Raw genomic sequence first — 1153433 nt, forward strand, 5'->3', positions numbered from 1 at the left:
GGTTAGGTCATTGGATTTGTCATGGAGCCAAAAATTGCTTAATTCTCTCAGAAACAAATGTCAGCCAAAAAAAATCTTGCCAGTAGGAAATCCTAAAGTGCAGAAGTCTAGTACCCTCTACCACATCCCCTTCCCCTAAACCTCATTTAGTAGAAGAAAAGAAAAGATTCAAGCAGGCCAAGAATATAAAATGAAGCTATCTTCCCTTACTTTGTAAGATTTTCCTCACAAATGTCCCACCCTTCATGTAATCAAGCATTTTTATGGGCATCAAAGATGGAGGTGACCCTGAGATCTTGAGGACAACCATTAGGGCCTCAGCTCTGGCCAGTCCTACCCATGCTGGAGCGGATTCAGATGTAGGCCCAGCTATAGATTATGTGTCTGTTAACTGCTAATGAACCTAGCTAAGGTTCAGGGAAGTCCATTCCCCAGAAGGCTGGCCATTAGTGTTTTCAATCACAAAAATTCAGCAAAAATGGCTGAAATATCCTAAATATAATAATCCTAAAATATCCTAAATAAGTTCTTGAAGTACCTTATCTCCCTCTCTCTCTCTCTCTCTCTCTCTCTCTCTCTCTCTCTCTCTCTCTCTCTCTCTCTCACACACACACACACACACACACACACACACACACACATATTGTGAACCTGGATTTATTTATTCTAAGAAAGAGACAAGTGAAATGAGGGTGTCTGTGTCCATGGTTTAATTTCTCTCAAGATGGCTTGATGTGCATTGCATGGGAATTCAGTCCAAAACTGAGCCCCTCAAAGGGGGTCAGTTCAGAACTGGCTCTGAAGGGATTTTGGGGGGCACAGTGTTATATACTCTTTCAACAGGGGCTCATATCAACCTGCCATCATTCCAGACTACTCCCAGCCTCTGTCTGTCTAGGCAGCAGTATCTGTCTCCATCTGAGCCTGAGTAGGTTAAGATCAATTCAGGTTTAGGTCTGGTTTGACCAGGATAAGAAGATTCAATGCAACCTCATTATCAGTGAGGTCCTTCTGAAGAACTTTGAAGCAGAAGGCTGGGAGCTGGAGCTCTGAGTCTTCAAGACACAGACAACCTATCATTTTTCACAGTATATATAATTTAATTTGATGCTTACAACATCCCTATGAGGTAGGTGCTATTATTATCCACATTTTGCAGATGAGAAAACTGATTCTGAGAGAAGTTAATTGATTTGCTCAGGGCTGCACTGCTAGGAAGTGCCTGAGGTAGGATTCAAACTCAAGTCTCTGACTTAATGTTCAGCATTCTATTGACTGCTACACTTTGGGGTCTTTCTAAGGGTGGGAACTGTGTTGTTGGAGAGAGTCTATACTGACAAAGAACCAAAGAAAGCTGTTCCCAGGCGCCCATATGTGACTGCCCTGAGGGCATCCTTAGGGGACTCAGTGCAGTCTTTGATCTTCCGGGATTGCCATATGCCTCCAAGACAGCAAAATGTCACCCTCATGATGATCCTCTAAAAACACCTGCTCTGATTTTCTGTCATTCCCACTTCCTAAAATATCAGCTATTTCTCAATTTCTCCTTACCTTTCTACCTCTTTTACTTCCCCCTAACACATGGATTAATTATCACCCTCTCCACCCTTTCACTCCTGTGCTCCCATACATGTTCCACCGTTCCCTTTAAACTGTTAGGAATGAGGAACAGCTCTTTTGGCTCAAGAAGGGAGGAGAGCAGAAAGCACCTAATGCCTTTGTAATAGTTAGCATTTCGAGAAAGCTTTAATATTTGTAAAGTGCTTTTTATGTTTTATCACATTGGGTCCTCCCAACAACTCTGGCAGGGAGGTGCTATTATTCCAACCCCCCTCCATTTTACAGATGAAGAAACTGAGACTTGTAGAGGTTAAGTGATTTGCCCAGAGTCACACAGCTCCTAAGCATCTGAGGCAGGAATATAGAATTAATCTCCAAGGGATCTGGAGTAGAATGGAAGAGATCTAAGGGTTATAATGGATATTCATCAATTCTTCAACTCTTTATAAGCCAGGAAAAGAAAATTAAAGAAAACCCCTCCTGTGAGCTTCTGAAAAAAAAGAAAGAAAGAAAGGGAAGGAAGGAGGAAAAGAAATAAAGAGAAAAGAAGAATAAAGAGGGAAAGGGGAAAAATCTAAATAAAAGCAAGGTCTTTGAAATACTTCAAAGAACCATTTCTCCTATTCAGAAGTCAGGAGCACATCTGGCTGGCAGTGAAAATAGAAGTGGTGTCATCTGGGCAGAAACATTTTCTTCAAATATGTCCTTTAAGGAAGGTTAAAAAACGAGAGACAGAGAGAAAGAAAGCAGACGGGAAGATAAGTTAAAGGGGAAAAGGGGGAAGAAAGGAAGAAAAAAACCTTCAATCTTGTAATGTTTTAGGAGGGCTTATTAGAGGGAAAATTAAGTGTCATACAGGGCTCTGCTTGAGTATTGATGTCTTTTATTCAAAGAGCCATCACCCCGTAAACTTGCTTTAACAACTCCCTTCAGATGAAATATAAAAATTAAAGACATTTACAACACAGCTTAGTAGCAGATGTAGTCTTATTGTTGGGGTTTAGATCAAATAATGATGTAAACCCCGACAGGATAACAGGCCTTATGAAAAACCCTTAACAACAACGAAAAGAAAAAAAAATCTTGGAAAACTTACAAAACATGTTTCTCATTCTCTCTCACCTTCCCATGAGCCCCTCCCCCTCTCCCCCCTACCCTTACTCCTCCTGGGGTCTGCAAATCTCCCTTTGCATCATCATCCAGGTCTGGATTCTGGCTAATCACCCTGTGAATTGTTGCTGGGGTGGGAATGGGAGTGGGAAATCCAGCTTGGTTTCTGTTTATCATCTTTACCAGTCATCTTCCTCCATTACTCAGAGAAAGCCAACTCCAGAGCTGGGAGTTTTTGAACAAACTGAAGGTGGTGGCTGTAAGCGACATAATCCCAACTTACATTTGTATGGAGCCTTTCCTGCTTGCCATAATTGTTAGCATTCTGTCACTGGGAATAATTTTATATTACTTCACGTATGCTTTTTTAATTCCTTAAGTGTATTTAGGTTGTAGAGTGTAAGCTCCTTGTGGTCAGGGACTCTAAGGAATTTTGGTCTACTTATTCTGAGGCACCCTGGTCTCAGTCAGAATGGTCATGATGACCCAACCCTGTAGTTATTAGGATCTTTCCCAGTCACTTTAGGGTTGCCTAATTAGTAGATAAGAAGTGGAACCCAGCTTCCTTTTCTTCTCCCCTTTATTGCTCTCTCTTCTTCAACTAACAGTACCCCCTGTATCTGGAAACCACTCCTGCGTCAGTGGGACTGACTCCACATCAGGCTGTAACCATGAGTAACTCCCTGACTGAAGATAAGCCATTACTGAAACAAAACAATGTTTTATACTTTGCTAATTGATTGACTATTCCGCTGTCCACAGTGGCCTTTCCAAACTTTTGCATCCTCCTCAAACCTCTGATGGGTTTCTCTCATCCCGTTCTTTCAAACAAGTATGTTTTAGCCCCTATTTAAATTCCTTATATCTGTTTCAGGATGGCCTGGAGACCACTGTCCACTCTATTAAGACTAACCTCAGTTCCCAGGTGTTTGTTCTTCTGTCCAGGCCCTTCCTGATCACAAGAATAGGCTGAATAAACCTGCTTGCCTCACCTGCAATCACCCAGCCTCAGTGATTTTTGCAGCACTGGCCCCAGAGTATTCTCCCTAGACCATCTTTTCATCCCTCCTCAAACCTCCTGTGAAGCCCTCCCCCATTCCTCATTCTCTCAGCTGAGAACCTTGCTTCATACTTTACAGGAAAAATGAGGCCATTTGCTGTGAGCCCCCTCTTCTCCCCTCTTCCTCATCTCCTATCACTCAGATGCCTTCTGCCACTCTTGCGATCTTCACCCTGACTGACATGATGAAGTGGCCTTACTCCTTTCCAAGGCCAACCCCTCTACCTGTTCAAGTGATCCCATTCCAACCATTTCCTCCAACAGATTGCTCTGCTGTCATTCCCCCTCTTTCACTTATTTTCAATCTCTCCTTGTCTTACTAGCTCCTTCCCTACTGAACCCAAGTCTCCCATATCCTGGAGAAAATCTCACTTGATCCTTCCATCTCTGATGACTATTGCCCTCTATCTCTTTTCCCCTATTTGACTAAATTCTGCAAAAAGGCAGTCTCCCATAGGTGCCTCCACTTTCTTTCCTCTTATTCTCTTAAGCCCTTACAATGTGGCTTCCAACCTTATCATTCCACTGAAACTGCTCTCTCCAAAGTTACCAATGATCTCTTGGTTGCCAGATTCAATCTCGATCCTTATTCTCCTCCATCTCTCGGCAGCCTCTGACACTGGCTTCCTTGGTTCTCTCTAGGTTCTCAGGACACACTCTGTGTCCTGGTTCTCCTCCCACCTACCTGACTGCTCCTTTTCTTTCTCCTCTGCTGGATCTTCTTCCAGACCGTGCCCTCTAACCATAGATGTCCCTCAGGGCTCTGTCCTGGGCCCTCTTCTCTTTTCACTCGGTGACCTCATCAGCTCCCATGGATTTAATGACCATCTCTATGTTGATGATTCTCAAATCTACGTTTCCTGACTTCCCATCACATATCTCCAATTGCCTTTTAGACGTCTTGAATTGGATGTCCACTAGGCATCTTAAACTCAATATGTCCAAAACAGAACTCATCCTTCTCTTAAACTCTCCCCCTCTTCTTAGTTTTCCTATTATCACAGAGGGCAACACCATCCTTCTAGTCCCTCACCTTGGAATCATCCTGGATTCCTCATTGTCTCTAACCCCTCCACACCCACCACACATCCAATCTGTTGCCAAGGCCTAGTGATGTCACCTTTGCAACATCTCTCAACTACATCCACTTTTTCCTTCTGACACCGCCACTGTTGCAGGCCCTTATCACCTCACACCTGGATGATTGCAATAGCTACTTGTGGCTGCCTCAAGTCTCTCCACACTCCGATCCATCCTCCACGAAGCCACGAAAATGATTTTCCAAAAGTTCAGGTCTGATCATGTCACTACTTACTTAATAAACTCTAGTGACTCCCTATTGCCTCCAGGAGCAAATACAAAATGCTCTGTCATCCAAAACCCTTCATAACCTAGCTCCTCCTACCTTTCCAGTATTCTTGTCCCTTGCTCCCTGATCCAGTGACACTAGCCTTATGGCTGTTCCAGGAATAAGATATTCCAATCTCTCAGGTCCAGACATTCTCTCTGGTTGTCCCTGATACCTGGAATGCTTTCTCTTCTGCTCCGGCTACTGATATCCCTGGCTTTCTTTAAGGCCCAGCTAAAATCTCACCTTCTACACAGCCCCTTCCTCCTCATCCCCTCTTAATTCTAGTGCTTTCCCTGCTTTTAATTACTTCCTATTTATCTTGTATGTATCTTGCTTTGTACATATTTGTTTTCATGGTGTTTCCTCCATTAAATTATATATCTTCCTCCACTATCTTTGGCCTCTTTTGATATCCCCAGTGCTTAGCACAGTGCCTGGTCCAATAAACACTTTATGAATGTTAATTGATTGATTTATTGATCCAATAGGAGAGATTGCCTGTTTCGCTAGTCACTGCCAGTACTGGGCTTGTTCTGAACTCCAAGCCTTCAATTACTCTTCCTCATTGACCTCATAAGCAGAGCCAGTAAGAGCAGGATACTTTAAAAAAAAAGCATCCCCAGTACCTACCAGTGACGTGCATACACTAGGTGTTTAATTAATGTGGAACTTAAGGGAAGTACTTCAAGTATTAATTTTGTAGTTGAGAGAACTGAGATGTAAGAAGTGAGGTAACTGTTTCAAGGTTACAGTTTTTTCCCCCCACCTCACCATACTGTTTCCCATATCTGTCTCCTCAATCCTTTCCCATGAACTTCCTATCTTCCTAGCAGAGTGGCTTGATATGATTGACCAGATTCAACTGTACCCTATTCCAAGCCTTGAATAGTAAATATGGTGGAAACAGTAATAGAAATTAAAACTCCCCTCTTTTTAAAAAAAATTGTCAGAAATTAAGGGGTCTTGTCATATGGACACTAGTACCTTCCCTTGACTATTGTTCCCCAAAGCTTATTGGCTAACTTTGGAAAAGGGCAGAGATATCTGGGAGTCTGGAGATCTGATTTCTGGTCTAGATAGCAGGAGATGGAGGAATCAATGCTCAAATGTAAAAAGGCAAACCATTTAAATTCCTGCTACAAGGTACAAAATGAGAATCTCTGTCTAATGTCACATTCTTTTGTGTTATGACAGGACTCAAAGGGCTCTGGTTAAAGGGCCGATAACAACTTGAAGGGAAGTCTCTAAGTAGAGTGCCCCAAGGATCTGTCCTTGGCCCTGTACCATTCAACATTTTTGTCCGTGACTTGAATAAAGTTACAGATGTCAGGCTTGCCAAATTGGCAGCAGGTCTGAAATAGAGAGGGAAAGCTAAGGATGAATGGGAAAGGTAGAATGCAAACAGATTTCAATAGACTAGAATGGTGGACTAAAGCAGAGGCATAACTAGGGGCCAAAAGAATAAGTTTGCAATCCCTTTTTCATATGACACCCAAACAGGTACTTGAAGACTGCTATCACATCCTTGTTAAGACTTCTCAAGGCAAAACACACCTGATTTCTTCAGCTCAAGTTGATAGGGCATAGACTTCAGACTGTTCATCCTCCTGGCTGCCCTCTGCTGCATATTCTGAAGCTTCTCAGTGTCCTTTCTAAAGAGCTGTGTTTAGAATTGAACTTAGTATTCCGGATGCTGTCACTGGCAGAGCACAGTGTGACCACCTCCACTTATTTCTGAAGCTGTCCTCAGATCATGTTAGTTTTGCCAGTAGACATACTGTGCTATGACTCTATTAAAAATCCCCAGATCTTTTTCAGGCAAACTGTAGTCTAGCCATGTGGCTACCATCTTGTCCTTCTGAAGTTGATTTTTTTGAACTCAAGTGTAAGACTTTATATTTAAGTATGGTAACTTTCATCTTACTACATTGGGCCCAGGGTTCTAGCCTGTTGAAATCTTTTTTTCTGGATCCTGACTCAGTCCTTCAGTATATTAGCTATCCCTTCCAACTTTAGATTATCTGTAAATTTGTTTAAGCCATTGATAAAAAAGAAAATACTTAAATAGCACAAAGCTAAGCACAGACCTCTGGAGCACTGCCCTTGAGACCTCCTTGCACACTGATATTGAAGTATTAGTGATTCCTTTTTGATTCTAGCTCTTCATATAATTTTGCATGCAGCTAATTACACTATCTTCTTTTCCCACATCTCTCTGTCTTTTCCACAAGAACAGCACGACAGACCTCATCAATTGTATAAACACAGCACGCGGGAGATGTGGCCCATCAATAGTTAATGTGAAAAGAATGGAGGGGTGCTAATTAATTGTCATTAATAGAAATACAGTGTTCAGAATGAGGGAAGTGAGAGTCTCGCTGTCTATACTCATAGAGTTAGTTCTATAAGAGACCATTGAGGTCCCAATCCAACCTTCACTTTACTTATAGGTGAGGAAAGTGAGCCCCATAGGTTAGGAGACTTTCCCAAGGTCACACGGATAAGGTACAATAGGCAGATACTCTGATTTCAAATCTAGTGCTACCCTGGTTTGGTCATACCGAATCTAGAGTTTTGCCTTCGGATCTGAGCACCAGATTCTTGGAAGAATATTAAAAAATTGGAGCACGGCCATATGAGCATCTGTTGAAGGTTATGCTTAGTCAGAAAGAGACAAGTCTTTGTGTGTTTTTATGTATGTGTGTGTAAACACATATTAGCTACTTGAAGAGCTTTCATGTGAAAGATAGATTAATCTTATTCTGCTTGGCCGCAGAGGGAAGAACTATGACCAATGGTCTGAAGAGCTGGGTTCAAATCCTGACTTTGCCAGTTGGTATCTATGAGACCATGGGCTCATCACTTAATCTCCTTGAGTCTCAGTTTCCTGAACTGAATCGGAGAGTTAGACTAAATGACCTGAGTCCCCTTCTAGCTCTGAATATATAATGCAAGTGGCAGAGAGGCTCATTTGTGTTCAATAGTGGGGGGAAAATTAATTAGCACTATCCCAAAGTGGAAGAGGTTGCCTCAAGAGGCAGTGGCTTTCCCCTTCATGAGAGATCTAAAAGCAGAGGCTGAATAGCCGCTTGATAGAAATTTTGGACAAAGGATTCTGGGTCAAGTACAGGTTGGATCATTTCACCTCTGAGATGCCTTTTGTCTCTGAAATTCTGATAATATCAGTGGAAATTCATTCATGCATTCATTCATTCTGTTATCCTAGCCTGAGTCATAGAGTTACTGATTAGTTTAGGCTACTTCTCCCTACAAATCATGATTCCTAGTCACTAGCCCATGTTTCCATGGACAGCAGAGTACTTTCAAATGAGGGTCTAGGCAAGCAAAGCTCTCCACAATCTGGCCCTACCCTCTTTCTAGACATATTCTATATGACTCTCATTTATATATTCTAGCCAAACCTCTACCCTGAAACAACATGTGCTTTTCTTCCTGCAAGCTGTTGTGCCCTATGCCTGGAATACCTTTCCTTCCTTTCTTTAACTGTTGGATTCCTTCCCAATATTTCAAGCACAGCTCGACTGTCACCTGATCCAGGAAGCCCTCCCTAATCCCCCTTAAATCTCCCAAAGCACATAGTATCATACCTCTCTAATGCCCTTATGTATTATTACACATTATAGTGGCCTATGTATGTATTACTCCCATTAGATTGTAAGCTCCTTGAGGGCAAAAACCATCTTTTGCCTCTTTTTGTGTCTCCAGTGCTTAGCATAGAGCTTGGTACATAGTAACTGCTTAATAAATGTTTCTTGATTGATAGATTGTAAACTTCAGGCTGACAGGGCCCATAACTTACTTAAACTTTGTACATTCCCCAGCCCCTACACAGGGGTGGGGAACCTGCGGCCCCAAGGCCACATGTGGCCCTCTAGGTCCTCAAGTGTGACCCTTTGACTGAATCCAAACTTCACAGAACAAATCCCCTTAATAAAAGAATTTGTTCTGTAAAACTTGGACTCAGTCAAAAGGCCCCACTTGAGGACCTAGAAAGTCACATGTAACCTCGGGGCTGCAGGTTTCCCACCCCTGCTAGAATGCTATCTATGTGGCTAGGGCTTAATAAGTATTTGTTGAATTAGACTGAATTGCATAGGGCACCAAGCAAATCCTCAGCTGTTTTCTGGTTTATTTAAACCCTTATTTTTTCATCTGCTTGGGCTTGGCATGTGATTCTTCATACCCCATAGCTAGGGGGTAGTGGTGCCTCCTTCTTATTGGGTAGCTAGCCATCTGAAGGAGAGGTATTGATGAGGGCCTTAGAAATGATAAGGATAACCCATATAGAGGATAGCAATAGCCCTTTATGGATAGATAGATGAGTTTATTCCTAGCTTTATTTGTAGGATTTAGAGTTGGATAAGCTTTATAGAAAATCTATTCTGACCACCTCACTTTATAGAAAAGGAAAATGACTTGCTCCAGGTTACACAGATGAGAAGTGTGTTACTTAGTGGATAGAGTACTGGACTAGGAGTCAGAAAAAAAAACAGGCTTCAAAGCCTACTATTGATACATACTAGCTGTGACCCTTAGCAAGTCACTTAGAGTCATTTTCCTCATCTGTAAAATGGGCATGGTAACACCTCTGGTGGCTGCCTCACATGGGCTTCTCAAAGACCAAATGGAATAACAAACGTAAAGTGCTTTGCCAATGTTAAAGACCTTTGGAAATGTCAGTGTGGTGTAAAGGAGAAAGGGCAGAACACAAAGCTGAGGAGACTAGGGTTCAAGTTCTTCCCCCAACATACTATGACTGTGCTCAAGGCAATTTCCCAAGATTCTAAGTTGCAGAGAAGGTGCCAACCTGCCCAAATAGAGAGAGTTTCCACACCTGGGATTTCTTTATACCAATAAAATTCCAGGCCCAGTCCAGTCCCTATCCTAAACAGACATGCCTGTGTGTAGGAACATTTTCTACATATAGTCCTTCAAATCCTCAAAGACATCTCTCACATTGCCCCCTAAATCTCTTTCAGGTGAAACACCTCTAATTTCTGCAACAGCTTCACATGATTGGGTTCTCATTCATTAATATCTTCCTGTATCTCAATCCCTAGAACTGAACGGAACTCTCCAGATGTTGTCTATTCAGTGGAGAGGACAATTGGGCTATTACCTTCCTCCTTCTGGGGACATATGTACACCCCCCCCACATATACACACACATACACATGTGCTTGTGTGCACACAAGCATACACACACACACACACACACACACACACACACACACACACACACACACACACACCCCTGCACATTTCTTTCCCACCCCTGCACACATTTTCCCTAACCTAAATGACACTCCCTCAAGAAGATCACATCTGTAAATTCTGGTCAATTTAACCAAGAAGAAAATGGAGTTCAACTCTGCTAGTGCAAGGTATAATCTGGGAAGAATATGTCTGTTTATGTAGAGAATTAAAGAAGATAATAGTTCCAGCCTATGTCACAGGCGGAGACTAATCTTCGATTAAATAATGATATTCAGATGACATTTCTTGGCAACTGGTAGACCAGCTGGAAAAATAAATCAGAATTTCCACAGAGAATAGACTCTTTTGCCATCCAAAGCTGGCCCAGTGCAAACAACAAAGGTTATATATACATATTAATAGAGCATTGCATGGCTCAGCTTTGCAAAGGGCCTCCCATTTTTGCACACACAAAAACTGTGCGCGCGCACACACACACACACACCTGTTTGAAGAACCAAGCAAATGCTTATTTGTGTCTAAGTGTGCCTCCCAGACATATTAGAACTGTCAAGCACCTTAGAAATCATGTAGTCCAATCTTCTCCATACAATTCAGTTTAATTCAGTACCCATTCAATAATTAAGTACTTTCTGGTACAAAGTACCTTTCTAGAAGCTAAGGGTGATACAAAGTTTAGGCAGAATCCTTTCCTTCATTGAGTTTACAGTTTTGCAGGGGAAGAAGACACAAAAATAGACAATTATACATACTACTTCTTGATAAGTACATTAGATAGGTACAAAACCAAGTGATATATATGAGATGCAAGGAGGGAGGTGGCAACTGCTAGGACAGAATCAGGGGAGACTTCATGGAGGAGGTGGCATTTAAGTGGGGCTTTAAACAACAGGTAGAAGGGGAAGAGCATCCCAGGCATCAGGATTACCCTGAGCAAAGGCATATAATATAGCAAGAGAGTGTAGAGTGTGTTTAAAGTACAGGGAAGAATCCAGTTTAGCTGTGACAAAGAATTCATGGAGGGAAATTATATGGGATGAGAATGGAAGGGTCAGATTGTGGAGTGTGGACTCTGAGTGCCAGGCAAAGGAGTTAGAATTTTACTTAGTAGGCTATAGTGGGCATGACCGTGGAGAGAAGTCCCAAGGACTTAATTTCCCTGAAAGTATTTTTCAATAGGAGAAATTCCTTGGACTACATTTCCCACCAGGCTGTATATCTGGAAAAAGTTCAGAGCTTCAGGAGCTACTGGGGCAAGTCAAGACAGAGAGGCAAGCCGTACACTGGACTTGGAGCAAGAAACACAGAAGAAGAGCTCCTTGGAACAATCCTGCCCAAACGTCCCTGGACCCTGAAATCCCAACAGGATCCTAGCATTCCAAAGCCAAAGCTAGCAGCTTCACAAATCTCTAGCTTGTCTTAAGCATTCTGCAATTCTCCAGCTTGTCCCAAGACAGTCCCACAGAACTCCATGAGGCTAACAGAACTGAATCCAGTGCTCTTAGCATGGGGCTCATGAGTTCTGAAGTGACTCTCTCCCTCTCTTAATATACTAGGGAGATTAATAGAGATTTGGGGAGAGATTGTAATGCCCCTAGATCCTGTAAAGGAGTTAGGTCCATTTATCTATAGGGTACAGAAAATGATTTTGTCACTTTCTTTCTTTTATCATTTACATTGTTTCTATGTCCTAGTTACATATGTTTACCATTGGATTGGTGAAGCTAGCATGTTCCAGTAACAGACAAGGCTGTGTTGATAAAGCCTCAGTTAAGAGCTGCATAACTGATTTTGCAAAAACATCCACCCTGATCCTGGGAAACTAGTAGAGTTTTCAGGGACCTGTTCTTAAAGACCACAGAACAATACTATAAATTCTGGGGCAGAGAGATAGTATGATCAGCTCTATGTACAAGAAAAGATCAGGCTTGAATTGGTATAGAGGAAACGGGGGAAAAAAGAGAATTAAAGTCACTTGCTTAAGGCTACATAGCTAGTGGGAAAGGTGGGATTAGGCTCTCTCGACTCCCAGGCCAGGGCTCTTTTCTATTGGCCATGTTACCTCCTCTACTTCCACGTTGAGGTTGAGTTTGAGTGGATGCCAAGTGGTTATGTCTTTGTATGCGGACAAGTGATTGTGGCTAGCATGCCTGAACAGCCCTTCTTGCCCAACGAGGTCCAAATTGGACTGGAGAGAATCTGAGATGTTTTGTCTCATGGAGGCTGAAGAGGCACAGCCTTAGAAAAGATCTGCTTTTTGTGAACATTCCCTCAAGCTCAAGCTGGCAGTTCAAAGTCTTTGACGGCTTCTCTTGATTTTCCTCTTAGCCTGCTGCACCATATGCAGCAGAGAAGTGAAAATAAGCTAGCTGTGTGACCTTAGGCAAATTGTTTCCCTCCTCTGGGCCTCAGTTTCTGTATCTGTAAAATGATAGCATTGGATCAGATCACCCTCAAGGTCCTTTCAAACTCAAACATTGTGTGATTCTCAGTTTTTATTCTCTTCTTAAAATTCTGCAACTCATACCAACCTAAAAAAAAAATCCGCTGCAGATCTGGAAAATACTGAAACCTTAATCCAGGGCGGTATTTCTGTTCTTTTCTTTCTCCTTGTTTTATTTTTTGGACAAATGTTGTTTCTAGTGGAGAAGCCAGTCCTCCCTTCCGGTGTCAAGAAGCCCAGCTATTGCCTGGGGCCCTGGAGAAAATCCATGCAATTGTACTTACTGTGTGCCCTTCTTAACAACAGCTGTGCTTTCTCTAGGGAACAGGGAGGAGTTTGTGGTTGAAGAAATGGTGGTGTTTAGCTAATGACAGAGCCTTTGGCCTCTCTGGGCTAGGAGGAGAGAGTGTGTATCATGCTCTGAATGCTTTCCAGCCCTTTTAACACGAAAGGCCTCCTGGAGGTCTGGAAGGTGGAAGGCCCAGCATGAAAATAGAGAAAATTTGAATCCCCCTGCTTTGCATTCGTGGAATCATTTCCTTCTAGTCAAAGATTTTTTTTCCTCTCAAGAAGGAGACCCAAATCGCTTCCAGGGTGTCGTACAGCCAAAAAGAGCCCACTTAATCAATCCTCTTCTTTTTCTGGCCCTGCTCCATGCCTAGAGTCATAGGTGCTGAGAAATCACTGTGCAATTGAAAAAGATGATCATATCTCCACTTACTATAGGCAGATAGGGCCAAACACGGTGGTGACTAAGGGTGATTAATAAATGTCCAAGGGCGAACTCTTCTTGGGCTTCTACATATTTGTACGGGGTATCCCCCCAAATCTGCAATTCAATTCAGCAGTCCAGCAAACGTTTTCTGAACACTTACTCTCTCCTTTTTTTCTTGGAGGATGGGCAGAGGTAGCACCTTCTCCAAGAAGCCTCCCTATCTAACCTACCCATGTCTTCTCCATCCTAAAAAAGGAAAATCCCTTAATCAATCTGACCATTTCCATTAGCTGTCAGCAGATATTTCTCCCTGGTTCTCAGCTAAGTCTTTTGAGAAAGTCATCTATATGAGATGTTTCCACTTCCTCGCCACTAATTTCTATACTTTCTGCAATCTGGCTTCCAATCTCATCATTCAACTCATCATTCACCATCATCATACTTTCCAAAAATACCAATTGCCAAATCCAGTGGTCATATCTCAATCTTAATCCTTCTTGATCTCTTGGGAGCCTTTCACACTTTTGATCACTATCTCTGCCTTGATAGTCTCTTCTTCCTAGATTTTCATGGTCCTCTCATTTCCCATTCTCTCCCTAACTCTATACCCTCCTTTTTAGTCTCTTTTTAGCTGACTCTTTGTCTATGTCTTATCCATGGGTGCTCTACTAAGGCTCTCTCTTGGATTCTCTCTTCTTCTCCTTCTATATTATCTCACTTGGTTGATCTCATCGTTAGTTCAATGATCATTTCTATGCAGGTGATTCAGATAATATATATTCAGCTCCAGTCTCTCTCCTGAGCAACAGTCCTGTATCACCAACTGCCTTTTGGATATCTTGAACTAGATGGGCCACAGCCAGCTCAAAATCATCATATATAAGATAGAAATCATCTTTCCCCTTCCCCTAGCAACTCTTTCCTCTTCTTAACCTTCCTATTACTATGGAGGGTACTATTATATTTGCTTATAACCTCAGTGTCATCTTTGACTTCTCATTTATCCTGAACATCTAATCTGTTGTTGTCTTCTTGTTTTTACCTTCACAAAATTTCTCACATATGCCTCTTTCTCTTCATTCACACAGATATCACCTTAGTGTAGGTTCTTATTACTTCTTGCCTAGGTTATTGCAATATCCTTCTATTTGGTTTCCTCACCCAGGGAGAAAGGAGAGGCTCACCTAAAGTGAAGCCATGGACAATTGTAGCAAACAGAATTGAGACGAGGAGGTAGGCAAATGAGGAGGAGTGGTATCATTGTGGGATCCACCTGGGTTTCCAAGTGCCTAATGTGGCCATGGACATCTCTTCTGTTTCCCTGAGCTCCTGAATTTGAAGCTTCTCTGCCCACAGTGGAGATGACTGCCTGCCCTGGGCAAAATTTGCAGACGAGAAGAGAAGCCCATTTTATTAATTTCTAATCTGTGCTACCCTGGGTGAGGGACTTCAGCTCTCTCGGCATCACTTTCCTCATCTGTAAAATGAAGACGATACCAGCATTTACTTCACAGAGCTGTTGTGAAGGTCAAATGAAATTAAATACCTACAATGTTTTTCAAAGATAGGTATTATAATTATATAAAAATGTATGTATATTTTATATAGTATACATTAATATAAATATGTCATATATTAATATAAATAAATATGAATATATACATATATTATAAGTGTAGATATTGGCTGTTATTAATAATACTTTATAATTATACTAATATAATAAAACATACTCTATATTATATTAACATAAATATAAGTATACAAATACAATATTATAATATAGATATTAGCTATTATTATTACTAATCATGTTATATTATACCTTAGTAAATGAGCTCAGTGGAAAGACAGCAGCCATGGGAGGAGGGACGTGGGATTTCTAAGATGGCATGGACATTATGAACAGAGAATTCGACTGGGTAAATAAATCCATGTTAGTCTTTTAGACTAGGAGATGGAGTCTAGACCACCACCTGTGAGGGATGGAGACAAAGAGGGGAAAACTGGCAGCCTTTGTTGAGAATGAGAGAGGCCTGAGGTCTATGGCTGATACCTCAGAATGTCCTCTGGTGCTGAGTGGTATGTCATATGAGGAGTGCAGTGAAAGCTGGCTTGACAGCACATATATTCTGGTCCTTTCTGCCGAATGGTCAATAACAATCTTTCTTTGCCCTCACATTCCTAAATAAGCACCATAGAATTTTAGAGGTCATTGATACCTGGAAAGGTCAACCAGTTGATCCTCTTGCTACCTGACCCATAAACCAACACAGAATTATAGGCAGTATACTCCATTGGACCTGTGATTTCATTAGTGGAGGTATTTTTGCCGATGATACAGACCCCCACCCGTCCTAGACTTCCTACTGCCTTATCCTGTGTAACTTCTGAACCTGTCTTCCTGTAAATTAGGTAAATTCGATACAGGGAATCCATGCAAACACTCCAAGGGTCTTTATTAGGTTCTCTTGACATTATGTGGATACCAAAGGAGCCATGTGGGCAATCTATTCTTTGCTCTCACCTTGTCACTGGCCCATCTTTCTTTCTGTTCATACTTTTTCCTGGTGATGTCCTTTATACCCTTCCTTCTTTGTAATTCCTCATTTGTAATACTCTATAGCCCACCATTCACCTTTTCATTACCCTCTGGGTGAGTCTCATTGTCAATTTGCTAAAGATTGTAGCTTATCATCCTATATTAAAATGTATACACCTATACACCGTATACCTGAGACCTCTCAAGTCAGGCTTCCTTTCATTTGACAGCTCTTGCCAAGTCTAATAGGAAAGTCTTTCTCTTACAATGTCTAACTTAAAACCTCCATGCTACTGTCTAAGGCAACTTCATCTCATCCTGGCTAGACTGGAGGTAAAGACTGCCTGATTCCACTATGCTTTACATAATAACCATTCTTAAGTGTATAGACTTCTTTTGGTATTTTGTGGCAAATTGGAGGGGAGAAAAGTACTTCTCCAAAGCGCTCTGGGTTTTAAAATTGAATGGCTTGGGAAGGAATGAATTTATATGTGCCACACAAAGTTGTTTTTGTTAGAATATTCTTGGAGAAGTAGGCACTTGGAGAAGTAGGTTAATTAATGCTGAGTGAATGGTGCTGTCTAAACAAATATTGTTTGTCCTTCCTTCTCAAAGAGGACTATGACATTTGGAAGGTAATGTCATGACTCGCAAGTGAATTAGATTTAAGTGAGGCAGGTCTGTGCAAAGTCACCAGCCTCACTCTCTTCTCCTGAGTCATCTAAGTCCAGTGGCAAGATGTAGATCAGGACAACTGGAGATGGCCCCCGATGCAGTGGGAGACCTTGTCCCTTTTAAGCTAAGAGATCTTTCCCAGGTCTCAGTTTGTCTGAGGCAAGGCCCATTCAGTGATTAAGGCTAGGTAAGAAATGAGGGAAAAAACAAAAACGAAAACAATCAATCTGGGAGGGGAAGACCGTCAGGATTTCTGCCCCAAATAGAAACAATTGCTATTTACATTCACTCTGAGCCATCAGAGTTCAAAAAGTGACCAAGTGAGGCTTGGGCTGGGACCCATTGTTGGCCAATCAACAAGAGCCAGAGTGATTTGGGTTTAAGGAATGGTCCTTAGAAAAGGAATCTAGACTGTAAACCCCGCGATATCTTATGAGGTTTCAGTGCTCAAAATGTATATTCCTTTGGGCAGAACACCCACAGGTAAGGGTATGATTCCCTATGTGGACAGTGGGAGAGTAGGGAAGGAGGGAAGAAAGGAAGGAAGGAGCAAGGGAGGGAGCTGTGTTGCCTAACTGGAACTGGTCCCCAGTGGGGCGGCTACTATTACTTATAGATTGTTTTTTGTCCTTCATTCTCAAAGAGGACCAGGACATCAGGAAGGTGATGTCATGACTTGCAAGTGAATTGGATTTAAGTGAGGGAGGGCTGCGTAAAGCCACCAACCTCACTCCTCCCATGTCCTGAGAAACCAACCATGGTCTGCTAGGACAGGGAAGAACATAAGAGTTTTCCAGCCTGATGTAAATCTTATAACTCACATTTCAGGAAGCATGGTAAAGTGTGTAGAATATCAGACAGAAATCAGCAAAATCTGGATTTTGATCTTACCTGTGATACATACTAGCTATGTAACTATGGGAAAGTTGTGAACTTTCTGAACCTCAGTTTCCTCATCTATAAAATGGATTTAATAATACCTGTGGTACCTACTTCCCAGGGCCAAAATAAGGTATTCAAAGTCTTTTGCTACTCTTAAAGAGTTATATAAATGCCAACTAATATTATTATTACCTATGGCCCCACAATTAGTGGAAGGCAGTCATGGTGTAATGGTAAAAAATTTGGCTTTGGAGTCAGAGGACTTGGATTAAAACCTTGGCACTACTATATGTTTACCGTGTGACCTTATGAAAGTCAATTAGACTAAGGGCTTAGCCCTTAGATGAAGAGCTACTTGTTGCTATAATTCTTCCCAATTCTAAACCCTACAATTAGTGTCAGTTCTGGGATTTGAACCTAAATCCCTCCTGACTCCAACTTGCATCCTTTCTACTACTACACCAAGCTGCCTTTCAAAGTCTGCCCTTAGTTTCAAGGTCATCTTGTCTCTGGGACACCAGTTCACCTTTTGTGACCATGAATGCTGGTTTAGCTTCTACTACTGAGTTGTCTTGACCTCATCTCTTTTTTCACCCTGACTTTTGATAACTTGCCAGGCTGTGACTCATTGCCTCTCTTGACCTCCTTGCACCTTGGGTGTAGTCCATCCCTTCAAATTGTTCCTAAACCTTTTTCTATGCCTTTTCCTTGGTTCTCCAAATTCTGGCTTCAAGTCCTCAGCATTCAGCTATCACTGCTGATAGACTGTAAGAGCAGAGGTCTTAACTTGTGGTGCATGGCCCCCTTTGGATAGATTTCATGGGGTCTGGGAACTTAGAACTTTCAATATTTCAATGACTATATGAGTCAAACAATAGAATTTACTTTCCTTTGCAATCCCATATATCACATTTTAAATTTAAATGTTATTCTGAGAAGGGGTTTATAGGTCTCACTAGACTACCAAAGGAGTCCTTGAGCCCCTCAAAATGGTCTGATCTAAAGTCACATTGAGAAAGATAAGCTCCTTTTAAATGGAAATAAAAATACCTGTTCTACTGGCTTTCCAGTGTTGCTGAGATCAAATGGGGTAATCTACACAAAATATTCTTTGAACCATAAAGTACTATGATTGTGATTCCAAAACTCTTGAGGAAGAGATGGAGCAGACTGAATAAACAAGGGGAAGGGAAGCATGGGAGCACATGTATAATCTACATCTGATTGTTTATCATCTCAGGGAGGAGGGAGGGGAGGGAGACAAGGAGGGATGGAATTTGGAACTCAAAACTTTAAATAAGAATGTTAAAAAATCAAGAAAGGGAGGAAAGGAAAGAAAGAAAGGAAGGAAGGAAAGGAAGGAAGGAAGGAAGAAAGGAAGGAAGGAAGGAAGGAAGGAAGGAAGGAAGGAAGGAAGGAAGGAAGGAAGGAAGGAAGGAAAGAAGGAAAGAAGGAAGGAAGAAAGGAAGGAGGGAAGGAAGAAAAAAAAAGTCATGGGTTTGAATCTTGCCTTGGACACTTACTAGCTGTATGACCCTTGGCAACTCAGTTTCTCTGGGCCCCAACTTCCACATTTGAGGGGGGCTGGCCCAAATGACCTGTAAGCTCTATGGGATGTCATCTTTGCTGAGTCACATTATTGCAAGCAGGTGCCAGGTAAAGTAAATGAACAAGAGCATTTATCGGCAGCCCAGGCTGGCCTTGTGCATAAGCAGAATAGGTAATGACCATGATTTACAGGTCAAATGATTTACAAAATCTCCACTGGTCTCTGAAACTTCACTATAAACAAGGCATCCTTTTGTGTGATAAATCTTCCTTTTCAGACAATTATTTCGTGAAGCAAAAGCTGCCAGGGAAGTTGAGGCTCTTACCCCTTAGGATGTGTTTCTGGGAACAGTGTTCTCTGTAGCAGCAGGAGATCTAAGGCAGTTGGTGTGCCCCGGGGTCTAGGGCAGCAACTAGAAAAGCCCAGAAATGAGAAAAGGTGCCATACTAAGCATTCTGGGGGATAAAAAATGAATCAAAGCTATAGAGCTCAGACTCGGAGGACTTCCTGTTGAGCGTAACAGTTTAGCATGGCAGAGAGAGAGCTGGAGCTGGCATCAGGGAAATCAGAGAATAAACTTTGCCTCAGACATGGACTGCTGGCATGACCCAGAGCTATCTTTAACCTCCTGAGCCTCAGTTTCCTCAGCATCATCGCCCTTCCGCTCTGCTCAGGCCTCAGAGGTTGAAGCGGTCCTTCCCCTTGCCAATGCTGAATGAGCACAGAACTTGTGCTTCTGATGTCATCCCTTCCCATCTCCTCCAGGAAAGTCACCCTTTGAGAGTCCCCTCCCCCTCCCTGATTTTCAACATCTTCTTAATCGTTGATTTTGGCCTCCTACAAACAGACCAAGATTCCCCTTCCACTGTCAAAACCAAACCAAACCAAAAGAAAAACTTCCTATCCTCTCAAGCTATCAATCTATTTCTCTCTTCCTATTTGCAGCCCAACTTCTAGAAACAAAAACTATCTTCTTTGTTCTCCTTCCTCACTTCCTGCTCACGTCTCCACCTCTTGCCTCAGTTTCCTGAGTGGGAAAGACAGTAGGCGTGGTCACCGTTGTATTGCTTTACTCACTGGGCTATTGTAAGAGAAATGCTTTATGATAATAACAATAATAACAGCTAGCATTTAAATAGAGCTTTAAGATTGGCAATGCAGGGTGTCCCTGGTGTTCCAGGGTATAAGATATAGAGTGTCTTAGTACTGTGTTAGGCTATTAAAGCTTAAAACAGCCCCAAGACTTTTGGGGCACTCTGGATTGTCTTAGTAAAAAAAAGGTATGAAGTAGGTACTACATTATCCCCATTTTACAGATGAAGAAACTGAGGCTGAGAGAGGTTAAGGGACTTTCCCAGGATCATAAAACATGTAAGTATGTGAGGCAAGATTTGAACTCAGGCCTTCCTGGCTCCAAGTCCAGTGTGCCTCTAAACATTATAAATATTAAGACATTATAGCAGTATGCATTGCTAATATTATAAAGCAACGTATAGGGAATTCACAAGGTCATAAGATCATACATTTAGAGCTGGAAGAGACCTGAGGAGCTTTTTTCTTCTTCATTTTACAGACAAAGATAGTGCAACCCTGGTAGTGGCCCAAGTCTCATGGGTAGCTTCAGTTGATATTGAAACCTGAACTAGAGTCCTCCTCTGATGCTTTCTTGTGGTATGGATGTGACTTAGGGCTCTCCTGGACTGTACTAGCAGATCAGCTGATCCTGCCAATCTGGAAAGATTCCAAGTCCGTGAGTCTGTTTTCTGAGGACCAGCCTAACAAGGTGGCTCCATCACCAGAAGATTGGCTATCAAGCAATTAATTGTTTTTAGGCTAGAATACATAAAGGCTTGGGGAGAGGGAATGGCAGGACTACTCCCTTTACCTGGGTCTAAGCCATCTGTGACTTGCTAAACAAGTCTTCATGGTTGCCTGAGACACGTGGTGGTTCAATGACTCATCCATAGCAGGTAAGTGACAAAAGCAGAATTTGAACCCACTTCTTGAGTCCAGCATCCTATGATTGCTTTCTCCCTCTACTAACTCCCTTTCTCTCCCTCCAGTTATCCACACAGCTAATTATGACTGATGTTCAGCCATTTTTTCAATTGTGTCTGACTCTTCATGACCCCATTTGGGGTTTTCTTGGCCATGATACTGGAGTAGGTTGCCATTTCCTTCTCCAGTCCGTTTTGTAGGTGAGGAAACTGAGGCAAACAGGGTTAAATGACTTGCCCAGGGTCATACAGCTAGTAAGTGTCTGAGGCCAGACTTGAACTTGGGAAGATGAGTCTTCCTGACTCCAGGCCTGGCACTCTACCCGCTGCTCCACATAGCTGCTCCAAATTTATGACTGTCTTCTCCTAAGGTTTGGAAAGGATCAGAGGTCAGAGGTAGGAGGGTATCGACGATGATGAAGCCATGGGGACATCGGACTATTGGCGTATAGAACAGATAACTTCAAGAAGATGTGCTGCCCAAAGGATTGAATTAAGTGGGAGTGGGAAAAATATGGAAGGGTTTACTGGAAACAGAGATTCTTGAACCAGGGGTAGAAGGAACGGACAGTCTCCAAGACCAAGCAGAGAAGAATGGATTTGACATGATAAAGATTCACTGTGGGTTCCTGAGAAGTGTTTGAGGAAGATTATTCTAGCAGCTGTGTGTGGGATGAACTAGGGGAGAAAGGGGTTGGCACCCTTTCCGTTGGAAATTAGGCCTGGCCCACAAGTATCATAACATGTGTCTTTTATTTATGACTGCTACATGGGGTGGGTGTGCTTTTGGTACTCATGCCCTGGCCAGAGATGAGTATGGATGTGTTTTTCCCTCCCACAGTCTGTGTCCCTTCTTTTCTCCCTTCATTGAAGAGCTAGGAGAAAACCAACTTCTCCTCCCCCCTCACCCCCCGGTTCTTATGTACACATTTCTGTCACCTACTTTATGGTCTGCATCATTATCATGTGTACAGTATGTAAAGGGAGAGATGTAAAGGGACCGAGTCTGTGGCAGGGAACTGCTAGGTGTGGAAACTCCTTCTGCCTTGCTTTTATTATTATCCCCATTTTACAGATGAGGCAACAGAGGCTGAGGGGGTCTAGTGACTTTCCTAGGGTCTCACAGCTAGTAAGTGCCTGAGGCAGGGTTCAGACTCAAGTCTTCCTGACTCAAAGTCCAAAACTTTATTAGCTAGGTGGTGAAGTAGATAGAGTGCCAGACCTGAAGTCAGGAAGACTCTTCTTCCTGAGTTCAAATCCAGCCTCAGATACTTACTAGCTGTGTGACCCTAGGCAAGTCACTTCACCCTGTTTGCTTCTATTTCCTCATCTGTAAAATGAGTTGGAGAAGGAAATGTCAAACCACTCCAGCATCTTTGCCAAGAAAACCCCAAATGGAGTCATGAAGAGTGAGACACAACTGGAAAACAACTGAAGAATAAAAACTGCCTTCTCAAGCTACCTTTCATCTCCACATATAATCTACTCAGTTAATAATCATTTATTAAGGGACTTTTATGTGCCAAGCACCATGCTAAGTTCTGAGTATGCAATGAAAGGCAAATAAAAGCCTCTATTTTCAAGGATCTTATTTGTAATGGAGGAGACAATGCGCAAGCAACCATGTACAAACAAGCCAGATAAAGAGTGAATTAGAGGCAATAGAAGAGAGGGATCAGGAAAGGCTTCTATCTCCTGGAAGATGAGAAGCCAGGTAACTGGCAGGCAGAGATGATGGGGGAGAGAATTCTTGGTATGGGGGACAGCCAGTGAAAATGCCCGAGCCTGGAGGTGAATGATTTATTCAAGGAACGTCAAAGACACCAGTGTCATTAGATTGTCCAGTCCTTGGTGGTGGGTGTGGATGGGTATAGAGTATAAAGGGAGGGGCAGGTCATGAAAAGCTTTGAACACTAACAAGGAAGTGACTCAAAAAGTTGCTATTCTAAATGCTGCTCTTTAAGAATGAGAATCATCTTAGATTTTAAGCTAGAAGGGACTTTAGTGATCCATGTCCCCCTTTTAGAGATAATGAACTAAAGATAAGAAGTGACTTGTCCAAGGTCACAGAAGTACAGTAGGTAGCAGAACAAGAAATCAAGCCCACTAATCAATCAATTGATCACCAAGCATTTATTAAACACCTACTATATGCCAGGTACTGGGGAGTACAAAACATGCAACAACAATCTTACATTTTACGGGAGAATACATAAATGGTCGCATATAAAATATATAGAGTAGATGGCAGATAATCTAAGTGGGGGGAGGCACTAGCAGATGGAGAAGAGCAGGTAAATCCTGCTACCTAAGGTGCTGAGTCTTAAAGGAAGCCAGGGGTTCTAAGAGGCAGAGGGGAGGAGTGAGGGCATTCCAGGCATGCAGAATACACGTCCTCTGACATGTCCTCTGTTCAAACCTATCCCTCTGCTCACTCAACCCCACTGACTGACTTAGTGGAAAAGATGGCCAGTCTCTTCATCCATCAGACCCTCTTTAGTGAAGGACATACAGGCACCATAGCTTTGGTAGTGGTGGTAATAGCATGAGGCAAAGACCATTGGCAGCTGGTAGTTATTTCAGGCCTTAAAAGGGACTACAGACAACTAGGTGGTGCAGTGGATAGAGCTCTGGACCTGGAGTCAAGAAGACCTGGGTTCAAATCCTGCCCTAAATACTAGCTTTGTGACCCTGGGCAAGCCATTTAACCACTCAGCCTCAGTTTTTTCATCTGTAAAATGGGGGTAACAACAGTAAATTATCTCATTTCATCCTCACAATAACCTACTTCACTGGGCTGTTGTGAGGATGAAATGAGATAATATTTATAAAGCTCTATAGAAATGCTAGCTATTATTATTATTACTACTATTATTATTTATCAGCCTTATATCTAAAGGGGGGCAGCTAGGTGGCACAGTAGATAGAGTGCTTGGCCTAGATCAGGAAGACTCATCTTCCTGAGTTCAAATTCAGCCTCAGACACTTGCTAGCTATATGACCCTGGGCAAGTCACTTTACCCTGTTTGCCTCAGTTTCCTCATCTGTAAAAGGAGCTGGAGAAGGAAATGGCAAAACATTCCAGTATCTTTGCCAAGAAAACCCCAAATGGGGTCAATAAGAATCAGACAGAACTGAACAGCACAATTATTATTATTATTATTATTATTATTATTATTATTATTATTATTATTATTATTATTTAGAATTCAAACCTCTAGATGTTATTCAGGAGGACCAGCCATTCTTATTCTCAGCTGATAGTTCAGTTTTTAGACAAGTAGCTCTAGACTGATCTGGTTTCTGGTTAATGGTTTCTGGCCCTGTATTATGCCCTCTGGATATGATCTTAAGGAGAGAATTAAGGCTCTTCTCAGAAAGCTAAGAACCACAAAAGAAACTCCAAGGGGTATGGCAATTAGAAGAACAGGAGGGTTCCAGATGCCTCTGCTGGACCCGAAGGGGCACCTGTGGGTGCTCTCACTCATGCAGCTCTTCTTTCCTCCCCAGGTACCAGCTCTTTAATGCCTAGAAGTGAAATGGCTCCCTGGGGCAAAGGAAGGGCTCCTGTGAACTTTAAAACCTGAAGTCTCAAAATCCTATGAAACCCATGGGACTAGGAGCAAACTTAAAAGATGGGCCAGACGCAAGGAACATATGAAGAAGAAGGCCAAGGCAGGGCTGACAGATCATAGTGAATCACTCCCCTCTCCCATTTTACAGATGAGGGCACTGAGACCCCAGGAAGGGAAATGACTTGCTCCAGGTGGCAGAGGCAGGGAGTGGATGAGCCAGGACTGGAACACAGATTTTTAAAGTCTAAATCCCCTGCTCATTCCATTGTAGCAGGCTGGGGAAAAGACAGGCAGGTCCCAGCTTACGCGTGATGTAGAATGGGGGTAGGCACTGTACTGTGGTGGGCTAGAAGCTCTGTCCCTTTAAGAATGAGCCAGTTGGGGAGTGTTGAGTGACTCATCCCCCACCCCCAAACTGGGCCTCACTGGGAAAAGGGGAAAACCTCCAGACAAGAGGCCAACAGGGTGGCTGGGGAGGCAGCTGGAGGCCTGCTCTGTAGGAGATCCTACAGGGGATTTTTTCCAAAGAGAATCCTGGAACTAGGCTTGCCCGGAAAATGGAGGGGGTGTGAGAAAGGAAGAGAAAGCCTGAAAAGCTGAGGTTCTGAGGGAGCATCAGGCAGCCCTGTCCCCAACTCCTGGCCAGTGGGGGCAGCCTGGTAACCTAGAATCACGGAGCTGGAAAAGCTGCTCACACCTTCACGTGAAGGAGGAAGAGATGGGGTCCAGAGAGGGGGAGTCACTAAGATAAAATCACACAGCTAAATAGTGACAGAGCTGGGCCTGTCAGGAGTGTCTGGGCCCCCAAAGATGCCCTGCCAGGAGAGCATCTGGAGATACTGGGCTTAGTGGGAAAAGCCTGGGTTCTGGAGTCAGAGGGCTCTGTCACCTACTATTAAAATGGAAGATCCTTGAGGGCAGGGGCTGTCTTTTGTCTTTCTTTGTATCCCCAGCATGGATGGGGCATTCAGGGAGGACTTGCATCTCTGGTGTGAGGGCTTGCCAAGTGCTTTTCAGGGCTGCTTATCCACCTGTCGCACAGCTCTCACCCGTGGCTTCAAGAAGCTGTAGCGTGGGCAACGGCCGCATCTTGGTAAACTGTCTCAGCAGACAGGCTAAACCAGATTGAGGGTGACCAACTGCTCTCAAACCCATCAGTGAATTAGGGGGACGTCGTCCCCAGGCATGTGAAGACTTCCCCTGGCAGAATGGGCAGACGACAATTTGTTCCAACTCCATGGAGGTGGTGGAATCAGGTGCTGTGGAGTGCTCAGAGCTAGGCCTGATATTGAAGCTGCCAAGATCATCCATTCAGGCCATTGGCAGTCATCCAAACTTTTGCCTTGCCACTGCACTTCAATGACTGTGGGAGAGAGAGTGAGGCTGACCACTTTGTGCCGCTCTGCCTCACTTAAATCAATTCACGAGCAAGTCAAGACATCACCCATCACATCATGATGTCATTGGCCCTCTTTGGATGAACAATATCCCCAGCACTTAAGCATAGTGCCTGGCACGTGGTAGATGCTGAATAAATGTGTATTGACTGACTTAGTACCTGGGTGACCTTGGGCAAGTCAGTATCTGGGATTCAGTTCCCCTCATCCTGTCAAATGAGGGGGGTGAGACTGATGAACTTTAAGGTGCCTTCCAATATTAAATCCTAAGATCTGTGAAGATGGGGCTCATGGACTTTTCCTAGATCCCATATCTGGTTTGTAGCTATGACACTGAGGCCCTTTATCCCAAGTGTCACCTACAAACATCTCACCCTCCTTGCCCCAACAGAAAGTTGGATCCTGGCAGAGCAAGCCTCCACTGAGGCCTAAAGACACATGCCAAGAATTCTTCCTTTCAGTCTGGAGCAAGTATGAGTAGCATACAGGCCCAAGATTAAGGGTTCAGAAGAGAACTAAAGGTATAGGTTCCCCAAGGCATGGGGGACAGCAGTGCTATCTCCTGCAGGAAGGTGCCTCAGAGCCCAGGCCTCCAGGCCTTTGGGTTAGTATCAGTTCTCATTTAACATGCATTCATTTTTCACCTACCACACAGGTAGGCGGGCAGTATGACATTATGAAAAAGAATATTGGATTAGTAGTCAGAAGACATGGATGCTCAAAACCCAGCTCCACATTCCATCAGCCAAGTGACCTCAGTCAAATCATTTTCTTTCTCTTGGCCTTGGTTTCTCCATTTATAAAATGAAGGGATCAGAGTAGATGAATTCTAGGGTCCTTTCTAGCTCTAGAGCAGAGGTTCTTGAACTGGGGTCCATGGATAGATGTCAAAGAGTCCATGAACATGGGGAAAATATACATCTTTATTTTCTCTAAGTTCCCAATGAGATTTAGCTTTTCTTTCCAATTATGAATATTGACAACAAATATTCTGAGAAGATAGTCCAGATTGCTAAAGGGAGCCGTGGCACAAGAAAGGTTAAGAACTCCTTGCTTTGGATTCTACAATTGTATCAATATGTAGTCTCTAGAACTTTGCCTTCCTAGCAATGGTCAATAAATATGTGTTGATTGACTAACTGTTCTCTAGTTGGGTTTGCTGTCCAGGAGAAGAAGCCTCATGGAAGCCTTTCCGGAGCCTAACTGCTCATTTCCTTTCCTGCCCTGATCAAACTCAACGCAAGTTATACTGAGTGGTTCAGTCAATGTTCTCTCTCCCACTGGTTCATTCTCTCTGGCTGCCACTTTATTTTTCCAGATTTGGCTTTCTTCAGATAGCCCCATGGCTCTTCATCTTGTATTCCCCCCAACTTAATCCATGCAGAAATCTTTTGGTCTGGCCCTAATGTCCTCAAGTACTACCGCACAAGGAAGATAACAGGTATTTGTTTCTTTTCAGGGATGGGAGAGTTTTCAGGCAGGTTTCCCACCCCTGGTTTACAGGATGATGAAGGAGAGAAAAGGCGAAAGATCCCTCTGACTCTGTCTTGGAAGCTCATTTTCTTAAATGACTAATTTTCCTATTCGATTCTGGTTCCCCAAGATTTGTTAACACTGCTCTGTGTAAGACTAGTGGGGAAAAAAGGGTGAGAGAGAAAAAGAAAGAGAGACAGAGAAGAAATGAAAAGGAGATGAGGAGAGAGGGGGGAGTAGAGAGAGGGGGAAAGAGGGAGAGAGAGAGAGAGAAAGAGAGAGAGAGAGAGAGAGAGAGAGAGAGAGAGAGAGAGAGAGAGAGAGAGAGAGAGAGAGAGAGAGAGAGAGAGAGAGAGAAAGGAAATGTCATGTCCCAGTCTCCTAAGGGAAAATCTTTGTCCTCAGTTCCCAAACTCTCTGAGTCAGGAAGGTCACCCTGGGTACATCTGTCTGCCTCTCTGAACCACAAGGGATAAGCAACAGCTGCAGATAAAGGTTCAGGATGAGTTGTATCCTGTTTGCTGTAGAGGCTGCACCAGGTGAACTCCCTTCCCTCCACCACTTAATCCTCCACCCCCATCCTCTAGGGTGTCTCCTAGAGTGGAGAGTATTTTCCAGGTCTGCACAATAACCTATTCACTACCATTCCAGAGACATTGCTTAGGGCACAGGATGAGTTTGGTCTAGCAAAAGCCCATGCCAAAGTGCCTTGGGTACAAGGCAACAGCTGGGGAGGCTATATAATAACTCCTAGCTATAGTAATGCTTTCAGGTTCAACAGCATGACGCATGTATTTCCTTCCTCCCTAAGGCTTGGGAAAACCATGGCTCCTCTCACTGCTTTGGGCCAAGGGAGGCTTTGACTGTGGCAAACCAACAGTGGCACCTTGGTGGGAAATGGATGTACTGGGGCAAAGTGATTAGAAGCAAGGTATTGTGAAAAACTCCGCTGTGCACTTCTCAAGGCATATTGTTTTCTGGAGCTGTAACTAGGACAGAACAACTAGACCTTAGTCTCAGGGCACTGAAATTAAGGGGATATTTATAATTTCTTTGGGGCAGCTAGGTGGTTCAGTGGATAGAGTAAGGGGGTCCTGGAGTCAGGAAGACCTGAATTCAAATACAGCCTCAGACACATAGCTGTGTGACCTGGGCAAGTCACTTCACTCTGCCTCAGTTTCCTCATCTGTAAAATGAGCTAGAGGAGGAAATGGCAAACCACTTCCATATCTTTGCCAAGAAAACCCCAGATGGGGTCATAAAGTGTCAAACACGACTGAAAAATTTCTCAACTATAATTTCTTCTTTCTCCTTCCTTCCTTTTTTCTCCTTCCTTCCTTCCTTCCTTCCTTCCTTCCTTCCTTCCTTCCTTCCTTCCTTCCTTCCTTCCTTCCTTCCTTCCTTCCTTCCTTCCTTCCTTCCTTCCCTATCCTGATAGTAGGAGTTTGGGATTTGTAACTTATTTCCTTTGTCAGGGATTTGACACCTATATTTAAACATCTGTTTCCTGCATGGTTGAGGGTATACCATGTAAAAATGATCAAAATTGCTAAGTGACTTCTCATCTTCCCAAGGACTCTAGTCACTGGAATAGATACATGGTTGACCTCTATGTGCGTGTGTATATGCATGTACACATATGTGAGCACCCATGTTCATGTGCCTGTGGGCTCTTGTGTAAAGACAGGGATGAAATAGAGTGAGGAGGGAAGGCTGCCAGCAGAGTGAAGTTTTCCACCTGCAAAATGAGTGCAGGTGGGTTTCTGGAGCCCAAGCTGGATGTGGTAAAGGCTCACACCTGCACGGGGAGCCCCCATATCCCCTCCTGTGGCTTTCGACAGCCATTGCTGATTATTTGTGGGTGGGCGCCTGTGATATTGGCCCCAACTTGGCCATTTCCATAACCAACCAGGCCCACATATGCCATTGAGTCAGCTGCTGGGGCTCTTTGAGTCTCCCTCATGGGCACAGCTGCTGGAGCAGCTTAGGAGGAGGAAGAACAAGGAAGAAGGAAGCTGCACTTGATAGAAGAACAGAACGACATTGCCTTGATGCCTCTTGAAAAATGAGACAGAGCTGATGGATGGGAAAGGCATAACAGAGGAGAAAACTGAGGCTAAGGAAATTGAGACCTACCCAGGACACAAGTAGCCACATTGGGATTTAAATTCAGGTCCTTGGCTTCCAAATCCATTGTTCTTTCTACTACAGTGCGCTATTAGATCATAGGATCATAGGTACCTGAGAGGACGCCACATTCACCTCCCCTTATTTTACGGATGAGGAAAATGATGCCCAGAAAAGTTAAGTGACTTGCACAGAGTCATACAGCTAGTCTGTGCTGAGGCAGAATTTGAATACAGGTCTTTCTAACTCCAGATCTGGCAACTTATCCATTATGTCACTATGTCTCTCCTATTTATTAGTCTTTCCTGTTTATCGGCTAAATCATTAGACAGACATTTCATTAGACAAGTCCTCAATGGGGTCAATAATAGGGGTGCCTGAGGTATAGAATCAAGGTCCCAAAAGTATTTTCCTATAATAGTAGGGAACCTTACTTGTAGCAAGAAGGATCCTCACAGTGCCTCAGTCTCAGCTGACCCATTACCTTAAGTACCAGGCTTAGATAAGACAACTACTTAACCTTTCTAAATTTTAACCTTAGGCAGCTAGATGGCACAGTGGATATAGGACTGGGTCTAGAATCTGGACTACTTGAGTTCAAATCCAGCTTCAGACACTTACCAGCTGTGTGACCCTGAGCAAGTCATTTTACTCTGTTTGCCTCAATTTCCTCATCTGGAAACTGAGCTGGAGAAGGAAGTGGCAAACCGCTCCAGTACCTTGCCAAGAAAACCCCAAATGGGGTCGGAAAGAGACAGACACAATTGAAATGACTGAACAACACCAAACCAAAATCAGCCTTAGTACCCAGATTCTTCCTGGGTCACTGCCACCACCAGGCCTCTTTGATCCTTCTCTCTCCCGGTCGATGTGTGGAAAACACAAATTCTCTCTTTCAGATGAGGAAAAAGTAGGACTTTTCTCAAAAGCTGGAGTTTGAAAGCTTCCTTCTGTTTTCCTAGTAAAGACACAGAAACAGAAATGATTTTTCCTTTTCAGTGTTTCACGAAGTTCTAGCTCTCCCTTTATCCCTTCTAGAAATCTCTATGATGTTGCCTTTGGAAGGCCTGTCTTTGCCCCTGACCCATTTCTCTATATCTGGATCATTTTGCCAGAAGCACAGCTGATGCGGTCAAGGCTGGACCTCTCTTCTGGGCTGTTTAATTTCTTTGCCTCTTTTTCTAGGCTAGTTCTCAGGCCTGGCCTGAATCGAAGGGGATGTGTGGTCAACCAGTGGGAGGGTAGGAAGACAAGCATCGTCTCATCCTCATCCTCTAGCCACTCCTTGGGCTTATATCTGACACAACCACATCTACCCTTATCTTCCAACACTCCACGTCTGTCTTTGATTGTCCAAGTTCCCAAACTCTGTCCTTCTGAGCCTGCTGTGGGCCTATCAAGAGAGTTAAGACTGAAACCAACTGCAACAGAAGTGCCCAGGTGCCATCACAAGAATCCGTCTTCTCTCCAGCCCTCCCTCTTATCTCCTCCCTCCCTCCTCTCCCCTCTCCTAGCTCTTAGCCTAGGGGCAGTGACTTCTGAGTAAGAGCCGGCATCCCCATGGCTAGGGCAGAGTGATTCACACACGATGAGTAGGTAGGGATATATGTGTTAGTGTCTGGACCACAGATGTTACGTTATCTCCCCCCATCACCACCAAGCTCCCCAATCTTCCAAACTTCTCTATTACTATTGAGGGCATCACAAGTCCTTCAGTCACCCAGATTTTCATGACCTCGGTCTCTTTGATTCTTCACCTTCCCTCATCCCACACCCACATATGCAATCAGATTCCAAATTCTTTCACCTCCCCACATCTCTCCCTTTTGCCCCCCTCTGTCTATGGATACAGATACCACCCTAGTTCAGGACCTAATCACTTCTTGGCTGGGATGCTGCAATAGCTACTTTCTGCCTTGTCTCTCCCCTTTCCAATCCAGCCTCCACACAGCTGCCAAAGCCATTTTCCCAAAGCATTTCTGACCACACCACTGCTACTCCATAAACTTCAGTGGCTCTGTACTGATTCCGGAACTAAATAGAACTCCAGCTTTATCTCATCCTTTTTAAGTTTTATGATATACATGATTATTAGAATAATAGTGCACATATATTAAATAAATAAGTAAATATATACTCGTGTTGGGGTTATGGACTCAAATATTTTTTACTGATGATGTACATTATCAAAAAATTTGGAGACCATTATTCTAAGCTTTTGGATCTTAGGTGGATCAAAGAATAGAGCAGTGGGGCTTGGAGTCAGGAAGATTCATCTTCCTGAGTTCAAACTTGACCTCAGATGCTTACTAGCTGTGTGACCCTGGGCAAGTCACTTAACCCTGTTTGCCTCAGTTTCCTCATCTGTAAAATGAACTGGAGAAGGAAATGTCAAACCACTCCAATATCTTTGCCGAGAAAACCCCAAATGGGGTCATGAGGAATCAGACACAACTGAAATGACTGAACAACAACAAATTCTAAGCCATGACATAGGCCTCATTTCCTTAGTGGCTTCCACGGCAGGTGATGTTGGCTTGGTCTAGTGGAACCCTAGTCCGGATTTGGGGTCACAAAGACTTGGGTTAGAATTCTGCCTCTCAAATTTGCTAGCTGTGTGACCATGGGCAAATTAGTTCGTTCTTCTGAGCTTCAGTTTCCTTATTTGTGAAGTGAGGATAGTGATATTTCTACTACCTTCCTCATAGGGTTGTTGAAACTCAAATGATATGATGCATGTGGAACCCTGGCTTAGAGCCTGGAGAATTCACTCTCCTCACTGCTGGAGAGAATGTTGTCTCAGAACTTATTGCCAGAAAGGAGGGGCTTTCTTCTTTCTTCCTGGTTCTAGAGAAGATGTGACATTACAGACCCTCCTGTCTCTGGGGAGAGAGAGAGGAGGCTTTGGAAGGCAGACCTGTAGAGGGAATCTGGTTCCTCAAAATGGCCCTGATTTCTAGTTAGGCTTCTTAGAGACTTTAAGGAATTTTGCCTTGGGTGAGCTGAGAGATTCCTCACTTCTAGTGGGAGAGCTTTTTCACATTGTGTATTGTCTGATATGTTCTAATTTATATAACTTCTCTGAATTCTGTTATTAAAAGATTGGAAAATGATGGTAACTTGAAATCCATTTGAACATTGCTGGCCACATTCCCAATTTTTACCATCACCTCTGCACAAGGTCCTCTGACTGTAGGTAGAATGGTCTCCCTAAGAAATTGACAATGAAGTCAGAGTGACTGTCTTGGGGATCCATGATGACCTCCTTTCCTGGACTCTCCTTGATTTTCTGAAGTTGGAAAAGAAGACACCAACTTTTTTACAACCAACTCAGCATTTCTGGCACTAGTACAGTTGGCTTGGATGGCCCCAGAGCCACAATTATAACAGATGATGGGTCCGTTACTCTGGTGATTACCTAGTAGAGGTATTCTTCTACCAAGAATCCCATGCCACACACAACACACACACCCCTTCCCCTGGTCCTCTACCTCTCCAAGAAGAATAGGTTTGTGCCCTGCTCCATTATATACAGCACTTTGCAAATGCTAATAGGTTCGATAAAAGTTGGTTGTGACTATGAACCTTGTGTCCTGTTGGCCTAAGGAGCAGGAATATCTGGCATGATTTTCTGATTTTGACAGAACCAAAGCTGGCTTTAGGATCTCTTTTGAGTAGGGTTTTCTCATGCCCGAGTCTTTTCAAAGAAAGAATTGAGCTTCTTGGATTCCATTGTAAGTGATTTCGATTTGATTTAACAAACATCTATGGAATATCAGGTTTGTTGTGGAGCAACCTTGGTTCAGTTTTGGGTTGAACCAGATGGCCTCTGATCTTCTTTTCAGCTCAGATTCTGCCATTCAATCCAATTCCAATTAAATTTGACAAGGCATTTATTAAACACTTACTGTGTCTCAGATTGCTCTATTTTCTTTTGGGGGAAAGACAAGGTTTACATAAGACATGGCCCCTAATCTCTGTGAGCTTTCAACCCACAAAAGAAATACAACACAAATGTAGATAACTGTAAACCATTGCATGATAAGTATGTTGATTTTTTCTTTTTTCTTTTCTTTTTTAATATTCTAATAGTATTTTATTTTTTCTCCACTTACATGTCAAGAAAATTTTTAGCATTTATTTTTACAAGACTTTGGGTTCCAAATTTTTCTCCTTCCCTCCCTCCTCCCTTCCCCCCTTCTGAAAATGGTAGGCAGTTTGTTATAGTTTATACATGTGCTATCATGTAAAAATATTCCCCTATTAGTCACAGTTGTGAAAGAAGAGACAGATAAAAAAACACAAGAAAGAATAAAGTAAGTGAAAAAAATATGCTTTGATCTGCATTCAGAGTCCATTGGTTCTTTACATGATAAGTATGTTAGAGAAATATGAAACAAAATGCTATGTGAGATACAAAGGGGGAAAAAGTCTTTGGCAACTGGGGTAATCAGAGAAGGCTTCATGGTGGATGTAAGCCCTCAGTTTGAGTCTGGCCTTATGGCATGTGAAGGGTAACGGAAGGAGAGCATTGCAGGCATAGAAAATACAAGAACAAAGACACAGAAGTAAAAAAAAAATCAGTATATATTCAGAGGGCAAAGAACAATCCAGTTGGGCTACAAAATGGAGCAGTAGTCTCAGGGGATAAGGCAGGAAATGTAAGTCAGTGCTAGGTTGTGAATGGACTTAGTACCGGTTTGAACTTTACTCAGGAGGCAATAGGGAGTCATTGAAGATTTTTGAGCAGAGGAATGACATGACTAGATGTAAGAAAGACCATTTTGGCAGTGACAGGTAGGAGAGATTAGAGAGAGGGAAAGAGGGAGACTGTACTGTGATGGTAACAATGGGAATAGGAGGAAGGGAAAGATGTTGCAGAAATGGCATCTAAAAGACATAGTAAGGACTTGGATATGAGAGAGGAGGGAAAAGGAAGGATCAAAGATAGTGCCAAGGCTTCAAGACATATTTCAAGGCTCATGTCCTTGGGTGGACCTCCCAAAAGTTTCTGTTTCTGGGCTGAGTTTTCTAGTCCTTACTGTATTCAGAGATGACAGACACAGCCTGAGCTCAGTAAGTAATTGTACCTTTCCTGGTTCACGTTATCAGCTCTGCCAACTTCCCCAATTTGATGACAGCCTCCAAAGGAGTGCCTTGCTACCAGCACTTGAAAGAGGTACAGGGGGCTAGACAGGGACCATGACATGTCCTTTCGAAAGCTGGACTTGGAGTCAGGTGAGCTGGATGCAATTTCCAGTTACTTCATTTCTCTATTTCCTGTAGAGGAGGTTTTGGACCAGCTGACCATTAAGTTTTCTTCTGGCTAAGTGGAAGTAGTAGGCAGAGTGATGGCTATTGGGGAGAGAAAGAGTTTGAGACTGGAATTCAAATTCTGCCTATGACATTTACTATCTGTGTGATCCTGGACAAGTCATTTAATTTCTTTCAGCCTCAGTTTCCTCATTTGTAAAATGGGGATAATAATAACATTTACATCACAAGGTTATTGGATAAGGGACTGAGTGTATGATTTCATTGGTATAGGGAGCTCCCAGATGACAAGCTCCCTCTGCAGGTACAGGTCGGCAGACCTTATAGTCTTAAACGGTAGCCTAGAACACCAAGAGGTTACATGACTTGCTAAAGACACAGGGTCAATATGTGTTAGAGGTATGACTTGAACCCAGATCTTCCTCATTTGGTGTCCATCATTCTACTCACTGTATCATGTGGTGTCAATAGCTCTGGGCTGTTGTGAGGATCAAGTGAAGTATTTTTTTATTTTGTTATTGTTACTGTATTTTGCTATTGTTTAGTCATTTTAGTCATGTCTGACTCTTTGTGATCCCATTTGGGATTTTTTGGCAAAGATATTGGAGTGGTTTGACATTTCCTTCTCTAGCTCATTTTACAGATGAAGAAACTGAGGCAAACAGGGTTAAGTGACTTGCCCAGGGTCACACAGCTAAGTAAGTGTCTGAGGCCAGATCTGAACTCAGGAAGAGAAGTCCCAGCACTCTATCCACTGCACCAACTAGCTGCCCTTTTGCACTATATAGATGTTAGTTATTATTATGACTCCAGTTCTAATATTCTACGATTTAAAGAAAACATGGCAGGAATTAGCAGTTCCAGGACAGTGTGGAAATAAGTTAGTGCATATTTAGTAGCCAAGGGGAATGCTGTCTGGGGTCAGGGTCAAGCTTATGCATAGAGTGATTAGATACTTGACTATTTGATGACATGAAAGGTATCTGCATTTAAATATTTGTCACACCAGCTTCCATAGTACCAGGAATTCCACTGTTAGAAACTCACTGTGTGTTCAAGAATATCCTTTTAAAATAAAAATACTTTCAAAAGACTAAATACTTGAAGCTCTTATTAGTTATCAACATCTAATGAGATTGTTTTACTCTAGGTAAATAGATGCAAGTCCCAAAGGGAGAGGGACACAGGAAAAGCAGGTTTTAATAGAAGGGGATGAAGGAGATGAGAAGACGTAGGGAAAAATCCAACTTAGAGCATGTTGTCAGAAAATCACAGAAGTACTAGTTGCAAATGAACTTAAAGACTGTTTGTTCCAACTGCCACATTTTGTTTTTGTGAAGCAATTGGGTTAAGTGACTTACCCAAGGTCTCATAGCTAGTAAGTTTCATGTGTCAGAGGCTAGGTTTGAACTCAGGTCCTCTTGCTTCTAGGGCTGTATCCATCATGCCACCTAACTGCCTCTCAAATTTCTTTTAAAAAAAATCACTATCTTTCTGTTTACATTACCTCCATTTCCAAGAATATTTTTCACGTCCCCTATCCAGAGAGTCATACCTTGTAGAAGAATAAAAAAAAAGAAAAGCAGGTCCACAAAACTGACCAACACATCAGTGTTGTGCACTGTTCTGTTCTAGTTACCCCCCTTGGCACAGGAGGAGAGAAGAGGCATTCTCTCATTTTTAATTCTGCTCCAAGCATATGCATTATAGTTACATAACTTTCCTCTTCATTTTTATGATGGAGAGGTAAAGTTCTTCCTATTTACATTGTTATTATTGTACATATTGTCTTCGTGGTTCTGCTCACTTCATTCCTCATCAGTTTATATGAATTTTCCCATGCTGCTCTGAATTCTGTCCTGGCGTATTTATTTATAAAGTGTCCAAGTATGTTGACTACCTGCCTTTGCTTCCTAAACTCGGAAGTTTTGGTCAGAGACTTCCTTTCTGATGTTTGCCCTTCACATTCATCTTTTCTTACAATGAAATAATTTTTCCTCAATCAATACCACATTGGCCCTTTGCAAATTCTTCTGGTCAGAGTGAGGTCTTTGGCAGTTTTCCAAGCTGAAGGTAGTCAGTGTTCTGGTCAGTGAAAAGCATTAATGAGAACTGGACATATTTCATGTCTCAGCACTCTCACCATAACACTGATAGTGTGTGGTGGGAGGGGGAGGGAAGGTAGGGTTAAGTAAGGGAAGAGCATCAAGCCTCTAAAAAAGGATTAGAAGATAAGGTCAAAATGGGTAAATGATTTACACATAAAGGGTGATATCATACACAAATTAAGAGAGCATGGAAGAGTTTATCTGTCAGAAAATGGAAAAGTGGGGCAGCTAGGTGGTGCAGCGGATAGAACACTGGACCTGAAGTCAGGAGGACCTGAGTTCAAATGCGACCTCAGACCAAACACTTGACACCTACTAGTTGTGTGATTCTGGGCAAGTCACTTAACCCCAACTGCCCAAAAAAAAGAAAAGAAAATGGAAAAGGGAAGAATCTAAGACCAAAGAAGATATGGAGAGCATTACAAAATGTAAAATAGATAATTTTGATTATATAAAATGAAAAAGTTTTTGCGCAAACATAACCAGTGCAACCAAGATTAGGAGGAAAGCAGAAAACTGGGAAAAATGTTTTGCAACAAGTAGCTCTGATAAAGGATTCATTTCTCAGATAAATAGAGAATTCAATCAAATTTATAAAAATACAAGTCATTCCCCAATTGCTAAATGGTCAAAGGATATGAACAGGCAGTTTTCAGACAAAGAAATCAAAGCTATCTATAATCATATGAAAAAACAATCTAAATCATTATTAATTAGAGAAGTGCAACTTAAAACAATTCTGAGGTACCACCTCATTCTTATCAGACTGGTTAATATGATAAAAAAAAAAAGGAAAATGTTGGATATTGGAGGAGATGTGGGAAAACTGGGACACTAAGGGATTGTTGGTGGAGTTGTGAACTCATCCAACCATTCTGGAGAGCAGTTCGGAACTATGTTCAAAGGGCTATAAAACTGTGCCTCCCGTTTGATCTAGCAGTACCACTGTTAGGTCTATATTCCAAAGACATCCAAAAAAAAGGAAAACATAATATTTGGGCAAAAATATTTATAGCAGTTCTTTTTGTGGTGGCTAAGAATTAGATATCAAAGGAATGCCCATCAACTGGGGAATGGCCAAACAAGTTGTGGTATATGGTTGTAATGGAATATTACTGTGCTATAAGAAATGAAGAGCAGGATAATTTCAGAAAAACCTGGAAAGGCTTACATGAACTGATGAATAGTGAAGTAAACAGAACCAGGAGAATGTTGTACACAGTAACAGCAATATTGTTTGATGAATTGTGAATGACTTAGCTATTCTCAGCAATACAATGATCCAAGATAATCCCAAAGGACTAATGATGGATGATATTATCTACCTCCAGAGAAAGAACTGATATTGATTGAATACAGACTGAAGCATGCTATTTTTTACTTTCTTTCTTTTTTTCTGTTGTTTGAAACTTCTTGTATAAAATGACTAACATGGAAATGTTTTACCTAACTGCGCATGTATAACCTAAATCTGATTGCTTACAATTTCAGGAAGGGGAGGAAAGGATGGATAGAATTTTTACGTAAGAATGTTTAAATTTTACATAATTTTACATAAGAATGTTTAAAAATTGGGAAAAAAAAGGATTGGGTCCCCAGTAATGAAGGATGCCCTTCTGACTCAGAGACAATGGCGCAATTGCCTAAAAAAATTTGCCAGAAATGAAGAGGAAAGTTATATAATTATAATGCATAAGCTTGGAGCAGAATTAAAAATGAGAGAATGCCTCTTCTCTCTTCCTTTGCCAAGGTGGGTAACTAGAACGGAACAGTGCACACACTGTCTGAAAACATTGATGTGTTGGTCAGTTTTGTGGACCTGCTTTTCTTTTTTTATTCTTCTACAAGGTATGACTCTCTGGGTAGGGGACATGAAAGATATTCTTGGAAATGAAGGTAATGTAAACATAAAGATAGTGATTTTTTTAAAAAAGAAATTTGAGAGGCAGTTAGGTGACATGATGGATAGAGCCCTAGAACAGGACTACAGGATGAGACGCATTTTTGGACATGGCAAACATAGGAATTTGTTTTGCTTGACTATGTATATTTGACAGAAGCGTTTTGTTTTTCTTTTTCTTTTAAATCCCAGCTGGAGGGAGGTAGATGGGAGAAAAAAATACTTGATAATTGAAAAAAAATTAATTACAAATTTAAAAAATAGGAGTTACAAGAGTCTTTCCCCAAAAGTAGGGCTTCTGGAGAAAAATGAAAAATTCGGTCAGTCAGCTGAATGCTTGATGTTGCTCCCACATGGAACAGTGAAAAGATTGTTGGACTTAAAATCGGAGCTGTAGCCCTTAAAAAAAATTTCATTTTACTTTTCTGAGCCTTGGTTTCCTGATTTCTAGCATGGACATGATTATGCTTGCACTGCCAACCTCACAGGATTCTTGTGGGGAGATATTTTTATAAATCTATGTGTGTGACCTCAGGCAAGTCATTCAACCTCTCTGGGATTCAGTTTCCTTCTTGGTAAAATGAGGAGGTTGAATTAGATCAGTGGTGTCAAACTCAAACAGAAATAGATCTCTATGGGCACACATTGACTTGGAAAACCACACGTGAACATTACCTGTTGTATTGTATTTTTCTTCATTTTATTAAACTTTCCTAATTGCATTTTAATCTGGTTCCTAGGCCCTTGGGAGTTTGGCACCTTTGTATTTGGTGAGCTTCAAAATTCTTTCCAGCTCTAAAGCTATGATTCTGGGATCGACTGGAGCATTTATACCTTGGAAAGAAGGCAAACTCTATACATTAGGGCTTGATTTATTATTTTGTTGATGGTCGAGATATAAGAAAGTGATAGAGGAAATTTTAATAATGCAGATTAAACTTAAAAGAGTGTTGCAGAAAGCTGGTTGTTAAACATTTACAAGAATGCCCATGGACTTGATGCTTATCAGTTTCCTTCCAGGTCTGTATCTATGGTACTATGTTTCTATCTTAGAATTTCGGGAGCCAGATGTTTTCCTGCCTGTTAAGTTGGGGTCTCTCTGAACATCAATGCTCAATACTAGTAACAGGCAAATATTTGGACACCAAAGCTATTGGTGTCATTTAGGGGCTCCTCTGTGTGTGTATACATATATATATATATATATATATAATATATATATATATATTAACACATATACACATATGTGTGTATGTGTGTACATGGCACATTCCATGTTTATGGTCTAGCTCAGGGGTTCTTAATCTGGAGTTCATATACTTGTTTGTTCTTAGTATTTTGATAACTGAATTTCAATATAATCAATTTCCCTGGTAATACTTCACATTGTATTTTATGCATTGGAAATATTATTCTGAAAAGAGGTCCATAGGTTTCACCATGTTCTCAAAGGGGTCCATGACAGAAAAAAGGTTGGTCTTGTTGGAGAGTCAAAACTCACACGTGTTGGAAGGTGGATGGGTGATCTCTTGGTCAGTGGGCTGGAATTCACACATTGGTACTTCAGGGTTCTAAATTTTATTGGTGTGGGTCTCCCTTCATGATGCAGCCTCTTTCATACCTTATTAGATGGTCTTTGTGAGTTTCTGTGGCTGAAAGATTCATGATCCTGTAAGGAACCTCTCTGAACATAGAGACACTGGTCTGTAGATGATTGCTAAATAGTCTCTTTACTGACCTATGCTCGAACCCTTCTCAGCTCAGTAGGACCTTCTCAAGCCGGTGTCCCCTGGCATTGCCTTCAAAAAGGCAAGGTCACCTCTGCACTGCAATGAAGCATTGGCAGAGAGAGAATGAGCAGTGAGATACTGAAGGGCCCAGGCAGAGGCGGGGAGGTCTGGAGTCAGAGGTCACAGCCTCAGTAGCTTTCCCCAAAGAAATCCTGATTTATTTTTTCTTCTGCTGTACCCCTTTGTTTCCCTCAGGCATGTTTCTATGTGCCAGGAATCTTTCCACCTGGAAAGGACTATTTGGCTGTGGTCAGAGACTTGCTGGGCAGCAAGAAAAAAGCCGATATATTCACTATTGGAGAAACATGTATTATTATTAAAACTCATACATCACAAGCTGAAGCAAATGCCTTGCATGGGGGAATTGGAATCCTTCACCGTGAGCTCGATCCATCACCTTCTAAATCAGGACCATCAGCTAGTGAATCAAATGCATCACCTTTGAATTAGATAGGCTCCCGGTTGAATTAGATGCATCACCTATTGAATCAAGCACATCAGCTATTGAATCCAAAACTGCACGTCACCTAGTAAATCATCTAAATATTACCCACATTACAAGTTCGGAATGGCTGCATCACCAATAAGTTTAACAGACGACATGTTAAAGCCCCTACAACATTTAAACAATTACCTGCAGAAATGAACTCAATTCATCCATCACCAGTCCTGAAAGATCAACTTTTAGAACCAGTGCGATTGCCTCCCAGATACAGGAGCTTTTCATTTTTCTCTGTCCCTGACCACCTTTCCTCCACCCCAGTGTTATTTTTCCTACAAATAGATACTGAGATTAGGCTGAGGTAGAAGGGAGAGGCCTAATGTCTCTTGCTCTGTCTGCTCTAGAGGCTAGAGGGCAGGACAATGTGTGTCCCTGATTAGGAAAAATCCCCAGATAGTTGGGGGTGAGGGGAGAGGTTGTAGGGGAGTTGACAATTCTCATCTGGTGCATATGAGGCAGGGTTCAAGTTGGGAGGAATGGAGGGGAGAAGAGGTGGGTTAGCAAGGTATCTGCAGAATACTGAGATGCCCAGGGCTGAGATGAACCAGTTACGACCCAGAGAATTTGAGCCAAAGGAGAGTAGAGGGGATCAGGAAACTGAAATGCAAAGACTATCGGGGATTTATGGAGATGAGAAAGCCAAAATGGAGGGGTGCCAAGAGGTGACACTTTGTCTGACTCAACTTCATTTTCCAATGCTTTGTTCCTGTCATGGTGGCTTTCATGATGTACCATCACTGTAGCTTTCGCCTTAGCCACCCACACAGAGCCGTGGGCCCACACACCAGTTATTGATGCAGACTCCAGCTTTCATCTTTTGGCCTGGTGCTTTGAGTAATAGGCTTCATGCCCTGCATTTTCTCTATTGGCTCATCGCTTACTATGACTCTTATGGTGCATACATCCTGATCTTCATTTGTGAGCAAGCTTTAAAGTAAGTGAACCATCTTATTTATATTCAAATGAAGAAGCCCTATGTCGTCAACATTTTACAAAAAGGAGAGGAGGAGGTACCAATCCACAAACCCCATGGACATCTCATTTGTCCTCTGAAAGTCTGGGCTTCCAGGATCCACACCAGGAAGAAGGACACCCAATGGGCTCACAAGTTGTTGCAAGATGGATACTGGGAGAGCTTGTCAAATTTGATTCGGTCAAGATTTTTGAAAGAAAGCACCCTTGGACCAGTCTCCAAAGGGACAGTCAAGATGACACCAGCTTTACATAAGATTGGAGGGACCAGCATGTTTACCCGAAGAAAGGTTACAAAAAGGCACAAAGAGGCTAATGGAAAGAAAGAAGCACTTCAGGAAATGGAACCAAAATTACTCTTGACACATTGGAATTAAGGCCCTTCAGGTTAAAACGTAATAAAAACAGGGAATGGTATTTGCAAATACACTATAAGAGCTAACTAGCATTGGCTGAGGTTAGGTTAGTAGAAAGATGTTTTCTTTAACAATGAACTGAGACAGCTATCAATTCAACCACAACAATAAGATATATATGCGTATATGTACATGTGTATGTGTATGTATGTGTGTATATATATACACACAGATATATACATATATGTTTATGTATATCTATAACTATCTATCTGCCTACCTATATATCTATCTATCTATCTCATGGTGCTGAGTATACAAAGATGAAAAGTAACATAATGTTTGTCCTCAGGGAGCTTATAATCTAGCAGCAGAAGGGCAAGTAATAAATAGAATACAAAGGGGAAAGAGATAAGTGCATGCAAAAAGTTTAGGGAAAACACTATGGTAAATTTAAATTTAATTCCTTCTTTGGAAGATGTTGGCCAAACTGGATCCAGTCACAATTTTTGAAAGAAAGGACATGAATCAGTATTATTCAGATGCTCAGGACTACATTAGATTTACCTTAAGATTGGAGCAGCCAGCATATCTATTCAAAGAAGGGAGAGGGGAAATTACAAAGAAACTGAGAAGGAATTATGTTTGTGGAGAAAAAGATATAGAAGGGAAGAAATCACTTTCACCTGGCCATCAGGATGGATCAGAGGCAGTTTCATGGAAGAAGTGATGTCATATCTGCGTCTTGAAAAAAAGACAAAAGACTTCAATAAATGCAGAATTGTAGAAAGGGAGTCTGTTCCAGGCATGTTGTCAGCAAGAAGAAAAAGCTGTTTTCTGAGATGGAAATGTTGGGACGAAGTAATCATGTCCTCTTAGAATTTTTGATAGAGGAGAGCTGGACATAGTAGATACATGCAGCCTAGGGAGAATGGATTTCAAAGGGTTCAGAGAATAGATAGGTAAGATCCTATAATCCAAAATTCTATAAGGGAAGTCATCCCAGGACAAATAAGATATTCTCAAAATTTGAATGCTGAAGACATAAAATGAAACACTTCCAATTAGTAGGAAAAGGGGCAATTGTCTGAAGAGATCAGTATGGATATACAGGGAATTCACTAATTCAGATTTTTCAAAAAGAAATGCACAGAAGATAGGATGCAAAAGCATCACGTGCTTCTATAAAAATAGTGTCAGGATGCTAAAACTCTGAATGAACAGAGGCAGGCAAATCAGGATAATCAGGAGGTGGTTTCTAAAAATCAATATTGGGAAAAAAAGAGGAAGAGCAAATAAGGGATAGGACTATAGCTCAGGGTGGATGAGATGATGAAATTTTATAATAGGGAGAAGACAGAGCTTTCCTCCTCCTTGTCTTTCTCTTCCTCCTTTTCTTCTTGTTCTTGTTCTCCTTCTCCTTCTTCTTCTTCTTCTTCTTCTTCTTCTTCTTCTTCTTCTTCTTCTTCTTCTTCTCCTCCTCCTCCTCCTGCTCCTTCTCTTCTTGCCTCTTCCCTCCTCTCTCTCTCTCTCTCTCTCTCTCTCTCTCTCTCTCTCTCTCTCTCTCTCTCTCTCTCTCTCTCTCTGTCTCTGTTGGTCTCTCTCTCTTCCTCTTCAAGGAGAATACTATTGGCAATGAGAAGAACAAAACAAAAATGGCTAACAGTGAGTTAATAGCCAAGGTAAGTAAGTAGATAATAAGAGAGAACCTATCTTCCTTTGATGAGTCAAAGTACCCTAGCCCAGGGTACCAAGAAACCTGGAAGATATGATTTCTAAACCATGGTCAGTAATCTTAGTATTGCAGAAATCCTGCAGCATTGGAGACCCCTTGTTAGAAATATAAAGCATGATGAGAACAAGGGATGGCAGGTGGTCCAGTGTGGCTGGAATGATGCTGGACCACCTTCCATTATTTTGTACTCATCTTACTGCCTCCTATTTCTATTTATCAGATGATGGGGAGTAGAATGAATGTACTTCAGCACAAAATGCATATACTTATGCCATTAGCACCTCAGTGTAGCCCACTAGGATGTGTATCCACAGTGATATTTTTCTTTAGACTACAATTTCTTTTTTTTCCCCTTTTTTGTGTGTGTGTGTGAGGCAATCAAGGTTAAGTGACTTGCCCAGGGTCACACAACTAGTAAGTGACCCTGCTACAATTTCAAGATCTATCTCTGTAACTTGTCTTTTTCCCCTGCAATATTTTATCTGAATGAATGGTGAATTAGACAAAAACTGTTCTCCTTCAGATATTTATCCCTTATCCCCTTAGTATTTTTCTGATTTTTTTCCTTCTTACTATCTATTCTTTTCACCAACTTCAGTTAGAGAAGAAAATATAAACTCATTCACACTCAGGTGTTAAGCACATATTGTGTTATTTGAATTACATTTTAAGAGAAGACATTTAGAGAGGGCACTTAACACATACCACTTGGTGCCACCACCCTACTTTTTCTTATGCATATTATTATAAATAACTAATTTATATAACACAAAGGTTTACAGAGTGCTTTCCTCACACAAACCTGGCAAAGATTGTAGTGTAAGCATTATTAGTAGCTCTACTTTATAGATAAGGAAACTGAGACACAAGAGAGGTTGTCCCTTTTTTACGGTCATATCCAACTAGTAAGGGTCATAAGCAAGATTATTTTATACTATAGGTATTTGTGCACCATCATTGTCTTCCTTCAGGATTGCAAATTCCATGATCAGTCAATCCTCAAATAATTGTTAAGCACTTATGTTTCAGGTGCAGGGACTATGTCTTTTCTAAACTTTGCATCTTCCCCAGTGCCTAGCACAATGCTTTCCCCAGAGTTGATATTTACTATATAGTTGGGTGGATCTCAATTGAATTAAACAAAGAAGCAGATTTCAAATAGTGACGAATAGGGACGTGTCAATAGTAGAAAGACCACCGCACAGGAAGAACATTGATTTAGAGTCAGAAGATTTGGGTTCAAATCTTAGCTCTGACACTCAGTGCGTGACCTTTGGCAAATGATTTTTCCTGTCTGAGCCGGTTCTCTCATCTGTAAAATTCAATTCAATTAGTGGACTAGCCGATCTCTAAGGACCCCTCTAGTTTTAAAATCCTATGATCCTCTGAGATGATTTGAGGGTAGGAGGGACAGGACATGTCAAGATGCCCCCCAAGGGTTCTTATTAAACTTGACCGGCAGTGTTTGCCCCCCAGCTCCCCATCAGTCTTAGAAGCCAGGATGCTCTCACTGCCCTCTCCCCAGGGTGAGCTTTACCTGAGTGGGAATTCTAAAACCTTAGCCCCGCATAACCTGGAAAGAGTTGACAGCAGGGACCACTCTCTCATTCCTGCTGTCAACCCTTTCCAGGATCTAACACAGGAGAGGCCATCGGAGCATCTGGTCTCTGCTGGGATCCCCTTTCCTTGCCTGGGGCGCCAAATAAACGCCTTTGGATGCTGGAGGTAAAATAAAATAAAAGGCAAAAGTGAATCAACCCCGACAAGCCCGTAGTTTTGCTGTCCAAGCCGGTCCCATGATGATTGTGAGAAAGCGCTGGAAACAAGACATCCGAGTTTTCAAAGCCCAGCAGCCTGTGAGAAGCAGCCCCGTCAGTACACGCTGTACTATTTAACCTTTGAAATATTCCGGCTCTCGGCAGGCCATTGCCCCTTCTCCCTCGCAGGTTGCTGGAGCCCTGAGCAGGAGCCCGGCCCGGTCAGTCGGGCAGCCCAATTACAGCTGGTTGCAGCAGGGGGCCGCTGCCTTGCACCAGTGGGCCGAGCTGCGGAAGGGAGAGGCTCGTTTGCGCGACAAAGGTTACAGGGAGAGAGCGAGAAGCGAGCGCAGCACGGGGCGAGGCGAGCAAGAGAAACAGAGTTGCAGCAAGGCGCTCGCTTTGCTCGGCCTCGCCTCCGGTGCTGCCACCCCTGCTGGGGCTTCGGCCGCTCTCTGCCAAGCCTGCTGTGTTTCTCCGAGTGCCCTCACTGTGTTGACATGCTAGGTGTCTGTAAACAGAGGCGGTCAGACAGCTTGGGAGTGTGCAGGAATCGGGCATCCTTCGCATTTCAGTACTGAGTGAGAGCCTGAGCCTAGGAATGATAGAACTAGCTGCTGCTCCAATGTCTACTACACTTGACCCTTTGAGCTTTCTGCAAGGGGGAGGTGAGTGCAGCATTTCTTTGTGAAGCTTACTGTACCCCACGTCTGGGCACTTATTCATAGTTCTCCTAAGAATCTAGGCTTTAGAACTAGGGAATCATCCCTTCCAATCCTCCTTCAGGGGGAATACTGCGATGAATCTGGGATCACTTTGGTATAAGTAATCCCTGCACTCACTGGTGTCCATTGCAACCCTTCCAAGTCTTTTCACCCAGTGCAATCCTGTGGGTGGATGGGCAGAATTAAGCTAGAGAAGGAGGGCTGGGTGTGGAGTCAGAGGAAACAATGATCCACGTTTCAGATGCTATCTGAGGTCAGAGAACCTAGGTTTGAATCTGAGTTCTGTCACTTACCTTTGTTGACCTTGGGTAAGTGCTTTCTTCACTCTAAGCCTCAGTTTCATCTATAGGTAAAAGATTGGCAAAAATTATTTTGACATGTTTTGCTCCATCAAGAAGCAAGTCACCATCACACTTAATCCTTAATATCACAATCTTGAAAATGTTTACAGAGGTGCTAAAAGGATCAAAGATGGGAAATACAGTTGGATTGGATTAGGTATACATAGGGGTGACACAACTGTGAGGGTATTGAAGGACCAATATAGAAGGTATATGAAGAATGGGAAAATAACAAAAGTGTGAAAAATCTAAGACCTATTAATACCAAAAAGGGGGGGGACTAAGAGAATTATCAGTATTTATTGATGTATATGCCTAGTTTTCCATCCATATAGAATCTTTAGCAGTTATCTAGTCATGAGTTGAGGGCATGTGCAGTGAGTTTATTAGCAGGGAACCATCGGAATTTCACAAGCAAGATTCAACAATGAACTATATTTTTATTATTTCAAAATTAACTGAAAGATACACAGAATGTTAGATCCTATTTTGTTTATTATTTGCTAGTTACCAAAAAGCATTTGCTATGATAGAACAAAATTCTGTTTACCAGGCTCTTTTACAATGAGGTGTCTCCTATGCATACATCAAATTCAATCAAGATTCCTTGGAAAATACGGCAGAAATAACCCTCTTAATGACCCTTTGATAATAAATATTAGGGATATGTAAGCTTCGCAAAGGAGTTTGCCACCTTATAGAGGCAATCCAATACAGTATCCAGATTGAAGAGGGATTCCCTGCACAGGATGAGGGCCTTCAGCTGCTCCTGTTTGCAGGTGGCATAATGATTGCATCAGTCCCTGGAACACCACAGAACCTCCCGGAAGAGATCTATAATCACTCAAAGGAATTTGGCCTTACCATACACACACGGATGACCAAGGGGATGAAATGTTCATTCATTGCTCAGATTTCAACCCATATTTGAATGGGCACTCTTTAGAGTGTGTTCATCAGTATTTGTATTTGGGACAGACAGTGCAGTAGAACAGGAGGACAGAGGGCCGGGTGGCTTTTAGGAAAGCACAAAGGATCTTCATAGATCTCAAACTTTACATGAAACCAAGGACCCTTCTTTTCAATACTAATATCCCACTGGTACTGTTACGCGGCAGCAAGACAGAATACAATTACCTCTGAATACCTAAAAATGGGTATCACACAGGGTAATGCAGAGAGGCATATTGTAGGTCTGAGCAGGCTGCAAAATATAATTAATAGGGAACTCTGAAGAAAAAGAATAAAAGATGGCATCATAGAATTATATGATAAAAAGAGAAGATGGGTTGGTCATGTGGCAAGAATGGGAGATAAACTATACTATCTACTAGAGAGAGGTGATGGATTTAGATGTGAAATGAGATATTTACATTTTTGTATGCTGCTTTTGGGGAAATTTGTTTTGCTAGGATATGTATATTTATTACAAGAAATATGTCTTTTTTCTATTTTTTCCCCAATGGGGTGGAGGGTGGGAAGGGCAATTAGGTGGCAAAGTGGATGGAGTGCCAGCCTATACTCAGGAAGTGTCTGAGGCCAGATTTGAACTCAGGAAGATGAGCCTTCTTGACTCCAGGTCTGGTATTCTAACCCTGTGTCACCCAGCTGCCCAGACTCAGGAAGACTTCAGTTCAAATGTTGTGTATACTTTCAGATGAGATAACAGTATTATTAGTTTTACTTACTCGTTTTACTTTATTACAAGAGAACTCTAACAAAATGAGAGTAATCTGTAAATGTATATAATGTACAAACAAAACACATCAACAAAACTGAAAGTGACCAAACAAGTTTTAAAAAAAATAGTGGGTAACAGATATTAGCTTTCATGCTTTGATGGTATTCTTTCAATGGTAGGAGGAATTGAGGAAGGCCTCCAGAACACTGGATGGATACCCTGTAGCCAGCTTTTGGGAGGACTTGGGTAAGAGTCATGTAAGATGGACAAGTATGGATAGGTTGTCATCTGCATCATTGAAGGGATCTCAGAAATCAGTAAGATTGCAGATCCATTGTGTACATGCATTTCACTGTGCTAGGCACTAGAGATACAAAGAAAAAGAAGACCCATTGCCTGTTCTCAAGGGGCTTACTAAAAGTTCTACCAGAAATATAGGCTTGGAAAAGATGGGCTGGTTGGTTGTGAGCCTGGATTGGATAGCCTGCATGCTATCCTAGTTCCTAAGACCGGTAAAAAGAACATGAAGGAAGGCCTTGAACATACTGAGTAAATCCTTTGTGAAGGATCGATGGGGGAACATGGACAAGAATTAGCCAGGATAAGAGCTCCTTTAAAGAAGCGGCAGTAACAAAGCATTTTGCAGACATCATATGATTTGATCTTCACCACAACCCTACATGATGGTGCAGAAGCACAGATATTTTTTGGATAGATATTTTTAGAGATCATCAGTAAGCTCATAAAGGTCAAGTGATTTGTTCAAGGTCACAAGGTTAGAAAGGGGGAAGAGGAGATCAATTAATCAAATAATCAAATAATCAACAAGCATTTATTAATTATCTGCTCTATGCCAGACAGTGCATAGAGGGCCAGGACTGCAGTCAGGAAGACCTGAATTCAAATCCAGTCTCAGACACTTACTAGCTCTGTGACCCTGGGCAAGTCACTTCACCCTGTTTGCCTCAGTTTCCTCATCTGCAAAATGAGCTGGGGAAGGAAATGGCAAACCACTCCAGTATCTTTACTAAGAAAACCCCAAACAGGGTTATGAAGATTTGAGCCCAACTGAAACAACGGAACAACTGTGCCAGGCACTGTGGAGACAGAAATAAAATAGTTCTTACTCCCAAGGAGGTTACATTCTATCCAGAGAGACAACAGGTACATGTGTAAGTATACACAAAATAAATGCAAGGCATTTCTGAGAGGGTGTGGGGAGCAAGTGTTGTTTTTTTTTTTGGGGGGGGGAGGGAAATCAGGAAAGTTTTCATGTACTTAATGCTTAAAAAATAGACAGATGTTTAGGGCTATAATAGGGCTAGATATCATCTAGCCCAGAGGTTCCCAAACTTACTTGACCCACCGCACCCTTTTCAAAAAAAAATTACTCAGCACCCCTCTGGAAATCTACCTTTTTAAAACTCTTTAATGGTTTTTTCTTTTTGAAATTTGTGTCAGTTCGAAAATTATAAAATTTTTTAAAAAATGATGCATCTTAAATTTAATAATTTATTGTAAATTTGTGGGTTTTTTTCCTGCATTGAAATTTTGATGATGCAATATTGCACCATGTAACTGTATAGTATTGTATTGTTAACAAGTCATTACAGGCGCATATTCTTGCAGATGCATGCTGGACTTCCCAACAATGAGCTATACCCTTGCCTGCCAATATTTGCTTATTAAGACCTATAGGGAGGGGTAGCTAAGTGGTACGGTGGTTAGAGCACTGGCCCTGGATTCAGGAGGACCTGAGTTCAAATCTGCCCTCAGATACATAACACTTACTAGCTGTGTGACCCTGGGCAAGTCACTTAACCCCATTGCCTAGCCAAAAAAAAAAAAGACCTAGAGGGGGACTTGATCACTGATGGATTATAACTTATATTTTGTGTGTTTATTTGGAAAATAATGTGATCATTACGACCTCAACTCTGTTACACAACAGATGAAATATAAACAAATGTTTTTTCAAAATCTTCTTATCTTCTCTTCTTTCCTTATGCTTCCATCTCCCCCCAATTTTTATTCAGTGCCCCCCAATTGCACCCGAGACTACTATCACTCCGCTGGATCTATCCAGCGCCACCCAACCCCAGTGTTACCAACTTTGGGAACCTATGATAGCTGGATCCTCTTATGTCATCAGTAAGGAAATAGAGGCCTGGAAAAGTTAAGTCTGATTACACATTTCTCCCTCTCCTGTCCTCCATGCCCCAGACAAACTGGCCTATTTTCTATTCCCTATTCATGACGTTCTATCTCCCACCATGGCATAGGCAGTCCCCTATGGCTGGAATGCACACTGCAATCTCTGGCTAAGTTTGAATGTACTCTTTTTTCCCCCAGTTAATTTAATTTTTTTCCCAAAGCACATAAATCTATGTTCTTCCTCTCTCCCCTCCCCCTTCCCCACATGTTGAGAAAGAAAGAAAAGCAAAACTATTCTAACAAATACATATAGTCAAGCAAAACAAATTCCTGAATTGGTCATGTCCAAAAATATGTTGCCTTCCATACCCTGGATCCATACCTCTCTGTCAGGAAGTGGGCTAGCTTGCTTCCTCACCAGCCCGCTGGAATGATAGTTGATCAGTGTGTTGATCAGAATTCATAAGTCCTTCACAAATGTTTGTCCTTGCACTATTGTTCTTATTGTATAACTTGTTCTCTCTGTATAACTTGTGCTCCTTTCATTTAGATCATCAGTTCACATAAGTCTTTCCCAGGTTTCTCGGAAACTGTCATAATTTCTTATAATACAATAGTATTCCATTATATCCATACATAGTAGTTTTTTAGGCATTTCCCAGTTGCTAGGCACTCCTTTTTCAGTTCTTTGTCATTATAAAAAAAAAGCAACTATAAATATTTTGTACATATAGAGCCTTTTCCATTCCTTGCTCCCTTTAGGGTTTAGGCCTAGAAGTGGTATCACTGGGTCAAAGGGTAAGCAGTCTCCTTTAAAAAAAAAGACCTTTCCTGATGTACCCAGTTGTTAGGGCATTCCTCCTCCATCCCCCCCTCATCACTATGTGCTTATTTTGTATATATATTATAAATAATTATCTGTGAACAAATGGTATCCTCACTCCCTCAGTAGAATGTAAGCTTCTTGAGGGCAGGGACTGTCTCAGTTTTATATTTGTATCCCCAATGCTTAACACAGTGTGTACCCCACAGAAAGCACTTATTAAATGTTATTATTTGATTAATTGATTGGTTAAGTGACTTGCCCAAGGTCGTAGGACCATAGATTTAGAGCTGGAAGGGAACTTGGAGGTCATCTAGTCAATTAACCCTTTCATTTTACAACTGAGGAAAATGGTATCCAGAGAAATGAGGGGCCATATGGGGAGTGAGCAGCAAAGCTAAGGATCAAACCTAGGTGTCAGAACTTCAAATCCATTGGTTTTTCCACTGCTGCTGCTTCTATGCCCCATTGCCTGAATGTGGTACCAGATGTGCCCCTGGGCACCCCTTGGATTTGAAATGTCTTTCACTCCACTTCCAGGGTGAGCAGGGAGGGGTGGGGATTCTAGAGACAAGGGTGAGTGGACAGGGAGGGAGGCTCACCAGGCCACACACTTTCCACACACTGTTCCTTCATACCCTGTACGGCAGCGTATTAACAATCCCCCTTCTCTCTTGGAAGTTGCTTCTTGCAGTCCCTCGAGAGTCCTGTGAAGTGATTAGGCCCCTTGGGTCTCTTCAAGTGAACTGTGCCTAATGAAACTTAGTCACTGGATCCAGAAAGCAGCGGCACCAAGGAAGAGAAGGTGCTGTTTTACTTTGATCCTTTTTTGCCCCCAATCAGCCTCTTTAGGTAAGGGGTTAAAAGTTTCTTTAAAAGCCCTACGGAGCCTTGGAAATCAGCTAAATGGCCTTTCGAGCGGCTCCTAATATCCTGTGTGTTCCACCTGTCTTTCCAATGAGACATAAACCTGTGGTTTTTATGGAAGGCGGCATGGGCCAGTGGGCTAAGGACAGGCCGGGGAGTCAGGAATGCTGAGTTCTGGTCTCTACTTGCCCACTTGACTTGAGATGTGACCTTGGACAAGTTGCTTAACCTGTGTATACCTTGGTTTTCTTGGCTAAAAAATGGGAGTCATGATACCACCCTGCCTCACAGGGGGGTTGTGAGGATGAACTAATTGATGGCTAGAAAGCACTTTGAAAGCATCAAGTGCCAGTAAACTGCTAAATAATTACAAGGAGCCTCTGAGCGCTGGCAGCCGAGAGCTCAGGGCACTTTCCTCAAGTATAGGGGCGCCCGGGTACTCCCTGCTGTCGAATGTCTAACTCAGCTAAACGCAGACCACTCACCTGTGTTCTTCTCCACTACCAAGGTCATTCTCCATAGCTTAGCAGAGCCTCCTCATTCTTTGGGGCCTGGCCAGAGTCTCTGTTGCTGATATCCATTGCTCCCTTCCCTGAAATCCTTTTTTCAGATTTACTGTCTTGACTGCACAATTAGCAACAATTAATGAATGAGACATCTTCTTTCATTCTTTAGCCCATGTAATTTTAGTCTATTATTATTTGGGGGAGGGAGTGGGAGAGAGAGTCTGGGTCTGGTGTGGGGGAAACTCCCTCTGCCAGTGAAGAGCAGCAATTGGTCAGTAATTTGTGATCTTAATTTTTTTTTTGGTGGGGGAAGGAAACTAAGAATAACAATAATAATACTAGTTAACATTTGTATAGCATTTTGAAGGATTACAAGGTGCTTTACCAATATTATCTCATTTGAGCTTCACAACAGCACTAGGAGATGGGTGCTATTATCCCCATTTTACAGATGAGGAAACTGAGGTAGAAGGAAGTGAGAAGTGACTTGCCCAGGGTCACATAGGTAGTAAGTATCTGAGGCGGGATTTGAATTCCTGGTCCAGCATGCCATCAGTTGAAGCACTGAGCTGCCCAATAGTTGGAATTTGTATAGCACTTTAAGGTTTGTAAAGTGCTTTATATGTGTTATCTCATTTGATCTTCACAAATCCCCTGTGAAGTAAGTGCTGTTATTATGCCCATTTTACTGATGAGGAAAGTGAGGCTCAGAGAGTGACTTGCCCAGAGTCATACAAATTAGTGAGTGTCTGAAGCAGGATCTGAATTCAAGTCTTCCTGACTCCATTTATAGCACTCTTTGCCCTGTGCCGCCCGGGAGTAAGTTAAGTGATTTTCCAGTGGTCATACAGGTCATCTGTATCAGAGACTGGACTTCAACCCAGCCAGCCCTGTATCTACTATGCTGTGCTGCCAATTTAGCATGTTAGTATACTAGTGCTATGTTGGGTAGCAGCTGTGATGTAGTAGGACTGATGGGCTTGGAGTCAGAAGACCTGAGTTCTAATACTGACAGAGACTTACCACAACAAGCATTTATTGAGTTCCAGTTACGTGTCAGGCTGGGTGAGAGGTACTAGATACATACTATTTGTGTGACCTTGGTCAAGTTACTTATAGTTGACATGTGCTAATTGCAGAGATAAGGAAACAGGAAGGCTCTAATAAATACTGATTGGCTGATTGATTGATCTTGAGTTCAGCCAACATCATCAAGTGTCTCTATCTTTCCACTCTGATTTTCCATTATTTCTTATGCTCCAGGCCAAACTGCCCAGCTTACCATTACCTATTTATCTCTAGCCTCCATTCCTTTGTCCAGGTAGTCCTTGTGCCTGGAATGCCCTCCCTCTTTACTTTCATCTCCTGGCATCCCTGCCTCCCTTCAAGGCTCAGTTTAGGCGCCTCCTCCTACAAGGGGCAATTATATATGACTTTAAGGTCTACAAAATAATTTAATTTCTTTCTGTAAAACCTATGAGGTAGTTAGGGCAAAGAAAATTACCCCCATTTTACTGATGAAGCAACCGAGACTCAAAGAGATCTAGAGGCTTGAACCATAGTCCCAAAGCCAGTGAATGACAGAACCAATGGAACCGGATCTTCTGATTCTGTTAGGATATGCTGTCTACTATACCACGCAGCCTTCTTCCCTTCTTTCTCTGCCTTGTCTGTGTGGTTCCCCAGCAGTGCCTGAGCCTTGAGCAATCAAATGATTTCTACTTGTTGCATTTGTCGGCGGAGAAAAAAAAGTGCTTTGGGATCCCTCAGGACAAAAGACTCTGGCTCATTTCTGTTGGTGAGAATTGAGTCTGTGGGGTGCATTAACAGAGAAACCTTGAGACAAGGCTTCCTCCAACTGGCCCCTTGGGATCCCAGTGTAGCCCTTGCCTGGTGGCGTCTCCTTTTCCTGGAATGTACAACATCGCTGAACCCCCACAGCAGCTACTGTCGACGTGCGGATGTTTAATGAGAAGAGACGAATGACACCCCCCTTCCCCACCCCCCTGCAATGGGAGCCTGGAGATGGAGAGGGCCGACCATTTACTTTAATGCGCAGTAAGAGCTCTGGTGGTGGGGCCGGGCTGAGAACGCTGCAGCATGTGGTTTGGGCGCTGTTGGCTCCCAGCCTTAACCACCACACCATTGCACACAGTGGAAAATAACAGATTGTTTTGTTTGTGCTTCTCCTCCAACCTGGAAACCCACTCATAGAGGATAGCAGCTGAGAGTCACTTTCTCTCTGTCTTCTGCCCACCTCTGGCCAAGTTCTCCGTTCAGCCCTCTTGGAATTCTCCTCCCTTCTCCCTCCTCCCTAGTGTTTGCCAAGGCTTTTCCTGCCGTGTGTGTGTGTGTGTGTGTGTGTGTGTGTGTGTGTGTGTGTGTGTGTGTGTGTGTGTGTTGGGGGGAAGGGTTGCTAGGGCTGGAAGGGACCTTAGAAATCATCTCATTCAACCTCTTCCATTATATAGATACAGACGCTGCCTAAGGAAAGTGAGTTATTGTTCACACAGCAAGTAAATAACACAGTGGAAGTTTGAATAGTGTTATCCAGTGGAAGGAGGACCCGGATTTCAATTTTGCTCATTTCCCACCGTATGTCTTTGGGCAAGTCTCTTCCTTTCTCATGGCTTCAGTTTTCTTAGCTGTAAAATGAGAATATTATATAGCAGAAAGCCCATTGGACTTGGAGTCAGGTGATACCTTAGTTCAAATCCAACCTGACACATCCTAGCTATAAGAACCTGGGCCAAATTCCTAACTTTTCTGAGCCTCAGTGTCTTAATCTGTAAAATGGGGATAATAATGCCTCTAGTCCCTCTCTCTCACGATTGTTGTGGGAATCAAATGAGACCATGCTTGTAAGAGTCCTTTGTGTACCTTAAAATGCTATGTGTGTGTATGTATGTATGTATATGTATATGTGTGTGCATGTATACATATACCTCTATCAATAAATATGAATCACCATAATCATCATTTTCATCATTCCCCGAGGTCCTTTCCAGCTCCAAATTGCATGAATGATGGCTCCAAATTCAGGGCTTTTCCCCCTAAACCAAACTGAGGAAGATAAAAAGGATTTCTACAATGACAATATCCTTTACCCACCTAGCTGGATGAGACACCCCTTCATCTCCCCTAAGGAAAAGTCATTGCTGCCTTTCGGTCCACATTTCCTGGCCTCCCTCTCCCCGAGAGCTCCCAGGAGAAAGGATGTAGGAATCGAAACCCCTTGAAATCCTGCCTTCCCTGACTGTTTCCAAGTAAATGGGATCAGCCATCACTTCCTATTAGTACAACTTGGCCTTTGGAGCAGTGACGTGAGACAATGGGCAGCTCTGTGGATCACTTAGAGTCATAAAAAGCGCTCTTGTGGGTAACCCTCTGCATCAGGAAGGGCTCAGGGGACTTGCAGGAGATAAGCAGGAGGGAGGGAAGCTGGAACAAAGACAATGGTTTGAAATCTTTGAGTAAATGCCAGCTGCTATGGGGCTGTTCACTGAGCCTCCTTCACTCCCCTCCTCCCTCCACCTTGGCCTTGGCCCCCATCTGGAGGGTCTGGGCAACGTGGATCCCTTCTTCAGTGAGTTCCAAACTCAAATAAAGGTGTGACAATGGATACTAATGACTTGGTTATTCGGGGGACGGGGTAATGCTATGCAGAAACAAGACCCAGGTGCAGAAGTATCTAGGTTCGGCCCTGGTGAGATGAGTAGGGATGGGGATGGAGATGGGGGTGGGGAAGAAATGACGGGGTCCTCCCCAAAAGAATTGCTTTAAGTGCAGAAATATCCAGGCTCATTCTGACTGGACCCAAATTTGGTACAGTGTTATCAGGTGGGGAGGGGGGCACGTTCCCCAGGAGAACAAGTGGATTCCTACATGAGTTTTTCAGAATTGTCTAGGGGTGGGAAATAGTTGAAAAATGAAAAAGTAAAGGATTTTCCATCATCACACTTCATACTTTTACACTGACTATCCCCCATGCCTGGCATCCTTCAGTTCTCAGACAAAATCCCACCATTTACAAGAAGCCTTCTCTGTCCTCACTTTCAACCCCCGATGCTAGTGCCTTTCCTTTTGGGATAATCTCCGATTTACTCTGTGTATATCTTGTTTGTACATAATTGTTTGCGTGTTTCCTCCCCCATTAGAATATGAGCTCTTTGAGGACATGGACTATTTTTGCCTTTCTTTGTATTCCGAGTACCCACTTGGCACAGTAGGTGATTAATAAATGCACATTGACTTGACTTGACTGGACTCTGCCTGCCTAACAATAGCAATCATATTAGAGAGATTTTGTTCTGGAGTCAGGTCTGAGCTCTGTGACTATGGGCGTGGCACTTGAAAACCTCTCTGTGCCTCAGTTTATTCATCTACAAAATGGGAACAAGGATATATTACCCAATTTACAGGGTCTTTATAAGAAATATACTTTGTAAGCCTAAATTTAGTTTTTAATTCAGAAACATATTAAGATTCTACTAGGTACAAGCCACTAAATGATCTCTGAAGTGCTATGTACATTATGATTTTATGATCTTATAATCTGATCATTATTTCTTGACCTCTTTGCCTTGTATCCTGTCTCCTTTCCACCAACCCCTCCCCACCCCTAAATAAATATCCTAGAGTTGAGAGTGAGGCAGAATTTCCTTTGGGTCATGAAGCATCTCTGCCTCCCCTGCAGGTTGCTTGCTGTAATAAGGCAGGCTGAGGTTTTGTTGCCTTTAAAAAAATACAATAAAGTAAACCCCAATGTGTAGCTAGCTGCGATCTTGCTATAAAAACAAGCACATGAGAAAATGGATGTGAAGATCAGTCCCCTCACAGGGTCTGTGTAAAACCTTTGTCATAAATGTTTCACCAGTTAGCAGGGAGGTGTGCTCCCTTCAGCAGAAGTGGGGCTGGCACAGATGAGCAGGCCAAGCAAAGAGGCAGGCTATTCCCAGCAGTCTCTGCCTCTGTCCTTTCCAAGAATGACCCTTCACTTCTTCATTCTTTTGGTATAAGTTCCTGCTTAAAGAAAACAAATAGAGAAAGGAAAACCAGAACTGGGTTTAGGTCAGGCTAGGAGATTAAAAAAAACAAATCCAGAGGATGTCAATAGGTACGTCCTGGAGAGAAAACTTAAAATAAAAGATTGAAGCTTTAAAAAAAATTGCATGACATTAAGAAAGAAAAGAAAAGCCTCAGGAAACTCTGCTTTTATTCAAATTTTCATTTTCTATGAAACAGTCCTAGAAAACGGTAAGGATCTTATTAAAGAGCAATTCAAAAATATTCCCTATGAACCTTTTGCTGGTTTTAGTGTTTCATCTAGATGAAACATTTTACTCAATTTACTCTATCAATGAACATTTACTCAATCAATCAATCAATCAATATTTATTAAGAACCTATTATGTCAAATGCTATGCTAGGTGCTTCTTTCATTCACGTGTTTCATAAGCATTTATTAAGCACCTACTGTATATAGAGCCTTGTGCTGGGAAGTTAGATAATTTAGCTAATAATACAATGTTCTTACCCTCCTGGAGCTTATAGTCACAAATCCAGATAACAGTAATATAGAATACGGAATGAAAAATGCATTAGGAATCTATCAACAAAGTGCTGTGTGAGGACTGAGAAGGGAAATCATATTTTTTTAAATTCTGAGAGTATCTCTCTGGGGCTCTCTGGATCAAAATGGTAAAGTAGCCAAAATCTGCTTTTGTTGTCCTTGGCTCCCCTTTTCTAGCCCTTTCCCCAATTCCTTTACTTTCCACATCAGGTTCCCAAAGGCTCCTTCAGCCTGGCAGTCACCTTAGAGATCATTCAGTCCAGGGGCTCTTAGCCATTTTTTTTTGTCATGGACCCCTTTGGTAATCTAGTGTATCCTTTCTCAGGATAATATAAAAAATTATTTAATGCATAAAATAAAATACATGGGATTACAAAGAAAACCAGTCCTATTGAAATACAATTATTAAAGTTAAAAAAAAATTTCACAGATTCCCTGGGTTAAGAATCCCTGATTTAGTTAATCACATTTGCCAGTAAGAAAACTGGGGCTCTCAGAGAGGAATTGGCTTGCATGAGATGAAACAGTTAATTAATGACCAAGCCACAAGAAGACCAGCAGTTAGCCTCATGCTTTTCCCGTGCAACCTGGATGTTCTCAGGCTTCTTTCTTCTCTCCTGCCCCAGTCCTTCCAAACTGGTTCTTTGGAAAGCTCCTAAAATCCTTTCACCCTAAGGTATAAATGCCTGAAAGACTTAATGGATGTCTCCTCTTAGGATATTTATATTCTGAATGTACAATTTACTGTTGTCTACTTTCCCTAGTTATAAAGATTCCCTCTGTTCTAACACATAAACTCCCTGAGCCAATTCTTTATCTTGGTAATGTGAGAGTCTAAAATAGCATAAGTATCACTACCATAAGACAGCATGGGGTCCTGGAAAGAATTTTTGATTCAGAAAATGGGTTCAAATCCAGAAAACTAGCTCCAGAAATTGCTAGACAGGTATCTCCCATTTTATATCTAAGCTTCAGATATTCTGATTTGTTAAATGGGGATAATATTTTCATTACCTCCACCTCCTGGGTTATTGTGAGGAAATAGTTTTAAAAACCGTAAAACTTGATAAGGCTTAAGAAATTATTTGGAAAGACAGTATCACTCTGTGGAAGGAATGCTGGATTTAGAGTCACAGAACCTGATTTTGAATTTTGGCTCTGCCTCTTACTGGGGACTTGTTTTTAACCTCTCTGGCCTCTGTTTCCTCATCTGTAAAATGTATGAGTTGGATTGGATGACCTCTCAGGTTCCTTCTAGCTTTAAGATCTATGGTCTTGTCATTTATTTACTTAACCATGTTTTCTCCCTAAATGAAATAAGGTTGGCTCCCAAAAGGATGAACACACTACACACTGCAAAGGGTGTCTGTATGGCTCACACTGGTAGGTAAAGAGCTTTGCCTTTTGAGGGATTGCTGGGGAGAAGCTAGTATCTGGTGGGAATAGGAAGAGATATTTCATTTGACACATCAGGGAAGCTGCTTTTGACAGGAGGGAAAAAGTGAATGTGAGATGCCCAAGATGGTGGCAGGCAGAAGATAAACCTGTTCTTTCTTCTCACGAGTGCATATTAGGCCAGTAAAGTCAGAGCTATTAGCTCCACAAAGATCTTTGTGGAAGAATCATGGAAACATAGATTTAGAGCTGGAAGGGACCTTAGAGGCCATCTACTTCAGTCCCCTCATTTTGCTGATGGGGAAACTGAGACCCAGGAAGGTCAAGTCACTTGTCCAAGTTCAAACAGCCATTGTATGTCATATGGAGGACTAGAATCCTAGGCTTCCTGCCCTGACTGAGGCACCATAGCCACTGGGCTGTAGAAGCTATGCCAGTAAAGTACAAACTTGGCAATTCAATTCAACCAGCATTTATTAAGTGCCTGCTCTGAGCCAGAATCTGTGTTTGGCACCGGGGATAACAAAACAAACATGAAACAGTCCCTGTCCTCAAGGAACTTCCATTCTATTGGGGAAAATGATACATAGACAGATAAGTCAATACAGCTAATAAGCGTCTGAGGTTAGATTTGAACACAAGATCTTCCTGACACAAACTCTCTATGCACTTGCACCACCTACTTAAACTTCCTGTTTGATCTTTCTATGACAGGAACCCAAAGCTCTCTACCATCTTCATTACTGTCCTCTGGATACTCACCAGGTTATCAACATCTGTCTTAAACTATGGTACCCAGAGCTGAGCACAAGATTCAATGTGGGTTTGGACCAGGACAGAGGGATTCTCAATTTCTTATTCTTGCAATGCCACATCTCTCCTAATGTAGCCCAAGACTGCATTCGTTTTTTGTTGTTTTTTTTTTTAACATTCACTTCCATAAGCTTTTGAGTTTTAAATTTTCTTCCCTTCCGTTCTTGCCTCCCTCCTCAAGACAGTGTGCAATATGATATAGGCTCTACATATACATTCCTATTAAACCTATTTTCACTTTAGTCATATTGTAAAGAAGAATTAGAACCAATAGGAGGAACCACAAGAAAGAAGAAACAAAACAAAACAGAAGAAAAAAGAACAAATAGTATGCTTCCATCTGCATTCAAACTCCATAGTCCTTTCTCTGGATGTGGATGGCATTTTCCATCATGAGACTTTTGGAGATGTCTTAGATCCTTGCATTACTGAGAAGAGCTAATTCTATCAAAGTTAGTCATTGCACAATGTGGCTGTTACTGTGTACAATGTTCTCCTGGTTCTGCTCACTTCACTCAGCATCAGTGTATACAAGTGTTTCCAGGTTTTTCTGAAGTCTGCTTGCTCATCATTTCTTACAGCACAATGGTATTCCATTACATTCATGTACCACAACTTGTTCAGCCATTCCCCAATTGGTGGGCATCCTCTCAATTTCCAATTCTTTGCCACCACAGAAAGAACTGCTATAAATATTTTTGTACGTGTGTGTCCTTTTCCCATTTTTATGATTTCTTTGGAATACAGCCCTGGAAGTGCTATTGCTGGGTCAAAGGGTATGCACATTTTTATAGCCCTTTGGGCATAGTTCCAAATTGCTCTCCAAAATGGTTGGATCAGTTCACAACTCCATCAGCAATGCATTCATGTCCCCAATTTTCCCACATCTTCTCCATTTTCTTGTTTTATCAGGTTAGCCAACCTGATAGGTGTGATGTGGTACCTCAGAGTTGTTTTGATTTGCATTTCTCTAATCAATAGTGATTTAGAGCATTTTTTTTTCATATGACTATAGATGGCTTTAATTTCTTCATCTGAGAACTGCCTGTTCATATCCTTTGACCATTTATCAATTGAGGAATGAGTTGTATTCTTATAAATTTGACTTCTTTCTCTATATATTTTAGAAATGAGAGACTGGTTGTAAAAATTCTTTCCCAGTTTTCTGCTTCCTTTCTAATCTTGGTTGCATGAGCTTTGTTTGTGCAAAAACTTTTCAATTTAATGTAATCAAAATAATCCATTTTGCATTTCATAATGTTCTCTGTCTCTTGTTTGGTCATACATTCTTCTGTTCTCCATAAATCTGACAGGTAAACTATTCTTTGCTTTCTCTGTTTACTTACAGTATCAGCCTTTATATCTAAATCGTGTACCTATTTTGTATTTATTTTTTGGCTACCACATCAGACTATGAACACACACAGAACTTATAATCTATTAAAAGTCCCAGGCAATTCTTCAGACAAATGTCTGTCTACCCATACACTGCCTTCTGCCATGTTGTGAGCTGAATTTTTTTAAAGATGTAAGACTTTCCATTTGTCCCTGTTCACTTTCATCCATTTAGATTTCCCAATGCTCCAGCCTTTTTAGGGTCTTTTTGGATCTTGACTCTGTCATTCAGGGGCTAGCTACATTTCTCAGCTTTGTATTATCTTCAGATGTGACGAATGGCATGTTCCATCTATGCCTTTCTTCAAGTCATTGTAGAAATGTTAAACAACATAGGCCTTAGCACAATTTTCTGGTGCTATACCCTGGAGACCTCCTGCCATATTGACATTGAACCATTAATGACTGATCTTTAGAACTAGCCATTCAAATAATTCTGAGTACACTTATTTATATTATGCCATAGTCCATCTTTCCTCATATTTTCCATAAGAACAGTATGAGATGCTTTATCAAATGCATTGAGGAAATCTAAGTGAACTATTGTCTACAATATTTGTGATCCTTCTAGTTTAGTAACCCTGACAAATAGGAAATAAAGGCAGGCTGTTTGACTTGTTTTTGAGGAAGCCATGCCAGTTCTTCAAGGTTTTCACTAACCATCTCTTTAATGATTTGTTCTAGAATTTCTCTAGGAATTGAAGTCAAGACACTGGCCCAGAGTTAATAAAGAGCATTCTCTTTCCTTTTATAAAACATGAAGACAACATTTGTCCTTCTCCAGTTCTGGATGATTCCTTTCTCAGACACCAGTTCTCTCCGGAATTGAGCAAATAGTTTATTTGGGGGAGGTGCCTTAAGGCAGCAAGATGGCGCAGTGGATGGTGCTCTGGATCTGGAGTCAGAAAGACTTGGGTTCAAATCTAGCCTTTGGCATTTTTCTAGCTATGTGACCCCAGGAAAGTCACTTAACTTCTAATTGCCTCAGTTTCTTCATCTACATAATGGGGATAAGAATAGCACCTATCTTACAGGGTTATTATGAGGATCACATGAGGTAATATTTGTTTTTTGTTTTTTGTATTTTTTTAGGCAATTGGGGTTAAGGGACTTGCCCAGGGTCACACAGCTAATGAGGTAATATTTGTAAGGTAGTATGCAAGCTATTATTATTATTATTGGATCTATCTAGGGTAGCTAAGTGACTTCTTACTATCTTCTTACTTATCTTAAGTATCAAGTCCCCTTTAGCCATTTTTGTTCTGTCATTTTTAATGCAAGATCATACTTCTTGCCAGAATATGCAGAAACAAATACCAAACACATGAGCAGAACTCATCTTTCCTATGAGCAAAGCTGGATAAAGGTGGAGAGGCAGTGAGGTATTATGAAAAGACCTACTAGGGTGGGAGTCAGAAAACCTGAGTTTGGCAGCTAAGTGGTTCAGTGGATAGTGTGCTGGGCTGGGACTCAACAAGATTTGAATTCAAATCTCCTTTCAGACACTTAACTAGCTTTGTGTTCCTGGACAAGTCACTTAATTTCTTTCAGCCTCAATTTCCTCATTGGTAAAATGAGGATAATAATAGGACCTACCTCCCAAGGTTGTTGTGAGGATAAGATGAGACAATATTTTTAAAGAACTTTGCCAACTTACAGCACTATGTAAGTGCTAGCTATTATTATTATTATTATTAAAACACTTTGTGAACCTTGAGGAACTATATAAATACTATTATTGTTATTATTATTAGGCAGGTAGGTGCTATAGGAATGACAATCATGGAGGCAGGAAGACTTGAGTTCAAATTCGGCCTCAGACACTTACCAGCTGTGTGACCCTGGGCAAGTCACTTCACTCTGTTTACCTCAATTTCTTCATCTGAAAACTGTGCTGGAGAAAGAAGTGGCAAACCACTCCAGTATCTTTGCCAAGAAAACCCTAAATGTGGTCATGGAAAGTCAGATATGACTGAAACAACTAAACAACAACAAATTATTATTATTATTATTATCATCATACTGGTTCAGCCACTTTTCTGAACCTCAGTTTCCTCATCTATGAAATGAGGATAATAATAGTCCCACTCTCAACATCACTTGGCTATTGTGAGCAAAGTTCCATAGAACTGGGAGCTACTATAATTACTAATATGAAGAACTGAACCTGAGTGTTATTAATTCCGAATCTTCCTTCATCTACAACCATAGGATATACTTTCCTTCAATTCACCCCCAAACTGTCATGGATTTTCAAGAGTTTGCTATTAACCTGGAAAGATCATTTATAGAGCATTCCCCCAAATGCTGTGTAACAGAGGTCAGGGAGCAGGAAGGGATCTAAGATTATCTGGTTGAATTCCTCCATTTTGTTGATGAGGACTCAGAAGTCCAAACAGGGGAAGTATCTTCCCCAAGGTCAGAGGTGGTCAGTGACAGAGCCTGGATTTGAACCTTGGCTCTGACTCCAGTCCAAAGCTCTTTCCACTACACAGAACTGCTCTACCAAGCTAAGGGCTGCTCCCATCTGGCTGCAAGCTGACCCTCATTAGCATGCAGATTCTGCCTTTCTAATAGTGCCTCCTGAAATTCCTTTGTATTTACTTTTCTGTGGACGTGTTTTCTAAATTCCTTGAGATGAGAGACTATTTTCTTTTTGTCTTTGTACATCTCCAGTTCAGAGCACAAAGCCGGGTACACAGTAGGTATTTAATAAATGCTTGTTGGCTTGAATTGATACCAGGAAATGCACTCCCTCGAAAGGATCTCTGTTCCAAGTCCAACTCAAGGTTTTTCTTTCCAGGAGCCCTACTCAAACACATGCCTCTCTCCCTCAACTTTTAAGGAAGAGTTTACTTGCTCTGTCACCATAAGCAAGCCATTCTTTCTGAGTCTCAATTTCCTCATCTTTAAAATGGGAATAATCTTTGCACTATTGTTTTTCAGTTCTTACATCATGTCTAACTCTTTGTAACTCTGTGGACCATACTGTCCATCAGGTTTTCTTGGTCAATTTTACTGGAGTGATTTGCCATTTTCTTCACCAGTGGATTAAGGCAAACAGAGGCTGAGTGACTTACCCAGAGTCACACCGCTGGTAAGTATCTGAGGCCAAATTTGAACTCAGGTTTTCCTGACTCTAAGCCCAATACTCTATTCACGGAGCCACCTAGTTGCCTCCAATATCTGCACTCCCTACCTTAAAGGGCTGTTGTGAGAAAGGTAACTGTGAAAACCTTGAAACATGGTAGAAATGAGGGCTAACATGGTTTTCCTATCTCCCAGGGTGTATTCTGTGCCCTGCCCGTGTCCTGTGTGGAGACAGTAGAAAGAACTCTGCTTCTGGAGTTTGAGGATGTGAGTTTAAATCCACACTCAGATTCTCATTACCTGTGTGATCATAGGGAAGTCACGCCACATTACTGAGCCTCAAATTTCTTCGGGATGAAGGTGTGGGACTACATCACGCCTAAGGTCCCTCACCTCGCTAAAGGTGTTTTAAGATTCCCTCCTCCCACCATTGACCATGTTGCTTGGCAGACAGATCCTAGCCCACAACACTGGTTGTGTTTGAAGGCTGAAACCAACTATAAGATTGTTGTCATTGGTATAGTAGCAACACCTAAATTAATTCAGTTGCCTGGCAATTGTGGCCTTTAATAGTAATAGTTAGTAATAGTAATAGTAATAGTAATAGTAATAGTAATAGTAATAGTAATAGTAATAGTAATAGTAATAGTAATAGTAATAATAATAATAATAATAATAATAATAATAATAATAATAATAAAACAGAAACAAAAAACCCAATAGGGACTTCTCCATGACCTACGCTCCCATTGAAATTTTTTGTAAATTCTCTTCCTGTGAACTGTGACTGTGACCACATCAATGTTGGGATCTTGTGAGCCTCCTCCTTCTCCTGCTCTTGTGAGCTGGCTCAGAACATTATGTGGTACCCAGGGGAACAGACTCGGAGATGGGGGAAGGAGGTTGGGGGTTTCCTCCTCAGTCCTGCCAAGATCTGCAGGCTGAGTTTTGAGTACATGACTGAGAATCAATGCCGGGCGCTGATCAAAGGGTCCATACCCAGGGAAAGAAACCCCTTGCCTTGGGGAGGCAGATGTGGAGGGAAGGAAAGCAAAGTGTGGGGATGGGAGGCCCGAGGGGAGCGGTGAGGGGGGAGACCGGTCCACAGGAGAGGCAAGGGCAAGATAATGGAATCAATCACGCTACTGAAACCTTGTCATCTTCCTACCAGGGAAAGCCTTTGAATAAGCTAAATCCTTAATCAGTGTAGCCTAAGACTCCAATGGCTACGTGGAGAAGTGTTAGTCCAGATAAATCCTTGCAGGTTTCAAAGATTTGAAGAGGCCTTGGCACTTCTTTGTGAATTGTCTGCCCTTTGTCCTTCCCTCTATGATGTCATTATTGAAGTTCCACACTCACTATGCATGGTGTAAGTTGACATTGACAGTTTTCAGCGCTCACACGCCGACTCCAGAGGATTATTAGCTTTGAAGTTATTTGGCCTTGAGCGGTGAATGCTTTTTTTGAGCTCACACTGGCTTATAATATCTGAGAAGGCTTGCTCTGCTATAGCCCCAGCTTGAATTATGATAGGGGGCTGCTTTCCAACTTGGAACTGATACTAGCAGGATCAGAATAGGGAATATTATACCATTTCTGATGGTCCAGAGAGTTAGTGTTCTCCAATCCTCCTGAGGACTTTGCATGGAGTTTCCATTTTAACATCAGAGTTAAAGCAACTGCCTCGGCCTGTCTTCCCTTCTAATCACAACTCGAGCCTCGCAGTTGGACCGAAGAGAGGACTGTATGAACACATGCTCCTGGCCTATAATCTGTTTATTATTAAGCTGTTGGAAAATCCCTGAGTGGGGCTGGAAGCTTATGTCAGAAGAGTATATTTCAAGTGTGTGGATTTTTTTTAATTGGAAGGGGGGAAAAAAGGCCCTCAGTGACAATTGGCCTGGTTTGTATTTGTGTTTCTAAAGGGACTAATTAGCAGAATAAAGTATGCAATCAGGTCAGGAATGGACTGCCAAGTATGAGGGCAAGAAAAATGCCCCGAGGACTTTCTGACCAACTTTTACTTTCCCCAGAGGATTTAAGGAAATGTCTCCCAAAGCTTTGCTAAGGAGAATGGGGAAGCCCAGAAAGCCTCATCAAACTGGATCCAAGAGGGTGTTTTTTTTTTTATTTCCCCCGTCAAAAAGAGGGCTTGGTATTGGGCAGCACCTCCCCCCCCATTCAGTTCTCAAGAACTAGCTATACTTATTCGCGAAATGAACTTGGGAAATGGGTAATGTCGGGTCCAGTTTCACAAGGGACCATCAACTGCGTTAAATTGTGGGTTTAATGGGAAATTCTGGCAAGCTCTGTATCTTAGCAAAAAAAAAAATCAAGTTGTTGGTTTAGGAAGAAGAAAAGTTTTCCTGGGATTATCACTTATTTATCTCTATGCTCTTATTTATCTGTCCTGTTATCACTTATTTATCTGTCTAGGTGAAGGTCAATCTTCCCAAATACTATTCACGTCTATAATTCATGGGATGCATCCCTCTTGATCAACTGATTTTCTGAAAGTGTAAGCCTTGTAGCTTAAAGAAAGCTATATTATACACCTTCATATTATAGACGGAGAAGGCTGATTATCTGCCTAGACTAAACTCAGAGGCACTGCTGAACATCAAAGGGAAAGGTACTCCCTGTCTCTGGGAGTAAATATGCCCAGGGGAAGAGGCTAACAGGGGTGGTAACACAATGTTTCTGAGACCAGGAATGTATGTGTGGGGGATGGGGTGGGAGAGGGACAGGGCACAGAGCTGTGGATAAATTAAGTCACCTGAACACCAAAATATCATATCTGGGACAAATCTTTCACCCTCCCCCCAACCTATTTATCTTTCAGGTTGTAAATCCTTTTATTTTGTTGCCCTGATATTCAGAAGATTAAATAGGATAGTAAGGATTTTGCATTTCTTACAAATGTTAAAAAAAATCCCTGTAATAATTTGCATAAAAGAGCGGCTCTGACATAGAAAACATACATTTGAAAAAAGCATATGCACATTCAGATTTCATGGCTAATGTCTTTGAACTGGCTAATGTCCATCACCAATTAGTCAATTTGTGGATTATGCTTATATTGACATTGCTGTTCTCTACCTCTAATGGTTTATTTATGCAATAAATGGCTGCTGGCCTCATCAGGTTTTAGCTAGCCTAGCAAAGTGATGAATTGAGTTTGTATTTGCCTTTTTTGTCCCAAGGTAAATTGTCCTGTTGTTGATTAGATGTATGTGTGTGTACATGCATGTTGGAATATCTCGTAGGAAATTCCGTGCTGTTTTATTTTTCTACAAAAGGAAACCTACATACCATTTTATGCATGTAACCTCTGGGTCAGGTGGACCCCAGGTGCTGACATTGTGGACCTGGGTAAATCTTTGTGGAGTGAGAAGTCTCTCGAAAATTCATTGGCTTACTCCCCTCCCACTTGGTTCAGTTTAGAAAGACTTGTCACAAGAAGGTTTGACATCAGGTGATAGCCATAGCAATTTATGAACACCGTCTCCCAAGGCATAAAAGGAATCCAGTCTTCACTGGAACACCCACACAAATAAAGCAGAGAATCTTTGACATGTTGAAACACAAGGGAAGTTGATCAAGGGAGCCCTTGATCAGTTTGATGAGTTCCCCATTTAACATAATGAAAGTATAGGAAATGAACTTTTGTTTGGAGGCATCTAAAGGGCACCTCCCATTAAAGTATTTATGTAAACCGGACCCTTGGTAAGAGGACAGAGTGAACTCCTTTGGTTGGTTCCCAGTGAATGGGGTTACCTTCAAAATAACTGGCAAGTGAGATTCAGTAGGACAGACTCTTGTTGGGAAAGCTATTCCTATCTTGTGGGCTATAAAAGTGGGTGGGTCAATTGGGGGAAAAATAAAATATTACATATTAAAAAATCATGAGTGGGTGATACTTTTCCCTCCTGCTCATTGACTTTCAGACCAGAGAGCAGCAACAGAGAGGGCCTTCATCTGAGGGTGGTGATGGAGTGAAGGGATTTCTCTCTAGCTTCCTGGGATGGTGACTTGAAGAAGCACATGGGGGATATGCTAAGGTTGGTAAAAGTCTTAGAAGGGAGTTCGATGATATTGTTCCTGGACCATAACCTCCTGGGCCTGAATGTGGTGGAGGAGGAGGTGGAGCAGTGGTGGTGTGGACAGATTGTGAATTCCCAAGCAACATGATCCCAGAATGTAGCCTCCTAGGTAGATGAGGGAAATGTCTTGGGCAACATTAGCTTTGGGAACTTGTTTGATGGCCTCAGTTTTAGAGTTCAGGCAAAGGTCTCCTAGAGAGTTCCTTAAATGGTGAGCTTCTTGGATAAAGAAAAGGATTGCCAATAGAATATCACTCCAGCTGAAGGACCAAAGAAGAGGCAAAAACTGTCTGGATCTTATCTACCCTGCTATTGCCGGAAGTCATTTGGACCATAATTAAAATGAAATAAAATAAAATAAAAAGTTATTTGGCCAATGGTAAGGGGAATATTTATCTGGCAGCCCTCTAAAGTGTGTTTACTTTCTGGGGGTGTCTAATGGACTACTTGAGTGCTTTATGTAGTGTCCCATCAGTCACTCAATAAACACTCAATCCATAAACATTTATTAAGCACCTACTATGTACCAAAAGGCAAAAGATAGTCCCAGCCCTCGAGGTGCTTATAATCTATTGGGGAAGACAACACAGAAGGAAATGAGGAGGCAGAGTATTCCGTTAGGGACATGATAAAGTCCATAGGAGTGAAGGTGGATGGAAAATGATGAGATAGATGTCCTGGTTACTCTCCTGAAATGGAGGATCTGGGAGGAGCTCTCCAATGTCTGCCCTCTACTCATTGAACAGATGGAAGGGGGCCCTGGGAGTAGGGAGGTACTGATGGAGAGAGGTGAGTTTCAAGCTCAATGTGATCTTGTAGGATGAAGAGGATCTGGAGACCAGGATGAAGTCCAGAGAAGTGTGGTGGAGTGGGAAATGATGATATTTTGGATTTCTGTGTGCCCTTTGTATCATACCTTTTCCATAAGTATGAAATAAGTGTCATCTCATACCTGATACCTATGTGGTACATTGAGTGCTCATGAAGGAGTTAAGGATCACATTTGGGAAACCCTAGATACCAGCTATACCCTCAATATTTTAGATTTAGATTGGGTGGAATAGTACCCAAAGGCAGGGACATAAAGATGTACTGAACCTCTTGAGGTCAGGCCCTCAGAATTGGACCAAGACCATAGGATCATAGGTAATGGCTAGCATGAAGTCTAACCTCCTCATTTTATACATGAGAAAACCAAATCCCAGAGATAACTAGTGACTTGTCCAAGGTCACAGAGATAGCTAGTAAGAGAGATGGGATTCGGACCCAAATCCCCTGACTCCAAATCCCGTGTTTTCCTCCTTTACCACACATGTCATATTGGCATGAACCCAGAATACTAAGGTTAGCCATGGCCCGTGAGTTGCAGAATATTAAATATTAATATATTAAATATTAATATAATTAATTATATTATATATAATTAATTATATACAATTATATATAATATATAATTAATTAATCAATATAATATAAATTAATATAAATATATAAATATAAATTAAAAATTAATATAAATATTAAAAAATGTTGGCTAATTATCAATGCCCAATCTCAACTAAAATGCAGGAATTCATCCCTCTTAATTAAACTGGGCTGCTCATGAAAGATACTGTGTGAGATCAAAGATGCACTCATACCTATTCCCATCTAATTCCCTGTCTAATACCTTGCTGTTGAATATAAGCTAGAGCAGGGGTCTTAAATGTAAATTGATTGCATTGCTATTACAAGAGTTAGAGTGAAGGGCACTGGATTGGAAGCCAGAGGACCTACATTTAAATCCTAGCTTCCTTATATGACCCTGGGCAAATCACTTTCTTCTGTCTCAGAGCCTCAGTCTCCTCATCTATAAAATGAGGGAGTTGGGTTAGAAAGGTCCTTTGCAACTATAAATCTTAAGATCCCAAATCTTTGTTTTTCTAAAAAATATATCCATCGATCTGATTGCATATTCTTCTGAATCTCAGCTAAAATCTCAACTTCCCTCGCTTTTCCTCTTGAGATCACCCCCAATTTTCCTGTATGTTTTTCTTGTTTGTGTATTGTTGACACTGTCTCTTTCACTGGAATGTGAGCTCTGAGGGCAGGTTCTGTCTTTTGCCTTTCTTTGAATCCCTGGTGCTTAGCACAGAGCCTGGCACTTTATGACTCTTTTTGACTCCATATGGTGTTTTCTGAGCAAAGGTACTGGAAAGGGTTGCCATTTCCTTCTCCTGTGGATTAAGGCTAACAGAGGTTAAATGACTTGCCCAGGGTCTTATAGCTAGTGAGTATCTGAGGCTACATTTGTACTTGGGTCTTCCTGACTCCAGGCCCAGGATAGAGTTATCCACGTGCCTGGCTGGCACATAGTACGCACTTAATAAATGCCTGTTGCCTGCCAGGCTATACGATAGGACCGGGGGGGGGAGTTAGTCCACAAACCCAGGGTTTGAGATCTCTGAACCTTTGCTATAGCTCTTTCTTTTCTGAAGATTAGGCCAAGTTTCTTCATGGGCCTAGTTGTCCACTTGGCATAGATGAGATTTTAACCTATGTCCTCCAACTACCTCTGTCTTATTTAGCCATGAAATTACTACCTGAATAGGAATTCTACTTCTGATATTTAATAGCTGTGTGACCATGGAGAAATTCATTGGCTCTCCTAAGCTTTCTTTTCCTTATCTGTAAACTGGGATATTGTAAGGATTTCAGCAGCCGCTCAGCTCCACTGGGGTAGCCTCAAATCCCTAGAATCACCCCCACCAAAATAAGACCTGCAGTAATGGTTCCGAAAGCCCCATTTCCCATTGCTGGGGAAGTTTAGAACAAAGTAAGCACATATCAACTAGCCACCATTTTCCTAGGGGTTCCCTCTCTAGCATGAACTAGGAACAGTCTATATGCCAGGTCTAGGCTCTCTGCTCCATTCTCAAAAGAACTGCTTCTGCTTGAGCCAGACAAGACTGGTTTGGAGCATTCCCTTCCACCAGACTCCCTGAGGACCTGGCCTGTTTCCATCCTCTCTGACTGCCCCCTCTGAATGTGTCCCTCCCCCAAAATGCTGACCTGCTTTACTTTTCTCTCTGCTAACTCGTATGTTATACTGCGTTCTGTCTGAAGGTGGTCTTCCCTTCCTCTACTGCACCTTGGAATCCTGAACCTCACTCAGGCTACATTAAGGCAGTAGTAGCTATTGATTAATTCACAGGGTTGTTTGTGACAATCAAATGAGACAATGGTTTTCTACAAATCTTAAATCTATAAAATGTCTTCCCCTCTGTCTCCTCCCTCTGTTATCTCCTTGTCTTCCTTCTCATCTTCATCAGAAATCCAAACCCTAGAACACACGGGTTCATGACCTTTTGGCAGGCCTATTCAGAACTGGGCCCATTCTTGACCAGGGTTAGTTTTTATCACTATTCTCTTTTACAAAGTGGGCCTACAATCACCAGGCCATACGTAAACAGAAGGGAGAGGTGACTGGAAGGAAGGGGAGCTTAAGCTTGTGACTTTGTAGTCTGGGTTCCTCATTTTTCTCTCCCACTCTTATACTTGATAGATTTCTGTCCCTCTCCATAATGCTGACCTTCACTATAATGTAAAGTCATGTAAGACATATTTGGAGCAAAAAAGACTGTTCTCAGCTGCTTTGATTGTGATTCAATGGATATAAAAATCCAGACCCCTCAAGGGGACTTTGGAGACTTCCAATCCCTCTTTTTTTTTTTTTTCTGGATGGTAGGCCAAGCTTTTGGGACCCCTTAGCCGCCTATGGGACACTCAGACACAGAGCTCACTTTGACACAAAGGAAGATTATACTAACCCTTCAAACAGGATGGTAGGAGCAGTGGGGAACAGCAATCCAGGCCTTAGCTTGTTGGGAAACACAGTGAAAGCCTTTTAGGAATTTCTCACTTATGTAATTTTCCTGTATGATGCATCCACATGCCTAATTTTCCACTTCCTAAAATGTTTTCCCTGTAGTAGCTGGCACCTTAGAGAAAAAAAAAATTAGAGCAGTTTTTATTGGAGAGCCAGCATGGTGTAGCAAGAGCATTGAACAGGTCAGGAAAGGTCTGAGTTTGAATGCTACCCCTTCTACTTACCAGCTCTCTATGGACAAATCACTTAATTTCTTTGAGACTCAGTTTCCTGATCTGTAAGATGTAGATAATAATAAGCTGTTCTATGTGGTTGATGCAGCAATGTCACTGTGAAGGGCTGCCTCACTTGTTCCCTTTTTAAGACACAATGCTCACTTTGTTCTCATCAGAAAAGAATAATTCCTGGTTCTGCTTTGAATTTTATCTCTTCTGGAATGGCAGTGACCCCAAGGAGGAACGGACTCAGTGTGGTTGGCAGTTTTCACTGAAAGGAGTACGTTTTCATTATGCCTGTCAAAGCATGTCAGTGTTCCCTGATGAAATGTGGTACAAAGCTACTAATGCAATTATAGAGTGCCTTCTTTTTCCAGGGAAGTGCATTTACAAATGACAGCATGGCTTGTGGTCATGAGAGCTGGGAAGAACTTTTGTTATGGAACCCGAAACCTGGATTGATTGCATGTTTTTGCCACAAAACCCCTGAAGTTCACATGAACTTTTCAACTGGTGAGTTTGGCAAGGGCTCAGAGGTCTCCCAACTGGCTTGGGGTTTTAGTTCAATATAGGCTGTGCTAAACCGAGTTGCTAGTTGTAGTAGGTGCCACTCCCCCAAACCAAAATGAGTAGCTTTCAAGAAGTTCATTCATCCCCATCCATTACTTGGGTGTTATAGGAGTCAACTTTCCATCCCCAACAGCTTTGCAAATGTAGTGCTTTCTACGGGGTGGCAAACATTAAGTACACAGCATCTGTTCTCTATGTAATTAAGAAACCAGCCCTTGGTTGTTAGCTCCTTATGTTGACTTGTTCATCTCCAGGCAAAACAAACAAACAAACAAACAAAAACAGCCCCAACTTTTGTCTTAAGTCCATTTGTATTTAATACTTTTCTCATTATAATGAGACAGGCTAGGGACCGCTTGGCTGGAACCTGTCTTGGAGACAAGGACACATGGGTTTAGGTCTTCCTGTAATTTGCAGCTATGCACTGATGGGTGGGGTCACCAGGAAACTCTCTAAAGTTATATGTCGTAAGAGGGTTGCTGATATACCTCAACAGCACATTGTCCACAACAGGATTTCCCATCGTAGGTGAAATTATCTGTACTGGAAGAAGAAGGAGAAGGAAGGGAGAGAGACAAGGACAGAGATGGGGAAAGACAGAAAGAGAAAAAGGGAGAGACAGTTATAGAAATAGAGTGGTACATACACATAAACACAGAAGGAGATTGAGAACGTGGACCTGGGATATCTTGTTCAATATTTACCGAGAGTCCACAGGACGTGAGACATGCACAGGTAAGTGTGGTGTAGCAGAAAGAAAGCTAAACTTGGGAGTTTGGGGACCTGGGTTTGAATCCTGGGAAAAATCACTTAACCTCTCTAGACCTCAGTTTCCTTATCTGTAAAATGAGACGTTTGGACTCAATGACCCCTAAGGTTCTTTCCAGCTCTAGATTTATGATCTCATTATCTTTTTAAAGCTCTATACCAAACATGCTTAAAAAGGCATGGTCTTTGCCCTGTACAAGCTCTTATTTTAGGAAACAGGACAGATGGCAGGCAAATGGAGGGGGCTGTATTTGGTGCTGTAGGTAGTGCAGTCTGGTAGAGGGAAAAAATATAGGCGTGGGACATGTGGGATTACTAGGTGGCAGTTTTAAGAGAAGTGACAGTTGAAGCAATGAGAGTCAACAAAGGCGCTTGGCACATTTGTTTCAGGGGCTAATGAAAGTAGATAAGATAGTAGCTAGTAGTAGGTAAAGCCGGCGTGGTGGAAGGGAAATAGCAGTGGATTTGGAATCAGAGGACCTGAGTTAAGATCCCAATTCTGCTTCTCCCCAGGTAACTTTGGGCAAACCATTTATCTTTGCTGGACACAGGCTTGTCTTTTATAAAATGACAGGGCAGGATGAGATCTCTAATTTTCTCTCCAGCTCTAAAATATGTGATTCCATTGATATTTTTTAAGCATTAAGGCTTTCCTACCAAAGCTAGGAATAGATAGATAGAGAACTATTGTTATTTTCATCTTACAGAGGGGGAGACTGAGGCTCAGAGAGATGAAATAACTTGCCTGAGATCACATGGCTAGTAAACATCAGAACTGGGGGATTCAAATCCAGGTTTCCTGATTCCAGATCTAGAGCTCTTTCCACCATGCTATATGATAGGTTTTCAACAAGGCCTGGAGTGATTTGTGTGCTGCTCTGTATATGGAAAGAGATATAACTCCAGATTGCTGCGTATCTATGTGAAGGGAGGAGTTGTCCATAATTGGTAGTTGATAAATATTTATTAAGCACCTACTATGTGCCAGGGATTGTGCTAATGCTGGGGTTACAAGTACAACAATGAAAGGGAGACCCTGCTGTTAAGCAGTTTACACCTAATAGGTGAAAACTATACAAAAGCGGTTTGTGAAGCGGGGTGGCACAAAGTGGGGCATGGAGAAATAATGGAGAAGCCACAGAAATCCAAAATGAGCACAGCTGGGAGGGAGATAAGGCGATGTCTGAGGAGACGTCAGACTCTTCCCTCTCCTTAAAGTGAAGGGGTTTGTGGTTTTACCCTCCAATCAGAGGGGCACAGGGTACTGATGAGGCGTGCGTACCGGGGCTTATTGAATCTTGCAAGATGATGAAACTTCCCAATGATGAGTTTACTCTCATGATGGGCATGGTGGGAAAGCCAAGGAAATCCAAAACGAGTTGTAGCCATGTGGGAAATGAGACATCTGAGCTGGCGTTAGAGCTTCTTGGGTGAAACACATGTGTGGTGCCAGACAGTCTTCAGGAGAGAAACTTGGGAAGACTTTGGAAACCACAGACATGTAGGGGAGGACAGCTCTTCTTCATTTTCCAAATTTCCAGCTTGCCTCCTGGGAGACCTTGGAAAGAGAACTTCTCTTTGAGTGAGATCAGCACCTTTCTCTTGGTTAAGCTAAGATTTGATCTTGCTCCCATCTAAATAACCCTTTCACTCTTGTGTATTTTCTGGTGTGATCTGTATAACTTCTCTAACTTCCATTTGCTGGTTAATTGGATAAATGGGTTTATTTGCTATTTTTGATACTGTTTTGTATAACCAGCATTTGGCAAGAGAGGGTCAACCTGTCAGGCGTAAGATTGAGGCTACCATATCTCTTACAAATTACCAGAAAAACAGCTTTATTTTTGAAGCCCCAAAATTATAACCCTCCACCACAAATATTTGAGGGGGAAGATAGAAATAGTGGTAGTCCATTACCCTTCTTGGAAATAGGTGAACAAATGCCTAGGCATGCCTCTTCTGCTCCCCACTAAGCAGAAATCAGTCTCCTATGAAGAGTGGTCAGCCGTATTTTGGAGATATCTATCTATCTATGCCTCCCCCCATAACCTTTGTCCACCTGTAAATAAGTATCTTACATGGGTACACATTTCTCACAACAATATGTGGCATATTCATTAAACAATTAAGAAACAGCTAATATAAATATGGAAAGTTGTAAAGGGAAATTAGTTTGCTTCTCATTCCTGAGTTTCCACTTTGCTTTTATCCTTCATTTTGCGTGTGTGTGTGTGTGTGTGTGTGTGTGCGTGTGTGTGTGCATGCACGCGCTAACAGGTCCCAAGGTATGCAAGTAGCATCCAGCAGAATTTCTTGGATGGAATGACCAACGAGGCTCTCTCCCTGACATCACTGCTCGTGAGGGAGTCAATTATCCCTGCTCTCTGTCATGTAGTAGCTAAAATTCCATCTAGTTGAATGGACTGTGGAAGCGGAGGCTTTTTATACTTCGCTGGTTTCCGGTGACAGTCCCTGAAGCTTTAGCAGAGTGATTTAAGTGGGTGCCAAAAGTACCGTGTGATTATCCCTCCAACAACTGAGAGTGCTAAAAGAAAATAGCTTTGCAGGAGAATGGGATAAACACAGAACTAAAATGGACCCATCTGCTCTATTCCTCTGCTTTGAGGAAAGTGTTCCCTAAACCATATAGACAGTAAGCCACCTAAGTCAAGACTCAGAGACTGCCAGAAAACCCAATCCTGAAATGTCCAGCTGTAACAGTCATAGTGTGGAACACTGAATGTTCTACCTAGAGGCAGAATAACTGGGTTCAAACCCGAGCGATAACAATTATTATCTGTGTGACCATGAGCAAGTCATTTCACTGTTTAGAGTCTTAGTTTTCTCATCTGTAAAATGGAGATAGTAACACTTGGACTTCCTAATGTAAAGCTTGTGAAGAAATTGTGTGGAAAAATTTAAAGTGCCATAGAAATGTGAGTTGTTGTTAAACATATGCTTAGCTAATCAAGAGAGATGCAGAGGTGTGCCTTGCTTTGAGAAAACACTCATGGAATTTAAAAGCTGGATAAGAAACTGAGTCTCAGAGTGGGCCTAAATTCATAAAACTGGTTAGTAGCAAAGCTGGAACTAGAATTCAGGAACAGATCACTTAGTCAATAAGTTTTATTAAGCATGTATTATATGCCAGTCACTATACTAAGTGCTAAGGATACAAAAAAAAAAAACAGACAGTACCTACCCTCAAGGAATTTCCACTCTATAGAGTTAGACAACATATACAATTCAGACATATACATATACATATACAACATATACAATCCAGTTTAGACCGTCTTTCACCTTAGCTGATGCGATAGGAAAAGTCTTACCAGCCTCCCTCCTCAGTCTCCCAGTGCTATTCAATATGAGTATATTGGATATTATCTTGGGCACTTTTCATGTTAAAACAATGAAGAAGTGGGACTGATCGGTGTATCTCTTTTTTCCTTGTCATCTAGGTTTTCAAAGGGACTGTTTGCTGGGCTTTGGTGGGCAAGGTCAGGACTTTTCTCAGGATCATCCCAGATTTTGGAAAATTGGAGGTTCTATTTACACTCGCCCATCAATTCTTAGAAATACTGAAGAATAAGTGCATAAGTGCATGAGGCCAGAAAACACACACACACACACACACACACACAAGCAAAGTAATTTTTGTGGGGTGGTAGGGTTGGGGAGAAGACCCTAGTGGGTGGGGGAATCATAACATTTGAGCTGCTCCTTGAAGGAAAATAGGGATTCTAAGAAACACAGATGAGGAGGAAATACATGCCAAGCATGGATCACTGCCAGTGCAATGGCATGGAGGTGAGAGATGGAATGTTAAGTGTGAAGAACTGTAAGAATGCCAGTAACATGTAATAAGGCTGGAAAGGGAGAATGGAACCAGGTTGTAAAGGGGTTTTAAATGCCAAACAATGGCATTTAGATTTGATACTAAAAGCAATAAAGAGCTGCTATAGTTGACCAAGACGGGGAAGTGGTTTGGGAAGAACCCTGGATTTGAAATCAGAAAAAAATCTGTTCCAATCTGTGTTTGGACACTATCTATTTAACTTCTGGTAGTCCATCTAATTGCTATGGCCCTCAATTTCTTCTTCTCTGAAAGAGTAGAGTTGGACTAGGTCAGGGGTAGGGGGAACCCATGACCTCGAGGCAGCTTCACAGAGCAAATCCCCTTAATAAAAGGATTTGTTCAGTAAAACTTGGATTCAGTCAAAAGACTGCACCCAAGGACCTAGAAGGCCACATGTGGCCTTGAAGCTGTAGGTCCCCCATCCCTGGACTACGTAATCTTTTTTTTTTTTCCTGTGAGGCGATTGGGATTAAGTGACTTGCCCAGAGTCACACAGCTAATGAGTATTATGTATCTGAGGTCGAATTTGAACTCAGGTCCTCCTAACTCTAGGGCCGATCTTCTATCCACTGTGCCACCTAGCTGCCCATGGATATGATTTTTTTTCAAGGCAGTCAAGATTAAGTGACTTGCTCAGGGTCACATAGCAAGTAAGGGTCAGGGGTCAGATTTTTTTTTTTTGATTAGGGGTCAGATTTGAACTTAAGTCTTCCTGATTCCAGGGCTGGTGTTCTATCTAGCTCCCCCTGGACTAGGTAATCTCAAAGGTCCCTTCTAGCTTTTAATCCTATGATTTCTGATTCTAGTTCTCTTCTATTGCATCAATTTAATATGTCAACATTGAGATAAATTGAGGGGGGGAGATGTGACATTTGTTCCATAAAAAATGATTTGCAGTAGGCTTCATTTAAATAACAAATTTCTTTAAAATATTTAAAACATAATTAGATTTGCATGAATGTCTATGCTATAAACTGAGGTACACCAGGATACTGGACTGTGCTATGCCTATGTTCTTGTGATTCTGACAATCAGACTTTATTCTCCTTTGAGAAAACACCTGGCAATGAAGAGAAGTGTCTTGCAATCATGAAATTAGGGTAGACAGAAGATGTTACTTTAACAAAGCACATTAGATAATTTTCCTCCATGAAATCCTGAAGACTTTGGTCCAGGTGAGGAAAGAGACTGAGTTTGGAAAGGAGGTGCTTGGAAACTAAACACTGAGAGTACATGGGATGATAAGGATGCAAAGATTAGGCTCCTAAGTAGTGTGACTCAGAGTTGGAAGGGAAGATAATTTTAAAGGCAACCTAAACAAGAGACAGTTAGGTGATACAGTGGATGACAGTGTTGACCTAGGAATCAGGAAGACCCGAGTTCAAATCCCTCCTTGGACTCATACTAGCCATGTGACTCTGGACAAGTCACTTAACCTATAATTTTTTTTGTTCATATTCAGCATAATAATTTAATAACTATGTTATTTCATATTTATTTGGGAATGGGAGAGGTCTGCCTCAGTTTCCTCATCTGTAAAATGGGGATAATAATAGCATTTAATTCCTGGGCTTGCTGTGGGAATCAATTAAATAATCTACATCAAGTGCCTTGCAAACCTTAAGTAAAATGCCATTATTAAACAGTCAAAACCACTTCATTTTGCAGATGAGCAAACAGGGGCTAAGAGGGATAAAAATGATCTTCCCGGTCAAGTAACTCACAGAACTAGACGCTGAACCCAGTTAGTCTAACTCCAAGGTGACTCCATGTTGCCTCTTATATTTCCGTTAAGATGAAGGACAACTCTAAGTTAACCTGTGCTGTGACCTGTGTGTATGCTATCTGATCTTCAGACAGTGGTAACAGCCCATCATCTGCTAGGGCCTGACCTGCTTGCGCCAGGAACGGGAGGCTGAGAGATACCATAACTCTTCCACTATCAGTCTTTGCATTGCAGTGTGGGAGTGTTAGCTGAGTGTCTGCTTAATGTAACTTGAGTCAATACCTGCCACCACCCCCACCTTCATCCTACCCCTTGATCCCCTTAGAGGTATCCAATCCCCCCTGCTTTACCCAGGCAGGCTCTTTGCTTGCAGAGCTATAAAAGACTATCTCTCTCAGGAGCCCCAGTATTTGGCTTGATTAAAATTAGACTGTTTTGAAACTTCCATAATGAAACCCTAAACCAGGCAAAGACCTGGAACTTGGGCCAGGCCTTCTTGAGAGGTTGGCCAAGGTTCATGAACCCTAGGCTGGATTTTGAGTGAGTCCTGCCTGGCTGGGTTTCCATGAAACCTGGGCAGTGTTTCAGCAGACTCTGGCCTGGGCTGTGTGTGAACAGGGCCTGATTGATTGGGTTGAGGTGGAAAACAGGCAAAGCTCAGGGACTTCAGGTGGGTTTCACTTGGGGCTTCTGGCAGAGAGGATTATGGGAGCCTGACTCTTCCTGGGGAGATGAAAGCTAAAAGAAGGTCGATCCCAATGAGGAGATTTAGACCTTGTGTTCCTCCAACTCTAACATGCTGAAAGTTCTAGATAGGGACGTCACACGCTCCCTCCTAAGCAATATTAGTAGCTCCAAATTCTTAAGGCAGTCTAAGAAATGTGAAATTAAGAAATTAGAGGGATTTAGGTTGTTCTGTTTGACTCCGGAGGGCAGAAACAGAAGCAATGGATAGATATTGCAAAGAAGCTTCATATCAGGGAAAACAAAATAAAACAAAAAAATTAAACAAAACTTCCTAATAATTAAAGCTGTCTAAAAATAGAATGTGTTACCTGGAGAGGTAGAAGGTTCCCCCTTCCTTAGAGGTTATCAAGTGGAGGCAAGAAGAATAATTTTTTAGTATTTTGCCCTGGGGATTCCTTTTCACGTATGGAAAGGTTGGACTTGATGTTCTGGCTCTAAAATTCTGCAATTCTGGTTTGTAAAACACTGACCTTATGAGATCCAAGTGAGATAGATAGATGAGTTTACAAAATACTTTACAGGTTGGCCATTGAGTCATTTTAGTTGTGTTGGACTTTTCATGACCCCATTTGGGTTTTTTTTGGCAAGTGTACTAGAGTGGTTTGCCATTTTCATCTCCTGCTCACTTTACAGATGAGGAAATTGGGGTAAACAGGGTTAAATGACTTGCCCAGTGTCACACAATCAGTTAAGTGTCTGCGGCTGGATTTGAATTCAGGAAGAATAGTCTTCCTGACTCCAGGTCCTATCCACTGGGCCACCTAGCTACACATGGCAAGCTCAAGAAGGACTGGTGGAACCCAAGCTGGTTTCTCTCTGCTTTGCCATTACCTGCTTCCTTATATCATGGGCTGGAGGCTCCAAAAGCATTCTGCAGGGATACACTTTCTCCTTGAGCAGTAACCTAGCATAGTGGGTCTAAAGTTCCAGAGTCAGAAGACCTGAATATGAATACCAGTCATGCCTTGACTGAGTAGCCTGAGAAAAGTAATTCTTTTCTGGCCTCAGTTTCTTTATATACAAAATGGGAATCATGATGGTTTTACAACCTGCCTCACAGAGTTGTTGTAGAAAAAGTGTTTTGGAAACCTTAGGGGTACATTAGAAAAGTAGGCTATTATCATTCCTTTCACAAATTCAAAAAAAATTGTTAAGAAAGGCAGATTGGGACAATGAAAAGAGCTCTGGTCTCAGAGTTAGGATGAAATGGCTACAAGTTTTGCCTCTGACAAATACTGGCCATGTGACCCTGGGCAAGTCACTTAAATTTTCAGTGCCACAGACAATTCAAGAAGACAAGAAATTGCAAAGCAGAAGCCAATCTTCCCAACTTCCTGATATCAATGAAATCACAGGTCTGGACCAAAACAAGCAAAAAAGAAAAGGCAGAAAGAAAGGAAGGAAGGAAGGAAGGAAGGAAGGAAGGAAGGAAGGAAGGAAGGAAGGAAGGAAGGAAGGAAGGAAGGAAAGAAAGAAAGAAAGAAAGAAAGAAAGAAAGAAAGAAAGAAAGAGAAAGAAAGACAGAGAAAGAAAGAGAAAGAAAGAAAGAGAAAGGAAGGAAGGAAAGAAAAGAAAGAAAGAAAGAAAGAAAGAAAGAAAGAAAGAAAGAAAGAAAGAAAGAAAGAAAGAAAGAAAGAAAGAAAGAAAGAAAGAAAGAAAGAAGAAAGAAAGAAACATTGATTGTTCCCAGGGTATTAGAGACAGCTATGGTAGAATGGATAATATGCTGGAGATGAAATCAGAAAGAACTGAGTTTGAATTTTGCCTCTGACAATTAGCTAGGTGACCCTGGGCAAGTCATTTAACTCCTCTGAGCCTCAGACAACTCTCTAAGACTTCAAGTCATGGTCTTTATGGTCTTTATTCAAAGGAATTCCCACATGGATGGCCCACAGGCCCTTGGTCTGTATGCTGGGTGCTATCTGAGCCATTGGGTATACAAAAGCAAAAATTCAATAATTCCTGCCTTCAGGAATCTCAACATATTATGTTGTGTACCTCGTGACAAATTAGATTTGGGTCACAGTGGTCAATTAGGCCTCCCCATAATGCTGTCCATAGTGTTTATGCTTTGGCACCATTTTGTTAGGCAAACAGATATAATGAGAGACAGTACTGAAAAATCTGCTGAATTTGCAGCTAGAAGACTTGGGTTAGAATCCTGAATCTTCTGCTTAGTGGCTGTCTGACTTTGGGCTAGCCTTTTGACCTCATCTCTGAAATAAAGGAATTTGACTCTCTAAGGATCTCTAAGGCCTCATTCACCTGTGATTCCTTACCAAGTCTTCTAAGTCTTTCAGTAATTAAACTTCCTTGGATGGACCCAAGATGGACCCACCTCATACTGAGTTCCAGTTTTTTTGGAATTTTGTTAGGAATTGAGTTATATCAAAGTTCTAATATTTCAGTGTTATCATAGGGGCTGAAGATCCAGGGCCCAAGCTGCATACTTAGCCTTGGGCTCACACACAATCCAGCTTTGTGGTATCATTGTGAAGTGGCCAACTCTAAAGATCTGTTCCATCATTCATGAGAGTTGAGTCAAGGTCCCATCTATTCCTGGGAAAAATTATAGATACAATCTTATGACACCAAAATTGGAACAAGATGGAAACATCTTTGAGTGATCACATGTGACTTCCTTTCTGATCTTCAGTGTGCAAAATGATTTGATAAAATCTGGATCTTTATTCTTCTAATACAAACCAAAAGTATGCAGTATATTTAGCAACTTCCTCTGAATTTCCCCTAGAATATTTGTTTGTTGTTGTTGCTGTTTAATTGTTTCAATCATGTCAGACTCCTCGTGACCCCATTTAGGGTTTTCTTGGTAAAGATACTGGAGTGGTTTGCTATTTCCTTCTCTCGCTCTTTTTACATATGAGGAAAATGAGGCAAGCAGGGTTAAGTGACTTACCCAGGATCACACAGGTAGAAAGTGTCTGAACCTGGCACTCTATCCACTGTGCCACCTAGCTGCTATGAGGAAGAGCATTAATATTCCTATTTTACAGATGAGGAAACTGAGACTCAGAGAAACTCAAAAGGTATATCCATCGTCATACAGATTTTAAATACCAGACCTGGGATTCAAACTCTGGTCTTCAGACTCTGAAATCCAGTACATTTTGTTACATCACATCGCATCTCCTCCCTGAGTTTGTCTTACCTCTGACATATACTGGCTCTATGACCCTGGGAAGGTAATTTAATCTCTCAGTCCTCTGAGCAACTCTTTAATGCTTTAAATTGAAGAGAAGTGCTCACCTGCATTGGTAGAGGGAATTGTCTCTCCTGAAAGCTCTCTATGAAATCACAGGCCCAGTCATGTCTATCTCTATCTATAAAACATTTTAAGATGGGTGAGAGGTTCAGAGTGTTATTATAGAAAACTGTAAGGATGCTGATTCCAGCAGAGTCAGAAGGTCTAGTGGCTAGAAGACTGGTCCTGGGATAAGAAAGATCCGAGCCCAAGTCCTGACTCTGATACATATGAGCTATGTGATTATATGAAAGCCGTTGGTGTTCCAGGCAACTCTTAGTCATTGGTGGAGGGTCTTTCCACACCTGGAATTCTGGCACACCAGTAAAAATCACTGGTCCATAGACAAAACAAAACGAGGAAAGATGAAGAGAATTAGGACTGCTTAGCTTGGGAGAAGATACAATTTAAGGGAGAAAGGTCATAATTATAAAACATTATTAAAAAGCATAGTACTTGGCATGTAAGTATTTAATAAATGCTTATTGAACTGAATTATTAAATTGAACAGAAGATGCTTAGGGCATAAGATGGGGGAAGAAAGGAAACAAGAACTTGCAACAAGAGGAATTTAGATGAGTAAAATATTTTGGTAGTGAGATGTATTAAACACTGGAATAGTCTGTGGAATTCTCCTTTAGTTCTAAAATTGGATGAATAATCATTCTTTCCCTGCCAGCATACTGTAGATCAATCAGTCAATCAACAAGTATCTATTAAATGCCTACTATGTGCCAGGTCCTAGAGACATCAGTACAAAGAACGAAGAAAGGACCTTCCATTCTAATGGGGAAGACCAATTAGGGTATGAAAAAATGTACGTAGCATAAACAAAGATAGTAAATACAAAGTAGGTAAATATAATGTAGCTTGATAGGAAGGATATTAGCAGATTGGGGGGAGCTTTATACAGAAGATGGTGCTTGAAGAGAGGGACTCTATGAGGCTGAGGGAAGGAAGGAGGGTGTGGAAGAGGGCCAGTGCATAGGCCTGGGGATAGAGCATCATGTGAAGAAGGCCAGTTAGACTGCATTGCAGAATATGGTAGGAGAGCCCGATGTCCAATGAGGCTGGAAAGAGTTGGGGGGTCAGTTTGTGTAGAGTTTTAACCAGAATTTGTATTCTATTTTGGAGGCAATAGGAAGCCACCATAGTAGAGGAACCACATAGATTGGTGTTAAGGAAAATTGCTTCGAAAAGAAGGCCTGGAAATCTAATGAACTGGGTTCTAGTTCCAGCTTTGCCAAACTAAGCTTTGTGGCCTTGGACCTGTCCCTTTCCTTTTCTGGGCCTCAGTTTCCTGGTCTATAAAAGAAGGAGATTGAATCAGAGAGTCTCAAAGGCCCTTCCCAGTTCTGACATGTGAGAAAGGAGTAGACTGTTCCTGCCTGTCATTTTGTTTGTTTTTGGTTTTGCTTTTTTTGGTTAGGCAATAGGGTTAAGTGACTTGCCCAGGGTCACACAGCTTATAAGTGTTATGTGTTTGAGGCCGGATTTGAACTCAGGCCCTCTTGACTCCAGGGCCGGTGCTCTATCTGCTGTACCACCTAGCTGCCCCTTTTTTTCATTTGTTTTTGTTTTTGTGTTTTTGGTTTTTTTCTCCCCTCCCTGTCATTTTGAAGGCAGAGCAATACACTCTGTGACCTCTCAAAGTATTGTCTGGTCCTCCAATATTCCAAGCTACCCTCATGTATCACATTCCATCTCTTGTGTTTGTGCCTTTGTATAGTCTCTTGTCTCCTTTGAATGCAATGCTTTCCCTCCACTACTCCCACTGTTGGAATTCCTAGCCTTGACACACACTGCAACGAGTTGGCATGAAGGATAGACTGTGGGACTTGGCATCCAGAAGACCTGATTTCAAATCCTGCCTCAGATTCTCACCGGGTATATGACCTCAGGCAAGTCATTTAACCTCTCTGTGCCTCAGTTTCCTTGTCTGTAAAATGACGGTAATAATAGTGCCTACCTCACAGAGTTGTGAGAATCAAATGAGTTTACACATATTGAGCACATTGTAAGCCTTAAAGCCTATATAAATGCTAGCTATTATTGGTTATGTGACCTTAGGCAAGTTAGTTACCATCTCAATGCCCTAGGCAAATTATTATAAAGATGACATTATTATATTGTTATAAATGATTATGCATATTATAAGTTGCTAGGAAAGTTTATTGGTCAAAGAAGTTCCCCACCAAGAAATCCCTATGCTCATTAAATCACATGTCCAGTCAAAAAAAAATTATATATGCTTATGTTTCCTCCAATGGAAAGCTGCTTAAGGGAAAAATTGTTTTTGTCTTTTTATTTTGTCTTTATGTCCTCAGTGCCTAGCCCATTGCCTGGCATTTGATACTTGGTAATTGATTAATACCCTGAAAAAACTCTGTCCAAAGTCACTTCCAAGTGGCTACAGAGGACGGGAGATCTGGATTCTAACCTTGCCCTCCAATGTCAATTTGTTTTGTGAGCTTGTGCTAGGGACTTCATCTCTCTAAGCTCTGATTTCCTGATTTATAAACTAAGAGTTTGGAGTAAACGATTCCTAAGGTTCCTTCCCAGTTGGAAATTCTCCGAAAGTTCAATAGAACCCCTCCCTGACATTTCCAATTATCCTGGGCATTTTGAAGGTTGCTCCTCCCTCCATGTGGTGACCACCTTGCTGGCACATCTTCTAAAATCTGAGATTGGGCTTTGAAGATGAAGAGGCCTCATTGACTGGCCAGTCTAAAACCTGTCATGCCAGTGTTTCCAAATGACTCTAGACACTTTTTTGGATACAAAACGACTTCATCTTACTCATTCATTTCCTATGCCTGACCACTTTGGGGAGATGAAGGTGGGGCAGCAAGAGCTGAGCAGGAGACTCAAACTCAGTTTGGGGGCATGTTGTAAAGCAGAGAAATCTAAGGCGTTGCCCTCCCCCATTCATCTGGACGTGAACCACATTAGCAAGGCTCGGTCATTGCAAATGTGAGATTTTTATCTGAAATATTTACAGGTGGAAAGGATTAAAGGGAGTGATGTACAATTGAAGGTTAATGCCATCTTTTAATATGGAAAGACTACTCTCTCCATAAGATATATACTTGTGGGATAATGTTGAGATATGTATGTGTGTGCTCAAAATGTCAGGCAGAGTTTCATTAATTTCAGCCTCCCCCTAGAACACTACTTTATGATTCTGAGGCTGCGCATGGAGCGCTGACACAGGCAGGACCCAAAGCATGCGGCCCTTGGGGGTAAATTTATAGTGTGGGGTGTGAAGAATCCATCATGTAATTTGGCCCATGCCCCTAGCTCCTTCATCAGCCATGGGAGACATGAGACAAATGCTGCCCATCTAGCTGTGGGTGCTTTTCTGGAATCTGGCTGTGGTCCTTAGCTTCCTTAGCTTCCATAGCTATGGCTTCTATTGCAACATCTGTACGTGCCTGTGCTAAACAATGCAGTAAACAAAGTGGCTCAGGAAAAAAGTGCATCAAAACAGAACCCTGAGGAATATTTCACTCTGCAGACATCTTTTCAGCTATTTTTCTACTCTGTCAATTCACATGGCTCTTTAAGAGATTTGAGAAGAGAGTTTTTAATGCAAGTAAAAGGCTTAGTGAAGGTATGTAAGATGTAACCATATTTGTTTGGGTCTGGTCAGTAGCCCTCTGACACATAGCTAGCCACTATCAAGGGTAGGGAACCTTTGGCCTCCAAGTCACATGTGGCCCTCTAGGTCCTCAAGTGCAGCCCTTTGACTGAATCCAAACCTCACAGAACAAATCCCCTTAATAAAAGGATTTGGTCTGTAAAACTTGGACTCAGTCTAAAGGCCACACCCAAGGATTTAGGAGGCCACAGGCTCCCCACCCATCCCAATAATTCCATCACTGATATTTATTTTATTCTTTTAGCTTCCTTCAAGGGTCAGCTTATATACTATCTCCTTTAGGAAGCCTTTACTGAGCCCCTTAGTTTTTAGTACATCCCCCTTCCTGGAATAATCATATATACACTTAGTTTGCTGTATCCCAAAGTAGAATGGAAACTCTGTGAGAGCAGGGCCTACTTTTATTTTTGTCTTTATATTTCCAGAAGAGGTATGTGACATAATGGAGGCTTCCCTGTTTTCTTCCTGGCCTCAGCTAAAATCCCACCTTCTACAAGAAGCCTTTTCCAGTCCCCCTTAACTCTAGTGTCTTCCCTCTCAGATTATCTCCCATTTATCCTTAATGTACCTTCTTTATGCATAATTATCTTCACATAGTCTCCCAAATTAGAATGTAAGTTGCTTGAGGGCAAGGACTGTTTTTATCTTTGAGTCCTCAGTGATCAGCATAGTGCCTTAATAAATGCTTGCTGACTTCACTTGAGTTGGATAAAGTGCAGTCTTGGAGCCAGGGAGATCTGGGTTCAAGTCCCTCCTCTGACACAAATTGTGTGACTCTAAACAAGTCAGTTAACATTGTCCCAAATATTTAACAAAATAAATAAAAATATGACAAAGCATAGATAATAAAATTTAAAACTAAGTCAATATGCATCCTGCAGATATCTTTCTGTAGAGTTTAGTGGCCTGAGTTTCTATTTGAGTTTGACCTCATTGATCTAGACAACTCTCTAAAACTGTAAATTTCAGAAAGGGTGCCAACCTGCATGGGAAGAGGGAGTTTCCTCATCTGGGAATTCCCTCTACCAATGAAACCAAGGTCCAGTCCTTGTCTTATCTCTTCAGTGCCTTGCGCATAGTCATGCTTTTCTTTTGGGACTGGATATGTCCAACCTTCAAGTCTTGATTTCAAGTTTATTGAATTGAAGTGTTTTGGATCTTGGAAAGCCATTCATTTAAACGACTAAAGAAACCAACCTAAAAACAACAAACAAAACCAAAACTGGCTCCACCTATCAATGCGCTCTGACCTTGGTGCCAACTATGGCTACTTCAAGAGTCATTGGGGAAATAATCTGGGATACAGCAGGAATGTAAGTGCCTTGAGGTAGGAACTGTTTCATTTTTAACTTTCACCTCTAGTATTGAATGCAGTGCCTTACACATAGTAGGTGCTTAATAAATGCTTGTTGAATCTAATTGAATATTTGCTCTAGGTTTCACTTGAAGGGAGCTGGTTGTCTGACCTTCCATTTTCTGTTTCCATGTCTTTGCACGAGCTGTCCCCTTTTCTTGGAATGTACTGCTTCTTCACCTCTTTTCCTACCTTGGAATCCCTAGACTTACACTAAAGCTCAACTCAAACACAACCACCCACTTGACGCCTTTACTTATAGTCTCAGGTCTGCATGGCTTCCCCCTACTCTAATGTTACTTTGTATATGTGCAAATATTCTGTATTTTCGTACCTGTAAATATCCTTGTCCCTATGTATGGGGGCTATTTTGGTCTTGTCTTTTTATCTCCGTGCCTAGCACAATGCTTGACGTATAGGAGTACTTAATAAATGTTTGCTGGTTGATTGGTTAGAAAAGTGTCCTACCATTTCAGGGTACCCATACCCACCATTCTGCTTACATACACCCATGGGTGTTCAGGTGAAAATATAGGCAATAAAACCCATTTAGAACCAGTCTCCCAAACCTTCAGATACTGGTTACAAATATTAGAGAAGTTTTGGAGTGGTGGTGGCAGTGAGGGAAGTATATATTAGTGACTTCCAGAGTAGACGGATGTCCCTTTAGCTGTCATTCAGATGGCCACTGTGGTTGGCATGACAGAGAGAAAGAGATAGACTAAGTGAGTTAGTTCCCCAGTAAAAAAAAATAATGGAGGGCAAATTTCTACATGATGCCTGGAAAAGCTAGCCTGGGACCTGGGATTACATATTTCTCACCATAAAGCAAACAACACAACTGGCAGAACACTGTAGGGAAAATGACATCACTGCAGATTTTTAGGGCTAATCATTTAACTGGATTAGCCCCAAAGTGCTGTGTCTAAAATCAGCATCCCTGCTTCTTTATGTACTCCAGATGAAACACATTAGCAGAAATATGGCAAGGGACACTCACAACGCACTGTTCTACGCTCTCAGCATTTTTTGCAAATCTGCAATTAGTCTAAAGGGCCTGGGTAAATTAGGCCTCTTGATAAATGAAGCACCTAGACAGGTCTCAGATTTATTGGATCTCGCTGTCCTGCTGTCCAGAGCCTGTGTCTGCTACATTGTGGAGCAAGGATGGTACAGTGGGAAAGACAATGAAGCCAATAGACCCTGAATTGCTCCCAAAAAACTTGAAGAAACCCTGCTTGAGGCTACCAGCTGATTGGCCTTAAAAGCTTCTGCCAGGAATATGGTAGGTAAACTAGATAGTATTTGCCAGGAAATTAATGGGGAAATGAAAGGAGTACATCCTTATACTATGTATGAGGAAGTAACTAGAGTCGGGGAAGAGTATGTGTGTGTGTGTGTGTGTGTGTGTGTGTGTGTGTGTGTGTGTGTTTGACTGTCTTCTGTGCTGTACCCTTCAAGAAGGGGCAGAGGCATATGAATTTCCATAACTCCCCTCCCCAGTTCCTTAGTGATTTTCAGCATCAGTCTTTATACTTCTGGCCTTTTAGAACTTGTTTTCAATATTCCAGGGCTTAACCTATTACCTACCACAACAAGTTTTCCCATACAATTGATCGAATTAGGTGCAAATAGATTTACTACATAATAATACTAAGTGCTCATCCCCAAAGCATCTTCAGAAGAGGACAAGGGCAGATGGGCAGATACTGGGCAGAACCAAATGCCTAATAATCAGGTGATTGACAGGGGGAAGTTACTAGGATGTGGGATGAGGAAAGGAGTTCTGGGAAAGCTGGCGTAAATGTCCAGTGCAAAGTCTTATTCTGAACCATGCATGGGCTGTAGTGGTTCCCGGTCATAACAGAGTGACACCTGCTATCTGCTGCTGCTGCTGCTGAAATAAGCTGAACAAGCTGGTCAGGATTTTCCAGCAGATGTTCATATATTTCTGGAGATTGTATTCTCTTGCTCTCTCTCTCTTGCTTAAATTTTTTTTTTTTTAATTTTTACCAAGCCTGACACTGGACTATTTTAACTTCTCTGGGAAATCCTAGTAGCTAAGTGCCTTATGCTCATTCCTTGGAAATGACAGGGACCAAGTCATCTAAGCTAATGGGGGGCCCGGAGGAGCCCCAAGATCAAAAATATCCAAATGAATTCAGTCCCACAGGCCCAGCCTGGAACTCACTGGCTGATGCTCTTGTCCGCCTCTGACATGATTCAGTGTCTCTGGGCTCCCAGATCAGTTTGGTGATTCTCCCGTAAACCCACATTGATTTTCCTGTAGATTACATTACCTCCAATCACAAAAGGAATTGTACTTCTCTCCTGAAGTGTCAGCACAAAATGGATAGCAAACATTTTCCTGGGGGCAGCTCAGCTCTCCTGTCAAAGGCCCTATAGACTAGAGAGCCTCCCACCTACTGGGCTCACTCCTCTCACACCTCCCCAAAAGCTATCCTGAGGGGTAGGGAAGGTGGGAAAAGTTCCTAGGCTTTATTGGGGATCAAATCCAACCCTTGGCAGGCACGGGATGGCCAATTATACTGCAGTTTGATCCTTCCACTTCTCGAGGCCTTCTAAATTATGGAATTAAGATGGTTTAGTGGAAAAAAGGGCGGGTGACACTCAAAGTGTTAAGAATTTAGAACATGTCTTCTCATATTAAAAAGGCCCTTTGAATATCATCAAAGAGATTGAAGAATTTTTATTCCTTTTTAAAGCTAGTTTAGGAACTGATTGGATTCTTTAGAATGGTCTCTAACAGTTTGTGTGTGTGTGTGTGTGTGTGTGTGTGTGTGTGTGTGCATGCACATATATATTGGGTGAAAGGTGGGTGCTTTGTAGATCTGTCTCCAGCTGGTTCATAAAGCTTGCCTTTCTAAGTGCCAGGGTATACCTTCCAAAACTCTTTCATGCAGGGAAGAGTCCAAAATGGCTAGCCTGGCACTGAATACTGGCATTGCATGCAGGCAGGTCTCTGTGGATGGAAAGATGCAAGGGAGTCAGCACTTTGAAAACTACTCACTTATAGCAAAAGTAAAGCACAAGTCCCCAGTGTCTGTCTTCCAGGAGACTGGCAGGCCCAGAGGCAGTCAGCCCTGGGAAACAAAATGGGGAGAGGGAGAGGGAGAAATTGAGTTAGGGGGAAAGAGCAGACCGCTCCTGGAAAAGAGAGAAGGACCATTCCCCCAAGCCCTGATGTGGGCCTGAAAGCAACACCCTCGGTGCATGGGATGGTGATTCTTCTGTGTGAGGAAATGTAGAGGTCATGTTGAAGATTGCTTAATAAAGTCATATCCCACCTTGACAGGGCTAGGTCGAAGAAGTTGACTAGGTCTTCACTCTCTTGGGAATGGTGAATTGGGGGCTGGTATCAACCTCTTGTCTTGTGTCCTTTGACTTGAGAGATACGGGAAAAGGCTATTTAGAAAGGATGGCCTGGGAGCTGGGGTGGTAATGCATGGCTGGAAAGGCATTTGTCTGTGAAATTAAGTGTGTGGGGATGAGTGGTTTGGGTGACCAGGTCTCATGGGTACATGTCTTTTTTTTTTTTCCAGGTGAGAGGATAGGAGAAGGATCCTAGTTCTCTATAGGAGTAAATGGTAAGTGACAGTTTTATACCAGGGACAACTTAGGCACTTGGAAACCAAAGCATATTAAATATTAGGGGGCAAATTCTGTTAGCCATATCCCTTGGGTAAAGTGTTATCACAAGTTAGACAAACTATTTCAGACATAACTGGAGGTTTCTGTCTTCCAACAAAAATCTAAAGCCCCATCATTTACAGATATTGAAATTTACTGTTGCCTTTGTTAGGAGAATGGATCCTTTTCTCATAAATAACAAAAATGAGACACCACCACAAATGGCTGAAATTCCCTCTCCAGTCTGATCTGTCAGACAGAAAGCAGTGCCAAAAGTTCTCTCCCTAAACAGAAAATGTGATCCCCAGGGATATCTCAGCACAAATGGACCAGAAACCCTTATGGTGGGAGGTAGAATGATTGAAGCCTTTCTACTAACATTAAGAAGAAGGATCGTTCAAGGCCCGAGACAGCACGAGTCATAGTAGCACTGCTATGGGAACCCCAATTCACTGTCTCTGGGGCATTCTATAGGAAGAGAGTATATAATGTCTGGAGGACCTAGGCTCTGATAAAAGTCTCGCCTCTTTTTTTTCCAGTCCTGAATGGATCTGGAGGATAAAAGGAATGGTGAAGAAATCCCACATTTAAAGCCTATTCTAAGGGGTGGAAAAAGAAGTGTAAGATAGTGGATAGAGCAGTTGACTTGAGGGCAGACAGCCTGAATTTGGGTGAAGGCTCTGCCCCCATTAGATGAATACGAGCAAGGATCTATGACTTTGTCAGCTTGGGGAATTGCTGGTGTGTGAACTCCCTCCAACAAGGAAGATCATAATCTGCCTATGACTTAATAGCTAAGGTCTGGGGAGCAGCTTCACACATCTGTCAGTCAGGTGACTTGCTCAAGGTCACTGAACTACCAAATGTCAGAGGTAGAGTTTGAATCCAGGCATCCTGATGCCAAACCTAGCCAAACTTTGCGATACTGCTTTCTTGTTTTTAATTATCTATAGTACATTCCATTAGGCCATCTGTTTCTCCTTTCTGATCCTGTTTCCTCATCCATAAAACACACTTCAAAATTCGTGTCCTTTCTGTATCAACAGAGATGGTTACTTATCCTGTGTTCCATTTGTGTTCTGTTAATTGGTAAACTAATAATAATTATGGCATTTGCTGAACGTGTTTATGGTATAACCATTTCCAGGGGTACCTGTGTTTTAATGGGAGACTGTTAAAGATTATTATTATTCATGATAATGCACATTTTCACAACAACCCTGTGAGGTGGGGTGGTATATTACCATCCCCATTTTGTGGATGAAGAAACTGAGACAAGGAGGTTAAGCCATTTGCCCAAGGCCCCAAGACCCATAGGAATGGAGCTGCTTTTGTAGAGTAGCAGGTGATGGGGCTGATATGTTTGGACAGGTGGGGGTTTTCTGGGCACTCTCCTACAGGTGGCTGCCTATTTCACCTGTGCATAATAAGGCATGCTCCACCCACAAAGGATCAGGAACTCTGGCTCCTTCTATGCAATATGTGGCCCTAATTCATGCAGACTGAGCAATCTTCTTGAAGTTCCTAAAACTTTTCAGTAGTAATTACATCTCTCTGCTGCTTTCAAGGGTCTTATAATCCTTCATGATTTTTGAGAGCCTCAATGAAGCTAAACGAGCTGGAAGGACTCTTGTTTATTAGACTAGGGAGTGGGGAGGGAAGGATATTTTAAATTTTATGGTGAAGACTTTGTGACAGTTTTAAAAATATCATTTGCTGTATGTAGCTGTCAGTGCCTCATTTTGGGGTCGATGTTGGCCTTCAGACTACTATGTACCTCATAAGCTAAGGACGTAATGTCAAGCCTTTTAATTTTTTATGGTTTTGTCAATATTGCTTGTTTTTGCATCGTCTGTATTTCCCAATATATTCCTCTTTCCCCTCCTCCCCCCCTTAAAATAAAAAATAAAAGAGAGAAAAAGAGCCAGTTCAGCAAAATTCATCAACACATCGAGTCCTACACTATAGTGTTTTCCTAGCCATAGTTCCTTGCTTTTGCAAAGCAAAAAAACCTTCTCATATCTCATATCTCTTCTTTGGGACCAGACTTGGTTATCATAATGTCACATCATTCAGGTACAATTGTGTTGTTGATATTATTATTTCATTTACGTTGTTGCAGTCATTGTGTATACTGCTTCTCTGGTTCAATTTACTTCACTTTGCATCAGTTCATATAAGTCTTCTCATGCTTCTCTGGAGTCATCATGTTCATAATTTCTTACATTGCAGTAATATTCTATTATATTATATATAAAATTTGTTTAGCTATTACCCACTTGTTTCTACTTTGTTTCTAGTCCTCTGTTTACTACAAAAACTTTGTCTTAAAAAAAGATTTACTGAAGTCTTTTTTTTATAAAAAATCAGTTTTTCCAGAAATATCTCCTTCTACCTGCCTCTACACTCCCTCCCCCCACAATGAACACTCTCTTGTAACAAAAATAAACATTTAAGCAAAGATTCCTGATAAAGTAACTACTTCTGACAATCTATACAACATTCTATTCTGAGTCCGTTTCTTCTCTGCCAAGAAAAAAGAAGGAATGTTTCATTATCTGTTCTCCATAACCATGATTGTTTTTCTCAATTGGTCAGATTCCAGTTTATTTGTGTATTGTTGTAATTGTCATGTGCATTCTCCTTTTGGTTCTACTTATTTCACTCTGCGTTGGCAGAGTGATCTTCCTCTCTTTCTCTGAATTCTTCGTACCTTAATATGCAACAATATTTCAGGATATTCGTGGATGCCACAGTTTTTTCACTCATTCCACAACTGATGGCTACCCACTTTGATTCCAGTTTTGCTTCTAGTACAAGCAATACTGGTATCTAATCCTTTCCATTCGAATAAATATTTATTAAATGCTTCTGATATGCCAGCCACTGTGCTAAATTCTGGGAATACAGTGAATAAAAAGAAAAGACAGTTCCTGTTCTCAACAAGCTTATAATTTTAAGGACTGATATGAAGTTTGGAATACATCCAACATTTGCCTTTAACTTTCTTAGACTTTATGCCTAGTAGTAGAATTGCTGTGTCCTAGGGAATATAGTTTAGTGATTTTTTTTCTTGCATGGTTCTAAATTAATGTTCAGAATGGTTGAACCAATTCATAGCTCTATCAGTAGAGTATTAATGTTCCTATGAGGCCTTTTCTAAGGAAGAAAGGAAACTAACATTTATTAAGCACCTACTATATTTTGAGTGCTTACCAAATATTATCTCATTTGATCCTTAAAATAGCTGTTATCATCCCCATTTTACAGTTGAGAAAACTGAGGAAGAAAGAGGTTAAGTGACTTGCCCAGGGTCATACAATCTGAGGGCAGATTTGAATTCAAGTCTTCCTGACTACAGGCCCAGTATTCTATCTGCTACACCATCTTGCTCCCTGTAAAAGAATAGGACACACTATAGTAGAGTGCTGCACAGTAGAATCTCAGAGTCAACTCTCCCTACTCCATACAGAAATTTCTATAGCATCCCTACATATGTGGCCATCCACATTCTGCCTTAATGTGCCGGGGAGAGGAGTATACAGTGTTAGGAGACAGCCCTGTCCTTTTTTTATAGCTCCAATTTTTGAAAATTTCTTACTTATATTGTACTAAAATCTTTCTGGGCAACTAGGTGGTGCAGTGGATAGAGTGCCAAGTCTGAAGTCAGGAAGACTCATCTTCCCGAATTCAAATCTGGTCTCAGACTAGTTGCATGACCTTGGGAAAGTCACTTAATTCTGTTTGCCTCCATTTCCTCATCTGTAAAATGGTCTGGAGAAGGAAATGGCAAACCATTGCAGTATCTTTGCAAGAAAACCATAAAGAGTTGGACACTACTGAAAAACGACTTAACAACAATGAAATCTTCCTCCCTATAACTTTTATCCTTTAGTCTAGAACCAATCATAGTAGGTATCTTTCCCCCTCTCACATAATAGCTCTTGAAGACAGTGATTGTAACATGCCTTAGCCTCTTCTTCTTCTGGCTAGACACCCTCAGATCTTTCAACTGTCAACATGATGTCAGGCTTCTCACTTTTCCTGCTCCTCCACCTGTAGTTTGTCAATTTTCTTGTGAAGGAGTGATGCTCAGAACTGAATATAATAATCCGGTTGTAATGTGACCAGTACAAAGCACACATCACACCAATTACTCATACTGCAAGTAAAATCTTCCCCCCCCACCCCCATACCTTTTTTTTACATAAATTGCTGTCACACTTTTTCCATCCAGGATTTGCCCAGTTGATTTTTTTTTAAACTTAAGCAAAGGACTGTACATTTATTCCTATTCAATTTCATCTTGTTAGATTTGCCTCATGGTTTCAGCTGTCAAGAACTTAGTGGTTAGTGATTCTGTCATTCTTCATATCCGTTATCCCTCTCTGACTTATGTCATCTGAAAGTTGGATGAGCAGGGACATCTACGACTTCATCCCAGTCACTGATATAAATGTTGACGAGAGCAGTGACACCAGACACTTTTCTCCAGGTTGAAATCAATCCTTTGATCAAGGTTCTTTGGTTAAGGCAGCACAAATCATAAGAAAGGGAGTTATAGATTTTGTGTTAGAAGGGACCTTAGAAATCTAATTCTATATTCTCATTTTACAGATGAGGAAACTAGTCCCAAGGAAAGAACCAAGGCAAATTGAGACCTGATGTCAGGAAACATTTCCTTACAATTAGAGCTTTCCAAAATTGGAACCGGCCATTTATTAGAATTTAAACTTTCTGAAGGCAGGGGTTGTTTTTGCCTTTCTTTGTTTGCCAGTGTCTGGCTCATTGTTAGAACTTAAGTGTTGTTAACTGATTATTGCCTTGGAAGGTGATGGGTCCTCATTGGAGGACTTTGAGCAGACATGGGTTGATGACTCGTCAAGGATATTGCAGGGCATTCCTTGGTGAGGTAGGGGTTGGATTAAGATGACTTGTGGGGTTTCTTTCAACTCTAATGATCTGGTGGTTCTGTGAAACTGAGGTTTAAAGAAGATAAATGATTTACTCAATATCTTCTTCTTCTGAATCCATTACCTTGTCCATGTTCAGTCCATATTTCTCTATCTTGCCTGTAAGGATATCAGACTTTGGTAAATAAAGGAAATGTAGATACCATGTTGCCCTACACACACACACGCACACACACACACACACACACACACACACACACACACACACACAGAGTCCTCTTCAATAATCTCTTCTATGATTTTGATGGTAATTGACATCAAGCTCCCAGGGATATAATTTCTGGAATCCATCTTTCCTTCACTTTCTGTATGTAATTGTATTTCAGGACACAGGGGGATTTTAGAGCTGGAGGAGCCCTTAGAGACCATCTCATCAGCACCTTCATTGGACAGACAATGCCTATGGGCCTCAGTTTCTCAAAGTGATTTCCCCAAAGTTGCACAGTTATCTATTGGCAGAACCAAGAATAGAATCTAGCTCACCCAAGTCCCACAATCCAGTGTTATTTTTATCATACCTTACTGCTTTTCTACCACACATATTAGGGAGAAGGGAACAAATATTGATATAGTACCTACTATGTGCCAGGCACTGTGCTAAGTGAGAAATAATTTCTTAAAGCCACTTTATATTTGTGATGCTACCAATATAATGAACACCATCACCACAAGCATTTATATAGCTTTTAAGGTTTGGAAAGTGCTTTATAGACATTATGATTTGATCCTCACAGCCCTGGGAAGTAGCTGCTATTGTTAGCCCTATTTTATTAGATGAGGGAACTGGTACTTGGAGATTAAGTTACTTTCTTAGTGACTTGTTCAGGGTCACACAGCTAAGAAGTGTCTGAGGCAGGACTTGAACTCAGGTCTTCCTGACTACAAATCCAATACTCTACGCACTGTATGACATAGCTGCCTATAACTAGGGGGGTTTTTTCTGTATAAATTAGGAAAATAGATTATTACTTTGAGAATTTTTAATTTGTTAGGAGCCTGCCTACTTTTAAAAGGGTAGTATAACAGAAAGAATGCAAGATTTTGGAGTCAGATAACCCAGGTTCAAATTCAGCTCTTTCCCTTCCTACCTACCAGGCTTTGGGCTGGCAAATAACCTCTTTAGCTGTGTTTCTTCATCTATAAAATGAGGAGGGCAGGTCAGATAATCTCCAAAGCTTCTTCCAGGTAGAGGTGTGCTGGTAAATGTTTAACAATGAATTCTTCAAAATTCACAACATACTTTTAAATTTAATCTGCATTGCTAACATTTTCTCCATCATTTTCATAAGTCCAGACAATCAGTGAAACGGTAAATCCAATCCTGATTTGTAGTGTTCCCAAGATGTAAATGCTCATGCTGAAAATTTAACAATTGGCTTTGGGAATCTGTACAGCAGGATCCAGGGGCAGCTAGGTGAGACAGTGGACAGAGCTCCCAGACTAGAGTCAGGAAGACTCATCTTCCCAAGTTCAAATCTGGCCTCAGACTCTTATAGCTGTGTGACCCTAGGTTAGTCACTTAACCCTGTTTTTCTCATTTCCTCATCTGTCAAATGAGTGGAGAAGGAAATTACAAACCAGTCCACATTATCTTTACCAAGAAAACCCCAAATAGGGTCATGAAGAGTTGGAAACGATGGAACAACACCACACCCCTGCTTCCAGCTCTACAGCTATGATCTTACGCTTTTCAAAACTGGGAATTCATAAAGCTTATAACCTAATTCTCTTTCAATTCATTAGTGTGAAATTCAAAACCACATAATTTTGACCCATTTTATAAATGGGATAATATTATAATAACGATAAGAGTTGCACCGAACGGGCAGGCATGTGTGGCTTGTGATCTGTACTATTGGAGGGGTCTATGTAGTCTCATCAACAAGATCACAGAGCCAGAGATCTGGGTCAATGTGTTCATGAACTTGAGATTTATTTTTGGCTTTTCTACCGACTCACTGAACACTCCGACTCAGTTTCTCCTTTGGCAGATCTAAGGGTGATAGACAGTAAGTGCCATTCCACTCCAGGTAGATACTAAGCAGTTTAATATGTGGTAAAGAGAAAGGCTTTGAATACCTTTGAAGAAGACTTTTCCCTTTGTTTGGCTGTATGGCTTCCCCCACTCAACAGCCTTGAAATTATTTTTAGGGTTTGTTTTATGGTGAAACCTGACCAGAGTCAAGAATAAAGAGGATTATCACCTGACTTCAGCACACTTCATTAATGAGTGGTACTTTCAGCAGAAAGGAGAACGTGGAATAAGTAGATAAGAACTGGCAGGTCTTTGGTGATGGGTTAAATGCGCTTCAGCCCAACATCACCACTTTTTTTTTTTTTGCTAGGATTGGAGGGACATCTCCTTCCAGGCACCCCCAGCCCCTCTGCTCTTGTGATCACCCCAATCCTCACCTCATCATTACTCCTTCCACTCCCAGCCTTGTCCTGCTGGAGCACCCTAGCTCCACTCTGTCCTCATATTCCAATACTGGCAAAGATTTTATATCTCCCTAACAATATACTGCCCATTTAAAGTACTGTAAAACATGACTGAATAGGGAATAGTGGAGGCTGTTTAGCCTGCTTTAAAATTCTTTAATTTGCTGTACCACAATAACTTGGCCTTTAATAAAAGCAATCTCTGGTCTTAATAGCCACACAATAAAGTGTTATTTATACGAGTCAGTGTGCAGGCCTGTTACCTTGCAGGTGTGCCCCAGATTTTGACTGCGTCAAGTGATCTACAGGGATGGAGCTGCCTGATGGAGCCCAAACAAGGCTTATAAACAAGACCTGTTTTGCAGAGTCACCCTGACCAGGGCACAAGCCTGCTTTCGGCCCTTTGGCAAAGCCTCGCACTTGCAGGGGGCTGATTTATTTCGGTATTACGTTTAATTGTTTCCTTCTTGTTGAAGCCTTAACATGCGATGCTTGTAAATAAGACCCGAATCCTCCATATGGCACCCTGGTTTTCCATTTTCAAATGCAATTGCCCTGGAATAACGGCTGTGGTATAACTCAATTCGAGTTCTGCTGCTAGGGACTTTATTACATAATGCTTTCTAATTGACCCTCATAGTTTAATAAGACAGAACATTTCACCAGAACATTGACAAAAGTTATTAATTTTCACTTCAGCAGAGACCAGTGTCCCAATTAAATCCCATGATAATGCCTGCCTGACTGACTGACCTCATTACAGTTAATGCTTATTAGTCCTGCAGAGAGGATAACATCACACACTGCTAAAATGCCTAAATGTGCACATACAACTATTCAACGTGATTATAATTTACATACATGACTAATTTTACTCCCCTAATCCTTGTCTGGTGCAATGAATGTGGTAAACTCCTGTCACATGGAGAGATCAGCCATTGAGGGTGTTAAAGGTGTCATAAAAATGCCCAAAGAGTGCTCTAAGCTACACCCAGTTAAATTATATCTGCCTTTCTAGGCATCCACGACAAGTGTGTGGGCGTCCTTAAATTGGTAGGTCTGTTTGTGCAGGTTTCTTCCTTATTCAGAAATGAGTTGTAATCTCTCTCTCTCTCTCTCTCTCTCTCTCTCTCTCTCTCTCTCTCTCTCTCTCTCTCTCTCTCTCTCTCTCTCTTTTAATAAGTGACAAGCCTGAGACCATTGTCGGGCTGGCATAGTTCAGGCGCCCAGCTGCGTATTCACCTTTTCTTCCCCAGGCTGAGCTATATTTTCACATTTGCTTTGTATTTTTAGTTTTTCATGGACGGTAGGTGGGAGTCTTTATGACCATCCCATCTGCCTCCTTTAATTGTCCCTCCCAATGAAAACATTTCAGCCCCAGCCCTGGTATCAGCAATGACAGTAACCACCTGCTTAAGCTGTCCCTTGCCATGGTACAGCTCTCTAAAAGGTCAGACCAAACAAGTGCGTTTGCCAATACTTCTCACTGAAGACATGGGGGCAGGGGTGGGGAGAGAATGAGAGGAAACAGGTTTTATAGTATTTTGAGTCTCAGATTGCTTATTTCTTGTCTTGTAGTCTCCAAAATGATTTTAATGGTCTCTAATCCTATTTTAGTAATCTCTCATTCAGGCTCAAAGTTCAAGATTAGATCTGAGGAGCATTGACTGGCCTTGGCAATCCCAACCTCCCACAACCCCATCTGCTATTTGACCTAATAGCTTAGCAGTGGGAATCAAACCAGCTCGGACTCATTGGGTGTAACAAGTCCTGTGTATGTTGGCACAGGAAAATAGGCTGTAGAAAAACAAGTAGATACATGGACACCTTTCCACACTCCATTCAAGTTCAATTAACCAGACCCTATTCCCTAGAATTTAGGGGAGCACTCGGCTTATTAGAAGAAAGAAGCAAATTATAATATAATATATAAAAAGCCTTGTCTTTCTCTTGTCTATAAAAGCTTAATGAAAATGGTCTATGCACACACGGAGGCTCTCCTTGATGAAAACATGAAAAAGGAACAGGCGGCTTTTGCATGTGATTTTACATAGCAGACCACATCTTCATAGTTACACAAATGATAGAGAAGTATGGTGAACATTTGATCCTTCTCTGCCTATTTGCTGATATAAAAAAAAAATCGAGACAACAGAACAAGATGCAGACTGAAAGGCTTTCCTCAAGCAAGGTAACTCCCACATGTACATTAAAATTGCATGAGATCCCTTAACAGATGTGACTAATGAGATAACATTGATGATCATCTAAGAGTCAACATCAAGTGGGGTATTAGACAAGCAGATATATACTTAGATAATGCATTTATTACTGTCATGGAAGGTGTCTCGAACAGAGTCGAAACAGAAGAATTTTTTATTAATGGAAAGATCCTCCAAATTCTTGCATTTACATAAGATGTGTACTAATTACACTGAGCCCTGGAACACTGTAAAGCTTCCTTTTTAAATTTAAAGCATAGCCATCCACACTAATAAAACAAAGCAGGGTGAGCAGTCCCCTGAATCTATTCATCCATCCTTCTATCCATCCACCTATCCATCCATCCATCCACCTGTCTATATATTCATCTATGACTGTCTATTTACCTGCTTATGTGTCTGTCTACCTGTCTGCCTACCTGGTTTTTTGTCGGTCTGTCTGTCATCTACCTGAGGGCTATGGCTGATTGACAATGAGATGACCCTAGAATTGAGTAGGAGAAAGAGCTTAAACTGAATTGTATTTGGGAATCAATATAGTCTTTTCAAAGACCCCAGGCTGCTACTTTCTGCCTCAAAAGTCCATCTCTTTAATACACACTTTTTCCCAGTGATGCCATTTGGTTGAGAAACATGGAATATAATGAATTCAAAAGGATAAGTTACAAGTAAGCCAAAGGTTAATGGAAAGACCTGTTATATGGAGGTTGTAGCATGTTGTTAATGAGGATTTACGTACATGTGAGAAATGCCATGGAAAACTTGATCAGGAAAGGAAGTGGGCCAATTATGTAGAACAAATGAAAGGTGGTAGATGGTTAGGCAAAGCATTCTTATTATTACTGTTGATAACTAGCCTTTAAGTTCTCAAAGGTGCTCTCAAGTCATACATACCTCCCAGGATTGTTGTGAGCATAGAATGTGACAACATTTGTAAACAATAACAACAACTGCAGCAAATTTGCAGATGAGCAGGCAGAGGTTAAGTGACTTGTTCAGGATCACACAGCTAGTGAGTGTCCAAGGCTGGATTTGAACTTAGTTCTTCCTGACTCTAGGTCCAATATTCATTGAAACAATCAGAGGCAGCATGGCACAAAAGAAATAGCATTGGCTCTGAAGTCATAGGACTTGGGCTCAAATCTCACCTCTGATACCTGTTCTCTGTGTCACCTTGGGCAAATACTTAATTTCCCTGGACCTCAGTTTTCTCATCCATAAAATGAGCCCTCTAAGGCCCCTTCCATCTCTATATCTATGATTCTAAGAATGCATTAGATTATAAACTCCTTGAGGTCAGGGGCTATCTTTGTTTTTATTTGTATTTTGTAGAGTTTAGCACAGTGCCTGGCATATAGTAGGGACTTAAAAAATGATTTTTGACCATTGACTATCCTGTGTGGATAAGAGTCCTGTAGATGAGTGTGAAGGGATTGGTGTCTACTCCTGAGGGTCGTGGAGCCATCCCAGGATGTTGCTATCAGAGATTTAGAGAGGAAGAAATCCTTCTAAGGCACCGGCCTTTGCTCGGTGGAGATTCAGATCAATCTTCCGTACCATTTGTATTTACAATCCTTGGTAATTATGACTAATGATTGATTATTCAAATCCATAATCACCAAAGAAAGAGTCAATTACAATCAATATAATGTATTTAAATTACAGAATAAAAATGAACTAATTCATTTGAGGAAAATTTTTGACAATATGGATTCAAGTTTTAAAAATATCCTGCTTAGCCTTCTGTTAAATCCATCATTAAATTAACCAGATCAACCTACCAGGTGAACATTTTGTTTGACTGAAATTTTGTAGTGTTCTGCTTAATCCCTGAAGTGGCCTCCATGCATAAGAGGGTCTTCTTTCCCACAGGCTATATAGCATATACAGAAAGGACATGTGGTCCCAAGTCCTTGCTCTGGCTTTCTTTTGATGTTTGACCTTTTCCCCGTCTTGCCAACCAAGCTGATAAGAACTAGGAGCCAGATGAACATTGTGCGGCTTGGGGAGGGATTGGATCCGTCAGATTAAGAGTTGTTTCCTCTCTGATCCTTTCTTTCTTTCCTCAACTCCTGATTCCTAGCATGTGATTTCTTAACATATATAAAATTACCTCTCCTCACCCTCTTCACAAGCAAGAAGGGTGACTAATGGGGTGGGTGAAAGGCCTCAATTTCAGGCTGAGGATGTTTAGCTTGGAGAGGAGCCTACTTAGAGGGGACTCTATAGCTGTCTTTAGAAAGTGTGAAGGATTATCATATAGAAAGAGATAATATTTGTTCTTCTTAGTTCTGGAGGGAAAAACTAAGCACAATACCTATCTATTGCAGAAGGGCAGATGTAGACTTATTGTGAAGAAAAACTTCTTAACAAACAATTGATACTGCTGGAAATGGAATGGGCTGCCTTGAGAGGTCACAATTCACATCTTGATAGAAGTCTTCAAACACAGATTACATGGTCACTTGTCAGGGATGCTGTAAAAAGGATTTTTGTTCAGGTCTGGGTTGCACTTGCTCACCTCCAAGGTCAACCAACACTGAGATTCTGTAATTCCATGAAACAGCTACACATAGGCCCTCTGACTTTTCCGCGAGTCAGAAATGAGCCCTTGAATGCCCACGGAAATACTTTGTTCTTCATGATAATAGTTTATGTTTGTATGATGCTTTTGAAAGCATCCTCACATACATATTATCTCACTTGATCCTCACAAGAATCATGTGAGAGAAATAGGGCAAAAGGCAGTAGGATGGAGTGCTGGTATTCAGCCAGACTTGGGTTCAAATCCCTCATGAGCTGCTAGCTAACTTTGTGACCCTGGCAAGTGACTTAACCTCTCTTATCCTCAGTTTCCTCATCTGAAAAATGGGAATAATGACAGCACCTACTTCACAGTGTTGTTGTAAAGGTCAAATAAGATAGTAAATGTGAAGTCTTTAAAGCCCTTTAAAAATATGTGTTATAATTATTATTATTTAGGATAAACTCAAGCTCTGACAATTACTGGCTGTTTCACCTTAGGTAAATCATTGCTCTGAGTCTCAGCTTCCTGCTCTGTGAAATGAAGTCAACAATCTCTCCATTATCTGTTTTATAGTGTTGTTGTAAGGGAAGTCTTTTGTAAATTTTAAAGTGCTGAAAAGTTCAAATGGTTATTAGCATACTCATTTTAGTGATGAGGAATACTGAGTCTCAGAAAGGTCAAGAAGCTAGCTCAAGGTCACACAATTATGAAGCAAGAAAACCAGGATTCAAACCAAGAGGGTAGGTGTGCTCAAGCATGCATTTTATGTCTTTATTGTGGTTTATTTCTAACAACAACCTAATGTCTATCAACAACCAATAATTTAGTAAATTATAATTTTATGCTCATCATTTATTTTATAGAAGATACTTTAGAAAACATTCCTGCCTTCCTGTATAGGCAACTGTCTCCATAGCTAATTATTGAGTTATCCTAAACACTATTTTCATGTGCTAAGATCCCCTAACGAGTAAATGAAGAAACCATTAAATTAAGTGACAACACAAGAACGATATAGTAATTTGCTGATCACTGATGGATGTCAGCCATGGCATTTCATTAAAGCAGCCCTGCTCCCCAGCTGCAGCCCATAGCAGGGTTTGGTTGGATTAACTGGTGTGCCAATACTATCCCTTAAAGAAGGGCTCCCCGGAAACTGGCCCATCTCACGGTCGATGCTTATCTGGTGGCAGTAGGAGACAAAAAATAGAAGACAGAGATCAGGAGGGACTCCCAAAGCAGTTTTAGCCAAATGCTTTGACCTTATCCACAAGCAGAATCACTAACAAGTAGCAAAAGCAGCTTGGTTTGCATTTCAGCCCATTTCCATGTGTCTTCTCACTAAGTATGATATTAGATGTTGGAGATACAAAGGCAAAAGTTAAATGGCCCCTGCCCTCAAGGAGTTTATATTCTACTAGAGTTATGTAGATGAGCAAAAATAGAAATGTAATTATATTAAATCACATTAAATATTATATCATTCATATCAACATTAAATTATATTAATTACAAAATACACAAAGTTATTTCAAGAAGGAAAGAGTACTAATGATTAAAGGAATTGAGCACTGGGCTAAGAATTGGAAGACTTGGGTTGATGTTTCAGCTCCACCACTTCACTTTGTGGCCTTGGTCAAGTCATCCAACTTCTTTTGCATTTCAGTTTCTTCATCTATAAAACAGAGACGATAAAAGTATTTGTGCTCCCTTGTTCACATGACTCTCGTAAGGAAATGGGCTTGGAAATCACTATAGAAAGGTGATCTATTGTCAGGATCACAAGCCATCTATAAAGTAACGTCTGTCTCTAATGAACGATGGGAGCATTTCCTGTCTGGACCACTGGTAGGCACTTAATTACTTCTTTGTTGTTTTGGCTAGAGAGGCAGCATAGTATGGCGGATGAATGCAAGTACTGACCATTGAGGCAGGAAGACCTGGGCTCAAGTCCTGCCTCTGATACTAACTAGTTGTCAGTCACTTAGTCCTTGCTCCCTGGGCACCTCTTATTTCCTATACAGAAGAAATCACAGATTCTTGATGAATATTGGTGATTGCTAGCTGGGGCGCAGAGTTGAATGAGAGAAGAGCAAGCTAAACTGCAGTACTTTACAATGATGCTAGTCTGCTCTCTGTCACTAAGACCCATCTTTTCAACACCGATTTTCTTCTAGCAATGCCATATGGCTGTGAATCATAGAATGCCACAATTGCTAAAGAGCCAAAATTAGAAATGACCTGAGGGAGAGATGCATAAAAGCCTGCAACATATTACCCAAAAGACTTCTATTTTTGCATACGGTGATTGATAGCTCTTAATCTTATATTTGTGCCAATTCGCTACCTTGGATATCAGACTTTTTGTCAGCGATATTTGATGTAGTTTTCTTCTAGGTTCTTATTCTAGATACATTTATTTTGTTCATGGAACAATAGTTTAAATCACTAATAATATGAGAGTACAAATTAAAACAGCTCTGAAGTTTCATTTCAAAACCAGAAAACTAATAAAGTTGACCAAAAAATGAGAACTGGTGATGTTAAGGGTCTATGGGAAGACTAATACACTGTTAGTAGAATTATGAATTGGATTAACTACTCTGAAAAGCAATTTTAAATTATTCAAGAAAAGTCACTAAACTGTATGTATCTTTTGACCCAGCAATCCCACTAATGAGCATATACCATATTACATTACAAATAGACATAGTAGCATATTTTTTGTGCGGTGGCCAAGAACTGAGAACGAAAGAGGTGCCAATTAATTGGGAAATGTCTGAATGACCCATGGTGTAAGGATATAAGGAAATATTATTGTGTGATAAGAAATGACAAGAGAGGAAGTGCGGCACAGTGGATGGAGGGCTAGCCTTGGAGTCCAGAACACCTTGACTCAAGTCTACATACTGGCTATGTGACCTAGGGCAAGTCGTTTAACCTGTCAATCCCATGACACCTATCTAAGACTATAAGGTTCAGAGAAAGCATCAGACTGCATTAACCCTCACAAAGAACTTTACACTGATGAAATCATAGATTTCTACCTTCCCCATCAATTCTCCCCCCTCAAAAAAAATAGTAAATAGAATAATTTAGAGGCATATGGAAAGATTTGTATGAACTGATGCAGAATAAAGTAAATAGAACCAAGAAAAGATAATCAATCACCCAGCACAAAGCACAGTGTAAGATACTTGGGATGGATTAATGATCTCACTGATTGAGTACTCCTTCCCATTATAAAAATCTCCATCCATCCCCACTTTCTCCTTGTGTACAATTCTTTTATCCTTTATGCATTTTCATTGACTTGACCCCATGCCAAAGAACTCGCTCCCTTCCTTTATCTACCTTTTGACTTCCTGCACATCTCAGATGAAGTCCTACCTTCCGAAAGAAGCCTTTCCAGGGCCTCCTTAATCTTAGTGCCTTCCCTCTGAGATGACCTCCAATAGATTCTGTATCTATCTGGTTTGTAGGTCTTTGCATGCTGTCTCCTGCATTGGTCTATGAGTTGTCGGGACCTTTCTTTTGCCTTTCTTCATATACTCAGTCCTTAAGAGGTGCTTAATAAAAGCTTGTTGACTTGATTTGATTATTCTCTAGTCTGAAAATTAGCATTTCTTTCCATTATGAATATGGGCAACGAAACCATTCATTTGAGAAGGGACCCGTAGACTTCATCAGACTGCAGAAGGGACCCATGCCACAAAAATGGTTAAGAAATACTGACCTAGAAGGAAATAGGAAGTCACTAAGGATTTCTGAAAAAAGGAGTTCTACAATCTGATCTGTGTTTGAGCATTAGCAATATGGCAGCATCATAGAAGATGTATTGGAGAGGAGAGCCTGTACGCAGGGACACTAATTAGGAGGTTGATGGGGCCTGAGTAATTAATAACAGTAATAACTGACGCATATAAAATGCTAAAGCACTTTAAGATTTGCACAGCATTTCACATATCTTAACTCGTTTGAACTTCACAGCAACCCTGAGATGTAAGTAACATCATTATCCTCATTTTATAAATAAGGAAACCAAGTCAGACATGTGAAATCACCTGCTCAGGGTCACATACCTATCAAGTGTCTGAGGCAAGATTCAAACTCAGCTCTTTCTGACTCGGGTCCAGCCTTCTATCTACTTTACCCTCTATCTGCTTTTACTATGTGAGTGGAGAGAGGAAGATGAGAAGAAGAGGTGTTTTAGAGACCGTCAGTGAGTCAACAAGCATTCATTAAGAACCTACGTTGCAAGCCTTGATCCACACTCGGGACAGAATTGAAGAAAACTTGGCAGTTTATTGGATATGGAGGGTGAGGGAGGGGGAAGAGTCAAGAATGACTCGAAGGTTATAAACTTGGGTGACTGGAAGGAGGGATGGTGGTGCCTTCAATAGAAACCAGCTGTTAATGTGACAATTGCTGGCTGAGCCACCAAAATGCCAATATCGTTGGACTAGGGTATAAGAGGGGGTAGGGTTTAGTATCACACTATATAGCCCTGGAGCCCTCTCTTAAAGTCTCCCCTTTTTGGATAATCCCATCCTTTATTTAAATTCATAGTTCATGAATTCCAATTGATGTTTCTTTTACTAGGCCAGATTACAAATCCAAAGCAAAGACATTTAGTGAAACAGAATGATGAGTAATAACATGGAATTAAAATCAAGTATTAAATACTCTAGACACCCATTCCCAAATGGCTTCCATCCATCCCTTCACATGTGTCTCCCAAGGAATACTAATGCTACTCCTGACTAATTTTCTTGGCCTCCCTAATGCAGTGGGAGGTATCAGACATTCACATCAGGTTCTAAAGAAGCTTGTTGCCCGCTGCTAGTGGGGGCTGTCAGTCGCAGAACTTTGGGCCTGGCTCCAGGAAGCTGCTCTTGTCAGCGGGCTCTTCGTAGCTACAAGTCCTGCTCTCTTGTTCCTGTTGTGACTGTTCCCCTAGGTCCTTTTGTAGGCTTGCTCTCCTGTTAACCAGTGTGGTGTCTGGCTGTATATTTCTTACAGTTGCTTCTACTCCTGTCTCTGGGTATATGCATTTTTATCGTCTGGATCTCTGCTGCTTCCACAAGGGCTATATACCCTGCCACGCAACCCCAGTACTTTGGAAAATTTCTATGCTGGAGAGTCAGTCAGAGGTGTCCAACATGAGGCCATCCCAAGCTGCTGGCAAAGCTCAGAGTGCAGCCTGAAGCAGATTAAAATGTAATTGAGAAATGTTTAACCAAATAAAATACAGTACAACACAGATAATATTATTTTGTGGTTTTCTAAGTCAGGCAAAGATCATTTCTACTTAGGTTTGCTACCATTGCTGGGAACACTCATCACCTAACACCTAGGAGATATTTCCAGTTTGTGGAACAGTCATACAGGCTTCTGAGGGATGAAGTTCAAAGCTTCTTTCCTGATTGGCCAGGTCCTCTACATTTATTTGTGAAAATGCCATATTCCCCATCTGCCTCCTTCCTTGAGAAGTGTATCTTTTTTTTTTTCATTTTTGCAAGATGCATACTGTACAAAGATACATGGACAGATTCATGTCATTGATGTGGGACTCTTTCCCGTGATATAAATTTCAATCCACTCCCACTTTCTCCTTGTGTACAATTATATATACATATATATATATATATATATATACATATATATATATATGTACGTATGTATGTGTGTGTGTGTGTGTGTGTGTGTATTTTAAAATGAGTCCTCTGCAAAGGATTAATATACTCAAAGTCTTCCTCTTGTGCTTTTTGCATTGTATTGATACCAGTGAAGAGCTCAGGCTCTCCATCTGTCTGTCATGCCTTGGTCTCACTACATGACTGGCCCACCAACTTTTCTGGTCATATCTTTCCTCAGTGGTACTTCTTATGTCACTTTTTGTCTACAGGCCTTTGTTGGGAAGATGCTTTAATAAATGTTGGTTGAGTTGAAACGTGGTCCAACTGAGCTCAGTGTGTGCTCCCTTCAGAACAAGGGAGAAATGAGAGCCTGATGTATTTCCAGTAGCAGCCCCTTGCAAAACCCTGTGTTTATAAGAACTGAAAACAAAAAGCAAACCTCCCAAAGCTATGTAATTCTACTGATGCCACCCCCCTGTCCCAGGCCTGCTGTGCTGTGGATTAGGAACATGACTGTGTGGTTGGAATGTTGGCAGAAGGGGAATGTGGATTTGCTAGGGGGCATTGGGACTGAATGGAGTCAGCTTCGTTGTCTGCAAAAGGTAAAAGGCCTCTTTCTAAGCAAAACCGTGCTGATGGGACTTGACTGTGTGAGGAGGCTGAACAGAGCTGCTGTGGGTCTGGAGACAATTTTTTAGTGATGGACAAAGCAAGGGTGGGGGAGGCTCTTGACAGGCTAACGGAAGTATCTCCTATTCCCCATCACACAGAACAGGGGGTAAAAGAGCAAGATTCAGCCAAAATAAACAGATGGTAGGGTGGAGGGGTTGGGGTTGGGTGGGGAGGGAAGGAAAGCAGTCACACAGGTAGCCTGGGGCCTAGGGCAGCACAACAAAGAGCATTAGGAGGAATGAAGACTGAGCGAAGGATCCAAGAACCCTGGGAAACAGCCTGTGTACTGCCAGGGGGGGACAGGGCTAGCATCAGGACTGTCACCGAGCCAAAAGGCAGAAAGCATTTTGTCAGGTTGGGACCCTGCAAGAGAGCAAGCCCAGAGACCAGCGAGGTCTCAGGAAAAAAAGAAACTTGGGAGAGAAGGGAGGCTCTGGCAATGTTAGCACAAAACAATAAACCCCATGTGTCTGGGGGTAGTAAACAGCAGTTAGGAGAGCTATTTCCACACCTGAAACTGGAAGTGGAGCTGGTAGCTGGGTCTGAGCATGAAGAGAGACTGGCTAAACACAGCTCTGGAAGGGTACAAGCAAAGACTATCGTCCTTTCCTGTCCTGTCCTGTCTTATATTCCTGGCCATCCCTTCTTATCTGCACCTTCCAAATTCTGTTAAAGAAACATCAGTGGCTCCCTATTACCTCCACGATTAAAAAACAAAAAGCAAACAAACTCTTCTGTTTGGCTTTTAAAGCCCTTCACCATCTGACTCCAGGCTACCTTTTCAACTTAGCTCAAGATCACTTCCCAGCATGCACTTGACAGTTCAGGAAACCTGGCCTGTTTCCTATTCTCCTAACTCATTTTTCAGTTCTCCACTTTTGTACCTTTGTACAGGCAGTCCCCTGTTCTTGGAATGCCTTCCTTCCCCCATCTAAACCTTTTAGAATCCTGTGCTTCCTTCAAGGCTCACTTTGGGTGTGATCTCCTACTTGAAATCTTCCTTAATCCCACTCCTTGTTAGTATTTCTCCTCTCAGATTATCCTGTATTTCCTGATCTGTTGCCTGTTATATTCTTTAGTGTGATATAATCTCCTTGAGGACAGGGTCGATTTCGTTTTTGTCTTGGTATGCCGGGTACCTAGCAAATACCTTAAACGTAGTTGATGTTTAATAAATGTTTGTTGAATAAATTAACAAATTATTGGGGAAAGCAGACACCTCAAATGTTACATATCTAATACTGAGCTTATTATCTTTCTTCTGAAACATTTCCTTTCTTTTGGCTTCACTATTTCTGTCCATGGCACTGTCATTCACCTAGTTTCTCAAAACCTTGATGTTTCTTGTGCCTCTTTCTTCTATCTCACTTCTCATACATAATATCAGCTGGTACATCTGGTTGACACTCTCCCTGGGACCTGCCCTTTGCTCTGTATTCCTATTTCCTTTACCCGAGGAACAAGCCTTTGTACCCCCCTAGAGCAGCCTACTGACAATTCTTCCTGCCTTGACTGTCTCCAATGTATCTTTTAAAATTATTTTTTCAATTATTTCATTTCTTGTCCCTCCCACCATTCTCTCTGGAGAAAAAAAAGTCAAACAGAAAGGAAAGAAGGGAGGAGAAGAAAAAAGAATGAAGGAAAGTAGGGAAGCAGGGGAGGGAAGGAAGGAAGAAAAGCAGGAGGTAGGGAAATATAGAATTCCTGCATCACATAAGCACATCCAAGGAAAACAAATTCCACATTGGTCATGTCCAAAAGTGCATTTCTTATCCTATATATTAGTTCAACATTTCTCCGTCATGAGGTGGGGAGTCTTCTTTATCAGCCCTCAGGAATCATGGTTAATCATTTAGTTGATAACAGTTCCTAAGTCTTTGAGAAATGTCTTTATAAGTTGATGTTATAGTATAAATTGATCTTTTGGAAACTATACTCTGTTCACCAATCATCCTCCACCCTACAGCCAGACTAATCTTCCTCATGTATTGGATTTACTCCTTGTGTGTAGACCTGGCCGTGTCCTCTGCTCAGAACTCTTTGGTGGCTACCTATTGATCTTTGTGTAGAGCTTACATTCCTCATCCCAGCTTTCGAGGTTGACCACAATCTAGTGCCGTCCCCACTGTTTCAATCTGAATTTCCTGCTCCTTGCTCCCTATGTCATAGAATCACAGTCACAGAATTTCAGAGGTGGGAAAGACTTCTGTAGCCATGTAATCTAACCCATACCGGAAAAAGAACCCACATCACAGTGTAGTGGACAAATGATCATCTGGCCTCTGCTCGAAGAGGGAGCTCACAAGCTCCTGAGTAGTCCACTGCTCATTCTACTTTTGGATAGCCTTACTAATTGTTAAACTTTGTCTGACATTGGGCCTAAATTAGAGATAGCTAGGTAGTACGGTGAATAGAGTGCTGAACTTGAATTCAAATCCTGCCTCATGGGCAAGTGACAATCTGTGTCTGACTCAGTTTCCTCATCTGTAAAATAGGAATAATAATAGAACCTACCTCCCAGGATTGTTGTTAGGAACAAATAAGATAATGCATATTAAGTTCCTTGAAAACTGAAAGTGCTAAGTAAATGTTAGCTACTGAATTTGTTTTGTTTGACCACACATATTTGTTACAATTTCTTGTACTTTTTATTTAGTGGGGGAAAAGAAGGTGAGAGGGAGAAAAGCTAAATGCTTGATCATTGAAAAAAATCAAATTTAATTAAAAATAAATGTCAGCTATCACTATTATTATTTGCCCCTTGGCAACTTCTACTCATTACTTATAATTCTGTACTCTAGGACTAGACAAAGTGCGTTTGACCCTACTTCCATATGACAGTCTTTTAAGGACTGGAAGATGGTTTTTATGTACTTCCTGAGTCATCTCTTCTTCTGGCTAAATATTCCCATTTCCTCCAAGCGATCCCTGTGAGGCATTAATGTAAGGCCTTTCACCATTCTGGCTGTCTTCCTCTGCATATTCTCCAGCTTGTCAGCGTCCTCCTTAAAGCATGGTGTCCAAAACGGAACACAGCGTTCCAGGTGTGATCTGAGCAGGGCAGAGTCCAACGGGACAGTCAGTTTCTTAATCCTGAAAGTCATGTCTTTCAGTGGAGTCCAAAACCTACATCAGCTTTTCTGGCTGTCATTTCACACTGTTGACTCATGCTGAGTTGGTAGCCCACTGAAATCCCCAGATATGTTTCAGACAAACCCTGTGTCGATCCCATTCTGTACTAGTGAAGCTTATTTTTTTTTGAACCCAATTCTAAACCTGATTTATATTTATCCCTATTAAATTGTCTTATTAGATTCAGACCATACTTAGGCCTGTCAAGATTGTTTGGATTCTGATTCCATCATCCATTGTGTTAGCTATTCCTTCACAATTTGTGTCAATTGCAAATTCAATATGGATGCCATTTATGGCATTATCTAAGTCATTGATAAAAATGTTAATAGCGCAGGGCCCACCGTATATCTCTGAGACTCTCCATTGGAAGCCTCCTTCCAAGCTGAAATTGAAAGACTCTTTGAATATGCACCTTCAACTAGTTCCAAATCCACTTAAATATACTAGTGGACCACATTTATCTGTCACAAGAATGGCACGAGATACTTTATCAAACTCTATCATAGAGACTAGAGGCAATCTCTGCTGGGACTCAGAGGGGCTGAGGATCTCTGTCCCTTCCCTGCTCAGCAACTAGGGGTATGTTGGAGCCAGCTCTAACTAACTTAAAATTGTTCAATTTTCAATGTGAGCATTTGTACCTCAGATTCCATCATCCACTGTATTAGCTTTTTCTTCGTATTCAGAAATTGGCAATCACTACAACTCAGGGCTCAATTTATTGTCTCGCTGATTATCTCTAGACTTAAAGCATTAAAAATGTAGCTTAAACTTAAAAAAAATATGCATACGTTCCCCCACCCCCTCCCCAGCAGCTTGGCTGTTAAACATTTACTAGTACATCCCTGACTGTAACCTAGCTCTGTGGTTTTGTATGTTCATTGCTACCCAATACTGACAACTCCTTAGAGTATGGATCTCCACTCATGTTCAATGGTTCATCACCATCACCCCAGCTATTCCAAGGACAATTCAGGAAAATAAGAAGAGGTACTCAAAGAACAATTTTGGATTGGGTATAGGACAGTTACTTTATTCCTATTTGAAGAAAGCCATGATAATCATAAGAGAACTGTAGGGTACATTATGGAATGATCAGAACAGAATTCAGTAGCTCGATTTTACCAGTAGCATGGTCAACTGGAAAATAAAATTGTTTTTGCAATTTTGCTAAGTGGCCATTTTACATTTCACTTCTACTGGACGAGTCCCATCAAACTCCAACTTTGATTTTTTTTTCTTGTAGTCTCTTTCTCTTTACTGCTAACTCTTCCCTCGGTGACATTCCCCACTCTTGGTGCTACTTGGGCATTCTCTCCGCATTGGTACTCAGGTACCGGGGAAGGGAAAGATGCCAGTCGCTCCTCCTGTAATCTCTCCTCTCTCTAGATATTCACAAGGTTGGTGCTAAAGGAAGGACACACATAAGGGAAGAAAAGGCATGAGGGACTGGGTTTAAGTCCAACTTCTTCTCCACCTTTTCCAGCAGCCCATGTTCCATCTCCCTGCTCCCTGAAATCGCATCTAATGCCCAGAGAGAGAGTCAATTAGAATCCATTTCCTCTTTTAAAATAACCACTGGATACTTAGCTCTTCTGGCTCATAAGCCAGAGGACTCTCAGTGGATGAATCATACATGGCCAGAAACAAGTAGGAAAAAATATCTGTGCATACTATAAAGGAGAAAGGAGTCAGCAGTGAATCATACCTAGACAGATGCAATTCTATCTTCCTCCACCCACCATCTCTAGTTTCCAAGTGTTCACTAAAAATAGCGTCTGAGGAGTTAGGAGGACCTCAGTTCAAATCCAGTCTCAGACCAGGCATTTGACTGGCTATGTGATCCTGGGTACGTTACTTAACCCCAACTACCTTGCGAAAGAAAGAAAGAAAGAAGAAAGAAAGAAAGAAAGAAAGAAAGAAAGAAAGAAAGAAAGAAAGAAAGAAAGAAAGAGAAAAAGAAGGAAGGAAAGAAAGAAGGAAAGAAAGAAGAAAGAAAGAAAGAAAGAAAGAAAGAAAAAAAGAAAGAAAGAAGGAAGAAAGAAAGGAAGAAAGAAAGAAAGAAAGAAAGGAAGAAAGAAAGAAAGAAAGAAAGAAAATGGTGTCTGAGAATACTCAAAAAGTGGGAGGAAAGGGCATTTACTGCAAAATACTTTGTTAAAATCTAAGTAAATGATATCTACACCATTCCCCTCACTTACTAGTTTAGCAAACTTGTCAAAAAATAAAATTAAGGTTAGTTTTTCATAACCTGTTTATGATGAACCCATGTAGGGTTTTTTTGATTACTGCTTCTTTTTTCTAGATGTTCATGAACCGACTCTTTAGTAGCACGTTATAGTTTTTTTGTTTTTTGTTTGTTTGTTTGTTTGTTTGTTTTTTAACAGCAATTGATTACATTCTTTTCTCCTTTTTGAAAACTGGGACATTTGTTTTTCTCCGCAATGCTGAGCTTTCTCCCTGATTCTCCATAGTCTTTCCACTCTCTCTGGCAATGGCTTCACAATTATATTTATCCATTTTTTTCAGTACCTGAGGATGTAGTTCATTTGGATCAAGTGACTTGAATTCATCAAGGTCATTTAGGTGCCTTCTCACTGTTCCCCTCTCCTCTTTTCTATTAATCTCTGGGATCTCCTCACTCCTAGCCACCTTTGGTTCATTCTTTTTAGTCTGAAGATCATTTTCTTTGCCGAAGAAAAAGAAAACAGAAGAATTCAGCAGTTTTGTCTTCCCTCTTGTTAGTATTACATCATCAGCCCTAAGCAGCAAGGTCCTTTCCTTTTCTGCATCCACATTGATCTTCTTCAGACAACTCCTGTTGTTTTTTTTTTTTTTGTCTCTTGACTTTTTGGTTAAAATGAAATGCATACTCACGGTATCTTGTACATATCTCATGCTTTTTCACCTCCATGTTTTTGGGGTTTTTTTGTTCACATTCTTTCCTCTGGTAGGAATGTTATCCTTCAGCCTCTAACTATTGCATTGCTACCAGGCTCGGCTCAAACATTTCTCCTGCTTGATGGCTTTGCTGATCTCCATTATAAATAATGATTTGCAGTTCTCACACAGCAATTTTCTCCATGTAGAACTTCACAGGACTCAAAATGTTATGGCTCCTTTTTGGACAGCAGGAGGAGCTTCCAGACCTGAGATTTCATTAGGATAGGGAACTCCCTTGTGTGGAAACTCCCTTCACTGATGCGGACTGGCAGCTCAGCAACCAATAGATTAACAAGCATTTATTAAGTGCTTACTTTGAGCTTAGAACTTTGACAGGAGATGGGAATACAAAGGCAAGAATGAACAAGGTCTGCTATCAGGAAACTTACATTCTAATGGGGAAGAAAACAATGACACTTTTAAGTATATGTATATGTAAGTGTATATATATATATATATATATATATATATATATATATATATATAGAGAGAGAGAGAGAGAGAGAGAGAGAGAGAGAGAGAGAGAGAGAGAGAGAGAGAGAGAGAGAGAATAAATACAAAATAGTTAAATACAAGGTAGTTTGAGAAGGAGGGCACTGGAGTAGGAAAGGCTTCAAGTAGAAAGTGGAACCTGAGCTGCATCTCAAAGAAAATGAGGGATTCTATGAGGTAGAGGTGAGGAGTGAGTGAATTCTAGGCCTGAAGGGACAGCCAGTATAAAGTCGTGGAGAAGGGAGGTGGAGAGTCTTGTGTGGGGAAGGAGAGAAGAGCAGTTTAGCCAGGTAGCAGAGTGTGGAAAGAAGAATAATGAATGACGGAGTTGGAAAGAAATGTTGGGGCTATGTGGTTTAAAAGCTAAACAGAGAAGTTGATATTTGATTCTAGAGGAATAGGAAGCCAGTACAATTTGCTGAGTAGGGCAGAGAAATGGTCACATCTGGGCTTAAGGAAAAATTATGTTGACATCAGTACAGAGGATGGACTAAAGTGGGGAGAGGCTTGAGGCAGTGAAATCAACCAGGAGGCCATTGTAATAAACTAGGCAAGAGCAGATGGGGCTTGAATTAAGTAAAGAGTATTCTAATTTGAGTAAAGAGAAGGGGTGGGATTCAAAAGAGGTAGCAGAGATAGAAGTGGCAAGATTTGGCCCTTAATTGGATATAAGAGGTGAGGGACTTAGAGTCATAGGTGAAAAAAAATTTTTTTTTTTAAAGTCTTAAGACCTCAGTCTCTAAGTGGTTTAGACAGTATGAGTGAGTGGCAGGACTCATTTTAGGTCTTCCTAACTCCAAGTATGGCCCTCAATCTCCTCTATTCTGCTAATATTGTACATTCCTCAGGGGCAAGATCTATTTCATTTTTTTTGTCTTTGCATCCCTAACACTTAGTACAATGTCTGGCACATAATCAGAACCTGAGTATTTTCTGGAAGCCCACTGTGGACTATACGTTCCATAAAGGTGAAAATCTCATATAAATTCGGTACCTACTAAACGTACAATAGTTAATCAATGTTTGTCGAATTAAAACCGGTAAATCAGATTATGCAAAGGAGTGAAGCAAAGATGGACAGTTCCCACCAAGCCAAATACGTGCAACAGAGGACTGGAAGGAACACCCCAGGGTGAAGGCAGAAAGTATGCAGAGATAAGTTAATAAAAACTGTCTGGGGAAAATGCCTGCTACCCAGCAACAAATACCAGGAGAGCAGAAAACAGGCCAACGAATAAACTCTGAAAGGGGGTGGGGGTGGTGGGGAGGAGGGAAGATTAGGGGAAAGTAATCAAAGCAAGAAAGTATAAGAAAAAAAATCAAATACAGACCCAGCTAGCGAAATTAGAGCACAAAGTTAAGAAAGTGCAAAAACACGATAAGGAAAGCAAAAGGTGAAGAATGAAAAGAAGATTGCAAGAGAGGTTAAGATAAATAATAAGGCTTTTTTCCAGTACACGAGGAACAAGAGGTCAGTGCGGGAGCTGATAGGGCCTCTACATGCTGGCAGGGGTAATTTATTGACAGGAGATTCAGACATCACTAAAAAATATTAAAAGCTTTTTTTTGTTGGGCGTTCTCTCTCTCTCTCTTTCTCTCTCTCTTTTTTGCTTCTCTGTTCACAAAGGAAGATGGGGACAGATGCTACAACAGACATATATTTCCCAGGGGTAGAAAAAGACATATTGAAAGAAATTGGGATTGTGTCAGAAGAGGTGATCAAAGAATTAGAATGTTCTGCAATTGCCTGAAGTCTTCAGCCAGGTCAGAGCTTTCTGGCATATTGGACCAGGGCTGAAAGTAATTGGTGACTGGGAAAAAGGAGGAATCCAGACGTGGATGGGGGAGTAAGGTCTGAAGAGAGCAGCCTAACTCTAATCATAGAAATGGGATGAAGTGGTTCAAAAAATGAGGCATGGCCCTGTACCTTGAATCTATTTGTAGATGGTGTAGTAAGTAGATACAATGCTAGATTTGGGAGTCAGAAAGACTTAGGTTCAAATCTTGCCTCTGATATTGCTAGCTATGTAACCACGGACAAGCCATTAAGCCCTCTGGGTCCAGTTTCCTTATCTATAAATGGGAACCATCCCTCAATGCCGAGGGCCTCCTCTCTGGGACATCCCTCTGGCCAGCCTGGCTCATCTTCCACTTGTAAGTTCCTCCTGGGGCCTCTATTTTGTGGAGGGACTCAACCTTCATTCCCTTCCTGGCTCTTCTCCTGACTTTCCAGACTTAAAAACTATGTGTCGGGCCAGATGTTCTCATCCTTCTCCCTCTTTCCACCTTTTCAACTTCCTTGTTTCCTATCATCACAGATCATAGATTTAGAGCCCAGGTCCAGACAGACGGTGACTTGCCCAAGGGCACACATGTACCACATTTGACCCCATGAACTCAGAGTCAAATCCAGGGCTCTTTCCACTGAAAAACTCTGCCTCCTCATAATCTTGTAGTGTTATTAGGAAGATCAAATGGGATAACTTGAACCCAGGTCCAGCTGGGTTAGGCTAACTTTCTCTTGACTACCTGTCAATTACCAGCCTGTGATGCCTTGCATACTTGAAGTAAGTCTCTAATAATGCATGTTGGTTGAGTCATAACTAGAGCAGGGCAATTGGAGTTTTGTCTCAGGATTCCAATTTTAGAGGGTGCTGAAGTTGGTTTAGCAAATGAAATGACCATAAGGCCAATCCTACTTTAGCTTCCTCGAGGGTCTATGTCCAAGCCATTATTTACTGTCCTGGGTCCAAATTTTCTTTGCTAATTGAATTGAATTTCAAAGTGATATAAGAGAAGAGCATTACATTGAGCCAGTAAATATGGGTTGTACTCCTGATTCTGTCACTAACATTAAAAACAGTAGTTAACATTTATATAGCATTAACTATGTGTCAGGCACGATGATAAGAGCTTTACAAATATTTCATTTGTTCCTCACAACAACCCTAGGAGGTTAGGTGCTATTATTATCCCTATTTTACAGATAAGGAAACTGAAGCAAACAGGAGTTATGTGATTTATCCAGGGTCACACAGCTAGCAGGTGTGGATTTGAATTTCAATCTTCCTGATGCCAGATCCAGTGCTTGACACACTGTACCACCTAGCTCCCCCATGACTTTACCTATGTGACATGATCACACTCTTTTTACTCTATTTATTCTCTTGTAAAATATTGGCCTGGGTTGCTTTCAGCTCTGACATTCTATGAATTCACCTGGAGTCAGGCAGAAGACTCTATTATCCCTGTTTTGTTTTTTTTTATTTTTTATTTCTAGGCAATTGAGGTTAAGTGACTTGCCCAGCTTTGTAGCTAGTAAGTGTCAAGTGTTTGGTCTGAGGCCAGATTTGAACTCAGGTCCTCCTGACTTCAGGGCTGGTGCTCTATCCACTGTTCCACCTAGCTGCCCCTATTGTCCCTATTTTACAGAAGAAACAGACCCAGCAAAATTAAGTATCTTGGCAAAATTCACCGGATGGTGAGTAGCAAAAGCAGAATTTGAATCCAGATCTCAAATCAAAATCCAATGCACTTTCCATTTTGGTAGGTTGTCTTCTTAATCTCAGGAGTCCAAACACAGAGAAAAGTCAAATGCTTCCTCTCAAAACGCGTGATACACACTGAGCCAAGTGAAAGGATGGTATTATCTTTGCAAAAAATTAAAGCTGAGATAACAATAATTACTGAGGAAATATTCCCATAAAACTGACTAGAATCTGTCAAATGCATCTCCCTTCAAATATCTGTCTGTCTGTACATGTAAAATATTACAGTTATAGAAATAGCAAGTAAGTGTTTGTCATCTTAAACCGTCAGTTCTTGGTGTCTTCCCTTACAAAAAGGGAATGAATGAATATCTGTCTTCTCTTTTGGAGACTGGTTCCAAATCAGAGCGATTTGATTCAATTCAACAAATATTTATTGAAGGCCTACTATGCACAAAGGTTCAGTGATTGGGGAGGGGACAATCTACAAGGTTTTAAAAAGTGTGTCCTTGCCCCCTGGGTGCTTGCATTCTCCTGGGTGGTAGGATTTCTCCTAATCTCTATAGCTCTTACAATGTAATGAGAGACTATTTTGTGGGCATATAAAGGCAGGGTGGGGGAACTTCCACATAGCAAGCCCAGCAGATTTCTAAGACACCAATCCAACAGGACTCACAATAGTTTCTCCTTACCCCTATAGGGAAAAGCCTAACAAGAGAAGGCACAGGGTCCCAAGATTTACCACTACCAGACCTTAAAGATAGAGTTTACCTTCTCCCTTCCCCTGTCATTTGGCAGAGGAAGAAACTGAGGCCTAGAGAAGGAAGTAAGTGACTTGCCCAAGGTCATACAAGTCATAACTAGCAGAACTGGGCTTCACATTCCACTGGACAAATTCCCAGTTACCTTCTAAGGGAGTCATCCTTCTACTTTGGACATTTTTATAGGCCACCATCAATCACTATGATAGGAAATGCACAGAGGCCATAATTAAAAGTTTGTCCTGCTATACATACCAAGGCAGAGAGATTAGAGTTACTGAGGAAATTAACATAAATATTCCTTTTTTTCCATGACCTTTCTCCTTCGAGTCAGACCTCACCCCGGTTACCAAATGCCCTTGGGCAAAACTACATCATTAGAATATACTACCCTGTGTTTTGGGGAATGGGGGAAGGGAAAAGGAGAGGGAGAGGGGGGAAAAGGATCACCCAGAATGCAGACAGAGATGTTGCCCCAGCTTGCCTTGTAGTGCCTGGGGACTCACCATTGGGGTGACCAAGGTAAATGGGAGAAGGGTTTAAGAATGCAGCCTGGTTAAGGCCTTAGCTACTCAGAACACCACCCCACAACCTGACAGGCTGGACTCTTTTGTGTACCAGGACTCTGTGCACTTTCCAACCCAGGGGAAACAACTTTGTCCACAGAGGTACCTCACCTGATTCCTGGCTACTCCAGGTCCTTGCTCTCCTAGGAATGCATCCTTTTTGGATCCCCTTAGCCTCCTCCTCCCTCTCCCCTATCCTGCTGCAGAAGGATCCCAAAGTGTTCTTATTCTAAGGGCCTGCTTTTAGGAGGGTATCTGTAGGGGAGAACCCTCTGGAATGCAGTCCTGCAGTGGTTTGGCAGGCAAGGCCTTTGGACTGTGGGGCTCTGACCCATCTGTTTGTTGGGCCTATGGCCTGAATGGCAGCCAGGAAAATTGGAAGTAATAATACAGTGCCACCTGAAATGATCTTGATTAGTTAGTAGTCCAAATGAAAATGAGCTATAGGTTTATTATTCCTATAATAAGATAAATGATCAGCTTGCAGAAACAAGGCCACCCTTAATAAAATCAGAGGTGTCCCTGTTTCATTCCCAGTGTGCTCACACACAGAGAACCTGGCTCTCAGAGAGTAACAGCCTGCAAATAAAGTGTTTTACATATGATGATAAGTAAGACACACATATACAAAATTAGAACAATATTTTGTGGTTTGTTTTGTGTGTGTATATGAAGATGTGTGCTTGCATCTTCCCCCTCAAAAGTAAAAATGTCCATGGAATTGAACACAGGGATTAATTTGGATTTTTTTTTGTTGCTTTTTATTTGTTTTTGTTTTTCAAAATATGGACTGGAAGAGAAGTGGTGTTCGTTTCTTATGGAGAAATTATATTTTTAATGGAGTTACTGTGACTTTTATTTCAGTATAAGGTGAACAGTCAAAAATATGATGATTTAAGGTTTCCAAGTGAGTGTGGTTATAGCAGCAGACCCTTAAATTTGCCAGAATGCCCTAGGCTCTGCTCCTGAATAACTAATGTCTCCCTCACCAGTGCAGAAGGCCTTTTGACTCCAATGGAAGTTATGCATGGATAAGGAGAGTGTTAGGAATGCAGGATTAGGCCCTGTAATTGAGGCTGTCATTAGCTGGAGATGCAGACAGGGTTGTAAGCCCTTCCAAGTTTTGCATTTATTATGGGATGAAGACGGGGTTCCTTTTGGTGAAAAGATGGTAGAGGGGATTTCTACAATGCTGCCCCCTCTTTACAAAGGCTCCCTAACATCCATTAGCTCCCAGAAATGTTTCCTTCCCAGGAAGTATTCACTTGGACCACAAAAGGTTAGAGAGACATAAAAAATGTGGGGTTTGCTCTACCTTTTGAGTGAGGCCAGCTGGAAGCTTCCTGGCGTTATTTTCCTTCAGCTGTTCATCCATGAATGGCAAAGTGACATGAACCTTTAAATAACAAAATATTTGTCAAGTTTTCTAACCTAGGTATGGCCAAATTACATAAATCCATAAGATTATATGGGATCTAGAACTGGAAAAGATCATGCCCCCTTCCATTCCATCCTCCGGTCAGCTGCCAAAGTGATTTTCTGAAAGCCAGGGTCTGACCTTGTCACGCTACACACACACACACACACACACACACACACACACACACACACACACCCCTTAATAAACTCCAGTGGCTCCTTATTACCTCTAAGACCAAATGTAAACGCTGTGTGGTATTTAAAGCTCTTTAAAAATCTCGCCCCTTCTTACCTTTCCAGGTTTCTTAAACAGTACCATACACACACACACACACACACACACACACACACACACACACTTCCTATATTATATACATCTCCTGTATTATATATGTATATATATATGTATATATATATATATATATATATATATATATATATACACATACATATATACTTATATATATAGGATCCTATATATATCCTACAGTCTAGACATATTGGCCTACTTGGTGCTCCTCATACATATACAGAGTCTATCACTGGTACTTATTCAAAAACGTGTTAGTTTGGTCCCTTTTTCTGACTTGCCCAAAATAAACCCCAACCCCCTCCCCTTCCCCAGCCCACTTTCCAAACACAAATACACACCCTCTCCCCTTGAATTTGCATTGTTCTGTACCCAGGCTTGGAGTGTTGTATCTCTTCACCTCTCTCTTAGAATCTCTAACCACTTTATGCAGGCGGCCTTTGCAGAAGGAGCTGGTCTCCCAAGCTGCTAGTGCCTTCCTCTTTGTTCACCTTTGATGAATTCTGGATATATCTTGTATATCCATTTATGTAAATGTTATCTGCTTCATTAGAATGTAAGTTCCTTGAAGATAGGGGCTGCTTTGGTCTTTTCTTTATATTTATAGCACTCAGCACAGTGCCTAACACAGTACAGATATGCATTACTTCATGTAGAATATGTATATGTCCACATGGGTTGTCTAAATGGGGCTTGAGTACCCTTCACCAAGGGAGGGAGAGACTGTTTCTTGCTTGGAGGGAAGCAAAAGAAAGAGCTGTAAGTCTAGCTGTATTGTTCTCTTCACAGCAAGGGTGTGGGACTAGAATCAAATTTATCTGCCCCACTAAAAATACTTCTTCCTGGGAGAATGATGGTTTTAACGTTCAAGTCACTTTCTTGGTTATCTTGTGAAGGGGAAGGGGTACCCCAAACTTATACCTCCAGGCTTGACCTCTTCCCATCAGATGCTAGTTTCATAAAAAACCATCACAAATCAAGTGAATAGCAAACGGACCTGTTTATTCAAGCAGATAGCAATGAGACATCAGAGAGCTTATAGAGATTAGAATAAACTAGACAATAGAGTGAATGCCACTGGGAGTGAGATATCTGAGAGAGAGAGAAGGAGGGAGGGAGAGAGGGAGGGAGAGAAAGAGAGGGAGAGGGAGAGAGAGAGAGAGAGAGAGAGAGAGAGAGAGAGAGAGAGAGAGAGAGAGAGTAGAGTGAGAGAGAGAGTGAGAGAGAGAGAGAGAGAGAGAGAGAGAGAGAGAGAGAGAGAGAAGGAGGGAGGGAGAGAGGGAGGGAGGGAGAAAAAGAGAGGGGGAGAGAGAGAGAGAGAGCGAGAGCTGAGTCTCACCCATGGGGAAGTTCCCCTAAGTCTCTATGGAGACAAGCTGGAAATCAGGGACCTATTGAGGAGCTGGGTTTCTCCTCCATATCTTTCTTCCACAATATGTCTTCTCTTTATACATTGGTCTCTTCCTGAAGAGGGTCTGGAAAAAGGTGTGTTTTCTCTTGAAGCATGAAGAAAAAACAAAGTTTCTCCTCTCCCAAGCTCCCACACCAACTCTCTCCCTCCTATAGGTAACCATCATTGAGTTAACATGTTTTCCACCAATAAGGAGAATCTTAGGCAAACATTTCAGGTTCAAAACCTGGATCACATAAGAACTTAATAAATGTTGATTGATTAATGGAGGGATTGATCAGATGACTTAACAGATAAGAAAGCTGAGGCTAGAGAGCAGACAGGATTTCAACTCAGGTTGCCTGTCTCCAAATACACCATACTAGCTTATTTATAATTCATAATATTTCATAAATGTGGTGGGACTGAAATTTACTTGGCTCTCCTTTCTCCCAGGCATATTTTTTCTTCTCTCATAATTTCTTGCTTGGGGAGTTTATTCTTTATCAATTTATTCTCTTTTTCCTATATGCAGATGACTCCCAAACCCATAACTGACCTCTATGCTAGATTCCAACCTATATAACCAATAAATACACCCATTTGGATACTCCACTAGTATCACATTCAAATTATCTAAAACTGAGCTCATCTTCTCGTCTCTTAAACTATTTCTGTGATCTAACTTATTTTTCCTGGGAGAAATCAGCATTTTCCCAATCACCTAGGCTTGAAATGCCCAAGTCCATTTGATTTGAGTTGAGTCAAATCGACAAGCATTTATTGAACACCTCATATGTGCCAGATAGGAGCAGCTGGGTGGCACAGGGAATAGAGCACTAGACTTGGTCTCGGATACTTACTAGCTTTGTGCCCCTGGGCAAGTCACTTAACCCTGTTTGCCTCAGTTCCTCATCTGTAAAATGAGCTGGAGAAGGTTTAGGCCTCATAAAATAATCCTAGAATTTAAGAGTCAGAAGGGACCAGAATTGGGCTGTCTAGCCCAGACTGAAAAAAAACCAACCCTATTCTCACATCTTGCCTGGACTGTTAAAGTAACTTATAATGCTAATATCCCAGGGGTCAGCTGCTCTCTACTCCAATTCTTACTATACACCACTGTCACCTTCCAAAAACATAGGTCTGATCTGGTCATTTGTCTCTTCGAAAATTTTCTTTGTCAGCCAAGTAAAGTCTACGTTCCTTAGATACACATTCCGTGATCTAGTCCCACAACCTCCCTAATAATATGTATCAATTGCCGAACAGGGAGACACTGTGACACAGTGGCCAGATTGTTAGATTTGAAATCAGATAGTTCAGATTTGGATCCTGGGCTCTGCTAATTACTGTCTGTGTAACCCCAGGCAGTCACTTCACCTGATTGGTTAACCTGAGGTCTCTTTATCTGTAACATAATAATGAAAATTCAGATTTAAAGTCACAAAGTGCTTTACAAATACTATTTCACTTGATCCTTACTGCAGTACTATGAGGAAGATTAGGTGCTATTATCATTACCATTTTATGGATTTGGAAACTGAGGCTCAAGGAGGTTGTCATTTGTCCAGAGTCATAAAGAAGCACAGGTACTATTAAAATATAGGTGCTCCTGATTCCAAACCTAAGTCCTCTGACTTCAGGCCTTTTACTCACAAATTTGGCTTTTTTCTCAATGTATTTGAATGAATAAATTAGGGTTAGGTTTTTTGGTTTTTTGGGGGTTTTTTTGGCAAGGCTGAAAAAGAGACGAAACTGATAAGCTTTGAGAAAATCCCAGCTTCAGACTCTGTTTCCATTGTCTGAGGACTCAGCCTAAGTAAGTCTGGAGAGGTTCATCACCCAGTTGGCTACAGGATGACAAACTGTTTTGGCCATAGCGATTCAGGAGGACCATCATCTAAATTGTTTGAGGAGTTGAGATTTCTGTCAGTGCTTGGAGTACCCAAACTGATGAAATCATAGATCCTTGAAGTTTGGAAGTAGGATGCTATTCTCTGTGCAAGAGCAAAGACCACTTCATAGCAAGGGATATTAGCAAGTCCAGATAGACAGGAAGATGAAGTAACGCTTCACAAAGAAAAAGCTGGCATTTCATTATAATTTCCATATTCTGTATGTTTCCTTAAGCATTTCCCTCTTTGCTTTTTCCTGTTCTCAATGCTGTGATATTACTAGAGCCATCCTATTTCCCCATGGTATTGGTTTGGCTACATTACATTCCAATATATGCCTGATCTAAATTCTTCCTCTGGCTGGACTTCCATGTAAGGATGTGTTAATGATGTGACTAGGACATGATGCGGTCTCAAGAGGCTTTGACTGAGACTAATCTGGCTAGCTGAAGTAGCTCCAGCACATGGCAATCCACAATCATAATGATAATAATAACGATGACCCAATGTTAACTGGGTCAGAGCCCAGGGGACCAGAACAGTTCTCTAAAGTACTTGAATTCTTTATGCTTTGGTTCTTCCACATTAGAATTAACTGGGTTGAAAGCTGCTTAGAGGTATGAACCAAGAAAAGTAGGAAGGGAAAAAAGTACCTACTATGTGCCAGGCAGCTGTGCTAAGCATTTTACAAGTATTATCTCATTTAATCCTCAAAATAACCCTGAGAAGTAGGTCTGATTGTCATCCCCATTTTACTGTAGAGGAAACTGAGGCAGAGAGATTATGTCTTGCCCAGGGTCACACAGTTAATGAGTTTGAGGCTGGGTTGTGAATTTGGGTCTTCTTGACTCCAGGTCCAATGCTTTATCTACTGGGCCCCCTAACTACCTCTCAAGGAAATAGTACAGTGAAAGGAGAAATGCACTATAAGATTGGATAGTCAAAGTTCTCTACTAAGTCACTTTGTGGCCTTGGTCAAGTCACTTAACTCCTCTGTTTTCTCATCTGTAAGATGAAAAGGGTCAATGTGATTCAAAAACATATTAAACACAGCCATGTATAGAGTACTAGGTGTTAGAAGCGATATCGACACATAGATATAGCACAGTTCTTGGCCTCATGGAGTTTAAAGTATGGTAGGGATGTAAGGACCTTCCAATCAGATTAGATTATCTGTATGGTGCTTGCTAGCTGTAATAATCTATGAAGATCTATATGCCTCATAGTTCTTTTGCACCTTGCAGTGCTGAGGACCTAGGAGTATTTACATAATGTAATGAGCAACAGTTGTACATGGGGCTCTTGAGTCAATTAAATAAAAAACAAACAAATTCAGTTGAGTGAGAGAGGGGGTAAAGGATGACTCTGGGATGTTACCCCATGGAAAGGAAACAGAGGCCCTCAGGTATCCTAGGACCCAAACTGGAGAGATTACCACCAGAAGAAGGGTAACAGGTTGGGTAACAGGCTGGGGACAGATGAGAGAAGACTCATCTGGGGTGTGGTCAGCTAGTTAAGGAAACATGCTATCTGGCAGATTACTTTTTAAACTAATTATTCTTGCTAATTAGGAGCTAAGTTCAAGTTGTTTCTATGTTGCTGAAGGACTGCAACAGCTGTCAGCACCCTCTAACTTTTGGCTCTTTGAGACCAAGCCCCTCTTGGCCAAGCTTGGTTATAGTTCCAGGTTCTTAATGAACATTTGTGGAATGAATGATCAGATTCCCATCAGCTGGACAAAGAAGTGACACTATATGTTAAGAAAGCCAAGAAGGAAAATCACTTTCTTGCCCAGTCCAAAAATAAGCTAATAAGTAAACTATTGTGTTAATTTAGGGGACGATTGTGTTAACACTTTACAGAAATACAAATCTGTATTTTGAATTCTCATCTGACTTGTGCTTTAGTTCTCTAGCTATAGGACGGTATACCTTCCCTCTATCTGCCTTCATCTCCAGTCAGCTCACTAGGAGAGAACATTACTCCTTAGTTAACAGTTTCACACAATGCTATCATTTGGTCTTTTCCAAAAACTGCAGGCAAGGAAGAATGCTATGGAGGTAGGGTGGAAGCTACAGGGGACTATAGGAAAATATAAGCACAGGAGGCAACCAGGATGTCAGTTGGAGGCCCTGTAGTAAAGTAAAGAAATATGGTTCCTGGTAACCCTACTATTATCAGCTAAAGGAAAGGCAAGGGTGAATTCCTTGGGTGGAAGGGAAAAGTTTAGGAAGTGACTTCACTGTAGTATTGCACATAGAATGTAGATCTGAATGTAGGGAATATATGATGACAAGGCTATTTGGGGGAAAGCCAGAGAAAAGAATTAATGGACAAATACACAGGCTAGGAAACTTCCACACCCAATATCATTAGAGCCAGACCTGGAAAAAACGAACTGGCATTCAGTAAGATTCCCAAGTACTTATCCATAAATTTGACTGGTTATGAAGCCCTTTAGGAGAATCAAAAACTGACCTTCATTATGACTTTCATTGTGAATCCCAAACAGTGTGTCTGGGTTCTGCTCAGCCTGGAAGTCTATAAGCAAATCAGTAATCTCTGGTAACTCTCTATCCAAGAACCTCAATGAACATTACATATGCTATCTCTTTAACTTCTTTGATATCTCTGGACATTGCAGAATTACAGAATCCTAGGATTTCAGAGTTGGAAGGGACCTGAGTTGGGCTGGCTATCCCAACCTGAAAAATAAGCTTCATTCTAACATGGCTGGTAACTGGTCAACCCGTTTCTGCTCAGAGATCTCCAGTGAATGCAAACACAATACCTCTCAAGTTCTAATTGTTAGGAAGGTTTTCCTGACATCAGTTTTAAGTTTGCCCCTTGGAAACTTTCACATTGCTGCTGTTTCTACCCTCTGGCACCCACGGAACAAATTTAACCCCTCATTTGATGCAACATATCTTTAAATGCTTGAGGACAATTATCATACCCCCCTTGAACTTTCTCTTCTCCAGACTAAATGTGCCCTGTGCCCTTACCCCTATTTTATGGATGCAAGAATCGAGGAAACAAAAATGTAAAGACTTCCTCAGGGTAAGGAGAATTAACATGTCTCAGAACTGAGAAATCATATCCAAGGTCCTTGGCTTTCATTTCCCTGTTCTGGCAATGAGACTATACACTCTTTTCTTCTTCTCATGGGAACAATGACTGAGGAATTTATGTTACCGAATTTTACTCTACAAATTGGAATGGAAAAAAAAATCATGATTTACTGAACCCAAGTGAAAGGTTCAGTTCAAGGCACCCTAGATGTGACAATTTCATTGAATATCCTTTAATGGTCTGAGGTAGGGTAATGCACAAGCAGCTTAATCATTTTGACTGGAATAATCACTCATTTGGGTTCTCCAAAATCAACGAAACCAGTGGTTACTGTGGTTCTTCTGGTAATTTGGCTGTCTTGACTTCTCTTTAAATTGTGCATTGGATTTAGTAGTCAATTCATTCAAAACGGCTGGACTAGTTCAGTATATGGATTCATCCTCCAAACTAGGTATAGTAGAAAATAATCTACTAGTATCGTCTCCTTGTGGGATGAGATAGTTCTTAAAAGGCATTGAATTTGTCCTTGAGCCTTGCCTCACTGAATATCCTCGTCAAATATCTTTTCCTTGACACAACTAGGTAAATTAGCCTTTTGTTAACTGCTAAATGTTCTAAAGAGCACCTAGGCAGCACAGTGGATCGAGTTCTGGGCTTGGAATCAGGAAGATGACTATTCCTGAGGTCAAATTTGGCCTCAGACACTTAGTAGTTGTGTAACCCTGGGCAAGTCATTTAACCCTGTTTGCCTCAGTTTCCTCAAGAAAACACCAAAATTGTGTCACGAAGAGTGAGACATGAGTGAATAACAACAACCATGTGTTCTACAAGTGTCATTTCCATCTAATCTAAAGCCTAAACCTACACAATATCCCTTGGACTTTTAATTTGGAAAATTCTAGAGATTCACATAAAGGGCTATGAGGGATTAGATGCCAAATTATGTCACTGTAATGTTGTAGACCATTGGTGTCCAACTTAAATGGGAACACAGGTGACCAAACTATACATGAGGATCCCTACAGGCCTCATATTATCTTTAAAAACCACATATTAACATTACATTATATGTAACATTATTATTAACATTATAATAATATTATATTATTATAACATTTCTGCTCCATTGTATTTTTATTTTATTTAGTTAAATATTTCTCAATTACACTTTAATCTGATTTGGGCAGCACTAAGGAGTGTTGTAGGCTATAATGAATGTTTAACCCCTCTGTTGTAGACTCTACATCTTTAGAGCTGGAAGAGATCTCAGAAATCATCAGAGACGGTAAGTGATTTGGTCAAGTTCAAACGGGTAGTAAATGATGATGCCTGGACTAAAACTTAGAACTCATCTTCCAGGCCAGAGTTCTTCTATCTCATCACACTGATGTGCCCTTAATTAAACAGTTGAAGAAGTGAAATCAATGGGAAAAATAGTGTAGGTGGAGGGAAAGTTGACCAATGAAGTTGAAAAGTTTTTCTAGTTTTGAGATTTTATTAGGCAAAGCAGGGAAATTGGCTTAGTTTATGTTGAACTGACAAGCAGTTGTAGCCCTTATTAGATTATTTGTAAGTCCTTTGTCACCTCCCCCTCTTGCTGGAAATTTGGATTCCAAGAGTAAATCTCTCCCTCAAAGTTCTAGGGATACCCTTGAGGAGTTAGGGGTGTCTCATACTAATGCTATTGACTCAAGTCCCTGTGTCTTCTCCATAGCATCAATCAATAGTAATCAGTGCCTTTGTTTCATTCAACCAATTAATTTCAATTAGCTGTTACAAAGGGATATTTACTGAGGAGCTACAGTAAAAAGAGAACTACTAATATTTTCCCCCAACACATGGGATCATACTCTTCCCTATATTACCTCAGAGTTTGGGGAGAGAGAGGTCAAATTAAAGCAGGTGCTACAAGGAGTTCACCAGAATTTCACTTCTGAATGCATGGCTCATAGATGGATTTGATCCCTTGCTTATAGGACCAGGCATCTTGAGATCCTTATCATTCCTGGGGTCTTAATGGACCAGACTCAGCTAATAATAATAGCTAGGATTTCTATAGTGCTTTAAGGCTCACATAGCACTTTATGTATATTACCTCATTTAATCCTCACATCAGGCCCAGAGGTAAGCATTATTATTATCCCCATTTTGCACATGAAGAAACTGAGACAGAAAGGTTAGATGAAATGACCAGGGTCATAAGCTAGTATGAATTTGAGGAAGAATGTTAACTTAAGTCTTCCAGTCTCCAAGTCCCATATATTATCCACTTAGCTGCCCCACAAACCCTAGTTCATGGACCCCTGGAGGCTCTCTTGACTTTTCAAAGTGCACAAAGTCTAGTCTAGTCTCTTCTATTTCCAGTACCCTTTCAGAAGGAAAGAATAGACCTAACAGGGATAGAAGCAAGAGCAAGGCCATGTGCTTCATGTCTATTGGGGTGGGGGTGCTGGTGCTATCTCTCTCAGCAACAGCAGGACCTAGTACTCTGAGGCTTCATGAGGGCTACAGATGAGAAGCCCACAGGCTCCTCCCTGTGCCTAGGTCCACAGCAGTTTCTCCTCCTCAATGGATGTTAGAGGTGAAAAAAAGCCCAGTTGCCCCCAGGATCTCTTGTATGTACTCTCAATTTCAACTCAGCAGCCAATCAAAAGTCTGTCAGGCAGGGAAGTAAGTGAACTAAGCAGGCAATTAATTAGCTTAGCAATCAAATGATACAGAGCTATGGCCTTTTTCTCAATGTTTATTGAGTAGATTAAAATCAAAATCAAGTCACGTGTTTATTGGGTGTCTATTATGTGCAGGGCCTTAGGTAGGCTTTTAGAATGATGAGACTCAACCAGCTTGGCCCAAAAAGATGCCAACCTTGGCTCTCCTATTATTAGGATTATCATGAAAAGTAGTGGGTTTACGAATCATGAAAATTTAATCACTAATGATAAAGCTGGATGGATATACTATTGCTGATGGCAGAGGGGAATGAGTGAATCTTTGAGGTACTTTGGAAAAAAAGAGGGCCTGGATATTGGCAACAAAAAAAGTTGAATGATTTGGAGTCTGGAGGGAAGATAGAGTTATCACAGTAGAAACAGGAAGAAGAAGAAAAGGCAGAAAAGGCTTGAGGCAAAGACAATAAAAGCCTGCTTTAGTTTGACATGATGGCAACTCACCTTAAAAGAGAAAGGAGGAACCCAAAAAGATGTGGTAGTGGGGGTGGAGGAGAGGGTTGCTCAGGTTGTTTTTTTTTAAGTCCTTCTTTGTAGGAGCAGAGGAGGTCATTTCAGAGGGAAGTGCAGAGGGAAAAGGGAAGGGAGCTCCAAGAACAGATGAAAGATCATTGGAGAGGTAAGAAGAAAGCCAGAGGTACTACAAAGCCCCAGGGAAGAAAGGGTGGTGAGAGAGGAGGAGAAGGAGGGGGAAGGCAGTTTCATCACAGTGCCTAAGGCAGCAGTTAAATAAAGGATGCTGGCTGGAGCAGTGGAAAGGTGAGGGTTGAAACATTTCAGTGACAGCTATTTGGGTGCCTTGGGACAAAACCGGTCTGTGGAAAGCTGAGGCCACAAAGGGAAGAGGGCATGCAGGGAAATCGTCAAGTCATAGAGATTGAGGGTAAATTCTTCAGGGGGAAGGGGCACGTAGAGTAGAAGAAGCTGGCTGTTAACTCAACAATAAAAGAAGGGAAAGAAAAATTAAGGTTAGGAAGGACATGAATAAATTTCCCGAAGGAAGTATGTAAAAATCTCCCTAGACTCCCAAAACTATTGTTCACATTATTTGCAAAATATGCCTGAATCCGTTGTGACACAAATTTAATTGGCCAATTAAATTCAATTATGTTAGTGACTGACTATGAAGCCATTTGATTCTGCTATTAAAGTAGTAGAAAAATTATTAAGATGAATTGTGATGGTGGTGGTAGTAATAGTAGCAATAGTTGTTCATCCTTCTTTTCCAAGAGGACCAATGACATTACTTCTGAGTGAATTTGATTTAAGTGAGGCAGAGCTATACAAGGTCATCAGCCTTACTCTCTCTTCCAGTCACCAAAGTCCTTCAGCAAGACAAAAGCCAGGATGTCTAACAGTGGATGACTTTGGCATCTTAGATGTCTAACCAAGCTCTAATCACTCTCTAGTAACTGCTCCCACTCCCCTCATGGCCATTGGAACAAATTGTTTTCATCTACCCGTTCTGCCTAGGGAAGTCTTCACATGCTTGGAGTAGACACACCTCTAATTCACCAATGGGTTGAGGCCTTCCATTACTTTCAACCTGGTTTAGCTTGTCTGCCGAATTTGCTTATTTGAGGTGTGGCTGCTGTGTGCAAGCTACAACTTCTTGGAGTTGCAGGTGAGATTTGGATGGCAGATGGATACCAAAGGTGTAAAGCAGCTCATAAAAATGGGCTCAGCAGCCCTTATACCAGAGGTACCAGTCTTCTCTGAACACCTGTACATCAAAGCAGTAGTGGTTGCAGTAAGTTGTCTTTGTTGTTGTCTGAAGCTGTGATTTCATCTACGTGGAGGATATCCTAGTGTGTAAACTCCCTCTACTGATGCAAATTAGCAACATATCTGCAACCTGAAATTTTTTAGAGTGCCTAGAGCACTGAGGTTAAATGCCTTGCTCATGGTCACATAGCTACTATGTGTGAAAAGGAAGATTAACAAATCCAGGTCTTTGTGATTTCAAGACATGCCCATCTCTTTCTCCTCCAACATCATCATCATCATCATCATCATCATCATCATCATCATCATCATCATCATCATCGTCATCTTCAGCAGCCTCAGCTCATAGGAGCTCAAAGGGGCCCCAAAAGATATCTAGTCCATATTCCTTATTTTACAAATGAGGAAACTGAGGTCTGGAGAAATTAATTGACTTGCTTAGAGTCACATAGGTAGTATGGCCCAATTCTTCTGACACTATAAGCAGTCTTCTTTCTTTTTTAAAAATTAAATATTTTTTTCAATGAACAAAAATCTATTTTTCTCCCTCCCACCCTCCATCTCTCTTCTTTCTACAGTACCATGAAGATGTTAGTAATTGTCATCATCATCACATTCTTCATCTTCCCCCTTATCATTTTATTATTAATGATGACTGATGACAAAATACCAGCTTGTCAATGCCACAATTTAATTTGAGTTTTAGGGTTTTTTTTTGTGGGGAGAGCAATTAGGATGGAGAAAGTAGTATATAGCCATGGTTATTCTTCTGTGAAATTATTCTGTAGAAGGAGCAACATCTCAGTGCAGTTAAGGGAGATGCTCCCCACTGGACAACAAGAAAGGAACAATAACAGGGCCTACAGAAAACAGGCTTTTGGAAACTAGATCAGTCTACAAATCTAAAGTTAAAAAAAAAAAGAACACACTGAAAAATTCAATACTTCAAAATTCAGACTAGATGGAAGATATGTTACATACCAATTCTACTCTCAGCCAATTTATTCATTCCCTCACTCCATCCATTCATTCATTCACCACTCTTTCATTTTTTTCAATTATGGCTAGACCCAGGTGATAAAAAAAAAAAGGAAAATAATACTTCTTTTCAAGTAGTTTTATATTCTACTTGGGGGGAGAAGAGGGGGCAGAAGGGGTGGAGATACACAGCATGTATGCAGGTATATAGTCAACGTGTTATTTGATAGTATATTATATATTTTGTAAATCTAATTATACAGAGACTGTGCCATAAGGACTATATTTTTTTCTCTTTCTGAGCAGGCTTGTGATGGTCTGTTTATTAATTATTACATTATACATACGGCTAGAGACACAAAATGGGGGTGGGGAAATGCAGATCCTCAGTTTTAATTATACAAAGTTGAGCTTACAAATGTGAAGAAAGTCAATTTCATACCTGCTTTCAATACAGCATGCTGTGACTATGAATGCCACCTTTCTAAAAGCCTTTTAGGTAAATATTTGAAATATTCTAAAACTGACATTCTGAATAATATTCTGATACTGCTTCAATAACATTTTATAAAATATGTAGGAAACATAGAATTAAGTAAATTTGAACTTTCCCTTTTCCAAGAGAGCTAAAGGCCATACTATTTGCATATTATAATATGGGGATCACTTTAGCTCACTTCTCTTGTCTTCAAAAGAAACACTCCAAAACAGGACAACACAAAGCATGTGATTTTGACCTTTCACCTGTCCTCTGTGTTAGTCAGAGATCAAAGTTTCCTCCTTTCAAAGCAGTTTACATACAGCCTGATCAACATAACCCTCTATTTTCAGGAATGCCTTTGGAAGTGCAATTAGAAGGCTTAAAAGTCAGAAACACAGGATCTACCCTATTTACACATTTAAAGTAAAGGTCATTCTCAGTTGCTGGGCTTCCCAGATTTCTCTCCCTGAAATCCCTTAAGATATGTAATACCAACATAAAGGGAATCACAAATCCAGTTTTCAGAAAATGGCATTAAATATAGATTTAAACTTTGACCTTCAGTCCCAAGCGGGAGGACAAAAAATTCTCTTTACAGTGAAGGGCATGTAGCTACTAAGCTTCAGTGAGTAGAAGAAAACTTGACTGGTAGGCTCTAGGATTAAGAAACACCAATCGATTTACCTCCAATGCAGGTGTGCTGTAAATCCACTGGGTATGGATATAGTATGTGATTGGACCAAGCTCATCTATATTCTAGATTTCGTAGGAGCTTCTGGGAGATGGGGGTCTTCTTGGCTTGGGGAATTGACGTTTCCACTGCAATAGTTGAAATGCATTAGAAGTGAGCTGAAATAGGATATGGAACACACGTGGTCTCCCACAACACATTAGGGTCATGAGCTATGGCAAATTATCCACTGGCATTGTAGAGATGAATTGGTCAAACAGGGAAATCACAGACATACAGAGCATTCATATTTTTAAATTCTGTAGTATCCTTATTGCTGCTGATAATGCCAACCAGGATTCCAGACTTATGCTCTGCTCTGCTCTCCAGCAAGTTGCTCCATTTTTACTTTCCATCAGCAGCATGTTACAAAGCTTAGAGGGCCAGCTTTGGACTCAGGAAGACCTTAGTTCAAGTCTGGCCTCTGATGCATATTAACTGAGACACCAGGATCAAATTGCTTAACCTTTTAGTGCTCCAGATGACTCTAAATCTCTACATTATAGGGGAGCTGTTGTTCCACATTAGTAGATGGAAGGATGGTATTTGCACATAGGGTGTTCCCCCATACCAATAAAATCACCTTTGTCCCTCCACCCAAATAATGATATAGAGTGGAGGGGAAGGAGAAGAATGATAGGATGGCTATTAATCATAGCACTAACATTTCAAATTCCTTGGTAGCCACATATTTTTCTTCTGCTTAAAGCCAACTCTAATTTGGATGCAACTATAAGAAAACATGTAGTCCTTTAATGATGAATATTCTGTTATTTTCTCCAAGGTACAAGGGATTCTTACTTTCCCGGCTGCTAGGAGCTTTGAAACATATGACTGTTCTTTCTGGAAGCCTGTAGGTTCCTATCTGGAATGTTTTTCAAACTACCATCTGCGCCACTAAGTGATAAAGTTATTCAAGTTGTCATTACGCCCTTGAAATGCTAGCATTGTGATTCTGCCATTGCACAGAATTAAAGATTGGAAGGTACTTTGACCACGGGCAAGTCATTTAGAATCTCAGGGCCCCAGGCTGATTTCATCAATGTAAGGATTCCCATTATGGAAACTCATTCCACTGATGCACATCAGCAACTTGTCAATAATTTAAAGTCTTAGATTGCCTGGAGTACTGATAATTTAAGTGACTTGTCCTTGGTCAAGTACCTAGTATACTTCAGAAGTAGGATCTGAAGCCGGGTCTTCCTGACTCCAAGGCTAATTCTATATTTCCTATGCCCATTACCTTTTGGAGCTGGAGTATTTGTGCTCAAATCTGATGCAGAAATTGACTGTCTTTTCATGGTCCTGGGAACAACTTTGCCATTCTCACATAGACAAACCTTCTCCTCGGTTTCTAGCAGTTGGCTTCCTAATTCCTCTGAGATGGGGCAGGAGAATAACAATTGGGAGGCATGATAGGCAAATGCAGCCCGTGGTTCTTTGGGAAATTGCCAACTAGCCACACAGATGGAAAATCTAGTCCTGCAATGGCAGTAGACCATGGACCTGTTGAGAGAGACAACTGGTACAATTTCCATCTCTTGAAACATTTAAAATGTGCCTGATCAAAGCAGGAGAAAATTAACTACAGTAGAGGAAGCTGGCAAGGGGACAGAGAAAATGACCTAATTTGCCTTTCCCATTACTTGTTTGAGCTGCTCTGGGAATTCCTCTGTGTGAAATTCCAGTGCAAACCCTTGTCCGATGGGATTTCCAGAGCTGCAGTGAATGAAAATCAGGCCCTACAATTTTAGAAAGCTCTACTCCTCTTCCTTTAGTTTGTAAGAGGGCACTAAATTCTTCTTTGAAGCACCATAGGCCCCATTCTTATCTGTGTAACTATAGAATAATTCTCCCTTAAGATTAGGGAGATGTGAATTTGGTGACCAGCACTAGTGTTTTGCAGTGAGTTCATTACTTATTGAAACAAAAATTGACACAAATATGTGTTTGCCTTCCTTAAATATATGGTTTTTAAAAACATCACTTAGTTGCTTTACCAGTTTCTGGATTCAATTAATTTTTAACATTGAAGTAAAGTTCTTTTTTTTTCTTTCAAGCCAGACATTTATTTTTAACAAGGGATGAAATCATCTGAGAACAAAACGGGACATCTGTTACTTTATATCTGTTTATTTTAAGTACTTAAATCTGAGTTTGATTTCACACAGTTTTGACATTGTTGCTTCATTAATAATCCTTACGTAATTGCAAACTCAAAATGAGCTCTGTGATTGCATCGTTCATTTCTCATTAGTAAAGATTCCAACAAAAACCTCACAGTCATCCTGGGAGGGTGGAGGGTTCCATGTTTAAAGCAGATAGGGATACAAGTCTTTGCAAGCAGAATTTTACAAGCAAATCCAAACTGCAAAAGAATATAAGAATGGACATTTTTATTTTTTAATTTTTACCCCCAGTGCCTAACAAGGTGCTTTGCATTCAATAAATGTTTGTTGAATTGAATGATAACTCTTCTTTTTAGGGCACAGTCACCATAGGTCAAAGAACATAAGCTTTACATCTTCTAAGGGCCTTAGAAATCAATTGGTTCAGTCCTTTCACTTCACAAATGAAAACAATGAGATGTATAGAGGTGAAATGACTTAAGGTCACATAGATCCAGAGCTATTACTAGGGTGAGGTGACTGTGATTTTTTTTCCCCAGAGAGATGAAAGGTAAAGGGTGCCTCCAACAGGCATAAGCAACTGAGCTCAGCATCTAGCTAGGAAGGTTACTTAGTTAAAACAGGAAGCTACTAGATGGTATTTCTTTGTCCCATTCCTAATCCATCCTTTGTACCCCAGGTCAGTTATTCCTCTTCTGGTCCTGCTCTTCTCCCTCCCATAGCATCAGCCTCTTCAGCAGCAGCTTCATGGTATCACACCCATAGGACTGATTTCTTGGGATCTCTGTCTGCCTCCTACAAAGGCTTAGTTCCTTCCCAAGATATGAGGCTTTTCCTTGAAATCTCTCCACCCCATCCTCATCCCCACTCCAACCTCCAACTGTTTACCCTAACCACTAGCATTGCTAAATTATGGCTCTATACAAGTCATTCAAGTAGAAAGATGGAATTCAAATCCAAGTCTTTTGCCTCCTGAGCTGCTCTTTCCACTCAGCCATTATTAGGAAAAGGTGATCATTCCTTTATTCAGCATGGAATCATTCCATTATACAGTTAATTGTGTAGATAGTCTAGAGCTAGCATCTAGCCAAATAAAATTATAAACTTTTGTATATATGCCCTGCTTCATGGCCATCTTTTCACCAGATGTCTTGCTGCCTGACTAGAAGATCTGTCCTGAAATACAGCTCTAGATGTCCTTGCATACCACTGTCGTGATTGGTGAGTGATTTCTGTGGCCCACTTTATCTGGGCTGGCTAGCCTACTGCCCAGTTATCAGCTGCCCAGCCACCTAGACTACAGATCATGCCTGGTTGGAGTGATACTCTCAGCTCTGAACCCTTTTCAGTTTAGGATTTGCACAAGTGGGGCATGAGAAGGAGGTCAATTCCAACTTTCAAATTCTATGATAACACTTGCCCCAAGGTACCCCACCGTTCTGATTAATGAGTGCTTTATGTGGCCCATTAACTCTTGGCTGGTTTCAGCCATGCTTTACCTTAATTCCTAGCCGTTCTCACCAGCCATCTCGCCAAAGCATGGATATCATTTGTTGCGCCCTTTTTTCCCCCTGTGATCTCATCATTTAGGGCATTCTTTCCAATAATGCAAAAGATAAGTCATCTATTCCTTCCCACCCTGTTCAACACCAACCATAGCTTTCTGTAAATGTGTCACAGGAGAGCTATCCCAGTATGCTGGGAGCCTTCTTCAAATTCTCTTGGCAAGGATACCAATGCAACATGTAGGCTAGCCTATGGTTATATCTTGCTTGCTCTTCTAATACGACCCGATCATCTTGTTAAGCATACATTTCCCAGGTGGCATCCTTTACCCCACTTCTCCATGTTTTAATACAATTAATTCATTCAAAACAATGAACATTAACATTATTATTAATAATTACACATAACAAAACAGGACCTACTGGCTTGAATTATACATACAAGGCTCACTATCTTTCATTAACTAACATAAGACAAATCTCCATAGTATAAATACAGATCTCAAAATATCCTTGAGAGTTATAATAAATAAATTATCCTGGAAGTAGGCTATCACCACACATAAAGTCACTGGCCACTGTCATACTGATGTAACGTTGATCTATACTAATTGAAGGACAATGTTTTTAATAGATATTTCCATCCTCAAGTCATGTAGTCTTCAAGCCACCTTGAATGGAAAACTTTCAAAAGCAGAAGAAACAAAAACTATCTAGGAAAAAGATGACGTGCATCTCATCTTATCCTATTTGCCAGTGAATTTGTCCTAAATACTTTCAGTGAGCCACCAAAAGATTAATTTACCTTCTGATTATTTTATTCAATTAGAGAAAAGCATTTATTTTAATTCCCCTGTGCAACAATGTACCAAACACTAAATATAAAATAATAGCAGGCTAGTGACTCATGCCAGGACCATTTCCATGTGAATTCCCATTGAAACAGATGAGAAGAATGAGATGAGTGCTAATAATAATAATCATAGCCTTCATTCATACAAGGGTAGCTTTCTGAGGTCAAGGACTACATTTTCTTTTTGGTCTGTGTATCCCAAGAGACTGGCATTTGGTTAATTGAATCGGATCGTGACTTAAGGTCTACATGTTTTAAGGTTTACAAAACCCTTTCCCTACAACAACCCTGTAAGATAATTAGTGAAAGTAGGATTATCCTCAAAGTTACAGATACAAAAATTAGGCTCACAGAGGGCAGGGCAACTGGGTTGCCCAAGGGTAGTCAGTGAGTAAATAGCAGAGCCTGGACTCAACCCCAGCTTTAGTGCTCTTGGAAGTGTAATGGGGAAAGGGGAGGGAGCATAGTGAGGGGTTACCCCGTGCAAAGACCCCATCAGAATGCTTGGCTGATGTAATCTCTTTGGGTGGAGAAGTTGCTTGCAAGAGAATTGTGACCCTGTGTAAGGGAAGTGTCCTGGAGAGACTGTGGAGCAGGGGTAGGGGTGGGGTTGGAGTGGCGCCCTGTAACTGATTCTGATTGGCTGGTCACGTGTTGGGAGGGGTGACACCTTTTGGGATTGGCTGTATAGCCAAATCTGTCAGTTTCTTCAAAAAGTCCCAAGTCAGTTTCAGCTGTTTCTGATTCATTAGTTTCTGGGGGAGCTTGGTGACTCTCTCACAGTGTTCAGTGGGAGACCAAGTGCTATTATATCATAATAGCATTCTGATATATCATCATGATCATGATAACTCCCATTTATATGGTACTTTGAAGCTTACAAAGCATTTTCTTCACAATAACCCCATGAGGAAGGTAGCACAACTATTACCATCAAGGGATGGAAGCCAAAAAAGAGAAAGGCAGATTCACAGAGCTACTGTGTCAGAGCTTGCAACAGAACCCATGTATTTCGCCTCTAAAAAACTAACTATGATATACAAATCACGATGTTAAGTGCTGGGGGCACTGTCTGATTTAAGGTCCTCTGCCTCTCCTGCTCTGGCAAATGCCCAGAAACATAGAATAAATACAGCAGGTCAGGCTAGCATAAGATGCTACTGCATTTTCTTCAATCGCATTAAGCCAATCCTTGGTGTCATTCTGCAGGCAAAAGTTTCCATAAAAGCCTGTTGGTGTTTTATCTTAGTAAAGACTTTAGGATCTCATCTTGAGAGCTCAGAAACTTTGTAACAGGGTCTTTTTTTATTCCTAGGATCAAAAATGTGAATGCATGTGGGGTGTGGCTGTGATTTTTGTTCTTTATATGTGTAGAAGAAAGAAGGGGGAGAGAAGGGAAGGGAAAGAAGGGAAATGATAAGAGGGAAGGGGAGAGGTAAAGACAGAGTTGGAGGTTGAGAGGAAAGGAGAGGGTGAAAAGGAAGGGGGGAAGGGCAGAGGGAAAGAAAAGAGGAGGAGAAGGAAAAGGGGAAATGAAAAGGGGAGAAGGGAAGGGAAAAGGAAAAGGAAGAAGAAGAGGGAAAAGACTGGGGAAAGGGATAGGAAAAAGGAAGAAGAGAGTAGGGTAAAAGGAGAGAGAAGGGGAGGAAGTAAATAAAGGAAAAAGGAAAGAAAAAGTCAAGAAAGAGCAAGGGGATAGGGAAGGGGAAGAGAAGGGGGGGGAATGGAGGGGGAATGAAAGTAGAGAGCACATAATGTTTGTTCTTTATCACATGGTCCTGAATAGCACACACACATTCCACATCTGAATCTATCATTTGTATAACACCTAAGACCTTATTGGCAGAGTATTGAGTTTAGCCTTCTCATTTGAACAGAAGTGAGTGCTAGACACACAAGACCAGATGTGCAGTAATGCCTCGTTAGGCATTAGTAAGGACAGTCCTAGAACCAGTGCGCCACCATTTTTCATTTTGTATAGACCAAGATTAGAACAATTTATGGTGCTGTGGAAAGAACTCGAGTTTGGAGTCAGAGTTCCTGGGTTCAAATTGTACCTTGGCCTTGGGCAAATTACTTAACTTCCCTGAATCTGTTTCTTAATTTGTGAAATGAGGGCATAAGACTAAATGGCCTCTGAGATCCCTTTCAGCTTTAAGACTGAGATGTTCTGACCTTATGGGCACAGATAGAATGGCCAAGGGCAAACCTGACCTGCCTGAGCATGTGGAAATGTGCAGTCCTGTTCAATATGTGATTCTATTAGTCACTTTTCTCAGCTCAATGCTTTTCATGCTTCCCTTATCCCTTCTTTCTTTTCCCTTTCTCTTCTTTTTTCCCTTCCCCTGTCTTCGGCTTCTGTACATATAATTAGAGGGAAATCACAGCCACACATCACATGCATTCATACTGATACCAATAGTATAATGCCTTGTGTCCCACACTGCAGTGCCCACAGTGCCAAGATTTGGGTTGTTATGATTTTCTGTGATTGTGTGGCTCATATAAGGAAATAAACAAAAACTGCTAGTCATCTGTCAGGTTTCAGGCTTTGATGCTCCATAATGTTGGGGAATATGCTTTGAATTCAATGAATTTCTATCAACATTTATGAAATGCCTATCGTTTGCAGAACATGGAGCTCCTTACTTAGGCAGAAACAAAGTTTGGACAAAAGGCATCTTTGGCTTAATGGACCTTATTGTCTATTAGGATGTAACAGGTAACAAATCACTATAATATAAAATAATGCATAATGTGTAATTATTGCATTAGTGAGATCCATAAAAAAATGCTATGTGATCTGAGCAGATGAAGGTAATGGATAACTGGGTCATTCAGGAAAAGCTCTCCCAGGCCGTTACTCCTTTCTGTGGCCATCACTCTGGTATACATGTTTGTCTTTTCCTTTAGAACATCCCTGCTTCTTGTGGGAATTGACTGCCTTACTTTTGAATTTTTATTACCAGTGCCTAGAACATAAAAAGAGTTAATATGTATGTTTGTTCATTCATGAAGAAAACAACTCTGAGATAGGCCTGAAAGAATGGTTTCAATAGGTGGGAGTGGGGGCATTCAGGTCTAGGTAATGGTGTGAGCAGAGGAATAGAGGCTGGAGAGTTCAAGAAGTGTTGAGGGAATGGAGGAGAATAGTCCGATTTGGTTAGAGCACAAAGTGCGTGATGGGCAACAATAGTAGCCAAACCAGGAAAAGCAGGGAAGTTGTAGACATCGACAGAAAAGCTAATTTTATTTAGTAAGATAATAGGGAGCTAGTGCAGCTTTTTGAGTAGAGGAGTGTCAGACTTACATCACTGAATAGAAAATGAGTCCGGAAGCAGCTGAAGAATATACTGAAGAGGGGAAAGAGTGGTGGCAGAAAGTCTATTGTAATGGCCCAGGCAGGAGGTCTGAGGACCTGTATTAAGTAAATCGGGCAGCTAGGTGGCCCAGCGGATAGAGTGCCAGGCCTGGAATCAGGAAAACCTGAGTTCAAATGTGGCCTCAGACACTTACTAGCTTTGTGACCCTGGGCAAGTCACTTAACCTTGTTTTCCTCAGTGTCTTCATGTACAAAATGAGCTGGAAAAGGAAATGGCAAATCATTCCAATATCTTTACCAAGAAAACCCCAAAGGAGTCATAAAGAGTGGGACACAATTGAAATGACTGAACAAGAACAATTAGGTAAATCGGCAGTATCTGGCTATAGTCTAGCATCTCCATCAACCCAAGCTTTATAATCTATCCTTGCATTAGTTCTAGTGCATCTCAACTAAGGGGAGAGATACAAGGTAATTCATGGGCTCATCAGAGACTTGGAAGAAACGCTGGAGATTATCTAGTTCTATCTCTGTATTCTCTAGAGAAGGAAACTGAGGCACATGTGAAGGCAAGTGACTTAGCCAAGGTCAGAGAGGTAGCCTGGCGGCACGTTCAGGGCTTCTGACTCCAAACCCTGTGCCTATCCAGAACCATTGGGAAGGAGGCTTAAAGGAGGTAGAGGGGATGCACGGACATGGGAAATGGGAATCACAGCCCAACTTTTCCTTTTGAATATAAATCAGCAGCAATATTGGACGTCTCTTGCTTAGTCTCTATCTTACTTAGAATTGAATCTGGGGGATAAGAAAGGGAACATGCTACCAGTACTCCTACCACGGGAAGAGGGCAGAGTCAGTTGTACAAATACCCTAGGAAACAATAGCTGGGAGATTGGTCAACTCTGTTTGTCCAGGTCTTAGAAGGAATAACTTTCTCCCGGAAAGTCTCAAGTTTTCAGTTCCCTTCCTATTCACACTAATGGTGGGCACAGTTGTGGGAGAAGTGTGAGAGAAATGGTGGTAAGGATCTGATCCCAGAAATGTATCTCCAGAAAAAAAGATGGGCCAGTCACATAGCAAGAGAGAGAGATGACAAGTAGGCAGCTTGTGTATGCCACTGGTGTACATAATGTCTTGACACGATGCCAAGAGATCTAGAGAAAGGTCCCCAGTGCATGATGGCCACTCAAGGGTTGTGCAGGGTGGGCAAATGGCAATGGATTGCAATCCATACCACCGGAGGGAGTTCTAACATCTACTGTAAGAGATCACAGATGCATTGAATTATCAAAGTTTTAAGATACTGTGCTTCAGTGGGGTATTTCTTTCCAGTCTGAGAAGTGTTGAGTTCTTACTGCTATGCTCCTAAGTGCAACACCAGGAAATGTCTTGCATCACACTGAGTCACACTCATCAGAACACAAAACCAAGCAGATGTGGAGCATTCCCTAAAGGACTTCTCGCCTCCTCCTCAAACCCCAACTCCCTTACTCCAAAACAAACAAACAAACAACAAAGTGAATTGAATGCTATCCCAAACCAATGAGCCAGGGCAAATAATATTCCAAACACTGCATAGACCACAGGTTTCAAACAGAGGCATCTGGAGCTGGACACATCTGCAGAAGGGCTGGTCAACCCCAGTGCTAGCCAAACCAAGGTGCCCCAAGGTTAAATCCACAACACATTCCATTCTGGCTTTGAGGCCGAGGGAGACCAGGTGGGGCTGTCCAAAAGAGAGCGATAATCAAGAGAAAGAGGGAGTCTTAAATTGAGGATGGAGAGCAATTTACTCAGGCTAATGGAAACCCATGCAATATTAAATGAAATTGTACTACACCTTCTTCATAAGGGGGCACTGGGGAGCCAACTCCTCGCATACTGCCAAGCCTGTTCCTGAGGTTGAGCAGGGAGGGGTGTGCAATTGGGGAATCAGCCAGGCACCAACCATTATGGTTAATGGGAGCCCTGCTCTTAATCCCGCTGTGCCCCAAGCATATTTACCTGGGCCCATAGAGGAGCAAGGCAAATTCAGGTATAATTTCCAGGGAGTCTGGAGTCAGGGGAGCCTCTGCTTTATTCCAATTAAATGAAGCCATATCGGGTCGAGGGTAATTCATAGTACTCCCCGTTACAGGGAGTTCTGTGTTTAAGCACCTCAATGGACTTTCTTTTAATGAAGAACTAAACTGCATGGTGGGTAGGAGCAAAAGAGGGATTGCTCTAACTCACAACATCAGATCTCTCCCAATGGAAGGCAGAAAACCAGCGAGCAGAGTTTCCCCACTGTGTGAATCATCTCTCTCACTGAGGCCCTCACCCTGGGCCCCTGGACAGATCTGGGGTCACGGCGCTTCCGCTTTCTTTTAGTAATGAGAAAACTTGGCCCGGCTGGGGAGGTGGGGAGAGAGAGCATTGAAATGAACAGGCACTGACCAGAGTTCACCTGAATCTTTGGAGATTTTCTTCCTGCCTCCCCATCCCCCTACCCCCAGCCCCGTGTCTTCAGAGGCAGCCAAAACCAAATGAGTTGTTACTTCACAGCTGTAGAGAAGAAAGAAAAAGTCTTTTAAAACTTTGCCAGCATAAAGCAAATATAGGAGTGATGTCTAGAAACAAAGAGAGAGGATCTAAGTCCATTCAGACAGACTTTCAGCTACAAGAAAAAATGATAGGATCCCAGATTTATGGGAAAAAGACGTGGAGGGGACTTCTAGGTTGGCCACCCTCATCTTACAGATGAAGATGATACTGTGAAAAGTGACTGGTCCAAGATCCCACAGGCTGTGACCACTATCCAGCAAGGCAACTAGGTGGTGCAGTGAACAGAATATTGGACCTGGATTCAGGAAGACCTGAGTTCAAATTCTTTATTAAGTCCCTAGCTGTATAACCCTAGGCAAGTCCTCTGAATTCTTTTAGCCTCAGTTTCCTTATCTGTAAAGTGGAGGTGATAATAATAGAACATACCTTTTAGCGTTGTTGTGAGGATCACACGAGAATACTTGTAAAGTGCTTTGCAAACCTTTTATACATGTTACCTCTTTGTATTTCTAGGTTAAGTAGGAGAGGTGAGATGCAAGCATAGAGGTTCTTTAGAATCCAATCTGGTGGGTGATTGATTGTTGTCCTTTGTTCTTGAAGAGGACCAAAATGACATCACTATGCTGGAGTCAAGGTACCATGTATCTGACTGTGGCTGATCAACCCAGGCTCAGAAGGTTCTGCCACAGGGCGGGCACAAATAGTTCACATGAACATTTGGAGTGGAGGTGTCTCTAAATTTGCACATCTCACATTTCTTTTGAGCTACTGCAGTCCTACTTTCCTCTTTCATGGGGTCATGCCATGCTGGGCAGTCCTCTGCCATGTCCAAATCTGATACACTTTCCGTGATGTCATATTGCTTAGATAATACATTCATCTTAAGAACGAGAAGTTGAGTGACTTGGCCAAAGTCACCCAGGAAGCAAATAGAGCAAGAATTGAAATCAGATTTCCTGGTTCCAGATTGAGTGATTTCTCAGCCAATAAATGAAAACGACAACTCACGTGTCTACAGCACTTACATGTTCCCAGAGGGGCTTTGCTCACAACTATCCTCTGAGATAGGTATGGCAAAAATTCTTCTCCCCATTTTTACAGATGAGGAAACAGAAGCTTGCAGAGATAAAATGATTTTAAGCCAGGGTCACACAGCTAGACCTAGAACAGAACACATCGCCTCCCTCCCCCTGCCATTGCAGGTCCAGGGCTCCTTCTACTCTCTCAACACAGCCTGGTAATGCCTTGTGCTAGGCACCATGAATTTAAAAAGGGGAGGGAGGGCAAATGTTTGTAAAGATCACATCAAACCCTTCACTCAAAAGTTACAACTTTAAAATAAATAAACAAAAAACAAAGATCATAGAACTATAGTAATAGCCTAGCATATGGTTTTAAAATTATCTTCTTATGGGCTACAAGTTTTCAGAGTCTGCCAGCATCTGTGCCTGCCTCACCCTCATCTTTCAATGCTGTGTCCACACCCTCCTAATCATGCTTCCCTCCCCCCGCATATGGCTTAGTTGAGAGAACGTAACACTCGTTCATCCAAAGAACAGTTAGATGCCTCTTTTTGCAAAGCACCAGTAGGTATACAGTGATAAATGAAATACAGCTCCTGTCCTCGAGGAGTTTATTATCTAATGCTCAGATTTAGAATTTCATCAATTTGAGAGCTCTCTCTGACAATTCAGATCAAAATCCATCCACGCTTGCAAATCCTGTGGGACTCTTGTCTATGTCTCTCATAAGTGGGAGCCCAAAGGGTCTACCCCAATGCTTATTTTTTTTTCCATTAGGGTACCCAGGCTATCTACTTATTATAGCTAGTTCTTACCATATGACCAGCTCACCTTTTTGCCATGTAACCAGCCCATCTTCTCTTCCTGTCATATAATTCTTTGAAGATATCTCTTACTCTTGTTTTCTTCAAAAGCTCCTCATTGGTTGTTTGTTATAGACAGCTCACAGCCACCATATACTTTTCATTTCCCTCTGTTTGATACTCATCTCTAATTCTTCAGAGGCAGATTGCATACCATGTCTCACTGTCATGGTAACTTGCATAGAATATTAGTATTAAAAAGTTGAGTCTCTGCTTTCATGAGAAGGGAGGAAAGGTCCACAAAAGACCTAAATAATTTCCCCAAGAATTAACCCTGTGATTAGAAATATCAGATGAGGCATACAACAGGGCAATGTGTGCTTATGAAAGGTATTTGTGACCATGATGGATGGATAAGTTTCAGAACACCAGTCAAAGAGGGATTGCCAATGGATTATGAGGTCCTCTGGATGCTCCTATTTGTGGAAGAAATTGTGCTGATTTCATTAAACACCAGAATATTTCAAAGCCTCTTCGAAAAGATCTGTAATTACTCAAAAGAGTCTTACCTGTTCATCCACACTAGAAAGACCAAGCGGATGAAGAATGTTTGTTGCTCAAACTTCAACACAGTCTTAAGTGCAAAGTGTCAGCAAACTATCATTATACTAATATAAGCAAAATATGTAGAAGTGAAAAAGGTATATGCTGTAGTGGATAGGAAATTGAAGTCAGTTTTTAGGAGTATGGGGATTCAAATCAGACTTCTGCCATTTATTAGCTGCGTCACCATAGCCAAAGGTGAGACACTTAACCTGTATGGACCTATTGAAGAATTATCTAGCTAATTATAGACTAGTTGCCAGGGAATGAAATCCCCAATACTTCATGTATAAGTGGAATTATCCTGTTAAGAAATGGAGGTTCAATGGACTAGTTAGTGCCAAAAATAATATTTAGGGATTGGAAAACATAACCTGTCCTCCAGACAAATCCGGTGCCTCATAGTGATGTGGAGTTGACACTGAGTTCCAAAGGCTCACACCAGCAGGGAAAGGCTGGAAAGGCTTTCTAGAAACATACTATGTCTGCTTTCCAAGGATTAACCCTACTGAGTAGAGGAGAGATTATCATGAGTCCACTTGGTGATGAATTGTTTGGCCATAGTACCCCATGGAACAAAATGGCTCCTAGTCCTGAGTGCCATGATAGCACAAGAGGGACAAAAAAAAAGAAAGAGAGGGCGATATTGATCACACTGTTTTTAGAGCTTCTGTAAACATTTACTTAGCTGCTGGTCCTATAAATGTGAGGTCCTTGTTCAATGGTGGGTGGATATAGTACTGGAGAAATAAAATTATATCTATCTTAATATTCTCCCTAAAATCAGTAGAGAGAAGAAATTTGCAGGTAAAGGGCACAATGCCTCACAGGTTCTCCATGAGATAAAAAATGGAGGAATTGGCTGCGTTGCTTCTACCAGGCACCCAAATACAAAAGACATATAATTTATTAAGCATTTACAAAAAAAATTTTAAAAATCCACCATTTAAACAATGGTATTTTATGTAGCAACAGCTGTTGCTAGGGATTAGGACAAAGAGAAATTCTGCAAATGACTCACAAAGACCCTCCAAATTAAATCAGCATAAAATATTGGTTACTCAGTGACTTCAGTGAAGAAGTGGGAATAGGTAAGGACGTTGAGAAAATATGAATCAGTAATAAGGAATAAGAGAGGTCAAAGACATACAGACTATATGAAAGCCTCACACAGAAAGAGGCAAAAACATTTCATACACCATTACAATTTTCCATACTCTATGAATACTTTCTTTGAGAAAAGAATTAGAAGACTAGACATGACAAGCACAAAATAACATTACAAAAGATGAAATTGACTATATTTAATAGACAGGAAATTACTCATTATGGCTGAGGGAATTGTTCTTGCCTCAGCTACTTATGTATAGTTAGACCATTGGCTTATTAGTATGAATATCAAAGTTAGGACAAAACTAAAAGAAAGGATAAAATCGAAGAAAAATTGCTGGCAAAAAAATAGAAAATGGTTGCAAGGAAGAACATTGATACCAACTAAAATAATTTCATACAGAAGTTTGATTAATATAAATTAATCACTATAACAAGAAGGATAAAGCTGCTTCTTTTTTTTAATGTCTCTTTTTTTTTTTTATTTATATATACATATTTTTATCTTTTTTGCTTTTAGGCAGTTGGGGTTAAGTGACTTGCCCAGGGTCACACAGCTAGTAAGTGTCAAGTGTTTGGTCTGAGGCCGGATTTGAACTCAGCTCCTCCTAACTTCAGGGCTGGTGCTCTATCCACTGTGCCACCCAGCTGCCCCAAGGTGCTTCTTTATGAAGGAGAAAATAAGAGCTGAAAAAGCACCTTCATCAGGAGACACTTGACTTCATTGCCAAGCAAAGAGAGAGAGAAACTAAGGACAGTACTGGTAGAGTATATTAATTCATTTGTACAATCTTAAGCAAAAAGATGCTTAAAAATTATGGGCAATTAACACTTATGAATCAGCAAGAAGTATGAAGCTTTAATTAGTTGTTTTTTTAAAGCTTGACAAGGGATTCAAGTCATTTAAAGATGAATATAGAAGGAATACAACAAATAGAAGAAAAATGGAAAAGATCAGCAATGGTTGTTGTAGCTAACTGTTTTGACTATCAAAGACGGTGGTAGTACCACACTTGAACTCAAACGTCATAGTCCTGGACATGCTTACAGTGGAGGTAGAAATGGTGCTAAAGGAAAGACAATAAAAGCAGCTGAATTTAGGTCAAGTGTACATAGAGGAGATTCATGAGGGAGGTGACATAATTGTAAGGGCACTGAGGGATTTATTTACAAAGTACTGTAAGGAGGAGAAGATACTAAAGGCATAGATAACATCTCAGCCCTTAGCAGCAAAAAGAGTGACCAACAGAATGTTAACAATTGCTTCCTTATCTGACTATTTTCCCATCTATATTAGATTTTGATTAGAATAATCTCCATACACATTGAAGAAATTAATATTAGTAGGGAATAGACAGTCCTTCACAAGTGATATTGATACTACAACTTTGTTATCACATAATTGACTAAAAATGTAGAGAATATAAGATCCCACTCTGCTTATTTGTTGACTTAAAAAAAGCGTTTGGTTTGCTGGAATAAAATGCCACCTTCAAAACTCTCTTCCAACATTTCTCTTGTGCATTAATCAAAAGTAATTCAAGGTTCCTCTAAAGATAAACAACAAAGATGATTTTTTTCAAGGACCACTAATACCAGGTAAGGTATAAAATTGGGAGACATATAATGCCTGTGGGGGGGGATGGAGATTGATACTGTTATGGAGATTCAGGCTGAACAGGGATTCTCTTTGAATAGATGGGTCCTTCAGATTCTCCTGTTTGTGGATAACATTGTACCATTTATGCTGAACTCCAGAACATCATAGAGACTCCTGGATGAGATACATGACCATTCATTAGACTTTGACCTAACCATTCACATAGGAAAAAAACAAGTAGATCATCCAGATTATGACTGACTTCCTTCAAGATAGCCCAAATCCTATCCTCTACAAGTAGTCTGAGATTACCTTCCATTTCTTCCATAGCTCTGATAAAGACATAGTTATTTAAATGTTGTCTTCCTATCAGTGAACAGATATATATATATATATATATATATATATATATATATATATATATATATATATAGTAAGCACTTAATAAATGCTGACTGACTGGAGAGAATATCTACATTGATGAAGTCACAGAGTCAAATAAGTATCTGAGTTAAGACAAAAAAAAAAAAAGTTCCTGCCCCCAAAGACCTTATATTCAACTGGAAGGGAAGCAACATGTCTATAGATGACTAAATGAAAACAAATATACAAAGAAGAGAGTTAATACCAGATAGGCAAGAATTATATTTTAAAGCAATTTTTGATTAGACATCCCAGAAAATGCCAATAATTGACTTTTTTTTTGGTGAATTGTGGGGCTTTGTAACAATATTTCCTAATAACTGTGATCACTGCCTGTGTGTCAGTGTGTGCTGTGTCATTGAGGATGCTATGGAGTGGGGCAGGCCCCAAGAAAATATTGGAGGTCAAGTGAAAAATCTTTGAATTTCCCTAAGCCAATGAAGTATGATCTAATATACACCAAAGCTGGGTCCTAAGGTATAAATAGCAAGAGAGGTAAGGAGTTCTTCTTCCTGAGAGAGCAGACCAAAATGAGAAATAATGGCATGAAATTAGGGTAGATGAGGCTTTAAGGGAAGGAAAAACTTCCCTTCAATAAGATCTTTTAGGTAATGAAGTGGTCTCCAAGGGCACTTGAGGAGGTTCCACACAAGATGAAACACTAAAATATATGCACCTCTTATCATCATATTAGGGATGTGTGTACTCTCATTTCAATCTGTTCAGCCTTTCTCTCTTCTTCCCATTTAAACTCCCCCCCCCAAGTGTCCTCCATATTCTGTCATCTCTACTTATTTGAGGTATAAGGTGGGGAGAGAGACATTCCTTATAAAGTTTTAAAAGATCATAGGATAATAGATTTGGAACTGAAAGGACTTAAAGGAACTTAAAGACCATCTAGTCCAACTCCCCTACCCCCATTTTACAGATGAGAAACTGAGTCTCAGTGAAGTTAAGTGACTTGCCCAAAACCATGCAGCTAGAAAAAGAGATAAGATTTGAATCCCAGTATTCTTAAATCCAGGACCAACATGCTGTCATTATACCTTGATGTCTGTCAAAGGTTGCTATATGAAGCATCTATGTAATGCAGTATGGTGCAGTGGAAAGAGAATGTGGAATCAATAGACAAGTAGATCTAAGTTGAAAGTCTGCTTCTGTAACTCACTAGCTATATGACCATGAGTAAGTCATTTTTTTCTCTTTGAGTTTCAATTTCCTCATCCAAAAAATGGGAACAAAGATGTGCTAGTGGTAGGAAGTTGATCAGAATACCTTTGATCAATTGATTTTTCCCTCAGTTGATAAAAAATCATCAAGGATAAGAGGTAAGTAATAGAGATAAAGAGCTGGTAAGGTCTTGAATGAAGTATAAAGAAGGGTTTAGACATCATTACTCCTTTATGAGGTATGAATAAGTCCCCATCCCATTCAAAATTAGAAATGGAATTAGAGGGAAGCAAAAGAGTGGTCATTCCCGGGGCGAAGCTTGAAAAAGTGAGATACAATGTCTAAAGAGTCAGTTGAGAGCTAAGATATAAGACAACTCTGAGGAATGTGGTGTCTGTCTGGTATGGAGAGATCTAGCCCTAACTATTGGAAATTGGGCTTAGAAAGAGGGACAAGGGGGCCCAGCTGAGTGACCTGCTCAGCAGAGATTCTGTGCCCTCTGTGATAGCATGAAGACATTGAGGGAAGGGACAAGACTTTTGAGCTCTATAATGCTGGAGATGTAAGTTGCCTGGGCCATGTTTGTTTCCTATTTGTATGTCTGTCTAATGGGTACTTGTGGGCCTGTTCTTCACACTGGTGCTGTATGTATTTGTGGGGAACTCCCCGTCAGGTTTATAGAGTGAGTGATGGCACAATGGAAGAGCAAATAGATGCAATTCAAACCCAGCCTCTGACACTTCCTAGCTATGTGAATGTGGGCAAGTCACGTAAGCTCTGTCTGCCTCAGTTTCTGTAAAATGGGGATAATAATAGCACCTACCTCATAAGGTGGTGAGGGTCAAATGAGATAATATTTGTAAAGCACTTTGCACAGTGCCTGGCACATAGTAAGTGCTATATAAATGTTAGTTATTGTTATTATTACTATTGATTGTGCTATGCCGTCTCAGTGATGACTTTTACTTTGACCTAATTGTTCCACTATCTGTCCATTAAAGGCAAATGCACTGGTAGGGCCTTTTCAGCTGTAGTTTTAGGAATGAAGATCCTAGGGAAGTCAACTATGGGAGATCCACCCTGTAAATGGGAGTTGACAATGATAACGATGCCTTAAGGTGCAAGCCTCTAGAAGACAGGACAATAGTGTATGCACACTCCACATGCTTTGAGCACATTATGAGTGTTTTAAAACAAAATGAGGAAAAAAAGCCTTCTTCCCAAGCTGGACTTTCTCTCTCTCTCTCTCTCTCTCTCTCTCTCTCTCTCTCTCTCTCTCTCTCTCTCTCTCTCTCTCTCTCTCTCCCTCTCTCTCTGCCCCTCCTTGCCATGAAGTTCACTGCAGGGCCTCAGAAGTCTGGCACTCTCTTCCGGGTCAATTGCTGCTTTTTCATTCGCTATGCTCTGGAGCTTCCTCATGTCAGAACAATGCCGGCGTGTGTCAGAATGCCGTGCATATGCTGGGCCCTGGGGAAGATCCATATACCATATGAAATATGAAAGCAACAGCGAGCCCACCAGAGGCCCACAGACTTGTCGACTCCCTATGATGAATTTAGTGGGATATCAGTAAAGGTGGCTATTAGGGGGCCTATGAGTGGTCGGGGAATGAAAGCAGGAGCACATCTCCTCACATTCTAAAAGGGTTAGTTTGGGAGGCTGCCATTTTTTATTTCTTCTCCTGGCCACTCAACAACCACCCCTGCTGATAGAAGCTTTCCCCTTAAGACTGTCACGTGTTGGGGCAGCTAGATGGCGCAGTAGATAGAGCACCGGCCCTGGATTCAGGAGGACCTGAGTTCAAATCCGGCCTCAGACACATAACACTTGCTAGCTGTGTGACCCTGGGCAAGTCACTTAATCCACATTGCCCAACCAAAAAAAAAAAAACAAACCAAAAAAGACTGTCACATATAGATGATTACAATGATGCTCCTGGTAATGAATGAATGAATAAAAAGGAATTTATTAATCACTTGATAAATGCAAGGCAATGTGTTAAGCACCAGTAATACAAATAGAAAAGCCAAAGAATCCTTCCCCTCAAGGAGCTCATATTTTAATTGGGAAAGACAACACATATTAGAAAGTTTCAGCTGCAAGTCAGAAAGAAGGGGTTAATAATAACTGACATTTATATAGCATTTTAAAGTTCATGAGTGCTTTACACAAATTATCCCATTGGGGCCTCTCAACAACTATGTGAAGTGGGTGTTAGTTTCTCCATTTTAGAGGTGAGGACATAGACTCAACTATGGTTGCATAGCTGGTAAGTGTCAAAGCAAGAATTTGAACCTGGGTCTTCTTGACACTGGATTCAGCATACCATCCACTACTACTCCATGCTCCTTTTTTGCCTTTTCTCTATTTACATCATCACAGATAAATCCCCCATAGCAAAGGCTAGTGCCATAGTTACTAAGTTTCTGATTGAAAGTCTATGAAATCACATATGCATAATAGTAACAAGGAATTTTCTCCAAAGTCATTGTCATCATCACCATCACCACAACCATTTATTTAGTGCCTACTGTGTACCAGGCACTGTGCTAAGTGATTTTCAAATATTATCTCATTTGATCTTCACAACATACCTGGGATGCTATTATCCCCATTTTATAGATGAGGAAACCGAGTCAAACAGAGGTTAAAGTGACTTGCCCAAGATCATACAGCTAGCATTATAGGCTGGATTTGAACTCAGTGGTTGAAATCTAACACTCAATGGATAGCAAATTAATGAAAAGTGGAAAACCCAGTTCATTTTGGTTCCATCTGGGCAAGGTCAGAAGTTCTGGGTCTGGCTAGAATTAGTATAAACATGGACACATGACCATTCCTGTCACAAAATGGAAACATATTGGGGCAGCTAGGTGGTGCAGTGGACAGAGCACTGGCCCTGAAGTCAGGAGTACCTGAGTTCAAATCTGGCCTCAGATCAAACACTTGACCTGTACTAGCTGTGTGACCTTGGGCAAGTCACTTAACTCCGATTGCCTCACTAAAAAAAAAAATGAAAACATATCAAAATTATTACTTGTCCAAAGTAATTCATACATTACTGGATGTTCACTGATGGAGGGAATTGCTAACATATGTGAAATCACAGGTCAAAACAAAAACAAATATAATCTTGTTTTCCAGCCACACTGGTAGCTTTTTGCATAACACTTTTTTAATTTTTAAAGATAATGATGACTCAATTCTTTGTGCCTGCATGAAGGGTAGAGTTGACAGGAGAGTTTTGGGGACAAGAGACACTCTTCCTTCTTTGAGAGAGACATTCATTGCTCCAGACTCTTTTTTGGAAACAACTCCAGGGAGTAGAAAGAAATGTAAGGGGAATATAGCTTCTCAAAATGTCCCTGATTTCCAGTTTTTCTCTCTGTAGATTTTGGGAAATGTCCCCTTGGATGAGATCAAAGCATCTCTGTTGATTGATTAATACCTCAGCTTACTTTTACATGAAGAGCTCATTCACTCTCATGTCTTTTCTGGTATATTCTAGTCTAAAGAAATTTTGGTTTTTGTTTTCTGTCTCTTTGCATAAATGGGTTTATTCACTTTTCACTATTTGTGATGGTTTTTTGTGTAACTAGCACTGGTATTACTCTCCCCATTAAGAGATAATGACTAGGAAATCAACTTTAACTTAAAAATTGTCCCCCTGCAATATTTATGGGAGTACACAGACATAATTCTTGTATGGGACCTCCCTCTCTCAGAGTAAAATGGAGTGGCCAGCCTCATGTCCCTTCTCTTGCTCTCCTAAAGGCAAGAATCACAGCTTCCCTTGGAGAGAGATGGACAACATTCCAGAGATCTCTATGCATGTCTCCCCTCAAGCTTCTTGCTTTTTAGACATCCCATGGGGATGCACAGTTTCACCCAAAATTCACCTTATCTCCCAAAGGGCTTATGTAATAGAATTTAATTGAAAGGGTGGGAATGGAAGAGATGTATTTCATTTCACATTTTTAGTCAATGATCCAAAATCTTAAGTCAGTGTTATAGGACCATAGGATTAAAGACTGGACAAGAAGTTGCTGATTATTTAGTCCAAACTCCCTATTCCACAGAAGAAAAAACTGAGGTTCAGAGAAATCATATAACTTGCTTAAGGTCACGTAGGAAATAAGTAACTGAGCTGGGATTGGAATCCAGGCCCTTTGAGGATAAATGCAAGTGTTCTTTCTTTTCATCAGAGAACGTGTGTGTGCACCTTATGTATATATGTGATAAATATAGTTCCTTCTTATCCCAGGTGCTTCTGAAAAGTAATTAACAGCTCAGTATAATCTGCATTGTTCTTATCTGAGGAAGCCTTCTGCAGCTTGGATAACCAGGGCACACTCTAAAGGTTGCAGAGTTATCATGAAGACCCCCAAGCAAAGGCCAAGTGTGCATACAATGAAAACAGCTCATACTCTGTCTGCATGCCAGATGAAGACAAACAGTTTTTGAAGAGTTTCCCTTTAAATATCAAAGCCACATCTGTTTGGAATGGGGAAAGAGACATCATGCACTGTCTGTGCCCTGCCACATAAGAGGACACAGCAGATATAATTGAATTTGGTCACTAGCTAATAACACTGTGAAGAAGTCAGCTGCTTGGTGGCCTAAGCTGCTTCTGTACTCCCCCTTTGGTTCCTAAGGAAGACACCAAGCGAGATAACAACCATTCATCTTGAGAAGTTAGGTTTCAGCTTATGTCTTTTTGTCACATTTACTTTTACTTTTTCCATTCGCTTTTTTAGGGCTGTTGATTTCTACCCTCTGATGGATCTGTGACCTCATTAATGTTGGTTCTCCATCTACAGATCACAACTCATCCACAATTCTCATCCTGGATGACTCTTGTTCATGTCATCCTATCATTTCTCCATTGGCAGTTGCTCCAGATGCTGGGGTCCATCTTCTAGATCTCTTGACATTGTGTGGATATTGATGGAGAACATGAGTTGCCTTCCTCTTGCCTGACTAACCCCTCTTCTTTTCCAATCATATGTTTGTATTCCTTTGCTTTATTTTAGAGCAAGTGCTATTAACCCTTTATTGTGTCATGGATACATTTAGGCAAGCTGGCAAAACCTCAGAATAACATTTTTAAATGCATAAAATAAAATGCAATACATAGGAAGCCAATACAGAGGAAATACAAAGGAAACCAACTTTATTGAAATAGTTATCAGATTAAAAAACCCAGTTTGTAGACCCCAAGTTAAGAATCTCTATTTTAGAGCAACAATTTCAAGATTGACATGGTTTACACATGTACAAAAATATTCATAGCAGCTCTTTTTGTGGTGGCAAAGAATTGGCAATTGAGAGGATGCCCATCAATTGGGGAATGGCTGAGCAAGTTGTGGTATATGAGCGTAATGGAATACTATTGTGCTATAAGAAATGATAAATAGGCTGACTTCAGAAAAACCTGGAAAGACTTGTATGGTCTGATGCTGAGTGAAGTGAGCAGAACCAAGAGAATGTTGTACACAATAACAGCTACATTGTGCAACGACTAATATTGATAAACTTAACCCTTCCCAGCAATACAAGGATCTAAGACTTCTCCAGAGGCCTTGTGTTGGAAAATGCTATTCACATCCAAAGAAAGAATTGTGGAAGTTGAATTGCTATTTTTTTCCTCTTCTGTTGAGTTTTGTTTCCTCTTTCTGATGGTTCCAACTATTGGTTTTAATTTCTACTTACAACACCACTAATGTGAAAATATGTTTAATAGGAAGGTAAATATATAGACTACATCAGATTGTGTGCCATCTTGGGGAAGGTGGTGGGGAGGAAGGGGGAGAAAAATTTTAAACTCAAAAGCATATGGAAGTGATTGTGATAAATCAAAATAAATGAATAAAATTTTTTAAAAAGGTTGACATAGTTTAGTAGTATGTCCCTACACAAAGACCTCACATGTAGAGTACCAACAGCTAAGTTCATGTTTACCGGTAACCCTCAAATAGTGTCATTCTTAGCACTCTCTTCCATCTTTACCATCATTCTATCCCCATGCTGCCCATTTTGTATTTTTCTTCATCTCATTGGTTATAATGACCAAAAAATTTATCAAAATATGATATGCTCCTGCTCATCCTCTCATACTTAACTAGTCTGATTCTTGGGAAGTAGACATAAATCACTGCCAGGCCCATAATCCAAGGCTTTACAGAAAAGTAGAATTCGCCAGAATGTATGTTCCTCTGACATAGTACTCAAAGAAATAAGGTCATAGGGTAGTTAGGCGGTGTAGTGGATAGGGCAATGGCGCTGGAGTCAGGAGGGCTTGAGTTCTGAGTTCAGATCTAACCTCAGACACTTACTAGCTATGTGGCCCTGGGTAAGTCAATTAACCCTGATTGACTCAAAAAAAAAAAGAAAGCAGCAGAAGAAAGTAAGGTCATTTCCACATTACAAAAGGCATTGGAGTAGGACTTTCTTCAGGGGGCTCATTCAAATGACTTTCAGAGTTGGAAGGTAAGATAAATAGCATCTAAGCCACTCATTTTACAGGCTAGAAAACTGAGAATCAAAAAAGTGAAGTCACTGCCCAAGGTCACACAGCTTGATCACAGGTAGCAAAACCACATTCAAGCCCAGGACTTTTGACTCCAAATTTAGTACGCTTGCTACTGTACTGAACTGTCTTCTCTATAAAAACAGAGCAACAGAATCATACCTTTCTGTTGTGCCAATGCAAAATTTGCTCATTCTGGATTAATAATAATAGCTAGCATTTATATAGTACTAACTATATAAGGGGCATCTGGTTGGCCCAGTCATTTCATCCTGTTTGCTTCAGTTTCCTCATCTGTAAAATGAGCTGGAGAAGGAAATACACTCCAGTATCTTTTCCAAGAAAACCCCAAATGGGGTCATGAATGGGGACATGACTGGAACGACTGAATGACAACTATATGTCAGGCACCGTGATAAACACTTTACAACAACCCTGGGTGGTAGGTAGTATTATTATGTCCATATTACAGTTGAGAAAAGTGAGGCAAACAGAAATTAAGAGACTTGTCCAAAGTCATACAGCTAATAAGTGTCTTGAAGCTTTATTGGAATCAGGTCTATCCTGACTCCAGACCCAGTGCTCTATCCACTGGGCCATCTAACTGCCTCTATGAACTCTTTCCTACAAATACTTGGTGTGGTTTCTACTGTAAAATTTTGTAGAAACAGAAAGGACTTCAGCCTTGTCCATCCCTCAATCTCAGGGCATAACTGCTTTTAAACTTTCCATTGTAGACACAATTTTATATTATTCGTGAAGGTCTGTGGACATGTATTTCTCATACTGTCTTGGTCACCAATACCAGTATTTAACAGCAACTGCTGAAATAAAATTCATGCAGTAGGCAATCTATATCTTTCCTACTGCAAATTAGACAAGTTGGTATTGTACGGTTTGGGGATAAAAGCACACACAGTGACTGGACTATCTCCACCTCTTGTTATAGTCTAAGAGTCATTTCTATTCTTCAAAGGTCATAGAAATTCACTTTTTCATTCACATTTCAAGTGCTGGGAAAATGCACTTATGGCCTTGGGGAAACCTAAGGATATAACAGTAGAATTCCAGGCTATCCTATTTTTAAAAAGTGACAGTGATTCTGGCTACATGTGCTAATTTGCATTGTATTCACATATGGATTTACATATGAACTTCAATATTCCATGTCACATATATGAAATAAAATCAAGCAAAATGGTTAGCCTCCTGTAATTATCTGAAGTCTCACTCTCTCGCCCTCCAACCCTCACTTCTTTCTAACTGCTGGTCTAAAAATCAAGGCATTTTGAACAAGGAAAAAACCGGGGCAGAGCTTAAGAAGGACACTCATTTAGGGATGATTGCCATAAAATGCTTGTGGGAATGAGGCAGGTAGCTTCAGGACTGAAAGAATTCTAGATCAGAGATCCAGAAGGGACCACAAGAGACCATTTGTTCTATTGGCTTGCCTCCTGCCAGGACCATACTACAACTGTTCACAGAAATTGGCACTGGTTCATATGGAGCTATAACTAGGGTGAAGCAATAGGAGCTTTGTCCTAGGGGCCATAATTTATAGGGCACTGGAAGAGCTTGTACTTTTTTAGCAGGTTAAAGTAACTGATTTCACACCTACTTAACAGAAATAATTAATTCAACAGGAAACTACCAGATGCAGAGAAGGCCTTTCTCCTTGCAAACTCCAGCTCCTTTACTTAGGCCCTTGATACCACCTCTCCTGTCTCCTTTAGGAAGGCACCATTATCCTTCCAGTGACTCAGGTTGGCAGCCTTGGTGTTAACCTTGACTCTTCACTGCCCCACATCTCAGTAGCCAATATGTTGTCAACTCTTGCCAATTTTGCCTGCAAAATAGATTACACTCCCAATCCCTCATCCCTCCTCACCTGGATTATTACAGTGGCCTCCTAACTGAATTTCCTGAGCCCAGACTCTTACCCCTCTCTAATCCATTCACTATACAGTTGCCAAATTGATTTTTCCTATGGTATAGGGCTGGCCATACCGCTCACCTGCTCCAAAAAGCCTCCATGGATCTTTCTTACTTCTCAAATAAAATGTAAACATCTCTGTTTGATTTAAACCCCTTCTCAATCTGGCTCTAGTTCATCTCTTCTGGTTTATTATTGCTCATTACTCTTCTTCGTGTATTTTATGTTCCAGCCAAACGGACCTGCTTCCTCTTCCCTGTTCATGGTATTAGTTCTTTCATCTGTCTGCCTCACCCATGCTAGGAATGCACTCCTTCCTCACATCCACCTCATAAACCCCCCTAGCTTCTTCCAAAACTCAGTTCTAGTGCCACCCTCCTTGTGAAGATTATCTTGATCCCTGCAGAAATTCCTCTGTAGCTATTTGGAGCTTATTTTCTTTGAACACTCTGTAGAATGGAAGCTTCTTGAGGACAAAGACTGTTTTGCTTTGATCTTTGAATTCCTAAGGCCTGATGTAGTGCCTGGAGTATAGAGCACACAATAAATATTTATTAAAATGTACATGGAAAGAACAATAACAATGGGAAAAAAAAAAACACCCCTGAAACTGAATGCTATGTAATTAAAATGACTAAGCTTGGCTCTAAAGAGGAGATGAAAAAATTTACCTTCCTTCCTTCCTTGCAGAGCAATATGGGTATATTGCATTGCATAGCCTGCCAGTCTCAGTTGGTAGGTTAGTTTTGCTGAATTGCTTTTTTTCTTTCCTTTTTCTTCTGAGTTACAAATGACAGAAGGAGGGACACATTTGGAAAATGTCAGTGACCTGATAACAAAAGATATTAAGAAATCTTTTTTAAGAAATTTTTTCCAAAGTTTGTTGAATGAATGAATGACATATTTGGAATGAGGGTTCCCCCAAATGATTGGCAAATTGCTCTACTGGAACCACCTACCTCCAACTTGGAGCAAACCGTAGCTCTTTCAATCAATCAATTCAAAACTATGTATCCAGTACTTACTACATCCCTAGAATATCTGGTAATGGAATTCTTAAAACATCTTTATCTGTCAACTATTTATGTGGTCATTGTGGTGGAGTATAGTACTTTATTAAGGGACAGTTGTCTCTCACCAATAAATTAGACTGCTGAACTTTGTGGGGCAGATGTTTCTGCCTGGAGAAGAAAAGAGCTGGCCCAAGAGAGATGCGCAAAAACAAAGATGTTCCGAAGTGCCGCTGCTTCTTGTAGAGGCCCCACCCTGAAGCTGAATGTGGCCTCTGGAGAGCCATAGCTGTCCAGGGAGTGTAGTTTGTTCTTTTGTGGGAAGGGATGCTTCTGGGTTACTGCCACTGACTCGCCTCATTCTTCTCTTGCAGGTGCTGGAAAGGAGACCCAGTGACCACTGATTCCCTCAAATTAGAGATGAATGGAAACAAATTTGAGTTGTGTGCATGCAAACGTGCACATTTGTGTGTGTGGTCCTAAAAGCAGGGAGCAGGCAGGGACCAGGCTGAAAAGTAAAGCATTTTAAAATAACACATTTTTTCCCCACTGAGAAATAGAGTTACCACCCCTGGAATTCTTACCCAGGCTAAAAGAAAAGAGCCCCACCTCTTTGGGGACCAAACAAAGAAAATATTCAAATGGACATTTTCATGGTGGGTGAGTAGGGAGAATGAATCTAATTCTCTGTGCTTTGGGGAATGGGAATAACAAAACCTGGAAAACATGTATCTCTATGGACATGCAGCTGCAAAGGGTATTGGCAGCCACCCTGACGGGTGGGTTTGCTGACCTGGTCAAGCACCACCCACAGAATTATGGAATCACCAAATCTCACAGTTGGAAGAGACCATGGTGATTGTCTACTCTAGCCCAACTCAGATATGAACAATAATTATCCCAGTGACATCCTGGACAAGCAAGTGGTCACTTGGCTTTCGTATGAAGTCCTTCAATAAAAAGTAGGAATACCCTTTTTCCTTAAGCAGCCATCTTTAGACAACTCTTTTTTTTTTTAAAGCAGTTAGGGTTAAGTGACTTGCCCAGGGTCACACAGCTAGTAAGTATCAAGTGTTTGGTCTGAGGCCGAATTTGAACTCAGGTCCTCCTGACTCCAACACCAGTGCTCTATCCACTGCACCACCTAGCTGCCCCTGGACAGCTCTTAAGGGTAAGGAAACTTTTCCTACCAAGTCAGCCCAAGCTTTCCCCTTAGGAATTTCTACCTGTTGCTTCAATTCCTGTCTTTATGGGTTAAAAAGGGAATGAGTCTATTAATCTCTCCTCCATGTAATTGTTCTTCAAATATTTGAAGATGATATCACCTCCAAGGATTCCCCTCCCTACCCTAAGGCTTTAAAATTTTTAAATTATATATTCAATTAACAACAATTAATCAGCAATTTCTCTCTCTCCCGTCTGCCCCTGCCCATTGAAAAAAGAAAAAACAAACAAACCTTGTTACAAATAAGCATGTTCTTCTGGTTACAATCTAGGCTTTCCTAAATGTGGTATGTAGGATTGAAGACAATATCACAGATGCAGTCTGACTGCAACAAGCACATAACGGTCTTTGTTCTAGACTAGACTAATAATTCTACTAATGCTAAACACTATTCCAGAGCTTCACTGTGGCACAGAGGTGACCCTAGGTTCATTAAAAATATATGGTTGAAGCCTTTTGTTTTTCATACCAGTCATTTCCTGGTATGCTCTAACTACCCCTTCTTTGAACCCTACCTCATAACAAAGAAAAACAGCTAAAAAATAGTATCTGCCGGTTTATACTGAATCCTTTATCCGTGGTCCCTCTATCTCTCTACTGCTTAGGAAGTATGCTTCATCATCTGTTCCCCAGGATGAAGATTTGACCTGGGTTCTTAAAGACTATGCCAACAGAAGAAGGAAGGAAGGAAGGAAGGAAGGAAGGAAGGAAGGAAGGAAGGAAGGAAGGAAGGAAGGAAGGAAGGAAGGAAGGAGGGAGGGACGGAGGAAAGGAGGGAAGGAGGGAGGGGAGGAGGGAAGGGAGGGAGGGAGGGAAGGAGGGAAGGAAGGAAGGGAGGAAGGAAGGAAGGGAGGAAGGAAGGAAGGAAGGAAGGAAGGAAGGAAGGAAGGAAAAGGAAGGAGGGAGGGAGAGAGAGAAGGAAGGGAGGAGGGAGAAAGGAAGGAAGGAAGGAAGGAAGGAAGGAAGGAAGGAAGGAAGGAAGGAAGGAAGGAAGGAAGGAGGCAAGGGAGAGAAGTAGGGAGGGAGGGAAGGATGGAGGAAGAGAGAAAGAGAAGGAAGAAAAGAAGGAAAGGAACAGGGAAGGAAGGGAGAGAAATAAGGGAAGGAAGGAGAGAGACAAGGAAGGGAGGGAGGAAGAGAAAGAAGAAAGGGAAGAAGGGAGAGAAGAAAAGGAGGGAAAGGGATAGAAGGAAGGAAGGGAAGGAGAGAGAAGAGAAGGGAGGGAAGGAAGGAAGGAAGGAAGGAAGGAAGGAAGGAAGGAAGGAAGGAAGGAAAGAAGGAAGGAAGGGAGGGAGGGAGAGAGAGAAGGAAGGGAGGAGGGAGAAAGGAAGGAAGGAAGGAAGGAAGGAAGGAAGGAAGGAAGGAAGGAAGAAGAAGGAAGGAGCAAGGGAGAGAAGTAGGGAGGGAGGGAAGGATGGAGGAAGAGAGAAAGAGAAGGAAGAAAAGAAGGAAAGGAACAGGGAAGGAAGGGAGAGAAATAAGGGAAGGAAGGAGAGAGACAAGGAAGGGAGGGAGGGAGAGAAAGAAGAAAGGGAAGAAGGGAGAGAAGAAAAGGAGGGAAAGGGATAGAAGGAAGGGAAGGAGGGAGAAGAGAAGGGAGGAAGGAAGGAAGGAAGGAAGGAAGGAAGGAAGGAAGGAAGGGAGGGAGGGAGGGAGGGAGGGAGAGAGAAGGAAGGGAGGAGGGAGAAAGGAAGGAAGGAAGAACTTATTAAGCACTTACCGTATCTTGTGCTAAGTGCTTTATAAATATTATCTCATTTAATCCTCACAACAACCCTGGGAGATAGATGGTATTATTATTCAAAGTTGAAGAAATTGAGATAGACAGAAATTAAGTGATGTGCCCATGTAGCTAGTAAGTGTCTGAGGTAGGATTTGAACTCTAAGGAGTGCTGTATCCATTGAATCACTTAGCTCCTAATAGTTCTGTTTTTGTTTTCGTTTTTTGTTTTTTTGTTTTTTGCTAGGCAATGGGATTAAGTGACTTGCCCAGGGTCACACAGCTAGTAAGTGTTATGTGTCTGAGGCTGGATTTGAACTCAAGTCCTCCTGAATCCAGGGCCGGTACTCTATCCACTGCGCCACCTAGCTACCCCACTCGTAATAGTTCTGACAGAGCACAAACTCTGTCGGGTCTTACCATACTGAATGGGTTACACTACAGGTGTGGTTTGACCTGGGCAGAATACAGTAGGCCTATCACCTTGCCAGACCTAGACACTATGTCTCTCTTAATGTAGCACATGAAACTGGTGACAAGCTGCGTCTGTGATCCAAGAATCAGGCTAACTAAAAGAGGATCATAATCGGCCAATTGACTACTAGGCGATAAATTCTTCTTTGGTTATGGAAAGATCACATGAGTTTTTTGGTTCCATATCATACTGTTGACTCACATGGAGCTTTCAATCCACTAAAACCTCTAGGTCTTTTCTCACAAGTTTATGTCAAACCACATCTCCCCCATCCTGCATTTGTACAGTTAATTTTTTTGAACCCAAGGATATGACCCAAATGTAAGGCTTTCCAAGAGTGGGGCCACCAGTAGTCTGTATTCCTGAGCTGTAGAAAAACAGAATAGCCAGATGCTTCAGAGCCTTTGGAATGAATTGACATCATGATGTTAGCTATCCCTTTTTTGTTGTTGTTAAACTTCAAGAGAATGAGGGTTCAACCCTTACTCCCCAAGACAACAAAACACCCAACCCCAAAAGCGTCTCTTCAAATCGGAGTTCCTTCTGAAATCAGTACATGAACTCTTTCAGGGAGTGCACTGTTTAACTTGGCTCACTTCAGTGTTGCCGTGAATAATATGTTGAACTTACTTTCAAGCTGCACAAATGCATGGTCCAAGATTACTGCCTACATAAGCTTTTCTGATCTGAGTTGATACAGCTGCTTTGCCCCCATCAAATGACTGCTTTGCCTGCTCGGGCTTCAATGGACCTCGTAAAACTTCTGTGGGCAGTAGAACCAGGTCAAGCTGCATGGGCCAGGAAAGGATGCCCAAGCTATCCACTAAGAGAGCTCCACTGAAACAAGAGTATTGGTGTGAGCAGGGAACAATACTTCCCTTCTGAGGCAACAGCCCTCTACAGTAACCAGAATTGTTGGGGTTAGGGGCAGCTAGATGGTGCAATGGATAAAGCACTGGGTTTGGAATCAGGAAGACTAATTTTCCGGAATGCAAATGTGGCCTCAGACACTTAATAGCTGTGTGACCCAGGGCAAGTCACTTAATCCTGTTTGCCTCAGTTACCTCATGTGTAAAATGAGCTGGAGAAGGAAATGGCAAACCACTCTGCTATCTTTGCCAAGAATACCCCAAATGTTGTCACAAAGAGTCAGACATAACTGAAAAATGACTAGACCACAGCAATGTTGTTGGGATTCCCTCTTTAAGAAAATTCAAAAAGTAAAAATTAGAATTAAAGAACAGCCTAATCAGGAATGATTTTTTGATTTGTTACAGTCTCCCCTTAAACAAAAAGTTCTCCTAGTTCATTTCAAATTGAATTCAATTTATAAGAATTTGATTTGGATGTCTTTTATTTTCTGGGATTCTCCTATGCCATAAGGCAAAGTACGTTGGGGTTCTTTGTATACTATGAAACAGAATGATTTTCACAAGCAAGTACAATTATGTTAATTGACTTAATTTTATTACCAGTGTGACCTTTGTGACAGGACAGGCTGATAAACAAATTGTGTGATCTGACAAATATTGAATATTTCTTTTCAAGGCTTCCATGTCAATTGTGAGTGAGTAGGGGCTCAGTTGGCAAATATCTCCTGGTTTACAGAGGAACCCACCCTTTTATCTTGGCTTAACTGTCTGGGTCTAATAACACCTCCCCCGCAAGTCTACTGGGAAACCAGAGTATTTCCAAAGTGAAAGACGATGAAGATGTTCTAGAAGGGAAGTGATTATGATTATAAATTATAAATGATAATTACAATTAATCATATCAGACCCTCACAGCCTCCTGACATCATAACCTAATTCTGGGAGATTTATCTCTTTCATGCTCCTTTGAGCTTAGAAAGAAGTCTTACCTTCACAGAATCCTAGAATCAAAGAATCACCGAATTTCAGAGTTGGAAGGGACGTCAGATGCCATTTAGTCCAGCCCGTATTGATAAAGGATCCCATTAACAATATTTGTTGCTACTGCCGAGTCGTTTCAATCAAGTCTGACTCTCCATAATGCCATTCGGGGTTTTCTTAGCAAAGATACTGGAGTAGTTTCCCATTTCATTTTCCAGTTCATTTTACAGATGAGGAAACTAAGGCAAACAAGGTTAAGTGACTTGCCCAGGGTCATGTAGCTTAACATCTGAAGTAAAATTTGAACTCAGGTCCTCCTGACTCTAGGGCTCGTGCCCATTTATCGTGCCACCTAGCTGCTGTATTTATAGCATACATGCTAAATAATCATCCAGCCTTTGTATGAAGACCTCTAATAAGGAGGAACCTAGTACCTCCAAAAGCAATCCAATCTACTCTAACAATTAGAGCTATTCCAAATCTCTAATTGTTAGAAAGTTCTTGACCTCAAGCCAAAATTTAACTGTTTGTAATTTCCACCCATTGCTCAGTTAAAAATAACTAGCACTTATATAGTGCTTTATAGCTTACAAAGCACTTTAAATATTTTAAGTCATTTGATCCTTATGTCAACCCTGTGACATAAGGTATTTATTATTAGACCCACTTTACAGATGCAGAAACTGAGGCTCAGAAGCATTATGTGATCTGTTATACTCCCACAAAGTACACTCAATGCACACTATGGCTATCAGGCATGAGAAAGCCTTCATTTCATAAAAACTGCATAAGATGCCAAAACTTAGACACATATCAGCAAATGTATACAGCAAACACAAAACATTCAATTCACTATTTTCATTATACAGTTATCCCTTCCCCATCTTCACTTTCCCATTGCAGTTTTGATATATCACAGGCAGCATTAGAAATTAAATGGGAATTTTTTGAGTTTTATAGACGCCACAGACAATTTGCAAACCAGCAGACAATACAGAAGTTTAGAAACTCAGAAATGCATAAAATATGTGTATAATATTGTATGATATTAACGTATTTTATTGTTTAATACCATAATAATTTAGACTTCTCTGATAGGGAGGGCCAAAAACTTTAATGGGGATTTTCCAGATCATGGGAGTGCTGAGCCCCTAACACCCCTCCTCCCCACCTTGCCTGTAATATGGAAAGGATAGAAGGTAAAGATGACTTTGTGGAACTGCTAACCAGATACTTGGAATTCATCTTCAATTTGCACTAAGTAATTCGCCAAAATTATCACGGAGAGTTGACAGGGTCCAGACCTCTGCCCAGCCAGGAAGTGGCTTTCCTTAGTTCTCCAAGATCAGGGTGATCCTGGCAGTTTGCCTCTTCTCCTGGAAATTTTCTTCTTCTGAGCAATTGTCATTCAACTTGGAGACTCGGGAACTCTCAACCCACGGGTAAGTGCTAGGTTGGCAGTCTACTTCTAAGGATCACCAGTTGTTAACCTGTATTCATAAAAGGAAACAGAAAAGTTGGAGTCATCCCGGGGCTCAAATTTCAGTCAGTGCTTGTCTCCTGTTCCGCCACGTGCTATGGCTACAAGCTGCCCCCAGGCTCCATACCCCCCTCCCTAAACACTCCCCAGAGAGAACTCCAAAGTATACAAAACCCTGAAAAAAAGTACCCAGGCTGAAGGGCAGATTCTCATTCTTGTAGACTACAAAGAGGGGAATGACAAGTGCATTCCCTCCTTCCCCCGCCCTCATCGAGGGGACATTAGAAGAGGCCACTCTGTTTTCTTAGCAACACCCCCTCCTCCCCAGCAAGGCGCCAGATACATGTCCGGTGCCAGGGTTGGTATCCCTTTCTGACGATCCCAACAAGTTGATTGGGGGAGTTATTAAACCTTCTGATAGCCCCTGCTATATGTATTTCGTGCCTTGGTAAACATCTTTTCCCCTGGATCCTCTTATATACATTGTCTCCATCTCTTTAATGTACATTTCTTTCTTCTCTTTACCATGTGATCTTAAAATACCCATTTCATTTTTCTTTTAGGATTTTTTTTTCTGAAGTAGTTTCTCAAGCCTGCCTTACTTTTCTTTCTCCATCTATGAATGTCCTATTTTTTCCTTTTGGTATTTGTGCTAATATCCTAAAGATATAAAAAGAACAAGGAAGGGAAAGGTTTCCAGTAAGTTGGGTAGATCGTCTCTGGGGAGTTTATGGTAAAACATCAGTGAGAGTTGCACAGGATAAGAAAGTATCTGGATGCTGCGATCTGAATCATAAGATTTAAAGCTCTAAGGGACCTTGGAGAACCTCAAGTGATGCAGGGGTATGCTGGTATAACAACCAGCTATCAAAAAGTCTACCTATGATGCACTTTTCAGTTTTATCTTCATTATTAGTATTTTCCCCATCACTTTCTTAATTCTAGACAATCAACAAAACAATAAAACTCAAGCCCTGATTTGCAGCCTCTGTGGATTTCTGAGGTATAAACCCTCACTCTGGAAATTCAATCATTGACTCTGCAGAGCCAGTCCAAGCTGGTTCCAGTACACTTCTGAATCTAGTCCAACCATCTCATTTTACAGAGGCGGAAACTGAGATCTAGAGATGTGAAATGACTTGTCCAGGGTCACAAGATAGGAAGGAAAATCAGCAAGGGACAATGGGGGAAAATTGGCATTAAAGGACCTGTGTTTGAATTCTAGCTCTTACCTGTGTGACTTTGGGCAAATTATTTCCTCATTAAATTAAATTAAAAAGTAAATTAAAAGTAAAAAAGTAAAGTAAAATTAAGGGGTCGAACCTGATCAAGGAGTCTTAATCAGGAGTCTCTGCCTTTGCTCATATATATATATATATATATAAAATTGGCTTCCTTTTTATTCCTTTGTATTTCATTTTATAAATTTAAAAACATCATTTTGAGGAGTCCATAGGCTTCAATAGACTGCCAGAGGAATCCATAATACAAAAAGGACTAAGAACCCCTGGATTAAATGATCTCTAAGGTCCCTTCAAAGTCGAAATCTATGACCTCCAAGTAGAAGTGAGATCTGAACCCAGGTCTTCTGACTCTGAATGTAGTACTCTGAATTTAGTGGGATTTGAACCCAGGTCTTCTGACTCTGATTCTGCTACACCAGACTCCATCAGGTGAGGATGAGAGTCTCCCTAGATGGCAGAGATTGAGGATGATTCCAAATGTTCTAAGGCCTTACACAAATGCCCTTTGTTTGACTTTATTGCTTACTCTTTTATTCATTATTTGAGCTTTTCTGGTTTTGTCCCAGTTATCTTCTCGACCTACTCTTGTATGATTTTGTAGTTACTCTTAGGATCCCCACTTTTCCATCGGATTATTTATTTATTTTGGATCCCACCAGGTTTTTCATCTCTCTAGCTCTGCATTTCTGTGCCACCGATGCAGAGAAGGGAAAATGGTTCTCTCCCTTCCACTCTGTGCCCGGGAGCTCCTAGCTGTACCTAGCCAGGTGACCTGGTATCCAATAAGAATGGGGAAAAAAATACTATGTTAGGAGAAAGAACGAAAAGCAAGTGCCTCCCAGTTGCCCAGGGTGGTTTCACAGAATACTTGCCTCATGGTGATTTAGCTAAAAACTATCTGACCTGTGTCAGTTTATAGAACTATTTGAGCCTTTCGCCTCCCCCTCCCCCTTTTCAGAAATAAATCCTCAAGTCCTCAATTGGAGCTACTCGAGAGCCAAGGGAGATTTTTTAAAAATCCATATGAAGTTTTCGGTCAGGAATTTTTTCAAACACTGGAATAAATTTTTAATTTGGACTTTGATATCCAGACAGGCCCAGCTCAGGCCCTCTTGGGTCTCCTTCCTGAGGACTGGACTTCAAACAGACACTACTCATCGCCATAGCTGAGGCAGCAGCAGCCACACACAGCCCACAAAGGTACTGCCATTACCAGTCCTGGCCACTTCTGCCCATGCTGCAGGCTTAGGCTAAGCTCCTGCTCCCTACAATGTACTGGAGATCAGCAATCACCTTCTATCCCATGGAACTGGAGGGAAGCTTCTCAAAGGGGAATGAATAAAAAGGTAGTATACCAAGACAGGGAAGGCTGGTACAGTTGTGTTTCCATCTGGGACCCCTTTTTGGAACATTCTCAATAACACTGGATTAGCACCTTGAAGGGAGTAAAGCAAATATAGGCCATTCCACTTGGATTTATTATTCAGCTCTTTCTCATTCTTTCAGTTTCTGACTTTGCCTTTTGGAGTGTGGATTGTGTGGGAAATGGATGTGTTTCTTACAGATGTGACCCCAGAGAACCCTTGGTTTAACTTTAGTTTAACTTCTTGAAAACTGACTGACAAAATAGTGAGCAAGAAAAGGGGGGGGGGGAAGAGCTTGATTTTCTGTGACCAGCACAATATAAACCCCATGTCCCTCTGGGGACAAGGACTGGGGAACTACAGGTGATTGATACCTCCCACACAGAGTCCCTCTGAAAAGTGACTGCCGAGGGCCAATTTCCTAGTCTTACCATGCATTGGTCTTTGAAGAAGCCAGTGGTGTAAATGACAGGAGTTAAAGTAAGGCAGAGCAATTAAACTTAAGTGACTTCCAGGTTCACTAGTGTGCGGGTGTGTCTTATAGTACATCAGTTATTTCATTCTAGTTTTTTCAGGGTTCCCAGAATGAATCATTTCCATTTCCACACCTGGAAACAATGACATGGACATCAAGTAAAAACATGGGGAGACGAGCTATTGGTTAGATAGCTTTTTGGACGATTCTCCAGAGAGCCCACAAGGATAAATGTTTACTGATTTTCCTAGGGGCAAGGGATACTAACTTTTGTTTTCTTGAGTTCCTGGGAAACAGAAGTTAGAGATGGAGAGAAGAGTAAAAATTTCTGTTCCATGTTCAGTCTTTCCCTTGGCCAGCTCTGCCTCTCCTGGCCTGATCACAGAACTATCAAACCACAGAATATCAGAAGTTCATCCACGCCTACCTGTTCAAGAATTGCCTCTACAGCATCTCCCCAAACTGGATATCCTGCCCTAGATTAAAGACCTCTATTGAAGGGAAACCTACTATTGTCTGAAGCAGCTCAGTCTTTTTGCCAAGATGGCCAGCATGACGTAAGTATTTCCATAATATTAATTAGGGTCATTCAGACCCGTAAGGAACCACTAAATTCTAATAATTCAACTTAACCTTTGTTTTCATTTCAGCATCCCTCACCCTATTCCAGGCCCTTGTAACCTCATCCTTGGATAACTGGCCTTCTAGACAGTTTCCTGGCTCTAGTTTTCCCATGTTCCAGTCAATTCTTCACATAGCTGCCAAAATAATCACTCTCAAATATTGTTATTATCTTGTCATTTTCCAAGCAAGAACATATAGCCTCTTTTCTAAGAGAACAAATCAAAACTCAACCAAACTATCTTCCCTGCCTACCTCTCATTTATCATTTCTCAACAGTCTTTCTAGCTCTGACAGTGTCTGGCTCGTTCTTACATCATGCCTTGTCTTCACCTGGAATGTTCTCCCAACTCTTCCATGACATCTTATATCTCCCTCTTCCTTTAAGATTCAGATCAAGACTTCCTCCAAGAAGCCTTCCTTCCCTAAATGACCCAGCCTAATCACTCCTGGACTCTCCATCCCTTCAATACTTACCTCTACTATTTGTATGGCAATAAGCCATCATACATGCTTGAGTTTGTAATTATTCTTTAGTTTTATAATGTATATTTTATTTATCCACTAAGCAGATAAGAGTCTTGAAGGTAAGCGCCATATTTTCGATTTTTGCATAACCCTTTCCTAGCACTTAAGGTAATGTGATTATGAACTTATAGTCATCACTGAATAAATGCTTATTGAACAAATAAGATATTTGCCTAGTTAGCTCCTGCTGGGATGGGAATCTTACTGAAACTCTATATTTTGTGGTATCTGCTTGTTTCTTGAGAAGAGTGTTGAAGTCCTGACATATTTCAGAAACTCAAACAACTCTGGAGTTGGAAGGGACCTCAGAGATCATACAAGCCAAATTCCTCACTTTACACATTAGAAAACAATCCCAGAATGATTATGTGAATTGGCCAAGTTTCCTCAGTGAGCTAGAATTAGAACTCAGATCTTCTGATTATCAGTTCAGGTGTCTTTCCAATATAACATGTTGCCTCCCTGGTCATTTCTGTGTTTGGAGTCCTCCTTTGATAACTCTGCGGTCTGGAGTTTGCTTTAGGTTCTTGGAGCTGGTGCCTGGAGAGTACAAGTTCTGGGACAGTCCTAAAGCTTAAAAGACTTTAGGAACAAACCTAGTACTGCTAAGATCAGTACTGCTAAAAGCAAGCCTCACTGCAGTGTAGGGTACCAAGTTATGATGTAGAAGAAAAAATAGCAACACATTAAACTGTCTACTTAAGAGTAGAGGATTTTGGAGCTGCACCAGTGGAAAAAGCACCCATGAAGAGAAATTATGGATCTTTGAAGTATGGACCTTAGACATCAGAGCTGTCCTGTGAAAGAGCCGTGGATTGGGCACTGAAGGATTTGTGATCAAGTCCTACCTCTGTCATTTATTCCCTGTGTGATCTCAGGCAAATAATTTCTCCTTTCTGGGTTCTTCAGTCGTAAAATAAGTCAATGGGGAAAAATAGAAAAGAGGGCAAGATAAAGGTGTCTATAGATAGACTAAAGGAATAAAGACTGGCTGGGTCACTGGGTTTCACTGTAGACATGGAGGCAGCAGATGATTGCTAAGGAACCCCAGCTCAAAACTTCATGATTCTATGAACTCTACCAAAATGAACAAAAGAAATCCTCCCTACTTCCTGGGAGTTTACAAGTGAATTCAAAATCAAAATAGGTGTAACCAAATATAAAGGGTGACATTTTACTAAATAAAATGGACAAAAAAGAGGAGAATGTCACGTTCGATTGTCTGCAATGCCTTCTGTAAAAGTAGTAGGTAGGAGAATGAGTTTATATTATAATAACCACCCACATTTCAAGGTTTTAGCTTAAAAGTTTACAAAGTGCTTTCCTTACAACAAGCCTGTGAGACATTTAGCACAAATTCAGTACAAATCCCTATTTTACAGGTGAGGAAACTAAAGCTCTCAGAGTTTTATGACTTGACTGCAATAACGCAGCAAGTAAATGCCTACAGTGGGCTTTGTACTCAGATCTCTCCACTGTGACCTCAGGGCTCCATCCGTTGTGCTACTACATAAATGTGCACTGGTCGAGCTGGCATTTATATATTCCACTGGAAGGTGGAGAGTGGGGAATCAGCACTCTATCGTTCCGATTACTCCAAAGCTTCATTGCTTCATGGCGAAGACTCTGATTTAGTTTCCTCATCTGTAAGATGGGGATAATATGTACTACCTACCTCACAAGATTCCTTAAAATAAAAACAATAGTAGCAGCAGCAGTAACAACAGCAACTTTACTGATGCCTTCTGGTTTTTATACCAATCATTTCCAAGGATAGCTCCTTCTCCCTCATACACCCCCTCGTCCCAACATACACACATTGAGTCTGACCTTTTATCCTTGGTTTTTGAAGGCTTATGTCAGGAGAGCATAAACACAAAGACTTAAAGGTTTTGCCAAACTGGCACTGGTGGCCTCTATTACATCAGGGACAGAAAAATCTACGAGTTGTTCTGTGGCCATTGCTGGTTCTTTAACTCCAGTTTCTTGACACTATTGGGGAAAATGTTTTGAGCAAGCTGTTTTATTGGTAGGCATTGGGAAATTTTTTTTTTAATTGTATTGATATATTTTTTTCAGAGGTAGCAAGATGGCTCACTGGACAGAGTGCTGGATCTGGAGTCAGGAATACCTGAGTTCAAATCCAGCCTCAAACACTTACTAGATATTCAACCCTGGGGAAGTCACTTCCTGTCTTTCTTCCTTGGTTTGTTTATTTATAAATGGGTTAATAATAGCATTTGCCTCCCAAAATTTATTATAAGGATAAAATAAGATAGTATTTATAAAATGTTTTTAAACCTTAAAGCATTATAAAAATGTTAGCTGTTATCATTTTATATCTCCCATATTTTCTAGCATATCTCTCTTCCATCCCAGAAAGCCATCTTTACAACAAAGAAGAAAAACAAAAGATAAAAATAGTTCAGTGAAACTGATCAACAAATGAAAATGTCTGCCATTACATGTGATGTTCCATACCCATTGTCCCTTACTTCTCCCAAGAAGCAAAAAGTGCTTGCTCATATCTCTTCTTTTGGACGAAATTTGGTCATTATAATTTCAAAGTATGAAATCATTTTTTTTTATCATTTTATTATTGTTCTTTCCATTTACATTGCTGTAGTCATGGAATGGGGGTGGTTACAGGGATGGGGGAATGGGGCGAGAGATTTTTGCTCCTCAGTCATAAGCCCGATTTGGACAAGAGGTCATGGAAATGATATAGTAGAAAGGGCACTAGATTTGGAAGAAGGCCTGTGGAACCTTGGACAAATCATTTCCCCTCTCTGAAGTGCCCATCTGTAGAATGAGGAGGGTTTTTCCTACGATGTCTCCATTTGTAGAATGAGGCAGGTTGAACTAGGAAGTGATTTCTAAAGCTACTTTCAGTTCTAAATCATACTTTCCTATGAAAGGGAGAGGAGCAAAAACACTTCTCCTCATGCAAGAGAACATTATTGGTGCTTTTGGACACCTTCACACGGACACCAAAGGGAGAATCTATCTGTAGTGGTGCTCCGGAATAGTTGAAGAGATAACATCAGATAACTAGCAAAGGGAGGGGGAGCCAATGGGGAAAAAAAGAGAAAACAGGACAAGATAAAGGTGCCTAGAGATGAAATAAAGGAATAAAGACTGGCTAGATCGGTGGGTTTGACTTTAGACATGGAGGAGGAGCAGAGTTATTAGTGTGGTCCATGGCCCTTGGCAGTGGCTTTGTGGAGAAGGAGTCTTTGGACTTGGGCCTGAAGTATTGATTACATTCATAGTGGGTGACAAAAGGAGATGGTTATTTATCTTATGTTAATGATCTCAATAAGATTCCAAACACTATGGATGCTGTCCTTGTGCCATGCTGCTGGCCTTTCTCCAGCTACAAGAGGATTTACCCCATTTAGTGAGATTCATTTATTTTTTAAACTGGGATGTTTATTTTCTCTTCTTTGAATGTTATGATTTTTTTCCCCCAGTTTCATGAGGAGGATACATAATGTACAAGAGTATCTGAAATCTACTATTTTGTCAGCTGTTCACGTTGATTAAAACTTCAATAAAGATCCTGTGATAAAACAGAGACATGTTCAAAGGATATTATTATATTCTTAAAAGGCTGAGCTATGCAGAAAAGATGCAGATTATGAGTTTGCTACCTTGATTTCCCCCCCCTTTTTTTTACCCTTTCAAGGTTACAAAGGGAGTGGATTAAGGAAAGAAAAAAAAAGCATGTCTCATGGTACCTGTGGGATAAGTGAGATAGTTTGTTATTTAATCAAAACCCAGATAATAAGCAAGGTCAGTTTTAATGATACTCAGCCTGTCTATCAAACATATGTGTTATGTCTGTGACCCAAAACTACCTCTCTGTTAGGTGTGACTGACAGTCTATTTCTCCAGCAGGCCCTGACCTGGAGCCGGGGTGAGAAGGGAGAATCATGGAGAGGGTGTCTGCCTGGTCGTCCCACTTGGGCCACGACTGTCAGTTCTACCAGGATCCTGTGTGACTTGACCACAAGATCTGCTAAACTCATTGCCTTAAACCCATGGGATGACCTATGAGTGAAGGGGTAATTGGGAAAGGATGACATCAGAGCCTACCTGCTAGCTTCCTTCATACCAGCTAATCCATCCCAGGCATGCAGTAAACACTCTTCCACTTTTTATTCTGAAACGGGCCAGGAAATGGCCTTGAGTGAAAATCAGGCTGCCCAAAGTCGCTGACTTTATGCAAAGCAGGCAAGTGCAGTCAAAACACTTACAGCAATCAATTGGAGTTGTTGGGTAAAGTTTTTTCCATGTCCCATAAATTATTGAACAGTTAATTTCGTCTTTGTGCCTGCAAGACATTCCAGCTTTAGGATGACAGCTTTATCCATTAAAGCAAGCGTGGTGACAGCCGTATAGTGAATGCTGAGCCGTGCCGGGAGAAGAACCCCATCCTCAGCTGCATTACCACTGAGAAATACTGGGACACAACAACATCTTAATCAATATGCGAGAGTCAATTACCGGGGAAGCTGAAGCTTAAGCAGGATCTGATTATTAGGTTCATGAGCAGTCTACCAAATGGGCTTAATCAATAAGGAGCTGAATTTCACGTAGCATATTCATAATGCTCTCTCTCCCAAATCTCCCTCTTTCGCTTCCCCCCCAACCACTCTTCTTGAGTCCCTGCCTTAACACAATCTGCTGCTCTTGCCCCACCCCCATCTCCCGTTTTACATATGCTTCTCTCATTCATCCCCTTGATGGATGAAGAGAATGGAAAGTCGATCTCTGGGAATTCTAGAAGCCCGTGGAAATGAAAAGCCAAGTTCTGTCCTTAGATGAATCAACTCCACTCTTCCTGATGTGATACTTGAAGTCAAGAATAGTCCCACAGGCACTACCAGGGCACAATTAAGCCTATGCCAGGAAGGGACCCTCCTGGGAAGAACAACCTCACGTCCACTGCCTCCTCTACCCCCTGCCAGTCATCATCACCATTCTTATTTTTTTATTCTACTATAGGGAGTATGGTGATTTTGGTTGCGAATGGAAAGTTGGGCAAAGGTCAACAGACCACCAGTCACACCTGACTCCTTTTAATCTTGCTCCAAAGTTGATTTTCACAGTGACCAGGGGTATTATGGGGGTTTTAAGGAATCCCTTCACCTCAGTTCCAATTTTGCTAAGTGAAGTCTCCAGGGTCATTTGAACGGGACCCAGGCTAGTGACCCTGGGATATGATAAGAGATGAAAGGAATTTCAGATCAAAACTCAGATAAGAGTATAGACTAAGAGAGACCCAAGAGACAGTCAGAACTTAAAAGAGAGACTTAAAATGATTAAAAAGCTAACAAGCCAGCAGATCTCTCTCCATATTGGGAAATAGCTGCATTGCAGGTGAAGACCTGTAGATGGCAAGAGAAAGTAGCAACTCAGTGAAGTAACCACATTTCAGTGGACAACATAAGAGTCCAGCAGCAGCTCAGCAGAGATGCCCAGAAGAAAGCAACAGAGTATGACTCAGTGGATATGTCCAGCCAAGAGTAACATTGTTGACATCACCAACTGTACTGTACTGTTAGAGGTATAAGTTGCCTCAGCCATGCGCATCACCTTGCCACACATATTTCCTACACGTAAGACAACTTATGTATGTTTCCTAGCCCCATGTACATATCCATGTGCTTTATTTTCCACCACTGGTAGGTAGTGTGGTAACCAAAAGAAGTGGAACCCTGTGGGTATGGAGGAATATTTCCTATTACCTATTTTGTTATGTTGTTTGATTAAATGTCTTTGCTTTGGACCCAATGTGAGTTCTAGTTGGTTTAATAAAAAAAACACATACACATCAGCAGGGGCTCACATATGAATGCCGTGTTGTGGAAGTAACCTTGGGTACTAAGAGGCAGTGCCAGTGGAATGCAAGCGCAGGCAGGCCCTACCAAATTTTTAAAAAGCTCTTAATACAGATCCAGGGATGGAATATGTGTTTGCCATTACAGAGCAAGAGGCTAGCTACGTATAGTCCATCATCAGATGGCTAGCCAGTAGGTAATACATTTTTTTCTGGCCATGGCAACTCAAGAAGACTGCCTAATCTGTGTCAATGGAGAGAATCCCACACCAACAAAATCATGCTTCCCCCCAACGTGCTTGTGCTGTTGTTGCCTTTCTTTTTGTCAGGGTTTGCAATCCCAGAAGCAACCTGGGCCCTAGGACTGCCAAAGAGCTTGGGCAGTTGGGGAGCAAGAATTAAATCCCAGTAAAGTGAATGTGCCAGACCTCCATTATGCTGTCCAACTACATAACTAAGGCAAAGGTGGAGGAAGGGAGTAAATGTTTCCCTATGGTCCAAGAGTACTCTGCCTTGGACAGATCACAACTTGAGGATTATACCCATTGTCACATTTTAGGAAAGACACAGACAAACCAAGGCATACGTCCACAGGGGAAAACCAAAATGGTGGAGAGGGTTAGAAATTACTAAAGAAAATTTAATCAAAGAAGATGAGGACATGTAGCTGGGAGAAAAGAAGCCTTAGGAAGCACCACGCGCTGTTTTCAAGTATTTGAAGAGGCGTCATGCAAGAAGGACGACACTTGTTTAAATGACTTTCTCAGTGTCATACAGGCAGCGTGTGAGCATTTCTACCTCAGAAATCACCATATGCTACAGACGGGGCTTGATTTATCATTTTGTTGATTTCTAGACTTTAAAAACGATGAAAAATCTTAATAATGCAGATTAAACTTTAAAATGTGTCTTGGTGAACTTGGGGTTTTTTTTCCCCCTTGGAGAGCCGGCTGTTAACCACTTTGCCAGTACAGTACTTGGTACAACATATCTGACCGGTGTTCATCCAGATTTTTCGGGAAGGTGTTCCATGAATTAGAACCAGTAACCTTTCAGAGCAGTCCAATTCGCTTTTGAAGAACTCTGTATCCAGGCGCTATGGATCGATCCAGCCATCCACTGCGTCTTGTGCTGCCTCGGGGAGGTAATGAGTTTCCCATGACTAGAGGTCTTTTAACACAGCCTGGGTGACTACTCCTACGGAATGTGGCAGAAAGGATGGCATTCTTTCTCATGGAGGAGTCGAACTAAAGGGCCTCTGACGTTTCTTTCAATTCCTAGATTCCATGACTGCCACCTGGGAAGAGCTTCTGGGTCCGTGGGCACCCACCATAAAGAGTTCTTGTGGGTGGATAGGGTACATTATTCTCTTTACGTAAAAGAAGCATGATCTGAGAAGAGAACTCAATGAAATCCAAAGAACATAGGGTTTTAGCGTTTTGCTTAATTTACATTCTATGGGAGGAAAACCGTGTTTTCACAGGTAGCTCTCTATCAAATGGAAAGAGTGATTCTGCTCCCCCTCACCACATTTCAGCCATCTTTCTATTTGTTCATCTGTTGAAATGAGAGTCAAATGTTTCACCCAAAATGGTATAGTGGAAAATGGTAGAGTAGGGTGGCCTTGGAATCAGGATGGAGCTTCACTCCAGTCCTGCCTCTAGGACTCAAGTCACAAATCCTCTGAATCTCAATTTCTTCATCTATAAAATGGGGATTATAAATAAAAGAAAAAGATCGTTGTGAGGATCAAAATTAGCTAATGGACATAAAGCATTTTGGAAACCTTAATGTAGGAAAGACATAAGCATTTATATAGCACTAACTCTACACCATGCACTGTACTAAGCACTTTACAATTATCACCTCATTTAATCCTCACAAAACCCCTGCAAGGTAGGTGCTATTTTACAGGTGAGAAATCTGAGGCAAACAGAAGTTAAGCGACTTGCCCAGGGTTATGTAGCTACAAAGTGTATGAGACTAGATTTGAACTCAGGTCTTCCTGACTCCAGGCCTAACACTTTATCTACTGTGTCACTCAGCTGCTACATATGCTATATGATATGTGAATGTAAAGTAATATCATAATAATGATAACCAAATCACCCAGACATGGTGCTCCTAAATTTGAATCTATCCTTTGGCCCTCACACTGCCACCACCACTAACTCCTCCCCCAAAAACTCTCATAGTGGATTCTTTGTCCATCAGGAACCTGAAGGACCAAATAGACAATTATTCATACTAGGCAGCTGAAAAGAATTTGAAACAAAGTGGATGCCTGCTGATTGAGGATTAACATTATTGCGGTATATATACATATATGTGTGTATATATATATATATATATATATATATATATACATATATACACACACACATATATATGCATAAATTGTAGTATATTAATGCAATGACATATTTTTGCTCTGTAAGACATAGCAAATCAAATAATTCAGAGAAACATAGGAAGACTTTATGAACTGATGCAGAATGAAGGAAGCAAAACCAGGAAAACAATAAACATAAAGACTATACCATGACTACAATGACTCTAATATTGTAGTCACAGGAAAGGACAATGAAACAAAACCAAATGCTGTATAATAACAATATTGAGTCTTAATTGCAAAGAAGAGATGAGGAAATGTATTTCCTTTCATTCTAGAGATGGGGGAGGGGAAGAATAACGGGCATAGAACATCGTATGTACTACCAGGCGCGAGCGCTGTGGTGTTTAACTATTGCTTTGTTTGGTTGCTTTCGTTTCAAAGGAAGTTTTGCGGGCAGGGGCAAGGGTTTGGAGGTTACAAGAGTACATCTAGAAATGACTGTGACGTAAAACCCAAAGACACTGACAAAATATTAAGAATACGGGATGTCCCCAAAGGCTTAGTGTGATTTTGAACTTTAATAGCTTAAAAGTATATTTACGGATAGATAGATAGATAGATACATTAGATGAAAAGTGCTAAAGTCTAAAAAAAAAACAATGCAGAAAACAAACAAACAAAAAATAATACCCTTACAGCTCATCAGACAACTGTCAGGTTATGCAATATATGCTGTTGCATCTGCAAAGGGACAGGCCTACACTGATATCACAAGAAAGGAAATAGGATAAAAGCAGGAATTTGGCAGGCACATGAAATGAGCAATGAAAAGCCCACAGTCCAATATAGAAATACCAATGAAATTCAGTCACTTTGATTCAATTAATCTGAACTGTGGGAGATATGAAAGACCTTTTAAGCCATAGACCCTGTCCTTGAGAAGCTTATAATCTCATAGGAGATAGAAAACATACGCACATAAAATACACTAGAGAAAAAACGAGGAGGAAGACTGTGAGGCATGGACAGTGAGCATTAAAGGAATTCAAAGAATGAAGGATTAGTGTGGGTTGGAGTTGCCTCCATTGCAGAAAAGGGACCTGAGATGGATTTTTAAAAATTGGGTAAGGTTTGCTGTATGGTAAGATAGAAAAGACAAAGATTCTCCAGGAGGGAGGATTTAGGTGGAAGGCTTGGTAGCTACTTAATGGTACGTCTGTTGTTGTCATTTACTAGTTTTTCAATCGTATTGGACTTTTCATGACCCCATTTGGAATTTTCTTGGCAGAGATACTGGGGTGGTTTGCCATTTCCTTCTCCAGCTCATTTTACAGATGAGGAAACTGAGGCAAACAGTTAAGTGACTTGCCCAGAGTCACATAGCTAGTAAGTTCCTGAAGCCAGATTTGAACCTAGGAAGATAAATCTTTCTGACTCCAGTCTGGCACTCTCTCCACTGTACCACCTCTCTGCCCCACAGGGGCTACATAGGGCTCTGGATTTGGAGTCAGGAAGACGAGTTCAAATCCTGCCTCAGACACTTGCTAAACTGTGTGACCCTGGGCAAGTCATTTAACCATTGTCTGACTCAATGCCCTCATCTGTAAAATGTGGATAATAATAGCACCCACCTCCCAGGGTTGTTGGTCAGAACAAATGAGAAAACATATGTAAAGCAAACCTTAAAACCCTATGCAAGTGCTATTATTATTATTATTACTAGTAAGGAGGGGGAAGTAACTGCGATTTTGTCAAACCTATATACATCAATGGCCAAGGCAAAAACTCACCTATTTCCTATATCCATATGTGGTTCAGAGACCAAAATACTTCACTCATGTTGGAGAACTAGGGGTCAGAATGTACTTTGAGTACTCAGGTTCATGGCAGTGGTGGGGAACTGGTGGCCTCGAGGCCACATGTGGCCCTCTAGGTTCTCAGACTTCACAGAATCTGAGTTTGGATTTGGTCAAAGGGCCACACTCGAGGACTTAGAGGGCCACGGGTTTCCCCCGCTGGAGTAGAGACGAGACTCTGTCAGAGACAAGGAGAAAGACTCAAAAGACATCCTGAAGGCAAATGGACTGGAATTGAAGGCTACTTGTAATGGAGAGAAAGAATAGGAGAAGAACAGAAAACACTGAGTGGAGAGGGCTACACATAAAAACCAAAATGGGGTCTAAAAATATGTCAACTTGCTCACTGGGCAGAGAAACCTGAAAATTAGATGCGAAATGGATTTGCTGGCAGAAAAATATTGGTGACTATTGCGCTCCCCAACCCTCCCAGGTGATAGTAATCCACCCACTAAGCACAAAGGAAATTTAAGGGGATCACGGGATGGCTGTTAATGAGCTACAACTCCCTCTTGCTCGGTGTTTCCAGAGGGCTGTGTACTGACTTCTTTGTTACACATATGGCCTGACGTAATTAAGCAGCGTTGGGGAAACAGGGTTTCCCGGGCACCAAAAGAGCATCCCCAGTAACTTTTGAAAACCTACCATACTGGTCTGTCAGCTGCCATTCTTGGATTTTTCAGGCTTCATTTTTATCAGGGTGAGGAACATGTGAGAAAAAATTGGCTTTCTGAAGGGATCTTGAAAGAATGACATATTTGTCTGTTAAGTATAAATATGAACAGCCACGGAGATCTGGTGCGATGGTGCTAGGTTTAAACTCCAACGACATTCATCTCTTGCCAGGAAACACTAGATTTAGTACCTGAGGGATTGGAGTCTCAAATACCTTATGCTTTTTTTTTTAATACACTGCCAAGAATTTAAATTGGTAAAAGCTGGGGACTGACAAAAACTTGATCCCCAAGAGCTTTTCTGGCACTGGTTTATCAGGGAATATGGTGCCATTATTTTTATTATAATTATTTTTTTTTGGTGGGGGGGCATAGGGTGGGGAGAGCTCATTTATAACTCAATGACTTCTATTCCCAGATGCGTTTTTTTTTGCTTAAATAAACAGAGGGTTTGGCTTTTTTTGGTGGCTTTCAAAGCTGCCATTCATTTTATGTGTAGTCTGTTTGGGGAGGGGGTACTACAACCGTTCTGTACAAGCTTAGATGGATTGGGCATCAGCACCCAGAGAAAAGCTGATTTTCAGATGCATTTTCCCAGTTCTCGATGAGTCTTCTGTACACACCCAAGCGGCTCCAGACACCTGACCAAACACCCCAGTTCTGGGCTAGCATCTGAACTGCACCCCCCCTCAGCTATGGACAAGGCATAAATACACCCTGGGGAAAGGAAAAAGATGGATCACCAACAGTTTTGAAGGGAGTGTGATGGGTGGACAGCCTACAAACTCCCTTCAAAACATCAGTGGTGGGGCGAGGGGTACAGAGGGGAGAGAGAGAATATTATAGAACAGTGCTGTGGATTTCTTTCCAAGGTTAGACTTTTGACATAGACATTCTAGCTGGAAAAACAACCGTGACCACCGAGACACATAAAACAAGAAGATACTATTTACAGTACAACAGCTTTACAGTCCCTCATTGCTCCCAGCAGCCATATTCCTAACTCCCTTTAGGCCTTCTTCTGATTCTACCCACAAGCAATTTCCAGGGTCAGCTCACAGCTCCCTTGTCTAGAGAAGAAGTAGTGACTGCTCCTCCCCTCACAGATACTGCTTGTCCTGGTCTGCTGGAAATGATTTGAATTTTATTATACAATTAGATCCTGTCTCTTAGGTGCAGTAGTCTTCCTCATACTTAGAAGAATAGATTAGCCATTAGGTCTTTGTACATTTTTCCCAGTAATTGACACCACATCCTATTTCCATCACCAAAGGGAAAAAGAAATGTGGAGAACGATTGGGATTTAGGAGCTTAGAGGCAGGGAAATGGGGTGGGGCACTACACAGTAACCCCCATGTCCAGTCACAACCCACTGACTTTGTTCATCCTCTACTATTCCCAACAAGCTAAGTAACCTAACACTTAACTTCTCTGGGTCTCAGTTTCCTTATTTGTAAAATGAGAGGGTTGGATTTGATAGTAGTAGTAATAATAATAAAAACTAGCATTTATGTAATACTTTCAAGGTTTGCACAGCATTTTGCCTACCTGATCGTCACTGTGCTAGAGACCCTTGAGGCTTACTTGACCAGGATCAAGCTGAGCATTACATCTCCTGAACAGTCACTACCAGAAGAGGACTTGTTTGTGGAGTCCAAGATCCAAATAAGAATCCAAATCGACATTTTGTTTTGATGGCCTGAGTCCACCTGGACACTTTTTAGTGCCCTGAAAGCAATCTACCCATTCTCAGTCTGGCATTTTAGACCCTCTGAAATTTTACAGCAACTTACTTTCCTACTATGCTCCTTCAAACACACTAATATAAACCATTAGCTGTTCTCTGATCTCGTAGTATGGTGGAAAGAGTCATGGCCTGGAGTCAGAGCACCTGGGTTTGAATCTTACCTGTGACTCATTTTATGACCAGAGGAAAGGGACTTAGCTGCTTTGTACCTCAGTTTCCACATCTGAAAAATGAACCTCATTGAAGACAGGGATTGTTTCTTATTTCCTCTTTGTATTCCCTGGTCTCCAGCCCAGTGCCTTGAATATAGTAGGTGCTAAAGAAATGTTAACAGAGTCTTTTCCCTTCTCTTTTCCTTTTCTACACGGCAATGTAGGGGGGAATAGTGGACAGGTATTTAAGATAATTTTAGTTCAAGGGGATGACAGCATTCTAGTTTTCCTAGTCAGGGAAAAAAAATGGGCAAAATGGTTCAAGATAAGCCCAACATGTAATTCTTGCCTAGCCCTTCTTCCTCCCTCCTTTCCTCCCTCCCTCTGAAGCTCCACACTTCAAACACTGAATGTTAGTCCTTTAGTTCCAGGGGAGAAAGAGAAAAAGAAAACTATAATGAGCTGAAACTCATGCTGGAGGGTTGAAACAGGCAAAATGTAATTACCCAACTTGGAATTTGGCTGCCTTGCTCCTGTTAGAGGCAGGATATGCCTTGACCATATTTGGGACGGACCTCCATTCCACATCTCCGCCAAAAGCAGACACCTCAGGCCAGAAAGGTTGCATCCACACAAGCAAAATAAAACAGATGTTTTCAGATGTTTTGTCAAACATTTGTTTCCTTTGGTCATGTCCAAACAGCTCAGGCAGAGATTCCAATCGTGAACGTTGGTTTCACCAGCAGACATTCCCATTGCTCTGTTCTTATAAACACACATCTGTTAGCTATAGGGTCCTACCGACTGCAGCAACCTTTGGTCTAAAGCTCCTGGTGATCTTCAGATGCTTCAAGCCAATTAGTAGAGGCAGCGTGGTATAGCAAAAGGAATGCTGATTTTGGAGTCTGGAATCCTGGGGACAGATCCTGGTCCTATAACTTCTTACCTGTGTGAATTAAGACCCAGAACCTCTCTGGGTCACAACTTCTTCACTTGTAAAAGGATTCTGTACTAAATTAGCTCTAAGGTCCCTCGCAGCTCTAAATTCTATGAACTTATGGTACAAATGCTTATAGACATTTCCTTGAGATGGAGAAGGAAGTGGGACGGTAACAAAGATGGCAGCAGTGAGGAAAAAAACCAATTTTAATGGCCATGCTTTAATTAGAGTTATTCCAAGTAACTCTTCTGACAAGCCCCAAGTGACTCCAGAAAGAAAAGTTGAAATACTCCAGAGACAAATGGTTTTGTGTAACTATTCATCATAGAAACACTGGGTTTTCTATAGGTATTTTCTGACAATATTGGATCAAGTGCTGGCCTTAGAATCAGGAAGAGCTGGGTTCGAATCTTGCTGTAGACACTTACTGGCTCTGTGACTCTGGGCAAATCACTTACCCTCTCCTGACCTCAGTTTTCTCATTTGTTAAAAAGAGGGTTGGACTTGATTGTAATAATAATAGCTAGTCTTTATATAGCCCTTTAATGTTTGCAAAGTGCTTTACATACTTCTATCTCATCTGGCCCTCACAACACCCCTATGAGGTAGGAGTTATTATTATCCACATTATGCTCATGAGGAAACTGAGCCTGAGAGAATCACTTTGATGGTGACCTGCTCACAGTCACATAGCTAAGTGTCTGAGGAAGGACTTGAACCCTTTCCAGTTTTAAATGTATCATTCTACAAGCTCAACTGTTCAGAATGATATAGTAACAGGGTTTGTCACCTAAAACTTGTTTCATGTAAGAGTTTGGTTTTGAAAATCGCAAAATTTTCCAGTTCTCCTTTTTGACCACTGGGACTGGTGGGTGAACCTTGAGATACTGTAGTCCTGGCTACAACTGGTGATGATTTGAGAACATGTATATTTTGCCCAGCTTGGCTCCACCTGAAGCCTATTCTTTCAAATAAAATTAGGGCTTCTGTCCTATCACCAACCCCCATGCCAGGCATCCAAGGAAACTCACCCCCTCCTTCCACCTCCCTACTCTCCCCCACACTGCCTTTTTTTTTTTCCTAACGAGGTATACAAAATGAAATTGTTATTTTAACCTTTCATTCTGGTTCTGGAAACATGCAGATTTAATTTTTCTTCCATTTCCCAACATGTGCACACTCCTTCATTATTTTTTAAAATTTCTCTCACTGCCCCCAACAGCGTTAATAGCTGACGGCCAGGTCCAGCAGAATGTTTCCCCAAACAGTAAGAAGCAAACACCTGAGGCCAGCGCATTGGAGGAAGTCCCTCTTGCTTCCTCATCTCTCCCCTGTTGCCAGAAGAAACCCAGCTGGGTCCCTCAAAGGACACAGGCCCCTAATTTAACTTTAATAGTGCAGGATTAAAAAAAAAAAACTTTTTTTTTTTACTGCTTTTGGCTGGGGAAGTTTTGAGAAAGGTTAAAATATGTGAAAAATACACACTCAAAATCTGTTTAGAAAATAATTCCAATGTAAGTACTTTGCACTATCAGCTCCTGGCCTCATTTCCAGGAAGGCAGCTTTAGCAACCACACAATTTAGCTTCATTTTGGGGGGGGGGTTTCCATTTCCTTCCTATGGGATTTTTTTATTAGTTTTTTTTTAACTGTTTTTCTTTCCCTCTGCTGGTTTACTGCCTTGTATCTATCTACCCCCAAGGAGTTTAAAAGCCTCAAGTAAGTATTATTAGATTTTTTTAGTGTATTTTCTGATTTTTTCTCCAGTGAAAGAGCATATGTGTGTCAGAATCTGTGTGTTTGTGTGTCAGTGTGTGGTATGGAGGGCTGTGCATCAATAAATGACACTTCAAAAGTCTTAGGATGCTGCTTAGGAGGAAAAACAATGATGTGTTTTCCCATGGTCATTCGACTTAATTCGACAAATGTTTATTAAGAGCCTACTGCTTGCAGAGCATTATGCCTGGCCCTGGAAGAGATGCAAAGTCCAGATAGCACATTATCTCACACACAGTAGGCCTCAATACAGTATAATGCTAAGGGAATCAATGAATGAACGAAAGTCCTTATCAAAGGGATTCCTAGCCTGGGATCCATGCCCCATCCTGTCCTTCCCTCCCAATAGATTTCAGTGGATCCATGAGCTTGGAAGGGGGGGGGGCATCTTTATTTTCACTACCCTCTGTCTGAAAACCATTATTCTGCAAAGGGGGCCCATAGATTTCACTAGACTGCCAAAGGGGTCCCCAACACAAAAAAAGGTTAAGAAACCCTATCCTAGAGCATCACTTGAAGCACAAAACTTTAGAGATTTCTCTAGAATAAAGAGCAAAAATTAACAATGGAACTTGAAATCCAAGATAAACCAGAAGAGGTGAGGCCCTGTAGTTAAAAGGTTGGTACCAGGGAGCTGAAGTTTGACAAGATGGATTCCAAAGAATCGTTGCCTCTCAGAGCTGGAAGAGATCTCTAAGTCCATCCAGTTCAACTTGTACCTGACCAAGAATCCCCTTACAGCGTTCCGATAACATATGGCCGTTAACTTCTGCTTGCAAGTTTCTAGTGAGAGGGAAACATATCACTATCTCACCCCCTCCCTTTCCCCCATTCCCAGCAACCCATTCCACTTAGTCATTTGGGTAAATGGGCAGATTTCTCCATGTTTCACTTTCTCTATTTGTAAATCGGACATGTTGGTCTCAGTCTCTGAAATGGACTCAAAGACTTGTTAAAAATGATTTGGACTGCCTCCCACTGTGTGCACTATACATAGTAGGAAAAGTCTGCATGTGTTTTTGAGAAGGAAATTTGGATTTTTGAGTAAATGTATGCACCCTTAGAAAAAAGCTCTCCAGGGCAGAATTATGCACTTTACCTGCTTACAATTGCTATGCCATTGCTCCTCCTTACTGAAGAATCATGAACCCTGACAGGCTTGGTAAGAGTTCTGAGTGTCTTGGACCGAAGTGAGGCAAGCCCAATATGGGCTGCTATGATTTTATGGCACATGTTTACCTGGGAGGAACTCTTTCTCTGTGCTATTTCAGATGGCTTCTCTGAGGAGCAAAGCATTATCATTATATATTAGGTGGCTTTGGCAATAGTGGCTTTAGTAATTAGACATATCTCATAATTAGGGAGTCACTTTATTTTTATAATAACTGTGGATCCCTTGGGCTGCCGGGGCCTCTACACCACTTGATAATGAGAGCTGAGTTTCTTGACTGCTTTGTTCCTGTAATTTTTTCTAATTTTTCTTTCTTTCTTTTTTTTTTTTTCTGAGGGACGGGGAAGGGGAAAATAGAACCATGAACCCAGTCCTTCCAAGCTATGGATTAAAACAGGGACTGCAGAACAGGAACTCTCCCTGTGATTAGCTGGGTAGATTTACCAGAGAGGAAATTTCAGAAGGCCTGTGAGGCAACACTTTTACCGCAAACACAGGAGATTATGGACCAGAGAGATCACCTATTGTATCCGTGTGGTCAGTTTTGATTCAAAGGAGTACTGCTCTACTGGGGCAGATGCCTGATATTTAGGAGCTCCCTTCCAACCTCCCACCCCCCAGCCCACCCCTCCCCATTGGTACATAAAAAGTGAATCATGGTGTGGTAAGACATCAGCTCCTTCTCAAGTTTATTTTGCAAAGGCGCTCTCTCTCTCTCTCTCTCTCTCTCTCTCTCTCTCTCTCTCTCTCTCTCTCACACACACACACACACACACACACACACACACTCACACACACGGGAATAACAAGCAACAGGGAAGGGTTTTTCCAAAAGTTGCTTTTCTGCCTTGTATAGGGTACCAACGTGAAGTTTGGGATTTGCTCAAGAGGTTCATAAGATCATAGATTTACAGCTAGAAGGGACTTTTTGGAGGCTATCTGGTACAACCCCCACCCCCCTCATTTGACAGATGTGGAAACTGAGGTACAAAGAGAGGTGAAACAATTTGCCCAATGGAGAGTGAGCTGCGGGGCTGGGGTGTGACCCAAGGTCCTTGGACTCCTAATTCAATCCTCTTTCTACTGCCGCGTGAATTGCAAAGGATTTGAAAAGAAGCCAGCTCTTTTGGGTTAATGCTGGAATTTACTTTCAAGTAAAAAAAAAGTGTTATCTACCCCCCTCACCCCACCCCTATATTTTATTCTCCTTGGAGCTCAGTACAGCTGTCACCAGGATAAGGGAGCCCTTGGAAATGACTGTGTGAAGGGATCTGTTGTCTGAGTGAGATGATGACTGTAACACTGCCCCCCACCCCCATCATTTTATTAAGAACTCCAGGACGGCTCCAAATAAGAGTCAGGAAGCAAAACTACCCTTGGAATGCAAAGGACTCACACAAATGGCAGGGGGAGGAGAGGTGATTGTAAGAAAAACAAAATGGTTTAAAAGACAAGCCTCCATGTTGCCTGGACTTTTGCTTTCATTGAGGAAGGTACAGATTATGTTTCGAACTAAATGTCCAAACAATGCTGAATTATTGGGGAACACACAATCACCTCATCCTCTGACAAGGAACAGCCATATACTGTGTGTGTGTGTGTGTGTGTGTGTGTGTGTGTGTGTGTGTGTGTGGGTACTGGGCAATTAAAAAAGTAAGAACTGAGACCCAACAAATCAATGTCTACAGATTTATAATGTTTCTTTCCAGATATTTATTTATTTTCTCTTTAGCCACGAAAGAAGCAGCAGCAAACTTGCAAGGAGCAGTTGTTGCCAGAGGGTGAATCATAGCTATATTGATTTGATTATGTAAAAGCTCAGAGGAACCTAAAGCCAGATACAGAAATATCTCATAGCCCCGAACCCTATGGGACACACACTAGTAAAAAAGCAATCTTTATATTGTTCCTGATAAAAGCATCATTAGTTTCCTCATAGTGAAACCATTTCTTTGCTGATACAGTATGTGCTTTTCTTTTTCTCTAGAATCCACTCAGACATAATTAACACTCAGTTACTAGACTTTGGCTTCCCTAGAGTGAGCTGCTCTAGTGGTTTTTTTTGGGGGGGGTGGGGAGTGTTGGAATGGGAGGTAGAAGGAAGAGAAGGATTGACTAAAAGAAGAATGGGGGGGCAAGAAAGAGAAGAAGAAAAATGGAGAAAAGAGAAAGGAGAGAGAATCTAGGAGAGGCAAAAGAAGAGAGTGCCGTTGAATCAATCAAACATTTGCCTTATAGGGGATCAAGCTGTACAGTAACCATGTTGTTTGATATGAGTCAGATTCAGAGCGGTGGCACCCTCTTCTGGGCCCTCAGTTCATTCAGACTTCAGTTTCCTGAGTAAGCCATAAACCAAACAATCCCTGACTCTTACTCATTCTCCTGTTCTCTCTCCCCCCCCCTCACACACACACACACACACACACACACACACACACACACACACACACACACATCTCCTTTCTTGCTTCTCCAGGAAAACCACTCTAGCCAGCCAGGGCTTCACAACAAAGTCACAGAAAGGACACCCCTGCAGACACACAGGTGCCTACAGACAGGCCAGCTCATGGCTTGTCATAAACAACAGTTCTGTACTGTTTCCTTTTTCGTTTCGGCTCACAGGCGGCCCTCTTGAAAAACCCTTGTCTAAACAGTTGTGTGTTTCCAAGGGCAAAGTATGCCTGTGTTTGCTTCTTCCAAATGTAAGGGGCCTTGGAACTGAAAACTGGACAGCCTTCTCTGAGCGTCGTTTCCCAGCCAAGAGATGAATTCTTGGGTAGCCTGAAATCTCTATAGACAAATGCACTGGACTCCCCCAGTGCCACAGATCTCGGGTGGGGTCTTTCAGTGTACACAAGAGGGGAGAAAGAATTTATTTCATCTGAGGACGGTGCTGCAATAGAAAGATGGAGTAAAAATCAGAGATCCTGGATTCCACGCCTGGCTCTGCCATTGACAACCTGTGCAACCTTGGGCAAGTTATTAAAAAAAATTTTCTAGCCTCAGTTTTTTTCATTTGCAAAATGGGGGAGTATGACTAGATGGATTTTGGCTCTAAGTCTATCCTGTGACTTCAGAAAATAAATAGGATAAATTCTGAGTGTCTATAACCCGTATCATCTTATTCTGATCCATTAAGTCCTTTCCCTTCCCTTCTCTTCCCTTCCCATGCTATTTTTAGTTCCCATGAATTCAATTGTCATTTCAATGGAGATGATTCTCAGATGTATACAGCCAACCTTATTCTTTCTCCTGGATTCTGGTCACCAGTCACTAACTTCCTTGCCCGATATCTATACCCAGATGTTCCACTGATACCTCAAACTCAACCTGTCCAAAAAACAGAATTAATCATCCTTCCCCCAAACTCTTTCTTCCTCCAAATATCCCTATTTACACAAAGGACATTGTCATTCTCCTGGTCATATAGCTCATGACCTTAGAGTCCTCCTTGACTCTTCCCTCTCTGTTGCCCTTCTCCCACATCCAATCAGTTGCCAAGTCTTTTCTGATCTAGCTCCACAATGCTTCTCAAATCCTTTCCCTTTTTTATCCTTATACGGTGACCTTTCCAGTAGAGATCCATATTACCTCTTGCCTGGACCATTGTAGTTGTCTCCTATTTTGTCTCTCTACTTCCAGTTTCTTTTCTTACTAATCCATCTCTCACATAGCTGCCTAAATTATCCTCCTAAGGCAAAGGACCATGTTCTTCCCCTGCTTTAGTGTCTATCCATTCCCTAAAACAAAACATAACTGCCTCAGACAAGAATTTAAGACCTTTTAATGCTCCTTTTCCATTCTCTTTCATCGTTCTACATTTTAGTCAATCTGGACTACTAGCTATTACCTGAACCTGACATTCCATCTACTTCCATTGTCCCTTAGCACAAGCCATCTCCTATACTTTACATTAGTGTGAGAATAAGTTGGTTGCCTTGACATAACTGACTCTTTTTTTTTTTAATTAGGCCACCATTTTGTGGCAAAGTGTTTTGATGTTTGTTTTTCACAACTTGTTTTTCAGTGTTAATATAAGCATACGTATAATACAAGTTGATAAACAACTTCTGTTTGTTCATAAGCAAATGACAAACTTATAGGACCCCAGGACAGGACAGATCTCCGGTGGGAAATTTTGGTAAACAACCTCATCATTAGTTTGTCTTCAGATACTAATCAAATGAATTGGTAAACAAATCAGGTCATTGGTATCCAGTCAGAAGCTAGATTAATCAGCTAATGTCCATAGCTAAAACTGTAAGAAACCTGATGGAGGCTCTAGTCATCAGCCCACTCCTGATATTTAGAAGTTCCCTCCCAGCCTCCCACCCCCCAGCCCGCCCCTCCCCATTGGTACATAAAAAGTAAATCACGGTGTGGTAAGACATCAGCTCCTCCTCAAGTTTATGACTAGGATTGACTTGTGCCCTCACCCAAGACACGAACAACACCAATGTGCACTCAAAGGTGATGCTGATTGATTTGAAGATCCAACTTGCCAGGCAACCATCTTTGAGGGAGACACATGGCCTTCCACTAGACAGAGAAGGAACCTTGTTGTGTACTTACATGAGACATGATTACTGGAAATCTGGTCGATGGTTTGCTTCCAGGGGAACTGATGTTTGTATTGTCTAGTAGATAATATTAGCTGGTTTGTGTTTGCTTGATTAATAAAGTTTGGTTGTATGCATTGAGAAGTATAAGTCTAATTGCTGTTTTCTGTTACATTAGTTAGCAAACATAAGACATGGCCTAGCAGATAGCCTTGATTATAGTACTGTGTCTAATAAATGCTCATGTTAAGCAGAAGGTCCCTTCTGGCTCTCAAAGTGCATGATTCTATTGTTGCCCCTTCTTGCTTTCCATTACACTTTCATTTTCTTTTTGAGAAATAACAGCAAGCAAATCAGAGTTTACAGATAGAGAGGATAGGAAAGGATGATACAATATAATGCAATATAGCAAAATATGTAGAAGTAGACAAGAATAATCTCTTAAACCTCAATAGGTTCAGTTTTATTATTCAGAGTCTTCACAGGAAGGGACATGGACAAGGAAGGGGACTCAGATTCATCTAAATAATAAATAATAATAAGATGAAAATAGGCTTGTGCCTGCATGTGCATACACGTATGAACATACATATACACCCATCAATTATGTTGATATACATAATATGTATCACCCATCAATTATGTTGATATACATAATATGTATATATATGTGTGTGTGTGTGTGTGTGTCCAATTGTTTTTCAGTCACGCCCAAGTCTTTGCGATCCCATTTGGGTTTTCTCAGTAGAGATACTGATGTGCCATTTCCTTCTCCAGCTCATTTTACAAATGAGGAAATTGAGGTAAATGAGGTTAAATGATTTGCCCAGTGTCCCATAGCCAGTGAGTATCTGAGGCCAGATTTGAACTCAAGAAAATAAGTCTTCCTGACTCTAGGCCCAGCTCTCTAGCCACTCTCTATCCATTATACTACCTAGCTGGCCTACATATACATACACATACATATATGCATATATATATATGAGATATATATATATATAAAATATATATAAAATATATATAAATATATATATAAATATATATACATAAAAATATATATATAAATATATATATCATATATATATGTGCACACACATACACACACACACACACACACACACATATATATACATATGAAAGACAGAGATAGAGAGACAGAGACAGACATAAAGACAGAGGGACAGACAGGGGCAGAGACAGAGAGACAAAAGAGGGATGAGTGTGTTTTTGTGTATCTCCATATGCCATATAGCAGGGTACACACATAAGACATAATCACATATGTATAATTCCCTAAGTACAAGGTCATTTTAACCAGTAAATTAGGAAACCATGCAATTTTGCAAACAGCATAGTGAGAGGCTGTTTGAGAATGAGCTAAAGGGATTAGGTCCATTTAACTTGGAGAGGAGATGACATGGCAGGTATGATCACTCTCAGTATTTAAAGGGCTGTCATGGGGAAGAGAAATAAGATTTGTACGATGTGGGCCTTAGACGGGGAAGCAAGGAGCAATGGGAGGGAGGTGAGGAAAGGCCCATTTCAGCCTGCATGTCAGGAAGAGGTTCCTGACAATTAGCACTGCCCCAAAGTGGAAGAGGCTGCCTTGACGGGCATTGGGCTCCCCCTCTCTGGCGGTCTTCAAGCAGAGCTGGATGGCCACTCGTCAGGAACATCATAAAGGGGATTGTTGTTCAGGTGTGGGTTGTCTTCATTGGCCTTTGAGGTCTCGCAGCTCTGAGATGCTGTGATTCTGTGATTCCTCCTGTGTGGCCTTCATCATTAACCACTGAGTATCATTCCAGGGGTTGCATCCCTGCCAGCAAAGGCACTCACTATCAGTGTGTTGGCTAACTCAGCCTAGCTGGCAAGTTTATAAAAATCAGACCTGCTGAGAAACCCCAAAGTCAGACAGCCCCAGAGTTAAGGAAGTCAAGTCAACATAAATAATGTAGATGTTCCAGGCACTGTGGTGATGTTTTCATCACCTGCATACATAAGTGACCCTAGCAACTATTTCACTTTCCTTCATCCTCCTTGTATAAGAAAAGGGGACACTTCTAGGCAGAGGGACATAATCTGCAGACCTAGTTAAGTCCAGATATCCTAACTCTGTCTGGTCCCGTCAATTCTCAACTCTCTGTCATACTGTGGATCAGGGACAGCATGAATATTTTAAAATGCAGACAGAGACAGTAGTAGCCTAACAGAAGAAGTGCTGGATTGGAAGGAAGAATGTCCCAGAGAAAAGAGCCCTGGCCCTGGCATCACAAGACTTGAGTTCAGATCTGCATCTGGTTGCTTACTACTGTGAGATTCTGGGCAAGTAACTTCCCCTCCATGACCTCGGTTTTCTCATCTGCAAAGTAAGGGGCCTCTGATCTATGATCCTTGCTAGGTATGTCAATCTGAATAAGATACTGCCCCATTTTGAGCCCACTCAGTTTTCTCACTATAAAATGGGCATAATAATAGATATATTCACTACTTACCTCCCAGGGCCTCTGTGAGGAATGATGATAGCTCCACTTTCTACAAGAAGCATTTCTTCATCCTCTCAGCTGCTAGTACCCTCCCCTCCCGTGTATCTATTGTATATCTAGTGACATTTGTGCATGTTTCCCTGATAAAATTTAAGTTCTTTAAGGGAAAGAAACCATTTAACTTGTCTCTGGCACACAGCTGAGGCTTAGTAAATTCATGCCAAATTGACTGATTGACTCATTCATTTATAGTATAATTAAAATTCTATATATATTTGAGCTGTTAATGTAGATAAGCCTCATATCTCATTTTAATATTTCAATCACTTTTCTCTCCTTCCTTCCTTTTTTTCTTTCCTCCCTCCTTCCCTTCCTTCCTTCTTTCCTTCCTTCCCTTTTAAATCAGAATAGTTAACACATAGCTAAACAGGTCGGTCTGAACCTCCTTTTTAGCTGTATCCTTCTTCTTAGGGAAAGGTGCTAATGGAAAGTGAAATGGCCACAAGGTGGACTGTGCATATTGAATAATGAGTCCTGAGTAAATGAGATGTGCTTAAAACTCTTGACCTCCTTAGTAAGAGAGTACTATTCAACCCTGGTTGCTTCTGCTTCAGCTAAAGATATGAGGAACCTAGGTAGCAGGTTCCCCAGAGGAGAAAGGGGAAAGTTCAGGACCTGAACTTTTCCTGTGCTGCCACCCTAAGTCCACCTCCTAGTGATATTATATAGACTGCACCCAATCCCATGCTTAGAAGAAATGTCACATTAGGTACTGTACAGTGGCTACACATAATGAGAATTTCCTTGACTTACTGGGTGAAGGATTTCTGCCCCTGCCTTCATTTCCTAATTCCATAGCCCTAAGTAGCAGCAGAATAAGCCCTTCTTGAAAACAATGTATACATCATACAATTATGAAGAAAGCTCAAATACCAAGAATAGGGCATACCTTCTCACTTTTTTATTAGGGAGAAATAAATGATAAATATGATCTCAAGGATATATTCAAAAGACATCCCCAGAGTCAATATGGGTCACTCAAAATTCAACATTTAGCATGAACCTGCTAGAGGCCACGTACTGTGCAAGGTGTTGGTTCATTCCTTCTAGGATTTTCCAAGATGGTAGCTGCGTGCACAAATGGTTAGAATGCGAATTAGAGCAACATGGCCTGCTAGAAAGGTCACTAGATTTGGAGTAAGAATATATAGCCAAGAGGTCAAAGAGAATGAAGACTGAGAAAAGGCATTGAATTTAGTAATAAGGATATCATTAATAGCCTTATAGAGAGCAGTTTCCATGGGAATAGGAGCTAGATTGTGAAGCGTTAAGAAAGAATGAGTCAATGACAAGACAGTAGAGGATTCAGAAATCTACTACTCCTTCCGTAGTTTTTTTTTAACTACACCTATACAGTATTATATAATGAAAAAATTATTCATATAACTCTCTTTTCTGGGCCACATATTGCACTGAGAATCTGATTTTTTTAAACTGATTTTTTTGAATGAATGAGTGAGGTTTGGGTCATATTTCAAAGTAGTTTCTTTTAGGACTCCAACTACTTAAGGTTACCTAACAGGGAATTATTGCTCTTTTCCTAAGTAGAATAAGCTCCAAGCTCTGACCTGTCTGATGTAAATAAGAAAGTGATGTGGTGCATTGGAAAGAATACTGGCATTAGATCCATAAAAGCCTAAGTTCAAATACTAGCTCTGCTACTAACCAGCTGTGTGACCTTCAAGCAAGGCAATATACCTCCCCGAACACTAATTTCCTCATCTGTAAAAAGACAGAGGGAAGGGATAGCATTGAACTAAATTAACTCTAAGGTCTTTTTGCATGCCAATATTTTGTGATGAGAGTTGAAATATTTCCTTTTTCTTTGTGGTGAAATTAGGCACAAGGCTCTAGGTAGGTAACATGGAAATTGGATAAAGACTTCCTCTCACCAAAAAGCTTTCCCTTGTGTCTTCTTCTTACCTCTGTAGAGTTTTAATGGCCTGGATCCACATCTATTTCCAACGTCCCCATCTCTCATCTGTTCCCAAAGAGCCTCTGGAATCTCTCTTCAACACTTGCAGCTCCTAGGTCTGTGGGTTATTGTATAGCTCAGTGCATTCGTCTTCCAGCATCATTTCTCTGGGCACAGCAGTGTCCTTAATGAGCTAAGCAAGATGTCAGCTAAGGTGTTCCATGATTCTTTCAAGAAACAGAGTTTTTTTTGCAGAATTTTTAGATTTATTTTCCTTTTTTTTTTAATCCCTCAAGTTGCATTAGGGAAGCAAACCTTTGTAATAGCACACAGTGTCACATTTGTGGCTGCCTCTGCTACCTCCCCCACCCACACACACAGAGACACTTCTGTTCTGCTGTGTTCCACAGAAGAAGGACCACTGGCTCTTCCTTTGTCCACCATGACCTTTCCTGCTCCTTATAGGGGTACTCCCAGGATGTTGCAATGTATACGTGGGAACAACATATCTCTGAAAGACTGAGGGACCATAAGGGTGTGTCACAAACAGGAGGTCTTTAGAGGGCTCTACACCGTCTCTTGCCCTTCTTTAAAAAAAAAAAAGTTTTAGCATCCCCAAAAGTCTCATGAAGAAAAATGCTATCCACATCCAGAGAAAGAACTATGGAGTTTGAATGCAGATTGAAGCATACTACTCGCTCTTTTTTTTTCCTTCTGCTTTGTTTCTTCTTTCTTATGGTTCCTCCTATTAGTTCTAATTCTTTACAACATGACTAATCTTTCCTTTCCTTCCTTCTTTCTTTTTTTTCTCTTTCTTTCTCTCTGTCTGTCTCTCCTCTTTCCTCCTGCTCTTCCACCTTATTTGGGAACTTTTGTGAGCTTATGGCCCACAGCATCCCTGGAACCCTTAGATCTTCTTAGCTGGCATCTAAATAGTCTGTCATAATTCTGGAATCTTATAACACCATTTTCATCTGTATGTAAGTGTGCATAAATACATTTTTGGGGGGATTTTTTACAAGAATAAAACTTTCCAAGTAAAGAAATTATTTGGTAAGCTGGCAAATTTGTTTTAGCGCTAACATTCCCCAAAGTTGCTAATTTATATGTTAGACCCATGTATTTGGCAAATATATACCTCTGTTTTTTAGGAGAGAAGTATATGTATGTATACAAGCGTGTGACTTACTTGGTATAATCTTCTAAAACACAATTTCACCAATGTCTCAGGTCCAATATTTTAGAAAACTAGTTCTGTAAAATTGGGGGTGTAGTATAGTTTATAGGTCTGGTAGACACTGAGGAGAATGGGAAGAAGGTAAGTAATACAAAAGATAATATTTAATCCAAAGGAAAGACTGTTTAATTGTCACTCTGTTCCATCTGGGGAGAGGAGGGAACCTAGGGATATTTGGCTTAAAGAACAAAAAATGTAGGGGACATATGATAGCTGTCTTCAGATAATAATAACTTATGACCTTAACGCTAGTGCCTTCTTTTTAAGATTAATCCAGTCTATTTTGTATGTATCTTGTTTGTACATATTGCTTGCATGCTGTTGCCATATTAAACTAGGAGTTCCTTGTGAATCAACACCATTTTTTCCTTTCTTTGAATCCCTAGCACTTGGCACACTATCTGGTGCATAGCAGGCACTCAATGCTAGCATTTATGTAGTGCTCTATGGTTTTCAAGGCACTTTACATGTACTATCTTATTTGATTCTCCCAACAACCCTATGAGGTAGATGGTATCATCATCCCCATTTTATAAGTAAGGAAACTGAGACGTAAATAGGTTAAATGACTTGCCCTTGTCTGAGGCAGGATTCAGGGCCTCTTGACTCCAAGTCTAGCAATTTATCCACTGTACAATCTAGCTTCCTTGAGTATAGGAAGTATACTTGGCCCTAGGCAACAGAAATGGAAATTAAATTAGGGGTAGTGGCTTTCCCCTCATTGGCAACTATTTTGGATCAAAGAGTAGATAACCACTTGTCAGGTATGTTGTTTGTGCGGAGAGGAGATTGCAGTTGAGTTTTGGATTAGACGGGTGATAAGGCCCATGCCAGTTCCCGAGATTCTGTGATGTGCAAGGTCAGACTACAACAGGAGTTTAGTAAGTGACCTGCCAAGAGTACCAAAGAAGAAGAGACAAGAGGCCTTTTGTTCCACAGAAATATGGATTAAAAGAGCCGGAGAACCACAAATGTCCTGAGGGATGACGTTAGCCGAAATTCTTATTAGGAGGCAACCAATGATATATGAGAGGGGTGTAGCCTAAATAAGGGTCCAAGAGAGAAGTGTAACAATGACTGACATTTACAGATTAAAATCAACAGTGTCTTTCAGTCACTTGATCTCATTTGAGCCTTGCTATAGCCTTGTGAGGGTTGCACACAGTGGGTATCACCGTCTCCTCACGACAAACCGTGCTGCCTGTCAATAGCAAAGAATTAAAAAGGAGAAATTGCTGAGTTCCTTAGGTTTAGGCATTATCTTTCACACATTTTCATACCCAAGCTGCAGCCCTTTAGAACTAGCTGTTCTGATGATAATCACACTTCTCTATCCCACTTGGGGTCATGGATAGAAGGGACCTCACTGGCCAGCAAGTGCAGAGGTATCAGACTCTTAGCTGGCAAAATTCTCTCTGGAAGCAGATTAAAGTATAACTGAGAAATGTTTAACAAAATAAATAAAAATAGAATAAAATGTAGATAATGTTAATTTGTGGTTTTCTAAGTCAATATGGCACCCATAGGAAACTGTTTCTATTTGAATTTGATACCCTTGATCTAATCCAATCCCTTCATTTTATAGATGAGGAAACTGAAGATGCTAAGTGACTTGACCAAGGTCCTCTGACACCCAACTCATGCTCTTGCTGCCGCACCACACTGTCTTCTTACTTAATGAGTCACTACTAATATTGTAGGCAGCAGGAGTCAATTCTGAAAATTCAGGCACCCTTAAAAACATGCCATTCATGAGGTTAGTTGGCCCTGCTTGACCCCAGGGGACATGAGGAAGATAGGAAAAGAGGTAATACCAAATATGATTGGTTGCCTCTCCACCCCTGGAGCATTTTAGAAATAGTCAATAAACATTTATTAAGCACCTACTGTGTCCCAGGCACCACGTTAAGCCCTGGAGATACAAAGAAAGGCATAAGATAGTCCACCCTCTCTGGGAACTCACAATTTAATGGAGAAGTCAACATGCAAATAACTATGTACAAAGGAGCTACATAGAGGATAAACAGAAACAACCAGCAGAGGGAAGGCACTAGAATTAAGGATTGGGAAACGCTTCCTGTGGAAGGTAAACTTGAAGAAGCCAGGTAATCCAGGAGGTAGAGATAAGAAGGGATAGTATTTCATGCATAGAGGGACAACCAGTGACAATGCCTCAAGTCTAGAAACAGAATGTCTTTTGAGGAATGTCAAGATGGCTGGGGTCAGTGAAGAATATGTGAGTGAGCAGAGTGTAAGTTGTAATAAGACTAGAAAGGTCAGTGGATGGTGCAAGAGGGGATAGGTTATGAAGGGCTATGAATGCCAAACAGTGGAGACATGCCTAATTGTTTTTTAGGAGATGTTCTACCTGGAGGCAGAAGGCTGTATCAAATACTATTTTAAGGTCTCTTCCACTGCTATGATTTCATCCCATCATCTTCTCACCACTCCCACACCACCTCCCTTTCCCCTCCAATGCTGTTGCTTTAACAGATGAGACTCGGAAATATTGAAATGTGGTTTGAATGTCAAAGGAGCCAGGAAGTTGAGGGAACCCGTTAAAACTCTTTTCTTAACTCAATGCTTCTTTCCAGGAAACATAATACTTATGATATATAGATAAATAGCTATAGAGCCATTTAGATAATTTCACTTATCCTTCCCCACTTGTCAAAGCATTTAGCTACTAGGGTGATGAGTCCTATTTAAATGAACAGATACCTTCCTTAGCCGTAAACACAAGCTACTCACTGGGCCCTTGTTTGAAGGATTAGATTACATACAATCCAGAGAACTGCCCGCCATGTCAATTCTGTGTTTCCCCTTATACATCTAAAAACTCAATGGACCAAATTTTCTGAAACAGACACCCTCCCTATGCAGGACACAAATTAGTCCCTTCATGTGCCTGCTAGTGTTTAGTATAAAATGGCTTCAATACCAGGATGTATTTAACGTAGCTTTTTTCATTTAGAGCTTTTAAAGCAACCCAAGATTAAATCCCAGACTTCTAAGACAATTTTTGCAAAAAGGATACTGCCCCAGAGACCAGGCAACTGGGGGGGAAAATGCCTCATTCATTCAACCAACAGTTATTGAGGGAGTTTTATTTAGGCACATCAGGAGGATAAAAAGTAGTAAAGTATAATCTTGTAGGAGAGATAAGACACAAATATGATATAATACAATAGTGCAATGATAAAAGCACAAAGCTATATAAATACGGTACAGTGAAAAGAGCACCAGATTTTCCATCAGAAGATCTGGGTTGGAAGCCTGGCTTTAATGCTTAGTTGCCATGTTATTATAGGGAAGTCAGTTCGCTACTCTGGGCCAGTTTCCAGGTAGGTGATGAGGTTGGCCAGCATAGTTCCCTACAGCACTGCTGTCCGGTGATTCTGGAGTGATGGCTTTTGTCTGTGAATTTCTGATGGGGCTGTGGCTCCTAGTCATGGCAATCCTCTTCCTGGTAAAAGGAAAGCGTAGTAAGGATCTTTGGGTCCAGAAGAAAGAGAAGAACAATGATTCCTTCTCACATCGCTTGTGTTTACATTGTACATCCTACAGCCAAGAGAACCAAAGGACTTGAACTGCAATGGCTCAGGAATAACAAACTTCAATCTCTGGACCTTTGAATAAGCTGACCTTGGTCTGGGGTGGAATATCTCTTCACTTCTACCTCTTAGAAGCCCCAGCTTCCTTGAAGGTTTCACTCAGGGCCCACCCCTCGCATGCAGCAAGCCTTTCCTGAGGCAGTTAGGTGGTATAGTAGTTAGAGTGCTGGACTTGAAGTAGAGTCAGGAAGACCTCAGTTCAAATCCTGCCCAAGCACTGGTTTGTTTTATTTTTTTTTTCAGGTGATGAGTCTCTCTATTTTTTAAAAGTTTAATATTATTTTATTTTTCCCCAGTTACATTTCAAAAACTATTTTTGCATTCATTTTTACAAAATTTTGAGTTTCAAATTTTTCTCCCTCCCCTCCCCTCTTCTGAAAATGGTAGGCAGTTTGATAGTGCTATCACATAAAAACATTTCCATATTAGTCACAGTTGTGAAAGAAGAAAGAAATCAAAAGAAAATAAAACCATGAGAAAGAATAAAGTAAGTGAAAAAAATATGCTTCAATCTGCATTCGGAGTCCATCAGTTCTTTATTTGGATACGGATAGCATTTCCTTTCATGAGTTCTTTGTACTTTTCTCGAATCATTGCGTTGCTAAGAAGGGCTGAGTTATTCACACTTGATCATCACACAATGTTGCTGATACTGTGCACAATGTTTTCCTGATTCTGCTCATTTCACTTTGCATCAGTTTATACAAACCTCACCAGGTCTTTCTGAAATCTGCCTGTTCATTTCTTATTGCACGATAGTATTTAGGCACTAGCTTTTGAGACCTCAAGCTTAAATCACTTAATCTTTCTGATTCCTTATCTGTAAAGTAGGGATGTAGTAGCAACTGTCATCCGTGATTGTTGCGAGGGTCAAAATGAGAAAGCATATGCATATAAATGAATACACATATAGGCATCCATACCTGTGTATCTATATGTGTGCCTGTGTATATATGTATATGTACATACACGTGTGTGTGTGTGTATATATATATATAGTGATACATGAACATACCTATATGTGTACCTATATATACACATACATGTGTATTATATGTGTATATGTATGTCTGTGTGTATGTATGCATGTATAGTTGTTCAGTTGTTTCAGTCATGCCTGACTCTTTATGACCCCATTTTAGAGTTTTCTTATCAAAGATACTAGAGTGGTTCGCCATTTTCTTCTCATTTTAAAGATGAGGAAACAGAGGCAAACAGGGTTAAGTGACTTTCCTAGGGTCATACAGCTAATAAGTGTCTGAGGCCGAATTTGAACTCAGGTCTTCCTGACTCCAGGGTGGGTGCCCTATTCACTGCAATATGTATGCATGTGTATATGTATATACATACATGTCATACATATGTACATATACATGTGTATACATACAGAGGAGGGAGAAGGGGGAGGGAGGGAGAGAGAGAGAGAGAGAGAGAGAGAGAGAGAGAGAGAGAGAGAGAGAGAGAGACCGAGAGCGCTATTGTTATTACCTCCCTGATTCTTGCCACTTTCTCCCTCCTCAACTGTCTTGGATTTATACACTTGACAGCAAAGACTATCTCCCTTTCCTACTTGTATTCCCAGATCTTAGCATGGTACTTAGCAAGGACTTAATCAATGCTTCATTCATCCACTTGTTATAACAGATATCTGTGACTGTTAGAAGTGTGTTGTATATATTCTGCTTCTCCAAAATATTAACTCCTTGAGTTTCTTTCAGTCTGCATTTGCACACCAAACACTAACAGGGTCCCTTATCCATCCTAGGCACTTCATAAGTGTTCCTTGAATGAAAGCAAATGAGGGTTGGCTTTGGCAGTAAAGTGCACTGGTCAGGAAACTAAGAAATGGAGATTTTTCCAAATTTACTCCACTGTAGACCGACCAATGGATTGATTAAAACCAAACCTCATTGTTTTGTTACTCCAGTCCTCCAAACCCCAGTGATTTTGTACGTATAGCTGCTTGCTCTACCAATGAAGCTCACAATGTTTCTCTGAGGTAGTAGACCACCTTCAAGAGTTGCCCTGGCCAAAAAAATCGAATTGTCTTGCAGCTGTCCTGGTGATGAGCCTTGCTGAACTTAGCTAGGCTAGTCCTAGGACATTGAACATTCAGGACCTGTTCATTGCTATCATGCTAAATAGCAAATGCAGCTAGGGCCCAATAGTGAGAATGGTTGCATTATTTAAATTCATGTTCCATATTCCATTGGACTAGGACCAATGACCATAGTTTAGATAATTATAACTTCAAATAGTGCAAGTTCAAATAGATGTGACCCCTTCAGAGGATTTATTATTCATACTTATGACTCAGTTGCATGGCATGCCATACTGCCCTAGGGGAACCAACCTTCAACCATAGTGTACCATTAGCAGCCCTTCAGTGTTGTTGCACCTTGTTCAACCTCTAAGCCCAGCACATCACATTACTTACTCACTTGAAAACATCATCAACAACAACTATTTATTAGTATCTATTGTGTCTTTGCTGGGTTTTTTTTTTTGACAGAGGAGAGAACCAAACTCTAGTTCTATGATTCAAAAATCGCCCATTTACTAGAGTCCTGATGGGAATAATCCTGGATACTGGATAAGCCTCCATGTGTACTGAAAACATGAATTTAAATTATTAACTCCTCTGTCAGGGTTAATACAGACCTCTGTGAGGTCTGTAAACTTGTCTGTTGTTGTTTTAAAATAATTTGATAACTGTACTATAACTGGTTTCCTTTGTAATCCAATATATTTTATTTTATGTATTTACAAAAAATAGTCTAAGAAGGGTTTTACCATAGGTGTCACAAGACTGCCAAAGTGTCCATGAAACAAACAAACAAAAGCTAAAGCATCCTTGTCCTAAGAAGCTATCAGTTGGGAAAGAGCTGAAGAAATTATAGTATATGAATGTAATGAAATACTGCTGTGCTAGATACTACTGTGTTAGAAATAACTAAAAGGAAGGTTTCAGAGAAATCTGCAAAGACATATGAACTGCTAGAGAGAGAAGTGAGAAGAACCATGAGAATGATTTATATTAAAAAGAACAGTTTTACAAAAGTGAACGGCATCATAAAAAATAAGAACATTGTAAAAAGGAACAATTCTGAAAGACTTAAGGACTCGATATTCAATGACCAACCATGATTCCAGATGATGAACAATAAAGCATGTGACTTATCTCCTGACTGAGAGGTGATGGATTTAATGTGTAGAATGAGACAAATTTTTGGACATGGACAATATATGATTTTTTTTTGTTTGTCTATGAATATGTGTTACAAGGATTTAATTTTTCTTTTTTTCTATTTTTTTCCTTTTGTTTTTCTTCTGAGGAGCAGATAAAGGGGGGTGATTTATCAATTGAAAAACAATAAAATTGAATTTAAAAATTAGTTCTATTGAGAATTAATAATAGGATATATTTTTAATGTTTTTGTTAAAATCTAGTATAGCTGGGGTATATGGACTGTTTAATAAATAAATTCTCTACTTAATGATTAATAAAGAAGAAGAAATATGTTTCATGGTTTTGTCATTTTTGTGACATTTTTAGGTTTATAGATTTAATTGTAAAGAGATTTATCAAAGAAATGGGTCTGAAATTAGCATAAATTGTCACTGAGTGGTCTTGGTTCTCCGGTTTGCAGGTTAAACCATAAGCGTGGTTAACTAGGAAAGAAATTAGCATACTTTTTCTTCCTATTACTTGTAACAAAATGAAATTATTAAAGCATTAAATATAACAACCTATAATGATAAAGTAGATTATCTTATGAAACAAATTTTAAAGAATGAATGGTTAGATAACAATTTATTGCCTTTCTTAATAATCTTTAATATTATCAAACCACAGACTCAATTAGAATCTTCTTATCCAATTTTCTCTCAGCCTGCTTCACTTCCCTTTGCAACTTGAGGTAAGCTTGGCACCAAAATCCCCTCTAGCTCCTCATAGCTGCCAATAGCCTTTATCAGCCTCATCCATGGGTGGTCTATTTACCTGTTTAAACTAATTAAAGAGACAAACTTTATTTGCGCTTCCTATCGGTATGACCTTGGGCAAGTCATCTGACTCCCTTGGGCCTTGCTTCCCTCAAGTGTAAAATAAGGAAAGTTTCCTCACAGCTCTAGATACTATGACCTCCTGATCTACTAAGAAGCTCTGTCTTTCCCTTTGACTCCCCAGTGATCTGTCTTTCCATCCTTTGAAGAAGAGATTACAGCAGAGATGATATGGGATCACAGAATTTCAGAGCTAGAAATAACATCAGCAGGCATCTAGTCTAATCCATACTCACAAAGAATCCCACTCTCACATAAACAACAAGTAGTCATCTGGCCTCTACTTGGAGACCTCCAAGAAGGAGAAACCCATTAGTTCCTGAGGAAGCCCATTCCACTTTTGGACAGCTCTGATAGAAAGATTTTCCTGCTGTTGTCTCAATTTTCCTATTTGCATTTCTCCCTATTGCTTCTCGTTCTACCTTCTAGAACCAAAAAGAATGGTCCTAATCCTTCTTTCACACTGTAATCCTTCAAATACTTGAAAATAGTGATCTTGAAGTCTCTGAATCTTTTCTTCACATTAAACATTTCCCATTTTATCAGCTGATCCTCCAAAGTCATGAACTGAAGGTGTTCTATCATCTTGATTCTCCTCCACTGGATTCTCTCCAATCTATCAATGTCCTTCTTAAACTGTGGTGCGGGGAGAAACCCAGTTTTCCTTGTTGTGTTCTGACCAGGGCACAGTAGAGAGGGACTGTCACTTCTTTTTTTCCTGGAAGCTATGTCTCTGTTCATGCAGCCCAAGAATAAATGAGTATTTTGGCCACAAGATCATAGTTTTCTGCCTCGTACTGAGTTTGTGGTCCACTAAAACCCCCAGATTTTTTTTGACAGATTGCTATCTAAATATGTCTTCTTCATTCTGTACTTGTGATGTTTGCTTTTTTGAATGTAAATGTGAGACTTTGCATTAAATTCCTATTACATTTCACTTTATTTCATTCAGTCCAATGTTCAGTCTAACCCATCAAGATCTTTTTGTACCCTCTAATGTATTGGCTATACGTCCCAGCTTCATGTCCTCAGCAAATTTAATGAGCGTACCAAACCAAATGCCTCTAACTGAATCATTACTAAAAATGTTAAACAGCACAAGGTCAAGCCCAATACCTCACAAGAACTATGTGCTCCTCTTTTCCCCAGTCAGAGGGGAGTAGCTTTCCATTTCTCCTTAAAGAAGAAGCACACATTCCTCCTTCCAATAGAGATCTCTAGTAATAACTGATGACTTAAGCATTGGTTGATATTCTCAGTGCTCTTAGCATGGGAGCTTCTAGAGAAAGAAGGGACTAACTAATCAATCCAACTCCTTCATTTTTCAAATAAGGAAACTGAGGCACAGAGAGACGAAATGACTCGCCTAAGCTCACACACATAATAAGCCTGGATTTTAACCCGCCTCTTCAGATTCCAAATGCAATAACCTTTCCATTATACCATTTTTGTCTCTAGGCAGCTAGGTGACACAGCGCAGAGTCAGAGTCAGGAGAGTTCAAATCCAGCCTCAGACACTTACAAGCCATGTGACCCTGGAGAAGTCACTTTAACCTCTGTCTGCTTCAGTTTGGGGGATAACAAAAACAGCACTCATCTCACAGGATTGCTGTGAAGATCAAATGCGATAATATTTGTAAAGCACTTAGCACATAGTAGGTGCTTAATAAATGCTTGTTTCTTTCCCTAGCACATTTCAAATGGTCTCAGACACAGGCTGTTTTAGTGTTAGTATTCCTCAGAGCCAATTTCTAAAAGTGCTCACATCCCTGCCTCAGCAAGACTTTTAAGACAACATTTAAGCAGACTGCAACAAAGTCCAAAAACAGAGTGTTAAAGTGTTCCCTTCGCACATGTTCACACAACTCAGTTTTAAGTGGTATCTGTCTTCTCTAGGGTTTCAAGGTTTTCAACCCTGATGACAAGGAACTTACGCCTTCAGCATAAACATCAGGAGTGACCTCAAAGGAGATAAAATGAAATGGCTGTAGTGAGATCCCTTAGAGCTATCATCAAATATTTGGCTTATGCTGCATATATACATTTTTAAAGCTCTTTTTTAAAAAAAAAAAAAGTATTCTTTGCATTCAACCATTTTCAGTTCACTGGCTCAGACTTTTTAAGAATTAATAAACCTTTACAAATTTGCTCTTGTCAACCTCTTTAATAGACCTGTCCTGCAGCTCTCCTGTACCCACCCCCTCAAAAATAAAACAACCCCAAACCATAAATCAGGATCACTGAAATGCAATCCAGTCTCACATCACAGAGCAATGGTTTTATGAGTGAAACGTGTGCTTGCTAATTTCAAGAACAAATTATTTTGCTTTATTTAATGCTATTCAATTTACACTCTTTTAGCTACAGGAAATTAAAAAAAAACCCACTACCCCAAAACTAATTTGAATGCATTGTGTTTGGGGTTTTTCTCTCCCTTTCATAAGTATCCCATGGCATGAGAGAAATTGACAACACGCCAGGAAATCCCTTTTTACTCTCTTTCCTTTGCGTAAACACAGAAAATCAGTCGCGTTGTGAAGTTATTTCACTTAGAGTATCAATGATCTTTAATAGAGTTGCCTTATTAGCAGAATAACATTTCTGCCTGACAAGCCTGGAGTCAATATTTAACAGATTTAGGTCATATTTAGCAACAGGATTTTGGAAGAACCTGGCAAAATTAAACTGTGGATGTGAACTAATAGAGGAGATTCAAAGATTACCAAATGAGCATTTTCATAAATATGCATTGCTCATAAATATTTGAAGCCAAGAATGAAACGAGCTCCGTATCCTTTGACCATTGTCTAATTAATATGCTTTAGATAGGACAATCCCGAATAAATATTGGATCTTTCTTAAACCATTCTGTTTAAATCAAAACACACAACTAAGTGGTCTATTCCTAGGAAATCCTAAGAAAGAAATAAGGCCAGAAAGCTCTTGTGTAGGTTCAGGTTTAAAGATCACAACCCCAAATCTTCCTTTGAATCAATATTGTACCGAAATGCTCACATGTATGGCCTAATACCTGTGAAAAACAGCATTTTGATTTCTTCCTCCATTGTACAATGGGAAATGCGATACTTGTGAGAGGGAGGTTGAAAATATTTCTGATCACATCCTGTCTGATGGGGCAAAGAGAGAGAACAAAGGGAACGAGATCCAGGCCTGTTGGACCTCGGTGTAATGCCATTTGAGTAGCATTGACTATATGCCCTGTTGAGGAGAGAATGCAGGCAGTGCCTTGTCCATAGTGGGTATGGAATAAATATATGTTGAACTGAATTGGAATGGACATCAATGAGACCTGGTTAAGCTATCTCAAAAACTCAGGATCAGTATTAATGATCACTTGCCATGGGATAAAACTTAGGATAGCTATGTTAGGAGGAATAATAGAAGCAAGTGAATTGGGCATATTTAATATTTCAGAAGGAAGGAAAATAAAAAGAATAATATCGATCCATTTTTGACACTACAACAACATCTTGAGTATCTACTGTGTTTCAAATAAGACATGGTCCCTGTCTTAATGGAGCTTACAAAGTAAAGGGAATGAGATGCAGACAGGAAACTACGATTCACAATAATACATATTAAGTTTTGTAGAAAGGTACAAAACAAAATCTTATGCAAAGTGTGAAGGCAAGCTCATTTTTAACCATGCAGATCAGAAGGCCTCTTGGAGGAGGTGACATTTGAGTTTGAATTTTAAAAGTGAGTAGAAATATATAGGTTAGGCAGGGGAGAGAATACATTTTTAGCATGAGCAAAGGTACCAAGGAGGATAGCGTAGGACTTATGCTATAGGAGCACAGAGAACAATGAAGGAGTCAATGTGAGATACAACTGGAAAGGTGGAGTGATACCAGTCTGAGAAGGGACTTGAATGTCACACAGAAGATTTTGAACTTTTTTTTGATAAGTGATAAGGTTTTTTTGATCAGACAATTGATATGATCACATCTATGTACATGAAAGATTATTCTGATGGTGATATGAAAAATGACTTGAAGGTTAGAGAGAGTTGGGGCCATTACTAGACTATTGTAATAGTGTGGGTGGGGTATGATGAAGACCCGTCCTAGCATGATAACATAGTACTAGGTTCAAAAGGTGCCTCAAGATGGTATGTAGTTAAATATCAGTATGAATAATGAGAATGTGTTGAACAAATAGTAATATTGTACAAATTCTATTTCTAAGATAGGTTTATTTTCTAGAGATGTTACCTGAGTGACGATCTTCTAAATCTCTATCTCCAATGTTTTCCATAAATCTGAGAGTGATAGGTTTGGAAACAAGTCTGCCATTTTATATTTCAAACATGGGTGTTAACAATGTCACCTCTTCTGATGGTGCAGAATTTCAATAAAAGATCAAGAAAAGGTGAGGGAGAGATTCTGGGGACAACCAACAGCCAGAATAGTCTAGGTCAGATGTGTCAAACACATGAAGTGGGCCACATGCAACTAGCAACATTCCTGAGGGTGGCCAGAACCAGATTAAAATGTAATTGGCAAATAGGTAATAAAAGAAATAAAAACATGATATGGCATAGATAATGTTAGTACGTAGTTTTCTAAATCAATAGGCCACCACCGGAATCCTTATGTGTGGTTGCGTTGCTACCTTTTGTATTTGAGTTTAACACCACTGCTTTTGGTTGGGGGTTCTTGACCTTTTGTTCTGTCATGAACCCTTTTGGCAGTCTGGTGAAGCCTATGGATCCCTCAGAATCATTTAAAATTTATAAATACATAGGATTACAAAAGAAAATGATTAAATTGGAATAGCTATTAAAACATTTGAAAACAAGTTCATGAACCCCAGGTTAAGAACCCCTGAGAGTCTAAGGCCATCTCTCCACCTTTGATCCCATATTGCCAGGTTCACCCCAGATTTGCAAGTGTTTGGTGCTTCTAACTCATCTGATGGCACTTCTAATGAAATACACTAAGTAGTCTCCTTTTTACTCCTTCTCCACTCTCACTCTTCCTGGTTCTCCAACTCTCTGGGTGAGTGATATTCTTGTTTCCTAACAGAAGATAACTAATGGAAATCCAAAAGAACCTAAAGATCTGATCAGTGCTTTATGCAGTTATACTTGAAGGTTTTTTCTGATGTGATTTATCTTCTGATTTCTTCATAGTTCGTGGTGAACTCGATGGAGTTCAAACTGTATCAGCCACTATGAGGCATAAAAGGGAGGCAAGACTTGGAAGGAAAGTATAGAAGTGAAAGAACCTGAAGACTAAGTTCACTTTACTAAAATTTATGCTTCTAAGTGATTTTTCATTCTCTCTTTTTTTTCTTCATGTCTCTTTTTGTTATGCTTCCTTTTTGTCTTTTTTTCTCCTTTTTCCCCCTCCTTCTCCCCCTCCTCCTCCTCCTCCTCCTCCTCCTTCTCCTTCTTTTCCCTCTCTCTTTCACTGTCTCCATCTCTATGCCTCTTTCTGTTTCTGTGTGTGTCTCCTCCTTCTACCAAAAGAATGAGCCCCAGGAATAGATTAGAAAGATCCCTGAGTTATCATGTTGGTCCAAACAGGTTGTAATTTTTCTTACAAAATATAACTAATACAAAACCTTAGTGCAGTCTCAGAAAGAGATTGGTGAGGGAAATTATAAAGAAAACAAAGATGATAAAATAAAATAACAAAACTTTAAATTTGAAATAAAAAAATAAAATAAATATAAAATAAAATAAAAATAAAGCTCTATAATGAATATTTTGACACTAATTTTCATTATTATTTTTCAGTGCATGCCTATATGGCCATTCCTTCCAAAGAGATTGCATTTTAGGGGTACAGCCTATCTTTGGGGCCGCAGACCAGTGTGGTGCATTCCTATTTTGTGGATAAAATAGTGGAAGTTGGGCTCTCAGACAGCTGATCTGGTACTTCTCACCCACACGACACCACACTACACTAAATTAAAATTGGATCATTCTATATATGGTATACATGCATGCTGTATTCCAGGCTGAAGAACCCATTTTCCAGCCACCTCCCGGTGCTTAGTCACTCTGCTCCCGTAGGAGTATGTCTCTTGACTGGCTGTTAAGTCCCAGGCTACTTCCCCACAGGAAATTAACCAGAAGCAACATTAAATTGTTGAAAGATACCAAGGAATGCATGGAGGGATGTCAAGTCTCTTCAGGACAAACTATCTTAACATTTACCAGTGTCAGCTCTTCGGAAGGAAATTATCAGGAACCTTTCTGCACAGTTCACAAAAAGGAACCAAACCATCCATGCAAAGGTCCCTCCCTTTTTACTTCCTCTTAGTTCAGCCCCAACCAAGCATCCTTCGAGAGTGGTTCCTTAGAACTCCTCTGGGCATTGCCTCCCTCACCAGGATGACGATGGGTCACTGATGTTTGCGTAGTGCTTTGAGATTTGCCAAATGCTTCACATATATTATTTCATTCAAGTCTCAGAACAACTCTGTGAGGTAGGCACCATTGCTATCATGTCCCCGCATTTTACAAATGAGGAAACTGAGGCTCAGACAGGCTAAGGAACTTGCTATTGGTTACTCAGCCAGTAAGAATCAGAAACAGGATTTCAACCCAGGTCACCCTGACGTTAAGCCTATCCACTATTCCATCCCAAAATGTTATGATGATTTAATTTTCTGGATGAGATTTAGCTGCTGAAGAACTAGAATCAGATTCATTAGGCTATAGAACAAAAGTTCCTCTCCCAACTCTAAAATTTACTTGCTACGTGACCATAGGTCACCCTCCTGAGCCTTTGCTGCCCTGAGTCTCAGTTTTGTCATCTATAAAATAATTTCTTGCAATAACTACTTCACACAGTTTCATGTGCAATCTCTATTTTATTATATTATGTTAAAGAAATGCTTGTTTTATTCCATAAATTAAAAATGAATTAAAAAAATTAAAAACTGCTATAGAAATATAATTGACATGATTATTCCTACATTTGGGCATTAGAAAAGACTATTCCCCTTTTGTAATATTGCTGGTCTACTTTTCGGGGGTGGTGTGAAGTACAACAAATGAATATCTACCCATGAATAAAAAAGGGTGTTACAGAGTATGTTGCAATAAGTATTATTGTTGTTAATAATATATTAAATGGATGCACAAGGGCCTGTGTATAAAAACAATCATAAAAAACTCCAAACCAAATGAAAATTAACTTTGAACCTTTGTACTCTCCCATAGATCACATTCATACAACCAATTAAAAAGGCATGTCATCTTGTTTGGAAAATATCTATTGATTTCCTTGTTCATCAGATCAGGTTGAAGTGTCTTTCAATGCCTCCTATGACATCATCAATATTTTTCTATTTAGAATAATGACTTATTTTATATGCCAACAGCTATAAAAAGAACCCACCTACATATATTTCTACCGACCCACGCTTAAGAGCCATCTAGGTCTCCCTCTTAACATATGATATTGGTAATCCAACACAGAAGAAATGTTTTGGCCTTGTCATGAGACTCATTTATACACCACAGTAAATTTGTTTCATTTACAAACCAACTACTAAATCATATTTTCTCTATTAGAGGCTGATACTCTCTGCTGCATTTGATGGCCAAATTACATTCATTTTTCTTTTACAGTATGGAATCCACATTTTAGAAACTACCCCTGCTCCCTTTCTGTTCTTTCACGCTTTTTCTTTTTGTACTTCCTTGCCTATAGCACTGTCCTCCAGGTCTCTATCTTGGAAAATAGCCATCTGTTAGTACATGTCAATCCTGGTTGGTGCTGAACATGGATGTCAGAGGATGGGAGTTCAGATCTCAGCTCTGGACTACTACCTGTGCGACCTTGGGACACTCAGTTTTGTTGCCTGCAAAATGAGGGTGTTGGACTACGTGACCTCTAATGTCCCTTCCAGCTGTATATCTATGATTCTATGACTTACATATCAAGTGCCCAACTGTCATTAAAACATTGAGACAAACTGAGAGAATTTGCTTTACCCCGTTATGCGACGTATCACTGTAATCTAAGAAACCAGAAAGGGACTCTTGGGTTGGTTTCTCCTAATAGACATTTTCCAAATTGCAAACACTTAGCTATAGAGCCATCTCAAAGTAAAATTGGGCAGCCTTCTCTTCATTTTCCTTCACATCCTTTGGACATCCTAAGAGTACTCCAGGTTCACCAACCATGATAACTCATTAAAGCCTGCCTATTCAACAGGCCCATCATGCTCTGGACCCTTCCATGTCATCCAACACCAACCCAAATTCACTAGTTCTGTCTCATTCTCTTGAATTCTAGACCTCTGGGTTGAGCTTGAAGACACCTTTGGGATCATCTAGTCCAGCCCTGGCATTTTTCAGATGAAGAAACTGAGGCCCAGGGAGTTAAAGGATTTGCCCAAGGTCACACAAATAGAAAATAGAAGAGCAAGGACATGAACCTAGCTCTTTGGATTTCAAATCCTGTACTTAGGTTAATTCTTCTGAAAATGATGATGCTTTAATCCTAAAGCAAGGGTTCTTAACCTTGGGCAGTCTAGTGAAGCCTATTGACCTGGAGTCAGGAAACTTAAGTTCAAATCCAGCTTCAGACACTTACCTGACGCATGATCCCGAGTAAGTCATTTGAACTCTGCCTCAGTTTCCTCATCTGTAAAATGAGAATGATAACAGCACCTACTTCCCAGAGCTGTTGTAAGGATAAAATGAGATATAGTTACAAAGCACTTTGCAAACTTTAAAGTGCTATAAATGCTAGCTGTTACAATTAAATGCATAAAATAAAATACATTAGATTATAAAAGGAAACCAATTATATTGAAATAGAGTTATCAAAAAACATTTAAGGTCATAGGCTGTATGTTAAGAACCCTTGCCCTAACTCTGTCTTAGCAAGGTATTGGCATGTGCACTTTCTTTTAAATCAGATAAGATCTGTGTTTGCATCTTGAGGGTGCTACTTAAATCTGTGTGACCTTGGGCCAGTCACTTCACTTGTTTAAGCTTCTGTAAAATGAGTGGCTTGGCTTAGCACAGGGATACTCAGCCTTTTTCTTGTGTGTCATAGACTCCTTTGGAAATCTGGTGAAGCTTGTGAACTCCTTCTAAAAATAGTATTTTAATAATTGACAGAAATGTGAAATTTCAGTTAAAGCTCAGTGAAAATAATGATGTAATTTTTTCCCATCTAAACTCAAAGACCCACCTGAAATCTGTCTTCATGCCTCTTGCAGAGGAAAGGGGATTCATGGACCACAGGTTAAGAACTTTTGGATTAGGTGATCTTCAAGGCCCCATGAAGCTCAATATCCTGAGAAGGGAGATATGATGCTGCTAGACATACATCCCCATGATAATGCTGAGATTTGTGAGCATGGTAGTGCTTGGGAGGATATTTGGATGGCAGATAGCCTTCAGATCCCCACAGGAGGAAGCTACTCACCCACTTACAGATAGGGCTAGTGTACCAGTTCTGGAGTCAGGAAGACTAATTTTTGTGAATTCATATCTGGCCTCAGATATTTACCAGTTGCAAGTACTTGGGCAAGTCACTTAACCTTGTTTGCCTCAGTTTCCACATCTGTAAAATGACTCAGAGAGGGAAATGGCAAACCACTCCAGTATCTCTGCCAAGAAAACCCCAAATGGGGTCATGCAGAGTCAGTCACAACTGAAACAATTGAACATTTACTCTTAAAACCATAACTATGGCTATAATCTGAGCACCAGTCCTAGTTTGAGGAATGGAACAAACTATTAACATGCCCTAGAAATATAGCAGATGAGTTATTAATCACAGTTCCCTAAGGGATTAACTGGAATCTGGCATTGAGTGGGACCTCCTCCAGGAGCTGGCAATTAAGCAGGTTTGATGACAGACCTGATGTACTTTTCCACAGATTCTCTTTTCCTTTTGCCAGTTTCTCCACCCATTTTTTTCCTCCTCTCTCCAAAACTCGGTAGAGCCACCAATTTCATACTTCCCCTATAAAACAAGCCCAGGCTGGAGGTTTTCTTTTTTGTTAATGAAGGTGAGCAAATGAACCTGAGGTCCTGAGACCTAGAAAAAAACATCATAGTTGTACTTGCTTTCTTCTATCAGTCCTGTTCCTTTGCCGTTGCAGCTGACCCAAATTAGGGGAGCCTCAAGTTCATAAACACCATCCATGACATCACTTGAATGGCCCATAAAAGTCACTTGCAGCTGAACTAATAGGAGAAAAAGACACAGACCTCAGCTCCCTCCAGCCCATGCCAAGGAAGCACAAGGCCTACACAAAGACAAACTCCACCTCTGCAACATGTCTGGCCTTTGCGTTCTCCTTTCCATTCCCCGTGCTACCACACTAGTACAAGCCTTCATTGCCACCCACCAGGATTATTGATGTGCATCAACACGCTGCCAAAATAATTCTTCTTCTGCATTGGTCTTGTGATATCTTCTCTTGTAATATCCTTCTGTGCTCAAAAATTGCTGGTGGCTCCTTGTCTACCAAGTCAAGATCAGACTCCTCTGCCAGGATATTCAAGCCTTTCACAACCTGGCAACATCCTACCTAGGTGTGTGTTGTTAAATGTTTAACAACCAGCCTCTCAAAGGGAAAAAAAAAGTTTTAAGTTTAATCCACATTATTAACATTTTCTTCAGTCTATATAAGCAGTGAAACAATAAATCAAGCTCTGATTTTTAGTGATCTCTGATTTCTGAAGGGTAAATACTCACAATGAAATTTTGACAATCTGCTCCACCCTGGTTAGAGATGGTTCCAGCATACCCCTGGGTTGGTTCAAGTTACTTCCCTCCACAAACTCTACACTCCAGTCAAATTGGACTTCTCTTTGTCCCTTGGACACCTGCTGCACTCTACTGCTTCCTTGACCTTTTCAACATTTAGAATACCTCCTTCCTCCTTCTGGAGAGGGAAATGGCAAACTACTCCAGTATCTTTGGTAAGAAAACGCCACACAGGGTCATGAAGAGTCAGACACAACTGAAAGAGTAAATAACAATAATTCCTCCTTTTAGGCTAATGAATTGTTAGCCATCTTTTAAAGTCCATTTCAGTTGTTATCTCTTCCACGAACTTTTCCTGGCAGTAACAGCCTTCCCCCTCCAATTTCAAATACTACTTTGCACTCCATCTATGAACTTAGCATATGCTCTTATCACAAGCAGTTCGAATCACTTCACCTTCCCACCCCTATTCAATAAACTCAATGGCTCCCTATTACTTCCAGGATCAAACAAAAATCCTCTGGTTTTTAAAGGCTTTCACAATCTTGGCCCCTTCCTGCCTTTCCAGTCTTCTTACAATTTACTCCCCTCTATGTACAATCCAGTGACATAGGCATACTTATCCTTCCTTACACATAATCTCCTGGTTTTGTCTTTTCATTGTCTGTCTCCATGCCTGGAATGCGTCTCCAAGGGGGTTGTTTCCTCGGACGATGTCTGTGAGGGCTTGAGTGGAAGCAGAATGGTTCGTCTGGGAGTGTGTGTGGGGGGGGGGGGGTAAGTGCTACCACTTCTGGGTTTCTTGGGAATCCAGTTGTGAAGAGTTTAAAATGTCAAACAGAGTTTATATTTGATCACAGAGGTAACAGGAAGCCACTGGGATTTATAGCATAGGGGAGTTTTGTAGCCAGCAAGACAGAAACCAGTAGATAGGGAGATATCAAAGATTACAGAGGACTAGGTCCACTCTTATAGGTTGCTTAGAGGTTGTAAGGTGAAGTATGGAAAGAGCCTTAATAGCAAATGGCCATGATGCCATTTTTGGTTTAGTGAGTTAATTAGCAATGGGACAATGAGTAAAGATATTGATGAAGAACATTTTTAACTGTATTAATTAAATAATATCACCAACCTAACCTTTCCTCTTTTCTTGTATTTCCTTGTGGCTATTAAACTAATCCAGGTTTACCTACAATAATGGGAGAATTCAGCCTAAATCCAATGCATTTGCCAAGTACCTACTACATGCAAGGTGTTAGGCCAAATGTTAGGGATTAAAGAATAAACTAGTCCCTGTCTTTTTTTTTTTTTTGGTTAAGCAATGGGGTTAAGTGACTTGCCCAGGGTCACACAGCTAGTAAGTGGTATGTGTCTGAGGCTGGATTTGAACTCAGGTCCTCCTGAATCCAGGGCCAGTACTCTTTCCACTGTGCCACTTAGCTGCCCCAACTAGTCCCTGTCTTCAAGGAGCTTATATTCTACTGAAAAAAGTACAGGATCACAGAGCTGGGAAGGAATACAGGTGCCATATTACATAATGGACCCAGGCAGGCTGACACTCTATCTACCCTCATACCCTTAAAGGGATCAATCAGTCTTTGCTTGAAAACATCCAGTGAGAAGGAGCTCTCTAGGGGCAGCTAAGTGGTGCAGTGGATAGAGCACTGGCCCTGAAGTCAGGAGGATCTGAGTTCAAATCTGACCTCAGACCAAACACTTGATGCTTACTAATGGTGTAACCCTGGGCAAGTCACTTAAACCCAATTGCCTTTAAAAAACAAAAAAAGAAATGAGGTAGAGAAGGAGCTTTCTACTACCAGAGATTATGCATTATACTTTTGGTCAGTCCTTATTGTTGGAAAGTATATGCTTTCTTGGAGCCAAAACCTATCTGTCTACAACATGTCCTGCCCTCTCACCCCATAACATCCCCGTTTTAACCTCGACAAAGCGAATCAAGTCTAATCTTTCTTCTACACAAGAGCCATTCAAATATATAAATATATCTATCATGTTCTCCTTAAATCTTTTCTTCCATTTTTTTAGTCCCTTCAGCCTTCCTGTGTATGGCACGGGCTCCAGTTCCTGCATCATATTGCTTGCTCATCTCCAGTTGCCCCACTCTCCAGCTTCCTAAAATATGGAACCCAAAGCTAAACACATATCCTTCAGGCATGTTCAGACCAGGGTAGAGGGTAGTATAACTATTGCCTCCCTAGTTCTGGACACTATACCTCCAGTAAAACAGATGATCCTTAAGGGCAGGAACTGGTTTTATGTTTGCCTTTGTATCTCCAACACCCGGCATAATACCTGACACGGAATTAATGAAGATTAACGTGATTTCGCTCTTTTGGTGGCAATGTCACATTGTTAACTCCCATTGAGCTTGACGACCTTTAAACAAGATCCAGGGAAATTATGGATAAACGAAATCCACAGATAACACCCCCCACACCAAATCCACTTTCAACCTCTTTCCCACATGAAATGTTTGGCTTGTTGTTGTTCTCATTGTTGCTGAGTCGTTTCAGTTGTGTCTGACTCCTTGTGACTCCATTTCTTGACAAAGAAACTGGAGTGGTTTGCCATTTCCTTCTCCAGTCCATTTTACAGATGAGAAACTGAGTCAAAAGCAGTAAACATGGAATGATCAGTTGTACCCCTTTTCTCTTAAAAGAACAATCCTTTGCTGTTAAAATGTTGGCTAAAGAGCAACAACGTTTTAAAAAAATGTATAGCTATTAAGAGAAGGTCTGCAAAGGCAATAGAAAAAGCAGGATAATTTAGCCCTGGATGATGGAAAGTTGTCTCTGGCAGCATCCTATCTTCCTCATAATGACAATCATAGAGCAAAATGTTTTGGTCAATGTATAGATATCTCTTTCCTTTCCCATGCTCCATATGTAGTAATATTTCTCCTTTGGTTCATTACCTCTGCAAGCTCCTTTACGTCTGTCTACATTAGCCTTCGTTATCCATTTATTGGCTCCATCATTGATCCAAACAATTCAGATTCTGGCAACCTTGTTTTTCGTCATTTGATGTGAACACGTAGAAGCCACATGGAAATCTTAAAAATAAGAAAAGTCTCCCCAGATTCTCCTATCCCCCAGGATGACCCCACTCACAATCTCTTTCCCTTTGATTCAGAAGAAGTATGTTGTTTCTTATGCTTTCCTAACCTGAAAATAACTATGCTGACTTAGCATAAGCTTCCCATAAAACTTGCCCTTCTGGGATCAGCCTCCAAACTTGGAAGGTTTCAGCCTCAAAGGAGAATTTATCAGAAGATTATGAGTAACTGAAATAGGAGGGGTGGGAGTTTGTTAGGAGTAGGGTACAATCGAGGTTGTTTTACAGCCCTTGTGATCACATTCCTGTCCATGAATGCTCAACTATTCCCCCAAGTACCACCCTTCCCCATGACCCTTGGCAAAAAGTATCAGTGCTGCGTACACCCGTTGAAAATGAAAATTAGAAGCATTACAAACAAAGCTACTTCCCATGGTAAAAAGAGTCTCTTGGATCAAGTTTTCTCTCTAAGGTCACTGAAAATGACAACTCATTTCTTCTCCACTAGCCAAATTTTGTCCTCAGTTGTACACATGTGGATCCCATTGAAGTCAGGGAGGTCCCAAAAACCCCTGGGTCCCTCCTCGGTGGCATGTTATTCAGACTGAACATTAAAGAGCTACCTGCAGGAAAGTTGGAGGCTCTCCCTGAAATAGATCCATTAGCTAATTCCCATGTCACAGTTCAAAGACAGTCAGCCTGGTTTTGCTGGGTGGGAAACCTCTCCTGTCTGTGCTTGGGAGTCAAAGTAATCATGTAGAGAAAGAAAGAGAATCCTGGCCTAGGACTTAGTAATGAACACAAGACAAATGCTGCTAGAAAAAAAAATTCTGTGACTGCAGAATTGTATCTTCTGTAGTTTATTAGAGCCTTGGTAATAAGGAATCAGAAAACATGAATTCAAGTCTACCCCAGCTATTTTCTGACCTTTCACCCTGCCTGCTGGTGTGCTCTCAAAAACTAGGGAGTGTGACCTGGGGACTTAACCCTCTCATGTCTGAACTTAACCTTCTCGCATATGGAATTCCCATACTGGGCTCCTTGCTGTCCTGGTTGGTAAGTGTGTTACACACCTAGTATATGCAGCAGACCTTGGTCAAGCTTCATAATCCACCCTGACCATCTTCTTTCCAACCTTTTTGCCACAGAGAGAACACATATCCTGCTCCCTTCTTTCCCTTTCCAGCTCTGGAAACATAATCAAACCAATCCTACTATGGCTACTGGATAAGATCATGTCAAATCACCCCCACACCCACTCCAATATGGATCTAATCACCACCCCTGTGATTCCCCAAACAAAACATCCTTTCCTGGCCCCAAACTCCCTCTATGTATATTGTCTCCCCTTCAGAATATAAACTCCTCCTGGGAAGGGGCTCTCTCATCTTGTGCTTCTCTCCCAATGCTTAGCATGTGCTTGGCACACAGTATACACATAATGAATGCTTTTTCATCCATCCACTCAGTCATTCATTCCAATTCTTTCTGTATGAGCTTAGGCTAGTCATCTAATCTTGTAGTCTTCTTTTATTTTTTTTTTACATGTAAAATGAAGGGATAGATCTAAATGACCTCTGAGACATCTCCCAACTTTAACTCAGTTCAACAATCAAAAAGCATTTATTAAGAACCTCTTATGTTGGGTATCATATTGCTTGCCTTCTTAATGAGTGAAAGAGGGACTAGGGGGAAGGACAGTATTTGGCACTCAAAAAAAAGAATGTTAAAAAAAATCTAATTAAGAAAAAAAGACAAGCTGGGTTTGACTGAACCAGGTGACTCCAGGTTAGATTCTGGACCAATCTACTCTGGGATGGATACCTAATACGTAATACACATTTGTTTGTTTATTTTATTTTCAATTCAGGGAACAAAACAAGCATTTCTATAACATGGCACAATAAAAAAAAATGATTGCAAATAAACTACAAATCTACCATGTACAACTTGCTATTACCTCCAAATATACAACAAAATTATCATGTAAATTTATTTTTTTCATTTTTTTTCCCTCCCTACCCCACCTAGAGATGGCCACCATTAGACACAAGTAGATACATACATACACACACATACACACACATATACATATTATATGTATAAAACTATTCTATACATACTTCTATTTATCAGTTCTTTGTCTGGATGCAGATAGTGCCTCTCTTCATATGTCCTTTATTTTTAATTTGTGTATTTATAGTAGTCAAAGTGACTTAGTTACTCAAAATTGTTCTTAAAACGATGTTGCTTATTACTGCACACAATGTTCTCTTGGTTCTGTTCACTTTGCTCTTCATCATTTCATGCAAGTCTTTCCATGCCTCTCTAAGCTCAACGAGCTCCTCATTTCTTATATCACAGCGGTATTCCATCACAACCATACACCACGACTTGTTCAGCCATTCCCCAGCTGGCGGGGATCCCTGAAAGTTCCAGTTCTTTGCCACTGCAAAGAGAGCTGCTATAAACATCCCATTCACATTCGAAGTTATAATGACTTTTTGTGAATTTCCCTCCATCTTTATTATTATTTTCTTTCTCAGTCTCTCTTTTTACCCTGTTCCTTTTATCTTATCTCCTCCCTCCCCCTCCTACTCCCCACTTCACTCACCCCTCAAAAAAATACACATTTAATAAAAGTTGAATGAAAGAATGAGGGAAAAAATGGTGTTTTGATTTTTTTTGAAAATCGTTATGTTCAAAGCACCACAACAGGTGCTTAAGAAAACAATCTATGTCTCCACAGTCTTTACATTCTATTGGGCAGGAAAAAAAATGTATACACAGTAATTAGGGGGAAGTAGGAACAACTGTGCAGACTAGGAAAGACTTCATGTAGATGACTTCACTCGAGCTAGGTCTGGAAGGAAGGCTGGTATTCCAAGAGACGAAAGTAACTTAGAGAAGGATTCTAGTTGTGGGGGGAGGGGGATAGTCAGGGCAAAGAAATAAAGGCAAGAGATGGAATTCTGTGGATGCGGCAACAACAATTAGGCCATTCTGTCTGGGATAGGGAGAAAATGAGGCAGAGCAATGTTCTTAAATTCTGTTGCCCAAAGACATGGATCTCTCGTAATACCTCAGGAGACCTACATCTTGTCCCCTGCTAACCCTCCACCATTTTCTTCCTACCCCCAAGCCCAGGTCTCAGTTTAGTGGTGCTGAGAAAGTCCACAAATGCCTCATGCCATAGTGGAATTGTTGGACTCAGCTTCATGTCTCCCAAGGTGATAACTGGCTTTGCTGGTGGCTTAGTCCATAGACTATTAGGGATAGAAGAGCTCCATCTTCTCATTTTATAATTGAGGAAACTGTGGCCCAGAGATGTGAAGCAATTTGTCAAAGGTCGCACAGCTAAAAGTGGCAGAACTAGGATTTGAACCCAAATCCTCCGACTCCCAGTCTAGAAATCTTTCTATGATACCATATGTGTTATTCCTTCTTTACCATAAGATATGCTGGGGGCAGGGCAGACACTCCTTGTCCAGCATAAATCCACATCTCTAGTGCCTGAGATTGATTGCCAGTCAAAGTGTCTAGCCTAATTTGGGAATTTGTTTTCTTCTCCTTTTCCAATGGGATCAGGGGGAAGTAGCAAGACGGGACATAGAAAAGAAATAGAAAGAAAAGGAAAAAAAGGGAAGGGGAGGGAAGGGAAGGGAAGGGAAGGAAGGAAGAAGGAAGGGAAGGGAAGGGAAGGGAAGGAAGGAAGGGAAGGAAGGGAAGGGAAGGAAGGGAAGGGAAGGAAGGGAAGGAAGGGAAGGAAGGGAAGGGAAGGGAAGGGAAGGGAAGGGAAGGCAAGGGAAGGGAAGGGAAGGGAAGGGAAGGGAAGGAAGGAAGGGAAGGGAAGGGAAGGGAAGGGAAGGGAAGGGAAGGGATCATCAAAGCATCTTTTAAAAAATACAGGGAAGATAACAGAAGGAAGAACAGAAAGAAGCACAGACATGCAGGATAGCTATGAAAGCTATAGGCGGAACTAATATAGATACATAAAAAGAAAAATAAACTATGCAGTTTCATGTACAATCTTTTTTTCTGTTTTACTACATATCTGGAAATGCCTATTTTGTCTGGAGTTTAAGTTCTGGATAAAAAATAAAAATGGAAAAAAAAGACACCCAAAGTGTCTGTTCCATTATTTCTTGCTCCATTTACTTTCCCTGAAATAATAGGACCCTATCTGGGCTGTGGAATGCATTCTTTTGATATGGCCTTTGGTTAAGTGACCAGTCTTTACTATTCACCAGACAAAGCCTCTGCCTGCTTCATGGACTAGTTTTGGTCTTCTCCTCCGATTAAGACGCTTTTGCTAATTGGTCATCTTGCCCTGGCCTACGGTGAAACCACTGCAGTGCAGCAAAGATAGACATGGCCAGCACGTCATTGCCAAGAAGAAACGTTCCATGAGAAAAATTATAATTTGCCAATGCCTGATGTTTCATCTTCAATCAGTGGTTTCCTTAATCTTATTCCCTATAACTCTCCCGCTATGCTTTGAACTTGTTTCTTTCTAATGACCTCATGCATTTTTTTGGCTTTGACCTCAGCATTCTGTTTATTCTTTTGGATCAAAGTGCAGACCATACCCCTTTTTCCTCCCACAAAGGAGCTACGTTCTCTCTCTCTCTCTCTCTCTCTCTCTCTCTCTCTCTCTCTCTCTCTCTCTCTCTCTCAATTGCCCCAAATCAGTAGCACGAGTGGGCTCCATTCCCAAAGTGGGTGGGATCTGAAACATCTGATATAATACCAGCATGCCTCTGACTCTGCATTAGACCTGTAACTCCATGGTAGCCTCCATGATAGGCTAAACTGCTGTCATGGGTTGTTCTCCCAAACATCCTGCCCATCAACCCACTTCCAGGAATGCACTTGGCCTCATAGACTTGCCATGGCAAGCTAGGACAAGACAATGAATGCTCTTAAGAATGATGCTCAATTAGATAGATGTAAAAGCTCTGGCGTGTGTGTGTGTGTGTGTGTGTGTGTGTGTCTGTGTGTGTCTGTGTGTGTGTGTGTGTGACAGACAAATGGACAAAGACAGAGAGAGACACAGACTGAGAGACAGAGACAAGTGGAGAGAATGAGTGATGAGAGACAGACAGAGACAGAGAGAGACAGATGGAGAGAGACAGACAGACAAATAGATGACAGAGACAGATACAGATGAGGGGGGAGAGGTTGTTAAAAGTCGTTGCTTTAAAATCATACCTTAAATTTAGTCATTCAAAGGGAAAAAGCTCTGCTGTTTGTGAATGATATTTGTGAGTCACTATTTTATGGCAGTAAGTGGAATTTGTGACTGAGCCCCTGTCAAAGAGGTGGGCTTCTTTACCACTTTTGTGTTCCTGGTCCCCGCTGGCAGTCTGGTGAAGTCTGTGTACCCTTTCTCTGAATGATTTTCTTCAATGCACATAGTAAAATACATAGGATTTCAAAGGAAACCCAATTATACTGAAATATAGTTCTCAAAATATTTCTTAAAATAACAGTTTCAGAGATCTCAGATTAAGAACTGCTGTTATAGAAAGGCTTTTGATTTTGTGGATTCAGAATCAAATTCAGCGCCTTTGAGTCTGGCCACCATCCAAACCAAAGCTTTGAGGTCTTTTGACAGTAGAAACTAATGATTTAATGTAAGAGTTGATTTATGTACCTTTAAGATAAGTCTTCCTCCAGTCCCTCTTACCCTAATGCTTCATCTTAGTGTGGGATGAGCCTAGGTTCTTGAAGGCCGTTCCAGTGGAGCCTAAGTTCTGCCAAACTGGAAAGGCCGCCATGTAGGGCCCAACTATGTGCCAGGCATCTGAGGACCAGTCTCATTAAGTTCAGTTTCACTATCAGAAGGCTACCAGGTGAATTTTTTTCTGCCTCAGCTCCTCATGAAGATGGTTTGCCAATGCATGCGGGGGTTGTAATTTTTGTTGCTAAAAGGAATATGCACATTAGTGAAATCATGGATCTTTGACCTAAATAACTTCTCACATCCCCTCTAGCTTTAAATCCATGAAGGTCTGATGATTCCATGATCCTACTGAAGTAATTAGGGCTTGTATGACATCCGAGTGGAAGGTCAAAGTATAAGTGCTAATGAGATGGTGTCTTAAGAAAGCAGAAAATTAGGGGCAGCTAGGTGGCGCAGTGAATAGAGCACCAGCCCTGGAGTCAGGAGGACCTGAATTCATATCCGACCTCAGACACATAACACTTACTAGCTGTGTGACCATGGCAAGTCACTTAACCCCATTGACTAGCCAAAAAAAAAAAAAGCAGAAAATTGCATTTGGAATTAAGGAGATTCAGCACAAGTGGATGAAGAGGGGGACTGGTTTAACTCTGACACTACCAAAATGGCCACTCATGGAACCAGGCACCTCAAATATGGGAAGAAGGAAATTCTCCTCGGACCAGGGTATGGGGGGGTGGCAGGTTCAACTCAGGGGAAGGCAGGGATGGGAAATAAAATGGAAAGGGGCAGGTTTTATATATGTAGATTAACTTAATTTAAATAAAGGCCGTCATTTAGAGGAGAAACAAGAAATGAAGTTGCAAGTTAGGGGTTTTACCACTTTCTCACTTACAAGAAGAGAGTGAAAGAAGTCCTCAGCAATATTGCCCTTACCAATCTACAAAAGTCAAAGTAACAACAGAGGGACCTGCCTTGGGTTGTCACAGCAAATGGCTTCTCAGATGGATAAAGTGATATATTTCGTCCTTTCCAGGGTGCACAAATAGACTTTGGCTCAGAGCAGGTGACATTGTTAAAGATAACATTATTTTCCCCAAAAGCCAAACCAAGTTGATATGAAAGGCCCCCGCATTCGCTCTGAATGCTTTGCAATCTGGGGATTTAAATAGCTTTCTAAGCTGGGACAATGACCCAACATACACACAACACAGGCTGCTGTGAATAAAGTTGGTCTGCCTGGCCCCATTGGCTTGAAAAGTGCTGTTGCCGTGTGTTTTCATTTGAAAATTCTTTTTTTTTTTTAATTTTTAAAGGGTTCTTTTTATAAATAAAAAAATTATTATTCAAGTGCATGCTGAAACTGAATCATGCCATTCTTACATAATTTTTCACTGGATTGTTGCAACCCATAAAGAAATCCAATTAAATTTCCCTCGCAGGCACAGGCCTCCATTCAGGGGGCCTTGAAAAAGCCGGGTTTGTTGTATTGTATGGCAGGTCGATGAATTGAGAAGCACAGATGCCCTGTCCTGTTTCTTGTCCTGTGTGACATGATGTAAAGAGAGAGAGAGTCTGCCAGCAGTGTTTCAAAGGGCTGCATTATCAGACAACATAAAGGCCATCGTTTCTGAGGATGGAGTTTGCAATATGCACACTGCTAGACATCCCCTTTTGGAGCCTAGCATGGTTAACATTTTGCCCTCTGGAGTTCTGCCTTTTCACCTTCATTGTTATCCAAGGAAAATCTGATTCAGGGTTAAAGTCACAGGAGGCCAAAGATAAGATAACCTCCAGGAAGATGCTTTTTAGGAGAATGCACCATAAGCACTGATAGGGAAAAAAAAAAAAAGAAAGGTTTTCATTACACAACAGAGGCCAAATTATATCATTTTATATCATTGTCCTCAGTTGCTCTCTGAATTATTTAAGCATTTTTTTCCCTTGTTGATTTATCCTATGGGGTCTCAATTACTACCAGACGCATGATATGATTATTTTTTTTCCTAATGTACAAGAGATAAAGACAACTACATATTAAATCCCTACCATGTGTAAAGCAGAGGTGTAAAACTCACAACTACATGTGTAAGCCGAGTCAGATTAAAATATAACTGGGAAACACTGAACGAAATAAGCAAAATACAATAGAACATAGATAATATTAATTTGTGGTTTTCTAAATCAATATGAAGCCAGCAGAGATCTGTTTCACTTTAATTGGATACCATTGGGGTAAAAGCACTGAGCTAGGAAAGATACAAAATTTAAAGAAGACACCAGTTCTTGCTCTCATGGAGGTTATAATCCAGCACTTTCTTTGACATCATCACTCCTGCATACAGGCTTCATTCCCAGAGAGGGCAGGCCCAGACACATCTGATACATATGATCCTTTCCTTTCTTTTTCTTGACTCTCCCTTTGACCTGCACATCTATGAAGGAGAGGGAGGTAGGGGAGAGAAAGAGAGAGACACAGAAAGAGACAGAGAGACAGAAAGAAAGCAGAGACAGAGACAGAAAGAGCCAGAGAGAGCCAGAGAGGGAGGGAGAGAGAGACAGAGACAGAGGGAGAGAGAGAGAGAGAGAGAGAGAGAGAGAGAGAGAGAGAGAGAGTGAGAGAGAGATCCCACATATTAACATATATAGTAGTTATGTATATATACTTGTCTGCACACATATATACGTGTATATATATATACACGTATATATATGTATATACGTGTATATATGTATTTCATATTTATAAACAGAATTGGAATTGGGCTCTAGGTTCTTTGACCCCAAATTCAGGGCCTGTCCGAGCTTAACACAAATATACATTCCACAGCACATTATAAAGGGCACAAATTTGGGAACCAGTAGACCTGTGTTGGTCTCTTATATCTGCTGCTTGCTATGTGGTCTTAGATAAGTCTCTCACAAGGCTCTCTGGGCCTCAGTTTCTTCAATGGTAAAAATAGGGGATTGGATTAGACCACCTCTAAGAATCATCACTGCTCCAACTCTACAATCTTTCCTTTCCCCATCACAACTCTGGGAAGAAAGGCAGTGAAAGCATTATTTGTTGTTCCGTCATCTCAGCCACGTCTGACCTTTGTGACTCCACTTGGGGTTTTCTTGGCAAAGTTACTGGAGTAGCTTGCCATTTCCTTCTCCAGTTCATTTTACAGTTAAGGAAACTGAGGCAAACAGAGTAAAGTGACTCGCCCATAGTCACACAACTAGTAAGTGTCTGAAGCCAGATTTGAACTCAGGAAGATGAGTATTCCTGACTCTAGGCCTGGCACTCTATCCATTACTTTCACCTAGTTGCCCATGGAAAGTATTCTTATCTCCATCTTAAGGAAGCTGAAATTCAGACAGGCCACAGTTATGCAGTTAATGAGAGTCAAATGTAAGATTTGAACCCAGGTTCTCTGAATCCTGCTTTAGAATCTTTCTACTACACCACACCATTGTGATTTCCTCTCACCTACCTTCATGTAAGGACAGATTCAGCATGGTAATCTCTACCATACTCTGCACCTTTCCTCCAAGGTGTTAATAGCCAGGTAATAGCCTGTCCTCTTGCTCTCTTATCAGCTACTGTCTTCACCTCCCTCAGTTACCTGGGAAGCTAATTCCACCACTGGCAGAGCTAAACTCTCACCCTAAACTTGGGAGGACACACTGTCCCTATGCCCCTGCTCTTTCAGACATGGCTCTATTTCTTCAAAATGAGTTTTGTTATTTGAAATGGAATCATCTCTTTTAATTGCAAAGATGAATCATTTACCACCTTGTCCATAAGCAAGAAATGAGTGTTCCTTGTCCTAGAATACTAACAGTGGTATTCACAGGATCATAAATTTACAACTTATTGGTGAAGAGATCAATATTTTGTTTGTTTGGCCCAAACCTGTGATTTAGGAGGGGGGAGGAACTCCCAGTATGAAAACTCTTTCTACTAATATAGATATAAAACTCCCCTATAATTTATAGTCTCTGAGAGTTGTCCAGGGCACCAAGGGGTTAATCGAGTTATCCATCCCTCTGCACATAGCCTATATCAGAAGAAGCCCTAGAACTCAGGTCCTCCTTACTCCCTAACTGGCTCTCCATCCACTATGTCACACTGCCATTCTAAAGAGAGAGAGCCAAAGACATGCACATGATTTGGGCATAAATATTGCTGTAGAAGTTAAGGCTCTTTGAGCAGCCATCTCTGTGCCTGATAATCAAGCAGATTCACTGCATCGGGATTTCTTTCAATCTGGCCCTTTCCAACTACTTGCACCTCAGAAATACTTCAACAAAATTAAAATTCAATAAGGGTTCCATTTCCACTGAATCATAGAATGTCAGAGCTGGAAGGCCCCATAGAGATCATAGAATCGTAGCTCTAGAACTAAAAGGCATCTGTCAGCTGTTAGTCCAACCCCCATATTTTACAGATAAATAAACCAAGGCCCAGGAGGAATAAATAACCTGCCCAAGGGCATGCAATTTGAACTCAGGTCCTCTGACTCTAGTCAATATTCTTTCCTCTGTACCACTAGTTCAACCTTTTTCACTTTACAGGTGGGGAAACTGAGGCTCAGAAGGGTTTGCAGCATCATAGGATTTAGAATTGGAACTTCAAGATCTTCTAGTATAGAGTTTCTTACCTTGAGAGCTATCTCATTACAACTGGTTTCCTTTCTTATTCTATTTTATTTGATGCATTTAAAAACATTATTCTGGGAAGGGGTCTATAGGCTTCATCATTTTGCCAAAGGGGTCCAAAACACAAAATAGGTTATGAAGCCCTCATTTTACAGATGAAGAAAAGAAGGCCTGGAGAGAGAGATTAATTCCAGGGGTGGGGAACCTGACCTCCTAGGTAATTGGGTGCAGCCTTTTGACTGAGTCCGAGTTTTACAGAACAAATCCTTTTATTAAGGGGATTTGTTCTGTGAAGTTTGGATTCAGTCAAAGGGCGGCACCTGAGGACCTGGAGGCCACATGTGTCCTCGAGGCTGCAGGTTCTCCACTCCTGGATTGGATCAAAGTCACACTGGCAATTAATAGAAGATCCACGATTTACAGACACACTCAGGATGCAGAAGTCACACCTAGATTTTCTGACTCCGAGTCACTAGTTCCCTTCTTCTCAGAGGGTCCTAGTTAGCCTCCCAAAGTTCTCGGTGGGAGGAGGATCTCCTTTGTTTCATGGTTTGAATTTCCTATCCCAGAAGTTTCCCTGTGACTTGTCAGCACAGAACTGCCAAAGAGAAGCCCAGTCAGCGCAACCTTAAGGCTGTCCAAACCTTGTAAAACTTGTCAAAGCTTTTTGTGGTTTTCACTTCGAAGAACCCTAAATGGAACTGGATTCATTAGACCAGGAGTGAACCCTCCTTCCCAGACAAAACCGTAATTGGAGCCAGACTAGCCCCCACAAAGTGACCCAGGTTCTTTATTCCCTCCCAGCCCAAGTCCAGGCTCAGGCCTCAAGGTTCACAACCACAAGCCAACCTTTTTGCTGAATCTGGCCCAAGTTTGGGGTTTTGAATGAAACCTGAACCCGTGTGCATTTCTCCTGACTTCAGGTTTTGCTGTGAACTTTTCCTACTGAGATGGTCACAGTTGTCCCTCCTCCCTCCCCTTTCGGCTTCACCACCCCAATCCTCCCACACCCAACTCAAAGCCCTTGTCTTGGTCAAATTTTCCATTTAAAAGAGAAGTTTAAAACTCAGCAGCTCCTGTCTCACCCTGGGACTAAAACTATACCTGACAACCAGCTAAATCACTTCCTACTGAAAACCTGCCACATTCTCTAGTACTGTGAAATGTCAATGGATATGTGATCTCCTCTGTGTGAGGAGTCCTTTCATCAGAGACAATTGGTGGTACAGTTGATAGAGTGCTAGGCCTGGAGTCGGAAAGACCTGAGTTCAAATCCAGCTTCAGATAGATCCTGGGCAAGACATTTGACCTTAGTTTTCCCAATTGTAAAATGGGGATAATAACAGCATTTACTTTCTAGAATTGTTGTGAGGATTAAACGAAATAATATTTGTACAAAGCAGTTGTGACTGATGAGCTCATGGTATATCTACCATGATTCTTATTGGAAGAGTTTCACCAAGGAGAAGATGTCTATGGTTTCTCCGTGATTTACAATTTTGTTGGTAACTACTGCCATGCACCCAGATCATAAGTTACCTCTAACTTAATAGCCAATTCCCTGGGAATTCTCCAAGGCTTAGAGAGGTCAAGGTGCTTGTCCGTGATGACGAAAGGATTTGAACCTGGGTCTTCCTATCTCTAAATCCAACTCCCCATCCACTACTCAGACTGTGTCTCTCACCAGGAGAATTAAAAAAAAAAAGCCAACAACACTAAGCCTGTGATTTCTTCAGGATAGGGGGCTCCCTCTATTAATACTGATTAGTACCTTCTGCAATTTACAGTCTTAGAACCAACTGGGTGATGAGAGGTTGAATAACTTGCCCTGAGTCAAATAGCTAACCCATTAAACGTCAAAGATAAAACTTTAACTTAGGTTTTCCACAGAAGGCAGCTAAGTGACACAGTAGAGAGAGTAATTAACTTAGAGTCAGAAGACCTGAGTTCAAATTCAGATGCAGATGCTTAACCTCTATCTGCCCTACCTTTCACATCTGTAAAATGGGGATCATAATAGCATCCACCTCCTCATCTGATGAAGGAGGAAAACAGGTCACAGAGAAGCAAAGTGACTTGCCCAGGGTCACATCAATAGTCAGTGTCTGAAGCTTGGAGGATTCAACCCAATGGTCCTTGGCCAGCCGCTCCATGGTTTCCTGCTCCAATTACTGACCTCTCTGGCTCCCTATAAGACCCCACTAAAATTCCACCTTTTATTGGGAGTTTTCTCCAACACCCTCCCTCCCTTAATCCCAGTGCCTTCCTTCTGTTAATTGTTCATTCTTGTTTTGGGGGTTTTCTTGGCAAGATACTGGAGTGGTTTGCTATTTCCATCTACAGCTCATTTTACAGATGAAGAAACTGAATCAAATAGGATTGAGTGACTTGCTCAGGGTCACACAGCTAGTAAGTATCAGAGGCCAAGTTTGAACTCAGGTCTTCCAGACTCTGGCCCTGGCCCTCTATCTACTGTGCTACCTTGCTGTATATAGCTAGCTTTATTTGCATGTTTTCTCTTCTCATTAGGTTGTAAACTCTTTGAGGGCAGGGACTGTCTTTCATCTCTTTTTGTATCCCTAGAAATTAGCACAGTTCCTGGTACATAGCTTAATAAATGTTGATTGATTGCTTGAAGCCAGGACTTGAATTTTGGCCAACCTAACACCAGTGTTCTTTCTCCTATGCTTCCTCTACCCCCTTTGCTAAGTTGTGGTGAGGAAAAACCCTTTGGAAACCTTAAGCACTCTGTCATCTTAAAGGAGACACAAGGCAGTATTAAGAAGACTTACTGGCCCTGGAGTCAGAGAACCTGGGATCAAATCCCCATTTTACTTGTTTACTAGCTACATGCTCTTGGATTCATTGTTCATCTTGTTCAGGCTCTGGTTTTCTCATCTCTCAAACAGGGAGGGGAGAGAGTGGACTAGGTGACTCCTAGGGTCCCTTCAAGCCTTCAGTTCTGTCCTGGGGAAAAGACAATGAGATCTCTTCAAGGTCCCTGGTGAAGAGCCTTGAGGCTGAGGGTGGGGAGCTCAGTGCTGGCTTTAGGGCCTTGGCCAGGCCCAGCTGTGTTTTAAGAAAAGACAAGCACCTGACACCTGCATGCATGAAGAGATTGCAAAGTCCTGCTGGGACTATGGAAGACAAAGTCCACATGAAACAGAAAAATATCCAAGGGCAACTAGCCTTTAACAAGGAACAAAAGACAAACAAAAAATGAAGGACAAGCCAGCAGCTGGACTTTTTCCATCTGTTTTCATAAAGAATATCTTAACACTAACCTTGAAACACTGTCTCTCAGGGTGGCTGGAGCCAAGCTATCATTCAGTCAACCAAGATGCATTTATTAAGCACTTCCTATGTTCTCTGGCACTGTGCTAGGCACCGGGGATACTAAAACAAAATGAAACAGGGCCTGCCATCAAGGAGCTTATATTCTATTGGGACAAATAACATGCATCTAAATAAGTATATATAGAATACAGATGAGATCATTTTTACAGGGAAGATATGAGAAGTTCAGGGGTTCAGAAAGTATTCATGTAGAAAGTGGTGACCGAGCTAAACTTTGAAGGAAACTAGAGATTCCATGAGAAGGAGAAGGTGTGTAGGGAATGTTTTCCAGGCATAGTAAACAGGATGTGGGGAGGTACAGAGATGAGAGATGGATTGTCGTATGTGAAGGACAGCAAGAAAGCCAGACTGGCTGGACCAGAGAATCCAGGAAGGGGATCAATATGCAATAAAGTTAAAAAAGCAGGCTGGTATTAGACTGTGGCCCTAGGATGAGCCCAGCTAAATTCAAGTTGGCTCACATCTATATAGGCTCATCCCCAGGTTAGCCAAAAGATGATGATTTTTTTTTCATCCATAACTTTTGAAGACCTTCAAAGTTGTAGGAGCAGTTGTGACCTATGACATAGAGGACTTAGCCACACTGTATTAAATTACAAATCCTTGGCTTAAGCTTCTCTCCCTTCCCCTCCCATCCCCTCTCCTCACCTCTTCTCTTCTCCCCTCATCTCTCCTCTCCTCTCCTCCTCTCCCTTTCCCTCCCTTTTCTGGTCTCCTCTCCCCTCCCTTCTCTCTTATCTTTCCTCTCCCCCCTCCTTCCTTCTCTTCCTCTCCCTTCCCTTTCTCTGCTTTCTTTTTTGTTTCTTTCTTCTTCTTTCTCCTACCTTCCCTTCTCTGTTTCTTCTCTCTTGTCTCTTCTCAATTCAGTTTAATTCATTATCCATTTAGCACCTACTGTCTGTACAGAACAGGCACTGGAGATGTAAAGTAACAACAAAATAACGTCTGCCCTTAGAAGCTTGCATTCTACTGGGGGGGATACATTGAGCATCAGAGAAGGCTTCTTGGAAGAGGTGAAAGCTCTTGAGCAGATAAGGGTTAGATGAGAAGTAGCTACAAGATGCAGAGCATAGGGAAGGGAGAAGTGTAAAGCCAGAAGCCAGATTATGGAGAATCTTCAATGTCAAGGGTTAAGGCATCTGATCTTTAAGTCACTCCTTTCCCTCTGACCCAGCTGAAGGAAAGAGGGCCCAAAGGAGAGACCCAAGAAGAAGGTACCACTTCTCGGTTAGTCCCCAGGGGTGGAGAACCTGCAGCCTTGAGGCCACTTGTGGCCCTCTAAGTCTTCAAGTGTGGTCCTTTGACTGAATCCAAACCTCTCAGAACAAATCCTTTTATTAAGGGGACCTAGAGGATCTAGAGGGCCCCTGGTCTAGTTGGAAAAAGACATGACTTGTGAGGATCATAATCCCAGCCCTTTCCCTGAAAGAGAATTGGATTGAGGGGGAAAGAAAAGGGAATCAGTCAGCCTCCATCCTTTTCCGCTCAAGAATGGTGGTTACACAGAAATGATAGGGAGTCACTAAGAGTTTTGGGAAGAACATAACTTGTTCAGTCCTACGCCTTAGCAAGATTATTTTGGGAGCTGTGTAAAGGATGGATTAGAAAGGGAGAGACTGGAAACCAGAAAATCATAAGGTTATGGCAACAACCTAAGCAATAGATGATTGTGGTTGTAGGAGTAGAAAGAAGGGAATGGATTTCAGAGATGTTTTGATGTCAGCATCAACACAACCTGATAATTGAGTGAAGGAATAAGTGATACTCAGTGGTGATTGAGTGTCTGAGTGACCAGAAGGATGGTTGCTTGCCTCTCCCTCCACCAGACACACTGGTCCCCTAAATCCCAAAGACAGCAGTCAGGGCTGGATATTCCTCTATGCAAAGCACCGGTGGCTCATCTGGAAGTGCAGGTGTGGGAGTGAACTGCTGAATACAGGAAAACGTGCCTGCCAGAAGCAGAGGATGGTTCACTGTCTCCCTGTGGAAAACCAGTGAACTCTGCTTGGCAAGAAGGACACTCGGGACCAAATAGTTTGGTGAAAAGGGGAACTGGGGTAGGAAAGAGCCAAAAGAAAGAGGAGGTGGAGATCTAAGGTCTCACCAGAAGAAGCCATATTCCAGCAGGGCCTGGGAATGAAGCCATTAGCAGGTGGTAGCAACCATTCAAAAAAGTAAAATAAAATCAGACCAATATAGCCAAATCAACCCAAATAAATACCCACCTGAGGGACAGCTGGGCCTGCCAAGGAGTGACCAAACATTATAAGCAAAATTAGCCAATTAGTGGGCTCTCCTGTCCGGTGGCTGGATTCGCTGTGCTGGCTGCTACAGAGACAGCATGGCAGCTGAGCTGCAAACCTGCACCCCACTGTCCTCAAGCAGGCGCTGAACCAGGTGAGCTAACAGAAGGGAGGGAGGGAGGGAGGAAGGAAGGAGAGGGGGCCGCCAGATGGCTGAGCTGTTAGGAGCTGTGCTGAGCTTTTTCTTTGGTAGAAGTTACTCTTAAAAGCTTGCCTGGGCACCACAACCTTCCGGAAGAAATTCAAGCCTTTCCATGCATACAAATGCTGTGCAGGATGAATTGGTCTAAAGCAATGTTTGTTTGTTTGTTTGTTTTTTCACAAATGCCATTGTTGTTGTTGTTGTTGAATCTCTGTGACCCCATTTTGGGGATTTTCTAGGCAAAGACACTGCAGTGGTTTGCCATTTCCTTCTCCAGCTCATTTTACAGATGAGGAAACTGAGGCCAACAGGGTTAAGTGACACACAGCTACACAGCTAGTAAGTGTCTGAGACTATATGCGAATTCAGAAAGACTAGTCTTCCTGACTCCAGGCCCTGAACTCTATTCACTGTATCGCATAGCTGCCCTATTACAGAATAATGTAATTTGCACTTAATTAACCAAATAGCTGAGGGGGATGGGATGGCAGTGGAAGGTGGGCAGTTCCTTGTACAAGGATGCCTAGAGTGTCTAACTAGGTGCTCTGGCTCTTATCAAACGATTTTCTGAGTATGCCATGACAAGACAAAAGTCAGGCCATCTAATATTAAGCTTGTTCTTTCATCCTGCAGAAGTCTAGCATTTCAGTATCTTTTCTGAATGAACCATTGAGAGCAAAAATCCTCTGATCATAGTGCCACTGATAAGGAGGTAGATACACCCGATAGACACAAAACTATTGGTAGTCTGCAGTGGTCTTTTCTCCATCTTCATTCAACTTGACCTTTCTACAGCTTTTTGACATAGTCAGCCACCCCCTCCTCAGGAGCAGTCTTCTCTCCCTTGGCGTTTGTGACAACTGCTTAATCTTGTCTTGCCCCCCTGACAAACCTTTCCTCTCTCTCATTTGTTGGACTATCATCTATCTCATGCTCAGTAAGTACAAGTGTCCTTCTGAAGCCTCTTTCCAGGGGCCTTCTTTTCTTCTCTCTATAGTCTCTATTGCTTATGTTCCCATGCGTTCATTTCTCATCTCTATACAGATGACTCCCAAATCTCTCTATATAATTCTATTCTCTCTTAACCCTCAGGACTATGTTACCAGCTACTTGCTGGACATCTCTACCTCTTCAGCACTTCAGTTCAACGTGTCCAAAAGAGAACTCGTTACGTTTTCCTCCAAACTCACAGATTGTCTGAATTTCCCCATCCCTGTTGAGGGAACCACTTACCTTTTAGTCATCCAGGTTAGAAACCTCTAAGACTCACCTTTGACTCTTCCCTGTCCCTCATCCCCATTTCTAGTCAGTTGCCAAATCTTGCTAGTTCTACTGACATGACTTCTCTGTGTCTATCTTCTCCTCTCCATTCTCATAGTCACCATTCCAGTTCAGACTTTCATCCCTTTTCACCCAAACTACTGCAACAGTCTCCTCATTTATCATCATGTTTCTAGTCTCTCCTCTCTCCAATTAATTTTCCTCTATTATCAAATGGATATTCTTACAACAGGTCTGACCAAAGCAATCCCTTTCTTAAAAATCTCCATTGAGTCTAGGATAAAACAGAAACTCCTCTGCCTGGCGTTTTAAAGCCCTTTGCAATCTGGTTCCAACCTACCTCTCCAGATGTTTCATTTCACTTCCCTCTAGGAGCACACCCAGCACCTGCCTCCTTCCCTTTGCATAGGCTGTCTCTCATACCTGGAAGGGGCTCCATCCTTACCTTTGCCTCTTAGAATCTCTAGCTCCCTTCAAGGCCTGTCACAGGTGCCACCTTCTATTGGATGCCTTCCCCTGAGCCTGCCAACTGTTATTTCTCTCTTCCCCCACATTACTTCATATTTATTTATTTGTATAAGTGTCATGTCCTCCTTAGAATCTAAGCTCCTTGCAGACAGGTCTATTTTGTTTGTGTACATGTTTCACCATTACCTAATGCAATGCTTATTGAATAGAATTGAATTTCCTTGTTGAATCAATGCCATCTCTTAACAATGTCATAGCTGGGATCAAACATACTTGTTCTGTTTGGTCTCAAGGCAAGGAATTAAGAACAATTGATAGATGTTGGAAGCCAAATTTGGCTTCCAAATTTCCAATTAGAAAAACCTTCTTAATAATTAGAGCTATCCCAATGTGGTATGAGTTACCTTAGGAGGTAGTTGGAAACTCCCCAGTGGAAGTCAAGTGGAAGGTGCTTGGACACATTTTGGGGGTCCTGTGTAGAGAGGTATCTTTGATAAATCTTGGGTTAGATGAACGGCCTGTGAGGTCCCTTCTAACTCAGAGATTCTGTGATTCTATGAAATATTTTCTAGAGATTAAGGGTTATGAAATCTCAAATAAAATGAAGAATAGCAAGAACAGGAGCAATGATGTACCTGCCTATAGTACATTTCTAAAATGTTATTTCATTTAAAAGCATTTTCATATGTATCATCTCCAGTTGTTCACTTCTCCTTCAAACCTCACCAAATCCTTTGCTCTTTTCCATGCAATGTGCTTATAAAATGTTAAATATCACAGCATTCTGTGTTTTATTCTTCTGCTAGACTTAAGCTCCCATGTCCACTAAATCTGATATTTCTCTTGGTACCTAACACAGGGCTTTATACACAATAGGTACTTAATAAATTTTATCAATGAGGAAAATGAGGCTCAGAAAAGTTAAGTATCCCACCCAGAATCATAATATTAGGAAGCATCAGAGCTAGAATTGGAACCTAGATCTTCTGTCTCCAGGACCAAAACTCAGAGCCATTAATAGCATTTTCTATACTTGAGACAAGGTATGTGGAATATATGGTGGAGGAAGGAAACCACCAGAATACCTGAGTTGGCTAAAGGAGAAACTTACTACCTCTAATGTGGCCAACAGGATCTTTCTATTTTAACTAATTATTCTTGCTATATGCTTTAAATTCAGTTGTTCCTCTGCCATTAAAGGACTACACCATGTTCCAGTATTGTGGGACAAAGACCTCATTGCTATAACCTAATCATGGCTCAGCCAATATTCTTAGCACTATGGTGGTGAATCTTTTTTACTTTTCTGAAAATGGAAAACAAAGAACCTGGATCTTGAGTCAGATTTTACTATGCAATATTGTTGGGAGTAAAGTGCTTTGTGGACAGTCAAGTATTATACATATGAATTATCATTGTAATAACAATTATTATTATTATTGTGATTATTGCTATCAAAGTCATCATCCCCATGGCTCCCAGGTATGATAGTCAGATAGGTTTGTGTTTATTTCCTTTTGAGACATGGCCCCACTTACATGCCAGGCTCTTTGTTGATTACATATGCCATCCCAGACGTGTTACCAGTGTAGCAGTGATTTGGCCATGGGTGTCTTCAGAGATCACACTGGTCATGTTCATAAGCAATTGCTTTTCAGCCAGATCCATCAGTTGCTCAAGGCAGCCCCTTTCAAGCATGGCGCCAGCCTTTCAGACCACTGACAAGACTTTTCCTCTGTTGCCGAGGACAAACACTATAGTTGTCCTTTCCGAAGCATGTAATTTATCTCCTGCTGAGAGCAAGCTACCCATGACCCCATAGATCCAGCCACCTGTCTTTTCTATTGCAGCAATTGATATTAATAGACCGCTGCAGACACTGGAGAATGACAAAAAGTTTCAATTGGTTGAAATGCAGCATCATGTATTGAGCTGGAATAAAAATGAGACAAGTTGATGATGCCCACTGCACCCAGGGACCATGACATTCCTTATATTCCTACCTAGGAGACTAGGTAGGATCTTAGGACTGAAAGGGGGTGCTTGAGGCTCCATCCACTGTTTTCTTATACTACCACTCTAGCACCATCCCAAGTGAGAACCTTAAAAGTTCTAGCCAAAGAAAATTCCAGGTCCTCTCCTAGTGACCATTCCAAAATTTAAAAACATTTATTAATCCTGTTCTGCTGGCTTTGGAGCCTCAATGGTTACATTTCCTCACACGCCTAAAATATGATTCTAGGAGGCCACAGAAGGCAAGAAATAGGAGGTAGTTACCCTCAGGCAATTGCTAGGGCCATCCTCAGTGCTAAAAGTTGTAACCCACAGCTGGAAACTTGCTACAGGTATACTCACCCTTGTTTACTGTATTTTTCATTATAAAGATGGTGTAGCTGTTAAGAAATCTTTCTAGCAGTTCTATTATCGACTTCACTGTTCCTATTACTCAGGACAATTGGCAAGCAGATCTCTGCCCGTCGGCCGACCCAGTCCTCGCCTGCTCATGTGACTATCTGGCTGTGCTAAGATGACAAATGAAATTACTGTAGGCCTGGGAGACACAGTCCCTGGAAACCATCAACATGATGACAGCTCCCTCCATTCTGCATGTAACAAGCCCTCCCAGTCAACTAATCATCAGTGAGGGTCTCCCACACAGAATGCAGAGTTTCTTAATCTTGTTTTGAGAAACGGATTGTGTGCCATCAGCCCCTGGATTATTCCTAATCGAGGAATTTCAAACTTGCAATCAGGCACATGAGTTAATTCAGAAAAAAAGGAGCTTGGGGAGGGGAAGGATGAAGAAAAGCATAAAGAAAAGGCATGTTTCAAAAATCAGATGAATCACTAGAGCTTCCATGAACACCAAACGCACAATTTTCCAAAGATATTTATGATCTTATTGTAAGACGCCACTAAAACTGAAGTTACATTTAGGTCAGGAATCAACAGGTATCAATCAAGTTTTTAGTTAAACAGCTAGCATGTGCCAGGCCCAGTGCTAAGGGGTGGGGGACTCAGAATACAAGGACAAAAAGAAGCACTTTGTGCCCTCCAGGAGCTTCCATCCTATCAGCAGAGATAGCATGTACATGTATCACTATGGGATATTTATGCACGCACATGCAGTTGATGCATAAATACAAGATCATTTAAGGGGGAGGCACTAGCTGGTAGCAGGGAAGGAATTGATGTAGAAGGTGACATGAGCTATTGATTAGGGTAACCCAATATAGATTGTAAACTCCATGAGAGCACAACACATCTAATCTATATTGTGTCTCCCAACTTTAGCTAAGTGCTTGAAAAGGAGCCATTGTATTTAGCAGCTCAGAGATGGTTAGTAACCTTGGAGGAAGCAGTTTCTGTAAAGTAACAAGCAGGAAGACAAAGGACTCTCCAGTTTGGCTGATGCAAAGTGTGCATATGAGGCACTCTAAACTCAACGTGAGGAAAGAATCAGGAGGTGATCCTTGGTGCAAAATTGGAAGAAAATTGGTCTAAGCATAGTTATCAGTGATAGGTGGAATGAAGAGCAGATAGTCTCTTTCCAAAAGGGTGTAACACAAGTCTTAAAGACCATTGACATGAGACTCTCTCCTGATTGGTGGAGATCAATGCTCTGTGCCTTATAATTGTGTCTATTTCTTCCCAGAGACTTTTCCTTTAGTAACCTGAAATGGGGTTGGCATTGTCCATCTTCTCCATCAAAGCTGGAAACCAGAATCTCCTGATGGCAGAGCCCAAAGACTAGAATCTAGTTCAAAGATTTGACAAGAGTCTGCAGCTCTAAGAGTATAAACATCTCCTCTCTCCCTCTCCTACCAACTCCGCTCCATTCCTTACACCAGAACAGGGAGGGCATTGATTGGTAACAGTGGTATTTCCATTTTGATGTTCCTTCACCCTCTTCCATAGCTAGCTGATCAAGGCCTGAGCTCAAATTCAACTCCAGAAAAAAAGAATGTCCTGAGAAATTCTACTTTGTTCCCTTCTTCTCTTCTCACTTGCTAAGTGAAGTGGACATAAGTATATATCCATCCCATTGTCCAAAGGAGAAAGATGGGAAGGGAAGTCAGGGAAGGCGCATTAGAGGATAAAGGTAACAAAAATATAGGACAAATTTTCAATGGCAATAAAGATCCCCCAAAGATTCCCCCAATAAAGATTCCCCCAATAGCAATAAAGATTCCCCCAAAAAACGAAGGTGATGAGGCAGAGTATTATAAAATGACCTTATCAGAAATGAGGCCTAAACTGCAAGTGAATTGTTTCCTTCATTAGAAATTTAGCCCTTACCTGAAAATGGACTCCCTCTCATTAAGGAAAATATTAAATGCTGCCCAAGGAGTCAAAGATTGGGAAAAGGAAAACAGATATAATTCACTGTTCCCTTAACTGATACATATAGCAGTGGAAAATTTACTGTTGTGCCCATGTCAGAGAAACTTTGTAAGACCTACAGACAATAGAGCTCAGCCTCAGAGGTTTACCTGGTCCAGAGCAATAACTGGCATGGGACAGGTAGGACTTGGCCCCAGGATGCCAACATCTGGGAGAGCAGGCTTCCTCCATAAGGAGTGGGTGTTTCCTACTCTTGGTGATTTGCTAAGTCTCCACCTCGCCTCACTGTTTTCTACCAGCCTGTGTTGCCATGTTGTTTGACCACCCTTGGGCCTCCAGGGTCTTGATACAGTGGCAGCCCTGATCTGAAGTTCACTTTTCCCCCAAATCCCACAGTAGCACAGGCCAGAGTTTTAGGGGAGTGTGTCACCCCATTCTCCTGATATGACTGTATCTGTGCTTGTACAGTCCTCTGCTCCGCCACTGTGCTGCCCTTGAGCCCTAAATGAATTTGTTGCAGGCATGAGAAACCCTAGCCTAGTTACTACCCAGCCTGGGTGTGACTCTCTTGTCTCTGTCCCTCTGTTTCTGTCTCTATCTTTTTGTCTCTGTCTCCACATCCCTGTCTCTGTCTATTTCTCCTTCCCTATCTCTGTCTCTATGCGAACCCTCTAAATCACCAAAAGTCACCCCAGTTATTCATTTATTACCCACCAGCAAAAGTGAAGAGCCTCCCTGCTCCTTAACATGAATGCTGCCTCTGCAACAATACAATTGCTCACAGTGTATTTCACCTGGTCCCAGCATCTCAGCAGGGTTTCTCCAATTACTGTGTTAACATCTGGGCAGAAGTGCATCCTTGCTCTCTAGCCCTGGAAACACAGACCATTCTTGAGTGACTCTAGCGAGAGAGCTGGACGAGTGATGGGAGGGAACCCAGTCTGGCCTTGTGCCCTCTCTGCCCAGTGTCCAGGGTAGTCCACAATTTTTAAAGGCACTCCAGAGGAGGCCTGGCATTGAAATGGCTCAGTCCTGAGGGCTATGGAGTATCTCAGGGAAGCCTTCCCAGTGTCCTAATGTGTTTTGGCCTCTACACCCATAGCCCAAAGTGCAGGACTACACATTGAGATTTTTATCATTGGTGTCCCATCAATAAGATCTTAAGAACAAAGATCCATCAGAGCTGGAAGGATCCTTAGAGATCGTAGAATCCAAACTCATTATTTGACAGAAGAATTGGAAAATGACTTACCTCCAGAGTCACACAGGTAATAAATTCAGGATTTAAACTCAGGGCTTCTGACTCCAAATACGCAGGTCTTTCTAATACACCATGCTATCATCCCTAGTATAAGGAAAATTAAAACGTAAGTAAATGGGAAGAGGTAGCAGCAATTTCCTTCTGGGATTTGGGTGTTCCTAAAAGGTGCACTGTCCAAATACCTCAGTGAGTGATGGGCCTCTGACTGAATTTTAAAAAAAAGTTAAAAGATTCATATTTTTGGTTTTTTGAAGTGGCTATCTCTGCCAATGCAGATGACAATCTCTCTGCAGTCAGCAGAGTACTTTAAAATCTCAAGAGTGACTCTAGAGGAAATGTGACATATATTAGGACCATTAGCAGAGTTTTGGGGGCTAAAAGCTCCTTTATCCTATGACCCAGCTAGTGAGGAGGCCCCATCCCCTTGAAATCTAGACAGGCTGCTTCTCAGACAACAGACATAAGGTCCATCTCCAGGCTCATATGTTGCATCTTTACTGCACTGTGCTGGCTTTGAGAAGCCAGGGCCTGCACACCTGCATACCATCAAGAGGCAGGAGAGTAGGACCTTGGTAAAGTGAGTGGCATTAGCAGGGTGAATAAGATTATTTAGTGTTTTTCAAAGCATTTTCCTCCCTCTGCTCTGTGTAGCAGATAACATAAGTGTTATTATCCCTATTTTATAGAAGGTCTGAGCTAGGATTCACTCATTCCCCTGCCCCCCATCTTCATGTTTTCCGCACTACAGGCAGGTTCACATAGTTAGTAAAACTTGAGCCCAAGCCTTCTAATTCGCACTTATCACTGTATCCCCAGACCCATTGTTGCTTTTCCCCTTAGTGCTAGCCCTATGACAGCCAAGTATTTCCATCATCCTGGGTCTTGTGATAAAGAAGGATACAAGCATTTATTAAGCACCTACTATGTGCCAAGCACATTAAAATATCTCATTTGATGCTCACACCAAACCCAGGAGGTAGGTGCTATTATCATCCCCATTTTACAGTGGAAGAAACTAAGGCAGACAGAGGGTTAAGTGACTTGCTGCCTAGGATCACAATCTAGTAAAATACCTGTAGCCAAATCTGAACTCTGGTCTCCCTGATTCTGGGCTTAGTTTTCTCCACTATACCACCTACCTGCCTTATAACTGCAAGGTTCTACGGCAAAGATATAGAGGCAAAAGTGAAAGAAACTACAGTCTCTATCCCTAATTAATCAGTTAATCAATCAATTAATTAATCAATTAATTAATATTTCAGAGTTGATGGCATGCAGCAGTCACCAGGGCCAGTGACCCCAAGCCTTCCTTTTCCTGTTCCCCTTCCCCTAAAAGCAGGAGGACAGCACGGTACAACACCATGGAAAGACTGTGAAGTGGAGGAAGTTTGTCTCTCTGGCCATCAGACTCCTTTCCTTTAAATCATTGATTCCCCTCCCCTTACAGTGTTCCCAGTCCTGGTGCACTCATGGCTCCCCATGGAACTCATGGTTCTCCACTGTGCTGCCCCCATCCCCTTCCAGCCCCATATCTCTTTATCCTATTCCAGCAATCCCCAATGACAACCACATTCATCTCCTCCCTACTCTCCCTAGACAACCATCAAAAACTACCTATTCTCTATCTATTTTCACAGGGTTCTTCTAGGTAGAGATGGAATGGATCCATACCTGTGACTTCTTAGAATACAAAATGAGAAAACGAATCCTACCAATCAATAAATATTTATTAAGTGCCTGCAATGTGCTAGGCACTGTGCTAAGCAAATGTAAATGGGCATCTTCTCTATGTCCAAGAGAGTCACCTAGAGCACTGAGATCAAGTGACCTGCCCAGGGCCACATGAGCAGTATGTGTAAAGTCAAGACTTGAATCCAGCTCCTACTGTCTGAGAGATTGGCATTATAGCCACCTCACCATGCTGATTCTCTTTGTCTCTCCTAGGTGGTTGAAAATAATTTAATAAAAGATTTCACACAAAGGAGTTGGTGACTAGTTGTGACTTAAAGCAGTTACTGTTTCCCAGAAATATTTATGTTTTGAGAACTATTTCAAGTTCTCTTCTAACACCATTGGGAGTAGAGGTAGCCCTGAATTCTGGAAGACTATGCCAACTGAACACATATTCTGTCAAGTCTTACAGTGTTGAAAAGGTTTCCAGTACAAACCTGGCAACCATCTATGTATCCTTCATCCAAGGACCAGCCCAACTATACTTGGAGAGGCCCATCAGAGCAATGACTACAAGGGAAACTTTTTTGGCTATGGCAACCCACAAAGACCAGTCTATCATGGCATAAAAGGGGCTGTAATAAGCATCAGAGGGCAGCTAGGTGGTACAGTGGATACAGCACCAGCCCTGGAGTCAGGAAGACCTGAGTTCAAATCTGACCTCAGACATTTACTAGTTGTGTGACCCTTGGTAAGTTACAACCCTATTTGCCTCAGTTCTCTCATCTGTAAAATGAGCAGGAGAAGGAAATGGAAGACCGCTCCAGCATCTTTGCCAAGAAAACCCCAAATGGGGTCATGATGCATCAGACACAACTGAAAAAATGGCTGAACAACAACAATTCAGCATTAGTGAATCAAATGCATATGCTGATGAAACCACATATCTTCAAGTTCAAGTATGGACCTAGAACAAATAAATGTGCAGCATCTTGTAAACCTTGATGTGCTATATAAATGTCAGTCATTATTATCATTAATCATCATCGCCATCAGCAGCAGCAGCAGCAGCATCACCATCATCAGCATCATCATTATTACCTTAATCTGGAGGAATAAAAAGTTCTCAGGCATATTACAGATATAATATGTGAGACCCAGAGAGCTGAGGAACTTGTCCAAGGCTACTTGAGTGGCCTCACCAATTTCAGAATAACAGAACTGGGATTCCTGCATGAGTACTGGCTCAGGACTTAGGAGACCAGGCTTCTCATCCCAGCTCTTCCTCTCTCTTGGCCTTGCTTTTCTAGGATCGTGCAATTGAAAGCTAAAACCTGATCTGCATAGGGGAAACTCCAATTCCAAATCCAGAACTCTTTCTATTACCAGCTTTCTGCCTACCAGCTGCATGATTCTGGGTAAGTCATATACCCTCTCTCAGACTCAAGTTTCCTCATCTGTGTAAGGGGGAATAATACTAACACCTACCTTTCAGGTTGTTGTGAAGTTAAAATGAAATACTATTTGTTATGCGCTTTGGTTAAAGTTCTCTATAAATGGAGTTATTGATATCATTACAACGATTACTACTACTACAACAACAATAGCACAGGACTGGTTCCTCACTACAGTCCTAAATGAAAGGGTTAGATTGGGTGAGCTTTAAGGTCCTTTCCTATTCTAATAATCTATACAATTCTCTGTATAAAACAGAGAGGTTGTACTCTTAGGTCTTGTCCAGCTCTGCAATTAAGGAACTCTAATGGTGGAATTTCAGGCGTTGTGGCATGCCAATGAAAGAGATATTTGAGCTGGACCCTCTAACTGATGCCCCTCAGCCCGCAGAAGTCACCAAACCCACAGCAGATCTTATGAGGTCTGCCCTGACCCTGATTTTTTTTTTTTACTTTCCAAGGGGGCTTTTAGGAAGAGTGACCCTGGAGACTCTTGGTCTCTTCCAGCCCTCCCCTTTGCAGCCTCGGAACCATCCGCAGACTACAGCGGCTGGACTATGACTAGGACTCTGCATTGCTACCCCCTTGGCAGCCCTCTGCAGTCCTCTGCCTCCCCAGCCCAGCATGCAGATGTTTTTTCTTGGCTTTTCTTCCCTGAGCCCTGATTTCCCTCTCTGACCCAAACTCCCAGGGAGAATTTTTTAAAAGCTATGCTTCGCCTCCAGAATCTCTTTGACTCTGTTATCCACACTAAATCATCTGAGTCATCAGCTTAGTATGGAACAGCTGACACAGGACAGAGACTTTCGAGGGTCGGCCCCTTCTTTCTCCCCCTTGTCCTCCCTGGGGCCATGATTACAGCTCTGAGAACTGGGAAGGGAAACCCTCCACTCCAGCTAGCCAACATCAGCAACCTACCCTGGTATATCCCTAGGGTGCAGCAACTTGTAACCCACTACATTTATCAGTTCTCCCTATTATCTGCGTGTTCCTAACATCTAGCTGTAATTCTATCATTAAATTCACCTCCACCCCATAAACCTTCATGATCCTGGCCCTCCGGGACTCTTCCCCTTTGACCTCTTCTTGTGGCAACAAGAACAGGACAGTCTAGGAGACCATCAATGACATCTCTATCATCTTCATTCCTCTCAGCAGTGTAGAATGGAAAGAGCATGGGATATGAAGTCTGGAGAGACTAGAGTATAGAATTCCTCCTCTGAAATTTACCAGCTATGGTAAGTTTCTGATCCTTAGTTTCTTCATCTGTAAAATGGGAATCATAACATCTGTATCTACCTCACATGGCTGTTTTGAGAATCAGGTGTGAAGAAGTATGTAAAAGGCTTTGTTAAACTTACAGTGTTAGATAAACGTCAGAAATTTAGTATATATCAGGATATATATACTTCAAATTCCACCTTCAACACTCAAAAGCTTTGTGACTTTCAGCAAGTCACTTCACCATTTCTTCACTTGTAAGATTACATGGCACCAGGTCATGTGACTAACAGATGGAGGATTTGACATGTTCTCTGATCCTCACAGCCTCTCAAATTTCTCCAAAATAATAATTTTGCAAAAGCGATAAAACAATTTCAAATGTCTTCATATTCTAGGACACCAAGAACCCTAATGAGGCAAAAACACGAGTTAAAAGTTGAGAAGGTTGATCCTTAACCCCTAATGTAGTTATTCACTAGCCCACCGCTCACTACTCACCGTGTTCTGTCAAGACTGCACAAGTTGTCATTGGGCTTGCAACAAACACAAATTCTACCAGCCTCTCCTCTTGGTGTCATTGAAAATCATAAGGCAGAAGCTTCCTCTATCCAGGATAGCAGCATGGCAGCACTTTGTGCAGCAACAGAGCCAAGTCAGAGAACTGAGGAACAGAGGAAACTGCAGTAGGACACCAGCTGATGTGGCATGCTTGTAGTGGTCCACTAATCCTGAGGAGAAAAGTCCAATATCCAGTTCTGTCCCCCAAGAAATCAACTGGGGCAGAGACTGAGACTACTAAAATATGAATTGCCCAGTGTGGGAAAAGACTGATATTGCTTTAAGGTCCAGTCCCTAGGGAAGCTGCAATCAAAGAGGGAAGAGCCAGGTAGTGAGCAAAAGGGGAATATAAGGGGAAAAGGCTGAAATGACCAAATGTCTCAGAAGGAAGACAATTCAAAGACCTTGAGCATAAGCAGATAAATCAGTAGAGAAGATATGGATAACAGAAGGGGATATGGCCTCTAGATCAACTAAAAGAGTCCAGACATTTATGAATAAATATTGAAGGACAAAGGAAATTGAATCGACAGCTCTTGAGGCAGAAGACTCTATGGAATCCCAAGGTAACATGGAACAACAGCAGGATGTTCTTGAATGGTTTAAAAGAGAAATAAAAATTGTGAAAGCAGAATTTGTGAACTGCATAGCAGAAATAATTAGCAAGATAGAAACACTTGAATCCATTGTAGAGGTCTCACAAAAGAGAAATCAGAGAATAATTGATTGGGAATAAAAATATATAGAAGTATGGGGCAGGTAGGTGGCACAGTGGTTAGAGCACTGGCCCTGAAGTAAGGAGGACCTGAGTTCAAATCCAGCCTCAGACCAAACACTTGGCACTTAATAGCTGTGTGACCTTAACCCCATTTAACCCCAATTGCCTAAAAAGAAGAAAAAATATGTTAAAAAATACAGAAGTGAAGGACAACCTATAAGAATAAAAGTGAAAAGCAATAATGTTAAAAGAACACATGATCTCAATATAAGCAAAACATTGATCTTGAAGATAGGATGCATAGCGACAACTTAAGGATTGTAGGTCTCCCAAGGGAACATGAGAAGTCAAACAAAACCTGAACATCATAAGATAATTAATAGTACAAGAAAAATTCCCAGAACCTGTGAACACAGAAAACAAAGTGCCAATCAAAAGAATCCACAGATCTCCTCCAGGAAAGACACAATCCTAGGCTGCAAACTCCATGACATACAGTGATTAAATTTAATAATTCTAGTGATAAACAACAAATTCTGCAAGTGATCACAAGAAAACTCTTCAAATACATAGGAAAGGAAATTCAAATATACAAGACAATTCTGCACCCACCAGAAACTGCAGGAAGTGATGGAATAATGTGTTCCAAAGAGCAAAGATGCTCAAGAAACAACCTAAGGTGACATACCTTGCAAATCTAAAACTAACCATCAATGAAAAAAAGATGGACATTCAATAAAAAGAGGTAATTTAAGCATTCTTAGAAAGAAAACCAGACCTGAACAAATTGTTTGCTTTTAATATACCACAGAAAAGAGATATTTAAGATAGGTCAACAAATATAGCAACTAGACACAACCAAATAACAAAGAGAAACCATTAAGAGGTTTATTTCTACAAGTACATAAGGAGACAAAGGTAAAAGCAGAAATTAAATAACAGTAATGGTAAAGAAATATCATGAACTGAACACTCCTACAAGTGAATTAATGTTTTTGTGGGATAAAATTATGGAATGAGAGGGTACATAAAAGGAGAGAGGGGAAGAAGAAGAAGATAGAGTGGGATGTATAATATACCTTAATTTAGTTAAAGGTTAACAGTGAAGAGAAAAACACTTCTGTAGTTTCTCAGAAAGAGAGCCTACAGGAGGATATGCAGGAGGCAAAAGGGGGGATTGAAAGAGGGGAGGGAGAAGGGAGAGAATCTTATTTCAGTGATGGGAAGGGGTATAACTTAACGAATGCTTCAATGGAAGAAGCAAGATATTCCATAAAGGAAGATGGAGACCTTATACCAGGTGTAATCTGCAGGAATTTAATGATTAAAGAAACCACTCATCCTGCCTCAGGAGAAGGAGAAGCAGAGCTCTTGTGGGCCACTGACACTCAGAAGAGTGGGAGAGCATGGATCCAGGGAAGGGATTTCATGGCAAATGAGAAATAATGAGCAAGTGGAAAGCAAAGGTTAATAATGACATACACAGCAAGCAAACTCCTTCCATGGTGCAATATCCTCTTTATCACCTGCAAGAATTGATATTTGTAAAAGTGAGGCACAACAGAAAGAAGGAAGTGAAAGAAGGCTCTGTAATGCAATAATATAGAAAATATTTAAAAGAGGGAACCCAAAATAAGTACCTTGGAAACTTTAATTCTTTAGGAATACAGAAACTAAAGGCAACCTGCTAAATATAAGGGCCATAAATCAAAGATTAAAAATCTCGAATACACAGAAAGGGAAGATAAATAATGAAGAGAATGAGGGAAAGAAATCCTTTTTAGAAAAAGATGCAGAACGTGACATTTAAAAAAAACTAACAAAAAAACCAAGTTGAAGAAGAGGAAAGAAAAGGGGATTTTACTTACCTAATAAACTGAGAGGAAAAAATTAAATAGCTAAGTAAAAGGAAGAAAGCAACAGGAACTAATAAGTTAGGCAAAATTCCAAAACTAGAGAGGGGTAATAAATAAGAGGGAGAGGGGCTTAAGAATGAGGAGAAGAGATCCAGTGGGAATGGGACTGCTTTAAAGTAGATTAAGCTAAAATAACTGAAGAGATAAAATATCGTGTTTGCAGAGGAAGAGAGGAAAATCTTAATTTGGGAAAAAAACAATATTTGAAACAAATGGAGGAAAATATCAATCTAACTCTCATCACTTTAAATGTTAATGGATTATACAACCCAATAAAACAAAAAAGAGTGACAGATTGGATAAGAAAGCAAATCCCCACGACATATTGCTTAAAAGAAATACTACTAAAAAACAAAGAATAAAAATGAGGAACTAGAAAAGATTTACTATGTATCAGATAAAGTTGTTTTTTTTTTTAAAGAGCAAGAGTTGCAATCATGCTGTTAGGCAAAGAAAAGAAAATGAGGCTAACTTACCTCACAAAATTATTGTGAGAAAGTACTTTGCAAATTTTAAAATACTATAAATATAGCAATTATAAACATTATTCTCCATATCTCCATACCACAGGTCACATTTACCTTAGGGTTTTGTGCTATTGCTTAATAAACTGACAGGACTGGAGAAAATTTAACTATTGGCTCAAGGACTTTGTAAGTTCAGTTTCTATAGTGATTTCAACATAGTCCAATTACGTAATCCCCACTTTCAAAGCCACTTTGCCACTGCCAGATTTTCACAGGACATTTCAAACGTCCAATCTCCCACCCACTTTGGGCAGTACAGGTCTCAGGACTGCTGGAGATAAAATGAGATGCTCCTCATGTCTGGGTCTTCACCAAGCTATCCCAAATCATGGGGGCTTGAAATCTCTAATTGGCTACTGGAGGAAATGAGGGTGGGAGAAAAGAATAGCAATAGCTTCCATTGGGCTAGTGAGGAATGAGGTTTATGGTAAACCCCAGGGTTCTCAGGAAGAATTGGAGGACCAGCAATTGTTTTCTACTAGTTATCTAGGCATCTACAATGCTACAAAATTTTTATTTTGCTTTATCTAACTGAGCTTCATCACAGTTTTGGAAACAGAGTACGATCAGCCCAACACTTTAAGGATGTAGGGCAAAATAGAGCTATTGCTGCAAGTAATCAGGAAAACAATCAAAGGTATCCTAAGAAATGTTCTTTGTCTCTAATGAGCTCCATCAATGTCAAGGGGAATGACCTTTGGGCTTGCTTCTCAAGGAAGAATGGTAAGTAGCCTTTGTTTTAAGCAGTTTTAGCTTTTCCCAATGGATTCTATATATGAATGCTGACCTAGATATGGGTAGAAGTTTAGAACTTTTACAATGGTTCTAAGAATAAAGAGAAAAAGGCTTCAGTTTACCAGTGCATGTATGTGTTCTCTAGAAAGCTACTGTATTTTTTTAATGCTCACAGAGAAAAGTTGGCACTTGCAATTGAAAAAAAATAGCAAATGCATCCACTCTATTAACAAGGATACAGATGGAGTGTGCTGATAAATGTTTCAAAACTGTCTCTCCAGGAAAAATAATGTACAAAGGACATACTTTTAAGCTTAATATACATTATTAACATTTTCCCTACCACTTTCTTAAGTCTAGAAAATCAACAAAACAATAAATCAAGCCCTGATTTGTAGTGTTTGCTCATTTCTAAGGCATAAATGCTGACACTGGACATTTAACAATCAGCTCTCTGCAGCCAATCCTCATCTAGCATACACCTAGATACAGAGCTAAAGAGACCAGACCACATGGAAAACACCGAGACCATTAAAACTTTGTTGGCCTGCCACAGGGGGTTCTAAGTTTCTGCTCCTATGATGCTGTAATTCTAGTCAATAGTGAATAAACATTCACTAAGCACCTAGTATGTGCTGGGCACTAGGTTTAGTAAGGATACAAACATGAAAAAGAAAGAAGTCCTGCCCTCAATAAGCTTACAATCTAAAGGAGGAAGACAACACACAAGGCAGTAGAAAGCATGGAGGAAGCAGGGACAGGGTATACCTGGCATACAGGAAGGGGGCATGGTGGAAAAAAACAAAGAAGTCCAAATTGAGTACAGCCAGTTGGGAAATAAGCTGATGTCTGAAAGTCCTGTGGTCCTCTGCTTCTGTCAGAAATGATAAGGCAGAACAGCTGGAAAGCTCATGGAAATGTCCAAGAAAAGGAGAGGAAAGGCCAAATTAGTACCACATTCATCTTCCACCCCATCCATATGTTATGTGTTTAATGATTATGGGAAAATTAGAAATTCTATTTAGTGGATGAGATGCAAGCATCGCTACAAACTGAAATGTAAGGACTCCAAGAAAGAGCACCAAGGATGGACAACGTTTCACTAATCAAAAGTGACGCTCAGACATGCCTCCCCTTTCAGTGGTGGGGAGAGGGGATCCCTAGTCTGCTGCCCTGTTGCTGGAGCCAAGAAGAGACGTCACCTTAGTCGAATGAGAAGGTGAAACCCTTAGGATCAATCTGGAGTACCTAGAAAAAAAAGAAGCAGTGGGTCCCAATAGCCCCCAACAGCTGATCATGAGTGGATGCCTGCCTGTGAGAGAATGCCAGTGAACAAAGACCAGAGATGTCCCAAGAGGGTATTTTGAGAGGAAGCTTTGAGAAACCATTTTATTTGGAGAAACCAAAGAGCTGCAGCTGGGTCACTGAAGGGAAGGGAGCAGTGATCCTCCTCAAGGGACAGACCGAGAGGGACACACTATCAAATTGCCAAATAAGTCTGACATATGCTTATGATTAGGGCAACCAGTGGGCCTGAGAGAAAGTCCCTTCTGGGGAAAGAAGGGCTGCGTTCAAGTTTCAATTCACAAGAAGAATAAACCAGAACCTGATTCAGGAATCTGAATTTCCTGAGTTCACCAAAGTCCAAAGGACTGAGATGAAGATGAGAGCCAGAGTTGAAAGGGAAGTTTTGAGCCATGGAAATCTGTATGAAATAAGGAAGCTCATGTTACAGGGGCTGTTGACAAAATGATGCTTTGATGCAATCTTTCTTCCCAAGGCTTTTTCCCTTTTATGGTGGCAAGGGGCCTCCACTGGGCCTGCTCACAGAATGACACATATGCCATGTAAGTGATATTGCAGCATCAGCAGCATCACACTAGAATGATAAACATGACGGGACAATACTCAGTAAGGGGCTTGGGTTAGAATAATTCACTTGAAGAATGTTCAGTATTTGCGGATTCTTCTTTCCTTATTAATAAGATTTCTTTTTTTCCGTATTATGATCTCATAAAGAGATCTCTGACTACATTTGGGAGGATGAGGCTTTGCTTGAAGATGTCAACATCTGAGGTTTTGAGCTTGCTCCACAAGGCAGCCTCACCACCTGTGCCTCACCTCCTGGCTGTGCCTTCACCCCACCATCAGGTGAAGTTGTTACTGCTTCCCCACCCCACCAGGGTCCTTTCGCTGTGGTATCCCTCTCCTGTCCCACCCCAGCCACTGCAGGGACAAGGGCCAGACCATATGGCAGCAGCATTGCATCAAAGAAAGAACACCAGCTCTAGAGTCGAGGGACCTGGATTCAAATCCTGCTTCTGATTCTTACTACCTATGTGACTTTGGGTGACCTCCATGGGCTAGCTAGCCTCTGAGACATCTCTAGCTTTATGATTCTATGATCTCCTCTTCCAGAGCAACTAAACCCAAGTGGAATTCTCCTCTGCTAATTGTTTTTGCCCCCTAGATAAAAATATTTCTAGTTACAACCCTCCTTGCAATGTGGGATGGGTGACAGTTAATTGGGCCAATTAAAATTTTTCCTTTTTTTTTTTTCTCCCCACAGAGGACTGAGTCAAGTGAAATTAAAATGGGCCCAGAGTGAGGCAAACTTAACTTTGTAGATTTTCCTCACCCCAGTGTAAGTGGGGAGTTGAGGGAAATGCATTCAATTCTAGGGTAGGTAGCATCTTCGAGGCAGCACCCAGATGTCCAAGCACACACCATCACCAACCAAAATTGTTCAGAAACTGCGGGAGGAACATAGAAGAGGCAAGTGTCCAAAGTGGACCGTGGCCAAGCCAAGTTCACTGTCTTGCTTCTCAGAAAATGTCAGAGCCTCTTTAAAGATACACAAATGGTGGGTGCTCAGACAAAAGAGGAGGGAAACAATAGAAATTATTAGAGCAGAGCCTGCAGGCCCTTGGAGTCCTGGGGGCCCTTCCCTAATATCTATTTCTGCTCTGGTCTATTAAAAAAAATCAAGAGTGAGGAGTGCTGATTCGGGGAAGGGGGTTGATGCTACAGCTAAATCTCAGGCCTGACCTGGCAAAAATGGTCTGGCTCCCTGGCTCTGTAAGTCAGCTTTTCACATTCCTCAGAAGACAGAGCCCCCCCTGTCTCCTTCCCCATGGGACTGATGAATCAGAAGAGGGGATGCCACTCGCTGACTCAATGGCCTCACTTTCTCTGAGCACCTAGGTGTCCTTGGGAGGACTCCCAAGTAGGGGTTGATCTGGCCTGGCCCTGCTTAGCTTAGGAAAACCCAAGGTGGTATGGCTGCTGTCCAGGGGAGAGCTCTTCTTTTTCCAAAGTATGTTTACTGTCTAAACACAACCGTAAAATTAAAAGCAAAGTGTCAGGGATAGTGCTGTCAGAGCAGAGGATGGGAGGGAAAGGGTGGGAGGAGTTAGGAGGGAACAGGGTGGAGGAGGAGGAGGACATAGCAGGAGAGGGATGCAGCTTTTCTGGCGTACCTAGTCTTGTACTGACAAGTCATTTATCTCTGCAGTCGGAGAACCTCCAGATCAGATCAGATTGTCAAGCAGATCGGACCATCCCATCGGTCACCTGCACATAGCTATTCAGAGAAGATTAAGAAAAAAAGAGGAAAGGGCCGCGTTAACCATCAGCTCTCTGGAGTTAACAAACTTGCTCATAAAAATAATATGGCTTCTACCTATTTGTCACTGGATACATGCGTATATTCAGAAATGTGCTGGCAAATGTTTAACAACCAGCTTTCTGAAAAGCAAGATACACTTTTATGTCCCAAATGCATTAAGCTTTTCTCCATCACTTTCTTCAGCCTCGATGATGAACAAAACCCTAAATTAAGCTCTGACGTATAGTTTCCTGATTTCCAAGGTGTAAGTGCCCATCCTGAAAATTTAACAATAAGCTCTCATGAACTAGTACCAGCTGACTCCAGCATACGGCTGGGGTGCTCAAAGTATTCCACCAAAGGCCCATGTTTGTGGGATTCAAAACTAGACTTAATGATCATAGTGGAATTCCCATCATTCAGGAAACTAAGTGGCTTTCAACCGTGTGACCAAATGACCTGGATGTTAGACACCTCCTGATTAGACGTCTGCAAGTAAAACCAAGTGGCAAAATGAAACAATCATTTCTATGACTTAAGCGCCTTGCTATCTCATAGATTTAAATCAGAAAGGGACTTTAGAGGCCATTTAGTCTGATGTCATTTTATAAGCGAGGAAACTGAGGCCCAGAGAGATTAAGTGACTTGTTCAAAATCAGACAGGAAGTGATAGATGTAGGATTAGAAGCCAGGTCCTTTAGTACCAGTGCTTCTTCTACTGTACCATATTGCTTGGAGCTCTAAGTTCAGATCCTGCCTTTGACACTCACTAGCTTTTCGACCACAGACAAGTCACTTAAGTTCTATGAACCTCAAGAACACTTTCTAAAATACATGAACTAAGGGTTCTGTGCCTCATCCTTTCCAGCTGAATGATTCAAAGGAAAGTGAACTCATAGCATCATAGATTTAGAGCTGAACTTTGAGATTTTTTTCATCCCAAACTCTTGTTTTATTGAGGATACTGAACCCAAGGAGGGACAATGACTTCTCCAAGGTCACAGTTACTCCGGCTATGACGGCAGGACTCACTCCAAATCCAGGGTACTTTAGATTATACTGCCTTGTTTTTTGTCTTGTCCTAAATGATCCAAGTAGCTCCCTGCACTCTTAAGGTCATGGTAGCCTGATGAACATCTGGATCTTAGGCTAAGGACAAAGGTCTCACAACTAGCCCAGGGAAGTACCACTTGTCCCCAGGTAGGACATTTGCAAAACCTTAGTTCTCAAAGAGAAGTGAGAGTAGGAAAAGTAGGCCTACAAAGGGTATGCTAAGTTCAGGCCCTAAGTCAGATGCACTGTACTGTGTCTCTTCAGAAAGAAAACTTATTACTCACAGCTGCGTTACAACAAATTCAGGGATGAAGCCATCGAGGGCCCCCCCGCCCCGTATTTTCTTTGGCCTCAGCACAAGTTGTTGACATCATTTCAGTCTTCACCATTCATCCACTGCTGTTTAGAGCTTGTGGCTGTGTGAGGTTGCATTTCAGTCTGGGTAAGGTCTGTCTGGTTGAAGACTCGGGGGCAGGGTGTGGGAAGGGTGACTAGGATGGGATAGACTGAAATTTTGGAAATTAAAAAGCTATGTATTTAACCATACATTCCTCACTGGTATGATGAGTAGAGATGGGCTGAAACTCAAACATTGTCTTCCCACACATCCAGCCCCTGCCCCTGTCCAAATGCATAGAAGCAATGCAGCACAAGGAGAGGACTGGCTGGTCCCGGCTCTTCGTAAAGCTGGCAGACTCCTGTTTCTCTTGCAGCGTGTTCCTGGGAATGAGGTTGGGTGTTCACTTTAGGTAAGCACAAGCAGTGATTCCAGTAGCAAATTCTGTTACATCCTTCCAGACTCCATGCAGGCCACTCTGGGCCAATCTGCATCTCACACAAATCCCTTGTATCAGGAAAGCCCTTTTAATGGTTCCCAAAGGTCTCAGAAAAGAAAATGGCATAAGGAGGAAATGTTCATGCTGGGAAATGTGGCATGTGTGTGGGTACATGAAGTGCATGATGGAAAGTAGAAAAGACAGCACTTTTCCAAGGTAGAAGTGGGACTGTGAGGACTCCAGAAACTAAACCATACAATGATCATTTGAAGGAATGAGGAAGGTATATTCCTGAGTGTTTTGACTGGAGAAGAGAAGACTTAAGAGGAACATGATGGGCATCTCCAAATATTTGAAGAGCTGCTATATGGAAGAAGGCCTAGACATATTTTCTTGCTCCCAGAGTGAATGACTAGAGTGATGAGAAGTTCTAGAGAGGCAAAATTTTCCTCTATGAAGAGACAAATTTCCTAATGGTCCAAGTTATCCCAAAGTAGAAAGGGCTTCCTTGAAAGACAGAGAATTCCCCATTATTGGAGATGTTCAAACAGAGACTAGATGGGTGAATAAATTAAAAACAAATCATTAACCATTTACTATGTGCCAGGCACTGTATTAAACATTGGGGATTTGAATAAAAAAGTGAGATAGCCAGGGAGAGGTGTTATTGTCTATAAAGTCACAGGGATAAGGGGAGATGTTATAGACAATCAACTGGGATTTATTTTGTCATTTCCAGACCAGAGGGTAGAGGTAGAAAGTGGTAGGGAATGGGGTGGGATGTGTGTGTGTGTGTGCGTGTGTGTGATGGCCTTACAGAAAGATGATCAGAGAGCAATATGGTGGACCTGACTTGGAATACACATGACAGACTCTCACCAATCAGGAATCCAGAGTCCCAGCTTAGGTGTTAAGCTACAGTCAGGATTCCTGTTCAGGTACAGCTTTGATCTCTGAGATCCACCCCACAACCCACCCTAATTTCTATGATTCTATATGTCTGTGAAAGGGTTATACTGGCAGAGCCAGAGAAGGCATCGAGCACTGGACTTGGACTCAAGGTTTAAGTCTCAGCTCTCTTTCCTTCTTTGGCAAATCATTTCTTCTCTCTGGAGTTCAGTTTTCTCCTTTGGGAAAGACTGGACTAGATTGGGATTCTTCACCTGGAGTCTATGGATAGATTTCAGAGGATCCATTTGTTTGTTTTTCTCATTATTTGTATATTTCAATATGATTGGATTACTTTATAAACCTATGGATTTGATTTTATGGAATTAAAACATTACTCTAAAAAGGGGTACACAGGCTTCAACAGACTTCCATAGGGGTCAATGGCATTAAAAAGATGAAGAACCCACAGCCTAGATCAGGGCTTCCTAAACTTTTTTCCACTTAAGACCTCTTTTCGGGTATAGTCAGCCTTCGTTGGTGTTGTGTGGCCTGGGCATGTGCAGTGCAAAGTGTGCAGTGCTTTGTGTTCAGAACCAAGGCTACTGTGAGGTTGCCCCATGAAACACTGGCAAGTGCTGCCAGAAACACCTTGGATGTATTATGCATTTGATTTTTAATTAATTTTTGGTCATTGTGTATTCAGGAACCTTTTACCATTGCTAAATTTTTTGCAACCCCACATGGGGTCATGACCTATAGTTTAAGAAGCCCTGGCCTAGATGGTCTCTAAGATCCCTCCCAGCTGGACATCGCATGATCCTTAATGAATAGGCAGCTATTAGGAATCAACATTAGTGAGAATAGGCTACTGGTGCCTTTAACCTAATGTAGGTTGATGTTGATGGTGTAATCATTAGACTACTTTGAGCGTGTAAGCTCTTCCATGACAGAGATCACTCTTGACATTGTACTTTATGAAAGCCAGGATCTACCACTCTGTGAGTTTTAAAAGTAAATATAACTTCTTACCTCAAATTGTACCACATATAAAGAATTCTAGCTAGATAAGCCGTTTCTCATTCTGGCTAGTATTAGGCTTTACCTAAACCATTGAGTACCAGACCTAAAGTCAAGGGATCTAGGTTCAAGTCCAGTAACCCATCTTTCCTTCTCCAGACAAAGCATCCTGAAACATAAGTCTACAGGCTCTTTCATTGACCCTAGGGTAGCTTAGTTTCCAGAGTTTCCCCAGCTTAAGCAGTATCTTTCTTCTTTTCCCATTCTAGGCTGACTTTCATAATCCTCAACTTCATCTTCCACTCATTTTCTCTCCATAACAGCCATCATAAGCCTTAGATTAAAAAAAAAAATACTCAGGTGAGCTGGTGTCCCTGGCATAGCCACTGGGCCTCCCCAGGACAATTGCCTGTGTAAACGGCCAGGGCCCCTCAGTCTGAAAGATCTCCTCTACCAGAGGAAGCAGGCTTAACTAGCCAGAGTGAGGCAGTTATCCCCAGTAATCAGCTCTGTCCCCAAGGACCTCAAAGGAAGCTTGACCATCTGCAGCTTCTGAGAAGATTGATAAATCGCCTTCAGGCTGCTGCTGTTTGGGGGTCTGGTGAGAATCATCTGCAGGACTTTAAAAAAATACGCCATGGGTATTAGGTAGTGCGGGACAGCTGGTGGACTAAATGAGGCCTCCAGCTGCCACCAAGACACCCTCTCACTCCCACCCCCAACCCCCACCCCCACCCCACCCCTGCTAGGGGAGGGAAAGCATAGTGACAAGACAGAGCTAACAGTTGTGACCAAGAAGTCAGTGAAAATCCTTAGCCTAGAAGCAGACTAAAGTTGCAATTTATTTCAGAAACAAGACAAGGAGAATACTAAGAAATAGATGCTGACTTTAATCCTGCCTCACTCTCAGCTTAGGCTGGGTAACTTTGATAGATGGTTATGCATTGATTTAGTACCTTTGGGATGCAGAGCTCTATACCAGCTATTGGAGAGAGACAAAAATTATCTCACATTTATGAAATGTATGGTGTAGTAGATAGAGAGCTGGCCTTAGCATCAAGAAGCCATGGGTTAGGGCAGCTAGGTAGTGCAGAGCACAGGCCCTGGAGTAAGGAGGATTTGAGTTCGAATCTGGCCTGAGACACTTACCAGCTGTGTGACCATGGACAAGTCACTTTACCCCAATTGCCTTAAAAAAAAAAAAGGCATACATAGGTTATAGTCCTGCCTTTGACACATGTTGAATGTGTGACCCGGACTTGCAGTACTTAATCTCATTTGACCCTCACAACCAGCCTAGAAAGTAAGTGCTATTATTATTTGTATTTTACAGTTGAGATGACCGATGCAAATGAAGGTTAAGTGACTTGCCCAGGATCACCTGGCCAGTTATGGTGAGGCTGGATTTGAACTAAGATCTTCCCAATGCCAGTTCTGGTGCTCTATCCACCCAGCTGCCAATAACTCTTCTTGCTACTCGTGTTAATAACCCTTGCCCCACTAATGTCAAAGGTTTCTCTGAGGAAAGTGTTTTGTAAAGCTTCCTAAGCACCATAGGAATGGGAGCTGTTATTAGTATGCCTCTGGTCACCACCGCTACTGCTTTTCCTGGAAGGACCAAGAGGCCACAGTTTTCCACACTCCTGCTCTCCTTCCCACGTGTGCCAGACCTTGACCACCCCTGCCAGCAGCTACTTCCAGCTTCCTGGTGTTTCTGGCATGGAAGGAGGAAGACAGTTTGAGGTGCAAGTGGATGAACATAAAATGAGGATTTGCAAGGCTGAATGAATATCTGGTGAATTCTTGGAAATGCAGAATTCACATGCCTTTCCCTGTGTTCTGACCAGCTTCTAGAACAGAGCTGGCATTCTACATTCAAAGGGCTAACTTCCAACATGCCTTACCCCTTTACAACAAACCTGGTCCCAGGATACTGGCCCCAGGCTGGATCATCTAATCCAGTGGTCTCTAATTTTGTTTGTTTGTTTTTTTGATAGTAACATTCCTATCAGTATGAAATTTTGAGTATGTACTCTCAATACATGTATGTTAACTTATTGTTTCATACATATACTACCGTAGTATTATATACATTCTAAAACTTACACAAAAGCAGAATTTTTTAAAGTAAAAGAAAAATATGAAATAATACTTTGAAAATTATGTCATATTTGTTGGGAGGCACCTGAGTGGCACAGTGAATAGAGCATCAGCTCTGGATTCAGGTGGACCTGAGTTCAAATTCAGCCTCAGACATTTACTAGCTATGTGACCCTGGGAAAGTCACTTAAAACTCCAATTGCCTCAAAAAAATTATATTGTATTTGTTAAAAGTACAAAACCTTTTGGCTCTCACTAAAATATTACTAGCAGTAATGATATTTTAGTGAGAAAAATGTGATTGAATATGCTCGCTTCATTATTTTTTTGAAAATCTAAGTCTAACATTTTGGGATGCTGTGATTAGTAGGTCTGGTTCTAAGCTCAGCAGCTAGGTGGCACAGTGAGTAGACTCTAGGCACTGTGCCTGGAGTCGGGAAAACCCAAATTCAAATCTAATCTCAGACTATTACCAGCTGTGTGACCCTGGGCAAGTCACTTGACCTCTTTTTGCCTCAGTTTCCACATCTATAAAATGGAGATAGTAGTATTACCTACCTCCCAGGGTTGGTGAGGATCAAACAAGATAATAATTATAAAGCAATTAGTACAGCGCCTGACATTTAGTAAGTACTGTATAAATGTTAGCCATCATCATCACTATTATTTCAGTACATATTATTATTTCAATACAATAGTGGCATAACTGAAATTGATGCCTTGCAAAGAATTAGATGCAAATGGAAGAAGAACTATGTTTCTTGCACTTACTACACATTTTTCTGTCCTAGCTAACAATTATGCAAAGGTTTTTCTTGAAATTCAATTAGGAAATTTCCATACTCTCTGACGTCAAATAGTTATTCTTACAAACCAATCAGAAGATGATGAATTTTTACATTTTTAACAAATATGTTTAAAAATCTCTTCATTTGGAAGATTTTAAACAGGTTTGAAAATTCTTTTCAAGTGTTTTCAGTACTCAGATATGCAAATTTTAATAGGTGACATACTTCATTTTTAGCAGTCCAGAGAGGAAAGAGCTCCAGGAAGAGAGGGTAACGGTCAGCAGTGCCAAAGGCTGCAGAGATGTCAAGAAGGATGAGGATTGAGAAAATTTCATTAGATTTGGCAATTAAGAGATCATTAGTAGCTTTGGAAAGAGAAGTTTCAGTTGAGTGAGGAATCAAGGACAATGGGAAGGGTGAGAAGCAGGGAGCCTTAAAGGATGGTGTTATATTTCAGTAGAGGGGAAAATGGGAGGGTGGATGATAAGCATCGTTTGAATATTACTTTCATCAGTATTGGCTCAAAGAGGGAATAATATACACAATCAGTTGAATATAGAAATCTATCTTACCTGATACGGAAGTAGGAGGGGAGAAGATCAAGTAAGGGGGTAGAGGGGACTGACAGAAGGGAAAGCAGATCAGGGGAAGTGGTAGACAGAAGCAAACATTAGTGAGGATAGAAAAGGTGAATGGAGAGAGAGGACAAACAGAAGGATGAATGGGTTGGAGGGAAATACACAGTAATCACACCTGTGAATTGAATGGGATGAACTCTCCCATAAAATAGAAGTGGATAGCAGAGTGGATCAAAAACCAGGAAAAAATCCCCAGGGCCAGACAGGTTCACAAGTGAATTCAATCAAACATTTAAAGAACAACTAATTTAATACTATGTAAACTATTTGGAAAAATAGGCAAAGGAGTCCTATCAAACTCCTTTCATGACATAAATATGGTGCTTATACCTAAACCAGGAAGAGCTAAAACAGAGAAAGAAAATTATAGACCAATATCCCTAATGAATATTGCTGCAAAAAATTTTAATAAAATACTAGCAAGGGGATTACAGCAATATATCACAAGGATTATACACTATGATCAGGTGGGATTTATACCAGGAATATAGGGTTGGTTCAATCTTAGGAAAACTATCAACGTAATTGGCCATATCCATAACAAAACCAATAGAAATCATATGATTATCTCAATAGATGCTGAAAGAAAACCTTTGATAAAATACATCACCCATTCCTATTAAAATACTGGAAAGCATAGGAATAAAAGGGGGCATTCCTTAAAATTACAAACAATATCTATCTAAAACCATCAGCAAGCATTACATGTAATGGGGATAAGCTAGAAGCCTTCCCAATAAAATCAGGGGTGAAGCAAGTCTGCTCATTAGCACCTCTATTATTCAATATTGTACTAGAAACGTTAGAGCAATAAGAGAAGAAAAAGAAATTGAAAGAATTAGAATAGGAAGGAAATAGAATAAGGAAACCAAACTATCACTCTTTGCAGATGATATTATGATATACTTAGAGAACCCTAGAGAATCAACTAAAAATTACTTGAAATAATTAACAACTTTAGCAAAGTTGCAGGCTATACGATAAGCTCACATAAATCATCAGCATTTCTTTACATGGACGAATAAAGCAAGAGATAGAAAGAGAAATTCCATTTAAAATAACTGTAAGCCATATAAAATTCTTGGAAGTCTACCTGCCAAGACAAACCCAGGAACTATATGAACACAATTACAAAACACTTTTTTCACACAAATAAAGTCAGATCTAAACAACTGGAAAACTATCAATCGCTCATGGATAGGCCAAACCAATATAATAAAAATGACAATTCTGCTTAAATTAATTTACTTCTTCAGTGACATATTAATCAAAACACCAACAATTATTTCATAGAGCTAGAAAAAAATAATAACAAAATTCATCTGGAAGAACAAAAGGTCAGAAATATCAAGGGAATTAATGGGGAAAAATACAAAGGAAAGTGGCCTAGCAATACCAGACCTCAAACTATATTATAAAGCAGTAATCATCAAAGCTATCTGATATTAGCTAAAAAATAGAGTGGTGGATCAGTGGAATACATTAGGTACGCAAGAACCAGTAGTCAATGACCATAGTAACTTAGTATTTGATAAACCCAAAGACCCTAGCTTTGGGGATAAGAATTCACTATTTGACCAAAACTGCTGGAAAAACTGGAAAACAATAGGACACAAACTAGGTATAGATCAACATCTCACACCATGTACCAAGATAAGGTCAAAATGGGTGCATGATTTAGACATAAAGGATGACACCATAAGCAAATTAGAAGAGCAAGGAATAGTCTACCTGTAAGATCTATGGGGAGGAGAAGAATTCATGACCAAGTACAAGAGAGAGAGTGTTACAAAATGTAAAAAAATAATTTTGATAGCATTAAATTAAAAGGCTTTTGTAAAAACAAAACCAATGTAACCTAGCTTAGAAGGAAAGCAGAAAGCTGGAAAACTATTTTCACAACACATGTCTCTGATAAAGGCCTTATTTCTAAAATATATAGAGAACTGAGTCAAATTTATAAGAATACAAGCCATTCCCCAACTGATAAATGGTCAAAGGACATGAATAGGCAGTTTTCAGATGAAGAAATCAAAGCTATCTATAGACATATGAAGAGGTGCTCTAAATCACTTTTGATTAGAGAAATGCAAATTAAAACAACTTTGAGATACCACCTCACACCTATCAGATTGGCTAATATGAAAAAAAGGAAAATGATGAATGTTGGAGAGGTTGGGAAAATTGGGACACTGATGCACTATTGGTGGAGTTGTAAACTGATCCAACCACTCTGGAGAGCAATTTGGAACTCTGCCCAAAGGGTAACCAAACTGTGCATACCTTTGATCCAGTAATACCCCTATTAGCTTTGTGTCACAAAGAGATCACAAAAAATGTAAAAGGACTACATGTGTAAAAATGTTTATAGCAGCCCTTTTCGTGGTGGCAAAATATTAGAAATTAAATGGATGCCCATCAATTGGGGAATGACTGAACAAACTGTGGTATATGAATATAATGGAATATTATTGCACAATGAGAAATGATGAACAGGCAGATTTCAGAAAAACCTGGAAAGACTTGTATGAACTGATGCAAAGTGAAATGCACAGAACCGGGGAAACATTGTACAGTATCAGCAACATTGTATGATGATCATCTATGAATGACTCAACTCTTCTCAGCAACACAATGATCCAAGACAAGTACAAAGCACTCAAGAAAGAAAATGCTATCCACATCCAGATAAAGAACTGATGGACTCTGAATGCAGTGAATCATATTTTTTTCATTTACTTCATTCTTTCTCATGTTTTTTTCTCTTGATCTGTTTCTTCTTTCACAACTGTGACTAATATGAAAATATTTTTACATGATAACATATGTATAAACTATATCAAACTGCCTACCATTTTCAGAAGGGGGGGAGAAAGAAAAATCTGGAACTCAGAATCTTATAAAAATGAATACTTAAAAACTTTCTTGACATATAACTGGGGAAAATACTATTAAACTTAAAAAAAAGAAAGAAAATCTATCCATGTCTGCTCATCCTGTTCTATTCACTCTTTCCCACTAAAAAATGAGAGGGGGAGTGGGAGGGGTGAGAGAGGCACAACCACTCTCCCAGAGTGCAGAGCCCACCTGCTGAGGGGGTCAAAAAAAATGTGATCTTGAAATCAAGGTGTAAAGAAGCTGGGGGAGAGGGCAGGGAATTTTGCCTGCATAGCTCCTATGTGATCACAAGTGAGGGTTAAGTTATAATGTCCTGGACAAGTGCAACAGACAGGAGGCTAGAAGTGAGAGGGGGTGGAGTAGGCGTATGTTAAGCCATGTAACGGAATAAGGGGATGCTGTAGTTGTTTTGAAGACAAGCCCTAAATTGGCAACTGTGGAGAGGGTTGAGTAAGAGTTACCCTTCACACCCTTGTTATCGATCACAGTCTCCCTGGAGACATATCATGGTCCTTGAGGAGATCGCCAGGTCCTACTTTGAAGACCAACTGCTCTAACCAAACCTCGTGTTGTAAGGATGAAGAAACTGAGCCCAGAGAGGTGAAATAAATGATCTGTCCAAAGTCATCCAGCCTTTTAGTAGCAAAGCAAGGTATTCTACCTCCAAAGCCATATTTTCACTACATCATACTGCCTTCATCTACAGAAAAGATTTCTGATAATGATAACGACAGCAATTATAATCCAAAAAAGAATCATTTTGGAGGAAGGGAGGAGTGTCTAGGGACTCCAGGTCATCTATCTGAACTGCGAAGTCTTGGTGTCAAGATTCCTTTCCCCAGTGCAGACCTAAAACTGAGAGTCTTAATGAGTTACTTCCAGACAATGAAAAAGTAAGTATCTTTTCCATGGTCACACAGTTAAGACACGCTACTTCTCAAATACAATTGTAAGGACTAACCTGATACCATCTGAAAGAAATTATCTATCCCAAATTCACCATTTCTAGCCAACACGCCTCTTTTCTCTGGTCATTTTCTTGTCCTATCACCCCCCACCCCACCCCACCCAACCTCTGGCTTGCCCTCTTCCCTACCAACATTTTCCCTTATCCAGCATGTGCTTAGAGAATCAGGCGGATGGAAGGTGTGCGCTTGCAGTAATTACAGAACGTATTGTCCTTTTCATTTATGTCTCCACAATCCAGTTTGACATCGTGTCATAAAAGTTTATGTACTGTGTTCTCTCAGCTCCTTACTAATATTCCCTGGCATTCTCCCTGGCCATCTAGAATCAATACCATCACTCCTCTCTCAATAAAGGAGTGAGCACTGAACAAGGTCCAAATGCACACACTGCCTATTTGCAGCAATTAGCCGTCATGCTAACAAATAGCATCTCCAAAGGAGTGTGGAAGAGGCCCAAGGACCAGGAGGATCACTTATGTCACTCACAGGAGGGAGAGGATGGGTGTGTGTGTGTGTATGTGTGAAGGTGGCTCTGGAAATAGTGATACTAAAAAGTAATCTCTCTTCTCTTTCCTTCTCTCTCTCTCTCTCATACACACACACACACACACACACACACACACACACAGAGCACTGATATCAAGAAGAGGGATGCATTCAAATTAGCAATCGATTTTTACTTGCAGTTGGTGGACTATAATCAATGTTAATTAACCAGGCTCTTTTTTTTCCTCCAGAAAAGGTTGGGCTTAGAGAGTAACTACACAATAATTTTGATGATGACATTTGACTACAATTCAATTCTATTCAATTCAATTCAACAAACATTTATTACGTAAATGCTGGGTAGAAGGCCCTGTGTTCACATTTGGGGATACAATCCCTGCCTTCCAAGGAGCTAGGCGCTGTGGTATAATCTAATCTTGGGGAATTATTCAAATCTCTGATTTTGGCTCTCAAGGTCCTTCACAACATGGTGACAAACAAGCTGCCCAACCTTGTCTCATACTACCTTCTTTTACAAATAATTTCAGTTTTAATGGACTATCCTCTATGCCCCATATTCATTCTATAAATTCACTGAGGACAGATTATTTTTCCTTTGAGGCCATCAAATCTACTCAAACCTTACTTTCTTCTTTTAATAATCTCAACCCAATAGTTAACTAGATCAACTCCCCACTGTCTTCTACTTTCACATTCCTTGGCCTCTACCCCATCATGGCTCACACCTTGCCAAAACTCCACCCTAGATTCATCTCACCATTTCTTTTCTTCACTTCTGTTCACAATCTGCTGAACAAAGCTAGAAGAAATTGTCAGCTGGACCAAACCAGCCTCTAACTTGTGGATGGCCAGAGCCAAACAGAGCAGGCTAAAGATAGGAGAGTCAGCAACCAAACAGAAGTTTTATTTCAAAGTGAAGCAAATGGCTTGCAAGCAAGGACACGTGTGCAGGGACCCTGCCCCTACCGGGGGGACCCAAAGCAGTGGGAGGAGATCTCAATACTTATACCAATGGCTACACGGTGAGCCGTAGCCCTTGTCTACCTTGTTGTAGACAATGAGGGGTAACAGAAACAGTGAGACAAGCTAGATTCACAGCAGGGCTTCATGATCGGATCATGGGTGTTTGTCCAATCTTGTCTGAGCTCAGAGAATACCCAGTGCCGGTCAAAGCAATACAAAAATTGTGAGATTTTGCCAGAGGGTGAGCACAAAGGATCGTTGTTATGCCAAACTTGGGGCACAGCCTGTTTTCTGGGCTTTAGCTTTGACAAATACCTTTTGTCAAGGTATTAGCTCTCCTAATACCTTGACAAAATCATTCAACTGATGTCATTGGTCCCACCTGTTATCTACCTTTTCTGCACTCCTCAATATCTCAAAAGCCCTACATATTATCCTTCTTTCTTGCTTGCTTTAATCCAGTCTCTGTTGAGGAAATGACCATTCTTGTCATCCAGACCAACCTTTCTACATGTTCCCCATTCTTTAGCAGATTTCCCCCCCCAATCATTCCATCTCTGTCTCCCTGATAGTTCCTTCTTTTCTTCCTACAAACACACTCAGGTATCCTGAAAAAGACCTCATTAGACCCTACTATCCCCCAAAGCTCTTATCCCATATTTCACCTCTCCTTTATAGCCAAACTCTAGAAAAACTCTATCTCATTGCCTCTACTTCTTTTCCTCGCACTCTCTTCTCAATCATCTGCAAACTGGCTTCTGACTTCTTTACTCAACTGAAACTGCTCTCTCCAGAGTTACCAGTGATGTCTTAGTTGGCAAATCTGAGGGCCTTTTCTTAATCTTCATCCTTCTTGGCCTCTGTGCAGCATTTGACACTAGTGACTACCTTCCTCCAAGGTACTTTCTCCTCTGTGTGTTTTCATGACACTCATCTCTCTTAGTACTCTTTCTATCTGTCTGATGGTCCATTCTCAAAATCTCCTTAGCTGGTTCATCAGCCATGCCATGCCCCCTAATTTCAGATGTTCTTCAAGGATAGGTCCTGGGCCCTCTTCTGTTCTGTTCTCTCTCTATACATTCTCACCCAGTAAGCACATTTGTTTCTATGGGTTTAGTTATTTGTATCTATCAGATGACTCCCAGATCAATTGCTACAGACCTAGTCTCTCTTCTAAGGGCCAATCATGTGTCCCTGACTGCCTACTTGACATTTCAGACTGTATTCCCATAGGCATCTCAGACTCAGGATGTCCAAAACAAAATTCATTATATTTCTCAAGGCAGCTACGCAGTATAGTAGAGTGCTAGACTAAGTCAGCAATTTAATAAAAGGTAGCATTTACATGGTAATTTAAGGTTTGCAAAATACTTTATACATGTTAACTAATATGATCCTCACAATAATCCTGGAAGGTAGATGCTATTATTATTTGTCTCATTTTAGAAATGAAGAAACTGAAGTTGAGAGATTGAGTGATGTGTCATAACCGATGGCAAGATTTGAACTCAGTTCTCCTTGACCTCAAAACCAAACCGCTGTACCACTTAGCTGCTTACTATCTTTTGTGACATTGGAAAAGTCACAGCCTCTTTCAGTCTGTAAAATGGGGATAATCATGGCAACCTATTTCACAGCGGTATTGTAAGGCTCAAATGAGAATGCATATAAAAGCTCTTTGCAAACCTATACAAGCACTAGTTATTAATATTATTATTATTATTATTATTATTATTATTATTATTCCTTCCCAAGTCCATCCTTCTCCTGTACTTCCCTATTCCTCTCAAAGGCATTCCTATAATTCTTCTAATCACTCAAATTTGTGACTTTTATATTATCCTTCCCCAAAATTTACCTTGTACTTAGCTTGCATATATACTTATTTAGGCATATGTTGGGGCAGCTATGTGGTATAGTGGGTAAAGCTCTGGGCCTGGAGTCAGAAAGACCTGAGTTCAAATTTGACCTCAGACACTTACTAGCTGTGTGACCCTGGGCAAGTCACTTAATACTGTTTGCCTCAGTTTCCTTATCTGTAAAATGAGCTGGAGAAGGAAATGGCAAACTACTCCAATATCTTTGCCAAGAAAACCCTAAATGGGGTCATAAAGATTTGGACAGGACTGAAACAACTGAACAACAACAACAAAGGTGCATGTTATCTCCATGATAGAATTTAAGTTCCTTAAGGACAACGACTGCTTTTCATTTTGTCTTTGTATCTAGAAGGCCTAGCACATTTCCTGGCACATAGTAGGTGCTTAAGTAAGTGTTTGTTGGATGGGATGTTAGACTAGGAAGCAGAAATGATTTGTATGAGACGAGGCCCTGGAAAGCAGAAGGGACCTTATGGTTCTATTTATTCTGGGAACACATTCAGACACAGGAGTTCTTAAAAGGAGAGAAGATAGAGGTTTCCAGGGTTCTGGATCTAAATGGGCAACTATTCTGGCTAGGTATGATGTCCCCTCCCACCTGCCATTACTTAGTAGGCTTTCTTTGCAGATGCCCATACCACAGCATTTATTTAGAGAGAATAATATTTTATTGTTCTCTTAGAGTAAGGCTCTCAAAGTCCTCATACCAATGAGGGATTGGAAGGAACATTTTTCACCTTTTGCCAAGAAGATGACATCCTACCTGGGGTCAGAAGGTACCTAATCCCCTGCTAGTCATTATTCCCCTCCTTCTCAAACTGACCGCCCTCTTGATCTCAGCCAGCCTTCTTCAGAAATGCCTGGACAGTTTTCAAAGGAAGAAATCCAAGCTATCAACAATCTTGAAAAAATTGCTTCAACCCACTAATACAGAAATGGGAATTAAAGTAAGCTATACAGTTCCCCTTCAAACTGATCAGATTGAGGGGAGGGAGAGCAGTGAGAGGGAGAGATAAATGTATACGTATGCATATATGGATGCATTCAAGTATATAGACAGATGGATGGATGGATATAAAAAAAGAACTGCCTAGAATGGGCTTCTTTGGTAACAGATACTAGGCACCCCTTTCTTACTAACTTAAGCAAGGACTCTGTCCCTGAGTGGCTATTCATTACTGAGCAAACCAGCTTACTCTTGATAAAGAATAACTAATGAACATGGCCCAAATATCCATCCTCAAAAGTCCCCCAAAAGGACCTGGCTGCCAGAGTCACAGCCAAAGAATCCTCTGGCTTCTGGATAAGCTAAACAAATGCTGTCTATGCTATCATAGAACTAAAACCAGGTCTCTTTCCTCTATTCCCAGGAGCTCAGCAAGTTTTAGGGAAGGTTGGGGATAGACTAGATTTGACCTCTGGGAATCATTCTTAGTTCTTGCAAGCCATTCTAGTTTCTCTTCTGCTTTTATTGACTCCTTATCTCATTCCACTCAACCACAGTGTCAGCGTTTTTCCTTTGTTTCCAGTCTCTACCCCAATGGATATAGGACTGTATTTATAGTAATTACTCCCCCCAAATGCACGAGATACAAAGGATTTCACAGGAGCCCATGACTTGAGACAGAAACATAAACTCAGATAACCCACCAGTGTTCCCACTCGCACCCCAAGGAGGGAACTGAACTTGTGGTTGGTATTTGGGTTTGTCATTTTAGGAGTGTATCTTTAGAAAATCCATCTTTCCCATGGAATCATCTCCAAGATTTGTAGTACAATTCTGTGGTTTAGATAAAAGAAGGGAAATATACTTTTTTGTGGGGGGTGGGGTTGCTGAACAAATAGTCTTCTTCCACCAGATTTGCATTGTTTGAATAACTCACTGGCTTTGCTCTCCAAGTAGAACATGGTGCAGGAATTAAGTATATTATCCCCTTATTTCTTCAAGAAGAATGTTGCACCAGGAAATCCCCAGAGATGCTAGAATTTATGAACATTGTTCATGAACTACCCTCTCAGGCTACATACAAGCACATGTCCACCACTACCATGTGCTTCTGCTGTAAATCAACATCACTGCTTCTGGGGAGGGGAGAGGAAGAAATTATGAGGAAGTGTCCTTCAGTAACCATTGAAAAATGACACAAACCCTCTAATTTCAACAGGTCTACTGGGGAATTCCTCAGATAAATTCATGATTTCCCTGGTCACCTTCCTTTTACTAGTAATAACTCCTCACACTTGCATAGTACTTTAAAGTTTATAAAATTATTTCTTCATGATAACCTTGTGAGATGTAGATAAGTATTATTCTTGCTTTATAGGCAATGAAATTAAAATGGAGATGGGAGGATAGTATGAGTTAGAGTCACACATTTAGTATTTGTCAGAGCTAAGATTCAAACCCAAGTCATCTCCTAGCCTAATATCTTTTCTTCAATATGGCAATACCTCTATTAAATCTATCCCCAGTCCTGACCTTTGTGCCAAATTTTAAACATGTATCTCAACTGCCATACAGGACATCTCTACCTTGACCTTAAACTCAAATTTTCTAAAAATAAGTATATTATCTTCCCCTCTAAATCTACTCTTTCCAATCCAACCTACTTAATCCAATCCAAGATGTGTTGTTAATCATTATGTGCAAGGCACTATGCTAGAAATGGGGATACAAAAACAAAACAAAAAGCAGCCTCTGACCTCAAAGTGCTTATCGTCTACTAGAAATGGAATAGAATACAATATGTAAACATGTGTGTGTATCATCATTTGATAAGAAGAAAGCAGGCATTAACAGTTAATGAGAGCAGGAAGGGCTACATCCAAGAGATGACACATGAGCTGGATGACTTCACAATTTCTTTCAGTGGTGCCCTGATTTATCTTGTCTTCTAAATCTGAAAACTTGGTCTTTGTCCATTTTATAAATGAAGAAGCTCATGCTCACACAAGTACTGTAAAATGTCCCAGATCACACAGCAATGACAAAGCCAGGATCCAAGCCCAGATCTCCAGATTCCAAATCCAGTGTTACTTCTTCTATGCTATTTTCCATCACTGGAATAGTTTAGACTCACAATGTACATCTTCAAGAGGTTGAGGGTTTTCCCCCCTAAGATTTTATGCCTATCATGCTTGGAGCTGCCACCTGGAGGCAGTGGTATTGATCAAGGTATATAGAAGTGCACAAGGTCTCCTTCCAAGGAGATAGGCTAGGGGCAGCTAGGTGGCGCAGTGGATAGAGCACTGGCCCTGAAGTCAGGAGGACCTGAGTTCAAATCTGGCCTCAGACCAAACACTTGACACATAGTAGCTGTGTGACCCTGGGCAAGTCACTTAATCCCAATTGCCTAAAAATATATATAAAAAAATGAAAATAAAAAATAAAAGAACCCCAAGGAGATAGGATAAAGTTCTTGGTCCAGTCAGTCATATTTTTCCCTATGGCATCATTAAAGGACCAGAAAATATACTGACTAAACAATGATTATGTTTACATACTAATATTAAGATGAAATAGCTTTTGAAGCAAGATTTAAAGGCATGGTACCACCTAAGCATGAATAAACAAACTTTCTAATCAATGCTTAACTTATTCTAACTCTATTATTCTCTCAGGGTAATTGGACCTCAAAGTGAAGCTTTTAGATATTCAAAAGCATTTCTGGATTGATTGGTTTGTTTTGTTTTATTTTCCCCCTGCATAGTTCCTGAAAGTCTCTTGCCCGTTTCTATTGCTCTGATGATTCGGGATTTGGCATGAAATTCTCTACTTCAGGAGTTGAAAACATTTCTTCCCATAACTAGTTAAAATAACTTGAATATCATTTCACCTTTCTTAGTGTATTTGTGTGTAAAATGAGGTTGAATTGATGATATCTAAGTCCCTTTTAGTACTAAGACTCTATGGTTCTACTGACTTTAGACGTTTTAATGGTAATGGCTCTTAGTGAGAATTTTATTTATCATGTCTTCCCAGATGTTGTCTCTTAGCTTAAGCCTCACTATTTCACTTAATAGTAGTTCCATTTACACCCAATCTCCAAGTGTTTTGAGAATGGAACTAATACTGAAAAGATAATATGGCAGCCATGTGCAAGCATTATCATTGCCACCTAGTGGCTGCTACTAGAACTTCAGTGATAAAGTCTCAGGACAAAATAACCAGTTTTTAAAGTGGTATACCTTGTAAATTCTACCTCTCTTATTGTTTTAAGGAAAAAAGTCACAAAGAGAGAAAGGATGAAAGAAAGACATAAAAAAATAAAAAGTATATATAGTTTTAAGAATTCCAATACTATCAGAAAGTACATCGCAATAATTTTAACAACTCATACTTCTTTAGCATTTTTAGGTTTACAAATACTTCTTGGCATTTGCTTTGTGGAGTAAGTAGTACAAGTATTACTCTCCTCATTTTACATATAAGCAAACAAACTTAGACAGGGTTAGTGACTTGCTAGTAGCAGCCCAGCTAAGGTGTTAGGACTGAGATTCAAGCCCAGTATTCATGACTTTGAGAAAAAAAAAAATTAGGAAAAAAAGCCATGTTACCTCTCATTACTTAATGGCACCAGTGCTGTGTTTCCTGCCTCTTCTGGAAATTTTCTCCGCTAAACCAGAAGACATCTAAAGAAGTTGTGTCTAACTGTCAAAGAGGACAAAAATTGTAGAAAGACAGGCACCCAAGTACACAATCTATCTTGTCTTCTCAGATGGGCTGGATAAGCTTTCTTTCAGCCATTGGTGGTTCTGATTTGAAGCTACATCATATCTGGTTCTCTTGGCTTAAGCCTCAGTGTTTCATTTACTGACAATTTATTTATTTATTTATTTTTGGTTTTGGTTGGGCAATGGGATTAAGTGACTTGCCCAGGGTCACACAGCTAGTAAGTGTTATGTGTCTGAGGCTGGATTTGAACTCAGGTCCTCCTGAATCCAGGGCTGTTGCTCTATCCACTGCGCCACCTAGCTGCCCCTTATTGACAATTTATATCTGAACTCTATGTTGTTTTGAAAACTGACAAATTGTTTTGAAAATTATTCCTCAAAAGACAATATGGCAGCCATGTGCAAACATTATTACTGCCACCTGGTGGTAGCTGCTAGAATTTTAGTCAGAGCATCAAGACAATATGACCATTTTTTGCGTGGTTGGGCTTTTTTCATTTGTTTGTTTGTTTTGTTTTGTTTTTTCCTGGTGGTGCAGTGAATTGCCACAACCATTCAGGAAAGCAATTTGGAATTAGGCTAAGAAAGTGACTACAAATCCCACTCCTACATATATACTTGAAAGAAATCAGAGGGAAAAAAGAAAAGTCTCCTATACATCCAAGTGTTTATGGAAGCAATTTTTGTAGTAGCAAAGAACTAGACACAAAGTAGATACCCAGAGGCTGGAGAATGGCTAAGCAAACTGTGGTCCAAGAACGCAATGGAATATTACTTTGCTATATGAAATGAGGAATAGGATAAATATAGAGAAGTATGGGAAAACCATTGTTAAAATAAAGTTTTTAACTGCATAAAATAAAACACAAAGTATTTCAATGGGAACCAATTATATTGAAATATGGTTATCAAAATATTTTTAAAAAACAAGTTCATGGACCCTAGGTTAGTAACCCCTGCCCTATGGCAAATAATCATTCTTCCATGTCATGCCACACCCTTTTCCCACTCTACTCTGCCCTCCATTTCCAGAAGAGGCAGGAAACAGCACTGGTGCCATTAAGTAATGAGAAGCAGCATGGCTTTTTTTCCTAAAAAAAATTCTTATCAACGTCTTTTGTTTATCCATCACCTTTATTTTCCAATTTTTCCCTCCCCACTCCCCATCCAGAGATCCAGCCTGCGATCACCAGGGCTCCAGTCTGGTGATGATTTCATTTTCTGAGCCTTTTACTACACTCCTGCTGAGCTCAAGCACCTTTTATAGAGCAATACATCGATATGCTGGTAAATGTTTAACAACTGGGCTTTCCAGGTATTCACACACAGTTTAAGCATTTTCTCAAGTCTAGACAATCAACAAAACAATAAATAAAGCCCCAATTTGTAGCTATCGAGGATTTCTGAGGTATATGTAAATGTTCACATTGAAAATTTAACCACTGAAAATTTGGAGCTGGTTTCAGTACACTTCAGTTTGTACTTTATTTGAAAGAAAAAGAACAGGGACAGAGGGCCAGTGTGGGGCAACAAAGTTAGTATTGTGGACAAAGAGCAGGAGGTGGGAAATGTTAGAGGAAGGGAGCAATTATCTCAGAGAGAGAATTAGATTTGATTGTCCTCTCATATAGACATCCCTTGTGTCTAGCCAGTCTTCTTACAATGAAATTTGCATATCCTTTGTCATAACTGGAAACCAGATTGGGTCCAGCTTATATGAGGTGACAGGATAATACTGGGTTCCCTTGAGTTAGAGATGGGGCAAACAGCTTAGAAATTCTCTACATCTTTAGAGGAGGAAGCTAGAAGTGATGGAGTCTGGCCTATTCCTTAATAGTGAAAGAAGTTGAAACAGAAAGTGGAGAGGGGAAAGCAGGGAAAGGGAATATCCTGTCTTAAATCATACAGTTCACTAGTGAAATAACCTCATAGCCATATCTTTTGCATATGTAAATATAATGTCTAATATGAGATTGAAGATATAGCTATATATAATACATATTTCTGTGTATACATAGATATATGTATTCATACAAGGTATATATGCGCATGTATATATGGGCAGTTAGGTGGTGCAGTGATTACAGTGCAGGACCTGGAGTCAGGAAGACTCGTCTTCCTGAGTTCAAATCTGGCCTCAGACACTTACTAGCTGTGTGACCCTGGACAAGTCACTTAACCCTGTTTGCCTCAGTTCCTCATCTGTAAAATGAGCTGGAGAAGGAAATGGCAAACCACTCTAGTACCCTTGTCAAGAAAACCCTAGTTTGACATGACTGAAAATGACTCAATAACAGTGTCAAAAGTACCTGTATATATGTGCATATGTATACACATACTACACATGCAGATAAATATACAGATACATACAAATTTAGTAAGTTTTAATAGCTTAGTGCTGAGCTAAGACTTTTGGGATACCTTATATGGAAAATACATTAAACATATGTATATATGTATATGCATATTTGATTTGGACTTGTGATTTCATTTGGCATAGGGAATTCCTAATGAAGACTACCCCTACCAAAGCAATATGGCAGCTTAGAGTCTTAGATAGCTTTTAAGGGCTGTGGTTTTCCACCTAGTACAGTGCCTGGCACATAGGGCTTATCAATGTTATATCTATCTATGTATCTAAAATGTGACCTGAGGCACTGAGAGGTTAAGTGATTTTCCACTGGTCACATAGCCAATATGTGTCAGAAATAGGATTTGAACCCATATCTTCTTGACTCCCTTTATAGAAAGCTCAAAATCCCAGCCATCTTTTCATTTACCTACCAACTGCTCTGCTTGGTTTTGACCCTACTATCTTCATCATTATGCTCCTTTGCTGGCTACCCTCTGTCACCTCCTCTACATACTTCCTTTCCTGTATTGTCTTCCCCCATTAAACTGTAAGGTCCTTGAGGGCAGGGACTGTCTTTCTATTTCTTATTTGTATTCCTTGAATTTAGTACAAGCCCTGCACATAATAAGCACTTAATAAATGTTTATTGTATCATGTCAACATTCATCATATCTCTATCCACTACACCGGTCTGTTTTTCAAAATTAGAAAGGGATTGGATATGAGAAAGGAGATAAATATATTAGAAAGCTTTGAGGTCATATCTAAAAAGGAGGTATTTTAGGTAATAAGCCAAAGGCTAGTTAAAAAGGCTAAATAGGAAACAGAAATCTCAGAGCAGACCTCTTCCTCAACCCTAGCAAAGGGAAGCTAAGATTCAAAATCTCAGAGATGTCTAAATTGTAGTGACATGATTAGGAAGTTTGGAAATTGTTAGGGTTTATTGCTAATAAAAGTAGTGGCTTAACTACCCATGCTGGTGGTAATGGGGCAAATTGTAAGTCACTTAACTTCTACCTGTTTCCTCATTTCTGAAAAGGATATTATAATAATAGCATCTCCTCATAGGGTTGTTGTGAGGGTCAAATTAGATAATGCATGTAGGGGCTTTGTGAACCTTAAAAAGTGTTATATAAATGTGAGCTATTATTAGGAGAGTTGGAAAGTAAACAGTAAATTAACTCAATTCTTTAATTTCACAGATGGGGAAACTGAGGTTCAGAAAGATTGAATAACTTGATCCAGTTCTAGCTGAGTTGTAATTCAATTCCAAGTTCTCCGAGACTAATATACCCTGTTGCTTTATGCCGTATCTTCTTTATTAAACTGAAAGCTTATTGAGAGAAAGGTCTATGCCATTTTTCATCTTTGCATCCCAAGGCATTCAATACAGCATCATGCCTAAGTAGGTGCTAAACAAATATTTGTTGACTTATTGAATTGGCGAGATTGGTGAGATAGGAAGGCTCGTGATAGTGCACGAGAGAATGGGAGAGGTGCAGAAACACAGAAAAAATGGAGATATTAAGATAGCAAGAGATTGGACTATAGAGTATGTGTATAAAGCTGGAAAGAAAATATGTGGAGAAATTTTAGGAAACCTTGAATGCCAGGCTAGGTATTTCGGACTTCATCTTGTAGTCAGTGGGGAGCCATAAAAGATTTTTGAGAGAGGAAACCTTCCTTTCACTTCCTAGCACCCTGTTCTTTCCAGGTTTTTAAAGCAGAATTTCCAGATTTTTTCCTTACATGCTTAGACTGAAAAGGCTGAATGCAGGTTACCCCCACAGGAAATGCCTGAATCCCTTTGGGATGAATTTAACCCTGAAGCCACATAGATTCAGTAAATTGGGGGACTTATCCCAGAGTCCCTAGGACAATCAGTCCAAAGTTAGTTTCCAGAGTGGAGAGGGTAACTAGCAAGGAACAGCTCCAACAGCTGCTCTGAAATAAATTTGAAAAGGGCATTTGTATAGAAAGGTAGCTATCTGGCTTCTTTCTTGTCCTTCAAAGGAAATCTCAAATAGAATGATCTGAGATGAGAGTCTGGTGTAAATTCTGAGGTGCATTTTCTAAACCCATTTTTAATGGGTTAGACTTTCCTACTTATCTACAGTTTTCCCCTGAAATTACCGGTGATCTGTTTTTTGGATGGGGGTGGGGTAGAGTGGGTACAAATGAGGGCGAGAGAGAGACACACTCTGAATATCAGGTTTCCAAAGCACATGTTTTTTAAAGCATCTTGAAGCACTTGGCTCCCTGAAATGAGAAACTCTATCACCACCTTCTGTTTTTTATTTGTGCTCTGTTTGGCAGGCACACTACCTAATAATATTTCTTTCTATTTGCATTGCATTTAATTTTTCTAGAAGAAAGAGCACTGCATTGAAAGCCAGGAGACCTGGGTTCTAGTCCCTGTTCTTGCCATCAAATAGCTGTGTGACTATGGACCACATGCTTGGTTTCTCCAGGCTTCATCTATAAAATCAGGGTGTTGGATAATCTCTAAATTCCTTTTTAGTCCCAAAATTTTATGATGCTTTAGAGGTAACATGGCATAATAGAAAGAATACTGGCTCTTGGGACCCAGACAGCTTGCTTCAATTCGTGACTCTGCTACTTCTTTACCTGAATGACCTTGGGTAAGTCATTCTCTTCTCTGGGCATCAAGGTTTCTTAATTGTAAAAAGAGGGTTGGACTTTTTGGCTTCTAAGATCCCTTACAGTTTCAAATCTATGATCTATCACTCCCTGTATGAATCATTTTATTTGGACCTCCCAAACCACCTGTGAGGTCATGAGGGTAGGTATTATCACCTCTCCTTGATATATCTGAAAATTGAAGACCAAAGAGGCTAAAGTGATTTGCCCAAAGTTACAGAATGAGTTAGCAGCAAGAACTGGAACTGGGTCTCCTGAATGGTCCCCTGGAACTCTGCTAGTTAAACCTCAGATGTCAAACTCCTTGCCTGCTGCCCACAAAATTACCCAAGAGGGGCCCAAACCAGATTAAAATGAAATGGGAAATGCTTAACAAAATGAATAAAAATATAATACAACATAGATAATGTTGATTTGTGGTTTTCTAAGTCAATATGCAACTCCACGGATCCTTTTCTACTCAAGTTTGACAAATCTCTGGGCTAAACTGTAGTCTACTTGCTATTCTGCCTTCTAAATATTGCCACTATTACAAGATTTTTTGGATCACAATATAATTTTTCATTTAATTTTTTTATTCTGAACTTAAACTCAAGAATTTGAGCATTTATATACAGCAGAACATGAAAAGAGAGCTATGTATAAAACCATGAATGTCCATTTCAAACTGCTTGCTTTTGAAAAAGTATTTTAAAAATTCCACACGTGACTTTCACAACCCTCTTGCCTATTTGCACATCCTTCTGAATTTCCTTTGTTCTCCTTTGTACATTTTTTAAAAATGTTTGCTTATATTCATGTGCTGCTGAATTGCTCTGGAGAAATCACCAAACTGTGGTGACTGGGTCCACTACAGATTTATGCTGGATAACCTTACCTGAGTCTGCAGAAGGCTATCCTTTTATATTTCCCTAATAGATTTGCTCTCTCACCACAACATCTATTCCAAATCTCTTCCTTCCTTCTTAAGTGTCCCAAGGCATCCCTTTCCCTTACTTCTTGGTTGAATACCTCAGCTCCTGCCTCACTGAATTTCACCCTAGAAGAAAAAGGAGGGCAGAAGAGGGAAAAGAAGAGGCAAGAAAGAAGAAGACAGAGGAAATCATTTTAGTTTCTTGAGCAGGGCAATAGCATATATGGGAATAACAATTTTTCAGATGTGAAGGAATGATTAGAGAGGAGTAAGCTATGCACGCTCCCATTTATCACAATGGTATTCTAAACCTTCTCTTTCCTCCTCAAATCTTCCACACCATCCCCTCCTTTAATCCTTTCAACTAAGAACCTCGCCTCCTCATATACCACTGAAAAAATTGAGGTCATTCCATGACAGCGTCCTCTTCTTTCCTCCTTCTCATCTCATATCAGTTAGATATCTTCTCCCTCTATTGTCTCCTCCCCATTACTCATGAAAAAGTGGGACTTCTCTTTGCCAAAACATGCCCCTCTACATTCATTCTTGATCAGATCCCTTTTTGTCTCCTTCAGCAGGTTGCCCTCTTTGTGATATCTACTCTAATCTCCAATCATCAATATCTCCCCATCTACTGGATTAAAATGAAATGGGAAATGTTTAACAAAATGAATAAAAACATAATGCCACATAGATAATGTTGATTTGTGGTTTTCTAAGTCAATATGTGACTCCTGGGGAAGACGGGAGCTACCTCAATGGACTGATAGGCCAACACAGAGTGTCCATACCTGTGCCAATCCTGTTTCCTAAAAGCTGTCCCTGGCATTTCCCACATCAGTGCCTCCATCATAGGTGATCTGGGCATACGCCAAATCCCTGTTACAGTAGAACATGTACACAGATTATAGAATCATGGATTTAGGACTTCCCAGTCACCATTTACAAATTAAACTACCTGCACTCCAGATTCTTGAGCACCTGGACTCTCTGATTTTGTCTTTGGATCTCTAGTTTCTGGTTGAGTGCTTGGCCCACAGTGGAAGTTTAGCAAATGCATATGAAGTCAAATTCTTGAACCGAATTGCCCAAACTATACTGCAGACTCCTAGGGGGCATGGGCCATGTCTTTTTCATCTTTGCATTCCTAGTGCCAAGCACAGAGCCTGGCCCCAGTACCACTGAGTAAATATTTGTTGAATATTGAATGAAGTACTTGAACAGGAATATTTTCATTGGCTGCTGAGGACAGGACAAGAGAGATCACATTAGAAAACATTGCTCTTGTATATAGTTTGTGTGCTTTTTACATATAAACACATATGCATAGCTGAAAACTTAAGGGTAGAAGGACATATCGGCTTTCTTCAAAGGGGGGAAAAGTTGCTAATCAGATTTGGCAACTGGAAGTAGAATGTTTAGACAAATAAAATAAGGAGGAAAAAATGAGGACAGATTTGTTGGCTCCAACCCAGTCACTGTTTTCTCTTGGTTTTAAACTTTAAAATGCTGTCTCAGGGAGGGTACTGGATTAGAGGCAACCTCAAAATTCATCACCAAGATGGTAGGAAGGCAGTTTAAAGTGACAGTCAGGGAATGGGAAGGTGCGGGCTCCTCTATTTACTTCTCCCTGGTTGATTGTTGGGGATTTGTGTAAATAATTTAAACTGCTGAATTGTATTCCTGGAAATCAGTCCTGTTGAAGGGTGTGAGACACAGGAAGCTGCAACAGCCTGTCAGAGGACTTCTTAAGGCTTGAAGCTGTGCACCCAGTGAACTTGCAGCCAGTAACTATTTAAGCTAGTTACACAGGAGGGCAATTCCTCCACCACCGAGGAATAAAACGAGCAGGTAGCTTTGCAAAGGACAGTTTCCAAGACGTCCAATGCACTGGAGGGCTAAACAAGGCCCTCTCGCTATGCACGGTTTACAGTCAGGGTGCCAAGGTCATCAGTGAGGAATGATCCTACAAAAGATAAGCTGGTGCGTGCATGCATGTGTGAGTGTGTGTGTGTGTGTGTGTGTGTGTGTGTGTGTAGGGACTCTTATGTTTTTGTCTTTGTTGCCCCAGGGCCCAGAAAATAGTAGGTGCTTAATAATTGCTTTCATTCATTGAATATATATTTTTTAAGCATCCACTATGTGTCAGGTGTTGTTGTAGATAAAAACAAAATCAAAATAGTCCCTGCCCTCAAGGATTTCTCCCTATCTCCTCCCTCTCCCCACCCCAAGATGACATGCATTCTGAATACCCCTTCCCCTAATCTGCCCCCCCTTCTAACTCCCCACCCCTTTCTCTTATCCCCTTCCCCTTCAATTTTCCTGCAGGGCAGGACAGATTTCTATACCACATTGCCTGTATACAGGAGGGAAATAATATGCATGTAGATTATGGGATTGCGGACTTAGAGCTCCCAGCCACCATTTCCAAATTGTGCCCTCTGTACTTGGGCCATCTTCATTCCCCTGGACCTCAGTCCCAGGCCCCCAATCTTGGTCTCAATCACTGGGATACTGGTCTCTGATAGGTGAGCTTTTGTCTTATCTTTCAGCAAACCAGGCTTCCATATCACTTTCTAGACATTTCTAAACCATAGGCTGCTTCTCTCTTCCCCTATGAGAAAGTACACTCCTTGAGGGCAGGAATTGTCAGCACTTGTTTGTATTTGCCTAGCACTTAGTAAACCCTTAATAAATAAGTTGTCAATCTATCTGGAAGAGACTTTAGACAACGTCAAGTTCAGTCTCCATATTTTAACAGGCAGGGAAACTGATGCCCATAGAGACCAAGTGATTTGTCCAAGGTCACACAGGGTAATGGCAGAGATGGCATTTGAACTCAGGTCCTCAGATGCCTAATCCATTATTCTTTCCATTGCACCATATTGATAATTTGATTCCATTAGTAATAGGTCTATTGAATGCCAACTATATGCTTGGTACCATGTGGAATTCAATTTTTCCTGCCCTCAAGGAGCTTATAATATCCTATCGTGGAGACAATGCATAAACACTAGAAAGAGCAGAAAACAAAATAAGACAGTATGTATAATTAAGCAGTCAATAGTCAGGGACTTAGAATCTGAAGATCTAGGCTCAGATCCTGGTAGCACCTCTTACTAACTACATGGGGCCTTGGTCATGTCACCCTCTGGTACCCTGTTAATTAAGGTTCATTTAGGGGATGAACAAGGCATTTGTAAGTCAAACAGTTTTGACAAAAGGAGGCTTATTTAGCCCTAATATAGCAAGAATATTCAACAAGATACAGCAATAATGACTTCAACAGCTGTGCCCCCTCCCCTCACCCTCTGATATTGTCTTCGTAAGGAAGCTGTTCTGGTTAGCAGGGTAAAGTGTGCCACCACTCATGATCTTCGAACATACTTCAAGTTAGAGGCCTTGACTCCTCATGGGTGAACTTTAGGTGACCAGGAAGCTTCATCAAGGAAGACTGGGGGGGTCCATCAGGTCCTGGGAACAGCTTTGTCATCTTTTAGGGAAAAGTAATCCCTCATGTAGGGGAAAGAGGGAGCTCTGGTAGATACTGGTTCTACCACAAAGATTTTACATTTATTCCTTATAGCAAGTTGAATCCTGATGAAGCTTACATTACAGGGTTGAAGTTACAGACTTACACACAGCAAGTCGAAGACAATTAAAGGCAGGATGTTGTTCAATCGTGTCCATCTCTTCATGACCCCATTTGGAGTCTTCTTGGCAAAGATATTCGAGTGGTTTGCCATTTCCTTCTCTGGCTTATTTTACAGATAAGGAAACTGAGGCAAGCAAGGTTAAGAGACTTGCCCAGGGGGTCACACAACTAGTAAGTGTCTGAGGCCAGATTTGAACTCAGATCTTCCCGACTCCAGGCCTGGCCCTCTATCCACTGTGTCACCTGGCTGCCCAAAGGCAAGAGGATAGAAGCACTGATTTTTGTAGCTGAGACTCCAAGTGCAGTAGGAATTCAGAAAGGAAAAAGATTAAGATGGTCAGAATAGTGGAGAAAATCACTCCCAGGTTCACCTTAGTATGTTTCTTTCTAGCAGCAGTTATATTCCATGTAGAATTTGGTGTAGTTTATCTTGGGTACTTGTTAAATATTCAAAAGTAATACTGCAACCTTGTCTCAGTGTCAAGGTCAAGTTGTAAAAATGACAAACTCTCACACATGGTTGATGGTCTCCAGAGGTTAGAAAGTTGAGTGGCCCACTGTCATTTAAGCTCAGAGTGCTTGCTGGAGGCTGCATCTCTGACGGGAACACTACTAGACAGTAACAGAGTGACGTAGGAGTTAGAAATGGCCAGATGACCCACTCTGACTGATGTCTGATAGAAATGTCCCAGGTTCATAGATTGTTAGAGTTGTAAAGAAACTTGAAAGATCACTGCGCCCAACTCCTTCGCTTTGCAGATGAAGAAAACGAGGCTCAGTTAGTACAAAGCCAGCCTTCCTCACCTGGAAAATGAGAATGAAGATCTTGCTTGCTGCTTCTGAGGCGGCTGCATGCTTTGAGCTATTACAAGGTACAAAAAGGAAGGCATTTTCTCCTCAAAAGTTCTCTGCTTATTCAACTTTACAATAAAAAATAAGTTTATAAATAATAAATGAGAACAAATGCACAAAGAAGTCTGATACGAATTTATAGAGAACTAAAAAAGTGTTGATCTCTCTCTCTGCTTTTGTGTGTGTGTGTGTCTCTCTCTCTGTCTTTCTCTCTCTTTCTTCTCTCCTTTCCTCCTTTTCCTTCCCCCCGCTCTCTCTCCCTGTCTCTATCCTTCTTTGTCTCTCTTCTCTCTCTCTCTCTCTCTCTCTCTCCTTCTTTGTCTCTCTGTCTCTCTCTCTGTCTCTCTCTCTCTCTCTCTCTCTCTCTCTCTCTCTCTCTCTCCTTCCTCTCCCTCTCTCTTCCTTCCCTCGTCCCCCTTTCTCTCTCCCTCTCCCTTTCCCTCTTTCTCTTTCTCTTTCTCTACCTCTTCTTTATTTGTCTGTGTGTCTCTGTTTCTTTCTCTGTCTCTCTGCCTTTCTCCCCCACTCCCTCCCGCTCCCTACCCCTTCCTCTTGTCTTCTATTTTCTCTGTCTCTCTCATTCTCAGAAGCAGCTGGTGGTTCAGTGAATGGAGTGCTGGATTTGTGCCTATACCTGTGTTTGAATGAACCTATTTACATACATGCTGTCTTCCCTGTTAGTCAGATAGCCAATAAACATTTATTAAGTGCTCACTAATAGGGATACAAAGAAAGGCAGAAATAGTACTTGCCCACAAAGTGCTCACATTCAGAAGGGGGAGAACAAACATGAAAGTCCTCATACCAAACTGAGTCTCAAAGGAAAAATGTAAGCTTCATGATGACAAGAAGGAAGGAAAGGAAACAAGCTTTTATTAAGCATCTACTATGTGCCAGGCACTGCGCTAAATACTTCACAAATAATATATCATCTACTTCTCACAACCACCCCAGGAGGTAGGTATTATCGTTATCTTTATTGTATAGTTAAGGAAACTGAGGCAAACAGAGGTTAAGTGACTTGACCAGGGTCACACAGCTTGGTAAGATTTGAACTCAGGTCTTCTTGACTCCAGGTCCAATGTTCTAGCTACTGAATCATCTAGCTGCCTTAGATAGGGGATATTTTACTTTGCCTTTGTGGCTCCACTCACCCAATGCCTAGCCTGGAAAGTATTGGGGAGTTAATAAATACTTGATAAATGGACATAAGGAGAAATTTCCTAATGCTTAAAGCAATTCAGAAGTGGAACAGGCTGCTTCAGGAGGTGGTAAGTTCCTGGACCGGGAGGTCTTCAAGCAAAGGTTGAATGACTACCTATCAGATATGCTGCACTAGAGGGTCCTTTTCTGGTATGAGTTGGCCAGGTTGGCCCCTGATGTTCCTTCCAGCTCTAAAATTCAGTGATTCTGTGGTTCAGATCCAGGCTCTACCATTACCTCCCTTTGCCACCTTTAATAAGCCACTTAACATCTCTATGCCTCAGTTTCCTCATCTGCAAAATGAGAGGAGTGGATTAGATGATCTCCAAGGTCCTTTACAGTACTAAGTATGTGAGTCCATGATAATATAGGTAAAGAAATGCCCATCATAATGGCCAACAACCTTTACTGCTGAGACTTCTTTTTGGCATTTATTTTGTATAGACTTTTCCACCTTGATATATGTTCTTCATGTTTGCCATTCTTTGCACAACACTTCAAGGCTCTGCTAAGTACTTTCCCTACATTGGAGCATTTTATCCTTTCAACAGCACTGAGAGGTAAGTACTATGGATACTTGCTACCATTTTACAGATGAAGCACTGAGGCTCAGAAAAGTGATGGCAATAACCCAAGAAATAGTTAACTGGACTATAGAATATTAATACAATCACAATAATTACATTGTAATTAATTGCAACTAATTAATTACGATCACATTAGTTTACTATAGTCCATTTAGCCATTTCCCAAGTGAACACTAAGGTTGTTTCTAGTTCAAAACAGTCTTTTGCCTCTCTCCTCTGCTCTAAGAAACAGAGGAAGGGAGAGCTGTAGCTCCCATCCCTTCTTCCCACACACTCCCCAAGCCAAGCCAAAACTTGGCTCTAGAGAGGACCAAATCACCTGTAGAGCGATAGATCAACCCCAAAAGGATCCCTGAGAAAACCGTAGTAGCAGGTGTGTGGTGGTCTTCTTAGAGGTCCTGGGAGACCCCACATGGCATGTGGTCAGCTGTGGACCCCAGAAGAACTAGGAGTAAAGGGGCTAATCCTGATTCCTACTCTGCTCAATGACGGGCTGAGACATCCTTCATGTTGACAGTCTCCTCTTTCCCTATGAGGAGGGCTGCTCCATGTAAGTTCATGTGAACCTTATTACTGACCCATGAGTCAGAGAATGGGACTTAATGACTAATAGAATTTCAATCAGAGCAATAATTGGTACTTTTATACAGCATGCATGTTGGCCTGTATTTCAGTTTCCCTACAGTCAACACCTGAATAGGATTAGAAGATTAGAGAAAACAAAATATTACATCTCCCTGGATAGTACTTTCCCCTCTTCTCTACCATTACTTGAACTTACTGGTGAAAAAACAAAAAACAAGGCAATTGCTGTTGCTGCTGCTTGGGAGAAAAGCTCTATCACTTGAAGAGCCCCACCAGGAAGGATACTGTGTCACTGGGGCCCTTGCTCACTCCTAGCTGCATCCCTGTGATTTGGGCAAGCTCCTAATTGTTTTTTTGATAAAGGACTCCAAGGATTTTGACTAGTATTTATGCACACAACAAGTAACTTTCATTTTCCAGAAAGGATTCAAGTAGCAAAAAATAGCCCATTTTGTCTTGGGGTGAAGATTATTGGCTGATGCATGTCCTTGCAGGGAATGTGTGTTGTGTCTAGTGTCATCCCAGACATAGAACAAAAACCAAAATGGCCCTCGATGCTGTTCTGATTAGGGGACTTTTGGTTAGGGGCTGGAGGGGTGGAGATGACTCATATCCCCCATCCCTCCCCCTGTCTTCCTGCTTAGACAGAGGAATTTGGCATGCTGTTTTGGGGAGCTTCACTGTAATCATTTGGGGTATTTCCCAGTTTGTTGCTTTTCCAGGACAACTGTTGGAGCAGATTGGTGAGAAAGCCTTGATGAGACATTTGATATCGTGTCCTTGTTGCTTGAAAAATACAAGTGCCCCAGTGAGGGAAGGTCATGTACTTCTTTTTGGCACAAATTCCCTATGTGGTGTTTTCTTTGTCTTGGAGAATCGTTTAGGTTTAATGGGTGTTGCATACAAAGAATGACAGGAATCTGGTAATCATTTCTTTAAAAAAAGAGCAGAGAAATCAAGCAAAAACCTATTCAGTCCTCCAGGCCACTGCATCATGAGCAGAGGCCGGTTGCTATTCACCAAGGGAGTTTTCCCACCCTTTCAAGATTAGGCTCATAGACTAGTATAGCTGGATGAGACTTTGGAGTTTGTCTAATGCATCCCCTTTGTTTTACAGAGGAGGAAAAGAGGCCCAGAGACTAGTTTAAGGTCACACAGCTAGTATGGCAGAGCTAAGAGTTCAACCCAGGTCTTCTGTGCTTCATGTGATCTGCCCACCATACCATGGCTACAGGTTGGTACACTGAGAACCAAAGATATCAAGTGACTTGACCAAGACCACACAGTTGTTAAGTGGGAGAGTCAAGACTCAAGCTCCTGCCTCCTGATATCTGGGTCATTGTTCTTTCCATCCTACCAGCTGCCTCTTCTGGTACCATGAGATTCAGAGAATCACAGAATTTAAAATTCTAAAGTGACCTCAGTGGTCATCTAACCCAACCTATACCCCAAAAGGAATTCCCACTAAAACATATATGACAGATAGTCATCCTACCTTTGCTTGTAGACATCCAATGAGGTGACACTCACCACCCCTCAAAGCTACCCATTCCATTTTTTGGACAATGCTAGCTGTTAAGAAGTTTTTCTTTATACCGAGCCTGAACTGACTTCTTTTTAACGTCTATTCATTGCCCCTAATTCTGTTTTCTGGGACCAATCAGAACATGTTTAGTCCGTCTTCCATGAGACAGTTTTTCCAAGATTTGAAGACAGTCATCATGTCCCCCGAATCTTCTCCTAGCTAAATACTCCAATTCCTTCAACCAAACCCTGTGTGATATTGGGTCCTTTGTTATCCTGTATGGTCTCCGACTGACCAGTGCTTGTGATGCCTAGACCTGAATCCTTTAGATGTGATCCAGTAAGGGCCGGTATAGTCAGACTATTCTCCCTTGGAGTCTGGCCGGGGACTCCATCCATTCCTTCAATGTTTTCAATGGCTCTATACCTCCTAGACCTAGATGAGAGCACCAGCTTGGGACCCGAGTCCCCTCAAGAAGATTGGGGTAGATGCTGTCTAAGTTCCCTTCTGCCTCTAAAATGTAATGAAATGTAATTAGACTGTCAGCAGCCAGTAACAAATGTGGCAAGTTTTTTAATGAACAGGAAAACTAAACACACCTTGTCCCCAGACTTTTGTGACATTAAAGCTTACAGCTACACTACGACTTTTTAGAATATTTTGTGTTGTATGGTCTATCGGACTACTTCAATTCATTTGTTAGTCCAATTCAGACAGCTGAGATAGAGTGCCCTAGAACTCGAGTCAGAGGCAACATAGTATACTGGAAAGATCACTGGATTTGCAGCAAAGACCCTGAATTTAAATCCCTATTCTGCCTCTAACTGCCTGTGTGATCTTGAGCAAGTCTAGGGATCTTATCATTTTACTTATCTGTTGACTGAAGGAATAGGAACAGATGTTCTCAAAGGTCCAATTCATCTGGAAATTACAGAATCTGATGACTTCCAAATCCTACCAAACAAACAAACAAACTCACTAGAAACTGAAACAAATTCACTACAGGAACTTTTGGAGATGTTAACTGGATTTAAGGAATGGTGTTATCTGAGAGAAACAACATTTACCATTTAACATGGTAGAATGGATCCATTTATTTAATGACCCCATTTGATCCCATGAACACCTGGCAGAGGGAGGAACTAGGACACAGGACTGCTAACCGTGACGGAGTGACCCTTTTGGGGGGAAGGTCAAGTACATGAGGGATTGCCTGGGGTGTCACAGTCGTAGTTGCCGGGAAAAGAATGAAGAATAGCAACAGGTTATGTAAAAGAAAGATATTAAAAGAGGTGAGGTGAAAGTAGAGACAAATTTAGCTCAAGTCAGACTTTTGCTTCTGATGGTCTTATATTTACAAAAAAAAAAAAGTGGTTTACTTGAGAATCTGGCAATTGCCTGGGTCAGGAGATCTCAGGTCCAAAACCTAACAAAGTGTTCTCATAGCATAGGCATTTAATGTTTTTGATGAATTGAACTGAATTTTCCTAACTCTGATTTACTGAGTGATCCGGGAGCTATCACAGCAGTTTCACCAACTCTTAGTTTTAGAGTCGGAAGGAACCTTAGAGATTTTCTAATCTAACTCTTTTATGTTACAGGTGAAGAAACAACAAGGAAGTGACTTGAACTAAGGTATTCAGCTGGCAAGTGGCAAAACCCAGGTCCTTTAACCCTCCTTTCTGCTGCTGTAAAAGGAGAAAAAAAGCAAGAACACATTTTCTTTGCTACTACTTCCCAGGTTTGAGGTGAGATCTAATTGGAGGTCTCTTCAAATGCTTTGATCCTCTAGAAGTATGCTGTATGAAGTATTCAAATGTATGCAACCTGTTTCTTTTGAAGAACCGTAAACAACATTCTCATTTCACAAATCTTTTCAATTTAGCGCTGAGGCTGCAAGGCAAAGCTTCTCCTGTTCAAAGGTAGAGTCTCTGAGGCTCAGATTAGTAAAGTTGGCTTCTTCCCGAGACCACACAGGGATTCACCCCATAGGATTAGACCCCATAGCTCCTGCCTCCACAGTTTGAAGGTGTGAATAGTTTCTGATGTGCATTTGCTGCTAATGAATGAAAGAGAAAGTAAGCACCAAACCGTGGGGGGGAAATTCATGTAAAGATGCACACATTCATGCACAACTGCCTACCTACCCATCATTCCACTCCTCTACCCCAACCCCAAACAGCTAGCTCTAGGCAAGATGGTTTGACTTTGGAGCCTCTGCCTGGTCACTGCATCCCTCCTCCTCTCTCCCCAGTGTACCCCACGCTCTCATAATACTACAGGCTGTTCAGGGCTTGCCCCACACATACCTGCAATTCCTATTTATACCAACCCTCTCTTAGCAACAACCCTATGATCCAAATTCCGATAATCCCTTTTTCCCTTTACCCAGCCCTGTACCTCCAAGAAGCTGTAGCATGTGCAGTGGCTACACCTGGCAAAACCATCTTGGCAGATGGGCTAAACCAGGTTGAGGGTAATCAGGCTTCAAACTTATCATCTGGTGAGTTAGTGGGATTTCTACCCTAAACATGTGAAGACTTTCCCCAGTGGAACGGGTAGATGAGGACAATTTGTTCCAATGGCAGTGAAGACAGCTGAAGCAAGTGCTGTGGAGTGCTTATTAAGGTCAGGCATCGTAGATGTCAGGGTCATCCGCTACATCCCAGCCATCACCAGCCGTCTTGACTTCTGTTTTGCCACTGGACTTCGATGACTCAGGAAGAGAGAGTGAGGCTGGTGACTTTGTGCAAGTCTGGCTCACTTAAATTAAATTCACACACTAGTCAAGACATCACCCCGACCACTACATTACTGCTTTAGGGTTCTAGGGATATCACTGGGTGGTTCAGGATGCTTCATAAGCCCCGACTAGTGTGCTTCTCATTATGATTATAAATTAATATCAATTATAATTGATATATATATAATTGATACATATTGATATATAATATATTGATTATATATAATATATCAATATATATAATATCAATTATAATAAGCCAAACTTAATTAGCCTTTAGAAAGGGGTATTTATTGGTACAAAACATCCCCCTAAAAGTCTGTGACATACTTTCCCAAAAGTATATATGAAGTTCACTGGAAGAAGAGTGCAAGTTGTGACAGCTCATGAAGGGATGAGTAACACAGAGCTTCTGGAAATCCTTTTCTGGAGTCTTCGAGATATTCCCCTTAGGTATCTTCTGACTTTTCTACTGAGCTTTGGAAGAGCCTTAAATTTGAGTCTACTATTGACTCCCAATTTGGCTTTTGTCTCTCAATGCAGTCACTGCTATTCCAGGGACACTGAAGGGATGTGGTTGGGACAATGATGGGAAGATGGGAAATCCAAAATAGTCTGGACCCTTCTAAGTTTACCAGGCTCTTCTGGCCAAGAAAAGGGAGAGGAAAAGGAGATAGATGGAGGCTGAGGCCTGGGGCTCTGCTTTCCCTCCACATTCAATTCCTTCTTGAGGGTTTAGCTGGAATTCTCTAACCTCCCAGAGACCTAGTTGTTAAATATTTACCAGCACACTCTTACGTTACCTTCTGAGATAGACCCTTTCAATAATAACTAACATTTATGTAGTGCTTTAAAGTTTATAAAGCACTTCATATATAATGTGTGCGTTCTTTATAACGCTTTAAGATTTGTAAAGCCTTTTTCTAGCAACAATCCTGCAGGGTGTGTAGGGACTTAATATATTGAATGAAATAACAGATAATTGGTACATTTAGCTGAAAACTAATAAATGCTGGTTGAATTGTTTTTAAAAGTGTCCATTGACACTTTAACCTTTGTTTTCAACCAGCCCCATGGTTTTTACAGGCTTCAGGGGGTGTCACCAAGTCCCTCAGCCAATCCAGACTTCCTATTGCTCCTAGGGATATGTCCCAGTCTTGTTCACACCTAGTCAACAATCAGGTTGTGTTCTCACCTGACATCTACATCAGGGCAGCATCTTATCAATTCCTTTAGGTGCCATAGGGTGATTTGATTGATTTACTCAATGACTCCACCCTTACACTTCTCTCAGGTAATGCATTTTAATAGAGACTTTAGATAGCTTAACCTTAAGAAGTGACAATAGAGGGAATTTCCGGGGCAGTTAGGTGGCACAGTGGATAGAGCACCAGCCCTGGATTCAAGAGGACCTGAGTTCAAATCTGGCCTCAGATACATAACACTAGCTGTGTGACCCTGGGCAAGTCACTTAACCCCATTGCCTAGCCAAAAATAAAAAAGAGGGAATTTCAGACACCTTAAGAGACTTAGGGAGAGGCAGCATTTATTTATTTATTCATTCATTCATTTAGGTAAGGCAATTGGGGTTAAGTGACTTGGTCAGGTATCTGAGGCAGGATTTGAACTCAGGTCCTCCTGATGAAGTCTTTCAGTTAACCAAAAAAAAAAAAACGCCACCTTAGAATGGACATCCATTCACAGAGGATTTTTGCAGACTGTTTTTTCAGCAAAGTCCCAAGATTCATTCTGAAATTATATTCCTGGGTACCTGGAAAGATGGTCATACTATCAATAGAAAGAGAGGAGCAATGCCTCTCCTTCTTGAACTCTTATAATAGATATTATCCACATAATAATATCTGTTATATAGTAGTGGTGTTCAAGAACAGGTTCAGTCAGTCAATAAACATATATTAAATGTCTACTGTGTGCCAGGCATTGTAATAAGCTCATATGGGTTCATTAGAGCCAATTGTTAAATTTTTAGCGTGAGTACTTAAATCTCAGAAATCAGCAAATGCTACAAATCAGGCCTTGATTTATTGTTTTGTTGATTTCTCAACTTAAGAAAGTGATGAAAAAATGTTAATGATACAGATTCAACTTAAAAGTAGGTCACGTGTGCATTTTTTCCCCCAGAGACCTAGTTGTTAAATATTTACCAGCACACTCTTACGTTACCTTCTGAGATAGACCCTTTCAATAATAACTAACATTTATGTAGTGCTTTAAAGTTTATAAAGCACTTCATATATAATGTGTGCATTCTTTATAATGCTTTAAGATTTGTAAAGCCTTTTTCTAGCAACAATCCTGCAGGGTGTCTAGGGACTTAATATATTGAATGAAATAACAGATAATTGGTACATTTAGCTGAAAACTAATAAATGCTGGTTGAATTGTTTTTAAAAGGCATGAGATCCAAATCCTGACCATATTTTCTATTGGGCAGTAATATTCCTGGAAAGCCTGCCCTCCATCTGTTCAGCTCCCCATCTCTGAAGCACCTGTCATGGCCCACCTGGGCCTCTCACCTTTGTGTTCCACACACCTCACTTTTGCACAGCTCCTCCTAATCATTTTAACTGATTACTTACACCTCAGTACAGCCCTGCAGGAGAGCAATATTCTCAGACCCATTTTGCAACTGAGAAAACAAAGGGGAGGGCAGGGGAAGGAGGGAAGGGAAGAGGAGAGGAGGGGAGGGAAGAGGCTTGGCCACTGTTGTACAGGAAATCAGCAAGATGGTTTAGGTGTGCATAACTACATCACACTGTCTTTAACAGAACAATATAACCCCCAAATCTGAAACAGAATCATAGGATTTTATAGGTGGAAGGGACCATAGATGTGAACTAGGCCTACTCACTCATTTTAATTGATTTTATTTTAATTCATTGAAGACTCTCTTCATCTCGCCTAGTATGAAAGTATAAGTATAAAGGCAATTGGCATGGCACCTTTGATCTGCTTCGTTTCCAACCTCGGCCATTTCACCCTTTCTTAGGCAACCTGGTGCCTCTCACCCCAACCCCAACTCAAGGGCTTACCATATTGATACCAAATTTATTCAGACACCTGATCTGTATAACCCCACCGTGGCAGAGAACTCTCACAGCTTCCCTGGTAGCTGGGATTACAATTGTGCACCATCATATCCCCAGCTTCACTTGTTTTATGATGAGGAAACTGAGGCCTGGGAGGAAGGCAATTACTTACAGAAGGTTGGAAGCCAGGTCTCTTGACTTGCAGAGCAATGTTCTCTTCATTCTACCACACTGCCTCTAAGGATGACAAATCTCCATTATGTAGTATATAAATGATTTTTTGTTGTTGTTGTTCAGTTGTTTCAGTCACATCCGACTCTCTGTGACCCCATTTGGGGTTTTCGTGGCAAAAATACTGTAGTGGTTTGTCATTTCCTTCTCCAGCTCATTTTGCAGATGAAGAAACCGAGGCAAATCAGGTCAAGTGACTTGCCGAGGATTGCACAGCTAGTAAGTGCCTGAGGCCAGATTTGAACTCAGGAAGACTAGTGTTGCTGACTCCAGGCCTGGCACTCTGTCCACTGCACCACCTAGCTGACTTATATGAATTTTTAGAAAACAGACAGCAACATAGCAGTAAATGATAAGAAAAGAGGATCAAATATGGAGTAACAGAACCACACTTCATTATCTGCCCCCCACCCTTCGCCCCAGCTGCTCATGTCATAATTATATGTGACCTTGGGCAAATGACTTCAATTCTCTGGATCTCCTTTCCCTCAGATGCAGAATGTTGGGGCGGATGGACGTTCTCTAAAGGCCTTTTCAGCTACAAATCAAAGCTTCTATGAACTGAGCAGTCATAAGGGATTGTGGTTTTTTAAGGGATACCTAGCATATTGCTGTGTTGACACAGATTAAGGACAATTTATTATGCCTTCTGCATAGAACCACAGAATCTCAAGGACCTCAGAGGATATCTCCTTCAATCCATATCTGAGAGATAATTTCCAGATCATGCAATAAGGATAAACATTTAGGATGGAGACCTTTCCTGATGTGCCTTCTGAATCCTCAGGGGGAAAAAACGCATCAAAATCTAGTTAGTATAGTTATAGTGTTTAATGTTTTGTCAATTAGTTGTATGTGACTCTTCATAACCGCATTTGGGGTTTTCTTGGCAAAGATACTGGAGTGGTTTGTCATTTCCTTCTCCAGCGCATTTGACAGATGAGGAACTGTAACAAACAGGGTTAAGTGGCTTGGTCAAGGTCACACAGCTAATAAGTGTCCTAGGCTAGATTTGAACTCAGGTCTTCCTGACTCTAGGCTTGGCACTCCATCCACTGCACCAGTTAGCTGCTTATTGTATTTTACTGCATTTATAACTAAAAGATGCAATGGTGTATGTCAGAGAGTCAGAGGAGCTGGGTTTGAATCCTAATTGTGTCAGTAATTAGCACATAGCTGGTGACCTTGGACTAGTCTCTTCAGTTCTTTGGCTTCCATTTCCCTATCTGTTAAAAAAAGGAATTGGACTAGGTCGTGATTTCTAAGTTCTCTTCCAGCTCAAATGAACTGTGAGCCTCAGTCCTTGAAGAATTGATAAGTAGATACAAGATTGGTATTCCATATGAGTACAAATTAGAGTCCTCTACCTTCTTATCTTCTGCTAGTCATGTTCATGACTTGTCCATAGAATCTCATCTTAGAAGCTTAGAGACCCTCAAGTCCAATATAAATCCTCGATAGAATCTCCATGTATCCAAGAGATTAGAGGCCTTCCTCTGGTTTACTTAATATTTTGTGGACATCAGCTCAGGCCCATAATCACAAATCTTACTGACTCTTGTGCAACCCATACATTTTAGAGATGGGAAAGCTGAGATCTGGAAAAGAGAAGTGACTCACATAGTCAGTCAGTTAACAGGCACTGGGGTGAGTGCTGAGGAAGTAAAGAAAGGCAAAAGAATTCTCCTGCCCTGGAGGAGCTGATGATGTAATTCAGGAGACAACATGCAAACAATTATGTCCAAACAAGCTATCTACAGGATAAATAGGAATTTAATCAGCAGAGAGAAGACACTGGCATTGAGGGAAATCAGGGAAGGCTTCCTGCAGAAATTAAGATTTTAGCCAGAGAAGCCAGGAGGGAGAGAAGAGGGAGAGTATTCCCTACATAAAGGACAGCCAGTGAAAATTCCCAGAGTCAAGAGATGGAGGGTATTATTCAAGGAAGAACAAGGAAGCCAGGGTCTCTGGATAGTACAGTGCCCCAGGCGGAGTAAGGTATAAGAAGACTGGAAAGGCAGGAGAGGGTCCAGGTTACGAAGGGGTTCAAAGGCCTACCAGGTGATTTTATATTTGATCCTGGAGGTGTTAGGAAGACACTGGAGTTTATTTAGTACAGGGCTAGTATGGTCTGACTGTGCTTTAGGAAAATCACTTTGCTGGCTGAGTGGAGAATGGAATGGAGTAAAGAGAGACTTGTGGCAGGCAGACCTACTAGCAGGATATTGCCATAATCAAGGCACGAGGTGATGAGAGCCTACACCAAAGTGGTGGTAGTGTCAGAGAAGAGGGAGTATTGGCAACAGATTGGGTATAGGAGGTGAGAGAAGTCAAAGAGTCAAGAATATTACCTGAGTTTTGAGCCTGAGGGACTGAGAGGATGGTGGTGACCTCAATAGGAAAAGGGAAGTTTGGAAGAGGGGAGATGTGAACTAAGACTAGGTCTTAGACAAGTCCATTGTTATAGTAAGCAACCATCAGTCAACGAGCATTTATTAACCATGTCAAGAGATTCTCCCAAACCAGGAGTGGGGAACCTTTTGGCCTTGAGGCCACATGCAGCCTACTAGATCCTTCGGTCCAGCCTTTTGACTGAGTCCAAGTTTTACAGAACAAATCCTTTTATTAAGGGGATTTGTTCCATGAAGTTTGGATTCAGTCAAAGGGCTGCACATGAGGACCTAGAGGGCCACGAGTAGCCTTAGGGCAGCAGGTTCCCCACCCCTTGTCCAACACTACCAATTGCAGAACAAATGCTGCTCTGTATTGGTAGACGGAGTTTCCTCATTGGTAGGTCCCCAACACCAGCAATGAAATCATAGGTTTGACCAGAGAGAGAGAGAGACAGAGACAGAGACAGAGACAGACAGACAGGCAGGCAGGCAGAGAGAGACAGAGAGAGACTGGGGGGGGAGAGAGAGATTTGTTAAGCAAAGATGGGATAGTGTCTACCCTCAAAACACTTATGTTCTAGCAAGGGAATGCATCACATATAATGGAGTGATATCCAGGGAAGGGAATTTTCGTCTCAATAGGCACAGCAAGATGGTGAACAGAGTCATGAGGCAATAGATTGTCGTGCCTTTCTAATAGCAATGATTGAATTGATTATACTGAAAGTATTGAATTGATAATTTTTCCCAGAACATGAGCAAGAAATGTGTGTGGTAGGGGGTCAGATGCTGGGGAAGGAGGATGGAAAAGATTTTGGGGTACATTATGTGCATGGAGTGGTGCAGGGAAGATGGCAAAATACTCTGATGTCCTGAGGGATGGGGAGGTGAGTAGTGACTATAGATGAAGCACAGTGGAGGGGTGAGGAGGTGAGTAGTGATGATGGATGAAGCATGGGTCTGGCCAGCTGAGATTTAGTGAGTTTTCACTTACCTACTTATCAGGAAAGAGAGAGAGCTCATAGCCAGGATAGAGTGTCAAAGCTTAATTAACTCCCCCAGGCAAGTGTGGGCAGGGTCTCTGGAGGTATAATCCAGAGCATTGCTCTTTCTGTTGGACAACAGCAGGGCAGATGGCATGATACCTGTTCTGTGTGGGCCCTGGAGTCCTGGTGGCTAACTGGAAAGTGAAGCATTAGCTGAATGCCCATCTGCCATCTATCACTCTCTCTTGACACACGATGGGCCAGAGCAGTTAAACCATAATATTCAATTAGCCAGAAGACTCCACTCCCAAGTCATTCTGGACAAATGGGAGTTTACTTGGCTTGACTAATTTCCTACCCTCTCAGAGTCACTTTTTACTCCAAACTTGTAGAGAAGAAGATGGTTCTAATACGTGGTTTATAGCCTTGGAAAGCACTGGAAGGTGGAAAGTGACATCCCATTAATTTTGCTATTAACCAAAGTGTTTCACTGGGTTGGTCAGGGTGCCCCAAGGGCAGATGGAGCTCTCTCTCTTCAGCCTAGGCTACAAAAGTAGCTGTTCCCTATGGCCCTGAGCTGGACACTGAAAGCCAGGTAAGACTACATAGGAAAAGAGTGAGGACATTTTTTCCTTCGCATAAGATCCCAAGATTTAGAACTAGAATGAACCTCAAAAATCCTTTTTACAAAGGAGGTAAACTGAGGCCCAGAGAAGTCAATTTGCCCAAGGTGACATGGGCAGTAATTAGCAAAGCCCAGATTGGAACCAAGGTTCTCTGACTCTAAGTCCATTGAACCCTGCTGCCCCTGACATTTCCATGACAGAATCTCACAGAATCATGGAACAGAGATTTTTGCAGACCATCTAGTCTAATTCCCTCTTCTTACAGGGGAGGAAACTGATGTCCAGGGAAATGGTGACTTTCCTAAGATCTCAAATGCAGGAAATCACAGAGTTGGAATTTGACCCCGGCACCTCTGATTTCTCACTAGGTCAGTTTACTTGAAAATAGAAGGAACTCTATGGAAACAAAAGAAAATGCCCTTCTTCATCTCCCTGCTACCTGGCTCCCATCCTCAGGGCAAATTCACATCCTAAAAGAGAATGATTATGGACTTAACTAGAGATACACAAACATATATAGACTCAGTAAATGGGGATCAGACCTATACCTTTCAGAGCTAACCCCAAACCACCCTGATGAGGGAGACATCACCAGGGTTTAAGATTATAGTATTACAGGATTTACACTGGAAGAAACCTTAGAAATCATCTAATCCAACTCTCTTCCTTTTGTAGATGAGTGTGGGAGGCCCAAAGAGGGAATGATTTGCCCAAGGTCACACAGGTAGGAAGTAGCTGAGCTAGGACCCAGCCTAGGTCCTTTGATTCCAGTGCTACTCCCAAGCGCAACTTGGTCCAATTTGACGGGCCAAAAACCTGATTCCGAAGTAGCAAAATACATCTCAGTCACAAAAAGGGGGGGGGAGAAAAGGGGGGGAGGGAGGGGACAGCAAGCACAGTGGAAAAAATGGCAGTTTTCTCTCCCCATGAAAGCTGTCTTTTGTTTTTGCAAAACACTTTGAAGGAAGAACAAAAACGCAATTCAGTTTGGTGCCAAGCCACAAAAACATGCCGCTGCCCTCCTTCCACGGGAGGAGTGTTTCTGTCACATGTTCTCCTGATGATCTGCCCTCTGGTCCTGGGGGAAGGGGTTGGGGGTGGGGGGGGTGGGGAGTCGCTGGGGAGGAGGGGGAAGAGGTTGGTAACACTGGAAGCCCTAGATGCCTGCCCAGAGATGCTACTTCTCCATCACACTCCATCCAACTCACTTCCAACAGGGTGGAATATGGGCATGGGGGCTGGCCTGGTGAGGTCATCCCCTAGGTCAGGGCGAACAAATCTGAAGACTGGCTTGGAGAGGGCCAGGGTGGGGCCCATGGACACAGGGCTTACAGGGAACGGCCCTCGGGCCACAAATTCCTTGAGCCTCGGCAAGCTAGTCTCCTGTTTCCTTGGCCCTGAACAGCTGTAAAAAGAGCATGAAACATTGTTTCCACCTCTTAGCCCATACAGTATTCACACACACACACACACACACACACACACACACACACACACACACACACACACACACACACACACACACATCCTCGAGCTCCCAAAAACACACAAATTGCTTGTGATGCCTCCTCGAGGTGCCAACATAAACAGGATTCTGGCGGGAAATTGTGTGAGTTAGCAATGGGCCAATGATTCGTTTGGAGCAGGAGTCCAGAAAATAGACCCAGCCTTTATAACTCCACCCCCACACACACACAAAAACTAGAAGTCACCAGTCTGTATTTCTCTTTTTGTTTGTACCAGAGACTTCTAATACCTTCTCTCTGGAAAATTCTGTTCTCCAAAAAGGCCCAAGGCAAGTTTACCATGGGGTGAGTTCATCACCATAAATCCATCCAAAGCCAGTTTCAGTTCCAGTAACAATCTGGAGGCCTCCAAGTAGCGAGCCCAATGACAGGTCTGAATTTGACCCAAGGGAGCCTGAGACAAGAGGGAGGATCTGCACCTCCAGGGAGGCTATCCAACTGGCATCGGCTGGTTGCTACGGGCAGCACAAGCTTGGTGGAGGTACAGACGGAGGGGAGTTCTACTTGCCCAGGGCTCAGAAGCAAAATCCCAAAGGGCCCAAGTTTGCATCCCTCTTCTCTGCCCCCTTTTGCCCTTTCCCGGGGCCTCCCAACTTTGATGCTCACTTTAATAAAATTTACTTCTAGAACTTGCTTGATAGCAGGCATTTTCACATTAGTGGGAATATGTTCGTGTCCCTGCTGTAGGGGTATTTGCTTTTTTGAATTCTTTCCTCTGTAGGCAGAACACGGGTGGCTTTTGTCTCTTGTTATGGAATTTTAGGCATCAGCAACCTTGGAGAAGGGGGAAAGTGAAGAGGCCTTTCTTCGTCCCAGAAATAGGAGGTCATCTACTCCACCCACCGGGATGGTGGCATTGCCTGCTTTTCTCTGCTTCCTCTTTACTCTCTCCCTGCCCACCCCCCCGCCCCCCACCCAGCAGTAAAACTGCAGAAAAGCCCAGTCAATAGGTGATGGTGTCACTGGCCAGTCAGGATGAATGATAGCAATGGCAACTGAGGAAAGGCCAAGAGAGAAACCAAACGGAAGGGTCGGGAGGATGAAAGACAGAGAGAGAGAAATAGCCAGGTCAAAGGCAGGCTGAAAAATAGCCCCTGGACAGCCAGAGGAGAGATGCAGACACCTTTGGGGCCTAGCACAGAGTGAAAAGGGAGGTGGAGGTTTGAAGTAGAAGTGAGCATGTGCCCTTGCAACCAAGAAAGGAAGAGGAGGAGAGAAGGAGCCCTGAAAAGGAATTTTGTATTAGCAGAAAGAATAAAAAAAAAGTCAAGGGCCTCTCTAATAGTATATGAGGCTGGGGGAGATGAGAGGAGAAATTCAGAAAAAATGAAAAGAGAACTTTTCAAAAAGGAAGGAAGGGGGGGAGAGAGAGAGAGAGAGAGAGAGAGAGAGAGAGAGAGAGAGAGAGAGAGAGAGAGAGAGAGAGAGAGAGAGAATATATGAGTCTTAGAAAGCCAAAAAGGGGTACCCAGTGCAGAAAAGCCAAATCCACAGGACCATTGCCAAGGGAGGTAACCTTAGGAGATGCCCCCAGCCAGAATCTGGAAGTCTGGGATTCTTTTTCCACCTTATGAGCCATAAATTGATCTATTCAGTCAGAGAAACCTGGTTTTTATTGAGTAATTTCCTCTGAAAGACCAACAGTTTTGAAAATGTCCCCAAACCTCTTTTGGACTTCCCTACTCTGTCCCCAGTTCTCAACACCAGTATTTTGTAAATCATTTCAAGGCAGGCTCACCTTGAAAGCTCATCAGGTTCACCGGATAAGAGATAGGGCAATGATTGCCCCTTCATTTGGCTTCCCCCCACACACACACAGCTATCAATCACTGAGCCCCTCCTTCCTCTCCTCCCTCCCCCACTCCCCTTCTCATGTGGCTAGCTGTGTTCCCAGAGCCCAGCCAGAAGGGGGATTTATATCAAGGAAATCTCTCTGTTTTCCTTCTATCCCTGAAATCTGGCCCCTTGCAATTCCAAAACAAGGGACTCTTTATGGGAAAAGTTTGCAATCATTTGCTCTTACATTAAATCTTTTATACCAGGATCTCTCAAAGCACTCTAGCAGACAAGTCACATTGTCTCCCTTTTACAGATGTCTCAGGAGGAAAAACATAGAAAGGTTGAGCATTTCGCCCAGGGTCAAGTCAGTGGCAGGGATGGGAAGAGACTGCAGAACCCCTTCCAAGTCCCTTCCAAGAGAACAGGCATCTGATCCAAAGGGGCCTCATTTGTCCTTACCTCCCCCCTACTCCCCTGCCTTCTCTTTGCTTCTTGAATCTGGGAACAGAAATTCTCAGTCCCCCTTCCCCTTGTTTGCTGACTTATGTGGACCATAACACAAGAGACCTCAGAGACCATTTATCTATTCCAATCCCTTCAGTTTTCAGATGAGAAAACTGAAGCTCACAGGTAGGAGCTGATCTCCATCCAAGGATCCTTCAATATTGGAGCTGGAAGGGACCTTAGAGTTCAACTAATCCAACTCCCCATTTTACAGATGAGGAAACTGACACCTAGAGAAGTAGAGAGAAGCTCAAGGTTTGGAGTCAAGACTTGAATCTTGCTATAACTGTAACCTTAGACCAGTTACTTTACTTAATCCTGTGGCAACTAGTTAGATAGAAGGTTGGAACTGGAGTCAGAAGGTCCTGAGTTCAAATCCAGCCTTAGGCATTTACTAATCCTACGCAAGCCACTTAACTTCTTTAAAATCTGTTTTCTCATCTGTAAAATGGGGATAATAATAGGACCTACCTCCCAGGGTTGCTGTGAGAATCAAATTATATATGTGTGTGTGTGTGTATGTGTGTGGTATATGTGTTTATATGTATTATTATATATATTATAATATACAATATTGTGTATAATATTTTAAATTACATATTACATATATAGACACATATTTATATACATATATGAGTGCTTTGCAAACGTTAAAGCACTATATATGTGTATGTGTGTATATTTATTTTACTATTCAATTTTTCCTTTGTAAAATAAGGGGATTGGAGTAGATCACCTTTAGGGTCCCTTTGGTCTCCAAATCCTATGATCTAAGCAGTTTGCCAAGGGTAACTCAGCTAGTAAGTGAGAGAGGCAGGACTGAGCGTCAGTTCTTTTGAGGCAGGGTCCAGAGCTGTTTCCACTATCCCAGGCTTCCTCTGGGAGACTTCTTTGTGAAATGAAGTAATGTCTGATCAGCTTGCTGTGCCTAACAATGGGGAGCCCTCGCAGGTCCTTCTTAGGAAAAGGGATGTAAGCAAGGCCCTGGAGAAGCGATCCCATTACCTGTGTGGCTGATGTTTTACTGCCTGCTCAATATAAAAGTTAGCAAAGGAGCAATCAATGGAAAGGAAATATAACTGAGAAGATTAAAAGCTGAGCGCAGATATGAACCAGAGGGAAGTGATTGCTAAAGAGGTCCATTTGTATAATTCAAAGGTCGATGCCTATTCTCATCTCCAGCCACCTTGGGGGATGGAGGAGATAGTCATTGATTGACACCTAAGAATTTCCACATGCCTCCTAGAGATGGGGAGGTCAGGAGAAAGATGATGCCAGTTTGGAGAGATTTTAGAAGAAGGCTAAGACAAGAGTCAGAGACAAAGGGCCATTAGGGGAGTCTGGTTTCTGGTACTTTTAGACCCTTTGTGATTCCTTAAGGTTCTGGGGTGTCAGAAAGAGAAAAGTCACAGATTCCAAACCATAGACTTCAGAATAAAAAAATAATAATTGTTCAGTTGTGTCGGACTCTTTGTGACCCCTTTTGGGGAGTTTTCTTTGCAGAGAGATCCTGGGGTGGTTTGCCATTTCCTTCTCCAGCTCATTTTACAGATGAAGAAACTGAAACAAACAGGTGACTTGCCGAAGGTCACACAGCCAGTAAGTGTCTGAGACCACATTTGAACTCAGGAAGAAGAGTCTTGCCGACTCCAGGACCAGTGCTCTATCCACTGCTCCATCTAATACTTCACAGAGATTTGCAAAGCACTTTACATATATTATACCATTTGATCCTCACAACAACACTCCTGTGAGGTGAGTGTTAATATGGTCCCCATTTTACAGATGAGGAAACCGGAACTGAGAAAGTTTGTGACTTGCCCATGTCATAGTGAAACAGGATTTGAACACACATCTTCCAGACTCCAAATCCAGGACTCTGTCCACGGCACTACCCCGATGGCCAGTCAATCAATCAACAAGCATTTTTTCCATTTCTTTAAACCTGGGTTTGGATTCTAGGCCCATATTATTACTCATGTGACCTTAAACAATTTTTTTTTTGCTGAGCCTCAGTTTCTACATCTGTAACAGGAGGATTAGACTAGATGGTTTCGAAGCCCTCCCACCACACCTCTAAATTGTTTCTCTGGCTCTCTCAGAAAGGTCACCAAGTTACAGCTGCAGGTCTTCTGGCTAGTAATTTTGTCCCCTGGTTTATGACTGCATTCATCCATCCTCTTCATGTTTCTCCTTAGATGAAAAGGCATATGTTTCCATGGCATCACACCAGCAACGGGCTCTGCCTGAGATCACATGCTGACTTGCTGAACCAGCAACTGCATCTGTCTCTGAGACAAACTTATCCTACAAACTCCTCACTTTAGTGGGAAAAAAAGTGTGTATTGGGCAAGAGACTAGGGTAGGTAAAAGGGAGGAAGCTGGTCTAAACCTGAGGACTCCGAGTGACAGCATGGAGCTTGGACTATCTCCCACAGAAAATGCAAGCGGGTAGATGAGTATAGACATAGGAAGGGCCAAGGAAAAGGGTAGGCAAGTCTGAGGCGGTCTCCTTCCACTGACCTGAGTGACCTCGTCTTTTCATATTTGGTTTGCTGACTTTTTCTATTAGTCTATCCTGTTGGGCTCTCTCCTGTGTCTCCTTAAGCTAGGAATCTCTAAGCACCTTCTAGACTAAGGAATTCAAAGTTGTTTCTCTCCATATTTAATACCTGGCTGAACCTAACCTGTACAATGACCTCCCTTCTGGCTCCAACCTTTTATATCTTTAAGCCCCTTCTGGCTCTGATGTTTTATTACAGCAACATCTGGGCTACCCTTCCACCTCCACCTACTCAAATTTGCAGGTTGGGTTCCCCAGAGGATAATGGCCATAGGTTCGAAATACATTGTACACTTACACACCTAAAACTACAACTCATGAGCCTCCTTTTACTTTCCAATAGTCAGGCAGCTTCGCAGGAAGACAAGTTCAAGTCTGGCCTCAGGCACAAACTGCATGACCCTGGGCAAGTCACTTAGCCTGTTTGCTTCAGTTTCCTCATTTGTAAAATGCGTTAGAGAAAGAAATGGTAAATCACTCCAGTATCTTCTCCAAGAAAATCCCAAATGGGGTCACAAAGAGTCAGACACGACTGAAACAACTGAACAATGACAAAAATAAGCATTTATTAAGTGTCTGCTATGTGCTAGGCACTGTGCTAAGCACTGAGGAAACACAGAAAGACAAAAGACAGTCCCTGCCCTTGGCATTTACTAGAATACCAGAGTAAGAGTCACAGAATCACAGGATCATGAACATAGAGCCAGAAGAGACTTCTGACGCCATCTAGTCCAAACCCATCATTTAACAGATGGGGAAACTAAGGCCCAAGGAGACTAAATGACTTGCCTTAGTTCAAACAGATAAGATTTGAACCCAGGTTCTCCGATTCCTATGTCAGTGCTCTTGCTACTGTAATTCTGTTTAATAAATATTTGAATTGTGGTTTTATCAAATGGTTATATGTTTTAATAATAGAATTTTATTTATTTTTTTTTTGCTAGGCAATGGGGTTAAGTGACTTGCCCAGGGTCACACAGCTAGTTAAGTGTTATGTCTCTGAGGCTGGATTTGAACTCAGGTCCTCTTGAATCCAGGGCCGATGCTTTATCCACTGCGCCACCTAGCTGCCCCATTCAAATAGTTATATGTTATAGAAAGTGCACAGCAAATAAGGATTAAGGGGAGAATTAAATGTTTAAGTTGCTATTCTATCCTATAGAAGAACCACTCCTCCCCCATGCTGGCAGCTATCTGAGAACATTGGACAGAGAGTCACACCGACCAGGTGACCTTGGGCAAGTCACATAGCGACTCCAGGGCTACTTCCCCTCTTCCTGATTAGATTCCCCCACACCCCCACGTTGCCATCCCCCTCCTCCCACACCTTGTTTAATGCCTTCTTATCTTTCTAGATTTAGCCCGTGGCACATCTTCCATGATGCCTCCTGTGAGCTGCTTAGTTATAAGGAACTCTTCTTCCCTTGTCTCTCCGGCCACACTGTTTGACCTTTCCTGCATGCGTAATTACATTCTAACATGCATTTTAGTTATTTCCGTACATGTCTCATCCCCTCATAAATCAAGGCCTTGGAAAAGCTGCCAGAGCTCCCAGCCTAACTCACATCCTCGGAGCACCATAGACCTCCCCCAAACCTGCCTTGGCCAGCTGCAGACAGCTGTGTGTTCCCTCCAGGAAATAAGGTGGATCATGACTTCAGAAGTCTGATATTCTTCTCATAATCTCAGGGCCCACCCTCTCCCAAACAGACACACCATCAGTAAGCAAATACAAAGACGTCACAGAACAGACTCACATAAAAGGAGAATGGATGGATCCTGCGCAGCGGGGTCCCTGACGTCCTCTCACAACATCCCTGTGCTACTTCATAACAGATAATATGTCTTAGCTGGAGCAGCTAAGTGACACAGTGGACAGAGTGCCAGGCCTGAAGTCAAGAAGGCTCATCTTCCTGAGTTCAAATACGGCTTCAGACACTTACTAGCTGTGTGACCCTGGGCAAGTCACTTAATCCTGTTTGCCTCAGTTTCCCCATCTGTACAATTAGCTAGAGAAGGAAATGGAAAACCACTCCAGTATCTTTGCAAAAAACAAACAAACAAACAAAACCTCAAATGGAGACACAAAGAGTCAGACACTACTGAAACAACTAAACAAGAACAACAACAACAAAAATATGTCCTGTCTAGGCATGTTGCTGTGCTGAGCTCACTGGGTCTCTCTTTGGCATACATCACTCTGACAGTTGGCCATGGTCTCTGCAACCTACAGCTTCTAAGTTGAAATCTTTGGCTAAGGCACTACTAGAGTCTTTCAAAAAGAACTACTCCTTACCCTGAACCAATGAGAAACCTCCTCAGGAGGCTTACCATCTCCCCAGCCTGAGGTCCCTTTCTCTTTTACCGTTTCATGTTCAACGTTCGCGGGTCCTTTCCATTATTAACTTTCTACATTCAGTGTTCTAGTCTTTTTCGCTCTGACATTCTGTGACTCTGCTCCATTAAGCAAGAAAGCTTTTTTCTTGGTAGAGCAGAGTCTTATGCCCTTTACAAGCTAACTAGGGGTCACTAAAGGCCTCACTCTCTTGCTCTATGTTCTATATTCCATGAACTCCAACTCTGAAATTGTATTCTATGTTCTTGTCATCTTTGTTTACTTTTAAGATTCAGTTCAAGGATCACCTTCTGCAACAATGAATTTCTTCGTCCCCCATCTTCCAGTGCCTCCCCACCTTTCCCGCATCTTAAGGTTGCCCTCTATTTACTTGGTACATGTTTTGTATGTGCATAATGTCTCACCTGTTAGGAGATAAGCCTCTTCAAGACAGGCACAGCTTTTATAAGTGTTTAATAAATGCTTATTGGTTGATTCCCAAGCCCCTTCCAACTCTGCCAATCTGTGTTCTTCATTCTAAGATCTCTTTTATCACTCTGTGTCCTAATGCCCCTTCAAGACTGTGCTCGAACCAGTTCAATTGTTAAATTGCTAAATTTTGTTAAATTATTGAATTTTCGGGGGAGGGGGCACTTATATCTCGAAAATCAATAAACATCACAAACCAGGACTTGGTTTGTTATTTTCTTTATGGTCTAGACTTAAGAAACAATGGAGAATAAAAAAAAAAATAATAAAGATTATATTTAAAAGTGTGCTGTGGTTACATATACATTTTTTTTCAGAGAACCAGTTGTTAAACATTCACACCCTTGCTCTTCTATCACTTACATTGTATGTTCTGAGGTCCTTTTCTCTTTTACCATTTCATGTTCAATGTTCACAGTTCCTTTCTGGTTTTAACTTTCTATGTTCAGCGTTCTAATCTTCTTTTTAGCTTTGACATTCTGGGGCTCTGGTCCATTAAGCAAGAAGGCTTTTTCCCTAGTAGAGCAAGGAGAGTTGCTTCAGTATTCAGCCCTTTGGTGACATGAAAGAACCTGACCTTATTGAAAATAATAGTGCGTCACAGCTAGAAGGAGCTGGAGAGATCCCCTAGGCCAACTCCCTTTTATAGGTGAGGCAAATAAATAAAGCCCAGAGAGGAGAAGTGATCGTAGATTTAAAGTTAGAAAGGACCTGAGGGGCCATTTAATCCAACCCCTCTTTTCAAAGACAAGGAAACTAAATCATGGCAAGGTTAAATGATTTGAGGGACCTAGGTGACACAGCCCTGGACCTGGAGTCAAACTGGGCCTCAGACACCCTAAACAACTGTCACTGAATCTGTCTGCCTCAGTTTCTTCAACTATAAAATGGGGACAATAATAGCACTTACCTCCCACAATTGTTATGAGAATCAAATGACATAATTATAAAGTGCCTTGCAAACTTTAAGACACTTCATTAAGTGCTAGCTATTTATTATCATCATTGTTATTGTCCAGAGTCACACTTACTAAATGCTAGCTGTTATTATTATCACCAGTAATCACACAGCTAAGAAGTGCCCGAGGTGAGATTTGAACCTGGGTCTTCCCAACCCCAACTTCACTACACCAGGTTCACACAGGGAGTTAGAAGAGGCAGTTTGTAATAAGGAAGGAGTCAAAAGGTCCGACAGGAGTCCAAGCAGCCACACATCCTTCTGTAGCTATGTGATGAGCCTCAGTGTCCTCATCTATAATAAGACTTGAATTATTCCATCTCAGGGTGGTTCTGACATAAACTTTGAAATTCTATTTAAATGTGACTTACCATAATTATCATTTTTTATTTATAGAAATAACTTATTCCTATAAATCATTTCAATATTTATATTTATAGGGATTATTATATTGTTGTTTATGGGTGGTAAAGCTAGAATCCAGCCGCCAGCACTAATTTCTGCTACGTCCCTTTCCATGGCTCTCTAGGTTCAGCCCCTGTCAACACCATGAAAGTTCATTGAGAGGAATGTTGGTTCCCAAGCCCCAGTGCAGAAAGTGAAACCTGGGGGTTAATTTACAGAGACTTGCCTAGTATTTAACAGCTTAGTGAATGTGTGTATTGGGGTGGGGAGGAAAGAAAGGAGGGTAAGAGAGAGAGAGGGAGCTAGTTAGGATGGGGGGGGATAAAATCCAAGCGTTTCTCTCTCCAGTCAGCCCCCCTACCTCCAGGCTCCAGCCCTAGCAGGCACTATTCCCTCCGAGGTAGGTCAGGCAGGATACTCAAACCATGAAAACCTCTTCTGAACTGGCAGGAGAGGGTTCCTTGTGAGCAATGCTTGGCTCTCTTTGCTTCTCCAAACCCTTTGCCAGCAACACTTTCAGGCCTGGCCAGCCCAGTGTTCCATTCTCACTGGCCAGACCCCATTAGCCTGTTTCTGGGATGGGCTCTCTTTTCCAGTTTTCACTAACAAAAATCCCCTTTTTTGACTTGGACACTCGAGTGGCCTCTAGGAACTAGGCTTTCATTCAGTGCCAAAAATGTTCTGATGCGGCAACATTTGTGTGTGTGGCCAATTATGTCTATACCTCTGGGCCTGATCCCACAGGCCTTTCTCAGGCTAAACTTCTACGGATTTCCAAGAGACCCCCCACCTGCTTTCCTGAGTTCAAGCTACAGAATGAGGCCCCTTGTGACTGCCCCCACCACTGGAGACTGTGTCTGATACATGAAGCTTTGATTTAAAAACATGAATCTGAATGGGGAAAATGATTTATTAGCATGCTATTAAAATGCACTATTAGTATTAATATTTTGATTAAGTTCCCGCCCCTCCCCCTCTTTTTAGGTTTTCCCTCTCATAAATCAATTGCATTTGATAAGACAGGGCTCAACTGAAGGTTTGGTATATGGACACTGTCCTGTTTCACAGTATGGGAGTCCCTTTGTGGGCCCTGACAAAGTCTCCATTGTTTCTTGATTTATTGAAAGCTCAGGTCTTGTAAGCAGTAGAAGCTGCTGTTGCATTTTCGAGGCTGGGATTAGGCATAGGCTTCACCTTGAAGGAATTTCCCACTGCTCTGGTTCCAAATGAGTATCTAGTCTATCATAAGCTGTCTTTTTTTTCATCAAAGTATTTCTCCTGGTAGTTTAGCTGGTTATAGGCTGGGTAGGAGTTTTTCCTCATCATTTTTGCTTTCACTCCAGTCATTTTCTTTTTTATCACATTCACTCTGCTTATGGAAAAGGCTCTATTCAAAGCTTTTAGCTTGGTTGAGTGTTTTTTTGGGGGGGGTTATATAATTTTATCTATATAATGTACACTCACTGCTTCCATTGACTGATTTGAGCTAGAAGGAACTTGAAAGGTCATCTAGTTCATCTGTCTCCCATTTTACAGATGACTAAACTGAAGCACAAGGTGAAAGTTGTCTGAAGCTGCAAGAAATAAGCAGAAAAACCATAATTTGAACCCAGCTCTGCCACTTCCACCCTTTCCCCTGCACAAGGAGTCATTCTCATCACCTACTCATTTCTTCACCTCTCATAAGCTGGCTTCTGATGCCATCAGTTTCCTGAGATTGTTGTCTCTCAGAGAACTAACAACCTCTTAAGTGCTAAATCCAGGGGCCATGTCTTAGGCCTCATCTTCCTTGACTCCCCTGTATCTTTTGATACTTAACTATCCTTTCTTCCTAGACACTCTTTCCTCCCTGGGTTTTCTTGACACTCTGTTTTCTGGTTCTCTGCTTAATGGTCTCATTGTTCCTTTTTATCCTCTTTTCTTTGTTCACCATCACTCTCTCATCCTTTAAGCATCCCTGTTCACTAATGTTCTGTTTTGGGACCCTTTCTCTTTCTTTTCTCTATGGTCTCTCCCTTGGGAATCATAATGTCTCACAAGGGGTCAATTATCACCTCTGCATAGTTCACTCCTAAAGCTATAAATCTAGTGCCATTTCCACATAGTCAGTTTCTAGCTGGACGTCTCCACCTGGATATCCCATTGGCAACTCAAAATGTCCACAATGTTTCCCTCCTTCCCCTCCTCCCCAACTTCTGGCCCTAAACCAGAGGTTCTGAACTTTTTCCTATGTCATAGACTCCTTTAGTAAATCTGATGAAGCCTATAGACATCTTTTCAAAATGTTTTTTTAAACAGCACAAATAAAATTATGTTGAAAATTAGCAAAATATTTTTACAAAACAAACTCATGGATCCCCTAAAATTTATCCACTGATCCCTTGGGTATCCATAGATTCCCCAGATTAAGAACACTTATCCTAATCTCATTTGGTCTCCAACTTTTCCTGCTTCTGTTGAGGGTACTAATATCTACCCAATTGCTCAGATTCATAACCTTAGAGTCATCCATGAAGTTCCTCTTTCTTTTCTCCTTATTCAGTTTATTGCTGAATCATGTTGGTTCTAACTCCAAAACATCTCTCAAATCCCTCCTTTCTCTCAATTCGTAGGACTACCACCCTGATTTAGGCCCTCATTGATCTCTTGCCTAGACTACTGTAATAGTTGGACTCCTCACTCCTCATTTTTCTTATTTCCAATCTAGCTGCCATTCAGCTATCAGAATAATCCTTCCAAGACACAGGCCTAATCACAATCTGATCCTCTGCAATCTCCATTCAACCTACCTTTCCAACCTTATTTTATATGATTCCCTTCACATATACTATGTTCAAATAAAAATACACTATCAGCTATTCTTCGAACTCAACATTTCATATCCCACTTTCATGCATTTTCTGGTGTTTACTACCTCCTCAGAATCCTTTTCTTTTTACCTTCCAAGGCTCAGCTTAGGTGTCACTTCTTCCATTTCATTTAATTCAACAGACAATTATTTAGCGCCTTCTATATACAAGGCTCTGTGGTAGGCACTGGGGATGCAAAGACCAAAATGAAGTGTCTGCCCTCAAGAAACTTACATTCTAATGGTAATTCGATTCTGAAAGGATTTCCCCCCCTCCATGCCCAGCTGTTAATGCTCTCTCAGTCCCTGAATTACATTGTATTTACTTATTTATGTACTTACTGTTATCAACGACTCACTCACCACCTACCTTTGAGAATATTTCACTAAGGGCAAGCATTGTTCCGGGTTTTTTTCCTTATATTTCTAGGTCCTAACACATAGTAGGTGTATAACAGGTAGGTGATAAATACACAGACTGATAATGAATATGGTGAGCAATTTGATAAAAAGATATTGGACTAAATCCTTTCTTCACAGCCCCCAATACATGCATACTTCAATAGCCAGGCAATACTCTCCATCTTTGGGAAAACCAAAAAGCTTTATGGCAGGTGTGTGTACTTGCAACTTTTTAACTACTAAAGCAAAGCCTGTTCAAGTTTCCCCAAAGGGAAAGAGCCTTCTTGGCCATTGAAGTCTTAGGGATAGGGTGTTTTACCTCTGACCACCCTGCCCTCCTTCCACCTCTCCTAGTGGCCTTCCTTCAAATAACCATTGGTATATCTGTTGTCATCTACATGGGCATGCGCTTTCCCCCAATAAAGGTGCTTTTTAATTACTCTTTTGAATTGAATTGTCATGTCTTCAAAGAACCGTAGAATTTTGTAGCTGAAATAGCCCTTTGTAGCCGAACTAGAGATCATCTATGACTCATAAGATTATAGGAATGGAAAGGACTTTAAAGAAAGAGCTAGTGCAATGCCTTCATTTTACACATGGAGAAACTGAAGCTTAGAGAGCGAATTGATTTACCTGTCCTACATCACACAACAGCAAAGCGAGGGTCGAAGAATCACAGAGTTGGAATGGAACTCTAACCCATACGATCTCTGAAAATGAATCTAATAATCAACCTCATTTTGATTTTGGATCCTGATGTTAGCTTTTTATCGTCTAGACTTTGAATCTTGATGTTACCTTTTTATTGTCTACTCCATCAATCTCACCTGCCACCAATCCCTTTTACATGTAGTTCAGCTGCTTGTTTCAGAGGTCCCCAGGCTTCACAAGATGGCCTTGACACTTGTTATATCACACCTTTCACCACTGTTCTCTATAGTCAGAGAATTACGTTTTTAAAAAAAAAATCCCCCTACCCAAAAAAGGTAAGAAAGAAGGTTGGGGTCATCTTGTCCATTGGGTAGAGAGCCTTTCCTGCCAGCCTCCTTCTAGGAGCGCAGGACTGATATTTGATGAAATCTTTTCTCTTTATTTTCCATCTGCTGTTCTACCTTCATGAGCCAAGGAATGCAATCTTAATTCCTCTTCCAAAAGACAACCTTTCAAATACTTGATTATAGCTATCATGACTCCCTTAATTTTTCTCTTGAGTAGGACTAGGTCTACATAACTTCATGATGTGTGTCTAGACATGACTAAAAAAATATCCACGTGCAAATGGCAAGTTTTTGCTCTCTCTAGACAAAAAGAGGTATGGAATTCCCAGTACATTGTTTATACAAGCTAGATGCTTAATAATTGTTTGTTGATTTCAATTCAACAAATATCTAGTATCTACTTTGTGCCAAATGTTAGTGATATAAAGGAAACAAGGAAAACAATCCCTGTTCTTGAGGAACTCACACTGTACTGGGAGTAAGGGAGTTGGCGGAAGCAACATGTGGACAGATGTGTAAATATATACACATAAATATACGTAGTAGTTTTAGGGGATGATAACAACTGGGGAGAGGGCTAGAAAAGCCTTATGTAAGAGGTGAGGCAGGTAGGTGACTCAGTGGTTAGAGTGCTAAGCCTGGTGTCAGGAAGACCTGAGTTCAAATGTGGCTTCAGACGCTTACTAGCTATGCGACCCTCAGCAAGTCACTTATAACCTCTGTTTGCCTTAATCGACTGGTGAAGGAAATGACAAATCATTCCATTGTCTTTGCCAAGAAAACCCTATGGAAAGTATTGGCATGCTATGGTCCACAGGGTCACAGAGTCAGACACAACTGAAGAAGAAGAGATGAGCTGAAACCGGAATTGAATTAGGGATTCAGAGAGATGGGCAGGAAGGAAAGAGAACATTCCATGGGGATGTCCTGCACAAAAAAGATGGAGGCAGGATCTGATCTGGGTTTGAGTTTCCTGTTCTCAGAGAAGTCATTGAAAAAATACCAAATCTCCCCAAATTAAAACTATATGCCCTTCTTAAATATAATTATGTGCCTCACAAGGAAGCCAGGAGTTCCTAAAACAGTTCCAATCTGACCATCATGCCATGTGCTTACGTTGGTACGGCACTATTACTTCTCCCTGTTTCCAATTGACACATCCTCTTTGGCTTATCCCTTTATGTGTCTGTCTCTTTTAGGAGGGGCATCCCAAAGAATGTGATCCAGGAAATTAACCTTGAAAATACTGGCTTGGGGAACCAACTCTCTCAAGTTGAAAATCAAAAGTGTGAAGAAATTCACCAGCTGTGTTAAAATTCAGCACTGTAATTAATAAGCAGTTATTAACATCCACTGTGTGCCAAGCACTGTGATAAATATGCAAAGAATGCTGAATCAATTGATTCATTAATTAGCTAATTAACTAATTAATAGGTGGGGGCAGGTGTCTCTAGGCCAATTTTATAGATGAGAAAATTGTGGCACAAAGAAGTTGCCTATATGTCTGGATACAGTCAAAGTCGGGAAACTGCTCTAGTCTTCTATTCTCTGTTCAGGGCCCTAATTATTAGACATGCCTAACTATACTGATATAACCAATACTGTAGGATGAAGTATCATATTTCTTTGTCAATTTTCTTAAATGAGGATTATTCGTCTGCTTGCATTTGATTTTGCTTAGATAGTGAGGGTAGACCGATTGGTTGCCTGTCAGCTTCACATTAAAGCTCAGGTTTTTCGTCCTCATTTCTCATACTAGGCAACTTCCAGCTGTCAGCCCCAGATAATGTTTCCTAGTGTGAAACTGACTGGGGCTAACGCACAGCTGACCATCTGGAGCACAATGCAAGGGATTGCAGAAAGGGAGAAAAATGCAAGCTTCTTTTTTTTTTTCATTTTTGCCTAAACAGCTACATTTTGAGTTCCATCCTACTCTTCACCTGCTTGTGGAGCTCTTACTAACGATACATAGATAAGGAGAAGTTGTCAGAGGTTGATTTATTTAATTCTTAAATGGACCCAATGGTCTTTTAATTTTTTTTGCCCAGGCCCTCTTCTATTTCAGTCTTCAGAGGACTTATCTAGTAAACATTGGCCAAAACTAGAAAAGAATAGAGTACTGACACCTCAGGTACATGGAACCACCAAGGAATAAGATGGTGCAGATAAATGGTGTTTCTAGAGAAGTGAGGGTTAATCCTTTTGGTACAAGAGCTTTTAATCTAGTTATGCGAACTTGGGTGAGTCACTTCCTCTCTGGGCCCTATTTCCTATGATTTTCAAGGTCTCCTTCAGTTCTAACATTCTACAATTCTATGATCATATATATATAATATTATATTGTATTATATTATAAATTATATATGTAATTATATTATATATAATACATATATTATATATATATATAAATCTTTCTGAAAGGTACGTAAAACTTCCATGCCTTAGCAAATAGAGTGTGCTGAACATAAATTAATCTTTTATTAACAACAGAGCCATTATTATGGGTATCAATTCTTACACAGTGATCTTCTCAAAAGTTATTCAGCTAGCAGCTGTGTAGTGGATAGAGCACTGGGCCTGGAGTCAGGAAGAGTTCCAACGTAGCCCTTGGTAGTTAATTAAGTTACTTAATGCTTACCTCAATTTCCTAACTGCTAATAATAGCAACTACCTCCCAGGGTTGTTGTCTCCTACTTTTCAAGTCTTCTTGCACCTTTTTCCCTGCCATGTACTCTTCTATTCAGTGACTCTGGCCTCCTGGCTGCTTCATGAACAAGACACTCCATCTCTAAGCATTTTCTCTTCCTGTCCTCTATTCCTGGAATGCTCTCCCACCTCCCCTCCACTTACTGACTTCACTTCCTTTAAGTCTCAACTAGAATCCCATCTTTTACTGGAAGCCTTCTCCTATCCGTTTAATTTCTAGTACCTTCCCTTTGTTATTTATCATTATCGTATTTACAACTCGCTTTGTCTATATTTGTTTCCTCCATTAGATTGTAAGCTCCTTGAGGGCATTTGTATCTTTAGAGTTTAGCACAGTGCCTGGCACATAATAGGTACTTAATAAATGGTTATTGCTTGATTGAACAGTCCTTGAGAGGATCAAATGAGACAATATTTGTAAAGTACTTAGCATGATAGGTGCTTAATAACTGCTTCTTTTGATGCATCTTTAGAATAGCATGAACGACAATAAGGTCAGAGATTATTAAGGCAGAAAGAGGTTACAGAGGTACAAATAATGATGCCGTCAGAAGTTACTGTCAGAGCTCTGACAGGCTGCCTACTCTTAGTTCGAGTGGCTCCAGACAGTTACGCTACCCTTTCAGATTGAAGTTATCTCTGCCTTCCATCATTACTGCTTCTTCCTCTCTTTGTCCCTATCTACTTCTTGCATCTCCACTCCCTGCACTACTTCCAAACTAGTCCTGTCCCCACTTCCACTCTCTCCCACCCTTCTTCCCTCTTATAGAATGTCAGAGCCTTAGGAATCACCTGGTCTAGGACCTTCATTTTACAGGAGAGGAAACTGAGGAGCAGAAAAGTCAAGTGACTGCAGGCTTCCATAGCCAGTAAGTAGCAGAACTGGGACTTGGGTCTTTTGGCACTTAATACAAGCCTCTTTCCACACTGCTTTTATTCTTTTTCCTTTCCTTTTGGTTTCATCTGACTCTCTGAGCTCTGGCATCTATGGGACTTTGCTTTTATAGTCCTCACCAGTCAGTTGAAGTTTTCCTCCTTCTAGCAATTGAAATTCTTGATCATATAGTGCCTTTCTAAAAATCTTTGCATTGTCATCTCTCATTGGTTCTCTTTTAGCAGTGCTCACAATCTTATTCAAGGGCATGTTTAAGCACTCTGAAAACTGTGAAACACTCTACAGATGTGAGAAAAGATCATTGTTAGTTACTATTTCTATTTCAGACAGTCGAATGAATGGATATACTCCAGATAATTGGAATATTACTGTTATTTTATTTCCGTCTCTCAAGGATGTGTTATTTTTCATTTTGTTGACATGTTTACTCCTTTTTATTTACAATCATTTGTTCATTTGCTCATCTGGCAAACATTTATTAAATGCCTACTGTAAGCAGGACATGGGGTTAGGCATTGTTTTGGTCTATTCTGCTTTGATGTCCCCATTTCAAGAGTTCGTGGGTTATTTCCTTGCCATATACTGGAAACAATGAATGCTTCATTTTAATAATTTATTCCTTCATTTAATGCCCTGTGTAATTGAATAAAATATAAATAAATGTTATATTGATATTTGCTAAAGTTTTGTTTCTAGTTAATGATGTCTGGTAGAGGGCTAGAGGAATTGACTAGCAATGAAATACAAAAAACAAAACAAAACAATCCTTGACCACCTTGAACAACACCAAAATCTTTAGGGTGAAAAAACAGATCTGGAGTAGATTAATATCAAGAAAAGGACACTTCCCCCCCCCTTTTCACAAAAAAAGTAGAGTGTCTAACTAATGTCAAAGCAGCTTGTCAAGGAACTGTGTATGTATGGGGGTGGGGGCACAGACAGAGATAGAAGCACAGAGATAGACACTGAGAGACAGAGAAAGGGAATGAGAGAGGAGAAGAAGAAGAAGAAGAAGAAGAAGAAGAAGAAGAAGAAGAAGAAGAAGAAGAAGAAGAAGAAGAAGAAGAAGAAGAAGAAGAAGAAGAAGAAGAAGGAGGAGGAGGAGGAGGAGGAGGAGGAGGAGGAGGAGGAGGAGGAGGAGGAGGAAGAAGAAGAAGAGGAGGAGGAGGAAGAAGAAGAGGAGGAGGAAGAAGAAGAAGAAGAGGAAGAAGAAGAAGAAGAAGAAGAAGTAGAAGAAGAAGAAAAAATTCACTTGTTTAGAGTTGTACAGGCAAACTGACTGAATTGTCTCTTTTAATTGTCTGGTCAGTTTGGGGTAGACACAGAATGTCATCACCATTAAGAAAAGACTAGCATGGAATAGTGGAAAGGGTACTGGACTGGGAGTCAGAGGAGCTGGGTTTAAATCCTGGTTCTCACTCTTACTAGCTATGTGATCATGAGTAAATTATTTCCCCTCTCTGAGCCATTTTGTCTATAAAATGGGGACAATAATGCTTGTTCTACAGTGCGATACTACTCCTCTATGGCCTTACTAAGAAGAAAACATTGCAAATGTTTTCACATGCAACTGGGAAATAAGAAATACAGGAAATGGGGTACAGAAGTCTATCCTGCTCTATAGGAAAATAGAAGGGGAAGGGGATAAGAGAAGGGAGGAGGGAGAGATAGAAGAGAAGGCAGACATGGGGAAGGGGTATTCAGAATGCATGCCATCTTGGGGTGGGGAGAGGGGTGAGAAATTTGGAACTCAAAAACTTGTGGAAGTGAATGTTGAAAACTAAAAATAAATAAATTTATATTAAAAAAAAGAAGAAGAAGAAAACATTGTGTAAACCATGTAAACATGAGCAGTTATTTATAGGGGTTTGATGCCGCTGAAATATTCTCTAAGATCTGGCCCTAAGACAACGAAGGGCAAAAAGGAAGACAATAGGTGTGGTGTTCTAACATGCTGAGATTTACAAAGGTGAAAGCTTCCAACTAGCTCATAGCCACCGATAAGTATGGATGTGGAAGAATAGAAAAATGCAAAATATTTGCCTCAAATATTATAGAGCTAAGTTGCCACAAAAAGGCACTGGTATTTAGGTCTGCTGTGAGACCCTAAGAATCATGAACATGCCCAAAGAGAATTTTAAACTGTGCATTGTGATAAGTCTTATCATAAGGTACACAGGTAAGAGCAGCAGAGTTGGGATGTGAACTAAGGTCTACTTTCTACCGCACCTTGTACCCTCCTTTACTTTGCTTTCTTGCCAAGATATAAGCAAACTGTTAGCAACCACTTTCTTCCCTGGAGGAAGCAGAGGAAAGTGGATGCTATGACTTTATGATTTAAGTATTGAGTCTAGCCTTTTTTGTCATTCTCTGTGTGGTCTACCAAGGGAATAGGTTACTGGGTGACCAGGGTCTCCAAGTCTAATGGAATTTTGTTGGTAGTCCTGGGAATGTTATATAGGTATAGGTTAGTTACCTGCCACAAATATACCCTCTCCATGCATACTCTTTCCTCTTCCCAACACCTATTCCTCCCTCATTAGGTAATATTTTTCTTTTGAGCATGTATAATTAGGCATTAGCATACGTACCAACTTCTGAGCATAGAAATCTCTCCCATTGGGAGCTCCTAAAATTTCTTGCTCCATTTATTGTATTTACACAGTCATCTTCCATTTTCTCTCTCTCTCTCATCTACTTTGTCCCAGTTAGCACCTAGTTAGGTCAAATTCCTTATACCATGTCAAATTCCTTTGTAAAAGTGGGGTTTCTAATTAATCAGTGAGTATTCTAGTACCATAATGCATCTGATATTTCATCAATGTGTGTTCAACGTCCAGTGTTGCAGAAAACAACTTAGCCATGTCTGCTCATCCTGTATGTCTTTTGTCCATAACTTTGACATGAAGAGTGGTATAACCCTCTTTGCTTTATCTTGATATTGCAAGGCTGGCTGTCCATTGAATATTCCTTCTGCTCATTTTTCTCTTTCAATCACATATCCAAAAGGATAATTGGGACTATGATGATAGAGTCCTAGAGTAATGGCACCATTTTCCTTGATGGTGGAGAGACCTTACTTATGGGGTTGGATGTAATAGCACATGCATGTAATCTTAACCTCTGGGGAGTCTGAGGCTGGTGGATCAACTGAGTTCAAGAATTCTGAGCTGCAGGGGGCAGCTAGGTGGCACAGTGGATAGAGCACTGGCCTTGGATTCAGGAGGACCTGAGTTCAAATCTGGCCTCAGACACATAACACTTACTAGCTGTGTGACCCTGGGCAAGTCACTAAACCCCATTGCCTAGCCAAAAAAAAAAAAAAGAATTCTGAGCTGCAGTGCTCTTCAGCTTGGTGTCTACAATTAGTCTGGCACTGAAAAGGTGATCCCCTTCCCTAGAAAAAGGGGACTGCCAGCTTCCTAAGGAGGGGAAAACAAACCCAGTTCAGAAATGGAGCAGTTCAAAGCTCTTTTACTGACGGATGCTTAAATTATGCCTAAGAGAGTTCAGTGCACTTGCTTATTGAGCATTGTAGGAAGACTCAATCTCAAAAAAAAAAAGAAAGAGTTGCTATAAAAATCTTTGCAGATCTTTTGCATTTTATCCTTTTTTTGTTGTTCTCCCTCTAGTTTCATCCTTAAAAGCCTTCAAGATGATTTAGATTATTAATTGGGTTTTTCACCCAAAGTTTCTTTTGTTAAATTTTTAATATATTTTATTTTTCCCAATTACATGCTAAAACCATTTTAAAACATTTTTTAAAGTTTTGCATTCCAGATTCTGTCCCTCCCTCCCCTCTCTCTTCACTGAAAGGATAAACAAGCTGATATAGTTTATATATGTGCGTTCATGTAAAACATTTCCATATTAGTCATTTTGTAAACAGATTTTCCCTTGAATCATTTCTCACTGTTTTATAAGGTTATAGTGTCCTTAATCTTCTTGCATCCTTCTATAGGATTTCACAAACAAAATTATATTCTGAACTGGTATCATCCTTTGCAGTCATATCAGTTGTTTTGACAAAGAGTTAAAGTATTTGCAAATCAAAACAGTTTTTAGGGTACTTTTGTCCCTCTGTCATGGAAAGTGGTTTACTCTAGTTAATGTGTATGATATTATTGTAAATGGTGATGATGTCTTTTCCTCTATTTCTTCTTTTTCAGCATCAATAACTTGTGCAAATAGATCAGGTTAGAGTTGTTTTAATTACAGATTATATCTTTTAAAATCTTTTTATTCTTTCTTCTAGCTTTATATTAATTTAATTTTTGTTCTAACAAGTTGGCAATATGAATGTGTGTGTGTGTGTGTGTGTGTGTGTGTGTGTGTGTGTGTGTGTGACAGAGAGAGACAGAGACACACAAAGACAGACAGATATGCAGATAAAGAGAGACAGAGATAGAGACAGGGATAGAGAGAGAGATAGAGACAGAGACAGAGGCAGAGAGATAGAGTACTCATTCAAAAATTACTCCTATACCAGTTAGTTCTTGTCTATCGAAACGGAATTGTAACGTTCCATTATTCTGTGAGCTGAAGAGACAACATCTATATTGTTGTTTGTGGGAACCGCAATTTTAAAAAGATATCACCAAGCCTGAGAACATTCAGAGGATGCTCATAACGGTGAAAGGCCTTGAATTCATGCCATATAGGGAATAATTGAAAGAACCAGGGATACTTACCTGGAGGGGAGAAGACTCAGGGAGGAAATGGTTTTATAATTGTCTTCAAGTACCTGAAAGGCTGACAGGCAAAAGGCCTTCCCTAGAGGGAAGAGCCAGGGGCAATAGGTGAGAACTGCAGAGAGGCAAATTTAATTCTGACTTAAGGACAAAGGACCCAACAATTAGAGCTATGTACAAATACAATGTGCTGCCTAAAGACTCCTTACCAAGACGGCTTCAAGCAAAGGCTGGATAACCACTTATTAGATATGTTGTAGACATGATTCTCTTTCAAAGGTAGGTTAGACCAGCTGGCCTCTGGTAAAGGACAAAAAGGAAGAAGAGGGGAAAGTAAATAGGGAAGGAGAGAGAGATAAGGAAAGAAAGTAGAGAAGAGAAGTTGAACTTAATTTCTTTTGAAAATAATTGTTCTTTCTCTATGCCTTTCTTCAACAGATGCACTAATAATGATAATGGAAGGAGAGCAGAATAGGCCAAGCACTGTGGTGATCAGTATGCACAAACTAGCATTTTGAAGTGGCTGAGAGTTGCCTGAGTCGGGTGAAGAAGAATCATAAAAGGGAAGAAGATTCTATTTTAGCCTGCAATTGAATATACATTATTTGTTTTGTATAAAATAATTCCTACAAAGCTGCTTCTTTTTGGATATCTCAGTAGAGCGCATATTCAAGGCAAAATGGTCATATCATTTGTGGCCTCTATGCTGTGCCTGGTTTTTGTGGTTTGTTTTCCTGCTTTAAAAGCAAAACCATTCCCTTTTCAGAGACAGAAAGCAGACCACATTTTGTCAGCTGGACCATTTGTCATGGTCCACCAAAGGGGGAAAATGGACTACTGTATCCCTAGTACTTTACCAGTATGCAGACCACACAAGCTGCCGCAACAGCCAGATGGAAAGATCAATGTGAGATAAATCCCACAGGGCTAGCTCCTGATAAACACTCTCAAATATCAAGCCCTGGATGACCATCCAGTTCAAATTCCACCCTGAGCATTACAGGTCTGAACCATAGTAGGAACAAGAGGGTCTCCCTAGATCTAAATTGACCAGGAGCTCTCTGACATAGTAGGAAGCAGATCAATTCTAAATCAACAAATTCAATAAATATTTAGTAAATGCCTCCTATGTGCAAGGCTGAACGTAACAATGAGACATGAAACACAATGGCCTCTGAAGAACTGAAAATGAGTATCACCCAAAGGACAATGGATAGTCTCATGGTTGGTATGAACAGGCCATAATTTATAACCCAAAAGGAACTTCACTGAAGGACAATGCAGCACTAATTGACTCAGATTTACTCACCCAACCCACCACCAACTAGCATATTCAGTTCCCAGAACTGAGCTACATTTCTCTTCAGGGTTCTAGGGCTAACTCCTAAAGGGTTGGGTGTCTCTCTACCACTACCACTCTTTGGCCTCCACCCAGTGAATTCTTCCCAATATCAACTGACCAATTATCTCTTCAATATCATCTAGACAATGATTAGTGCCTTAATATCAATTCAACTAGATATTGTTGATTACTTGTTAACATCAGTAACCTTTCACAAATAGATACTTACTAAAATGATATAGCAATAAGACAAGTACAAAAATATGCCCCCCCCAACTAGGGCACACTCATCTACCTACACCCTGATCTTTGGGAGAGTGGGTCCAAACTTAAAGTAGTAACTACAACGCATTCCTGACCCTAAGTTCATTTCTGGATGTAGCATAGCCGATATATGAGTTGCTCCCTTACTTCTAATATGTGATACCCAGGAGCCTCAGCTCCTGGGTAACTCATTACAGGCATGGGTGAAGTAGATCAAGGAATCTCAAAAAAGATCTGCCAACATCTTGGGGATCACAAGGTTGTATCCTAGTCTGTTTTATTTCTAGATACTCATTCACTTAACATCAATCAATCAACATTTACTAAGCACCTACTATGTGCCAAGCACTGTTCTAAGTGTTGGGGATACAAACAGAGGCTAAAGATGGTGCCTGTTTTCCAGGAGCTTACATTCAGGAAAGAATGGAACACAACAAAGACAGAATAAACAGGAATAGCACCACGGGTTCATGGTTACATGAACAGAGTGTAGAAATAAGGCAAGTGGTCCCAGAGCTTGCTGCTATTCTCCCTACCCAGTTCTTACCTTGCTTGAAAGTAGAGAAAAGAGAAAGATTTCACCTGCTTATGGCATTTTTCTATGTGTATAAACTCTCTTCTGGTTCATAGCCAATGAAAAGATTTTTCTTGACCATGTAGTAAGCAGACAGGAAAAAGTCACAGAACACCTTGTATATGCTGTGAGGAGGTGACCAGAGATCTTAATAACACACTATCATGAATTTGTGGTTGCTGGATTCACAATTCTTCACTATAAAGCGAGAAGGTTTTATTAGGTGATCTCTAAAGTCCTTTCTGGCTAGGTCATATCCCTTCTCTGATTTATAATCAGGTTCTGAAAATTTTTAGTTTCAGGGTTTCTATATACTCTTCAAATTATTGGGGACCCTCCCCCCAAAAGATATGGGTTTTATGTGGGTTATATTTGCTGATATTTATTATATTATAAATGAAAACATCTTAGTATTATTATGAAAATAGTTTTGACCTCATAGGCCTTGAAAGGATCTTGGAGATCTCCAGGGGTCCCTGGACCATACTTTGAGAACCACTGAGATATAGATAGATAGATAGATAGATAGATAGATAGATAGATAGATAGATATGATCTATGACCCCTCCAATTGCTATCTTTATTATTTATGATGTTTTGTGTCTTACATGAATGTTTTTGCTATCAAAATTATGTTTCTTGCATAATCTGTCAATAGAAAGTATGTGGGTTTGGAACTCCAGCCATTACAAAATTGGCTCTGTGGTCTAGCCCTGCTGAATCTGAAGGTGGTGAGGGGTTCCGGAGTTGTGAGTCCAAAACCCACCTTGAGCTTGAGTCCTTATTCCAGGCTGCTTGGCTGTACCCTTTCTCCCACAATCTTGGTTCCAAGATCATCGTGGCTTAAACTCCAGGGTCCATAAGTATCACCTGCAGTACAGGAAGACAGATGAACCCATTGGTTCGTCTTTTGGGTCCATTTCTTGAAGCTGGGGTAAAAGAGAAGGAGAGAACAGGGGAAGGAGGTCCTTCCCACTTGCCAGTTCAGGTCTCAGTTCCTGCACTGTGATGAACTATGATCTTTACCCTCTGGATGCAGCAACCAAAACTGACCAAAAAGAAAGAGAACCGCAGAAAAAGAAGGTAGAGGAAAGGAAAAAAGTGACCAGCTCAGTCTCACCTGTTTTACAGATAGAGGCAGCCTATCAAAGGAGGCTCCATATGAGTTAGGACACTCCATGTTAGGCAATCTGGATGTGCTCCAAAGACCTATCAAGGGTCTCTCAGTGTTAGAACTAGGCATGTCCAGAGAAGACCATGTTATATTCATTTATTTTTATGTTTTGTGGTGACACTGTGGACAGAGTTCTGGGTCTGGAGTCAGAAAACCTCAGACACTTGCCAGCTACGTAACCCTGGACAAGTCCCTTAACCACTGTTTGCCTTGGTTTCCTCGATTGTAAAATGGGAATAATAACACCTATCTCATCTATCTCTCAGGGTTATTGTGTGGATCAGTACAATACAATATAATAATAAACATTTATTAAGTGCCTACTATGTGCCAAACATTGTGCCAAGGGCTAGGCACCGGATAAAATGAGATAATATTCATAAAGTGCTTAGCACAGCACCTGACACACATATAACACACGTATGAATGCTTACTACCTTCGCCCCTGCCCCACACTCAGCAATTCACTGCCAAGGATGATAACAACTGTATGCAATATCTGAGCACGTCTACCTGTTCTTGTGGAGAACCAATTCCACTATGCCAACTGAGATGTTACTAGATTCATTACAGTAGATTGAATGTAAGAAACAGGAAGGGCTTGACAAGAAGACAAGGGTTCAGCACTAAGTTCTAATTGAGAAAGTCCATCCTTACTGATAACAAGTTGGCCCTGTGCCATAGGGACAGGAAGAGCTGAGGGATAGACAGTCTAGACGAGCAGTCTTTCTGCATCAAGCCAATTCAGCATTTTTGCAGTCAGTGGTGGTATGTGCAAACCACCAGAATGACTATGGCATTCTCAAGGATCCAAACCTCTTCGGCCAAACAGCATGGAGCAAGTGGCTATTAACACCATCTTGTATGGGTGATTCATAACCATTTTTTTAAAATATAAATTTATTTATTTTTAGTTTTCAACAATCACTTCCACAAGTTTTTAAGTTCCAAATTTTTGCCCCATCTCACCCCTTCTCCCACAACAAGATGGCATGCGTTCTGAATATCCCTTCCCCTAGTCTGTCTTCTCTTCTATCTCTCCCCACTTCTCTTATCCCCTTCCCCTTCTATTTTCCTGTAGGGCAGGATAGACTTCTGTACCCCATTTCCTATATTTCTTATTTCCCAGTTGCATGTGAAAACATTTTTTTAAACATGTTTTTAAAACTTTAGGTTTCAAATTTTCTCTCTTCCTCCCTCCCCACCCACCCTCACTGAAAAGGCAAGCAACTCAATATAGATTGTACATGTGCAATTATGCAAAACACTTCCATAGTAGACATGTTGTGACAAACTAACTCTATTTCCCTTAATCCTATCCTGGCCCTCCCATTTATTCTATTCTTTCTTTTGACCCTGTCCCTCCTCAGAAGTATTTACTTCTGATTACCACCTTTCCCAATCTGCCCTCCTCTCTATCATCCCCCTGCTCTCTTGTCCCCTTCTCCCCCTATTTTCCTGTAGGGTAAGACAGATTTCCACACCCAGTTGAATGTGTATGTTATTCCCTCCTTAAGCCAAATCCTATGAGAATAAGATTCACTGATTCCCTCTTACCTTCCCTGCTTCCCCTCCACTGTAAGAGACTTTTCTTTTCTGTTTTTTTCTGAGATAATTTACCCCATTCTACCTTTCCCTTTCTTCTTATCCGAGTATCATCCTCTCTCATCCCTTAATTTTATTCTACAGATATGACCCCTTAATCTTCAACTCACCCTGTGCCTTCTATCTATCTACCTATCTATCTATCTATCTATATATACATACATAAAATTTTTTTTCCTCCAACTATCCTAATATTGACAAAGGTCTCATGAGTTATAAATATCATCTTTCCATGCAGGAATGTAAACAGTTCAATCTTAATAAGTCTCTTATGACTTCTCTTTCCTGTTTACCTCTTCATGTTCCACTGGAGTCCTGTATTTGAAAGTCAAATTTTCTATTCAGCTCTGGTCTTTTCATCGGGAATGCTTGAAAGTCCTCTATTTCACTAAATAACCATTTTTTCCCCTGAAGGATTATACTCAGTTTTTCTGGGTAGGTGATTCTTGGTTGTAATCCTATCTCCTTTGCCCTCTGGAATATTATATTCCATGTCCTGTGGTCCTTTAATGTAGAAACTGCTAGATCTTGTGTTACCTTGATTGTGTTTCCACAGTACTTGAATTGTTTCTTCTGGCAGCTTGTAATATTTTCTCCTTGACCTGGGAACTCTGGAATTTGGCTATATATTCCTAGGAGTTTTCCTTTGGGGATCTCTTTCAGGAGGAGATCTGTGGATTCTTTCAATTTCTATTTTGCCCTCTGGTTCTCTAATATCAGGGCAGTTTTCCTTGATAATTTCTTGAAAGATGATGTCTAGGCTCTTTTTTTGATCATGGCTTTCAGATAGTCCAATAATTTTTAAATTCTCTCTCCTGGATCTATTTTCCAGGTCAGTTGTTTTTCCAATGAGATATTTCACATTGTTTTCTAATTTTTCATTCTTTTGGATTTGTTTTACAGTGTCTTGATTTCTCATAGAGTCACTAGCTTCCAATTGCTCTATTCTAATTTTTAAGGAAGTATTTTCTTCAGTAATCTTTTGGACTTCTTTTTCCATTTGGCCAATTTTTCTTTTTAGGGCATTCTCCTCATTGGCTTTTTGGACCTCTTTTGCCATTTGGGTTAGGCTATTTTTTAAGGTGTTATTTTCTTCAGTATTTTTTTTGGGGTCTCCTTTAGCAAGCTGTTGACTTGTTTTCATGATTTTCTTGCATCACTCTCATTTCTCTTCCCAGTTTTTCCTCTACTTCCCTTACTTGCTTCTCAAAATCCCTTTTGAGCTCTTCCAAGGCCTGGGACTGATTCCTATTTTTCTTGGAGGCTTTGGATGTAGGAGCTTTGACTTTGTTGTCTTCTTCTGGTTGTATATTTTGATCTTCTTTTTCACCGAAGTAAGATAGTACAGTCTGACTCTTTTTGCGCTGCTTGCTCATGATCCTGGCCAATTACTTGAATTTTAAACTCTTTGTTAAGGTAAGAGTCTGCTTCCAATGTGAGAATGTACTGTCCCAAGCTTCAGGGGTTTGTACAGCTGTTTTCAGAGATACTTGTAGGGACTGTAAATTTTCAGTTCTTCCAAGGTGGTATGATAAGGGGCAAGGTGTTTACTCCTTTCCTAGCCTGTGACCACAAGTACTCCTTTCTATCTAGTACCTGTGAGGAGGGGTTTCTATCCACAGCCACTATAAGCTCCACCATGCTAGCGCTCCTCCTCACCCCAGCACTGCAGCCCAGAACTGTGACCCAGATCCAATGGGCAAGCAAGAGATTCCTGCCTCAGCACTGGCAAAGGGATCCCTGCAATCCCTCTCTGATCAGCCACTGGATTCCCCCTCAGTCTATGGCCTGGAAGCTCAGGAAGCAGCTGCCCCCAACCAGGGCCACGCTCTTGGGGAATGGAACTGAGACCCCGGCTTCCTGTCTCAGCACTGCAGAAACAGACTTTTCCCACTGACCTTCTAAGTTGTCTTTGGCATTTGTGGATTGAGGAGTCTGGAAACCTCCACAGCTGCCTGAGATTCAATCCTCTGAGGCCTGCTCCAGGTTTGCTGAGGCCTGTGCGCTGCGCTCCCAGCCCGGCACAATATACCTTTCTGATCAACCATCTAGGTTGTCTTGGGCTGGAAATTTGTTTCACTCTGTCTTTTTGTGGGTTCTGCTGCTTCAGAATTTGTTTAGAGCCATTTTTTATGAGTATTTGGAAGGGTCTAGGGGAGAGCTCAAGCAAGTCACTGCTGTCACTCCCCATCTTGGCTCCTCCTGACCCATAACCATTTGTTGAATAGGAATTTTGAATTCTCAGGGCTACTTAACACTTATGCAGTAATGGTGAGATACCTTTGTTCAACTATTTTTGTCTATTGCATTCAAATTGGTTTTCAAAGGAATAATCTGCTGAATTTGAATTAGCAGAAGAGAATAGGGTCATGCCTTAAAGCAAAAAACAGAGAGCCTTGAAGGAGAATCTTGATATTTTAATGCTAAGACTACAGAGCTGGAGAAGTCTTCATGATATGGCAAGAACCTACTGGGAGAGTGAAGGCAGAGAAGTTTATGACATACAGGAGTACTGCAAAAAGCACCCTTGAGTGAAAAACTGTTGTGTTGAACTCAAATAGAAATGGGGGTACTAAACCATAGATAGATATACATATAGATATAGATACATATAAATGGATGCATATTGACTTAGAAAACCACATATTAACATACTTTGCTTGTTGTCTGTTCCATTCACCTGCAAACACCTTGAGGGACCGTCTTTTGCCTCATTTTATGTCCCCAGTGCTTACCATAGTGCCTGGCACATAGTAGGTTCTTAATAAATGTTTATTGCCTGACTGACTTGCCACCTCCACCAGTCATCCATATATAGGGAGGCAGGCACCAACACCAATTTCTAAAACCAAGTAGGGAAATGATGCTTTTTTTTTCCTAATAAAGGCAAGAAGCTAGTTAGAGGTTCACCTGTAGTAGCCTTTTGAATTAGGGATGGGTCATGACCTTGAGAATTCTGAGCACAGCCTTGGGAGCTTCTTTTCAGGGTAATTTTCTAGCTGAGATATGGGGAAATGTCAGAGTTAGATCAAGCAGTGATTGATAATTCTGGAGGTTTATTTAAGCTGAGCAAGACAGTGATATTTATCTGGTTCTAACATATGGTATCTCTTTGCATATCCATCTCTTGTAGTGCTGTATATTATCAATAAATATCTAATAAAGAATTATATTTTTATGAAAAAAAGTACAGCTGAATGTAGAAACATGCACTGTAGTTAGCACCTCTTGTCTATACCAAGGGAAATACTAACATACTTGGCTTATGCAACAAAATTCAATGTATTGAATTGCAGGCCTGATAGCAACAACCTACGTTTTTGTAACAGATTACATTTTACAAAATACTTTCCTAACAAACCCTGCAAGGTAGGGAGTGTCAGCATTATTATTCCAATTTCACAAAGAGGAAATTGAGGGTCAGAGTGGTTAGATGGCTTATGTTAAGGTCACCGAGCTAGCAAATGTCAGAGCTGTGACTCATGCCAAGGTCACCTGACTGGAGGTCAAACTTTTTTCCACTCTTTCTCACTGCTGATTGGGAAGGACAGACAGAGTTTCATAAGATCATAGGATTTAGAGCTGGGAGAGACCTTGAGATAATCTAATCCAATCCATTCAGATAGTAAGCAACAAAGCCAGGATTAAAGCACAGGTCCTTTTTGAACTCACTTTACAAATCCACGTTTTGCAACCTTGGGAAGTAAAACCTTGGATTTCATGGTGACAACAGAACTGATCTGGACCCCAGATCATATATGTTCCCAGAGACAAATCAAGCATTGCTGGGTTAATTGAGAAAAGGAACTGATTCAAATTTATAAGAATAAGAGTCATTTCCCCAATTGATAAATGATCAAAGGATTTGAACAAACATTTTTTTTTGCTGAACAAACATTTTCAAAGAAAGAAATACAAGCTATCAACAGTCATATGAAAAACATTAGCCAAATAACTAACAATTAGAAAAATTCAAATTAAAGCAATTCTGAGGTTCCAGTTCACATCCTTCAAATTGTCCAAGATGACAAAAAAGGAAATGACAAATATTAGAGTCATGGTATCTCCACAGGAACATTGAGACACTGTTAGTAGAGCTATGAATTGGTCCAGTCATTTTGAAAAGCTATTTGGAACTATGCCCCAAAAGTCATATGTATACTTGTTGACCCAATGATGTCATTACTAGACCTATGTCTCCAAACAATTCAGAGAAGGAGAAATGGGGCCCCTTGTACAAAAGTATTTATGATAGCATCTCTTTTTGTAGTGACAAAGAACTGTAAACTAAGAGGGTGCTTATCAATTGACGAATGGCTGAATGAATTATGGCATATGAACATAATAGAAAATTACTATATGGAAAGAAATGGCAAAAGAGCCAGTTTCCAAGAAACCTAGAAACACATCTGCATCTACCAGCAAAGAGTGAAATGAACAGAACCATGAGAACAATTTATACAATAAAAGAAATCTTATAAAGATGAACAACTTCGAAAGACTGCTCAATGGAATCACCAACCACAATTCCAAAGGGCTAAAGATGAAGCAGTAAGTCTATTTACCTTCTGAAAGAGAAGTGATGGAGTCCAGATGAAGAATAGGACATAGATTTTTAAACATGGTTAATAAGGGATTTTTTTTTTTGCTTGACTATGCTTATTTGTTTCAAGGATTTGGTAATTTGGGGTTTTTCTGTGAGAGAGAGGAAGTAATAAGGAAAGAAAATAAGTACTTCTTAACTGAAAAATAAATAAGATAAAAGTTAAGAAAAGAAAAGACTAATGCCTAGACCGATTTTGGTCCAAACCATTGTGCCAATGACTAACTCGGAAGAGCAGTAGGATTCAAGGCTTAGTGATGAGTTTTTATTGAACTGACAACATTTATCCTCTGTCAGCTCACACACTGGATGGTTGCCCCAAGTCCATTTTCCTGACTTCATTATTTCAGCATGCCTGGACAAAAGGTTAGCTGTTGTGCTAGGTACATCTGGCTCATTCTTTCTCTTAGCCCTCATCTTCCAATTTTCCTTAGTAGAAAACTAATTTATAATTGCTTTCCCTTTTATCTTTTATTATGTGGTGGAGAAGAAGGGGAGGAAGGTAGAATGAATGGAAAGTTAGAAATTTCTAGTCCTGAGGTTCCTTCCAATTCTATTTCTCTGATTATGTGGTATCTGAATAAAAGAAATGCCTAATATCTCTCCCTCTGCATTATCTCTATTTTAAATCCAGTGGTGAAGATGTGTGCCAGAGACTGGGGTGTAGTGGAGGGATAAGGAGACGTGGGGGAGCTTTAGGAGGTGGATGCATTCCAAGACCTATTGGCCCTACCAGTGGGCTAATCATTTAGTATACACAGATGATTTAATATTAATACAGTCAGGGTTCCCAGAAAAAAAATACCAACACTGTTTATCACTCTGTCTTGTTGGTGGAAAAACAAAGAAACCAAAGCACAGATGGCAAGATTGGGCAGGGGGGCCAGAGGGAGAGACAGAGACAGAAAGGAAATACAAGATCAGAGATGGAAACCAGGACACTCTTCTCTACTTTGCAAGAATATAATTTTTCTTTTCTCTTATTCAGGGATATCATCTTTTTATTTTTAAAAACAAAAGTATTTGCCTTCATCACATCAATCATGTGTAACTATCTTGGCTGGCCAAGTACATTTTCTGTGTCACTAATTTAGAACAGTTTCTCTTTGTATGGGACTAGGGCTCAGGTTCTTAGCTGATATCTGGAACACATGTCAGTTATGGTAAAAGCACAGCATGTCTCTGCTTCACTGTGTGTCTGGAATGTCAAACATGAGTTTAAAAGACTATATGTCCGTTGGTAAGAGATTAAAACAGGGGGATTAAAATGAGAACCACCATTGACGCCATTCTTTTCCATCTATTTCATTTTATGTCCTTGTAGAACTAAACAGCTGCAACTAATGTGTGTGTATGTGTGTGTGGTGTGTGTGTGTGTGTGTGTGGTGTGTGTGTGTATGTGTGTGTGTGTGTTTTAATTGTTGGTTATCACTTTGCTGGAAAAAAATTTAGAGTTGCCTAGTCTAGACTCCAGACTACCATGTTCAGTCATTTCCAAACATTGTAAAGACTTAACTGTTGGTGCCTTTTCTTATAGAAAGATCAGTTGCTTATCATAGACTTATAGACACTTAGAGTTGGAAGAAACCTTAAAGATGATGTAATCATACTCCTTCCCTTCACATAGTAGAAAGGAAGTGATTTAAGTAAAGTCATAAAAGGAGAAACCAAAACCCAGTTCTCCTAAAGATCAGCCTATGACACCATGATTGGATCATTAGAAATTCTTTTCTTTTCTTTTGAGATATTGTTTTCAGAATCCCACTCCCTATTAAAATGAAAATACCTCTACATGATGCATTCATCTATAATCACCAATTAAATACCTAGTTAATAACATTAAATAATAATTAATGCCATTAAAGAATACCTTACTATGAATTGAGAATTAAATGTTTTCCACACAACATCTGTTAAAAGCAGTGTCATCATCACCAACATTACAATTGGATACAATAGAAAGAACACTGACTTTGGAGCCAGGGAATAGGGGTTCAAAAACTGTCTCTTCTGTTTATTACCTGAGTGATGTTGGACAAGTCATTTAACTTCCACGGGCCTCAGTTTCTTCATCCAAAAATTGAGGATGTCAAATAAGATGGTCTTTAAGGTCCCTCCTAGTTCCAGATCAATGATTCAATGAAAATCATTTTTTGAGGGCTTGCACATAACCATTTACATGCTATACTAAGGCACCCTTTAAGGTTATTTATACTGACCAATAAAGATATCACCTAAGTTCAACATTTTGTTATTGTTGTTCAGTAGTATCCAACTCTTAATGATCCCATTTGGAGTTTTCTTGGCAAAGATATTAGATGGGTTTGCCATTTCCTTTTTGCAGTTTATTTTACAGATGAGGAAACTGAGGTAATCAGGTTAAGTGACTTGCCCAGGGTCATACAGCTAGTGTCTAAGGTCAAATCTGAACTCAGGAAGATGAGTCTTTCCAACTGGAGACCTGTGCTCTGGCCAATGTGCTACCTAGCTGCCCATAAATTCAACATAGATATATAGAAAAGGACCTACTGTGTAAATAGAAATGAAACTAAAAATACCCAGTAACTACATTTATGTAGCACCTGGGGCAGAAAAGTGACCTTAGATGTGAGATACTCTATGCCAGCATCTATTCAAGAATCCCCACCAACATAACCAGAAAAACAGAACATAGAAAGGTGGTGTAGAGGAATGGATTGCCTTCTTTAGAATTAGGAAGATCTGGATTCAGATCCTACCTCTGACAATAACTGTGTGATCTTGGGCAAATCCCTCTCCTGTAAAATGATTGGGTTGGACTTTATGGCCTCTAAGATATCTTTTAGTTTTAAATCTATGATTCTATGAATCTGTGATTAATCCTAAGCAAAAAGCATTTAATCAAAAGGCATTGCAGGTAAATTGTCAGCAAAAGATTCCCTCCCCTCCCCTCCATCCGTGTATGGGGTGCATTCTCCCATGGACACCACATTATCAGTTAGGAAAGGCACCCATATAGATGACATATGTGACCAGGGAACACATATGAAGGGCACACACATAGGGAGAATGCATGGTCAGGAAACATACCACAAAGAGACATACTCAAAGCCCATGTGACTAAGGCATACAAGTGAAGGGCGCACACATCCAATCATATTGGAGTCATTCACACACACAAACACAGTTACCAAAACAAAATGTAAAGTAAAAACAGGTAGGAGCCTCAGCCTCTGCTACCATTTTGCATTTCTGCCTTTTTCATCCTTAGCTACTATTAACAAGAGTACTGGTATTCTGTGCAGCATTCTGGCTAAGACAAATCTTGCTGGCCCTCCTACATTTACAAAGATGTGTGATCTCATTGGTATTTCTACTAATATTAGCTACAGTTCCTCTGCATCTTTCAATCCTGTGATTGATTCTTTCGTGTCCTCCTGTCTATACTCCGGTGGTTTCCAAATGATACATAACAATATCATTTTTTTAAATAAAAAAATACATTGTGCCCACATATACATATACACCTTTGGAGACAATATAATACAGTGTTTAAAAGAATCAAATTTAAATTTAATTGTTCCATATTTCAAATGACTATAACTATTTTTGGCTTATTTAATTTTTTTAAAAAATTGCAGGCCTTTATTAAAATGAATGATGTTGAGAAATGTAAAAGATGTTACAGTACTCTTAACGTCTAAACAAAGATTAACTTTGTACTTGCACACTTTACTTTCAAGTGTAGCAGGTAGCACAACATAACTTCTGTTTCATGAGTTTAAACCAACTGATGGTGATGAGGGTGGAGATGGTAGAAGGGCAAAATTCAGCATGTACCAACTTAACTTTTACCTCAGTTGTGTACACAATGTTAAATAATCACAGCTCTGCATTCACTCAGTTGGATCAAATTTGCCATGAAAGCCTCTTTTTTACTGACTTTGATTTGAACTTTGTTTTCAGGCAACAAGAGGGTAGATGTGGCAGTGAGACTCCAACACACTCAATGATTTCGAACATTGCTTCATTCCTTCCCCTACCTGTTAATCTTCCCCCACTCCAGAACCTGTCTCTCTGCCTGGGGGGATTTCCCGCAGTTTATAAATCTCTACCATATAGGATTCATTCTGTCTAATGGAGAGCTCCTTCTGGTCCTCTGAATAGCTTGAAGGTACCAATGAGGCACTTCATTCTTTGTCTCATTCTTATTAATTGATGAACATGATTCCTTTTCTGGAATATAAACCCCTTGAGGGCAAGGTCTGTTTCAACTTTATATCTGTATACTCAGGGCTTAGCACAATTCTGGCACAAAGTTGGCATTTAATAAATGATTGTGGATTGATGGACTTCCTAGTCATGCATATCCTTGATCATATCTGTAATAACAATAATAATAATAATAATAGCTAATATTTATATTAGCCTTTAAGGTTTACAAAATACTTTACATACATTATGATACATAGTGCATGTGCATATGTGTGTATATATACATACACATTATATATATATGTGTGTGTATATATATATATATATATATTTAATACTCATAAGGACACTATGAGGTAGCTGATACCATCATCACTCACATTTTACATATGAACAAACTGAGGCTTAGAGAAGTTAGGTGACTTGCCCAGAGTCACATAGCTAATTACTGTCTAAATCAGAATTTGAACTCAGGTCTTCCTGACTTCAAGTTGAGCACTCGATCCACTGTACCATCTAGCTGCTTTTTATACCACTTATTACATTTGAGTACTTGTCAGTAACATAATTCAGGCTGATAATATCCAAAGTGCCCTTTTCTACTGCCTAACTGAAATTTTGATTCTTTTGAGACTACGATGTTTCATGGTTCACAGCTATAAAACAATACCAACAGAACACTGGTGCTTAAGAGTTCGGTACCATTGGAAATATTGCACAATTTCTCCAATGTAGGGCAGCCCCATCTTCTCCTCCTGCATCACCCTGGGCCAGACCATTATTTATTTGTATTATCTGTCTAAGACAGACAGACAGATAGAGAGACAGATGGACAGGGACGTGGACAGACATAGATCCTTGATAGAGAGATAGATAGAAAGATAGATGGGCATATAGGTATACAGACAGATGGATGGATAGATAGATAGATAGATAGATAGATAGAAAGATAGGTAGGTAGATAGGTGGGTAGGTGAGTAGGTAGATATACAGATGGATGGGTAGATAGACAGACAGACAGACTGATAGACAGACATAGATATTGGTGTTCTAAATTAATGTACTAATTAATTACTTTAAGTCAGAGTGCCTAGCATGTAGTAAATGCTTAATAAATGCTTGTTGGTTAATTGAGCCCACCAAATTAAATGAAGTAAAACATAAGTATACTAGCTGCATAATTCATTAAAACACATTTTTTTGGTATGATGAAAATCAGGTTTGAAAATGTGGTGAGTGAAATCAGCACCTTTATCCCTGTGAGTTGTGGAATACAGCTTAGATGAGATGGGATTTGAGGAGTTCAGATTAAATGACTAAACAAAAAGTGCTTGTGAAGTTAAAAGGGGGGCTTTGAATATTAACAAGTTTCTTAATCATCTAGAGGAATGGATTGGTAATGGTGGGATTTCAGGCATAGGATACCCCAAATTGTAGCTTACAGATTAATGCCTACTTTGCCTCCGAATGCCTCGCCTGGCAGAGTAGCCCAGCATGCCTCTTTCTGGCAGTGTATAGAGGCCAGCTCCTTCTTTTACAAGCAAGGTCAATGCTAGGGATGGGGAGAACAACACGGGCATGTCATCCCGGCACCACCTGCTCTCTCCAGCCCATAAAATATTTAATAATACACGAATGATTTAGCAGGCTTGCTAGCCAGGATCCCCAAGTAAGTCATTCCTATTTCCCACTGCGGGGGCTGTCTAAAATCTCCCGGAGGTAGCTTAAAACTACCAGTGTCAGGAATAGCTGTGGCAGCAGTATAGTTGTGATCTCCACATTGCATTTCAAACATTGGTTATTGTTGGGAAGGATGGTGCTTCCAGCTAATGACTGGAATCTAACTATTCAGCTTATGAATCTCAATTCTTTGTATTCAATAAAAGTTTCAGATCTATGAAAGGATCTAGAGAGGTGGGGGACTAGGGATGTGAAATGTTGCATATCCTGTCTCGAAATCTCTTTTTTATTTGGCTTTGTTTAATGGTTTTTCTTTGTTACAAGGGATGGTTCAAAGACAGAGGAGCAATGTTCAGATACTGTGAAATGACTGTGCTTTTGAAACAAAGGTATCAATAAAACTTGTTTTGTTAAACCAATCTATGCAAAGTAGTTTCTCAGGGAGGAAAAAGGGCAGTAATTTTGGTCCATTTATACCATTTGATTTTTCTGCTAGTCAAACTCTCTAACCAATGAGATGTACACAAATGTGGGCCATTCATAGCAAAACTGGTATGGCAACAGCTGGACAGTGTGTGTCTGATCTGCGTGGACCGTGTCCTAACTAATAAATGTCAGCTTGATGTGAATTCCTTGGTAAAACATAGCCTAGATAGAGCCAAGAGGGAAAACAAAATCTTTTCTCAATGAAATGGAATCCCAAGGCCTCAATAAAAGATCCTACCTGGAAATAATGATTTATTACCTCTCACTCAAGAGGATGATGTATGCAATTTACCCAGTGATAACCATATCGTAAAAGCTGTTGTTCATTTAGAAGAATGTAAATACATGTGTGTATGCACGCACACATGCGCCCATATCTAAATACAGATTCACAAGGAGTTCTGTTAAAACTCAAAGCTGAAACTCATAGTTTTGTCCCTGAAGTGAAACTAGAAAAATTAGATACTTTCTTAAATTGACACTCCTCTCCCCTCCATCAACAAAATTCATTTTATTCATGGGTCAGATTTAACTGGAGAATAGTTAGATTCATGAGTTGAAGATCACTCCAGATTCAGGGTCATAAGTTTAGTTCTTTTCTAGAATATAAATGGTGTCATTGCAGTAAAAAGAGGCTGAGTGTCCATAACTCAACAACTCATTGTAGCTAGCTAAAGATGAATATATAAATACCTCATACGAACTCAGACGAATGGTGTGCTGAGGCCAGCTCAAACTGATTTGTGAGAGTTCATTGTTAAATTTTCATTATGAGCATTTATATCTTTGAAATTGTCAAATGCTACAAATCAGGAGTTGATTTATTGTTTCATTGATTGTCTAGACTTAATAAAATGATGGAGAAAATGTTAATAATGACAACTAAACTGATAAATGTGTTGTGTATACATTTTTTCCATGGAGAATAGGTTATTGAACATTTACCAGCACACCTCTGGCTCAGACCATATGTAATTAACAGCAAGCTAAAATGGAGAGTGATCCAGATTCAAAATCAGAATAGCTGGGTCAAAGTTCAAGACCTGATATTTATATCTTTGTGGCCTTGAGCAAACCACCTTGCATCTCTGGGCCTCAGTTTTTCCATCTGTAAAATGAAGGGATTGGCCCTTCATAATCTCTCTCTAAAGTCTCTTCCAGATCTCAAAGTTAATCTTTCATTTCTTTGTATATTACTTGGTTAGAAACCCTGGAACAATGGTATTCTTTTATACATATAATTATTATAAATTATATATAAATCATAATAAACTACATATTTATATAGCCAATGCTTAATGTAGGAGGAATAATTGTATACTTTTATAACAGAATTATAGTTAGTGCTTAAGGTAGATGTATGCAACAAAGGATGCAAATTACCCAGTGATAACCATATCATGGAGGTTGTTGTTCATTTAGAAGAATTGCAAACACATGTGTGTGTGTGCACACATGCACACACATCTAAATACAAATTCACAAGGAGTTCTGTTAAAACTCAAAGCTTAAACTCACAGTTTTGTCCCTAAAGTGAAATTGGAAAAATTAGATACTTTCTTAAATTGACACTCCTCTCCCCTCAACAACAACCACAACAAAATCCATTTTATTCACAGGTCAGATTTACCTGGAGATAAACTAGAATAATTCTCTCAGCTTCCTTCCAGAAGAGGGAACCCATCCAGAGATAGGCTTGCACAGTACCACAGTCATTAGGTTATAGCACCGACTGGAATTTAGGTCTTTTGATTCTTAGCTCATTTTTTTTCCAATTTGCCTCTTTTAAAGGATCCAACCAAAACCCAAACTCCTGTTTTCACCAAAAGTATAATCAGTCAGTCAGTAAACAAGCAATTATTAACATATTTTATGTACCAGGCTAAGTTGCTGTGCTAAATTCTGGAAACAAAACGAATACACTAAGGAATAAAAGATGAAGATGGAGGTGAAATCAACTATTTTAAATAATTACAATCTACTTTAAGATCTGCATATTCCTATGTGGAAAATAACAGGATCCTTGTTGATTACACGCCAACTGTCAGACTTGATTGGCTACAATTCCTCATTTTTGTTATCTGTAATTCAATATCTACCTTTCTTCTCTCTGTCCAGGTCTCTAAAATAAACCCCATTTATCCATTCCTTGGACAATTGAGCTTTTTTGGACATTGAAATAGTCCCATAACAACTGAACAAATCATCATGTGATCAGTCCTACTTTAGCAGCAAAGGTGCTGAACTCATTAGGACAGAATAAGTTTGATGCTAATGTCTTAGCTGTCACTGTCACTGAATTGGATTGACAGGGGAGTGATCCACTTGATGGCTCAGTAATCAGCTATTTCTGCAGTTGACAAAAATTCATCAACTAAGGAAAGGTCACATCAATTGCATTGTATAAGCTTGGTCTACATTATTATTACTCCTTAAGATTTCTTTAATGGGCTGTATTGATATATACAAAGTAAATTCAAGACTTTGTGTGTGGGGGGGGAGGAGAGTGTCTTGCCTCATGTTATTAATTAGTTACACAAAAACATGACCTAATTCAATCTAATTCTATCCAAATGGCATTTATTAATCACCTATCATATGCAAGGCATTGTACTAGATTCTAGGGACACAAAAACAAAACAAAAAATAACCCCTGCCCTCAAGAAGCTTACACTCTATTGAGAGGACTACAGCAGGTAAACAAATATATTTGAAAATCTGAGGAGAGAGATAAACTAGAAAGATAAAGCAAAGTTACAGGGGGCAGGAACTTAGTTCCAAAGGAGTACTATCTGTGCCCTTGGCATAAGCAAAATGGTCTCAAGTCAACAGATGCTCAGGGGAGTTAATGCCATTGACATTCAGTGATAGCTTGAATTTTCTCTATCAGCTGAATACCAATTAATGTAGTTAGGAGACTTGTCTTAAAGGCTAGTTAAAACACAAATTATTTATTCCCCCAGTTCAGGTAGCAGAGTGAATAAGATCAGAAAGACCTAGTTCCTACACATATTCCAGAAAATATAAACCAAAGAAGAATCAGACCAAATATTGATTAAGAAATAGAGAAACGCAGTTATTTAAAATCTACACCTTCCTATGTGGAAAACATCAGGACCCTTCTTGATTATATGCCAACTGTCCAACTTCATCCTGCCTAGGTTGACAAAAGGGGACAGCTAGAAGCCTACTGAGGGCAGCTAGGTGACACAGCAGGTAGAGTGCTGGGCTTAAAATCAGGAAGACTCATCTTCCTGAATTCAAATCTGGCCTCAGATACTTACTAGCTATGTGACCCTGGGCAAATCATTTAACCTGATTGCCTCAGTTTTCTCAACTAATCTTCGTTGTATCACAGATCCCTTTGGCAGTCTGGTAAAGCCTATGGATTGTGGAAGGTACCACCATCTTCTGTGTTCCTCAGGTTCCACCTAGGAATCATCCTTGACTCTTTACTATATCCCACCCCTCACATCCCATTTGTTACCAAAGACTGTCAATTTTACCTCTGCCCTATCTCTCCACTACTCCCCCTTCTCTCCTCTGACACTGCCACCACCCTGGTCCAGTCCCTCATCACCTTGCAATTAGATTGTTGCAATAGCCTGCTGTTGGGTCTGCCTGTCTCAAGTCTCTCCCCATTCCAATCCATCCTCCATTCATGCACCAAAGAGCTCTTCTTAAAGTGCAGGTCTGACCATGTTAACCCCAATTCCCACCCCTTTGCAAAACTCCTGTCACTCTCTATCACTTCCAGGATCAAACACAAAATTGTCTGGTGCTAAAAGCCTTTCATAACCTAGCTCTCTGCTTCCTCTCCAGTCTTCTTACACTTTGCTCTTTGCCATGTACATTTGGATCCAGTGACGCTGACCTCCTAGCTGTTCCATGAACAAGAAACTTCATCCCTTGGTTCCTGCCATTTTCTCTAGTTGTCTTCCATTCTTGGAATGTTCTCCCTTCTAACTTCTCTACCTGTTGCCTTCCCTAGCTAATTTTAAGTCACAATTAAAATCTCATCTTCTGTAGGAAGCCTTATCCAACCATCTTAATACTAGTGCCTCCCCTCTCTTATTTATTTCTTATTTATCCAAAACTAGCTTGCTTTGTATACATTTGTTTGCTCATTTTCTCCCCTATTTCTGCAAGTACCTTGACAGCAGGTTCTGTCTCCTGCCTCTTTTTGTATCCCCAGTGTTTAGCGTAGTGCCTGGCACATAATAGGCACTTAATAGATGTTTATTGACTGACTGACTGGAACTCTTCTTGGAATAATGTTTTTTGCTTTGTTTGTTTTGTGTTTTGTTTGGTTTTTTTGGTTTGTTTTGGTGAGGGCAATTGGGGTTAAGTGACTTGCCCAGGGTCACACAGTGAGTGTTGTGTGTCTGAGGCCAGATTTGAACTCAGGTCTTCCTGACTCCAGGGCTGGTGCTCTATGCACTGTACCACCTAGCTGCCCCTGAATAATGTTTTTTAATAGGTAAGATAAAATACTTAGGTTTACAAAATATTTTTTTAAAAGTTCATAGACTGCAGGTTAAAAATTCCTAGTGCAATATATAGAGTACTGCATTTAGAGTCAGGAAGACCTGGGTTTGAATCCCATATCAAAAGTCACATAATCTCTTTAGGTCTGTCTCCTTATCTATAAAATTAGGGGGTCCAATTCAATGACCTCTAAGGTAGGATCCTTTCCAGCTCAATATGCATGATGTTGTGATCCTATGAGCCTATAACACTCCCTTGGTCTACCATTATGGTAACCTGGTCAGAAAAGGACATGACTTCTCACTCTATCATTGACCAATCATTGATGAAACTGGTTCTTTGTCACCACTGCTTCCATTTCTAGATAATCATTAACCATCCTTTAAATAATATGTTGTAGAATTTTATCAGCATTCAAATTCAGTCTCATTGATCTATAGTTGAACAATTCCATTCCTTTCTTTCTTTTAAAAATGGAGGCATTTGCCCTTCTTCAGATCTCCCACATTCCTCTACATTCCCACTATCTTTCAATATATATGCCAGTTATTTTAATACCCTGGGGTAATTCTTTGGGGCTTGGTGTCTTGAACTCATCAAGGAAATCTAGGTCTTCTTTTGTTACTTGTCTTGGGTATCAGCAGCAGCTTGGAGAGACCTTTTTGTTCTTTCTTTTCTAGTCCAAAGATCATTTTTCCTAGCAGAGAAAACAGAAACAGAATGAGTTGAGCTTCTCCACCTTTTCTTTATCACCCTTTAACATCATCCCATTTACCCTGAGCAGTGGTTCTATCTCTTCTCTGATCTTGCTCTTTGTTCCAACATAGCCTTTTTTTTTCAAAAGCTTATTATCCTTAGCTTTCCTCCACAGCATCAAGTTATACAGAGCTTTAGCATTACTTTCCCTGTGCTTCCCAGTTTCATTTATTCCTATTACCTGCCCTTGTTTCCACTTCCAAGTACAGTCCTAAGTTTATCTTTGACCACTGCCCTGTTGCTGGACTCAGCTTGCCTCCCCACATTCACGGACACCACCTCTCTAAAGGCTTTTCTTCCTTGTATGGTTTTATTAAAACACTTCTGCTAGTCTAAGAATTTTGGGAATCCCACCTGCGTCTAATGTACTATAATTTACTAATGTAATCCAGCACTGTTTGCTTTTTCTCTTGGCCTGTTGCATTTTTATTGGCTGGCCTCCAAAAAGCATAATTGAAAAGAACAAAAAAACTATTTTGAAGATGGTTATCCAAGTATCCAAACCATTCTCCAACTAATGAGTCCATATCAAGCATAGATAACCATTTGTGGCACTGATATCTTCAGAGGAAGACAAATGAAAAAATATCAAAGTAAACAAGCCATCAAAACAGTCTTTGCAGGGCCACAATAAAGGCCTTGGTTTTGTTGTTGTGCAGTCATGTCCAACTCTTTGTGACCCCACTTGGAGTTTTCTTGGCAAAAATACTGGATTGGTTTGCCATTTCCTTCTCCAACTCATTTTACAGATGGGAAACTGAAGTAAACAGGTTTAAGTGACTTGCCTAAGGTCACACAGCTAGTAAGTGTCTGAGGCTGGATTTGAACTCAGGTCTTCCTGACTCCAGGCCTGGTACTCTTATCTACTGCACCACCTAGTTGCCCAAAAGGCTGTAAGAGGTTTAGTTATTCATACTAGGCCCATATATTTACTATATGTCCAAAGCCCTCACCTGAGGCAAATTCATCAGTTTCAATGTAATTACTTCGCTATAAACTTTCCTGTTTGTATTGCCCTCAGTTTCCCTACAACATCAAGCAAGAGGAACAGAAGACAGATGTTAAATTAGGTCACGGAAAGAATGAGAGAAAATACATAGGAGGCTGTTCTGAGATGGGGCAAGAAGGGAAGGCTAATGGGAAATATTAGAACCCACATATGATATGGGATTATTGTAGATGATAGATAGATAGATAGATAGATAGATAGATAGATAGATAGATAGATAGATAGACAGACAGACAAATTTGACTCTTACTTTGTGCCAAAGGAATTATAGTCACTAAAATGTTTATACCCTTTAACCCAGAATTATCAGTAATATATTCCAGAATGTGAAAAACATTCACTTGCTCAACAAACATCTATTAAGTGATTATTTACATGCAAGGCACTGTTTTCGACTCTAAGGATACAAAGAAAAAATGAAGCACTTTGTGCCTTTAAATATCTTACATTCAATTTGGGAAAATATCACGTATGTAGACAATGATATGTAAAATATATACAAAGCAAGCAAAATTTTGTCTGGGAGAGGGGGTCACCCTTGCTAGGATGAGAATAAATTTCGTATAGGAGATGCCACTTGAACTGGGGGAAGTTAGGGAGTGAAAGACAAAAAGAATGATGTATTCCAAAATGTCTATAATAGGATTTTTTTGTGATGGCAAAAAAGGAAACAAAACGAATACACATTGATGGAAAATGGATGAGAAAATTGTAATATAACCATATAATTGAATATTATGGCACTGTAAGAAACAATGAATATGAGTTCAGAGAAATTTAGCAAGGCTTGTGTAAGAGTGGGGGGTCCATTGAGTAAACCAATCAAACCATCCCACCCTGTTTAAAATAAGTGTAAAGATGCCACACTCTGATACATTTATGAAGTGAGAACACATCTGGATTATTAACTAAGTGTGAACAAAGTCTGGACATTTCTTTAAATCAAAGACATTTCAATTAGGTATGACAAGATCAGGAGAGGGATTTGGTCTTGCTTTGATTTATAAAAGGAAGAGTTACTTCATGACCAGAGAAAGATTTTAGGGGGCCTGGTAGTAGAGAGAAAGGAAGGGGGATGTCAAGACCTGAGATGGAAAAAATTAGAAGCATAGCAACAACCAATAAAAGAAGAAAGAGAAAGTAGGACTGAGCGATGGTAAATGAGGTAAAGACTGGAGATATCTCTTGGACCAGCAGGCACTTGGAGCAGAAGATGTAGGCTGACCCTAACATTTATACCAAAGTACAAAGGGATGCTCCAACAAGAAAAGGTCTGTTCTTCCCCCAATTTCTTCTCCCAGTGCCTACAGATTAACAGACACTATGATATATTCTGCTGTTTCTTTTCCCAAACATTTCTGATAATTTAATTTGCCTCAGCCACAAAGAATCCAGGGGTTAGCAAAAGATAAATATAAATGTTGATTAAGGCAGAGAGCTAAACATCTGCCTAAATGTTACAAATTTTCCTAACTGAGGACTCTGAGCGATTGTGTGAGAATCCTATCTCTTTGTTTGAAATAAACTTCCTAAAAGAGTTCCTTAAGAGGGGACCAAATAGACATGAGGGGCCATTATATTGCCCCTAGGCTTAAAATGAGCTAGTTATTATTATAGGTATTACACTCACATGAACTGATGCATAATAAAGAAGTAAAACCAAGAGAGTAATATATATATAAAATGACCACAATAAGGTAAGAGAATATAACACAGGTTGATTTGATAACCTGTCTTGATACCAGAATACTGATAATGAAATACTTTCTTCTTCTCAATAGAGGGGCAATAGACCACAGATGCAGAACATTATATATGCTATGACAGATGAGTTAGTTTTGTATAAATTTGTTTTGCTTACCTGTTTTTCTTTGTTATAAGGTTTTATGGAGAGGTACTACTGAGATTTTGGAGAAGTGATAGTGATATTAAAAAACAAACCAACCAAAAATCATCAATAAAACATTTTTTAAGAAAATAAGTTGAGTTTGAGCCATCTAGGCAGAATAAGCCATCATAGAGCATTGTACTTGGAGTCAGGAAGACCTGTATTCGCATCCAGCCTTAGACACATTCTGGTTGTTTGATCCTGGGCAAGTCACCAAACCTCTGTCTGTATCAGTTTGCCTCATTTATAAAATGGAGATAATAATAGCACCCATGTCCTAGAGTTACTGTACCGATCAAATGAGCTAATTATTGTAAAGCATTTTTGCACAGTGTCTGGCATGTAAAAAGCACTACATAAAATTAGCTATTATTATTATTATTAAGGAATGAAGAGTATTTATCAAGATGGTTATGTGTCAAAGGCAGTGCTTGTAAATTAAAACAAGACAAAGATAATCATAGATTTAGAGCTAAAACATACTTTCGAGATCATACAACCCAACCCTCTCACTTTACAGATGAGGAAACTGGGGCATAGAGAGGTAAAGTAATTTACCCAAGGTCACACAATAAATGCAACAGAACGCCCAGTTTTCAACAGAGTCTGAAACCACTTCATTGCCTTTATACAACTACATTGGGAGGCAGGGAGCCTTGGTTCTATAGTCAGTGGACATAAGTTCAAATCCTACCCAAAACACTTAGTATCCGTTTGGCTTTGGGCAAGTTATTTAATCTCCCCGAGCCTCAGTTAACACATCTATAAAATGAGGGCATTAGATTTATGTGGTCTCCAGGGTCTTTTCCAGCTCAGATCTATGATCTGTGAACTGGTGCTTAGGACACCCTGTATTTCTTATTTCTTTACCTGAAGTAACACATAAATGATCCCACTTCCTTTTTTCTCTCCCTTAAAGCCCTGATTATTGGTATTTGGAAAAATCACAAAACTTAGCCATCTTTATGGTGCTACTTGAGTTCATGGCAAGCAGCATAGTGAAGAGAGCATGACTTTTAGAGCCAAGAGATCTGATTTCAAATCCCAGCTCATATACTTACCAGCCCTGTGATGGGATAGGTCTCTGAGGAGTAGTTTACCCATCTGTAAAATATGGATAACAATACTTGTGCTCTCTGCCTCACACAATTGTAGCAAGTAAAGTTTTTTGTACAGAAATGTGAGTTGTTATGATTATTATTCCCTTGAAGGATATTATTCCCTTGAAGACCTTGGAGACCATATTGAAGGATATTGACCCTGATAGTAAAGGCAAAGGCTCAGGGACTGAGCCTGAGGGAAAGCCTATAGTTCTCACATGGGAGGAGGAGGAGGAGCCCATGAAGGGAACAGAAGGAATGATTTAAAAAATATAGGGAATGGAAATTCCCTATAGACCCTTGGCAAGTCATTTAACCCTGTTTGCCTCAGTTTCCTCATCTGTAAAATGAGCTGGAGAAGAAAATGGCAAACTGCTCCAGTATCTTTGTCAAGAAAATCCCAAATGGAGACATGAAGAGTCGGATACAACTTAAACTACTGAACAACAAAAGGGAGTGAAAATTGTGCAGCCAATGGAAGAGAAAGTCTCAATAAGGAGAGGTGGATGACTACCAAACTCAATTCAACACTCACTAAATAAATGCAAGGTATTATGTTAGCTACCAGAGCTATAATTAGGGTAAAGGAATAGAGGTTTTCCCCCAGAACACCAAATTTAGAGGCCATTACCTTCACAGAAACAACAGAGCTAACTTCTCTGTAGCAAGGCAAATTAGTTAACATGGGAAGCTATCTGATGGCAGGCTTGAATGACATCCTCTCTCACCTCACCTTGCTCTTCCCCACCTCCCACTACTGCTGCCTCATGCCAGAATCTTATGTCTGTCCCCCTACCCCCACCAAATTAAGAGAACACTTTGTATAATTTTCCCTGGGTTTGTGACATTTGTCCCAGAGACAAAAAAATACTAGTTATCGCTCTGCTAGCTGCTGAGAGTGACCCAAGAAATCAAAGTTTTGGGTAATGATGGTGGCAGGGGAGTTCCCTTTCTTTTCCCTCTGATCTGCCTTCACACACAGCCAGTGAACTCTTCACTCCCTCATGGTTTGATGCCATAACCACCTCTGTCCACCCCTTTTCTCATAGCTGGTACCTTATAATAGTGATCCCCTTCTGATTTCCAAAAGCAGCCCTGTAATGTGAGAGCCATGTCCTTCCTGCCAGGATTTTCTTTACCACACACATCATATGGTTCCCTCTTTCCCAGCAGGCAGTTTTTCTAGTAAAAGACTAACTCCCTCCTCCCATCCTTTGCCTCTGACCCGCCAATTGTTTGCCAAGTCAGGACCAGTAACTCTTTTTGGCTGGACTTCAGAGTTCTAGTTCATCTGGGGGTGCTACCCGGCGCTTTCACCAACGACCCCAAGGGCATTGTCCTATATGAATCATCTCCCCAGCACTACAAGACATCAAACCAAAACCTCACTCCACAATCTTTCTTCCTTAGTCGCTTCAGCTCATTGGAGTTGAAAGCCACATCCCTGGCAATAGCTTATCTGGAACATCCTGGTGAGTGCTTCTCTTTCTATAGTAGCTAATACTCTTTACCTTTGAGAGACAGAGACAAAGACAGAGAGAGAGAAAGAGAGAGAGAGAGAGAGAGAGAGAGAGAGAGAGAGGAGAGACAGACAGACAGAGAGACAGACAGAGAGACAGACAGAGATGAGCCAGACAGAGAGTTAAAGACAGAATCAGAAAGAAACAGACAGAAATAGAGACAGACAGAGGAGCTAGCCAAAGACAGACAGACAGACAGACAATTAGATAGACATGCAGAATTAATATGAATTTCACTGTTGGAAAAGAAGAGGAACAAGAGAAAATATTGCTGGAGATTGAGTCAACAGTAACCGTCCTCCCCCTTGGAAATCTGAGCAGGTTATTTTTTGTAGTTTTTGAAACATGTCAGCATTCCTAGGCTGTGTCAGGCATCTTTGAAGGACCAAATCTGGGGGAATGTAGATCCAATTCTCACGGCCTGGGGCAGTTCAGAGGAAAAGTCTGGGAAGAGTGTTCCCAATGGTTTCTTTTCTCTGTGAAAATCATAAAGGAAGACATGCCTGATCTCCAGCTCACCCAAATACCCTCAAAGATCAAGGAATAGATAGGCTAATCTATTATACATCCTAATGAAACACACACAGTTCCCTGACTGGGGCATCCTCTCCATCTGTGCCTTAAGCATTAGCTGATATATCAAAATCAGCTCACCAAACACACGCTGACCCCTCTTTGGGGCCATGAACCCCACAACACTCATAGGTACATACTTATAAAGACTATTTTGGGGGATCTTTCCCACAACCAGGCATACATGTACACATATGTATACATACATACACACAGAGTGGCATTAAAAAAAAAAAAGCTCTGAACTCAGTGTCAGAAGACCCGAGTTTGAGTAGAGTTGTATATTTCCTGGCTACAGAACTGTGGGTTAAATCACGTAATCTGTGAGGGCCTCAGTTTCCTCATCTGTAAACTGGTACAATAATCTGTGTACTATTTGGTTATGTTAAGTGGAAGGTGCTTTGACATTCTTAAGGCAGTATGTAAATGTGAGCTGTTATGATTATACACACACACACACACACACACACACACACACACACACACATCCGTGAATGGCCCTTGATTTTATCAGGATGGGTATTCCCTCACAGAGCCAAAATGCCCTGAGAGTTAGAACATGGCCTGGGAGAGTGGCTACGGCCAAGGGGGGAAAAAGGCATCTTGTAGCCTCCTGGGCTGTGTATTCATTCCATAACCAGGTCTATTCTGAAAACTTTTGCAGTTTGATAAGTCTTGTTAGAGCATGGGCTTCCTTGACATGGGCTCCAAGGACCTAGGGTCAGCTCCAACCATCCCATGAAGAGGCAAGACACATAAACACACAAATACACATATGCCAACATGTACAGAAAGCTGAACCCTGACCATTTTTCTGGCCTAGACCAACTAGAAATGCTTGTTTTTCATAATGAGTATATATGTATGACCATATGAACGTCTAGCCCGCATTTCTCTGGTCCTCAGTTTCCTTCTGTAAAATGAGGAGTTTGGATTAGAAGACTTCTATGATGCCCCCACCCCAACTCCAAATGTTTGACCCAATGATCTTACGTGAAACTCGCAGAAGAAAGCTCAAGAGCTGAAACCATGAGATTCCCAAAGAATTCATCAATTCATCAACAAACATTTATTTAGTACTTACTAGATGCTGGGCACTCTACTAGGTGCTAGAGAAACAAAGACAAAGATGAAACAGTTCTTGTCCTCAAAGAGCTTACAGTCTATCATAAGAAAGATAAAAAATTGTTTTAAGCCAGGAAATGCTTGTGTTTGAGAGCGTTGTTTTAAATTTCCACTTAGCTTTCAGACTTACTCTTTGCTCATACTAAGCATAAAACACAATTTAAAAGAAGGCATCATAGCATAATATAACCAGGCTGGCTATGGCTAGTACTTCCATTCTTTTAGTAAGTAGGAAATTCTCTGGTTCTCTCTACTTTTGTTGTTATTCAGTCATTTTTCAGTCATATCTGATTCTTTGTGACCCCATGTGGGGTTTTCTTGGCAAAGATACTAAAGCAGACCTTTGCACTGACTCCTGGGCATTATCACTTCAATTCAAGGAAGTCTGGTCTGTTATCTTTATACCACTAACTGGCCTTGCAGGTAGACTGAACCAATCAGAATTTACTAGTGAAAGGTGTTGCTAGCGCCACATTTCCCATTTCCAGCCAATCATATTGTCCCTGACGCCTATGATGCTTCCAATCGAGAGTATTGTCTCACCCATCTGTGTGCCCCATCTCAGGGCAGTTTGGCTCTGTGAGGGAATACCCATTTCTGATAAAATCAAGGGCCATTCACTGATGTGTGTGTGTGTGTGTGTGTGTGTGTGTGTGTGTGTGTGTGTGTACAATCATAACAGCTCACATTTACGTACTGCCTTAAGAATGGCAAAGCACCTTTCACTTAACATAAAAATAGTGCACAGATTATTGTACCAGTTTACAGATGAGGAAACTGAGGCCCTCACAGATTACGTGATATAACCCAAGGTTCTGCAGCCAGGAACTGGGATGCCTTTTATGTTTTTTTGGGATGTGTTTCCTTTTTGACTATAAAAACGATCTGTCAGCCTTTATTCAGCGTCTTAGCTTGCCCAGGAAGCTGAGAACCTATTTACTGGCAAATTCATACTTTGCTAATAAATTGGTCATGTTCAGAACTTGTGTCTCAGTTTTTCTTAATTTTAATCATAACAATTACTTACCTCCCTGGGTTGTTCTAAGTGTAATTTGGCTTGTGTCTATGAGACAGATGTGTCAATTAGGGCCCATATTCATAATAATTCTGCATTTAGAAGGGTAGTTAAGAAATGGCTTGTGCTTCTCTCTAACAGTAGGGCATGGGGTGGAGCTCCCATCCCTGTGCTAGGAAAGCTCCCTCTCAGGACACCTAGTAACATAAGGACACGGTTGACCACAGTTGTTTATGAGAAATAATATTAAATCCAACAAATATATTCTTTAATAGAATACAAAATACCAATGGAATAGGTTCAGCTCTGGCAGGCTGGTTTCTTGCCATGTACATCCCAGCTAGTCCATTTAAATGGAAGTCATCTCCCATGGAGCTGTGACAGGTACCATTGTACTGCTGCTGTAGGACAATCACCATCTTTCCCTGCTTCTCTCCTCTTCTCCTCGAGAGTCCCTCCAACTCTTCAATAACTATGTGTGTAGGGAAAAATCTCCACCCCAATTTTGTCCAAGGGCTCATCTCAGTTTCCTCTCTTCCTAAACTGGAAAGAGCTACAAATCCCAGGGGAGTATGTGACCAGCCAACCCCTTGCCCAGGCTGTATTTAACAAATCTTCCTCACAGACACAAGGCAAATTACATTTCTAATAACCCTGAGAGGTAGATACTATATGATTATTATCCCCATTTTACAGAAGAGGAAATTGGAGTCTAGAGAAGTGAGGTGATTTGTCCATTAACATATAGCTAGTAAGTATCAGTATAAAGAAAGCCCTTTGCAAATCTCAAAGTGCTATCTAGCTATGGGTTCTCATTATTTTATGGAGAACAAGGGAAAAACCAGTAGAGTCCCATGGTATTTGCTATGTATTTGCTATCTCTAACTCTAGGATTTCTTTGAACTTTTAAACAATGGTGATGAGCAAGGAATGTTTTGCATAAGACTTTGCTGCTTTAAATGGTCCTATAAGCCTAATTCCTGAAACAAATTTGAATGATCTAAAAAGAATTAGCCTCTGCAGGTAAAATAACACTAAGAGCTGAAAAGATGTCCCATACCATAGCCCTTGGGTCCTATTATGGATGCATCAGCATTGAGGCACTGGCAAGTGAGGAACAGTTACTAGTGGATAAACAGTGGGGGAGTGGGGAGAGGGCAGAATGGACACTGGACTAAGAGCCACTTCTGCCATAACTAGGTGACCTTGTGAAAATGACTTAACCTCTCAGGCCCTCAGTATCCCCATTTGAAAGATGACAGAGTTTAACCAAATTTAATTCATCAGACATTTATTAAGCATCTACTCTGTGTGTGTAAGGCACTGTGCAAGCCTCTGGGGAGATAATACCTAAGTAATTCCTGCCCTCAAGGAGCTTACATTCTACTGAGGGATAGAACGGGTACACAGATAGGAATACAATGCAATCTAAGGAGGAAAGAGCAGTCACAAGGGAAGGAAAGGAGGGGATCATGGAAAACTACATAGAAGAGGTAAACTGAAGAAGAAGATAAGGATTATAAAGGGAAGAGATGAGAATGTATTATAGGCTTTGGAAGACAGATTGCTCAAATGTGTTGAGAGGGGTGTTGGAATGTAGAATTTAGGGAATAGCTAGTAGACCTGTTTGGTTTGGACTGCAGAGGGCTCTTATTTCAAGAGAAATAAAGCTCTAAAATCAGATTGGCCTAAAGTGCCAGGCTGAGGAATTTGTATTTTATCCTATGGGCCATTGAAAGGGGGCCACTGAAAGTTTTTTGAGCAGGAGAATGGTGTTATCAAACCCATGCCTTAAAAAGATTATTTTGGTAGCTGTGTGGGGAACTGGTTAGAGAGCCAAGAGATGAGTTTGGAGAATATGATAATATGCTATATTTTTGAATTTGGAGAATATTACAATAATGTAGAGGAAAGGTGATAAGGACATTAACTAAAATGGTAGCCTATGAGTGGAGTGAAAAGGATACATGCAAGAGATGTCTTGGAGGTAGAATCAACAAGACCTGGCAACTTGGATTTGGGGAAGCAGGGGGAAGTGAGAGAGAGAAAAGAGTCAAAGAATACTCTGTGATTAGGAACCTGGGTGACTTGGAGGCTGGTAGTACCATCGATAGAAATAGGAACAAATGGAGGAGGGGCAAGTTTGGGGTGTGGCGGTGATTAATTCTGCTTTGGACAGAGTCTCTAAGCGCTTACCAGCCCTATCTTCTGTGATCATTCTTGAATCTAATTTATAAGGCTAATCTAACTTCTCATGGGACTTTTGCTGCCATATTCCAAGTCCAGAATTCCCCCCATAAAAAGCAGTCTCTTACATACTCTTAACCCAATACACTGCTTTCTTTGGTGTTCATTTTACATAAAGTCCCTGCCTTCAACTCCCCTGCTCTTCTCCTCCCTAAGTCTTCTGGGTACCCCTTGAGCATCCTGCATCTATCTCTTCATCCTTCAAAGGTAAAAGGTTGCTGGTAGATTAGGAATTCAGTCCCCATCCACTATTCTGTGCATAAGGCAGACACACAGAGAATCTGCCAGGTTCTTCCTTTGTCAGCTCTTCCCAGAACCCTCCAAGAGGGGGCTCCCACTGTGCCCCATCAGCCAGCTACGTGCAGGCAGCAATAATGGAGGAGAATGCAGTAAGCTGTCACTTGAAGACAGACTTGATGCCCTGAGCCTTAATGGGAGAATAGCACAATAGGGTCAGACTAAAAAGGTTTCCTTATGAAAATTTTATCAGCAGCTTTGGTAAATTGCTAAGGGAAAGGTGCCTTGCTCTCAGGCAAACCTGGGACCTGTTTTTACAAGGTGCAGCCGGCCTGCATTGCATCACCCCCCACAAGATATTAAGGGCACTCAAATTGAATTAACACCAAATCAGTCCGGTGCACTTAACAATACAAATGCACTTAAGGGATGCCTCAGAATGATTTGTGACTAAAGAAAGCAAAGAAGAAAACGGCCTTCAAGACCACAAGGGTGGTGTTGTGTGTCATCTACAGGAAAAGCCATAAGTAGAACTTAGAATACCGGAAAACCATGAACTTCAGGGGCTCTCAAATACCTTAGACCCAGCCATAAAGTAGATGGCCGCTTTTGTGGTATGCAGAAACAATTGATAAATAAATTACAGCCAATTTTCTTAGTGGCACGGTCTCCATTACCTCTGACAGCAGTGTAACTGCTCGGCTAAAATGAGACGAAGCGAATAATGGCATATCGCATAGCACAGGGCGGAAATTCTTTGCCAGTTGCCAGGCCTCCTCATGACAGTGATGACACCAAGATCCCCTGTAAGAGCAAACTGATGGGACATGACAGCTTATGGGGTGAACCATGATATGTCCTAAAAGGAATCAGCTGAAAACTTCCCTGTCAGAGATCAGATTAGTAATTGCTACTTTGAGGGACTTCCACTCACATTTTCTACTATTGACATATGCTACTTCCTATCCTTTTTTCTTTCCTCATCCCTTCTTCCTCTTTCTTTCTCCTTCTTTCTTTCCCTCCCTTTTTCCCTCCTCTCCCCCTCTCCTCCCTTTCTCTTTCTTCTCTTCTATCTCTCTCCCTCCTCTTCTCCCTTCCTCCCTTTCTCTTTTTCTCTCTCTCTGTTTCTCTGCCTCTCTGTTTCTCTCTCTCCCTCCTCTTCTCCCTTTCTCCCTTTTTCTTTCTTTTTCTCTCTCCTCTCCTCTCTTTCTGTCTCTCTGCCTCTCTCTCTGTCTCCCTCTCTCCCTCTCTCCTTCCTTTCCTCCCTCTTTTCCCTGCCTCCTCTTTCTTCTCTTTCCCTATTTCCCATCTCTCAATTTCTCTCTCCCCTCTTTCTTCTGTCTCTCTCCGATTCTTCTATCTTCTTTCTCTCCTCTCTGTTTCCCTCTTTATCTCTCTCTCCCCCCTTCCCTTTCCCCCTCCTCTATCTGCTCCTTTTCCCTTCTCTCTTCTTTCTCACTCTATTCCCCTCTTCTACCTCCTCCCTCTCATCCTCTTCCCAGCTTCCCCTACCCCATTTCTCACCCCCCTCTCCATCATTCTTTTCCATAGCCCACATGTGCCCAGCTGGAAGAAAGTTAAGCCATATTCTTCCATGAATGAACTTGGAGATGATCTTGGAAATTTAAATTCCCTTCTGGACATGGGAAACTTCAGGAGGAGAAATAAAACTCCCTGGGGTTTTCTTTCAATTCCGTGAAACACACACATGGAGAAAAGGCATGCTTTTAGGAAAGAGCTGACTCCACAGGAGTATCTTATTCTAAACAGGAAATCCACTTTAAATTGGAAGTGCCCTAATTTTGACAGAGATTGCTAGGAAAAACTGGGGCAGGTAGAGCTTGATTTTAAACTACCTCTCTAAAAAACAAGAAAGGCCAACAAGATGCTTTTAAATAAGAAAGTCCTTTTTCCAGATGCTAGTGAAGCAGAAAGAAGAGCTGCTGAGTCACCATCATCATCACCATCAGGGAGATAAAGTGTTTCACTGATGGCAGGCCATACAACTTAGCTCTCAAAGCCCTCTCTGAGATCATCTAGCTCAACCTCCTCATTTTACAGATGAGGAAACTGAGGCCCAGAGGAGTTAAATGACTTGCTTAAGATCTTGACTCACTGGGGAAATGACTTGAAATAGACATCAAGTCCTCAGAGCAGCAGTCACTAGCCTCAAAGTGTTGAAAACACATAAGAGATCTTAGAAGCCCTTAAGTCCAACCTCTCATTTTAGAGAAAAGAAAACTTCAACTCATGGAGGTTGTGACTTATGTAGGCTCGCACAGCTAGCAGATGTCTGAGATAGGATTTCAGACCAGGTCTTGCTGACAAGCAAGCACTCTATCCACTGCAGTATCTAGTGGCTTCTATGATTCTGTATTACAACTACATCTTAGTCATGTGGAAGAAAAAATGAAGGACCAAAGAGCTGTGGTCCCCATGAGTACCCCAACATCATTTAACCTAGTACTTTTCAACCTTCTACAGCAAAATTTAAGCAGGATTAAGTGGGTGGCAGAAGACATCCATTTACAGAGGATATGCTGTCAGGAACCATAGCTGTGTTTCTGTGTTGGTCAGTTTTGCATAAGGGCTTTTCTTTGTCTCAGAGAAGGGTTCAATATTGGGCTGGGAAATGAGATATTGAGGGAAAATGATTGTGTTATAAAGACAAAGGGCAACGATGATTTTTAAATTAAAAGCAAAAATATCCAGTTACTACAATAGAACCTAAAAATGCCTTGCATATAAAAGGCACTTAGTAACTGTTTGTTGAACTAGTTTTAAAAAGCCTCATAGACAGTCCCCCAGAAGAAAGCTGAGTGGCTCAGTGGATAGAACATCGATGCTGGAGTCAGGAAAACCTGAGTTCAAATCTGGACTTAGACACTTACAAGCTGTGTGAGCCTGGGCAAAGTCACTTAACCTCTGTTCGCCTTAATCCACTAGAGAAGGAAATGGCAAACCACTCCAGTAAGTTTGCCAAGAAAACCCCATGGTTAGTAATGGTTGTGCCGTGGTTCATGGGGTTACGAAGAGTTGGACATGACTAAATAAAGCATCACCCCAACTTATTTCTTTGTACAAGTGGAGAACTTTGGGTTTGGAGTATTGCTTATGATATCAGAATTTTTTGATAACTATTTTTTCTTTTTATTTTTTATTCTTTGTTATAAGGAATTGCTGTCTGGGTTAGGATGGGGGAAGAGACACATTGATACAAAACCAAAACATATCAACAAATTACTTCAGCAATCTCTGCTTCTTCTGTTTGATGAAGTAAAGCTGAATTTGCATCTCAGAGGCCCCAGGTTCAAATCTTGAGTCTACCTATCACCATCTAAAGTCTTTGTGCTTATTTACTCATTTCTAAAATGAGGAAGTTGGAGTAAATAACATCTACGGCACTTCCCAGCTTTAAGTACTATGATACTCTTGAAGTTTCAGATCATGCATGAAAGGGACTCTCCTGTCTTTCTTGTTTGCCTCATTATCTAAATCAGGGGTGGGAAACCTGTGGCCTGGAGGCCACATGTGGTCCTCTAGGTCCTTAAATGCTGTCCTTTGTGTTTGGATTCAGTCAAAGGGCTGCACTTGAGGACCTAGAAGGCCACATGTGGCCTCAAGGAGACAGGTTCCCCACCCTTGAATTCTAAATCATTCCTCTCATAGTATGTCAATCTGAGTGACTCTCCTCTCCTAATATTGTGACCTTAGTAGAGAATCACTGGTCACTGTCCTTAATATTTATTATGACCTACATTGCCATATGGCTTCAAAGTTTACAGAGCACTTTCCTCAAAACAACTTTGTAAGGAAAACTTGAAAGAAATGTTTATCTCATTTTAGATGAAGAAACTGAGGGTTGTTCAAAGCAATGAAATAATTTGCTGAAAGTCACACAGCTAGTCACAGTTGGAGAAAGGGTTTGAATCCTGGTCTCCTAGGAGCCCTTGCCATCAAAGTGTTGGACTAAATCTGTGAGGTCTGTCCATCCCTGCTCAAAAGACAGCAATTCTGTGATCCCTGTCAACATATTATCTGAAAATGGCTGAAAGTGTTACCCATTCAAGGGATATTTACGTTTTCAATAAGGAACTAGTGAAAATACCAAAGTAACTTGGTGATCCAAACAATTTAATTGGGTCAGTTAGGTGGCGCAAGGGATAGAGTACCGGCCCTGGATTCGAGGACCTGAGTTCAAATCCGGCCTCGGACACATAACACTTGTTAGTTGTGTAACCGTGGGCAAGCCATTGCCTAACCACATTAAAACAAAAGAAGATGCCAAATAACTTAATTTCTAATGGTGGCATTCCAAGTATCATAACAGACAGTGAGGAATTATTTTATGATAGAACTTTGCCAGAGTTTCTCAAATCATAACATAATTTGATTATAATCCAGCAAAGACATAACAAACACTAGTTATAACACCAATTACTGCAGCTCCTGTGCTCTTCTGTTCAGACATTATTCAGTCATGTCGGATTCTTTGTGACCCCATTTGGGGTTTTCTTGACAAAGACAATGCAATAGTTTTCCATTTTCTTCTCCAGCTCATTATACAGATGAGGAAATTGAAACCAACAGGGTTAAGTGAGTTGTCCAAGATCACACAGCTAAGTAAGTATCTGAGGCCAGATCTGAACTCAGGAAGATGAGTATTCCTGACTCTAAGCCTGGCATTCCATCCACTATACTACTTATCTACCCATAGCTCTTGTATACCATCCACTCATTTCATGTCAATTTTTCAAAAGAAAATTACTTTGCTAAATAATTTTGGACAAATTTGCTCTTTAAGTAGATAAATTTGCAGTCAAGAAACTTGAATTTGAATCCCAGCTCAACACTTACTAGTTGCATGATGTCAGTAAACATTTATTAAGCATCTGCTATGTGCCAGGCACTTTGATAAGTGCTGGGTACATACAAAGAAAGGTAAAAGATAGTTTCCTGCTCTTGAGGAGGGCAGGAGCAGGGAATCATATGCAAACTGCTTATAAACAAGGTATATATAGGATAAAGGGAGATTGAGAGAGGCTTCTTGTAGAAGATTGATTTTAGCTGGGGATTTAAAGGAAGCCAGATGGCAGAGGTAAGGAGGGAGAGAATTCCAGATGTGGGAGAAAGCTAGTGAAAACACCCAGATTAGAGAGAGGGAATATCTTGTTTGAGGAACAGAAGGGAGACCAATGTCACTTGGTCATAGAGTATAGCGGGTGGCAGTAGAGGGTGTAAAGTGTGGCAATTGGGGTTAAGTGACTTGCCCAATGTCACACAGCTAGTGAGTCTTATGTGTCTGAGGCCAGACTTGGACTCGGGTCCTCCTGACTCTAGGGCTGGTGCTTTACCCACTGCGCCACCTAGCTGCCCCTAGAGGGTGTAAAGTGGAAGTAGACTGGAGAGATGAGGATGGGGCAGGTTATGAATGGCTTTGAACACCACAAAGAAGATTTATATTTGATCCTGTAGGTGATAGGGAGCTACTGGAGTTTATTGAGTAGACAATGAACAAATCACACGCCCCCTCCTCTGATTCTCAGTTTCCTCACCTTTAAAATGGGAATAATAATACTTGTGCTACCTTCCTCATGGAGTTGTCATAAGAAAGGTACCACAACACCTAAAGTACTTAAAATATGTCATCTGATATTATTAAGAAATCTTGATTCTGGTCCTATCTCCACTACTTACCATGTGACTTTGGACAAGTCACCTCACTTTTCAAGACCTTCCTTGTAATATGAGAGGGTTGAATTAAGAATAATAATCACCCAGGAAACTATAAAATTCTGAGTTTAGAATATTCATTTTGTGATCCCCTTTAATTTGTACATCTTTTCTACCATATGTGGGCCCAGGCAATGTTCTTTCAACTTTAACTAGTACAGGGGTAGGGAACCTGTGGCCTCCAGGCCACATGTGGCCCTCAGTCCTCAAGTGTGGCCCTTTGACTACAAACCTCAGTCAAAGGCCACACATTGGAGGACCTAGAGGGCCACACGTGGCCTCAAGGCTGCAGGTTCCCCATCCCTGAACTAGTAGTTTCAACTTCTCTTCTACCAGATCCTTTCTAGACTCACCTTTAATGTTTTTTTTTTCTGCTTCCCTTTTATCCAATGGAGGTGGTAAAAAGCTAGAAGATATCTGAGAAGTAAGCAATGGAAACATAAAATGAGAAGATGAAGGGTTGAATCATTCTGAAACATAATAATTAACTTGGGAAAACTTGAAAATTGCCTACATTATCCCAAGTAGTTGGTTAAGTAGAAGTTCACAGAATTACAGCACTTCAGAGCTAAAACGGACATCAGTGGCTGTCTGGTTCAACCAATACCCAGTAAAGAATCCCCGCTACAAAACACCTGGAGAATGGCTATTCAACCTTCATTGAAGACCTTCAGTGAGGGGGAATCCACCAAGCCTGCCAAGGCAGCCTTCCACTTTTGGATTCCTCTGATTGTAAGGGAGTTTTTCCTTATATCAAGTCACTCTTTACAACCTCTATTACTTGCCCCTAGTTCTACCCTCTGGAAGCCAAACAGAACAAGTATAATCCCTAGATTGTAAGGTCCTTAAGGGCAAGAAATGTGTCTGAGCCAAAGTTGGTATCTTTTCCCAACTCCCAGCACAGTACTCTGCATACTATAGGCCACTGATAAATATGTGCCACTGATAAATATGTGCTACGTTTGCAGTATCTATGGGAAGACCAGATCTGGCAACAGTGGGTGGACCATTATTTTGCTATTATTCCACCCCCTCTCAGCTGCAGGGCTATCCCATCATATGAATATATCACACAGTCCCTGCTTTCATTCCCAGATGATTTAAGGTTGCTGCCTTTAGCTGCCATCTCTGCCATCATTCCGCTTTTGAACTACATGCAGATACACTTCTTGAGAGCCAAAAGTCAATGATAATCTGACTCTCTCTGACCGTTTTTTCAAACCTTTCTGTAAAATGTTTCTACCAGTGTCATGGATTTTATTAGGATTTCCATTTTCTTCTATGACTGGATAATAAAGTGAGAAATGTTTTATCATTAAAGAAGGAAGAGAATAATACACATTTGTGCAGAGTTTTACAGTTTGGAGAACATTTTCCTCATAACTGACCTATACGGTAAGGGCAGTTAGGTGGCATAGTAGATAGAGTGCCAGGTCTGGAGTTTAAATTTGGCCTCAGACATTTATTAGCTGTGTGACCTTGGGCAAGTCACTTAATTCTGTTTGCCTCAGTTTCCTCATCTGTAAAATGAGATGGAGAAGGCAAGGGCAAACAACTCTAGTATCTTTGCCAAGAAAATCCCAAATGGGATCACAAAGAGAGACATGACCAAAAAAATGACTGAACAATGGTAAGTGATACAAACATTTTTATTTGTACTTCACAAAAGAAACTGAAGTCTAAAAAAAGACAACTTGGGATAGTATAATGGGCACTAGATTTAGTGTTAAGGGATATGAATTCAAATCTTGGCTTTGCAATTTACTGTCTATGTGACCTTGGGAAAATAATTTTACCTCTTTGAGCCTCAGTGTCTTCTTCTGTAAAAATGATGATGGTGAAAGCTGGGTGAGGTGGATTAGATAACCTGCAAGGTCCCTTCCAGCCTTAGACACTGGTAGTATCTATCGTTATTTTTTGGTGAAGACCTGTTTTTCATTATTCCATGGCATGGAAACTTCCTCCACCAATGTTGATGGCAATTAGCCTGTGATTTATATTGTTAGAAAGCTGACTTGGCACTAAGAAGTTAAGCACTTGCTCAGAGCCCCACAGATGTTATGTGACAGGGGCAAGACCTGAACCCGTATCTTTTCAATGCCAAAGCTGCACCTCTTTCAACTATTCCACGATGTCTCTATTTTTCTAATAGGAATAAGGAAAATAATTTCTCCAATTGGGATAACACTAATTATGTTTTGAAGACATCTGCCAATAGCTGATCTAATTTTAGCTGTTTTATTCACATGTCCTTCCCTCAAGCTTTACCTGAAGTCTTCCAAGGAAAAATACTAAGAGGATTACATATTTTTGATACGTGTAACAAGCCATCTTGGCCTTCTGTTTTCCAAGTCTCTTAAACTTGAGCAATACAACTTAGTATTATTGAGACAGAGCCTCTGTGACAAAATGTCACCAAAATTCTTTATCTCCTCAAAAAATAATAAAATTAGTCCAGTAAAATATACCAACATAATCAGCTTTCTTTGTAGTAGCAAAGAACTGGAAACAAGCTAGGTGTCCATCAACTGGTATAAGGGAATATGTCTTGTGCCAAATTATGTTACATGGATATAATGGAAAATGTTAGTCAGGTGAATATTCTTCATCTGTGTCCCAAATTAGGAATATTAATAATTCAAAGGAAAGCATAATGTAAGAGTGGGTTGATTTAGTAAATCAATAGTCACCCCAGCCCACTTAAAATAAGTGGTAAGTTATCCAATCAATCAATCTCAGTCATTGACTTTGTATTACATGTGAAAAGTCTTTGAAAATCATCGAATGAAGTGAAATAACAACAGACAGGAACTCTGTTCCATTGGTTACGGGATTTTGACCCATCCTCTGGGTCTTATCTAAAAGCTTAGAGTTAGCTTGGGAAGTTCCAACAAGTGGAAAGGCAGGAGAAAGGAGTCATTTGAGAAGTTGGAGCAATTCTGGTTTTCCAGGAAAACCCCTACATAGAAACACTTGGTGTGGAAGGAGAAGCCTGGGTTTCAACTTTAGCTGGCCCTTCTTCAGCCCCCACTTTGGCCAGAAGACCTTGCAAGCTTTCTAAGGGGTCTTTGAACTTTCCATCTACCCCTCAGTATTCTAGTGACATCTTCAGATCAGCTGATGGCAGCATCTGCATTGGAAGCTAACGACAAAATAGATGAAGTTTTGTGGGTCTACAAGAAGCCCAGCAGAACCCAAGGTGAACTTCTTGAACACCCCACAAATGGGAAAAAGGGACTTTTGGCAACCAGGAACTATAAATTACCCCTTTGTCACATGCTGTCTAGGCTTCAGCTTATTTTTCCCTATATTCTGTATCTACCTGTGGGAGAGTGTCTCACAGAGTTTTGGAGGAATGTTTTGTAACAAATATTTTTACTGGATCACCTTAGTCAATACCCTTTTCTAAAAGCTACTTAAGACTTGTTGACTAGAATGATTCTCAGTTCATAATCTTGGAAGGGGAAGCACACTAGTGGGGGCTTGAGACACTGGTAATAGAGACTCAGGATACCCCTAAAACCTTGAGAGGGAAATTAGCCTTGTTTTGGGACTCAAGACTCATTTGTGAGGGTGGGAATTGGGATAAGGATCCTCAGAACTTATATGGACTACAATTGGAGGTCTAAAATTAACTGATGCAGAAAGAAGGAAAATAATTAATGAATCAATTTACATTTATTAAGTGCCTACTGATTGCCATGCATTGTTCTAGTTACTGGGGAAACAAAGATAAAAATTAAATACTCCCTGCCCTCAAGGACCTTATATTCTAATGGGGGAGACAACATATATATAAATACAAAATTAAATTTTGGGGGGGAGGGAAGGCACTTTTTGCTGGAATCAGACTTCTTATAGAAGGTGGTACTTGAGCAATGCTTTGAATTAAACAAGGGATCTAACAGGTAAAATCAAGGCAAAAGTAGATATCATGTGTGAGGGACATCCAATATAAAGTCATGGCGAAGGAATATGAGTGAATATAACAATGTAAATGGAAAGAATAATAAAAAAATGACACTGAGTGCTATATGATAATAATTGAGCTTGTCCTCAAAAGAGATAAGAAAATGCACCTCCCTCCTTTCTCTGTAGAAGCGAGAGACTATAGATGTGGAACATTACTTTCACTGTGAGATACAGGCTCTAGTTCTGAAGCCAGAAGACACATCAAAGTCTATTTTACAGATGAGGGAATGGAGGCCAAGGGAAATTAAATGACTTGTTCAAGGTCACACAGGTAGTAAGCATCTGAAGCTGGACCTGAACCCAGATGCTCTGATTTCATTTCCTGTGCTCTTTCTCTGTTGGCATGTCTGTTGGCTTTGTTCAACTGCTCCCTTCCTTCCCGCCCCGTGCCCATTTCTTTTTTATTCTTTGCTACAAGGGATAACTGTCTGGTTAGGGCAGGTGAGAGAGATATTCTTGGAAATGAAAGTGACTGTAAAAAAAAAGACATAAAAGTTTAAAACTTTTAAATTATTTGCCTCCTCGGAGAATGAGAAAAAAAGAGAGGGGGAGGATCCACATGAAGAAATGGCCTGATGCTATGTACCACAGGGCACAGTGACTCACAGCCTTGTCGAAAGTGGAAACTGACATGTCAAGGTGTTGCAAAGGAACAGGAAAAAGCTGAAAAATGAAGAGCTGTAAAGAGTCAGTCCAGTGTTCTCACACGGTCTATGGTGAGGGGAGAATGGAAGGATGTGGTCATGGGGAGAGGGAAAAGAAAGATGAATGGGGTCTGAGTCAGTCATAGGCTAAGGCAAACAGGAAGGTTTTAAAGTGAGATTTGAAGAGAGGAAGTGGTTCCGAGCAAGGGAGGGAGAGTGTTCCAGAGATCTGTCTTGGGGAAAAAAAGCTACTCTTCATTTTTTTGGATGGCCCTACATGTGTGAATGGTTTGGGGTGGTGCAGAAGGATGGGGGGGGGAGATCCATTTATTTCTTTTTTTCTAATTAGCACTGGCTCAAACCTTTACCTCAAACTTAAATGGGAAATAAGTCAGTCCTTCAGGTTTGAAAACATTCCTTGAGTCCATTTTAATTACCTGTTTACTCGATTTTTCAAATTGCCCGTGCACACTACCCAGCCGATGGCTTCAGCTCATAGTATCCACCCAAGCCCACCCAGAATCAGAGCAGAGTGCCAGGGCCATAGCAGCTGCGTGCTCCATCCTGTGATTCTGTGGCTATCTCTTTAATGCTGTGTGCATTGGGGCAGAGCAGGCTGGGGAATGGAATCCAGAGAGAAGGATTGTTACCTTTAAAAACTACCAGATGTGGGATTAAGGTTGGGTAATTCCCCACCTCAGTGGGGAGACCCTCCTGGTGATGGTCTTAACCAACTCTTGGCTATGGACAGCCAGTCGCTGCCTGCGGCCACTGGAAATATGAATGAGCATAGCCAGAAAACAGAGGGCTTTCTGCTTTCTGCTTTCTGCTTGGTCTGGCAGTCACATTGAAAAAAAATGAGCACATGTAACTGAAAAATGACAAAGAAGATGCCTGTCAGAGCGATAACATACTGTCTTCAGAGAAAGACATCTTCAGACCTTCCTGCAAGTCACCAGTCCTTATTAATGTAAAATAGTCTCATATGAATGATTCCAAAATAGAACAGACAGGTCTTAAAAGCTCCTTGGGGAAATCTCTTTTTCAGAAACCAGTGCCTCAGTTTCCCCCTCTCTCAGGTCTGCAGAATGCAATAAATATTTTGGCAACTGAGGACTTGAGTTTTTGCTTGTTGCTACATGACTGGGAACTGAACCTCTTGAAGTCTTATTTTTTCTCATCTATGAAATGGAAATAATAAGCCTTGCTGGTTCTTCAAAAGCTGTTAGTTAAGTAGTTTGAATTTCTTGTGTGAAAGTCAAAAACTGCAGACAAGGCAAATGTTATTCATAGCAATAATTAGCAACCGTTGTTGCAGGACAACTGCTAATAAAAGGATACTCAGAAAATTAACTGAGGTGATTATTTGTCTTTACATCTAAGACTACACAGGAAAATGGTGGGGCTTTAATTCTCTATTTTTCATATTCTGAGGAAAATACACATTTGACCAAAAGAATCACCCAATGCTTTCTTCTATTACACACATTTCCCATTGTGGAGAAGGTACAGAGTCCAGAATACCGACTCTGTCTACTACTAATACAACTTCAAAATCAACTACTTAAGATTAACTGTTTTTAAAAAAATCTTTAGTGAAATTCAAGATTTGCTAGCATTTGACAGTTCATGATGTCAGAAAAAGTGTTTTCAAATTTAACTGAGTAACTTTTCTTAGGCACTTAAGCACTGGGACAGGATATGTGGGGTAGTGTAAAGAATGAAAGGATAAATAACTCATGGCCCCTGCCCTCAAGGAACTTACAGTCTTGTAGAAAAGACACAGTGGAGAGGTTGAACTGGGTGTCCACTAAGGAAACTTTCAACTCTATGTCTATGATTCTACCTATGCAAATAACTAAAAGAGATCATAAATACAGAAGTGAGGTGTGCAGACAAAGAGGCCATTAGAAGAAGAGATTACCTCTGGCTATGGAGTTCAGGATGCTACCAATTTAGTCTGTCACCTGGTGACAAATTTAAAATATGGACCTTCATAGCCCAAACAAAATTTCACAAAACAATCCCTCACCTATAGTTTACTGTCTCCCCAAGTGAAAATTGCATTTTTAATGAGAACTCCTAAGTACGAAGGGGGCTTGGTGGGTAGTACCTATACCTCCATTACCAGCCCAACACATTGACAGAGTTATTTAGAAAATTAGGTGTGTAACTACAAACTATACAACTTTCAGTATACAATCTACAGAACTTAAATACAAAGTAGTAGCAACATAATACAAAATATTGATAATCATAAAAAGAGAATTAGGGAAGTCCCAAATGAGAAAGCTTCATCTTCTAGTGTGATTGGCACCTTCTCTGTAACTGAGTCTGAAAATGTTGCTTATAGCACTAAGAGGTTAAGTGAATTGTCCCATGTCACATAACTTGTCCGAGGTGGGACTTGAATCTGTCTTTTTGCATCTGAGTCCAGCTTTCTGCCATCGTGCTGTCATTCTAATCATAATAATATTACAAGTTAATCTGCAGGCAGCAGAAACAAGATTATGTTGGTGTCAGATATTGCCTTTGCAATACTCTGATTTTTCCTGAAAGATTTTTCCATTATGATAGATGTGATCATAGAGATAACTTTGTTCAATGATCCTTTGAGTATCAACATGGAGCAAAGCACATAACAAGGAAACATATGCTCATCTAAGATGCTTGCCAATGTCTTGGAGGATGTCCTGCAAAGGAGTTAAAAAAATAGGGATTTCCTGATAATGAATGGACGAATGTGTAACAAGCATTCAGCAGATGCACGAAGTGCTTCTGAATAGCATCTCCTCACATGGATAGGCTAAAGGAGCCTGCTTCTGGGAGAGTTGTGATGGTATGTAATGGAAGAGCTTTGGAGAAACATTGGAGCATGAGCAGATATTCTGAAAATGGTTCTGGTCAGCTAACTACCTGGTAAATAAAAGACTCTTTGAATGGCTGTGGTATATTAAAAAAAAAAAAAGCCTGACTTGGCCTCACCATTTGTTCTTGATTTTATCCCTTCACTGATGGTGTCCAATGAGAGATGGGGCCCTATGAGCCTTTCTGCCTTCTCTCCCCACCTCTAGCCCTAGGCAAATTCAGGTCAGGGTTCTTTGCCTGCCACCGTATTCTTTTCTTTCTTTTCCACCTCAGGAGAAGGAAGAGAATTATCTAGGTGTCCTGTTATTTCAGTCTGAGGCCTTGCAGCCAGTTCAGCAATGAGGCATTGAAAGAAGTGACCTTCAGAACCCAGAATCAGTGCTGCCTTTGAATTTAGTAGGACCAATGTTACGTAGAAATTGATCTAAGAGTTAACTTATTCTCCACAGAGACTAAAGTAGGATAGGGAAGAGTATGTCCCCAAGATATTGGAGAGGATGAGGGAAGGAGGATGTTTGTACTTTTGTTATTGTTACATTTTTAAAGTATGTTTACCTTTAAAATTTCCCTTTTGTAAAATTCCCTGTGTAAAAGCTAATCGATTTTAAGTAGTTAAAAGGAACTGGATGCTATAATTGGCACCCAGGTGAGGGGGTAGTACCACACCCAATGGGAGTTCAATCCAAGAGGCAGCCGAATGGAAATACAACCTCTTTGGGTGTACTCTAGCATCTTGATGGGCAGATGTAGCCCTCTTGGTGGGCTCTGAAAGACTGAATTAAAGCATACTTGCTACAAATGAAAAAAGTTCTCCCAACATTCTTATTCAAAGATAACACTGTACTAATTTCAGGAACTCTAAAGCCCAGGAACAATAAAATGAAATTTATAGCAATGCAAATAGATGAATTTCACCTCCTACATTGGAAAAAGAACAGACAGGAACTGCAGATGGATAATGACCTGGGTCCAAAAGTGAATAGGAGCAGATCTGCCCACATTGTGTTCAGGAAATACAGTGCTTCCAATGATCCCAAGTTACTTACTACTGGAAAAAAGGAGAGAGAAGGAAAGAAAAAGAAAGAAAGAAAGGAAGGTAGGTAGTAAGGAAAGAAGAAAGGAAGGAAGAAAGGAAGGAAAGAAGAGGGAGGGAGGAAAAGAGGGAGGAAAAGAAAGAGAAAGAAAAAAGAAGGGAAAAAGTAGGTAGGGAGAAAGGAGAGAAGAGAAGAGAAATCATTTTAACACCAATTCAGTGATGCTATATGTCTACAAGTCAACACTAAGTTCCCAGGACAATAGTGATTGACAAGGGCCCAAAGGGCAATAAAAATATTCATAATACCCTGATGCCTGCTTATACCCACCATTCATCTTTCCATTTCCCTCTGAGTCATTGGCAATTTTGATTGTTCTCAGACGGTTGTGCTCGGGTGGGATGATATGTATGAAACAGCACAGTAGTTAAGAAATTGAAATTGAGGATTACCAAAAGTTTATGGAGAGGCTCATGGTGAGTTTGAGTATGGCGCAACACATTACAAAGAATTATAAAGAAGAAGTGGTGTAAAGGTGGCAAAAAAAGACGCACTGGGTATTCAGAAAGGGTGAGGTATGTCTTCTGGGTAGTCGAGGTGCTCCATTGGTATCTGCCTAGTGTCAAGAGAAAGGAAAGTCCTCTCCTCATGATGGGTAGACCCCATAGCAAACTTATGGAAGGACATGGATAAGAATTGATCTAAACGGGCAAACATGGATGGGCTATGATCTTCATTGCTAAAGGGAATACCCATATCAATGAGACCACAGATTCATTGGAATATTGGAGTGTCTGGTGGAAGGTAAGACACCATCAAAGATATGAATGTATATCCAGAAAATGAAGAGACCCATTTTGTTGATAGGCTGAGGTATAACAGATAGCCCAAGTGCTGTATAGGTATCCCTGAAACGTTAAAAGACAGACCTCAGAATGTTGTGTATCTCTCCTATGGAGGATTTATGGAATATGGAAATGATTTGCATGAGACGAGATCTGGATGAATTGCTATCTGCACCAGTAGAGGGAGTGTCCACACTGATGAGATCATGGCTCCACTAAAATAGAAAAAAAATATATCTGCCATTATAAAACATGAAACAATGCTAAATCAGAGACAACATTGCAGTTCCTTTGGAAATATGAAGTAAAGTGTTTCTACGGATGGTCAGCTAGAAGAGGAGAGTAGGCAGAGCCAAAATGGTGGAGTAGCAGGAAAATATGCAAACAAATTTCCCCAAAAAAATTCCTCCACAGAGATCTAGAAAACATACTAAATCAAACCTTGATAAGGAAATCCAAGAAAATATCATAGTGAGTCATTTTTCTAGCCCAGGTTGGCATAGGTAACACAGGGAAACAGAGAAGTCTGCAGGCAGTGGAGACAAAGTCTAGCCATGGAACATTCTAATGCAGGAACTAAAAGAGGTCCGAGGCTGTACACCAAGAAAAGAAGTCCCAGAGGGGGCCCAACTTTGTGCAGACTACAGGAACAGGTGCCAATTATAAGCTATCACTCACTGCCCAATTCCAGGTCGGTAATCCAGGGAGGATTGAGGAGGGGACCTGTGCCTACAGGGTGGAGTTCTATAGAGGGCAAAAAACAGTTATGAGCCCCAGACTGTGATTTGACCAAGAAGCAAGTTCAGAAGCAAGCAGCTGCTACACGGTTCTGATCCCAGGAGTAGAGTAGTGTCTCATTTTCCAGTCCCTAGTCCAATCATAAGCTTGCAAGGGAATAACCAGGACAGGAATCCCATCACAAGGCAAAGCCTAAAATTCTGTCACTATGAACCTACAGGGCCTCCTAGTCATCCGATAGTGGCTGATCCCAGTAGTAATCCACTGTAACTCCAACTAGGGGCAAGTCCATAAGTATGTTGCTGAGACCCAAACCCAACCCAGGAATTTGCAGAGCTCAGACCAGGAGGGAAGTGATCAGACTGCTCTGAATTAGACCACTTTGGGTGCAAAATCTTGCAAGTCCCCTGCCTGAGCTGTCTCCGAGATCCTGGAATAACACAACACTCAACACTCCAAGAAGTAGCAGGAGGACACAAGAGGATGAAAGCTTAACCCAGACATTCCCTTAAAAAGTTTACAGAGTTTAGCTCTAACATAAACTTTAAATCCATGAAGAAGACTTAAAGAATGAGCAAAAAAAAAAAAAATCCCACTGTAAAGGTCTTGATGGGTGCTCAAGATATAATCCAGGAATGTGCTGGAGCCAGTTCTAACTGGCTTGTAAGAGCCAATTATTAAATTTTCATTATGAGCATTTATACCTCAGAAATCAGCAATCATGACAAACTAGATCTTGATTTGTTATCCTGCTGATTGTCTAGACTTAAGATGGTATTAATAATGCAGATTAAACTTAAGTGTGTACATACATTTTTTATTCTGGAGAGGCTGGTTGTTAAACACTTACCAGCACACCCGTGTATTATTCTGTAATCATTGTCTGAGCTCAGCAGAAGGACATGAGAAGGCATAGGGAATGAAGTCATCACCAGACTAGAGGACTGGTGACTGTAAATTAATAATTATAATTATAATAATAACTGGGATTTATATAGAGCTTTAAGGTTTGCAAAGTTTTTTACATTCATCATCTCATTTCAGCCTTATGTAACAACCTGACACAATCCTAAAAGAAAAGAATGATTCCAAAATGTCTACAAGCAAGGCCTCAAAAAGCAAAATACAACTTAGGCACAAGTTCAACTAGAATTCCTGGAAGAAATAAAGTAAAAAGTTTAAAAAAAGATTTTTAATGATTTCTAAGAGAATAAGTGGGAAAATGGAAAAAAAAGAAACAAAAACTAGGGAAGAAAGAATTGGAAACAGAATTAACAGCTTGGAATAAGAGTTACCAAACCTACCCAAAGGAAAGAAAACCCAAAATTATAGTGGTTTGAAAAGAAGCTAGTGACTTCATGAGACAACAAGAAACATTAAAATAAAGTCAAACAATTAAAAAATTATTGAAAATAAAAGTTATCTCATAGCAAAAACAACTGACCTAGAAAACAGATTAAGGAGAGATACTTTAAAAATTATTGGACTACGTTGTAAACCATGACCAAAAAAAAACTTAGGCATCATGTTTCAAAAGATAATAAAACTGTCCAGAACTCTTAGAACCAGAAGGCAAAGTGGAAATAGAAAAAAATCCACTGGTCACTTCCTGAAAGAAACTCCAAAATGAAAACTCCCAAGAACATTATACTCTAAATCCAGAGCTTCGAGGTCAAAGAAAAAAATTACTGTAAGAAAAAAAATTTTTAATAAATTTAAAAATTTCTGTAAGAAACCTGAAAGAACTCAAATACTGAAGAGCCATCATTGAAATCACATACAGTTTAGCAGCCACCACTTTAAAAGAGTAAAAAGCTTGGAATATGATATATCAGAAAGCAAAAAATATAGGCTAACAACCACGGATAATGTACCCAACAAAACTGAGTATAATACTTTTACAGGGGGAAAAATGGACTTTTAAGAGAACTTCCAAGCTTTCCTGATGAAAAAAGACAGAAATTTTAAAATAAAAACACAGGAATCAAGAGAAACATAAACATAAGTAAGCAAGCATAAGGTTTAAACAAAGGTAATCTGTTTACATTCTGATATGGGAAGAGGATGCATTTCTCCAGTTAGATCCCTATTATGATCAAGGGTCATAGAAGATGCAGTAGATGGAGAGCTGGGCCTGGAGTCAAGGATGACTCATCTTTCTGACTTCAAATCTAGTCTCAGACACTTACCAGCCGTATGACCCTGGGCAAGCCACTTAGCCCTGCTTGCCTCAGTTTCCTCATTTCTAAAAAATGAGCTGGAAAAGGAAATGGCAAACCACTCCAATATCTTTGCCAAGAAAACCCCTAATAGGGTCACAAAGAGTCAGACGTGACTGAAAAACTAAACAGCAAAAAAGACAAAGGGATTGGGAACATTACATTTTGATGATTTTAAAAGAATAGAGAGGGAGGGGGGAAGAGTACACTAGGAAGGAAAAAGGGAAGTGAAGGATGGAGAAAGTTAGCTATAAATAGGAGACCCATTTATAAGGCTGTATGTCAGCAGTTCATATAAATAAAATCACTTTTTAAATGTCATTATGCATAATGTAAAAGGAGATGATGACCATGCCTTGATTTCTTCCTATACTTCACTTCAAAGAATACTTGTTTTGTCAGTATGGAAACTCCCTCCCACAATAAAGATTATAACTCTTCTATAAATTAGTAATGCTCTTTGAGAGTTGTGTGAATGAATGAATCAAGGCACCAGAGTACAAGATTAGGCTCCAGTTTGGCCAGAATGCAATGTGAATGAAGGGAGTTATTATGGCACAAGGTTGGAAAGATAAATTGCAGCCTGAGCTAAAGAACGTATACTTCATTTTATCTGCAACGGGGAGTCACTGAAGATTTTTGAATGGGACAGTGATATGCCTTAAAAAGAATTCTGTCAGCTGTATGGAAGAAAGATTGACTAGGAGAGAGACTGGAGGAAAGGAAATCAGCAGACTCTTACATTGGGTCCATGTAAGAAGTGTTAAAGAACTGAACTAACGGTATTGGCTCTGGGAATGGAGAGGAGGGGACATATGCAAGACATGGTGTGGAGGTAGAATCAATAGGACTTAGAAACTGGTTGAATGTGAACAGGTAAGGAAAAGAGAAGGGTCCAAGATAACCCCCAAATTTTGAATAAGGAAGACTGAGCAAATGGTGGTGTCACTGAGAGAAATAATGAAGTCAGAGGAAGGAGTGGGCTTAGGGGGAAAGACAATTAGTGAGAGATAGGTAAGGTTTCTGGGGAGGGTGACCAAATCCAAAAGACTAGCTAGGAAGCTGACAAGGAGAACTGTAATAAGTTTGTTAAGAAATAGAAAGTTCTCACTTAACATAACATAACCTAGTTATAATTTTTACTGTATCCAGCAAAGAAATGCAGCAAAGAAGGGTAATTCATGGCCCATCAGCTTTCCAGGATCAGGGCTGGCCTTGCACATAGATGAAGGTCATCTATTATATGGTTTGACATCTGTGCTACCCAGAAGGCACTGCTAGCCTCCAAACAATATTTCTCCAAACTACTCCCATGAAATAAATGGGAGGAAGAAAACGGAAATTAAGATGTAGTCTTTTGAGCCTCAATTAGGAAACAGGATGAAAACGATGCTAATGCCCATGGGAGAATAACATAACATTTATTAAGCACTTACTATGTTATGTGCTAGGCACTGAATTAAGTGCTGGTGGTACAGAGAAAAAATAAAAACACTCCTTCCCTTTAAAGTGCTTATATTCTAAAGGGGGATAAAATTTGTAAATATCTAAGGACATACAAGATATAAGAAGAATAGATGAAAGGTAGCCTTAGAGGAGAAGTCATTAGCGGCTGGAGGGATCAAGAAAGGCCTTCTGGAGAAAATGTCACTTTAACTGAGTCTTAAGGGAAGTCGAGGATTCTAAGAGGTAGATAGATGCCAGGAGGAGGAGTGTTCCAGGCATGAGAGAAAGACATGGTGATGGGAAATGGAGAATCATGAGTGAGGATCAGCATGTAGACCAGTATGGCTGAACTGTGTGTAGAACAGAATGATGTATAAGAAAACTGGAAAGGGAGAGAGGTACCAGGTTGGGAAGAACTTTAAACGTCACATAGAAGAGTTCATATTTTATCCTACAGGTAATAGCCATTATAGCTTAGGGTGAGAAGGGTGATAGGGTCTGACTTAAGCTTTAGGAAAAAAAATCTCTTCAGCAGTGGTGAGCAGGAAGAATTGTAAATGGAGAAGACCTGAAGCAGAGAGTCTATTATTTTTTAAATTTAATTTATTTATTTTTAGTTTTCAATATTCACTTCTATAAGATTTTGAGTTTTAAATTTTTTCCCCTCCCACTTCTCCCTGCCCCCGACAGTGGCATACAATCCAATATAGACTCTACATATACATTCATATTAAGCATATTTTCCCATTAGTCATGATGTAAAGAACAATTAGAACTAATGGGAGGAACCACGAGAATGAAAACAAAACAACAAAGGAAAAGCAGAACAAATAGTATACTTCTACCTGCATTTAGACTCCATATTTCTTTCTCTGGATGTGGATAGAAATTTCCATCATGAATCTTTTGGAGTTGTCTTAGATTCTCACGTTGCTGTGAAGAGCCAAGTCTATCAAAGTCAGTCATGCCATAATGCAGTTGTCACTGTGTATACTGTTCTCCTGGTTCTGCCCATTTCACCCTGCATCAGTCCATGTAAGTCTTTACATATTTTTTTGTCTGCCTGCTCATCATTTCTTATAGCACAATAGTATTCCATTACATTCATATACCACATCTTGTTCAGCCATTCCCCAATTAATGAGCATCCCCTCAATTTCCAATTCTTTGCCACCACAAAAAGAGCAGCTATAAATATTTTTGTACATGTGGGCCCTTTTCCTATTTTTATGATTTCTTTGGGATACAGACCTAGAAGTAGTATTGCTGGGTCAAAGGGTATGCACAATTTTATAGCCCTTTGGGCATAGTTCCAAATTGCTCTCCAAAATGGTTGGATCATTTCACAACTCCACCAACAATGTATTAGTGTTTCAATTTTCCCACATCTCCAGCATTTATCATTGTCCTGTTTTGTGATGTCAGCCAATCTGATAGGTGTGATGTGGTAGCAAAGAGTCTATTAGAAGGCCATTGCAACAGTCCAGGAAAGAAATTTTGAGGGCCTGAACAGAAGTGCAGGTTTTGGTGGGAAAGAAGATGAGGAGAAAAGGGCATGATGCTCATGGGGCCGAAACCAAGCAGAGCAGCTGGTGGGAAATTAAGAGTTGGCTAGAAATTCTGAGCCCTCTATAAAGGGACATTTTCGAAGGAGTTTATTGTCCCATGCTCCAGCCCTCCTATCGAAGTGGAGAGTGCTGAGTATCAAAGCTGAATCAATCACCATGATGATGAGATGTTAGGTTATTATTGGGTTTATCCTGAGGTGGATGTGATGTTCTAAACAAGCAGAGCAGGTGATGGAAAATGGAGGAGGCTAGAACACTCAATAGCTCTGTCTTGTTGGGTCTCTCTATGACTTACGGTAGCTTAGTCAGTTGTCTAAATAAACAATAAGAAATTTAAAGGTTGTGCCATTCTAGAAGCTCGAGTCACTTTGGAAAGTAACCCTAGGCCCAGTCTGGAGGTGGATGGGGTGCTCAATGAGGACTAGTGCTTCTGGTGTGAAGGCTTGCCAAGTCCTTTTCAGGGTTTCTCATCCACCTTTGGTATCTGCCTCTTACCCAATTCTCACCTGTGGCTCCAAGAAGCTGTAGCATGCACAGTGGCCACACCCCCGTAAAACTGTCTAGGAGGACAGGCTAAATCAGGTTGAAGGTAACCGAAAGGCTTCAAACGAATCAATGAATTAGGGGGAAGTCTACTCCAAGCATGTGAAGACTGCCCCCAGCAGAATGAATGGATGAGAACAATTTGTTCCAATGACTATGAAAGTAGCTGAAGCAGGCATTGTGGAGCACTTAGAGCTTGGTCAGACATTGAAGACACCAAGCTCATCCACTATTATCCTGGGATATCACCAGTCATCTTGACTTTCATTTTGCTACTGGATTTAGGTGACTCTAGAAGAGAGAGTGAGGCTGATGACTTTGTACAACTTAAATCAATTCACATTGCAAGTCAAGTCACCACCCCATGATGTCACTGGCTCTCATTGAAAATGAAGGAAGAGTAACAATAGGCCCAGTCTATTCCAGGACACATAGATCTGCCAGGAACCAAACAGAAATGTTATAATTTCATTATATCAAGTGAAGTTATACATTCACAGCCAAGGAATAAACCAACCAACTAACTGGGGGGTGGGGGAAAGAAGAATGAGGGTAGTGGTGGAAAGTTAGTATACAATAATAGCAGAAACAAGAAATTGTGGAGAATGGAGACAAGGTAGGAGTGTGTCAATGTGATGTGGAAAGAACTCTGGACTTGGACATCAGAAACGTGGTGTTAGCAATGAATGTATGTGATAAAGAACATGGAGGAAAAGAGTTGGGGCCAACCACTAGAGATGAAGTCTAGAGGCTCTGCTCACTCCCAGGTCAGAGAAGGAAAACTATTCAATACTGTCTGCTCTGGAATTATACTAGGTATATCAGTGTCAAGGTAGCCCATCTTTTCTGAGGTTTCTGAAGCAGTGTGTGGGAGAATGCAGGAATGAACAGCCAGAAACTTTAAAGAAGCTACAGCATAGTGAGTAGAAGTTCTTTTCTGCTTTCTTTAGTCTTCTGAGGGTCCTAGCTGCTGACCGTCTCTGGGAAAGATCAACAAGGAAAGCAGTACAGGAAAGAACATGGAGTTTGGGAGTCAAAGGACCTGGCTTTGAATCCCAGCTCTACTACCTGTATGACCATGGGTCATATACTTCTTCTCTCTTGGACTCAGTTTCCTCATTTGTAAAATGAGGGGTTAGACTGGATGAGCTCTGACATCACTTCCATCTTTCCATCTATGCCTCTGTATTCAAGGAGCTCATATGGCTTATTTATGTTTCCCCAGGTGGATACTAACCTGCGTGAGATCCTGAGCTGATCTAAGACAAGATGTAGGAATCTGAGCAATGATGACGTGTCCTGCAGATTGGACCCAAAGCCACAGATCTAACCCTCTATACCTCAGTTCATTCCCTATCCCTTGGAAGGAATGCCTAGCCATGGGTCTCATAAAATGACACTTGGGTTATATTTCTGGCTCTCCTCCAAACTAGCTAGCTCTGTGACCTTGAACAAGCCCAATAACATGTCTAGGTCTCAGTAAAATGCAGGGATTGAGCTAGGAGATTTCTAAAAAAAACCCTTCAAGCTCCTCTTTTGAACTTGTATCCCATGAGTTTCAAATGGTTCAATTTTAACTCTAGATAGAATTCTCTCCACAGACATGAGAGTGTGTGAATATAAAACTTTGCAATGGTTACAGTTCAAGCAATGAGATACGTCTATAATATTCTTGGCTGGTGAGAGAATTATTTGGGGAAAAGCGGAAGTCTGTCTGTCAGCAGAAGGCTTAAACTTAGCTGAATGGTGTGCTAGGGTGATTGGAGGAGTGATTCTGGAAAGGATCACAGACTGTTTGAAAAGGAGAAGGATTTTAACGGGATACAATCACTCACTGAGGACTTTTAACCCTTAGGTCCAAGCCAACGAAAGGGGTTATAAAAGGATAGTTTGTGAGAGGAAGAGAAAAGACCCATTAGGGTCAGTGCTGAGTGGGTAAAAGGGGATCTAGGCAAAAAGAAAACTTACAAAAGAAGTGAAGGGAATACTGAGAAGGGGAGAGAATGAGAGGGGCAAAGTCAATGTGGGGAAAAGAGAAGGAAACGTTGAGAAGTAAAGATCTGCCACATATACATGGCAGGCGTGGCAGAAAGAGTAGCTGAAAAATGAAATTTGTTATCAGAAGCTGTCATTATCAATCAGGCAGTTTGCCTCAGTGTAACTAGCTCATCTTCTGTGGAGCCTAGACATTTCATTGTGTTGCTCTCCTGCTCAAGGGTCTGCATTGCCCCTAGGATAAAATATGAACTCATCTTGGCATAAAAAAACCTCTTATATTCTGACTAAAGCATACATCCTCAGGTTTATTGTACATTAATCCTCTGCATATCTAGGTCCAAGACTCTAGGAGTGTGTTTCCTCAAGACTTTTTTTATACATGCATACATACCTATACACACACACACACACACACACACACACACACACACACACACACACGTATGTATAATACATCCACACTTTACTTTCTAGCCATATTGGTCTAGCTGAATGGAATTCAGCACTGTCTTCTGACTTTACACCTTTACACAGGCCATCCACCACTCCTGGAATATACTCCCTCTTCCACCTCTACCTCCTAGTGTCCTTAACATCCTTCAGTGCTCAACTCACATGCCACATTCTAGTGGGAGCCCTTCCTGATTCCATTAGTTGTTAGTTCTTAGCTCCTCTCCCTCATCCTCAAATTACCATATATATGTATAGGTCTAGATGTATTTCACACGTGTGTATGTATGTATGTGTGTGTATATATGTCATGAGGAAACAGGCTGAGGGAGTTTAAGGGGCTTATCCTGGATCACTCAGCTAATAAATGTCTGAGGCGGAACTTAAACTTGATCTTCCCACCCCCAAGTCTAGCACTCTATCCTTTCCACCAAATTGCTTTTCTCCCCGTAATTTCCTTAAGAGCAAAGCCCATTTTCTGTTTGGTCTTTGCATCCCCAGTACTTAACGTAGTACTGTGCACACAGCAGGCACTTAATGAATACTTTTTGGATTTCCTTCAGTCCTCCATACTCTCCTTTGGGTCAGTCACCATTCTGAGCTGACGTTTCCTTTGCAAGCATGCTTTGTCTGTGGGGCTATGGAGCTCAGATCACAATGTTTAGCATGTTGCTGAAAATGGTGAAGAAGCTGACTTATGGTCTGGAGCCTGATCAGATAGATAATTCCCACTTCTTTGGCTGAGTTTTCAGCTCTCCTCTCAACCATTTGTAGCACCATCTGTATACAATCAGGTCTTCACATGTTTGCCTTTGTCCCTCAGGGTCAATTAATCAAGCTAACTGTTCCTTAATTGTCCTATAAAGGAGACTACAGTACAAAACAAAATGTTTTTGGACAGGAGGTAGCAGTAGCTTAGCAGCCAAATGTCAAAACTTGATAAGTCAGTTGGTACCCTGCCTTACTAACAGCTTACCACTGGGGGAAAAAGAGTCCAACACAAGCTCAGATTGTGTTGTTTTTTATAAGACCTGCCTGTCCTTTTCCATGGAAAAGTAGAAAGAATGTTAAACTTAGAATGAAGAAGGCCTGACGTCAGGATGACCTGTTCAAATCAGGCCTCAGACGCTTCCTAGCTGTGTGACCTTGGACAAGTGCTTTAACCTCTGTTTACCTCAGTTTCCTTATTTATAAAGTAAAGATACCAATACCTATAATAATATCATTAGATTTTAAATTCCCTGAGGGCAAAGATCCTCTTCTGCCTCTTTTTGTATTCCTAGCATTTATCATAGTGCCGGGAACATAATAAATTTAATAAATGTTTATTGATTGGTTGACTGTAATACCTACCACATAAGGCTATTGTGAGGCATGAGATAATATGCACAAAGGCACCTTGCAAACTTTAAACCTGATTCAATTTATTTCCTCCAGTACTGTGTCCACTCATTGGACAAAGAACTGACAGAGTACCAAGTACAAAGTTGAGAGATTGTCTGAAAGCCATGTGATCCTCCCCTCTCTCCATGTTTCCCACCATTTTGTTACCATCATTGCCAAAATGCCATGGCATTACAGAGGACTGTGCACCATGCACACTGGTGTCCCTGAGATCCTTGGTGGTGGGAGAACAAGGAAGGCTATCAGTATGTTGGGTGGACTCCGTGTGGAGAACTTGTGAGAAGTCATGGACAAGAGACAGAATGGGTAAGCATGAAGGAGTTGTACTGCAAACCATTGGAGGAAACATTCACATCAATGACATCAAACACTCATAGTTCCTTCCCTCTTTTCTATAAAAAAAATTAAGATTTCATGCTTCTGTAAAATACTGCAACTCTTCTAAAAATCTTTTGAAATTCTGTTTAACCTTCTGAAGTCAGCGATCGAGAGCTGGAAGGATCTAGGAGGTCATCTAGTCCAACCCCTTCATTTCACACATGAGGAAACAGAGGGCCTAAGAGGTTAGGTGTCACCCCCATCATGGTCACACAGGCAATCAGTGGCAGAACAGGTGACTGCACTCAAGTTCCATGCATGTATCCAAGTTCATCATTCCCTGGTCTTTCCCAGGCCTTTCTCCTGCACCACCTTCCCAGGTCAATTTGGCCAAATTTTTTCATGTCTATTGGCTTCCTTTACCTTCCACTAAGCAAAAGCTTATTCTGTTCTTTATACTTAGTGTGCCCACATTGGTTAACCATTCTTTCCAGCACTCCCAGCTACTAATTCCAGTTTAAAGGGAAAAGAAGCCTTGAAAAAAAAAAGGAAGCCTTGAAGACTAATGAGCCTGGATAGAGGCATCCAAACAAGTCAGGAGCTGAACAGAGAGTGAAGGATGAGGCTGGTTCTCCAAGGAGCCTCTATGTCAGTGCCTATCACAGTGCTTTGCACAAAACAGAAACTTAATGAATGTTTATTGAATGAATAAATGTATACGTGGCCACTTCTCTCTGGGATCTGAGTAATTTTTTCATTCTTCACCCTAAACATCCCATTATGGGAGATAGAACAAGAAGACCCTAGTAATACTTATGGGGGAAGGAGGAATGGGTAGGGAAGTGGCATCACCAAGTGGCAGACAGGGTCTGTTAGAATCACCCATTTCAGGCTGGTCCTATTCATATGACACATCATTAGGCCATCACATGTATTGAGCATATGCTTAATAAAAGAGCTCTCTACTGGAATCTGTAGGAAAATACACCAGAATTCTTGGCTAATGCTTCAAGCAGCTCACAACCCCTCTGTGCAGGCAGCAGACACACAGGAAATGACTGAGGACACGTTGGCAGAGAAACATAGTAAAAGGTGGCAATCTGCCTAGAGAAGGCTAGAAGAGCATGAAACTGGGTAGGATCAATCATGAGGGGTTTCTAAGAGCAGGTGACTTACGAAGTCACATCTCGAAGGATCTGAGAGATGTGAATAGTTAATGTTGGGAATATCTCAAAGGTCTGCCATCTTCTATGGAGGTTTGTGAATGAAGTAGTACTGTGAGGACATTTCTGAGAGGGAATTATGAAAAGAAACACCCGGGGGGGAAACATCATGGAAAGAAACATGCTGCATTGTTTGGTGAGCCTTGGAGATATTTCCCCTGCTGAAATCAGAGAAATGGGTATTGAAGCAGTAACAGCAACGTAGCTGTCAGAGGTTTAATCATTCCTGCAGATGCCTTGGCTTAGGATTCAATGACTCTGCCAGTCCTGGGAGATTGCACCTGTGTTAGGACTAGTGTTTTCCTTCCCAGGATTTTCAAAGCACTTTCCATACATTATTTCAATTAAGTCATAACAATAGCTAGCATTTATATAGTACTTTAAGGTGTGGGAATTGAACCCAGATCTTTCTAATCTGAAACTTAGGCTTTATCTAGAGCACCACCTGGTTGCCCAGGAGCAACAATGTTGCCTAGTATTACAACAACCATCTGAGGTAGATTCCATAAGTACCATTAACCCCTTTTGATCCAAACAGAGGCTACTGAGGTCCAGATATGTCAGAGGGAGGATCTGAACCCAGTTATTTCTGACTCTAAGTCCAGCACTCTATCCACTACGCCACAGTGGTTCTCAATGTAACTGAGATGGCCCCTCGATGCTATAGTAGTAGAACATCTCCCAGGCAGAAGGTATACAGCTAGGTGAGAGTATTTCAGCCCCTGGTTCTCCAATGGTTTACATTTCCCTTCAAATAGGGTGGCTCTTGCCGAGCAAGGGTTCCACAGTTTCAATCCGGGCTGGAAAAATAATGAATGCAATTAGTAACGCACACACTTCCCAGATGCTTCTCTGCCACATCAGCTTACAGTATGTGGCAAGGAACAAAATGGTGGCCAATTCCTTCAATGTGAATAGGAGTAAAAGGGAAGCCTTTTTTAATGTCATGGCCAGAGGATTAGATCTGCCTACAGCCACAGGATGTATCACTTATAGAAAGTTTCTTTTACAGCATACGCAAAGAAGAAAAACACATGCAAAAAAGAAGTATTAAATATCTGGACATATTTGATCTACATTTTTCATTCTGCTTTTATTCTCTTGTGGTTTTTTACCCTAGCCCACTTGGTCATGCCATTAAAAGAAAACCCTATATATATGAGCAATAGACTTTTTTAAGCTAAAATATTGAACAACCCAACACCAATGATTTGGAAGAAGTAACTGGATCTGTTGCTCTGGCAGGCTGTAAACGGGGAGATGGAGGGAGGGAGGGGACAATGTTTTTCTTCTGGCCATTCTGCCAAGTTACAGAGGAAGTTGGAGATTAGAACAAAATATTTAAATCAAAAATGAATCCTTCAATGAAAGTTGCTTGATCCCCTACCATCTCCCTTCCCCTCCTCCCTTATTGGAAGCATATTTCTTTTTCAGAAGAAACACTGTATTATTGCTGAATAGATGGGGGACAGCCATTGGGGAAATACAGATAGTTCATAATTTTAAAAGTTTACAGTAAGTGATTTAAGCACGCATCCCCAAATTAAAATTGTATTTCTAGACATTTCTAGGGGTAGGGGGGAAGGGAGAGAAAACACGCTAGATTTACATAGGTGGAAAGGGTCTTAGAGGTCATCTAAACTATACCTGAACAGGAATCATCACAATATTTTCCTCTTCAAGTTATCATAAAGTCTTTGCTTGAAGGCCTCCAGATATGGGTAACTCACCAGGGCAATTCATTTGCGTTGTGTATTGAGTCAAAATCTATCTCTTTGTAGCTTCTGACTCTGTCCTTTAAAGCCAAGTAGAATATATCCAATCATCCTTCATAGTAGCCTTTCAAACACTTGGAGAGAGCTGTTATACTCTCCTCCCACCTCCAAGTCTCGCCTTTTCCTTGGTAAACATCTTCAATTTCTTCAGTCCATCTTTCAGTGACATGGTTTTCATTCTGGTCTCACTCCTGTGGATGCATTCCTGTTTGCCAATGCTAACAGGAGAGCAGATGACATGGCTTTTTGGTCTAGCTCTCTCTCCTATGCAGGCCAAGCATTCGATCTCTGGGACAAAGGTGTGGTGTAAGTAAAAAATGGAAGGCTGCATTCCAAATACAAAGCATGGCATTAATGCTTCAAAAATACAAATAATATGGGGCAGCTAGGTGGTGCAGTGGATGGAGCACCGGTCCTGGAGTCAGGAGGATCTGAGTTCAAATCTGGCCTCAAACACATAACACTTACTATGTGACTCTGGGAAAGTCACTTAACCCCAACTGCCTCAAAAAAATACAAATAATATTTTGCCTTTTTCCTAATGATAGCTGAGAATGATTGCCCTGCATTTAGATTTTTACATACTCATAGATTTAGTCTCTCCCATAAAGAATACTATATAGAAAGCAATATATAACTTTTTGTTCCATCTGTGTTATTATAGAAAAGGCTAAGGAAGCATTAAATGACAAATGGCACAATGTTGGGGACCTCAGAGCTCCCAGGAGGTTGAGACTCATCCTGCTGGCCTCTCCCAAGGATTGATTTTCATCTTGAATGTAAAAGTGAGGTCTCATTGGCACTTTGCCCACTTAATAAATGCTCAACAACAATAATAAAAGGGAGATAATGCAGTAGAACAAGATGATACATTACCCATCTAAAGCAGCACTTACTAGAAATGTCACACAAAACCTATGTGGGAAGAAAAACAAAAATCATGTGGTTCTGCCAGCATAAGGGTAAAAGTGGAGTCTGAGGAGCATTATACACACAGGCATAGGCAGGACAGCTCACTGCACTGGCGACCTATCATTGCTTCATACTAAAATGATAGGATTTTAGAGCTGGAAGAGATCTTAGAGTTTATTTAGTACAAGCCCCTACCACACAGATGAGGAAACAGACCCAGAGAGAGGAAGAGGCCAACCCAAAACCCCCCTGAGAGTTAGTGGTAGACTGAGGAGGAAGCATGAAAAGAATACCAGATTTGGAAACAGAGGACATGGGTGTGATGTAAGGGTTGTTGTAAGGATCAAATGAGAAAATATATGTAAAGCTCTTTGCAAGTTATAAAGTAATTTATTAATGCTAGCTCTTCTTCTTAAGGTCCCTTCCATCATTATGATCCTATAAGTTCCAGAAAAAAAAAGTGTACTTAACACTGGAGTGGTCAGGAAAGATTTCATGGAAAGGTCTTGAAAGATGGGTAAGATTTTGAAATGTGGGGTCCTTCATAAGGGATTAGGCAAATTGAGGTGGGGTAAATGGTATGAGCAGAAGTATGGAGGGGGTTTCAGTGTACTTTCGTGGAAGTCATGTTTCAGGGATTATGAGTAGATCTGTCTGATTAAGAATTTGTAAATAGTAGTAGTGGGAAACAAGGCTAGAAAGACCCTGTGGAGGACATTACATGCCAGACAAAGGAGTTTGCACTTTATCCTGTAGACCAGAGATGTCACCTCAATCAGATTAAAATGTAATTGGGAACTATTTAACAAAATATGAATAGAACTTAGAGAATGTAAATATGTGGTTTTCTAAGTCAATATTCAGCCAGCAAGGATCCTTATACATGGTTTCTATTTGAGTTGGACACCACTGCAGTAGACAGTGGTACCACCAAGTGAAGCCACAAAAGATTTTTGAGCAGAGAAACATGATCAAAGCGGTATTTAAATTTTAAAAATGAATTTAATAACCCTCAACAAACACAAATGTTCAAACATAAGAGCATCAACAAACGGAATTATACTTGGAACTATAAATCATTTAAAACAGTATTTGAGGAAAATCAAACTAGAGCTCGTGATGGACAGGATAGATTTCTTTTACCACATGGGGAATTCCTTCACCATGAAATCACAAGTTGGATTGTAAGATGTAGCCTTTCCTTCTTTGGAGATATATTACAACAGGACATCAAGGGGATGGCCAAGATGATTATTGCCTGGGAATAATTCCTGCCCTGATTTTCTCATTGGGTTATTGTAAATGCTTCCTTTCTTCTGTTCAGACCTGTAATTTCACCAGTATCAGAAATTAAATATGTAATTTACAACTAATCTGCAACCTACAGTCTTAGTGAGTTGACTAGGGGCATTGAGAGTTTAAATAACTTACCTAAGGTCACATGATTAGTATGTTTCAGACACATACAAATAGCATGCTTTTTGGTATATTTCAGATGACATATAAATATAAAGTATTAGCATCAATATTTCTGTCAATATTATTGGTGTCTGAACTAGGGTGGTAGCAATGAGAAAGGTTTTGGAAGGAACAGATATGAAAAACATTGAAAAGAAAGAATACACAGAGCTTGATGACTGATTAGATTAAGAAGCAAGGGACAAAGAGATCAATCATGGCTGAAGTTTCAAGCCTGAGTCATTGGGATGCTCTCTGAGTGAATATTTAAGGACATGACTCCCCAGTTTGGGAAGTAAAATGAGTTCAGCTTTTGACATGTTGAGTTTAAGGTGGTGTTTGGACTTCTAGAGGACATCAGAAATGCAGGGCTGGAGCTTGGGAGATGTCAGGGCAGTTACTACTTAGAGTTACTAGTGAGAGCCATAGGAGCAAATTATATTACCAAGGGAGAGAAAATAGAGAGAGAAAAGTTGAGGCATGAGGACTAATATGGAATGTATATTTAGGAGGTAGACAGAAGAACTAATCATGAGGAAAATGGAAGGAATAGTCAGAGAAGACAGGAAGAGAATTGGGATGGCATATTTTCCGTTATTACTTTTTGCTACCATCACAGCTATCATACACAAATATTTATTGCCAGCCTAGTATAATACCACACAATTTCAGGCTTCCAACATATTATGCGTATTCCCCACATTGCATGGCCTGACCATACTGTCCTCCCTGTTGCACCTGATCCATCCATCCCCTGTGCCTGTGTGGCACAGAAGCTTACCAGGTACCAGTAGGCAGAGGCCCAAGTTTTGGCAACTGGCAACCTAATCTTCACCTCCCTTTGCATTTTGCACAGATTTAGCTCATGGAGCCTGACCCCTCCATAGGGGCAGAAGGCTGTCCGTCTCACAGTTACTGGCTCTTCACCTCCACCCTCACTCCTCTGAGGAAAATTGTTATTTATTAAATATGCTAATTATAAAAATAGTTATGGAAGTCTTCCCAGAAAGGGAAGGAAAGTAAAAATACCCGGAGTACAAATAGGAATCAGGAATAGGACAGGTAGTTGTTTTTTTTTTTTAATATGAATCAGGAGTAGGACAGGTAGCTGCCCCAGAGGCAGCTAGGTGGTTCAGTGGATAGAGTGCTGGACCTAGAATCAGTAAGACCTGGGTTCAAATCCAGCCTCAGACACTTCCTAGTGTGACTCTAGGCAAGTCACAGATTTTGTCTGCTTTGGTTTCTTCATCTGTAAAATGGGGACATATAACATCTGCCTCCCAGGGTTGTTGTGAGGATAAAATGAGATATTTATAAAGTGCTTTGCAAACCTTAAAAAGCTATTTATTATTATTGCTATCATTCTCACATAAAAAGAGAATGCTAAGGAATAAAGAATCATAAGATGGTTACAACAGAATTAAGTTTTATCATTACTATCAGTTGAAAAGCTAATATTTAAGTCTCATTAATTCATTTGCAAAATATTTCTTTGTGAGGGCTGCTAATTATTCATCTCCTCTGTGTACAGTCCACACAAAGAAAGTGGGTACTTTCTTTATAGTGGGTGCCCTTCTTTACCTTTGGGCCAGTCCCCTCTGCTGCTGTGGCTGCCACAACAAAGGAGTTATGTTAAGAGCACCAAGAGAGAGAGAGAAGGCCACTAAGGCCTACTAATGCCTTTGGAAGGCACCAGCCTCATTTCCTCAACTACAGCCAATCTAAGAGGCTCTGTCTGCTGCACAGTTAGCAAACAGAAGAATATTTTCCTATGCTCCAAAGTCTTTCCAAGGGACTTCCATTACTTGTCATCACAACTCTCTCGAAAGCAGGCTCCCTGGCCTTTTCTGTGCATTCGTCCATCCCCATTACACTTATGTATATATATGCTATCTCCTGAGTTACAATATAAGCCCTTTGAATGCAATTTTTATTTTCATTTTTTATCCCCAGGGCTTATCACAGTGCTTGAAACACAGTAGGTACTTGATAAATATTTGTTGATTGATTGATTGAATCATGAATCAAATACATAATAACTTTTTTGTGTAATAGAAATCTCCTTGGTAATATGGAAATCATCTAGAAATATTTCCTTTTCAATTGAATGGTAGCACGATGGGGTGGAAATAGGCCTCTGGTGGGAGCTGGATCATACAGTTTAGAAACAGAAGAGACCTTAGTTACCATTGTAAGGCAGCATGAGAAGAGTACATAATTGCATTTATGGAACAGATGAAATCACCAAAGGATGAAATGAGGAGAGAAGAGAAAGGAGAGTGAGGCTGGAACCTTGAGAGACATTCACCCTTGGTGGATTGGTCATTGGAGGCAAGTGTGGCCTGATGGATAGAGTGCTAGTCTTAGAGTCAGAAGAGACTTGACTTAAAATCCTGCCCCTTGCATTGACAAGTTTTGGGGCTGTGAACAAGCCACTTAACTCTCTGGGTCTTAGTTTCTTGCAAAATGAGATGGTATCTTGCTTACAGTTTTTGTGAGGATCAAATGAGATAGTGTAGGTAATTTGCTGTTGTTGTTCAGTCATTTTAGTCACGTCTGACTCCATGACACCATCTGGGGTTTTCTTGGCAAACATACTGGAGTGGTTTGCCATTTCCTTCCCTGACTCCTTTTACAGATGAAGAAACTGAGGCAAACAGGGCTAAGTGGCTTGCCCAGAGTCACACAGCCAGTAAGCACTTGAGGCAAGATTTGAACTCAGGAAGATGAGTCTTCCTGACTCTAGGCCTGGCACTCTATCCATTGTACCATCTTTAGAAACTTTGAAGTGTGAAATATAGGCCATTATCATTATGACTCAAGCATCACTTTTCTACGTGAAACTTTTCCTGATCCCCTTCATTGCTAACCTCTCCCTCAACGATCTTACATTTATTTTGCACTTCCTCTCTCTGTCTATCTCTGTACACATATGCATTCACAATGTATGTTCACATAGATGTGTATGTATATATATAATATATACATATCTGTATGTGCATTTATGATGTATTTGCGTGTTGTCTCTGCAGACAGAATGTAAGTTCCTTGAGAACAGACATTATTTAGTTTTTGTCTTTGTATACCTAGCATAACATAATGCATCACACATAGCTGGCCCCTAATAAATGATTGATTATTTATGCCTGAGTGGTTGAGTAAGGTTAGCTAGCTCTGCAAGAAATTCACCAAAGAAAAACAAAGTGAAAAACAACAATGAAAAAGGAAAGAAAAGAAAAGCATTCTTCATAGAGAAAACCTTGCAGGAAAATAATAGAAAGACAAATGAAATGAATAAGCAAAAAAGTTCTAATAATGAAAACTATGGAATAAATAAAATGGGTATACTAAATATTAATATTTATTGTATTATAATTATAATTATAAATTATTATTCTTAAGTAAAATAAATGGGTAAAATAAAGTGAGGTGAATTTTCCAGAGTAAAGGAACAGTCCCTTGATCACAACTGGGCCCCCAGAAATGAGAATGGAATAGCTCCTAGCCCCTCCAGAGTGCTGAGAAATTCAATAAAGGAATTAAAAGAATTTATAAAAATGGAAATTAGAGCTCAATTTGTTTTAAAGACTGAGTCTCCCTGTGTTGCCTGGACTAGAAGTGCTGAGGCTACTCACAGGCCTTTCTGATCGCTATGGGACCTTTGGCCTTCTCTATTTCTGACCAGGGCTGGTTCTCAGAGGTGAGGGATGACTTGGGCAAGCAGCAGACCAGAGAATCACACCCATGTCCTCTGTTTCCAAATCTGGTATTCTTTTCATGCTTCCTCCTCAGTCTACCACTAACTCTCTGGGTAGCCTTGGGCTAGCCTCTTCCTCTCTCTGGGTCTCAGTTTCCTCATCTGCATAATGAGGGGCTTGTACCAAATAAATTCTAAGATCCCTTCCAGCTCTAAAATCCTATCATTTTTATGTGAAGGAATGATAGGTCACCAGTACTATTATTATCTCCATTTCACAGATGAGGAAACTGATGCTAAAGACATTAAAACACTTGCCCAAATTCATGCAACTAATAAGTATTTAAGCAAAAATTTGAGTTGTATTCTGCCTAAACTCCAACCCCTTCATTCTAGCCACTGTGACACCTACATCATCTAGTCCAATCCCCTCATTTGAAAGATGAGAAAAACGAAGCCCAGGGAAAATTACTTGTCCAAGGTCATACAAGTAGTAAGTGGCAGAAGTCGGAATTTAGCCCAGGGCCATAGTACTTCTTATTAATACCATTTGTTTGAAAATAAATGCTCTGCTTCTTTGTGATATCTCTTGAATTGTTATATGTCCCATAAGATTTATGGCTGGAATGAACATTAAATATCATTGAGTCCAACCTCCCTACCCACTGCCATTAAATATCATATTGCTATTTAACCTCTCACATGCTTAGGTCTTCAGTCTCCATTTAGACTCTAGTGCCAAGCACAGTATAAAAACATTCCACAATAAATACTTGTTGATATGAATCGATCAATGGTCATCTTAATCCATGCTCATTAGAAGTGTGACTTTCTAATGCACTGGGATTGATGAAATGCATGGTTTAGAAACAACATCACAAAATAGAAAGGATTGTTTTCCTGGATTTACTTGTAGAAATTTATATGAGCACGCACATATACATGTGTGTCTGTTGTGTGTATGTGAGACTGAGAGAATATGTGTATGTGCATGTGTGTGAGTATGTGTGTGTGTGTTCTGGGTGAAGATTAGTTGGAAGCTCATTAATTTTAAAGCCACATACCATATTTTACTAAGGATGTGACTCTATTTGTGCATTTCACCCACGTAAAATACTCCCTGGGATTCTGGACTGAAAAAACTGGCCATATAAGGAAAAAGCCAGGCATTCCCTAAAGCGCACTTGTAAAACATGCTGTGATTTAACCCTCTACTTGAGGCAGATGGGAGAACTTGCATTTTACAGCTGCAGATTTCCATATTCCTGAAAGAAACACAGTGTGTTGTCTGTGCCAGTGGTCGTGAGGGATCACAACACAAACCTGAACTCATTCCCTAAGAACAGAATGACCAAAGCTCTGTAGTCTCCTGCCTGGCCCCCCTCCTCGAACTGGGGACCATCAAAGAACAGCAGAAACAGGCACTAAAGATCATATTAAATCTAACAAAAGTGACTTTCTCTAGCACTGTCAAAGTTTATTTACAAAACACCTTCCTCAAAATAAAACTAAACCCTGTGAAGCAGGCAGTGTAAGGATTGTTTTATCTTATTTTTTTTTTTGTCCTGTGATTTCCTTGGTAAAGGGAGTTAGTGTCAGATCAGCATGTCTTTTGAAGCTTGGAGTCCTGAGAGGTGACTGCCCCAGGGGGAGGAACTCGAATCTAAGTCCTTTTTTACTCCAAGGCCAATTTCCTCTCCACTATTCCTGGGTGCCTCTCTGTGCAAAAAATTATTATCTCTGTTTTACAGAGGGGTCCAGAAAGATTAAATGCTTTACTTCTCCTAGCCTCAAGTTCCTCATCAGTGAAATGAGGAGGTTGGAATACTCTCTGAGGTGATTTCCAGCTCATCTCTTTGAAGTAGGTTGTCCACAGTGATGTAGCTGGTATACAGCAGGGAGGCTGATTGACTCCAGTCTTTCAAAGCAGTAAGAACTCAGAGACACAAAATCAGAGACTATAGTGCACCATTTAGGGCATCAGTTGAGGGGAAGATCAGTCCAATATTTTTGGCCCATGGCCATTAATGGAGCAAGTCTCTCTAGTGACAGTATTTAGGGTTAGCTCCTATGCTCCATCATGGGTGGTTCAGCACTATACAAAGAAGGAAATGATTACCTCAGTGCTTCCAAATTACACTTACTGCCTGGGGTATGGGGATAACCATAAACGAGCAGGGAAATGAAAGAGATAGGCAGGTAACAGGGTACTTGAAAAGACTACCAGGTAAGTGTAATTGGGATATAGGCTGCATGACAAAAAGGAAAAAAAAATAAGGCCCTAAGAAAACTGTTTGAAAACAGCTATAAGAAAAGGAACTTGGAACAAAGGGAAGTAATAAGATGTTGTTTCAAAAGGCCTGGACTTGGAATCAGATGGTCTGGCTATTCCACTTACTAGCTGTGTGACTTTGGGCAACAAAAAAAAAATAACAATAGCAGCAATAATAAAACCCTTTAAAGTTTAAAAAGCAGATGACAACTAAGAGGAATAACAACAGGAGTGGATTTGGGAACACAGGTACACTAAGGCACTATTGGGGAGCCATTGATCGAGCCATTCTGGAAAGCAGTTTGGAACTGCACCCAAGAAGTCACTCAACTGTGCATAATCATTGATCCAACAATACCACTACTAGGTATATAACCTAAAGAAATCAAAGTGAGAGGGGAAAGACCCATATTGACAAAAATATTTGTAGCAGCACTTTTCTCATAAAAAAGAACTAACAATAAAGCATCTAACTGGTGCAGTGGATAGAGGGCCAAGCCTAGAGTCAGGAAAGCCTGAGTTCAAATCCAGCTTTAGACACTTACTACCTGTGTGACCCTGGGCAAGTCACTGAACCCTGTTTGCCTCAGTTTCTTCATCTATAAAATGAGCCACAGGAGGAAATGGAAAACCACTCCAATATCTTTGCCAAGAAAACCCCAAATGGAGTCACAAAGAGTTGGACATGACTAAAACAACTCAACAACAAAAACAACATGGGAGCCCCCAACTTGGAGGATGGCTGAACAAAGCAGAGTAAATGAAGGTAATGGAATATTATTGCACTAGAATGACAGAAGGGATAGATTCAGAGAAACTTGGAAAGACTTGCATGAACTGATACAGGATGAAGTGACTCAAGTCAGAATACTTATGAATACAATGACTAAAAATAACTAGAAAACAACAGTGAAAGACTTAAGAATTCTATTTTTTTTTATTTTCAAGCTTCTCTTTTTTATCCATTTATTATTTTATTTTTCCAATTATATGTAAAGATAGTTTTCAACATTCATTTTTATAAGATTTTGAGTTCCAAATTTTTTCTCCCTCCCCTATCCCCTTCCCAAAATGGCATGCAATCTGATATAGACTAATCCTATGAGACATATTTCCACATTAGTCATGTGATGAAGGAAGAATCAGAACAAAAGGGAAAAACTACGAGAAATTTAAAAAAACCAGAAAACACTATGTGTCAATCTGCATTTTCCATCAAGCGTCTTTTGGAATTGTCTTAGATCATTGCATTGCTGAGAAGAGCTAGGTCTGTCAAAGTTGGTCATCGCACAGTGTTGCTGTTACTGTGTACAGTGTTCTCTTGGTTCTGCTCCCTTCACTAAGCATCAGTGCACGTAAGTCTTTCCATGTTTTTCTGAGATCTGACTGCTCCTCATTTCTTCCTTCTTTTTTTATTCTTTTCTTCTGGCTAGGCAATGAGGTTAAGTGACTTGCCCAGGGTCACATAGCTAGTAAGTGTCAAGTGTCTGAGGCTGGATTTGAACTCAGATCCTTCTGACTCCAGGGCCAGTGCTGTACCCACTGCACCACCTAGCTGCCCCTGTTCATCATTTCTTATAGAACAATAGTATTCCATTACATTCATATACCACAACTTGTTCAGCCATTCCCCAATTGATGGATATCCCCTCAATTTCTAATTCTTGGCCACCACAAAAAGCGCTGCTATAAATATTTTTGTACATGTGGGTCCTTTTCCTGTTTTTATGATCTCTTTGAAATATAGATCTAATAGTGGCATTGCTGGATCAAAGGGTATGCACAGTTTTATAGCCCTTTGGGCATAGTTCCAAATTGCTCTCCAGAATGGTTGGATCAGGTCACAACTCTACCAACAATGTATTAGTGTTCCAATTTTCCCACATCTTCTCCAACATGCATCATTTTCCTGTTTTGTCACGTTGGCTAATCTGATAGGTATGATGTGGTACCTTAAAGTTGTTTAATTTGTATTTACCTAATCAATAGTGATTTAGAGCACTTCATATGCCTATAGATAGCTTTAATTTCTTCATCTGAAAATTGACTGCTCATATCCTTTGACCATTTATCAATTGTGGAATGACTTGTATTCTTTGTATAAGAATAAAGCCTTTTGAGTCAGTTCTCTATATATTTTGGAAATGAGGCCTTTCTCAGAGACACTGGCTGTAAAAATTGTTTCCCAGCTTTCTGCTTCCCTTCTAATCTTGGTTGCATTGGCTTGGTTTGTGCAAAACCTTTTTAATTTAATGTAATCAAAATTATCCATTTTGTATTTCATAATATTCTCTATCTCTTGTTAGGTCATAAATTCTTCCCTTCTCCATAGATCTGATAGGTAAATTCTTCCTTGCTCTGCTAATTTGCTTATGGTATCACCCTTTAAGACTTAAGAATTCTAATCAATTGCAGATGTATAATCTATATCAGATTGCTTACTCTCTCAGGGAATGGAGGAGAGAAGGATAGAATTTAGAACTCAAAACTTTTTAAAAAATGTTAAAATTGTTTTTACATGTAATTTGGGGAAATTAAAATTTTATTTAAAAAAAGAATTCTAATTAACACAATGACTAATTATGGCTCTAGAAAGCTAATGATGAAGTATGCCTCTCACTTCTTGGTGGACAGGTAATGGATTATAGGTACAGAATGACACTTATATTTCTAACACAACCACCGTGACACAAATTTATTTTGCTTGGATATACCTTTTTTACAAGATAGAGCTTTGGTGGTAGTGGGGAGAGAGAGGAGGACGTAGGGATAATAATTTTTTTAAAAAGAAGAAAGAAAAGAATATTAATGCAGTCATTAAAAAGAATGTTAAGGAGCAGCTAGGTGGCACAGTGGCACACTGGGTCTGGAGTCAGAAGGACCTGAGTTCAAATCTGGCCTCATACACTTACTAGCTGTATAACCCTGGGCAAGTCGCTTAACCCCAAATGCCTCAAAAAAAGAAAAAAAGAAGAATGTTAACATTTTTAAAAATACAGAGATGACCAGAAAGGAGTTTAGGTGAGTAAATTCTCTGTACCAATGCAGATAAACAATTGTTCTACTTCTTAAAATCCTAGAGAGCTGACAGACACTGGGGCAGGGCAGGGCAGAGGAAGGGGCATCCAGGTGGTACATGACTTGCTCAGGTTACACAATCAGTATCAGTCAGAGGCAGGATTTAACCCAGGCTGAGCCAGACCATTTTGACTCTGAAGGTGGCCTTCTATTCCCTACCTCACTCTGACTATCATACCATCAGCTCAATCCCTCCAACGCCGCATCGTGACACATCATGGCAGTGATGGGTCCTTGAAGGCTAAGCTGGTGGAATACAAACCTGGGCAGGTCCTCCCAAGCTGGAAAGCCTTCAGTGACTGTCCTTAGAGAACCAGCCTCATAGAGACTCATTACCAGAAGGTTGCCTATGAGTTAATAATTTGTTCTAGACATAGCAACCTAGAAAATCTGTCTCCTAAGGCCTGGAATGATTTCTACCTGCCCCTGTGAAGGTCATATCCACACAAATGTAATCATGGATGCCTGAATTGCTGAAACATACAATAATGATACAAATTTAAGTGAAATTATTTTTGGCATTGGTGACTGGGCACATATATGTGCTGCCCTCCACCTACACAGATGACTTATTTTGAGTTGATTTATTTTTATCTATCCATATTATTTTATCAGTTGTCTAGCAGCACACTCTTGGAAGGAGGGTGGCCAGGGTGAAGGCTGTGTTGAATAGCCCAGAACAGAACAGGTCCAAGAGGATACTGATCCCAGAGTCATTGCTTCATTAATGTCGCCAATAAGGCTGACCCTCCACAAAAATACAAATTGAGGCTATTCAAGATGTAGCCTCCACTCCCACTAAATGAAGTTCTACATAATTAACTTTCGAAGACAAAATCACTCTCCTATTTTGCAGCCACAATCATTGGAATATAAATTTAGGGCTGGAAAGGGAGCCAAGAGGTCATGTAGTCCAAGCTCCTCCTTTGGCAGATGAGAACTCCATAGTAATGTGCCCATGCTTACATGGGTGGTACTAAGCAGCAGAAATGGAATTTCTTTCAACAGAACTCTGCCTACAGTGTACTCTTAACAAATGTTTGTTGAATGAATGAAAAAAAATCATTCTTTGGCAATATACTCATTCTTGTGCGTCTGACTTGAATTGTGGTACCTCCATCTCTCTGGTTTCCCATTTTGTTACCTTCCTTTAATCTTAAGACAAAAATAAGGCTTAGTCATGGACAGGTTGAAATCTCTTCCATGTGGACTTCTTGGAATACCCTTCCTAGGCCCTGTGATTGAATCCATATAACAATGATGTACTTATAGAAAACAAAGGCCTTGGAACTCCCGTCTGCTTTACTTGGCTCTCATTTATTTAGTGCTACTGGGTTTTTACATGCTGGGAGCCTAAAACAGTGAGGGGACTCTGGTGGAGGTTCCTCCTGGGCCATACTCTCCATGTCTGACCACACAGGAAAATCCCTGGTTATATTTCATGCATATTGACACAAGGGCTAAGAGAAGTTAGCAACACCCTGTTTCCAGGCAATGGATCATGGTCCTGTATGTCCTCTGCCAAAACAAGTTCCACCTAATTGGACTTCATCAAAAATGGCCCTGTGTTGGCAGGAGAAGGTTTCACCCACCTTGGCAGGAAGTGTTAATACAGTGGAATTCAGGATACCTCTCGCAGCTGGAAAACTCATTCAGCCAGATTTTCTCAGGAGGCCCATAAGGAATTCACACCTGTGATTAACCTACCTGGCCAGTGGATTTCCCCGCAGTCCCATACAGACACAGTTGAAAGAGTAGCTCTCTGGCACTGAATAGCTTGATTTCTTAAGGAGGAAAATTTGGGTACAACATCTTCATGTAAGTTAGCATATCATTATAAATACTGTGAATTTCTCCAGGCCAGACATTTTTTTCCTCTCCACTCCTGCTCTCTCTTTCCCTCTCCTTCCCTCTTTTTCTCTCTTCCCTTCTCTCTCTTCCTTCCCCTTATTCTTTCCTCTTCTCTCTACCCTTACCCCTTCTTCTGCTTCTCTCTCCTCCCCTCCCCATTACCGTTTTCTCTCTTTTCTTCTCTCTCTCTCTCTCTCTCTCTGTCTCTTTCTTCCCCCCTCCTCCCCTCCGCACACACGGCATGGATAGTAGCATACATGTATTTTTAAATTAATTCTTCCTGACTTGAAATTCATCTAAAATCAAGTCAATAAAAGAGCATCCTGAGAAAAGTCAATATGACCATTTGCATACTCCTACTTAGCCTGATGAGTTCTAAGAGATGAACCGTTACTAGCCAACTGTGTGACCTTGGGAAACTCAGTCTTCCTCTCTAGATCTGTTTCCTCATCCATAAAATGATGGGGTTGGGCTAGCTTAGCTCCGAGATTTCTTCCAGCTCTTGACATCTAAAAATTCTTAAAAATCTAGATGCAAGCTTCAAAACATGATTGTCACTGATCTGAGAGACGTCAGAATCTACTCTTGCAATGTTAGCAGAGCTAACCAGTCAGCCAGCCTAAGACAGAGAGAGAGAGAGACTATAGTTTGTTCTTCTTTAGTAGTCTGAAGGCCAAGCACATTTAATGTTCTCTTTCCTCCTCTACCTCACACTAAAAAATATCTGCATCTCCCATGATTTAAAGTCCATAGTTGTCACTGATAGTCAAGGGAAGCATTCAAGGAAAGTAAGAATGGCAAAAGGCATGTTTTTCACTACGTGTAATTAGCTATCACTACAAACTGGGCTATGCAATTTGGGGATAGTTCAGGTCTTTTGCATCCAATGGTAATCAGCTCCAATGTCTCAGAAATGTCTAGCTATCACCATCCACATCCTCATGACTCCGTAGGTGTCTGCTTAGAACATAGGTCAATGCAACATATTGGTTGGAGTGCTGGCCTTAGGCTCAGGATAATCTGAGGTCAACTAACACTAGCTGTGAGACAACAGGCAAGTCTAGTTGAGGTTATCACCACCTCTTGCCTAGCCTATTGCAATGGCTTTTTTTATTGGTCTCCCAATGTCATTTCCCCTCCCTTCAATCCTTCACACGGCTGCCAGTTGATAATCCCAAAGCACTTTTCTTTTTCAGAACTGTTGCTTGTGTATACCTTCTCCATCTTACACTTGTGAAGCTGACTTTTTGGTACCCCAGTATAATATTTGACATTTATCCCTGTGGTCCAGAAACCCAAATCTCATTCTCGGATATTTGCTTTCTGAATTAATTTTTCTCTTCTGCATCCTTTGTTTCAATGGACAGCAACAAGAGAAATACAGTGTGTGTATCTATTGTCTTCAGTTTCTTGTCTAAAACTTCATAATCTCAGTCTCCTTTGGCAGGCCATCATTCATAACTCACCCTCTTACCCACAACACTCTGTCCCAAGCTCTCTTATCTTCTCTTTATAAACTCTCACCTGGTAAACTCTCTTACTCATTCCCATGGATTTATTTATCATTGTAATATGACTCACAGATCTATCTATCCGTCTCCAATTTCTCTCTGAAGTCCTTAATATGCCTATCAGACAATTTAGACAAACTCAACAGACCCAAAACAGAATTCTTTGTGTTTATCTCCAAACCCACCTCTCTGTTGAGGGGATCACCATTCCTCTTCTCTCACAGGTTTAAACTTCAAAATGTTACTGACTCCGCACTCTTGCTCACCACATATAGCCAAACTTCCACGACATCTCTTTTAAGTAATTTCTTTCTCACTTCTCACACGGCCGCCATTTTAGTTCAGGTCTTTCTTAACTTGTATAACTATTGCATAACTATTGCAATGACCTCCTAATTGGTCACCCGGCCTCAATTCTCTTCTTAGTCAAATCTATCCTCTACCCAGCTGCCAAACTGATTTTCCTCCAGCACATATCTGACTATAACACTCCCCTACTCAATAAACTCCAGGGGCTAATTATTTCTTCTACAATGAGATACAAACTCCAGTTTTTAAATCCTTCACAATCCAGCCTATCTACCTCTCAAATTTCAGATGAGATAATTTTCATAAAGCACTTAACATGTTGCCTGGCCTGTGGTAGTCACTTAATAAATTCTTGCCCCCACTCCCCTTCCCTGCCTCATTACTACCCTTCCTACACTGTAAGGTCCAACTACACTGGCCTTGAATATCCTCACACAGAGAACTGCATCCCCCATCTCTAGGCCTTTACACTGCTGTCTTCCTGACCTGGAATGCACTGGTTCTTCACACCTTACTTGAAGTCTCAGTTCAAGCATCCCCTTTTACAGGAAACCTTTCCTGATCCTTTAGCCTCCAGAGCCCTCCCTCATTAAACTACTTTATTTATTTTGCATTTCTTCCATATATAATTATAAAAGCATATGCAGTCTTCCACAATAGAATGTAAACTCCTCAAGATCAGGGATTATTTCTCTTTTCATTTTTATTTCCCCAGTAACTAGCTCAGTATCTGACAAATAATAGGTGTTTAATAATGCTTGCTAATTTATTAAGCTTTTAAAATGCTATAGAAATGAGTTAGTTGTTTATTTCTAGGGGACAAGACTAGACAGAGACTATATGTGTGTACATCAAGAATAATCATTATTGTGCATCCATTCATGGCTCCTTCTTTATTCATTCAATTCAATGAACAATTTCATCAATCATTTATTAGGGACTTAAAGAGGAGCATTTACTGTTCTAGAGCCTGTAGAAGATGCAAAATTTGGATAAGGCTCAATCCCCATTCTCATAGAGTTTAGAGTCTAGCCATTTACTCATGTGACCTTAAGCAAATGACTTTACTTCTCTTTGGGATACAGTTTCTTCATCTGTATAATGAGGAATAGTTAGACAAATAGTTAGACAAGAGTCCCTTCCAATGCTAAATCTATGATCTTATGATTCATTCATTCAATTAAATTCCTAATAACATAATCCATTGTGTGCCATTGTTATAAATATGCACATATGTGTGTTGTTGATGATGTTATTGTTGAGTTATTTTCAGTTGCGTCCAACTCTCCATGACTCCATTTGGGGTTTTCTTGGAAAAGATACTGGAATAGTTTGCCATTTCCTTCTCCAGCTCATTTTATAGATGATAAGGAAAATGAGGCAAAGAGTTAAGTCCAGGGTCACACAGTTAGTAAGTGTCTGAGACCAGATTTAAACTCAGGAAAATGAGTCTTCCTGACTCCAGACTTAGCACTCTATCCACTGTGCCACCTAGCTCCTCCACATATGTACATATGAGTATAAAAATATGCAAAAAATATGTAACATAAATATGGCATGCATGTAAATGAATTAGTTAGTCTAATACATCTCTGCATGAAAAAATTAAATAGTTGCTATAGGAAGATACAAAAGCAGTTGGGAAAAATACAGTTTCTATCTTCAAGAAGTTTCCAGTTTGATTCAGATTTTACGCCTACAGATATAGGTACATACCACCACAATACTCTTTTGTCATTGACGTGATTATTCCTTCCAAATTTTATCCACTCCATGTCTTCCCACCCTGTGTGATTATTTTCCATGTTCCCCCATAAAAAATTCCATAGATGATCTATGTGCAGATGGCTCTAGGTCTTTGTGGAGAGCAATGCAACAATGGGGCTATATATCTATTATCCCTTGCTGTGTAATCTATACACTTGCTTTTTCAGTTATATATGTCACTGAGTTATTTACTCTACTTCCTGAATGCCAGTTATAAACAGGAATATACTGCTGCTTTGTTACATCCACCATATACCTTCTTAGGGCAAGTAGGAATCTTTGTGGACAGAACATTGGACTTGAAATCAGGAAGACTTGAGTTCAAGTCTTAGTCTCAGACCCTTATTTAGCTGTGTGACCTTGAACAAATCACTTACTCTTGATCTCAATTTCTTCATCTATAAAATGGAGATAATAATGGTACTTAAACCTACATCACAGGGCTGTTTTAAGGATCAAACTAGGTAAAATGCTTCACAAACCTTAAATTGCTATACACATGTCAGTTATTATTATTTTCATTGGTCTTTGGTTTATCTGCAAGTTTGATGGCTTTGAAATCATGGTCTTCCATGATTAGTAGCCATATAGCATCACTAAGAGACTACTGCCATAAAAGAGACAAGCTTTTGCTGCAAGGAACAGTTTGAGTTCCATTTGCCAATATGATCCAGAATATTCCATTGCTTATTATCTCTGGGTCTGGCTCATTGTCCTCTGTTAAAAAACACATGTGTTGATGGGTTAACTCAGTGGGTATCCACCCAACTCCATGTCACAACCTCATCAAATTGGTTTCTGTAAAGTGGAGGTGCCCTCACACCAATGAAGTCATGCATTGTTAAAATAAGAAGTACAAAATATCAAAGCAGTACATTATAAGTAAAGTTTACAAAAGAGAAAGAGAAGGAAGCTCTAATGAGCGTTTGTAATCCTGTTTTGGGAGGTTTTTTTATGGTTTGTTTTAAAGGGACTATGAGGGGAGAAATGAGATAATTATGTAGTCACCTCACTTTTAAGGTTGCTTTCCCAATTTGTTTGTTCAAGCAGATTCAAGAAGCAAGAAGGCAGGTCAGGTTGAGAATGGGAAAACTGGAAGTCTAACCTAGAAATTTGGCTTAATAGGAGAGGACAAGTAAGCTAGTGGTCAAGCCCAGGGAGATCTGAGAGAAACAGCCAGGTACTGAGGGTTCAGGCAGGTGCAAATATAATTGCTCCAAGTCTAAAGGGGACAAATCCTTAAAATTTCATTATCCCTGTCACCTGCCCCTTACATGGTATAGTCTCATCAAGTGGGCTGGGGGGGGCTCAATTGATTGGGAAACCTAACCTATCCCTTTCCCCCACAAAAACAGAGAGACACAGAGAGACAGAGAGAGAGAGAGAGAGAGAGAGAGAGAGAGAGAGAGAGAGAGAGAGAGAGAGAGAGAGAGAGAGAGGTAATAACTGAGAGGATCAAGAAATGTCTCAGGTAGGATGTATTATACCTAATCATAATAGTTAATAAAAGATATAGCACTTACCATGTTCCAGGCACTGTGCAAGGTGCTTTACAAATATCTCATTCAATCACCTGAGCTGTATTTTAAAGAAAGCTATAGAGTCTATGAGATAGGAATGAGGAAGGAGTGCATTCCAGATTTAGAAGACAACTTGTACAAAGGTTCATAGACAGGAAATGGAATGCTTTATGAAAATAATAAAAATAATAATAGTTAACATTCACACAGACCTTTAAGTTTTGCAATGTGCTTTATATATATGAGTTCATATGGTTTTTCCAAACACCACTTGAGGTAGGTACTATCATAATTTCCATTATACGGATAAGAATGTTGAGTCTGAGAGAGGTTAAATAACTTTTTCAGGGTCATACAACTAACAAGTGCTTAAGCTAGGACTCAAATTCTGGTATTCCTGACTCAAAAATCCAGGACTCTAGTGTCTGTGCTAAGCTGCATCTTAGCAGCTAATAGGACAGTTTGATTGGGATAGGGAATGTCAGGCCAGACTTTCCATCAAGAAAGGATTTGGCCAATGGTAATTCTCAACTTCAACCTGTGGCACTAATATCTATAAGCGTTGTAAAACCATCTGAGTAAATACGTTTTATTTTGAGCACTGGTGCACATGTTTAATTAATCAGGCCTGCCATCTTTTACCCTTGACTGGATTTCACTGATGATTGCCCACTGGAAAATTAAGTCCTTTAAGGCAAACCATATCCTGATTAATGTTTTCATGCTGTGCTCTAGGTTGGGGGGTGTGTGTGTGTGTGTGTGTGTGTGTGTGTGTGAAAGAGTGGGTAGTAGCTCCCTTGTTAGTGAATTGGGCCTGGGCTCTATTATTGTTCATTTCTGAAAATTCAAACTTAATTCCCAACACATCTACATTCCTCTATTCCTGTATACCAAGCTTTTTTCTTTTCCTTCCTTGTTCCATTCTCCCAACTTTGATTTTCGGAAAATAAATGGGCATGATATAAAGTATAAAGTTCAAGTCATATCAAATTTTAGGTTATTCTGACTTAAGTATAGTTATGAGACTGAAAATGAAAAGGATTAAGTGATTTATTCAACAAACACTTATTAAGCACCCACTGTGTACAAAGTACTGTGTTAGGAGATAAGGAAAGACACACATTTTAGATGTCATAATCCCTGCCCTTGTATATCTCACAGTCTACTAGGCAAATAAGATTCATACACACAACTAATTAATACACCCCTAACTGTGGGTGTAATTCACAGCTCTGTTCTCGGTTCTCTTCTTCCACACTCTTTCTTTTGGTGATTTCATCAGTTCCTGTTGGTTCAACTGTCATCTCTATGCAAATAACTCCCTGATCTACACATCTAGTCATGGCCTCTCTCCTGAACTCCAGTTCTACACCTCTAACTACCTATCAGACATTTTGCATTGGGAGATTCTATAGAAATCTCAAACTCAACGTTCCAAAACAAAACTCACTATCTTTCTCCAAAAACTTCAGTCTTCTTCCAAAATTCCCTAATTCTGTCCAGAGAACCTCCAAACTTCTAGTTACTTAAGTTCACAACATCGGAGTGATCCTTAACTCCTTACTTGCTGACACCCCACATAACCAATGAGCTGCCAAATCTTCTTGACTCTACCACTAAAACATCTCTCAGCTTCGTCCCTCCTTTTCCAGCCACCTTCACCCCAGCATCCTCCCATGGCCACGATCTTAGTTCAGGCGCTCGCTGCCACTCTCCTGGACAATTACAGTAGCCACCTAATTGCCTCAGTTCTCTCCAATCCATAGCAACACAGCTGCCAGCCAAGTAGAATCTCTGAAATCTCTGCCTCTGTCATTTCCCTGACTGATATGGCTCCCTCTTCACTCTGGGGTAAAGACCATTAAGGGCTCTGAACGCCAACAAAGGGGTTTGTATATACACCCTTTCGCAATTCTGTGGCTAAATTAAATTGTCCTTCTTGCTCTTCCTTACTGATGGAATTGCACCTCCCATCTCTGTGCCTTTGCGTAGACTGTTATCTATGCCTCGAACCCCTCCCTGCTGCACCTCCTCAACACCATCTGTTTTTTTGAATGCCTAGCTTCACTTAAAGCTTAGCTCAAACACTACATGAGGAGGTATCTCCTTTGTTCCCAAGTAGATAGTGCATGATGCCTTCCTTAGTTACCTTCAATTCATTTTGCATAGAACTATATGTGTACAAGTTGGTTTTTTGTTTATTTGTTTGTTTGCTTGTTTGGTGAGGCAATTGGGGTTAAGTGACTTGCCCAGGGTCACACAGCTAGTAAGTGTCAAGTGTCTGAGGCCAGATTTGAACTCAGGTCCTCCTGACTCCAAGGCAGGTGCCAAGTTTTTTCTCTTTATAGACTGTCAGTTCTTTGAGGGTAAGGACTGTTTCATTTTTTTGTCTTTGTATCGCTAGAAACTATCAGTGTCCGGCACACAGTAGGCGATTTATAAATGCTTGCTGATTGAGTCATTGATACACGATATCATAAGTACACGCGAAGGATATAAAATAAGGTGCTACGTAAGATACAGGGAGAAAGGTTATTACCTACTGGAGTGGCCATGGAAATGTTTCCTTCATATAGGAGGTAGAATTTGTGTTGGGCTTTAGAAGATGGGTAGGAAAAGAACAGGAAGGACATTCCACATGTAGCAGACAGAATGAACAAAGGTTTATTGAACAAAAATTTGTTCATTGAACAAAGCCTTGAAAAGAAGAAAGTAGTCCAGTTTGGCTGAAGTATAGAGTACATGGAAGGAAGTAATATAAGATAAGGTAGGAGAGGTAGGGGGGGAGCAGGTTGCAGAAGGCCCTGAATGCCAAGTAGAGTACCAATTTTACTCATTAGGCAACAGGGAGGTACTAATGATTTTTATGAGAACATTGAAATTACTATACACATACATATATGTATATGTAATATGTGTGTATGCGTGTGTGTATATATCTCTACATATGCACATGTGTATATATGTACGCAAGAAAGATTATTAAACCATGACATTTTTATTCTTTCCTACCCTATGGAAACATTGCACAAACACATTTTTTGGTTGGTCACAAGGATTTTCTTTTTTTTTTCTGTCAGTCAATGAAAGAAATCAATCAAATGATGAAATGACCCACTCTCAATAAAATATCATCCATACAAAACAGAAGAATTTTCCTCTGGGTCGTCACCAGCAAAACCCAGAGACGGGATAATAAGGACAAGAGGCCTGATTAATGACACATTTTCGTTCTTCATACACAATTATGCTTGGATGAATCAACTCGGACATCTGTTTACTCAATTACCAGACTAACCCTAACTTGGATCTCAAGCAGAATGAAAGGTTTACAATAGAAGACACCATGTTCCCAAGCATTGTTTCCTCAACATTTTTTTCATATCATGATCCCAGGATCACACTGTATAAGTAACAATTTATATGAACAATATATATAATCTATAATTTGTGCTTTTGATTAACCGGTTTGGCTACATTCCAGTCAACAGTTAGCACTTGCCTTCCTTTGTGTATATATTGCATTGTCTCTTTTCCTTGCCATTGAATGCACTTTTTTTCCTATGGCCTTGATGACCTTTTCCTCTGCCTCTCCACTTGTTACAATACTACCTGTCATTTAAAACCCCAATGTTATTTCCTCCTGGAATTCCATAATCCTCTCAGACAGAAGCAAATCTTTCTTAAACCACAGCCCCTCCTAACCCTAACCCTGGACTCAGCTTGCACCTTTTTATGCCTTTAAACACGGAATTCAACATTCAATTATAGCCCAGGGCTCATAAGCCCCCAAATAATTTTGGGCTCCTTTGATACCCTCCAGATGGGTGTATGGCTGAGTGCATGATTTGGGGCCATCATCTCTCTAAAACACAGCCTCAGCTCTGACCTTCCGGGCTTATAAAAAGCACATGCATCCAAAGGTAAAAAGGCTATGACTGAACAAAAAGGTAGACAACAAAGAAATGAATTAGGTAATCAAGTATTCTCTGTGCCAATGCACAGGCTTGTAGGGGAATTATAATCAATTTCTCCTCTAATTCCTCTGCTGGTTTGCCTTGGTAAGAGAGACAGTTTATAGTTGAGGCAGTCTTAGGGTCTGAGGCTGTCTACCTCAAACATGTTCCATCACTTCATGGCACTTAGAATCTAGCAAAATTATAATTATTTATGTATATTTCGAGTACCCCTGCTAGAAGCTGAGCCCTAAGTGTAGTCTCGTATGAGTCTCAAAACTGTACTTTTAACTTTTCTGGGAATAGTAAGTGACTTGAATTCATTGAGGGCAGCAAAATGTGACTTGACTGTGTTCTGATTTACCTTGCATTTCCAATTTCTCTTTCCCAGTTTAAAGGTCATTCTCCTCAGAAGAGAAAGCCTAAGTGAAATAAGAATTAACATAGAATTAATCGTAGTTAATGATTCTCATTATTATGCATCACCACGATCCCATCTCTTCTGTTGCATCTTCAGAATTTCATCCTTGAAATTTGAGAGTTTGAGCCCTGCCTAGCTATCTCTGAGGCCACCGCCCTCTTCAAATTCCTCCTGATCCCTTATTTGATACCTTTGTTGCTTTGTCTCCCTAAATCTAGGAGGCATGTCAGATGATGCAGAACTTTCCTTTCTTTCTACATCAACTTTATGTTGGCATCATCACTTGCCCCGTGGATTCTGCCATTTCTACATCAGTAACCAATTCCTCTTTATTGGTTAGAATCAGGTAAAAAAAATAGTGATTCCCCTTCTTACTTTCTCTACCTATTGTAGAATGAAATTATTATTAAGACAAGTCACAAATTTATCAGCTGCTCTGCTTTTGGAAGACTGGACATACAATAACAGCTAATAATAGTAATAATGGTTAGCATTCATATAGCACTTTAAGGTTTACAATGAGTTTTGCATTATCTCATTTGATGCAAGCAAATGTTCCCCTGGTTTAGGACTCCATTACTACAATATCATGCTTTCATGACGACTCTTACCCATATTCCTCAACTAATTCCTTCTCTATTTTTGAGGGATATGTAATTGCTTTACTGATACCAGCAACACAGTTTCTTTTTTAAAAATTAATTAATTTTTTACTTTTCAACATTCACTTCTATAAGCTTTTGAGTTTTAAATTTTCTCCGCCTTCCTCTCTGTCTCCCTCCCCATGATGGCATGCAGTCTGATACAGGCTCTACATATACATTCCTAGTAAACATATTTTCACAACTAATTCCTTCTTTTGTCCCACTGGTCTGCAGTGTGCTTCAGATGCAGTTAGGTAGCACCGTGAATAGATCACTGGGCAGAATCATAAGACCCACATTCAACTCTGGCCTCAGACGCTTATTAACTGGGTGACCTGAGGCAAGTCATTCAACTTCTGTCTGCCTCGATTTCCTCAACTGTAAAATGGGAATGATGATAATAACACCTACCTCACGTGGTTGTTGTGAGGATCTGATGAGATAATACATGTAAAACACTTAGCACAGTGCCTAGCACACCGTAGGTGCTTACTAAATTCTTGTTTCCTTCCTTCCAAATGATGAGTTGGTGGACTTATTGCTTCTGTTTCTACTTCAGCTGATCCTCCTCATGTGCTTCCCATCGTGTTTTTGCCATCAAGTGCCTGGATTTTCTCAGAAAGGGGGTACAGATCCTTAATGTGTATTAGCAGTTATTTCACCTAAAAACACCTTATTTTATCTTTTCTCTTCACTTTGAAAAAAGTATACTCCTCCTGAGTCAAATCCTAGTCATGAGTCCTATCCCCAAGATTCAACAATACCTATGAGGTCCAATTTGCCCTCTTGTAATTGGATCTCTAGTTCACTCTGCATATTCCCTATACAACTGAAGCTATGGGCTTTTTGGTTAGCTCTCTTCCTGGATGTTGTCTGCTATGAATAAGTGGTCTTCTCTGCTGTTCTCCCTCCTAGGTTGTACCTGTCACACCAACATGTGCAGTTTTCTCCCTTGCTCTCTCTCTTTTCAGCTTAAATATTTCTTAATTAAGCTATTTTGTGCAATAGTTTGACAAATTTTGGCATTGTTTTTAATTTTCAGTTGTACCTTCCTTTGTGCTTTGGTGTGATTGATTCTAGTTCATTGTGAGTTTGAATGAGAATGAATGAGCATTTATTAAACACTTAATATGTTTCATGATGATTCATGCAATGATAAATTATGCCACTAGAAGAAAGCTAGAAAGTCTCATTATAAATATTATATATATGTATATATATACATGTATATATGTGTGTGTATGTATATATATATATATGTATATATACATATATATGTATGTATTTGTGGGACCTTTCCCTCTGTCTTTGACCTACTTGAGGTATGTTTTAATTGTGGTACCACTAGGTTAAAGGGTTTGTACAGTTTACTGATCTTTTTAAAAATTATATAATTCCAATTTTTTTTCCCCAGAATGACTAGACCAATTCAAAGCTCTAAATGTGCCAGTATTCCTGTCAAATTTATAATTTTTGTCAATCTGGATATAAAGTAAAACTTCAGCTTTGTTTTAATTTTCATATCTCTTGTTATTAATGATTACGATAATTCTTTCATATGGTTATTGATAGCTTGCATCCTCTTTTGAAAACTACCTATTCCTGTGGTATAGGAAATGATGAGTTGGTGGACTTAGAAAAATACGGAAAGATTTGGACTTATGATGCTATCCACCTTCAGAGAAACAGCACAAACAAGTATGGTATGGTCTTACATAGACACATATGAATGTATGTGTATAAATGTTATGATTATAGATATCTATGTATACATATTATGTCTATATGTATACGTGTGTGTGTGTGTGTGTGTGTGTGTGTGTGTGTGTATCCATGCTTAATTGTAGCCTTTTGGGGGGAGTAGCCAAGGAAAGGGGGGAAAAGAACAAAGTAAAAAGTGCACAGCAGAGAACAAAATAAAACCTACAAGGAAGTGAAGAAAAGATGGACAGCTCTGAACACAATGTGTAGTATTTATTATATAGGCTTTCTTGAAATGGAAATTTCTTGCTTTATATTTTGAATCCTCTTTCATGTTCTACTGTGCACACGGTAAGTTTTTCCTTTTCTTATTTTGTAATTAAGTTTTAATATTTAAGTTAGTTTCTTTTTTCTTTTCTTATTTTGTATTAAACTTTAAAATAAAAAATTTACCGAAGAAAAAAGAAAACTACCTGTTCATAAGCTTTAATTGCTTTTCTACTAGGGAATGACTCTTATTCTTATATATTTACATCAGTTCTCTATATATCTTGGATATCAGACCTTTATAAGGGATATTTGTTGCAAAGATTTTTTTAGTTAAATGTTTCTTTTCTACTAGATAAATATTATTTATTATATTATACAAAGGTCAGTACTTTTCAGAATTTTTTACATAAATGAGTTTTATTTTGCTATAGTCTTTCATTTGCTGATATAAACATGATCTTTATCACTTTTGTTAGTAATATAGTCTTTGTGATTATAGGTTCCTGACATTGAGTCATTTCTATATTCCTAACATAAATCCATCCTGGTCATATGAATACTGTTTTAAATACATTATTATAGTCCCTTGTTCATATTTTTGCATCACAATTCATTAGTGTTAATGGTCTGTAGATTTATTTCTCTGACTTATCTATCCCTGGTTTTGGTTTGGGACCATATTTGTTTCATAAAAAAGAGAGTGGAAATGCATCTTCCAGCTCTATTTTTGTATGTATTTTATGAAATATAGGAATGAACTGTCCTTTGAATCTTTGATAGAGCTCACTTGTAAGTTTATTGGGGCCAGAAGAAGGGAGATTTTGGGGGGGAGTTTTTTTGTGGTTTGTTTAATTTTTGATGCTGAGATTGAATTGCTTAAATTATCTATTTCTTGTTTGTTCATCTGGGTAATTCATATTTTTGTAAAGATAAATGCATTTTATTCCAGTTTTCAATTTTGTTGCCATATAATTAAATATCATAATTTCTGACCACTTCCTTTATTTTCCGTTCATCTATTGCGAATTTTCTTTTTTCATATTTGATGTTGGTAATTCAGTTTTCTTTGTTTTTGATCAATTTAACCAATGGCTTGTCTTTTTTTCAGTCATTTTTTCATTTGTGTTCAACTCTTCATAGACCCATTTGGGTTTTTCTTGGCAAAGATATTGGAATAGTTTGCCATTTCTTTCCCCAGCTCATTTTATAGATGAGGAAACTGAGGCAAATAGGGCTAAGTCACTTGCCCAGGGCCACACAGCTAGTAAATATCTGAGGGCAAATTTGAACTCAGAAAGATGAGTCTTCCCAATTCTAGACCCAGCACTCTATTTACTGAGCCACCTAACTGCCCTGTTTTTGTTTTGTTTTTTAGTTTCTTATAAACAAACAAACAACTTCTGGTTTTATTTATGAACACAAAAGGTTCTTTAAAAACTTATTTCCAATTTAGCTCTTCTTTGATTTTCAAGGTTTTTATTTTTGTGCATATTTAGTAGATTTCAATTTTGTGGTTTTCTAGGATTTCAACTGAATTAACAATTCATTGATATTATCTTTTTTTCTTTTTTGTTGCTGAAAATATTTAGAGACATAATTTTTTCCCTTAGGGACTACTACATTTTCAAAGTTCTGATATGTTGTCTTATTTTCACTTTATTTGATCAAATTATTTATTGTTCCTGTGATTTATTCTTTAACCCAATCATTTTTCAGGATTACATTATTTAGTCTCCATTTCAGCCTTAATCCTTTCTTCACATTTTTCTTGTCTATCAGAATTTTTATTTTGCTGTCCTTAAAGGATGTGTTAAATAATTTTGGTGGTTTTTTTGGTAATTACTTATGAATTCTTTCTATACATGGTTACTTTTTTCCAAAGCGTGTATGTGTATGTATGTATGTATACATACACACTGTACAATTTCTATTTAGTAATCATTAGAGTTTTATCCTATTTTTTTCTATGATTCTATTCAGGTCTTTAATTTACTTCTCATCTATCTTTCAACATTTTTGTCTAGACTGAAAGGGGGGGACACTGGATTTCCCAACAATTATTTTTGTACTGTCTATTTCTCCCTGTAGTCCAAGCTGATTTTAAGTATTTAGATGCCATAATAATAAGTGCATATGTCTTTAGTATTATTATTGAGTGTTCATCTCTGGTACCTTTAAATCTTATTTGGTTCCTTGTTCATCTCTTTTAATCACATCTTTTTTTAATCATACTATTGATAATAAGTCTGAGATAATGAATTTTTTTAACTTAGCTGAAGCATAATAGATTCTACTCCAATGATTCATTTTACTATGTGTAACTTTATGTTTTAGTGGTGTTCCTTATAAGCAATACGCTGTTAAATTTTGCTTTCTGATCTATTCTGCCACCTTTCTTTGTTTTATGGGCAAGTTCATCCATTTACATTAATATTTTTGTTATGTTTATTTTTCCCTTCAGTATATCCTATTATAATATTTCATCTCTTTGCCTTGCATGACCCTCTTTATAAGAAAAAGAAAGTAGAGAAAGGGAGTGAAATCACCATTACTCTTCTGTAGTTTGAACTGCCTCATCCCAATCTTATCCATTTCCCATGTTCCACCAACTCAGACCCAAGTCACTGGGACTTGTCCTCTCTCTCTCTCTCTCTCTCTCTCTCTCTCTCTCTCTCTCTCTCTCTCTCTCTCTCTCTCTCTCTCTCTCTCTCTCTCTCTCTCTCTCTCCTTTTAATCCCTGCTTCACAACCAGCCTTCCATAATTTAACTTGTTTTGTTTGTGACTATTCCCTCCCCACCTCTCTTCCTTAGATCTCTTCTCTCTCTCTCCCTGCCCAGCTCCCTGTTTTCTTTGTAACAGGAGACTAGAAAATGAGGACTCACTTATGGTAAGCCTATTTATGAATGATCCTGATGACATGGACTAGGGGGACCTAGCTATCTACTTTCAGAGTATATGCAAATATTCTTTAGCTGACTCCTGTCTATTTACTGTACAGTGAAGAAAAGGCCTTTTGGTTGGCTACTGAGCTGGAACTGAGTGAACATAAAAAGACATTAATCATGCAAAATGGTTATCTTTCTTTTCTGGTGATGACTAATGTAAGTCCTGCTGTAAGCCTATGGGTAGGATAAGGAAGCACAAAGGAGGGGCATAAGCCCACCCAGAGCCCTGTTATGGAAAACTCAGGGGGAATACAGAGATCATATAGAATTCTGATCAAGGAGGCTTCAGGGTAGACAAAAACTACCTAGTGCTTTGATCAAAAAAGCACAAGGAGAGAAACAAAATCACCAGTCCCTAGATCAAGGAAGCCACCACAAAGTGGAGGAGGGTAGTAAAATGGATTAGAAAGGACAATACAACAATATGTTGTTTATAAGACACATACAAAGACAAAGAGATGCAAATAGTTAAAAGAAGAGGCTGGAAGCTTTTTTTTTTCTAGTTGAAGGTGGTGAAACAGCATTGTAGCATTATGGTCCCCAAAGCTAGCCTTGATGTTTTCTTCTGTATGTATGATCATAGAATAAAGGTTCTTCACTAAAATAAAATAAAAGGCTGGAGCAAAATCTACTCAAAAAAGCAAGTATGGCAACATAACAGCAAAAATAGATTTCATTAAAAGAGAAAAAAAGGGGTTGTCCATAGACAACGAATTAATAGCAATACTGATCCTAGTCTATCCTGTCTTCTACAGGAGACTTCCCCTTCTATCATCCCAACTCTCTCACTAATCATCAATCTCTCCCTGTCTATAGGCTGCTTCTCTACCACCTACAAATATTCTCATGTTTTCCCCATCCTGAAACCCTGACTTGATTCATCCATCCCTCTTCTCCCCATCAGGGTTAGAGAAGCCTTCTACAACTGGTTCCTTTACTTCCTCTCCTCTCATTCTCTTCCTAACTCTCACAATCTGGTTCTAATCCCATTATTTAACTGAAATTACTCTTCCCCATTACCAATGATCACTTAATCACCAAACCTAATTGCCTTTTCTCAGTCCTCATCCTTCTTGACCTCTCTGCACCTTTTGACATCATTGATCACCCTCTTCTCTGTGATACTTCCTCTCTTTATAGTTTTGTGACACAGCAGTGTCACAGACTCTCCTACTTCTTTGCTTATCTGAGAAACCATCCCTTCTCAGTCTTTTTTACTGCATCTTCATTCAGATTATACCTGGTGTCCCCCAAGGCTCAGTCCTGGGCCATCTCTTCTTTCTCTATGCTATTTTGCTTAGTGAGCAATTCTTTTCCCATGGATTCAATTATTATGTCTATGAAGATGATTCTCAGATCTATTTACCCAGCCCTAACCTCTCTGCTAACCATTAGTCTTGCATCTCCAATTATCTATTGGACATATTAAACTAAATGACTCAGACATCTTAAACTCAAACAAAACTGAACTCCTTGTCTTTGCTCTAAAGCCCTTCCCTCTTCCCAACTTTTTTATTATTGTCAAGGGTAGTACCATCCTCACAATCACCCATGCTTGCAACCTAGGTATTATCCTTTCTCTTCACCTTCTCTCCCCCTATATCCAATTTGTTGCCAGATACTGGTGATTTTACCTTCCTAACATCTCTTGTACAGATTCCCTTCTCTCCTCTGATGCTGCCACCACCCTAGTGCAGGTCCTCATCACCTCATTGCTAGACAACTGCAATAGCCTTCTGGCTGGTCTTCCTGCCTCAAGTCTCTCTCCATACCAGTCCAACCTCCATTCTGCTCTCAAATTGATCTTCCTAAAGTGCAGGTCTGATTATGTCACTCTACCATTCAATAAAATTCCATATTTTCTCCAGAACAAAATATAAAATCCTCTGCTTGGCTTTTAAAGTCCTTCATAACCTGGTCCCTTCCTACTTTTCCATTTTTCTTACACCATATTCCACGTACTGTACCATTTAGTAACACTGCCCTCCTTGCTGTTACAAGACCTTCAGTCCCCCTACTTATGTGCATTTTCACTGGCCATCATACCAGGAATTCTCTCCCTCCTTATCTGTATCTCCCCTGGCTTCTGTGGCTTCCTTCAAGTCTCAGCTAAAATCCTGCCCTTTATAAGAAACCCATCTTGATTCGCCTTATAGCTGTTCCTTTCTCTCAGATGTTATCTCTAATTGATCATACATACAATGTACATACACATATCTATAGATATATAGACAGACATATTGTTTGTACATAGTTGTTTGCACGTTGTAGCAAATCGACTATGAGCTCCTTGAGATCAGAGACTGCTTATTGTTGTTTTTGTTGTTGTTTGGCTGTTTATTTGGTTCTTGCCTTTCTTTGCCATCCTTGCACTTAGCACAGTGCCTGGCACAGAGTTAGTACTTAATGCTTTTTTCATTGACTTGATCTGCAATGAATGGTGTAAATTTAAATATTCAGAGGAAAATTCATTAACTTACAGGAAGATTTAGACAATAAATTATAATGACTGGAGATCTCAATATATCCCTCAGACCTAGACAAATGTAACCAAAAGATGAAACAATAAAGACGCCAAGGACCTAAATTGACCTTCAGAAAAGTTAGAGATGATGAAGCTATGTTACTTCTGAAAGGGAATAAAAAGGGGGTATACATATTTCTCAACTGTCTATGCCACTTCAAAAACTGACCATATTTTAAAGCCTCACAAACAAATACAGAAAAGCATAAATATTAAACTGACATCATTTACTGACAACACAATAAAATTGCATTCATAAAGGGCTTTTTGAAGAAAGGATTAAAATTAATTGTAGACTAAATAATACTAAAAAAATCACAGGTCACGAGAACAAAATCCCAAGAACAAATTATGGAAATCATAGAAATGATAGAAAATTTCATTAAAGAAAATGGTAACAATGAGACAATATGACAAAAGCTTTGGGTGTAATCAAAATAGTCCTGAGGAGAAAAATTATGTCTCTAAACACTTCTGTCAACAAAAAGTAGAAAGAAAAAAATTATTAATGAATTTAACATGAAATTTAAAAACTAGAAAATCAATAAATTAAAAGACCCTAGTTAAAAAAAATGGAAATTCTGAAAATCAAAGAGATTAAAATTAAAAGCAAAAAAAAAAATCAACTGGTATAAAACTAGATGCGAAAATGGATCATGAATAAAGCTGATGACCTATACATAGACCCTTTAAGGGCAGGGGAAGGATGTGGATAGAGGATACGAATCCCAAGAATTCTTGTCATTGCAGAAGATGCATTAATCTGAAATCTTTCACTTTGTCATCTTTGACAAACCTCCCCATTTATTTCTGTAAAAATCATTTTGTAATTGTATTTTTGTAGATTCCCTGTATCGTGGTAGTTTGATGCTCAGTCATTTACTTGGGAAAGGAAACACAAAGTAGAAAAGATAGCTAGGGACTAAGGCACAAGCTTGTCTAGTGGAGTTCCTTTTTCCTAGCTCTCATATGAGAATGGTTGCCATGATCCTTGGTTGGGAAGGGTTAGTCTTCTCCCCAACTGTCACTGGAAGTTTCAAAGTTACATGATCCTACCTGAAAGGTCAAAGGAAGAGAGTGCCAGATGTTTCTCCATTAACTAACATAGCACCCCACTTCCACCACCTCACACACCCCTTACTGCTGTCAGGGAGATTGAGAAGATGAAAGAACCAGGGCTTTCTACATTATACCAAGTTCATGCAGTACAGGGCCACCACAGGGCTGGATGCAGCCAGGAATTTCGTCATCTATAAAAGGTTTGTGATGAATCACATGTCATTGGAGTCCCCAGAAGTTTCCAGAAGAACTGCTAGCATCATTGATCCCTGGAACATCTCCTATAGACCAATTCAACTTCTGTTACATATGCATACTTTTTTCTCCATAAAATTATAGTGCTTTGGTTTTTATGAATTTGTTAGAAAATTGCTATGGATACAAAAAATTGTCTGCATGTGCATCACTCTACACTTCAAAGAAAACCAAAGAAGGTAAGAGTTGGCAGGTGGGGAGAGGCAGTAACAATGATTTTTATTCCTGGATGGTTTAGTAATTTGCTAAATTTCCTTGTAATTCCTGCTAATGATTCATTACATTAGAGCGAAGGGTGGGAAGCTATAAATTGTGAATGGAAGCTAAATTTGAAGACAATGAATCTACAATGTCTCGGCTGACAAACTGTGACATGCTTCTGATATTAGAGAAATGGTATAGATACCAGCAGCCTGGAAGAGTTCCGAATGTGACAGAAGAGAATGAGTAAAAGAGAAAGGGAAGAAAATTATGATGAGTGGATTTTGTGAGGTTTACTGAGGCTAGAACAACCTTTCCTAACCCCACTCACAATCACACGTTTTTGTCACTCATATTTTCATGGTGGAAAATTTGTCTTCCAGTCCCTCTGCTATCATTTGGTGGTGGCAGTTTATCACAAACCCCACTAACTCCTCTATTTATGTAACATCCACATTTCCTGGTAACTACGCAAGCGAAACACTAAAGCGTTTGCTAAAGGTAAATGTTTTTCTAAAGGTAAACACAATGGTGTACAAGCTGCATTATGAAAGATGCTGGGAAGATCCTTATGGTCTAAAGTCTCTCTCACATTCCAGAATTTTCACCATGAGACATTCATTTCTTTATATTTCTAAAAGGCTTTTCTGTCTTCAAGAGTCCCCCTGACATAATGCAAATGACCTTGAGAGGGTTAAGACTCATCAGTCAATACCTTAGGGAATCAAGGTCTTAGAGCAAAGATTCTTCACTTTTTTTTTTTAGTGTGTCCATTCTATGGACCCCCGGACTATGGACCTCTTCTCAGAATAATGTTTTTAAATGCACAAAATGCATAGCATTACAAAAAAACCCCAATTATATTAAAATGCAGTTATCAAAATATTTCTTAAAAAAACAAATTCACACATCATAGGTTAAAAACCACTATTGTAGAGGAAGAGGTCACAGGGCAGAGCCTGGCTGAGAGAGGATCCCAAAGATAAACCTTCTAATGGTGTTATTTTACCCCGACTCTTATAGGTGTTTCACTGACTGTTGGACGACCCATTTCAGGTTATCTATCTTCCTCCAAACCTTATTGTGGTGTAGTGAAAAGAGAGCTGGGTTTGGGCTAAGGAAACCTGAATTCAAATCCTAACTCTCATACTTACTGTGACCATAGGTGAATGACTTCACTCCCCTGTGCCTTGGTTTCTTTCTCTGTAAAAACAGAGATAATAATACTTCCCCACTCTTTCTTTTACACAGTGATTGTAAGAAATACTTCTTTGTAAACCTTAAATTGCTATAGAAATGTGAGATATGTTTATATTATGTCTGCTTTCTAATTAGTTTATGCTCCTTGAGGCAAATGGCATGATGTATTATTTTTCATCCCATTAAAGAAAAATCTGTTAAATGAATGTCATGATGAAACAGGTCAATGGAGCTTAATGGAAGGAGTGCTGAACTTGGAACCAGAAAGACCTGGATTCAAAGTTTGACTCAAGCCCTAACTGTGTGACCTTGGGCAAGTCACTTAACCTCAATTTCTTTATCTGTAAAATTGGGATAATAATACTTGCAGATTGCTAGACTTGCAATCAGGAAGCCTTGAGTCAAAAATCCTGGCTCAGATACTTTGGAGCTATGTGACTCAAGTCAAGTCACTTAACGCTGTCTGCTTCAGTTTCCCTATATGTGAAATGGGGACAATAACAGCACCTCTCTCTCAGGGTTGTTGTGAGAAGTAAATGAGATGGCACATTTAAATCACTTGGCAACCTTCAAAGTCCCCTATAAGTATTACCACTATTAGCATCATCATTATTATTATTGCCTATAGAACCTACCTCCAGAGTTGTTATGAGGCTCATGGGACATATGTATGCTTACAAAGTGCTTTGTAAAACTTAATGTACTATGTAAATGGAAGTAATGAGGGGTTGAAATCTATACCATGGGAAAAATTACCCACATCAAGGAGATCACAAATCCATTGATATATCAAAGTGTTTTTATTTCTTTCTTATTATTATTACAAGAACTAATAGGTGATCAAATTAAAAACAAAGAGAAACCAAAATATAAGGACATTACTTATCCCAAAAACCTCCCTGGTTCCTTCTCTATTAGTATTGCGGCTGAATCAGGAGTTGGCTGACATGGGTTTCCACCCAAGAGGCTTTCAGACCCTCCAATATACTGTGTTATAGCCAGCCTGAGAATTCCCAGAATAACCTTACCTTGAAGAGATTCTCATGGTATAGTGTTTAGTCTTCAGCAAAAACTTTTGTTTTCTGAGTGTATGTTTTAACCTGTACTTAGAGGAAAAGCAAGATTAAAGCAGAGATATGGCTCCAGGTTGGGGTGAATGGGATGATGATAACTGGCACAAGATAGAAGGCAAACCTGACCAATTCTTACTTTACTTCTGTTTTCTCTTCCAAGGAGAATGACCCTTTACCTGGGAATAACAGAACAAAATGACCGACAAATAGTTGGTACCCAAGGAAAGTAAGGAAATAGAGAACCTCTGGAGTCTTTGATGAATTGACCTGAATTCAAGGGACCTGGCCCAGATGAACTACAACCTCATCTTCTGGAGAGCTTACCCAGATGCAAAGAGACAAACTTAGGCTGGATGTGAGGAAAAATCTGACAATTAGAGTGATCCAAGAGTAAAATGGGCTGATGGGAGAGGGGTTGGAGTTCCCTGCCATTGGAGGTCGTCAGTCAGTGATTACTACTAGTTATGTGTAGTATAGGAGAGATATCTTTCAGGTATGGGTTGAAATAGGCAGTCACTAAAATTCCTTCAAAATCTCAGATTCAGTGATTCTGTGATTCAACTCTGTAGGTTCAGAAATTCTGTTACCAGTTTGTCTATGTGTGATCAGGTTCCAGGAAATTTTTTCATTCAAACAATTCATGAGACACTGACTTATAAACCAGAGTTGTAATGTATTGATTTTATCATGGGATAATATACTTTTCCATAAATTGAATTACTTGCATCTCTTTTCCAGGATAGTTTTTTCTTCCAGGTACCTGAGAATGGACTTACTGATCAGAAATTTGCTTCAATGAGTCTAGACTCAGAAGACAGGGAGTTGGATGGCCATGAGGAAAGTTGTATCTAGGCTAGGGCAGGCACTGACCAATTATCCCTACCTAACTCCAGAGAAAACCTTTCCAAAGACTAGAATACTTATGTCTGTCAGATACAGAATCTCTCTCTCTCTCTCTCTCTCTCTCTCTCTCTCTCTCTCTCTCTCTCTCTCTCTCTCTCTCTCTCTCTCTCTCTCTCCTCTCTCTCTCCTCCTTCCCTCTTTCTCCTTCCTCTCCTCTCTCTTTCTCCCTCCCTCTTCCCTCTGTCTCCCTCCTCTCTTCCTCCTTCTCCCCTCTCCCTCTCTTCCTTATCTTCCCCTTCTTCCCCCTTCTCACTCCCTCCTCTCTTCTTCTTTCTCTCATTCCCCCTTTCTCCCTCATCTCTCTCTCTCCTCCTTTCTCCTTCCTCTACTCTCTTGCCCTTTATCATCGCCCCCTCCCTCTTCTCTCCCTCTCCCTCCTCTCTCCCTCCTTCTCCCCTCTCCCTCCCTTTCTCATCTTCCCTTCCCCCTTCTCTCTCACTCCCTTCTCTCTCCTTCCCTCTCTCCTCTCTCTCCTTCCTTCTCATCTTATCTCTTTTCCTCCCTTCCCCTCTCTCCCCCTCCTTCCTCCTTCTTTCCCTCTTCTCTCACTCCCTCTCCCCTATCTCTCTCCTCCCTATCTTTTTCCGTTTCTTTCTCTCCCATGTTTTTCTCTCTCTCCCTCCCTCCTTCTCTCTTTTTCTTCCTCTATCCTCCCCTTTTTCTCCTCTTTGAACAGTGCTATAGTCACAATGACGGGTCACATAGTCTCCAATGTACTCCCTCTCCAATCCAAACTTCAACCACCACTGCTGATCCAATCTTCCTGGTGAACTGCTCTGATCATAGGATTCTTTGGTGTTGAGTATTAGGGATACAAGGATGAAAAAAAAAACCCAACACTGTAGTCTCTTGCTAAGGAGGCCTAGGCAAAGTAGAAACACAAGGGAGAGATCACTTTCATCTGGGCAGTTAGTGAATGGCTTCATGACACCAATGTATGCCCTTTACTGTTTAATAGGTTTTCATGCTGTTATCCATAGGGATTTCATGTTTATTGGTTGATGTAGCCTGTCTTGGATTATTACTTGTTAAAAACAGGTATTATGCCTTTGTAAATCTTTATGTAAGCTATATAACACTGTGCTAATTAGCTATTTAATCAATACAGTTTGATGACAGCAATGGTGACACTTCACTTAGAGCTAATTATAATACAGTTAATGCATCCTGTGAGATAAATTAGTAGGTGCCATTATAATTTATGAATAATAATCACTTGAAGTTCTTTAGTGCTTTACATACATTACATTATTTGATCTTCATAAAAGCCCTATGGGGAAGCTGAGGCTGAAAGAGGTGAATTGAATTTTTAGAAGTTCACATGACCAGGAAGAGGCTGAGATGCGATTTGAACTCAGATCTCTTGATTCTGAATCTAGTGTACTTTTACCGACACCACACTGGCTCTTAGAGGGAAACAGCGATTCCAGTGACTAAAATAAAAGTTAGCCAAATAGCATGCTTTGTGGGTGAGAATGATATTCTCAAATGTCAGAATCCTGGGTTCTATTTTCTGCCTTTTCCACTGACTACATGTCTGAATTTAGGTAACTGTTTCAGCTCTTTATGCGTAAAACCCAGACAGAGAGTACTGACCTACCTGACACAGTGTCAAGGGGACTTAATTAATATCTGTAAAAGGCTTTGAAATGCTTGGATGAAATGTACTATGTAAGTACCAAGTACTCTAATAGGGCTTTTTCTATCTGATTATCCTACAGTGAAACTAATCCTCCTAATCTCTGAATAATGGCTGAATTTGGAAATAAAGTTCCACACACAGGAAAAGCCTAGCATTCACCCACTAATTGTCATTTAGTGGGCCTAGAGGGAGGAAAATTAGCTATTTTTATTTTTCTGTCATTCTTGGAGCATAAACCAGAGGTGTCCCTTTGAAGATTTATCAACAAATGCAATTTAGCTAAAGAGATCATTGCCTGTGCCTGGCACACAAGGAGTAGCAGGGCTGAGTGTTGTGTGAAAATAATCCATGGGGAATCCTAAAGGGCTGATGGTAAGAACTGCAGCCCACTGGGGAGTGTGTCCTTTCACCTTGGACAGGGAGATGCTGATAGTGCTTAGGTGATGCAGCAGCAGAAACCAATGGAATGACCTAATGAGGGTTTCACCTAGGGCACAAGACAAATGAGCCATCTTTTACAGCACTGTTGTCTGGAAAAGAGATGAAGGTGAAAGACATACCAGCCACGGGGGTTGATTCCATTTGGCCTTCACCATCGACATGGGCAAAACTTCAGGAAGGCAAGTCAGCGGTTCAGCTCCAAACTGGAGGTCAAATACATTCAGATGCTATTAGTTGAAATGGGTACTTTGGCCTAACCTCACAGCTTCCTATAGTAAGGCTCAAGGAAAGGATGAAAACAGAACCATTGAAGACAATACTTGAATACTTCAAGGGTCCATGATTCCAACGGTGTGGGTTCTCTCTGCTGACACAGAGCCCAGATCTTCCATGCTTTGGTCCCCTTGTGAGTTACTGTGGTGGCCACACATGTGAATCACTTATTTATTATATAAATAATTGTCATAACAATAATGCACATAAACAACAAGCCAACCCTCTGGAGATGATTGGGACTTTAGCCAGGGTGGTTCTCCAGCAGCAGATACAGAGTTCATCACCTAGCCCATACTCAAAGACTTTCCACTGTCTGTGCTTCTGGCACAGGGTCACCACCAGGCGCCAATGATGCAGTACAGGAGGAGAATTCTAACTGAGAAAAAATGAGAAACAAGAGCAAAGTAGAACATTTCATGGTTCACCACCGCCCCTCCTTCCCAATAACATGTCAACTTTGGAAAGTTATCAAGATCAGTGGGGCAAGAAGGATAAACTACTCCATGTGGTGTCTCACAATAAATAATGGCTATCATCACACACCAGATATTATGTCTCTGTTTAAACTATCATCAGTCCATAACGAGGATAGTTAATGGTGGGTGGATTAGGAGAAAGAAGTATCTACATGTGAAAATTAAAATTTCTTAGTGAAAGTGGTTAAAATGGAAAATGTTATAAATGAAGATGGTACAATCTCCTTTTCCCTGGAAGTACTTAATACGAAAACAGATTTTTATCTGCATAGAACTGGCTGCATTTTTTATCTGAAGGTGAAAGGTAAACTAGATGATGACTCTTCATGGCCCTCTCTCATCCTGCCAGTCTTTCAATGAAGATGACCACATTTCCTCATCTTAGATTCTATTCTAAAGTCATCATTTGGGCAAAGTTCCCACTAAGAATGATTTAATTCTAGGAGTTTTATCTATGCTTTCTAATCATTTTCCCTTATGATCCTTCCTGCTAAATGAATAGGAGTTGCTTAAATATCTTTTGAATTGCTATACCAATATATAAGTGCTATCACATACATTAATTGTACAAATGCTGGAAAATAAAGAAGGCCCATATGTCTTTGAAGAGAATAAATGTACATATGAGTGACATGCACTCATTTAAGGAAAAACATTCTGATAAATTCCAGAGTTATTATGTCCATGATTATTTTAGAAGGAAATTGAATTAATTCTTAACAAAACATATTTTACTGAGATGCTCTATAAGTAAATTTGAAAAAAGAATAAATCTTGTAAAAAGACAGATGGTAGTAATAATCTCTTAGACTTGAAATTGCATTACAGAAGACCTGAACGCTGCAACTATGTTAAAAATAAATGATACTCATTTTATTTCACAACAAAAAAAAATGGGCCTTCTCAATAATTTATTATTAAAATTCTGGAAACAAATGTAGAAATATTTGATCTGCAGAGTAATTTTACATCCTCTCTCTGGTTTGCAGAAAGTTGAATATTCCAAAGTGTATGTGTTGGCTTGGCAGGGATTGGCAGAAGCGAGCAGAGCAGGTAGAGGAAGGTACAAGGAAATATATCAGTACATATGTTCATCAAGGGCAGAGATTTTATTTTATATGATTTTTTTTCTGCATCCCTCACAACACCTAGCACAGTATTTCATAAACAAAGGTAATTTAAGGAATATTTGTTTTTGAGTGGAAAGGATCTCATTATACAGATTTCACTTATTTTCTCCATTTTAGGTAAAAGAACATCCAACTTTGCTACATGAAACAATTTCAATCACCCAGTTACTTGTATTATATACTTGTATTATGTGTGTGTGTGTGTGTGTGTGTGTGTGTGTGTGTATACATACTATATATACACAATCCAAGAAAGTATCTGTTACAATAAATAAATCATGAAACTAGGAAGTGCCTGATGGTCGGCGAGAACTCCTATAGACCCCTCTCCTTGGCTTCTTCCCTGTGGCACTAGGGGAGAAGTTGGGACCATGGTAGCTCAAAAGTCAAATGCTGATTACACTGTTGGTGACCTATAGGCCTAGAAGTAATCAGCTAGACCTAGATGCTTAGGATGGATTATCATCCAGATCATCAGTGGCCTTCTAATAACCACATCAATGACTTTTTGCTAGTCCGCATATCCTTTGACCTCTACGCAACACTTGATACTGATGACTGACTTTCTTCTTGAAACTCTTAACTCAACTTTTGTGATGCTCTTCACTCCCTTCTAGTTCTCCTATGATTCTAGCTCTCTCATTTTTGTTTCTCCTTCTCTCAGAGTTCTCCAAATGAGGGAATTATCCAAGATATTTTCATCCTTATTCCCTTCTCTCACCATATCTTCACCCCATGTGTTCTCATTAGTTCATTTCCATAATTTCAACTATTGCCTCTAAGCAGATGACCTATCTAGATTGGATTTATAATCCAAACTTCTCTGCCTAGTCCCAAATGTTGAATTTTCTGTTATCTTGCTGAACTTCACGTGGACAGTCCACAAACATCTCAAACTCAAAAATGTCTAAAACCAACTTTATCACCTTTCATGAATCCAAATATCTTTCCCCTGTTTTTTATCCCTGTTATTACTCTATACCATCCTTCCAATCACTAAGGCTTAAAACCTCATGGCAATCTTTTACTTGTCCATTTCTCTTTTTTCACCCTTCCTTTCCCCAGCTGAATCAGCCATCAAGATCTGTTAGAAGATTTTTCATTTTCAGAATCTTGATCTGTCCCTTCCTTTCCACTCCTACTTCTCATCTGGACCAATGAAATAGACTCCTCCAACATCTTTCCCCTCCAACCCATCTTGTATAAAGTACTAGATTAATCTCCCCAAAGGATTGCTCTGATCACCCCACTCCCCTATTCAAAAATCTTGAGTGGTTCCCCATTAATTCCAGACTACCTTTTTAGTGTTTTCTCTTGCTAGTGCCCTACATATAAAATGAATTGAAGGCACCAAACGGTAGTATTTGATAGATGAAAAGGACTTTAGAAGATTTCTAGTCCAACTCATTACTGAAAAAAATAATCTACAATATCAAAACTTGGCTAGAAGACCACAAATGAGAAGGAATCCTCTACCTCCTTATGAAGCTAGTCCCATTTTGTGAAAGCTCTTGTTATCGGGAGGTTTTTTTTTCCTTTCTATACATCAAACCTTAATCTTGTCCTCTGCAATTTCTACTCCTTACTCCTACTTTTGACCTCTGAGGTCAGGCAGAACCAATTTAGTGTTTCTTTCTCGTGACAACCCTTCAAACACTTGGAAATAGCTATCATTTCCCTTACAAATTTTCTCTTCTTAAAGCTAAACATCCACAGTTCCTTAAATGGACCCTCATATGGCACAACTCTGCTCATCACCTTCCTCTGGATACTTTCTAACTTTTTAATGTCCTTCCTAAAATGAACCAAACTAAACAAAATTCTACAGATGTGGACTAGAGAGAGTCAGGAATACCAAAGTTTTATGAATCGACAAAGGAGTTAGCCTTGTATTTTATCTCCCCCTGATCTCAACTCAGAGATTGACCTGATTACAATCCAGGCATGAGAGTGTAAGTCTGTTTCCTGCCTAGTAGCAAATCTTTTCCGGGCCAGAGGCTTCCCAAAGGCTAAATACACTTTAGCCTTTAACCTGGAGTTTCTTCAGGTCCATTGTTAGATAAGCTGTAATGGATCAATCAGCATTTAGTAAGCCCTTGCTATGTGCCATGTAATACCTGGCACTGAGGACACAAACATAAAAGATGAAACAACTCCTTTTTATGACTTCTTCTCCTCTCATTTCTCCCTCCCTCTCCCTTCCCTCTCCTCTGTCTCTGCCTCTTTCTCTTCTCTCCCTCCCTTCTTCATCTTGAAGTAATGTGACTCATGAGGCTATATTTTGTAACTTTTAGGAGACTGTTACTCCAATTGGAAAGAAACCTACAAGTACATCTCAAAAGTTTGTTAAAGTTTCAAGATACTGATAAATTTATGTTTCATGCATAACACCAGTCTGTGGGGTATGTCCATCTGTATAACTACTAAACAGATGGGGTTAGGTAAGCTCAACTATATTAACCAGTAATAGGGCTTAAATCAATCCTAAATAAACAGATAATAAATGATTTTTAATAAATTTTAGACCTTTAATAAATGTTTTGGAAAGTATTTTTGACCACACAGGCTCATATGGGGACTGGGCAGGAGGTAGGGTAAGATGGAAAAAGGGCTCAATTTGTACTCAAAGGACCTGGTTTCAAAACCCTGACTCTGGCACTTACAACCCATGCAACCTTGAGCAAGCTTCTTAACCTCTTTGCACCTCTGTATCCTCATCTGTACAAAAAACAGTTGTTAGACTAAATGACCTCTAAAGTCCCTTCTATCCCTAAATCTATGGTCCTATGAAAAGATTTCTGAAGCTTTCCCATCATTTCAAAACTGGCCGCCGGCCGAGTTTTCCACCAGCACTCCCAACAGGGCTGGACCTCTTGGGAGGGAAAACCAAGAGTCTGAAGTGCTTCCTTTTCACATTTTTTCATTATCAAAATTCTCACTTTGGGGCAGATTTCTTGTGCAAATTTGCATTACTTTAAGTAAGAGGGGAAAAGCAAAATACCAAAGAAGAGGCAGATGTTTAAGGGAATGTAAGCATTTGTCCAAGTACAAAAAACGGGGTACAAGTCTCTTCACTATCAGCTTTCCTCGTACAGTGTGTGGTCTCTGACGGTGAGTAAACGGTCCGCATATCTCCAGCACACGCAAGGGTTTGAGGAGAGGAGCTGTGTCAGCCTGGGTTGTTGTTACCCTTCTGCTAATGAAGGACTCCTCCATCCCAGTCTGCAGCTTCTGGAAGGGTAAGAGAAGGGTGGGGGTGTGTTTTAATGAGCGTCGCTTTAGCAAATCTTTGCACTTCAAAGTCTGTTACTCTTCTAGCCTTTGCAGAAATAAGGTAAGTAAGCAGATCAGCTGCACCCTCAAACTTCAAGTGTCTCATGTCCCTTAGCAGCACAAAAAGAGGCCTTTCTGAAGGTGATTTCTGACATCCGTGGCATCAGATCTTTGAAGTATACTCAATCCAGAATCAATTCAGGAACTACAGATACTTGTTATTAGCTTGTGTTGATTCACTTCCCAGAGAAGGATTTAATTAATGTAATACATATTGGTCAATTCTTTGCTTTTAAACTTTACGTTTGGCCCACTCACCGATCAATAGATATTTTAATCTTCTTCACATTTTAGACCTGGTTTTAAGACTCACAGAACAGAGGCCCAGATTTCACAATCATTAATTGCTATTATCAGCCCTTTCATTTTCTGAACATCAGCAGTTTCTAAAAATTCTGCTTTTATTCGTGTGTTTGAATTATCCCTTCTTGTTCACCAGTCACTTGCACAGCGTCTTTCAAACAAGCACAAGGTTTACATTAAGCCAATAATGCGAAGGTGAAAAACTCAGAAAAAGAACTCCCTGAAATTCTCCATAGACTAAAATTTCACTTTCCAAAAACTGAGCAAGAAACAGCATGCATACACCATGCAAGTGGACCATGAATGAGGGAGAAATGATGTACATTTCCAAGGACTAAGGCTGAAGTAAAGGTTTCATATAACTTCTTCCTTTTGCATCAAGGCATTAATTGTCTGGATAGATTGAGTCACCTGCAAAGTGGCCAATTACTAGACATATCAGTTTAGTATCGTGCTTTAGTATCTTTCATTTTTGTTTTGGATTTAAGTGAGGACCAAGTCTAGGGCCTGGCGCAAGGAAGATGTGAGTTTAAATCCAGCCTTAAACACTTCCAAGCAGTGTGGCCCTGAGCACTTAACTTCTGCCTGCCTCAGTTTCCTCAACTTTAAAATGGGCATACCAATAGCACTTACTTCGTTGGGTTGTCAGGAGGATTAAATGTGATCATATTTGTAAATCATTTAGGTCAATGCCTGGCACACAGTCAGTACTTAATACATACTGATTCCCTCCCTTTTCCTCACCTAGTCAGAGCATGGTGCTAATTAGGCTGCACACATTACGGCTGGATATCTGTTTAACAGTATCCCAACAGAGCATCCCTCTGTCATATGTGGGGAAATCTCACAATCAGATACCTCACAAATATGTTCCATTTTTCACAAGGGAGGATAAAATAAAAGTAAAAAACATGGGGAGAACAACAGAAATCTATCAACTCCAGGAGGAAGGTAACTAAAGGCATTCACACTATTATTGGGTCTGTGGCATTCTCATGAACAAAAGATTCACAAATGTAGGAAAATCACTTCACTTTCAGAAAGTTCTAGAAGGCAATGGCCTCTCATCTACTTGCTTTTTCTTTCTTTCTTTTTTTGGTCTGGATCTGTGATTTCATTGATTTAGGGTACTCCTGGCATGGAAACTACCTTCACTGATTCCGACTGGCAACTTGTCTTTAAGTTGTGGTTGTTCAGTCATGTCTGACTCCATGACCCCATTCGGAGTTTTCTTGGCAAAGATACTGGAGTGGTTTGCCATTTCCTTCACCAGTTCATTTTGTTGTTGCTATTGTTGGGTCATTTTTTAGTCATGTCCAACTCTTCATGACCCCATTTATGTTTTTCTTGGCAAAGATATGAGGGGTCTGACATTCCCTTCTCCAATTCATTTTACAAATGATGATACTGAGGCAAACAGGGTTGAGTGACTTGCCCATCTAGCAAATATCTAAGGCCAGATCTGAACTCACAAAGATGAGTCTTCCTGACTCTAGGCCTAGAACTCTATCCACTTGGCCACCTAGCTGCCCTCTTTAAGTCATAGTCTTAGATAATTGCCTAGGGGCATTGAAAACGGAAGTGACTTGCCTAAGGTCACACGCCCGGTATTTGGAGGAAGCCAGACTTGAACACAGGTCTTCCTAATACCAGGGTTTCCTGACTCTATCTAATGTGCTACACTGCTTCTCTACCTCCCTATACACCCTCTTACCTTAAAGCAGTATGTACAAAGAATAAAAAGGCTGAGAAAACGACCTATAATTAGAGTGAATTCTTTTGCAAGAAGTGGGTTGTTCTAGAATAGGAGTTTTGCTCAATTTCCCACAGTTCACAACTTAATAAAGAAAAAGAGCTCACACTTAGGTCCATCAATTTCACTTCTCCAAAAACTGAGTGTTGTCTCAGTCTTATTTTTATAAATGCTTATGTTGCTTATTCAGTATTAAGAGAACCTTAGGACGATCAAATACAGAGGCTCTGTCACTGTAGTCAAACAGACAAAGGGTCATGGCCTTAGTCATATATTTTAAGCAACTAACTCTTTAGTTTAGAACTAATTTTAGTTTTTAAAAGCTACGTCCCAACTTGCTATTTAGTCCCGTCCCATTTTTGTTTGCTACCACACTGGAGATATAAAGTAAGAGCTAAAAGGCTAATATGGAAGTAACTAGGTGGCACAGTAGGTAGAATGCTCCATCTATAGACAGGACGAGCTGAATTCAAACCCAGCCTCTGATACTTCCTAACTTTGTGACCCTGAGCAAGTCATTTAACCTCTTCATCTGCCTTCATTTCCTCATCTGTAAAATAGAGGGAGGGGGATAATAATGGCACTTCCCTCCCAGGGTGGTTGAGTGGATCAGATGAGATAATGTCTGTAACACACGGCTTTGCAAACTTTGAAGCATGACGTAAATGCCAGCTAGCTAATTTTCCTAAACTTCTAGGTTCCTACATAGGCTCGCCATATAAAATATCCGATCTGTTCTTTTAGTTTCTCTTTTCCTTTTGAAGAGAAGGAGGAAAATTAGAAAAAGAAGGAAAGCAGGAACATAAAGGAAAGCAAAGAAGTGTTAGGCAATGCAAAGGTGTAAAAATAACCCAAGTGGGAATTAAAGAATATTAATAAGGTTAGACTAAACACTACTTATCTTATTTAATAACAAAAAAAGAATTTTGCAAGCATGAACAAAAGTGATAGTTATTAACTTTCCTTCTCCTAGGCAATCAACAGATGCTTTTCAATGCACAAATTACTGTAGTTCTGTGCACAGTTTTAGTTTGGGCAATAGCTCAGGGGTAGCCGTAAAAAAATATTAAGCACTTGATAACACCTCATAAGGGGACAAGTGCCTGCAGTGCTGCTCTGGGGCCATATGTGTCTCTAAAGTTTATCCTAAGCACCCATTAGTCACTTTGCCTGAAACTCATGTCTGCTCTTCCAGACTTGTTTCATAGTGGGGGAAAAGTCCCAAAAAAGCCCAAGATAAAAAACAAAACCAGAAACAACCCCTAAACTCCAAGAAATGATAGCAAACTGTTGGAAGCACCATATAAAAACTGCTAAAACTCTGCATCTTAGCTAGAGAATGTTTTCCAATGGTGCTGGTGTAAACCATAATTTCCTGGCCAAAGATAAGATATATTTCACTAAGAAAAATTGAGGTATAAGGAAAAGTAAGGAAATATGCTACAAATCCAATTACTACTGACTACGGTGTTACCTGTTACCTTATATTGAACTACAAAGTTATAGTTTAGTTCTCATTACTTATCTATCACCATAAACGTAAAGCAAAATGTTGTAGCGGAAAGAAAACAACACTGGACTTAGAACCAGGATACTTTGGCTCAGGCGCTTGATAGCTGTGTGTAAATGGACAGCCATATAACATCTAAGAGTCACAGTTTTCTCATCTGTAAAATGGGATTAATAACACACACACTACCTACTTCATAGGGTTGTTGTGAGGAAGCAAAATAACATACATGCAGACCTCTGTAAGAGGAGTACTATTTCAAGGAGAATCTGATGGAATATAAAAGTTTTGGTTGCATGAGTTCATGAAATTAGCTCCAAATACAATATGAAATTTATGAGCAGTTCTTATATGCTCTGACAGAAGTATATGCTTTTTTAGATATTAAAAGAATTGAACTCTTTTTTGTTGAGCATGAAAAAGAGGAACTTCTCTCTTTCAAATTATTCAACTTTATAGTACAGTTTTTTTTTCTGGAGAACAACTTCAGATACTTTTCAAATAACCCCAAACATTTAATCTGTACCCCTTGGAAGTCACGCTGTGAGCATGTATACGAAAAGGAGAGAAAGGGGGTAGGGGTCGGGTGGGGAATTGGATAGAAGAAAAAGTGAGAGAGCTGTTGGTGAAATACTAATACTCTCCCTTTTCCCGGGTCTACTTTAAAACAAAATATAGATCTCTCTGTCACTCATAAACCTTTCTGTCACCCAGTTTGGTCAGGACTTTCTCCATAAGAATTCAAATGGCACATATAAAAGACTGCTTAAACTGCACAGATATTTATTTTGGAAATAAGCATTCTTTATCCACTCAGAGCAAACCAAGTTCTCTAATACGCTCATGAAAAAACGCCAATGTTCAATGGCGCTTTTCATTTAAAACATGGTGCTTTGGAATGGATCACACAAAAACTGCATGCAGGTGATAGGCATTCAACATTTACAAAGAGAAACTGAGACTTGAGTAGTGAACTGGCAGGTCGAAGACACAAAGTGACTCTGCGTATCTATGCACAGTCAATGAGCTGGCCAGCAGCATGATGCCGATCTCATCATGTTTGTCTTTGTGAGCAGTACTGATCACGACAGTAGAACTGCCTGTGCTTTGAAATGGCATCACTTGTTGTCAGTTCACCGACATCAACAAATTGGCCAAACTGCAGGGGATCTGTTCAATCTGCATGCAGAGAGGCTGCCAGGGAGTCCAGGGCTGGCCTGCGAATGAGCCTGCAGTCCTCTGGCTCACAGTGAAGTGGTCTCATGGCTAAATCATCCTGTCTCTTGAAATTTCATACAATCCTTATTTGTGTCATTATTAATTTGCCATTAGAAGCTCTCTGAGACCAAATGTTCATTCACGTTCAAGCTTTATTTACTTGGAACATGAGCAAATAAATTGAATGGGAAAGTATAGAGATTTCACTAATTTCTCTAATATTTTAAGTCACTAAATGATCATGAAAGAGACAACAAAGAGAAAGCATATCCTTGTACTTGCCCTTAGAAATAAAAATGATGCTCAATGTATCTTCATTATCAAAGGAAAAGATTTGTAATAAATATCTCTATCAAATTCAAGTTGGACAGTATTTTCTGAAACATGTGCTCTCAGATTAAGTACTGATAATAGTTCTAGTATTTTGTTTTCTTCTAAAGGCACAGTTTCCTATTTTAGGGAAATTATATAGTTCTCAGGATATTTGAAGGAAAAAATGATTAGAGAATATTTTTCAGATTTCTTGGTTGCTGAGTCCCTTCCTCTTCTCTCACCTTTATGTTTCTGCCCTTGTCTAAGACAGTCTTTCCTTTTCCCAGATAATAGTAATGAAGACCTAGAATGCTGTCACCATCCCTACCAAGCAAAGATTGAGAAGAAATGGAAGAACCTTTATTACAGCTTCCTTAAGCCGACTGTGTATATGAATGGACTTTATGCCCTCGAACATGAGCCAATTTTAACTCAGACCTACTTTGTTTAGTCCAGCTCTCAGTTAGTTTAACCTTCTTTGCCACTATAGCAAGAGTGGTCTCCAAAAGAAAAGATTTCGAGTGATGTGGTGTACTTCAGGGAAAGCCAGGTTTCACTTAATGGTATGAGGCTGAAGGAATATTGGTTGAGAAGTTGGAAGATGTAAAGGATTTTGTTGGAAGTACAGCAGGAGTTTTGAAGGGTACAGTGGGAATGAAGAAGAGATGGGTAATGAGGGTAAGAGGGAGGAGCAAGGTTGATCAGAAGTATGATAACTGGGGGTAAGATAGCATGAGCATGTCATTTTTATCTAAGGGCAAAGAGAGCATTTTGGTAGTGCTGGGCCTGATATCAGGATAACCTGACTTCAAATCCACACATATACACTTACTAGCTATATGAAGCAAGTCATTTAACTGCTGTCTGCCTCAGTTTCCTCAAATGTAGAATGGAGATCACAATAGCTAGGAGGATCAAAGGGCTAGGAGGATCAAAAGAAATAATATTTTTAAAGTGCTTTGCAGTGCCTGGCATATAGTAGATAATACATAAATGCTTGTTCCCTCTCTCCCTTCCCCACCCATCTATTGACCAAGATTGGATGAGTAGAATTGGGTAATCAATACAGTGGGGGATGAGAGGGATGGAGATTTTCTTTTAGAGACTTGCTACATCAATCATTTCCTCTCACTCATCTTCAGTGTATTCAAATTCACCGGTTTCTTCTCTGCCACCTACAAACATACACGAGTCTCTCCTATTAAAAGAAAACAAAAGAAACCCTTTCACTAACACTGACATTCCCACAAGCTGTCATCTTTATCTCTTCTCCCTTTTAAAGCCAAATTCCTTGAAAGGTTTCCTATAGTTGTTGCTTCAATTTCCTTACCTCCCACTCCTCAGCCTCATGCAATTCCTTGGCAGTGTTGCCCATCATTTCTTAACTAGTAAATCTCAGGCCTCATTCTGATGGACTTTGCTTATGCTTTAGACATTATCAGTTACCCCATTTGCTTGGATACTCTCTCTGTTCCCTTGTCTTCTGGGGCACGACTCTCTTGGGTCTCCTCCTACCTATCTGACAATTCCTTCTGAGTCTTGATGAATCATCATCCTGCAGCTGGCCCCTTACTTGGCCAGTTCCCAAGGCTTTGTCCTGGGCTGTTTTCTTTTCCTTTTTTTTTCTTTCTTTGTCCCAGAGGTTCTTAGCCTGGAATTTTTGAAATTTAAAAATATATATATATTTTGATAACTGTATTTCAATATAATTGTTTCTCTTTATAGTCTGATATATTTTATTTTATTTATTTAAAAATATTGTTCTGAGAAGTCCATAAGCTTCATTAGACTGACAGTGGGCTCCATGATACCAAAAAAGGTTAAGAGCCCTTGTTATACCTTCTCTTGATAACATCAACGCCCTTTGATTCAATTATTGTTTTTATATATCCAACTCTATATATCTAATCCAAATCCCTCTCCTTAATTCCACCTCTCATTTCTAACTGAATGATAAACATCTTAACCTGAGTGTTCTATAGGTATCTCAAACTCAAGCTGCCCAAAATGGAACTCATCATGTTTTCTCCAAAACCTATCTCTCCAAATTTTTCTATCTCTTTGGGGATGCTGCCATCCTTATGGTCACCTAAGTTTGCAACTTTAAATCATCTTTGACCCTGTTTCCTCCCTCACTGCTCCCTATACGCAGTATCTTGTATTTTTGTCAATTCTACAATACCTCATATATTTGTGTCCCCCTCTCCACTCATTCAACCACCACCCTACTATTCTCTTTGCTTCTTGTCTCTTCTCTCTCTCTGTCTCTGTCTCTCTCTGTCTCTGTCTCTCTCTGTCTCTGTCTCTCTCTCTCTCTCTCTCTCTCTCTCTTCCATCCTCCACATGGCTGCCAGACTTATATTCCTAAAACATAGACCTAAACATTTCACTTCCATAGTCAAAGCTCTTCGGTGACTCTTTTACCTTTGGGACAAAATGTGAAATTCTCAGGCTAGCATTTAAGGTCCACTACAAATGACCCTTGCTTCCCTTTCTACTCTTATTTCACAATACCCTTCACACACTCTGCTACAGTCATCCTGGTGTGCTAGCTGCTTTTCACATATGACATTCACTTTCCTACCTATGTGACTGTATACAGCCTGTCAACAGGCCTGGTATGATTTCTTTCCTTTGCTCTGCCTCATTGATGCTCTAACTTCCTTCAAAGTGTAGCTCCAGGGCCATGAAGCCTTTACTGATTTCTTCAGTCCTCTCTTTTCCTCTTGACATCCCTTTATATTACTCTGTATATTCCTCCTGGTAACATACAAAAACCTTGAGGGTAAGGAGTTTCATTTTTTGTACCTGTATACCTAGTGCCAAGCATAGTAAGTGCTTTGAACATAGTAGGCATTTAAAGAACTTAAACAGAGAGCAGCAACTTGACAAGATGCCCTATCCCAAAGTCTGAAATGGAAAGTGGAATAGTGATATTTTTCTGGCCCTTCTTGGCAGAGGGGGAAGAGAATGGCAATTGATTTGAAAGCTTCACAGCATTTTAACTTTGGTCATATTTTTCCAAATAAAGCCTCCAAAAACTTTGTAAAAATCTGTAAAACCTAGGGTAAGATGAGTCAACTCTTTCCCTTCTATTCTCCTCCCAAACCAAAACTTTTATGGGACTTGTTTGTTATATAGTGGATTCTTCATAGCCTTAGAGAATTTGTGGCATTCCCTATGAAGTATTCACAACTCTGGAGAAAGAGCAAAGGGAGCCCACCAAATCCCAAGCTTCATAGACCCAACTGGGTCAGACTCTTAGGTGGGAGGCTGTTAAAGTCAACACCAAATTATCAGGATAGATCCAAAATCACTAAAAAGCAGAAACTGGACTCTCACAGTTCATTTTCCCTACATCCCTCCTGCCCCATGCTGCTTTTATACCCTCCATAGACCTGGATGCCTAAGAACTCCTTTTTAATACTCAATGGCATGCGATAGTGCCAATGTAGCAGGAATGGGCTAACTCTTTTAATGCTTTAGCAGCCTCTCAAGGATTTCAAGTAAAGACTCTTGGTCCCATCCTGGTTAATTGTAAATAAGGTATACTGACCTGGAGAAGAGAAGAAAAAGTAGAAATAAGCTGATAAAGGAAGATTATAGTTCTAACTTAAAAATAAAGGGAAGGTGGAATGCAGAGTAAGACTGGCTTCAAAATCTACTATAGTAAACTTAAGGTTTAATATGAATGCATGGTCAAGGGAATTGCCACAACTGTCTCAAGCTCCAAAAACATGCCTGCTCTCCTTATGGCTGATAGCTTAGTTGTCTCTTTCATATAGAAGACTGAAGAAATCTCATGGGAGGTCCCTCAACTCTCATTCAGTCTTCAAAATTTTTCATCATAATCATCTACTCTCTTCTCTTGCTTTACTTACTATTCCTCACTAAAACTAATCCCTTTTCTCTTGCCCTCCTTGGAAATTTTAAAACAGAAAGTGAAATTATAAGTCCTCGTTCCAACAATAATACCCTTTCTACCATGCAGCTTCAATCTCTACCCATAGTTCCACCGTTTCCTTCTACAAACATTCTTATATCTCTCCAATTCTTTTTTTAAAATGCTTTTTTTCTCCTCAATCCAATTCAACAGACACTTATTAAGCACCTACTTGGTGCAGGGCATTGTGTTCCACACTAGGGATACAAAAACAAAAAAGTCCCTTTTCTTAAGGAGCTTACATTCTAATGAAAATACATGTTAACAGATAATGCAATACAAAATAATTTGAGAGGGAAGGAAAATTAACAACTAGGGAAATTGGGGAAAACTCTGCAGAGACACAACTACCTAACCTAAACCTTGAAGAAAGCTATCCTCTACTGCACTATTTCTATCTTCTCTTTTACTGCTGAACTTCATGAAAAGTTATCTACATTTAACATTACCTCCATTACCTATTCTCTTGAACCCTTACAATCTGGCTTCTCCTACCTCCATCAATTTACTGTAACTGCTCTATCAAAGATTACCAATTGGTACCTATCTGCCAGATACCTGCCTTTTTTTCTCAATCTTGTTTGACCTTTCTGTAGTAATTAACACCCTCTCCCTCTTCTTTGGCTTCAGAGGACTGTTTCACTAGTTCTTCTTCTTTTAATCCTTCTCTCTCTCCTACGCTGGCTCTAATTCACTTTCATAGCATCAACTATCACCTCTATACGTCTCTAAGTCTATTATCTCTAGCCTTGGACTCTCTTTTGAGCTTCAGACCTGCCTTTCCAGCTTTTCCACCTGGCACTTCAAAATAAGCATGCTTTAAATTGAGTTTCCTTTTCTTCTAAACCTGTTTCTCATTCTAACTTTGCTCTTCTTGTCATTGGTGCTATTATACACCCAGGTTTCTATGTTTGAAACCTTAAAATAGTCCTTGATTCTTTGCTCTCTCACATCTAATCTGTCAGCAAGTCTTGTCAATATTTTATATCCATCTTCTCATCCCTGTTTCCACTGCTATCACTCTAATATAGGCCTTTATTACCCTAGTACTAGGCAGCTAGGTGGCACAGTGGGTAAAGTGCCAGGCCTGAAGTCAGGAAGACCTGAAATCAAACCCACCCTCAGACACTTACTAGCTGTGTGACCCTGGGCAAGTCATTTAACCCTGTTTGCCTTAGTTTCTCCATCTGTGAAATGAACTGGAGGAAGAAGTGGCAAACCATTCTAGGATCTTTGCCAAGAAAACCCCAAATGGGGTCATGAAGAGTTGGACAGGACTGAAATGACACAATAATACTGAGACTACTGTAACAAATTCTAAACAAGTCATCCTACCATTGCATTTTCTTCCCTCCAATTCATCTATTCCATAACTATGAAACTGTAATCTTCTGTAGGAAGAGATATGGTCATTTCACTTCTCTGTTCAAAAATAGTCAGAAGCTCCCTACTGAATAAAGTTCAGACTCCCAGCATTCAAGGTTTTCCACAATCTTACTCTCAACCTTTTGAGCCTTTCTTCATGTTATTCCCCTCCCCCCACTCACTACATTCCAACCAAACTGTAATATGTCCTAAGGCTTTTATGTCCTGTGCTTTCCTGCCACTGAATCATTATTTCTGAAACATGTTCCCCTTCCTTTTCATTTGTTGTCTCAGCCTTTAAAGTCCAAATAAAATGTACCTCCTTCATACTTTCCTCAATCCCTCAACCCACATCCCTTTCCCCTCTAGGATGCAGAACATCTTCCTTTGTACCTCTCTAATGCACTTATATGTATTACTACGCATTGTAGTTTTCTGCATGTTCCATATTTTCCTAATATTTTATACCATATAAGGGCAAGGATCATGTTTTATTTAAACTTTGCATCTCTCCCATTGAGCCTAGCAGTATTCTGCACATAACAGCTGATTAATGAATAATAACAATAATAAAAATGACAATATATTGTTATGGCACCATATACCTAGAAGACTGGCTACCAAGGGCCTCTGGCTTGCCAGAATTGCTGTCACAAAGTCTGAGAACTAAAGCACATGAAATTTGCTCTCTAGGAGAGGATTTCATGCACTGACATTAACTCTTACCACAACAAATTTCATTATATGTTTTCCCAGTTCACAACCGATTAAAAGTAGTAGGTTAAAAGGATACTAAAGGAGTTTCTGGAGGTTACTACACTGAAAACAGTGAGAAGTGAAAGCCGGTAGTCTGCCCTTGAGGGAGCAACAGAAAAACCAAAGCAGACATAGAACTAGGAAAGGAACTCTGAGCCTTAAAACAGAGACTTTAATTCAGCATGTTCTTTTTAATAAGGCAGGAAAGTAGATAGGTGCCAATCAAAATGGCTTTAGAAAATTTTAAGTATCCTACTACACTTCTGTTACCTGGAAATCACTTGTGTGAAATGAGGTAATCCCTCCAGATGCCAGATAAATGAGCTGTGACTGTACAAAGGTGGTGGCTTCATTCTAAAGAATGACCCAACAACAGTAGCAGCCTTCTTGGTTTCTCAACCAGCTGGTGTGGGGTATGCAATGCTGAACATTAATTATGTTCTCAGCGTCAGGAATCAGGAATATCAGGCCCAAGTTATAATGCTATATCGGAACTGCTCTACAGCAAAGGCTAAATTCTGCTCTTCTTATTTACAGCAACTATAGGATCTTTATTCCTAAATGTCAAATGTCTAATTGTCAAAGTGACCTAGCATCCTAGGTGGTGCTGCTGATACTTCATAGTATCTGCTTCTCAGGAAAGATCTTGGACTTCTATCAGAACCTTCTGGGATCCTTGGGATCTTCTTGAGATCCTTCTTAGAACAAACATTACATACTCCAAGGTCTTAATAAAGTTAACAGATTTTTTTTAAGTGGCCTTAAAACTGGGGAATTTCTTCATAAAAAGGACAAAGCATTGGTCTGCAAAGATATTCCTGGAACCAGGAAAGATTTAAAAAACATAAATTTTAATAGGAGCAGTGCTCCTAATTTTCTAAATTAAAAGATAAAGTCTGCAAATGTTTTAATTGTGGTTTTGAATGTGAACTTGACTTCAGAGGAATCTCGCTCCAGAGCCCTTAGAGCAATCATTAGGAGTGTCTCTCCTCTCCCTTGAGGAAAATTCAAGTATATTCACAGATGGTGCTTCATGTAATCATAGAAGCATTTACAATAGGTTCAATAGCTGGCTGTACACGCTGCACACTATAGCGAACCTCTGGAATCCTAGTTCCTAAATTATTTGTCAGGGAGTGTCCAAGTTTTGGCACTTCTCAAGCACAGACTGCCACTGGCGCCTCTGTTATTCCTACCATAAGGGGTCTTAGAAGGAGTCAGAGGAAACACATTTTACTTATTATTTGAAGAAACAGGGCAACAGTGAGACCTTCTTTTTACCCATTAAGAAGAATCCATCACAGTTAACCTTCCTGTGTGTATTTATTTCATGAAGCATTTCACTGAGGTATGCAAGTGCTAAGGAAGAAGTTACCACATTTACAAGAAGTGGTTCCATTCATTTTGGATCCTGAGACTTACATTTCTCAGACAGATGCCTAAATCACAGAAGGCAAGACCTACAGAGGACAGAGAGCCTACCTTAAAATCTTGCCTCTAGTGAATATTTATAAGCATCTGATAGGTTGTCAGATAATTCATCTTCAGATCTGAATAAGTCTTTTTCTTCTACAGTATTTTCCTAGAGCAGTGTAACATTTCTAGGGATGCTTCGCTGGGAGGACTCTGTCAACAATCAGCTTTTCACTGGCATTAATGTGCTATAAAAGACAATGAAGCATGACTCAATTAAACCACAAAAAAAAAGAAAGAAAGAAAGAAAGAAACCGCTGCCTTCAAATAACACTAACCCAGTAAGTTTTCAAAGCTTTGTGTGGGTTGTCTGCTGCATGACTAACATTAAGGTCAATTCTTTGAAAACATACCCCAAAGAATCTGACAAACCCACACAAATAAGAGATTTTGGAGTAAAGGCCAAAACCTTGGGTTGATTTCTCTACCTCCCAAATCATACTTTGATATTACAGTTTGTTAGTATATAAGATCATTTAAGATCACGGAATCTTAGATTTAGAGCTGGCAGGGGCCTTAGAGGCCACCTTGTCTGGCTCCCTCCCTTTCTGCAGATGAGAAAACTGAGGCTCAAGGTTGCGAGGTGACTTGCCCAAGGTCACACAGATAGTAAGCATCCAAGCAATATATGAATCCAAGTCTCTTTCCACTATACAATTTAATCTTTAGCAACTGCGGGGAAATGACAATATTTCCCTTTGGATAGCGAATAAGAGCTTTATCACCTCCAGTGGAAGAATACCTCCTGCCTTCCTGAATCAACCCATTTCACATTAGGATGACTTAAGTAATTAAGGAGTTTTTCTCTATGTCACATAGAAATAAGACTCCCTGAAATGTTCAACAGTGCAACATTACTCCAAGTTTGGCCTCTGCAGCCAAGCAAAACAAGATGAATTCCTCTTTCACACAACAGACACTCAAATACTTGGAGCTGGCATTCATACCCTCTCCCTTAAATTTTCTCTCCTCTACACATCCCCAGTTCCTTCAACCGATCTGTGAGGCACAGTCATAAATCTATTCTGCTCATCTTTCTCTGGATGTGCTCCAGTTTTCTAACGTCCATCTCAAGATGTGGATCCCAGAATCAAACATAAAATTACAGATGTGAGTCAACCAGGGCAGAATACAGCATCATCATTCTGGATGCCATGTTCTCTTTAATATAGGATTAAATTGTGGCCACTAATTTTAAGTAAGACGTAATTTTAAAATATATTGCTTGTTTCCTTTAACATATTAAAGCCAGCGTGTGACCACTTGTAACGAGCCATGACTTTGTCAGAAATCCCCCATTAAAGACTTATAAATTGAATTGCCTTTTATTTTTAAGAAATTGTTCCATCTTAGTTGTTCTGCCTCCTCCCTCCCAACTATCTGATTACAAAGAATAATTCTAAGGTCCTGGTTTCCTGTAGTAAAGTGATTTAAATATTTCCTATTACATATTGTGAAAAACATTTACTTACTTGGAGTAGTATTAATCTTCACTCACAAGTGAAATTCTAGGTATGGATGAGTAATCAAGGATCTAATATTGCATTCATAGTAAAAGAAAATGGTATACAGAGGTTTCATAGATTTATAGAGTTGGAAGGCAGATTTGGCATCATCTAGTACAACTCATTTTATAGATGAAGAAACTGAGGCTCAGAAAGGTAAATGACATTCCCAAAAGCACACATGAATGGGACCTAAACCCAGGTCTCTCCACCCCTAATCTAGTACTACCGTATTATCTACTCTCCATCTCTAGTATGAATTACAAGTCCCAATTAATATTTTTCATTTCAATATATAAAACTGGCAACTAGTCAAAGATTAAGACAAATTTGAAGTCATTTGAAGTTGGTTTTTAAAAATCATCACTTATCGTGTTTTCTTTAAAAAAAATGCCTTTTTTCTACTGCAGAAAATAGTTACAGAATTAAAAAAAGTACTAAATCTGAAAAACATGTATTCTAGAGTATGATGATATGACCAACCGCTAGCCAAACGCATACAAAAGGATTGTAGCTCATATTTTTGGAAGCAAGGAACAAAAAGTGTCCATTATCCAGGAAATTTGAATTATGCTGGAATCTAATTGGGATAATTCAAGATAAGAATTCCACTTCTCAAAAATCATAAGCATCTTATAAATGAAGACAAAAAGTTTCCCAGTCCAGGATATGTTTTTAAAGGCCTTCATTAGCATTTGTTAATTATGTTCACTCTACATAAATCTTTACTTTGGGAAAGTGGCAAATGACCCCATAGGTCCAGATTAGGAGGAATAATGAATTCCATGAAGGGGTGCATTACTCTAATTCACACTGCATATTTCCATGGAGCTGGAACCAATTACACTATTTTAAATGATTAAAATTTCCAATAGTGCAAATTCAAATACACGCTACTCCTTCTAGGACCCAGACCCATTATTTCCCCTAATGATGACTTAGATGCATTTGCAAGGCTGGATGAATTACTAGTAGTCCAGTATCAGATTGGGGGGAGGGAGGTGGGAGAGAACCTACTGTGAGTTTTGGTTCCTTTGCAAGAAGTTTTCCAACTAAATGTGACAGCACTGGATTTACACTGAAAGTCCTGGATTCAAATCCCATTTCTGCAATCTACTAGCTAAGTGACCTTAGGTCTCTTAAACTCTTGGAGCCCAAAGTTCCCTTTATCTGTAAAATTTGGATGACAATGCTTTTACCACCTACCTCAAGCAGTTGCTGACCTTTTGCAAACCTTATGATACTATATAAGTTATGAGTTATTATTGTGTAATGCTAAAGCACTTTGCAAATTATAAAATGCTTTATACTATAACTCTTATCCTGACTGGTCATACTGAGTTCTTTTTTTTCCTGTGGAGAAGACTTGGGTTTCATATAAGACGCTTTAATAAACACAACTTTTTCTGATAACATCAATCCATATAACTGACGACAAAAAAATCTATAAAATTTGGGGGTTTTCTTCACATTTTTTACATTTAATGTTTCCATTATTTCTAGATTACAGAATTGACTAATATAAAGTTAGTGGGGAAATCTGAATAATTTTCTAAACCTGTAACATAATGCAGAGAATTCAGTGCTAAGCACCAGGAACACAAAGACAAACCCCAAGAGTTCCTGCCCTCAATGAGCTTACATTATACTGGGATGGGGAGAGGGGGAGAGAAATACATGCACAATAGAATTCTTAGTCAATAAACATTTATTAAAGGCCTGCTTTGTGCCAATCACTAACTGCACCAGAGATACAAAGAAAGGCAAAAGACTTTCTCTGTCCTTAAGGGGTTCACAACCTAATACTTAAAAGCAGAGAGAAAGAGGGATTGCATCCTAGGTATGGGAGAAGGCTCGTGGAAATGCACAGAGGTGAGAGTAGGGACACTGAGTTTAGTAAAATTTGGTAATCTAGTTTGAGTGGCATACTGAAGGAATGAAGAGTAATAATGTGAAGTAAGACTGTGAAGCTGCCAGAAGCCAGACTATAGAGGTCAAGTCAGATTGTGGATTTTATGGGTTGAATGAATCTGAATGTTATAGGTTAAGAAATTAACCTGGAAATAGCTTTGATTTTATTATATGTCATTATAACATGTTTTGCAAAAAAAATAATAATAATAATCAAAATGATTGCTAATGATGGCCAATCCAACTTAAAGTGATCATTCCTGTACTAAAAAAAAAAGCAATTAACTGAGCTTATAATTAAATCATCTTTAAGTGTCCATTTTTGCAGATCATGAATGTGTTAGAATTTGTAATATGTCCTTCCAAAATAAGAGTTTATAATAAAAATCCTGGAAGATACTTCTGTAAAGAGGTATGACTCAGGTATTAGAAGTTTCCTTGTGGTCCCTTTCATGTTGATGGTAGATGCAGAATATTTTTCTAGATCACAGAAGGTCAGTAACAAATCCACATGTTGATATGGAAAGTAAAACTTCCTTCCCTCTACAAAAATATTTGAGCTTATCCCCTTGAGAAAAGGCTACTCTATAGATCATTCTTAAGGATGTTAGGAAGCTGATATAGCTGTAGTTCTTGCCAATGCAATACAGATCTCAAATATGCAGCAACTGGTCACTAAGGTGCTCAGAAGCAGTCTAGAGTTTCTCAGATCTCTATAGGATATGCCATTAAATCTTTTCCTCCTGCTGGGTCTGACTTTTGGGGAAAAAAGCATATGGTATAAATATAACAGTAAATTTGGTAGTAAATGCAGTGGTATAATGATGGTTCAAGTCCATTTCTATGGCCTTTTAGTAATAGCTGCATGGTAAATGTGGACATGTTTACTAGTGAATTAGAAATCGTTCTGGAATTTTTCTCTCCTAAGATATTGTGTAGAATATTAAAATGAAGAAAGGTATGTCAGAGATAAAGTTTACAAAAGTCCAGCAATTCCTGTAGATAAACAGTATCTATCTATCACCTATATACTAGAATATAATTTCTTGCTAAAGTATAAGGCTGTTGATAATACAAGGACCAAAATAATAAACCAACATCAGCATCCTTAGCATTCAAAATGTCCTGATCACTGAATGGAAATGGAAAAGGAAATTTTTAAGGTGAGGAAAATATAGTCTATTATTTACATGAAATAGATAAAATAAATGATTTTATCTGAGTTGTAATTAATTTGAAAGTTGAAATTGTATACATGCAAAAATGCAGGATGATGATGATGATGATACTAAAAGACATTTATATAAGTATATCAAAATTTACACCATATTTTCCTGGAGAGGTAAGTAGCATAAATCTCATCTTACAGGAAGGAAACTGGCCCTAAGAGATGAAGTGACTTTCCCCAAAATCACACAGGGATGAACTATCAATGGAAAGATTTGAATCCAGGTCTTTGGATTTGAGTCTAATGTTCTTTCCACTCTGCCATACTACCTCTCAAAATATACAGATAAAAAAAAACAGAAATGGAGGTATAGGGGAAACTCAAATGTAAAGAAATTGTGAACTATTTGATAGAAGATCCAGTTTAACAAAAAAGCATTAAAAAAACACGAATATACAAAACTTCCTATTATATAAAATGCCCTTACAGAGAAAGTGCATTTACTATTATGGAAAATATTTGCTTTGTTACCTAAGGTGAGATAAACATCACTTGGTTAATTTTGCTAATATACATATTTGTGCATCAATTTTATTTGCCATTAGTAATAAGACAATTTTCAGTCATCAGGCACATTAGAATCAAATGCCACATTGAATGAAGCATAAGACATCACACATTCCATAAGACATAATGTCATTTTCTAATGTATCACTGCTTCATAATGAAAAACAATCTAATATATGGATTTTGTAACAGAACACTATTGAAAACAATAGTACCCATCAAAAGTTAATAGCACTGGGGAGTACAATGATTAATACAAAACCAAATTACATATTACAAGTTTTTCTTTTGTTCTTCACTTACCATGATGCAAACTGTGAGGATTTAACCTTTAAGGGTTAAAGAGTTTAATCAATGTCAATGTCTGATCTTCTGAAGGAGATAAAGAACAGTCTGTCTAGCGATACCCAACAGAACATCACTTTGTCAAGCCACAAAGCACCCAAAAGCTTGTCAAGTAAGTTACCAGAAACCTCTTTGTGGTTAGAACTCAGCTCCTTCCTGCTTGACCTATTATTTGATATTTGACCACTTGGTTGCAAGACACTTGCTCTTTCCAGCTGAAATGTCACTGGGGCATCTTGTCAGCTCCCCGACATCTCGGCCTGACATACAATTTTACTTTTGTGTGCTACAAGGCAGAAAATGCAGGGCAATGGCCTTGTTTGAAATTCTGTCAGCATCAAAGATGGGCGTCACTCTTGGGTCCTACCAACAACAACAAAAAAGGAGTCTATTTTGAAGGTCAAGGCAGCCATTACCTTAAAGTCTTGCAGCTTATACTAAACATATTACCTGCAACACTGGTTTGGGAACTGTCCTTATAAAGTACATAAACATACCATCAAAATTCTCCCTGCACAGTTGTTCGAGTTTCTTATCAAATGCAGTTGATAAAAGGATGAGTTTTCAACGCCTGCAGGGACCAGATTCAGCAGTTAACTTAACTTGTTCAAATGGGCAAATGGTATCATGTAGCTTTACAAGGAGCACCTTGACCTTCTCACATTGACCAGGAGTGACATTATTGTGCAGGAGGAGAAGCAGTCACATCATTTCTGTTTTGCACAACCTGCTTAAAGTTTGCAACTAAATGCTTGTCTTCAGTTGAGCTGACAAGAGAGAAGAGGGGGCTCAGTGAACCATGGCAGGGCTGCCATGAAATGACAGGAATCATTGGCATACATTTCAAATAGCTCTCTCGATCCTATTAAAGTATTGCAGCCCTGCTTTAAAATAGACAAGTATGAAACAACTTTGATAGATAGAGACTAAAATGGCTTATTGATTTTTTTAAGTCTGAGGAAAATTACCCAAAATGTGTCATTCTTTAACATTTAAAAATATGTTACATAAAAATGAGCAACTACAATAATAAATAAAACTTTAAAAAACCCAAGTTGGTTATTTCATTATGCAAGGAGACATACACATACATACACACACACACAGAGGCAGATATTGAGGAATCACACAAATTAATAATAAAAAAGACAAATCATTGTCACATATACTGAAACAAAATTTAAATGATAAGAAAATCCTTCACACAGCATTTTAATTCTTAAATATAACTTCCATGTTATTTTCATAAAAATCAGAATCCATTTTGTATTGTTCTTTTGGAATTAGCAGATATATTCACAGCAGGGGAATGGGAAGCCTGAGAACGGGGTAAACTATTTACAAATGCTTCCTTTAAGAAAGTATAAGTTGTGTCGAGTTCAGCTTTCAGTGGCAAGAAATTCCCATTCACGTTTCGGTCAGCATGAAGAGTATTTCTTGAAGAAATAGGGAGATTTGAATGGTCTAGTGATCCCTAAAATGGTACATATAAAATAGAAAGAAAGAAAAAGAAGTCAAATATAATGACTAAAATATCAAATAAGTTTGTAGTGGCTCTACTTTAATGTAAATGAGACTAATATTAACATGATATACATAAACATGTGAAAATTAAAATAAATTCAATTGAATTCATGTACATCTATGTAATAACTGTTTGCTGCTAGCTAGCAAAAAACATTTCTAATAAAACATTTCATGCAGGACTGGAATTTGAAAAGATATATTTATATCAAATAATAAATAGAATCTTGCAAACAATAACCTTTGTGAATACTTACGGTAGGCCAGCACTGAGGAATATTATCTTGCTTATTTTAGAATCTATAGAGTCTGTTTCATCTCCTAAGAAGGAAGGAAGGTAGGAAGTAAAGAAGGACGGTAGGAAGGTAGGAAGGAAGGGAGGGAGGGAGGGGGAGAGGGAGGGGGAGAGCAGAGGAGAAGAGGGAAGAGGACAAAAAAGAAAAAAAGAAGCACAAATCTATGTTTTTTAAATTACTAACCAGAATTTTTGTTGTTCAGTCATTTCAGTCATGTCTTGCCCCTCATGACCCCATCTGGGGTTTTCTTGGCAGAGATATTGGAGTGGTTTGACATTTCCTTCTTCAGCTCTTTTTAGAGATGAGAAACTGAGGCAAACAAGAAGTGACTTGCCTAGGGTCACACAGCTAGTAAGGGTCTGAGGTGAGATTTGAACTTAGGAAGATGAGTCTTCTTGACTTTAGGCCTCGCTCTCTATCTACCGCACCATCTAGCTGCCCTAACTAGAATTACTTAATGGCTAAAGGTAGTAGCAAGAAAATAAATCAACCCTTGTGTTCACTTTAAGATATTATTCTAAAACATAAATTACAATTTGGAGCAATTTTGCTTTTTGTTACAATCATCTGAGATTTTGCCTTTGCCTTTAAAACTAATGTCACTATTCTATGTCACAAAAGCTGCAGTTGAACAAACTTTAATATATGTGATTACAACACAGAAATATCAATTTGTTGGATATTTTAAAACACTATCTGAATCAGAAAGCTATTAAAGATCAAACATGTTCCATGCTATACACCCTTGAAGTACTGAAAGTTTGATTTACACTTTGAAAAAGCTCCCTGTTTAACTTCTAATTCTCAGCAGTAATCACTGATATATATTTGGCACAGAGGGAATCTGAACATCAAAAGTTGGGCATTATTTCTAGAAAATGTAGAGATGAGAAATAGTAACGAATTGTATGCTGTAGTTATTCCAGATTGACACAAACTAACATGCCTAAGATTATAGGCATAATGAGACTTCAAATTGAGATACAAATTCTTAAGTGTAGTAGTTTCTTTTTTCTATTAGATTCTCTAACAGCTTTGACCACAATATAGTGTGATACAAAAACAGCTTTAACATATTCTAGAAGATGCCTTAATATGTTTAAGTGTAATACAAAGCTATGTTTTCTACATGTAAAAAAATGAAAGGAAGCCACGATGACTTTAAGGGAGTATTAGGAATTCCACTGTAGTATACCTCACAGTTTTTTGGAGGTTTTTTCTAACATACAACTGGAGAAAAATCAATGACTGCATCTAACACCTAGTTCAGCAATTTTCTTTGATGTTGGCTCTTTTGATTTCTTGATACTCTACTGCAAGCTTATAGCTGACAAAAATCATCCCTTTTTATGCTGGGCCTTAAAAAGACAAGTAAAATGGCAGCATATTTGAGTGGATAGATGAAGAAGCTATTTAAACCCACCCCCAAGGAAGGAAAAGAACTCTAATGATTATGAAGTAAGTTACTTAGCAGATTAATCAATGGTGGTTTGTGGAATCTCAAAAACTCCAATCTGGGAACTATGGTTGCTATCTATTCACTTATCCCAGATGGGTCAGGCCTGAATATCTCTAACTGTGGACATATCTCATACATCTAAGGACTAGGAAAGAGTGTTTTACTACTTTTATTGATACTGAACCTATATTTTCAGATGTTTCAGGTTGACGATGAGATTATCTACGAAAGCATAAGCTCCTTGAGGCCCATAACAAACTTCATTAATATTTTATCCCATATTGTAAGCATTTAACATGCATTTGTCAAATGAACCATACCCTCATTTCTGCTTGTTCTAGAATTGCAAGTAGGGTATTAGGTATACTGGGGTAACAGGACAGAGTATACCAAGAGAGCTTTCATTTATTCCCTTCTCTTTTTTCCTTTTCTCCTTCCCTCATAGCTTTTATAAGGAGTGTTCAGTATAGCTGCTGCCAACACAGCAGCCTGATCTATACAAACTGTGTATAAGAATCAGACTTAGAAAGGATCAGTTAGAAGGTATCTTAAAGGTCATTGTACCCAACTCTCCTTAAACATTCCTGACAGGATGTGCTTAAAGACCATGAATGACAAAGAATTCACTGTATTCTGACTAATGGGTCCATTCCATTTCCGAAATTTCTAATTTTTAATATTTTTTCTTATATTCAGTCAAAATTTGCCTATTTGTGGCTTCTACTCCTTAATCCTAATTCTGCCAAGCAGAAAGGGCCTGTCCATCTCTTTCCCTTCCTCCTTCCCACATGACAACCTTTCAAGCATTTCAAGTCTATTATCATTTTCCTCCCTGCTTTCTCTTCTAAACTAAACATCCTCAGGTATTTCAACAAATACTTCTATGGCACAGTTTTGAGTCCTCTCACTATCCTGTTTCACCTCTCCCCAAATATACTCCAACTTCCTAAAATGTGATACCCAACACTGGATATAATACTTCAAAATGTGGACTGATACAAAGGAGTTATCACTTCACTTACTTTGGATACCATTCATCTATCTATTAACATAGCTCACATCTATTAAAATCAGATTGGTTTTTTTGGTTATCTCACAACAGTATAGGCTTTGTAGTTCACTACAAACCTTCAGGTCACAGAATCAGAAATTTAGATTATGATTTTTCTCAAGGGGTCTTTAGGTCAAATTTATATCAGAAAAAGAATTCCTACCAAAACATAGCAGAAAAATGGTCACTCTGCCATTGCTTCCCTTCCAATGAAGGGAAACCCACAATTTCTCAAAGCAATCCACTCCACTTAAGGATAGCTCTAATTGTTAGGGAGATTTTCCTAACATAAAGCCAAGTTATTCTTGTTATCGGACTCCTTCCAAAAGAACGTCAGGATCTCACAGAGAGTGTAATATGCCTTAAGTTCACATTTAGTGAAATAAAGAACTAAATTTGTTTTCTAGAGTACTCTCTGCACTCTATACAAAGTATATTAAAAATATTCTATATCAGAATGAGCATCTATATAACATCAAACCAATATTCTTCCTGATTGGGTACAATGCCTGTCATAAGACCTGTATATTGGGGGCAGCTAGGTGGCGCAGTGGATAGAGCACCGGCCCTGGAGTCAGGAGGACCTGAGTTCAAATCCTGCCTCAGACCAAAAACTTGACACTTACTAGCTGTGTGACCCTGGGCAAGTCACTTAACCCCAACTGCCCAAAAAATAAATAAATGAATGAATAAATAAAATAAGCAAATAAAATGTAAGTTCCTTGAAGGGACTAAAAATAAAAAATTTAAAAAATAAGACCTGTATATTGCATTGTCTTATTAGTCTCTGAAACTTCAGTCAACTGCATAAACTGAATTTGTATATTTGTAACTTGCAGTCATTAATCCTAGACTTTCACTCTGTGCAACTCTTGTCTAAGTCCTCCCAAAAGTTTATTGAAGTTGAAGGCAAAGGGTAAAGAAATAAGCATTTATATAACACCTATTTTGTGCCGGGCACTGTGCTAAGTACTTTACAAATATTCTCTCATTTGATCGTCATCAGGGGATCCATCCAACATGTTGTAAGCCTTCCTTGATTTCTCTTGACATAGAAAGGACACCAATGTTGCACTCTGTCTTATAAACTTGTTATTTTTCCTTCCTGTCACATAACCATACACATCTCTTTACCCCTCTTCTTCTTCAGAATTCCCCATTGCAGCCATTTTGGGCCTCTCTACTACCTCTATGGGATATTTATTTTTAGTACTTCTGAGGCAGTTTGTGTTCCATATTTTTCTGTCATAGAGCAACATTGGCAGGATGTTACTACTGAAAAGATGGGCCTTTGCTTTCATGAGCAGCTTTGTGTCAGTAAAGGAGCTCTGTAATTTCCTAAAAGCAATCCAGTCTACTCCTTTCCTTCTATTCAACTCTGGGACACACTCCCAACATAGGCTGGACAAGTTGTATAGCATGTCCATCCAGAAATATATATATGTGTGTGTGTGTGTGTGTGTGTGTGTGTGTGTGTGTGTATGTGTGTGTGTGTGTGTGTGTGTGTGAGAGAGAGAGAGAGAGAGAGAGAGAGAGAGAGAGAGAAATAGAGAGAGAGAGAGAGAGAGAGAGAGAGAGAGAGAGAGAGAGAGAGAGAGAGAGAGAGAGAGAGAGAGATCTGGACAATAGACATTCTTCATCCACTTGATCTTTCCTACGTGGATGGACAAACTCCTTTGAGTGATTACAGGTTTTTCCAGGAGTCTCTGCAATGTTCTGATGCCTAATGTAATCAGCACAATGTCATTCCCAAACAGGAGCATCTGGAGGACTTCATTATTCATGGGGAGGCTTTCTTCAATCTGGACTGTGAAATGTATTTCCTCTATCACAGCAGTAGACACTTTTGTTAAGCGTATACTTTCCTATGTTATGCCTCACCCAATGTTTGCTATCAGAGGGTTATTGAACAGGATTATTTCTGTTTTGTTATCTTCCAAGGGATCTTGAATGATGTTGACATATGGATGGAAGATATCTTGCAAAAGAGACTTTAAGAGGGTGTTTTGTTTTACCATATCAAATGGGGTTTTTTGGTAATAAACAATGAGGAGGAGATCTTATATTTTTCATATCTTTTAGCTAACTGTGAAATGCTAACAATATGCCTCCCTGTTCCAAATCACTTGTGAATGCCTACTTGTTCCCTAATGATAACCTTACCAATAATGCCTGCGTACAAAAGACTCATAAAGATTTTGTATAGATGTTTAATAGATACTGATGTTCTCTTGCTTGCCTTGGGGCAGTGGCATTAATAAGGTCTGAACTGTTTTTTTTTCTTTTCCATTCCTTTGTTATTTTCCCCTCCTCCAGATACTTTGCTTATTGGGCCCACGATGCTCTAACAATGGTGTCACCTCCAATATGGACATCCTCTACATACATTTGGTCCAATCTAACTGTTTTTGTTATCTTTGTTCTCTTTAGTGCCATTTCTCTCTTCTCCAAAAGCATATTTGTGACTGTGATATTAGGTCCAAGTATGGTAGTTCCACTATTCTTGACGAGGACAATAATTTCTTAAATTTTTTTCAAATATTTTAAATTTTTTTCTCTTTGTAGTCCTCCTACATTTATCCTTGAATGATCTTGGGATGAGTTTGTGCAGCTGGATATTTGCTGAGCACTTAGGCTGGTCTTTGGAAAATAGGCTTAGTCTATTATTATTGCCCTATGTGAAGCTTTTCAGCATCACTGAATGGCCCAGAGCTTACGCTCTGTTGTCACAGTCTTCGAGAACACAGGGTCTCTTATACCATGAAAGATACCAGAGCAGAACTTTTACACATGCTCACTGTTCTGACTGTTCACAATTTTCTAAATTCTATTATGCCATCTGGAGTGCTAGGTAACTCCCTACCAGCATGACATCACACTTTTTTCAAATTTGATAAGTATTCCATCCATGTCTTTGCCCAATTCATTGATAAAAATGTTAAATAGCAGAGTCAAGTACAGATCCATGAGGGACTCCAATGGTTACTTTCTTCCACGGCAACTTTGAACCACTAATGACTACTCTTTGGATATGGCTATTTAAACAACTCGGAATCCACCTATTTATGCCATTGTCTAATCCACAGCTCTCCATATTTTCTACATGAATAGCATTAGAAATTTTATTAAATGTCTTGCTAAAAGTCCTTTACACTTGAATTATTGTACTATTGTTTCTGTCATCCTATAATTTTCTAGTTAGTTTATAAAGCCAAGTAAAGTACTGTATATTTATCATTATTAATTTATAGCTTACTAGATTTTGTCTTTCTCATCAGTCTGAAAACAATGGGGAAGGGACCTTTTATTTGAGAAGAATTGTTAGGCAACCTGATGAAAAATAGGATTATATCAGCATCTTATGCCACATTCCACAATACATTCCAAATGAGTAAATGACTAGATATAAAAAGTCAAACCATAAAGAAAGTAGAAGAGATATTGCTTTTGAAACTACAAATAGTGTAAAATCTGTTATCAGGAACAGATAACATCATAAAAGACAATATATAATCTCTATTACATAAATTTTAAAGCTTTCATAATTCAACTCAATTTGACAAGCATATATTAAGTGCTTAATGTGTGCCAGGCACTGTACTAGGGACAAGAGATGCAAAGAAAAAATAATAAAACAATCCCTGGGGCCCAAGAAGCTTACATTCTACTGGAGAAAAGTATATTGGCCAATGAGCCCATACAGTGGAAGGTGGAATCAATAGATAAGAGTGATTTGGCCAGTGAAGTCCTGTTCTTATAGAAAGGAGTCTCAGAAGATAAAAAAGCTACCCTCTCTGAGCCCAATCCCAATGCTGCTGGAAAGGCACTTCTAGACAGAATACTATATTTGTGCTCTGCTGAAAGTAAACAAAGATGATGTAATGGCTTCTTAGAATTTAGCTAAGCTGGTCCTTAGGTAACAGATTTAGCCTGACCTTGGTGCCTTTATAGCTTTAGACCTGCATGAAATTTTGTTCATGAAGAGGGACTTCGTGAACCTGGAGTCACCTTCAAAACACAAAGACACATAAGACTTACATAGAAACAATAGGAAAATTCTACAATGAGAGAAATATTCTGATGTAATATGTCCCACCAACTTTGTTAATATGTGAACCTTTAAAAGCTACTATTCACCAACTGGCCAGAAAGACTCTTTTAAGCCATTAAAATTCATTTTTATTTAAGGCACTTCCAAAATGAGAGAAGGTCTTGTGGGGGGGTCTATCCTGTAAGTCTGAATTTATGCAATTTTTAAAAAAGGAAATTATTTACCTGAAATAAAGACTGGGTGTCATGTGAATCTTTATGGAAGTACTTGCATTTACTCTGCAAGCTGTAAATGGTTCTATTTGAACTGTTACAGTCCATCAGCTAAATACATATTCAGGACACAGAATGTGTCTCATAAAAATTTTGCATTTAAAAAATCTTATGAAATATAGTAATTGGAAATACCCAAGTCATAAACTTTTTCAAAGTTCAATGTCTAAATCCTCTGAGTGTGTTTTTCCAAGGAAAAATAAATAAATAAAAGATTAGTCCTATATATAATGATCACTCAATAAACTGTACATAAATTAAAACCACATTTGTGGAAATATCTGAAACAATGACACTAAGCCATCTGTCTTACACATTGCACATGTGATCAAGTTAAATCCTCCAGAGTTTACTATTATCTTAAAAAAAGGAAGATTATTTCATACACCCAAGTAACATTCCATGAAAATGATACCACAGAGTGTAGTGGAAAAAGCGCTAGACCAGGGAAGTTGAAGTCTAGTATCAGTTCTGGTACTACCTACTGGGTAACCTTAAATAAATCATCTCATTTCTCTAGGCCCACAGATTCTTCATCTGTAAAATGATAGGGATGGACTTAAACTGGTCAGAATTTCTGGGACTAATACTCATATGCAATGTCAGTCAAAAAATTTTTTTTTTATTTTGGAGGCAATAAAGATAGGCGAGTTGCTGTCTTTTTTCTGTACCTTTCTGTATCTGTTTCATCAACTTGAAAATAAGAGAATGGACTGGATGGATTCTAGGTTCCTTCTAACTTTAAAAACTAAAATGCTAGTCAAATCAAGAAAGAATGGCCATTCCAACTGAAAATAAAGTTGGTTTTGTTTGTTTGTCAAGAATGATAACTGGAATGAGAAGAGGAGAAGAAAAAAGGGTTAATGGAAGGGAAAATCCAATATAAGTAGAGAGATGGTAAGAGAATACTTTTCAGTGCTCAATGAGTTCAATTCATTTGGCCTCAATGAAATTTGAGCCACTGAGTAGCTAACAGTGATCTGCTAAAAATTATAGAAAATGAGAGAGACAACAAAGGCCTGGAAGGACAAATGTACAAATTTTTTAAATTTTTTTTTCATACAAATTTATTTATTTTTAGTTTTCAACAATCACTTCCACAAGTTTTTGAGTTCCAAATTTTTGCCCCATCTCACCCCTCCCTCCACCCCAAGATGGCATGCATTCTGAATATCCCTTCCCCTAGTCTGTCCTCTCTTCTATCTCTTCCCCCTTCTCTTATCCCCTTCCCCTTCTATTTTCCTGTAGGGCAGGATAGACTTCTATACCCCATCTCCTGTATGTCTTATTTCCCAGTAGCATGTGAAAATATTTTTTTAAACACGTTTTAAAAACTTTAGGTTTCAAATTTTCTCCCTTCCTCCCTCCCCATCCACACTCACTGAAAAGGCAAACAACTCAATATAGGTTATACATGTACAGTTATGCAACATACTTCCATAGTAGACATTTGGTGAAAAACTAACTCTATTTCCCTTAATACTATCCTGCCCTCCCATTTATTCTATTCTTTCTTTTGACCCTGTCCCTCCTCAGAAGTATTTCCTTCTGATTACCCCCTTTCCCAATCTGCCCTCCTATCAACCCCCCTACTCTCTTGTCCTCTTCTCCCCCTATTTTCCTGTAAGGTAAGACAGATTTCCATACCCAATTGAATGTGTATGTTATTCCCTCCTTAAGCCAAATCCTATGAGAATAAGATTCACTCATTCCATCTCACCTTCTCCTGCTTCCTCTCCACTGTAAGAGACTTTTCTGGTGTTTTTTTTTTGTGAGATAATTTACCCCATTCTACCTCTCCCTTTCTCCTTCTCCCAGTACAATCCTCCCTCATCCCTTAATTTTATTCTCCAGATATGACCCCTTAATCTTCAACTTACCCTGTGCCCTCTATCTACCTATCTATCTACCTATCTAGGCATACATATAATTTTTTTCCTTCAACTATCCTAATATTGACAAAGGTCTCATGAGTTTTAAATATCATCTTTCCATGCAGGAATGTAAACAGTTCAATCTTAATAAGTCTCTTATGATTTCTCTTTCCTGTTTACCTCTTCATGTCCCAACTGAGTCCTGTATTTGAAAGTCAAATTTTCTATTCAGCTCTGGTCTTTTCATCAGGAATGCTTGAAAGTCCTCTATTTCACTGAATGACCATTTTTTCCCCTGAAGGATTATACTCAGTTTTGCTGGGTAGGTGATTCTTGGTTGTAATCCTATCTCCTTTGCCCTCCGGAATATTATATTCCACGCCCTGCAGTCCTTTAATGTAGAAGCTACCAATTCTTGTGTTATCCTGATTGTGTTTCCACAGTACTTGAACTGTTTCCTTCTGGCAGCTTGTAATATTTTCTCCTTGACCTGGGAACTCTGGAATTTGGCTATAATATTCCTAGGAGTTTTCCTTTGGGGATCTCTTTCAGGAGGAGATCTGTGGATTCTTTCAATTTCTATTTTGCCCTCTGGTTCTAAAATATAAGGGCAGTTTTCCTTGATAATTTCTTGAAAGATGATGTCTAGGCTCTTTTTTTGATCATGGCTTTCAGATAGTCCAATAATTTTTAAATTCTCTCTCCTGGATCTATTTTCCAGTTCAGTTTTTTCCAATGAGATATTTCACATTGTTTTCTTTTTTCATTCTTTTGATTTGTTTTACAGTGTCTTGATTTCTCATAAAGTCACTAGCTTCCAATTGCTCATTCTAATTTTTAAGGAAGTATTTTCTTCAGTAATTTTTGGACTTCCTTTTCCATTTGGCCAATTTTCTTTTTAGGGCATTTTTCTCCTCATTGGCTTTTTGGACCTCTTTTGCCATTTGGGTTAGGCTATTTTTAAGGTGTTATTTTCTTCAGTATTTTTTCGGGTCTCCTTTAGCAAGCTGTTGACTTGTTTTTCATGATTTTCTTGCATCACTCTCATTTCTCTTCCCAGTTTTTCCTGTACTTCCCTTACTTGCTTCTCAAAATCCCTTTTGAGCTCTTCCAAGGCCTGAGGCTGATTCAGATTTTTCTTGGAGGCTTTGGATGTAGGAGCTTTGATTTTGTTGTCTTCTTCTGGTTGTATATTTTGATCTTCTTTTTCACCAAAGTAAGATAATATAGTCTGACTCTTTTTGTGCTGCTTGCTCATGATCCCGGCCAATTACTCAAGTTTTAAACTCTGTGTTCTGCTTCCAATGTGGAAAGTGTACTGTCCCACGCTTCAGGGGTTTGGGTAGCTGTTTTCAGAGATACTTGCAGGGACCTGTAAATTTTCAGTTCTTGCAAGGTGGTATGATAAGGGGCGAGGTGTTTACTCCTTTCCTGGCCTGTGACAAGTACTCCTTTGTGTCCTGTACCTGTGCGGAGGGGTTCCTCTCCACATCCACTACAAGCTCCTCCATGCCAGCGCTCGTCCTCACCCCACACCACCACTGCCCAGAACTGTGACCCAGATCTAAACACAGGCAAAGCAAGAGATTCCTCCTTCAGTACTGGCAAAGAGATCCCTGCAATCCTTCTCTGATCAGCCACTGGATTTCCCCTTAGTCTGTGGGCCAGAAGCTTGGGAAGCAGCTGCCCTCCCCCGCCAGGGCCATGCTCCTGGGGAATAGAGCTGAAACCCCGCCTTCCTCTCTGAGCACCACAGAAACAGACTTTTCCCACTGACCTTCTAAGTTGTCTTTGGCATTAGTGGATTGAGGAGTCTGGAAACCACCACAGCTGACTGCAATTCAGTCGTCTGAGGCCTGCTCCAGGTTTGCTGTGGCCTGCATGCCCACGCTGCGCTGCACTCCCAGCCCGGCACGATACACCTTTCTGATCAATCTTCCAGGTTGTCTTGGGCTGGAAATTTGTTTCACTCTGTCTTTTTGTGGCTTCTGCTGCTTCAGAATTTGTTTAGAGCCATTTTTTATGAGTATTTGGAGGGGTTTTGGGGAGAGCTCAAGCAAGTCACTGCTTTCACTCTGCCATCTTGGCTCCACTCCCTCTCCAAATTTTCAAAAAAAGAAAGAGTACAGAATTTGTATCCTAGAGGTCAATGGACATGACTTACATGACTGATAAAATTCTAGAACATAAAAGTGAAGAAACAGGCTTTGAATACCTAGAAAGTGAAGTAGTAATCATTAAGAGCCTACACGATTTCATTAAAAACAGAACATGCCACAGTAATCACTACTCCTTTTATGATCAGCTTAGTCAACTGGCCACTCATATTTCATATGGTACACTCATATTTCAACAAAGCGTTGTATAAAGTCTCTTTTCTCATGGACAAGACAGAGAACAACAGGCTAGATTGTACTGCAGTTTGATTCTGAAGTAGTGGAACAATAAAATCTAAAAAGTCAGTCATGGAAAAATTTCAAATTAGGAGACAGTCTTTACTAGAGTATACCAAGAATTTGTCCTTGGCACTATGTTTAACATTGTTATCACTGACTCGGACATAGGTATATAAGGAATGATTGCCAGATATGCTTCTGACATAATGCTAGAAGTAACAGTAAACACATTGGGAAATAGAATTAAGATCTGAAAATTTCTTAATGAACTAAAAAAAACTAAAGTGAAATTTAAGAGACAAATGAAAATTACAAAATTTAGGCTCAAAAAATTAATTTCACAACTATACAATAATGGAAACATGTCTGGATAAGAATACATTTGAAAAACATCTGTGGATTTTTTTAACTGTAGATTCAGTAGGTCGGCCCCACAAAAGCTAATGAAATCTTAGGCTACATTAACAGAAACTTAATGTTTAGACTATGGAAGGTGAAAGTTACATTATACTTTGCATTTATTACACCACAGTGGGATTATTATATTTGGTTCTGAGAACAATATTTTAGGACCTTTCATTTAGGCTTTTTGAGAATAGGGATTCAAAATGCAAAGAATGATCTTTGAGAACAGTATTGGTAGAGCACCTGCATGAGGGGGCAAACCGTAAAGGGTTAAAGAGAGAGTTAAAAAGTCAGGAATTGGAGATAGTTGCCAGTTGGTTTCTTGTGTGTAATATCTGGCAATGAAGGGGAAGGGAATGATTAGATGGTAACTGATTCCTTCTCTGCTGCCTACAAGTATATCTAAGTGTCTTTCCCCCTCATCCTTAAAAACCCTCCCTAGATAGTACCATGACCCTAGCTATAATCCTATGCCTCTTCTCACTTTCTCTGCCAAATTCCATTAGAACACCTCCCCACATGCTCTATTTTTAGTCTCTTCTTAACCTTCTGCAATATGGCTTCCAAACTTTGTCACTCACTAAAATGTTCTCTCCAAAGTCACCAGAGAGCTCTTAATTGCCAAATCTATCAGCTTTTTCTCAGTCTTTTATCATACAGCATTTGACCCTGTTGACCACCCTATCTTCCTAAATGCTCTCTTCTCTCTGGATTTTTTGCTGCTACTGCTCTCTCTTAATTCTCCTTCTATACTCCTTTACTAGATTCTCTCTTACTTCTGAGGAGACCCATCAACCTTCTAGTCATATATATTCTTAAGCTTAGTGTCACCTCAATTCCTCACCTCACTCACCACACATAACCGGCACCTCTTAATTCACACAACCACCACCCTAGTTAAGTACCTCACTGTTCTTCCCAGGACTATTAAAATCACTTCCTAATTGTTGTTCATGCCTCAAGTTTCTCTCCACTCCAATCTATCAGCTGCACAGATACCAAAGTGATTCTCCTAAGTGTAGTCTTGATCATGCCACCACACCTATTCAATGAACTCCAGTGGATCTTTGTTACTTCTAAGATGAAATTGGCAAAAGTGTTATCAGTTCAATGAAATCACAAGTCTGGTCCCCAAAAAACGCATTAAATCATTATAAATTCTAAGTTCCCATGACATTTGAGGCATTTTTTGTCAGTCTTCTCTGTAACAAAGAAGCTTAAATTTAACAACTGATATTTACACAAAAATTCTAGGTCTTAAAGTCCTAAGCTGTATTAATAATTAAGGGTAGGGAAAAGTTGTGTATGCCAGAGCAAGCTTGTATGGGCACAAGACAGTTCATTAAATTTTCAGTATGAGCATTTACACCTCATAAATAGGCAAAAACTACACATCAGGGCTTGATTTATTGTTTTGTTGACTGTTGAGACTTGAGAAGGTGATAGAGAAAATGTTAATAATGAAGATTAAACTTAAAATTGAATCAATTACAGTTTTTTTTCCTCTTCAGAGAGCTGGTTGCTAAACATTTACTAGTACACCACTGGCAGGGCCTATTTCATTTTTGTCTTTGTATCTCTAGAACCTAGCAAAAGTAGCTACTTAATGTCTGTTGAATAAAAGTGAATTATATCTGACAGCTATGTAGCCTAGCAATTTCTTCCCTCTTTTAGGTCTGTAGGAATTTCTGCAAAGAATCTTTATTTGCTCCTTCTGGTCTATCATTTCTATCCTCTCTGCTTTCCTGACCCCTTTTACCAAGCATGCTAGCAGAATCAGGCACTAGAGATAAACACAAATGAAGTTTCTTTCCTTTTCTTCCCTTGGATATGAAAACTCCCTGGCAAATGAAGGAAAATTAGATATGTACATATGGATGACCACTTGTTAAGAATGTCATAGAGGATTTGAGCATTGGATGGGGGGATGGATAACCTCTAAAGTTATTCTAAACTCTAAGACAATGTATTTCTGTTAAGTATGTATGTGTACATAACCAATTCATTTTGGGTGAACAAAGGATTATGCAACTCTTTTTTTCTTTGTGGTTTTAAATTTCCAAATGTTCCTTTAAAGAATGTTCACCTTCTAAACTTAATTTTATCTACAATGGCATTATTAATTTTTATGTTTAGCTATGACTTTACATATAACAGCCTCTTCTTTTTCCTCCCCCAAATTTTAAAGAGAAAATATAACTGGATAGTTAAAAGTCAGGAAGCCTTTAAAGTTGGTCAGAAAATCTTGAGGTTTTGATTAACAAAAGAACAGTTTCTAACATCAAATTTTACAATTACATACCTCAAAGGGAACAAATTGATAACCAGTAAACTCATACAAGATGACCATATAGAAAAAAATTAAATGCAACACTATGATACAAATCATTTTCCCTAGTAGCTATATAAAACATTTTTGAAGATTCTATAGACACCATCAACAGCTGCTAAATTACTACCTACATGGTCAAAAGGTACATATGTCCTACTCTCTCTGGGAACTATTAGGCAAGCTCGCTAACCACTTTTTCATTACTAAAGAATTTCCTCTTAAAGTTATAAAACCTTTTAGGTTATGTAGAAAATTCAGTAATAATCTGGAAACTATAAATATTACTCTGTCCCTAGTCTGTTCAATATTTTTCCCTCTGAGTAGAATTACTAAACATTGGCTCTGGTCAAATGTAATGGGGATGGGGAAGAAAGATTTCAAATTGCATGCTGTAGGAAATGTTTTACTTAAGTACCTAAAACTTCTTGAAAGACATTTTCTTTTTTTTAAATTAGTGCCATATTTTGCTTTTACATGATCCTGATTTCTCAATATATTTCTCTCCCTACCATCTAACAGGCCATCCCTACTTAACAAAGTACAAAAATTTAAAAGGAAGAAATTATGTCCGCAAAACCAACCAACATACCAACTGAGTCTGAAAGTATATGCATATATTCTAAGAACTTCACTACAAATTGATATTTTGTATGACTCTTAAAATTTTAAATAGAAGATGTATTATGAGTCACAATCCCTCATTACTTTATAATGTCTAAACTATCTACCTACTATTTATGAGAAATAAACTTCAATAGAATTTTCCATACATCCCGTTTCTCTTTTGAACCTCTCAAAAACAGTGTCTCTCAAGTTCTCTTCAAATTCCACAGGGTCCTCTGTCTCATCAAGTGTTGGATCATTTTTCTTTGTTTTGCAGTATTTATTCATTGATGCCTGAACTTGTTTACTAGCTCTAGAAACCATTTTTCCTTCTGTTGTTATTGATTGTCCTATTGATTTATCTGTTCATGTTTAAAGTCTGATTTTCTTCTTGAAATCTTTGGTAATTTCAGTAAATCCCCCCACCCAGTTTTATTTTCCCTATAACTCACTTTCTGACACCTTCCCTTCTGGTTGTGGTTTCCTTGGGGGCTGGATATAAAGCATCTCAGCCTCTTCCCATACTGTGCAATTAATAGTTCATCAACCTTGGTCTTTGACCCAAATGACTTTTCAGTGGTTAGAACTGGCCCCAGTTAGATGCTGTGCTTTTCCCTCAGCTTAATGGAGCACTGTGCAGCCTCTGGACTCTATTCCTTTATTCATTGCCTTTTAAAGCTACGGAAACTTGGAGCTTTGCAGCACTAGTGCTACAGGTTTATTCATGCCTGCTCCAGGTTCTGTTGGTGTGATGAAATCTGCTCTGGCACTAGAGGTTCAGAGCTTTGCAATGCTGGTGCTACAAGGTTGTGGCCCCCAACAAGCTTTTGTTCCTGAGAGGCTGGGCCATCTGGCTCTCTATCACAGCCAGGACAAATTTCCACAGCCCAGAGCCAAGATGCACATGGCACTAGAAAGAAGGATGAGGAAATATGTTTGGTGGCATTGTAAGACTGTGTCATGTCTTTTGGTCTGCTAGGACAGCCTCACCGCTATTAGTATAAGAGGTATGGGAAGGATTCTGAGTGAGCTCAGGATCAGTAAGTATCAGTTCATGGGTCTGGATTTTTCTTTTAACTTTCTTTTGGCTTCTGGGTATACTAGACCCAGAAACAGATAAAGTTGATTTCTCTTTGGTACACCATTTCTGTTTTGGAGAGTTCTGAGAGGTTGTGAGGATAAGATAAAATGTCTAATCTCCAATCTTGCAGCTCAAGTCAGAATCTTCCTTTGAAGAGCATATGCTTCCAGAATTTGGGGGATTCCTTCTGTACTCTAATTGACTAAATGAGCTCCACTTAAAATTAAGGCAGTAGAGCATGGAATGAAGTTTGATATAGTTTCTATTCTGAAGAGTACAAAAAGTGATCTCTCTACTTCTCAGTCAAAGATGGGCATTCAAGCTGCAAGCTAAATAATATGATTTGGAGTGTACAAGAAAGTTAGTAACCTAGGATCATAGGCTACTGAGCAGTAGCCTGGCAAAATAGAAAGAGTACTAGACTTGGAATTAGGAAAAGAGATTCAAACTTAGTCAATGACTTTTACTATCTAGGTGAACAAGAGCAAATCACTTGACTTCCCTGAGCCTCAGTGTACTCACCTGCATAATGGGGATGATAATAATAATTGGATAATTTACCTCACAGGGTTATTATGAGGCTCAAATAAGACAAACTATGGGAAAAGCATTGCAAATTTTTAAGCTCCTTATAAATGTTATCTTTATGGCAACTTATGAAACAAAGAGAAATACAAAATGGCCCTGTGTCAGGTGGAGTCAGTTCTACCACTTCTACAATGGTAGTGGTAATGTGGAAGGAAAGGAAGTAAAGTGGGCTAAAAGTCACATAATTTTTAGACAGTCTAAAACATTAGCTCAAATGATGGTACTCTAAATATTATATCTTTGTCTAGGACCAACAACTACTAGAGGACACTGAACATATTTACTAGGAGAACTGAAACAAATCAGTATTGCTTTTTATTTTTAAATTTATTTTAGAGGCAGAGCAAAAATGGCAGAGTAAAGGCAGGGACTTACCTGAGCTATCCCCCAAACCCTTCCAAAAACCTTTAAATAATGACTCTAAACCAGGGTGGGAAACCTGCAGCCTCGAGGCCACATATGGTCCTTTAAGTCCTTAAGTGTGGCCCTTTGACTGAATCCAAACTTCACAGAATAAATCATTCTGTTGCTTTGCCCATACTCGGATCTGGGTTGCAGTCATGAATGGCAATCCCAAAGCCAGGAGAAGCACTGGCACAACAGAGCTTGCAGCCACAGTGAAGGGGGGATCATTCCTCACAGTTCCAGGGCAGAAAACAGTGCTTGTGGTCACTCACAGATCAGAGCACAGTCCAGGAGAGTAGTAAACACCTCTTCTTAGATCATACCATCTTGGAACAACTGAAAACTTATAGGTCCCCTAGAAGTATCTCTCAAAACAGCTGCACAAAACCCCTGAAGTTTGGGACAGTGTGCCCTCCACCCTGGAAGCAGATCCCTACTTTTAACAAAGAATTAAAAATCAAGTAATAGGCTGGGAAAATGAGCAAACAATAGAAAAAATTCTGACCACAGAAAGTTACTATAGTGATAAGGAAAATTAAAACACACACTAAGAAGAAAATAACAAAGTCAAAGCTCCTACATCCAAAGCCTCCAAGAAAAATATGAATTGGTCTCAGGCCACGGAAGAGCTCAGTAAAGATTTTAAAAATCAACTAAGAGAGGTAGAGGAAAAATTGGGAAAAGAAATGAGAGTGATATAAGAAAATCATGAATAATGAGTCAACCACTTGGTAAAGAAGACACACAAAAAATAATGAGGAAAATAACACCTTAAAAAGCAGACTAGGTCAAATGGTAGAAGAGGTCCAAAAAGCCAATGAGAAGAATTCCTTAAAAAGTAGAATTGGCCAAATGGAAAAGGAGGTACAAAAGCTCACTGAAGAAAATAATTCCTTAAAAATTACAATGGAGCAAATGGAAGCTTTATGAGAAATCAAGAAACAATAAAACAAAACCAACAGAATGAAAAAAAAAAGAAGCAATGTGAAATATCTTACTGTAAAAACAACTGACCTGGAAAATAGATCCAGGAAAGATCATTTACAAATTATTGGAGCACCTGAAAACCATGATAAAAAAAAAAAGGCTAGACATCATCTTTCAAGATATTATCAAGGAAAACTGTCCTGATATTCTGGAAGCAGAGAGTAAAAAAGAAATTGAAATAATCCACCAATCACCTCCTGAAAGAGATCCTAAAATGAAAACTCCCAGGATTATTGTAGCCAAATTACAGAGCTCCTAGGTTAAGGAGAAAATATTGCAAGCAATCAGAAATAATTCAAGTATGGTAGAGCCACAGTCAGGATAACACAAAATTTAGCAGCTTCTACATTAAAGGATCAGATGACTTAGAATATGATATTCTGGAGGGCAGAAGAGTTAGAATTACAACCATGAATCACCAACCCAGCAAAACTGAATGTAATACTTCAGGGGGGAAAATGGAAATTCAATGAAATAGAGGACTTTCAAACATTACTAATGAAAAGACCAGAGCTGGACAGAAAATTTGACTTTCAAATACAAGACTCGAGAAGTATGAAAAGATAAACAGGAAAGGGAAATCATAGGGGACTTAATGAGGTTAAACTGTTTACATTCCTACATGGAAAGATGATACTTGTAACTCATGAGAACTTTCTCATTACTAGGACAGTTAGGAGTATAGATAGACAGAGGTCACAGGTGAGTTGAATATGAAGGGATGACAGGATGACAATCTAAAAAAAAATTAAGGGGGGAAGAGAGGAATGCACTAGGAGAAAGGGAAAGGGAGAGTGGCATTAGAATGGTGTAAATCATCTCACATAAAAGAGGCAAGAAAAAACTTTTACAGTGGAGGGGAAGAGGAGGGAGGTGAAGGGGAATGAGTGAACCTTACTCTCATCAGAATTGGCTCGAAGAGGGAATAACATACTCACATAATTGGGTATAGAAATCTATCTTACCCTTCATGAAAGAAGGAGGGGAAGGGGATAAGAGAAAGGAGGAAGGGGGTGATAGAAGGGAGGGCGTATTGGGGGACAGAAAAAAGCAAAACACTTTAGAAGAGGGACAGGGTAAAAGGAGAGAGAGAATAAACAGGAGGGGAAGAGAATACAGTTAGTAACTGTGGAAAAAAATTTTGAAGTAAGTTTCTCTGATAAAAGTCCCATTTCTCAAACATTTAGAAAACTGAGTCAAATTTATAAAAATACAATCCATTCCCCACTTGATAAATGATAAAAAGATGTGAACAGTTTTCAGATAAAGTAATCAAAGCTATCAATAGCCATATGAAAAAATCACTACTGATTGGAGAAATGCAAATTAAAACAATTCTGAGGTACTACCTTATACCTATTAGATTGGCTAATAGGACAGAAAAAGAAAATGAAAAATGATGGAGGGGATGTGAGAAAAATGAGACATTAATGCTCTGTTGGTGGAGTTATGAACGAGTTCAACCATTCTGAGGGGCAATTCGGAACTACGACCAAAGATCAATAAAACCATGCATACCCTTTGGCTAACAATACCACTAATAGGTATGCATCCCAAAAGAGATTAAAAAAAAAAAGGAAAAGGGCCTATATGTACAAAAATATTTTTAGCAGCTCTTTCACAGTGGGAAAGAATTGGAAATAATCAAAATTAGTACAAAATTAGGAGAACTTAAAAAGAGAAGAAGTAACTAATACAACTCCAACTTGAACTAGTTTTAAGTTACTGATGCCAAAAATAGGACATATATGGAGGGAAAGTGTATTGACACCAATTAAAATAATTTCATATAGAAATTTAACTTACACAAATCAATGACCATAACAAGGAGACCAAAAGCACCTTAAATGTACCTATCAGTAAATATCTGACTTACTTAACAGGTGCAGAAATGTAGTACCCAAGGACAATAATAGTTGCAAACAAATTCCTTTGTAAAATCTTACAGAGGAGGAAAATTCTGAGTAATATCACTTCATAAAACACAGAAGCAGTGGAAGGCAAAACCAGTAAAAAGGAGAAAGAGATGGAGAGAGATGAGAGAGAAAGATATATAGATATAGATATAGATACCTACATATCTATATCTATACATCTACATCTGTGTGTGTGTGTGTGTGTGTATAGACAGACAGACAGACAGACAGAGGGAGAGAGAAAGAGAGAGAGAGAGAGAGAGAGAGAGAGAGAGAGAGAGAGAGAGAGAGAGAGAGATCCAACTAAACAAAGTCATTTTGAGTGCATTTAAGGATGTTCCTGTACAGAGGACAACAAACCAGCGAAATATGAAAGAGATCTACAAATGTGTTATGACAATCTTTTTATCATAAAGGAAAGGAAGTCAAGACATTCTGGATTTGCTTTTAAAGGAGACAGAAATGGTATTTAAAGGAACAAAGATGGGAAAATCTGGACTAGGCCTAGTGTACACAAGGGAGGTGTGCCCTGGTGGAGGCATAATTTTGAAGTCACTGAAGGACTGATTCTTAAGGTTTCTAAAGCATGAAAAAAAAAATCCCAGATACAATTACTAACCCAAAAAGGGAGACCAAAAGTACATCAATAAATACTGAATGATATGCCTACTTTCTCTACTACAAAAGAAAAAAAATATGTGAATAACTTTACATGCACCATGGGCTTCCTTAAGGAGAGCATTAGAGGGGAATAGACAAGCATTCAGGAGATATTCCACAGCAGACTACACAGGATCATAGCTTTAGAGCTACAAGAGATCTTAGAGACCATTGGGTCCAATCCCCTCATTTTACAGATGGGGAAATCAGATCACAAAGAGTGATACAATTGAGAAAGCACTACTGAGTAACAACTTTTTTGAGGTTCAGTTTCCACATCTGCAAAAAGCAAGAGGTTTGTACTTGATGGCCTTTCAGTTTCATTGTTGTTGTTCAGTCATTCAGCTGTGTCTGATCATCATGACCTTGTGGACCATAGCATGCCAGGCCCTTCTATCCTACACAGTCTCTCAAAGTCAGTACAAGTTCATGTTCATTGTTTCTATGACATTATCCACCCATTTCATCCTCTACCATCCATTCCCTTTTCCTTTTGCCTTCAATCTTTCCCAACATCAGGGTTTTTTTCAAACAAATCCCATCTTCTCGTTATGTGGCCAAAGTATTTCAGCTTCAGCTTCAATATTTGACCTTCTAGTGAACAGCCTGAATTAAACTGACTAATTTGATCTCTTTGCTTTCCAAGAGACTCTCAAAAATCTTCTCTAGTATCACAATTTGAAAGCATCGATTCTGTGGCACTCAGCCTCCCTTATAGTCCAACTCTCAGAGCTATACATTGCTACTGGAAAACCATAGCTTTGACTCTACAGGCCTTTGTTGGCAAGATGATGCCTCTGTTTTTTAGTATACTATCCAGCTTTGCCACATATTTATACATAATAGTACTAAGGTCTTTATCCCCTTGACAGGGTCTTTGTGCTTTAGTCTATTCTATCCCCCATATGGAATATGAGTTAGCATTCACATTTGAGAATCCTAAGAAAGAAAGTTATAAATACCTCCCTATGGCCTTTGATTCCTCACTTGAGGAATTATTTTGATTCCTCACCAAAGTCATTTTTCTCAGACATCTCCTGAACTCCCTAGTCAGATTTCTGCCCATACCAATGAGCTTTTTTCTTGCAAGTGTTCACTGTTTCTTCCTTTTGTTTTCACCTCTAAAACCAGCTGAAACTTTTAACCAATAATAATTCAAAAAATAAGTATGCATCAGAGTCTCAAAATGGCCCTAGATGACATCTAGCTGGCATCATAGATGACCTTCAAATCCCCCTTGCTGAGTAACCTTTCATAAACCAGGAAATATTTCCATCTCATACTCTCATCCTCATCAACCAATTACTGTGCTTAAAGATACCAAAGGGGATCCCAGGTGTGGAGAAAACAGTTAACATCTTGTTCCCAACAATTACCACCCTGGAACTTCTGAAAAGGAGGGAACAGATGAGACTTTTCCTATGCAAAAAGGAAAAGTTAGGACACCATCTTTGGAGGGGCCATTTAATCACAGTAAAGATAATTGCCATTCATTGCCCCAAACTGGATGCAGATTTGGAAACCTGCAGTTAAGTATAGAGAATATTCTTTAAAAAAAAAAACTTTTGGACCCACAGGACTTACATATGGACCTCCTTTTCCCTCCCCTTGTGCAGTTGGTAGGTTACCATATATTCACTTATTTCGAGAAGCATTTGCTACCAAATGAAGAAATGAAAATGAGAGGGAGAAACTGACTGAACCATCACTTTAAACTTGAACTCATGCTAATTGTTCCTTTTAAGTGGCTTTAACTTAACTGGGCAGTTGATTAGATGTTCAACATATTATGAGGTAGCTAGATGGTGCAGTGGATAGAAGGCTTCACCTGGAATAAGGAATACTTAAGTTCAAAGCTGGCCTCAGACACTTACTAGCAACTTACTGAATGTCTGTCTTCCTTGGTTTCCTCATTTGTAGAAATGAATCCTACTTTCCAGGGTTGTTGTGAGGATAAAATGAGATAATATTTTTAAAATGCTTTACAAACTTTAAATCACCTTATAGCTAGTTATTGTTGTTGTGATTGTTGTTAAGTTCATCCACCAGTATATCTTGGGCAGACACTGTATGAATTGGGCTCTGAATTCAATAGGAGGAGAGAAGACTAGATTGCCTTTCTGAAATTATGCTAAGTTCTATAAGTGATTCCAAACTTCTTCCTGAAACTAAAGCTGATCCTTTTCACACCAATATTCTGATGTTGTAAGGCTGTGAGACATGAAACACTAGAGTTTCCAAACAAAATAAGTACTACCCAGAAGGCAAAGGGAATGCACATAGATATAAGGCCACATTATGTTACAAACAGGGAATTACAAAGGAGAAGCTGAGTAAAGGATGACATCAAAGAAAGGTATGAGTTAAAAAAAAAAAAGGATGCACATGGGGAAAGAAAGCCTCTGTCTTCCACTGGCAATGTCAAGAGAACAGGAGTAAGACCTGTGGTGAATGAATAGGAACCAACAGGTACAATAATTCCAAAAAATGGACAAGTATGAATGGATTAGAATCTGCATCATAGGACAGAACAGCCACATCAATGAAATCAAGGAAAAATTTAGTATTTTTATTATGTTCCTAACTGACTTTAATTGAATACTCTGTAGGAAAAATGCTTAGCTTGCAAATAAAATGTCCTTGTGATTAAAAGCAGATACATCATTTCTATTGTTTCAAAAATGAATGAAGACATTTCAAATTATCCTGACTTTTTCTTTCTTTTTTTTTTAACCACTTGAACCCAGAAAGCAGGATTAAACCAGCAGAAGAGGTTAAACCTAACTCCACCCTGACAGACATTTTACTTTTTAGGACTCTGGATTCTGCTAAACCATGACAGTTTAATATATGAAATTTTAATCTTTTCAACTGAAAGATCAGAGACCATAAATGTTAGAACAATTGATCAACAGGCTTCCTATCACAAATTTGAACTCTACTTCATCAATTCATTAGAGAAAAGTAGGTGTTGTAGTGGATAAGACACTGGATTTAGAATCAGGAAGACCTGAATTAAAATCCTGCCTCCAACACTAGCTGTCTGCCTGTGTGACCCTGGGCAAAGTTACTTAGCCTCTGTCTGCCTCAGTTTCCTCAATGGTAAAAATGGTTATAATAATAGCACCTACCTCCCAGAGTTGTTGTGAGGATAGAATGAGATATTTGCAATGTGTTTCTCAAACCTAAAAGCACTATATAAATACTATTATTATTATTATTAATGTTGTTGTTATTTCTCTTGAGAATGAGATCCACTAAACTGGAGAATACCTGTATAAGAGAAACCTAAAAAAAAACACTACCAAAAATGAGCTTAAAATTATTATAATCTACATGCTTTTTTAGTATTTCTCAACTCTGAGTCAGTTTTCTTTAAAATACCTACAATGCATTGAGACATCAGACAACCACTGCAGGTGTTCTTTTCATATTGTAATACTCAGCTTGCATTGATTTCAACCTAAGTTTCCAAAATCTTTACTAATGGAACACACTCTCCTTGTCCAGAGGGAGAAAGACTTTTCGCCTAAGTTATTTATTTAACAGTGTCCTTCCACTTCTGTTTTAAACTGCAGTCTTTATTTTTATCTGATGAGTCAACATGCATCATTATTGATTTATTGTGAACCATGTTATGATACCTACAATATAAGACACATTTTATTATTAAGCTGTTTTTCTATTCCTTGCAAAAAGGTTTTTTTCTTTAAATTTCACAGGGTTTCTTGTGTTTTGTTGGCATTTTTTTCAATTCCAGATACATGCTCCTTTCTAGGCTATTTCTCTACACAACTTCACATGGAGAGTTAATATTCCCTTCTATGTCTATCTTTCTCATTTTTCTGGTGGCTGTCATTATCGGAGTTTTACCTAAGGCCAGTGGGAGAGAAGGTTGTGACTAGAGACAACAGGAATGTGACCTCTGCAATGTGCTTAATCTCAAGCAGTCCACAGAACTCTAAGTCCTAAAGCCAAGATTTTTTTATATATAGGAAAGAAAACTCATTGCATATTCCCATGTTTTAATTGTCAATTTTCATTATCTTTTAAGAAATCTATTCTATTATCAGTTAAACTCGGAGGCAGTCTAATTGTTTGATGTAAACCTTCAAAGTTTCCTTTGAGTTTAATGTCTATCTGGGCTGCAATAGTAAAGGAGAAAACAATATTTTTACATTCACTTTGCCAAACATTAGAATCTTTTGTTCAATCATTTGAATGCAGGAGGGTGAGGGGAAAACAGCTGAGAGAACAAGGGCTGACACATACAATGTAAAATCCTTTAAGGTGCTTGAACACAATGAAGGAGAAAGTGAGACTGAACTTCATTTCAGCTCCCTAACTGGGCCAGAGTCCACATGAACTTTGTGACAGGCCTCTGTCTCTCAGCCACACTTGACTAGCTTTTGCTGACATTCAGCTGTCAGATAGCAACCCTTTCCCATGCCCCTAACATGCTCTACAGCTTCACCCAATTAACTCGCTTTCACTTGACACCACAGCAAAAAGCTTCATAATAGGTGGTCAAGGTGCATGGTGTCTGCCTGCCCTCTAACTGCTCACACACAGCACGATGCTTAACTACTTTCTGTCCTGTCTGTTTGCTCCGAGACAGTGTGACTACAATTTAGTCATTTCATTCCTGGACCAGGACAGGAAATGCTGAAATTCTCAAGTGATGCAATAAGCCACTTAAAAACAAAACAAAATAAAAATCCAGGCAGAAGTTTAATTTCAAACTAGATCTCTAGCCTCTTCTCCATACTGGCAGCAAGACTGGAATTTTCGATTACTAAGATCTAATAGAGTTTCAATCACATTGTAATTAGTATGTGTGTGTGTGTGCATATGTGCGTGTGTGTGTATGCACACACATATACATGTATGTATACAAATACATACACACACACACACATACACAAACAGTGAAGTATAACAGGACTTGGAATGGAGTCATTATCTGTGGCACTAATGATTTGTCATGTGAGAGCTGAAAGGCGTAGGCACAGTTAATCTCTATTTCAGAAAAACTCAACTTCAAACAATTTGAATGTCATTTTCACGGAATATTTTATGTAAAATATACAACATTCGGAAATGCATATCTATCGATTAATGATTTTTTTTAAGTTGGCACTGATCTGTTTTTCTCTTGCGGCCCAAATTGTATGACCTGAGCAGATCATGTACATGCACCACCATCATGGACTCTAGAATTGGGGCAGAGAGGAAGGGGCACATGAACATGACAGGATATGATGCAACTTCTTGATGAGCTTTATTCACTAACAGTTATTGAAACAAATGTCATTATGAGAGATTTATGGTCTCAGTTCCATGATTCCCTTCAGAAATCAACTGCGACAAGCCAATTATAGGGCGGAATTCTTAGAGTGTCAACTCACTTGAACCAATCCAAGGCGCAGGTTTAGTAGTTCTTCAAATTAGGCTAGGCACATTTTGACAAAGCTACACTATCTGGGAAAATTTTAAGAGAGTAAAGATTCCAGGAATTACACTTCCTAAATAGCAACAGTTCTATCCTATGTCTTCAAAGTGGCTTATTCTAATGTATAAAATTAAAATCTGCTTTGGAGTACATTACCGATTTACAAACAATGACAATGATAGATCTTGGGTGAATTACTTGAGACATATGGGGGGCCAAATAAAATAGCTACTGTGACTCAAAAGGCTCTATTGTAAAATTAAATTAAATTAAATTCAACAAATTATTGTCAACTGCCAACTACAGGCAAGGCACTGTTTGGTGCTGGGTATAAAAAAGATAAAAATGAAATACTCCCTGTCTCTATCCATGCAGGTGCTTAACAAACTGCAGATAATGAACACAATGGTCATTGGGATGAAGAAAAATGACATTTTCCATGGTGAAATCTGGCTTCTTTGACTTTTATTTAGATTGTGGATGGAGTGAGAAAATAAAGGTAGTCAATGCATTATGCACTGGGGCCCTTTGTTGCTAAGAGCACTATTTTTAGATATAAACAAATGAGAGGAGTTGAAAACACCATATTCTTGAGAATCAGATGCTAGGAAGTTCCTTGGCTAGATGCATTTTTAAAAGTCAAGTAAAAGGTAAATAAATTGAGAAAAAATATCAAATGCTTTTATATTTAAGTAGGATGTATGTATGTATGTATGTATGTATGTATGTATGTATGTACATACGTACGTGTGTGTGTGTGTGTGTGTGTGTGTGTGTGTGTGTGTGTACACCACCTCTGCTTTAAAGTTGTACTGGTTTGCCTAAACTAACTTCAAAAACATTTTATTTCTGTTCAGAACTTAATGAAATAGGAGTTAGCAGTCTATTTGCAGTGAAAGTCCTCATTGTACACTTTGTTACCTTTTTTAAAAGGTTTGTATTTTTTCCCCTTGGAAATGACTTGAAATTTCCTTTCCTGGTGCTCTTGCAATGTCTTGAACAAAATGAAGGGGCTAACAGCTGTGTTTGCTAGGGCAAGATGCACCACAAATGGCAAGTCATATTAATTTATTACCATGTGTATTATCCTTTAAATAAAGTCAATCAGAGTACAAAACTGTCCTCCTGAGCCAACCTTCAAAAATTATAAGTTGATATTTAAAGCAATGGTAAAATGAAAATCTGTCAAACATTTTAGGCTCAATTTCAGTTATCTCTAGCATGTATGCCTTTTGTAAATTCAAACTCCCAATTATACTAACTGGGCAAAGAATCAAGCTTATCAGCTATAAACAACTTGAGTGTGGGTGAGCTAGGGTTACTATTTCTATTGTTTTTGGCCCAAAATACATCTACACAAGACCTGCTTCAGAGTGTTTTCAAACAACAGCTAAATAATTAGTTCAACAAAACCTAGCACACTTTTTAGATTCATGAGCCCAATTAACCTCTAAAGATCATTGTTAGTTCAGTACTAGAACATAATTTCCAGGGAAGCTAAATATGTAATCTTTAAATACCACTTAATAAATGGAACTAATATTTTCTGCATACCAATCCCATCTTAAGTGAATCAACTTTCTTTCATTTTTATTCACTGAATATTGCACTTTGGTACAAAAGCCAAACATGTGTTCTGAAAGCCCAGTAGAGTTTTTTTTAAGTATAACATTAAACAATGTCATTAGGAATGCATAATTTTATCCAAAAACCTATGAAAGAGCTTTTAAGTGCTCATGACTTTCAAAGTCTCTAAGAACTATAATAAAATGTGAACCACTATGATATTCTAATAAATATACCCCTATTTTATAAAAGCTGATAAACATAATTTACTTTTCTTATATTCAAGAACATAATGGCAGATATTTGTCATCTCTTTCATATCCCATTATGCTTAGTCTCTTTTTCTTAATCTTTGCAAATGCAAACACTTTAATGTCATATAGGATTTTATGCAAAAGATAGGATCAATGAACATGCCATTTTAACTACCAAAATAATGAGTATATTCTACTTCCTCAACATTCAGCAAGTCATACATTAGGTCCCAATCTGGAAATCTGGGAAATTATGTACATTACCCCAAAAATGCCAGGAAGAAAAAATGCCAAGAAGAGTGATAATAAAAGTATCAATTATAACAACTGTATGTGGGGAGCCAAGATGACGGAGTAAAAGCAGTGACTTGCTTGAGCTCTCCCCCTAAACCCCTCCAAATACCTGTAAAAAATGGCTCTAAACAAATTCTAAATGAGCAGAACCCACAAAAAGACAGAGTGAAGCAAATTTACAGCCCAAGGCAACCTGGATGGGTGATTAGAAAGGTATATCACCCTGGGCTGGGAGAAGAACGCAGTTTGGAGTGGGTGTGCAGGCCTAGCAAACCTGGAGCAGGCCTCAGAGGACTGAATTATGGGCAGCTGTGGCGGTTTCTAGACTTCTCACCCCACGAACACCAAAGACAACTTAGAAGGTCAGTAGAAAAAGTCTGTGTCTATGGTGAGAGAGAAGAGAGGGGTAGAGGTGGGGGTGGGGGTGGGGTGTCTCCTGGCCCCAGTCCTTGAGCTCGGCCCCAGGGCAGTGGCTACCTCCAGAGCTTCTGGCCCACAGACTGTGGGGAAATCGAGTGGCCGATCAGAGGGGGATTATAGGGATCTCTTTGCTGGTGCTGAGGCAGGATTCTCTTGCTTTGGCCATGCGGGTGGCAGTCCTGGGGTGAGGAGAAGCCCTGGCGTGGTGGAGTTGTAGTGGCTGTGAAGAGAGAATCCTCCTCACAGTTCCAAGGCAGAAAAGATTGCTTGTGGTCACTCATAGACCAGAGCACAGGCCAGGAAAGGAGTAAACACCTCGCCTTTGATCATAGCACCTTGGAAGAACTGAAAATTTTGAGGTCTCTGGAAGTATCTCTGAAAACAGCTGCACAAAATCCCCCAAGCTTGGGACAGTAAATTCTCCACACTGGAAGCAGACACTTACCTTAACAAAGAGTTTATAACTCAAGTAATTGGCTGGGATCATGCGCAAGCAGTGCAAAAAGAGCCAGACCACAGAATCTTACTTTGGTGACAAAGAAGATCAAAACATACAACAAGAAGAAGACAGCACAGTCAAAGCTCCTAAATCCAAAGCCTCCAAGAAAAACATGAATTGGTCCCAAGCCATGGAAGAGCTCAAAAGGGATTTTGAGAGCAAGTAAGAGAAGGAGAGGAAAACCTGAGAGTGATACAAGAAAATCATGAAAAACAGTCAACAGCTTGCTAAAGGAGATCCAAAAAAATACTGAAGGAAATAACACTTTAAAAAATAGCCTAATCCAAATGGCAAAAGAGGTCCAAAAGGCCAATGAGGAGAAGAATGCCCTAAAAAGCAAAACTGGCCAAATGGAAAAGGAATCCAGAAGCTTACTGAAGAAAATACTTCCTTAAAAATTAGAATGGAGCGACTGGAAGCTAGCAACTTTATGAGAAATCAAGACACTGTAAAAACAAATTCAAAAGAATGAAAAATTAGAAAACAATGTGAAATATCTCATTGGAAAAATAACTGACGTGGAAAATAGATCCAGGAGAGAGAATTTAAAAATTACCGGACTATCCAAAAGCCATGATCAAAAAAAGAGCCTAGACATCATCTTTCAAGAAATCAAGGAAAACTGCCCTGATATTTTAGAACCAGAGGGCAAAACAGAAATTGAAAGAATCTACCAATCACCTCCTGAAAGAGATCCCCAAAGGAAAACTCCTAAGAATACTGTAGCCAAATTCCAAAGCTCCCAGGTCAAGGAGAAAACATTGCAAGCAGCCAGAAAGAAACAATTCAAGTATTGTGGAAACACAATCAGGATAAAGCAAGATTTAGCAGCTTCTACATTAAGGGACCACAGGGCTTGGACTACAAAATTCCAAAGGGCAAAGGAGATAGGATTGCAACTCAGAATCACCTACCCAGCAAAACTGAGTATAATCCTTCAGGGGAAGGACTTTCAAGCATTCTTGATGAAAAGATGAGAGCTGAATAGAAAATCTGACTTTCAGACACAAGATTCAAGAGAAACATAAAGAGGTAAACAAGAAAGAGAAATCAAAAGAGACTTATTAAGGTTCAACTGTTTACATTCTGCATGGAAAGATGATATTTGTAACTCCTGAGTCCTTTGTCAGTATTAGAGTAGTTGGAGGGAAAAAATTATATGTAGATATAGATAGATAGATAGATAGATAGATAGATAGATAGATAGATAGATAGATGGCACAGGGTGAGTTGAAGATGAAGGGGTAATATCTGGAGAATAAAATTAAGGGGTGAGAGAGGATTATATGGAGAGAAGGAGAAAGGGAGGGGTAGAATGGGGTAAATTACCTCACACAAAACAGACAAGAAAAGGCTTTTACAGTGGAGGGGAAATGAGGGAAGGTGAGAGGGAATGAGGGAATCTTATTTTCATCAGATTTGGCTTAAGGAGAGAATAACATACACACTCAATTGGGTATGGAAATCTATCTTACCCTTCAGGAGAATGGGGGGGGGGGACAAGAGAGCAGAAGGATGATAGAGGGGAGGGCAGATTGGAGAAAGGGGTAATCAGAAGCAAAAACTTCTAAGGAGGGACAGGGTCAAAAGAGACAATAGAATAAATGGGGAGTGGGATAGGATTAAGGGAAATATATTTAGTTTTTCACAACATGACTACTTTGGAAGTTTTGTGCATGACTACACATGTTTAACCTGTATTGATTTGCTTGCCTTCTCAACGAGGGTGGGTGAGGAGGGAGGAAGGGAAAAAATCTGGAACTCAACGTTTTAAAAACAAAAGTTAAAAAAAATTGTTTTCACATGGAACTGAGAAATAAGATATACAGGAAATGGGGTATAGAAATCTAACCTGCCCTCTAGGAAAACTGAAGGGGAAGAGGATTAGAGAAGGGAAGGAGAGACAGAAGGGAGGGCAGATTAGAAGGAGTATTCAGAATGCATGACATCTTGGGGTGGGGGGAGGGATGAGGTGGGGAGAAAATTTGGACTCAAAATCTTGCACAAGTGAATGTTGAAAATTAAAAATAATTAATTTAAAGGAAAAAACCTATGTCACTGGTAGGCTAAGAAAATTGAACAAAATGCTAGTGCCACCAATATCATGGCTATCATTCTCATGGCATGTAAATCATCTTTTGTGGACCAATGTACTTCTCTCTTTTTCTTCATCTTTTAACATACATTTTATATATATATATATACACATATACACACACACATATATATACACATATACACACACACATATATATACACATACACACACATACATATATATGTATATATATATATACACACACATATATATATACACATACACACACATACATATATATGTGTATATATATATACATATATATGTATATATATGTGTATATATATATATATATATGTATATATATATATATATATATATATATATATATATATATATATATATATATATATATATATATATATATATATATATATATAAACCACTATTCTACCATGTAGGATTTTATTCATGTAAATTGGCTTTGTAGTGTTCAATTTACCAATGCCTTGAACCCATTCCTTACTCATCTTTGGTTATCTATTGCCCAAAAGATAAAACACAAACTCCTTAACTTGGCATTTAAGGTCTGCTACAATCAGATTCCAAAGTATCTCTCTCACACAGTATCATTCTATTCACCACAAATTTCACATTCCAGTCAGACTGGACTATGCATTAGCTGTTCCTCAATTTTGCTCTGCTCTCTTTGTATTTGTGCAGATCAAGATCCACAACTGAAACACATTTCTTCTTCATCTCTCCTTAGTAAGTCAATACCAAGCACTGTGCTAAGTACTGAGGATACAAAGAAAACAAAAATAGTCCATGCCAACACTCGAAGACAACATGTAAATAACTATGTACATAAAAGATGTTATAAATGTATGTGTGTTTGGAGAGAGAAAGAGAGAGAGAGAGGGAGAGACAGAGAGAGAGAAAATGGAAAGCAATCTCAGAAGGAAGGAGGCAGCAGCAATAAGAGGGACCAGTAAAGACCTCCTGCAGAAGGTGAGAACTGAATTGAGCCTTGAGTAAAGTCAAAGAAGCCAAGACATTGAGGTGAAGAGGGCAACCATTCTAGGGGCACATTGAGTATAAAGGCCTTAAGATGAAAGATGAAGCATCATTGATGAAGAGCAGCAAGTATGCCAGTATACCTGAATCATAGAGCATGTAGAAGGGAGTAAAGTGTAATAACCCTGGAAAAGTAGGAAGGGGCCAGGTTGTGAAGCTTTACATGCCAATCATAAGATTTCATATTTGATCCTGCAGGCAACAATCAATGGAGTTTTTTGAGGGGGGCAGGAAGACGTGGATCTACACCTTAGGAGAATCATTTTGGTAGTTCAGTGGAAAGTGGATTAGAATGGAGAGAGACTTGAGACAGGAAAATCAATTAGAAAGTCACTCCAATAGTTACTAGGTAAGAGGTAATTAAAGCCTAAACCAGAGTGATGGCTATTGAGAAGGGGACATATATGAGACATGTTGTGAAGACAGACACAACAAGATTGGTCAATTAATTGGATAAGTGAGATGAGAGTGACGAGTGAAGAATGATGCCAAGATTGTTAGCCCAGGGTGACTGAAAACATGGTGATGATCTAGACAGTAAGAAGGAATCTAATAAGGAGGCAGGATTTGGAGAAAAGATTAGTTTTGTTTTGAACATTTTAAGATGCTAGTTGGAACATTCAGTACAAGATGCCTGAAAGGCAATTGGTGATACGAAGAGAGAGTAGTCATTTACTTCTGGTTCAAGTGCCATCACTTCCATGAAAAAGTCACTGCTCTGATCCCCTCAGCCTGCCCTGGTTGCAAGTGATCTCTTCCACCACACATTTTCCTAGAGTATTTGATCTAGATCTCACCAAAACTCCTTTCCCCTAATGCCTCTTATCATACTTCGTTCTGTACATATTATGTCACTTTTGTTACACCGTAAATTCTCTGAAAGCAGGAAAGTCTCTGGCACTTTTAATCTATGTTGTTCTTTGTATCCTTCTCCTCTATTAATGTATGGCAAATGGTAGGTGCTTCCCAAAGGGTCATCAAATTTAATTGAATTCGATGGTCACAGACCCTTAGATTTGGTCTAGAACTATATCTTCTGCCTCTATATGCCAAGTGTATAGAACAGTGCCTTGCTGACTGACTGCATATAAAAGACTACATTAATATTAAAATCAACTGTATTGGACAGGTGTTCAGATGTGGTTATTTTGTCCTTTGAATTTAACAGGGAAACTATCTTCTCTAAATAAAGATAAGTGTGAAAAGAACTCAAAAGTTTTTTGGGACTGCTTTAGAGGAGTCAGAACACTTCAGCAAACCCAGACAGTTTACTCATCTGTAAAATTATTAAACTAGATGAACTAGATGGCCTTTAAGGTTCCTTTTAGCTTGAGATATATGCTTCTATGATATACTTTGGTTTCTGATCTCTAAATTAACAGAGCACTAACTGTTTCTAAAGATAACTTAAAGGTTTAGATTTAGTCTGCATAGGTAACAGTGAACTAGTGGAGCCAGTAGGAAGATATCATTTCAGAAGGAAATGATTCGGTCAGAAGATCATGTTCAAATCTTGGTGTCCTATGCAACTATGGGCAAGTAACTTAATTTTCTATGAGCCTCAGTTTCTTCACTTATAAAATGGGGGGGGGCTGAACTAAATGATCTCTAAGGTATCTTCCAACTATAAATCCTGTAGTCTTTCATCAAAAAACTTCAGAGGAAATTCTCTCATGAAACATTTAGTTTACCAGTTACTTCTGGGCTATATACTACCACCTCCTGAAGTACCTCCAATATACAGTGAGTATCCAATAACTAATCCAGTGGGAAGAGGGCAAAGAGACAGGGTCCAACAACCTTAGAACCAATTAGTATCCCAGGAGTTTAACACATTTTTCTTCGAAATTTTAATTCAGACACATAGGTTTTTGTACCTTCAGATAAGAATTTAAAATCAGCACTTGGAACTTTTTTAGGAATGATTCAAATAGCTTTAAGTAGCTTTTCTAACTTATAGAGTTCTTAATGTATTGTGACTAACAGAAGTAATCATTTTCTAGCATCTTCAATATGGTGGACCCCACATATATACATAGAAGTTTTGAAAATATAGTTAAGTGTTTACTTATTCTAACATTATTAATATATTTAGTTTTCTTACCAAGGTGTCTGGCTTCAGAAGCAATGTGAATTTGTGTTCTTAAACTGTTTTTTTTAATTTATTCAGTTATTTTCAGCTGTATGTGACTCTGTGACCCCTTTCGGGGCTTTCTTGACAAAGATACTAGAGTGGTTTACCATTTCCTTCTCCAGCTCATTTTATAGATGAGGAAACTAAGGCAAACGGGGCTAAGTGACTTTGCTCGGGGTCACACAGTAAGTGTCTATGCCAGATTTGAACTTAGGAAGATGAACCTTCTTAACTCCAGGCCCAGCAATCTATCTACTGCACCACCTAGCAGCTGCCTTATACTGCTAGTGTGATAAAATTGACCTTGGTTTCATAAAAGAGATACGGAAGCTTTTAGGTAAAAGTTGGTGGTTGAATAATAACACCAAGGGCAAAAGTGTTACAATGCAGAACACCCCACCTCTCCCACTACAATACTTGAAAATTATTATGCTGCTATATTTTGATGTAAAACAGGATATCTTCCCTGGAAAACTTACTATTAAGTAGAAATTAGCACAGCAACCAGTGGTTTGTTTTATATTTAATTTCCCCACCCAGTCCGGTTCTGGTTCAATGGCTAACCCTCACAAGGTTCAGTCCTACTCTCAGGGAAGGCCAACCTACTTGGCATGAATTTCTGATTCATCAGGTTCACCTTTTGTTGTCATCCTTTTATTTAAACATTTATTAAGTGCCTGCTGTTTATAAAACATTGTGTTAGGGGTTAGGGATAAAGAGACAAAAAGGAAAACTCTTTGTTCTCAAAGAGCTTACATGCTCTTCCAGTGAAGCAACATGCAAACAAAAATAGCAACACAAGGTTATTTGAGGAAAGAAAGAGTGCTGACAATTAGGAGGACCACATCTTGAAAGAAGTTAGGGAAAACATTGGAAATAGTACCTGTAGTTTGAAATATTTACCCCAAAACTTATGGAAGGGAGGAGATATTAACGAAAGGGAAAATACTCATTTTTTTTTAATTAGGGAATGAAAATGTGACAACTCAATAAAGAAACTTCTTTTTTCCCAGGTAACCTCAAGAAGCATCCCAACACCCTTTCTACAAATGAACCTAGGATTTAAAAGTATTTCCTCTTAGCCATTCTTTGTATTACCTTTTAAAATATACATATGCTATAGTATTATAAGGTCCATCATCACGATTATTATTTATTTAATGAACACTAATAGTGTGCTTGGTACTGAATGAGATATAGTCAGTTTCTGAGCTCAGACTGACAACCTAAGATAAATGAATCAGACATAACCACATAAGCTGATTAGATGCACCAGTCATTCATTTCTGCGTTTCCATTCTTCATCTCATTTTTTTAATGGAAAAGATTTTAGAGGCAATGAGTGATCTGTCAGAGTTTGAAACAGATGACCAAAAGATAAAGAATATATGGGAATATATGACAGACAGAGAGAGAAAGAGTGTGAGAGAGAGAGAGAGAGAGAGAAGCCTAATTCCTGTTTTAAACTTTTTAGTCCCATGTTGGCATACGGAAATCAATATGGGAAAGAAGGAAAAATTCTGGCTGCATTGGAGATATTGTGACAGAAATCATGTACACTAATTAATTTAGACCCCATTAATTTGGAATCTGTCTTACCTCACAAGGCATTCATAATTTCTACTGAATAAGAACTTAATAAGAAGATTGAAATAAGTGATATAACTCAGAACTTTCACACTTATTTTGAAACACAATTATGCAATTATCATTTTAACATTAATTTATGGCACTAATATCCTGTTACAACTATCAATTAGTGATGCTGTTAACAGTATCCCCTTATGTCACAAGATCTTCAGTTACAACTAAAATCAAACATTTATAAAATGTGCAAGGCACCGATAGGCAAAAAAGAATATAAAGAAAAATCAAGAGAGTCCTTGCCTCTAAGGAATTCTACAAGGAGGCATATGAACTACACACAGGTAAATTATTTTGTCATAATTTGATGCAGGAAAAAGCACTGATAATCTGCCTTGTTCAAATCCCACTGCCAAAACATACCAGATGTGTGATCCTGGTTAAATCATTTAACTTCTCAGTCACCAGGCTAACTCTCTAATAAGACTATAAGTTGCAGAGAAGATGACAACCTACATTGGTGGAGGGAATTTTCTCTTTTGGGAGTTCCTTATGCCAATGAAATCATAGGTCAAATTCCTCTTCTGATCCTCTAACAGCCAGTTTGTGCTTCTCCCCTCCCCAATTTCAACCCAGGCTGGGAGAGGTAACCTACTCGACATTAGGGTGAGAAGTAAGGAAGAGACAAGCCATCTGAGGATTTTCTGGTGTGACCGGGATGAGGATCCAGCAAAAGAGACAGAGAAGGAGCAGTCAGACAGATAGGAGGATGACCATGAGAGAGCAGCATTATAAAACCTAGAGAGAAGAGAATATCAAGCAAAAGAGGGTGATCAACAGTGTCAAAAAGCACAGAGAGGTCAAAACACAATGAGGACTGGGAAAAGGCCATTAGAGTTGGTGATTAAGAGATCATTTATAACTTTGGAGAGAGCAGTTTCCACTGAATAATGAGATCAGGAGCCAGACTGTAGTTAAGAAGAGAATGAGAGGAAAGGAAGTGGAGGCACCACTTGTAGATAACTTATGAAGAAGTTTAGCCATAAAAAGGAAAAGAGACATGGGGTGATAGCTAAGAGGGATGGATGAATCAAGTAAAAGGTTTTTTGTTTTGTTTTGGTTTGGTTTTTGTTGTTTCTTTTAAGGATGAGGGAAACATGGGCAAGTTTGTAGGAATTAAGGAAGCAGCCAGTAGACAGTAAGAGACTGAAGACAACCCAAACCCCTCTAAATTCTAGTGTCTTTCCTTTTAATTATTTTCTATTTATCCTATTCCTAGCTGTTTGTACATATTTGTACAGATTTGTTTGCTTGTTGTTTCCTCCAGCAGACTCTGAGCCCCTTGAGGACAGGAACTATCTTTCTTTTGCCTCTTTTTGTATCCCCAGTGCTTAGCACAGTACCTGCCACACAGTAAGCACTTGACTAACTCATAAATGAGAGAATGGCGATGATAAAGGAGACAATCTGCTGGAGAAGAGAAGAAGGAATCAGATCACTTATACATGAAGAAGGGTTAGCCTTGGCAAGGTGAAAGGCCACCTCATTATGTGAGACAGGGATGAAGAGAAAGAGAGAGTGGCAGGGGGCATGTGAGCAAGAGTGAAGGCAGCAGATGATGGGACTAACCCAGAGGTGAGATTTGTCTGGGAAGCTCAGCAAGAGGATAAGGGCACACAAAATTCAAGAGAGAAGCTCAGTGTACAGATAAACCAGTTCATTAAAAGGTCAAGCTGTGGAAGGGAAGAGAGTATAGCCAGCGCAGGGGAGATGGCCTGGGCAAGAAGTAAGGGGACTGGAGGTCATGGGGAAAGTGAAGAACCGGTTCTGAGGTTTCAAGGGGAAGGTGGAATAACAACAACAACAAACTGAGTTTCAGAGTTCATAAACGTGGCAGAGGAGCATTTCTCTTCCCCATTAACCAAGCTCAACCAAGTTGGAGGGAATAAGAAGCACAGCAGCAAGTGCCTGAAGATCAGTCAGGTAAGACTGTGATATCGACTGATTGGCAAATCCTGCCCCACTGCATTCAGCAAGGCATAGAATGGAATTTCTTAAAGCTCCTTAATATTGGTAAATTTTAAAAAACTATAAACATTTTAATTCTAAATCATTAATATTTTATATATGATACAATGTACTAGGGTTCTCCTCATATGGGGTGTGTGTGTGTGTGTGTGTGTGTGTGTGTGTGTGTGTGTGTGTATGTAGAAACAGAGAGAGAGAGAATATGATTACATTTTTTAAAAAGTTACTTACTAGCATTTACCAAAAATGTACTCATCACTATTTTCTCAAATGTTTTAAAGTAATTTATTCATTGTCAAAAATCAATGCAAACAGTCAAACTTTTGTGAAACATATGTGCTTAATGAAGGAAGGAAATAGTGACTGGAGAAAGATTTCACTTTTAAGCTTTATAAGGAGTCATGAAAATTGTAAAAAAAAAAAGGGGGGGTTGCAAATTAGATGAATTATTTTGACAACATCCTTTTGCCTCTCAGTCTAAAATTGTCTGTTCTATTGGATACATAACCCATATTTTTTTAGACTGTTTTAAATGCCTACTTGTTCAATAGATACAATTGTTCTGGAGAACCTTTATGATCTATGGGGTAAATAATGTTTTACCAAACTGACTAGAACAGATGTCTTTTTGTTCAATAATAGGTGCTTTATGGTTTTTCATTAAATTTTTATATTTCATAAAATGGCAGACTTAAACATACAAAATTATGCTTTCTTAATGTTAAACTGTGACAAACATAAAAAACATTAAATCACTGCTAAGATGTTGCTGTAGACTCCATACACTTTATTAACAGCACTGTTAAAAAGAGTAACAATGTGAGGCAGGAAAGCAGAATTTTACTTTAATGACCTAACCAGTCACCCAAAGGGCAACGTAAAGATACATGGCAGGAATAAGTAGGCTGCAACATTTTACCAACATTGACTTGCACTTGAGGGTAATTAAGGATGAAACTGGAAGGACAACAAATAGAAAATGGAAAAGTTTTGTAAAGATTTTTATAACACCTATTTTTTTTCCAATTAATGATGAAGAAGCCACCATAATTAGACTCTGTTAGGATGCATGAAGAAATAGAAATGGTACTAAGGAAACCAAAAATGAGATGAGCAATTGGCCTAGAACTAGGATATGAAAAGGAAGTCCAGCCTGGAAAAGCTTGGTTTTGAGGGCACTCAAGGTATCTGAAGGAGGGAAAGATACCAAGTGATTGGAGGTATCCATAGACTTTATTACTAAAAACAAAGTTGACAGAAAATATTAATTACTAGTAATTACTAACCCATCCAAATGTGTACTTTGTCATCACCATGTTTTTTGTGAGGATAATCTACACACAAGTAATATCATTCTTGATTAAGTTATAAGAAGAAAATAGATTTTTGTAAACAAAATTCTCACAGCAGGCCACATCTTTACAATCACAACTGACTTGATGGTACAGCTTTTACAAGAACCCATGGTGCTTACTGTTTGAGCATAAAAAGCATTTTACTCGGTAGGGCAAAATGCTGCTTTAAGAGCTTTCCTCCAACAAACTATTAGAAGAGGTCTTTTTCATGCTGGCAACACTTCCACCTGCAATGTCTCCTCCTTAATCATGAGTTCATCCCTGAATCTCCATTTGAAGAAGAACCCACATCAACCATTCTCATACCAGACCTGGTTCAGCCCATGACTTCCCGACTCCTTTTGAACTTTGGTTATCCCTCACTATCTGCCCCACCTTGTCTTTTACTATGTTGTCTTCCCTTCTCATTAGAATGAAATCTCCCTGAGGACAGGGACTGTCTTTCTTTTTTATTGTATTTGTATCCCTAACAAAGTGCACAGCACATAGTAGATGCTTAATAAATGTTAACATTATCTATCTGTCTGTCTATCTATCCTATTATTCTCATGGAAAAGATGGAGATATTTGGACTTGTGAATTTGGAAATGGTTAAATGGCTAGACTCAAAGAATAGTGGTTAATATCTCAGGCAGGAAGTCTCCATTGGAGTGATGCCAGGGATCTGTACTTGGTGCTGTATTATTTAACACTCAGCGTCTTGGATAAAGGTAAGAATGGCATGCTTATGAAATTTCCACATAAAATAAAGCTGGGAGAAATGTAGATAACAGACAAAACCCCAAAAGACCTTGACAGCTACAACATTTGGACTGAATCTATAAGATGAAATTCAATAGGGATAAATGTAAAGTTTTATATACTTGGCTTAAAAAAATCATCTATCCAAGTACTAGACTGGGGAAGCATGGTTAGACAGCAGTTTGAAAAACATCTGGGGGTCTTAGTGTATGCTTTCGTATATATCTTGTACAGGCTGTGCATAGATAATAATCTGGCCCAGACGTGCACAGAAGAAAATGAAATGGCTTAAATGGGAAACTGAATGGTGCTTTTAACAATGACAATCTTCACCCTGAAACAATGATCTTTTAAACAATAATCTTCCAATGACAGACTATGGCTAGGAGTAATGGAATACTACAATCTTTGAAGAATTAAAATTGAAGGTTACAAAAAGGGCAAGTGAGCGGGTATAAATGAGTAGGCTGAAACTCATTACCAATCAAGAATTGGGTAATCCAAGTAGTACAAAAATATTGTCAGAGATATAAAGGTCCAGGGCAGAGATTGCACCCATCATGTAGTAAAACTGAAAGATAACTGAAGGACAGCCTGTATATATTCCACTGGTGTTCCCACAATGTCAAAAGTACAGGAGAGGCCACTGTATATTGGATGAATGTCCTATGGAGAATTTATAGGAGGCCACATTTTTTTTCTTTTTGGTGAAGCAGTTGGGGTTAAGTGCCTTGCCCTGGGTCACACAGCTAGTAAGTGTATGAGGCCAGATTTGAATTCAGGTCCTCCTGACTCCAAGGCAAGAGCTCTATCCACTGTGCCACCTAGCTTCCCCTGTATAGGATGCCATCTTACAGGATAAGAAGTTATGGGTGGATTACAATCTGTGTTCTTAGAGGGAATAACCACATCTATGAAATAAAAAAGTCTGCTAACATTGAAGACTTGCACTTCTGGAGTGGTATAAAAGATACCACGAAGAACATGTAGGCACTCATGTAGGGATAACAGACAGATAGATGACCTTGATGTCACAAGGATATTCATAAAACTTTAAAAGAACCAGAAGACTACACTAAATATGTTAAGTAGATCTGTAAGATTTACAGAGAGATATGGACAAGAAAGACACAAGGGAAGATATGAATGGGATGCGATCTGCACCAGTAAAAGAAGTGCCATACCCACATCAATGAGAACAAGATTCATCAAAATAGTGAATTACAGACCTAAATTGGAGCTTTCTATTTCAATTCTATGATAAAAAGATACATTCAATATGTTAAAAAAAAAAAAAAGGAAAAGACACCATCTTAGCAATCAAACTCATCAAATGGAGAAGAATTGCCATCAAGGACAACAATGATTTAGGGGAAAAAAATCCACTTGCAAAGGTCAACAGAGGATGTCAGAATATCATCAGCAGTTTCATTTCTCCAGAACACTGAAAAGTACTAGACACAATAACTAGTGAACAGAAAATGTAATGTAAGACCTAAAGAAAGTTTGGTGTGAGACCCAACTAAGTATTTAAAGATGAAAGTAACAGTAGGAGACCAAATAGAAATTGATGACAGTGGACTCTTAAGATCTTTGTTGGCTATGCCTTGTACAAGAAAGTTGAAATAACACTTAAGAAAATTAAATCAATAAGAGAAACTGGATCAAGTACACCCTAAGGAAGTCTATGCTGGAGATGACAACATTTTAAAAGCACTGATAGATTAGTTTACAAGATATTTCCACAGGAGGAAGAAAACAAATAATGAGAAAAGGGATGGATAACAATTTGGTTTTATTAGTAGTAGTAATAAGATCTAACACCAATATAGCACTTCAAGGTTTGCAAAAACAAAAAAAAAAGGGTTATCTCACTTGATCTTCCTAACAATGATGTGAGGTAGGGTGATCTTATTTCTACCATTTTACAAATGAACAAACTGAGGCTCACAGAGATTAAATGACTTACCCAAGTTAGCAAGTGTCTGAGGTGGGATTTGACTTCAAGTTTAGTGTCTTGACCATTTTGTTTAATGCCTTTGTTTAGTCATTTTTCGGTCATGTCTGACTCTTTGTGACCCCTTTTTGGGGTTTTCTTGGCAAAGAACCTGGAATGATTTACCATTTCCTTCTCCAGCTCATTTTACAGATGAAGAAACTGAGGAAAACGGAGCTAAGTGATTTGCCCAGCTAGTAAGTATTTGAGACTGGATTTGAACTCAAGTCTTCCTGACTCCAGGCCCAGCACTCTATCCACTGTGCCATCTTGCCTGTACCATCTAGCTGCCTCTAAAACACAATTAAGATGACATTACTAACTACTCACCCATATTCCTGTTTTCTTCTAAATAGCTGAAAAACTTATTTTTAGAAATTTCTTTAGCATAGCACATTTCTGCTAAGAGAACTTTCTCTAGTAATACAGACTGCAGTTGATTTATTACATGACTTTATAGATTAGTCCTAGAGACTTCTCTGAGATACATCACAATTAAGTGACTTGCCCAGGGTCACAGAACTAGCAAATGTCAATGTTGGAATTTGAATCCAGGTCTTCCTGATTCTAAGCCCAATACTCTTGTCTTCCATACCACATTGCCTCTGCCTCCTTTCTTATCCATATAAATTAGGAGAACTACATAAAAATGTATCAAATATATCCTTTATGAAAATGTGAGAAGGGAACAAACAGGATTTCTCAAGCAGTCATCAACAGCAAAATGATTTACAGTGGACTGAAAGGTATAGAAAAGCCAGCATCAGCTAGGTTAATTGCTTGTTGATTACAAATAGCACAGTCAGTCAGTCAACCAACAAATTTTTATTACGTACTCACTATTTGGCAGGCACTGTGCTTTGCATCCCTGGGGATACAAAGAAAGGCAAAAATACTGGTCCGCCTTCAAGAGTTCCCATTCTAATAAAGGGAGATAACACACAAAAAAACTCTGTACACACAAGTTATACACAGAGAGATGGAAGGTAACCTCAGAAGGAAGGCACCAACAGCAGGGGGAGCAAAGAAAAGCCTCCTGCAAAAAAAAAAAAGTGATATTTGGGTGAATCTTGAAGAACACCAGGGAAGCTAAGAAGCTGAGGTCTGGAGAAGAGGATTCCAGGCTGGGGGACAGCCAAGGCCAAGGCCAAGCTGGAAGGTTCTTTATCTGACAGAGCTTCTCTTGCATATGTTATGATCACACAAGATTTCTTGATAGTTGTAAGCACAGAGCTAACGCTGCCCAACGACCTTCACGTGTTCACCAATAGATCAAAATAGAAAAGCAATTTCTTATAGATGATGAAGTCCTGCACGTGTTCTTGTTGGCAGATGATATCTTGCTTACTGCAACAGACCCAAATTATTACAGGGCATCTTTGATGGGATCCATAATTACTAAATGATATTGCCTTAATAATCCACACAGGAAAACTAAGTGAATGAAAAATATTCTATTGCTCAGACTATGAAATGCAGTTTGCTGGCCAGTTTATTGAGCTGGTATATTAGTGTGCGTATGCGTATGTGTGTGTTTATCTATTAGCTATCCATCTATTTATCTATCTAAACGAAAGGAAGTACAGATGTATAATGAGTTGGAACCAGAAATTAGGAAAGTATGTTGACTTGCATTTGGGAAATTATGCAATGCTTTCAATAATGTCATCCTGATCTCAGTTATATATGCCCATTTTAAAAAATAAAAATATTCTCCCAGTGATGTTTTATAGTTGTGAATTTTTCAGCTCCACAATCTCCAAAGACTCAGAGTTGTAGATGACACAAAGGTCGGTTCAGGGTCATTTGGTGGGGACAAGTATACTTTAACATCCTTTCAACAATATCCTAGGTTAAAAAAATTGCATAAGTGAAATGCTTAAGGAAATGTGAGCCAGTTGTGTAATAAGGGCAAAAGCATTACATGAGCATGCTATGTGCTACAACGGTATCTAGAAATGTAAAACATCTAGAAAAAGGCTTAATATGTAGGTAGATTGCACCAACAAGCACCAACACAATGAAACTTAGATTCTTCCTCAGGATCCTCTGGGTCTGATAGAGGAGCTTTCACCTTCTCTTGACCATGTGGCCAGCCTCTATGCCACTTCTTGGCTTTATACTCAGCATTCCTCAATATTGGCACCTTTCTCCTCTCTTCCTCAGTTTTTGAAACTCCTCTGCATGTTGCCTTCCCCCACTAGAATTTAAGCTCTTTGAGAGAAAGGATATTATTTTGCTTCCTTGTAATTTACATCCTTAATGCTTAATACCATATCTGGCACATAGTAAGTGCTCAATAAATAGCTTAATCTGTCTATCTGTGGAAAAACATGAGCAAGAATTTTAGAGGATGAAGAGGTATGGACAGATTGCTAACTGATGGAAGGAATACTGACATTCGTGAAATCCCAGATCCACTGAAGTTTTGACATATATAAAGTATATTCTAGAATTTCTTTTATAGAAAAAAATTAATTTTACATTTTAAATACAAAATGGAAATGAGGAAATAGAACATGATAATATATTCCTACCTAAGATTATGCCATAAGAAAGATATCATAACACATGGAAAAATTCAATATAGCTATATAATATTCATCAGTATTACATATTCATCAATACTATATATAAATATATATATATATATATATATACATAGTGTGTGTGTGTGTGACAGTAGCTTATATTTCTGAATGAATTTTTATGATACCAAGAAGATGAACAAATTTTCATCATAAAAAAAGATTTTAACAGCAGCACAATGTCATCTTAATTTTCCATGTGTAAATTAAGTTATTTAAAAGATGATAACTATTTGAATATTAAATCAAGTCCATAAACATTCAGGAGTGAATGATGAAATGATGTATCAAAAGTCCCATTATATCATTCAGAAATCAAGTAAAGTCTAAGCTATAAAGAAAGCAGTCTATTTTATCAAACATGTTCATATTTTTAGCCAGAACTCATCAGAAATAAGCAATCAAGTAAAGGCAAGAAAAATAATGTCCTTTAACCTAAGTTTCCCACTTGTGCTCTAAAAGGCCATCTTTCCTTTTGGTCTCTAGCAAACATAAGGAACAAAAAGAACATAAGAAAGGATAGGTTGAATATAGCTTCTATCAAGATATGACTCCAAACTAAAAATATTTTAGCCAGCTAAGACTTCTATTCTCCTCTTTCCTCATAAAGGTTTCTCAAGTAATAGATAGTCTAAGAATAAGCACACTTTCCCCTAACTTTCAAACCACAGTTTAACATGGAATGATATAGACTTTCAATCCTCTCTAGCATGAAATAAGTTCTTCAAAAGGTATGGGGAAGCTCCTTTGGCCTAAGTTTAAAAAAAAAAGACATAATCATGGAAATAATGAATGTCAGACCTTCTATATAATTTTTAACTGAAAGATGGAAAAATATTTCTTCTTATCTTATTTTTGTTTTTTGTAAAACTTTTTTAAGGTTAAATGCCTTTATCTCTAAATTCATAATTTTAAGTATAAAAGAGTGCCTAACACTCACTTTACTTTTATTCCTACCTCTCAATAATTGGAAGGCACTTTCAATAGAAACTGGGTCATCCTTAATGTTAACTTATTATATAACTCTGAGATCCATTTTTCAGGAAAAGGGTTTGTTTGTTTTCCTTCTAGAAGATTAACATTATGCACAGTGCTGCTTATTTACTTTTATATCATTTTAAATTAGTTTCTATCCATTCTCTTTTCATCAATTAGATGCTATGGGATGAACAAATCTTTCTTTGAAAACCCCTACACTTTATTCTCAAACACATCAACCCTTCTATCCAACCATCTATCCCATATATCTACTCATCTACCCACCCAATCCATCTATCTATCCATCCATCCATTCAACACAATTAATTATCTACCTATTAATTCTTGACGCAACTTGGATAAAAATATCCTTGCACGTGTGTAACTGTTGCTTGACCAGTAAGAAAAGATGTGCCTTGGCCACCCACACTGTTGGATTTCATGTCTTGGGTGTGGGAGATTTCATTTTAAAGAAATCATTTAGTCCACTCTGGGGTATTCCATTTTGGCACAAGTGAAGCAGTTTTAAGCAAATGACTTTCCCAAAGATTATTATGAGAATCATGACCCACAATGCTTGTTGTTCTGCCACCCACCTTAAATAATTGCTTCATATTTAATGTCTGCTTTCTCAAGTATCGACAAGTGAAAAACCACTTACAGTATAAGAAGGAGATTAAAATGGCCTAAAATGAAATGGAACAGGAATGCTTAGTAAATGTACCAACAATGTTTATAATAGTAACTGCAATTGTATTGAAAAGTCAAGTATTGGAACCATCTAATTATTCAAACTTTTACTTCCCTGCAGGTGTAAATACATGAGCCTAATAAGCTTTCCCACTGTGAAGGAGCTTACTTAAATTATATTAAAATATTAAAAACTATTTAATGAGCTTTTTCCCTCCAAAAGTAAATTGAGTGTGTGCCTGAACCTGCTTGAGGCAAAGGAAGTTTCAAACATATCGTTTTTTAAACTAGCCATTATTTCCCATGTCGGAAAAAAAAATGGCAATTTTATTTCTCGACAGCAAATGAAACTGTCAGGAAAATTTAGGTGCAATAAAATTGGGTGGTTAAACCAACATACTGGATTTGGAATAAAACTGAATTAAAGGAATTAAAATTAATTCTTATGTCAGTCAAAATTTAAGAAAAACTATTACAAAGCTTAGTTTCTTTCCAAACAGAAATTCCTTGTTTTGGGTTAAGTGCAGATTTATCAGTCTTCTTAATGGTGTCACATTTGAAATTTGTACACTAAAAAATATTTTGCATAAGATGTGTTGCTTCTGGCAACTTCTCTGCCTAAATAAAAAGTTGTCAAGCAGTGTGACTTTAGTGGTACAGAGTTTTAAAATGGTGGCTTCAGTCCAAGGTTAGCTAATAACGGCTGACATGCCCTGGAATCTCGAGGCCTAAATCAACATTGTTTTCACAGCTGTAATTAAGCCACCTAATCAGAAGCACATTTTGACGGGACAGTTTCTGGAAGCCAGACATTACAATTTCTTATGCCTGGAGCGCAGTGGCTCATGAGAGGTCCTCATTTAATTTCAGGCTTTTTTTTAAAGCAGTAAAATGAAAAGACTATTTTAAAAAAAAAAGCCGTGTGCAACTGTTGAAATGAAGCAGACCTATGTGTTCATGCCTTGACCAACCTTGTATCCCACCCTTTCAGGCTCTCTGCCGAGTCCCCATCTCTCAAGTGGCAGCTGCACACAGTGAGATTAAGGGCTTCTGCCAAAATCAACAGATGAGCTGGTCTGAACTGGCTCTCTGTGTGTTCTGATTGTAAATTGTGCTGGTGATGATTAGAGAACTCTAACACAGGATGTCGACTCTTAAAACTGTCCAGAGAAAATAATTTTTTTTTTACTTCAGGAAATTTTTTTAAACTTTTTTGTGGCTTGGTACATAGTGTTTTGTCTATAACTTTCAGATGATTCAATTGAATTCACCCAAATTAACTAACTATGTTATTTAAAAAAAAAAGCCACTCACTGCCTGTTCCCAGCAGGATCCTTCATCTCAGGCTGTTTCTGAAATGGTGCTGCTGAAGGAAGCTCTTCTACCAGCCCACAAGTTGTGTGCTTTTACCACCTGCCAAAAGGCCAGAATTCTAAAATAGAGACAATTGAGGGTAGCTATTCACATTCTTATCTATTAACTATGCTGACCGATAGAAAAGTGACATTGTACACTTGCTGTTTTCCTTCTTCTCCATGCCCTTATATTCAGTAACTTTAAAATAAACTTTCAACCCCAGAGGCCATTGTAAAACTATCAATATGAGGGCACCAGTCACTGGGGTCTGATTACATTTAGTTCTGCATTTTAATTACATATGGATTCTATTAACTGAACCTTTTGCCTTATAGGCAACATTTTAATCAAATTACTATAATTTTCAAATATGTTACAATAGTTTGACAAGTTAAAAGTTCACATACCTAACATACTGAGTATCAAAAAACCCCTTTATATTAAAAGGAAATATTCTTTACAAATAGACTAATACATTCTGAGGTTACTCTGGGTTTTTTGGAACACCTAGCTCCATGTTATGTTACTTGATTTTTAAAACTATGTTAGTTTATCTTATTAAGCTTGCTGTATCACAAACAAATTCTATAATTTTCATTATGCTATTAGCCTAAAGGGAGATGTGTATACCATTCTCTTAATACCATGAACTTAATAGATAACAAGACAAAGTACATAAATACACATAGTATGAAACTTTCTGCTGCAATTCAGTTGCTCACAAACATTTAACAATTCAGGCAAATTAAACCAAAAAACTTCACTTTCACAAAGAGGCTATTTCTTTGCATAGGATTTACCTTAATTTTTTCTCACTGATGAAATGAACCAAAAAAAGGAATACATTTTGCCAGGAATTCAGCATCATTGTTGCCATCATCCTCCTCTTACTGTATCACCTCCTGTCCAGAAGGCAGTATGCCCAGTGATAGGGAAGATACTACATTGCACAACAAACAGTTAAAATTCATGGCCAACAGATGGGAGCAAATTACTGATCACTGAGGTGCTATGCTGCAAAGATGTGCTTTTATCTCTTAAGTTATATACACATCTATTTTAAGGGACTGCTTGTTTTATTATGTATGAGCTAGTTTGCAGCACCAGGTATGGAGTCAATGGATAGACTGGGTTTTTAAACCGAAGGCTAAGCTCTGCAGCCTACATGTGCAAGCATTGTCAAAGTGTTTGTATGCTTTTTGGGCCCCATCTAGGGTGGTTTGAAAATCTGCTAAGACAGCTTTCATTTGTTCTATATAGTAGCTGAAAAGGAAGAAGCAAAGGTAAAAACATTTTTTTAAATGGTTTTGAGTTGGAAGAATGAATAATATTGTTGAGGAAGATTTCAGCAGTAGTTAGAAATACAGGTGAATGATCTTGATGGTGATTAATGAAGTTAGTGGAATTACTGTTTAAATATATAACTGTTTTTTGAGGCCAGGCTCTACGTCTGGAGGTAGTATTGGTACAACAGAAAGACAGACCTTAATGATCATGGTGGAGAAGGATGTTGACTAGAAGTGGGAAACAACTTATGGAATATGCTGCAGGATAGGAAAGAGTAGATTGTGAATCCAGAATATTACCCTATAGAATGATTGTGCTGCCTCCATATTAGTGAAAGGGCCAATACAGGACCCTTATAGCCCAGCTATCTATGATCACTATAAGGATATTCTCAATCTATGAAGTAAGTTTATAATGAAGTTCAAAGCAGCATGGAGAGAGATTGTAGCAACCCTTCAACCTTCCCTAGAGTGTTATTACCTAAGATCACAAGAGATAGGAAGTAGCAGTATATATTATATCAGACAAGGGCCACCAAAAACTCCCTGGCATTAAATGGAAAGACTGCCTTATTGCTATATGATCAGCCACATGATAAGTCATGTTAAATTCACATAGTCTTCTTCCGATTTGGTAGAAAACATACACGTGGGAACATATGTTCAGGAGCCCATGTCAGATGCATTCACCTTCTGGAAAACTGAAAAGTCTGTATGGAAGTATCCTGATGCCTCTGTTGTCATTGGATATATTTATAGAATCACAAAATTTCAGATGTGGAAGAATCCTCAGATGTAATTTAGTTCAACTTACACCTGAAAAAGGATCTCATCTACAATATACCTGAAAGGAATTCTTCAGCCTCTGTTTAAAGAACACAAATGGGGGTATCTCCTACCTCCAAAAACAACCCAGTCTACCTTTGGATAACTCTACTTATTAGAAAGAATTTCCTTATATCAAGCCTAAATTTGCCCCACTGTAACTTGTATCTACCTAGAACAAGTCTAACCCCTCTACCACATGAGAGATAATTCAGAACGTGAATTAGCTATCATGTCCCCCAAAGTCTTCTCCAAACTGCAATTTATTTAACTGCTCCTTACATGGTATGAAAATTGAGGTTCTTCGTCATCTTGGTTGCTCTCCTCAAGATATTCTCCAGATTATGAATATCCTTCCTAAAATATGGTGCCTCTGAAATGTACACAATACTGAGATGTGATTTGACCAGGACAGAGTAAAGCAGGACTATTAATCTGCTTAGGCCTGGAAACTATGTCTCTATTAATACTGCCTAAGGCTGCACGAACTTTCTTGCCTGTCACATCACACAGTAGACCCTTATCCACCTTGCAAAGTGCTAAAACTGCCATTTTTTTCAAACTGCTGCTTACCTACACCTCCCTAGTCTTTTACTTTTGAAATTAATTTCATTGAAGTGAGCTACAATTTATCCCCAATATGTTAGTCTCTCTGGATCATGTTGTTGGTGATCCAACCTAGATATTCATTCCAGATTTGTGTTAATTACAATTTTATAAACATGCCATCAATGCCTTTATCTAAATCAGTGCCACAAATGTCAAACAGCACAAAGCTATACTCCACTGAGGTACTCCATTGGACACCTCATTTAAGCTGATTAACCAGTTTGGAATTCACATAAATACTATCATCTAGCCCTCTATTGTCCACAACAATAATGTGGAGATACTTTATTAAATGCTTTGCTAAAATTTAGGTTAAATATATCTATAGATTCCCTTGATTTGTCATTCTAATAACCCTATAAAATGGAAGTCTGGTATTGATGAATCCATGTTGGCTTTATATCATCACTTTTACGTTCTAGATTTTTCACTAACAATATCTCAATGCATCCTAGAACTTTTCTAGAGGTCAAAGTCAATCTCACTGACTTATACTTGATTCAATTCATTCTTTTCCAAATATTCTCTACCAAGTTTCTATCCTCTGATTCCTAGATCTTACATCAATCAATCAATAAACAATTATTAAAAATAAGATAAAAATAAACAAAAAAACCCCACTAACATTTGATAAGGGAGAGATGACTATCATAAGATATCATTAAGAAGGTAAAATTTAAATTGAGCTCTGAAGAAAATTAGGGATTTTAAGAGATGGAAGTGAGGAGATCTTGGGTTGTAAGTACAGTGGAAGGCCTGCACAAAGGCACAAAAGAGGAGATGGAAGTGAGAAGATCTTGGGTTGTAGTACAGTGGAAGGCCTGCACAAAGGCACAGAAAGAGGAGATGGAAGTGAGATCTTGGATTGTAAGTACAGTGGAAGGCCTGCACAACAGTACAGAAAGAGGAGATTGATGTGAGAAGATCTTGGGTTGTAGGTACAGTGGAAGGCCTGCACAACAGCACAGAAAGAGGAGATGGAAGTGAGATCTTGGATTATAAGTACAGTGGAAGGCCTGCACAAAGGCACAGAAAGAGGAGATGGAAGTGAGATCTTGGATTGTAAGTACAGTGGAAGGCCTGCACAAAGGCACAGAAAGAGGAGATGGAGGTGAGATCTTGGATTGTAGGTACAGTGGAAGGCCTGCACAAAGGCACAGAAAGAGGAGATGGAAGTGAGATCTTGGATTGTAAGTACAGTGGAAGGCCTGCACAAAGGCACAGAAAGAGGAGATGAAAGTGAGAAGATCTTGGATTGTAAGTACAGTGGAAGGCCTGCACAAAGGCACAGAAAGAGGAGACAGAGGATCCTGCCTAAAGATCAGCAAGAAGGACAAGTTGGCTGGATTGTAGAATGAGTGAAGAGGAGTAATGTATAATAAACCTGGAAAGGCAGATTAGTGTCAGAGTATCTTTGTTTTATTCTTTAACATGATTTGTTTTCAATTAACAAGCATTTATGGGGCAGGTAGGTGGCACAGTAGATAGAGCACCAGCTCTGGAGTCAGAAGGACCTGAGTTCAAATATGACTTCAGACAACTGACACTAGCTGTGTGACCCTAGGCAAGTCACTTAACTCCAACTGCCTCACCAAAAAACAACAACAAAAAAAACCCCCAAGTATTTATTCTCCTTCCACTTTCATTACAAAACTAGAGAAAAAAACTCATAACAAATATGAAAAGTCAAGCAAAATAAATACACAGGTCCAAAGTTTTATGTCTTATCTTGTACCTGGAGACCATAGTTTCTCTTTTAGGAGGTGGGTAGCACCTAGTTTCTAGATATTCTTAACTACAAAAAGAGCTGCTAAAAATATTTCTGTATTTTTTTTTCTCTCTTTGGTATATTGGCCTAGCAGTCATATCACTGGGTCAAAGGGTATGCAAAGTTTAGTAACTTTGGGGTCACTGTCCAAATTGCTTTGCAGAATGGACCAGTTCACAACTCCACCAGCACTGCTGAATGTGCCTGTTTTTCCTGCAGTCATTCTAACATTTGTCATTTTTCCTATTTGTCAACTTTGTTGAGTTATTATAATTTGAGTTTTTCTCACTGTTAGTGATTTGGAACTTTTAAAAAAGTTTGGTTGCTGAGAGCTTGGATTTCTTCCTTTAAAATTGCTAATTCATATCCTTTGACCATCTATGAATTAGATAATGGCTCTTATTCTTATAAATTTGAATCCATTTCTTATATATTTTATTTTATTTATTTTTTTGCTTTTTGGTGAGGCAATGGGGATTAAGTGAGTTGCCCAGGGTCACACAGCTAGTAAATGTCAATTGTCTGGATTTGAAGAGGCTGGATTTGAACTCAGGTCCTCCTGACTCCAACACCAGAGCTCTATCCACTATGCCACCCAGCTGCCCCCTCATTTCTTATATATTTTAGATTTGAAATAGTTATCAGAGAAACTTATTGTAGAAAATTTTTCCCGTTACCTTCTTCTCTTCTATTGTAGCTGTATTGATTTTGTTTATGCAAAAAAATTATTTTATGAAATCAGAATTGTCTATTTTAACTTCTGTGATCTTCTCTATCCCTTGTTATGGACCTGCACTGAGGAATATCTGAATTCAAATCCCTCCTCAAAATTTGCTATAACCCTGTATAACCCTGGGCAAACCACTTAAACTTTGCCTGTCTCCGTTTCCTCTTCCATAAGATGATCATAATACCTCTCGGGTGTTATGAGGATAAAATGCAATAATATTTGTAGAACATTTTGTAAACTTTAAAGCACTATATAGACACTGTCATGCTTGATGATGATGATAATGATGATGATAAACTTTCCCCCATCCACATATCTGAAAGGCAATTTCTTTTGTGCTCCTTTATTTTGTTAATTAGGTGACCTTTCTAGATCCAAGTCATGAATCCACTTGGAGATCATCTTGGCATATGACATGAGGTATTGGCTCAGACTAAATTTCTGCTAGTCTGCTTTCTTGTTTTCTGAGCAGTTTTTGTAAAACAGTGAATCTATACCCCTGTAATAGGAGACCTTAGTTTTATCAAACACTAGGCTATTTGATTCGTATTTTTTTGTATGCTGTGTACTTAATCTATTCCACTGATCAACTTCTCTCTATTTCGACCAATATCAAATCGTTTTCATGATTACTTTTTTAGAGTGTGGTTTGAAATCTGCTTCCTTCCTAATTTTTTTTTTACTATTTCCCTTGAGAATCTTGAACTTTTGTTTCTCTGAATCAGAGCTTCCCAAACTTATTGGGCATACCACTCCCTTTTCAAAATAAATTATTCAGCATCCTCCTGGAGTTAGGTTAGGTTAACCCATCATTTTATTTAACATCCCCCAATTACACCCAATGCTACTACCATCCCCATGGAGCATTACATAGCTCCCCATGGGGCAGAATCGCCCATTTTGGGAACCAAATTAATTTTATTATTTTTCTAGCACAGTAAAGAAATATATTTTAATTAACTGATACTCTCTATTAATTAATAGTCCTCCAATTAATTAAGCCTGTCTTTATTGCAATAAAGGATATTTTGTAGCAGTATTTACATAGGTCCTCAGTGTCTGGGTAGGAACACCCCCATCACCACTGCCATGTGGTGGACTTGAATGTGTTTTATTATTCTGTTGTTTTTTAAATGACATTTCCCTTTCTATCTCTTCCTGACAGGTTTTTGGTAATACGTAGAAATGCTGATAATTTATGTAGATTTACTTTATGTCCAATTACTTTATTGAAATTCTTAAATGGTTCAATAAACTTTAGTTGATGTTTTAGCATTCTATAAGTAAACCATCACAGACTTGGCTTTAATATTTATTCCTGTGAATAGAGCTCTGGCCTTGGAGTCAAGAGGACCTGAATTCAAATCTGGCCTCAGACACTTGATACTAGCTGCGTGACCTTGGCCAAGTCACTTAACCCCGATTGCCTAAGCAAAAAAAAAAAATCTATATCTATATCTATCTATCTATCTATCTATCTATCTATCTATCTATCTATCTATCTATCTATGTTCCTGGCATATGGAGTCATTGATTTCTATTTGATACATTCTAGAGTCTACTATTTATACTTTTTGAACTAATTTTTTTTTCTTTTCTCTTAAACTCTCATTTCATTTCTAAGTCTTTCTTCCAGTACTCTCATTTCATTCATAGTTATCATTTTAATTCTTTTTTTAAAAAATTATGTTTCATTTCTTCCAGGATTCTAGTTGACCTTGTGGCCACATTATAGTTTTTTGGTTTGTTTATTTGGTGTTTTTTAGTGGTGGGGGGGTAGTCATTTATTTGTAGATGGTTTGGAGTTAGTTTTTTTCTTCTGGATTTGTGCACTAAAATAGCTCTTTATCGTGGCAGTCATTTTTTGTTAAATCATTGTTCTAGTCTTACTTTTTCTTTTCCCCCCCTTTTTTGATGTTTTATTTAAAGCATTTTATTTTTCCCTAGTTACATGTAAAAACAATTTTTAACATTCATTTTTAAAGCTTTGAGTTCCAAATTCTCTCCCTTCCTCCCTCTCCAGCCTGTCACCCCCCATTGAGAAGGCAAACAATTCGGTATAGGTTATACATGTGTAGCCGTGCAAAACACATCTATAATAGTCATGTTGTGAAAGAAAACATAAACAAAAAAAAACTCATGAAAAATAAAAAAATTTTTTAAAGTATCCTTCCATCTGCATTCAGACACCATCAGTTCTTTGTCTGGGGATGGATAGTATTTTTCATCATAAGTCCTTCAGAGTTGTCATAGATCACTGTATTGCTGAGAATAGCTAAGTCATTCACACCTGATCATCTTACAATAATGCTTTCACTTTGTACACAGTACATTTCACTTTGCATCAGCCTATGCAAGTCTTTCCAGGTTTTTCTCAGAGCACCCTGCTCATCATTTCTTATAATGCAATAGTATTCCATCACAATCACATACCACAACTGTTCAGCCATTCCCCAACTGAGGGGTATCCCCTCTATTTTTAATTCTTTGCCCCCAGAAAAGACCTGCTATAAATATTTTTGTACATATAGGTCATTTTTTGTTTTTTTACCTCTTTTTGGATACAGACCTAGTAGTGGTATTAGTAGCTCAGAGTGTATCATGGTTTTATAGCTCTTTGAGCGTAGTTCCAAACTGCGCTACTGAATGGTTGAATCAGTTCACAACTCCACCAACAGTGTATTAAAGTCTCATTTTTCCCACATTCCCTCCACATTTGTCATTTACTTTTTCTGTGCTATTAGCCAGTCTAATAGGTATGAGGTAGTACCTCAGAATTGTTTTATTTTGCATTCAATAGTGAGAGTATTTTTTTCATATGGCTACAGATAGCTTCGATTCTTTCATCTGAAAACTGATCATATCTTTTGATCGTTTATCAATTTGGGAATGGCTCTTATTTTTTATAAATTTTTTATAAATTATAAATTTTATAAATTTTTGAGAAATGAGGCTTTATTAGAGAAACTTGCTTCAAATTTTTTTTTCACAATTACTGTTGCTAACAGTATTTCTCTCCATCCTACTGCCCCGCCCTGTTTATTCTATTCTTTCTGTTGCTCTGTTCCTCCTCAAAAGTGTTTCGCTTCTGACTACCCCTCCCCCAATCTGCCCTATCTTCTGTCATCCCCCTTTTCTCTTATTCCCTTCCTCTCATACTTTCCTGAAGAGTAAGATAGATTTCTATATCCAGTTGTGTATGTTATTCCCTCTTTGAGACAATTCTGATGAGAGTAAGGTTTACTCATCCTCCCTCATTTCCCCTTTCTTCCCCCTCCACTTTAAAAGTTTTTTCTTGCCTCTTTTGTGTGAGATAATTTACCCCATTCTACCTCTCCCTTTCTCTTTCTCCCAGTACATTCCTCTCTTAATTTTAATTTATATGTGTGTGTGTGTGTGTGTGTGTGTGTAGTACACACACACACACACACATCCTTCTAACTACCGTAATAATGAAAAAGGTCTTATGAGTTACAAATATCATCTTCCCATGTAGGAATGTAAACAGTTTAACCTTATTAAGTCCCTTATGATTTCACTTTCCTGTTTACCTTTTTATGTTTCTTTTGAGTCTTGTATCTAAAAGTAAAATTTTCTATTCAGCTCTTTTCATCAAGAATGCTTCAAAGTCCTCTATCTCAGTGAATATCTATTTTTTTCCCGAAGGATTATACTCAGTTTTGCTGGGTAGATGATTCTTGGTTGTAATCCTAGCTCCTTTAGCCTACAGAATAACATATTAAAAGCCCTCTGATCCTTTAATAGAGAAGCTGATAAATCTTGTGTTATCCTGACTATTGCTCCATCATAACTGAATTGTTTCTTTCTTGGTACTATTTTCTACAGAAAAGTGGCCATTATTGAATGGAGCCACCCTTAGAGAGAAGAGATTCTCCATCTCTTTCACCTCCACTATAAACAAACTGACACCTAGAGATTCCAGAACAGCAGAGTCCTTACTATGATCCCTGCTTTCGACCCAGCCCCTAGAGTCATCTTAGAAGAGAGTGATCTTTGTAGGTATGTGACTGGGAAACTACTTGCAGGTGCTGCAGGCCCTACTTCCTCAGTAGCTACTGTAACTGAAGACTCCCAAAATAAAGTTTTCCTGGGGCAGCTAGCTGGCACAGTGGATAGAGCACCAGCCCTGGATTCAGGAGGACCTGAGTTAACAAATCCGGCCTCAGACACATAACACTTACTAGTTGGGTGACCCTGGGCAAGTCACTTAACCCCACTGCCTAGCAAAAAAAAAAAAAGTTTTCACCACCAAAGTCCTCAACACCATCAAGTAGATAAGACATCAGTTTCTATCAATAGAAATGGTGCTAAACTGGGAAAGCAAGGAATAGTTTACCTATCAGATCTATGGAAAACAGAAGAATTCATGACCAAACAAGAGATAGAGAACATTACGAAAAGCAAAATGGATAATTTTGATTACATTAAATTGAAAAGTTTTTGCACAAACAAAACCAATGCAACTAAAATTAGAAAGAAGGTAGAAAATTGGGAAAGAATTTTTACAACCAGTCTCTCTGATAAGGGCCTCATTTCTAAAATATATAGAGAAATAAGTCAAATTTATAAGAATACAAGCCATTCCCCAAATAATAAATGGTCAAAGGATATGAACAGACAGTTCTCAGATGAAGAAATTAAAGCCATCTATAGTCATATGAAAAAATGCTCTAAATCATTATTGATTGGAGAAATGCAAATCAAAACAACTCTGAGGTACCACATCACACCTATCAGATTGGCCAACATGACAAAACAGGAAAATGATAAACGTTGGAGAAGATGTGGGAAAATTGGAACACTAATGCATTGTTCGTGGAGTTGTGAAATGATTCAACCATTTTGGAGAACAATTTGGAACTTTGCCCAAAGGGCTATAAAAATGTGTATACCCTTTGACCCAGCAATAGCACTTCTAGAGCTATATCCCAAAGAGATCATACAAATGGGAAAAGGACCCACATGTACAAAAATATTCATAGCAGCTCTTTTTGTGGTGGCAAAGAATTGGAAATTGAGAGGATGCCCATCAATTGGGGAATGGCTGAGCAAGTTGTGGTATATGAATGTAATGGAATACTATTGTGCTATAAGAAATGATGAACAGGCTGACTTCAGAAAAACCTGGAAATATTTGTATGCTGCTAAGCATGAAATGAATATATAACAAAAATAAGGAATCAAACATTAAATGATTTTTAGTTCTACAATATGAAAGCACAGTATAATGGGAAGTGTCCTGGATGAAGAGTCAGGGAAGGTACCGAATCCAAATCTTGTCTCTGTCACTTGTTGCAGGTGTGCACGTCACTTAAAATTCTCTGGGTCTCAGTCTATATCAGCTATAAATGATGGGTTAGGGTAGATAACTTTTCAGGCTCTAAATCTATAAAAATCTGTCCCTTTAGGTAAATGCAGATACAGTAGAGCATAGTTACAATTAATGATGAACTTGTATAATGAACTCTTATAGAATGAAATTACTTTCATTAGTCATTACTTAGCATTTGCTGAGTATACACAATGTGTTAGACAATGGTATAAAACATATCAAAACTCAAGGCTAATGGTTGATTTTTTGCAAATTCTTTTGATGTGCTAAGAACCTGTAATGAGGACAGTAACAATTATGTTGAGAAAAGTGTCAACATAGGCACAATCTACAAATTCACTAATTACTAAGGAACATTTTTAAAAGCTTTTTATTGAGGCTATGTATGAACGAAAATGAGATGAGCTGGCCATTGAGTGTAACTGAAAGATAAAAAAAATGGATGAAAAAAGTGGTGGATTGGTATTTTAAAAATTTATAAAGAAGCAGAAGACCTTAGTGTACTTTTGGGGTTTGTATTATAAAATATACGTAGGAGACATGAAGCACGTGAAAGTGAGGAAAATTTGCCATGTGCATGGATGGAGAACATGCCTGCACTCATGAAATCAGGAAGCCTTCAAAAATTTTAAATTTCAAAGTAAGAAACATAAGCCTGGCAATGGAATTTAACTATGGTCAGCAATCATAAGGGAGTGTAGATAAGTCAAAACAACCAACTATCCCCACTACTTAAGCAAAAATTAAAGGACAACATCAAGCTGTCATAACTTCACCAAGGATCTTTGAAATGCTAAAGTAGAGAAAGGGTAAGAATATAACTCATTTAAAAACTCAAGATTAAATTAGCAGTTGGGGATGGAGGGAACCAGAGTGAATCTATTTTAAAAGGGAGCTCAAAAGTTCAGGTGAGGAGACTTGCTCCAAAGAGAAAACCGGAGTGGAGAGGATGCTGGAGAATGAAGAGCTTTTACTCTCATCAAGAAGGGAGGATTGCTTCAGGCTATTCCAAAGGGAAGTTGTTCCAAGAAGATCAAAGAAGAAACTAACTTTTCTCTGAACCAAGAAAGAAACAAACCAACTGAATCAGGACATTGTGGTGCTTAATAATTGAGAAGCAAAATGTGTTAACCCAATAATGAAATCTAAGATTTTGCTTAAAACAGTTGAGAATAGACTGAGCAGAGAAAGCCAAGTAAAGCTATCTCTGTCCAATTATAAACAAAGTATGTCTTTTTGTACTTAGGAGTCTCTTATGCTCCCAAAGTTTCACTCCCATGTTAACACATTTTTCTACTCAATTATTAAAAACCACAATGCCATGAATTCGCTTGGTCTATTTCTTTCTTGGTTCTCAGAATACCTGGTTTCTTCTTTGGGCTTAGTAGACCTACTCTTAAAAAGCTGAACCAATCTTTTTCTTTATTTAGCATTCTTCTGATTTATATACTTTTGTTTTGAAAGTGTCATGGATTGTTCGCTGAGTCATAAAATTTCTGACCTGGAAAGGACCTTGGAGATCACTTAATACAATTATCTCCTGTTAGAGAAGAGGGAATTGAGGTACAGAGAGGTAGAATGAGTTAAGTAATTCATGTTCCATTTTAGAGAAAGCATACATAGTCTGATGGACACAGGGCTACCCTTGGGGTCAGAACGACCTGGTTTCAAGTCCTGCCTCAGACTCTACTAGCCATACGACCATGAGAAAGTCACTTAGCCTCTAAATGCCTCCAAGCAACTTTCTAAGACTGTAAATTACAAAAGAATTGCCAATTCACATCAAGGTAGAAGGCAGTCCACACTAGGAATTACCCACGTGGATGAAATTACATTTACAGATACAAAATGTTTCCTTTAATAAATAATTATTAATGTAAATTACCAATATAGTATTTTCCTTTACATTACAAATACTGCACATGCCACTTCGTCTCTATGGACCTTGGTATCTCCATCTATAAGTCACAGTTTACAACCATTACTTGTAAGCTACCATCTAACTCTAGCATTCTATTTATTATTCTAAAGAAAATAAACAAAAGTTGTCAAGTGTTTACTATGGATTGAACATCATGAAAAATTAAAAAGAATATAATTCAGTTTCTGTTCAAAAGTCTATAATCTGGTTGGTAAGACAAATCATAAATATGTGAAATACATTAATAAGTTGAAACTCATAAGTTGAAAAACAATTAAAAACTGCAAAAGATGACATGTAATAAAGCTACTTCAATTCCAAATGAATGGCTTGAACAATGGCTGTTGATGTAGAGAAGGGAGAAATAATTGTAGACAAAAATGGTCAGGGAAGAAACAGAAAACATGTAGGATTTGAATAAGTTAAGAAGAGAGGTGACTGGGAAGCAGGGGAAGGTATTCAGGTAAATAACACAGCATGAGCAAAAGTGGAGAAGTGCCAAGAATATCCTGAGTATGATAGATAAACCAGGCTGTTTACGTAGGCCTGGAGATGGCGAGAAAGCTGTGGCTAGCCAATTCAGACTCTTAGTTGCCAGTGTTAAGATTCTGAACTCTATCTAGCCAGTAACGGGGAGTCACTGGAGGTTTCTGAGCAGCTGTGCCATGGTAAGAGCTGTGTCTTAGGAAGATTGTTTTGGCTACTATGTGTTAAAGTTAGAGAGGGGAAAGACAAGAATCAGGGAGGGAGTTACAGAAGCCCACGTAAGAAGTGATGCATTGTGGTTGTGTTTGTGGACAGAAGAAGACAGGCATGAAAAATGTGGTGAAGAAAGGAGTGATAAAAGTTGGTCACTGACTGGATATGAGAATAGGAGCAAAGCATGAATCACCCAGTGGAGGCCCTGGGATAGATGACTGCAAAGACAGTGGTACCTTCAACAGAAAGTGAGAAGCCAGGAGAAGGAAGAGGGTTAGAGGGAGGGAGTGTGAGTTTTGTTTTGGACATGTTGAGTTTGAGCTTCCTACAAAACATCCAGAAGGTGATACAGAAAAAGAGGTTAGCAGTATGTAACTGGAAAAGAACCCTCATCTGCAAGGCACTAATCAGTCAATCATTTCATGTGTATCTGTTTATAATATGCCTGTATATGCTGTTAGCATACATTTACATTGAATAAAATTAGTTCACTATAAAAAAGAAAAAGGGGAAAAAAGAACTTTCGGGGTTCCCTATTGCAAACAATACAAATCTCTCTGTTGGGCAATTACAATTTACAAACTGACTCTAGTCTCTCTTTCCAGACTGATCCTTCATGTACAGACCAGCCTACTTATTATTTCTCAACCATGATAATCCATTGGCCTCTCTGTGCCTCTTGTACAGGCTGCTAAGAAGTCATTCTTATGTCAGTGAGGTAGACAGAATACCAATCTGCTGGCACATTGACTCTTAAAGTTGGAAAGGAGTTCAGAGATAATTGAGTCCATCATCTCATTTTGAAGACGTAGAAACTGAACAGTAGAGAAATGAAGTCACTTCCCTAAGGTTGGATGAATATCAAAATCAGGATTCAACCCAGCTTCTGTAATTATTTTTAAAAAATTATTCTGGACTTAACATCAAATAAAATGAATATTTTCCAATACAAAGTAGAATACAGTCAATAGTCAATAACCATTTATTAAGCATTTACTATGTTACCAGGTATTGTGCTAAGTGCTGGTTATACAAATACAAACAAAGACAGTCCCTGTCCTCAAGGAGCTAACAACTTCATGGAGAAAGGTAGCTGATGTGAGGGCATGATGAAGACTTCCAAAGAAACCAAAAGTAGTGAGTGCTGGGAAGTATAAAAAAAATGTTCCTCAAACATACGTTCTGGGGCTTGTGGCCCTGCCCTCTAGTCAGAAGGTCTAATCAGAAAGGTAGAGGCTACTGATGAGATGTGTTCTGCTTGTCTGTTTTTTCCTTCTAACTCTCCTTCTGTTTGGTTTTGTTTTTTTTTTTTTTTGGCTAGGCCATGGAGCTAATTGACTTGCCCAGGCTCATACAGTGAGTAAGTGTTATGTGTCTGAGGCCACATTTGAACTCTGGTCCTCCTGACTCCAGGGACGGTGCTCTATCCACTGTACCACCTCGCTGCCCCCTCTCCTTCTGTTCTGTGCATTTTAAAAAATGCTTCAATAATAGTGTTTTCTTTTTGAGGGGGTAAATGGGGAAACCTATTGTTAGCTCGTCTTTCCTTCACACCTTTCCAACCAAAAAAACTGAGGGAAAAAATGATTGAAATAAATATGCACAGTCAAGCAAAACCAATTCCAACACTGACTGTCTAAAAATACCCATCTCATTGAACACCTTGAGTCCAACACTTCTATGTCAGGAGACAGGTAGCATGCTTCATCATTGGTCCTCTGTAAGAGCTGGTCATTATACACTGATCAGAGTTATTAAGTCTTTTATTTTATTTTCAATGTTGTATAAATTATTACCCTGGTTCTACTCACTTCAAACAGGCAACAATTTCACATTTCTCCAAAACTGTCCCTTTCCTCATTTTTTATGACCCAATAAGGTTCCATTACAGTCATATACCAAGATATGTTCAGGCATTTCCAAATTGATAAGTATCTCTCTAATTTTCAGTTCTTAACTAAAACAAAAAGAACTGCTCTGTTTTTGTACACATGGGTCCTTTTCCTCTTTCTTTGATCTTTTTGAGGTAAAGGCATAGTAGTGGTATCATTGGTTTAGTGACTTTGGGGATATAATCCAAATGCTTTGCTGAATGGCTAACTCAATTCACATACACACTAATTGTGCTTCAGTGGACCTCTTTCCACATGTTTTGGTTACTTTGCCTATCTGGAAAGTATAAGATGGATCCTTAATAGATCATATAATTCTGGGTTCTGTGAGCTCTCCCCTTTTAGACATTACCTTTGATTTAAATGATAAAAACAACAATAAACTCAGGAAAAAGGAGCAATCCAACAAAGCTGACACAAAACAGCTTTAATCAGATAAAGGAAAAGAAGAGAATAAATTCTTAACATTTAATAGAAAGGCCATATAGAGTGACACATGTTTAACTTCAAATATTGATGCGAAAGTTTTCTTCTTACTTTGGTTTCTTGTGATAATGATGATTTTCAGTAGTTTCTCAACCAGAAATGAATATGAATGTATAACAGGCTCACAAACAAATGTAAAGCTTAGTTACCAAACACCTACATTCTTATATATTTATTTTATTTACTTTAATGCTGACTCTCTTCCTCACATAAACACATTTAAAATGGGTCAATAAATGAATGTCAAAAGGAAACCCTTCCCCCCTTATAAGCCACATATGTCTTTTCTGCAATGAAATTTTTTAAAAAGAAGAAAATAGAACAAGTAATTCCCCCACACACATACACATAAATAGCCAAACTATAAATCTCATTATGGACATATCTGTCATCAGAGAAATAAAAGGTTTCAACCTTTACCTTTTTTCAACTGGGCATAAATACATATATGTTCAAGAATTCCCCAAATATATCCTGAAAACCTGAAGAATTATTTTGCTAGTCTTAAGTAATCACAAAATTTATCATGGGTTAAAATTTTAAACATAAAATGATTCCTGAAACTGAATTTTAATCATATAGATGAATCACAACATGCATCTTTAGCTAGGCATGTATTATGGATAAGTCTAGTTTCCTACCGAGAATAATCACATGTTCTAATTACCATTTTGGTTATACACATAATTAATAATATTCTGTCTTAATGGGACACATTGAAACTTCAGACAGTTTCATGTTTTAACTATGCATATTACCAAATCCTAATATCAGTTCTGCTGCCAAACACAAAGAAATCATGATGCTATATTTTAGAACTAATAATAATACTCATATCTTTATACAAAAATGCAATAAAAAAACCACTTGATTCTCTCTTGAAAGGTTGCTTCATGCTAATAATTTTATTTTACTGGGTTATCCATTTACCCTAAATTATTCATTTTGACCATTGATCTTACCAAAAATAAAAACACAAAAGTAAATGAGACAATGATTCACATACAAAAAGGATATTATGATGAATAGAACACAGACTTACTGAGTGTAAACTTTCATTTTCACGTAGACAAGCTGTTTGGAGCTCTGATTTCAGAGCTGAAATGTGGTTTCGATGAGATGTCATTTCCTTCTCTAATGTAGCAATTCTAGAGCTTGCAAGTTGGTAGACATCCATGAAACTTTTAATCATAGCCTAAAGAAATAAAAACAGTGTCACATACAATTCAAATAAAACTGTCCCCAAAGGAGAATCTACATAATTTGAAAGAGGAGTCATTAAAATTTGAAAACAAACAAGTTTTCATCTTTCTTGAAAGTAATAAAGCAAAACATTAACTTTTAGATTGAGAGCACTTGTATCTATTTTCAGAAAGTTTGGACTGCAATCATTGAAACTTTTTTCTAAAGTAAGTATTTTAATAAGATGTACTTTGATGTATTGTTTTCAAATTTGGAATGCAGTATTAAAAGTTGACATACTTTTTTTTTTTACTAGAGTTAACTGCAAATTACAATTTAACCTAAATTTTTATCTTAAGAGACATACAGTAGATAGATATTAACATGAATATATTAAAATGAGCTGAGTTGGTAAAAAAAATTTAGTTTACCTTGAAAAGTATGTTTTATAACAAAAAGAACACATATTTAGTAGAAATAACTTTATTACAATATAGTTAGGAAAATGTAATTATGTTCATGCTTATCAGAGAGTAATGTTTCTGCTATGTAATATTGATCAGGCTGATAATAAAGCTAATAGCACAGAGAACTTAAATGATCCCACATTTTCTGGTAACTTCATATGAAACCTAACAGTATAAAACTATTGGTATTACTGGACTTTATTACAACAGACTAATTAATTTTTTTTAGTTTTTCCTTATGAAGCAAGCTGAAGTGGGTTTTAGGTAAAAATACATCATCCACAACAACAACAACAACAAAACATATTATTATCACCATAACTAGCATTTGTTGTAGCAGTTTAAGTAAGATTTGCAAACCACTTTATTAATATTATTTCATTTCACAACAACCCTAAGAGGTAGATGCCATTATTATTATCCCCATGTTAAAGACGAGGAAACTTTGGCAGATAGTTTAAGTGACTTGCCTGAGATCACACAGCCAATAAGTGTATGAGGCTATGCTTAAATTCAGGTTTTCCTGACTATAGGCCCAATGATCTATCCACTGTATCACATAATATAAAACTTGCCTTTCAAAATATCTAATACAGGTTCAAATAAGTCCACCACCATTAAACATGTATCATTTCATATCATTTGTAACAGTTTATATAAAACAGAAGATGACCACAACAGCCAGACAATATATATTGTGACAGAGGAGCTCTGGTAATTTCTCCAGTAATTGGCATCTGATATAGTCAGCCTGGGAAAGTTTTTTTGAGAAAATGAGTATAAGCAATGTTTTGAGGGATTGAGAAGACTGGTTTTGGTGAGGACAAGAAAAAAAGGTGACAAGGTCTCCCAAAAAAAGGAAGGCTCATTGCAAAAGCTTTAAAACAGAAGCAGAAGCATGATTTATGGTTAAATATTGAGAAGATGTGCCATTTGGAAGACCAAGTCAAAGCATGTAGGGTTAGATAAAAAAAGATGTAAGGAATAGGAGAAACAATCTTAAATATTAATCTAATGAATAAATTAACATATGTGAAAAAAACAATATGACTAGTTGAAAGCCATAGTGGATAGGGGAATTAATCTCTTCATTGTCATTCTCGGACCTTAATAACCTGGTACTATCATATCTTTTCAGATTTGAATCTCCAGAGCCTAGCACAGTGTCTGTCACATAGTAGATGATTCACAAACATTTGTTCATTGACAAATTAATACATTTGTAACTTAGTGCTTTGTAAATCAAAGAACAGAAACGAATGCGGAAAGGAGTAACTATTCAACAAGAACTTTGGGAGAAAATGAGAAAAATTTAAAATCATTGTTTAACAGAAAATAATTTTAGAGCAAGATCTTATACCATATACCACACTAACCTTGAAGCGGATAGATGATCTCAATATAGAAGGGCATATTGTTACAAAAAATTAGAGAACTGAAGGAGGTATTTTCCACAGCAATGGTTAGGGAAAGGATTTACAACAAGAAAAAGGGGTAAAGGAGATTTTTTTTTTACCAGATATGTGATTTTTACTGATGTACAGAACTCCTAGTGAGGAAACATCTTTTCTTGATGTAGACTAGCATCGGTTCTGCAACTTACAATCTTAGGGAGATACCATTGAACATTACAAAAGATAATATAGAAAATTAGAACATGATTGCCTATAATTGAGATGATTTTGCAAGAACAAAATCAATATAGTTAAAATACAAAGAGAAATTACCGACTAGGAAAAATTGGAATCAATTTTAAATTAACACCATTACTCTGAAAAAGTCTGACATCAAAGATATAGAGAGAATTGACAACAAAAATTTTAGATTGAGTCATTTTCCTCGTAAATAAATGAACAAGAAAAGAGTTTCAAAAATAAATATAATCTATCAACAAGGAGAGAAGCAGTATGATATAGCAGACAGAGGGTTAGTCTTGTAGTTGGAGAGACCAGAGTTCAAATACTGCCTCTGACAAATGCTAACTACGTGAATCTGGGAAAGTCACAATCTCTCAATGACCTAGGCAACATGAAAAGACTTCAATTCCAGACAATCTGTCTAATTGCACCACTTGGGTGGGTGGGTGGGGGATAGGAAGAGGAGGAAGGTTTACAGACCATGAATTCCCCACGTCAATGACATCACAGACACTTCAAAACAAACCTTTAGTAAAAACACTTATGAAAAAACATTCCCAAACAAAAATAAAACAACTTCAAATTTACACCCACCTAGATCATAAAAGATCTTAAAGATAAAAAATACTTAATGTCAGAGATGTCATGTCACACTAACACAATGCTAGTAGGACTAGGGGTTGGTCCAACCATTCTGGAAATTGATTGGTATGAAAAGCTACCAAAATGGCTCATATTCTTTGATATAGGAACACGACTGCTGTGCACATGCATCAGAGGACCCAATGGCAGTAAAACAAATAAAACAAAATCTCTTAGCAGCATGACCTTGGAAAAGCCATGTCTTTAACTGAAAAAACTGTGAAAGCTGAAAAAGATGCCTTTGGAGGTACCTTCCAGCTTGCAGGTTATTATGCTATGATCCTTTATATACCACAAAACTCAAAACAGCACTTTCTATAGTAGCGGCCATGAGAAAGAAAGCAGGTACTCATCAACTGGGGAACAAATTGTATTATAGGAATATAATAAAAATTATTCCATAAGGAATGATGAATATGAAGAATCCTGAAAATTGTGAGAAGTCTTGCATAAAGTTATACAAAGCAAAGAAAGCAGAACCAGGAGAATAATATACACAAATAATAAGTAATATAAAAGAAAACAACAAGAAAAGATGACAGAACTTAGATTGACGACTGATAATGGTCCCAGATGACTTAGATAGCAGAGAGGAAAAAGACCAAGAGTATACAAAGTTTCTTATTTTCTTTTTGTTAGTTAAAATCACTGTATAAGAAGAATGCACCAAACTGGTTGTTGTTACTGTTATTATAAGGTAAGATACTACGGGAAATGGGGAAGATTAGTGCGAAGTGATGATGATGTGAAAACCAAAATGAATTAAATTTTAAAAACTCTGACCTACACTTGATCTAATGTGCCTTTGTAATGTGCCACTCCCAATCTGCCTTCCCTTCTGTCACTTCTCCTCTTTCCCCCTGCCCCACTTAATCTCCTCCCCTCCTACCTTCCTGTTGGGTAAGATATATTTCTATTACCCAACTGTGTATATTACTCCCTCTTTGAGCCAATACTGATGAGAGTAAGGTTCAAGCAATGCCCATCGCCTACCCTCCCATCTTCACCTCTACTATGATAGATCTTGTGCACCTCTTCATGGGAAATAATTTACCCCATTCTTACCTCTCCCTTTCTTCTGCACCCAGTGTACTTTTCTTTCTCATCTCTTAATTATTTTTTGTCATTTCCTCAAATTCGCCTTATACCCATGCCCTCTGTCCATGTATATTCCTTCTAGCTGTACTATTAGTGACATAATTTTTTTAAGATTTACAAGTATCATCTTCCCATGCAGTAATATAACCAGTTTAACTCTATTGAATCCCTTATGTTTTCTTCTCCTTTTTCCTCTTTTTCCCATTTTAGGCTTCTCTTGGTCTTGGTATTGGAGACAAATATTTTTGTTAAATTCTGATCTTCTCCTTATGATAGCTTAAAATGACCATTTCCCCCTTCAATCTATTATGCTTAGATTCACCAGGCAAGTAATTCTTGGTTGTAGTCCTACCTCCTTTGCCTTCTGGAATTTCCTTGACCTCTGACCTTTTAATGTTGCAGCTGCTAAGTCCTGTGTAAACCTGATTGTGGCTCCCTAATATCTGAATTGTTTCTTGGGGAGAGGGAAGAGAGCCAAGATGGTGGAGTAAAAGCAGTAATTTGCTTGAGTTCTCACCCAAGCCCCTCCAAATACCTGTAAAAAATGTCTCTAAATAAATTATATAGCAGCAGAACCTACAAAAAGACAGAGTGAAACAAATTTCCAGCCCAAGATAACTTGGATGGTTGATTAGAGAGGTCAATTGTGCCAGGTTGGGAGAGGAACACAGTTCAGCGTGGGCGTGCAGGCAAAGACCAGGCCTCAGCAAATCTGGAACAAGTCTCAGGGGACTGAATCACAGGCAGTTTTGGGGATTTCCAGACTTCTCAACCCACAAACGCCAAAGACAACTTAGAAGGTCAGTAGGAAAGGTCTGTTGGACCTCGGTGAGAGAGAAGCTTGCTCCTAGCCCTAGTGCCAGTGCTGCCCTGGGGTGGCAGCTGCTTCCAGAGCTCTTGGTCCACAGAAGGAAGGGGAATCCAGTGGCTGATCAGAGGGGATTTCAGGGATCTCTTTGCTGGTGCTGAGGCAGGATTCTCTTCCTTTACCCGTGCTTAGATCCGGGTCACAGTTTATGTTGGTGGTGGTCCTGGGGTGAAAAGGAGCGCTGCTGTGGTGGAGCTTGTGGTGGCAATAGAGAGGGAATCCTCCTCACAGTACCAAGGCAGAAAAGAGTGCTTGTGCTCACTCACAGACCAGAACCTAGGCCAGGAAAGGAGTACACACTTCACCCTTGATCATATCACCTTTAAAACTGAAAATGTACAGGTCCTACAAGTATCTCTGAAAACAGCTGCACAAAACCCTCCACGCTTGGGACAGTACATTCTCCACACTGGAAGCAGACACCTTAACAAAGATTAAAAAATTCAAATAACTGGCTGGGATCATGAGCAACAGCACAAAAAGGTCAGACCACAGAATCTTTCTTTGGTGACAAAGAAGATCAAAACATAAAACCAGAAGAAGACAACAAAGTCAAAGCTGCTATACCCACAGCCTCCAAGAAAAATAGGAATCAGTCCCAGGCCATGGAAGAGCTCAAAAAGGATTTTGAGAAGCAAGTAAGAGAAGTAGAAGAAAAACTGGGAAGAGAAATGAGAGTGAAGAGAAATGAGAGTGATACAAGAAAATCATAAAAAACAAGTCAACAGCTTGCTAAAGGAGACCCAAAAAATACTGAAGAAAATAACACCTTAAAAAATAGATTAACCCAAATGGCAAAGGAGGTCCAAAAAGCCAATGAGAAGAATGACTTAAAAAGCAGAACTGGCCAAATGGAAAAGGAAATCCAAAAGCTCAATGAAGAAAATACTTCCTCAAAAATTAGAATGGAGCAAATGGAAGCTAGTGATTTTTGGAGAAATCAAGAAATTGTAAAACAAAACCAAAAGAATGAAAAAATAGAAGACAATGTGAAATATCTCACTAGAAAAACAACTGACCTGGAAAATAGATCCACAAGAGAGAATTTAAAAATTATTGGAATATCTGAAAACCATGATCACAAAAAAAGAGCCTAGACATCATCTTTCAAGAAATTATCAAGGAAAACTGCCCTGATATTCTAGAACCAGAGGGTAAAATAGAAATTGAAAGAATCCACCAATCACCTCCTGAAAGAGATCCCCAAAAGAAAACTTCTAGGAATATTGTAGCCAAATTCCAGAGTTCCCAGGTCAAGGAGAAAATATTGCAAGCAGTCAGAAAGTGGAAGCACAATCAGGATAATACAAGATTTAGCAGCTTCTACATTAAGGGATCATTAATTATGATATTCCAGAGGTCAAAGGAGATAGGATTACAACCAACAATCACTTACCCAGCAAAACTGAGTATAATCCTTCAGGGGAAAAAAATGGATATTCAGTGAAATGGAGAACTTTCAAGCATTCCTGGTGAAAAGACCAGAGCTGAATAGAAAATTTGACTTTCAAATACAAGATTCAAGAGAAGTATGAAGAGGCAAACAGGAAAGAGAAATCATAAGGGACTTATAAAGTTGAACAGTTTACATTCCTGCATGGAAAGATGATATTTATAACTCATGAGACCTTTGTCAGTATTAGGGAGTTGGAGGAGAAAAAATTATATGTAGATAGATAGGTAGATAGATAGATAGATAGATAGATAGATAGATAGATAGATGGATGGATGGATGGATGGATGGCACAGGGTGAGTTGAACATGAAGGGGTGATACCTAAAAAATAAAATTAAAGGGTGAGAAAGGATTATACTGGGAGAAGGAGAAAGGGAGAGGTAAAATGGGTTAAATTATCTCACATAAAACAGAGAAGAAAAAGCTTTTACAGCAGAGGGGAAGTGGGGGAAGGTATGAGGTGAGTGAATCTTATTCTCATTGGATTTGGCTTAAGGAGGGAATAACATACACACTCAATTGAGTGTATGGAAATCTATTTTACCCTACCAGAAAATAAGGGGCAAAGGGATAAGAAAGCAGTAGGGGGGATGACAGAAGGGAAGGCAGATTGGGGGAGGGGGTAATCAAAAGCAAACACTTTTGAGGAGGGACAAGATCAAAGGAGAGAATAGAATAAACGGGATGGGATAGGATGAAGGGAAATATAGTTAGTTTTTCACATGACCATTATGGGAGTGTTTTGCATGACTACACGTGCATAACCTGTATCAAGTTGCTTGCCTTCTTAATGAGGGTGGGTGGGGAGGGAGGAAGGGAGAAAATTTGGAACCCAAAGTTTTAAAAACAAATGTTAAAAATTGTTTTCACATGCAACTGGGAAATGAGGTATACAGGCAATGGGGTATACAAATCTATCCTGCCCTACAGAAAAATAGAAGGGGAAGGGAGGTGATAGAAGGAAGGGCAGATTAGGGGAAGGGGTATTCAGAATGCATGCTGTGTTGGGGTGGGGAGAGGAGCAAGATGGGAGAATATCTGGAACTAAAAATCTTGTGGAAGTGAATGTGGAAAACTAAAAATAAATTAAAATTCAAAAAATGTTATAACATATGAAATGTTAATTTTTAAGTTTTCTAAGTCAATATGTGGTCAGAAGAGCTATTTCTATTTGAGTTTAACACCAATGCTTTAGAACTCCATTAACATGATAGCTTCATTCATGGAACCTTTCCTCTTGAATCCCCAAAACATTAATTACCTTTTCCCACCTTGGTCTTCACTAGTACTTTATACTTTATCATTTTTATTATGGTGTGTGTGTGTGTTATAGTCATTTGTATATCATATAACTCTACAAGACTCCATGAGGGCAGGCACAAACTTGATTTAAACTTTTAATTTCCCAGCACCTAATGGAGTAGACAGTAGGTACTTAATAAATGTTTATTAAATTGAACATAACATAAAATAATTTTACAAATTATGAAAATGCTACTATACTGAGTTTGTATCTTTCAAGCAATTCATAGCTAATCTTCCAAAACATCCCTTGACATTTAAAATTAATGTCTAAGTGAGAGACCACTAAAAGCAGATCTACTTTTCTATTCTAAGTCTTTCCAATATTGGAACTTTTCTAATCTGCACTGGCATTGATGAACAAAAGCACTGAAATAGGTTCTAGTCCCAGTCCTGATACTTACTGGGGATCAAAACTCATGCAAGTCATTTAATCAGTTCAAGTAGTTGATTTCTGTAAAATGGAGGGGATAATACCTAGCCTTGTAAGGTTGTATGAAAATCAAATGAGATGGTATACACAGAAATAATTTAAAAATTATAAAAAGCAATACATGTGTCAGTAAATAATTATTATTAGTTATCTTGGTTAGTTGGTTAATAATCATTATATTTACAAATTGATAACAAAATATTTTTTTCTCTTTTTTTTAAAATTTATTTTTGGTTTTCAACATTCACTTCCATAAAATTTTGAGTTCCAAATTTTCTCCCCATCTCTCTCCTCCCCCCATCCCAAGACAGTGTGTAATTTGACATAGGGTCTACATATACATTCATATTGAACCTATTTTCATATTAGTCATGTTGTAAAGAGAATTAGAACCAATGGGAACCATGAGAAAGAAACAAAAAAAAAGAAAGAAAGAAAGAAAAAAAAGAGAGAGCAAGCAAATAATATGTTTCAATCTACATTCAGACCCCATAGTTCTTTTTCTGGATGTGGACTGCCTTTTCCATCATGAGTCCTTTGGAGTTATCTTGAATTCTTCCACTGATAAGAAGAGATGAGTCTATCAAAGTCAGTCATCACACATTGTGGCTGTTACTGTTTACAATGTTCTCCTGGTTCTGCTCACTTCACCCAGCATCATGTAAGTCTTTCCAGGTTTTTCTGAAGTCTGTCTGCTCATAGCAAAATAGTATTCTGTTACATTCATATACTACAACTTGTTCAGGCATTCCCCAACTGATGGGCAACTCCTCAATTTCCAATTCTTTGCCACCACAAAAAGAGTTGCTATAAATAGTTTTGTATGTGTGGGTCCTTTTCCCATTTGTATGATTTCTTTGGGATACAGACCTAGACGTGGTATTGCTGGGTACAAAATCTTTTTGACTCATTTGTTTTTTAGGATTAGATTATTTAGTTTCCAATTATTTTTTAGTCTATCTTTCCACGGCCCTTTATTACATATAATTTTTATTGCATCATGATCTGAAAAGGATGCATTTAGTATTTCTGCCTTTCTGTACTGGATTGTGAGTTTTTTATGCCCTAGTACATGCTCAATTATTGTGTATATGCCATGTACCACTAAGAAAAAAGTATATTCCTTTCTATCCCCATTCAGTTTTCTCCAGAGGTCTACCATACCTAACTTTTCTAAAATTCTATTCACCTCCTTAACTTCTTTCTTATTTATTTTATGATTAGATTTATCTAGTTCAGAGAGGGGGAGGTTGAGGTCCCCCACTAGTATAGTTTTGCTGTCTATTTCTTCCTGTAACTCCCTGAACTTCTCTAAGAATTTGGATGTAACACCATTTGGTGCATATATGTTTAGTAATGACATTACTTCTATGGTGCCTTTTAGCAAGATCTATTTTTCTTCCTTACTTCTTTTCATAAGATCTATTTTTGCTTTTGGTTTGTCTGAGATCAGTATTGCTACCTCTGCTTTTTTGTTTTTTTTTCTTCAGCTGAAGCATAATATATTCTACTCCAACCTTTTACCTTTACCCTGTGTGTGTCCTTCTGCTTCAAATGTGTTTCCTGTAAACAACATATTGTAGAATTATGGTTTTTAATCTATTTTGCTATCCGCTTCTGTTTTATGGGAGACTTCAGCCTATTCACATTCACAGTTATGATTAGTATCTGTCTTTCTCTCCATCCTATTTACCGCATTTATGTTTTTCTTTCTCCTTTTTTCCCTTTCCCTCCTCACTAATGTCTTGCTTTTGAACAACACCTCCCTCAGTCCCACCTCCCTTCTATTAGCCCCCTCACTTTTTTCTCCTTTACCCTTACTGCTTCTGCCCTCCTTTCTATCTACCCTCCCTTTTCTCTCCCCTTTTACCTCCTACTTCAAGTTAAATTTCTATACCTGATTATGTTATTCACTCCTTGAGACAAATCTGATGAGAGTAAGGTTCAAACAATGCTATCTCTGTCCCTTCTTTCGCTCTACTGTATTGCGTTTTTGTGCCTTTTCCTGTAACATAATTTACCCTTGTCTGCCTCCTCGTTTCCTTTTCCCCCCAGTACATTCCCTTAGTTAAATCAAATTAATCCACGTATTTACATTCATTTAATCCACTTGATTAGTTTTTTTTTTATCATTACATCAAAATCAACTTATACCTACCCCCTCTATGTATATTCCTTTAAAGTGGTGTAATAACAATACAGTTCTCAAGAGTTACATCCCTTATAGGGATGGAAACAGTTTGTCTTATTAATAACATGTTGGTTTTTTTCTGTCCTGTTTACCTTTTCATGTCTCTCTTGAGTCTTATATTTGAAGATAAAATTTTCTGTTGAGCTCTGGCCTTTTCATCACGAAGGTTTGGAAGTACCTTATTTTGTTGAATGTCTATCTCCTCCCCAGAAATATTCTTATCTTCACTGGGTAGTTGATCTTTGGTTGTAATCCAAGATCTTCTGCCTTACAAAATATCTCATTCCGTGCCCTATAATCTTTTAATGTAGAAGCTGTAAGGTATTGTGTAATCCTGACTGTGGTTCCATGATATTTAAATTATTTCTTTCTGGCTACTTGCAGTATTTTCTCTCTGATCTAGTAATTTTGAAATTTGGCTACAATATTCCTTGGTGCTTTCAATTTGGGATCTCTTTCAGGAGGTGATTGGTAGAATCTTTCGATGACTATTTTACCCTCTGGTTCTAGGACTTCAGGGCTGTTTTCCTTGATGATTTCCTGAAAGATGCTGTCCAGGTTCTTTCTTTCATCATGGTTTTCAGGTAGACTAATAATTTTTAAATTGTCTCTCCTGGATCTATTTTTCAGGTCAGTTGTTTTAGCAATGAAGTATTTTACATTTTCATCTTTTTTTCATTATTTTGTTTCTGTTTGATTGATTCTTGCTCTCTCATAGAGTCATTAGCTTCCACTTGCCCAATTCTAATTTTTAATGAATTGTTTTCTTCTATTAGATTTTGAACCTCCTTCTACATTTGGCCAATTATGCTTTTTAAGGAGTTGCTTTCTTCAGTGTACTTTTTTCCCAGTTGGCTAATTGTATTTCTTAAGGATTTGTTTTCTACTGCTAATTTTTGTCCCTCCTTTTCCAAGCTATTGACTCTCTCCTGCATACCTCTTTTCTCAATTTGTCTTCTACTTCTCATATTTGACTTTTAAAATCCTTCTTGAACTCTTCCAAGAAGGCTTTTTGGGCTTCAGAACAGTTCATATTTCCTTTTGAGGTTCCAGATGTGGGTTAGTTGACAATGTTGTCCTCTTTGGAATTTCTGCCTTGATCGTCACTGTTCCCATAATAAGAATCTATAATACATTTCTTTTTGTTCATGGAGTTTGCTTATTTCTTGGCCTTTAAAAAGACTGAGTCTCCTGCTGGAGAGCAGGGGGCACTGACCCAAGCTTCTTGTGTTGGGAGCCTGGGGCCTGGTCACTGGCTTTGTGTGCTGGGGCTTCCCATGCTGACAGTTGGAGGCTGTCAGGTTCTGGCAGGTTACCTGGAGTTGGGCTGGAATCAGCAACACTGGACTTCTAGTGGTAGGATTGCATAATCTGGCCCCTGGAGGTTACCTGCTCACCCAGGCCTTTCCTTCCTTTTGCTTTCTTTGGCTCCTTTCAGATGGATATTTCACTGCTGTGGGATGTTTCTTCCCCTGAGGGGAACACTTGGAGCACTTCCCAGAGTTTTTCTGAGGCACTTGAAGACTTGGTTGTTGTAGAAGGCTGAAGCATATAGTGGTTTTTTGAGCCATTTTCTACTGGTTTCTCTGACTTTACAGAGGCACTCGGGGGTCCTGGTGTTGGTATTTGACTGCTCCACCACTTGGAGTTCAGGATCTCCCCTTGGTATGCTGAGGTGGGGCTTTTCTGCTAGCTTGCTGGGACGCCTCCCATTCTGTACTGCTCCCCTTCCCCCATGGCAAGAGGGGCCTTTCCCTTTAATACCTCAAGCTACCTGGGCTACTGGACTGCTACACCCTGTCTTTCTGCTGGTTCAGCTGTTCCAGGGTTTTTCCTGGGGCAATATTTTCTGGGCTTTCAGAAGTTAATAAGGGATGGTGAGAGTGACTTCTTACTCTACCATCTTGGCTCTCGCAATTAACTCACAAAATCTTTTTAATAAGACAGTTCGCCTTCTGATAGAAAAATACTCCTTCTGATAAGTGTGTTTTTAATACAAGTTCTTATAGTTTAGCATATGAAATATGAAATAGGAATCAGGAAAATACTGAATACTTACTGAATTAATGAATGGATGAGTAATGTGCCCTCTAGATATGATCACTTATATTGGTTTTCATTGTGACAACACAAAATATTTGTTTTGCATTTAAGAATATTGGGATTTTAAATGAAACATCTCATTATTTCAGAATGTTTTAAAAAACAGATTTCTTGAATTTTTGTAGTGCTTTTTATGCACTTTTTATGCAGAGAGGTTATATGTCCAAGGTCATACATAGTGGGAGAGTTGGCATTCCAACCCAAATCTAACTCCAAGTCTATCATTCTTTGCGTTATTATCATTCTGCTTCTAAGGAGTCTGCATAAAAAGCTGCTGATTTTTTGTATAAGCACCTAAATTAGTTTTAAATCCCTATCTAATACTATCATAACTATAATAATGATAATAATAATACTACCATCTAAATACTCATCTGTTTCAGAGTCAGGAATGAACACACATACATATACATACATATATATATACATACACACACACATATATGACTTTTTGTGTGTTTAATTTGGGAGAGGGAAGTAATTTATGTATTCTATGTATGTATATGTAGATTTTTTTTTTTGAGAGAAGGTACAGAAAACAATTTCCATGGTACTAATATGTGTAAAACATGGTACATTTTCCTTTAAAATGAAGTTTTCTTTCAGAGCTGGAGAACTTGAAAGAATATGCATGAGGCAACAGAGTTAGGCAAGGAAGCCACAGTTCATTTGAGGAATGAAGAATGTTAACTTTATACATTAAAAAGTCATTTGTAGTATGTAATAGAGGATGCTGGTGGGGGAAAAAAAACAACCCAACAACTTTTTATATAAAAAGAGTGCCAAGTTGGCAGGGGAAATGGAAATGACAACATGAATCAAATGAGAAAAGAAACAGTAAACATCTAAGAGTTTTCCCAGTGACCTCTGCCACACCCTTGTGAAAAAGACTATATTTCACAATAGTTAACTCTTTTATAAAAATCTTGAGAATTATCACTGCAGAAAATGGTGAGAGCATGATCTTATGCCAAACTCAAATTCAGCATTTGAAAATCAATTCTTGTTCCCATGTCATCTCTGCTTTCAGGCATTAGATAAATATTACACAATGGCTTACATTACTAGTGGAAGTCTGATTCAATGACTACTGAAAAAATATTAAAGTAACATTTTATATGACAGATAAATTATAGTGTTTATAAGTTAATAAAAGGACAAGAAAATAAAATATAGAAGAAATTTCAATTAACATGTGCCTTTTAACTTAAATATAAGTTTATTTTTTTTACTTTGTAGAAAGAATTTTTGCAAATAGAAAAACATGGAAGTAACTTAATGACTAGATGTGGTTTTTTTGTTAAATAATATGGACTCCTAATTTTTTTCAAGATCCCAAAATGACTTTAACTTTATTTCCCTTGCTTAAGTCAAATCATTAAATCTCACAGTGATTTGGGGTGGGGTGGGGGCAGGGAAAAGGCTGTGGATTAGATCATGGCTGAGTGGGGTAGGAGCAGTGGGCCTCAGGCCTCACTGGGGAAGCTGGAGGAGGAATGACTGTCCGGCAGGCAGGTAGGTGATGTTCTGAGAGCAGGAAAGCTGGTACACGACGTCCTCTGCAGCTTCCAGCTTATGAAGGCCATCTCCTGTGGTGGCCAGCAAATTGGCAATCAGCTTGGCTGATCTGGAGTCACCCTCTGCTGAGATGATGGCTGCTTTCTTCTGTTGCTCAGCCTTTTCCACTACAAATCTGGCCCTCTCTGCTTCCTGGTGAGCCACCTGTGAACTCCTTCCCAAAAGGTCAGTTGTGTCAAAGAAACATCCTCCAAGATGAGCCGAAAGGTTTCTGCTCACTCTGTGAGGTCATCGCTTACTTGCCTGGAGACTAGTTCTCTCTCGGTGATCAATTCTCCAGCATCAAATAGAGCTCCCACTGACTTGAGAATCTCAGCAGTTATGGATGGCAACACCCACTCATCGTACTCCCTGCCAGTGCTGGTGAGGATTCAGGGCAGTTGATCGGCAACAGGTCGGAAGAGAATACAAAGAGTGATACTGACATTCTGTAAATCCTGGCTACCAATGATGACTGAGACATTCTGTAGCCAGAAATGGCAGTCAAAAATAACTGGTTTCTGTACCCATGGGATGAGAAAAAGAGTCTCTTCTCCTACAACAATGTCTTGGACTCCATGGAACCTATCAAAGATGCAGCTCTGTGGCCAGCATCCACATTACATAAGGCAGAGTTGACAACTCCTCCTACAACAGCTAAGCCCAGGCCAAACTTGCCAACAGCTTCAAACAGTTCAGCATCCATGTCTCCTGCAGATGGTCTTGGTCTTCTGCCTCTCATTCCAGACACAACTCTGACCTCCACATGAATTCTATATTTTTTTCTTAAGGAGGTCATAGAGATGTATATAGAGGTCCCAGGTGCTAAAAGTGTAATGAAATCATATTCATAGTCAACTAGCATTCTATATACAAGCTAAGCACTGGGGACACAAGGAAAGGTGGGAGGAGGGGGAAATAGTCCCTGCTCTCTATAAGAGCTTATCATAAAATGGGAACAACAATGTGCAAACAAGATATATACAGAATAAATTAGGGATAGTATCAGAGGGAAAAGATTAAGGTGGAACTTTAGCTGAGACTTGAAGAAAGTCAGGGAAGTCAGACGACAGAGATAAGGAGTGAGGGAATTCCAGGAATTGAGGACATTGAGTTAAAATGATAAGAATCAGGGGACGGAGTGTTGTGTGCAAGGAACAGCAAAGAGGCCAGTGTCACTGGATCAGAGTACATGAAGGGGAGTAACGTGTAAAAAGACTAGAAAAGCAAGAAGGGGAAGGTTATGAAGGCCTTTAAAAACCAAACAGAGTATTTTATATTTGATCTTGAAGATAATAAAGAGTCACTGGATATTAATGAGTGGGAGGATTGTGACATGATCAGCTGAGTGGAGGATGGATGGGACTGGGGAGAGACAAGGCACAAAAACAGCAAGATATTGCAATAGCCTAGGTGTAATGCAATGAAGGCCAACAACAGGGTGGTGACAAGGTCAGAGGACTGAAAAGAATATATAACAGATATTTCAAAGGTAGAAAAAATAGAACTTGACAACTAATTTGGATATAATTGGATGAAAGAGAATGATGAGTCAAGGCAGACTCAGGACAGAGACTGAAAAATATATGAAATAAATCTTTGAAATGTACTCTGACTCCTAAAGAGTATGGATGAGTAAATTAGATACAGAGGCTCAAGAATATAAGAAAAATTTTCCATTATTAAAAAGTAACTATAAAAGAAAATTTACTTTTTTATGAAAATGTTTCCTATGTAGGAGGGAATGAGCCTCTGGGAAGCTTCATTGTTAATATTCTGCAACAAATACTGTGCTGTAGCTCTAGACCTTGTGTTCAAGGCGTAAGTGAAAGTATTCAGATAAGAATGAATGAATGAAAAGCATTTGTTGAGTGCTTACCGTATGCAAAGTATTATATTAAGCTGATGAGAGTAGTGGTGGTAGGACAATACAAATACAAAATAACAGTATTTGCACTCAAAGAACTTACATTCTAATTAAGGAAACAAACACAGAGGGGAGTGGTACCTAGAGAAAGATGTTTTGGTTTGGAAAGTGACAGGGATGGTGAATGGGGCACAGGGGAGTTGATTGGCATACTTTTGTAATAACAGCAGTACTGGGACAGCTAGGTGGCACAGTGGATAGAGCACCAGCCCTGAAGTTAGGAGGACTTGAGTTCAAATCTGGCCTCAGACCAAAAACTTGACACTTACTAGCTGTGTGACCATGGGCAAGTCACTTAAGTCCAATTGCCTAAAAAAGAAAAAAATAGCAGTATTGATTTAATTATGGTTCCAGAGCCAGAAAGGGAAGGCAATTGTGTGGTGTGTGTGTGTGTGTGTGTGTGTGTGTGTGTGTATCAGGTTGGATCTGATGAACCATATGGTGGTGCAAAGTGGTAAGAAATCTGCAACATATTTACCTCCTAAAAATCTGGTAGATTACACGAAAGGACTACACACACACACACACACACACACACACACACACACACACACACACACACACATGTGTAAACAGACACATATTCCAATGACCCATTATCACATTAGAGCTGGAATGTACCTTGCAGATAATTTAATCCAATCCTCTCATTTTCCAGATAAGGAAACTGAAGCCCAGAGAGGTAAGTGAATTGCCTAAGGTCATACATTTAGTAAATTGTAGAACCAGGATTCAAACTGAAGTCCTCTGCCACCAATTCTGTACTCATTCTACTACCTACAATTGACTATTTTATATTGGTTCCTTTTTTTTACTAAATGAAGTAACTGTTAGATAAATATAAACATAAATATAAATGTCAAACTACATCTATATTCCATTCCAGACACTACATTTAAGGAAAGGTTATAGGCATTCTAGAGAGGAGGAAGAGGAGGAGAAACAGTAGCAGTGGTGATGGTGGTGGTAGTATGAGAAGGAGGAGGAGGAGGAGAAAAATGAGGAGGGGGACACTGTTAATTACTACTCCTTCTCCTCCTAACATTTACATATCATTTTAAGATTTGCAAAGCATTATGTATGTGCATATGTATATATAATAATAGTAGCTAACATTTATATAGCACTTTGTTGTTGTTAGTTGTTTGGTCATGTCCAACTCATTGTGATCCCATGGACCATATCATGTCAGTACTATCCTTGAGGTTTTCTTGGCAAAGATATTGGAGTGGTTTGCCATTTCCTTTTCCAGTGGATTAAGTGACTTGTTCAGGGTCACACAGCTAAGTGTCTGAGGCCAGATCTAAACTCAGATCTTTCTGACTCCAGACTCAGCACTCTATCCTCTGAGCCACCCAGTTGCCTCCTATGTGCCAAGAACTGTGCTAAGTACTTTACAATTATTATTTCATTTGATCCTCATAACAACCCTGTAAGGTAGGTGCTATTATTAATGCCATTTTACAGATGAAAAAAAGACTGAGGTAAAAGAGGGTAATTGCCTTGTCCAGCGTCACCTAACTACTAAGTGTCTTAGGCAGGATTTGACTCAGGTCTTCCTGACTCCGGGTCTAGGATCTTATCCAATACACCACACAGATTACCAAGATGATGAAAGGGTCTGGAAACCATGACATACGAAGAATGACTAAAGGAATTAGAGCTATTTACCCTGACAAAGAAAGTCATGAGCAGTACAATCAAATATTTGGAAGCCTGTCATTTTGGAAGAGCAATTTGACTTAATCTTTATAGACCTGGAAGTAAAAACTAGGAGCAGTGGTGGCTAAGAAGTTTCACGGAGGCAGGTTTGAGCTCAAAATAATTTGATTTAATATTTGTTAAATGACCACTGTGTGCAAGACACTCTGTCAGGTTCTGGGATGCAAAAACAAAGTGAGACACCAACTCCATTCTCAAAGATAAATACAATATTGGCTTTTTAATAATATAAACTGTGCAACAATGTTTTGTGAGGTATTGAACACATCCCTCATTACTACCATTGGATGTATGAGGCTGGATGACCACCTATTAAAGGATGCCACAGAATGAATTTCTGCAGTGGGTTAGAAATTGGACCACAGTATTAATAAGATCCTTTTCCACAATAATATTTTGTGATTCTGTTATAGATCGAAAACAGGATAGAGATTGACTTAGTTTAGAATGCATAAACCTGGAACAACAGGGTTCTCTCTGTGTGTAGGAGTTTTATAGTCTTCTCCCCAAAGTGTAGAAACCTCCTTCCAAAATTTTAAATATAGAAAGAAGAAAATGGTATCAGACATTGGGGGAGGCGGGTGGCAGTGCTTAGGTTTTATTATTTTTCATGATTTCTTCTACAACTGCATCAAACTAAAGTTTTTTTATATTTTAGTGAGGTTTTCCATTCACATTTTCATGAAACTTAAAGGTTTCTTGGTTATAAAGAGAAAAGTTGTGAACCACTATTTTAAACTATGTAATAGGATAACTGCCAGTATTACAACTTGTAAATAAAAATGCTAAAAAAACCTGCTATTATTGAGAAAAGAGTAGTTATTTTATGTCACATAAACATCAGCAATACTTTTTTCTTACACCTATAGCAGTACAGAATATTAATAGCAGAATACTCCTCTTAATGGCAGAGAAGGAACAACTCCCTCATATATTTCAAGATTTTAATGGATTCTGCTATTCATTATTCAAAGTTCTTTTACTGAAATAAAGATGTATTAGTCTATGTCTTTTCAAGTTCAATACAATTATGGAAACCAAACAGGTTTTTGATACATTAATATATCATTAGTTTATCCATTCTCTCTCTCTCTCTCTCTCTCTCTCTCTCTCTCTCTCTCTCTCTCTCTCTCTCTCACACACACACACATCACTGATGCCTCTTTCCTCTCTACCACTCTAGAGCTAGAGCAGCAAATTCCTAAATTTTGCTACAGATCATGCTTGCCAATGACTTTTTTTGTTGTTCACTATCTTTCAATCATCTCCAACTCTTTTGTGTCCCCATTGTGGTTTTCTTGGCAAAGATACCAGAGTGGTTTGCCATTTCCTTCTTCAGTTCACTTTATAGATAAGGAAACTGAGGCAAACAGGGTTAAGTGACTTGCCCAGGGTCACACAGCTAGTAAGTGTTTGAGACTGAATTTGAACTCAAGTCTTCCTGATTCCAGACCTGGTGCTCTATTCACCATACCACCTTGCTGCCCTTTGCTAATGACTACACTATTTTTCAAATGTGAATTACAAATTTTCTCACTTAAATATATATTTATCATAACTAAAATAATTTTTGAAAAAGGTCTTTGAATATCCATATTCGAACTAAAAACAAAATGCTCTACTACAACCCCACTCTATCTATTAATTATGGAATAGGTAGATAATAAAAAACTGGGAACAAAGTTGTCGTCCATCAATGAAAGAAAGATGAACCAATTGTATAATACTAATATAAGAGAATACAAATTTAGCATAAGAAACAATGAATTTAAGGAATTCAGAGAAACCTATACAGACTTGTATAATCTGATGCAAAGAAACCAGAATCAGCAGAACAATATAAACTACTATAGATACAATACAAACTACTATAAATAACTATAAGAATATGAATGCAAATAACCTTAAAAGCTAGCTAAACTCAAGATTAATTGCAATGAAAAATCTTAATCCTAAGAGAATAGATGATTAAATACAGTTTTCTGCTCTCAGTAGAAGTGGGGACCTATGAATGTCTGATATTGCATATGCTATGTATAGCAGTCATTTCATTGTTTTTGTTTTTATCTGACAATGGTATGTTTTGTTTTGTTTTTAGAAGGGAGGATTTAAGTGAGGAGAGAACTTATATCAGGAAAAGATTGTGATATGGAGAAAAAACAAAAGGTATCAAAAATTTTTAAAACAAAATGCATTTTAAGATATTTTAAAAGAGAAGATATGGCCTCAGACACATGATACTCACTAGCTGTGTGATCCTGGACAAGTCATTTATCTCTAATTGCCTCACAAAAAAAAACCCCAAAAAACATAAAAAGAGAGAAGATACCATTTTAAAAATAGAACCATAGCAAATAATAATTATTGCACTCTGCAATTTTTTTTACAATAAAAAAATTTGGTAAAGAAATTTTAGTACTCCTGATTGGATTAAATAAGGAAAAATAATACAACATCAGTGATCTAAGTAGCTCTGTCATAGGAAGTAAAATAATTTATGTGAGGAACTTTGCAAAACTTAAAGTACTACAGAAATGCTAGCTGTTGTTATTATGATTGTTGTTGCCATTCAATGCATTATCGCTGCCTGTGCTTTTTGAAGCACAATATTGAAAAAATGATGTCCAAAACCCTATCCAACTTACAAATCAGCAACATGTTGTTAAGAGATGGATATATGACTTATGATGGAAAATAAGTGATAATATAGGAAGAAAATTTATCTTTATATTCAGATTTTCACAAATTCCTTTTTGGTTGTCTATTTCTCTCCATGGAAGAAGGTTATCTACATGATTATCTAGCAGCTAAGACTACAGCAAAGAAAAAGACTTTCTATAAAACAAAAATACAATGTAGAGAAATGAGTATTCTCATGAATTAACATGTTTGTTGAATGAATGAACAAATGAATGAGTGAATGATTCTCTCTTTCCTACCTTCATCATATAGTTCAGAGTAAAAACTCAATAAATATTAATAGAATGAATAAGAGATATAGATAGCTTTCTGGCTTTGTCCTTCCCTGTCTTTGGTTAGTAAGTCCTAGCTTTGGCACCATATTGCAAGGATTATGTAAATAAGCAATTCAATGGTATCTTTTAGTGGTTTATGTGTCCAGTGTTAATTGCTCCTAAACAGTGGTTTAGAAGTATACTAAAAGTCCATGTGTTTATTTATTTGCTGATAAAAATGATCACAAAGAAACCAGTTTAATGATTCAGGCTATCAAGAATATAATTGTGTTATTTTTTTAAAATACTGTTTTTGTATTTCTTTTTCTGTTACATTTTGAGTTTCAAGTTGTCCCCCTGCCTCCCTCCCAAGCCCACACCAGAGAAGGCCAGAATCTGGTATAGATATATATACAGACATATAGGTGGAACCATACAATATATACTTCCATATAATAGTTTTTTCTCTGGTGGTAGATAGCATTTTCCTTCATAAGTCCTTAGTAGTTGATTTGAATGTTCATGTTACTCAGAATAGCTTAGTCATTTAGTTACTCTTCAAAAAATATTGTTGTTACTATATACTGTGTTCTGCTCATTTCACTCTGCATTATTTCATGCAAGTCTTTCCATGCTTTTCTTTTTTTTTTTATTTTTAGGCAACTGGGGTTAAGTGACTTGCCCAGGGTCACACAACTAGTAAGTGTCAAGTGTTTGGTCTGAGGCCAGTGTTGAACTCAGGTCCTCCTGACTTCAGGGCTGGTGCTCTATCCACTGCGTCACTTAGCTGCCCCAATGCTTTTCTAAAATCAATCTGCTCATTATTTCTAACAGCCCAGTAGTATTCTATCACAATCATATATCACTCACAACTTATTCAGCCAATTCCCACTAGATAAGCATTATGTTAGTTTCTACTTATTTGCCACCACAAGGAGAGATGCTATAAATATTTTAAAACATATACATTCTTTTTTTCCCTTGATCATCTTGGGAAACAGACATAATAGAGATATTACTGGGTCAAAGGATATGACAGTTTTATAACAGTTTGGGTATACTTCCAGATCAGTTCACAGTTGGATCAGTTCACAGTTCCACCAACAGTGTATTAGTGTCTCAGTTTTTCCACATCTCTTTCAACATTTGTCATTTCCCCCTTCTATCATTTTAGCCAATCTGAAGGTGAGGTAGTACCTCAAGGTTGTTTTAATTTGTATTTGTCTAATCAATAATGGTTTAGAATCTTTTTTCATGTGACTATAAACAGCTTTGATTTATTTCTTCTTCAAAAATTGCCTGTTCATATCCTTGGGCCATTTATCAATTGGAGAATGGTTCTTTGCTTTTCAGTTGTTCAGCCGTATCCAACTCTTTGTGACCTCACAGACCAAAGCATGGTAGCCCTTCTAATGACTATCTCTCAAAGTCTCTCCAAGTTCATGTTCATTGTTTCCATGATGTTATCTATCCATCTCATGCTCTGCCATACCCTTTTCCTTTTGCCTTCAATCTTTCCCACCATCAGGGTCATTTACAATGAGTCCCATCTTTTCACTACGTGGCTAAAGTATTTAAGCTTCAGCTTCAATATTTGACCTTCTAATGAATAGCCTGAATTATTTTCTTTAAGTACTGAGTTATTTGATCTCCTTGCTTTGCAAGGGACTCTCAAAAGTCTCCTCCAATGCCACAATTTGAAAGTGTCAATTCTGTGGTGCTCAGCTTTCCTTATAGTTCAACACTGACAGCCATATATTGCTACTGGAAAAACCATAGCTCTGACTATATGGGCCTTTTGTTGGCAAGATAGTGGATTTCCATTTCTGCCTTATTTTTTTCTACTATGCTGTCCAGAGTTGCCATATCTTTTCTTCCAAGGAACAAGTGTCTTTTAATTTCATGGTTTTTATACTCTCTTCTTTCACCCTCATCAACAGACCTCTCAATTCCTCTTGACTTTCTGTCATCAGAGTGGTATCATCTGCATATCTGAGATTGTTGTTATTTCTCCTGACAACCTTAATTCCGGCTTTTGATTCATCCAGCCTAGCATTTTTGCATGTTGTACTTTGCATTTAAGTTAAGATAAATAAATAAATATATAAGGAGACAATATGCAGCCTTGTTGTGCTCCTTTTCCAATCTTAAATCAGTTGTTCCATATTCAGTTCTAACTGTTGCTTCTTGGCCCACATACAGGTTCCTCAGTTGTGATCTACAACTTACCATAGTCAATGAAACAGATATAGATTTCTCTGGAACTCCCTTGCTTTCTCCATAATCCAGCGAATGTGAGTAATTTGGTCTCTAGCTTCTTTGCCTTTTCAAAAACCAGCATATTCTGATAATTCTCAGTTCACATATGAGTGATGTCTAGCTTGCAGAATCTCAAGCATAAACTTTCTGGTGTGTAAAATGAGCGCAACTGTTTGATAATTTGAATATTCCTTGGCACTGATCTTTTTTAGGACTGGGACATAAATTGATAGGAGAATGTAGGGACTCTTAGAAGGGTATATAGATTAGGGAGGCAGTGGTCAGAAGTGAATTAGACTTCTGAGGAGGGATAGGGTAAAAAGAGAGAGGGAAGAAGAAATAGGATGGAGGGAAATACATAACTAGTAATTATGACTTTGAATGTAAATAGGATGAATTCACCCATAAAACAGAAATGGATAACAAAATGTATTAAAAAAAAACCAGAAACTGACAATACATCATTGACAAGAAACACATTTAAAAATGAGAGACACACATAGAGTAAAAATAAAGGGCTAGAGTAGAATTTATTATGCTTCAGTTGATGTGAAAAAAAAAGCAGGGGCAGCAATCACGATCTCAGAAGTCAAAGCTAAAACAGATTTAATTAAAAGGAATAAACAGGGAAAATACACTGTTAAAAGGTACAGTAGACAATGAGGTAGTATCAATTAAATATATATGCACCAAATGCTATAGCATCAAAATTTATAAAGGAATAGGTAAATGAATTACAAGTGGAAATAGACAGCAAAATTATAATAGTGGAGGACTTCAATGTTCCCTTCTCAGAACTAGAAAAATCTGACCAAAAAATGAATAAGAAAGAAGCCAACTTGATGAATAGAATCTTAAATAAGCTAGAAATGAAAGACATCTAGAAAGCACTGAATGGGAATAGAAAAAAGATGTGTTTTTCTCATCAGTACATGGCACCTTAAAAAAAGCGACCATATATTGGGGAAGAAAAAAAAAGTGGAAATATTAAATTCATCCTTTTAAGATAATGCAATAAAAAATTACATTAAATAAAAGACCATGGAAAGATAGATTAAAAATTAATTGGAGACTAAATAACCTAATCTTAAAGAATGAGGGGGGCTCATAGAGGCTCACCAGACCTCTCCCCCAAACTCCTGAAAATACCTTTAAAAATGACTCTAAACAAGTTCTAGCACAGCAGAACCCACAAAAAGACAGAGTGAAACAAATTTCCAACCCAAGACAACTTGGAAGGTCAGCAGGAAAGGTCTGCTGCACCAGGGTGAATGAGGAGCACAGTCCAGTACCATGGAAGACCTAGCCCCGGCAAACCTGGAGCAGGCCTCAGAACAACTGGATTACAGGCAGGTGGGCTTCTAGACCTCTCAGCCCACAGACACCAAAGAACTTAGAAGGTTAGCAGGTAGGGTCTGTTGCACCTGAGTGAGACTGGAGTGCAGCCCAGTGCAGGCCCCACTAGCACAGCTCCAGTCCCACCAAATCAGGAGTAGGCCTTGAGAATCACTGAATCAGCAGTGGAAGCAGTAGCAGCTTCTGGAGCTCTCAGCCCACAGACAGTAAGGGAGTCAAGCAACTAGTCAGAAGGAGAAAGGTTTGTTGAAGGAAGTATTTGATTAGATCATTCAAAGTCTTCCCCTTAAGGTAAAATCTCATAACAGGAGGTGATGTATCTGTGATGCACTGGGAGAAGAGTATGGAAACTGAGGCAGGAGGCAGGGGCACTTAATCTTTATCAAGGAAGGTCCTTGTTTTGGCCTTGATATGGAAAAGATTCTGGTGGATAATGATGACAATCTGATCTCAGGGTAGTTAAAAATGTTAACAAATTCATTTAGAGGAATAAAAGGCCTGGAGCATTAAAAACAATATGTAATGAAAAAATAGTAATGAAGACAGAAGTACTTCCAGACTTCAAACTATATTATAAACTGGTCTTCATCAAAAGTATTTAGTATTAGTTTAAAAAAAATAGAAAAGTAGATAAATGCAAGAGACTAAAAAAAGAAACAGGAAAAAAATGTAATACAATAATCTTTAAGTAGTTAAATTCAATAAATTCCAAAATGCAAATTACCTAGGATAAAATTATTTTTTGACAAGAATTGATGGGAAAATTGGAAAGCAGTCCAACAGAAAATATATCTTATCTTACACAGCGTAATAAATTCAAAATACATACGTGACCTGAATATTAATCATCATACAAAAATATTAGAAAAGAAGTAGATAATTATGGACTTTGGGAAATGGAACTGACACAATTCTGAATGTGCTAATGTATAATTCTGTTGACATAAGGTGAATCTACTTTAACTTCTTGTAAGATTTAAAATTCCAAAAAACAAAAAGAAAAGAGGTAGACCATATGCCTTTCATAAAAATGGGTAGGAGGTGTATTTTTTAACCAAATAATGGGTAGAAGTAATTACAAAGGACAAAATGATTTTGATTATATGAAATTAAAAAGGTTTTGCCCAAGCAAAATTAGTGCATCTAGAATAAGGAAGAAATCAACTGGGGGGGGGTTATTATTTTAAATTTCCCAGATAAATAGAAATATATAAAAATGAAAGCCATATCCCAATAAAAGAACGGTATAAGAAAGCATAAGAATAGCTTAGGCTTCACCTCACACCAAGAATGTTGCCATATATAATAAAAGATGGGAATTGTCCATATCAGAGAAGTTGTGGAAAGAATAGCACACTATCCATTTCTGGTGGTTGCTGTGAACTGGTTCACTCATTCTCAAAATCAATTTGGAATTATGTGATGAAAGTGACTAAAATGTCTATACTCTTTGACCCAGAGATTTCATTTCTAATCATAAATGTTAAGGTCAATGAAAAAAAGAAATGTCTAATATAAAACAATATTTATAGCATCACTTTTTGTAGTAGATGAGAATTAGAAACAAAATACAAGTAGTTTTACATGAATTTAATGGAATATTACCAGGCTAAAAGAAAGAATGAATACAAAAAATACAGAGAAATAGATAAAGTCTTCTATGAACTGATGCAAAGTTGAGTAAACATAATAACAAAAAACAGAAATGGAAAGAATAATTTTAAGAAATGAAAGCAAATGAGGTGAAATTGTAATTACTCAGCTTAGTCCCACCCCCCAAAAAACATATGAGAAGACATCCCCCCCCTCATTTCTTACCAAAGGTATAGAATTACAGAAGTGGTACATTGTAGATAATGTCAGTCTTTTTTTTTTTTGGACATTAGTTAGTTTTGATGAACTGCTTTCTTTTCTCTTTTTTTATACTTTGTTATAACATGGACCTCTGGGAGGGAAAGGCAGAAGGAATACATTGGGAAATGTAGTTGATAAAAAAATTTATCTAGAATATTTGTTTTTTAAAAAACTCATCACATTTATTGATGATAAGTAATATTAAATCTAGGGAAAATGTCTGATATTTTATAGGAGAAAAAAATTAAAACCATTTTCCTCTTCTTGACGTTTGGAATGGCACCGAACTTGACTTGTTCCATCACTCAAAAAATTTTACTGGCACCATCTTTGAAGGATGTAAATATAGCAGCTTTTCAGGTATGAGAAAGAGCCTCATGGGAAACTGTATTCGACAGAGCTGTTTCTGCAGCAGACTTTATAAAAATATTGTTTATTTTATTTCTTGTTTAGATTCTAAAACTTTTTTCTAGACTCCATTCAACCACGGCAAATACAACTTAAATCTGCCAAGAACTAAAATCAGTTTTCTTAAATGTTCTGCCCTCTTGTCCCATAAGAAACTACTTAATACCATGATTAGGATCATAATTGCATTTTCTAGATTGGTGGTGATCACTAATAATCTTATAACAAACAAACAAACAAACAAATAAATAAATAAATGAATGAATGAATAAATAAAAAATAAATAATAAATAAATAAATAAATAAATAAATAAATGAGTGAGTGAATGGATAAATAAATAGATAAATAGATAAATAAATACATTGTGGTTCTTCTAATACAATCAAAGTGGTATGCACATGGTAGGCACTAAATGAAAATGTGTAAAATAATGACTACACCTAAGTTTAAATATCGTAGATTCTGAGGAATTGTTACTAATAGATAATTCAACCCAACAAATATTTATTAAGAACCTACTAAAGGTGCTATATGAACAGCTAGGTGGCACAGTGTGTATACCAGACCTGAAGTCAGGAAGACTGTTCTTCCTGAGTTCAAATCTGGTCTCAGACACTTACTAGCTGTGACCCTGGCCAAGTAACTTAACCTTTTAGCCTCAGTTTTTCATCTAGAAAATGAGGTGGAGAAGGAAACAACAAACCACTACAATATCTTTGCCAAGAAAACCCCAAAAGAGGTCACAAAGAGTCAGATATGGCTGAAATGTCTGAAAAATAACAACAACAATGACAACAACAATAATAAAGGCGCTATGCGCTGGGAATACAAGACAAAAAAAAAAGTCCCTGCCATCAAGAAACAATGAAAATGGAAACCAAGCTAAACAGAATAATAAACGTAAGCTTCTTCTGAAACAAAAATCCATCTTTTTTTATACTAATATTGTTCCAGTGATGCTCTATCCTCTATGACTAATCATACAATAATATCATCTCCTTAAAATCAAAATCGTGAGTCACCCAAAACAATGGAAAGGCACAAGGTACCTTGGCTGCAGCATATTACCAATGCCAAACTGCATTCACAAAATGATATAAATGATATTAGAGATATATGACCAGAAAATGAGGTAGGCTGGTTATGTAGTTAGGAGTAAAGGATGATGGATGAACAGTGTGTGTTTTTGCTATATTAGCAAACATTTTTGGAAATAAGTTTTATTGATGTTTCTTAAATAATCATAGTTATCCCAAGGATCCTTTCCCCTCCCCAATAAGACAGTCATTCTACGTAATAAATACTATTTTTTAAAAGGAAAAAAAGACACAGCAGACCTGATCAATACACTGAAAAAGTCAAAAAACATGCATAATGCATAACACCTGTGGATCTTCCACCTCCACAAAAGGGTGGAGTTCATTCAAGTTTTGCTTGATCTTTACAATTTTGGTACATTGACTTTTGAATTTTTTCTGTGTGATCTTTCCAATTTACATTGGTGTAGTTATTGAATATATTGTTTTCTTGGCTCTGCTTTCTTCACTCTTTATCAGCTCATATAGATCTTTCCATGCTTCTCTGTATTCATCACATATAGCATTTCTTAAAGCATAGTAATATTCCATTACATTCATGTACCATAATCTGTTCAGCCATTCTGCAGTCATTAAGCATCTACTTTGTTTCTAATTCTTTGATATTACAAAAAGTATTTCCACAAATATTTTGGTGTATATGGAGATTTTCTTCATATCAAAAGGTTCTTTGAGAAATTATTACTGATAAAAACAAACCTAGTAATATGGTCTCCAGTTCAAATGGTATGGATATTTTAATCACTTTATTTGCATGATTCAAAATTGCTTTTCAAAATGGTTTTGGAAAGTGTTGTCATTTTTTGTCATCGTTGCTAATTTGTAGGCTACAGGAAGCATTCTTTCTTGTAGTCGTAAATACTTTGCAATTTCTCTTTTGAGGACTATTTGAACACATCCTTTGACTACTTATCTATTAGAAAAAGCTGTAGAGCTACAGAAAGTGTATGTGTGTCTGGGGTGTGTGTGTGTGTGTGTGTGTGTGTGTGTGTGTGTGTGTGAATTGTTTATATATTTTGGATAACAAATCCTTATCAGAGAAATTTAATAGGTTTTTTTCCCCATTGACCACTCCCCTTCTCATTCTAGGTGCATTAATTTTGTCTGTGAAGAAGCTTTTTGGTTGCACAAAATCAAAGTTTCCTTTTATAATTGCCTTTATCTATTCTTTGCTTAAAAATACATAGCTGAAAAGGAACCTCCCAGTGCCTCAGTAGATCTAAGGGAGGTAGCACTGCAAGAGGCCCAAAGCAGATAAACACCCTGTAGCATCCATCTAAAAGGAGCTGAAGAAAGCTAAAAGAAAGGGAAAGCAGACAACCTGGAATTGCCTGAAAGTTCCAGCCTTGATGATTCCAGCCAAACACCGGGTAAGTTGCCAGAACCCTACAGCCTACAATTGCCAATATAAGAGGCCCCAGCACACAAAGCCAGCGACCAAGAACTAGGCTCCCAGCAAAAGAAGCTTGGGTTAGTGGCATCTGCTCCCCAGCAGGAGAGCTCAATCTCTTTAAAGGCCAATGTATAAAGAAACACTATTGAGTAAAAATAAACACACCATAGATTCATATTATGAGAAGAGTGAAGAACAAGCCAGAAATTCTGAAGAGGACAACATTGTCAATGAACCCACATCTGCAACCACAAAAGGGAATATGAACGGGTCTTGAAGCCTAAAAAGTCTTCTTAGAAGAGCTCAAGAAGGATTTTAAAAGTCAAATGAGAGAGATAGAAGAGTCCTTCAAAAATACAGTTGGCCAGTTGGAAAAAAAGTACACTGAAGACAACAAATCCCTCAAAAATACAATTGGCCAATTGGAGAAGGAAGTAAGAAACTAACAGAAGAAAACAATCTGTTAAAAATTAGAATTGGAGAAATGGAAACTAATGCCTCTATGAGAGAGCAAGAATTAGTCAAACAGACACAAAAAAAAATGAAAAAATTGATGAAAATGTAAAATACACCTCATTGGTAAAACAACTGATCTGGAAAATCGATCTAGGAGAGACAACTTAAAAATTATTGGACTACCTGAAAACATGATGAAAAAAAGAGTCTGGACAGTATCTTTCAGGAAATCATAAAGGAAAATTGCCCTGAAGTCCTGGAACAAGAAGGTAAAATAACTATAGAAAGAATACACTGTTCACCACCTGAAAGAGATCCCAAATTGAAAACAAAAATATAATAGCTAAATTCCAAAATTACCAGATGAAAGAGAAAATAAGGCAAGCAGCCAGAAAAAAAGCAATTTAAATAGCATGGAACCACAGTCAGGATTACACAGGACATTGCAGCTTCTACATTAAAAGACCATAGGGCATGGAACGTGATATTCCATAAGGCAAAGGAGGTTGAATTACAGCCAAGGATCAACTACCCAGCAAAAATGAGCATGATATTTCAAGGGAGGAGATGGATATTCAATGAAATAGGGGACTTCGAAACCTTCCTGATAAAAAGACCAGAGCTTAACAAAAAATTTGATTTTCAAGTACAAGATTCAAGAGAGACATAAAAAGGTAAATGGGACAGAAAGATACAATGCCCTTATTAATAAGGGCAAACTGTCTACATCCCTACAAGGGAAGATGACACTTGCAACTCTTGAGAACTGCATTGTTATTACACCCTGTTAAAGGAGTATACATAAAGGGGGTGGATATTAATTAACTTTGATGTAATGATAAAAAAAAATCTAATCAAGTGGGTTAAATTGATCCAAGTAAGTGGATTAGTCTGATCTAAGAAAATGTACTGAGAAAGGAGGAGGCAGACAAGGGTAAATTACATTACAGGAAAAGACACAAAATCCTATTACAGCAGAGGGAAAGAAGGGAGGAGGGTGAGCATTGTTTGAACCTTACCCTCATCAGATTTGGCTCAAGAAGGGAATAACATGATCAGTTAGGTATAGAAATCTAACTTGCCCTATAGGCAGTAGGAGGGAAAAGAGGAAAGAAAATGGAGGGGGGAAAAAAGAGAGGGAAGAAGCAGTAAGAGTAAAGGGGAAGAAAAGGGAAAGGGATAATAGGAGGAGGGACTGAAGGAGGCAGTGGTCAAAAGCAAAACACTAGTGGGGGAAAGGAAAAGGAGAAAAAAAGCATAAAGGGGGAAAAGGATGGAGAAAAAGACACAGATAGTAATCATAACTGTGAATGTGAATGGGATGAACTCTCCCATAAAATGGAAAAGATGCAGAATGGATTAAAAACCATAATCCTACAATATGTTGTTTACAGGAAACACATTTGAAAAAGAGTGACACACAGGGTAAAGGTAAAAGGCTGGAGCAGAATATATTATGCTTCAGCTGAAGTAAAAAAAGCAGGGGTAGCAATCCTGATCTCAGACAAAGCAAAAGCAAAAATAGATCTAATCAAAAGAGATAAGGAAGGAAACTACATCCTGCTAAAAGGCACCATAGACAATGAAGTAATAATCATTACTAAACATATATGCACCAAATGGTATAGCATCCAAATTCTTAGAGGAGAAATTCAGGGAGTTACAGGAAGAAATAGACAGCAAAAACTACTAGTGGGGGACCTCAACCTCCCCCATCTCTCTGCTAGATAAATCTAACCACAAAATAAACAAGAAAGAAGTTAAGGAGGTGAATAGAACATTAGAAAAGTTAGGTATGATAGACCTCTGGAGAAAACTGAATGGGGATAGAAAGGAATATACTTTTTTCTCAGCAGTACATGGCACATACACAAAAATTGACCATGTACTAGGGCATAAAAACCTCACAATCCAATGCAGAAAGGCAGAAATATTAAATGCATCCTTTTCAGATCATGATGCAATAAAAATTATATGTAATAAAGGGCCATGGAAAGATAGACTAAAAAATAATTGGAAACTAAATAATCTAATCCTAAAAAATGATTGGGTCAAACAACAAATCATAGAAACAATCAATAATTTCATTCAAGAGAATGACAATAATGAGACAACATACCAAAACTTATGGGATGCAGTGAAAGCAGTTCTTAGGGGAAGTTTTATATCTCTAAATGCTTACATAAATAAAATAGAAAAAGAGGAGATAATGAATTGGGCATACAACTAAAAAAACTAGAAAAAGAACAAATTAAAAATCCTATAAACACCAAATTAGAAATATTGAAAACCAAAGGAAAAATTAAAAAATTGAAATTAAGAAAACTATTGAACTAATAAATAAAACTAAGAGCTGGTTTTATGAAAAAACCAATAAAATAGATCCTTTGGTTAATTTAATTAAAAAAAAAAGAAGCAAATTACTAGTATCAAGAATGAAAAGGTGAAGCTACCACCAAGGAAGAGGAAATTAAAACAATAATTAGGAAGTATTTTGCCCAACTATATGCCAACAAATTTGACAATCTTAGTGAAATGGATACATATTTACAAAAATATAAATTGCCCAGATTAACAGAAGAGGAAGTAAAATACTTAAATAACCCCATCTCAGAAAAAGAAATTGAACAAGCCATTGATGAACTCCCTAGGAAAAAATCTCCAGGGCCAGATGGATTTACATGCAAATTCTATCAAACATTTAAAGAACAATTAATTCCAATACTATATAGACTATTTGGGAAAATAGGTGAAGAAAGAGTCTTACCAAATTCTTTTTATGATACAAATATGGTGATACCTAAACCAGGAAGAGTCAAAACAGAGAAAGAAAATTATAGACCAATTTCTCTAATGAATATAGATGCAAAAATTTTAAACAAAATACTAGCAAATAGATTACAGCAACTTATCACAAGAATAATACACTATGACCAGGTAGGATTTATACCAGGAATGCAGGGTTGGTTCAATATTAGGAAAACTATCAGCATAATTGAGCATATCAACACCAAAACCAACAGAAACCACATGATCATCTCAATAGATGCAGAAAAAGCTTTTGATAAAATACAAACCCATTCCTATTAAAAACACTAGAAAGCACAGGTATAAATGGAGTCTTCCTTAAAATAATAAATAGCATCTATCTAAAACCTTCAGCAAGCATTATATGTAATAGGGACAGGCTAGAAGCATTTCCAATAAGATCAAGGGTGAAACAAGGATGTCCATTATCACCACTGCTATTTGATATTGTACTGGAAACCTTAGCTTTAGCAATAAGAAAAGAAAAAGAAATGGAAGGCATTAGAAACTCTATGAACACAATTACAAAACACTTTTCACACAAATAAAATCAGATCTAAATAATTGGAAAAACATCAGTTGCTCATGGGTAGGCCGAGCTAATATAATAAAAATGACAATCCTACCTAAGCTAATTTACTTATTTAGTGCCATACCAATCAAACTACCAAAAAATTATTTTATGGAGTTAGAAAAAATAATAACAAGATTCATTTGGAAGAACAAAAGGTCCAGAATATCAAGGGAACTAATGAAAAGAAATGAAAGGGAAGGTGGCCTAGGAATTCCAGATCTTAAATTGTATCATAAAGCAGCAATCATCAAAACTACTTGGTACTGTCTAAGAAATAGAGTGGTGGATCAGTGGAATAAGTTAAATATGCAAGACACAGTAGTCAATGACTATAGTAATCTATTATTTGATAAACCCAAAGACCCAAGCTTCTGGGATAAGAACCCACTCTTTGAAAAAAAAACTGCAGGGAAAACTAGAAAAGAGTATGGCAGAAACTAGGCACAGACCAAAATCTCATACCATATACCAAAATAAAGTCAAAATGGGTTCATGATTTAGGTATAAAGACTGATACTATAAGCAAACTGGGAGAGCAAGGAATAGTTTACTTATCAGATCTACAGAGAACACATGAATTCATGACCAAACAAGAGACAGAGAACATTACAAAATGGCCTCATGATGGAAAATGCTATCCACATCCAAAGAAAGAACTATGAAAATTGAATTGCTATTTTTTTTCTCTTCTGTTGAGTTTTGTTTCTTCTTTCTGATGGTTCCTCCTATTGGTTTTAATTTTTACTTACAACACCACTAATGTGAAAATATGTTTAATAGGAACGTAAATGTATAGCCTACATCAGATCAAGCGCCGTGTTGGGGAGAGTGGTGAGGAGGAAGGGGGAGAAAAATTTTAAACTCAAAAGCATATGGAAGTGATTATTGACAAATCAAAATAAATAAATAAAATTTTAAAAAAGAAAAAAAGAAAAATATATAGCTGAGAAAAGTATAAGGTCTGTTTTTCTTCTAATTTTATACTATGATTTTTAATATTAAAGCCATATAACTATTTTAAAAGTATTGTGGAATATTGTTTAAAGTGTTAGATAAAGCCTAATTTGTGCCAGACTGCTTTCCAGTATTCATAGCAGTTTTTATCAAATGAGGAGTTTTTTCCAAGGTAATTTATATTTTCCACTTTATCAAATGCTAAGTTATTAAGTTCCATTGTTTCTAATTCTCCCTTTCCTAATCAGTTATATTGATCCATATATCTATATTTTAACAAATACCATTTCACTTTGATGACTGCTGCTTTATAATATAGTTTAAGGTCTTGAAGTACCATTTCCCTTTCATTCTTATTTCTTTCCATCATTTCTCTTGATATTCTAGATCTTTCATTTTTCCAAATGAAGTCTGTTTTTATTTTACAAAGTTCTATAAAGTATCCCTTTGGTAATTTGATATAGCATTAAAATATAAATTAACTTTACAAGTATTGGCATTTTTATTATATTGGCATGGCCTGACACTGAATAACACTCCAGCTATTTAAGTTATTTATTTCTTCAAGAAGATTTTTGCAATTGTATCTATACAAGTTTTTTTATGTGCTTTGGTAGGTTGACTGTCAGATATTTTATGCATTTTGTAGTTACTTGGAATGAGATTTCCATTTCTATTTTTGTTTCTTGGGTTTTGTTATTATACAGAAATGATGTTGATTTTTTAAAGTATATTTTGTAGCCTGTAAAACTGCTGAAGCAATTAATTATCTCAATTATTATCTTTGCTTATTCCCTAGAATTTTCCAAGTATATCATCACATCAGGAAACATAATTTCATCTCTTCTTAATCTGTCTTTTTCTAGTCTTATTGCTGTTTCTAGCATCTGCAGAATGACAAAGTAATAGTAGGGATAGTGAGCACCCTTGCTTTACTTCCATGTTTAAGGGAAAGATTCTAGTGTATCCATTACACATAATGCTTACATTTGATTTTAGATAGATGCTTTTTTGATTGATATTTTTTAAAGGTTTCCTCTATGTCCATAGGGTTTTTAGTATTAAAAAGTACTGTACTTTGTCAAAGTACATCTACTGAGATGATTACACTTATGACCAAGTATAACTCACACTTGTTCACGGTGAAGGCTTCTTGGATAAATCACTGTAGTCTAAGAATATTTCATTAAAAATTTTTGAGCCAATGTTCATTAATGATATTGGCCTACAGTTTTCCTCCTGTGCTTAATCTTTCCCTAGTTTAGGCATTAGGACTATATTTGCCTCATAAAAGGATTCTGGTAGGGTGTTTTCTTTCTTAATTTTTGAGAACAATTTATGAAGATTTGGAGCTAATTGTTCTTTAAAAGTTTGACATATGGATAGGGGAAGAATGTGTCACCAAACAATATATTGAGAGAGCATTTAGAAGATGTAAAATGGATAATTTTGATTGTGTTAAATTAAAAAGGTCTTCCACAAACAAAACAAATGCAACCAAAATTAGAAGGAAAACAGAAAACTGGGGGGAAGGGGAATTTACAGCAAGTATCTCTGATAAAGACTTTATTTCTCAAATATATAGAGAACTGGGTCAGATTTATAAGAATGCAAGTCATTACCCAATTAATAAATGGTCAAAGAATATCAACAGGCAGTTTTCATACAAAGGAACCAAAGTTATCTACAGTTATGTGAAAAAATGCTCTAAATCACTATTGATTAGAGAAATGCAAAATTTAAAACTCTGAGGTACCACCTCACACCTATCAGAGTGGCTAATATAACAGAAAATGAAAATAATAAATGTTGAAGGGTATGTGGGAAAACTGGGACACTAATGCACTATTGGTAGAGTTGTGAACTGATCCAGCCATTCTGAAGAGCAATTTGGAGCTATGCCCAAAGGGCTATAAAACTGTGCATACTCTTTCATCCAACAATGCTATCTCAAAAAGATTTTTTTTAATAGGAAAAAGAAATATTTGTACAAAAATATTTATAGCAGCTCTTTTTGTGTCAGCTAAGAATTGGAAATCGAGGGGATGCTCATCAATTGGGGAAAGGCTGGACAAATTGTGGTATGTGGCTGTGATGACACATTATTGTGCTATAATAAATGACAAAGGATGCTTTCAGAAAGACCTGCAAAGACTTACATGAACTGATGCAGAATGAAGCGAGCAGAACCAGAAGAGCACTGTATACAATAACATTAATATTGTATAAGGAACAACTGTGAATGAGTTAGCTATTCTCAGCAAACAGTGACCCAAGACAATCCCAAAACACTCATGATGACCACCTCCAGAGAAAGGACTGATGGAGTTTGAATACAGACTGGAGCATACTATTTTTCACTTTCTTCCTTTTGTTCAAGTTTTCTTCCACAAAATGTGTAATATGGACATATGTTTCACATGATTGCACATGTATAACCTATATCATATTGTTTACTGTCTCAGGGAGAGGGGAAAAGAGAGAAGGATGGATAGAATTTAGAACTTAAAACTTTTAAAAATGTTAAAATTATGTTTACATGTAATTGGGGAAAATAAAATACTATTTTTTAAAAGTATGAAACAACTCTCTTGTGAATCCATCAAGGCCAGGCGTGGTTTTTTTTCTTGGTAGTTCCTTTACAGCTAGATATTATTATTGTTATTTGTCCTTTGTTTTCAAAGAGGACCAGTGACATCACTGGGCAAAGTCTTGACTTGCACATGAACTAGATTCAAGTGAGGCAAAGCTGCATAAAGTCATCAGCCTCGCTCCCTCTTCCAGAGTCACTGAAATCTAATGGCAAGAAAAAACAATTAGGATGACTAGCGATGGCCCAGGATGCAGTGGATGACCTTAGCATCTTCAGTATCTGACCAGGCTCTAAGTACTCCACAACTCCTGCTTCAGCTGCCTTCATGGTCATTGGAACAAACTGTTCTCATCTGCCCATTCCACCAGGGTAAGTCTTTACATGCTTGGGATATATATTCCCTTAACTCACTGATGGATTTGAGGCCTACCAGTTACTCTCAATCTGAGATGGTTTTACCACGGTGTGGCTGCTACTTATGCTACAGCTTCTTGGAGCTACAGGTGAGAGCTGGGTGACCAGAGAGACACCAAAGGTGGATAAGCAGCACTGACAAGGGCTCAACAAGCCCTCACACCAGAGGTGTTAGTCCTCCCTTAAAACTCCATACACCCCACAGCTAGATTTATTTCCTTTAATGAGAGACTGAATTATTTAAGACAGCCCTTGGGCCACTCGCCACCAGCCAAAGGATTTTGTGTAGCCCACGAAAAATGTAGGGTTGCCACTGCATATGTTCCTATTTGTCATGTGACCCACAGAAACCAACCATCATCAGTCTGTCTCTAGTCTAACATATCTGTAGCCTGAAAAAGTTTACAAGTTGTGCAGGTCTGGTTTAAGACCTATCTGGCCTTCTGATAGTTTGGGTACTTTTTTTTTTTGGTGAGGCAATTGGGGTTAAGTGACTTGCCCAGGATCACACAGTTACTAAGTGTCAAGTGTTTGAGGTCAGATTTTAGTTCAGGTCCTCCTGATTCCAGAGCCGGTGCTCTATCCATTGTGCCATCTAGCTCCCCCTGGCTATTTTATATTTTTGAAAGTACTCCTCTATTTCTTTTGTGTTCTCAGTTTTGTTACCATATAACTACACATAATATGTTCTGATTATTCTTTTTCATTTCTTCTGGTTTTGATGTTATTTCACCTATACATTTGCTAATTTACTGATTTGATTTTCTGCCTTCTTTTTAATCAGATAAGGTAAAGGTTTTCCAATTTTATTAATCTTTTCAAGGAACCAGCTCTAAATTTTATTTTTCATTTCTATGGCCTCTTTTGTTTCTCATTTATCTATTTTCCCTCTTACTTTTATTATTTCCTCTTTTGTGCTTATTTAAGTTTATTTATTGGCTTCAAAATTTTTAAATGAATATTAAACTCATTAATTCTCTTTTTCTATTTTGTTGATGTATTTTTATAGAGATATGATCTTTCACATTTGCTTTAGCTGCATCCCAAATATTTTGATGTGTTGTTTCATCATCATTATCTTTCATGTAACTATTTTTCTATGATTTGTTCTTTGACCCACTTGTTATTTAGGACTTATTATTAAATATTTATTATTTATAAATCTTTATTGTATTTTATTTATTCCCCTGGTGGAATGGGCAGATGAGAACAATTTGTTCCAATGACCATGAAGGCAGCTGAAGCAGGAGTTGTGGAGTACTTAGAGCTTGGTCAGATACTGAAGATGCTAAGGTCATCCACTGCATATATTTATTTATATTTATATATAAATATTCATTATTTATATATTAAATCCTTATTAAATTTCTATTCTCTTTTGTTTGTGGGCCCTGAACCAATAACTATTTTTATTGCATTACAGTCTATAAAGGGCATTTGTTTCCAATATCGCTGCTCCCTAATACATGATTAATTTTTGTAAAAGTTCCATGCAGTACAGAAAAATATGTATATTCTTTTGTCAACTCATTTAGAAGATGTCAGAAGTCTTGTAACTAGTTTCTCCAACAATTTGTTCAGTTCAATATTTTCCCTTTTGTTTAATTCTGTCAGACTTTTCCAAAAATGAGAGGGGGATAGTGAAGTCTCCTGACAATATTTGATGTTGTTGTTTATGTCTTTTTATACCTCAGTTAATGTTTCCTTTACTATTGTTTATGCTAATACATTTGGAACATTCGAGTTTATTATTGATATTGGTGTGTTGTCTACATTTCATTTCACCACAAGGGGGTTTCCTTGATTATCTCTTTATTTTTTGAATACTTGTTTTTGCTTTGTCAGATAGTATGACTGAATCTGGTTTTTTTTTAATTCATCTGATGCATAGTAATTTTTCCATCTGTTTTATTTTGTTTGTCTTTGTTTTCAAATATATTTCTGATGAGCAACAGATAAGATTTTTGTCACTTTTTTCCATTTTATTGGATTATTTAATCCATTCACATCTAAAATTATGGGACTTATGTTTATGTTTTCCTCCATTTGTCTCTAGTATCATTTTTTTTTCACTGTTGTGAATTTTCCCCTCTTCTGCTATGTTCCTTTAGTTACTTTAGTGTATTCTTTTTTAAGGTGGCACTATTCTCAGTAGCTCTTCCCCTTGCATCCTCCCCCATCTCTTCCTGCTGTTAATTATACTTTTCCCTCTGGGGTTGTTTATTAGTTCTTCATTCTTTCCTGCTTTTATCTGGTTATTTAATCTCACCTCCCTTTTCCATTTCAGTCAAGTAGATTCTCCCTTCCTTTCCTACCCTTCAACTAGACCTACTCATTAGTTTTTTTAAAAAATTTTCATTTTTTACACTTTTGCATTATGGTGTTAAGCATCCTCTATTCTCTATCTTCAAGATCAGAATATTCTGCTTGCATAGTGAGCAATTTTTTTTAATATTACTGCTCTTTACTTCTCTTCTTCTAAAATGTTCTCCACATCTTTTTACTTGCATTCTCAATTGATTGTTCTCTCTTTTGTTTCTTTGATGAGATCTGCCATTCCAGATTCCAGTTTTTCTATTCTGCTCGTTATTTTTGCTGTTCAGGCCATAAATTCTGCTCTCATAATTCTCATTTTTCTCTTAAACTACTTAAAACAATGTGTTGTGGTTCCATGTCAAATTCCATAGGGTCCTCTGTCTCATTATATTGGATTATTTTCCTTAGTTTTGTAGTACTTATTCACAAATGCCTGAATTTGTTTATTAGATCCAGGGATCTATTTCCTTCTGCTATTAGTGTTTCCCTTTTCATTTGCTTATTTCTGATATCTTTGGCAATTTCAGATTTCTTCCCTCCTTTTTTTTCCCCCTATCACTCACTTTCTGACTGTGACTTCTTTGGGGGCTAGATATAGAGCCTCTTCTCATGTTGAGCAATTCATGGTCCACCCCATGTGACTTTTGGTGGGACAGAATTGGTCCCCAGATGCTGAGCTGTATCCTTCAAGTTTGATGGAGTGCACATAGCACCATAACGCACATGCATACATGTGTCTGTGCTCATGCATACACACACACACACACACACACAACACACCTGTTCCTGCATCCTATGTCACTCCTTCTGTTCCTCAGCTCTGTAGTTTGGGTCTCTGAGGCTCTAGGAGGAGGGGGAAGTGAAGTGTTGAACTCTATTTTCAAGCTGAGACATGTATTCTACCCCTTTCCCTCTGTTCCTGGCTCTCCTACAGAAATCTTTTTGCAGCACAAACTGCTGCTTCCCAGTAAGCTTATGCCCCTGAAGTGCTGCTACAGCACTGGCTGTCTGGGGGTGGGGTAGGATTTGGGAGGCCAGAAGGCTTCCACACCTAGACCACATGCTGGCTGGCTAGCCAGAAGCTAGGATCTTCATGTTACTGGGAGAGGAGAGGGAGAGGGAGAGGGAGAGGGACCCACATGTGGGGCTGTAGATTTCTATGAGCCCATGAGCCAGGTCCTTTGGGTCTGCTAAGCTCAGACTTGCTGCTGATAGAATGTAGGTATGAAAGGTGTGCTTAGTGAGTTCAGTGTAGAGGTCAGTTCATGGGTTTGTTCTTGGTTTTGTTCTTTTTAACCTTCTTTATGATTATGGGTATCTTAATTCATGGATACAACTTAAGTTGCTTAATCTTAATCTAATTTCTTTTGAGGAGAGTTTTGAGAGGTCAAGGGGGATCAGAGAAAATGTCTAGTTCTCTATCTTGATCACATATCCTAGAAGACCTATTGATCCACTTCTAATATTAAGAAACCTAAAATAATGAAATCAGGCATTTTGGTGAAGCCTCTGTAGAGAATTTATGGCAAATCACTGAAAAGATTTGTATGTGGTAAGAAAACAAAGATAAACTGTGATGTATATCACTGGAAAGAATATCCACATTCATGAGATCAAAAGTTCAGTCACATATGTAAATATTAATATTATTTTTGTCATTACTATTAATACTAGTGTTAGAGACTCATGCATTGATGCAATACAACAGAGTGCTTATGACATTATAAAATCACAATCTTGCCAATGGCCTTGGTCACATATTGAAAAATATCATTAAAGCTCAATTCTTGGTCCTATTGTTGACAATGAAGAAAGTACCAAACCTCAGTTATCAAATATGGAAAACAATGAATATAGCCACAGTTGAGGAAGTTGTATTGCAGTCTTCAATTTCATGTTATATTTGATGGGTACTGCAGGTGATATTCAGATTAAACATAGGGATAGTGTGGATGTGTTCATGTGTATACCCTCACTGATCTTGGATCACAGGATCATGGATCCTGGAACCTTGGGAGGTTACCTAATCCAAAATCTTCATTTTAAATATGAGGAAACTGAACCCCAGAGAGGGAAGATGAGTTACTAAGGTCACACATGTAGTAAATGGTAGAGCCAGGATTCAAACACAGAATCTCTAACACCAAATTCAATGTTCTTTCCACAAGTCAATACATTACATGGTTCTCTCTTTGGACAAAATGAAGTGAGGGCTTCATTTGAAAAAAGATAGTTGACATTTCATGTTGGTCTCTTTAACGGTTCTATGTGCTTGCATAATTTCAAAGAAAATTATTTACTCTTACCAAATCAGACACTCTATTCTACTAAAAGATATCAAGATTCTGTGCATTTAAACATTAAGTGTCTACCACTAAGTCACTTCCAGGATTGATCTCTTCTGTGTACACAGCATCATACAACAATTTTCTCAATTTTGGTTCTTTAGTACTATTTAATACCATTTCTACCTTTTCTATATGCAAATCTACATCTATGACATTAGAGTACAAGTGTAGTTGCATCATTGTACTTGATGGTGAAAAATGAAATTGGGAAAAAGTATTTTCAGATCTTTTACATTTTTCTTCTTTTTGTTCTCATCCTTTCATTTTCAACTTCAAATGCCCTTAGGATGATGTTGTTTAGTGGGATATTTCATCAAGTTCTCTTTAAATAGTTTTACCAATTCACTGCTTCTCACTGATTTATAAGGCAATAACTGCTCATAACCTTCCATCATGTCTTTTTTGTAAGATTATACAAATTTATATTCTAAAGTAACATTACCTTCAGCTGCCACATCTCTCTGCTTGGTAAGGAAGTGTTTATAGACAAAGATATTCTTTTAGTGTTCCCTGTTAGGACACAATTATTTACATCAATTAAATACAATTGTAAGAAATTACTACTGTATAAATTATTAGGATAACCAAGATGGCAGAGTATTTACCTTATTCAACCTAAAGCATCCCAGAGACCTCAGAAAAAGGAGATAAATGATTTCACACACACACACACAAACACACACACACACATATACACACTGCTGTCCTGATTGTTGATTTCCTTAGTTATTGATTGCATGTAAGCCATGATCTGGGTCACACTTTTATTCCCTATTTTCTCCTAGATAAATCATTGGTAGATCCACAAAAGGTCAAAAACCATATGAAATACAAACAGATAACTTAAATATTTGGCCCTTCCATGCAGCATCCCCACACCCAAGTCCTCACATCCAGGCCAGTTAGCATAAGCAAATTCATAGGCTTATGACTCATGGTCTGATTGTACTAATTTCCCCATAGCAATGCCTCAGTTTGAACATCTAATTCTAAGACCTCAGACATGGATTCTGAAACAATCAAAGGAAAAGGAAAGTGATCAAAGGCTGGTTGGCAACAAATACCGGTTCTTGATTATGTAGTTATAAAGCCACAGTCAAGACAGAAATGAGCTCAGGTGCCCAAGGGAAATAAGACAAATTCAGTCCTCTCTTCTAGAGTTTGCTTAGTATAGGGCCCAGCACCATAAATCCATATTTTCCAACAAAATAAGGATGAGGATACTCAACAGTTGAGGTCCAGGAGGTCTGTAGGAGGCAAAGGGAACAAGTATTTATGTAGCACCTACTATGTACTAAGAGCTTTACAAATATTATCTCATGTAGCAGTAGGGGCAGATAAAAGACTGAGGAAGGAGACTGAAGGGGAATAACAAGGAATATGAAAGGCCAAAAGGCCAAAGGTTCAGAAAAGAGCCTGAATAAAAAGCTAAGTCACAACTGGATAAATAAACAGAGAAGGGAAAATGAATGAAGTCTCAAAGAAAAGCCAGAGCTAAAAACGAACTAGAATTACCCACTGAAAGAAAGAATCCTGTGAACTTTCCAGAGATGATTAAGCAATAACAAGAAACTCCAGAATGGAGGAAAAAAACTTTAAAGAAATGAAATGAGGAATATAATTCAGTCAGACATAAAAGTTCTCAAGGGAGATTTTTTTTAAACCAAAGGGTAGAGCATTAAAAACTTTAGATCCTGTCATTCCTTTATAAAACTCAATAAATTCCGGGAGTTCCCAATGTGCCTCTAAGATCAAAACCAAACTTCTTTGTTTGGCATTTAAAGCTCTTCAAAGCTTGAATCCATCCTGCCTTTTCAACCTTATCACGTACTAGTTCCCCTCCTGAAGTATACACAATCTTTGGTCCAGTCAACCTGGATTTCTTGTTTCTCCTTACTGTTGATGCTTGATCTCCTATACCAATGACTTTGCAGTGGCAGTCTCTCTTCACATCTGCTTCTTAGAGTCCTTAGATTCCTTCAAGACTCATCTCAGATGCTACCCTCTATTTTAAACTCCATGGCATGGAGTGGTAAGATTTACTAATTCCAATAATAATCATGATAAGATATTACAAATACCCAGGAGAAAAACTTTGAAATATAAAGGAAAGGCAATATGAACACAGGATCATTGTATATTCATGAGAAATCAGAAAGAAGGGGAAAAGTATATTCAAAAAAGCAAAAGGAGCTCAAGCTGCAAGCCTGGGCCAAATCATCAATGAACAAAGATGGACATTTGAAAAAGGAGAGAAATCTGAGGCAGTCTTGAAAGGAATAAAAGGGAACACAGTATTAGCTTGCAAATATTCTAACCCACAGAACCACAAGAAAAGTAAATAAATAACTATCAAGAAATGACAAAGTAATAAAATCAATTCTCATATTTGTGCACTATTATAAAAAAGGAGAGAGATTGATCTCTGTGGTAAAATTAAAAAAAAAAAAAACAACAGGGATTAAGTGACAAAAAAAACCAAAACAAAACAGGAAACAGGAGGCCAAAGACTTAAAGCATTAGAGGAAGGGAATATAAAACTCTATGCGCTGAAGCCCTGGACTCTCTCTTAATTGATCAATATATTTTGGGGAAGGAAATAGGAATGGAGAAACTGGGAATGGAGAGAAGGGAGATGTGTCCAAGGGAAGCAGGTGATACACACTTATCAGATCAATAATCAAGCACTGAAGAGATAATAATTCCTTGAGTTTCTCAAAAAGGGCGAAGACTATGGAAGAACACGACAAAACAACAGGAAAGGGTAGTAGAATGGGAGGCTTTCTCATAAGAGGGAAAAAGAAAAAAGCAATGAAAACCATTCCCACGAAAGAGTAAGATTATGTCTGCAATAAGAAACAGGGAGCTTGTAATGTGTTTCACCTGGGGAATCTGCATAGTAGGAAACTACCTTTTCTAAGAAAGGAGTACATATGCTAGGATAACATTCTTCCCCCAGGAGAAGGGAGGTTACAGATGCCAGGTGCACCAGCACCCAAATTTCATGGGGAACACTGAACCAGAAATGGGACAACACAGGCTTAGGAACAGTGATTATGGCAAGGGCTTTGTGATCTAGGACATAGTGATCCCTATCAATGTTGTGTTCTTCCAACACTGCTTCATTCATGAATTAATACTTCTTTTTAAAAATGGATTTTTATTAATATTGTTTGTTACTACACTACCTGAAAATCCTGCTAAAAATCTCCCTTTCCTCCCTCCAAGAGAGCCATTCTTTATAACAAAAAAACTTTTTAAAAAGAAGATAATATTTTACTTAAAATTTCTGCATCTATATTCATTAGGGAAACTGGTTGGTCTATAATTTTCTTGCTCTGTTTTGACTCTTCCCGGTTTAGATATCAGCACCATTTTTGTATCATAAAAAGAATTTAGTAGGACTCCTTCTTAGCTATTTTCCCAAAGAGTCTATATAGTATTGGAATTAATTGTTCCTTCAATGTTTGATAGAATTCGCTAGTAAATCCATCTGGCCCTGGAGATTTTTTCTTAGGCAGTTCTTCAATGGCTTCTTCAATTTCTTTTTTGAGATGGAGTTATTTAAGTATTTCATCTCCTCTTCTGTTAATCTGGGCAATTTATATTTTTATAAATATTTATCCATTTCACTAAGATTGTCAAATTTATTGGCAGAGAAAGAAAATCACAGAACAATTTCCTAATGAATATAGATGCAAAAATTTTAAATAAAATATTAGCAAATAGATTACAGCAACTTATCACAAGAATAATACACTAATATCAGGTAGGATTTATATGAGGAATGCAGGGCTGGTTCAATATGAGGAAAACTATCAGCATAACTGATCATGTCAACAACAAAACTAACAGAAACCAGATGATTATCTCAATAGATGCAGAAAAAGCTTTTGACAAACTACAACACCCATTCCTATTAAAAACACTAGAGAGCACAGGAATAAATGGAGTCTTCCTTAAAATAATAAGTAGCATCTATCCAAAACTTTCAGCAAGCAGCATATGTAATAAGGACAAGCTAGAAGAATTTCCAATAAGATCAAGGGTGAAACAAGGATGTCCATTATCACCACTGTTGTTCAATATCTACTGGAAACATTAGCTTTATCAATAAGAGAAGAAAAAGAAATTGAAGGTATTAGAATGGGAAAAGAAGAAACAAAGTTATCATTCTTTGAAGATGATATGATGATGTACTTAGAGAATCCCAAAGAATCAAGTAAAAGACTACTTGAAATAATAAACAAGTTTAGCAAAGTTTCAGACTATAAAATAAACCCACATAAATCACTGGCAGTTCTATATATTACCAATGAGGCCCAACAGCAAGAGATAGAGAAATTCCATTTAAAGTTCCTGTAGACATTATAAAATATTTAGGAGTCTACCTACCAAAACAAACCCAGGAATGATATGAACACAATTAAAAAACACTTTCCACACAAATAAAGTCAGATCTAAATAACTGGAAAACATCAGTTGCTCATGGGTAGGCCAAGCTAAAAGAAATGCAGGGGAAGGTGGCCTAGCTGTTCCAGATCTTAAATTGTATTATAAAGCAGTAATCATCAAAAACTACTTGATACTGGCTAAGAAATACAGTGGTAGATCAATGGAATAGATTAAGTATGCAAGACAGTAGTCAATCACTATAGTAATCTACTATTTGATAAACCTAAAGACCCCAGCTTCTGGGATAAGAACTCACTACTTGACAAAAACTGCTGGGAAAACTGGAAAAGAGTATGGCAGAAACTAGGCATAGACCAACATCTTACACTGTATACCAAGATAAAGTCAAAATGGGTTCATGATTTAGATATAAAGGTTGATACTTATAAGCAAATTGAGAGAGCAAGGAATAGTTCACCTGTCAGATTTGTGGAGAACAGAAGAATTCATGACCAAACAAGAGATACAGAATATTACGAAATGCAAAATGGATAATTTTGATCACATTAAATTGAAAAGTTTTTGCACAAACAAAGCCAATGCAACCAACATTAGAAGGAAAGTAGAAAATTGGGAAAGAATTTTTACAACCAGTGTCTCTGATAAGGGCCTCATTTCTAAAATATATAGAGAATTAAGTCAAATTTATAAGAATACAAGCCATTCCCCAATTGATAAATGGTCAAAGGATATGAGTAGGCAGTTTTCAGATGAAGAAATTAAAGTCATCTATAGTCACATGAAAAAATGCTCTAAATCACTATTGATTAGAGAAATACAAATCAAAACAATTTTGAGGTTCCACATCATACCTATCAGATTGGCCAATATGACAAAACTAGAAAATGATAAATGTTGGGGAAGATGTGGGAAAATTAGAACACTAATGAATTGTTTGCTGAGTTGTGAAATGATCCAACATTTTGGAGAGCAATTTGGAAACGTGCCCAAAGGGCTACAAAAATGTGCATACCCTTTAACCCAGCAATAGCACTTCTAGGGCTGCATCCCAAAAAGATCATACAAATGGGAAAAGGACCCATATGTACAAAAATATTTATAGCATCTCCTTTTGTGGTGGCAAAGAATTTTAAATTGAGGGGATGCCCAACAATTGGGGAATGGCTGAACAAGTTGTGGTATATGAATGTAATGGAAGACTACTGTGCTATAAGAAATAATATGCAGGCAGGCTTCAGAACAACCTGGAAAGACTTGTATGGACTGATGCTGAGTGAAATGAGCAGAACCAGGAGAATGTTGTACACAGTAACAGCCATGTTGTACAATGACTAATGTTGATAAACTCAGCCCTTCTCAGCAATGCAAGGATCAAAGACATCTCCAAAAGTCTCATGATGGAAAATGCTATCCACATCCAAAGAAAGAACTATGGAGTTTGAATGCAAATCAAAGCATACTATTTGCTATTATTTTCTTCTGTTTTGTTTTGTTTCCTCTTTCTGGTGGTTCCTCCTATTGGTTCTAATTCTTCCTTAACAACATGTTTAATATGAAAATATGTTTAATAGGAGTGTGTGTATGTGTGTATGTGCATGTATATGTACATACACACACACACATATCAGATTACATGCCATCTTGGGGAGGGAGGGGGAGAAAATTTTAAAACTCAAAAGCTCATGGAAGTGATTGTTGATAAATCAAAATAAATTAATAAAAAAAGATAAAAATTCAGCAAAACTGATCAATTCATAGGAAAAAATCAAGCATTATGTAGTATTCTATTTTCATTGATACGTCTCCCACCTCTGAAGAGTTGGGGGAGTTATCTTCTTCTCTTTCTTCTTTGGGGCTAAGCTAGTTCTCTATCGTTTCACAACATTCATTTGTATGTTTTTTCATGGTTGTTCTTTCCTTTACATTATTACAGTCATTGGGTATATATTATTTGTCTAGGTCTGTTTATTTTACTTTGCATCAATTCATGCAGGTCTTTCCCTGCATCTCTGTATTCATCATGGTTGCTGTCTCACAGTATAGTAATATATCCCATTGTAGTCATATATCACAATTTGTTCAGCCATTCCTCAACTGATGAGCACCTACTTCATCTTCCTTTCCTTGTTACTAAAAAAAAAAAACCCCTGCTGTAAGGATCTGTCAGTAATCTCCTTGATAAATATTTCAAAAGCAAGTCACAGCTAAAAAAATTAGGGGCAATTTGGTAAGACATACAAAGGTAATACCAGAGAAATAGTATTTAAAAGGGAGCTCAAACCTTGTACTTTAGAAATTTTTAAAAAAAGACAAATGAATAAATAAGGTAAAATTTAAAAACTTGAGATAAAGCAAGTAAACAGGAAAAGGGTGGAGTAGGAGAAAAATGCCAACAAGACTAGATAGCATCAAAGTAAAACTAATGACAGCGATAAAATACTGACTTAAAGGAAAAAAAAGAAAAGAAAAGAAATAGAAGAAAACACAAACCCAACAATTAGAGTCTTAAATGTGAATGGATAAAATAATCTAATAAAAAAGAAGAGACTGGCAGAACAGATAAGAAAACGAAACCTATATTTGTACAAAGAATGACATCTAAAAATAAAGAAAAAGGCAGACTGAATATCTGAAGCTGGAATAGAATTTATTGTACATTGTGTAATTCCACAAAAGCAAAATTTGCAATTAAACTATTAGACAAAGCAAATATAAAAAAATTCATAACTCAAAAGAGATAAACAAGGAAACATCATTAAAGGAACACAGACAATGAATCAGTATGAAAATTAAATATATGCACTAAATGGCACATCTAAATCAATAAATGAAAAGTTAACTAAATTGAAAAAAGGCACAGATAATAACATACAATTGTAAGGGATCTTAATATGCCTCATTCAGAGACAGACAAATCTAACACAAAGATTTTTTTTTAAAAGGGAAAATACAGAGTTGACACAGAATTTAGAACTGTTAGACTTAAGGCACCTTCTTTGACAAACCCCACACTCTGCTGAGGGGAGGGGGGAGAGGGAGAGAGAAGATAGAGGAGAAGAAGAAGAAAGAGGAGGAGAAGGAAAAGAAGGAGGAGGAGGAGAAGAAGGAAAAGAAGAAGAAGAAGGAGGAGGAGAATGAGGAGGAGAATGAGGAGGAGGAGGAGGAAGAGGAGGAGGAGGAAGACGAGCAGGAGGAGTGGAAGAAGAAGGAGGAGGAGAATGAGGAGGAGGAGAAGGAAGAGGAAGAGGAGGAGGAGAGGAGAAGGAGGGAAGGCGGGAAGGAAGGAACGAACGAACGAACGAAGGAAAAGAAGAAAATAAAGAGTCAACAATAGCTCTTTCTTCTTCCACCCCTCCATCTCACACTCTTCTTCAATCTCAATCTTCCCAACCTCTGGAATGGTCCTTTTGTTTGCCAAAGCCAACCCCTCTGTACTCAGCCTTAATCTCATATCCTCCCCCCCTTTTTTTTTAGCAGATTGCCCCCACTCTCTCATATCTGCTCGATGTTTCCCCCTCTACTGGCTCTTCCCAGATGCCTACAAACATGGCTATGTTGCCTCCATCTTTAAAAAAAAGCATCACTAGATCCTACCATGCATGCAGTCCTATCATTCTCAACTAAACTCCTTGAGAATGTCATTTATATTAGGTGACTCCACTCCCCCTTTTCTTACTCTGATAAACCCTCAGCAATCTGACTTCTGACATCTTTGTTCAAGTAAAACTGTTTTCGCCAAAGTTACCAATGTTGTGGTTTTCTTTTTTAACTGCCAAATCTAATGGCCTCCTCTTGATTTTCAACCTTCTCAACTTCTCTATGGTATCTAACACTGCTGACCACTTTCTCCTCCTGGACATCCTCTCCCTTCTTGGTTTTCATTATTCTCCTCTCTTCTGGTTCTCCTCCTACCAATGTGACAGCTGCTTTTCAATCTATTTTGCTGATTCTTCATCTGTGTCAGACACATTTCTTCCAAGGTTTTGTCCTGGGACCTCTTTCCTATTTTCTATAGTACTTCACTTGGATATCTCATCAGTTAACATGGGTGCAATTACTGTCTCTATGTACATGATGCCAAGATCTATACATCCTGCCCTAGATCCAGTCCTTCCCTTCTCCTGAGCTCCATTTTCACTGACCAACTGACTTATGCATATCTCACACTGGATCTACAATAGGTATCTAAAATTCAATATATTCGAAACCAAACTCATTATCTTTTCTCCAAAATCCTCCCCATTCTTCTAAGTGCCCCTAGCACTACCAAGGGCATAATCATTCTTCTAGTCATCCAGGTTCACAACCTCAATGTCATTCTTGACTCTTCTCTCCCACTGAACCTACTTATCTAATCAATTACTAAATTTTGTTGTTTATAACTCTACAATATCTCTGATTGCATTCTCTTTTTTCCACCATAGTTCAAGCACTTCTCATCTTTTGCCTGAATTACTGCAATAACTTCCTATCTGGTTTCATTACCTCAACTCTCTCCCATTCCATACCTCACTTAGCTGCCAAAGTAATTTTCCTAATGCACAGATCTAACCACGTCATTCTTCTATACAATAAACTCCAGTGACTCTCAGTTATTTCTAGGATTAAATCTAATATCTTCTTTTCAGGATTTAAAGCTCTTTGTAACTTGCCCTTCTTCCTACCCCTCCCATCTTCTTACACTTTACTACACTAGAAACAATCTCCAATTGAAACATATTGAGCTAGTTGGTGTTCCTCAGACAATAAACCTGTGCTTTTACACTGGCTATCCTCCCAAACCTGGGAAGGTCTGCCTACTAACTCAGATTCTTAGTCTCCCTGGCTTCCTTTAAGCCTTAGTTTAAATCCCATCTTCTACAGAAGGCCTATTACATTCTCCCTGATTCAGCTCCCCTGAGCTGCTAGTGCCATCTCCTTTAAAGTTACTTTCCATCTACTCTATTTATTTTGCATGTAATGAGTTATCTTTCATTACTGGAATGTGAATTCCCTGAAAGCGGAGATTGTTTTTGCACTTCTTTGTATCCCCAGGGCTTAGTATAAAGATTGGCAATGCAGTAAGCATGCTTAATGACTGATTGATAAACATGTTTCTTAGCATCCATGGTACCTTTGCAAAAATAGACCATAGGACACAGAAAAATTATAAACAAATGTTTAAATCATAAACAGTAAATATATGATTCATATACCATAATACAAAAATAATAATTTTTTAAAACATGGAAAATAAGCAAAATATAGACCTAAATAGATATTTAATAATGATATCTCAAATAATAAGACAGTCAAAGAACAAATCATGGGCATACTTAATTGTGTAAAAAGAATTCTAGCAATGCAACAAAATACCAAAATCTCTTATATGCAATTGCAGCATTTTTCCAGCTAAATCAGAAAAAAAAATTATCTCTGAGAACACAAAACAAAATAAAGTATTAATGAACTAAGTATGAAATTTTAAAAATTAGAAAATAAAAAATAAATACCCCAAAAGAAGCACAAAAGAAATCTTGAAGATTAGACAAGAGATAAACTGCATATCAAAAAGGCTAGAGAAATCATAAACAAAGCTAAAAGAAGACCATTAGAACCTACTATCCATTAGCAGTCCTAATAATAATTATCATTTACTTAGGGCTTTAAAGTATGCAAAGCAATTCAAATATGTTATCTCATTTGAACCTAACAATTATGAAATAGGTGCTACTAGTACCCCCACTTTACAGATGAGGAAACTGAGGCTGACAGGTTAAGTGACTTGCCCAGGGTCACACAGCTAGTAAGTGTCTGAGGAGGATTTGAACACAGGTCTTCCTGATGTCAAGTCCAGCAACCTATCCACTGTGCCAAGATGCCTCACAATACCTAAACCAGGGAAAGGTAAAGCAAAGAGAGAACTAAAGACCAATGTCACTAATTAATATTGATACATAAAATTCAATAAAATCCTAGCAAAAAGAGTTTGTCAATATATTATTGAAATTAGTCATTACGACTTCATATACTCCAGGCATGAAGGAATATAATCCATGCAAAGGCACAGAATTTGTAAAAGAAGGAATAGAATATAAGTAGATGTGAAGGAGTGGGTGGGGGTGGGATAAAAGCAGGCCAATTTGAGTAGGATGGAGAGTGCTTAAATGGAGTAATATTAAATAATAGGTAAGTGTACTAGATTATAGATGGTTTTAAATTCAAAGCTGAGTTGTTTGTATTTTATTGAGGCAATAGGAAGCCATTGAGGCTCTTTATTTACTTTTTAAACTACCTACCAAATCTATGTTTTATCCAACTGTGTCTAGTACTTACTTGAAAACCCTTATGATTACAATAGGAAAGGAAATGCTTAGATGATGTAAAAGTGATTGTTGTTAAGCAGATCTATGTCATTTCTCTAATGAATACACTCCAAAGGCTCTCTATTGCCTCCAGGATTAAAAAATAAATTCCTCTTTTTAGCCTCTAAAAACCTTTACAGCCTTGGCCACACTATCTTTCATACCACACTCTACATTTTTGCCCCTTCCTGTACTCCTGTACTTCCTGTAACTTGGCCAAAATTAAAGTCTCTCTGTTCCTCAAACAGCACTCCATCTCTTCAGTTCTTGTATTTGTTCTGTCTATAGTCCATGCAGGAACATACAGCTACTTTATTTCAGTTTCATAAAATTCCTCTCATCCTTGAAGATTCTTGATCTCCTCCTAACCTACAATACCTCAGTAATCTATCCATTCCGGACTACCTTATATTTAACTACCATATGTTCATTTGTATTTATTCTTTATATATTTACTCTCTATATGTTTATATGTATATTTGTTTCTCTGTCAAAATGTAAACCCCTAGAAACAGTTTTGTTCTTTGAGTATTTCCAGCACCTAGCAGAGTATCTATAGGTACTTAATAAATGCTAATTGATTATTTGATTGATATCAGAGATTCAAGTGTGGTTATACATTAGGAAAACATAAAACATAATCAGACATAAAAACATCCAAAATGGCACAATTACATCAGAAATCTTTAAAAAAAAAAAGCTCTTTGACAAAAAATAAGACTCATTAAAGCATAGGTATAAAGGACATTTTAATATGACAAAAAGTTTATATTTAAAAACAAAAGTTGGCATTGTTTGCAGTGGGAGAACACTGAAAGCCTTCCCCATAAATACAGAAAGAAATCAATGATTATATTTTCCCACTGTAATGTGACACAGGTCTAGAAATATTAGTAGTAGCAAAAAAAAAAAAGAAAAGAAAAGAAAAGAAGGCATGCAATTGACAAAGAGGAGATAAAATGAGCCCACCTTGCTGATGACCAGATAGTTTACTTAGAAAACTCTAAGACATTAACAAAAAATTGCTTTAATAAACTAATAGGATACAAAATAAATTCACACAATCAAAAGGCTTTCAACATAGCAATGATCAAATCAAATAAGAAATAACCAAAAAGAAGTCCCATTCAAAATAATTACTATAAAACACATTAAAATATATGAGTACTGACCTACCAAAGCATGGTCAAGACATAAAAACAATAATAAACAATAAAAACTCTTTAAAGGAAAAAAAGAATGAATTGAATAATTGGAGCAATGTTAGACTATGTCTATCTAACAAAAATTATGAATCCACCTAAACTGATTTAAATATTTAATGCTATATAAATCATGCTACCAAGTATGAATACTCTATAGAGGTAGAAAGAATAATACATTTTATTTAGAGGAATAAAATATCTAGAATCTCAAGGTAAATAATAAAAGAAGTATGAATTAAAAAGGGAATAGTACTTCAATACTTCAAGTTACACTCTAAAGCAATATAATAATTATTAAAACTATTAGGTTCTGGTTAAAAAATAGAAAAGAACAATTAAGTATGTTATAGCATAAATTCATTTCATAAGTAGATTATGTGGTAAAGAACTCCCTCTTTTTTGGTGAGGCAATCAGGGTGAAGTGACTTGCCCAGGGTCACACAGCTAGTTAAGTGTCAAGGGTCTGAGACCAGATTGGAACTCAGGTCCTTCTGACTGGCTGGAGCTCTATGCACTGCACCACCTAGGTGCCCCTAAACAACTCCTTTCTTGGCAAGAATTTCTAAGAAAACTATCAAGCAGTTTGGCAGAAATTAGGTTTATACGAGTATGTTACCCTAAATACCACAATAAATTTTAAATGGATATACAATCTGAATATTAAATATCACATGCAGACCCTCCCCTCTCTCTTGATCAAATACTTTTCTCTAGGGGAATTCTTAACCAAACCAGGAATAAAGTCAACACAAAAGACAAAACTGATAATTTTTCATGGCAAGAAATTGAAAACCTTTTACACAAACAAAATCATGCAGCTAGGATAGAAAAGGCGACTATCAAATAGGAAGAAAAATCTTTCCATTGTATACTTCCAATAACAGTCATATCTAAGATGCATAGGAAATTATCATAATTATATACGATCAAGAGTTATTTGCCAATGGAAATCAGGTTAATGAATATGAACAAACAGATCTCAAAAGAAGAACAGCAAATTATTATCCACCAGAAGACTCTTACAGGAGAAGATACAGAAAAAAAAAACCTAGACCTTATTAATAATTTAGAAATTACACATAATTGGCATTTTTTAAAACTTACTTTTCTTTCTATGTATTTTTTCAGAATCTGCCATACATACACTGACAGCATGCTTGAAGAAGACAGCAACAGAAAATGGCCAGGCTTTCATAAGCAATAACTCTACAGTACAACCTATGTTTACTACCACAAATTCACTAAAAATGTAGAGAATATAAGATCTTACTTAGCAAGTTATATATATATATATATATATATAATTGCTATTCTGCATATAAAATATATATAATATATATAAGCATATATAAAAAAATAAAACTTTCTTCAAAATTATGTCTTAGCCATACATCAAAATGATTTAAGGCTTCTTTTTTTAAAAAAATTTTTTTAATATGAATTTATTTATTTGTAGTTTTCAACGTTCAATTCCACAAATTTTTGAGTTCCAAATTTTCACCCCGTCTCACCCTCCCCACCCCAGATGGCATGCATTCTGAATATCCCTTCCCCTAGTCTTCCTCTTTTCTTTCTCTCCCCCTTCTCTTATCCCTTCCCCTTCTATTTTCCTGTAGGGCAGGATAGACTTCTGTACCCATTTCCTGTATTTCTTATTTCCAGCAGCATGTGAAAACATTTTTTTTAAACATATGTTTTTAAAATTTAGGTTTCAAATTTTCTCTCTTCCTCCCTCCCCACCCACCCTCATTGAAAAGGCAAGCAACTCAATATAGGTTGTACATGTGCAGTTATGCAAAAACTTCCATAGTAGACATGTTGTGAAAAACTAACTCTATTTCCCTTAATCCTATCTGCCCTCCCATTTATTCTATTCTTTCTTTTGACCCTGTCCCTCCTCAGAAGTATTTACTTCTGATTACCCTTTCCCAATCTGCCCTCCTCTCTATCATCCCCCTGCTCTCTTGTCCCTTCTCCCCCTATTTTCCTGTAGGGTAAGACAGATTTCCATACCCAATTGAATGTGTATGTTATTCCCTCCTTAAGCCAAATCCTATGAGAATAAGATTCCTCATTCCCTCTCACCTTCCCCTGTTTCCCCTCCACTGTAAGAGACTTTTCTGTTTTTTTTTGTGAGATAATTTACCCCATTCTACCTCTCCCTTTCTTCTTCTCTGAGTATAATCCTCCTCATCCCTTAATTTTATTCTCCAGATATGACCCCTTAATCTTCAACTCACCCTGTGCCCTCTATCTATCTATCATACATATAATAATTTTTTTCTTCTCAACTACCCTAATACTGACAAAGGTCTCATGAGTTATAAATATCATCTTTCCATGCAGGAATGTAAACAGTTCAATCTTAATAAGTCTCTTATGATTTCTCTTTCCTGTTTACCTCTTCATGTTCCACTGAGTCCTGTATTTGAAAGTCAAATTTTCTATTCAGCTCTGGTCTTTTCATCAAATGCTTGAAAGTCCTCTATTTCACTGAATGACCATTTTTTCCCCTGAAGGATTATACTCAGTTTTGCTGGGTAGGTGATTCTTGGTTGTAATCCTATCTCCTTTGCCCTCCGAATATTATATTCCATGCCCTGCGGTCCTTTAATGTAGAAGCTGCTAAATCTTGTGTTATCTTGATTGTGTTTCCACAGTGCTTGAATTGTTTCTTTCTGGCTGCTTGTAATGTTTTCTCCTTGACCTGGGAACTCTGGAATTTGGCTATAATATTCCTAGGAGTTTTCCTTTGGGGATCTCTTTCAGGAGGAGATCTGTGGATTCTTTCAATTTCTATTTTGCCCTCTGGTTCTAATATATCAGGGCAGTTTTCCTTGATAATTTCTTGAAAGATGATGTCTAGGCTCTTTTTTTGATCATGGCTTTCAGATAGTCCAATAATTTTTAAATTCTCTCTCCTGGATCTATTTTCCAGGTCAGTTGTTTTTCCAATGAGATATTTCACATTGTTTTCTAATTTTTCATTCTTTTGGATTTGTTTTACAATGTCTTGATTTCTCATAAAGTCACTGTCTTCCAATTGCTCTATTCTGATTTTTAAGGAAGTATTTTCTTCACTAGTCTTTTGGACTTCCTTTTGGCCAATTTTTCTTTTTAGGGCATTTTTCTATTCATTGGCTTTTTGGACCTCTTTTGCCATTTGGGTTAGGCTATTTTTTAAGGTGTTATTTTCTTCAGTATTTTTTGGGGTCTCCTTTAGCAAGCTGTTGACTTGTTTTTCATGATTTTCTTGCATCACTCTCATTTCTCTTCCCAGTTTTTCCTCTACTTCCCTTACTTGCTTCTCAAAATCCCTTTTGAGCTCTTCCAAGGCCTGGGACTGATTCATATTTTTCTTGGAGGCTTTGGATGTAGGAGCTTTGACTTTGTTGTCTTCTTCTGGTTGTATATTTTGATCTTCTTTTTCACCAAAGTAAGATAATATAGTCTGACTCTTTTTGCGCTGCTTGCTCATGATCCCAGCCAATTATTTGAGTTTTTAACTCTTTGTTAAGGTAAGAGTCTGCTTCCAATGTGGAGAATGTACTGTCCCAAGCTTCAGGGGTTTGTAGCTGTTTTCAGAGATACTTGTAGGGACCTGTAAATTTTCAGTTCTTCCAAGGTGGTATGATAAGGGGCAGGTGTTTACTCCTTTCCTGGCCTGTGACCACAAGTATTCCTTTCTGTCCTGTAACTGTGAGGAGGGGTTTCTCTCCACAGCCACTACAAGCTCCTCCACACCAGCCCTCCTCCTCACCCCAGCACTGCCACCCAGAACTGTGACCCAGATCCACATGGGCAAAGCAAGAGATTCCTGCCTCAGCACTGGCAAAGAGATCCTGCAATCCCCCTCTGATCAACCACTGGATTCCCCCTCAGTCTGTGGGCTGAAGCTCGGGAAGCAGCTGCCCCCCCCAGGCCCTCTTGGGGAATGGAGCTGAACCCGCCTTCCTTTCTCAGCACCGACAGAAACAGACTTTTCCCACTGACCTTCTAAGTTGTCTTTGGCATTAGTGGGTTGAGGAGTCTGGAAACCTCCACAGCTGCCCGAGATTCACTCCTCTGAGGCCTGCTCCAGGTTCCCTGTGGCCTGCGCTCCCACGGTGAGGTCTGCGTTCCCACCCTGCGGCCTGCAGGCCCACGCCACGCTCACGCCGTGCTGCGCTCCCAGCCTGGCGCGATACACCTTTCTGATCAATCATCCAGGTTGTCTTGGGCTGGAAATTTGTTTCACTCTGTATTTTTGTGGGTTCTGCTGCTTCAGAATTTGTTTAGAGCCATTTTTTATGAGTATTTGGAGGGGTTTGGGGGAGAGCTTAAGCAAGTTACTGCTTTCACTCCGCCATCTTGGCTCTGCCCCCCCTCCAAGGCTTCTTTTAACAGATAACCTTGACAACCCTTTGACCACAAACATCAATTGTTGCATAAAACTTGGAGACAAATACCCCTCAATGGTTTTTGCAATTGTCATGGAAATCCTATATAGATTTCAGGTTGAAGAGGGATTCTCTTATGGATGATGAGGTCTTCAAAGTGGCTCCTACTTACAGTGAACAGAAAACTGTTTTGCGTCAAGTCCTAGAATATCACAGAACCCACCTGAAGAGTATACCTTAACCATCCAAACAGGAAAAATCAAGAAGAAATGTCACATTAGTAGTCAAAGAGTAATTTCTTGAATGAAGAAATGTAATCTATCAAAAAACATGAAAAGATGCTCAAAATTTCAAATAACAAGAGAATGGGTGAGGGAATAGACTTCTGATTTCACTGGTTTGGAGAACTCTGATTTGGAGAAATTTCCTTATCCAGTGCAGGTTGGCATCTTCTCTATAACTTAGAGTCTCAAGAGTTGCCTAATGCATCGAGAGATTAATACATTTATTAAGAATCACAAAGCTAGTATTTCACAGGCAACTATGGTGGGATCACTTGAAGTGAAAATTAAAGAGAAATGCAAAATAAAACAATTTTGAGGCTCTACCTCAGACTCATCATACTGGCAAAGATGACAAATGCAGGAAAAAAGCAATTATTGGAAGAACTGTGGAAAGGCAGGCATACTGACACACTATTGGATGAACTGTGAATTATTCCGATCATTCCGGAAAGAAATTTAGAATATGTCCAAAAAGTCATTAGCCTGTATATATGCATCCTGGTCCATCTCCAGTCATCCTGATTGATATCTGGCCACTGGATCCAGATGGATCTAGAGGAGAAAGTGAGGATGGTGATTTTGCACAGCACTCCCTCACTCAAATCAAATTAAATTGCAAGTCATGTCATCATCTCCCTGATGTCATGGTCCTCTTAGAGAACGAAGGACAAACCACAAGAATGTATATATACTTTAACCCAATCAAGCAATGAGCATTTATTAAGAACCTAATATATGCTGAGCACCAGGCTAGGGGCTAGAATGCAAAGAAACAGCACTTCCTTTCAAGGTGCTTACATTCTAATGGGGAGACAGCCTACATATAGATATACATAGACAGGGTTTTTATACACACACACACACACACACACACACACACACACACACACACACACACATACATATAGGTTCCTAGGGTCATAATTAGGGACCTAAGAGACCAGATAATCAAATTCCAGAGAGATTAAACAACTTGCCCAAGGCCACAGAGATAGTAAGAGATAGGTTTTGTACCTACGTCCTCTGACTTCAGAGCTAGACCTCTTTCCACTGTATCATGTTACCTTTTTACAGTATACTCAAAGTAGGTACAAGATAATCTTAGAGGGGACAGCACTGGCTACTGTAAATCAATCAGCAATGCTACAAGTTGGCATACATCCCAACAAGGTCAAAGACTAAGAAGAAGAAATATCTCTCTCTCTCTATCTCTATCTCTATCTCCTTTTAGCAACATTTTTTATTACGTCAAAGAACTGGAAACAAAATAGATGCTCATCAGCTGTAGCATATGAATATATTTCAAAATTAATGCACCAAGAAAAGATATATGTTTTAGAGTCAAAGGGTCGGGGCAGAGCCAAGATGGCAGAGTGAAAGCAGTGACTTGCTTGAGCTCTCCCCCAAACCCCTCCAAATACCTATAAAAAACTGACTCTAAATAAATTCTAAAGCAGCAGAACCCACAAAAAGCCAGAGTGAAACAAATCTCCAGCCCAAGAATATCCCACCAGGCAGGCACAGGACCACAGTTTGGTGTGGGCGCACAGGCCGCAGTGAACCTGGAGCAGGCCTCAGAGGACTGAATCACTGGCAGCTGTGGTGGATTCCAGACTTCTCAACCCACAAACACCAAAGACAACTTAGAAAGTCAGTGGGAAAATTCTGTTTCTTCAGTGAGAGAGGAGCTAGGTCTCAGCCTCAGTTCCCCAGCGAACACAGCCCCGGAGCGTTGGCTGTGTCCTGAGGTTCCAGCCCACAGACTGAGGGGGAATTGAGTGGCTGATCAGAGGGGGACTACAGGGATCTGTTTGCCAGTGCTGAGGCAGGAATCTCTTGCTTTGCCCATGCTTGGATCTGGGTCACAGTTCTGGGTGGCAATCCTGGGGCAATGAGTAGCGCTGGTGTGGTGGAGCTTTTGTGGCTGGGGAAAGGAAATTCTCCTCACACTTCCAAGACAGGAAAGACTGCTTGTGGTCACTCACAGACCAGAGCACAGGCCAGGAAAGGAGTAAACACCTCGCCCCTTATCATACCACCTTGCAAGAACTGAAAATTTGCAGGTCCCTAGAAGTATCTCTGAAAACAGCTGTACAAATCCCCGAAGCTTGGGATAGCACATTTTCCACATTGGAAGCACACTCTTACCTTAACAAAGAGTTTAAAACTCAAGTAATTGGCTGGGATCATGAGCAAGCAGCACAAAAAGAGTCAGACCATATTATCTTACTTTGGTGACAAAGAAGATCAAAACATACAACCAGAAGAAGACAACAAGTCAAAGCTCCTACATCCAAAGCCTCCAAGAAAAAAGGGATTTTGAGAAGCAAGTAAGAGAAGTAGAGGAAAAACTGGGAAGAGAAATGAGAGTGATGCAAGAAAATCATGAAAAACAAGTCAACAGCTTGCTAAAGGAGACCCAAAAAAATACTGAAGAAAATAACACCTTTAAAAATAGCCTAACCCAAATGGCAAAAGAGGTCCAAAAAGCCAATGAGGAGAAAAATGTCCTAAAAAAGCAAAATTGGCCAAATGGAAAAGGAAGTCCAAAAACTTACTGAAGGAAATACTTCCTTAAAAATTAGAATAGAGCAATTGGAAGCTAGCAATTTAATGAGAAATCAAGACACTGTAAAACAAATCCAAAAGAATGAAAAATTAGAAGACAATGTAAAATATCTCATTGGAAAAACAACTGACCTGGAAAACAGATCCAGGAGAGAGAATTTAAAAATTATTGCACTATCTAAAAACCATGATAAAAAAAAAGAGCTTAGACATCATCTTTCAAGAGATTGTCAAAAGAAAACTGCCCTGATATTTTAGAACCAGAGGGCAAAATAGAAATTGAAAGAATCCACCGATCTCTTCCTGAAAGAGATCCCCATAGGAAAACTCCTAGGAATATTGTAGCCAAATTCCAGAGTTCACAGGTCAAGGAGAAAATATTACAAGCAGCCAGAAAGGAACAATTCAAGTATTGTGGAAACACAATCAGGATAACACAAGATTTAGCAGCTTCTACATTAAAGGACCGCAGGGCATGGAATATAATGCTCCGGAGGGCAAAGGAGATAGGATCACAACCAAGAATCACCTACCCAGCAAAACTGAGTATAATCCTTCATGGGAAAAAATGGTTATTCAGTGAAATAGAGGACTTTCAAGCATTTTTGATGAAAAGACCAGAGCAGAATAGAAAATTTGACTTTCAAAAAAAAGACTCAAGTGGAACATGAAGAGGTAAACAGGAAAGAGAAATTGTAAGAGACTTATGAAGGCTGAACTGTTTACATCCCTGCATGCAAAAATGATATTTATAACTCATGAGACCTTTGTCAGTATTAGGATAGTTAGAGGGAAAAAATTATATGTATGTATGTAAATAGAAGATAGATAGACAGACAGATAGATAGATAGATAGATAGAGATAGAGGGCACAGGGTGAGTTGAAGATGAAGGGGTCATATCTGGAGAATAAAATTAAGGGATGAGAGAGGATTATACTGGGAGAAGGAGAAAGGAAGAGGTAGAATGGGGTAAATTATCTCATGAAAAAAACAAACAGGAAAGTCTCTTACAGTGGAGTTTGGGAAGCAGGGGAAGGTGAGAGGGAATGAGTAAATCTTATTCTCATAGAATTCAGCTTAAGGAGGGAATGACATACACATTCAGTTGGGTATGGAAATTTGTTTTACCCTACAAGAAATTAGGGGGAGAAGGGAACAAGGGAGCAGGGGGATGACAGAGAGGAGGGTAGATTGGAAAAGGGTATAATCAGAAGTAAATAGTTCTGAGGAGGGACAGGGTCAAAAGAAAGAATAGAATAAATGGGAGGGCAGAATAGGATTAAGGGAAATAGAGTTAGTATTTCACAACATGTCTACCATGAAAGTGTTTTGCATAACTACACATGTATAACCTATATTGAATTTCTTGCCTTTTCAATGAGGGTGGATGGGGAAGGAGGAAGGGAGAAAATTTGGAACCCAAAGTTTTGAAAACACATGTTTAAAAAAAAATGTTTTCACATGCTATCAGGAAATAAGAAATACAGGAAATGGGGTACAGAACTCTATCCTGCCCTACAGGAAAATAGAAGGGGAAGGGGATACCAGAAGAGGGGAGGGATAGAAGACAGGGCAGACTAGGGGGAAGAGGTATTCAGAATGCATGCCATCTTGAGGTGGGGGAGGGGCAAGATGGGGTGAAAATTTGGAACTCAAATCTTGTGGAAGTAAATGTTGAAAACTTTTAAAAATAAATCAAGTTATAGAAAAAATAATTTTAAATTAAAAAAAATAAAATTTAAAAAATAGAGTCAAAGGTTCTCAGACTGTAGGTCAGGACCTAGAGGGCCACATGTGACTTCCATTTAGACAGACAGTAAGCCCAGAATTAATCAGGCAGAGGATAACAGGCTAAAGTGCCTTCAGGGTATTACAAGGTTCTTTTAATGACACCAAACATCCCCCAGAACCAGAAGGTTATCTTTTTAATATCATTATTCTTCCATTATTGCATGACTGCATGTCTCTAAAGAAAAAAAGAATATCATACAAAAAGCAATAAACAGGTACATGGTAGATGTCATCAGGCTACATGGTTTGATAAATAAGGAACTTCAAAGAATTAGAACAAAGGATGATGTCAAGAAAAAATTATGATTAACAAAGAAAATGGGTTGATCACTTGGCAAAGGCTAAGAATGATAGGTAGACACCTCAAGTATTTCACTTGATCCATTTGATAATAGGGGAAAGTAATAAAGTCTCCTTATATGGGGTAGACTCCCTATGGCAAATTCTTGTGAGAACACATAACAAGAGCTACATAGTATGGGCAGGCATGGAAATATTGTGACCTCTTTGGAGAGAATATCCACATTGTTCATATGCATTATAGTATTTTTGAGTACCATGGACAAGATTCAGAGCTATTGCTGGGAATACCAAAAAAAAGATTCATACAGGCATTTAAAGAACTCACAGTCTCCTTGGGGATGGGAGGAGTGGGGTGAGGGGTAATAAGATATGCATTCAAATAAATATAAAACATAGTAGGACATAATGAGAACAAGTGATAAGTCTAATATAAAAAATTTCAGGACCAAGTGCTTTAGGGTGAAGAATTAGCATGCTTCAAGAGAAAACAGATTAGAGTTGGACACTGAAGGAAGAATATTTCAACAAGTGAAGACGTGAAAGATGAAAATTCTAGGCACGGGTACAGAAGATGTGGGAGACTATGATAAAATAGGTGAACAGCTAGGAATTCATGCTGTTAGCACTTGTAAATAAAACCACTTGATCTTTACCTCTTTGCTATCATCTCATCTCATTACCTCTCTCCTGAGCTCCACTCCCACATTACCACCAGCCTTCTAAGACATCTCTCCCTGAAGGTCCCATAGGCATCTCAAGTCCCACATGTCCAAATCAGAACTCACTACCCTCTTCTTAAGCCTGTTCATCCAGACTTACTCATTCCTGTTGAGACCACCAGGCTCCTAATCACTTAAGTTTACAACTTCACAGACATCTTCAACACTTCTTCATGCCCACTCCCATTTGTGATCAGTTACTAAGTCTCATCAAATCTTTCATAACATCTCCTGTATCCCTTTGCTTCTCTTGACTCAAAAAGTTACTAGCCTAGTTTAGCTTCTCATCATCCTTCAGCTGGATTACTACAATATAAACTCTTAATTGGTCTCTCTGGTCCTAGTCTCTCACATCTCCAATATAACCTCCACAAAGCTGCAAAAATAATTTAGCAGGTATAGACTATCTCCCATTCTCAAGAATCTCCAGTGGCTCCCTACTGAGAAGAGAAAATACTAACCCAACGGTGGGCAACCTGCAGCCTCGAGGCCACATTTGGCCCCCTAGGTCCTCAAGTACAGCCATTTGACTGAATCCAGATTTCACGGAACAAATCCCCTTATGAAGTTCGGATTCAATCAAAGGGCTGTACTAGAGAACCAAGAGGGCCACATGTGGCCTCAAGGCAGCAGGTTCCCCACCCCTGTACCCTTCAGCTTGGCATTTACAGCTCCTAACAGTCTGGCTTCCAGGACACCTCTCCAGATATTTTACATTATTGTTCTTCACATATTCTATTATCCATACAAATTGATCCCACAAAGTAAACATTTCATTTTCCAGTTCCTTGTCTAGAATGTACCCACTCTTCACCCTCATCTCTTAGACTATTACCTCAGTTACTATCTTCTACAACAGGGATTCTTAATCCACAGTTCATGGAGTCCATGGGTAATAGTTGCCATTTATATGGTACTTTAAGTTTTGCAAATCACTTTATACAAATTATCTCATTTAGTTCTCAGAACAACTCTGACAGGCACTATTATTATATTCATTTTATAGGTGAGAAAACTGAGGCAGGAACAGGTTGAGTGCATTGCAGAGAGTTACACAGCTGGTAAATACCTGAGGCCAGATTTGAACTCAGGTTTTCCTAACTTCCAGCACTCTATTCACTACTGATCCTATTTAGTTATGAATTTAGACAACAATCCTCAGTAGCATTCACAATACTTATAACTTTGTCAAAAATAGAAATCACATTTATATATAACAGGACAGTTGTTGCAGGTATCTCACAATATTATTTATACTATTACTTATAAGTTATTATAAATTACTTATAAATTATTATAAATTACTTATAAGCTATTAGGTCCATTACTGTATCTATTACTATATTACAAATTTTTTAAATGTTTTGATAACTATTTCAAAATAATTGATTTTCTCTATAATCCTACATATTTTATGCATTTAAAAACATTAATGCTAGTGTTTTACTTCTAAGATTACCTCCAATTAACCTTGTCTATACCTTGTTTATACAGAGTTGCTTGCATATTGTCTCCCCAATAGAATGTTAACCTCTCCACCACCACCCACCCCCACTCCAGTAATTAGCACACTAACACAAAGTAAATAGTTGATATGTGCTTGGCAACCATGTTATTTTGTTTTTTCTAAGAAGGGGTCTACAGTCTTCATCAGACTGGGGTCTATAACACACACAAAAAAGATTAAGAACCTCTGTACTACAGGAAGCATTTTATGATCCAACTAATTGTTAGTTTCATCTTCCCCCTCAAATTATACTGCACTTACTTATTCCTTTAAATGTATTCCCCAGTAGAATATAGCCTCCTTCAAGAGCTTATGCTTGGTCATTTAATTTTTTTTTCCATTTCATTTTAACAAACTTAAAAAACATCAACAAGTATGAAAATCTGTCCATACAAAGAACAGTAAAAGAGGGCTATATATGAAATTCTGACTACTGCATATCACTTGATTTTTAAAGTAACATTTCAAATTTAACATATTAGTACCAAAACTGTCCTGCTTATTCTCATCGTCTTCTGAATATCCATGCATGTTTTCAATTATTCATTGATGCTACTTTCTTTTTTCTTCCTTTGTTTGGGATGGGGGAAGAAGGGAGGGCCTTCTTCCCACTTTTTTCATTATTTCCCTTGAGATTTTGGCCATTTGTTACTCCATATAAAATTTATTATGTTGTTCTAGCTCTATAAAGCAATCCTTTGGTAGTTTAATTGGTATGGCAAACTAGACTATGTGTGTGAGTTTCTCAAGAAAAACATTCTAGAAAATGTTTTTTCCCCTTTCTTTGTATCTCCAATGCTTAGTCGTGCCTAGCACATGGCAGACACCTATTAAATGTTAACAGACTAAGGGAATTAATTTAGGTAGTATTGTCATTTTTATTTTATTGGCATAGTTCAACCATAAGCAATTAATATCTTTTCCATTATTTAAATTTATTTAAGAAATGCTTTGTAGTTGTATTCATAAAATTCTTGCATGCCTTGGTAGCTAGACTACTAGTTGCACATTCTGCAGTTATTCTGAATGGAATTTCTTTTCTTTTTCTTCTTTTTTAAATTTTATTAATTTATTTTGATTTATCAATAATTACTTCCATATGCTTTTGAGTTTAAAATTTTTCTCTCCCTTCCTTCCCACTACCCTCCCCAAGATGGTGCACAATCTGATATAGGCTATACATTTACATTCCTATTAAACATATTTTCACATTTGGGATGTTTAAGTAAAAATTAAAACCAATAGGAGGAACCATCAGAAAGAGGAAGCAAAACTCAACAGAAGAGAAAAAAAATATCAATTCAACTTTCATAGTACTTTCTTTGGATGTGGATAGCATTTTCAATCATGATGCCTCTGGAGATGTCTTAGTTCCTTGTATTGTTGGGAAGGGTTGAGTTTATCAATATTAATCATCGCACAATGTGGCTGTTATTGTGTACAACGTTCTCTTGGCTCTGCTCATTTCACTCAGTATCAGACCATACAAGTTTTTCCTGGAATTTGTTTTCTATCCCTCCTTCTGGGTTTGTAGGCAAGAGAGGCAGTAAAATGATGCAGTAGATATAGGGCTAGATCTGAAATCAAGATGACTTGAAGTCAAACACTGCTCCTAGCTATGGGTTCCTGGGAAAGGCTCAGTTTCCTCATCTGCAAGGCAGTGGGGGATGATAACATCTACTTCCAGGGTAGTTGTAAAGATAAAATGAAATAATATTTATAAAGGGATTTGCAAACCTTGAAGCACCATATAAATGCTTTAATTAATATAAATATTTCTTTGTATGTATTTCTTTAATATTCTATTATTTTTTTGAATTTTATTGTTACAACTAATTTTGACTATCATACTACCTGCAAAAATTGTTATTGTTTCCTTTTTGTTTATGCTTGTTTCCTCAATTTCTTTTTCTTCTCTTATTTATATAACTGGCATTTCCAAATTATATCAAATATAATGATATAGACACTCTTCCTTTATTTTTTATCTTACTGGAAAGTGACCTGGCACTTCTGCATTTAAAAAAAAAAGCTACATTTTTATTTTAGATATACACTTGGACCATATTTATAAATAGTTGATTTAATCTATAGCCTTAGGCTGCATCATCTTTACTGTAGTTTCTTGGTATTTTCTGATGTCTTCTAGCGTTTTCTTCTTTATCTTGGAAGCTCTAGATTTTGTTTACAATACCTACGGGCGTTTTCAGTTTGGAATCTCTTTCAGGAGGTAACTGACATATTCTTTCTATTTTCATTTTGCCTTCTGGTTCTACTAGATATGGACAGGTTTTTTATGATTATTTAAAGATCTCATATTTTCTTGTATCTTTTCATGATATTGACTTTGTTCTAATATTTCTTATTGTCCCACAAAATCACTGATTTCTATTTCTTCCATTCTGTTTTCGGGGAGTTCACTAATTGGGTAGTTCTCTACCTCCTGTTCTAAGTTACTTATTGTTCTTTATTTATTCCCAATCAGAAATTCTAATTTCATTTTTTATCTCCTGCTTCATTTTTTCTAGGCATTCTTTTTTTTTAATTAATTAATTTTTAGTTTCAACAATCACTTCCATAGGCTTTTGAGATTTAAATTTTCTCCCCCTCCCTTCTCTTCTCCCTCCACAAGATGGGGTGCAATCTGATAATAGGCTCTACACGTACATTCCTATTAAAAATATTTTCACATTAGTCATGTTGTAAAGATGAATTAGAACCAATAGGAGGAACCACAAGAAAGAGGAAACAAAACAAAATAGAAAAAAAGAGCAAATAGTATGCTTCAATCTGCATTCAAGCTACATAGTTCTTTCTCTGGACGTGGATACCATTTTCCATCATGAGACTTTTGGTGATGTCATAGATTCTTGCATTGCTGAGAAAGGCTAAGTCTATCAATGTTAGTCATCATACAACGTGGCTATTATCGCGTACAACGTTCTTCTAGTTTTGCTCACTCCGCTCAGCATCAGTCCATACAAGTCTTTCCAGGTCGTTCTGAAGTCCACCTGCTCATAATTTCTTATAGTACAATAGTATTCCATTACATTCACACACCACAACTTGTTCTGTCATTCCCCAATTGATGGGCATCACCTCAATTTCAAATTCTTTGCCACCACAAAAAGAGCTGCTATAAATATTTTTGTACATGTGGGTCTTTTTCCCATTTGTATTATCTCTTTGGGATACAGCCCTAGAAGTGCTATTGCTGGGTTAAAGGGTATGCACATTTTTGTAGCCCTTTGGGCATACTTCCAAATTGCTCTCCAAAATGGTTGGATCATTTCACAACTCCACCAACCATGTATTAGTGTTCCATCTTCTCCAACATTTATCATTTTCTAGTTTTGTCATATCGGCCAATCTGATAGGTATGACGTGGTACCTCAAAGTTGTTTTGATTTGCTTTTCTCTAATCAACAGTGATTTAGAGCATTTTTATATGACTATAGATGGCTTTAATTTCTTCATATGAAAACTGCCTGTTCATATCCTCTGACCATTTATCAATTGGGGAATGACATGTATTCTTCTAAATTTGACTTAGTTCTCAACATATTTTAGAAATGAGGACCTTATCAGAGACACTAATTGTAAAAATGCTTTCCCAATTTTCTGCTTCCCTCCTAATCTTGATTTCATTGGCTTTGTATGTGTAAAAATTCTTCAATTTAATGTAATCAAAATTATCCATTTTAATTTCATAATGTTGTCTATCTCTTGTTTGGTCATAAATTCTTCTGTTCTCCATAAATCTGACAGGTAACCTACTCCTTGTTTTCCCAGTTTGCTTGCAGTATCAGCCCTTACATCTAAATCATGAGCTCATTTTCACTTTATTTTGGTATATGGTGTAAGATTTTGGTCTATGTCCCAGTTTCTGCCATATTCTTTTCCAGTTTTCCCAGCAGTTTTTGTCAAATAGTGAGTTCTTACCCCAGAAGCTGGGGTCTTTGTGTTTATCAAACAGCAGATTACCATAGTCATTGACTGTTATGTCTTGTATAGTTAACCTATTTCACTGATCCACCACTATATTTCCTAACCAGTACCAAGTAGTTTTGATGATTGTTGCTTTATAATACAATTTAAGATCTGGAACAGCTAGGCCACCCTCCCTTACCTTTCTTTTCATTAATTCCCCTGATATTCTGGACCTTTTGTTATTCCAAATGCATCTTGTTATTATTTTTTCTAGGTCTATAAAATAATTTTTTAGTAGTTTCATTTGTATGGCACTGAATAAGTATATTAGTTTAGGTAGAACTGTCATTTTTGTTATATTAACTCGGCTTACCCATGAGCAACTGACGTTTTTCCAATTATTTAGATCTGACTTTATTTGTGTGGAATGTGTTTTGTAATTGTGTTCATATCATTCCTGGGTTTGTTTTGGTAGGTAGACTCCTAAATATTTTATAATGTCTACAGGAACTTTAAATGGAATTTCTCTTTCTATCTCTTGCTGTTGGTCTTTGTTGGTAATATATAGAAATGCCAATGATTTATGTGGGTTTATTTTATAGCCTGAAACTTTGCTAAATTTGTTTATTATTTCAAATAGTTTCTCTGGGATTCTCTAAGTATATAATCATATCATCTTTAAGGAATGATAGCCTTGTTTCTTCTTTTCCTATTCTAATACCTTCAATTTCTTTTTCTTCTCTTATTGATAAAGCTAACGTTTCCAGTAGATATTAAACAACAGTGGTGATAATGGACATCCTTGTTTCACCCTTGATCTTATTGGAAATTCTTCTAGCTTGTCCTCATTACATATGATGCTTGCTAAAAGTTTTAAGTAGATGCTACATATAATTTTAAGGAAGACTCCATTTATCCCCATGCTCTCTAGCATTTTTAATAGGAATGGGTGTTACATTTTGTCAAAAGCTTTTTCTGCATCTATTGAGATAATCATCTGGTTTCTGTTAGTTTTGTTGTTGATATGATCAATTATGCTGATATTTTTCCTAATATTGAACCAGCCCTGCATTCCTGGTATAAGTTCTACCTGATCATAGTGTATTACTCTTGTGATAAGTTGCTGTAATATTTTTGCTAATATTTTATTTAAAATTTTTGCATCTATATTCATTAGGGAAATTGGTCTATAATTTTCTTTCTCTGTTTTGACTCTTCCTGCTTTAGGTATCAGCACCATATTTGTATCATAAAAAGAATTTAGTAAGACTCCTTCTTCACCTATTTTCCCAAACAGTCTCCTTTACCTTAGGGAATATCATATTCCATGTCCTATGATCTTTTCATGTAGAAACTGCAAGGTCTTGTGTAATCCTGACTGTGGTTCCATGATATTCAAATTATTTCTTTCTGGTTGCCTGAAGTATTTTCTCTTTGACCTAGTAATTTTGAAATTTGGCTACAATATTCCTTGGCGTTTTCAATTTGGCATCTCTTTCAGCAGGTGATCTGTGGATTCTTTCGATGAATATTTTACCCTCTGATTCTAGGATGTCACAGATGTTTTCCTTGATAATTTACTGAAAGATGTTATCCAGGCTCTTTATTTCATCGTGGTTTTCAGGCAGACCAATAATTTTTTAATTGTCTCTCCTGGATCTATTTTTCAGGTCAGTTGTTTTACCAATGTGGTATTTTTCATTTTCATCTTTTTTTTTCATTTTTTTGTTTCTATTTGACTGATTCTTACTCTCTCATACAGTCATTAGCTTCCACTTGCCCAATTCTAATTTTTAACAAATTGTCTTCTTCTATTAGATTTTGTATCTCCTTTTCCATTTGGCCCAGTTTACCTTTTTATGGAGTTCTTTTCCTCAGTGAGTTTTTGTGCCTCCTTTTCCATTTGGCCAATTCTGCTTTTTAAAGAGTTGGTTTCTTCAGTGTACTTTTTTTTTCCAGTTGGCCAATTGTATTTTTTAAGGACTTGTTTTCTACAGTTAATTTTTGTCCTTCCTTTTCCAAGCTATTGACTCTTGCATATCTCTCATTTGTCTTCCCAATTTTTCTTCTTTCTCTTTTATTTGACTTTTGAAATCTTTCTTGAGCTTTTCTGCCTTGCTCTTCCCCGTCCCATAATAAGAATCTATGGTCAGTGTACATTTCTTTTTGTTCATGGTTTTTGCTTATTTCCTGACTTTAAAAAAAAATGAGCTCTCCTACTGGACAGCAGGAGGCATTCACCCAACCTTCCTGTGCTGGGAGCCTGGGGCCTGGTCACTGGCTTTGTATGCTGGGGCCTTGGTTGCTGGCAATTGAAGGCTGTAGGGTTCTGGCAGCTTACCTGGTGTTAGGCTAGAATCAGCAACACTGGAGCTCTAGGAGTAAGGGTGGGGAATCTGGCCCCTGCAGGACACCTGCTCACCTGGGCCTTGCCCTCCTTTCTTTGGTTCCTGCTTACCCAGGCCTTGTACTCCTTCCTTTGGCTACTGCTCACCTGGGCCTTGTATGGGATGTTTTGCTGCTGCAAGATGTTTCTCAGCCTAAAGCTTTACCTCTTGGAGTTGTGCTTCCCAGAGTTTTGCTGAAGCACTGGGAGACTTGGCTGCCAGAGAACACCATGGCACACCATGGCTTGGTTTTCCAAGCTGGTTTCCACTGGTTCCCCTGCCTGTTCAGAGGCACTTGGGGGTCCTGTTGCTGGTGCCTGCCCTCTCCACCACCCTGCGGTTCAGGATCTCCCCCTGGTATGCTGAGGTGGGGCTCTCGGCTAGCTTACTGGGATGCCTCTCGTTCTATACTACTCCCCCATCCCCAGAGCAAAAGGGGCCTTTCCCATTAATCCCCCAAGTTTCTTGGGTACAAGACTACTGTACCCTCTCTTTCTGCTGGTTAAGCTGTTCCAGGGGCAAAATTTTATGGGTTTTCAGATGTCAATAAAGGAGGGTAAGAGAGACTCACTTCTTACTCCACCATCTGGGGGCTCCAAGAAGTGGAACCCAGGCATTCTTGAAGTCTTTGCAGCCAAGCCATATTTTTTTCCTTTCAGGTTCTGATTATAGTTGCTGTTGAATTACTCTCTTCTGACTTTCTATCTTGAGCTTCCTTTAACCCACCTCTTTCATCACATTTGGTATTTTTTTCCATTGACCCATATTCCTAGCCTCAGTTTTTAAATTGCGACTTCGTGCTCAGGCTATTCATTCTGGTACTTCTGGATGGTTTGAATAATCCCAGTTTAGTCCTAACCTCTCTGAAGTCTATAGCATGGACAGTGCTACCATTACTTTCTTGAAAGGTACTGCCCTACCTCATGCTTCAATTTCTGGCTTATGTCCCATTCTCCTGGTGGTTTACACTGAGTTCTGGACCCTCTAAATGACCATTTATTCTCTTTGCACAATCCCCCACTAGGAGTAAGTTCCTTTCCTTGCTGTGGAAGATGGTGGAAATCAAACTGGCCTCAATCTTCCTGAAAGGAACATAGTGTGGGCAGCCCACTGAGAGTTCGCCTTGCTGTGGTTCTTAGTGCCCCAAGCAACTCATGGCCAAGGCCTGTTTCTTTGAGCACTGACTTGTGAGAATTGTGTACCTTGCTTCTGTACTAACAGGCTAATACTAAGATGTGGCTTTGGTCCCTGATTACTGGAGACTGCACTAGCCTGCAACCAGAAGTACTATGAGGCTCAAATGAGATAGTGGATATAAAGCACTTTGCAAACCTTAAAGCACTATAGAAATGACAGTTAATATTTTTTAACCTTCCCTGAGTTTTCTTCTATACTTCTGCTGAGCTATAACAATGTTAATTGAGTAATATAGGTGGTGTGTTGACAAATGTTTAAGTACCAGGCTCTCCAGAAAGAAAGAAAGAAAAAAAATATATATATATATATATAATATGTATGTATGTATGAGATGCACTTTAAAATTTAAATATGCATTATTAATGTTTTCTAAAGTCTAAATAATCAGTGAAACAATAAATCAAGCCCTGGTTTATAGAAATTGCCAATTCCTGAGCTGTAAATGCTCACACTGAAAATTTAACAATTAACCCTCTCAAACTCATTAGAGATCATTCCAACACACTGCTGTTTACAACTCATACTTTTCCCTCCCCAAATATCCAGAGTATTCAGAGTGCCAGAAGCTTCAGGCTTATTTATCAGTGCTAATACTAACTTCCCTGGTACAACCCACACCCAGCCTCTGCAAGTTTCTTTTTGTGGAGTTCTGGATTAAATGGAAGGGTATACTTCTATTTACCATTCTTTTCTCTGAAATCCTTTTTACCTATTACTGGGGTTTATATAAGAGAGCAAGACTTTTCATGATGCCATCTTAACTAGTTTCACTTGATCTTTGTCACCTCAACACTGTACCTTGTACATAGCAGGTACTTAATTAGTTCTCTCTGAATATAATTTAGAGTATATGTCAGAAAAAATGAAATAAATCAGATAGAATAGTAAATTGGTGGCAGATTTTGGAGCTAGATTAAATGTCAGTTGAAGGAGTTTGCATTTGATTCAGTAGGAAGTCACTGAAGGTTTGAGAGCAGGGGAGTGACACAGAACCAGGAAGAACTGATGTAGAAGGCAGAATAGAGATCCTAGATCCCCCCCATAGTCTTTCTGTATATAAGGTCCATCTTGTCTACATTAAGATGCTCGGATTCTTATAATCTAGCCAATAGCTCATAGGTGGTCAGATTCCTTAAGAGTCTGGCCAATGTGGTGGATCTTTAATAAACCTTGGCTTTGGCTGAAAAAAAAAAGATAAGAAAAGTAAGCATAATAGAAGCAGAATTAACAAAAAGACAAAAGATGATAAAGCTTTACAAAGGGATGTTGGACTTGATGATTCCAAAATCATTTATAACCTTGGAGAGAAAATTATGTTTGTGGTACAATCTTTCATTTTCAAACAAAAAATGACCAATAAAAATCTTTCAGATGAGTATGTGTTCTGAAATTTTTAAAGGATTTTGATGAAATCTAGTACATAAAGGTTACACAGTGACATAGTAAACGACACAGAAAGTATTTATATGATACTTGGATCATGAGAAATATTGTCCTTGATCTTAACACCAAAGGAATATATCACCCACAATAATTAAACTAGATTTTTAAAAATCCTCTTGTATACATTGGGTAATTAGTAATATGTATCATTTTAATTCTGATTGTAAATTGCATTTTGGTGAATTATTAGCATTTTAATTCTATAATGTTGTTATTGCCAAACATACCAATGAATACATTTTTCTTGCTACTTTACATTTTAATTACCATAAGCTGAAAGCAACTGAAGACAGCTTGCCATCACAGATAGAGTACTGGACTTAGAGTCATAGAATACCTGCTTATATATCATCCTTCTAATATTTACTAGATGTGTGACTATGGGGAAGAAACTTAACTTTTCTGAGCCTCAGTTTGCTTATAAGTACAATGAGGATAATGTGCTTTCAGTACTTACTTCATGGTTGTTGCATGAAACTCTAATAAGATAATATATTTAAAGTACTTTATAAACTTTAAAGCAATAGTGTCAAACTCAAAAGAAACAGGGGGTTATGAAACCATACATAAGGATCATTGTGGGACAAACTGACAGAGTAGATAACATATTAATATTATCTATGTATTTTTATTTATTTTGTTTAAGATTTCCCAATTACATTTTAATCTGATTTGAACCACACTCAAAAGTGTTGTGGGCCACACACAGCTTGAAAGCCTCCTGTCTGACACCTGTACTTTAAAATATACTACTATTGTTATTCTCATTATTACATATAAGTTTCTATGGGGAAATGATACAATCTATAATGAATAAAAAAATTTCAAGTGCCTAAATGTATTTCATTTATGTGAAAGCTCTCATTACATCAAATTGATAATAACAGAATTCTTAACTTTTAAAGACTTAGAATAGTGAAAAAGTGTATTAAATCTCACCCACTTCTCAGAAAGTACACTTATTTATACTATGTGAAGGTAATTCTATAAAGTAAAATGGTTAGAATGGATGACCTCTAAGTTATCATCTAGCTCTAAATCTATGATCCATACATTTATTTTATAATCTTTTTGTGGACTGTAGAATTTATCTCAACTATTTATTTCTATTATCTCTACCCATACAGCCAATTCATTAAAACATGTTAGAATTGAGAAGATATGCCATATTGATAATTGGCTGCCATTTTGTTTGAAGATGTAGACTTACACAAGAGATGAAATTGGGGTGTATCTCCATGACTTTTGTATGTTTGGTCAAAATGAAGCAACTTCATAGAAAAGTATCATGTAACAAAAAGAATAATATGAAATACTAAGGAGTTGATTTGGGACAGAAATCTCATGGCAACAAAGACCTTAACTGATTTGGTCATCTCTTCATCAGTAAATTTAACAAGACCTAACTTAGAAACTACCTGATAATACAGTTTAAGTCATGTCAAATAAACCCATATATTATACATATATATATATATATATGCAAAGTCATTTATAAACATGAATCGATATGCTTATGTGAGTTATTTTTTAAAAAAGAAGATATCATTTATCAAATATATCCACAAGAATGGTATCTCCAATTCATCTCTTGTGAGCTCTTCAAGAAAAAGTATATACTAATTATGTTTTAAAATATATAATTAATAATAATTCACCTTCATATAACACTTTAGGGTTTAAACAGAGCTTACTTCTCAATGATCCCATGAGTAATAGAAGTAAAATTACCCATATTTTACAAATGAGGAAACTGAAGTTCTGAAATGTTAAGTGATTCGTCTATGGTTAAACAATTTGTAATAGTGAGATATAGGGCAGCTACATGGTGCAGTGGTTAGAATGCCAGGCCTGGAGTAAGGGAGACTCATCTTCCTGAGTTCAAATCTGGCTTCAGACATTTACTAGCTGTGTGACCCTGGGCAAGTCACTTAACCATATTTATCTCAGGTCTCTCATCTAAAAAATGAGCTGGAGGAGGAAATGGAAAACCACTCCAGTATCTCTACCAAGAAAACCCTAAATGGGTTCATGAAGAGTCAGATACAACCGAAATAATTGAACAACAAAAGAAAGATTTAAAACCAGGTCTTCTGATTCCAAGTTCAGTACTCTATCCATTATTCCATACTATCTCTCACAATACCAAGATGTAAAGTTGCTTTATCTCCATCAAAAGACCACCTTCTTGTTTACAAATGATCTCTATATGCTAAGGAAGAGGGCGACCTAAAAGGGAGTAACCATTCCCAAACAAGAGGAAATAGATATTTCACATTCATTCATAACAGACTGCAGAAGCCATTGTTATTTACCAGTAAGTTATACTTTAAAAAAAATCACATGAATACCAAATTCCATTTTTAGTAACATATACTTTAGATGTAGTTATTTAATGAATGATAGTTTAGCCTTTAAGTTTTTTGTTTAAATAGGGGTTTATTTCTTATCTATCTATATACATAATGCTTTAACTTCTCAAGAAGAGAATATGACACTTGCATCATACCAAAAACTTAAGTCTCTTCTGATATATCTAAATACCTTAGGGTATACAAATGTTCAGCTTGCAGATGTTAACTGTGTACATTTGGATAGGAGTCTGGAACAGTAAAAGTGCACTAAGTTTGGAATCAGAAGACCTGGATTCACATTCAGGGTTTACCACTTAATACCTTTGTGACCTTGGTAAATCACTCTTTAGACTTCATTTTCTTTATCTGTAAAATGAGGGCACTAGACGAAATGATCTCTAAAGTCCTCTCCAATTCTAAGGATGCAATCCTATAAATCTCATCACTAATCACAAATATATGTGCAGGTACTAATTAATCTTTCACCAAGCTTTTTACACAAAGTACACTACACATCATCTATTAACCAAAACACAATACACTATACCCTTAGTTAATTCCTACTGGGTTGAAAAGATAGAACCAATCCCCCAAACAAAACATCCGTGGTTGGCCTGAACCCTCATTTGAATGGTTGCAGGATAAAGTGAGTTTGGATGAAAGCTAAAGCATTATAATGGCATGGGTTGAGACAGTCTAACTGCAGCCAAATGATGCCAATATATAGTCACTGAGCTGCCAAGTAACCTGATAACTGTTTTGTTTTGTCTTGTTTTGGTTTTTGATTAAGGAAATTATCTAAATGTCAGGACAGTCTGGCTTCTCCAAACATTTACAGTACCTATATTAACTTACCCAGTGGGGAAAAAATCGAATGATGGGTAAGGAGGAAAAAAGTAAGCTAGGGTAAAGCATCTCTCATACTCTATTTTCAGACATAAATTTGAAAGGGGCAAAAGACAAGATATATATACACAGGACTTTCATTCAGATGGAGTACATAAATTGTGACTTGTGCTCTCAATGTACATTTAAAGAGAGATATTGAGGTATTAAAAAAAACCAAAACCATTAAAGTCACATCTGCTTTGCATAAAAAAAGGAGTCACTACACACTGGCTAATAGAGAAACCAGTGCATTGATTCCTGAAACCTATTTGAACATTTTAGTTGTAAAATAATCATGTAGAAGTTTTTGACATCTCCAAAAGAAAAACTGGAAACTTCACTCAAATATGCCACTGGCTGCAAGATATGGGGGTAACAAGCTTCTGGAACTACAGACAGCTAGGTGGTGCAGTACAGAGAACACTGGGCCCAGAGTCAAGAACTGAAATCAAATCCAGCCTCAGACACTTATTAGCTATGTGACTCTGGAAGATCATTTATCCTCTTGTTTGCCTCAGTTTCATCAACTATGAAATGGGGATAAAAGCACCTACCTTTCAGAGTTATATAAGGATCAAATGAGATAATATTTGTAAAGCACTTCCTGGCACATAGCAGGCACTTAATAAATGTTTATCGATTGGAGAGTGATCAGATTAAAAAAACAGTAAGAAATCAGCCTACTAAAAATACAAAGTGCTATTGATATAACACCATTTTCAGCTATCTGCAATCAATAAGTAGCTGAAATAAACATGTGACTTTTTTAGTTTGTCATACACTGCATAGTCAAAAGTCATGCTAATGTGTCAAAAAGAATACAAGTAAAAATTTTCAAAACTTATACCCATCCTACCAGAATCCTCTTGTGAGACAAATGTAGTCTTAATGATAAAAGCATGGAAGGATTCAACACAGGAATACTACAGGCCTATATCATTAATGAATATTAATTTAAAATTTTTAAACAAAATCCTATCAAGAAAACAACAGTGATTTATCCAAGAAATTATTCATTATGTCCAAACTGGATTTATACCAGAGATGCAAGGATAGTTCAAATTAAGAAAACAATGATTACAATTAATCATATAAAAACAAAAGACATCCAAAAACCAAATATTATCTCAATAGATTCAGGAAAAGACACTGACAAAGTACAACACTCATTTGTGCTGAAAACCCTACAAAGTATAGGCATAGAGAATCCCTTTTTTTAAATCACAGAAATCATCTATCTAAAACCAAAAAGAAACATCACATACAATGAGAATATACGAGAAGCTTTTCCAATAAATATTGGTAAAGCAAAGATGGCCATACTCCCCACTATTATTTCATATAGTTCTAGATATGCTACCAAAGAAATTAAAGGCTTAAAGATAGGTAAAGAGGATATATATAAATATATATGTGCGTCTCCTTATTTGCTGATTGCAATGGTTTACTTGGAAAATCCTAGGGAATCAGCAAAGATACAAAATTGTTCAGTCGTTTTTCAGTCACGTCCAGCTCTTCAAGACTCCATTTTCAGGTTTTCTTGGCAAAGATATTGGAGTGGTTTGCCATTTCCATCTCCAAAAGATACTAAAGAAAACCATTAATATCTTCAGTAAAGTTGCAAGCTACAAAAAGTAATTACATTTCTATATAAATAATAACAAAATCTAGGCAATAATAGAAATGGAAATCCCATTCCAAATAACTACAAAATGCACAAAGTATTTGGGGATTAATCTACTAAAGAACACAAAATATTTGCACAGATTCAATTACAAAGTGTTCCTTAAAGAAATAAATAACAACTTCAATAGCTTGAGGAATATTCACTAGTACTCAGGGCTGGGCTATGCCAATATAATAAAAATAAGTTAGCTTGCATTTTTAATGTTATGCCAATCAAATTATCAAATATACTTCAATAGTATTTTTTTTCCAAATTACATGTGAAGACAATTTTTAACATTCATTTTTACAGGATTTTGAGTTACAATTTTTTCTCCCTCTCTCCCTCCTTTCCTCTCTTTAAAACTCAATGGTTGCAATTTGATATATTTTATACATTTCCTATCATGTGAAACATATTTCCATATTACTCCCAGTTGTGAAAGAAACAGATCAAAAGGGAAAAAAAACACAAAAAAGAATAAAGTAAGTAAAAAAAGTATGCTTCAATCTGCATTCACAATCCATCATTTCTTAATCTGGATGTGGAAAGCATTTTCCTTCGTGAGTCCTTTGTACTTGTCTTGGATCTTTGTATTGCTGAGAAGAGCTGAGTCATTCATAGATGATGATCACACAATGTTGCTGATATTGTGTACAATGTTTCCTTGGTTCTTCTCATTTCACTTTGCATCAGTTCATAAAAGTCTTTCCAGGTTTTTCTGAAATCTACCTGTTCATTTCTTATTGCACAATAGTATTTTCCATTGCATTCATATGTCACAGCTTGTTCAGCCATTCCCCAATTGATGGGCACTCCTCCATTTCCAATATTTTGCCACCACAAAAAGGGCTGCTATGAATATTTTTGCACATGTGGGTCCTTTTACCCTTTTTATGATCTCTTTGGAATACAGGACTAATAGTGGTATTGCTGAATCAAAGGGTATGCATAGTTTGGTTGGTCTTTGGGCATAGTTTCAAATTGTTCTCCAAAATAGTTAGATCAATTCACAACTCCACCAAGGATGCATTAGTGTTCCAATTTTCCCACATCCCTTCCAACATTTATCATTTTCCTTTTTTTGTCATATTAGATAATCTGATAGGTGTCAAGTGGTACTTCGGAGTTTTTAAATTTACATTTCTTTAATCAAAAGTGATTTAGAACACTTCTTCATATGCCTATAGATAGCTTTAATTTTTTCATCTGAAAACTGTCTGCTCACATCTTTTGACTTTATCTATTGTGCAATGGCTTGTATTCTTATAAATTTGACTCAATTCTCTATATATTTGAGAAATGAGATCTTTATCAGAGACACTTGCTATTTCCCAGATTTCTACTTTCCCTCTAACCTTGGTTGCATTAGTTTTCTTTGTGCAAAAGCTTTTTAATTTAATATAATCAAAATTACCTATTTCACATTTCATAATGCTCTCTATCTCTTATTTGGGCATGAATCTGTAACTCACTTAATTTCTCCTTTAAGCATACACTTGTTGCATATATGTTTAGTATTAATATTACTTTATGGTCTATGGTGCCTTTTAGCAAGATGTAGTTTCCTTTCCTTACCTCTTTTGATTAGACCTATTTCTGCTTTTGCTTTGCCTGAGATCAGAATTGCTACCCCTGCTTTTTTTTAGCTGAATAGATTTTGCTCCAGCCCCTTACCTTTCCTCTGTCTGTGTTTCTCTGCTTCAAGTGTGTTTCTTATAAACAACATACTGTAGGATTCTGGTGTTTGATCCACTCTGCTATCTGCTTCCATTTAATGGGAGAGTTCATCCCATTCATGTTCATAGTTATGATTACTGCGTATTTCCCTCTATCCTATTTTTCCTCCTGTTTGTCCTCTCTCTCTCCTTTCACCCTTTCCCTCCTCACCAGTGTTCTGCTTCTGTCTACCACCTCCTCTGATCTGCCCTCCCTTCTGTCAGTCCCCCTCACCTTTATTTAATCTCTTCCCTTCCTACATCCCTGTCAGGTAAGATAGATTTCTGTATTCTACTGATTGTGTACATTATTCACTCTTTGAGCCAATACTGATGAGAGTAAGATTCAAGTGATACCAATCATCCACCCTCCCATCTTTCCATCCACTGTAATAGGTTTTTTGTTCCTCTTCATGTGGAATAATTTACCCCATTCTATTTCTCTCTTCCTTCTGCACCCAGTGTACTCTTTTTTTCTCATCACTTAATTATTTTTTGTCATTCCTTCAGATTCATCTTATATCCATACCCTCTGTCTATGTATATTCCTTCTAACTGTACTATTAATGTTATAATTTTTTTAAGAATTACAAATATCATCTTCCCATGTAGTGATGTAAACAGTTGAGCTCCATTGAATCCCCTTTTCTTTTCCTCTTTTTACCTTTTTAGGCTTCTCTTAGGTCTTGATATTAGAGATAAAATTTTTTGTTCAATTCTGATCTCCTTATGAAATCTTGAAATCCTTCTATTTCATTGAATGACCCTTTTTCCCCTTGAAGTATTACACTTAATTTCACCAGGTAGGTGATTCTTGGTTGTAGTCCTAGCTCCTTTGCCTTCCAGTATATCATGTTCCATGACCTCTGATCTTTCAATGTTGCAGCTGCTAAGTCCTGTGTATTCCTGATTGTGGCTCCCTGATATTTAAATTGTTTCTTTCTGCTCCCTTGCAGTATTTTCTGTTTGTTCTGATGGCACTGTAATTTGACTAGAATGTTCCTTGGAGTTTTTATTTTGGGATCTCTTTCCTGAGATAATCAATATATTCTTTCAATGCCTATTTTGCCCTCTGGCTCCATAATATCAGGGCAGTTTTCCTTGATAACTTCTTGAAAGATGGCTATGCAGTCCTCCTCCTGTTGATTATGGCTTTCAAGCAGTCCAATGACTCTGACACTGTCTCTCCTGGTTCTATTTTCCAGTTCAGTTGTTTTTCCAATGAGGTATTTTACGTTTTCTTATATATTTTTTTCATTCTTCTGAATTTATGTGATTGATTCTTGATGTGTTAACAGAGTCATTAGCTTCTACTTGCCCAATTTTAACTTTAAAGGAGTTGTTTTCCTCAGTTAGCTTTTGTACTTTTCCATTTAGTCAACTGTACTTTTTAAAGAGTTGTTTTCTTCAGTGGATTTTTGTATCTCCTTTTCCATTTAACCAATTCTACTTTCTGAGCAGTTGTTTTCTTTTTCATAATTCTCTTGCATCACTCTCATTTCTTTTCACAAATTTTCTTCTACCTCTCATATAATTTTTAAGCTCATTTTTTGACTTTTCAAGCACTTCCTGGGCTTTTCTTTGAGATTTCACCCATAGGTCGTTTTGACGTTGTTGTCCTCTTCTGAGTTTGTGTCTTGATCTTCTCTGCCACCATAGTAACTTTTCTATCATCAGATTCTCCTTTTGTTGTTTTTTGCTCATCTTTTTTGGCCTTTTTCTTTTCTTTTAAATTTGTGTTCTGCTCCCAGGATGGAAGCAGTGCTGTCTCAGGCTTCTTGTGCCAGGGGATACATACCCTGGCTGCTTAGCTGGTGCTGCACTGATGTTGCCCTGAGGCCCAAGAGGAATCATCATGTCTGGCACTGTACTGAGGGGATGAATTTCTCTGATAAGAGCTGCATTACCCAATGGATATGTGGCCAAAGAATATGAACAATTCTCAAAATAAGAACTATAACTTATAACATGAAAGAATACTCTGAATCATCAAAAATAGGGGAAATGTACATTAAAACAACTTCATACAAAACAAATTGACAAAGATGGAAAAAGAAGGAAATAGTTAAGGTTGGAGGGAATGGGAAGAAAAACAAGGCACACTGGTGCATTTTAATGGAACTGTGAATTGGTGTAATCATTTTGGAGAGAAATTTGGAATCAAAATAAAGAAAGGAAAAAGGCTATACTCATTGATCCAGAGATTTCATTATTAAGCTAATACCTTAAGGAGATCATTGATAAAAAGAGAGTCACTATATAAATCTAAATAATTATAGCAACTTCTTGCAATAGCAAAAAATTGGAAACAAAGCAGATGTTCCTCAATTGGGAAATGTCTAAATAAATTGTGGTGTATGAGTGTAATTAAATATTAATGTGCAGTAAGAAATTATGAATATGAGGAATATAGAGAAGTATGAAAAGATCTATATGAATTGATGCAGAGTAAAGGAGAATCAAGAAAACAATATACACAATTACTACAACAATATAAACATACAGAACAACCAAACACACACACACACACACACACACATACACAAATCAAAAGTGAATGTTGCAAAATTATAAAGAACAAACATGAGTTGAAAGAAGAGATATGATAGGGCAGCTAGGTGGCACAGTGGATAGAGCACTGGCCCTGGAGTGAGGAGGACCTGAGTTCAAACCCAGCCTCAGATACTTGACACTTACTAGCTGTGTGACCCTGGGTAAGTCACTTAACCTAGTCCCCCCCCAAAAAAAAGAGAGAGGAGAGAGAGAGATGAGAAGATACTCCCATCCCATCTCTTTGCCAAAGTCCACAAATGTTGCACAATGCACATATTTTAGACTTTTTTTTAATGTATTTTATTAATGATGCTGATTTTTTCTGGTTTTTTTTTTCTATTTTAAAAATACTATTTGCAATATGTGATCACTCTGGGATGGGGAAAAGAAACAGAATAACAGAAATGGATGACATAAAAAATAAAAGACCAATTAAAAACTTATTAAAATAATAAAACTAGTACTCATATGACATATGAGTACTTTATTTTAATAAAGCACTTATATTTTATTTTGTTTTGTATTAACATCTATGAGTTCCTTTCTAATTTTTAGGGATTTTGTTAGGTGAACAAAGTTTTTTTTTCTCTCTTATGTCAATCTTTTAATTCCCTTTCCATTTCTTTATTCCATAGTTTCCTTTTCTTTTCCATGTTTCTTCCTTCTAGCATTCTCATCTCATTTAGTAAAACCCCTTATATGGGAGTGAGGCAGTTAACCATTTCATCACTTACTTCTATACTATAAAGTAGGCAAAGAAAACCAAATTGCTTATAGCAGTGCAGAAAGTATGTCAGTAAAAGCAAATGACCTAGAAAACAGATTGAGAAGGAAAAAATGTGAAATCATTGGATCACCTAAAAGCCAGGATTTAAAAAAAAGAGTCTACATATCACATTTCAAGAAATCTTAAAAGAAAGTTGCCCAGGCCTCTTAGAATAATAGAGCAAAGAAAAGAATAGAAAGAATTCTACAGTCACTTCCTGAAAGAAACCTCAAAATGTAAACTCCCAGCAACATTACACCCAGAATCCAGAGCTTTCAGGTCAAGGAAAAAATCTTGCAAGCAGTCAGAAAAAAAAGAATTCAAGTACAAAGGAACCACAGTCAAGATCATATACAATTTAGCATTCACCATTATAAAGCAGCAGAGAGCTTGAAATCCATAAGGTAAAGAAAGTACACTTAAAACCAAGAACAATTTACCTTGCAAAATTGTGTATAATTCTAGAGAGGAAAATGGACCTTTAATGAAGTACAGGATTTCCAAACATTCATGATGAAAAGACTAATGCTACATAGAACTTTGAAGTGCAAACACAGGAGTCAAGAGAAACATAAAAGGGAAAACACATAAATGAACAATCATAAGGGACTAACCATTCTAATACAGAGGGGTGATACTCGTGTCCCCTCTGAACCCTATTATCACTAGGAATCGGAGAGGGAATCTAATTAGATAGAAGACCTGACAGTAGTTCTATTGCATTGATGATGTTAAAAGAATAATTTTTTAAAAAAGGGAGGGAAAAAGGAATATTGTAGGGGGTGAAGGGAGAAGAAGGTTAAAGAATATTATCTCATATTATTAGGATACACAAATAGATATCTATACAAATAAGGAGGAAGGGTGGGGGAAGTAGTTGGCATTTGAATTTCACTCTCATCTAACTGGTAAAAGAAGGAAAGAATACACATACACAGAGTTGAGTATGGAAATATAATTCACTCAACAATGAAATAAAAGTGAAAAGGGAAAAGGAAGAAGGGGGAATTAGAAGGAGAGCAAATTAAGGGAGGGATTAGTCTAAAGCACAAGTAACTTAATAAGAATGAACAAAAATATTTCTAGCTCTTTTTTGGTGGCAAAGAATTCGAAACCGAGGGCAGGTACCTATCAATTGGGTTATGACATATAAATGCAATGGAATATTATTGTGCAATAATCATTTCTGATAAAATCTGGTAAAATCAGCAGAACTGGGAGAAAAATTTATACACTGACAACAAAATTGTAAAGTCAAACAAGTCTCCAGTGGTTAGCAAACTTCAGAATAATAAAATATAACATCTTTCTGCAGTTAATGCTTTTTATTTAAAAATTAAAAATTAAAAGCACAATTCACTCATACATCACAGAGGCATTTTGTAGTTCAATTATCTGTTTTACCTATTTATATGAAACTGCACATTTTAATTAATAAATGAAAACTTCTCCATATGGATCTAAGTGGTATCAAAAACAATTTCTCTGAACTTAGAATTTAGATTGTGGAAGTGAGCAACATTACTAGATGAATGGAAAATGTTCTATCTTAAATGGAAAATGTTTTATTTTCTAAGTGCAAATATAGTAATCGCATCTGTCTTATTTTCATTTGTCATAGACCCCATTCACACCTGTGTAGAATTTTCCCTCACACCAGCCAAAAGCAAAAGACAATAGTCTCTTCCACACTTGGGTATTTTCTTGTACATTTTTTTTTAATGACCATTTGAGACTACACCTATTAAAATATACCTCTAGGCAAAAAGCTGTCCCAGAGCACCAATGTAACAAAACAGAATTTCCTGGTTCCCATTCTCTTTTCTGGGTACAAGTTAGATAACTTTGGAAGACACCTTAATCTTTAGGAAGCTCCAAAATCTCAAGACACTGGGATATAATTTCATAAATCTTTAAGGAAGTTGTATCTGCAGTTAATCCTCTAATAAGTTGCTATTCATGAATCTGATTGAATAAGAATTTTGAGCACTGAATGAAAAACTGCTATTTATTTAACCAATAAATAAAAAAGTATTAAATGCATGTAATGTGCCAGACACAGAGATAAGTGTTAGGGATACAAAAAAAGGAAAAAACATGAAAACAATTCATGTCCTCAAGGATCTTACAATTCTAATGTGGGACACAACTTGTGAGTAAACAGGAACATTCAAGATACATATGGAGTTGAAGAGTTAACTTTAGAGGGAAAGGTTCAAGTGACTGAAGGGCCCAGTAAGGCTTCTTACAGAAAGTGGCTTGTGAGCTGAATCCTGAAAGATGTCAGGGATGTCAAGAGGTAGAGGCAAGGAGAAATAAGATTCTAAGTGTGGAGGAATGCCAACAAACGCAAGGAGATGAGAGTTAGAATGTCATGTCACAGGAATATAAAGCAGGTCTCTATCACTGGACCACAGAACGCTTGGAGACACATAAAACATAAGAAGACTAAAAAGGTAGGAAAGAGGAACATTTTGAAGAATCTTAAGAAATTCAGCAGACAGAAAAAGATAAACCATTGGACAAGGTTCTATGTATAAACTCTATGTTTAAATAATAAGGGGATACATATATAATGTATAAGTATAATATGTAAATGTGCATATGTACATATCATTATATATAATATGCATGTACTTACATAATTACGTAAGTGTACGTGTGTACACGTATTGGGTGTATTTCTATATTATGTTATACATGTGTGTCATATAACATGTATATTTGTAATATATGAGTATGTTGTATCTAAGATCATGTTAATTTTTTATCCTGTCCTTTCTTTACTTCAAGAATACAGATGTTTAGGAGCATCTGCTAGGATAGTCTGTTTAGTAAAATTTTGGACAACTATAAAAGAGATTGTTTTGTGCCAAGATCTAGGTTTTGAAAGATTTATTGAACCTACCTTAATCCTTGAGTTGCATATTCATTGCTATATTTCCCTCTAACTGCTGTCATTTAAATTGTCATGCAGAATAGGGCAATTCAGGGTCAGTTTATGTAAGCGGCATCAATCTGAAGAACTTCATCACTCTTTATTTCAAGGCATTATGCAAAGAAAACTGACATTAAGAGAGCCTTAACTGACAGCAAATGAAATCAATCAGCAAATCACTAAGCCATAATAAACTCTCTCAATTTGTAGATAACCCTTCCTTTTCCAGGTCTTCCCCTAGGCAACCCATCAAATACTGTCCTTTGTGGAAAAAAATCAACAACAACAACAAAAAACCAACAACCTCTAAATACTTTACAATTCTGCTTACAGTAGCAAAAAGTTTGAGAGCTCTCGGTCTTCAGTTTCTTAATTATAAGAATAAAAAGGTAATCCTAGTCAAGTTTTACTTATTTCTTTTAAGCCATCGAATCTAAAAGTGCTATTAAAAGGTTAAGCTTTGGGTATACATTTTTGACTGTTAATACTGTAGTGACAAATTATATTCATATCATTCAACAGCTCTTCTACTCATAGTGCCCAAAGTTATAACAATAATCAAGCTCTATACTTTTATAAGTCTTTTTACCTAAGTGTAACTCAAATATTTCACAAACAGAAAAATATTGTCACCATCTCATAGAGATGGAAGCTTATGCACAAAGAAGTTAAATAGTGTGAATAAAGTGACAATACAAGACAAAAAAAAAATAAAGGAAGTAGGCACAACCAAAATATTCTATATATCTAGCACCTATCACGTGTAGGGGGATAATAACCACCTCAACTGTATGCTGGACTTTGATGAAACTCTTGAAGCTATCAAAAATTTTGCTCACTGAGCATGTATTTATTGTTTTTGTTGCTCAGTAGTGTTTCAGTTGTGTCCAACTCTTCATTACCCCATTTGGGGTTTTCTTGGCAACGATATGGGTTTACTTCCCCAGCTCATTTTACAGATAAGGAAATTTGAGGCAAACAGGGTTAAGTGACTTGCCCTGGGTCACACAGCTAGTAAGAGTATGAGGACAAATGTATGTAGTTCTTCAAATAAAATATAACAATTTTTTTTAGCAAAACAAAACAAAGAAAACAAAAAATAAATTAAAACAAAGACTAGAATCTCAGCAATGTATTTCTGGCTCTGTTTCTGACCTCAGTACTATTCCTGAGGTCAGAGTTACACGCTAGCTCTGAGCTATGTTCTTGCTCCGGTCCCAAGATAACATACATCTATTCCTCAACTTATTCACTTTAGGCCTTTTAATTGAAGGACTGACAAAGCAAAGAACAGAACACATTTATTCCTACCCACTTCTTGAAAGCTAGGCCAATGAACACAAACTACAGTGGGTCCTACCAAGCACAATGATGGACTGTATATAAGTTTATTGTCTGAGGACAAGCCTTGCTAAATTTGGAGAGATTCACCATCAAACTCCTGGATATCAAGTGATGATTTGTTTTTATTCTGGCTAAAGCAATCATGACACCATTTATTAAAGTATTTGCTGAGAGCTGTGATCTCCATCAGTAAAAAAAAAAAATATCCACGCAAACAAAATTATAGATCCTTGAAGTACAGAAATGTTTAAGTTTGAGAAAGCAAGTAAGACAGTAAAAGACAAATTATGAAAAAGGAGGGACAAGAAATAGGAATCATTAAGTTAAAGTAGCTATGCTCAGTAAAAGGTAAAACCATAAATATTCCACATCTGAGGTAAACAAAGGAATCATTTTATCTTTTTCATGTTGCTCCTATTCTATACAAAGCTAGAGAGTCATCTCCTCTAGGATTTTATGTAATTTTTGTGACTGTAATCACAGAATCATACACAGATCAGTATCACTCAACTTCCGTAAAATCTGATTTACCTGCACATCTAGAAAAATACTTTAAAAAAATCTCAGCCTGAAGTTAAATAAAGTAGGGAAATATACACTTTGCAAAGGACTTTCACATGCACATGTACAAAGACTAAAAGGTTAAATGAGAGTAATACATGTTAGCACTTTCTGAGAAAAGAATACAGTAAAAAAAAAAAAGTAGGCTACTAGAATCGAGTATCCAGTGGACCAGTTACCTATGTTATTTATGCCCAAAAAGTCTAAGGATGTTTGATATCCTATAGCCAGGTCTGGGCAGCTAGGTGGCAAAGTGGATAGAGTACTGGGCCTGGAATCATGAAGACCTGAATTCAAATCTGGCCTCAGACTCTTACTAGTTATATGACCCTGGGCAAGTTACTTAATCCTGTTTGTCTCATTTTCCTCATCTGTAAAATGGGCTGGAGAAGGAAATGGCCACCCCACTATTTTTGCCAAGAAAACCCCAAATAGGGTTGCAAAGAGTTGGACAGGACTGAAACAAATGAACAACAAAAAAATAACAACATACCCAAATCAATTTTTTTTGGCAAATTTACATAAGTTCTTTTACCTATTTTGTCAAAGACTCTTTTGTGATTTTATTTTTCCTTGTAGTAAATAAAGATATAATGAAAAAGAATCTTATAAGTCACAAATAGTTTGAAATAATTCATACTGGATTTTAGCTGGTGTCAGGTCAGACCATTGACATCAGCTCCTTCTAGAAAGGAATAACACTTTCAGACTTTTCACCTGAGTAAGGGGAAGAAATTAGAGGATTCCTCAAAAACATGGCATAGGCTAAACAAAGACTTATTTTTCTTGTTCTTCCACATCATCTGGCCTCTTTTGAAGAGTTTCATAAACTAAAAAGCACTCCCCACTAGTCTCTCAAATGCAGCTTACAATATGGGATAAAGACAGGGACTGGACTTCAATTTCATCAAGAACTCTCCCATGAGGAAACTTCCTCCATCAGTACAAGTTGGCACCTTCTCTGCAACTTGAAACTGCCCGGAGTTGTGAGGGCTTAAGTACCTTGTCTAGGGTCACAAAGTACAAATTATGAAATCTAATACATATAAGCATTATATGTACACATATACTAACTCTCTGACTCTCTGAGTTATTTAGCAAAGGAATTTATTCTCTTAGTGATAATGGAAACAAATATTAACTTATTGTCATGAAATTAATACTCAAATTGTGCCTTAACCATATGAAATACCAAGCATTAGTACGTTTTGTGGGCATGCCTCATGTCCTGCAGAAATGTTAATCATAACGCCTAAGAATTGAAAGAGATTGTAAACATCATCTATGCCCATTCTCTCATATTACCAGATGAAAAAACTAAGGCAGAGGGAAGTAAAGAGACTTATTTAGCCAAGATTTTGTTGCTAATTAATCACACAGAATCTAAAAATCAGGAAGACACCATCTGGTCTATATTGTACTGAAGCCCCCTGACCATACTGCTACCAAGAGGATCGCCAGCACCTGCATAAAGATCTCTTGATGAAAAGGCAATCTCATCCATCCCACTGTGGAGCTGAAGTTTCTCTCTAGTTTCAATCTACTCCTCTGAACTTCTATACCTTGCTTGCTCATTCTGCCTTTTAAGCCAGTCAAATACTGCTTTTCTAAATGACAACCCTTTGAATACTAGCAAGCCTGTCTTCAGGTCTTTCCATGTTTTTCCATCTTTCTTTTCTAAAATTTTGGCCTCCAAAACCATAGCAGGGTGAAAAATGTCTCTTTTCTTCCCATTGAAAGATTCTCTAAGGCCATGAGCTTGCAACTTGTCCCAAGGAAATCATCCAGTCATAATACCTGCATTTCTTGCTGAAGAAAGCATTTTCTCCATGGAACACACATATTACACATGGCAGATCCAGGTCTAGAACCCAGGTCTCTTTAAATTCAATCTGGCATTCTTAGGTTGAAGCTGTCAAGCATTTTAATGAGACAAAGAATGACATGGTGTCAACCAACCACCAAGGATTTATTTGAGGATGAACTATAGCTTCATCAAGCTAATTGATTTCATTGCCACTGGGAAAAATGAATAAGTCCTCACTAGAAGTGACTTCCATCCTCTGAAGGGCTCTCTCATTATTTCATTGACTTCTCAAGACTTCTGCCTTCTCCACTTCTAAAAATGCCAGACATTATACACTGTTTTAAAAACTGCATTCTTCAAAATAATTGTAGGGGCCTAAGAGTATCACAAAACCAGAATTATTGATCATTACTCTAACATATTTTAAAGTAATGACCTACTAAAATGGAAATGAAAATAAGGCCTCCAGAAACCTCAAAAATGTACAATACAAACCATGAGCACAGTCATAAGAGGAAAAGAACCCACAATAGCAATCAGCTATTATAAAAATCTCAGATAGTGGAATTAGAAAGAGAGGAAGAATGACTTTCAGGTCCTAACAAAGAAAACTGAAAGTAAAATTAGGGCTACAGACTAGAAGTACCAAGTTCCAGGGGGAGAAGACATCTGACAACAGAAGAAAAATGTGTAATAAATAGGCATATGGGACTACAAACGTCACAGGGACAAATAAATAACTATACTAGGGTGGCTCTTAAGGGTATGTACAGTATAATAATTGATACTTATAATGATAACCCTGAGCCACCAAGAGTTAAAAATATGTTCAATATATTGTTTAAATGAGGAAATATGTATTTTATAAACTTTTGATAAAAATTCTTCAAATTTCTTTAAATTTTTAAAACTGAAGCTTAAGGCTTCAGTTACCTGGAAAACCCACATAAGTAGAATACATTATTACTTAGTGACAAAAGTAATTATTTATTATCATATAAATAATATTACTGGTATCATGCAAATTAGAATCAAAACTTCTAAACTGCTCAAATGTTCAAGTGGAATTGCTCATACTCTCTTAGGTTTTAAAATGCAAAAAAAGGTTTAAAGGACTTTTATGTAATTTTTTTCAAAGACTATAATATCAAATAGTATAATGACATGCAAAATTCTTAGTATATCTAATAACGCTTGATAAGCTACATATAGGACAGCACCTATTTCACACTTCGATGACTTTTTAGACCCCATTTTGCCATGTATTTATGATTTAAACTATCTAGATATAGCAATAGAATATGAAAAAAATCCTATGCCTACGGGAATTTGGCTATTTTAAGAAATTACTGTATTGCAACAGTCTATTACACATACCTAAAAACCATACCAAATAAAAACTATGTAACTATGTGGTAGGTTAGTACTGATTATGAGAATTATTATGTCTAGGGTAAATAATCTGGTTTTTAAATGTTTTTAAATAATGAATCTTTCTTTACTTTTTAATAGTTTATAACTGTGCATTTACCGATTAAAACATAGCATCTACAAAAGGGGATTGTAGAATGCTGGGCTAATCTTTACACATTTTGCAATAGGTTTTTTTTTTGTTGTTTTTGTTGTTCTTTTTGAGTGAAATGAGTCAAAGCATTGAAACTCATGCTATCTGACAACAGGTACAGTTTATGCAATACCAGCTTTCCAAGCCAGCCATTGTGTCTGGTTAACTCAACTGGTTAGAACGTGAGTATACAGGTCTCAAAGTCATAGGTTTAATCCCTGTGCTCATTATTATTTCTGTATTGGGGTGAATAAATAAGATAATATCAATGCACACTATAGTAGGCAACTAGAATTATTTTTGTCTTCAATGGAGAAAGATATGTTTAAATATGAGTTTCTGTACATTTAATCCTTGACTTTGTAGACTGCAAAGTATTGCAAAAAGTGAGCTAATGGTGTTTATAATGCAATTATTTTTATCATTGACTTCCTAACTGAGGTTGTTAACTATTGTCATTTTTTTTACAACTTTGGGTTTTCTTTTCTTTTAAAGAACTGTAGCCTAGTACCTTGTGGCAGCCTTGGGTGCTGATATTTGGGAGATCAAGGTCTGGCTAAGATTTTGCTTCTATGCCTGTAGGAGCTTTAAATGCAGCAAAGGCAGCATCTGGAGCCCCTAGCAAAGACTGTGTCACAGGAGACATACTTTGATTGACACATCAAGTGACATGGCAGCTTCAAGAGGGGGATAAGCTATGCTCTCCTTGATCAAAACAGTTGTGATTTAAAGCCTTTGAGGAAACAAAGGGGGAATCAAATGGAAAAATGTGGAGAGGAAGAACCCAAATCAAACATTCTCCCAAATATACAAAACAAATAGGCTGCAAGAGAAACTCTTAGAAATGGGAAAATCAAGGTACTGCCACCTTAGTGCATCCACTATAGCCTCCTAAAATCAAAGAGATTAGCTACATTCTGTTTTTCCTGTGTAGCACAAATTATGTATGACCTCATCTGGATGCAGATAAGGAATAATATCCAACAATTTCCCTTCCATCCAGAAATATACCAGGAATATAGTCTTGTTTCTTTAGAGAACATAACCAATAGCATATTTGCTCGGCCTTCAACCTTAAGACAGGACTGTTTGAATTTTTAAAAATGGTGTGCACCATTAGTACAGTCTTCCACAGTATTGAGATATTGCTCTTTCCTCATTAATATGTTCTTGGGACAGTATATTTTCCCAAAATAAAGTCAGAGAACAGGGTCAGAGAAGGGTTACACTACCTACAGAATTAGTCTATGTATAAAAAAATGGAAATGGGGAGCATTCAATAACATTAATATATTTGAATGATTGATTGATTCAAAGAGAATTATTCTACATTTGCTGATTTGTCTATAGAACTATATAAACTGTGACCTACAATACCATACACAGATGTATCAATATCATTTCATAAATGGAGGAACAAAATTACTTCATGAATTTATAATGTTTTACCCTTATCAACCAGCATGAATGTCTGAACTTGTCTTTCATAATACTAATGCTTTACACAATTACTTAGTGCTTTTTTCCCCAAAGTGTATTACAAGCTACCTACTAGAAAAAAAAACAATTTAATCACAAATGTGTGATGTTCACTGGAATATAATTCTAAACTACTGTGTATAAACAGGTGATATCTAGAGGTTGAGATGTAGAGGAATTCAAATCCTATAAAAACTCATGAAGTATTGAAGTAAGAGGCATTTTGTATTACTACTTAAATTAGGACTTCATAAGGATGCCTAAGCCAAGGTCCTATAATCTATAAAAGGTCTTATAATCTATAAAACTCAGAGCCTCAAATTATATGCTTTCCCAAGAACAACCATTTTAGAAGTGAAATAAAAGTTTTGGTTCAATGGCAACTGCCACTTATGCAATCACCAAATTCGGAGAAGCACATAGTGAAAGGGGTACTCAGTGTAGTCCAGGAGTAAGAATTTTAGCTATGTTATTTACTAGCTATGTAACTTTGGGCATGTCATCACACCCTTCCTTTGGGGCTTCTGTTTCATCAACCACATAATGGACTAAAATCTCTCTGATTTTCCTTCTAGTCCTAAATTTTATGATCCTGGCTTTCTAGGAAATGTCTTATCCACTTTCTGACTTGTGATAGTATGGAAAGAGAAAGGTACATTCACCAAAAAGTTATTTTGCAATAATTAGCATTCAAAAGCTCTAGTAATAATATTTTTGAAATGTTACTGTTTGCATAGAATAAGAACACCTTGGGAATGTAGGGGTTTTTAAAAATATATTTGAATGGGATTATAGTCACAAGCCTTCCTGTTTGTCTTCTCTGCTTAATTACAGGGGGAGCTTAATCTTAAGAAGCACATAAATTCCCTGGAAATTGAATTTTTATATAGGAATTTGACCATATGAAAGAAACTAGGACTGAGCCAAGAGGTTAGAGGTGGGAGTGGGGATGAAGAGGGAAGAATGAGGAAGCATCTGTGTGTGCTAGTAGGGGCTTGAAGAATATACTCAATGCTTTATGTTTCTGAAAGAATGAACACAGTTGAGGTGGGTTTGGGGATGCACAAAGACCCTCTCCCTCAGTGGCCATATAGCAAGTGATGAATAAATAATTATATCATCAAATTTCTAAGTTGCTGGTGGGGAGTGAGGAAGAGCGAAGCTAAAGAAGAGACGAGTATATATTTTAACCTGGATGAAGGAAGGGGGAGGACTGGTGCAACTATAGGAAAAGGTGGCATATATTTTAATTTTGTGTTAAATCAAAGCACAGAGTCAGTATACTTGTCCATAAAAGACTATAAGAAAGTCAAATTATCAAATATTTAATGATTATTTGTAAAATTATATCATTTTAAATATAAACATATATTTTAATAATTCTATCAGTAGCCAAATATCTTATGAAGGAAAGAGTATTTTTTTCTTTTGTAGGACATTAATGATGGTAGTTCTCATGACAAACTAAATTTAAGACAATACTGAGCAACTGAAAAAAATAAATTCTGTCATACCTGTTAGAATTCATTTCTGACTCCAACTAAAATCACATAGTATAAAAAATCTAAATAGAAAATAAATAAAATAGAAACAAATCTATTGGAACACTAAAATGCAGCTTAGAGGTATAGACTCTTCAAAGTTTCATGGGATTTTTAGATATATTCTTAAAACCATAGTGATATTCACCACATAATTTGTAACTTCCTGCTGTTTGCATAGACCTTGGAGAATTTTCATATGATGGTAGTATATAATAAAAAGACAATAAAAGAAGTATTGACTTCTTATTTAAAAAAATTTTACCCTGAGGGAAAAATATATCATTACAATTTAAAGCATATCATAATTTTTAAAATAAAGACATATCTAAAGTTACATGTAACAAACATATTTCTAGAAATCTGAAAGAAGGGTTATTTAATTTCTTCATTTTAAAATTTTCCTTTTTGTTGTTTGGGGTTTTATGGCTTGGGATGTATCTTGGGCTTTGTAAACAAATTATATTCTGTGATTGTGACAGTAGTTTTTAAAATTAGTTATGGTTGGAAAGAAAAATGTCTTTATTAATAAGAAATAATTATAACTTAAATTAAATTTATATTGAGGCAAGATATTTTGGATTTAGTATTTTTAAATTTCTAGGCATCTGTTTCCTAATAATTTAAGACAAATCCTTTTTTTAATGAATAAATTGAAACAAGCTAGGAGATAATGTCTCATTGTTTTGTCTTGCTCAGATGCAAATGATCTCTCAATGAGAGACAACTTATAATATATTTGGAATATTTTCTTTGGTAAAAATACATTCTCAAATTATTTAATAGGCCAATTTTCAAAGAAGACTTCAATTATTTCTGAAATGTATCATATAGGTGGAAGGAAATTAGTTTGCTTTTCTTTTAAGTTGCTGACCACAACACTTTGAAGCTTGCATCCTCTCCATTTAGTGCAATTTATTTTTCTACACATCTTTGTATCAAACAAGGTTATTTAGATGCTAACCTGGCATGCTACAACCTCTGGCCCGCCCTTCAGCCCCTCCAATGCAAGGGTCTCCAGGTGCAGTTTGGGTAGCTGCAGGGTGAAGTCATTCCTGCTTGCCGCAGTCCGTGACAGCGAGATCTGATCTCTGACCTAAAGGGAAAAAAACAGCATCAATGGTAATTCCCCTTCAGACACATTAACTGGGATGAACTGGGTCCCCTTGAGCCCACTGAGTGGACTTGCATTGATCGTTGGACCTGAAATCCATGAATAAATTTAGGACTAATTGATTTTTCGTTGCAAATAAATCTCTAATTCAGAGTGCTGGGGGAGAATGTTAAGAAGAAAAAGCATCTTCCTTCTGCCTCAAGTGGGGGGGGGAGAGAGAGGAGAGACAAGGGGGGGAGTCACTTGGAGCTCTTCTGATCAAGCAGTTTCAGATTATTTTTTCCACAGTCTAACCTTCAAAAAACAACACACCTTCTTAAAAAAAAACCACAAAGAATCAATGGCAGAAAAAATAAAAATAAATATAACAAAGGCATGTTCCCTAATTGCTATTTTTTTAACAGAATATTTAATCTAGCTGGGATACTAACAAAACTAACAAAATAATTAAGAGTTGCGGCTCTTTGGAAAGCAGAACTTCATTACAGTACAGGTCCAAGTATAAATGCAAGTATACACAAAACAAAAGAAAAAGATCTTCCAAAAATAAGCCCACAGTAAGCTTCTACTACCAGTTCCCCTTAAATGGTGCTTCTAGATAATTTTTATCAAGATACAATTTGATGCACAGTAATTAATTTAGTCACACAATTTCTTAGTGATATAAACTAGAGAGAAAACCAGGAGTAACTGTACTAAATCTATGTAGCTTGATTTTAGGTACTCCAAAGATACATGTAAAAACACACAACAGATATGAGACACTGTTTCTCTGTCCAATAATGCAACAACAAGCAGTTGGTATCACACTGCCACCTTCTGGATAAATAGGAAATTGCTTTAATAACAAAACAACTAACGCAGTAAGAACCACAGAAATTCAAGTAAAATGCTCAGAAAAGCAAACACAATAAATATTTTAGCTTTTAACTGGCTAATAATTTTATTCACTGATGATATTACTTTTACTTAAGATCCTGAGTTTCCATTTATAGTCATAATTTAATTAATGTCATTTTCACATTTAAAGCATATTTCCCCTTTCAAACACATACATTTAAGAAATATTTCATGCTGGTGGAGAAATTATATTAATTGATCTCTTTGATAACATATATTAACATATAAAGTTCCATACATTATAGACATTTTAAAACTACAAAGAAATGTACCTGATGAAATAGTTAAATACTGAGTAGGAAGATAATATAAATTATTTTTTAAAGCCCATTACCAAAGAGAAATATCTTGTTACCCTTTTTATTTGTATGAGTTTAAACATATTACTGTTCACTTTTAGTAGGAATGATATAATCATTTAAAATTCTATATTTCATCATGCTCAGGTTCCTTGTAAAATTGCAGAAAATATTGCTGATTACACAGATGAACTGCATAAATATCATACATATCTCACATGAATATCCATAGTGTTCATCATGTAGCCCCACATACACAACACACACACACACACACACCCCACCACCACCACCACCACCACTACCATACAATGATTTCTTTAATTCTCTGTGTTAGTCTATGGGAATAGAAATCCATTTATTTCCCAGGTTGACTTGAAGAATTTTTGTCAATACCTGTGGCATCCAAACATATGAACTATAATAAATTTTTATAATGGTATGGGCACAACATACACATAATACTATGCACTAGGTTCAGAATATATACTTGCCTGGAACAAACATTCTCCAGGGCCTTCTATCAACATGGACAGTTCTGTTAAACTTATTGAATATAACACAAAAAAATGATAATTTACAAATATATCTGTTTTAAGTTTTACATTTTATACATGCATCACTTTCTCTGGCTTTTTTGTCACCAATATGCACAGAGATAAGAGAAAACATTAATGTGGATTAAGGTACTAAGAATTTATCAACATCAAACCACTAGTGTTTTTCCTTCTACCCTTCTGAACCACAGTCAATAGATCTAAATATTTTACTGCACCCTGGCCAATTCATTGTTTGATGTTTAAAAACTCACCCAGAATCAAAGAAAATTTATTAAATTTGAGTCCCCAAATGAGATACTATTAGCTTTGAAAGTCAAGTTTAACTGCGATATTGATGATTCTCTTTTTTCTGTGACAAAATTCACCAGGGAAATCCTGGATGTCAAAGTACAAAAGCAGATTGCTAATACTGGCAAACACACACACACACACACACACACACACACACAAAAAAAAAAATGTGTAATACACAACACATTTCAAGTATTTGTGGTCCTTCAACCAGATGAAAATCAGGTCCCCAAACTTCATCTATGAAATATTTTGCATATTCTCTTATTGAAAATTTTAATAATATTTAAATGATGCCATTGTTACTGGAATTTGATGTCACTTGATAATAAAACCAACACACTACAGTAGTATGATTATTTCTCCAACATCTCCTTTTTTATTAAAAAAAAGTCACAAACTCATGAATTATAAATTTAAAGGAAATACATACAAAACTCTTGTAGAATTCATCATTTTCATGTTATTGAGAATGATATGTTTTAAGTATTAGTAATGCCAGTAGAATTATCAAGAAATAGAAACAGTCAATCAAACTGATTCAAAGCAATAACCACTAAAATTATCTGTACTATTATATAAGGACCACCATAATTGTTTTTGTTTTTAAGTATGGTAAAAATGTAAGAGACTCTAAAAAGCTTTTCAAAAACATCATGGAAAACATTTTAAGAAAAACTCAGAAATAAGACTGATAATTCTTTTGTTTTGAAAGAGGAAGGTAACATTTTAAGATTTTGTAGAAATAAAGAAGAAAAGTGTATAATGACACAAAGCCCTAAAAAATGAGACAAGTTCAAAATTTATGTAGCTAAATTATACTTAGAAGGTAACATTAATTAAAACAGAAGAGAAATGAGGAGGTCCCACAAATTATTTTCTATTATATAGATCATATTTTTACTGTTATGGAATTGATCAAAATATAGAAAGAATACAAGGTTTGAGTTATGTTTATTATCTGACGATTACCAAAAAAGCATTCGACTCAGTTGAGCAAAAAGCAACTTTAAAGACTCTCCTCCAACAAGGAATCCCTCATGCATATGTTAATGTCATACATGATAATTTTATTCAATGATCTTTTGATTATTTGTGTCAAACAAGGCCAAAAAAATGGGAAACATATACTTGAAAAGGATTTTCTTTCAACACTGTCATGAAGATTATCTTATGTAGGGCCTAAATCAGGGGTAGGGGTGTGTGTGTGTGTGTGTGTGTGTGTGTGTGTGTGTGTGAGAGAGAGAGAGAGAGATACACTCGTTTGGCAGTCTAGCCAAATCTGTGGACCACTTATGAGATTGTTTCAAAATAATTGAAGGAAATTCGAATATTTAGTTAGAGGTCAGTTAAAATAAAGATAGACTTTTTTACTATCTAAGTTTACAAACCCACAAAAATTTATCATTGGACACCAAGTTAAGGACCTCTTTTCCAAAAGGATTCTCCCAAGATGATATTTTGCCACTTAAAATAGTCAGTAGAAGCAATACAGGAACCCTCGATGAGATCCATGATTACTCAAAAGAGATTAGCTTTGAATAGCCACCAAACATAAAAAGAATTAAAAGATAATGTTTAAAACAACAGGAAGATTTTTTAAAAGAAGATCTACAGGATAATGGAGCTAATAATTGTACAGGATAAAGAGGGAACACCCTTATTAATCATCAATCCATTGAAGTACTGAAGTCTTAGGTTAAAAAAAAAAGTGAAGAAGGAGAACAGCGAGGGAAAAGAAACAGGTGAATTTTATCTTATTGTATTGAATTTGGGTAGTGAGAGGTAGGAATAACAATTGTAAATATAAGCAAAGTTCTTTGTTGCTAAAAAAAACTACAGCATGAGGGAGAGGTCAACAAAATTATTTTATCCTTCTAAAAATACTGATATATAGCTTATATCTGCTAGAGGTTTATGTTTTTATGAATTATGAAGAGCTTTCTAATGCCCCAAACTAGTATGTGACCGAGTATTTTTTGCTTCTACTGGCATCATTTACCCTATAATTGAGATGCTATGATCCTTTCTCTTCTAATTTATTTGCCAATAATAAATACAGAAAAATCTCAAAATTACAAACATTTCTATTTTTTAATTAATTTATTTTGATTTATCAACAATAACTTCCATATGCTTTTGAGTTTAAATTTTTTCTCCCCCTCCCTCTCTACCTCCCTCCCCAAGATGGCACACAATCTGATATAGGCTATACATATACATTCCTATTAAACATATTTTCACATTAGTGATGTTTTAAGTTAAGAATTAGAACCAATAGGAGGAACCACGAGAAAGAGGAAACACAACTCAACAGAAGAAAAAAAATAGCAAATAGTATGTTTTGATCTGCATTCAAACTCCATAGTTCTTTCCTTGGATATGGATAGCACTTTCCTTCGCGAGGCCTTTGGAGATGTCTTAGATCCTTGAATTGCTCAGAAGGGTTCGGTTTATCAATATTAGTCATCGCACAATGTGGCTGTTACTGCGTACAACGTTCTCCTAGTTCTGCTCACTTCACTCAGCATCAGACCAAAGAAGTTCTTTCCAGGTTTTTCTGAAGTCTGCCTGTTCATCATTTTTTATAGCACAATAGTATTCCATTACATTCATTACATTCCTCTCGATTTCCAATTCTTTGCCACCACAAAAAGAGCTGCTATAAATATTTTTGTACATGTGGGTCCTTCTCCCATTTCATACATTTCTATTCAAAAGCAATGGCTAACAACAGACATCTTATATAAAGTAAAGCCACGTATTATTTTTTTTTCTTTTCCATTGCCCTCTGATGCCTATCACATTGTAGATGCTTAATAAATGTTTACTGGTTGACTAATTTGGGGTGATCATCATCTTCAGTTCTTTGGAGACTACTATGTTCCATCAGCCACAATCATATAACAACACTAGAAAAAATATTAGTATTAAAATGACACGCCTTAATTTCAGAGAGAAGGTTGAGGGTCATTAAAGGGCTTTTCAATTTCCCGAAAGCAATCCAAACCCCTCTATTCATCACTTCTGTTATTCAACTCTGGGCCTAATTCATTTTTCATTTATGGTGGTTTGTAAAATTTATATACTGATGAACAAGCTCTGTTGGTTGTTCATCCAACTACATATCATAGTCTGGAAAATAGGTATTTTTACTAAATTATTTATAAAATCTTCAGAAAAGGATACTGGAAGATTATGAGCAATTATGGCCTAGTAAAACAATAAGAAGCAGTAGAAGAAAGAACAAGTTTAAAGTTATCTTGCACAAGCTCCAATTAAGTAAAGTCTTTAGGTGGGGCAACTGTGGCTGAAAAGTGGGGGAAAATATATTTTTTTAAAAGATGAAAAAGATCTGTAAAGATTTCAAGAAAACTCTTTTCTCTATTAGAGCCGCCACATTTGGAATCTGATATCGTAGTCCCAGATCGGCTTCTTGAGGAAAATATGGTACTCGAAAAAACAAAGAGAGGAAAAGCAGCATGAGCAAACCAAGGTCTGTGTGGGAGACGCACACTTTTGAGTGCATTGAGAGGTTGACCCCTAAGACATATGAAGAAGAGGAAGATACCAAAGGCCACAAAAAAAATCTTGGGAGCTTATTTTTTTGTTTTTTAAATTAATTTATTTTGATTTATCAACAATCACTTCTATAAGCTTTTAAGTTTAAATTTTTCTCCCCCTCTCTCCCCACCTCCGTCCCCAAGATGGCATGCAATCTAATATAGGCTATACATATACATTCCTATTAAACATATTTTCACATTAGTGATGTTGTAAGTAAGAATTAGAACCAATAGGAAGAACCACCAGAAAGAGGAAACAAAACACAACAGAAGAAAAAAATAGCAAATAGAATGCTTTGATGTGCATTCAAACTTTATAGTTCTTTCTTTGGATGTGGATAGCATTTTCCATCACGAGGTCTTTGGAGACATCTTAGATCCTTGTGTTTCCGAAAAGGGTTAAGTCTATCAATATTAGTCATCACACAATGTGGCTGTTACTGTGTACAACGTTCTCCTGGCTCTGTTTACTTCACTCAGCATCAGACCATACAAGTCTTTCAAGGTTTTTCTGAAGTCTGCCTGTTCATCATTTCTTATAACACAATAGTATTCCATTACATTCATATACCACAATTTCTTCAGCCATTCCCCAATTGATGGGAATCCCCTCAATTTCCAATTTTTTGCTACCACAAAAAGAGCTGCTATAAATATTTTTGTACATGTGGGCTTGGACCTTATTTTTACAAAAAATAAAAGTGAGTACATCAATAACTATCAGCCTACTTTTCCATCTACAAAAATACCTAGTCTATCTATGAATTCTATTAATCTGTTAATATCCTCAATGTTGGGAGGGAACAAAGTTTTTCCAAGCAGTATTTCACAAAAGGATATATTTTAATCATCACACAATTGACTAAAAACATAAAAAGAACACAAGATTCTACTCTGCTTATTGACAGTGCAATTAGTTGCTATTTTATAGATTCTAGCCTCTATAAGTTAAGTCAACAAGCATTTGTTATATACCTATTATGTGAAAGGCACTGTGCTGAGTGCCAAGAATGGCAGAGACACAGTTCCTGTCCTCAAGGAGTTCTCAGTCTGATAGGGGAGAAAACATGCAAACAACAATGTATCAACAAGATCTCTACGGGATAAATTAGACATGATCTAAAAGGGAAGTCACTATCATTAAAGTAGATCAGAAAAAGTTCCTTTTTAGAAGGTGAGATGATCACTGAGACTTTAAGGCTAACAGGGAAGCCAGGAGGTAAAGAAGAGGAGGGAGAGAATTTCAGGCATGTAGAACAGCCGGTAAAAAATGTAGAGTTGGAATATATAGTGTAATGTATGAGGAAAAGCACAGAGACAGATGTCATTGGAACTCATGAGAATGTAGAGGGAGTGTAAGGTGTAAGAAGAATGCTGAAAAGGCGCAAGTTATAAAGTGCTATTAAAGTCAAACAGATGATTTTATTGATTCTATAGCTAATGGGGGCTACTGAAGTTTATTGATTTTCGGTAGGAGGAAAGGAAATGGAGGAGGAGTGACATAATCAGATCTGAACTTTGGGCAGATCATTTTGATATCTGAGTGGAGAATTTACTGGAGAGGGTGAGAGATGAGGCAGGGAAATCAACCAGGCTATTACAGTAGTCCCAGGATGGTATGATGAGGGCCTGTGGCAAGGTAGTGGTGGTATCAAAAGAGAGGAGTACGTACAAAAGATGTTACAAAGGTACAATAAATAATACTTGGCAACACAATTGGAGATGGGAGGTGAGGGAAAGGAGTCAAATGCAACAACAGGATTTCAAGCGAGGTAACTGGGAGAATGGTAGTACTACTGACAATATCAAGGAAGTTAGGAAGAGAAGTCTGTAGAAAAGATAATGAGTTCAGTTTTGAACAAGTTGAATTTAAAATTCCTATAAGACTTCCAGTTCCAATTGTCCAACAGTCAGTTGGCAATGTGAACTTGGAAGCAGGAGAGAGGATAGGGCTCAATAAATAGATATGAGAATTGTCTGTAGAGAGATGACTATTGAATCCATGGGAACTGATAAGATCACCAAGTGAAACAATGTAGAGAAGTAAAAGAAAAGTGCCTTGGGAAACACTTATAGTAAGCAGGTATGACCTGTAAAGATTAAGACTAAGTAAACATCATTTGCATCTATCCCTTTCCCTCCACTCACCTAGCTCACATCCTAGTCACATCCACCTAATTGTTTTTCCTCAATGGCCACGAAGGCGCTTTTCGGGTCTAAATCTATGATCCTATGATCTGTGATCCTTTGAACATAGTAGTAATGCTTCACGGACAGTTTTTAGTTCTCTTTCTAGAGCTTCATTAAATTTTTTAAATTCCCATGCCAATATGAAAATAAATTCCTGAATTCCCTTCCCCTTCTTATTTGTTTAAAGAGCTAGGTATCTAATATTACTACTGTATGGCTCTAGGTCACTGAAATACATTTGTGCAGAATACTATTAGTACTACAACCACAGTAGTAACTGTCATTTGTATAGCACTTTTATGCTCCACAAATTTGCCTCAGATAATACAGTTAGCCCCAGCTCGTTTTTCCATCTTTCAAAAAATAAACAAAAAGAATGGGCACATTGTAGAGAATTGGTTACCAATCTCAGGTCAAAATCCAAATTCGTATCTATGAATGTCTAACATAAAGGTCCAAAATATTACTTTACAGAGTTTGAAATGATCTTAGTGGTTATTGGTCTTTATATCCTTATCACTCCTGTCCTGAAGACCTCTTTCTTTCATCAAGTGCTAGAAGAAGTCAGAGAGAAACCTAGCCTGGGCTATGGAGCCAGGGCTTGTTGGAGGGGGTGCACTGGGGGTGCTGTTGTACTAATGAATGAGAAACCTGGAGAGTTCCCCAAGGTGGTTCTCTCCTATAACACAAACTGAGAAACATTGTCCTAGCCTGTGAATTTGAGTTATCCTGTCAGTAAAATGGAAAAAAACCAGGAAGAATAAAGTATACTTCTGTAATTTCATTAGCTGGGAACAAAAACAGTTTTGAAATAATTAGGTATAATTATGAATTTTTATTCTGTATTTGTGAAGCTTTAGACTTCTCAAAGCATGTTCATATGTATTATTTCCTTTGACTCTTAGGACAATCTTTTCATTACCGTGTAGTTATCCTCATTTCATAGACATAGATATATATAGATATCAAGAAACTAAGTGAGTTGTCCAAGTTAGTTAGTGAAAGAACCTCGTGATCTTTCCAGTGTATTAGTGATGCCCTCAGTAGACAAACCAAGGCAAACAGTCATTAATTAATAACAGAACAACTTATTTAAGTTCTTGCTACCTTAGTTTCTCTACCTTTAAAAGTGATAATAATACTTGCCTAATAGTTTGCATCCCTAGGTTTATGAGCATAAATTAAGATTTTTAAATTTCCATTAAAGCAGTTCTCTAATGACCTAAGGGAAATGCTATTTAATGACATTTTGAAATAGTGATTTTTTAATCATAAGATTAATTTCAAAAGTATAAATAGGGACAAAAAAAATCACAGTCCAAATTTTAACAGTAGTTAAATTTATAACATTTCCCCCACACTTATATACACATAAATACACACACACACACACATACACACACATTACACACATAACTGGAAAAGAAACCATTTACATAATAATCGTCTTCACATAATCGTCAAAAATTGATTTTGGATATTCCCCAAACTATGAGGTCTTTAAATCAGAAAAGCATTCCTATTATAGGAACTGGCCCCCAAATTTGCAATTGTTAAGCTAGAAAACATCATAACTTGATCAAGATCTTTCTTTAAAGTACTGATTTTAATGACTTTGATCTACAAAAAGAAAAAATTTTAAGACAGAAAAGACTAATGTATTAACTGATGGCATAGTCCCCTACAAAATACCTCCTTTATTAAGGTAAACTGCTCCAAATAAAGAAGACAGTTGAAGTCTGAAATTAGTTATTTAGAGTTTTTAAATCTAGAAACAGTTAAGCACACATATATGACTTTCTGCAATGTCTTATCTTTAGTTTGTCAAGGTTTATAAATCCCACTTGAGCTGGAGTACCATTTTTAGCATGGCTAGGTCAGAATGACACTGAACAATATGAGTGATGACACACTAGACAGCTATATGGACAGAGTTGTCATCAGCAAGCCAGCTGTGCTAACACCTGTATGTCCTGAACAACTGATCTTTAGGAACAAAGATCAAGAAAGTCAGAATGGTGAAATGAGAAGGGACAGCATGTGAGGGAGGTGAAGGTTTATGAGTCCTTTACAAAAATTCATTTATTATATACTACTAAAAATAGATTTGTGGAAACATAAAACAAAATAAGGAAAATCATTTTTCAGTTTTAAATGTATTATTATCATCATGAATGTCATACAAAATGCTTATTTCTTTTGTATTAAGATTCCCTGAAAACCAAAAATTAAAAGATGCTTATATATGTCTATATACATAGAGAACATAGGTATGCTGATTAATATATGCTATCTTATTTTCAAATCACAAAATAATGAAATAAGCTTTTAAACAAAAAATACTTTCCACACAACAACCCTGCGAGGTCATACATTTTTCCTCTTCGTAATCCTTCAGGATACTTATCTTCCTTCAAGGTTCAGGTCAGGTGCCGCCTTTCTGTGAAGCCTCAAATACTTCCAGGCAACAGTACTATATATGGTACTAACTCCCATTTCAAACTTTCCTGAAACTCTGCATCTAGGCTTTCTTTCACTCTGCTCACCTCCTATCTGTTATAATTATCTATACTCAGATTATATATCACCTAGAAAATGCATGCTCCTAGAAATCAGGGACTTTCTTTTTTTTTGTATTCCCAGAACTTAGCAAACAATAGGTGTTTAATTAATATCTTTTGGATTGTTGCATTTAAGAAACTGGGACTGTCTTACTTTTGATTCTGTGGACCCAGTACCTTGCACAGTACCGGCACACAGGAGGTCTTTAATAAATGCTTGTTGACAGCCTGGCCTCAACTGATTTGGATGCAAAAAGATATTCTTATGCAATGTAAATGTTTTTGTTATCCTTGTTCTATTTTTTTTTAACATGACAAAATTTTGCAGTTCTTCATGACTTGGGTATTCTACAATCAAAGAACTCAAAATATTCTGTATTATGGTTGAGAGACAAGTGATGATAAAGTTGTTCACAGATAAAGAACAATGATCCCTTCAAGTGAAAGTGATGTATTCTATATTAGCACCAAATGGTTTTTTTTTAATTCACTGCTAAATTCTTCATACAATTTTAAGGTTTGGGGTAGATAATTTAAATGCATCTAGTTCAAGAATATACATGTGCTAAGTAAAACCCTGAAAACAGAATTATAGATTTGATGGAAGAAAATAACATCTATAAAGAAAATGTTACTTTGTCAAGTGTTACACAAGCATTAATAATTAATCTCAAACAAAAATGGGTTCAACATCTGGAATGATAACTGATATAAATGGCAACTTATGTTAAAAATTTTTAAGGTAAAATGTAGCAGCTAAGATATAGCAATAACACATACTCCTACGTTAAGGAAAGATACAGAATTTCTTTTTGTCTAGATTCTGATTTCCAAAGGAAACCAAGACTACATTGTTCTAATTTTAGTAAGTGGACTGAAGGGCAAATATGGCAAGTAGGGATGTAGTGCCTCTGTACCTAAATTTTAAGGTGGAAAACCTCTTCCAGGGAAAGCTGCAAAGGAATGCCTGCCCCATGTTCTAAAAACTTCTTTTTTACCTTCCATCCCAACCAACACAACTCATTTAGAAGAGATAACTAGCCTCAATACTTTATGCAAATTTTCATAACACAATTCAAAATGTGAAAATAACAAAAAATTACCAATAGGAAAACAATTTTGATAGAATTAAAATAAGAGTAATTACCTATAAGTTGAAAAAAGACAATATTGTTAGGTATTACAAAGCAAAACTGGAATTCACAGGATTTGTCATTACAGAGGTTCTTCCATTTCACTGTAACACTAGTAAAAAAATGCAGTGAAATTAAAGAGATGCATGAATTATGACTGTCCAGCTGCAACTGCCCTGATTATAGATAAAAGAATGTTTTGCCACCTTCTTAATTGGCCTATGACATTTTAAATCCTCCAACCCACTGGGCTAAGAACTAGTGATACAAAGAAAAGCAAGAAATGTTCTCAAGGAATTCACAATCTAATGGAGGAGACAATATGCAACCATTAGGTACAAACAAGACACGTACTGGCATAAACTGAGGACAGTCTCAGAGGGAAGGGACTAAGACTGAGGAGGACTAGGAAAATGCTTCTTGCAAAAGGTGAGACAAAGTGGGACTTCAGTTGAGACTTGAAGGAAACCAGAGAAGCCAGGAAGTGAAGATGAAGAGGGGGAAAGCACTAGGCATGGGAGAAATGCTCTGAGTTGGGAGATGGAGTGCTGTGTGTAAGGAATAGCAAGGATCACAATAGCAAGGTCACTGGATCACAGGGTAAGTAAAGGAGAGTAAAGGGAGTTGAGGGGTTGCAGGGCAGCTGCAGGTTATAAAGGACTTTAAAAGCCAAAGAGATTTTATACTTGATCCTGGAGGTAATAGGGAAACACTAAAGTTTATTGAATAAGAGAGTGAAATGGTCTGACCTCCATTTCAGGAAAACCAATTTGACAGCTGAATGGAGGATGGATTAGAAAGACTTGGGGCAGGAGCTGATGACACCTGCCACTTCAAAGGCCAGAATGGAATGTCTATGAGTACTGTTATGAAGATAATAATGACAGAACTTGATCGCTGATTGGAAATGGAGGCTGAAAGAGAGAGTGAGAAAACTGAGGATGATACCTGGAGCCTAGATGAGCGGGAAGATAATGGTACCCTCCACAATAATAGGAAAGTTAGGAAGAATAGACTGGGATGGGGAGAGAAGATAATGAATTCAGTTTGGGGTATGCTAAGTGTATGATACCTATGAGACATACAGTTCAAGAGGTCCAAAAGGCAATTAGAAATGCAAAACTAGAGGTCAGCAAAGAGGTTAAGATGAGATAAGCAGATCTGAGAATTATCAGTATAAAAATGATCATTGAATCCATGGACACTGGTGAGATAACCAAGTGAAATAGTCGATTGGGACAAGAGAAGAGAGCCCAGGACATAGCCCTGGTGTCCCTTTGGGACACTTACAGTTAGCTGCTATGAAATGTATGAAGATCCACCAAAGAAGACAGAGGAGCAGTCAGACAGATAGGAGAAAGACCAAAAAAGAGCAGGGTCATGAAAACTTAGGGAAAAAAGTATCAAAGAGAAGAAGGAGATCAATAGCATCAGAGTACAGACAGGTTAAAGTAGGATGATGATTGAAAAAAGGTCATTAGATCTGGTGATTAAGAGATCATCAATAATTTTGGAGAGAGCAATTTTGGTTGAATGACACAGTCAGAAGCCAGACTGCAAAAAGAGAATGAGAGGAAAGGACAAAAAGGAACATAGTGTAGATGCCTATTTAGACGGTGTCAGAGCTACCTAACACTCACAGACAAAAAAATAACTATGGACACAAATGACACTAGTATATGAAAAGCCAGAGAAGACCACAATGTACTAGGAGCATTCAAAGACCTGTTTCGCTGCTCATGAGCTCCATCATTGTTCATTAGCTATCTGTGTCCACCTAATTCCTGTCCAGCTGTGCCATTTGCCCTTGGTTCCTCCATCGTAGCACTTTTGTTCGTTAGTTCTTTCACATTCGCATGCAGACTGATCTTCCTATATGAAAATGTCAAGCCAAAAAAAGCTTCTGCCTAGTCCCTTCCTATCTCCTCGTGGATCTTTCTACAGGCTAATTTTGGGGAGAGATCAGAGTTTGGAACTCAATACTCCCTTGGTATCCAGCAGCAGAAGTAAATGGCCTCAACTAGTCTATGACCATTTAAGCTCTCCATCCCTTCTCTTTGTTACTGCAGCCCCTAGCAGGAAAATGGAGGGATAGGGTGCCTTTCCTCCTCAAAAGCAGCTGACCAAAGTGGCAAAACAGTATGTTCAGATACCCATCCAAAGAGAAGCTGTTTTAATTTAATAAATGGATTCTAGAGCTCTCTAAAATGGTAGCCTCTGGAGTTAAATGACCATCTTCAAGAAAAAGACTGGAAGATGGCAGAGTGAAAGCAGTGACTTGCTTGAGCTCTCCCCCAAACCCCTCCAAATACTCATAAAAAATGGCTCTAAACAAATTCTGAAGCAGCAGAACCCACAAAAAGACAGAGTGCAACAAATTTCCAGCCCAAGACAATATGGATGATTGATCAGAAAGGTGTATCACGCGGGGCTGGGAGCTCAGAGCAGGGCAGCGTGGGAGCGCAGGCCACAGGGAACCTGGAGCAGGCCTCAGAGGAGTGAATCTCGGGCAGCTGTGGAGGTTTCCAGACTCCTCAACCCACTAATGCCAAAGACAACTTAGAAGGTCAGTGGGAAAAGTCTGTTTCTGTCAGTGCTGAGAAAGGAAGGCAGGGTCTCAGCTTCATTCCCCAAGAGCGTGGTTCTGGGGTGGGGCAGCTGCTTCCGAGCTTCTGGCCCACAGACTGAGGGGGAATCCAGTGGCTGATCAGAGGGGGATTGCAGGGATCTCTTTGCCAGTGCTGAGGCAGGAATCTCTTGCTTTGCCCCTGTTTGCATCTGGGTCACAGTTCTGGGCGGTGGTGCTGGGGTGAGGAAGAGCACTGGCTAGCTGCAGCTTGTGGTGGCTGTGGAGAGGAACCCCTCCTCACAGGTATTAGACAGAAAGGAGTACTTTTGGTCACAGGCCAGGAAAGGAGTAAACACCTCACCCCTTATCATACCACCTTGGAAGAACTGAAAATTTACAGGTCCCTACAAGTATCTCTGAAAACAGCTGTACAAACCCCTGAAGCTTGGGACAGTACATTCTCCACATTGGAAGCAGACTCTTACCTTAACAAAGAGTTTAAAACTCAAGTCATTGGCTGGGATCAGGAGCAAGCAGTGCAAAAAGAGTCAGACTATATTATCTTACTTTGGTGAAAAAGATCAAAATATACAACCAGAAGACAAGAAAGTCAAAGCTCCTACATCCAAAGCCTCCAAGAAAAATATGAATCAGTCCCAGGCCTTGGAAGAGCTCAAAAAGGATTTTGAGAAGCAAGTAAGAGAAGTAGAGGAAAAACTGGAAGAGAAATGAGAGTGATGCAAAGAAAATCATGAAAAACAAGTCACAGCTTGCTAAAGGAGACCCAAAAAAATACTGAAGAAAATAACACCTTAAAAAAAGCCTAACCCAAATGGCAAAAAGGTCCAAAAAGCCAATGAGGAGAAAATGCCCTAAAAAGAAAATTGGCCAAATGGAAAAGGAAGTCCAAAAGATTACTGAAGAAAATACTTCCTTAAAAATTAGAATAGAGCAATTGGAAGCTAGTGACTTTATGAGAAATCAAGACACTGTAAAACAAATCCAAAAGAATGAAAAATTAGAAAAAATGTGAAATATCTCATTGGAAAAACAACTGACCTGGAAAATAGATCCAGGAGAGAAATTTAAAAATTATTGGACTATCTGAAAGCCATGATCAAAAAAGAGCCTAGACATCATCTTTCAAGAAATTATCAAGGAAAACTGCCCTGATAAGTAGAACCAGAGGGCAAAATAGAAATTGAAAGAATCCACAGACCTCCTCCTGAAAGAGATCCCCAAAGGAAAACTCCTAGGAATATTATAGCCAAATTCCAGAGTTCCCAGGTCAAGGAGAAAATATTACAAGCTGCCAGAAGGAAACAGTTCAAGTGCTGTGGAAACACAATCAGGATAAAACAAGAATTGGTTGCTTCTACATAATGTAAAGACTGCAGGGCATTGAATATAATATTCTGGAGGGCAAAGGAGACAGGATTACAACCAAGAATCACCTACCCAGCAAAACTGAGCATAATCCTTCAGGGGAAAAAAATGGTCATTCAGTGAAATAGAGGACTTTCAAGCATTCCTGATGAAAAGACCAGAGCTGAATAGAAAATTTGACTTTCAAATACAGGACTCAAGTGGAACATGAAGAGGTAAACAGGAAAGAGAAAACATAAGAGACTTACTAAGATTGATCTGTTTACATTCGTGCATAGAAAAATGATATTTATAACTCATGAGACCTTTGTCAGTAGTAGGGTAGTTGAAGGAAAAAAATTATATGTATGTATGTATGTATGTATGTATGTATGTATGTATGTATAGATAGAAAGACAGACAGACAGATAGATAGATAGATAGATAGATAGATGATAGATAGATAGATAGATAGATAGATAGATAGACAGACAGATAGATAGATAGATAGAGGGCACAGGGTGAATTGAAGATTAAGGGGTCATATCTGGAGAGTAAAATTAAGGGATGAGAGAGGATGATACCTGGAGAAGAAGAAAGGGAGAGGTAGAATGGCGCAAATTATCTCACACAAAAAAAAACAGAAAAGAAAAGTCTCTCACAGTGGAGGGGAAACAGGGGAAGGTGAGAGGGAATGAGGGAATCTTATTCTCATAGGATTTGGCCTAAGGGGGGAAAAACATTACATATTCAATTGGGTATGGAAATCTGTCTTACCCTACAGGAAAACAGGGGGAAGGGACAAGAGAGCAGGGGGATGATAGAGAGGAGGGCAGATTGGGAAAGGGTAATCAGAAGCAAATACTTCTGAGGAGGGACAGGGTCAAAAGAAAGAATAGAATAAATGGGAGGGCAGGATAGGATTAAGGGAAACAGAGTTAGTTTTTCACAACATGTCTACTATGGAAGTGTGTTGCATAACTGCACATGTATAACCTATATTGAGTTGCTTGCCTTTTCAATGAGGGTGGGTGGAGAGGGAGGAAGAGAGAAAATTTGAAACCTAAAGTTTTAAAAACATATGTTTTAAAACAAAATGTTTTCACATGCTACTGGGAAATCAGAAATACAAGAAATGGGGTATAGAAGCCTATCCTGCTCTACAGGAAAATAGAAGGGGAAGGGGATAAGAGAAGGGAGGAGAGATAGAACAGACTAGGGGAAGGGATATTCAGAATACATGCCATCTTGGGGTGGGGGGAGGGGCGAGATGGGGCAAAAATTTGGAACTCAAAAACTTGTGGAAGTGAATGTTGAAAACTAAAAATAAATAAATTTATATTAAAAAAAAAGAAAAATACTGGTTTGTTACCTCAATAGCTTCCTTAGCCTCCTCAGCCGTAGCCCACTGAGATTCTCCACATATTTTCAGAGTAAGCTGACAAATTGGTGGGCTTCCTTTTTAAAGCATAGCAGTATAAGAAGTGCTGCCCTCACTATCAGGTCTATCTGTTCATGCAAAGGGCAGGTTCTAACTCTCCTGACAAACTAGGCCATCCAATGGTAGATGGTACTTGCGATGAAAAATTGGCCAGCTGAGAAGCCCATTGGGCTCTTGCTACATATCAAAATTACTACTTATCAAATATATATGTAAAGTACTTGGTAAACTTTAAAATACTACATAAATGCTATTATTATCATTACAATTATTATTGTTGTTGTTACAAATGACATCATAATCTTGGGCGGCAGTATCCCCTAGATTTCATAATAGTCCTACCCAACCCAAGACTAGGACTCAATCATAGCGGTGTTTGGTACTTTCACCAAAATGCCCCTCTTTCTACCATTCTGGATCTTCTACTTCATCAGAAATTGGTCACTTTCTACTTTGTAAAGTTTTCCACCTTTATGGTCTTTTTGAGCACATCATATCCGATACACGGTTCATTACACACTATAAGTAAGCACTCTTCATGGAATTTAATATTAAGAGCTACCTATCCACCATATCAAGCCAGTTCAATGATCAGATAGAATGAACAAACCAGACTCTGAAAAGCAGCAATTAGTGAACTCAACACTGCTGAAGAGGTAACAATAAAGTTGTTATTGCCCAGGAAGTGTCCCTTCACTGAACAGAATTCTGAATAGTCATCCTTCCTAGGATTACTGCATTACACACCCACCTAAAACATGTCCTTACTCATCAATTATGATATTTGCCCTTCTACACTCACAGCCTCATTTGAACCATACTTCCTAGAAGAACTAAGCCCCTCTATCTAACTTACAATGTGCTCTACAAACTGTAAGTTGTCAGCAAATCATCACTAGATGAGAAGCTAACCCCTATCAGTGGATGAGATTACACAAATATAATTTATACATGCATATGCATACATATATATGGACAGAGAGAGAGAGAGAGAGAGAGAGACAGACAGACAGACAGACAGACAGACAGACAGACAGACAAAAGCTTAAAATCTGGCTGCCCCCTCCTTGAAAATTGGAAGATAGAAACCAAAAATACTTTCTGATCACCTAGGCATCAGCACTGTGGCCTTCCAGTTAGACCTGTTTAGAAATCCCCCAGTTTCAAGAAGATTCACTCTTTATTTCACCAGGCACTGCTATGAAAGTTCCATGACTGCTCCAGGTTACACTGACCCATAAATCAATTACTGTGCTACTAAGGGTGCTCAATTCCACCTGGTAGACTGAACAGGCCTAAGAAAAGCACTTGAGAACTCACTCTTAAATCTTCACACCCCTAAGTTAGTTCATAACTCTTACAAACAGTGTATATGCAGATATGCCTCCTAGGGATTATGACAGCACCAGCTAAAATATAAGTATAAATCAGCCAGTCAATCAATAACATTAAACCTACTAAGAGCCAGGCACTATGCTAAGCACTAGGGATACAAAAAGAGGTTAAAAGTCAGTCCCTGTCCTCAAGGAGCTCACATTCTAACAGAGGAGACAACAAAGAAACAACTACAAGGCAAACTATATAAGGGATATATAGAAAATTATTAAAAGCCTGAAGGCACTGGAATTAAGAGAGGTTGGGGAACGCTTCCTGTAGAAGGTAGGATTTTAGTCAAGACTTAAAGGAAGCCAGTCGTCAGAGTGGAGGAGGAGAGCATTCCAGATATAGGGGACAGCCAGAGAGAATACCTGGAAGCCAAAAGATGGAGTGTCTTGTGGAACAACGAGGAGGCCAGTGTCACTGGACTGAAATGTTCACATCAGGCAGTGAAGTGTGAGAAGATTGAAAAAGTAGGAGAGGGCTACGTTATAAAGGGCTTTGAATTCCAAGCAGGTCATTTTATATTGGCTCCTGGAAACAATAGGGAACCAATGGAACCTACTGAGTGGGGATGGGGGGGAGGGGGGGTGACACAATTAGATCTGTGTTTGAGGAAAATCATTTGGATTGGAGTGGGGAGAGACTTGAGGCTGGCAGACCCACTAGCAGGCTACTGTAATAATAAAGGTGTGAGGAAACAAGGGACCGCACCAGAGTGGTGGCAGTGTCAGAGGACAGAAGGGGGCACATTCGAGAGATGTTACAAAATTGACAGGCCCTGACAACAGAATGGAAACGGGAAGGTTGAGAGATAGTGAGGAGATGAGGTACACTCAGGCAGCAACAAGTGAAAAAGACAAGTCTAAATTGCCCTTTTCAGTGTTCAGAGTTGCCCTGTAGAACAATATAAGCTCCATAATCTCCTGCTGTTCCTGCCAACAAACACCCACTCCTGGTTACCTGATATAACCTTATCTGCCATTTCCTGGCATATTTACTTACACACACACACACACACACACACACACACACACACAAACACACATACACAAGCGCCTTCCTGAATTCTTATGAAGTGATTCTCTTTGATACAAACCACAAGATTTCTTCCTATGCTCTTCCCATTCTTCTACAGCTCCTTCTACAGACTCATTCCTACTAAGAATCAGTGAATGGAAACCACAGTTCCTCATTCTGCCCTCCAGCCTGGCTGGGTAGCCTCAGCCAGCCTCTGACATGAGATTGGGAGTCAAGAAAATAGGGTTTCATTTCAAAATCTGCCAATCACTAGGTGTATAATCTTAAGTAAGTTACTACATCTGTCTGGATCTCAGTTACCTCTTTTATAAAATGATGATAATGGACTAGAAGATATTTAAATTCTCTTTCAGCTCTAAGATATATATATATATATACATACACAAATACACATACATACATACATATACATACAAATATATACATATACATACAAATATATACATATACATATATACATACATATGTGTGTATATATATTTATATACGCATACATGTACAAGTGTACAAATAAAGATATAAACAGTTCAAATGTATAAATCTTAAAACAAAAGATACTAGTTTAAGTATTACATTTTCTATCTCTATTCTCTTCTTTTTTATTTTATTTCATTTTTATAAAGGATGAGGATAAATTTTAATTAAATAAGTTTATAGTCATGCTAAGTTATCTAAGCACTAACAAAGGCAATATATTGTCTCTTTTCTAGGGCAGTACTCCATCTGTAGATGGAGTATGTGGTCAAACATTTTATGATTAGGAGACATGTGAAATTCTTAAACGACCTCTAGTTCATTCAGCAAAGACTACAAATGATTCAAGTGCAATTATAGCAGTTTGGGGACAATTTTCATTTCTATAATTTTATTAAGACAATAAAGAATACTCAAGGGGTAAAGTTTTTACATTTGTATAAATTCTGAGTCAATCAAAGTAATAAATATATTTGTCTTTTGAAATATTATAGTATTTTATAACTAATTAATAAAGATTTTATTAAAAATAGTTTTCAAATGAGCAAAAATACTTCATTGTTTTAATAAAACAAAGCCAAATAAATGGTATAATAACAAAGCTGAATAAAATTATAAAAATAAATATTATTACCTTATGCAGAGCACTTTCCACTGATCTCATATGATTAGCAACACATTCTTTGTCTCTAGAAAAAGAAAAGGAAAAGACTAGGTTTTATGTAAACAAAAGCTTTATTAAAGCAGTAATAAACTAATATAAATCATTATTATTAAGAATAAATGTTAATGTTCTCTCAAAAATGTGTAGATTGACTATATTAATAGCATTCTTGCTCCTCCCCTTGCTTAATTCATACTGTTAAGTTGCCAAATTACTAAGAGAAGGAGAACTTTATGGGAAGGATAAGACTTCACGGATTCAAGTTAAAAAAATAAGCTTATTGTTCATAATGGAAAATGTGCTAAAAAGACTCAATTACTCTCATGAAAAATACTTTCAAAATCACATTTGTGCCAATACATTACGAATACAAATATTACCCAAATAGACTTCGCTCTTCGTATATCATCTTTTGTGTCATAAAAATTTAACAAAAATCTACATCATTGCTTTTGACTAGGAATATGTGAAATTATCATGAAATGGTATTTCTTTTATTAGATGTATACGATTTTTTAAAAATAGTTAATGAATACAATTACTAAAGGTAAAAAAGATCTATTTTATAAAAATTAGCTACTATTGCATTGCTCTCCTATTAGAGGGATATAGATTGCAGATTGTATAAAAATAAAAAATACAGATTGTACAAAATCCTAATAACAATGTTTTTGAGTTTTCCTGTTCCTCAGCATAAAAGAACTTTACAAATAAAGTTAAATCATCTAATTTTCTTAGAATCAGAGAAAATTATAACTGGAAAGGAATTAGAGGTGATGAGTTCTAATCACCTCACCTGACAGTTGAAGAAATAGAGACTAAGAAAGGTTAAGTGACATTTCCAAGTTCACACAGTTACCATTAGTTAACTAGAGAACTGGGAAAACTGTAAGGCAAAAATATTAAGTTATATGAATTTTTAAAATTAACACTTCCACATATAAAAACATGGGTGTACAATGTTATATTCCTACAAGATTTTGTATCATACCTACATAAACATTATGCCATTCTGCCTCTCCCTTATACTGCCTCTACATATGAATATATACATATGTATAAAAATACACACATATAAGTCTATTTGGATAAGATCGGTAGACATGTTGAGGGGCAGATGACAAAGGGGACAGAAGGCCGGCTTTGGAGTTAGGAAGATCTGAGTTGAAACCCTACCTCTGATACACTGGCTATGTGAAAGGCAGTAAGTTACTTAACTTCTTAGTGTCCCAAATAACTTCCTAAACTATAAATTAAAAATAAGCTGCAACAACTTATCAACAGAGGGAATGCTACACGGTAGCATTCCCCACATAGACAAAAAAAAAATACACACACACACACAAAGATATATTCATAAGATATAAATTATTATTTGTACATGGGTAATATGATTTGGCCTTTTATCAGTTAATCTTTTATTTGAGCAAAAGTGATTTCTCCAAAGCTAGCCAGGAGTGAATCTACAGATGGAAAGCCAAAGATTCCTAACTTCCTTCCCTGAGATCTAAACTGGTAGTTTCCCTCTTATTTCAGGATAGTTTTGTGATAATATTGTCATAAGATATTATTGTCATTACCACATAAATTTTGATAATACTATTATATACTCTAAGCAGGTTATTGTTATATTATACCATTGTACAAGGAAAAATTAATTTTCTTTAGAATCCTATGGGAGAGAAAAATAAAAGTACCAAGAAAAATTTTCAGTTTCAGTTTTATAGTTGATTTCAATTTCATTACTGTTAAAAATACAAAATATATACTTTGTACATTTATGCAGTTTCTCAATCTCTTATTTTCTTCATAAAGTGTATTTCAATTGTTATATAAGGTCAGAAAAACTAAAATTCATAATGAAGCCTCTTTCTAAAAATTTTCCTACATATTGATATTGTCACTAAAAATTCCATAATAAACATATTGATCTTCATAACTTACTTAACATTTACTCATACAGATGTTTTGTAAACTATAGTACAAAATGATATATGGACCAATCTTGAGAGAAGTATGTGAGAAAGATTAGTAAATAAGATCCGACTTTTAAATAGATGAATCAAATATTTCATACTCAGTAACACAAGAGTTTCAAAGAGGTAATGACTACAGAAAGCCAAAACTATGTGTATATTATAAGACTGTACAGGACTTTTATGCTTTTCTGAAGTTTCTCCTTAGCATACACCCTTACTATGTTGAGCAAAGAGGTTTTTTTTAAGGCTGTATCCGTGAATTTCAAAGAGAGATAGCTGTACTTTTGTTTGCTAGCACTGTATTATCTAGGGCTAAAACCCTGCTCATGAAAGTAAGAATTGATCTTTTTGTCTGTTTTAAGTGATCTCCCCAAGGTCTGCATGCTCACTTTGCTGCCATGCGGAGGGCACTCTCTGCATCATGGATGCTCTCCTCTAGTCGCCGCTTGTCCTGCTCCAGCTGGGTAAGATGTCTATTGAGCTGACGCAAAGATTGATCTTTTCTTCTCAGCTCCATCTTTGCCTCAGAGAGACTCTGCAAGCAGACAGAAAACAGAGTTACTTGTCAGCCCCGATAATTAACTTCAATTTATGCCACAGGCTATTAAACAAAGAATACCAACTGACTGTAAAGTAGATTGGGGCCATTACACACCAAGGTTTAACAAATTTTCTACAAAATTCTTACTCAATAATTAAAAATTATAAATCTGCTAAGATTTAAAAATGACATGTGGCTATTAACATCATGAAAAGATTTAGTTTTAATGTATAAGGCAAAAGAAATATTATTCACCCTCAAAATTTCTGAACATATGAAAACTTCCATCTTCTTAAAATAAAAACATACGAAGAAATATTTTTTCTAGAATTACTTAGTTCCAAAGTTCTACATATTCCACCAGAATATATAAATTATTGTTGTTTGGTTGTGTCTTGAATCTCTGTAACCCCTATGGACCACAGCATAACCAGAGAATATAAATATTCAACACCAACAAAAACAACAAAGAGGCCAGATCAAGATCCTTTATAATATTCAATATTATTGATATTATAAAAATTGGGAGCATGGAAACCCATTTAAAGAAGCTATGAATATATTTTTCTTTTAATTAGTATTTGCTATCAAAAACAAAACAAAAACAAAAACCTATTATCATGTCTAAGTTAAATGAACCTATGTGATTGTTAAATGACTTTAAAATGTTTTATTCATGCTTTTTTCTATCATTACTATGCCCTGGTTATTTTTCCCCAATCAAGAAAATTTTCCTTTGTGACAAAGTTACAAAGTTAAGCAAAACAGATCGATATATTAGTCAAGTCTGAAGATTTATGCCTAATTCCACATCTATAATCTACCATTTCTCTATCTTGAGGCAGATATCAGTCTTCTGAAGTTAAGATTAGTCATTTCTTTGATCAGAGTTTGGAAGTCTTTCAATGGTGTTTTCCTTTACATTACTGAAGTCAGCAAACATTTTAACTATTCTGGTTCTCCTAACTTTACTCTGTCTCAGTTCAAACAAGTCTTCTCAAGTTTCTATAAATTATTCAGTCACAGTGATTATACCTCAATAATATTCCATTTTATTCATATACCACAATTTGGTAAGCCATTAGATAATTCAAAGGTATCCTTTTTTTTTTTTACCAGTTCTCTGCTACAACAAAGAGTGGCTATAAATATTTTTTTTTCTGTATGTGGGATCTTTCTCTCTTGACCTCCTTGGAGAATATATTTAGTAGCGATAATTTTGGGTCAAAAAGTATATCTGGTTTACTTTCATTTTTTATTGTAGTTCCAAATGGTTTTACAGTATACTTCTTCTTGTAATTAAATTAGCTTTTTCTTTTAAAGTATTTAGATTATTAATTCTTCAATTATTTGAAAGGCTATTATTTGGGAGATGGATGATTTTTTTCCAACTAGATCCCAGAGGGCAAAACTAAGAGAAACGGACTGCTAAAAAGGTAAATTAGGTTTACGAAAAAAATTTCCTAACAATTAGAGTTATTCAAAAACTAAACGGAACACCTCAGGTTGCAGTAGGTTCTCTTTTACTAAAGGACTTCAAACAAAGGCTGAATGACCATATGTCACTTATGGTGCAGAGGGAATTCTTTTACAGGGATAGGTTGGATTCAGGTATATCCTATCAGTTCCCTGCTAACTTTAAGATTGGATAATATGTTGATGCTAGCTTCTTTATTGTTAATCTCTAATTCTTAAGGTGAAGGTAGGAATAAGTGAATTAAAACTATATTATTTAAATTTGCTTGGAGCTCTCTAATGTTGCTATCAAGATGAATAAAAATATATTCACCAAGTAATCAACCAACCATAAAAGATTATTAATACTTACAGAATTTTTTGATTCTGCATTTTCAAATACTTGGTTTCTGGCTGAAACTAGACAGCTTGCCCTAATATTTCAAGCCACTGCAAGGCAACTTCAGTGGCCAAATGTGTACTAGACATGAAGCCAGGTAGACACTTCTGATGCTTATAAGCAGTATGGTGCTGGCCAAGTCATTTCTCTTATTCTTGGTAGACTTTCTAAGACTGTAAATTAATAATAACTTGGGATTGGCCTTGGTTCCCATATTGATGAAATAATGGGTCCTTCCAATAGCAGCTCCCCAAAGGAGAAATATGATAAGCAACCTCCTCCTTTTCTATACGGAGGTGGGCACCATGTGTTTCAAACACTGCTTATAATTTACATCAGACTTTTTAAAATATGTTGGTCAGTGTTGCTGATCAGTTTTTTTTTCATCTTTTTTATTCTCTGTTATAAGGACTAGCACAGAGCAAGACAGATACATTGGGAAAGGTAGGTGAGGAGAAAATAAAAGATACAAAAATTTTCTTTAGAAATAGCTGGTCCTTGGGGCAGTTAGGTAGCGCAGTGGATAGAGCACCAGCCCTGGATTCAGGAGGAGGTGAGTTCAAATCTGGCCTCAGACACATAATACTTAACTAGCTGTGTGACCCTGGACAAGTCACTTAACCCCATTCCCAACTAAATTTAAAAAAAAAAAAAGAAATAACTGGTCCTTAATGTGTAAATAAAATGTGAAGAAAAGGCTACAAAACTATTTGCTGGCTTTATGATTATTTTTTATCTCCTCATTTCTCACCTTGCTCAACTACTTTAGGACTTCTCTAACTGACTTTTCCACCATGCCCCAGGAAATTCATTAGTGGGATAATCTCATCATCCTGAAAGGTCTCATTTGCCTAGGTTCTCCACCTCATCTCTAACCTCTGCCTCTCTGACTGGAGAGTGGGGTCACAAATATAAACCTCCACTTAAGGAGAGAGCTCTACTCAGAAATCTCATTTCTCATCTGGTTGCACTATTTTGGGACTTCTCTGACTGACTTCACCCTGCCTTCAAGTACCTTATCTCCCCATTACCCCCCAAAGCTTTTCAGGTTCCTTTTGTGTGCTCTCTTCCTTTGTTAAATTGTAAATTGCTTGAGGGGAAAGGCATCTTTCTCTTTTTGTATTTGTATCCTCAGCACTTAGGACAGTATCTGGCACACAGGTTGGCACTTAATAAATGTTTTTTGACTATTATCTTCTCCTTTATAATTTTTTCCACAAAAATATTCTTTCTCAAATATTTCTCATTGATAGGGCAATGATCTAAATAACTTTCTGCATATACATGCACAACATTGTGCATATATGAAAGCTTAATTACAAATTATTGCCATGCAACACACTAATGCCTTCAAAAGTCCAGGAGTTACATTATAAATGTACTGTAAATGCTTATTAAGTAAAACAAAAATGTTAAATCTTCGGAATTAACAGGTCCTTAAAAATTTCTAACTATGTAAAACAAATCAAATTACAAAACCCACATGAAACTTTTCCCAGTATTAAGGTATTTATGTGCACAAAAATAATCCTTAGAAACATAAAAGTATATTTAGAAATTTGAAGTTCCCTGAGATCTTTAAAATAAAAACGTAAAAATATCGTACTTCCTTTATGAAGATGCACTAGTGACCTACCACTAGAAGAACACAACATTTTAGTTGTTTTACTACTTTCAGTAGTAGAATTAATAAGAGTATAAATAAAGAATCTGTCACCTCATTAGAGTTGAGCAATTCCTTCCATAACACATATCTCACCTTTTTAGTTTTATTAGTTGCTAAGATCAAAAGATTTCAAGACCTAGTAGCCAACTTTCTGGTGAGGAGTCTCTCCAAACTTTGCTGGGTTTGTCCTTGGATGACAAACACATTACAGACCATCACTGGGCTAAGACCTTCTAGTTTTGTTGGACCTACTAAAGCTTGCATCTTGTTGTTATTGCCTTTGAAAGCTCAAGGTTATATCCATGTCAACAATATCAGAGGAGATCATTCGTATGAACTTGGACAAGTCACTGAACTTCTCTAGATCTTAGCTTTCTTATCTAAAATTAGAGTATTCAATTATATGACCTCTAAAGTCCCTTGCCAGCTCTAATCTATGACCTTTTGATCTTATAAATAACAATTCATTTATATAGTACACAAATCACTTCCCTCACAACTCCAGAAACTAGATACTTGATATGTGTTGAGGTCTGTTTGCTTGTTTATTTGTTTTTTGGGGTGGGGATTAGGAAAAGGGTATTTCCTTCATTTGAAACAGATTATAATTTCTCAATGACTTGGCGGATGGTGTCTGTGACGAATGCTATGTCTGAAAATTTTATTACTTAAAGAGAATCTGGTGTTGAGACTTTCAAAGTTTAAGATGCTTTTCTGACAGAAATCATAGAATCCATCACAGAGTCGTAATATTATCTAATCCAACAAGTACTTATTAAGTACCTTCTATGTGCAGGGCAGTTTGCTAGATATTGGGGATACAAAGATAAACTGAAAAATAGCCCCTGCTCTCAAGGAGCTTACTTATATTCTATTGCAGAAATGCAGTATGTAAACAGATCATACACACATATGCATGCTTAAACACCAATAATTTAAGGATGGAGAAAAAGCACTAACAACTAGAAGATATCAAGAAAATCTTCCCAAAGGAGATGTTACATAAGTTGAGCTTTGAAGGAAGGATTCTAAGAGGTAGAGTTGAGGAGATAAGGCATCTGAAGCATGAAGGACAATATGTACAAAGAAAGAGGGGTAGGAGATGGAATGACCAATTCAGGGAAGAAGCAAAAGACCATTAAGAATAGAACACAGAGTATAAGAAGAGGGCAAGAAGGCATAATCCATGATAAGACTAGAAAGGAGGCTGAAGCCATACTGGAAAGTGTTTTAGATGCTCAAATCAGGAGTTTACATTTTATCCTAAAAGCAATAATCAATGAAGGTTATTGAGCAGAAAAGTGTCATGGATAAATCAGTGCTTACGTCCATATGGCATCCATATGGAATATGCATTGGAAAAGAAAGACTTGAAGCAATTTGTTTCTAGTTGAAACTTGACAGCTACCCTAAAATTTCAAGCCATTGCAAGGGAAGTTCAGTGACCAAATGTGTACTAGACATGAATCCAGGTAAACATTTCTGATGCTTATTAGCAGTATGATCCTGGCAAAGTCACTTCTCTGATCCTAGGGAGACTGTAAGACTATAAGTTAATGTTAACTTGGAATTGGCCTTGGTTTCCACACTGGTGAAATAATGGGTCCAATTAGGTAGTTATTAAAATGGTCCAGATGTGAAGTGATGATGGCCTGAACTAGATGGACATGGGAGTGGAAATGAGACAATTGGAAGAGATGTTGTAGTGGTAGTATCAATAGTATTTTACAAATAATCAAAGCCTTTCCAGTTTTCCAAAGCTTGCCCTATACTGCCATTTTCTTCAAGTATCTAGGGTCTGAGTCATATACCATGAGAAAGTAGTAGATAATAATTTTAGTGAGTTAGATAATGGAAATAATATTATTCCCCTTTTACAAATCAGCAAACTGAGGCTCAAATAAGTTAAATAACCTGACTATGATCACAAAGATAATACAAGTCAGAGCTTGGATTTGAAGAGATGTCTTCTAATTCCAAGTGTAGAGCTTGGTATACTATGCTTCAATAAACTGTTTCCTCTTTTCTAGTCCCAGTTATAATTAATATAATTAATGTGTGAGAGACCTGGCTGGGGTGAAGAATACAGACTATAGCTTTATAATACAGTGATGCTAACTTCCCCCATAGAGGAATCAATTCCAAGATCTTGACACCATTATAAAATTGACTTTTTTAAAATCCTGTGACATATTTTCAAAGATATAAATTATGACATTAACATACAGATAAAACATATGTGTGTGTGTGTGTGTGTGTGTATACACACACATTTTATTGCCATTTCATCTGCATATCTCATTCACCTTCCTGTGCACAGGCACAAAATGAAAGTTAGCTGCCATACTCTGTTCTAGAGAATAGACATCTTCATGGATAGCTGAGTGTCCTACATTAACACCAAAAAACTTGTGAAAAATACTCCATATACATATACAGTTATAAGTAAGCTTTGCAAAGTGGTTAAACTACAAATAAAAATGAGAAAAAATAAAGAATAATCACTGACATGAGAGACAATGTGGCATAGTGGATAGAGAGCTAACCTCAGAGACAAGAAAACCTGGGTTCCATTCCCACTCTTGACATCTATGGGCTGTATGAACCTGGGTAAGCCATTTAATCTCTCAATGCCCCAAGCAATTCTTTAAGACTATAAACCTGAGAACAGGGGCAATGCTATTTATATTAGAAAGGCAGAGAAGTCCCTATAACTGATGAAATCACAGGTACAATTTTTTTTAAATGCCTATCAAATCTGACAGAAATGATACTCTCCATTTTAAAGAAGTAAGGAATACCACCATAAAAAAACCCAACGCAATGGCCTAGCTGCATCAGTGGAAAAGACGCTATTCCATTACCTAGGCATAAGGGCATTCATTCTTCCATGACCAAATGTTAGTTTAAAGAATCAAAATTTTAGTCCTATTATTCAACTACCCTACCTTTGTGAATTAAAATGGAACTGCTGAAATTCCTAACACTATGCTTGAAATAATATGCCTTTTTTATTGAGCTTCTTCTTCTTCTGTTCAGATTGATCTAATTAAAAACCTTGATAAACTTTATGGACTCTAATATTTCAAAGTGAGTGACTGAAACCAAGAGGGTGCGCCTCAAGGCAGCAAGGCAACAATGATAAGCAGCAGGTTAGCCACTAATTTCTCAACCAGGGTAGATTGTGAAAGTGTGATGTTCTGATATCCAAGAAACTGTTCAGGAGAGAATAGGATAAATCAAGTTTAATAACTCTGCTCCTAATTGTTCCCCCAATGCTCAACTCTAATTACTTGGAGAACTCTCCTGACTGTCACCTGATATTAAGTTGTTGGAGGCTGAGCCTGGAACAGTGAGATAATCAATAAACATTTAGTGGGGAGAAGAATGAAGATCCTGTTAAGCAGTGGGAACCTGCAGCACCCAAAGCCCTTCTGCTCATGAGAAAACCTATGGGACAGACATAGTGATTGCAAAGCAATAATCCAAAGCACTGTTTTTAGGCCTTGAGGCCTTTAGGCAACAGTACATTTGAGAAAAAAAGGTTAACACGGTCACCCTAATTACAGCCCACTTTCACATACTTCATATATAAGCGAAGACAAGCCAATTAGGTAGAAAGGAAGATAAGGGAAGTTTTATTTGTATACTAATTAAACCCCTGATGAAATTAAAGGAAAAACATACAGCTCTGTAATTGTGTCTGAGAAAGGTCACTTCAGGTTCAGTTATCAGAACAGCACAGCCTTGAGATATTTCACTTAATCCACAATATAGCTCTCATTTTGTATCCTGGGGCTTAATATTTACAAAAATAAGAAAATTTCAAAGCCTGATACTGCATTTATCTTTAAACATTGCTATGAATAATTCCAATTGTTAAAAAGTTAAGTGTAAATAGGATGAGTTTAAAAAAACAAAATGTAGGGGAAAACTCTATCCATAAAAAAACCTATATGCCACAATGTTAATTCTTAAAAATGCTAAGTTTTCACTTTATATACAAAAGGTTTTAATGCAACTTTTAAAAACCAAGCCCCTAAACTGCCTATACTCAGTAAACTGTTCTTTAGTGTAATTATATATATATATATATATATATATATATATATATACATACACATATATATGAGAATCCATATGATCACTGAACATCATGCTTCACTGTCCACAAAAGTATCCTAACTCACTTATTATCAGAACTATTATGCCTTTTGTTTTAAGGAGAATATGATAAGCAATTTGCAATTGGTGAGATTAAATTCACAAGATGGAATAAAAGTGAAGACATGGGAAAAGCAAGAAAGATATAGGAAATCTCAAAAGTGGAAAGCACTGGGATATTTAAAGTGCTACCAATATTTTTTTCTAAGCCTTTATGGTTTTATTTATTCCAACCATTTATGACTGGAGATCTTTTTATAATAAATTGTGAATTGCAATAAATATCTTGTCCACTGTCTCATCTTGTCAAAACACTTCATTAAGTAGTTGTCTATTTTGTAGCCCTCTTGAAAAGTTCTTTAAAAGATAGCATAATAAAGGAATTATATATATCATATACCTGTGCACTTCAGCACAATGCACATAGGATATAACTGTGGTGGTGACAAATAAAAACTATTAAAAATGTAAGAGTTACAAAACTGATCCCCCTCATTAAAATAATTTCTTAATAAGTATGGTATGAAACACTTATAAAAGTTCTATATATGGATTTGAATATATCAAAAGTGAACAACTCGGAATAACTGACAGATGCTTGATGGGAATAGTCAAACAGGTCTTCCACATGAGGGTGCAGATCAGTAGTACTTTAGGCCATTAGGCCAACCAGGAAGACAGTGCCCCAGGAGATGATGTAGCTTTTATAGATTTTCCTTTGTCTAATAGGAAATGTCTATGGATCTACATTCCTACATAATAGAGGCTAATGGCTCACTCATTTTGGAACAAAAAGTTAATAATATGAAATGATAGCGGGAAAAACATAACAGAGATAATGAGTTAATTTCTTAATCATAAGAATAGTCAAAATGTACAAATAAAGGATATTAGTTACTGCTCCCTAAGGATACAATGTCCTATGATGGGATGTATTAAGTGAAATACATGAAGGCTCCTAAAAATTGAGAGTGAAAAAAAGAAACAAAAAATGCTTGCCATTGAGTTTTCTCTTATTTTAATAACAGGCATACAGGATTTTAATATACTGAATGTGTGGCACAAACAATACATTCACAAGGAATTTTGAATTTAACATTTTATATTTTCTCAGAAAATTCTAATAGAAAGATATATCATTCTGGATTTCCTTCATCATAAAAAAAGCATGAAGAAGATAACAGAACTTAGAGTGAGAAGCAAAATTTGTGATCATCTAGCCAACATATTCATTTTTTCAGATGAAAAACTGAAGCTAAGAATGGCTAAGTGACATCCATAGTCACACAAGCTTAGCACAGTGCCTGGCAAATAGTAGGCACTTAATAAATGTTTATTCATTTATATTTATTAAGTCTCTGGACTGCAAGTCCAATGATTTTTCTACCATACCTTACAAAGTTCTCTTTTTAAAAGGAAATTTTTCCCAAAAGCTGGCATTTTATAGATATCACCTAAAATTTGTTCTAATATCTAGGTAAAGAAGGCAGATTGAAAATTATTATAAATTGAGGCAGAAGAAGGCTGAATTTCTAATTCATTATCACATAATGAATCTGTGAGGTCATGAGGAGGTCCTGTAGTATTCTGCAGTCAGTACACAAAGTCATTTAAGCAAAATTATCTGGAGAACTGCGCGTGGGACAGTGGCAAAAACTGTTAGTATGGATGTTTTACGCTTCACTTGATAATGCTAATCAGAGGATCACTGGAGCAAGTTTTCTCGTTGGTTGCATCTAGAAAAGAATTTTGTATAATCTCACCAGTCTTCAAAGTATTTGAAAAGCTGTCATGTGGAAGAAGAAGTAAGATGTATTCAGCTGGGTCAAAGGGGAAAGAATTCAGAGCAAAGCATGGAAGGCAAAGAGTCATAGTTAGGCTGCATATGAGGAAAAACTACCTAAGAGTTAGCAATACCCAAAGATGGACTGGGCTCAGTCAAGATGTAATCTATTACCTTAGCGCAGGCCTTTGAGCAAAGGCTAAAACAGGGACTCATAACCTCTTGTTGATGATATTGTAGAGGAGATTCTTGTTTGGATGCAGATTAGACTTTAGGACCCTTCTGAGGTGCCTTAACAATTTTAGATTATATGACTACGTAAAAACAAATGGAAGCAATAAGACAGAGAACTTGTCTTGCTTCTAGTCTCAAAGGATTACTTTACATATACATACATACATACATATATATATATGTATATATATATATATATGCGCATATATATATACACACACATACACACAAACACACACACACACTCACTCAATAAAATTCCTTCTGCATTTGGAATTGCATTTAGTATTACATGTCTCCCTGCCATGTTGTTTCTTACTTTGTAGAGTACTAATGTTCAAATAATTAAAATAGCTATACCACCAAAGCAAAAAAGAGACAGAAATATCTAGAACTATGTGTGATAAATATTAAGCATAAAATGATATCATATGCAAATATCTACCCCCCTTCCCAGAAAAGTATTTCCAAACATATGCCCATTATAGGAAGTATACAGTTAGATAATTAACAAAACTGGATTCTATAAAGAAACACAAATAAGACTGAGCAACCGAGCTGCGGATATTCACCTTTAAAATTTCAAATTACAGTGCAAGATTTTGCTGTATAATGTCTACTGATCATTGGCACCATGCTGTTACATATTTCTACACATTCCTTTGAAAATATACTTCTAAATTTCTGCCCATAATAAAGAAGGAATATAGTCTTTCTTAGCAAAATAAGTTGAAAGTACTACATATTAAAATGTAATAACAGAAAGAAAAAAGAAAAAGACATTCATGATCATTTAAAATTTACTGAAGACTACATTATTAAGACATATAAAGTATACAAAATTGTGGCAAGGGCTAAATAATGAGGGAGATGGGAGAATGATGGAAACCAAGACATTAACATATCTCAAAAGACAAGAGGAGGAGTGTTGTGAAGAAAATAGCAGAAATTCTCTCAATTGCAAAATATACTCAGAAAAGTGCAGAACAGACAAGCAGTAGCTAGATTTATTGTGACACGCAGCATGTAACCAGTAATGTGACAGTAATGTTTTTGCAGCATATAAAGCAAACTACATCATCTGTTCTACAGATCTCACGAGACAGAAACTACCTGAGGATGGCAACCAGCATAATGCTGCCACAATAAAATTAACTTTGATGTGGTTTCTAAGTTCCCTTAGAAGAGATGTAAGAATGCAAGAGAATAATTATGTAGAATTTTGGCCTAAATTATATCATGTGTGTGTGGTGTGTGTTTATGTATGTACATACATATACACATATATGTGTGTAGATGTGTACATATGCATTTATGTGTGTATGCATGTATGTAAACTCAGGGAGTTCTATAACTTCGTTCCTTTCTCAATCTCTTATCCATGACATCACCATTACCTGAAATTGCCTAATTCTAGGGTGTGACAATGTATTAAATGATTTCAGTTAGTTATTTTAAAAAGCAGAAAAATGATTGCTTAAAATTTAAAGAGCTTTTTCACAGCATCATTTAAATTCAATCTGTAAATTAATATAACAGAAAGGTACCAAAGGGGGTATAAAGATAAAGAAAATACATAACTATATAGAGAACTGATTGGTTATAAGTGAGTTTCCATATTATAATAAAAAGGAATTTTGGTTTGAAAAATGGTTCAAATAGAAGTGCTTAACACTTCTTTAAGATGCATAACAGAATGGTTAAAGCTTCTGAAAAAGAAATTACCCAAAAAATATTTCAACAAAGTCCCATACAAATGAATCATCAAGGCAAGAGGTGCCCCTCTGTTCTTAAAGGTTTTGCTGCTGTAGTGTATGCTTTAGCAAATCTTTTGAAAAACTGTTAAAGCATTGAAAATGGTTTCAGACATAATCCACATTTCTGTCAATTATTGAGCTCAATAATTTGGACAATCTAATGAATGAAACCCAATTTTAAAAATCTGTTCTAGGTTACTTTAAGTTTGAAAGATAAACATAGAAAATCATTTCCTTTATTTTGATCATAGGGGTTTAATAATATTTTTAAACCTGCCTACTTCACTGCAGTTTTGTACACTGAAGGCCTGGGGTTCCCTAAACAACTGCTCGTATACTGACTATGTGACTATGGAAACATATTTTTCCACTATTATAAATTCAAAGGTGTATCTCTATAGAAAAAAAAATTTAACCCCTAACATTCAACAAATATCCTACTTAAGAATTTTAACCTGAACTGATATCAGATTAATATTCCTTTTTTCAATGTAGTGTTTAAAATCTTAGAATTTTTAAAAGGAAAAAACAATAAACAATTCACATAACCACATCATTTAACTGAATGCAAAAATATTGCAAATAGTAATCTCTACAAAATCCCCAACTAGTCTTCTACCCTACCTTGAAACGTCTCTAGCACTCACAAAATCCATCTCTCAAAAGATAGGCTTTTCCATCATTGGATAGCTCTTATTAGGAAATTTTTCCTTACATCAAGTGAAAATTTGCCTCTCTCTAACTTCTACCTAATCTTTCCTCTGGGGATATGTAAGACGAACTAAACCCATATTACAAATTATAGACCTTCCAATACTTGAAAAGAACTATAGCCTTAAAGTCTTTTTAGTTTCAAGTTAAACACTCCTATTTCCTTCAACCAATCCACATATGACATGGTTTAAAATCTTCTCACTATTATAGTAGAATTCTGTTCAAAATTTAAATATTTAGTAGCCATACTGGTAATTCTCTGCATATTGAACAAAATTCATTAATAAGGAGCCTCATTGACAAGTAACTACCCAAGTCATTCATTCATCAAATTTTCAGTAAAGAGAGAAAAAGTGTTACCATATCTTTAAAACTTAATATTAATTTACCCTTGCATCTATTCCAAAAAAAATTTTAACATTCTTTACTAACCTACTTTTAACAGTAAACTAAGCATTTGTGATTCAGGACCTCCCATGTTTGCAAGATCACTGTCATCATCATTATCATAACTCAAACTTATATTAACACTAAGATTTACAAAGAGATGAAAATAGGTAGTACAAATATTATCCTCATTATATAGATGAGAAAATTGAGTAACAAAAAGATTTAAGTTACTTGATTACTGTCTTACAATTAGTATCAGAATGGGTATTCAACTTGAGATCTCTTACCTCTAAGACCATTGTCCTTTCCATTATAGCACTTGTGTAGAACTCCATAAAATGAACCTACAATGCAGGACTGGTTAAATATTAGATTTAAATATTGGATTTTCAAAGTAAGGTTGATCTGAAATGTGCATGATTATCATTTGCAAATGAATAATAATATGGATCCATGTTGGGCAACTCTTTTTTTTTTCTTTTACAGAAAGCAGTGAACTTTCTAACAAGTGACATGTTGCCAGACCACAGTCTTAAAACATTCCCCTGTGGTTCCAGACACATCCTTTTATGCTAGTCTGCAACATACAACCTCTCCAAAACCCTTTCATAACTGAAACAACAAAGTGTACTTTTTCCAAGCAATATTATGCATAACCCCTTCAGCCCTCTTCCACTGAGAATGCAGAAGGTAGCTTCATTATGGAGTTATTGCAACAAGATGTAGTCCATTGGCATGGGCTCATTGTGATGGAATTCCATTGAAATATTTGAAACACAGATGAGCTACATTAAAGAATGCATCTGTATAACAGTATCTCTAAATGTGTTGTAGTAGCCTAATTTGCCAAGGAATTCAAAAGTCAAAAAAGTTGCTTTATGAATGAAATGCAAGATAAACATGCTAACATTCCCAAACTATGCCCCTAAAATACCTAAAGAAGAATTACTTAACCTCTTGTACTCACACACTGACCACAATGAAATAGCTCATTTAAATCTTTGGTTGCATTCTGCCCAGAAATTAATAAGATTTTATCTATTTGTAAAGAGAATCAATGACGATATAGTATATGATTGATTAATTATTTAATTAATTTGAACGTTGTTTTGTGGAGAAATGTGCACTTTTTACCATTTAAAAGATGTTTTACAATATTGCTATGAAGAAAATAAATTATGGGGGGGAAAATTGCTATCAGTGGTGCCCAGTTTGACTGATAGTTTAGGCTTCTTGACAGCTGAAGGTGATGGTAAAGAGTTTCTTAGCCATGTGATCAATTAACCATTAACTAAACGCTGACACCAGAAGAGACGTGAAGGCTTGAGAATCCATAACGTATGTTACAAAAGGAAAACATGCCTGGAAGACAGACCCCAAACATTCATCTCTTGTCCATATGAACCCCAATGGGAACCTAAAAGAAATTATGAGACAAAGTAGCTAGGTAGTTACCATATTTTCCCTTTCTGAAAGAGTCTGTGGTTAAAAAGGAATATGGACATCTCTAAGATAGATAGATGGATAGATAGATAAAAAATTTGCACAGAATGGATAAATGTTATCTTAAGCTATATGTATATATGCATATGTGTGTGTGCATGTGTGTGTGTGTATATATATATATATATATATGATATGTATATATACATATATAGATCCCCTCATTTCAAATGGGATTTCCTATCCCAGTTTAGTTACATATGTAAGTCATATCACTATGATTAGCAAAATTTTTCCTTAAAAATTGTTTTTAGTTCTACTTCATCTAGATCCATAATGACTATACTTCTCATTTAATTTGATTTCAATGAACATTTATAAAATGTCTACTAAGGAAAAAGTATTGTTCTAGTAACCCTAACCCTAACCCTAAATCTAACCCTAGCCCTAACCCTAACCCTAACCCTAACCCTAACCCTAACCCTAACCCTAACACAAAAATGAAAGCAGTCTCTGCCCTCAATTAGAATTGCATTACATTCTTAAGGTGGCAAGTTGAGAGAGAAAGGAGGGTCAAGGGAAGAACACTGGGGATTGTGTACCTTAAGGACTTAGGGAAAGGACATATACCCAGCGAAGGAACAGTTAAAAGATGGAGACCCAAGAGAGTATATATTATAATGACTATGTATTACTTAACATTTTCATCCTACAGGATGATCTATAGGAAGGCCTATAGAATATTAGGTAGATGCTCTACAGAAGATTTCAGGAAAGTTATGGACAGGGATCACATAAGATAATCAAGCATATATGGGCTGGAAAGAGCCTCAATAGGATTGTTCTCACCCTGATAAGATCACAAACCCTCTGAAGTGCTGGAGCATCTTCAGAGCCTAGAACCATGACTTGGACTTGGTGAGTAGGAAATAAGTAGTTAGGGAATTGGATCTATTGAACTGAATTTTGAAAATAGCTTAAAATGCCTTTTATTTTGATATCTTCTGATTTTAAATTACCAGTATTTTCCCCACTGTATTCCCCCACCAACCCACTCCTAAAAAGTCATCCCTTATAATGGACTATGAAGAAAAGAAGAAAAGAAAAAGTTCCATAAAAATTAACACTAAAAAATCTAAAGCCAAATGAAGTATTCCATACCCATTGTCCCCCAACTCTCTAAAGGAGACAAGGAGAGGAAGGCATTTTCTCTTTGTGGAAATTAGGAACTTAAAAAATTTGACTAGGCTCAGACACATAACACTTACTAGCTGTGTGACCCTGGGCAAGTCACTTAACCCCAATTGCCTGGCCCAAAAAAAAATCTGACTAGGAAAAAAGTAAAATCAAAATACCAGTATTAAATATGAAAAAAGAGAAATCACAAAAAATGAAGAAACAAATAATCCTAGAACTTTTGCTTACCCATATGATTTTTTGTTGAATGATGAAAGCTTATAATCAGAAAAAAGAATGTCAGAGTTTATGAACATGGAAGTAGAATATTTGTGGATTATAGCAAGATCAAGTGTATGACCACCTCGATGTGTAACTAAGGTGAAACAGAGGAACAGGTGATGGTAATTGAGGAGCTTGAGGTACTAAGAAGTTAAGAATTATTGTTGAAGTCTCCTAGTTTAAGGGCAGGAGTTGGAGGACAGAGAAAGGCTGTGAACCAGGCACTAAACTCACTGAAGAAAGAAACAGAAGATACACGGGAGAAGGAGAAGGTCAATAAATAAAGACCATGAAGATCTAAACTGAGTGATAAATTTAAATAATATGAACCTCAAAGTAGGAGAAGCTGCTGAGTGATAGTAGTAAAAGAAAAAGTCTGGAAGTAGCAATGGGAACCATGGAATATTCTGACTCTCTCATCATTGTAAGTCAAGGGGGTAGGTGCCACCAATGCTGGAAAGTGGGACTAGCAATAAAGTGTTATGAGGAGGGATTCAGGTCTCCATGACCATTAAGATGAAGCAGATTTATATGTTATAACAATTAATAACCATCTTTCTCTTATACAGAACCATGAGCCCAGTAGTATAAAAATATGATTTAGGAAATCAGTTTGTATGCCAATTTATCACCATAAAAAGGCATTCTCATTATTAAATATAAAAAAGGCAATTAAATATGAGAACAATATAAAGGGATCAAAGTTTCGCACTCAAAATATTTAGCTCTCAAAAATTCTGCAACCTACATCTGTAGAGAAAAATATGTGTGTATACATACAATTATTTTTAAGACAAATGAACATTATTTTCATAAAAACAGTTATGATTGTAGAAACACTGAGCTATACCTTAATAAGAAATTGCACTAATAATGATTCAAATAGATGATGAAGATATTAAGCATGTTCAACTTTTTTTTGGTCCAGACCTCTGATTTCATCAGTGTGAAGAATTCTCAGTTTGCTAACTGCCTCCTAGACTCATATTCTAAGAGATTGTTTCTGCTACTGAAAAATCAAATAATGTGTACAGGGTCACATAGCTAGTATGTATCAGAGTCAGGATTTCAACCAAGGTCTTCTAGACTTCAAGGCTGGTTTCCTATTTGCACTATCTTAATACAAAATGAAGCTAGGAAATTAGCTGACTACATAAAATTGTTTGGCTGGGGTAGCTAAGTGGTGCAGTAGATAGAGCATTGGGCTTGGAACCAGGAAAACTCATTTTCATGAGTTCAAATCTAGCCTCAGATACTTATTAGCTGTGTGACCCTGAGCAAATCACTTAACCCTGTTTGCATCTGTATCCTTACTTGAAAAATAAGCATGAAAAGGAAATGGCAAACCATCCCAGTATCTTTGCCAAAAAAAACCCAACTTGGAGTCACAAAGAGTATAGCATAGACACTAAAGGAATTAATGTTCTAACTATTTTTAATTCCTAACACAATATTCTCATCATAATAAACATCTGTGGTATTCAAGTGATTAGATACTCTAAAGATAAGTTTTCTGCTTGTCTAAAATTTGTTAGGATAACAGGACTTAGGTCTCTTATATCAACAATTTTAACATACAAAAGATTTCCTAATCTTTAAAATAGCTTGTGTCCCTGGATTTAAATGAGAAGCTCTCTTGTTCATCTTGAGGCAGGTTCAGTGTTCAGACTCCACTTCTGAAATAGGACAAAACCACATGAAAAAGTGCCTGTTTTATCTCCCAAGGCAGTTCTTATTGGCCTGTTAATAAGGATCCTTATATAAAGCATTTATCTACCAAGTATTGTGCTGGCATTTAGCCATGCCTTTAATATTCAAAGACAAAACTGACAAATATGCTTCACACTGTAGGGTTTCAGGTCTTCTACTTTTATGGAGGTTAATACTATCCCATACATTTTTTTGCAAGTATAAAACAGTACAAAGGCCATGCCAGCATTCCAAAAGAAGATCAAAGCACTACAAAGGCATGATTATTGGGTAACTCCCTTCCCTCTGGAAATTTGATCATAAAGTACAATTCCTTAAGGGCAAGTACTGTTGATTTCTGAATTGGACACTTTAAAGTAACTAAATATAATGCAACAGCACTATAACAAAAATAAAAGATGAATATATTAGTTGAATATTTTTTCTAGACAAAAGCATGTGTTAATTAAGGCTACAGAGATTATCTGCAAAATGTATTAATCATCACATAATCATGTAGAAGATAGGAATATATGCTTAGCTAATTGCCTCTGAAGTTTTTCTGTCTCATTTCACTGCAAATGTAACAGTCTGTAATTGGTAACTTGAATTAGTGACTACAATTATATTAAATAAGTGACTGAAGAAAACATCACTGATCCTCAGATGAATGAAAAGTTTAGAACACAGTGAATTCTTAACTTTTTGCAATTGTATGAATTAATTTTGGTCAACTTTTTAAACAATAATGTATTATTAGCTAATAACATAAAACTCAAAGATAGATCCTCGGTGGTCTACTAATCAAGCATTACTGAATGTGAAAATTCAGTAAACTAAGGATTTTGAAATTAAAATAAATTAGTATTATATCCAGGATGTTTAAGTGGCTAAATTAAGTAGCACTTTCCTGGTGATTTCAAAAGAATCGGTTTCCTAAATGCCCAGCCTAATTTCCTCATCATCATCATCAGAAATAATTTTTAGGTACTTATCTGTATAAGGCACACTTCTGAGAATTAAATGCCATCCCTTACCTTTTAGAAGATTATGGTCGAAAACAAACTACATGAATATGCACCGAAAATTATGATCAGGCTAAATACAGATAGCAAGGAGATAAGATGTTATTTTGATATTATTTACAGGCCAAATGTGAAGTGTATTACAGAGAAGGGAAGTGAGAAAAGTCATGACAGCTTCAAAAAAGTTATGGAAATAGACTGGCATTCTATCATTTCAGTTAACAACTTTATAAAGCATGTTTCATTTTTAGAAAATCATGTAGGAATGAAATTCTTTAAGTTGGTTATATTCTTCAAAGATTTACTTAATACTTATAATGATTATTTCATTTTCAAAGAAGAGAATTGGCTTTGTTTTCAGGGCTACTTTAAAATTACCTTAAATTATTTCAGATTATTTCTGCAGGAAAAAGTTAATTTAGTTTCTACAATTCTAAAATAACATCACTCAGAGGATCTGGTTCATTAAATACAGAAAAACCGACTGAAAATTAACTGCATCTAAGAAAGGTTGATTATGAACTATAGTTAAGCAAGGTCACACTAAAGCAAAAAGCAATTTATCTCCAGTTTCATGCTAAGATATGAATTCAACATTCCATTTAAGCAGTCATCTCAGTGTTGGTTTATCTATGGAGTTTCAAAGTTGAAAGATAAAAAAATCTTTATGATCTCAAACTTAACTGAAAAAAAAAAGATCATCATGGGAAAAGTTGATTAAGGTGAAAAGTAAATGTACCCTATGGACATTCCCTCTAAGTAATACTCCCTTATAAAAACAAGCCAAAAAAAATACCCTCCAACTACTAGGGACTTGAGGATTACAAACAAAAAAAGTATAAACAAGGAAGTCATAAGTGCTACTATTTAGGCTGCTAGGAAAAAAAGGGGGTTTAGAACATAAAACACACACATTCAGTTTTATAGGTCTATTGATTGCTTTTGCACATCTCAAGGTAATGTGGTCACTTTGTAGTTGATTCAACAACATAACCAAAATCTCTCAGGAATCTGGATTTAACAAGAAGCTGCCCTGCATTTTTTGAATGAAAATACAAAGCTACTTGAAGCTTAAAACTAACTGGAATAAGTGATATGCAAGCAGATGTGTTTAACAACTATGCCTTATACTTATGCAATAATCCTATTTTTTCTTCCAAAGCTTCAGTCAATAAATCTCTTACTGTACTATAAATTCCAAGGTCATGGACAAAGGTGTTTATTAGTATAATTACAACGTAGCTATAATACCATTAAGCCTCCAGTTCCACATTTTAAAAGTTAGTAAAAATTGAAGATTAATAAAATCAAGAGAATGAGTTCTTATACACTAAAAAATGCTTACTATCACTCCCTAAATCCATATGTTCTATTACTTCCAAATTTCTAAAACTGTGTATCTTGAAAAATAAGGAATATTTAAAAAATTATTTGCAAAGTAATTTTGTGATAATAGAAGACACAGAAAAAACAAAGGGCTAACAAACAAAAAATTAGTCTTCTGAAAACAACCAATTTCAACAGATTGAGCCATATAAGTTTAAGTTGAAAAAATAACCATCTAAACAAAGTTTTCTTATACAATAGACATTATAGACTCTACTCAATTCTTCCATAATGTTGAAGACTTTGGCTATATCAAGACTGTAAATAAAAGCAACATCACCATTAAGTCCTGGTTTAAAACCCAGACATGTCAAACTCAGTGCAGTCTCTAACCAAAATAAAAAGTAATAGCGAAATGTTTAACAAAATAAATAAAAATACAATACAACATAGATAATGGTAATTTGTGATTTTTTTAAGTCAATATGCTGACTGCGGGGATCTACTTCTATTTGAATTTGACACTACCACTCTGCATGATTCCAGAAGCAGCACTCAATTAAAAGTAGCTTTCTATTAGGGATCAATCAGAGCAAAAACTCAACGTGGCCAGCAACAGTCTGGGATGCAGTGGAAGACCTTAATATGTTTAATATCTAACCAAGCCCTAAGTGCTCCATAGCACCTGCTACCATCATGCCCATTAGAATAAATTGTTCTCATCTGCCCATTTTGCCAGGGGAAGTCTTTACATGCTCAGGGGTAAACACTCTCCTAACTCACCAACAGGTTTAAGACTTATTGGTTACCCTCAATCTGACTTAGCCCATCTACTGAGACAGTTTTACCAAGGTGTAACGATTATGCCTGTTATAGCTTCCTGAAGCCACATATAAGAGCTGGATTGCAAGTGTACACCATAGGTGGAAAGCAGCCCTGAACAAAGAGCTTAGCAGCCCTCATACCAGAGGTACCAGTCTTTCCTAAACACCTGATATACCCCCCAAAATTAATAGTAAACAATGAAGGGAATATAACTCCTATAGTCTCTCAGAAAGGACTACAGAATAATGGGTGGGGAGGCAAAGTGAGCTATTGAAACAAGAAGAGAAAATGAGGAAAAGCTCAATTGAGTGTTAGGAGAGGATTTTATTTAAAAAATGCTCCTATGGACAGAAACGGTTCCATAATGGAAGACAGGGACCCTACATTGAGTACAATCTGCAAAAATTTAGTGCTGAGAGAGATCAGTACAACTGAGAAAATGTTGGTCATCATGCCTCGGGAGGAGAATCAGAGCTTTGGGGAACAACTGAAATCCAGAAGGGTAGGTGAGCATGACCCCAAAGAGGATATTTCACACTAAACAGTGAGAAACTGATCATGGGGGCAGGGGACTTGTAGGTGGCAGGGAATAGAAATGAACTATACAATCAAGGATACAGAAAAATGTATACCATAGAGCAAAATTTTTAGCCTCTCTAATGCAGGAATTTTTATGTCTAAGAGTGAGCCACAATTGGAAAAAGAAAAAGGGGGGGGGGCGGTGTTGGGTTGAGAGGTAGCCTAAGCCTTAGCCATAGCCACAGGAACTCTCACCTCACAGAGAGTGGAGGAGGGTAGAGGGGGAGTGTCAGAAACCTAAGCAGCCTGAAGGAACTTGTGCTGCCTAGGGATGTCAGGTCCATCTGTGCTGCTGAGACTGAGCAAGAAGGAACAGGCAAATGCTAGGTGACTGGAGAAGCAGTAGGGCAGGGATGCTGCTAGCTGTGAGCACTTACAGGAGAGCTGAGTTCTTGGTTTCAGAAAACTGAAAGTTATAGCCACTGGAGGTTTCTCAAGGAACAAAACCATTTCCAACACAGTATGCGGCAGGGGGGAGAAGGGGGGGGGGGACGCCTAGGTGTGGCTTAGATGGTGAAAGGAATGCAGAGGTTGGGCCCAGGACAAAGCTCAAAAAATAACAGTAAGGAGGACTTGAGGCCAGTGGCACCATCCCCCACACCCCAGGAAGAGAGGTGATTATAATAACAAGCTGCTAAAAATAAAACAAAACAAAAATGAGCAAGCAAAAGAGAAAGAACCCAACTATAGACACTTATTATGGGAATAGAGAAGACTGGGGTTCATCTTTAGAGGAGGATAATGAAGCCAAAAAAGCCTATCCTACCCAGAAGAATAATGTCAAATGGTCTCCTGCTCAAAAAGGATTCTTAGACGAACTCAGAAAAGATTTTAAAGATCAAGTAAGAGAGACTGAGAGGAAAAAAAGAACAATCCAAGAAAACCAAGAAGATTGCAAAAAGAAAGTCAACCAACTGGAAAAGGAGATCCAAAATCTTAATGAACTTGAACTTGATAAACTTAATGAACAACTCCTTGAAAACCAGAATTGGGCAAAGGGAAGCCAACATTATAAGAGACCAAGAAATAGTAAAACAAAATAAAAAGAATGAAAAATAGAAGAGAAAGTGAAACATCTCATAAGAAAAACAACTGATCTGGGGAATAGATTAAGAAGAGAAAACATAAGAATAATCAAACTACCTGACACCTACAATTAAAAAAAAAGAATCTTGATGCAATAATACAAGAAATAATTAAAGAAAATTGTCCTTTAGTTTTAGAACAAGAGGGGAAAGCAGAAAGAGAAAAAAATCCACCGATCCGCACCTGAAAGGGATCTTAGTATGAAAATCTACAGGAATATCATAGCCAAATTCAGAAACCCCTAGGTTAAGGAAAAAATATTACAAGCAACAAGAAAAAAAAATTCAAATACTGCAGAGCCACAATTAGAATTACACAAGACCTAGTAGTGGCTATAGTAAAAGACCACAGGTCTTAGAACACTATATATCAAAGAGCAAAAGAACTGGGATTGTGGCCAAAAATATCATACCCAGCAAAGTTAAGTATAATTCTGAAGAAAAAAAAAACATTCAATGAATTGACAGACTTTCATGATTTTGTCACCAAAAAGAAAAACCCCAAAACCCCAGAACTTAATAGAAAATTTGATGGACAAGATCCAAGAGTAATATAAAGTAAATATCAAAGTCAGTTACAAGTGACTCAATAAGGACAAAATTTTTATAAAAATTTTTTATATGTGGGAATGACCTAAGACTGTCATTAGCAAATGAGTAGTTCAAAAGGAGAGGGCTGATAGTATTGGGACTCTACTCACATCAAATATGGGTTAAAGGGATAACATCTACATTTAGAAGGATATAAAAGTCTTCTAAATTTATAAAGAAATAAGAGCATAAGGGAACAATCTAAGGGGCAGGGGGGCAGATAGATTAACAGGAATGGGTTAAAGAGAGAACAACATATATATATATGTATATATATATATATATATACATATATATATATATATATATATATATATATATATATATATATGTATATATATATATATATATCGAGAAGGGTATAAAAATCTTCTAAATTCAGAAAGAAACAAGAGTGCAAAGGGATAGGATGGGGGGAGAGGATGAGGGAGGGATTCTACGAGGGGGGGTAGGTTAAGGAATAGAAAGGGAAGGTAGTGGGTAGAAATAAAGCAGAGGAGGGAGGAAGGATAGGAATAGAGTGAGAAGAATAGTGAGGAAAAATACGAAGGAGGAAAATATACAAGTAATTATAGCTTAGAATATGAATAAGATGAATTTATCCATAAAATGGAAACTGAGAGCAGATTAGACATTTGAATTCAACAATATGTTGCTTTCAGGAAATGCTATAAAAATGAGATACACCAAAACATAAAATAAAGCTCAAGAGTAGAATTTACTATGTAAAAAAGTAGAGGCAGTAATCATTATCTCAAAAAAAGTTAAAACTAAAGATAAGATGGTATACTTAAAGAATCCTAGTGACTCAAATAAAAAGCTACTTGAAACAATTAACAACATTAGCAAAGTTGCAGGAGATAAAATAAACCCACAGAAATCATCAACATTTATATATATTACCAACAAAGCCCAGTAGCAAGAGATAGAAAGATAAATTCCATTTAAAATAACTGTAGACAATATAAAATACTTGGGAGTCTACCTGCCATGACAATCCCAGGAACTATATGAACACAATTACAAAACACTTTTCACACAAATAAAGTCAGATCCAAACAACTGGAAAAATGTCAATTGCTCATGGGCAGGCGGAGCCAATATAATAAAAATGACAATTCTGGCTAAACTAATTTACTTATTCAGTGCCATATCAATCAAACTACCAAAAATTATTTTATACAGCTAGAAAAAACAACAACAAAATCCATCTAGAAGAACAAAAGATCAAGAACATCAAGGGAATTAATGAAAAAAAATGCAAAGAAGGTGGCCTGGCCTTACCAGATCTAAAACTATATTATGAAGTGGCAATCATCGAAACTATTTGGTACTGGCTAAGAAATTGAGTGGTGGATCAGTGGAACAGGTTAGATACACAAGACACAGCAGTAAACGATTGTAGTAATCTACTGTTTGATAATCTCAATAGAAATGAATAGGAATGTATATGTATAGCCTATATCAGACTGCGTACCATCTTGGGGAGGGAGGGGGAGACAGAAGGGGAGAAAAACTTTAAACTCAAAAGTTTACAGAAGTGATTGCTGATAAATCAAAATAAACTAATAAAAATAGATATAAAAAAGACCCTAGACATCACATTTTAAGAAATTATCAAGGAAAACTACCCTGATATTCTAGAACCAGAGGGTAAAATAGAAATTGAAAGAATCCGCCCATCACCTCCTGAAAGAAATCCCCAAAGGAAAACCTCTAGGAATATTACAGCCAAATTCCAGAGTTCCTAGGTCAAGGAGAAAATATTACAAGCAGCCAGAAAGAAACAATTCAAGTATTGTGGAAACACAATCAGGATGACAAGATTTAGCAGTTTCTACATTAAGAGATAAGAGGGCTTGGAATATGACATTCCAGAGGACAGAGGAGATAGGATTACAACCAAGAATCACCTACACAGCAGAACCGAGTATAATACTTCAGGGGAAAAAAATGGATATTCAGTGAAATAGAGGACTTTCAAGCATTCTTGATGAAAAGAACAGAGCTGAACAGAAAATTTTACTTTCAATTATAAGACTCAAGAGAAGCATGAAAAGGTAACAGGAGGGGCAGCTAGGTGGCACAGTAGATAGAGCACCGGCCCCAGAGTCAGGAGGACCTGAGTTCAAATCTGGCCTCAGACTAACCGCTTGACACTTACTAGCTGTGTGACCCTGGGCAAGTCACTTAACCCCAATTGCCTAAAAAAAAAAAAAGAAAGAAAAGGTAACAGGAAAGAGAATCATAAGAGACTTATTAAAGTTGAATTGTTTACATTCCTACATGGAAAGATGATATTTGTAACTCATGAGACCTTTGTCAGTATTAAGGTAGTTGAAGGGAAAAAATATATACGTATAAATAGATAGATGGCACAGGGTGAGTTGAAGATGAAGGGGTGATATCTAAAAAATAAAATTAAGGGATGAGAGAAGATTATACTGGGAGAAGGAGAAAAGGAGAGGTAGAACAGGGTAAATTATCTCACATAAAACATACAAGGAAAGGCTTTTACAGTGGTGGGGAAGTGGAGGAAGGTAAGAGGGAATGAGCAGATCTTATTCTCATTGCATTTGGATTAATGAGGGAATAACATATGCATTCAATTGGGTATGGTAATCTATCTTACCCTACAGCAAAATGGGGGGTGGGGAAGGAGATAAGAGGAGGGGGCAGTGATAGAAGGGAGGGCAGATTGGGGAAAGGGGTAATCAGAAGCAAATATTTCTAAGGAGGGACAAGGTCAAAAGAGAGAATAGAATAAACGGGAGGTGGGATAGGATGAAGGGAAATCTAGTTAGTTTTTCACACCATGCATACTATGGAAGTGTTTTGTATGACTACACATGTATAACCTGTATCAAGTTGCTTGCCATCTCAATGAAGGTGGGTAGGGAGGGAGGGAGGAAGAGAATTTGGGACCCAAAGCTTTAAAAATAAATGTTAAAAATTGTTTTTACATTCAACTGGGAAATAAGATAGACAGGCAATGGGGTGTAGAAATTTATCCTGCCCTACCCTACAGGAAAATAGAAGAGGAAGGGAAGAGAAGGGCAAGGGGTGATAGAAGGGAGGGCAGATTGGAAGAAGGGGTATTCAGAATGCAAGCTGTCTTGGGGTGGGGTGAAGGGCGATATGGGGAGAAAATTTGGAGCTCAAAATCTTGTAGAAATGAATGTTCAAAAGTAAAAATTGAAAAAATTTTAAAGGCATAGAAAAAAAAATTTTTATGTACCACACTGGAGGGAGAAGGAGTATTTTAGATGAGTATTTAACTGAAAGAAAAAGAGGAAGAATTTAAAAACAAGATAAAAGGAAGGGAGAACAAAAGTAAGTTAAGCAATGCTAGGGAAAGAGGAAAGAATGGGGAACAAGGGTACTTGAGGGAGAAAGGAAGACAATTAGTGAAAATAGGGTTGCCTTAAAGTGGATTTATCACTAAAGAGACAAATGGAAGAAAATATGAACCAACCCTACTAATTTTTAAATGTAAACGGGACAAATAATCCAATACAATGAAAAAGAATGACAGACTGGATAAGAAAACAAAACTCCACTATCTTTTCCTTACAAGAAATACACCTAAGAACAAAGACATTTAAAGAATAAAAACGAGGGGCTAAAACAAAATTTAAGTGTATCAGATGAATCTAAAAGAGTTGCAAACATGATATCAGAAAAAAAGTAAAAAACAAACAAAATAATAAAATATAAAATAAAAAAAAAAAAAAACAACAAGCAGTAACACCATTATTAAACTTATTTGCTCCAAATGTCTTAGCATGTAAATAAAGGAAAATTAATTGAATTACAAGAAATATACTGTAACACAAAAATAAGATGTGGAACATGTTAATATCCTTCTTTGTTTCATATAAACATAGCAGAAAGATATGAGAAAATACAAAGTTAAGAAAAGAACTGAAGAATCTGGAGCTAAAAGACATATCATTTTCTAAATGGGGCTGCTATGTATTTCTCAGCACCAGTTTTTGCCTCCAGGAAAAAATAAATAAATTCTCTAAATATCTGGAACACTCAGTTTGTACCTTTTTCACAATCAGTCTCTCCACCTTGTTCTGGTGTCATTTCCCTAACTTATTAGTCCTGATACTAAAGGCCAAGCATTTCTTTAATACCCTAGAATACTTTGCCTGACTGATTCCTGCCATTCTTGCCTGGAAAATAACTATCATCCCTTACCTGCTACTCTCCTACTTCTGAAGTGAATGCTAATAGAAGAAATTACAGAATCATAACGAATGATCACACTAAAAATTTATGCTATCTAAACTCACACTGGCAAACACTGCTATATGGAAATCGTTTTCCTGATTTCTTATTTGCTCTCTATCATAATACCCATAATGGCCATTTCAACTCTCTCTCTTCAAGTCCAACTCTTAGTTCCATCTCTCTCGATTTACTTAGAAGATATTCTTTTCTCTTCCTTCATACTGAGATTAAGGTTATCCAACTCTCATTCAATCATTTACCTTCCTCCACTTCTCTAAACCTCTCAATGGCCTTGATGACCATCTTTTGATTTTTTTATCTCATAGGAAGAGGTGGGCTGCCTTTGAACTAAGGCCAACCCCCTGGTTAACTCTACTCTCAACTCCATCCACTTTAATCTTCTCCATGACATTGTTCCATTGTTCATCTGTCTCAGTGTTACTTATTCTTTGTATTCAGTTCACAAACAGGCTTAACTGTCTCCTATCCTAAAAATTATATATACACACACATGCACACGTGCACACACACACACATACATGTGCATGCACATTATATGTATATATAGTGCCTTGTCCTGACAACACTTCAATTTATCACAAATGAGATAATTTTAGCACTTCATACAGTACCTAACAAATAACAGGCACCATAAACACTAGCTACTATCATCATCAATGTCATACAACATCATCATCATCATCATTATTGCTGTCTTCACTGCACAACAAGAGTTCTCTACACTCCAAATCACTCTACCCATTAGTTTCTCAAAAACTTTTAATGTGACTTTGTTCACTAGACCAATCAAAATGACAGAGGAGGAAGCAGTATAGTTTTTGCTCTCTCCTCCCCTCCAAAATTACTCCAAGTCTAGTCCTAATCAGGAAATCCAAGGAAAAGTTACAGTTGTCTGAGGACCCCAGGAACAGAGTGTGGCCAAGTAGGCACCATATTGAGTTTTGCAGCATAAGAATTAAAGGGGCCTGAAGCTGCACTCAAGGCAACAGGAGGCCTGTGACACAGCACTGAAGGGCCTGACACTGTGGACAGAGCAGAAACAGGTGTCAACAGGCAGCTCTGTCACTGATATCCCAGAGCTAGGTCATAGATCCAAGACAGATTGAAAGGGAACCATCTTCTAGGGGTGGCAGAGCAGACAAAGGAGTAGTTGCAGGCCTCAGGAAAAGGGGCAAGAACAGAAGCTAAGAACAGTTGTGTGGCTGAAGCAGTAGCATGGACCCAGGCCCCAGCCCAGTATGAACCTTGTAGTTTTCTATCCATCACAGGGAGTTAAGGGCTAGAGAGAACCTAAAATTCTGTCTTTCTGTACCTGAAGAGTCTTCTAACTAGCAGACTATGATTTAGACCTGCAGCAGTCTGCTGAAGCTCCAAAATGGGGAAAATCTACAATTATGTTGCACAGCTCCAAAACAGTCCAGGAACTTGCAAACTTTAAACCAGGGGGACAACAATCAGACATCACCTCAGGTAAAATATCTTTGGGACCACTAAAAGTTCACAGTTCTCTAGCCTGAGCTACTCAATACTCAATCTGAAGAAAAAGCAGCAGCAGGACCAAAGAAAAGGCTCAGATATCCCTCCAGAAGTGTGTAGAGGCTAGTCCTAAAAACAAAACCCTAGTTCAGAAAGGAAGACTGTAAAAAATGAATAAGCAAATAAAATAATCACAACATAAAGAACCACTGGGCAGCTAGGTGGTGCAGTGCAAAGAGAGCCAGGCCTAGAGTCAGGAAGACCTGAGTTCAAAACTGAACTTAGATACTTACTAGCTGTGTGACCCTGGGCAAGTCATTTAACCCTGGCTGCCTCAGTTTCCTCATCTATAAGATGAGCTGCACAATGAAATGGCAAAACACTCCAGTATCTTTGCCAAGAAAACCTAACAGGGGATCAGGAAGAGTCAGACACAACTGAAATAACTCAACAACAACAACAAAGAACCATCATGATGACCCAGACATCTAAAATACAAACCAAGAATAGAATGTTTCCAAAATAAGAAAAGTCTCAAAGTAACACAACTTCAACTAGAATTACTAGAAGAAATTTAAACGGTTTTTTAAGAGTTAAAGAATTACTGTATAAAGGAAATGAAAGTGCTAGAACAAATAATTGGCAAAAAATGAAAGCTATGGAGAAAAGACTTGGAAGCAAAATTAAGAACTTAGGCACAAAATATTACCCAAAACTTCTTAAAAATTAAAATAGACTAAAGGGATATTAATAACTCCATGAGATAGGAAACATTAAAAGTTTTTTTTAAAAACCTTGAAAAAGAATGTAAGGTATCTAATATTCTTTTCTTTTAACTGACCTGGAAAACAGATCAAGGAGAAGTAATCTAATCATTGGACTACTTAAAAGCAATCACTATAAAAAGAGCCTGGGCATCATATTTCAAGAGATCATTAAAGAAGACTTCCCCTATCTGTTGAAATAAGAGGGAAAAATAAAACAGAAAGAATCTACCAGTCATGTTCAGAAAGAAAATCAAAAATGAAAAATCAGAAGGATCAGAACCAAAATTCAGAGTTTCCAGATAAAATTATAAAATAAAGTAGCCAGAAAAAAAAGAATTCAAATGCCAAGTAACTATAATCAGAATGACACTAGACTGAGTAGCCACCACCATGAAAGTGTGGATAGCTAAGAAATTTCATATTTCAAAAGGCAAATTAATAACTTGCGCAGCAAAAAAAAATTGCATATAATTCTACTTAGGGAAAAAGTAGATATTAAATGAAATAGAAAACTTCCAATCATTTAAATTTTTTAATTAAATTAGATTGTTTTTAAGTAACAAATCTATTTTCAATCCTACTTCACAAATTGGGGGGAAAAAAGAAAAATAAAGCTCTTATAACAAAAATTAATTGTGAAATAAAACATGTTTCAATCAATACCTTGAGTCTATTATCTCTCTCTCAAGATGTGAGTAGCATGTTTTATCACAGGACCTCTGGACTGGTCAGAGACCTCAAGGCTGCCTTTATAACGCTACTGTTATTGTATAATTGTTCTCCTGGTCCTACTCTGCTCACTCTATATCATATTAGTATGTACAAATCTTCCCAGGTTTCTCTGAAACCATCCCCTTCATCATTTCTTACAACACAATGGTATTGCATTACATTGATAGACCATTATTTGTTTAGCCATTCCCCCAATTATGGACACCTCTTCACTGGCTACTGCCTTCCCACCACAAAAAGAGCAACTATAAGTATTTTGTGTACATATGAAGCCATTTCCTCTTTCTTTAATAGACCTTTCTATTGCTGGTTCAAAGGGTTTAGCACAAGCACATTTTAGTAAAGGTCTCTCTTCTTTTTGTTAAAGACAATTAATAATGGTGGGAAATGGGTAATCTGGAGAAGCAGAAAAACGGTGATGGAGCAATAAAAAAATTAAGAAAGCATTAATGTTTTGGATATGAAGTATAAAAAAATCAAAACAAGGAAGTAAGAAGGCTCTGAGATTAGAGTGTCATGAACATGAGAGTAACACCTCCCTACATCAGAAATAAAGGGAACACATCAGTTTCCTCCTGATTCTGGCCCACTCATATAGAGGCTCAAATTGTAGATCTACTGACTGCTACCTTTATGACCCTTACCTATACAAACCCTGGCAAGTCATTACACTTTTGTGGGCCTTGGCTTCTCAACTGTAAAATAATAGGGCTGGGCTACACTCCATACAAGATCCCTTCTACACCTAAATGTGTGATCCTATGAATGGGTTATGTTCTCAATAAAAGAACACCAAATGTAGCTCTTTTTTTTTTCTTTTTACGTTTTGACTCATGAAAGGGATAATGTGAAGGGAAAAACATTAAATAGCCAAGTACTGTGTTAAGTGCTAAGGATATAAACAGCATGTGGGGTGTGGGGGTAGGGGGAAGAACCTATTCTCAAAAGGTTCACATTCTAATTGGGGAAACTATATATATATATATATATATATATATATATATATATATATATATATATATATAAAAGACACAGATATTTCAATTATTAAGAGTATTATAAAATCAGACTAAGACAGTACTCAGGTCTAGTTGTCTAACCATGGCAACTGGATCATCTGTAAGTGATATGATGACAAATTGCTGGCAGATGGAGATTAAGAAGTGTGCAGGGGAAGGAGAAAAGACAGCTTATAATGCTGAGCTGGCTAGCGTCACATATAAACTCTAGAATGTAGAAGAACCAAAGATAGGACTGAAAGACATTTGAAAGAGTCTAGAAATTAAATTGGTAATATCAGGCTAGATTATTAAGGTCTGATTTGTAATATTATGAATTATTAAAATGTGTGTATTTATAAATACATAGACATACAATTCAATGAAATGCAATCTAATAAGAACTTAGCAAACATCTGTCATAATATAATATTCAAGGAAATGTACCAGCTGTTGGAAATAGTACAAAAGTATTTAGCTTTTTAAATACTTCTTTCTGTGGGAATTAATATGCTTTCACATTTGTTACATTTAGCTGTTGCCCAATTTTGTACTTCACTACTGATATTTCAACTGAAGTATTTTTTTGAAAATAATATATTTTTATGTTTCAAGCATTCATAGTTCTAAATGGAAATGCAGGTAAATAATGTGTCCTACACTGCTCATGTGAATCAAGCCAGCTACCACCATATTGCAGAAGTATATAATAATGACATAAAAAGAATGAATTTTAAAGAATTTTAGTTCATAAGTATTTTAATCTTTACAAAGTACCTTCTTTAAGATAAGCCTATGATATAGGTAGTGTAAGTTTATGTCACAATCAATGATATAAGGATTTTTTTACATATATGGAAACTGAGACACAGAACAATGAATTGACCCAATTTCAATGTGGTGAAATGGAATGAAAGGAGCTAGGTTTAAATCCTGTCCTTCATTACAGGTAGCCCTGGACAAGTCATTAAAGTCCTTTGAGCTTCGGTTTCCTAGTTTGTAAAATGAGAAGATTGGCATAGATGACCTCCAAGCTACCTTCCAACAATAACTCTATGTGCTCATGACCCTACAACAGTCCCTGGGTTAGTTTCAAAGCTAGAAGCTCCAGCTAGGACCTTGTCAGTCCATTGCCTCTCTAGGAAAATGTTCAAGCAGAAAGAAATCTGTAAGGTTAAAAATACTATCAGTGAAGTGATGAACTTACAAAATGGCAAATGAAAAAAAAATTATGCAAAATAGGAAACTATGATTCTTTTCTGACATTCATACTATTTATAGATTTAAAACAATGGCTTCATGCATCTAACAAAATAAATGTTATAATTAATTATGAAATTTATTCTATAAACAATTTAGAAGAAAATTATTCTTTTTAATGAATTCAAAATCTTATTAAGACATATACTAATGAAGAATCAACTTTAGTAATGAAATGATTCTAATCTAATACAGCTGTAATAAATTGCACCTGTTTATGGCCAGTTTTTGGATACAAATACTATTGCATGGACTAGCCCTAAACTTTCATGCATAAAAAAAAAAGCAACCTTAAACGATTTCATTAATTTAAAATTTTTTTTTCTGGTTTTGCAGCTAAAGCGTCTTTGGTTATGTCTAGTAAGAAACAGTTACTTGCCAAGTTTTACTTTTTTGGGTTTTTTTCCCTTAAATTTAAAAGAGTAATCAGCAAGTGTTTATTAAGCACATGATACCTTGTCACTTCTGTGACAAGTGCTGGGGCTCAAAAACAAAGAATCAAACAGTTTTTGATCTCAAGGAGCTTACAGGTATCCTCCCTACAGCAGTTAATGAATATCAAGGAAGGAGGCAAAAGAATTGGATTTTGATTACACAAAATCAAGGTAATTAAAGCCATACTCTAAAAAATGGGGGAGAAGGGGAGAGAAGCAATTGTGTAGATGTCTCTTAAATAATCAAATCATTTTATCAGGCAAATTTTTTCAAATTTTTAGAAATTTATTTTTATTCTTCTAAAGATACATGCCAAATATTGAATTAACTCCATATATAGGAAGAAGGGAATTAGCATATATTAAGTGCCTACTATGTGACAAGCATTGTGTTAAGTGCTTTATAAATATTATCTCATTAAACTATTTGTGAGGAAAATATCTGTAGTAAAAGTGACATTTTTTAAAATTTTCATTGATTGATTAAGAAAATAAGCCAAGAGTAATTAACCTTTTTTGTCACAGAGTCCTTTGGCAGTTTAGTGAAGCACATGGATCCCTAGTCAGAAAAATGTTTTTAAGTACATAAAATAAAATCTGTAAAATTACATAAGAAACCAATTATTTTGAAATACAGTTATCAAAATATTTTTTAAAAACAAGTTAAAGGTTCTCAAGTTTAAAAACCTCCATAAAAACCCTTTTTACAAAAAAAAAAGTCTAATCCACGATTAAGCTTATTGTTTAAGATACAAAAGCCATTTCAAAATATAATGTACCCAAGAGCCACTGTCCATGAACTCAGAAACATGTAATAAATGTCTTACGATCAGTTAATTAAAAATATATTTCAAATTTTTCAAATGATGTGTGTGTGTGTGTGTGTGTGTGTGTGGTGTGTGTGTGTGTGTGTGTGTATAAAATAAGTATACCCTGAGACTGGTCCAACTAATGTTTCTTCACCCAGGCCATTTTCTGCCCTGCATCAGCTGTTGGTAGACCTATACTCTCACTCTGAAGCTGAACTGTACTGCCTGGTGAGAGTTCAAACTATCTAGTTGGCCCTGACCTTACAAAGACACCTCACTCTGCAATTTTTAGCCCTGAAGCTTCCCCCCAGACCACAAGTCCTTGCTTTCTTTCCATCTCTTGTCACTAGAACTAGTATCAGAGCAACATTACCATTACTTTTTAGTAAGCACATATTAATTGACTTTTAGAAAGTGACATATTAATTGACTGCCTTACTGTTGTCCATATCATCCTTCTTTACCAAGCAGTCCTCCTTCACCACTCATTGTATAAGAATATAAACCCTTGAAAGACAGAAACCATTTCATTCTTTTTCTTTGTATTTCAAGTACGTACCATAAAGTAATCACTTAATAAATTATTTTTTCATTCATTCATTCCTTCATAAGAATGAGAAGAATGGTATTTTCACAGTCATCTAAATTAAAAAGGTAAATGCTTCTCTCCTAGTTTGTGTTTAATTCTGTGTTTCTGGGTTTGTTTACAATTCATGCACTGTGCCATGATATCCTACTTAGCAAGGAGAGGACAGGGTACCAGGCCTGAAGTCAAGAAGTCAAGTTCAAATCTGGTCTCAGAAACTTGCAAGTTGTGTGACCCTGGGCAAATCACTTACCCAATGTTTGCCTCAGTTACCTCATCTGTATAATGGGAATAATAATAGCACCTACTTTGCAGAGTTGTTGTGAGGATCAAATGAGATAATATTTATAAACACTTAGCTCAGTCCCTGGCACATAATAAACACTATATAAATTTTAACTAATTTACATACTGAATTTAGAGCAGATTATAATAATATAAAATAAGTGATCTACAAAAAACTATTTTTCAGTTCTTCCTGACATTGGACTATAATTGACTACCTTAAATATCTCAGTGACATATGACATTAGGAAGATAAAAATATATGGAACTAAAATAAAAGATAAGACTATTAAATTAAGCAAATGTTTTAATAATCCTACTTTATTAAAATGATTCTCATAATAGACATTTGTTATTACCATGAACCAGGTCATCAACAAAATGACGGCATAACATTCTTCTTACAATTTTTTAGTTATGAAAAATAAATAATACATTTTTATTTGTTTTAAAATTTTTCTGTGAAATTTTTAGATGTTAATTTAAAAATTAATAAACTCATAGAGGCACACGATGCTTTTGAATTGACTGATATTTTTTGTCCAGCTCTATTATTTCACTGGTGTAAAAAACTTCCTAATGACAAATATATTATTTCATCTTTTGCACATCTTTTATACATTACAGTTTAAACATACTGTTTCTCTGAGGTGACTTCTAGTAACCATTAGATTTTTAGTTAATTTTAAACTATATAAAGAAACAAAAATATAATTACAGATGAAATATGTCCATTTTAACAATAACTAGAATGGTCCCAATTCATTTATATGAAAATATTGGTTTCTATACCCTAACCTCTGAAAAAATGGCTTTATTCTTTTCCTTTCTCTGTCTTCATTTTTAATACTCAAAGTAACTAAATTTGAAGCACTGGGAGAGGTAGAACAAATTTTTGTTGGAGTGGGGCTAAGAATCTTCATACTACAATGTGTAACAGAAACAGTTGGAGCCAGGCCATGGTAGTCTGCTGGGGCTGTTACCAGGCTGTAAGAAAAAGAACACTGAAAGAATTAAGGAATTCTTGTAACTTAGAGAAACAATGGTGAGAGTGAGACTAGGAATATAGGTAGTTTAAAGGTCAGATAAAATTAAGTGGTTGAGAGTTTGGCTCTGAATTAACCATCACATGGACAAGATGAAAATTATAACAACATACCTAGTTTTCATGCTTTCATCTATATTCTGTCAATAATCCCATCAAGCAATGAATATAAGTACTCTCCATTTAAATAAAATTCAGTGTACAGCACCTACATCACCCAATACTATGTCTTGCACTTAATATAATATACAATCATTGAACCACAATCAATAAAGGGGATGCTTTTTTTAATTTATAGGATAATTTTTTGTTGTATGAAAAGATCCAAAATAGTATTCTTTCAGGTAGTAAACATTCTAAATTGAATCATAATATTTTTATTTGTTTGCAACTTAATATTATCACATTTGATCATCATAATAACCCTGGTAAGGTTGGTGCTATTATTATCCTCATTTTAAAGTTGAGGAATCTATGGCAAACAGAAGTTAAATGGCTCATCCAGGGTCAGAGGCCAGATTTACATTCAGGATTTGTTGACTTTAGGTCCCATGCTATATCCACTGTGCCCCTTAGTCTCTACAGTAATGGCAGAATAGCAGGCTAAGGAACAAGAGGATATTAAGTATCATACAATGTTTAGAATATCTACAAATATTAATTTGTCTACTGGTACTCAAAATGTGAGAATACCGTTCAGTGATCAATGAGCAGACATATTCCATAGAAGAAATTAATAACATTGACCTTTATAATCTTGCTATAAATAAAATCAGAAAAGGAAATTAGTACTAAATAGAAGGATGGCTAGCAGGTATTTCTTAGAGAAGCAAATAAATGAATGAACATATTTGGGTTCAACATTTATCAAGCAAGAAACACAATTTCTTAAGTCATTTAATTATCTCATATTGCAGTACTTAGGATAAATGTTTGCAAGAAGATCATGAAAATAATTGTAACTTAGGAGTTTTAAGCTGTTGTATAGAAAGAGGTAGAGAAATTTTAGTAAGAATTCTATAAAATCATCCAAATTAAATCAAAATATGCTTTAATACTTTAGTGAAAAGATGGTCATAGAAGAACTCGAAAATTATTGTGGTTTCAGGTTTAGAAGAAAAAAAAAGAGGAGTCAAAGACTTATAGAATAAATAGAAGTTTCATGCCTCTAACATAAATACTTCAAGAAATTCAGAAGGCAGTGACTATGGTAAATATCAAGTTACTTCATAAAAAATCAATTAATTTTATTTTAATGGATAAAAATGACTAGTAATTGATATGGGAACCATTTGTAAAAAAGCTGTCAGTGAAGAGTCAGTATCAAATGAAAAGAATAAAAATGAGATGAATATGATGCAACTAACACCACTCCAGTCTGTACCCATTTAAACAAAATGTTAATGTTGGAGAAAGTGACAAAAGAACAGACAATGACACAGACAACTACTATTTTCTAGCAAGTTTAACACAATACTATAAGTCAACTATAACAAAAGAGAGACCAAAAGAGCCTAACCCCATTATCAGGCATCAATAATATATTCTCCTCACCAAGTAAAGACCTATGGAAATCAAGAGAAACATTGGCTTGGAACATACATTCATTTCTAAGCCATTAAGAGGGGGGGAAATGAAAAATTCAGATATTATGACTTCATGAAATCAAAAGTAAAATTTTTTGAAAAGAAAATGGGAGGGAAAATAGGCTTACAGAAAACTTTGTCAGAGATTTATCTATGCAGAATCATTTCAAAAGCATCTAAGGATAAAACTAGAAGCCAAGAGGGAAGAAAAAGGAAAAGACCTTGTAAGGTTTAATAAACTATCTTCATCATCAATAGCAGTAGAATTATCACACTTGGACTCTAACAACACAGTTCCTGATATGACAAATGAGGAAACAGAATTGTTATTAAATTAAACAAATATGGAAAGAGCCAGACTAGTCCAAATATAGATAGCTGGAGCAGAAGGCACTTCAATTTTGAGGACATTAAAGAATCAATTCTTTTTTTTTCCCTCTTTTTATTTTTTTTAAGGCAATTGGGGTTATACAGTGACTTGCCCAGGGTTACACAGCTAGTAAGTGTCAAGTGTTTGGTCTGAGACCGGATTTGAACTCAGGTCCTCGTGACTTCAGGACCAGTGCTGTATCCCCTGTGCCACCTAGTTGCCCCCTTCTTTTCTTTTTTTTTTTTAATATAAATTTATTTATTTTTAGTTTTCAATATTCACTTGCACAAGTTTTTGAGTTCCAAATTTCTCACCCCTCCCCCCACCCCAAGATGGCATGCATTCTGAATACCCCTTCCCCTGGTCTGCCTTCTCTTCTATCTCTCTCCCCCTCCCTTCTCTTATCCCCTTCCCCTTCTATTTTCCTGTAGAGCAGGATAGGCTTCTATACCCCATTTCCTGTATTTCTTATTTCCCAGTTGCATGTGAAAACATTTTTTTTAAAACACGCGTGTTTTTAAAACTTTGAGTTCCAAATTTTCTCCCTTCCTCCCTCCCCACCCATCCTCATTGAAAAGGCAAGTAACTCAATATAGGTTGTACGTGTGCAGTTTTGCAAAATACTTCCTTAGTAGACATGTTGTGAAAAACTAACTCTGTTTCCCTTAATCCTATCCTGCCCTCCCATTTATTCTATTCTTTCTTTTGACCCTGTCCCTCCTCAGAAGTATTTGCTTCTGATTACCCTCTTTCCCAATCTGCCGTCCTCTCTATCATCCCCCTGCTCTCTTGTCCCCTTCTCCCTCTATTTTCCTGTAGGGAAAGACAGATTTCCACACCCAACTGAATGTGTATGTTGTTCTCTCCTTAAGCCAAATCCTATGAGAATAAGATTCCCTCATTCCCTTCTCTCACCTTCCCCTGTTTCCCCTCCACTGTGAGAGACTTTTCTTTTTGTTTTTTTTGTGAGATAATTTACCCCATTCTAGCTGTCCTTTTCTTCTCCAAGTATCATCCCTCTCATCCCTTAATTTTATTATCCAGATATGACCCCTTAATCTTCAGCTCACCCTGTGCCCTCTATCTATCTATCTATCTATCTATCTATCTATCTATCTATCTATCTATCTATCTATACATACAATTTTTTTCCTTCAACTACCCTAATACTAACAAAGTTCTCATGAGTTACAAATATCATCTTTCCATGCAGGAATGTAAACAGTTCAATCTTAATAAGTCTCTTATGATTTCTCTTTCCTGTTTACCTCTTCATGTTCCACTGGAGTCCTGTATTTGAAAGTCAAATTTTCTGTTTAGCTCTGGACTTTTCATCAGGAATGCTTGAAAGTCCTCTATTTCACTGAATGACCATTTTTTCCCCTGAAGGATTATACTCAATTTTGATAGGTAGGTGATTCTTGGTTGTAATCCTATCTCCTTTGCCCTCTGCAAAATTATATTCCATGCCCTGCAGTCCTTTAATGTAGCAGCTGCTAAATCTTGTGTTATCCTGATTGTGTTTCCACAATACTTGAACTGTTTCCTTCTGGCAGCTTGTAATATTTTCTCCTTGACCTGGGAACTCTGGAATTTGGCATAATATTCCTAGGAGTTTTCCTTTGGGATCTCTTTCAGGAGGAGATCTGTGGATTCTTTCAATTTCTATTTTGCCCTCTGGTTCTAATATCAGGGCAGTTTTCCTTGATAATTTCTTGAAAGATGATGTCTAGGCTCTTTTTTTGATCATGGCTTTCAGATAGTCCAATAATTTTTAAATTCTCTCTCCTGGATCTATTTTCCAGGTCAGTTGTTTTTCCAATGAGATATTTCACATTGTTTTCTAATTTTTCATTCTTTTGATTTGTTTTAAAGTGTCTTGACTTCTCATAAAGTCACTGTCTTCCAATTGTTCTATTCTAATTTTTAAGGAAGTATTTTCTTTAGTAATGTTTTGGACTTCCTTTTCCATTTGGCCAATTTTTCTTTTTAGGGCATTTTTCTCCTCACTGGATTTTTGGACCTCTTTTGCCATTTGGGTTAGGCTTTTTTAAGGTGTTATTTTCTTCAGTATTTTTTTGGGTCTCCTTTAGCAAGCTGTTGACTTGTTTTTCATGTTTTCTTGCATCACTCTCATTTCTCTTCCCAGTTTTTCCTCTACCCTTACTTGCTTCTCAAAATCCCTTTTGAGCTCTTCCAAGGCCTGGACTGATTCATATTTTTCTTGGAGGCTTTGGATGTAGGAGCTTCGATTTTGTTGTCTTCTTCTGGTTGTACATTTTGATCTTCTTTTTCACCAAAGTAAGATAATATAGTCTGACTCTTTTTGCGCTGCTTGCTCATGATCCCAGACAACTACTTGAGTTTTAAACTCTTTGTTAAGGTAAGAATCTGCTTCCAATGTGGAGAGTGTACTGTCCCAAGCTTCAGGGGTTTGTGTAGCTGTTTTCAGAAACACTTGTAGGGACCTGTAAATTTTCAGTTCTTCCAAGGTGGTATGATAAGGGGTGAGGTGTTTACTCCTTTCCTGGCCTGTGAACACAAGTATTCCTTTCTGTCCCATAACTGTGAGGAGGGGTTTCTCTCTACAGCCACTCCAAGCTCCACCATGACAGTGCTCCTCCTCACCCCAGCACTGCCACCCAGAACTGTGACCCAGATCCACACACAGGCAAAGCAAGAGATTCCTGCCTCAGCACTGGCAAAGAGATCCCTGCAGTCCCTCTCTGATCAGCCACTGGATTTCCCCTCAGTCTGTGGGCCAGAAGCTCGGGAAGCAGCTGCCCCACCACAGGACCACACTCTTGGGGAATGGAGTTGAAACACCACCTTCCTGTCTCAGCACCGACAGAAACAGACTTTTCCCACTGACCTTCTAAGTTGTCTTTGGCATTAGTGGATTAAGGAGTCTGGAAACCTCCACAGCTGCCTGCGATTCAGTCCTCTGAGGCCTGCTCCAGGTTTGCTGTGGCTTGCGCACCCACGCCACGCTTCCAGCCCGGCGCGATACACCTTTCTGATCAATCATCCAGGTTGTCTTGGGCTGGAAATTTGTTTCACTCTGTCTTTTTGTGGGTTCTGCTGCTTCAGAATTTGTTTAGAGCCATTTTTTATGAGTACTTGGAGGGGTTTGGGGGAGAGCTCAAGCAAGTCACTGCTTTCACTCGGACATCTTCTATTGTTACTTCCCCCTTCTTTTCTTTTCTTTCTTTTTTTTTTAAAGAATCAATTCTCGAGGAATCTGAAAGAGGGAATGATACTAACAGCTTGGAAAAAATCCATACCTTATTCCATAATACCAATTATGAAAAACTGGTGAATAAAAGAATACTAATAACTACCAGCTAACACATCCACTTTTACATCTAAACAAAAATTATAGTGAGATAATCTGTACATATATCCAATTCATCCTTGAAGAAAGTATACAAAGAAACAGGCAGGTTTTGTAACAACATTGTACAGCAGTTGTTCAGTTTTTTCACTCATGTACAACTTTTTGTGATCCCATTTGGTATTTTCTTGGCAAAGATACTGAAGTGTTTTGCCATTTCCTTCTCCAGCTCATTTTATAATGAGAAAACTGGCAAACAGGTTAAGTGACTTGCTCAGGATGACACAGCTAGTAAGTGTCTAAGTCACATTTTTACCCAGGAAGATGAGTCTTCCTGACTCCAGGCCCAGTGATCTATACACCGTGGCACCTAACTGCCCAAATAATACAGCCAACTATGTATCTAAAGCCACACAACAGACTGAAAGGTATAGGGAATGCAAGTTTCTTCTGCGTTTATTGTTTGACAACTACATTTTTAAAATAGATATAATGTATCAAAATGCCTCCTTAAACAGTTACCTTGCAACTATCAACCATTTAAGTCAAAATTATACAAGGTTCTTTGAAAGAAATGAGATAATTTTATTCAATGACCCGCTGATGATTAATATAAAACAAAGCATAAAGCAGGAAGCACATTCCTCATGAAAGGTATTTGCCAAGGAAAAAGTTTTCAGCAGAGTCTAAATGGAACAGGGACTTTCTATACATAAGGAATTCTTAACCTAGAGTCCGTAAGCTATTTTTTAAAAATGTTTTTATAAGCGTATTTCACAATAATTTGTGAAACTAGAGTTCAAGAAGACTAGAACCATAATTATCTGCATAGAGTTGATAATTGAACCCATGGGAGCTAGTTAGTGGGCATGACAAGAATTAAGACCCAGCAAGTAGAGCAAGGGCAGTTGGACAATGAGGAGGGAACAGCAGGAGAGAGTAGAAGGGATATTATGAGGAGTTTGAGGAGAGATAAGGTCTTAAATAGCTACAGTGCAGAGAAGAAAAGTAAATCAGTTGAGAAGCTAAAGAACTAGCTCACTATAGTGAAAGTCCAGATGAGGTTAGCTAACACAAATTTGTACTGGATCCAATCAGTATGGTTTTGTGATTTCCTCCAGCTCTGTTCAACAGCACTTGAATAGAAAGGAAGAGGGTGGGATCTTTTATCTATGCTATTTAATAGCTTCTGATTTGAAATCAACATTTTCCAATATGCTTTAGTCTAGATTCTAGAAAGACTCATGTAAGTATTAGTCTCAATCTCAAGTGCTAGGCTATAAAATTCTCAGTTCTCATAGTACTGGCTCAGCTCAGATAAATATTAGAATATGGAGAAAGAAATAGTAATTAATATATTGCCCTTTTACCTTTTAAATAAGTAGACTAATATAATAAAATGATGTGATGTTGACCTTTAACATTTTAAAAATGGATTGCTATCAGAAGATAATATTGTTCTCCCTACTTCATTATGATTTATACCAACAGCCCCACATGTACCTAGAATCTAGAAAAGTAGTATAGATGTGAGAATGGCACTTTCTGGATCTCTGGATATAAAAAAATCAAGGTAATAATCCCAACAATAATTCTTTTAACAATTAGGAATACAAATCAAAGTTATGCAAAAGAAAAGCTTTATTCAACTCAATACAGAATCTAAATTAATGTTTTAAAAGCCTCTGTAAAACCTTTAACTGACTTGGGGGGAGAAGCCAAGATGGCTGTTTTAGGGTAGCCATCCAACTGAATTCTCCCAACATTCCCTTCCAAACAACTTTAAAACAACTCCCCAAATCAAATTTTGGAGCAGCAGAGCCCACAAAGGTCAAGGTGAGACATTTTTCCTGCCTAAGAAAACTCAAGAAAGCATCAAAAAAAAGTCATGAAACAGGGATAGAGGTGTGTCAAGAGGCTACACATTCAGGGGTGCCACAGCAGTAGCAGCTTTGGGAGCTCTCAGATAAGAAATAGTAAGGGGTTTAGATAACTGGTTAGAAAGAGATTACAAGAGACCTTTTGCTGGCACTGGGTACAAATGGTGCTGACTGGCAATTCTAATGCCCTTATACAGTTCTGGGTCACAGTTACAGGGTGCAGAGGAGCACTTGTGGTCAGACACAAGTGAGCTTCGGCCCTGGTTGCAGTTCCAAAGCAAAGAGAATGGAAGTGTTTGTGCCTGTTCAGGTCAACAGGGACTCTTCCTAAGTAAAGACCAGAACACAGACCAAGAGAGAAGTGAACGTATCTCTCCCCAAGTCACATCACTTTGGAAGCACCAAAACCTTGCAGACCACCAAAATTAGCTCTGAAAATACACGAAAAGGCCTAAAACTTGGCACAGCACAACTCCCTATCTCCAAGGGAGCAGAGCCCAACTTTAACATAAAGTTCTAAGTAAAAAAAAAAATAGTCTGGAAAACGAGCAAACAAAAAAAAATTTGACAATAAAAAGCTACTACATTGGCAAAAGAAGACAACAGTATGAAAATAGCTACAAACAAAGCCTCAAAGAAAAATGCTCATTGGATCTAAAGCCTACAAGAATTCCTAGAAAAGTTAAAGAAAGAGGTAAAAGTGATAAAGGGGAAAATGGGAAATGAAATGAGAGTGGAGCAAGAAAATTATGAAAAGAGAATTAACAGCTTGGCAAAAGAGGCACAAAAAATACTGAAGAATATATCTTAAAAAAACAAAATTGGCCAAATGGTTTTTTAAAAAGGCACAAGAATCCACTGAAGAGAAATCCTTAAAAAGCCGAATTGGCCAAGTGGAAAAGGAGATACAAAAGCTCACTGAAGAAAATAATTCCTTAAAAATTAGAATTGGGCAAGTAGTAGCTAATTACTCCATGAGACATCAAAAACCAATAAAAACAAAGTCAAAAGAATGAAAAAATGGAAGAAAATATGAAATATGTCATCAAAAAATAAGTGACCTGGGAAACAGATCAAAGAGAGATAATTTAAGAATTACTGAACTAGCTGAAAGTCATGATAAAAAAAAAGAGCCTAGATATCATATTTCAAGAAATTATCAAGGAAAACTGCCCTGATGTCTTAGATCCAGAGAGTAAAAGAGAAATGGAAAGAATTCAGTGATTCATCTCCTGAAAGAGATCGCAAAATAAAAACTCCTAAGAATATCACAGCCAAATTCCAGAGTCCTCGGTCAAAGAAAAAATATTGCAGGGTAGCTAGGTGCCACAGTGGATAGAGTGCCAGCCCTGAAGTCAGGAAGGCCTGAATTCAAATCCATCCTCAAACACTTGACACTAGTTGTGTGACCCTGGGCAAGTCAGGTAACCCTGACTGAATCACCAAAAAAAAAAAATAGAAGAAGAAGAGGAGGAGGAGGAGGAGGAGGCAACAGTACTCTTAGCAGCCAGAAAGAAACAATTCAAATGTCATGGAGCTACAGTCAGAATCACATAAGATTTAGCAGAATTCATGTTAAAGGAGCAGAGGACTAGGAATATGATATTCTGGAAGGTAACATAGCTAGGATTACAACCAAGAATCATCTACCTAGCAAAACTGAGTATAACCCTTCAGAAGGAAAATTAAACATTTAATGAAAGAGTGGAATTTCAACTATTCCTGATGAAAAGATATGAGCTGACTCAAGAGAAGCATAAAAAGGCAAACATAGAAGAGTAATCAAGAAGGACTCAATAAAGTTAAAACTACTTACATTCCTACATGGGAAAATGATACATGTAACTCCTAAGAACTTTATCATTATTAGGTCAGTTAAAAGGAGTTTACACAGAGTCATGGGTGTGAGTCAATTATGTTAGAATGATCTCCATTCTGCTTCCCGGAGCCAAGATGGAGGAGTGAAAAGGTAGTCGCTCTCACTCTCCCCTATCAACCTCTGAAAACCCAGAAAATATCACCCTGGAAAAAAAAACCCTGGAACACCTGAACTAGAAGAAAGACAGGGAGCAGCAGTGCAGTAGCCCAGCAAATGGATCTTCCAGTGCCTCAGAAAAAATAAGGGAGGCAGAACTACAAGGGGCCCTAGGCGGACAAGTACCCTGCACCATTCATCTGAAAGTACGTGAAGAAAACAACCTAAAGGCTTCCTAAAGCCCTGGCTTTGCTGATTCCAACCCAACACCAGGTGAGCTGTTGGACCCTGCAGCCTCCAATTGTGAAGAAATCCTGAAGCCTGGCAAACACCAACACCTGGACCTCCGAGTGCCTCACTGAGGGGGGGAGAACCGGTGGAAACCAGCTCAGAAAACCACCAGGTGCCTCGGCATTCCACCACAAAGGAATCTTCCAGTGCATTAGCAGAAAGGGGACAACACTGCAGGGGCCCCAGGCAGATAAACACCCTGCAGCACCCATCTAAAAGGAGCTGAAGAAAGCTAAAGGAAAGGAAAAGCAGGCAACCTAGAATTGCCTGAAAGTTCCAGCCTTGCTGATTCCAGCCCAACACAAGGTAAGCTGCCAGTAACCTACAGCCTCCAATTACCAGCATAAGAGGCCCCAGCACACAAAGCCAGTGACCAAGACCTAGGCTCCCAACACAAGAAGCTTGCGTCAGTACCCTCTGTTCCCCAGCAGGAGAGCTCAATTTCTTTAAAGGCCAGGGAATAAAGAAACACCATGAGTAAAAAGAAACGTACCATAGATTCATATTATGAGAAGAGTGAAGAACAAGACAGAAATTCTGAAGAGGACAACATTGTCAATGAACCCACATCTGCAACAACAAAAGGGAATATGAACTGGTCTGAAGCCCAAAAAGCCTTCTTAGAAGAGCTCAAGAAGGATTTTAATAGTCAAATGAGAGAGGTAGAAGAGTCCTTCAAAAATACAATTGGCCAATTGGAAAAAAAATACACTGAAGAAAACAAGTCCCTAAAAAACACAATTGGCCAATTGAAGAAGGAAGGACAAAAACTAACAGAAGAGTACACTGAAGAAAACAAGTCCCTAAAAAACACAATTGGCCAGTTGAAGAAGGAAGTACAAAAACTAACAGAAGAAAACAATCTGTTAAAAACTAGAATTGGACAAATGGAAACTAATGTCTCTATGAGAGAGCAAGAATCAGTCAAACAGAAACAAAAAATGAAAAAATAGATGAAAATGTAAAATACCTCATCAGTAAAACAACCGACCTGGAAAATCGACTCAGGAGAGACAATTTAAAAATTATTGGACTACCTGAAAATCATGATGAAAAAAGAGCCTGGACAGTATCTTTCAGGAAATCATAAAGGAAAACTGCCCGAAGTCCTAGAACCAGAAGGGAAAATAACCATAGAAAGAATCCACCGATCACCACCTGAAAGAGATCCCAAATTGACAACACCAAGGAATATAATAGCAAAATTCCAAAATTACCAGATGAAAGAGAAGGTGCTGCAAGCAGCCAGAAAGAAACAATTTAAATATCATGGAACCACAGTCAGGATTACACAGGACCTTGCAGCTTCTACATTAAAAGACGCAGGGCATGGAACATGATATTCCATAAGGCAAAGGAGCTTGGAATGCAGCCAAGGATCAATTACCCAGCAAAAATGAGCATCATTTGTCAAGGGAGGAGGTGGATAGAGACTTCCAAACTTTCCTGATAAAAAGACCAGAGCTCAACAAAAAAATTTGATCTTCAAGTACAGGACTCAAGAAGGACTTAAAAAGGTAAATGGGACAGAAGATACAATATGTTGTTAATGGGGGGGGCTGTTTAACCCCCTACAAGGGAATATGAGACTTGCAACCCTTGAGAACTGTATTGTTATTACACCTTGTTAAAGGAGTATACATAAAGAGGGTGGATATTAGTTGACTTTGATGTAATGATAAAAAAAACATCTAATCAAGTGGGTTAAATGGATCCAAATAAGTGGATCAATCTGCTCTTAGAAAATGTACTGAGAAAGGAGGAGGCAGACAAGGGTAAATTACATTACAGGAAAAGACACAAAATCCTATTACAGCAGAGGGAAAGGGGGGGGAGCATTGTTTGAACCTTACTCTCATCAGATTTGGCTCAAGAAGGGCATAATAATCAGTTAGGTATAGAAATCTAACTTGCCCTATAGGCAGTAGGAGGGAAAAGGGGAAAGAAAAGGGAGGGGGAAAGAAAAGGGAGGGGGAAGAAGGGAGGAAGAAGCAGTAAGAGTAAAGGGGAAGAAAAGGGAAAGGGATAATAAAAGGGGAAGGGACTGAAGGAGGCGTGGTCAAAAGCAAAACACTAGTGAAGGGGAAAGGAAAAAGGAGAAAGAAAAGCATAAATGGGGGAAAGGATGGAGAAAAAGACACAGATAGTAATCATAACTGTGAATGTGAATGGGATGAACTCTCCCATAAAGCAGAAACGGATTGCAGAATGGATTAAAAACCATAATCCTACAATATGTTGTTTACAGGAAACACATTTGAAAAAGAGTGACACATACAGGGTAAAGGTAAAAGGCTGGAGCAGAATATATTATGCGTCAGCTGAAGTAAAAAAAGCAGGGGTAGCAATCCTGATCTCAGACAAAGCAAAAGCAAAAATAGATCTAATCAAAAGAGATAAGGAAGGAAACTACATCCTGCTAAAAGGCACCATAGACAATGAAGTAATATCATTACTAAACATATATGCACCAAATGGTATAGCATCCAAATTCTTACAGGAGAAGTTCAGGGAGTTACAGGAAGAAATAGACAGCAAAACTATACTAGTGGGGGACCTGAACCTCCCCCTCTCGCACTAGATAAGTCTAACCACAAAATAAACAAGAAAGAAGTTAAGGAGGTGAATAGAACATTAGAAAAGTTAGGTATGATAGACCTCTGGAGAAAACTGAATGGGGATAGAAAGGAATATACTTTTTTCTCGGCAGTACATGGCACATACACAAAAATTGACCATGTACTAGGGCATAAAAACCTCACAATCCAATGCAGAAAGGCAGAAATATTAAATGCATCCTTTTCAGATCATGATGCAATAAAAAGTATATGTAATAAAGGGCCATGGAAAGATAGACTAAAAAATAATTGGAAACTAAATAATCTAATCCTAAAAAATGATTGGGTCAAACAACAAATCATAGAAACAATCAATAATTTCATTCAAGAGAATGACAATAATGAGGCAACATACCAAAACTCATGGGATGCAGCGAAAACAGTTCTTAGGAGAAGTTTTATGTCTCTGAATGCTTACATAAATAAAATTGAAAAAAGGAGATTAATGAATTGGGCATACAACTAAAAAAAGTAGAAAAAGAACAACTTAAAAATCCTCAACTAAACACCAAATTAGAAATATTGAAAACCAAAGGAAAAATTAAAAAATTGAAATTAAGAAAACTATTGAACTAATAAATAAAACTAAGAGCTGGTTTTATGAAAAAACCAATAAAATAGATAAGCCTTTGGTTAATTTAATTTTGAAAAAAAGAAAGAAGAAAACCAAATTACTAGTATCAAGAATGAAAAGGGCGAAGCTACCACCAAGGAAGAGGAAATTAAAACAATAATTAGGAATTATTTTGCCCAACTATATGCCAACAAATTTGACAATCTTAGTGAAATGGATACATATTTACAAAAATATAAATTGCCCAGATTAACCAAGAGGAAGTAAAATACTTAAATAACCCCATCTCAGAAAAAGAAATTGAACAAGCCATTGATGAACTCCCTAGGAAAAAATCTCCAGGGCCAGATGGATTTACATGCAATTCTATCAAACATTTAAAGAATAATTAATTCCAATACTATATAGACTATTTGGGAAAAATAGGTGAAGAAGGAGTCTTACCAAATTCTTTTTATGATACAAATATGGTGTTGATACCTAAACCAGGAAGAGTCAAAATAGAGAAAGAAAATTATAGACCAATTTCTCTAATGAATATAGATGCAAAAATTTTAAACAAAATACTAGCAAGTAGATTGCAGCAACTTATCACAAGAATAATACACTATGACCAGGTAGGATTTATACCAGGAATGCAGGGTTGGTTCAATATTAGGAAAACTATCAGCATCATTGAGCATATCAACAACAAAACCAACAGAAACCACATGATCATCTCAATAGATGCAGAAAAAGCTTTTGATAAAATACAACACCCATTCCTATTAAAAACACTAGAAAGCATAGGTATAAATGGAGTCTTCCTTAAAATAATAAATAGCATTTATCTAAAACCTTCAGCAAGCATTATATGTAATGGGGACAGGCTAGAAGCATTTCCAATAAGATCGGGGTGAAACAAGGATGTCCATTATCACCACTGTTATTCAATATTGTACTGGAAACCTTAGCTTTAGCAATAAGAGAAGAAAAAGAAATTGAAGGCATTAGAATAGGCAAAGAAGAAACAAAGCTATCACTCTTTGCAGATGACATGATGATATACTTAGAGAATCCTAGAGAATCAAGTAAAAAACTACTTGAAAGATAATAAACAACTTTAGCAAAGTTGCAGGCTATAAAATAAACCCACATAAATCATCAGCATTTCTATATATTACCAACAAAGCCCAACAGCAAGAGATAGAAAGAGAAATCCCATTTAAACTTACTGTAGACATTATAAAATATTTAGGAGTCTACCTCCTGAAACAAACCCAGGAACTCTATGAACACAATTACAAAACACTTTTCACACAAATAAAATCAGATCTAAATAATTGGAAAAACATCAGTTGCTCATGGGTAGGCCGAGCTAATATAATAAAAATGACAATCCTACCTAAGCTAATTTACTTATTCAGTGCCATACCAATCAAACTACCAAAAATTATTTTATAGAGTTAGAAAAAATAATAACAAGATTCATTTGGAAAAACAAAAGGTCCAGAATATCAAAGGAACTAATGAAAAGAAATGCAGGGGAAGGTGGCCTAGCAATTCCAGATCTTAAATTGTATTATAAAGCAGCAATCATCAAAACTGCTTGGTACTGGCTAAGAAATAGGGAGGTGGATCAGTGGAATAGGTTAAATATGCAAGACACAGTAGTCAATGACTATAGTAATCTATTATTTGATAAACCCAAAGACCCCAGCTTCTGGATAAGAACCCACTCTTTGAAAAAAACTGCTGGGAAAACTGGAAAAGAGTATGGCAGAAACTAGGCATAGACCCAAATCTCACACCATATACCAAAATAAAGTCAAAATGGGTTCATGACTTAGATATAAAGGCTGATACCATAAGTAAACTGGGAGAACAAGGAATAGTTTACCTATCAGATCTATGGAGAACAGAAGAATTCATGACCAAACAGGAGATAGAGAACATTATGAAAAGCAAAATGGATAATTTTGATTACATTAAATTGAAAAGTTTTTGCACAAACAAAGCCAATGCAACTAAGATTAGAAGGAAGGTAGAAAATTGGGAAAGAATTTTTACAACCAGTCTCTGATAAAGGCCTCATTTCTAAAATATATAGAGAATTAAGACAAATTTATAAGAACACAAGCCATTCCCCAATTGATAAATGGTCAAAGGATATGAACAGACAGTTCTCAGATGAAGAAATTAAAGCTCATATAAATTCGTTATTGATTAGAGAAATGCAAATCAAAACAACTCTGAGGTACCACATCACACCTATCAGATTGGCCAACATGACAAAACAGGAAAATGATAAATGTTGGAGAAGATGTGGGAAAATTAGAACACTAATACATTGTTGGTGGAGTTGTGAAATGATCCAACCATTTTGGAGAACAATTTGGAAATATGCCCAAAGGGCTACAAAAATGTGCATACCCTTTGATCCAGCAATAGCACTTCTAGGGCTATATCCCAAAGAGATCAAACAAATGGGAAAAGGACCCACATGTACAAAAATATTCATAGCAGCTCTTTTTGTGGTGGCAAAGAATTGGAAATTGAGAGGATGCCCATCAATTGGGGAATGGCTGAGCAAGTTGTGGTATATGAATGTAATGGAATACTATTGTGCTATAAGAAATGATGAACAGGCTGACTTCAGAAAAACCTGGAAAGACTTATATTGTCTGATGCTGAGTGAAGTGAGCAGAACCAAGAGGACTTTGTACACAATAACAGCCACGTTATGCAATGACTAATATTGTTAAACTGAACCTTTCTCAGCGTTACAAGGATGTAAGACATCTCCAGAGGCCTTGGGATGGAAAATGCTGTCCACATCCAAAGAAAGAACTATGGAAGTAGAATCGCTATCACTTATTTTTACCTTCTGTTGAGTTTTGTTTCATCTTTCTGATGGTTCCTCCTATTGGTTTTAATTTTTACTTACAGCTTCACTAATGTGAAAATACGTTTAATGGGTATGTAAATGTAAAGCCTATATCAGATTGTGCCATCTTGGGGAAGGTGGGGGGAGGAAGGGAGAAAAATTTTCAACTCAAAAGCATATGGAAGTGATTGTTAATAAATCAAAATAAATCAATAAAATTTTTAAAAGAAAAAAAAGAATGATCTCCAAAAAAAACCACAGTCCCAAAATACTCATGATGAAAAAATGATATCCACCCTCCAGGGAGAGAACTAATGAATTCTGAGTGCATATTAAAGCATAATTTTCTCACTTTTTAAATTTTTCTTGCTTTTTTGAAATACGGTTTATATAGAAATATGTTTTGCATAATTTAACATGTATAACATATATTATTTGCTTTCTCAGTAGGTGAGGGAGGAAGTGGAATAGACAGAATTTAAAACTCAAAATTTTAAAGGAAAAAATGCTAAAAGTAAATAATACATTATAATTTAAAAAATTAAAACCTCTAATTGACTTTATTTTACATCTCAAAATGTTTCAGATTAAGATTCAGAGAACATATTTGATGACAAGCTGGTGTATGTTAAGGAATTATATTTATATTCAAACTCGGGAAATATTTACTTGCTTCCTAGCTTTTCATTGACAATATTTTTTTATAAAAGCCATCATTAAAAGATGACAGTGCACAAATGAACATTTCTTTAATGTGAATCATATAGGTTCTGGAATAGCAATGATTCCATCTTGATCATTCAGCCTTTGTCTGAAGACCTCTAAAGAGAAAAAAAATCCATTACCTCAAAAGGTATTTTATTTCACTTCTGGGTAGCTCTAATTATTAGGCTATTTTTTGTTTTTTTTTTCTTTAAATGAGACATAATTTTTCTCATTGCAACTTCCACTTGTTCCTTGTAGTCTTGCTTTCTGGAGCTGAACAGAATAAATAAATTTAATTCCTCTTCCATATGAAAGTCCTTCAAATACCTGACAAATTAGTAACTACAGAAATTTATTTAACCTAGGCTTCCTCTTTATCAATGATAACAGCTTTGCTCTGGGCTTACATAATCTCCCTATTCTCCCAACCTCCACTGTGTCACCCTACCCCAACATGCATATAACTTTTTATTTTTTATTGTTTCTCTGAAATATACTTCTGAAGCAGTAAACGACTAAAAGGAGTCTCACGTTTTGTCATCAATCAAATCATCTCAAATTGATATATGTAAATTGTTTTAAATGAGTATTTGGGGAGTGGGAAGCTTGATGATTATTGTTTGAAAACTAGATTGATACAGATGTCTCTGAAAACTCAGTCTGAGTGCTTTTCAGAAGAAATTCTGAATTTAGCTACATAGTTAATTCTGAGATTAACTACGTTTTATAATTTCTCGTCTTCTTTTAAAAATCAGTTGTCACTTCAGTAAATGATTTCTGAATTCTGGAAGTTAGAAGTAACTGTTCTTTATCATCGTAATGTTGGAGTTGAACTACATGTTTAGCCATGTTAAATCTTGGATTCTTCCTTGTCATGGTTCAGTGGATTCTTTCTGTTCATATTTAAAAACTTATTTTTCCTAATCCTATGAAATTTTTCTTTGAGAATTTTCTAGGATACAGTTTTAAGAACACAGATTTAGAGTTGCAAGTGATTTCAGATGTCATCTAGTAAAACACCTCATTTTACAGATGATGACACTGATGTCCTGATAGCTAAATGATTTTTCCTAAAGTTATGCAATAAGGTGCAAAACTGCTTTTGGAACTTGGAGCTTCTGACTCCCAATCCAGGGCTCTTTCCATTGTATGAAAGCAATTTTTATTTTCTATATTTTCTGGGATTTCAATAAGGCTGAGATCACACCATCTTGACCTAATCGATCTTCCCAGCTTCTCCCTTGAATCTGCACATGTTCTGGGGGAAAATTTTTTGGGACACCTTGTGTTTTCAGTATCTCAGCATTGTGTGCTTTTCTTCTTTCTACTATATTGTTTGTTGTTAGTTGCTTCTGTGGTGTTTCTTTTTTTAAGACTTTTTTTTACAGGTTCCATCTTGGTAATTTTTGCTTATTTTTTTCTCAATTTTTTTGTATCTTTTCATTTTAAGTTTGAGACATTGTTTCCTTTTACTTTCTTCAAACTCTTATTTTACTTGATTATATATTCATGTAAATTCTTGATTAATTTTAAAAATTCTGTTTATTCATTTGAAGATATCTTGCATTGCTTCTAGTACTTGAGTTGATTCAATTGCTTCATTATATTTTTTAAAATGGAACTGGTGGTTTTTTTTCCTTTGTTCAATTTTTATTTTAGACAGTCCCTACACTTGGGAAGCATTTTTTAAAACCATTTTTCTTCTTAATGTATTTATATGTTGTCTTTTTCAGGAGTAAGTGAGGAATGCCTTTATCCCTTCAACTGTCACACTCAACCATGTTAAGAGCATGTTTAAAAACCATGTTTAAGCATAAAACTATGACTTATAAAATAGCTTCCTAACATCTACCTTTAGAAAAGCTTGTGTTTCATTATTTTTTATAACACTCACCTACATATAGAGGCAGCCAGAACTTCTCTATTCACAAAATAAGTCTAATACCATTACTCTCATAGTACATAGTACTAAATTTTGGATTTTACTTCAAGGAGAAAAAAAGAATGTCTGAAGCAAAGAGAAATCAGAGCTCCAAATTGTAGGAATGCAACTGATGGCAGGTTCAAGAAAAGAGAGGAACGAGTGGTAGGGTAGGTCGTGGGGACATTATAAGCAGAGAAATCTCTATTTAGTTATCAACAAATAAAACCAACTTTCATATATTTGAAGTACATACGATCCATCTCAGAAAGAAAACCTGCTTGTTGATATTTATATATTCTCAAAACAATGGCAGCTCATGACTCAAAAAAACCTTGTTGAAGCAAAACAGGAGAAAATGTCACAGTTTTAAATCTATTCCCTTTTGAGTAAATATATATTATTTTCACAAAGACTCATACACAGAGGAAATAAAACTTGTATATTAGAGACATTTCAGTACCTTAACAGCTTCACCAAGGGTTTGGTTTTTGTCCGCTTCCTCACTTGAGTGCAGTTCTAGTCTATAATTTAACTCCTGAAGCTGTTGTGCCTGTTCATTCAGAAGCATTTGGGCCTGCTGTTCCCGAAGTAATGCATTATTCAGTTCTTCACAGGCACTTTCAAATCTCTCATGGGTGATCAGTTTCTGATAAAAGGGGGGAAAAGTGATTTAGTTATAAAATAACTCTACTATTTATACTATTTATATATTTGACCTTAAGAATTGTATTTGCTAACATGCAAAAGGGTCAGCCAAACATCTGAAAATATATAATGCATGTCAGAAGACCATTTTTCTTTACTTTACAAAGTAAGCCATACATAACTGATTAGTATTAACAACACACCTTGTTCACAATTGATCACAATACATTCAAATAAAAGTAAGGCATTCTTCTCAATTCTACACAAATCAAGATGATTTAAATTAAATATGCAGGTATTAAGAACTTTTAAAAAAGAGTTTATTTCCATTTCAATATATGTATTAAAATGTTACTATAAAATAATATTTTATAACTATTTTGAATAAATAATATTTAAATATTTTAAATATATTTAATAATATTCTAAATAAATGTTTTAAATATTATTTTCAAAGTCTAAGAAGGACACTTTGAAAAGCGCACAGAAGTATCAAAATGATCTATTCTATTAGTGAAGGTCAAGTATGAATGTAATCCAAGGTAATATTCCTGAGTACACTTGTCAAATAAACACAAGCAAAAATTCTGTATTATATGTATGCATGTCTGTTTATATATATGAGTATGTATATAAATAGATATTGACAGATATAGATAAAGATATAGATCAGTTAGCAGCATAGAAAGCTGCCCGAGGAGCTAGGAAGCTCTGAATTCGAGTTATACTTCTAACATTACTGACTGCATGACCTTGAACAAATTATTTGACCTATGAATGCCCCAAGCAACTCTCTAAAGCTGAAAATGGAAAAGAAAGCTTCAAATTATTTTGGTAGAAAGGGTTTCCTTATATAATATATTCCTATATCAGTGAAATCTGTGGTCCAGTTACTATCCTGATCCTCAACCTGATATCTATAAACATATCCAATGTAAATGATATATAATAATATGTTAGTACCAGGATTTCTGTTTTTGCCTTTTAGGGGAGATGGGAGATGGGATGTCCAGACCTGCGATTTTATTGGTATGGGTAATGCATGGTGAGAAACTCCCTCACAAACAAATGCAGAGGGTTGGAAATATTAAATCCGTATCTTTTAATTACCATCTTTTAATTAATACAATAAAAAGTTCATTAACAGAAGACACTGAATAAATGACTAAAATTCAATTTGAGACAAAATAACGTCCCAAAAAAATTGTATTGTGAAAAAACAATTCATAAAACACCTTTTTCAATGAAAGAAGGAAAAAACAGATCAATTAACTGAATTAAAACACAATTTTAAAACCTTAATTAAAAACAAAACAAAAAAAAGAAATTCAGAAAAACATTTATAAAATTGAAAGAAAATAATGAATTTTAAAAGAGGCGGGCTTTATTTTGAAAAAATAATAAAATGGATAAACCATTAGCAAATTGGACTTAAAATAAAAATAATTATCAATATCAAAAGTGAGAAAAAATTAGGACAGGGACATTAATACAATTTTTGTGGAACTATGAACTGGTCTTGCCATTTGGGAAAGTCATTTGGAACTACATGCAAAAGTCATCAAACTATACAATCTTTATTCTTTACCATAAAGAGTGTTAGTCTAAAGAGATCCAAGAAAGAGGAAAAGAACCCACATATTCAAAATATTTATAACAGCTCATTTTGTAGTGGCAAAGAAGTGGACACAAATGAGGTGCCATATCAATTGGGGAATGATAAATTAAGGAATTTCAGCGTAATTAAATATTTATTGTGCTGTAAGAATTGATGAATTGGGCATGCAACTAAAAAAATTTAAAAAGAACAACTTTAGGGGCAGCTAGGTGAAGCAGTGGATAGAGCACTGGCCCTGAAGTCAGGAGGACCTGAGTTCAAATCCAGCCTCAGACCAAACACGTGACACTTACTAGCTGTGTGACCCTGGCCAAGTCATTTAACCCCAATTGCCTAAAAACAAAACAAACAAACAAACAAAAGAACAACTTTAAAATACTCAATTAAACACCAAATTAAAAATCCTAAAACTTAAACGAGAGATTAACAAAATTGAAAGTAAAAAAACATTGACCTAATAAATAAAACTAGGAGCTGGTTGGGGGGGGGGGGGACAAAATAGAAAAACCACTGGTTAATTTAATTTTTAAAAATAAAGAAGAAAACCAGATTATCAGTGCCAAAAATGAAAAGGGTGACTTCATCATCAAGGAAGAGGAAATTAAAACAATTATTAGGAGCCATTTTGCCCAATCAAATGTGAATAAATCTGGCAATCTAAGTGAAATGAATGAATATTTTTTAAAACATTACACTCAGCCCATATCAGTAGAAAATGAAATAGAGTACTTGGATAACCCCATCTTAGAAAAAGAAATTAAATAAGCAGAAAAAATCTCCAGGGATAAATGGATTAACAAGTTAATTCTACCAAACATTCAAAGAACAATTAATTTCAATACTACTATATAAACAATTTGGAAAATGGGCAAAAAAGAATCCTATCAAATTCCTTTCATAACACAAATATGGTGCTGCTACCTAAATCAGAAAGAGAAAAAAAAAGTTATAGACCAATTTCTCTAATGGATATTGATGCAAAAAATTTTAATAAAATACTAGCAAGTAGATTACAGCAAAATATATCGCAAGGATCATATACTATGACCAGGTGGGATTTACACCAGGAATGCAGAGCTGGTTCAATATTAGGGAAACTATCAGCATAATTTGCAAAATGAATAGAAACAATATAATTATCTCAAAAGATGCAGAAAAAGCTTTTGACAAAAATACATCTATTCCTATTAAAAATACTAGAGAGCAAAGGAATAAAGGAAGGATTCCTTAACATGGTAAGTAGTATCTATTTAAAACCATCAGAAAGCATTATCTGAATGAGGATAAGCTAGAAACCTTCCTCAATAAAATCAGCGGTAAAGCAAGAATGCCTATTATCACCACTCTTACTCAATATTGTACCAGAAATGTTAACTATATCAAAAGCAGAAAAAAAAGAAATTGAAGGAATTAGAATAGGCAATGAGGAAACAAAACTAGCACTCTTTACAGATGATATGACAGTTTAATTGCACAATCCTAGAGAATCAAATAAAAAACTATTTGTAATAATTAATAACTTTAGCAAAGCTGCAGGATATAAAATGAACCCACATAAATCATCAGCATTTCTATGTATTACCAGTAGAAAAAGATATAAAGAGAAATTCCATTTAAAATAACTGTAGACAATTTAAAATACTTGGGAGTCTACCTGCCAAGACAAACTTAAGAATTATATAAACACAATTACAAAAAAGTTTCACAAAAACAAAGTCATATCTAAAAATTGGAAATATCAATCACTTATGGGCAGGCTGACCCAATATAATAAAAATGACAATTCCATGTAAATTAATTTATTCAGTGCTATACCAATCAAATTACCTAAAAATCATTTTACAGAGTTAGAAAAAAAATCATCTGGAAGATGAAGGAGATTAAGAATATCAAGGGAATTAATGAAAAAAAATGTGAAGGAAGGTTAGCTGTACTAGATTTCAGATGTTATAAAATGGTAATCATCAAAATAATCTGGTACTGGCTAAGAAAAATTGGTAGATCACTGGATAGATTAGTAGTAAATGACAATAGTAATCTAGTACTTGATAAACCCAAAAACCCAGTCTTTTGGGACAAGAAATTGCTATTTGACAAAAACTGCTGGGAAAACTGGAAAACAATATGGCAGAAACTAGGTACAGACCAACATCTTACAATGTATACTAAGATAAGGCCAAAATGGATACATGATTTAGACATAAAGGATGATACCAATAAGCAAATTGGAGCAGCACGGAATAGTCTGCCTATCAGATCTATGGAAAAGTGAGAAGATTTTATGAACAAAAAAAAGAGACAGAAAACATAATGAGATGTAAAATGGGTAATTTTGGTTATACTGATTTAAAAGATTTTGCACAAACAAAACTAACGCAACCAAGATTAGAGGGGAAGCAGAAAACTGGGGGAAAGGGGAATTTTACAGCAAGTGTCTCTGATAAAGGCCTTACTTCTCAAATATATAGAGAACTGAGTTGAAGTTATAAGAATACAAATCATTCCCCAATTGATAAATAGTGAAAAGCTACAAACAGGCAATTTTCAGAGGAAGAAATTGAAGTTATATATAGTCATATGAAAAAATGCTTTAAATCATTAAGGATTAGAGAAATGCAAATTAAAACAAGTCTGAGGTGCCACATCATATTCATCAGATTGGCTACTATGACAGAAAAGGAAATGACAAATGTTGGAGGGGATGTGGGAAAATTGCACTGTTGGTGGAGTCATAAGCTGATAACCATTCTGGAGAGCAATTTGGAACTATGTCCTTGAAAAGACAACCAAACTGTGCATAATCTTTTCTCCAGCAATACCACTACTAGGTTTGTATTCCAAAAAGATAAAAAGAGGGGGAGTGGGGAATAGAACCTATTTGTACAAAAATATTCATAGTATCTCTTTTTGTGGTGGCAAGGAATTGAAAGTTGAGGGGATGGTCGTTAATTGAGGAATTCGCTAAATAAGCTGTGATATATGATTGTAATGGAATATTACTGTGCTATATAAAATGATGAACAGGATGATTTCATAAAAACCTGGAAAGACAAACTAACGCAACATGAAGTGCACAGAACAGAACAACAATACTGTAAGATTGTCAACTGTGAATGATTTTAGCTATTCTCGGCAATACAATAATCAAAGACAATTTCAAAGGACTCAAGACGAAAAATGTTATCCACACCCAGGGAAAGAACTGATAGAGTTTGAATACAGATTGAAGGATACTATTTTTCATGAGTGTGTGTGTGTGTGTGTGTGTGTGGTTTTGGTCTGTGTCTTTTTTTACAACATAACTAATATGGGAATACGTTTTGCATGATTGCACATGTACAACCTATACCAAATTGCTTACTGTGTCAGGGAGAGGGGAAAGAAGAATGGAGAGAGAAAATTTAAAATTCCACATGTGAAAAAATTAATATTAAATTTTTACATGTAATTGCAGAATAAAACATTTTAATCATTTTTATTTTATTTTTTAAATTTATTTATTTATTGCTATTTAAAATTTTTTTTGAGTTCCAAATTCTTTATTTTCCACCAGACCCTCTCCCATCCACTGAGAAGGAATCAAATATGGTGCATGTAAAATCATGAGAAATATATTTCCATATTAATCATGTCAAAAAAAAAAGTCAAGAAAAAATGAAATAAGAAAATAATACTTCAATTTGCACTCAGAGGTCATCAGTTTCCTCTCTAGAGATAGCAATTTTTATCATGAGTACTTCAGAATTCTTGGGTCATTGTACTGATCAGAGTAGCTAAGTCTTTAAGAGTTGATCATCATTACAATATTGCTGCTACTGTCCTGGTTCTGCTCATTTCACTTTGCATCAGTTCATATATAGGTCTTCCCAGATTTTTCTGAAGCCATCCCAATTATCATTTCTTATAGCACAATAGTGTTTCTTCACAATCATATACTACAACTTGTTCAGCCATTCCCCAATTCATGGGCATTCCCTGAATTTCCAATTCTTTGCCACTACAAAAAAGAGCTGCTATAAATTGTGTGTGTGCACACGCGCATGCACGTGCGCAAAAGGTACTTTTCCCTTTTCTTTGACCTCTTTGGAACACAGACCAAGTAGTGGTATTGCTAAATTGAAGTGTATACATACTTGTATAGCCTTTTGGTCATAGTTTCAAATTGTTCTCCAGAATGGATGGACTAGTTCATAACTCCACTATGTAGGATCTGTCATTTCTGATAGGTGTGAGGTGGTATCCTATAGTTGTTTTAATTTGCCTTTCTCTAATCAATAGTGGTTTAGAGCATATTTTCATATGATTATAGATAGCTTTGATTTCATCTTCTGAAAACTGCCTCTAAACTTAAAATATCAGGAAAGTGTTCCCTTGTTATTTTTGAAATATGATGTCTAGAATCTTTTTGTGATCTTAGCTTTCAGTTTGTTATTCAGTCATTTTTTTAGTTAGGTACAGTTAGGACACCATTTAGGATTTTCTTGGAAAAGATACTGGATTGGTTTACCATTTCTTTCTCTAGTTCATTTTACAGATGAGGAAAACTGAGGCAAAGAGGACTAAGTGACTTGTCCAGGGTCACTCAGCTAGCAAGTGTCTGAGGCCAGATTTAAACTCAAAGAGATGAGTTTTCCTGACTCCCAGATCAACATTCCATCCACTATACCACTTAGCTGTGCTGGCTTTCAGGTAGTCCAATTAATTCTTAAATTATTTCTCAATTTGTTTTCCAGGTCACCTATTTTCCCGATTAGCTGTTTCAATTTTTCTTCTATTTTTTAAAATTCTTTTGATTTTGTTTTATTGTTTATTTATGTCTCCCGGAGTCATTAGCTTCAATTTACCCAATTCTAATTTTTATGCAATTATTTTCTTTGGTGAGTTTTTGGACCTCTTTTTCCATTTTGCCAATTTTGCTTTTTAAGGAGTTCTTTTCTTCCATGAATTTTATAACTCTTTTACCATTAGTCTACTAATTTTTAAGGAAAGGCAGCTAGGTGGCAGTTGACAGAGTTCTGGGACTGGAGTCAGAAAGACTTGAGTTCAAATCCAGCCTCAGACACTTACTAGCTGTGTGATCCTAGGCAAGTCACCTAACCCTGTTTGCCTCAGTGTCCCCATCTCTAAAATGAGATGGAGAAGGAAACTGCAAACTCCAGTATCTCTGCAAAGAAAATCCCAAAAGGGGTAACAAACAATCAAACATGACTCAAACAAACTAAACAACAGTTTTAAGGTGTTATTTTCTTCAGCATTTTTGTACCTCTTTTTACCAAGCTGTTAATTCTCTTTTCACACTTTTCTTTCATCACTCTCATTTCTTTCTCCCATTTTTCCTCTACCAGTCTTTCTTTAATTCTTCTGGAAAGTCTTGTTAGGCTAGTTAGTGTCCAATTAGCATTTTTTTCTTTGAGGCTTTGCTTGTAGCTGTCTTCATAGTGTTGTTTTCTCAATTTGCGTCTTGGGTCCTCCTTGCCACCATAGTATTTATTTTATGGTCAAGTTCTTTTTTTTTGTTATTGTTTGCTCTTTTTTCCAGCCTATTTTTTTACTTTGAACTTTATGTTAAAGTTGGGCTCTGTTCCCCTGGGGGCAGAGGGAAGAGGGGGTTGAGGAGGTACTCTCCCAAGCTGCAGGCTTTTTCTTCTTACTGTTTTCACAGCTAGTTCTGAGGATCTGCAAGTTTTCAGTGCTTCAAGGACCGTATGATCCAGGAAGAGTTGTGGTCACTTCTCCTCTGGTCTGTGCTCTGGCCTTTACCTTGGAAGGACTCCTGTTGCCCTTCAGTTATAATTTCAAGTCCTCCAGTGCCCTAGAGCTGTAGGTTCCCTCCTCTCTTTCAGCCACAAGTACTAGTTATCCTTTCTAACTTTGAACGGCAAACAGGGACCCTGTTCCCTTGTGACAGTACTCCTCTTTGCCCTGGAACTGCAACTCAGAGCTAAAAACAGGCAAAAGAGTTGCCACAGCACCCAGGACCAGCAAAGGGTCCCCTGTAATCACTTTCTGACTAGTCATTTGACCCCGTTACCATCTGGGCTAAAAGATCCTGAAGCTGTTGTTGTCACTCTTGAAGCCACCTCCAAAGCCCACAGCTGGTGCTGCTACTGAGTATGCTCAAGGCTGGCCCCCACTCCACTGTCACAGACCTCTCCAGCCACCTCCTAAGTTATCTTAGGCTGTAAAAAATGTCTCACTCTTACCTTTTTAAAATTAATTTATTTTAAACTTAAATACACAATAAGAAAAGAAAAAGAAACATAAACTTAAATACAAAATAAGAAAAGAAAAAAAAACATTGCCACGTGCAAAGCAGAACGTGAGAATTAAAAATATAAAGCAATAAATTTCCATTTCAAGAAAGCGTACATAATAATTATTACACATTGTGTTCAGAACTGTTCATCTTTTGTTTGCTTCCTTGTGAGTCTTCTTTTGTTCTCTGTGTACTTTTTATTTTATTCTTTTTTCCCCCTTCCTTCCCCTCCCCCAAGAAGGCTACAATTAAGCAGATATATACATACATGCATACACACATACATATATACACACATGTATGCATACAGACATACATACACTTATACATATACTTAGATATCTATAATCATAATCAAATACAGACATATACATTCATATGCATCTATGTAAGAACATACTATACTTGTTTGTCCTCTGTTTCTCTGAGGGTGGATAACATTTTCCTTCAAATGTCCAAGTCTACCCATATTTTTCTAAGTCTACCAATTTATTATTTTCTGCACCACAGCAATACACCAACCTTATACTATCTAGTTATTTTAAATAGTCTAAAACAATATTGATTAATGTGGGTGACATATAGTGTAGTTTCCCTATTTTTCTCCTTTTATTAAATCTATTTTAGCTTTAACTTTATCTAAGATCATGATTACTACCCTCTGCTTTTTTTCCCTAATAAATGCTACTCCTGATCTTTATTTTATGTTTGTATATATCTCTTATTTCTATCTCTCCTGATTCCTCTACTTTACTTCTACCTTGCCCTCCCATTACTTAACCTACCCTGCTCCAAAGATCCCTCCCATATCCTCCCCCCACCTTTTCTCCTTGCCTGTTTCTATCTGAATTTAGACTTCTATAGCTTTTAATACATATATATATACATATATATATGTATGTATGTATATATACATATATATATATGTATGTATATATATGTATATATACACACACACACATCACACACATATATATATATATACATATATATGTATATATATGTGTATATATATGTATATATATATGTTGTTCCCTCTTTTTTCCCATTTCCTTTAATCTACACAGCCTTTTCTACCATTCCTCAATCTATTCCCTCACCCTCTTATTTCTTTATAAATTCGGAAGACTTTTATTCCCTTCTAAATTATATATTGTTCTCTCTTTAACTCAGATCTGATGCAAGCAGGGTTCCCTCTAAAAATCCCTCCTTTATCTTCTCCCTTCTCCCTACTCATTTAGCCTTTTATTTCTTTCTGAATTTAGAAGACTTTTATACCCTTCTAAATACATATGTATTGCTCCCTCTTTAACCCATTCCTAATGAGACAGAGTTCCAGAACTACCCCCATCTAATTCCTCTGTGTCAGTTCTTCCTCTCATACCTCATTTGGTAAGATAATTACTCTTTTTACAAAACCTTTTTACAAAACAAGACAGTATTACTTTTTGGAATCACATCATACTCAATTCTATCCCAATCTTTCCTTTGAACTACCCAATTACTAATAACAATCTTAGATATACAGTTTACATTTCCTCATATAAAAACTAAAGAGGCTGTCCTTATTGAGTCCCTTGTAATTAGTCTTTGATATTTACCTTATATTTCTCTTGGATCTTGTATATCAAATTTTCTATTGAGTTCAGTTCTTTCTGCAATAAAATCTTTGAAAGTTGGCAATTCATTAAATATCCATTTTTTTTTCCATTCAGGATTATGTTTAACTTTGCTGGGTATGATGTTGTTGGCCAGAATTCCAGTTCTTTTGCTCTTTGATATATAGTGTTCCAAGACCTGCAGTGTTTTAGAGTCACTGCTGCTAGGATCTGTGTAATTCTAATTATGGCTCTGCCATATTTGAATTGTTTTTTTCTTGTTTCTCATAATATTTTCTCCTTGGGCTGGGGTTTTCAGAATTTGACTATGATATTTCTATAGGTTTTCATCCTAGGATTTTTTTCAGGTGGAAATCAGTGGATTTTTTCTATTTCTACTTTCCCCTCTTGTTCTAACACTTCAGAACAATTTTCTTTAATTATTTCTTCCATTATTGTATTAATAGCCTTTCTTATTGTAGTTTTCAGGTAGTCCAATTATTCTTATGTTTTCTCTTCTTGATCTATTCTCCAAATCAGTTTGGTGTTTTTTTTTTTCTGATGAGATGTTTCACATTCTCTTCTATTTTGTTTTATTATCTCTTGCTCTTTTATAACTGTGCAGGCTTCCCCTTGCCCAGTTCTAATTTTCAAGGAGTCATTTTCTTCCTTAAGATTATGCATCTACTTTTCCAGTTGGTTGACTTTCTTTTCATAATCTTCTTGTTTTTCCTTCGATTGTTCTTATTTTTTTTTATTCTTCCTCAATCTCTCTCATTTGATTTTTAAAGTCTTTTTTAAGTGCTTCTATGAATTCTTTTTGTGCAGATGACCATTTGACATTACTTTTGGGGGCAAAAAGGCTTTTTTTGTTTCAGTATCCTCCTCTGAAGATGAACTCTGTTCTTCTCTATTCTCATAGTAACTTTCTATGGTTGGGCTCTTTTTCCTTTGCCTGCTCATTTTTTTTTTAAATTTATAGCAACTTCTTGTAATCACCTCTACTACTGAGGTATAAGGCATGGTGCCTCTGGCCTCAGGTCCTCCTTTAGTACTCCCCTCTGGCCTGGAACTAAAACCAAGAACTCAGCCCTCCTATAAGTGTCTCGCCCCACTGATTCTGCACTCATTGGTTCCTTCTTACCCAGGGCCGTGTCTCAGCAGCCCAGCTGGGCCTGGCCTCCCTTATCAGCAGAGGTTCCTTCAATCTTCCCCTAATCAGATGCCCAACTCCCCACACTATCCAGGAAGTCAATATTCCTGTGGCTGGGGCTGAGCTCCCAATCAAGCTAGCCCAAAGGTTTGCTGCTTGCTGTTTCAATGGAATTAGTTTGGAGGTGTTTACACTTCACAGGATTTTTTTCCAATCTTCTCTGGTTGTCCCAGGAGGACTACTATTTTGCCCCAATTCTTGTTTACTTTTACCTCCTCTAGATTTGCCCTGAGGCACTATTTTGTCTTGTTTGTGGGGAAAATCTGGAGAGGTTGAAATTTTCTGACTTACTCTGTCATCTTCCCAGAGTCTTCTCTCACCCTTACCTTTTGTTGGCTGTGCTATACCAAAATTTTATTTGAGGCATTAATTTAAAGTTGTTTGGAAGTGACTATTAGGAGAGGTCAGCTGGGCTGCTGCCTCCATTCTGCCATCTTCGACAATGAAAATTATTTGTAGAAGAATCTCCTTACATTATCAATACTGTTTCAGTGATTTAATGCTATTGTTTTCAGGCAGTCAATCAGTTCTTTCTGGAATTCTTTAGGAGCAACTTTGTCCAAGCAACACTTTTAACATGCTATTTTTTTCTTTCCCTTACGTTGTACTTATTACTTTTTTTAATTTAAAAAGACCCAAAGTAAATTCTAAACCAGATTTTATGTTCTAATATTCTAGTAAAAAAAAAGATAAAAAGGTACTCTGCCCAGTGAAACACTTTATAATAGCTTACTTCATTTGATATTGATTATGTGTTATTTTAAGCACACAATCACACAAGATACAGGGAAAACAGAAGAAAAAAATAGAATCTTTTATTTTACATGTTATTGAGTCATACCAGACACCAACAAGGAGAACACTGCAGGAAGGATAGACAAAACCAGAAAGGTAAGTATATAGAATCAGCAGAACCCAAGATAAGATAACTAGAAAAATGAAGTATTAATTGATAATGTGATTTGATGCAATGAGATGAAGAAAGGCAAGATTATTCAATTGCAATAAAAAACAAATGAAATCTAACATCTGACAGTAGAGGCTCAGAATTATATTATTTTGCATTTCTCTGGTTATTAGTGATTTAAAGCATTTTTCATGTATCTATAGATTTCTTCTTTTGAAAACTCTGTTTACATGCTTTTGCCCATTTATCAATTCAGAGATGGTTTTTATTTTAATAAATTTAAATCAGCTCCATATATGTCTTAGAAATGAGAGCTCTAACAAAGAAATTTGCTGCAAAGATTTTCCCCCCTCAGTAACCTATTTTCATTATAACTTTGATTGTGTTTATGTAAAAACTTTTTTTTTTATTTTATGTAATCAAAATCATCCATTTCACCTCACATGTTCCTTTTAATCTCTTATTTGGTAATGAACCCTCCTATCCATAAATCTGACAGTTAATTACTTTATTGATATTATGCTTATTAGTTAAGTCTACTGGTTTCTCTAACAAAGGCATCATATCACCAACAAAAAGTAATAATTTTATTTCCTCTTTGCTTATACTTCTCTACTCAATTTATTTTGCTTGTCTAATTGGCATATATAGCAATTCTAACACTAAATTTAATAGTAATGTTCATCATGGATATCCTTGCTTTACACTTGATCATAATGGAAAGGTAGCTAGTTAATCTCCATTACAAAAAAAAAAATGCTAGTTCTTGTTTTAGCCAGATTTAATTGTTCCTCAAATATTTAATTAAAATTAATATGTAAATTCATCTGGTCCTATTCCCTCAAACCACTGTGAGTTCATTTATAGTGTTTTCAATTTATTTTTCAAATATCAGGCTATTTGAACCTTCTGTTTCTTGCTCAGTTAATTAGGAAAATTTCTATTTTTCTGAATATTCATCTATTTATATAATCTGTTCCATTGTTAAAAAAAATTGGGTGAAATAACTCCTAACAATTTCTTTTATTTATTTTTCATTGGCTATAAGTTGCCTTTTTACATTTTTGATAATTTATTAATTTGATTTTCTTCTTGATTTTTTAAAAACCAAGTTAGCTAATGGTTTGCTATTTATACACAAAAAGCTCTTGATTTTATTTATTAACTCAATGGATTTTGACTCTCAATTTTATTAATGTCTTCTTTTATGCTCAGGATTCTATTTAAGTGTTTATTTGGAAGTGTGGTTAATTCTAGGTTTTTTTAAGTGTATGTGCAATGTGTTAGTCCACTCTAACTCTTTAACTGATGAAAGTATTTAGAGAAATAAAATTTCCCTTAATGATTGATTTGGCTGCATCACAAAAATATTGGTATGTTATCAAACTGCCATGCCCTTTAATTAAATTATGAATACTTGCTATAATTTGTTCTTTGATCATTCTTTAGGCTTAACTTATTTATTCTTGAATTGATTTGTAATTGTTTCTTGAGAGGTCTTTCATTTAATATAATTTTATAGAAACTGCATATAAAAGATACATTTACTATCTTTTTTGCATTTTCTTATGAAGTTTTTATGCCTTAATAGAGGATCAATTTGTGTGAAAGAACATGCACAGCTCAGAAACAGGTAAATCCCTTCCTATTCTCATTCAGTACTCGACAGAGGTCTTTCACATCTAATTTTTCCATGATTGGATTCAGGTACCTCACTTCTTTTTTTTTTGTTTACTTTTACTTTTCGGTTAGATTCATCTAGCCCAGATAAACTGAGGTAGTCTATTATTATAATGTTACTCTCTGTAACATTTCTTTAATTTTTCCTTTGAGAATTGAGATGCTATGCCCTTAAATATATATAGAAATGTTTAGTATTGATACTAATTCATTGTCTATGGTAACTTTCAGCAAAATGTGGTTTCCCTGTTGAATTCTTAATTAGGTCTATTTTTGCTGTAGATTTGTCTGAGATCACTGTTTCTACCCTTTCCTTTCTGATGCTAGCAGATGTAAAATAGATTTTGCTGCAGTTTCTTATTTGAACTGTATTCATATTTCTGTTTCAAGTGTATTTCTTGTAAACAACATATTGTTAGATTGTGCTTTATTTATTTATTGGTCCAGTCTATTCTCTTCGGGTTCATGGGAGAATTCATCCCATTAACATTCACAGTTATTACTGTTAACTGTATATCTCACTGAGTCTTATATATTTCTTTTTTTTATTTTTTTGGATAGGCAATGGGGTTAAGTGACTTGCCCAGGATCACACAGCTAATAAGTGTCAGCTAGTAAGTGTTAAGTGTCTGAGGCCAGATTTGAATTCAGGTCCTCCTGAGTCCAAGGCCCATGCTCTATCCACTGTGCCACCTAGCTGCCCCTTACATATTTCTTTAAAAAGAAGAAAATAAGGGTGAAAAACAAGTGAGCTCAGCACCACTGCTCTATGTTTGATGTAATCTTAATTTGTTTTGCTTCCCTGCCCATTGTCTCTTTTCCTCCCCCAGAGCCCAATACCAAATTTTTACGCTTTCCTTATTTTCTTTTAAGCCCCTTTTTGAAAAAAAGCCCCACTTAGAGTTTGTATTGCTTTATGACTTATCTTTCCCTTAACACAGACTTCCTCTCATTTCTCCTCCTCCCTTCTCTCTCCTTTCCTTCCTGTTTCACTGTTGAGTAAAATGTATTTCAGCAAAGGTGGGGCAATGAATGGAATGACAGGCCTGGAACCAGGAACATTCATCTTCCTGAATTCGAATCTAGCCTGGAGGTCAGGAAACATCAGATACGATTGAAAAACGATTAAACAACAACATCCACCTATGTAGATTTCCTTCCCTACTTTGACAGACCCAGATGACAGTGAAATTCATGTGTCAGGTACTTCTCCCACACACACATGCATAATTTCCCCTCCCTTTACATTCTTTTAAAATCTCCAAAATATAACACAACCATTTTCAGGATCTCTGTTTAAGTACACTCTACTTATGCCCCTGATGAAGACAAGTTATAAGGGCACATATGTACCATCTCCCTATATTAGAATGTAAGCAATTTATTCTTGTTTAGTTCCTTTTGACTGACCATTCATATTTCCTTTGTACATTTCTTTTGGGGCAGCTAGGTGACACAGTGGATAGAGTGCCACACCTGACGTCAGGAAGACTCATCTTCTTGAGTTCAAATCTGGCCTGACACTGTGTGATCCTCGGTATGTCACTTAATCCTGTTGGCCTCAGCTTCCTCATCTGTCTAATGAGGCGGAGAAAGAAACGGCCAACCATTCCAGTATCTTTGCCAAGAAAACCCCAAATGGGATCAGAAAGAGTCAGACACAACTGAAACAACTGAACAACACCATATTTCTTTTACTTCCTCTGTATATATTTCAGTTTCTGCTCAGCTTTGGTCTTCTTGTCAGGAATGACTGGAGGTCCTCTATTACATTTATGATCCGTTTCTTCCACAGAAGAGTCTTTCACCTTTTTCACAGGAGTAAAGTAGCACAGTTCAGAATCAGGAGTCCTATGGAATTGTAATTTGTCATTGTGTGGATCAAGGTTCCTAAGTTGTTCAAAAGTTATTTGTCTTTACCATCTGGTTGTCACTGTACAATCTTCCTGGTTGTATTCATTTCATTCTGTATCAATTCATACAACTCTTCTTAAGACTTTTCTGAAACCATTGCCTTCATCATTTTTACAACAAATAGTATTCCATAACATTCATAAAACTATGACTTATTTATCAGTTTTTCAACTAATAGACACCTCCTCAAATTCCTTTTATTTTCTGATTCAAAAAGAGTTATGAATATTTTTATACATTCTTAGAGTTCACTTTGCTTATAATTAATCCCTTCCTTAATCTATCCAACCTTAAACTCTATCGTTTGCCGTCTCTCCTTTCTCACCTATTTCCTTTTTTTATTCCTTTTTTTATAAACTTCTACATTCCTTTTCTCACCCCTCCATGTATTTTTCTTTTTTGTACTTCTTTAAAGATCATTAAGACATAACAGAACCACAGCCTTCTGTCCAATCAGACTTCCTATGACTCCTATATCATCTCCCCTCCTTAAAATGTAAGTAAGCCGCTTATCTTCATTAGTCCCTTATGATCGTTCATTCATATTTACATTTTTATGTCTCTCTTGATTCTTATGTTTGAACTTCAGAGTTTCTATACATCTCTGGTCTTTTCATCAGGAATGCTTGTGCATGATAGGAACAAGAGCCTGAGAGCATGACTTGTGGCATCACTATTATTACAAACAGTAAAACAGCTCCCATGGGAAATTTTACATGTACCAACCCATGTAACCACGGGTCATTTCTTGGCACTAAGACTTCTTTGTTCTTTTTCTATAGAATATCTGGCCTGGCCTAAGTATGCTGCAGAAATCTACTACTTTCCTCTGGCCACCTCGGTCTGGCATCATGATTAAGTTCCCCCAATAAAACCTATTACTTACATGCTGGTGAAAATTGGCCTCTCTTCAGTATCTCAATACCCTCTTGGAGGTGGGACCATCCCTCTGAAAAGTCTGTATTGATACAGCTTGAGAGTCCTCTATTTTATTAAAAATCCATTTTCCCCCTAAAAGACTATATTTAATTTTGCTCGGTAAGTTATTCTCTTTTTTTCTGTTTTTTTGGTTAGGCAATGGGGTTAAGTGACCTGCCCAAGGTCACACAGCTAGTAAGTGTTACGTATCTGAGGCTGGATTTGAATTCAGGTCCTCCTGAATACAGGGCTGGTGCTCTATCCACTGCACCACCTAGTTGCCCCTGGGTAAGTTATTCTTGAGTGTAACCTTATATTCTTTGCTTTCTGGAATAGTAAATTCCAAGCCATCTGCTCCTTTGGAGTCATGGCTGGTAAATTCTTTGTGATCCTGACTGTGACTCTGTTATTTAAACTCTTTCTTTCTGATTGCTTGAAGGATTTTTCCCCCAGGACTCTGGATTTGGGTTATAACATTCCTGAGAGATTTCATTTTGGTGTTTCTTTCAACAGGTAATGAACAGATTCTTTCTGGGGTCCTATTCTTCTAAGAGGAGTGGGCAATTTAAGATTTCTTCAAATATGATGTCTCTGCTATTTTTTTGGTCATGGCTTTCAGATAGTCCAATGATTCTTATGTTTTCTTCCATCTTTTTCAGTCCTTTTGTTTTAATATTTCTTGTCATCCTATAGAGTCATGAAATACTATTTGGTCCATTTTAATTTTCCAAGATATTGTTACTTGGTCAAGGATTTTTAAATCTCATGCCAATTTGTTAATTCCCTCTCCAATTCCTTATTGCATAACTTTCATTTTTCCCCAATTTTTATCTCTAGCATTTTCATTTGATTTAAAAAAGCATTTCTAATGTTTTCAACTTTTGCTCCTTTCTTCCAGGATTTCTAGTTGAATTTGTGCCCACACTGCGCTTATCTTTGAGGCTTTGCTTGTACATGTTTTAGAGTTATTCTCTTCTGGGTTTGTGTCTTTAATGTCCTGGTAATCAAAATAACTTTTTATTGTAAGGTTCTTTTTGTTCTTTACTCTACTCCCTGACTTCAGACTTTATTGTAATGCTCTGTGTAGTTATAGGTGTAATGGATTAGATTACTATTAACCAACTAGAAAATTTACAGTGATATAACTGCAGGCACCCCTTTAGTCTGGGATTCCTACACTAGTTACTCTGCTGCAACCTCCAGACTAGGCGGGAGGTTTAAAACTGCAAACCCACTCAGCAACTAGAGTCACAGCCTCAAATCTACTATTTGCGTCTGAATTTTTCCTTGCTCAGTACGCAGCTAAGGGCACTCAACCACTCCTCATCTTGGAACTGCTTCTCAATCTGGAATGAAACCCCTAGACACAGGTCTCCATCTAAGTTCACCCTGGATGTGTAACCCAGAATTGGGTAGTGAGCAACAAAGCTGCCAGCTGGTCCCAATTATGGCAAACTTGGACAAAGATGTTGCTCCACTATATGATCCCCGAGACCTGTTCTTTCCCTTGTGAAGAGCTTCAATCTTCTTTCAGTTACCGAGTGTTGAAATATTCCGTGGGGCAGATCCTGTCCCTGGTGTCAGCAGAGCTCTCTGAAGTTCTACACTGATCTGGGCTGGAAACATAACTCATTGTGATTATTTCTTAGATTTCCCAAATAGGACTTCCTCAGATGAGTTTGCTAGATGAGTGGCAGCTTAAAGAAGAATCAACTATTTCACGCCTTTTTCAACTGGTAAGTTTGTCACAATCTCTGTTATCAAAGATGGATTGTTAGCTCAAAAAACCTGGATTCCAATTCAGCTTTGCTACTCATTATTTGTGTGACCATGGTCAAGTCCTTCCACCTTTTTGGGCCTCAGTTACCCAATTTATCAGAGAGGTTTTGACTAAATGAACACCAAGATCCCTTTTGATTCTAAACCCTAAGAGTCAGGTGGGAGAAGTTCTATACCCTTTCAATGGTCCTTTGGTCATGTGTCATCAACTAAAGTCACACTTAGGTCAGTCAAATCTGGACCAGTTGTCCTAGGAGGTTTGTTTTATTTTATTTTATTATTTTTTCCAATTAACAATCATTTATTTTCTTTCCTTCCTGCTTAACAATAAAGAAATAAATAAATAAAGCCCTCATAAGAAATTTGCACAGTTAAGCAAAACACATTCTCTCACTGGCCATGTCCAATAATGCATGTTTCATTTAGCATTTTGAGTCCATCACTTCTTCTGGAAGGAGGCTGGCAGTGTGTTTCATTTTTAGTTCTCTGGAAAAATAGTTTCTGACCCCTACACCTTAAAAGTAGATAATGAATCCTTAATTCTGCTATTAGAGGCCGTTAGCAAAGAATACTAAATTAGGAATAAAAGGGCTTAGCTTCAAATAGCACTGGATTTGGAGTCTAAGAACATGGATGCAAATTCAACCTTGGTTCACTATATGCCCAGGGCGAATCACTAAATCCCTCTTAAGTCTCATTTTCCTCACCTATAAAAAAGAGGGACCAGACTAGAATATATCTGAGGTCCTTTCTAGATCTAAATCTAGAATTATGGCTTTGCTGCTTCCTACCTGTGTGACTTGAGGGAAGGGTCTCTGAACCTGAGTCTCTTCTGTACAATGAAGGGGATTAAATAACAATAAAACAATATAATGCTTTGAAGTTTGCAAAGCCCACTATATAAATAATATAACTTAATCCACACAACTCAGTAATGTACTTTTATAGGTATTATTATTATCTTCTTCATTTTACAAAAAAGCAAAGCAAGCTCAGCAACTTTAGGTGGCTTATCTTTAATAACAGTCTATAAGAGCAGGAGATAACATGTGAACCACAGGCATCGTGACTCTCAATTCAGAAAACGATGTGATCTGTATCAATGGCAGAAATACCCACATTAACAAAACAAGTATAATTAATGTGGAAAAAGAAATTTTTAAAGAAATGAAACATGGTCTTCCCTTTATTATGCATGAGTCCTAAATAGGTGGCATTTTAAAAGATAACTTTTCCGAAAAAAAAAAATTATTATTTAGAAAAACAAATGAGAAATAAAGTAAAACACACACACACACACACACACACACATACACACACACACACACACGAAAGCATCTCCAAGCCAGCCTTTCTAAATTGAGTATACTTACAGACTGCTTAAATTCTTTTAATTGCATTTGGAGGACCTGGGCTTTGTCGATCTCTTTTTTCATATCATGTACATTCTTTTTAAATTCTGTGACCTCTAAGCGGAGTGAACGCCGTTCTACTTCTGCTGCATGCAATCTTTGGGTAAATTCATATATTTGCTTTTGCAAACATTCTATACTTTTCTGTTGGCAAATGGAAACAATTTTAGACTTTATTAAATTGGCTACTTTATTATCAAATCAATAGGATTTGCTATCTAAAAAGACTTTAGTTATACAATATATTCTAAGAGAAAAAAATCATACCAACCGCTATCAAAATCTAGAGATCATTTACACAATTTGAAAAGATGAATTGTTTTATCTGAACTATTATTTCTGTAAAATATAACAAGAAACAGCAAAAAGAAAACCTAACCTTAATGATGTCAAGAAAACTTGAAATATCCCTGTCTCCTATAATGCTACTTTAGTACAGTTATGAATTGTGAGCATTAATAACAAATTCTCATATTGTTATCCTCTAGACACTTATTAATAAATATATTAATTTACTATCTAGCATAAAACAATTACATAAGTAAATTATGAAAATCTGAATGTATTCATATGCAACAAACTAAAACTGTGTCAAATGCAAAAATAAGGATAGGGACTAGACCTTTGATTTCACTGGCACAGGGAACTCTTCTACGAGAAAACTTCCTCCACCAATGCAGGTCAGCATTTTCTCTTCAACTTCTATTTTAAGGAAGTCTTCTCAATCATTGAGAGGTTAATTATGTGTCAGAGGTGGGACTTAAACCTAGGTCTTCCATGTTTTGAGGCCAGCTCTCTGTCTACTAGGCCATGGCTGTCTCAGCTAAGTCATACTAAGAATGAACAAATGCTTTGAGAGGAATAAAGCAGAGGGAAAGATTTAAGAAGAAGAGGTAATGACGAAAAAGATATTTCAGAGTTCACAATCACTGGGGGATAACATTTCTAGAAATTATCAATATTAGAGGTCAGCAAACTAAGCCAGCTGGCCAAATGTAGCAATTTATGAGATTTGGTTTTTTTTGTTTGTTTGTTTTTTGCACAGCCAACAAGCTAAGAATGTTTTTTTACATTTTTTAAATACAACAAAACTTTACTTTAAAAAGAAAAAAACTCTTAGTTCCCAAAATGGTAAAAGGAAGCAGCAGGCCCAATTTGGCCCATGTAGTGTAGTTTGCCAACCCCTGGTGGTACAATAAGAAATCACATGTGACAGCAGAAAAGATGAAGGAACTGGAAAGCCAATCTGTGAGGGTGTGGAAGGCAAGCCATAGGAAAAAACCAAAGCCCTTAATCATGATGTTAGAAGTTGGGATGTAGAGGAAAATTGAGCCCTGTAAAGGAATTTTTTTTTCAGAAAGGAGACAAAATAACCTGCTGGCCAGACACCAAAGATAATAATCAAAATCATAATAACAGCTATGTGCCAAGCTCTATACTAAGCACTTTACATCTAGACTGGATGATATAAATAGTTAATATGAATCACAAAGGAAGAGTAGTAGCTGAATAATGACAGTTGAAGGAAGGGCTGGAAATGCCAAAGAGGAACAAACTAAATCCTCCAACTCAAAGTGTGTCAGAGTATATGAGAGACAATATCCAGTATTGGAGAGAATGGCCTGAAATTGTGAGATCCAAATGGAACTGGGTTCCAAAATCACTTGAAGATGAAAAGAATGATCTTCCTGGCTCTAAGATCAGCTAGAGAGCCATCCATTATGTCATGATGCCTCTCGATGCAAAGAATATTTGCTGGACAATTCTGATTCAAAATTTAATTTACAAGTATTAGGTGACTGAAAACAGTATAATCTCCATTATACTGTGAAAATATTCTTTATATAAATCACAAGTTAAATACCTACCATAATGGGCACAGGGCCACTTAGACCATACTTCAAGGCTTCTGTGTTAACTTTATGAAGTCCTCGGGCCAACCTCTGAACCAGGGAATCCTTTTCCATATATGTAAAACTTCTACTACTGCCCAGTGTTACATTCTCCATTGCCAAGCTAATTTTATCCATGAGTTTTGCAAACGAATTCTTTGCTGCACTTATAAGTAAATGTCCACAAAGCATAGAATTTGGATCTTGGAGGGGAAAAAAGAGGTAAAAACATTAAAACTATTGTATTTATCTCCTACTTGTTTTACAGTAATGCATTTCAAAATACAATGAATTAAATTTCCTTAAATGAAAAATATTCCAGTTACTTCCGTAATCACCCACAGTCATTCATCCAAAAATTTATCTCCTTCTTACTTTGTAATATCCCTTCAATTAATTTAAAGGCTGGGAATTACCCATTTTAATAGGATGGTGAAAATAGCTAAGATATTATATAAGAAATACATAAAGAAAATCTCTTATACTTTAAAAAATGTCATTTATCTACAATATTTACAACAGAGAAAATTTAACACTATTAGCTTTTAAATCATAACACCTTAAATTATTTCCTGTTTCCAACTAGTATAGCTGAGTACTTTAATGCCATACTATTTATATTCTGAGACAAGAGGATATAATTTGCCTTATTCAAAGGCAATTAAAATTTTACAACTACAATTACTTATTTCCCCACAGGATTTTGGTAATCATCCTTCTCATATAATGGACTTAAGGCCCCAGCACACCCAACATGTCCTGCTTACTGCTAGATTCATCAGGTCTGTAATTAATAATTGTGTTTAATGTTGATAAATAAAATTGTCAGTGCTTCTTCTACTAATTGGTATTCTAGATAACGGTTAATAGGTTTATTTATGCCTTAATAAAAGTCTTGTAATTTAGTTTTCCCTCTACTAGACAGGTCTTAATCTGTCATTACTTGTCTTGTGATACTATCAGTGTAAAATGACAAGCATGAAAGGCCTTATTTATATTAAGCAGTATACCATTCTATACTTCAAGAGGTTCTTGTTGCTGGAGTTACTTTAAACATTTTCTTTAAATCTTAAGTTAAGAAAAAAAACTCTATTCAGTTCTAAATACACAAATAAATATATTTCGCATTATAAGAATAAGCCTAAGATTTAAAGCCCAGAGTTTAAAATTAAAGAATAAAACTGGTAATATTTACATGGCATATAATCCACCAAGATTTGTTTTTACTTAAATTACACTACATAATGAATTTTTTCATCCAAGAATCAACTGTATTGTTTGTTGAATAAATTAATGTGGTGGAGCTGGGGGTGAGTGAGCTGATTGTTCATTGATATTTTATTTCATACAAGAGAAAAAACATTCTTAGGTTGGCTTCATATGCTAACATTTTAGTTTCAAACAGGTATTCTCTGCTTCATAAAACTCATAAAACACAACATTAAAGAATCAGTGATATTGAGATAATGTTATAACCTTATATTGTACTACTTATTTCTACCAATTAGTAATTATTTGAGTTCTAGTTCCAAAAAACGTGATATGTGTAATTCTACATGCTAAAGTAAACATATGGAAAGTGCTATTAATAAAATCCACACCCACAGCACATGGAAAACATGGGTGGATTTTCTTATGAATACTATATTAAGCACTTTAAGAATAAAAAAGACATATTTGAATAGATTCTGTGCCAACCAAAATATATTACATAAAACTAAGTTAAGACTCTTAACTTAATACAATGCACATTAGAGACATTCAATAGCTTATCAATAATAAATATACAATGTATCTTTTTCACATATACGTCTTGTTTATATTTGGCAGGGACTGTGCCTTGTATTCTTTCCTTCAAAGCCCTCATCCTTCCCCAACAATTGACAATGCTGAGCACATAGCACATGTTCAGTAAACACTTGTTCATTTCCAGCTGCTGAATTTTAGGATTAGGGATATTTTGCTTGGATTAAGACAGCAGGTCTAGAAACCATAAGTAGAAGTTGTTAAGATCACTCTAATAAGTAGCATTGTCTGAATGGAAGATGGACTAACTCAGAAGATGTGGGTCCTTCTCAATAGAGGCCTTCCAAGTAGCAGTTAAATGAACACTTGTTAGGGACATTGTAGAGGAATCTGAGTAAGGGAATATGGGATGAATGGCCTCTGTGATTCCTTTTCAATGCTAAGTTTCTATAAATTTCCATTATTCAGAAGTATATCTGAATTTGCATTCAGTTTTTAAAAAGTAAACTTTACAATCTTTGTTTCACATTATAAAAGCTCAATTTTAAATTTTGTCCAGAAATTTAAAATAAATATTTCACTAGATTTGAAAGCATTGATGCTATATTTAATTTTTAACGAATAATTATATTAACAAATCACAGATGTGCATCAATATAAGATACTGACTAATTTGAAGGGTGAAATAAAAAATTAACAATTCTGAAAGCATTCTATCTCTAAATGGGGGAGAGATATATACTGTATCTGAACATAAACAATAAAAAATTAAAGAAAACTAAATAATGTATTATTTGATAAATATGTAATAAATCCTTTATACAATTTAGTTACATCACAAAGTACAATCAATCTGATATTAAAGGAAGCAAAACAATCTAAAATTGCAAATATTATTCTACTGACACATTTATTGTTATTTGTGGATTTGTCTTATAAAACTCAAGTACGAACTGAAATCCCTCGAGATCAAACATATTAGTGTTATTTCAAAACTTCAATTTGACGCATTTAGCAATTATTTTTGGGTAATTAGAAATATCACTTGATTGCTTGAATTTGTTTAACAATTTGAAGTTCTTCATATGTATATTAAGCTGATATATATTCCATGCTGTTTTAGTTCTGTAAATATTTATTTAAATGAAGATGAAACTATTGATCACTTTATTCACTCCTCTGCATTAGCAAAACATAAAATTTGAGTAAGTACTAGTAATGTAGGTGGTGCAGCGATTAGAGTGCCAGGCCTGGAATCAAGAAGGCTACAATTCAAATACAGCTTCATATACTTGCTAGCTGTATGACCCTAGGCAAGTCACTTGATCCTGTTTGTCTCAGTTTCATGATCTGTAAAATGAGCTGGAGAAGAAAATGGCAAACCACTCCAGTACCTTTGCCCAGAAAACCCCAAATGGAGTCACATAGAATTGGACATGACTGAACAACAACAACAAAATGCACAAATACACATATAGAACTAAACTTCAAGATGTTTCATCAATAAAAATTGTTGACCAAAAGCAAATGATGTATTGCTAAATGATAACTGTTAAATGCATTAACTGAATGTAATAAGAAAAGCCCAAAAATATAGCATCAAGGCATCTGAAAATAATTTTATATAAAATTATAATAAATAATGATTGTTCACATTTATATAATGCTTTACGGTTTGCAAAGCACCTTACATATATATGTATACTTTGTCATATATACGTATGTATACCTTCCATATATATTACATATATATGTATACCTTATTTTATATATATATATATATGTGTGTGTGTGTGTGTGTGTGTGTTTGTATAAAATTTCATTTGATCCTCCAAACATTTTAATACAGACACTACTATTATTCCCATTTTGCACATTTAAGAAACTGAGGCTGAGACAGATTAAGTGCTTTGCCCAGGGTTGTAAAACCCATGTGTGCCTGATAAACAATTTATACTCAAGTCTTCTTGACTCCAGTCCTGTGGTTTACATCACTAGGCTTAAAAGCAGTATATCTAACAATTGAATCATCTTTCTTCCTCAAATCTAATGATTGCTCCCAACTTACCTATTTCTACTAATAGCACTACTTTCCCAATCACCAATCCTTAAAAGGAGTCTTCTTTGACTCCTTCCTCTCTCTCCACCTACATCCAAATAATTCACCAAATCCTAAATAGTCTACCTAAACAATCTTTTACATTTATCCTGTTTCATTACCTTTCACCTGGAAAAGTGTTATAGCCTCATACTAGTCCCACAAGTAATGCTCTTCTCCATCAGAGAAGGCAGTCTGGTGTAATGGAAAATGTACTAAACATTAACTCAGATCTGGGTTTCATGTTTAGCCTTACTATGAACATGCTGTGTTATCTTAAGTAAATCAAGTAACTTTTCAGAATTTAATTTGACTCATCTGTAATAATAATTATAACAACAAACATAATAAATCCAATTTACAATAACTGAAATTATAAAATGTTTTCCTTAAAATATTTCTGAGATAGGACAAGCATTATCATCTACATTTTACAAATAAGGAAAATGAAATTCAAAAAAGGTTCAGTTATTTGCCTACTACAACACGACTCTTAAGTAATAGAGCCCAGATTCAAAACCCAAGTCATTTGATTTCCAAATCCATGCTCTTTCCACAAGACTAAGTAGGATGCTTTCTTTCAGGCTTTGAATTACTAACAGCATTTTTTTTTTATTATGAGGAAGCTAAACCTGCTCACTTTAAAGGACACTTTAGCTCAAAATGTTATTCTATGATTCTGTAAATCCACTAACCATATCAATGAGAAGATTATTTAATGAACAAATTCAAGTAAAACTTTTGTTTGTAAGCACTCTAATACAAAAAAAAATGTTGCGGATAAATGTTATTTAAATATGGACATTAATTAAGGGTCATGGAAATGTCTAGGTATTTTGTCAAAGATCAAATAGAATTATATTAATACATTTGAAGTTTTTCTTTTTCTAAAAACAATCCTCAAGATAATTTTTCAAATGTATTGCCAATAAGGGCTAAAGCTTAAATCAGTATATTACTTTAGGCTTAAAGAGTGCATTCAACACAACAAAACTATGAGATAGGCAGTGTAAATATTATATCTGTTATTTAGATTTATAATGAAGCAAGCAGAGATTCTAAAAAAAAGATACCTATAGAAAACCAGTCTGAGCCCCACATCCTTCTTTCACATGGCAGCTGACTTTTGTAATATTTTTTAAATATTAAGCAGTGAACTGTGAAACAGATGCAAGGGCCACAGGAAGTATCAGAGGTGGAATCTGAAGCAAGATCTTCTGGAGTCCAAGTCTGGCATTCTATTAACTACATCACAGGACATTATGGTATGTACTATAGGAGATAGATAGTTTCAGCTAATACAGTTCCTGACCTCAGGGAGCTTAGAGCCGAATCCAGGGATTTGGATCTGAAATAAATTTTAGAGTTTCTGTTATCCCAGTTCTCATTATATTAGTGAGGAAAGAGGTCTAGAGGGATTAATTTACCGCAGATCATAGAAGTAATAAGTAGTGTAGGCAAATTTTAAACTGAAATCCTCTTGACTATAAATCAAGTACTTCAGTTCTACCCTGCCTGTTCTGCCCTAATGAATCCCATTATTGAGAAACTATTTTTGCCCTACCTTACCAACATTCAATTCAGTAGTACTTCACTCCTGCTGACAGCCCTATGCTACTGGTTGTCACCTGGACCTTCACCTCAGTGGTACTAAACAAAAGTGGAGAAAATCATGAAACTGGGTTGACTTAATCCACTCTAAATCTATGATACATAATCTCAACCATAATTTCAATCTCACTGAAGGGAAAAAAAAGTCACTTTACAACTCCCTAATGAATTTATTAACCAATTCACCAAAGCAGCTTTTCTAAACCTTTTAATATCTTCTCAAAACTCTCATAGCTTCACAATTGTGGGTGCACCCTCTCAGCTGAGAATCCTGACTAATATTTCACTGTCCAAGAGCTCCCTCTTACCTCCTTCCCCTTTCTCATCTTACATCACTCAGATACCTTCCACCACTATCTCCTCCTTCACAACCCTGTCTCACAAAAAGTGGTCTTTCTCCTTGCTAAAGGAAACCCAACCACATGCACAAGGAATCCCATTCCATCCTATATTCTCAATTAGATTGCCCCTCTATCAGTCCTACTGTCTCAGAAAATCTCTAACCTTTCCTCATTTCCTGGCTGCCTCCAAATATGCCCATGTTTCTCCCATCCTTAAAAACTCTCACTTGATCCATCCAACTCTGCTTACTATAATGCATATCTCTTCTTCCTTTTGAGGCTGAACCCTTTGAGAAATCCATCTACAATCAGTATATTCGCTTCCTTTCCTCTCATTCTCTTGTTTACTCTCTGCGGTCTCTAACACTGTCAAACATCCTCTTCACCTTGAAATTCCCTTTTCTTCAGGTTTTAATGATACTTTTCTCTCTTGGTTCTCCTACTTGTTTGGCCACTCCTCTGTCTTCCTTACTGCATCTTCTTCCAGGTCATGTCCACTAACCATGGATGTCTCTCAAATATCTGTACCAGACCCTTTTCTTGCTCTATACTATTTCACTTGGTAATCTCAAGAGCATGCATAAATTCAATTACCATCCACATGCAGATGTGACCTTGGCTATTCTGCTTCCCCAAGCCAAGATGGCAGAGTAAGAAGTAAGTCACTCTTAGCCTCCCTTACTGACCTCTGAAAGCCCAGAAAACATCGCCCCAAGAAAAACACTGGAACAACTGAGCCAGCAGAAAGATGTGGTGCAGCACTCTTGTAGTCCAGGAAGCTTGAGGGATAAACCAGAAATGACCCTCTTGCTCTGGGGGAGGGGTAGCAGTACAGGACAGGAGGTATCCCAGCAAGCCAGTGACAAGCCCCAACTCAACCTACCAGAGGGTATTCCTGAGCCCTGAGGTGGTGGAGCAGGCAAGCGTCAACACTAGGACTCCCTCCCTCCTCTTACCCCAGTACTTCAGTATAGCCAGGGGATCCAGGAGACACCAGTTCAAAAAACCACCACGGTGACAGCATTCTCCAATGCCTCAGCACAATTCCAGAAAGCACAACTCCAGAAGGCAAAGCTCCAGACTAACAGACCTCCTCCAGCAGGCAAATATTTGAGTGGGAGGCCCAGATGGGCAGGAGCCAAACAAAGGAGTGCAAGGTGCAGGTGAGGAGGCATTCCCCAGGGGCCAGACTCCCCACCCCCCACCCCAAGAGCTCCAGTGTTGCTGACTCCAGCCCAGCACAAGGTAAGCTGTCAGAACCCTACAGCCTCCAACTACCAGCATCTGAGGCCCCAGCACACAAAACCAGTGACCAGGTCCCGGCCTCCCAGCATAAGAAGCTTGGGTCAGTGCCCCTTGGACTCCAGCAGGAGAGCTAAACTTTTTTTTTAAAGTCAGGAAATAGGCAAACACCATGAGCAAAAAGCAGAAATGGACAATGACTATAGATTCTCATTATGGGGACAGAGAAAATCAAGGCACAAATTCAAAAGAGGACAACACTGTCAATACACCCACACCCAAAATCTCAAAGACGAATATGAACTGGTCTCCAGCCCAAAAAGCCTTCTTGGAAGAGCTCAAGATTTTAAAAGTCAAATGAGAGAGGTAGAAGGAAAAATTGGGAAAAGAAATGAGAGGTATGTAAGAGAGTCAATAGTTTGGAAAAGGAAGGACAAAAATTAACTGTAGAAAACAAGTCCCTAAAAATACAATTGACCAAATGGAAATAAAGTACACTGAAGAAAACAAATCCCTAAAAATACAATTGACCAAATGGAAATAAAGTACACTGAGGAAAACAACTCCTTAAAAAGAACTGGCCAAATGGAAAAAGGGCACAAAAACTCACTGAAGAAAAGAACTCCTTAAAAAGTAAAATGGGCCAAATGGAAAAGAAGGTACAAAATCTAAAAGAAGAAAACAATTCATCAAAAATTAGAATTGGGCAAGTGGAAGCTAATGACTCTATGACAGATCAAGAATCGGTCAAACAGAAAACAAAAGAATGAAAAAATAGAAGAAAACATAAAATACCTCATTGATAAAATAACTGACCTGGAAAATATAGCCAGGAGAGAGTTTAAGAATCATTGGTTTACCTGAAAACCACGATGAAAAAAAGAGCCTGGACACCATCTTTAAGGAAGTCACCAAGGAAAACTGCCCTGAAATCCTAGAACCAGAGGGCAAAATAGTCATTGAAAGACTCCACCAATCACCTCCTGAAAGAGGTCTCAAATTGAAAACACCAAGGAATATTATAGCCAAATTCCAAAATACCAGATCAAAGAGAAAATACTGCAAGCAGCCACAAAGAAGTAATTTCAATGTCATGGAACCACAGTCAGGATTACACAGGACCTTGCAGCTTCTACATTAAAAGATCAGGGGCATGAAACACGATATTCCCTTAGGCAAAGGAGCTTGGATTACAACCAAGAATCAACTACCCAGTGAAAATGAGCATAATCTTTCAGGGGAGGAGATGGATATTCAACAAAATAGCGGACTTCCAAACCTTCTTCATGAAAAGACCAGAGCTCAATAAAAAATCTAATCTTCAAATACAACACTCAAGAGAGGCATAAAAAGGTAAACAGGAAAGAAAAAAAACAACATGTTATTAATAAGAGCAAACCGTTTACATCCCTTCAAGGGAAGATGACACTTGAGAACTGTACTGATATTATGACATTTAAAAGGAGTATCCATAGACAGAGAGCTTGGGTATAAATCGACTTTGATATGATAATAAAAAATAGAATTAAGTGGTGGAAAGGGATTGTACTGGGAGAAGAGGAAAGGAAGAGGCAGACAAGGGTAAATTACATGAAAACCTATTACAACAGAGGGAAAAAAGGAAGGGAGGTGAGCATTGTTTGAATCTTACTCTCATCACATTTGGTTAAAAGAGGGAATAACATAATTAGTTAGGCATAGAAATCTAACTTACCCTATAAGAAGCAGGAGGGGAAAGGGAAAAGACAAGGGAATAAAAGGGAGAGAAGAAGTAGTAAGGGTAAAAGGGAAGAAAAGAGAAGGGGCTAATGGAAGGGAGGACAAACTAAAGGAGGCAGTGGTTGAAAGCAAAATTCTAGTGAGGAGGGAAAGGGAGAAAGGAGAGCAAAGAGCATAAATGGGGCAGGGGGAATAGGATGAAGAGAAAGACACAGATAATAATCATAACTGTGAATGTGAATGGGATGAACTCTCCCATAAAACTTCAGCAGATAGCAGAGTAGATTAAAAACCATAATACCTGCATGCTGTCTTGGAGAGGGAGGAGAAGAGGGAGAAAATCTAGAACTCAAAAGCTTATGGAAGTAATTGTTGAAAACTAAAAATAAATTAAGTAAATTTTTTAAAATGTTAAAACAGCACAAAGCCAAGGTCAGAATCTTAGGGAATCATGTGGTATTGAAAAAGTAATTGATTTCTTTATATCTCATTTTCTCTAACATTAAAAAAAAATACTAGTGTCTTTTTCATATTTCCCCCTTCCTTCTTTTACTTAGCCCTTTGTATTTTATGTGGTTTTATTTTTTCAAGAATTATTAAGGATATAAATATTGATTATTTATATCCTTGTGAGGGATTGAAATCATAAGCACATGAATATAGATGCATCCACCATTTTCTGCTGATACAGGAAAATATCCTTCTCCCTCTTCCTCCTTCTTCTTTCCTCAGATAAGTCTGTTCTAATAAAGCATTATTCAAAATTAAAAAAAACACAATCCCCACAATATGTTGTTTACAAGAAATACATCTGAAGCATAGGGATACACACAGAGTAAAGGTAAAAGGCTGGAGCAGAATATATTATGCTTCAGCTGAAGTTAAAAAAAAGCAGGGGTAGCAATCCTGATCTCAGACAAAGCAAAAGCCAAAACAGATCTAATTAAAAGAGATAAGGAAGGAAACTACATCCTACTAAAAGATACCATAGACAATAAAGTAATATCATTACTAAACATATATGCACCAAGTGATATAGCATCCAAATTCTTAGAGAAGTTCAGGGAGCTACAGGAAGAAACAGATAATAAAACTATACTAGTGGGGGACCTCAACCTCCCCCTCTCTCTGAAGCACATAAATCTAACCACAAAATAAACAAGAAAGAAGTTAAGGAGATGAACAGAATTTTAGAAAAGTTAGATATGGTTGACCTCTGGAGAAAACTGAATGGTGATAGAAAAGAACATATCTTTTTTCCAAGGGTACATGGCACCTACACAAAAACTGACCACATAGTAGGACATAAATACATCACAATCCAATGCAGAAAGGGAGAAATAGTAAATGTATCCTTTTCAGATCATGATGAAATAAAAATTACATGTAATAAAGGGCCATGGAAAGATAGACTAAAAATTATTGGAAGCTAAATTATCTAAACCTAATGAATGAGTGAGTCAAACAACAAATAACAGAAACAATCAATAACTTCATCCAAGAAAATGACAATAATGAGACAACATACCAAAACTTATGGGATGCAGTGAAAGCACTTCTTAGGGCAAGTTTTATATCTCTAAATGCTACATGAATAAATTAGAGAAAGAAGAGATCAATGAACTGGGGACTCAACTAAAAAAGCTAGAAAAAGAACAAATTAAAAATCCCAAATTAAATACCAAATTAAAAATTCTGAAAACCAAAAGAGAGATTAATAAAATTAAGAAAATGATTTAACTAATAAATAAAACTAAGAGCTAGTTTTATGAAATAAAATAGATAAATATTTGGTTAATTTTATTTTAAAAAAAGAAAATCAAATTACCAGCATCAAAAATGAAAAAACTGAATTCACCATCAATGAAGAGGATCAAAACAATAATTAGAAGCTATTTTGCCCAACTGTATGGCAACAAATTTGACAGTCTTAGTGAAATGGATACATATTTACAAAAATATAAAGTGCCCAGATTAACAGAAGAGGAAATAAAATACTTAACCCCATTTCAGAAAAAGAAATTGAACAAGTCATCAATGAACTCCCTAAGAAAAAATCTCCAGGGCCAGATGGATTTACAAGTGAATTCTATCAAACATTTAAAGACCAATTAATTCTAACACTATATAAACTATTTGGGAAAATATGTGAAGGACTCCTACCAAATTCTTTTTATGACACAAATATGGTGCTGATACCTAAACCAGGAAGAGCCAAAACAGAGAAAGAAAATTATAGAGCAATTTCCCTAATGAATACAGATGTAAATATTTTAAATAAAATATTAGCAAAGAGATTATAGCAACTAATCTTGAGGATAATACACTATGACAAGGCAGGATTTTATACCAGGATTGCAGGCCTGGTTCAATATTAGGAAAACTACCAGTATAATTGAGCATATCAACAACAAAATTAACAGAAACCATATGATTATCTCAATAGATGCAAAAAAAGTTTTTGACAAACAATACCCATTTCTAAATAGTATAGGAATAAATGAAGTCTTTCTTAAAATGACAGGTAGTATCTATCTAAAACCATTAGCAAGCATTATATGTAATAAGCTAGAAGCATTTCCAAAAAGATCAGGTGTGAAACAAGGATGTCTATTATCACCACTGTTATTCAATATTATACTACAAATGTTAGTTTTAGCAATAAGAGAAGAAAAAGAAATTGAAGGAATTAGAATAGGCAAAGAAAAAACAAAGCTATCACTCTTCGCAAATGATATGATGGTATACTTAGAGAATCCTAGAGAATCAAGTAAAAAAAACTACTTGAAATAACAAACAACTTTTACAAAGTTGCAAGCTATAAAATAAACCCACATAAATCACTGGCATTTTTATATATTATCAACAAAGTGCAACAGCAAGATAGAAAGAGAAATTCCATTTAAACTTACTGCAGACATTATAAAATATTTAAGAGTCTACCTCCCGACAAACCCAGGAACTACACGTACACAATTATAAAACACTTTTCACACAAATAAAGTCAGATCTAAATAACTGGAAAAACATCAGTTGCTCGTGGGTACGCTGAGCTAATATAATGAAACTGACAATTTTACCTAAGCTAATTTGTTTATTCAGTGCCATACCAAACTACCAAAAAATTATTTTATAGAGTTAGAAAAAACAATAAGATTCATTTGGAAAAACAAAAGGTCCAAAATAGCAAGGGAACTAATGAAAAGAAATGCAAGGGAAGGTAGCCTAGCTGTACCAAATCTTAAATTGTATTATAAAGCAGCAATCATCAAAACTTCTTGGTACTGGCTAAGAAATATAGTGGTGGATCAATGAAATAGGTTAGGTACACAAGACACAACAGTCAATGACTATACTAATCTGCTGTTTGATAAACCCAAAGGCCCCAGCTTCTGGAATAAAAACTCACTATTTGACAAAAACTGCTGGGAAAACTGGAAAAAAGTATGGCAGAAACTAGGCATAGACCAACATCTTATACCCTATACCAAGATAGTCAAAATGGGTAAATGATTTAGATATAAAAACTGATACTATAAGCAAACTAGGAGAGCAAGGAAGAGTATATCTATCAGTTCAATAGAGAAGGGAAGAATTTATGACCAAACAAAAGATAGAGAACATTATGAAATGCAAAATGGACAATTATGATTACATTAAACTAAAAAGGTTTTGCACAAACAAAGCCAATGCAACCAAGATTAGAAGGGAAGCCGAAAGCTGGGATTTTTACAGCCAGTATCTCTGACAAAGGCCTCACTTCTAAAATATAAAGAGAATTGAGTCAAATTTCTAAGAATACAAGTCATTCCCCAATTGATAAATGGTCAAAGGATATGAATACTCACGAGAAAAAATGTTGTAAATCACTATTGAATAAAGAAATGCAAATCAAAACAACTCTGAGGTACCACATCACACCTATCAGATTGGCCAACATGACAAAACAGGAAAATGATAAATGTTGGAGAAGATGTGGGAAAATTGGAATACTAATGCATTGTTGGTGGAGTTGTGAAATGATCCAACCATTCTGGAGAGTAATTTAGAGCTATGCCCAAAGTGCTATAAAATTGTGCACACCCTATGACCCAGCAATACCACTACTAGGTCTGTATCCCAAAGAGATCATAAAAATGGGAAAAGGACCTACATGTACAAAAATATTTATAGCAGTTCTTTTTGTGGTGGCAAAGAATTGGAAATTGAGGGGGATGTCCATCAATTGGGGAATGGCTGAACAAGTTGTGCTATATGAATGTAACGGAATACTGTTGTTCCATAAGAAATGATGAGCATAGGGGGCAGCTAAGTGGCGCAGTGGACAGAGCTCTGGCCTTGGAGTCAGAAGGACATGAGTTCAAATCTGGCCTCAGACACTTGACACTTACCAGGCAAGCCACTTAACCCCAATTGCCTCACCAAAAAGCAAAAAAAAAAGATAAACAGGCAGACTTCAGAAAAACCTGAAAAGACTTATGTGAACTGAAGCTGAGTAAAGCAAGCAGAAGCAGGAGAAAGTTGTACACAGTAACAACCACGATGTTCAGTGACTTTGATAGACTTAGTTCTTCTCAGCAATGCAAAGATCTACGACAACTCCAAAAGACTCATGATAGAAAATGCTATCAACATTCAGAGAAGGAACTATGGGGTCTGAATGCAGAAGAAAGCAGACTCATTTGCTCTACTTTTCTTTTGTTATTTTGTTTTATTTCTTCTTTCTTGTGGTTCCTCCCATTAGTTCTAATTCTTCTATACATCTAATGTGACATCATGCTTAATATGAATGTATAAATAGAGTCTATATCAGATTGGATGCCATCTTGGGGAGGCAGGAGGAGAAGGAGGGGGAGAAAATTTAAAACTCAAAATCTTATGGGAGTGAACATTGAAAACTAAAAATAAATTAATTATTAAATGAAAATATGTGACCTCTTTTCTAACCTTCAGTCATGCATCTCCAACTGCCTATTAGATGTATCAGACTGGATACTCATTTTGCTGTTCAGTCATTTTCAGTCATGTCTGACTCTTAATGATAAGATTTAGGGTTTTCTTGGCAAAAGTACTGAAATGGTTTGCCATTTTCTTCTCCAGATCATTTTACAGATAGGGAAACTAAGGCAAACAGGGTTCAGTGACTTGTTCAGGGTCACAAACTAGTACGTGTCTGAGACCAGATTTGAACTCAGTTTCTCCTGACTCCAAGCCCAACACTCTATCCACTGCGTCACCTAACTGCATACTCACAGACCTATTAAAAGCAGTACATCCAAAATTGAACTCATTACCTTTACTCCAAAACCCTTCCCTCTCCTAAGCTTCCTTCTTACTGTAGGGAGTACCATCATCCTTCCAGTCAACCAGACTGAGAATTTAAGTATCTTTCTAGATAGATATTTCTATATCAAATCTATTTCTAAATCCTGACAGTTCTATTTTTGAAGGACTTATATATACCCCCTTCTCCCTTCTGATATGGCCGCCATTCTGGGGTGGATCATCATCAGTTCAAACTCGGAAAGTTGCAACAGTCTTCTGATTAGCATCTTTGACTCAAGTCTCTCCCCATTCTAGCTCACCCTATATTCAACTGCTAAAGTGAGCTTCCTAAATTGAAGATCTGACCATGCCATTTCCACCCAACTCTCAACAAACTCCAGAGGCTCCCTATAACCTACCAAATCAAAAATAAAATCCTGTTTGGCATTTAAAGTGATTCATAACCTGGCATCTCCCAACCTTTCCAATCTTTTTACTTGTTACTCCCCTCAACATTCTCTGTACAACACTAGCCTCCTTGTTTTCCTTCACACAAGATACTGCATCTGCACATTTTCAATGGTTGTACCTCATACTTTGACTGCTCTACCTTCAAATCCCAGCTAAAATCGCACTCTCTACAAGAAGCTTTCTCTGTCTACTTCAGTGTCGTGAACTTCTAAGACCACCTCTAATTTGTACTGTATATATCCTGTATGCACATATTTGTTTGAATATTTCCCCCATCAGAATTTGAACTCCTTGATAACAACAACAGTTTTTGCTTTTCTTTGTATCACAAATGTTTACCATAGAACTTGGCATCTGCTAATGCTTTATAAATGCTTGCTGACTGTTAATGGTTAACAATAGACTATAAGAAGACTAAATAACACCATGAATCTCCAATCAAAGGTGTGCTGTTTGTGCTTCCTTCTGTTCTCTCTTGTACATTTAAAACATGTTTAAATGACCTTTTTTGTTGTTATTTTTGCTCACCTCCACTTTCCCTCTTTGCCACTCCTCCAATTAAAAACAAAATTTTTTAAACAAAAATTCTTTTAAAAATAAACATAGTCCCTCCCCTCCAAGAGGGACTATGTCCAAAAATGAATGTCTCTGTAAGTACATTAATTTTCTATCAGAAAATGGATAACACGCTTCACCACAGGTCCTCTGGAGACATAGGCACTTGTTGAACAAACCAATGACATGATTTAAGTCTTCTGAAGTAGTTTTTCTTTACGATGTATTATCTCATACACATAATTCTCCTGGTTCTAGTCACCTCATTCTGCATCATTTTATACTATGTAAGATTCTCTGAAATCATCTGTTTCATATGATTCAATAATATTTCATTACATTTATACCCTACAATTTGTTCAACCATTCCCCAATTAATGAGCTCTCCTTAGATTTTTGCTATTTTTTTTCTTTTAGTTGCCTCTTTCAGGATAATAAACTTAGCATAATGTGCAACTCTTCCCTTCCCATTGTCCTTAACCACCTTTCATCCCTTCTTATTTCTGCACACACGAAAGTGGGGGGGGTGCCTCTTTTGTCCATTTCAGAGAAGAGTGAGGTGCATCTGATGCCTATTCCTCTCATCTCTTCCTTTATCTTTGTATATAGTTTTTCCAATGTAATTGTTTTCAGAACTAGAAAATTCTACTCCTTCCTCCTTTTTGCACTATTTTATTCCTTTGACCCACTCTTCTCTTTCCACTTTTCACATGATCAGAACAGACCCATCCTACTACCCCCCACTCTGTTTTTCTTATTCAAATCCTTCAATAATCTTTGAAGACATTAAAATTCTTGAGGGATGATTTTTTTTTCTTTTCCCCCAGGTAAGAATGGTAGCACTACATTATCATATAGCCCTTTCCAACTGCTCAAACAAATTTACCTTTCCAGCTTTCTCTGGAATCTTGTGTTTGTATTTCTAAGTTTCTTCTCAGTGTTTTCATCAAACATGCTTGAAAATCCTAAAGGTCCATTTGTTATCTCTGGTATTAAATTTAGCTTTGCAGGGTAAGTTCTCTTTTAATCAACAGGTTGAAATCCTTTTGTAATATTGTATCTCAAGGTCTCTTCTTTATCAGAAATTGTCAGGTCTTAGGTGATCTAGACTGTGGTCTTTTCATACTTGAACTACTTCTTTCTGGATGTTTGAAATTTTTTCTTTTACATGGGGGCTCTGGAATTTGGCAATCACATTCCTGGGACTTTTCTCTTGAGGTTGCTTTCAGAAGATGATCAGTGGATCTGGGGTGTTTTCATTTGTGATTTCTTTCTTTTTTTTTTTTTTTTGCTTTTTTTCGTGGGGCAATCAGGGTTAAGTGACTTGCCTAAGGTCACACAGCTAGTAAGTGTTAAGTGTCTGAGGCTGGACTTGAACTTAGGTCCTTCTGACTCCAAGGCCAGCGCTCTATTCACTGTGCCACCTAGCTACCCCAATTTCTTGAAATATAGTCTTTGTTTTTTGATTTTTCAATCATGAACAGACCAAATAGACATTAATGACTCCATGAGAAAGCAAGAAATGTTAGGATAAAATTAAAATATCGAAAAAAACTGGAACAAAATGTAAGATTTCTAATAAGAAAAACAACTGACCTGGGAAACAGGTCCAAGGAGAGAATATCTAAGAATTACTCAACTCCCTGAAAACCATGACAACTTCTACTAAAAACAAGAGGAAAGTGGGGACAAGCAATAGTGATATCAAAAAAAAGAGAGGGTTGCTGTGAAAAAAAAATTTAATGCAGAAGAAAATTTATTAGAATACAAGTAGGTCAGTAATGTGAAATTTACATGTATGTGTGTATGAACAAACACTTATGTTAAAAGAAGTAGAATGAAATGTAGATCCATGGTTTCATACATAATTCTCCTTTTGTGTTATGCTATATATATGTGGATATATGGTCATTCTCTCATGTTTAAGTTTAGAATTTTAAAAAAATTAAATAAGAAACTTCTATAATTCCTTCCCTTCCCTATAATTTTCTCTTCTCCAGGCTAAAAACAAACAGTTTCTTCAACCAATCTTCAAAAGATAAGAACTCAAGGTCCTTCATGATCCTGACTATCCTCCTTTGGATACTTTCCATATTTTCAATGCTCTTTTTAAATTATGGTGCCCAGAACTGAACAGTATACTCTAAATGTGGTCTCATGAGGGCAGAGTACAGAGAAAAGTTCTCTAATAAATCACAAGAAAACATTTTTTACTACCACATAATACTGTTGAAATATTGAACTTTCAATCCACTAAAATATCTAAATCTTTTCATAACCATCCCTTTCCAAATCTATACTTAAGTTGACTTTTTTTAACTTAAGTGTTAGACTTTATATTTGTCCTTATTAATTTTCATCTTATTAAATTCAGCCCCTACTATAGATTTTTGAAATATTTATTTTCCCCCAATTACATGCAAAAAACAATTTTAAAATGCTCTAAATCATTATTGACTAGAAACACAAATCAAAACAACTCTGAGGTACCACATCACACCTATCAGATTGGCCAACATGACAAAACAGGAAAATGATAAATGTTGGAGAAACTGTGGGAAAATTGGAACACTAATGCATTTTTGGTGGAGTTGTGAAATGACCCAACCATCTGGAGAGCAATTTGTAACTATGCCTTAAGGGCTATATAATTGTGCATACTCTTTGACTAAGTATACCACTTCTAGGTCTGTATCCCAAAGCAATCATAAAAATGGGAAAAGGACCCACATGTGCAAAAATATTTATAGCAGCTCTTTTTGTGGTGGCAAAGAATTGGAAACTGAGGAGATGCCCATTAATTGGGGAGTGGCTGAACAAATTATGGAATATTGTTCCATAAGAAATGATAAACAGGCAGACTTCAGAAAAACCTGGACTTATATGAACTAATGCTGAGTGAAGTGGGTAGAAGCAAGAGGACATTGTACACAGTAACAAACACTGCAGGATGACTGACTTTGATAGACTTAGCTCTTCTAAGCAATGCAAGAATCTAAGATAATTCCAAAACACTCATGATGGAAAATGCATCCACATCCAGAGAAAGAACTATGGAGACTGAACGCAGATTGAAGCATACTATTTTCTCTCTTTTTTTTTTGTTTCTTCTTTCTCATGGTTTTTCCATTTGGTTCTAATTCTTCTTTACAATATGAAATATGTTAATGTGGAAATGCATTTAATATGAATGCATATATATATATAGCCTATATGGGATTGCATGCCATGGGGGGGGGGAAGGAGCAAAGGGACAGGGGAAAAATTTTTAAACTCAAAATCTTATAGAAGTGAACACAGAAAACTAAAAATAAAGAAATAAATAAATTTAATCTTTTAAAAAACTATTTTAATATTCTTTTTTTAAAAAGTGTTAAGTTCCAAATTATATCCCTCACTTGCTCCACTTCCCCCTCCTTGAGACGGTAAGTAACCTGATATAACTGATACATATACAATCATATAAAACATTTCCATATTAGTCATTTTAGGGAAGGAAGGAAGGAAGGAAGGAAGGAAGGAAGGAAGGAAGGAAGGAAGGAAGGAAGGAAGGAAGGAAGGAAGGAAGGAAGGAAGAAGGAAGGAAGAAGAAGGAAGAAGGAAGGAAGGAAAGAAAGAAAGAAAGAAAGAAAGAAAGAAAGAAAGAAAGAAAGAAAGAAAGAAAGAAAGAAAGAAAAAGAAAGAAAGAAAGAAAGAAAAGAATTTTTCACCATGAGTTCTTTGGGATTATCTTGGATCATAGTCTTGCTGAGAATAGCTAAATCAGGGGTGGGGAACCTGTGGTCTTGGGTGTGACCTTTTGAATGAGTCCAAGTTTTACAGAACAAATCCTTTCATTACGAGGAATTGTTTTGTGAAATTTGGATTCAGTCAAAGGGCCCAATTTGAGGACCTAAAGGGCTACAGGTTCCCCACTCCTGAGCTAAGTCATTCACAGTTGGTCATAGTACAATATTGCTGTTACTATGTACAATGTTTCTGTTTCTGCTCACTTTACTCTGTCCCAGTTCTTGTAAGTCTTTCCATATTTTTCTGAAATCAGCCTGCTTGTCATTTCTAACAACACAATAATATTCCATTATAATCACACAGCACAACTTATTCAGTCATTCCCCAATTGATAGACATCCCCTCAATTTCTAATTTTTAGCCACCACAAAAAGAGTTACTATAAATATTTTTTGTACAAATAGGTTCTTCCCCTGCCCCTTTTTTTTTTAACTCTTTGGGATACAGACCTAGTAGTGGTATTGTTGGATGAAAGGGTATGCATGGACTTATAGCCCTTTGACCATAGTACCAAATTGTTCTCCAGAATGGCTGGATCTGGCGCAACTAGGTGGCGCAGTGGATAGAGCTCTGGCCTTGGAGTCAGGAGGACATGAGTTCAAATTCAGTCTCAGACACATGACACCTATTAGCTGTGTGACCCTGGGAAGTCACTTAACTCTGATTGCCTCACCAAAAAAGCAAAATACAAACAAACAAACAGAATGGCTGGATCAGTTCACAACTTCACCAATAGTGCATTAGTGTTCCAGTTTTCCAAAATCCCCTCCAACATTTATCATTTTCCTTTTCTGTCATGTTAGCTAATCTGACAAATGTGAAGTGGTATCTCAGAACTACTTAATTTGCATTTCTCTAATCCATAATGATTTAGAACATTTTTTCATATGGCTACAAATGGCCTTGATTTCTTTGTCTGAAAAGTGCCTGTTCATATCCTTTGACCATTTATCAACTGGGGAATGACTTGCAGTCTTATAAATTTGATTAAGTTCTCTATATATTTGATAAATGAAGTCTTCATCATAGATATTTGCTGTAAAAAATTTTCCCCAGTTTTCTGCTTTCCTTCTAATTTTGGTTGCATTGCTTTTGTTTAGGCAAAAACTTTTCTTTATTTTTATATAATCAAAACTATCCATTTTACATGTTGTAATACTGTCTATCTCTTGTTGGTCCTAAATTATTCCCTTATCCAAAGAACTGACAGGTAAAGTATTTCATGCTCTCCTAATTTGCTTATGCAGTCACTCTTTATTGAAAAGGATAGTTAGTATTGATTATTTTGATTTTTTATTTGATTCAAAGATTAAGCTCCTTTCTTTAGGAAAAGTTAGCCCTAATAGCTAAGCCAAACATACATGGATATTCTCTTAAGTCTAGATCACTTGTAGATTTAGTAAAATGATAGATTAATAAGAATTTATCATTTAGTAGCAGATAATTTAGAGTAAGACATATCTTTATAGGAATAAAATAATCATAGGATTATAACACTCTTTTCAAAGGCCAAGTTCTCTTTTCTAGCAACTGGAGAAAGGAAGGGGTTGACTAAAGGCTGAGTTCCTCTTTCTATTTCCAGTCTTAGTGGATAAGTTGTTTTGTTTTTTTTTCTTGAGCTACAGGTTAAATCTAAATTGAGCAATGGAATCTTCTAAGATTGGCACTTGGAAGATGGTGAGGGTGACTGCTAGGTACGAACCACAAATTTCCCTTTCCCAGCAAGCTTTCTGGTTACAAAAGGCATCACCCATACGGCAAGAACTTCCAGAGCAGACCAGCACAACTTGTAAATTTCTTCACTCCTCAGACAGGTTTAGACTAGAGACAGACTGATGATAGTTGGTTGCCACGGGTCACGTGATAAACAGGAGAGAGTATGCAGTGGTAACTCCACATTTTTCACAGGCTGCCTTTCATCCTTTGGTGGGTCATATGTTGTGCAGGCTTGTTCTAGGGTAATCTCACTTTGACAGCTAGATGTTGCCTGGGAGAATAAACTAGTCAAATGACTTGTCATCCAAATTAATTATGTTCAAAACAAGTTTTCTGTATTTTTATTCCTTTTTTCTGTCATAAAAATAAGCTCTGTAAATGATTCCTTTGTCACTAATTACTGAGGAATTAGTTGACCTGATTTAATGGTAACTTGCTAGCTTTACCATTAAATCATTTTCACTAGGAAATTTTACACCTCAGAATTATTTCTATTTCAGGTAATTAATTTTAACATTATGCCTCAATAATGTATCTATTTTGACCTCATCTTAGTATATGGTGTGAGATATTGGTCTATACCTAGTTTCTGCCATTTTCCCCATTTTCCAAGCAGTTTTTGTCAAATAATGAACTTTCGTCCCAAAAGGTTGGGGCTTTGGGTTTATCAAACACTAAATTACTATGGTCACTTACTACAATGTATCGTGCACCTAATCTTATTCCATTGATCCACCACTCTATTTCTCAGCCAGTTTTGATAATTGCTACTTAATAACACAGTTTGAGATCTCATACAGCTAGGTCAACTTTCTTCATTTTTTTTCTCATTGATTCCAGCTCCAGACTTCTAAAAAATGTTTGGAATCTGACTCAATTACAATGTGTTAGATATCCATTCTAGCTTAAGTATCTACAAAATCTGATCAGAAAGCCTTGTCTGCCGTCATCCAAATAACTGATAAAATGTTAAATAGCATGGAACTAAGCACAAGCCTCCGTGGCACTCCGGCCAAGTTGACACTGGTGACTACAAGCTTCTCTTTGAGTCTGGCTATTCTACAAGTTCTGAATTCATCTAAGTTTATTATTATCTAGCACATATCATTCCAACTTTTCCAAATCAACTGCATGACATTGTTTATCAAATGCTTTGATAAAATTGTGTTAAACGGTATCTTTGGTATTTTCCTAATTTACTGGTTTAACAATCCATTTTAAAAATGTTTAAAAAGATTATAGTAGGATTTCTTGCTGAAGCCATGGTGGCCCTTTGCAATCCCCATAGCCTTTTCTTGATGTTCGCTAATCATAGCTTTAATGCAATTGCAGTATTGACAGTCTACTTAGAAATGGAAAGACAGATTCCACTTCCTTTATAGGTAGGAGGAGTGGCCTGGATTCAAATAAGAGCTCTTGGATTCTGAGTATTTGTCAACTCCCAAAGCAGCAAGGAAATATTACATATTTTGAACATGGGACAGAATTTGGAAAGTCCAAAGGAAAAAAAAATAAGAAAAAGAAATCAAGAAGAAAAAGATTGTTTTCATTTACTAATAGTAGCAGCAACAGTAGTAGCACAGGAGATGTGGCTCCCTGCCACCTCCGCCCCTAGGTCATAAACATTAGGCCCTCAAATGGCAAGGTTTAAAACTGTTTTTTATTATGTCTGTTCACCTATTTGCCTGGAACACTGGTAAAAACAAATGTATTGTGGAAAATATGGAGGAAAAAAATAGTCCTTATTCCCCTCCCCTTGCCCTGCTTCATCTAGGTGTGACTGAAGCCCTTTTCTAAGTAGATTTATTCACTGTAAATTTGCTCTTTAATGACCGAGTTTGACTTCTCACAAATATCTCTCCATGTGCACTAAATTGTGTTACTTTGTTTATAATCTGGACAATCCTGGTACCTTTACTGACCAGGAAACTGACCAGGAAGTTTTTCCTCTCTGTCCCATCTGGCTGCATTCCTCTGGCCTTCACCATGCTCTAGGAACCTCTTCATCCTGCAAGATCACTTCAGCCCTGGAACTCAAAACTCACAGGCCCTCCTGCTGATAGGATGACTCCCTCCAGAACCTCTATTATGAGACCACTATTCACTTCCCATTCAGTTACATTCTTCTGGACTTCTCCATCCTTCCCACTTTATGTGTTATCTACTTTGCACTCAGTGGTTTTATAGGTCACTTGTGCAAGTCTGACTTCTGCATAGGGTTGTGCAGGCCCTAAAGCTCAGAGAAGTTTCCCTGACACACCCAAGGTCACACTGAGCAGAACACAGGACTGACATCAAATCCATTGCTTTTTACATTCTATCACAGAGACGCCATTCCAGTTCACATTCTAGTTTATTCCCTTCACTTTCATGAACATTAGGACTCCACAAGCCCTTCTGTAACACTACAGAACCTCTCCAAGTCTCTGTAGTCTGGGGAAGATTCCTGACAATGGCAACCACATTAGCCAGGCCTTTCAGCATGGGAGAGCACAGTCCATCTGGGCAAGGGGATGTGAAATCTTCAAATACAACATTAGGTAAAAATTGCCTGTTAGCCATTTTTGCCCTACCATTTCCAGTGTAAAAGTAATTTTCCTTGAGAGAGAAAATAAAAACTTTTGGGGACACACAGAGAAACAAAAGAAAAGAGACAGAGACTGAAAAAGAGAGACAGATAAAATAGAGTGATCCAGCAGATGTTTGAATAACTGAAGTCTCCCATCACGACAGTATCTTGCCTCTGCGCCATGTTTGTGATTTGTTTTCCAAATTTTTCATCTATTTCTTCTTTCTGTCCAAGTAGTCCACAATGACAAGATCACTTCTGTTTCCACCATTACTGATCTTCACCCAAATGTTCTCCATCATTGCTTCTCAATTTTGGTTCCTGGATTTCCTTATATAATTCTCCTGGATCACACTGAAAGGCTTTAAATATTTAAGCTTACATATAAAGGCTTTAAATAAAGATAGGAGGTTTCTGAGTTTTGATTATAAAGTTTGTTATGATGTTTTAAAGACTTAAGGCAAAGTGAAGTAATAAAAGAATTCTGGGCAGTGCTCTTATTGCCACAGCCCATTCAGATTTCTTTCCCTAAATTCATATTCAATTAGAGAGGAAATCTGTACCTAAATTCCCCAAAATTCTAATTCTAGTAATTCTACAACAGATGTTTCAAAAAGAAGTCAGGAATTTTTCTTTCCAGTATCTTATAAAATTTAATATAGGGCAATTCAAGTAAAATATTTAGATCTAGAGAGTTTTTTAGTCAATTCCCATAATGATTAATGGTCCAGTATTTCAGTGGAAATAACGTGCTCCTCTGTTTGAGGTAAATGATCTTTCACAGGCATACCATTTGGATGCCAGGAAGAAGTAATTTATCTCAAATGGGCAACATTTTAATGAAAAAAAATAAGGTTGCCACCTGTCCAGTATTTACACAGAAAACCTGGAAATTGGGGTCTCTGTCCTACACCAAGAGATGATTCATCACAGTTTAGAAATGCAGTAATGACAGTCGTCTTGTATTTATTCTTCATTCTTGAATTTACAGGGCTACCAGGTGAATGGTAAGCTGTGGGTACTCAGTCTTCCACCACTGAACACCCAAACTCACTGGAAGTCTCGGGACTTCCAATTTGCTTGGGGGAACTGATCCGTATTTAACAAACAGAGGGAGAGAATCACACGATAGTTAAGGTCCTGTCCCTAAAGTCTAAAAACCAAACTATCATGGCCAGCATCAAATTATTTAAGTCACAAGTTAGTCTGACATTCTACTTTCAAGAAAGAGTTTTAATTTGTTATTCAAATTCCTTTATCTTATCACAATCTTTTATCATTCCATCTTTTAGCCTTATAACAAATCTAATCTTCATTCTCTCTCTGACTACAAACCCCTCTGCCCATCAGTTATTTCCCAGACAGTCATATCTACACTGGCTACACTCTCATTCATTCCTGATCTCTACCGTTTGGTGAAATCAATCAACTCAATACTCTGCTCTACACTCCAGTACACTCCTTGTCCTGCTGCAAATCTTGCATTGCCAAAGCCCAAGCTTTGATTATCTGCCACCTTTTCTACTACTCAAACACTACTTTTGTACTACTCAAATGCTGCTGAAGGAAAGCAGAATAAATCACAAAGTAATGACTAGGCTCACTACAAATTTGTTATATAATCTTAACTGGGTCTTTACTGTAGCCAGACAATCCTGTTACACTGTTGATTCATTATCCCACTCACCATATCAGCAATTCCAAAACTTTTCATCCCTCTTCCAAACTACAATGACACTCCATCAACCTACCATACTCAGCTGAGGACCAGACCTTGTACTTCACCAAAATAATTCAGGACATTTGCAAAGAGCTTCTTCCCCTCTTCTACATCTCATATCACTCAGACGTATTCCCTCACTATCTCTTCTTTTACTTCTCCCTACATGAGGAGATGGTTCCTCTTCCTTGCCAAAGCAAATCCCTCTACATGCACATCCCATTCCATCGCATCACCACTCTCTAATCCCTAATCTTTCTATCTATTGGCTGCTTCCCTGCTGCCAATAAACATATCCATTCCCTGATTCTTAAAAAACTGTCACCTGATTATATCAACTAAGACGCAATTCTATTTCTTGGCTAAACTCCTTGAAAAAAACATTAAAATCTGGCATCCCCACCTCCCTCTAAACCCTTTGAAATCTGATTTCTAACCTCATCATTAGACTGAAAGTACTCTGTCCAAAGTTACAAATGGTTTACTAGCTGCCAAATCTAATGTTTTTTTCTCTATTTTCATTCTTTTTTTAACATCTATGCAATTACTGACACTCTTGATCAAAATCTTCTCTTTGATACTTTCTTCTTTCTGGATTTTTCTGACATTATTCTTTCCTGATTCTTCTCTTGTCTGACTTTCTTATACAGGTCACGCATGCTGATTGTGATCATCCCCCAAGATTCTTTGCTGTGCCCTCTTCCTTCCTCTATACTGGAGATCTCATCATCCTGATAGGTTCAATTATCAAATCTATTAAGATGATTCCCAGATATACACAGAGTATCCCAAAAGTGTTACTGCAGTTGAAGCCATTAAAGCTTAATCAATTGCCCATTAGATATCTCAAACTAGATATCCCATAGAGAACACAAATTCAATTTGTATAAAACAAAAAGCATTACCTTTTCCCCAAAACATTCTTCTCTTCAGATCTTTCCTATTACTGTGAAGGATACAATCATCCTCTTTAGACATCTAGCCTCATAATCTTCATATCATCCTCAAGTCTTCACTTACACCCACCCCACGTGTCCAATCTGCTACCATAACTTGTTATTTCTACCTTCATAATGTTTTTCTTCTCTACTTAACTTCTTAATGCTCACACGGACACCACCCTGATATCGGCCCTTATTACCTTATGCTTAGACTAAATACAAAAGTCTTCTCTTTGGTCTTTCTGCTTCAAGTCTCTTCCTATTCCAATCTATCCTCCACTCACTATGAAAATGATTTTCCCCAAGTATAGGTTTGACCATGTCACACACATATATACATATACACATCCCACCCACCTCAAACCCAACTCAGTAAATTCCAGTGTCTCTTTATCACATCCAGGATCAAATATAAATGCTGTATTTGGCTTCTAAAGCCCTTCACAACCTGTCTCCTCTCTAAATTTCCAATCTTCTTATACTTTATTTCCCTCCATTTAATTTCTTTATGCTTCTCATGCATTACCCTCCATCTTCCAAATTGGTGACTTTTCTCTGGCTGTCCTCCATGCCAGGATTGGTCTTCCTCCACACATTTAACTGCTGGCTTCCTTCAAGACTCGGCTCAAATATCAATTCCCAAGGATGGCTTTGCCAGTCCACTGACAGCCTTGCTACCAGATAACCCTTTGAAGTTATCTTCAATTTGCACAGTATATATCTCGTATATGCAATTTTTTGGATGTTGCCTCACTCAGAATGTGAACTTAGTGTAGAATCATGTTTCTGATTTTATTTGTATCCCATTGCTTAGCATAGTGTATAGTATATAGTAAACATTTAATAAATGCTTGTTGACTGTCTGTTGAAAAGTACATGAGTGCAAACATGGGGCCAGATATGAAATAGAACAGCCCTTAGCAGAATGAGTACTGAATCTAGAGTCACAAAACTGTGTTCAGATACTAGATCTGCCACTTCCATTACTTCAATATGGGGAATTAGTAATTAAATCAGGAGTAACTATTGACTGATAAAATATGGATTAACAAATAGATGCTATGAATTCAGCAAGGCTGAAGACATATTGGGGAAAAACCCTACCAATTAAGTTTAAAAAGGAACAAAATGTCTTCAATCCCTATACTTAAAATCAATGTACTAATTGTAGACTCTCCTTTTCTATTCATTATAGTCTTAAAGGATCACTAATTGCCCATAGTGGGTTAGCTTCCTTGAAGTTGCTCCATGCATATTTGAGTAATAAAAGTGATTTTTCTTGAAACTTCTCATTCAAATTGATTCCCCTCCAACTTTATTAGTCTGAAATACTGAAGTTTCCCAATAAATGTGACTATTAATCATTAAAATTATCCTGAAAATAATATTTCTCATATTTTTCCCATTATGAGTATCTGAGTCTAGACTTCTAATTTCAAGAAAAATAGTCAATTCAATCTAAATTTATTCTGACCCTATCCATATGTATTGACTCTGGTAAACCCTCCTTTCAGTATTATCCTCTAAAAATGGGAGTATAAAACCCCACAAAGCAACATATGTTTCTAAGGAAAAAATATGAAGTTTAATAATCTGTTCAAATCTCCTTCCAATAAAAAAAATTATAGTTTCAATAATAATAATTAATGTTTAGTGTTTATACAACACTTTTCTCTAACAAGGTTAAATTGCATCACAAATATCATTTCCCTAGACCTCATACAGCTTTTATGAGGAAAAAATCAATAATAAATATAATCAGCTTCCTATCATATTGTTATTGGGAGTACCACAGCTATAGTCTAATACTGGCCTATCTGACATAAAAGTCAGTTGTACTACATAGTTCTACCTGGTGTGCAGAAATTGACTTCACACAAATTATATGTCACACATACCTCTAAAATAGGGTATTAAAAAAGCTTGAATATATTTACCTTCATATTAGTTCAAATGTACTATTTTATGGCTTTTTTTCATTAAAATAGCATGAATTCCTTTAAGAAGTCAACTTAATAATTTATAATTCAATGATTCTGTAAAAATTCAATTTAATCCAATAAATTTAGTGTTTACTTTGTGCAGAGTGCACCACCTTCATAAGGTGTATAAGTGATCAACATTTTTCACCACCTCACAAATTGAAATACTAAAAAAAATCTAGTAGTTAGTACCAAGTCAAGTATTAAAAACCAGCTCACTTGGCACAATAAAGAATTTTAGCCCTTTCATACATGTAGCCTATACTCATTTGAAACACATGCTAAAGTAAAAAATTCCCTATAAAGGTTAATATAAGGAAGAGTTACAAAGTAATAAAACTTGTATCTTTAAGTAGGAACAGCAAAATGTATACATTCAAATGAGCTTTGCTGCTTAAAAATATCAGATGTGGTACACAGTACAGACTTACTACATGGATATCATTGGTCAAAACAATTTCACAACTATCACTTTGGAAATGCCTTTATAGGTGTGTATATATTCATAATATAGAAACATAATGTGAATATATCAACTATATATTCATAATATATATAATCTATATATCACCTATGTATATGTATAGCATATACATATAGAGAAAGACAATAATAGAATGACAGTCTTTTTAAAAGGACCCATTTGCTATTTCTTAATAATTCTTATTTGCTAAGTAATAAATCTAACTTTCTCCAAAAATTAGAAGCAAAAGCAAATTCAATGTGATAGTTGATTATGCAAATGAGAAAATCATCATCAAAAATGTCATATTCAATGTTCTTATTAAGTTTTTTTAATGATATTTATCTACAAATACCATAAATTGAAAAGAAATTACTTTTTAGAGGTAAACAAAAAATATAAAGAAAAGATATCAAAAAAAGACAAAGACAAATATGGAAAAACCTATAAACCTCTGAAATTAAAATAATTAAAAATCAATAATCATATCAATAAAATGAATCTACTCCATATATTTTAGATTAATAATTTGTTTTATAGACACAACTGCAAACAACTTTGAGAACTGCTGACTGAAGCTGATTTGTCAGTGAAAATGAGCAGCAATGTAGTTTGATTCTACTTAAACTATAAATGCATGTAAAAACACATTGCTGAAATTTAAAAGAAAATTGATTGCTAGTTAAGTGATAAATTCATCGTCTTCTAAAAATTAGAGCTATGAGTAGAAATGCAGGAAAAGAAATAATAACAGAAATAAACACTGCAAGATGTATGTAAGGACACATGAGAAGCAAGCTGATAAGAGTTAAAACAAAATTTTTTGTCCTTTCCATCAGGAAAATCAAGTATTGTAGGAAAACACAATAAGATTATTAAACTGACTTAATTTGAGTTGAATTGACATTTAATTGAATTATCTAATACCAAGTTGAAGTAATATTTAATTTCCCATAACAATAAAAAGTAACAACTTAGTATTTTGTAGTTTATCAATTAATTTACACATGCCTTGGTAAACACATATCCTTATGCATTTAGAGAAAGACAAACACATTAAATATTTTGTAACTAAAAGAGGATATTGAAATTTGCAATGTAAAGCATTTCTGGTCATTTTCTTTAAAAAAGATTTTTCTAGTAGATGAAAATATATTACCTGTTTTACAAACCACTTCCTGTAACTCAGCCATAGAACTGATTACTGCAGCAAGAAGTTCAGAACTAGTAAGCCAACTAACCGCTTGAAGACAACGCATCTGCTCTGTTCGATGTCCTGGCATAAAGAGAAAGCCAATGTGAAATGTCATTAATATGATAAAATTCATACTTAAATATTACTGTGATATTCAGCTATTTTAGACATAACTTTTTCCAAGTGTGTAAAGTTCTTCCAAGAAATTTTAGATGCTGTTGGTACATACTATTTATGTGTTCAATATTAAATGAGCTCATAAAAGGTGTGGATGGGAACAAAGAAAAAAAGGTTCTTAGCACTTAAGTTGCTGTGTAAGAGGTCTCTTAAAAGCTGAGGGACTAGGGGGAGGGTAGTGTTTATTTTTTCCTCTAAAAATGCTTTCAAATACATTGTTAGCTGGGAAATTCAAGTTGGATTTTTAAGTAGTTTTTACTTTAATAAGGACACATTAAACTGATACATAAATTGCCTAGATGACATTTTACACAGGGAAAATTATCTGGATTTCCTTAATTCACTGAAATTACTTCGTAAAATGTAAAATTACCATAAATGAAGAAGAATTTTGCAAATTGTGTATTACTCCACTTTCTATGAAAACATAATTCAAATGTAGCAAGGCTCATCAAAGAAACAATAATAATGTTTAACATACTACAAAGGGACAAATACTACTTAGTCAACATTTTTATCTCTTCATATACAAGAAATATTTGAGGTCTATTTTAACATATGTAAACATGTACATATGCATATATTGTTCTATTCTTGTATTTTTCAAATAGTTTTCAAATAATTGTTAGGAATATTCATAGATTATACTTTACTTACAGGTAAAGTACATAAGGGAAAGGACTAGTTATCTTACTTGGCAAATTATAGTTCTCTTTGGGTTCTCCTGTACATACTAAGATTCCTATGCCTTCTTTGAAGCTCTCCATCCATGTAAAAAGAGAGCCACACTTTTGGCCAAGAATCTGAAGTCTTTTTGCTGCCAAAACAACAATAACACCTTTCCGGAATACACGTATTAATCCTTTGAAATGTTTTTTCTTCAACTTGGCTTCATTTTGCTTCTTTTCTTCTACATCAGACAAAGCCTGAACCAGAGTTCTAATTTCCTGTTTGAGCACGTCGTACGTGTTAACCTGATCCTGGAGAAAGTCTCTTTGTGTTGACAAGGCACATGACCGACTATATAAAGGATATAAAGCACCAGACATTAATGCACATGCTGCCAGTAGGGATGTATGTTCCTTTTGAGTCTCAGCTAACATATTTTTACACTGTGAATTTTCAAGAATCAACTGTTCATTGGATTTTTCCATAAAGGCTGACTTTTCCACATTTTTTTCAGCAATTTCTTGATATTTCTACAAAAAATAAAAGGCATTAATAAGAAAAATTAATGAGAATTATGTCATAAGACAAAAGAATATACATTTATTCAATACCTGTTACACATAAGACATTAAAATCTTTGCCAACCATTCCTTCTTCTTATAAGAAATACAAGCACTAAAACACTACAAAAACATACATGATAACACAAAAGGGAACCAATCTACTTTCTCTTTATGGACTATGATCTTAAAGTCTGAAAGATTTTAAAGCCTGTAAAAAAGACTCCACATAATATTGAATACTGGAATTATACAGTACTCATGAATGTTCTAGATTTATACATACACACAGCAGCATGACATATAGTGAAAAGATCACTGCACACTGCTGGAAGACCTAGGTTCAAGTCTCACTTCTCTGAGCCACATTCTTATCTATAAATAATATTTATGAGAATAATATTTACACTATCTACCTCACAAGGTTATTGTGAAGAAAGTGCTATATCAACTTCAACTACTAAATGTTTTTTTGAAAAGAAATTTTTTTTCTGAATAATGTCTGTCACTTCTTATCTCTCACTACTTAAAATTCCTGCTTCAAATAGTAACTGTGCTTCCTGCAGTGGCTTTCTTACACAGAATATATTTCATTCAGACAAAAAAAAGGCTTAAATTTTCAAATGTAGGAACTGGATCCTTGTTCCTTGCTGGCACAGAAAAAGGAGAGAGCACATGCTTATCTATACCAGATAAGCTGACACCCAGGTCCTTCTTTCTTTTGGTTACATTCTCATCTGCCTGGGGCCAGAGACGAGATGAGTAAAGGGGATAACAGGAAAAAGAGACAAAATATAGACCCTGAAGTTCCCCAGCACATCAATAAAAAAGAAAACTGTTATATCAAGTACATTATCATTCTTTTTCTAGGTCAAAAACACATAAATTCCCAAACTTTTCTCAATTTAAATGAAAAGAAATCTGAAATATAAACACCACCTTTTAATTATTTTCAATTCACCCCTATTTCCCAGAAGTTTTTTGGCCTAAGAATCAAGGAGTAGCTGAAGAAGAAACAAATATTATCAGATTTAGATTTCAATTTATTTTTTCTGCTAAATACTGTGTAATCCTAGCTGAGTTTCTAATCTCTAATAACTAAAGCTTTCAATATACTTTCATATAGCAGTACCTTAGTGATCTCACTGATGTGAGAATTTCCTCCAATGGTGCAAGATTACAAGCCATCCATGCCTTCTCATCCTCTGAAAATGGCTCATGGCTACTTGGATACTCCACTGAGGATCCAAAGAACTAGAAGTCTTCCTCTATGTCTTTGTACATTAGGCAGTTTTTAGTGCAACGCTTGGGTTGTCCATCTCATTCTAACCATAAGACCAGGACCCTTCCTTTTCCAATACATTTCTACAACAATATCCCTTAAGATACCCCTTGCATGTAGGACATTAATGGAAATAGGCTATGGACTATTTGTGCCCAGCATGGTTCTCTCCATCATCTTTTTAATCTTTGATATTTTTCATTTACTGGAGATTAAAATGGTCCAAGATTTGTTCCATATGGCATCACTAGGACAACATTTATGTTACATCAGGAAGTAGTCTGTAATTGTGAGAAGCACTACACAATTTCCCAAATACAATTCAGCTTACTTTCTTACTTCTTTTCGAGTATGAGTCAAACTCACCATCCATCTTCAGAGCCTACCCAAGTTGTACGCATTGATATACTAACTCAATGAGCTAGACATCTATCTACATGGCATGGTCTGGACCAAAAGCATTTTTTATCCATTGGAGACAATTTGAGCAATCCTTGGAATCTACAATACCATGATCCTATAATCTCATTTTAAAAGGTCCTATAATATTTTAGGTACGGTTGCAATTAGCACAGTATCATCTGCAAAGAGAGCCTTATCATATAAAAAGAACCCCTCTTCTTCCCATTGGTTCTAAGTCTTCTTTACAACATGACTAATATGAAAATATGTTTAATATGAATGTATATGTAGAGCCAATATCAGATTGCATGCCATCTTGGGGTAGGGAGAAGGGAGGGAGGGGGAGAAAATTTGGAACTCAAAATCTTATGGAAGTAAATGTTGAAAACTAAAAATAAATTAATATTTTTTTAAATTAAAAATAAATAAGAAGCCCTCATTTAACTGGACAGGAAGACATTCTCCATATCAATGGCAAGTCTCTCTAGTCTATTTCCACTTGATATTAATAAGCCAGGAGTCATTAAATAGTGTTTTACCTGTAATTATATATCATCAGATCTTGCACAACTTTAACATATTCATGAAAGATCTCAAACTTTGACAAGAATAGTGATGTAGCAGCCAATCGAACCATATTATTTTACGAGGATTAGTAGATTAAACTGACAGGAGGAAAACAGAAAAATGGACCAAATCTGTAAATGCTTTTACTTGATGTTTACATCTTCAGTACAACTACTAATACCTCAAGTCCTGACATGCCATACATTAAGTTGACATAGCATACAAGAAGCAACAAAGTGGAACATGAAGATAATCATGTTGGAGAAGACAATCTTTGTGAAGAAAAAAATTCCAAAAGAATAGAAAAATCATAAATAATATCATTTTCCCTAAGTGCAATTATAAGAATATCAAACTACTGATCCCTATTTTTTCCTTTCTCATCTTTATGAAAATGATCTACATATATATCAAGGGCTTCCTTGATGAAAATAGGAGATGGAGACAAACAGACTTTCATAAATCATTCTCTGTAGGAGACCACACCTTATTGTCACACATTTGACTTTGCTGATTACAAAATGGAATTTGACTCTAAATAGCAAAGTGTAGCATTAAAATTCACAATCCAACAAGGAAAATATCAAAGCTTAACAAAAATTGGCAGAGGTTGCATTAGACTAGGACTCAAGTCTTCATACAGGTTAGCCCCCTACTCAAAACTAATGCCAAATTTTAGAAAAAATGAGAAGAATATTATAAGTGAATTCAGTCACAATAAAAGCCAAAATCCTCTTCCAAACTAATTCTAGAAGTTCAAATTGAATAAACAAAAAATTAGAGGAAACCTGGGGGAATAAAATGGACAGATTGGCAGCAGCTGGATAAGGGAACATAAAGGTGAACTCTTAATTGCTTTGCAGTCAACCCCCTACTTATATATTAAGAGATTAATTATGTCTCAAGAAGAAATGTTTTCAACTAAACAATACCCTTAAAACATACACATACATACATACACACACAGAAACACACCATTCTGTAGATATATGCCCGTTGTTTTTTTTTTCAGGTAATTTTATAGTATTTATGTCATATATTATGTGTATAACAGGTAATATCAACATATATGTTTTATGTATGGCATATCAGGACTTGAGGTATTAGTGTGTAATTGTACTGAAGATGTAAACATCAAGTAAAATTTTGTCCATATTGTTATATGCATACATATATGCACATGCTATCTCTCATGTTACCTTCACTTGTTTTTTGATCTTGTCATTTTCTTCAGTCTAGTTTTTTTTCCTTGTAATATCACAAGGCACAAGGCACTCTTTTTAAAATATATTTCAATTTTATTACTTATTTATTATTAGCATTCTTTTCTTTTTAAATTTTGAGTTCCAAATTCCTTCCCTCTCACCCCCGCCCAAAACCACAAACAAGGCAACCAATATGATATTAATTACACATGTGAAATCATGCAAAACATATTTACATATTGGCCATATTAAAACAAGAAAACAAGAAAAATAAGCAAGAAAATTATGCTTCAATTTGTACTCAGTGTTCATAAGTTCTCAGGAGGTGGACATAATTTTTTCATCATATTGTTTTTCAGTCATTTTCAGTAGTGTCCAACTCTTCAGGATTCCATTTGGGGTTTTCTTGGCATTGGAATGGTTAATGGAGTGGTCTGCCATTTCCTTCTCCAGCTCATTTTACAAATGGGGAAACTGAGGCAAACAGGATTAAGTGACTTGCCAAGAGTTAGCTAGCAAATGTCAGAGACCAGATTTGAATTCAGAAAGATGAGTCTTCCCAACTTCAGACCCAGCACTCTATCCATTGCACCACCTAGCTGCCTCATAAGTCTCTCTCTAGAGATGGATAGAATATTTTCATCACGAGTTCTCTGGAACAATCTTAGATCATTACATTAATTAGAGCAACCAGGTTTTTCATAGCTGGTCATCATTACAGCATTGCTGTTACTGTCTAATTCTCATTGGTAATATAGTCCAAAACAATGGTTTAGTTCATAGCCATGGGCCACAATTATCAGTAGCATGGGGATGAGAGTAAAATATTTCTCTTTAGGTAAGGGGTTAGTTTTTTTTCTTGCCACTGGCTAGAATATGAGAGGAAAGTATTCACTCTTATACCCAAGACCTGCTACCTCCAACTTCATTTTTCCCTTAATCTAGTTTCTACAACCATTCATAAATATCAGTGACCTTTTTTGTTGTTATAAAAAAAATTAAATTGAAAGAGTAAAGAATAGCAAGTGTTATTTTAACATATCTTTTATTTTGTGACATTTTGTGACACTGAAGATATACAGGTATTTTGTAATACTAGGATTAAGAATTACAGTTTAAACTCCACAAGTACTAAATTATAATTCTGGGGACTATGTTGATGACAAATTATACTGATACAAACAAATTTTAAATATCAGCAAAGTGGCTATAGCAACATATCAAAGACAATACACTATGACCAGGCTACATTTATATAGGGAATGCAAGTTAGTTCAATATTAAGGAAAAACATTAATATAATAGACCATATTAATAACAAAAATATTAGGTGTTTATATCAATATATTGAGAAAAGGCTTTTAACAAAATATAACACCCGTTCCTATTAAAAAAAAACACTATAAAACATAGGAATAACGAAACTTTTTTTAATGTGATAAATGATCATCTATTTAAAACCAGAAGCCAGCATTATTTGTACTGTGGATAAACTAGAGATCTATCCAATAAGATCAGATGTAAAGCAAGGCTCATTGTTATCATTATGTTTAATGAAATTTTCCATTGTTTCTATGATTTCTTCCTTGATCCACCAATTCCTTAGTATTGTTATTTAGCCTCCAATTAATTTTTAACCCTTTCTTCAGTGGCCTTTTATGGAGCATTGTTACCACAGCTATGTGATACAGAAAGTCTATCTTTAGCAATAATACAAAAAAAAGGAGGGAATAACCACAATCAGACAGAAGAGAAAATCAACTTTTTGCAGATGCAAGAATGGCTTACTTAGAAAACCCTAGAGTTAAGTAAAAAATTAATGAAATAATACTGGCAAAGTTGTAAAATATAAAATAAATATATAAATCATCAGCATTTCTATATGTTACCAAGAAACCACAACAGAAAAAGAATGGGAAATTATATTTTAAATAACTACAGAATACACAAAATCTGCCAAGACACATGCAGGAATTCTATGATTATAACTACAAAACACTCCTTCCAGAAATATAAACCTAAATGACTGAAGAAATATGAATTGTTCAAGGATAGGTGAACCAATACAATATAAATGACAATATTACCAAAACTAATTTAGCTATTCCATGTCATGCCAAACAAATTACCAAAAATTACTTCATAGATCTAAAAAAGTAATTACAAAATTCACATAGGAACAAAGATGAAAATCTCAAGTGACATAATGCAGAAAAAAAGTAGAAAGAAAGGAGCCAAACAGTATCAGATCTTCAATTATACTATAAAGTATTTATTATCAAAAATTGTTTAGAATTGGTTAAAAATACAGAGATTGATCACTGGAAAACATTAGATACACACTTATATAAAAGCTAATGAACACAGTAACTTAGTGTTTGATAAAACCCAAAGATCAAGGCTATTGGAATAAGAACTCACTTTTGGAAAAAAATAAAAAATAAAACTGTTTGGGAAAACTAGAAACCAGTTTGGCAGAAACAAACTACAGATCAACTAGATACAGATTTCTTTGGAAATCATCACTAAGATGATCTCCAAAGGGACACATCACTTAGACATAAGGGGTAACATCACAAACAAACTAGAGAAACAAGAACTCACCTTTCAAATCTATGGATAGAATTCATAATAAAACAAGAGATAAAAAGGTTCACAGAAAATAAAATGGACAATTTTGGTTATATTAAATTACATAAAAATACCAATATAACCAGAATTAGAAGGGAAGGAGTTCTCTCAAAAAAATCTTAGCAGAAGTTTCTCTGATAAAGGTCTCATTTCCAAGAATACAGGGAAATGATTCAAATTCATAAGAATAAGAACTATTCCTCCAGTGTACATACAGTCAAATTATATGAATAGGCAGTTGTCTAAGAAAGAAATTCAAGCTATCGGCAGCAAAATAATGTTCTAAATTACTAAAAATTAGAGAAATGAAAATTAATGCTCTGATATTCTACCTCACTCCCATCAGGTTGGCAAAGTTGATAAAATTGAAAACATTAGGTGTTGAAGGAGCTATGAGAAAACAGGCATATTAACACACTTATTTGGAGCTGCAAGTTGGTTCAATTTGGAATGTCTTTAGAACTATACCTTAAAATAAACTGTACATACCACTGGTCCCAGCACTAGGCCTATGCCCCAATCAAATCTAGGAAAGAGAAAATGGAATAATATATACAAAACATTTCTAGCATCTCTTTTTGCTATGGCAAAAAAAAAATGGAATCTAAGGGTATACCCATCAATTGTGTAATGACTGAATAAATTTTGGTATATCATTATAATGGAATTCTATTGTGCAATAAGAAACAGTGAAGAGTATGATTTCAGAGAAACCTGGGAAGACTTGTATGAAACTGATGCAGAATGAAGTGAGTAATACTACAGGAACAAATTATACAATAACCACTACATTGTAAAAACATACAATTTTGAAAGACTTACAAACTCTGATAAACACAATGACAATCCAGAGGACAAATGATGTTACCTAACCCCTGACAAAAGATGATGGACTTAGGCTGCAAAATGATATATATCTTTCTGGATGGAAATTTGTTTTTTATGACTATGCTTTTTTGCTACAAAGAATTTTTTCTTCTTTTTTAAACAGGGGAAAGAAAAGTTGAAAGGAGGTAAAATGATTTTTTTTTCTATAGAAAAGAAAGAAGTTAGATTAAACATATACAGATGAGTTCTACACTGTAGGTGGACAGCTCTGAGGGCATTGATGAACTGATTCTCAAGATATTGTAAAGAAGAGAGAAAAACAAAGGCTTTTTTAAATTGCAGACTTTATTATTAACAAAAGAAGATGACAATAGGTAGCAATAACTATCAACAATAAAAAAAAAAGAAATCGCATTAAGTTTCAGCCCACTATCACCAAGTTGTGTTTATAACTTCTATTACCACCGTATCTTTGGAGTAAGTATCACTTCGTAAAAGCTTTTCTAAAAGTTTGTAGACTCAGTTCGTTTTTTTAAGTACACATGATTTAAGGGTACTTTAACAAGGATATAACATTTCATGAACTTCAAGAATAGAAATTTTAAAATGAGAAAATCCAATAAGGCAAAGAGGTCTTTTTTCGTCCTACTGCTCTGATGATACAATCTTTGCCATTTAGATGGCAACAGTTTACATTTCAAACTGAAGTTTTAATGTTGCCTAGACTTCAAAAGGTTTCATGTCAAATATTATACTCTGTATATATCAACTAATTTTTAATACAATTATTTATACATGTTGAAATAGTAGAATGAATTCACTTGATTTCCCTATAGTATTACTGTTTCTGAGTTAAAATAAAACATTTTGGAAAAGTACCAAAATGTGACTCCCTAGTGATACAATATGTACATAACAGGATATAGGGCATAGATCTGTGATTTCACTAGGGAAATTCCAGGTGAAGAATTTCCCATTACCAATTCAACTAGGCAACTTCCCCTCAAATGACAGATTTGGAGAACTGCCTAAAGCACTGAGAGGTCAAATTACTTGCCCAGGGTTAAAAGACCATATGGTTCAAGGGTAGAATTTGAATCCAGGTCTTTCTGACTTAGACGCCAGTTCTCCTCTCTACTACATGACATTGCCTCTCTTGCACATTCAGAAAATAATATTAATAATAATTCGGATAAAGTCAAATCCCTTGTCCACGAGTAATGAAAAGGAGGCAAAGTAAAGGAATGTTAGCAAGAATAATGCCCTAAGATTTTTATAGAACCTGTAAAAACCTAGGAGGAATGAGACTATTGGGATTACTGCGATCTGGTGATGCCTCCACTAGGTTAGCATCCCAGTCAGAATGATGTAAATGTTTCTAAAATTCAAAGTAACACACAGGACAATATAAGGTTACAGACTGATCATATTCAAAACCATTGTGATGACTAACTTAACATGAAAGACAATGGATTCAATGGTGTTTCTTAGTGTTTTGGTATTATAAAAATGCATAATGTGCCAGAAGAAATTAGAAATACCAATATCTTACCACAAGCGCACACAAAATTGACTAAAGATGTGAATCTTTTCATTACATGCCAGAAAAAAATTCACAACAAAACTGGAAACATCTTACCAGCTACTGCCAAGGGCTTCATACCATTTTTTTTTTCAAAGATATCTTCAGCTCTAAAGTCATACAACAATGTATTGCAAACTCACATAGGGCATTAATAAAAAAAACAATTACATCTCTGAATACAGAAAATATGAAACTGAGACATTTCTAAAACCTAAAGAGGGAAAATTAGAAGCAATTTAGGTCATTGAAAAAGATCAGTTAAGACAAACTAGAATAATGAAGCAGAGGACAAAAACAGCAATAAGGTCTCAAATGACTTTGAAAAGGGTATGGGCATGAAATTCCAAAGAACTCTTTCACTTTTGAGAGCCATGAATCCAATTAGTACTGAAAAAGGGTATTATAAAAAAGCTAGTTTCTACTGAAACCATAAATTAATTCTTCTACAATACTTGAAAAAAGTGTAAAAACATTGCAGGTCCTCTAAAAAGTATTTTATATATAGCAGAAAATGCCATCCACAGGAAGAAAGGTAGAGCTATCAGGGAATACTAATAATACTAATAAGGGTAAGTGTCCAACACCATAACTGAAATGAGTGAAGATCTATTGAAGATCTATGGGAAAATAATGTAAAATTACACCAATATCTAGCTGGTACATGGAATAGAAAACTTTTATATCATATTGCTCAATTAAATCCAAGAAAATACAAAGGTAAAAAGCAATAATATCAGAAATTATAATTTTCCTTAAACATCAACAGAAAGTAAAAGTCAACATTACGATCATTAAAGGAGTCAAGGCAGCATACAGGACAAAATAACCATTTCAACATCAATCAACATTTTCACTATAGAGGGTAGACAAATTTAAAAAAAAATCAGGGACAAGAGAGAATGAATACCCAGAAGGAGAAAGATGTGGAAAATATCAGATAATCTAAATGCATGCAAGAAATGAAACACAAGGAAAAAGGCAAGTTGCTTCTAATTGATTTCTACTCTACTCACCATATAAGTTCTCCAAAACTTTTTTATCTTTCTTCAAATCTCCCATAGCATCTGCCTGCCTTGTTTACTTGAGAACCTTCACTGAAAAAAGTTGAGGCCATTCACAAAGCACTGCTTCATGGCCTCACCTCCTCGTCAGTCACTAAGCGAATGAACATTTTTATTAAGTGCTTACTATGTGCCAGGCACCATGTGAAGAGCTGGAGATACAAAATAAAGCAAAAAACACTGCCTGCCCTCAAGGAGCTCACAATCCCAATGCTGGAAGGTAACAAAAAGAAGCTGAAAAGGAGGGAAGAGTACTAGACATGAAGAATTGGGGAAGGAGGAGAATGATAAAGTCCAGAGGAGTTCAGGCAGGTAGGAAATGAAGAGATGCATAATAAATAAAGGATCTGGGAGAAGCCCTTCACTGTCCACTCTCTACCCTCTCCAATCAGAGGGAGAGAAGGGCTGCATGGACAGGAAGTATTAAATAGGTATGAGTTTCAGAACTGATGTGATCTTGAAGGATGATGATGTTCAATGGAACCTGATGAAGTCTAGAGGAATGCAGCCATGTTTGAAATGAAGAGATGGCTGACTGAAGTGCCCTTATCAAATTAGTAGTCTTGGAGGAGTTCTCTACAGTCTACCCTCTCCAATCAAAGGGAGAAAGGAACCACAGCAGCAGCGAGTACTGATGAGGTAATAACCAAGTATTCAGATGGCTTCTATAGTTATGTGAAAAAATGTTCTAAATCACTACTGATTAGAGAAATGCACATCAAAACAACTCTGAGATACCACATCACACCTATCAGATTGGCTAACACGACAAAACAGGACAATAATAAATGTTGGAGAAGATGTGGGAAAATTGGAACACTAATGCGTCGCTGGTGGATTTGTGAAATGATCCAACAATTTTGGAGGGCAATTTGGAACTATGCCCAAAGGACTATAAAATCTTTGACCCAGTAACACCACTTCTAGGTCTGTATCTCAAAGAGATCATAAAAATGGAAAAAGGACCCACATGAACCAAAATATTTATAGCAGCTCTTGTTGTGGTGGCCAAGAATTGGAAACTGAGGGGGCAGACAAGTGACGCAGTGGATAGAACACAGGCCCTGGATTCAGGACCTGAGTTCAAATCCGGCCTCAGACATATAACCCTTACTAGCTGTATGACCCTGGGCAAGTCACTTAACCCTACTGCCTAGCCAAAAAAAAAAAAAAAGAATTGGAAATTGAGGGGATGCTCATCAACTGGGGAATGGATGAAAAAGTTGTGGTATGTAATGGAATGGAATATTACATTTATTATTGTGCTATAAGAAATGATGAGCAGGCAGACTTCAAAAAAAACTTTGAAGGACTTACATGAACTGATGCAGAGTGAAATGAGCATAACCAGGAGAATATTGTACACATTATGAGATGACTGACATTGACAGACTTGGCTCTTCACATCAATGCAAGAATCTAAGACAACTCCAAAAGACTCACAATGGAAATTGCTATACACACCCAGAGAAAGAAATATGGAGTCTGAATGCAGATGGAAGCATGCTATTTGCTCTCCTTTTCCTTTGTCGATTTGTTTTATTGCTTCATTCTTGTGGTTTCTCCCATCAGTTCTAATTGTTCTTTACATCATGACTAATGGGAAAATATGCTCAACATGAATGTATATGTAGAGCCTACATCAGATTGCATGCTGTCTTGGGGAAGGGGGAGAAAATTTAAAACTCAAAATCTTAGGGAAGTGAATGCTGAAAACTAAAAATAAATTAATTAATTATCAAGAAAGTGTTATGTCCTTTTCTCAGCCCTCATCCCTCTTGACCTCTTCAGCCTTTGACACTGCTGATTCCCCTTTTCTCCTTGATACTCTTTTCTCTCTAGGTTTTTGTGACATTGCTTCCTCCTGTCTCCTCACTATCTAATCTCTAAATCTCAATTCTCAATTTCCTTTGCTGTATCTTTATCCAGGTTATGCATGCCAAGCACTGTCCCCCAGGTCCTAGGCCCTCTTCTTTTCTTCCTCTATAATATTCACTTGGTGATGTTACCCATTCCCATGGATTGAATTATCATCTCTATATACATGATTCTAAATCTACTCATCTAGCCCTGACCTGTCTACTAACCTGCAGTCTTACATCACCAGCTGCCTTTTGGACATCTTGAATAGGATACTCTATAGACATGTTGAACTCAACATACTAAAAGTAAAATCTTCCTTCCCCCCCCAAAAAAAAACCCCTCCCCTCTTCCCAAAGTTCCTATTACTGTCAAGGATACCATAATCCTCCCAGTCCTCCCCACAAGTTTCATCCATGACTCCTTCCTCTCTCACCACCCCACATACAATCTATTGCCAATTCCTTTCAATTCTACCTTTGAAATGACTCTCTTATATACCCTCTTATATTCTGACACTACTTCCATCCAGGTGCTAGCCAAAATCACCTCACACATAGGACTATTTCAGTAGCCTTCTGATTGGTGTACCCACCACAAGTCTCACCTCACTCCATTCTATCCTCCAGTTAGATATTGAAGCGATCTTCTGTGCTGACCATATCACTTCCCTCACCACCATTAATAAAATCCAGGATAAAATATAAATTTCTCTGTTTGTTTTTCAAAGACCTTTATAAACTGGACCTTTCAGTAACTCACCAGTTTTCTTAGATCTTATTCCTGAATATACATTACAAATAAGAGACACTGGCCTCATTAATGTTCTTCACATTAGAGACACCATCTCCTGACACTGAACTTTCACTGCCTGATCTCCATGCTTGGAAATCTCTTCCTCTTCATCTCTATCTATTAGCTTCCCTCAGTCTCAGCTAAAATCTCATCTTCTACACAGAGTCTTTTTCAATTCCCCTTAATGATCCTTCTGCTGATTATATCATATAGATATATAGAAATACATACATATACAGACATATATATACACTATTGGTACATATGTATTTGCATGTTGTCTCCCCTATGAGATTGTGAGAATTTAAGGGCAGGGGCCATTTTTGCCCTTTTATTAATCCCCAAGGCCTATATAGTACCTAGCACATTATAGAAACTTATAGACTTATTGACTTGATTTGATGATGTGTATCAAACAAGAAACAAAGAGTTTATGCACAATGAATATAATGAAAAGTCATGTCAAGGGAGGTGACTGAAATTCTAACCAATGCAAAATTGGAAAACAGTGGGTTGGAATTATTTTCAAAATTATCAGATCAAATGTTTCAATTACTAACAGAGTATTTTGCCAATTTCCTCTAAGAATTAAGCCTAATCTTACTTTTTCTTAACAGAAGGCATCACATATCTACTACCAAATGTTGAGAACATCAAAAGTTGAGTCAACTCTCCAAATAAAGACAATTATATGTTTATGTATTCCATACAAAGTATTTCTAGCTTGTATAATTAAAATATAATCTATAAACACTAACAAGCAAATAATATGCTGAAGAGTAAAAAATATATGTGAAAAAGTCCCAACAGTGTAAGAGGAACTTATTATTGATTTGTGTAACTATTAAAGAAACTGCCACAAAGCCCCATAACATATATATTGCCTTTGTTAATTTTCAGTCATTCAATAAATATGTATTAAACACCTACTATGTTCCAGGAACTATATTAAGTACTAGGAATAGAAACAGGCAAAACTCAGTCCCTGCCCTCAAGTCACTCACAACCTAATGGAGGAGACAATAAGCAAAATAGGAAATAATTGAAAGGGGGAAAGCACTAGAATTAAGAGAGGTCAAGAAAAGCTTTCTATAGAAAATGGGATTTTAGTTAAAACTTAAAGGAAGACTACCTGAAAGTTATGATCGAAAAAATAATATGTATACAATATTACAAGAAATTATTCAGGAAAACTGCCCTAAAGTTCTAGAACAAAAGAGTACAGTAGAAATAGAAAAAATTTACTGTTCACCACCTAAAAGAGATCACAGAAGGAAAACACAGGAATGTCATAGTAAATTTCAAAACTCTCAAGGAGAAAATATTGCAAGCAACAAGAAAAAAAATTTAAATATTGTGGAAATACAGTTAGGATTTCCTTTTTTAAAATTAATTTATTTATTTTTAGTTTTCAACATTCACTTCCATAAGATTTTGAATTCTAAATTTTCTCTCCTTCCCTAAGATGGTGTGCAATGTGATATAGGCTAAACATGTGCAATCATATTAAACACATTTCCACATTGGTCATGTTGTAAAGAAGAATTAAAACTAAAGGTAAAAACCACAAGAAAGAAGAAACAAAAGAGAGAGAGAGAAAATAGTATGCTTCCACATGTATTCAGATTCCATAGTTCTTTCTCTGGATGTGGATAGCATTTTCCATCATTTTCCATCCTTGAGTCTTTTGGAATTGTCTTAGATCTTTGCATTGCTAAGAAGAGCTAAGTCTATCAGAGTTGGTCATCTCACAATGTTACTATTACTGTGCACAATGTTCTCCTGATTCTGCTCACTTCACTCAGTATCAATTCATATAAGCCTTTCCAGGTTTTTCTGAAGTTTGCCTGCTCATCATTTCTTATGGAACAATAGTATTACATTACATTCATTAACCACAACTTGTTCAGACATTCCCCAATTGTTGAGCATCCCCTCAATTTCCAATTCTTGGCCATTACAAAAAGAGCTGCTATAAATATTTTTGCACATGTGGGTCCTTTTCCCATTTTTGTGATCTCTTTGGAATACAGCCCTAGAAGTGGTCTGGGTCAAAGGATATGCACAGTTTTATAGCCCTTTGGGTATAGCTCCAAACTGCTCTCCAGAATGGTTGGATCAACTCACAACTCCACCAACACGTTAGTGTTCCAATTTTCCCACATCTTCTCCATCATTTATCATTTTCCTGTTTTGTCATGTTAGCCAATCTGATAGTTGTGATATGGTACCTCAGTTGTTTTAATTTGCATCTCTAATCAATAGTGATCTAGAGCATTTGTTTCATATGACTATAGACAGCATTAATTTCTTCATCTGAAAACCGCCTGTTCATATCCTTTGACCATTTATCAACTGAGGATGTTATTAATATTCTTAAAACTGTCATCATTATTAAGGCAGTTTGGGGCTGAATTGTATATAATGGGCTGATTCTAAAAAACAAAACTGGGTAGGAAAAGGTAAAAGGGAGAAATTATATTATAAAAATTGGGCATGCCCCATTTCCACTCATGCCCTATGAATGGAAAAACTCATACAAAGGAGGCAAGTGGGGTGAAGGGCTGGTAATGTTGGAACCTTTCATCTGGGTTGAAGAGGAAACAATGCATATATCTGGAGGGGTATAGAAATCTTCTAAACACATAGAGAGGTGAGAAAACTAGGGGACATGGTGGGAGAGAGATTTTTAAAGGGGTATGTGGATTGGGATTTAGGAGGCAGAGGGGAAAGCATGGGGGACTTTTGGAGGGGTGCATGGATTAAGATTTGGGGGTAGAGGGTAGGGGATGAGAGGACTCTTGGAGGAGTGGGTGAAGTGTGAATTGAGAGGGTGGGGGAGAAGACAAGGTAACAGGGATAGGGTAAAAAGAGAGGATGAGAAAGAAAATAGTAAAAATAAGATGGAGGGAAATTCACAAATACTGATTATAACTCTGTAAGTGAATAGGATGTTTATAACAGCTCTCTTTGTGGTGACACAAAAATGGAAATTGCAGGAATCTGATCAATTCGGGAACGTCTGAACAGGTTCTGTTGTATGGTTGTGATAGAATACTATGCTATAAGAAATGATGAACTCATGATCTCAGAAAGGCATGGAAAGACTTGCATGAAATGATGAAGAGAAAAGTAAGCAGAACCAAGAAAAAGTTGTATACAGTAATAGCAATATTGTTTTGAGAATGACTTTGAGCAACTAAGTCATTTTGACTACTATGAATACACAAATTAAAGGGACATATAAAGAAAGACGCTATCTGCATCCAGGGAAAGAACTGATAAATAGAAGTATATATAGAATAATTTGACATGTATATATATATATATATATATGTGTGTGTGTGTGTGTGTATGTATACATATATACATATATGTATACATATATATACACACACACACACACACACACACACACACACACCTATTTTAGTCTAATGGTAGCCATCTCTAGAGCAGGAGGGTGAAGAAAAACAAGAAAAAAAGAAATTTACTTGAGAACTTTGTTGTATATTTGAAAAAAATAGCAAGTTGTATAAAAGAGATTTGCAGTTCCATGTGCAATCATCTTTTTTATTTTACTGTGTTATAGAAATTCTTGCTTTGTTCTCTGAAATGAAAATAATTTTTAAATAAAAAAGGGAAGCCATGGAAGCCAAGAGGCAGAGATGAGGAGGTAGAGCATTCCAGCCATAGGGGGCAGCCAGAGAAAAAGATGGAGTTTTAGTAATAGCAAGGAGGCCAGTGTCACTGTATTGAAAAGTACATGGTCTGAGTAAAGTATTAAAAGACTGGAAAAGTAGGAGGGGGCTTGGTTATAAAAGGCTTTTAATGTCAAACCAACATTTTATATTTGGAGGAGAAAGGGTGCCAATGGTGTTCACTGAGCAGAGAGGTGTCATGACTAGACCTGCGCTTTAGGAAAATCATGTTGTTGGCTAAACAGAGGATGGATTGGAATGAGGAGAAATTTGGGACAGGCTGACCAACCAGCATGTTATTGAAATAGTCCAGACATGTAATGAAGGCCTGCACAAGGATGGTAGCAATGTCAGAAGAGTGAAGGGGGCATGGTTGAGAGATGTTGCAAGGCTGAAATCGTGAAACTGACAGGCCTTAGCAACAGACTGAATGGTGGGGATGTGTGGGGGTGTGTATCTGTGTGGGTGTGGGTGTGGGTGTGGGAGACAGTAAGAAGTTGAAGATGACATCTAGGTTGTGAGCCTGGATGACTAGGAAGATGTCTTTACAGTAGGAAGGAAGTTAGGAAGGGGAAAGTTTAGTGAGAAAGATAATGAGTTTGGTTTTGGACCAAACCAGAGTTTACGATATCTACCTCCATTTCAAGATGTCTGAAAAGCAGTTGAACATGTGAGACTAGATATCAGCAAAAAGGTTAGGGAAGGTTAGGTAGATCTGAGAATCATCAGCATGGGGATGATAATTAAATCTAGGGAAGGTGAAGAGACCATCAAGTGACGTAGTATAGAGGGAGAAGAAAAGAGGGCCCAGGAGAAAATCCTGAGGGAGGCCTATCATTACAGGGTATAAAGAGACCATCAAATGATGTAGTATAGAGGCAGAAGAAAAGAGGGCCCAGGAGAAAATCCTGAGGGAGACCTATCATTAGAGGGTATAATCTAGATGAATATCCAGTAAAGATATTGGAAATGAACAATCTGATAAGCAGGAGGAAAAAAAGAGAGAATGGTATCCCAAAAATCTAGAGAGAAAATAGTATAAAGGATAAGAAGGTGATCAATAATGCAAAGGCTAAAGAGAGGTCAAGAAGAATGAGGATTAAGAAAAATCTATCGGATTTGGCAATTAAGAAATCACTGGTAACTTAGGAGAAATGAGGTCAGAAGCCAGATTGTAAGGAGTTCAGATGAGAATAAGAGAAAAAAAGGTGAAGGCACCTATTATAAATGGACTTTTCAAGTTTAGCTATAAAGGGCAAAAGAGATATTAGGACAATGAAAGGATCATATAAGGAATTTTTTAGGGTGGGAGAAATAAAGACATGTTTGTAGGCAATAATTAATGAACTAGTAGAAAAGAAGAGCTTGAAAATAAGTAAGAGCATGGGAAAGACAGAGGGGTCAATCTGTTGAAGGAGATGGCATGGAATGAGATCACTTGGGCAGGCAGAGGAGTTATCCTTGATAAGGATAAGGCCACCTCTTCATTTGAGACAGGGAAGAACAAGATAAGGGCAGAAGGCATACGAGTGGTAAGAAATGAAGAAAAGAGGATACAAGGTAGCTCATGGTGAACGACTTCGATTTTTTCTGTAAAATACGAGGCAAATTTCTCAGCTAAGAGGGTGGAGGAAGAAAGAGCCATGGGAGATTTAAGGAGGGATGAAAAGATCTGTAAGAGTTGCTATGGAGAGTGAAATTGTGAGCTGATGAGAGATATAGGGATATAGTAGAATTGCTGAGGAACAATAAGGGATCAGTGGACACTTCATATCATAAATTTGTAGTGGAACCAATCCAAACAATTGTGTAATTTTCTCCACCTTCATTCAGTAGCATATGTGTAAAAATGAAGGTAGGATGGTTATAGTCATTGAAGGCTGAGGCTTGACAGGGCACAATCAGTGTATGATGAAAGGGCTAGGGACTCAAAAGAAGAAGAAAATACAGAGTTGAGCTCATTCACCAACGGATAAAAATGAGGGGAAAAGAAGAGAGTAGCTAATAAAGGTGTATGGCCTGGGAAAGAACTAAGTGGTTGAGGGACTGAAGGTGATAGTTTCGATGAAGAGTAGGGATTGGTAAGGGAAGGCAGAGGAAAAGACAGAAAGACTGATTATGATCAGATACGGAAGATCTGGGGGATTCTTGAACATGGAGTAGTGGATTTGTGGGTGATGGCAAAATCAAGAGTATGACCATCTTTGTGTGTGGCTGAGTTGAGATGGAGGTCACGGTGCAGTGGTTAGGGTGTTTAAGGGAGAATATATATATACATATATACACGCACATACACACACACACACACACACACACACACACACACACACACACACACATTTCCTAGTATGAGAGGAGTCCAGGTAAGATGAATACTTGAAATTTCATTACCATGCTGATCAGCTCAGTTTTTTGACACTCGACCCCTTCTCAACTCCCTACTTAAACCTCCCCTATGACTACAGAGCTGAAATTTGGAGCACTAAACTCCTTCCAAAGCCTTCCCTTACACAGGGAGGGCTCTGAATTTTCACAATGTTCCAGGTAATTCTCCAATTTCCATCAAAAGCTCTATGCTCTCCAATATATTAATAAACATTTATTAAGCACCTATTACATGCTAAATGCTGGGCACACAAATAAGAAAAAAAGATACTCCTTGCCCTCAAGGAGTTTACAATCTAATGAGACAAGCCAACACACAAAAGGAAATTGAAAAGCTGTGGGGTGGGGAGGTACCCATAGTGGTGGACAAAGTGGAGAATTCAGTCAGAAATCCCAGAGCAGTGCAGCCAGAGGAGATATGGGAAAATTGAAATCTCACTCCCCACCACTTTTCTTCTTCTTCCCTCAAGGGACCAGCACAGCACAGCAAGAGATGGAAGATCTAAGGTCAAAGGGAAGGTTGCTCCTTTTTGCACCAGAGATTCTCCACATCCAGACTGGGAGATCAAGGGGGCAGCTAGGTGGCACAGTGGATAGAACATCGGCCCTGAAGTCAGGAGGACCTGAGTTCAAATCCAGCCTCAGACCAAACACTTCACACTTACTAGCTGTGTAACCCTGGGCAAGTCACTTAACCCTAATTGCCAAAACAAAACAAAACCAGACTGGGAGATCAGGCTGGTGGTAGGAGGTAGAAGTCGCCTTATGCTGCAACTGATAAAAGTCACCCAGACTGGCCCTTACTACTCTTCCTTTGGGCACCCATGGAGATCAGAGGAAGGTCTCTGTTCACCTTTTACAGAAAGATTTTGATTCGCTTCTACATTCATGACTTATACAAGAGTAATAATATATAAAATAGAATCAATTATATGAAACACTAGAGTACTTGATGTGCATATGGAAAATAGGTTAGTATTGAAAACATGACATCAACACAATAATGACAGAACTAACTGACATAAATCATAACATTACATTAAATTCAATTACAATTCTAACTACCTATAAATTCATTATGATTTCTCCTAAATAGAAGCAATATGGTTCCTAAACTAAACAAGTCAACTAGAGATATCATATTGACCACTTCATACATATAAACGACATCAAGCAATTATGCTCCTTTGAAAAACATATTAAACATTATCTTCCCCTCAGGGACTCTTTCTCCAACGATATCAAAATGGCATTTGGACTCAATAACTATACAATTTTTAATGTACTACAAGGAAAAATAAAGACCTCGAGCTTCAAGCTTCAATCCATAGGTCATATTAATCCAATGGATGAAGGTGGAATGAACAAATACTTTGTTATATTCCATGTAAGGCGCAATGGGGATAAAGATATCAAGAAAAAACCTGTGGACTTCTCAAAATCAAAACCAAATGAGAAGAAAATCTTTAAAGCAATAAAGACCAATACAATAAGAGTCTTGATGTACATTTTTGGAAATACAAAAGGAATCATGACAGATTTGCAAAGCATCTTAACAAAACCCCAAAAATATGAACCAAAAAAAAAGGCTTACCACCATAAGACCTAAAAGGAAAAGGTTTGAGCTGGCATGTTTAGAAGACATGATAGATGATTATAAAACTTATTGAAATACTTTTAGAAAAAAGCATCACTTCACCAAGTAATAGTAAAGGCTGTAAACAACCATATACTGTTGATTTTGTCAATTATAACCCAAATAGTTTGATTCTGGAAGAAGCCTATGAAATAATAAATATCTAAGAGTTGAATCAAAAGGAAATATCTTCATTAACTTAGCCAACAAAATGTTAACCAAAAAAATGACCAGAACCTGAGTTCAAATCCAACTTCAGACACATAATACTGGCTGTGTGACTTGGGCAAATCACTTAACCCCAACTGCCTCACACACAAAAAAATGATCAAGTCATGAAGATTTGTTTGTGAAAACTGAAGAGTGTGTGATGGCAATTCAACCATCAGAAACTTCAAAAAAGGAATTTGGACATAGTGCGCAATATAGACTATGTAAAGAAATAATGAAGTCTGTGCAACACATCACTGTAGACTATTAAAAGTTACCACCTACTTAATACCTAGCAAGACATGACCTGGTGTCTGGAATAATATTTTGTTTCCTCTTTCTGGTGGTTCCTTCTATTGGTTCTAATTCTTACTTACAACAACACTAATGTGAAAATATGTTTAATAGAAATGTATATGTATAGCCTATATCAGATTGCATGCTGTCTTGGAGAGGTAGGTGGGGAGGGAGGGGGAGAAAAATTTAAAACTCAAAAGCTTAAGGAAGTGATGGCTGATAAATAAAATAAATTAATTTTTAAAATTAAAAAAATTTACAAAAAAAGAACTTAAGGGAAATTCTTATTGTCCCTAAGGAAAACAATTCAATAAACATATCATGAGGTTAAAAACATAAATCTGACCACCAGCTTAACCTTCTAATTTGTTGATCATAAGCTTTTAAGCTATTACTTAAGAGGATACTGCCTAAAAGATGCATTACACAACCAGGAAATTTTCACATCTCTTCCTTTTTCTTTGAAAAACTTTAGTAATTTCAATTTTTCTTCTTAAAATTGTAGCTTAAAAAATTTTAGCTTATAAAATTCAATAAATTAAATATTTTGTTTTTATATTACATACATGTTACTGTTGTTCATCCTTTGTTTTCAAAGAGGACCAATGATATCATGGGGTGATGTCTTGACTTTTGCATGAATTGGATTTAAGTTCTAAGGCAGCGTTGTACAAAGCTGTCAGCCTTACTCTCACCTTCAGAGTCATGTAAATCCAGTGGCAGGACAAAAGCCAAGATGATCAGAGATGGTCCAGGATATAGTAGATGACCTTGGCGTCTTTGATATCTAAGCTCTAAGTGCTTAACAGCATCTGCTTCAGCCACCTTCATAGCCATTGGAACAAACTGTTCTCATTTGCCCATTCTGCTGAAGGTCGTTTACACAAGCTAGGGGTAGACATCCACATAATTCGCTAATAGGTTTGAGGCCTGTTGGTTACCCTCAACCTGGTTTAACTCATCTGCTGAGACAGTTTTACCAGGGTATGGCCGCTGCACTAGCTACAGCTTCTTGGAGCTAGAGTTGAGAGTTGGGTGAATCAGGAGGACACCAAAGGGTAATGAGGAAACTTGAAAAGGCCTTGGCAAGCCCTCTCACCAGAGGTACCAGTGCTCCCTGAACACTCATAAACATACATGCATGAATTATCTCTCCATACCTAACAAATCTCTGCTTAAAGGCCTCCAAGCAAGGTGATCACACCATTTCTTAAGGCAACACATTACGCTTTTGGACACCTCTGTTATCAGGTTTTTCCTAGCCTCTAATCTGTATTTACCTCTTTTCAACTTCCTCCCACTGCTCCTGATTTCCTCTCTTGGGACAAAAAGAACAACTACAAGTCTTCCTCTACACAATCCATCAAATATTTAAATACAGTTATTATGTTGTCATATCTCTGCCCCTATCTTTCCCTCCCCCGCACCATTCTTCCTTTTTTCCAGGGTAAACATAGCCAGTTCCTGAACTGATCCTCAGAGTCTGTCTGGATTCTCTCTGGTTTATCAATATCTTTCATAAAACATGATGCCCACACAAATAGTACCCCATCTCTGCAATGAAGTGGATATATTTTCTTAATTCTTCCACAGAGCCATGCTTGGACACTATAATAATATAGGGTCCCATTTTCCTCTTTTGTTCTTTCCATTTATACTATTTTATTTCTTACATATATTATTTTCCTAATTATGCTTACTTTACCATGCTTCTCTGAATTCTTCAAATTCACTGTCTTGTATAGCTCAGTTACGTTACAATAATCCCCACACCCAAATGTTTTCAGATTTTTCCCAATAAATGAGGACCTGCTGTTTCCAGTTTTTTGCACATAAAATGCTATTATTAATAGTTTGATACATGTGGGACTCACTTGTATCTTTAACTTGTTTTGTGTACATGCATAGGGTATATGTGAGTTTAGGTCAGAAAATATTGATATTCCAGTCACTTTACTACCACATTTCCAAATTGCTTTATAGAATTGTTGAACCAATTCACAGTTTGTAATACTATATTAGTCTTTCTAAAATGGGACAGCTAGGTGGTGCAGTGTGTAGAGTTCCAGGCCTGGAGTCAAGAAGACTCATCTCCCTGAGTTCAAATCTTGCTTTAGACACTTATTAGCTGTGTGATCCTGGGCAAGTCACTTAACTCTGCCTCAGTTTCCTCATCCATAAAATGAGCTAGAAAAGGAAATGGCAAAGCACTCCAGTATTCCTGTCAAGAAAACTACAAATGGGGTCATGAAGAGTTGGACATGAGTGAAAAAATGACTGAACAACAAAAACTTTCTACTGCCTGATCAATACTGACTTTTTCCGTCTTTTATTATCTTTGTAATTTCAGGGGTGGAGAGAAGAAGGTTTTTAGAATTGGGTTTATTTACAATTTCCTCATTATTAGTAATGAGAAGCAATCTTTCACATGGTTGTTAATAGTTTGCAATTCTTTTTTAAAACTGTTCACATTTTATTACCTTTCCATCGGGTAATGGCTCCTAGTCATATGTATCTGTATTAATTCCCTGCACATTTCAGATATCAGACCCTTATTAGAAAAAAACTGTTACAAAGATTTTTGTCCAATCTATTGTTTCCCTTCTCATCCTAGCTGCTTTGACTTTATTTCTGCAAAAGTTTCTCAATTTCTTGTAATTGATGAAATTGTGAACTCTTCCTTTCTCAATTAAAGATTCTCTTCTTATATAACTGTATCTCACCCACTGTCCACCTTGTGCCTAGCACATTAGTCTGCTCAAGACAAGTCTTTAATATATATTTATGATCTGATGAATTCTCTTTTTGTAGAAAAGAAAACTGAGGGTCAGAAAGGCAAAGTGATTTATCTAAAGTTGTATAGCTAGTAAAAGGCAGAGTCTTGATCTTAGATCTTTATTAGAACATAATTGCAATCTTTCTCATAAAGGAACTCTCACTTCTGCAACATTCTTACCAAGGCTTAGGCTAGATGCTAGGTCCTCCATGAAAGATTCCCAGATCCTTTCAGTTACCATTATTAATTCTTAATTTATCTTGTGTCTCACATATTTGTGTATATGTAAATCCCTTATGCACAACAGAATATAATCTTCTGAGGGGAAGGAACTATTTGTATTGATCTCAATAACTTTAGCCCAAAGCCTGGCAATACAGTAAGCAATTAATAAATATTTACTGAATTGAACTGAACTAAAAGCTATATTCTCCATCGAGTGAGCTAAGCTCTCCAATGCCCTAACCTTCAAAGAGGCAATTCCAAATAGGAAAAAGTTTCAATAAATTATCAAGAACAAGATTTCTATACAAGATACCCCTAAAAGAGAAGTAGCTATGAAAGGTTTTCTTCTCACAGAGAATCTGGAAGATGATCTGTTGTCCCACATTTTTAAAAAAAAAGTAATTTAGTTCTTCTAGTTTAGTGGATTGACAAAAATAACCTAACAGCTAATAATAATAATAGAAATTACTTATTATTAAATTACCTATCCTGGTGATAGGTAGGACTCTTCTGAAAAACAAGAGACAGGCTGTGCAAAACTCAAAAGGGAGATGGAATGCTGTACAAGAGGAACAGGAAGGTGGCAGGTCTGGCTAGATCACAAAGTGCATTGGATTTGAACTATGAGAAACATTATAATAAACCTGAAAAGGGAAGTTGATGTTCAAGCTTTCTGACTTATGTTCTTCTGGTAGACTGGCAATCATCAAGATGTCTCTATAAATTGTGTCTTTGAGATCAGTATGTTTTGCTTACATGAAGAATATGCTTTTCTTTAATATTACTGTTTTTAGCTTCTATTCTTCCAGATTGTCCTTTACTTCTGTGTATTTCCATTCTCATCAGTTCTCTCTTTTGTATCTTTGGTGAAACTTGCCAGCATGAATTTTTTCTATTCATGAAGTTTTTCTATCCTGCCAATCATTTATTCTATGCAGGACACAAATTTTGTTTTCACAGTTCTTATTTTTCTTTTAAACCATTCAGGAACATCTTGCTATGGTCCCATGCTATCTTTGGAATCCATATTGTCTTCTGCCTCATCAGGTGTTGATTCATTATCCTTTATCTTGCAGTATTCAGCTAGGTGGCACAGTGAATAGGGGCATTGGATCTGGAATCAGTAAGACCTAAGTTCAAATCCAGCCTTAGACACTTAGCTTGTAACCCTTGACAAGTCACTTAATCTCTTGTTTGTCTCAGTTTCCTTATCCAGAAAATGGGAATAATAATATCTACCTACCACGGTTATTAGGAAGATCAAATGAGAGAGAATTATAAAGAACTTATCACATTGTCTGGCCCGTAGTAAGTGTAACATAAATGTTAGCTATTATTAATAAGAATAATAATTATTATTACTATTATGCATTCATTCATTCATAGACATATATATGTATATTTACTGCATATATATGTGTATATTTATGGCATATATATGCATGCACGTATATGTATGTGTGTATACCTATACACATCTACATGTGCGTGCACCTGTGTGTACATATTTCTAAGTGTATAAATACATTTATATAGATATGTACATTTTACAGATAAGTATATGGTAATATGTGGTATCTATGTATCTAAATATGTGCATATGGGTAGCATCCATACATATGGTTATATACACATGTGTGTACATGTGTGTATGTATACATATACACATACATACCTATATATCTATATCTATACACACACACACACACACACACACACACACACACAGATGCCTCATTCCGTACACTTATTCTTTAACCTAACTTTCAGAAGGTGAGCAGCACGTTTCATCATTAGTCCTTGGGAATTGTGATTGGTGATTACACTGATCAGAGTTCCTGTCTTTCAGAGTTATTTGTTTTACAATATTGCTGTTAGTGTATAAATTGTTCTGTTGGTTCATAGGTTCTTCTTAGATTTCTCTGAAACTATCCATTTCATCATTTCTTATGGCACACTAGTATTCCATCATATTTATATACCATAACTTGTTCAGCCTTTCCCCAGCTGATGCACATCCCCTCGGATTCCAATTATGTGTCACCTCAAAAAGAGCTATAAATATTTTAGTACAGTACAATAAGTTTCTTAGAGTTTGTTTTTCCTGGGACTAATTCCTCCCTTAATCTACCATCTCTCTAATTCCCTTCTCTTTCCCTACTGAATTAAATATATTTCTTTACTCAACTGTATATGTATATTCTTCCCTCCTCTAGCTAGTTTAGATGAAGGTGAGGTTCAAGTGTCAACTACAATCCTCATTTCTTCCACTTTTTTTTGTATACCCAGATTATGTGAAATAATTTTCCCTAACCACATTTTCCTTTCCACCCTCCCCCTGTGTATTACTCTTCCCCTTTTAAGATCATAAAGATATAACAGAACGATGGCTAGATTTTCTGTCTAATAGACTCTGAAGTATTTTCTTACATGGTTCAATGGCACAGGACTGAGAAGGTACAGCCTCTACTGTAGGTAAGGAAACCTCCAACCTGAGGTCATCTAGAGCTAGCGATGGAAAAATAAATGCTGACACATCTAACTACCTGGGTGATCAGAGATTAAAATCAGGATAATAGCATTTTTAGTGAAATTGTTTATTGTCTTGACATAATTGACTCTATTTCATATTAGATCATCATTTTGTGATAACGTGTTTCGATATTTATTTTTCACAACTTGTTTTTCCAATATTAAAATAAGCATATGTCTGGTTTATATTTGTTAACAACATAAGTGTGTTTGTGTAAAACTGGTAAAAACAATATATGAAAATATAATATACAAATATATAAGTTAACTATTAACATTTAACATTTACATGAGTAATGTATAAAACTGGAACCCCCACATGGGAAAACTTAGTAAACAATCTTATCATTAGTTATCAGGCATAAATCAAATTAATTGGCAATCAAATTAGGTCCCTGAACAACAATGAGAATTTGGATGCAACCAGCTAACACCCATAGCAAGAACTATAACAAACCTATCATGGACTCCCAGCCTTCAGCTCGACCTTGAGTTATAACCAAGGTCGCTTCTTCATTCCCCATTCCTTATTTGAGAAGACTCAAGTATTTGCATAAGGGCAGTAGTAATCGACTAAATGAGATGAAGGAAAACACATGGCCTGTGGCTGTGCAAAGAGGAACCTTTGTCACTAAGTACCAGTAGGAGATGTGCATACTAGGAAGCCCTAAGAACCACCAGATTGGTGGTTCATTCTTAGTGGAGTCAAAGTTTATACTGTTTAATAGAAAATAGAAGCTGATGTTTGCAAGCATATGATTAATAAAGTCTGATTGCTAGCATTGAGAAGTACAAGTCTAATTAATGTTTCTATTTCATTAGTTGACACATACTACAATAAATTGGTTTTGGCACCATGTTACATTACCACACAATTAGAATTGGAAGGGACCTTAAAGGTTATTATGGGCTAGATCTGACACATCTAAGTACCCCTGGTAATTCAGGTTTGATATTAGAATGAAATAAGATAAAATAAATATGACAGTTCATAAAATTCAACAGTTGACAAAAGGAATTTACTTGGTCAAAGCAAGGGAAAGATATTGAACAAGGATATGCATCAAGGATACAAACTGATTCAGCTGAGTGAAGTTCTCCTGCTTCTAAGTGGATCTGCCAGCCAAACCTCAGATACAGGTTTATAGAGATTTTTACTCAGGTGACCCAGAAGTGATTTTAATCATTCCAGCCACTGGTCACCTAAGCCATGTCTTGAGGATAGTTTCAATACCTTTTAAGGAAAAAGTAACCTAATTTGTATGGCATCAGAAGGGTTAGAATCTTGCTCCCATCACAGAAGTTATCTAGTCCAACTCTCACATTTTATAGATAAGCCAGATAAGGCCAAAGATGTTAAGCAGCTTTCCTAAGGGGAGAAAGAACTTGCAGAGCCAAGATAAAAACAGGGCATATCAGGTCCAATCATCACACATTACAATAGGTTCCAGAGCAATGAGCTTGCCAAACCTGGTCCCTAAGAGAGGCATCCACCTTCACTATCTGAGTACCAGAAGGAGTATTCCTACTTGTGGCACTTATTCAAGCAAGTGTCCATGATCCACTGTCATTATGTACAAAGGAAACAAGTACTGACTCAATCACAGGAAAAAACGAACAGCATCCTTAGTTCTGGCCAAAGCAACTCCATAACCAAGTTAAATCTATGAGTCTATTGAGTTAAACATGGAAAAGTTGTATTGCCATTATAATATTCTTGATCAAGAAGGGTCTTAAAATACCAATTTCATAAATATTCAATTTATACAGGGAAAAGTATGGTAATATAATTGGCTTCAAGTTTGGTTCTGCACATTCTAATTCAACTGGAAAGACATAACTCATTTCCCAGTCAATTATTTTAATATAGGACCTAAAAGTGGATAACACATTCCTTACATAACACCAATAAGGAGATTATTGAAGCACAGAACTCATACACCAAATTTTGGCTTAAAATAAATTAAAATGGTAGTACACAGATACACTTCACAAATGGGATTAATTCTGAAAAAAGAAACTATTACTCCAACTACTCTGGGCAATTTTAGAATGATTCAGATATTTTACTTTATACCTTTTAAACTCATAAAAAATTTAATGATGAAGAGAAATATTTCTGGATCCAATTAAGTAAAGCATTTTTGGAATACGTTAACCAGACACCCATTCTTTCCTAAAGAAAGCCACAATTCTAGCTGTGTGACCCTGGGCAAATGACTTAACCCCAATTGCCTCACCAAAAAAAAAAAAAAGAAAAAAGAAAAAAAAGACTTTGGGAAGAAAGTCACGATTAAGAATTAAAGATATATGTGTGTATGTGTGCATGTGTGTATACACACATATAAATATGTATATGTATATGCTGGTGTATATATTTATATATGTGTGTATGTGTCTGTGTGTATATGTATATATGTATGTAATTCCCAACTAGTTTTAGTTTAATTAGAATTCCATTATGGTTCTGAAATAGGATGCAGGGTGCAGAAAAATATACAAACATTTTTCAACACTGGCAAAAGTAGCATACCTGTGCCTTTGTCTGAACCTCCCGGAGGAGTTCAGTATAATGCTGTTCCAAATCCTTCTTTTGTTTCTGCCACGAGCTCTCCTGTGCTTTAATCTGTTCTGCCACTTTATTAAAAGTGTCTTCCTGGGTCTGCTGAAGCTCCCTCAGAGTATCAGACTTGTTTTTACAAATATATTCTAGATGAGTTATCTATATGGTTATATAATAGACACAAGAAATAAGGTCAAATCATTTTTTCCAATTCACAATAAGTGTTTCTTCTCATTTTCATTTTCTTCCTAAATGATATAAAAAAAACTAAACCCGACATAAATTAGCACATTAAGAGAGAAACTGAGATAAGTATATTCTGTGATTATACTTTACCTAAAAATTGAAGCATTTAGTTCAATAATGATATCATATAAAAGTGTTGCTACAAATGTGATCATTCTTTTTTCTTCAAATAAGTTGTTAAATTTAAAATGTATTTCAAAAAAGACATTCAAGAAGTGATATCCAGCAAAAAATTAAGTGAGAAGCTATACAGGCCCCCTTAAAGTGAAAGCAAGAATCTCCTTTTAAGAAAAGCTATCCAAATCTGCATACAATTGAATTTGCATACAATAAAATAAAATGTTTCATGCTGATTTGAGTATACAAATAAGAAACTTTGAGTAAAGGCCCTTTCTTTTCCACATATTCATTCATGTATCAACTAATGAAGTTTATAAATTAAAATAATAACAGAAACTCATTGAAAAATCTATAAAATCATAATAGGCTTAATATCATTATAATAGTTAATCATGTTTAGCATTGTTAAAATTTTCTGAACAAACAGAACATGTTTTTTTACAGATTCAAAATCACAAGTATCCTTTATGCTGTCCCTAACCCTTCCCACTATCATCCTTCCTAGAACATTCTAGTGACCCTACTAATAGGATCAGAGCCAAAATTATCAATAGTAAGGAACTCCTGATGTTGGGCCAAGAAATTGTTTCATGTCTCCAACAGATGAGAAACTTATGGAACCGTTTTTCTCTTCCTATCCCTCAAGAGCAAACGTCAGTACAGCCAAGATCTGGAATCCTTCTCCTAGACCACATGAACACAGTTCTGACCAGCTAGTTCAACAGAGCCAGAAAATGAACCAGCAACATGTCCGCTAAGCCAGTTTAATTTATTATAACCTAAAGAGGGATTCTGAGTGTGTTTCCTTTGGAAAGACTAAAAGTTTAAGCCTTATGAAATAGTAAACTAACCATAAAAGTCTACTGTACTTATCCCTCAAAAAATATTTGCTACATTATGAACCACAGATTTTATAATTAAGTATATTATTATCTTTCAGAAAACATGTTATAAGCATGTAATTATTTTTAAAATAATAATACCTCATTTTTACCAAATAAATTATTTTAAGATATATTTTTTGGGGAACTATAGCTTGCTTCTGTTTTACACAAAGATAAAGTGTTGGTTTATTAGAGTAAATGACTAAGTCCTTTGAATTGCTTCATCAGTAAGATTAATTTATTTTCTTTTAATTAGGTCCCTGTGGCTAATACTGGCTAGTAGTATTAGCATGTCCTGCACAGAAAGTGGAGCTTAGAGACTTCATACAGACTTCAGTCACATTTACATGCCCACAGCAATGGCATCAAACTGAGTTGTAGACAAGCCATAATTAATGGTATTGAATTATTAACATCCAAATTCTTTTTGAAATAAGATGAATGTCAGCCTTTCTTAATAATACTGTGATGTGGACAAATGTCACTGAATTTAATAGAGGTATCTGGTGCCTGAGGACAGTTACCTTCTCATTAGCCCTGTTGAGGTCTAAGATCAGGGCATCAACATTCTCCTGCAAGACTGCACAAAGCTCAGACCAAGAGAATTTATCCAGCATGCCTTCTGGTTGTTTTATAAGCACACAGCCTGCTACCAAGTGCTGATATAAAGTATGAAGGAAGGTTAGCTTCTCCTGTGAGGAAAGCAAAAAAATTAACTTCAGTATATAAACACTATAGGAATCCAAATGTACATACACTTCCAAAGCCTGAACAAGATCATAAGACAGAATTTCAAAATGTGATAGTTTTCATGAAATTATTTTTGCATTTTAAGAAAAGGAAATATAACTTTATAAATTATAATTCATAAATGTTTATAACTGTGACATATTTTTCTTTAAATTTTTTACAAGAAGGTATGTTATTTAAACCAAGGTACAAAATAATTTCAGCATTTTCCACGTATACAATTGCTCTAATTCCCTCTTTTCTTTCTAGCTCTCAGGTTTTACACATTTCTTATAGGCAATCTATCCCAAGCCCCTTAAGTTTATCAACTAGTGAAATGAGGGTTATAAGGTAGATAAATAAGCCCATTGTATTTTTTTCTCAAATATATGCCCTTCTGTTCTAGCATTAGACATATAAGAAGGACATAGCATTTTTTTTCATTATTACAAGGCAACAGCACAACTCATTTCCTGTAAGAAAAAACAATGTGATAGATAATCTGCACAAGATATAATATCAAAAAAATCAAATTGGAAACATCAAATAAAAGTGACATATTAAAATGCATTGGAAAATTGCAAAAAAAAAAACACTATTCACGTAAGAGTAGAATTTAACATGAAGCAAATACATTTATTCTTAGAATTTGACCCAAGGCATGGACTCTGAAAATAAAGTTAGAGTGAAGCTAGAGTATAAAGTTTTTATATATAGAATACGATCTTATAAGATTATCTTTCAACAGACTACCATAAAAAAACAAAAAACCCTTATCATGAGAAATTTATAAAAATTATACTGTATCATAAGGGAAATCAAATCATAGGACTTAAGAAATTTTCCCTCAACTCATTTAAATGATGCACTTTATGCTCATGCTATGCAGCATAGCAAAGTACCTTTTCTAAACAGAATACTTTTTAAAAAAGAAAAGAAAAAAATTGAACATGTCCTTAAAACCAAAACCTAGGTTCAGAAGTCAAGAGAAAGTTTATAAATGTGCTCTGAGTTGTTAATTTGATAGATTAGTATTCTGCATTTTTCAAGTGCTGAAATGGTCAAAGATCTTATTCAAAATAAATCATCTATAACAAGCATTAAAAAAACTTCCCTAAACACATCATCAAATGATCCAAGAACTTTTTCAGTGTTAGCAATTGTGTTACCATTGTATTCTTTTTTGCTTGGGCTATGATAAACCAGGCATGATTATCATCCATTTGGCATGAAAAAGAAATCCCAAAACCCAAAATCAATTCACACATGTTGAACCCAACCACAAATGCTGTAGACATGCTGACTTTACAGTACAGTCAGGCTTCTAGTTTCCTTTACTTTAATCATTATCTGATGTGTAGAACAATTCCAACTGCTTCATGTGGACACAATTTAAATCCCAGACTGTAAAAATGATGGAAAGAATGTTTCTGTTTCACTTAGTTGGCATTATTGTTCATATTTGTTAGAATAATGAGCTCAATATGCAGAACAACTCAGATGAGTTAGTTCTTTGATAGCTAGACTAGTTGTATACAAGTCAAAATAAAATAGAAGACCATTTATTTGGTTAACAAAGAATTCTCCTATGAGATAAACATGTTTTGCTAAAGTATGAATTTATTTAATTCAACAAATCTATTAAACACCTACTATTTGTAAGGCATTGTGCTTCAAGCAATGGTGATATAAACAAGATAGAAACCATACTCTCAGGGAACAGACAATCTAATTTAGGAGAAGGATGAGTATACAAATAACTTTGATTTTAAAAAAAACGATATAATATGGCAGGAAGAGGTCCAAGCAAAAAACCAACAATAATAATAATAGCTATTATTTACATGGTATCTACTGTGTGCCAGGTACTATGCTTAGTGCTTTGCAAATATTTTCTCATTTGATCCTTATAACAACCCTGGGAGGTAGGTGCTATTCTTACTGCCATTTTACAACTGAGGAACCTGAGGCAGACAAGGTTTAAGTGACTTGCCTCAAGTCAGGTTTTCCTGACTCCACAGTTCGCATTCTCTTACACTATGCCACTGATTGGGAATAGGAGTAGGAGGCAGGGTAGGAAGGAAGAAAGAAAGAAACATTCCAGACATAGAATATAAGCAAGCAAAAGTAGGAAAATAATAGCAAATGGAGAACAATCAAGCGTGGCCAGAAACATAAAACATATAAAAAGAAGAAACATGATTTAAGGCTTCAGGTACATTAAAGCATGTAGTTACAGCCCTGAATGGCAGTATCAGTAGTTCATATTTTATTCAGTAGCCAAGAGAAAGTCACTGCTGAAGTTCTTTGAGAAAAGCAGCAACAGGACCACAACAATGCATTAGGAAGATTAGGTAGATAATAGTATGGAGGACAGACTGTAGAAGGGAAATACTCCAGCTAGGAAGACAAGTTAAAAAACTAATGAAACATTTTAACTGAAGAGAAAAGATACTGAAACAGAATAGCAGCAGTGAGAGTAGAGAGGATTAGACAAACAGTGTATGTGAACTATCATGCTATGAGTTAAAATTTGAAAATGAAGCGGGCCTTACTGCTCAGTGTTTCATAGATTTCTGAGATTTAATTATTTTAATAATTAGTACTCTGGAATTATAAAATTCTCAGATTATTAAAATGTAAATCTATAATCAGGAGACAAGGCACCAGAGAGGTACATTTTAGAGCCAATCTACTTGGCATGGTAAACTCCTTCTAAATAGGAACTGTTGTTGCATTTGTGTTTGTATCCTCAGTGCCTGAGCATAGTTCCTTGCAGTGGAGGTGCTTAATAAATGCTTGTTAATTGATGGATAGAATGAAACTCTGAATATCTCATCTTGTAGAATAGTATGATAAAGTAAAGGAGTAATCGATTTTATGGATATAGTGTGCATATTTCAAAATATATAGCATAAATTCATCTTTGGAAACAAATCACAGAAGACCAAAAGTAGCCATTTTGATGTATGTACATTTATAAAACAAGATTAGATGAAGACCTTTTCTGACAGTGCTTTTGTCTCTAGTAATACCTCAATATCCTTATGGAAAGTCTGGGAAAGCTTCTGGATTTCATTTTCAGATTGTGCTACTCGCATTTTCTCTTTCTCCCAACAGTGTAAAACATTTTGGAGTTCTACTTTTAAAGTGCCTATTATAGATTCTCTGTCTGCATACTTAGTTCGCAGGTGATTTAACTCTTGATTGACATTAACCAGTTTATCCTGTGCTTCCTGTCAAAGATACCAAATAAAAAGTGGCTGGTGAGTTTATCTGATAAAGCATTAGAGCAGGTGACTTCTCAATATGCATAGTGAAGTACGTAAATTTTTTTCCCAAGGAGATAGGGAGGAAAAAGCACCTGAGTTAAGCCAGAAAGATAGCTTGAATTGAAATTAACAGAGATCCTGAAGATTCTACTAATAAATGATAGCATGATTCAAAATTACTCTCACCTTATTTGCTTCTTTTCACTCTCAAAGTTTCTAGTATAACTCCTTTTTCTTTCAGAGAACTACTAGTCCAATATCATCAAACATAATTCCTTCAATTATAACACATATGATAAAATATATAACACATATGCTAAATTAGCAATCTGAGGTACAGGTTAAAAAACCTATATGAAAGCTTTTTCTTTACTAAATTCCTAATTACTTTGTTGATATTTATGTTTTGATGGCAATGTTTTACTTGCAAATCTGAAAAACTGAAAATGCTTTAACATTTACACTAAGTAATGCTAAACCTTATTTATAAGACGCCCATCTTCCAATATAGCCTTTAACAATAAGAGAAGTACATTTAAGATTCACTACTAAGTGCTTAAGACAAGAAATTTTAGCTATTTTAACAACCTTCTCATGTACTTCTGATAGTCACATGTTAAAACTTAAAAAAATATTTTGTGTCCATTAACCAATACAATAAAAATTACGCAAAAACTGAGCACTTGGGAGTTTTAAGAGTTTAATTTTGTCTTGGCACAATAAAGTGCCAGCTAAGAAACTTAAATGTTTTAAATGTCAGGATGTCAAATTACAAAGCTGTTTAAATTAGTGATTCTCAGCTCTCCTAACCAGAAAAGACATGAAAAGCAATTTCTCTTTCCCAAAATGATCAAAATGTATTACAAATTAAAGAATTTCATTCTTTTTGTAACAAATAAGAATAACACTACATTTCACATTTTATCCTTCATCTTTTCTGGAATTCATGGCATTATATTTAAATTTAAAAACTAGATTTAATTTGATCTTAAGCATATTTTTACCAGTAACATATAAAAACATAATTCCAAAATAAGGTATATGAAGAATGAGAAAATGCCATTTTTAAATCTTTGGCTGAACAATACAAATTTTGAAATGTGTAAAACTAAGGGTAGTTTATAAAATATTTGAAGGCAAAATTTTCACTATTCAAATGCAAACTTTTTCATAAAGATGAAATTTTAGTTCATCTTAAAATCCAAAAGTATTCAATATAAATATCATTAAATGTGATAGCAAAAGAAAAAGCTGTATTTCCAAAAGGGAAAGATAGCATCCTAAATAATACCTTTAGACTTTTGTTTTGACATTCCATCTCCTGTTTGGTATCATCAAGTTCCCTAAATGTTCTTTCAGAAGTCATTTGCAGGCAGTTTAGCTAATAAAAAAAATAATAATTTTTAAAAATTTTTTACAAACAGCAACATAAAAAGCTAACAATTAAATATTTTCTTTTATAACCAGAGTCTATATAAGAGCACCTATTTTAATTTTTTAAAGTCAATCTCAAAATTATAATTCACTTAGTTTATATTTATTTGTAGATTCTGTCATAAGCTTATATTATGAAAAAAGGAGGGAAGGTACTCAAGCTTAAAATCTTGGTGACATTTTTATAAAATTTTAATAGATGTGTAAATACTTTAATTGCTAAATTTTTCCAGACCAAAAAGACAAAAGCAGTGGCATCAATAAGGAAAAATAAGGATAAAGATGACTTCTCATTCTACACATGCTGAAGGCATTCAGTGGGTCTCTGGCTCCATATGATAGTTTCAGGGTCAGTCACATGCCGCCCTACTGGGAAGGCTTGTGGCAGGTCATCAGTTGGACCTGCACTGCTTGTGATTTATTTTCTTTGACAGTTCATTCTTCTTTCTGTCAGACTGCTCTTTTTGCTTTCTTTGCAACCACCCCCTTGGTCTCCCCACTGCTGTCTCTGGCACTGTTTCACAACAAAGCGCATTACTAAGCCAAAGCCTGCTGAGTCGACTTTTCAACTGCACTGAGGATCATGTGACATTCATCCTCCCAAATAACAATTCGCTGTGGGTAACATGTTCCTGGTTACTTTGCAGCTTCCAGACCTGGGCCTCATAAGAGTTTCATAAACTACTAACAATACTAGTTACCTTATCTTACTGGGAAAGTCCTAGAAATATCTACTGTTTACAGAAATATGATTATTTCACTGGTAACTTTTTTGTGATGCTTGAACAACCACAAAGGGCATAAAAAAGACAATTTATTTTCTTCATTCCCCCTAATAAAGGGGGCTGGGAGAGGGGAAGCCTTCTAAAACTGAAAGTTAATGTTTATATCACCTATCCATAGTGCTTGGCACAATGTTTGGTATGCAGCAGGAACTTAATAAATGTTTGTTGACATGATGACTTGACTCTCAGGCCAATAAAAGCCAAAGCTTGTGAATTCAAATTTAAAACTCAAAATCTATGCTATGTAACTTCTCCTTGTTTGAACAATCTGTTCATTGTTTTGTTAGCTAATTGCATCTAATATAATTATTTTGTATGATCTAATTTAACAAGATGTAGTTAAACAAACTCTTCAATTTTTAAGCAACAAATTCATAAAACATTTTAATACCCAAGAAGATTATCAACTAACACGTTAAAACAATACAAATGAGATGATAAATATAAGCATGAGATTTTTCAGTCAGTAAACAAAAAGCTCCCAGGCTACATCAAACAGATACTTAATTTTTTTTAAACCTAACTACACTTTGCTCCCTTTAGAGAATGGTAACACAGATTTCTCTCCCTTTTTTCCTAAATGATGTGCTAAATAGAAGGGAACAATTCACAATTTTTATCCAATAATGCACTAAAATAGATACTACTTTCTAATTTTCCAGTTGAAGATGTATGATTTTTAAATCCATTATTTTATATGTTTAAATCACTGGTAATCCTTTAAAAAATAAACTAAGGAGAAGGGGATGATAAGAAACAGAAAATAATTAGGAGTTCAGAAGTTTAGTATTATATAAGAAAATTAAATTTGTGACATATCACTTTAGGGTAACCTCAAAGAAAAAACTATGACAGAATATTTTTTTGCTATCACTGAAGCTGTCAATTCAACATTCTCAATCTTTTGACCTTTGTAACAAGTAAGGAATATGTACTACCCAGGCCGAAGGCTATGTGTGTGGAGCCAAACAGTGCAAGTATTACCTCATTAGATGCATCTTCCAGCTTGTTCTGGTAATCTGTCAAGGTACGCCTCAAAGTCTCAAGGACAACAGAGAAGCTGGGAGCTTTATCTTTGTCCTTGTGGACGCCTGGAGAAAAATAGAGGATGAAAATAAAGCCCTTCAAGTCACAGGAAGACAAAAGCTAACCAAACTGTAACAGAGATATTATAATTACATAAGGCTGCAATGACAATATGGAACATGGAATAGTAATGTTATTCTCCAAGGCATTATGCTGTGTAGATATGTTTTCCTATCCCATTAAAACAAATGGTCAAATTAAAGTTTATAAAGTAGCAGGTTTAAGTATGTAAGCTACTCTGATGAAGTCCACATGCTGCTGTTGTTTTTTCCTATTTATCAGTGACTGATAATTTGCTATGCACCTGTTCTTCTGCATATAACTAAATAAACATTCCATATTTAAAGTTTACTTTCTTTTTCTCTTTTTCAGTATACTTTGGTTCTTAGCATTTTTAACCAGTCAAGCCAGTTATAATTTACTGTTCAATCTACTTAATAAATCAATACTGAGCCCAAGTGCACATAATTTTTCTATTATGCTTGGAAATATCCTTCAACCCTTAAATTCTCTTGAGTTACTATCCAAAATAAACAATCAAAATGCTATTATCTACACAGACCTACATCATGTTTCAATTAAAACTCTTTAAAACGGATACACTCACTGTACAAATATGTATATTTCCATTTATTATACCCTCAAACTACATTTTTTAGCCGAGTTGTTTTAATCAGTGTTACATGGCCAAATACAGTTCAAAATATTAATGCAGTATGGTCAATCATTTTTAAATCTTGTAATTTATGGGCTATATCAATATTCTACTTTCCTATGATAAGTCGAAATCTTGTCATTTCTACTTTCATAGCATATGATATAGATGTCCCCTTTGGTCCCACTCACATACCCACCATAACCTCATACAAAGACTCATCACAACTTGTTTAAACAACTGCAATAGCTGTCTAATAAGTCTCTCTGTCTTAACTCTTTTCTCATATCAATCCACACAACTGCTGATCTTCCTAAAGAGTAATTCTGACTGTGCCATCCATTAATCAATAATAAACACCAGTGGCTCCCTATTACCTCTAGGATCAAATATAAAGTCTTTTGTTTGGTATTTAAAGTTCTTCATAACCTGGTCCTTTCCTCTTTCTCCTGCATATTTTACTTTATACAGGTATACTGGTTTATTGACTTTTCCTTGTATGTGACACTCCATCTTCCATCTCCTCGCCTTTTCATTAACTGTGTCTTCCATGGCATGAATGCTCTCCCTCCTCACCTTCACTCAGTTTCCTCGACTTCCTTAAGGACTGTACTTGAATACCACATTTTATAAGAGACCCTTCCCAGTCTCCCACCTACTAAATTCTCCTCTAAGGTCAGCTTCCATCTACTTTTATATATCTTATATGTACTTTCTTTCATGCTGTCTCCTCTCTTACAATGTAAGCCCTTTGAGAAAAGGTGTTTTTGTCTTTTTTTGTATCACTAGTGCTAAGAACAATGCTTCATACAAAATCAGTATTTAATAAAAATGTGTTGGTTGATTAATGTAATCTAAGCATTTCTAGTAACCTTTTTGGGGCTACTCCCTGACTTTAATTATCCCTTGATCCACTCAAGGCAGCAACTATGTCACCTCTCAGGATTCTAAGAATAACCTTGAGTGGTTGAGGTTTTCGAGTACCCTTACTCACAAGGCCCTACAGGAGGGGTCCTCAACTTATTAACAGCCAGACAAAACTAGCTTTTAGGATGGGTATTTGCTAAGCAGGTGTAACAAGGGCAACTGATAAAGAAATAACTACTCAAACTGGAGGGGTACACTTTCTTCTATATACATGAGGTCCCCAGGGAGATTGGGTTCAAACTTAGAGAACTCATATGGTGAAAGGGAAAACTCACATTTCCTGGTTTCTAAGTCAGTGTCAAACTCAAGTAGAATCAGAGTATACATATGACTCCTTCAAAATGGCCTAGTTTTAAAATATTATCTATTTTTGTTATTTTTGTTACAATGTTATCTATTTAAACTGTTATCTATTAATGTTATTTATTTTTATTGCATTTTTATTTATTTTGTTAAATATTTCCCAATTATTTTTTCATATGGTTGGTGGTACTCAAGAGGATTGCCAGCCACATATGTAACACCTCTGTTCCAAGTCTTTTTCTCTCTTCATGGAGTCCCTATGAAGTTCCCCTTAGGTATAGTTCTCTGCTGAGCTCTTAGAGTCAGTGCCCTTGTGGAATACTAAAACTACCTGTCTTCTTGGGTCTAGTTTGTCCTTGGGATGGCTCTCAGCTCCAGATGCAGGCATTGTTATCATCCATTATCGTTTCAGGGACATAGTGACCCGCTTTAGTGGACACTACTGCCAACAGGAATTTCACATCTTTCTGCCCTTCAAAGTTCACAAAGTTGTCACCTGGTCAATCTGGAGTGGGGAAGGAGAAACTCAATTCTTCTTCTTTTCCTCTCCTCTCTCTCCCAATGTTTCACCACTGGATTCAATTATCATCGACTGCTGCTAGTACATTTGATTCTGAACTAGCTGCTATGTTACACATAAGCCCAAAGGTGTCTGATTCTTTCACTTTTATCACAAGACATTTATCTTCATCCAAAAATCACTGTACTTCACTTCTCTTCTACAAAATTGATTAAGGACTCTAGGGTAGGTACTGTTTTTGTTTTTGTCAGTGTGCCTATAGGTACAAGCACAGCACCCTGAATACAACAGGTGCTCAACAAAAGCTTATTGAATTGGAAACTCTTTAACTCATCTGTAAATCATAGTTTTAGGGATTCAAGTAGAGCATGGGGAGGTTAAATGACCAACTGGTGGTCACAAAACTAGTTATATGTCAAAGGCAAACCCAAATCCAGATTTTCCTGACTCCTTTTATCTGACCCTCTATCTACTATGTCATGCTACAACAGCAAAAATATTATCAGTGAGAAATCTGTGGCACTCAAAAGATAAAGAAGTCAAACGTAAAAATGGCTAGTGAGTGTTTTTAAGCAATTACTGGGGGAAGGTGAAAGGAAAAATAGATTTTCTGTAAACTTTATCTATACATATATATAAATACATATTTCCACATACATATATATGTACCTATAAACGTGTGTGTGTGTGTGTATGCACAAACTACAAAACAGCCAATAATTGGTTATCTTCAAGAAAGGCCTAGATGGCCACTTGCTGAGGATACTATGGGAGAGATTCTCGACTCTTCCAATTCTGAGTATCTGTGATGACTTATTCTGGCTCCTGAAAGATAATAAGATATAATGGAAATAGCAGTGATCTTTGAGTAGGGATAACTAGGTTTGAATCTACTCCTGATACACACATACTGGTCATCATGGCCACCAACCAATATACTTGGCCTCTCTGAAATTCAGTTTCACCATCCACAAAATGGGGATAATAATACCAAATCTACATACCTAACAGGATTATTGCAATGAATAATATAATTTTATAAATTTTATAAATAGAACTGAAACAAATAAGACAACTTTATTACTCTGAGATGATATATATATATTATATATATATATATATATATGACATAAGGTTATGGGGAGTAGGGGAGAGAAGTGGAAAGGCCAGTTCCATGTTAATAAACATGGATTCCAATGTCATAATATTATAAACGGAATGAGTCAAAAATGTTAGAGCTGGATTTAATGTTTTATGCTGGAGTTTAGTCATAATGAATTTTATGCTGGAGTTCAGTCATAATGAATTAATGATATTATTGCTGAGCAACTTTTGCCAAGGTATTCTTTAGGTGGGCTATGCCTGCATTAATTCAATATATAAAGAAACTGTATGAGGATGTTAACAGAAAACCTTAAAAAATGTAAAAGCAGAACTTTTTAAACATGTTGAACTTAACTGCCTCTATTTTTCCCATTTAGCTTGAAGCATACAATATTTAATCTTTTTTAAAGACTGGACCAGTGATTTCATTAAGTTAGAGAACTCTTAAGGGGGAGAATTACTCTAATAATGCAAATCAGTATTATAACCTGTTCTACAACTTACAGACCTAAGAGAGACAACATGATGTCTCTCTAAGAAAGCTGGCCTCAGTGCCAGAAAAATCTGGAGTTAAGGGGCAGCTAGGTGGCTCAGTGGATAGAGCACCGGCCCTGAAATCAGGAGGACCTGAGTTCAAATCTGACCTCAAACCAAACACTTGACAGTTACTAGCTGTGTGACCCTGGGCAAGTCACTTAACCCCAAATGCCTAAAAAAAAAAAATCTGGAGTTAAGTCCTGCTTCTGACACATAGAAGTGTATGATGCTGGTTAACTCTATTCACTAATTAATATATATATATATATATATATATGTGTATATATATGTATATATATATATATGTATGTATATATATACATATATATGTATATAATTGGAAGGACAACTAGCAAATAAATAATGGGATAACACATAGTATGTTACACGTGGTCAACTTCCCTTCAAAACTTATACCAAAGGGTAGCCTAGGAAGCATATTAAGTGGCTATCAGGAGGAAAAAATTTATTGTCATATCCTTTATTGTGAGGAGAAACCTTGCTCAAATCTTATTAGAATGTTTGGAATTACCTGCTGATACACATCTCAATGAACCTACATACCATATCTGGAAACTGCCTGTGTGTTGGCCAATAAGCTGTAATGTCCTTGTGACCTTATTTGAACTCTATATAATGAAAAACTTCTGAGGGCTGGGGGAGTGGGCGACACCTTTTTCAGTCCACCCCTATTCCAAACAATTTAATATACTTCATTCTGGAAACACAATTGGGTTTGTTCTCAACTAACACTATTTATATGTCATAATTTACTGATCACTGTATAAAATAATCCACCCCCCCCAATTAGCAGCAAAGTACCTAAAATTCTACAATTAAAAGGAATTCAATCCATTGAAACACTGCTTTCTTCTGGTTTCTTTATTTAAACTTCAAATAGCACAGAAAGAGCACCACATTAAGTTAATACTAACAACTTAATTTTTAAGTATAGATGGAAGATTGGGTGGGATATAGTTATGGATTTTTTTGACATTTCCTTGAAAAAGGAAGGCCTGGTTGGAGATCTGAGTCTGGAGAACTCCGTTACCTCTTCCTTTTTGACTCTGATTTACCAAATTCTGGGGTACATAGGGTGTTAAGGGAGGACTAGTACCTCTGGTGTGAGGGTTTGCCAAGCCCTTTTCAGGACTGCTCCTCCACCTTTGGGGTCCACCTGCCACCCAACTCTCACCTATGGTTCCAAGAAGCTGTAGCGTGTACAGCAACTACACCCCAGTAAACTGAACAGGCTAAACCAGATTGAGGGTAACAACAGTCCTCAAACCCACTGGTGAATGAGAGGGGTGTCTACCCCAAGCATATGAAGATTTCATTCAGCAGAAAAGGCAGATGTAAACAATATGTTCAAATGGGCCATGAGGGAAGTAGACACTATGGAGTGCTTAGAACTCGATCAGACATCGAAAATGCCAAAAGTCATCCACTGCATCCTGAGACATCGCCAGTCATCTTTACTTTTGTCTTGCTACTGGACTTCAATGACTCTGGAAGAGAGAGTGAAGCCAACAACTTCACATAATTCTGCCTCACTTAAATCCAATTTATATGTAAGTCAAAAGACATCACCCATACCATTTTACCATTTGTACCTACCTCAAAGGTCCTTTGGTGACAGACAAGTGATGAAGCAGCAGCTGTGGATACACTGAGAGCTCTAGTCACAACCCTGCATACAGGCGGCCCAGGCCATAGGGTCATCTTCTCACTGGTCTGAAGCAGCAGCAGAATTAGGCAGCCCCCTGGGTATCCGAGATGCCTTTTTAAGAACAACAATGCTCACTTCCTGGCATGAGGAAGGTGATAAAAAGGGGGCCCTAAATAAATTGTCTGCTTCACATAACCTAACCCTAGCCTGCTTACTGGGGCAGGCAAGGATCCTACCCTGTAACTGAAAGACAAAAAAAAAATGTACAAAAACTTTTGCAAAGATGATTCCATGAACCATTGGAACATGGAATGTGTGCCCACTTATGGACAACATGAAATCCAGTAGACTTGAAAGATGAACAACTCTTCTTGTGAGAGAATTCAGCAGGTATCACATCCAAACAGCAGCCCTGAGTGAAACATGGCTGGCAAATGAAGGCCAGCTTACCAAATTCAGAGATATATGTTTTTCTGGAGTGGTCACCATAATGAACAGTGCCATGAAGGTGGCATAGGTTTTGGAATCAAATCTAATCTAGTCAACAAGCTTGTATGCCTCCCAAAAGGAGTGAATGACAGGATCATGGCAATGTGATTGGCACTTGCACAAAAGCATCATGTCACCATCACCAGTGTATATATTCCACCAACTCTGATAAGGTCAAAGAAAAATGTTATGAAGACCTGGAGACCTTCATCATCATTGTGCCAAAAGAGAACAAGCTTGTAATTCTGAGTGATTTTAACACCAGAGTAGGCTCAGACTATCAGACATGGCAAGATGCCCTCAAAAGGAATGGAGTCGGAAACAACAATAGCAACAGTCACTCATTACTGAAGACACGTGCATCTCATGACCTTCTCATCACCAACACTGTTTTGTGTTTACCTGAACACAATAAAGCTTCATGGATGCACCCTAGCAGCAAACATTGGCATTTAATAGAACATGTCATTGTAAGAAGAGTCATACAGGATGTCAGTGATGAAGGCAATGTACAGTATAGAGTTCTCGACTGATCATAGACTTATCCTCTCCAAGCTAAATATTCACATTCAGCAAAAGCAGCAGCCTCAAGCAAGACAACTTCCAGAAGACTTCATGTCAACAGATTAGAATCCTTCTCTAAGGGGCAACAGTTTGTTGATAATTTGGAAGGAAAGCTGAGCCAACACAAGGCTAGCAAGGGTGGGGCAGAAAAGGAGCGGGCAGCTTTCAGAAATTTGATGTACAGCACCACATTTACTTATCTGGGCCAGAATATTCACAAACACCTGAACTGGTTTGATGAAAAAGATGGTGAAATTCAAAAGTTACTACATGAAAAACAAGAACTCCACAGGGTTTACCAGAAGGATGGTTTGTCCATCTCTAAGAGGGCAGCATTTGACTCCAACAAAAGTAAAGTGCAAATGAAGTTTAGAGAGATGCAGGATTCTTGCTCAGTAAGAAGGCAGATGCAATTCAGTTTTATGCTCATAGTAACAATCCAAAGAGCTTTTATGATACCCTGAAGGCTATTTTTGGGCCAAAGACCTATGGTTCATCTCAACTACTCATTGCTAATGGAGCCACACTGAATAATGATAAGGACATAATCATGGAGAGATGGGCTGAATATTTCCATAATATTCTCAACAGACTGTCATCAACAAATGAAGCGATTGACTGATGTTGAAGTCAATCCCTCTCTAGCAACTAAAGAAGAGGTTTTTGGATACCATCAGGCCCCTTTCATGTGGCAAATCACCTAGAGCTTATACCATACGAGCAGAAATTGACAAGGCAGGGGCTCCATTGTTCATACAAAAATGACTGAAGTCTTCCAGGTTATGTGGCAAGAGGAAGTTATCCCACAGGAGTTCAAGGATGCCTCCACTGTCCATCTATATAAGGGAAAGGGAAATAAGTTGTTCCATGACAATCATGGGAGTATCTTTCTCTTAGTCACTGCCAACAAGAGTCTTGTCAGAGTCTTCCTTAACAGACTGATCATCCCCTGGAAGATGGTCCTCTACCTGACATCCAGTGTGGCTTCAGAAAGGGCTGAGGAACAGTCAACATGGTGTTTGCTGCACAACAACTCTAGGACAAATGCAAGGAGCAAAACATTGTTCACTGATCTGACCAAGGTCCTCGATGCTGTCAGTCATGAGGGCTTGTGGAAGATCATGGCCCAGAGAATTTCAAAAGTATAAGATGCCAGTTCCACGATGGCATGCTTGCACAGGTTCTGGATAATGGATAGAGTGAAGGAGGGTGGTGTGCTTACTCCTATGCTTTTCAGCATGACGTTTTCAGCAATGTTTTCAGATGCCTTCAATGAGGATGAAAACAGCATCAGTTACTGTACAGATGGCAAATTATTTAACTTGAAAAGGCTATAAGCCAAGACTGAAGTGGAAGGAGTTGGTGCATGACTTCTTGTTCACAGATGATTGTGCACTCAAAGCAGCCTCTGAGGCTGAATGCAACAAAGTATGGATTGATTCTCTGCCACTTGTGCTAATTTTGGCCTAACAATTAACGCCAAGAAAACAGAGGCTCTTTACTAGCCTGAACCATCAGTTACAGCAAATAAAGAAATTTTGACTGCTGAGGGTAAGTTCACTAACTTCACCAGTATACTTTCCAGGGATGTCCACACAGATGATGAAGCTGATGAATGCATTGTCAGAGCTAGCTCAGTGTTTAAGAGGCTCCAAAAGAAAGTGTGGAAAAGAAAAGATATCAAACTGAGAGTCTACAGAGCCACTGTGCTGTGCCTGTGAAACCTGGACAGTTTACCAGGACCATGCCAGAAAATTTAACTGCTTCCAGTTGAATTATCTTACTATGATTCTAAAGATCACCTGACAAGATAAGGTACTGGACATTGAAGTCCTTTCTCAAGCTGAACTGTCTAGCATTCAAACCCTACTGCAGAAAGCACAATTCTAATGGGCTCACCATACTGTTCAAATGCCAAACATATGTTTACCTAAAAGACTATTTTGTATTGGAGTGGATGTGGTAAAATTGAGACACTAATGCCCTGTTGGTGAAATTGTATACTGATGGGGCAGCTAGGTGGTGCAGTGGATAGAGTACCGGCCCTGAAGTCAGGAGTACCTGAGTTCAAATCCGGCCTCAGACCTAACACTTGACACGTACGAGCTGTGTGACCCTGGGCAAGTCACTTAACCCCAATTGCCTAAAAAAAAAAAAAAGAAGAAAAAAAAGAGAAATTGTATACTGATTCAAACATTCTGTAGAACAGTTTGGAACTATACCCAAAGGGTTATAAAATCATGCATAAACTTTGACCAAGTAATACCACTACTATGTACGTATTCCAAAGAGATTTTTTTTAAAAAGGACCTCTATATACAAAATATTTATAGCAGCTCTTCTTGTGAAATGAGCAGAACCAGGAGAACATTGTACATAGCAACAGCAATATCGTATGATGATCAAAAACTAAAACTAAAAGACTAAAAAACTCACACAAGGCAATTGCTCACTTGGAGGTCAGAAAAAGCAATACAAGGACAATCTCAAGGTCCCTCTGAAGAACTCTGGAATCGATTGTGAGAAATGGGAGACGCTGGCACAGGACCACCCAACATGTCATACCCATATCAAAGAAGGCACTGTGCTCTGTGAGCAAAGCACAACTGTAGTAGTTAAATGCATGTGAGATGCACAAATTTATAGACATCTCCATTCCAAATGCTCACTCTTTGTGCCATGACCCGGGTAGAGACTTTCAACTTCATATTGGTCTAATCAGCCACAGTTAGATACACTGTACATAATCCCAATATAGTGATGTCATTTTGGTCCCCAAAGTGGGGATGAGAAGGACAGTGAGAGGAGTATGGACTCTGAACAAAGGAAACAAAGAGGGGAAACTGAGAACATTTTCCACAAAGTAACAAGTAGGCCAATTTGACCGCAGGATAGCCTATGCAAAGTAGAATAATAATACTCGATATTTATGTAGCACACTGAGTTTTAGAAACCTCAATATGCTATGTAAATATCAGCTATTATTCTGCTACTCTACAGGTGAAATAAAAATGTAAACTACAGTGATGGCAATGGGGACTGAAAGAAAGAGACAGATCAAAGAATGCAAAAATGGACAGAATCCACAAGCCCTGGTGACTGACTGGATTGGAAATGCAAGATCAAATCAGTGATGGCTTCTAGATTTCCAGCCAAATGACTGGGAATGATTTTGATGCCATGGGAATCAGCAGTAACTGGTGGCTATTGGGGAAGAGCTGTGTCATTGGACATGGTAAGTTTAAAATACTTACCATGAGAATGTCCAATGGGCAATGTAAAAGTCTGGAGATGAGAAATTTCACATTCTCACAGAAACAATAGCTGAACTACGAGTAATAGAGTGAAAAAGTGAACTAGATGACCAAAGAGAAAAGCAGCCCTTCCTGGACATCTGGCTTACCAGGGTTCCTCCCAGAAAGCACCCTGCAGGGGCCTGGATAACCACCTCTGACTTACTCTAGGGGCAAACACTCTTATAAAATGGACTTAACTCTCTGAGAAAATTTACAGCCAGGCTCTTCTAAACCTGGCTCCAGGAAGTCTCCTTTGCCACATTACAAATCCTAATTTCTCCACATGAGGAGACAGAGAATTGAGGGTCATGGTTTTGGTAGTCTCGAGCGCTCTTGTAGTCCCTATATTCCATCAGTCCCTTTCTGGGTAAGAAAAAGAATACATGAATTCTGAGACAGCACAGGAGTACCACCAACTGTACAAGCTGGGAGGGAAAATTTAATTTTAATGTTGAAAGTCCAATACATTGTTTTGTATTTCAGTACACCTCTCTTTGTCATATTTTTAATATGAGGAAATATATACCTTCAAAGTACTTTATATGAAAACAGAATTTAGGAAAACTAAATATTAACAGTAAACTATTTTAAATGAAGTCTTAAAAGATCAAGCAATGAAGATTACTTGAAATAATGACTATCAATAAGCTGGTTGAATCACCAACCCTGTTTACATTACAAGTAACTTTTGGAACAAATATTTTTTTAAATGCTAAAACTCTTTCCTGACCAAATGGAGAACTTTTTATAATAAATTATAATGAAAAATAAGGACTTTAAAAAGAATAGCATTAAAAAGAGGAAACTGGAAAGGAGAGTAGAGCCCTCATACTTCAAGTTTATTAATGACAATTCATAACTTGCTTTTTAATCAATTAATCTTAAGAGTCAAAAAATATATGCCACATGATTCTTGGCATTTCAAAGTCAACTATAAAGACACATCTAAAATATCTATTATACATTACTGATGAGCCAAAAGACATTCTAAAATACTACTACAATACTTTCAAAAGCTATGTTATCACTATATTAAAATGACACAATCAGAAAACAATTGCTATAATTGTAGAAACATTCTACAATTTCTATAAAAGAAACTGTAGCACTGTAAAAATTTCCATTGAAGCTAGCCATCTGTATTTATTACATCATTTGAATTGTTCTTTATTTTTTACACAATATCAACCTATAGAATCATTAGTATCTCTTGGAAATCTGAATATAAGAAAAATTTATCTATTAATTCAATTAAATCACAATTTAAAACGTAAAAGTAAAGAAACTAGGCAAGATGAAACAACATTAAACATACTATAGGGCCATCATCTAAGGAATTTGCAGAGCCAAATAAAGGCCAAATAAACCATGTGCTCTTAAACTGTAACCATTCTAGATTTTAAACATGGAGACAACAAAGTTTTAAATCCCAGACTGCTTAAAGGAACTTATCTGCTGCTTTAATACTGCATTCATTCTTTAGAGAGTAATGAATCCCTTCAGCAATTTTTTCAAGCATAACAAAAAAATTTTTTTTTAGTTTCACTTGATTTGTCAAGAAATGCAACTGAATTATAAGACAAATGAAATAATGTTCGGTTGCCAGAGTAACAGGAGAAAATAATTAAGATGGATCATTTAAAATTATAATATTAATTTATTATACAATTTCTAATTCTTTCTTAAGGCAAAAAGATATGAAAAAGTAGAAAATATAGTGTTATTATAAATCTGCTACTCACTTGATAAGATAATTATATTGATTTTTGCATTTTCTTGCAATATCTCTATTTGATAAGATTTTTATATTCCTATAGCTATTAAAATAGACTAAAACAACTAACTAAAAGTTCACCCAAGTACACTTACCTGGATAACAGATGAATACAAATACAGAAAATAGATATGACAATTGGCTAGAAAGCAACAGTATAGAACATGTACAGTGTTAAATCCTGTGTCCTACATAACCTTTTTGAATATGTGACCTTTAAGTTGTTGAAGGTTGCCTCAGAATTTGGCTCGGTTCAATCAAAACATCTGTTCCCCTTGCAGGTATACTGTAAGGACTTTTTTCTCAGTTGGATTCAGAGCACAGCAAGTGAGCCCTTTTCTGTCCAATCATATACACCCCAGCACTTGTAAATCAAGTTCTGGGCTGACAACAGCAGGTCCACATTCCGTCACCCTTTCTCAGCCAGCTAGGCCAACTGACTGCTGTGAGAACTGCTCTTATCATGTCATCAAATCAAAGCATGTTGAGAAGAGGGACTGCAAAAGGCATCTGCAGAATTCCCACAATGTAGTGACTTTGGAACATTGACAGATGCATCTGTCATCTTATACCTTCAACTAACCTGATGTCCGCTGGCCAGACCCAGCAAAGCTGTCTAAGAGCAACTCCAACTCTTTCACATTCTTTTCATTCATCTCTGTTAGACAGGCCTGGTGCCTCTTAGCCTGTTTCAGTATTGGAAAGGAAGAAAGAAAGAAAAAAAATTTACAAATAATAATTCATTATACTATAAAGGTTATATACTAAATGTGTCTACAGTATGCTGTAAATAAGCTCCCAAATAAAGCGTCAAATCTACTTTTTAAATAGCTTTAACATAGCATACTACAATTTTCCGTAATACTCAGAATTCATCTGATGACCATTATGCCATGAAACGGGTAGATTCCAAACTTTTTTTAATTGTCAGGATTTGGAGGCTCCATTTAATGCTTTCTAATTTTATTTCTTAAGTTTGTCATTTTGTCTTAGATAAGTGATTTTATTTATTTTATTAATGTAAAGGTAGATAAAATAAATACTGTTTTCTAATAAAATAACTGCCATTAATCACAAGCAGTTTTATGCATATGTGATCATCTGGAAAGATAATTCTCACATCTATATTTTAATACATTTTATATCTATCTACCCTTTTGACATTGTATTCCATTATAAATCATGTAGAAGCAAGGATTTCATCAACTGCTTTTTCTTGCCTAGAATATCTTCACTGCTCTCAGAAAAAGCTCACCTCCAACAACCCCCCAACAGTCTGTCTGCCATTATCACCAGGACAGAAGTTGTCTACTCTACTATCCATTTGATGTGCAGCCTCCAAAGCTATTCTTCTTCGTCTCCAAACATATATTTATTTATTTGCTTACTTACTTATTCATTCATTCATTTCTTTATTTATTTCCTGCCTCCTTAAAACATGCATACTTAAACTTGACTCATATCTGATATATACTACTGTTGAAGCCAAGGGCTTCCGAGCAGCAACAACTACTAGGATATAGAAATTCAAATGTACTTCTGAAATTCAAATAATCAGGTTTTCTATTAACAACCATCAGTGGCAAAATAGTTTCTTTTAAGTATCTTTAAAATGACACCTAATAAATTTTCCAATTGTTTTCTCTTTCTATCATTTAGAGTTTACACTTAACTGTAGCTCTTACTATAGCTGTGTATAAAGCCAGTGGTATCCTGCTAGGGAACAGGCCTTGACTTGTCTGCACAGTTTGCTTTTTATGGCCCCTACTACAGCATCATGGACAAATAGGAATACAATAAATTTGTTGTTGCTGCAGATGATGATAAAAATACACATATAGAATTCAGAAGGTTAAAGAAAAGACAGAGCTTTGGGAGGCATTGATTTGTTCTAGCTCTGCTGTTCATTTGCTATATATCTTTAAAAAATTACCCAACCTTACTGGCATTCTCATTTTCACACTCATACAACTGGAATAATAACTCACTTCACTCAGGCATTTATATAGTATGAATTTAATCAGAAGTGATAGAGATTTCATTAATATAAGGAACTCCCATGTAAGGCAACTCCCTATACCAATGCAGGACACCATCTCTTCGCCTTACGCTTAGAGAGTTGACTGTTACACTGAAGGGTCAGATGACTTAACTAGTGTCGCAGAGCCACTATACCTGAGATGGAAAATATACTCTAGTCTTTCTGACTTTAAGACAAGCTCTCTAACAACTATGACATGCTGCTTCTTCAATCACAAAAGCCTGTTAAACCAATATGTAACTTATACAGGAAACTTTTTACAAACATATTTTACAAAATATCAATACAGGGCATCATTGTTAAAATATTTTGTATACAGCAACATCATTCTTCATCTTTCAGCTAAAGATTTAAATGTTATATAATGTTTTCTTATGTAATAAACATTATACAATGATGAACTTTTTTTCAATTTTACAACTAGAAAAATCTATGACATAAAGTCCACCCAAAGTCACAAAGGAAAAGTTAAGTAGTGGAATAAGGAGAGCACAAGGCAAGTGTTTATTAAATCTCCTTACTGGAGAAAGAAACTGGAGAGAAGTCTCACAAGAAAAACAAAGTCAAGAATCAAAAGCAACAGCTACCTTCTGTTCACTTTCGAAGTTAGACTGTTGATTTGACAACATAGTACAAAGTGAAGAAAAACATATTCTCCAAATGTGGAAGCACACTTTTAATAAAATGTTTATGTAACTATTGACGATCTATTGAGTTTTGTTGTTGCTGTTGTTCGGTCGTTCTTCAGTTATATCTGACTCTTTGTGACCCTATTTGGGGTATTTCTTAACAAAAATACTAGAATTTCCTTATCCAACTCATTTTACAGATGAGGAAACTGAGGCAAACAGGGCTAAGTGACTTGCCCAGGGTCAGAGGCCACATTTGAATTCAGGAAGATGAATCTACCTTACTCCAGGCCCAATACTCTATCCTCTGTACCATCTAGCTACCCCACTGAGTTTTAATATTTTACAAATATATTTTGTGTCAATATGATTTGAGAGTAATATTTTGATTGCATCTGTAGCTGCCAGCACCTTATTCAGTGTTTTCAAAGCTAGGCTCCATCTTACAAAGTACATTTTCTCTTTCATAAGCATTCCTTTTACACTACATATAGTTTGTATGTACATAGTGTTTACATGATGTCTTCACTAGAATATGACCTTCTAGAGATCAGGGCCTAGTTATACCTTTCTTTGAATCCCTTGGCACATAACAAGTGCTTAATAAATTCTTGTTGACTGGTTAACCGATTTCTACCCTTACATCACAAAGAGTTAAGATAATTTACAAATACGTGCAGAGTGTCTATAGTTGCTATGCGTGCTTTTGAAAAATCATTTTTTAAATGATCAAACTTGGTGGCACTGTTTTACATAATAAATAATCACCAAACAAAGCCTCTCATATAGTCAAATATAAGGAGCAAATAAGTAGGGAGATTTCTTGTTCAGATAAGGGTTGAATGAAAGAATGAATGAATGAATAAATGAATATGAATTTATTGATCACCTACTAGGTGCAAAGTATTGTACTAAGTTTAGGATATAAATACAAAATCAAATATGGTGCCTGTTCACAAAGTATTTGTATTTTAATGGTGGAGTCAACACACATAGTGACATGGTGGTTATACAGGAGCACCCCAGTTAAGAAAATTACAAGGAAGATAAATGGGGCCACTGGGGAGAATGGGGAGAAGACTGACAAATCCTATATAAGAACAATAGCAAAGCTGATGTGATCCTGGTTCCACAACTGGAGATGGGGCTGGGGGTGGAAAGGAGTAGAGGGAGACCAGGAGGATGGGGGTAGGGGGAGGAGCCCTACCAAATCTCCAACTCTGAAATTCTGTGAAATACCAGCTTATGCACCAAATCTGCAATAGATATGTGTGTATGTGTGTGTGTGGTTTTTATTCACCACATATTATATATATACATATATAATCAAATTTATTCACTCCACTATTACTTTGTACTGGGGAGACTAAATGAAGAATAGCATAAGTAGTGTCGGGAAATATCAATATATATTGTTTCCTAGGTTAAACTTAATCTCCTGAATCCTTTCTTCAGCCATAATAAGATTCCAATAAAATGTCTTAAAACTAGGCAGCTCTTCAAATGTTGAGTCAGAATTCATCGACAGAATATCAATTTTGCTTTTGAATTACTGACACATAATGCAGTGTTTAATACATTTTTGTTGATTTGAATTGTTTCCTAAGATGTTTTATCCATAATATTTTAATATGTCAAGGATCTGTGATTTCATCACTGTAGATAACACCTTGTTCAACTTTGTGGATCATTTCAGACTTTCTAAAGTCAAAAAGATACCACCTGTTAGCCAACCCTCTCATCAGGCACCTCTACAAACAGCAATGCTGATTTTCAGACTACAGACAAGCAGTTCACTGCCAGGTCTATGCTTCAAGACTTAGGCTCCACTGAAATATCTTTTAAAGAGACAGATAAAGCAACTCTATGACATAAGGAGTCATTGGAGTAGGACTTCAGGAGATATTTTAGCCACAAACAGTGGCATTTAAACCAAGAGTCTCAGTGGAGGCATTGGGCATTTCAATACTATAGATGACCACTAAATAATTCTGAAAAAAATCTGCCAGAGGGGCAGCTAGGTGGCCCAGTGGAGGGGCAGCTAGGTGGCGCAGTGCATAGAGCACAGGTCCTGGATTCAGAAGGACCTGAGTTCAAATCCGGCCTCAGACACATAACACTTACTAGCTATGTGACCATGGGCAAGTCACTTAAACCCATTGCCTAACCAAAAAGAAAAAAATCTGCCAGAATATTAAAAAAATAAAAAGCTCACAGGCAAGGAAGCCTAGTAATTCAGAGGCAGAGCACAGTAATGCAAAGGTATGAATTCCAGCTTTGTCTCAATTAGATTCCTAGATCCAAACTAACATTTCCCATTCAGGGTATATACCTAACTGAACTTTAAGGAAGAACAAAACATAACAATCTAACAATCCATGTGCCACTACTGTGTTCACTAAACTCACTTATGGCCATCAAGGGTCATGCGTGTGCATGTATATGCTTACGCATGTGTATGTATGACTACACACACATACTATACAAGCATCACTGACCTCACTCTCACATCATTTGATAATGTATTTGTAAATACTAAGACATGTTAGACCTACCTAGTGTATAACTAGTTAGCACTTACCAGAAGAATAGAAGTCTGGTAGGCTTTACATGGTCTTGGACAACACTCAATTAGCATACAATAGCCAAAAGGTGTATCCACAATCTATAATCCCAAGCTGCAGATTGGTACTAGACCCCTTAGGGTGTTGAGGATCCTAGAATGTAAGTTCACCCAAGTAGCTATCAGCTGAGCAATGATTCAAACCCAAGTCTCCTGATACCAGCTACAACTATACTATAATAATTTCAGATAATTTTAAAATTTTCAAACAGGGAGTTTCCATATTAATTAAGCTGGGACAAGTGAAACCATATATGTGAAATAGTCGTGCTTCTTAGACTTTTAAAACGCTACTTCCTGGAGAATTTATAATTTTCTAGCCTGTAAAATTAATGGTCATTATCAGCCTAGCTCACAGGCCTTTCTCTCTGCTCTGGTAGGTCTGAGAAAAGACGGCTAGTTTCAACCTAAGAAGATGAAAATTATTACTGTGAAACCTAGAGAAATAAGTTTCCATTCAGTCCACCAAAGACTCAGATTCCATAGCTGGATCTATAATCTGACCAGACAGTGTAAAGCTACCATCTGAAAAAGACATGAAAAATTTTGAGATGAAAGACCCCAGTGTCTAAAACCTGTGGAAATTGGGACCATCTCTAAAGGGTCAGGACTATTTAAGGCCTAGAAGGAACACTCTGGTGCTAGAATTAAGTTAGAAAGAACCAGATGGGTCAGATAACAAGAAATCATCTACTTCAAGCTCCTACCCAAGCAACAAGATACTGTGGAAACTCTCTCTCAAATTTTTAGTTCTAGCTTCATACTTATCTCATGCTTTCAGAAGCATCATAGTGTACTGAAAATTGTACTAGAGACACAGATTCTGAAGATCTAATTTTGAATCTTTGCTCTAACACTTATTAGTTATATGACAATAAGAAAATAATTCTCCCTGCATTTGTTTCTTTATGTATAAAAAGGGAGATAATACTTGACTGCTTATCCACCTAACACAGTTATTTTGAGGAAACCACTTTGTTAACCTTAAAGCACTACATAAATGTGAGTTTATTAAGGCCTGATCTCTGCTTATTGACCAAGTCTCAACCTGTTCTTCTCATTGATCCTGTCTGGATCCCTGTTTTTAATCTTGCCTTAACCTATAATGTTAGAAAAAACAATATAGATATAAAAAGGCTCCTTTTCCCCATATATACACAAAATTTGCCACTTCCCCTCCCCCCAAAAAAAGACCCTTAGATTTCTAGGAAGAATTTGGATTTAATCCTTTCTGTCATATTGAAACAATAACCAACTGAATATGTTAGGTAAAAAGCTATCCCTAAAACATTCCTTTGTCCATTAATTTTCAAAGTCCAAAAACACTTCCTTCTGAACGTGATACTTAGATTACCTAAAGCTAAAATAATACCAAGAAACCTAACTTTTAAAGCCATCAAATGTACCAATCTGTTAAATATGTGCAATGCCTACCAAGTAAAAAAAATGGATAGACTCAACCATTTTCAATAATAAACTCTTTAGAGCAAAATACTCGTTCTCAACACACTCTCCTGGGGACTAGAATTCCCTTTTCAATATATAGGTTCTCCTGGAGCTGTAACCGTGTATTACTGAGTAGCAGAAAAACAAATCTCCAGAAATGATGAGTTGAAAAAGAATATTTCATCCAAGAAAGCACAAAGCAAGTGCTAATAATACTAATTTGAAAAAGATAGCTCCCCTGCTTCAAAAGAAGCTAACAGAAAAATCTTCAGCAATTTCTGAAAAGACTCAACTGGATCAGCTGACTCTCTAGTGGTTTCTAATACATATGATCTGCCAAGTAGGTTCAACTAAAAATTCAATTTTATATTGAGGTTTATTAAATCATTATTAAATTCATACATTTCAAATTAATAGTTTAAAGTTTTTAATGACAAATTCAACAAGTGAAATTAAATATTGTACATGACAGTACAAAACTCTAACTTAGCAATATTAAAGCCCTGATCTTTGGTCACATAATACAATACTATTTCTTCTATACTATTTGAAAATATCGAATACCATCAGTTCTATAAATAACATTTTTAAAATCCATACAGCTAATAGAATATAATAACCATACATTTAAATGCATTAAGTTCTGAGTTGTTCATGCTCATTAAAGTACCTGTTAAAGACTCAAAAGACCCAGTTTGAATTATTCAAATTTTACACTGCATTTTTATATTTACTTCCCATGGGCGGGGGGGGGGAAATAATCATTAAGTGCCTACTATGTGCCAGGCACTACGCTAAGTGCTTCACAAATATTCTTTCATTTGACACACACAACAACTCTGGGAGGTAGGTATTATTATCATTCACATTTTATAGTTGAGGAAATTGGGACAAATAAGAGATGCAATTACTTCATCAGGTTCACTTAGTAAGTGTCTGAGGTCAACTTAAAAGTCAAGTATTCCTGACTCCAGGTCCAGAACTCTATCCACTGACACAGAGGAAAAGGTCAGAAAGTCCACTGAAAATCTGGAGACAGACATTTAAGCTAAAGGAGGAGTCCAAGAACCTATATGGAACTACTATTCCTTTCACTCCAAAGAACTGTGGCACAGATTCTCTCTTCTCCCCTTCTCTCATCTCAAAACTTTTTTCATATAATTCTCTGCATTCTCCTTTCTCTCAGTCTTTGATAAAAGGTGGCCCTTCTCCTTGCCAAAGCCAACCCTTCTTCTACAGATACCCGGGACACTATGCATTACCATCTTCTCCAAAATACTACAACTTCAATCATCTCTTCCACTCAAATTTTCAACCTCTCCTTATCTGCTGTTTCTTTCCCTCATGCCTTCAAACATGCCTGAGTTTCTCTTATCCCTAAACAACCTTTACTAGCATGCTCTCAAAGCTACTGTCCTCTATCTTTTCTCCCTTTTCAGCCAAACTCCTACAAAAAGTATTTAAAGGAGCCAAGATGGCAAAGTAAAAGCAGTGACTTGCTGGAGCTCTCCCCCTCAAATTCCTCTAAATACTCGTAAAAAATGATTCTAAACAAATTCTAAAGCAGCAGAACCCACAAAAAGACAGAGTGAAACAAATTTCCAGCCCAAGACAACCTGGATGGTTGATCAGAAAGGTATATCATGCAAGGCAGAGATGGGAGAGCAGTTCGGCATGGGTGCGCAGACCTCAGCAAACCTGGAGCAGGCCTCAGAGGACTGAATTATGGGCAGCTGTGGTGGTTTCCAGACTTCTCAACTCATGAACGCCAAAGACAACTTAGAAGGTCAGTAGGAAAAGTCTGTGTCTGCGGTGAGAGAGAAGCGCAGGGTACCAGCCCTGTTCCCTAAGCTTGGTCCCAGGGCAGCAGCTCCCTCCTGAGCTTCCAGCCTACAGACTGAGGGGGAATTGAGTGGCTGATCAGAGGGGGATTGCAGGGATCTCTTTACCAGTGCTAAGGCAGAAATCTCTTGCTTTCCCACGTGCTTGGATCTGGGTCACAGTTCTGGGTGGCAGTCCTGGGGCTAAGAAGAGCACTGGCATGGTGAAGCCTGTAGTAGCTGTGAAGAGAAAATCCTCCTCACAGTTCCAAGACAGAAAAGAGTGCTTGTGGTCACCCACAGACCAGAGCACAGGCCAGGAAGGGAGTACCCTTGATAGCACCTTGGAAAAACTGAAAAATTTCAGGTCCCTAGAAGTATCTCTGAAAACAGCTACACAAAACCCCAAAGCTTGGGACAGTACATTGGAAGCAGACTCCTACCTTAACAAAGAGTTTATAACTCAAGTAACTGTCTGGGATCATGAGCAAGCAGCACAAAAAGAGTCAGACCACAGAATATTTCTTTGGTAACAAAGAAGATCAAAACATACAACCAGAAGAAGACAACACAGTCAAAGCTCCTACATTCAAAGCCTCCAAGAAAAATATGAATTGCTCACAGGCCATGGAAGAGCTCAAAAAGGATTTTGAAAAGCAAGTAAGAGAAGTAAAGGAAAAACTGAGAATGATGCAAGAAAAGCATGAAAAACAAGTCAACAGCTTGCTAAAGGAGACCCAAAAAAAAATGCTGAAGAAAATAACACCTTAAAAAATAGCCTAACCCAGATGGCAAAAGAGGTCCAAAAAGCCAATGAGGAAAAGAGTGCCTTAAAAAGCAAAATTGGCCCGAAAGATTACTGAAGAAAATACTTCCTTAAAAATTAGAATAGAGCAATTGGAAGCTAGTGACTTTATGAGAAATCAAGACACTGTAAAACAAATTCAAAAGAATGAAAAATTAGAAAACAATGTGAAATATCTCATTAGAAAAACAACTGACCTGGAAAATAGATCCAGGAGAGAGAATTTAAAAATTATTGGACTATCTGAAAGATATTGATCAAAAAAAGAGCCTAGACATCATCTTTCAAGAAATTATCAAGGAAAACTGCCCTGATATCTTAGAACCAGAGGGCAAAATAGATATTGAAAGAATCCACAGATCACTTCCAGAAAGAGATCCCCAAAGGAAAATTCCTAGGAACATTGTAGCCAAATTCTAGAGTTCCCAGGTCAAGGAGAAAATATTACAAGATGCCAAAAAGAAACAATTCAAGTATTGTGGAAACACAATCAGGGTAACACAAGATTTAGCAGCTTCTACATTAAAAAACCAGAGGGCTTGCAATATAATATTCTGCAGAGCAAAGGAAATAGGATTACAACCAAGAATCACCTACCCAGCAAAACTGAGCATAACCCTTCAGGGGAAAAAATGGTCATTCAGTGAGATAGGGGACTTTCAAGCATTCTTGATGAAAAAACCAGAGCTGAATAGAAAATTTCACTTTCAGATACAAGACTCAAGAGAAACATGAAGAGGTAAACAGGAAAGAGAAATTAAAAGAGACTTATTAAGGCTGAACTGTTTACATTCTGCATGGAAAGATGATATTTGTAACTCATGAGTCCTTTATCAGTACCAGAGTAGTTGGAGGGGAAAAAATTATATGTATGTATTTACGTGTAGATAGATAGATAGATAGACAGACACACAGAGATAGATAGATAGACAGATAGATAGATAGATAGATAGATAGATAGATAGATAGACAGACAGACAGACAGACAGACAGACAGATAGATAGATAGATAGATAGACAGATAGATAGTTAGTTAGATAGATAGATAAACAGAGGACACAGGGTGAGTTGAAGATGAAGGGGTGATATCTAGAGAATAAAATTAAGGGGTGAGAGATGATGATACTCGGAGAAGAAAGGGAGAGGTAGAATGGGGTAAATTATCTCACATAAAACAGACAAGAAAAGGCTTTCATGGTGGAGGGGAAATGCGGGAAGGTGAGAGGGAATGAGTGAATCTTATTCTCATCAGATTTGGCTTCAGGAGAAAATAACATTCACACTCGATTGGGTATGGAAATCTATCTTACCCTACAGATAACAGGGGGGAAGGGGACAAGACAGCAGGAGGATGACAGAGGGGAGGGCAGACTGGGGGAGGGGGCAATCAGAAGCAAATACTTCTAAGGAGGGACAGGGTCAAGAGAGAGAATAGAATAAATGGGGGGGAAGATAGGATAGAGGGAAATATACTTAGTTTTTTACAACATGACTACTATGGAAGTGTTTTACATGACTACATATATAACCTGTATGGAGTTGCTTGCCTTCTCAATAAGGGTAGGTGGGTGGGGAGGGAAGAAGTGAGAAAATTCGGAATCCAAAATTTTAAAAATAAAAGTTTTTAAAAAATTGTTTTCACATGCAACTGGGAAATGAGATATACAGGAAATGGGGTATAGAAATCTGTCCTGCCCTACAGGAAAACTGAAGGGGAAGGGGATAAAAGAAGGCGGGGGGGAGACAGAGATAGCAGATTAGGGGTATTCAGAATGCATGCCATCTTGGGGTGGGAGGAAGGACAAGATGGGGAGAAAATGTAGAACTCAAAATCTTGTGGAAGTGAATGTTGAAAACTAAAAATAAATTAATTTTTTTTAAAAAGCCTATTTACAATTCCTATTTCCACTTCCCTTTCTTTTCACTCCTTAACTCTTTGCAATTTGGTTTCTAAACTCATCATTCAACTAAGCTGAATTCACTACAAAGTTACTAATGATCTTATTTGTCAAATCAGATCTCAACTATCTTTCTCATTCTTCATCCTTCTCAATTCATCAGCTCTATTCCATACTGCTGACCATCCTCTCCTCCTGGATATTCTTTTTTCTCTAGATTTTCATGACATTACTCTCTCCTGATTCTCCTCCTCACTGACTACTCCTCTTCTTTCCTTTGCTAGCTCATCATCTATATATAGCACCTACCTGTGAGTGTTCCCAAAGATTCTGTCCTAGGCCCTACTCTGTCTCTGTCTGTCTCTTCACCTATCCCTTTCCACCAACCTTTCTACTCCCCTCTCTTTCCTTTGCTCCTTCTGCCTCCCTTCATTTCTCCACTTTCACTGTTGATGACCTCATAAATTCTCATGGATTTAATTATTATCTTTATGCCAATGAGCTAATCAATCCCTAATCTCTCCCCTGAGCTACAGTACTGCATTAACAGCTGCCTATTGGACATTTCAAACTGTATTTCCAACAGACATCTCAAATTCAGCAAGTCGGTTGGTCAGTCAACGGCAGGAAAGTCTAGTACAACCCGCCGTTGTGTCTAAAGCTCTCTGATAAAATTTCAAATTCATACAAACTGTCAAAAATTCCCTCAAACTCAAAGTACACCAGATATACCCAATTGTGGCCAGGACGCAAGCAAAAGTTAACCAGACATTGGGGGCAATTCAAGTAGAACTAAAAAAATTTCACTCAGGCATGAGTTGCTATAGAGACCTTACCTTTCCACCTAGGAAGCTATAAAGACAAAATACTGTAAACTTCTTTAAAACATACTAAAATCTTTGGTGATGAAAGAGTTACTGACAATGAAGTAATGATCGTGAAGGTGAATAATACTAACAGTAAAGTGAAACAAGGATAAACACGAGGCAGGGGAAAGAATATTAAATTTGGGAGTCAAAGGATACAAGTTCAAATCCCAGTTTTACCACTTCTAACATGTATGATCCGGGACTAGTTACTCGGCCTCTCTAGGCCTCAGTTCCACCATCTGTTAAATGAGGGGTTAGACTAAGTAATCTAGAACATTCCTGCTAGTGCTAAATCTATGCTCTATCACCTACTATCAGTTATACTCTTTTTCTGTGGGAAAAGTAAGCAAACTGGATGGGAGAAGCAGATACGCATGAGCAACCAAACTAAAGAGTTACAGGAGAACTTCAAGGTCACAGATCATTCAATGTTAAGTAGAAAGAATGTTCAGAGATCATCTAGTCTACACTCTCGGTTTTTACCAATTAAGATTAGGTAGGTAAAATGTCTTGAAGAAAGTCATGCAATATAAGTGTAGTAGAGAAAGCATTTCTTCTCAGTTTTTGCCAGTTCTCTTTCCACTACCCCATATATGCTTTTAGGAACTTGGAGGAGTTAAGATTTATGCATTTAAAGGAAAGAAAGCTTGCATTGCATTTATTTTTTTAAAAGAATTCCATGCCTTAAGACACATGTCACTATATCATACTTGTCCCTCCCCTCCCAAACACAAAAAAAAACTCAAATTAGTGACCCTTACAATATTTATTAGTTACTATGACTTAAGCTAGCATATCCAAGATAACCATTTTGAAATTTTATCTCAATATGTCAGTAAAGTTATTTTCATAAAACTCTTAGCTTGTGGCATAAAAAAACCCCACAACACATCAACTTTTGACCCAATAAAGTAAGTACCATAGGGTATATTTTTATCCTTACCACTGCTAGTTCTTCCTGTAATTCACCTAAACTTTTTTCATTACTCTGAAGTCTCTTTGAGAGGTCCATAATTACTTTCTTCTGTTCCTCGATCTCTTCATTTAGTTTCTTGTTTTTAGAGAAACACTCTCTTTCTAATCTGAAAAAGGAAAGTGTCAAAGCAGGTTTTTCAAATATACTTTTGTCAATGGCTATTATACAACCTTAACAGAACTGACAGGTGTACTATATATCACGTTTTCATGCCATCAGGCATTTAAGGTTACCTTTCTTTTTTTTTTAATAAAAAGAATTCTATACACCAAAATGAAAGATTTTAAAGAAATGGTACCTCCCCTTATGTTATTATATGTTTGTACTGTGCCTGGGATTATAAATAAAACAGATTTGGTGGTGCTGGTTAGGCCTCCAAATTATATTTGATGGACATACCACATTATCTTAGAAGCTTCTGCAAAACTGAGGAATTGTCTCACTTGACCATTTTCAAAGTAAAAATAACAGAATTGTAGAAGTCACATATAAGTACTCTCCATGCATACTAATTAAAAGAGTAAAATGACACAGATAAGCAAAACAAAATTTATAATCAACTTCGGATTCCTTATACGATGTTGAGTCCAAAAGATTTACTGTCCTAATGATGATATCATAGTTTACATATTTTAGCAAACTCATGGTGAAAGGAGGGTGAAAAGCGTACTGTTTGAAAGAGAAAATCCACTTTCAAATTTAAAATTTTATGAAGATCATCCACAAAATGTATGACATACATGCTAATAATAATTGTTTACTTACATATGCATATGTGTACATATGTGTGTGTGCCTGTGTGTATAATCTAGATTTGAGTGATTCCAGACACATGTAACAGAAGTTCCTCAGCAGATCCCCAGTTTCATGGATCATAATATAACAGTGTTATAATAGGACAAAGAAAAATATATATTGCTATATTAATAAAAAGCCACTCCCTAAATACATTATATTTATCTTATTGCAAATGACATGATAAACACTTGCAAAAAAAACCACTGAGAAGATACTTGCAATTTACGTACCAATAAATGTTACAAAGGATGAGAAGATACAGAAATTCTATAAAAAGGTCATTAAGAGCCTATAAATTAAATCAACCTATATTTTAATATACTCAGAGAACATCCTTAAAATCTTGTTAATAAATGAAAGAAGTGAATTCTTTTATAGTCAGGTAATGATATAGATTGCTATTGCTTAAGCAGAAGTCTGACCATGTTACTTGCCCTATTGCTACTTGAATAAAATACAGACTTCTCTGGTTGCAAGTTAAAGACCATCACAAACTGACTCCAATAAAATCAATCAGCACACATTTATTAAGCAATTCCTATATTTGGGCACAATGTTAAGCACTAGGCCTACAAAGAAAGACAAAAATAAAGTCCCAGCCTATTTTCCCAAGCTACACACACAATCCATTCCAGTCAAATTACCCTACTTCTTGGTGCTCACACATGAAATGCCATCTTTACGTACGCCTATGATGCACCACTTCTTCAACTCTACTTCTGTGAATCCCTAGCTTCCTTTAAAACACCTCAAGAGCTACCTCTTAAAGGTGGCTTTACCTAATCCTTTCAGCTACTAGTCCATGCCTCCAATTGTTCTATATTTTCTTTATAGATATTTAATTTATTTTTATATGTACATGCTTTCCTAGCTGACAAAATGTAAGCTCCTTGAGGCAACAAATTCTTTCATTTTTGTGTTTGTAGCCCTAGTCCCTAAAACAATGCTGGGAAGATACTAGGAGCTTAATAAATGCTTGTTGGTATCATGATGCCCTTAGGAGGTGAATGACAGAAAAAAAATATGTCCCTTATGTACCAAGAGATTCGTCACGACTTTTGTTTTTTTCTTTAATAATAAAAAAATCTGTATTACATAAATGTTTAAATTATTACTATACCATATAGAATAATGCATATGAAGAATTTGGAAAAACAAGGGAAGACTTATACAAACGGATCTGGAGTTAAAAAAAGTAGAACAAGGAGGGCAATATTCAGAGTGGCTACTTAATATGAAAGTAATGAATGAAATTAGGTATAGACTAATATTTTACATTATATACCAGGATAAGTTCCAAATGGATATATGTGTTTAGAGAAAGGTCATTTCATAACCAATTCAAAAAGTAAAGAATTACCTTTGGAAGTTTGAGTAGCAGAATTACTCATGATCAAAGAAGGAACAGAGAAGCTAACAAAATAAAATGGACAATTTTGATTGAATAAAATTTAAAAGGTTTTGCACAAATAAAACCAAAATAGTCAAAATTAGAAGGGAAATAGATAAGTGGAAAAAGCTTCACAGGAAGTTTCTCTAATAAGGGTCTCATTTCTAAAATATATAAGGAACTGACTCAAATTTACAAGAACAAGAGCCATTCCCCCTCAGATAAATTGTCAAATGATATCAAAAGGCTATTTACTAAGGAAGATACCCAAGCTATCAATAGCCATATTTTTAAATGCTTCTATTTGCTAATAATCAGAGAAATGCAAACTCAGAGGTTCTACCTCATATCCATTAGGTTGGGAAAGAAAACAACAAGTAAAATGACAAATGGTGGAGGGGCTGTGGGAAAGCAGACACATTAATACACTGTTGGAGCACTGAACTGATCCAGTGAAAAGCAATTTGGAACTATGCCCCAAAAAGTTACTAAACTGTACATGCCCTTTAGTTTGAGGATATAGTAGGCCTAATACCCTAAAGAGATCAGATAAAGAGAAAAAGGATACACATATGGACAAAAATTTGTATTGGCTCATTTTGTGGTGGCAAAGAACTGGAACCTCAGCTGGTGTGCAACAACTGGGGAATGGCTAAACAATTGTGGTATATGAATGTTACAGAATAATATTATGCTCGAAAAAATGACAGAAAAGATGGACCAGGGAAGACTTGGGAAAAAATATGTACAGTGAAGTAAAGAGAACCAGGAAAACAATCTATACATGAACATGAGCATTGTAAAAGACAATTTTGAAAGACTTAAGCATGCTGATCAATGTAGTAACTAACCACAATTCCAGAGGACCAATGATGAACATCAAACCTAAATTTGTGATTTTACTACTTCTACCTATTGGTCTGAGATCTGACTTCTGAGGCCAACCAAAACAAATCTAACCTACCTTCTATGAGACAATCCTTTAAATACCTGAAGAATATCACAGCCCTGCCAGTATTTCCCTTCTTCATACTCTGTCCTTCATACTTCATTCCTCTGTCTATATTCATAAGGTATGAACTTGAAGTTCTTCAAATTCTGATTACCCAACTCAGAGCAATGTAAAGTTTGTTAGTGTGTAGATTGGCTTTGCCCAGACTGAACACGATACTCCAAATGTGGTCTGAGAAGGGAAGGGTACAGTGGGACTAAAAACTCTCATCGAGTGGACACTATGCCTCTCTTCACGTGTTCTAAGAACACGTTAGCTTTGCTGGCTGTCATACACATGTTAGCTACTAAGTTATGAGATTGTAGTCCACTAAGTGCCAAATTCTTTTTCATACAAATTGCTATTTAGCCATGCCTCCCTAATCCTGCAAGTGTAAAGTTGATATTTTTAACCCAAATCTAAGACTTTGTACTTATTAAAATTCATCTCACTTGACTCATCCCAGTGTTCTCACCTGTCAAAATCTTCCTTGGATTCTGATATTGCTATCTTTGGAGTTAACTATACTGCCCATCTTTGTGATCTCTGCAAATCTGTTAAAAAGCAATGCCCATGAGTCATAACTACTAAACAATGTTAAATGGAACAGAGACATGAATACATCATAAGCTACTCCACTGAAGAGGTGCTTACAAGCTGATATCAAACCACTAATGAGTATTCTTTGGATCTGGTCATTCAACGAATTTTAAATCCAGCTAGTTGTATTATCATCTCACCTATATCTCTCCATCACGTCCACAATAATAGTAACAAATGACTTAAATTGTATCTACAATCTTTCCATGACCTAACAGAAGTTCAGTAACAATTTCCAAAACAAAAGAAAAAGACATAATATTAATCTAGAATAACTTATTCTAGAAGAAGCTGTGTTGGCTCTCTACTACTACTTTCTTTTTAGATGTTCTGTAACTATCGCATTAATCCTGGAACTTGTCCATTAATCAAAGTCAAGCTCATAGTCCATATTGTCCATTAATTTCCCTTTTTTTGAAAATCAGGACCTCTATCCTTCTCTGATTCCTCCCATACTCTACCATCTCTGAAAGATTACTAGCTGGGGTTCAGCTTACAACTGCCAGATCTATCAGTATCTTAGGATGTGGTTCATTTGGGCCAGGGGACTTGAATTGACCAAAAGCAGTTAAGTACTCTGTTCCTTGACTATCTTCTTAGTTAATACAAATATAAATTGCCTATTTGCCATCTCTTTCTCCAAAGTCAAAAATCATTCTCATTGTCAGAGAAAATAGAAGCAAAATAGGAATAGCATAGCTTTGCCTTCTATACCTCACCATTTATCATCCTTCCCACTCTAGGTAACAATCACACACTTTGTCTTTTCCTGAACATAGATTTTAAAAGGTTTTTTCCCCATCCTTAGCGTTCTTTGCATTTCTAACCTTATTCTCATAAGACGGCACTATATTTTTGTAGCCACCTTCTGTTACCTGGGATTGTATCCATTTCCTTTAAATTCAGCTGAGCAGGTTAGGTTGTAAGTTGCTTCCGGCACCACATAGTTAGTTGCTTGTGACAACTCCCATTTTTTTCCTGCTCACAAGAATTTCTATTCTTTACAGTTACAGAATGTCATTCTTGAGGGATTACTACCATCCTGAGCTGACTTCCTCTGCCAGAATCTGGGCCATGGGCCATGGGATCCTACACATTCTTTCACTGAGCCCTTTGAAATCTGCTCTCCCACATATGCATTAGATTATACCCAGATTTCCTCTACTTCCATATTAAAATTGTAGGGGTTAGCTTATATCAGAATATATATCAAAATATATATCAGAATATATTTTAATGCTTTTGCCATCAATACAAACATAAACATAATGGAAGATGCCAAAGTGCTGGAAAATATTACTCAGGATTAAGAAATACAAGAGGCATATAGTCTATACCAAAGTCTCCTGATGATCATGATAAATCCTAAAAAGAGTTTCAGGGGCAGTTAGGTGGCACAATGGACAGAGCATCGGCCCTGGATTCAGGAGGACCTGAGTTCAAATCTGGCCTCAGACACATAACACTTACTGGCTTGTGTGACCCTGAGCAAGTCATTTAACCCCACTGCCTCGCCAAAAAAAAAAGGGGGGTAAAAAGAGTTTCAAAAGGCCTAGAAATGGTGAGCAATGAATAATATTACACACAAAAAGGAAACTGTCTCTTAACACAGAAAAAATAATAGATTGCTGAGATGGGGCCCATTTCCAAATCAGATAGCTGCATAAATTTATTCCATTAACATATTAAAGCTAAGTTCAATATCAACAGCAAACTAGAAGAACTAATAAGAATGAAGAGAAAATGTATCATACACCTAAAATAACTCCAACCTGATATATTTTGAACAAGTTTTTAACAACTTGAGTGATAACTGAAGAAAAGACATTGATATAAGCAATCATCATTTCCTCAGCTCATTCAAGAAGTATAAAGCAATCATCAGCATAATGAAGACAAAAGAACCTTGAAAATGCCAAATTCTTAATTCTTGCTTTCAAGTATTTGAAACTTCAATATAGAATATGAACTCACCTGCAAAATCTTAGAGAGACAGTACTCTAAGATTATGAACAGTATTACATCATAAGACAGTAACAAAAATGCATTTGCATGATATTCTGCATGACAACCAACTGAGACCATTCTCAAAGCATTTAAAGATAAAAATTAAAGTTGAAAAAATGGAAAAAATCAGTCAACACTTCTACAGCAAACTTCTTCAATAATTTTGGGATTTTAATATCACTATATTTGAATTCTAAATTCATACTCTCAAGATGCTACATCAATGGTGTGAAACTCAAAAAGTGAGTCATTAAACCATATATATATAGATCCCTGCTGTCTTAAAATTGACTTAGAAAATCCCATGTTAATATTATATTTTTACTTATTTTGTTAAATATTTCCTAATTACATTTTAATCTGGTCAGAGACACCCTCTGGAGTGATGCAGACCGCAACATGGCCCATTGAGTGTTTGACGCCTCTGTGCTGCACGCAAAAACAGAAATGGTACTCTTATAGAAAGGAAAGTTTAGAAGAGTAACTATATCAAACCATGTACATATGAGAGAGATCTGAGTTGAAGGTGACACAGTTTTGAGGGCAGTAACTGATTCTAAATACATATATACATATATATATATATATATATATATGTATGTATATATATATATATATATATATGTATATATATATATATATAATGGGGAAAATAATGAATCAAATATAGAATTAAAATGAAATATAGTCAGACAGTAATAATTAGTAACCCATATCAATACTTTCTCAACTCTACAAACTATTTACAAGAATCATCTACACTTAGATCAATGATATCCTTGGTGAAAATATGAGAAAGGAGGAGATAGGCACTTGAGAATAATATGATACAGAAGAATACATCTTTCCAGTTACATAAATGTCTTTTAAAATGCAGCTAACATAATATTCCACTATGTTTACAGAATATAAAAATGAATTTTGTTCTAGAAGAGCAAAACAAAAAAATAAAAATGTTCTCAACAAGATGTCTACCCTACATATTTTGTATAATCATATAAAAGTTTTTGATAACAACAAGAATAAATTTCCTCAATTTTCAGATATTAATATCAAGCAAGACATAAAACAAGGATAGGTATGTTCATCAAATATGCTTGCCAATATCAAGAAGGAAATTCAATGCAAAGTCAAAATGGCCTAAAAATAGTGAACTACTTCAAAGAATTAAATCTAACAATACAGAAAAAATCAAGCTGATTAAGAATGCTTGTCAGCTAAGCTGCCGGTCAGCAAACTATAGTCTGAGGACCAAACCTTGACCACCATCTGTTTCTGCACTGCCCATGGACTAAGAAAGGTTTTTGAATCTAAAAATGTAAAAAAAAAAAATTCTTAGTTCACAGGCCATACAAAAATAGGCAGCAGGCAGGATTTGGTGCATGGGCCATAGTTTGCCAATTCCTGGTCTAGAATAAGATATGAGCTTGAATTTAAAATCTCACTGAGCTGGTCTAGCAGCTCATGCTTGGGCAGACAATGCAGATAAGCAATGAGCAGAGCAAAGAACAAAATAGAAGAAAGTGAGCTGAATTGCATCTGAAGAATTATACAGTACTTATAATGACTCCAAGTTTCTCCCTGAAACAAAAATCCAGCTTTTTAACATTCTTCCTCTGATACTACAATCTGTGAAATGAGTTGTGTGTGGCACAAGAGCAACAACAATTTGATCAAAAGAAATTGTAAAAAAAAAAGATAAGATCTATGGCTGTAAACAGAGGTGAGCTAGTAATGTAGCAAGAGTAAGGGATAACAACAGATAGACAGTCCCCATGCTATGTTGGCATCACACATTATGTTCAGAGACCTAGAGGAAAGCTTCGTGCACACTGGGTAGGAACCCTGCAGAAGATTTATAGGATGGCAGGAACAAGAGTCACACAAGAGGAGAAGATTATGAATGGATTATAATGTTCACCCCTGGAACAAGTAACTATAGTGATATATGCTGACAGATTCATAAAAAAGTTGACCAGGAAAATAGATTATTAGATAAGCAAAATTGAGAATCAAATACAAATAGCAGAATAGCATTCCATAAAACAAAGAGTGCAACTTACTGTGGAAGAAATATATTTAAATAAAACAGTTTAAAAAACTGCTTAATATAACAACATTTAATTACAATAAAAGCTAGCATTTATAGAAAGCCTACTATGTGCCAGGCACTGTGTGCTTTTACAAAAACTATCTCATTTGATGCTCACAACAACCAATGTTCACAACAACCCTGGGAGGTAAGTGCTATTACTATTCCCCATTTTACAAATGAGGAAACAGACAAACTTAGAGGTTAAGTGGCTTGCCCAAGATCACAGAGCTAGGAAGGACCCAAGGTCATACTTGAACTCAGGTCTTCCAAACTCCAGGCCAAGCACTTTATCCACTACGCCACCTAACAACTGAAAACAGTATAGGAGTTTGGTGAAAAATGGCATTAGACAGAACATAAATTTCAACAACGTAAAATCTAATATTTAGATAAATCGAAATAGTTTTTAATTATACTCTCAATAATTTAGAAAAAATACAAAGTTCTATCTTTCCCAAATCCTGATAGTGGAAAATTTCTTAATTCTCAGAGAGAAAATAGAGTAAAAATGGCTGTGCCTTGGGGAATACCCATGGATTTTAAGGAGAAAAAGAAATCACCAAACGTGACAAAAAAAATCAAACAACTAAGAGGAAAAACTAGTGCCATGTAGCACAAATGAGGAGACAGTATCCAGAAGGAGAGAGCAGCCCAAAGTGTTAAACGTTATGGAGAAGACAACGAAGAATAGGAATAAGAAAAAGGTTTTGGATTTTACAATTAAGACCTTGAAAAGAACAGTTTTAATAAAATGATAAAGTTGGCAATGAGGTTGCTTAAAGATAGCAACAGTACCATAATATTTATTATATTAGCAATCTCAGCATCAGGGAATGATAGTTGAGAATGACTGTTCTTAAAGATTATGGAAGTCAAATATACTACTTAAAGTAAGCTTCAACAGTATTGTATTTCCATCCATGATCAATTAAGAGTTTAATGGTAAAGTGGTACTTTTCTACAGGAATACCCAATGTAATTAACAGGATACACCAAAAAAAAAAAGAGCTTGAAGCTTAAAATTACATTTTGACTAGATGACATATGATACTCTGAACATCAAAAAAAAACAATATAAGTAGGTAGTAAGCTAAGCGTTTGGTTTATACAATCTTTCACTCTCATTAATGAGAACACCGTCAGGAAACAACTACACAATCATACTTCTGCATGTTTCATAAAATCTTTATAACAATTTAGAAAATGTTACTGTAAAATAACTTACATTTTTAGTTTTGCAAAGGTCTCTTGTGAATTATGCTTTTCTCGCTCATATGCACTTTCAACTTCTTTGAACTCATTCCTGATCATTTCCAAATCAGCCACAGCTTCTGCTTGGCTCACCTTTTCTACTTGCAAGGCTCCTTCGAGGTCTCGAATTCTTAACTACCAGGTGACAAAAAAAAAAACAATAATTAAACCAAGCTGAGAAAAGCTATCATCAAACTTAAATCAAGCATAATACTTTGTCAACAGTAAGTTAGTATTCATCCAAACACACCTTGCTTGCCACTTTGTTTTCTAAAGGAAAAGCAAGCAAAAAATAGCTTCTCTTTCAATTCTACCTGTATTTGGTTTAATGTTATTGTTACTAGAATTATTGGTAATAATGAAGGTAACAGTAATAATAAAGAGGGGGAATTAATTGCAGTACAAAGAAGTGAAAGGCTTCTTAATGGTGTGACAGGCTTTAATATTAATCCATTCTAATATTTCTCTTCTGCATCACGAAAATATAAAATAGTTTGTCAACAAAGAAATGACACAGTATCTATCTTACAAACACTTCAAGAAATTTCTGCAGTTGATTGAAAAGATCTCTTATCTTTTAAATGCATTACTTTGCAATTATAAAATTTTTCAATTTAAAAACAAGTTGCTAAAAAATTTAAAGTAACTATTTAAAATCATTATTAAAATATTCTAAATCTGAATGAAGGATCAGGAAAAAGAAATACTGGCTCAATTTGTAGGAGATTTTCCATTTTGATTTTGTTAACATTAACAATAATTTTCCTTCATTTTTATTGCTTTCTTTTAAACCAGTCTAATCCTAGAAAATTAAAATAGAATATTAGAAAATATCTTCTCCTGGAAATACCATCATATTATAAAGTTATTCTTAATTATAAAGGGGAAACCATCAAGTTGAAAAATCAAATTGAAAAAATTCTTTTGTTAACTTATCAGTACTTCAGCCAAGTCATATTTCAGTTACTAATTTTCATATACAAACTTCAAATACAACAGATTGTTTTAACAAATATACTTAATAACCAATTACAGAATTAAGCTTTTTCATATTATCATCTAAATGTGGCAATCTCATTTGCTTGCCTCAAAAAATTGAGGCTTTTTTTAGCTAAAAAAAAATGTTTATGTCCCTAGAAAATACATGTGTAGTATTAAGAGAATAATGGATAAAGTGTTAACCTTTTGCCTTTTTCTCTGTTGTAGCAATGAACTGGAAAATAGCTACAGTCCCTTAAACCTGAGCAGCCAACACATAATCTATTTCCTAATATTAAGGACTTAATATTCATAATCACAATGATACACTGTGACATTCATAGGAACCACAATTTTGAATTAACTAAGTTTCCACGTATTTCTGTCATAATTCTATATTAACTTTGATAGTCATCATTTTTTTAAAAAACAGTCTAAACTTTTTACTTAAATGAGAATACCAAAGAATTTGAAACAATTTGAAAACTATCAAACATATATGGAGGCATATACATACATACACACTTTACAAAAGAAAATTACAACTACATTACAAATACATTATTAAACAAAAACACATAATTGTTCATGTGGTATACTGGTATGCTTTCATTAAAGAATTACTCAAATTTTCATGGAGGAATATTATTTTTCTATTAGACTTGAAAATAACTTTGAAATCTTTATTGTACTTTCCCAGCTCAAATACTTTTTTGTCATCTTAATAGTTCTTAATATCTTGTTTGATTTTGGAAATCGAGAAAGTAGACAATTAAAGCAGCATTTTTAAACTTGCTAGAGCTACTAAGGTTAATTTTCCTCCTGGAAATAAATACATTTCCTTATATTACATTTCATTCCGTTCTAATGTCAGCACTCAAAAATAATGATTGCCATAATATATATTTTCCCATAACTCCTATTCCAATATGTTCTCCAGGTATGAAGGTGCCCCTGGGTTTGAAAAATCTAAAACAACAGAATTAAAACTTCTCAAGTTCTACCATGCTGAAAAGACTTAAAAGTAGAAGTCCTAGAAATAGACTGAGTCTGCTATCTACAAAGCAACTTAGATAAACATGTATAGATTCATCACCAGGATGTTGGCCGTTTGGTGATGAATTTATTGGCCATGTTAACTCTGAAAAACATGAATATGTATGTAATCTTATCAACTTAGGAGCTTGGCTAGTAATGCTGTTCACACAACCCACCACAACAGCCCATAGAAAAAATAAACAAGAAATACTCCCCCCTCCATTTCCAATGTGATCATAATGGAATGGCACAAAAGGAGACAGAGTACAAGAGTTATTATTTTTAGACCAACTACAAACATTAATTTTACTGTATATACTTGAAGTATACTTGAAAGGTGATATCCTTATCCTGTGAAAATAAATAGACAAAGTATTGAAAAAATTGGACAAAATCTGCATTGCTACTCTGTAGATGGATTAAAAAAAAGACAAAATGAAGTTCAAACTAAATTGAATGATACAACATAAGTATTCCTTGGAGAAGAAAACAAAGATTTTGGTTTCACCATTCATATACAACAAGAAACATCATGTCATGGACACTAGGTCATTTTCTCATAAAATTTGGGAGTGAAGGAAAAGAAGAAAAACAGACTAACCTAAAGATAATTAAAGTTTAAATACCAACATCTGTTACAGAGGATGAAGAAAGAGAAAAATTATTAAAAACCTGACAAGATTGTTCAAAATAAGTAGGAAAATTAGCACAGCTCCAAAGAAGATATTTGTGAAGAAACTACTTTGCAAAGACAGTTCCACAGATGTGGAACATTTCATATATTCTCAGACCTTTTGGATGTATTGATTGGTTTCTTTAACTTTTTTTCTCTTACTACTTTTTTTATTTCCTTAGAAAATATTATTTGTTATGCAGAATGGTTCCCTAGAAGGGGAAAGAGAAAGTGGGAAAAATCTGGGTAATGTAAAAGACATTAATAAAAATTATTTTTTAAAAAAAGACAAAAGAAATCAGGGCTCCCCTGTAGTGTGGTAATAACAAGGGATGACAGATGATGAACTTAAGTCAGGCAATAGTACATATTCATTGCAAAAAGACCTATAGGAAAAAATCCAGGTCAGTTGCTGGATCCTTATTGGAGAATCTAAGGAAGAAACTAGACAAGAGATACACAAGACAGGAAAGTATGGATACATTGCAATTAATGCCAACGGAGGGAATACCTATGTAGTTAAGATCACAGATTCAATGAAGAGTTAAAGCATTATACATTCGGAAGTAATGTAATCTTAAACTTAATGCTGAGACATAAATATTCACAAAAGAAATTTTCATATTCTCAGAAGGCAATATTAGCTAATTAACATCATTAATAATAACTACTTAGGAGGCCAATCTATAGGCAATAGGCAGGTAAAAAAATATATTTTAGTTTTAATTCCATACGCAGAGCTATACATTACAAATATTATGTTTATAAGGTTTTAAGATTTAATACAGAAGCACTAAAATGAAAAAGATGATAACAAAAACAAGGGACAGTTTTTTCCCTAAAAATTTGACTTCTTCTCCTAAGTCTGAAAACCTAATAGCCTCTCAGACAACTCCCAGAGCAACTTAAAGCTACTTGGGAAAATGAGATCACTGGATATACTGATGTACTAACCCAGGGTACTACATGGCTTAGTTTGGATAATGGTACAGTGACTAGAGTTATGGCCTTGGAGTCATGAAGACTTGGGTCTGAATATTGTCTTTGACACTTACTAGTTGCACAACCATGAGCCAGTTATTTAAACTCAGTGAGTCTCAGCTTCTTTATTTGTAAAATGGGAATGAAAATTGCACTACTTACTCAAGATTGTTCTGTTACAAAAACAAATGAGATAATGTGGGTGAAAAACTTTTCAAACTTTCAAGAATTAAAAGAACGTTTACAACATGACTAATGTGAAAATTTTTTAAAAGTAAAAAAAAAAAAAAGAATTATATGAATGTCAGTTGTCATTATTCATCCTTGTCCTGTCTATAGCCTTTGATATTGTTGATCACCCTGTGCTCCTTGATACCCTTTTCTCTCTAGGCTTTTAGGGCCCCACTCTCTCCTGGTTCTCTTTTTGCTAATATGACCACTCACTGTAGGTGTCTTCAGGGTTCTGTCCTGAGCTTTTTTCACTTCTCCCCTATATTAATTCACTTGGTGATCTCATCAGCACCCATAGATTTAAATACCATCTTTATTCTGATGACTTTTAAATCTACCTCTCAAGCCCCAACCTCTCAACTGACCTCTGTCAATGCCACCTCTCTAGTGTAGGACCTCAACATCTCACACCTGAAACACTGCAAAAGCCTGCCAGTGGATATGCCTGTCTCATATACTCTCCCCATTCCAATCTATCCTCCATTCAGACACCAAAGTCTAAAGGGCAGGTCCAACCAGGTCACACACTCCCTCCCTCCCATTCAATAAACTCCAGTAGACCCTATTGCTACCAGGATCAAATACAAAATCCTCTGACATTCAAAGCCTTTCATAATCTAAGCCCTTCCTACCTTTGCAATCTTCTTACAACTTAATACCCACCACATACTCTTTGATCCAGGGAGGCTAGCCTCCTATTATTCCATGAAAAAGACACTCCATCTCTTGGCTTTGAGCATTTTCTCTTGCAGTCTTGTATATAACTTGTTTTTCAAAGATTTGTTTGCACATTAGATTATAAGTTCCTTGAGAGCAAGGACTGTCTTTTGCCCCTTTTTGTATCTCCAGTACTAATCACAGTGTTGATTGATCAGTTACAAACACTAACATCTGGAGGAGCGTATGATATGTACAGAATTTAATTTTCATTTATATCTTCCATAGGAGGTACAAATGATAGCAGTGAACAACTTTGAACATATATCTCATGTTTTTAATCCTCATTTGATATTAATAGTAATGGAGCCTCTCTACAAGTTATTTTTGTGGTTTTGTTTCTCAAGAAACTTTGTGTGATCTTCTCATAGTCATGAGATGTTCCTGGTTAGAAAAGAGCTATTAAGCCTGCATTCTGAAGTAGAGTCAATTTTTTTGATAAATACTATCTATTATTTGAACAAATATAGACAACTTGTAATTTCTATACATTCCAGCAAATGTGTGATTGTAAAGATATTTATTGTAGAAGATAATTTACAAACATCAGCCTGCTCTAAATATTTACATCCTTTATACTATTGACAACAAAGATCTCAGTGAACAGATGCAAACCTGATCTCACAGATGTTCTAGAGATAAAATGCACAGTTGACATGGTTCTGGAAGAGCATATGTTATTCAAAAAATAATATAGGTAAAAAAGAGAATGATGGATTTGTATATTAATAAGATATACTCATGAGTTTATCTGGGAACCAGAATGGGGAAATAGGATGGAGACCATTTGCATGAAGGTCAAAAGAAGCAAAAACAAAAGCAATATTGAGACTATGCAAAAGATCACAGGGCCAGAAAGAGGAAAAAGATAAATGCAGGAAAGAGAATACCAAGCCAGGCAAGGATCCATAATTTAGTAATGATGAGTGTCTTCAGTTTTCTAGGCAAATGTTGAAGCTTTTTCTCTGCTGAAAACAGAGCCACTAATAATTTCTTGACTTCTCTTAAGGAATATTTCACCTTTTAAAAGGTGTTAGAACCAACAAGGAGAGATTTTTTTCTGTTTCTGATTTTCATGAGGAAGTGGTTGAGAGATGATGGCAGTGGAAAAGATAGAATAATCAGTTACCCCTGAATAACTGATTATTCCATCTTAGAATTTATGATAGGAGAAAAAAGCCATGTATAGGGATATGTATGCTCAAGATTTTAAGAGAACAGATTTCAAAGAGTTCACAGAAGAAACAAGCAGCATCTTGCTCAGCCTGAAATATACAGAAGATGCTAGGAGAGAAGGGATTGGAAACTCACCAAAAAAAAGTCCAAAGACACAAAGAGAAACAATTCTGATAGAGGAAAAGGCGAAATGTCTAACGAAATTCAAGTGGATGATCAGAGAATTCATTCATTCAATAAACATTTATTAAGTGCCTACTATGTGCCAGTTACTGTCCTAAGTGCTGGGGATACAAAAAGAGCCAAAAGATCATCCCTGCCCTCAAGGAGCTTATGATCTAATGTGGGAGATCACAAGCAAACAAATTTATTCAAAGCAAGCTATATACAGCATAAATAGGGAATAATTAAGAGGGGTTTAGAAAGGCTTCCTGTAGAAGATAGGATTTTATTTGGGACTTCAAGTAAGCCAGGGAGGTAGGTAGTTGGAGCAGAGGAGGGAGAATATTCCTGGCTTGGGGGTGAACCAGAGAAATGCTCACATTAGAGAGATAGAATGTCTTGCTCAGGAAAAGCTAGGAAGCTGGTGTCACTAGATTGACAAGTACATGTTGAAGAGTAAAGTGTAAGAAAACTGGAAAGGCAGGGGGGGATAGGGTATGAAGGGCTTTGAATGACAAAGAGAACATTTTACATTTGCTCCTGGTGGCCATAGGAAGTCACTGAAGTTTACTAAGTAAGGGCACTTTAGGAAAATTACATTAGTAGCTGAATGGAGTATGTATTAGAATGGTGAGGCAAGGAGACCTGCCAGCAGGCTATTGCAGTAATCAAGGCATGACGTGATGAGGCCCTGAACTAGGGTGGTGGCAGTGTCAGAGGAGAGAAGGGGGCATATTGGAGAGATGCTGCAAAAGTTAAATTGATAGGCCCTGACAACAGCTTGAGTATGGAAGAGTGAATGATAGTAAAGAATCCCAAATGACTCCTAAATCATGAGCCTGAGGCACTGGGAGGATGAACATACAAGTGGAACATACGTGGGTGTTGGAAAGATTAAGGATTATGACTATCTCTATAAGTGAGGTAACATGTAGGAGTAGATTGTATAAAAAAGAGTAAGATGAGGAACTGGGCACTTACGGCGTTTGAAGGAATATATATTGAAATCCCCTAGAATGGGGGCAAAAGTTGGGAAGGAAAGACTGAACTCATTAAGTTTCTAAGTTTCCTGAAGCAGATAGCAGAATCTTGACTGGGTAATAAATATGGATTGAGTGAACCTCAATCAAAGGAGAGGCTCCTGAGTGTTACAAAAGATGGAGAGTCTGGAAGTAGCAATGATGCATAAGGAGTATTCCAACTCCCCAATCTCAACCAATGAGTTGTAGGATATGAATGAAAGTGCAACCATTATTGGAAAGGGTAGCCAAGCATGCCAAATAATTAGAAGGGAGCCAAATCTAAATGGGTGCAAGAAGATGGAAAGGGTAGGAAAGGAAAAGGTTTAAGATAAAATCAAGTTTGTTACTTATGGAACAGATATCCCAAAGAGTACAGCAGAAGGGAAAGTTACCTTTATAGTGAGACGTTGAGGGATTGGAATATAGAAGATGGGAATAAGAGACAGAAAACTGGGTTTCAATAGTGACAGCCAGTAAGAGGTACCTTATATGTACTAGGAGAGAAATGTTAAGTAAACAAGGGATAAAGGTGACCAAAGAAAGTAAAATTGAAAACTTTGATTATATATGACCTTTTGTATTAGCTTTTGTACTAACAAAATCACTGCAGCTAGAATTAGAAAGGAGTTAAATGGGAAAAATCTTTAGAGACAATATCTCTTATAAACATTTGATATCCAAGTTATATTTGGAATGAATACAAATATACAAGAAAAACAGTCATTTAACAATAAAGAGTCAAAAAATATTAACAAGTAGTTTTCAAATAAGAAACACAAGCTATTAAAAAACTCAAAAAAAGAATTCTCCAAATCACTAATAACAGTAGATGAAAATTTTAAAAACTTTTGTTTTAATCTCACATCATTCAGATTGGTCAAAGATGACAAAAGACAAAAATGGGAAATGTTAGAGGAGCTGTCAGAAGATAAGCCTGTTAACACACTGTTGGTGGAGTTGTGAACTGGCTCAATGGTTCAGGAAAATAATTTGAAGTTATACTAAAAAGTCATTAAGCTGTACATATGTACTGACCTGGGGATTCCATTATTAAGGTGTATAACTAAAAAAAGGTAAAAGACAAAGAAAAAAACCTCACATATACAAAAATAATTACAGCAGCATTTTTTGTAGTAGCAAAAAACTGGAATCAAAATGGGTGACCATTCACTGGAAAATGTTTTTTTTTTAAATCATGGTATATGAACACTTTTTAGACAGCACATGTAATTTCACTGGTTATAGGGAAAAAGCATCCAATGAAGAAACTTGCTTCTATCAATGCAGATCAAAACTTATAGTCTCAAAGACTTGCCTTGGGCACTGAAACAATAAGCAACTTGCCTAGAATCCACTAGTATGTGTAAGAGGCAAAACTTAAATTGAGTATTCCTAGCTTCCAAGCCAACTCACTATACCACTATACCACTCCCAACCCACTCACTATAATACATTAACTCCCCAGAAAATAAATGCAATAAAATTATATTGTACCATTAAAAAATGACAAACATAAAGAATTCAGAAACATATATAAGCCTTTTATGAATAGATATAGTGAGAAATAACAATACCAAAAGAACAATTTACATGACAACTACAATTATGTAAAGGAAAACAGCACTGAAAAACTTTAGATATCTGATCCAGATAGCAATTGTGATTTCAGAATACCGACCAGGACATTTTCCTCTAGTCTCTCTGTTGTGGTTTGGGGTGCTAGGAACTCAAAAATATAAAGGGGGGGAAGAATTCAATCACTCAAGTTTTCTTTTAGTAAAAATAGTGAGGTTTATTGTGACACCAACAGACACCAACATTTCCTAGTAAATCTGTGATGCCAATAGGAGTTTGAGATTCTTAGGGAATCTGCAATTTAATGGGGGTGAGATTGATACTTATATAACAGAAAAAGGAGGAAAAGGTCAGTGAAAAGATCTTAATGGAATTAAGGAGTGGTAATTAGCCTGGGGTGGGCCAGGGGCAAAAAATGAAAGGGTCTAGATGGGATTAAGGTGTGATAAGGCTAGTTGCAGAAAATGAAAGGAGTTAAGTGATAGAGAGCTGCCGTAAAAGGGGTATTAAAAGGATTACAGAGTATCTAGGTGGGCTGGTAAGGGCCAGGTGCCTCAGGCAACTGCCAGTATGGACACACTGGGGACTAGGCTGCTTCCAAAGACAAGGAAAGCCTTTTAGGGGTCCAGGTCCCATCACCCCATCATTCCCCCCTCAAACAAATGGGATCCAAAATCTTTTGGGGTGAGGGACAAAGGTCTCAGCTTCTGAAATTGCTTCCTGCTGGCAAGGGCCATGGAGCTGTCCTTGCCTCAAGGAAGTCCAGGAAAGGAGGCTGACTGGAACCAAGCACAGGTTGAATCCAGGGCAAGATGGAGGAACATAGGCTGGTACCAACTTTTGCTACCAACTGCAGGTGAATGGCCTGTAGTCTGGAAGACAAAAATCTACAATATGGAGGGCCCAAATATAGGGAGAATTAAAAGTGATGTCAGAATGAGGGAAAACAAAGAAAGAAAGCAAGAACCCCATTGGAATCATTCACATTCACATGTTTCCACTCTGATTCCAATTCCTTTAGGAGCATCAGATGCTACTGGGAAGTAACAACACCTCTTCAGGTAGAAGTTTTCCACCCCAGGGTTCAATAGTAACACAAATGAATTTGCTTATGAGAGACTGATTTCACTGAAATTCTCATCCCCAAACCAAACTGAAGATGTTTCTGATTTCATTTTCTGATTTAATTTCAGTAATTAATTAAAAAAAACACCTCAATTACTAAGTTGTTTAGGATATAGAAAGGAATGTAATTTTAGGCTGAATAGCTTAGATCTTAAAACACATTTTATTTTCCTAGCCTTAGTCTATGGGATAATAGTTCACATGACTATGCAAGCAACAGATGACAAAGCCCAAGTATTAATTTACCCAGTTGTTTGGGATATGGATACACATTCAGGTCAAAACAGCAGGATCTCACATACTTGCATTGTGCTCATATCTTTTACTGACCATTTGATCTGATTATAGAAATTTACTATAAAAGGATAGAGCAGGGATATGATTCATCAATTCCACCTCATAGCCAGACTCAGGAATTGCCAGATGAGTAACATTCCTTTTCAAAGGGACACAATGCGGAAACTGAGCCAGGAAGATCCCATCTTAGACTGAGGCTAAAATTGTCCTCTCAGCTTTTCCAGATGTAGATCTCCATCTATATCACATTCTCTCTGAGTAGCTTGTGGCATTTCTCTCAGATGGTGATTACTGACTATTAATTATGGATAGATAATTATGATCCATTAGACAATTCAAAATCAGTTACAGTCCCATGAGCTTTTATCTCAAACAAGTTTCACTAATCACAGCTTAGAAAAAATTTACCAGGACTTACATCTCATTTTTAAATTTGTCCTGGTGTAAAAGCCAATCGTAAGAGATCATTTCTATATACTTGCAAACTCTCAGAAAGACAAGTTCATTGTTCAGGAACTTTATAACCCAAATAAGCTCTTTTGGCAGTCTACAAAATAGGGGGGATCAACAGAGACTCCTGACTTATCCACCCCATATACCCTTTGAGCTGCTGTGGGCTCTGCCTTTTGACTAGCCCTGAGGACTGCTCTGAATGGACAAAACTAATATGAATGAGGCTTTCACCTCATCCCCTCCTTTACACACACACACACACACACACACACACACACACACACACACACACACAGAGTAATTAATTACCAGTTTTAGGTCCCAGCATTGAAAATAACCCAAATATCTTAGTTAACAATCTTACAATTTTCATATGTGAAAGTCAAATTGTTTTAGCTGCAACTTCATCTTAACTATAGGCTAAGGCGAAAATACCCAGTTTTCTAAACAGCAGTTACAAAACATAATAAGACAGGATTAGCAGGTAAGCAATTTTTCCACTGTCTTTTTAGTTTCTCTCATTTCATACACTAATAACCTTGAAGTTATAAAAAGTAGCTTGATATAACTTATACAAAAGTTTACCAGTTTGAAACTTGAAACAAACCTATTACCAATCAGGTGACTTCAATCTTGTTGAATGTATTTCCCAATTACTTTACACAGGGAATTAGCATCTCATCTATTAACATGTTAAAACTATAACTTTAAAAGAGTAGGCTTACCCAGTGCAAAGGCTGTCTGACTTCCTACCTTGTGCTGCCTTGACCCATTTCACTTTCCTCTCTCCCCACAGCTGCTGGGGGCAGGATACAACGAACCTGGGTGATACTTTCAGGCTTTCTGGGTGGGCTACAGGGTGCCCAGGGTGAGGGACATTGCTGGGGCCCCACTGTAGCTGCTAGGTGAATTCTCAGGTGGGGGAGGGGTGCCGTAAATTCCCTACCACTCTCCAGCACTCTCTTCTCTTAGTCTGATCTGGGATGAGAGGGGTTAACAGGAAAACACAGAGCTGTTTGCAGTCCCTAAAGTAAGATACCCGCTTGACTCAAGGGAAGGCAGCAGGGAAAAGAGAGTGATCAGGATTGTAAAGAGATATTTCAAAACTCCTTAATGATCAATCTCAAAACCTTCAGAATCTGCTAAGATGTTTTTTTCAGCTATTCTAACTTTTCACTGTAGCCTTAGCCTGGTCAGAGCCTGGACTATAGGAAGAAGAAACAGAACAGATGAAGAGACAGGGTACTTACAGGGTAATTATGAGGAAAATTCAAAAGCTTAGAAAAGCTTGTCAGAAATCCCTGCACAAATCACACAATTTTTCTTGATCCTCTAGATCATATTGAGGCCAGGCACAAAGTTTTCCTTTTCAAGGTCTCAGAGACCAAGCTTTTTCCAGTTCTAAACTAGGGACAAATCTCGGGGAAATACCTCCGAGTCCAGCTTCAAGGCTGAGGATCTGGTGGCCATGACACCAGAAGAGACAGAGCATCTGGCAGGCGCAGGTGTGGGCATGGGAGTCCCTCCATGAAGGAGGATCCAAAGATGTAGGAGTAAGCTTCAGGAAACCAAAAAGCAGCTGCAGTTTTCCCAATGTCCTAGCATCCTAGAGAATTGAGAGAATTGGGCATACACTTCCAGACATGGCATCCCCTATACAATGGAAGGTGTGCCCAGTTCCAAGATGGCCTCATAACTGTCTGTCTGGACTGAAGCCTCAGAGTGTCAGGCTCAAAAAGCACCTCCAAGCCTTCCTAGGTGCGTGGAGATTGACCTCAACTGCACAGCAAAAAAGGGATAGAGAGAAGAGACTTATGTAGCTTCAGGCCTTCACTGGAGGAGGGCTTGATGGGGCCAGGCAATTCTCATACAAGCCACCAAAATATGATGCAGTTTGAGGTGTTAAGAACCCCGAAATGTAAGAGTACAGGGCAAGTCTGCCTGGAAAGAATTCGAGCACTCAAGCCTTCTTTCAGTCAAGGTGGCAGTTTATTGTAATGCCAATAGAAGTGGGCTAGATTCTAAGTGAATCTGCAGCTTGATGAGGATAAAAAAAAAAAAGGAAAAAGGGTAGTGAAAAGATTTTAATAGGATTAAGGAGTGGTAAACAGACTAGAGGGCCCAGGTACATATAGTGAAAGGAATTAAGTGGTCAGGGCTGGGTCAGAGAGCCACAGTGAAAGGACTATTGTGTATCTAGGTGGGCTGGGCTGGGCCAGATGCCTCAGGTAAGATACTAGGGACTGGGTTGTGTAGGAAAATCCATGGACTGGATAGCTTTCAAAAATATAGTCTTTTCCTTTTAGGGGTCCAGGTGCCATCACCTCATCATTCCCTCCTCAAACAAATGAGACCCAAAATCCTTTGGGGTAAGGAGCGAAGGTCCCAGGAACTGGGTTGCTAAAATGCATGGGAAAATTCAGGGTCCAGATCCCATCACTCCATCATCTCAGCAGAGAGGTAACAAAAAGTGAGAAATAAGGCAAACATTTCATGAATCATTTTAGCCTCATCAGACTCTTCAGTGACCAACCATATTTGGGGTTTTATTGTGAAAGACATTGGAGTGGTTTGCCATTTCCTTCTCCAGATTGATGGGGTGTGGCCCAAGCTGAGGTCTTCGACCCTTGACCCAAAGGGAATCTGGCTCCCATTTGTCTACAGGTCCCAGCCTCTCATCTCCCTTTGAAAGCCTTAGCCTACCTTTTAATCTTATTCAGATGTGCCTTTGCCCCTCACCCTAAAAAAGAATCAGGCTCCCATTTTAGGTTCCTTATCAACTCCCCTTGTCAACTCCCCTTATTTCCCTCTGAAAGCCCTAGCCCCACCTTTTTGATCTCATTCACTTCCTTCATTATCTATTCCCATTGTCTATTCAATCTCTTAGACATTCCAATCAGAATTCTCACCCAGACCCTTTTCCCAGACCATTTTCCCAGACCCTTCTCTGGCCACCCAAAGTCACTTTAGTATATAAGATCTACCCTGCCCCCATTCAGAGGCTGAGAATCTCAAGCCCAAAAGGCTGAGGACCTCTCATGCCTGCTCGTCACCACAGGCGTTACTGGGTTAAGAATCTCTCAAGCCCCAAAAGCTGAGCCTTTCTCATGCCCGCTCGTCCTCACGGGCATTACCTGGCCTAAGTGATTTGTCACTAATAAACTTTTCCTCTGGCTGAAAGAAGATTTGAGTTGAATTCTTTCAGACAGAGCCCAGTGTCACATTCTTGGGGTTCCCAGCAGCACCCCCAAAGTCCTAGACCTCTTCAAGTTCATTGTAGAGATGAGGAACTGAGGAGAATAGGGTTAAGCTCATAAGTGTCTGAGGCCAGATTTGAACTCACAAAGAGGAGTCTTCCTGACTCCAGGCCAAGCACTCTATACACTGTGCCATCTAGCTGCCTAGCTGGCAGGAGGCCTCCACTACCTTAGAGAACTCCCCCCAGGAGGAGGATATTCCGATGGGATTAACTACAGAGAAAACATTCCCACTGGAACCAACCTGAGCTTTGGCAAATCCTAAACCCCCAAGGTCAAATATCTTCCAACCCCAAGGTTAAGACATTCTCCCAAAAATCATGTGACATCCTGTCCCTAGTACTTAACCTAACAAGTTAGGAAAGTGGTTGAGTAGCTTTACCTGATGGGCTCATTTCAATAACATCATCCTACAGGCACTAGGGTGGTGCAGTGGATAGAGCACCGGGTCTGACTCATTTTCCTGAGTTCAAATTTGGTCTCAGATATTTACCAGCTGTGTGACCCTGGGCAAGTCACTTAACCCTGTTTGCCCCAGTTTCCACATCTGTAAAATGAGCTAGAGAAGGAAATGGTAAACCACTCCAGTATCTCTGCTAAGAAAACCCAAAATGAGGTCATGAGGAGTTGGACTTGACTGAAAAACAACTAAACAACATCACTCTAAGGCTGTTTAAAACTCTACACATTTCCACCTCTCACTCTACTTCCTTAGAGTAGCTACCAGGCTAAATGTTGAGGATACAGCCCATCAGCTGATGCTAATTAAACTTTTTATCTTCTAGACTAGCTACTAGATTTATAGACCTCTACTGAAATGAAACTAGGCAGGAAAAATTACTTTTCTGGAGGATCTTAGGACTTCTGAATTTCAGAACTCTCCAAATGCTGAAACATGTCCTATGGCTCCCGGTCAGCAAGAGATAGTGCTGCACCAGAGGTTTCAAACATGGCCATTGGGCCACATGCAACTCACAACACTCTTCAGTACAGCCCAAATCAGATTAAAACCAAATTGGGAAACAAATAAACATATATTAAAAATAGATAAACTTAGGTGATACAGTGGATAAAGTGGTGGACATGGAGTCAAGAAGACCTGAATGCAAATCCAGCCTTAGATGCTTAGTACCTAAGTGCAAAATCACTTAGTCTCTGTCTGCCTCAGTTTTCTCATCAGAAAACAGACCTTATCTCCCAAAAGTGTTGTAGAGATTACATGAGAAAATAATTGTAAATGCTTAGCACAGTGCCTGGCACATAGTAAGTGTTATATAAATGTTAGCTATTATAATAATAATAATATTATTATTATTATTATTATTATTATTACCTCCTTTTAAAACTGTCAGTATGCCTTCCACAGGTAACTTTGTATATAGATTACTGTCCCATTTCTATTATGATTTGATACTACTGTTCTAGACTTTATCAGAGCTCCTACTGCAACTAGGCTAGAAGTTTTAAACAGAAGGTTGCAACTGATATTATGGAATGTTTATTGTGAAAGTAAGGACTACTACGTGTTCCCTTTTGTCTTATATCTAATTATTGTTGTTTTTTCTTAAAACCATGTTTTAATGTGTTTAAAAAGGAAAGGGAGGAGTCTAGTGCTGCTAGATTTCAAACTATCTTACAAAGCAGGAATTACAACAACTATCTCGTACTGGATAAACACTTTTTTTAAGTAGATCAATGAAATGTATTAGGTAAGTATTACCTGAAAAGAAATGTGAATAACAGTATAGTGTTCAATAACCCCAAAAAGAAAACTACTGGGTAAGTGACTATTTGACAAGAACCACTGGAAAAATTAAACATTAACTTAAATTAATTTAAATTTTAATATAATTAAAAGTTCTTACAGAAATAAAATCAGTCCATCTAGAATAAAAATTATGGATTAGGAAAACCATTTACATTAAATATATCAGATTAAAACCTGACTGAATAATTATAGGAAACTGATACAAATATAAGAGATTAAAGAGCCATTCGTAAAGAAAGTGATCAAAGGATGTGATTTTCAAAAAGAAAAAAATAGAAATTATATATGATCAAATGAAAAAATGTTCAAAATCATTAATAATCAGAGAAATACAACTGAAAACAATCCTGAGATTTAAGAACTCTGATGGACTCTGAACAAGGCAATGACCAATCATCACTATAGCAGACTTGCAGATCATTCCTAAAATATATAGAGAACTTAGTAAACTCTATCAGAATACAAGTCATTCCCCAATTGATAAATGGTCAAAGATATGAACAGGCAGTTTTCAGATGAAGAAATTAAAGTTATCTAGTCATATGAAGAAAATGCTCAAAATCACTATTGATTAGAGAAATGAAAATTAAAACAACTCTGACATCACATCTATCAGATTAGCTAACGTGACAAAATAGGAAAATGATAAATGTTGGAGAAGATGTGGGAAAATTATAACACTAATGTATTGTTGGTGGAGTTGTGAACTGATACAACCATTTTGGAGAACAATTTGGAACTATGCCCAAAGGGTTATAAAAATGTGCATACCCTTTCACCCAGCAATACCACTTCTAGGTCTGTATCCCAAAGAGATCATAAAAATTGGAGAAGGACCTACATGTACAAAAATATTTATAGCACCTCTTTCTGTGGTGGCAAAGAATTAGAAAATGAGGGGATGCCAATCAATTTGGGAATGGCTGAACAAGTTGTGGTATATGAATGTAATGGAATACTACTGTTCCATAAGAAATGATGAGCAGGCAGACTTCAGAAAAACCTGGAAAGACTTACATGAACTGATGCTAGTGAAGTAAACAGAACCAGGAGAACAATGTACACAGTAACAGCCACATTGTGTGATGACCAACTTTGATAGACTTAAGCCTTCTCAGCAATACAAGGATCTAAGACAATTCCAAAAGACTCATGATGAAACATGCTATTCACATCCAGAAAAAGAACTACGAAGTCTGAATGCATATCGAAGCATACTATTTTCTCTCTTTTTTTTTTTTTTGGTTTCTTCCTTCTCATGATTTTTCCCTTTGGTTCTAATTCTTCTTTACAACATGAAAAATGTGGAAATATGTTTAATATGATTGTACATGTATAGCCTATATCAGATTGCATGCCATCTTAGGGAGGGGGGATAGGAGGGAGAGAAAATTTAAAACTCAAAATCTTATAGAAGTGAATGTTGAAAACTAAAAACTAATATTTTTTTTTAAAAAAGACGGGCAGAATGAGACATGTATTCTGAGAAAAAGCCAATGTATAAATTCACTTTGTATAAATATGCTTATTTGTTGCAAGAGAGGGTTATTTTTCCACTCTGCCTAATCCACTGTGTCATGTTTCCTGGTGACATCTCAATTTATCCCTAACTGCTCTAAAGTCCAATGGGAATATAAATACAAAAATAAATGGGAGATTGGGGGCAGGGGGAAGAAGATAGAGGGATAGTTATAGTGATTCAAGATAAAAGTAAAATAAATATGTTATAATGAAAATTCACTTTTCAATGTTTTGTATATGGAAATATTTGTTGTTACTTGCAAAATTCGTAAAAAAGAAACAAAGAAAACAACTCCAAGGTCTTATTTTTTTATCACTAACAAGCTAGAAAGGGTGGGAAAATTCATTGTTGTAAAGGCTATATAGAATAGGCATGCTAATCCACTGCTGGTGCCATTATGAACTTTTTCAAACAGTCTGGAAAAATGTTCAAAATCAGAAAAGTTGGCCTTGACAGAAACACTCCACTACTAGGACTATGCTACCAGAAAAGGTCCACAGGCACAAAAATGTACATATTGAAATTATTTGTGATAATCAAAATCTAGAAACCAAATGGTAGCCCAATAATTGAGGCTACAATTGAATAAATAACTATAAGTGTAATGGTATGTAACTGGAGATAAGGAATGAAAAATATTAAGAATACAAAGAAACCTGTAAAGCCTCCTATGAAGTGACAGAGTGGGGAAAGGAAAAAAAAATAGGACCAAAAGAAAAACATATAAAAAGAGTAAAAGTAAAGTACTGGAAACACAGATAGCCAATAAAACTGTCATCAAATACAATATTCAGTGTAAGTATCATGCTGTTAACTTTTTGGTTTTAAAAAATGAATTTTTTCCCAAACTGAATATTGTAGAATAAGATTATTCAAGTATTTACTGGAAATCAATCAACAGATCCAATCCATAAGCATTTACTAAATGCCTACTATATAACAGGTTCTGTGCTAAGCAATGGGAATACAAAGACAAAAATGAAAAAATTCCTGCCCCAAAGTTTATATTGGATAAGGGGAAACAATACATACATGGAATAAATACATACAAAACATATACAAAATAAATACCTGGTAATTTGGAGATGAGAGAGAGAGAGAGACCAAAATTGGGAGAGAACAGTTAAGACTTTAAGTAGGAGGTAGAGTTTGAACTAAGCTTTAAAGGAAACAAGATTCTCAAAGGGAGAGGTAAGGAAGACATACATTATAAGCATGAGAAAATAGCCTGTCATAAGGCAGAGAGATATATGTGTGTTACATCCAAACAAAATGTATCAATTTTTAATAAATGAATAGTTTCAATAAATGAACTAAGGAAAACAATAACAGATTTGGAGCTAAAGGGGACTCATCTAGTCCAGAATTCCAATTTTATAGATGAAGAAAGAGAGGCCCAAAGAGGCTAACTTACTTGCCCAAGGTGACCAAGGTAGCATCAGAGGCAGGAGCTGACTTGGAGTCCTCTTAGTACAAAATCAGTAATCTATCCACTATGTCAGAGTGATTCTCTCAAAATTCAGGTCTTGGGTTCATAATTTTATTTCCTAAATACATAATTTAAGGAATTACACAGAAAATTGTTGGACTGTTTTACCTGGATAATTTCAGAATTAAATTTGGATTCCAGGTGTGCTGCTCTTTCTGCTTCAATATTTTCCTCTAATTTCTTCACTTTCATAGTAGCTGCCTGAAAAAAAAACACATTTTTAAACTTCAAATTTATAAGTGTCGATATTTGTATTCAAGATGCCCAATAAGTAAAAATTATTATTTTCCAAAATTAGTATAGGCATAGGTAACTATTACTTTAATTCACCAAGTCACTATTTCCTTTAAAACCTCACACCAAGAATATGGGCGGGGGGGGGGAGACAAAATCAGAGATGAGCTCTTTACAGTTTTATTTTTTTAATTTGAAAGGGAAATGGTTATAAAGCTCATCAATCAACAATAAGTATTTATCAACTATCTATTACACGCCAGTTGCTGTACTGAATGTTGAGGATACAAGTACAAAGGATGAAACAATCCCTACTCAAAAGAAGTTTACATTGCATTAAAAGAGAAAACAAGTACATATTAAACATAAAGTTAATATATACAAAGTAGTTTGAGAGGGAGCACACTAACAATTCAAAAGACAAAGAAAGGCTTCAAGACGAAGATGGTTCCTGAGCTGCATCTTAAGGGAAGAAAAGGACTTTATATGGCAAGGAGGGAGTATATTTGAGGCATGGAGGACAACCACTGCAAAGTCATAGAGATCGGAAGATGGATGAAGTGTCATGCATGAAGAACAGAGAAAATGTCAATCTGGCAGGACAATGGAGCTCAGAAAGGAGAATAATGTCCAATGACACCAGAAAAATAAATTGAAGCCAGGTTATATATGGTTTTAAAACTAAGCAGAGAAATTTATATGTTATCCTAGAGGCAATAAGAAGTCACTGGAATTGATTGAGATGGGGAGTCACATGTTCAGATCTGGAGTAAAGAAAAGTATCTTTCATTTTGAAAGAAATGTGAGGTATGGAGTCAAAATAGAAGGCTGTTGCAATAATATAGGAGAGAAGTCATGAGAGCTAAACTAAGATAATAGCTGTGTGAGTAAAGAGAACAAACAGTCAGATGCAAAAGACGTCTTAAGAATAGAAGCAGAAAGATTTTGCAACTGACTAGATATATAGGGTGAGAAAGTCCAGAATCATGCTGAGATTACACAATAAAACATTAGAAAAATGGGTACCTTCACAGAAACAGCAAAGTTTGGAAGAGGTGAAGGTTGGCAAGAAAGATAATAATATGTGATCTTGGATATGTCTGAGGTTCTTCTCAAATGCTACCTTCTATGGAAGGTCATTCTAGATCTCCCCAGGTACTAATACTTAGCCTTTCCTGTACAACATTACGTTGCCTGCTTTATATGTTGTCTTGATAGGAATGGTATGGTGGTGAATAGGGAACTGTACTTGGAATCAGGAAGACTTTGTCTCAAATTGCTCCTTAAACACTGACTAGCACTATGAGTCTTCATTAAGTCACTTAACTTCTTTCTACATTAGTTCCCTCATCTATAAAATGAAGATGATGTCTTCAATGGCTTTTCAGTCTTAAAACTCTCTGGTCTATAGTCATACACACACATACATACACAAACAATCTCCCCAGTAAAACATAAGCTTTTTTGAGGGCAGGGATGGTTTTACTTTTATCACTGTATCCTTAGTACCTAACAGAGTGCCTAGAGCTTAATAAATACTTATTGGCTGATTAATTGATTCATTAGTGGTATAGCACCTTCTTTCCTCCAGCATTTGAGCAACTACAGCCTAGCTGGCCTTTAAATCCTCTTAGACTTAAGATAAATAAGCGTGGTAAAAGGGATCTATAGAAATTAACAATAATTCATTCCCTCCTAAGTTTCACAAACGTCAAATAAGTTATCTCTACTTAGTTACTTTCTTGGTAACAAATATTAAAAATCATTTCAACATAGATTAAAGAATTTAAATGTTTTAAATAATCAACTTTCAAACTATAATGAATCCTTACTCTGAAAATACATACACACATAAAAGAAATGTTCCTTATTTCAATAGTTACAAACAAAAATGGCCTCATAAAAGAATTCACCGTAATGATCAAAAAGATTCCAACTTTACTTACATGAACTAAGTAAGTTATTACTGCTCATAAACTTATACTCTCTGTAATCTGGTAAAACCCCAAATTTTTATTCTATGTTGAATGCAGCCCATGACACACAGCATGAAAGCATCACCAGAAAACTACTGGTGTAAAATAGTACAGCTTTTGATGCCAGTCTGGGATCACTGCAACCACTCCATAAGTTCTCAAATGCAAGCCAGTTCAGTTTCTTCCTCTTATTCAATTCTGTCCTTTCCAGAACTTTTTTCCACATTTTCTCATATACCAACTCATTGGTCCCAGAGGACAAGTCTGAATAATCAGAAGATCATCAATTTATAGCTGCAAAAGCCTTGAGAGGCCATTATGTCCAACTCTTTCCTTTTACAGATTAAGTACATGAGGTTGAGGAAAGTTAAAAGACTAACCAGAGTCACACAGCTATTAAGTGTCTGGGGCAGGAGCCCCAACTCTAAGCCCATCCCTGTATCCATTGTGCCACCTAACTTCCTTGCTCTCCACTGTAAATTCAACCACCACCCCCCCACCACGATCACCTAAGCAACCTCTCCTCCTCTGAGGTTCACTAGAACTAATCTTATCCCCCAATCCAGATCCCACTCACAGGACAATCTTTCTCCTTCCTCACTGTTCAGTAACTGACTCCCAATTATGAGAATCAAACATTACAAAAATGTAAGTTATGATAACAACTTGAGTTATCCAAAAGTAAACTGCCTAGGGAGACAGTAAGTTTTCCCTTCCTAAATCTTGAAGAAATAACTTCTTGGGGATGCTAAAGAAGTGATGCTTTTTTCAGGTACAGAATAAGGTGGCCTCTTTAGTCCCTTGCAAATAGGAGATTCTACAGTTATCATCTACCCAAACTGCTGCCCTCATTCTAAGGAATATCAAGATTTATGCTGATGTTCGTTCACATATCTTCACCTTCCAACTCCTCAATCCATGACCTATTCCTCCACTTCAACTCAGCTACACAAGCATGGTAATACTCTTGATAAGTGTTCTACTTACATGTTCCAGAACTCTATCCAGTCATAAGCTCCATCATTTCATCTCTCCCTGTGTTTTGTCCCTCTTAAACTTCTTCTTCATCTTCAGCATGATCTCCAATCACTCTATCTCTCAGTATTGTCCCCAGGTCACAACTCCTACTCTGGCTACACTTTTTTCTCTCCCTACATCAACCACTTTCTAAACTAGTTCAACTCTAAAATAACCTCTTTGCTTGAATCCTTGCTCCCTTGTGTTATCACTATCCATACCTTGTAAGACACCAAACCCATATTACCTTCCACTATTCACATTCTTTCTTTCTAATCATGTGTTGAGGAATGGAGTGGGACCAAAAGTGACACAACTGTTTTGAGCCCACTACACATTTATAGTCATTTTACTCCTCCTTATCGATTCTCCATCCCACTCAGAACAACAAATGTTTCAAACCTTCCTTTCCTCAAGCCTCCTACCATATCCCCTTCCCGTATATCTCTTAGCAGAGGAACTCATCTCATATTTTACCCAAAAAAAAAGGCACATTATCTCTTTTCCTCTCCTCATTTCACAATCTAAGTGAAATAAACACCCACTATTCTTCCTTTATACCTGTCTCTGTCAAGGCCATGTACACTTAATATACACTATATATGTATATGCTTCATATATACTTGATCTCATCCCTTCCCGGAAAGAATGTGTCAAACTACTCCCTTATGGTTCTAATTAAACTTTCCAAAACAAAATGCCACTTGCTGGACATCATTCCTCTAATATATGTGTTGTCTTCTCCATTAGAATTTAAGATCCTTGGTGGCAGGGAATATATTCTCTCTTTTTGAATCCTTAGCATTCAGCATCATGTTTGGCACATAGTAAGTACTTACATGCTTTTTTCATTCATTTACTCAATGAATGTTTAAGTAAATATATGTAGAATGTGTGTTTATATATACTGGCCTTTAATCTAAACTCACCCTTCTTGATCAATCTACTGCATTTGACACTTCTGACCACCCTCACCTCCTAGATACTCTCTCTTCTCCAAGTCTTTTGGACACTAATCTCTCCTGGTTGTCCTCTCATTAAAGAACTCCACTGTAGCTTTGAATAGTTCATCATTCAGATCGGATGATGTAAGTGGCTGCTCTCCAGAGCTCTGTCCCAGAACCATTACTCTTCTGTGTATATACTTTATCATTTGGTAACTTCATCTGTTCCCATGGATTTAACTATCATCTCCATGCCAATAACCCCTGATCTATATATGCAGTCATAATCTCTCCCCTGAGTTTCAACCCTGGATCAATTTCCCATTGGACACTCAAAATGTATATTCGGGAGAAAACTCTAACTCAATGAGTCAAAAAGAGAACTCATAATCTTCTACCCCAAAGATACTCCTCTTCTAAACCCAGTTGGTCAGGTTCATAACCTTGGTATTATCTTCAATTCTTCATACTCCTTCACCATTTATAACTAAGATGCCAAATCTTACAATTTCTACTCACACATTTCTCTCATCTGACCTCTTCTTTCTACTCACACAGATAACACGTTTGTTCAGGATGTCATCAACTCTCACTGAGATTATTGTAATTGACTCAGAATTGGTTCCCCTGACTCAAGTATCTCCCCATTCCAGACAATTCTCCACAGAGTTGCCAAAGTTATTTTCCTTAAGCTCAAATCTGACTGTGATAAACTACAGTGGCTTACTACCGACCCTAACGAGAAAATACAAACTTTTCTGTTTAGCTATTAAAACCCTAATCAACCCGGGCCCAAACTTTGTTCCCATCCTCAATGCCATTATTTGCCCTCCTTCCCACCCACACTGGCTTTCTCTCTTCCTCACTGAAGACATTTCATTTCCTACACTAGATCTCCCCCGGGAATAAAATCCCTCTTTTCCTTCAAGAAGCAGTTCAAACATCACTTCGTACAGCAAGCCTTTGCTTATCCCCTCTACTATTAATGTCCTCCCTCTCAAACTACCTTAATTTAACTATTTTATATTTACTTTTATTTCCTCTCTCTATATTGGACAGAACATGTATGAAGCAATTTTGCATGTGGAAGAAGCTAGGAAACCTGCTTCCAGGACAGACATGAGGATAGGTGCCTTGGAATAATGGAAATGCCTTGGAGAGACTTTGGAGCATTCATAGACATTCTGTAACTGGTTGTGGTCTGCTAACCCAGTGCTAAATGGTAATCTTTTTATTGACAGCAGCTGTAAAACTAGAACTGGGGTATGTTCAAAAGGCCTTAGTCAGCCTAGGAGCTCTCTCTTGGTTGATCCCTACTCTTGATGTAATTTCTTCATTGATGACATCAAGTGAAAAATAATTCTCAAGAGGAGAAGGGAAGACCTTCTCCTTCTCAAGCTGACATGTGGCCTTTTAAATACAAGCTTCAGTTCTTGGCCTGGTTTGACATTTATTCTTTCATTTTTGGTGAAAGAGTTTAACCTGGAAGTTCTGGTCTTGAGAGTTTCAAAAAAAAACAAAAAACAAAAACAGGAAACTTGGAGCCTTGATGGAAAAGTAGTAGGAAGAGATACCCACAACTCCACCAAAAACATCTAAGAAATGCACCAAACTGAGTCCTGATCAAGAAATCCAAGAAGAAGAAAAAAAATCATAGTGAGTCATTTGTCCAAACAGATATCTGTAGTTATTAGGGGTGGGGTCTGCACAGCACGTGTGAACCACAGAAATAAGAGGTCCCAAGCACATTACAAAGGGGCCTAAATTTTTGCAGGGAACAGAAATAGCTGCCAACTGGTAGCATGCTTGTTCACTATCAAGTTCTGGGTCACAGACCCAGAGCAAATGAGGAGGGGACCTGCATTTAGCAGTGATATTAAAGGTTAAGGAGTGGTCATGAACCCTAGGATTTGTACTTAGCAATAAGCAAGTTTAAAACCAAGTAACAGATGCATGGATCTGACTCCAAGAGCTGAGTGAAACTCAAACTTCCAGCCCAGTTTGAGGCCAGAGCAGAATAGCTAAAGTGGGAAATCTAGACCCAAGAGAAATCTACAGTTATCACTCTAAACCCACAGGGCTTTCTAGCTGGCTGATAGTAGCTAAGTCTAGAAGCAGTCTATTGAACTCCAACCAGGACCAAGCCCACAGATATCTTATGCAGACCCAAACACAGGTCAAGAAATTGCAGAGTTCAGAAAAGAAGGGTAGTGAGAAGAATCTGTCCTGGATTAGACTATATTGGGAACAATGAAAGCTTGCAGGGCCCCCAGTATAAATTGTCTTACATGTTGGCACAATATAACCTTCTAACAGACAGATAGCAATAGAAAGATGAGCCAAGATGCTCCCTCTAGGAGTGTGCAGAGGTGACCTGAAAAGTAAAGTCAAAAGCCAAAAAGTAGGCTGGAAGAATGAACAAACAAACAAACAAAGGAATCCCATCATTAACAAAAAAATGATTACAGTGTTAAGGACACTAAAAACACAAACCAAGGAGAAGAGAATAACTCCAAAACACCAAAGAAAATCTCAAAGAAAAAGATATCACAAACACAAATTCAACAATAATTCCTGAAAGAGATGATGTAAGAGTTTTTTTCTAATCAAAAATGCTTTTTACAAATGAAATGAGAGTCCTGCAGGAAAAAACTGGTAAAGAAATGAGAGCTGAGGAAAAAAGAATTCAAAAGGAAATTAATAGCTTGATACAACAGTTACAAACTTTACCCAGGCAACAAACTCCCTGAAAATTAGAATGGACCAAACAGAAGTTGATCACTCTGTGAAAAACAAGAAATATTAAAAATAAAGTCAAAAGACTAAAAAAAAGAGAGAATAAAATATAAGGTATCCCATTGCAAAAACAACTGACCTCTTAGAAAGCAGATAAAGGAGAAAAACTTAAACACATGTTAAGACTATCTGAACGTCATGATTAAAAAAACACTTCATATTTCACAAAATCATAAAAGAAAACATCACAGATATGTTAGAACAAGAGGACAAAGTAGAAATATTAAGAATACATTAGTCATTTCCAGAAAGAAACCCCAAAATGAAAACTGCAAAGAGCATGATAGCCAGAATCTAGATCCTCTAGGTCAACGAAAACAAAAATTGCAAATAGTCAGAAAGAAAAATTCAAGTACAGAGAAGCCACAGTCAGGATCATACACAATTTAAAAGCCACCATTATAAGCAGAGAATTTGAAATATTCTGTAAGGCAAAAGATAAAGGCTTACAACCAAGAATAACTTACCCAACAAAGTGAGTTTGCTATAAATTGCTATGGGGAAAAATGTGAACCTTTAATAAAATAGACACACACACACACACACACACACACACACACACACACACACACACGCACACAATTCCTGATGGAAAGACCAAAGCTGTACAGAAATACTTATGTGCACACACTGGGGGCAAGAGTAACATAAAAAGGTAAACATAAGCAAACAATCACAAAGTATTAAATAAGGATTTTATTTATATTCTAATAGGCAAAAATGATACATGTGTTCCTCTCATAGTCAGGGGTCATAGAAAGAATCTAATTTGACAGAGGCCCCAGCAGCGCTTCCATTAAGTTTTAATGATCTTAGGAGCAACCAGTTGGTGTACAGGATAGAGTACCAGCTCTGGAGTCAGGAAGAACCGAGTTCAAATCTGGCCTCAGACATTTACTAGCTGAATGACCCTGAAAAAGTCACTTAACACTGTCTCAAAAAAAAAAGTTATAATGATCTTAAAAGAAAAATGGAAAGGAAAACAGTAAGGAACACAGGGGAGTGGAAAGGAGAGAGAGAGAGAGGATAGGGAAAATTATCTCACATAATCAGGGTGCACACATAGAAGTCTATACAAACAAGCTGGGGAATGGGTAACACTAGAACCTTTTAACCAGTTGAGACGAGAGTGAGGTTCTGGTGTTACCCATTCCCCAGAATTAGCTGCAAAATTACATTTCACTCAACATAGAAACCCATAGGGAAAAGGGAGAAAGAGTGAAAAGAGAGAATAACAAAGGAGAAATTAAGGACCAAATGATACTCTATACATATTTACATGTGTCATTATATCCCCCAATAGAATGTGAACTCTTCACAAATGGGGATATTATCTCATTTATTGAATTCATATTCCTGGTGCCCGGCACGTAGTAGGCACTTAACAAACTCTTGTTAATTAATTGTTCACCTAAATGTATAGAGACTAGAAGGCTAGCCTTGGACTAAGAAAAAACACAATGATTGCATGACCATAGTTTTAGTTGCTTGACCTTTGTGACCTAGATAACTCTCTAATATGATAAGCTGTAGGATAATTACTGATTTCATTGGTAATATGAGGAATTTCCTCACATAGAGTTCTCTATCCCATTAAGATCAAAGTCAGACCCACATACATATTTATATACATGCATACATGAGAATGTATACACACACACACACAAACACACATATATATACACAGTCCTTATCCATTTCCAAGATGATACTAGTGGAGATAATTATACAGGATGAACATGACTGAAAAGATCAGTTCAGATTAAGAGTCCTTTGCACATAGCACATGGGATTTTTGCCTTTCAATTGCTCCTTACAACTGTATTTCCAAAGAATTGCCACAGAATGCTCTATAGTCTCTTCCAAAACATCTGCTCAAAGGATTAACTGCATGTTCACTTTTGTGTCTTATTGTCCTCACAAACAGAAGATTATCCCAAAAGAGAGCTCACCATTATTCCAGTAAATTCCTAAAAAAAAGAATCAGTCACACCATCTTCCAAGACTGATTTCCAGTTTGCACCCATTCCGAACAGCATTTCCACCCATGCCTAAATTTTTAAGACAAAAAGAGAAAAGGAACTACATCTGATTCAATCAAGCATTTCCCATGTGCTGCAACAAGGGAGTTTGGACACCTCATACTCACATTTATTTTTCCCTCCATACTTCAACATAAACACATGGTCTACAGACAATTTTCCAGGTAACTATAGGTTTCTTACAGTGTAACCATGAGTTTTTTACTGCACTTTGTTTTAACATCCTTTGTAATATATTTACTGACTTGTTACTTATAAACCAATCCTCTTTTTACCTGTTTTGCTATATTTTTTTTGCTGTTTTTTTTAAAAAAACAAGACAAAAGCAAAATTCTCTATCGGGGTAATTTTTAATCCTTTGGGGCTTATGTTATCTTTACTTATCATATTAATGATAACTGTAACAACCACTGGGTAGTACTTAAAGAAGCATTAGCTTTCAGCTTCAGCTTTACCTGGACCAGGCTACATATTCTCTTTGTTTACTCAGCAGGACTGATCAGGCATGTGAAAGTCTATGTAATTAGACCATGGATCAAAAATACAATGAAAGCAGCAGGGATATTCTTATTTATGATTTGCTTTCGATGAGGGAAGTCTCAGCAACTACTGGGCCAAGTTGCATGATATTAATGAAACCCCACTGGATATTTTCAGCTTCAGCTAAATCTGATTTGGCTGCCTTTAGCAACAGGCATCAGAAAGCAATAAATTCCATTCTGCATAGTTATATTAAATAACGAGGATTTCACTTCTCATATCAAGCAAAAGACAAATAAACTTGGAATCTCTGAATTGATCATTTTGGGTAACATAAAGATATAGTAAGTATGAACAGGGTAAACTTCAAACATCATTAAAGCAGTATCCTCATAGTTTTATGATAAACCTGTCACAAAAGAAAATATTTTATTAATTCTGTTTGAATTTCCCCAGAAGTTCTTATTCCAGATAATGAACACTAAAGCCAAAAGAAAAAAGATAATAATATTTTAGCCCTATTTTTTAAGAAATGCACAGTATCAATAAACATACTAAAAATCCAAATTATCCAAGACTGTATTTTAAATTATATTCTCAATGATACGAAATCTCCCTTTGGATTTAGATGGGCACAATGTTAGTTTATAAGTAGCACTAAGAAAACTTCCCCAGATTCTCAGATGTACTCAAATAAAATTCAACTCTTTTTTCAGGAACATCAGAAGAAAAGCTAACTTCTCCAAACCTCCCTACAACAGAATACATAAAAAAATCTATTTCATTAGAGCCTTTTTTCATTTGGATCACTGTCTTCCTGATGAGTTTTGTTATTGTTATTGCAATATTTAAAACATGTTTTTATGTAATGAGAGAAGTCTCAGCAACTACTGGTTCAAGTTGCACGATATTAATGAAACCCCACTGGATATTTTCAGCTTCAGCTAACTCTGATTTGGCTGCCTTTAGCCATTTAAATGGTTATTAGGTGGTAGATCTGAATTTGGCCAAAATATATCAGGATGGGTGGTGGGGAGGGTGCTTAACAGTAAAAAAATTTAACTGATTTAATAGACCAATAAGCCATCAAAACACAACTGAAGAAAAAAGAAAGACAAAATTTGAATTTTAAAAATTGAAGACAATGCAGGAACAAATTTCTGTTGTGTAAATCTGATTCAGATCAAATTAGTTCGTGTACCAGACAACACAGAAAATGAAAACAGGCCCAAAACTAAACTTCAAGAAAATTGGAGAGGAAAGAGAGGAAGATGTGCCACAAAGCCAAGAAGGTATGGTAGAGGGAACATTCAAGCAAGACTCCCCCAACAACTTTAAAATGACATGTCAAATTGAATTCATTAGTAACATAGCCACATTTTGCTAACAAAAAAGCCAACAAAAAAGCGAGACATTTTTCAGCCAAAGACAACTAATGAAGTTGGAATGAGAGGTCTGTGACACTGGAGTAGGGTCAGCAACACCAGCTATGGGCCTGGGAGGAAGAGGAAGAAGCACAATCAGTGGTAGCAGCACCAGGAGCAGCCACAAAAGCAGCAGTTTCAGCCTTGAATACTCCTGGAATTTAAGTTTCTAAAACACTACATTCGAGCTCCCTCTCTTAAACAATTTCTATGTTTTTACTTCAAAGATCTTGCCCTTTCATCCCTTTAATTCTGTTGTATCTTGCTCTTAGATGCATTCTAACAAGAAAGATAGCCCCACATTACCAACTACCTATTGAACATTTGAAACTAGATGTATCATAGACATTTCAAATACATGTTCAAGGCAGAACTTATCTTTCCCTAAAAAAAAAACTAATTATTTCATCATTATCCCCCCCAAAATTTCTTATTTCTATCAGGATATCATCCCCCTTACAGTAACCTTGGATATATCCTCAATTCTTCACTTTCTGGTAATACACATATCCAATCAGATGCCACATCTTGTCAATTCCACCTTCATGACAGATTTGGTGCCATAACATCTAACTACCCAAGGTTTACTTTAGAGAACTAGACAAAATAATAATAAAATTCATCTGAAGATAAAAAAAAAGGTTTAAAAAAATGAGGGGGGAAAGAGGTAAGGGAGGATAACAGTACCTATCTCAAATTATATTACAAAGCGGCAATAATCAAAACTACTTGGTATGGGTAAAACGGGAGGAAGCTGATCAGTAGAACAAAATTCAGTTTACAAAACCTATAAGGAAAGGAACATAGACACCATTTACTGGAGTAAAGCCCACAATCTGAAAAAAATGACTGGTAAAATTGGAAAGCAAACTGGCAAAAAACAAGCTTAGATCAACACCTCATTCCAAATACAACGATTAAGTTCAAATGAATTCATGACATAGATAGATATAAAATGTTACATCATAGATAACTAGGAGAAGTGAAGAAGATATGTTTCACAACAATGGATAAGTCTTAAGTAAGTAAAAGGGAATATAAAAGATAAAATGAACAATTTTGATGGTATAAAATTTAAAGTTCTTATGGAAAATTAATTCAGTAAGAATCAGAAAGGAAAGAAATTTTTGCAGCAAATTTCTCAGATTAATAACTGACAACCCAAGATATGTAGGAGACTGATGCGAATATATAAGAGCAAGAGCCATTTCCCAATAGATAAATGGTCAAAGGAAAGGAATACGTAGTTGTCCAAATAAATACAAGCTATAAACACCATAAGAAAAAATGCTTCAAATCACTAATAATAAGAGAAATGTTAAGTTAAGACAATGCTGAGGTTTTATATAATACTCATTAAGTTGGTAAAGATTAAAAAACAGGAAAATTACAATTGTTGGGGGGCTGAGAAAGTACTAGCACTCTAATACAGATGCAACACATGAATTATCCAACCATTTTGTAAAGAAATTTGGAAAAAAGTCACTAAACTGTTCATACACAGATCCAATGATCTCACAGGTAGGTATATATACTAAATAGATTTTTTAAAAAGAAGAAAGAAAAGACTCACAATGATAAAACTTTATGACAGCACTTTTTGTCATAACAAAGAACTAGAAACAAAGTAGCCATAAATTGAGGAATAGTTGAACTAATTATGGTATATGAATTTAATGAAATATTATTACACTTTAAGAAATTACAAAAGGAACACATTCAGAGGAGCCTGAAAAGACATATGTGAGTTTATATAGAATGAATCAAACAGAACAAGAAGAATAATTCTTACAATAACTATGATTAGGTAAAGGAAAAAAAACTTTGAAATAACTTAAGAATTCTTATCAATGCAATGGTCAATCATGAGTCCAGAAGACAATGACAAAGAAATGATAGACTACTGATGGAGGAGACACAGGCACAACCATTATGGATTTTGCTTGACCATGTTCATTTGTTACATGGTAGGACTTTTATTTAGGGGCCATTTTGGAGAAGCAGACAGTGACAAAAAAGTTACAGATTATATACATGTAAAAAAACAACAAAAGCATCAGTTAAACTTTTGAATTAAAGCAGAGTAGTGTTGGTAGTATTGTGTTAAATTTAATATACACATACTTTTAAAAATTAAACCATCTATATATAATACTCATATACAATCCAAATTTTTATTCTTTATTAATAAGGATATTAATGTTTATTCACATTTATCAAGTTTCTAATTTTTAAAAGTAACTATGTATGCATGCAACTGTTAGTACTTCAAAAGGTTTTTTTCTTTACAGAATCATAGAGATTGTAAAACTGTTCTTCTTGTTCTGCTCAATTCATTCTGCATTCTGCCTCCTCTTCCACTAATAATATCAGTACTATTTTAGAAGTAGAAGGGAGCTACATAAAACTAAGAACTGATACATAGTTTTATCTGTTTCACAGGTAACCATACTCGAAAAATGTATCACCAACTAACAAAACTTCTGATGATATGACACTCAATGGGTAAACAGTACAGCACATACACCGGGGAAATTAGTAAAAATCTAACCACTTTAAATTTAAATGCACCAAATACTTCTGACAGACGTATACATATATATGGGGGCAGGGTTATATATGTGCATGTGTATGTGAATATTTTTATATATATGCACTACATACACACACATATCCATACCTACATACACACACACCACTATAAGATTATTCCAAGAGGATAGATGAAACTGAAAAGAAGACAGCAAATAGAAAATGAAACAGATAATCTAGTATTTCCATAATGCTCTAGGATACATTTCAACTACATTAAACCTTCTTATGTAATGTGTTATATGAGGAAGAGATATTTAACACAATTAAATTGGGAAGAATAAACAACTAGTGGCCAGAATAAGTTGGGGAAAGTATTTTGTTCTCAAACATTTCCATTTTGAATAATATGTCCTGGAAAGTTAATTATTCACTATGTATTATTCAAATTACTGATTTGTTATTGAAGTCAATATATAATTTTCCTTTTCAAATAAACTCTTCCCAAAAATGAACTTTTATAAAGGTAAATATGAATAAATTAAAATCCTAAAGGTAAATCAACTCTTTTGTTCAGAACAGAGAATCAACAATCACTCCCTTACATCCAGCAGAGGGTGCTAAAAGAACATTAATGTATTGCTTAAAAACCTAAAACCCAAAGCCTTCCAAATAATACTTTAAGAAAGAACTAGAACTTTAATTCCCATCTTGGAATTAAGTTTTATAAAAATAACAAAACCATAGCACAAAATACAGCAAATGTTAAATTGAGATAGCATCATTACATGGTTTTATATATGCAGAGTAATCATAGACCTCATCAAATCATACCCAATCCCATCCTACTCCCTGTCTCAACAACTATATTCAGTTTAAAGTCTTTTGTGACAACCTATTAAAACTAATGGTAGTCCTGTTGAATGCCAATAAATCAATGACACTACAAAATAACAATAATTAGGAAAAGAAGCCTGACATAGTTGGTAGAAGGCAAGTCAGGAAGACTATGTTTAAGTTCCATCTCTGACAAGCACTATCTGTATGTTCCTGAGCAAGGTACTCAAACCACTAAATCGTACCCTACCCATGCCAGCAATTCTTGACTTCCCACTTTCATTATACAAACCTCATTCCCCTTTCCCCTCCCCCCATACTCATTCCCTTATTCCAACAAACTTCAATTCAATCTCCAACATCCCAATCAAGATCTCCCTACCCTGTATTTTGGGGAATATTTGTTTCATGAGTTCTTTCCATTTTCTTTCAATCAATGAAACCTAGGTCACACCTGAAGACAAAGAATCCCTGGCAACCATTAACAGCACTACATATGTTTTCACTCACTATCCTCCAAATACGGTCATGTTAGGGGAGGTAGAGTACACTTTGCTCCCAATTTCCACTTCCAGAATACTCAGTATGAAATTCATTCAAGAACTTTGTAGTTGTTATCTACAGAACTCCAAGATATTCTCTTTCCTTCCTCAAGGAGTTTCTTTCATTACCCACTCCAATCCACTTACTAGAGACTTCAATCTTGATGATACCTCAAACACTCTAACTTCTCAGTTCCTCTGTTTACACATGTATGCTTAGAAACCTCGGTTTAATCCATCCATCCCACTTATCAACTTTCCTATATTTCTCCTTGCTTTCCTCAAAACTAAATTCTATGAGAAAGCATGCATTTTTCCTCTCATTCTCTACAGTTCTCTGCAATTCTCTGTAGTTAGGCTTCAGACCTCATCATTCAACTAACATAGCTCTCCCTGAAGTTACCAATAATCTCTTAATTACTAAATCTAATGATCTCCTCTCAATCCCCATACTTCCAAATTATGCCTGAGACTTGTCAATGCTACTTTCAGAATATCTCTACTATATGCCCTCTGTCTCCTCTAGCATTACCACCACCTTGGTGCAGGCCCTTGTCAGCTCAAAACTAGACCACTGCTATAGCCTCAAGTCTCCCCACTTCAGTTCATCCTCAACTCAGCTATCAAAAGTAATTACACACACACACACACACACACACACACACACACACACACACACACACACACACACACACACCCCTACTGAATAAACTCCAATAGCTACTTATTACCTTTTTGATCGAATACATAATTCTATTTGGCTTTCAAAGTCTTCACAACCTGGACCCTTCCTCCCTTTCAAGTTCTCTTTCACTGCCTATCCTCCATCCCTGGAATGCTGTTCCTCATAATTCTGTTTCCTGGTTTCCCAGGCTTCCTTCAAGTCTCAGATAAAATTCCAGCTACTATAAGAAGACTTTCCTGGTTCCCCATAATGCCTTCCCCCTGATGTTACCTCCAATTCATCCTGTATCTATCTTGTTTGTACCTAGGAGTTTGTATATTCTCTCTCCCACTACATTATGAGCCGCTTGAGGAAAAGGACTACTTTTGCATTTCTTGATATTCCAGAACTTAGCACAGGGCTTAACTCACAAGTACTTAATAAACATTTATTAGGAAGATGGAGACAATATGGCACAATATCTGAACAGTACAGCAAGCTCCATCCTTTCCCCCTCTCCAAAATAATTTTTCCAAACAGATATGAAAACATACCATGGAGAAATCCAAGGAAAAGGGAGTCATTTTTCTAGCCCAGATCAGCATGGAAAGACAGAGAGGCTTGTGAATAATGGGGACGAGGTCCAGCAAAGAACACACTATGTGGAACATATCAGCACCCAGGACCTAAAAGAGGACCAGGGCAAAAAAGGTCCAAGATGAGACATACATGAACTAAAGAAGTAGGTGTCAAACGGCAGCTTTGTCGCAGTTTGATATCACAAATCTAGGGCAGAGGAGATTGAGGAGGGGATCTGCATCCACGGGATGATATTTGTGGATAAGGAGCTGTGGCAAATCCAAGGAAGGTTGTATACTGAGGAAGGAATAAGCTCAAAAGCAAATAGTACCTCTATGGCTCTGACCACAGGAACTGAGTGAAGTCTTGATTCCAACTTCAGCTTTTAGTTCAAACTGAAGCCTTTACAGCATAAAGAAGGGCAGAATCTCAGACCAAAAGCTGCTGATTATGCTGCTCCGAACCAGAAAAGCATTCCTGATAGAGGCTGACACCAGCAGCAAACTACTAAAATTCCAAAGGAAGTAAGTCCAAAGGTAAGCTGCTCAGACCTAAAGCCAGGTCAAGAACTTGCAGAGCTCAGACCAAAGAGTAGTAACAAGACTTTACTACCCTTGAGCAAACAATTTTGGGAAGAATGAAAGCTTGCAGGACCGCAGCCTAAGCTGTCCCTGAGATCTTGCAATAAGATAACACTCAAATAGAAAGAAAGCAGTAGGAGGATCAGCCCAGACATTCCTACCAGGAGTACTCAGGGCCCAGCTGAAACATGAAGTCCAGAGTCAAAAAGTAGGCTATTTGAATGAACAAACAAACAAACAAATCCCACTTTAAAAAACAATTTATGGTGATAAGGATGCTCAAGACACAAACCCATAAGAAGAGAATGGTTGCAAAATCTCAAAGAAAAAGACAGTGTGGGGGGCGGAGCCAAGATGGCAGAGTGAAAGCAGTGACTTGCTTGAGCTCTCCTCCAAACCCCTCCAAATACCTGTAAAAAATGGCTCTAAACAAATTCTAAAGCAGCAGAACCCACAAAAAGACAGAGTGAAACAAATTTCCAGCCCAAGACAACTTGGAGGGTTGATCAGAAAAGTATATTATGCCAGGCTGGGAGACGAGCGCAGTATGGCATGGGCACGCAGCCCACAGCAAACTTGGAGCAGGCCTCAGAGGACTGAATCGTGGGCAGCCATGGCAGTTTCCAGACCTCTAAACCCATGAATGCCAAAGACAACTTAGAAGGTCAGTGGGAAAAGTCTGTTTCTGCTGTGAGACAGAAGGTAGGTCTCAGCCCCAGTTCCCAAGCATGGCCCCGGGGCGGCAGATGCCTCCTGAGCTTCCAGCCCACAGACTGAGGGGGAATCGAGTGGCTGATCAGAGGGGGATTGCAGGGATCTCTTTCACCAGTGCTGAGGCAGAAATCTCTTGCTTTGCCCGTGCTTGGATCTGGGTCACAGTTCTGGGTGGCAGTACTGGGACAAGGAGGAGTGCTGGCATGGTGAGCTTGTAGTGGTGGTGAAGAGGAGACCCTCCTCACAGTTCCAAGACAGAAAAGAGAGCTTGTGGTCACTCATTGACCAGAGCACAGGCCAAGAAAAGAGTAAACACCTTGCCCTTTATCATACCACCTTGGAAGAACTCAAAATTTACAGGTCCCTTGAACTATCTCTGAAAACTGCTGAACCCCCAAAGCTTGGGACAGCACATTCTCCACATTGGAAGCAGACCTCTACCTTAATAAAGAGTTTATAACTCAAGTAATTGGCTGGGATCATGAGCAAACCTCGTGAGAAGCATCAGACCATAGAATTTTCTTTTTTGGTAACAAAGAAGATCAAAACACACAACCAGAAGAAGACAAAGCTCCTACATCCAAAGCCTCCAAGAAAAATATGAATTGCTCCCAGGCCATGGAAGAGCTCAAAAAGGATTTTGAAAAGCAAGTAAGAGAAGTAGAGGAAAAACTGAGAGTGATACAAGAAAATCATGAAAAACAAGTCAACAGCTTGCTAAAGGAGACCCAAAAAAATACTGAAGAAAATAACACCTCAAAACATAGCCTAACCCAGATGGCAAAAGAGGTCCAAAAAGCCAATGAGGAGAAGAATGTCTTAAAAAACAAAATTGGCCAAATGGAAAAGAAAGTCCAAAAGATTACTGAAGAAAATACTTCCTTAAAAATTAGAATGGAGCAACTGGAAGCTAGCAACTTTATGAGAAATCAAGACACGGCAAAACAAATCCAAAACAATGAAAAATTAGAAAACAATGTGAAATATCTCACTGGAAAAACAACTAACCTGGAAAATAGATCCAGGAGAGAGAATTTAAAAATTATTGGACTATCTGAAAGCCATGATCAAAAAAAGAGCCTAGACATCATCTTTCAAGAAATTATCAAGGAAAACTGCCCTGATATTTTAGAACCACAGGGCAAAGTAGAAATTGAAAGAATCCCCCGATCTCCTCCTGAAAGAGATCCCCAAAGGAAAACTCCTAGGAACATTGTAGCCAAATTCCAGAGTTCCTAGGTTAAGGAGAAAATATTACAAAATGCCAGAAAGAAACAATTCAAGTATTGTGGAAACACAATCAGGATAACACAAAATTTAGCTGCTTCTACATTAAGGGACCAGAGAGCATGGAATAAAATATTCTAGAGGGCAAAGGAGATAGGATTACAACCAAGAATCACCTACTCAGCAAAACTGAGTATAATCTTTCAGGGGGAAAAATGGTCATTCAGTTTAATAGAGGACTTTGAAGCATTCTTGATAAAAAGACCAGAACTGAATAGAAAATTTGACTTTCAAATACAAGACTCAAGTGGAACACGAAGAGGTAAACAGGAAAGAGAAATCATAAGAGACTTATTAAGGTTGAACTGTTTACATTATTGTATGGAAAGATGATATTTATAACTCATGAGACTTTTGTCAGTATTAGGGTAGTTGGAGGGGGGAAAATTATATGGATAGATAGATAGATAGATAGATAGATAGATAGATAGATAGATAGACAGACAGACAGATACATAGATAGATAGAGATAGAGGGCACAGGGTGAGTTGAAGATGAAGGGGTCATATGTAGAGAATAAAATTAAGGGGTGAGAAAGGATTATAATGGGAGAAGGAGAAAGAGAGAGGTAGAACGTAAATTATCTCACAAAAAAAACAGAAAAGAAAAGGCTTTTCCAGTGGGGGGGAAACAGAAGAAGGTGAGAGGGAATGAGTGAATCCTATTCTCATAGGATTTGGCTTAAGGAGGGAATAACATACACACTCAATTGGGTATGGAAATCTGTCTCAACCCTACAGGAAAACAGGGGGAGAAAGGGACAAGAGAGCAGGAGAATGATAGAGAGGAAGACAGATTGGGAAAGGGGGTAATCAGAAGGAAACACTTCTGAGGAGGGACAGGGCCAAAAGGAAGAAAAGAATAAATGGGGGGTGTGGGATAGGATTAAGGGAAATAGAGTTAGTTTTTCACAACATGACTACTATGGAAGTGTTTTGCATAACTGCACATGTATAACCTATATTGAGTTGCTTGCCTTTTCAATGAGGGTCGGTGTGGAGGGAGGAAGGGAGAAAATTAGGAACCCAAAGTTTTAAAAACAAATGTTTAAAAAAATGTTTTCACATGCAACTGGGAAATAAGAAATACAGGAAGTGGGGTTCAGAAATCTATCCTGCCCTACAGGAAAGTAGAAGGGGAAGGGTATAAGAGAAGGGGTGGAGACAGAAGGGAGGACAGACTAGCAGAAGGGATATTTAGAATGCATGCCATCTTGGGGTGGGGGAAGGGGCAAGACAGGATGAAAATTTGGAACTGAAAATCTTGTAGAATTAAATGCTGAAAACTAAATATAAATAAATTTTTTAGAAAAGAAAAAGATAATGTGGGCACAAATTAAACCAGAATTCCTAGAAGAGATGAATGAAAAGTTTTTTTTTTAAAAGATTTACTAGAATTTTTTTTATAAATGTAATGAAAGTACTAGTGGGAAAAAATTGAAAAGAAATGAGAATTATAGGAGAAAATTGGGAATGAAATTAACAGCTTGGGAAAAGAGGTACTGAGGAAGGAAATGGCAAACCACTGTAGCATCTTTGCCAAAAACAAAACAAACATCCCCCCAAAAAAAGGCATTATGAAGAGTCTGAAACAACTAAAAAAGACTGAACAAAAGGAGGTAAAATCATGCCCAAGCAACAAACTGAAAATTGGAATTGATCATATAGAAACTAATGAATTCATGAGACAAAACAAGAAATATTAAAATAAAGTCAAAGGACTGAAAAAGTAGAAGGAAAAGTAAGGCATCTCACACTCACACACATACACACATACAAAACTGTCTTAGAAAACACAGTGAGGGGAGAAATTTTTAAATCATTAGAATATCAAAAAGTGATGACCAAAAAAAAATAGCCTTCACATCACATTTTTTTTTTGATGAGGCAATCAGGGTTAAGTGACTTGCCCAGGGTCACACAACTAGTAAGTGTTATGTGTCTGAGACTAGATTCAAACTCAGGTCCTCCTGACTCCAAGGCCAGAGCTCTATACACTGTGCCACCTAGCTGCCTCCTACACATCACATTTCAAGATATCATAAAATAAAAATGCCCATATCTTGTAGAAGTAGAAAGTACACTATAAACAGAAGGACTATACTAGTTACCACCTTAAAGAAGCCCCAAAATGAAAGAAAGCCTCAAAAAGAATATTGTAGCCAAAATCCAGAGTTTCCAGGTAAAGGAAAAAATGCCACATTAAGGCAAAAAGAAAGAATTCAAATACTGTACTAAGAAAACAGTAAGTCCCACAGATGATTAAATAGGCACTTCAAAGGAACAAAGAGTTCAAAATATGCTGTTGCATATGGCAAAGAATACAGGCTTACGACTAAGAAAAATGTAAAAAGCAAAACTGAATATGAAACGTCAAAGAGGAAAAATGAACTTTTAATGAAACAGAAGACTTCCAAGCATTCCTTATGAAAAGACTAGAAAGCTGCATAGCAAACTTCAAGTAAAAATACAGGAATCAAGAGAAACATAAAAACGTAAATATGAAATAGCAGTCATAAGAGACTACACATTGATAAACTGTGTGTGTTCTAATAAAAGGACATGATTTATGTATCCCAGAAGAACTCTATCATCATCAGGTGACAAGGACATCTAATTAAACAGAGGGCCTAGGAGTAGTTCTAGAAAGTTTTGATGATCTTAGAAGAAGAGAAACCGGAAAGGAAGAGAAACACATAGGGAGAAGGGAGAGATAAGAGGAGATGAAGGATGAGGAAAATTATCTAACTTAATTGGGACACAAGTAGAAATCTACAGAAAGAGGAAAGGGTGTGGATGGGAAATGGACAACACTTGAACCTCATTCTAATCTGAACTGGTTCAAGAATGGAGGAAAACACAAACACACACACACACACACACACACACACACACACAAACACACACACATACATACACTGGTGGCTACAGAAATACATGTCATTCAATAGGGAAATAGGAGAGAAAGGAGAAAAGGGAAAAGGGAGACTATGAATGAGGGTAGATTAAAAGGATTAGACTTAAATAGGGGAAAAATAAACTCTTTAAGAAGGAAAGAAAAAGAAAAGTATAAGAGAAGAAGATAGAGGAAAATATACAATTAACAATTATAACAGTAAATGTAAATGGGATAAACTCATCTATAAAACAGTAGAGTATGGCAGAACAGATTAGAAACCAGAATCCAACAATATGTTTATAAAAAACACACTTAAAACAGAAAGATGAACACAGAGTTAAAATAAGGAATTTGAGTAGAATTTATTATGTTTTAGCTGAAGTAGGAAATGCAGGAATACCAATCATAATGTCAGACAAAATAACAGCAAAAATAGGGCTAACACTGTAAGAGTTAAAAATTAAGATTTTTTGCCTGAGAAAAGTCAATAGAAAAAGGGCATTTTGTTTTTATCCATAAGGAAAACAGAGGTGGTAAAATGAACATTTTTATTCCAAAGGAAAAATTTTTGGACTTATACAGATGTCTAGTCTTTCTAATCTTAAAATAGATAAACTGGGAAACAATATTTTGCTTAAAGTGTCATAGAAAATTATCTATGTATCAATATCAACTATGTATATGTGTGTCTATATATGCATATATATGTATGTGTGCATATATGTGTCTGTGTGCGTGTGTGTGTGTGTATACATACATACAATAAGCAGCATAGCACCTAAATGCTTTAAAAAAAAAGGTAAATGAGCTATAAGGAGAAATAGACAGTAAAATTATAATAGCGGAGGATCTCAAATTTACCTCTCTCTCACCTAAAAGAATCATACCAAATGATAAATAAAAAAGAAATGAAGGACAACCTGAATAAAACCGTACAATAGTCAGACACCTGGAGAATACTGAATGGGAATAAAAAAGAGTAAATCTATTTATTAGCTGTGCATGGCACCTCAAAAATTCACCATAAATTAGGGCATTAAAAATCTCACAAATGCAGGAAAGTAGAAATATTAGCTGTATTTTTACCAACCATAAGGAATAAAAATTACATTCTATAAAGTGACTTCAAACAAAAATTTAAAAAAACTGAAAACTAAAGTCCTAAACAATTAAGTCCTAAAGAATAAGTGAGTCAAAGAACAAATCACTGAAACAATAATTTCATATAAGATAATGACAATGAAACAACATATTAAAATTTTGGGGGATGAAATGAAAGCAGTAATTAGGGGAATATTTATATTTCTAAACAAAAAAGCAGATCAACAAAATGAGCATGACAACTATAAAAACTAGAAAATCAATAAATTAAAAACCTCTAATTAAATGCCAGAATAGAAAACCTATAAAGCAGAAAAGAGATGAGCAAAATTGAAAGTTAAAAAAAAAACAGTGAATAAAACCAGGATTTTAAAAAAATTAAAAGCCATTAATGTGATTTTTAAAAAAATAATATCAAAACAACAGTATCAAAAATGAAAAAGGTAAAATAACAAGCAATAAAGATGAAATAAAAGCAATTATTAGGACCTATATTGCCCTACTCTATGCCAAAAAATTGGCAATTGAAATAAAATGGATGAACATTTATAAAAATATGTATTTCCCAGATTAATATAATAGGAAATAGAATACCAAAATAATCCCAACATAGAAAAAGAAATTAAAAGAGCCTTATGTGAGTTCTCAGGGAAAAAAAAATTTTAAGACCAGATGGATTTATAAGCAAATTCTACCAAAACATTTAAGAAACAATTAGTCAAACTTTTTTTAAATAGGCAAAAGAGTCCTATTACATTACTTTATTGACACTAATATGGTCTTGATACCTAAAACAGCAAGAGTAAAGACCAATTAAGACTACTTACAGATATACTGGTGGGGACTTCTGGGTCACATAAGCAACAAGATGCAGCACTAGACATTTTCTCCAATACCTACAACCTCTCAAGCCTCACCAAAATATTAATTATAAACCAAAGATACAGCAGTGTCAACTGTTTTCATATTCTGTATATGCAGTATCTAAAAGAAAGGTAAATCTCCCCCCTAAAAAAAAAAAAACCAAGAATTGATGCTCACTGAACCTGAGCTCACTTAGCACCTATCCCCTACCTCCCCCAATACCAGCAATAAGGCCACCTTAGCAGACCCAAGGACATTATGCAGACATATGACAAAACACATCCCTGCACCCTGTTTCCCCCTCCCTCTTTGTAATGCCATAGAGACCACTGCTCTAGGCTCTCAAAGTTTGCTGGGCCCTCAACAACCAGCATGGTCACAGTGCTTCAGGAACAAAAGACTGCCAGGGGCTTCAATCAGAAAACATCAATACTGCAAAGCTATTACTTGCTCAGGTGCCAAGAAAGCCGACTCTGAACTGCTGGTGCAGGGCCAGAGAATTAAGAAACAGAGGAACTGGGAGAGGTTACCAGGATGGAACACAGTACGTTTGGAGGGGAGCTATCTAGTATACTGCCAAACCTGAGGGGGAAAGCACAGAATCCAGCTGGGGTTTGCTCTAACCACCCAGAAGTCCTTTGGGGTAGAGACCTAGGCTGGTGATCCATGAATTACCCAGTAGGAGAAAAGACTGAGACACTTTAAGAACCAGCCTAAGGAAACCAATAAGAGAGGAAATGAGCAATACAGAAAAAGGGAGGGAAGAGGAGAAGATGGAGATGTGAACAGTTAATCAGTATTTAGTTCCTTATAATTGCTATTTCATGTTTACATTTGTATGTTTTTCTTGATTTCTGTATTTGTACTTGAAGATTTCTATGCAGTTCTAGTCTTTTCATTTGGAATGCTTGGAAGCTCTATTTCATTACACATACATTTTTCCCCTTGCAAGATTACAGTCAGTTTTGTTGGGTAAATTTTTCTAGGTTGTAAATCTGAAAGTATCAAAGATTTCAGGAAGAAGAAATCTCAAAAACCTTGAACATAAACACGTAAATCAACAGGGAAAACAGTTAACAGAAGGAAATATTGCCTTCAGATCTAGTTTGGTTTTTTTGGTTTGTTTTTTTAGTTCAGGCATCTATAAATAAATATTACAAAGTGAAGGGAAATGATACAACACTTAATGAGACAAAGAACTCTGTGGAATTTGAGGAGAAGATGGAACTACAATAAACCTATTCCTAAGTGGTTTAAAAGAGAAATAAGAACAAGAGCAGAATTTGTCTTACCTCTTACTGCCCCACCCCCGCATTTTTCTTTTGCTTACTTTCCATTCTTCTTTTAAGATCATCAAAATAAAATAGAACCATTCCTTGGCCCTCTGTTTAATTAGATTGCCTCTTTGACCCTGATGATGTCATCTCCCCACAGTAGAAGAAAGCAGAAAATCAAATCGATAAAATAAGCAAATGAACAAGATGAAATTAAAAAAAAAACAACACAAGAAATAAAAAGAACAATCAGAACATATTATGCACAATATGTGCTAGGAAAAATGAGGTTTTAAAAGAAAGGAATACCTTCAAAAATAGAAAATATCTAAATTATTCACAGATCAGATAGAAATTGCAAATAACCTAATTTGAGAAAAGGAAATGTATAAAGCTACAAAGAAAAAAAAACTCCTGCATCTGATGGATTCATAGGAGAACTTCATAAAAAATAATTTTTAAGAGTTAATACCCATACCCTAAATATTATTCTCAAAAACTGGGGAAAAAACCCTACCAGAATCTTTTTATGAAACAAATATATTGCCAATACCTAAATCAGGGAAAGAAAAAAACATGGAAAGAAAACTGTAAGCCAATATCATTAATGAATATTGACTCAAAATTTTTAAGCAAAATCCTAACACACTATAATGATTTATCCAAGAAATCATTCATTATGATGAAGTGGGATTTTATACCAGGAATGCAAGGATGGTTCAACATTATGGGGGGAAAATCAATATAATTAATCATATTAAAAATCTAAACATCCAAAACCACATGATCACCTCAATAGATGCAAAAAAAAAGGCTATGACAAAATATAACACTATTTTATACTAAAAAAAAAAATACAAAGCAGAGGCATAGATGGATCTATTTTTTTAATATCAATTTTTTTAAAAGATCTATCTGAAACCAAAAGCAAGCATCATACAAAATGAGGATACATCAGAACCTTTTCCAACAAAAACAGAAGTAAAGCAAGGATGTCTACTCTCTCCACTATTATTTAATCTGGAAATGCTAGCAATAGCAAAGAGACAAGAGAAGAAAATTAAAGGAATAAAGATAGGTAAAGAAGAATTAACTATCCCTATTTATTAATGATATGATGGCTTACTTGGAAAAGCCCAAGGAATCAGCAAAGATAATTAAATAATAACTTCAGAAAAGTTGCAGACTACAAAAAATAAAAATCCTCAAAAATCAGCAGCATTACTAATAACAACGAAACACAAGAAGGAATAATAGAAATGGAAATCCCATTCCAAATAACTACAAAACACACAAAATATCTGGGGATCAATCTCCTAAAGCACTCAACAGACATATAGATTAAATATAAAGTGTTCTTTAAAGAAATAAAGAACAACCTAAATATCTAAAGGAATATTCAGTGTCATGTCTAGATTGTGTTAATATAATAAAAATGGTAATACTACCAAAAATTTATCCATACCTTTAATGTTATGCCAATTAAGTTAGCAAGAGAATTCTTTATAGAGCTTAATAAAAGAAAAAGAGCCTTCATTTGAAAAAACAAAAGATCAAGGAATATGATGAACTATCAAAAGAAATTATGAAAAGAAGTGAGGATGAAGGGGGAATAGCACTTCCAGACCTCAATTTACATAATAAAACAGTAGTCATCAAAACTACCTAGTATAGATTAAAGAAAGGAGATTCAGAAACAACAACATTCAATAATCCAGTGTTTGATGAAGTAAAAACATTAGTTGCCTAGTGAAAAACCTCCCATTTAATAAAAACTAGTGGAAAAAACAAAAATCAGTTGGCAGAAATTAGGCAGAAACACCTTACAGCATACTCCACAACACATTCTAAATGAATAAATGACTTACATTTTAAATACAGTAATATTAAAAAATTAGAATAAAAACAGATTGTATCTCTCACAGCTATCGATAAGAATGCATTATTAACCAAACGAGAAGATAAAATAGGTACCTTTGATTACTTGAAATGAAAAGCTTCTGCACAAACAACATTAATGTATCTAAAATGAGAGGGAAAGTTGTCTAAGGGGGAAAAAAGTCTTCATATCAAATATCTCTGATAAGGTTCCTATGTCCAAGATTTATTTAGCCCATCTGCCAAAATAATTTTACCAAGGTGTGGCTGCTGCACATGCTACAGCTTTTTGGAGCCCAGGTGAAAGTTAATAAAAAAATAAAGAAATGATGAAGGAAATAGTTTCAAAAAACCTAAAGAGATTTGTATGAACTGATGGAAATTGAAGTGAGCAGACCTAGGAGAACAATTTAAAAAATAACAGCAAAATTATAAAGATAATTTACTTTGAAAACTTTAGTAACTGATCAACACAATGACCAATCATAATTCCAAAGGACAAAAGATGAAATATGCAATCTACCACCAAATACAGAGCTGATAGACTCAGTTCTGGCATTCAGCCTAGTAGACAGCTGGAAAAGGAATAACTAAGGCAAGAAATTCCAGGAAAAAAAGGGGGGGGTCTCAGTTCTGCAACTTCTTGATTTAGGCTTGGATCTAAGAAATATGCCTAGCAAAAGGGCTTGACTTATTTCAAGTTCTTATAGACTGCTGTTGAATTTAGTCACTATCAACCAGAACTCAGATCAGGAGGGGAGTGAACAGATTCTGCACCAGATCAAATCATTCTGGGAACACCAAAAATTTGCAGGTCTTTAGCCTCACTTACACCTACCCCTGAGATTCTGGAATACTACAACACACAATATTCCCAAGAAAGTAGAAAAAAAGCAAAAAAGCAAAAGTAGCTCAGACATTCCCTTTACAGGTGCCCAGAGCCTTGCCCTTGCAAAAAGGACTTAATCAGGAATTGGCTGAAAGGATGAATAAAGGGAGGGAAAAAAGAGGGGGGCGGAGCCAAGATGGCCAAGTGAAAGCAGTGACTTGCTTGAGCTCTCCCCCAAACCCCTCCAAATACTCATAAAAAATGGCTCTAAACAAATTCTGAAGCAGCAGAACCCACAAAAAGACAGAGTGCAACAAATTTCCACCCCAAGACAACCTGGATGATTGATCAGAAAGGTGTATCCGCGCCGGGCTGGGAGCGCAGCACAGCGCAGCGTAGGCACGCAGGACACAGTGAACCCGAAGCACGCCTCAGAGGACTGAATCTCGGGCACCCGTGGAGTGTCACCAATGCCAAAGACAACTTAGAAGGTCAGTGGGAAAAGTCTGTTTCTGTCGGTGCTGAGACAGGAAGGTGGGGTTTCGGCTCCATTCCCCAAGAGCGTGGCCCTGGTGGGGGGCAGCTGCTTCCCGAGCTTCTGGCCCACAGACTGAGGGGGAATCCAGTGGCTGAGAGGGACTGCAGGGATCTCTTTGCCAGTGCTGAGGCAGGAATCTCTTGCTTTGCCCCTGTTTAGATCTGGGTCACAGTTCTGGTTGGCTGCGATGGGGTGAGGAGGAAGGCTGACGTGGTAGAGCTTAGCGTGGCTGTGGAGAGGAACCCTTCCTCACAGTTACAGAACAGAAAGGAATACTTGTGTTCACAGGCCAGGAAAGGAGTAAACACCTTGCCCCTTATCCATAGCACCTTGCAAGAACTGAAAATTTACAGGTCCCTACAAGTACCTCTGAAAACAGCTATACAAACCCCTGAAGCTTGGGACAATACATTCTCCACATTGGAAGCAGACTCTTACCTTAACAAAGAGTTTAAAACTCAAGTAATTGGCCGGGATCATGAGCAAGCAGCACAAAAAGAGTCAGACTATATTATCTTACTTTGGTGAAAAAGATCAAAATATACAACCATAAGAAGACAACAAAGTCAAAGCTCCTACATCCAGAGCCTCCAAGAAAAATATGAATCAGTCCAAGGCCTTGGAAGAGCTCAAAAGGGATTTTGAGAAGCAAGTAAGGGAAGTAGAGGGAAAACTGAGAGTGATGCAAGAAAATCACAAAAAACAAGTCAACAGCCTGCTAAAGGAGACCCAAAAAAATACTGAAGAAAATAACACCTTAAAAAATAGCCTAACCCAAATGGCAAAAGAGGTCCAAAAAGCCAATGAGGAGAATGCCCCAAAAAGCAAAATTGGCCAAATGGAAAAGGAAGTCCAAAAGCTTACTGAAGAAAATACTTCCTTAAAAATTAGGATAGAGCAATTGGAAGATAGTGACTTTATGAGAAATCATGACACAGTAGAACAAATGCAAAAGAATGAAAAATTAGAAAACAATGTGAAATATCTCTTTGGGAAAACAACTGACCTGGAAAATAGATCTAGGAGAGAGAATTTAAAAATTATTGGACTATCTGAAAGCCATGATCAAAAAAAAGAGCCTAGACATCATCTTTCAAGAAATTATCAAGGAAAACTGCCCTGATATTTTAGAACCAGAGGGCAAAATAGAAATTGAAAGAATCCACAGATCTCCTCCTGAAAGAGATCCCCAAAGGAAAACTCCTAGGAATATTGTAGCCAAATTCCAGAGTTTCCAGGTGGTCAAGGAGAAAATATTACAAGCTGCCAGAAGGAAAGAGTTCAAGTACTGTGGAAATACAATTAGGATAACACAAGATTTAGCAGCTTCTACATTAAAGGACCGCAGGAGGGCAAAAGAGATAGGATTACAATCAAGAACCACCTACCCAGCAAAACTGAATATAATCCTTCAGGGGAAAAAAATGGTAAACAGGAAAGAGAAATCATAAGAGACTTATTAAGATTGAACTGTTTACATTCCTGCATGGAAAGAGGATATTTATAACTCATGAGACCTTTGTCAGTATTAGGGTAGTTGGAGGAAAAAAATTATATGTATATATATATATATGCAGATAGATAGATAGGGGGCACAGGGTGAGTTGAAGATTAAGGGGTCATATCTGGAGAATAAAATTAAGGGATGACAGAGGATGATACTTGGAGAAGAAGAAAGGGAGAGGTAGAATGGGGTAAACTATCTCACAAAAAAAAACAGAAAAGAAAAGTCTCTTACAGTGGAGGGGAAACGGGGGAAGGTGAGAGAGAATGAGTGAATCTTATTCTCATAGGATTTGGCTTAAGGAGGGAATAACAAACACATTCAATTGGGCATGGAAATCTGTCTTACCCTATAGGAAAATAGGGGGGGAAGGGGACAAGAGAGCAGGGGGATGACAGAAGGGAGGGCAGACTGGGAAAGGGAGTAATCAGAAGTAAATACTTCTGAGGAGGGACAGGGTCAAAAGAAAGAATAGAATAAATGGGAGGGCAGGATAGGATTAAGGGAAATAGAGTTAGTTTTTCACAACATGTCTACTATGGACGTGTTTTGCATAACTGCACACGTACAACCTATATTGAGTTGCTTGCCTTTTCAATGAGGGTGGGTGGGGAGGGAGGAAAAGAGAAAATTTGAAACCTAAAATTTTTAAAACATATGTTTTTTAAAAAATGTTTTCACATGCTACTGGGAAATAAGAAATACAGGAAATGGGGTACAGAAGTCTATCCTGCCCTACAGGAAAATAGAAGGGGAAGGGGATAAGAAAAGGGGAGAGAGATAGAAGAGAGGACAAACTGGGGGAAGGGATATTCAGAATGCATGCCATCTTGGGGTGGGAGGAGGGGGGAGATGGGTATAAATTTGGAATTCAAAAACTTGTGGAAGTGAATGTTGAAAGCTAAAAATAAATAAATTTATATTAAAAAGAAAGAAAGAAAAAAAGAATTTTATGATAAAAAATACTTATTGTGATAGGAACACTCAAAAACATTATTTTGCACAGGAAAAGAGGATAACTCCAAAATGTCTATAAGCAAAGTTTAAAAAATATATATGTGGCATGGACACAAATTCAATTAGAATTCCTAGAAGAGAAAAAGGCTTTTGTTTTAAAGAATTAAAAATATTCTTTCATAAATTAATGAGAGTGCTAAAGGAAAAAATGTTGGAAAAAAAAAGAAGCCAAGATGGCAGCCACTCAGCTGAACTCTTCCCAATATTCCCTTCCAAACAACCTTAAAATAATGCCTCAAATCAAATTTTTGGAGCAGCAGAGCCAATAAAAGGTTGGGTGAGACATTTCTCTGCCCTAAGAAAACTTGACAGGTAGGCAGGAGAAGTCAGTGACACAGAAGTGGAGGCCTGTCCAGAGCCCACACATAGTATACTGGTAACAATGGCTCCAGAAGCACCAGTAGCAGCTTCAGGAGCTCTCAGCCCAGAGGTAGTAAGGGGGTCAAAGAAATGGTCAGAAAGAGATTACAGGGTACTCTCTGTTGACACTGAGTACTCCTGGCACTCTATAGCTCATGCAATTCTGGGTAGTGGTTCTAGGGCAGAGACGAGCACTGAGAGCCAGCAACAAGGGAGTAAAGCCTCTGGTCAGAGTTCCAAGGCAAAGAAAGCACTAGCGCTTTTGGCTGCAGTTGGACAGGCGCTCTTCCTGGGTAAAGACCAGAGCACAGACCAGGAGAAAAGTGACCATACCTCTCTGAGGATCACCTTGGAAGCACCAAAAACTTGCAGACCCCCAAAACTAGCTCTAAAAACAGCACCACAGGTGAGCACAGCCCAACTTTAACATAAAGTTCAAAGTTTAAAAAATAGGCTGAAAAAATGAGCATAAAACAAAAAAATAATTTGACCATAAAGACCTACTACAGTGGCAGGGAAGAACAAGACAGAAACTCAGAAGACGACAACAATGTGAAACAGCTACAAACAAAGCCTCACAGAAAAATGCTAATTGGACCCAAACCCAAAAAGAATTCCTGGGAGAGTAAGAGAAAGTTAAAAGAGTGACAGAGGGAAGAAAATGGGAAAGGAAATAACAGTGATGCAAGAAAATCATGAAAAAAGAATTAGTAGCTTGGTAAAAGAGGCACAAAAAATACTGAAGAAAATAACACCTTAAAAAATGGAATTGGTCAAATGGTAAAAGAGGCACAAAAATCATTAAGAACTCCTTAAAGAGAAGAACTGACCAAGAGGGAAAAAATTCCTTAAAAAGCATAATTGGCCAAATGGAAAAGGAATCACAAAAATTGACTGAAGTTTTTAAAACTCCTTAAAAAGAAGAATTGGTCATGTGGAAAAAGAGATACAAAATCTAAGTGAAGAAAATAACATTAAAAATTAGAATTTGGTAAGTGAATACTGACTCCATAAGACATCAAGAAACAATAAAACAAAGTCCAAGCATCAAAAAATAGAAGAAAATATGAAATTTCTCATTGGAAAAACAACTGACCTTGAAAACAGATTAAGGAAATACAATTTAAAAACTACTGGAGTGCCTGAAAGCTATGATCAAAGAAAGAATCTATACATATTTCAAGAAATTATCAAGGAAAATTGCCCTAATATCTTAGATCCAAAGGCTAGAAACTGAAAGAATCCACCAATCACCTCCTGAATGAAAACTCCTAGGAATAGTATAGCCAAATTCCAGAGCTCCCAGGTCAGAGAAGACTGTGGAGCAGTCAGGATTCCACATTAAAGCAGCACATTAAAGTACAGGGCTTAAATTATGATATTTAGGAAGGGAATAAAAGGATCTGTTTTGTAAAACTTGGACTCAGTCAAAAGGCTGCACCCAGTGGCAGCTAGGTGGCACAGTGGATAGAGAACCGGCCCTGGAGTCAGAAGGACCTGAGTTCAAATCCGGCCTCAAAGACACATAACACTTACTAGCTGTGTGACTGTGGGCAAGTCACTTAACCCCACTGCCTAGCCAAAAAAAAAGGCTGCACCCAAGGACCTAGAGGGCCACATGTAGCCTCAAGACCACAGGTTCCCCACCTCTGGGCTAGGATTACCAAAAGAGGCAGCATCTTGCCAACAAAGCTCCATACAGTCAAAGCTATGGTTTTTCCAATAATGTATGACTATAAGAGTTGGACTATAAGGAAAGCTTAGGGCTACAGAATTGACATTTTCAAACTGTGGTTCTAGAGAGGACTTTTGAGAGTCCTTGGTAAGTAAGGAGGTCAAATTAATTCAGGATATTCACTGGAAGGTCAAATACTGAAGCTGAAGCTTAAATACTTTTGCCACATAATGAGAAGACGGAACTCATTGGAAAAGACCGATATGGGGGGGAAATGGAAGGCAAAAGGGAAAGGGGACCAGAAAGGATGAGATGGATAGATAGTGTTATGGAAACAACAAACATGAACTTGGACAGACTTTGAGAGATAGCAGAGGTAGATTATGGTCCATGGGGTCACAAAGAATCAGACAGCACTGAACAACAAAATGAATTCAGAGGGCTTGTCTTCCTCAGTAGTATAATGGATACCTTCCAATGGGGCTCATCTCCCAATGTCATTTCTTTAATCACTTTAGCACTGTCCATTTTCTTGGCAAAGATACCGGAGTGGTTTGCCATTTCCTTCTCCAATGGATCACCTTTTGTCAGAACTCTCCACTATGGCCTGTCCATCTTATGTAACCCTACACAGCATAGCTCATGATTTCACTGAGCCATGCAAGCCCCTCCACCATGACAAGACAATTCTACCCAGTCTATTTACCTACTAACAATAAGCTAAATATTGCAAGCTCATTTTGAATCTCACTACCTAACAAAATTACAAGATTTCTAAATGCTAAATGCTAAACTTTAATAAAGATAAATTATATATTGTGTCATACCAATTCAAGGGGTTGGATAGGGTGACTATCTCTATAACTTAATATTTCCATCTGAATAAATGTAATCAAGAAAAGACTTGTGCTCCTAAATCAAAACTCAAGCACAACTAAAGGAGGTTTTGCATCATCTATGTAGCTTATGATAGATTAGACTGCTTAGTATCTTTGTCTGTAGCATAGTTATTAATACCACCCACACATTCAATAAATAACAGCACCAAATACGTTCACCCACATTTGACCACGGGTGAATGAAGGGAACAAGAGGAACAGAGAAGAACAGTACTTAGAATTTAGACCACATGTGTAAGCACAACATAAATTGCTTTGCAAACCTTAAAATGTCATATAAATACTCATTTTAACATGGTGAGGCAAAAAATTTCATATCTATTATCATTAATTCTAACTGCTAGCATGAATAAAGAACTTTAAGGTTTGCAAAGTGCTTTAAAATATTATCTCATTTTATTTGCACCAAAACCCTGGGAGGTGCTATTAATATTCCTATGTTACAGATAAGAAAACTGAAGTAATTTGCCTAGGATTTCATAACTAATAAGTGTCTAAGGAAGGATCTTAACTCAGGTTTTCCTGACTTCACGTCTAGCACTGTACCATATAGCTACCTAACTTAACTTTGCAAATGATCATGATCTAATCCTGAGTGAGATGATATTGAAGATTAATGAAAGTAAAGGTGAAAATGAGGTTGAAAATGGATCAGGCCTCTGATAGTCCTATAAAAACCATTTCAGAGTAGAAATACAAGAAAGAAAGATAACTGTGGGCATAAATAGTATGCTAAAATCTCAATAAATCATAATGGGGAAAAGAGATGAAGTAAATTTTCAAAATTATAGAAAAATTTTGGAAAAATTAAGTTACAATATTTCCTCCTTTTATTGTCCCACTCCAGTATTTTAATAAGAGGAGATGATGATCCAGAGTCCTCAAAGGCTATGAAGTTCTGGCAGGTCCTATCAAGCAGGCAAGGCTTTGAGAAAAGGAGTGGCAATGAAGAGCTTGTCATTCAAAAGTTCATTTAACCAAGTTTAGAGAGGATCATAACCAGAACTTGGCTCCAAGTAATGAACTGCTAGACACTAGGACACAAAGAGAAAAATGAAATGGCACCAGTCCTTAAGGAGCTGACATTCTACAAGGGGAAAAAGCATACACATAAATAAGTGTATATAATAGGTACATACAAAGTAAATATGAGTGATTACGAGACACAATATGACTCCTAAGTGTGACTGCATTAAAATTATAAACAATTATTAATACCACCCACACATTCAATAAATAACAGCACCAAATATGTTCACCCACATTTGACCATGGGTGAATGAAAGGAACAAGAGGAACAGAGAAGAATAGTACTTAGAATTTAGACCACATGTGTAAGCACAACATAAATTGCTTTGCAAACCTTAAAAAGGATAATATGTGTTCCTCTGCCCTGAAAGGGAAGGATCAAAAGCTGAGGAGTGGGACAGATTTCCCAATGTTCTTCAGATATTTAGATATTAGGTATTAGATAAATGTTTTAAATATTTATGTAATAGGCCCCTAGCGCTTAATACAAGTGCCTAGTGCCTGGCAGGTAGTAGTTCATCACTTGAGAGCCAAAGTTCTGGTTATGATCCTTTCTAGACTTGGTTAGGTGATCTTTTGAATGACAACTCTTCATTGCTACTCCTTTTCTCAAAGCCTTGCTTGCTTGACAGGGCCTGCTAAAGCTTCATAACCTTTTGAGAACTATGGATCATCAACTCATCTTAAGAAGCACTAGAGTATTATATAAGAGGATAAGAATTTAGATGTTTTTATGTATTCGATTTTTTTTAATAAGTCCATGAAAGAGTAGGCAGAGAGCTGAGACTATAGAAGAAGGGAAGAAGATGGTGGCTAAGACTGGAGTATTTTTGCAGCAACAGTGTAATCGCAAATGGATAGAAGAAAATCCTTGCAGGTGTTTTGAAATGCAAATTTCAAAATTTGAGACTAAGTAAGCTCTGAAGGTTGGTGCCAGCAGTCAAGCCTTAGATTTAAAAAACATTTAGGTTTAAAAAAAAAAACAACATTGAGGGTGCTGACAGTGACAATTCCTTGGGAATTAGTCAAAGGACGATAAAGGTTTAACTCTCCTCCACGGCCTATGCTAGAAAGTATTTCTATAACAATGTTGCTACTGCTTTAAGCTGTTTCCATTTCCCAATATTTATTTTACTTCATCTTAAATTGAATAATCATAACTGCTTTATGATACATGCCTGCCTATAAAGAAGAAAATGGAAAGTGCCAGTGACCAGCCGAACACAGAAATAAAAATCGTTCAGGAAATTAGATTTCTGGCCACGTGATCAAGATTTCATCATGAACTATGGGGGGCTCCAGGCTGAACTTATGAAGAGAATATCATTGTTATAATAATTGCTAACATTCCTGTAAGAACTTTAAGGTTTGCAAAGTAATTTACAAACAATTAACTCATTTTGTCTCCACAACAATCATGGGAAGTAGATTTTACAGATAAGGAAACTGAGGCAGAGAGGTTAAGTGACTTGTCTAGGTTTATACAGCTAGCAAGTGTCTGAGGCTGGTTGTGAACACATTTTCCACTGAACAACCCAGCTGCTCTGTGATAATAACATTTTAATAAGCAACTAAGGCAACAGAGAAAGTCTTTTGTGGCTAAACTCCTTGTGACCACCATCTACAAGAGGTGCCTCCACTTCCTATTCTCTCACTGTCTTCTCTGTAGTCTAGCTTCTGTCCTTACCATTCAACAGAAAACTGTTCTCTCCAAAATAATTAATAATCTCTTAATTGCCAAATCTAATAACCTTTTCTCAATTCTTCTTTTTTACCCTTGCAGGCTTTGACCCCATCAATCACCTTCTCCTTAATACTTTCTTCCCTCAGGTTTTAAGGACACTACTCTACTCTGGTTATTCTTTTACCTATCTGACCACTCCTCAGTCTCCTTTGTTGGATTTTCATCTAAGTCACACTCATTAAAACACACACTAAGACATAAGACTTTGTTCTGGATCCTCCTTCCATCTTCCTCTAGTCTAGACTATTTCACTTGATCTCACCAGCTCCCATGGATTCAATTATTCATGCTGATACTCTTATATTAATGATTCACAAATCTACTTATCCAGTCCTTGGCTCTCCGCTGATCTCCAGTAAGGCATCTCCAACTGCCTATTACACTTCTCACACTCAATGTCCAATAAACATCTTAAATTCAAGGTGACCAAAACTGAACTCATATTTTCTCCCAAACACTCCCCATTTCCAAACTTTTTTATTACTGTTGAGGGCACCACCAACCTCCTAATTCCCCAGGCTCACAACCTAAGTGTCATCCTTGAACAACTCACTCTCTCACCCCTGCTATGCAATCTGTTGCCAAGGTATGTCAACTTTACCTTTGCAATACATCTGACATATGCCTCCTCTTCTCTGACACTTCCATCAACCTGGTAGAGAACCTCAGTATATCATACCTGAATCACTGCAATAGCTTGTTCATTGTTCTGCCTGTCACAAGCTTCTTCACACTCCAATCCACCCTCTACTCAGCAGTCATGATTTTCCTAAAGCATAACTATGTCATCCCCTACCCAATAAATTCTAATTGACCCATATTACCTCCAGGATCTAATATAAAATCGTTTGGCATTCAAAACTCTTTATAACTGCCCTTTCCCCTACCTTTCCACTCTTATACCTTACTATCTATCACATATGCCATGACCCAGTGACACTCTATCTCCTCAATCCAGACATTTTCACGGACATGAGATGATCCCTCTCCTCATCCCTGCCTCCTAGATTCCTTTAAGTGCCTACTAACATCTCACCTTCTATGGGAAGCCATTCCCACTCCCTTTTAATTCTAGTTCCTTTCCTTTATTATTTCTAATTTACCTTGCAGATAGACTGTTTCCACATAGTTGTTTTCATGCTGTTATCCCTGTTGGATGATGAGCTCCCTGAGAACTTGGACTGCCTTTTAACTTTCTTTGTAACCTTAATGTTTAGTACAGTGCCTGGCACCTGGTATGAGCTTAATGTATTGACTGACTATATATGTGACCTCAGGACCAATTTAGCTGTAGGCTTAAATACTTCACAGCTGTTAAACTAGAACAAATTCAGGGGAAAAAATCCAAGCTCTGTTAGAGTGATGGAATAAACCAAAAGAAAGCTGTGCCTCCTGGGATTACCTAGTGGAAGGAGAAATGTATAGTATGGAAAGAATCTGTCCTGCTCAGCATTATCTGACGGGAGGAGTCAGAAAAGTGAGTGTTCAGTCAAAATATATATCAGAGTGACACCTGCTGGTTAGACAAGATAATGGGGAGAGGGGTAAGGTGAGGTACTATTAACTGGGGGATAAAGTAAGGTTTCACGTAAGAAGGTAGTACTGTAGCTGAGCTTTTGAAGGATGCTAGAGATTGAAAGAGGCAGAGGTGGACAAAGAGAGCACTCAGAGATCAGACAGCCAGTCTTATATATTTATAAATTTTGATTAATGGAAGACAAATTAATAAAGTCTAACTCTTTTTTAAAAGTAACTAAAACTTCAGTACTCAAAGATTTTTTAATAAACTTTAAATAAAGTATTTTGTTAAACATATTACTGTATTTACCATGATGATGTACTACCACAGTTCTTAGGATAATCTACCATTGATAATCACTTTGTAAAAGAGCTTAAAAATTATTTCTGACACCACATGTTGAGCATAAAAATGACTCATCTCCACAGGCTGTCTTATGAATGATTACGAAAGATAAGTAATAAACAAAATAAGCCTCTCTGCATACTGACATACATTTTCTTTCCCTTTTTCTTCTAGGGTTTGAAGTACAACTTCATAGCTGAGTTATATTCTAAGGTAGTTCTATTATTATTATATATGGTATGATTGACAGAAGCAATTCAACAATTATTAGTAAGGATAGTTACTCCACCATAATCTTTTACAGATTCTAGAGTTCTTTTGGAATTAGATTTGAGTTTCCACTTTGTAAAACCTATATTTTGCTGTTATTGAGTTAAGCTTATTTCCCAAGATAACCAATCCCTCCTGGTTGGAAAGTATTTTATAGAAGCAATGGATCTTTCTTTCTCCAGTTCACTTTTCCCTTGGTTCTTAAGTATTCAACACTACTTTTATAAAATTGAAAAGGGCAGGTTTTGGATCCAAAAGTCCATTGATCCATGTTAAGGTGATTAAGCTATATCATATTGTGTGACTTCTCAGAAGAACAATATTTCTCTGGACCTAAGACATTAAAAAATAACCTCATGAAATGCAATTAGTAGTACTAACTGAAGTTAAAATATTTACAAGATTGAAGGTTTAAAGTTCCTTTAGCTTGATAATTAATCGCATATAACCCAAAATAATTTCTTCCATTAAAAAAAATTTGAAGCATTTTTCTCCCTTGGTTATTATTCACAAGTCTTATCTTGGTCCTTTTTATATATATGTATTTCAAAACCCAACAGAATTTAGGAAATAGTCACTCTGTTTAATTGGGGGGGGGGCACACAAATTGATCTCCTGCCAAGAAATGTGAACTTTAGGCTCATAACATCACCAACTCAATGGACTAACAATGCAGAAAAAAAAATAAATTTAAATTTAACAAGAAGAATATGATACTACTAATATTTATAAGGCAGGCAGAACAAAGATAGTAAAATAGGAGGAAGCAGGAAGCAGGAAGTAGAGCTCTCCTTCACAAAACACCTCCAAATCAACCTAGAAAATGTACCAAACTGAATCCTGATAGGAAAAAACAGAAAAAGTCACAGTGAGTCATTAGTCTAGCCCAGCCTGGCATAGTATCTCTTTGGAGATAAGAAGGTATGAGAACACTGGGGACTAGATTGGACCAAGAGCAGAAGCACACTGTAGAGCACTCCAGCACACAGGGAAAGACTGCACACCAGGATGACAGGCCCTCCCAGACCCATACCTGGGCATCTCAAAGAGCAGAGACAGCAGGCTCTGCAACTCACTACCCAGTTATGGGTCACAAGTCCAAGGCAGAGTGGCAGGGGACCTGCGCCCAAGGTGGCCTTCCAGGCCATGTATAAGAACAGAAGAACTTCAGAAGCAAGCAGTAACAGTATGGCTCAGCCCCTAGGAGCAGAGAAGGTTGTCAATTTCAGCATTTAGCCTAGCTTGTGGAGGAATACCAAGGCAGGAAACCCAGACAAATGGAGAACATGCAATTCTGTCACTCTGAGCCCACAGACTGCCAGCTGGATGAGAGTCCGACTCCACAAGCGATCTACTATAGTTCAAATCCAAAAACCCAGGTCAGAAACTTGCAGAGCTTAGACTAGGTGGAAGCAATCTGACTTGGCCCTGAATCAGACTACTTGGAAGGACTAGATGCTTGCACAGGGCATACAGGTGAAGGCATACAGTGTCAGGCCTGAAGTAAGGAAAACTCATCATCCTAAATTCAAATCTTGCCTCAGGCACTTATTAGCTGTGTGACCCTAAGCAAGGCACTTAACCTTGTTTGCCTCAGTTTTCTCATCTGTACAATGAGCTGGAGAAGTAAATGGCAAACCACTCCAGTATCTTTGCTGAGAAAAACCCAAATGAGATCACAAAGAGTTGGACACGACTGAAAAACAACTAAACACCAGAAGCTTGCATATCCCCAACCCATCCCTGAGATTCTCGAATAACACAACACCCCAAGAAAGCAGCAAAAAGACTAACCCAGATTTTCCTTCCAGAAGTGCCACAGAGCCTAGACCTAACATCAAGTCCGAATTCAGACAGTAGGCTAGAAGAATGAGCAAACAGAAAAAGAAAGAAAGAAAGAAAACCGCTGTTAAGTGCTATTATGGTGGAAAGGAAGCTCAAAACACAAACTCGGAAGAGAATGACTCTGAAACCTCTAAAAGCAAAGCCTCCAAGAAAAACACCGCTTGGACACAAAATCAATCAAAATTCCTGAAAGAGATGAAGCAAAAGCTTTAGGGAAAAAAAAAAGACATGCTTTTTTTTATATATAAATGAGAACATGAGGGAAAAAATGGAAAAGAACTGAGACATATGTAAGAAAGAATTGGAAAGGAAGTTAAAAGCTTGAAAAAAGAGGTACACAACTTTGCCAAAGCAACTACCTGAAAATGGAATGAGCAAATACAAGCCATTGTCTACATGAGACATAATACATATCAAAACAAAGCAAAAAAAAAATACAAAAAAATAAGATGTTTCATACCTTAAACACATGATCCAGACAAAAAAAAGAAGAAATTTAAGAAGTACTAGACTATCAGAACACTATACCCTCCAAAAAAAAGTCTAGAAGTCCTATTTCAAGAAATTTTAAAAAAAACTTTCCAGATCTCTTAGAACCAGAGGGCTAAGTAGGTGTAGAAAAAACACACCAGTCACTTCCTGAATAAAACCTCAAAAGGAAAAACTCTCAGCAACATCACAGTCAAAATCCAGGGCTTCAAGGTTAAAAACAAAACTAAACCTGCAAGCAACCAGAAAGAAAAAATCCAAGAACCAAGGAGCCACAGTCAGGATCACACGTGATTTAGCAGCCACTATAATAAGGCAGGGGAAAAGTTGAATACAATATTACAGAAAGCAAAAGATATAGACTTAACAGCCAAAAATGACTCTCCCAGAAAACCTGAATATAATGCTATAAGATAAAAAAAAATGGACCTTTAATGAAATAGAGGATTTCCAAAAATTCCTGATGAAAAGAGGGGCATTAAAACATTGATGCTCCAACACAGAAGAGAAACATTAAAAGGTAAAATGAATGAAGAATGATGAGGACTAAAGGATAAAGTGCTTGCATTCAAATATGGAAGGTCATACATGTGTTCCATTTGAACCCTATATTATCAGCATCATGGATAATGGAGGGAGCCTAATTAGACAGGGCCTGTTAGTGGTTCTGTTATAGCTTGATGATCTTGGAAGAAGAAATTAAAGAAAAGGAAAAAGGAATACTATGGAGAGTAGTGAGAAAGGGTGAGAAGGTTGGAGAAATATGTCTCACATAATCAAGATACAAGGGAGACAATGAATAGGAGTTACGGGAGTAGCTGATACTTCAACCTCACTCACTCTACATTGACTGAAGGAAAGAAGAATATAAACATATACACATATATACACACACATATGCATATATATGTATATATACATGTATATGCATGTATGTGTGTACATATACATATACATACACACACACACATACACACAGAACTATGTACAAATACATTTCACTGAACAAGGCAATGTGAGGGAAAGTGAAGAAGGGGAGAGAAGGAATTAGTGGAGGATAGATTAAGGGAGGGATTAGAGCTAAACAAAACAAACCCTAAAAAAACCCTAAGGATGTACCCCCAAAAAATTTACAGCTCTTTAAGCTGACAAAGAATAAGAATCTGAGGGACTATCCCTAAATTGAGGAATAGATGTACAATTTATGGTATATAATAAATGTGATGGAATACTAGTGCTATAAGAAATGATGAAAGAGATGGTTTCAGAGAAACTTGGGAAGACTTATATGAACAAATACAGAGTTAACAGAACCAGCAGAACCATTTATACAATGACAACAATATGACAGAGTCAAAAAATTTTGAAAGAATTAGGAATTCTTATCAATGTAATTACTAATAATTATTCCAGAGGGCTATTTCCCTGAAACTGCTAGTTCCTCCCCATAAAAAAAGAATTTACCTTATTTATTTTGTTTATATGTTTATATATACTTATTTATGTATGTGTTGTCTCTCGAGACACAATACATGCTCTTTAAAGATGGAGACTATTTCATTTTTGTCTTTGTATGTCCAATGTTTATTTAATGCAGTGACTGGCACATGTCAGGCACTTAATAAATGCTCAATGAATGGTTTATTTTCCTCTGCCTTTGACCTCTTTGGGGTACATGCCCAGTACTAGTAATGGTGGGTCAAAAGATATGAACAATTTAGTCACTTTCACCAATAACTCCCAGCGTGTTGCAGAATAGTTAAAGAAATCCAAAGATCCACCAACAATGTAATGTATTAACGTGCCTGCCTTCTTACAGTTAATACACCTTTTTTCACTGCCATATCACAGTGTTAACTTAAAATCAACTTGCAGCTCACTAATACTCATAGATGTTTTTCAAGTCAACTTCTCTGTAGGCATATCTATCTTGTACTTGTAAACATGATTTTTTTTCATTCATCATTATTAAATTTCATCTTCTTTGATTCAGTCCAGTTCTAGCTCATCATGAGCTTTTGGGATCCTTATTCTTTAATTCAACGTGTATGGTGTCCCTGCTAGCTTTCCACTGCACACAAATACAATAAGCATGATAATCATGCCTTTATCCAATTCACTGACAAAAATATTAAAAAGCGCAGAGCTATGTGCTATATTACTATTTCATCTTCAAAATGGAATTATTTACCTTGAAACCTCACAATGATAACATAAGAATAGATTTAAAATTATCTTCTAGAAATAAAGTAAATCATTTAGCTTATCTAGGAGAATAAAATATTTTTTTAAAAATATAATAACAGTAGGAAACCTCATTTTTGTATTGTTTTTTGTTGTTGTTGTTGTTTTTGGCTAGGCAGTGGGGTTAAGCGACTGCCCACGGTCACACAGCTAGTTAAGTGTTATAGGTCTGAGCCCGAATTCAGGTCCTCCTGAATTCAGGGCTGGTACTCTATCCACTGCACCACCTACCTGCACCCATTTTTGCATTGTTTTAAGATTTACATATCATTTTACACATAACCTTGTGAAGTTAGGCAACAAAGTATCATTCATTAGGTAGCCTAGTAGATAATATGGCAGGAGCTGGTGTCAGGGAGATCGGAGTTTAAATCCTACCTCAAGCACTTACTGTGTGTTCCAGGGCAAGTTATTTAACCTTGTCTGCCTCAGTTTCCCCATGTGTAAAATGAGAAAATAATACCACCTACCTCATAATGCTGCAAAGATCAAATGAGACAATGTATATAAAATGCTTTATAAAGCTTAAAGTGCTATAAAATGTTAGCTATCATTATTGTTATTACCCCCATTTTACACATGAGGAATGTTAGGCCTGAATATACTAAATAACCTGACTAAGATCACAAAGTTAGTATCAGAGCTGGGAAAGTGAATCCAGTTATTCTGACTGCAAATCCAATGCTCTCTCTGCTACTCTAAGCTATCTCAATGAATATCTGGAGTGAAAGAGTTACAGGACTAATGGACTAGCATGTAGAATGCAATCCACAATGTTTAGGGGTGAAATGCCCCCAGATTTGGTAAGGATAAGTGTGTGTATGAGTCAAGGTGAATATATCATGTGATTAATAAATAAGAAAGCTATTTCTACCATCATTAATATCACTTATTCCCCCTCTCAAAGAGCAAAATATATTACCATTGTTTGTGAGCAATGATTGATTGTTCATAGGTACAATAGCATCTGAGTACAAGAGGATCATGCCAGCTTACCTCATATTCTTTTCTAAGTAATTCCTCTCGGGAAGAGCTTGATTCGAGTTCACTTGCTTGTCGCCGTAGAAGGTTAGAGCAATCAAGGTGCTCTGATTCTAGTTTTTCCATTTTCTTATGCATATTTTGTATAGCATTATCTTGTTCCTATAAACAAAAGAACTATGTAGTTAAATTTAAACAAAAAGGGGCATGGGATTTAATAAGCGAATATATAGTTGGAATAACAATACACATCTAATATGGTTCATGTGGTCTCAACATAAGTTTCAGTCTATAAAGTGTCATCACTGTACGTTAACTTTGAAAATGTGTTTAGCATATATATTATTAAGTCATACTCATTAAATGGACCTTCATGAATATTTCTGTGTTTCTTTAACTTTACTATCCTGTACAATGTTTGTTTACCTCATTAATTTCTAAAAGTATTTAATAACAAAAATACATAAGTTTCTTTCATGTGAAGATTGACTGGATTAGCTGGATTTCCTGGTGGTACCTGAGAGATTTTACTATGAAATCATGGCATTTAAAGTATGTTTACAGTTTTTGATGTAATTTTCATAGTTTATTTCCTCCTTAATTCCAAGTTTTCAGAAAACTAGTGCAGGACAGGAAAAGCATTTCAAGTAGGGTCTACTTAATTCTTCCAAAATTCAATTTTAGGCCATATCAGTTACCATCTAAATTTAAAATGACTTCCCTTTTCCAAGGATCCATGATTTCAATGACATAACTCTTCTAGTGACACCAATTATAAGCCTTCTACAACTTAAGTAGGCCATTTTTTTAATTATGAACTTAACCATCAACAAATACAAACATTTAAAATATACAAAGCAGGCCAAGATAGAGATTTGGCAAGAAATTTTGAACTTCTACACAAAACCTTTTATAATTTTGTGTCCAAAAAATAACCACCCTCAGGCAAAATTGGTGATAAACCTCCCCAACTTTAAATAGGCTGAACCTCAAACAACAAACACACAGTCAGTCCTGGACTTACACTCAAGGTTTTCCTTCCAGAGCTTGTACCAACTGCCTTTAAGAACCCAGGGTCACTTCCATGACACAGTGGAGCAACTAGACTAAGACTTTAGGGGAGTGAATGTGAAAATAAGTTATATAAGAAGTAGTTATATGATAAATGGAGGAAAAAGTCAGGCTCAAAATAATAAACTTATTTCAAGTATTAAGCTCTATTTGGCTTTTAAACCCTTTACAACTTGGCCCTTTCTAACCTTTTAAGTCTTCTTACACCTTCCTCCCTACTAGGTACTTCACAATTTGGAGACACTGACCTTCTTGCTATTCTCACACACAATGGTCTACCTCCTTCCTGATTATTTGCTTTTTTTACTGGTTTTCTCTCTTGCCTGGAATGATCTCCTTCCTCACCTCCAGCTCCTGGCTTCCCTCAAAAATCAACGCAAATCTTAATGTCTGCAAAAAGCCTTTCCCAATCCCCCTTAATACTGGTGCCATCCCTCTGAGATTACCTCTCATTTACAATGTATATGTTTACACATAAGACATACATATACATACATACATATGCACATATATATATATAATACACACACACACACACACACACATATATATATGAAATTACATGGTTCCTTACAGTGCGAATTCCTTGAGAGCAGAGACTATGTTCTTACCTCTCTTTGTGTCCCCAGAGCTTAGCACAGTACTTGGCACACAGTAAGAACTTACAAAATACTTACTGATCAACTGAACAATAATCAATGTGATCTTATTGTGAAGTATGGCAGTCTTTCAACCCAATATTTTCCCCAACCACATATGGAATCATATGATTATACACGGAGGGATCAATGCTTTCATTTTACAGATGAGGAAACTGAAATATAAAGTGGTTAAGCATCTTGTCCAAAGTCACAAAGCTAATAAGTGTCTGAGGGAGGATTTGAACCTAGGTTTTGTTGTCTTCAAGTACAATGCCCTATCTACACCAAACTTCCTACTTCTACAACCTTCTACTACAACTTTCGTCCAAAGCTTCCTTATTTTCATACATTTACATGTACTCTTAGCACAATGCCTGGCACATAATAGGCCTTTAATAAATGCTTACTGATTGACTCTAACATTCAAACACACATGCACATTTTTACTTAAAAAACAGTCTCACTCCTGAAAGCACATATATACATGCTCACACACAAGCAACAGGAATAATGTTCATAATCCCCAAACATAAAGCATTCTCAAGGTCTGTTATATGGATGCACAGGTGAATATGCACACACGTATAGATTCCATGCATACTAGAAAAGCAACGGCATTTTCTTTAAAACAAGGCTGTTTGGGGGAGGTTTGAAAGGCACTTAGATGAACTACTGGCAGGAATAAAGACATGAGGGCCACTAAACAATTCCCCTAACAGCCCTTCCTACAGCATTGATTCTGTTCTGCCTATAGAATAGTTCATGTAGATAAATGTCTCCAAGAACTGATGGTAATGTTATTTAAAAATAATGATAATAATGTTAGATAATATTTCAATAGTTCTTCAGTTTTCAAAGGACTTTAAAAACACTATTTCAAAAAAATAAAAAATTTTTTAAAGAAACCACTATTTCACTTCATCTTTAAAACCATATGAGCTAGTTAGTAAAGAGATGATTATCCACAATTTATAGATGATAGAATTGAGAGGTTAAATGACTTGTTCATGGTCACACAGCTAATACCAAGAGAAGTCCTGATATCCAGCTCTCCTGCCTCCAACTATACCATTATCTCTTGTACCTTAGATACTGCAACCCAACACACTCCTTTTTTCAGATAGCCCACAGGATGAAGAAACCAAAAAATCTGCAAATGAGAAGAAACATGTGTTGTTGGACAAAGAAAGGATGTACAAAGTCTTCCCTGGGTCCCTAAGTCTATACAATAATAAACAAACTCCTCAGCCTGTCTTTAAAGTCTAGCATTATCTGGCTCCCATCTATCTTTCCAGATTTATTTCATAACACTCATTTCCATACACTCTATGTTCCAGTCAAACTGACCTACTAACTATTCCTAATTGGACATTCCATCTCCCCTGCCTTTGAACAGATGGTGCCCCACACCTTGAGTGCATGCCCTCCTTACCTCTTATGATCCCTGGCTTCCTTCAAGGCTTCTCCTAGAGCCTTTTCTAATCTCCCCGGTTGTTAAAGTGTTCCATCCCTCTTCAACTTATCTTGTATTCATTTATCCTCAAATGTGTTATATTCTCCCAGTGGAAAGAAACCCCTTTAAAGGTATTATTTGTTTTTGTGTTTTTATACTCAGTGGCCTACCATTACCATATAAAGTAAAAATTTAATAAATATTTGGTTTTTAATTGAATTCACAACTTTTACCCACCTGGTGCTGGTATGCTCTGTTACAGTTCTATGCTCCCTTTCCTTCAGCTAATACTTTCCTACCGTAGTTGAGTCACCCCAACAGTATGGACCCAGTGACAATACACACTTTTAGTTGGCCCCAATTTTGGACTAATAACTTCACTAAAAATATACAGGCACAAAAAATATGAAATTAAACATTGACTACAATGTGTCATTTACCAATTCTGAACATAATGGCTCCACCATTATTTACTTAAGACCTATACTCTATCTGTAAAATGATCTATTCTCTAGGTAGCTTACAGAGGAAAAGGTATATTTATTACTCCTCATTGCCATTTCTAGACTATCAGCATCACTTGGCACCTCCTCCTTTGAGGGTCATTCCATTCACATGTATCACTTATATGACTTCTCACCAGTCATCTACTAGCCTCTACTTCCTCCTTTTTCAGTGAGTTGTACCAAGTTCAGTCTTGCCCTCAAATCCAATTCCAATATTCAAATTGATGTGTCATCAAAAATCCTGGCACCTAATCCACCAGTGTTCTCAAATTTCATGACATTCATTTGGACTCTAACTACTCTATTCCATACCTCAAAAACCCCTCTACATTGCCTCCATTCTCTCCTCCTTAGCATCAGTTTCTAAGAGGTGGCCCTACCCCTTACCAAGAGTGACACATCAGGGGCAGCTAGGTGGCACGGTGGATAGAGCACCAGCCCTGAAGTCAGGAGTACCTGAGTTCAAATCCAGCCTCAGACTAAACACTTGACACTTACTAGCTTTGTGACCCTGGGCAAGTCACTTAACCCCAATTGCCAAAAAAAAAAAAAAAGAGGGAAGACTCCAATTGATGAGATCAGATCCATTTGAGTGTTCCAAATACCTATTTAAAAAAAAAAAAAAGAGTGACACATCTTGGGGCAGGTAGGTGGTGCAGTGGATAAAGCACTGGCCCTGAAGTCAAGAGTACCTGAGTTCAAATTTGGCCTCAGATCAAACACTTGACACTTACTAGCTGTGTGACTTCGGGCAAGTCACTTAACCTCAATTGCCTTTAAAAAAAAAAAGTGACACATCTACTCACATTCTATCATATTTCCCTCCAAGATCTGACACCTTTGATCATTCCTTCTTGCTTTCTCTCACTTTCAATTTACCCTTATCCACTAGTACTTTCCTTGCTACTCACAAATACACCTAAGTCTCCCCCATGTATTAAAAAAATCTTCACTTCACGCTACAATTTCCACCATCACCACTCCCAGACTATCATCCTATAGCTCTTCTCATTTTCACAAGTCCTAGAAAGTCCTTGAAAAAGGTGCTTAGGCAACATTCATTGCCTTTATTTCAACTAACCCTGACCCTCTCACCTTTCAAACTCTTTCAGTCTGGTTTCCAACATCATTCACCTGAAACTGCTCTCATCAAGGTTGGCAACAATCTCTCATCTGCTAAATCTAATTACATTTCTTCAGTGTCCATTCTACTTGACCTGTCTGAAACTGTTAACATTACTGACATCATTCTCTTAGATACCAGGTTTCCTAACACTACTCTCCGTTGATTATCTTCCTATTTGTCTGATCACTCTTTTTCAGTCTCCATTGCTGGATCACCATCTATCTCCTGGCCACTAAGCTTAGATGCCTCCCCAAAGGCTCTGTCCTGGATCCTCATCTCTTATACTTTATATGTATTTCCAAGGATTTTGCGTATTTCTACACAGATACTTCTCAACTATATACAACCAGCTCTAATTTTTTGTCCTGAATTTGAGACCTGCATATGTAGATATATCTGCTACACATGTCTACCCAAATTTCCAACTCATCACATCCAAAACAGAACTCATTATTATCCCTCAAAACCTGACCTCTTCCAAATTTTCCTAAATCTATTGAGGATACTACCATATTTCAAGTCACCTTGGTTCACAACCTCAAAGTTAATCCCAAATCTTCCATTTCTTTCATTGTCTATATCCAATCAGCTACCATTCTGCAAGAAGAAGTCTTCCTGTGCTTCGGATAGACATCCTCCTAATTCACCAACAGGTTTGAGATCTGTTGGTACCTCAACCTAGCTTAGCCCATCTGCTGAGATGATTTTACCAGAGGGTGGCTACTACACATGCTACAGCTTCTTGAAGCCACGGATGAGAGTTGGATAATAGATAGACACCAAAGGAGAATGAGCAGCCCTGAAAAGTGTTCAGCAACCCCTTACACCAGAAGCACTAGTCCTACCTGAACACCTCATACACCCCAAATTAACAGTCCTAAAACAAAATATAGTTATCTCACTCTCCTCAAAAATTATTAGTGGCTACCTGTTATTTACTCTGGGATAAAATAAAAAATCACAGAATTTCTCAGTTGGAAGGAACCTCAGGAGCCATCTGCTTCAATCACAATTGAGAAGGGATCTCCTCTACAACATACTGAACTTGAAAAGTAGTAATATCTAGTCTTGCCTTCAAGAGCTGCAAAGACAGAAAACCCATTACGTCCCAAGGCAGCCCTCTTTGACTTTTAGAAAATGTTTCCAACATCAAACCTATATTTGGTTCTTTGCAACTTCTATCAACTGCTTCTGGTTCTACTTATTAAGTCAAGCTAAACATATCTAATCCATTATTCATATGATAGCCCTTCAAATACTTGTGCACAGCTATCATGTCCCCAGCTAAGTCTTCTACAGATTAAACATCCCAGTTTCTTCATCTAATCCTCACGTAGTATTGATTTATTATCCTCCATCACCCTGGATGGCATTAACTTTCTGAACTGCCATATTATACTGCTGAATTACATTGTACTAGCAAAACAATGATACTGTATTTCACCACATAACCATCACAGATTTTATGCCAATTTTTTTTTTTGGCAAAAAAGTGGAGTGCAACCATTATGTGAAGCCTTTTCTTTTAACTGTGCTGGTAATACTTAAAAACCATTTATTACTAAACTGTCTTTGGTACAAGATTAGGATTCACAGAATACTCATGAATATACACTAAAATTAAATACTAATTTTTCAGCAATGCAAGGATCTAAGACATCTCCAAAAGTCTTATGATGGAAAAGGCTATCTACATCCAAAGGAAAAACTGTCGAGTTTGAATGCAGATCAAAGCATACTATTTGCTCTTTTTCTTTCTTCTGTTTTTTCATTTGTTTGTTTCTTCTTTCTTGTGGTTCCTCCTACTGGTTGTAATTCTTCTTTATAACCTGACTAATGTGAAAATATGTTTATTAGGAATGTATATGTAGAGCCTATATCAGATTGCACACCATCTTAGGGAGGGAGGAGGAGAAAATTTAAAACTCAAAAGCTTATGGCAGTGAATGTTGAAAACTAAAACTAAATTAATTTTTTAAAAAATTAAATCTGACAATGTGTATGCACTGAGATTTCTAGGCTCGCAGCTCTCAATGTAAGAGAGATAAATGAATATCTATATGCCACCGGTGAATATACTACTGCTGTTTACCTTTTAAGAGGCGTGACGAACAGAATTATACCATGTGACAATTACATAATGAAAGGTTATAAATCGATTTTTACACTGAAAAACACAGGGTGTGACAATTATGCAGTGGCAAAAATTATGTAGTGAAATATGGTATTCCCAGATTTATTTTCAGATCAACTGTTATCTAGCCAAACCTATCCCATTTTGGATCTGTGAAGTTGTTGGTTCTTTTTTTAAACTTTACTTTTATCTCTATTATACTCATCTTTCTATATTCTAGCATATAAAGATCTTTTGTGTATTTGATGTTAGCTATGCTTCCCAAATTTGCAGCACTGGATAAAGCTGGTATGTTGATTATTCTAAGCATTAAAATGAATTCCAGGTAACACAGTTAACAGCAGAAAAAGCACTGGTTTGGGGATCAGAAGGCACTCAAGGGTTGAATTTAACTGAATGGCACATTGTTCAAAATAGTAGGCATCTGCAAATCATACTTCAGCCTCCAGAACAGTCACCTTGTTATGTTTTTGTCACCAACTCCAGTCTCCTTGTTATGTTTTTGACTAGCCTTACATGCGTCACCTCTCACCCTCTTTCTAGGCTTCCTGATGCCCCAAGGGCCACAACACCAAAGTCTTGCCCAAGATCGGGCCGAGGAACAACAATTTCAAGGACAGAAGCACACAATCTCCTGCTCTTGCCTTGTACAGAAAATGCTTCCAGGTGCCTCCTGAGGCAAAGTAATATGTCAGATGAATTAGTCTGCACCAAAGCTTGGAGGTTCAAGTTCCTATTTACCTGCCTTCATAAGCAGACCTCATGGTTATTTGACTGTTAATTGGTTATCTGATTATTTGGTCTAGCCTCTTTCCCCATTCCAATGATACTAAATCCCATGACTGCCAAAGATCAAACCCTCTACCCCAGCCCTAGTTGTTCACAGATACATTCCCATCTGTCTCATCCTTGCATCCTTAATTTCCTACCCCAGATTAAAAATTTCCTCTCATTTCATACAACAGTAAGTTTGTTCCTTTCACCTTTTGAAACTCACAGCAACCTGGCTCTCCTAAATGACAATGCATCCCAAACCAATCCTTTCAGAATTGGGGGTATTTTCAATTTTACCCCACCTCTAGAAGACAGAATGATTAGAGGTCAACCAGATAGATGGCTCAGTGGATAGAGCACCAAGTCTGGAGTCAGGAAGACTCATCTTCCTGAGATCAAATCCAGCCTTAGATGCTTACCATCTATGTGACCAAGTCACTTAACCCTGTTTGCCTCAGCTTCCTCAACTGTAAAATGAGCTGGAGAAGGAAATGGCAAACGATTCCAGTATCTCTGCCAAGAAAATCCCAAATGGAGTCACAAAGAGTCAGACACAATTAAGACAACTAGACAACAACAATAAGATAATATATATCAGAGGCTGGCAGAACTCAAACCCAGGCTGTCATGGTTCCTAAGGCCAGCTTTCTATCTAGTGCACATATTACTACTCTACTACTCTGTTTTGCTAAACATTTATCACATCAAATTTTCCTCAAAATTAATGGCCTATCACTTGAAGTTTATTATTTTTATTATGATGACATCTTTACAATGAGTCAGACATATTTCAATTAAATTCTTCCAAGATAAAATTCAAATCTACAAGTCCACAGATCTTGTTCCTGAATTTCTGTGAAGGCAAAACACAGAATAATTTTCTCTAAAAGGAATAACAGACTTTCTTCAAATATTAATGATTTAAGAAAATGATGTTTACATATGCCATAAAGCATACTTATGACTTTAATTATTTGGAGAAGCAGAAGATTAAAATATGAAATGTCACTAAACGAACTTAAGTAAGACTGTCTATACAATCAGATTTTACAAATGGATGTTTAGTAACTTTCTATTTTTTTCCTTCTTTAGCTCTTCCTTGTTTCATCTTTGTGTGTGTGTGTGTGTGTGTGTGTGTGTGTGTGTACACACACATATATCTCAAAGGATAGAGATGAACACAAAGCATTCATTTCACTACATATTTCACAGGATCACAGAATATTGATCTTGAAGGGAATTTAGATATCATGATATCCAATCTACTCATTTTAAAGATGAAGAAACTCAGGCCCATATGTGGTTAAATTACTTGTACAAGACCACAAAGATAATCATTTTAAAAGCCAGAATTTATGACGGCATCAAACCTCCCTACTCAGGATCCATGTGCTATCTTTCATTGGCCCTTCTTCATGTTAACCAAAACTAATACAGATTTACTCAAAATTTAATGGACTCCATGGATTCTACAATACTGGGCTCTACCTGGGAGTTCTTCTTGCCACAGGCCACTTTGGCCCCAGGCTTGAGCCTTTCTTTCATCATTTCGCTGGGGCTGCTAGCAGTAAGCAGACCCATCTGGAGTTCCCCATGGCTGCTTTTGATATCATAGACTTCATGGACATCCCAGGCTGGTCCTTGTCTAGCATCTTTGATCTGCCAACAGTCTTGGGTCGATAATACTGAGAAGACCCTACCCAGTATTCCTGGAGGCTCCTTTTAAACTCCACTTTCCTCTTAGTGTGGCTTGCCTGTTTCACAGTCTCCATAGGATTCTGGAGGTCTTTTGCGGATCACTGGGCTACGTGGAGGAATCCACAAATTATTCTTATTTCTGTTTAGAATGGTGTATTTTAAAGCCTTCTCAGGCATTTGCAAAGGATCTGAGGTCCTTTGCATCCTTGCATGCTGCCATCTTCTCGTAATCCTCAATTTGTTTCCTGAATCACTATTTTTAAAGAATCTAAAATGAAAGAACCTAATTAACCTTTTTAAGGCTTCTTAAGAGATTAAAAATACCTGAAATGAATTTGGCAAGAGTAATAAAACATGATATTCAAACTTATTTTTTTTATAGCATGGGGGACTAGCCAAAGATAGCTCATTCCTTAAAGCACGGACCCATACAGCCTGCCTAATCTCCATCTGTAGAGCATGCACAGATATCTAACTAAGTTAATACGTGAGGGGAGCCTATTTATGTTAGGGAGCTAGTACGACATGATGAAAAAATGTCTTCTAATTGGCTGATGACTCAAAAAGTAGTGAACTAAATTTATGCTCCCATACAAAAAGAACCTGCTAGCGTCAGTCTTTTCCTTCCCAGCTGCAAGTAAGGCAAGAAATGTCATGAGGTGTTGGCAAGGTAAGTAGCAGCGAGCTGAATCCATACATCCAGCCTCCATGTATCCATGAGCAAGTGGCATCTCTAATTCTTTTGTGTTTGTTTTTCCTAGATCTTGGGTGAATGAGCACCCAGAGACAGAATTCTCTAGGTAAGAGGTCTTCTTGGCACAGTGTCAGTATCCACCAGGGGCAGAAACAAGGACCATAGAGTGGTAGTGGCTAACAACAGAGTGAGCACCTGCAGAAGGAAATGAAAAGCCTTTTACCCAAAGATATCAGCAACATCAGGGAAAATGAGCCTTAAAGAGAAACGGATTGGCTATGTGTTGTAGGAATGAATCAACACTCAGGGCCTAGCTAAAAGCTCTACCTAAAGGGAACTTCAGGAGGTCTCTACAAAGTGAAAAAGACTTTCGCAAGCCAGGAGTCAGGCGATAACACTTTATCACACATATTCTCTACATGTATGCCTCACTACCATTATACTTTTGTTTTTAGAATTTACTCTTCCCAGGGGCCCTATGTGTATAAAGGGAAAATGCACCTCCCTTTTACAGGAAATGTTGTTTTTAATAACTGTTCCTCATATACATTCATAATCAATCCCTTTTCTAAAAGCTAATGGAGTCCATCTAACTGACAGATAATGGAGAGCATACTAGTGGCAGCTCAGGAGGAACCCCACCTGCTAATTAATGCTTACCCTAGAAATCTTAGGACAGTAGTCAGTAGCTGCCCCCTGGAAACACAACCTAGAGTGCAAGTGTAGGTTGAGAGGAGCCCAGAGGTGGTATATTATATTTAGAATTTTAAAATTCAGATTTTATTTTTAAAAATGAAATTGCTTCCTATAGAAATTATTTTTTCCCTTCAGTAAGGGCTTTATTTGTTAAAAGGGCTTTTATGGTTGTCCTCCAAATCTGGTTGACAACAAGATTCAGATCTTTGGGTTGCTCTGATATTTAGATATGTTCACAGAGTTCTCAGACACAGACTCGAATGTCACCATCACTTTTGGGTCCTAAAAGGCTGTAAGCATTTCTAGGTCATTAAGAATTTCATTGAGCCCAGGCATTTCTGCCATCCCAGGCATACCCTGTTCCATGCCAGGAATGACTCCAAAGTTCCCAGGCATCCCTCCAGGAAAACCTGGAACGGAGCCAAAATGAGTTTGCCAGGCTTCTTCCTCCTTTTGGGCTAGCTCATGCGCCTCCCAAGCCTTCATTACCCTTTCTATCCTTTCTCTGCCCTCTCGATATTCACGTTTTCTTTCATAGTTTTCCCAATGTTCAGCAATTTTCCTATAATTGGACTTCCTTCAGCATAGCACTGGCATCTTCATTATAATACAGTTTACAAACCATGGTAAAATCACAGGCTGACTCCTCCCAATGGCCAACAAGTCTGTGGGCTTCCCCTCTCCAATGCAGGGCTGAGCGGAATCTGAGTTTATTTCAATTGCTCTGTCACAATCTCTGACAGCAGCACTGGGCTTTGGCAGTTTTATAAAGATATTGGCTCTCTTAGAATACAAAATGGCCCAGTATAGATTCAGGTTGATGGCCTCTGTGAGTAAGTAATTCAATGTCTTTCTTAAGTTCACCATTAAGTTCACCAACGGTCTCCACCTTCTTTGCATTAGTCTGATCCATCATCAATCTGTTATCTCTGAACTTTCATCTCCCATTTCCTAAGGTGAGTCTGTATTAATTTCAATCATTTCTTCATTATCAATTTCTACATCACTTCCTAGTTCTTCTAGTTTTGGGGGCTCCTCTGGCTGCTTACTTTCAGTTTTTTCTCCTTGACTCTTTCCTCTGGTTTAGTTTTATATTGATCAAAAATATTGATTTTTGTTATTACTTATAATTCCACTTTGTATGCCATAACACTAGGAGAAAAGATAAGAACTTCAATTTTTTTTTGAGAGTCATCATACTTTAGAAGAAAGCGGCCTTGCTCTGGAGTCAGAGAAACTAGGCCTGAATTCCTGCTCTTACTTGCATGACTAGGGGTTAGCCACTTAAACACCTTGGGTATGTTTCCTAACCTTTAGAATGAAGCAGTTAAGCCTAGAAACTAGCTTTAAATACTATGAGCCAGTAGGCAGGACAAGATACTGCTACTATCTAAACTAGGAAGCTTTTTGCATCCATGAAATAAAATCACAAACTCAGAACTTCAGAAATAAAAGGGATTTTAGAAGTCACCTGATCCAAACTATTCTTTCTGTAAGATAATTTTGGAACTCCAGTCCTAGTGAGCCTATGAGCTCCAAATCCAGTGCCCTATCTATCACGTGACTCTGCCTCAATTTAAAAAAAAAATTAAGGACTAGTGAGGTGTAATAATTCAACCACAGTCACACAAAAATACAGCAAATGGCAGAACAAGAAATAAATTCAGGTTCTTCTTGATTCTAAGATCTTTGTCTATTCCACTGGTTCTTTATGTCTCCCAAAAGCTGATACCCAAAAAGGGCACATATGAAGTAAATAATAGAAGCAGGATTGAACCCCATTTTCGTGACTCCAAAGCTTCTTCTCTTTCCACTAGACAATGCTGACTCATCAAAGAATTAAAAACTGAAAATCTCCCAAAAGGCACTGGAGAGATTGCATAATAAGGATGAACAGAGTATAACACATTACATACAAGAGAGGGTGAGTCAAGAATGTCATCAAGTAAATGTGTGAAAGATAAAAGAGTGGTCATATGCTAATACTGAGTGGGAAAATACTGTACAAACCGTATCAATCTATTAAAAAAATATTTATTAGATATTTAGTATGTGCCATGCACTTAACTTGAACGTTCTATGTTAAGAAAAAGCAAGGAAGACAAGAAAAAGGAAACTAGGACAATAAACATAGGCAAGGAAAATGTAAAATTATCACTTGTAGCAGATAATACAATGGTTTACTGAGCAAATCCTAGAGAATCAACCAAAAAAACTAAGTGAATCAATTAACAACTTCAGCAAATTTGCAGGATATAAAACAAACACACACAAATCATCAATATTTCTGCATATTGCCAACAAAATTCAGCAGGAAGAGATAGAAAAATTCTATTTAAAATAATTTCACTATAAATACAGTATAAAATACTTGGGAGACTACCTGCCAAGACACACACAGCAAGTATATAAACACAATTACAAAATATTATTCCCACAAATAAAGGCATATCTAAATAATTGGAAAAATACTGATTCTTTATGGATAGGTCAAACCAATACAATAAAAATTATAATATTACCTAAGTTAATTTACTATTCAGTGCCATACCAAATTACCTAGCATAACTTTATTGCACTTGAAAAAATAACAAAAGTCATCCGGAGTAGCAAAAGGTCAAGAATACAAGGAAATTAATGAAAAAGTAGAAAGGAAGAGGGTCTAGCAATAACAGATTATAAACCATAATATAAGCAGTTATATTCAAAACAATTTGAAATAGGAAGGTTAAGTGAAATATCAGTAACAAAATGAAAAGAAGGAGCTCAGGAGTCTAGTGTTTGCCAACCCAAAGATTCCAGCAATTGTGGCAGAACTCACTTAATCAACCAAAACTGTTGGGAAAACTAGAAAGCAATCTCAAGGAAACCAGGTATATGCCAAAATCACACATCATATATAAGCACAAATTCCAAAGGCATGCATGATTAAAACATAAAAGGTTAAATCACACCAAAAAAAAGTAGAGGAACAAGAAAGAAATTACCTGTCAGATCAATAAATAAAGGAAGAGTTCAAAATCAGACATGAAGTACACAGGAGATAAAACAGACAATTCTAAATTATGTAACAATAAAGTTTCAATACAAACAAAATCAATGTAGAAAAAAATAAAAGAAAAACATGAAATTAAGGAAAAAAACTTTGTAACAAGTTTCTCAAATAAAAGCCTCACTTCTAAGATATACAGGAACTGATTCAAATTTCTAAGAATAACAGTCATCACTCAACTGATAAATAGTGAAAAAAATAAAACTAATAGGTTTCAAAGAAGAAATTCAAGTTAAAAATAGCCACATGAAAAAAATGTACCATACAAGACACAGTAGTCAGTGACTATAATAATCTGTTTGATATACCTGAAGACTCTAGCTTCTGGGATAAGAACTCATTATTTTAAAAAAACCATTGGGAAAACTGGAAAATAATATAACAGAAACTAGGCATAGACCAGCAACATACACCTTATGCCAAGATAAAGTCAAAATGGGTACAAAATTTAGATATAAAGACTGATACATTAAGGAAAAAGGGAAAGTATGGAATAGTTTATCTGTCGGATTTATGGGGAACAGAAGAATTTATGACCAAACAAGAGATAGAGAACACTATGAAATTCAAAACGGATGATTTTGATTACATTAAATTAAAAAGGTTTTGCACAAACAAAACCAATGCAACTAAGATAAGAAAAAAAGCAGAAAACTATGAAACAATGTTTACAGCCAGTGTCTCTGATAAAGGCCTCATTTTTAAAATGTATAGAGAACTGAGTCAAATCTGCAAGAATACAAGTCATTCCCCAATTGATAAATGGTCAAAGGATATGAACAGGCAGTTTTCAGATGAAGAAATGAAAGCTCTCTATAATCACTATTAATTGGAAAAATGCAAATTAAAACAACTCTGAGGTACCACATCACACATATCACATTGGCTAACAGACAAAACAGGCCAATGATAAATGTTGGCGATGTGGGAAAATTGGAACACCAACGCTTTGTTGGTGGAGTTGTGACTGATCCAATCATTCTGGAGAGCAATTTGAATTATGCCCAAAGGGCTATAAAACTGTGCATTCCCTTTGACCCAGCAATACCCTTTCTAGGTCTGTATCCCAAAGAGAGCATAAAAATGGGAAAAGAACCCACATGCACAAAAATATTTATAGTAGCTCTTTTTGTGGTGGCCAAGAATTGGAAATTGAGGGAATGTCCAACAATGGGGAATGGCTGAACAAGCTGTAGTACATGAATGTAATGGAATATTACTGTTCCATAAGAAATGATGAGCAAGCAAACTTCAGAAAAACCTAGAAAGACTTACATGAACTGATGCTGAGTGAAGTGAGCAGAACCAGGAGAATATTGTACACAGTAACAGCAACATTGTGCGATGATTATTTTGATATAGTTAACTCTTCTCAGCAATACAAGTATCTAAGACAATTCCAAAAGACTCATGATGGAAAATGCTATCCACATCCAGAGAAAGAACTACGAAGTCTGAATGCAGCACATTATTTTCTCTTGTTTGTTTGTTTGTTTCTTCTTTCTCATGGTTTTTCCCAACATGACAAATGTGGAAATATGTTTAATATGATTGTACATGTATACCTGTATCAGATTGCATGCCATCTTAGGGAGGGGGGATAGAGGGAGGGGGAGAAGATTTAATACTCAAAATCTTATAGAAGTGAATGTTGAAAACTAAAAACAAATAAATAAGTAAAATTTTAAGAAAGAAAAACATACCAAATCATTAATAACTAGAAAAATGCAAATTTAAAAAAATTCTGAGGCAATGCCTCACATTTATCAATAAACAAAGTTGACAAAAAAGGCAAATGACAAATATTGGATGGGCATGGGAAAATAGGAACATTAATGAAATGTTTACAGAGTTGCAAACTGGTTGAGATATTCTAGAATGTAATTTAGAACTATGCCCAAAAAAAGAGCTATCAAACTATACTGCTACTAAAAATATATCCCAAAGGGATCAAAGAAAAAGGAAAGGGGCCAATACGTATAAAAATATTCACAGTAACTCTTTTTGTAGTAGTGAATATTTGGAAACTGAGTGGGGTGCCCATTAATTGAGTAATGGCTGAACAAGTTATGATATATTAAAGTGATACAATTCTATTGTACTATACAGAATGATGAAGGGGGTGGTTTCTGAGAAAACTGGGAAGACTTATAAGAAATAATGTGAAATGAAGAGAGCAAAACCAGGAAAACAATTTATACAAAAATAATATTGTAAAGACAAACAACTGTGAAAGACTTAGGAACTGTGACCAATACAATGACTAACCACAATTCCAGAAGATTCTTACTTAAACATGCTGCTCTACCTCCAGACAGAGTAGTGATGGATTCAGAGTACATATAGGGACATTTTTTTTAAACATATCAAGTACAGGAATTTGATTTGATTGACTATACATGTTTATACCTAGTTTTTGTTTTTCTTTATTTCTCAATTTGGGAAGAGAGAAGGAGAAAGTGAGAGGGAGAAAAATAGGTACTTGAAAGTAAAATTGAACTGATTTTTTAAATTTAAAAATAAAAATAATTAAGAAATAGCACAAAAGAGTCAAATCACATTCGGAAAAACCCTCTGTAGTGAATTTATATGGCAACATGGACAATAGTCAAGAAAAGGAAGCATGGAAGGGACACAATCTGCATCATCATAAAATAAGGGTTCTTAATATTTTATGTGTCATAGACCCTTCACACATCCTAGGAAAGCCCGTAAAGCTCTTATAAGGATAATGTTTTTAAATGTATAAAATAAAGGTAATAGAATTACAAATAAATAGTTATCAAATGAAATAGTTATCAAAATATTGAAAAAACTTCACAGAACCCAAGTTTAAAAACTCTGTTATAGAGAATACACATCATAGAACCACTTCAGTAATACCAAATACACACACACACACACACACACACACACAAAATCCTGTAACTTAACTAGAAAGTCATTGGAGAATTGATTTGTCAAAATAGTTTTTCATAAACAATGTAACAAGATTACATTAAATCCAATTAGGTACTTATGCTACTAAATATCATCACAAGAAATATTCTACAAAATCTGAGATATTTATTCCAATTCCTTTACATAGCAAAGTCATTCTCTAAAATTACTATTCATCACATTTTTCCAGGGGAAAAAATATGATTATAGATTATAGATCAGAATAAAAGAGTACAAAGAAAAAATTTAATTCTATAAATATTTCAAAATTTCAAGTATAGCTACTCCTTCTACCACTGTATATCACAAGCACTCCACACCTTAGTGGATAGTCTTTATGAGTGTCTATAGACAAAACATCATCATATGGTAGCTAACCATCTGGTGATGGGTTTCTCCAAATTTGGCAAGATTGATTCTCAAAAATAAACAAATTGTCTATCTGTAGACTCTAAAGAAACACAAAATATCAAAACTGGAAAAGACCACTGAGACCATATCTCGTATAACACATCCCTGGATCAAGTAGCTCCTTTATAATATCCATTGGCCTCTGAGTGAAAAACCGCTTGTGAGAAAGAATCTACTACCTCCAAGGACAGTCCATACTGGTTTTATAAAGCTCTAATTCTTAAGATTTCCATATATTAATTTCCATATATTAAATCTAAATCTGCCTCTTCAACTCAAGAATCTGATTTAACATAAGCGTAAGAATTCACATTCATTTGTAATATTTCATCTCATTAGATCTATCCCTCACAAACATATAAGACTAAGATAAATTTCTCAATAAAAAAATTGGCCAAAGCATATCAGTTAGTCTGTCAATAAGAATTTATTAAGTGCCTACTATGTGCCAGGCACTGAATTAAGCATTTACAACACAAAAAGAGGCAAAAGTCCCTATCCTAAAAGAGCTCACAATATAATTAGACAAGAAGGAAACAAATACGTATATACAAGATAAATAATAATTACCCAAAGAAAAAGCTATATACAAGATAAAGAGGAAAAAATAAAAGCAGGAAGGTCCTAGAATTAAGAGGGATTGGGAAAGGCTTCTGTGAAAACTGGATTTTAGTTAGGAATTAAAAGAAACCAGTGAGGGCAGTAGACAGAGCAGAAGAGGAAGAGCATTCCAGGCACAGGGGACAGTCAGAGAAAAAGCATGGAGCTGAGAAATGGAGTATCTTGTTCATGTGACAGCCAGGAGGCCAAAGTCATTGGATGAAAGAGTACATGACAAGGAGAAAAACATAAAAAGACCAGAAAGGTAGAAAAGAGATAGGTTATGAAAGTGTTTGAATATCAAATACAGCACTTTGTATTTGTTCCAGAAGGAAATAGGGAGTCACTGGAGTTTATTGAGTAGAAGATGACATGGTAAGACCATCATCTTAGGAAAATCACTGGCTAAATAAAAGATGGAATGGAACGGGGAGAGACTTGAGGCAGGCAGATCCACCAATAGGCTAATGCAGTAACCCAGATGTGAGGTGACAAAGGCCTGCACTAGAGTGATGGCAGTGTCAGAAAAGAGAAGAGGGAGTATTGAAGAGATGTTGCATTGGTGAAAATGGCTGACTTTGGCAAGATGCTGTATATGGAGGGTAAGATATAGTGAGAAATCCAGGATGACTTCTATGTTTCAAACCTAAGAGAACTGGAAGACAATGCTGCCCTCGATAGTAACAGGTAGAGTAGGAGGGGAGGAGGGTCTAAAAGAAAAAATAATGAGTTCTGTTTTACATATGTTAAGTTTAAGGTGTACAAATCCAGTTTAAGATGTTTGAAAGGCAGTTGGACATACAAGACTAGAGATCTGCAAAAAAGTTAGGGTAAGATAGGTAGATTTAAGAATCATCAGCATACGGATGGAAAATAAATACACAGAAGCTGATGAAATCACCTAGTGAAATGTTAGGGGGAAGGTTGTCCTTCATTTCCAGAAAAAGACCAATAACATCACAGGGTGATGTCTTGACTCGCACATGAACTAGATTTAAGTGAGACAGAGCTGCACAAAGTCATCAGCCTTACTGAGTCATCAAAGTTCAGTAGCAAGACAAAATCAAGACAATTGGTAATATCCCAGGATGCAGCGAATGACCTTGTATCTTGATGTGTGACCAAACTTTTAACTGCTTCACAATGCCTGCTTCAGCTACCTTCATGGCCACTGGAATAAAATGTTCTCATCTGCTCATTAAAACCTGGGGGATGTCTTCATATGCTTGGGGTAGACACCTCCCAATTCACCAACAGGTTTGAGGCCCATTGGATACCCTCAATCTGGTTTAACCCATCTGCTGAGATAGTTTATCAAGGTGTGGTCACTGAGCATACTACAACTTCTTACAGCCACAAGTGAAAGCTGAGTGCCAAATAAATACCAAAAGTGGATAAGCAGCCCTGAAAAGGGCTTGGCAAGCCCTCACATCAGAGATGCTAGTCCTCTTTGAACCTAGTGAAATAGTAGAGAGGGGGAAAAAAAGAGAGAAGGACCAGGATAGAATTGTGAGGAAGGCTATGGTTACAGGACATAATCTGGATGAGGATCTAGCAAAGAAGACTAAATAGGCACCGTCTGATAGGTAGCAGGAGAACCAGGAGTGGTATCAGGAGCAGCTAGGTGGCACAATGGATAGAGCTCCAGCCTTGAGGTCAGGAGGACCTGAGTTCAAATCTGACCTCACACACTTGACACTTACTACCTGGGTGACCCCAGGCAAGTCACTTAACTGTAATTTTGAAGAGGAAGAGGAAGAAGAAGAAGAAGAAGAAGAAGAAGAAGAAGAAGAAGAAGAAGAAGAAGAAGAAGAAGAAGAAGAAGAAGAAGAAGAAGAAGAAGAAGAAGAAGAAGAAGAGGAAGAGGAAGAAGAAGAAGAGGGAGGAAGAGGAAGAGGATGAAGAAGAGGAAGAGGAAGAGGAGGAAGAAGAAGAAGAAGAAGAAGAAGAAGAAGAAGAAGAAGAAGAAGAAAAGAATAGTATCCAAAAGGTCTAGAGATAAAAGAGTAACAAGGAGAAAAGGTGGATCAACAGTGTCAAAAGGCTGGAGAGAGACTGAAAATAATGAAGACTGAGAAAATGCCATTTGATTTGGCAAAGAGACCACTGGTGACATTGGAGGGAGTAGTTTCAGCGAAATGATAAGGTCAGAAGCCAGATTATAGGAGATTAAGAAGAGAATAAGAGAAGAGAAAGTGGAGACACCTATTTTAGATAATCATTTCACAGTTTAGTACACACAGCAGAAGAGATATAAGATGACAGTTAGCAAAGATGGAAGGATAAAGTAAGGATTTTTTCAGGATGGGGATGATACCAACATGTCTGCAGGCTACGGCAGGGAAGGAGCCAGGAGAAAAACAGAGACTGAAAATAAGTGATAGAGGCAAAAACAGTACAAGGAAGTAGAGGGAGCCTTATAGCCAAGCTCTTGCAACATTCCCCTCCAAACAACTTGAATATATCACCTCAAATCGAATTCTAGAGCAGTATAGCCAACATAAGGTCAGACTGAGATGTTGCTCCCATCCAAGACAACTTAGAAAGTCAGAGAGTTCTGTGACACAGGTGTAGGGACTGGCCCAGAGCATATCTAGCAAAAAGGTGGCTGAGGCAGAAGTAGCAGCAGCTTCAGGGGCTCTTAGCCCAGAGACAGTAAGGGGTTTGGAAAATGATAGAAGGGGAATGCTAGAAATATTGGAAGGGATGTGAGAAAAATGGTACATTAATTCACTGTTAGTAGAATTGTAAACTAATCCAACCATTTTCGAGAGCAATCTGGAATTATGCCCAAAGAGTTATAAAACTGTGTATATCCTTTGACCCAGCAATACCACTATTACGTGTGTTTCCCAAGGTGATTACAGAAAAAAGAAAAATAACTTATATGTTCTAAAATATTTACAGCAGCTCTTTTTGTGGTGACAAAGAACTAGAAATTGATGAATTGCTGGTCAATTGGGAAACAGTTAAATGCGATGTAGTATATAACGGTAATGGGAGTACTATTATACTACAAAAAATGATGAGCTGGTTGATTTCAGAAAAACATGGAAAGACTTGCATTAAATAATGAAGAGTGAAATGAGCAAAACCAAAAGAACTTTGTACACAGTAACAGCAATATTGTTCTAAGAACAACTTTGAATTACTAAATCATTTTGAGTATTATAAATACCCAAATAAACTACAAAGGACTGATAAAGAAATACACTATCCATATCCAGAGAAAAAACTGATAAGCAGAAGTATAAATAAATAGAAGAAATATAAATATAAGTATGTATAGTATGGTTTATATATGTGTATGTGCATATACATGTGTGTATGTATATATAATATATATATACACACACACACATACACACACACATATAGATATAGATATAGATATAGATATAAATATAGATATAGATATAGATATAGATATAGATATAGATATAGATATAGATATAGATATAGATATAGATATAGATATAGATATAGATACACATACACACACCATACTATACATACTTATATTTATATGGTAGCCTTCTCTAGGGTAGGGTAGGGAAGGAGGGAAGAAAAAAAAGTCCACAGCAGAGAACAAAGGAAAACTCAGATGGAAGCACAGAAAAGCTAGGTAGCTTTTAAAACGATGTGTAGTATTTATTACATAGTTTTTCCAAAAAAGTAAACTGTGAAATGGAAATTCATGGTTTCATATTGAATCCTTTTTTATGTTGCGCTGTATACATGTACATGAAAATATTCTTTTTTTCATATTTAAGTACAAAATGAAACCAAAAAGTTTTTTCTTTTGTTTTAATTTATTTATTTTTAGTTTTCAACATTCACTTCCACAAGATTTTGAGTTCCAAATTTTTTCCCCATCTCATTCCTCCCCCCACCCCAATATGGCATGCATTCTGAATACCCCTTCCCCAATCTGCCCTCCCTTCTCTATCTCCCCCCTTCTCTTATCCCCTTTCCCCTTCTATTTTCCTATAGGGCAGGATAGATTTCTGTACCCCATTTCCTGTATTTCTTATTTCCCAGTTGCATGTGAAAATAATTCAAAAAAATTTTAATACTATTGTGCTATAAGAAATGATAAGCAGGATACTTTCAGAAAAACCTGGAAAGACTTACATGAACTGATGCAGAATGAAGCAAGTAGAACCAGGAGAACACTGTACACAATAACAGCAATATTCTATGATAAACTGTGAATGACTTAGCTATTCTCAGCAATACAAAGATCCAAGATAATTCTGAAGGAATTATGATGAAACATCGTCAGAGAAAGAACTGATGAAGTCTAAATACATATTGAAGCATAATACTTTTTATTTTTTGTGGGAGTTTTTTTGGTTTGTTTTCTTTCACAACATGGCTAATATAGAAATGACTGCATATATGTAACTTATATAAAATTGCTTGCCTTTTCAAGGAGGGGTCGAAGAGGGAGAAAGAGAATTTGGAACTGAAAAATTTTCTTAAATGAATGTTTAAAAAATTGTTTTTACATTTAATTGGAAAAAATTTAAAGGAAGCATGCAAAAAAAAGCCCTTACAGTGGAGGGGAAAATGGAATGAGGGCCAGCAATGCTTAAAACTCACTTTCATCAGTACTGCTTCAAAGAGGAAAGAAGACAGACATATATTCAGTTGTCTATGTAAATCAATCTTACACAACAGAGAAGCAGGAGGGGATAAGAGAAAGGATAGGGGAGAGTAGTGATAAAATGGAGAGCAGCTTAAGAGAGGCAGTGATCAGAAGCAAAACAGATTTTGGAGGAGGGACAGAGGAGGAAGGGAGAGAGAGAGAGATAAACAAGAAAAGAGGATGGAGGGAAATATAGTTAGTAATCATAACAGTGAATGTATAAACTTACCCATAACATAAGAGCAGATAACAAAATTAATTAGAAACCAAAATTCAACAATATCTTATTTATAAGAGACACACTTGAAACAGAAATACACACACACACACACACACACTCAAAATCTAAATAAGGGGCTAAAGTACAATCGACTATGCTTCTGCTGAAGTTAAAAAAAAAGGCAGGTGTAGCAATCACGATCTCAGACAAAGCAAAAGCCAAAATACATCTAATTAAAAGAAATAATCAGGGAAACTACAGTTTGCTAAGAAGCATCATGAACAATGAAGCAATATCAAAAAAATTTACAGCAAATTTCTCTGATAAAGGCCTCATTTCTCAAATATATGGGGAACTGAGTCAAATTTATAAAAATAAGTCATTCCCTAATTGATAAATGGTCAAAAAGTGTGAAGAGTTTTCAGAAGAAGAAATCAAAATTATCTAGTCATGAAAAAATGCTCTAAAATCACTATGGATTAAAGAAATTAATATTAAGACAACTCTGAGATACTACCTTGTACCTATCAGATTGGCTAACATTACAGAAAAAGAAAATGACAAATACAGGAGGGGATGTGGAAAAACTGAGACACTAATGCACTGTTGGTGGAATAGTAAACTAGTCCAACCGTGGCCAAAGGGCTATAAGACTATGTATAACCAACTGAATCAGCAATATCACTACTAGCACTATATCCCAGAGATGAAACAAAAAGGAAAAGGTCCTATGTATGCAAAATTATTTATAGCAGCTCTATTTGTAGTGGCAAAGAAATGGAAAGTAAAAGTTGCCCATTAATTTGGGAATGGCTGAATAAGTTGTGGTATATGAGTGCGATGGAATTCTATTGTGCTATAAGAAATGACAAGGTAGATGGGTTCAGAAAAACCTGGGGACACATATTTGAACCAATACAAAGTGAAGTGCACAGAACCAGAACATTGTACACAGTATAGCAATATTGTAATGATGACCAACTGTGAAAGACCTGGCTACTCCAATCAATTCAATGAGCAAAGACAATTCCAAAGGACTCAGGATAAAAAAATGTTATCCATGAGGCAGCTAGGCAGAGGCCTTGGAGTCAGGAGGACCTAAGATCAAATCAGGTCTCAGAAACATAACATTTACTAGCTGTGTGACTCTGGGCAAGTCACTTAAGCCTAATTGCCCTGTGGGGGAAAAAAAATGCTATCCATGTCCAAAGAGAGAACTGAAATTATCTGAGCGCAGATTGAAGAGTACTTTATTTTTCTTAAAATATGGCTAATACACAAATATTTTGGATGATATCACATGTATAATTGATATCATATTGCCTGCCTTCTCAATGAGTAGCTGGTGAGAGGGAGAGAATTTGGAATTCAAAATTTTTTTTAAATGTAATATAACTAAACATCTTCTTGTGGGCTCTTCAAGGGAACTGCTTCCTGAGAAAAAAAAAGTAAAGTGTTAGATAAAGGCAAGCTAGAAAGTTGAACACAAGTAGAAGAAGAAAGCTTTGAAGTTCCAGAGTGTTAAAAAAAAAATTAAGGTTAATGACTGCAAACATTCATTTGTTGAAGAAACATAAAGGGAAAAAATAGTATAAATATCAGAAACCTAAGTAAGGATTATACCCTAATATGTACATCTAAAAATATCATCTATAGCAGTCAAGAAAATTCCAGAGAATGTGAGAGAGAAGAAGCACAAGACAAAGAATGAAGTTGGCATGTATTCTTCGCCATAGCACTATAGAGCCCTGTGTCACCTGTCAGAACCAAACTAAAAATAGTTGCATTGTCGATGGAAAGATGGGACATCTCATGGTATGTTTACATGTGCTTAGAAGAGAGGAAGAGAGAGAGACACAGAGAGACAGAAAGAGAGAGACAGAGAGAGAGAAATAATCCTTGACCACTTTGCTAGCAGCCAATTCACATGACCATACTAACTTATTTTCTATAAATGTGACATACTAAAAGTCAAACTATATACATTAAACTTCTAAGAATGTTAACACATAGCTTGAGAAATTTATATGAAATTTTATTTTTGAATATTTCTAGGAAAATTAATATTTTGATCCACATTAGTTGTCTCTAGTGTAATTTGCTTACTTGGAAATAATGTTTTTATTCTCCTTTATGAAAGAATCTCTTCTGGCTACTATTTTTCCATTTAGTTTTCATTTGTATTATTTAAAGAAATATTTATCTGCTATTTTAGGTAAGTTGGGAGTAACAAACTCAAATTGGAGCTTTTTAAACTACACATCCTTTACTATTCATATCCATTAAGAATTACTATTTATTTTGAAGTTTGAGTATTTATATTTGTTAGTTTCTGCCATAATATATTCTTGCAAAATGAATTTGACATTTTCCAACTTCTATAATAAATAACTCAAAAAAGGATAGTTTTAAATTTTGTACAACCCATCATAATTAATTGCTTTCTACATTTCATTGCCACCAAGACAATAAAAGGTAAGTCTTTTTAAGGATCCCACAGTGCAATTTAGCATTGGTCCTTCAACTGAACACTAACACATCAGATCCTTTTTACACTTAAAGTTAGGGTTTAAATCAGGAAATATCTTTTTCTACCAAGTAGAAAGTAATCCAAATGTAACTCAACATTATATAATGATCTAGAAAGATACATGGCCACAGGTTAGTGTCTAGGTTTTGAGACATAACCAAAGACAATTATAAAAACTTAATTTCAAAAATTATACAAATGGAAAAAAATTCTGAAAGAATTCTTTATTCCTTTCATTTTATTAGCTTATCAAGTGGAAATGTATCCATTCTTATCTCTATATCAGTTCCCTTACAGAACTGGTTCAGAATACACAGATTGAAAACCTTTCAAAACTGTACATTAGCTTCTTGATTATTCTGCAAATGAAAGCAGACAACCCCAAATTGACCTGTAAGTCCTTTCTCTGTACAAATGATAGCATAAAAGGGCTAATATTGTGACTAAATTGAGTTTTGGCTGAAACTATGACCTTGCCACTTCCACAATGTCCATGATGAGGACAGGTCAGATGACTGAACCAAAACTGGAGAAGCAGAGTTTAAGTATAAGTGATACTAATTTCCTACCCATTTGTGAATAACTTCAGCTGGATGGTACAGATTTATGATGAACAATTTATAATAACAATTTACATTTTTATAGTACTTTCTTCCCAATAACTCTATAGGGAAGGTAATTCAAGTATTGTTATCACCATTTTATAGATAAGACAATAGGCCCAAAGAGGTTTAAGTGATTTTTCCAAAGTCTTAGGGCTGGCTAATAAATGATGGGTAGGATTTGAACCTATATTTTTCTACTACATCAAAGAAACCTCAGTTTTAAAATATCCTTCCTGTTTCCTTCTTTCCAAATATTCAGGTACTATACAAATATACCTGTAATCTTTTGTTGTTATTCAGTAATTTCAGTCATATCTAATTCTTAATGACCCAATTTAAAGTTTTCTTGGTACAGATACTGGAGTAGTTTGCCATTTCCTTCTCCAGCTCGTTTTACAAATGTGAAAATGGAGGCAAATTGGGTTAACTGACTGGCCAAGTCACACAACTCTTAAGTATCTGAGGCTAAATTTTAATTCAATGAGATGAGACTTCCTGACTCCAGGCCTAGAACTTTATCTGTCAGTACCTTAAGAAAAAGAGTTTCTCAAATATAGAGGTATTCTTAATTTATACCTAGTTAAAATGCAATTTGTGGTGATTCAAAGAGGACAAAGCTGAAGTTTACCTTTTGTAAGGAAAGCTTAAAAGTGTAAGTAATTAACGAACACAGCCAAGATAGTGTAGTAGAGGCAGCAATCCAACTGAATTCTCCCAACATTACTCTCCAAACACCTTTAAAATAATGCCTCAAAGGATTTCAGAAAAACCTGGGAAGACTTACATGAACTGATGCAAAGTGAAATGAACAGAACCAGGAGAACACTGGACACAGTAATAGCGATACTGTGTGATGATCAACTATGATCAACTTAGGTGAAAGGAGAAGAAAAGGAATGATAAACAGGAGGAAAATAGGATGGAGGGAAATACATGGTTAGTAATCATAACTGTGAGTAGGATTTATGGGAATACACCCATAAAACAGAAGCACACAGCAGAGTGGATTAAGAACCAGAATCCTATAGTACGTTGTTTACAAGAAACACATCTGAAGTAAAGAAATACACAGAGTAAAGGTAAGGAGCTGGAGCAGAATCTATTATTCTTCAGCTGATGTAAAAAAGGCAGGGGTAGCAATAATAATCTTAGACAAAGCAAAAACAAAAATAGATTTAATTAAAAGAGATAAGAAACTACATCTTGCTAAAGGTACAATAGACAATGTAATAATACCAATACTAAACATATGTGAACCAAATGGTATAGCATTTAAATTTTTAAAGGAGTTAAATGACTTATAGGACAAAATAGACAGCACAACCATACTGGTGGGAGACCTCAACTTTCCCCTCTCAAAACTAGATAAATGCAACAAAAAAGAAACAAAAATGAAACTAAGGAGGGGAGTAGAATTTAAGAAAAATTAGAAATGAAAGACCTCTGGAGAAAACTGAATGGTAACAGAAAGGAATACACCTCTTTTTTTTCCCTTTTTGGTGAGGCAGTTGGGGTTAAGTGACTTGCCCAGGGTCACACAGCTAGTAAGTGTCTGAGGCCGAATTTGAACTGAGGTCCTCCTGACTCCAAGGCTAGAGCTCTATTCACTGCACCACCTAGCTGCCCCTAGCTCTTAATGGTACATGGCACCTACACAAAAACTGACCACATATTAGGACATAAAACTTCACAACCAAATGCACAAAAGCAGAAATATTAAATGCACCCTTTTCAGATCATAATGCAATAAAAATTACATTCAATAATGGACCATGGAAAGATAGATAAAAAATTAAATGGAAACCAAATAATCTAATTCTCAAGAATGAGTGGATCAAAGAACAAATAATAGAAATAACCAATAATTTCATCTAAGAGAATGACAATTAGACAACATACAAAAATTTATGAGATGTAGTCAAAGCAGTACTTCGGGGGAAATTTATATCTCTAATGCTTACATCAGTAAAAGAGAGAATGAGCAGATCTACTGATCTTTGGACATGCAATTAAAAAAAAAACTAGGAAAAGAAATTAAAAATCCCTAATTAAACACCAAATTGGAAATCCTGAAAATAAAGGAGAGATTAGTAAACTACTAAATAAAACCAGAACCTGGTTTTAATAAACCATTGGTTAATTTGATTTTTTTAAAAAAGAAACAAAACCAAAATACCAGCATCAAAAATGAAAAGGGTAAAATTAACCACCAATGAAGAGCAAATTAAAGTAATTATTAGTAGCTATTTTGCCCAATTATATGCCAATAAATCTGACAATCTCAGAGAAATGGATGAATATTAACAAAAATATAAATTTCCCAGATTAGTAGAAGAGGAAATTGAATACTTAAATAACCCCACCTTATTAAAACAAATTGAACACGCCATCAATGAATTCCCCAAGAAAAAAATCCCCATGACCAGACGAATTATTCACAAGTGAATTCTACCAAACATTTAAAGAACAATTAATTCCAACACTACATAAATTTTTTGGAAAAACAGGCAAAGGAGTCCTACCAAATTCCTTTTTATGACACAAATATGGTGTTGATACCTAAACCAAGAGAAGCAAAATCAGAGAAAGAAATTACAGACCAATTTCCCTAATGAATACTGATGCAAAAATTTTAAATAAAATACTAGCAAAGAGATTACAGCAATGTATCACAAGGATCTATGACCAGGGGGGATTTATACCAGGAATGCCAGGCTGGTTCAATATTAGGAAAACTGTCATCATAATTGACTATATCAATATTAAAACCATCAAAAATCACATGATTATCTCATTAAATGCAGAAAAAGCTTTTGACAAAATATAATACCTGTTCTTATTAAAAACATCTGAGAGCACAGGAATGGAGTGTTCCTTAAAAAGCTAAGTAGTCCCTATCTAAGATAGCATTAGCAAACATTATCTGCAATGGAATAAGCTAGAAGACTGCCCAATAAGATCAGGGTGAAGCAAAGATATCCATTATCACCACTATTATTCAATATTGTACTAGAAAAGCTAGTTATAGGAATAAGAGAAGAAAAAGAGGGGCAGCTAGGTGGCGCAGCGGATAGGGCACCAGCCCTGGATTCAGGAGGACCTGAGTTCAAATCCGGCCTCAGACACATAACACTTACTAGCTGTGCGACCCTGGGCAAGTCACTTAACCCCACTGCCTAGGCAAAAAAAAAGGGGGGGGGAGAAAAAGAAATTGAAGGAATTACAACAGGCAATGAGGAAACAAAACTATTACCCTTTGCAGATGATATGCTAATACACTTAGAGAATCTTAGAGAATCAGCTAAAAAGCTAGTTGAAATAATTAACAACTTTAGCAAAGTTGCAGAATATAAAATAAACCCACATACATCATTACCATTTCAGTATATTACCCACAAAGTCCAGCAGCAAGAGACAGAAAGATAAATTTCATTTAAAGTAACCACAGACAATAAAAAATATTTGGGAGTCTACCTGCCAAGTCAAACTCAGGAACTATATGAACACAATTGCAAAATACTTTTTACACTAATAAGTTGGATCCAAACAAGTGAAAAAATATCAGTTGCTCATGGGTAGGCTGAGTTAATCTAATAAAAATTATAATTCTACCTAAACTGATTTACTTATTCAGTGCCATACCAAACCATCAAAAAATTATTTTATAGAACTTGAAAAAATAATAACAAAATTCATCTGGAAGACAAAAGGTCAAGAATATTAATGAAATTAATGGAAAAAAATGTGAAGGAAGGTAGCTTAGCCAAATGAGATCTCAAACTGTATTATAAAGCAGTAATCATCAAAACAATCTGGTATTGGCTAAGAAATAGGTGGTGGATCAAGGGAATAGGTTAGGTACGCAAGACATACTAGTCAATGACTATAGTAATCTACTGTTTGATAAATCCAAAGATTTCTGGGATAAGAACTCACTATATAACAAAAACTGCTGTGAAAACGAAAAAATAGTACAGCAGAAACTAGGCACAGACCAACATCTTACACCCTACACCAAGACAAAGTCAAAATAGATATATGATTTAGATATAAGGGCTCATGCTATAAGCAAAATAGGAGAGCAATGAATAGTTTGTCAGATCTATGGAGAAGGAAAGAATTTATGACCAAGTAAGAGGTAGAGAACATTATGAAATGCAAAATGGACGATTTTGATTACCTTAAATTAAAAGCTTCATTTCTCAAATATGTAGAGAACAGAGTTAAATTTATGAGAATACAAATAATTCCCCAACTGATAAATGGTCAAAGGATATGAACAGGCAGTTTTCAGACAAAGAAAGAAATTCATCTATAGACATGAAAAATGCTCTAAATCACTACCAATAAAAGAAATGCAAATTAAAATAATTCTTAGGTACCACCTCAAACCTATCAAATTGGCTAATATGACAGAAAAGGAAAATAAAAAGTGTCAGTAGGGATGTGGGAAAACTGGGACACTAATGTACTGTTGCTAGAGTTGTGATGATCCAACCATTATGCCCAAAGGGCTATAAAACTATGCTTATCTTTGACCCAGCAATACTACTACTACGTCTGTATCGAAAGAGATTTTTAAAAGGGGGAGGGGGAAACCTATTTGTACAAAAATATTTATAGCAACTCTTTTTGTGATGGCAAAAAATTGGAAATTGAGGGGATGACAATCAATTGAGGAATGGATGAAGAAGTTGTGGTATATAATTGTAATGGAATATTATTGTGCTATAAGAAATGATGAGCAGGATTATTTCAGAAAAACCTGAAGGAGGACAGCTAGGTGGCACAGTGGATAGAGCACCGACCCTGAAGTCAGGAGGACCCGAGTCCAAATACAGCCTCAGACCAAACACTTGACACTTACTTAGCTGTGTGACCCTGGGCAAGTCACTTAACCCCAACTGTCTAAAAGCAAAAACAAAAAACAAAAACAGAAAGACCTGAAGGACTTACATGAACTGCTACAGAGCAAAGTGAGCAGAACCAGTAAAACACTGCACGTAGCAACAGCATTATTGTGAGATGATCAGCGATGAATGACTTAGCTATTCACAGCAATACAATGATTCAAGACAATTCCAAAGGACTCGTGATGAAAAATGATATACACCTCCAGAAAAAGAACTGTTGGAGTCTGAATGTATATCAAAGCATACTACTCTGAACTTTTTTTTTTTGTGGGGGCTTTTTTTGGTTTGCATTTTCTTTTACAGCATGACTGATATGGAAATGCTTGGTAGGACTGCACATGTATAAACTATATCAAATTGCTTATTGTCTCAGGGAGGAGTAAGGAAGGGACGGGAAGAGGAGGAGAATTGGGAACTTAAAATTTTAAATAACAAATGTAAAAAATTGTTTTTACATACAATTGGGAAAAAATAAAATATTATTAAAAAAAGAAGAAGAATGTGCTTCTCTATCAGATGTCTTTGCTTAAATTTTTTTCTTTATAATAAGAAGGGTTCACTCTATAGGACAGAAGTGGGAAATGACTGTGATTTAAAAACAAAATGCATTATGATTTTTTAATAAAAACTTTAAAAATTTATCTCCTTCCAAATGAAATCAGTTTTTAGGTTTTTTTTAATTTTTCTATCAAAAAAATACAAAATCCTTGCAAAAAAGGAATGGTAATATATTAAGAGCTTTATTTTGCATTATTTTTCTTATCTAGAAAATTGACAAATGGTGAAGTTTTTTATTTTCATCACTAGATGGTAGTATTTCACTTAAAATGCTTAAGAGAAATGCCTGTTTACTAGAGAACAGGTGGTATTTAAAAAGCATCAGAGGGAATCACATCTGCTATATCTGTTAAGAAACATAAATCTTTCCATCGTCTAACAGAAACTGTCATTAAGTTTATGATTGATTCATTTTATCTGCTAATATGAACATTACTCCTAAGAAACTTAACATCAACAGCTATACATGAAATGATCTATTACAAGCAAATACAAAAATATAAGAAAAGATTCACCATATTTATTATCTCAGGTTAAAGATACCTACTGCCACTATCTTAATGTACAACTTACCATTTCCTGTTCAGCCTACTGCAACTTCCTTCTCACTGTGCTCATCTCTGGTCAAGGCCTTTTATCACTGTTAATGTCACTTTGATTATATTGTGTTTCTAGATGGGGCACCGCTAATTTCCCACCATACAAAAAAAGTGTCTCAGATTCTTACTTTTTGTATTCTTCTCTCATGCCCTCACTTCCCCTTACTATATTTCAAACTATCCTTTTAAGTCCATGTAGGGAAAGTAAATAAATGTTTCTTTTTCATTTTTCTCTTTGTTTAATGACTTCTCATAAATTTACAAATGCTGCACTCCAGCCAAACTGGACGATTCTCTAGTTTCAAACGTGTAATGTATTCTCTGACTTTTAGGATTGTGCTCATGCTGCCACTTCTGCATAGAGACAAACAAGGCCAATTTTGTAACTAAGGCAAATTTTTAACATTTCTTAAGTGCATGAAATAGTCACATTTTCACATGTAATCTCTCTTGCTGTCCTTTGTATATGTAAATGTCCTCATCTATGGGTGGTTATCAAGTTCAGAATAACAAAAAAATTAAAATTAACTTCATAAAAAATGTTTTTGAAGGAGGTCCATAAAACTGTAGTTTAAAACTGAGGTTCTCATTTTTTTTTATATAGTACTTACTTCTGGAGTTCTCAAATGTCACTTATCATGTAATACACTGATCACAATAACATTATATGACAGTATCAGGATCCAAAAATATTTTGGCAGTTCTATGTGATAGGGTTAAATTAATAAGATGAAATGTAATAGGAATAAACGAAAAGTCTTATACTCGGGTTAAAAAAAATCAACATCACAGATGAAAGAGCAGGAGGCATATTCATCTGAAAAAGACCTTGATTTTCAGTAGACTAAAAGCTAATTAAAAGGGGCAGCTTGGGGGAACAGTAGATAGAGCTCCAGCCTTGGAGTCTGGAGGACCTGAGTTCAAATCTGGTCTCAGACTGGCCTCAGACACATGATACTCACTAGCTGTGTGACCCTGAGTAAGTCATTTAACCCCCAGTTGCCGGGGGGGGGGGGGGGAAGAAAAGCTAAGTATAAGTCAACAGTGTGATATAGCAAACAACAACAAAAAAAAAACCTTGTGCTGGATTGAGAAGCACAGTTTCCAGGACTAAGGATGTACCAACAAGAATACAAGTGGAGCTCTCAGTTTCAGGCATCACAATATAATAATGACATCAATAAGCTGGAAAGTATACAGAGAAGAGCAATCAAAATGGAGAAGGGCTTTGAGTAATCTGCACATGAGGATCAATTGAAGGAACTAGGGATATTTACCCAGGAAAAGACAAGCACAAGAGGTCCAGAAAACCAATGAGGAGAAGAATGCTTTAAAAAGCAAAATTGGCCAAACAGAAAAGGAAGTCCAAAGGCTCACTGAAGAAAATAATTCCTTAAAAATCAGAATGAAGCAGTAGAAGCTAATGACTTTATGAGAAATCAAGAAACAATAAAACAAAACCAAAGAATGAAAAACTGGAAGTCAATGTGAAATATCTCATTGGAAAAACAAGTGACCGGGAAAATAGATCCCCAAGAGATAATTTTAAAATTATTTGATTACCTGAACCATGCTCAAAAAAAAAAAAAAGCATAGATGTCATCTTTCAAGAAATAATCAAGGAAAACTGCCCTGATAGTCTAGAACCAAAGAGCAAAACAGAAATTGAACAAATCCACCAATTACTTCCTGAAAGAGATCCCAAAATGAAAACTGCCAGGAATATTACAGGCAAAATCCAGAATTCCCAGGTCCAGGAGAAAATATTGCAAGCAGACAGAAAGAAACAATTCAAGTATCATGAAGCCACAGTCAGGATAACACAAGATTTAGCAGCTTCTATGTTAAAGGATCAGAAGACTTGGAATACGATATTCCGTAAGGCAAAGGAGCTAGAATTACAACTAAGAATCATCTACCAAGCAAAACTGAGCATAATACTTCAGGGGAAAAAAAACTGACATTCAGTGAGATAGAGGACTTTCAAGCATTCTTAATGAAAAGATCAGAGCTGAATAGAAAATTTAACTTTCAAACGCAAGACTCAAGAGAAGTATAACAAGGTAAACAGGAAAGAACTCATAAGGGACTTAAGTTTAAACTGTTTGCATTCCTACATGGGAAGATGATATCTGTAACTCATAAAACCTTTCTCATTATTAGGGTAATTAGAAGGCGTATATATAGAAACAGGGCACAGGTATGAGTTGAATATGAAAGAACGATACGTAAAAAAGGCAAAAATTAAGGAGTGAGAGGAATGTACTGGGAGGAAGAGAAAGGGAGAGATAGAATGGGGTAAATTATCTCACATAAAAGAGGCAAGAGAAAGTTTTTAGGGCAGAAGAGGGGTAGATGAGGGACAGCAAGTGAACCTTACTCACATCAACACTGGCTCAAAGAGGGAATAACATACACATTTAATTAGGTAAAGAAATCTGTCTTACCCTACAGGAAAGTAGGAGGGAAAGGGGATAAGAGAAGGGGAACAGGGTGATAAGGAAGGCAGATTGGGGGAGGGGGTAGTCAGAAACAAAATACTTTTGAGTAGGGACAGGGTGAAAGGCGCGAAAGAATAGAATAAACAGGGGAGGGTGATAGGATGGAAGGAAATACAGTTAGTAATAGTTAACTATGAAAAAAAAATTAGAAGTAAGTTTCTCCGATAAAGGCCTCATTTCTGAAACATACAGAGAACTGAGCCAAATTTATAAAACTAAGAGCCATTCCCCAACTGATAAAAGATCCAAAGATATGATTAGTTCTCAGGTGAAACATATATAGACACATGAAAAAATATTCTCACTATTGATTGAAGAAATGCAAATTAAAACAATTCTGAGGGGGCAGCTAGGTGGCACAGTAGATAGAACACTGGCCCTGGAGTCAAGTCTGGAGGACCTGAGTTCAAATTCAGCCTCAGACACATAACAGTTACTAGCTGTGACTCTGGGTAAGTCACTTAACCCCAATTGCCTCACACCCACACACACAAAAAAAAGTGTGTTGTGTGTGTGTGTGTGTGTGTGTGTGTGTGTGTGTGTGTGTGAGTGTGTGTGTGTGTGTGTGTTTATAGCACCTCTTTTCTGGTGGCAAAGTATTGGAAATTGAGGGGATGCCCATCAATTGGGGAACGACTGAACAAGCTGTGCTATGAGATTATGATGAAATGCTACTGTACTACAAGAAATGAATGCTCTCAGAAAAATCTGAAAAGACTTGCATGGACTGATGCCAAGTGAAATGTACTATGTATGAGGTAACAGCATTATTGTAAGATGATCAGCTGTGAGTGACTTAGATATTCTCAGCAATATAATGATCCAAGACAACTCTGAAGGACTTACAATGAAAAATGCTATATATCCCCAGAGAAAGAACTGATGGTGTTTGAATGCACATTGAAGCATATCTTTTTTTAACTTACTTTATTTTTTTGAGTTTTTTTTCTAGTCTATGTTTTCTTTCACAACATCAAGACTATTATGGATATGTTTTGCATGACTACACATGTATAACTTATATTGAACTGCTTGCCTTCTCATTGGGGAAGGGGGAGGGGTCAAGGGAGAGAATTTGGAACTCAAAGTTTTATAAATGAATGTTTAAAATTGTAACTGGGGGAAAAATAAATAAATAATTTTTTAAAAGTTTATAGACCTTCCCACCCCCACAGATACATAAATTGTATTAGTTATAATACAAATAAGAAAACGCACCACAAAAGAGCAATGCTTTATGTGCAACATGTGGATCTGCAGACTCTTTGCACTAACTGCAGGCCCCTAGGTTTCCAAACTCTATAATTTGGAAACCACCGGTCTAAACAAAAAATTTTACACTTAAAAGACTATTAAAATTGTTTAGGACCTAAACTCTTAGTAAAAAGTAATGGAGCTTGAATTAGAACAGTGACAGTATAGAGCGGAAATGAAAAAAAAATACAAAGAAAGTATAAGTACATAAAAGAGTTATAAGCAAAATGTTTTAGTCATTTCTGGATGAAACAATTAGGAAAGACTTCACAGAACAAGTGGCATTTCAATTGGTAGCTAAAGGATGGGCATTATTTTAATTAGCAAGCCTTGAATGCCAGGCTAGGGAGCTTGGCATTCATCAAGTAGTAGGAAGCCAAGAAAAAACTTTGAGAAGAGTAAATTAGAAAAAGGACCTGTCCAGTTCCAAATATAGGACCGTATGTGTGATCTTAAAATTAATCTAGCAGCAGTGTATGTCACGAATTTCATAGGAAAGAAACTGAAAATGATGAGATTGATTAGAAGGTGACCATAAAAATCTAAATGAGAGATACTGAGGTCCAAAACTAGGGTGACAAAAATGAGAATGGAAAGGAGAGCACAAGTTCAAGAAATATTATGAAGAGAGAATTTGATTAGACGTGAGTAGTGAGAGAAAGGGAAGAGTTAATCAATAAGCATTTATAACATCTACCAAGTATCAGGCACTGTACTAGGCACTAGGGATACAAAACAAGAAACTAAATGACTCGCCCTCAACTTGCTTACATTCATCTGAAGAAACAATATATACACATAAGTAAATAAAAAATGTATTCAAAGTAAATAAAGGGTAAGTTTGAGAAGAGGGAGAGGCACAAGTACCTGAAGAGTAACAGGAAAGGCTTCCTACAGGAAGTAGCACTTGAACAGAACTTTGAAGAAAGCAACAGATTCTCAGAGAGGAAGGCAAGGAGGGAGAGAGCTCTAGAAGAGGAAGAGTTCCTGTACAAAGGCATGGAGATGGAAAAAGGAAAGTTATGTGTAAGGAATAGCAAGTAGGTCAGTTTGGCTATACTCCATAGCACATACAGAGGTATTATGAGCCTGGAAAGGTAGGCTGGAGCAAAACTATTAATGGCAATCAGTGTTTTTATTCCTATACCTAGAGGCAACAAGGTGCACAACATGGTCAGACTTGTATAGTAGGAATGTCACTTTGCCAGCTATGTGGAGAATAAATAGAATGGAGAAGGTAGAGAATGAAGGGAGATTATTACAACAGTCCTGATGAGACGCAGACAGTCTGAACTAGGAGAGTGGAAAGAAGGGGACAAATGTGAAATACATTGTATAAGTGGATCAACAAACCTTGGAAAGTAATTCAGTGTAAGGAATAAGGAAGGATGAAGAATCAAGGATGACTCCAAAGTTGTGAACTTGAATGACAGAAAGAATAGTGAGACCTTTATAAGAAACAGGGAAACAAGGAAGCAAAGGAAGGGAAGTAAAGAAAGAAAAGAAATAAATAAAAATTTATTAAGCATCTATGTGCCAGATACTGTGCCCAGCACTTTACATGTATCTCATTTGATCCTCATAATGACCCTGTGAAGTGATTGCTATTTACATTCCTCATTTTACAGCTGAGAAAACTAAGGCAACAAGAGGTTAGTGACTTGCCCAGTCATAGATCTAGTAAGTGTATCAGGTCTTCCTGACTTCAAGCCCTTTCGAGTGCTCTATATACTGCATCATCTAGTTAGCTGCCTCTAGGAAGAACAAGAGTAGTATTAACTGCAAGTACAACGCTAATCAGACACTTTGTTTAGTACCTGTTCCCATGTTATCCAGTCCCCTGGCATGGGTTCCTAATCATTGCTGTCAAGCGTGCCTCTATTCATTTCTGTCCTATCCTTACCATATGTGTAAATTTGTTCCTGATATTTTTCCTTGAATCTAGATTCTACAGCCCAGATGACATCTGAATACTACATTCATCTGCCCTTTGTCTACCAAGCTCTAGCCCATTCTTTCTTCCCTAGCATGACTTGACAAACCCATCACTGGCTAACACCACCTCCAGTCTGACTTACTCTTGCTACCTGTCTAACCCTCTAGACTTTTCTACCAATTCATCAGTCCTAGACATCAGACTTACAACATGCTATCTCTTATGGCCTAATATGATACCTTATTTTACTGTTTCCTTTATCCATCATAGAGAAAGTTTATCTTTTCCCACTTCTCTGCTAGCACAAATGTCCATACCTAGTAACTTTTATCAGGGAGCAACAAATTCTTTACCCTCTGGTTTATGTAGCATTTCAGAAATTAAATAAAAGAAGTTGGATAAAGCATTGTTCTACATGTCTGTCTACAGATGTCTACCCATCTTAGATTGTTAGCAAGTAAAAACCAAGGTTTGTCATTTAATTTGCTTTTTAAAAAATCACGAAAAATTTATTAAATGCCTACTCTTTGTCAATTACTGAGGTTGGGGCTGGGGATACAAAAAGAGATAAAAGACAGTCCACACCCTCAAGGAGCTTACAATCTAATAAAAGAAATGACATTCAAATAAACATATACAAAGCAAACTATATGCAAGATAAATAGGAAATAATTAACTGAGAGAAAGCATTACAAAGAGAGGTTGGGGCAGCTAAATGGCACAGTAGATACAGCACCAAACCTGGATTCAAGAAGACCTGAGTTCAAAACTGGCCTAAGACACTTGATACTTACTAGCTATGTGACCCTGGGCAAGTCACTTCACCCCACTGCCTCATTTAAGAGAGAGAGAGAGAGAGAGAGAGAGAGAGAGAGAGAGAGAGAGAGAGAGAGAGAGAGAGACAGAAGGGGAGGGGGTTAGAGAAGGAGACCTACAGAAGATGAGATTTTAGTTGGTACTTAAAGGATATCAGGGAAAGTAGTAGGCAGAGCAAAGGACAGCATTCCAGGCATAGGGGACAACCAGAGAGAATGCCTGGAATGTCTTGTCCATGGAACAGCCAGAAGGCCCATGTCACTGGATTGAAGAGTATGAGATGGAGAGCAAGGTATAAGATTAGAATGATTAAAGAGGACTAGATCATGAAGGGCTTTGAATGCCAAACAGAGCATTTTGTATTTGATCCTGGAGGTAATTGGGAGACATTATAGGTTATTGGGTATAAGAATGACACAGTCAGATCTGTGCTTTAGTAAAATCACTTTAGTGGCTGAATGGAGGATGGACCCATCATTAGGCTACTGCAATAGTCTAGGAGTAAGGTGATGAGAATGGTTGGCAATGTCAGAGGAGAGAAGGGATCATATTCAATAAATGTTGTAAAGGTGAAACTGGCTAGCTTTGACAAGAGATTGAATTTGGGGGGAGGAGGTTCAGAGATAATGAGGAATACAAGTATGACTCCTAGGTTCCAACACGAGGGGACTGGGAGGATGGTGTTGCCCTCTACAGTAATAGGGAAGGTAGAAGTGGAGGGAGGATTGGGGAAAAGATAATATTTCTGTTTTGGATATGTTGAATTTAAGATGACTAATGGACATCCAACACGAGGTGTCTAAAAGGCAGCAGGAGATGCGAATTTGGAGGTCTGCAGTGAGTTTGGGGTAGGACAAGCAGATTTAATGATCATCAACATAGATGATCATTAAATCCATAGGAACTGATGAGGTCATTAAGTGCAGTATAGAGGGAGAAGAGAAAAGGGCCTAGGACAGAACCCTAAGGGACACTTTTAGTTAGAGGACATTATCTGGAGGGGGATTGAGAAGGAGCAGTCAAATAGGAAGGAAAAGAACCTGGCAAGTGCAGTATCCCAAAAATCTAGAGTCAAGAAGAGTATCAAGGAGGACGTGATCAACAGCGTCAAAGGCTGCAGAGAGATAGATCAAAGACAAAGAAGATTAAGAAAAGGTCACTGAATTTAATGACTAAGAGATAATTAGTAACTTTAGAGGGAATAGTTTGAGTGAAACAGAAAGATCAGAATGATATGGTAAGGCACCTATAAAATGTATAAATAACTTGATGTAACCTCAAATTTCTCCATTTTGGCTTAACAAGAATTGGCTAGAAGATTGTTCATAGAAAATATCTGTCATCAATATATTTAAGGTTGGTCTCTGGACAATGTTGTATGTCTTTGGCAAGGCACATATAAGATTTCTTAAGTGTTTAGGTTTATTTTTCATGGAGAAGACAGATTTCGTAACATTCGGACAAAAAATGAAGGAAGATACAGCTGGAAAGAACAGCACCAGAATCCAAGGATGGTCTAAGACAAAAGTCTAAGATCAAAAACAGATAATATTTTACTTTGGAACTCTGAATGTTTAAATACAGAATAAATTCAGGATTTACACTTCTGGAAAACATATAACACTTTTTCCTCAATACCTTTTAAAGTATTAATCTTATGAAATATTTTCTAACTTAAGGCTATATATTTGGTGATGCATGCATCTGTGTTCAATAAATATATTTTTTAAATTATCATAATTTATCATTTGGTCTATTATTTACTTAGTAGAGTGGGAAAATTGTGGTGTTGTCTATAGTCTGCTTTGGTACAAAATCATCTCAAGAAGGTCCAGCAAACAATGTTAGTAGACTGGTAGAATTTTTCTCTTAAGCTTGTTCTATGGAAATAATAATGGCACTTTGAATATTTCTTCCAAACCAAGTTACATAGTATTTCAGAAGCAGTTTGGTGTAATAAAAAGAACAATAAACCAGGAAGCAAAAGAAACCTCAGTTCTGGTCCTGGCTCTATCACTCAAAAGTAATATGATATTGTCAGTTTTCCCATCTGTAAAATGAGTGGCTGAACTTAGATCATCTCTGATTAGTTACTACTTTGTGAATATAATTCCAAATGAAATACTTTTTTCAAGCTAGAATGCCTCATTATAGAATGGTAGTGACACTCAAATTTCAAACACTACCCTGGAAAGACTTAACACGAACTGATGCTGAGTGAAGTGACCAGAACCAGGAGAAAGTTGTACAGTAACAGCAACATTGTGTGACAATCAACTATGATAGACTTACCTCTTCTCAGCAATATAATGACAATTCCAAAAGACTCATGATAGAAAATGTTACCCACTTCCAGAGAAAGAACAATGGACACAATGCAGATTAAAGCATACTATTTTCATTTTTTTGTTTGGTTTTTGCTTTTTCTTATCGTGGATTTTCCCTTTTGTTCTATTTCTTCTTTCACAGCATGACTAATGTGTAAATACATTTAACATGACTGCACATATATAACCTATATCAGATTGCTTCCTGTCTTGGAGAAGGGGAATAGAAGACAGGGAAGGAGGGAGAAAAAACTGGAACTCAAAATCTCATAAAAATTAATGTTGAAAGCTATCTTTACATATAACTGCGAATAAAAATATTATCTACCAAAAAAAAAATTCAAATGCTATGTTAACCTAGAACAACCAAGCTCTGCAAGTTGGACCAAACTGGAAAGGCTTCATGTATGGATCCAGCAATAGATCCACCATCTGAGGAGCAGCCTGGAGAAGTTCTGGAAGATTCAGCTATCAGGTGCTACAACTCAAAAACTGTCTGCTAAGGCATGAAGGAGCCAAAATCTGCATCAAGATATACAATAAAGAAATTAATGCCTGAAATAAGGTGGCAGAACTAATCACTGTCACCATCAATGTCATTTTAACAGCATAGGCACTGAAAGGATAGATTTAATGTACAAACTATATACTTCTATTTTTAAATACCTGTACTAAAAATTGTAACTCTCTTCTTTCTGCTTCCCATTGTTCAGCTTGTAATCTAAATTCCTCAAGTGCTGTTTCCCTGATATGAGATTCCAGCTCATTCTTCTGCTCCTGATGCTGATCCAATGTCTCCTTCACATAAATAAAATTTTGCTTTTATTCATCTATTCATCAAATTTTCTCTCTCCCCACCCTGTTTAAATACAAATATATACATATATACATATATGTGTATATATACATATATGTGTGTGTGTATATATATGTATATATATACACACACACACATATACGTATATATACACACACACACGTGCCTCAATTAACAATAAATTACAACTACTTAATTTATTGAAATTCATCAATAAAAAGATCATGCTTATGTTACATCAAACCCCTGTATACCTGAATAGGAAGCTATGTAGTTTTACATAAGTCAACAGAAGGGAGAAGTAGACTCCAAGGAATATCTATTAGCATCCCAGTATGCGACCTGCTATACGAGCGCAGCATCACATACAGCCAAAAAACACCTTGGTTGTTGGGAAAAAAAAAAACCAAAACTATAATTCTGGGTAATGAAGACTAAGTATTATGAGAAATAAGAGTGAGAAGGTCAAATGAGAATGGGAAAACTAAAAATTAAATTCACTCTCCAGAATAATTTTGGACTTTTTTAAAAACTAAAGAAAGTAGGAAGCATTATTCAACTGATGTTGGCTATACATTAGGAATTCTTTAAAATGTATCTTGTCACTAACATGCTTTGACTGTAATATGTTCCTTCTCTCCTACAGGGTTGATATAAGCCTCTCCAGTCTCAATCTATACCCCTATCACACTAGGCATCATTAATAAAGAAAAGCCAATAATCAGAATAGCATGTACTAGCACATATAAACTAACTTTTGCATATCTCTACCTCAATTTTTATCTCCCAAATTTATTTTATTTCTATTCTTGAGTATGGCAGCCATTCCTTAAAGATTCTTAAGTTTGGCTCCCAGATAAAACAAAACTAAGCATTTATTATGACAAGTGTTATTTCTGCCATCTACCCAACCTACTTAGGCAATTAAACTACGTTTCTGATTTCATTCTCCCAAAAATGAAGCCAAACACATGAACAGCCAGCACCCTAAATTCTGGCATTTCACAAGTTTATTAAAGCTATCATGAAATTTGACACTGCTACTTGATTATCATCACTTTTTTTTTTCTTGGAGGCAACAGGAGTTAAATGACTTGCCCAGGGTCACACAGCTAGCTAGTAAGTGTCTAAGGCTTGATTTGAACTCAGGCCCTCCTGATTCCAGGGCCAGTACTCTATCCACTGCGTCACCTAGCTGCCCCCGATTACCACCACTTTTTTTTTAAAAAGACACATGCAAACAGAGAAAGAAACTGCCACAGAAGCATACCTGACAAAAGAAGCACCTACCAAAACCTAAGAACTCAGACATTTGAAAGTGGAAGAGTTAAAGCTGAGGCAACGTCTGACCTTAGTATAAGATGTAGAAAGGACGTAGTGTATTTGGACAGGGCTGCCCTGACCTTGGCTTGTGAGAATTGTTGAATATTCTAAGCATTAAAATGAATTCCAGGTAATAAAGTTAACAGTAAAAAGGGCACTGGTTTGAGAGTCAGAAGGCACTCAAAGGTTGAATTCAATAGAACTGCACACTGTTAAAAATAGCAGACATCTGAAAATCACCCTTCAACTTCTACATGATACCCTCTACATAATTGTCTTAAGGGATGCAAATGAAGAAATATACCATAAAAAAATTACACTAAATATTCATTAAACGTTTACATAATATGTGTCATGGATAACATTTAGAATCTGAACTAGATATATAAAATATTGCCATCATGGTATGTTCAAACAAAAATATGTATTTCATTCATATATAATCTCAAAATATGTCACCGCTTGAGTGGCAAACTGCTATATTTTTTGTCATCTCTTGCATGTCATGCAGACAAATTATCTTGTCATTTGGTCTAGAAACATCTATAAACGTTTTCACAGCAAAAGTTCTAACGTGATGAAGGATTACAAAACACACTGAGAAAAATGCAAAAAAATAAAATAAAATAAAAATGAAGGAAAGAAAATGAACATATACACACATAACACAAACACACAGAAAACAAGCACAAATGATGAGAAACCTCAGTGTGCCCCTACTCGCTATTTATCTTTCCTAAGTCAGATTTTCTTGGTTTACAACAAAATACATTGTAACTAGACTTTCAAGCCAAAAGTAAACAAACCAAAATTTCTTAGTAAGAACACTGTACCTTCAGAATATTCTCTAGTCTATTTTTTTCCTTCAAAAGAACATCATATTCTTGATTACAATTTTGAATTATGTTGTCTCTCTCCTCCAAATCCAATTCAAATCTTCTGCATTCTTCTTTCCAGTTGTACTGAGATGTCTGAAATGCTTTCTCGATCTCATTTATCTTTCCTTGAAGTTCTGAATTCTGTACTATAAAGGTAAAATATATGTTTACAGACATATATATATACACACACATATGTATGTATGTATGTATCTTCTGAATATATTTAGAACCAAATGTAAATCTCAAAGGTGTGTGGAGCCTAGCTTCATTCTTGACTTTCCCACTGCAGGTGAGGTGGGACAGCACTGATCCTCCCAAAGCTAGTTTCCACATCAATAAAATATGAATAACAATACCAGACAAATTCACATTTGCAGGTTTCCTATGCAAAAGAGCTTAAAAATTATAAATGCAGTCAAAAGTACTTTCAGAAGTACAAAATATTAATGTTAAATAAATTATAGGCAATAAAATATATCTTAATGTCTGTACAAACTGAAGGCAGTAAACATAATGGGAATATATTAACAATACAGTGATTTAGTAAAGTTAAAAAATGCTGTTCATCCTATCAAAATTTAAACACATTAAACTATTGTAAGAAATAGTATCTACACTGATTGCTATCATTTTAGGAACATTCTCTAACTAACTCAATTAATTAGATTGAAATATTCAATAAGCAGGTAGAGACAGGCAACTAGAGCTCAGGAGAGAAACCAGGGTTGAATATATAGATCTGGAATTCATTTGCACAGACACAATAATCAGACGCATGGTAGTGATGAGGTCACCAACAGACAAGAAAAGGGCCAAGTTGGTCTTGGTGAATATTCATAATTAGGGGCTACGACTTCATTGTTGTCCTTCATAATTGAAGAGAACCAAGCATACAATGTGTCTGACTGTGGCTGATCAGACCAATACAAGCTTGGAAAACTCTAACACAGGTCAGGCACAAATAATCAGTATGAACATTTGGGAAGAGGATGATTCTCACATCTTTGCATGCCTTGTGTTTCTTTTGAGCTACCACAATTCTACTTTGCTCAGAGAGCACAGAACCTTCTTTAATGACAGCATGCTGGGTGGTCCTGTGCTAGTGTCTTTTGCATGTGTCACAAATGATACCAAAGTTCCTCAGAGAGACCTTAAGAGTATCCTTGTATTGCTTCTTCTGACCTCTGTGTGAGCATCTGCCTCGTGTGAGTTCTCTGTAAAACAGTCTTTATGGAAAATGTACGTTTGGCATTTGGACGACATGGGCCAGTACACTAGAGTTGTACTCTCTGCAGTAGAGTTTGAATGCTTGGTAGTTCAGCTTGAGAAAGGACCTCAGTGTCCAGTACCTTATCTTGCTAGGTGATCTTCAGATCCTTCCTAAGACAAGTGAAATGGAAGCAATTAAATTTTCTGGCATAGCACTGGCATACTGTCCAGGCCAGGTCTCCCTGCCATGTCTGATGGTCTATGCCTACTCTGGCATTAAAGTTGCCCAGCATTACAAGCTTGTGTTCTTTCAGCACACTGATGATGAGGGTCTCTAGGTCTTCATAAAATTTTTTATTTGAGTTCATCAGGGCTGGTCATGGTGGGGGCATATACAATGATGATGAGAGTGTGGCTCTTCCTTGAAAGTGGCAAGCGCACTGTCATGAGCCAATAAACAGGGGAGAGACCAAAAATTAGAGGGTAGAGGAAGAATGTGGTGGCATCTTATGGAGAAGACAAGAGAATGGTTTAGCAAGGGTACACAGAAAGGACCTGAGCTCTTTCTCAGAGACTTAAAGTAAAGTGGGATGAAACAGAATGGGAAGTTTAAGGAGGGGGAGAGAAAGTTTGGAACAATCTTTGTGGGGAATGAGATAGTCAGTCAATCTATAAACAAGCATTTATTAAGTGCCTACTACATGCCAGACAGAGAAAAGAAGAATCATCCAAACTGAGCTCAAGCACCACTTTTTATAGAAACCCCTTCCTGATCCCCCAGCTGCTACTACCTTCCCAACACAAAGTTAATTTATTTCTTTTATATCTACCTTCCATATACTTACATAGATAGATATTGTCTCCCCTGAAAAATCAAAATCTCCCTGTGGGCAAGGACTGTTTCAGTTTTGTTTTGTTTTTAATCATTGTATTCCCAACACCTAGCACAGTACTTGGTACATAATAGGCATTTAATAAATTATTTTTTAATTGACTAACATGAGGAGAGAAAATTTTTAAAAGGTAGCAATAATAAACATTTAACTTGCCTTTCATATGAAAATCAGACCAAACATATAAATATACTTGAGACTAATTTCAAGTACCTGAAACAGTGGGTCAGAATTAGACATGAAATTTATACCTGTAAAGCAGATTAAAGTTACCTATACTAATTAGAGATCAGTTCCACAATTCTGTCATTCTACAAGCAGCAGGTTCTAAGCAACTTATGTTTTATATATATATACGTGTATATATATATATATATATACACACACATAAGCTATATATACATAAGCTATATATATAGTTGTAAAGATAAAACAAGAAAAATATATGTACCTCGTAGTTGTTCATTCTTCTTATGTGCCTCACCTAATTTTTCTTCAGTAGCAAATCTTCCAAGGCCAACTTCCTTTCTAGCAAGAGCAAGTTCATATTCGAGACTCTGTCGAAGTGCCTCCCCTTTCTCAACTTCAGATCGAAGCTTGGTAAGCTGGCTGTCATAGGTTAACAGCTGAAAATAGAATTCTAAAATCATCAACTAACACTAAAATATTGTTTTATATATTAATAAGCCTAAAAATTATCATTTGAAATTCTGTAAAATGCAACAAGGGAGATACTGCTTCTTTTAATTATATGTAAAAGATAGTCCCATAATTGCTTCATCTTTTGAAGGACTAAAAATAGGACCCTAAAGGACTCACAGCAATTAACCAATGACATTATTTGATTTTCTTATTTTAAACTGTGTTGAAAAAAAAATCAGTTACTTTTAAAGTTTCCAAAAAGTTCTTGAAAATTTGAGAGAAATCAAACTTTATTCATGCTTTAGCTATATGTAAATGAAATTAAAGGGCAAATTCAATAACAATGTAATTTTTTAATGGTTTCTACTTACACTATAATTGTCTTCTATATAATTTCTTTTATTAATGGCATTGCTTGATGAAAACAGCAGAAATGCCATTAAGTCATTTTCACAAAGTTCTGATAAACATTTAAGTTTTAAACTTTTATTAGGAAGCATGGTATAATAAAAATATAGAGTAATCTTTCTGGAGTGCATCAGCCAGTTTTCATACTGAGTGATCTAAAAGCCTTTCAATATCATTTTCTAGTCAATTTCTTTTTACTCTTTCATGTGGCAAACACTGTTGACAATTTTCTATAATTCTTCCTTTGAAATGTTTTGCTAAAGGGTTTTCACTCTAAACCTATGCTGCCAATGGCTCATATCCCTGAACTTCGAAAGATGATGCTTTTCCTGGCTTTTAAGTACTTTCTTGGTCTTTTGGTCATTTCATGTGACAACTGTTTTCCATCTTAAACTTCTTTAATAAACTGAGACTAAAAAACATTAAAAAAAATGATATCTTGGATTTCTACTAACTGCATATGTGACCTTCTACAAGTCTCAACTCCTGGACCACAGTTTCCTGAGCTCTAGATCATCCCAAAGGTTTCTTTCAGGTCTAATGCTGCTACTTGTACTTTCATTCATTCAACAAAAAATTACTGAATGTCTACCATGTACAAGGCACTGTGCTAGATGCTCTAAGGGGTATAAAGGTAAAATATAATTCTTGTTCCCAAGGAACTTATGATCAGATAGGGAACATGAATTTACACAAAGAGGAAGCAATATGCAATAGGTACAACATATTTCAAAGTTCAGAGGTAAGGGAGATCACATCAACATCATCTTTATGATAATGCAAATTATTATACAATAAAATAATCATAAAAATAAAAGTATTACTGAATTTATATTGACTTTTATCATCTATTCTCTAAGTTAACAGGTATTTATAAAACAGATACTTTTGTGGAGAGAGATATAATTATTTTTAATATTAAAAGAGTTCCTCTTTTCCAAAAACTGTTAGAAAGAATTGACATAGCCCACACCTATCAAGAACACCATATCATAGTCTGTGTCATATTATAAAGACCATTATAAATTGTCATCAAAGCCTGATGGTACTCTGGGGCCAAATTGTGACACAGCCCTGTTTGGCTAATCAGCTCCTCAAACTGTTAAACTCTTGAGTTAAAAAAGTAAAAGAAATTTGAACTCGTAATAAGAACAGTGTCAAAATGCGTAAGTGATGAAAGATTTCTATGAAGCTTGAAAGATGCTAAATTTGAAAAACAGATATTTTTAAATATCATGTTTCAATAGAGTGCCGGCCCTGAAGTCAAGAGGACCTGACTTCAAATCCGGCCTCAGATCAAACACTTGACACTTACTGGCTGTGTGACCCTGGGCAAGTCACTTAACCCCAACTGCCTAAAAGCAAAATAAATAAATGAACGAATGAATGAATGAATGAATGAATAAAGAAAGAAAGAAATGAAATGAAATGAAATGAAACGAAAAAATAAATGAATAAATGAATGAATGAGTGAATAAATAAATATTATGTTTCCTCTTCTGTTAATCTAGGCAGTTTATATTTTTTGTAAGCACTCTTCCATTTCACATAAATTGTTAAATTTATTGGCATATAATTAGGCAAAATAATTCCTAATAATTGCTTTAATTTCATCTTCATTAGTAGTATATTCACCTTTTTCATTTTTGACACTAATGATTTGATTTTCTTTACCCTTTTAATGAATCACATTAACCAATGGTCTATCTATAGTATTGATTTTTTCATAAAACCAACTATTAGTTTTATTTATCAATTTAATGGTTTTCTTACATTTAATTATATTGATCTCACCCTTAATTTTTAGGATTTCCAATTTGGTGTTTAATTGGGGATTTTTAATTTGTTTTTTTTTCTAGTTTGTTTAACTGCATGCCCAATTCACTGATCAGCTCTTTCTCTATTTTATTGATGTAAGCATTTAGAGATAAAAATTTTCTTCTGATTACTACTTTTGCTGAATCCCACAGGTTTTAGTATGCTGCCTCATTATTATCATTCCCTTTAATAAAATTATTTATTGTTTCTATGACTTATTCTTTAACCCACTCATTCTTTAAGATTAGGTTACTTAGGTGCCAATTAACTTTTAAAATATGTTTCCATGGTCCCTTATTAAACGTAATTTTTATTGCATTATGATCTGAAAAGGATGCATTTACTATTTCTGCTTTTCCGTATTTAACTGTAAAGTTTTATGCCCTAATATATGATCAGTTTTTATAAAGCCACCATGTACCACTGAGAAAAAGGTATATTTCTTTGTATTCCCAATCAGTTCTCTCCAGATCTAACATATCTAGTTTATCTAAGATTCTATTCATCTCCTTAACTTCTTTTTTTGTTGTTAAATTTACCTAGTTTTAAAGTCCTCCACTATTACAGTTTTAATATCTATTTCTACCTGTAATTCATTTAACTTTTCCTTTAAAAATATGGACGCTGTAGCATTTGGTACATATAAGTTTAGTATTGATATTACTTCATTATCAATGTACCTGTTATCATAATGTAGTTTCACTTTTTACCTCTTTTAATTAAATCTATTTTAGCTTTAACGTTGTCTGCAATCATGATTACTACACCTGTGGGGTTTTTTTTTGCATCAGCTGAAACATAATAAATTCTACTCCAGCCCTTTATTTTTACTCACTGTGTATCTCTCATTTTAAAAGGTGTTTCTTGTAAACAACATATTGTCAGATTCTGGTTTTTAACCCATTCTGCTATCCATTTCCATTTTATAGGTGAGTTCATACCATTCACATTCAAAGTTGTAATTACTAATTATGTATTTCCCTCCACCCTATTTTTCCTCACTGTTTATCCTTCTCTCCCTCTCTTTTTACCCTATCCCTCCTCAGATGTCTAATCTACTTTGACCACTGCCTCCCTAATCCGCACCCCTTCTAAGATTCCATTCCTTATCATACCCCCTTGCCCTCTTTATTTCTTAATGTGCATATCCTTCTAAGAATCCCTCTCTTACTCCATTCCCTTGACCTCCTATTTCTCTGTAAGTTAAAAAATTTTTTATACTTTTGAGATGTATGTTATTTGCTCTTTAACCCAGTTCTGAAGGTAATAAGGTTCTAGCACCATGTCTCACTGTCTCCTGCCTTCCACTTTAATAGTTCTTCCATTCACACTTCATTTGTATGAGATATTTGCTCCATTTTAGCTTTCTCTACACAATTATATTTTTCAAGATCATACAATCATACTCAACTCAATTCCAAGCCTTCTATCTATCTATCTATCTATCTATATCTATATATATATATATTCTTTCAAACTATCCTAGTAATAATAACATTTTTAAGAGTTGCAGATAATTTTTCCATATTAGAGGTAAATAGTTTGACCTTATTAAATCCATTATAACTGGTCTTTCATATTAACCTCTTATTTTTCTTGTGTGTCAAATTTTCTGCTTCATTCTGGTCTTCTCCTCATTGCTTTTTTCCCAAATTTTTCCTCAACTTCTCTTATTTGATTTTTAAAGTCCTTTTTAAGCTCTTCCAAGAACTCTTTTTGGCCTTATGCTAAGATAAGGTCAAAATGGGTACACAATTAAGACATAAAAGATGAAACTATAAGCAAACTAGGAGAACAAGGAATAGTTTACCTGTCAGATCTATGGAGAAGGGAAGCATTTATGAGCAGACAAGAGACAGAGAACATTATGAAATTCAAAATGGATAATTTTGACTACATTAAATTAAAAAGATTTTGTGCAAACAAAGCCAATGCAACCAAGATTAGAAGGGAAGCAGAAAGCTGGAAAACAATTTTTACAGCCAGTATCTCTGATAAAGGCCTCATTTCTAAAATATGCAGAGAACCAAGTCAAATTTATAAGAATATAAGTCATTCCCCAATTGATAAATGGTCAAAAGATATGAAGAGGCAATTTGAAGATGAAGAAATTAAAGCTCTCTATAGTTAGGTGAAAAAAATGCTCTAAATCACTACTGATTAGGGAAATGCAAATTAAAACAACTCTGAGGTACCACATCACACCTATCAGATTAGCTAACAGGACAAAACAGCAAAATGATATTTGTTGGAGAAGATGTGGGAAAATTGGAACGCTAATGCATTGTTGGTGGAGTTGTAAACTGATCCAATCATTCTGGAGAACAATTTCGAACTAGCCCAAAGGAATATAAAACTGTGCATACCCTTTGATCCAGCAATAGCACTGTTAGGACTATATCCCAAAGAGATCATGAAAAAGGGAAAAGGACCCAAATATACAAAAATATTTATAGCAGCAACTTTTGTGGTGGCCAACAATTGGAAATTGAGAGAATGTCCAACAATGGGGAATGGATGAACAAGTTGTGGAAATCCTAGCACAAAGGGGAGCCTAGAATTCTGCTGCTCTGAGCTAACACAGCTTTCCAGGAGATTGATAAGAATGGAGTCCAGCAGCAATCTACTCTTCTTCAGATCTAAACCCAGATCAGGATCTTGCAGAACTCAGACCAGAAGGCAGCAATAAAATTCTGCTCTAGATCAGACCACTTGAGGAGGACTGAAAGCTTACAGATCTCCAGCCTGGCCCTGTGATCCTAGAATAACACAAGAATAAATAACCCAAGAAAACAGCAACAGGACCAGCTTCAAATGAGAAGTGTGGCTGAGCTCAGGTTTATATCAAGTCAGAAAGTAGGCTGCAAGAATAAATAAAAAATAAAAAAAGAATACCATCATAAAGAGCTACTATAGTGGCAAGAAAGCTCAAGATACAAACCCAAAAGAATAAAATTACTCTAAAACATCTATAAGCAAAAGCTCAGAGAAAACCACAGCTTAGGCATAAACCTAACTAGAATTCCTGGGAGAGATGAAGTAAGAGGTTTTGGTTTTTTGTTGTTGTTGTTTTTTAAGTTTAAACAAAATTTTCTGAATGAAAACACTTGAGGAAAACATTGTGGGGGAAATGAGAGCTTATGGAAGAAATAATTGGAAAAGGAATTAACAGTATGGAACAAGAGATACAAACCTTGTCCAAACAACAAACTCCCCAAAAATTTGAATGGATCAAAAAGAAGCCAATGATTCCATGAGGCAACAAGAAATATTAAAACAAATTTAAAAGTCTAGAATAAAAAAAGAAGAAAATGTAAGGTATCTCATAGCAAAAAGAACTGACTTAGAAAACAAGTTGAGGAGTGAAAATTTAAGAATCACTGGACTATCAGAGTATCATGACCAAAAAAAGAACCTAGACGTCACATTTCAAGAAATCTTAACAGAAAAGTGCCCAGATCTCTTAAAACCATAGGGCAAAACAGAAATAGAAAGAATCCAGCAATCTCTTCCTGAAAAAAAAATCCTAAAATGAAAACTTCCAGAAACATTATAGCCAAAATCCTGAGCTTCTAGGTCAAAGAAAAAATACCACAAGTAGCCAGAAAGAAAGAATGCAAAAACTGAAGAGCCACAGCTAGGATCACCCATAATCTAGCAGCCATCATTATAAAAGGACAGAAGGCAAACGATATAGGCTTACATTATCCAGCAAAATTGAGTATAATGTCGGGGAGGCAGAAGGGGGGAGAGAGAGAGAGAGAGAGAGAGAGAGAGAGAGAGAGAGAGAGAGAGAGAGAGAGAGAGAGAGAGAGAGAGATGGTATGGAGACTGACTTTTAACAAAACAGAGGACTTTCAAGCATTCCTGATGAAAAGACCAGAGCTATGGAGAAATTTTGAAATTCAAACACAAGAGAAACATAAAAAGGTAAGACATGAATGAACAATGATAAAGGACTGAAGAAAGATAAACTGCTTACATTCAAATACAGGGAGATACATGTGTCCCCTCTGAACTCTACCATTATCAGGGCTCATAAAGTCCAATTAAACAAAGGACAGGAATGGTTCTGTTCTGATCTTAGGAAAAAATTGGAAAGAGAGAGGAAGAGGAATACAACAGAGAAGGGAGGGAGACAAAGGAAGATTACTAGAAATTATCTCATATAATCACGGTTACAAGTAGACATCCTTACAAACAAGAAGGAAGGGGTGAAGGAGAGCAGCTGACACTTGAATGTCACTCTCATTTGAACTGGTCAAAAGAAAGAATACATGTATACAAACATATACCCATGCTTATGTAGTTACAGTTGGGAAGAGATATACATTTCACTCAATAGAAGAGAAAGAGAAAAGTAGGAAAGGAGACTTGAGAAAGGGTGGACTACAGGAAGGATTAGTTCTAAGCAAAATGAATCCTAAGGATGTACAAAAATGTTTATAGTTCTTTTTTGAAGTGGCAAAGAATGAAAATCTGAAGGAATGCCCAAAAATTGAGGAATACATGAACAAGTTATGGTATCTAAATGTGATGGAATATTATCGTGGTGAACTCTTATTAGCATAATGACCAACCAGGATTCCAAAGGACTAATGATGAAATATGCTGTCCATCTCCTGCTAAAGAGATGAAGGAGTCAGAATGCAGATATTTTTTAGAACATGGATAATGTGTAAATGTTATGACTCACTATATATATGTTTGTAATGGTTTTGGTTTTCTTGTATTCTCAATGGGAGGGAAGACGGTTTAGGATAGAAGGGTAAAAAGGTGAATCTTGGCTGATTTAAAAAAAAAAATTAGCATGTAGGGGGCAGCTAGGTAGAGCAGTGGATAGAGCACTGGCCTTGGAGTCAGGAGGACCAGAGCTCAAATCCAGCCTCAGATCAAACACCTGACACTTACTAGCTGTGTGACCCTGTCACTTAACCCCAAATGCCTAAAAATAAAAATGTTTAAAATTTTTTTTTCTAAAATGAGTATGTGTATATGTAAAAATCTTTGACTCGTGATGAAACATAATGCTCTCAGACTGAGACACATTTTTTTCAGACATGACCAATGAGAAATTTGTTTTGCTTGACCATACATGTTTGTACAAATAATTTTATTTTTCTTGCTTTCTCATTAGTGGGTGGAGTGAGGGAAGTGGGAGGAAGAAATGGTTCATCTTTTTTTTTTTAAATAAAAATTGAATTTAAAAAAATACTGCTACCTCATTAAAAAGCAAGAAAATATCATCATGACATATGGTCATAAGAATGTTAATATGGTAAACTAATTCTAATATCTAATAAGCCTAACTTAAAAAGAAAAATGATGGAAAAGTTAAGAGGCTTTGCTTTGTTTGAAAAGTTCAAGTTGTTAAAATAATCAATCTACAAATGTATGTCTTAATCTAAATTATTCTGAGATATGTCTGCCACACAGTAACAAAGCACTGTATACTCCTCAAAAATACAAATAATGCAAATTAATTGAAGATTATTTTTTCTACTTGATAAATTTTACTTGCTTGTTTTTGTGGTTGTAACTAAAATTTTATATAATATTTTTGTACCATTAATATTACTTTTTAAAGCCAGTTTACAACAATTTTACAACCTTAATATATGCTTCAAGGTAATATTATTGTGATCCAAATTTGTAAAGTCTCTAGAAGAAAAGTTTTCAAGCTATTTAACGTCATATACCCAATATGGCTGCTTTTAACATTACTGTTAAGTATTTAAAGCATATGCTCACTTTCTTCCTGCCTTAATTTATAATATTCATATTTTAAATTGTGTGACTTATAAACAAAATCATATTAGCTGACAAAGTAAATATGATTAATAACATTGTGACAGGACCACTGTTTTCCACACACAACCTCCCTGACACAGCTTCCTCCCCAACACAGCTTCCTCCCCCATAGAACCTAACTGAGCTCAGCTTTCCTGACCCAACTTTCTAGTCTGGAGGCATAAAAAAGACCAGGCATGTGAAGTCAGGGCCTCTCAGGCTTGGTGAGTCACCATACCCTGATGACCTACTGACCAGATAGTCTCTAGAGAGAGACAAGTGGGGCTGTGTCCAGAGAAACTACATGCCACTGCAGCTTTGCTGTATATCTGTGCTGTGTTAAAGAAAGGGAAAATTACTGCTTTGTTAAATGTTCAGGGACTTGGCAATGCCTCATTTTGTCTCAATCTTGAACCTGAACTAAAAGGGTGCTGTTTTTAGAGCTGTACCTACAACTAATGTGACCTTGAAGACTCATTATAATTGGTTCTTTTCAGAGGCATTCATCATGCTCCAAATCATTTAACATCTCTTTTTTTAGCATGAAGTCACTCTGCATTAAAAAAAAAACATATGTTTTGCAAAGGGAAATCTAATCACCATTTCAAAGAAATGCTAGACGACTGAATAATTATACAGTCACTAATCAAAGATTAACATTTACAATATTAAAAACGTGTTACTAATTTTGTATATAATGTTGTATACTTTCAATTATTACTTTAATACTTCAAGTGATGTTCAGTCAACAATCCAGTTATTCCTTCCACCAGTATATCCCATGTCATTTTAGCCCTCATGATTCTCATCCATGCTGTTCCACATGTCCTCCATAGAAGGCTTATCAAAATGCTAGAAGACTTCTTTTAAGTCTTTTTACATTTCAAAAGTACCTACACAACATTCTGGTTGTCCATCTGCCCCTCCTTGTTTTCCTGACTGGCCTTATTCCTTTTCTCATCACACTTCTTCAATGATATCCCTTCTGTCTGTCATTTCTTGAGGATAGTTTTTTCCTATATGGATTGTTAGGCCATTCTTTTTGGAATAATCACTCATCTTACTGAACAGGACATGTTGTGTTCTAGGACTTGATACAAATGGCATAACATAATCTACAAAAAGGAACATCTGGAGGACATCACCATCTATGATGAATGCCTCTTCCATCTGAACTTTGAACAAACATAAGGTTAAACATGATACAGTGGAGAGATCCCAGACAAATTCCAATTCTTCTACTTACTACCAGTGTGACTTGACTTCTCTATGTCACAGTTTCCTCATCTACAAGTTAAGGAATTTAGAATAAGAAACTACTAAGGTCCCTTCCAGCTCTCAGTTTATGACCCACCAGGAGCATGGCACACACCTTGAGCCACAAGTTCTTTTCATTCTGTGCATCACTTAATAACTGAAGGGCACTGAACAAAAAATCCTACATAATTTAACATATAGATGAGATTTTTTGTTGAAGAAAAAGCCTTTAAGACTACATTTTATCTTCCTAGTCAAATCCATTCCTGTTATCAATCAATAGAACAGAAGCTTATATTCTAAGCACCTTTCAGTCAGTGACTGGTTTACATGAAACTACATGTTCTCTTTTCTTATTTTCATTGATACCCTCAATACAAATGAACAACATTCCCTTAAAGATGAAAAGGTAGGAATATGGTTCAGAAGCTCAATTGCCTTTTTTGAGTTTTAATATCAGCCTTGACAAATTTCCAATTGTTGAATATCTTCTGTTCCCTAGGATATATCAGAAGATAATCTTTGAATATTTTCAAGATTATATGACCTCCAACATGGATTTCTTTAGCATGGCCTGGGTCTGATCCAGGTACTCTTCCTAATTTTGTTTTCCATCATGGCAAAAAGACCAAATTTGTGGTAAACAGGCAGATTGTTTAAGTTTATTTTTCAAATTCATTGTCTATTCAGAGCAATGGATTCCAAAGTGTCAATGTATATAATGGCATAATGATACATTAAGCAGGCTTTAGAGGTCAGGAACAAGAAAAGAGGAGGAGAAGATTTCAAGAATATAACTGGTATTTACCCTGGGGTCCATAATCCTGGGGACAGGACCCAAAGCAGAAGGGATTGAGACAGAATTATACAATTCATCTGTCCAGATGTGATAACTGCATGCATGGCAGTGAATGGGAGAATCTGAAAAGTCAAGAGGCCCATTTAAGAGACACCAAAGAAAAGACAGATAACGGCCTGGGTAACTGAAAAAATAAGTTTTGCCAACTATGCAAGTTTGTACATCACAGATTTTTCTTTAGGCCTTTCTCATCTCTAATAAAGGAAAAAAATGCTTTGTGCCCTAAATTGGACTATGCTCAGCACTTGGAATATACAACAGGTAAGGAAATTTTAGATAAAGGTAAAGAATTACTTATCTAGCATACTTCCTAAGCATCCTTTCCACTTACATGTATAGTACGTCATAAACGAAACATAAGATCCACATGTTAATGACAATAAAAACAGATTATGGAAATGTTAACAAACTTCTTCTTTTTCAGACTTTTTCTTATCCTCTGATCAGTTTCATCCAAGAATGCTTCTTGGAAGGATATGCCTTAAGTGAGTCTCACACCACCCTTCCTACAAACTTCACTTTCACTGTACTAGCAATTTTAAGATACTGCTCAGGTCAGCTAAGTGGCACTGTGGAGAGAGCACTGGCCCTGGAGTCAGGAGGACCTGAGTTCAAATGCAGCCTCAGTCACATACTACATATGTGACCCTGGGCAAGTTATTTAACCCAGATTGCCTCAAAAAAAAAACTGCTCATAATTGCCCACCATTTTCCTCTATAGTGTTTTACAAAGGAGTCTGAGTTCTAAACTATTATTGCTCTTCGTAATTACTCCTTTTTACTTGACAAAGATATCAAGTGTTTACTAGCTTAGCCAATTTTAGGGATCTCTTGGCCTCTTCTTTGTAAAGTTTTGCAATAACAAAGCAGATACCCATCAATAAAAGAATGGTTAAACAGACAGTGGTACATGAATGTAATGGATTATGACTGTGATATAAGAAAGAATATGATAAATATAATGAAGCATGGAAAGATTTACATGAACTGATGTAAACAAAGACAAAAAATATATACACAAAGACTAAAAAATATAAATGGAAAGGACAACCATCACAAAACTGAAACTAATTGCTGCAGAATAACAAAGAATAAGTATGACCTTAAAGAAGAGATAAGAAAGAGCAGCAGACCCAAGATGGTGGCCACCAGGAGTCTGGTGAAGGAGCTGGAAGAAATCTACAAATGTGAAATGAAAAACCTCTGTAATTCTTAGTTAATGAAACTAATTTACTGACTTGGCAATGCTTTATTATTCCTAACAACCTTCCATAAGACAATGGAACATTCAGAATCAAAATCAACTTTCCAGCAGAGTATTCATTCTAACCACAGAAGATCACATTTAAAACAAAGATTTACCACCCTAACATGGATGAAAAAGGGCAGGTCTGTCTGCCAGTAATTAGCACTGAAAACTGGAAAACATCAACCAAAAATGAGCAAGTCATGCAGTCCCTCATAGCACTGGTGAAAAATCCCCATCTTTAGTCGCCCTTCAAGCTGACATAACTGAAAAACACTCTAAGGATCACAAAACGAAGAGTTGACAAAGAAATGTGGGGAAAAGCAACATATGGACTAAATATTTTGTCATCGATTCCAACCAGGGCAAATAGAGACCCACAGCAGTGCATTTCTAACACCCCACAACCAAGACTCTTTGGAAAATTAACAGATGTTACCTCCTGACATTAATTTGTGGTAGTTACTAACTTTGTATAATTTTCTTAATCAAAAGTGTTCTAGGTAAACCTGTAAAGAAAGGATTAACAATTTAAGGTGTTCTAGTTCTACTATCTTTGTTTTTAAAAAAATCACTGCTTCACAGTTTCAGAAGCTGAGACCTTTGCCCCTTACTCCAAAAGAATGTGGGTCCCATTTGTTTGAGGGGGGAATGATGGGGTTGGGATCTGGGCCCTGGAAAGGAAAAACCATGGCCAAATCTCTGGCATCTGCCTGAGGCTATAACCCCATCAATTGGCCACTGCTGGGATTCTTATAATATAGCCACGCTGGAATTCTTATAATCTAGCCACGGCTTAGATTCTTATAATCTAGCCTTTGATCAGATTCTTATAATCGAGCCAACAGCTTACTAATGTTTAGACTCCTTAAGATCTGGCCCAATATGACAGATGTTCTAATAAACCTTGTCTTTCGCTGAAAGAAGGCTCGGGTCAAATTCTTCCACTCAGGACCTGCGTATTGTGATTTTGGGGTCCCAGCACCCTGAACCCCTAAACTGCATCACAACTATTCTGGAGAGCAATTTGGAACTATGCCCAAAGGGCTATAAAAATGTGCATACTTTTTGACCCAGCAATACCACCTCTAGGTCTGTATTCCAAAGAGATCATAAAAATAGGATAAGGACCCACATGTACAAAAATATTTATAGTAGCTCTTTTTGTGGCAGCAAAGAATTGGAAATTGAGGGGATGCCCATCAGTTGGGGAATGGCTGAACAAGTTGTGGTACATGAATGTAATGGAATATTATTGTGCTATAAGAAATGGTGAGCAGGCAGACTTCAGAAAAACCTGGAAAGACTTATATGAACTGATGCTGAGTGAAGTGAGCAGAGCCAGAAGAAAATTGTACACAGTAACAGCCACATTGTGTGATGACTAACTAATTTTGATAGACTTATCTCTTCTTAGCAATGCAAACAACTAAGACAACTCCAAAAGACTCATGATAGAAAATGCTACCCACATCCAGAAAAGGAACTATGGCATCTGAATGCAGTTTGAAACTTATTATTGACTCTATCTTTTTTTTCTTTCTCATAGTTTCTCCCATTGGTTCTAACTCTTCTTTATACCATGACTAATATGAAACTAGGTTTAATATGAATGTATATGTTGAGTCTATCTCAAATTGCCCCAAAAGGGGCAGGGGAAGGGGAGGGATGGGGAGAAAATCTGGAACTCAAAATCTTATGGAAGTGAATGTTGAAAACTAAAAATAAATTTTGAAGAAAAGATAAAAAGGAGACAGCTAGGTGGCAAAGTAGATAGAGGATTCAGGAAGACCTGAGTTCAAATCAGGTCTCAGACACTTGACACTTACTAGCTGTGTGACCCTGGGCAAATCACTTCACCCTATTGCCTCGGGAGAAAAAAAAAGATTAAAAAAAAAATAAAAAATAAAAAGCATTCTTTGCTATATGGGATGGCTCTCTCTAAGAGGAAAAACAGAGAAGAGGGATACCAGGAGAAATTCTAGCAATGTAAAAACAAAAAGACATCAACAAAAATTTATTTTTAAAAAAAGTTAGCAGTCAATGGTTGACAGTCACGATCATTTCCTTTTTCTCATTTCCCATTTTTTAGCATCAAGGCTTATCTGAATAGATGAAGTTTAAGGCGCAGAAATGTACAGAGTCATCGCCTCTGTGGGCTTTCTTTGCAATTGATGTTTACGTTAACCTTTGCTCATACTAGTCAAAGGTTTACTAAACACAGATGATTCTTAAATCAGTGCCATACAACAACTGTATGTTGAAACACTACTTTACATTACAAATATATTATCCCCAAAATGCTGTTATTAGAAGCAACATTTTCTAAGTCTAAAAACACAAACTAAACTCTATTAATCTCTATCTTAATTACCAGTGCCACAATCCGACTCCAAACTACCTCTCCAGTCTTACTTTACATTATTCCCTTTCACGCAATCCACATTCCAATCACACTGCATAACTTCCTAAATGTTATCTATATTTACTCATGAGAATTTAACCTAACTACTCATACAAGAAAAATCAAGGGTATAAAGAATGCCTAAATGTCCAAACCGTGCAATGCATTTGAATGAAGAGCCCATGCAATGGGTTCATCTTGGACAGGTATTACAGAGAGGCAACGTACTAGACACAGAAATAAATAGAATTTAACAGGCTGGACTGCATCTGAGAAACTATTAAGTACTTTTAATGATCTTTAGCTCCCCCCCCAAAAAAAGGCCCTTTTAAAAAATACATTCTTTTGATGATGTTACATAGCTATGAAGGATTGAACCCTAGAGTATCTGAAGAATAAAAATTGTAGGTCAATCAAAGGGAAAGAGAGGTAAAATAGACATAAATGGGTCACAGCATATCACCAATGAAGAACTATACAAGAAAAGAGGCATAAAATTTTCTATCAAAAAAAAGTTTGACCAAAAATGGCAAAGAACTAGTCATGTGGTAAGAATAAGGAATAAGTGGTAGACAGCCCATGTGCTCCTGATAGCCACATAATGTCACGAGATCAAGAGGAAGGACCCCAGTAGAAGGTTTAAAAGCAAATATGGACAAGAGATTCAGTGAATGAGAAAGAGTGAATGTGCTGCAATCTGCATTGCTGGAGGAAGTGCTTTCATCACCCAATGAGATTCATGAGAACCCCATTTAGATTTAGAATGAAAGGACCTACAATGCTATCCAGTCAGACCTCCTCATTTTATAGGTAAGGAACTGGAGGTCCAGAAAGGTTAAGCAACTCATCCAAGACCATAAAGGTACAAAGTGCCAGGATTTCAATATGGATTCAATTCAATAAGAATTTATAAAGCACCTACTACATGCCAGATACTCAGGATACAAAGACAAAAATAAAACACTCCCTGCCTTCAGGGAGTTCATATCCTATTGGGAGGTAACAATATGTACACAGAAAATTAAACAGAAAATATAACAAAGTAATTTCAATATGAAGGAAACTAGTAACCGGGGGCAGTAGGATAGGCTTCTAAGCTTTGAAGGATGCTAGGGAATTGATAACACAGGTGAGGAGATTACAAATACATGAAAATACTCAAATTAAAAGTGACAAATAGGAAGAATACAAAGAAATACATTTCAACTCCTCTGTAGTGATGTAAAGTGAAGGGAAAAAAAACAAAATAATATGCACACCGAACCTACAACTGGCTTGGGAAACAAAGGCTTAAGGAAATCATTATTCATTCATCTTTTATTTGTTTATTCTCCCTAGATTTTAATCATAACTTTCATTTTCCTCATATTCAATTTTTCTTTCAAAAAGTGGGCTACTATTTCTACAAATATTTAAATGACAGTAGCAAATTAACATGATGTAAAATTAAATACATTGAAAAATCAAATCCTAGGCTTCATATTGAATGAATATACTAGATTCCATGTCATCACTTCAAGAAACTATTTCCACAATATAACAATTAATTCCAAGTATTCTTCCTATTTCCATCCTAAACTGTTCTTTGAGTACTCACCAATATATAAAACCTACCTGGGCATTGTGGCTAGTTGTTATTTCTAATTTTTCTTTTTTTGCTCGATGAAGTTTCTTTCTCAGATCTGTAATGAAATCCAAATCTGACTCACTGCTTCTATGCATTTCTTTTAAGTCAATAGCAGTATTCTTTAACCTGTTAAATGAAATTATAAAATATAATTGTGGTATTTAAACTTCCCAATAATTTTGTTACATTTGCATGAGACACACATTTAATTTAAATTAAGAGCATTTCATCTCATAAAGAGAAGGAAAAGTTAACAAAAGAAAGAAAGTTTTTTCCAATATATGATAGGGAAAATGCTAAGTTCCCTGGGAAACACACAGGCTTTAAGTGGTAGTATAAAATATCTCTAGCTTTGGCCACTTCTCTTGTACTCTTAATATTCTCTTAATCCTCTAAGGGCAAAATAACCTCAAAGCTCTACTACCATAAATTTTTCCAAGTGAAGAATGGTTTCCAAGAGTACAGCTTACGGCATTTCAAACCTCTAAATCCTAGACTCCACATCATCATTTTCAGAAATATATTTCAGAAACTTCCAGGGGATCTCCCTACTTATTAAATTATTCTTTGAGCAAACCCACCAACGCATAATTTTTATATTTGTTTTGCATATTAATTTGAAGTACTCAAAATGCTATGACTTTATTATGTAAAATGGAAAATCCAATTTGTCTTCAGAACGCTATATCCAGTAAAGCTCTCCTCCTCCATCCTTGACACAATAATATTTAATTGTAAAGAGGTGGTTACCATGGCAACACATCCATTAAGCAAAAATTCATCCCAATTTCAGATGTAGTACCAATTATAAAACAAGAGGCTTTTATGCATTGGCCTTGCAAATCCAAATATATATAATGATAGTATAGGTATTCACATAAGGGCATTTTATAACTCCTTTATAAAAATAGGGGTATGCTAGCAAATGTCCAGTTAACAGAGAGTAAACTTACTAATATAATGATAAATGTAACTTCCATTTCTTTAGCACCTTAGCACATCTTCATCCATTCAACAAATATTTACCAAACAACTGTGCCAAAGCATTAGGTGATGAAATGAAAATGTAAAAAATGATCACTGTCTTCCAGAAACCTACCATCTATTGGGGAACAAGATATGACATATAATAACCTAAAAGAAGAGATAAAAAAAACTACAAAAAGCACATGAATGAGTCCCCAGTATATAGCAATCTAGGACTACACAACACAGGGATAATAAACCTTTTAACGCCCCGTGAGAGCCGTAAGTTGTTAGAACAAAAATTGATGCTCAAACCTGGATTATAAAAAAATAAACATTTTTTTAAAATACCCTGGGTTATTTAGGAAAGATTCAACTAAATTCAGTATGCTTTTTTTTAAGAACACAGAAAAGTATGCAACGTATTTGAAAAAGATGACCTTTAAAAAGTTTCTAAGTTTTAGATGGTTCTACTACCTATTATACTTGTGATCCTGCACAAGTCATCTTCCCTTTCTGTCAGGTTGGTCCCTTTAAGGTCCCTTCTAGCTCTAAATTCTATGAGCCTAGGAACTTAAAAGGATAAGCTTCAGCAATCAAAATTTTTTTTATTATGTGAGACAGCAGATTCATTTCCCATACCAAATAATTATGCAGAGCAGCTGATTTCTTGACCTTGCCAAATAAAGTAATATTATAATAATCATATTTTTCTAAAAATCATGAAATTCTTCCCCCCACTACATGGAAACATGATTTTTTTAAATGTTCAAATTTTTTAAATCCCACAGGTGAATATTGTAATGATCTACTTAAGGTCTGAGATCCAGTCAACTACGACATCGTTTTTCATTGCATATCTGGAAAGAGCACAACCAAATTTAAACGCAAGAATGCTTTTAATACAGATGAAGTAAAACCATAACATTTTTTTGAAATAAATAACCATAACATGTTCTCTTCTTCCATATGTCCATTTGTGTCCTGAGTAATTCAGTGTATTGCTTCTCAATATACAAATATTCTAATATTTGTATTTGCAAACATTTGACAACCTGGTTCATTTTATCAAATCAGAAGGCAAAACATTCATTTGTATAGAGCATGCTATATTCAAAATGAACTATATTATAAAGCTAAATTTTCCAAGAAATAAAAGTAACATTCAATATAAACCTTGAAAATTCAACATCAAAAGTCAAAGAATACAGGGAAGAAAAGATCTGAAACAAGTGAATTCAGGAGGCAGTGTTAAGAAAGATAAGGTTATATTATATTAGGTTGAGATGCATTGGAGCTTTGGAGATACATATCATGGAAATATTTTCACATACAGCATATATAACAGACAAAGAAATGCTGAAAATGTGATATCTGTTTTAAGATGGCAATTACTAGATGGTTATCCACAGAAGGGAAGAAAGTTACTTAAGAGGCATGGTTCGTCTCTATTTGAGTAACGTTCCATAAAATCATAGGGTATCGGTTAGAGGCCATATAATTCAACCCCATCAATATAATTTTGAATGTGAAATTCAACTAACATGCATTTATTAAATACCTACTTAGTAGTACAGTGTTAGGTGCTAAAGATACAAGTACAAAAAAGAAGTCACATTTCTTAAGGAACTTTAACATACAAATGGAAAACATTGGATTTGATATTTCTAAAAGGAATGAATTGATAGAATTGAAAAGGTTATTTAACAGTAAAAGTACCTAGGCTCATTGGACCATAGATTTAAATGAGGAAGAGACCTTAGAGGCCACAGGAACCCTTTTGATCCACACCTCCTAATGTAATCTAACATCCTCAGCCAAAAAAGACAAAAGGAGATATAAATCTGATTAAACTATCTCTTGTATGCATTAATAGAGTTTCATTTGAATTAAGAAACTCATCTTTCAAAATGTAATTACCCTTGTAAAAGTTGTTTACCATAAGTCACTGAAGTCTGAGTATTAATTAATACATTTAGAGGTAAAAATAGTGGAGCTTGATGTGGTGGTCAAAAGAGAATCCAGTATAAATATGGCTTCCAACAAGTCATTAACCTTCAACTTCCTCCTCCTCTGCAAAATAAGGATAATAATTCTTAGAGAATTAGAGAACCTACTTTCACAGAGTGGTTGAAAGGATCAAAGGAGAATGAATAGATAGAAATGTAAATTATCACTACAATTAACAAAAAGAATATGAGTCTCTGAATCAGAAGGCACAGGTTTAAGCCCCATTGCCTGATAGTGTTTATATGACTTTGAATAAATCACTTAATTTCTCTGGACTTCAGTTTATTCACCTGTAAAATAGAAAAGTTGAACTAAATGCTCTAAATCATTATTGTCAAACTCAGAAACAGGGGCAACTAAACCATATTTAAGGATCCTCACAGTCTCATATTGACTTTGAAAACTAAATATTAAAATTATCTATATTCTACTGTATTTTTATTTATTTTGTCAAATATTTCCCAATTACATTTTTATCTGGTTTAATCCCTCTACTTTGCAACTGCTACTCTACCTAGTTTCAGCTCCATGGAATAAGATGTCACTCCCAGGATAAATTCATCACTTGTAAACTCACCACCCTACAACTACTCAAGCTTTGAGGAAAGCCATCTCCCTCAAATTCCTCTCCCTTCTGATTGAACAGCTGGAAGGAAAAGTAGAAAACTCTTCCCAATGTCCTCCCTTATAGAGGGCAGAAGCTAGACTATCTCTACCTGCCTTTTCCCAGCTCTCTCACTCCCCCCTCTCTTCCCCTCCCTTTCTGCCTCCGTGTTTATCTCCCTCTCTAGACTACAAGCTTCTTGAGGACAGGGACTGTCTTTATTAACTGTTATCCCCAGGACTTAGAACAGTGCCTGGCACATAATGGGTTTATTGGACTGTAACCATGATCAACTGTGAAAGACTCAGCTACACTAATCAATACAATGATCCAAGACAATTAAAACAACCAATCCTGAAGCATATTTTTTCACTTTCTTTGTTTTTCTTGCTTTTTTTTTTGCAACATGGCTAGTGTAGAAATATGTTTTACATGACTTTACATATATAACTGATTTATGCTTGCCTTCTCAATGAATGGGGGAGGGGCTAGAGAAAGAGAATTTGGAACTCAACAATTTTTAAATTAACATTAAAATAAATAAATAATTTTAATAAGTAAATGTTTATTGAATATTGGATTGTTTCCAGCTACACATGACATCTCTGCTCTAAATGGTCTCTTTCAGTTCAAAGAAAAATCTCCTAGTGCCTAATAAATATACAAACCTGCTAAGGAAAAGAAGGTCCTGATCTGGGGATGGGGAAAGGCATAATTTTCAAATATAGGGCACTGAGGAAGAGGGTCCTGACTGAGGTAATTCATCGAAGGAAAGATGGGATAGATAGCCAAAGGATAGCATATTGATAGAAGGTAGGTGCTATCAGAAGTTGGAAGAGACGTAAAGACAAACTTTACATCCTTAATAATTTTATCTATTGCCCTGATAGACTTTTTTGGGGGGAAGAGGGATAGGGAAGACTGGGTTGTCTTCCTATCTCACCAAAGTTAGAAGTGCAGCAGCCACTCACAGACCTGATCTCAACACTGATCAGATAAGATTTTTTAACATGAAATTTTATCACAATCAGTCCTATTATAATATTAATGGAAGGAAAAAACTTAAGTATTACCTTTGGATTTCAGCATTAATATTACTCGAATTGATGCTCATGATGATGTCATCTGACTGTTAATAACCAAAATTCTCTTTTACTTTTTACTTATTAAAAATGAAAACCTTCAAAGATGTCTTCAGCTTTAGAGCTCAAGTAGATACAAAGAAGTCTGTAAGAAACAAACATATTGAAAATAGTAACAGAATAAATTATTTCTGAAAGGAATAAATGTAAAACAAAAGATGTGGTTCCGAAAGAATTAATTTTAAGATACATAAATAGAGCCTAAACTCTCTTGACCTATATTCTTGATTCACAAAGACCATTCCTTTTCGTTAACACAAGTGACCAAAAAGATCAAAGAATTCCCAAACAGATAACTTCTTGTCTATTTTCCCCTGCCTTTACCCATGAGATTGAGAGGCCTGGAGAGGTGAGGTAAGAGAATTCCAAAAAAACTACAACCTTTCCTTTTCTTTCTGGTACCCTTCCTCAATAATAAGTCATCTGAATAATACATGGTCATTCAGTTAAAGAACAAAACTACTACTTCATAAGGAAACTTCAAGATATAAATTCTAAACAGGCAGATAATTTACAAGTATACAAATGATATCTAGCTGCGAAATCCAATGAATGGCCTTTTCTCAATCTTCATTCTCCTTGACCTCTCTGCAGTCTTTGACAGTGTTGGTCACTCTCTCCTGCTTGACAGTCTCTTCTCTAGGATTCCTGACACTATCTCCCAGTTTTCTTCTTACCTATCTGATTACTACTTCTCTTTCCTGGATCCTCCTCCAGATCACACCTTTTAGGAGTCCCACAGGGTTCCTGGGTCTTCTCTTCTCCTTCCATACTACTTCACTTGGTGATTTCATCAGTTCCCATAGATTTAATTACCATCTCTATGCTGATGATACGAGAAGCTAGGTAGCACAGTGGATAGAGCACAGGGCCTAGAGTCAGGAGGACCTATCAAATCCAGCCTCAGACACTTACTAGTTATGTGACCCTGGGCAAGTCACTTAATCCTGTTGGCCTCGGGTTTCCTCACCTGTAAAATGAGCTCGAGAAGGAAATAGCAAATCACTCCAATATCTTTGCCAAGAAAACCCCAAATAGCACATGAAACAAATGAATAACAAAAAAAGCTGATAATTCTCAAATCTACCTATTCTGCCAACCTCCAAGCTTACAGCTCCAACTGCCTTTCAGACACGCTGAAATAGATTAAACTTACTATGTCCAAAATAGAACTCATTATCTTTCCCCCTAAATCCTCCCCAATTCTTACCTTATCCTGTTACTGTCAAGGTCAGTCCCTCATGCTAAAAACATAGGAGTCATCATAATGAATTCTCTACTATCTCTCACATCTCAAACCCAAGCTGTAGTCTTTAGTGGTCCCCATTTCTATTTGAATTTGATACCACTGGTCTACATACAGGCACATATACATGCACGTACCTACACATGCACACATAGTTTGGTACTGTAATAAATTAAACTCAGTGAGACAAAAAGGAAAGAGAGTTTAAGAGGGAGGTTGTATGCACGAGCAAAACAAACCCAATCTCAGAGGGGGATCATAAAAGGAGGATTAAAAGGAAATACAGTCTAAGAACCAATTATTGGGGTCAGAATAAAGTGAAGTAGAAAAAGATATCGAAGAGGAAATGGATTGCTTCTACAAATCACTTGTGTTGATCACATTATTTCTCTTTTATAACCTTCTTCAAAATCATTGGAAACAGATTAATTGCTCATCAATCAGCCACATGCAAAATAATAAAAGTTATAATATTACTTAAATTAGTTTACTTATTCAGTGCCATATTCTTCAAACTATGAAAGGATTACTTTATAAAGCTAGAAAAAATAATAACAAAATTCATCCAGAGAGACAAATTATCAAAACTCTTCAAAGAAGTAAGGGGAAAAAAATAGATGGGAAAGGATAGGGCCTAGCAATACCAAATCTCAAACTATATTATCAAGTAGTAATTATTAAAGCCATTTGGTAAAGGTAAAAATAGGCAAGTTGATTAGTGCAACAGATTGAAGTAAAAAGTAAATGAACATTGTAGTATGATGTTCAATAAACCCAGAGACTCTGACTACCAAAGTAAAGGCAAAAACTGTGGGAAACAACTAGATGGAACTGCTGAAGAAAATTAGCTTTCTGATTCTGATCAGGGAATTCCCAATTTGCAAATCTGTTTCTCATAGTGAAACTAATTGAACAGCTATTTGATTACTGGCACTTTTGTCTCTGGTCTGCTGTTTCGTCTTTCTCAGGTTAGAGACTGGCTCAGTAAAATCCTGTTAACAAGATTAACAATTCACACTAACTGTTTATACATTTTGACCCAGCAATACCACTACTAGATCTGTATCCCAAAAAGATCAAAGGAAAAGGAAAAGGTCCTATCTGTACAAAAATATTGATAGCAGTTCTTTTTGTAGTGCCAAAGAATTGGAAATTGAGGAGATGCCCATCAACTGGGGAATGGCTGAACAAGCTGTGATTTATGACTGTGATGGAATACTATTTTGCAAACAGAAATAAGGAGCAGCATGATCCAAGTTTTTTCTCAGAAAAACCTGAGAAGACTTATATGAACTAATGCAAAGTGAAGTGAGCAGAACCCGGAAAAACACCGTGCACAGTAACAGCAATATTTTAAGAATGATCAACTCTGAAAGACTTATCTACTCTGACCAAGGTAATGATCCAAGATAATTCCAAAGCACCCATGATGAAAAATACTATCTACCTCTGGAGAGAGACCTGATGAACTATGAGTGCAGACTGAAGTATTTTTTTTTAGTTTCTTCATTTTTCTTGGGTTTTTTGCATATGTTTCCTTTTCCAACATGGGTAATATGGAAACATGTTTTGCATTATTTCCACATATATAATCAGTATCATATTGCTTGCCTTGTCAAGAGGTGGGGGAGGGAGGGAGAGAATTTGGAACTCAAAATTTTTTAAAATGAATTTTAAAATTTTTTACATGGAATTGGGAAAGATTTAAGAAAATAAAAATATGTATATTTTTTAAAACTATCTCATGACACAATAAGTTCCAAATGTATTCATGATTTAAATTCTAGATGTAAAAAGCTTTGTTATAAATTAGAGAGTGGAAGGAGATCATTAAAAACTTTTTTCACAAACAAAATCAATGGAGCTAATTGCTATAGAAGGAAAACAACTAGAAAAAAAAATCTTCCCTTATGTAGCTCCAACAAGTAGAGATGACGGTAACCAAATGGATCACAGGCCAATTTTCCATTGCTGAATGTAACAGGACTCTCTTGATCCAAAGGCAGTCTCCAAGGAATCATACTGTGTAATGAGTATAGACTCTTCTAGTTCCAAACTAAATCTTCCTACTGGCAGAGTTTGTAATTGGAAGCATCTTCACCAGTGAGGAAAGAACTGAGGTACTGCCTTGAGTCCTAGCAATAGTATAGAGAATTAGAAGCATGTGACCTCATTTAACTGGATGCAGTAACAGGGCTTCTGGAGTTTGGATCTTGACCTCTCCTCTGGCTGATAACAAAAGAAATTATCTCCAGGCATTGCTCCTACTCTTCTTTCTCTCCACTAGAGAGCAGCCTCTTGAATTTGTTCCCTCTCTTCCTTTATCAAGTTTGAGCAAAAGAGGCAGCTTGTCACGTTCTTCTACTTTGCTGTCTTTTCCCTAGGATTGATTAGAGACTCAGCCCTTCTCTCCACTTCTTTCCTCCACTCTGCTAGAAACTGAAAAGTCTACAAAGCACCATACAGATTAGCTCAACTAGGCTTAGTAGAAGTATCAATCCATTATAATCTTCTTTAAAGGAATAATCTGTGTCTTGTACTTTAAGAATGATTTTTTAAGGATTCTATTCTATTTTTGTGATTGGGAGTCATTTTTATAGATTTGCACATTCATTACTGTATTAAAAGTTTATGCAATCACCCATTCCATCTACCTGATAGTTCAATAGATTCTAGATCGGTATGTTCGTTATTGAACTAAGGATTCCCCTACAGTTCATGGGCTCAGAGTCCCATTGAAGTTCTCTTTCTCAAGCAAAATTGTGTACTTATTTTGTGGGGTTCTACTTTCCAGCCATTATGTCAAAGGCCTAGAAAGATCCACAAGTTCTGGCCCCAAAAAGATTTAAGGGTATAGCAGATTGGACAGTTGGTAACAGTTTGCTTAACAGGGAGACAAATTTATAAGCTTTGTTATGTATCAGAAGACATACATACAAGAGAAGGCAAGACCCACACAGAATCTCTACTTGTGAAACAGTAAAAGCTGTTGATTCTGCCTCTTCAGTTAGCAGATAAGGATCATCAATTTCACCAAAACACGAGGACCTTTTACTCTCAATTAATTACTCACTCTGGGACAAGGCCTAGCTCTGTATGTTTCTAACAGAAAGACTAGCTGGACAAAAACGTGCTCATAGGTATAACAAAATAAGTGTGACAGTATCCCATGCTGTTAAAAAGACCAGCAGAAAGACTAAAGCACACATCCCCCTTTTGAGCCAAAAAAAGTGAAGTGTAAGGAAAGAATGAGGTGACTGACAGTGAAAATGGAGAATACTTAAAAGGTAAAAATAGCCAAAAAGAGTGAAGATATTAGAAATACAATGTAGAGGCAGTTGTAATACTGAGTATCTTAGCCACTACTACCAGCAAACAATTGTCCCTTCGTAACCATTATATGGGGCACCTGGGTGGCACAGTGGATAGAGTGTTGGGCCTGGAGTAAGGAGGACTTGAGTTCAAGTCCAGTCTCAGATACTTACTAGCTGTGTGACTCTGGGCACCCTATTGGCCTCAAGTTTCCTCATCTATAAAACAAGCTGGAGAAGGAAACGGCAAACCACTCCAGTATTTTTTCCAAGAAAACCCCAAATGGGGTCACAAAGAGTCAGATACAACTGAATGACTAAACAACAACAACCACACGAATCATTTTATAACTTCTGGATGAATTATAAGAAAGAGCTATTTAGCTGATCATTAAGTGATAGATTACAATGTTAAACCACTTGCACTCAGTTCATTAGAACTGTCAGTTTCAGGAGTTAGAACAAATCTTAAAAAATATCTAGTATTCTAGTTCAAGCCCTATTTGAATAGGAATCTCTTCCAAAATATACCCACAATTGGTCATCAGTGGCTCCACTTGAAGACTTCTCTTGTTTGTTTGGGGTTTTTTGTTTTTTATTGGTTAGGCAATGGGGTTAAGTGACTCTGCCCAGGGTCACCCAGCTAGTAGGTGTTATGTGTCTAAGGCTGGTTTTGAACTCAGCTCCTCCTGAATCCAGGGCTGGTGCTCTATCCACTGCACCACCTAGCTGCCCCTTGAAGACTTCTCTTTACAGAAAATCGAATTACCTCCTAAAATGGCCTGTTCTACTCTGGAATGTCTCTGTTAGAAAATTTTCTTACATGAAGCCAAAATATACACCTCCACAACTTCTACCCATTACTATTAGTTCTGCCCTCAGGGGTCAAGAAGAATAAATCTAATCCCCTTCTAACAGGTCTACCACCACCAACTACAAAAAGTTCTCCTGTGTGTCACTCTAAAAACAGTGTTAATTACATTTTCACCAGAAAAAGAATTAACTTATGATTATCTAGACCAATTACACACATGCCTCAAAACCATTCCATTTAACTAGTTACCATCATGCTGACTGAAAATTGCAAGATCACAGATTTAGAACTGAAGGGGACCTTAAAGGTTACCACTCCAATCCCTTCATTTGACAGATGAGGAAACTAAGGGCTAGAGAGTATAAGTGATTCGCCCTTAAGAGTCACAAAGGCACTATAAAGTTGTAGAACTAATAGAGTAATTATTAGAATAGTAGCTACTTATGATAAGTCTCTGTTCCTCTTCTCCAACAACAGCCTTAAAAATAGTTTGATGAAATCACATAATGTCAGAATTAGAAGTAACCTAATACTATAGTACAGCAGAAAGAACCCTGTGTCATTTGGTTTCCGACCTCATCATTCAACCAGAGTCATCAAAATTACCAGTGACCTCATAATTGTCAAATCTGACAATCTTGTCTCAGTCATTTTTCTCGGCTATCTGCTGCATTTGCTACTGCTCACCACCCTCTTCTGCAAGATACTCTATCCTCTTTCCAGTCTCTCCTGACACTATTATCCCATCTCTCCTTTCTGAATGTCTTTCAGATGGAATTTCTAGTTTTCCTCTTAAACCCTTCCAAATTCCTTTGCTAGCTCATCATCCCTAGCCTACCCCCTGTGGATATTACCCAAGCTTCTGTCCTAGGCCCTCTTCTCTTTCTACCCACTCTAAGTACCCTCTCATCAGATCCCATGGATTTATTATCTCCATTCATACAACTCACAGATGTACAGATATGTAGACTGCAATGTGCTGGTAAATATTTTAACTGGCTTGACAGAAGAAAAAAATATATATAGAACACTGTATTACTAACATTTAAGTTTAATCTGTTTTACTAACATTTTCTCCATCATTCTTTTATCTAGACCATCAACAAAACAATAAATCAGGCCCTGATTTATATCATTTGCAGATTTCCAAGTTGTAAATGCTTACAATGAAAATTCAACAAACAGCAGTCAGCTGGCTCCAGGATGGCCCTATTTATAGATATAACCTAAATCTAGATTCAAATTTATAGATATAGGCAGAAATAGAGATATATAGACATAGACACAGATACAGACATAGATCTCCAGCCAGTTTCTCCACAATCTTCAGTCTCATCTATTGGACATTTCAAACTAAATGTTCAAACTAAACTAAATTGAGATTTCTTAGCTGTACAAGTCCAAGGCAGAACTCATCTTTTCCCCAAAACCCACCCTTCTTCCTCCCTTCCCTGTTGAAGGCATCACCATTTTTCCAGTCTGTCAAGTTTGTAATCTTGGATTCTTTATACTGGATTCTTTACTCATCTCTCATCCTACCTAGCCCATCAGTTGCCAAATATTTCCATTTCTACCTCCAGAAAAACCCCTTCTTTCTACTCACACAGCCATCACTCTAGTTCAGGCCGTCATCACCTCTCACTTATATTTGTGCCTCCTAATTGATCTCCCTGCCACACTGGGTGTGGAGTGAAGATGAACTGAGTTGATACACGGCCTCAGACACTTAACTAGCTAATCATATGACCCTGGAAAAGTCACTTAATCTCTTCTGTCTGCCTCAGTTTCCTCAACTATAAAATAGGGATAATTATAGCACCTACCTTGTAGGGTTACCTTGAGAATTAAATTTGTAAAAAGTGCTTAGCACAGTGCCTGACATATAGTAAGCACTATATTTGTGTGTGTATGTGTACATACACAAGTATATATATATACATATAAGCATATATGTATATATATATATACACATATATATATACACACACACACATACACACACGTATGTAAATGTTTATTTCCTTCCCTTCCCACTCCAGTCCATCTTACACATCTCTGCCATAGTGATTTTTCTCGAGTGAAGATCTAAACATGTCAGTCCCCTTCTTAAACAATGCCAATGGATCCCAAATCCTCTAGAATCAAATATAAGCACCTCCATTAAGCCTTTTTAATCTCATCTCCAACAGATTGCCCTCTCTTATTATCCCCCCATCTTCAATGTCTATCTACTGGTTCCTTCCCTACTACCTTCAAACATGCACACATCTCCCTCAACCTCAAAAAACCCTCATCTGATCATTTCATCCCACTAATTATCATCCTATATCTCTTCTACCCTTTGTAGCTGAAGTCCAGACAGTACCACAGGTCCCTCCACTTTCTCTCCTCTGTCTTCTTAACTATCTAAAATCCAGCTCTCATTCAACTGAAACTGCTCTCTCTAAAGTTACTAAGATCTCTTAATTGCCAAATCCAATGTCCTTTTATCAAAGGTGATCCTTCTTGACCTCTCTGTAGCCTTTGACACTGTTGATCACCCTCTCCTTGATACTCTCTTCTTCCTAGGCTCTCAGGGCACCATTCACTCCTCCTACCTATCAAACTGCTCCTTCTCAGTCTCCTTTGCTAGCTCCTCATTCAGGTCACGCCCTTAACCCTAGATGTCTCACAGGGCTCCATTTTGGACCCTCTTTTCCCTCTCTATTCTTCACTCTGTGATCTCATCAGCTCCCACAGATTTAATTATCATCTCAATGCTGATGATTCTCAAATCCACTGAACCCCACCCCCACCCCAGTCTCACAGCTCCAACTGCCTTTCAGACACCTCAAACTGAATGTGTAGTAGCTATCTGAAAATCAACATGTCCAAACTATACTCATTATCTTTCCCCCAAATCCTCTCCCCCTACCTCCTAACATTCCCTTTACAATAGAGGGCAATACCATCCTCCCAGTCCCTACGAGGTATCCTTGACTACTCCCTCTCTCTAACCTCCCCATATTCAATCTCTTCCCAAGATCTGTCAATTTCACCTTTTCAGCATCTCTCCAATACACCCCCTTCTTTCCTCTGATACTGCCATCACTCTGATGTAGGCTCTCATCACCTCAAGACTAGACTACTGCAATAGCCTGATAGTGGGTCTGCTTGCCTTAAGTCTCTCCCCACTCAATCTATCCTCCATTCAGCCATGGAAGTGATTTTCCAAAAACACAAGTCCAACCATGTAACCCTTCTTCTCTATATTATCTCCAGGATATTTGGCATTCAAAGTCCTTCATAACCTACCCTCCCCTCAACTTCTCAGTCTTCTAGAACCTTACTGTCTGCTACACACCTTTTGATCCAGTGACACTGGCCTCTTTGCTGTTTCACTGTTTCACAAACAAAACACTAACTTTCAACTCCAGGCATTTTCTCTGGCTGTCCCCCTCTGCCTAGAATGGTTTCCTTTGTCATCTCTCCAGGCTTCTTTCAAGTTCCAGCTAAAATCTGATCTTCTACTAGAAGCCTTTCCCACCCCTTCTTAATTGTAATGCCTTCCCTCTGTTAGTTATTTCCTATTTACCCTGTATGGATCTTGTTCATACTTATTTGTTTGCTTATGGTCTCCCTCCTTAGAGGGTAAGGTCACTGAAGGAGAAATTGACCACAAGTCAACCCTTATTGACTTAGGGACTGAGCCCCAACCTATCTTTCCAGCATCATTGCACCTACTACAATCTGCCACCTACCCAAACTGGCTTTGTACATTAGGCACTTCCTCATCATCTTTATCTCTTAGAATCTGTTTTTTTTTTCAAGACCCTGCTGAAACACCAGGAAGCCTTTCCTGATTCTCCTAACTGATGGGATACTTCTTCCCATACAACCTTGTATTCAACTACTTTGTTGTCATTCTAATTATATTTATTCTTTATATACCTGTTTTCTTCTGAATTAAAAGGGAGTAAGCAGGTCCTTTGGAGTATGAAATATTTTATTCTTTGTATGTGAATCCTTAGCCTGTGAATGGCATATAGTAGGCACTTAATAAATACTTACTTGATTGACTGGTTTTGAAAGCAGAGGACCTAATATCTTGGTGCAGCCATTTGTTATCTGTGTGACCTTGGATAAATCAATTCACCTCTCTGAGCCTAGATTTTCTCAACCATAAAAGGGGGGGAGGGGAAAGAGACTTGTACTAGATGACCTGTAGATCTACACTGTAAGCCTGAGGTTCCCAAACTTATTTGGCCTACCACCCTCCCCTTTTTTGGGGGGGTAGGTAACAGGTTAAGTAACTTGCCCAGGGTCACACAGCTAGTAAGTGTAGAGTGTCTGAAGCCACATTTGAACTCAGGTCCTCCACTATGCCACTTAGCTGCCTCTTAGAAAAAATTACTCAGCACTCCCCTGGAAATGTACTTTCTTTAACCCTTTAATGGCTTTTTTAAAAATGTGCATCACTTCAAAAAAATATTAAATGTTTTTAAATGACACATTTAAATTTAATAATTTATTGTGGGTTTTCCCCTGCATTGAAATTTTGATGACAAAAGCATCATGTAACCATATAGTATAAGCAATTTATTACATGAACATATTCCTGCCTATGCATGCTGGATTCCACTCAATGCAGGGCACATCTGCTTGTTAAGACCTGTCTGTGGACTGTTCACCACTGATCCCTTAAAACTTGCATTTTATGTGTTTATTTAGAAAGCAATGTAATCGCTACTACTTTAACTGTCAGACAACAAATGAAACACATAGGAATGGTTTTTCAAAATTTTCTTATTTTCTCTTCTTTCCTTATGCTTCCACCACCCCTTATTTTTATTCAACGCCGCTGCCCCCCCCCCACTGCACAGGAAGCTACTACGGCGGCTGCCCTCCCATGTTGGGGAGGGGAAGACTGTACCCCCCGATTTGGGAACCTCAGGTTCTCAGTTTCTGCCTGAGGAACTGGTTTTCTCACTCAGAAACTCAGTTTCTGACTCAGGAAACTGGTCTGTTTGCAAAGAGAGACCCACAGAGGCTAAAAGACTTGCCCCAAATCACCCAAGATTGAAACCAGAACCCAGTTCTGATTTCCGGTCCATGGTCATTTTAACACTGTAACAACAGTAACTGACCCTAATATGGCAATTAAAAGTTGACAAAGCAATTTCTCCACCTCAGAGGGAGAGAGTGAGGAAACACTAAACTGTGAGAGCTGCTTCTCTGGCCTTTTATCTGGAACGCCATTCCCACCCAGCTCAGGCAATGTTGTGGAGTGTTCCTAAGACTAAATGCTAAGTTACAAAGTGAGCAGCAACACTGCAACAGTAACTGAGGTACCTCGCTGAGACTACAGTCTCATACGTCCAGCCAACAGATTGTGTCACCGAAAGATGACTGTAGGCACAGAAGAGAAAGAAAGAAAGAAAGAAAGAAAGAAAGAAAGAAAGAAAGAAAGAAAGAAAGAAAGAAAGATTAAGAAAGAAAGAAAGAAAGAAAGAAAGAAAGAAAGAAAGAAAGAAAGAAAGAAAGAAAGAAAGAAAGAATTTCTGCCCTAAGAAAAACCTAGAACCAATTTTCCAAAAAGTTAAAACACTTAGAAGAGATATAGAAAAGGGAAGGAGACCACCCGCCCCAACTGCACCAAATCCAAGGCGCCCCCCCTCCCCGTATCAGAGATGCCCCTCCTACTCCCCAGCATCACCCCTCTCCCTCCCCCAGGGCTCCTTCGAGGACTCCAGCAGCCCCCTCCCCCAATCATGCACCCCTCCCCTTCCCCACTCGTTACCTCAGCAGGTGTCAGCCGCCCCCACAGATGTCCTCAGGCTGCAGTCCCGAAGGGCCTAACCTCCAAACTACACCGAACCACCTAGCCCAGCTGGCCCCCGGCATAGAGAGATGGGTGGAGGGCGTAGTACAAACACTTTGCTGGGATGAGGGCGGGGAGGGGGGGAGGGGTGCAGCGTAGGGGGTGGGGGCTGGGGACTGACGGAACTCGGCGGCTTCTAGGACCGCGGGATCAGAAAAAGAAAGGGGTCAGGCTAAGGGGCTGGCCCTAAGGGAGATGAAGTTTACAACGGCCACTTCCGGTCGGTGGAGAGAGAGGCTGGGCTCCCTCCCTGTCCTCCCCCAGCTCCGCCTCTCCCCGCTCCTTCCCTCCGCCCCTCGTCCCCAGCCTCCCCATCTCTAGGATACGTGCGCACGGAATGCGAGGCTCTGATTGGAAGAGCGGGAGGCCGGGCGAGGGAAGCGAGGCCTCCGGGAGAGGAAGGGGGAAAGTTGCAGAAGCTGCGCTTGCGCGCCGTCCCTCGCTAGCGAGGCGCCTCTGTCTGCACACGCACCTGCTCGAACCGGGTGTCTGGGCTGGGGAGCTGCCGCCTCAGAATGAAAGGGAAGAGAGGGTGGTGCCCAAAGGTTTGAATCTGGTTTTACAGAGTGAAAAACTTTGCCTCACTTTCCTCCTTGATCTCTGAGATCTTTCCGTAAGCTTTAAGTTCCATTTCGGCCGCCCCGTCCCCCACCCTGGTTATTGTTCGGTCACCAATGAGCTCAAAAATCAATAGCTCCCTAAGTCTGAGTCTGGTTAAGTTAAGACGTAGGTCAGTTCACATCTCTCCATGATCTAGGGCTCCCTTGCCTTTCCAACCTTATCCACTTTTTTTTTTTTGGCAACCGAAGTTAAGTGGCTTGCCCGGGGTCACATCTAGTAAGTTTAAAGTGTCTGATAACGGATTAGAACTCAGGTCCTCCTGACGTCAAGGCCGGAGTTCTATCTACTGCCACCTAGTCGCCCCCTTATCCACTCTTACAGATACTCCTTGCAATCTCAACAGTCAATAAGCATTTATTAAACGCCCCCCACGTGCCTGGCACTGTGCTAAGTGCTGAGAATAGGAAGAAAGGCAAAAGTCTGCTCCAAAGGAGCTTACAGTCTAACGGGGCGACAGGGTGCAAACAGCTAAGTACAAACGAGTTATATAGAAGATATATTGGAGACAACAAAAGGAAGGCATTATCATTAAGGGGGATCAGGTTTCTCACGTAAGGTGGGATTTTAGCTGGGATTTGAGGGAAGCGAGGAGGGAAAGCATCGCAGGGATGAGAGACAACCATTGAAAACGCCCGGGAGTCTGGAGATGAGTGCCCCTGGATCGGTAGAGTATGGGGAGTGGTGTATTAAGGTGTAATTAAGGTGTAGGAAGGGGCCAGGTGGTAAGGGGCTTCGAATGTCAACCAGAGGACAAATCTCTTCCCACTTATGTCTTCCAGCTTCCCTTCCTTTTCTCCCCAAGTACCTCCGAAGCTCTACTTCCATCGGGAATGTGTTGAATTCTTACCCATTCTTTAAAGGGCCAACTAGAATGCCATCTCCTCCACAGAGCCTCTAAGGTTCCTTCCAGCCCTCGATTCTGTGACCTTCCACTCCCCCTTGTCAGTAACACCTTGCCCACCTTGGAAGTCAAATTGCGCTTCATTTTGAACCTTTCTAATGCATTAAAATATAGCAGTCTTTGTATCCTGTTCTCTAATGGAGGGCAGTTTTTAAATCTAAACTTTGTGTCTCCCTTAGTGCTTAACAGCGATAAGCACTGGACTTGATAAATGCATCTTGAATGAAAGATAGTGCCCTTTCCACCCCTTCCCCTCCATTCCTACGCGTCTATTCCCTTTCCTAATTCACCCCACAACGTATCCCTTAAATCTCTATTCTTTCTCCCTCCCTTGCCTTCCCTTCCTCAGCCTTCTAGTGTTCTTCTCAACCTCAAGCAAAGAGAAGACTGTGAGGGATTATTTTTCTTTATATTCTTTAATAACACCCATAGGAAGTAAATGATCCAAGTAAAAAGGTGCTTCATGGAATAGAAATATTACCCACATACTGCCCTTCCACAAACATTTTTCAAAATCAGGAAGCTATGCAACAGGTCTCCAAACAATATAACAGGTACTGGAAAATTCAAAACCTCTTTTGTTCTTCCGCTGGGGAAAGCTGATAGGGGTAAAGGAGGGGGAACAATAAGTGATAGTCAGAAAGTTGGTGGGCGATTTAACCATCTCCACCCCCTAGGTGTTAAATTCAAAGTGTTGTTATTATGTTGATTATATTCAATAGAACTCCTAAGTTCAGGTGACTTCCCCACCTGAGGAATGCCAGTAGTCCTTACAGTATTGAATTGCAGATGAAGTCAAAGAGACCAAAACCTGCATTATTTGGGTAACTGGAAGATCTTAAATAATTTGTTCTCAATATCAAATTAAAAAAACAAAACAAAACTGTTGAAACCTCATTCACCTATATTACAGTTAGAGGAAAAAATAGCTTCATGTTGCTTCACAGAGATGAAGATGGGGAAAAAAGAATGTGACTACTCCCATTTCTGTAGTGTTTTAAGACTAACAAACTATTTCCTCACAACACTTGGAGGCATATAGTACCCACTTTACAGATAAAGAAACTGAGACTCCTAGAAAGTTCAAAGAGCTAGAAAGTATAAGAGTTGGAGTCTGAATATGGGTCTCCTGAATTGTGCTAGGCTCCAGAGATAACCACAGTGAAACCATCTTTATTCTAAAGGAATTCACGTTTTAAGTGGGAAGAGGAGAGGAAAGGGAGAGCAAGACACCAATTATTGTATAAATATACACAAAATAAATATAAAGATAAATAAAAGGTAATTTGGGAGAGAGGATCAGGAAAGAGTCCAAGTAGAGTGACATGTCCCGCTTCTAGAAGGAAGAGAGAGATTTTATGAAACAAAAGGGAAAAGGGAGTGCATTCCAGGCAACTCAAATTCCAATTCAAAGTCAGAGATAAAGTGCTGTGAGGAATAGAAAGAAGGCCAATTTGGTGGACAGCCATATGGGGGGGGGGGATTAATGTCCAGTGAAGGTGGCCTGATAGGTCTAGGACCAGGTTGTGAAAGGCTTGAAAAGCTAAAGGAAATTCTATTTTATCCTACAGAAAATAAGTTTAAAAAGAAGACTCAGAAACTATGAAAAAAAGCAACAAATATTTTTCCTGAGCCTAGTATATGTAAGAATTATGATAAGCAGGAATCTGATTTTTTTATTATTTAATCCAAAAAGTTTTTTGTAAGAAATCATTAAGCTAGTCTATTCAAAGGCAATTGAATGTAATTACCACTATAAAACAGATTTTTTTTCAGAAGAGCTTTTGTCATTGTGCATACACTGAAATTTTATCTATGCTTTTGAAGTTCCAAATAAAAAGTTTGTATTGTTGGAGGCATAGGTTGACTGTTGATAATACTTGTCTTTCAGTTAATTATGAGCCTACAAGCTTAAAAGCTGTTCTTAGATTGCAGGTTCTCCCACTTTTGAATCACCTGCAGGGTAATTTCAGACAAAAGCATCCAGTGTGGTGCTTTCTTAAAGGAGAAGGAAAGAACATGGAAGACTGAGGCATGGTATTTTTTCTACCCTGCATCTGCTTTAGATCCTCTTTTTCATGTGAATTAAAGATAAAACACAAGAAATATATTCTGGATTTTGTAATATGAAGAAAATTAAAGTAGTTATAGCAAAAATAAAACTTTTAGGGCAACTTATATAATAAAAGGATGATTCTCCTTTGAGATAGATACCATGGAGGAAAATGTTTAAAAATAGAAAAAAAAACATTTGAAACAAAATAATGCTAAATATATATTATTTATTAATGTTGTGACCTTCCAGCAATTTCTGTCTTCCTTGATAGCCTTATTCCCCAACTTTCCCAATTCTTATTTAGAGCATCATTAAATCTGAACAATCATCTCTAGAGGGGCCACACATGACCCTCTCTCTTTGTAGCTAATTGCCAAATCCAACTGAGCCATTTCTCCATATTTTCCATGAGGTTTCTGAAGCACTGTACATAGCTGACCTTTGTCCTTGATATTTCTTACTAGTCTTTGCATCTTCTCACTGGAGGCCCTACCTACTCTTGTTCACTAATGTGACCTCTTGTTCTCACATTCCTGTCACGTCTCTTTATACTATACATTAGAGACTACATTCTTATGACTTCTTCATCACCAACCTTGATTTCTCCCCCCAAGTTCCAAATTTCAGTTGCCTTGTAGATTTTTCAGCCTGAAAGGTCCAAACATGATTTCAAAATTAGCATGTCTAGAACAAATCCACCACCACAACTAACAAACAAAATAGTTGTTCCAGTGAGGAAAGCAGTGGCAATAACACTGGATTTATTTAGATTCTTTAGGAGCAGAGTTCAAATCCTTCTAGGCTATTTACTACTTACATGACCTTGAAAAACTCAGTTACCACCAAGGGGCTACTCTTCCTTCTATGTAAAATAAGCAGAGGAGGTGATTACTTAATATTCTCTAAGTTTCCTTCCAGCTCCAGAAGCTAGGACTACAATTTCTGTCTTAATTACCTAATCATTCTCTCAGTCATCCCGGCTGTTCTGAAGCATCTGACTCCTCCCTTACTCTGACTCTCTACACCCGGTCAGTAGTCCATGTCAGAATGTCCCTTCCTTTCCCTCAACACCACAACCTGGACTTTTGAAGGAATATTTGTTTAGTTTACAAGTCTTTCAGTGCTGAGCCACGAATGTCCCTAAAAGTTATCTGGTGAATCCAGGATCATGCATGCTCCTTGTAGTTCAGCCCTTACTATGTTTAATAATAATAATCATGTTCAATGAAACCAAACCACACATCAGCAGTCTAATAACATAAGCAAGCAACATTTCATGCTATAGTTCTCCACCTCTTCAGTGAAAGGAGGGAGGTATATTTTCTTGTCTCTTCTATGGAACCAAAATTAGTCATTATAATTATACAATTTTCAGTTTCATTTTATTGTTATTTCTATTTATATTGTTATGATCATTCTATATACTGTTTTCCTGAACCTACTTATTCCATTTTGCCTAAGTTCATATAAGACAACTGAGGTAAGAGAATTTTTCTGTTTCAGTTTTATGACCGCCATTTCCTTAAGATAGTAAGAAGTAGCTGGAGCTTGAAAAATTTAGCCAACTTCAAAGTTGAGCACTAGCGATTAATTGGTTAGTCATAAGAAAATAACTGACTCAGCTTTATTACCTTTATTTACTTAGGATAAGCATGTCAAGTACCTAAATATAGTTCTTGTTTTAATGGTTAGTCTATAGATTCTCTAGTTTTATCCATGGTATTCACTGACTAATGCATAATTTTACCTGATGAAGATCTTCCCCTTCTGTTACCTGTTTTTGATATGCAAATCTTTACCTGCCTCTTCTGCCCTTTCTAAAATTTCATGGTATTCATCCTGCTGATGTAACTAAAACCTACCTAAGGAAGCTGAAAATGGCTGCTCAGGACCCATTGGTTTAGGGTCTATATTGGAGTATGGACCAGTTTAATAAATTGGTTTAAATAAACCAGTTATTAAATTGTTTCTTCATGTTGATAAGTATGATTGGCAGTAGTACCTATCAATACATACTTGGACAATTTTTATGTCACTCCCACATTTATCTGAATTCCTTATTTTCAACAATTCTTATGGTACAATAACATTCCATTACATTTGTCAACCATAATTTGTTTGGCCATTATCCAATCAATGAATCCAGACTTTATTTTCTGGTTCTTTACTACCACAAAAAGTGCTACAATGATTGTTCTGGTATATTTGGGAATTTCTGTCTTTGATGAACTCAGGGTAAATGTGTCTAGCAATGGATCCTGAGGCAATATTTCAAAAGGGAACTATAGGACTTAGAGCTAGAATGGATTTTAGAGATCGTCTAGTCAAATCTCTTGACTTTACAGAAGAGGAAATTTAGGCCAACAAAGAAACTCATAGGTCACACAGGTAGTAAGTAGCTGAACATAAATTTGAATTCAGGTCTTATGATTCCAGATTCAGGCTTCTTCCCCTAGACTACACTGCCTCCAGCTTGTTAACCTAAATGAATCTACTTATTTGAATACATAGGGGAGATCATTTTCTGAAGGATCATAGACTTAGTAGTGGTTGAGACCATCATACTCAAACTTCTTAATTTATAAAGAGCAATAGGGCCAAAAGTGTGTTTTGTCCAAGTTGGGATTTGAACCCATGTCTTCTGACTCCAAATCTAGTACTCTTACCACTACAGAAAACTGAGTAAAACCCATAGAAACAATATTGCAGCTACATACTAGCTAGTCCTCCTCCAACACAGATACCTCTATAGCTATTTTAAATATCTCATGCATATATAAAAATGTATGTGAACTATATGTGTGCATGGTCATACTTGTATATCTTGATATGAAGTTGTAACTGAATCCCTCAATGATTTATGCTGTTCTAATTTTATACATTGTGGAATATTTAACTGCAATGAAAAGAATGAAATTCTTAGTATCAGGACTCCACTTTAGAAAAAAAAGCCATTCCCCAACTGATGGGCATCCCTTCAATTCCCCATTTTTTGCCAGCAAAAGAACTGGAATAAATATTTTTGTATGTATAGATCTTTTCCCTTTTTCTTTGATCTCTTTAGGGTACAGACCTAGTAGTGGTGTTTGTTGTTTTTGTTTGTCTTTAGAACCAATGACTTCAGGAAGGTGATGTCTTGACTTGCAAGTGAATTGGATTTAAGTGAGGCAGAGCTGTGCAAAGTCACCAACCTCACTCTCTCCTCCAGAGCCATCAGGGTCCGGTGGCAAGATATAGATCAGGAGGACTGGAGGTGGGTCCAAATGCATGGGGGGACCTAAGCCTTTTTTTTTAAGTTTTTACATAGTTTATTTATACTCTGATGAAAAATTATCTTCATGGATAAACATCTTCCATAGTGCCTTTTATTCCTTCTTTTTGCCAGCACCAACATTTGCCTTTGCAGTACCCCTGACTTTTCTTCATTCTGTCCTTGCGGTCTTTTCACTGTTTTCTTGATGTCTTTTTCTTCTCATACAGGCCATGCCTTGCAAGTCTGTGCTTTGGTTCATTTTTCTTTGCATAGTCAAGGGAATCATAAATCATGCCAAAGCTTGTTGTTTTGCCACCACCAAAATGGGTTCTGAATCCAAAGACAAAAATGACATCTGGAGTTGTCTTGTACATCTTGGCCAGTTTTTCTTGAATTTCAGTCTTGGGCACTGTGGCCTTTCCAGGATGAAGGACATCTATAACCATCTGTTTACGCTGAAGAAGTCTGTTTGTCATGAACTTCCTGGTTCTGATGGTTACAGTGTCATTCATGGTGGCAGCCGGCTCCTTGAGCAGCAGGAGAGGGAAAAGGATCTAAGCCTTTTTAAGCTAAGGTCTTTGTTAGGTCTCAGTTTGTCTGAGGCAATGCCCATTCAGTGATTAAGGCTCGGTAAGAAATGATGCAAAAAATGACCTCTTTTATCTAATAAAAAAAAAATCAATCTGGGAGGGGCCAAACAGAAACAATTGCTATTTACACTCAACTCTGAGCCATCAAAACCCAAACAGTGACCCAGTGAGGCTTAGGCTGGTACCTATTGCTGGCCAATAAGTGACAGCCAGAGTGATTTGGCTTTAAGACATATTTTTTATTCAAAATGATAGAATAAATAAATAGGGAAGAGAAAAAAATAGACATCTAGCCTGTAAACCCAAAGATATCTTGTGAGGTTTCAGTGATCAAAATTTATATTCCTTTGGGCAGAGCACCCACAGATAAGGTATGATTCTCTATATGGATAGAGGGAGAGGAGGGAGAGGAAAGTAGGAAGGAAGGAGGAGCATCACTCAATTGGAACTGGCCAGTTAAGCCCCAGTGCAGTAGCTACTGATACTCTGTCTTACTACAGACCTAGTAGTGATACTGCTGAGTCAAAAGGTATGTACAGTTTTATAGCCCTTTGGACATAGTTCCAAATTGCTTTCCAAAATAATTGGGTCAGTTTACAACTCCACCAACAATACATTTGTGTCCCAATTTTTCCACATCCCTTCCAACATTTGTCATTTTCCTTTTCTATCACATTAGTCAATCTGATAGGTATGAGGTGGTACCTCAGGGTTGTTTTAATTTTCATTTCTCTAATCATAGTCTAAATAGAGCATTTTTTCATATGACTATAGAGAGCTTTGATTTCTTTGAAAACCAACTGTTCATATCCTTTGACCATTTCTCAATTGGGGAATGACTTGCATTCTTACAAATTTGACTCAGTTCTTTATATATTTGAGAAATGAGACCTTTGTCAGAGATACTTGCTATAAAATTTTTTTTTATAAGATATCCTCAAGGCCTTATATGAGCAGAAACGTAGTTAGAATGAGGGATGGCAGATGGAAAGCCTGAATCTTATACAGGTACTCACATAGTTTCTATGAACTACAGCATTTGTCATACCAAGTTCATTTTCAAATGAATGAGTCTGCATCTCTGCTACTGCTAAGCTAAGTCAAGCAGGTTGTCTAGTCACTTTCATCTAAAAGTAGGAAAGGATAGACAGACACAACAGAAACCGAATCAACATGCACTCACAGGCCACATGCCCTGTTGGAATATGAAATCCTTAAATATTTCCTCACCATGGGCTCAGTCTTTTCCTCCTCACTTGAGCACAGCCAAGCAGGAATGGGGACCAATCTCACTTTGGATGGTTACTGCTTTTTAAATGCGCCCCAGTTCCACTTACCCAACCAATCAAAAGACAATCTCTTGGTTAGCAGACTACAACCAGTTGTTGAAATGTGCATGCTCCAAATCAAGGAGCAGAGCATTTCTATTACATGTCATCATGCCTTTCTAGAAGCAAGCTTGTAGTTCCATGTAAAGAATACATCAATTAAGTGCACTGAGCATGTTTACAAACCTTCAACTATATGTACACATATTAATCATATATTTCTAAAAATACTGGAAACTTCTGAATTTATACATCTGCATTTCATGTAAGCCATCTTAACCTTCTCTGTATCATTACAATTTTAGGAAATGTCTTATACTAGACTAGAGGTGACCTTTGGTTCTCAAAGGCTATACCAATAGACCAAAAGTTTTCTAACATATTGGAAAGGCTTTGAGTATGGCCTGGCAGCAGACTATGTCTATTTTTCATAGGAACAGCCTAGTTAAGTGGACAAATACCCATTCCCAATAGGCTGGATGCTTGGTGAGAAATCTTTTTCCATAGCAACCCATGAAACAAAGAAAAATGCAAAATTATCCTTAGTCCTCAGCAGCTAACTTAAGCTTTGGCAGAGTCTCTAGAGGGTGCTTCTGCTGGCTTGGGTCCAAACGGTCATTCTTTTTTTTTTAAGTCTTTTATTTTATTTTATTTTTCTCAATTACATGTAAAAAATTTTTTAATGTTGGTTTTTTTAAATTTGTGTTCTAAATTATTTCCCTCCCTTTCTCCCCTCCCCCCTCCTTGTAAAGGCAAGCAATTTGATATAGATTATACATGTGCAGTCATGCAAAACTTATTTCCATATTAGCCCCGTTGCAAAAGAAAACACAGATAGACAGCTGGCCTTGAACTAAGCCAGGAAGTCCTGTTATGATCACATACTGGCTGTGTGATCCTGGGCAAGTCATTAACCTCTCAGTGAATAGATAAATGAATGAATGAATGAATGAATGAATGAATGAATGAATGAATGAATGAGGGAATTTATTAAGTGCCTACAGCTGCAAAGCATTATTTTAAGTGCTAAGTTTACAAACAGAAAATGCTGTCAAGGAGTCCATACTGTCATGGAGGAGAACACAGATATACACAATTTCAGTTGCAAGTGAGGAGAGTGACAACTTTTGTGCTTCCAAAGCAACCTCTAGGGGAGCTAAGTCATAGACTGAGGAGCTCACTTCCAATAAAGTATGAACAGGGAGAATTTTTAGTGATCTGCACTGAGTTTCTTAGGAATATTTCTGGCATAGTTAAATAATTGCTATCTATACTTAAAATACAAGCTGGTATCTCTTCTCCAAGAGAAGATAAAGGGGTTAAAGAACACTTTTCTACGCTCTTGGTTATCAGGGACAATGTTTTTCTCTCATTAAAACTCTTTCTCATTCACTCTCTCTCTCTCTCTCTCTCTCTCTCTCTCTCTCTCTCTCTCTCACACACACACACACACACACACACACAGTTTCTATTGTGAAAATCAAGAAAAAAAGTATCTGAAGAGGTACAGATGAATGCACACTTAGGCAGGGGGTAGGAGGTCAGAAAAAATGTCACACAAGGGAGAAAGGAATGGAAAAAGAACCACTGAACACTTGGATCTAAGAAATAAACTGGAGGTATTTTACAAAAGGGAAGTATTTAAGAGTAAGTCGAGATTGAAAAAAAGTTCTAGTCCTCCATAATATTGGTTGTGTGACCCAGAAGTCTACAAAGAGGAGGGAACAGGATGCTCTGAGGAGGAAGCAACTGCTTATTTTACTAAGAATGGAAATGTGAACTCACAGGTACTGACTGCCAAGTGAAATATTTAAGAAGGGTGAGAGAAAGAAGAAATAATTAGTGATAGTTAGAGACTCTTTGCTGGGAGGTACTGAGGCATCTTCCTATTTATAGATCTGACAAAAAGAAGAAAGGTCAGCTATCTTACTGGGTCAGGTGTCAATCAATAAGCATTTCCTTTTAACATTTTAACTTATTATTTATTTATTTATTTTAAACATTCTTTTCTTTTTAAATTTTGATTTTCAATTTATCTCCCTCCCTTTATTTCCCTCCCTTACACTCCATCACCATTCACTAAGAAGGCAAGCAACGTTCCCCAATTGATAAATGATCAAAGGATATGAACAGGCAGTTCTCAGATGAAGAAATTAAAGCCATCTATAGTCATATGAAAAAATGCTCTAATCACTATTGAGTAGAGAAATACAAATCAAAATGACTCTGAGGTACCACATCACACCTATCAGATTGGCCAAGATGACAAAACAAGAAAATGATAAATGCTGGAGAAGATGTAGGAAAATTGGAATACTAATGCATTGTTGGTGGAGTTGTAAAATGATCCAACCATTTTGGAGAGTAATTTGGAACTATGCCCAAACGGCTATAAAAATGCGCATACCCTTTGACCCAGCAATGGCATTTCCAGGACTATAACCCAAAGAGATCATACAAATGGGAAAAGGACCCACATGTCCAAAAAAATTTATAGTAGCTCTTTTTGTGGTGGCAAAGAATTGGAAATTGAGAGGATGCCCATCAATTGAGGAATGGCTGAACAAGTTGTGGTATATGAATGTAATGGAATACTATTGTGCTATAAGAAATGATGAACAGGCTGACTTCAGAAAAACCTGGAAAGACTTGTATGGTCTGATGCTGAGTGAAGTGAGCAGAACCAAGAGAACATTGTACACAATAATAGCCATTGCGTGATGACTTAAATTGATAAACTTAACCCTTCCCAGCAATACAAGGATCTAAGACATCTCCAAAAGCCTCATAATGGAAAATGCTATCCATATCCAAAGAAAGAACTATGGAATTTGAATGCAGATCTAAGCATACTATTTGCTATTTTTTTTCTCTTCTGCTGAGTTTTGTTTCCTCTTTCTGGTGGTTCCTCTTATTGGTTCTAATTTTGACTTACAACATCACTAATGTGAAAATATGCTTAATAGGAATGTATATGTATAACCTATATCAGATTGTGTGCCATCTTGGGGAGGGTGGTGGGGAGGAAAGGGGAGAAAAACTTTAAACTCAAAAGCGTATAGGGGTAGCCAGGTGGCACAGTGGATAGAGCTCTGGCCTTGGAGTCAGGAGTACATGAGTTCAAATCCAATCTCAGACACATGTCACTTACTAGCTGTGTGACCCTGGGCAAGTCACTTAACCCCGATTGCCTCACCAAAAAAAAAAAGCAAAAAAAAAAGCATATGGAAGTGATTGTTGATAAATCAAAATAAATTAATAAAAAAATGAAAAAAGGCAACAATATAACATCAATTATTATATGGAAATCATGCAAAACATATTTCTGTATTAGCTATATTGGAAAAAACAGGAAAAATGAAGAAAGAGAGAAAATTATACTTCCATTTGTTTTCGGGGTTCTCAGTTCTCTCTCTGGAAGTGGATAGAATTTTTTCATTGTGAGTCCTTTGGAACTGTCTTGAATCATTGTATTGATCAGAATAGCCAAGTCTTTCACAGTTAATCATCATTACAGCATTGCTGTTACCCTGCACAGTGATACCATGGTTTTTCTCACTTCATTTTGCATCAGTTCATATAGGTCTTGCCATGTTTTTCCTGAAACCAACCCACTACTCATCATTTCCCACAGCATAATAGTACTCCATCACAGTCATATGCCACAGCTTGCTTAGCCATTCCCCAATTGACAAGCATCCCCTTGATTTCCAATTCTTTGCCACCACAAAAGAGCTGCTATTCTTATAAGTCCTTTTCCTTTTTCTTTGATCTCTTTGGGGGTACAGACCTAGTAGTGGTATTGCTGGGTCAAAGGATATGCCCAGTTTCTAGCCCTTTGGGCATAAATCCAAATTGTTCTCCAGTTCACTACTCCACCAGTAATTCATTAGCGTACCCATTTTTCCCTCATCCCCTTCAGCATTTGTCATTTCTGATAGCTATTCTGATAGTTATTTTAATTTGCATTTCTCTAATCAATACTAATTCAAGGCATTTTTTTATACGACTTTAGTTAGCTTTGATTTCCTCTTCTGAAAAATGCCTGTTTATATCCTTTGACCATTTATCAATTGGGGAATGGCTCTTATTTTTATAAATTTGACTCAGTTCTATACTTAGTATATATTTGAGAAATTAGGTGTTTATCAGAAAAACTTGATAATACTTTACTATCTAGGGTACCTTTTACCATGATGTAATTTCCCTGATTATCTCTTTTAATTAGATCTATTTTTTTTAACAAGAATTTCTTAAGCATTTACTATTTACCAGGCGTTAAGCTAGGTGCTATGAGATACAAATAAAAAGAATGAAACAATTCCTACTCTCAAGAAGTTTATATTCTAATGGTGGACACAAGGGATGACAGAATTAACTGAGACTTATCAAGATGGATGGCTTCTTACCTGCTCCTAGTGATTTCTATGGGCACAAATAGTACTGCATTATGAAGTTTGGAGCAAGAAACCAAAGATGTTAGGAACATAGTGGGATGTTTTCATCACTGCTTCCTATCAAAGCAATATCCTAATGCAAGAGAATAAATTTGACTTTATTTCTATAAGTGAGACTTGATCCATTCAGATCCGTGACTAGAATATAGCTTTTGAAGGGCATGTTATTTTTAAGTAAAAACAAAAAATAAAGCCAAAGCCATGGTGGGGCAGGGGAAGGATTGTACATTAAAACGTAGTCAGGTAAGAAAATCAGAAACCAGGGGAGGAAGTGTAATAAATACATTCTCAGAGGCCCTTCTTGGTTGTACGTCCTCCATTTCCAAGAATCTATTATTTCTGTATTTTTAGAAACTGAATGCCAGTTCTTAGTCTTTGATAGATACTATTTACAAATAACTGGTAAATGTATTCCTATGCTTTTCGGTGTTTTTTTTTTAATAGGAACAATATTTTCTCAAATATTTTTTCTGTATTCATTGATATAATGATGTGATATTTATTTTGTTATTAATATGATTTATCATGTTTATAATTTTTCTGATATTCAATCAACTTTGCATTCTTGGTATAAATCCCACCTGATGACTTCCAGCTAAGATGGCTGCCTGAATGGCAGGCAGACCATATATCTTCCACATATGAACTGAAGTGAAACCCTGAAATTTACAATGGACCAAATAATGATCAAAAAATCCAATGAAAAAATTTAGTAAGTGATTATTTTCACTCCAGAACTTTACAAGAAAGTCAGCCAGAAGCCCAAGGGCAATTGAAAAGTCAGCTGACAGGCCAGAGATATATGTGGTCTGTAAGTCTCTGTGTTGGGGCAGCAAGAGTAGAGGGTACTGAACAGTCAAATGAGCACTGGCTCCAACGTCAGAGGAACTGGTTCACCTCTGACTCTCACTACCTGTATGGTATTGGTCAAGTTATGTAGCCTCCTCGGGCCTTGGTTTCCCCATCCATAAGATGAAGAGGCTGAACAAGTAGCCTTTGAAGTCTCTTCTAGTTTTAGATCCATGACCCTATTTGCCAGCCTTGCAACAGTAATCATTCTTAAGCAATAGAAAATAGTGGTCTGGTGTTTGATAAACCCAGTAACACAACTGGGAGAAGGGCTCCCTCATTTCCACAAACAACTAGGAAAACTAGAAAGTGACTGGACATAAATTAATTTTAGATAAACATATTATGTTTTAAGCCACAATAATCCAATAACCCATTCCAATTTTGGGCAGCTATAATTGTTAGGAAGTTTTCCCTGACATTGTGCCTGTTTCCCTCTTCGCACCTTCCCTACATTGTTCTTGGCTCTGCTCTCAGAGGTCCAACAGAATAAGTCTAATTCTTTTCTATGGAACTCGTCAAACACCTGAAGACAGCTATGCTGTCCTCCTAAGTCTTTGATTCTTCAAATTAAAACATACCCATTCATTGAACCCATCCTTATATGTAAGGGACCCTAAATGGGATTTATACCAAGAATGCATATAAGGATGTCATGGACCCCAGAAAGGTCTTTCACCATCCATATAACCCTCCACTTCTAAATGTTCACCAACTCTTTAATGATCCATTCTAGAATTTTCCCAAGAATCAAAGTCAAGCTCACTGGTCTATAGTTTATTATAGGCTCTATTCTATGCCCCCCCACCCCCCACACCTTTTTTTTTTAACTTGGGACATTCTTTATTCTTCCAGTACTGTCATAGCTCTTCCATTTTCCATGATCTTCCAAATATTATCAACAGTGGCTGAGCAATCATATCTATCCATTTTTTTGTGTGAGGCAATTGGGGTTAAGTGACTTGCCCAGGGTCACACAGCTAGTGACTGTTATGTGTCTAAGGCTGGATTTGAACTCAGGTCCTCCTGACTCCAGGGCCAGGGTACTCTATCCACTGCACCACCTAGCTGCCCCCATTATGTCCATTCTTTTAGCACCTGAGTAGGTAGCTTGTCTGGACCAGATACCCTGAATTCATCAAGAGCAGCTAGGTATTCTCTTACTATTTCCTTACCCTGAGTAGTATTTGCTAGGCGTTCTCTTGCTATTTCCTTACTTACCTGTTAGTTATATCTATTGTAAAGGTCTTTATCCTTTGAAGAAAAAGCGGGGGGGGGGGGAAAGGATTCTGTTTATTCTCTTACTGTCAAATATCATTCTTATGTCAAGCAAAAGGTTCTATTTCTTTTTGATTCTCCTTTTCTCTCTAGCTTTTAAAAAAATACCAGCCCTTTTTTTGTTGTCCTTGGTTTTTCTTGCTACCTGGTCCCTTCATAAAGGCTTGCTGATTGATTCTGTGATTCACAATCATTCAGCATCACAGGGAGAATATTTGTGTTACAAAGCTAGATCTTTACAACAAGGAGTAACTTAGAATCACTGAAAAGTTTATACAGTATTCCAAATATGATACAGTCCAGTCTTCTCCTTCTTCTCAATTCTGGGCCCAGACTTAGTTCATTTACCATTTGTTGCACTTTTCATGTAGAAAATGGAGCCACTCAATTGCTATTCGTCCACCCCTATCTTGTCATCTGACCAATACATTTGTGATCCATTTGGGTTTTCCTGTGTGGATAGCTAGGTTATTTTGTTCAAGTGACTGGTCTGAACTGAAGAAGCTTTGTAGTGTTCTTTGTAGTGTCTTTAATACCATATTATCTAATTTTTTTTCCCTTCTCAACCATACCACTGAACCAAAAAGAAAAATAAAACTCTTGTAACAAATATGGATAGTCAAACAAAACAAATTACCATGTTGACCAACGTCCACAAATGTGTCTCATTCTGCATATTTAGTCCATCAGCTCTTGGTCAGGAGGTAGGTAGCATTATTCATTTTAAAAATACATTTTTATTGATGTAATTTGTTGCTGTGTCCCCAAAATTTCTTCCAGTTTACCTGTTCTGTCCCCAAAAGCTATCCCCTAAAACAAGTAATATTTTTATGGAGGGAAAAAAAAGAAAAAAAGAAGAAGAAAATTAGCAAAATTGATCAATACATCAGAAAAGTCTGAAAATATAAGCAGTGTTCCACAAGTGGACCTTCTACCTCTTCAGAGGGGTGAGGAAGGATTATCTTCTCACATCTCTTCTTTGGGGCCATTGCTTGTTTTTTGTACTTTTGCAACATTTACTTTTGATTGTTTTGAGGCTGTTATTTTCATGTACTTTGTAGTCATTATGTATGTTGTTTTCATGTCTCTGCTTAATTCACAATGCATCAGTTTATGTAAATCTTTTCATTCTTCTCTGTATCCATCATCTCATTTCTTTTGTTTATTTATTTTTTTGTGTGTGTATGGCATTTGGGGTTAAGTGACTTGCCCAGGGTCACACAGCTAGAAGTGTCAAGTGTCTGAGGCCGGATTTGAACTCAGGTCCTCTTGACTCCAGGGCTGGTGGTCTATCCACTGAGCCACCTAGTCACCCCCATCATCTCATTTCTTACAGAATATTACTATTCTATTAAATTTATGTCCCACAATTTGTTTAGCTATGCCCCAATTAATGGACATCTACTTTGTTTCAAATTCTTTGGGTTTTTGTCCTCTGAAATCGTAGTCAAACATTACATTAAACAGAGTTTTGGATCTTTCAAATTCACTTGTTTTTATGAAGATATGAGGACCATTTGTAGGATCTTAAAATTAGGACATTCTTTTGTGTTTGAACTCTGTGGGAAACATCCTCTGTAACAGTAGCAAATGCCTAGGAAGGTAGCATTGGACAGAAGAAAGAATGCTGGTTTTGGAGTCAAAGAACCTGGATTCATATCTACACTTTAATACATCCCACTTGTGTTATAAGTTTAGGCAAATCACTTGGCCCTCCTGAGCTTCAGTTTCACCTGCAAAATTAGGAGGTTGAACTGGATGCCTTATGAAGTCCAGTAGAGATGAAGATCTATGATCCCATGATCTAATATTTCCCTTGGTGTTATATTTATGCCTTGCTTAACACTCATAAGAATTTTTTGGGAGGGGAGGGTAGGTAGTGGGGTTAAGTGATTTGCCCAGGGTCATGCAGCTAGTGAGTCTTAAGTGTCTGAGGCCACATTTGAACTGAGGTCCTCCTGAACCCAGGGCTGGTGCTCTATCCACTGTGCCACCTAGCCACCCCCACTCAGAAGAATTTTGAACAAAGCTAACTCTGTTTTTGTATGACCATTGAATGGTTTTAATATAAGCATGACAGAAACTTTAAGGGTACATTTTATATTACTGAAGCAACTAAAAATATACAAACACAGGAAATTTTATGTTCTCTGCACTTCTTGGTCACTTGAGGATGTGTCATTATATAGAATCACCTATGAAAGTCTGTCTGTTTTCCATATTTGTTACAAGGATTTGCTTTTTTTTCCCCCAGTGGGGAAGTGATATGTGTTTGGAGGAGATTTTTGGGTAGCAAAAAAGAAAAGTGGGTATTGAAGCATCCTTTTGGAAAATCTGAAGAAAATAGAAGGAAGGCCAGCAAGAAGAACAGATAAGCAGGACAGCTTCAAAATTTACAGGCTGAACTTATTATATACTTTTAAAGAAAAGCTATAATAAAAAAAAGCCATAATAAAGTACATAATAGAGATCTGCAGTTTACTGTGCAATAATTCTAGATAAATGGGAAGGTGCATTTTATTTGGAGTTTGCTAAATTCAGAATAAAAAGTAAATTTAAAGAAAAACTTTTTGTCTGATGTTCATTCATAGGAAGAAGAATTGTTAATTTTGTCTTTGCATATCCAGTACCCAGCACAGCAGTTCACACACATAGGCACTTAAAAATGCTTGTGTCCTCCTTTCAGCTTCATAATAAATACTCTTAGGGTGATTTGGGTTCAATGGGTTTCATACCAAACTCTTTGCAGACTATTTTCTCAATTGATTTTCAGTGTTTTGCAAGGCAGAGACCTCTTGTGATCTGCTTGTAGTCCCTTGTCACTCATACTCTCTACCAGCATTACTGTTGGCTACAGGGACTCTTCCTTTGGCAAGGAGATAAAATGTTGGTTGGCTGATGCTATTTTAATTTTTCATTTTGTAAAGTGTTTTATGTTATTTTTCTATGATGTAATAAATATGATCAATATCATTTTTTCTACTTTTTGTTTTTTGTAATTTGCTGTTCAGATTTGCTCAGAACTGCTTTTAATTACATACAGTGTTTTCTCATATTCATCCTTTTTTTTTTAGGGACAGCATTAATTTAACCTTTCCTCTCACCATTTGAGAATATGACTGCACAAATATAGCTAATTTAGAAATGATTGCTATGTCAATACTAAGTGAATACAAAGTATAGTCAACAAGGATTTCAGTCACTATGCCAATAACTGGGGATACACAGAAAATAAAAAAAACCCCAAGGTCTTTGTCCTCAAGAGGCATATATTTTAATGGGGGAGACATATAAATAACTAGGTACATACAAGATATACATACAGAGTAAATGGAAGCTAAGGTGGGTAGAGCTCTGGGCCTGGAGTCAGGAAGATCTGAGTTCAACTCCAGCCTCAGATTCTTACTAGCTGCGTGACCTTGGGCAAGTCATTTAACCTTTGTTTGCTTCAGTTTCCTTGTGGGTGAAATGGGGATAACAGTGGCATCTACTTCCCAGGTTATTGTGAGGATCAAATGAGATAAAAATTGTAAAGTGCTTAGCAGAGCACCTTGCACATAGTAGGCACTTTATAAATGTTAGCTATTATTAATCAAAAAGAAGAAGCATGAATAGCAGAGTGGTGGGGAAGGCTGGGAAAGTCCTCCTAAATAAAGTGGGCTTTGAGCTAAGTGTTAGAAAGAAGCCAGAGAAACCAAAAGGCCAAGGTGTTTGGGGATACAGCATTCTGTGAATGGATGACAGCCAGTGTAAAGATGAGACATAAAGTGTATGAGAGAAACAAGAAAGTGCCAACTATATCATACATGGAGGGGAATAAAGTTTAAGAAGACTGAAAAGGTAGGGAGAGGTCAGGTTGTGAAAGGCTTTAAAAACCAAACAGAAGTATTTGAGCAGGGAGGTAACATGGTCAGACCTATGCTTTAGAAAAATAACCTTGGCAGCTAAGGGGAGTCTATATTAGAGTGGGAAGAGCTACATCAAGGAAACCAATTAAACAGCTATTTCAATCACATAGTTAAAAGATGATGAGGGCCTGAATGACACTGTGCTGAATGCGTAGAGAAAAGGTGATTTATATGAGAGATGTGAAGGTAGAAGCAATGAGATTTGGCCAACAGATTGGATATGTGGGCTGAGTGAGAGTAAGGAGTCAAGAATGACACTTGGGTGGCAAACTTGGGTGACTGGGAGGATGGGGGATGCCCTCTACAGTAACAGGGAAATTCAGAATGAGAGAAGGTTGGGGGAAAAGGGAATGTGTTCTGTTTTGGACGTGTTGAATTTGAGATACCGATGGGGCACTTGAAGATATGTGACAACAGCTCAAGAGACAGACTAGGGCTACGTATATATTAAGGAATCATCTGCGTCGAGATGACAATGGAACCCAAGGGAACTCATGAAATCACCAAGTAAAAAGGGATAAACAAAGAAGAGAATAATTCTCCGGACAAAGTCTACGGAGAAACTGTGGTTAGTGGGCATGGATTAAGACATGGATTGAGAATCCATGACATGGATTAAGAAACAGCAGAGGAGACTAAAGAACGGCAGGACAGATGGTAAGAAAACTAGCAGACACTGGCAGGCAAGCAATAAGCATTCCTTAAGCACTTACCCTGTGGCAGTCACTATTCTGAGTGCTGGAGATGTAAATACAAATAAAGGGAGAGAGTGTCCCTGCCCTCAAGGAACCTACTTTCTAATGGAAGAAGACAACACATAAAAAAGAGCTGAAAAGGAAGGTATCTGTTTGGGGGGGATGATGCCGAAGTCTGGGGAGTGAGAAGCAAAGCTTGGAGGGGAATCAATCATGGCAGAGGCTCCAGAAGGAACTAACCAAAGAGAGAAAGGGCACAAATGGCGGAGGTTCCTGGATGAGAAGGCCACAAGAGGAGGTGATCAACAACATCAAAGCCGGCAGAGGGGTCAAGGAGGATCCTAATTGAGAAAGGACCATTGATTTAGCAATTAAAAGATCTTTGGTAACTTTGGAGAGGGCAGCTTCAATTAAATGATGAAATCAGATTGCAGAGAGTGAGAATAAAGCAGTAGAGGAAGCAGAGGCACTGTCAGTCAACTAGCATTTATTTAGTACCTACTATTTACCAGACACGTTAAGCACTAGGGATGCAAAGAAAAGCAAAGACAGTCTCTGTGCTCTAGGAGCTCATAGTCTAATTAGAGGAGACAATATGGAAACAATTATGGACAAAAAAGATACATACAGGATAAATTGGAGATAATCACCAGATGAAAGACACTAGCATTAAGGGGACGTTTAACCATGAAAGGAAGGGGAAACAGCTAGTGGGGATGGTAGGGCCAAGTAAGTGCTGTTTTTTTTTTTCCAAGGATGGGGGACATGAGTATGTTTGTAGCAGTAGGGTTGGAACCTGTAGATTAAGATTTTTAGATGAGAAAATAGAGGATAATGAGGGTCATTTGATGGAATAATAGGAAGGGGAGGGGATTAAGTCTACACCTAGAGAGTTTGACCTTGGCTAGGAGAAAAGCCACTTCTTCTGAAACTGGATTGAAGAAGGAAATAGTGAGGAAAGATGTCTGAACGATGTAACCTAAGGAGGACCTCTCATCAAATGGTTTCAGTGTTTTCAGTGAAATATGAAAGATCTTTTTCTGAGATGGTAGGATTAGGGAGTGCTCTAGAAGGCTTGATGAGAGACAATGTTTGGGATAGCTTCTGAGGAGACTTAGATAGCAAAATGATCATGGAGGAATAGAATACCGACATCACTAATGAGGGTTCTTACTACAGAAACTATCAGTACAATTTCCCTCAGCATGTAAATAAGACTTGATATGAATGGTGGAAGAAACCTAGGGTTGAAGTTTGGTGAGGTGTGATCAGCAGTAGCACAAGGGGGCAAGGGCAAGGAGTTCTAGGGTACAGAATTGGGCTGATTCACAAAGGGTTGATGAAGAGAAGGGGAGGATACTGTAGCCAGTGCAGAGGTGATGACCTGAGAAAGAACTGAGGGGTAGAGGAAAGAGAGCTCACAATAAGGAGAAAGGACAGAGTTAGGGGGTCCAAAGGCATAGGAAACAATGGAATAATCAAAGACGGAATAATAAAAGAGAAATCTGGGAGTCCTTTTATGATGTTGAATGCTCATCAGCTCTACTACCTTTCACCTCTCTTCTTAAAGTTTTCACGATTTTGGTACGTGCTTAATAAACCATTATAATCATCCTTTGGGAACTATATTTTACAGTGTTTGTTTAATTGTTCTCTATACCATCCTTATAACTGAAGTCCCCAAGTATTAAGGTATAACAACTTAATCTAGAAGTTCTTTTCGTGTACTTTATGGAATTAATTTACTTTTCCTTCTTCTACAAGTTATTTGCAAATAGGCTGCAAACACCTTTGTACTGGTCTGTGTGCTTAGGCTCTGTGAGCACAGTAAGGCAAGATGACCAAGTATTTCATGAAATGATGCTTCTTTTTGCCTTTGGATGCATGACACTACAATGGGGATAATCAGGAGAGCTGATCTGTTGGATCTCAGGCCACTTTTGGTGAGACAGCGTGCTCTGGCTCAGTATGAAAGGATGTGCCAACAAGCTAGCTCCCACCATGAAGACGGCAGGGGACAGCTATTTCAGTTTCAAAGGGAGAGAAGGCGAATGCACTTCTTCCCTATCTCTGGAGCACGTGGCATGTAACTCTCTTATCTGGGACTTTGAGGACGGGGTGGGGGGGTGCCTTTTCTACCCCTGGCAATTATTTAGGCTTCAAGGAACCTGCCTAGGTAAGCTTGAGCTCTGGTTGCCTTTGCTGCTTTGTTTCTTTCCTTGAGCATAGGTAATGGAACAAAACCCCCAAGATGGTCATTTCAGCTTTAGAGACAACTTTGTGAGTTCAAGAAGTCAAGTGGGAGTTCCTCCAATTGTTAACATTAAATGAGGTTTCATATAGTGTGACTATGGTCACCAAAAGTGATTTTTGGTCATCAAAAGTGATAAAGGCACTTTTTATGTAGAAAAGAATACAAAAGAAAGAGTGAACCTCTCTTGTAGGGATAACAGAATGTCACAGGTTATTCTTAATGGGATCTATGACTACGTAGAAGAGATTAGAAATCTACATAGGAAAAAACCAAGCAGATGAATGCCTATGACCATGACATGCAGTTGGAAGGGCAATAGTTTAGCCCAGATTAACAAGAGAAAGAGAATCAAATTGCTTTCCACTTTGGAAATTGTGTTTCAACAATCCTGAGGTTTTCAACTGTTCCTTGATACAAAAATGTAGCTTTTTAAAAATAAATATTCTCCTGGCAATGCTATGGTTTTGAATGCTAAATCCCTGAAAAATCAGAATTGTAAGTAATCAAAGGGCAATGTAGAAACACATGATAATTTTTTTTAAACTTGTAACAAAATTTTTTTAAACTTGTAACTTATATCCAACATTGACCCATGACCCAGAAATGATGTTGAGATATTATCCAGGAGATCTGTGGTTTGAAAAGGAGGTGGGAGAGCCTTATTGCAAGAGTGAAGAATAACAGATGGACAACCTGAGGGTACCACTGATGGATACAAAATGTAAAGTGTTCCAGAAGAATTTGGAACCCTTGGACTAGAAGATTTCTTTAGGTCTCTTTCAGTTCTAAATCTGGTGAAACATAGCTCTGGTTCATTAGAATCGAAGATTAAGATTCAACACACTGCTACTAAGCATTTACTATATGCAAAATACTGTGCTTCAGGCCATAGAATCCATCCAGAGACTATCAAAGAGTTTATAATATTAAAAAAGTGTATAACAAGTACACAAATAAGTAAGATAACAAAGGGAGATAAATTGGAGGAAGTAGGCCAGCTAAACTGCTATGAGACTTTTGAGGAATATCACTTTCAGTTGGTGATTAATTGCTTTCTGAGAGTAAGCATTCATTTCCAACATTTTTCTTTTATTTTAATTTAAAAATTTCCCCCAATTGCATGTAAAAACAATTTTTAACATTTGTTTTGAAATTTTTGAGTTCCAAATTCTTTTCCTCCCTCCCTGAAAGAGTAAACAATTTGATATAGCTTATACAGATGCAATCATGCAAAACATATTTCCATGTCAGTCATGCTGTGAAAGAAAACAAAGACCAAGACTGTCATGCTCGTGCATGCGCACGCACACACACAAAGAGAAAAACAGTATGCTTTGACCTGCATTCAGAATCCATCTGTTCTTTCTCATCATTTTTCATCATTAGTCCTTTGGAATTGTCTTGTATCATTATACTGCTAAGAATAGCTAAGTCATTCACAGTTGATCATACAATATGGCTTTTACTGTATACAATGTTCTCCTGGTACTGCTCACTTCATTCTGCATCAGTTCATGTAAGTCTTTCCGGGTTTTTCTGAAATCATCTTGCTTTTCACTTCTTAAAGTGCAATAGTATTTCATTACAATTATACACCACAATTTGTTCAGCCATTGCCCAACTGATTGGCATCCCCTCAATTTCTAAATCTTTACCACCACAAAACTGCTTTAAGTATATTTGTATAAATAGGTCCTTTTCCCTTTTCTTTTTATCTCTTTAAGACCTATTAGTGGTATTGCTGGGTCAAAGGGTATATGCACAGTTATAGGCCTTTGGGCATAATTACAAATTGCTCTCCATTATGGTTGGATCAGTTCACAACTGCAGCCGAGCATTAGTGTCCCAATTTTCCCAAATTCCCTCCAACATTTATCATCTTTTTTTATCATATTAGCCAATCTGATAGGTGTGAAGTAGTGCCTCAAAGTTGCTTTCATTTGCATTTCTCTAATCAATAGTGATTTAGAATTTTTTTCATGATTATAGATAACTTTGATTTCATATGAAAAATCAAAAACTGCCTGTTCATTATCTTTTAACCATTTAGCGATTGGAGAATGACTTGTATTCTCATAAATATGACTCAGTTCTCTATATATTTGAGAAATGACGCCTTTATCAGAGACACTTGCTGTAAAATTCCCACCCCACCCCCCATTTTTCTGCTTTCCTTCTAATCTTGGTTGCGTTGATTTTGTTTATGCAAAATCTTTTTAATTTAATGTAATCAAATTATCCATTTTAATTCCAGAACGCTTTATCACTTGTTTGGTCATAAATTCTTCCCTTATCCATAGATCTGACAGGACCATTTCATTTAAAAGTAAATATAGGAATTTGCTGAAGAATTTGAACGTGCTCAAAATATCTTTTTAAAAACTGGGGAAAGTAACACTTTTGAGTTTAGTAAGGCATACTGTATTTTTTTTTTAACATTTCAAAGCCGATCCTGGAGTGAATATTTGGAAGGTTCCCCCCCGCCCCAACCCCATATCTAGCTAAATTTCCTAGTCTGTCATCTGATTATTTTGCAGTAGCTAAAGGAAAATCTCTTCTCTCAACATTGCTGGCGCTGGCAGACGGTGCAGAAGAGTCCAATCGGACAGCCAAGGAACTGCTTCTTCCATTTCACTTGGCGAAGATAACCCGGCTCCATTCATAGCACTCGGCCCGCTCGCTGCCCCGCCTCCTCCTCCCCGTCTCCTCCCGGCCCAAGAAGCATCCCCAGGGCGGATGCTGCTAATCCAAGAGCAGCTGCAAGGCCTCCCGCCCGCCCAGAAAAACCTCGCGAGCACGCGCGGCCAGAGCCCGCCAGATTCTCCCTCCCCAAAACACAGCCCAAGAGGCCTGAGGCCCGGATGCCCGCCCCCAAACCCCAGCAACAACAATCGCAGATTCCCTCCCCGCCTTTTAGATACAGTACACACCTACACACGCACGCGCGCGCACCAACGCGCGCACACACACACTCACATTCGCACGTAGAAAGCCAGCAGCTGCGGGGAGGAGGTGGAGGATTAAGCCATTCAGAAAGCATCTGGAGGGGGAGGCATTCTTGCTGTCTTTGTCCCCTCCTTCCTCTGCTAACGCAGCCGGGCACGACTGATCTAAAAACCTCCTGCCATTATCGGGGGCCCACCGGAGCTTCTGCCCTCGCAGCACGAGGCCGCCCCGCTATCCCCTTCGTCTCCTCTTGTGCCATCCCCCCTCCTTTCCGCGCGCAGTTGGTTCGGCCCGGGCGCTCGCAGGCGCGGAGTGAGAAGCGCGCGGGAGTCACGGCGGCAGTTGCGTCTCGGGGGCTGAGGGAGGAGGCGCGGGCTGCGGCATCTGGTGGCGCAGCTTACCCCCGCGTGGGCGCCGGCGCCGAGAAGGCTGTAACCGCAGCAGCGGCGCGAGGCCCGGGCAGGTAAGCTGAGGCGGCGGAGCTGGTGCATCCGCCTGCTGCGGCCTGGCTCGCGGATGGAGGGTGTTTGGGGGAGCGGTCGGCCTTAGGCAAGGCGGTTAGCGGTGGCCTCTGGGGGCCGGCTTCGGGGTGAGGAGGCAGCTCCTTGGTCTCTGCTGGCTTTGATTCTTTCCCGCCGTGCCGCTCCCGGGGCCTGGCACGGCCCCCTCTTTGCCCAAGAGCGGCTCCGGGGAGACAGGGCAGGAGCTGGGCGCGCCTCCTCGGGGCTGGGCAGCATCTGCGGGCCTCACGGCGTCTGCCGGGGCCGGGGAGGCCGCCGCGCACTTCCTGGGAAGGGGAGGGGTGGTGCCGGCTGCCCCCCGCGGCGCCCGGGCCTGGGTAACAGCTCTCCTTCCGTCCCCTCGCAGGCGCATCCGGAGGCTTCGGGCGCTCCTCGCAGCCCAGACTTACGCTCCCTCCGCCCCCTTGCAGCGCCTCGTCACAGCCGCTTATCCCTGGGGTCGGGACCCCCAGCCCGCGGCCCCGAGATGACTCGCGATTTCAAACCAGGAGACCTGATCTTCGCCAAGATGAAAGGTTATCCCCATTGGCCAGCCAGAGTAAGTGTCTGTTTGGTCCCGCTTAGCGGTCCTGCCTCCCAGGCTGGGCCGCCGTCCTCACGCCCGTCCCTCGGATCCTGGCTATTCTTTTTATTTTTTTTTCTCCTCGAGTTTCTTGTCTAACAAGCTTCTGTTGAATATGTAGAAAACTAGGAACCGAATTCTTTTTAGCGACTTCATTACTTGTTTTTGTTTTTTGCCTTTTTTAAAGTAACTAAACATAGGGGGGTTTTGTATTTGCTGGTTAGTTTTTTTTTTCTGGAAACAGTTTATTAGTATTTCATCTTATTGGCACTTTTTTTTCTTCTTCTTGGGGATGAGCATACAAAATAAAATGAGTTTTAATTAACCTTCTCTCCGAGGCAGCTAGCTTCCTTTTGTACTATACTTTCATAAAATATTTTTTCCACATTATAATCAATTTTGGGATTTTTAGAGAAGTATAGTTGTATCTTCAGACATTTAGTAGGGTGAACTTGGTAGCAAGAAACCGATTTTTCTTTGGCTATGGATATTCAGTCTAATGAAGGGGTTTTGTTGCTACTCCCAAAACACAAAATGCTCATGTCCAGATTGTTACTACACCAGGCTATCCATTAGACATTTTGACTTTGTAGAAGTAATCTTGAGCAGAAAAATAACCTTAAGGCCAAGAAAGCTTTTTAGCTACTTGTTGGTGGAAAGGAAGTACATAAAAATGAAAATGTCATATTTTGAAAGGCATGGTAGTACCTTTTTTTTTAGTAGTATTTTCTACAGCTAATTCTTATTTTAGTAACTTGCTGAAAGATAAGTTTTATTCTGGGGTTTGTTTTTTTTTTTAACGATGCCCATTTTAACATTACTCAAAATAATTCAAGACAGTTTTTCATCCCGATAGTAATAGAGTTCACAAACAATTTTATATATTTGTTAAACAGAAGGATGAGGGGGGAGAGGTGCAAACTTGTGATACGTTGGTGCAAGGAACTTACTAGTGAAGAAGTTCATACAAGTGTAGATCTCCAGTTTTTCTACAATTTTAGTCTTAGAGAATTATCTGGGGGTCGCATAGCTGTCAGGCATGATACCAAAGATTATGTATCAATTGGATCTGTTGTCTTTTCAACAGTGATACATATGGTCGCATGAAGTCCCCTATTAGCAATTTTTTCTTTTTCCCTGGAGTGTTTATTAAGGTGTTTTGTTTTCCTTAAGCTTACCTCCCATTTTATGCTCTGTGTATTTTTTCTTCGTATGTAGTTGTTTGCATATTGATTCTCCATTAGAATGTGAGCTCCTGGAGCCAAGGACAAATGTTTTTGCCTTTCTTAGTATCTCCAGTACTTAGCATAGCGACCAGCACGTGTTAAATGCTTAATATGGCTGTTAACTGATGGAAGAGTCCTCTGTACTTGAATTCTTTTATATCGTTGAATAATTAAGTAGTTTGTTGTGAAGTATGACTTCTCTAAATTATTTCTCTTATCTGGTGTATTGTCTTTTTTTTACCTGACCTTAAATTATAGTAGCATTTATATAGCACTTTAAGGTTTGCAAAATGCTTTACAGATATTACCTTATTTGATCTCCCAGCTGTGCCATAGGTGGTGTTATCCCTCCATTTTACAAATGAGGAAACTGAGACTGAGAGGTTAAGTGACTTAGCCAGAGTCATGCAGATAGTGGCTTGATGTTGGATTTGAACACAACACTTCTTGACTCCAGACCACCTAGCTTACTTAGCTCAGGTCCTGTTTGTTCTTCTATAAGCCCTTGCTTCCTTATATTGTTGCTATTACCCCTTTTCCTGTCCTTCCCTTTTACTCCTAACACTAATTGTGTGTATCACTCCTGGAACGTAGAGATCATTTAATACCCTTAATTGGCAGAGGAGACTAAAGTGCTGTAAGGGGTCAGCCACTGTAGCAGAAACTACTAAATGATTACATATATATATATATATATATATATATATATATATATGTATATATATGTATGTATGTATGTATGTTTTACCTATCCCATGCTTTGTGATCACATGTTTGTCTTTCCAATTAGGTTCTAAGCTCCTAGGATAGAAACTTATGTATTTTATTGTGTCTGGTATGCAGAGAGAGCTGGATTTTGAGTCTGGAAGACCCATGTTCAAATCCTGCTTCTAACAGTTGCTTGTGTGACTTGGAGCAAGACACCTAACAGGTGGTATAGTGGATAGAATGCTGGACTGGGGAGTCAAAACAACAACAACAAAAAACACCCAAGTTCAAATCAGCCACTAACTTATCCTCTTTTTGCCTTCTCTGTAAGATGGAAATACACAGCACCTTCTTCTCAGGGTTCTTGTCAGGATCAAGTGAGATAACATGTAAAGTGCTTTGCAAACCTTAAAGCAATATATAAATACTACTATTTCTCTGGCTCGGGCATTCCTATATCTGAGGCTGTTTCATTATTATCTCTTCCACCCTGCTTCTTATGTGCCTATGTTGAAGTATTGTGAATTCTAAAAATAGACATTCATATCCAATTGAAACTGTAAGTCTATAGCCAAATAGAAATTACTTTTGAATTATATTTATTAGATAATTGCAGTTCGGTTATTTTATTGCTGGATCAGAACTGTTCTTTTGAGTCCATATTTTCCAAATTCCAAAAAGAAATGCAGTATGATCTCACAGGTTGACAATCATAGTGTTAAATTCTTTGTGGTGACTTTCACCACAAGACATGTCTTTGTTCACCAGAGGTGCATTAGGGACTTTTTCACATCTGTATTTCAAAAAGAACTTTTTGTACATCATAAGTAAATTTTGGATACACACACAAACACACACATACATACACACATATTACGTATATGTTTTGATGCAGGATAGAATGTCAGTACAAATGTATCTTGAATTCGATAAAAAGCTCTTTAGAAGCCCTTTTAGTATTTTTGACATTAATGTAACTTTTTAAAGAAATCTTATTTTTATTGTCAGGAATATCTGTGTTGTATGGCTTTATCCGAGTTGATGTTGATCTCTTCTGAGTGATAATCTCATGCTCATAGAAGTTAAGATGTAAAGATCTTGATTTTTTAAAATCTTTTTTTCTTTTAGGTAGATGAAGTTCCTGATGGAGCTGTAAAGCCACCTACAAATAAACTGCCCATTTTCTTTTTTGGAACTCATGAGACGTAAGTTCTCTAGGTTAAAATTTGTAAACTTATTTAGCAAGGTTTTTAGATGTGAAATAGACAACCAAAGGAGGATTAATTCAAGGAAGAAATATTTTAGATAGCCAGTATAAAACAATTAAAGCTTATTGTTGATTGTTGGAAATATTCTCTCAGAGTTTCACTATGATTCTTTTGGTTACAGGCTTTAAGATAGTGTACATGTCAGGTGAGATTGATAGTCATTAGTTTTGGGTCAGTAGCTGACTTCCTTGCCAGTTAAAAGAATTTCTCTCTGAATGTTTTGTGATAACATGATTGTTTTTTCCACTTAGTTCTAAATTATTATTATTATTATTATTTTGCTGGAAAGGCCTAGTCACTCTATACATAATTGCAAGGTGGGGTGTAGGGTCGGGGAGTAGGTGCTTACTGCCTTCAGTTTGTCTAACCAGCATGACTGTTCTGGTGGCTATGAGGTCGATGACCTACCATCTCTATATTTAATGTCCTTGACATGCAGTGGATTCTGCTTTGCTTGGACGGTTTTGAATTTTGAATAAAAGCAGCTGTCCCCTGGTTTTACTGTCCCTAAGAGCTGCTGTCTACCATCTAGTGTTGTCCTTTCTCCATTGTTCTAAGCTGTTGGGCTTTGCTTCTGTTTTTATACCTGGGACTTGGATGCTGCTGTTAATGCTATTTCTTTTTTTTTCTTTTTTTTTGGGGGGGTCTTTTTAGGCAATTGGGGTTAAGTGACTTGCCCAGTGTCACATAGCTAGTGTCAAGTGTTTGGTCTGAGGCTGCATTTGAACTCAGGTCCTCCTGATTTCAGGGCTGGTGCTCTATCTACCTAGCTACCCCATGTTAATGCTATTTCAACTATTTTGTGAATTGCTTTACTGTTTTTATCTTTACTGTGTGCCAAACAGTAATGCTTATTAGGATTAACAATTAGGATCACTTTGAAATTTTTATGCCTGAATATTTGTAATGCTCTCTTGATTTAGAACATTTTTCCAAATGAAAGAACTACTGGAAAATACATTGATCAATGATTTTACAATACTGAGAGGTAAAAAGAAAAAAAAATTTAAATTGCTGGAAAGGGCATTTAAAATTCTATTTTAATTTAAAATATACAGAGTGGTAGTGTGAGCTAGTATTTGTTATATCTAAAGTAAACTTTCAGCAAATAGAATTTGGTGTTACTAAATAGTTGATGGGTCAGGTCAAATCATATTTTCTTCATCTGTTTAAATTTATTCTCCAAATTACCAATTCCCATTTTGTGCTCTGGTTTCCCTGGAGATTGTTTGAATAGTTGTTTAGGTATTGGACTAATTTTCGTGTACTTTCAGCTTTTGAGTCTAAGGGTCAGCAAACAGCAGACCCATAGCAGTGCTCCTTTAAGTATCATGTCCTAGGTAATGTGAGTTTTGGAGCTTTGGAGGATAGTAGAACAGGAAGTTAGGTGAAACTTGTACTAGAGACATGTGTTTGGTAAAGAATAGAGGGGATAGGGGGCAGCTAGGTGGCGAAGTGGATAGAGTGCTAGCCCTGGAGTCAGGAGGACCTGAGTTCAAATCCAGCCTCACATTTGACACTGTGTGACCTTGGGCAAGTCACTTAACCCCATTACCTGGCCAAAAAAAAGAAGAGTAAGAGTGGAGGGGAAAACAAAAGTTATTAGTTTTACTTCTGTGTATTCTCATGAGGCTATTAATAGCCTTTCTTCAAAAATCATAACCAGAAAATAATTCATTATTTGTACATAAGTAAAAGGCTTATGATATTCAGATACATTTTTGAAATACAAATAGGTGATTTGAGGGTAAAGCCATGCACCTTGAACATAGCTGGGGATAAAAGTGTTAGCACCTCTTCTTGTCTCCCTTTATAAACTTTATAATTTTGGTTACTGTTCCTCTGAATTGTGGCCAATTAACCTGTTGTCTTTGATGTATGGAGATATAATCTCAAAAGATAAGTTTTTAAATTGTATTCCAAAATGAATTGAGATTTTTTATCAGTAGTTTAATAGTCTGTCTTCAGTTCTGTGCTCCATTCTTAGTTTTATTTATACAGAACTAGGTGCAGTAGTGTAGAAAGTATCAAATGTGAAGTCGAAGCCCACCTGGGTTTTGAATTCTGACTAACTGGTTTGGGGAGTGGGATGGGGTTTGGTTGGTTATCCTATGTTTCCCCCCCCATTTAATATTTTATTTTTTCCAATTATATGTAAAGATAGTTTTAAACATTCATTTTTTGTAATATTTTGAGTTTCAAATTTTTCTTCCTCCCCAAGTCAGCAATCAATCTGATATAGTTTATACCTGTACAATCATGTTAAACAAATTTCCATATTAGTCATGTTGTGAAAGAAGATCAGAACAAAAGGGGAAAACCACTAGAAAGAAAAAACACAATAGAGAAGTGAAAATGGTATGCTTCAATCTACATTCAGACTTCATAATCCTTTCTCTGGATGTGGATAGCATTTTCCATTATGCGTCTTGACTAACTTTGTAACCTCGAGCTCAGTCATTTTACTTTAATGAGCCTTTCATCTATAAAATGACCGAATCTGAATGAAAGACTTGAACTAGATGACTTTCAAGGTCCCTTCAAACTCAACATCTAATTGTGAGACCTAAACAAGTAGTTCTGTAATTGTATTTTGGGGTCTAGACCTGTGATTTCTGCAGTAACCCTTTTCAAATGGAGGATCTACAACAAGAGTTGTTTTGCTCTGGCCACTGGGAGGTTAAAGGACTCTCACATATTTGGGGTAGATTTTGAAAAGTTAATGCTGTAGTAATTTTCTTACCGTAGCATTTTCTAATTCTGGTATTTGTTCATTTTTGGCAGTCTTAACATGCATGGTATGGTATACTCATTTATTATAGGAAGAATCATTTTGGAGTAAGGATGAGAATTAACTTTTCTTTATAGCTATTTGGTTTTGTGCTTTGTTCATAAGTAAATTTAATCTTGGAAGAATCAGCATAAAGGAGAGTGGACAAATGGCCCTTTTCACTGGGATTTTTGAAGTGATTTCCTAGCTTAGGGAAGGAGCTTGTCCTTGGGCAGCTATCCTAGTAAAATAAAACAGGGAAATACCTTTTGAAGTTATTTTCACTAAATGAAATTGTACTCTAATAGAAGGAACTGCAATATTTAGTCATTTTTTTATAGGTATTATATTTGAAAATAACATGGCAGATTGGGGAATTTTTTTTCATGGCATTACTACAAATGCATACTACCTATTACTCTGGGTTCATAAATGCTCTGATAATGAATATAAGAAGTTGAAGATTTAGCAATGGAAAGATCATTTGGTTTGCACATATGGCAGTACACTGACACCAAACTGAACTCTTCATGGGTGATTGATTATTGCAGTAAGCTTTAATTTTAAAATAAAATTTTATTAAAAATTAATTTAAGAGTTAATTGAATTTGTCTGTGATCCAGCTTTATGGACTACTTGGCAAATGCTAATGTGTTTGATTTTTCCTTTTGTTTTCAATTCATATATCTAATGTCCCTATTCCTTTAGTAATTTTAATCACAAACAATTCCATCGTGTCAAATAAACTTGGAAATGTTTAATGTTTATTCATGTTCACTAGCTATGTCACAAATTCAGTAACTTGAGTTCCACTAAATCACACTAAACTTTCAAGTTTCATGAATGAGAAACATATAATTCTTGATTAATTTTTCAAGAATTCTGTCTGCTCTTGTGCAGCTTTTAGTTTGGCTGCTTTGGTTTCCATGTAAACAGATTTGCTGTATTAAAAATGAGACACTGATAATCAATACTTGGTATAGGTAATTATTTGCATTTAAATATATTTCAACACAAAGAATTGTAATTGTGTAGACAACTCTTGAAGGTCCTAGTCAGGATTCTTTTTCATTCTTGTGCACATTTTTCTTAGGTACTTGATTTCAATTGGCCTCTGCTTTGTATTATTTCAAGATGATCTATCCAATTTCTTAATGCCATAATGGTAATTTATTGTTATGATATACCCGATTAAAATGTAATCTCATTAGACTGCAAGCTTTTTGCTATTAGGGATTATTATTATCGTTGACATTATCATCATCATCATTATTATTATTTTTGTGATTGTATCTCTAGCACCTAGCAAGTGTTTGCCACATGGTAGATGTTAAATGCTTGTTGACTGAATTTACTTAATCATTTCCCTATTGTATTGTTGGATACCTTGTTTGATTCTAGCTTTTTGTTGTAACTATGCCTGTTTCATTTTGATAACATTTTCAGGTTTATGCTTAATAGTAGAATTACTGGTCCAAAGGGTATAATTATTTGGTAACATTTCCTGTATACTGCCATATTGCTTCCCCCTAAAAAGATACTGAATGTTTTTAATTCCACCAGCTGTTAGAAGTCATTTCCCTTATCATTTTTATAAAAGTAGTCATAAAACGTGCTTTCTAGAATCTTAGACATAGGAAACTAAAGATAATTTATGAAGGTACTGCATTTCAAAAGTTAAAAATTAATGGGTATATAACTCTATGGAAGAATCTCAATTTTTTCCCAACTATCAGGATTTAAAGGACTCTAGATGTAAATTTATCAAACTGGTACAATAATGAAGATAGCTTCCAAGTAAGAACTTGCTTATTTTAAGTGTATAAAAAGAAAAGAGGGATTGGGCAGTTAGCTTCAAAAGGCAATTTCATGGTCTGTTATCTCCTTTAGAGAACACCAAAAGTACATTGTTGCAAAATGTTTCAAAGTAATTGCTTAGATCTATGAATGTTGGCTCCTGGTTCTACCATAGTGTCCTGCTTTTGTTTTCTTGAATTATACAAAAGGTAGTTCCTTAGCACTACCCAACCCCTTAATTCAAATGTGGTAAAGAATAATAAATCATTCCAGTGCCAATTTATTAAATTAGTAGCAGTGTTGCAAAGTGATTTAGACTGCCAGAACTGTGAGGGTTTGTTTTCTATTTTGGGGAGGGAGGAGCAAGTTTTTGATAGAGATGACAGCAGGGGTTCTTAACCAGAGGTCAGTGAACTTTTATAAAAAATTTGATGAACTATTATAATATAATTGGTTTCATTTGTAATCGATTTTTGAATTTTAGTCATTTAAAAACATTCTGTACACTTAACCAGGCTGCCAAAGTGAGGGTCCCTGCCACAAAACAAGTGAAGGATTACAGTATCCAATTTCAGTTCTAACCAGAGTGAAATAGTGAAATTACTTAACTCTTTGGCTAGAATGAGCCCCTAATAGTATAGCTATACTCTTAATTTTATTAAAAAAAAATGGGATAATGTATTATAGTGGCAGTTAGTTTCAGTATAAAATCGTAGTACTATTTTCTAAAAATACTCTTATTATCTTAGTCTTGTTACTATAGTAATTGGTGTTTATTGTAGAATTTATGCTGTATTATTTGAACAAAATGGAGAAATAATTGTCCAGAGAACATGCCTACACAAGGTAGGTGATTGTTTTAATGGAATTAGGGCAAGTACATTGTTATATAAGTGTATAAGGTTATAAGTAACCAATATTTGAGTCATGGTTTTGAACACTTGTTCATAAAGAGACTTCAAAAATGGAGCACAGTTCTGTTTTAAGATCTTCATAAATTGATCACAGATCCCATTAAAGTATGAGGTTCCTATTATGTTCAATTTATTTACATAAATTTTAAAATTTAATTTATTTTTAGTTTTCAACATTCACTTCCATAAGCTTTTGAGTTTTGTATCCCCCCACTCCCTGACGGCGTGCAATCTGATATAGGCTCTACATATACATTCCTATTAAACATTTTCACGTTAGTCATGTTGTAAAGAAGAATTAGAACTAATAGGAGGGACCACAAGAAACAAGAAACAAAACAGAAGAGGGAAAAAAAAGAGCAAATAGTATGCTTCGATCTGTGTTCCAACTCAGTTCTTTCTCTGGATATGGATAGCAAAAAATTGTAATTTTAGGGAAGCTTTTTAGTCATGCATTTCAGATATGTTGAATTCCTGCTGCACTAATGAACTCAATAGAGTTTGATCACATCAAATGAACTAATGAACATATCAACTTAGACCTTGCTGTCTAGTTTAAATATCCTAGTTTTATTTAGATACTTAGGTGGTATACGTCTCTTGTGGGAAGTAGTCAAATCTTTCTGTGTTAAAGAAACTGTTAAAGAAGAGTCATTCCCAAATTTTCTCTACTGAGAAGATAAACCCAACCAAGTATTTCTGCTCCTGTGATTTGATAGACATAAATATATATTCCAAGTTGTAACCCATCCAAACCTGCCTATCTTTTTCTACTTTTATCCATGTCCTTCAGGAAATCTGCCATAGTAGGATGTGTGTCCGGTATGCTGTGGTCCTTTTTCTAGATCCTTTGAATTTGTATGGATATGAGTAGAACCTATGGGTTCCAATTCTTATTGGGTCCCCAACCCCCCATTTAAAAATATTGGTTCCCTCCCCCATTAAACTTTGCCTTGTAATGAAGGACAGTTAAGCGTAACTGACAGATAATCTTACGTTTGCTTTCTTCACCCATGTTCCCCAAATTCCTTTGCCAAGAGGGGAAAATGGTGCTACATCCAGTTTCCTGGAACCATGATTGCTCTTTGTAATTAATTAATCAGAATTCAGTGGCTGTTATTGTAGGCATAAGTGGTTATTCATTTAAATTGTATTCCCCTGATTTTGCTCTATTTTATATCACTTCATATAAATCTAACTATGTTTTTCTGAATTCTTCGTTTATCATTTCTTAAAGAACAATTTATTATATTCATATACCACAGTTCGTTCAGCCATTTCCTAATTGGAGGCCATAAACCTTTTTAAATTTTCTAGCACAGAGAATGCTGCTGTGAATATTTTGATGTGTTTATATGTAACATTTCTTTCATTGACTTCTTCAGAGTGTATGTCCAGTACTGGAATAGATGTGTCAAAGGATAGGAACAGTTTACTGATTTGATGTGTATTTTCAGAGTAATTGGAACCAACTCAGAACTGCCTACATATCTTGTAAACTCTGATGTTCATGTAGGCCTTTTCTAATTTGCTGAAATCTAAAAATTTAATAATATGCAACAACAACAATTCTGGGGCAGTATCCTATGATTTTCAGCACATGACATAGGACAGATTTAGAATTAGACCTCAGAAACCATCTGGTTTAAACCCCTAATTTTATAAATGAGGAATCTGAGGCATAAAGAAATGATTTTCTCAAGTTCACACAAAGGTAGTAAGTGGCAACACCAGCATTTGAACCTGGGGTTCCTGACACCAAATCCTTCACCCTTTCTGCCCTATCACATCTACTGGTGTCATGTTATTTAGGTATTAAAAAAATATTAAATAATTGCTTTTAATTTTAAAAAAATCTCATGAAAAGTAGTTCCAATTATAAAATCACATTTAAGAATGCCACAGTCCTTTTAAAATGATATTTAAGAGGCAGGTAAGTGGTGCAGTGGCTAGAGCACCAGTCCTGAAGTCAGGAGGACCCGAGTTCAAATGAGGCCTCAGACCAAACACTTGACACTTACTAGCTCTGTGACCCTGGGCAAGTCACTTAACCCCAATTGCCTTAAAAAAAGAGGCAAAAAGAAATAAAATGACATTTAAAAGAAAATTCTCTGATAAAGCAATGCTAGATTGATAGGTTTTTCTTTTTCTTTTTTCCTTTTAACTGGGTTTCACTTCAACCAAATGACTGTTCTCTGGGCATTTAATGTCTCCTGAGTTTCACTCACAGTTAGTCCTTCTCATTAAAAGTGAATATGAAAACATTCAAATCTGGTGTCTATAGAAATCTACAGATGTGTAAAAATGGATGAATTTGATTTCTTTGCCTGTAATGGCAATGGTCACTGTCAGTACTGGTCATTTAGAGTGTCAATAGCTATATAACCTCTTAGGTCATATCATGGCTATGGCTTTATTTTTATTTTTTACATTAGAAGGAACAAATTTGTCAGTTGATATAGAAATTTTATTATAACTTTACTTTGAAATAGAAAATTTAAACCTATCTCGTTTCTTTGCTATGTAGATTTAAAAGAAAAAAAGAACAGTGTTGTCCTTTGAAGGGTAGACTTAATTCTGTCCTTTTGGTATTAAAAGTATGTGCTTCAATTCAACATTTCTGCCAAAAAATACCCTTTTTGTAAGCTGGCATTTTGTAACAGTTGCATCAAAGAGGAAATGCTTTGATCAGCTTGGTGAAGAGGTGAAGTTTCAGTTGTGATATTTATATTTGCCCCTCATAAAGCACATACACGTGATACATGTTTCTTAGTGAAATAGAAAGATTCCTCAAAAATGCATAGAAGGGTGACCCTGTCTACTGAAATGCAGTCAACAGTCTTGTTTATGGGTCTGAGTTAGTAATCTTGGTGAAGATCAAATAATTTTTATGGGAGCTCAAAAATATAGTGAAGTTAGGCAGAGTTAAGAGACTTAAAATTTTAGTCTTTCAATTTCATAGGGTCATAATTTAGTTTTAGTGATATTTCAAAGTCTGTTATGGTTAAATCTAAATTACATTTGAAACTAACTTTTGCTCTGATGAAACATGAATATGCTGCTTGTAAGCAGAATTCTTGATTACTGAGGCTTTATTAAAATATGCTTTTGAATGGACTTGTAAAATACTTTTAGGCACTAAAGAACTTTCCTATTATAGTAGGTTCACATAGTAACTTTTTAGTGGTCATTTAGTAACTCTTAAGTCCCATGTTTCTGCTGTATTTTGCGTCTTATATGACATTTTCTTTTTTCTTATATTACATTTTAAAAGAAGTAATCGAGTTTGATGTAATAAAACAGTTTCATCTAGTCATTTGAGACCATCTTCCTGGGAGAGGTAGTAGAATGTTTTAAAATTTTTTTTAATTTAGGGGCAGTTAGGTGGCGCAGTGGACAGAACACTGGCCCTAGAGTGAAGAGGACCTGAGTTCATATCCGGCCTCAGACACATAACACTTACTAGCTTTGTGTCCCTGGGCAAGTCACTTAACCCCAATGCCTAGCCAAAAACATAGACACACACACAGACACACACATTATATATACTTAAAAATTTGTTTCCATTTTGTAATTAAAGCTGTAAATAGTTTCTGTGTACAGGTTGTATGGGAAGAGAGTAAGATTTATACACTTTAAAAATCAGAAAACAAATGCAATGACTGTAGAAAAAGTCAGTAATTCAAATTAGTGTAAGCAATTCAAGACTAGTGGAGAACTAGTTTCAATTGAGTATGAAGTTTGTAAGAATTAAATAGATCTATGCAAACTTACAGTTATTAATTTTGTGATGTAAAATAGTCATTTACATAAAATGTCTCTTGTCTATTTTTCACAGTGCTTTTTTGGGACCAAAGGATATATTTCCTTACTCAGAAAATAAAGATAAAATATGGCAAACCTAATAAAAGAAAAGGCTTTAATGAAGGATTATGGGAAATAGACAATAACCCCAAAGTGAAGTTTTCTAGTCAACAAGTAAGTAATGGTTACTTAAAATTTAGTTCTGTTGTTATATTTAATACATCCTGGGGAACTTCCTGGGCTCTACCAGAAGTCATAAAATTAAAAGACTTAAGACAGCCTCGACTTAAGAATTACAAATGATTCTTGCATTGTTATTTTTTGGCCTTTGGGGGAAAAATACTTTTGAACATCTTTTTCTCTTTCTCCCTTTCTAGGGGAAAGGATTAAAAAACGGCCAGGGGGGGGAGAAGTAGGTGGCACAGTGGATAAAGCACTGGCCCTGAAGTCAGGAGGGCTTGAATTCAAAGCTGGCTTCAGACCAAACACTTGACATTTATTAGCTGTGTGACCCTGAGCAAGTCACTTTAACCTCAATTGCCTTAAAAAATAAAAAACTAGGGGGAATCCGTGGATTTTGCAGGTCACAATTTACTAAGCACATATAGGCTGTTAGGCATCTTAAATTTAAATTCTGATTTACTAATTTAAGTACATTCAGGAGTTTACTTACAATTCCTGAATTTATCTTCACTGCTTTTATATATGTAGAACCTTCATTCGCTTTTGACTTAAATATTTTGTATTTAATCTGGTGCAAGGAATTTTTGCCTTTGAGTTTAAGGTAAGACTAGCTAGACTTCTCTAAAAATTGTTAAGAGTTAATTACCAGGCTAAGTGGCATAGGAGATGGAGCACCAGCCTTGGAATCAGGAGGACCTGAGTTAAAATCCATCCTCAGACACTTACTGGGCAAGTCACTTAAGCCTGATTGCCTAGCAAAAAAACAAAAACAACCACCACAAAAGAGTTTATTACCTTCTTGAAGTTCCAGTGTTATCATAGGCTCATTATGTTTTTTTCCTGGTCATCTTGTTCTTAGGACTCTGGAGAATGTTTTATCTGCCCGTTTATGGAGGTTTACAATTCACAATAAATTTTGTAGGGTGAGGAGGGTTGCTTTGCACACATACTTGTTCCTATTCAGCTGTATGTAGTTTATTAGGTTTCCAAACCTAGAAGGTGACATACTTCTTTCTTCTTAATGGAATGAAATGACTCGGTCTAATTGTTTGGAATCTTTTGACAATTTGTATAAAATTACTAACCTCTATTCAGTATAGAATATTAGGACTGGGTGCTTTGTGTATATTTGCTTCTGTCTAATTCACTTCTACCATAAAGGAACATTCCTTATTATAAATAACATAATTTTAAGAAATATAACTTAACAGTTAATCTGAACTGAAAATGCTAATACTCTCAGCCTCTACCAAGGAAATACAGAACTAAAGGCTACAGCATGTTATGTGAATAGCTTGAAATGCATACTAGAAATTAATGTAATTACCAGACCTTGGAGAATGAAAACTAAGGAGGCCTCCATTTTGTAAAATAAAACTCTTCATTGTATTGCAGGCATCTACAAAACAGTCAAATCCTTCTTCTGATGCTGAGACTGAAGAAAAAGAAATTAGTGCTTCAAAAGAAGATACTGACCATGAAGAAAAAACCAGCAATGAAGTAAGTCTGATAAGTCTTTTTTTAAAATTATTTTTAATCTTAAATTTTTTGAGGCAGGGAAAGAATTTGATAGTAGCAAAGTGGAAATTAATATTTGCAAAGGCCAGTAGTGCTTAAGGAAATACTTAAAAGATTTTAACAACCTCAGAAGCCAACCAGCCCAACCTATATCTGAAAGAAGAATCTGCCCCACGATATGCCGAACAAGTGGTTCATCTAGTATTTGTTCCAAGATCTCCAGTTAGTGAGAACCCAGCATCTCCTCAAACTGCCCATTCCACTTCTGGCTGCTTTTGTTTTTTAATTTATTTATTTTTAGTTTTCAGCATTTACTTCCATAAGCTTTTGAGTTTTAAATTTGCCAAAGTTTTCCCTATATCAAACCAAAATTTGAGTCAAAAGGTGTTTACATTTTAAATTTTTTGAGAGCGTAACACTGTTTATGTATTTCCAGAGACTAATACAGTGTCTTGCACATAATAAGTAACTTGTAAAGTATAATGAGAAAATACAGGAGCTTAATTCTTGGTCTAGATGTCAACTATATCATGGTTAACTTTGGAACATTTGATTTATATACGCACTAATGGAAATCCTCTGTCCTTTTTGGAAATCAGCTAATTAGAGTTAATCACAATTTACAGAATAGATGTGATCTTGAGAAATTAAGTGACATTGCACAAACTGAATAATTTTATTGATGAGTATCATTATAAAGTCTGGCACATTTCCACAAGACACTTCTAGCATTCAAACTATGAAAAAGTTTGACCCATCTTTTAAAAGCAAAACTTATATAATCCTAAAGAAAAAAATTTTCTTATGAAAATGTTACTAAATACAGATTCTATGCCAAAAACATTTACCTGTTACATATCAAAAGAGTATTTTCGTGTTATCTCAAGTAATGGGATGTCAAAATATATTAAAAACCACTTTGTATTCTAACAAATAGAATAATTTTCATGACTTATTTAAGATTTCTAAATGTTATGCTAAATTTAGAGCTGGAAAGGCACCTTACTAGATCTGTGCCCTAATTTTATACATGAGGAAATTGAGGCACAGAGAGATTAAATGACTTGTCAAGTCACACAGGTAAGGGGAGGGAGGATGATTTTGTTGAACTGCCACTTAAAAGTGTGACTGAATTTACAAAAACCCTATTTATGAAAATGTCTTTTAAAAGGAAAAGACAAGGGGGTGATTATTTAAAATATTTACATAGCCCCAGCCCATTTGAAAGATTGGGGGAAGGGGGAGGTCCTTCCTCCATTTCGTTAACGTACAATTATATATAGCCTGAATCAATTTGGGAATAGGTATCTTTTAAGCAAGGCTACTTACACCGTTTGTAACAGTTGAAATTCAGTGTACTAAGCAAAAATGTGACTTTATGGAAATTAAATTCTAGCTTTCATTTCAGTAGTAAGGCTTTTTTTTTTATATGATTGATTTCCTATTATTACATGGTAGTTCTAGGCACTTATAAAAAGTTTATTTCAAGCACTGGGTTATTCTTTTATGTTATAACTTTGAATGTTTTAATGTTTGTAATTTAGAAAGGCTAAAAACACTTACCAGGACTTAAGTAAAATACATCTTTGGTTCTGGTCTACAATATATTTTTTAGGTCTCCATATCTTGCACTAATATTTTATTTGTTCTTTAGGATGTGACTAAAACAATGGACATAACCACTCCAAAGGCTGCTAGAAGAGGAAGAAAGAGAAAGGTAATATTGACTCAGGATCAAATAGATTTTTTAATTATACTGGGAGGGAACATCGGTTTAATTTCTTTCTGCTTTTGATTCAGCTTCTAACTTATCCTTCAAACTTGATTTTGCAGGGGCCTGTTGTGTAGTTTCACATTATCTAGATTCATTTCTCCTCCTCAATTTTTTGACTATTTCTTTGTATCTCCAACTCACAGTGGGCAGGGTAGGGAAATGAGGTAAAGCTCAGCAGTTTTATCACTTGTCTTCAGTCCATTCAACAGAACTGTTTTAGGGTGTCCACTTAGAATGTAGAATGTTGTTTTATTTTAGACACTGCCTGAAATGACATTTTGGGATCATCTTTGAATTTCAGTTATCCAAGTTGTTTCTGCCTTCTAGTACATGGATATTTGACAGCTGGCTGTACTTAAAGTAATTGGAGGTATTTGAATGGCTTTTTATAATTCTAGAACTAATTATATCACATCTGTTTCTGTGAACCCTATAATGTATGTGAAGATTTTTATGATAACATGGTTATAAAAACCTTTCTCAAGATTTATGCCTTTATTAAGATTAATCAAACCATTTGTTGCATTCAGACTTCCATTTTAGTACTTTCTAGTTTCGTAGTTTTATGTTAGCAGTTTGAACTAAAGCAACACTTGGTATATGAGAAGAAATTTCACTGTACCCTATGAAACAAAAAAAAAAGGAAATTTATGCATTTGTGGATTTTTTTTAATGTGCTGAGAATAAAAGAAAAACCCAATGTGAATGATGGAATCAGTTGATTAAATAAATAATTCAAGTACTCACCCACATTCATTCTATTTCAAGGGGAACCCAGTGGAATTTAAGACAATCCTCCTTGTTCTTGGGGTGCTTACAATGTAGCAATGAAGTAACTGCCAGAATATTTTTGCAATAGCATTCAGAAAGTGCATGATTTTTGTTTTAATAGTTACTGTTTCAGTGCCAGGAGTGTAAATTTTGTTTTCGGTGATAGATTACTCCAATATCATCAGTGAAATCAGCTAAAAGGAAGGAAACAAGTAGATTAACCTAATTGGTTAATTTTATATTTTGAACTTAATAAAGCTACTTTTGGTCTAGTTTTGTCTTAGTAACAGCAATACACATGGATTTAAATTTTACATTCTGTACGTTATGGCTCTGTCAAGCAGTTGTGGGAACTGGAAAAATGTATGACAGCTTACCTGCAGCTAATGATGTACCTTCAGAAATGTTGGTAGATACCTAAATTTTTGAAAAGTTTTTCAGTTAAAAATTTTAAAGCTTTTAAAATAGGAATGCTTTTTTTTTTTTTGTTAAAAAACAAATCCACAGAGACTGTGTGAAATAGTGGATAGGGAGTTGACCAAGACTGTTAAGTTATAGAGATTTCCCCAGCTGTGTTGTTCCCTATGCCAATGAAAAAACACATCAAAAATCCACAGTACAACATAGACATTTTATAAACTTCCGGCTCAAACATTAAAGTAGCATTTATTATACCATAAAATAATGCTATCATTTTGAAGTAGTTTTGTCAGTAGATCATAAGTTGTGGTGTAGCAATCATGAGAGGGCTAGTTGTTGTTCTAAATTACTTAGGGAGTTTTTCCCAGGACTACTTTACCTAACAGAGATGCTTTATTTGAGTTCTCAAACTTGTGGGTGCCTTTAAAAATAACTGTTGGTAACAGACTTGCTTAACCATAATGCCTCTGAGCAAATTTACATAGAAAGAACAGATTGACTGAACTTCAAAAATGGAATGAAGTTGTGGAGATAGGGTTAATCTGCATGGAAGAAGATTCTTTAGTTGGATGTTTCATAACTGTAGTTTTTCTGAGTAGTGATTTAGATCTACCTTCCAGAGAAACTTGCTTTGAAAGCATATTGAACACAAATGCTTTACTCTTTGAAATACTTGGTTCTCCTATAGCAAGGGCTCTGTATTCCTGATTTAAAGAAAATTCTTTACTAGTTTTATTAATGTTTCAAAATATGAACATAGTTATTACATAACTTTTTTTGCATGATATTTACAAAAAGTTTGACAACTCCTGGTCTTACATCAAAATTGTCCTAAGATAGATTTTTTCTTTGGAGGTGGGGTTAGAAGGGGAGGGTAGGAGTATAAGGAGGGGCGCAAAGGTTAAATGAAGCTACTGCATTAGCAGCCTGATGGTTGATAGATCTCTCTTCATGCCTCTGCCTCCAATACTATAATATTGGGACATAAAGTTTTTTGAGCTGAGCTATGATCTGTAGCAATTTCACCTTAAAATACAAAATATTAATCTACTTAAGGCTGCCTACTCTAATATTTAGGGAGGAACTGATGAATTAGCTTCTTGTATCGTCTGAGAAAATGACTAGAAAAGGCTGTATTATACTCACCTTAAAACTTAATAATTTGACTCAGTTTAGGATTTTTCATGGTTTGTGACATTTACTTGCAAATCTTAAGCTTCAAGGATTTTCTTTAAAGGGGCTGGGGATTTTAAATTACCATTTTTATTGTGACTTGAAGGATCATTTCCAGGTAAATATTGATATTAATTTTTTTTCATTTAAAAAATTTCATTTTATTTTTCCTTAATTACATGTAAAAACAATTTTCATCATTCATTTAGTTTGACTTGTGATACTGGGAGTATCACTTTGTTGACTGGACTGAAATGAAAGCAAGTGTCTAGTGAATTGATACCTCCTTTACCTACTCTGCCCACTTTGAATTGGAGGCTTTTTAATCAATCAATAATCAAAGAAAATCCACATAAGTTCTTATGGGATAAAGGTTAGAAGCAGGGTTGTTCCTGTGCCATAGATCCCTTTTCAAAATTTTTTTTTAACTTTATTGAAATGCTAAATTCCAGGTAGAGGTTAGTAAAATTTAAGATGTCATTTGTTTTCCAATCCATTTATGGGTTAAGACTTAGGCCTTTTATCTCAGGTATAATTAATTAGGTGACAAATTACTTAACTAACAGATATTAATTTGTAATAAGGAAGGTGTATTTTCATAGCTTAAAAGACTTGTCTTTTTGCTCTGAATACCTGATTGAATATTTCCTCATTTGTAAAATTTAGGGTATCTGAGTTCAATGAAGGTTGCTTTTTTAGGGGGAAGTATTGCCTTGGTTGTGTATATATCACAATTCTTCAAAAACCAATAAAAATAAATAGCATAGATGTTTGTGTAATATTTTGTTTAAAGCAGGCTTAGTGTGTTAGTATGAAAGAATGTCCAAAAGTTCTATAGAAGCCACTCATATTTAAGTAATTATAAGCAGGATGAGGAGTGGCAGAAATATTTTATATCAAATATGTTTGTGTCATACTATATATGGATTAAACTTTTTAAGACTACTCTTGGGGAATAACTCCAACTCAGCTAATCTTTTGTGATCTAGGCAGAAAAGCAAGTAGAAAGTGAGGAGGTAGGAACAGTGACTGCAGCAACAACAGCAACACCCGTCTCTCCAAAAGTGAGTCCTAAAAGAGGAAGACCATCAGGTAGGTTCGTTAATTTTTTTTTTCCCTTTTTGGTGAGGCAGTCAGGGTTAAGTGACTTGCGTAGGGTCACACAACTAGTAAGTTTCAAGTGTCTGAGGTCAGATTTGAACTCAGGTTGTCCTGATTCCAAGGCCAGAGCTCTATCCACTGTACCATCTAGCTTCCCCAGGCTCATTAATACTTGACAGCCTTGTTTATCAAGTTCAGTACCTGAATATAATTTATTTCATACATTGTTTTTTCCTCCTTAAAATCATATTATTAGTATTTGTCTATGGTACAGCTTGTGGTTGAAGCATTTAAAGATGAAAAAAACATTAGTCTAACTAGGTTAAAACAAATAATGAGCTGGTGAGTGTAGGGGGACATCAAAGTGCAATTTGAAATGAGCTTTGTTCTACATCTGGGAATTGGTAAAACTAATAACTTTAAAGGCTATGTCTTATAACTATGTATAGTTGTATTCCAGATTCTTTAAAAAAAGAACATTTTATATGCTTAGCTTCATTGTGAAGCTGTGATTGATTATTATCCTTGGATATTGGGTAATATTCACCTTTTTACATTAAATAATCATTGTGATACTGAAAAAACAAGCCACTCAAAAATATTATATCATTCTTGTTAATGTGTAGTATATGTATTAGATCACTGCTATTTGACATCATAAAAGAGGAAATATGGCAAGAATACTACACAGTAAAATGAAGCAGAAATAAAAATGGACTGATATAGGAAAGCTAGAGAAATAGTTGAAAGTCAGGGTTCAAAGGATGTTTTACTATGTGACATTTATTAAAACTAGGAACTATATGTTTTAATTCCTATTCCAACATTTAATGCACATCAAAGGTAATATATAAGTATAATCTCTCTTTGGAAATAAAGTAAAAACACTGTTTCATATTCTCATTGGAGGTGTTAACTAAATGTATTATAATTGGTGTATGTGTGTAGACACACACCTGCATAAACAGATACACATGTTATAGATATTGAGATTGTTACCAATTCAGTATCCTTAAATATTGGAGTAGGTAGACATTGTCACTCAACCTCAATAGAATACATGTGTAATTGAAAGAAAAATATTGATCAGAAAGGTGATGTACATCATTGCTAGGTTAGCAAGAGACTTAGTACTCACTTATAAAGGTCCTTTTTTTCTTTTTGCAAGTAGGAAAATGATTTGCATTCTACCATGTTTTTTAATAGTGTATAATAATTTTCCAGGAGGTTATTTACAAAATTTTCAGTTCTTTTATCTGAAAGAGAAAAATTATATAATAGCCACTTAATGCTATTACATTACTTTTATAAAACATTTATCTCCAGAAGGCATTGCATTTTAGTGCCTGTGAAAAGGTAATAGCCCTGATATAGAAGCAGCAAAGTACAAATTCTGATTTAAAAGATTCTTCACTTCCATTAATCTTACCATTTTATATAAAGTCATGTTTTGTTGGGACAAATTGAAAGAGATATTATAAAAAAATTCTTTTTGACTATCTACTGACAATACTGCATAAATGAATAAAATTAACAACAAACTAGTACTGTACTTTTTCAGTTAGATTGTAACTCAAAAAGGGAAAGCTTGTGATTATGAACTAATTTAGTCTTTCATGTGAACATTAGCTACAGAAGTAAAAGTTCCAAAACCAAGAGGGAGACCCAAAATGGTGAAACCGCCTTGTCCTTCAGACAATGACAAGTAAGTTTATTTTGAACATTATTGATATATAATGTAATATATTTTTAAAAAAATGAATATGCTTATATTTTGAGTTTCTTCTGGCTCTCACAACAGAGCGATTATTACCTTGATAAATTGTACAGCTAACATTAAAGTCTTGTGCTTTGGGAAGAATAAAAATTGCTGAAGAGAATTTTGCTAAGAATCTGTTGTGCTTTCTGTCCATTGTCATTATTATTATATTATTCCCTTAGACTTAAGTACTAAAGTAATACATTGGTTGCATGTAGAAATATATAGTATGTATAAAATGCAAAAAGCATGATTTAATTTTTGTTAGTTTTTTTTTTAAGAAAACCTAATAAGCAGGAAAAAATAGTTTGATAGTCTCACTTTTACCTAAGCCAAGTAAAATAAAAACTAGCCTTTTTTTGTACAGAAATTGTGCTAAACACTTTACAAGTAACATCTTGTTTGATCTCCATAAAAATCCTGAGAAGTACGTGCTCTTATTATCCCATTTTACTGGTGATACTTGCCCAGGGTCACAAAAACTAGTAAATATCCTAAGGCTAGATTTGAATTCTGGTCTTCCTGACTATAGACCCAGTGCTTTATATACTGTGTCACCTCGATGTTCATTTTCCTTTAATGTTTTTGAATATTTGGTGTAATAGGAAATCCATTGAAGTATTTTAGAATAGTCCAAAAAGCAACAATTGAAGTCTAACCAAGCGTATGTTGTACAAAATTGCTTTTCTATAAGGAATGTGTATTGGTAAATGGAGATCAAATTAAAATCAGTAATCTTGTTAACTTGCATACTTGAAATGGGTAATTTTAATTTGTAGTACTTTGATAGATTCATAAGTACATTTCAACAAAATAATTGAATAGCCTTTTTGATTGCTTAAAATAGATGGAATGTTCTGAAAAACATGAATAGGCAACAATTGGAATATTGTTTCTCCAGTCCTTTGATCTTAAACACATTTCAGGATAGTGACTTATTAGCCCATTTATTCATATTCTAGTTTAAAGGTATAATTTTTTGGTACACAAAACATCTTTTATTGCTATGAACATAAGGTTCAGTTAATCATGTGTAAGTGAACTCTTTTCCTCACTTTATTATTATTCAAGTAAAAGGCTCCACAGGACGTAATACTCTTTACCTATTCATAGGTCTTATGTCTCATTAGAAAAAAGCTTTAAATTTTCTTTAGGCCATCTTGACTAGTGAGGAATATCTTAAATTTTAGAGAACGTCTCCAGGGTTTAAAGCTCTTGAATAATATAGGAATCTGTTGGTGTTACTATGATCAACAAATAGAAAGGATACTATAATCAGATAATAGAAATAAGATTTAGAGTTATAGTATCTGGTTATAGTTTTCCTTCGTTATTCAGATTTTGGTAATAATACTTTACTGCTTCTGGATAATATATAAGCTATGGACTATATACTGGAACCTAATTTAAAACATGGAGTCAGTTTACCCAACAAATTTGGTTTGGTCCAGTTTGGTTGGGCAGAGATTGTGTTTTATTAGTGTTATTGTTTAAGTACAGAATCTATATCATGTTTTGGATAAATGTTTGTTACAAATTTGTTGAACAAAATAGATCAGAATAGCTGTCTGTAAACTTAAGAATGATGAATTTGACACGAGATCAGCTTGAATAACAACTTGATTTCTCTAACTTGTTTATTTATTTATTGCAAACATTAATGCCACTTTATTTGGTGGTGAACTGCTTTAAGCTGATGAAGAGCATGCTACGTTTAGCTCACAAATTCATTTGGCATCTATAATTTGTATGGCAACTATTAACATGTAACTTATTTGCCACCTAACTGGTGATGGCATTTTCCTATAGTTAGACTTTTATCAAGCAATGCACTTTTTTACCTATATTTAGGAAGAGATTATAAAGAATACTTGTTTTTGTTTGAGCGGTATAGTTCATTCAGAATTACAATTCGTAATATGAAGTGAATAAAACATGTGATTTGTACTACTTACTAGTAAAATCATTTGTCATTGAAAAGATTCTTAAAGTTAGGAAATCTTGGTATGATAAAGGTTATTAACATTGATTCCACATCAGCTAATTTTATACTATTAATACAGTATTACTGAAGAGGATAAAAGTAAAAAAAAAGGTCAAGATGAAAAACAACCAAAAAAGCAGTTGAAAAAGGATGAAGAGGTCCAGAAGGAAGAAGATAAGCCAAGGAAAGAGCCAGACAAAAAGGAAGGAAAGAAGGAAGTTGAGCCAAAAAGAAAAACTACAACAAAAGCAGGCTTTGCTTCAACTTCTGATTCTGAAGAAGAAGGTGAAGATCAAGAAGGTGAAAAGGTAGGCTTAACTTTTTAAAAAAGTATTTGCCTCCAATGGATGTTAAGTGTCTTTAAAGTCCTTTTTTTATTTAAAAACTTACATTGCAGTACAATTTTAGTATATTTGAATTGTGTCAATTGTGGAACAAATTATTCTCATTTGACACGTTTGAAATTCTGAAAGGTTGTTTTCCTAAATTTTTAAAAATATTTTTAAAATGCTGTTTGCTGATTGTTTCTAATTCCAGCCTATCAAAGGAAACTCATCTGAGATTTATTAAGAGGAATAATGGGATTTTTAATGGTGAATCTACTTTAAACTTAGACCTTGTTGCTATGAGAATGAACAACCTCACTTTTCAAGAAACATGCCCTCAAATCAGGTTGTAAACCAAAGTGGCTTCTTAGCATCCAAAATCAGGTTAAGAGTATGTGTATAACCAAACTTAAGGTCTTTAAGAATAGCATAGCATGGCATAGTGGATAGAGTATGGCACTTGGAATCAGAAATGACAATTAGAATTAGTTATTATATGGTACTTTAAGGTTGGCAGAGTGCTTTACTTATGTCAACTGGAAAGACCTAGGATAAAATCCTTTGATATTTAATAACTCTACAGGTGGTTTGAGGATTGACAACCATAATCCCCTGACTGAAATTCTTTTTTGGCTAGGCAGTGGGGTTGAGTGACTTGCCCAGGGTCACACCGCTAGTAAGTGTTATGTGTCTGAGGCTGGATTTGAACTCATCCTCCTGAGTCCAGGGCTGGTGGCCTACTCATTGCACCACCTAGCTGCCCCCCCCGACTGAATTTCTTAGTGACTATTTCCCATCCATAGTAAATTAAAACAGGGCCTGATAGCTAAGAGGAGTTTTTTTTATATTTTTACATTTTTAAAACCATTAAGTTGCAGCAGGGCTAAGGGGTGGGTAGTAAAATCTTAAGACAATGTCCTACCAATGAGAGAAGAGATTTAAAAGAGATAAAAATAGTATTAAAAAATTGGGGGGCAGCTAGGTGATGCAGTGGATAGAGGCGTCAGGAGGACCTGAGTTCAAATGTGACCTCATACACTTGACACTTACTAGCTGTGTGACCCTGGGCAAGTCATTTAACCCCAGTTGCCTCAGCAAAAAAAAAGGGACTTTGGTTATTTGGGAGAAGTGGCCAATCCAGACTTTATATAAGGATCTTAAGTGAGGTGGGGGAACTCAGCTGTTTAACAAAAATAATGTGAGACTTCAGTCAAATACTGTATTAAAATTTAGGGTAACAGTATCCACAGCCTTCCTCTGCTCTACCAATCAAATAGAATTTTGTTATGGAATTGATATTGGCATGATCCGTCGTTGATGAAGTCATGCTGCTTCCTTCCCAGAACAAGAATAGCTCATCTTTCTATAGCTCTTTAATTCTTAGTTTCCTCTTTTTTTTGCTAAAACTTTTAACACTGTTGAGGCAATATTTACAGTATGGATAATATATTGGAACCTTTATTTTTGCCAATAATATGCTGTATCGAATTTTTTACTTTTGGCTAGGAAGTGGGGTTAAGTGACTTGCCCAGAGTCACACAAGCTAGTAAGTGTTATGTGTCTGAGGCTGGATTTGAACTCAGGTCCTCCTGGCTCCAGGATGGGTGTGCTCTATCCACTGTACCACCTAGCTGCCTCCGAAATTTAACTATTGTATTGTGAATTATGAAATCTACATCATTCTGGGGTGAATTTTTGTTATACATGGGTCAGAGCATTAGTTTAGGATATTTAAATTGGTATAAGATCTTGCCTTGAATAAGTAAGATTTTCATAGCTTTGTGTAATTAATTTTTTGCAGATGTTAATGCCACTTGTCATTAGACTTGTCAAGAATCTTAATGCTTGGAATGTCATAGAGGGACATGTGAAAAGAGCACAGAGGCTAAATATATCTTACTATAAGGTTATTGCTTGGTTATTTTGGCTATTAGTTTGGTGATTGAGGTAATGAGGACACATAATTGGTAGTTAACTAGAAATATTCCATTTTAATTTTCAAAATGAAACAGAAGAGAAAAGGAGGAAGAAATTTTCAGGCTGCTCACAGAAGGAATATAATAAAAGGTCAACATGAAAAAGAAGCAGCAGACAGAAAACGCAAGCAAGAAGAGCAAATGGAAGCTGAACCGTAAGTTGTTTTTTTTTTTATAGCCTATATGTTTTCTTTTTATGTCTAGAGATGAATATTTAAACAAGTACAGCCATATAAGCTCTCAAAAGTATGATTTTTTCCCTCCTTGTATTATAATACAGCTCTCATTCTTTTTGGTCTTTCCATTGTCTATACCTCAGTTATATTTTTTTGTTTGTTTTTGGTTAGGCAGTGGGGTTAAGTGACTTGCCCAGGGTCACACAGCTAGTTAAGTGTCACATGTCTGAGGCCCAATTTGAACTCAGATCCTCCTGAATCCAGGGCTGGTGCTCTATCCACTGCACCACCTAGCTGCCCCCAGTTATATGTTCAAAATAGGAAGATAAACTTGTCCTTTTTTGCAGTGACAGTAAGGTGGCATTCAATAAGTTTTAAGCCTATCAAATATTGTTAGATTATAACATTAGTAATAGAACATTGTTTTTCTGTTATTGTTCACTGATGGGTTTTGGAGCATGCAATAGAAGCATCTTTGGTTATTTCTTTTCACTACCTCCCACCACCCTTGGCAAATAATAAATGTGCCGAATTATTGGAAACCTCAAGTCTTGAACCAAGTAAAAACTTCACTCATTTACAACTTGTGGGATAACTAGGACAGTAGTAATTGAAATCCTGTTCAGAACCTACAATCCTCAAAACATTTGAGGTATTAAAAATTGATAGAATATGTATAGAAACCCAAAAGCTTAACCTTCACCATATAAGTTATATCCTGCTATTAATGGAAGTAGAAAAGATTAATTAAATTTGCAGTTAATTGTACAGTTATGTCTTTGAAACATGAACAGTGATCTCAAGTTGATTAATTTTATATATATTTAAACCTTTTGGAGCTGTCCCTCTATTATTTACTTAAGCCCCATTGAGGTATCATTTTTTTCCCCCTCGGGAGTTAAATATTTGTAGACTGTTCCAGTGATTAATAAAATAACCCCTAGTGCCACTTGACAAATTGAGTCTAAACTTTTCTCACTGTCACCATTATGGCTTTTTATATGTTCTCTGAATACGATGTCTTAATTCTCATGTGTTTCTTTTTTATCATTATTAAACAACTTTGTAACTTTGTTTCTGTAAAGCATTTCAGATGGGGAAGAAATAATGCATTATGCAAAATAAAGTTTATTGTATTGTATTCCCAGCCAAACAGCTTGTAATCTACAATAAAAAAATATTGGGGGCTCAAACCATTAATCCAGTTTCTACAAAGAGAATGCAAGTGGAGCACAGGAGATGAAGAACTTAAGACACTCAGATGACTGAATTTATTCCCCCGATGGAAGAATTTTGTTCCAGATTGCTAAATTTTAAAAAAAAAGTTGAGGACTTGACTAATGGGCATTACCATTTTGCTGAATTAAAACTGTCACAGTTTTTCTTAGGGTATACAACGCTACACATTAAGGAGAGCCTAGGTATTGAAATTGGCATAATCGGATCTAGTACCCCTGAATGTTTCTTTTCTGTTGAAATCTTCTAGTATGTTAGCAGTTGTGCTTTTTTTTAATCCTGAGATAAAGTCATAGATTTGTATAATGATAATGTTCAAGTACATTTTAAAATAAAGATTATTTCTAAAAGCTGTTTTTAAGATATCTCTTTGTTCTTGTGTATTTCAATTGGCTTATAACGTGGAATGAATTCTTAAGGTACCGGATTTTTAGTGAAATTAAGTATGTTCAGATTTAGGAAATAGCCGATTTCTCTGATATAGCAGAATTAAGTCGAATTACTAGGATTTTCCCCTCTTCATCTAAATATTTACCTTGGACACCATTTAACTGTTCTATGCAACTTTAAATCTACCAAACCCCTTAACTGATTAGAATAAATCAGAATTGAAAAAGTATTACGAATACAGATTTTTGGTGAAAAACAGTTTGAAGTTTGCTTTTAAGAGATCATGTTGGACACTAAAATTGAAAGAAATGATGAGCGCCTGAAAATATAGGGACTTTATTTTAATAAAAAGTATTAACAGTTTAAAAACCTTTGGTGTTACAAAGTTGCAAGGTTGTAAAATATTTCTATTAACATTTGATAGGCAGACTAAAGATGAAAGCAAGAAGCCAGAAGTTAAGAAAGTGGAGAAGAAAAGAGGTTAGTAGATGAAACCTTGTATTTTGTAATTTATCTCAATATGCAAGGTTGACAGTTTGATATGTTATCTGAAGATACTGAAAAAATTTGGTTCTGCTTTGTGTTCTTAATGTTTTTGTGTAAATTGAAATATCAGGGTCATTTGGGATTATGTGAACCTTAAATTTCTCTGGCTTTACCAAAGGTGGACACAGTGTTATTAAATGATTTGTGAATGACTTGTTATATATACAGTATCTACTCGTGGAAAAGAGGTGTTCTCATCAGCGAAAGTTAACACTAGAAATAAGATCTTTAGTGGAAGTAGACACTCACTGCTCATTCTGTGTGTGACTGGTTCAATGGGTTTTGTCACTTATAAGAATGAGTTGTTAATTTCTAGAGGCTTCAGATTAGAATTTGCTCCAAGACCAAAGCAATCACTGAGAAGTTTAAGTAATTAGATGATAATTCTTAGCTTTAAAATTATGAAGTATTTTGATGAAAACTCAGTTGATGATTCACCTTATTTTCTAAATATTTAATAGAAACATCAATGGACTCTCGACTTCAAAGGATACATGCAGAAATTAAAAACTCCCTCAAAATTGATAATCTTGTAAGTTTATTTATGATGATTATAAAATAGAAGAAGCATGGTATCTGCCATAGTTTGATAATTTATTGTAATATGAAGGGTTTTAGATATGTCTGGCAGTTTAAAAAAAGTCTTTCAAATATCAAAGTATTTTCTGTTTGAAGTCTACCTTAAAAAATGATTGAATTTAGTCAGATTATTGACTATTCGCTTTAACTGAAATTTTACATGTTTAAGGAGAAACTCAAAATGCTGAAACTTTTCTTTTGTTAAAAAGGATGTAAACAGATGTATTGAGGCCCTTGATGAGCTTGCATCACTTCAGGTCACCATGCAACAAGCACAGAAACACACGGAGATGATTACAACATTAAAGAAAGTAAGCATTTTGCCTTTTATTCCATCGAGTTTAGCTGTAATCATTATATTTTGAATGTTATAGATAGATCAATGTGATTACTAACATTTCTTTGTCCTTTCCAGATAAGGCGCTTTAAAGTTAGTCAGGTTATTATGGAAAAGTCTACAATGCTATACAACAAGTTTAAGAACATGTTTTTAGTTGGTGAAGGAGATTCTGTTATTACACAAGTGCTGAATAAATCACTTGCTGAACAGAGACAACATGAGGAGGCCAATAAAACGAAAGAACAGGGAAAGAAAGGTCCAAATAAAAAGCTAGAAAAGGAACAAACAGGTATGTAGTGATTTCTTATCTGTGGCTCAGATATTTTTAAGTTCTTTACTTGAAACTCTTTTAAGTTACTTGTAGTTTAGTAAAGCTAGACAATATAATACAGTAGTGGTGGGTGCTGCCCAAATCAGAGGATGAACTGAGCCTTCTACTGGCTACTAGATGGAGCTTTTCTTCTTTATTATATTTGTCCCTTACTATATCTACAGCTGTCTGTTATCTCAAGGTTGAGTCTGTCCAGTTCTTCTCTTTGATTTCTTTAGCAACTACCATTATTTTTTAACCATCTGATAATAGAAAAGGGGTGTTTAATAATCTCATTTTCTCTAGCCCCTCACTTTAAGATTTTAATGAACTATTAGCATTTGGCTGCAGGATGAATATTGTAACTACTTATGCTCTGACTTGGAGAATATACCCATAGAAAGTGATTTTGGTGGGCAAGAAATAATGAGTGCTTACTTATAAACCAAGAATTTAAGAATTGCATTGACTGCAATTCTTTATCTCCTATATAATTATATATGTAAATTTATTTTTAAACTTCTCATAAGTATGTGTAATCTACTCAGGTTATTTAAAAATAACTTGATATTGATTATAATGAAGTGTTGAGTTATGGATAATGTAACTTTAAGGTATTTTATTTCAAAAGGTTCAAAAACTTTGAATGGTGGATCAGATGCGCAAGACAACAACCAGCCACAACACAATGGAGAAAGCAATGAGGAAAGTAAAGATAGGCATGAAGCCTCCATGAAGAAAAAGTGAGGAAATTTGTTGACTTTTAGTATAGTACGTTTTACCCCCAAACTCCTGTTGTACATTCATGTTCTTTACTCATTTTCTTTGGGAACAGTTCCAAATTCCACTTAGGGCCGCTCACTTAAAGCTGAAGGGACCTTGAATCCAGGTTATGAGCTCTATGAAATTCATGTGGTTCTTTGTCTGTCTCAGTTGAGCATATAGAAATGGGATGGTTTGTCTGCTGCTTTCCCATGACAACATGGTCACAACTAGCTTGGTATAACTTGAATTCTAACAACTTGCTGTAGAATTTTTTTTTTTTGGTTTTGTAGACTAAAAAGTTTAGTAGTTTAAAACAAGATCTAAAATGTTGGTGTGTTATGAGTATGTATGCACTGATCTTTGCTTTTCCTCCCCTCTACTTTTTAGAACATCCAGTGAAGAAAGGGAGCCTGAAAAAATTCCAAAGGACTCAGCAGTAGAAAACTAATTTTGAAGAGAGGATTGTCACAATTTTTTCATTTAAAAATTTGAACTGCTGAAAGTTTTAAATAATTTTTATAAGCATAGATTTTGATGTTTAAGAACTTGTTTTAAGGGGAAACATTCCCTTTATATCTTCGTTTTAAAAGTAAACATTCTTGCTGATTGTATTTGTGCAGTATTAACCGCTATATACACAGTAAAAGTGTGTGTCTTTGGGGGAGAAAGATCCATTTAGGAAATGTTAAACTGCTTTTATTTTTTAAGAGTTATAGTTGTAGTATATTTTTTGATTATTGTATGTTAATGTGTAGTTAATGGTGGTCAAGAGTTACTTTTTTTAACTGCCACCTGTATAAACCCTTCCCATGTTCCTAAATACCTTGGTATTTTTTTGTGCATAGTTTTTAAAATCTTGTATTTACTGGATTGTCTTTTTGCTGTTTGTGGTTTTTGTAGAAGTTAAGCATTTTTATAGTAGCTAAAATGTTACTTCTGTATAAGAATACTTATTCACTCCCTTTTATAGAAATTAGTATTAATCTTGCAAACTCCATTTGCCAGGTTTTCCTGCTTTGAAACAATTTTAAGTTGTGATGCCTTTTTTTTTAAAGCATTTGGGTAACATGGCAATTTGGGAAGTAGTAACTTGTTTTTTTAACAGGCAAAAATCACGTATGTTTTCTTTCTTTTTTGTAGTAGCTGGGCATAGCTTTATGAAAGAAGTTGGATAAATAGGGTTACTAATTAGTCTGTAAGAAGTGGCAATCTATAAAGTTAATGGTGGTTACTGGGAACAGTCAAAACTATGGAATTTTAGGTTAAGACTGGAGGCACTTAAAACAAGGGAGTATACCTTTATGGAACAAAAGGTTACTAATAAGTGCTCTGATATGAGATATTCCAGATTTAACTAAATAGCAGGACTTTTAAAGAGAAAAATTGACTCAGTTAACTCAGTTAACATGTAAATATGCCCCCTAAAATAGAAAACTTCAAGGCACTTCATGTTGTACAAGTATGAATGAGGAGAAATTACTGGTGAAGTTTGAAGCATAATATTAGTTCATTAGTTTAAAAAACAGCAATACTTAACAGATACAGTGTTTTAGGTTGTACACTTTTGACTACATAACGTATATTTCAGGAATCCTTGATTATTTTAGAAAGCATGTCAATTTTTTTTGTAGACATTTCCACAATTCGGAGCTTGAATAAAGTGGTTAACTTGTGTAGATTGAGAAGATCTACTTTCAAGAGACAAAAAGGTACAAATGAGAATACCACCTATTGCTTTGTTGGAATACTGCTATATATGCCAGTAATATTAGCAGTTTGCTCCTAATTTAATTTTTTAAACAATCAGATTTATTGTAGCTAATTCAAAGTGTCAATGTAAACTTAACCAATTTTGATTAAAGATAATTTTGTCGATCTGAATTCACTAGTATGTTGTTTGATCAAGATGCGTAACACTTTTTCCTGATGAAGAATCGATTTCGTCATAGCTTCCAGAAATTATACAGTAAGGTAAGATAAAATAACTGATTTCAAGGCTTAATTAGGAAGAAGGCTAGAATTGTGCTGGCACATGTGCAACAAGGTATCCTAGATCCTGAAAACTGACAGTTTATAGTTGATTTCAAGTCACTCAACTTGCATAGGAAAGCTATTACTGAATTTTTTACTTCAACCGAATGAAGTCACCACTGTGTATTTTTAGACTTTTCTTTGTTGCATCTTAACATACTTAATAAAAAAAACCCTTAAAGTTACTTTTAGCTAGACTTTTTGTAGTCTGAAGTTATAGAACAAAAATTATCAAAACGAGTGGTAACTTGGTAGAAACATCTATAAGTCAAACTTCTCCATTACAATATTGTATGAAAATATGAAATACCAATTCTTGGCATTTTTCAGGGTGGTAAGTGAAAAATTAAACTCAAGCTTGGTGCACAGTAGAAAAGAGTACATAAGTAACTGAACAGTGGAAAAATTGTAAATATTTTAAATTAGGGCAAGACTCGACAAAACTATCTAAAGTTCATGTGATTACCAACCTTTTTACAAATGTATGATGAGGTTCTCTTAAGCACAGTCATAACTCTAAGTACAGATGTTGTTCCCAAAAATCCAGGCGTAAAATTCAGTTTTCATTCTTTTAATGTTAACCTAGACAAAAGAAAATGGAAAATTTGCCATATTTTTTCAAAACTCAAGATCTCACCCATTTTTAAAAAATTTTTTGGCTAGGCATTCAGGGTTAATTAACTTGCGCAGGGTCACAGGTGTTAACTGTATGAGGTTGGATTTGAACAATGGTCTAAGGGCCACTGTTCTTATCACCTGTGCCACCTAGTTGCCCCTTAGGTTTTTTCACATTAAAATGTTTTCTTATGACATGTTTATTTCCATATACAAAGAAAAGAAAGGTGAAACAATGTGACGAAACTGGTCTTTTTTGAACTTCCTTCTCAGAGATATTTAGTATCAGGGTATTTAACATTTTTTGTGTCATGATCCCCTTTAGCAATGCACAAAAACATAACTGTTAAAAATCTTAAGTACATTGACCAAGTTAAATATTCCTGCTTCAAGCCAAAGTTTCTACATTACAAAAAGGCATATAAAAAGTATGTTTTACAACATGACTAATATGGGAAATGTGCATCAAATCTGCTTACGGGGCATGGGGCGGGTAGGGAAGAGAAGTAGAATGCAAAATGTTGGATTTTTAAAAAATATTTTAGACAGAACCAACAGCAATTTACTTGGACATAGGGTAGTAGTAAAATTTGGTTTCTATCTTCAACATGGATATAGAAAACTTAAATGATACTGGGCATATCAAACTACTCAGTGAGTCTATTAAATCTTAACTAATTTGAATTTAAGAACATTAACATGATTATTTTTAAATCTTGGTGAAAATCAAATGAAACTGCACTGACAACCACCACTAAACCACTGCTTCAGAGAAGTTCTACCATTTACCTTCCAAATCAGTAAAACCAATGTTGACAAAATTTTGAAAGGACAAATTACTGAGGCACTAGAGATTCCACTTATCTTGAACATCAATGCAACTAATTAAACTTGCTTGCTCTGCAACTATTTCTGATTTTCATTAAACTACATGCCCCCATCTCTTTTACATAATTGACCCGTAATTTACCTTTGCTTTCTCTTGAAGTCCACTCAGTTCCTTGGGTCACATAAGTAATCTTAAGTGGGTCTAATTTTATTACTTGCAACTTGAAAGGAATGACTAAAGCAGAGACACAGGTTGCCTTTGTGGTTAGCTCAGAGAAAGAAAAATGTAACTAGAGTAATAACAAATTTACTATGAATTTAATATATCATATACCCAAACTTAAGCTTTAAAAAAAAAGCTACCAAATAATAAAACTGTTAACAGCTAAATGGGTTAGCCAAATAGATTGCTTTTGCCTAAGATTCTCCTGACATTCAGAAAGTGACATGTCTGACAAGTATTGCAACTATTCCAAACAACCATGGGTTGTTCATAGTGTCCCTGTGTTGTCTTCAGTTAAAAGTTCCAGGGTCAACATAAGGATAAGCAAGGAACTCCCCCAGTTTGTTGCCTTCAGAATCATAATGGAGCATTCGGAAGCAAACATCACAGAAGAAACATGGATCCTCTGGTGCAAAGCAGTCGTTGTTGGTCACCCATCTGTAGTTTAAAAGAAAAATTTAATATTTGCATTTTACTTTGACTCACATGTAAAAAAAAATGAGGGAATATAGCGATATGCCCTACCACATCCTCTTATTACCAAAATGTTTTGTTTTCCTACTGCTCTGATGAAGCACCTACATGGCAGGGTGGGCATAGAGAACTGCAGTCAGTAAACTTTAGTTCAAATCTTGCCTTCCTCATTTACAAATATGCAAAATGGGGAAAATAAAAGCATCAGTACTTCCAGGATTTTTGTGAGGATCAAATAAGATATCTGTCAAGTGCTTTGCAAACCTTGAAGCACTATATAACTACTATTGTTACTATGTGGCTCTATAAATAAGTTTGATTAGTATCATTAGAGAAATAATTTCAACCTATACATATTTAATCAAACTTATGGTAAATATATCCCATCAAAATGACTATGAAAGTTGAGAACAACCTGATTCAGACTTTCACATGAATCCTTTTTTTCACATGTCCCCTTTATTTGTTGTAGGGTAATTAATTTTATGAGTAAATATGGTATCACATCATGCATAGTTTACTCCTGAAGAGAAAAGAATGAAAAATATGGGGCCAATGTGTGGATTCAGTATCATGTAAAAACATTATCCAATATGAGATCTAAATAATGTTTTAGTCGTGCTTTTGCACTACAGCAATAAGCTCATTGCAAAACTGGGAGCCTGGATGAAAAACCCATAAAATTAGAAAACGACCTTTAACCTAGAATTTAAATTTGATGTACAATACTGGAAGCATGACTCGTATTTAACTGAAGTTATAGAAATGATACACATGATGACAGATTAAAAATCTTTTAATAAAATAATGAACATGGGGTCAGCTAGGTGGCACAGTGGATAGAGTCGGGGGGGACCTAAGATCAAACAAGGCCTGAGACTAGCTAGCTGTGTCACTTAACCCCTTGGATAAGTCACTTAACCCCATTGCCTCCCCCATTCCCCCCAAAAATAAAAAACTGGGAATTCTTGGTAATTTTAACAGGTTCATTCATCATATTCATTCTAAAAACAAGCTATCACTCTGTAACAAGATGATTCTATAGAGAATAGAGTCAAAATTGAAAACAAACTGGTAGAGTCAAGACAGTGTAGTAGAGGCAAAAAATGAAAGGAGTGAGAGGGATGCACTGGGAGGAGTGGGAAGGGAGAGGTAGAATGGGGAAAACTTTCTCACATAGAAGGCACTCAAGGAAGCTTTTTACAGTGGAGGGGAAAATGGGGCAGCGGGAGTAGCAGATAATTCTTAAGTCTTACTGGAATTGATTCAAAGAGGTAAGGATATATATACGCAATCAGTTGTGTAGAGAAATGTTAGACCAGAACTAGGAGCCAAATAGGATTAGAGGAAGGGGTTGGGAGATGGTAAAAGATTAGATTAGATGGTAAAAAATAGATTAAGGGAGACAGTGGTTAGAAGCAAAATACACTTCTAAGGAGGGATAAGATAAAAAGAAAATGAGATGGAAGGAAATTCACAGTAATCATAACTAAATGTTGTAAATTTTAGTTTTCAACATTCACTTCCATAAGATTTTGAGTTTTAAAATTTTTCTCTCTTCCTCTCCTTCCCCAAGACGCAATGCAATCTGATGCAGGCTCTACTTATAAATTCATATTAAATATATTTTCACATTAGTCATGATGTAAAGAAGAATTAGAACTAATGGGAGGAACCAAACCAAACAACAAAAGAAAATGAGAACAAATAGTATGCTTCCATCTGCATTCAGACTCCTAAGTTCTTTCTCTGAATGTGGATAGCATTTTCCATCATCAGTCTTTTGGAGTTGTCTTAGATCTTTGCACTGCTGAGAAGTGCTAAGTCTATCAGAAACAGTCACTGCACTGTTACATGTAACATGGCTGTTACTGTGTACAACGTTATGGTTGTGCTCATGAGTCTTTCCAGGTTTTTCTGAAGTCTGCCTGCTCATCATTTCTTATAGCACAATAGTATTCCATTACATTCATATACCATGACTTGTTCAGTCATTCCCCAGTTGATGGGCATCCCCTCAATTTTCAATTCTTTGCCACCACAAAAAGAGCTGCCATAAATATTTTTGTACGTGTGGGTCCCTTTCCCATTTTTATGATCTCTTTGGGATACAGACCTAGAAGTGGTATCGCTAGGTCAAAGGGTATGCACAGTTTTATAGCCCTTTGGGCAAACTTCCAAATGGGTCTCCAGAATTGTTGGATCAGTTCACAACTCCACCAACAATGCATTTAATGTTCCAATTTTCCCACGTCATCTCCAGCATTTATCATTTTCCTGTTTTGTCATGTTAGCCAATCTTATAGGTGTGAGGTGGTACCTCAGAGTCGTTTTGATTTGCATTTCTCTAATCAACAGTGATTTAGAGCATTTATTCATATTACTATAGGTAGCTTTAATTTCTTCCTCCAAAAACTGTTCATATCCTTTAACCATTTATCATTGGGGAATGACCTGTATTCTTACAGATTTGACTCAGTTCTCTACATATTTTAGAAATGAGGCCTTTATCAGAGACACTGGCTGTAAAAACTGTTTCCCAATTTTATGACTACCTTCTTGATTGCATTGGCTTTGTTTATACAAAAACTTTTCAATTTAATGTAAACAATATAATCCATTTTGCATTTCATAATGTTCTCTACCTCTTGCTTGGTCATAAATTCTTCCCTTCTCCATAGACCTGACAGGTAAACTATTCCCTGCTCTCCTAGTTTGCTTATAGTAAGTATCAGCCTTTCTATCTAAATCATGTACCCATTTTGACTTTATCTTGGTATATGGTGTAAGATGTTGGTTTATGCCTAGTTTCTGCCATACTCAACAGTATCTACAAGAGAAATAACTCAAACAGAAAGCACATAGAATTAAAAATAAAGGGTTACAGTAGAATCTAATATGCTTTAGCTGATGTAAAAAAAAAAACCCAAAACCAGTAGCAATCACAATCTCAGACAAAGCAAAAATAGAACAAATTAAAAGACACACAATCAGGGAAACTTGTGCTAAAAGGTACCACAGACAGTGAAGTATTATCAAAAAATTTTCTGATAAAGGCCTCATTTCTTTTTCTTTTTAAAAAAATTTTATTAATTTATTTTGATTTATCAACAATCACTTCCATATGCTTTTGAGTTGAAAATTTTCCTCCCCCTCCCCCCCGCAAGACGGCACACAATCTGATATAGGCTTTACATTTACATTCCTATTAAACATATTTTCACATCAGTGAAGTTGTAAGTAAAAATTAAAACCAATAGGAGGAACCATCAGAAAGATGAAACAAAACTTCAACAGGTGAAAAATAAGTGACAGTGATTCAACTTCCATAGTTCTTTAGATGTGGACAGCATTTTCCATCACAAGAAAGGCCTCATTTCTCAAACATATACTATGTATAGAACTATGTCAAGTGTATAAAAATAAGAGCCATTCCTTATTAATAAATAGTCAAAGAATATAAACATGCCGTTTTCAGAAGAGCAAAGCTATCTGTAGTTATGAAAAAATGCTCTAAATCATTATTGATTAGAGAAAGGCAAATGAAAATAATGCTGAGGTTATCCCCTCATACCTATCAGAAATGACATGCTAGAGAGGATGAGGGAAAAATCGGTATGTTAATGAACTATTGGTGGAGTAGTGAACTGGTCCAACCATTCTATAAAACAATTTGGAACGAGGTCCAAAGGGTTATAAAACTGATACCACTAATAAGTCTGTACCTCAAAGAGAGCAAAGAAAAAAGAAAAAGACCTACATGTACAAAAACAGCAGCTCTTTTTGTGGTGGCAAAGAATTAGAAATTGAGGGGATGCTCATCAATTGGGGAATGGGTGAATAAATTTTGGCATATGATTGTGATGGAGTACTATTTTGCTGTGGCAAATAATGATGGGGGAGGTTGCAGAAAAAACACTGCAAGACCTATATGAATGAACTGATGCAAAATGAAGTGAGAAGAATCAGATATCACTGTGCACAGTAACAGCAATGTGGTAATGATGATCAACTGTGAAAAACTCAGCTACTCTGAGCAATACAATGATCCAAGACGATTCCAAAGGACTCATGACAAAAAATGCTATCCACTTCCACAGAGAGAACTGATGAACTCTGAGTGCAAAATGAAGTATAATTTTCTCACTTTCCTTTTTTTCTGGGGGGGGGCGCGTGCGTTTTGCTAGCAAGTTCTGCATGATTTCATATGTACAATTCATATCACATTGCTTGAATTCTCAGTGGATGGGGGAGGGTGGGAGGGAGAGAACTTGGAACTCAAAATGTAAAAAGGAGAATGTTAAATATAAATTTTTTTTTTCAAAAAAAGATAAACATCATACTTAAAGACCATCAGAATTCTCAAACTCCAGAAGCACTTCAGTGGGAGCCAGTGAACATGAATTCTAATGTAGATATGTCAGTAACCTGCAATACTACAATGTATAATTCTCAAACTATGGACCTCAGCTTCATTCTCTCAAAAATTCTGAGGCTATCCTTATGATCTAAGGTTTCTTTTAATTCTAGAACTGTAAGGTGCCATTTTACATTGTTCTCCTCCTAAGATTAAAATGGAAATTGTCTCCCTTTTTAAGTCTTCCAGCGTTTTACAATCTCATCCATTCTAATAAGTTTTCCCACCGCCGTGTTGACTATTCAGAATTTGTACTATGTTATTAATCAGAAAAGTAAATTTAAAGTACTCAAAGCAGACATATTAAATACTCATTTCTTTTCCATGTACAAAAGGCATTCCATTTTCCCACAGAGGGTCAGAAAGCTAATGAATGTCCCCAATAAAACTACTCATCTCACATTTTGAGAAACATTAAGGATTACTTACCTGGCTGTGTACATTTTACAAACAAAACATTTCCTGGTCCATAACCAGTGCTTCTTGGTGAGTAGGGGATAAAGTGTCTTATCCAAGCAGTCATCATGATGCACAAGCCTTAAGGAAGAATACATTAGGGCATTACAAAGACAAAGTGTTATATAACCTACCTTCACATTCTCATTTATTGCTATTCACTTTACTCATCCATTAGTTGGCACTAATATGTAAGAGACCTTCCTATAAGTATAAATTATTCAGTTAAGAATATAAATGTTATGATGGTAGGTGAGATCCTCAATGTTTGCCCAAAATACAATTTCTATAAAACCTGAGTGCAGACTATGATTACATTTTTACAAAGATTTAAATAGTAAATTGATATGGACAAAAAACAGTAATGGTAAAAATTAAGGGAAAAAAACTTTAGGTTTTTCTAAATCTAAAACAATTTTCAGAGCAAATATGTAATAACGCAAATGCTTAATAAATGTTTGCTGAATTGGTGAACTGAATCTCATCCAAACTCCTCAATTTCCTCTAAAATCCCTGACATATCATCTAGTCAGCGCTTATCTGCTTCTAATGAAAGGGGCTCATTACTTTAGTAAGGAAGGTCATTAAAGTTTTTTTTAAAGCCAATATATCGCATCTAGTAACAATATCTTCATTATATCAAGTCAATATATGTCTCTGTCAAACTTCCACCCACTGCTCCTATTTTTGCCATCACAATTATAATGATATATCCAATCCCCTTTCCATATGAGAGTCCTTTGCATATTTCTCATGCATTCAAAATAAGAACCTGCAAAATCCCTAAATATCAAATATACAATTAATTTCAGTATGTCTCACTTATAAATACAGGAAATTAAATAATACATTTTAGAAAGATTTACAATAATAACTGAAACACTGGGAGCAAACCAAAATAAGTTATCATATAAGTATTTTAATTAATTAGGATTTTAACATCTTTCAATTAAAAGTAGCACCCAACTTCTAAGGAGGTTGAGTTCTAAGAGCTGATTTTCATTTGTCTGGTGGCAATTCATAATACATTTTCCAGAGAAACAATTATATAGGGTGGTTGGTAAGTAGTAACCAAATTTCCAGGCCAACCAACATTAGTCTATTTCACTCATAATGAAGCTACGGGACTAATGTTATCTTAACCATTATAAATCTGCTTCTACTGAAAAATTAGTATGAAGTTTCAAGCGGACATGCCAAAAACACATCTCCCTCCCCTCCTCTGCTTACAGCTGCAGACACCAGCTATCCCTTAACTGCAGTGGTGACTTCCTCTGACAGAACATAATCATCTAGATCAAGTGGAAGGAAGAACACAATGGCAGCGAACAACAGCACAGGCTGGTGGAGGTGAGGAGAGATGGCAACCTTAGAGGTCAGGTCACTTAAATTGTTACCACTGCCTCTGATGAGGCAGGGACAGAGCTAAAGTCTCCAGCTTCCTTAACTCCAAGAGGAGAATTTAAGGGCTTTGAGGGCAAAAGGTTGCTGTTTTCACAACAATCTCAGTGCAAAACTGGAAAAGGGCAGCAATGGTAGAGGTAGGTAGCTAGGGTCTTGTATATATAGACATTGTAATTCCAAGTGTTAGTAAAAGGAGTTCCTCTACTTGTGCCACAGGTAATACCTAAGTGAAACATATAACTAATTCCTAAGTCTCCTCTTAGTAAATGTAATCCTTCCAATTAATTTTTTTTTATCAGAATCACCAAAAATATTGTTTTTCTCTCTTTCACCATTTGGTAATGGTATTAACCAATAATCTAAATACGAAAGGGGGAAAAAAAGGTAAAACAAGAAGGTGCCTGGGTGATACATAAAATGCATAATCATACCCAATCACAGCAGCTTGTATTAAATATGAGTTAAGAATTTAGATGTAATACCAAATAAAACAGAAGGCAGAAAGTGAGGAAATCCTAAGTGGTTAGGAAACTTTGGTTACTGAACTGAAATAAACTAGTTTTTTTGCTGTAAGTAACCTATAATGACGTTAAAAGTTTTTCTTTTTCTCATTCTGATGTATGTTCAAAAAAGAGAAAGGAAATACAGCATAAGCTAAATATTTCTATATACCTTATATCTGTGATAATGACAACATGCTCACAGTCTCCCTGGTGACAGTACAGGTAAGGAAAACCTAATTTAATGTACAGGTCATTGAAGGTGAAATCTTCCATTTTAGCAGACTGGAACTTCCCATATCCTCGATCGTGGGACTCTGACCACTCAATAATTGTTCTGAAAACAAGCAGGAGTATATATGATCAACCATGCTGCCCAAGAAACATAAAAGGATAGAGGACATTTGGCAGGAGTGTCATGTTGCACTACAACTAACACCTCCCAGTTAACTGGAGAATTGTCAATTCTAGATTGAAGTCATTGTAGCTAAGACATGATGAGGTTTCAATATCCTTGTCTTTCTTTTACTACTTGTAATTGATATGGCTTTACAAAGATCCTTCTTTGGGACGGTATGAGGAAAATTTCAAAAAAAACTTACGCAAATATAGGATTCTGACTAAATTAGTTAACAGAACACCATCCATTATTTATATAATGTCCATTGGTAAGTATAGCAAAGTAATAATAATAATGATAACTAGCATTTACAAAGCACTTTGCAAATATCTCATTTTATTGTTACAACACTGGAATGTAGATGCTTTCATTATCCCCATTTTATATATAAGGCAACTGAGGCAGAGAGAAGTTAAGTGACTTACTCAGCTAGTAAGTACTGGAGGTCAGATTTGAACTTGGGTATTTCTGACTCCAGGTCCAATGTTCTATCCACTGTGCCACTTAACTGTTTCCTCAAGTTATAAATAAGTAGTCTTACATCATGCTTTAAGAAACTTCTGACTTCTCCCCCTGCTGCTAATGACCTTCTTCTGTTTACTCATACTTTATCACATATTGTATGTCTATGTATCACAACCCTCTACTAAATTCCAAGTTAGAACTTAAAGGCAAAGAATGAATCTTAACTCCTTTTTCTAAAATACCTAGGACAATATTCTGCACAATCGGCAATTAATATGTAGAATTTAATTTAAAAAATGCAGAAAATGGCAGTGACTTGCTTCAACACTCCCCTAAACCCCTGCAATTACCAGTAAAAAATGACTCTAAACAAATTCTAGAATAGCAGAACCCACAAAAAGACAGAATGAAACAAATTTCCAGCCCAAGACAACCTGGAAGGTAGACAGGAAAAGTCTGTGGCACCAGGTTAAGAGAGGAGCGCAGTCCCGCACAAGATGAGCTAGCACAGACTGGGCCCCAGCAAACCTGGAGTGGGACTCAGGGGACTGAATTATTGGCAGCTGTGGCAGTTTCCAGATTTCTCAGCCCACGAACACCAAACACAACTTAAAATGTCAGTGGGAAACATCTGTTGGACCTGGGTGAAAGAGGAGCACAGTCCAGCTCCAGCCCAGCCCCAAGAAGGGGCAGGAGTGGCAGTGGAAGTGGCTGCTTCTGGAGCTCTCTGCCCACAGACAGAAGGGGATTGTTCAACTGATCAGAAGGAGATTACAGGGATCTCTTTTGGCACTGAGGCAAGACTTTGCTGCTTTGCCCACACCTGGATCTAGGTCACAGTCCTGGGTGGCAGTCCAGGGGTAATGAGGAGCACTAGCATAGCAGAGCTTGTGGCAGCAGGGGAGAGGGAACCCTTCTCACAGTTCTAGGGCAGAAAAGAATGTTTCTGGTCACTCACAGAGCAGAAAACATCTCTCCTTAGACCATACCACCTTGGAAGAACTGAAAACTTATAGGTCCCTAGAAGTATCTCTGAAAACAGCTGCACAAAACCCCTGAAGCTTGGGACAGTATGGCTTCCATACTGGAAGCAGAACCCTACCTGAAGAAAGACTTAAAAAGTCAAGTAATTGGGCTGGGAAAATGAGCAAACAATGGAAAAAAATTCAGACTATAGAATTTCACATTGGTGACAAGAAAGATAAAAACATACACTCAGAAGAAAACAACAAAGTCAAAACTCCTACACCCAAAGCCTCCAAGAAAAACATGAACTGGTCTCAGGCCATGGAAGAGCTCAAAAAGGATTTTAAAAATAAAGTTAAGAGAAGCAGAGGAAAAACTGGGAAGAGAAATGAGAGTGATGCAAGAAAATCACAAAAAACGAGTCAATAGCTTGCTAAAGAAGACACAAAAAATACTTAAGAAAATAACACCTTAAAAAACAGACTAGGTCAAATGGCAAAAGAGGCAAAAAAAAAAAGCCAATGAGGAGAAGAATGCCTTAAGCCAAATTTGCCAAATGGAAAAGGAGGTCCAAAAGCTCACTGAAGAAAATGTCCTTAAAAATTAGAATGGAGCAAATAGAAGCTAATGACTCTATTAGAAATCAAGAAATTTTCAAAAAAAGAAATCAAGAAAATACAAAACAAAATCAAAAAAATGAAAAAAATAGAAGACAATGTGAAATATCTCACTGGAAAAAAGACTGACCTGGAAAATCAATCCAGGAGAGATAACTGAAAAATTATTGGACTACCTGAAGCCGTGATCAAAAAAAAAGAGCTTAGACATCATCTTTCAAGAAATTATCAAGGAAAACTGCCCTGATATTATAGAACCAGAGGATAAAAAAAAAAAAATGAAAGAATCCACCGATTACCTCCTGAAAGAGATCCCAAAAGGAAAATTCCCAGGAATATTATAGCCAAACTTCAGAGTTCCCAGGTCAAGGAGAAAATACTGCAAGCAGCCAGAAAGAACAATCAGGATAACATAAGATTTAGCAGCTTTTACATTATGGGATCGGAGAGCTTAGAATATGATATTCTTGAGGTTGAAGGAGCTAGGATTAAAACCAAGAATCACCTACCCAGTAAAACTGGGTGTAATCAATGAGGGGGAAAAATTGATATTCAGTATCACAGAGGAATTTAATGCATTCTTGAGAACAAACCAGAGCTAAATAGAAAAACTGACTTTCAAATACAAGACTCAAAAGAAGCATGAAAAGGTAAACAGGAAAGGGAAATCATAAGGGACTTATTAAAGTTGAACTGTTTATATTCCTACATGGAAAAATGATATTTGTAACTCATGAGACCTTTCTCATTATTAGGATAGTTGCAGGGAATATATATAGACAAAAGGGCACAGGGTAAATTGAATATGAAGGGATGATATCTAAAATAAATTTAAGGGGTGAGAAAGGAATGTACTAGGAGAAGGAGAAAGGGAGAGGTAGAATGGGGTAAATTATCTCACATAAAAGAGGAAAGAAAAAGCTTTTACAGTGGACGAGAAGAGGGGGGAGGTGAGAGGGAATGAGTGAATCTTATTCTCATTGGATTTGGCTTAAGGAGGGAATAACATACACACTCAATTGGGTATGGAAATCTATTTTACCCTATAGGAAAGTAGAGAGGAAGGGGATATGAGGTGGGCGGTTATAGAAGGAAGGGCAGACTGGGGGAGGGGAGGTAATCAGAAGCAAACACTTTTGAAGAGGAATAGGATCAAAGGAAAGAATGGAATAAATGGGTGTGATAGGATAGAGGGAAATATAGTTAGTCTTTCACAACATGAGTATTATAGAAATGTTTTGAATGACCATACATGTATAATCTATATCGAATTGCTTACTTTCTCAATGAGGGTGGGTGGGGATGGAGGAAGGAAGAGAATTTGGAACTCAGAGTTTTAAAAACAAACGTTAAAAATTGTTTTTACATGTAACTGGGAAATAAGACACACAGGCAATGGGGTATATAAATCTATCTTACTCTACAGGAAAACAGAAGGGGAAGTAGATAAGAGAAGGGGGGGATGACAGGGGGATGACAGAAGGGAGGGCAGACTGGGGAAAGGGGTAATGAGAATACAGGCGTTTTGGGGTGAGGGAAGAGGAGATATGGGGAAAAAATCTGGAATTCAAAAATCTTGTGAAAGTGAATGCTGAAAACTAAAAATAAAATTTTTAAGATTTACATATAGTTTCTTGCCCTGAGTAAATGCAAAGGAATCAAAGTCAATTCATTTCACTATCCCATGATGAAGAACAGCCTGGTGATATGTTTTAATGGTATGGTAACTAAATTTTTTGGATTTGTTTGCAAGGCTGCAATACAAAAGACTATGAGTAAGTTAAAGGAAAGTTTTTGTTTTTAAACACATTTGCAGAAGTTAATATGTCTGTCCTAAAACAAATATTCTCTATACCTCCCTGGTATGACAATTCCTATTTTGGTTGTTCAATGCTCTGATCACAGAATTTTCAAAAAGTTAGGAAGTTAAAATTTTTATCCAAAATATCTTAAGTAATCAAAATACTTCTTGTCAAAAAGTCTTCATTTCTAGCTTATTTGTATTGCTTCCACTTTAGAACTGGGAAAAAACAGATTTTATGAAAAATAATTACCTGCTCAAATCTCTGCATTCAGGGTATCTTCTATCATTGTAAAATGTTCCTTCAAAATAAAAGAAAGCTGACTTGTAAAGATCCTATAAGAAATGACATAAGAGAATTGAAGGGGGAAAAATGTGCCATTAATAAATTATACAAAAAGCATGTACTACTGTTTACATTAAAATGTGCCGTAGTGTTAGCCATCAGGACGGTTTTAAAATTATATAAAACTAATTTTATGGGAACAGCATATATGCAAGGTTCTATCATTTTCAGTTTATTATGCTGTCATTTTAGCTGTTATACTCTGATTTTAATTCATGTTTATTCTTGCATTTGAAGTGGTTTCATAAAAGGGATTCCCTTAAAACCAGCATACCCAATCTCTTCTTCCTTTTTATATTATATGCACATAGTTCAATGTCAAGATACTTTGATGGAAAACCTAAACATTTTCATGCTAACAACCTTTTTTCCTTGTGAAAACCAGCATGAAGTCTCAAAAATCTTTTGCTGCTGTTTATCTTTAGCATAATTATAAGAGTAATATTCTGTTGCATTTGTATAATGCCTTTTTTTTTTTACATTTTTAAAGTGCTTTCATAGATGAGATTCAACTTCAACCCTATTTTAGTGATGGGGGAACTAGGGCTGGTCAAATGACTTGTCCCAAGTGTCCCAGTTGTGTTCCAGCTAGTATCAACACCCAGGTCTCCTGACACTTCAGAGTCCATATGCTTTTTATTAGACAATGGTAACTAGAATATGACTAGTTTCTATCTATACCTAATCCTGGGAGTTCACCCCAGTAAGTCCCTTCATATGACTATAAAAGCATAACTGCAACTTAAATACCAACCACAATGTTACAGAGGATGAAGTAAAGAAATTCTAAAAAGAACCGGGCAAGATTCTCTAAACCAAGCTGTATTTGTTGATTTCAGTGCAAATAAGAAGGTTGGAAGATGGAGGTCAGTATTAAGAAATGGAGCTCTGTAGATTCAGAAACCTCATATGATAAATACTTTCTTTAAAAAGAGTCCAAAGGCCCTGAAGCACCAAACATCACCAAAAATGAAGCTTAATAGTGAAGAAAAAAAATTCTTATCACCTATTTATTTTTCTCCTTCCCATTTCCTTTATCCTCCTTCTCTAAGAAAAACAAAAACAAAATCTTTGACTACACATAAGTATAGTTGAGCAAAACAAAGTCCTATACTGGCCATGTCCAAAGGATGTGTTTCTTCTGCATATAAGTCTATCAGCTCTCTGCCCGGAAGTAGGTAGCATTCTTCATTATCTATCCGCCAAAGAAATATGAAAACTGACTCCTCAAACCAGGAAACAAAGGTTAAAAAATACAAAAGACAATGATTCTGATAATCACTCTTTTTTCCCCAAGAATTTTAGCCTATGTGAACAACAGTCACCATAACTATGAGATTGAAGTGAACCATAAGGCAAGGCCAAGGCTGGGTTGAAGTATAATTTCATTTACAAAACACTGAGGGGAAAAAACTAAACAGATCCCAACTAACAGATGATGACATTCCATTTCATGGCCCTGTCTTTTTTCTTTGATAGAAAAACAAACATATGGAGTATGTTTGTTGTTGCTTAAAAGAAAAGGTTTTCAGATATTTCATCTTCACCTCAACCTTCCTTCCACCAATCCTGAACAAACATCTTTGTAATTCTCATTGTCTTTCTAATCACAGGGCATTTATTTCCTTTGTCATAAACTTGTTCTTGATGTTTTAGATATTTTTTAAAAAATAAAGTATTAAGTATTAAAAAAACACTTGAGGGGAGGAGATTGGTGGCCAACTATGAACAGTATTCTTATAAAACAGTGAAAAACAGAGAGGAAAAAAAGTTTTGGGAAAGCTTGACATGAGATCCAGCTTAGCCATATCATCCCAAGAGTATTTAGAGATGAATCTAGAAAAAAAACAAAATGTGTGAATCCAACAGATCACCAGCATTTCTGGAGTATTCTACTGCTATTATCACTGACAGTGGGACTACCACAGTTAGGACTTTTTAAAATTTTTGGTAAATAGTATTTTATTTTATCCAATTACATATAAAGGTAGTTTTCAACATTTACTTTTTTAAATAAGATTCTGAGTTTCAAATTTTTCTCCCTCCCTTTTATAGCTCCTCCCTCCCCAAGACAGCAAGCAATCTGATACAGAATGTGCAATCATGGGAATGTTTTCACATTAGTCATGCTGTGAAAGAAGAAACAGAACAAAGGGAAAAGGCACACACACAAAAAAGTGAAAATAATATGCTTATATCTGCATTCAGACTCCATAGTTCTTTCTCTGGATGTGGGTATCATTTTCCAACAAGAGTCTTTGTGTTATTTCTCCAAAAGTCTCATGACAGAAAATGCTATTAACATCCAGAAAAAGAACTATGGAGTTTGAATGCAGATTGAAGCATACTATTTACTGTTTTTTTCTTCTATTTTGTGTTGTTTCTTCTTTCTTGTGGTTCCTCCTATAGGTTCTAATTCTTCTTTACAGCATGACTAATGTGAAAATATTTAATAGGAATGTATATGTACAGCTTGTATCAGTCAGTATGACGTCTTGGAGAGAGAAGTGGGGAGGGAGGAGGAAAAACATAAAACTCAAAAGCTTATGGAAATGAATGTTGAAAACTTTTGTCTTTTGTGTAACAGAGTTAAAGTCGTGGTGACTGCATTGTTTTCCAAATAAACACACAAAATGCAAGTTATAACCAGTTAGTGGTCAAGTCCACAAACAGATCTTAACAAGCAAGTATTGGCAGGCAAGCGTATTGCACACTGTTGGGAAGTACAGCACGCACTAGCAGGAATATGTGTGCATGTAATGACTTGTTTACAAGACTATAGTATATGGTTACATGACACAATATTGTATCACCAAAATTTCAATGCAGGAAAAATACCACAAATTTACGATAAATTGTTAAATTTAGGATGTCATCTAAAAAAATATTTTATGTATTTTTTGAAATGATGCAAGTTTCAAAAAAAAAAACCATTAAAGGGCTAAAGAATGTAGATTTCCAGAGGGGCGCTAAGTTTTTGTTTTTTTAAAGGGGGTGGTAGGTCAAATAAGTTTGGGAACCTCTATCTTAGATCACGTATTGCTGAGAAGACCTAAGTCAATCATAATTGATCACTACAGAGTGTTACTGTTACTGCATACAATGTTCTCCTGGTTCTGCTCACTTACTCAGCAGCAATTCACGTAAGTCTTTCTAGGTTTTTCTGCAATTTACCTGCTCATCATTTCTTATTGCACAATAGTCTTCTATTACATTCATATACCACAACTTGTTCATCCATTCCCCAACTGATGGGCAGCCCCTCAATTTCTAATTCTTTGCCAACACAAAAAGAACTGCTATAAATATTTTTATACATGTAGGTCCTTTTCCCGTTTTTATGATCTTTTTGGGATACAGACCTAGAAGTGGTATTTCTGGGTCAAAGGATATGCACATTTTTATAGCCCTTTGGGCACAGTTCCAAATTATTCTCCAGAATGGCTGGATCAGTTCACAACTCCACCAACAATGCACTAGTGTCTAATTTTCTCACATCTTCTCTAACATCTATCATTTTCCTTTTCTATCATATTAGCCAATCTGATAGGTGTGAGGTGGTATATCAGAGTTGTTTTTTAATTTGCATTTCTCTAATTAATAGTGATTTAGATCATTTTTTCATATGACTACAGATAGGTTTAATTTCTTCACATAAAAACTATCTATTCATATCCTTTGACAATTTATCAGCTGAGGAATGACTTGTGTTCTTATAAATTTGATTCAGTTCTCTATGTATTTGAGAAATTAGGCCTTTATCAGAAACACCTGCTGTAAAAATTGTTCCCTATCTTTCTGCTTTCCTTCCAATCTTGATTGCATTGGTTTTGTGTGTCCAAAAACTTTTCAATATAATATAATCAAAATTATCCATTTTGCATTTCATAATATTCTCTATCTCTTGTTTTGCTATAATTCTTCCTTTCTCCACAGATCTGACAAGTAAACTATTCTTTGCCCTCTCAATATGCTTATGGTATCACCCTTTATATCTAAATTGTGCACCCATTTTGACCATATCTTTGTATACAGGGTGAGAGGTTGGTCTATGCCTAGCTTCTGCCCTATTTCCAGTTTTCCTAGCAGTTTTTGTCAAATAGTGAGCTCTTACCCCAGAAGCTAGAGGCTTTGGGTTTATCAAACAGTAGATTATTACAGTCATTTACTACTGTCTCGTGTACCTAATCTACTCCACTGATCCACCACTCTATTTCTTAACCAGGACCAAATAGTTTTGATGATTGTGCCTTATAATATAGTTTCAGATCTGGTACAACTAGGCCACCTTCCTTTGCATTTTCCCCCCATTAATTCCCTTGATATTCTTGACCTTTTGTTCTTCTAGATGAATTTTATTATTTTTTCAAGTTCTGTAAAATAAATTTTTGGTAGTTTGATTAGTATGGCACTGAATAAGTAGATTAATTTAGGTAGATTTGTCATTTTTATTACATTAGCTCAGCCTACTCATGAGCAATTGTTATTTTTCAATTGTTCAGATCTGACTTTGTCTGAAAAGTGTTTTTGTAATTGTGTTCATATAGTTCCTGAGTTTGTCTTAGCAAGTGAACTCTCAAATATTTTATATTGTCTACAGTTACTTTAAATGGAATTTCTTTATCTGTTGCTGCTGAGCTTTGTTGGCAATACACAGAAATGCTTATGATTTATGTGGGTTTATTTTATATACTGTCACTTTGCTAAAGTTGTTAATTATCTCAAGAAGTTTTTTAGTTGATTCTCTAGGATTCTCTAAGTATACCATTATATCATTTGCAAAGAGTGACAGTTTTGCCTTTTTTTTTTTAAAGGCAATTAGGGTTAAGTAATTTGCTAGTAAGTGTCAAGTGTTTGGTCTCCCAGAGACTAGATTTGAACTCAGGTCCTCCTGACTTCAGGGCTGGTGCTCTATCCACTGTCCCACATAGCTGCCCCGATAGTTTTGTCTTCTTATTGCCTATTCTAATGCCTTCAATTTCTTTTTCTCCTTTTATTGCTAAAGCTAAAATTTCTAGTACAATACTGAATAATAGTGGTGACAACGGGCATCCTTTTTTCACCCCTGATCTTACTAGGAAGGCTTCTAGTTAGTTTATCCTCATTAATGATAATGCTTGCTGATAGTTTTAGATACTACTCATCAATTTAAGGAAAGTTCCATTTATTCTTATGGTCTCTAGTGTTTTTAATAGGAATGGGTGCTGTATTTTGTCAAAAGTTTTTTCTCTATTGAGATAATTATATAATTTATGTTGATTTTGTTACTGATATGGTTGATTATGCTAATAGTTTTCCTAATATTGAACCAGCCCTTCATTCCAGGTATAAATCCCACCTGGTCATGGTGTATTATCCAAGTGATAAATTCCTGTAATCTCTTTAATATTTTACTTAAAATTTCTGCATCAATATTCATTATGTAAATTGGTCTCTGTTCAGGCTCATCCTGGTTTAGGTAACAGCACCATATTTGTGTCATAAAAAGAGTTTGGTAAGATTTCTTTATCTTTCCAAATAGTTTATATAGTATTGAAATTAACTGTTCTTTAAGAAAAAATTAATTGTTTGGTAGAATTCACTTGTAAATCCATCTGGCCCTAGAGATTTTTTTCTTAGGGACTTCATTGGTGGCTTGTTCAATTTCCTTTTCTAAAATGAGGTTAAATAGCTCCTAATTATAGCTTTAATTTCCTCCTCACTGGTGGTGAATTTACCCTTTTCATTTTTGATACTGGTAATTTGGTTTTCGTCTCCTTAAAAAAAAATTAAATTAATCAAGATTTATCTATTTTATTTATTTTCACAAAATCAACTCTTAGTTTTCCTTATTGTTCAATAGTTTTCTTACTTTCAATTTTGTTAATCTCTCCTTTTGAGTTTCAGAATTTCTAATTTGGTATTTAATTTGGGATTTTTAATTTGTTCTTTTTCTAGTTTTTTAAATTGCATGCCCATTTCATTGATCTGCTCTTTCTCTATTTTATTCATGTAGGCATTTAGAGATATAAAATTTTCCCTAAGTACTGCTCTGGCTGTATCCCATAAATTTTGGTATGCTGTCCCATTATTGTCATCCTCTTGGATGAAATTATTGTTTCTATGATTTGTTGTCTGACCCACTCATTCTTTAGGATTAGATTTAGTTTCCAATTAACTTTTAATCTATCTTTCAACGGCCCTTTATTTCATGTAATTTTTACTGCATCATGATCTGAAAAGGATGCATTTAATATTTCTATCTTTCTGCATTTGATTGAGGTTTTTATGCCCTAATACATGGTCAATTTTTGTGTAGGTGCCATCTACCACTAAGAAAAAGGTATATTCCTTTCTATCCCCATTCAATTTTCTCCAAAGGTCTATCATATCTAAATTTTCTAAAATTCTATTCACTTTCTTATTTCTTATTTATTTTGTGGTCAGATTTAGGGGAAGGTTGAGGTCCCTACCAGCATAGTTTTGCTGTCTATTTCTTCTTGTAACTCACTTAACTTCTCCTCTAAGAATCTGGATGCTATATCACTTGGTGCATGTATGTTTAGTATTGATATTACTTCATTGTCTACAGCACCTTTTAGCAATATGTAATTTCCCTGTCCCTTTTAATTAGATCTGTTTTTGCTTTTGCTTTGTCTGAGATCAGGAAAAAAAAACTTTAAACATTCTCTTCCAGCAAGGTGTCTCTTATACACAAATTAAGATCATATAAAATTCCTTGAGAGATGAAATCTCAGAAGTAACTCTGTTTAATGATTTTCTAATTGTTTACTTCTTAGTGCCCCAGGCAACCTTCTACAGATTCTATGCGGAAAAATAAAGGGAATTTCTTCATGGGGAGTTCCCAAATATTATATGTATGTATGCATATGTGTTTATCTATATTTATATATGCATGCACAGACATATGTGTGTGTGTGTGTGTGTGTGTGTGTGTGTGTGTGTGTGTGTGTGTGTGTGTAGGAATAAAACAGAGATAAATGTTCACCAAAGTTTTAGCTAAATACAAATGCCCAAATTATGACCTACAAACTCCAAAAGAAGGAGGGATTTCCAAAAAATGATGAGGTCCCCAAGATATTCCTTTTTGGACATTATGCTGATTGTAACACAACCCAGAATACCTGAAGGCCTCTCCCAATGAGACTGAAAATCTCTTATACAAAGAGGCTGACCTAACAATCCAAAAGGTAAAAAATCAAGCAGAGAATGCATATCATTTAGACTATGACACAGAGTTGGATTTTTGTCTTATTCTGAATTTATCATCAAAAAAGATCATGTCCACATACATAGTAAAATAGAAAAGGGATTGTATATGAAACTAAGAATCTCTACTTTTTATGCATATAAATTTATGCATATAATAAATTCAGTATATACATGTTACTTTCAAAGCTGTCCTGATTATCTGATTTATTCTGCCCTGCCTTCTGTTTTTATTTGTGCTTTTTAAGATAATCCTTTGATGATCTTTTTTTCCCCTTTTTTCCTTTCTCTTTCCGTAGTCTACCTCTCATTCCCAACTGTCCTCCCCCAGAGAAAGAAAAACCCTTATAACAAATATGCATAATCAAATAAAATAAATCCACGCATTTACAATGCCCAATATATGTCTCATTCTCTATATTGAGCTTCATTAGGATACTGGGTTTATGGTTGGTCATTGTACTGATCTTCTTAGAATTCTTAAGTCCTTTAAAGTTATTTGTCTTACAATGTTGCTGTTATTGTGTAATTTAACTCTTCATCAGTTCGTATAAGTCTTACCAGGTTTCTCTGAAAACATCAACTACTTTTAAACATTCATTTTTTTTTTAAATTGTGAGTTCTTGCTAGAGTCTGAATACCAAGTGAAGTATACCTTTTTTACTTTATTTTTCTTGGTTTTTTTTTTCTGTTTTCTTTTACAACATGACTAATAAGGAAGTATGTTTTCCATGACTACACATGTATAACCTATATAAAATTGCCTGCCTACTCAATGAGGGGGGATAGGGAGGGAATCTGGAATTCAAAATTTTAAAAATGAATGTTAAAAATTGTTTTTAAATCTGGCCTCAGACACATGACACTAGCTGTGTGACCCTGATGCAAGTCACTTAACCCCACTGCCTAGCCAAAAAGAAAAAAAAATAGTTTCCTGTGCAGCTGAATGAAATTATACTATTACATCTCATTCCATAGTTAATAATACATTTATAAAATAGATTGTTTTTTTTAAAAAGCCATTTTAAGTAGATCTCCATTAAAATCTTCCTCTGAAAAAAAATTGTGAGTTCTGAATTCTCTTCCTCCTTCCTACCTCTCCCTTACCCACTGAACAAGGCAAGAAATCTGATATCAAGAAAAATATATTTACATATTAGCCATGTTACAAGAAAAAAAGTAATAAAAATGAAGTTAAAAAATTATGCTTCAATCTGGACTCAGATTCCATCAGTTCTCTCTTTGGAAGTGGATAGCATTTTTCATCATAAATCCTTCAGAATTGTCTTTGATCACTGTATTGATCAGGATAGGTAAGTCATTCACAGCTGATCATCACACAATATTGTTGTTACTATGTACAATGTTCTCCTGATTCTACTCACTTTACTTTGCATCAGTTCCTGTAAATCTTTCCAGGTTTTCTGAAATCATCCTGCTTGTCATTTCTTACAACACAATAATATTCCACTGCAATCATATACAGCCATTCCCCAATTGATGACCATCCCCTCAATTTCCAATTCTTTGCCACTACAAAAAGAGTTGCTATAAATATTTTTGTACAAATTAATCTTTTTCCCTTTTGTTTTGTTTTGGATCTCTTTGTAATACAGACCTAGTGGTATTGCTGGATCAAAGGGTATTCAGTTTTATAGCCCTTTGGGCATAGTTCCAAACTGCTCTCCAGGATGGCTGGATCAGTTCACAACTCCACCAACAATGCATTAGCGTCCTAGTTTTCCCACCCCCTCTTCTCCAACATTTGTCATTTTCCTTTTCTGCCATATTAGCCAACCTGACAGGTATGAGGTGAAACCTCAGTTGTTTTAATGTGCATTTCTCTAATCAATGGTGATTTTGAGCATTTTTTTCATAAGACTACAGAGAACTTTGATTCTTTGTCTGAAAACTGCCTGTTCGTATACTATGACCATTTATCAACTGGGGAATGACCTGTATTCTTATAAATTTGACACAGTTCCTTATATATTTGAAAAATGAAGCCTTTATCAGAGACATTTATAAATTCCACCCCCCCCCGCCCCAGTTTCCTGCCTTCCTTCTACTCTTGGCTACACTGGTTCTGTTTATGCAAAAACTTTTCATTTTTGTAATTAAAATTATTCATTTTATATCTCATAATGCTCTCTTGTTTAATAGGTAAACTATTCCATGCTCCACTAATTTCACCCTGTATGTCTAAATTTTGTACCCACTTTGACCATATCTTGGTGTATGGTGTAAGATATTTGTCTATACCTAGCTTCTGCCAAACTGCCTTCCAGTTTTCCCTGCAGTTTTTGTCAAATAGGGAGTTCTTGGTCACAAAAGTTTAGATTTTGAGGTTTATCAGACACAAGATTACTATGGTCATTTCCTACTGTGTACTGTGTACCTAATCTATTCCACTGATCCACCATTCTGTTTCTTAGCCAGGTGGTTTTGTTGATCACTACTCAGTAGTCCAGTTTGAAATCCAGTACTGATAAGTTGCCTTCCTTCAATTTTTTTTTCACGGATTCCCTTGATATTCTTGACCCTTCATTCTTCCAGATGAATTTTATTTTTTTATCTTTAAAAAGTGTTCTTTATCTTTATTGTTTTGTGTTAATTTTAATTTTTTTTCTAGCTCTATAAAATAATTCTTTGGTAGTTTGGGACTATTTGAATAACTAAATTAATTTAGGTAGAATTGTCATTTTTATTATATTGGCTAGGCCTACACATGAACTATTAATATCTTTCCAATTGTTTAGATCTGTCTTTATTTGTGTGAAGTGTTTTGTAATCATGCTAATTTAGCTCCTAGGTCTGTCTTGGCAGGTAGCTTCCCAAGGATTTTATATTGTCTACAATAATTTTAAATGAAATTTTTCTATCTTTTGCTGCTGGACTTTGTTGGTAATATATAGAAATGTTGATATTTATCTGGATTTATTTTACATCCTGCAACTTTGCTAGAGTTGCTGTTTCAGCTACTTTTAAAGTTGATTTTCTAGGATTCTCATATCATTTGCAAAGAGTGAGTTTTGTTCTTCACTGCCTATTCTAATTACTTCAATTTCTTTTTCTTGTCTTATTGCTATAGCTAGCATTTCTAGTACAATACTGAATAGCAATGGTGATAATGGACATACTTGTTTGACCTCTGACATTACTGGAAAGCTTCTAACTTATCCCCATTATAGATAACGCTTGCTGGTGGTTTTAGATATACTACTTATCATTTTAAGCAAAGCTCTATTTATTCCTATTGAAGAATTAAATCAATTCTGTATCAGTTTATAACTGATTCTATTCCATATTACTGGCCCATTTTTAATTGCTCAGGCCACATTTCTTTGTCTCTGTGCCTATGTTCAGTTCTCCTGCTAATCATTCCTCTATTCTTGCCTCAAGGAAATCTGTTATCATTGAGGAATAATACAGGGAGTTGGTTCATTCTCTCTAACATTGGAGGTGGACTCAAACAATGAACATTTCTTAGTCACATGAACTTAGCATCTCCTCTGAGTTGGTTAAATGAAAACTTGTTATCCCTCATACCTTCAGGTCCTAGAAAATTCCATGACATCTTTTTGCTATCTTTGAAGTGCTACAAGCTCACCTGGTATATTTCTACAAGGTATGCTGTCCATCCTTGCCTCTCTTTGTACAATTAAGGAGGGTCTTTCTCTGAGCTAGACAGTCTGCTATCTCTGGTCCACTGTCAATGACCTCAGGATGCAGATGGGTCCCATAAATCAACTGAGCATTCCTGGTACTAGCCTTTTCTTCTCGTATAACTAATGTTCCCACAACCATGATGCTGCCTACCCTGTAACCAACTACATTTTCTTCCCCACCTACTAAACTCTGTACTCCTCAAACTGTATTAAGAATGGTGAGCCCTACCTCAGGATCTGCTCAGTGAGAGGCTATTGACCCAATTTATTGGTTACTGTTAGCCTAACGAATAAATTGATCATGCTCAGACCACTGTTTATCAGTTTACCTTAATTTTCAAATGTAACAGTATGCTCTCTAGAATTTTTAATAGGAATGAAAGTTGTATTTTGTCAAAAGCTGTATGATCTTTGTCATATATTGTTGTAATCTCCTTACTAGTTTTTCATTTTAAAAATTTGCATTAATATTCATTAAGGAAACTGGTCTGTAGTTTTCTTTCTCTGTTTTGGCTCTTTCTGATTTAGGTGTCAGAACCATATGTGTGTCATAAAAGGTACTTGGTAGGACCCCTTCTTTGTCTATTCTTCCAAATAGCTTATATAGCATTAGAATTAATTGTTCCTTAAATGTTTTGTTGAAGCTACTTGTGAATCCATCAGATTCTGGGAATTTTTTTTCTTAAGGAGCTCATTTATGGCTCAATTTATTTTTCTAAGCTACAGTTATTTAAGTATTCTACTTTCTCTTCTGTTAATCTGGGCAATTTACATTTTTTAAAAATGTTCATCCATTTCATTTAGATTGTCAGATTTATTGAAATATAATTGAGCAAAAATAATTCCTAATGATACTTTAATTTAATCTTCATTGTTGGTGCATTCACCCTTTAAATTTTTGATGCTGGTAATTTAGTTTTATTCTTTCTTTTTAAAAATCAAATTAACCAGTGGTTTATCTATTTTATGGCTTTTCCCCCTAAAACCAGCTCCTAGTTTGTTAGTGTAATTTTTTTTTACCTTCATAATTTTTCCAACTTTCATTTTTATTAATCTCTCCTTTTTTTCAGGATTTCTATTCTGATGCTTAACTGGGGATTTTTAATGGTTTTTTTTCCTAGTTTTTTTAAACTGCTTGCCCAATTCCTTGGTCTGCTCTTTCTCCAGTTCATTAATATGAGCATTTAGAGTTATAAATTTTCTCCTAAGTACTGTTTTGGCTGCATTGCACAAATTTTGTTATGTTGTTTCATTGCTGTCATTCTCTTTAATGGAATTGTTTATTGTTTCTCTGATTTGTTCTTTTATTCACTCATTCTTTAGAATTACATTATTTAGTATCCAATTAATTTTAAAGCTATGTTTCCATGGCTCTTTATTGAATATAATTTTTTATGGCATTATAGTCTGGAAAGGAAACCTCCAATATTTTTGCTTCTCTGCATTTGTTTGTGAGGTTTTTATGTCTGAACAAATGATCAAATTTTTTGTGAAGGTGCCATGTACAGCTGAGAAAAAGTTATACTCCTTTCTTTTTTGTGGTTAAATTTATCAGTTGTGAGGGGAAAAGTTAAGGTCCTTCACTAGTACAGTTTTACTATTTCCTCCTATAATCTGCTGAACTTTTTTCTTTAAGAATATGAATGTTATGCAATTTGTTGTGAATATATTTAGTACTGATATTATTTCACTGTCTATGGTACCTTTTAGCAAGAGGTAGTTTCCCTGCTCATCTCTTTTAATTAGGACTATTTTTGCTCATGCTTTGTCTGAGACCATGATTGCTGCCCCTGCCTTTTTTATTTTAGCTGAAGCATACTAGGTTATGCTCCTTATTTTATTTTTTTTAATTTTTTGGCAGTTGGGGTTAAGTGACATGCCCAGGGTCACACAGCTAGTAAGTGTCAAGTGTTTGGTCTGAGGTCAGATTTGAACTCAGGTCCTTCTGACTTCAAAGCCGGTGCTCTATCCACTGCGCCACCTAGCTGCCCTCATGTGCTCCTTATTTTATATTATTCTCTGTGTGTGTGTCTTTCTGTTTCAAGTATGTTTCTTGTAAACAACATATTATTGGATTCTAGTCTGTAATCTGTTCTGCTTTCTGTTTTATGAGTAAGTTCATCCCATTCCCATTCAGTTATAATTACTGTCAATTTCCCTCCATCCTAATTTTTCCCTGTTTATACTTCTCTTTCTTTTTTTTAATCCCATCCCTACTCAAATGTTTATTTTGCTTCTGACCACTGCTCTCTCTTGATTTGCCCTCCCTCTTATCATTATCTCCCAACCCTTCTCTTATCCTCTTCCCTTCCTACTTCCCCACTGGGTATGATAGATTTCTACCCATATTCCCTCTTTGAACAAATTCCAATGACAGTGAGATTCAAGCATTGCCTGTTATCCCCCCTCCTCAATTTTCCCCTCCTACATAAAAGCTCTTCCTTGCGTGCCTCTTTTATGTGAGAATTTTCCCCATTCTTCCTCTCCCTTCTCTCAGTGTTACCCTCTTTCCCTTTTTTTTTTTTTGGAGATCATCCCATCATAGTCAACTCACACCCATGCCCTGTCTATGTATACTACTTCTAACTGTCCCAATGATAAAGTTCTTAGGAATTAAAAGTATCATCTTCCCACATAGGAATGTATCAACCACATCAAATCCCATATGATTTCATTTTCATGTTTTCTTTTTTATGCTTCTCTTAAGTCTTGTGTTTAAATGTCAAATTTTCTATTCAGCTCTGGTGTTTTCCACCAGGAATGTTCAAAAGTTTTCTATTCATTGACTATCCATTTTTTCCCTTTTAGGATTATACTCAGTTTTACTGGGTAGGTAATTTTTTTATTGTAATCCTAGCTCCTTTGCCTTCTAGAATATCATATTCCAAGCCCTCTGTTCCTTTAAACATGGAAGCTGCTAAATCTTGAGCAATACTGACTGTAGCTGCATGATATCTGAATTGTTTCTTTCTGGATGCTTGCAATATTTTCTCTTTGACCTGGAAACTCTGGAATTTGGTTACAATATTCCTGGAAGTTTTGGGATCTCTTTCAGGAGGTGATCAGTGGATTCTTTCCATTTCTATTTTACATTCTGGATCTAAGATATTGGGGCAGTTTTCCTTGATAATTTCTTGACATATGATGTCTAAGCTCTTTCTTTGATGTGGCTTTCAGGCATTCCAGTAATTCTTAAATGGTCTCTCCTGGAACTATTTTCTAGGTCACTTGTTTTTCTTTTCTTTTTTTTCCCCTCCCTTTTTTTTAAGGCAACTGGGGTTAAGTGACTTGCCCAGGGTCACACAGCTAGTAGGTGTCAAGTGTTTAGTCTGAGTCCAGATTTGAACTCAGGTTCTCCTGACTTCAGGGCCTGTGCTCTATCCACTGCGCCACCTACCTGACCCGTCATTTGTTTTTCTGATGAGATATTTAATTTTCTTTTATTTTTTCATTCTTTTGACTTTCCTTTATTGTTCTTTGAGTCACATGGAGCCATTAGCTTCTACTTACCCAATTCTAATTTTTAAGGAATTATCCTTTTTAGTATAATTTTATACCTCTTTTTCCATTTGGCCAATTCTGTTTCTTAGAATTCTTTTCTTCAGCAAGCTTTTGTACCTCTTTTCCCATTTGGCCAATTCAGTTTTTTAAAGTCTTATTTTCTTTAGTACTTTTTGGTGGCTTTTACCAAGCTATTAACTCTTTTCATAATTTTCTTGCATCACACCCACTCCCTCCCCTTCCCAGTTTTTCCTGTACCTCTCTTATTTGATTTTTTAAATCCTTTTTGAGCTCTTCCAGGAATTCTTTTAGTGTTTACGTTCCCATTTTTTCTCCCTCTGAGGCTTTGCTTGTAGAGGTTTTGATATCAATCTTTCTTCTGAGTTTGTGTCTTGATTTGTCCTGTCACCATAGTATATTTGTATGATCAGGTTCTTTTTTGTTGTTGTTTGCTCACTTTTCCAGCCTCGTTCTTGATTTTGAACTCTATTTTAAAGTTGGACTCTGTTCCCAGGGTGGATGGGGGCACTGTCCTAAGCTTTAGGTTTTTTGTGCTCCTGTTTTCAGAACTAGTTCTGGGCATCTGTAAGTTTTTGGTGCTTCCAAGACAGTATGATCCACGGAGAGGTGTGGTCACTACTCTCCTGGCCTGTGCTCTGGCTTTTACTCAGGAAGGGACCTTGCTGCTCTGCAGCTGCAAGCACTGGTGCTCCTCACAGCCCTGGAATTATGACTAGTTCCCCAGCTCTTCCGCAGCTGCAAGCGCTAGTGTTCCTCTCTGCCTTGGAACTTTGACAATGACCCTTATTCCTCTGTAGCTACAAGTACTAGTGCTCTTGTTAGCCCTGCAGCTGCAACCAGGGTCCCTGCTCCCTTGTGAGGGACCACAAATACTCTTCTCCAGCCTTGAACTCTAACTAGTGCCTCTACTCCCCTGTAGCTGCAAGTGCTAGTGCTCCTCTGTATGCTGACTGGCATGGAACTGAATAAGTACATTAATTTAGGCAGTATTTTCATTTTTTATTTATATTGGTATAGCCTACCCACGAGGAATTACTGTATCTCTAATTATTTAGGTTAGTAAGACATACTCCTGAATTAGAAGCCCACTAAATTAATCTATCGGTACATAGTTTCCCCTTAGACAGACAATACAGATAGAGGTTTCGCTGGGCCCAAAATAGTATAGGAAGAGAGCTAACTAGATTACATATGGTAAACTACACAGCACTTTTAACAATATCTCAGCTAATCCGCAACATAAAAATCCATCTTTTTAACATCAGTATTGCCTCAGTGATGTTATATGGCTATGAGTTATGGAAAACCACAATCTCCAAAAAACCCTAAATCTCAGGTGATTTAAAGAGAAATAGAGAAACATCTACAGTATGTTAACCAATGATGATCTGTCCATAGGTGAGAGCATAAAAGATATCATCCAGAAGATCTATAGTTGGAAAAGTAGGTCAACCACATAATGAGAATAAAGAATGAAAGACAAATTCAAATGATAAAACTTTTACCAGTGATATTTTTTTCATAAGTCCAGAAGACCACCAGCACACTGGGTATATCCTCAATGGAGGACTTAGAAGAAGACACGGATAAACACAAAAATGGATGAGAAGGGTATAAATGGGTCATGAGCTGTATTACTGCAGGGAGTGAGGATTCATGGATCCAGTGAAGTTCTACTGCTCTCACCTCTGTTCCTAGCCCTTCTCTTCTTATCACTCTTCTTTCTAGCTAATAATAATTTAAGCAAAGAATCAAACCAAGGAGTTTTAACAAATAATTCTGGATAAAATAACAAAAAAGGATGGTTAGTCTATAGATATCTAGTTCACTATTTAAATATCTTAAAAGATTTTTAATTTAATTGATGTAGGCACCCTTCCAGGAGACACAGGTCTCAATTACTCCAAGACTTAGCACTACTGTAGCTAAAACAGTTTTAATTTAGGGGTTAATTGTCCAGTGGTATCCCCTCCCATAACTTAGCTAGACTGTTCCTCAGACCTCAAACCTGCATTCCAAGCCTTTCCAGTTCAGTATGTCTTTTTTTACCCAAAGTTTATTGCTGTTCTGGTACAGCCTCTGTGAACTCAAGGCCACTCCACATCAGGATGAGGAACTAGATGTAAAGGCATTAATTAAATAAATTGGCCAAATGTCTTCTTTAATAATTTCAATAAATTTAATAATGCCTTATTTGATATAGCTGTCTGTTGAAATGCTTCTAAGAATAAACCCTGAGTTGAAATCTTGGAAGAGATAAATTAACTCTTAAATTTAGCAGAAACTTCCCTAATTACCACTTCTGTCTATTTCAAAACATAAGAATAACGTACTGAAGACATATAAAATAGGAATAACCTTCTCATTAGTGAATTTTGCCATTTTCAATGATTAACAACAAGTTGTTCCTTCTTATTGCCTCTTTAATGCATGTTTATCATGAAGTTATACCAGATTATTGCTATACTGGATCTATAATGAGCAATAAGTTCCCTCTGTAATATACTAATAGCTCCACCTGATTAGCTATAAAACACTTCCTATAGTATAAGATCATGTGAATGAAACAGAACACTAACATGATATTGATAATACAGTTAAAAGTTAATTTAATTGGTAGGGAAGGGAATAATGATAGAAGAGAGGAATACTACTTTGTGAAATTTGGTAGTCCTTTTCTTTCAAACACTGAGTACTGGCTACACATTAAATGCAATGTGCTAGGAGAGATACAAAGATATCTAAGACTGTCCTCAAAGAGTTCATAATCTATTATCGTGGTTAAAACACAGGTATAAATAATTATAAAACATCAAATGACAAGTACACAGAAGACATACAAAGTACTATGAACAATCCAAGCTTCATAAAGGTGGCCCCTAAACTGGGCACTGAAAGATAAGAATGTTCTCTGGACCTCAGTCTCCCCATCTGTAAAAAAAACAGGTTGGACTAGATAATCCTTATGGTTGGTTCTCTTTAGCTCTAAGATTCTATGACTTCCAAGTCTAGTCAAAGCATGTACATGTAGTACAAGAAAGGGAGTGAGATCATTGCTGTGTTAGAAAGATGAGTGGGACCAATCTTCTTCACTGATAGACTAGAGAAGAAACTAGAAGTAAGGAAAACAGTTATGAGGCTACTCCAACAGAAGAGTGAATTAGGAAGACAGCAATGGGAACAGAAAGAGAAATATGGATATGATACAGATTGTTGAGGCAGACCAATTAGAACTTGATAACTGATTGGAAATGAGGAGTTTAAAAAAAAAACCAAGAAGAGATTAAAAAAAATTCATTCCTTAACAGTTTCAACTTATGTTTTTCATAGTGACAAAAATTATCTTACATTTATATAATGGTTTTCATGTTTTTCAAAGTACTTAAATATATACATTACTGAGGTGGAAGTTACAAAGTGGTACTGCGAAGAGGCAGCAGATGACCTAGGTTCAGATCTCAGCTCTGAAGCTCACTCTCTCTGTGACCTTCAGCAAGTTATCTACCCTCTTCGTTAGGGTTCCTCATCTGTTAAATGAGGGGCTTGATGAGGGCCTCAGATCCCTTCCAGCTCTAGATCCATGACTATGATACCCAAATGTGATAAAGGTGGGTAACCATACAGGACATATATGAATATCTCAATTTGCTGATGAGGAAACTGAAGATTCAAAAGTTTAAGTGACTTTCCAAAGATCACATGGATAATGTGGATAGTAAGTGGCAGACCTGGGACTAGAGCTGGTCTTGATTCATAAACTGGTGCAGTATCCCTAGGGCAAAAAAGTAAAGTTCATTCCTCCTCCTCCTCCTCTAGAGGCAACTAACAACAGACAAAGCTCATTTCCTTTAGTTTACTGATGGTTTTGAAATTTTGCTCATTTCTCAAGAGCCTAGTGTATGTATTCCATAGCATTTGCATTTTCTATGAAACACTCAAGAAAGCTAACTTGAAAAAAATCACTCTATCTTTAAGCCTGTCCATATAGGGCATTTAATGGAACATTTGTCTAACATTATAAACCACAACTATATATGTACCACTTTATCAACTGCCTAATTTTTGTGAAAAATCACCTTACCTTGCTGGTGTGCTCTGGTGCCTGGTCAGGTGTGCTGCTAAACTCGCCTCCAATCTGAAGGTCACTGGCACAGCAAAATGAATCTCTGAGCTCTGTGAGCTTTTGACTGCCCAATACCAGCAGGGTTTGATAGGGTTTGCGTTCTTTATGCTACAAATCAAATAGCAAGACAAAATCAGCTTCAAAAGGGGAAATGCACCTGCACCAGGATTAGGGACCTTTCTTTGCAAGCATGGTATACTGGAAACAATGTTGGACTTAAAAGTAAAGAGAGACCCATGTTCAAATCCCATTTCCAACACTTAAAAAGTTATGTTGGCAGCTAAATGAGTTGACCTTATGCAAGACACTTAACCTCTTCAAACCTTTTTTTCTTCTTTGCAAAATGGAGATGCTAATCTTCTACGTATCTCACAGGATTGCTGTGAGGAAAGCATTTTATAAACCTTAAGATATTATATAAATGAGTTTTTTTTATCATAGGTTGCAAATGTATACTTATAAGCTAGAGATTACCTGTATTTAAGTGGAGCAATACTGCCACACTGCCACTTTAAATATATCTATACTTCTACATTTTTTTCCACATGCTTTTGAATTTATTACATCATTTTGTCCTTAAAATTAACACCCCTAAGGTAGATACAACAGACATCCTCTTTTATCACTTAATGTAATATTAAGGAAAATACAACCATTTTTATACATGTTAAGTATATGTGTATACATATATATTTCTCTCTTTTTTAACCAGAAGAATTTTTAAAAGCAGGATATTGGTTGCTTAGTGACAGAAAAGACTTCTCTGCAAGAACCCTATCAGTAGATCCAGGTTCAATTTCCAATTAATGTAACTTGGCTTTTCTGCTTTGTTACAGGCAAAGACGTATTGTAGTGGAAAAGAACACTGGACTCAAAAGTAGAACAAATGTGTCCAAAACCTAGTTCTGCCACTTTACGCAGTAACTTCAGGACACTGTTTCATTTTCCTCATCTTTAAAACAAAGGGATTAGATGATCTTTAAGGTCTAGTCCAGCTCTAACATTCAGTAATTTTGTGAAAATTACGTGTCTATTCATGAGTCCAACAGTTTATGCAGAAATTAGGTATGAATACTAATTTAATGAGGCTGACCTCTCAACTAGATTATCCAACATTCCATTCTATTCAAGGTTCTTCCTTATAAACACAAAACCTTTCAATCCAACTCATCACGCATTTATAAGTTTTTGAGCCCATGTGGACTTTCAGATCCAAAGACAGTCTTTTTAACTCTAAATAGCATTTGGTAGTATTATTTCTGGATCCTGTAGAATGTGAAACAAAGGAAAAGAACAATAAATGAACTCCAGCTTTCCCAACTGCTTATAGGGCATGTGAAACTAATTTCTTAAGAGACATTTCAAATTCCAAAACAAAACTCATCTTTTGTCCCAAATCTTACCCCCACTGAACTTTCTGCAGAACACATTTCCCAGCCTCCCAGGTTTATAACCTTCATGTAATTCTTGATTCCTTGCTCCTCTTCACATCAAATCAGTTTATCAGATCTTGCCATCTGATGTCCACATCTCTCATATCTAACTCTTTCTGGCTTCTTACACAGCCACCTCCTTAATTTAGGTGTTCGTTACCTCTTACCTAGATGACTGAAATGGCCTAATTGGTCTCTCTGCCTCAATTCTCTTTCCATTCAAATCTATCCTCCACAGAACTGTTAAAATTATTTTCCTCAAGAACAGATCTGACCACATCAATCTCCTACTCAATAAACTCTAGTAATTTCCTGTTGCCTCTAGAATAAAATATAAATCCTTCTTTTGGTTTTTTAAGCTGTCTTTAAAATACTTTGTCTCATCTTATTTTTTTTTAGTCTGTATAAAGCTTTTATTCAGTTGTTCAAAATTGTTTATCAATCTGTTGCCTAGCCCAGCAATTGACATAATCATAGTGATGACTGGGATGGTGGATTACTATTTAGAAACAATAAGAAAATAGGTTAGTTTTTTTTTAACTAACTCAAGTCTAGCAGAAATTTTAAACAGAAACTTCATAAAAGATCAGATATACTAGTTGCATAGAAAAATATAATAAAAATCATACTTTCATTACCCAAAATGGAAGGTATCATACAGGCTCAATATGTGTATCTGTTAGAATTTTATTTCTTCCCTAAACACTTTACAATAGTTCATTCATCTTCACCAGTTCACTTTACAGGGGGATAGCCTGGGGCATGGAGAAGTAGAGGGCTATGTATTTACTAATAGTATGAATTTTTGAATAGACAGAGCCAACAGCACCTGTCTTTTTAGGATCTTCAAATTAGGATAAATAAAATCAGGGAAGATTCTGAATATCAGTTGTGAATGAGTTTGAAAAATTTAATCCCGTTGGGCAGCAGCTGTCATCATCTTCCTTACTAAAACTGGTTTTATAGGGTCCCATTTGGATATGGTAGCGTGGCATAATGTGGATGTCTTCAAAAAAGATTACAATACATTCACTTGGGTTTTTTTAATTGGAGTGTTTGGAAAATCCAGCCTTTTCTTTTCACGTTTTTCACCCTCAGTTTCTGATCTGAGTCATGTATTTGTCTGGCTTTGCAGCACTCATTACTGTTGTATAAATTGTTAAAACTTCCAGTCCTGGCTGGTGAAGAGCTTGGTACAGGCAGTTTTTCCCAGTGCAGGGAACCACGTGGCAAGGTCTAGAGGTTAGGGGTCCTGGAACCCCAAAATCATGACAAGCAGGTCCTGCGCGAAAGAATTCGACCCAAGCCTTCTTTCAGCCAAAAACAAGATTTATTGAAGATTCACCATATTAGCCAGACTCTTAAGGAATCTGAGCATCTATGGGCTATTGGCTAGATTGTGAAAATCTGAGCAGTGGCTAGATTATAAGAACCCCAGCCCTCATCTTACTTTTCCAGCCTTATTATACATTTCTCCCTCTTCCCACACTTTGCCACCAGCCAAGCTGTGTACTTCACACACAACACTCCCTATTCCATTCCCATGCCTTTGTACTGTTGTGTCCCCTCCCACCCCACTCTGTCCTGGAATGTACACCCCACCTTGCCCTCCATTACACAGAATCCTCTGCTTCCTACAAGAACTCAGTTCAAGCAATACCATCTACATGAAGCCTTTCCTGATCCCCTCAAATGACAGCATCCTCCTTCCCCTAATTACCCTGTTCTTTATTCTATATGTGCTTATACATACATACACATGTATATGTATAGACATGTTACCTCCCCTAACAGAATGGAAGGTCCTTGAAACCAATGATAATTTCTTTCTTTCTTTTTTTTTTTTGCCTATGCATCCCCAGTACCTTGCACAGTACCTGGCACATAGCAGGTGCTTCATAATGTTTGTTGGTTGGTTATTACAGGAAACCAATCATGACAACACAGTTAAGAAATTTTATTAGGTTTCAGAACTGACCTTACTAAATATAACAGGATAGAAGATATTCAGAGTTAAGATAAGTTCTCCTTCATTAACTAAGTCTGCTGGATTTGATGGCTTCTTTCCTATGGCATGTGACTCCTGATGGGGAAAAATAGAAAAAATGAACAATGTCCAAGTAAGCTGCTGGAACACAAAAAGTTGTTTTGTATTTCATGTCTGATGATGGCCATGATTAAGTATATTACTTTTAAAATTTTGATTTATTGATAAAACAAAAGGTTTAAAGAGGATAGAAGAGAAAGTAGATGACCCTACGAATTTCCATGATGCTATAAAATCTCATCTTTTATCTGTCTAAAAATTTCTAGTTTTCTTATAGTAAGAGCAGGGGCATCCTTCCTGAAAGATGAGGTAGGAATACAAGACCAGGTTCACGCAGGAAGCAGAAAAAGAACCAGCAACAGAGTTAGAAACAGATACAAAGTCAGTACTAAGAACAGAACCAAGGAAAGGGGAAAGGGGAAAGCACTAGGAGCAGGGCCAAAAGCAAAGCCTGAGCAGGGTAAGGGTATCAGTCACTGGGATTATATGTAATTTTTCCTCCTCCTCCTCCCCATACTGCATTCTATACATTCTAAAAAACTGCCTGGGAATTGTGAGTTAAGCATATACAATAAAAAGGCTTCATTAATGCTCAGCCACTAAACTAAGCAAGAGGAAATTATTTCATGAGTAGCAAGAGGAAATGAAGGAATCTTACCATTTCATAAGCAAAGGTTTCTTGTCTGCAGATACGATCTACTGTTATGGTTTCTTCTCGATGCTCCAAGGCCCTCTTTCTAAGTCTATTGGAGTTTTAGAAAAATAAAAAATTCGTCACTAAAACATCAATGATATCTATGATTTTAAAATTATGTGTAAAACAACATGAAGATTTTCTACAAGTAAGTGCTTAAATGCCTATGTTGGGAATTTGTTGATCTCATTAAAAACTGGAAAATTTTACTTAATTCTTTCCAGTGTACTCAATGAAGATGATTGTGTTAAACACCTAAGTGGGAAAACATTTTGTAAATATATCCCCCCCAAAAAAACACTACTACTCACTGCCATATCAAACTACCACAAGATTTAATAGAGCTAGAAAAAATAAACAAATTTATCTGAAAAACAAAATGTCAAGAATATCGAGGAAATTAATGAAAAAAGTGGGAAGGAAGAAGACCTTAGCAGTACCAGATCTCAAACTACACTACAAAGCTAAAACCAAAACAATCTGGTACTGGGCGAAACAGAGGTTGATAAGTGGAACACGTTAGGTACACAATATACAGAATCAAATGAGCTCAGAGAGCTAGCATTTGATAGACCCAAAGATCCTAGTTATTGGGGCAAGAATTTACTAGGTGATAAAATCTGCTGGAAAACTCTAAGAAACTAGGTAGAGACCAACATCTCATACCATATACCAAGATGAGCTCCAAATGGATACATGATTTAGACATAAAGGGTAATACCATAAACAAATCAGATGAACGTGGAAATTACCTGTCAGATCTATGGATAGGGGAAGAGTTCACGACTGAACAAGAGATAGGGAGCTTCACAAGAGGTGAAATGGACAATTTTGATTACATAAAATTAAAGTCTTTCCAATGCAGTTAAAATTAGGTAAAAAGCAGGAAAGGGAGGTGGAAATCTTTGTAGCAAGTTTCTCTGGAAAAATCTCATTTCTAAGATATCTGGGGAACTGAGTCAAACTAACAAGAATAAGGGCCATTCCCCAACTGATAAATGCTTAAAGGATATGAACAGGAAGTTCTCAGAGGAAGAACTACAAGGTATCAATATCTATGTGAAAAAATACTCTAATAACTGCACTAATAAATGCAAATTAAAACAACTCTGAGGTAGCAATGCACTCCTATTAGATTGGCTAAGCTGACAAAAAAGGAAAATGACAGATGCTGGAGGAACCAGAGGTTAAATGGGTATTTTAATGTACTGCTGGTGAAGCCATGAACTAGTACAACAATCCTGGGAACTATGACCCAAAAGTAACTAAACTGTGCATAACCTGTGATCTAGCTATACCTCCAGGAGGTCTATTTCTCTGAGTTCAAAGAAAAAGGAAAAAGACCCATATACACAAATATATTTACGGCAGCTCTTCTGGTGGCAGCAAGGAATTGGAAACTCTGGAGGTACCCATCAAATGGGAAACAGCTGAACAAGTTATGGTATATGAATGTGATAGAATACTATTATTCTATAAGAAATGATAAAAGGAATGGTTTCAAAAAAAACCTGCGAAGATTTGTATGAACTGGTGGAAGTAAAGAATCAGGAAAAGTATTTATACAATAACAATGATATAAAGATAAACAACTTTGAAAGATTTAGGAACTCTGGTCAACAAAATGACCAATTACAATTTCAAAGGATTCATAAAATATGCCACCCACTTCTAGACAGAAACCAGGTGATGGACTCAGCATAGATGGAGGCATATTTTTGGGGGGGGGGACATGGCTAATTTGGGAATGGTTTGCTTGCTTGTTAAGAGGTTTTGTGTTTTTTTCTTGTTTTTTCAATGAGTGTGGGAAGGAGAAAAGTGAGAGAAATCAAAGATTGAAATTTAATTAAATTTGATTAAAAATTATTCATGTACAAAGATGATTACTACTAGATTTAATTTAAATTATTCCTAAATCTGCAAGAAAAAAAGCCACTACCCATGATTTGAATGAAATCTAACACACATTTACTATTTCAATCTCAATTCCTCTATGGCTAAGTTCACATAGCATCACAGAAATGTAAAGCGAGAAAGGACTGTAGACATCATCTACTAACTCTTACAGGAGTTTTACAGATGAGGAAACTGAAGCCCAGGAAGGGGAAGCAATTTTCCCAAGGTCACAGAACTAGACAGTGGCAAAAACTCCTTTTGCAACCAAGAGTATGTTATTTTTATCAACTGACATTAAGCCAATAATTTAAATGCTTTCCTTCAGGGTGAAGTTACTTACTTTTTTTCTAGGAGTTGGAATGAATTTTTCTCATCTATTTCATTTTGACCAACAGCACAAACTGCTAAACAACTGAAGCTGAAAGTGTTGTCCCTGACCACAGAACAAAATTAAATCAACAGGTCCATGTGAGTATGTACTGAAGGGTGATTTAAATTTCCATAAATTCATGTGTTTATTTTATGGCACTTAAAATTACCACAAATAGTAAAAATTAATTTCTTTTCCAGGGAACCAAGACCTTCTCTTTTTTAGATGGCTAAAGCTTGAAATTTATAGATGCTACATAGATTGTTGAGGGTTGTGAAAGCAAATGTCAGAGTCTCTATACTTCCCACTCCCCACAACCCCTGCCATATGTATAACTAACAATCATGTAACCCCTTTGTTGGTCAGAGAAGGGTACTGCATTATAACAAAATGGGGCAAACATACATACACATATACTCAATTTGTGCATGTGTACTCATTCATATATATATATATATATATATATATTTTTTTTTATATTGCTGTCTCTTCTTTGCTTACACTTTATCTCTTGGAATACATGCGTGTGTGTTCTATACAACATTTACTTTGGACTGGACCTGTGATTTCATAATGTAAAGAGCTCCTTTGTAGGGGATTCCCTCTATTAAAGTATATTAGAATCTGCCCTGCTACAGTTTTAGAAAGCTGAGAGGAAATATAGTGTAAGGGAAAGAAAACTGGTCTTGGCATCAAGAAGACCTAGATTCCAGTCCCACCTCTTCCACATATATTGGTTGCATGACTGTCCCCCTCACCCCCAAGTCACTAAACCTCTCCTTACTCTAAGACTAAACAAAGAAAATTCTTATGACAAGTATGTATCATCAAACAAAGCAAACTCCCACATTGGCCATACCCCAAAATTCACATCTATCCGAGTCCATGGCCCTTTCCTGGCAGCATGTTTCATCCTCAGTCCTTTGGAATCATGATTTTTCACTGCATGGGTAGGAATTTCCTCAACCAGTAGAGTCACAGGGTATATCCCTACCCCCAGGAATTCCTGAGGGGCTGATGAAGTTTTACATCACATCTGTACAGGCTGCTCTGTTGAGATTTCTTCTCTGTGAAACCAATCACCTACCCTCAGAAGAAGTACAGTTTAGGAGAATAATTTCTAGATTTGGAGTCAGAAAATGCTATTCAATTCAATTCTCTAAGGGGTGTTTGTGTAGGTATGGTTTGGGGATGAAGAGGAACAAAAGCACAACCTTTGGCACTGGGGAACATGTAAAGCTTAATACTTTGTCCACCTTTTAATTGTTCCTCTGCTTAGATATCTGCAACATTTTCAACGTATAACAGTCTTCCAAGACCTAGTCTGGGAAAAAGAAATATGGTACTAACTCCTCTTATCAAACTTACTTCATCACAACTTATTAAAAGCATAATTTTACCCAGGCAGAACCACAGAATGGAGAAGGGGAAAGGAACCTCAGGGAGGTCTAATATGGACAAACTGCCATAGGAAGAGCAAAAATAGCAAGGAGTTAAGTAACCTTTTAGTGACAATTTAATAATGATTAGGTTTAATTCATCTTCATCTCCTTGCCAGTCTTCAGTGTATTGGGTCAAATACTTTTCCTAGGAATCCCAAATTAATCAAACAATACCCTACTACTGCAGGGTACTATATGGGAGGCAGGGTAGGAAAGATATAAAGAGGTTTGACAGAAAATCTTCTTCCTCAAAGAGCTAGCAATCTTATGAGTTAAATGACGGAGATTATACTGCAGGGCCTTAAAAATGAATAGTTTGGATGAGAAAGGGAGGAGTATATTCCAAGAGATAAAGTGTAAGCAAAGAAGAGATGGCAATATAAAAGCACACTGATGGAGAAAGGAATAGTGGAAAATAAACCTAGAAAGGGAAATTGGGGCCAGAATATGGAGAGTCTTGAATACCATCAGACTAAGGCATCTGGATTTTGTCCTTGAGGTAATGGGAACCCATGGAAGGTTTTTGAACAGAGAAGTGACAAGATGGAAGTAACATTATAAAAATTAATCTGACAGCACTATGCAATGTGAATGAGATGGGGGGAGAGCAGAGACATAAAACTACTTGGTGAACTTGCTGAAAATTCAGAATTTTCATTCTGACAGACATCTTTTTCTATGAGTGTTTGATTTTCTTTACTGAAGTGGACTTTTCAAAGTAACAAAGAGATCTCCCCTTTTCTTTGGCACAACAATAAGGGTTGAATTAGGATGCTGGCAATAGGAAAGGAAAGAAAGACTTGAGATAATACAAAAAAGAAGACTCAAAAGAACTTGGTGACAGATTGGATATGGATCTCAAGGGTCTGGAGAAGTCATGGCTGACTTTTTTTTTTTTTAGCCTAGGTGGTATCTGTATCATTAATAGAAATAGTCTGGAACAAGTAAATAAGAGGCTTATGCTTAGAAACCTCATCATACAAATATTTTGAAAGAAACTGTATTTCTTAAATGAAATCTGGTTTATACTAAAAACGTATAACAGTATTATGTGTAGTTTAGTATCTTTACTACACGGAAAATGAACTTTTAAAAATCAAAGTCTACCATACCCCAAAGTCACTAGGTTGGTGTCTTCAGGAATGACTTCTGGATCATCCTCCTCTTCACAGTACTTCAACTTATCCAGGCTAAAGATGGAAATGCAATAACTTAGATTTTTTTACCCATGAGATAACCATCCTTGTCTATTAGGGTGACAACATACTGAACAATTAAAAAGGTAATAAATTGTGGTATCAGAAAAGAAAACTATATTCAATGAAATATTTTTGGTACAGTAACTCTGAAATAATAGATATAATTGGTTAACATTCTATTCAATGAACAAATCTTCACTGAGAAAACAATAGCTAATAATGATGATAGCTAACACCTATACATTTACTGTATGTCAGGAACTGTGCTAAGTACTTCACAACTCATCTCAATGAGTTATCTCATCTGATCCTCACCACAGTCCTGGGAAATAGGCACTACTATTATCCCTATTTTAGAGATGCAGACACTGAAGCAAACATAGGTTAAATGACATGCCCAAGGTCACACTACTGCTAAGTGGCCACATTTGAACACGGGAACATGACTATTTCTATTCTTCCAATCCTGTTAGTGGCAAAGTGAGATCAACAAGTCTTTCTTTCTCAGAAAGATTTTTTTTTTCCTTGGGGGCAAGTCAGGGGAACTGACCAAAGTAAGTAAGAAGATACTAAGCAAGTGCTTCAACCATAAAGAAACTCTCAAAACTGTTATCTGTGATACAATGTCACAGACTGGAGAATTCATATAGATAAGGTAATCATAGCCAGAAGGGAACTTAAATCTGACCTTTTATTTTAAGAGAGGTAACTAAAGCCCAGAGAGGTAAAATGACTTGCCCAGGGTCACCCAGGAACTGAGATCTAAACCCAGGTCCACTGATTTGTCTTCCCCATTAGGGACTGTAAGCTCGCTGAGTGCAGGAACTATCTTCTGCCTCTTTCTGCAACCCCAGCGCTGAGCACAATTGCCTGGCACACAGCAGGCACTAAATAAAGGCTGACCGACTTGATTCCAATTCCAATGGTCTTTCCATTACCCACCAACTCCTCCTCCCCTGATTTGTCCATCATCCAAGGGCTTCCCTTATCAGCTTTTGCTACTCTTTCACGATACGCACCTTCCTAAGTAACAAAGGGATGACAGGTCGCCTGGGTCCCTTCAGAGTAACCCCTCTCCTTTCCTTCCCCACGTCTAGTTAACACTTCCCTCCGCCCCCCAGTCCTAAACGGCCTATTTCATTTACACGCGTCCGTAGGGTGTCCTAAGGGGGGGGTGGGGGTGAGGTCTGGGCAGAGCAGGGGTTCAGACAGGGACCCTCGTCCCCGCCCGCCCCCAGCCCAGCAGCCGGGGCAGGGGGCCCGAGCACTTACCCACACACGAGGCTCAGCTCGGCCGCGGTCTCCAGGCTGCAGCCCAAGTCCTCGGCCACGGCCGCATCTTCCTCGCCGGCTCCAGCCCCGTCCGGCTGCTGGGCGCGGGCGGCTCCAAGGAGAAGTCACGGACCCCGAGAAGCCTCTCCTTCCACAGGTTCCCCACGGCCTGCACGAGGAAGGGCTTCGTGTTCAGCTCCGGGATCTCGTATTCCGGGAACCTGAACACGCCTCCACCGCTAGAGGAGCCGCCGCCTTCGCCGACACAAGCCGCAGCCATGTCCGCCCTCCTCGGCTCCTCGTTCTGCAAAAGCCGTGTTTCCAATCCCCGCCCCCCACCGCCACCACGCCCTCCTCCGCCGGGAGAGCAGTGCGTGGTGGGATTTGTAGTCTCAAGCAGCGAGTGCCCTCCCCTTTCCAACGCTGAGAGCTAACAGCTCAGCCGGAAGAGGAGAAGAGCGAGGCACTACATTTCCCAGAAAGCTCAGCTCATCATCGGCGCAGCCACCCCGCCCTGCCTCGCCCCGTCAGTCCGCAGCGGAGAAAACCTCTGGAACGTGTCCTTAGATTGCATTGTTCTCTGCATTGGGAGGAGCTGCTGAGTGGGAGAGGTTCTCGCTGTGGGTCATGTGACCCAATAGGGAAATTGCGCTGGCCAACAGTAATCCCAGAAAATGCTCTCGGCTTTCGCTACTGGATGTCGCCCCAGCTTTCCCACCCACAGATCTTTTGTTCTTGTAATGACTTCTTGATGTTTAGAAAAAAGAGCTGGGGCGGGGAAACCTTCCTGTGAAAGGGACGGGGTCAAGTTCCGTTCATCCACCCTTTGCAACATACCTACCTGGCCAGCGTCTTGGGAAGGCAGAAGGATGTGGTTTGACACCTGACTCTGCCAGACATTTGTCCCAAAACCTGACTTTGAAGGTTACCAGTATCTAAAATCTAGACTTGGAAAAGTCACTCAGTCCAATCCTTACTTAACAGATGATGGAACTGAGGCCTAGCGATGTTAACTGACTTTCCAAGGTCATACAGTTGATAACTAACAGAGCTAGACTACTCTGGCCCATCCAGGCTGCTGGGCGCAGGCGGCTCCAATTTAGGCCGTGTGACCCCAAATTCACCTCTGCACCACACTTGCATCTTAGAAATGACACCTAGTTAGCAAGAATTAGTCCTTAAAATAGGAAATTACAAGAGCTTCTCATACAGTCCCAAGACCAAATTTCTATCTCCATGGCACAAGTTGGGGTATCAAAACATACACATATGCCCTACCTCACCTCTTCTACCCCTGCCCACCCCCAAAGAAGGCGCATTTCTTTTTTTCTTTCTTTCTTTTTTTTTGGCTAGGCAATGGGGTTAAGTGACTTGCCCAGGGTCACACAGCTAGTAAGTGTTATGTGTGTTATGTGTCTGAGGCCGGATTTGAACTCAGGGCCGGTGCTCTATCCACTGTACCACCCAGCTGCCCAAGAAGGCACATTTCAGCTATTTGCCTAGGCGTAAAAATTCCTTATTATATATCTGTCTCTGGGCTTCGGTTTCCTCATTTAACATGAGACGGCTGTTTTGTTGTTGTTGTTCATCCTTCATTCATGAAGATGACCAATGACATTGGGAGGATGATGTCTTGACTTGCAAGTGAATTGGATTTAAGTGAGCCAGGGTTGTGCAAAGTCATTAGCCTCACTCTCTCCTCCAGAGTCATTAGAGCCCAGTGGCAACACATAAGCCAAGATGAGGGGCAATGGCCCAGCACACAGAAGTGAAAGGCAGTCTAAAAGAAGAGATGAGAAAAATAGGAACATTAAAAGAAACTATGCATACTCCAGAAGCAAAACAAAAGAATTTCAAATACGGGATGTATAGGGACAACCTAAGGGTCATAGGTCTCTCAGAATCAATCAAACAACATTTATTGAGCACTTACCGCGTGCTAGTCACTGTGCTAAGCACAAAAAGAGGCCAAAGACAATTCCTGCCCTCGAGGAGTTTGCAATCTAATGGGGGCAACAACATGCAAACAACTATACACAAGGCAAGCTATATACAGGATAATTAGGAAATAATTAAGGAAAGCACTGAAAGTAAAAGGAGTTGGGGAAGGCTTCCTATAGAAGATGGGTTTTAGTTGAGACTCAAAGGAAGCCTGTGAGGTTAGGAGTTGAAGTTCAGGAGGCAGAGCATTTCAGGTAGGAGGGACAGTCAGAGGGACTGCTCAGAGCTGAGAGATGAAATGTCTTTTTTGTGGAACAGCCAGGAGGCCAGTATCCCTAGATGAAAGAATATATGTCAGGGAGTAAGGTATGAGAAGATGGGAATGGTAGGAGGGGGCTAGGTTACAAAGGTTAAATTTGGTTTAAATGCCAACAGAACATTTTATTTTTGCTCTTGGAGGCAATAGGAAACCACTGGAGTTTATTGAGTAAGGTGGGACGTGAGCAGACCTGTGTTTTAGGAAATACACTTTGGTATCTGAATAGACTATGGATCAGAGTGATGAGAAATTTGAGGCAGGCAGACCTAACAACAGGTTATTTCAGTAATCCAAGCATGAGGTGATGAGGGCCTGCACCAGAGTGGGCAGTGTCAGAGGAGAAAAGGATGCGTATTTGAGAGATGTTGCAAAGGTAAAATCGACAGACTTTGGTGACAGATTAGATGTGAGCGGTGAGAGGAATTCAGGATGACTTCTAGGTTGGAGGGAAAGCTAATGAGTTGTGTTTTGGACATGTTGAGTTTAAGATGTCTATTGGAAATCCAGTTTGAGATGTATGAAAGGCAATTGGAGATGTGAGGTTGGAGGTCAGTAGAGAGATTGGGGCAGGAAAGCTAGATTTCAGAGTCAGCAGCAGAGAGATGTTAATTAAATCCATAGGAGATGATGAGATCATCAAACTAACAGAGAGAGAGAAGAGGCCCTAGAGCAGAGCAATGATGGACTTATTAAGTGTCTGAGGCCTTTTGAACTCATGAATATGAGTCTTCCTACCTACAGGCCTGGCACTCTATCCACTGTGCCACCTAGCTCCCTACATACATACATATTAATTGCTTATATATCTTGCATACCAGACCCTTATCAGAGATATTTGATATGAAGTTTTTTTCACATTCAACTAATTCCCTTCTTATCCTAGATGCATGAATGTTTTCTATGCAGAGGCTTTTCAGTTTCAAGTAATCAAAGCTATCTATTTTATCTTTTATAATTGCTTCTATCTCTTGTTTGATTAAGAATGCATCTTTTATCCATAGCTATAAAAGTTATATGATCTGTTTCTCTTCTAATTTTTTAATAGTATGATCTTTTACACTAAGGTCATGTATCCATTTAAAATGTGTTGTGGAGTGTGGTATGAGCTGTTGGTCTAAGCTTAATTTCTGCCAGAGTGTTTTCCATTTTTCCAGCAGTTTTTACCAAATAGGAAGTTTTTCTATAGGTAACTTATCTTTTCCACTTTATCAAATACCGTGTTATTAAATTCTATTGTTTCTGAATCTGCCTTATATAGTCTGTTCCAATGATCTTTCTATTCTTTAGTCAATACCAAATGGTTTTGGTGACTGCTGCTTCATAACATAATTTGAGTTCTGGAAAGGTATTCTGGGAATATTCTCTTTGTCCTTACTTCTTTTCATCATTCCCTTGATATTCTAGATCATTTGTTTTTCCAAATAATTTTCAAAAATTATTTTGCCAAGCTCTGTAAAACAGCCTCTCGATAATTTGACTGATATAGCATTAAAAGTATAAGTTAATTTTGGTAGTATTGTTATTTTTATTACATCGGCATGGCCTAGACACAGGCACTTAATTCTTACAGCTATTTAGGTTGTTCTTTAATTCTTTAAGAAGTGCTTTGTAATTGAATCTATACAAATCTTTTGTGTGCTTTGGGAAGCTATTCCTTAGATATTTTGTGCATTCTTAAGTTATTTAGAATGGGATTTTTTCTTTCTATTATTGCTTCTTGTATTTTGTTATTATTATATGGAAATGCTGTTGATTTTTGAGGATTTATTTTGTAACCTGCAAGTTTGCTGAAGCTATTGTCTAAATTAGTATTTTTGCGGATTCCCTGAGATTTACCAAGTAAACCATAATATCATCAGTGAACAAGGATACTTTTATCTTCTCCTTACCTATCTTTATTTTTTTTTAACGCTTTCTCTTGCTTTTGCTATTGCTAGAATTTCCAAAACTATATGACAGTGGGGAGAGTAGTCACCTTTTCTTGCACCAAAGGATTCACAGCTGATGTATTTTCAAAAAATTCTTCATGAATGTGGCTAGCTTCTGAACATCTTCTATTGTGTCTCATATACAGAGAAGCACAGATCCCTCCAAGAGACCTGCACCTTTTCAACAAGATCATGTCAAAGTGAAGAGCTTTATCAAGAAACTTCTTTTCTAAACTGCACCACCAACATGGAAAGGAATGCTCATTTTACTTCTCTTTCTCCATGGTCATACAGAATCTTTGGGGTTTATCAATGATAACATTTGTGATTTGATAATGCTAAGCTCTTCCATACCTACAGCACCTCTATTTAAAAAAAAAAATCTATTCCACTACCGAATCTATGATACTGAAGAGATTGTATAAGGAGTTGTTCCCAACTTGAACTTTATAGTCTAATACCTATGAGCAGTTTTTGAGTTCAAATCCCAACAAGTTCTCATATACTACTACCACAAAGACCCTAGCAGAGCTACCATTCTTTTGAGTGTCCGCAAAACTAACTTCAGACTTATAAGCATCTAGTGACTTACAAGAGAAGTTTCAGGACATGTCACAGACAAATTCTGTTCCCTTAACATTAGTTATGAAAATTAAATGGGCATCACGGACTCCTTAATTTGTGTAGCAATACACATAAAATGCATCCAGATTGAAATTTTGTAATTCTTGGATTATGAACTTCCATATAATGCTCATTTCAGGTGAATATTAACTGTAGCAAACTTTTTGGCCTCTTCACTGACCAGACTCCTTCTACTATACAGTTGGTACACCTTCCTTCTTTTAAGCCAGTCAAGTTTAAGGGTACAGCACTCTACTGGCCAGATCCACCTTCTTGGGCACACATACACAAATCAAAAAAAACAAAACAAAACAAACTCACCTTGTAGTTATCAGGAATATTTATATATGTAATATATATTATATATAATTATCATACCAGATTCTCTGTTGTATCTACAATTTTAGTGAAGTCAGGGACTGTCTTTCTGTGGTTCATTTCAAGAACATTTATTCCAAGTCCTTTATAGTCTAACAGTTCTTTCTGTGTCTCTAGTAACATCAAGCTCAGGAGCTTGGGAGGTCCTGCCTGAACTTCACCACCTGCCACAGCATGTCCACAATGAATTTGGGAGAGAAAGACAGTCAATTATAGGAACAGACTCTGCTTTGGGTTAAATGATTTAATATAGACCCAATTTCAAGATAAGAAAATCTACTTTTAATGTGACCTCATCCATAACTATGTCCCTACCCTCTACAGCTGATTAAAGCTAGAAAGGACCTTAGAAATCACTAAGTCCAAACTCATTTTACAAATGAGGAAACTGAAGCCCACAATGGGAAGTATTTATATAGCTAGTTTGTGACAAGCTGGCTCTTTAACATAGGCTACCTATGCACTACATTACTGCCTACAGCCCTCATAATTTTCTACGCAAAAAGAATAATAATCTGGAGTTTTTAAAGGCTGCTGATGAGAAACAGAAGATAAATATGTTCAACTGTCTAGCTATTATAGGCTTACTAGTTGTTCAGAGTTGGCCCACATCCCCACAGAATTTTCCTAAATGGATCTATAGCAGACTGGGGAAGCCCCTGAGTCAGTTCCTACAGAAGATAAATAAGAATTGCATTCAGTGTTTTTCTAAATCCAGCCCTCTTTCCATCATACCATAATGCCTTGCTGATCTCATTCTGAGTTCCAACAGTTCAATCAAACTCTGTAGATGCTCTAAAAAATGTGATTCTGAACACCCTCTACATGTTTTTCTACCATTTCCCCTCCCCAACATTCTCCCACTTGTGCAGATACCAGGAGGTCAAATGGGAGCAAGGACCGTTTTTATTTTTATCTGTCTCATGAATTGTCATGACCAAAGAATTCATCACCTAGTGACAACTCTGATAGTGATGAACCTGTCCATACTTAGTCTGATTTTTGGATAGCAGATACAGTCTGCCATTGGCATCATACTTAAAAACTTTTCTTGGTGGTGGTAAGTAAGACTTGAAAATAAATGTTCTTTACTTCCATATGCCTGGAGAATCCAGGATCAACTCCATGCAAAGTAATACACTTAAGTAGGATTTTTCTCAGGATAAACTAAAATCTCCTTCCTTTAAATTTTAACCATTGCCCCTAGTTAGCTAGCAATTATGCAGCCTCTCTTCTAGACCAGTCCCCTTTTCAACTTCCTTTTGTGTGTTGTCTACTCTCTTTAGATTGTAAACTCCTTGAGGGCAGGGACTTTCTTTTAATTGTTTTTTGTGCTCTTAATGCTTAGTAGGATGCTTGCCTCTTGACTGGTCCTTAATAAATATTTATTGACTTAGTGACTCTTCTCTAGGCCTCAGATCCCCAGGCTCTTCAATTGATTCTTGTATGTTGTAGGCCTAAATTTGCCATAGTCTAGCAGGTTCCAGGTTTTTCATATTTAAAATGCAATGATCATTAGAAATAAAATTACTTTAATATATAAGGTTTTATAACACATAATATTAGATTAAAGGATAATAAACTACAACTCCTCTTCAGAAAGCCAGGAAATGGAGGTAATACTCTGTAGGTACTTCAGGCTTCTGGATTTACTTCTCATACTTTTCATTCCAGTTCTTTTGCAGTTCAAACCATTAGGCTTGTAAAGCACCAAATGAGGCCAAGTTACAGGGTAAAGGCTCTGGCTAAAATTGGTTGCAAAATTCTCAGGAGCCATCCCAAATCTCTACTCATTGTATGATATGGTTTTGAGTCCTTTCAACATCATAGTATTATTCTGAAAAATCTGTTTACAACCCTTGGGCTGAAGGTTCTCTCCTTGCACAAAAATCCCAGGTTAACTATGGAGGTAGCATGTGCCAGGAAAGTCAAAACGCCACGACCATCACCACCACCATGATTACCATGTCCCTTCAGACCCTCATGGAGATAGTTCAGAACCCTGAGCTAAGGAGTTTTGGAAATAGTAGTGTCTCCAAACCAATGGACTTGTTTCCGGTTCAATCATCCACATGCATGGCTTTCCATAGCCATCACTGAAGAGAGAAATCACTGTGGAAAAAGGACCCACTTTCCTTATTACCTTTAGCAGCAACTGAGTCAAACAGGCACAGGAGCCCTAACAATGGCAGCACTCCCTAGAAAGTCAAATCTCTCCTCCTTCAGGGACCTGTATAATTTCTATGACTTCTGGGGAAGAGGATCCAACAAGGAAGAAAAGCTCCTTTATATATTTTTTCTGATTATTTTCATTATTTCTGATTATTCTGACCACCATTTCCTACAGCTTCTTTCAGCTCCCAGAAAGTGGTGGTCATTCTTTTTTTTTATCTTTTTTTTTAATATAAATATATTTATTTTTAGTTTTCAATATTCACTTCCACGAGTTTTTGAGTTCCAAATTTCTCTCCCCTCCCCCCACCCCAAGATGGCATGCATTCTGAATGCCCCTTCCCCTGGTCTGCCTTCTCTTCTATCTCTCCCCCCTCCCTTCTCTTGTCCCCTTCCCCTTCTGTTTTCCTGTAGAGCAGGATAGACTTCTGTACCCCATTTCCTGTATTTCTTATTTCCCAGTTGCATGTGAAAACATTTTTTTAAAACATGTGTTTTTAAAACTTTGAGTTCCAAATTTTCTCCCTTCCTCCCTCCCCACCCACCCTCATTGAAAAGGCAAGCAACTCAATATAGGTTGTACATGTGCAGTTATGCAAAACACTTCCTTAGTAGACATGTTGTGAAAAACTAACTCTATTTCCCTTAATCCTATCCTGCCCTCCCATTTATTCTATTCTTTCTTTTGACCCTGTCCCTCCTCAGAAGTATTTGCTTCTGATTACCCTCTTTCCCAATCTGCCCTCCTCTCTATCATCCCCCTGCTCTCTTGTCCCCTTCTCCCCCTATTTTCCTGTAGGGTAAGACAGATTTCCATACCCAATTGAATGTGTATGTTATTCTCTCCTTAAGCCAAATCCTATGAGAATAAGATTCCCTCATTCCCTCTCACCTTCCCCTGTTTCCCCTCCACTGTGAGAGACTTTTCTGTTTTTTTTTGTGAGATAATTTACCCCATTCTACCTCTCCCTTTCTTCTCCAAGTATCATCCTCTCTCATCCCTTAATTTTATTCTCCAGATATGACCCCTTAATCTTCAACTCACCCTGTGCCCTCTATCTATCTATATATACATACATACAATTTTTTTCCTTCAACTACCCTAATACTGACAAAGTTCTCATGAGTTACAAATATCATCTTTCCATGCAGGAATGTAAACAGTTCAATCTTAATAAGTCTCTTATGATTTCTCTTTCCTGTTTACCTCTTCATGTTCCACTGGAGTCCTGTATTTGAAAGTCAAATTTTCTATTCAGCTCTGGTCTTTTCATCAAGAATGCTTGAAAGTCCTCTATTTCACTGAATGACCATTTTTTCCCCTGAAGGATTATACTCAGTTTTGCTGGGTAGGTGATTCTTGGTTGTAATCCTATCTCCTTTGCCCTCCGGAATATTATATTCCATGCCCTGCGGTCCTTTAATGTAGAAGCTGCTAAATCTTGTGTTATCCTGATTGTGTTTCCACAGTACTTGAATTGTTTCCTTCTGGCAGCTTGTAATATTTTCTCCTTGACCTGGGAACTCTGGAATTTGGCTACAATATTCCTAGGAGTTTTCCTTTGGGGATCTCTTTCAGGAGGAGATCTGTGGATTCTTTCAATTTCTATTTTGCCCTCTGGTTCTACTATATCAGGGCAGTTTTCCTTGATAATTTCTTGAAAGATGATGTCTAGGCTCTTTTTTTGATCATGGCTTTCAGATAGTCCAATAATTTTTAAATTCTCTCTCCTGGATCTATTTTCCAGGTCAGTTGTTTTTCCAATGAGATATTTCACATTGTTTTCTAATTTTTCATTCTTTTGGATTTGTTTTACAGTGTCTTGATTTCTCATAAAGTCACTGTCTTCCAATTGCTCTATTCTAATTTTTAAGGAAGTATTTTCTTCAGTAATCTTTTGGACTTCCTTTTCCATTTGGCCAATTTTTCTTTCTCCTCATTGGCTTTTTGGACCTCTTTTGCCATTTGGGTTAGGCTATTTTTTAAGGTGTTATTTTCTTCAGTATTTTTTGGGTCTCCTTTAGCAAGCTGTTGACTTGTTTTTCATGATTTTCTTGCATCACTCTCATTTCTCTTCCCAGTTTTTCCTCTACTTCCCTTACTTGCTTCTCAAAATCCCTTTTGAGCTCTTCCAAGGCCTGGGACTGATTCATATTTTTCTTGGAGGCTTTGGATGTAGGAGCTTTGATTTTGTTGTCTTCTTCTGGTTGTGTATTTTGATCTTCTTTTTCACCAAAGTAAGATAATATAGTCTGACTCTTTTTGCGCTGCTTGCTCATGATCCCAGCCAATTACTTGAGTTTTAAACTCTTTGTTAAGGTAAGAGTCTGCTTCCAATGTGGGGAATGTACTGTCCCAAGCTTCAGGGGTTTGTGTAGCTGTTTTCAGAGGTACTTGTAGGGACCTGTAAATTTTCAGTTCTTCCAAGGTGCTATGATAAGGGGCAAGGTGTTTACTCCTTTCCTGGCCTGTGACCACAAGTATTCCTTTCTGTCCTGTAACTGTGAGGAGGGGTTCCTCTCCACAGCCACTCCAAGCTCCATCATGCCAGCGCTCCTCCTCACCCCAGCACCGCTGCCCAGAACTGTGACCCAGATCCACACATGGGCAAAGCAAGAGATTCCTGCCTCAGCACTGGCAAAGAGATCCCTGCAGTCCCTCTCTGATCAGCCACTGGATTCCCCCTCAGTCTGTGGGCCAGAAGCTCGAGAAGCAGCTGCCCCCACCCAGGGCCAGGCTCTTGGGGAATGGAGTTGAAACCCTGCCTTCCTTCCTCAGCACTGACAGAAACAGACTTTTCCCACTGACCTTCTAAGTTGTCTTTGTCATTTGTGGATTGAGGAGTCTTGCTCACTATCCTTTGGAACTCCTGAAGGACTGTCTTGAAGGAGCAGTTGAATGACTCTGCTCCCACCATAGATCAATAACTGTCCAGCAGATGGCACACATTGTCTTCCATTGGGGACCATCTCTTTATTGGTTTTTTTTTTTTTTGGGCAATTGGGGTTAAGTGACTTGGCCAGGGTCACTCAGCTAGTAAGTGTCAAGTGTTTGGTCTGAGGTTGGATTTGAACTCAGGTACTCCTGACTTCAGGGCCGGTGCTCTATCCACTGCACCACCTAACTGCCCCTACCTCTTTATTATTGAGCTATTTCAGCGTGTGTTTGACTCATTGTGACCCCATTTGGAGTTTTCTTGGCAAAGATGGTGTAATGGTTTGCCATTTCTTTCACCAGCTCATTTTACAGACAAGGAAACTGAGGCAAATGGGGTTAAGTGACTTACCCAGGGTCACCCAGCTAGTAAGTGTCTGAGGCTGGATCTGAACTCGGGTCTTTCTGACTTCAGGGCCAGCATTCTATTCCCTATGCCACCCATCTCTTTAGCAATTGGCAGGTGTAGAACCCCTCACCTGGAAGGATGTATTGCAATTAAAAACTAAACCTTGGGGTCAGTATGTCTCTATTCTTTGAAACCTTTTTATACACCTGGGTCTCATAATGCCTGCCCTCCCACTCTAAGTTTCTCTGAAGGTGCTATGGGAATATTTCCATTTGGTATGATCCAATAAGTTTCTATTTTCTATTCCCAGCTGGTTTATTTTTTTTTAACCCATTTTAAAGACAATTTTTAAATTTTACTTTCTTAAAATATTTTATTTATACCTTTTATTTTTGTATCCTAGTCATTTTTAGAAGAAAAAAATCTCTTACTCCTCCAGGTTGAAGCTTTCCTTATGACAAAAACAATTAAAGACAAGCACATGGTATAGTAACAGCATCTGACTGACAAAGTTTACTATCGTCTGCTCTGGCAGTATCCTTGCTGCTTTGTGGTCGGGTATACTTCCTTATTTGGTTCTGGAACCACAATTGGTTTTTCAAGTACTCAAATATAAGACTTTACATTTATGCTTGTTAAGTTTCATTTTATTAGCCTCAGTCCTTTTAAATCCTGACTCATCCAATATATTGGCTATGCCTTCCAACTTTGTGGTCACCTGCAAATTTGACAAGTATGTTATCTCTGACTTTATCCAAGCAATGATAAAAATGTTACATAGTAAAAAACCAAATGGAGCCCTGCACTTCTAGACAATATTGGGTGTCGCAGGGGTCCCCAGAAAGAGGGATCGAAGGGTAGTCCCTGGGCAAGCCCATTCCCTTACTGGGTTGTCTGAGTCAGGAGGGGACATGGCAGACTCAGTTTGGGGCCACACGAGCATGTCAGTTGTCACGCCTCTAGAGGTGTGCAGGAGACACTTCAGATGGGCTCTGAAGAGCAGAATGTTACATTTTCAGTAAATTGGAAAACACTACACATAAGGGCTTGATTGTTCTGTTGATTGTTCAGACTTAAAAAAGCAGTGGAGAAAATGTTAGCAATGATTAACTGCTGTTGCAGTCTTGCTTCTGCTCCTGCTGTCTCTTCCTTCTCTTTCTCCTAGACAGAGTTCCCATTGTAACCTTTACTTGGAAACCTCCGCTCTGCTTTCCTGTCTGAGGGCTGATCTCTACTTAAGGTTACTTTTTTCCCAAACTGTAAAAAAATCTACAAATCCCAGGGTTTTGTTGTTTTTTGGTTTTTGTTTTTGTTTTTTTTTCCAGTCTGCTAACCCCTTACTAGAGATTGATACAATTATATTAATAGGTACAGAAAAAAAAGCTAGAGAGCAAGAATAAATGGACCTTTCCTTAAAATAATAGATAGTATATCTCAAAAGCTAAGAGATAGCATTATATGTAGCAGAGATAAATTAAAATCCTTTCCCATAAAATCAGGCTGAAACAAGAATGTCCATTATCACTTCTGTTTGACACATTACTAGAAATAGTAAGTATAGCAGTAAGACAAAACAAAGAAACTGAAGGAATAAGCATAGGGAAAGAAGAAACAAAATAACCACTTTTTGCAAATGGTATGATGGTTACTTAAAGAGCTCTAAAGAGTGAACTAAAAATTAATTGAACTAATAACATCAGTAAATTTTCAGGATATAGATCAATCTGCACAATTCACTAGCATTTTTATATAATAATTTTTATATAGACTCAGCCGGAGGAGATCAAAAGAGAAATTCTATTTGAAATAATTATTGATACTATAAAATACTTGGGAGTCTATCTTCCAAGACATGCCCCAAACTATATGAACTCAATTACAAAACACTCTTCACACAGATAAAGGCAGAACTAAATAACTGGAGAAATATTAATTGCTCACGGGAAGACTGGGCCATAGTAACAAAAATGACAGTGGGATCTAAACTAATTTACCTTTTTAATGCCATACTAATCAAAATATCAAAAGATCACTTGATAATGAAATTTATGTGGGGGCAAAAAGAAAAAAATACCAAGAATAATGAGGAAAAAAAGTCAGAATTGAGGGGGCCTAGAAATGTCAGATCTCAAATTATAACACAAATCATACTTCTCAAAACAATTTGTTATTGGCTAAAAGTACATTGATCAGTGGTACAGATTAGGTACACAACATACAAAAGCAAATGCATATAATAGACTGGTATTCAATAAACACAAAGATCCCAGCTACTGAGATAAAAACTCACTATTTGATAAAAACTGTTGGGAAAATTGTATTTACTTTGCATATATTTTGTATTTATTTATCTGGTACATGTCATGGGTATCAGTCATTTATACTTGTTGGTTAATCGACCAACCACCCTGTCAGTGAAACCTATTGACAAAGAAATGTTACAGCATTTCAATTCAATTCAACCAGCTTTTATTCAGAGCCTACTACTGCCTGGTGCCACATAGAAAGACAAAAATGGAAACAGTTCTTTCCTTCCAGGAGCTGTGGGAAAACAATATATATACAGATAAATAAATTTAAAATTTGCAAAGTAAATATAATGTAATTTGGAGGAGTTGCCCTAAGGGAAGGTAGCCAGAGGAGGCAAGAAACCAGAAAAATGTCTCTTAGGGGAATTGTCACAACTAATGCTGGAAGCATTGGAATTTTAGAGCTCTATCCAAATTTAAAATGAAAAGCTTCCCCCCCACACATACATTTGGGGTAACTAGCTGATATAGGGGATAGAGTGCCAGGCCTAGAATCAGGAAGACTTTATTTACTATATCACTAGGATGTTGGCAAACAAATGGGGAGATTTTGAGGGAGCAAAGATCAAATTTAGGCCTTCTGGGATAAACATAACCTTTTGAGGTAGCTAGATAAGATAGTGATGGAGGGCTGAACTTGGAGTCAGAAAGACCTAAGTTTATATCCTGCCTCACATATACTAGATATATGACCATGGGCAAGTCACTTGCAATTTCAGGTTCCTAATCTACAAGAGGGGGATAACAATACCACTTACCTCACAGGCTTGTTATGAGCCTCAAATAAGAAAAAAAGGGAATTATGCAAACTTGAAAATCCTATATGAAGGCTAACTATTTTATACCCAACAATGTTTTTTGGATGACTAGAATCTGAGTGTCAAAAGTGATGGTCAATTTTTTTCCCTCAAGAAAATCACCTACCTCTCAGGGTTGTTGTGAGAATCAAATGACATAATAATCATCAAGTGCTTAGCGCAATGCAGTATAGAAATGTTAGCTACTACTACTACCACCACCACCACCACCACCACCACCACCACCACCACTAGCACTACTACTGCTACTACTACTACCACAACCACTACTACTACTACTGCTACTACTACCACCACTACTACTACCACCACCACCACTACTACCACCACCACCACCATCACCACCACCACTACCACTACCACTACTACTGCTACTACTACTACCACCACCACCACCACCACCACCACCACTACCACTACTACTGCTACCACCACCACCACCACCACCACCACCACCACTACCACTGCTACCACCATTACCACTACTACCAAGAAAACCTGTTCTGAGAGGGAAGAAAAGTGGAAGCAGGTCAGGCTGTTAAAGGCCTTTTCTTTAGAAATGATAGAACAGAAGCACTTGGATATATTCTTTATATGTTTTACATTTTCTTACCTACTTACACATTGTTTTCCTCTAAGACCACAAGCTCTTTGAGAACCAGGCCTATTTCACTTTTGTCATTGTGTCCTTAGTGCCTAACACAGGGCCTGGCACATAGTAAGTGCTCAATAGCATCTGTTCTCCACTAGCTTCTTGTAAAGGGGTTCTTAACCTAAGATACCTGGATAGATTTCAGGGGTCCATGAACTTGGCTGGATGGAGAAAAAAAACTAAACCTTTATTTTTAGTAACTTGCAAGTAAACTTTAGCATTTCCTTTAGTTATGAATTAAAAGAACAACAACCCAATAACAGCATTATTCTGAGAAGGGGTCCTTAGTCTTCACCAGACTACCAAAGGGGTCTATAACACAGAAAAAGTTAACATTTGTTGTCATAGTGCCTGCCAGCAGTAAGCAGGAGCAGCTCCACTGGGGCTGCATATCGACATGAACATCAGGAGTGTCACTCATGCCCAGTGGGATAGGAGTGAGTATTTCATCCAAACTGGCATTGGCTTCAGTGCCGCAGTACCCTGGTCAGACCTACCTAGCCCTTGTGTACTTACCAGTATTTACATGTGAAAGAGGAAACAAGAGAGGCTCTGAGAAGTCTGAGGCAGTTCTGCCGTGGTGGTCTGTGGTTTTCCTTCCTGTCTTCGCTGGGGTTCTTGTGGGTGGCATTGGGGACTGTGCCTTTAGGAAGAGCAGTAAGTCATGAGCTTATGTGGTGTGTCTGTGTTTAACTAGGGGTCTTGAGCTGTGCACAATCAAGTCCTGTGCTGTTTGGAAGCCTACATATGTTCAAGAGGGGATCTGAGTAGTGGCACATGCCTTGTATATTCCACCTTAGAAATATATAGAACTGAGCTCAGTCACCTATGGCAGGGCAAGACTGCCTGGAGGTGGACCTCTTTCACAGGCTATGATAGTACTTCAGGATTTCTCTCTCCTAACATAAGGGTGCCAACAGATCTTCTCCCAGGTCTTCCTCTCTCACTCTTCGTTGGCTGAGTACAGGTCAGGGGCTACTCCATGCTCCCAGCCCTCCTCCAACCCCAACTCATTAACCCAAACTTTGCCTTTCCTTTTTTGGGTTTATAGAATCCAGGATACTTGTTTTATGTTTTCTTTTGAAATGCTTGAATGCTCCTCATTTACTCCGTGTTCCAATTAATTCCTCTACTTCAAGGACTCCCTCCTCTGCATTTTTGTTCATAGCTCTGTAGCCTTCCTAAGCCCTTCCTGAGCCCCTTTCTAGTTCTGGGGCCATAATCAAACCAATACTTCCACTGCTACTGTGAAAAGGAGATGATGATGTTGTTCCTTCTTCATTTTCAAAGAGGATTGAAAAGGGTCTGTCAGTCTGTTCGCTTATTGTTGCATTCACCTTCCAGTAACTAGCCAAACCAAAACACCCTTCTCTGTTGTCTCCCATAAGAATTTACAAGCCTTGAGGACAGAGACTGTCTTTGCTTTTCTCTTTGTATACCTAGCACTTAGCAGAGCGTTTGGCTTAAAGGATACTCATTTATTCATTCATTCATGGGTGTATGGGGTGTTCAGGGAGGACTAACACCTCTGGGTGAGGGCTGCTGAGCCCTTTTCAGGGCTGCTCAACTGCCTTTGTTTCCACCTGCCATCCAGCTCTCACCTGTGGCTCCAAGAATCTGTAGCATGTGCAGTGGCCACATCCTGGTAAAACATTCTGTGTAAACAGGCAAAACCAGGAATAGGATTGTTGATGAGTTAGGAGAGTGTCTAACCCATGAATGTGAAGACTTCCCCAGGGACATAAGCCAGATGAGAACAATTTGTTCCAATGGCCATGAATTCACTTTCAAGAAAATCAATGCCCCCAAGGCATGATGACTATCTGAAGACTCATCCTCTATAGGTTAGGGTGCTTTTCCCTGTGTGAACAGTGTGTCACTAACTTCGGAGGGAAAGCTGAGCCAACACACTGTTGTTAACAGTGGAGCAGAAAAAGAGTGGGTGTTAGGGATCCGAAAGGATGTAGAGGCTGTTCATGAGGTCTCACTGATGGACGGAGGCCCCTCTCAGGTGACTGATCTATGAGCAAAGGTCGCCTGGTTCGGTGTTCCATTCTATGGATCTTTAACAATCTTTAACTCGCCTAGTTATTGTATGGTCATTAGCAGTTTATCTGTGATTGGAGTCAGATAAGTGCACAGGATGTGTACTTAGCACAGGATGTGTCCCTAGCACAGCATGAGATCTACATCATCTTGACTTGAGAAGAAGTTCCTGTTACTTTGCTACTTAAGTGAATGCTTTGTTAAAATTAAACTGAGTTGCTTCCATCTTGTCTCCCACCTCATCAATGGGCATTCGAGATAGAAGGTTAAGCTGGCCTTATCCCTTCAGAGTTAGTATAGGATCCTTGCTCTTGTGGTGAGCTAAGTTAGCTGTGCACAACAAGTGGGCAGCTTTCAGAGATTTGGTGTACAGCACCAAATTTATTCATCTGGGTCAGAACACTTGCAAATATCAGGATTGGTTGGATGAAAATGATGGGGAAATTCAGAAGCTACTAAATGAAAAACAAGAACTTTACAGAGTCTACCAGCAGGATAGTCATCCATCTCTAAGATGGTATCTCAACTATTCAGTGCTGATGGAGCCATACTGATCAGTGATAAGGACACAATCCTGGAGAAATGGGATGAACAATTCCATAATACAAGGGCCTGTGGAAGATTACGGTGAAATTTGGTTGCCCAGAGAAGTTTATCAGTATTGCGTGCCAGCTTCATGATGGCATGCTTGCATGTGTTCTGGATAATGGATAATGCTTTCGTGTTTCCCATCATCAGTGTAGTGAAGGAGATCTGTGTGCTTGCTCCCATGCTTTTTAGCATGATATTTTCAGGAATGTTTTCAGATGCCTTCAGCAAGGATGAGAACAGCATCAAGGTCAACTACCATACTGATGGCAAATTATTTAACTTGAAAAGGCTATAAGCCAAGACTAAAGTGGAGGGATAGTTGGTGTACAACTTTTTGTTTGTAGATGATTGTGCACTCAATGCAGTCTCTGAGGCTGAGATATAACAAAACATGGGTCAATTGTCTGCCTCTTGTGCTAATTTTGGCCTGATAATTAACACCAAGAAAACAGAAATTATCCACCAGCCAGCACTGCACTGTCCATATATGGAACCATCAGTTACAGCAAAAGGAGAAATTTTGAATGCTGTGGATAAGTTCACTTACCTTGGCAGTATGCTCCAGGGCTGTCTACATAGATGATGAGGTTGATGCACACATTGCCAGAACGAGATCAGCATTTGGGAAACTCCAAAAGAATGTGTGGGAGAGAAGTGGTATTGGGCTGCCTACCGAACTGAAGGTCTACGGAGCAGCTGTGCTGACTTCATTGTTGTTTGCCTGTGAAACCTAGACAGTTCAGCTGTGCCATGCTGGAAAGTTTAATTGCTTCCTTTTCAATTCTCTTAGGAAGATTCTGAAGACCACCTGGCAAGATAACGGAACACTGAAGTCTTTTTTTCGAGCCAAACTGCCAAGCATTCAAACTCTACTACAAAAAGAACAACTCCAATTGGCCAGTCATGTTGTTCGAATGCCAAACATACATTTTCCTAAAAGACCCTTTTACAGAGAATTCATACAAGACAGATACTCACAAGGTAGTCAGAAGAAGTGATACTAGAACACTCTTAAGGTCTCTCTGAAGAACTTTGGCATTGATCATGAGACATGAGACAGTAGTACAGGATTGTCCAGCATGTTATGCTCTCATCAAAGAAGGTTCTGTGCTCTATGAGCAAAGCAGAATTGTGGTAAAATTTAGAGACATCTCCCTCCCAAATGGTCATATAGACTATTTGTGCCTGACCTGTGGTAGAGCCTTCCAAGCTTCTATTGGTCTGATCAGCCACAAGTGGACACACTGTACATTGACCCTGACATCATGATGTCATTTTGGTCCTCTTTGAGCACAAAGGATAAAAAACAACATTTATCCATTCATTCATTCTTCCCCCAATTTAGAATGCCTTCCTTACTGTCTCTGTCTATTGAATAAAGTTCTATATCCAGGCTCATGTCCCACCTCCCTTACTGAGCCTTCCATCGCCTCTTTTGAATTCTTATTATACAGGGTGTCTCTTAACAATCTTAGTGTTATTTAAGCTTTTAAAGTTTAAAACTAAGACTATACATAAGAGACAATGTGGTATAGTAAAAACAGTGCTGGATTTGGATTTAAGACACCTGAATTTGAATCTCTGTTCCAATGTTGACTAGTTATATCACCATGGGCAAGCCACTTTTCCTATCTGAGGTTCAATTTCCTTGTCTCTGAAATGAGTGGAATGAAATGGATGAAAATGAAATGCTTACCTTAATGAACTTTGGGGGTTATTATATTAAAAGTACTTTCTATTTCTTTTCTTTTTTTAAAAAAAATTAATTAATTTTTAGTTTTCAACATTCATTTCCACAAGATTTTGAGATTCCAAATTTTCTCCTCATCTTACACTTCCCCGCACCCCAAGACAGTGTGCATTCTGAATACCCCTTCCTCTAATCTGCTCTCCATTCTGTCACTCCCCCCCCTTCTCTTATCCCTTTCCCCTTCTATTTTCCTGTAGGGCAGCATAGATTTCTATACCCCAGTGCCTATATATCTAAAAGTACTTTCTAAATCTTAATGCCCTATAGAAATGTCAGTTACAATTAATATCATCTTGTTCTTAACTTTTTTTGATGAGACTCAGATAAAATGGTCCCAGGAAAAAAATCATTACTGTGTTACTGTTCTTCTGCATTTTTAATATTCCAAGGCAATTGGATATGTAGATAAAATTACTGCATTGGGAATATGAAGACAACAATTAAGCAGCCTCTATAGCACTATAATTTCAAGATCACTTGAAGAGAAAGATAGTACTAACAACTCAGGGGTTGGGGAAGGATTCACATAAGAGCTGAACTTTGAAGAAAGATAAGTATTCTGAGATGCAGAGATGAGGAAGTACTAATTTTCAGGTACAGAGGGAAAACCTGAATAAACGCATGGAGGCAAGAGACATAATGTAGAGTTCAGAGAACAGTTTGTGGTCTGATTTGGCTGGAATGTAAGTAAATTCAAATGCTTTCACCACATAAAATCATCTCATGTCAAAACATGCATTATTGTACATTGTATGTAAAATATAATTTAAAAATAAATTTATGGCTTTATTGCTTAAGAGGGAATCTCATTTTTTTTTTATTATATCAATTGTACTCTCTATTTTATCTTTTATCTTTGCAAATGAAACAATATGTCTGTCTAGGACATTTGTCATGTCCTAGACATGCATAAAAATTGTTTGAGGTTCCCAGATGAATCAACCGAGTCTCAGAGAAATAAAGAAGGGGGGACCCATCTAATATTATGTTGCTTTTCATGGTAACTAATTGGCACAGTAGATAGAATGTTGACTTGGAATCAGTAAGACAAGTTCAAACGTTGCTCCATACCCTAATTAGAAGAGTAAATCATGACCTCTTTCAGTCTCAATTTCCTCATCTGTTAAATACGGATGACAATAACACATACCTCCCAGGACTATCGTGAGAATCAAATGAGATTATATAGGTAAAGTGCTTTGCAAACCTCAAAGCACTATTAATAAAAGCTACCTATTATTATTGTTGGCAGAGTTAATCCAGACGAAGTGTCAGACTAACATGAGAACTTGACTTTCTGTCTTCTCTTCTCCTTGTACTCTGAAATTCCAAGTCTGGGAGGGTTGTTTTTGGAAGAACAGACAGGAACAAGATGACCTTAGGGTATGTGGTTTTCGTTTGCTTTGGATCTTTTTGGTAAAGAACTATCAATTCATATTTAGTCAAAGATGCCAACCCTGAATTCTATTCCCACACGGCCAATGACCTTTTAGACATCTCCAACTGGATGTCTGGTAGCTTCAATATGTCCAAAGCAGAACTTTATCTTTTCTCCTCATATCCTTCCTTCTTCAAATTTTCTTACTACTATCCAGGGCACCACCATCTTTCCAGTCTTCCGGGCTCTCAAACTAGGTTTCATCCTAAATTTCTTATTTGTACTCATGCTCTATATTGTCAAATCTTATTTCTACCATCAAAACATTTCTTTATTATGTCCCCTTCTTTCCACTCATATAGCTACCATACCACCATGTGCCTGGAGTATGGCATTAGCTTTCTGATCTATTTTCCCCTCAGCTGCCAAAGTGATTTTCCTAAGCGTAGGTCTGATCATGTCATTCCCCTACGCAGTAAACTCTAGTGTATCTCTATCACCCCCACCATAAAATGTAAAGTCCTTGTTTGGCGTTCAAAGCACTTCACAACCTGTCCCTTCCTCCTTTTTTTGTCTTCCTACGCTTTCCTCACCTCCACACATTCGAGGAGCCAGCTACATTAGCTTACTTGCTGTTCCCAGAACAGGATAATCCATCTCTGAACTCTGTGCCTTGATGCTGTTCCACACACCTGGAATGCTCTCCCCACTCAGCTCTACCTCTTCGCTTCACTAGCTTCCTTCAAGGTTGGTAAAATACTCTTTTCTGTAGGAATTCTTTCCCGGTCACTCATGCTGCTCAGGCCTTCCCTCTGAGGGTGCCTTCTATCTGCTCTGCATCTATGTTGTTTGTACCTAGCTATTTACATGTCATTTTTCCTTTAGAATGTGAGGCCCTTGAGGGCAGGAGTAATGTTTTTACTTTTCTTTCTATCTGTGTTTATTGATTGATCAGCTGGTGCTTAGCTCAGGGCTTTGCACATAGTGTGACTTTTAAAAAAATCAAGAGACATAATTTCTGGCTAATTAGTCATTTTATTAATAAAATTTTAATAAAAAAGGTCAGTGGCACTCTCAAATGCCGAAGACCCTCATGGGGGTGGGGGCGGCTCAATGTTTATATGACTTTGGAAAAGTGGGTGTTCCAGAGGGTGGCAATCAACTCCGAGCAGTTTACAAGTCATGAGAGAGAATGAATATTACAATAACAGACTGGACCTATTCCAATGAACTTTGATCATGTCATTTACTTCTAAATTACCCCCAGTCTTGGGCAATCTCATTAAAGAATTTATCCCCACCCAAACCTGTGTAGAACACAAGGGCCTTCCCACCTAGGACTAAATTCCTTGTAAGGTTAGGTGAGGTCTAACTAATTGAGAAGCCTTAATTCAATCTCATCATCAATAATGTCCTTCAGACCCAGCAATAGCAATTCTAGAACTATATCCCAAAGAGATGATACAAATGGGAAAAGGACCCACATGTACAAAAATATGTACAGCAGCTCTTTTTGTGGTGGCAAAGAACCAGACATTGAGAGGATGCTTATCAATTGGGGAATGGCTGAACAAGTTGGGGTATATGAATGTAATGGAATACTATTGTGCTATAAGAAATGATGAGCAAGTAGACTTCAGAAAAACCTGGAAAGACTTGTATGGTCTGGTGCTGAGTGAAGTGAGCAGAACCAGAAGAACATTGTACACAGTAACAGCCACATTGTTCGATGATTAATATGGATAAACTTCACTCTTCCCACCAGTACAAGGATCTAAGACATTTCCAAAGGCCTCATGATGGAAAATTCTATCTGCATCCAAAGAAAGAACTATGGAGTTTGAATGCAGATCGAAGCATACTATTTGCTATTTTTTTTTTCTGTTGAGTTTTGTTTCCTCTTTCTGGTGGTTCCTCCTATTGGTTCTAATTCTTACAACATCACTAATGTGAAAATATGTTGAATAAGAATGTATATGTGTAGCCTATATCAGATTGTGTGCTGTCTTAGGGAGGGTGGTGGGGAGGGAGGGGGAGAAAGAATTTAAACTCAAAAGCATATGGAAGTGATTGTTAATAAATCAAAATAAATTAATTAATAAAAAATAATGTCCTTCAAGAGATTAAACTTTGAAATGAGGACTGTAGAAAAAGGGGGAACTCTGGATTTCTACAAATCATTTGTTATTAATAATCATTTCTCTCAATAATAAGTACTTAGCTAACACTTCTTGATTAACTGGCTATGGGTATGCTGGTGATGTAGCTTACTAATCTTCTTTCATAGTTCACACTAGCAGGAGGAGACCAATGAAAAATTGTTATTTAGTTTCAGTCTTTTGACTCATCTAAATTGAGAGTTTTCTCAGCCCTTTCTCATCTATTATGGGAAATGGGGAAATGGAAGCTTAGGATATGGGGATGCCATACAAAGTGACCCAAGGCATGCATTACAGTGGAGTGACAGTTTTATGACACTTAGTATTCCAAGTGCCAAGCATAATGTCCATAATAGTAATTTAATATACATTTTAATTGAATGGCCAAATTCTTTTTCCTCTTCCTCTTCCTTCTTCCTCCCTTTCTCTTTGCTTTCTCCTTGTCCTCCTTTTCTTCTTCCTCCTGGTGGGGTTGGGATCTGGACCTCAGAAAGGAAAGACCATAGACTCTCCTACATGGCCAAATGTCAGAAGTTTGCCTGAGGCTATAATCCCATCAACTGGCCTTTCACTGTAGCTACACCCAATCTCCCAATTCTCTGTTACCCTAGCTCTCCATTGTCTTACCTCCCTATGGCTCTCAGCCACTTTCACCCTTAATGCTAGCTAGGCTCTATTCTCCCTTGGCCATGTGGTCCAGATACCTGACATTCTATTACCTCACTGTCCCCCCCCCAACTATTTAGCCACTCCTAGATCCCTCCCGCAGTCTTTCTGTATATAAGGTCTATCTTGGCTCCATTAAGGTCCTCAGATTCTTATAATCTAGCCAATAGCTCACTAAGGTTCAGAATCCTTAAGAGACGGCCCAATATGACAGATTTTCTAATAAACCTTGTCTGTGGCTGAAAGAAGGCTGAGGTTGAATTCTTTCACACAGGACTTGCGTGTTGTGATTTTGGGGTCCCAGAATGCCTAAACTCCTCATCCTCAATGCTCCTATCTTTTTTCTTCTTTTTCTTCTTCCTCACTATAGAACAATTGGTCAAGTGTTTCTTTATTGGGTACTGACAACATGGCATTGCATACTATATTAAGCTATTGTCTTTCGGTCCTAAAAAAATGTCAGTTGGTTGTGGTTTGCCACCTTTGGCCTATTTGTTCACATAGTGTGGGCACTGTTCGTCCCTTCCACACAGAATCCTTCTGAACTCTGTTTTGTGATGAGTAGCTATAGCCCAAAACAGTTTGCTGCAGTATTTCTTAGGGTCACAGGCAACCCAAAGTCTCTGCTCAAAAAGGCAGCTCTACTCCCTCCAGCTGAACCCCTGGCAGCTGCTTTAGCTACCCTGGTTCTCAGCCATCCATCAGTTAAGCTGCATTGTTTAAAGCTGTGTTTCAGGCAATCCTTGAAGGTGTCTTCTGCCCTCTCTGCTCACAATGGAGTCACTTCAACTCACTCTACAAAAGGAGCTTCTGTATTCTGCTGTTCACCCTTCTTCACACACAGATGATTGAGCTCTGACAGCAACCACTGGTAGCCTGGCTTCATTGTTGATCTTGCTCTGCCACTTGACTTGTTCAAGGGGGCTTTTAAATGACATTGCCAAAACTGCTTCATGACCTAGATGTGATATCTATTGTAGAATCTATGGAGTCATATGGGAAGTTAACAGGCATGGACATTTACTCTGGTATGAAGAAATGGGCCATGTTGGTGCCACACTGAGAGTCTTGTGGGAACATAGGTTATCAAGTAGGAAGGTACACCTGTTAGGAGGAAGACAAGGCCAGGAGTGATCACTCGTCCAAGGTCTAACAGCTAATGAGTAACAAAATAAGGATTAGAATCAAAGTCCTTTGACTCCAAGATCAATGCTCTTTCTGCTACATTATAGTGCTAGCATTAAAAATGTGTGAATCTATACAAAATCAGAATGTCCTTCACTATTCTGCTCCCTTTCCCTCTACTCCAACCCCACCCTTTACCCCCATCCTACAGTATTATACCCATGGTGACTATGTACTTTACTTAATCTTGGTTCTACCTCATGGAAAATGTATTTTCTCAGTATCATGTGTGAACCATTTTGAGCCCCCCATCACCTGAGAAAGGCCTAAAATCTGGATTGACCAATCAGGAGAAAGACATTTTTGGCAACCTGAGCTTAACCTACTATAATGCCTTGCATGCTCTGGTATAACAGACATGCTTTGCTTTGCTTTCTGAGTGAACCCAAAATACTCCTTCCTGTGTCAGCAACTACAAGCCCAGATGAAGCTGATCAGGAGCATTCTTCTGTTTATGGCTGTCCAGGGCAGGATGCCTTGAACTGGATACTCTGGAGTAATGGGACTTTTTCTTGTCTTAGTATTTTATGGATACATGTTATGCTATTATATATACATATATATTATTATATATATTATATACATATATAGTCATGTTAATGATAGAAGAAACACAGATCTATAATTTCAGTTGACACTTTGACATTCTCTTAATTTATTACATTTACAATCTATCCAACTAAGAAATTCCTTTTTCATATTATGGTTAACACATATGGAGACTATAATTCTGGCTGACACAGGCATCCTGAGCAAGGAAAGGAGGAGGATAAGAGGGAATTACTGTGAAGATATAAGGTTCCCTTTGTCTATCCATACTTAGGCTCATTTTTCACAATGAACCCCCATGCATATCTCTACATGCTGTTGTGTCAGCTTTGAGAGAAATAAACATGCACATGTAGCCTAATTTTGTTTTTCTTTCTTAGAATGAACTCGATAATGGTTGACACATATTATAAGTATGAGGTCTCTCCTGAGGACCTATTCCTTAGCTGCAACCATCAGTATCTGAAGAAGGTAGCAAGAAGAAGGTGACCTGGAGGGAACATAGGATCATGGAATTTAGAGCTAGAAGGTCTCATAGAGATCCTGTAGTCAGTAAAAATCATCATTTTACAGATGAAGAAACTGAGGCCTGGAAAATTTAAGTGCCTTGTCCAAGGGTGCACAGCTGGGAGGGTGATAATGCAAAAGGATAGAGCTAAATGTCAAAAGAAGGTTGTATATAGACAAAATGGCTATCAGCTGATGGACTGTGGCTTGTGGTAGGTGTCATATATAGGACACAGAGGTGGAAACAGGAGTTTTAAGAGAGCATTGGAAGTGGATTGACTTAAGGACGTGTCTACGAACCTTACTCATAACATAGCTAGTTTTGTATAATTGAAATTGGGTTGTGAAGAGGGTCGGAAATATTCCCTACATCCAGATCAATCTTTATCAGACCCTCCTTCTGATGGACTTTTTTTTTTTAGGCAATTGGGGTTAAGTGACTCGCCCAGGGTCACACAGCTAGTGTCAAGTGTTTGCTCTGAATCTGAGGCTGGATTTGAACTCAGGTCCTCCTGACCTCAGGGCCAGTGCTCTATCCACTGCGCCACCTAGTTGCCCCTCTGATGGACTTCTTGACAGCAAGAGCTATCTTGCCTTTTCTTGCATCCCCGGTGCTTAGCACAGTGCCTGGCACATTTGTTGTTGTTGTTCAGTCGTTTTTAGTTGTGTCTGACTTTGTGACCCCATTTGGGGTTTTCGTGGCAAAGACACTGGGATGGTTTGCCATTTCCTTCTCCAGCTCATTTTACAGATGAGAAAACTGAGGCAAACAGGGTTAAATGACTTGCTCAGGGTCATACTAGATTTACTAGAGTAAGTATCTGAGGCCAGATTTGAACTCAGTAAGAGGAGTCTTCCTAACTCTAGGCCTGGCACTCTATTCACTGTGCCACCCAGCTGCTTAGAACATAGTAGGTGCTTAAAAATTGCTAGTTGACTGACTGAGCAGGTGACCCTGAGTTCGCAAAGCCTATGCCTGCAAAACATTAGGTCTTGAAGATCCTATCATTCTAGAAAGGTTTTGGGAATGGATCTGGTGACAAGCTACATGTGTCTCTTGTCCAAGAACTCGCCTCGCTAGTTCTGCAGAGGTTCATCACCAGAAAGTTGCCCACAGAGAGTAAAATTTTTGGTTGCAGCAACTCATCAAGATTTGTTAATAATGTCTTGTAATTTGCATTAGATTAAAAAAAAGTGGCACTGGTCATCTGGTGGATCCTTGGAAAACTAAAGTAGGATCATAGATCTAGAGCCAGAAGAGACCTTAGAAATCATCTGAGTCCAATCTCTTCATTTTACAAATGAAGAAACTGAGGCCCAGAGAGGGGAAATGATTTGGTCAAGATCAACTCATGTAGTAAATGGCAGAGCAGGGATTTGAATGTAAGTATTTTGACTCCAAATCCCACATTTCCCCCACTCTACAGCACTGCTTTGATATGACCTGGAAGGAGATAAAAACAGCTGGTTGTATTTCTGTCTGTTTTCCCCACAGGAGACAAATCTCAAGCAATACAATAGATAAGGAGAGATACTATTCGTATCTGTACAGCAGACTTCCAACAGGATCCATCCTGAGCTGACTCACACTAAGGAAGAGAAAGTACGAGAAGAATCTCTTTTTAAAAGGTCTGACTGAAGAAGTGGCTTTGTTTATTGTTTTCTTTCTTCAAAGTGTAACATTGGCTGAATGGAATTATGAATGGTATGTGTGATAGAGCTCATTCAAGTGAGGACCTCTATTAATATAGACTAAAATATTTGGAATGAAATAAAAAATAATTGCTAGATTCATGGGAAAGAAAGACCTTAGGAATTTAGAATAAGTTGGCTAGTCCTGGATACTTAGGCATCTAGGAAGAATATTTCACAGGACCTCATGTTAGTGTCATGCTCACTGAGTTCTCTTATAGTGTCTTTGGTTAACAAGTGACACAGCCACAGATAATGCTATTCTGCCACACTACAGTGGGCGTGCCTTGGTAAATTCAGGACACAAAACAGTTGCTAGATAGTATCTCTCTGCAGTATTTCTTGCTCTTATTCTTGCCCTTCTCATCATCTTAGTAGTATATGACAGAACTGTGTGCTCTTCTTAATTTCTGAGGCAAATGACCCATGGCATAATTACAATTACTTGTATTTTCATGCATTATTTTATTTGATCCTCATAACATCCCTCTGCAGTAGGTGTGATAAATATTGCTGAATTCTTAGTAGGCACTTAATAAATACTTGCTGATTGATTGATTGACTGATTTGACCTGTGTGCCATGGTATAGTAGTAGTGTTAAATTCGGATTTGAGAGGAATTTGAATCCAAACCCAACTTCTCACACCTAGAAGTTGTGTGAGCATAGACAAATCAGTTAACCTCTCTGAGTCTCTGTTTCCCAATTTCTAAAATGATAATGATAATTCCTAGTGTATCTCTCTGCTAGGGTTGTTGTGAGGATCGAATAAGAAAGTATATGAAATACTATTTAAATGTCAATTATTGTTGTTATTATATTACCTATGTCACCAAAGGAAAATCACATGACTTTATTAAGCCTCAGTTTCCCTCATGCCAAAAAATGATGATAATAATGATAATATTTTCAACACTTATTTCCATGTAAAGGAGGCTTTGGATGTTACAAACAGATGAGAAAACTGAGACATGGAGAAGTTAAACAGCTTTCCAGAGGTTGCACAGTTTATTAGTGATGGAACTTTAGGGAAAAGATGCTAATCCAATTATCCTTCTCCTTTATCATATTACTGCTCTTGGGTCACTATTGTGTACACAGCCTTCAGCTACCCTGGCCCTACAAACCTGGAGCCTGGGAAAGTTTCAGAGCCATGTAGGCTAAAGGTTTGGTTTTTTTTTTGCCATCCTCAGAAGATTGTGTGTCAGTCTGGACTTACACCAGAAGGTCTAAATCAGTCCTTGGACGACCATTTAGATCTCTAAAGGCAAGGTCATCTCCTGCTCTTTTCTCCTTTGTGGGGGCCTGACTAGTGTTAATAATGAGAGAAAATTAATAGAGCCAGAGGAAAAAAATACTCTGTGAGAGCTCAATCCAGAGAGCAACCTGGAGGCTGTGTTGGATCAAACCAGGATTCTAGGGGCTAGAAAGCATGTGGTTCTAACAGATGGTCCATTTGTATCACTGGTATAAGACTCTTCTCATTGGTGGAGATTGATTAGTCAGTGCTCCATGTTTGCATGAGGGGTGGAGCTGGTAAGAGTTAGAAGTGAGATCCTATTTTTATTTTTGTTTTTATTTGGTATTTTAAAATTTCACTTTATTTTGATTTTTAAAATTAATGTTTTGTATTTATATCATGGTCATTTCCTGATCTGCTCACCCACTCTACTCTGTATACCTCATTCCTAAGCATGCACTGAAATACTCAATTACTACAGAGCACTGGGCCTGGTTTTGGCCCTCTTGTTTGATAGAGCAAATAAACTTTTAATGGATCTCTGACCGCCACTCAAATTACAATTATATTAATTAAAAGAAATCTCTGCTATAAAATGTTGTTAGTGCTTTCTTTTTATGTGTGTGTGTGATTTTTTTCAAGTAATATTTTATTTTTCTCAATTACATATAAAAACAACTTTTAAATTCATTTAAAAATTTTTGAGTTACACATTGAGTTACACATTTTCTCCCTCCTTCTCTTCCTTTCCTCACCCCTCCCTGACACTGTAAACAATTTGATATAGGTTTGTGCAATTATATAACACATTTCCACATTAGTCACATTGTAAAAGAAGATACAAACCAAAAAAAAACCCCACCAAAAAATAAAGAAAATGAAAAATATTGTGCTTTGATCTGCATTCAGACCCCATCAGTTCTTTCTCTGGAGGGGGATAGCATTTTCATCATGAATTCTTTGGAATTGTAGTGGATTATTGTATTGCTGAGAATAGCTAAGTCATTCACAGTTAATCATTGTACAATATTGTTTTTACTAGCTATAATGTTCTCCTGGTTCTACTCACTTCACTTTACATCAATTCACACAAATGTCTCCAGGTTTTTCTGAAATCATCCTGCTCATCATTTTTTTATAGCACAATAGTATTCCACTACAATCATATACCACATGTTCAGCCATTCCCCAATTGATGGACATTCCCTCAATTTCCAATTCTTTGCCACCACAAAAAGAACTGCTATAAATACCCTTGTACAAGTAGGTCCTTCACCCCCTTTTTTAATTTCTTTGGGATACAGACCTAGTAGTGGTATTGCTGCATCAAAGGATATTCAGTTTTATAGCCCTTTGGGTATAGTTTCAAATTGCTCTCCAGAATGGTTGGATCAGTTCACAACTCCACCAACAGTGCATTAGTGTCCCACTTTCCCCACATTCCCTTCAACACTTATCATTTTCCTTTTCTGTCGTATCAGCCAATCTGATAGATGTGAGGTAGTTCCTCAAAGTCGTTTTAATTTGCATTTCTCTAATCAATAGTGATTTAGAGCATTTTTTCATATGTCTATTCCTTGTCTGAAAACTGCCTATTCATATCCTTTGCTCATTGATCATTTGAGAAATGACTTGTATTCTTACAAATTTGACTCAGTTCTCTATGTATTTGAGAAGTGAGGTCTTTATAAAAATTGTTTCCCAGCTTTCTGTTTTCCTTCCAGTTTCAGTTGCATTGGTTTTGTTTGTGCAAATCCTTTTTAGTTTAATATAATCAGAATTATCCATTTTATATTTTGTAATGCTCTCTATCTCTTGTTTGGGCATAAGTTCTTCCCTTCTCCATAGGTCTGACAGATAAACTATTTCTTGCTCTCTTAATTTGTTTATAGTATCATCCTCTATGTTTAGGGACCCATTTTGGGGTAGTAATAGAACAGAATAGGTTGGCTAGTTCTGGATACTTAGGTATCTAGGAAGAATATTTCACAGGATCTCCTGTTAGTGTCATGCTCACTGAATTTTGGACTCATTTGGGTCCATATTTTGGTATACAATGTAAGATGTTGGTCTATAACTACTTTCCCTCACTGGCCAGTTCCATTTGGGCAACACAGCTCCTTCTTTCCTTTTTTCTTTCCTTCCTTCTTTGCCTTTCCTTTCCTTTTTTTTCTTTTCCTTTCATTTTCTCCTTCCTCTCCTTCTGTCCACATAGGGTATCATACCCTTACCTGCAGGTGCTTTGCCCAAAGCAATGTAAATTTTGATCACTGAAACCTCAAAAGATATCTGGGAATTTATAGGCTAGATATCTTTTTTAAGGACCATACCTTAAATCCAAATCACTCTGGTCTCATTGATTGTCCTGCAATAGGTCCCAGACCCAGCCTGTGGGGTCATTGTTTGGGCCCTGATTGCTCACTCATTACAGTGAATGTAAATAGCAATTGTTTCTGTTTTGGCCAGAAACCCTGGAGGTCTTCCCTTTGCAGACTGATACACACACACACACACACACACACACCACACACACACACACACACACACACTTTTATTTTTTAACTAGGTAAAAGAGGCCATTCTTTATCTCATTTCTTACCTAGCCTTAATCACTGAATGGGCATTGCCTCAGTCAAACTGAGACCTGGGAAAGACCTTAGCTTAAAAAGGCCAAGGTCCCCCACTTGTATCCTGGGCCATCTCCAGTTGTCCTGATCCTTATCTTGCCACCACACTCAGATGGCTCCAGAGGAGAAAGTGAGGCTGGTGACTTTGCACAGCCCTCGCTCACTTAAATCCAATCCATTTGCAAATCATGGCATCACCTTCTGACGTCATGATCCTCTTCAAGAACAATCTGCCATACTGTTTTCTAGTTTTCCAGCAGTAGTTTTTGTCAAATAGTGAATTCTTGTCCCCAAAGCTTGAGTCTTCAGATTTATCAAACACTAGATTATTATTATCAGTTACTGCTGAATCTTACATACCTAATTTATTCCACTGACCCACTACTATTTCTTAGCCAGGACCAGATTGTTTTGATGGTTACTGCTTTATGATACAGTTTAAGGAGATCCTATTTTTCCGGCTTCTAGCTTCAGGAGGGATGTTACGTGGTTCCAGATTCTCAGGTCCCTGAAGGGATAGAAAGACTCTGGGAAGAAGCTGACATGCAGAGAAGCTAGCAACCTCAGTCATGTCCCTATCCTCAGCTTACTACACTAGAAACTTTGGGGAATTTTCCCTTGGTGAGATCAGAGACTTTCTCAGTTGAGCTGAGTTATCTCTCTCCCAAAGGGAGAACTCACTCATTTTGTGTATCATCAGCATATATTTTTCCTCTGTATACTTTCTCTGATTTCTGTTTGCTATCAGTTTGGCTGAATGGGTTTATTTGCTATTTATCATATGAGTTCATTGTAGAACTGGCATTTAGTGAGAAGGGACTCAAATTTTGGATGTATAGCTTGTCATTCCTTCTTCATTATGGGATAGAGATTAGGAGCACAGCTTGAACCTAAAAATTATTTCCCCTAGAACAGTGCTTCATAAACTGTGGGTCATGACCCCATATGGGTTGTATAACTGAATACGGGAGTTGTGAAAAATTTGGCAAGAGTAAAAGGTTTCTGAATGCTCCACAACCAAAAATTAACTCAAAATCAAACGTGTAATGAATCTGAGGTGTTTCTGGCAGTGCTTACCCATGCTGCCTCGAGCAACTTCATTGCAACCTTGGTTCTGAACACACAACATGCGCACTTTGCACCGTGCATGCCGTCATGCCACGCAACATCAATGAACGCTGCCAGAAACACCTTGGCTCATATTTGAGACTGTTGTATGTTACAAATTACAGTGTGTTTTTACTATGCATACAAAATCACTAAATCAATTTTGGCTTGGGATTAGGACAGAATTTCCAACAATTTCTGAAATGGCCCTAAACATACTGCCATTTTGTACTACATGTTTATGTGAAGTGGCGTTCTCAGCATTGATGATTATAAAATCAAAATAACTATCAACTCTGAAAAATGTTGAAGATGCTCTTTGTCTTGCAGTATCAAACATTCTACCGATTTAATTTTTTATGTAAAAATAAATAAGCACACCCACCTCATTAGTATGCAAATTTGCTTTTGCCTTTAATAAATGGTATAATTATATGCATACCAAAGAATTGTGGGGTTTTTTGTTTTTTGTTTTACTTTTTAGGCAATTGGGGTTAAGTGACTTGCCCAGGGTCACACAGCTAGTAACGATCAAGTGTTTGGTCTGAGGCCGGATTTGAACTCAGGTACTCCTGACTTCAGGGCTGGGGGTTGCCCCTAAAGAATTGTTTTAAGATAAATTACTTTATGATTTATTATCAGTAAATGTTTGATTTATATACCTATATACCTAGGGTTGAGTAAAAATTTCTCGGGTATCACTTTAACCCTAATTGCCTCACACAAAAAAAATTCTCGGGTGAAAAGGGGTCGCAAGTGGAAAAAGTTTAAGAAGCCCTGCCTTAGACTAACAATATTTGAGGGAGTAGATAAACATAATTCTAGCCCAGTATCCCCTCTCTCTGTGGAGAGTAGAGCAGATGACCTCTGACTGGGAACTTCTGCTTCTACTCCTGGCAGAGATCAAAATCTGGGGAGGGGGAAGAAGTTCTAGACATACCTACCCTTGCTTTTCTGTAAGCCACATATAGACAGACTCATGCAGACAAAAGTAACCTACATGGGCAAAATTAGAGGTTTGTGTGTACACACACACACATACACATAGATACATACAGAGACCCACACACAAATACCCTATGTGGGAAAAAATTTATAGAAGCGGTCCAAAGCCAGGGAGAACACTAAGAGATTAGTAGGCACTGGTAGATAGCCCTACTTTTTTCGTAGCTACTTGGTTTTCTTTTGTGTTTGACCTCTGGGTGTCCCTGTCTTCCTTTCTCTATTACAGTAAGTTGCTGTGGACCTTGGACATTGTGGTCCAGATTCAGCAGAGGGGAAAGATGTAGGATCCTAGTCCTGCTACTATACCAGCCTAGTATAAGCCCCCCATTAACAACCCCTGCAGCGCTGGAATAGCTTCCTCACAGGTCTTCTGGTTTCCACTTTCTTCTCCTTTGTATGCATCCTTCAAACCACAGCCAGAATAATCTTTTATGCACAAATCTGATCACATCACTCCTCTCCTCAAATCTCAAGTGAGATCAAATTGCTTTGCTTTGCATTTAAGTCCCCTACATCTGGCTTATGTTCTCTTCTTTTATATCATGTTACTACCCACTGCACTGCAAGCACATGCTTCAGCCGAACTAGACTATGCTCTGCCCACAAGCATACTCAGTGCTTTCTTACCTCTCTTGCCCTTTGCTCATTTTGTTCCCTTAGCCTTGGACTGTTCAATTCCTACCCATTTGTAAAAGCCCATCTTGAATGCTTTCTCCTTCGTGAAGCCTTTTCTGATTTCTTTCACCCCACCTTAGTAATAATGACTTTTCTTCTAGAACCTCACCTACTACTTTGTTTCACAACTTCTGTAATGCAAATATCATGTAATATTGTGTAATATAGTATAATATAGTAATACAGTTCTCTGGGTTTTGTCTGCCTTTCCCTAGCCCCACTGCCTGTATATTGTAGCAGTATACTGTGTACTCAATAGCTGCTTGATCGTTTGTTGGATGGATAGATGGATGAATGAATGAATCCTAGGCCTACTTCAGACCTAGGCAGTGTGGGCTACAGGACAAGCCAAACAATGTTTTGTTTCAGAATTTTCCAGAATGAATATTGCCCAACCATTTCTAAGCCCTTTGGGAGATGCCAAAGCAAAGTCACAACACACCAATGAACCTTTGTCCTCCTGGGAGAGCCAGAAGGACAGCCTGTCCCACAAGAGGCTCCAAATCAAACATCTGATGCTCTAAAAGCATGAAACACCAATTAAAGCATACATAAGGGAATCATTTTTGTTCAGTTCCTTTGATGTAAAGCAAATCTCCAAAGCGCCCAGGAACAAAGCACAGAGGTTTGAATCTTCTGAATTATACCTACTTCCAACTCACCCAGGTCTGTGGTAGACTGCTTGTAGGTAAAAGAGACAAAGGATGACTGAAAGTCCTGCCCTCTCAACATGGGCAGAGAGAATAGCTTCAGCTGTAGCAGAGAGAGAGCCGGAGAGCCAGAGAGAGCCAGAGGGAGAGAGAGACAGAGAGAGACAAAGAGAGAGACAAAGAGAGAGACAGAGACAGAGACAGAGAGAGAGAGAGAGAGTCACACCTCCCGCTTCCCAGGCACCAAGGAGATCCCCAGACATCCTATGTGTCTCCTCAGTTACTAGTTCCTTTCCTTAGTTTGCTAACCGAGGATTACAAGCATGGTAGCTGCTCAGCTTATTTCCATACTGTACCTATGTATTTTTGTACTGGGACAATCCCTGCCAACAAAGTACACCTCATGACAGAGTAGAAAAAGCCCTGCACTTGGAGTCAGAAGGCAAGATTTGGAACTCTTAGCACTTCTTAGCTGCCTGATTTTGGTCAAATTGCTTCAGTTTCCTCATCGGTAAAATGGAGTTAATAATACTTGCATTACTTCCCTCACATGGATGAAGTCATAGCTCCAGCTCCCCTCACCCCAAATTACCTACTTCATAAGATTGACAGAAACTGCTTTGTAAACTCAGAATCGCTGTAGAGTTATGAGTCATCATTACTGTTTGCAGTTACAAATGCTTCCATTCTTTTGGAAGTACCTCTTACTTCCCTTTAGGCATTGTCCATTCTAGGCAAGCTAGCCTACTAGCTGTTCCCCTTATACTATGTTACATCTCCTATCTTGATGTCTTTGCACAAGCTGACTCCCCATACCCAGAACATTCTCCCTCCTCACTTCTTCCTCTCAGAATCCTTGGTTTCCTTCAAAGCTTTCAAAGCCCAACTCAGTGCCAGCTCCTACAGAGACCTTTCCCGATTTCCCCTTTTTTCCTCCAGTAATTAGTGTTGTCTTCCCCTGGAAGTTACTTTGTACTAATAATAACAATATTGTAAAGACAAACAACCTAGGAACTTGGATCAACATGATGACCCAACAGAATTCCAGAGCACTCATGATGAAAATACACTATTTACCTCCAGAGAGAAAGATGATAGACTCAGAGGGCAGATTGAATATGATGATGTGATGGACATAGCCTATTTGTAAATTTATGTAAATTTAATTTAAATTAAAAATAAAATAAATAAAATATAAATTTACAAAAATTGACCATACAAATTTGTAATAGGCTTTGTTTTTTTGTCTTCTCAGTGAGGGGTGAAGATAAAGGAGAGGGAGGGAGATAATTTGGACTTGAAAATAAAATAAAATTGAAAAAAAAGAAAAAAATTTTAAAAAGATACCTTGTATTTCCTTATCTGTGTTTTTGTGGTGTCCTTCCAATATAAGGTAAGCATTTTGAGGGCAGGGAGTGTTTTCTGTTTTTTTGAGGGGAGGGGTTTTGTCTTTCTATCCCCAGAGACCTTGCACAGGACCTTGCATATAAGTAGCCATTTTAATATATTCATCGAGTTTAATTGAAATTAATTATGGACTACTGCAATAATTGATACTGTTATTTTAATTTAATAATTGCTCCCAACACTCTATTTGAATTGGTTCTTTTAAATGAAGGGACTGAGAAAGTAAGTTTTCTGTCTTACCTGGAACTATACTTATAAGTAAGAGCTACACACCAGACTGGAGTCCTCAGGTTCTGAGGATCATAGGAATTAGAGTTGGAAGGGACCTGAAAGGCCATCTAATTTCTGAGAGTTTCATGAATCTGAGAGTTGGAAAGGACCTCACAGGCTATTTACTGTGGTACTTTGTTGGCCAATTAATTTCAACTAATTAGTTTGAGCTTAACCAGCAGGCCTCAACCCCATCAATGAGGGTTATCTACGTCATTACCTTATGGGAACGTCTACCCCAACCAAGCATGTGAAGACTTTCCTTAGCAGAATGGGTAGATGAAAACAATTTTTTTCAACAGCCACGAAGCAGGCACCATGGAGTGCTTAAAGCTTCGTCAGGCATTGAAGACACCAAGGTCATTCACGGCATCTCAGGTCATCACCAGTCATCTTGACTTTCATCTTGCTACTGCACTTCAGTGACTCTGGAAGAGGGAGTAAGGCTGATGACGTTATGCAACTCTGCCTCACTTAAATCCAATTCACATCTGAGTCAAGACATCACCTCAAGATGTCATCAATTGTCTTTGAAAACAAATGATGAATAACAACAACACCAAGTCTTGATTTGGGGTTTCCAAATTAAGGGAACACAAGATGTAGTGTTAGAAGGCCTGCATTTGAATTCTGGCTCTGTCACGTCTGTGATCTTGGACAAGTTATTTCTCTTCTTTGGGACTGAATTTCCACATTTGTAAAATGATTACATTGGTCTATATGATTTCTAAAGTCCCCCAACCCAATTAATTCAATCCAATTCAATAAAAATTTATAAAATACCTAACATGTGTCAAGTGCTGTGTGCCAGAGATACAAGGACAAAAATAAAAGTCCTACCTTCAAGGAGCTTTAACTCCTACATTCCTGTGCATTTTCACTTAATAAATAGCTAGTTCCTCCCACATTTTCATCCTCGTCTCTTTATTTTAACTTGTATTTCTTATCTCCTGCTCCCTGCATTTGAGGTGGTTGGTGTTTCTATGGTAAGATCTACTTTAGGGAACTAGGTGATGCCATAGTGCACAGAGTGCTGGGCCTGTAGTCTAAAAGACTCATGTTCCTGAGTTCAAAACTGGCCTCAGACACGTACAAGCTGTGTGACCCTAGGCAAGTTATTTTGTCTCAGTTTCCTCATCTGTAAAATGAGCTGGAGGAGGAAACAGCCAACCACTCCAGTATCTTTGCCAAGAAAACCCCAAATGGGGTCATGAAGAGTCAGACAAAACTGAACAACAAACTGTCTTGAACTTGACCCTGCTTCTTGCTCCAGCTACCTTTCTATGTCTCTCCTTTTCACTGTCAAATTTCCAAAACAAGCCTTTCACAGCTCTTATCTCTACTTCATCACCATTTATTTGTTCACCAATCTACGCAATCAAGCTTCTCACCAATATCCTGCCACCCAATTGTTAAAGGTTACCAATAACCTCCTAATCTACAAGTCTGGGTTCCAATGACTTTTAGTCTATATTTTCCCTGTCCTCAGTATGGTCCACTGTGAACCACCTCTTCCTTTGTGAAACTCTTTTCTTCTTTGGCCCTCAGGACACTAGAATGAACATTGTGCAATTAGAAGACTTGAATATGCCCTTGGGCAAGTTTCTTAACCTCCTTGGGCCCCAGTTTCCTTATCTGTAAAATGAGGGCGCTGCACATACATGACGGCTCTTCCAACTCTAAATCTATGCTAGTGCTTCAATGTTTCTGATTCAATGTTTCTCAGTCCTCTAACCTGGCACTCTCCAGTCTCAGACCTATCCACTCTTGAAGTGCTATTTATCTATGAAAGACAATAGTTCTGTAAGAGTTTCTATCAAACTATTTTCTTCCTCTTCTGAAATTCTTGTACCACTTACTTTTATACTAGACATACAGCTTTATTGTGGGTTATCCTGTATCATTATTTCTTAGTTTAGATTGTAAAATCTTAGAACAGGGACTAAGCAATTTTTTCATCTCTGTATTCAAAACGCCTAGCACAGAGATTTTCACATTTTTGGATGGGACCTATAATTTCGTTGCTGTAGGGAATTTAAGTTAAGGAAACTTTCTCATAAATGCAGATTGCCGATCAACAATTCTTCTGCAACTTACAGTGTTAAACAGTGGTTTGTTTAAAAAGCTAAGTGATTTTGAGAGATTTGAGAGGTTAAATGATTTTGCCAGGACCACACAGCAAATACCATGCACCTGGTCTATCTACTGCAGATTGTTGCCTTACATAAAAGGCTCTTAAGAAATGTTGATTGAATTTATTTTTTATGTGTTTGTCCTGTTTTACCAACATGAGAAGCCACACAGATCTAGGAGAGTGGAAACACATGCAGATGCAACTGCTACAGAGAAAGGGGACAGTACTCTACTATCAAAACTGTGTGGGCCTTGAAGAATATTGGGACAGATGCTATATTGCTGAAACCTTGCTCCCAACTCCCACCAGCTACAGACCCTGATATGGTTATCTTGCACTTCTTTTTTCCCCTTATGGTCTGCAAAGAAGGTCCTCTTCTAACATGAGAAAGCAGCAGATTGAGTGGTTGAGCAATTGTTTCATAGTTATGTGTCTTGCATTCTGAACATAGGCTTTGATAAAGGAAGATCAATAAGGGTCTAATATTCAATCCCTCTCTCTCAGCTTACTTTCCCCATCACCCTTAGAATTTTTTTTTCTAAAGTAGGACATGAGAGAAAATGATAAAGGAAGTTACTTATCACCCTAATCAACCCCTACCGATGCTTCAAATTGAGAGGTGCAATGAGTGACTATAGGAGAGACAATTATAGAGTGCAGCAAAATTGAGTGGAAGGGCATACAGGAGTGGGTATCATTAAGTAGCCCCTTTTGCTAATGGATATAGTCACTGCAAATATTGAATTGGCAGTCCCATTCAGCCATATGTGACCCCATAGCTCAGACTCCAGATTACTGGGAATGTGGTGGATTCACTAGATAAACAATAAATAAATGCCCAGGAAACAGTTGGGATACCCACTCTGCATGTTGTGTGACTTGAGCCCTCATGGGAAAAGAGGGTTCTATACCCCAAAGGAAGATTGGATGGAAAAAATACAGGTCTCATCAATTAATCAATCAATAAACATTTATCAAACACCTACTGTGTGTCAGGCACATAGTGTTTTAAGCCTTAGGGATACAAAAAAAGGCAACAGGCAGTCCTTTCCCTTAAGGAACATACAACCTAATGAGGGAGACAATATGCAATTGGGACTTAAAGCCAAGAAGTCAGTAGTGGGAGTGGGAGAGGGAGAATGTTCTGGGCATGGGGGGCGGGGGTAGTCAGAGAGAATGCCTACAACCAGGAGATAGAGTGTCTTGTTCATGGAGTAGCCAGGAGGTCAGTGTCACTGAATTGAAGAGTATGTATTGAGGAGTATGGTATAAGAAAACTGGAAAGGTAGGAAGGGGCTAGGTTATGAAGAGTTTTTGAAACAGATCATTTTGTATTTGTTGCTCAAGGCAATAGGAAGCCACTGGAATTTATTGAATAGGGGGGTTTACAGACCTGCATTTTAGGAAAATCATTTTGGTATCTGAATGGAGGATGAATTAGAATGCAGAGACTTAAGGTAGGCAAACCCATCAGCAAGCTATTGCAATAATCCAGGTGTGAGATCATGAGAGCCAGCACTAGAGTGGTGGCAGTGTCAGAGGAGAGAAGGGGGCATATTGGAGAGATGTTGCAAAGGTAAAATCAACAGGCCTTGACAACTGATTGGAAAGGAAGGGTGAGGGATAGGCCTTGACGACTGATTGGAAAGGAAGGGTGAGGGATAGTGAGGAGTCCAGGATGACTGCTAGGTTGCAAGCCTGAGGGACTGGGAGGATGGTGTTGCTTTCTACAGTAATAGGGAAGGTAGGATGAGGGAAGAGTTTAGAGGGAAAGATAATGAGTTCTGTTTTGGGTATGTTGAGTTTAAGATATCTACTAGACATCCAATTTGAGATGTCTGAAATGCAGTTGGAGATGTGAGGTTGGAAGTTAGCAGAGAGGTAGGGGCAGGAGAGATAGGCTTAAAATTTATCAGAATAAAGATACTAATTAAATCCTTGAGAGCTGATGAGATCACCAAGTGAAGTATTAAGGGAGAAGAGAAGACGGCCCAATACAGAACCCTGAGGGACACTTATGGGATCTGAGGAACCAGACAGAGAAGGAATAGTCAGCAAGGTAGAAGAAGAATCAGGAGAGAGTGGTGTCCCAGAAATCTAGAGAGAAGAGAGTATCAAGATGGGAGAGTGATCACCAGTGTCAAAGGCTTCAGAGAGGTCAAGATGTCTGAAGAGGAGACAGGCAGCAAGGAAGAACTTACAACAGGAAGAACATAATTAATTTATCTTATCTTTGGAGCCTGCTGACTGAGTAAAGCGAAACTAATCCTTGATAATTTAAGTTGGAAGGTAGAAAGTCAGAGCATGAATATGACTATTGACTATCATAAAGGTTATTCACAGAGTTTACTCAGTAATGTAATATAACTGCTATCCTCCACAACCAAAATCTATCTATCTATCTATCTATCTATCTATCTATCTATCTATCTATCTCTCTATCTATCTGTATGTATACACATTTGGTATATGCAATTGTATATTACTTATAATATATCTAGTATATTACACATACAATTACATATATAGTATATCATACATACTATAATAACCATATAACATGGGATCTCATGGAATCCTTCCTGACTCAGGAACTCATTATTAACCTGTATTTAGTGTGAGGTATTTTGAGTACAGCAAACAAAGCTCAGGCTTCATCCAGTGGATCCTTTTCCAAAAGACCAGGCAGTCTTCATAAACCAAATTGCACAGCATTTAATGAAGAAAGAATAGCAAAGTAACAGCATCTTCTCAAGGCCACCTCTTCCGTCTCCATGCATGAAGGGGTGCAATCTGCTGTAGATTCCTATATTAGTGGGAAAGAAAAGCTTCCTAGAAAACTCACACAGAGGAAAGGCTGTGCTGCGGCTGGAATGCTTCTCCTAGCTATTTCCAAGCAGCTGGCGACGTCTCACCAATTTTTCTCTCTACTTTTGGCATATTCCTTGGTATGGTCCTAGAGCTAGCTCCTCTTGCTGTTGCTATTCCACTTCACCTCTTTTTTTTTTTTTTTGCTGTTTGGTGAGGCAATCAGGGTTAAGTGACTTGCCCAGGGTCACACAGCTAGTAAATGTCAAGTGTCTGAGGCCAGATTTGAACTTGGGTCCTCCTGACTCCAATGCTAGAGCTCTATCCACTGCGTCATCTAGCTGCCCCTTGTTCCACTTTACCCCCAAGTCTTCTGCTTCTCAGGTGACTTGCTTCTGCCACCATCTATTGGAACTGTCATAGATTATCCTCAGAGGAGGAACACATACTGTTAACATTCTTAGGAAAGACTGCCCCATGGTAGGTGACACATTTTCAGCTCTTTTGTTAGAAAGCCCTATGCACCACATAGTTAAACAGGTCAGTCAACAAGCATGCATTTTTTTATTCATTTATTTCTTTTTAAAGTTATGGAATAAAATAAGCATTTCTAGAATATAATATAATAAAAAAAGATGATTGCACATGAAATTACTGATCTATGATGGATAACTTGCTATTTCTTTTAAATATATAATAGAGTTATCACATAAATTTTATCTTTTTCCTCTTTCTCCCCCTTTTTTCTCCCCCCCCCGACTACCATTAGACACAAATAGTTATAAAAATGTAAAATTATTCTCTACATACTTCTATTTACCAGTTCTTTCTCTGGATGCAGATAACATCTTTCTTCATATGTCTTTTATAGTTAATTTGGGTATTTATAATAGTTAAAATGACTTATTTGCTCAAAGTCATTCTTAAAATGATATTGTCTTTACTGTATACAGTGTTCTCTTGGTTCTGCTTGTCTTGCTCTTCATTATTGATAAATGGTCAAAGGATATGAACAGGCAGTTTTCCGATGAAGAAATCAAAGCAATTTATAGTCATGTGAAGAAATGCTCTGAATCATTATTGATCAGAGAAATGCAAATTAAAACAAGCATGTCTTAAGAGCTTATCATGTGGCAAGGCCTACAATAAGCCTGTTCCCTACGTTCTCATTTCTAGGTGGGTCACAAACAGTAAATTCCTTTGGCCTCTTCCCTATATTGACCACGCGTCATCCGTCTTGATCCACCACTTTGCCGAAACAATCATTTGCCTCTATAACTCCCAAGTGCCCCTTGGTAGTTATCTCTGAAGTCATCTAAATTTCCTTAAAATTTCAGTAGCCTCAAATAGACAATTTATAACGCTTGCCAAGGAGGAGTAGACCCGATAAATTAATTGCTTTACTTTGGCATTACAACAACAAAAAAAATCCCTCTAGTGCCTTGAGCTTTACAAAGTACTTCCCTCAACACAACTGGGTGACACAGGGTGTGTAAATATTGTCAATGTCATTATGTCAAAATTTATGTAAATATTACCCATTAATATGGGTTACTTGAAACCTGTCCACACTTCCATGCAACCCTTATCTATATTTGCCATAAATCTTCCTCCAGAAGGAAGGGGGCTGTAGCCGTACCAATAGACTTAGCTAAAATAAGTGAATTCCCTTCATCTGTCCCTGTCTTAGTGAGCAGGCGGTGTGGCTTTCCTCCAACCTATCATGTCAACACCTTCCACCTAGTTTCTCCAAGGGTGTGGGTTAATGCTCCACCCCTTTCCCTTTGTCCTTTTAACTGCTTTCATGTCCAGACTTTTCCCTTCATGAGTAAGCAGCTCTTCGCCCTTTACATATTCCAGCTCTGCTCTGGTATCCAGTGTGACCATGAAAATGATCATTATAGAAGCCCGAATAAGCCTTGAGAAACACTGCAAAGATAAGAATGGGAGGGAAGAGGGGAGGCTCTACTCTGTCTCTGTAGCCACAACAAAAGTCCCCTACGTACACCACAAATTATATCCAGTCCACAGAAAATAAACTGGACTTCTACTAAAGGGATACCATGGCATTGGGACCCTGGTTGACAGGGTGTGGGTACCCCTTCTTACCTTTCCAGCTTTCATATTTTTTACTCCCTTACTTGCTTTCCTTGACACTCCATGACAGCCCCCTATTCCAGGAATTCTCCCTCTCCTCTCCTCTGCCTCCTGGCTTCCCTGGCTTCCTTTGAGACTCAGCTCAGATCCCGTTTGCTGGAGGACTTTTCCAGTATACTCTGCTGTTAGTGCCTTCTGGGATGATGTTCCAACTATCCTATCTACACACAGTTATCTTTGCTTTCCTTTGTATCCCCTGTACTTAGTACTTTAACAGATCATCCCTTCTGCCACCCCTGCCTGCCCTATCACTTATTTTTAATCTCCCTCTCTACTGGCTGCTTTTCTGATGTCTACAAACTGGCCTGTGTCTCCCTCAATCTTGAAAAAACTCTCACTTGATCCCTGTATCATCTTATATCTCTTCTGTCCTTTGTGTCTAATCTCCACAAAGGTCATCTACAAAAGGTGCCTCCACTTTCTTTCCTTTCATTCTTTTTTTTTTGAGGCAATTGGGGTTAAGTGACTTGCCCAGGGTCACACAGCTAACAAATGTCTGAGGCCAGATTTGACCTGAGATCCTCCTGACTCCAGGGCTGGTGTTCTATTCACTGTGCCACCTAGCTGCCCCCTTTCACTCTCTTCTTATCCCCTTACCATCTGGCTTCCACCCTTATCATTTCACCAAAACTATTCTCTTCAAAGTTACCAATGATTTCATAGTTGCCAGATCCAATGGCCTTTTCTTAATTCTCATTCTCCTTGACTTCTTTGCAGCCTTTGACAAGGTCGACCACCCACTTCTCCTTGATACTCTCTTCAAAGTTTCTGGGGCACCAGTCTCTCTTGGTTCTCCTCCTACCTATTTGACTGCTCCTTGTCAGTCTTCTTTGTTATATCCTCATCCAGATCATGGCCTTGAACTGAAGGAATCACATAGGGCTCTGTATTGGGCCTCCCTCTCCTCTCACTCAACATTTCCCTTGGTGATCTCATCAGCTCTTAAGGATTTAATTACCATCTTTATTCTGACAATTTTTAAGCCTACCTATTCTGCCCCAACCTCTCTGCTAACTTCCAACCTCACCTCTCCAGCTGCCCTTCAGACATCTCAAACTGGATGTCCAGTAGACATCTTAAACTCAACATGTCCAAAATAGAACTCATTATCTTTCCCTCTAAACCCTCCCCTCATCCTACCTTCCCTGTTACTGTAGAGTGCAACACTATCCTCCCAGTCCCTCAGGATCACCATGTAGGTGTCATCTTGGACTCCTCACTGTCTGTCACCACCACCACCACCACCCCCCCTCCCCTGCCATTACCCAATCTTTTGCCATGGCCTATTGATTTCACCTTTGCAACATATTTCATATCCATCCATTTCTTTCCTCTGACACGGCCACCACTCTAGTGCAGGCCCTCATCACCTCATGCCTGAACTACTGGAATAGCCTGCTGGTGAGTTAGCCAGCTCAAGTCTCTTTCCCACTCCAATCCATCCTCAATTCAGACACCAAAGTGATTTGCCTAATTACCATGTCTACTCTCCCTACTCAATAAACTTCACTGGCTCTCACTTGCCTTCAGGAGCAAATACCAAAGGATCTGTTTGACATTGAAAGCCCTTCATTGCTTAATCCTTTCCTACCAGTCCAGTCTTCCTACACCTTGCTCCCCAACACATACTTTTCCATTTAGTGACGTTGGTCTCTTGGCTGCGCCATGAACAAGACACTCCATCGCTTGATTCTGGGCATTTTCTCTGTCTGTCATCCATTACTGGAATTCTCCCCATCCTTATCTCTAAATACCGACCTCCTTGGCTTCCTGTCTTCAGTCACAAGCCTTTCCCAATCCCTCTTAATTCTAATGCTTTCCCTCTCTTAATTATTTCCTATTCATCCTATATGAGCTTGTTTGCACTATTTGTTTCCTTGTTGTCACTCCATTAGATTGTGAACTCGTTGAGGGCAGAGATTGTCTTTTGCCTTTCTTTGTGTCCCCAGTGCTTAACACTGTGCCTGGTATATATTAAATACTTAATAAGAGCTGGTTGATTGTTTGGTTCCTTGCTTTCCAAAGTGGCTGGACCAATTCACAGTTCCACCAACAGTGCACCAGTGTACCTGTCTTTCTGCACCCCCTCCAACAATGGTCATTTTCCTTTTTTGTCATTTTTTCCAATCTGTGTCAAGTTTCAGGTAGAATCAGGGTTATTTTGGTCTGTCTTTATTTAATTATCAGTGATTTGGAGCATTTTTTTTTTTGCTTTTATGGCAGCTTGGTAGTGACTGAATAGAACCTCTGGTTCAATTATTTGGTCTTAGAAATGATTTGGGGTGTACACATATAATTTTTTTAGGTAAGGTTTTTATCTGTTGTTCCAAGCTGTTAATTCTCTTTCCAAAACTTTCTTCCATAGCTCTCAGTTCTTTTTCCGTTTTTCCCTCTAGTACTTTCATTTGTCTTTTTTTAAAAAAATCATTTTTTAGTTCTTTTAAAAAAAACTCTTGCTTTATCTCTTCTAAGAATTCTGGTTGGGCTTATACCCAAGTTGCATTTTACTTTGAGGCTTTGGTTATAGATGTTTTGGAGTCATTGGCTTGTGTCTTGAGTCTTCCTATCACCATATCACCTGGATATAGTGATATCCTGTCATCATAATAGCTCTTTGTGCTGGGATTCTTTTTGTGTTTGCTTTTTCTTCTGCCTACTTCTTGACTTTGGACTTTATGTTAGTGTCAGGCTCTGGGCACTTCTGGGAAGAATGTCTGGGCTGAGCTTTTGTCCTCTTGGGTCCTTCTGCTACCTCTTGGGCTATTGTTTGTTGTGTTATTCTAGAATCTCAGGGAACCTGCAAATTTCAGTGCTCCCAAAGTGGTATTATCTGGGGCAAGGTCTGTTCTTGATCTGAGATCTGCAAATTCCTGATCTGGATTTCAGTCCATGCAATACGCCTGTTGACTTGACCCTAGTTGAAAGTTCCAGTAGACTGTGGCTAAACTCAGGTACTATTGTCTACATGGAAAGTTCTACAGGTTCAGAGTAACAGAACTGCAGGGTCCTCTTTGGTCTGGAATTCTTGCCCTGGTTATTTTGCTGCAAGTTTTAAACTGGGCTGGTAATTGGAACTGGGACACCACTCCACTCCTGTCTTTCCAGCCAGTCACTGTTTTGCAACAAGGCTGCTAGCTGTCACCTGTTTCTGCTGCCTGCACAAGGTCAGGGTGTGCATAGGACTTCTTCCTGCTCTGGGACATAGTCCTTTTTTAGTTCCTGTAATGTATTATAATGCTTTGGCACGCCCCACCAGATTGTCTCCAGTGCACACAGACCTTTCTGTCTGTTCCCTATGTTGACTTGGGCTGGAAATATGACCCACTGTGACTTTTGCGTAGATTCCCCAATCAAGATTCAGTTTGGTGCATTTTCTAGAGTAGACCTTTATGGAGAAGTTATCTTGACTCAGCCTCTCCACATATATATTTATAAAGTACATTTTTATTGACATCTTTTGTTTTTAACATTACCTACATTTTCCACTTCCACCCATCATTCCCCACTCCAGATGACAGGATAAATAATTTCAGTGAGGGGCAGAAGCTACCACCTCTTAGGTGGAACATGGACTCAGCTGGACTTGTAGCAAGGTTATTGATTTACCTTTGCTTCTCTTATGAATTTCCTTCCTTTGGCATCAACACCATGAACATAGAAAGGTTTGGAGAGATTGTAGCAGTGGCAGCTGGCATCTCCTTCCCTGGCAGATGAGCACTGGAGTGGGTGGGGAGAGTGCCTAGACAGTAGTGGGAGTAGCTGGTGTGAAGGGAACTTTGTGGAACTTTGAAGTTTTGAAGTAAGTAAGAGTTCATTGACCATTAAAGCTGTCAGGAAACTTAAGGATTATTTAGTCTGATCCCCAAATTTTACTGCTGAGAAAGCTGAAGCCCAAAGAGATTGTTTGACTTGTCCAAGACCATATACCTAGCTGGAGTCAAGATCGAAATGTATACATCTTCAAATTACAAATCCAACACTCCTTCCACATCATAGATACTAAAGTAGTTAAAAAGAAAAGGTGGAGATTATTCAATTTTGCTATTATTTTCATCTTCGTTGAGGTACTGGATGATGAAGTTGGAATAGTTTGCATGAGGAAGTTGCAATGATTTTCTGAATACTTGAGAGTTTTATTTTTTCCCCCAATTTTTAAACATTTTTATTTAAAGTTTTGAGTTCCAAATTCTATCCCTTCCTCCTTTTTTTTTCCTCCCTCCCTGAGATGGTAAGCAATCAGATATAGGTTATACTGTGCAATTATGTAAGGCATTTCCACATTGGTCATTTTGTACAAGAAGACTCAAAAAAAAAATGAAAGAAAAAAATAGCATGCGTCAGTCTGTATTCAATATCAGTTCTTTCTCTGGAGGCAGATACTATGCTTTGTCATGAGTCCTTTGGCGTTATCTTGGATCATTGTATTGCTGAGAATAGCTAGGTCATTCAAGTTCTTCATCAAACAATGTTGCTGGTACTTGTACAATGTTCTCCTGGTTCTGTTCACTTCACTATGTATCAGCTCATGTAAGTCTTTCCAGTTTTTTCCGAAATCATTGTGGGTTTCATTTACCCTTCCTAACTTTGTTCCAGTTGCCTCTGGTAATCAAGAATTGTACAACTATTGCAGACCTGCACAACTTGGCAGTAGGTAGGGGCCAAAATTAAAACAGGCTAAACTTCTTTGGCCCACAGATGTGTTTTTGGGGCTCGCTTTCCAAATAAAGGTATAATTAATGATTAAACTATTTCTCAAAAACACTTTTTTTTATTGGGACATAATCCAGAAACGGCAATCAGCAAACACTTCTTTTTGAAGTTACCTTCCGTAAAAGACTTCCCAGCAGCAGCAGCAGCAGCAGCAGCAATTTCTTTAGAAATCTGAAATCTAACCTTAGTAGCCGCCTCATTTTCTGAGTTTACTTTTTTGAAAAACCATTGTTCCCCACTGAGATTTTTCAACAATTTGGATGCTTTAATTTGTTTTTCATTGGTGTCCAATTTGCTTAAGTCAGGATGTTCTGATTCAAAATGGCGATAAAGATTGTATTCCTTTGGAATGGTTATTACTTCTTGGCAAACAAGGCACAATATTTTGTCTCTCATGTAAGTAAACAAATATCAATTTGTCCACTCCGGATTAAACATTCTATGTTCTGATTTGATCTTCTGTTTCTTTTTTATCATCTATTTTACAAAGTCATAAAAACTTTAATGTTAGAACCAGAAAGTCTCCACAGCAACTGCTCACATATAAAGAAATACTGAACTGAGCATCTGACCTTGGAGAGAGGGCTAGACACTCATGTAACTTGGAGGATGGCCACAGCAAAGGAGGGGAAGAAGCCCTCATGTTGCCACTCATCACATAGCAGGCATCAGCTGCACTGGGTGTGCAGCACTCACTTTGTCCCTGTTCAGCACCAGTAACAATTGGAAATACAGGGAAAAGATACGATTCTTGCTCCTCTCAGACTAGAGACAGACTGTTAGTAGTCGATTGACGTGACAAGCAGGAGAGGTTGCACAGTGGCAAACCACCCGTAGAGTTACATGACGGGAGCAATAATGACTAGTGGAAGGTGGGTTAAGCGGGGCACGGGCAAAGTACTCATTGCATCCTTACTTTCTTTCACATCCTCTACATTTTTCTCAGGCCACCCAAAATCCTTTGGTGGGCTGCAAGCAGCCTATGAAGGCCTGAACTATTCTTCAGTTGCTCAATACCTTCGAGAGAACAGTCTCACTCTGCCCCGTGGTGGTAGGTAGCCTCAGTGCAGGCTACTGACACAGTCATGGTCACCAACTTCAGGGCACTGACTCAGTCTCTCCGTCTGACTTACAGGTGATCCTTTAAAGGATATTCAAAACATTTTTGAACCTATAAAAGGATTGATTTATGGGGCTGGAAAACTCAGTTCTTAAAGGAGCTGAGTATGAGAATACTCTTCAGTTCTATAGGGGACAGAATGAGAGAGTGCTGAATCTAGAATTAGAGGATCTGGGTTCAAATTCTGCTTGTTTCCTGTGTGACCTTGGACCAATCCCTTAACTTTTGTGAACGTCAGTGTCCTTGTCAGTAAACTGAGGGAGTTGGGCTAGATCAGAGATCCTTATTCTTCTTTGTGTCATGGACCCCTTTGGTAATCTAGTGGATCCTATGGACCTACTCTCCGAATAACGTTTTTAAGTGCATAAAATAAAATACACAGGATTGCAAAGGCAATAAATTATATTGAAATAAAAATATTAAAATTGAAGAAAAAAGTTCATAAACCCTAGGTTAAAAACCCCTGGACTAGACAGTCTCTTTAAAGTCTTTTCTAGTCCTATAAGTACTTATGTCTCCTGTGCACAGTGCATTGTATTTAGCCCCAAGGATGAAGTAAACCCTGCTTTTGAGGAGTTTAAAATTTATAGAGGGGAAAGAGGTGTACCTAAGTCCCTATGATACATGATGAGTTGAGTACAAAAGAGAGGTGCAGGCAAAGAACTATGAGAAATTTGGGGAGAAAACAGTTGCTGGGGTTGGGCAGCAAGGACTGGGTAAAAATAATTCATCATGGAATGACCAAGTTCCTGGTGTTGAGCCTTTCTGAGCTTAACTTGTCTGGACAGACTCAGAATCACACACTGGAGTGCACAGTTTCCAGCTAGGTCAGGACCTTCCACAACTTCTTCTTGTAAGTGGTGGTAGTGGTCCTTTATTCTCAAAGAGGACCATGACATCAGGGAGGTGATGCCATGACTCACAAGTGAATTGGAGTTAAGTGAGGCAGAGCTGTGCAAGCTTCACTTTCTCCTTTGGAGCCAAATGGGTCCAGTGGCAAGATATAGATCAGGACAACTGGAGACAGCCCCAGATGCAGTGGGAGATGTTGGCCTTTTCAAGTTAAGGTCTTTAATGGGTCTCAGTCTGACTGAGGCAATGACCATTTAGTGATTAAGGCTTAATTAAAAAATGAGGCAAAGAACAGCCTCTTTACTTCATTAAAAAAAATTGATCCGGCATGAGAAGACTCTTAGGGTTTGATATAGAGTATTCAAAGGCTTGCAGGGGAAGGGGAGAATTTCCACTCTTCAGTGAGGCATCAGGGAGGGCGTTCACCTTGAAGTGTACAGCAGTAACCAAAAGAAGGGTAGGCGGAAAAGGACAGTCAAAGGTCAAAAGCCAAGGTCACCTTGGTTAACATGCTTCCAACCAATTGAGAGCTAACTCTAGGATGCCCAGAAGATTCTCAATTTCACTTGCAATCCAAAAATAATTGATAGACCGTTTAAATATATTCATGAGCAGGCTTCACAAAAATACTTCTTGCTCTAGGCCAGGGGTGGAGAACTTGCAGCCTCAAGACCACATGCGGCCCTCTAGGTCCTTGGGTGCAGCCTTTTGACTAAGTCCAAGTTTTACAGAACAAATTCTTTTATTAAGGGGATTTGTTCTGTGAAGTTTGGATTCAGTCAAAGGGCTGCACTGAAGGACCTAGAGGGCTACATGTGGCCTTAAAGTTGGCAGGTTCCCTACCCCTGCAGGCTGTTACCTGTTGGTTTAACTTTTGAAGTATTGTGCAAGATGCATCTATTTCAGATTCAAAGTGTAGTGGAAAGAACATTAACCTTGGAACCAGAATATTTGGGTTTGAATCTCCAAATTTTATGAGTCAATTGATGCTTGGAGAGATTTGTACGAGATTTACAATTCTATCTTACTATCCGTGGCACCTTATGCTAGTCATTCATTTAAGCCTCAGTTTTCCTTACCTGTAAAATGTGACAATAACATTGGTACTACTTACTCCACAAACATGTTATGAGGATCAAATGAAACAATGTTTGAAACTGCTTTTTGGTGTGTAAAGTTATATGTACTCATAAGCTAACACTATTACTGTTATATCAGAAGATTCTACTTAATCTGTTCCTATTACTCTTTTCTTAAGTTTTCAAATGTGACAAATCATAATAGTTTATATTCATGTCTTCTGAGAAGTACAATTCCAGAAGATACAAAATGCAAAACAACTCTAAATTTCTTCGCCCAAGGAGCTTATGATTGAATAATTTTGTTACTTGTACTAATACACAGGAATTCCTTACATAATAATTTTTACTCTTGACTTTTGGGGAAGATTTAACCACCTAGATTCAGCATACATAAAAGGTACTCCTTTTAACAGCCACGTTGTGTGATAGCTAACTTTGATAGATTTATCTCTTCTTAGCAGTGCAGACTCATGGTGGAAAATGCGGACCACATCCAGAAAAAGAACTGTGCAGTCTAAATGTAGAACTAAGCACCTATCACACCTATCAAAATGGCTAACATGACATTCCATGTCTACCACTAAAATTAGAGGGAGAGAAGGTAAAAGAAAGGCAATGAATGTGGCCCAAGCCAAGGCTATCCCAGGAAGCAATTCAGAAAAGTCACGTTCCTTTGGTTGTGTGTTTACTGAAGAGGAAAGATCAGCTGGAAACTGCTTGTGCTCAGTGTGGTTGCAGCTCAAATCTGAGGGAGGAAGGTAAATTAACTTGAAAGCCTTGTTAGTGCTTGTCCACCTTCACTCTGCTATAAATTCCTAACAATACAAAGAACAGCGTTAACTCCTGGCTTGCTGTGTAGGTAGCTCCCAACAGGTTCTTGGAGTCCAAGCAGAGATAATAAACCCTCCTACTAGAATTACCAAATGAACTGGCAAAACTTGTCCAGTGTGAAACCCATCTGATTTTTGCGCAATTTAACCATTGATTAACCAAGGGAGTGATTCTGGGATCTGGCATATGAAAGTCATTATCATTTGAATATTCTTTGGAGGACATTTTGATAGAAAGGAAGAGCACTGTCCTTGGAGTCAGGATGGACCCGAGTTTGAACCCTGCCTACGAGGATACTTATTAGTTGTGTTGATGGGTATGGGACCTGGACCCCTAAGAGCCCCTGAACTTTCCTACATATTTCGGCAGCCCAGATCTCTGCCATTTGCCTGAGGCAACTGGCCTCCCAATCAATAATTTTTTTAACTGCCCTTTCACTGTGGCTCTCTGGTCACTTAACTCTTTCCATTGTCTGCACTTGGCCCACCCCAGGTTACTTGCCACTCCTTAATCCTATCTAGATCTTCCCATAGTCTCTCTGTATAAAAATATCAATCTTGCTCCCATTAAGTGGCACAGATTCTTAGAATCTGGACTTCTTGTATTGGTATCACAAATACTGCAGACTTGTGAGGAATCTCACCTGACTAACTGGTATTATAATAAAACCTTGCTACTCTGACTGAAAGGAGGCTTGAGTGGCCAAATTCTTTCCAGGAAGACCCACCCTGTATCCTTGCATTTCAGAGTTCCCAGCACACCAAACTTCTACCCCACTAACCTTCAGTTTTCACATCTGTAAAATGAGGATAATAACCTCCATAGTATTTATCTCGCAGGGTAGTCATGAGGATTAAATGACAGAATGGCAATAAAATGATGTACAATCCTTAAATCTTCCTGTACTATTATTTTTATTGAGATACAATTACATTTTATTATGATGATGACTCTTGCTGGCATATCATTTTAAAAATTATTTATTTATTTTTAGTTTTCAACATTCACTTCCGTGAGATTTTAAGTTCCAAATTTTCTCCCTATCTCTCCCCTCTCCCCACCCCAAGACAGCATGCAATTTGATATGAAATATATTTTCACATTAGTCATGTGAAAGAGAGAGAAAATAATATGCTTAGTTCTACATTTAGACTGCACAGTTCTTTTTCTGGATGTGGTCCGCATTTTCCACTATGAGTCTTTTGGAGTTGTCTTAGATCCCTGCACTGCTAAGAAGAGATAAATCTATCAAAGTTAGCTATCACATAACGTGGCTGTTAAATGTGTACAATGTTCTCCTGGTTTTGCTCACTTCACTCAGCATTGGTTTATATAAATCTTTCCAGGTTTTTCTGAAGTCTGCTTGATCATCATTTCTTATAACACAGTAATATTCCATTACACTCATATACCACAACTTGTTCAGCCATTTCCCAGCTGATGGGCATCCCCTTAATTTCCAATTCTTTGCTACCATAAAAAGAGCTGCTATAAATATTTTTGTACATATGGGTCCTTTCCCTTTTTTTGTGACCTCTTTGAGATACAGACTTAGAAGTGCAATTGCTGGGTCAAAGGGTATGCACATTTTTGTAGCTCTTTGGGCATAGTTCCAAATTGCTCTCTAAAATGGTTGGATCATTTCACAATTCTGCCAACAATGCATTAGTGTTCCAACTTTCCCACATCTTCTCCAACATTTATCATTTTCCTGTTTTGTCATGTTAGCCATTTTGATAGGTGTGATGTGGTACCTCAGAGTTGTTTTGATTTGCATTTCTCTAATCAACAGTGATCTAAGGCATTTTTTTTCATATGGCATATCATTTTTTAAAAAACATAAAATGATGAGGGAAAACCTACAATAATATATTATGAATCATAATGACACTCAGTTCTGCAGTACTTTAAGATTTCCAAAGCATTTTCCTTATAATAATTCTTGAAGTGGGTAAGCCTCAAGAACCAGGAAAAACATGCTTTCTGATAGAAAAATTGTAATCACAGTATCATAAATCTAGAGCTAGGGGGCAGCTAGGTGGTGCAGTGGATAGAGCACCGGCCCTGAAGTCAGGAGGACCTGAGTTCAAATCCAACCTCAGACCAAACACTTGACACTTACTAGCTGTGTGACCCTGGGCAAGTCACTTAACCCCAATTGCCTAAAAACAAACAAACAAATAAATAAATAAATCTAGAGCTAGATGGGATCTCAGAGGCCATAAAGTCTGTTCATACACCCTCATTTTACAAATAAGGAAACTGAGTCTACAAAGACAAGATGAAGGTCATATATGCAGTAAGCACCAAGGTGAGATTTAAACCCAGGCCCTTCGAGGGTATAAAGATTGCATCATACTTTAAATTCATTTGGTTTTATTTCTTTTAGTCATCATAAGAGCCAATTGCTAAAAAGTTGTTCTGATTTGTCATTGAAAAGACCAAGAACTACATTGACTCTTACCCTGGATTTTATTGCAGCAATCTAATTATATTGGCTGTGAACCTGTCCATCTGATTGCTAGGTATTGAATGACCTGCAAACAGCTAGTCTGGCCTGCTATACAGAACTGACCAGGATGACTAGGATGACAATATAGGATGCTGTATAATTTGTCCCTTTTGTCTGGAAAAAAAAATAATTTCCCCTATCTTTGCCCTAAATAGAGCCAGTTTTTATCTCAGGTTTAAAGAGATAATCTTATCAATTCCAGGTCCCTAGAGAAAAAATAAAAATGCTTGCTTTCCCTGTAATCAGTCAGTAACATCAAAATGACAAAATTTTATTGGAAATTTTTTACAAAGGAATCATTCTGAATATATTGCTTACTGTCTGTTGCATCTAATTTGATTCTGGCTAGGCAGCTGCTGCGTTGGAAAGGATAGATGGGAGATAATCTTGAGGTTGAAATTTTCATTCGTTCATTCAAAAACGTTTAGTGAGCACCTTCTGTATACAAGAACAGGTATTCAATTTCAAATTTAGAAATTGAAGTTAGCTTGCATACTTACTAGGTGTGTGACCCTGGGGAATCTAAATGCCTTGATATACAGATTTTGCTGGTATTATACATGCTACATCGTTGTATTTGCTACGTGAATTAAATAGGCAAGACATTTAGTTAACAAATGAAGCAATAAGACAGTCAACAATTATTAAGTGCTTACTATGTTCCAGGAAGTAAATTAAATGCTGGACATACAAAGAAAGCCAAAAACAGTCCCTGCCTTCAAGCTGCAATCATGTGCTTACCAATGATGGTTTGCAAGTCTCCATAGGAATCTCTATTTTAAGAAACTTTAGCTGTGCTCTTTTGCCTCGCCTATAAAAATGCAGACTCTAGTCAGGCATTCAAAGCCCAGCACAATCTGGCTTCAGGCTATTTCTTTCAAGATTGATTGCACTTTATTTTCTTTCATACACTCTGAATTCTAGCCAAACCAACTTATTTTCTGTTCCCCACCGGTGATGGTATATGTTTAACAACTGACTCTTCCCCTAGAAAAATGTACACGACACACTTGCAAGTTTAATTTGCGTTTTTAACATTTCTCCATTACTTTCTTAAGTCTAGACAATCAAGAAAACAATACACCAAGCCCTGGTTTTTAGTATTGGCTGATTTCATAGGCACAAATGTTCACACCGAACATTTAATGATCGGCTCTCTTGAGTTGGTGCAGGCCAGCTCTAGCACACCACTGCCCATATATGATATGCCACCTCTTGACTTTTCAGTTTGCCTACCATACCTGGAATGCGTCCTCTCCTTGCCTCTTCCTCTTAGAATTTTGGGTTTCCTTCAAAGCTCAGCTTAAGAGCCACCAGTTTCCTGGCCTCCCCCTCTCCCCTCAATTGTCAGTATCCAAATTATTTGTCTTTACTCTATATTTTGTATATACTCATCTATGTTCAGATTGTTCTCCCCTGGGGGAATATAAGCTCCCTGAGGGCAAGTAATATGTCATTTTTTTGTCTCCAGATCCTCAACACCTAGCACTCTGCCTGACACATAGAACACACTCAAGAAATGCTTGTTGAATTGAACTGAATTGGAGAAATGACACAAAAAAAGTCATCAAACCAGATGATCGACCAGAGAAGGAGTGCAGGACAGTAGAGAGTCTGGGGGCCGTACTCATTATCTGTGAAATAGTAGAAAAACCAGGCAAAGATATTAGATATTAGAAGCACTGGCATGAAGCATGGAAGCCCTATGATGCCTCTGGGGAAAAACTTGGACAAGTGGATGAAAACACATGCACTGACTGTGATCTAGACCAGTGAAAGGAGTACCACACTGAGAAGTCAAAGATGAGGAGGAGGAGGAGGAGAAGAGCTAACTTTTAGATAGCCCTTTAAGGTCTGCAAAGTGATTAACATAGATTATCTCATTTAATCCTCACTAAATCCTGAGAGGCAGGGCTTATCATTATGTTATAGATCATCATTTTATAGATGAGGAAACAGAGAAGGAGAGACTTGCTTAGAGTCACCCAGCTAGTGTCAGAGGTGGTATTCAGATTGAGATTTTCCTGACTCCCAGTTTCACACTTTACCTGCTGCCTTACCTAGTGTCCTCTAAGGCGGGGTTCTGCAAAACTCTCTAACCCTCAGGGTCAACAGTAGGGATCTGGGTGCTTTTGGTAGGCCTAAAGGACAGGCCAGGGAGAAAGAAGAAATAGATAAGAAAAGCACAGAAAAAAACGAATAAGAAAGTAGGAGAAATGGAAAGGGATATAAAGAGAGGGGGAGTGTTATTATGGGAAATGTTAGGGGACATCCAGGGACTTGAGCATCATAGGTTGCCTCACCCAATTGTTGTATTTAATATGTATATAAGTATAACTGAAAGAGCACAGGATTCAGGGTCAGGAGTGCCGTGATTAGAATGCTGGGCCTGGAGTCAGAAAGACCTAAGTTTAAATGGGCCTCTGACACTTACTAGGTGTGTGATCCTGGGTGTCCCTTAACCTTTGTTTGCCTCAGTTTCCTCATTGGTAAAATGGGTATAATAATAGCACCTACCTCCCAGTGTGGGTGTGAGAATCAAATGAGATAAATGCAAAGTGCTTAGCACAGTGCCTGGCACATAGTAGACACTGCATAAATTTTAGCTATTATTATTGTTATCCAGGGTCTACCAGTCACTAGCTGAATAACCCTAAGCAAATCAGTTTACCTTTTTCTCCAAGAAACTTTTCTCCATTCCTCTTAATGTTAATGCCACCCACTCTGATATTATCTCCAGCTTATCCCATGCATATATGTGTGTGTGTGTGTGTGTGTGTGTGTGTGTGTGTGTGTGTGTGTGTGTGTGTATTGTACATTTGATTGTTGGCATGTTGTCTCTTTGAGGACAGGGACTATTTTTTGCCTTTCTCTTCCCCTCCACCCAGCACTTAGGACACTGCCTGACAGTAGATGTTTAATAAATGCTTGGTTTTTTGTTTTGTTTTGTTTTTCATTTTGGTGAGGCAATCGGGGTTAAGTGACTTACCCAAGGTCACACAGCTAGTGAGTATCATGTGTTTGAAGTTGAATTTGAACTCAGGTCCTCCTGAGTCCAGGGCTGGTGCTCTATCCACTGTGCTACCTAGCTGCCCCTTAATAAATGCTTGTTAACATGACTTGACTTTTGAGAGTTATTTGCCTCTTCTGTAAAATGGGACTAATGATACTTACACTACCTACCTTAGAGAGTTAGCATTGTTATGTAAATGAAAGATGTCTGATAGCTGGCATTTCTTTGGAGAAGAGGGAACACTTCTCCTATAAACTAACTACTTGTCCATTCTGAGTGAGTTCTCAGGGCCCTGAATAATTTCTTTCATGTGCTGATAAAAGGTAAAGCTGATAAAAGGTATAGTTAGAAATGCCAGCCCTATTTCTGTCACGTGTGAGCTCCTTGACCCATGCCTCTGATTTCCAGTACTTGCCAACCTCAAAGTGCTCCTCTTCAAGATCTTCCTGGGAATTTGTTATTCACTCACTGGCCTAGATGGTGGGCTGCTCTTCAGCCCCAGGCAGGGGAGAGATGCTATTACCATGGTAATGAGAGGAGTGGCAGTAAACACTACACTCTTTGGCTCTATCTTCCCTCCACCTCCTCTGCTGACTACAGGTGTTATTTAGAAGGGAGGCCAAGTGGAGTGGGGGTGGGGAGAGATAATGCTGAGGTATCATGAAAGGGCAAAAAGGAGTTGCTATTTATTTTCTTACCTTTCCTGAGACATTTCTGTCCCAAATAGCTTTCAAAACAGCTGGTCTATCATAAAGTTTGAGTGTAGGGACTATCTGGGAAAATCTCTGGAGCAGCTGTTCTTTAGTTATCATTATAGTGACCATAGATTAAGAGATATGTTTTTTTTTCATGTAAGGGGCAAAAACTATTTAGGGATACAGGGTGGAGTTGGTGATGAGTGACAATATCTCAGAGGATACATTGAGAGAGAACATCTTGTTTTCCTCTTCACTGGACTGGGAGGATGGTGACCTTTCAGATGAAGGACCTTGAAGGTAAAGGGAGAGGATAGTGGTTGCCATGTAGAAATCTGTTCTTCCAAAGAGCTCCCCCTTGGATATCAATGCCCTGGGCCAAAGCCTGGTTCACCCCACTATAGTTATGTTCTGCATGTACGTTTTTCTTTGTTTTGATTTCATGAATCCTGTTTTACTGGAATTAAGACACCCGGTCACTGCTCAGAGAAGTCAAGCCTAGAGAAATTTATCCAGGGATATAGAAGATATCCTAGGAGAGCACAGATTCTTATAAACTAGCCACTGCTTAGATTCCATAAGAGTCTGCCCAATATGACGGATGTTCTAATAAACCTTGTCTTTAGCTGAAAGAAGACTTAGGTTGAATTTTTTTGAGCAGGATCTAGGTGTTGTGATTTTGGGGTCCCAGCACCCCTAAACCCCTAGAATTCAACAGGATCACAAAGAGTTGGGTATGACTGAAAAATGGCTGAACAGAAACAACCATGAGCCAGGCCTTGTGCTAAGCCCTGGGGATACAAATAAGAAAAAGATAGACAGTTCTTGCCCCAAGGAGTAACACCAAAAAGAAATCAGATGCTAGGCAATTGGGGTTAAATGACTTGCCTAGTTTCACACAGCTATTAAGTGTTAGGAGTCTGAGGTTGGATTTGAACTCAGGTCCTCCTGACTCCAGGGCCAGAGCTCTATTCACTTTGCCACCTTGTTGCATTCAGTTACGAAGTGCTTCCAGCCAGGGAAGACTTGTATGAACTGATACAGAGGAAAGGAGCAGAACCAGAAGGAAAATTTACACAATGACTATAATAATATAAAGGAAAAAAGACTTTGCAAGACTTATGAACTCCAATGCAATGACCAAACATGACTTCAGAGAATTGTTGATGAAATATACTTCCCACATCCTGACAGAGAGGTGATGGACCAGAGGGGAGGATGAAGCATACTTTTTTGGACATGACCAAAATGCATATTTATTTGGTTTGACTATACTCATTGGTTACAAGGCAGGTTTCTACATTTTGAGGGGAGCTTGGGTAGGGAAAGAATTAGTAGAGAGAGGGAGGGTAATGACAGGGATTTAAAAAAAGAGAGTATTATAAAAGTGCACAGAACGGAATAGTAGAAGATTCAGCATGAGACACAGACAAGCAGGACAACTTTGGAACTAATGTGCTGAATACATGATATAGTTAAAAACCAAACTGTATGTAACGAATTCATGGTTTCATCTATAATACTCCTTTTCTGTTCTTCTCTGAATATGGAAATGCTTATATTCACTGGTATTTGCTGAGATCAGAATAACAAAAAACTAACCACTTATTAAATAAAAAAACACCAATGTGCTTTCAAAAAAAAAAGATATCCTAAGAGAAATGCATTCTGAACCACTTGACTTAACACTGGAACTCTAAGGATTGATAGTCATATTTTAGGAATAATCTAGTCCAATCTATTCATATTACAGATAAAAAGCTGAGGCCAGGAGAAAACATGTGATTTGCCTAAGGCCAAACAATGAGTTAGTTGGATGGCTAGGATTTGAATCCACATCCGCTGACTCCTATGCTTCTCTTTGGTCCACCACCTGTCTTCTCTGATTCATCTCTAGGGTTTCTATTTTAGGTAGCTAGATGGTGCAGTGGAAACATAATGGACTTAGAGTCAGGATAAGCCTGAGTTCAAATCTGATCCCGGATACTTTATGTGACCCCAGGCAAGTCATTTAACCTCTGTTTACCTCAGTTTCCCCATCTATAAAATGAGGGTTGTAATAGTTTCTATCTCCCAAGGTTGCTGTGAAGACAAAATGAGATAATATTTGTAAAGTGCACAGCACAAGTGCCTGGCACACAGTAGGCATTATATAAATACTAGGAATTATTATTACCACTAGGAGAGGATTCATTCCCCCCCCCCCAAAACAGTTAGAACTTCATTTCTTGTAGCCTATTCAAATCTTATTCAATCTCCAAGGCTCACTTTGAGTTGTCCCTTCTAAGTGAAGTTCTCTGTAACTTTTTTGGCTTCTGAGACTCAGGTTTGGTCTCTTCTCTAACCCAGATTCGTTCCCATCAAATATCCCCCTCCCCCAGGATTTCTCAGATGGTCCCAATCCTCTCTTCACTATTTAAATAAGAAACTATTGTTTGGAAGGAATGTGGGTGTATGTGTTTGGGAGTGTATGTGTATGGGGCAGTTCTCCAAGGGCCCCTGGAAATTTTGTGGTAACCATGTGGTAAACGAGTAGGAGCTTGGATGGAAGTGGAGGAACTGGTTGGGGTCCTATCCTTTTTCAAGCCTCTGTATCAGAGCCCCTTGACCTTTAATCTCTAAGGTCCCATGATCTCTGACAGACCAATCTTGGAGAATAGAGAAGGGCACAGAAAGGGTCGTTGGTCAATTCTAGGAATAAGATAGATAATAGCATTTATGTGCTCTGTCCTGGTCAAATCTTATCTGGAATATTGTGTCCAGCTCAGAGCAGTGCATTTTAGGGAGGATATGAATATGCTACAGAAGGGCAACCAGCATAGTAAGGGCCATGACATTCATGCCAGTTGAAAGGATTGGGTTTATTCAGTCTGGAAGAGTTTCAAGAGGACACACGCTAACTGTCCTCAAGTATTTGGAGGACTGACATGGGGGAGAATGGATTTGTTTGGTTTGAACCTTGTTAGGGCGGGCCTGATGCCCGTACCTTATTAGTTCAAATTCAGTTTGGGACAAAATGAGATGCTTAAAAATCATTGAACAGCAAAAGAAGGTTTACTTTGCTCTAATGAGGATATGCAACAAGGATCCAGTGGTACTGAGGTTCTGTTGGATGGGGCTCCACTGGAGTCCATGCAAAAAGGGTGGGGGTCAGCAGGGCTGGGTAGGTTGACTCAAGAATCTTCAGACATCCACCAAGGGACCCTACTCCAGGTGGGACTTTTCATGATCTTAAGAGACCAGCAAACTGCATCAAGGGAGGCAGGGGCCAATCAGTTCCCAGGGACACTACAGCTAATCACTGTTTTGGGTAAGGAGAGGGGGGTGTGTGTGTACCCATGTGTGTGTGTGCCTGCACTCATCCCAAATGGCAGAACCAAGAGCAACAGGAAGAAGTGAATTTAGGTTTGTCGGGAAAAACTTTCTAATAATTTTAGCTTTCCCAGCGCAGCATGGCCTTGTTCTAGAGACATTGGGTTTCCCTTCATTGGAGATCTTTAAGTGGAGACTGGACGACCACTTGTTGGGTATAGTGTAGAGAGGATTCTTTTTTGGGTGTGGAATAGGTGGCTGCTGGGGTCTCTTTCAACTCTGAAATTCTGTGATTCTATGGGAAGAATGAATCCCCTCTACAATTTACGCAGTCACCAGGCTGCATGTCTAGTGACATTCTACCTACCGAGGCAGTGCACGCTGGTTTTTGCACAAGTGTGAGTATCAGGACTTTCTTATATTCACAAAAGGACAGCTAGGTGGTTCAATGGTTAGAGCACTGGGCTTGGAATCAGAAAGTCTCATCCTTATGAGTCTAAATTCTGCCTTGAACACTTACTAGTTATGTGACCCTGGGCAAGTCACTGAACGCTGTTTACCTCAGTTCCTCATCTATAAAATGAGCTGGAGAAGGAAATGGCAAACCACTCGGGTATCTTTTCCAAGAAAACCCCAAATGGGGTCACAGAGAGTAGGACACAACTGAAACAACTTTACAACAACAAATACAGGAGATCTGACCCTGACAATTTCCACCCAGTGCTGGACAATTTTGTCCTCCGGGGCCAAGCAAAATAAATATAATTCCGCTTTCATATGATGACTAGCATGTTCTTCCTAAGAATTCTCCTCTAAGATGTCTGGCACCAAGGTGGCAGAGTGAGGAAGGAACCCTCTGAAGTCTTCCCAAATTCCCCTCCAAGTAACTAGAAAACTGCCTCAGAATTGATCTAGGAGCAGGGAGGCAGCTAACCAGAGAGGAAGGAAAGGTCTGTCTCACTGGGGTGGGAGGAGAGCAAGGTCCAAGAGCGGCAGCGGCAGCAGCCAGCCTCACAGCAGGGGGTCTGCAGCAAGGCTCCAAGCCTGGGCCAATCCACCAGTGAGGCCTGGCCCTCCTGCAAACCAGCAGCCCCCTGGGCAAGTGAGCAGTCTATGCAGCACAGCAAGGCCCCACCCTGGTGACCCCAGCCAGAGCAAAAGCCATCAGCAAGCCTCTCACTCCATTGCTGACCAATAGTGAAGCCCCAGCCTGAGGCTGGCCAACAGCAAGACCCTGCCCTTAGGGGCTGCCGGCAGAGAAACCCTGTTTCCATGGCAACCCTGCAGCAGGGCCCAACCACTAGGGCAGACCAGCAACTAGATAACTCCTCCAGGGCTTGTTAGCAGAGAGGCCCTGTTTCCATAGCAACTCAACAGCAGGGCCCCACCTCTGGGGCAGACCAGCCACCAGAAAGACTCTGTTACTATAGCAACCCAGCCGAAAGGCCTCACCCCTGGGGCAGGCCTGAAGCTAAACCCCACACTCAGGGGAGGCCAACAGAGAGGCCCCAAGGCCCAGTACAAGCCAGTGAAAGCAAGTAGCTAAGTAGCCCTGAAGCCCAGTGAAAGACAAACTGAGACCCTGAGCTCTAGCACAAAAGGCCTGGGACAGTGCAGGACCAGAGCCCAACTCTCACATAAAAGTAACAGTTAGTCACAAAAAAAGGCAGGAAAAAAGAGCAAACAACAACAAGAAAAAAGACCTTGACTACAGAAAGTTACTATGGTAATAGGGAGGATCAAGGTATAAACTTAGAAGAGAACAATAATGTCAAAATGGCAACATGTGAAGCCTCAAAGAAAATGTAATTTGGTCTCAGGCTCAAAAAGAATTCCTGGAAGAGCTTAAAAAGGATTTTAAAAAACAGATTAGGAGGTAGAAGAAAAATTGGGAAAAGAAAACAAAGTAATGCAAGAGAATCATGAAAAAAGAGTCAATAACATGGGAAAAGAAATGCAAAAATTTACTGAGGAAAATAACCCTCTAAAAACTAGAATTGGCCAAATGGAAAAGGAAGTACAAAACTCACTGAAATAAATAATTCCTTAAAAACTAGAATTGAGCAAGTGGAAGCTAATGACTCTATGAGACATCAAGATATGATAAAAACAAAACCAAAAAAGAAAAAGAAGAAGAAGAAGAAAATATGAAATTTCTCATTGGAAAAACGATTGGATTAGAAAATAAATCCAGGAGAGATAATATAAGTACTATTGAACTACCTGAAAGCCGTGGTTAAAAAAAAAAACCTGGACAAAATCTTTCAAGAAATTATCAAAGAAAACTGCCCTGATATATTAGAATCAATGGGCAAAATAGAAATTGAAAGAATCCACTGATCATCCCAAAAGGAAAATTCCTGGGAACATCATAGCCAAATTGCAGAGCCCACAAATCAAGGAGAAAGTACTGCAAGTAGCCAAAAGAAACAATTCAAATATGATGGAGCTACGTGCAGGATTATACAGGATCTCGCAGCTTCCACATTAAAGAACCAGAGGGCTTGGAAAATGATATACTGGAAAGCAAAGGAATTTGGATAACAACCAAGCATTACCCACCCAACAAACTGGATATAATCTTTTTTGGGGAAATAGAGGACTTTCAAGCATTCCTAATTAAAAGACCAGAGCTGAATAAAAAATTTGACTTCCAAATAGAAGACTCAAGGGAAGCATAAAAAGGTAAAATAGAAACAGAAAGAGAAAATATAAGAAATTCAATAAGGTTAAACTGTCTTTATTTCTATATGGCAAGATTATATATATATATATATATATATATATATATATATATATATATATATATATATATATATATATATATATATGTATCTTACTGAAAGGTACCATAGACAATGAAGTTGTATCAGTACTAAACATATATGCACCGAATGGTATAGCATCCAAATTTTTGAAAAGTAAATGAGTTACAGGAGGAAGTTGATAATAAAACTGTACTAGTGGGAGCACCTCAACTTTCCCCTCTCAGAACTAGATAAATTAACCAAAAAATAAACAAGAAAGAATTTAAAGAGATGAATAAAATTCTGGAAAAATTTGATATGATAGATCTCTGGAGAAAATTGAATGGGAATAGAAAGGAATATACTTTTTTTCTCAGCATTTCATGACACCTATACAAAACCTGACCATATATTAGGACATAAAAATCTCATAACCAAATACAGAAAAGCAGAAATAGTAAATGCATCCTTTTCAGATGATAATACAATAAAAATTGCATTCAATGATGGACAAAGGAAAGAGAGATTAAAAATTAACTGGAAATTAAATAATCTTATCCTAAAAGATAAGTGGGTCAAAGAACAAATCACAGGCACAATCAATAATTTTATTAAAGAAAATAACAACAATGAGACTACGTAACAAAATTAATGAGAGAGTCAAAGTGGTACTTATGGGAAAATTTATATCTCTAATTGCTTACATCAATAAAATAGAGTAAAAGCAGATCAATAAATTGGGCGTGCAGCCAAAAAAATCAGAAAAAAGAACAAATTAAAAACCCTCAATTAAACACCACTTTCACTTTCTTTCATTCTTTTTCTTTTATTCAAGTCTTCTTGTACAAAATGACTAATATGGAAATGTTTTGCATAATTGCACATGTATAACCTATATCTGCTTGCTATCTTAGGAAGGAGGGAGGAAGGGAGAGAAGGAAGGATAGAATTTGGAACTCTAAACTTTAAATCAAATGTTAAAAAAAAATAAAATAAAGATAATAAAAAAAAGAATTCTCTTCTCTTGCTTCTGGGGTGCTCCCAATTCAAGTGTCTTTGTTCTTGCCTTTCTCCATGTCTAGAATGTCCTTTCCTCTCTCCCCCAGGTCTTCATGTTGATGTTATGTTAGTTTTTCAAGTCCTAAAAATGCCACCAACTTCATGAAGCCTTCCCTCATTCCCCTGCCATAAATGAGCTCTTTCCTCTACTTCTGGCCTTAAGCGATACTTCAGTTGTTCTATGATCTATCGATCTGGGTATTGACTCCAAATTGGCAGACCATGACTTATTCAACTTTTCCTTCTTTGCTCCTCTTTTCCACGCCCTTTCCTAAGTCCTCCACAGTGGATTCACTGTGCTTGCTGCTTTCCTGGCAGATCCTAGAGATCAGACATTCTTAACCTTTTTTGTGTCATGGACCTCTTTGGGAGACTGGTCAAAGCTTAAGGACTCATTCTCAGAATGATGTTTTTAAATGCAAAAAATCCCTGTAAAATGACATAAGAAATCAATTATGTTGAAATATAGTTATCAAAATATTTTTAAAAAACAAGTTCATAGGCCCTAGGTTAAAACCCTTGGACAAAGCCTTTAACTTGCCAGCGTGGCTTGTGAGTTGTCTGACTGTCTCCCTCTGACTGTGACTGGTTCACCTCTGTTTTTGGTCATTTATTTCTTTGATGATCTATTATATCACTTACTATGCTCAATTCATCATTGGTAATATGCCTATTTATGTCCACCTCCCCTGTGTATACTTGTTCTACTTGGAATACTTTAGCTTTTCTGGATTTTATAGTCTTTAGTACCATTTCTGGGCAGCTGGGTGGAGAAGTAGTTAGTGCACTGGCCCTGGATTCAGAAGGATTTGAGTTCAGATCTGGCCTCAGACACTTACTAGTTGTGTGACCCTGGGCAAGTCATTTAACCCCAGTGACTTAACCAAGTCACTTAATGCCTCAGTTCCTCATCTGTAAAATAAGCTGAAGTAAGGAAATGGCAAACTGTTTCAGTATCTTTGCCAAGAAAAAACCCAAATGACATCACAGAGAGTTGGACAGGACTGAAACAACTCAACAAAAGTACCACTTTCTCCTTCAAGCAGCACACTGGGGACTGTGATTCTAGCATACACGACCCTACTACCGTTTGTGAAGAAAAGAGCACATCAGTAATATTGACAGATCTTTTTCCATTTTTCATCTATTGGCTGTCCTAGTTTCATCTTTGAACATTCTCAGGATAATCTGGTTTAATTGGTTCTTCCCCAAGCATTTTGCAAATTCTTTTTTTCCCTTCTACTGTTTTATGTGTTTTATGGCAATTCTCGGTGTTTTATGAGGCAATACTACTTATAATCATTCACCATCCTCTGTAAAATCTTATAAATGAGTTTTTGTTCAAAATGAGTGTTTTCATTGGCTGCTGTCTATGTCTATTTTTCAAGGATAACAAGTCCTGATGGCTGGCTGGTTTCTTGTTTCTTTTGACCTATTTATTATAGGAATTATTTTATTATACGTCATTTTTATAGACCTGATTCTTAGCACAGTGCACTACACATAGTAGGTGCTTAATAAGTCCTTCCTTCCTTCCTTCCTTCCTTCCTTCCTTCCTTCCTTCCTTCCTTCCTTCCTTCCTTCCTTCCTAGGAAACTCTCTTAGAAACTTCACCAGTGCCAATCAGTAACTGCTCCACATCCTATATAGTCTCAGAGTTGCCTGGAAGTCATGAGACATTATAGGGCTTGCAAAGTCACACAGCCTGTAAATGTCAAAGGAGAATTTGAACTCAGATTTTCTTGACTCTGTGGCCTGTTCTGTATCCACTAGAAGTACTACATTGTCTTTCCAAAGTTTTTGTGCTCTTCAAAATTATTTTCTTGAAGAAATATTAATCACATATAAGTGTGTGGCTTCTGAAAAGTGTTTGGCCTTTGCTGTTTCTTGAATCTGAGTAATAGTTTCCAGGGCTTTTTTGTTTTTTGGCTATTCTCCCTTACGCTCACCTTTTCATTGAAGTCAACAAGTTTATGTTCATTTAATGATGTTAGCAGGATATTTGTAGAATTTCTTTACCTCCTCATCCTCTCCGTCCCTACTCAAAAGGCTCTCCATATTGTCTCGAGAATAAAAATGTCTCTTTGCCGTTTAGAGCCTTTTACAATTTGGCTTCAGTTTACCTTACCAGGCTCATTGCAGTTTATTCTTCTTTGCTTATTCTGTGGTCCAGCCCAACAGGTCCATTACTGGCTGTTCCTCACATTTGGCACTCCATCTTTCATTCCCAGGCCTCTGCTCCTATACATGGAATGCCATCCCACCAGCCCTGTTCCTCTAAGAATTCTTAGCTCCTTTCAAATTTCAGTTCAAGCACCGCTTGCTATATGAGGCCTTTCCTGAATCTCCCAGTTGCTAGTCCCCATCCCACCAGATTTACCTTATATTTACTTGCTAAATATGTTGTATCTACTTATGTGTGTATGCAGGTATATGAGGATATATGTATACCCTCCATAAAATGTAAGTCTCTTGAAGGCAGGCATTGTTTCATTTTAGTCTCTTTGTCCCCGCTGCCTAGCACATTGCCCAGCACATAGTAGGCACTTAATAAATGTTTGTCGATTGATTGATGGATGGTGACATGTAAACTTCATGATGGTCATTTTGCCACCACCCCTGCAAAAGAGGAAAGAGGCCTAGAAGGAAAGCTATTTTGTATTTTTCTGTTTAATGAGTTGGCATTGTCAAATAATTCATCATGTGAAGTGGTTGCCTACTGGTGACGAGCCACTCCATATTTAACCAACCAACCAGAATTTATTGGGCATTTATTGTGTGCTAGGTGTTGGAGATACAAAGACAAAAATACAACAGTTCTTGCCCTCAATGACCTTGCATTATAAGGGGAGAAACAGCATATGTTCATATAAATACACACAAAATCATTATACAAAATACACACAAGGTCATTTTTTGGAGGGAAGCACTAGGCACTGAGGTGATCAAGAATGGCCTCACGTAGAAAGCTCTTGAGCTGAGCCTTGAAGGAAGCTAGGGATCTGATAGAGGCAGAGGTGAGAACAATCAAATTCTAGGCATGGGGGATAGCCCCTGAAGAGGCACTGAGGGGGCAGACAGAGAATCATGTATTTGTAACAGCTAGAAAGGCAGTTGGGCTGAGTTGGAGAGGTTGTGAGGGGGACTACTATGTAATAAGATGGTAGGTCGTAGGCAATTCATGAAAGGCTTTAAATTGTTGAGCAGAGAAGTTTATGTTTGATTTTAGAAGTAAAAAGGCACCACTGGAATTTATTGACATGTCCAGATATGTGCTTGAGGAAAATTTTTTTGGAAGCCTTCTCTTCATGTACGCAATCAATACCCAGGTAGAGGCTCTCATGACCTCTTACTTAGATGATTGCCGTAACCTTCTTATTGAGGGTCTCTGCCTCTCCATTTTCTCTCTCCTCCAAACCATCCTAAAGTGATCAATACTCAAGAAATGTTAGAAGAATAGAATCAACACTCCAAAATATCAGAGAACAGCAGAAATGGCTCAGACAGTTCTGTAATGATGATGATGATGATGATGATGGTAATAGCTAGCATTAATGTAGTACTTTAAAGACTGCAAAACACTCTAGAAATATTATTTCATTTATCCTCACGATGACCCTGTGGATAAGAGCTATAATTATGCCCATTTACAAATGAGGATACTGAGACAGACAGGTTAAGTGACTTGACCAGGGTCACACAGCTATCTGAGGCCAGATTTGAACCCAGGTCTTCCTGGCTCCAGGTCCAACACTCTATCCACCTAGTTGCCTAGCACAAAGATGATCATTTCAACAAACCCTCTCCAAGGAAGCTAAGCTTGGCTTCAGATAGAAAATAGAATCTGTTACTAGGACTGAATTCAAATGGTCCATCAAGGTGTTATCAACTGTCAGTGACTATGCTCCTCCAGCACAGCTTTCAAGCACCCCAGGCCACCTTCATATTTTAATGAAAGGTAGACAGATGCAGAGAGATTATCCAACTGTTTAATTCAACAGTCACTAAGGAATCAATGTGAAGAGCGATGCCAATGATTCCAAATGTAAGAGGAAGTGATCTCCACCCTTTAATAATAATTTGACCCAAAGAAATTCCTAGGCAAGGTTCTAGAGATTTGATTAGGGTAATTCTGTCTTTATCAAGATTGAGGATAGATATTTCCTTAGTCAGACAGATATAGGACCCAATGATGGAAGAGGTGGAATGACTTATTAACGTGGTTTATGCAGGACATGCAACTAGGTACTAGAACTATGCACAGAGAGGTGGCACAAACGAGGAAGGCAGGGTTTCTGTTTGCTATCACACAGGAAAATCACATGCTTAGTATCGGTTGCTCAGCTTCACAAATCTCACAGAATTCAGACTTGACAGGGCCTTCAGAAGCCATCTGTTCTAACCCAGAGCTTAAGAAGAATTCCCCATGATGTTGCTATCAAGTGGTCATTCTACTTTCACTTCAAAATTGATAGTGATGTATTGAGACAGATCGTTCCATTTTTGGATAGCTATAATTGTTAGTCAAGTGAAGTCAACAAGGTTTTATTAACTGCTTACTATTTGCCAGGTATTACAATTAGCACCAATCTCTGCCTATAAGGAGCTCACATTCTAATGGAGGAAATGACTCATAAATAACTAAGCACATACAAAATACATGCCGTGCAAATTGGAGGAAACCTCAAAGGGAAAACACTCTCTCACTGAGGGGAACTGAGAATAATTAAAAGCCACTAGAAACCCTGCCACAGTATGAGCTGCGTTAGCACACCAAACCCTAGACTAGCCTCAAACCCTGTGATTATAGAGTTTAATCATGTTCACTTAGATCATATTTCCCAAGAACTCTGGTTGCCGGTCTCATGTCACCAAGAATGTTAGATTGATAGTACTTGTAATTTACTTGTTGTGTTTACTTACCGTGAAAATCTGCCAATATCTCATCACGCCATAGAAAGTGACCCCGAGTTCCCAAAGGCTGTGCAAGCCAGATATAAGCTCTAGCACTTTCTCTTATGTTGGAGTGTTTTTAAGTAGACTTTATTTTGGATTTCTGAGGGCTAGCCTAACTATGGATAAAGCAGCTCGTTGTCAGAGGGTTGACCATCAGGTGATGACTTTTATGTTGGTTACTTAACTCTCAAAGAATCACATACTAAATCATCAAGCAGGTGTAGTCTCTATTGGTGGAGGTAGTACCCATACCAGTGAAATCATAGTTTATAGAATACAGGATTCACAGCTACCAAGGGACATGTGAGATCGTGCAGTCCCATTTTTTTAGATGAAGAAACTGAGACCCAAAGAGGGTAGTGGCTAAGAGTGGTATTGAAGGTCACATAGAAGTCAGCAAAACCAAGATAGAAACCCAGGTTTGTTTATTTGTTTGTTTGTTTGTAACCCTAATTGAAATATATTTTCCACTACATTATGTAAAATCAGTTGAAGAAATGGAGGATTTTCAAGAATGAAATTCTGAAACAATTGCAATGAGGAGGGAAATTGGGATTTGTCTGAAGGGATCAATGTGTATGGCGTGAAAACAGAGTTAGAAAAAGAAATGTACAGAAGATAGGAGGGAGTGGCATGATCCTATAAAAATACTGGCAATGCTAGGGTTCAGCATAAGCTGAGGATGTCTAGAGAAGCTAAGTACAACAAAAAGGTTTTTTTTAAAGCTATATTGGGAGAAAAAAAAGAGCATTACATAAAGAGTAGGACCTTTCCTTGGGTGGATGGGATGGTGATTGTACAGCAGAGCTGCTCAAGTCTTATTTTGATTCTATGTTGTCTCTGCCAAGAACAATGACCTTTGCACTGGAAATGACAGAACAAAAATGGCCAACAGGAAGGATATACTCAAGATAAGTGAGGAGATAGTAAGAGAACATCTAGCTGCCCTTAAGCCACTCAGCTCAGAAGAACTGCATTCTGGAGTCCTTAAAGAGCTGGCATCTGTGATTGCTGAGACATTATCAGACATTTGAAACTCAAGGAAAATGGACCATATGATTGGAGGCAGGCAAATTTCCTGACTTTTTTTTTAATGGACAATAACAGATTTTTCAAATATGAATTTAACTTCAATTCCTGGCAGAATCCTAGAGTATGTTAAAGAAATAGTGAACATCCAGAAAGGAAATTTAAAAAGAGTCAGTATGACCTCATCAGGAACAGGTCACATGCCAGAGTAACCTCATTTCCTTTTTTGACAGGGTTACTAAAATGATACCTCATAAGAATGCTGTAGGTAGAGTTTGCCTAGATTTCAGCAAAGCATTTGATTAAGTCTCCAAGTAATAGTTGTGGAAAAGATTAAGAAATACAGGTTAGATGATAAGATAGTTAAATGAATTTGTATCTGGTTGGATGGCTGGATCAATGAATGACTGGATATAAACATGGCAAGAGGTCTTTGGAGGAATGTCCCAAGGATTTGTATTTGGTCTCAAACTGTTTGCCATTTACCAGTGATGTGGGTAAAGGGATAAATACCATCCTTATTAAACCTACAGACGACAAAAGGCCGGGAGTGATAAATGTATGAGGGCCTCTGAAAAGATTTAGGCAGGCTAGGGCGTTAGGCCAAATCTAATAAGATGGAAATGACTAGAATTATTTTAAAATTGGGCTCAAAACACCAACTTCACCAGTATGAGATGAGAGAGGCATGGTTAGACTTTGGCTTCTCTTCACAGGATCTGGGAGCTTGGGTGGACTGCAAGCTCAATGTGAGTTAACAGCTTGATGTGGAAGTCAAAAAAGCTAAGACAATCTTGGGCCCTTTTTACGAAAAGCCTAGCTTCCAAGAATAGAGAAATGACAGTTGCACTATTTTCTGACCTTGTTTGGTCATATCTGGAGCACTCAGTTTGGGCACCACATTTTAGAAAGGGCGTTGATGAGCTGATAGTCATCTAGAGGTAGGACAACTCGAAATGCGTAGGGCCTCAGTGCCATGCCATATGAGGATTAGTTGATGGGAATAAAGATGGTTAGTTGCCTTAGAGGTAGCTAGGTGGTAGAGTGGATAGAAAAATGGTCTTGGAGTCAGGAAGACTTGAGTTCAAATCTAGCCCCAGACACTCCTTAGCTATGTGATCCTGTACAAGTCACTTACCCTTTGTCTGTCTCAGTTTCTTCAACAACAAAATGGTAATAATAATAGCATCAACTTCCCAGAGTTTTTGTGAGGATCAAATGAGATAATATTTGTAAAACTCTTTGTACCATGCCTAGTGCATAGTAAGCACTTTAATAAATGCTTGTCACTTTCCCCTTCCCTTGGGGATCAAATCCAAATAATTTATAGCCATATAAAAATGCTCTCAATCATTATTGATTAGAGAAATGCAGATTAAAATAACCTTGAGATATCATTTTATATCTACCAGATTGGCTAAAATGATAAATGTTGAATGGATGTGGAAAAATTGGGACACTTATTCACTGTTTGTGGAATTGTAAAATGATCCAACCATTTTGAAGAGAAATCAGGAATTATGCCTGAGAGTTATTAAGCTACCCATGCCCTTTGACCCAGCAATACCGCTACGTCTTCTATTTCCAAAGATGATTAGGAAAAAAGGAAAAGAACACGTATATTCTAAAAATGTTTATAGCAGCTCTCATTGTAGTGGAGAAGAGAAGGCTCAGGGGACAAATATTTGGATGGCAATCACACGGAGGATGTATGAAGCTTATTTTACTTGGCCCCAGAGGACAGAACCAGGGAGCAGCAACAGTCAGGCTTGATGTAAGGGAAAACATTAGTAATTAGAACAATCCCAAAGTTGTAGTTTCCCCTCACTGGAAGTCTTCAAGCAAAGAATGGATGGCCTATTTATACATATTTGTGTCTAATGGTAGACATCTCTAGGGCTAGGGGAGGGAGGAAGGAAGAAAGAAAAAAAGAAAAAACTTACATGATAACTTTATTATATATTTAAAAGGAATAGCAGGTTATACAGAACAGATTTGCAGTTTCATGTGCGATCATTTTTTAAAAATAATTATACTATGTTACGGAAATGCTTGTTTTATTCCACAATTAAATAAACAAAAATTTTTTAAAAAATGGATGATCACTTGTTGAGTATGTTGTAACGGAGATTTCTTTGGGAATATAAGTTTAACTAGATGACTATTGAGGTGCTTGCCAACTCTGACATTTTGTGATTTTGTGAATAGAGATCCTCCTAGTTAGGTATGGTGGCGCATGCTTTCAATCCCAGGTCCTAATGGAAACTGAAGCTGGTTGGACCTCTTGAGCTTGGGAATTCCGAGTTCCAGTGAGCTAAGCCAATCAGGTGTCTGCACTAAGTCCTACACCAACATGGTAAGCTCTGAGGAGTGGGTGGCTACCAGGCTGCCTAAGGATGGGTAAACTAGTCCAGGCTGGAAATATAGCAGGTTGAAGCTCGCGTGCTATTGAGTAATGGCATCAGACTTGTACATGTCTCCTGTATTCCCAGACTGGGCAAAAGAGGGAGACTCAATCTTTTAAAGAAAAGAAAAAGAGCTCCCCCACTTTCTGATTTGTTCTGCCTTTTTTCCAGGTCTTTTCTAAGTATTATCTCTCCACAACTGAAGCACACATCAAAGGAGTAGGGTAATTTTTCATTTTTATTACTATAACTTGATCATGAGCTCTTTGAAGGCAAGGACCTCTTTGTATGTACCATAGTACCTTGCATGGTGATTCCCATATGGTAGGTCCTCAGTCACCATTTGGTTATTAATGGGTTATTGCTCTTCCTTGATTTAGAACAAAATTTTTTTTTCCAGTTCAGAGGAAATATCCCACCTCTCAGTTGTTTGAAGTAAGCAGCTCTTTGGATATTGGAGATACATAAAATTGTATCAGCTGCCAAACTCCCACTCCTACTTAGAAATAATTGGATTTTTTCCCCCGAAGAGGTTTACTCAAAGCAATATTTGTTTTACAACCATTCCAAGTACCACCCACCAACCAGTGTGGAAATCTTGCAACAACAAATGGTATGTGTGACATTTTCTCTCTATTTCTTAATTCACAGATCGTTGGTATATAGAGTACTAATAAAAGACAGTTCCTAATTCTGACTCTCACAAAAAAGGTAAAAATCAGAGGCGGAACAAGCTAATGATTTTATAAATAATATGACACTTCCTTGTTTCTTAGGAAGGTATACTAGGAATGCTAAGTTTATCTCCATTGGGTGTATTTCTTCTGAAGAAATTTTCTCACAACTCTGTGAAGCAGGTAACGTAAGTATAGTCTCTATTTTGCAGATGGGAAAACTGAAGCTCAGACAGGTAAAATTACTTGTTCAGGATCACAAAGCTAATAAGAGGCAGAGCAGAATTCAAACTCAAGTTTTATAAGCCCACACCCTGATAGTGCACTTCCCACATTATTATACTATCTCACTAAATTATCTAATGATCTCATGATGTCAGATTTGATGTAGTGCTATCTGCTTAAATGGTGTAAACTGAGTTTATATTCTGTCCCAGAGGGTTGTTGATGGTGACAGCAATGGCCATTTTAAACTCTGGCAATGTGGTTGCTTCTTCTCTCACGCATTCAACCATTTTTCTGTTTGGCTTCAAATCTCATCACTCAACCAAAACTGCTCCCCCAAAGTTGGTAGGGATCTCTTAATCCACAAGTCTAATTCTCTTTCCTTGGTTGTCATTTTTAACTTCTCTACAGTATTTGTGCTCTTTGACTTTCTCCTCCTGGATACTCTCTTCTCTCTAGGTTTCAATGATTCTATTTTCTCTTGGTTCTCTTGCCTGTCTTGACCACTTCCCTGTCTCCTTTGCTAGTTCATCATTCACATCACATCCCCTAAGAGTAAGTATTCTCCAAAAACTGGTCCTGGCCCTCCTCCCCTTTCTCTTTTTCTACTCTTTCTCAGTGATCTCATCAGCTTAAATGAGTTTAATTATCATCTCTATGCAGATGCTCACAGAGCCATACATCCAGCCTCAGCTTTTCCTTGAGTTTCAGTCCTGAATCACCCGTTGCCTATTGTACATTTCAAAGTAGATACCCCAGAGATGTCTTGAACTCAACATGTCCTTTACCTTTTCCCCTCAGTCTCTCCCCTCCATTGGCTACCTTTTTTCTGTCAAGGACGTCATTATTCTTCTCATCACCCAGATTGTACCTAGATGTTATCATTAACTTCTCACTGTCTCTTATCTCACATATTTGACATGTTATCTCACACTTCTCACATGTTTCTTCCTCCATGACATCTCTTACATCTGATTCCTTCTCTCTAGTCACCACTTTAATCTAGATCATTATCTTCTTTCACCTGGGCTACTCTGATGTCTTCCTAATTTGTCTTCCTGCCTTCAGCCTCTCCCCACTCCAAGCTATCTTCCACATAGCCCTTCAGTGATTTTTCTTAAAAGCAAGTCTGACCATGTCCCCTTCCTGCTCAATAAACTCCAGTGGCTCCCTATTGCTTCTGGACTTTAACTTTTCACAGTCTTACCCTAACCAATTTTTTCGGCTCCTTGAAATTAGGGATTGTTTCATTTTTTGCCTAACATACTATCTGGCACATAGAAGGTCCTTAAGAAATGCTTGTTAATTTATTGATTGAACATAATTTTATTTAGTCCTGTAATTTATTTTAATTAATTTATATTAAAATAATTTAATTATTTATTAAATAATTATTTCTTACCACGCTATTTAATATCTAACACCACCCATTTCATATATTTGTTTCTCTTTGTTAGATTCTGTTTTACTGATGTTTTTCTTTTCTTTTTTGTGATATTTTACTTAGTGGTTCTCAAAGGGTATATACTTTGGTCCACTGAGTTGTGGACAGGGGTGTTCTGGTAAATGTTTAACAACTGGCTCTCTGAAAAAATGTACACAGGACTTACTTTTAAGTTTAATCTAAGTTAACATTTTACCCATCACTTTATGAAGTCAACAAAACAATAAATTAAACCCTCATTTGTAACACTTGCCAATTTCTGAGGTATTGTCGTATGACTAGCTCAGCTCACCACAAGAGCAAGGATCCTATACTAACTCTGAAGGGATAAGGCCAGCTTAACCTTCTATCTCGAATGTGCATTGATGAGGCAGGAAACAAGATGGAAGCAACTCCGTTTAATTTTAACAAAGCATTCACTTAAGTAGTAAAGTAACAGGAACTTCTTCTCAAGTTACGATGATGTAGAGCTCATGCTGTGCTAAGGACAGTGCATGCACATCCTGTGCACTTGTCTGACTCCAATCCCAGATAAACTGCTAATGACCATACAATAACTAGGGGAGTTAAAGATTGTTAAAGATCCATAGAATGGAGCACTGAACCAGGCGACCTTTGCTCTTAGATCAGTCACCTGAGAGGGGCCTCCGCCCATCAGTGAGACCTCCTGAACAGCCTGTGGCCCTCTACATCCTTACAGATCCCCAAGAACTCCCCCTTTTTGTTTTTGTTGGAGACGGAGCATATGAAACTCAGTCCCAAAGTCCTTTATCTGATTAGCTATGCACCTGAGCAAACACGGTCCAAAACACAACATGGCCAGCAAATTCAAACATAATGGCAATAAAGAAGACAATAGAGATATAAACCAATGTCCAAGGTTATCAAAAGGGTTACGGAGTTTATCTAGCCAATCAAGTATATGTTGGGCAGCTTTATCCGGCATCAAATCCTTATCAGCCGCCCTTGCAATATCTTTAGCAATTTCGTATAAGTCATCAATATCCACTGCAATAGTAGAATTCCCAAACAGGCCATTTAGATGTCTATGTATTCTTTGCCAATCCTATCGGGATTTACTGTATTTAACATTGGTAAGGCAAATGAATTCATACCTATAATCACATTTCAAATGTGTTCTATATTCTAAAATATCCAATTCATCACCTATTTCAATAATGGTTTCCTTCATTCCCTCAAGTATATGGTGAAATTCATCATCTATCCTCTTTTGTGTTTGAAAACCCTTGGATACATTGCGAGCTAATGATTCATAAAATCAGTTTGAACCATTTCATTTCTTGCGATAGAGATAGATTGAGATAAAGATACAGAAGCAGGTATGCTTGCAGAATGACCTCAGGTATTGTCTCTCCCCATGTAACTAGTCTGGGCCATGGTGGTTTTGTAACAAAAATAATTTGGTCTCTAATCTTGGTTCCTATATGTTCAGACACCCTGCAGTTAATGCATGAAGGCCCATCGTGTTGTATTTCCTGTCTCTGCTGCTGCTGTATTCTGTATCCCTGCTGACGATAATGACAAGAGGCACAGAGTGGTTAAAAGTTCTTGTAGTGCCCCCTTCTTATTCTTTCGGCTCCTGCGATTCCTGGCTGGCCTGTGTTTTCTTTTCAGCTTGCCTTGTTCCTTCTGAATGGATAATGTGGACATCCTTTGCTCTGACCCAAAGTTCTCCATCACCTGTGAAAATAAGAACAAACCCTTGCCCCCAGGTTAGCACTTGCCCTGGGCCCTGCCAGACACCATCAACGTCTCTCCATATGACTTTCATATTGTGCTTAGGAGAAAGGAATCTGTTTGATTTAGTGGTGTCACTGGTACAGTTGTCATTTCCTGCCAGATATTTCATTGCAGGAGAGAGGTTACAACTATCGAATTTTAAATAATTTATAGTGTAGAGTGCAGTGTTCGATTGATGCCAAGGAGATCTCTTAGCTCCCCCTTTTTGTTTTTGGAGCACCATTTTCAAGGTACAATTGGCACGTTCAACTACAGTCTCTAGATGCTTTAGAATTCCTTCAACATATTTACTATCTGTGATAATATTCATTGGCTCCTCATATTTTTGAAATGCACAATAGACAGCATATAATTCATTCTGTTGTGTGGATGTAAAGGGTGTTTCAATCACATGTAACTCCTTTCTTTTAGGGCACCAGATAGATGCCTTATTCACTTTTGTGGCATCAGTAAAGACATTAATCCCATGTACAGGTTCACCTGCTGTAAGTGTGGGTTGTATCCAAGGCCAATTCTCAAAGATTGTGTGATATTTAAGGGGTTTTCCAAAAACAAGTGTCAAATTTACATGTATTTGCCAATTAGGCAACTTTTGTATTGCCTTTTCTATAACTTGTTGAGGAAATGGAAGGTATATGACTTCCAGATATGTGCCACACAATGTTAAACATCTGTTATCAATTTTATGTATTAAGTCCCCTATCAGGACCATATAATTACTTAAAGTGTTTTTTGACTGAGATGGTAAATATACCCATTCTAAAAGCCTTTGTTTCTGATGTATTACTGCTGTTGGAGAATTTGGGGTGTTAAATATAGAAGCTTCCATGCTTTCATGCCTATCAATCCTGTTTCTGTGTGCTCCAACTACTTGTTCCTGAATATACAACAATGTTTGCTTCACCTCAGGGGTCAGTATTCGAGGTGAATCTAATTGAGGATCACCTCTAAGGCAATCATATAAAGGTATCAATTCAAAATTGGAATAGTGACCGAAGCCACTATATATCTCCTATAAGTTTCTGAAAATCATTAAGTATTTTCAAGTTTTGTAGGTCTATTTTTGGAGGATGTAGAACTATTTTTTCTTGAAGTATCTGGTGACCTAATTATTGATATGGAGGATGTTTTTGAATTTTTTCTGGGGCTATTTGAAGCCCATGATTTTGCAGCACATCTTGTGTTTTTTGTAAAATTTCTTCTAACACTTCAGGATTAGGATGAGCACATAAAACGTCATCCATATAATGTATCATTTTTAGCTTTTTGTAATGGAATAGTAAAAAAGCAGTCTTTTAAATCAATAACTACCAAAGGCTAGGAAGTCATAAAGCATCGTTGATTTTCCTGACTTCTTTGCAATAATAAAAACAGGTGAATTTTAAGGAACCCAAACAAGTTCATTAGATTTCATTTTGTATTTTGTCAGTTTTATGGATAGAAAAAGCACAAACAGTGGGCAGGAGAAAATAACAGCTCTCAGTAAATGTAAAATATCGCGCCCACAAATTAAGGGGAAATGAATTGAGTTTTAGGTATCTGTTATCCTAGTAGTTTAACTTCATCTTAAAATAATTGATTAGTGGTGATTTATTAGGCAAGCTAAAAGTAATTAATATCCGTAAAAAGTCATATGAAACTTATTAAAAATTATCAAGGAATCTTGATTAATTTGTAACATTTTGGTGGTATACCTGCAGACTGCAGAACAATACACTCAAAGTAAGCAAAGGGTGACACCCTCTGTACCCTTTCAGAGGTAATTATAAATCTATGAGACTGAAAGTCTTGTTGACTGAAAAGCTTGTTAAAACTTGGGCATTAATAAGGAGAGTTTGGTAGTAGTAGGACAACTGCAAAGTTTATCATCCATACAATAAATCATTCCTGTCTGGGAATATTTCTGACCAACAAGTAACAGTGTTATGAACAAAATTTTGGCACATGGTAAGAAACATTCCTCCTTAAAGGATCATAATAGGGAAAATGGGAAATACTGATTTAATGAGACAACCATACCCAAATTCAAGCTCAAAACAAAGTTAATTATAGTTCTAACAGTCTTTTACCTCAAGCAGTAAGTTTCACTGATTATGGCTTAAAGCCAGATACAGTCAATTATTTTCATAGAAGTGTAATAAGCAATAAAGATTTACTAGGACTCACATATATAAGAAATTTTACTTAACATCCTTTCTTTCCCACATTTAAACTTGTCTTGGTGAAAAAGCCAATTATTAGAAATTATTTATATAAAGTTGCAATTTCTCAGTAAGCTAAATGAATTGTTTAGGAACTCAATAACATAAACAAATTCTTCTCTCAGAGCAGAGACCTTGCACACAGTTGGTAGGAGCTTTTGGCAAGCTTACAAAGTTAAGGGAATTGCCTTGTGCCCCTCCTTTTCACTCAGAAGTAATTAAGAATTCTAGGTCTTAGCTTTAAAACAGTAACTTCAAATAACTTAGTTAACAATTTGGTAATTTTCATGAGTGATAGTTAAATTGTTTTAGCTCTAAGCTGTTCTTTAATCATAGGTAAAGACAGAAATACCTGATTTTCTAAATGACAGTTATAAAACATCATAGAACAAGATTAACCGGACTTGATAAAATAATTTAGCTGGATTTACACAGTTATCTCACTACCTTTCAGTTTCTTTTAGTTCACGTTTTAATAACATCTAAATTATTAAAAATTGCTTGATATAACACATAAAAGTGTACCAATTTGTAATGAGACTAGATTTTTAAAACTTGAAACATGCATATTGCTAATGTGAATGAACTAAATTATCTTTAGATTGTGTTCCAATATTTAAAAACTTTTCTTTTTGATTTGAAGAGGAAAACTCCTCCTTATCTTCTCCTTCTTTCTCCCCCACCCCAACCTGGCCAGGGTTGGAATTCGAATATTTTTCAACATAATCTTTCAATCTTATACCCAAAGCTTTGGCCAGAGCTTCAGAACGCAAAAAAGAAAGAATTTTTTCTCCAAAAGTTTCCAAATCTTTTACTCTCAAATCATCTATTTCTGCTATTCATGCAAACAGATTATATTATTCTTTTATCCATACTTTTCTTATTCCTGTATGTTTAAATTTTCTTGCCTTTTTTCAAATTATATAACCTAAATAATGAAGTACTTTTTCTCCCATTCTCTCCCCCATCCACCCGCTCCTGGGAATGGCTGGTATTAGGGAGGGGGAAGGGAGAAAGTCACTAACAGCATTTCAGCACAGACCATCATTCACACAGACACAGACAAACATAGAACAAAATGACAGGGAGAATCCAAAAGTGAGAAACTTGTCAGAAATTCCCTACACAAATGAAATAATACTATTTTTATTTTATTTTATCTTTTCTTTTCATGGTATTCTAAAACCAGGCAAAATCTTTCTTAAGGTTTTGGTTTTTATAAAAGGAAACTTTTTCACTTTGTAATGCTCCACAATGTCTACAATATGGTGCTGTGACTACACATTTCTTTTCTACTTCCCCTTGGGGATTTTTGAAATTCCTCGTGGCACATGGCGGGAGCTTCCTTTGTTCTCACAGCTCCTAAAACTTCCTCATTCTTTGTGCAGCTAATATCCTCCCATGGGGGAGGGGTTTCTGGCCATTCCTCTGTCTGCTCTGTTCTTAATTCAGCTAAATCAGGATATAACCTATAAATCTTGAGTCTGTTCTCTCTCTCAGGAGATCCAGCTCTACTATTATTAGGCGAGCACAATGAGGAAGTTGTTTGAATACAGGCAGGGAATTTTCTTTTCTCACCCTGTATTTCAATTTGCAAGCCCATTTTTATAAGATTACAGACAGTTAAAGTATCCAGAGGAACTGATTTCGGGCCTTTGGTGTTATAAAATTCTGTCAATTGTTCTCCCACTATTTTTCATTGTTCTAAATCTAAGCTCCCTTCTCTGGGATGCCATGGAGATTTATATCAATAATATCTAGAAACTCTCTTATTTTCTTAGGAGTTACCACCTGTTCCTAATCACTTTATATATTACTCTAACATTCTGTTCCTTATCTGAGAGTTCACCTAGATTTTGCCTCATGATAAAACTTTATCTTACCTCTTCGTAGTTTTCTGCCATGGGATACGATTTGAAGACCTCTCACAAGGAGACTGCCTGGCTTCCCAAAGACCTCGGTGTCCTGACCGTGGGGTGATTTCTCCGCCTTTGCTCTGGCCCAGCCCTTCACTTTTCAGGCTAAAGGGGGTCCCACGTTGTGGATCGTGGGTTGTTTTCTCAGTTTCCTCCGCTACCTGCCCTTCAGTCTTCAGCCTACCAAAGGGGGCCTCACGTTGGGCGCCAGTTTGTCCACGACTAGCTCAGCTCACCACAAGAGCAAGGATCCTATACTAACTCTGAAGGGATAAGGCCAGCTTAACCTTCTATCTTGAGTGTGCATTAATGAGGCGGGAGACAAGATGGAAGCAACTCCGTTTAATTTTAACAAAGCATTCACTTAAGTAGTAAAGTAACAGGAACTTCTTCTCAAGTTACGATGATGTAGAGCTCATGCTGTGCTAAGGACAGTGCATGCACATCCTGTGCACTTGTCTGACTCCAATCCCCAGATAAACTGCTAATGACCATACAATAACTAGGGGAGTTAAAGATTGTTAAAGATCCATAGAATGGAGCACTGAACCAGGTGACCTTTGCTCATAGATCAGTCACCTGAGAGGGGCCTCCGCCCATCAGTGAGACCTCATGAACAGCCTGTGGCCCTTTACATCCTTACAGATCCCCAACAAGGGTATAAATGTTCATACTGAAAATTTAATGAGTGGCTCTCAAGAGTCAATTAAGAGCTGGCTTTAGCGCACTTATTAGTCACATATCCTTTGAGCTCTCTGAGCTCCAGTTTTGTCATCTATAAGACAGGACAACACAACCTTATTTCCTATATCACTGAGCTACTGTAAGTAAAGCATTTTGTAAAAGTTCTGAAGTACAATATTAGGAAAATGATTGTTACTATTTTTAAAATGGATCTCCATATTTGGGAATCCAGGCATTTGAAGCATCTATTTTCAGTTATACTTTGGAAATGATTGGTTAGGTATGTAAACAGGAAATTATGCTTCACTGCTTGGTAGGTATCTTGTTGGTATCCACTGATTAATTTTTAAAAGAAAATAAAAGAAAAATATACTTAATGTGTTATGGTATTTATTTTCACTGGTTTAAATAGAAAATCAAATTGTTTACAAGCAAAGACATGAATACTTTTAAAAAAATTTTATTTGTTTTGAACTTAAATACAAAACAAGAAAAAGAGAATATTTCCATGTACACAGCAGAACATAAAGAGAGGATTCAATATAAATAAATAAATGAATGAATACTTAATGAGATGTTACCCTTGGGTGGGACAGTGCCTCTCTCTGGGCTCAGGCTGAATGGGTCCAATCTTCAGGGAGCTTGATCCCAAAGAGGAGATTCAGCCTCTTTTTCTCGTTCTCTCTGCTTCATTGTGCCCCCATCCCAAAGTACTAGGGGAAAAAAATCTTAATTAAAATTAAGTTTAGCTCATCTCTAGGATCTCCCCAGAAGGGATGTTTGGGGGCCTTTCTAAAAAAATTACCAAAAAAAAAAAAGAAAAGAAAAGAAAAAATTTTTTAAAAAAAGGAAAAATTACCCAAAATACAGAGTAGTGTACATCAGGTATAAAACAGCTTTTACTTCCTGCAGCACAAAAGGATTTTAGCACAAAAGCTCATACTGACAAATACTTCAAACATGAAACAGTAAATCTATCATTCCTTTTAGACTTCTCCAGGAGGGAAATCTGACTGCTGGGAGACCTGGGGGACTAATGAACAGAGTTCATTTTGCTTTCATTCTGCGCTGTCTGAGCAGCAATTCAAGGTCCAGAACTTGTGGATAACCACAGCACGGACTATCTTCCTGAAGGTAGTCATTGCATTCGCCAAAAAGTGCTGTGGTTACAGAACTTATCTGCTACTCCAGTAAGTACACAGGAACTCTGGACCTCTCAGTCCCCTGTGGTTATTGCCAGGGCCAGAAATATCCACCTCTCACAATTGCTCTTTGGTCACCAGAGCTTAGGGAGAGAGAAACAAAGTAAGAGAGCCAGTCGGTAACAGAGGTTTGCCCAGGCTTATCCAAGGAAACACATGTGCTTGTAGCTTCCCAGAAGGAAGAGAAATTCTCTCCCCTCCATTAGGAAGTCCAGGGAATAGCAAACATGGGTTGTTTTCCAAAATGGAGGATATCTTTTTCAGCAATTGGGGTTATGACTTGCCCAGGGTCACACAGCTAATAAGTGTGTGAGGCCAGATTTGAACTCAGGACCCTCTGACTCCAGGGCTGGTGCTCTATCCACTGTGCCACCTCACTGCCTCAAGAGAGGCTATCTTGAAAGAAACTAGAAGCTATCTTTCGTCACTCCTTATGGCCCATGGAGTAGGCAACTCTTCCTGGATTCATTGTCAATCCTCTAAGGCACAATCACCAGCCCTGGATGCTAAAGGACCAACCGAGAATCCCCAGTATGCTTGTTCTTGAACAAGGGCTCAGACGATGTGCGTCATGCTCCATGGAAGACAAAGCATTCCTGGCTCAACTCCATGGAAATCACTCCAGTCCAGCTGCCCTACGACAAAGAAAAATGGGCTGATTGTTTCTACATCAATGTTCCCTTCAAAAGTGAATAGACAACAAACGTCCACATTTCCTGTTCCACTGAGATAAGTTTATTGTTTTCATTTGTTAGTTCACAGTGGGCATACCAGTCTACCAGTCTATATGGGTAGATCATTGAGAAAAGTTACAGGAGTTACATCGTCTTCTGATGTTGTTGGTTATCTCATTTTCCCAAGTTAATAGTGATAGTTCACTGTATTTCAGTTATAGCAGTCCTTCCAAGTGAAGTTCTGTGAGCTTTTGTTTCTCCATAGTCAAGTGGGTTGTGGTTGCATTATCTGAGTGGTCTGACCTTCTCTCCTCTCCTACTCCCTACTGAGGTTTTCCCCTTGGCAATGGGGCATCTGGGTGGTGCAGTAGTGGATAAAGTGCCAGGCCTAGAGTCAGGAAGACTCATCTTCTTGAGTTCATATCTGGTCTCAGATACTTATTGTCTATGTGACCCTGGGCAAGTCACTCAACCCTGTTTGCCTGAGTTTCCTCATCTGTAAAATGAATTGGAGAAGGAAATGGCAAACCACTCCAGTATCTCTACCAAGAAAACCCCAAATGGGGTCACGATTGAACGACGACAATTGGCTCTGATACTAATTGTTTAATCTTTTGTAGAGGGCCGATCTTAAGAGTCTGATAAGGGTTTAAGATCCAAGGCAGAGTTTGACCTCTGACCAGGCTTTTACCCGAAAGGGCTTAGTGATTAAGAGGTATGGCTCTCCAATCCCTTCCTGATTAGGAGGTTCCTGAAACATTCCTTCTCACTCTTTGAACCTTAGATTTACACATTCACTCCTCTATGCAGGTGGCACCAAGGTGCCTGGGAAAATCTTGGAATTTACAACCCAATCTAGGAACCCTGATAATGAGGAAATTAATGTTGTCACGTCCTCAGCAGATGTTCTGGGGAGTATCTCATGGGGAGGACTCTTTGAAGTTAGGCTAGATTTTCTCTCTATATCCTGTACCCTCAGATGAATAAACTGAGCCAGTTCTGCTGCTCTGCCTGGCCCATGTCTCAAGTTTATTTCGTGCTCTTCCATTCGGTGCACTATTTGATTGCTGACAACAATCTTTGGTCCTCGGTTTCTTCTTCTGCAAAATGGGGATAGTGATGGTACTTCTGATTTGGCACTAATGATGGACCCCTAAAAGGTCCTGGGCTTTCCCATGTGGCCCACGGTCCTGGCCCTCATGGTCTGTACCTGGCCCCACCCTAGATTGCCACTCCTTGATTCCATCTTGACCCCTTCCACATGGCCCAGGTCCCTGGCATTTGCCTGAGACACCAAGCCTTTCTGGGTCCTTCTCTGTTACCTCCCAGTCACCCAACCTATTGGCCACTCTTTGACCACTGAATATAAGTGTCCATCTAGCCCCCATTAAATCACTCAGATTCCTTAAGACTCTGGCCAATAGCATGGATTCTTAGAATCTCACCCACCCTGACCCATGTTCTAATGAACCTTGCCTTTGGCTGAAAGAAGGCTTGGGTTGAATTCACTTGAGGCAGGACCTGTGTAGGTTGCCCTTGAATTTCAGGGTCCTAGCATCCCTAAACCTCAACACTTCCTCTGACATTGGGCATGTGAAGAAAACTAAAAACACTATGAAAAAGTGAGCTGTGACTACAGTACTTATACTTTGCACTGATAAAGGATTTAGAACTAGAGAGGTCTCAAAAAGAATCTTTTAGAACTAGAGATGATCTAGTCCAGGGGTGGGGAACCTGCAGCCTCAAGGCCACATGTGGCCCTCTAGGTCCTCAAGTATGGCTCTTTGACTGAATGGGCTACACTTGAGGACCTAGAGGGCTACATGTGATCTTGAGGCCACAAATTCCCCACCCCACCCGACTAGTTCAACATCTTACTTTTACAGATGAAGAAACTGAGGCTGAAGAAAGTTAAGGTCGCACTTTCTTTTTTTTCCCCAGAATCCAAGAATTTTTAATTTTTTTTAATAGTCATTTATGCCATGAATTGCAGGGGCTTGGTTCCAACAGCTGTGCTTCTCTGGGTGGAACAGACTGGCATTTCAGTTGAACCCAAGTGCCTTTTTCTCTGGCTTCCTTCTTCTTCTGATCTTTTTCTGATAGCTTCAGGAAGCTGTCTCTGCTCTTAGAATGCTTACTATGCTCGATACGCACATTCATTCTCTTGGCTAAATCTTGCCCTCAACCTGTTTGTTTACAATAATGCTTAAACATGTTGAGTAACATTATAGACCCATCCAGTCTTGCCATGGGAACACTTGTGGGGCATTCCATGCTGAACTGTGCCCATACCCTTGGTATCTACAATATCGCCTTTCTTGTATATTCGCATAAGCATAGCCAAAGGGACAACACCACATTTTTGAAAAGGCCTAGAAGACATGTATCTGTATCTCTCCTTTTTTCCTTTTGCATTGTCATTTTGGCAACTCACTGGAATATGGGCAAGCCAGTGGAAAGTAAGGTCACCCTTTCCTTTGCCTTAGGCAACTCCCTAAAGTTCTGAGTTGGCAGAGAAGGTGCCAATCTCCACTGGCAGAGGAAGTTGCTCAACACAAGAAGCAAAAAATGTTGTGTCATGAGGACAAGAAGCAAGGCTTTACTGAATATTTCAATAGATCTGTAATCTCATCAGTGGGCATATATAGGGAATCATCCATGCTTTATTCTGCCCAGTTCTTGTCCATGTCTTCCAAATGGAGGTAGAGACACTGAAGATCTTTCTCTGCTTTTCTTAATATTTCATGGATACCAACGTGTCTGCTAGCCCTCATTCTCCCCCACACCTCCTTGATAATTTTTATTTTTTGTTATTATGAAACTGACAAATACCAATAAACATGAACATAGATATGTATGTAGCATGCATGTGTGTATATATGTATATGTAAAGAACAGGAAAATTTTATATGAAACCAGGGATGACTAAAAAAATAAAAAGCAAGTTGTAAGCAGTAAAGCACACAATAAATTCAACATGGTAATTTCAAAGCTGTCTTGTTTGTCTGGGTCTCCCTTCTATTCTCTCCAGTGAACTTTTTTAAAAAAATGAGTCAATGGCCCTCTCTTTTTGCCATCAGTATCACTAACCCTATGCCTCCTCTATCTCCCCTCCCAATATTTTTCCTAAACTCTCCCATGTAACAAACAAATCTAGTTAAACAAAACAAACCCACACATTTGCCAAGTCCAAAAATGTATGTCTCATTCTTCACTTCAAACCCATTCTCTTTGTTAGGAAATGGAAAGCATGTTTCATTACTGCATTGATCAGAGTTCTTAATTCTTTCAAAATTGTTTTTATTTAGGCTGTTTTAATAAATGTGTTAATTCCCCCCATTCTTGTTGGCCTACTTCCTTTGCCAGTCATACCTGTCTTTGATGATATCTATTACTATTATCTGCTAGATTAATTGGAGGCAGCTATGAGGCTTAGTTGGTAGAGCAATGGGCCTGGAGTCAGGACAGACTTGAGTTCAAATTCGACCTCAGATATTAACTAGCTGTGTGACCGTGAGCAAGTCACTTAACTTGTTTGTCTTAATCCACTGGAGAAAGAAATGGCAAACCACTCCAGTACTGTTGTCAAGAAAACCTCGTGGACAGTGTGGTCTACATGGTCGAAGAATCAGATGCTATTGAACAATAACATTATTATCAACATTATTGTTAGCACTGTGAATAGAGTTGCTTAACCCAGTCAAGAATTCTGAAGTTCAAACTCTGCCTCAGACACTTCTTAGCTGGGCAAGTCATTTAACCTCTCAGCCTCAGTTTTCTCATCTGTAAAATGGGGATAATAACAACACCCAACCCTGTGAATTGTTGTGAAGATAATATGAGATAATATTTGTAAGGTTTTGCAAACCTTGAGCTATATCAATGCTAACTTGTATTATTATGCTAATGTCTGCCCCAATTTTAATGAGAACAGTCAATACAACAAAAATGGGGGTCTTTAATTAATGGCCACACAGCAAGTGCTGAGGTACTTGAGGAGGGGGCTGGGAATAGCATTTACATAGGGTATTAGGGCAGAGGGAACATGCAGGTAGGAGGGGTTAGGAATCTATCAGTTTCACTGGGTAAATTGTTTTACCTAACAAGTAAAAATCCATGAAGAAAGTTTGGAAATCTCTGGAGGGGAGAGTTTGGGAGATCTACAAAATAATCCAGAGGCTGGAACTGCTATGCCTGGTCAGCCCCAGGCAATTCATTGGCTTGGGAATGGAGACCAGGGCAGCTTCACGCAGTTCTTAGGCAACGGAGTTTGTCATTAGCATATTTACACCCACCATGTGTCTTTCTACTGTTCTTTGCGTCATTGATGATTTTGACTTTTCTGACATGCTCCATGATTCACAGCTATTCTCACTATCATGAGAATGCTGAAGAGTTTTAAAAAATAGTCACTCTGTAATGAATGTTAAAGTATATCATGAAAGGTTCACTACCTTTTCCAACTTTTTTTTTTCAGAATGTCTACTTTTCTTTCCCTGTAAGTTTTACTTTTCTTTTATGTAATTCAGCTGATTGGGACTTTTATTAGTTTTACATTAAATTGATAGTTTGGGGAGATATTGACATTTTATGCTGTTCAGTTGTGAGAAATGAAAGGGTTAAGTTTCCCCATAAGTAGTTAAGAAATCAGCACAGACAGGCTGACTTCTCCATCCAGGGAGGAGAGTGACAACACAATTCTAGGCACGTAATGTATGTTAAGGGTGGGGCGTATAAGGAAGACTGTAACCCAGAAAGATTAGGACCAATCCTGATCCAGAAGGGAGGGGTTAGGCAATTACTAACTATAAAGCTTGCTCTGGCTTCTGTACTGGTGCACTCTCCCTTTCAAAGGAGGTGTGCCTGTTTCTCTGGAGAATGGAAAGGATGCACTTTAACCTCTTTAATAAAAAGTCTTTGTAACACCAGTCTTCAGAACTGAGTCTGGAGTCATCTTTATAACATCAGCATTCTCAATAATTCCCATAAGTTGCTCGGGTCTTTCCTTATTTCTATCAACAAAATTTTGTCATTTTCTTTTAAAAAAAATTTTTATTGCCTTGGTGGATTCAGAACAAAAAAAAGTTTTTGTCATGATCATAAAGGGTATCCCACTTCAGAATATTTATATTGATATGTAGGAATCTAAATAATTTTTGGTGGATTTATCTACTATTCTGAGATTTAATTTTTTAATTTTTCCTTTGGTTATTCTAGGTATATAATTGTCATCTACAAAAAGTAATTTTTAACCTTTTAATTTCCAATGTTTATCTCTTCAATATCTTTTTTCATGGCTTATTGTTTTAAGAGAACTTCAGGGATGCTGATAGAGACATTGAAATGTAAAGAGAAAGCTTTCAGATGAAAAATAAACATTCCAAGCCTTAGAAAGGGTCTGAGGCTTGAATAGCTCAATTTCATGTAAACAGTTTAAAAAAAGGCAGTAGGCTCGCCTCTGGGTTTCATAGACCTCCGAGGTCTCAGGAAGTAGTACATGAATTTGAGGGAGTGAATTTTAAGCTTGCTTACTCATTCCATTCTAGGCAAGATTATGTGTTCCTAGTCATGTTTATTTTTGCTGAGGTCTAGGCCTTGTTTCTCAGTCCCTCCCTTTTTTGGGGTTTGAAGGTAATGTCATACAGTTTGGATTCCAAAATCTATGCCATCTCTGAAGTTCAATGTTCCCTTTTGAATGAATGAATGAATGAAAAAAAACGTTTATTAAGTGCTTACTATATGCAAAGTGCTGTGCTAAGTTCTGGAGATACAAATAGAAAAGTATGACAATCCCCATTCTCTCCTTTGCTGTGTGAGATGAGTCAGTTTTGATTTAACTTGGGGCTTCTCCTATTAACAGATAGTCACTTCATTCTACTTACATGACTCATTGGAAATGACTTTCTGTCAGCAGTGGTCAGTAGGGGGTGGGGCAGGTTATTATGTGCCACCACTCCCATTTGAAATAGAAGGTAACTTGGTATTAGTTAAGAATTATCATCTGTCAGGAATAGCTAAGTAGGAAAATCCTAACAGCAATCAGGCCTGCTCACTCCATTTTTAGATAGTTCTTATTGTTAGGAAGCTTTCTTTTCTTTATGTCAAACTAGAATCTACCTCTCTACTCTTTCCACCTACTGTCCCAGTTCCTCCTTCTGGAAACAGGGAGAATAAATCTAATGGCTCTTCCATAAGATGGCCCTTCAAATACTATATGACTGCTATCATGTATCCCCTAAATCTTCTCTCCAGGTTAAACATCAGTTCCTTTAATTGATCATATAGCACAATCTCAAGACTTTTCAACATCCCTTTGGATACTTTCCACATTGTCAATATTGTTCCTAAAACATGACACCCAGAACTCAACGTAATACTTCAAATTCTACCTATTTTTTTTTCCTCTCAGGTCTTAATTTTCTGTAGTTTGGCTTCTGACCTCATCATTCAACAAAAACTACTCTCTCCAAAGTTACCATGCCCTCTAAATGATCAAATCTAATAACCATCAAATAACCATTAAAATCTAATAACTGTTAAAAATAGTCCTCATTCTTCTTGAGCTCCCTGAAACCGCTGACACAATCGCTCTCTTCTTGATACTCTCTTCTGTCTAGGTTTTTTCTGATACTACTTCCTCCTGGTTCTTCTGCCTCCACTGAGAAAGTCACTCTTTCGTTTTGTTTGTTCTTCCTCTAGGTCATTCCTCCTTACCACTAACCGTGGATATCTCCCAAGGTTCTGTCCTGGGCCTTCTTCTCCTCTGTCTCTATACTATTTTGTTTGATGAACTCTTCAGCCCCCATGGATTCAGTTTATCATCTCTGTGTAGATGATTTTGAAATCTACTTATCCATCCCCAAACTCTTATGGTGCAGGCCCTTATCACATTACCTCAGGGCTGTTGGAAGAGCTTTCTAATTGTTCCCATGCCAAGCCTCTCCCCAATTCAGTCCATCCTCCGCTCAACTGTCAAATTGATCTTCCCAAGGTTCAGGTCTGACCCTATCACCTCCCTTTTCAATAAATTCCAGTGGTCCTCTATTGCCTCCAAGGTCACGTATGAAATCCTCTGTTTGACATGGAAAGGCCTCCAATCTTCTTAGACCTTACACCCTTCAAGGCACTTGGTTATCCAGGGTCAGGGTCCTCCTTGCTGTTCTTCACACATGACAGTCTACGTACAATGGTGAGAATTTTCACTGACCCTCCCGAATGCCTGGAAATCTCCTTCCTCATCTCCTTCTCCTAACTTCCCTGGCTTCCTTCAATTTCCAGGTAAAATCAGTCCTATATTATACGAGAAGCCTTTCCCAAATCCTCTTAATGCTCGTGTGAGTGTGTGAGTTTGTGTGTGTGTATACATACACACGTATATGTATGTATGTACATATATATCTATCTATATATGTACATACATACATATATCTATCTATATATGTACATACATACATATATCTATCTATATATGTATGTATGTACATATATAGATAGATATAACTTGCATAGCATAGTTTGCAAATTGTCTTCTCCACCGTGCTGTAAGTGCCTTGAGAAATAGGGACTTTTTCCCCCCTTTCCTTTCTTTGTTTCTCTAGTGCTTAGTACAGCGCCCCGTGAATGGCAGGCATTTAATAAATGCTTGCCAATTTGATTTGGCTTTCTTCTTTCATTATTTCCCCTAGGTTTTCTTCATCTCTTGTAAGAAGTCATAGCATGCATAAATCACTTTAAATTTCTCCTTAGATGTCAATTCTATATTACTGACGTTTCCTCTGGACCCAGTGCAGAAGTCAGGGTGATGGGCAACTAGTAAACACACCAACACACTCCCTATTCAGGGACACATAGCAGAGGGAGGAGCTGCCAAAATCCAGCGTAACAGAACACCTAAATAGATGGGGGAGAAGCAGTAAAAATCACCCACCTAAAAATGATTCTTAGCAGTTGACGCTTCTTGTCAAGGCAGCATCTTATAAAGATCAATTGCAGTGCTGACCTTCTTTCTGGTGCTCACCACAGTCAGGCAAATTATTATTTTTGTGTGTGTGTGTGTGTGTGAGAGAGGCAAATCGGGGTTAAGTGACTTGCCCAAGGTCATGCAGCTAGTAAGTGTTAAATGTCTGAGTTCGGATTTGAGCTCAGGTCCTCCTGACTCCAAGGCCAGAGCTTTATCCCCTGCGCCACCTAGCTGCCCCAAGGCAAATTATTATTGAGAGGTGTTGTCTCAGTATTGGAACCCTTGCAAAGACCACTGGAACCAGGGACATCTTCATCCAGTGTTTGGCAGCTTTTCCCTATAGCCCATTTGTGCCCAGACTTTCCTATGAAAGCAATATTGCTTTGGGAAGCCACATTTCATCTGTTTGTTACCCAGGACAGTGTGGAAAAATCACAGGCATTGGGGTTCAAATCCAGACTCTCACTTGTGGGCTGTATGGCTTTGAGCAAGTCATTTATTCTGTTGGGGCCTGAGTTTTGACTTCTGTAAAATGAGGGATTTGGACCAGATGACCTCTAAGTTCCCTTAGGGTTCTGAATCTATGGTCCTTTGCTTCACAACTGCTGATTGTTGTCTCTGTATGGGTAATGGGATGAACTGAGAAGCTGGCCTCAGTTAGTCTGATTTGGATGGGAAATCATTGCTAATAAGAACTGACCCTATACCAGACTCAGTGTACTCTCATCTGAAAGTGTAACCCTGAAGTGGTCTCTGTCTCTATTCCTTTGATACTGCTCCTACTGCTACTAAAACTCCTCTTCCTCCTCCTCCATCTCCTCCTCCTCCTTCCTGAGTTCAAATCTGGCCACAGATGTTTACTGGCTGTGTGACCCTGGGCAAGTCACTTAACTCAGTTTATCTCAGTTCCTCATCTGTAAAATGAGCTGGAGACAGGAATGGCAAATCACTCCAGTATCTTTGCCAAGAAAACCCAAAATGGGGTCACAAAGAATCAGACATGACTGAAACAACTGAACAACAACAACAATTACTACTACTGCTGCTGCTGCTGCTGCTGCTGCTGCTGCTACTGCTATTGCTACTGTACTATTTATTGCTTCGGCAGCTGCAGCTGCTGTTAATAGCAATAATAATAATAACTGCTAGCATTTATAAAATGCTCGAAGGTTTGTGAAGCATTTTACAAATGTTATCTCATTTTATACTCATGACAACCCTGGGAGGCAGCTGCTATTATTATCCCCTTTTACAGATGAGGAATCTGAGGCAGGCAGGTTAAGTGACTTGCTTAGGAACCCACAGCTGGTCTATCTAAGTACGAAGTAAATACGCTTACATTAAGGCAGAATGCCAGATGCATTTCCAGTATGAAGATGACAAGGTTACAACCATACCAGATACCTTACAAATCATTGCAATAGTGCCTCAGTGAAATATGTGGCTCCCTATGGAAATTTCTTTTGTAAATTGTCTTTTTTCTGAGGTTTGTTCCTGACTCCTGGTTGTGTGTGTGTGTGTGTGTGGGGGGGGGTGGTTGGGTAGTGGAAGGAGGTGAGTCTTCCTTTAAACCACTGTTTGATTCTTCCTGCTAGCAGCTAGCTGGCAATTAGTCAATCAACAAGCATTAATTAAGTATCTACATTTCCTTGGCTATTTGTCCCAGCTTCCTTCAGTTAACACTAAAGTCTAAGAGGTTCCAAAGTCTCCTACTTTCTCTTTTGCTCTACCTTTTTGCTATTTTCCCCCTGACCAAGCAGGATAAGATAAGAGATGGATAAGAGACACTCAATTCAATCCAACAAATACTTTTTAAATTCAATTTATTTTTATCATTCTTTAAAATTTTTTTTAAATTCCAAATTCTCTCCCTTCCTCCCATTTCTCTCTTGCTCCTTGAGAAGGCAAGCAATATGATATCACTTATACATATGAAGTCACGCAAAACGTATTTCCATATTAGCCATGTTGCCAAAAAAAACCAATAAAAAGCAAAAAACATAAAATGAAAAATGTTTGCTTTAATCTGCACTCAGAATTCATCAGTCTTCTCTCTCTCTGAAAGTGGAAAGATTTTTTTTTATCATAGGTCCTTGGGAATTGTCTTGGATTTAAGTCTTTCACAGTTAAACATCCTTATGATATTGCTATTACTGTGTACAATGTTCTCCTGGTTATATTCACTTCCCTTTGCATCAGTTCATATACATCTTCCCAAGTTTTTCTAAAACCATTCTGCTTGTCATTTCTTATAGCACATATTCCATTACAATCAGATACCATAACTTGTTTAGCCATTCCCCAATTGATGAGTATCCCTCATTTCCAATTCTTTGAAACCCCCAAAAAGCTACTATAAATATTTTTGTATATTTTTGTCCTTTTCCTTTTTCTTTGATCTCTTTAGAATACAGACCTAGTAGTGGTATTGCTGGGGAAAAGGATACACACAGTTTTATAGCCTTTTGGGCATAGTTCCAAATTGTTCTCCAGAATGCCAACAAATACTTATTAAGCATTTACTCTAGGCAAGGCATTGTACTAGGTGCCAGGGAAACAAATATTTTTTTTGAAAAATTAGTCACTAGAAAAATTCTTAAGTTAATCTTTTAAGGAAACAAATCTTAGAAGTTGTGTCTCATAAGTATCCCTTTTCATCCCTCCTTCTGGATAAAAACCAATATTTGTATAATTCAGTTTATCAGTTTCTATCCACATGTTGAACACATAAACATACCCACATGGCTATTGGCTTTAGCAAACTGTCTATAACCTTTTTCCTTATAACTTATAGTAGCTTTTTAGATGGGTCTGTTAAAAGTCACTCCAGTGGAGAATGGTGTGCTGCCTGAAGTATTAGAGGGAGTGATAGCACATGGAAGCACATGTCCCTTTTGTGGTATAATTTTTCTGACCTGCTTTCATTCCAAGCATGAGGAGCTCTTCACAAATTTTATTAATCATAGCGAACAATTCAATAAGCACTGAATACATTCCATGTACCAAGCAATGTGTTACATGCTAGGGATATGAGGACAAAACTAAAGTGGGCCCTGCCCTCAAGAAGTTTGCATTCTACTGTGGGAAACAAGTCTGCCAGGTGCCAAATTTAGTGTTAGAGCTGGAAGACTCCTGGGAGATTTTCTAGGTGAGTTACGTGACCCAACCAGAAATGCCTTCTCTGATTCACTGCTCTTATAGGTAATGACCTTCTGCTCTCAGATAATACATGGCACTTTGTTTTGTGCTCACCTGATACATTTATGTAATATTGTTTATCAGAGTATTAAAATATATAACAAAGCATGTTATGTTATAAGTTTTTGCATTTTCCTTGAACCCTAGTGGTTAGCAAAGCACAAAGCACATTGTAAAATACACAATAAATGCTTGTCGATTGATTCTAGTTATCTATGTTATTATCTTATCTTCCTACTTTAGACTACCAGCTCCAGGGCCATCATGAGGTATTTTTGTGCCTGGGGCCAGCAATATGAAATAGGATCTCAGCTGAGAAGGAAAGGAAAAACAATCCTAGGATACCACCATGAGGTCACTGCTAGAGAGACCACCATGTCCACAGGATACAATGGCTACCTTCGAATATAGTTGTATGGAAGATGGATGAAACTTTTTCTGTTTGTACTCAAAAGGAAGAACTAAAAATAATAGGTAAAAGATACAAAGAAGTAAATTTAGGCTTGGTGTCTGGAAAATATTTCTAACAATTAAAGCTGTCTGAAAGTAGAATCAGCAATCTTGGGAAGGAGTGTGTATCTTTTCACTGGAAGTCTTCAGGCAAAGGCTGAATGGACATTTGTTAGGCATACTATAGTAAGGATTCCTTTTCAGGTAGGGATTGGATTAGATGGTCACTGAGGTCCCTTCTAACTTAAAAATTCAGTGATTCTATTGTATGTGTGGACACAAGAAATATTATTGAATTAAAAAAGGAATATGAACATGAAAAATAAAATGAAAATTAATATTGTAACTGTACATGTGTCTATAAATGTCTATTATTTACTGTTACTAGAACAAAAACCTTATGCCAAAGTTATATATTAAATTAGTATCAATAGCCTTCATTTTTTAGCCTAAGATATGCTTATATGGAACATGAATTTGTTGCTGTTATTTGCTACCTTTAACTACTTACCTGCAGTCAATGTGTATATTGTTCTTTTGATTTTACTTTCTTGACTTTGTGCCCTTTCTATGTCTTCTCATATTTCTTTGAATTCTATAAATTCATAATTTCATACTTCAATGAACCCATGATCTTATCAGCATTGGTATTCCCTCCAATGTTGCAGGACACAACCAACCCATACCTTCTCATCATGTGCCTTTTATTCATCTCTTCCCATAAATCATCCATGACCTGGGTAGGCAAGCTGTTCATCCTCATCTTGCTACATGATGGAACAACCTACTTTTCTAGTCATATGTCTCTTTGATTCCTATTATGTAATGTCATAATGCAATTCATCTCTAATAAGCTGCAACCTATTTTCATCTACTATGAATCAATGAACAAAAAAGCATTTATTTAAAAGTACTTACAGTATGCCAAGCACTTTGCTAAGTCCTAGGGGATACAAATACAAAAGCAAAGTCAGTCCCTGCCCTCAAAGCAAAATACATTGCACATAGTAAATGTTTAATAAATACTTATTGAGTATAGTTTTCTGTGTCATCTTGTCCTCTTTCTAGACTATAAACTTCAAAGACATAAGCAGGTATTTTTGTCCCATGTATGTAACATGAAACAGGCTCTCAGATTAGAAGAAGGGGAGATGGAGACTCTGGCACACTAGTACAAGGTAACTGCTGGAGTGATCACCACATTCAGGGGTCATGATGGCCTTCTTCAAGTGTTTGAAACGCTGTCAGGTGGAGGAGAAATTAAATTCTTTTTTTGTTTTGTTTGAACTCAGAGAGAAGACCCAGAAACAATGGGTTTCCTTATATTTTAATGGAGTAGACAATACATATAGGAGCATGGTGATCAGAGAAGAATATTTCAGGCAGGAAAATTTCAGAGAGACTTCAATTCTTGATTGAGGGTAGCAAGACACAGTGCCATGAAGCTAGCCATACCGTTCTCTAGAATTACCTATGTCTTCCCTCCTAAATATTGTTGGTCTGGGGAAATGATTTTTTCCTTAGTTTTAAATCTCTTTCTCAGATTTTCTTGTCTCCAGATCTAAGGCTGTATCTACTGTGATGCTCTAGCTTCCTCTACTTGCTCCTATAGAAGGCTTACATAATTTTTATTATTTAAATTACTTAAATAGCCGCTAGATGGCCAAGAGGATAGAGCACTGAACCTTGAGTCAGGAGTTCAAATTTGGTCTCAGATATTTATTAGCTGCATGACCCTGGGGCAACTCATCTAACTGCTACCTGCCTCAATTTCCTCATCTGTAAAATGGGGATAATAGCAGCACCTTCTAGGCTTGCTGTGAGGATCAAATGCAAAAACATTTGTAAAGTGCTTTGCAAACTTTAAGGTACCATATACATATTAGATATTATTATTATTACTATTATAAAAAGCAAAGCCAGAGAAAAGTTAACCTATGACCGAAAAATTTTTGATCTTATAAATAAGAGCAACTCTTTGAAAGATGATGAATGAAAGCCATTTTATCAGAAGGCAGAACTTCAAAAGTTTGTTGATTCATTGATCTCATCCCTGCAGGCATTTCCTTCATTGGTACAAATAAACATCATTAATTTCTTCTCTTTCTATATAATTCTTGTCCCTATCTATGACTCCTCCTTAGAGGATCTGCTCAGGGTGCTGGAGGTCTTCTGTTTTGTTTTGTTCTTTAACATTTCTTGATGTCCTTGGGTCATCTATCTGTTATTTCTTCCAGGACTGACCTATGTCTTTTCCATTCTTACATGCCATTGATTATGTCTTTGGCACCACTTCTTGTAGAGAATTCATCACTAATAACAAACCATAGCCTACTCATACCTACTTTATGTTTTTCCATTCCCTTTAGGTCACCTGTACAATGTGATTCTTCTCATATCCAAATGCTCCTCGGTTCATGGCTATATAGAACCTCTGGGAGAACGTTGATGCTACAGATGAGATTTTGTGGCAAGGGGGCAGGTTGGGATCATTGAGAGTACTACACATTTTTATTTTCAGTTTATTTGTTGATTATGAAATATGATTTTAAAAGTCAGCTTTTTTTTTTTATCATAATCTCTGATCAGAATGTGATAACACATACACATAAACAACCCAAGGAACTGTGATTTTATTGGTGTGCAAACTTTTACAACCTGCTTATCTTGCTCATAACGTATTCTTAGAAAGTTACCTGAATCCTCAGTGGCCCAAGGACATGAACAGGATGTTTTCAAAAGAAGAAATCTAAGCTATCATCATGGTGATCAGAGAAGAGTATTTCAGGCAGGAAAGTTTCAAAGAGACTAATTCTTAATTACAGGGTGGCAAGAAAAAGGGCCATGAAGCTGGCCACACTGTTCTTTTTTCCCCCCCTCAAGTTTATTTATTTATTTGCTTGTTTGCTTTTTGATATACATTTATTTTTAGTTTTCAACATTTACTTCCACAAGATTTTGAGTTCCAAATTTTCACCCCATCTTGCCCCTCCCCCTACCCCAAGATGGCATGCATTCTGAATATTCCTTCCCTTAGTCTGCCATCTCTTCTATCTCTCCCCCCCTTCTCTTATCCCCTTCCCCTTCTATTTTCCTGTAGAGCAGGATAGACTTCTGCACTCCATTTTCTGTATTTCTGATTTCCCAGTTGCATGTGAAAACTTTTTTTTTAAACATGTGTTTTTAAAACTTTGGTTCCAAATTTTCTCCCTTCCTCCCTCCCCACCCACCCTCATTGAAAAGGCAAGCAACTCAATATAGGTTTACATGTGCAGTTATGCAAAACACTTCTAGTAGACATGTTGTGAAAAACTAACTCTATTTCCCTTAATCCTATCCTGCCCTCCCATTTATTCTATTCTTCTTTTGACCCTGTCCCTCCTCAGAAGTATTTGCTTCTGATTACCCCTTTCCCAATCTGCCCTCCTCTCTATCATCCCCCTGCTCTCTTGTCCCCTTCCCCCCTATTTTCCTGTAGGGTAAGACAGATTTCCATACCCAATTGAATGTGTATGTTATTCCCTCCTTAAGCCAAATCCTATGAGAATAAGATTCCTCATTCCCTCTCACCTTCCCTGTTTCCCCTCCACTGTGAGAGACTTTTCTTTTGTTTTTTTTTTGTGAGATAATTTACCCCATTCTACCTCTCCCTTTCTTCTCCAGTATCATCCTCTTCATCCCTTAATTTTATTCTCCAGATATGACCCCTTAATCTTCAACTCACCCTGTGCCCTCTATCTATCTATCTACTATACATACATATAATTTTTTTCCCCTTCAACTACCCTAATACTGACAAAGGTCTCATGAGTTATAAATATCATCTTTCCATGCAGGAATGTAAACAGTTCAACTTAATAAGTCTCTTATGATTTCTCTTTCCTGTTTACCTCTTCATGTTCCACTTGAGTCTGTATTTGAAAGTCAAATTTTCTATTCAGCTCTGGTCTTTTCATCAGGAATGCTTGAAAGTCCTCTATTTCACTGAATGACCATTTTTTCCCCTGAAGGATTATACTCAGTTTTGCTGGGTAGGTGATTCTTGGTTGTAATCCTATCTCCTTTGCCCTCTGGAATATTATATTCCATGCCCTGTGGTCCTTTAATGTAGAAGCTGCTAAATCTTGTGTTATCCTGATTGTGTTTCCACAGTACTTGAATTGTTTCTTTGGCAGCTTGTAATATTTTCTCCTTGACCTGGGAACTCTGGAATTTGGCTACAATATTCCTAGGAGTTTTCCTTTGGGGCTCTTTCAGGAGGAGATCTGTGGATTCTTTCAATTTCTATTTTGCCCTCTGGTTCTAAATATCAGGGCAGTTTTCCTTGATAATTTCTTGAAAGATGATGTCTAGGCTCTTTTTTTGATCATGGCTTTCAGATAGTCCAATAATTTTTAAATTCTCTCTCCTGGATCTATTTTCCAGGTCAGTTGTTTTCCAATGAGATATTTCACATTGTTTTCTAATTTTTCATTCTTTTGGATTTGTTTTACAGTGTCTTGATTTCTCATAAAGTCACTATCTTCCAATTGCTCTATTCTAATTTTTAAGGAAGTATTTTCTTCAGTAAGCTTTTGGACTTCCTTTTCCATTTGGCCAATTTTTCTTTTTAGGGCATTCTTCTCCTCATTGGCTTTTTGGACCTCTTTTGCCATTTGGGTTAGGCTATTTTTTAAGGTGTTATTTTCTTCAGTATTTTTTTGGGTCTCCTTTAGCAAGCTGTTGACTTGTTTTTCATGATTTTCTTGCATCACTCTCAGTTTTTCCTGTACTTCCCTTACTTGCTTCTCAAAATCCCTTTTGAGCTCTTCCAAGGCCTGGGACTGATTCATATTTTTCTTGGAGGCTTTGGATGTAGGAGCTTTGACTTTGTTGTCTTCTTCTGGTTGTATATTTTGATCTTCTTTTTCACCAAAGTAAGATTCTATGGTCTGACTCTTTTTGCACTGCTTGCTCATGATCCCAGCCAATTACTTGAGTTTTAAACTTTTTGTTAAGGTAAGAGTCTGCTTCCAATGTGGGGAATGTACTGTCCCAAGCTTTGGGGGTTTATAGCTGTTTTCAGAGATACTTATAGGGACCTGTAAATTTTCAGTTCTTCCAAAGTGGTATGATAAGGGGCTAGGTGTTTACTCCTTTCTTGGCCTGTGCTCTGGTCTATTAGTGACCACAAGCACTCCTTTCTGTCCTGGAACTGTGAAGAAGGTTTTCTCTCTGTTGCCACTACAAGCTCCACCACTCTAGCACTCCTCCTCACCCCAGAACCGCCACCAAGAACTGTGACCCAGATCCAAGCATGGGCAAAGCAAGAAATTCCTCCCTCAGCACTGGCAAATAGATCCCTGAAATCCCTCTCTGATCAGCCACTGTATTCCCCCTCAGTCTGTGGGCCGGAAGCTCAGGACGCAACCACCCCAGCGCCAGTGTTCTGTGCTCTGTGCTCTGGGGCTGACTCTGACCTAGATCCTCTCTCAGCACCACAGAAACAGACTTTTCCCACTGATCTTCTAAGTTGTCTTGGGTGTTTGTGGGTTGAGAGGTCTGGAAGCTGCCACAGCTGCCCGAGATTCAGTTCTCTGAGGCCTGCTCTAGGTTTACTGTGGCCTGCGCACTCACACCACACTGCGCTCCTCTCCCGAGTGTGAAATGCCTTTCTGATCAACCATCCAGGTTGTCTTGAGCTGGAAATTTGCTTCACTCTGTCTTTTTGTGGGGTCTGCTGCTTTAGAATTTGTTTAGAGTCATTTTTTCTAGGTATTTGGAGGGGTTTGGGGGAGAGCTCAGGCAAGTCACTGCATTCACTCTGCCATCTTGGCTCTGCCTCCACACTGTTCTCTTAGAGAAAGGGGTACTGACTAGACTAGAATTACATGTCTTCCCTCCTAAATGTTGCTGATCTGGGGAAATGACATTGTAAGTCACCAATAATTAAAGAAATGCAAATTAAAACTACTAGGACATTGTACCTTATATTCACTGAATTGGCAAGGATGACAAAAGAGGAAAATGGCAAATGTTGGAGAGACTGTGAGAAAACAGGCAGACTAATACATTGTTGGTGGAGCTATGAATTGGTCCAACCATTCTAGAAAGAAATTTGGAACTATACTCCAAAAGTTATCAATCTATGTAGGCCCTTGGACATCACTATAAGGCCTATGCCTGAAAGAGATCAAAGAAAAAAGAAAAGTTCATATGTGTGTGTGTGTGTGTTTAGAGTAGTTCTTTTTGTGATAGCCACAAATTGGAAACTAAAGGGGTATCTTCCCACTGAGGAATGTCTAAACAATTCATAGGATCTGAATATAATATAATAATACTATTGTGCCATAAGAAATGACACAATGGGCAATTTCAAAGGAAACAGGAAAGACCTTTATGAACTGATGCTGAGTGGAGTGAACAGAACCAGAAAAATCCATATAGTGGTATTATTACAGAGAAAAACAACTTGGAAAAACTTTAGAACACTGGTCAAAACAATGGTAAACCATGAGTCCAAAAAAAAATGAAGATGAAACACATTACTCACCTCCTGAAAGATAGATGATGGACTTAAAATATAGAATGAAACATGCATATTTGAACATGGCCAATGTAGGAATTTGTTTTGCTGGACCACTAGTTCTGAGAGTTTTTCTTTGAATCTTTTTTTTAATCATTATGTTGTTGAGACAGCCAGAGGGAAAGATAATATGTAAAAAATGTATAAAGAAATGTGTAAAAACACTATATAAAACTTAAGGCGGTATAACGAAATCAAATGAGATCACGTATGTAAATGGTTTTTAAAAAGCAAGATGAATGAATGGGTAAACAACAAAATACATGTATAAATAGAGAAATAGAGAGAGTGACTGAAAATGTGTCATGATATTTTATGAATACAAATTCATGTATTTAAATGCAAATAATTGCCAAACAAACTTAACTGGTTGTACTGATGTTTAATGTTTAGGAAAAAAAGTTACTTGAGGCTCAAATGTGACTCACCCATGGTCACAAGCTACCAAATATCAAAGGCGGCAACTGAACTTCCTTACTCCAAAAACAATATTAATTTGGAAGAAACTGGGACCATTTAGGACTATTTGTTGATTTTCTTTCACTTTGGACCTGTGGTTTCACCATTTTAGGGAGCTTCCAGGAGGTACTTCCTCCAACAATATAGGCTGGTATCTTCTCTGCAATTTCTCATATTAGGGAGTTTTCAGATGCAATGAGAGATTAGGCTTAGGTGGGGAGGGAGGAGATACAGCCAGTATCAGACGTGGGACTTGAACCTGTCCTTCCTGACTTCTAGGCTATCCCCTCTTATCTGTTATACTGAACTGCTTCTCAGTGGTTAAAAAAACAAAACAAAACAAAAAACCCCTCCAAAACCCCCTCCCCTCAAAAAACCTGTTTTTTTTTTAATGGACAAATTCACAAAAAAAATTTCAAAAAATAAAATAATTTAGAATGACAGGAAATAGGATGTCAGTTCAAAG

General features: G+C 37.9%; 3 protein-coding genes, 2 long non-coding RNA genes and 4 pseudogenes across 9 annotated transcripts; 1 reads left to right on the forward strand and 8 right to left on the reverse strand.

Moving 5' to 3' along the window:
- Positions 1–448869: 448869 nt before the first annotated feature.
- Positions 448870–950017, reverse strand: CCDC171 (coiled-coil domain containing 171). 5 transcript variants are annotated; one of them, XM_020969723.2, is made up of 27 exons: positions 949673–950017; positions 938454–938607; positions 933788–933926; positions 918201–918375; positions 915600–915790; positions 913293–913424; positions 871936–872082; positions 828077–828169; positions 809479–809639; positions 800340–800478; positions 787849–787951; positions 775326–775432; positions 773414–773503; positions 771886–772086; positions 768646–768813; positions 766842–767030; positions 737796–738300; positions 736889–737005; positions 707478–707704; positions 705571–705753; positions 686130–686315; positions 632159–632304; positions 629761–629815; positions 609210–609341; positions 513265–513417; positions 449485–449548; positions 449087–449177 (listed from the first exon to the last, which is right to left on the reverse strand). In XM_020969723.2, the coding sequence occupies exons 2-26, from the start codon at positions 938492–938494 to the stop codon at positions 449528–449530; spliced, it is 3801 nt and encodes a 1266-aa protein (XP_020825382.1). In that variant the 5' UTR covers positions 938495–938607; positions 949673–950017; the 3' UTR covers positions 449087–449177; positions 449485–449527. The 5 variants fall into 5 exon arrangements, with proteins under 5 accessions (XP_020825377.1, XP_020825383.1, XP_020825378.1 ...); XM_020969720.2 differs by lacking the exon at positions 449485–449548 and adding an exon at positions 496612–496710 and having other exon boundaries at positions 449090–449177; XM_020969718.2 differs by lacking the exon at positions 449485–449548 and having other exon boundaries at positions 448870–449177; positions 949673–950016.
- Positions 526897–528623, reverse strand: LOC110196470 (prohibitin 1 pseudogene; annotated as a pseudogene).
- LOC144456797 (uncharacterized) lies at positions 780341–786061 on the reverse strand. Its single transcript, XR_013485895.1, has 2 exons — positions 781091–786061; positions 780341–780981 (listed from the first exon to the last, which is right to left on the reverse strand). It is a non-coding gene; the product is annotated as an uncharacterized LOC144456797 (long non-coding RNA).
- Positions 882879–892481, reverse strand: LOC110196475 (hsc70-interacting protein-like; annotated as a pseudogene).
- Positions 950018–956768: 6751 nt separating the features above from the next.
- LOC110196477 (small ribosomal subunit protein eS24 pseudogene) lies at positions 956769–957130 on the reverse strand (annotated as a pseudogene).
- An 18736-nt stretch (positions 957131–975866) lies between these two features.
- PSIP1 (PC4 and SRSF1 interacting protein 1) lies at positions 975867–1007667 on the forward strand. The gene is given in 16 exon segments (XM_020969716.2): positions 975867–975948; positions 979035–979111; positions 988494–988542; positions 988544–988633; positions 990038–990142; positions 991815–991877; positions 995288–995390; positions 997029–997104; positions 999222–999450; positions 1001481–1001599; positions 1003671–1003726; positions 1004254–1004324; positions 1004581–1004682; positions 1004787–1005000; positions 1005653–1005764; positions 1006174–1007667. Coding segments are annotated over 16 exon segments (1599 nt in total). The 5' UTR covers positions 975867–975876; the 3' UTR covers positions 1006235–1007667.
- Positions 992800–995290, reverse strand: LOC144456798 (uncharacterized). The gene is made up of 2 exons (XR_013485896.1): positions 993083–995290; positions 992800–992899 (listed from the first exon to the last, which is right to left on the reverse strand). It is a non-coding gene; the product is annotated as an uncharacterized LOC144456798 (long non-coding RNA).
- Positions 1007668–1008287: 620 nt separating the features above from the next.
- On the reverse strand, positions 1008288–1050527 carry SNAPC3 (small nuclear RNA activating complex polypeptide 3). Its single transcript, XM_020969717.2, is given in 10 exon segments — positions 1008288–1009921; positions 1014804–1014911; positions 1016907–1017071; positions 1021237–1021319; positions 1039810–1039959; positions 1043263–1043367; positions 1043990–1044074; positions 1048846–1048923; positions 1050205–1050293; positions 1050296–1050527. Coding segments are annotated over 10 exon segments (1200 nt in total). The 5' UTR covers positions 1050485–1050527; the 3' UTR covers positions 1008288–1009773.
- Positions 1050528–1054459: 3932 nt separating this feature from the next.
- Positions 1054460–1082167, reverse strand: LOC110196490 (phosphoserine aminotransferase pseudogene; annotated as a pseudogene).
- Positions 1082168–1153433: the final 71266 nt, after the last annotated feature.

This window comes from Phascolarctos cinereus, unplaced genomic scaffold (genome assembly GCF_003287225.1).
Source record: "Phascolarctos cinereus isolate Bilbo 61053 unplaced genomic scaffold, phaCin_HiC Scaffold_4;HRSCAF=312, whole genome shotgun sequence".
Lineage (NCBI taxonomy): Eukaryota > Metazoa > Chordata > Mammalia > Diprotodontia > Phascolarctidae > Phascolarctos > Phascolarctos cinereus.

Excerpts from the sequence above, each read along its gene's own strand:
- CCDC171 (XM_020969718.2), bottom strand. The coding sequence starts at position 938,494 with ATGAGCATCAATTCGAGTAATATTAATGCTGAAATCCAAAG. Across the intron at positions 772,087-773,413 it reads GTCAAAACAAAAGTCTAAAG|GAAGCACAGGATAAACTGGT; the intron begins GTATTATTTAGG and ends TATCTTTGACAG. Across the intron at positions 768,814-771,885 it reads CTTTCCATAAGGATATTGAG|GAGAAGCTAACCTTCCTTCA; the intron begins GTATTACTAGAG and ends CTTTCCTCACAG.